General features: G+C 45.2%; 22 protein-coding genes, 2 long non-coding RNA genes and 646 other non-coding genes across 684 annotated transcripts in view; 12 read left to right on the top strand and 658 right to left on the bottom strand.

The window, feature by feature from the left end:
• Positions 1–21,975, bottom strand: part of LOC119172263 (paired box protein Pax-6-like) — a 243,714-nt gene extending 221,739 nt beyond the window's left edge. For both annotated transcript variants that reach the window (XM_075893483.1, XM_075893484.1), the window contains exon 1: positions 21,844–21,975. The gene's annotated coding sequence lies outside the window, so the exon portion shown is untranslated. The remainder of the gene's footprint in view (positions 1–21,843) is intronic.
• A 114,287-nt stretch (positions 21,976–136,262) lies between these two features.
• Positions 136,263–138,395, top strand: LOC142813976 (uncharacterized). Its single transcript, XR_012894759.1, has 3 exons — positions 136,263–136,580; positions 137,502–137,631; positions 137,759–138,395. It is a non-coding gene; the product is annotated as an uncharacterized LOC142813976 (long non-coding RNA).
• Positions 138,396–138,638: 243 nt separating this feature from the next.
• LOC142813975 (uncharacterized) lies at positions 138,639–139,335 on the top strand. Its single transcript, XR_012894758.1, has 3 exons — positions 138,639–138,750; positions 138,806–138,919; positions 139,215–139,335. It is a non-coding gene; the product is annotated as an uncharacterized LOC142813975 (long non-coding RNA).
• Positions 139,336–165,614: 26,279 nt separating this feature from the next.
• LOC142814404 (glycine receptor subunit alpha-4-like) lies at positions 165,615–215,474 on the top strand. The gene is made up of 10 exons (XM_075893145.1): positions 165,615–165,699; positions 168,012–168,075; positions 197,458–197,588; positions 198,556–198,623; positions 199,005–199,234; positions 204,263–204,345; positions 204,457–204,591; positions 208,430–208,571; positions 212,982–213,201; positions 214,812–215,474. Exons 1-10 carry the CDS (start codon positions 165,615–165,617, stop codon positions 214,977–214,979), a joined length of 1,326 nt encoding a protein of 441 aa, XP_075749260.1. The 3' UTR covers positions 214,980–215,474.
• A 62,083-nt stretch (positions 215,475–277,557) lies between these two features.
• LOC119172260 (glycine receptor subunit alphaZ1) lies at positions 277,558–425,755 on the top strand. Of its 2 annotated transcripts, none has more exons than XM_075893481.1 (7): positions 277,558–278,026; positions 388,357–388,565; positions 397,924–397,991; positions 401,776–402,088; positions 403,635–403,769; positions 404,656–405,017; positions 417,302–418,358. In XM_075893481.1, the coding sequence occupies exons 1-7, from the start codon at positions 277,905–277,907 to the stop codon at positions 417,599–417,601; spliced, it is 1,509 nt and encodes a 502-aa protein (XP_075749596.1). In that variant the 5' UTR covers positions 277,558–277,904; the 3' UTR covers positions 417,602–418,358. The 2 variants fall into 2 exon arrangements, with proteins under 2 accessions (XP_075749596.1, XP_075749597.1); XM_075893482.1 differs by lacking the exon at positions 417,302–418,358 and adding an exon at positions 420,436–425,755 and having other exon boundaries at positions 277,564–278,026.
• A 4,359-nt stretch (positions 425,756–430,114) lies between these two features.
• Positions 430,115–466,549, bottom strand: LOC142814403 (sperm-specific sodium:proton exchanger-like). The gene is made up of 8 exons (XM_075893144.1): positions 466,337–466,549; positions 465,016–465,492; positions 463,303–463,398; positions 462,067–462,246; positions 456,916–457,053; positions 453,195–453,392; positions 431,691–431,828; positions 430,115–430,177 (listed from the first exon to the last, which is right to left on the bottom strand). Exons 1-8 carry the CDS (start codon positions 466,547–466,549, stop codon positions 430,115–430,117), a joined length of 1,503 nt encoding a protein of 500 aa, XP_075749259.1.
• A 1,843-nt stretch (positions 466,550–468,392) lies between these two features.
• On the bottom strand, positions 468,393–485,122 carry LOC119172813 (uncharacterized). Its single transcript, XM_037423959.2, has 7 exons — positions 484,901–485,122; positions 479,746–479,827; positions 477,547–477,731; positions 469,748–469,840; positions 469,578–469,672; positions 468,924–468,984; positions 468,393–468,828 (listed from the first exon to the last, which is right to left on the bottom strand). The coding sequence occupies exons 1-7, from the start codon at positions 484,985–484,987 to the stop codon at positions 468,451–468,453; spliced, it is 981 nt and encodes a 326-aa protein (XP_037279856.2). The 5' UTR covers positions 484,988–485,122; the 3' UTR covers positions 468,393–468,450.
• Positions 477,547–563,895, top strand: LOC142814566 (sperm-specific sodium:proton exchanger-like). 4 transcript variants are annotated; one of them, XM_075893477.1, is made up of 22 exons: positions 477,547–477,675; positions 530,200–530,340; positions 531,919–532,014; positions 533,234–533,507; positions 535,972–536,115; positions 539,142–539,313; positions 539,443–539,524; positions 539,829–540,022; positions 540,650–540,733; positions 543,052–543,146; positions 543,869–543,929; positions 546,595–546,870; positions 547,852–548,055; positions 549,568–549,780; positions 551,296–551,433; positions 552,720–552,845; positions 557,952–558,047; positions 559,018–559,197; positions 560,615–560,752; positions 561,996–562,193; positions 563,395–563,544; positions 563,639–563,895. In XM_075893477.1, the coding sequence occupies exons 2-22, from the start codon at positions 530,292–530,294 to the stop codon at positions 563,699–563,701; spliced, it is 3,033 nt and encodes a 1,010-aa protein (XP_075749592.1). In that variant the 5' UTR covers positions 477,547–477,675; positions 530,200–530,291; the 3' UTR covers positions 563,702–563,895. The 4 variants fall into 4 exon arrangements, with proteins under 4 accessions (XP_075749592.1, XP_075749591.1, XP_075749593.1 ...); XM_075893476.1 differs by having other exon boundaries at positions 563,392–563,544; XM_075893478.1 differs by lacking the exon at positions 559,018–559,197 and having other exon boundaries at positions 563,392–563,544.
• LOC142814402 (uncharacterized) lies at positions 485,886–494,865 on the bottom strand. The gene is made up of 6 exons (XM_075893143.1): positions 494,852–494,865; positions 494,615–494,689; positions 491,065–491,123; positions 488,675–488,891; positions 487,716–487,983; positions 485,886–486,332 (listed from the first exon to the last, which is right to left on the bottom strand). The coding sequence occupies exons 1-6, from the start codon at positions 494,863–494,865 to the stop codon at positions 485,886–485,888; spliced, it is 1,080 nt and encodes a 359-aa protein (XP_075749258.1).
• A 3,755-nt stretch (positions 563,896–567,650) lies between the features above and the next one.
• LOC142813974 (receptor-type tyrosine-protein phosphatase F-like) lies at positions 567,651–581,800 on the bottom strand. The gene is made up of 7 exons (XM_075891939.1): positions 581,560–581,800; positions 579,532–579,822; positions 578,141–578,407; positions 575,598–575,815; positions 573,730–573,808; positions 569,258–569,518; positions 567,651–568,501 (listed from the first exon to the last, which is right to left on the bottom strand). Exons 1-7 carry the CDS (start codon positions 581,795–581,797, stop codon positions 568,107–568,109), a joined length of 1,749 nt encoding a protein of 582 aa, XP_075748054.1. The 5' UTR covers positions 581,798–581,800; the 3' UTR covers positions 567,651–568,106.
• Positions 581,801–584,677: 2,877 nt separating this feature from the next.
• On the bottom strand, positions 584,678–587,987 carry LOC142814401 (uncharacterized). Its single transcript, XM_075893142.1, has 2 exons — positions 587,891–587,987; positions 584,678–585,103 (listed from the first exon to the last, which is right to left on the bottom strand). Exons 1-2 carry the CDS (start codon positions 587,939–587,941, stop codon positions 584,678–584,680), a joined length of 477 nt encoding a protein of 158 aa, XP_075749257.1. The 5' UTR covers positions 587,942–587,987.
• Positions 587,988–596,721: 8,734 nt separating this feature from the next.
• On the bottom strand, positions 596,722–596,793 carry TRNAT-UGU (transfer RNA threonine (anticodon UGU)). The gene has a single exon. It is a non-coding gene; the product is annotated as a tRNA-Thr (tRNA).
• A 1,243-nt stretch (positions 596,794–598,036) lies between these two features.
• On the bottom strand, positions 598,037–598,108 carry TRNAT-UGU (transfer RNA threonine (anticodon UGU)). The gene has a single exon. It is a non-coding gene; the product is annotated as a tRNA-Thr (tRNA).
• Positions 598,109–598,859: 751 nt separating this feature from the next.
• Positions 598,860–598,931, bottom strand: TRNAT-UGU (transfer RNA threonine (anticodon UGU)). Its single transcript has one exon. It is a non-coding gene; the product is annotated as a tRNA-Thr (tRNA).
• A 118-nt stretch (positions 598,932–599,049) lies between these two features.
• TRNAT-CGU (transfer RNA threonine (anticodon CGU)) lies at positions 599,050–599,121 on the bottom strand. Its single transcript has one exon. It is a non-coding gene; the product is annotated as a tRNA-Thr (tRNA).
• Positions 599,122–599,238: 117 nt separating this feature from the next.
• Positions 599,239–599,309, bottom strand: TRNAT-CGU (transfer RNA threonine (anticodon CGU)). Its single transcript has one exon. It is a non-coding gene; the product is annotated as a tRNA-Thr (tRNA).
• A 307-nt stretch (positions 599,310–599,616) lies between these two features.
• Positions 599,617–599,688, bottom strand: TRNAT-CGU (transfer RNA threonine (anticodon CGU)). The gene has a single exon. It is a non-coding gene; the product is annotated as a tRNA-Thr (tRNA).
• Positions 599,689–599,806: 118 nt separating this feature from the next.
• TRNAT-UGU (transfer RNA threonine (anticodon UGU)) lies at positions 599,807–599,878 on the bottom strand. The gene has a single exon. It is a non-coding gene; the product is annotated as a tRNA-Thr (tRNA).
• Positions 599,879–600,185: 307 nt separating this feature from the next.
• TRNAT-UGU (transfer RNA threonine (anticodon UGU)) lies at positions 600,186–600,257 on the bottom strand. The gene has a single exon. It is a non-coding gene; the product is annotated as a tRNA-Thr (tRNA).
• Positions 600,258–600,371: 114 nt separating this feature from the next.
• TRNAT-UGU (transfer RNA threonine (anticodon UGU)) lies at positions 600,372–600,443 on the bottom strand. Its single transcript has one exon. It is a non-coding gene; the product is annotated as a tRNA-Thr (tRNA).
• Positions 600,444–600,561: 118 nt separating this feature from the next.
• TRNAT-CGU (transfer RNA threonine (anticodon CGU)) lies at positions 600,562–600,633 on the bottom strand. The gene has a single exon. It is a non-coding gene; the product is annotated as a tRNA-Thr (tRNA).
• Positions 600,634–600,751: 118 nt separating this feature from the next.
• TRNAT-UGU (transfer RNA threonine (anticodon UGU)) lies at positions 600,752–600,823 on the bottom strand. Its single transcript has one exon. It is a non-coding gene; the product is annotated as a tRNA-Thr (tRNA).
• A 308-nt stretch (positions 600,824–601,131) lies between these two features.
• On the bottom strand, positions 601,132–601,203 carry TRNAT-UGU (transfer RNA threonine (anticodon UGU)). Its single transcript has one exon. It is a non-coding gene; the product is annotated as a tRNA-Thr (tRNA).
• Positions 601,204–601,321: 118 nt separating this feature from the next.
• Positions 601,322–601,393, bottom strand: TRNAT-CGU (transfer RNA threonine (anticodon CGU)). Its single transcript has one exon. It is a non-coding gene; the product is annotated as a tRNA-Thr (tRNA).
• Positions 601,394–602,079: 686 nt separating this feature from the next.
• TRNAT-UGU (transfer RNA threonine (anticodon UGU)) lies at positions 602,080–602,151 on the bottom strand. The gene has a single exon. It is a non-coding gene; the product is annotated as a tRNA-Thr (tRNA).
• A 308-nt stretch (positions 602,152–602,459) lies between these two features.
• On the bottom strand, positions 602,460–602,531 carry TRNAT-UGU (transfer RNA threonine (anticodon UGU)). The gene has a single exon. It is a non-coding gene; the product is annotated as a tRNA-Thr (tRNA).
• A 497-nt stretch (positions 602,532–603,028) lies between these two features.
• TRNAT-CGU (transfer RNA threonine (anticodon CGU)) lies at positions 603,029–603,100 on the bottom strand. The gene has a single exon. It is a non-coding gene; the product is annotated as a tRNA-Thr (tRNA).
• A 308-nt stretch (positions 603,101–603,408) lies between these two features.
• Positions 603,409–603,480, bottom strand: TRNAT-UGU (transfer RNA threonine (anticodon UGU)). Its single transcript has one exon. It is a non-coding gene; the product is annotated as a tRNA-Thr (tRNA).
• Positions 603,481–603,788: 308 nt separating this feature from the next.
• On the bottom strand, positions 603,789–603,860 carry TRNAT-UGU (transfer RNA threonine (anticodon UGU)). The gene has a single exon. It is a non-coding gene; the product is annotated as a tRNA-Thr (tRNA).
• Positions 603,861–604,358: 498 nt separating this feature from the next.
• On the bottom strand, positions 604,359–604,430 carry TRNAT-UGU (transfer RNA threonine (anticodon UGU)). Its single transcript has one exon. It is a non-coding gene; the product is annotated as a tRNA-Thr (tRNA).
• A 497-nt stretch (positions 604,431–604,927) lies between these two features.
• Positions 604,928–604,999, bottom strand: TRNAT-UGU (transfer RNA threonine (anticodon UGU)). The gene has a single exon. It is a non-coding gene; the product is annotated as a tRNA-Thr (tRNA).
• A 307-nt stretch (positions 605,000–605,306) lies between these two features.
• Positions 605,307–605,378, bottom strand: TRNAT-UGU (transfer RNA threonine (anticodon UGU)). Its single transcript has one exon. It is a non-coding gene; the product is annotated as a tRNA-Thr (tRNA).
• A 307-nt stretch (positions 605,379–605,685) lies between these two features.
• On the bottom strand, positions 605,686–605,757 carry TRNAT-UGU (transfer RNA threonine (anticodon UGU)). The gene has a single exon. It is a non-coding gene; the product is annotated as a tRNA-Thr (tRNA).
• Positions 605,758–606,065: 308 nt separating this feature from the next.
• TRNAT-UGU (transfer RNA threonine (anticodon UGU)) lies at positions 606,066–606,137 on the bottom strand. The gene has a single exon. It is a non-coding gene; the product is annotated as a tRNA-Thr (tRNA).
• Positions 606,138–606,255: 118 nt separating this feature from the next.
• TRNAT-CGU (transfer RNA threonine (anticodon CGU)) lies at positions 606,256–606,327 on the bottom strand. The gene has a single exon. It is a non-coding gene; the product is annotated as a tRNA-Thr (tRNA).
• A 307-nt stretch (positions 606,328–606,634) lies between these two features.
• Positions 606,635–606,706, bottom strand: TRNAT-UGU (transfer RNA threonine (anticodon UGU)). The gene has a single exon. It is a non-coding gene; the product is annotated as a tRNA-Thr (tRNA).
• Positions 606,707–606,823: 117 nt separating this feature from the next.
• Positions 606,824–606,895, bottom strand: TRNAS-CGA (transfer RNA serine (anticodon CGA)). Its single transcript has one exon. It is a non-coding gene; the product is annotated as a tRNA-Ser (tRNA).
• A 118-nt stretch (positions 606,896–607,013) lies between these two features.
• TRNAT-UGU (transfer RNA threonine (anticodon UGU)) lies at positions 607,014–607,085 on the bottom strand. Its single transcript has one exon. It is a non-coding gene; the product is annotated as a tRNA-Thr (tRNA).
• Positions 607,086–607,393: 308 nt separating this feature from the next.
• Positions 607,394–607,465, bottom strand: TRNAT-UGU (transfer RNA threonine (anticodon UGU)). Its single transcript has one exon. It is a non-coding gene; the product is annotated as a tRNA-Thr (tRNA).
• A 118-nt stretch (positions 607,466–607,583) lies between these two features.
• TRNAT-UGU (transfer RNA threonine (anticodon UGU)) lies at positions 607,584–607,655 on the bottom strand. The gene has a single exon. It is a non-coding gene; the product is annotated as a tRNA-Thr (tRNA).
• Positions 607,656–608,532: 877 nt separating this feature from the next.
• On the bottom strand, positions 608,533–608,604 carry TRNAT-UGU (transfer RNA threonine (anticodon UGU)). The gene has a single exon. It is a non-coding gene; the product is annotated as a tRNA-Thr (tRNA).
• Positions 608,605–608,912: 308 nt separating this feature from the next.
• TRNAT-UGU (transfer RNA threonine (anticodon UGU)) lies at positions 608,913–608,984 on the bottom strand. Its single transcript has one exon. It is a non-coding gene; the product is annotated as a tRNA-Thr (tRNA).
• A 1,066-nt stretch (positions 608,985–610,050) lies between these two features.
• On the bottom strand, positions 610,051–610,122 carry TRNAT-UGU (transfer RNA threonine (anticodon UGU)). The gene has a single exon. It is a non-coding gene; the product is annotated as a tRNA-Thr (tRNA).
• A 307-nt stretch (positions 610,123–610,429) lies between these two features.
• TRNAT-UGU (transfer RNA threonine (anticodon UGU)) lies at positions 610,430–610,501 on the bottom strand. The gene has a single exon. It is a non-coding gene; the product is annotated as a tRNA-Thr (tRNA).
• A 306-nt stretch (positions 610,502–610,807) lies between these two features.
• Positions 610,808–610,879, bottom strand: TRNAT-UGU (transfer RNA threonine (anticodon UGU)). The gene has a single exon. It is a non-coding gene; the product is annotated as a tRNA-Thr (tRNA).
• Positions 610,880–611,187: 308 nt separating this feature from the next.
• On the bottom strand, positions 611,188–611,259 carry TRNAT-UGU (transfer RNA threonine (anticodon UGU)). The gene has a single exon. It is a non-coding gene; the product is annotated as a tRNA-Thr (tRNA).
• A 118-nt stretch (positions 611,260–611,377) lies between these two features.
• TRNAT-CGU (transfer RNA threonine (anticodon CGU)) lies at positions 611,378–611,449 on the bottom strand. The gene has a single exon. It is a non-coding gene; the product is annotated as a tRNA-Thr (tRNA).
• Positions 611,450–611,756: 307 nt separating this feature from the next.
• Positions 611,757–611,828, bottom strand: TRNAT-UGU (transfer RNA threonine (anticodon UGU)). The gene has a single exon. It is a non-coding gene; the product is annotated as a tRNA-Thr (tRNA).
• Positions 611,829–612,401: 573 nt separating this feature from the next.
• Positions 612,402–612,473, bottom strand: TRNAT-UGU (transfer RNA threonine (anticodon UGU)). Its single transcript has one exon. It is a non-coding gene; the product is annotated as a tRNA-Thr (tRNA).
• A 118-nt stretch (positions 612,474–612,591) lies between these two features.
• TRNAT-CGU (transfer RNA threonine (anticodon CGU)) lies at positions 612,592–612,663 on the bottom strand. The gene has a single exon. It is a non-coding gene; the product is annotated as a tRNA-Thr (tRNA).
• A 307-nt stretch (positions 612,664–612,970) lies between these two features.
• Positions 612,971–613,042, bottom strand: TRNAT-UGU (transfer RNA threonine (anticodon UGU)). Its single transcript has one exon. It is a non-coding gene; the product is annotated as a tRNA-Thr (tRNA).
• Positions 613,043–613,729: 687 nt separating this feature from the next.
• Positions 613,730–613,801, bottom strand: TRNAT-UGU (transfer RNA threonine (anticodon UGU)). The gene has a single exon. It is a non-coding gene; the product is annotated as a tRNA-Thr (tRNA).
• Positions 613,802–614,107: 306 nt separating this feature from the next.
• Positions 614,108–614,179, bottom strand: TRNAT-UGU (transfer RNA threonine (anticodon UGU)). Its single transcript has one exon. It is a non-coding gene; the product is annotated as a tRNA-Thr (tRNA).
• A 117-nt stretch (positions 614,180–614,296) lies between these two features.
• On the bottom strand, positions 614,297–614,368 carry TRNAT-CGU (transfer RNA threonine (anticodon CGU)). The gene has a single exon. It is a non-coding gene; the product is annotated as a tRNA-Thr (tRNA).
• Positions 614,369–614,486: 118 nt separating this feature from the next.
• Positions 614,487–614,558, bottom strand: TRNAT-UGU (transfer RNA threonine (anticodon UGU)). Its single transcript has one exon. It is a non-coding gene; the product is annotated as a tRNA-Thr (tRNA).
• An 876-nt stretch (positions 614,559–615,434) lies between these two features.
• Positions 615,435–615,506, bottom strand: TRNAT-UGU (transfer RNA threonine (anticodon UGU)). The gene has a single exon. It is a non-coding gene; the product is annotated as a tRNA-Thr (tRNA).
• A 307-nt stretch (positions 615,507–615,813) lies between these two features.
• On the bottom strand, positions 615,814–615,885 carry TRNAT-CGU (transfer RNA threonine (anticodon CGU)). Its single transcript has one exon. It is a non-coding gene; the product is annotated as a tRNA-Thr (tRNA).
• Positions 615,886–616,003: 118 nt separating this feature from the next.
• On the bottom strand, positions 616,004–616,075 carry TRNAT-UGU (transfer RNA threonine (anticodon UGU)). The gene has a single exon. It is a non-coding gene; the product is annotated as a tRNA-Thr (tRNA).
• A 307-nt stretch (positions 616,076–616,382) lies between these two features.
• Positions 616,383–616,454, bottom strand: TRNAT-UGU (transfer RNA threonine (anticodon UGU)). Its single transcript has one exon. It is a non-coding gene; the product is annotated as a tRNA-Thr (tRNA).
• Positions 616,455–616,762: 308 nt separating this feature from the next.
• On the bottom strand, positions 616,763–616,834 carry TRNAT-CGU (transfer RNA threonine (anticodon CGU)). The gene has a single exon. It is a non-coding gene; the product is annotated as a tRNA-Thr (tRNA).
• A 497-nt stretch (positions 616,835–617,331) lies between these two features.
• On the bottom strand, positions 617,332–617,403 carry TRNAT-UGU (transfer RNA threonine (anticodon UGU)). The gene has a single exon. It is a non-coding gene; the product is annotated as a tRNA-Thr (tRNA).
• A 307-nt stretch (positions 617,404–617,710) lies between these two features.
• Positions 617,711–617,782, bottom strand: TRNAT-CGU (transfer RNA threonine (anticodon CGU)). Its single transcript has one exon. It is a non-coding gene; the product is annotated as a tRNA-Thr (tRNA).
• Positions 617,783–617,900: 118 nt separating this feature from the next.
• On the bottom strand, positions 617,901–617,972 carry TRNAT-UGU (transfer RNA threonine (anticodon UGU)). The gene has a single exon. It is a non-coding gene; the product is annotated as a tRNA-Thr (tRNA).
• Positions 617,973–618,848: 876 nt separating this feature from the next.
• Positions 618,849–618,920, bottom strand: TRNAT-UGU (transfer RNA threonine (anticodon UGU)). Its single transcript has one exon. It is a non-coding gene; the product is annotated as a tRNA-Thr (tRNA).
• A 307-nt stretch (positions 618,921–619,227) lies between these two features.
• TRNAT-UGU (transfer RNA threonine (anticodon UGU)) lies at positions 619,228–619,299 on the bottom strand. The gene has a single exon. It is a non-coding gene; the product is annotated as a tRNA-Thr (tRNA).
• Positions 619,300–619,607: 308 nt separating this feature from the next.
• On the bottom strand, positions 619,608–619,679 carry TRNAT-UGU (transfer RNA threonine (anticodon UGU)). Its single transcript has one exon. It is a non-coding gene; the product is annotated as a tRNA-Thr (tRNA).
• Positions 619,680–620,177: 498 nt separating this feature from the next.
• TRNAT-CGU (transfer RNA threonine (anticodon CGU)) lies at positions 620,178–620,249 on the bottom strand. Its single transcript has one exon. It is a non-coding gene; the product is annotated as a tRNA-Thr (tRNA).
• A 498-nt stretch (positions 620,250–620,747) lies between these two features.
• Positions 620,748–620,819, bottom strand: TRNAT-CGU (transfer RNA threonine (anticodon CGU)). The gene has a single exon. It is a non-coding gene; the product is annotated as a tRNA-Thr (tRNA).
• Positions 620,820–620,937: 118 nt separating this feature from the next.
• Positions 620,938–621,009, bottom strand: TRNAT-UGU (transfer RNA threonine (anticodon UGU)). The gene has a single exon. It is a non-coding gene; the product is annotated as a tRNA-Thr (tRNA).
• Positions 621,010–621,316: 307 nt separating this feature from the next.
• On the bottom strand, positions 621,317–621,388 carry TRNAT-UGU (transfer RNA threonine (anticodon UGU)). The gene has a single exon. It is a non-coding gene; the product is annotated as a tRNA-Thr (tRNA).
• A 308-nt stretch (positions 621,389–621,696) lies between these two features.
• On the bottom strand, positions 621,697–621,768 carry TRNAT-UGU (transfer RNA threonine (anticodon UGU)). The gene has a single exon. It is a non-coding gene; the product is annotated as a tRNA-Thr (tRNA).
• A 498-nt stretch (positions 621,769–622,266) lies between these two features.
• On the bottom strand, positions 622,267–622,338 carry TRNAT-UGU (transfer RNA threonine (anticodon UGU)). The gene has a single exon. It is a non-coding gene; the product is annotated as a tRNA-Thr (tRNA).
• A 118-nt stretch (positions 622,339–622,456) lies between these two features.
• TRNAT-UGU (transfer RNA threonine (anticodon UGU)) lies at positions 622,457–622,528 on the bottom strand. The gene has a single exon. It is a non-coding gene; the product is annotated as a tRNA-Thr (tRNA).
• Positions 622,529–623,026: 498 nt separating this feature from the next.
• On the bottom strand, positions 623,027–623,098 carry TRNAT-UGU (transfer RNA threonine (anticodon UGU)). Its single transcript has one exon. It is a non-coding gene; the product is annotated as a tRNA-Thr (tRNA).
• Positions 623,099–623,216: 118 nt separating this feature from the next.
• Positions 623,217–623,288, bottom strand: TRNAT-UGU (transfer RNA threonine (anticodon UGU)). The gene has a single exon. It is a non-coding gene; the product is annotated as a tRNA-Thr (tRNA).
• A 118-nt stretch (positions 623,289–623,406) lies between these two features.
• On the bottom strand, positions 623,407–623,478 carry TRNAT-UGU (transfer RNA threonine (anticodon UGU)). The gene has a single exon. It is a non-coding gene; the product is annotated as a tRNA-Thr (tRNA).
• A 118-nt stretch (positions 623,479–623,596) lies between these two features.
• Positions 623,597–623,668, bottom strand: TRNAT-CGU (transfer RNA threonine (anticodon CGU)). Its single transcript has one exon. It is a non-coding gene; the product is annotated as a tRNA-Thr (tRNA).
• A 118-nt stretch (positions 623,669–623,786) lies between these two features.
• TRNAT-UGU (transfer RNA threonine (anticodon UGU)) lies at positions 623,787–623,858 on the bottom strand. The gene has a single exon. It is a non-coding gene; the product is annotated as a tRNA-Thr (tRNA).
• Positions 623,859–624,166: 308 nt separating this feature from the next.
• TRNAT-CGU (transfer RNA threonine (anticodon CGU)) lies at positions 624,167–624,238 on the bottom strand. The gene has a single exon. It is a non-coding gene; the product is annotated as a tRNA-Thr (tRNA).
• Positions 624,239–624,356: 118 nt separating this feature from the next.
• Positions 624,357–624,428, bottom strand: TRNAI-UAU (transfer RNA isoleucine (anticodon UAU)). The gene has a single exon. It is a non-coding gene; the product is annotated as a tRNA-Ile (tRNA).
• Positions 624,429–624,735: 307 nt separating this feature from the next.
• Positions 624,736–624,807, bottom strand: TRNAT-CGU (transfer RNA threonine (anticodon CGU)). The gene has a single exon. It is a non-coding gene; the product is annotated as a tRNA-Thr (tRNA).
• Positions 624,808–624,925: 118 nt separating this feature from the next.
• TRNAT-UGU (transfer RNA threonine (anticodon UGU)) lies at positions 624,926–624,997 on the bottom strand. The gene has a single exon. It is a non-coding gene; the product is annotated as a tRNA-Thr (tRNA).
• A 497-nt stretch (positions 624,998–625,494) lies between these two features.
• Positions 625,495–625,566, bottom strand: TRNAT-CGU (transfer RNA threonine (anticodon CGU)). The gene has a single exon. It is a non-coding gene; the product is annotated as a tRNA-Thr (tRNA).
• A 498-nt stretch (positions 625,567–626,064) lies between these two features.
• Positions 626,065–626,136, bottom strand: TRNAT-UGU (transfer RNA threonine (anticodon UGU)). The gene has a single exon. It is a non-coding gene; the product is annotated as a tRNA-Thr (tRNA).
• A 498-nt stretch (positions 626,137–626,634) lies between these two features.
• On the bottom strand, positions 626,635–626,706 carry TRNAT-UGU (transfer RNA threonine (anticodon UGU)). The gene has a single exon. It is a non-coding gene; the product is annotated as a tRNA-Thr (tRNA).
• A 687-nt stretch (positions 626,707–627,393) lies between these two features.
• Positions 627,394–627,465, bottom strand: TRNAT-UGU (transfer RNA threonine (anticodon UGU)). The gene has a single exon. It is a non-coding gene; the product is annotated as a tRNA-Thr (tRNA).
• Positions 627,466–628,343: 878 nt separating this feature from the next.
• Positions 628,344–628,415, bottom strand: TRNAT-UGU (transfer RNA threonine (anticodon UGU)). The gene has a single exon. It is a non-coding gene; the product is annotated as a tRNA-Thr (tRNA).
• A 117-nt stretch (positions 628,416–628,532) lies between these two features.
• TRNAT-UGU (transfer RNA threonine (anticodon UGU)) lies at positions 628,533–628,604 on the bottom strand. The gene has a single exon. It is a non-coding gene; the product is annotated as a tRNA-Thr (tRNA).
• Positions 628,605–628,912: 308 nt separating this feature from the next.
• TRNAT-UGU (transfer RNA threonine (anticodon UGU)) lies at positions 628,913–628,984 on the bottom strand. Its single transcript has one exon. It is a non-coding gene; the product is annotated as a tRNA-Thr (tRNA).
• A 307-nt stretch (positions 628,985–629,291) lies between these two features.
• Positions 629,292–629,363, bottom strand: TRNAT-UGU (transfer RNA threonine (anticodon UGU)). Its single transcript has one exon. It is a non-coding gene; the product is annotated as a tRNA-Thr (tRNA).
• Positions 629,364–629,861: 498 nt separating this feature from the next.
• On the bottom strand, positions 629,862–629,933 carry TRNAT-UGU (transfer RNA threonine (anticodon UGU)). Its single transcript has one exon. It is a non-coding gene; the product is annotated as a tRNA-Thr (tRNA).
• Positions 629,934–630,431: 498 nt separating this feature from the next.
• Positions 630,432–630,503, bottom strand: TRNAT-UGU (transfer RNA threonine (anticodon UGU)). Its single transcript has one exon. It is a non-coding gene; the product is annotated as a tRNA-Thr (tRNA).
• A 308-nt stretch (positions 630,504–630,811) lies between these two features.
• Positions 630,812–630,883, bottom strand: TRNAT-UGU (transfer RNA threonine (anticodon UGU)). The gene has a single exon. It is a non-coding gene; the product is annotated as a tRNA-Thr (tRNA).
• Positions 630,884–631,191: 308 nt separating this feature from the next.
• On the bottom strand, positions 631,192–631,263 carry TRNAT-UGU (transfer RNA threonine (anticodon UGU)). Its single transcript has one exon. It is a non-coding gene; the product is annotated as a tRNA-Thr (tRNA).
• A 118-nt stretch (positions 631,264–631,381) lies between these two features.
• TRNAT-UGU (transfer RNA threonine (anticodon UGU)) lies at positions 631,382–631,453 on the bottom strand. Its single transcript has one exon. It is a non-coding gene; the product is annotated as a tRNA-Thr (tRNA).
• Positions 631,454–631,761: 308 nt separating this feature from the next.
• On the bottom strand, positions 631,762–631,833 carry TRNAT-UGU (transfer RNA threonine (anticodon UGU)). The gene has a single exon. It is a non-coding gene; the product is annotated as a tRNA-Thr (tRNA).
• Positions 631,834–632,141: 308 nt separating this feature from the next.
• TRNAT-CGU (transfer RNA threonine (anticodon CGU)) lies at positions 632,142–632,213 on the bottom strand. The gene has a single exon. It is a non-coding gene; the product is annotated as a tRNA-Thr (tRNA).
• A 118-nt stretch (positions 632,214–632,331) lies between these two features.
• On the bottom strand, positions 632,332–632,403 carry TRNAT-UGU (transfer RNA threonine (anticodon UGU)). The gene has a single exon. It is a non-coding gene; the product is annotated as a tRNA-Thr (tRNA).
• A 307-nt stretch (positions 632,404–632,710) lies between these two features.
• TRNAT-UGU (transfer RNA threonine (anticodon UGU)) lies at positions 632,711–632,782 on the bottom strand. Its single transcript has one exon. It is a non-coding gene; the product is annotated as a tRNA-Thr (tRNA).
• Positions 632,783–633,215: 433 nt separating this feature from the next.
• On the bottom strand, positions 633,216–633,287 carry TRNAT-UGU (transfer RNA threonine (anticodon UGU)). The gene has a single exon. It is a non-coding gene; the product is annotated as a tRNA-Thr (tRNA).
• Positions 633,288–633,405: 118 nt separating this feature from the next.
• On the bottom strand, positions 633,406–633,477 carry TRNAT-UGU (transfer RNA threonine (anticodon CGU)). The gene has a single exon. It is a non-coding gene; the product is annotated as a tRNA-Thr (tRNA).
• Positions 633,478–633,784: 307 nt separating this feature from the next.
• Positions 633,785–633,856, bottom strand: TRNAT-UGU (transfer RNA threonine (anticodon UGU)). The gene has a single exon. It is a non-coding gene; the product is annotated as a tRNA-Thr (tRNA).
• A 308-nt stretch (positions 633,857–634,164) lies between these two features.
• Positions 634,165–634,236, bottom strand: TRNAT-CGU (transfer RNA threonine (anticodon CGU)). The gene has a single exon. It is a non-coding gene; the product is annotated as a tRNA-Thr (tRNA).
• Positions 634,237–634,354: 118 nt separating this feature from the next.
• On the bottom strand, positions 634,355–634,426 carry TRNAT-UGU (transfer RNA threonine (anticodon UGU)). Its single transcript has one exon. It is a non-coding gene; the product is annotated as a tRNA-Thr (tRNA).
• A 307-nt stretch (positions 634,427–634,733) lies between these two features.
• Positions 634,734–634,805, bottom strand: TRNAT-UGU (transfer RNA threonine (anticodon CGU)). The gene has a single exon. It is a non-coding gene; the product is annotated as a tRNA-Thr (tRNA).
• A 118-nt stretch (positions 634,806–634,923) lies between these two features.
• Positions 634,924–634,995, bottom strand: TRNAT-CGU (transfer RNA threonine (anticodon CGU)). Its single transcript has one exon. It is a non-coding gene; the product is annotated as a tRNA-Thr (tRNA).
• Positions 634,996–635,113: 118 nt separating this feature from the next.
• TRNAT-UGU (transfer RNA threonine (anticodon UGU)) lies at positions 635,114–635,185 on the bottom strand. The gene has a single exon. It is a non-coding gene; the product is annotated as a tRNA-Thr (tRNA).
• A 499-nt stretch (positions 635,186–635,684) lies between these two features.
• TRNAT-CGU (transfer RNA threonine (anticodon CGU)) lies at positions 635,685–635,756 on the bottom strand. The gene has a single exon. It is a non-coding gene; the product is annotated as a tRNA-Thr (tRNA).
• A 118-nt stretch (positions 635,757–635,874) lies between these two features.
• Positions 635,875–635,946, bottom strand: TRNAT-UGU (transfer RNA threonine (anticodon CGU)). Its single transcript has one exon. It is a non-coding gene; the product is annotated as a tRNA-Thr (tRNA).
• Positions 635,947–636,064: 118 nt separating this feature from the next.
• TRNAT-UGU (transfer RNA threonine (anticodon CGU)) lies at positions 636,065–636,136 on the bottom strand. The gene has a single exon. It is a non-coding gene; the product is annotated as a tRNA-Thr (tRNA).
• A 308-nt stretch (positions 636,137–636,444) lies between these two features.
• On the bottom strand, positions 636,445–636,516 carry TRNAT-UGU (transfer RNA threonine (anticodon UGU)). The gene has a single exon. It is a non-coding gene; the product is annotated as a tRNA-Thr (tRNA).
• Positions 636,517–636,634: 118 nt separating this feature from the next.
• Positions 636,635–636,706, bottom strand: TRNAT-UGU (transfer RNA threonine (anticodon UGU)). The gene has a single exon. It is a non-coding gene; the product is annotated as a tRNA-Thr (tRNA).
• Positions 636,707–636,824: 118 nt separating this feature from the next.
• Positions 636,825–636,896, bottom strand: TRNAT-UGU (transfer RNA threonine (anticodon UGU)). Its single transcript has one exon. It is a non-coding gene; the product is annotated as a tRNA-Thr (tRNA).
• Positions 636,897–637,014: 118 nt separating this feature from the next.
• TRNAT-CGU (transfer RNA threonine (anticodon CGU)) lies at positions 637,015–637,086 on the bottom strand. The gene has a single exon. It is a non-coding gene; the product is annotated as a tRNA-Thr (tRNA).
• Positions 637,087–637,204: 118 nt separating this feature from the next.
• Positions 637,205–637,276, bottom strand: TRNAT-UGU (transfer RNA threonine (anticodon UGU)). Its single transcript has one exon. It is a non-coding gene; the product is annotated as a tRNA-Thr (tRNA).
• Positions 637,277–637,394: 118 nt separating this feature from the next.
• On the bottom strand, positions 637,395–637,464 carry TRNAT-UGU (transfer RNA threonine (anticodon UGU)). The gene has a single exon. It is a non-coding gene; the product is annotated as a tRNA-Thr (tRNA).
• Positions 637,465–643,384: 5,920 nt separating this feature from the next.
• TRNAT-CGU (transfer RNA threonine (anticodon CGU)) lies at positions 643,385–643,456 on the bottom strand. The gene has a single exon. It is a non-coding gene; the product is annotated as a tRNA-Thr (tRNA).
• Positions 643,457–643,953: 497 nt separating this feature from the next.
• On the bottom strand, positions 643,954–644,025 carry TRNAT-CGU (transfer RNA threonine (anticodon UGU)). Its single transcript has one exon. It is a non-coding gene; the product is annotated as a tRNA-Thr (tRNA).
• Positions 644,026–644,143: 118 nt separating this feature from the next.
• Positions 644,144–644,215, bottom strand: TRNAT-UGU (transfer RNA threonine (anticodon CGU)). The gene has a single exon. It is a non-coding gene; the product is annotated as a tRNA-Thr (tRNA).
• A 118-nt stretch (positions 644,216–644,333) lies between these two features.
• Positions 644,334–644,405, bottom strand: TRNAT-CGU (transfer RNA threonine (anticodon UGU)). Its single transcript has one exon. It is a non-coding gene; the product is annotated as a tRNA-Thr (tRNA).
• Positions 644,406–644,523: 118 nt separating this feature from the next.
• On the bottom strand, positions 644,524–644,595 carry TRNAT-UGU (transfer RNA threonine (anticodon UGU)). Its single transcript has one exon. It is a non-coding gene; the product is annotated as a tRNA-Thr (tRNA).
• A 307-nt stretch (positions 644,596–644,902) lies between these two features.
• Positions 644,903–644,974, bottom strand: TRNAT-UGU (transfer RNA threonine (anticodon UGU)). Its single transcript has one exon. It is a non-coding gene; the product is annotated as a tRNA-Thr (tRNA).
• A 497-nt stretch (positions 644,975–645,471) lies between these two features.
• TRNAT-CGU (transfer RNA threonine (anticodon CGU)) lies at positions 645,472–645,543 on the bottom strand. Its single transcript has one exon. It is a non-coding gene; the product is annotated as a tRNA-Thr (tRNA).
• Positions 645,544–645,851: 308 nt separating this feature from the next.
• TRNAT-CGU (transfer RNA threonine (anticodon CGU)) lies at positions 645,852–645,923 on the bottom strand. The gene has a single exon. It is a non-coding gene; the product is annotated as a tRNA-Thr (tRNA).
• A 497-nt stretch (positions 645,924–646,420) lies between these two features.
• On the bottom strand, positions 646,421–646,492 carry TRNAT-CGU (transfer RNA threonine (anticodon CGU)). The gene has a single exon. It is a non-coding gene; the product is annotated as a tRNA-Thr (tRNA).
• A 308-nt stretch (positions 646,493–646,800) lies between these two features.
• Positions 646,801–646,872, bottom strand: TRNAT-CGU (transfer RNA threonine (anticodon CGU)). Its single transcript has one exon. It is a non-coding gene; the product is annotated as a tRNA-Thr (tRNA).
• Positions 646,873–647,370: 498 nt separating this feature from the next.
• On the bottom strand, positions 647,371–647,442 carry TRNAT-UGU (transfer RNA threonine (anticodon UGU)). Its single transcript has one exon. It is a non-coding gene; the product is annotated as a tRNA-Thr (tRNA).
• Positions 647,443–647,560: 118 nt separating this feature from the next.
• On the bottom strand, positions 647,561–647,632 carry TRNAT-UGU (transfer RNA threonine (anticodon UGU)). Its single transcript has one exon. It is a non-coding gene; the product is annotated as a tRNA-Thr (tRNA).
• A 497-nt stretch (positions 647,633–648,129) lies between these two features.
• Positions 648,130–648,201, bottom strand: TRNAT-UGU (transfer RNA threonine (anticodon UGU)). The gene has a single exon. It is a non-coding gene; the product is annotated as a tRNA-Thr (tRNA).
• Positions 648,202–648,509: 308 nt separating this feature from the next.
• On the bottom strand, positions 648,510–648,581 carry TRNAT-UGU (transfer RNA threonine (anticodon UGU)). Its single transcript has one exon. It is a non-coding gene; the product is annotated as a tRNA-Thr (tRNA).
• Positions 648,582–654,567: 5,986 nt separating this feature from the next.
• On the bottom strand, positions 654,568–654,639 carry TRNAT-UGU (transfer RNA threonine (anticodon UGU)). The gene has a single exon. It is a non-coding gene; the product is annotated as a tRNA-Thr (tRNA).
• Positions 654,640–654,757: 118 nt separating this feature from the next.
• On the bottom strand, positions 654,758–654,829 carry TRNAT-UGU (transfer RNA threonine (anticodon UGU)). Its single transcript has one exon. It is a non-coding gene; the product is annotated as a tRNA-Thr (tRNA).
• Positions 654,830–655,708: 879 nt separating this feature from the next.
• On the bottom strand, positions 655,709–655,780 carry TRNAT-CGU (transfer RNA threonine (anticodon CGU)). Its single transcript has one exon. It is a non-coding gene; the product is annotated as a tRNA-Thr (tRNA).
• Positions 655,781–655,898: 118 nt separating this feature from the next.
• Positions 655,899–655,970, bottom strand: TRNAT-UGU (transfer RNA threonine (anticodon UGU)). The gene has a single exon. It is a non-coding gene; the product is annotated as a tRNA-Thr (tRNA).
• A 118-nt stretch (positions 655,971–656,088) lies between these two features.
• TRNAT-UGU (transfer RNA threonine (anticodon UGU)) lies at positions 656,089–656,160 on the bottom strand. The gene has a single exon. It is a non-coding gene; the product is annotated as a tRNA-Thr (tRNA).
• Positions 656,161–656,278: 118 nt separating this feature from the next.
• Positions 656,279–656,350, bottom strand: TRNAT-UGU (transfer RNA threonine (anticodon UGU)). The gene has a single exon. It is a non-coding gene; the product is annotated as a tRNA-Thr (tRNA).
• A 307-nt stretch (positions 656,351–656,657) lies between these two features.
• Positions 656,658–656,729, bottom strand: TRNAT-UGU (transfer RNA threonine (anticodon UGU)). The gene has a single exon. It is a non-coding gene; the product is annotated as a tRNA-Thr (tRNA).
• Positions 656,730–657,036: 307 nt separating this feature from the next.
• On the bottom strand, positions 657,037–657,108 carry TRNAT-UGU (transfer RNA threonine (anticodon UGU)). Its single transcript has one exon. It is a non-coding gene; the product is annotated as a tRNA-Thr (tRNA).
• Positions 657,109–657,794: 686 nt separating this feature from the next.
• TRNAT-UGU (transfer RNA threonine (anticodon UGU)) lies at positions 657,795–657,866 on the bottom strand. The gene has a single exon. It is a non-coding gene; the product is annotated as a tRNA-Thr (tRNA).
• A 118-nt stretch (positions 657,867–657,984) lies between these two features.
• On the bottom strand, positions 657,985–658,056 carry TRNAT-UGU (transfer RNA threonine (anticodon UGU)). The gene has a single exon. It is a non-coding gene; the product is annotated as a tRNA-Thr (tRNA).
• Positions 658,057–658,363: 307 nt separating this feature from the next.
• Positions 658,364–658,435, bottom strand: TRNAT-UGU (transfer RNA threonine (anticodon UGU)). Its single transcript has one exon. It is a non-coding gene; the product is annotated as a tRNA-Thr (tRNA).
• Positions 658,436–658,553: 118 nt separating this feature from the next.
• On the bottom strand, positions 658,554–658,625 carry TRNAT-UGU (transfer RNA threonine (anticodon UGU)). The gene has a single exon. It is a non-coding gene; the product is annotated as a tRNA-Thr (tRNA).
• Positions 658,626–658,933: 308 nt separating this feature from the next.
• On the bottom strand, positions 658,934–659,005 carry TRNAT-UGU (transfer RNA threonine (anticodon UGU)). The gene has a single exon. It is a non-coding gene; the product is annotated as a tRNA-Thr (tRNA).
• Positions 659,006–659,501: 496 nt separating this feature from the next.
• TRNAT-UGU (transfer RNA threonine (anticodon UGU)) lies at positions 659,502–659,573 on the bottom strand. Its single transcript has one exon. It is a non-coding gene; the product is annotated as a tRNA-Thr (tRNA).
• Positions 659,574–659,694: 121 nt separating this feature from the next.
• On the bottom strand, positions 659,695–659,766 carry TRNAT-CGU (transfer RNA threonine (anticodon CGU)). Its single transcript has one exon. It is a non-coding gene; the product is annotated as a tRNA-Thr (tRNA).
• Positions 659,767–659,884: 118 nt separating this feature from the next.
• Positions 659,885–659,956, bottom strand: TRNAT-UGU (transfer RNA threonine (anticodon UGU)). The gene has a single exon. It is a non-coding gene; the product is annotated as a tRNA-Thr (tRNA).
• Positions 659,957–660,263: 307 nt separating this feature from the next.
• TRNAT-UGU (transfer RNA threonine (anticodon UGU)) lies at positions 660,264–660,335 on the bottom strand. Its single transcript has one exon. It is a non-coding gene; the product is annotated as a tRNA-Thr (tRNA).
• A 118-nt stretch (positions 660,336–660,453) lies between these two features.
• On the bottom strand, positions 660,454–660,525 carry TRNAT-UGU (transfer RNA threonine (anticodon UGU)). The gene has a single exon. It is a non-coding gene; the product is annotated as a tRNA-Thr (tRNA).
• Positions 660,526–660,831: 306 nt separating this feature from the next.
• On the bottom strand, positions 660,832–660,903 carry TRNAT-UGU (transfer RNA threonine (anticodon UGU)). The gene has a single exon. It is a non-coding gene; the product is annotated as a tRNA-Thr (tRNA).
• A 496-nt stretch (positions 660,904–661,399) lies between these two features.
• TRNAT-UGU (transfer RNA threonine (anticodon UGU)) lies at positions 661,400–661,471 on the bottom strand. The gene has a single exon. It is a non-coding gene; the product is annotated as a tRNA-Thr (tRNA).
• Positions 661,472–662,159: 688 nt separating this feature from the next.
• On the bottom strand, positions 662,160–662,231 carry TRNAT-UGU (transfer RNA threonine (anticodon UGU)). The gene has a single exon. It is a non-coding gene; the product is annotated as a tRNA-Thr (tRNA).
• A 118-nt stretch (positions 662,232–662,349) lies between these two features.
• TRNAT-UGU (transfer RNA threonine (anticodon UGU)) lies at positions 662,350–662,421 on the bottom strand. Its single transcript has one exon. It is a non-coding gene; the product is annotated as a tRNA-Thr (tRNA).
• Positions 662,422–662,539: 118 nt separating this feature from the next.
• Positions 662,540–662,611, bottom strand: TRNAT-CGU (transfer RNA threonine (anticodon CGU)). Its single transcript has one exon. It is a non-coding gene; the product is annotated as a tRNA-Thr (tRNA).
• Positions 662,612–662,729: 118 nt separating this feature from the next.
• TRNAT-UGU (transfer RNA threonine (anticodon UGU)) lies at positions 662,730–662,801 on the bottom strand. Its single transcript has one exon. It is a non-coding gene; the product is annotated as a tRNA-Thr (tRNA).
• Positions 662,802–663,110: 309 nt separating this feature from the next.
• TRNAT-UGU (transfer RNA threonine (anticodon UGU)) lies at positions 663,111–663,182 on the bottom strand. Its single transcript has one exon. It is a non-coding gene; the product is annotated as a tRNA-Thr (tRNA).
• A 308-nt stretch (positions 663,183–663,490) lies between these two features.
• On the bottom strand, positions 663,491–663,562 carry TRNAT-UGU (transfer RNA threonine (anticodon UGU)). Its single transcript has one exon. It is a non-coding gene; the product is annotated as a tRNA-Thr (tRNA).
• A 117-nt stretch (positions 663,563–663,679) lies between these two features.
• TRNAT-UGU (transfer RNA threonine (anticodon UGU)) lies at positions 663,680–663,751 on the bottom strand. Its single transcript has one exon. It is a non-coding gene; the product is annotated as a tRNA-Thr (tRNA).
• Positions 663,752–663,869: 118 nt separating this feature from the next.
• Positions 663,870–663,941, bottom strand: TRNAL-UAA (transfer RNA leucine (anticodon UAA)). The gene has a single exon. It is a non-coding gene; the product is annotated as a tRNA-Leu (tRNA).
• Positions 663,942–664,059: 118 nt separating this feature from the next.
• Positions 664,060–664,131, bottom strand: TRNAI-UAU (transfer RNA isoleucine (anticodon UAU)). The gene has a single exon. It is a non-coding gene; the product is annotated as a tRNA-Ile (tRNA).
• A 308-nt stretch (positions 664,132–664,439) lies between these two features.
• TRNAT-UGU (transfer RNA threonine (anticodon UGU)) lies at positions 664,440–664,511 on the bottom strand. Its single transcript has one exon. It is a non-coding gene; the product is annotated as a tRNA-Thr (tRNA).
• A 118-nt stretch (positions 664,512–664,629) lies between these two features.
• On the bottom strand, positions 664,630–664,701 carry TRNAT-CGU (transfer RNA threonine (anticodon CGU)). Its single transcript has one exon. It is a non-coding gene; the product is annotated as a tRNA-Thr (tRNA).
• Positions 664,702–664,819: 118 nt separating this feature from the next.
• On the bottom strand, positions 664,820–664,891 carry TRNAT-UGU (transfer RNA threonine (anticodon UGU)). The gene has a single exon. It is a non-coding gene; the product is annotated as a tRNA-Thr (tRNA).
• Positions 664,892–665,009: 118 nt separating this feature from the next.
• On the bottom strand, positions 665,010–665,081 carry TRNAT-CGU (transfer RNA threonine (anticodon CGU)). Its single transcript has one exon. It is a non-coding gene; the product is annotated as a tRNA-Thr (tRNA).
• A 118-nt stretch (positions 665,082–665,199) lies between these two features.
• On the bottom strand, positions 665,200–665,271 carry TRNAT-UGU (transfer RNA threonine (anticodon UGU)). The gene has a single exon. It is a non-coding gene; the product is annotated as a tRNA-Thr (tRNA).
• A 307-nt stretch (positions 665,272–665,578) lies between these two features.
• TRNAM-CAU (transfer RNA methionine (anticodon CAU)) lies at positions 665,579–665,650 on the bottom strand. The gene has a single exon. It is a non-coding gene; the product is annotated as a tRNA-Met (tRNA).
• A 118-nt stretch (positions 665,651–665,768) lies between these two features.
• Positions 665,769–665,840, bottom strand: TRNAT-UGU (transfer RNA threonine (anticodon UGU)). The gene has a single exon. It is a non-coding gene; the product is annotated as a tRNA-Thr (tRNA).
• Positions 665,841–666,337: 497 nt separating this feature from the next.
• On the bottom strand, positions 666,338–666,409 carry TRNAT-UGU (transfer RNA threonine (anticodon UGU)). The gene has a single exon. It is a non-coding gene; the product is annotated as a tRNA-Thr (tRNA).
• Positions 666,410–666,718: 309 nt separating this feature from the next.
• TRNAT-UGU (transfer RNA threonine (anticodon UGU)) lies at positions 666,719–666,790 on the bottom strand. The gene has a single exon. It is a non-coding gene; the product is annotated as a tRNA-Thr (tRNA).
• Positions 666,791–666,908: 118 nt separating this feature from the next.
• TRNAT-CGU (transfer RNA threonine (anticodon CGU)) lies at positions 666,909–666,980 on the bottom strand. Its single transcript has one exon. It is a non-coding gene; the product is annotated as a tRNA-Thr (tRNA).
• Positions 666,981–667,288: 308 nt separating this feature from the next.
• Positions 667,289–667,360, bottom strand: TRNAT-UGU (transfer RNA threonine (anticodon UGU)). Its single transcript has one exon. It is a non-coding gene; the product is annotated as a tRNA-Thr (tRNA).
• Positions 667,361–667,477: 117 nt separating this feature from the next.
• Positions 667,478–667,549, bottom strand: TRNAT-UGU (transfer RNA threonine (anticodon UGU)). Its single transcript has one exon. It is a non-coding gene; the product is annotated as a tRNA-Thr (tRNA).
• A 118-nt stretch (positions 667,550–667,667) lies between these two features.
• Positions 667,668–667,739, bottom strand: TRNAT-CGU (transfer RNA threonine (anticodon CGU)). Its single transcript has one exon. It is a non-coding gene; the product is annotated as a tRNA-Thr (tRNA).
• Positions 667,740–668,236: 497 nt separating this feature from the next.
• Positions 668,237–668,308, bottom strand: TRNAT-UGU (transfer RNA threonine (anticodon UGU)). Its single transcript has one exon. It is a non-coding gene; the product is annotated as a tRNA-Thr (tRNA).
• A 308-nt stretch (positions 668,309–668,616) lies between these two features.
• Positions 668,617–668,688, bottom strand: TRNAT-UGU (transfer RNA threonine (anticodon UGU)). Its single transcript has one exon. It is a non-coding gene; the product is annotated as a tRNA-Thr (tRNA).
• Positions 668,689–669,186: 498 nt separating this feature from the next.
• On the bottom strand, positions 669,187–669,258 carry TRNAT-UGU (transfer RNA threonine (anticodon UGU)). The gene has a single exon. It is a non-coding gene; the product is annotated as a tRNA-Thr (tRNA).
• Positions 669,259–669,755: 497 nt separating this feature from the next.
• On the bottom strand, positions 669,756–669,827 carry TRNAT-CGU (transfer RNA threonine (anticodon CGU)). Its single transcript has one exon. It is a non-coding gene; the product is annotated as a tRNA-Thr (tRNA).
• Positions 669,828–669,945: 118 nt separating this feature from the next.
• On the bottom strand, positions 669,946–670,017 carry TRNAT-UGU (transfer RNA threonine (anticodon UGU)). The gene has a single exon. It is a non-coding gene; the product is annotated as a tRNA-Thr (tRNA).
• Positions 670,018–670,135: 118 nt separating this feature from the next.
• Positions 670,136–670,207, bottom strand: TRNAT-UGU (transfer RNA threonine (anticodon UGU)). Its single transcript has one exon. It is a non-coding gene; the product is annotated as a tRNA-Thr (tRNA).
• A 118-nt stretch (positions 670,208–670,325) lies between these two features.
• TRNAQ-UUG (transfer RNA glutamine (anticodon UUG)) lies at positions 670,326–670,395 on the bottom strand. Its single transcript has one exon. It is a non-coding gene; the product is annotated as a tRNA-Gln (tRNA).
• A 118-nt stretch (positions 670,396–670,513) lies between these two features.
• Positions 670,514–670,585, bottom strand: TRNAT-UGU (transfer RNA threonine (anticodon UGU)). Its single transcript has one exon. It is a non-coding gene; the product is annotated as a tRNA-Thr (tRNA).
• Positions 670,586–670,702: 117 nt separating this feature from the next.
• On the bottom strand, positions 670,703–670,774 carry TRNAM-CAU (transfer RNA methionine (anticodon CAU)). The gene has a single exon. It is a non-coding gene; the product is annotated as a tRNA-Met (tRNA).
• Positions 670,775–671,272: 498 nt separating this feature from the next.
• Positions 671,273–671,344, bottom strand: TRNAT-CGU (transfer RNA threonine (anticodon CGU)). Its single transcript has one exon. It is a non-coding gene; the product is annotated as a tRNA-Thr (tRNA).
• Positions 671,345–671,462: 118 nt separating this feature from the next.
• TRNAT-UGU (transfer RNA threonine (anticodon UGU)) lies at positions 671,463–671,534 on the bottom strand. The gene has a single exon. It is a non-coding gene; the product is annotated as a tRNA-Thr (tRNA).
• Positions 671,535–671,840: 306 nt separating this feature from the next.
• TRNAT-UGU (transfer RNA threonine (anticodon UGU)) lies at positions 671,841–671,912 on the bottom strand. Its single transcript has one exon. It is a non-coding gene; the product is annotated as a tRNA-Thr (tRNA).
• A 306-nt stretch (positions 671,913–672,218) lies between these two features.
• Positions 672,219–672,290, bottom strand: TRNAT-UGU (transfer RNA threonine (anticodon UGU)). Its single transcript has one exon. It is a non-coding gene; the product is annotated as a tRNA-Thr (tRNA).
• Positions 672,291–672,598: 308 nt separating this feature from the next.
• TRNAT-UGU (transfer RNA threonine (anticodon UGU)) lies at positions 672,599–672,670 on the bottom strand. The gene has a single exon. It is a non-coding gene; the product is annotated as a tRNA-Thr (tRNA).
• Positions 672,671–672,788: 118 nt separating this feature from the next.
• On the bottom strand, positions 672,789–672,860 carry TRNAT-UGU (transfer RNA threonine (anticodon UGU)). The gene has a single exon. It is a non-coding gene; the product is annotated as a tRNA-Thr (tRNA).
• A 118-nt stretch (positions 672,861–672,978) lies between these two features.
• TRNAT-CGU (transfer RNA threonine (anticodon CGU)) lies at positions 672,979–673,050 on the bottom strand. Its single transcript has one exon. It is a non-coding gene; the product is annotated as a tRNA-Thr (tRNA).
• Positions 673,051–673,168: 118 nt separating this feature from the next.
• On the bottom strand, positions 673,169–673,240 carry TRNAT-UGU (transfer RNA threonine (anticodon UGU)). Its single transcript has one exon. It is a non-coding gene; the product is annotated as a tRNA-Thr (tRNA).
• A 307-nt stretch (positions 673,241–673,547) lies between these two features.
• On the bottom strand, positions 673,548–673,619 carry TRNAT-CGU (transfer RNA threonine (anticodon CGU)). Its single transcript has one exon. It is a non-coding gene; the product is annotated as a tRNA-Thr (tRNA).
• A 118-nt stretch (positions 673,620–673,737) lies between these two features.
• TRNAT-UGU (transfer RNA threonine (anticodon UGU)) lies at positions 673,738–673,809 on the bottom strand. Its single transcript has one exon. It is a non-coding gene; the product is annotated as a tRNA-Thr (tRNA).
• A 306-nt stretch (positions 673,810–674,115) lies between these two features.
• On the bottom strand, positions 674,116–674,187 carry TRNAT-CGU (transfer RNA threonine (anticodon CGU)). Its single transcript has one exon. It is a non-coding gene; the product is annotated as a tRNA-Thr (tRNA).
• A 118-nt stretch (positions 674,188–674,305) lies between these two features.
• On the bottom strand, positions 674,306–674,377 carry TRNAT-UGU (transfer RNA threonine (anticodon UGU)). The gene has a single exon. It is a non-coding gene; the product is annotated as a tRNA-Thr (tRNA).
• Positions 674,378–674,684: 307 nt separating this feature from the next.
• On the bottom strand, positions 674,685–674,756 carry TRNAM-CAU (transfer RNA methionine (anticodon CAU)). The gene has a single exon. It is a non-coding gene; the product is annotated as a tRNA-Met (tRNA).
• A 118-nt stretch (positions 674,757–674,874) lies between these two features.
• TRNAT-UGU (transfer RNA threonine (anticodon UGU)) lies at positions 674,875–674,946 on the bottom strand. The gene has a single exon. It is a non-coding gene; the product is annotated as a tRNA-Thr (tRNA).
• A 308-nt stretch (positions 674,947–675,254) lies between these two features.
• TRNAT-CGU (transfer RNA threonine (anticodon CGU)) lies at positions 675,255–675,326 on the bottom strand. Its single transcript has one exon. It is a non-coding gene; the product is annotated as a tRNA-Thr (tRNA).
• A 306-nt stretch (positions 675,327–675,632) lies between these two features.
• Positions 675,633–675,704, bottom strand: TRNAT-UGU (transfer RNA threonine (anticodon UGU)). Its single transcript has one exon. It is a non-coding gene; the product is annotated as a tRNA-Thr (tRNA).
• A 308-nt stretch (positions 675,705–676,012) lies between these two features.
• On the bottom strand, positions 676,013–676,084 carry TRNAT-UGU (transfer RNA threonine (anticodon UGU)). Its single transcript has one exon. It is a non-coding gene; the product is annotated as a tRNA-Thr (tRNA).
• A 118-nt stretch (positions 676,085–676,202) lies between these two features.
• On the bottom strand, positions 676,203–676,274 carry TRNAT-UGU (transfer RNA threonine (anticodon UGU)). Its single transcript has one exon. It is a non-coding gene; the product is annotated as a tRNA-Thr (tRNA).
• A 117-nt stretch (positions 676,275–676,391) lies between these two features.
• TRNAT-CGU (transfer RNA threonine (anticodon CGU)) lies at positions 676,392–676,463 on the bottom strand. Its single transcript has one exon. It is a non-coding gene; the product is annotated as a tRNA-Thr (tRNA).
• A 118-nt stretch (positions 676,464–676,581) lies between these two features.
• On the bottom strand, positions 676,582–676,653 carry TRNAT-UGU (transfer RNA threonine (anticodon UGU)). The gene has a single exon. It is a non-coding gene; the product is annotated as a tRNA-Thr (tRNA).
• Positions 676,654–676,960: 307 nt separating this feature from the next.
• Positions 676,961–677,032, bottom strand: TRNAT-CGU (transfer RNA threonine (anticodon CGU)). Its single transcript has one exon. It is a non-coding gene; the product is annotated as a tRNA-Thr (tRNA).
• Positions 677,033–677,150: 118 nt separating this feature from the next.
• On the bottom strand, positions 677,151–677,222 carry TRNAT-CGU (transfer RNA threonine (anticodon CGU)). The gene has a single exon. It is a non-coding gene; the product is annotated as a tRNA-Thr (tRNA).
• A 498-nt stretch (positions 677,223–677,720) lies between these two features.
• TRNAT-UGU (transfer RNA threonine (anticodon UGU)) lies at positions 677,721–677,792 on the bottom strand. The gene has a single exon. It is a non-coding gene; the product is annotated as a tRNA-Thr (tRNA).
• A 118-nt stretch (positions 677,793–677,910) lies between these two features.
• TRNAT-UGU (transfer RNA threonine (anticodon UGU)) lies at positions 677,911–677,982 on the bottom strand. The gene has a single exon. It is a non-coding gene; the product is annotated as a tRNA-Thr (tRNA).
• Positions 677,983–678,100: 118 nt separating this feature from the next.
• TRNAT-UGU (transfer RNA threonine (anticodon UGU)) lies at positions 678,101–678,172 on the bottom strand. Its single transcript has one exon. It is a non-coding gene; the product is annotated as a tRNA-Thr (tRNA).
• A 118-nt stretch (positions 678,173–678,290) lies between these two features.
• On the bottom strand, positions 678,291–678,360 carry TRNAQ-UUG (transfer RNA glutamine (anticodon UUG)). Its single transcript has one exon. It is a non-coding gene; the product is annotated as a tRNA-Gln (tRNA).
• Positions 678,361–678,478: 118 nt separating this feature from the next.
• TRNAT-UGU (transfer RNA threonine (anticodon UGU)) lies at positions 678,479–678,550 on the bottom strand. Its single transcript has one exon. It is a non-coding gene; the product is annotated as a tRNA-Thr (tRNA).
• Positions 678,551–678,667: 117 nt separating this feature from the next.
• Positions 678,668–678,739, bottom strand: TRNAM-CAU (transfer RNA methionine (anticodon CAU)). The gene has a single exon. It is a non-coding gene; the product is annotated as a tRNA-Met (tRNA).
• Positions 678,740–679,047: 308 nt separating this feature from the next.
• TRNAT-CGU (transfer RNA threonine (anticodon CGU)) lies at positions 679,048–679,119 on the bottom strand. The gene has a single exon. It is a non-coding gene; the product is annotated as a tRNA-Thr (tRNA).
• A 308-nt stretch (positions 679,120–679,427) lies between these two features.
• TRNAT-UGU (transfer RNA threonine (anticodon UGU)) lies at positions 679,428–679,499 on the bottom strand. The gene has a single exon. It is a non-coding gene; the product is annotated as a tRNA-Thr (tRNA).
• Positions 679,500–679,807: 308 nt separating this feature from the next.
• TRNAT-UGU (transfer RNA threonine (anticodon UGU)) lies at positions 679,808–679,879 on the bottom strand. Its single transcript has one exon. It is a non-coding gene; the product is annotated as a tRNA-Thr (tRNA).
• A 117-nt stretch (positions 679,880–679,996) lies between these two features.
• On the bottom strand, positions 679,997–680,068 carry TRNAT-CGU (transfer RNA threonine (anticodon CGU)). The gene has a single exon. It is a non-coding gene; the product is annotated as a tRNA-Thr (tRNA).
• A 308-nt stretch (positions 680,069–680,376) lies between these two features.
• TRNAT-CGU (transfer RNA threonine (anticodon CGU)) lies at positions 680,377–680,448 on the bottom strand. Its single transcript has one exon. It is a non-coding gene; the product is annotated as a tRNA-Thr (tRNA).
• Positions 680,449–680,566: 118 nt separating this feature from the next.
• TRNAT-UGU (transfer RNA threonine (anticodon UGU)) lies at positions 680,567–680,638 on the bottom strand. Its single transcript has one exon. It is a non-coding gene; the product is annotated as a tRNA-Thr (tRNA).
• Positions 680,639–680,944: 306 nt separating this feature from the next.
• On the bottom strand, positions 680,945–681,016 carry TRNAT-UGU (transfer RNA threonine (anticodon UGU)). Its single transcript has one exon. It is a non-coding gene; the product is annotated as a tRNA-Thr (tRNA).
• A 307-nt stretch (positions 681,017–681,323) lies between these two features.
• Positions 681,324–681,395, bottom strand: TRNAT-UGU (transfer RNA threonine (anticodon UGU)). The gene has a single exon. It is a non-coding gene; the product is annotated as a tRNA-Thr (tRNA).
• Positions 681,396–681,703: 308 nt separating this feature from the next.
• On the bottom strand, positions 681,704–681,775 carry TRNAT-UGU (transfer RNA threonine (anticodon UGU)). The gene has a single exon. It is a non-coding gene; the product is annotated as a tRNA-Thr (tRNA).
• A 118-nt stretch (positions 681,776–681,893) lies between these two features.
• On the bottom strand, positions 681,894–681,965 carry TRNAT-UGU (transfer RNA threonine (anticodon UGU)). Its single transcript has one exon. It is a non-coding gene; the product is annotated as a tRNA-Thr (tRNA).
• Positions 681,966–682,082: 117 nt separating this feature from the next.
• TRNAT-CGU (transfer RNA threonine (anticodon CGU)) lies at positions 682,083–682,154 on the bottom strand. The gene has a single exon. It is a non-coding gene; the product is annotated as a tRNA-Thr (tRNA).
• Positions 682,155–682,272: 118 nt separating this feature from the next.
• Positions 682,273–682,344, bottom strand: TRNAT-CGU (transfer RNA threonine (anticodon CGU)). Its single transcript has one exon. It is a non-coding gene; the product is annotated as a tRNA-Thr (tRNA).
• A 308-nt stretch (positions 682,345–682,652) lies between these two features.
• TRNAT-UGU (transfer RNA threonine (anticodon UGU)) lies at positions 682,653–682,724 on the bottom strand. The gene has a single exon. It is a non-coding gene; the product is annotated as a tRNA-Thr (tRNA).
• A 307-nt stretch (positions 682,725–683,031) lies between these two features.
• On the bottom strand, positions 683,032–683,103 carry TRNAT-UGU (transfer RNA threonine (anticodon UGU)). Its single transcript has one exon. It is a non-coding gene; the product is annotated as a tRNA-Thr (tRNA).
• A 118-nt stretch (positions 683,104–683,221) lies between these two features.
• TRNAT-UGU (transfer RNA threonine (anticodon UGU)) lies at positions 683,222–683,293 on the bottom strand. The gene has a single exon. It is a non-coding gene; the product is annotated as a tRNA-Thr (tRNA).
• Positions 683,294–683,411: 118 nt separating this feature from the next.
• On the bottom strand, positions 683,412–683,483 carry TRNAT-UGU (transfer RNA threonine (anticodon UGU)). Its single transcript has one exon. It is a non-coding gene; the product is annotated as a tRNA-Thr (tRNA).
• Positions 683,484–683,601: 118 nt separating this feature from the next.
• TRNAQ-UUG (transfer RNA glutamine (anticodon UUG)) lies at positions 683,602–683,671 on the bottom strand. The gene has a single exon. It is a non-coding gene; the product is annotated as a tRNA-Gln (tRNA).
• Positions 683,672–683,789: 118 nt separating this feature from the next.
• TRNAT-UGU (transfer RNA threonine (anticodon UGU)) lies at positions 683,790–683,861 on the bottom strand. The gene has a single exon. It is a non-coding gene; the product is annotated as a tRNA-Thr (tRNA).
• Positions 683,862–683,979: 118 nt separating this feature from the next.
• TRNAT-UGU (transfer RNA threonine (anticodon UGU)) lies at positions 683,980–684,051 on the bottom strand. The gene has a single exon. It is a non-coding gene; the product is annotated as a tRNA-Thr (tRNA).
• Positions 684,052–684,169: 118 nt separating this feature from the next.
• TRNAT-UGU (transfer RNA threonine (anticodon UGU)) lies at positions 684,170–684,241 on the bottom strand. Its single transcript has one exon. It is a non-coding gene; the product is annotated as a tRNA-Thr (tRNA).
• A 301-nt stretch (positions 684,242–684,542) lies between these two features.
• Positions 684,543–684,614, bottom strand: TRNAT-UGU (transfer RNA threonine (anticodon UGU)). The gene has a single exon. It is a non-coding gene; the product is annotated as a tRNA-Thr (tRNA).
• Positions 684,615–684,922: 308 nt separating this feature from the next.
• On the bottom strand, positions 684,923–684,994 carry TRNAT-CGU (transfer RNA threonine (anticodon CGU)). Its single transcript has one exon. It is a non-coding gene; the product is annotated as a tRNA-Thr (tRNA).
• A 500-nt stretch (positions 684,995–685,494) lies between these two features.
• Positions 685,495–685,566, bottom strand: TRNAT-CGU (transfer RNA threonine (anticodon CGU)). The gene has a single exon. It is a non-coding gene; the product is annotated as a tRNA-Thr (tRNA).
• Positions 685,567–685,684: 118 nt separating this feature from the next.
• On the bottom strand, positions 685,685–685,756 carry TRNAM-CAU (transfer RNA methionine (anticodon CAU)). Its single transcript has one exon. It is a non-coding gene; the product is annotated as a tRNA-Met (tRNA).
• A 118-nt stretch (positions 685,757–685,874) lies between these two features.
• Positions 685,875–685,946, bottom strand: TRNAT-UGU (transfer RNA threonine (anticodon UGU)). Its single transcript has one exon. It is a non-coding gene; the product is annotated as a tRNA-Thr (tRNA).
• A 308-nt stretch (positions 685,947–686,254) lies between these two features.
• TRNAT-CGU (transfer RNA threonine (anticodon CGU)) lies at positions 686,255–686,326 on the bottom strand. Its single transcript has one exon. It is a non-coding gene; the product is annotated as a tRNA-Thr (tRNA).
• A 307-nt stretch (positions 686,327–686,633) lies between these two features.
• TRNAT-UGU (transfer RNA threonine (anticodon UGU)) lies at positions 686,634–686,705 on the bottom strand. The gene has a single exon. It is a non-coding gene; the product is annotated as a tRNA-Thr (tRNA).
• A 308-nt stretch (positions 686,706–687,013) lies between these two features.
• Positions 687,014–687,085, bottom strand: TRNAT-UGU (transfer RNA threonine (anticodon UGU)). Its single transcript has one exon. It is a non-coding gene; the product is annotated as a tRNA-Thr (tRNA).
• A 307-nt stretch (positions 687,086–687,392) lies between these two features.
• On the bottom strand, positions 687,393–687,464 carry TRNAT-UGU (transfer RNA threonine (anticodon UGU)). The gene has a single exon. It is a non-coding gene; the product is annotated as a tRNA-Thr (tRNA).
• A 118-nt stretch (positions 687,465–687,582) lies between these two features.
• Positions 687,583–687,654, bottom strand: TRNAT-UGU (transfer RNA threonine (anticodon UGU)). The gene has a single exon. It is a non-coding gene; the product is annotated as a tRNA-Thr (tRNA).
• Positions 687,655–687,772: 118 nt separating this feature from the next.
• On the bottom strand, positions 687,773–687,844 carry TRNAT-UGU (transfer RNA threonine (anticodon UGU)). Its single transcript has one exon. It is a non-coding gene; the product is annotated as a tRNA-Thr (tRNA).
• A 118-nt stretch (positions 687,845–687,962) lies between these two features.
• Positions 687,963–688,032, bottom strand: TRNAQ-UUG (transfer RNA glutamine (anticodon UUG)). The gene has a single exon. It is a non-coding gene; the product is annotated as a tRNA-Gln (tRNA).
• A 118-nt stretch (positions 688,033–688,150) lies between these two features.
• TRNAT-UGU (transfer RNA threonine (anticodon UGU)) lies at positions 688,151–688,222 on the bottom strand. Its single transcript has one exon. It is a non-coding gene; the product is annotated as a tRNA-Thr (tRNA).
• Positions 688,223–688,340: 118 nt separating this feature from the next.
• TRNAT-UGU (transfer RNA threonine (anticodon UGU)) lies at positions 688,341–688,412 on the bottom strand. Its single transcript has one exon. It is a non-coding gene; the product is annotated as a tRNA-Thr (tRNA).
• A 118-nt stretch (positions 688,413–688,530) lies between these two features.
• Positions 688,531–688,602, bottom strand: TRNAT-UGU (transfer RNA threonine (anticodon UGU)). The gene has a single exon. It is a non-coding gene; the product is annotated as a tRNA-Thr (tRNA).
• Positions 688,603–688,903: 301 nt separating this feature from the next.
• Positions 688,904–688,975, bottom strand: TRNAT-UGU (transfer RNA threonine (anticodon UGU)). The gene has a single exon. It is a non-coding gene; the product is annotated as a tRNA-Thr (tRNA).
• A 308-nt stretch (positions 688,976–689,283) lies between these two features.
• Positions 689,284–689,355, bottom strand: TRNAT-CGU (transfer RNA threonine (anticodon CGU)). Its single transcript has one exon. It is a non-coding gene; the product is annotated as a tRNA-Thr (tRNA).
• Positions 689,356–689,473: 118 nt separating this feature from the next.
• TRNAT-CGU (transfer RNA threonine (anticodon CGU)) lies at positions 689,474–689,545 on the bottom strand. Its single transcript has one exon. It is a non-coding gene; the product is annotated as a tRNA-Thr (tRNA).
• A 310-nt stretch (positions 689,546–689,855) lies between these two features.
• On the bottom strand, positions 689,856–689,927 carry TRNAT-CGU (transfer RNA threonine (anticodon CGU)). The gene has a single exon. It is a non-coding gene; the product is annotated as a tRNA-Thr (tRNA).
• A 308-nt stretch (positions 689,928–690,235) lies between these two features.
• Positions 690,236–690,307, bottom strand: TRNAT-CGU (transfer RNA threonine (anticodon CGU)). Its single transcript has one exon. It is a non-coding gene; the product is annotated as a tRNA-Thr (tRNA).
• A 118-nt stretch (positions 690,308–690,425) lies between these two features.
• On the bottom strand, positions 690,426–690,497 carry TRNAP-UGG (transfer RNA proline (anticodon UGG)). Its single transcript has one exon. It is a non-coding gene; the product is annotated as a tRNA-Pro (tRNA).
• A 306-nt stretch (positions 690,498–690,803) lies between these two features.
• On the bottom strand, positions 690,804–690,875 carry TRNAT-UGU (transfer RNA threonine (anticodon UGU)). The gene has a single exon. It is a non-coding gene; the product is annotated as a tRNA-Thr (tRNA).
• A 118-nt stretch (positions 690,876–690,993) lies between these two features.
• On the bottom strand, positions 690,994–691,065 carry TRNAT-CGU (transfer RNA threonine (anticodon CGU)). The gene has a single exon. It is a non-coding gene; the product is annotated as a tRNA-Thr (tRNA).
• Positions 691,066–691,373: 308 nt separating this feature from the next.
• Positions 691,374–691,445, bottom strand: TRNAT-UGU (transfer RNA threonine (anticodon UGU)). Its single transcript has one exon. It is a non-coding gene; the product is annotated as a tRNA-Thr (tRNA).
• A 307-nt stretch (positions 691,446–691,752) lies between these two features.
• Positions 691,753–691,824, bottom strand: TRNAT-CGU (transfer RNA threonine (anticodon CGU)). Its single transcript has one exon. It is a non-coding gene; the product is annotated as a tRNA-Thr (tRNA).
• A 118-nt stretch (positions 691,825–691,942) lies between these two features.
• TRNAP-UGG (transfer RNA proline (anticodon UGG)) lies at positions 691,943–692,014 on the bottom strand. Its single transcript has one exon. It is a non-coding gene; the product is annotated as a tRNA-Pro (tRNA).
• Positions 692,015–692,321: 307 nt separating this feature from the next.
• Positions 692,322–692,393, bottom strand: TRNAT-CGU (transfer RNA threonine (anticodon CGU)). The gene has a single exon. It is a non-coding gene; the product is annotated as a tRNA-Thr (tRNA).
• A 118-nt stretch (positions 692,394–692,511) lies between these two features.
• TRNAT-CGU (transfer RNA threonine (anticodon CGU)) lies at positions 692,512–692,583 on the bottom strand. The gene has a single exon. It is a non-coding gene; the product is annotated as a tRNA-Thr (tRNA).
• A 118-nt stretch (positions 692,584–692,701) lies between these two features.
• On the bottom strand, positions 692,702–692,773 carry TRNAT-UGU (transfer RNA threonine (anticodon UGU)). Its single transcript has one exon. It is a non-coding gene; the product is annotated as a tRNA-Thr (tRNA).
• A 308-nt stretch (positions 692,774–693,081) lies between these two features.
• On the bottom strand, positions 693,082–693,153 carry TRNAT-UGU (transfer RNA threonine (anticodon UGU)). Its single transcript has one exon. It is a non-coding gene; the product is annotated as a tRNA-Thr (tRNA).
• A 118-nt stretch (positions 693,154–693,271) lies between these two features.
• TRNAT-UGU (transfer RNA threonine (anticodon UGU)) lies at positions 693,272–693,343 on the bottom strand. The gene has a single exon. It is a non-coding gene; the product is annotated as a tRNA-Thr (tRNA).
• Positions 693,344–693,461: 118 nt separating this feature from the next.
• TRNAT-CGU (transfer RNA threonine (anticodon CGU)) lies at positions 693,462–693,533 on the bottom strand. The gene has a single exon. It is a non-coding gene; the product is annotated as a tRNA-Thr (tRNA).
• Positions 693,534–693,841: 308 nt separating this feature from the next.
• Positions 693,842–693,913, bottom strand: TRNAT-CGU (transfer RNA threonine (anticodon CGU)). The gene has a single exon. It is a non-coding gene; the product is annotated as a tRNA-Thr (tRNA).
• Positions 693,914–694,411: 498 nt separating this feature from the next.
• On the bottom strand, positions 694,412–694,483 carry TRNAT-UGU (transfer RNA threonine (anticodon UGU)). The gene has a single exon. It is a non-coding gene; the product is annotated as a tRNA-Thr (tRNA).
• A 112-nt stretch (positions 694,484–694,595) lies between these two features.
• On the bottom strand, positions 694,596–694,667 carry TRNAT-UGU (transfer RNA threonine (anticodon UGU)). The gene has a single exon. It is a non-coding gene; the product is annotated as a tRNA-Thr (tRNA).
• Positions 694,668–694,975: 308 nt separating this feature from the next.
• Positions 694,976–695,047, bottom strand: TRNAT-CGU (transfer RNA threonine (anticodon CGU)). The gene has a single exon. It is a non-coding gene; the product is annotated as a tRNA-Thr (tRNA).
• A 118-nt stretch (positions 695,048–695,165) lies between these two features.
• On the bottom strand, positions 695,166–695,237 carry TRNAT-UGU (transfer RNA threonine (anticodon UGU)). The gene has a single exon. It is a non-coding gene; the product is annotated as a tRNA-Thr (tRNA).
• A 306-nt stretch (positions 695,238–695,543) lies between these two features.
• On the bottom strand, positions 695,544–695,615 carry TRNAT-UGU (transfer RNA threonine (anticodon UGU)). The gene has a single exon. It is a non-coding gene; the product is annotated as a tRNA-Thr (tRNA).
• A 117-nt stretch (positions 695,616–695,732) lies between these two features.
• Positions 695,733–695,804, bottom strand: TRNAT-UGU (transfer RNA threonine (anticodon UGU)). The gene has a single exon. It is a non-coding gene; the product is annotated as a tRNA-Thr (tRNA).
• Positions 695,805–696,114: 310 nt separating this feature from the next.
• On the bottom strand, positions 696,115–696,186 carry TRNAT-CGU (transfer RNA threonine (anticodon CGU)). Its single transcript has one exon. It is a non-coding gene; the product is annotated as a tRNA-Thr (tRNA).
• Positions 696,187–696,304: 118 nt separating this feature from the next.
• Positions 696,305–696,376, bottom strand: TRNAT-UGU (transfer RNA threonine (anticodon UGU)). Its single transcript has one exon. It is a non-coding gene; the product is annotated as a tRNA-Thr (tRNA).
• Positions 696,377–696,494: 118 nt separating this feature from the next.
• On the bottom strand, positions 696,495–696,566 carry TRNAT-CGU (transfer RNA threonine (anticodon CGU)). Its single transcript has one exon. It is a non-coding gene; the product is annotated as a tRNA-Thr (tRNA).
• A 118-nt stretch (positions 696,567–696,684) lies between these two features.
• TRNAT-UGU (transfer RNA threonine (anticodon UGU)) lies at positions 696,685–696,756 on the bottom strand. Its single transcript has one exon. It is a non-coding gene; the product is annotated as a tRNA-Thr (tRNA).
• A 307-nt stretch (positions 696,757–697,063) lies between these two features.
• Positions 697,064–697,135, bottom strand: TRNAT-UGU (transfer RNA threonine (anticodon UGU)). Its single transcript has one exon. It is a non-coding gene; the product is annotated as a tRNA-Thr (tRNA).
• Positions 697,136–697,253: 118 nt separating this feature from the next.
• Positions 697,254–697,325, bottom strand: TRNAT-CGU (transfer RNA threonine (anticodon CGU)). The gene has a single exon. It is a non-coding gene; the product is annotated as a tRNA-Thr (tRNA).
• Positions 697,326–697,633: 308 nt separating this feature from the next.
• Positions 697,634–697,705, bottom strand: TRNAT-UGU (transfer RNA threonine (anticodon UGU)). Its single transcript has one exon. It is a non-coding gene; the product is annotated as a tRNA-Thr (tRNA).
• Positions 697,706–698,012: 307 nt separating this feature from the next.
• Positions 698,013–698,084, bottom strand: TRNAT-CGU (transfer RNA threonine (anticodon CGU)). Its single transcript has one exon. It is a non-coding gene; the product is annotated as a tRNA-Thr (tRNA).
• A 118-nt stretch (positions 698,085–698,202) lies between these two features.
• Positions 698,203–698,274, bottom strand: TRNAP-UGG (transfer RNA proline (anticodon UGG)). Its single transcript has one exon. It is a non-coding gene; the product is annotated as a tRNA-Pro (tRNA).
• Positions 698,275–698,581: 307 nt separating this feature from the next.
• On the bottom strand, positions 698,582–698,653 carry TRNAT-CGU (transfer RNA threonine (anticodon CGU)). Its single transcript has one exon. It is a non-coding gene; the product is annotated as a tRNA-Thr (tRNA).
• Positions 698,654–698,771: 118 nt separating this feature from the next.
• Positions 698,772–698,843, bottom strand: TRNAT-CGU (transfer RNA threonine (anticodon CGU)). The gene has a single exon. It is a non-coding gene; the product is annotated as a tRNA-Thr (tRNA).
• A 118-nt stretch (positions 698,844–698,961) lies between these two features.
• TRNAT-UGU (transfer RNA threonine (anticodon UGU)) lies at positions 698,962–699,033 on the bottom strand. Its single transcript has one exon. It is a non-coding gene; the product is annotated as a tRNA-Thr (tRNA).
• Positions 699,034–699,341: 308 nt separating this feature from the next.
• TRNAT-UGU (transfer RNA threonine (anticodon UGU)) lies at positions 699,342–699,413 on the bottom strand. Its single transcript has one exon. It is a non-coding gene; the product is annotated as a tRNA-Thr (tRNA).
• A 112-nt stretch (positions 699,414–699,525) lies between these two features.
• TRNAT-UGU (transfer RNA threonine (anticodon UGU)) lies at positions 699,526–699,597 on the bottom strand. The gene has a single exon. It is a non-coding gene; the product is annotated as a tRNA-Thr (tRNA).
• Positions 699,598–699,905: 308 nt separating this feature from the next.
• TRNAT-CGU (transfer RNA threonine (anticodon CGU)) lies at positions 699,906–699,977 on the bottom strand. Its single transcript has one exon. It is a non-coding gene; the product is annotated as a tRNA-Thr (tRNA).
• A 498-nt stretch (positions 699,978–700,475) lies between these two features.
• Positions 700,476–700,547, bottom strand: TRNAT-UGU (transfer RNA threonine (anticodon UGU)). Its single transcript has one exon. It is a non-coding gene; the product is annotated as a tRNA-Thr (tRNA).
• Positions 700,548–700,659: 112 nt separating this feature from the next.
• On the bottom strand, positions 700,660–700,731 carry TRNAT-UGU (transfer RNA threonine (anticodon UGU)). Its single transcript has one exon. It is a non-coding gene; the product is annotated as a tRNA-Thr (tRNA).
• A 308-nt stretch (positions 700,732–701,039) lies between these two features.
• Positions 701,040–701,111, bottom strand: TRNAT-CGU (transfer RNA threonine (anticodon CGU)). Its single transcript has one exon. It is a non-coding gene; the product is annotated as a tRNA-Thr (tRNA).
• Positions 701,112–701,229: 118 nt separating this feature from the next.
• On the bottom strand, positions 701,230–701,301 carry TRNAT-UGU (transfer RNA threonine (anticodon UGU)). Its single transcript has one exon. It is a non-coding gene; the product is annotated as a tRNA-Thr (tRNA).
• Positions 701,302–701,607: 306 nt separating this feature from the next.
• On the bottom strand, positions 701,608–701,679 carry TRNAT-UGU (transfer RNA threonine (anticodon UGU)). The gene has a single exon. It is a non-coding gene; the product is annotated as a tRNA-Thr (tRNA).
• A 307-nt stretch (positions 701,680–701,986) lies between these two features.
• On the bottom strand, positions 701,987–702,058 carry TRNAT-UGU (transfer RNA threonine (anticodon UGU)). Its single transcript has one exon. It is a non-coding gene; the product is annotated as a tRNA-Thr (tRNA).
• Positions 702,059–702,176: 118 nt separating this feature from the next.
• On the bottom strand, positions 702,177–702,248 carry TRNAT-CGU (transfer RNA threonine (anticodon CGU)). Its single transcript has one exon. It is a non-coding gene; the product is annotated as a tRNA-Thr (tRNA).
• Positions 702,249–702,933: 685 nt separating this feature from the next.
• On the bottom strand, positions 702,934–703,005 carry TRNAT-CGU (transfer RNA threonine (anticodon CGU)). Its single transcript has one exon. It is a non-coding gene; the product is annotated as a tRNA-Thr (tRNA).
• Positions 703,006–704,613: 1,608 nt separating this feature from the next.
• Positions 704,614–704,685, bottom strand: TRNAT-UGU (transfer RNA threonine (anticodon UGU)). The gene has a single exon. It is a non-coding gene; the product is annotated as a tRNA-Thr (tRNA).
• Positions 704,686–704,803: 118 nt separating this feature from the next.
• On the bottom strand, positions 704,804–704,875 carry TRNAT-CGU (transfer RNA threonine (anticodon CGU)). Its single transcript has one exon. It is a non-coding gene; the product is annotated as a tRNA-Thr (tRNA).
• Positions 704,876–710,050: 5,175 nt separating this feature from the next.
• On the bottom strand, positions 710,051–710,122 carry TRNAT-UGU (transfer RNA threonine (anticodon UGU)). Its single transcript has one exon. It is a non-coding gene; the product is annotated as a tRNA-Thr (tRNA).
• Positions 710,123–710,427: 305 nt separating this feature from the next.
• On the bottom strand, positions 710,428–710,499 carry TRNAT-CGU (transfer RNA threonine (anticodon CGU)). Its single transcript has one exon. It is a non-coding gene; the product is annotated as a tRNA-Thr (tRNA).
• A 118-nt stretch (positions 710,500–710,617) lies between these two features.
• On the bottom strand, positions 710,618–710,689 carry TRNAT-UGU (transfer RNA threonine (anticodon UGU)). The gene has a single exon. It is a non-coding gene; the product is annotated as a tRNA-Thr (tRNA).
• A 112-nt stretch (positions 710,690–710,801) lies between these two features.
• Positions 710,802–710,873, bottom strand: TRNAT-UGU (transfer RNA threonine (anticodon UGU)). The gene has a single exon. It is a non-coding gene; the product is annotated as a tRNA-Thr (tRNA).
• A 118-nt stretch (positions 710,874–710,991) lies between these two features.
• On the bottom strand, positions 710,992–711,063 carry TRNAT-UGU (transfer RNA threonine (anticodon UGU)). Its single transcript has one exon. It is a non-coding gene; the product is annotated as a tRNA-Thr (tRNA).
• Positions 711,064–711,369: 306 nt separating this feature from the next.
• Positions 711,370–711,441, bottom strand: TRNAT-CGU (transfer RNA threonine (anticodon CGU)). Its single transcript has one exon. It is a non-coding gene; the product is annotated as a tRNA-Thr (tRNA).
• A 115-nt stretch (positions 711,442–711,556) lies between these two features.
• TRNAT-CGU (transfer RNA threonine (anticodon CGU)) lies at positions 711,557–711,628 on the bottom strand. Its single transcript has one exon. It is a non-coding gene; the product is annotated as a tRNA-Thr (tRNA).
• Positions 711,629–711,935: 307 nt separating this feature from the next.
• TRNAT-UGU (transfer RNA threonine (anticodon UGU)) lies at positions 711,936–712,007 on the bottom strand. Its single transcript has one exon. It is a non-coding gene; the product is annotated as a tRNA-Thr (tRNA).
• A 307-nt stretch (positions 712,008–712,314) lies between these two features.
• TRNAT-UGU (transfer RNA threonine (anticodon UGU)) lies at positions 712,315–712,386 on the bottom strand. The gene has a single exon. It is a non-coding gene; the product is annotated as a tRNA-Thr (tRNA).
• Positions 712,387–712,505: 119 nt separating this feature from the next.
• Positions 712,506–712,577, bottom strand: TRNAT-CGU (transfer RNA threonine (anticodon CGU)). Its single transcript has one exon. It is a non-coding gene; the product is annotated as a tRNA-Thr (tRNA).
• Positions 712,578–712,694: 117 nt separating this feature from the next.
• TRNAT-CGU (transfer RNA threonine (anticodon CGU)) lies at positions 712,695–712,766 on the bottom strand. The gene has a single exon. It is a non-coding gene; the product is annotated as a tRNA-Thr (tRNA).
• A 118-nt stretch (positions 712,767–712,884) lies between these two features.
• On the bottom strand, positions 712,885–712,956 carry TRNAT-UGU (transfer RNA threonine (anticodon UGU)). Its single transcript has one exon. It is a non-coding gene; the product is annotated as a tRNA-Thr (tRNA).
• Positions 712,957–713,261: 305 nt separating this feature from the next.
• TRNAT-CGU (transfer RNA threonine (anticodon CGU)) lies at positions 713,262–713,333 on the bottom strand. Its single transcript has one exon. It is a non-coding gene; the product is annotated as a tRNA-Thr (tRNA).
• A 118-nt stretch (positions 713,334–713,451) lies between these two features.
• Positions 713,452–713,523, bottom strand: TRNAT-UGU (transfer RNA threonine (anticodon UGU)). Its single transcript has one exon. It is a non-coding gene; the product is annotated as a tRNA-Thr (tRNA).
• Positions 713,524–713,635: 112 nt separating this feature from the next.
• On the bottom strand, positions 713,636–713,707 carry TRNAT-UGU (transfer RNA threonine (anticodon UGU)). Its single transcript has one exon. It is a non-coding gene; the product is annotated as a tRNA-Thr (tRNA).
• A 118-nt stretch (positions 713,708–713,825) lies between these two features.
• TRNAT-UGU (transfer RNA threonine (anticodon UGU)) lies at positions 713,826–713,897 on the bottom strand. Its single transcript has one exon. It is a non-coding gene; the product is annotated as a tRNA-Thr (tRNA).
• A 306-nt stretch (positions 713,898–714,203) lies between these two features.
• TRNAT-CGU (transfer RNA threonine (anticodon CGU)) lies at positions 714,204–714,275 on the bottom strand. Its single transcript has one exon. It is a non-coding gene; the product is annotated as a tRNA-Thr (tRNA).
• Positions 714,276–714,390: 115 nt separating this feature from the next.
• On the bottom strand, positions 714,391–714,462 carry TRNAT-CGU (transfer RNA threonine (anticodon CGU)). The gene has a single exon. It is a non-coding gene; the product is annotated as a tRNA-Thr (tRNA).
• An 877-nt stretch (positions 714,463–715,339) lies between these two features.
• On the bottom strand, positions 715,340–715,411 carry TRNAT-CGU (transfer RNA threonine (anticodon CGU)). Its single transcript has one exon. It is a non-coding gene; the product is annotated as a tRNA-Thr (tRNA).
• Positions 715,412–715,719: 308 nt separating this feature from the next.
• On the bottom strand, positions 715,720–715,791 carry TRNAT-CGU (transfer RNA threonine (anticodon CGU)). The gene has a single exon. It is a non-coding gene; the product is annotated as a tRNA-Thr (tRNA).
• Positions 715,792–715,908: 117 nt separating this feature from the next.
• Positions 715,909–715,980, bottom strand: TRNAT-CGU (transfer RNA threonine (anticodon CGU)). Its single transcript has one exon. It is a non-coding gene; the product is annotated as a tRNA-Thr (tRNA).
• A 118-nt stretch (positions 715,981–716,098) lies between these two features.
• On the bottom strand, positions 716,099–716,170 carry TRNAT-UGU (transfer RNA threonine (anticodon UGU)). The gene has a single exon. It is a non-coding gene; the product is annotated as a tRNA-Thr (tRNA).
• A 305-nt stretch (positions 716,171–716,475) lies between these two features.
• On the bottom strand, positions 716,476–716,547 carry TRNAT-CGU (transfer RNA threonine (anticodon CGU)). Its single transcript has one exon. It is a non-coding gene; the product is annotated as a tRNA-Thr (tRNA).
• A 118-nt stretch (positions 716,548–716,665) lies between these two features.
• Positions 716,666–716,737, bottom strand: TRNAT-UGU (transfer RNA threonine (anticodon UGU)). Its single transcript has one exon. It is a non-coding gene; the product is annotated as a tRNA-Thr (tRNA).
• A 118-nt stretch (positions 716,738–716,855) lies between these two features.
• Positions 716,856–716,927, bottom strand: TRNAT-UGU (transfer RNA threonine (anticodon UGU)). Its single transcript has one exon. It is a non-coding gene; the product is annotated as a tRNA-Thr (tRNA).
• A 305-nt stretch (positions 716,928–717,232) lies between these two features.
• On the bottom strand, positions 717,233–717,304 carry TRNAT-UGU (transfer RNA threonine (anticodon UGU)). Its single transcript has one exon. It is a non-coding gene; the product is annotated as a tRNA-Thr (tRNA).
• Positions 717,305–717,421: 117 nt separating this feature from the next.
• Positions 717,422–717,493, bottom strand: TRNAT-UGU (transfer RNA threonine (anticodon UGU)). Its single transcript has one exon. It is a non-coding gene; the product is annotated as a tRNA-Thr (tRNA).
• Positions 717,494–717,611: 118 nt separating this feature from the next.
• TRNAT-CGU (transfer RNA threonine (anticodon CGU)) lies at positions 717,612–717,683 on the bottom strand. The gene has a single exon. It is a non-coding gene; the product is annotated as a tRNA-Thr (tRNA).
• Positions 717,684–717,990: 307 nt separating this feature from the next.
• Positions 717,991–718,062, bottom strand: TRNAT-UGU (transfer RNA threonine (anticodon UGU)). Its single transcript has one exon. It is a non-coding gene; the product is annotated as a tRNA-Thr (tRNA).
• Positions 718,063–718,369: 307 nt separating this feature from the next.
• On the bottom strand, positions 718,370–718,441 carry TRNAT-UGU (transfer RNA threonine (anticodon UGU)). Its single transcript has one exon. It is a non-coding gene; the product is annotated as a tRNA-Thr (tRNA).
• Positions 718,442–718,560: 119 nt separating this feature from the next.
• On the bottom strand, positions 718,561–718,632 carry TRNAT-CGU (transfer RNA threonine (anticodon CGU)). The gene has a single exon. It is a non-coding gene; the product is annotated as a tRNA-Thr (tRNA).
• Positions 718,633–718,749: 117 nt separating this feature from the next.
• Positions 718,750–718,821, bottom strand: TRNAT-CGU (transfer RNA threonine (anticodon CGU)). Its single transcript has one exon. It is a non-coding gene; the product is annotated as a tRNA-Thr (tRNA).
• A 118-nt stretch (positions 718,822–718,939) lies between these two features.
• Positions 718,940–719,011, bottom strand: TRNAT-UGU (transfer RNA threonine (anticodon UGU)). The gene has a single exon. It is a non-coding gene; the product is annotated as a tRNA-Thr (tRNA).
• A 305-nt stretch (positions 719,012–719,316) lies between these two features.
• On the bottom strand, positions 719,317–719,388 carry TRNAT-CGU (transfer RNA threonine (anticodon CGU)). Its single transcript has one exon. It is a non-coding gene; the product is annotated as a tRNA-Thr (tRNA).
• Positions 719,389–719,505: 117 nt separating this feature from the next.
• Positions 719,506–719,577, bottom strand: TRNAT-CGU (transfer RNA threonine (anticodon CGU)). The gene has a single exon. It is a non-coding gene; the product is annotated as a tRNA-Thr (tRNA).
• Positions 719,578–719,695: 118 nt separating this feature from the next.
• On the bottom strand, positions 719,696–719,767 carry TRNAT-UGU (transfer RNA threonine (anticodon UGU)). Its single transcript has one exon. It is a non-coding gene; the product is annotated as a tRNA-Thr (tRNA).
• Positions 719,768–719,886: 119 nt separating this feature from the next.
• On the bottom strand, positions 719,887–719,958 carry TRNAT-CGU (transfer RNA threonine (anticodon CGU)). The gene has a single exon. It is a non-coding gene; the product is annotated as a tRNA-Thr (tRNA).
• A 307-nt stretch (positions 719,959–720,265) lies between these two features.
• TRNAT-UGU (transfer RNA threonine (anticodon UGU)) lies at positions 720,266–720,337 on the bottom strand. The gene has a single exon. It is a non-coding gene; the product is annotated as a tRNA-Thr (tRNA).
• Positions 720,338–720,642: 305 nt separating this feature from the next.
• On the bottom strand, positions 720,643–720,714 carry TRNAT-CGU (transfer RNA threonine (anticodon CGU)). The gene has a single exon. It is a non-coding gene; the product is annotated as a tRNA-Thr (tRNA).
• Positions 720,715–720,832: 118 nt separating this feature from the next.
• TRNAT-UGU (transfer RNA threonine (anticodon UGU)) lies at positions 720,833–720,904 on the bottom strand. Its single transcript has one exon. It is a non-coding gene; the product is annotated as a tRNA-Thr (tRNA).
• Positions 720,905–721,016: 112 nt separating this feature from the next.
• Positions 721,017–721,088, bottom strand: TRNAT-UGU (transfer RNA threonine (anticodon UGU)). Its single transcript has one exon. It is a non-coding gene; the product is annotated as a tRNA-Thr (tRNA).
• Positions 721,089–721,206: 118 nt separating this feature from the next.
• TRNAT-UGU (transfer RNA threonine (anticodon UGU)) lies at positions 721,207–721,278 on the bottom strand. The gene has a single exon. It is a non-coding gene; the product is annotated as a tRNA-Thr (tRNA).
• A 307-nt stretch (positions 721,279–721,585) lies between these two features.
• On the bottom strand, positions 721,586–721,657 carry TRNAT-CGU (transfer RNA threonine (anticodon CGU)). Its single transcript has one exon. It is a non-coding gene; the product is annotated as a tRNA-Thr (tRNA).
• A 307-nt stretch (positions 721,658–721,964) lies between these two features.
• Positions 721,965–722,036, bottom strand: TRNAT-UGU (transfer RNA threonine (anticodon UGU)). Its single transcript has one exon. It is a non-coding gene; the product is annotated as a tRNA-Thr (tRNA).
• A 305-nt stretch (positions 722,037–722,341) lies between these two features.
• TRNAT-CGU (transfer RNA threonine (anticodon CGU)) lies at positions 722,342–722,413 on the bottom strand. The gene has a single exon. It is a non-coding gene; the product is annotated as a tRNA-Thr (tRNA).
• A 118-nt stretch (positions 722,414–722,531) lies between these two features.
• TRNAT-UGU (transfer RNA threonine (anticodon UGU)) lies at positions 722,532–722,603 on the bottom strand. Its single transcript has one exon. It is a non-coding gene; the product is annotated as a tRNA-Thr (tRNA).
• Positions 722,604–722,715: 112 nt separating this feature from the next.
• On the bottom strand, positions 722,716–722,787 carry TRNAT-UGU (transfer RNA threonine (anticodon UGU)). The gene has a single exon. It is a non-coding gene; the product is annotated as a tRNA-Thr (tRNA).
• A 118-nt stretch (positions 722,788–722,905) lies between these two features.
• Positions 722,906–722,977, bottom strand: TRNAT-UGU (transfer RNA threonine (anticodon UGU)). Its single transcript has one exon. It is a non-coding gene; the product is annotated as a tRNA-Thr (tRNA).
• Positions 722,978–723,283: 306 nt separating this feature from the next.
• TRNAT-CGU (transfer RNA threonine (anticodon CGU)) lies at positions 723,284–723,355 on the bottom strand. Its single transcript has one exon. It is a non-coding gene; the product is annotated as a tRNA-Thr (tRNA).
• Positions 723,356–723,470: 115 nt separating this feature from the next.
• Positions 723,471–723,542, bottom strand: TRNAT-CGU (transfer RNA threonine (anticodon CGU)). The gene has a single exon. It is a non-coding gene; the product is annotated as a tRNA-Thr (tRNA).
• Positions 723,543–723,660: 118 nt separating this feature from the next.
• Positions 723,661–723,732, bottom strand: TRNAT-UGU (transfer RNA threonine (anticodon UGU)). Its single transcript has one exon. It is a non-coding gene; the product is annotated as a tRNA-Thr (tRNA).
• A 307-nt stretch (positions 723,733–724,039) lies between these two features.
• TRNAT-UGU (transfer RNA threonine (anticodon UGU)) lies at positions 724,040–724,111 on the bottom strand. Its single transcript has one exon. It is a non-coding gene; the product is annotated as a tRNA-Thr (tRNA).
• Positions 724,112–724,798: 687 nt separating this feature from the next.
• TRNAT-UGU (transfer RNA threonine (anticodon UGU)) lies at positions 724,799–724,870 on the bottom strand. The gene has a single exon. It is a non-coding gene; the product is annotated as a tRNA-Thr (tRNA).
• A 305-nt stretch (positions 724,871–725,175) lies between these two features.
• TRNAT-UGU (transfer RNA threonine (anticodon UGU)) lies at positions 725,176–725,247 on the bottom strand. Its single transcript has one exon. It is a non-coding gene; the product is annotated as a tRNA-Thr (tRNA).
• A 117-nt stretch (positions 725,248–725,364) lies between these two features.
• Positions 725,365–725,436, bottom strand: TRNAT-UGU (transfer RNA threonine (anticodon UGU)). The gene has a single exon. It is a non-coding gene; the product is annotated as a tRNA-Thr (tRNA).
• A 118-nt stretch (positions 725,437–725,554) lies between these two features.
• TRNAT-CGU (transfer RNA threonine (anticodon CGU)) lies at positions 725,555–725,626 on the bottom strand. Its single transcript has one exon. It is a non-coding gene; the product is annotated as a tRNA-Thr (tRNA).
• A 307-nt stretch (positions 725,627–725,933) lies between these two features.
• TRNAT-UGU (transfer RNA threonine (anticodon UGU)) lies at positions 725,934–726,005 on the bottom strand. The gene has a single exon. It is a non-coding gene; the product is annotated as a tRNA-Thr (tRNA).
• Positions 726,006–726,312: 307 nt separating this feature from the next.
• Positions 726,313–726,384, bottom strand: TRNAT-UGU (transfer RNA threonine (anticodon UGU)). The gene has a single exon. It is a non-coding gene; the product is annotated as a tRNA-Thr (tRNA).
• Positions 726,385–726,503: 119 nt separating this feature from the next.
• Positions 726,504–726,575, bottom strand: TRNAT-CGU (transfer RNA threonine (anticodon CGU)). Its single transcript has one exon. It is a non-coding gene; the product is annotated as a tRNA-Thr (tRNA).
• A 117-nt stretch (positions 726,576–726,692) lies between these two features.
• TRNAT-CGU (transfer RNA threonine (anticodon CGU)) lies at positions 726,693–726,764 on the bottom strand. Its single transcript has one exon. It is a non-coding gene; the product is annotated as a tRNA-Thr (tRNA).
• Positions 726,765–726,882: 118 nt separating this feature from the next.
• Positions 726,883–726,954, bottom strand: TRNAT-UGU (transfer RNA threonine (anticodon UGU)). Its single transcript has one exon. It is a non-coding gene; the product is annotated as a tRNA-Thr (tRNA).
• Positions 726,955–727,259: 305 nt separating this feature from the next.
• On the bottom strand, positions 727,260–727,331 carry TRNAT-CGU (transfer RNA threonine (anticodon CGU)). Its single transcript has one exon. It is a non-coding gene; the product is annotated as a tRNA-Thr (tRNA).
• A 117-nt stretch (positions 727,332–727,448) lies between these two features.
• TRNAT-CGU (transfer RNA threonine (anticodon CGU)) lies at positions 727,449–727,520 on the bottom strand. The gene has a single exon. It is a non-coding gene; the product is annotated as a tRNA-Thr (tRNA).
• A 118-nt stretch (positions 727,521–727,638) lies between these two features.
• On the bottom strand, positions 727,639–727,710 carry TRNAT-UGU (transfer RNA threonine (anticodon UGU)). Its single transcript has one exon. It is a non-coding gene; the product is annotated as a tRNA-Thr (tRNA).
• Positions 727,711–727,829: 119 nt separating this feature from the next.
• On the bottom strand, positions 727,830–727,901 carry TRNAT-CGU (transfer RNA threonine (anticodon CGU)). The gene has a single exon. It is a non-coding gene; the product is annotated as a tRNA-Thr (tRNA).
• A 307-nt stretch (positions 727,902–728,208) lies between these two features.
• Positions 728,209–728,280, bottom strand: TRNAT-UGU (transfer RNA threonine (anticodon UGU)). The gene has a single exon. It is a non-coding gene; the product is annotated as a tRNA-Thr (tRNA).
• A 305-nt stretch (positions 728,281–728,585) lies between these two features.
• Positions 728,586–728,657, bottom strand: TRNAT-CGU (transfer RNA threonine (anticodon CGU)). Its single transcript has one exon. It is a non-coding gene; the product is annotated as a tRNA-Thr (tRNA).
• Positions 728,658–728,775: 118 nt separating this feature from the next.
• Positions 728,776–728,847, bottom strand: TRNAT-UGU (transfer RNA threonine (anticodon UGU)). The gene has a single exon. It is a non-coding gene; the product is annotated as a tRNA-Thr (tRNA).
• A 118-nt stretch (positions 728,848–728,965) lies between these two features.
• Positions 728,966–729,037, bottom strand: TRNAT-UGU (transfer RNA threonine (anticodon UGU)). Its single transcript has one exon. It is a non-coding gene; the product is annotated as a tRNA-Thr (tRNA).
• A 305-nt stretch (positions 729,038–729,342) lies between these two features.
• On the bottom strand, positions 729,343–729,414 carry TRNAT-UGU (transfer RNA threonine (anticodon UGU)). The gene has a single exon. It is a non-coding gene; the product is annotated as a tRNA-Thr (tRNA).
• Positions 729,415–729,531: 117 nt separating this feature from the next.
• TRNAT-UGU (transfer RNA threonine (anticodon UGU)) lies at positions 729,532–729,603 on the bottom strand. Its single transcript has one exon. It is a non-coding gene; the product is annotated as a tRNA-Thr (tRNA).
• A 4,964-nt stretch (positions 729,604–734,567) lies between these two features.
• TRNAT-CGU (transfer RNA threonine (anticodon CGU)) lies at positions 734,568–734,639 on the bottom strand. Its single transcript has one exon. It is a non-coding gene; the product is annotated as a tRNA-Thr (tRNA).
• A 307-nt stretch (positions 734,640–734,946) lies between these two features.
• On the bottom strand, positions 734,947–735,018 carry TRNAT-UGU (transfer RNA threonine (anticodon UGU)). The gene has a single exon. It is a non-coding gene; the product is annotated as a tRNA-Thr (tRNA).
• Positions 735,019–735,325: 307 nt separating this feature from the next.
• On the bottom strand, positions 735,326–735,397 carry TRNAT-UGU (transfer RNA threonine (anticodon UGU)). The gene has a single exon. It is a non-coding gene; the product is annotated as a tRNA-Thr (tRNA).
• A 119-nt stretch (positions 735,398–735,516) lies between these two features.
• TRNAT-CGU (transfer RNA threonine (anticodon CGU)) lies at positions 735,517–735,588 on the bottom strand. The gene has a single exon. It is a non-coding gene; the product is annotated as a tRNA-Thr (tRNA).
• A 307-nt stretch (positions 735,589–735,895) lies between these two features.
• Positions 735,896–735,967, bottom strand: TRNAT-UGU (transfer RNA threonine (anticodon UGU)). The gene has a single exon. It is a non-coding gene; the product is annotated as a tRNA-Thr (tRNA).
• A 305-nt stretch (positions 735,968–736,272) lies between these two features.
• On the bottom strand, positions 736,273–736,344 carry TRNAT-CGU (transfer RNA threonine (anticodon CGU)). Its single transcript has one exon. It is a non-coding gene; the product is annotated as a tRNA-Thr (tRNA).
• A 117-nt stretch (positions 736,345–736,461) lies between these two features.
• On the bottom strand, positions 736,462–736,533 carry TRNAT-UGU (transfer RNA threonine (anticodon UGU)). Its single transcript has one exon. It is a non-coding gene; the product is annotated as a tRNA-Thr (tRNA).
• Positions 736,534–736,645: 112 nt separating this feature from the next.
• On the bottom strand, positions 736,646–736,717 carry TRNAT-UGU (transfer RNA threonine (anticodon UGU)). The gene has a single exon. It is a non-coding gene; the product is annotated as a tRNA-Thr (tRNA).
• A 307-nt stretch (positions 736,718–737,024) lies between these two features.
• Positions 737,025–737,096, bottom strand: TRNAT-UGU (transfer RNA threonine (anticodon UGU)). The gene has a single exon. It is a non-coding gene; the product is annotated as a tRNA-Thr (tRNA).
• A 497-nt stretch (positions 737,097–737,593) lies between these two features.
• Positions 737,594–737,665, bottom strand: TRNAT-UGU (transfer RNA threonine (anticodon UGU)). Its single transcript has one exon. It is a non-coding gene; the product is annotated as a tRNA-Thr (tRNA).
• Positions 737,666–737,971: 306 nt separating this feature from the next.
• Positions 737,972–738,043, bottom strand: TRNAT-CGU (transfer RNA threonine (anticodon CGU)). Its single transcript has one exon. It is a non-coding gene; the product is annotated as a tRNA-Thr (tRNA).
• A 307-nt stretch (positions 738,044–738,350) lies between these two features.
• Positions 738,351–738,422, bottom strand: TRNAT-UGU (transfer RNA threonine (anticodon UGU)). Its single transcript has one exon. It is a non-coding gene; the product is annotated as a tRNA-Thr (tRNA).
• Positions 738,423–738,540: 118 nt separating this feature from the next.
• TRNAT-UGU (transfer RNA threonine (anticodon UGU)) lies at positions 738,541–738,612 on the bottom strand. The gene has a single exon. It is a non-coding gene; the product is annotated as a tRNA-Thr (tRNA).
• A 112-nt stretch (positions 738,613–738,724) lies between these two features.
• Positions 738,725–738,796, bottom strand: TRNAT-UGU (transfer RNA threonine (anticodon UGU)). Its single transcript has one exon. It is a non-coding gene; the product is annotated as a tRNA-Thr (tRNA).
• Positions 738,797–739,104: 308 nt separating this feature from the next.
• TRNAT-UGU (transfer RNA threonine (anticodon UGU)) lies at positions 739,105–739,176 on the bottom strand. Its single transcript has one exon. It is a non-coding gene; the product is annotated as a tRNA-Thr (tRNA).
• Positions 739,177–739,482: 306 nt separating this feature from the next.
• On the bottom strand, positions 739,483–739,554 carry TRNAT-UGU (transfer RNA threonine (anticodon UGU)). The gene has a single exon. It is a non-coding gene; the product is annotated as a tRNA-Thr (tRNA).
• A 118-nt stretch (positions 739,555–739,672) lies between these two features.
• On the bottom strand, positions 739,673–739,744 carry TRNAT-UGU (transfer RNA threonine (anticodon UGU)). Its single transcript has one exon. It is a non-coding gene; the product is annotated as a tRNA-Thr (tRNA).
• A 307-nt stretch (positions 739,745–740,051) lies between these two features.
• On the bottom strand, positions 740,052–740,123 carry TRNAT-CGU (transfer RNA threonine (anticodon CGU)). The gene has a single exon. It is a non-coding gene; the product is annotated as a tRNA-Thr (tRNA).
• A 118-nt stretch (positions 740,124–740,241) lies between these two features.
• TRNAT-UGU (transfer RNA threonine (anticodon UGU)) lies at positions 740,242–740,313 on the bottom strand. Its single transcript has one exon. It is a non-coding gene; the product is annotated as a tRNA-Thr (tRNA).
• Positions 740,314–740,621: 308 nt separating this feature from the next.
• Positions 740,622–740,693, bottom strand: TRNAT-UGU (transfer RNA threonine (anticodon UGU)). Its single transcript has one exon. It is a non-coding gene; the product is annotated as a tRNA-Thr (tRNA).
• Positions 740,694–740,999: 306 nt separating this feature from the next.
• TRNAT-UGU (transfer RNA threonine (anticodon UGU)) lies at positions 741,000–741,070 on the bottom strand. The gene has a single exon. It is a non-coding gene; the product is annotated as a tRNA-Thr (tRNA).
• Positions 741,071–741,188: 118 nt separating this feature from the next.
• On the bottom strand, positions 741,189–741,260 carry TRNAT-UGU (transfer RNA threonine (anticodon UGU)). The gene has a single exon. It is a non-coding gene; the product is annotated as a tRNA-Thr (tRNA).
• A 118-nt stretch (positions 741,261–741,378) lies between these two features.
• On the bottom strand, positions 741,379–741,450 carry TRNAT-CGU (transfer RNA threonine (anticodon CGU)). The gene has a single exon. It is a non-coding gene; the product is annotated as a tRNA-Thr (tRNA).
• A 117-nt stretch (positions 741,451–741,567) lies between these two features.
• On the bottom strand, positions 741,568–741,639 carry TRNAT-UGU (transfer RNA threonine (anticodon UGU)). Its single transcript has one exon. It is a non-coding gene; the product is annotated as a tRNA-Thr (tRNA).
• A 118-nt stretch (positions 741,640–741,757) lies between these two features.
• On the bottom strand, positions 741,758–741,829 carry TRNAT-CGU (transfer RNA threonine (anticodon CGU)). Its single transcript has one exon. It is a non-coding gene; the product is annotated as a tRNA-Thr (tRNA).
• A 115-nt stretch (positions 741,830–741,944) lies between these two features.
• TRNAT-CGU (transfer RNA threonine (anticodon CGU)) lies at positions 741,945–742,016 on the bottom strand. The gene has a single exon. It is a non-coding gene; the product is annotated as a tRNA-Thr (tRNA).
• Positions 742,017–742,512: 496 nt separating this feature from the next.
• TRNAT-CGU (transfer RNA threonine (anticodon CGU)) lies at positions 742,513–742,584 on the bottom strand. The gene has a single exon. It is a non-coding gene; the product is annotated as a tRNA-Thr (tRNA).
• A 308-nt stretch (positions 742,585–742,892) lies between these two features.
• On the bottom strand, positions 742,893–742,964 carry TRNAT-UGU (transfer RNA threonine (anticodon UGU)). The gene has a single exon. It is a non-coding gene; the product is annotated as a tRNA-Thr (tRNA).
• A 495-nt stretch (positions 742,965–743,459) lies between these two features.
• On the bottom strand, positions 743,460–743,531 carry TRNAT-UGU (transfer RNA threonine (anticodon UGU)). Its single transcript has one exon. It is a non-coding gene; the product is annotated as a tRNA-Thr (tRNA).
• A 118-nt stretch (positions 743,532–743,649) lies between these two features.
• TRNAT-CGU (transfer RNA threonine (anticodon CGU)) lies at positions 743,650–743,721 on the bottom strand. Its single transcript has one exon. It is a non-coding gene; the product is annotated as a tRNA-Thr (tRNA).
• Positions 743,722–744,028: 307 nt separating this feature from the next.
• Positions 744,029–744,100, bottom strand: TRNAT-UGU (transfer RNA threonine (anticodon UGU)). The gene has a single exon. It is a non-coding gene; the product is annotated as a tRNA-Thr (tRNA).
• Positions 744,101–744,788: 688 nt separating this feature from the next.
• Positions 744,789–744,860, bottom strand: TRNAT-UGU (transfer RNA threonine (anticodon UGU)). Its single transcript has one exon. It is a non-coding gene; the product is annotated as a tRNA-Thr (tRNA).
• Positions 744,861–745,166: 306 nt separating this feature from the next.
• TRNAT-UGU (transfer RNA threonine (anticodon UGU)) lies at positions 745,167–745,238 on the bottom strand. Its single transcript has one exon. It is a non-coding gene; the product is annotated as a tRNA-Thr (tRNA).
• A 679-nt stretch (positions 745,239–745,917) lies between these two features.
• TRNAT-UGU (transfer RNA threonine (anticodon UGU)) lies at positions 745,918–745,989 on the bottom strand. Its single transcript has one exon. It is a non-coding gene; the product is annotated as a tRNA-Thr (tRNA).
• A 118-nt stretch (positions 745,990–746,107) lies between these two features.
• On the bottom strand, positions 746,108–746,179 carry TRNAT-CGU (transfer RNA threonine (anticodon CGU)). Its single transcript has one exon. It is a non-coding gene; the product is annotated as a tRNA-Thr (tRNA).
• A 117-nt stretch (positions 746,180–746,296) lies between these two features.
• Positions 746,297–746,368, bottom strand: TRNAT-CGU (transfer RNA threonine (anticodon CGU)). Its single transcript has one exon. It is a non-coding gene; the product is annotated as a tRNA-Thr (tRNA).
• A 118-nt stretch (positions 746,369–746,486) lies between these two features.
• TRNAT-CGU (transfer RNA threonine (anticodon CGU)) lies at positions 746,487–746,558 on the bottom strand. Its single transcript has one exon. It is a non-coding gene; the product is annotated as a tRNA-Thr (tRNA).
• A 497-nt stretch (positions 746,559–747,055) lies between these two features.
• TRNAT-UGU (transfer RNA threonine (anticodon UGU)) lies at positions 747,056–747,127 on the bottom strand. The gene has a single exon. It is a non-coding gene; the product is annotated as a tRNA-Thr (tRNA).
• A 118-nt stretch (positions 747,128–747,245) lies between these two features.
• TRNAT-CGU (transfer RNA threonine (anticodon CGU)) lies at positions 747,246–747,317 on the bottom strand. The gene has a single exon. It is a non-coding gene; the product is annotated as a tRNA-Thr (tRNA).
• A 115-nt stretch (positions 747,318–747,432) lies between these two features.
• Positions 747,433–747,504, bottom strand: TRNAT-CGU (transfer RNA threonine (anticodon CGU)). Its single transcript has one exon. It is a non-coding gene; the product is annotated as a tRNA-Thr (tRNA).
• Positions 747,505–748,000: 496 nt separating this feature from the next.
• Positions 748,001–748,072, bottom strand: TRNAT-CGU (transfer RNA threonine (anticodon CGU)). The gene has a single exon. It is a non-coding gene; the product is annotated as a tRNA-Thr (tRNA).
• A 308-nt stretch (positions 748,073–748,380) lies between these two features.
• On the bottom strand, positions 748,381–748,452 carry TRNAT-UGU (transfer RNA threonine (anticodon UGU)). Its single transcript has one exon. It is a non-coding gene; the product is annotated as a tRNA-Thr (tRNA).
• A 495-nt stretch (positions 748,453–748,947) lies between these two features.
• TRNAT-UGU (transfer RNA threonine (anticodon UGU)) lies at positions 748,948–749,019 on the bottom strand. The gene has a single exon. It is a non-coding gene; the product is annotated as a tRNA-Thr (tRNA).
• Positions 749,020–749,137: 118 nt separating this feature from the next.
• On the bottom strand, positions 749,138–749,209 carry TRNAT-CGU (transfer RNA threonine (anticodon CGU)). The gene has a single exon. It is a non-coding gene; the product is annotated as a tRNA-Thr (tRNA).
• A 307-nt stretch (positions 749,210–749,516) lies between these two features.
• TRNAT-UGU (transfer RNA threonine (anticodon UGU)) lies at positions 749,517–749,588 on the bottom strand. The gene has a single exon. It is a non-coding gene; the product is annotated as a tRNA-Thr (tRNA).
• Positions 749,589–750,084: 496 nt separating this feature from the next.
• Positions 750,085–750,156, bottom strand: TRNAT-UGU (transfer RNA threonine (anticodon UGU)). Its single transcript has one exon. It is a non-coding gene; the product is annotated as a tRNA-Thr (tRNA).
• Positions 750,157–750,273: 117 nt separating this feature from the next.
• On the bottom strand, positions 750,274–750,345 carry TRNAT-UGU (transfer RNA threonine (anticodon UGU)). Its single transcript has one exon. It is a non-coding gene; the product is annotated as a tRNA-Thr (tRNA).
• Positions 750,346–751,033: 688 nt separating this feature from the next.
• On the bottom strand, positions 751,034–751,105 carry TRNAT-UGU (transfer RNA threonine (anticodon UGU)). Its single transcript has one exon. It is a non-coding gene; the product is annotated as a tRNA-Thr (tRNA).
• Positions 751,106–751,411: 306 nt separating this feature from the next.
• Positions 751,412–751,483, bottom strand: TRNAT-UGU (transfer RNA threonine (anticodon UGU)). Its single transcript has one exon. It is a non-coding gene; the product is annotated as a tRNA-Thr (tRNA).
• A 679-nt stretch (positions 751,484–752,162) lies between these two features.
• Positions 752,163–752,234, bottom strand: TRNAT-UGU (transfer RNA threonine (anticodon UGU)). Its single transcript has one exon. It is a non-coding gene; the product is annotated as a tRNA-Thr (tRNA).
• A 118-nt stretch (positions 752,235–752,352) lies between these two features.
• On the bottom strand, positions 752,353–752,424 carry TRNAT-CGU (transfer RNA threonine (anticodon CGU)). Its single transcript has one exon. It is a non-coding gene; the product is annotated as a tRNA-Thr (tRNA).
• Positions 752,425–752,541: 117 nt separating this feature from the next.
• On the bottom strand, positions 752,542–752,613 carry TRNAT-CGU (transfer RNA threonine (anticodon CGU)). The gene has a single exon. It is a non-coding gene; the product is annotated as a tRNA-Thr (tRNA).
• Positions 752,614–752,731: 118 nt separating this feature from the next.
• On the bottom strand, positions 752,732–752,803 carry TRNAT-CGU (transfer RNA threonine (anticodon CGU)). The gene has a single exon. It is a non-coding gene; the product is annotated as a tRNA-Thr (tRNA).
• A 497-nt stretch (positions 752,804–753,300) lies between these two features.
• TRNAT-UGU (transfer RNA threonine (anticodon UGU)) lies at positions 753,301–753,372 on the bottom strand. The gene has a single exon. It is a non-coding gene; the product is annotated as a tRNA-Thr (tRNA).
• Positions 753,373–753,679: 307 nt separating this feature from the next.
• On the bottom strand, positions 753,680–753,751 carry TRNAT-UGU (transfer RNA threonine (anticodon UGU)). Its single transcript has one exon. It is a non-coding gene; the product is annotated as a tRNA-Thr (tRNA).
• A 118-nt stretch (positions 753,752–753,869) lies between these two features.
• On the bottom strand, positions 753,870–753,941 carry TRNAT-CGU (transfer RNA threonine (anticodon CGU)). The gene has a single exon. It is a non-coding gene; the product is annotated as a tRNA-Thr (tRNA).
• Positions 753,942–754,059: 118 nt separating this feature from the next.
• Positions 754,060–754,131, bottom strand: TRNAT-UGU (transfer RNA threonine (anticodon UGU)). Its single transcript has one exon. It is a non-coding gene; the product is annotated as a tRNA-Thr (tRNA).
• A 497-nt stretch (positions 754,132–754,628) lies between these two features.
• Positions 754,629–754,700, bottom strand: TRNAT-CGU (transfer RNA threonine (anticodon CGU)). The gene has a single exon. It is a non-coding gene; the product is annotated as a tRNA-Thr (tRNA).
• Positions 754,701–754,818: 118 nt separating this feature from the next.
• Positions 754,819–754,890, bottom strand: TRNAT-CGU (transfer RNA threonine (anticodon CGU)). Its single transcript has one exon. It is a non-coding gene; the product is annotated as a tRNA-Thr (tRNA).
• Positions 754,891–755,197: 307 nt separating this feature from the next.
• TRNAT-CGU (transfer RNA threonine (anticodon CGU)) lies at positions 755,198–755,269 on the bottom strand. Its single transcript has one exon. It is a non-coding gene; the product is annotated as a tRNA-Thr (tRNA).
• Positions 755,270–755,576: 307 nt separating this feature from the next.
• TRNAT-UGU (transfer RNA threonine (anticodon UGU)) lies at positions 755,577–755,648 on the bottom strand. The gene has a single exon. It is a non-coding gene; the product is annotated as a tRNA-Thr (tRNA).
• Positions 755,649–755,760: 112 nt separating this feature from the next.
• Positions 755,761–755,832, bottom strand: TRNAT-UGU (transfer RNA threonine (anticodon UGU)). The gene has a single exon. It is a non-coding gene; the product is annotated as a tRNA-Thr (tRNA).
• Positions 755,833–756,140: 308 nt separating this feature from the next.
• Positions 756,141–756,212, bottom strand: TRNAT-CGU (transfer RNA threonine (anticodon CGU)). The gene has a single exon. It is a non-coding gene; the product is annotated as a tRNA-Thr (tRNA).
• Positions 756,213–756,330: 118 nt separating this feature from the next.
• On the bottom strand, positions 756,331–756,402 carry TRNAT-UGU (transfer RNA threonine (anticodon UGU)). Its single transcript has one exon. It is a non-coding gene; the product is annotated as a tRNA-Thr (tRNA).
• A 117-nt stretch (positions 756,403–756,519) lies between these two features.
• Positions 756,520–756,591, bottom strand: TRNAT-UGU (transfer RNA threonine (anticodon UGU)). Its single transcript has one exon. It is a non-coding gene; the product is annotated as a tRNA-Thr (tRNA).
• A 118-nt stretch (positions 756,592–756,709) lies between these two features.
• TRNAT-UGU (transfer RNA threonine (anticodon UGU)) lies at positions 756,710–756,781 on the bottom strand. The gene has a single exon. It is a non-coding gene; the product is annotated as a tRNA-Thr (tRNA).
• A 307-nt stretch (positions 756,782–757,088) lies between these two features.
• On the bottom strand, positions 757,089–757,160 carry TRNAT-UGU (transfer RNA threonine (anticodon UGU)). The gene has a single exon. It is a non-coding gene; the product is annotated as a tRNA-Thr (tRNA).
• Positions 757,161–757,278: 118 nt separating this feature from the next.
• Positions 757,279–757,350, bottom strand: TRNAT-CGU (transfer RNA threonine (anticodon CGU)). Its single transcript has one exon. It is a non-coding gene; the product is annotated as a tRNA-Thr (tRNA).
• Positions 757,351–757,467: 117 nt separating this feature from the next.
• On the bottom strand, positions 757,468–757,539 carry TRNAT-CGU (transfer RNA threonine (anticodon CGU)). Its single transcript has one exon. It is a non-coding gene; the product is annotated as a tRNA-Thr (tRNA).
• Positions 757,540–757,657: 118 nt separating this feature from the next.
• Positions 757,658–757,729, bottom strand: TRNAT-CGU (transfer RNA threonine (anticodon CGU)). The gene has a single exon. It is a non-coding gene; the product is annotated as a tRNA-Thr (tRNA).
• A 117-nt stretch (positions 757,730–757,846) lies between these two features.
• Positions 757,847–757,918, bottom strand: TRNAT-UGU (transfer RNA threonine (anticodon UGU)). Its single transcript has one exon. It is a non-coding gene; the product is annotated as a tRNA-Thr (tRNA).
• Positions 757,919–758,407: 489 nt separating this feature from the next.
• TRNAT-CGU (transfer RNA threonine (anticodon CGU)) lies at positions 758,408–758,479 on the bottom strand. The gene has a single exon. It is a non-coding gene; the product is annotated as a tRNA-Thr (tRNA).
• A 307-nt stretch (positions 758,480–758,786) lies between these two features.
• TRNAT-CGU (transfer RNA threonine (anticodon CGU)) lies at positions 758,787–758,858 on the bottom strand. The gene has a single exon. It is a non-coding gene; the product is annotated as a tRNA-Thr (tRNA).
• A 118-nt stretch (positions 758,859–758,976) lies between these two features.
• Positions 758,977–759,048, bottom strand: TRNAT-CGU (transfer RNA threonine (anticodon CGU)). Its single transcript has one exon. It is a non-coding gene; the product is annotated as a tRNA-Thr (tRNA).
• A 497-nt stretch (positions 759,049–759,545) lies between these two features.
• Positions 759,546–759,617, bottom strand: TRNAT-UGU (transfer RNA threonine (anticodon UGU)). Its single transcript has one exon. It is a non-coding gene; the product is annotated as a tRNA-Thr (tRNA).
• Positions 759,618–759,735: 118 nt separating this feature from the next.
• On the bottom strand, positions 759,736–759,807 carry TRNAT-CGU (transfer RNA threonine (anticodon CGU)). The gene has a single exon. It is a non-coding gene; the product is annotated as a tRNA-Thr (tRNA).
• A 115-nt stretch (positions 759,808–759,922) lies between these two features.
• On the bottom strand, positions 759,923–759,994 carry TRNAT-CGU (transfer RNA threonine (anticodon CGU)). The gene has a single exon. It is a non-coding gene; the product is annotated as a tRNA-Thr (tRNA).
• A 496-nt stretch (positions 759,995–760,490) lies between these two features.
• On the bottom strand, positions 760,491–760,562 carry TRNAT-CGU (transfer RNA threonine (anticodon CGU)). Its single transcript has one exon. It is a non-coding gene; the product is annotated as a tRNA-Thr (tRNA).
• A 308-nt stretch (positions 760,563–760,870) lies between these two features.
• TRNAT-UGU (transfer RNA threonine (anticodon UGU)) lies at positions 760,871–760,942 on the bottom strand. Its single transcript has one exon. It is a non-coding gene; the product is annotated as a tRNA-Thr (tRNA).
• Positions 760,943–761,437: 495 nt separating this feature from the next.
• TRNAT-UGU (transfer RNA threonine (anticodon UGU)) lies at positions 761,438–761,509 on the bottom strand. The gene has a single exon. It is a non-coding gene; the product is annotated as a tRNA-Thr (tRNA).
• Positions 761,510–761,627: 118 nt separating this feature from the next.
• Positions 761,628–761,699, bottom strand: TRNAT-CGU (transfer RNA threonine (anticodon CGU)). Its single transcript has one exon. It is a non-coding gene; the product is annotated as a tRNA-Thr (tRNA).
• A 307-nt stretch (positions 761,700–762,006) lies between these two features.
• Positions 762,007–762,078, bottom strand: TRNAT-UGU (transfer RNA threonine (anticodon UGU)). Its single transcript has one exon. It is a non-coding gene; the product is annotated as a tRNA-Thr (tRNA).
• A 496-nt stretch (positions 762,079–762,574) lies between these two features.
• Positions 762,575–762,646, bottom strand: TRNAT-UGU (transfer RNA threonine (anticodon UGU)). The gene has a single exon. It is a non-coding gene; the product is annotated as a tRNA-Thr (tRNA).
• A 117-nt stretch (positions 762,647–762,763) lies between these two features.
• On the bottom strand, positions 762,764–762,835 carry TRNAT-UGU (transfer RNA threonine (anticodon UGU)). The gene has a single exon. It is a non-coding gene; the product is annotated as a tRNA-Thr (tRNA).
• A 118-nt stretch (positions 762,836–762,953) lies between these two features.
• Positions 762,954–763,025, bottom strand: TRNAT-CGU (transfer RNA threonine (anticodon CGU)). Its single transcript has one exon. It is a non-coding gene; the product is annotated as a tRNA-Thr (tRNA).
• Positions 763,026–763,523: 498 nt separating this feature from the next.
• Positions 763,524–763,595, bottom strand: TRNAT-UGU (transfer RNA threonine (anticodon UGU)). Its single transcript has one exon. It is a non-coding gene; the product is annotated as a tRNA-Thr (tRNA).
• A 306-nt stretch (positions 763,596–763,901) lies between these two features.
• TRNAT-UGU (transfer RNA threonine (anticodon UGU)) lies at positions 763,902–763,973 on the bottom strand. Its single transcript has one exon. It is a non-coding gene; the product is annotated as a tRNA-Thr (tRNA).
• Positions 763,974–764,652: 679 nt separating this feature from the next.
• Positions 764,653–764,724, bottom strand: TRNAT-UGU (transfer RNA threonine (anticodon UGU)). Its single transcript has one exon. It is a non-coding gene; the product is annotated as a tRNA-Thr (tRNA).
• Positions 764,725–764,842: 118 nt separating this feature from the next.
• TRNAT-CGU (transfer RNA threonine (anticodon CGU)) lies at positions 764,843–764,914 on the bottom strand. Its single transcript has one exon. It is a non-coding gene; the product is annotated as a tRNA-Thr (tRNA).
• A 117-nt stretch (positions 764,915–765,031) lies between these two features.
• TRNAT-CGU (transfer RNA threonine (anticodon CGU)) lies at positions 765,032–765,103 on the bottom strand. Its single transcript has one exon. It is a non-coding gene; the product is annotated as a tRNA-Thr (tRNA).
• A 118-nt stretch (positions 765,104–765,221) lies between these two features.
• TRNAT-CGU (transfer RNA threonine (anticodon CGU)) lies at positions 765,222–765,293 on the bottom strand. The gene has a single exon. It is a non-coding gene; the product is annotated as a tRNA-Thr (tRNA).
• Positions 765,294–765,790: 497 nt separating this feature from the next.
• Positions 765,791–765,862, bottom strand: TRNAT-UGU (transfer RNA threonine (anticodon UGU)). Its single transcript has one exon. It is a non-coding gene; the product is annotated as a tRNA-Thr (tRNA).
• A 307-nt stretch (positions 765,863–766,169) lies between these two features.
• On the bottom strand, positions 766,170–766,241 carry TRNAT-UGU (transfer RNA threonine (anticodon UGU)). The gene has a single exon. It is a non-coding gene; the product is annotated as a tRNA-Thr (tRNA).
• A 118-nt stretch (positions 766,242–766,359) lies between these two features.
• On the bottom strand, positions 766,360–766,431 carry TRNAT-CGU (transfer RNA threonine (anticodon CGU)). The gene has a single exon. It is a non-coding gene; the product is annotated as a tRNA-Thr (tRNA).
• A 118-nt stretch (positions 766,432–766,549) lies between these two features.
• TRNAT-UGU (transfer RNA threonine (anticodon UGU)) lies at positions 766,550–766,621 on the bottom strand. The gene has a single exon. It is a non-coding gene; the product is annotated as a tRNA-Thr (tRNA).
• Positions 766,622–767,118: 497 nt separating this feature from the next.
• Positions 767,119–767,190, bottom strand: TRNAT-CGU (transfer RNA threonine (anticodon CGU)). The gene has a single exon. It is a non-coding gene; the product is annotated as a tRNA-Thr (tRNA).
• Positions 767,191–767,308: 118 nt separating this feature from the next.
• TRNAT-CGU (transfer RNA threonine (anticodon CGU)) lies at positions 767,309–767,380 on the bottom strand. The gene has a single exon. It is a non-coding gene; the product is annotated as a tRNA-Thr (tRNA).
• Positions 767,381–767,687: 307 nt separating this feature from the next.
• TRNAT-CGU (transfer RNA threonine (anticodon CGU)) lies at positions 767,688–767,759 on the bottom strand. Its single transcript has one exon. It is a non-coding gene; the product is annotated as a tRNA-Thr (tRNA).
• A 307-nt stretch (positions 767,760–768,066) lies between these two features.
• TRNAT-UGU (transfer RNA threonine (anticodon UGU)) lies at positions 768,067–768,138 on the bottom strand. Its single transcript has one exon. It is a non-coding gene; the product is annotated as a tRNA-Thr (tRNA).
• A 112-nt stretch (positions 768,139–768,250) lies between these two features.
• TRNAT-UGU (transfer RNA threonine (anticodon UGU)) lies at positions 768,251–768,322 on the bottom strand. Its single transcript has one exon. It is a non-coding gene; the product is annotated as a tRNA-Thr (tRNA).
• A 308-nt stretch (positions 768,323–768,630) lies between these two features.
• Positions 768,631–768,702, bottom strand: TRNAT-CGU (transfer RNA threonine (anticodon CGU)). The gene has a single exon. It is a non-coding gene; the product is annotated as a tRNA-Thr (tRNA).
• Positions 768,703–768,820: 118 nt separating this feature from the next.
• Positions 768,821–768,892, bottom strand: TRNAT-UGU (transfer RNA threonine (anticodon UGU)). The gene has a single exon. It is a non-coding gene; the product is annotated as a tRNA-Thr (tRNA).
• A 117-nt stretch (positions 768,893–769,009) lies between these two features.
• Positions 769,010–769,081, bottom strand: TRNAT-UGU (transfer RNA threonine (anticodon UGU)). The gene has a single exon. It is a non-coding gene; the product is annotated as a tRNA-Thr (tRNA).
• A 118-nt stretch (positions 769,082–769,199) lies between these two features.
• Positions 769,200–769,271, bottom strand: TRNAT-CGU (transfer RNA threonine (anticodon CGU)). The gene has a single exon. It is a non-coding gene; the product is annotated as a tRNA-Thr (tRNA).
• Positions 769,272–769,769: 498 nt separating this feature from the next.
• TRNAT-UGU (transfer RNA threonine (anticodon UGU)) lies at positions 769,770–769,841 on the bottom strand. Its single transcript has one exon. It is a non-coding gene; the product is annotated as a tRNA-Thr (tRNA).
• Positions 769,842–769,959: 118 nt separating this feature from the next.
• TRNAT-CGU (transfer RNA threonine (anticodon CGU)) lies at positions 769,960–770,030 on the bottom strand. Its single transcript has one exon. It is a non-coding gene; the product is annotated as a tRNA-Thr (tRNA).
• Positions 770,031–770,148: 118 nt separating this feature from the next.
• Positions 770,149–770,220, bottom strand: TRNAS-CGA (transfer RNA serine (anticodon CGA)). The gene has a single exon. It is a non-coding gene; the product is annotated as a tRNA-Ser (tRNA).
• A 118-nt stretch (positions 770,221–770,338) lies between these two features.
• Positions 770,339–770,410, bottom strand: TRNAT-UGU (transfer RNA threonine (anticodon UGU)). Its single transcript has one exon. It is a non-coding gene; the product is annotated as a tRNA-Thr (tRNA).
• Positions 770,411–770,528: 118 nt separating this feature from the next.
• Positions 770,529–770,600, bottom strand: TRNAT-CGU (transfer RNA threonine (anticodon CGU)). The gene has a single exon. It is a non-coding gene; the product is annotated as a tRNA-Thr (tRNA).
• Positions 770,601–770,718: 118 nt separating this feature from the next.
• TRNAT-UGU (transfer RNA threonine (anticodon UGU)) lies at positions 770,719–770,790 on the bottom strand. Its single transcript has one exon. It is a non-coding gene; the product is annotated as a tRNA-Thr (tRNA).
• A 307-nt stretch (positions 770,791–771,097) lies between these two features.
• On the bottom strand, positions 771,098–771,170 carry TRNAT-UGU (transfer RNA threonine (anticodon UGU)). The gene has a single exon. It is a non-coding gene; the product is annotated as a tRNA-Thr (tRNA).
• Positions 771,171–771,286: 116 nt separating this feature from the next.
• On the bottom strand, positions 771,287–771,358 carry TRNAT-UGU (transfer RNA threonine (anticodon UGU)). Its single transcript has one exon. It is a non-coding gene; the product is annotated as a tRNA-Thr (tRNA).
• A 118-nt stretch (positions 771,359–771,476) lies between these two features.
• On the bottom strand, positions 771,477–771,548 carry TRNAT-CGU (transfer RNA threonine (anticodon CGU)). The gene has a single exon. It is a non-coding gene; the product is annotated as a tRNA-Thr (tRNA).
• Positions 771,549–771,666: 118 nt separating this feature from the next.
• Positions 771,667–771,738, bottom strand: TRNAT-CGU (transfer RNA threonine (anticodon CGU)). Its single transcript has one exon. It is a non-coding gene; the product is annotated as a tRNA-Thr (tRNA).
• A 497-nt stretch (positions 771,739–772,235) lies between these two features.
• Positions 772,236–772,307, bottom strand: TRNAT-UGU (transfer RNA threonine (anticodon UGU)). The gene has a single exon. It is a non-coding gene; the product is annotated as a tRNA-Thr (tRNA).
• Positions 772,308–772,419: 112 nt separating this feature from the next.
• Positions 772,420–772,491, bottom strand: TRNAT-UGU (transfer RNA threonine (anticodon UGU)). The gene has a single exon. It is a non-coding gene; the product is annotated as a tRNA-Thr (tRNA).
• Positions 772,492–772,799: 308 nt separating this feature from the next.
• On the bottom strand, positions 772,800–772,871 carry TRNAT-CGU (transfer RNA threonine (anticodon CGU)). The gene has a single exon. It is a non-coding gene; the product is annotated as a tRNA-Thr (tRNA).
• Positions 772,872–772,989: 118 nt separating this feature from the next.
• TRNAT-UGU (transfer RNA threonine (anticodon UGU)) lies at positions 772,990–773,061 on the bottom strand. The gene has a single exon. It is a non-coding gene; the product is annotated as a tRNA-Thr (tRNA).
• Positions 773,062–773,178: 117 nt separating this feature from the next.
• Positions 773,179–773,250, bottom strand: TRNAT-UGU (transfer RNA threonine (anticodon UGU)). Its single transcript has one exon. It is a non-coding gene; the product is annotated as a tRNA-Thr (tRNA).
• A 118-nt stretch (positions 773,251–773,368) lies between these two features.
• Positions 773,369–773,440, bottom strand: TRNAT-CGU (transfer RNA threonine (anticodon CGU)). Its single transcript has one exon. It is a non-coding gene; the product is annotated as a tRNA-Thr (tRNA).
• A 498-nt stretch (positions 773,441–773,938) lies between these two features.
• On the bottom strand, positions 773,939–774,010 carry TRNAT-UGU (transfer RNA threonine (anticodon UGU)). The gene has a single exon. It is a non-coding gene; the product is annotated as a tRNA-Thr (tRNA).
• A 118-nt stretch (positions 774,011–774,128) lies between these two features.
• On the bottom strand, positions 774,129–774,199 carry TRNAT-CGU (transfer RNA threonine (anticodon CGU)). Its single transcript has one exon. It is a non-coding gene; the product is annotated as a tRNA-Thr (tRNA).
• A 118-nt stretch (positions 774,200–774,317) lies between these two features.
• On the bottom strand, positions 774,318–774,389 carry TRNAS-CGA (transfer RNA serine (anticodon CGA)). Its single transcript has one exon. It is a non-coding gene; the product is annotated as a tRNA-Ser (tRNA).
• Positions 774,390–774,507: 118 nt separating this feature from the next.
• On the bottom strand, positions 774,508–774,579 carry TRNAT-UGU (transfer RNA threonine (anticodon UGU)). Its single transcript has one exon. It is a non-coding gene; the product is annotated as a tRNA-Thr (tRNA).
• Positions 774,580–774,697: 118 nt separating this feature from the next.
• Positions 774,698–774,769, bottom strand: TRNAT-CGU (transfer RNA threonine (anticodon CGU)). The gene has a single exon. It is a non-coding gene; the product is annotated as a tRNA-Thr (tRNA).
• A 118-nt stretch (positions 774,770–774,887) lies between these two features.
• On the bottom strand, positions 774,888–774,959 carry TRNAT-UGU (transfer RNA threonine (anticodon UGU)). The gene has a single exon. It is a non-coding gene; the product is annotated as a tRNA-Thr (tRNA).
• Positions 774,960–775,266: 307 nt separating this feature from the next.
• On the bottom strand, positions 775,267–775,339 carry TRNAT-UGU (transfer RNA threonine (anticodon UGU)). Its single transcript has one exon. It is a non-coding gene; the product is annotated as a tRNA-Thr (tRNA).
• A 116-nt stretch (positions 775,340–775,455) lies between these two features.
• On the bottom strand, positions 775,456–775,527 carry TRNAT-UGU (transfer RNA threonine (anticodon UGU)). Its single transcript has one exon. It is a non-coding gene; the product is annotated as a tRNA-Thr (tRNA).
• Positions 775,528–775,645: 118 nt separating this feature from the next.
• On the bottom strand, positions 775,646–775,717 carry TRNAT-CGU (transfer RNA threonine (anticodon CGU)). The gene has a single exon. It is a non-coding gene; the product is annotated as a tRNA-Thr (tRNA).
• Positions 775,718–775,835: 118 nt separating this feature from the next.
• TRNAT-CGU (transfer RNA threonine (anticodon CGU)) lies at positions 775,836–775,907 on the bottom strand. The gene has a single exon. It is a non-coding gene; the product is annotated as a tRNA-Thr (tRNA).
• Positions 775,908–776,025: 118 nt separating this feature from the next.
• TRNAT-UGU (transfer RNA threonine (anticodon UGU)) lies at positions 776,026–776,097 on the bottom strand. Its single transcript has one exon. It is a non-coding gene; the product is annotated as a tRNA-Thr (tRNA).
• A 496-nt stretch (positions 776,098–776,593) lies between these two features.
• Positions 776,594–776,665, bottom strand: TRNAT-UGU (transfer RNA threonine (anticodon UGU)). The gene has a single exon. It is a non-coding gene; the product is annotated as a tRNA-Thr (tRNA).
• Positions 776,666–776,783: 118 nt separating this feature from the next.
• Positions 776,784–776,854, bottom strand: TRNAT-CGU (transfer RNA threonine (anticodon CGU)). Its single transcript has one exon. It is a non-coding gene; the product is annotated as a tRNA-Thr (tRNA).
• A 118-nt stretch (positions 776,855–776,972) lies between these two features.
• TRNAT-CGU (transfer RNA threonine (anticodon CGU)) lies at positions 776,973–777,044 on the bottom strand. Its single transcript has one exon. It is a non-coding gene; the product is annotated as a tRNA-Thr (tRNA).
• Positions 777,045–777,162: 118 nt separating this feature from the next.
• On the bottom strand, positions 777,163–777,234 carry TRNAT-UGU (transfer RNA threonine (anticodon UGU)). The gene has a single exon. It is a non-coding gene; the product is annotated as a tRNA-Thr (tRNA).
• A 118-nt stretch (positions 777,235–777,352) lies between these two features.
• Positions 777,353–777,424, bottom strand: TRNAT-CGU (transfer RNA threonine (anticodon CGU)). The gene has a single exon. It is a non-coding gene; the product is annotated as a tRNA-Thr (tRNA).
• Positions 777,425–777,542: 118 nt separating this feature from the next.
• On the bottom strand, positions 777,543–777,614 carry TRNAT-UGU (transfer RNA threonine (anticodon UGU)). The gene has a single exon. It is a non-coding gene; the product is annotated as a tRNA-Thr (tRNA).
• Positions 777,615–777,921: 307 nt separating this feature from the next.
• Positions 777,922–777,994, bottom strand: TRNAT-UGU (transfer RNA threonine (anticodon UGU)). The gene has a single exon. It is a non-coding gene; the product is annotated as a tRNA-Thr (tRNA).
• A 116-nt stretch (positions 777,995–778,110) lies between these two features.
• On the bottom strand, positions 778,111–778,182 carry TRNAT-UGU (transfer RNA threonine (anticodon UGU)). Its single transcript has one exon. It is a non-coding gene; the product is annotated as a tRNA-Thr (tRNA).
• A 118-nt stretch (positions 778,183–778,300) lies between these two features.
• On the bottom strand, positions 778,301–778,372 carry TRNAT-CGU (transfer RNA threonine (anticodon CGU)). Its single transcript has one exon. It is a non-coding gene; the product is annotated as a tRNA-Thr (tRNA).
• Positions 778,373–778,489: 117 nt separating this feature from the next.
• Positions 778,490–778,561, bottom strand: TRNAT-CGU (transfer RNA threonine (anticodon CGU)). Its single transcript has one exon. It is a non-coding gene; the product is annotated as a tRNA-Thr (tRNA).
• Positions 778,562–778,679: 118 nt separating this feature from the next.
• TRNAT-UGU (transfer RNA threonine (anticodon UGU)) lies at positions 778,680–778,751 on the bottom strand. Its single transcript has one exon. It is a non-coding gene; the product is annotated as a tRNA-Thr (tRNA).
• A 307-nt stretch (positions 778,752–779,058) lies between these two features.
• Positions 779,059–779,129, bottom strand: TRNAT-CGU (transfer RNA threonine (anticodon CGU)). Its single transcript has one exon. It is a non-coding gene; the product is annotated as a tRNA-Thr (tRNA).
• A 117-nt stretch (positions 779,130–779,246) lies between these two features.
• On the bottom strand, positions 779,247–779,318 carry TRNAT-CGU (transfer RNA threonine (anticodon CGU)). Its single transcript has one exon. It is a non-coding gene; the product is annotated as a tRNA-Thr (tRNA).
• Positions 779,319–779,436: 118 nt separating this feature from the next.
• TRNAT-CGU (transfer RNA threonine (anticodon CGU)) lies at positions 779,437–779,508 on the bottom strand. Its single transcript has one exon. It is a non-coding gene; the product is annotated as a tRNA-Thr (tRNA).
• Positions 779,509–779,626: 118 nt separating this feature from the next.
• On the bottom strand, positions 779,627–779,698 carry TRNAT-CGU (transfer RNA threonine (anticodon CGU)). Its single transcript has one exon. It is a non-coding gene; the product is annotated as a tRNA-Thr (tRNA).
• A 118-nt stretch (positions 779,699–779,816) lies between these two features.
• TRNAT-UGU (transfer RNA threonine (anticodon UGU)) lies at positions 779,817–779,888 on the bottom strand. The gene has a single exon. It is a non-coding gene; the product is annotated as a tRNA-Thr (tRNA).
• Positions 779,889–780,384: 496 nt separating this feature from the next.
• TRNAT-UGU (transfer RNA threonine (anticodon UGU)) lies at positions 780,385–780,456 on the bottom strand. The gene has a single exon. It is a non-coding gene; the product is annotated as a tRNA-Thr (tRNA).
• A 118-nt stretch (positions 780,457–780,574) lies between these two features.
• Positions 780,575–780,647, bottom strand: TRNAT-UGU (transfer RNA threonine (anticodon UGU)). The gene has a single exon. It is a non-coding gene; the product is annotated as a tRNA-Thr (tRNA).
• Positions 780,648–780,763: 116 nt separating this feature from the next.
• Positions 780,764–780,835, bottom strand: TRNAT-UGU (transfer RNA threonine (anticodon UGU)). The gene has a single exon. It is a non-coding gene; the product is annotated as a tRNA-Thr (tRNA).
• Positions 780,836–780,953: 118 nt separating this feature from the next.
• TRNAT-CGU (transfer RNA threonine (anticodon CGU)) lies at positions 780,954–781,025 on the bottom strand. Its single transcript has one exon. It is a non-coding gene; the product is annotated as a tRNA-Thr (tRNA).
• Positions 781,026–781,142: 117 nt separating this feature from the next.
• On the bottom strand, positions 781,143–781,214 carry TRNAT-CGU (transfer RNA threonine (anticodon CGU)). Its single transcript has one exon. It is a non-coding gene; the product is annotated as a tRNA-Thr (tRNA).
• A 118-nt stretch (positions 781,215–781,332) lies between these two features.
• Positions 781,333–781,404, bottom strand: TRNAT-UGU (transfer RNA threonine (anticodon UGU)). Its single transcript has one exon. It is a non-coding gene; the product is annotated as a tRNA-Thr (tRNA).
• Positions 781,405–781,711: 307 nt separating this feature from the next.
• Positions 781,712–781,783, bottom strand: TRNAT-CGU (transfer RNA threonine (anticodon CGU)). Its single transcript has one exon. It is a non-coding gene; the product is annotated as a tRNA-Thr (tRNA).
• A 118-nt stretch (positions 781,784–781,901) lies between these two features.
• Positions 781,902–781,973, bottom strand: TRNAT-CGU (transfer RNA threonine (anticodon CGU)). Its single transcript has one exon. It is a non-coding gene; the product is annotated as a tRNA-Thr (tRNA).
• A 118-nt stretch (positions 781,974–782,091) lies between these two features.
• On the bottom strand, positions 782,092–782,163 carry TRNAT-UGU (transfer RNA threonine (anticodon UGU)). Its single transcript has one exon. It is a non-coding gene; the product is annotated as a tRNA-Thr (tRNA).
• Positions 782,164–782,659: 496 nt separating this feature from the next.
• Positions 782,660–782,731, bottom strand: TRNAT-UGU (transfer RNA threonine (anticodon UGU)). Its single transcript has one exon. It is a non-coding gene; the product is annotated as a tRNA-Thr (tRNA).
• Positions 782,732–782,849: 118 nt separating this feature from the next.
• TRNAT-UGU (transfer RNA threonine (anticodon UGU)) lies at positions 782,850–782,922 on the bottom strand. The gene has a single exon. It is a non-coding gene; the product is annotated as a tRNA-Thr (tRNA).
• A 116-nt stretch (positions 782,923–783,038) lies between these two features.
• TRNAT-UGU (transfer RNA threonine (anticodon UGU)) lies at positions 783,039–783,110 on the bottom strand. Its single transcript has one exon. It is a non-coding gene; the product is annotated as a tRNA-Thr (tRNA).
• A 118-nt stretch (positions 783,111–783,228) lies between these two features.
• Positions 783,229–783,300, bottom strand: TRNAT-CGU (transfer RNA threonine (anticodon CGU)). Its single transcript has one exon. It is a non-coding gene; the product is annotated as a tRNA-Thr (tRNA).
• Positions 783,301–783,417: 117 nt separating this feature from the next.
• Positions 783,418–783,489, bottom strand: TRNAT-CGU (transfer RNA threonine (anticodon CGU)). Its single transcript has one exon. It is a non-coding gene; the product is annotated as a tRNA-Thr (tRNA).
• Positions 783,490–783,607: 118 nt separating this feature from the next.
• Positions 783,608–783,679, bottom strand: TRNAT-UGU (transfer RNA threonine (anticodon UGU)). Its single transcript has one exon. It is a non-coding gene; the product is annotated as a tRNA-Thr (tRNA).
• Positions 783,680–783,986: 307 nt separating this feature from the next.
• TRNAT-CGU (transfer RNA threonine (anticodon CGU)) lies at positions 783,987–784,058 on the bottom strand. Its single transcript has one exon. It is a non-coding gene; the product is annotated as a tRNA-Thr (tRNA).
• Positions 784,059–784,176: 118 nt separating this feature from the next.
• Positions 784,177–784,248, bottom strand: TRNAT-CGU (transfer RNA threonine (anticodon CGU)). Its single transcript has one exon. It is a non-coding gene; the product is annotated as a tRNA-Thr (tRNA).
• Positions 784,249–784,366: 118 nt separating this feature from the next.
• TRNAT-UGU (transfer RNA threonine (anticodon UGU)) lies at positions 784,367–784,438 on the bottom strand. Its single transcript has one exon. It is a non-coding gene; the product is annotated as a tRNA-Thr (tRNA).
• A 307-nt stretch (positions 784,439–784,745) lies between these two features.
• On the bottom strand, positions 784,746–784,818 carry TRNAT-UGU (transfer RNA threonine (anticodon UGU)). The gene has a single exon. It is a non-coding gene; the product is annotated as a tRNA-Thr (tRNA).
• A 116-nt stretch (positions 784,819–784,934) lies between these two features.
• On the bottom strand, positions 784,935–785,006 carry TRNAT-UGU (transfer RNA threonine (anticodon UGU)). The gene has a single exon. It is a non-coding gene; the product is annotated as a tRNA-Thr (tRNA).
• Positions 785,007–785,124: 118 nt separating this feature from the next.
• Positions 785,125–785,196, bottom strand: TRNAT-CGU (transfer RNA threonine (anticodon CGU)). Its single transcript has one exon. It is a non-coding gene; the product is annotated as a tRNA-Thr (tRNA).
• Positions 785,197–785,503: 307 nt separating this feature from the next.
• Positions 785,504–785,575, bottom strand: TRNAT-UGU (transfer RNA threonine (anticodon UGU)). Its single transcript has one exon. It is a non-coding gene; the product is annotated as a tRNA-Thr (tRNA).
• Positions 785,576–786,260: 685 nt separating this feature from the next.
• On the bottom strand, positions 786,261–786,332 carry TRNAT-CGU (transfer RNA threonine (anticodon CGU)). The gene has a single exon. It is a non-coding gene; the product is annotated as a tRNA-Thr (tRNA).
• Positions 786,333–787,941: 1,609 nt separating this feature from the next.
• TRNAT-UGU (transfer RNA threonine (anticodon UGU)) lies at positions 787,942–788,013 on the bottom strand. Its single transcript has one exon. It is a non-coding gene; the product is annotated as a tRNA-Thr (tRNA).
• Positions 788,014–788,131: 118 nt separating this feature from the next.
• TRNAT-CGU (transfer RNA threonine (anticodon CGU)) lies at positions 788,132–788,203 on the bottom strand. Its single transcript has one exon. It is a non-coding gene; the product is annotated as a tRNA-Thr (tRNA).
• A 307-nt stretch (positions 788,204–788,510) lies between these two features.
• Positions 788,511–788,582, bottom strand: TRNAT-UGU (transfer RNA threonine (anticodon UGU)). Its single transcript has one exon. It is a non-coding gene; the product is annotated as a tRNA-Thr (tRNA).
• A 118-nt stretch (positions 788,583–788,700) lies between these two features.
• On the bottom strand, positions 788,701–788,772 carry TRNAT-CGU (transfer RNA threonine (anticodon CGU)). Its single transcript has one exon. It is a non-coding gene; the product is annotated as a tRNA-Thr (tRNA).
• Positions 788,773–788,890: 118 nt separating this feature from the next.
• On the bottom strand, positions 788,891–788,962 carry TRNAT-CGU (transfer RNA threonine (anticodon CGU)). Its single transcript has one exon. It is a non-coding gene; the product is annotated as a tRNA-Thr (tRNA).
• Positions 788,963–789,079: 117 nt separating this feature from the next.
• Positions 789,080–789,151, bottom strand: TRNAT-CGU (transfer RNA threonine (anticodon CGU)). Its single transcript has one exon. It is a non-coding gene; the product is annotated as a tRNA-Thr (tRNA).
• A 117-nt stretch (positions 789,152–789,268) lies between these two features.
• On the bottom strand, positions 789,269–789,340 carry TRNAT-UGU (transfer RNA threonine (anticodon UGU)). The gene has a single exon. It is a non-coding gene; the product is annotated as a tRNA-Thr (tRNA).
• Positions 789,341–789,646: 306 nt separating this feature from the next.
• TRNAT-UGU (transfer RNA threonine (anticodon UGU)) lies at positions 789,647–789,718 on the bottom strand. Its single transcript has one exon. It is a non-coding gene; the product is annotated as a tRNA-Thr (tRNA).
• Positions 789,719–789,835: 117 nt separating this feature from the next.
• TRNAT-UGU (transfer RNA threonine (anticodon UGU)) lies at positions 789,836–789,907 on the bottom strand. Its single transcript has one exon. It is a non-coding gene; the product is annotated as a tRNA-Thr (tRNA).
• A 118-nt stretch (positions 789,908–790,025) lies between these two features.
• TRNAT-CGU (transfer RNA threonine (anticodon CGU)) lies at positions 790,026–790,097 on the bottom strand. The gene has a single exon. It is a non-coding gene; the product is annotated as a tRNA-Thr (tRNA).
• Positions 790,098–790,404: 307 nt separating this feature from the next.
• TRNAT-CGU (transfer RNA threonine (anticodon CGU)) lies at positions 790,405–790,476 on the bottom strand. Its single transcript has one exon. It is a non-coding gene; the product is annotated as a tRNA-Thr (tRNA).
• Positions 790,477–790,594: 118 nt separating this feature from the next.
• TRNAT-UGU (transfer RNA threonine (anticodon UGU)) lies at positions 790,595–790,666 on the bottom strand. The gene has a single exon. It is a non-coding gene; the product is annotated as a tRNA-Thr (tRNA).
• Positions 790,667–790,784: 118 nt separating this feature from the next.
• On the bottom strand, positions 790,785–790,856 carry TRNAT-CGU (transfer RNA threonine (anticodon CGU)). The gene has a single exon. It is a non-coding gene; the product is annotated as a tRNA-Thr (tRNA).
• Positions 790,857–790,974: 118 nt separating this feature from the next.
• TRNAT-UGU (transfer RNA threonine (anticodon UGU)) lies at positions 790,975–791,046 on the bottom strand. The gene has a single exon. It is a non-coding gene; the product is annotated as a tRNA-Thr (tRNA).
• A 685-nt stretch (positions 791,047–791,731) lies between these two features.
• Positions 791,732–791,803, bottom strand: TRNAT-CGU (transfer RNA threonine (anticodon CGU)). Its single transcript has one exon. It is a non-coding gene; the product is annotated as a tRNA-Thr (tRNA).
• A 1,608-nt stretch (positions 791,804–793,411) lies between these two features.
• Positions 793,412–793,483, bottom strand: TRNAT-UGU (transfer RNA threonine (anticodon UGU)). The gene has a single exon. It is a non-coding gene; the product is annotated as a tRNA-Thr (tRNA).
• Positions 793,484–793,601: 118 nt separating this feature from the next.
• On the bottom strand, positions 793,602–793,673 carry TRNAT-CGU (transfer RNA threonine (anticodon CGU)). The gene has a single exon. It is a non-coding gene; the product is annotated as a tRNA-Thr (tRNA).
• A 496-nt stretch (positions 793,674–794,169) lies between these two features.
• Positions 794,170–794,241, bottom strand: TRNAT-UGU (transfer RNA threonine (anticodon UGU)). The gene has a single exon. It is a non-coding gene; the product is annotated as a tRNA-Thr (tRNA).
• A 117-nt stretch (positions 794,242–794,358) lies between these two features.
• On the bottom strand, positions 794,359–794,430 carry TRNAT-UGU (transfer RNA threonine (anticodon UGU)). Its single transcript has one exon. It is a non-coding gene; the product is annotated as a tRNA-Thr (tRNA).
• Positions 794,431–794,548: 118 nt separating this feature from the next.
• TRNAT-CGU (transfer RNA threonine (anticodon CGU)) lies at positions 794,549–794,620 on the bottom strand. Its single transcript has one exon. It is a non-coding gene; the product is annotated as a tRNA-Thr (tRNA).
• A 307-nt stretch (positions 794,621–794,927) lies between these two features.
• TRNAT-UGU (transfer RNA threonine (anticodon UGU)) lies at positions 794,928–794,999 on the bottom strand. The gene has a single exon. It is a non-coding gene; the product is annotated as a tRNA-Thr (tRNA).
• Positions 795,000–795,305: 306 nt separating this feature from the next.
• Positions 795,306–795,377, bottom strand: TRNAT-UGU (transfer RNA threonine (anticodon UGU)). Its single transcript has one exon. It is a non-coding gene; the product is annotated as a tRNA-Thr (tRNA).
• Positions 795,378–796,067: 690 nt separating this feature from the next.
• Positions 796,068–796,139, bottom strand: TRNAT-CGU (transfer RNA threonine (anticodon CGU)). Its single transcript has one exon. It is a non-coding gene; the product is annotated as a tRNA-Thr (tRNA).
• Positions 796,140–796,256: 117 nt separating this feature from the next.
• TRNAT-UGU (transfer RNA threonine (anticodon UGU)) lies at positions 796,257–796,328 on the bottom strand. Its single transcript has one exon. It is a non-coding gene; the product is annotated as a tRNA-Thr (tRNA).
• A 306-nt stretch (positions 796,329–796,634) lies between these two features.
• Positions 796,635–796,706, bottom strand: TRNAT-UGU (transfer RNA threonine (anticodon UGU)). The gene has a single exon. It is a non-coding gene; the product is annotated as a tRNA-Thr (tRNA).
• Positions 796,707–796,823: 117 nt separating this feature from the next.
• Positions 796,824–796,895, bottom strand: TRNAT-UGU (transfer RNA threonine (anticodon UGU)). Its single transcript has one exon. It is a non-coding gene; the product is annotated as a tRNA-Thr (tRNA).
• Positions 796,896–797,013: 118 nt separating this feature from the next.
• On the bottom strand, positions 797,014–797,085 carry TRNAT-CGU (transfer RNA threonine (anticodon CGU)). The gene has a single exon. It is a non-coding gene; the product is annotated as a tRNA-Thr (tRNA).
• Positions 797,086–797,392: 307 nt separating this feature from the next.
• Positions 797,393–797,464, bottom strand: TRNAT-UGU (transfer RNA threonine (anticodon UGU)). The gene has a single exon. It is a non-coding gene; the product is annotated as a tRNA-Thr (tRNA).
• A 307-nt stretch (positions 797,465–797,771) lies between these two features.
• Positions 797,772–797,843, bottom strand: TRNAT-UGU (transfer RNA threonine (anticodon UGU)). The gene has a single exon. It is a non-coding gene; the product is annotated as a tRNA-Thr (tRNA).
• Positions 797,844–798,150: 307 nt separating this feature from the next.
• TRNAT-UGU (transfer RNA threonine (anticodon UGU)) lies at positions 798,151–798,222 on the bottom strand. Its single transcript has one exon. It is a non-coding gene; the product is annotated as a tRNA-Thr (tRNA).
• A 307-nt stretch (positions 798,223–798,529) lies between these two features.
• Positions 798,530–798,601, bottom strand: TRNAT-CGU (transfer RNA threonine (anticodon CGU)). The gene has a single exon. It is a non-coding gene; the product is annotated as a tRNA-Thr (tRNA).
• A 117-nt stretch (positions 798,602–798,718) lies between these two features.
• TRNAT-CGU (transfer RNA threonine (anticodon CGU)) lies at positions 798,719–798,790 on the bottom strand. The gene has a single exon. It is a non-coding gene; the product is annotated as a tRNA-Thr (tRNA).
• Positions 798,791–798,908: 118 nt separating this feature from the next.
• Positions 798,909–798,980, bottom strand: TRNAT-UGU (transfer RNA threonine (anticodon UGU)). The gene has a single exon. It is a non-coding gene; the product is annotated as a tRNA-Thr (tRNA).
• Positions 798,981–799,288: 308 nt separating this feature from the next.
• TRNAT-UGU (transfer RNA threonine (anticodon UGU)) lies at positions 799,289–799,360 on the bottom strand. The gene has a single exon. It is a non-coding gene; the product is annotated as a tRNA-Thr (tRNA).
• Positions 799,361–800,050: 690 nt separating this feature from the next.
• Positions 800,051–800,122, bottom strand: TRNAT-CGU (transfer RNA threonine (anticodon CGU)). Its single transcript has one exon. It is a non-coding gene; the product is annotated as a tRNA-Thr (tRNA).
• Positions 800,123–800,237: 115 nt separating this feature from the next.
• TRNAT-CGU (transfer RNA threonine (anticodon CGU)) lies at positions 800,238–800,309 on the bottom strand. Its single transcript has one exon. It is a non-coding gene; the product is annotated as a tRNA-Thr (tRNA).
• A 690-nt stretch (positions 800,310–800,999) lies between these two features.
• TRNAT-CGU (transfer RNA threonine (anticodon CGU)) lies at positions 801,000–801,071 on the bottom strand. The gene has a single exon. It is a non-coding gene; the product is annotated as a tRNA-Thr (tRNA).
• Positions 801,072–801,377: 306 nt separating this feature from the next.
• Positions 801,378–801,449, bottom strand: TRNAT-UGU (transfer RNA threonine (anticodon UGU)). Its single transcript has one exon. It is a non-coding gene; the product is annotated as a tRNA-Thr (tRNA).
• A 117-nt stretch (positions 801,450–801,566) lies between these two features.
• Positions 801,567–801,638, bottom strand: TRNAT-UGU (transfer RNA threonine (anticodon UGU)). The gene has a single exon. It is a non-coding gene; the product is annotated as a tRNA-Thr (tRNA).
• A 118-nt stretch (positions 801,639–801,756) lies between these two features.
• TRNAT-CGU (transfer RNA threonine (anticodon CGU)) lies at positions 801,757–801,828 on the bottom strand. Its single transcript has one exon. It is a non-coding gene; the product is annotated as a tRNA-Thr (tRNA).
• A 307-nt stretch (positions 801,829–802,135) lies between these two features.
• TRNAT-UGU (transfer RNA threonine (anticodon UGU)) lies at positions 802,136–802,207 on the bottom strand. The gene has a single exon. It is a non-coding gene; the product is annotated as a tRNA-Thr (tRNA).
• A 307-nt stretch (positions 802,208–802,514) lies between these two features.
• On the bottom strand, positions 802,515–802,586 carry TRNAT-UGU (transfer RNA threonine (anticodon UGU)). Its single transcript has one exon. It is a non-coding gene; the product is annotated as a tRNA-Thr (tRNA).
• A 119-nt stretch (positions 802,587–802,705) lies between these two features.
• TRNAT-CGU (transfer RNA threonine (anticodon CGU)) lies at positions 802,706–802,777 on the bottom strand. The gene has a single exon. It is a non-coding gene; the product is annotated as a tRNA-Thr (tRNA).
• A 117-nt stretch (positions 802,778–802,894) lies between these two features.
• TRNAT-CGU (transfer RNA threonine (anticodon CGU)) lies at positions 802,895–802,966 on the bottom strand. Its single transcript has one exon. It is a non-coding gene; the product is annotated as a tRNA-Thr (tRNA).
• A 118-nt stretch (positions 802,967–803,084) lies between these two features.
• On the bottom strand, positions 803,085–803,156 carry TRNAT-UGU (transfer RNA threonine (anticodon UGU)). Its single transcript has one exon. It is a non-coding gene; the product is annotated as a tRNA-Thr (tRNA).
• A 305-nt stretch (positions 803,157–803,461) lies between these two features.
• On the bottom strand, positions 803,462–803,533 carry TRNAT-CGU (transfer RNA threonine (anticodon CGU)). The gene has a single exon. It is a non-coding gene; the product is annotated as a tRNA-Thr (tRNA).
• A 118-nt stretch (positions 803,534–803,651) lies between these two features.
• On the bottom strand, positions 803,652–803,723 carry TRNAT-UGU (transfer RNA threonine (anticodon UGU)). The gene has a single exon. It is a non-coding gene; the product is annotated as a tRNA-Thr (tRNA).
• A 112-nt stretch (positions 803,724–803,835) lies between these two features.
• TRNAT-UGU (transfer RNA threonine (anticodon UGU)) lies at positions 803,836–803,907 on the bottom strand. Its single transcript has one exon. It is a non-coding gene; the product is annotated as a tRNA-Thr (tRNA).
• Positions 803,908–804,215: 308 nt separating this feature from the next.
• On the bottom strand, positions 804,216–804,287 carry TRNAT-UGU (transfer RNA threonine (anticodon UGU)). The gene has a single exon. It is a non-coding gene; the product is annotated as a tRNA-Thr (tRNA).
• A 306-nt stretch (positions 804,288–804,593) lies between these two features.
• On the bottom strand, positions 804,594–804,665 carry TRNAT-CGU (transfer RNA threonine (anticodon CGU)). Its single transcript has one exon. It is a non-coding gene; the product is annotated as a tRNA-Thr (tRNA).
• Positions 804,666–804,780: 115 nt separating this feature from the next.
• TRNAT-CGU (transfer RNA threonine (anticodon CGU)) lies at positions 804,781–804,852 on the bottom strand. Its single transcript has one exon. It is a non-coding gene; the product is annotated as a tRNA-Thr (tRNA).
• Positions 804,853–804,970: 118 nt separating this feature from the next.
• Positions 804,971–805,042, bottom strand: TRNAT-UGU (transfer RNA threonine (anticodon UGU)). Its single transcript has one exon. It is a non-coding gene; the product is annotated as a tRNA-Thr (tRNA).
• A 306-nt stretch (positions 805,043–805,348) lies between these two features.
• Positions 805,349–805,420, bottom strand: TRNAT-UGU (transfer RNA threonine (anticodon UGU)). The gene has a single exon. It is a non-coding gene; the product is annotated as a tRNA-Thr (tRNA).
• Positions 805,421–806,110: 690 nt separating this feature from the next.
• Positions 806,111–806,182, bottom strand: TRNAT-CGU (transfer RNA threonine (anticodon CGU)). The gene has a single exon. It is a non-coding gene; the product is annotated as a tRNA-Thr (tRNA).
• A 117-nt stretch (positions 806,183–806,299) lies between these two features.
• TRNAT-UGU (transfer RNA threonine (anticodon UGU)) lies at positions 806,300–806,371 on the bottom strand. The gene has a single exon. It is a non-coding gene; the product is annotated as a tRNA-Thr (tRNA).
• Positions 806,372–806,677: 306 nt separating this feature from the next.
• On the bottom strand, positions 806,678–806,749 carry TRNAT-UGU (transfer RNA threonine (anticodon UGU)). The gene has a single exon. It is a non-coding gene; the product is annotated as a tRNA-Thr (tRNA).
• A 117-nt stretch (positions 806,750–806,866) lies between these two features.
• Positions 806,867–806,938, bottom strand: TRNAT-UGU (transfer RNA threonine (anticodon UGU)). The gene has a single exon. It is a non-coding gene; the product is annotated as a tRNA-Thr (tRNA).
• A 118-nt stretch (positions 806,939–807,056) lies between these two features.
• Positions 807,057–807,128, bottom strand: TRNAT-CGU (transfer RNA threonine (anticodon CGU)). Its single transcript has one exon. It is a non-coding gene; the product is annotated as a tRNA-Thr (tRNA).
• Positions 807,129–807,435: 307 nt separating this feature from the next.
• TRNAT-UGU (transfer RNA threonine (anticodon UGU)) lies at positions 807,436–807,507 on the bottom strand. Its single transcript has one exon. It is a non-coding gene; the product is annotated as a tRNA-Thr (tRNA).
• Positions 807,508–807,814: 307 nt separating this feature from the next.
• TRNAT-UGU (transfer RNA threonine (anticodon UGU)) lies at positions 807,815–807,886 on the bottom strand. The gene has a single exon. It is a non-coding gene; the product is annotated as a tRNA-Thr (tRNA).
• A 119-nt stretch (positions 807,887–808,005) lies between these two features.
• On the bottom strand, positions 808,006–808,077 carry TRNAT-CGU (transfer RNA threonine (anticodon CGU)). The gene has a single exon. It is a non-coding gene; the product is annotated as a tRNA-Thr (tRNA).
• A 117-nt stretch (positions 808,078–808,194) lies between these two features.
• On the bottom strand, positions 808,195–808,266 carry TRNAT-CGU (transfer RNA threonine (anticodon CGU)). The gene has a single exon. It is a non-coding gene; the product is annotated as a tRNA-Thr (tRNA).
• A 115-nt stretch (positions 808,267–808,381) lies between these two features.
• TRNAT-CGU (transfer RNA threonine (anticodon CGU)) lies at positions 808,382–808,453 on the bottom strand. The gene has a single exon. It is a non-coding gene; the product is annotated as a tRNA-Thr (tRNA).
• A 118-nt stretch (positions 808,454–808,571) lies between these two features.
• On the bottom strand, positions 808,572–808,643 carry TRNAT-UGU (transfer RNA threonine (anticodon UGU)). Its single transcript has one exon. It is a non-coding gene; the product is annotated as a tRNA-Thr (tRNA).
• Positions 808,644–808,950: 307 nt separating this feature from the next.
• On the bottom strand, positions 808,951–809,022 carry TRNAT-UGU (transfer RNA threonine (anticodon UGU)). Its single transcript has one exon. It is a non-coding gene; the product is annotated as a tRNA-Thr (tRNA).
• Positions 809,023–809,899: 877 nt separating this feature from the next.
• Positions 809,900–809,971, bottom strand: TRNAT-UGU (transfer RNA threonine (anticodon UGU)). Its single transcript has one exon. It is a non-coding gene; the product is annotated as a tRNA-Thr (tRNA).
• Positions 809,972–810,089: 118 nt separating this feature from the next.
• On the bottom strand, positions 810,090–810,161 carry TRNAT-UGU (transfer RNA threonine (anticodon UGU)). The gene has a single exon. It is a non-coding gene; the product is annotated as a tRNA-Thr (tRNA).
• A 305-nt stretch (positions 810,162–810,466) lies between these two features.
• Positions 810,467–810,538, bottom strand: TRNAT-UGU (transfer RNA threonine (anticodon UGU)). Its single transcript has one exon. It is a non-coding gene; the product is annotated as a tRNA-Thr (tRNA).
• Positions 810,539–810,655: 117 nt separating this feature from the next.
• On the bottom strand, positions 810,656–810,727 carry TRNAT-UGU (transfer RNA threonine (anticodon UGU)). The gene has a single exon. It is a non-coding gene; the product is annotated as a tRNA-Thr (tRNA).
• A 118-nt stretch (positions 810,728–810,845) lies between these two features.
• TRNAT-CGU (transfer RNA threonine (anticodon CGU)) lies at positions 810,846–810,917 on the bottom strand. The gene has a single exon. It is a non-coding gene; the product is annotated as a tRNA-Thr (tRNA).
• Positions 810,918–811,413: 496 nt separating this feature from the next.
• On the bottom strand, positions 811,414–811,485 carry TRNAT-UGU (transfer RNA threonine (anticodon UGU)). Its single transcript has one exon. It is a non-coding gene; the product is annotated as a tRNA-Thr (tRNA).
• Positions 811,486–811,604: 119 nt separating this feature from the next.
• TRNAT-CGU (transfer RNA threonine (anticodon CGU)) lies at positions 811,605–811,676 on the bottom strand. Its single transcript has one exon. It is a non-coding gene; the product is annotated as a tRNA-Thr (tRNA).
• Positions 811,677–811,983: 307 nt separating this feature from the next.
• TRNAT-UGU (transfer RNA threonine (anticodon UGU)) lies at positions 811,984–812,055 on the bottom strand. Its single transcript has one exon. It is a non-coding gene; the product is annotated as a tRNA-Thr (tRNA).
• Positions 812,056–812,173: 118 nt separating this feature from the next.
• On the bottom strand, positions 812,174–812,245 carry TRNAT-UGU (transfer RNA threonine (anticodon UGU)). Its single transcript has one exon. It is a non-coding gene; the product is annotated as a tRNA-Thr (tRNA).
• Positions 812,246–812,357: 112 nt separating this feature from the next.
• Positions 812,358–812,429, bottom strand: TRNAT-UGU (transfer RNA threonine (anticodon UGU)). Its single transcript has one exon. It is a non-coding gene; the product is annotated as a tRNA-Thr (tRNA).
• Positions 812,430–812,737: 308 nt separating this feature from the next.
• TRNAT-UGU (transfer RNA threonine (anticodon UGU)) lies at positions 812,738–812,809 on the bottom strand. The gene has a single exon. It is a non-coding gene; the product is annotated as a tRNA-Thr (tRNA).
• Positions 812,810–813,115: 306 nt separating this feature from the next.
• Positions 813,116–813,187, bottom strand: TRNAT-UGU (transfer RNA threonine (anticodon UGU)). Its single transcript has one exon. It is a non-coding gene; the product is annotated as a tRNA-Thr (tRNA).
• Positions 813,188–813,305: 118 nt separating this feature from the next.
• TRNAT-UGU (transfer RNA threonine (anticodon UGU)) lies at positions 813,306–813,377 on the bottom strand. Its single transcript has one exon. It is a non-coding gene; the product is annotated as a tRNA-Thr (tRNA).
• A 118-nt stretch (positions 813,378–813,495) lies between these two features.
• TRNAT-CGU (transfer RNA threonine (anticodon CGU)) lies at positions 813,496–813,567 on the bottom strand. The gene has a single exon. It is a non-coding gene; the product is annotated as a tRNA-Thr (tRNA).
• A 117-nt stretch (positions 813,568–813,684) lies between these two features.
• On the bottom strand, positions 813,685–813,756 carry TRNAT-CGU (transfer RNA threonine (anticodon CGU)). Its single transcript has one exon. It is a non-coding gene; the product is annotated as a tRNA-Thr (tRNA).
• Positions 813,757–813,874: 118 nt separating this feature from the next.
• On the bottom strand, positions 813,875–813,946 carry TRNAT-UGU (transfer RNA threonine (anticodon UGU)). The gene has a single exon. It is a non-coding gene; the product is annotated as a tRNA-Thr (tRNA).
• A 118-nt stretch (positions 813,947–814,064) lies between these two features.
• TRNAT-CGU (transfer RNA threonine (anticodon CGU)) lies at positions 814,065–814,136 on the bottom strand. Its single transcript has one exon. It is a non-coding gene; the product is annotated as a tRNA-Thr (tRNA).
• A 115-nt stretch (positions 814,137–814,251) lies between these two features.
• On the bottom strand, positions 814,252–814,323 carry TRNAT-CGU (transfer RNA threonine (anticodon CGU)). Its single transcript has one exon. It is a non-coding gene; the product is annotated as a tRNA-Thr (tRNA).
• Positions 814,324–814,820: 497 nt separating this feature from the next.
• Positions 814,821–814,892, bottom strand: TRNAT-UGU (transfer RNA threonine (anticodon UGU)). The gene has a single exon. It is a non-coding gene; the product is annotated as a tRNA-Thr (tRNA).
• Positions 814,893–815,768: 876 nt separating this feature from the next.
• Positions 815,769–815,840, bottom strand: TRNAT-UGU (transfer RNA threonine (anticodon UGU)). The gene has a single exon. It is a non-coding gene; the product is annotated as a tRNA-Thr (tRNA).
• Positions 815,841–816,335: 495 nt separating this feature from the next.
• On the bottom strand, positions 816,336–816,407 carry TRNAT-UGU (transfer RNA threonine (anticodon UGU)). Its single transcript has one exon. It is a non-coding gene; the product is annotated as a tRNA-Thr (tRNA).
• A 118-nt stretch (positions 816,408–816,525) lies between these two features.
• On the bottom strand, positions 816,526–816,597 carry TRNAT-CGU (transfer RNA threonine (anticodon CGU)). The gene has a single exon. It is a non-coding gene; the product is annotated as a tRNA-Thr (tRNA).
• Positions 816,598–816,904: 307 nt separating this feature from the next.
• On the bottom strand, positions 816,905–816,976 carry TRNAT-UGU (transfer RNA threonine (anticodon UGU)). Its single transcript has one exon. It is a non-coding gene; the product is annotated as a tRNA-Thr (tRNA).
• A 308-nt stretch (positions 816,977–817,284) lies between these two features.
• TRNAT-UGU (transfer RNA threonine (anticodon UGU)) lies at positions 817,285–817,356 on the bottom strand. Its single transcript has one exon. It is a non-coding gene; the product is annotated as a tRNA-Thr (tRNA).
• A 116-nt stretch (positions 817,357–817,472) lies between these two features.
• On the bottom strand, positions 817,473–817,544 carry TRNAT-UGU (transfer RNA threonine (anticodon UGU)). The gene has a single exon. It is a non-coding gene; the product is annotated as a tRNA-Thr (tRNA).
• Positions 817,545–817,661: 117 nt separating this feature from the next.
• Positions 817,662–817,733, bottom strand: TRNAT-UGU (transfer RNA threonine (anticodon UGU)). Its single transcript has one exon. It is a non-coding gene; the product is annotated as a tRNA-Thr (tRNA).
• A 118-nt stretch (positions 817,734–817,851) lies between these two features.
• On the bottom strand, positions 817,852–817,923 carry TRNAT-CGU (transfer RNA threonine (anticodon CGU)). The gene has a single exon. It is a non-coding gene; the product is annotated as a tRNA-Thr (tRNA).
• A 499-nt stretch (positions 817,924–818,422) lies between these two features.
• Positions 818,423–818,494, bottom strand: TRNAT-UGU (transfer RNA threonine (anticodon UGU)). Its single transcript has one exon. It is a non-coding gene; the product is annotated as a tRNA-Thr (tRNA).
• A 686-nt stretch (positions 818,495–819,180) lies between these two features.
• Positions 819,181–819,252, bottom strand: TRNAT-CGU (transfer RNA threonine (anticodon CGU)). The gene has a single exon. It is a non-coding gene; the product is annotated as a tRNA-Thr (tRNA).
• Positions 819,253–819,370: 118 nt separating this feature from the next.
• On the bottom strand, positions 819,371–819,442 carry TRNAT-CGU (transfer RNA threonine (anticodon CGU)). The gene has a single exon. It is a non-coding gene; the product is annotated as a tRNA-Thr (tRNA).
• Positions 819,443–819,931: 489 nt separating this feature from the next.
• On the bottom strand, positions 819,932–820,003 carry TRNAT-UGU (transfer RNA threonine (anticodon UGU)). The gene has a single exon. It is a non-coding gene; the product is annotated as a tRNA-Thr (tRNA).
• Positions 820,004–820,121: 118 nt separating this feature from the next.
• On the bottom strand, positions 820,122–820,193 carry TRNAT-CGU (transfer RNA threonine (anticodon CGU)). Its single transcript has one exon. It is a non-coding gene; the product is annotated as a tRNA-Thr (tRNA).
• Positions 820,194–820,310: 117 nt separating this feature from the next.
• On the bottom strand, positions 820,311–820,382 carry TRNAT-CGU (transfer RNA threonine (anticodon CGU)). The gene has a single exon. It is a non-coding gene; the product is annotated as a tRNA-Thr (tRNA).
• A 118-nt stretch (positions 820,383–820,500) lies between these two features.
• Positions 820,501–820,572, bottom strand: TRNAT-CGU (transfer RNA threonine (anticodon CGU)). The gene has a single exon. It is a non-coding gene; the product is annotated as a tRNA-Thr (tRNA).
• Positions 820,573–821,324: 752 nt separating this feature from the next.
• Positions 821,325–826,204, bottom strand: LOC119164207 (uncharacterized). Its single transcript, XM_037416345.2, has one exon. The coding sequence runs from the start codon at positions 826,179–826,181 to the stop codon at positions 825,234–825,236; it is 948 nt and encodes a 315-aa protein (XP_037272242.2). The 5' UTR covers positions 826,182–826,204; the 3' UTR covers positions 821,325–825,233.
• A 156-nt stretch (positions 826,205–826,360) lies between these two features.
• Positions 826,361–826,432, bottom strand: TRNAT-UGU (transfer RNA threonine (anticodon UGU)). The gene has a single exon. It is a non-coding gene; the product is annotated as a tRNA-Thr (tRNA).
• A 307-nt stretch (positions 826,433–826,739) lies between these two features.
• TRNAT-CGU (transfer RNA threonine (anticodon CGU)) lies at positions 826,740–826,811 on the bottom strand. Its single transcript has one exon. It is a non-coding gene; the product is annotated as a tRNA-Thr (tRNA).
• Positions 826,812–827,118: 307 nt separating this feature from the next.
• TRNAT-UGU (transfer RNA threonine (anticodon UGU)) lies at positions 827,119–827,190 on the bottom strand. The gene has a single exon. It is a non-coding gene; the product is annotated as a tRNA-Thr (tRNA).
• A 118-nt stretch (positions 827,191–827,308) lies between these two features.
• Positions 827,309–827,380, bottom strand: TRNAT-UGU (transfer RNA threonine (anticodon UGU)). The gene has a single exon. It is a non-coding gene; the product is annotated as a tRNA-Thr (tRNA).
• A 307-nt stretch (positions 827,381–827,687) lies between these two features.
• Positions 827,688–827,759, bottom strand: TRNAT-UGU (transfer RNA threonine (anticodon UGU)). The gene has a single exon. It is a non-coding gene; the product is annotated as a tRNA-Thr (tRNA).
• A 498-nt stretch (positions 827,760–828,257) lies between these two features.
• TRNAT-CGU (transfer RNA threonine (anticodon CGU)) lies at positions 828,258–828,329 on the bottom strand. The gene has a single exon. It is a non-coding gene; the product is annotated as a tRNA-Thr (tRNA).
• A 117-nt stretch (positions 828,330–828,446) lies between these two features.
• On the bottom strand, positions 828,447–828,518 carry TRNAT-CGU (transfer RNA threonine (anticodon CGU)). The gene has a single exon. It is a non-coding gene; the product is annotated as a tRNA-Thr (tRNA).
• Positions 828,519–829,672: 1,154 nt separating this feature from the next.
• TRNAT-UGU (transfer RNA threonine (anticodon UGU)) lies at positions 829,673–829,744 on the bottom strand. Its single transcript has one exon. It is a non-coding gene; the product is annotated as a tRNA-Thr (tRNA).
• A 307-nt stretch (positions 829,745–830,051) lies between these two features.
• Positions 830,052–830,123, bottom strand: TRNAT-CGU (transfer RNA threonine (anticodon CGU)). The gene has a single exon. It is a non-coding gene; the product is annotated as a tRNA-Thr (tRNA).
• A 307-nt stretch (positions 830,124–830,430) lies between these two features.
• Positions 830,431–830,502, bottom strand: TRNAT-UGU (transfer RNA threonine (anticodon UGU)). Its single transcript has one exon. It is a non-coding gene; the product is annotated as a tRNA-Thr (tRNA).
• A 118-nt stretch (positions 830,503–830,620) lies between these two features.
• On the bottom strand, positions 830,621–830,692 carry TRNAT-UGU (transfer RNA threonine (anticodon UGU)). Its single transcript has one exon. It is a non-coding gene; the product is annotated as a tRNA-Thr (tRNA).
• A 307-nt stretch (positions 830,693–830,999) lies between these two features.
• Positions 831,000–831,071, bottom strand: TRNAT-UGU (transfer RNA threonine (anticodon UGU)). The gene has a single exon. It is a non-coding gene; the product is annotated as a tRNA-Thr (tRNA).
• A 498-nt stretch (positions 831,072–831,569) lies between these two features.
• TRNAT-CGU (transfer RNA threonine (anticodon CGU)) lies at positions 831,570–831,641 on the bottom strand. The gene has a single exon. It is a non-coding gene; the product is annotated as a tRNA-Thr (tRNA).
• A 117-nt stretch (positions 831,642–831,758) lies between these two features.
• TRNAT-CGU (transfer RNA threonine (anticodon CGU)) lies at positions 831,759–831,830 on the bottom strand. The gene has a single exon. It is a non-coding gene; the product is annotated as a tRNA-Thr (tRNA).
• Positions 831,831–833,174: 1,344 nt separating this feature from the next.
• Positions 833,175–833,246, bottom strand: TRNAT-CGU (transfer RNA threonine (anticodon CGU)). Its single transcript has one exon. It is a non-coding gene; the product is annotated as a tRNA-Thr (tRNA).
• A 5,248-nt stretch (positions 833,247–838,494) lies between these two features.
• TRNAT-CGU (transfer RNA threonine (anticodon CGU)) lies at positions 838,495–838,566 on the bottom strand. Its single transcript has one exon. It is a non-coding gene; the product is annotated as a tRNA-Thr (tRNA).
• Positions 838,567–838,682: 116 nt separating this feature from the next.
• Positions 838,683–838,754, bottom strand: TRNAT-CGU (transfer RNA threonine (anticodon CGU)). Its single transcript has one exon. It is a non-coding gene; the product is annotated as a tRNA-Thr (tRNA).
• Positions 838,755–838,872: 118 nt separating this feature from the next.
• On the bottom strand, positions 838,873–838,944 carry TRNAT-UGU (transfer RNA threonine (anticodon UGU)). The gene has a single exon. It is a non-coding gene; the product is annotated as a tRNA-Thr (tRNA).
• A 118-nt stretch (positions 838,945–839,062) lies between these two features.
• On the bottom strand, positions 839,063–839,133 carry TRNAR-CCU (transfer RNA arginine (anticodon CCU)). The gene has a single exon. It is a non-coding gene; the product is annotated as a tRNA-Arg (tRNA).
• A 118-nt stretch (positions 839,134–839,251) lies between these two features.
• TRNAK-UUU (transfer RNA threonine (anticodon CGU)) lies at positions 839,252–839,323 on the bottom strand. Its single transcript has one exon. It is a non-coding gene; the product is annotated as a tRNA-Lys (tRNA).
• A 306-nt stretch (positions 839,324–839,629) lies between these two features.
• On the bottom strand, positions 839,630–839,701 carry TRNAT-UGU (transfer RNA threonine (anticodon CGU)). The gene has a single exon. It is a non-coding gene; the product is annotated as a tRNA-Thr (tRNA).
• A 118-nt stretch (positions 839,702–839,819) lies between these two features.
• Positions 839,820–839,891, bottom strand: TRNAT-UGU (transfer RNA threonine (anticodon CGU)). The gene has a single exon. It is a non-coding gene; the product is annotated as a tRNA-Thr (tRNA).
• Positions 839,892–840,009: 118 nt separating this feature from the next.
• TRNAT-UGU (transfer RNA threonine (anticodon UGU)) lies at positions 840,010–840,081 on the bottom strand. The gene has a single exon. It is a non-coding gene; the product is annotated as a tRNA-Thr (tRNA).
• A 307-nt stretch (positions 840,082–840,388) lies between these two features.
• TRNAT-CGU (transfer RNA threonine (anticodon CGU)) lies at positions 840,389–840,460 on the bottom strand. Its single transcript has one exon. It is a non-coding gene; the product is annotated as a tRNA-Thr (tRNA).
• Positions 840,461–860,750: 20,290 nt separating this feature from the next.
• Positions 860,751–862,113, top strand: LOC119172250 (methylmalonyl-CoA epimerase, mitochondrial). The gene is made up of 3 exons (XM_075893475.1): positions 860,751–861,071; positions 861,150–861,335; positions 861,751–862,113. Exons 2-3 carry the CDS (start codon positions 861,154–861,156, stop codon positions 862,058–862,060), a joined length of 492 nt encoding a protein of 163 aa, XP_075749590.1. The 5' UTR covers positions 860,751–861,071; positions 861,150–861,153; the 3' UTR covers positions 862,061–862,113.
• Positions 862,114–867,417: 5,304 nt separating this feature from the next.
• Positions 867,418–916,880, bottom strand: LOC119172258 (uncharacterized). Its single transcript, XM_037423298.2, has 11 exons — positions 916,740–916,880; positions 915,944–916,090; positions 904,641–905,788; positions 900,471–900,561; positions 898,391–898,612; positions 894,540–894,640; positions 889,607–889,740; positions 881,007–881,829; positions 877,763–877,930; positions 870,758–870,895; positions 867,418–868,278 (listed from the first exon to the last, which is right to left on the bottom strand). Exons 1-11 carry the CDS (start codon positions 916,751–916,753, stop codon positions 867,776–867,778), a joined length of 3,489 nt encoding a protein of 1,162 aa, XP_037279195.2. The 5' UTR covers positions 916,754–916,880; the 3' UTR covers positions 867,418–867,775.
• Positions 916,881–917,068: 188 nt separating this feature from the next.
• Ccdc56 (Coiled-coil domain containing 56) lies at positions 917,069–920,229 on the top strand. The gene is made up of 3 exons (XM_037423297.2): positions 917,069–917,200; positions 917,360–917,545; positions 920,041–920,229. Exons 2-3 carry the CDS (start codon positions 917,365–917,367, stop codon positions 920,109–920,111), a joined length of 252 nt encoding a protein of 83 aa, XP_037279194.2. The 5' UTR covers positions 917,069–917,200; positions 917,360–917,364; the 3' UTR covers positions 920,112–920,229.
• Positions 920,230–922,421: 2,192 nt separating this feature from the next.
• On the bottom strand, positions 922,422–946,489 carry Mccc2 (methylcrotonyl-CoA carboxylase subunit 2). The gene is made up of 17 exons (XM_075893473.1): positions 946,278–946,489; positions 946,053–946,119; positions 945,564–945,648; positions 945,353–945,454; positions 942,656–942,783; positions 940,026–940,138; positions 938,272–938,385; positions 937,073–937,137; positions 935,278–935,377; positions 932,654–932,749; positions 931,578–931,650; positions 931,418–931,494; positions 930,072–930,138; positions 929,621–929,777; positions 928,945–929,059; positions 924,173–924,258; positions 922,422–922,645 (listed from the first exon to the last, which is right to left on the bottom strand). Exons 1-17 carry the CDS (start codon positions 946,407–946,409, stop codon positions 922,528–922,530), a joined length of 1,695 nt encoding a protein of 564 aa, XP_075749588.1. The 5' UTR covers positions 946,410–946,489; the 3' UTR covers positions 922,422–922,527.
• A 147-nt stretch (positions 946,490–946,636) lies between these two features.
• Positions 946,637–958,375, top strand: AspRS (aspartyl-tRNA synthetase). Its single transcript, XM_037423286.2, has 15 exons — positions 946,637–946,795; positions 947,092–947,188; positions 947,322–947,502; positions 948,244–948,346; positions 949,094–949,196; positions 950,111–950,185; positions 950,924–951,104; positions 952,786–952,920; positions 952,993–953,140; positions 953,607–953,675; positions 954,205–954,325; positions 956,778–956,858; positions 957,345–957,456; positions 957,790–957,861; positions 958,237–958,375. Exons 1-15 carry the CDS (start codon positions 946,764–946,766, stop codon positions 958,326–958,328), a joined length of 1,602 nt encoding a protein of 533 aa, XP_037279183.2. The 5' UTR covers positions 946,637–946,763; the 3' UTR covers positions 958,329–958,375.
• A 1,538-nt stretch (positions 958,376–959,913) lies between these two features.
• LOC119172245 (uncharacterized) lies at positions 959,914–1,002,496 on the bottom strand. 5 transcript variants are annotated; one of them, XM_037423284.2, is made up of 22 exons: positions 1,002,313–1,002,496; positions 1,001,818–1,001,922; positions 1,001,528–1,001,674; positions 1,000,530–1,000,657; positions 997,348–997,457; positions 994,358–994,513; positions 993,958–994,052; positions 993,176–993,337; positions 989,728–989,881; positions 982,695–982,782; positions 979,117–979,206; positions 977,770–977,920; positions 976,709–976,790; positions 975,180–976,328; positions 974,100–974,312; positions 970,927–971,082; positions 968,152–968,254; positions 967,494–967,625; positions 964,343–964,429; positions 963,577–963,675; positions 962,444–962,499; positions 959,914–960,335 (listed from the first exon to the last, which is right to left on the bottom strand). In XM_037423284.2, the coding sequence occupies exons 1-21, from the start codon at positions 1,002,346–1,002,348 to the stop codon at positions 962,469–962,471; spliced, it is 3,474 nt and encodes a 1,157-aa protein (XP_037279181.2). In that variant the 5' UTR covers positions 1,002,349–1,002,496; the 3' UTR covers positions 959,914–960,335; positions 962,444–962,468. The 5 variants fall into 5 exon arrangements, with proteins under 5 accessions (XP_037279181.2, XP_037279178.2, XP_037279180.2 ...); XM_037423281.2 differs by lacking the exon at positions 962,444–962,499; XM_037423283.2 differs by lacking the exon at positions 962,444–962,499 and having other exon boundaries at positions 975,180–976,304.
• Positions 1,002,497–1,003,780: 1,284 nt separating this feature from the next.
• On the bottom strand, positions 1,003,781–1,013,196 carry SNRPG (small nuclear ribonucleoprotein G). The gene is made up of 4 exons (XM_037423293.2): positions 1,013,040–1,013,196; positions 1,012,827–1,012,849; positions 1,004,014–1,004,138; positions 1,003,781–1,003,944 (listed from the first exon to the last, which is right to left on the bottom strand). The coding sequence occupies exons 1-4, from the start codon at positions 1,013,069–1,013,071 to the stop codon at positions 1,003,891–1,003,893; spliced, it is 234 nt and encodes a 77-aa protein (XP_037279190.1). The 5' UTR covers positions 1,013,072–1,013,196; the 3' UTR covers positions 1,003,781–1,003,890.
• A 211-nt stretch (positions 1,013,197–1,013,407) lies between these two features.
• Positions 1,013,408–1,037,108, top strand: mr (anaphase promoting complex subunit morula). Of its 2 annotated transcripts, none has more exons than XM_037423279.2 (14): positions 1,013,408–1,013,637; positions 1,013,711–1,013,896; positions 1,013,982–1,014,240; positions 1,015,673–1,015,781; positions 1,015,883–1,016,015; positions 1,016,719–1,016,808; positions 1,016,893–1,017,085; positions 1,022,684–1,022,801; positions 1,023,882–1,024,057; positions 1,024,929–1,025,020; positions 1,025,515–1,025,709; positions 1,026,531–1,026,789; positions 1,033,312–1,033,562; positions 1,036,867–1,037,108. In XM_037423279.2, exons 1-14 carry the CDS (start codon positions 1,013,551–1,013,553, stop codon positions 1,037,077–1,037,079), a joined length of 2,361 nt encoding a protein of 786 aa, XP_037279176.2. In that variant the 5' UTR covers positions 1,013,408–1,013,550; the 3' UTR covers positions 1,037,080–1,037,108. The 2 variants fall into 2 exon arrangements, with proteins under 2 accessions (XP_037279176.2, XP_037279175.2); XM_037423278.2 differs by having other exon boundaries at positions 1,024,926–1,025,020.
• A 10,177-nt stretch (positions 1,037,109–1,047,285) lies between these two features.
• Positions 1,047,286–1,049,166, bottom strand: LOC119187010 (uncharacterized). The gene is made up of 4 exons (XM_037435313.2): positions 1,048,807–1,049,166; positions 1,048,553–1,048,712; positions 1,047,695–1,047,823; positions 1,047,286–1,047,410 (listed from the first exon to the last, which is right to left on the bottom strand). Exons 1-4 carry the CDS (start codon positions 1,049,020–1,049,022, stop codon positions 1,047,361–1,047,363), a joined length of 555 nt encoding a protein of 184 aa, XP_037291210.2. The 5' UTR covers positions 1,049,023–1,049,166; the 3' UTR covers positions 1,047,286–1,047,360.
• Positions 1,049,167–1,056,170: 7,004 nt separating this feature from the next.
• fra (neogenin protein frazzled) overlaps positions 1,056,171–1,084,616 on the top strand; it is a 500,782-nt gene continuing 472,336 nt past the window's right edge. For all 5 annotated transcript variants that reach the window (XM_075893470.1, XM_075893469.1, XM_075893471.1 and 2 more), the window contains exon 1: positions 1,056,171–1,056,505. In XM_075893470.1, the coding sequence (XP_075749585.1) occupies positions 1,056,415–1,056,505 (91 nt within the window). In that variant the 5' untranslated portion in view covers positions 1,056,171–1,056,414. The remainder of the gene's footprint in view (positions 1,056,506–1,084,616) is intronic.
• On the top strand, positions 1,071,290–1,073,088 carry LOC119172808 (E3 SUMO-protein ligase PIAS3). Its single transcript, XM_075893465.1, has one exon. It carries the CDS (start codon positions 1,071,457–1,071,459, stop codon positions 1,072,528–1,072,530), a length of 1,074 nt encoding a protein of 357 aa, XP_075749580.1. The 5' UTR covers positions 1,071,290–1,071,456; the 3' UTR covers positions 1,072,531–1,073,088.
• Positions 1,075,769–1,077,697, top strand: LOC119171439 (E3 SUMO-protein ligase PIAS3). Its single transcript, XM_037422258.2, has one exon. The coding sequence runs from the start codon at positions 1,076,025–1,076,027 to the stop codon at positions 1,077,075–1,077,077; it is 1,053 nt and encodes a 350-aa protein (XP_037278155.2). The 5' UTR covers positions 1,075,769–1,076,024; the 3' UTR covers positions 1,077,078–1,077,697.

The following is a 1,084,616-nucleotide window of genomic DNA, read 5'->3' as shown; positions in this document are numbered from 1 at the left end:
TCGTCTGCCGACGGTTTCGCAGCCTTGGTGATTAGTAAGGAACAAATTGAAAGCACGTTTTAATGCCTGCCTGCTGATGTAACAGCAGCTTGTCAACAGGCGTCGCTCGGTTGCTGCGATGCTATGGACAGGAATCGAAGCGCCACTTGTCTATACATATGCGCGGCTCTGACTCGGTGCACGCGTTCGAGCACACATGAGCGCGCACAGCTGCGCGCGTAACTGTTGCTGGCGCCCGCGCTCCACTCACCGGTAGAGTGACAGATTATTAAGAATAAAATAACGCAGCGCAAACGATCAAAGACCACGCAGGTCGTGCCTTGAGAGCACGCGAGCGGAATGAGTGGCGCTCGTGAGCGACTTGCGCAGTCAGGAACGGGACTGTATATGGTTTGGCTTTCTAGTAGGGGAGTATATACGAGGTCGGTCTGCTGCCACAAGTGCATGGTGCCTCTGTGAGGTGTCTGTAAGCGTGGCTATTTGAAGCTTCGTGATTGTGTGAGTGTATGTGTGTGTGTGTGCGCGCGCGCACGCGCGTGTGTGTGTGTGTGTGTGTGTGTGTGTGTGTGTGTGTGTGTGTGTGTGTGTGCGTGTGTGTGTGTGTGTGTGTGTGCGTGTGTGTGTGTGTGTGTGTGTGTGTGTGTGTCTGTGTGTGTGGTTGGTGGTTGTGTTTGTAAACGTGTGAAGCAGAGGAGATGGTTTTGAAGCCCAACCTCCAATCTTACAAGATGGTTGGCTGTCTCAAAACGGCTTGCTTTGTAGTAATGACACTTCCCCAAATAGTTAGTTGACCAAGAATGTTGAGTTCCCGGAACTATAATTATCTTGCGTTAATTGACTGTGGTTTTTGTGGGAATATCTGTCCGCGGGAATTACCGAACAAGTTCGCGTTAGTATTCGTCATGTGCTATGTTTATCTGCTTGTGTATACTAATGTGTGTCAGAGTAAGCACTCAAGTTTTTTTTTTGCTTGTGTGCGTTAACGTTTATGTTCACGTGCATCCGATATAAGTTTTTTTTAAAGAGTGTCTGTCTTTGCGTGCATTAGTCGACTGTATACATCTATGCGATTGTGTTCTGCGAGTACGTGCCTGCCAACATTCTCAAGGAAAATCCCAAGCTGGGTTACTCAGTTCCGACAAAATTAAAATATGAGTAATGTGAATATGAAATATAAAATATGAATATGAATAAAACTATGTGTCTTACGTACAAACTTGAGTAAGCAATTATCAGGTGCGCCCAAAAAAGGAGAATGGTTCTGGTAAAAATCTCTGTAATCCACCAACATCCGCTGCACCATGCTCCAAGTCCTACTTAACGCGCTCGATGTGCCATCGCAGTATATTGTTGCGGGTTATAAAATACAGGGGGTTTATTTAGGAACAGGGAGAGTATAGAACTGCACAGAGACGCTCTCAAAAGAGGGCCGCTAAGATTGTCGTCTTTTTAATTTCACTCACCTGCACTGCGCCTCTCGAGCAAATCCACGATCTTCAATGTAGTCGCTATCTCGCAGCTAGACGTAGCTATGCACGCGGCAATATAATCATTAAAACGCTAGACAAATAAATACACAACAATTGTATTTCTCTACACTCTTACTCAGGGTATACACTTAATGCGCTATATATAACCCCGCAACTGAATAATAAAAAAAAAAAACGCTGGGTCTTGACTCTAAGTAGAACATTACGCAGGACCCGTTCAAGAGTGTTTACGCCGCACAACAACGCGACTCGTACTGTACTTACGTAACAGCTCTGTGCCTTATAAAGACACGGCAACATGACAATATGCCTTGCAGTAAAGCTATAGTCAACGTTCGATTTTATGCACTCAAGATGGCGCCAGGAGCAATTGTAAGATCATATATACTTCCTTCGTTGCTCTTCTTTTTTATCAATTTTCTTTATTTATTTACCAGACCAAACTGGAAGGTCGCCAAGGCTAAAAGCCGTGAGAACGGCTTGACAAAGGCCCTGGTGACCATCTTCCACCCGCCTTAATCTGATACCTTAGGTGCAACGACCACTTAACTCCGAAGTCAACCCTTCGTCCTGTGCTCCTCGATTGCCCAAAGCCTTCGCGGAAAGTCCGTCACGCCGCTTTTCTTTCTGAGACTGCGTATGTATACGTGCTTATATATTTTTTCGCCTGTACCGCAGCCCCCCCCCCCCCCTTCTCTCTCTCTCTCTCTCTCTCTCTCTCTTTCTCCTGATATGCGGGGTGCGTTATAGGTGTCTATAAGTGTACACAGTTACGTCTCTAGTCGTCACTCACTGTATAGATATGCGCGATTGCGGCGTTTCATTTCACTCTCTCATCCGCGCGATATGAACCGGCATGTCCTCACGAACCGACTCCGAAACTTGGCTCTACTCACAACGTCGTCGCTTCCTTTTATTTTTTTTTCGATTCCCTCTTTATTTCGCCAATTATCGCAGCGGCGGCGTTCGTGCCAGCGCGAATACGTTCCCACGGGAGGCATCTCGAAGTATATTAATCGCCGCATCACCGGCGCTCTTTTTTTTTTTGCCGAGGCTTCCCAGCGCATTCTGGAACAAACATGTTCGGCCATAAAGCTTTTGGAAGAGATCCTTTTTAGATTGCGCGCGCCCGCCCGCTGCTTAGAGACGAACTGCTTCCAAGACCCGACCTGTGCACACTCTCTCGCTTCGGAAGCTTTTCTTCTCATGCACTCCACTCTCTATACCTCAGTGCGAGCTTTATATTCCGCATCGCGAAGGAAGACACTTACGAACAAACGCGCGCATGCCCTATAGACTCCTGCGATCGTGCCCTTCGAACGCACGCACGCTCTCATACGTTCAGGTATGCCAGTGTGCGCACGTACACACGAACACATACACGTGGTGTGTATACCTGACAGCACGCAGTGGCCGTCAACGCAGCAGCGCGTCCTGGGCCGCGCGATATAGTTTAACAAGTTCGGACACAGCAGCAGCGGTGATGAATGCCGGCCGATACGAGACTGGCTGCCGCAACGCCGGGACGCATTTATTACGGCGGAAACCGCGGTTGCGCGTGCTTGAAGCCGAAGTGCCCCCCCCCCCCCCCCCCCCCCCCGTTTTTATCAGCGAATTAAGAGCCGCGCGCCGGTTCAACCACCCGATTCGAGGTGCCTGCCTGCCTGCCTGCCGCCCCTCCGTGTGTGTTCGTTCGTTCGTGCCTGAACTTTGTTTTTTTCCCTCTCTTATACGTGGATATTGAGAGAAAGAGCCGAAAGCGGCGCGCTCTTCGAGATCGAAACCGGTTCGCCCGTGCTGCAGCAGTGCACAAGACGACAGCCCATCGATGGCGCGACACGAAACGACGCGCCACTTCAATGCGATGCGCCATATATGCAGTGTGAGCGGCAGCGCGTGCGTGTATACACCACAGCAACGTCGCCGTACGAAATTGTGGTGTAGCGTGTATAGTTGAGACGCCCTTGTGCACAGCGGGCAATAACCTGAACACGCGAACTAACTGACTTTCTACGTGAACCTCTTTAAAACTTTTGACAATGCAGACAACACGTCCGACCGAAAGAACGGTTAGCCGTGAAATATATCTGACTGCAACGCGACATGCCCGACGCTTTCAAGTATGCATAGCCTTTTTTTTTTTACTCTAAGGTAACGGGGTCGTCGATAGAGCGGCCCTCTCATATACCTGTATGCCACATGCAGGGGTTTCTATATGCGTAAATTCGCACGTTCAATTCTAAGCATTTGCAACCGCATTTCGGCGCGCCACGCAGGTCGTAAAGGCTGCAGCATATCGCTTTCTGCGGCTGCACATCATAGAGCACCAGAGACAATGTTAACCAAAAAAAAATTCAATATTGCGTCCCGCATAGAAACCTACCCTGAAGTTTCAAGAAGTTTTAAAACCCACTGTTTCTCTGGAGAATGTGTTATAGAAAAAAAAGGTAGAGATATGAGCTAGTAATGAGTGTGCCCAAAAGTCAGACTTAGCACTTCGATCTGCTATCTGGAAGAGCGCATCGTTATCTTGGTAGCAGTTGTATATCATCCCTGTGGCGTAAATATTAGAACTAATTTTCTCACCGTGAATATAATAACATGCAAGCAGAGAAATAGCAAAGGTGTTTGGTACGAGTTTGATTGATATGTGGGGTGTAACATCTCAAAACCACCATATGATTATGATCGAGAGACGACGTGTAGTAGAGGGCTCCGGTAATTTCGACCACCTGGGGTTAGTTAACGTGCACCCAAATATGAGCACACGGGCCTACAGCATTTTCGCCTCCATCAAAAATGCAGCCGCCGCAGCCGAGATTCGATCCCGCGGCCTGCGGGTTTGGTTCAGGTGGTATGCATTTTTGTATAAAGAATGTATTCTGTCACTGTCGCGAACCTGCGATGTCTAGACAGTAACGTCTCGCAGAAAGCCAGAGAAAAGAGAATTCGTCATTTCGGTTTATGTATCTGCACAACTAACGACAACAACAAAAAATTGAGAGCGCATTAGGAGTGTTAGCCAAATGGTATAGTTTGCTTTAACCAGTTCTAATTTGGGAGATATAGATGAGATAGAGTACTGAAAAAGGAACGAGTTTGCCACAACAGAAATGAAGGAATCATCGAAGTGTTGTGTCACTACACTACTTCAAATCCATTTGTTCGCATTTAAGTGGGCATCGCTTTTATGACATTGTAACATGAACGTCGTCATTTTATACTTCAGTTCTGCCAGAATTTTGATTCTGATCGTGCATCTATGGGTTGAATATTATCACACGTGTTATTATGTTTAACACGTTTGAGAAACACTAACAATTGTGCTATGACATTACTTAAGATTATTGCAATTTAAAGCAAAGTAAGATAATACTTTACGACCAATAAACAGCATGCTTCGAGTTTTCTCTGACGTCGTGTGCCGCATGTAATTGACTCTGTGCTCGCTATGTCGCTTTGTTATTTTATACGAGTTCTTTAGGTAGACCTTCGTGTACGATATAGCTGTTCCGCACAGTGTTTTTGGTTACTTGAAATGTAGATCACTCGGTGATTTGCACGTAGGTTTGCCAAACATGCGCGCAGCCCAAGTTTTGATGTGTGAGACTATTTGTTTAGTCCGCACATGCGTTTCATGCAAACACAACATCAACAGACAATGATGACGTGCACTGAGTTGCTCCTATTGAACTGTTCTTGCTTCTCTGTTGTGCTGAAAATCCTTCGTACTTATGCACATAAGATACCTAGAATTGTATTCATTCGTTCGTCACCTGTCCGCTGCAGTGCGAATCAGAAAGAGAAAGAAAATTTGATTGTTCAAAAAACCAAAAATGCCGGTTTTAATTGATGTTCGAAGTAGAGACTCAGTAATAAAAAAAATCGCTGCATTTCAAGCTGCTTGAAGATAATTATGGGGCGAAGCTTTCGGAGGTGATTATTGTGATTAAAGTTGAGATATTACTGAGACTGATTGTGGTTGAGATACTTATATATTTTTTTATTCAAAGAGATAGTGCTCAGACCGATTGTGATATAGCGGTGATTCTTCTTTATAGCTGATATGAGGTTCTTAGTTCCGGGTGACGTTTTGACTTCATAATCACAGCTTCATTAGCTATCGCCTCTGGTGTAGAATTTTCTTGTCGGTATTGCCGCCTTGCGTCCGCTTCAAGTTGTCTCAACTGCGCGTCAGCTTGGCGTTTTTCCCGCTTAGCCTTTGCTTCCTTAGCCCTAGTCTGTGGTGTGGAACTTTGTTGTCGCCGTCGCCGCTTTGCATCCGCTTCCTTCTCTTTTGTCTCCGCGGTAGCTTCCCGTCGACGGCGACGCTGATACTCAGCACGTCACGCTTTCCTGCGTTCGTCTTCGTCCATATGAGAGAAGAGAATGTGTGGTACGGAAAGTGGTTATATATATATATATATATATATATATATATATATATATATATATATATATATATATATATAGCGTTGACAGCAGCGCCATCACATCTACAATTAACCACAGCGCCCTCTGTTGCTTATAAGTTGAAGGTTACATGGTGTTAAGGACAGACGAAAGACGGTGGACATCGTGAGGTCTTAAGGAGCTTCGCCCCTTAAACTGCCGACCTGTATGAGTTTCTGATTTTGCGATACGTACCTTAGTAATGACAATCATCGGCGCCGCCCGACGGTGCGCACTAAACGTTGGCGCCGCGAATGGCCGCCGTGGTACCTGTCACCTTCACCACTATATTTCCCTCCTCCTCGCGCTCTCCTCGCTATCACCGTCTTTCATTCTCCCCTGCTCTCCACGTTCACTCTCTTTCGTCCTCGTTCACTCTGCCGCTTACGACTACGCCGCTCGAATCGGGAACGGGCGCTCAAAGGCCTGACCCCATGGACGCACCCGTTGCAGCGCTTCAGCGCGAGGCCTTTTGACGCGGCGCCGTGCCCTCTTCCTAGGGAGAAAGAGGGTGCGTGGCTGCACGAAATGCGCACCCTCTCTCTCCATGTGAGAGAGCTCGCGGCGCAGCGTCGTAAAGACACGCTTCAACGGGTACGTGGGGCCAGGCCTTAACCTGGCCTTCCTATTTACAATATACAACGTGGGGCCAGGCCTTCCTATTTACACAAACGTAATCACCGTCACCATCTTTGTTTCATATTCCCTGAAGTATTTTCTTGTGTAAATCACATTAACGTTTGGCTATGTTATCCAAACTGTGTTTCATTTATCGGTCAAACATATTCCTTATTGATGTTGTTGTCTTTTGATTGTTGAAACCTTGTATTCAAATTTAAAGTTTCTTCAGGTATTTTACGTGTCTTACATTAGTGTTTGTTTATGTCCTCTACAGTTTGCTTCATTTGTCGGACACGCATATGCTTTATTGATTTCATTGCCTGCGCAAATTTTTCGCTTATTTATGTTTTCCTGTACATGTTTTGGATGTAGAAACTTATTTATGCTTAATTTCTTATTGACTCTTTACTTTACACTGAGCACTGTGTTATTTTGGTGGGTTTTGGGTTTACAGGGGGCAGGCGCTTTGTCAGGCTTTTATGCCTTTTCGCCGGTCCCCTAGGCAAATTGTACCTTTCTTCTTTTTTTTTTTGCTTTTGCCTGAAATAAACTTCAACGTCAACCGCTGCGTGCTTAAGAGCTTAAGGGCTCACGGATGGACTCACGGACGGATGGATGGACACATAGAAGCACGGATGGAGGGCTGGAAGCACGAACAAACAGACAGACTCAGAGACGGATGAACAGAAGCACGGACGGATGGACGGACAGACGGACGTATGGAAGCATGGACGGACTGACAAACGAACGGAGAAACGCACGGACAGGTAGACGGAAGCACGGACGGATGGACGCATATGGATGGAGGGACAGGCGGACGGGCGTAAGCATGCACGGACAGACTGACGGACGCACAGACGGATGGACGGAAGCACGGATGATTCGCCCCACCCATCATCATTCCTTCCGTGGATGAGCTGTGAGAACCACTAACGCCATCTAATTATATTATTCCCAAGATGAATGAATTGGTGGATTGATATGGCTGTACCCTTTAGATCGGACAGTGGCTAACGCCACCTAGCCATAATACTTAGTGAGCAAAAATTAGATTTATCTTTTTTTATTTCATTTAATTGGGAAGTTAAGTACTGACACTTTGCAGTGAAAGATTTAATTTTCACTCGTGCCTTGATTGTAGGTATTGATCAGGTAATCTACTTCTAGTTATTTCTACCCGCTTAAAATCTATTTTGCCCTCCCTGTCCCTAAGCCCAAATGCTTTGAAAAATTCTGCGCCATCATCCTGAACTATGGGTCATATACACACTATGTCATCTATTGACCAAGTCATGAACTCGAGGGGAATACATACATACGGAGGATGGAACGACCCATGGCCGTGGCGAGTGCGAGGCAAGAAAGAAAGAGAGTGACATCAGCGCACACTGCTAGGGGAGCATGACGTCGACGCGCAGTAGCGGCGGAGCAGCGTTCCACAGGCTATAGTCAAAGAGCTGCTTCGCATCTAATAAATTTAAATTCAGCAAACGATGAAGTTACGGGCATGTTAAACTTATATAACGACATCTCAAACGCATAAGGAAGATCTGTGTTTACCGTGCTTTATATGGAGTGGTTAAGATGTTTGTAAATTAATCTAATGTGATCAGAAAGAAAATAAATAGAAGGAATTGCGCAGGTAAGAGCGACTGAGTGCTCAACGTAACACGGCTAGCCATATTAAAGTACATGAACCCCAATGTGGAACTTATAGTTGAATGTAACATGTGTGGGGATGTCGGTCTTGATCAGGGCCCAAGCCTTTGGGGCCCTGAAGCAGGTACGCACTTGATTCAACATTCTTGAGGCATTGGGCTCGCTGTACTTTTTCCGAAAGCGATAATCTTTCTCCGGATACTTCAACTCAGAAATGTTCGCCTGTCACTCGATTGAGCCACTCGACAAAATTTTACGCAGTTTCTCAAGGCCAAGCCAACTTGAACTGGTTTGTGAACATTGTCGATCAGAAAGCAAATATTACACATATGTGACAACAAACATCAATACGTGAGTATCAGGTGGTGTGTTGCTTTATTATACAGAAGCGCAATTTCGAAGGCCATAATTTTTCTTATACGTTTCGCTGAGAATCCGACGCTATGCAGGAAAAGGTGGGCGTTTCCTACGCTTCACCGAAAATTCGACGCTATACACCAAAAAGCGCTCTGCCGACAATTCGGTGATGCCACCTGCCAGTGCATGCTCTGGTTTCTGCACAAGTGCCTGTTTGCCGACATTACTGCCAGACGGCGTCCATATCTGACGCAGTGCCTCCAGACTATCGTATTGAATACACTTGCAGAGAAGCATGCAGATACGTGGCAAATATTCTAAATCCAGGATGTGTGCAAGGGCTGCCGGCGGTTGCTCTATGAAGAACACCATCTCCATCTCTTGATTCACACAAATTAGTCTGCGCTCGACATTCGATGTTTTTTTTAATGTGCAGCATTTCTTTGCGAACTTCGGTAACTTTGAGCGTATCTATCTATCTATCTATCTATCTATCTATCTATCTATCTATCTATCTATCTATCTAGCCCCTTACGTTTGGGCGCTCTCGTGGTCATCCCTTTAACTTGGCGGGAACCAGAATAGCATGGGAGGGTAAGATGGTTTGACGAATATGACGCACTGGTCAAGACATGAATAATGTCACAATTTCGTCGCGTACGTCGTTAAACACTTCCCGGCAGACAGTGGCACATACCGACGGGCGGGTATGTGCCACTAGTATGCGGGCATGTGCCACAGGTGATTGACATATCTACCCAGGAACGACGAGAACACACATGGACAATTTTAATGCGCGAGCGTTAAGAGATACCCGACATCGGTAACGTCGACCCGACGAATGCAAATTAAATAATAAATGTCAGGGTCCCAGCTGGAATCGAACCCAAGCATTCTGCGTGGCATTGAAGCATTTTACCACAGAGCTACGCCAGGTCTCGGAACTAATTTTCAAATAGACGCTAATCTTCGTGAAACGTCAATAACGGTTGCAGTGCTGCCTACCCAATGTAATAAACAATACACATGTACCCCTTTGATACAGCTGTGACGTTCACTTAACGTCAATTTCGGTTAGTTGCCATGCGCTGAAGTTGATTTATGTAGCAGTGTTCAGGACCAACATCTTCGCGACCATCAGCGCTTCATATCAGCTTCTGGTGTTGCAATGCTAATACGCATGTTCCGGTTAACATCGTTGCGCAAATGCAAACAACTGGTTATATAAACATCTGCAACTCTTCAACATATGTCTGTGCATGCAACATTTGTACATATATTTAGTGTCACTTCAAGACGTGTCACTCAATAAAAAAAAATTGCAACACGGTCACCTTCCCTCCGCATGTACCGCGTAACGTCGATTTCCAGGTACGTGTGATCTGCCGATTTTTTAAAATCAAAATCGACTAATGTGTACAGTGTGTGTATATGTTTGAATGCTAGGCAAGTGCTAATTTAAGGGCTATATTTCATAGTTAGGCACAATAATATTTAGAACTAACAGACAATTGTCTGTTAGTTCTAATGAAATGCAAGGCCGCTGTTTACGCTCTCGTTGCAAGTATGGGATTTAGTTACGCGAATCTGACCCCCGGTCGGCTTAGGCTGCATTTTTCATTTCTCGGTATATGTATTTCGTTACTACAAATATTGACCATTGGTTCTATATGTGTTTCACATAGGTGGCGTGGCCGGTGCTATTCTCCCTTCTCACTTTAATATCAACTATCGAATGCACCTTGTTATTGTCGAACCCATTCTACCACCTTCTAATCTATTAATGTCACACGTATTACTTTCTATTCCACCACATGCCATACCCTACATTTAAGCTATTCATATACTGTTGCGTTTTTTTTGTTATACTTAAAATTTTAGCCCTAAGTTAGAGCAAGCTATGTGAACTGATTGTGCTCTTTTAGCTTTAGAATCAGCAGTACATATTGTCTGTCACAATTTCTATAGAAATTACTTCAAGCCATTCATAAATGCTTTGAAGTATGCGCTGCAACCCGTCCTTGTTGTTCGGTGAACTTCGTTTTCATAAGATGCGCTGTCAGTAATTAACCCAAACTAATACTGTCGCAAACTGCGGATTCTAAAGGCACGGCGGCTGATTGTGAACTGTCGTTAACTATCTGAGACAAGTTGTGTGTTATAGACATTTGCTATTTGTACTTGAAGTGCGTATACCTGTCCATACATCAGGCAGGCACAGCGACTTGCAATACGACCTCGACACAAATATATGGTATGTCAGCTGCACGCGCGAAGGCGCATAAAAAGCAGGCACTCTTGCACAAAGATGCAGAGAAAAAAAAAAAGAAAGCATGAACCTTCATAATATTATCGTATTCGGAGCGCCGCCTCACGCGTCACTTATTTTTGTCTCCCGTTCATATGTCTATATAAAACTGGCATTTTTCTGTCGCGCATATATCACGAAATACACGAAAGCTCTCGAAAAATGAGGCGTGTATGGTGATGCATCGGTTCTTCTTTCTCGAGCCATTGTCCCCGCAACGGCCTTTCTGCAGCTCCAGCGCGCAATCACATGCAAGTGCTCGTAGCGGCCATCAATAACGCCAGCTCCCCCGATTGCATTGTCTCGGGCCCCGGGCGCACGCCCCTAGTTTTGAATACCGATGTGTATGCGACTTTACGGAAGCGAGTCACATCGCATGAACCCTTATTTCACTGGCCATGTGGTGCATGTGCATGAAACTGAAAGGCGGCGCACCGCCTTTCAGTTTCATGCACATACAAGCGGGAGGGGGGGGGTTATATAACGAAACGAAACAAAAACTATAGCAAAATGAGGAGCGTACATCAAGACGCGTACAGCCAGAGTGGGCCATCAACGCTGTTGCTATGCGCGTGCTTTTTGCAGAAAAAGAACCATCAACTTCACGTTCACATGCATGGTGCCACGTTTCACGTCCGAATATATGAAGTCGCTCCCGGATAAGTTCGGACGTGTGTTGTGCGTCGAATAAAGCATTCGCATAAAAGACGCAGGCGACGTGATACAGCGGACTTTTTTTGTCTGAATAGATAAATATTTCTGTCACAATTATGTATGTAATCAATGTTATAATCATCGTCGGCCTATCTTATACGTCGGCTGCAGGACACAAGCCTCTCTCGATGATCTTTGATTTTCCCTAACCGGCGTGGGCTGCATGATTTCATTTTTTATGCTAATAGTAAGGGTTCCATGTATCTACTAATATCCTTTGACTCGATCTTCACCGATTTTTGTTACCTTCCCGTGCACGTGCCACGCCATCGTCAAAACGCATCAAAATCCCTTCAGCTTCGGTAAACGCGATGTCAGCTGAATGTCGAGGAAACGGCTAAAAATAGCGACATTAACAATATGCGGGGTTTTACGTTGAAAAACAACGGTGTGATTCAGAGACACCGTAGGGGTGCCCGCTTCGAAAACTTCGACCATGTCGTGTTTTTTACCGTGCATCGACATCGACATCATGCGCCGACTTGATACACTGGCTTCTGGCATTTCGCCTTCATCGAAATGTGTCCTAGGCGGCTGGCATCGAACCTGCAACCTTCGGCGGTCAGCAGCCGAGCACCACCAGGGCTATGCCGCGGTGGACGCAGAGTATTTAACGAACTTGTGCGTATTTCATATATGACGATGAATTGTGAAAATTCGGACAAAACCCCGAAAACTGCTTTGGCTTAGCTCGGTGTAGCTCAAGTGAGGATGCTTGGATGTGTTGCCACGAGATATGGAAAGAAGACAGCGCAAAACGACTGAACACTTTAAAAAGGAAGACAGAAACAACTATACAGTTGTTGTATAGGTCAGCGCATGCGCTGACTTATACAACAAAGGTTTGTTCGTTAACAGCGCGCAACATATACTTGCGGTGTCCAAAAAGGAAGCATAAAAGGAACATAGAAATAACAAATACACATTATATAAACAACCATCAAGCGTCATCACGACAAACCGTTCACATTGTGCGTATACAAACACCTGAAAGATAGCCAATTTCATTGCCCGACAAGGCAACATAAATTAGCGCTGTTGTGTGTTCTTTTTTCTGGGTCCGTCTTTTGGCGCTGTTTTTTGTCCGCTTATACATGTTATTAGCAAAGGCCGTCCGCTAATGACTTATGAATGAAGACAGCTTAGGCAATTAGGATCTTGTTTCACCCCACAATATCCTTTGAGATCTACTTACAAGCCCAACATTTTTAAGCATTGTCGCGTGAAAATATGCCGGCAGCGGAAAAATTATTACAGTCGCACACAGTGTAAACAAGCGCACACCTTAAACTCTAATAATCAAAGAAAGAGACACGAGCAGAAGGGCCCTTCTTTTTTCGGTATCGTGACGTGAGGGAATGAAAAACCTGTTTCAAACTAATTATTCTTCTCATGCGTACATTTAGAATTTAGTGCCTGATCTTCTCCTGGGTTCACTTGCGTCCTATCACGTGATTAACTTAAAATGAAAACAAAATGCCTTGATATTGATTTAATTTTTGTTCTCTCTGCTCTCTGTAAACTCCTTCTCCTTGTTTGATTGGTTGTGTCGGTGGGAATATATCTACCGCGCAGCTATTGCTGGTTGTTAAGTATTGAAAAGAAAGCATAGGAGGGTGAACAAACGGCGTAAACTGACCTGTCACGCCAGTCGCTTTGTACCCTGTCATTTATATCATGCGGTATACGGCCATGGAATTCTATTTCAAGGGCCTGTTGTAGTTACATTAAAGCTGTTAACCATTTCGCTTAAACGAAATGATACTACGGACGTTAAAGCATGCATTTATTTATTTTTTTTTCAGATTAATATAAGCGTACAAACTACATTTGCTTTCATATTAGGACACGTATAGCACGTACACCTGCATCCATGCGGAGTCCGTCAATGTGCATTCTTTGATTAAAAAAAAAACAGCGTTGCCGATGTGTATACAACGCATATAGGGAGCATATATGCATTCCCAGTTATAGTCTTAAGGGGAACTAAAGCGAAACAGTGACTGGATTTAGATAGGCGAACTGCACTCTGAGAACTTCCATGCTATACGTTTCACTATCGTAAGTTCATTATTAACGGAAAAAATCGAGGTCCAAGTTTCCTGTTTTGAATTTTTTTCCAAAATCTCCGCACGTAACGTCGAAAATTTCACAATTTTTTTGTCATGTCTTCGCGAGAATGCCTCGATGAAGCTTATCTGAAGCTTGGTATGCTAGGTCTCTGACACCCACAGAAAACAATGTGTGTCATGTTTATCAATTAGAAGCTACTTGGGACCCCGTAAATGCCTTCAAAATCTATGAAGTCGCGGGGTTTCGTGTGGGGATCTCAAGCTGGTGTCTCCACCCGTATTTCCTTATCGCGCGGCGTGTCGCGGTAAGAGCGGTGTTTTCGGGATAGTGAAATTGTAATTTACGAACATGCGAAAAAATCGTTTTGCTCTTTATCGTGCCCCTTTAAAACAGACTCCCTGGACCGATACAGTAGAATTCGCGTATGAACTGCGAGAAATAATACATAACCGCGCACAGCACTCCTCCTGAGTGGAGCACGAGCATTTTCGGGTGTGTGCGTTTTTATTACTATTAATGGACTGCCGAGACCAAGGGAAAGTGGGGACGAAGTCTTTTGTCATGCGTTTGGACAATGGATTCCAGATTACCCGCTCAATAATGTTTCGGGGATCATTCTATGCAAAGAAGATATTTACCATGGTCTTCCATGTACGACAACCTTCATGCTGCAATGATGATTAGGATTACGATGATAACGACGACTATCTTTTCCCGTTCTCACGTGTAGTGTATACCGAAAAGTGAACATGGTATAGTAAGATCCCTGCAGTTTCTGCATTTTCTTTCTCTGAGACCAATAAGCTGCTCAAGCTTAGTCAAACCGCGTTTCTTTGATTTAATTTAATGGCCCAGGATATCTCTGTTTCATGTTATACTGATCGTGGATTATAAATTAAATTTTATTTGGATTTTCTGAATTTGTTCGTGCTAGACGTACACGATGCTAAGAGGCACACCATATATAGTGAAAGGGTTCGAAAACTTCGACCTGATAGCTTGTTTAACGAGGTGCTGAATATATTAGGTACACTGGCTTGAAAAATTTACACTCTTAATCAAGTCTTGTTTAACGGGCTGGATATAGCCTGCAGGAAACCGAAGGTTTCTCACTTGGTTTTTGGATATAGCCCACATTTAACAATGACATGATTAACAGCTAACGCAGACCACTCTCAAGCAATGATTTCTCTTTTTAGGGGCGAAGCTCCTTATGGCGCGGCTTGTGCGTCCCTCGTAGTACGTAACCACCAGTGGCACATACCCGAAATAGGTATAACATTTAATCTCCAAGGTGGTGCCGGTGAGAGATTTCTTCTGTGCGTTGTTTAACAATAAAAAATAGTGCTCAATGTACATGCCAATGGCTGCTAATGGGGAATGAGAGACAGGAGCATTCGGCTTTTAGTCAACGCGCACGCTGCGATCCCCATTAGCAGCCATTGGCATGTTTATTGAGCACTATCGGACAAGAAAGGGATGCTACATTATACTCGCTGGGTGTAACCTCCTTAGTTTTAGAAAGGTTTAGCGAGCGTTGAGCCGCAGGGCCATGAATACAATGAACTAGTATATACCATGAATGAATTCGAGGTGGTTAAAGGGGGGAAGCAGATACGAAGCGCAAGCCGTAAGAAATTAAAAGTTGAATCCTCCTGTCTCTCATTTCACATTAGCAGCCACTGGCATGTACATTGAGCACTATATCTGACAGGAAAAGGTTGCTACGTTATACTCGCTGGGCGTAACCTCCTTGGTTTTAGAAAGGTTTAGCGAGCATTGGGCCGCGGTGCCATGAATACAGTGAACTAGTATATACCATGAACTCAAGGTGGTTGAAGGTGGCAAGTAGACCCGAAGCGCAAGCCGTAAGAAAGTGTGCGTGTGCCACCTTTCGTTTAGTCCTTGGAATGTCCACTGAATGGCGGTGCTTCTATATGGGGAATATATGATAAAAAGATGCGAGATGGTGGGACTTGGAGTGTTGAATAGATGGACGAACGGACACACAGACAGATGCATGGATGGACGCATGAACGGACGCAGGGGTGGATGCATGAACGAACAGACGCATGGACGGTCACATAGACGGACGCATGGGCGGACGAATGCTTCGCCCCACTCTCCATCATTCACTCCGTGGATATGCTGCCATTTTTTGTGTCTTTGTTTTGTTATTTCAGGCCAACAATCTATAATGGTTGCTTTTGAACAACTCTTAACACAGCTCAAATGCAGCACGAACACTCGAACAGCAAAGGACAACTCATTCGTTTATTTTTTACTCCTATAAAGGAAAAAAAAAACAAGGGGCACACCTGCAGTGGCACCACATCTCTGTGTTCATATTCATGAGCCGCCCCGCCGCGGTGGTCTATATAGTGGCTAAGGTACTCGGCTGCTGACCCGCAGGTCGCGGGTTCGAATCCATGCTGTGGCGGCTGTATTTCCGATGGAGGCGGAAACGTTGTAGGCCCGTGTGCTCAGATTTGGGTGCACGTTAAAGAACCCCAGGTGGTCGAAATTTCCGGAGCCCTCCACAACGGCGTCTCTCATAATCATATGGTTGTTTTTGGTTAAACCCCACAAATCAATCAATCAATATTCATGAGCCCTTTTTACCAACTATATAAGCCCAGCTATAGATCATTTGCTTTTCATGGTCGCGTTTCATCGGATCTGTGCGTGGCCACCCTGCATAGCGAGCACATACCGATATGTCCGGGTATCCATTGATATACTATAATATGATGCCCTCTTGCTCGAGCTTGATGGTGACAGTTTCTCTTTTTTTTATGTCCTAATGACTCACGAGTCCTCTTAAGCATGGCAAATTTCTAACACTGAAGTGCTGCCTTCGGATCGCAGAATATGACTATACTTGCATGGACGCTCTTGAACGATATATTGTAAAGCGCGGCTCTCATAGCATCTTCAGCGCGGTTTTTGTAGACTTCATTGTACCAACTAATAGATTTTATTGTCGTTTCTGCAACTGGAACAGCAGCTGCCCCCGATGAGCTGCTGGAAGAGACCAACCCATTCATACACATCTGGATTCGGTCCGAGTATGTCTCACTTGTAGAGAAGCCGCCGAACACTGAAATGGGTCGAAATCTCAAGTGCTTTCTAGTGGGTCTACCCAAAAAGAACGCTGCTCGCGCGGAGAGTCCGTGCTTGGCCGTTACTGTCGCCATTGTGTATACTTGCTGTGTGCCGGCTAATAAACGCCATAACACACTTAATAATAGTAGTGTGCAGAATTAAAAAAAACATACATTCGATTCACGTTACGATGCAAACAAATGCACCCAACTGACTATCGCAACTGACTATCGCAGTCTCACTAATATTGTGTTTCGCAGAATTAGGCAAGATCACTAACTTCTAAAGCATCGATGATGGTGGCAAGGAGTTGTATCACGAAATGCTTGTGAGGGGACTGGTTGGAACATACTGCAGGTAAAGGCTGTGCTGCAATGTTGAGGACAAAAAATGGGACTGACACAGGGAAACAGGACCGTGTCAGTCCTGTTGTTCATCCTCAACATTGCAACGCAGCCTTTACCTGCCATATCGTGAAACTTGTAGCGCTCGAAGAAATACGCGGACGAAGGAAGTGCAAGACGGCATGACGGTGTGCGTAAGACGCGACAGGACGAAGCGTATCTTGTCGTCACTTCATTTTCTTTTTCGTTCGTGTCTTTCTTCGTGTGCCGCAAGCTTCACGATGTATCTCGACCAACAAGCCGATTCTTATACACACTGTCGAGAAATTACAATCAGAAAGATTGAGATCACTTAGCAAAACACCGTTTCTAACTTTCTATATGTCTATGAAGTATCCGCGTTTTTCTGCTTCCTGAATATGCCCGCGACATACAGGAAAAAATTCGGCAGATCGCACATATCTCTTGGGAATCGATTTTATGCGAAGCATGTGAATGGAAGGTGAATGTGTTTTCTTTATTTATTTTTTAGATTGGGCAAGGCGTTAGGAAGTGGCGTTAAAATATGTAGAAATCCACGCACACACATACGTTAACAACCACGTATGTTTTGTATATTAGCCGTTTTTCACAGTTAAGTAACGACGCTATAGCAGCAATATGAATATTAGTACACCAGAAGCGGTAAGCTGATATGGAGCGCTCATGTTAGCACTGTGCGCGAGCATGGGAGCCTTGAACACTGCTACATGAATACACTTCAGCGGATGCCACCTAACTATATATACGATAACCCGATATGACGGCTGTATAATATGAGTATACATATCTAATATTCATAAAACTGGATAGCAAGAACTGCAACCACCGGTCTATTTGAAAAGTATATCCCTGGCGTGCCTCTGCGGAATACTTCATTGCCATCCAGAAGGCTAGGGTTCGATTCCTGCTGGAGCACTGATATTATTGTTTACTTCACCGGTCAATGCTGCCTTTGGCTGCTTTTTCATAACGCTCGAGCGTTAAAGTTACGGATGTGTGTTCTTTCTCGCCGTTCCTGGGTATGCATGTATATCACCTGCATGTGGCACATATATATACACGCCCACGGGTATGTGTCGCTGTTTTCTGGAAAGGATTTGACGACGTACGCGACAAGGCTGTGACATCATTCATGTCGTGACCCGCGATTGATTGATTGATTGATTGATTGATTGATTGATTGATTGATATGTGTGGTTTAACGTCCCCAAACCACCATATGATTTTGAGAGACGCCGTAGTGGAGGGCTCCGGAAATTTCGACCACCTGGGGGTCTTTAACGTGCGCCCAAATGTGAGCACACGGGCCTCAGCGTTTTCGCCTCCATCGAAAATGCAGCCACCGCAGCCGGGATCCGATCCCGCGACCTGCGGGTCAGTAGACGAGTACCTTAGCCACTAGACCACCGCAGCGGGGCTGTCGAGCATGACCAGTATTCGTCAAACAATCTTACCCTTTCGCACAAATTTTGGTGTGACCCAAGTTAGAGGGTATATATATATATATATATATATATATATATATATATATATATATATATATATATATATATATATATATATATATATATATATATATATATATATATATATATATATATATATATATATATATATATAGATGCCAAAAGTGCTTACAGCATGCAAAGAAATGCTTTAATTTAAATGCCATGCCACGTGGCATGCCGCATGCAATCTCCCTGGCTCGGAAGAGACGACGATTCTCGACGTACCGGTCCAGTCAGACATTACAGAAGGCGTTGAATGCATTTTTTGCACTCGCAACTTCACTTGAAGAAAGGCTTTGAGGAATGTCGTGCACCTTAAGCCATGAAATTTTTTTATATGTTGTGCATTTTTTCCTATAATTCTTTATTTACCTTTATTCCATTGCCAGAACGGAATGCAATCAGGACTGTTCAATGCACTCGCTTATCTCCCTTTCTATAGAAAAGGAGATGATACAAGTACACAGTCCTATATGAGTAAGTGCTTTGACATTTTCTAATTGCATTGTTCGAGTGCTGTTTATGTGCATGGAACGTTACAACAGCTTCGGCTTATCACGAATGGTTTAGTGAACTGAAATCAAGGTAGAATTACTATAGAACACCATAAATTTACCCTATTCAAGTGTCTTGCTTTGTTCTTGCGATACGAGAAGCCTCTTACCTGAATTAGCCGTCCACGTAACACCGTTAATCTTTTAACGCTTTAGAGAGGTGCATAAGTCCAGTCAGCAAGCATTTTCGGAATAAAAAAAAAAAGCTTTTGTAAACGTATACAAAAGGTGGTTAGGGTGACGTATAGCGGATGTGACTTGACCAGGCATGGGCGTGGGCTGCATTTTGCCTTCTAAGGTTCAAGCCCACGTCACATCGCTGGGGGGGGGGGGGGGGGGGTGAGTGCCTGCTTACTCCTCACCTGGCGTCGCCCACGCTATAATGCCGACGGCTCGACGTCGCCTGGCACCCTTCTTTTTGTTATTCGTAGAGTAAAGTACTATCAGGTATATACCGCTCCCTTCTAAACACACACACACACACACACACACACACACACACACGCACACACACACACACACACACACACACACACACACACACACACACACACACACGCACGCACACACACATTACCGCGTATCTGCGATTTGTTAACGTTCGCTCACTGCATAATATGAGTTATGTAAAGAAAATATAGCGTAACACGTAGCGTATAATAAATCAGGCTCCTTAAAACTAAAAGCCAGTCTTCAGATAAGGGAACACATTGTACGTACAAGAGACGCCCAGTGTCGGCTCTGTTTATAACTTCACTAGTTAAGTTTGCCATGCATGACGCAATAAAGGCTGTGGCCTGTTCTGGTTCTGTTGATTCGGAGTCTTCGCTTACAGTTGCAGACATATAATTCATTTGGAATTAACTACACTGCCAGAAAAAGAAACAGAAAGTGTGTACAGGTATTCGCACTCTTCGCAAATCAATTTATTATTTTTTTACGTCTGGTAGAGCAAGTGGAACCGACGTGCTACGGCTTTAGTAGCAGCCATGTCAAAGGCTACCTGCAAGCGGTCATTCTCGTTTGGTCACTTAATTCCTCATCCAATGTGCAGCACTGAAGACCTGCCGGCAATATAGAGGGTGCCAAGAAGCTCTTAACTTTTGCAGACGCGCCCGAAAAACAAAAAAACCCGTTCTGGCTTCGCGGGCGTTCTCCCAAGTCAAGTCGAGGGAGAAACTTCCTCCGTGTGCCCCTCCTCACCCTCGCGCCCAGAACAAAGGCACAGGCGGGGTTACAATTAAAGCGCGGCTCCGCCCACTGATCGAGCTCACTCCCGATTGGCCGAGACGCTCTTCGGAGGAACCGTTAAGATGGCTCGCCAGAGCGCGCGTGGGAGTGCGTCTCAGTGCGTCTTCAACTTGGATAAGGCGGTCAATCGAGGCGAGGGTTTTTTGAGGGGGAGGAGGACTGGTTCCAAGTTGGCCTTCGTTGCTTCTGCGCACCTTAGTCAGCCAATGCGATATGTTGATACGAACTGCCGGTTGCCTTCATTTTACGTTATTAATATTTTTGTTTTGCCACACTACGGACGGATTGAAAGAGCGGAAGCGCCATTTCTTAAATTTCGACGTGCGTGACAAGAAAAAATGCGTTTTCATGACAATCAGCTGTTTCTTTTCAGGAAAGAGCACCAATATGAAAAACATAAATATTTTTACCTACCTTTGTTTCAGCCGCATGCATTAAGATGTGCTATGTGTGCTAAAGAATCGCCTCTTCTTCGGCAGTGTGCTGCTGTCATGTTTCGAACATTGCAAGCTGAGCCTTAACACCTTTAAAACATGGTAGGTCTTCAGCACCGATGTCATAATGAGCACGTGCGATAATGTACAACTACCATCGCAACAGGCATGTACTGCTGTGCGTGTACTTTTTGGCGATATCGCCGAAGATGACCGTTCGTCATAGCAGAAAGCCTCCACACTGTTGTAAATTAACATTTCTGTTAGTACTATGAGTATCGGTGTCAATACTCGAATAACAGAGCAAGAAAAAAATAAAGACAAGGAATTCGCTGCCACATTTTAATAGGAGGGATTAGCAGATATGAAACAATACCAGTTGCTCGGTGCCACCTATAACTTAAATTAACACCCCATAGGAACGGAGACAATTCTGGTGTGGCATTCATACATTTGTCTTGAATTAACCTGTCTGTACTGTAATTTCTTATTCCCTGTGCAGGCGAAATTGAGTCATCACACATAAGCATGATGTGTGCACATGAAAAATATGGGCTCGTATTGCCAATTAATCAGGAACATTAAACGGTGGGGTGTGACACGTTCATAAGAAGGGTTTACGTATCGTCCTCGTGAATGACCACTCAACTTGTTAATTTCGATCATGCGTCATTTCATGAAATTGTCACTCACGAACGTAAATCGCTGCTCAATTGCAATCCCAATACTGAAACTCTTGTATGTCCCTGCGAGGCACCATGACTGTCTTAAAAAAAATTGAAATCAATTACTGCTGTCACAGAGAGCAAACGCCTCGCTTTTGCCAGTGACATAAATAGTAATCGCACATCAGCGCACGACAGATGCAGGAAAAACGGGAGGGCGGGGGAGGCAGCTCGTGAGAAAGGGTGAGTGAAAGGCGTTGACTCACCCGCGCTTCGTTCAAGCCGCCGGCGTCGAGTCGACGTCTGGTGACGCGTCGTGACGCAGATGCCAAAAACCGCCGACGGGCTAGCAGCCGGCGTCGACGTGCCTTCTTCACTGGCTGCTGACGCCGAAAAAGCGCGGGCGAGCGCGCGCGCGTCTGGTCAAAAAGGCGAGCACGCTAGCGACTGGCCGCGCCAAAAGGTGCGCAGCGCGGGAGCGCGCCTGATCACGCTTGCGGCAGTCGCGCCCATTGGCCCCCCTTGCGCCAATGTGCGCGCGCGTATCGACGCTAGTCGTGGGCGGGGCTTGACCCGAGGGAGGAGCGTGACCGACCGGGAGCGCACGCGCTCGCTCGCGCCGCGCTGTTTTTCTCCTTTGCGCTTTCCCGCGCGCCTTTCGGCCGTGCAAAAAAACTCGCGCTCCGGACTGCGCCGACGCGCGGTGAGAATGCGCGCGCGTGTTGCGCGCTCGCCGGCGTCGGTCCGCGCGCCTCCTCCTCACCCGCGCCATCGCGCGCAACTTCGCTACGCCCTCCTCTCTCGCTCGCCGCTCGCGCTCATCGCGCCATGAGCGGGCGCGCGAGTTGGAGCGCTCCGGAGCGCGCAAGGGTGCGTCCCTTTCCCTTCTCATCTTCCTTCTCACCCTCCGTAAATACGTCTTCCTGCCTCTTCCACGCTGGTGTCCATCTGGGCTCCCCTTATTACACGCATATTTTACTTTTTTCGCTCAACGAACAGTAAAAAGGTACTGCCACGCGTTCCCTGAGTCTCGTGATGCTGACAGAGTGGCGAGAAATACCTTCTTGGAGCATTTTCCCAGGATATCGATCCTCGGGTCACCCCTGCGGCTGTCAAGGATGTTTGTTTGCGTCCACAGTTCGTTCCGTTTATGCGCTGTTTCTTTCACTTTTCCCATTACTGGCTGAAGCTACCGTCTAACGGACCTGTCCACTGCCCCGACCGACTATTGGAGAACGATTGAGGTCGTCAGTAAAGCGATTGATGGGCGCTTTATTCAACGTTAACTAGAAAGTATGCCAATAAGCTTGTCACTCAAACTCGACTTCGCTGCTACGTTACGCTTTGTCAATTCTCTTTTATGTAGTTCGTGCCGGGCCAGCCTTACTGCACGACGTTTGGCATTTTACCTGCGCGGGAATAGAACACTGCGGATCGTTAGAAAATCTTGTTCCTTCCGTCAGAAAAAAACAAAGCGAAAGCAGCGCGTCTTGTCCAATCTGATTATTTCAATAACGAAGCGCACTTTTTGATGTGCTGTTTCAGCAGTTTGCAAACAAATATGTCTGGAATAATCGACATCGTCGTAGTTGTAATCGAAGGTATGACAGAATTACTGAGATTTGATGAGTTATGTTCATCTACCCAATCTATATGCCGAGTTAAAGTTAAGTGAGTGTTTTGTTTCGATTCACTCAATAACCTATATACCAGCTGTAAGAGAAGGCTTCTCCACGCGAAGCCACATATCTTCAGCACCAAGGCTAGCCTTACAGTTAGGACATATCTTGTAGAAACTCATAGAAGAGAAGCAAGTACAAAACAAATTAGCTATAGCTTACTCCATGCTTTGCGTTGCTCCAGGGGTCTTCAAGACGTTGCTGATGCTGAGAAGGTTCCAGGAATTTCCGTGTTTGGGAACAAACACATTGATGAAATCTCAATTTTATTAGCAGTTTAGTCTTGCTCAGCTAGTGACCTCAATTAACTTCATTACGAAGTCAACTTGCAAGTCAATTCCCATGAAATTGTATTCGTTGTGTGTGGACCACTGTATTTGACAATCGAAAACATCTCGAGTTTGGCATAGATCTGTGTCTCCCAACGGCGATCGATTGCAAGTTCAAGAAAAACAAAACAACAACCGTTGACTTGAGGGGTCGAGAAGTTGACACGTTATCCTCCAGGAACAAAACGCGTGCCGCACTCGAACCTCCTCGCAATCCCGAGACCGTATACACGCCTGTATACACATATGGCTCGCCACACTTCACATTGACTAATCCCAGCACGCGTTGTCCACGCCCAAATTCAGGGTCCTCGGATGCCAAGTCGTGTGGAGCGTAATAAGCTCAGTGTACGAGTCCAAGCAATCTCCAATATAGCGCCGTCGCACGCATAAGCTCACGATCCATCCATCGAGGAGACAGCATGGCGCCCTATATGCACCGTCGAGCGAGCAAATCGCCAGATCGAATCGTGTCCGCACAGTCTACTCGATGGCGAAGTGGGCGCGTATAGTCTCATCGCGTGCACTTCGCCGATCGAGTCGGATAGCCCGAACGATTGGCCGCGGGTGTGCACCCGCCGATCTCTTCGGGACGGCATATATACCGTGCATATTGTCTCCAGCGCATGTGTCAAGCGGGCCGATCTAGCCACGGGGAGAACAGACGAAGCCAAGGGCACGGCGCGATATAACCGCGCTCGGTTCGATCGCCGCCGCGTGGGGCGCTCACGCACACACACTCCCGAGCGCGCGAGGCGAGCGATGGATTCGCGGCGATGGATGAGCTCATCCATCACGCTCGGGCCGCGACGCGGCGCAGCCTCTCTCTCCTTCTCAAACCGCGCGCCGTTATTACTATCGCGTTCCTCCTCTCTCTTGCCTGCTCGCCTGTCTCTCCTCTTGTTCTACTCGCGCGGAGTTCTTGCTCTTTCCTTTTTAATCATCGACGTAGGCTTCCGCGTACATAGCGAAGTGAGCCTTTGAGAGACCTTCTCTGCGCGAGCGCGATTGCACCGGGAAACGCCTGTCCAAAGCAGATGGATATTTTTCTGACTCTCTTTTCGTTCTGCGCGTTGTCATTGCCGGAGTTATCATCGAGCGACGCGGCTGATTAAACGGGCGCGCGCGCGTATAGCCACCCCCGCGCGCTCACCGCGGGACGAGCTCGAAGCACGCATGTGTCGTGGGATGCTTATGTGTATGTATACATATACGCCATGGTTGCGGAACCTGTCACGAGAGGCGCTCGAGTAAATTGGCAATCCAAGAATGCTTCTCAGACGACTGCTCCCGATGCGATGTTGTCTCGTATATATCTGTGACTCCCGTAGATGTACACGTACGGTGCCTTTCCTCGGAGGCTGTGGCAATTACGCGTTCCGTGTATGTGCCTACGTGCAGGCCTGATTGCACAGGCCTCAATCGCTTGGGCGACGTGGCTTTGAGAAACGATTGCTCATTGTCGTTGACGTTGTACGTGCATCACTGTATAGATTTCTTTGTTACTTGTTTGCCAGGTATTGACAGTTTAAAACACACTCAGTGCGGGTATACATATAGGTGGCTTTACTAATCCTTACTTACGACTAACGCAGCCACGCGCCAATGCTTGATGCCATAGGTGCACGTTGAATGATCCCAGGTGGTCGAAATTTTCAGATCCTTTCATTACGCCGTCTCTCATAATCATATGGTAGTTTTATAATGTTAAACCCGAAGAATTTTTAATAAGCTTTTTTTATTATTTAAAGCGTCACACGTTTCCAGCATACCCGATGCTTCCTATCTTCATGTATAGACATAATTACGCGCTCGTATCGCCCGAATGGCTTGTATAGAACACGTCACATTACGTAGAACTCGGCTTATTCTGGCATTAATACAGTGCTGTTCTGATGAAATGAAGGCACAATGTATCTTTTATTTGAGTGGGATTTCTTTAGTTCTGACTGGGACTAATTGTATATACGCTTAAAAAGACACTAAAAGGTAAAACAATTTTTCGCGTAATAGTAAAATATACAATTTCACAACGTCTAAAACACCACTCTTACCGCGACACGACACTTACTAAGCGAGAAAACGCGCAAAAGAAAATGTGGGTGATGACGTCACCTTGAGATTACCGTGCCGAACACCATGACGAGAGAAATTCACAAGGCGTCTACTGGGTCCTTCGTAGCTTCCAATAGATAAAAATGAAGTACATTGCAATCTGTGGATGCATGCCATATAGACTTAAACGATGTTTCAGAAAATTTCATCCAATCAATGCCTCTAAAATAACAGGAGAAAATCAAAATTTGCTATGCCATGCATGCATGCTGATTTCCCGCGACATTTATATACGCAACCAAAACCTTGATTTCCTGCCTTATTATTGAACTTATGATGGTGATTCATATGGCTTCAGAGTTCTCAGAGTGCAATTTTCGAATCTATACCAAGTTCCTTTTTAGTGTCCCTTTAAATATACAGTGCGAATATATAGTTTCTCGCCTGCTTTCACTTCCACGAAAATGCACTGAGTGAAGTGCATGGGTTGGCATAAAAATCGATGCGCACTCAGATTCACTCAATAAGTACAGTTGGCTCTAAGAGCTATATGACTCGAACTCACCAAAGGTTTCCTCAACCGGACTCCGACCCCGAGTCAGACTCACTGTACTTTTTCTCGACTGGACTCAAACTCGCCATCATCTTACTCAGCCGGACTCACTCAGACTCGGACTCACAGCTTCACCTGAGTCTGAGTGAGTCGGAGTGAGTGGACTCACGAGGGAGTTCACCGACCTATGGTAAAGTGCATGGAATACGTGGATACAACTCCATGGACTCCACCGAGAACAGGCCACTTTGCTTTGTCAGTTGTGGCTAAGGGTTGTTTTCGCGAAGGCATCTTCCTATTGCATCGGAATAATTAACTACTCTCATCTGGACAATCTCTGATAGCAAGGAGACATCAGAGCACTTCGGAGACTGCGATCGCTGCAATGTATACAGTCACAGTCACTTTGAATAGCCTTGACGAAAGTTCACTATCGCCAATAACCATTTCGAAATGTTCTCTTGAGAAGTCATCTCGAAGGAGGGTGACGAAAGCACTGTTAAAATTCTTGAAGACAACAAATTTGGACCCGTTGCTATTAACGATTAGTAATGTCGCGACTTTAATAACTGGGCTTCGACGTGATCTGTTCCTATCTTTCTACATATATTTTTCAAACTAGATCATTCATTTTCCCAGTCTAAAACAGTTATTTTAGACTCGTTATTCTATAGACTACATTTTTGTCTCTCTCTGTGTCATATTTTTTTCCCCTCAGCCACGGGTTACGCTGTAATCCCAAATTATGTATGTTGTAATGTATACACATGTGAAGGAGCTTTTGTGGCGATTGCACACTTACTAATTTAGTAATTAAAATGTGCTTTTGGTGCTCACGTTGCTATAAGACGTGCTTCCACCTAGGGTCTTTATCGAGTTGCGTTACGGGTGAATGGACACCATCCTGAGGAAAATTAAAAGGCACATTTTTCATTTACATGGTGTGCACTATCAAAGCGTGCACGCACCAAGACAGTCAAGACTAGCACAAAAAAGTATTACAGTGAAATCTGTTATGAGATCAGAACACGGGTCACCCGCAATGCCATAGTTATCCACCGCCGCCGCCACCGGTGTCCGTAACAAGTATCGAACGAAAAAAAAAAAGACTTAGTAAATAAAAAAAACACAATTGACACAATGGGATTTGAACCCAGGTCTGCTGCGTATACCAGCCCAGCATTTGACCACTGAGCCACGCCAGTGCTTTCTTTTTCTTTCTTACGTAGTATTTAATACGTAAGCTTACGTATATACATAGCGTACAACGTGTAAGGTCAATTCGACAAATGTGCAGTGGACGTTATACAAAGCAAATCCCATACAACACAATGTCTAAAGGGGCATTTGAGCAGCGCCCACTTCATGAAGTAAGTATACAAGTCCGGCTGATATTGCAATTGGTCGTAAGTCTTTTAGCTGCACAGACATTTGTACAAAGTGGCATCGTGAAGACACCATTGGTTCCACATGCCTGTCCAACATGCGAGTTTTCCATAAACTGTGCATGCCCACTAACAACAGCATGTCAACTGGGATATCATTGCATTTCGGCGGTGCAAAATAACGGATACCATGATAATTTAAATACAATCGTTTTTTAAACGCCCTCTGCTGGATGTCCTATGCCTTTCTTACAAATAAAGCAATCTTGCATTGTTTCTGGAACTTCACAGAGGCCGAAGTTAATGGAGGACACAAATATACTTTTGGCATTTAACTAGGTATTTTACCAGTATTGATTCTGTATGCACCTTGTAAAAAATGTCTAGGTTATTGGTGAAATAGGCATTTTCGTTACATGTAATATTACGGAATCAGACAATACAATATATAGTGAACGGTAAAGTGGGGCCGGAAATAGCATATCCAATACAGCATAATATAGGTCTTTTCTTGCGCTTGAAAACAAGCATTCATTGGGGAATATGGCTATCAGAAAACGCACTGATTCGTATACTTCACGCATGAACTCTTGCCGATAGGCAGGCGATTCAAATTAGTAGATACCACTAAATTTGGTAAAACATCCACAAAATTTACTTGCAAGAATTTTCGAAGCAGTGGATGAGAACAGTCACGAAAATAACACAGTTATGCCAGTGCTTAGAACTCATTTCTAAACTGGCCTTGCAGGCTTAATGTCCACAAGAGAATTGCGTTAATATGAGTAATAAAGCATTTTACAACATCAAAAGAACAGCCTGGCGTCACACAATGCAAATTGCGTAATAGTGGGTCATCCAATGCTCCAACCCAGTAGACGTACACTGTAAACAAAAATAAGCCGAGATGGGAGAAAATGAATGACTTGTCCTCTAGCGCATGTCCCGATGGTGGTTTTATAAACACCATTTGGAGGGAGTAAAAAAATTTACTCCCCAACAAGAGGGGGTTCTTGAATGGATTTAGGGGAGTTTTCATTTACATCCATCGCGGAACTTTTTCCGGTCAGTATGGGAGCAAATGTTTACATCCACTGAGATAAAAAAGATCTCACGTCCGCAGCCATACCATGCGCAAGCGTAACGTTTATGTAATTACCTTCGAAGCGCATAATATTCATCACAGTACACAAACATACACACAACGTTCACGCAATATTACAACTCTCACACTACCGTTGTCAGAAAGGAAGGGGAGTTGGCACCCGAAAGTGCTGCGTCCCAGAGTACAGATCACTCATCAACCCATCATCATCCAGTTACGTTCACCCTGGTAGGGGGCCCCGCCCCTGGTTAGAGGACGGGTCCTTTTTTGTTTTGGGTGAACGGCCCTTCCCGGACAAGGGTGCTGCATCGTACACAAAGCTCAATTGTCCGTGCATGAACCAAAGACAGACAGACAGACAGACAGACAGACAGACAGACAGACAGACAGACAGACAGGCAGACAGGCAGGCAGGCAGGCAGGCAGGCAGGCAGGGAGGGAGGGAGGGAGGGAGGGAGGGAGGGAACTTTATTGATGTCCTGAGGAACACTACCTCAAGGAGGTAGAGCAGCGGGCAACTCCAACGTCGGAACGGGTATACGCCGAGCCTCACCGCTGCGTCGTGGGCCCTCTGGGCAGCCCAGAGTTGATGTGCAAGTTCTGAGCTCCTGACCGCAGAGCTCCAATCCTTTTCGGTGATTTGCCAAGAATCGCGTGATGAGGGGCACTGCCAGAGCATATGGTCTAACGTAGATACGGCGCCACAATCTGGGCATGTTGGATCAATGCTTTCAATAAACTGGCTGTGGGAATGAAGACTTGGGTACGACCTGATTTGAAGCATGCGGAGGGTAGATGCCTGGGCCCTACAAAGTTGCATATGAGGAAGGGGGAAGATCCTTCTGTCCAGCTGATAATGTTTGGTCATCTCGTTGAAAGTGAGGAGAAAATCCCTAAAGACCATTAGGTTGGAGTCTGAAGGTCCCGAGGCTGCCTAAAACGGTAAGTAAGTTCGCGTGCTCGGGCGTGGGAGATGTCGTTTAGGTTTGCCATGGAGGCCAGGTGTGATCAGAGGTGAGGCGGAAACCAAATTACGACGTGTTCAGAAATATCTCTATGACCTAAGATGCGAACTACTTCAGCCGATACCGATCCAGATGCAAAGGTTCTCACCGCCGCTCGTGAGTCTGTATAGATGTGTTGCCGGGAGTCGTCAAGGAGAACGAGAGCTATGGCTACCTGTTCAGCTTTAGCGGGAGTCGTGTTTCTGATAGACGTGGAGGGAACACAACCTCCATGACCAACTGCAACGACCGATAAGTTGGCTGTCCGACCGTATTGCACCGCATCTATATACGAAGTGTGCAGACTACGGGTTTGCACGAACGCTCTTGAGCAGCGCTTCACCCCTGGCCTTCCGCCTGTTCGCGTTGTGCTGCGGATATACGTTGCGGGGGAACGGAGCGACCATAATGTTGGCCCTTTGCTTCTTAGTGAGAGACTGACTACGTTCCTCTTCTACGGCACTATACCCGAGGATTGTCAGGACGCTCCTTCCTGCAGCCGAGGAGGAGAGCCTGGCCATCTGAGCCGCATGCTGTACCTCGATGATCTCTTTCAGCGTGTTGTGTATATCCAACTGCATGAGGCGTTCCGTACTGGTACCCGAAAGGACCCTGAGCACTCTTTTCATACTCATTCGGATCAGGAGATTAATCTTAATCTTTTCATGACTTAATTAATCTGAATTAATTTTTTCATGACTTTACCAACAGTCCATGCCAGCAACGTAAGTAATGTGGCTTATCAAGACAGCGCGGAATAGCCTTAGTAAATTGTCCTCTCTCAAGCCACCTCTAGAGATGGAGACCCTAAGGATAAGCCGAATCATGCTTGCCGTTTTAGATGTGAGCTTGTTTATGGTCTGTCCATTTGTGCCATTCGCCTCTACAATCATTCCAATTACTCTGATTACTTCTACAGTATAGGGATAATATGACCTGAGCTGGTGCGAAGCACTATATTGATATCCGGAAGGAGTGCCCAGCCTCGAGGCTTTACACACCTTCTATTAGGCCTGTAAAGCAAAAGTTTTGATTTGGTTGGAGAGAGTCGTAGTCGAGTGCCACAAAGAAAAGCTGTGGTGTATTCCACAGCCTGTTGGAATGCATCTTCTACTCTGCCCACACTGCCACCCGTGCACCAGACAGTGATGTCATTGGCGTAAAGGGTATGACATATGCCTTGTATTTGCAAGAGCCTCTTGGAAAGCTCACAGACAGGGATATTGAACAGAAGTTGTGAGACCACCGAACCCTGTGGCGTACCTTTGGAGCCAGGAACGAGGGGTTATGATTTCAGATCTCCTATCCTAATCCTGACCTTTCTGCTTTTGAGGAAAGAGCTGGTGAATGCGTGGAATCTATGCTTCAAGCCAAACCTACAGATGGAGTTGAGAATACGAGTATGGGAGAGATTGTCAAAAGCTTTCTCTAAATCTAGTCCCAAGATTGCCCTGACATATCTCGTTTGAACGTCGATAATCTGGTGTTTAATCAACTTCATGGCATCTTGGGTCAATCATGCCGGTCGACAGCCAATCATGTTGTACGGAAATGAACCAAGGAGGAATTTTTCTTTAATCCTCCTTGGCATGAACACTTCAACGATGCACATTCAGCAGCTCCAGCGATGAACCGAGATACACCGCCGCTATACCGCGTTCGACGTCTAGGCCTCCCTCAGGAGTACGGCATGGTTATACGATCAATGACAGCTGGCGATCACAAAATGCTTGCTGATCTGCAGTTTTCGTCTCGTTATTTTTCCATGCACAGCAATAGGTGTCTGCTATCCACACAGTTTAAGCTATGGAGCGATGGACTTGATCGAAACGAACGAGACGGTTCGCAGTCGTGATTCCTGTTGCTCGCATGCATTGCATGCACGCCGTACGACGGTTCTGTGTGTCTCCACCTCGTTCGGCGCTCGCCTTCGCGTTAGTCATTGCACAGCTGTGGTCGCAAAGCGCAGAAGACTGTTATTCATTCGAGCCGCCTTTATTTTTTGTGAAACACATTCCTTGCCTCACCGGTGTGCGGTGCTTAGCTTGTAGAGCTCGCCATGGCGGCCGGCGTGCAGTACGAGCTCGATACGATGCCGGCTTGATACCGACGGCATAGCGAGGCTTTCTTATACCGCTTAGATGTTGCAGCCGGTGAATTACCGGTGACGATCTGAGAAGCCACCGTCGGCGGTGTCTGCGCAAATTTCACACCGGTTACCGGCCAGCCTGCCGTAGTCAAGCGAAGCCTACTCGGACCACTTCGAAGTTTTAGACGGTGAAACTCCAGGAGCAATCGCTGACGATCGTAACAGCTTACTTTTCTTACCGTTAAAATATTCTTCGAATTTTTTTTTGTAACTCGGCCCTTTGAAGCGAGGCATTCGCGGCGTTTCGTCGAAGAATTGGACCGACGTCCAGCGTGGTCCAACGGTGCAAATACCTTGAAACTTTCACACTAAACACCAATCCTTCGTTACAAATCTTCGCTGCACTGATTATTTCGTTTCCTGCTGGCCGGTTCTCACATGGTCAGCCACACAAAGCCCTACATAGTGTTTCAAACCAACGCGCAAATAGATGCCCGTACATACACACAAACATACACACGCACGCGCATCACGACCAAAAAGGGTTTTTAAACTCCCGTAGGGAGGTTTTAACCACGTTACCTGAAACACCATGGGGAGTTTAAGAAGGTCATAGCGTTCATAAACTCCGTCATTAAGAAGGGGGCGTTTTACGACAACATGTGTCGAGTTAACTCAGTACCAGGGAGTAAATAATTTGGTCAGGACAGTTTTGGGGGCTCATATGCTGGATATACTCCTATCTCGGCTAGTTTTGGTTACAGCTTGTGGATGTCACCCATCATGGGGTTGTTGTTGTTTTCCTCTGCACATGGCTCTTACCCAAAGGAGTGGATTGGCTGATTATAAAGTGAATTTGCCCAATATGTTCTGCGTTGCTTCATTAATAAAAAAACTTTAGTTATTTAATTATAATTTTAAATGCCATTTGCGAATTTGAAGAAAAAGATAAAGAGAAAAATAGTGAGACCACAATTTAGCAAGAAAATCGTTTAGTCACAGTGATTTATTCCTGAACGATGAATAAAACATCCCTGTGGCTAAAACCAAGTGAAGAAGCCCTTCTTGATCATCTATTATGGCGCATACTACTTCACGCTTATTTCTTCATTTTCGTCAGCCACTGCATAAAAAAATGCACAAAATTCCTTATACGTGTGTAGCGGATACTACCTTTTTCCAAGAAAAGACGAAGGAGGACATAGTGAATGCTGGCCTCCTACACAAAATTTATGATTATGACGTATCGGGTGTGCCTGCAGTGTGCCTGCAGCATCCCAATAACTGTTTTGAAAAGGCTCCGAAAGGCCGCTCTTCTAGTTTTCGCTGTGACGGTTCTGCGCGTTTCACGCAGGCCGGGCCCTTTTAAAACTTCCATTTTAGAGTTTTCGTCGCACAGCATCTGCAACTGCATCCAGACCCACCGCTGTGGACATATAGTCGTAAGCAGTCAACATAGCTCACTGGGTCTGTGAAATCTGCCTCCCGCGTGCAGCCTAAATCACAGAAACCATTGTCAGGCTGGGCTGCGTGATACTTCTTTCGTGCTTGTTTACGTGAGCTATACGTGCGACTGACAGAAAACTGACAGTTGTTGCTAGTAATGCAGTATTCCCGTGACGCCATTCTTGTGTTGACACGTCACTGCGAAGATATATATACTCTCTCGATTCCGAACGCCAAATTGCCTCTTTAAGATAGGAATGCTGAAAATATATTCAATGAATCCCCAAGCACTTTTCTTAGTGTTTTATAGACACGCGTGTTTTCATTTATAGCGAAAATGCGAAGGTATTCCGAATTCGGGTCAGTATACTTATTTAGAATTCGGGTCAGTATATCATAGGGTGCAGTGGCTATTTCTAGATGTGCGTATGTGAAATTTAGCCTTATTGTTCATTTCAAACTGGAATAAAAGGGCGTGGATGATGCAACACAAGTGGAAGTTGACAGGATGGGCGCTGTTTCAGTGTCGAATCAAGTAGCATCCCTCGGTCACATTAACCTATTTAAAAATTCTCAACTTAATATGCATATTACTTTATTTAAAACCAACAATGCGATATTATGTGAAACCTCTAGATAATATTTTTGTTGCACCTGCACAATCTTGAACAAAATATAATGCGAGAAAACTAATTATTCGCCCAATAAGGAACATTATACGCCTACTGAAGATATTTTTGTCGCGTTTTGTCTTTTTCAAACACCTCAGCTAAAAAACCTTGTTTCTCTTCAGCCACTTACAAAACTAAGCTTTTGACAGAATGTAGGAAGCAGTGCAGAACTGAAGTATAAATCCTTGTGGTTGTGCACCGATACAGCATACTGGAATGCAAGGCTTCGAAAATTTCAGTGAGCGGAGTTTCAGTCATTTTCAGCGGTTTATTGATTACTAATAACAACTGCACCTTTTTTTTTTTTCGCGCACGACCTTTTCGAACAGTTGCGAAGTTCTTTTTCAAAAGAATTGAACAACAGCTCCGTTTTTTTTCTTTTCGATAAAAAGAAGAAGCGAGAATTGGGGCATGTACGCACTAAAGGTGTGAAGACTGAAAACGTGGTGGAGGGTGTGGCGTTGCTCTCCTCCTCTTCCTATCCGATGCCTTACTATGGAAGGCGTGCTTACCCTTCACTCTTCTTTGTTTTCCTCTTCCTCACTATACTATACTATACTATACTGTACTGTATATCATAATCTACATGGTTATGGTTGCTCTCACTATTCTATCTTTTTTTTGTCTGTTTCTCTCTGGTTTCTTCCTTTCTTTCATATCTTCTCTCTACTTCCATTTTTTTCTTTCTCTCTTTCCGGGCTCGTTCTCTCGCATTCCATCTTTTTCTCTTCTTTTTATTTCTCTCTCTTCCTGTCTTTATGTCTCGCTGCATAATCATTCTCTCGCCCATCAGATTCATTACATCCCCCACCGGACAAATCGGCGCGCGTGTTCTGGGAGTGAATCAGGAGACGAATAAGCGCATGGAGAGAGCGCGTGCCAGTTCATTATAATGATAGTGTTCAGGACACGCTACGTGGCGTAACTAAAGGCTTAAAACCTCTCCCGTTGGACAAACGTTTGTTTTTAGATCGGATCAAGATGGTAGGAAAGTCAACAAGTAGCGTTTTGCCCCGTGTCTCATTTCGCCCCGCGTTACTCTACAGTGTGTGTGTATGGCAACCTCAGCGGGAGGTGTAAAGCGGGTATTCCTTATAGGCGAGGTCAGAGCAAATCTGTTTACCCTCGGGCGACAAGGACACGGAGACACACATTTAAACGCTCTCACTTTCGTGGATATAAGTTCGCAAGCTGAGCTCCCTTTGTTCCTGACTTCTAAGAAAACGCGCTGACTATGTGCGCTGATGAGGTAGGTATGGGTACATCCGCTGTGAGTAAGCGCTGTTCAAGGCGAGTAAGTTTGCTCCCCTGGCGCTTCTCCAAACAAAGGGAGCACGTTGTAATTGTTGATTCACGCCTCTGTTCCCATAGGCCATTTTCCTCCTTGTTTCGTTTGTGTGATTGTTTCCAGTGCTCACAAAGACTGCCGAAGTGGTGCGGTGGTTTTACGGCGATCGAATAACAAACTCTATGTCATGGGTTAGATTTTGACCCCAGCTGACGAATTTCTATATGGAGCCGAAACGTAATAGGTTCGTGTGCTGTGCTATATCAGGGAGAACACGTCGAAACTTCCGGGGCCCTTCTTGATGATTTGATTGATATGTGGGTGGGGTTTTACGTCCCAAAACCGCCATATGATTATGAGAGACGCCGTAGCGGAGGGCTCCGGAAATTTCGACCACCTGGAGTTCTTTAAAGCGCTCCCAAATCTGAGCACACGGGCCTACAGCATTTCTCCCTCCGTCGGAAATGAAGCCGCTGACGCCGGGATTTGATCCCGCAACCTGCGGGTCACCAGCCAAGTACGTTAGCCAATAGACCACCATGTCGTCCCTTCATGACGTCTTCGCTCATTTTTATATGTGAAATTTGGCACTAAAACGCGTTAATATTATTCTGTTATTGTACAGTGCTCACAAAGTTGCCGATACTGAACAAGTGCAATAATACCAGACCCATTCCGCTTTTATTCTGATCAGAGTGGAGATTTTGTATCTTTAGCTTAGCTTACAGAACTTCAGAATCTATACTAAGAGATGGGATCACCACATATTACGTCAAACGATTAGGTGAAGCGAAGAAATTAAAATAAAAAAATCAAGCATATAGCATTCAATGAACTCGCACCGTTCTACAAAAGACATAACACACACTGACGGGGATGATGATATCTACGTGAACTGCTTTTTTATGCACAAAACAACTTTGATGTTTTATTATTTAATTGACTCTTGTTTTTTTTTCAAACGATGAGCCTTCTTATATGAATAGGTCATGTGCTTTGTAGAATCAATGTGTATAGGTGTTTAACGCTTTTTTCAGCCATCTTGGGTCATTCAGGCCAGAACCTTATTCAAAACCAAAAATGAGACCAAATTCAGCCCACTGACTTAAGACCAACTACGTTGTTTCTTATAATTTTAATAAATCGTGGTTTTGAGGTGTGAAACCACAAATACTATTAGAATACTGCTTCTGAAAAACGTAACCATTGTGGTACGAGTTCCTATGCCACATCACATCTTTGTATTAAGATTGCGCCTCGCTATATCTCTATATACAATGGGCGGACGAATGAAGCCAAATCAGGAGAATAAACAAATGCCCTGTACACAAGCTCAAATTTAGTGCCTTTTAGGAGGCAAGGATATCAGTATGAGCCCGCTGAAGCACTTTACTCTGGGGACAGAACCGTGGAGCATAAGTATACTATATATATACGTGAAGTTCAATCGCCTCAGTTCGCAGGATGTAATAAATTATGTGTGATGGCAAACAACGAGGACCATGCATGGTGTTCACTAAATCATCGGCTTTCATTACGCAGTTTGCGTGAGTGACGCAGCTTTTCCTATATACAATCCTTTTCTATTGAACCACCTAATGGGGGTAACTCGACGCTGCAGGTTCAACACATGCAGTCTCTGAAAATACAGACAGAAAGGCATTTCTATTTTTAAAAAAAATCAGGAAACGTAGAAATAGCTATTTTCCCGCAAATTCAAGATTATTCTGTTATGCAGCAATAAGAGAGAGAAGAAAAATATCATAAAGGTAGGGACGTCCATTAGATTAAGTCCAGTTTGCTACCCTACACGGGGGAGAGAGAATGAGGGAGAAAATAGAGAGGAGATGGACATTGCACATAACACACACACCACACACACAGTTCTGGTTTCACAGGTGGTCGCACAGGGACGTTGTCCTCAAGCATTGTAGAAGGGCTCGTGTGGCTTTCTGGGCTGAAGTACGTGAAGGCCACACTCCCAAGATCTTCTCCAGAGTAAAGGGTCGATCATCCAGCCTCCTTATGGCCCACTGGAGAGTCCGGCGATCTTCTTCAAAGTTGGACAATGGAACAGGACATGGTCGAGAGTTTCTACACAATCGAAGTTATCACAGTTAGGGGAGTCAGCCATGCCAATGAGATGACTCAATGAATTGGTGAATGCTACGCCGACCCACAACCGATACAGCATTGTAGCATCCCGTCGCGAAGTCTTTGATGGCAGCTGTAATTGGGATAATGAAGCGAGTTCCGAATTGGAAGAAAAGCTGGTGGTTTGAGGGGATGAGAAACTGTCGAACAAGGCAATTAAATCACTCAAGTCAGCGCTTATAGACAAGGAATGCTTGTCGTCCCCAAGCCTGCTGTGCCTCGATGAATGCAGGTTTCCTTGCCGAAACATTTGCTCTCTGACTAGGCTGAACATAAATAGAATATGCATTTTCGTATTTCAGTCTGTATATGTACGTTTTGTGTCGTCTCATGTTTCACTCCCATACCATGCAGCCGCGGTAGTTTCGTTACGTGTTGCGTTGCTATGATTGAGAACTCAATTTCTGTTCCCAACTACTGCGTCGCCATTTCGATACGAACGAAGGGAAGAATCGCCCGTGCACCTATACCTATATATAAATGTGCGTTAAGGAACTGCAGGTGGTCAAATTCGAACCAGAGCCCTACACTGCTACGTGCTTGGTAATAATATCGCGATTTCGGCGCGTAAAATCCTAACAATCATTATTGACCAGCTGTACTGACAGTTTGATATTGGGCTTCCTGCTTGGCATGTATAATGAGTTCTCTTCCTGGAATAACTGAACTGTGATCTGCAGTGTTATAAATAAAAAAATTAAACATAATAATTATTACTGGCGGTCGGCCTAGTGATCATCTCATTGAAGCGTGGAAACTTGGGCAAGTTGGTAGGACATAACTGAATGCTCAACATCACCAACGATGTGTACCCGGTTCTTCGGCAATACTGGCTTCTTTGAAGGGACAGCTCGTAGGCTAAGGAGTGTGTGTTGCCACATAAATTCCGTCGTGCTGTCAGCCAAGGCAGATAGCTCACGCCATTTCTTCTTGGCAGTAGAGGGCCTTTCTGAACGTTGTAGCTGCAGATAGAGGCTCTCGCGGCAAAGTCGAGCCTGGCGCAACCATTCTGAACGCAAAATCTTGCAAATGCGAGCACCATGTCCAAGCGAAGGAGTGAAGCCAGCACAAAGGAACGCCACCTCTGCAGGCAAGACCGTGACGCGTATGCAGTAGGCGAAGGACTTAGCTTTGCAAACAGCCAGGGCAATACGACCTATTAAAATACTGGGAGGAACAAAGGAGCCAGAAAAAGAGCCCGTTGTACTAGAAATGAAGTAATGAAGCGTGGAAACTTGGGCAAGCTGGTAGGACATAACTGAATGCCATAACAGCACTCTTTTCTGTCCTTGTTTTTTTCGCTTCCGTAGTTACGAAGTAACTACTTCTAGGTTGCGCTGTTCCTGCATTCAATCATCTCATTGTTTTGGCAAGTACAACTCCTCCTTTTTCCCAGTTGATCAATGTTTGATATGCCTAGAATTTAATGATCATTCTAACATACAGTATTTCTGTCTAACTTTGTCAAATGATCGAAAGCAACGATACGTTTTTGTACCTGCAAACGATTTTCGTCAGTGTTATGCCGATATTACGTATGCCTCTCTTTCACGAAGTATTTATACGTGTGAAACTGCGACAACTTGCGCTTCTATTTTCTTCATGAACTTAGTTTCTGCAAATATAAAAATAGCTATAAAACGAAACACGTACAATAACGTGGCACCTAGTTTCTGCAAGAGATGACGTTCTATATTATTGAGCAATCTAAAGATACAGTCCAGCTAACCGTTTTCATAATAATAGGTTCGCAAAGCAGTTCCTGAAACATTAATCATAGTTTCATCAGTCGTATTGTTTCTTTGCTACTTTGTGGCTAAGTGAACTTTAAACGTGACGGCATTCGTTTTGCAGAAATACCGGCGTCACTATCGGCGTCGTTGGTTGCGAGCAAAAAACCAACATCTCCTCTGTGAACGAAAAATTGAGAGATTCTAATAAATTAGGCAATAAAAAATTTTGATAGGAAGTAAGAATCGCACCCAGGCCGTCTCTGTGGCAAGGCGTTGTTCTATACAGATCCACGTTTTAGCTTGAAACAGTTTAAAAAAGAAAGACGCCTCTGGGCCCCAGGTGTAACGAAGAGAAACTAAGGTGAACGCAATTCGGCACAGTTCTATCCTTTTCATTCTCTGTTCCTGGACTCCCCTTTACGCGCAAGTCACTTGGTCCGTATGATACAGTACAACATGAATACCATGTAGTGCAACGAGTCCTCTTAACGCGTGTAATTCTGCGTGGCAGAATCCTACATTCGAACCTGGTGTCAAAACGTGTAAATTGTACGAAGGGGGCTTTAAAGCTGTCTGTCTAATATAACGTGTGCAGCTGCGCAAGTGCACCTTATGAATGAGTAGAGTGTATTCCACCAATTAGCAAAAGGAATATTCATGGCGTAGTGACCCTTCGCAGCTACACCCAGTAGACATTTTCAGAGAGCTTGAAACTGGAACTCATCAATCCAGAAGAAAGACCAGGTAAATGGGCTGTGTTTTCTGACTCAAAACCAGCGTTACAGTGCCTGATATCAGTTCTCCGACGCGGATGCCACGACCAGTTGACCTACGAAACCGTGAAACTCACCACCTTTTAATACAAAGAGGCCATGACACCGTCTTTCAGTGGTTACCTGGGCATTGTGGTATAGGCGGCAACGATTCTGCAGATCATGCTGCTCGCACGTCACATAAAGAAGCAAACAGCGTTCCGATTCCGCTTTCAAGAGCGGATGCGGCGAGGCAGATTCGTCAACTGGCCCACAGTCTCACACTGACTGAATGGAACACACCTAGCATACGACGTACAAGACTGCACGAGCTCAACCCTTCACTACAACTCCGGCCTCCACCCGGCCTACATCGACGTGCAGCTTCGCTTCTCTATCACCTTTGGCTGGAAGTTGCTTTCACGAAAGCTTATGCCACGTTAATCGGAATTACTGACAGTGCTGCGTGCGATGTTTGCGGCACCGACGAAAGTATCGAACACCTGCTGTGCCATTGTCCTCGATTTGCCTCAGATGGACAAGTACTTGCCAACGCAATGCGGCGACTGGATGATCGGCCTCTTTCTGTGCAGGTGCTATTACAGCAGCGTCCACATGCCTCGACAGCCCACAAGGCAGTGAAAGCCCTGCTGTGTTTCCTGAGAAAGACAGACTTGTGTGAACGCCTCTGAAATGCGGTAGAGTTCTACACGCTGCAGTGAAATGACTGTCAGTCTCTCCTCCACCCTTTTTTTCTTTTCCTTCTCCCCTCTTTCTCGTCTTTCTTGTCCCCTTCCCTAATCTCCCAGTGTAGGGTAGCCAACCGGATGTCTTTTTGGTTAACCTCCCTGCCATCTCCCTTTTGTTGCCTCCTCCTCCTCCTTGAATGAAACGGCCAATGTCAGCACGCGCACAAACATTCCTTTTCATGTGGCATGTTTGAAGCCAATGCACATCGGGTCTGATTAGGCTATCGCATTCTGCTCTTCAAGGCGAAGCTCAAGTGTCCTCCAAGTTTCGAACGCATTATAGGAATGTACGAGGCCTTGTTTCCTTCCAAATCCATCATTCAGCACCGCGGCTCGATATTTCTGTGTCGGTAACAGGTGCCTCCTCAGCGGTATATACGTTTACGAGACGCCCGCGTTTTTCCCGCGGCTGATTGTATAGCAAGTAGGACCTCAGAGGGCGCAGTTTGACCTAGTAATATGCATAACAGCCTTCGTTTGCATGGGAAACAAACGAGGAAAAAAATTATTTTATGGTCCACTGTTTCCTGCTTAGATGTGGCCCTGCCGTCAAGCGTGCAGATGGCAGTGCGGGATCTCGAATGAACCGTGCTAATCATGCACGGTTGGTCGCCCAACCGGCGCTTGATAATTAGAGGCAGGCTGAAATTGCGATTGTCCGAGTGAAACATCGTGGGTGCGGTGACGCTTGACTTCTCTTTCTCGAAAAGGCGAAGGCACACTGATGGTCCGCTTTGAGGGTTTGGTAAAGAATACTTCATTGGTCCGGAACGCTGTAAGGCTGAGGCGCTGTCCTAAAGTTTTATAAGTGAAACATGCAAGAAAGCTCTGTAAATTGAAAACTTTTAAGAGCTACCGCAGCCTTCTATTCCACGAGGTCATCTTTTTTGTGCAAAGGATTTATTTGCTATCTATCTATCTATCTATCTATCTATCTATCTATCTATCTATCTATCTATCTATCTATCTATCTATCTATCTATCTATCTATCTATCTATCTATCTATCTATCTATCTATCTATCTATCTATCTATCTGTCTGTCTGTCTGTCTGTCTGTCTGTCTGTCTGTCTGTCTGTCTGTCTGTCTGTCTGTCTGTCTGTCTGTCTGTCTGTCTGTCTATCTATCTATCTATCTATCTATCTATCTATCTATCTATCTATCTATCTATCTATCTATCTATCTATCTATCTATCTATCTATCTATCTATCTATCTATCTATCTATCTATCTATCTATCTATCTATCTATCTATCTATCTATCTATCTATCTATCTATCTATCTATCTATCTATCTATCTATCTATCTATCTATCTATCTATCTATCTATCTATCTATCTATCTATCTATCTATCTATCTATCTATCTATCTATCTATCTATCTATCTATCTATCTATCTATCTGTCTGTCTGTCTGTCTGTCTGTCTGTCTGTCTGTCTGTCTGTCTGTCTGTCTGTCTGTCTGTCTGTCTGTCTGTCTGTCTGTCTGTCTGTCTGTCTGTCTGTCTGTCTGTCTGTCTGTCTGTCTGTCTGTCTGTCTGTCTGTCTGTCTGTCTGTCTGTCCGTCCGTCCGTCTATCTATCTATCTATCTATCTATCTATCTATCTATCTATCTATCTATCTATCTATCTATCTATCTATCTATCTATCTATCTATCTATCTATCTGTCTGTCTGTCTGTCTGTCTGTCTGTCTGTCTGTCTGTCTGTCTGTCTGTCTGTCTGTCTGTCTGTCTGTCTGTCTGTCTGTCTGTCTGTCTGTCTGTCTGTCTGTCTGTCTGTCTGTCTGTCTGTCTGTCTGTCTGTCTGTCTGTCTGTCTGTCTGTCTGTCTGTCTGTCTGTCTGTCTGTCTGTCTGTCTGTCTGTCTGTCTGTCTGTCTGTCTGTCTGTCTGTCTGTCTGTCTGTCTGTCTGTCTGTCTGTCTGTCTGTCTGTCTGTCTGTCTGTCTGTCCGTCCGTCCGTCCGTCCGTCCGTCCGTCCGTCCGTCCGTCCGTCCGTCCGTCCATCCAGAATTTACAGGCCCACAGGTCAGAAAACACTTCTTACCAGTCACTTGCGGCGTGACCACGCATACCACGGCTGGGGTATGCGGTCATGGGTAATATCTGATTGACAATATATATGATCAACCTAGACTTAGGCATACTCGACCCAATAACGGAAAGAAGTTCCGTGTCACAGAAAATGTAGGGCCAACCCCAGCAGCGTCGTACATAAACGAAAAAATCATGATGGAACCAAGTAATTATAAAGAGAGTGTATGCAGTTGCCTCCATTGAGCTGTAGGAAGTGCAGCGAAATGATTCGCCTGCCCTGTAACGAGGCTCGTGTTCACAGACAATCGCACGCTGGCCTTCCAAACATGTGGCCTGCTCGGTGTCCATGGCGTGAAAGGAGACCTTCCTTTGTAAAGGCACGTTCACACTGAGCACTCCGGCCGCCGAAAGTGCACTGATTCTGATTCGGCGGCGGCCAGATCCGCCGAAACGGCTCTCACCGCGCCGATCGCTCTCGGACAGATTTTTGCAGCGTCTGCCGTCGGATTGGTAACCTCGAACCAATAGGAGCGCTAGTCAAGAAATTTTGAAAAATGGCGGCCAATCCCTACTCACTTGTCATGCCGCAGTGCAAGTAACTAAATGTTGTAACAAACGGGATTTTAACCCACCCTGCACGTACTTCTTGCCCCTATTTCGTAGAAGAGGTAACCGCGCTTGTCGTTAGTGTGAGCGAGCTTGTTGCAGTCTTGCAGAGCAAGACGAACCCACGAACGCCGCTGGCGTCGGCGGTTTTTTCTGCTTTTCATGCATTACAAGACGGATACTTGCCCACAAAGTAAGCAGTAATGCGTCTTCTTGCTCCCAGCGTAGGCGAATCATCGCAGTACAGACCACCTGATAGCCTAGTGCCATTTGCAAGCCGCGAAAAGAACCGGGTGACAGCGCACTTATTCCGCATTTGCCCCATGGTAGACCGGCGCGGGGCACGTCCATTGCGAACGACGCCGCGTTTCCGCGGCATGGAGCATTTCGGTCGCTGTAGAAAGCGGGTCCTTCAGTGTGAACTAGGGGTAAGGCCGTGGCACTCTGTCAACGCCTCCGGTCCTTCCTCCTCAACCTCTTATTTCTCCTCCTTCTCCTGTTTCTCTCTTCATTCCCCTTGCTATGCTATACTATACAATGCAACTCTAGGCTTTCAATATATTTAAATCAAACTTTACTTCGTCCGTAAGTTTTGGTTGTTGCGGAACATGAGGGCTCAAGAAAAAGTGGATCTACTTTCGAAGCTTCGAGCCCCCGTTCCTCCCGCTCTTTGTTTTCATCTTCCTCAACCTCACATATTTGATATCTCACTTCCCTCTCCCATCCATTGCTGTGCTGTACCCTACTCGTGTGCTATGCTGTGCCCTCCCGCTATTTCTCTCATCCTTCCTATCTTCACGAGCCTTTGCTACACCACACTATACCGATATTATATGGCGTACCATGCGCCTGCTTTTCTCTCTCAAATCACTCTTCATCAGTCTCACTATCCTTTCCAACCATTGCCAAATTGTTATATACACGGCTAGGCTATGCTATACCCTCCCCTCAATCTTTGCTTCCCCTCACTCTCTCTTTTGTTTCTCTTCCTTTGCTACACTGCACATACAGGATGTCTCACATAACTTGAGCCAAAAATTTGAAAGTGAAAGGCACTTAAGAGGCAAATGGAACCAAACGCAAACTACTCGCACTAGCCTGCAGGTACTCAGGCTATTTTTATTTCTACCCATACTAATTAATTGATATTTCTTATTTACCCAATTTTTGAATATAGGCTGAAAACCCAGAATATGGACACTGAGATGTAGAGCCCTTTCAAAAACCACAGACTAAATTGTTTCTTGTACGATACGCCTCGCGTGGAAAAAATAACAGCGCGAGACGTATCGTACAGGAAACAATTCAGTCGGTTGTTTCTGAAAGTGCTCTACATATCAGTGTTCATACTTTGGGTTTCCAGCTCATAGTTAGAAAATATGTAATTAAAAGTTAAAACTAATAAGTATGGGCAGAAATAAAAAATAGCCTGAGTATCTACAGGCTAGTCCGAGTAGAACGAGTATGGTTCAATTCGCTACTAAAGTGTCTTTCTTTTTCAAATTCCTGGCTCAAATTATGTGGGACAGGACACCCTGTATACAGTTATTTTTTACTAGGCTGGCTATATTATACTTTACCTTCTTCCTTACTTATTTTATTTCATCCTACTCACTCTCACATCCCCTCTCATCATCCTCCCTTTCTTTCCCGCCTCGGAGTGTGCGGTCACTGGTGATAACTCGCAATCCAAGCCAGTGCCTACATACAGGCCCTGTTCTTTTTAACGCAAAGAGAACTGACTTGTGCCAAAGGGAACGACACGGCAAAGGAGCAGCTGACGCTGTAGCGGAATTGTCTTACTGCATCTTAGAACGTGACATCAGAAACTCTGAGCATATTTTAGCACAGCACACGACTAAGCATATACGGTGTTTTGTAGGTGAAGGCCTCCGAGTAGACGAAGAGTCACTTGCCCGCCTACAGGTATTATAAAGTAGAACGGAAACGTGCTTAAGTTGGCCCAGTGTCGCTCATGTAATATTATTGTGCACGGCTCAGCAAGACACTAGAGGTAATAACTGGGATTCCAACGGTCACCACTGCAGGCGACCACTCATTCTTTCATTTTGATTGAGTGATTCTCATCATTTTAATTTTGCTACACAGTGAGAAATCGGGACACGTTCCGTCAGATTATTGCGGGGGCGCCATCACACGATAACCTGTTCAAACTAGTGAGTGAATGTCTGCAGTAAGCTACAGTACAACGACTGCAAAGCATAGGCAAGCCGAACCCTGACATAAAGCTCTTGAGACTACGTGCTTGTCGACGACGTGCTTACAGGAGTTACAGCGTTCCAAAAGAAGCTCTGATTGAACACTTTATAACCGCTTAGATGCAGCCATCGGGCGGCATACAAAGCAACTTCGTCGAAGAAGCTGGGCCGCATTGTGTAGCTCGTTGCATATGGCGAGCGGTTTTGGGAGTGTATGGCGCATATTGAAGGCTCTCCAACACCTGAGGTCTGCAAGAACCCAACTACAGCACAGCATTGTGCATCACGACTGGATGGTCTCCGAAAATTCTTGCGGAATATTTTCCCAATATTTTCACCTGTCCTATGTCAAAAGACAAGGCCAATCATTTAGTAACAATTTTATATGGACGTCCATACGAGATGGATAAGACAGAATTTTCCCTGGCTGAGCTGCGTCATGCACATAGCCTCTGTTATCGTCGCAATGCCCCAGGCGAAGATATACGTTACGTACCAAGCCTTGCAAAACATTGATGAGGTCTTTCATGAATGTATCCTGGAAGAATGCAGCAAAGTGTGGCAAACGAGTCTGATTCCTGCTGAATGGAAATCGTCTGTGGTGAAGCCAATTTTAAAGCCTGGTCGCCCTGTACAACTCCAGAAGCCATACCGGCCAATATCACTAACTTCTAATGTTATGAAGCTGATGGAACGTATGGTGCTGTTTCGTCTGGACGCCAGAATACAGGAGCTCACTTTCTTCTCTGATGTCACGAGCAGATTTCGTCGCCACCGTTCATCCCTCGACAGCATAGCAGATCTTGTATCATCACTTGAATCTGCTCGAGCAAAGAGACATTCAGCGTATGTCGTATTTCTTGGCATACAGCAAGCGTTTGACTCGGTGCCACATAAGGCGATTATTTGTGCACTGATGAATGGAGGAATTTCAGGTCGTCTGTTACATTTTCTCCGTGATTTTCTATCTGAGCGCAGAATGAAAGCGTGCATTGGAAAAGTACACAGTGAACCTCGCACTGTTAAATGTGGCGTCCTGCAAGGCAGCGTCTTGCCACCGTTTCTCTTTACCAGCGTACTTGCTGGACTTCCGGCCGATTACCAGAAGAATGTGACTTTCCTATAGGCATAGTGATTTATGCTGATCACAGCATTTATGCTGGCCAGTGGTCCGTCACACCATGGTCCACGTCTTCGTAGTATATTGCAACGAGCTCTGAATGCAACTCCAGAATACTTGGCAGAAGTTGGCCTGCAGGTTTCACCTGCGAAGTCAGCTGCGATCGCGCATCATCCAAGGCAACGCGCTCGTCAAAGCCTTAGCAGGCTTTACCTCGGAGACACACCGATACAGTGGGTACACCAACATCACTACCTGGGTGTAATAATCGATGATCGCCTTTCTTGGCGCCCTGCTGTTAAAACTGTGAGGCCAAAATTGCTGTCCCTGTTCAAGTATGTAGCCGCCTTGACTGCTAGGGGTGAGGGCATAGATCAGAAGACCGCACTACAGGTTTACCAATCAGCTGTACTCTCTTGCGGGATGTATGCCTTGCCAGTCTTGAATGTACCGCCTGCTTTAATGTCTCAGCTGGATCTCCGCCTTCTTTAATGTCTCAGGAACGGGATCTCCGAGTACTGTTTGGCTTACCTCGTGAAGCACAATTCATCCCACTACTGACTGAAGCACACCAGTTGCCGCTACGGATGCAAGCCGACCAGAGAGCACTATATCATATTGAGCGTCTGAACCGAGCCCCACATGGCAAGACACTCTTTAACAGGCTGTTACAGCACCCGCTTTCTTGGATGGGTAAAATGGCGGCTTTGTTCAATGAAATTACTGGTGATTCCGGCGAAACTATCGCGTTGCCAACATCGACAGAGCACAGACCATGTGCCTTCACTACCCATCTGTCAATTCCAGAATATACGCAAAAAGTGTGTCCAACCTGTTTCGGAGCTATACCAACTAGCTAACGTGGTTGCTTGGGCGAGTTGGTAAGACATGATAAACATAAAAAGCAGCGCCAATAACGAGGGACAAGAAAAGAAGGAGACAGACAGCGGCACTGTCTGTCTCCTTGTTTTCGTGTCTTCGTCATTGGCGCTGTTTTTTACGTGAATTATACCAACTAGCCTATTCACACTTATTTGAAAACTTCGAATACTATGCAAAAGTATTTACGGACGCTTCTGTACGCAGCGATGGCCTGAGTGCTTCCGCAGCTTTTTTCTGCCCTTCAACCGATATCAGGCGGTTGTTTAAAATACCGCACCCCTCATTGTCGGCGACGGCCGAGCTAGCAGTGATTGATGTCGCCCTTAAGTACGTACAAGAAGGGTTACCAGCATCGAAGGTTGCCATCCTCACCGACTCTCGTGGTGCCCTTAGCAGACTCACCAGCAAGAAGGCCGATAGTCCTATTCTGAGCAGCATCATGGAATCCACTAAACATATTCTGTCACGTGTGGTATGCCTAGCTGCACAGTGGGTACCTTCGCACGTGGGTATTGCGGGTAATGAAGAAGCGGATCACCTTGTTTCGTCATGCAACCATGATGGCTGTGACTGCCCGGGAATTCTACGTATGATGGACAACGCTCGTCTGCTAATACGCCGACACCTCTTAAAGCAGCACCCGGACCAGCGTGTGGCAAATATATCGTTCCCTCCCCGTGTTCGCGGCCGTGGCTTGCCTTGTAGTTCCCGAGCACTGTTGTACAAACTAAAAGTGGGCTCTGTGCTGGTGCGTGGAAGATTACACCGTCAAGGGCGTGTGGACAGCCCGTTGTGCACAGCTTGTGGCTCCTGCGAAACACTTGAGCATCTCGTACTGCACTGTTCAACATTTTCTACGCAGCGGTATTTGCTGATTAGAGAGAGAGAGAGAGAGATAAAGATGCAAAGAAAGGCAGGGAGGTTAACCAGACGCACATCCGATTTGCTACCCTGCACTGGAGAAGGGATAAAGGGGAGAAAAGAGGTTGCAGAGAGATGAGAAGGTACACACAATCACGAGCACACTCGGGGAGCACACATAGTCTACAGGCGGTCGCTCAGGTTTGTTGACTTTAGGTAAATTAGCAGTGCTTTAGTTCCTTTCTGCGCAACTGAGGCAGATGCCCAAGGTCCTAGTATCTTCTGCACACAAAATGGTCCGGGGTCAAGTTGATTCAAAACCATCCGGAGCTGGCATCGCTGTGTGTCGTAGCAAGCGCAGCTGCACAGGACGTGTTCGATGGTCTCTTCAGTTAAGGAATATAAATTCCTAGGACTTAACGGCACGACCCCAGACGACTACCCCTTTCCGAGTGGTATTGGTTCCCGACACGACCAGGGCCACCGAGCTCTCCTTACATTTATGAACCAAATAGACTTGGCCACCCGTTTATAGATGGTCTTTTTTCTTTTTATAATTTTTTATTTATGTTGTATTACTCATCGAAGTCTTCACCTTTTTTTTACTTCCTCATCTTCTTTTCTCTTTCTTCCCTCTAATCTTTGTTTCCTCTGCTTCTTCCCTCCTCCCGAAAGAGTGAGCAGGCGCTGTACCCCTCCAAGTGACAGTTGCCAGCTTGCTTTCTTTCTCTTTCCTCTGTGTTTTTGTGTATGTGTGTATGAAAATCAAATAATAATAAATAATAATAATAATATTGCTAGTGCATTTATACAGGTTGCCTCGGGTAACTTTAGCTAGGATTTAAATATATGCCGACGACCGAATGCATGTTGCTCACTATTGCATTGCATAATTAACAATATCTTGGTTTCTTCTGAATTGCCTCGCTGGGTACATTTAATTAACTTTCGAAGTGACAATGTTTGGCAAACACATCTAATGAGAACGTTGTAGCTCGGTTTGCAAGATGTCAGATGAGACAGTTTCTAACATATATCTATGGATTATCAGTATTTTTCGGACATGCCCGAAAAAAATATCACCACCATATCCTCAAAATTAGAATCCATATCCACTACCATATCAATATCATGACAGTATCAGGTAAGCAGACGCAGCGGTTATCATGAAGTGGCAGCAAAGTGGCAGTGATCATGCCCGCTATGGGGCATGATCACTGCCCTGCCAAATGTTATATACTGGTCATTTGCAGGCGGATCGTTAAAGAACACGGCAATCATGGCGCGCACAGATACGCAAGTGGACATGCCACGCGGCATTTTTATATATTTTATACTTTCATGGGCCTCTTAAGTAATCGGAAAAACAGTACTGCGCAAGAGATAGAAGGTTAGAAACTGTCCAAACTGATTTACATTTTTATAACTAGAATCTTTTGCCAGGCATTGTGGCTTGAAAAGTTAGTGAAATAACCATGCGTAATCAAGCAGTTAAAGGGAACACAAAAATATTGCGACGTATTCTATGCGATAGACAGTACACATTCGGTAGCGTCATTATAGCTTTTGTCAGCACATCTTTTTTTTTAAACTCTGCCTATATAGGGATATCTACAGCTGTATATACACACAGGCACATGTACATACACCCGTGAATAAAAGATGGTTGAACCCTTCGCACAGAAAGAGATTTCTGGCCACACTTCTGGTCACCCGAATCTTCATCTCTAAACACTGAAATGTTTTTTTTAACGCCGATGGATCGTATATACACCTTGTCAGAATTGAATTTTGGCTCGTACTACTGCTTTCATAAATAGTTTTTTTCCCCATGGACTATCGTCGACTGGAACTCCTTACCAATAAGTGCTTTTCAATCCGGATATATTGAAAAACAACTTGAAGCTTTTTTTTTGTCCAGTTTAGTTTCAAATTATCTATGAATATGGCGTGTTGGCAGTGGCCGAGTGAAATATTTGTAGACCTTTGCTGCGTATGTTCATTGTTTATCTGCCTTACACTGCTGGTTAAGAGCTTTGTAAGTCGATAACGATAGTTATAGCGCGAGAACAAGACGACGACACAGAGACAAGAAGGACACGAAACACACGTGTCCTTCTTGCCACTGTGTCGTCGTTTTGTCCTTCTTGTCTCTGTGTCGTCGTTTTGTTCTCGCGCTATAACTATCGTCATGCCATACCAACTAGCCCAAGCTGCCACACCTCTATAAGTCATCTGGTTATGTGACATGACATGTACAACTTTCCATTTTTATGTTTTTGTTGCGCCTCATGCTAGGGCCTAAGTATAGACTTGCAGAACTTCTAAATTAAAAAAAAATTAAAATATGCCATTTGAACCATGCAGTCTGCGGGGGCTTTCTATATTTTCTATATGTCAGATTGTTTAATAATTAGTTAAATTTTAAGAAACAGATTTACGCCTCTCTGCTAATGACTGCGGCAGGTTGGGCAGGTTGGTAAAGATGCATAACTTCGAATTCTTTCGCAAAAATCTGCAGAAAAAAGGAAGAGACGTCGACACCATAAGCACAATGGTGCCTGCGTCTCTCACTTTGGTCTCTGTATTTTTGCGCGAAGGATTCAAAGTTATGCCTCCCATCTATTTGAGTAGTTAGGCCTTTCCACCTCCTCTAGAAGTTTCTGAGTTTTTCATATGTATGTGTACATGCATGGACGTACACATGACAGTCAAACGCACGCGCGACAAATATTCTTGGCAGCAGCCTCTAAATTTGTATAGGGCCACGAGCCTTTGAGCCACTGACCTGGCCTCAGGGAGTCCAACTCTCGCTTCGATAATTGATCTTAAGACTCGGCACACGGAACGTGCTCTGTGAGCGCAATTCGAGTAACGGGGATGTGCATGGGCGTCCTTGACCGCAACGGTGGCGTGCGCCCTGCCAACGTGTCTTTACTATAGGCGCGCGATTACAACAAGGCGCGGAGTGAGGCGATGGGGAGGCAGCTAAGGCTGGGGCGTAGCGCCCACACTGGATAGCCTGTACTGGAAGCCGAGCGCAGGTGTCCTGCGGCAGACGCCCCGTAGTCCCCTTCGGCGAGGCGGGCTCGTGCCGAGCGGATCCACTAACTGGGTAAAGTACGCTTTCTTGCTGCTCCTGGGCAGCACCGCCTGCTCCCCCTGGAGCGATCGTTTCCTGCAGTTTGCGATTGATTGCGACCACTTTGTTACACTGCGCCGACCGGGCGTGCTGCCGGTGGTGTCGTCGCTGTTGTCCTCTTGCAAGCCCAATCTTTCCCTCTTTCGCTCTTTCTTTCATGAGCTGAAACATTGGTCTCGTGGCAGGCGGCACGTGGATGGGCGTCTGCACGCGTACAACGGTCACGTTTCACGGCGATGCCGTTGTTTTCTGTACTCACAGGAAGAGAGAGAGAGAGAAAACAGCAATGTTGCGTCTGGGAGTAAGACGCAGGTAACCGAGCTATTTCAGTGGTTTTGACTTCTGCAGCTGACAACGACATATTTCGGCCTCATATCAATACCTGAACGCACTTTTATATGCTCGGGAGCACTTGTATAAATACACACGTTGTAGTTGATGCTTCTTTTTATAGCAAGCCAGTCACTTGGCAAGCCTGCGCAGTGAAAATTCTACGCCGGCGAGCGTGGTGTCAAGTATAATGCAATGTGTGCATACAAGCATGGATAAGTGCATCGACATACGTGGGAGTGTCGACGCATGAGCGTTTATCAGTGGGCGTGCTACACTTCAGTAAGTAAGTGAAACAGCCTTATTGGCGATCCGGCATAAAGGGGGAAGAAGTATAAATTAAAGCAAGACTCTAGCGTGCTCGCACGTTCCGGAGCAGCAACCTACTGGCGTCAAACCCGTGGAGGCGCCGCTTTCGGCCGCCAGAACACCCATTTCAGCAAAGCGACTTGTTGCAGGAATTCTAGTTTATATGCGCTCATTTTATTTAGGCGGAATCGAATTCACTTCTTTCTCAAACGCGCGAGACAACTTTCGAACCTTTATCTATAGATGCGTAATAAACAACGCAGTACCGTTTTGCTATACTAAAAATTGATCGTTAGTCTTCGGAATTTTTTTCTTGACATTTTCACCCTACAATTTATAAGAACACACGAATACAGGTGAACAGTATTCAGAAGTGCATAGTTCATAAGTTTGTTGATCAACTAAGCTGTCTCTTCTGTCAACATTAACCATACACATTTTTTTATGAAAGTCCAACTTTGACTATAAGAGCACCACGTACCCACTAACAGAGGCAAAATGGTTTGAAATGGGTTAAATGATGCAGCTGAATGATATTACAATCAATCAATAAATCAATCAACCAATCAATCAATCAATCAATCAATCAATCAATCAATCAATCAATCAAAAGTTCATCTAGCGGCAGGAACATTCTAAAGCCCTTTTTTAGATGCGTGCAAAATATGGCATCGATTTAATAAATATATGAGTGAACCTTTGGACATATGGTAATATAAATCATAGCTTTTAAATTTTATTTATGATCTGGCGCTCTTGGGTCATTAAATGGCCTTTGCGCCAAAAACACCAAATATCATCATCATCGTCAGCTTTGAGATCTTAGGCCTCAGTTTATTGGCACTCTATTCACATTGGTTCACAGGCTGCAGGGTCTCACCTAAAATAATTCGACAGTTTCCATAAAAAGGGCCGTTGGTGGGGGGAATATCACGTCTGCAGAATGTACAGTTGTTTTCGACAGGCTAAATCTGATACAGCTCTAATTTCAAGAATTATCAGCTAGAAACAAAGAAAAAATTAACAGGGTCTCCTGTGCATTCACCGAAGACGACTCGTAAGACGTCTCAAACGAAGATTGTGCAAGCCATCTTCTTCGTCTCCGAAAGTTTTCTGCACCTATTGTGGATCTGCACTGCCTCCAAGATGGGAGGCATTGCAAGCTTTTTCCGCATCTGATTTCACCTCATCTGATTCCGCATGTTCTTCGTGATCGGCCCACCTTTGGCCAAGTGACGATGCCAGGGGTCATCGTGTGTTGTTATCATAACATCACACATTTTGATTATCTGTGACGTTCCAATGACATCATCAGATAATTTACTGCATCATTTGTGATGACATGGACGATCAATCTTTTTTTCGGCTTAATAATGGAGGCGTCATCTGGTCTTCTGATGGCTTTTAGAATAAATAGACAATAGTGCATTGTTCGTGTACATTATGAAAAAATGTTTCGGTATTTAAAGGACAATTTAGTAAAGCAACCAAGTTGCATCAGGAATAACTGTAACCAAAGCTGTCAACGCTAGAAAAAAGACGACATGAACAGGGTTTTTAGAGTTGCCAGATACGAAAGTGAAAACGTTTTACTTAAAGAAAAGACGGGACTTATGGCTTCTCATAGATCCGAGTTATTTTTACCATTTTGTATAAAATTCACACCATCTTCCCAAAAAGAATCCTGATGGTATGCAAAGCAGCAGCGCTGCGCACGAATGACGTCACGGATCGAATGGTGATAACGTGGTTGCTGCGGTGAGCGCTGGAAGATTCGCGAGTGGTGGTCGCGGTAGCGGAGCTAGCGGTGGTAACGGCAGCTGTTGTGGGCGTTCGGACGAGGCGGAAGCTGCGGGTGCTGCGGGTGCTGCGGTGAGCGCGCGGCAGGCGACGGAGAGAGTGTAACGGCAGCGCACGCTTGGAGGGGAGCGTGACGCCATCACACGGTTGCAGCGCAACCTACTTGGCACCGCTCCAACACCAGTGGTGAGGGGAGCGCGTTTCGTGGCGTTCGTACGAACTCACGGAGGGACACCATTACACAGGCTAGTCAAGGAGCTGCTTCACATCTAAGATTGATACCAACTTGAATTTGCAAAGCTTCAGGCGCTCATAACTTGCGAAACCTAATTGCTAACGTTATCGATTACAGATGACCGCGCTCCTGCTTTTGAGACGCTATTTTTGTTCCATAACGTGAACTCTACAATTTCCAAACTCAAGCGCCGACTCACCGATGGCGATTGTGATGCCGGAGTCACCTGAGATGAAAACGATACCTCGCAAGGAAGCCACATTCTGACAGAATGGGTGATATCACTCGTATAGCTTTACCGGGAAACTCACCGCTGCCGCAACTCGATGACCAAGAAGCAGTATATGTCACCATGTAGGATAATTGCAGAGGAAGAACACGAGAGAAGGCAGGGAGGTTATCCAGGCACATGCCCAGTTGGCTACCCTACGCTGGCAGAATATAAAAGGAGAGTATCAAGATAATTACTATCGCAATTGGCGAAAGAATATAATTGGTCGGACGAGATTGGTCCAGTGTTGGGTCTCTGCTTTTCCTTTATGCTCTGCTCTTCCTTCCTTGTGCCACCGACACAACTATTTATTTATTTATTTGTTTTTTCTCTATATCTTTTCAAGTAAGATTACATGGCACAATTGCGCTAAAACACCTGCAAGCTCCCAACCAATACGTAATTATTTGCGCAACTTCTTTTCGAGTTCATTTGATCATTACAAACTAACAAAATTGCCAAATTGTCTTCTTATTTCGAATTTTTCTACATTCAGGCCTCTAGTTTCGATAAGCCGTCCAGCGCCGTATCGGGTGACCTCATCTCCTCGTACCGACCTCATCGACGGAGGTCGCATTTTCACCTGCCTCTTCGATCCGTCGCAGCGAGGGCCCTTCATGGCAGAAAACAAAAGTGGCGCTCATGGCCAATCTTTATTTTCAGGACTGCGGCGTAAAACCCGAAAAAGCATCTGCTCCGCCCTGTAGAAGCACCCGCTATGAAGGTTGTTCTCTGCACTCTTGTCTTTAAACGCATTAAATTCCGCGTATCGCAGCCACCTCCGGGAGACCATCGCCTGGGGGCCATTGAGACGTCCGGCGCGCACGGTTAGGCCAGCTCGTAACGCATTAGCTGCATGCTGGTCATTAGCGGCTAATCGGTCGTCGGGATGAGGATCGAGACGATCCGGAGGAGGAGGATACGGAGGAGGATACGGAGGAAGAAGAGCGTGAGGGTGACTGCATGTCCCAAGGCGTTCCGTGCTCGCGAGCAGCTGCATACGGCGTCTCCTTCAACTCTTTGACCGAGCGACGATCGATCCTTGCCACTCGGATGGCCGGCCGATGTTGTGTGTGCGTATTGCGCCGTTCGCCTAACGCTTCCATGTCGCTTCAACCGTTGCGTGAATGCCTCGCGGCCACCTTCGGTTATACAGCTGCTCCTCGTGTGTACTGAATACCCAGGTTCCTCTGGAAATTAATTACGTTTCGCTGGCGCACTTCGCGGAGCTCGGGAGTCATGCAGAATAGCTACACACGCTGCAGATACATCATCCGCTTGGCTTTCCGCGTGATGGCTGACTGCAATGTGTGGCGCGCTTTAATACCGACGAAGGAGGCTTATCGCTAGACTGAATCAGATTGAGTATGTCATTTCGCTGGGAGGGGAAACTGAGTGGCCAGTGCTGAAATGTTGCCCTAACGTTCTCCTCCAGTCTCTGCTTGTGAGTTTGTGAAAACCTGCATGTATTTTCAAGTGCGCGTGTGTTTTAGGCGCAAAGTAGTTCCCTCTTTTTTATAGCGAAAGCTGTTATGAGATTAGAACACGGGTCGCGCGCGGTGCCTCAGTTGTCCGCCACCGCCGTTGCCGTTGTCCGTAACTAGTATTGAACAAGAAAAAGCTTATTAAAATAAAAGAAACAGTATTAACACAGTAGTACACAAACCCGGGTCTGCTACGAGCCAGCCCAGTATTCTACCACTAAGCCACGCCAGCACTTGCAGCTCCATTCTAAACTGACCTTAGGCAGGTTTGATGGCGGGAAAGGAATCGCGTTAATATGAGTAATAAAGCGTTTTTGAACATTTAAGGATCAGTCAGTGGTCACATAATGCGAATCACGTATTGAGTGGGTCGTCAAAATCTTCAACATTAGAATACTTGTTCTTGATCACCTATTAACAGTGGCGCATACCCACTGCTGGCATAATTCTTCATCGTCGTCAGCCACTGACTAAAAAATGCACAGAATTATTAACAAGTCTGTTGTGGATATTCACGCTCATCCAAAGAATGGCGAAGAATCACAGAGTGAGTGCTGGCCTGCTACACAAAATTTATGAATATTTATGGCGTAGTGCAGCAGTGTAGAAGCCTGCTTAAAAAGACCTTTTACACAGACTTCATGTCGGGAAGGAACGGCGTGGACATACTTAATATAGCATTATAGGTGACTAAAATATTAAGCAGGCGTCACACAACGGGAATTGTGCAACGAGTGGGCCATTGAATGATTCCAACCCATTACAAAAGCCTCAGCCATAATTCTTTATCGTCATCGTCCAGAGAATCTATCCCTATCAATAGTTTAAAAGACGTAAGCTGACAAATCAACAGTATTTTGTTAGAACTGCCCGGTTCTTGGCCAATTTCCCAGCGTGGGTGTGTGACAGGCTCTTCCTTCATTCCTTCCATCCATCTACAAGGTGCACATAATACCTTACAGGTGTGTCGTAGGTACCACACTTCTCCGACGAATGACGAACACTGAAATATTACATGCTTCCCTACCTCACAAGTATTATAATGATTTGTAGCGCGGCGGGCACCACGCAAACGCACTTGTATTTATAGTTGCAAGGAAGCCCAGAAGGCCCCCATAATCTGCTTCCTCAGCACATCATTAAAGTTTTGTCTCTCTCTCTCTCTCTCTATCTGACGTCAACGTACGCAATTAGCATGGTACATAGTAAAATAACGACCGCACGTAGCATGGTATGAATTACTCAAATAGTGGGTAAATGCTCCCAACACATTACAAAGGGCACCGAAATAATACTTCATCGCCATCCGCAACCGCATCAGCAAAGTACACGTAATGCTTTACAGTTGTATAGGATACCTGTCTTCTCCGCAGAATGACGGATAATGGCGTAGTGGGTACCCCACAAGTGTACTTGTATAAGTATACGCGAGAGATTACATCAGGTCGCTTTTCCAGCTCTCGTTGTGACTGCGCTGCCATTTCTGCGCAAACGCGGCGTTTGGTTACACAGTGAGATTCGAACCCGGCTTCACTGTGTACTGGCCCAGTACTTTACCGCTGAGCCACGCCGGTGCTTGGGACTCGTTCGCAAACTTGCCTTAGGCAGGCTTGATGTCGGGAAAGGAATCACGTTTATATGGGTAATAAAGCGTTTTGGAACAGCAAAGGCCCACAACCAGGCGTCACGCAATGTGATTCGCGTAACGAGTGGGCCATCCAATGCTCCCACACATTGCAAACAAACTCTATGGTTGCGAAAGCTTGTTTTCATTACTTGTTACCTGTGGCACATACCCACTTCATGTGTAATTCTTCACCGTCATCAGCCACTGAATGCAACACAGAATTCGTAACAAGTGTTCAGGGGATACCACGCTTATCCAGAAAATGACGAAAGATAGCATAGTGAATGCCGGCCTACTATGCAGAAATCATAAATATTTATGGCATAGTGGGTACCCAGCAAGCGTGCTTCTAGTATTTACCCAAAGAGTGTTTAGAAAAGGCTCTGAAAGGCCACTCTTCAAGCTTTTGCTGGAACTGTTCTGTGCCTTACGCGCAGGCCAGACGTTTCTTTTTGTTTTTTTCTTCAGGCTGTTCAACACGATGTTTGCCTTCAATTTATTCATTTTCAAGCTTAATTTAGCAATTTCTCAGTTTAATTCCTTTATTATTTCTTTTTACTTTGTTGCTATTGTTACTGAAGAGTACTACGACATGAGTAAATCATAGATTGTTGAGGCATGCTCTGTTGACTGCTTCTTTAACTTAGTATTGCTGTGTAAATAATATTTATTGATTTACTTTAGTTAACATTGATTTGCACTGAAGTCACTTTATGCGTTTTTATTCACACCTCATTTTCTTCATTTGTTCTTGGCTCAACAAATTGGCATTTATTTACGTCGAATCACTCAGGCTTTGAAGTGAATCAAGGGTGCATTTAGGAACATAAATGTAAACTATTGCTACATGCATGTGACATTTTCTGGGACGATGCGCGTGTGTGCCTGATGAAAAGGACAAAGAGCGGTTTCCGCTTGGTGTCTGGTCTACCGGTCACGCCACTGCTGCTGCTGGTGGTTTAAAATATTTCATCCACAGCCTCATCGATACGGAGTCTCTCTTCCGTAACGCTATTATTGAATAAACATACAATAACATAAATCGACAGTAAATTGGCGTAAACATATTTATTGAGTAGTGTATATAAATGAGAATGATGATGATGAATTGGCGTGCTTTCAAAAGCATCAAGTGTTAATCAACTGACTTTGGTGTGAACAAAAAAGGAAATGAAGTGATTCAAGCTGGAACCAGGGGCGATCCACACGCGCTCGCTGCTCACGGCCTGGTTCGACTGACTGGCGAACGCCTGCTTCGGACTATTTCGGACAGTGGTTTGGCTGAGTCTTGGGTGAATTGGAGCTCTTGAAACTAACTGACGTTGCACATTTTGTTTAGGCAATCAAATCAGTGGTAGTTTCTAATTTGTCTCCTGGCCAAAGGCACAGCCTTTCGTCAGCCTCATTGCCCGATGATGACTTGTCATTGGAATATTTTTTCCCGTGGTGGTGTTGACAGTATCTCTATTGCGCTGGTGCCCTCGAATGGTGGATTTATTTGGCCCAACAACCCAAAGGCGATCCAGGCGGTGCTGCAGGCCATGATGCCGCACTTCCAATTGATAAGTGATGTTCATCAGGTCAGAAGAGGTGATTTAGTATGCAGATTGTCAGATATTTCACGCGTTTCTGACATCCTTAAGTGCAAGGCATTTCCTTCGGTTTCGATGAGTACGTTTATTCCGCCTAATTTAGCCTGCACTAAGGGAATTGTTTGAGGCGTCGATTGACTCTAGACTCTGGAAAAGCTGTCTGATGCTGGGGTCATAGCTGTGTACCGGTGGAACCGCTTAGTTAACGGTGATAAAGTCCCCACTAAGTCGGTTATTGCTACCCTTGCCGGCACTTGTCCATCAGAGTTGAAAATATGGCCACTTATTTTCAGAGTCGAACGCCTCACTTCTCACCCTCTTCAGTGTAATAACTGTTGGCGAATGAGTGCACTGCCGAAGCCGAAAAGTGCTGCTTCTGTGCAGGAAATCATACAGTCGATTACTTGAACTGCACCGCAAGATCCAATGAAACACAACTGCTATAAATAATGCATGGACAGACATCGGTGCTCTAGGTGAGAAGCGATAACAGATGTGAAGGATATGCCGGTGAAGGATATGCCTTTGGATATGCCGGAGTCACTTCGAGGCACGAGTCCCTAAGTGAGACGAAGCTTTTGAATTTAATTGAAACAGCAGTAGAAAATGCAATGGCGAAAGCGTTGGAACACGTAGTTACGAGCGTGAGTGAGTGCATTTCTCAAGTGTTTTGCTCACAAATGACACAGCTGGTTTCCACAGTAGCAGTACCGATAGCCAAGTCTACACCTTGTGCAGTAGAAGAGATGCCGAATTTAGCCACACAGCGGCAATCCCGAGACGAGGAAACCACGACTCTGTCTGAACCTTCTACCTCAACCAACGCGGAGGATCAGAATGAAATGGACATATGCCGAGATTTCATGCATCAGAAGCGCACTGAATGTCCTGTGAAATCTCCCTGCCCAAGCTTAAAAACTGAAAAGGTCAACGCTAATGCCAGTGCTCTTATCAAAGAGAGTATTTTAGACGCCGCCGTTACCAAGGTGATTCGTTCGTCAACATAGATACCTTCAAAGTAGTACAGCGGTATTGTAGGTCTTTGATTCCTGCTTCTACTGACTTACTTTGCTTAATCAATCAATTTTATCTCGATATAATATTATTAAAAAAATCCTGTCTTAATCCTGCTAAGAATTATCATGTAAACAATCTTAGAGCATTTTGGCTAGGCCGTTCACCACCTGGAGGTGGCTTAATTATACTAGTCTCGAATAAATTTTGCCACACAGCAAGCACAGATTTTCAGCTTATGTCCTCAGACTGCGAAATTTTGGCAATAGACCGCAGTCTGCCAGCGCACCGCTCTTTTTCCCTTATGAACGCATATTTTCCTATGGGTGTGAATAATACTCAACAATTAGATACTGCCTTAGCTAATTGCAAGAATGAATTCCTTCTTACTGGTGATTTCAACTCGCATCATGTTTTGTGGGGATTTCAAACAGACCCTTCCGGTACTCATCTGTGGGATTGGATGATTTATAGAAACCTTACCTACCTAAATGAAAGACAGCCTACATTTATTTGCGGACAGACACGATCAGTATTAGATCTTACGTTTTGCACCTTGAGTGTTTTGATAAAGTTTTAGAAAAAAATGATTTCTCTTCAAATAGTGACCATCTTCCTGTGTACTTTAAAATCGCATGTCCTGTGAAATCTCTTCAAAGGATACAGAAAACATTGGTCAATTACACAAAAATTTAAAGTCTGCTTGCGTTCTAATATGAGGGCAGTGTCTAGTGGTCAAAATAAGGACCTCGGTAGAAATATCTGTTCCGTTTTAGAAATCTTTTAGAAATCTGCAAGAACACTTCTGAATTTGTAATTGCTTCGGCGTCAACTAAAAGTGCGCAACCTAGCAGATGGTGTAATACTGAGTGCACATGAGACTATAAAAAAAGAAAAGCTGCATGAAAAAAACTTATATGTATTGAGAGTCCGAAAGTTTGGAAGAATTATAAGTTCATTGCGCCAACATTTAAACGCACTGTATCGCGAATGAAAGAGCAATATGATCAAGAACATTTCGAGTACCTGTCTAAATCGAATGACAAGCGTGCCTTATTCAATTTTCTTCGTAGTAGGAAGAATACCCCTATACCAGAAAACGTTGACTCAGCAGTTCACACCTCACAAGAACTACAGGAATCAATAAATCAATTGGCTGAAGGATTAGAAAATAAATTCTCAATGCGTCTTCCTAATTCGGTTTGCACAGCAGCCATCTATGTCTACACAAAAATATCCACTTCCGAAATAAATGAGGCTATGGGAAGATTGCCAAATGCAGCACCAGGCCCCAATGGAATAACAAGTACAATGCTAAAAATACTACACAGAGAATAGCCGAATGATATTTTAGGTCTTATCAACTATTCCCTTAGAAGAGCATTGATACCTTATGAATGGAAGATTGCGAAAATTATACCATTACTTAAGAAACAAGGGGCAGGCTATAATCTACACTACATACGTTTACATCTAATGTAGTAAAACTCATTGAAAGGGTACTTCATGGCCATATAATTAGGTTTATTAATGAGGAAAAAGCTGTTGAGTTCTTCCCAAATTGGTTCTAAATCTGGATATCCCATATGGTTGCACATGTAGATCTGAAAAGTCGTATTCACATTGGCCGTCGCAAAAACCAGTATGTGGATTTACTAACGTTAGACATATGTAAAGCATACGATAGCGCAGAGCATCTTATCTTGATTAATCAGTTATGGAGTCATGGGTTCTCGCCTTATATTGTAGCATGGGTGACGGAATGTTTAAGTGGAAGAGAATTCTGTTGCTTTCAAGCCGGTTTCTCTTCCTGTAAGCCCAAGTAAACCAGATGTGTACCTCAGGGGTCAGTATTTGCCCCGTATTATTCAACATATTGCTTAGTACCATCCCCATCAAATCAGATGTGAAAACCTACGTTTATGCCGACGACGTTGCTTTCTTAGCAATGGCAAATGATATCCAGTGTCTTTACAATATCTTGCAAGCATATCTAAATGAACTAGAGCATTGGCTGGATGGTTTGATGTTGAACCTGAATACAAATAATTGTGCTATTTTTGTTTTTCCTTGAGCATCCTGTGCACATATCTATTATTTATAAGCTCCAAGATATCCCCCAAGTACAATCACTAAAATACCTTGCACTTATGTATATTGAACATCTCAATTGGCGCCCTCACATTGAATAAATTGCGACAAAAGCAGTACGTGCAATTGGCGTATTGCGGAGGTTGAGCAGCTGTAGATCAGGGATGATAGGGAAGCCACGTTTGGTGATATGTAATATTGTTACGCCACGTATGTGCCGGACGAAGAAGGAAAAAGAAGCAAGGAGGGTGGAAGAAGAAGATCATCATCATCTGCCTGCGCCGATACGGCTCGTCCCTCGAACCGTGTATCAATAAACCCCAGACGCCTACTGAGGTCGTAACAGAGTGGTGGAAGGTGCTGGGTATAGGAACCAACGACGGGACCGCTACCCCTCGGATTTCGCCGGAGTCGTCGCCTCGCCGGCCTGCCTCCTTCTTTGGCCATCATGCCTGACGAAACAGAAGCTCGGGAACCAGTCCCCAGCAGTTCTTGGCCGTATCACAGAGAGCCACGAACCTTCTCCGGGAGGGCCAACGACGACGTGGACTCATGGCTCAAACATTTCAAGCGAGTAAGCAACTGCAACAAATGGGATGCTGCCTCCCAACTGTCACGCGTTGTTTTCTACCTCACTGATGTTGCCCTCGTTTGGTATGAGAACCATGAAGATATTCTGACAACATGGGAACGCTTTGTTGAAGAAATCAAGAAGTGTTTCGGCAACTCAGCTGCAAAAAAGAAGCTTGCCGAGCAGAGTCTTGCACAGAGGGCTCAGCTATCCGGTGAGACCTGCACCGTGTATACTGAAGAGATTTTGAGGCTGTGTAGGGAAGTCGATTCCAGCATGTCGGAAGAGGACAAGGTGGGGCATTTGCTGAAGGGAATTGCAGAAGATGTTTACAACTTCCTTATTAGCAGGGAAAGCCTGACTTCAGTGTCTGACGTTGTACGGCACTGCCGCACGTTTGAAACCCTGAAGCAGCGCAGAATAGCGCCTAAGTTTGGTCGTCTGGCAAATGTCACCTCAGTAGCCAGCATAGAAGCGGCCTCAACTGTTGACCTTTCGGCAACCATCCGCCAAATTGTTCGGGAAGAGTTACTCAGACATGGCGAAATGACACGTGAACGGGCAGCTGCCACGTCTCCATCCTATTTCCCGCAGGACACCACTGCCCCACAGCTTACAGTTTATGAACATCCATCCGTCAACGCAACGGAGGTTGCAGGGCCTCGGCGTATTCAGCAGTCAAGTCCGGCTTTTTACGAGCGATCACAGTACCCTCAACGTTTCCGTTCCGTACGCTCATACCACCCACCGACAACTGATTTCATTGAATCTCGGGCTTACGCGAACGCTCGCAGACGTGAACACTTCGAAGAACGGCGACGACCTCGTCCTGCGCCTGTGTGCTACAACTGTGGTCTGACTGGTCACATATCGAGGTATTGCGATCGTTCGCGCATACCACGCTATGATCAGTGGACAAGCTTGACCGATAAACCTGCTGTCCCACCTTTTCAAGGACACTGGCCTACCGACTCAAGACCCGGCAGCAGCTTCTGGCACGGACACTGGCGCAACAACTCCCCTGCCTCTGATCGAAGTGTGACGCCACCTCCTGCGCCTCGATCCCACCGGTCTCCATCGCCACGGCGCCGCCCATCGTCACCACACCAGGAAAACTAAACAGTGCGGCCGATGGGGGTGAGGTCGCTGGTGACTTGCTGCAAAACGAAATACCCCCGTCTGTGTTGATGTTCAAGAACAAGGTAGAAGTTTTTGTTGATGGTGTGTGTACGATGGCTTTGGTGGACACTGGTGCTACAGTTTCGATTATGAGTGCTGCTTTTAAACACCGTTTAGGACAAAAGGTGATGTTTTTGTGGGAGAAGGCAACAACATTCTGTGGCGTTGGTGGTAACTCGCTGTGTCCCATTGGTGTCTGTACCGCAGAAGTGTGCTTGGGTGATCAAGTGTTTGTCACAGAGTTTACGATTCTTCCAAGGAGCACACACGACATAATCCTGGGGATTGACTTCCTTCGAATGTGTGGCGCCACTGTTGATTGTAGAAATGGAGAGGTGTACATATGTGATGCTGCCCCTGGAGAACTATTAGAGAATTCAGACAGGGAGCACGGTGCGCTCCGGGTCAGTGAAGATAGCATTGTGCCGGCATTCTCTGCGGTATGTGTTCCTGTATACTCTTCACGCATTGAAAACAATGACAGTGCGTTCGACGCATTGGTGGAGCCCTTTCATCTCAGTTGCATTAAGAAGAACACATTGGTGCCGCATTGCATAGTGTCACTCGTTCAAGGACGCACAGGACTATGGGCGGTAAACTGTTCAGCTGAGTCGGTGGTTCTACCAGGAGGACTGAAGCTTGCCAAGTTCAAAACATACTCACCGATGGCAGTGGCTGCCCTCAGTGATGCTCCAGGTGGGGCCTCAGCCAATACTTCTACGGCCGATTCAAAACTTTTACCTATGATCGACAAGTCACTTACTACTGACAAACGCCGCATGCTTCTGGACGTTTTGTCAAAATACGTGGCGATTTTCGATTTTTCCCATGACCATGCGCCCTCGATTCCCGCGTCTCGGATTCTCCACAGGATAAACACGGGAACAGCACAGCCCATCCGCCAGAAACCCTACCGAGTGTCGCCGTCTGAGCGCAAGATAATTGATGAACAAGTGCGTGATATGCTGCAGAAGGGTGTCATTCGAGAATCATCGAGTCCTTGGGCGGCTCCCGTGATTCTAGTCAAAAAGAAGGATGGTACCTGGAGATTCTGTGTGGACTATCGCCGTCTAAACTCCGTCACAAAGAGAGATGTCTACCCTCTCCCACGCATTGATGACGCTCTAGACTGCCTCCATTCAGCATCCTACTTTTCGTCCATAGACTTACGCTCAGGCTATTGGCAAATACCTGTGCATTCAATGGACAAAGAAAAGACGGCTTTCGTTACTCCGGATGGACTATATGAATTTAACGTGATGCCTTTTGGTCTATGTAACGCGCCCGCTACATTTGAAAGATTCATGGACACCATTCTGCGCGGCCTGAAGTGGAACATCTGTATGTGTTATCTTGACGACGTTGTTATCTTCGGGCGTACATTCAGTGAACATAACGAAAGGGTAGAGCTGGTTTTGAAATGTATTCGAAATGCTGGCTTGGTTCTTAATGCAAAGAAGTGTCATTTCGGAGCTCGACAAACACTGGTGCTGGGACATCTCGTCAACAAGGATGGCATCAGGCCCGACCCGAATAAGACAGCGGCTGTTAGAGCTTTTAAACCACCTGGCTCAGTGAAGGAGCTTCGGAGCTTCTTGGGCCTCTGCTCTTACTTTCGCCGATTTATTCCCGCCTTTGCGGAAGTTGCCTTTCCACTGACCTGTCTTCTCCGCCAAGGTGCTAGTTTTGAATGGACTCCTGATTGTGAAACTTCTTTCAACCAACTGAAGTTCTTGCTCACGTCGCAGCCTATCCTGCGGCACTTCGATCCTTCTGCGGCGACTGAAGTTCACACCGACGCAAGCGGCATTGGCATAGGTGCAGTCCTGATACAGCGATGTAATCAAGTGGAACACGTGATCGCATATGCCAGTCGCACTTTAAGTAAGCCGGAACGCAATTACACTGTGACCGAACAAGAATGCCTTGCACTCGTCTTCGCTGTGCAGCGATTCCGCTCATACCTGTACGGTCGTCCTTTCCAAGTAGTTACGGATCATCATTCTTTGTGCTGGCTTATCAACCTTCGGGATCCGTCAGGCCGTCTAGCACGCTGGGCCCTCCGGCTGCAAGAGTACAACTTCACGGTATCGTACAAGAGCGGCAGGAAACACGCGGACGCAGACTGCCTTTCAAGGATGCCAGTTGATGCTACAGTTTGCGACGCTGACGATTTCGATCATCTGATTGCGTCCGTAGCACCAGCGTTCCCGGATAAGGCCACCTTTGAAACTGAGCAGCGGAAGGACGTGAGTTTGAATCCGTTATTCGTGATCGCACAAGCATCCACTCCGGAAAGCCGCTTTTGCGTCCGTGATGGTCTACTGTACAAGAAATCCATCTCCGGCACCGGTTCCCGCTTCCTGCTGGTGGTTCCAGAGGCACTACGGTCATCTGTTTTGTACGCCATGCATGATGACGCCACTTCAGGTCACCTCGGAACGACGCGCACTCTTCATCGTACCCAGGAACGCTTCTACTGGCCACGTATGCGCCAGTCAGTTGAGTTGTACGTGGCCAGTTGTGCGCAATGCCAGGCGCACAAATCTCTCTCAGCAGCTCCGGCCGGACATCTACAACCTGTGACGCCTCCCAGTTCTCCGTTCGAACAAATTGGCATTGACCTGGTGGGCCCTTTTCCGCGTTCATCGAAAGGCAACAGATGGATTGTGGTATGTGCTGACCATCTTACTCGGTACTGCGAGACTGCTGCCCTGCCATCCGCGACTGCTGGTCAAGTGTCGTCCTTCCTTCTCCATTCTATCATACTGCGTCATGGGCCCCCTCGCGTCATCATAAGTGACCGTGGACGTCAATTCACGGCAGACGTTGTCGAACAACTTCTCCGTATGTGTGGCTCAGAGCTCAGACACTCGACGCCTTATCACCCGCAGACGAATGGTCTCGTCGAGCGAACAATTCGAACACTGGTGAATATGCTTTCTATGTACGTTGCTTCGAACCACAAGAACTGGGACGATGTCTTGCCGTTCGTCACATACGCGTTTAATACTTCCCAACATGAGACCACCGGCTACAGCCCGTTCTTCCTCCTCTATGTTCGACCCCCCCGTTATACTCTGGATACAATATTTTCCTTCTCTGATCGGGACCAATCAGAAATCTCCCTAGCAGAAACTCTTTGTCTCGCCGAAGAAGCTCGTCGTCTTGCTCGTTTACGTACAATAGCCTCGCAAGACAGATCGAAAGTTCGTTATGACAGCAAGCACCGGCAGGCCACATATATTCCGGGAGATCTCGTGTTGGTGTGGAAGCCTTTACGCAAACGTGGCTTGTGCCAAAAACTGCTCGCGCACTACATCGGACCTTTTGTTATCCTTGACCGCCTGAGCGCAGTCGACTACCGCATCGCACGTCTTACAGCTAGCGGGAGACGCTCCAGAAAGACAGAGGTCACGCATGTCGCTCGCCTGAAGCCTTTCAGTCAACGCGACACTGCATGAAACGCGCGGCGCGCTTTGTCTGCGAGGGGGGAAATGTTACGCCACGTATGTGCCGGACGAAGAAGGAAAAAGAAGCAAGGAGGGTGGAAGAAGAAGATCATCATCATCTGCCTGCGCCGATACGGCTCGTCCCTCGAACCGTGTATCAATAAACCCCAGACGCCTACTGAGGTCGTAACAATATGTATGTCTGACCTGTGTTAGAGTTTGGCTGCGTTCTTTTACTGGTGCGTCAGCCTACAAGTTTTGATCGTTCGTTATGTTCGAAAAAGAGGTTTTACGGCTCTGCTTAGGACTTCCAAAGTATACTGCACATGCACTGTTATACTTTAAAGCACCAATACCAACCCTTTTATGTCGCTTTAAGATTATTACTAGGCAGACGTTTTTACGATTATATGAAGCTACCCTTACCCCTGATCAAGTTATTTTTATTTCCAATCTTGATCATTGTTTCTCCGTGCATTGGCGCATATTTCACAAACTACAAATAGTATTTGTTCAATCATTACTTGAGCCTCTAAATGTACAAGTTAGTGTTCTCCTTCGTTTAACTGTGCAACAAATTTTTTCAGACATTGTTTACTATATTATGTTCCAGCTCACGCTAAACTATTACCTACATGCACTTTAAATGATTTATTGCAGGAACACTTAAGTACTCTGCCAACGAATATCATTATTGCAGCGGACGCATCGCAATCACATGAAAAATCAGGCGTTGGAATAAATTGTCATGTACTTAATTGGTCATTTTCACTTTGCGTACTGAATCTTCTTTCTATCTTTCTGGCAGAATTTATGGCAATAATGTCAGCTTTGCGCAAGGCAATACTTCGATTCCAGTCGTAGCAATCATAACTGACTCATTATCAGTGTGCTCTTATCTGTCCACATCCGGTCGCTCACCCATACTGAAACTTTTTAAATCATTGGTTCCCTGTCATCTCCGAAGTATTCATTTATTCTGGGCACCGGGGCACAAAGGTTTGTTGTTAAACAAAATGGCTGATTATCTTGTGAAGGCATCGCTTTCAACACCCATAATTCCTATTTTCCCACCTACAGTACACATTACGGTGGCGCGATTTCGCACACTTAAAATCAGGCAAAATTTATCAGACTCTGCACTGACAGCTTCTCCGGAATACAACCACTTGTTATTTTTCTGGCACAGTGAACTGTCTGATTCAAGGATGATGGAAGTTGTCATCACACAATTTTGTTGCTGCGTACCCTCCTACAATTTTTATTTGCATAGATCCGGTTTATCGAACTCCCCTATGTGCATTTACGGTAATCAAGAGGAAACGATTAGTCATTTTTATTATATTTTCGCCGTTTCCATTTATTCAGGAAACGTATACTTGCCCCACCTTTTCAAAAACTGGGTTTGCAATTATCAGAACCTGCTCTTCGTTCAATTGGAGCCTCTACACTGGGTTACAGCCACAGGGATGTTTTATTCGCCGTTCAGGAATACATCACTGCAACTAAACATTTGCTGTCTAAGTTGTGTTCTAACAACTTTTTCTTTCCTCGTTTTTTTCACCTTGCAATTCGTGATTGGCACTTCAAATCAAAATTAAATAACTAACGCTTTTTAGGAACGAAGAAATGCTGAAAGTATCGGGCAAATTCACCTTATAATCATCCGATCCCCTCATTTGGGTTCGGAGCCATGTGCAGAGGAAAACAACAACAACAACAACAACAACGACGACGACGACGACGACGACTACGACGTCAACAACTCAATTGTGGATTAGCTGTTAATCAAGTAACCTAATATGGGAATCAGCAGTGAAATAGCCCAGGTTATAGTAAATGAAGTAAATTAAGTGTGAATACCAAATGAATTAGGCTATCAATTTAAGTGAAAATGAAGAATGATATAAGAGACTGAAAACTCTGTCAACGTAGGGTAAGGTGAAGCAAGAATACATGAACATGCACTCATGTGAATCGAGCGAATAAAAGATCGATTCAGGTGAACTAAGTGTGCCTTGTTTTGCGTACATGATTGCTTTTGTGATCTCGTTATGCTTAGCTGAAAAGACCCCGGTGACATATTGATTAGTTACAGTGTAGACATTTACATATTATTATAGCACGAAGATATTTAATAAATGAATTGTACCGGCATCATGATGGAAGCATATAATAATAGAGTGACATTATATTATTATATATTATTATTATGACATTATTATATATATAATAGAGCGACAGAGAACTTAGATGAGGAGCAATGCAGATAATCCCGTGTGATAAAGACACGCGGACGATAAACAAATCGTAATGGGTCACGCCATGTCCTAGCAGGCATTCATAACATCGCACGACATCTCTAGCGAGATCAGAATGTTACACAGGAAGCCGGTCGCTCTACACGGCTGGGGCCGATACTGCGCTTCTTCCTCTGCACATCTTCTAAAACAGGAGGCCGGCCGGCTACCGGCGTAATCGAGCGGTAATGAGCGGCCCCTGCACGCCGCTTAGGGCAACGGGACCATCGACACGGGGCAACAGGCCGCAGCCTGGCGACACTGCTTTGAGGCGGCTTAAAGAACCAGGCGTGCCTCGGGGTGAACGTGGAGGGCGAGGATGCCAGGTCGGAACGCGGCTCCGCGGTTGCGCAGGTGCTTGCCCACAGCTGTCCAGGGTGCGGTGGCCTTGTCCTCCCCTGCTATACTCTTACGCGGGACCGTGTCGCAGACTTAATTCACCTTGTCCGGGGGAACTCTTCGCGCCCCGCGGCGAAGGCAGCAGGTTTTGTTTGGACAAGCAACCAGGTTCATTCAGGTTGACCGCTCATGGACTTAGTAAGGCGTGAGTCACAACTGCCATAGACGTCTGACTAGACAACTCAGTCATCACTGTGACGTGTTTGTGTGTATAGGCCGTGATGCGGAAATCAAGCGAACTACAGAATTGACTTGCTTCTATTCAAATTCAATCTCCAGGAATTTGTGTGCGAAAATACCCTGCGAATGTGTGGTTGCAGTATGTATCTGAACCGTCTGAACGTCTGTAGCATCGACCTCTAAATGGTGTAGCTTTCACCAGGTTCCTTCTACAACTAGGCAGGTCAGCTGACCTGCCTAAGCAACGGCAAGAACCTGTACTCTTCTCGCTTAAGCTATGCGCCTGCTTTACGCACTTCTTTTTCGCACTTTCGCTTTGAATATTCCTTAAATGCGGTTTCTTCACAAGAAATAGCACAGGCAGGAAACGTTACTTAATAAAGGTTCGCGTCTTTTCTCTACTTCGTCCTCCTTCTCGTTCTATGTTCGCGATTTTTTTCGACACATAGGGTTGGAGCGATGGATAGCGCTCACAGATCGTGAAAGGCATCACAGCATGCCTAACTGAGTGGGTCGTCTGGCTTAAATTGTGGGTTCTAGTATTGCCCTCAGAAGTCACATTCGAATGGGGACAGGATGCAAAAAGTATTTGCTCGTGTATTACGGTTATGTTACATTGTTAAATATTTCCAAATGTGAAACAGTCCTAAGTAGTCTTGTTACTCGGCAGGCTCCTTCACCATGGCGCTTCGCGCAACCCAGCTCTTTATTTTGGTACAAAGATTTATAGGGAAATGGGTGAGTGAGTTAGTGAGTGAGTGAATGACGAAGGGAAGGAGGGAGGGAGGGAGCAAGCCAGTGACCTTTCAAGTTGGCAATTTTCAAGTTGACAATTCCCGTAGCACGTCTTCGCAGTACGGAGCCGTTCGCCAAGGGCAAAGTGGTTACCAGCACTCACAATTGGCATTAGTGCTTCTACTGCCAGTCTGTAGGTAGTGCTCACTCGCTCATAGCTTACCAGAAAAAAAAATACTTCGTATGAATGACTGCCTTGGAAGACATTACGGCTGTCCGATTGTCGAGGAAAAGAAGACACCAAAGGAGGCTGAAACGTGCGAGGAACACCGAGCGCGTGTATCAGCGGCAGCAGTCGGGGGCATCGAGGCGTGCCGACGGGGAGGCCGGTGGCACCCGGGAAACCACGAGCGGGAGCGAGTAATTGGCGACCGTCGGCATGTACGACCGCGAGGGCCTTCTCGCCGCCAGGCAGCGCGCCTTCAGTCGCGCCGATGGCGCCTTGGGTCGCTGGACCGAGGCCGCCGGGTGGCCCTCGAACGCCGGCGACCCCGAGCCCACTCGGTGCGCCACCCTCGTGTGAGCCGGCGGCGGCATTGTTTTCAATGGAGCGCGGGCGACGGGCGGATCGCACGCTCCCCTCGTCGACCGATGAATTTCTCCCACGCTCGATTTCCGATCGGCTCCTCTCCTTCCCCTACTCGGCGGGGCGGAAGTGCAAGTGCAGACCTCTCCACCTGTCTTCTTCCTTTCACGCCGGACTGCGCGCAACGGACTGCAGGTCCGTGACGTGGGCGCCTAACGTACGAAGTGCGGCGCCTGACTTGGAGATGCGGGCAGTTCACCATGTCCCGATGCTGTTATTGCGTCAATAGTTACTCAACTTTTGACGTGTGGGAGGCTGAAAAAGGGACAAAACTTTCATGATCGGTTGGGTAGATCTGAGTAACAAGAAAAAGAAGTCGAAGAAAGCCCCTACACACATTACAAAGAAGAAAAAGAATCCCAACACATCAAAGAGGTATTCATCAATGGTATATTGTCTTTGACATATCCACGCAGGTGTCCTCTTTGCAGATATGTGTACTCGTTATGCTTCGATGAATGGCCGCATTCCTTTTCAGAAAACACTGGTTCGCAGAAGTTTACATGTTATGCAGAGATATCGAGTACTTGATTTGATTTCATTTCTCTGAAATATGGTACGTAGCCTCTCTGGGGGATTGACCAAGAAAGCTTAGCAATTTTTTATTAGCTCTACAACAATGCTTATGAGTGAATTTATTGTAGATAAAATACGAATAATTGAGAAAAACCAGAGAGAGAGGGAGAGGAAAGAAAACAAGAAGTGAAATTATGAGATTTTGAGATAACCAAACAGCTGCGTTTATTTCACCCAAAGATTCGGAATCTGTGTGTTAAAACTTTTATTAATGTTACACAAAAGAAGTACTCATTAAAGTGAAGATATAAATTGGGATACGTTTTATAGCGTCAATAAAATCAGAAACCGCATTGAACGCGTCTCTGTGACAATGTCGGAAAATAGAGGCACCAAACCTTAACTGCTTCCACCACCAACCTAACACCTATCTTCAAAAAGAGAATAACCAAAAGCCTTTTTCTAAGTCAAGAGTATTGGCGACATGATAAAAAATAATGTTCAATCATTCTTCAATCGTTCCCATTTCTTCGCAGAATGCACAGTGAGGTGACATCACCTGACAAGCTCTGTGTAAATATAGAGGGGGGACGCGGCATAGAAACCTAGTAATTATTACATCGAGCTTTCTGTACTTACTCCACTGAGGTCACCATGCCAACTTGAGGTTGTTATATTCGGTAAATGTAGTTATTCTTTTTTGCCATATCGGTGCCAATTGCCGATTTTCTACATCTGATCGTGGTTGTATATTCCACTTCTGGAAGTACTGATATAAGTGGGCCATCAAGGGCAGCTCGTGCAAAGAAATCGGGAAGCTCATTCAACCTCAATTCGTAGTGGCCTGTGACCCACAGTAACTTCAGGTGTTTCAACGGTACTAATGCTCGGAATGTCTTTAGAAGTGCGAGAGTTTTCAGAAGCTGTAAAAGCTGCACACTCTGAAAGGGAATCGGCCTATGTGATTGTACTGCTTTCACTTGACGGAAGTTTTTGAAGTGCTAAAACAACCACCCCGAGCAGAGCTTCAAAAACTCTAGTAAAATCAGGCACCCTCATATTGATGGAACAGTTAAGCAAGCCAAATAAGGGCGATTATTACGCCTGCCTTTTCATTGTTCACAGAAGCACCTTTGACCATTATATTATTTGTTTCTGCGTGAACCAGGTAATTTATTATTCTGTTATTTAAAAATCTGATAGACTAGAACATATATTTCTTCTGTTAGGGAAATTTGATCATATTATATTGTAATATTACAATTCAAACCATCGGTTCCGATTACGAAGCGTGGAAACTTGGGCAAGTTGGTAGGACATAACAGAATATACGAACAGTGCTACTTATAAGTATTTACAGGGTAACTACGGAAGCAAAGATACAAGAATAGAAAAGAAAAGAAACAGGAATAGAAAGAATTGACAGATCCCACGTACCGTGGAAATCGATGATATACGAAGCACGAATGAAAAATGTTGATATGTCACTTTAAAATTAGCACAACGTTACGAGGTGGAGATAAATGATGCCGTGCATGACTTCCATGTCATGGTTATCATGTTTGGATGTATCATTTACCTTCGTCATCTATTCACGTCACGTGGTACCAAATGTATTTTATGTGGAGCGAGCGAAATGGCTGCGAGCACGCTATGAACGTGGTATGTTGTCATGTTCTTAGATGACACGCGTGGTAAGATTATTATGTTTGCACCAGTCATATGTTTCATCACCCATTGACGTCACGCAACACCTAATTCGGTCTATGTGGAGCTAGCAAAACGGCCGCGAGTGCATTATGAAGGGCACAATATGACGCGCGCGCACACTGGGCACAGCGACGCTACCTTAGTAAAACGCGAGCACTCTATAATCTTACACCGCGCGCGACCAGCGTCCGTCCGCGCAGCCCGACGGCAACCAGCGCGAAATGCGACATGCTGCATTTCGCACCGATGTGTTACCCAGACAACACTGCGTCTCCCTCTTTTCGTGACGGAGGGACGCCGGAGGCGCTGAAACCTGCATGCGTCAAAGCAACGCAGCGCGGCGCGCGCCTGCGAGTATATGGTAGGACCGGCACCTGGCGTAGCAACGCCTGCGTGACGCGACGAAATGAACGCCGGCGAGCACGCGCAACCCGTCACGTCGAATTTTATTGGCACTTTGACTGTGGTGTAGTCATGTTCTCACACGACACGCGTCTCGTGATTATCATGTTTGCCCCAGTCACATACCTTCGTCATCCATTGGCGTCACGTAATATTAAATTTGGCATATTTGAAGCCAGCGACGCGGCCGCGAGCGCATCTTGAGTGTGGCATGTAGTCATGTTGGTACATGACACGCATGTCATAATTTTCGTGTTAGGGTCTGTCGCTTGTATTTGCCATGCAATCATGCCATACCATACTAGTTTTGAAACATGCCATCTGAACGAATCCATCGAAAGAGCTGCAGCACCATGAAATGTAAATCATGACATTCTTGACAAACATGTCACGATTTTCATATTATGACTAGTCAAATATGTTCTCCATACAGTCATGTTATGCCGTACCAAGTTTGGTATTGATACCGTTATCAAAACGGCGAGGAGAACTAAACGTCGTAGGCGGCTAGATAGATAGATAGATAGATACGCTCAAAGTCACCGAAGTTCGCTAAGAAATGCTACGCATTTAAAAGAGCGCTGTCTATTCTTGTATCTATGCTTCTGTAGTTACACTGTAACTATTGTTATGGTGCGCTGTTCGTATATTCAGTTCCAATTACATTTGTAATGTCCTGATTTATACTTTCTAGTTTCTTCTGAACAAACATTGTCTGTGTGTGATGCCGTGGCCAATGAGCAACAAAGATAGCGTCTGGGTCTGAGATAAAGGTATACATATTCATATCTTCTTGCCGGTAAGCTATAAAAGTTAAAAAATGCTTGTGCTGTTAAAGTGTGGAATTGATTAAGTATACTGTAGGCAGGCGCGCTTCCTGATACAGGACATTGATAGCCACAAACCTGGGGAGTCCCAGACACACTCGCAGCGCTTCTAGCTCCAAGACAATAGGTTTTGTTTTATGAACAGGACCGGTCAAAAATAGTATGCATATGAATTCCAGTATCGGGCGCATGTGAATTTAGCAAGGTGTGCCTTCGTGAGCCGTATTCACGGTTACTCAGCTTGCGCAACAAGCCTGGAGCCCTTTCTGTTTAGTGGAAGCGTCCTCTGAAGGGAGGCACCCAGCTGCTCCATTCCTTTCGTTTTGGCCTCACTAGTGTGAGGCTGCTAAAACTATTTGTTTGTTATAACAGCCAATACAGCTGTAATAATTACGAGAAACAAAGTTCTACCTACCACGCTCCATAAATCTAACAATATAAGCTATGCATATTTGGTGAACTGGCTTGAATATTTTTTAATTTTATATGCAGCATTAGTTAATATTCACGAGCTTTATTGTTCTAGGAGATGAAATAAAAATAAGAAGCAGAGAAAAAAAGAGAGCTAAAGAGGGAGATAGGGAGAGAGAAAAAAGGAATAACGAGAAATATGAGTTTGCTTGTTTCACATTTTCTTGTATTTTCGGTTTTTGATGTAGCTCATAAAAAATCAATAAATTTCTAGCATGCCGTATTATGCTTGCCTTTTACCACCACCAGTTATCTGCTGTACGAGTGTTATCAGAATGTCGATGATATAGAATAGACACCAAAATATAGGATTTGTAGAAATATTACAGGAATTTGCATTTTTCTAATGTGAATAATAAATAAAAGCGCTATGCGAAATGCTATCACTCTTTCAGCTTTGCTATGAGTTGAAGTTCACTTTTGCGAGTTATCATTATTGACTGCATTTTTCTGCTAGAGTCGCATGCCGTATTTCACATCGAAGCTGTGCTGTATAACTAGACCAATCATAAGCGACTCTGCGAACAGACAACTGCTCATGAACAAACTATTAAACAGAAAAAACACGTTCCATAGTGAATTTTATCTTTAAATTTTAAAAAATCGCAGCATATCCACCAGGTCAATGATGACAAGTGGGGCGAAGCTTTCCGCAGTCCATCCTCATGGTAATACTTATGTGATTCTTAAAAGAGAAAACAAGAAAAAAGTGAGCCCCGTAACTGTCTGCATCACAGTGCTACACCTCTACAGTAGCTCACGAGGGATGGGGTTAACGTGGGATTGAAAGAATGGGATTAAGGGTATAGAGATAGAGACAGCAGGAAGGAGAGAGCATGGCGCAGGAACAGCGACATCCGGAAGTAAAGAGGAGATATAAAAGGTGGACACGGTCGCAGGAGTCCGAGGACGGGGCACCACTCGGCGAGAGCTCTTGTCGGCGTCAGGAGACGGCGTAGGGCGAGCCAGTCGGCCAGAGCTGCGCTGTCGTCGGAGATCGCGGGGGCACAGCCGGTCAGCACGAAATCTAGCAAGTGAGTCCTCGGGGTAATACGAGTGCATTTGCGTAAGACCAACTAGGAATTAGCAAATGTCAGTGCCTCGTCCACCGACGTCTGGAAGCTCAGCATCGTTCAGAAGTACGAGGCCAGACTGCCCGAAATGGACGCACGGATGGACGGATGTGAGGACGGATGTACGGACGGACGGACGCACGGACGCACAGAAGCACGGACAGACTGACGGACGCTTCACCCCACTCATCATCATTCACTCCGTAGATATGCTGTGACACCGTTTTATTGACATGCAATGCAATGTAACTGGTTACTACGACGACTATGATGGCACGGGACGTACGATCCATCGCATAAAAAGCTTTACCTCGAAAAAAAAAAGAAAATCGGCAGATCCCACGTACCTTGGGAATCGATGTTATGTGAAGTATGCGTATGGAAGGTGACTGTGTTTTAATTTTTTATTGGATGAAATATTACGATCTGGCATTAAAGATGTGTGCAAATGCACGTACAGACACACGCTAAACAACCGTATATGTTTTATATAACCAGTTGTGCACAGTTTTGTAATGATGCCAACAGCAACACGGCTGCCAACAGCAACACCGGAACCGGTAAGCTGATATGAAGCGCTGCTGCACGCGAGAATAGTACCCCTAGACAGTGCTATACATAGATAGACTTCAATGGGCGGCTTCTAACTGCAGGAAGCATTGACCCGACGGGATGGCTGTCTGATAGGAGTACTCATGTAAGTGACTTGGCTCTGTGATGGCTCTGTGGCGAAACACTTAATTACCATGCGGAATGCCGGGGTTAGAGTCCTGCATGCTGGAACCCTCATATTTATTCTGTGCATTCACGAGGTCAACGCTGCTGATGGCAGTTTTGTCTTAACGTTTACGCGTTAAAATTACCCATGTGTGTTCTCGCCGGTAGATATTGTGTCAATTTCCTGTGGCACGTACCCGCATATCTGTGGCGCATACCCACCCGCGGGTATGTGCCACAGATTCGTCAAACTCTCATATCACCCTCCCGTACTTTTCTTGGTTTAACCAAGTTGAGGGGTTGATCGGGAGAGCACCCAGACGTTGGCGGATTAAGCGAATAAATAGATAGATAGATAGATAGATAGATAGATAGATAGATAGATAGATAGATAGATAGATAGATCCTTAAAGTGTCTGCAGTACGCAAAAGAAAAAGTGCTTGGTATTAAAAAAGAAAAGATACGACTCAGACTCAGCTCAAACGGCAGTTGATGAACTGAATGAACTGAAGGCGTGATACTTACCAAGAAAATCAGATATATTAACATAGCGTAACTCCGCGAACGATTCTTTCAACAGCGATTACCCACTCAGCTGAAAACCCCTACACCGGGTGTGTGCCAAAGAAATTGGCCAAACACCACCACTCAACACTTATGCAACACAAATGAGTTAAATAATTAAATAAATAAATAAATAAATAAATAAATAAATAAATAAATAAATAAATAAATAAATAAATAACCTGAGTGATTCTCTTCTAGCCTGTACACAGATTGAGGAGGAGGAGGTTATGAGATTCTGCTCAATTATTAATAAGAGTAAATCTATAAATATTGAATCAAATAAATAAATTGGTGGGTAGAACAGCTTCTCTGGTCTCCTGTCTTCACCAACGCTTTCTTTAACTAAATGAACTGGCTCATTGTTACTATTATTTTAACATACACTCTCACTAGTGTATCTCTCCACCACGCAAGTTGCTCTCCGCTAGCTGCACGGAACAGTTGACACAATTACAAAACTGCTTCTTGCCCCCGTTACGAAAGGATTGCATTGTGTCAATGGTGCAATAATGCGGGAATTCAATTATGAACAATGGGCTAATGAGCAAGACATTAGGCGAAATACTTCCAGTCTTTTTAATTTCTCGCTGATACAAGAGCAAGTGTTCTAAGCTTCCTCGAATTCTCAGCTATAGATAGCGTTTAACTTCCAGTAGATCACGCACTTGGTGGTTTCTTTGTCTAAGCCGCGCGAAATGAATAGAAAGCAGATGTCAAACAAACTGAAATTCCAAGTTTTTTTTTGTTAGCAAGTGCCCAATGCTACTCTCTGGCCACTATCGCTGATATAGAGTAAGTCCAGCATTACGATTTGATGACAGGAGACATCAATAGTTTTAGCGTATGACCAGCTTTGTTTTTCTACATAAAGCTGCTGAAGAGAGTTCTGAATCTAACTGGCAGCATGCTACTCCAGATTAAAAGATGTCAGCAACGTATCTAAGGACTCCTGACATACTTATGTTACAATATTGTTTGATTTGGAACTTACGTAGTTTTGGCAACATACATAAACAAAATTTCTGAAGTACCTTTCAAATAGCACTGACAGCGCAGCGCTTTCATTCAAGACAAAATTTATTAAAATGTAAAATACGTACCACGTACTACAGAAAGGAAGAACGTATAGCTTACATTTCGGCAAAGCAAACATAAAGCACTTTGAATATTTTTAAATAAAACCGACAGCGCTGCACTTTGTGCAAACAAGTTCCGATAAAATAAACGATGAGGCTTGTTTAATTGTCGCGCGCAATATTAACTGTGAAAAAGAAATAGTTTTATTCCAGGAAGTGTAACTGCACGTTGAAAATGTCTCATTTTCTTATTTGCGATAATAAAAATTTTGAGCTACAACTAAGGCAGAATAATAACGTGAATAGGTAACTTACTTTTGCGATTACCAATTGAGTGAGACCTCATTTAAGGTGGCCATAATTTTATTAATCTTGTTAAGATGCAAATTGTAAAAGACTCAACAACAACAACAACAACAACAACAACAACAACAACAACAACAACAACAACAACAACAAAAACAACAAACTCGCAACAGAACCTCACGTGGTTGAAATTTCAGGAGCCCTCCACTACGGCGTCTCTCATAATCATATTGACACGCTGTCTTGGTGTCAGAAGAGAGCGAAGAAGGGAATGACTGCTGTGGCGGAGTGTACAGTTGTTGACTTCGAATTCCTGTCTATCGTTTCCTCTCGCGACAGACTGTTGGACGTGCTGGTTACTGTACTGCAACGTCTTATGCCTGCTGGTCCTGAACCAGAAGAAACCACCACCAGCGCACCAGGGCCTGCTGATATCCATCGAAGCAGCCATTCACTTCTTCGCTCTCTCCTTCTGCCACCAAGGAAGCGTGTCAATATGGTGGTTTTGGGACGTTGAACCCCACATATCAGTCAATCAACAACAACCATGATGACGATGACGACAACGTTAACTATAACACTAAAAATAAATGGGCAAGTTTACACTAGCACGTAAAGCTTACAAAACAGCGAAAGTGATTGATCTTAGGGGCTCGACGTAGCTTTCTTGGCTGATGTTAGGACTTTTTATTGTCATAGACAAAGGAGAGTCGAACCACAGCTTGTCACCGACCATGCAAGAAGGTATAAACTCCAGCGCCAGAACTAGCGTGCAGATCTGGCGGTGACATCCCTGTAAAGCGGCCCCGCCGCGGTGGTCTAGTGGCTAAAGTACTCGGCTGCTGACCCGCAGGTCGCGGGTTCAAATCCCGGCTGTGGCGGCTGCATTTCCGGTGGAGGCGGAAATGTTGTAGGCCCGTGTGCTCAGATTTGGGTGCACGTTAAAGAACCCCAGGTGGTCAAAATTTCCGGAGCCCTCCACTACGGCGTCTCTCATAATCATATGGTGGTTTTGGGACGTTAAACCCCACAAATCAATCTATCAATCCCTGTAAAAGCGCTGGCCTTTCTTCGCTTGTACTCGGCTTACGCGGCGAACAAATTCTGCGTGGCCGCTGCGCGGACTGTTTCCGTAGGTGGGCGTGGCTGATAAGAAACGTTGCCCGATAAGAAACGCGCGGAGGATTCTTGCAGACACCCGACTTTTAATCTCGAGCTTGATTTTGCCTCCATACATCTGTAAGTAGGCAGTAGGTTATTAATCACCGGAATTATACATCGGGCGTTACTAGTTAATTGCCTATCAATATAGAGCATAAAGGTAAAGCACGTCGTGAAATAAGAAAGTATTTCTATTTGATTCCTGAAAAACTACCAAAACACGAGCTTATAGGTCCATGATGCGAGAGATGTCGCACTAGTAAATATTGTGAGTGGAACAAGTATATAGCATAAAGCAGGAAGATTAGCTTTATTGTCTAAATTACAAAGATGCTTAATTAGTATTATAAGAGGAAACCTGATGCCACAATACTTGATATACTGGGCTCATCCCAATTCTAGCTACGACTAGAACTTGACATATCTATATCTATTAAGGCGACATGTGGTCCCCAAGATATAGGCTTTGTGATTCACTAAGGTTGATCCACAACTAGGAGGGAGCGAGTTAATGTTCTAAGCTTTCAAATGTTGAGTCGGTTCATTTGAATTTATCATCGTATAATATAAACCTCTTTTGAAATCAAAATAATTTTTATTGCTAGTAATAACAATAAAATGCAAACAATAAAAATCAGAATCCCAACAGCAATCAAACCCAAGGCATTCTGCATGACATCTTTTCCTAGGGGCACGCTAGGCCTTGAAACTACACTGCAGAGATACCAAATTAAAGAGTAAATAATGTCCGTGCAACGTCAGTTGCAGCTGAAATGCTTGTACATATAATTTCATAAATAAAGCAATAAACACTACATAAGTGTTCTTATAATACAGGAGTAATGTAAGGCTCACGTCGGTCTTGGTTCCAACGTTGGCTCCGTTTTTGTAACAGTCTAAAAAAACATTACATTTGCATTCTTATGGTTCAGCAAGCTCTATTGAAACATTGTTCGACACCAAATATTACGCTAACGATAGCTACGTATAATATTTATCCCGTTGCACCATAAAGTGCACAATGTTCTGAAAATACTGATGTCTGTACTCTAATGGGAGCGCTGAGGTTACGCCAGTCGGACCAAGAGCTAACCTTTCAACGCCAGGGTGTAGCCGGTGTTATTGGCAAGGTCAAGATGTGCACAATTACTATACTTGCAGAAAGACGTTGATCTACCTTGTAACGCTTAGATTAAGCCAAAAAGTTCATCACAGATTCGCTGGCGATTTCTCGCGAAACTGATTCCCACAATGAGCAGTCGCTGACGATGGTGACGATGAAGGACAAGCGCGTTCCACACCACACATTCTCTTTCTGTCATCACGGCACAGCACGTGCAAGGTACCCACTTTACTCCATGACGATGACTCTCATGGTGATGAAGATGATGACGATGATAATCACGGACAACTGCTGGCTTGTAAAGTAGATTGTATACGTCTCGATATACTTTACGATACGTTTCGTATGACTGGAAACAACCAGCAACCACCAGAGGAACGTGCCTAGACCTCGTCTTTGTCAACTTCAGGCTAGATGTGATTCCACAAAGCAGTAACATTGAAGGTGATACGAAATTCACAAGTCAACACAACATGCCACTTGTGACCAATAAACATTGTATATAACTGTACATCGCTTGACACTCATTTAAATGCGTGAGCGCGCAATGTCAAGGGTGATCTACGATACCACCGAGTAGCAGTGAACGATCCGACTGCTTCGCCCACTCATTATCGTTCACTTCGTTCATATGCTGCGATTTTTTTTATTATCGTATTACTACTGCACTTGTGCCATTGTGCCGCGTTTTCTTAGAGCATTTGTCGATACCTTTGCTGAAATATTATTTGACATAGTAATTACGCTGTGTACCACCACTCCCGACACTCCAGAGAAAGCACTTGTCTTTTATGTGTCATCGGGCAGCACATGTTGCCATATCTCAAGTAGTTTTCGATGGCGTATACAGGGAAGGTAGCAACTAATAAATTATGACACTTTCAAACATGCATTCATGTTGCGAAAGGTGGCGCCCAAGATCACTCGTAAAGCGTGGTGCTCTTGTATATACTAAAGGATTGATATTCTTTGCTGCAAACTGAACAATCAATCAATCAATCAATCAATCAATCAAACAATCAATCAATCAATCAATCAATTTGTAACTAAGAGTAACGCTACAGCGGGGGAAACCTCTCCGTCACTATATGATGTCTGTGTTTAGCAGACATTGGACGCAGAAGACGCTCGCGATCGATGTACTTACTACACGGTAAGGCATGCCGAAGAGTACCACAACCTCGCTCGGGTCTTTACCCCGAATGCACAGGAGCTCCAAGAAGCACTCGCGGCGACACTACTTCTACGTCCACCTTAATTTCTTCCTGTAGCGCTCGTGTGGCTCTCCGTTCCTACTGCTGTACCTGGTCTCTCCTAAAAAAATGACTGCCCAAGAGTGGGGCCGGATACCGAGTCGCCAAACGTGCATCGTACGGCAACTACGTAACTGAATCGGTTGAACTGTCTTCGGACATTCGCCGTTGTAGACGCGGCAATGTCAACAGCGAGCATGCCATCCTGTGATGTACTCGTAGGGATGAGTGGTTTGGTCGCCGGACGGCTTCCTTTCGACCTCGGTGGTAATTGTAGCCAAGAGGAACACTGCAGCAGGGCATCTTCTCCAGCGCTAGTTTGTGCGCAAGTATTTACCGTGCATTGCTCGTGGACGCCGCTCCCCACCGAGGTCCATTGTCAACTAAGCTGGTTGGCCTCTTTTCAAAAAGTACATTCAAGGTATGAGATCCGCCCTTACGCAGCGTCCAATAGACTGCTTTACAAATCAATCAACCAATCAATCAATCACCCAAAAAATAATTTGGGCGCTGGCAAAAGCTATCACAGAGGTGCCGCTAAGCATCGTTTTTATGCGAGAGGTTTACTATAAAATTAAAATTATGCTATATTTGGTGCATCCAGATTACGTTTTACGCTAAAAGTAATGAATTAAACGTGAAAGCTTACGTGAACATATAAAAGAGGGGCACGTAAACTTTATTTACACAAAATAATCGCTTCACGTACTTTGACACCACGGCTACATGTGTCTTCACTGACGGGAGTGATCATTGCTCAAAAAGTATTCGGTGTGAATGAATAATTGCTTAAAACGTACTCGGTTAACAGCACCTCCTGGAGTTGAGCACTTTTGCGATTGCGGTCCCTGCAATTGACGCTGGCGTATGGAATTTTTATCGATGCAGCCTCATCAAATGTGAGGCGGAAGAGACAGCTTTCAGGTCTTACCGAGTGGTCTAAATCATTAACCACTCTTTCTACGCACACGAGCTTCGCAGCTCTGTTCTGCTTCTTGAAACTAGGACGGCCTTGTGCTCTCCCATAATAGAGTACATTATACCCTAACTCGTCGAACATTTGTTCTGAGCTAACCCTTCCCATGAAAGTGTCCTAAGTACTCTGAATCGTTACTCCTTTGGATGCGAAGCAGCTCTTACACTAGCCTGTGTAACGCTGTCCCTCCATCGGCACCGCTCTCTCGCCGCAGATGTTGGAGCGGTGCCAAGTAGCTTACGCCCTTCTAGCAGTGCATGGTGACGTCTCACTCCCTCGCCTGCCGTGCGCTCACCACGTGTCAGCTCTCTCCTGCTTCACCCGCTTCCCTACTCGCCACGCTCGATCCTACTACTAACGGGGGAATCATCCCACACGCGCCACCTCGCTCCATCTGTCGGCGAGAAGGCGCTAGCCGGCGGGTGCGCGCGCTGCGGGCGCCTTGAGCGCCTTGGGAACTTTGCGGCACCGACAATGTGGACAGCGCACCGCTGCTCGTCGCCCTATCGCGCCAACGCGCAGGACGCCGTCACGGCATGCTTCCCGCTAGAGTTCACATACCTTTCCCAGCTGCCGCTAGCATTACGAAGGTTAGCGAAGCCGACCACGTTCGCGAATTGTGACGTCAACACTGACGAGGCGGGCGCAAGAGAAGCCGAATGCAAGCGTTGGCAGTGGAAGACCAGCGACACCGACGAGGTGCGAGTCAAGAACACCGATCGCGTTCGAAAATACAGAGGGCGTGTGGGTAACACTGACGAGACACGAGCCAAGGAAGCCGAGCGCAAGCGTCTTCAACGTGTCTCACCTCCCGTGTCTTTGCGTTGCAAACAAACGTTTATTCGAGTAAAGGCTACACCAAGTTTCGCTTCAAACCGTTCTTCCAGCACCCACGTCGATGCCCGTTTCAACCGGGTCAACGCCGTGTGCGCCGCTGATGTTTCACATCCGATCAGGATTCGCTTTGGGGAGGTAGACCATAGTTTTTTTTGCTAAACAAAACAAAAGAAATGTTGCCCTCATCTTCTTACAGGCCCCGCCGTCGTGGTCTAGTGGGTAATGTACATGGTTGCTTACCAGCAGGTCGCCGGATCGAATCACAGCTGCGGTGGCTGCATTTTCGATGGAGGCGAAAATGCCGTAGGCCCGTGTGCTGAGATTTGGGCACACGTTTAATAACTCCAGGTGGTCCGAATTTGCGAAGCTTTCCACTGCGGCGTCTCTCATACTCATATGATAGTTTTGGAATGGTAAATCCCACATATCAATCAAGCATCTTCCCATGGAGAGAACTCAAGTAAGTGTGTCGCAGAGGGGGGGGGTCATCGCGTGAATCGTAGGACTTTGGCATGATAAATTGTTATTTTGTCTTTATTACTCTTATTTATAGATGAAGGAGAAGCGCTGCCTTCAACGTCAAACGAAAGCCAAGCAAAGACGCCCTTGACTGCGAACGGTTGCGAAGCGCGAGCAGTTGTTTTCTTTTTTTTCTTTTTTTTTTACAAGCAGTCGCTGCTTGCGCCGGCCTTGCGAGACGAGCAAGGAGGATTCCACGTAGTGAATGATGGAGAGTGGGGCGAAGCATTCGTCCGTTCATTCGTTCTTGCTTCCGTCCGTGCATGCGTCCGTCTGTGTGACCGTCCATGCGTCCATCCGCCCGTCCGTGCATGCGTCTGTTCGTGCATCTCTCCCTGCGTTCGTCCATGCATCTGCCCTTGCGTCCGTTCATGCGTCCATCCATGCATCTGTCTGTGTGTCCGTTCGTCCGTCTATATCTTTAACACTCCAAGTACCACCATATCGCATCTTTTCATCATATATTCTTCATATAGAAGCACCGCCATCCAGCGGACATTCTAAGAACTAAATGAGGTGGCACACGCACACTTTCTTACGGCTTGCGCTTCGGGTATACTTCCCACCTCTAACCACCTCGAGTTCATGCGATATACTAGTTCACTGTATTCATGGCACTGCGGCCCAACGCCCGCTAAACCTTTCTAAAACTGAGGAGATTACACCCAGCAAGTATAACCCATAGCAACCCTTTCTTGTCAGATAGTGCTCAATGTACATGCCAATGGCAGCTAAGGGGGAATGAGAGACAGGAGAATTCGGCTTTTACTTTCTTACGGCTTGCGCTTCGTATCTGCTTCCCACATTTAACCACCTCGTTCATTGTATTCATGGCACTGCGGTTCAACGCTCGCTAAACCTTTCTCAAACTAAGGAGGTTACACCCAGCGAGTATGACGTAGCAACCCTTTCTTGTCAGATAGTGCTCAATGTACATGCCAAAGGCTGCTAATGGGGAATGAGAGACAGGACCATTCGTCTTTTAGTTAACGCGCACGCCGCGAACTTTTAATTTTCAACAAAGCACAGGAGAAATCTCCCACGGGCACCACTTTGCAGGTATAAATGTAACAATTGTTACACACTACGCTACGATTACGAGGGACGAACGGGTGCCGCTTTAAGGAGCTTCGCCCCTAAAAATCTTTTTAATCCTTTTAGGAGACGAGAGATGGAAATGGGAGGGACAGTTTTTTGCGTGTTTGCCTTGTCAGTCACGACACGCGAGCATGTGGCACGAGCCGCGAGACGCGATCATGCGCAGTAAGGGTGTGGACGGTGCCATGGCCAACATCGAAGCGCGACATCGTGCGACTAAGAAATGCTCCGCATTAAAAAACAACAAAGAACACGTCAACACCTATGAAGTCTACGGTAATGGCCTTTTCACTTGGTTTGAAGGTTCTAATAGTCGCAGCTTGTGTTGCTTCCCAAGAAACTTCCGGTTGCTTCAAATATCTCTCTTCAAATATCTTCTCTAACACCCAAGCATAAAACTCGTTTTTTTAGGTTGTGCTAGAGTGAGGAAAAGTTCTTCTTCGGGTTTCAGGTGAAAGAAATACGCTTAAGTGAAGCGCCATCTTTTTTAATGTTCTGTTTAGCTTAGACAGGTTGCATCGGCGCATAAAAGCGGAAGCCATCCAGGACCTGTGTTTGTAAACAGCGATAAGGTCTATTCTTTTCCTAGGACGGCTTTATGTTCTTTCATAGTAGAGTAATATGTACTCTAAATTTTTAAACTTGTTTTGTATATACACACAAAAAAAGATGTTTCTTTTCTTCATAAATATTATGTGATTCTGTTCAAGCTTAGCAAATTTTAACTTCGGCGACTTTGAGCGCATCTATCATCTATCTACCTATCTAGCCGCTTATGTTTGGGTGCTCTCGTGGTCACCCCCTTGACTTGGCGTGAACCAAAATTAGCCTGGGAGGGTAAGATGGTTTGACGAATATGACACACTGGTGAAGACATGAACATTGTCACATTCCCGTCGCGTACGTCATCAAACACTTCCCGCCAGACAGTGGCACATACCCACTCTTCATTTTTCCTGTTGTTCACCCGCGAACCCACATTGCCCCTCGATACTTTCATTCTATTTACAGCAGCTCCGACCACAGAATATGCCCTGGACGTCATCAGCCGGGCCGCCCACCCACGCGAAGTCCCTCGTACTCGTTTTCTGACCTCCCAAGAAAGCCAACTGCGTCTGTTGGATCAGCAACACCACCACGTGCACTTTTCGCCCGGTTAGTTGGTTCTGTTGTGGTCTCCGACCGGGCACGTTGGCCTGTCTGACAAACTGCTCTCTTGGTACACATGGCCATGCACAGTGCTTCGCACGGTGACTCCCGTCACTTATGAAATCGCTCCTGCTGCCTCGTCGTCTTCATCCACCCTTCAGGCCAGCGACATCGTACACGTCGCACGCATGAAGCAGCACCACTTGCCCAATGACATTGACGTCTAGATGCGCCGAGACGGCGCCTTTGTTGACGGGGGTTATGCTACATGTAGGCTGCCGGAATGCATATTGTCGACACGCGTGTGCGCCCGACGAAGAGGATGAAGGTCGCTTGCTACTCGAGCTCGCAGCTGGACTGGTCAGAGCTGCAACCGCTCTTGCAAACATATTTTGTGAATAGCCGGCAGTGTAAACAACTCGTTACTCACGTAATAATATTAATCAATCATCATTGCTTTGTGCACCTAACGGGGTTTTTAACGGCCTCTGAAATCGGAGGCCTTGAAAACTTTCTGCACCAGTCTGATTCAGCAATACCTTCGTGATCGGCCCACCGATCATGAAGACAATGCAGAACGACGATCTCATGTAATGAGGTTATGATGTGACGTTACGTTATCACACGTATCGTTGGCTTCATAGTTACGTAACGATGACGTTCCATTCTTTATCTGCGACGTCATAATAGCGTCATATCCTGGCGTCATCGTCCCTCCTGATGACGCCGCTGACATTACGACAAATGATTCATTTTCATACTCGATGAGGCATCTAGAGCCAGCGCCTTAACAAAGACACTTAGCAAATGCACTAGTATGGAATTCACCATCACAATGCTGGGAGCTGACTAGCATCCTTACATTCGACGTCGGGTTCGCAGGGTGATGAAGGTCAGATTTGTGCACTCCGCTTTGTGCCCTGTGCACTCTCCAGAGAAAATAAGATGCCTTCATTAATTGGCACTTGTGTTTGCTGTCATGTTCACAGAGAGACACTCGAGGCGCGCGGCACGAGGGTCACCAATGTGCCCTCGGAATATTTATAGGCCGAAAGGAGAACGTTTTTGTTAATATAGTCCAGGTCGCGTTACCATTCGAAAATTATCTGTGTCATCATCACAAAATTGCTTACATCACTTAGTGGCTGATGGGGTTGCTTCGACTTCACAGAATTAGTGGATTGTAACAGCAAGATTTCTTATAGCGTTTGATCTCTGGAAAAACAATTAAAAGCTTGTACGATGTGTGATGTCCGAAATTTGGTATTAACCGGGAAAGTAGGAACGGAAGTGTACTGTAGGATGCTAAATGTCATTTGTTACAATCACACAATGATAATGTAAGGAATAATAACGTTCAAGGATGTTCATATATAAATTATAAATGCTGTCAAATAAAGGGTAAAGCTTTCATAATTGTACGTGCCTCATCATAGGTGAGTGAAAGTCTCTGCCATAACACCGCATAGACACTAACACAATATTTCCCTGTTCATTTATGTATTGTTTGAGGGTAGCTGTAGTCGAGTGAAATCACAGGATATATGTGGCTTAGTTGTCTTGATCCACATCGCCACTGCTATGCTCGGTAATTGCTTCCATGTCTGTTGGGAATGTTCTTTATTGAGTCACATTAGGCAGTATTACTGTATTAAACATATGTGAAAGTTAGGCACATTGCTTTCAAAGCACCACCATAAACAAAGTAATTATAAAGGATGCACGCATGCATCTTCAGTCATTTAGGTCATGTAGGCGTCGCAGTGCGTCTTGCTGTTAGCCTTACCACTCATAAAGGTGGCGCCTTACGAAGTGCATCAGTGGGCTTACTATACGTGTATGTACTCCGACTGCAAATTTTTTTAAATACACGAAAAAACAACAACAAAATAAATGAGCTGTCGCCAGCTTAAAAAACTCTGCCTTGGACATGATTTGGTGCCAGATATATCCTTATAAGATGACACCTCACATAATTTTTTAGCGTTTTCCATTGTTAACTGATTGTAATTTTGGGAAAAGGGAGGTAGAATAAGCCAACCAAAAGACTACGGGAATATTCCAGTAATTCCTGGCTTGCTTTGTTTGCTGTATTGTGAGAAACCACTATCTCCAAACGGGAATAGTATCAATCCTAGTGCGATACAGCCAGTTCAAATTCGATTATTTTCTTGATTAGGCTTTGGGATAAATGAACTATTCCTAATTACAGTACATCCTGATAATTCATGAAACAGTAACCATAATAACAATTTTCTCGATTCGAAGCTGGGTGGAACGCGGACGATTACTTATAATTAATTAGCACCCTGGTCCACTCACGTGACATCGGGCAAGTCACTGGTGTGCTACACTCGCACAGCAGCGCCTATAAACAAGAAAACCATCGCTTTAATTACATGCTCGTTTGCACGGAAATGTTTGCTGCTACTATACTGAACATAGTGTACGATAACGTGTAGGTGGGTGCATATTCTTCGTAAAACGTGAGAGTTGCGGTAAAAACCAGTGATCACGTCCGTACAGAAATGTAGGGCTCTCGAGTGTGTCGCAGAAATCAGTTACGGTGCGGTCTGATGTAACGAAGTAGTGAAACATACTTTCGCTGGACATTACCTAGCATCTCTTTCGATCCAGTCTATAAGCGTTTTCATGCACAAGCGGTGCTGCTTCACAGCAAAATGCGTGGCGTCACAGACAAGACTGCCGACGACAAGCCTCGTTTTCGCCATGCTATGTGAGGAATAAAAGAAAATGCGTTGGCAGTCCTGTTGCCGGGTGGCTTTTTTGCGGCGTTCAAACGGAGACGAGACGGAGGCGGCCATACACGGAGGCTGGTATAGGTGTTAAACGCGCGGCCCGTTTCGTACGGTCCCAGCGAAAGAACAAGAAAACATTCGGTGCTATCCCCGTGACCGGGCAGCGCCGGCTGTTCCCAGCGGGCGGACGTCGAGCTGTTGGAAAGGAAGGGGTACGAGTTGGTGGAAAGAGAACGGGTGTCCTCTGTGTCGGACGGAGGAAAGCCGTCGTAACTCAGCGCGGCCGGGGTTCCCGGCTGACTAGCGCTCGGTTTGGTCCGCGCGCCGATACAGCGGCCCTGGCTGCCTCGCTCGAGGGGCCGCGGCAGCCAGCCGGCACCGCGAACCTGCTGCTGCCTGCAAGGAAGAGAAGTGAGAGAAGCGCGGAGAGACGGGCACACAAAACGCGCGGCATCGGCGAGAACTTACGCGCCCGAACCGGCAGCGCAGCGCACCTCATCCGCCGCGCCATCGGAAAAGAACGAAATATTAAAAAAAATAAATGTAAATGAATAGGCTATAGGGCCGGGCGCGCGGCTACGAGTCATATTTCACGCCTTTACGGCCGCGTCCATCGGCGCTGGAATGCCGCCGCTGGCGTGTCTCTCGCGCTGGCTGTGCAGCGCCTCTCCGACGGAGAAGGGATGATGGTCCCGCGGCGGTTTGCGCGCCGCTCTACCGAGCGAGCGCAGCGTTGCTGTTGTTGTTCTTGTCATTGGCGTGATTGTTATTGTCGGGTCGGTGATTGTGGCCCGTTTGCCCTTCCCTCCAAACCTTGAAAGGAGTTGGGCGGCAGGTGGCGTCCGGACCGCCGGTGTGCGCGTCGCGCACTCCCCTCCCCCCAACCCTTGCCTCCTTCTGCCGCCTTTTGACCCCCCCTTCTTTCCTTCGCCGACTTCTATGTGCCCCCGCTGGCACCACAGTGGTTCACTGGCGCGCACGTTCACCGTCCGTCGACGAGAGCCTCTTCGATTCCTTTTGCTTCGCCGTTCACAATTTGTCCGTGGGAGAAGAAGAGACGCGCGACGCTCTGCTGCCATGCTAGCTCGCTCGTCGACTCGTGCATTTTACGAGCGTTTTAGCACCCGGCGTCGGCCCAGCGAGCAATGGTGCGGCGGAGCGCGCAGCTTCACTGGGAAGTACAGTCGCACCGGGCTGAATGTAATGAGACCTCCTCGTATACGAGGCGCGCATTCTTTAGGTGCCGGTGTAATTAAATTCGAATGCCGCTCCCTTTCTTCGTTCGTGGTGGCGCTGCAACTACTACTTCGGCGCCGTCTCGTCGACGTCTGTGCAGCGAGGAGGGCTCTGACCACTGGACTTTCCGGTGCATTTGCGAGTCGGAAGCAGCACCTTCGCGGAGGCGTCAACGAACGAGCTTTCTTGCATGCGCCTCGCGTATTGACAGGGTGCTGGATACGAGAAAATTGTTGCTGCACCCAGTCGTATATCCCCGCGCTCGTCGATATCGTTGTTTTGATCGGCTGCAAACATGCACCCGGGAGAGCGCCTTCATCCTTTCAATTCTGGCGCCTCGTATCGGTTTCTCCGCTGGGCTTCTTGCTACGCAGCGAGGGTTACTGCCATCGAAGTGGTCGGACAACGACGCACTCGCGAAGAGTAAGAACACGATGTCTACGCCACCCTATTGAGAAGCAAAAATAACACACTGGGAGAAGGCGAGGACTTTCAGGGTACCTCGCAGTTGAAATCGCTGAAAAGAAGCAAAAAGAGAAAAGTCTGAGGAGGAAGAGGAAATAGATGGCGTTGAAGAAGTGGTCGGAAAAAGAATAGAGGGGGGGGCATAAAATTAAGCCGCGAAAGAAATTATATGGGAGCTGCCGCTCTTGGCCAAACGAGTGCTTCTGGGGCGATCATTCGCCGTTTCGCAGTGATAAGGGACCGCCGGACTTGCGCAGAGGCACACAGGGATTCCTTTTTATGGGTGAAATTCGCGGCGCCCCTGCAAATCTCTGTCTGCCACGCTGGTCTTCTTGGCTTCCCCAACAGTGGCCACCACATGCGCATCGTCAGTAGAGAAATCGAAGCCCAGTATCAGTGCGCGAGAGAGATCCACCATGCTGCTACCGCGGTGCCTCCTGTCGGTCGCTTGCTCCCACTGCGTATAACCTGTCGGAAAATTTATTGGCGCCCCGTCCGCGCGGGAGACGACCAGTTAAACGAGCCCTGTATTGCTTGTTTGATATTGATTCGTGTTGATTCGTATTGATTCGTGTTTTTTGTGCTCTCTTTCTCGATACACTCACTCTTATGTTCCGTCGGAGCTGCGAACTTAAAGAACCGCTTTAGAGAGAGCACTTAACCGTATCAAAATGAATAGCTCTGTGATGAAGGTATGTCAGGCGGCGAAGCTGTGCTCCTTTCATTTTCGTAGTGCGTGTCACGCGCTTGACCCAATATGACAGCGTTGATGTTACGTTTAAACGCTGCCGGTCAGGCAGAAAAGCGGCCACCCTAATAATTTCGCGTACATTCTCTTTATATATTTCCAGCCGTTATCTTTCTTCGCAGTTGCTGTCGTCGTTAAAATGGGTGTCATTAGGAACGTAGACGCAGAGTCTTTAGCACCGTGAAAAAAAAAGAAAAATTTTCTCTTGTTGAACAGGAGCACTTGAGATACGACGCATTTGCTGTGGTTTATTGAGTGTGAAAGAAAATATTAAAAGAAGAAATTAAATATTTGGTGCAGTGAATGGGCAACCAGTGAAAGCTGTCTGTGTAGACGAAACTCTGAGGCTAGTGTCTTTGGAAGCTGCATCGCGTGGGGCTTCAGCCAGCGTTGGAATAATGAGTAGTACACGCACTTGTGAGTGAGTGAGTATGAACTTTATTGAGGTCCTGAGAAGAAAGAAAGCGGTGCCGAAAGCCCCGCCATCAATCCGGCGGCTCCACCCAGGTCGGGACCGGTAGACAGAGTCTTTCGGCGACGGCCCGGGCTCTCTGGACAGCCTTGAGCTGAGCGATGAGCTCTGTGCTTCGAAGGGCGGAGTCCCAGGAGGACTGGTCAGAAAATTCTGTACCCACGTTGGCAGGGCACAACCAGAGCATGTGTTCGAAATTGTTATACTCGTTTCCACAGTGTGGACATGCAGTGGAAAAGTCCGGATTAATCCTGCTTAGTGTCGTTGGTGTGATGTATGTACGTGTCTGCAATTGTCTGTAAGTGATTGCTTGTGCTCTGTTCAGATCTCTGTGAGGAGGAGGAAAAGTTCGACGTTCTAATCTATGATGTGAGGTGAGTTCGTGATATGATACAAGTGGGTCTTTGTAGTCGAGGTTCCTGCAGGCTGCATTTAAGCGAGGGGGCGAACCACTGACGCGGAAAGTGAGCGCTCGCGCCAGTGTGTGTGCCCGCTCGTTTGGGTTGCCAGCAAAGCCGGAAATGTTTCCCATGTGGGCTGGGAACCATGCGATGTGTGAAGACCGAAAGTTTTCCTCCTTCGTCTCGTGGTTGAAAAGCCTGTTAACGACCGCAGCTGCCTTCGAAGAGACTAAGGCCGCCGAAAAAGTTCTTATAGCTGTTCTAGAGTCCGAGTAAATGACAGAGGCTTCAGTGCAGCTTCGAAGGGCTAGCGCAATGGCCATTTCCTCTGCTTCGTGGGTGAAATTGGTAACTACCGTGGCTGCGTTGACGAGCGAGCCATGGGCGTCCACCACAGAGACTGCATAGGCACCTCGATTCCAATATTTTGCGGCATCAACGAAGAGGGCCTTCGTATCGTTGCACATGATCTTGGCGAGTATTGCCTTGGCTCTCGCTTTTCTTCGTCCTTCATTGTGGGTTGGGTGTATGTTTCTGGGAATCGGGTCAACTGTTATCGCTTTCCTGGCTTGTGTGCAAAGTTGGGACTTTTCTGGCGGCATGAAGAAAGGCTGAAGACCGGCTTCAAACAATATCTCGTTGCCCGCCTTTGAGAGTGAGAGCCGACTAATCTGTGCATGCCGCTGTGCCTCAAAGAGTTCGGTAGCTGTATTATGCAGGCCCAATTGTAAGAGTCGTTCCGTACTAGTGTTGCGAGGGAGGCTCAGGACCCTTTTCAATCCTGTTCGAATTAATGTATCAATTTTGTTGAGCTCTGTCTTCTTCCAGTTGAGGAAGGGGGCGGCGTAAGTCACGTGGCTGATGAGAAAGGCGTGAAATGCTTTCATGAGGTTGTCCTCTTTCAGACCAGCCCTTCTACTGTTGACCCTTGATAATACCCTGGTGAAGTTGAAGACACTTTTCTCTATACGTTTGAGGGCCTCCGCGTTGTCACCGCTGTAAGCACCAACTACCATGCCCAGGACCTTGATTGTGTTACATATTGGGATACTACCTCCGTCCTTGGTGTGTAAGTGAACGGGGAGGGAGCTAAGGAGCTGTCCCTTTCTGGGGCCGTGTTTACACAGAAGGAGCTCTGATTTGCTCGTAGATAGCTTCAGCCCCGTATTTTGTAGGAAAGCTTGTGTGGTGTCTAGGGCATGTTGTAGGTTTTGCTCCAGGGAGCCTAGTGGGCCACTTGTGGACCAGATGGTAATGTCATCTGCGTAAATCACGTGTCCTACCCCATGAACTTTCGAGAGTCGGTTCGCCAGATCGTGCATTGCGATGTTGAAAAGAAGTGGCGAAAGCACTGACCCTTGGGGGGTGCCGACGTTTCCCAGCTTGTGCTTACGGCTTCTGATTTGTCCGATGTTTATGGTAGCCGTACGGTCCGCCAAAAACGATCTGACATAGTTGTGAAATTTTTCTCCGAGATGTAAACTGGAGATTTCGTTGAGGATATGTTCGTGCCTGACCGTATCGAAGGCCTTCGTTATGTCGAGCGCCAGGATGCCCTTTACGTCCCGTGATTTATTGTCTATCACAGCACTCCTGATAAGGAGCATGGCATCTTGTGTTGATAGTGATTTTCGGAATCCTATGAGATTGTGGCGAAAAAGGCTGTTTGCTTCGATGTGCTCTGCAATTCTATTGTGAATGACATGTTCGGCGACCTTTCCGAGGCACGAAGTAAGGGATATTGGTCTCAAGTTCTCGGCATGGAGCGGTTTTCCGGGTTTGGGGATGAGAATTATATTGGCAGTTCGCCATTCATCCGGTACGCGGCCCGCCGTCCATACTTCGTTTATTTTCTTTGTAATGATTTGTATGGCTTGGTTATCTAAGTTTCTGAGAAGTTTGTTAGTTAATCCGTCTGGACCAGGGGCCGAGCGGCCGTTAAGGCCATGAAGGGCGTGCACAATCTCTGAGACCTCGAATGGACGATCCAGTGAGCGTTGAGGTGTCCCCTTGTACTCGCATGCCGGGTCGTCCCAGGGGACTGATTTGCTTTCTGTCGGCAGGTATATGTCTGCCAGGGTGTTAGCAAAGTCCTGAGGACTAGTGCCTTCAATCGTGTGCAGGTGGACGAGTCTGTCGAGCATTATTCGAGCATTGCTCTTGGTCGGTTTGTTGCTGTCGGCGAATAGGTTTTTTAGAAGGCTCCACTTGCTTCCCCGTCTCATTTTACCATCCGCCTCATTACAAACCTCATCCCATTGTTGCGCACTCAGCTCTCTGGAATGTTCTTCGATTTTTTTGTTTATTTCCCTTAGTTTAGATCGCAGCCTCCTGTTTAGCTTCTGCTTTTCCCATCGTCCTCTTAGCGCATTCTTCGCCTCCAGGAGGTGTGCGAGTCTGGAGTCCATGACTGGAACCTCCAGGTCCAAGGTTATTTCTTTAGTGGCTTTTGCCACCGTACCTTTCAGATTTTCCAGAAGCTCTTCAAAGGTTTCCCCTTGGCTGTCCTCGCTTCCCCTTATTCTTCGGAAAAGGTCCCAGTCGACGTATCTGTACGTCTTAGGTGGAGCGGGTGTGATACGGACGTTGATTTCTAAGATGAAATGGTCGCTGCCAAGGTCCTCTTGCAGATTGTCCCACGACCCTTCCGCGTTTCCGAGGAACGTCAGGTCGGGGGTGGTGTCTCGCTGAACAGAATTGCCTCTGCGTGTCGGAAACCTTGAGTCCGTGATTAACTTCAAGTTGAGGTTGTTTGCACACTCCGCAAGGTTAAGACCTTTCCTGTCATTGGTACTGTAGCCCCAAACGTTGTTGTGCGCATTGAAGTCGCCGGCAACGATCAACGGCCGGTCCCTGGCTTGCGACACCGCCGATGATAGGAGTTTGGTAAAGTTCCTGAGTCGGTCGGTCGGAGAACTGTATACGTTCAGTATGTAAAGGTGAGCTTTAAGAGTTCGACTCGGAATGATTTCTGTTATCATGGATTCCAGGCCTTTCTTGTATGTCGGGGTGTCCCTTTCCATAAAGCTGATGTCCTTACGGATGAGGGTGGCAATGCCCCTGGCTTGTTTGAAGTCGGGGTCCAGGGTTGGCCTGGAAACCCTGTACCCCGAAAAGGACATGTTTTGAATGTACTTTTCCGCCCCGCACTCCTGTAAAATGATGACATGTGGTTTTTCTTTACATGATCGTACTAATTGCGTTAGGTTAGCTTTCTTTTTGTTGAATGAATTACAGTTCCATTGCCAGATCTTGAAAAATTGTGGTGTGCTATCCATGGTGCTGACTTGGCATGACCCCCTGTGTGTTCGCTTCACCTATTGGACCTGGTGGCTGAGGGGATGTCGGCAGCGCAGGTTGGGGTCCCTGGGAAGACATGGACCCCGGGTCCGGCGTGGGAATTCTTCTCGTGGCTCTGGGTTGAGCAATTGGTCTTTCCAGACGGTCGAGTCTACCGCAAATTTGTATGAGTGCCTCTTTAATGTCGGCAATTGCTGATTGGAATTTACTGAACTTACTCTTCGTCTTGCGGTGCTTTTTGGCTTTGTTGTCACTAGCTAAGGCGTTAGAAGGAGCTTCGCTGACGTCGGACATAAAGTCGTCTGCTTCTGATGTGTCGTCATCTGTCTCGGTGTTTACGGCTCTGCGTTTATTTGGGCTACATGACGCGACCACAGATCCTGATGATTGAGGGATGGGTGGCGGTGTGTCTTTTAGGATACGTCCTTCTAGCCTGGCGAGAGTTGCCTTCAGTTCAGCTAGTTCCTGTTTGAGTGCTTTGTTTTCCCGTTCTAGTGTGTGTATTCGTGGATCTGCCACATGCTCTGGCTGTACCTTACCTTGCTTTGAAGTTGTCGGTGTTGTCGGTGCAGAGCCGCTGTCGCGAACCATGTCGGCCCAGGTCATTTTCTTGCCAGGACATCTCGACCAGGATCGGCCCCTGGAGCAAGAGCGCCCGCTGGATTGAGAGTGCGCTGTGGAACGGGAGCGCCGTCTGGAACGGGTGCGCCGTCTGGAACGGGAGCGTCCTCTGGAACGGGAGCGTCCTCTGGAACTGGAACGCCCTCTGGAGCTGGAGCGCCGCTTGGGAGTGGAACCATCTGCCATCTTCGGTTGCATGTCCGCGAGGTCGTTAACCTCGTCAGCGTTGGCTTCTTTCTCGGAGCGGTGGCGTCTTTGTCTTCGGCGTCGTCGCACGACATATGGGATGTGGTATCTTTTGCTGCAGCAACGGTCACCTGTTGGGTGATCACCTTCACAGAGCTTGCATTTCGGAGTGCAACGGTGGGCTTCTGCAGCATCGTTTGAGAGTGCGTCTCCGCAGTTGTGGCATTTACTTTTCTCTGCCTTGCTCTGGTGGCATACGTCGGCCCGGTGCCCGACTCGGCCGCAGGCGTGACAAACATCGACTTGGCGTTTGTAAAGGGAACACGGCACTAAGGCCGTTCCGCACATGACGTTTTTGGGAACTCGAAGCCCATCAAAGAGTATCACAACAACGTGCGTGTTTTTGATTCTCTTGACTTCAATGGCGGTCGGGTTTCGTTGGTTGACAATCATGCCTCTGAGGGTGTGCTCTTCTATCGAGGGGTCAACATTCCTGATGACGCCTTTACAAGTGTTTTCCGGGGCGGCTAAGTAGGCAGAAACATCAAATGCGCCGACTTTCGTGTGAAGTTTCTGAATTCCAGCGTATGCGACTGCGTTGGATCTGACCGGAGTCGAAATAACAAGAATATTCTGTACCTTGTTGGGGCAGACTGTGTCTTCCGATGCTTCTTGGTCAGTGAGCCCAGCTGCCATAGTCAGAGCTCTCGACAGCAGTACCATGTCCGTCTTCGAAACGTCAAGCCCTCCGCGGGGCCGTACAATGACCTTTATCTGGTCTCTCGGCAGCCGAGGGAGTCGCGAAGCGGCTACAACCTTCTGCACTGTTGAGAGGGAGCGAGCGTTGAAACCATGCTTCTTTGCTGTGTTTGCCGTAGACTTTGCAGCGGTAGCAGACGCTGCGTTCCTTGCCGGATCTCGTTTCCGCCGGGCGCCAAGGGCGGTGGTCCACCCCGCTCCGTCGAATTCTTCCGGAGTGATATCCATGCCTTCAACTGTCACCATCTCGGGCATCCTCGCTGCCTAGTCAGGTGCGGCAGGGGCCTGACGAGGCCCGGCACTGCCTCGAAATGAACCCTAGCTCCGTACTCGTAGCCGAGGGGTTAGTCCTAGAGACGCGTCCCTCGCTTCGCACACTTGAAGTTCAATAACTCGCCGAAAAGTTCACTCACCCCAACGAGAACGATGTCGTGAGATAGCTTGCACAAAACTGGTTTAGGAAAATCCAATGGATCGGTGGAGAACACAAGAAAGATGTCCGAAAACATTTAAAGAAGCGGGAGCAGACGCGGCCACGTCTGCACTCCCGGACGCCACCTAACGGACCACCACACGCACTTGTCTAAACTTCGTTCTTCAGTGTCCGTTTGGCTCCGAGTAATCTGCTTACGCCTTGTCGCATGAGGAAATTTTGCTAACGTAACGCAGTTCCTTTTCACCGTCTTCACCTTTTCAGACTCGTCAGTTCAAACCGGCCCACATGTTCATGACGATCCATTCTTTTATCCTAAACAAGTGACAAAAACGACAATAAACAAAGCCGTAAGTGCGTTCCAAGATGAAAGCGCAAAGATTACGCAAATCTGCGCACCACCCAGCATTCCTATGGTGCCTGAAGAATCGCAGCGCCACAGTCCTCCCTGGTAAATATCTATAGGAAACTGAAAGCCAGCAAACACGTACATCAGCCGTGGGTTAGTCGACCTGTGTTATTGTAATTACTGGGGTTATCACCACGATAGACAAGTCGTAGTGGAGGGCTTCGAAGAGTTCGACTATCTAACCCAAGTATATACAAGCCTTTGACATTTCACGTCTTTCACCATGCGACCACTGCAGCTTAAATCAAACCCATGTATTTTGGATCCGCAGACGAGCACAGTAATCATTGTACTATCATGGCGGCCCTTATAGTAAAGTAATTTGGAAACGTCTGCACAGGCAATGTACAATCGGTGTCAAAGTTGGCCTGGTGATTTTTCAGCAATGTGTGAATGTATTCGGACGGAATACATAGTAGGCTTGTTGTCAGCGCGTTTACAACAGGCCAAAAATCTGAATTTAAAGTTATATGCCGAAGTAGTAGGGACATTCAGTTTTTTTTTTATTTTTCAAGGTGAAATCTTTAGATGCTTTATCAAACGTTAGATTTGACCATCAGCGTACCCTCGGCGTGGAGGGAGAGTCAAGCAAGAAGTCTTCATCATGGCATGACATTATGACTCCTTCACAGATCGCCAAAGATTGTGTTGTCATCATGACGTAACGTCTTATGGTGACGTCATCACAAGAGACAGTATATAGCTTGCTAAATGGTAGTCCCATCACGAAGGCACGCAAAATCTGGCACTGACTCCGATATTCAAGACGGTGCAATATTTCGGTAGAGGCAGAACGATTTCGGAGCGTGGCGGGGCAGAGTCAATACATAGACTGAGAATAAAAAAGACGATTGATTTCGCATTCGAGTCATCCTCACTCTTTGGTCACCACACATATTTAAAACGATCGCAGGTGTTCCATGCTTTGAATCATTGTTTTTTTTTTGCATGTTGAATCTGTTTTTCGTGCCCATAGAGCTCGTCCGAGTCGGTCTAGCCATTTGAGTTTTCTCGTTTCGGCAACATAGTAACATTTGACAGATATTCTCACGAATCAATGTGCGTGTGTTGTTGTGCAAATGCTCTTGGCTGACAAACTTGAAAGAAATTCGCGTCGCTCGTCGTTATGCTTCAGTAACTTCAAAGCTCTGTAATCAAAAGAACCTTCATAAGTTAAATATTAAATCATACTGCCAGCTTCGCAACCCAACACTGCTGAGCGTTAATAATTTCCTGAAATTAATGCCAGCTATTTTCTAAAGAGCTGGTGTTTGGAGTCAGCAAGGATTTATTCTAGAAATGTTATTTCCGAAGGTCCCCCACATGTGTAACGTGTGGAGGTGGCCTTTTCAGTCAGTTTCCAGCAGCGTCAGTTTCACTTCTAATGTTATGTCAGGCACAACCGCATCAAGTATCGCTAGGCGCTCCTATGGCGTCGTCGTCACGCGCGCTTTGGCATGCGCTTGCACCGCGAGAAAATAAAGCGTTCATTGTGATTATCTGTGGGGCTAGACCGGTGAGTGGGATCCTTAGTCTGGGATCGCATTGGCGCGGACCACTGTCCCCGCACGTTTCGCGAGGGCCTCTTGGCTCTTGGGATCCGAGCTGGACAAAGCTGCCTCCCATCCTTCCATGTTGAGTTTGCAGCCCAGGACACTTGCACCGCGAGGAACGCTCGCCGCTCGAAACAATCTTGGCCCGCACCTGAATTGAGTTACGACGAGCTTTGAGTGTGCAGATAATAGCATCTTAACTTGAAGTTCTGATGACGGCCATGTTTTGCTTGAGCCTGAGATATCCGCATGCATTCTGGGGTTGGTTTTGTTTACGCGGACTCAAGTGGTTTCCTCCGACGTACGTGCGTAGCTGCTCACCTTCCCGTGTGATCAGATTTTGGTCACGTTAAAGAACCCCCAGGTGGTCAAACTTTCTGGAGCCCTGCACTACGGCGTCTCTCATAATCATATGGTGGTTTTGGGACGTTGAACCTGACATATCAAGCAATCACTCAAGTTGCTGACTTTTGTGCAGAATCTTAAATCTGTTCTGGCTACGTCACGGTCCACACTCGGCTGGGGCGCGATGGGCTGACGTGTGCTGCAGAGCTTCTCCGCACAACGAGAAGGCCACCTAGGCCCCGCACTATGGAGTGGCATGAATCATTCCAGGACTGTGCGCGATTTCGTTTTTTTTTATTGCGATAGCAATTATATGGACACTCTCGGCTGAATTTTGCCGCCAGCGTCGATGTGATGCACCGTAGATGTATACGTATCTATATATATTAGAAAAAGCAAGAAAAACACAGAAAAAAGCACTCCAGGGCGCGGGATCGAACGTGGGACTTTTGCGTCGTGAAACCGAGGCGTGAACCACTGAGCCACACCGGAGAACATTTTTCACCGTTCAAACGGCAAGCTATTTATATCTACCACTTACCGCTGCTGTGTTTTTTCGGCATTGCCAGAAAGTGGCGCAATGAGCGCACGTCGCCACATCGCGCAGCGGCACCCGCTCCAATCTTCTATGCGTACTTTGCCGGGCTTAGAGAAGGGGAGCGACACTCCCTCGCGCGTCCTAATCTCGCGGTGGCGGGGAGGGGAGAATCGTACGCCTTGGCTGGCCTCGGGCTTTACGTGGAACAATTCTGCTGCATACTTACCGGGCTCACAAAAGTTACTGCAATCATAGCAGTCTTCTTTCGCGAAAAGTGCGTGCTTTTCCGACTCGGCGAAATAACAATTAAACGCATATTCGCGTGCATTCGTAGCTGCGAGTACGTTTCGTGCGTATTTTCTGCGTGAACGAGGGCACGTTTTGATCTGCGTTCCATTCTGTGCGTGACCTTTCAAATTGTTGCTATCGCGTTCATTGCATCGCCGTGACTTTTTTCTATACTATCTGCAAAGATAGAAGTATATATATATATATATATATATATATATATATATATATATATATATATATATATATATATATATATATATATATATATATATATATATATATATATATATATATATATATATTGATACTTCGAGATGGAAACTTTATTCACAATAAGAGCATTCTGGTGCTTAAATGTTCTTTTTTACTTTTTCTTTCTTCCACACACACACACATATATATATATATATATATATATATATATATATATATATATATATATATATATATATATATATAGGCGTTGTTCGCATCGCGGGCATCTATCTATAGTGAAACGCTTTTCTTGTAAAAAAAAGGGGAAAGGTGCACGAGGGCACTTGTGTATCACAAAACAAAACGATGCTTCACCACATGGCAGAAGAAATGAAGCAGTACCTTGGTTAGGTTTGTTTTGTTTATGTAATTGGATGCATTGCGTAGAACATTCATTATTGCTACTGCTATATTTTCCTCAGTCATTTATCTTTAAATACTACATTACAAATTTCCTTTGTTTTCAGTGTTTTTGCATACATAGTGTTTCCTTATTTCGCTGTTCATCAGCTGGTGACCAAAAATTTTCCATGTCCCATGTTTTTATACACTCCACATTACTTTAGTACAACATACATTTTTGAAAGCGCTTTTCATTATGCATGATTTGGTACGCTGCAATGCGTGGTGGAATACTTTTCACACTGGCAAAAGCTTTCTTGCCGAGGCATACGAAAAATAACCATTTCCTCGTGGTTACGAAAGTTAGGTTAATGCACAAATGCACAAAGAACCCTGCGAGTTTTCTCTCGTGAATGGCGGTCCCTTAAATTATGCCGCTAACTCCGCGTAGGACATCCTTTCCCTATCATTCTTATCTTAGGAATAAACTCGGCATGGATTCGCGTAATTCTGAAATACAACTACAGCAAGAGGGAACCTCAACAGCAGGGCAAAGGAGGGGATTTACGTAGCATCGTCTATACCGGTGTTCATCAACAATCGTGAAAAGAACTGATGACACAGCCGCAACTTATCAGGATATTGACATGAACCGAGAAGATAAACTGTAGTGTGAGGTGAAAAAATGGCAGCATATCCACCGAGTGAATGATGGGGAGTGGGGCGAAGCATTCGTCCGTCCATTCGTTCTTGTTTCCGTCCGTTCCTGCGTACGTCTGTGTAACCGTCCATGCGTCCATCCACCCGTCCGTGCGTGCGTCTGTTCGTGCGTCCGTCCCTGCGTTCGTCCATGCATCCGCGCCTGCGTCCGTTCATGCGTCCATCCATGCATCTGTCTGTGTGTCCGTTCGTCCATCTATTCAGCACTCCAAGTACCACCATCTCGCATCTTTTCATCATATATTCTCCATATAGAAGCACCGCCATCCAGCGGACAATCCAAGCACTAAACGAGAGGTGGCACATGCACACTTTCTTACGGCTTGCGCTTCGGCTCTACTTCCCAGCTTTAACCACCTCGAGTTCATGGTATATACTAGTTCACTGTATTCATGGCTATGCGGCCCAACGCTCGCTAAACCTTTCTAAAACCAAAGAGGTTACACCCAGCTAGTATAATGTAGCAACACTTTCTTGTCAGATCGTGCTCAATGTACATGGCAATAGCTGCTAATGGGGATCGCAGCGTGCGCGTTACCTAAAGGCCGAATGCTCCTGTCTCTCATTCCTGTCCTGTCTCTCATGCCGTACATGACTTCCGTGTCATGATTACCATGTTTGGATGTGTCATTTACCTTCGTCATCTATTCACGTCACGTGATACCAAGTTTAGTATATGTGGAGCTAGCGAAACGGCCGCCAGCACGCTATGAGCGTGGTATGTTGTCATGTTTTTACATGACATGCGCGTCAGAATTATCATGTTTGAATCAGTCATATACTTTCGTCATCCATTACCGCAACTTAACAAGAAATTTGGTATATGTGAAGCTAGGAAAACGGCCGTGAGCACATCATGAAGGGCCCAATATTCTTCAATGTAGCGTTGACGCACGCGCACGCTGGGCACAGCGAACCTGCGTTAGCAAAACGCGAGCTCTCTATAGTCTGACGCCAGGTGCGACCGGTGCGACCAGCGTCCGTTGGCGCGGCCCGACGGCAACCGGCGCGAAATGCGACATGCTGCATTTCGCGCCGATGCGTTACCCAGACAACTATGCGTCTCCCTCTCGTTGTGACGGAGGGGCGTCGGACGCGCTGAAACGCGCATGCGTCAAAGCAACGCAGCGCGACGCGCGCCTGCAAGTATATGGCAACACCGGTGCCTGCAGGCGTGGCAACGCGCCAGCGTGACTCGACGAAATGAACGCCGGTGCATGCGAACGTGTGCCGGGTCACGTCGAAGTGTATTGACACTTTGACTGTGGCGTGTAGCGATGTTCTCACATGACACGCATCTCATGATTATCATGTTTGCACCAGTCACATACCTTCGTCATTCATTGACGTCACGTAATACCATATTTGGCATGTGTAAAGCTAGCGAAACGGCCGCGAGCGGATCATGAGTGTGAAATTTAGTCATGTTGTTACATGACACGCATGTCGTGATTATCATGATTGTATGTGTTATTTACTTATGTCGTCCGTTCGCGTCGCGTCATACCGAGTTTCGTACACGGGAAGCTAGCGAAACGGTCGCCAGCGCATCATTAGCGTGACATGTAGCCATGCTGTTGCATGACACGCATCTCATGATTATCATGTTTGCACCAGTCACGTACCTTCGTCATCCGTTCACTTACCGTAATGCCACATTTGGTATTTGTGACGTTAGCGAAACCACCGAGAGCACATCATAATCTTGGCATGTAGTCATGTTGTTACATGACACGTATATCATGATTTTCATGTTAATGTCTGTCACTTGTGTTCGCCATGCAATGATGTCATACCATACCAGTTTTGCAACATGCCATGTGAACGAAACCACCGCAAGAGCTGCAGGACCATGAAATGTAAATCATGACATTCATGGCGTCAATGTCATGATTTTCATGTTATGACTAGTCAAATATGTTCTTCATACAGTCATGTTATGCCATACCAAGTTTGGTATCGATACCATTATCGAAACGGCCCGGAGAGCTAAACGTCGTAGGCGGCCAGATAGATAGATAGATAGATAGATAGATAGATAGATAGATAGATAGATAGATAGATATATAGATAGATAGATAGATAGATAGATAGATAGACAGATAGATAGATAGATAGATAGATAGATAGATAGATAGATAGATAGATAGATAGATAGATAGATAGATAGATACGCTCAAAGTCACCGAAGTTTGCTAGTAAATGCTTCGTTTAAAAAAAAAACACTAAGTTTCAACATATATACTCTACTGTAGGAGAGCCTAAAAAACTCACGCCAAAGAAGAAGAGATGACTGAAATTTAGATGAGTGTGTTTAGAAAAAGTTTATTTACACTATGAACATAAAACAAAAGTTTCGATGAGGCCCCGCAGGGGCGCCTGCGCAAGTAGGCGTTTGGTGTGTAGCGACACCACGGACCCGAGCTAACGGGGGAGTTTCTACTCCCTCCCACGCCTAGCCGTGCGTGGCTTTGCCGTGTCCGGGGAAAAGGGGAGCCTGGGGGTTGAGCCGACGCTGGGTGCTTGGACCTTTAAGGCCCCCTGGCAGAGGCAACACACCTCTTTGGCCCCGGCTTCACGTAGCCGGCACCCCTGGGCTGACCCACCCAGGGGAAATCGGCAGTCGCCTTTTCCTATCTCTCTCTCCCTATATCTTCGTCTTTTGTTCTCACTTAACATCTTTCCTGTCTTCTCCTCACTTCATTTTACTTCCAATTTTTCCTGGCGGCAAGGGTTAACCTTGTGTGGCTATCCAAACTAGGGTAAACCATATTGGGTTATAGTAACTGCGTACTGCTGGCGTTGCGCAGGCATGCCCACATGCTCTGCCACGTCCCCGTGTTGGACTCCGTGGTGGGTGGTAGGCGCCGTTACCGAAAAATACACATTTTCCTATGGGATCCTCGACCCCCTCTCTAACTGATCGTGCCTCGAAAAGGGTACGCACCGATGCAACTTCACTACTTTGGTCGAAAAACAGAGAAACTTTCCCAAAATACCATGTCCTCCACTGCGAACAATCATCTACAAAAGCTAGAGCAATCTCACCATTCCTTGTGGCCAAGTGCTTGAGAGAAACCATTGGAACTGGTTATAAGGCCACGAAGATGGCAAGTGGAGATCTGCTTCTCGAATTAAAAGACAAGGAACAATACAATAAACTCTCGCACCTCGTAGCCTTTGGTAACATCCCCGTTTCTGTGAGTGCACACCGTACAATGAATACAGTGAAGGGCGTGGTATCGGATGAAGATTTGATGACACTGAGTGAAGAAGAGCTTCTTGATGGATGGAAGGACCAAGGTGTAATACATGTCCAGCGCATCATAATCAGACGCAACAACAACGAAATAGCAACAAAGCACTTAATACTCACCTTCAACTCAACCACTTTACCTGAGACTCTCGAAACTGGCTATATAAAACTCCATATCCGACCCTTCATTCCGAACCCGAGGCGTTGCTTCAAATGCCAGCGATTTGGTCATGCATCCCAGAGCTGCCGAGGGCAGCTGATCTGTGCTAAGTGTGGCACAACCGGCCACAGTGCTGATGAATGTAGTCATGATGAGATCCTCTGTGCTAACTGCGAAGGTAGTCACCCCGCATACTCCAGAGCGTGCCCAGCCTGGAAAAAAGAAAAAGAAATAATAACTATAAAAGTAAAGGAAAATATCACATTCAAGGAAGCAAGACAACGGGTCTCACTAACATTGGCACTAAAAACACCTTTTGCCGAAGTGGTGCAACGAGGGGCGGCACCACAAAGGCCCTTGGCATTTGCCCGGACCTCGCCTAGCGTGCCGAGGCCAATGCCACAAGCCCCTACGGCGGGAGCAGCTAGCGCTGCCCTGCCCACATTCAGCCAGTCCACACCAGCGACCTCGACAGGCTCGAACGGCAGCCAGGGCAATCACGAGGCCAAGGGGGCTTTATCGATCCCCAGCTCAGTGGGGACAAAGACTTCGTCGATCGAGGCGAAGTCTAAGCGACGCACAGATCGCTCTGTAGAGCGGGCGTCCAGTGCCTCGCAAGAGGCTATGGACACCAGTTCATGCCAAACGGCGCAGGGAGCGCCGAAGGAGCGGCGAGCTTCTCTCGACCGCCCCAAAAAAGACAGAACGCCGATTACAGGGCCTGACAAAGGCCCTGTAAAATGAGCTAATCTCCGTCTTTTCTGCACACAGCACTTTTTCCCTTTTTTTCCACTATGGACAAAATCATACAGTGGAACGTAAGAGGAATACTTAGAAATTTAGATGACGTCCAAGAACTTCTGAGTAAGTTTAACGCGAAAGTGCTATGTGTGCAAGAAACGCACTTAACTCCTAAGCACAAAGACTTCTTACGGCAATATATTATTTTCCGAAAAGACCGGGAGAATGCTGTCGTACCATCTGGCGGTGTAGCCATTATAGCTGATCGTAGTATAGCATGCCAGCATTTGAAGCTCCAAACAGCCCTTGAGGCAGTGGCCATTCGAGCTGTACTTTTTAACAAACTCATTACCATATGTTCTGTGTACATACCACCGCATCAACAGCTACACAGACGTGATCTAGAATCATTATTAGGTGAACTCCCAGAGCCGTTTCTGGTTCTAGGTGATTTTAATGCACACAATGTCCTGTGGGGCGATGCTCACTGTGATGCGCGAGGACGTCTTATTGAGCAGCTCCTTTTCTCTTCTAGTTTATGTCTTTTAAATATAAAGGAGCCTACGTATTTTAGCTTTGCAAACAACACGTACTCCTCCATAGATCTCAGCATTTCATCACCGTCCCTTTTACTAGTTTTTAAGTGGAAAGTTCTTAAAAACCCTTATGGTAGTGACCACTTCCCAATCATCCTGAGTGCGCCGAACAAAGAACAACTACCCCCGCAGGTTCCTCGATGGAAGATTGACTCAGCTGATTGGGAAGGGTATAGAACTCTTACACACATGACATGGACTGAGCTGTCTGCCCTGACCATAGATGACGCTGTCACGTATTTTACAGCTTTTATACTTGATGCCGCATCTAAATGTATTGCCAAAACGAGCGGCATGTCTTCTAAACGGCGAGTCCCATGGTGGAATGACGCATGCAGGAAAGCACGGACCACTCAGAACAAAGCTTGGGCGTTGCTACGCGATTCCCCTGCAGCAGAAAACCTGGAAAATTTCAAGCGGGTCAAATCGCAGGCAAGGAGAACGCGTCGACAAGCTAGACGAGAGAGCTGGACAAACTTTATATCGAGTATCAACTCGTACACAGATGAGGGAAAAGTGTGGAATAAGGTCAAGAAAATTAAGGGCCAACAAACGTATTGCCTTCCACTAGTAAATAGCCTCGGGGAAAGCTTGGAGGATCAAGCCAACTTTCTTGGCACACATTTCGAACAGATATCGAGCTCCTCACACTACTCCGAATCCTTTCAGAATTACAAGGCACGAATAGAAAAACAAAAGTTGGAAAGAAAATCCACAAGAAACGAGGCATACAATCAACCATTCTGCTTAGCAGAACTGCAAACAGCACTCAGCTGCTGTAATACATCTACCCCAGGTTCTGACAATGTAATGTACGCGATGCTGAAGGAACTACCCTCCGAAACTAAAGAAACCCTCCTCTGTCTTTACAATCGCATATGGTTTTCAGGTGTGATCCCCTCCTCCTGGAAGGAGGCTGTTATAATTCCAATTTTGAAGCAGGGAAAGGATCCCTCTACTGTATCAAGTTATAGACCCATAGCGTTAACAAGCTGCCTCTGCAAACTATTTGAAAAAATGATTAATTGCCGCTTACTCCACTACTTAGAAACAAATAAATTGCTCGACCCATACCAGTGCGGGTTTAGAGAGGGCCGATCTACCACCGACCATCTTATACGTATCGAGGCACACATACGTGAGGCTTTTGTTCATAATCAGTTTTTCTTATCAGTGTTCCTCGACATGAAGAAGGCCTACGATACCACGTGGAGGTTTGGAATATTGAGAGACCTCTCACACTTAGGTATACATGGTAATATGTTCAGTGTCATTGAAAGCTATCTGTCGGATCGTACCTTCCGCGTTAGAGTGAGCAATGTTTTGTCCCGAACATTTGTACAGGAAACCGGAGTGCCACAGGGTGGGGTGCTCAGCTGTACGCTCTTTATAATAAAAATGAATTCTCTCCGTCTGTACATTCCACGTAATATTTTTTATTCAACATATGTCGATGATGTGCAGATAGGTTTTCAATCGTGTTCTCTTGGGATCTGTGAGCGACAGGTTCAGCTCGCCCTTAACAAGATATCAAAATGGGTTGATGAAAACGGGTTCAAACTGAACCCACAGAAAAGCACCTGTGTCCTTTTTTCTCGAAAAAGAGGCTTGCACCCTCAGCCTGAACTGGTCCTTAAGGGTGAGCGTCTACCCGTAAGCACAGAACATAAGTTCCTAGGTATAGTTTTAGATGCGAAGTTAACCTTTGTACCGCACATAAAACATCTTAAAAATAAATGCTTGAAAACAATGAATATCCTGAAGGTGCTGTCACGAACAACGTGGGGCAGCGACAGAAAGTGCCTCATGAATCTGTATAGAAGCCTTATACGCTCACGTCTTGAGTATGGGGCAATAGTCTATCACTCTGCCACGCCAAGCGCTCTGAAAATGTTGGACCCTGTTCATCATCAAGGCATCCGCCTGTCCACAGGCGCCTTTAGAACAAGCCCAGTTGAAAGCCTTTATGTAGAATCGGACGAGTGGTCACTCCATCTGCAGAGAACTTATTCTTCCTTCATGTATTTCCTTAAAGTAAATGCGAACAGTGAGCAACCTGCATATTCCACCATCAACGACCTGTCCAGCTCTCAACTTTTTTACAATCGACCTGCAATGGCACGCCCTTTCTCGCTGCGTGTCAGAGACCTAGCTGAAGAAACAGATGTCCCACTGCTTGAATACCACCTCAGCCCCCCCGCTCTGCGGCTCCCGCCATGGCAGTGGCAGGTTATAGACTGTGACACATCTTTCGTAGCTGTCACAAAGCATGCCTCCCCCATACACATTCGGATGTATTTCTTAGAGCTGCAACATAAATATGACTGTCCAGAATATTATACTGATGCATCCAAGTCCCATACTGGCGTGTCCTATGCGGCGGTCGGCCGATCCTTCTCGGATGCCGGCGTTCTGTCCACCAGCACAAGCATTTTTACAGCCGAGGCTTACGCGTTATTTGTAGCGGTTAAACACATCAAAAAATTGAATACGCCAAGGGTAGTTATTTACACAGACTCCTTGAGTGTCGTAAAAGCGTTGAAAAATCTTAAAAAACACAGAAACCCTATAATCGTATCCCTCTATTCGGTACTCTGCGCGGCCTATACTTCCAAGCAACATATCGTCGTGTGCTGGGTGCCAGGACATCGCGAGATCGAAGGAAATGTGTTGGCCGACCAGCTCGCCACGTCAATTAACGGAAGGTCCGCCAACTCTTCAGTTGCTGTCCCTCTAATGGACCTAAAACCAAACATACGAAAAAAGCTCAGGGCTTACTGGCAGAAGTTATGGGATCAACAAACTCATAACAAGTTACACTTGATTAAACCATACCTCGGTAACTGGCCACCCATGTCGAAAACACGCCGCACAGAGGTCAGTCTCTGTCGGCTTAGAATAGGACACACACACAGCACACACACACACCTTTTGTCTGGTGGTGACCCACCCAGCTGTCACAGATGTGGCCGTCCACTTACCGTACTTCACATACTCCTTGAATGCTCTGAGCTAGAGGCTTACAGGAAAAAAACATTTTACACTAGCGTATAAGGAACACATACCCCTTCACCCAGCTATGTTTATTGGTCGCGAACCTCTTTTTAAGTATAATGCATTGAATGCATTCTTAAAAGAAGTAAATACTTTCAATGTTATTTACTCAAGTGATCGGTAGCACGGCCTCCGAAAGGAGGCTGCTGCTGCGGATGCTACATACAAAAGAGCACCTGTCTCCCGGCCCTTGGGACCAAGGGCGCTGGCGAAAAATCGGTGCTAATTTTAACGCTCCTATTTTATGATGTCATGACAATTAAAGACCCATTCTCACCAGGCATGCTTCACTTTACTTTCATGATTTTAATAAATATATGTCTTACGCATCTTTAGAGCGCAGAACTTTAGGCCCTTTTACAGCCATTTATCATAACCATTGCTCTCATCCCATATCATCTCCTGGCGCTCTTTGGCCATCAATGGCCCTTGCGCCATTAAACAACATATATCATCATCAAAGTTTCGATGAGGGGTTCAAATTTAGCAAGTGGTTAGAGAGAGGGACCACATTTCCTACATTGCTTATAAATGTAACCCTATGTGGCCTCCTTACTTTCTCTGGGAGCAAAACTGAGCCGTTCAAGGTCAATCAGGCAGTTTTTGAGAAACTCTCAAAAATATTTCTTAGAACATTGATTTGTGTTCTTGCTTTCCATTCTTTAGGATAAGGCACGCGCAAATAAAATGAATGCATCGTTGTTAATTGAAATTAAAAGAACAGGTGTGACCATCTCGTGCTTGGTGCGCAGTTGTCTTCACCTGGGTCAAATTCTTGTAGCGCGCACTAGCGCACAAGAGCACCCCTTCTAGCGAGGAAGTCGCGAGTATGTCGCAGGTGTCCAGGAGCAGACTGTCGAGCCGCGAAATGCACGCGGCAAGTTTGGCAGCCTGAAGCAATTGCAATAGGTGACGGCGTTGGCGTTTCGGTAGCCAAGTATACGCAGGATTGAAGCGGTCGACGAAAACCGTACCTTCCAGGCCGTTGATATGCAGGCGGAAGTGTTTAAGTGCGTGGTTTATGGCATTGAACGGTCCATCATACGGGGGCTGCACGGGAGGTCGCACGACATCGTGCGGCACAAAATGGCAGCCGATCCTCGAATTGAATACTGACGATGCAGCGAAGATCGTTGGACGACCATGAAATGTTCATTAACTGATTACGATGGTGCGGCGTGGCGGCCGGAGCGTGCCAACGCACAGACACCGGTCGCATCGATCGCGCCTCGCATCGGACTGTACATCTCTCGCGCTTGGCTTGCATAGCGTCGCTGTGCCCAGAGTGCCCAGTCATGCAAGAAGGAAGAAGCGTGCATCGCGATCCACTCTGGCCAATCCCGTCTCAATGGGCACAAGCGTTCGCCGAACACACTTTAGAGTTTACAAAGTGACGGACGAATGGACTGACGGATACACGAATGCACAAACTGACGGACTGACCGATGCACGGACAAGGTGACGAGATGGTTTCTGGCGAGATGGTTTCTGACGAGATGGTTTCCCCTCAAACTGGCGTTCGCCAGTTTGAGGAGAAAAGGCAGAGACGAATAGGGAGAGGCAGACAGGTGGGAGAGCGATGCGAGTGGTGATTCTGCGGGGAGGTTCAACGGTGGGCCTAACGTGCTTTGCTCCAAAAAATGCACAGTGAGTGGACATGGGAGTGAACATTAAAGAACACTGGCTGGTCGAGGTTTCTGAAGCCCCGCACTACAGTGGTCCTCATAATGATACCATGTTTTGGGAAGTTAAACCCCAGATATGACTATTATGCTAGATTCAGGTGTGGGCTTTAAGTGGAAATAAGACTTGGACGCAAATAGGAGCTAATAGCGTTGTGGTTAAGTATCCCGAAATAAGTGAACATATTTTAGTATGATCCACAAATATTGGCTTTATTTGGTTTTTTTCTCGCTCGTAAGTCAATTACAAATAAATAAAGCATCTCATCAGAATATTTAGATGATGTGCTGTTACGCTCGCCAAGCGTATGATTGACGTATTTCTGATTGAAACGAAGATTATTGGCGGTGTCCTACGTGACAAGCACACAAATTTGGAAATAAACTCGGATAGTGGATGTCATGTGTCAGATGGTGTTTAACAGCACTTGTGTCTGTGTCTTAATCACTCATTCCCCCTTATAAAGTCCATTCGTAGCAAGGGCCTCGTTTCGACAGGCTCAATGCCTTCAGGTAGTATGCGAGAGTTCATCGACCAGCTTCAAACTCTGGCTAACACGCCTTAGTTTACATTCACAGAAGTGGCCGACAAAGTTAACAGCTGGACGGCCGCTGCTGTAGAGCCTCGGACGCGTTAGCCGAAGGTTGTGGGTTCGTTTTCCACCAGTCAAAAATTGTTTTTTTGTTTTCTTTAGTTTCTTTTAACGTATATCATAATTACTATACACTACTGAAGACAATTAAAACAACACACTGACCACGTATGAAAGCAAATGAAAGCATGCACGACGCTTAAACGTCGTGCTTTTAGTTGCTTTTGTTCGTAGTCAGTGTTGTTTTAATTGTCTTCATGTCTGTTCCTGTCCAAGCGGATTTGCGTTCAACTATCGATCACACTGGTTTTCTAATATGCACCCAAAATCTGAGCACACGGGCGTACGGCATTCTCGCCTCCATCGAAAATGCAGCCGCCACAGTCGGGATTCGATCCCGCGACCCGCGGGTCAGCAGCCGAGTACCTTAGCCTTTAAACCACCGCGGCGGGGAGGGTATGTGCAAATAATAAAGGGGTATGGGCCACAGGTGATAGACATTTTATATCAACACAGGAACGGCGAGAACGCAGATGGATTATTTTAACGCTTGAGTGTCAAAAAAACCTCGCTTAGGCAGTGTTTACCGCACCAATGTAAAGAGTGAGGATCAGTTTTTCAGCAGGAATCAAACCCCAGCTTCCTGCGTGGCAATAAAGTATTCCAGCAAAGAGTCACTCCACGTCTAAGAAATACTTTCCAAATACATCCTAGTGTTTGTGAAACGTCCGTTCTGGTTGCAGTCCTGGCTATAAAATTTTATGAACATTTCATATGTACTCCTATGATACAGCCGTCATGTCGGGTTAACGTCAATTGTAGTTAGACGCATTCCGCTGAGGTCGATTTGTGTAGCTGTGCTTAGGTCTACCATCCTCATGAGCTGCAGCGCAAACACCGGCGCTTCATATGAGCCTACCGCTTCTGGTGTTAACTGTTCATGACTAGTATACAATTAATTTCTCCTATACCTCTCTAGACTTCACTGTTTATAGGTTTCTCTTGGTTGTGTCGAATGAAGAAGACTAGCCTTTGGTCCACTCTCATCATATTGCATCTACGTGGTCGTTGTAGGCCTAAACAACAAATTCTAAGCCACTTCAATGTCACTTGGATACCACCATTCGCATTTAATTAAAGCAAGCACCGTCATCTACGGCCGGAGAGCACCGCCTCTTTCATCTGAAACTCGCACCGGGCACTCAGATGTGGTCGAATGATGTTTTGTGCCCTGCAAAAGTATCAGAAGGTCACAATGGAAATTCAAGGGTGTAATGGGGGTGGGGTGGGAACAAGCCCTGTGGGTCATATTCTGGCTACGCCACTGGTCGTGGCGGCCCACGCCGGCAACTGCAGCACTGTCCCTTGCACTCCGTTACCACCAAACAATTTTTGTTAAAGCTCCTTTGTAGGCAAAAGACGCTTTGCCAACGGCACTTTCTGCTTGGTTTTCAATGGTACATGTGGTGTTCTCAATCAAGCAACGAGAAAAAAATTCCGCCATATCCACGAAGTGAATGATGATGAGTGGGCGAAGCTCCGGAGGTAAACCTGGTAAACCATAAATCCTCTGTACATTTTGCCCACTCGATTTTATTACATCGCTCCCCCTAGCGTACGTCGCCGCACGAAATCGAACGTTTGCCTTCAACCAATGACACGCGCCATATGTGACATCATTCCTATTTTATAAGATCTCGCGTCTTTCATCAACTACAAGTACCGCTTTCTAGTTTATAACATCTTGCATCTTTTCATCATCAGCTACAAGTACCACCATCTAGTAAACACTACAAGAACTAAACGAGAGGTGGCTACATACAGGAGACGGTACCGCCATCTAGTGAACACTGCAAGAAGTAAACTAGAGGTGGCTACATACAGGGGACGGTACCGCCATCTAGTGAACACTGCAAGAACTAAACTAGAGGTGGCTACATACAGGGGACGCACAGCCCACGTCCTAAGTAGCTTCGCCCCTAAAAAAAAAACGGTATGCCGACGAGCTGCGTCGCCGTTGTATGTTAGTCGCGTCTCACAACTTAGTTTTGTTTGTTGGCGCACATCGCAGCTCTCAGCGCTTACGGCTTTCACCACGCTTATGGCGTCTCACAACGTCGTTTTGTTGGCGGACATCGCAGTCCTCAGCGCTTATGGTGGAAGTTATGTGTGGACGTCGGTATAGTTTTACCCATAAGATCGGCATCGGCCTACATGTTGCTATCGCATTCGCTACATGTTGCTATCGCATTCGGCCTACATGCTATCACATTCGCTATCGCATTCGCTACATACAAACATGGAATGGGTTTATATCGCATGAATTGCTCGCGCACAAACCAGCGCCAACCTCTTTCAGCGCACGCTCGCGTGCGTTGCACGTTCGAGTCGCGTGTCCACGCATCTGGCGGCGCGCGCCCTTTTGTTTCGCACTTATCGGCAGCCGCCATCTCGCGCCGCCAACGTCCGTGGCTGGGCGTCGCGTCCGTATATCGGCAGCTGCCACGTGTACGCACAGGTATACGTGGGAGGATCGACTGGGACCGAGTAACTCGGGCCTCCCCAGGCATGCTCCTCGTATACGGCACTAGCTGCCGCTACGGTCTATGGTGTCGCCCGTATTTTATTCCTCGTCCGAGGCATCGATGCTTTTGTTTTTTTCGGCGTTCGCTTAAAGCGGCAAGTCGCGCGATTGTTAGCGCGCGAGTACATATGCCGTTCGATTGTTCCTTGCAAAAAGGGGGTCGCACGCGTCGCTCCCCTCGGTGACACACACACACACCACTGAGTGTGCTGACAAAATAAAATATGCAGAAAAAGGGCACTGCGTGTGCGAAAACTGCGAGCAATTTTTTTTCTCCTTCTCCGCGCGACTCTCTTCAGTGTTATCGAGTCCAGGATCAGAGCAGGAAACAGACCGATTGGCGCTGCTATTGTTCTGCTCCCGTCGATGACCCTGTTTGCGCTCTCTAGGGTCGCCGCTTGCACGTGTTATTGTGTAGGCTAATAGCTTTCGTGCCGATGTGGTTTTGAGGTCCTGGAGCTTCGCATCTCAGGAATTGCAGCCGAAAGAGTACAAATATAAGGTAAAACGCCTCGAGCCGCGATCCAGTGCGAAGTAGTGCGTCGTTTTAGAAGTAATTACAGCTCACAAGTGTTAAAGAGCAAAGTACCCAGGGTTTCATATATTTACACGAAATCTGAGTGAAAGATCCTTAAACATGGGGTGTTGCCAGTGGCTGCCTATACCTTAGCCTTTCTCTGGTCTCCCATAAAATGCTGGCTACATCCATGGAAGAAGCTGCACCGTTTTCGTCTAGTTAACTAGCTATGCCTATTACTTTAAACAGGACAGGTCTAAGAATTTGGCAAGGGTAAGTGTATGATTCTTACACGCGGGGGTGGAAGGGGGAGACTTTGCACTTGCAAGGGTTTCAAAACTTTTCTGGTTGGGGGAAGGTGTGCGAAGCATGTGCATTTGTATGCGTACCTCTATCTTGACACATTGTTTCTTGCTTTCTCGCCTGTACTTGTTTTGTGAGCTATGTGAGGGGAAGCTAAAAAAAGAGAGGTACCATTTTATCCATATATATCATGTAATTGAGGCGTGATTTACCCGTAAGGTAAAGCGAGAGAATGCTAACTCTCCAAAGACTCATGCATATGGATGTACGCAACACCTCGCTGTCAATTGGCATTCACTGTGTATGATAAGTACCTGAACAAAAATTCATTTGCTATGTATGCAACTGTAAACACCAAAAAATTATTGAGGACTAGTGAGATGCGATCACATCGGCCATTCTGTTCTGTAATGCACTTATTTCAGTATGTAAACAAGGTCGATATATGCGACTCTACGAAAAATGATGAACTTAACGGCACTTCCTCGTCGAGCCTGTGTCGACGCGCTGACTTTGACGCGTGATCTTCGTACCCATTAACAGCGAGCAATATTCGCGAAATCGCCAACTGCCACTAGCCATTGAAAAAAATATATATATATTTGTCGCTACTGAATGTAACCCTGCGACCACGTGTGCCTTGGCCGGCAGGAAACACTTTAGTTTCCTGCCCGGGGTCTTGACGCTTCGAATGTGTTTACCTTAGCGCCGAGTTCCCGTGGAGCGTACGGGGGCAACCAGGCGAGGAAGAGTTGAGACAGGTAAACTTGCGCATATTTTCTTTCGTCCTCTTCGCGCGTGCGCGTGTCTCTGTGTGTGTGGTATATATAATATCGCCGAGTCGGCAACCGCTTTCGCGATAGCGGCGTCTCGAACGCTTCCCATACGGGACAATGGTGGCACGCTCATTATGCGTACTCCACCTTCAGCCTTCTTCTTTCATTTCCTGCGTGCGCCGCCGTAAGCGAAGCGCGTGCATCTTCGCGTGGCCCGACTCTTGTCTCAGCGGCCGTGCGCGCCGTACTACTACACGCCTTTAATCTCGCCGGAAATCTCGGCTCCTGTCCCGAGGAAAAGCTCGGCTTGCGCGTGTGCGTCGCACGGTCTCGCTACAGTCGTCGCTTCCGTTCGCACAGGCGCATCGTGTGCCGGCCGCGTGGCTCGCAGTCCCTGCAGGGGTCAAGCGCCCATTGTCCGGCGGAAAGGCGTGTTTTCCGATTGACGGATTTTCGAAGAGGAAGCAAGAGTGGTGTCGGCGTTGATAGTGCTTGCGAAGATCAGCGTCTTGGCGGGAAGAGGAACAATTTGCAAATAAGTTTATTGGTCATGTTGTTTGGATACGCTCGCTCCGTCAACCATCGTTCTCAGGCGTGTTCGATCATTCGCTCGTGTACTCTCAAGATTTGCATTGATTTGTATACTGTACTCACCTTTCCTCGACGTTCGAGTGACTCAACACTATTCTGATTACATGCTTTCGAAGTAAAGCTGCTAGTTACCCCATTTTGGTAATGCCACTTAATATGCAGTATCACAATTGTTATTCTACATTTCTATTATGATGCGTAATGTTACAAAGCAAATGGGTGGAGCGATCAGAGCGGTATATTGGGAAAACCTCAACATATCTTGCAATCTTCTGGAGTTATTCTCCTCCAAGGTTCTTGCATATATCGTGACCGTTGGCTCCACGCTCAGCAGCAGAATTGTACTAAGCCACTATACATGTCGCAACCCGTGTCTTTTCACGCGATCTATCCTGATTGTTACACCAAAACTTGTCCGTCATGTGGAGAAATATGCTGCGTTAGGACACATGCTCTGGCGGTGTGCCCGATCACACTCTGCAGACAGTAACAACTCGGCCCAGTGGGATGCGGCCCTCCATAGCTAGCTCACTTCTGACTGACCAACTCAGGGTAGGGCTGTTAAGCAGGCCCATGGTCCAGCCGAGAGGCTTGGCCTTCTGGCCCCTACATGGGAGTGGTTCGCTAGGTTTTCAGACATGCTTTGCGCTTGTGTGTGGCGACTGTGCAAATCTTCAAGGCTTTCTGCTCTCCCATAGTAGAGTACCCTGAGCTCTAAATTGTTAAACGCTTTTTGTAAACAAAATTGAATGAAGCTTACCATTCAATATCATACCACTCGGATTGGCAAATCATGGGACACGCCTTTGCCCTGCAGTGGGCGTAGTCAGGTTGGTGATGATCATACCACTGCGGGTCATCATTGTCTACCCGAGGTTGAACGAGCAGTAGAGAAAAAGGGGTTACCATTTACCATTGCATCTGTATGGTGTCATGCGCCATCCTCAAACTGAAAAACACAAAGGAACTCGCATTGTTACACCCCTGACATGAATACAATTCTTCTGGAGGGACGTTTGCTAAATGAAGAAATGATTCCTTTGATTGTTTTACACCTCCTGCAACTTCTGTGCGTTATTTTGATATACCCGATAACTTCTCGCTATTCACTAGCAGCAGGTCCCTTCCTCCCTTCTGCACGCATTACAATTCGGACGCTTTTATCATCACAATAACGAGTCGTCATCTGCTTCGAAAATTATTCCGCGTCTTCCGAATGCGCCCGGCAGCGTATCTACTTTGCGCCCCACAAACCCACAGCTCTCCTAAACGCAACCGGAGCGACGGCTCACTTCGTGACATATTGTTTTGTTATCGATTCCCCCTCGGGTCTTTTTTCATCGGGTGCCTCTTTTGACAGTACCGATATCCGCTCGGTTATTGCGTACAAAGGCGTCGTCATCGACCGGGTTTCGGTCGCCCTTGCCCGCCGCATATTTGCGAATTCAGCGGCGCGCGATCCAGCGGTGCGACGTCGCCCAGCTGCGTTGCACGGAGGGCCCCGGCAGGGCACACGCGGTTGTTTTGGGCAGGCACGCAGTCCGCGGCGGGCGGGCCCGGCGGATCTCCCCGGCGGGGAGCCGTTTGTATTTTGTTTGCTGCGCTGGTTGCCGCAGCCCAGCCAGCGAGCGCGTGCAACCACGACCCGAGGGTCGGCCTCGTCGGCGCTCCATGCACGGTCCCGCGGCGGCGACCGGTGGGCGAGCGGTGGCAGCCGAAGCGAGCTCATTAGCGGCCTCAAATGAAGCGCGGCGCCGGTTTCCGGCGCGATAAATTCCCCCCGGCGCGCATTGTTTGTCTCGGGCGGCACCCCGCCGAGAAAGTGGTGGGCCCTCCGTCGCTGCCACCAGAACGGCGGAGGAAGGGCGGGCGGGCTGCCTCCGGTGTGCCACTCGTGACACACAGTGCACGGGCGCACGCTCAGCGTCAGTGCCGGGCGGAACGCCTACACCAGGAGTTATGCAACCACTTTCCTTTCAGCGTAATTCTGACAACATATTATGTGCGTCTTTCTCATTCCACACGCCCAATAATCTCCTTTCGGACCCTCACTATTGGGGGCTCACCTTAGCGTATAGGATGGGGCCGTGACACAGAAGCTACGGGTATTAGAAAATCCATGATCACGATGTACCGAACACACTGTCTTAATCAAACCCTGTAGAACGTCATGAAATCGCCTTGTACTGTTGCCTCAACCAAAGTTTGAACATAACACTGCAATGTATGTGTAAATTGCTCAGCAACTGAAACGTGACGATCGGCCCACAAGGCGACTGCCACTTTTCTGAACCACTGGTGAGCGCTGGATACACTGAACTGGTTCCTTATCGTGTCCGATGAACGCGGCACCCTCGGTCCGGCTTCATGACATTTGCCTCACGGCCAAACATAACAGCCAGCGTCCTCCAAACCGTCTTTTGCGAAAACGTACAGCGCTGAGCGCTGCGCTTTGTTCTTTTACTTTTGTCACAAAAGTTTTGTACACATTGAGATAACGCAACGTCAGAATTGACATTATAACCAAATTAGGACAGGTATCACGCAATATCTTTTATATCGTACGTTGACTTAGCAGAATTCTAGCCTTTGGAATTGACCCCGGAGTATATTTGCGCTGTTGATGTGACCTGCGTTCAAAAAAAAAAAAAGAAAATCTTTTCTCGGCGATCTCAAATGAACGCCGCGTGGTACTTGGCTGTTTTCTTCACTACATAAAAAAAGTTTCCCTAAGAAGCTGAAGTTATCGAGTCTGTACGAAGAGTTTACAAACGACAGTTATGCGTGGCTCGGCGTCGGCTGCAAAGAGGCGGGTCTCCGTTGCCGGTCGAGAAAGGAGAGTGCACGTGCACGCGGACGGAGGGAGACACACGTCCCCTCTCGACAAGTTTTGCCCGACACCTCCTCGTTAAGCGATGAGGACACGCCCGCCCTGATCCGCTGGCGCGGCGCCTTCGGGTCGCTTCGTTTGCCAATAGCCGTGACTGCTCGAAGCGTAACGGTAAATAGTATCGATCTATAGTTTCCTTCGATCGACTCAGAGGACAGGTGTCGAATGCAGGGAATCGCACTGCAGACGTCGACATTTTGCTGTACCTTGGGTCACTTGCGTAACATTTTACTTTTACGTGAATCAGCCTAGACGAAAAGACGTCCTATAGCGGAAAGCCCATGGTATCAAGAGTCATCCCTGTTTGTTTAAACCGCGTGTTAGTTTTTCTCGGGTGTTCGCGCCAAAGGCGAAGGGGAAGAAGAGAAACATTCGGGCTCCAACGGAAACACTATACGTGCAGAGAGCGTGCCGGCGTTTGTCGACCAAGGGAAAAACTTAATCTTCATTCGTTCTGCCGGTAGTGGAGATGGCTCTATCTTTCGCGCATGAATTCACGTTATTGTGGGAACGGCATTGATTCATTTCCGGCGCCCGGTTCGTATAACAGGCCCCCATCCGAAGTGTTTCCGTCGACTACGTCTTGGAATCGATGCAATAGCCACACGAAATGCTTCCATATAAGTAGTACCCAGCGTTTCTACGGAACATGCGAGAGAGGTACTCAGAAGACGGTGTCACTTTCGCAGTACTCTGTCAACAAAATTCTGTACACCGAATTCGGTCTCCTGGTTTTTCTTTTTTTCAGCCGTATTTCACTACGTTGGGCACGGCAGATATGTCTGCCTGGGGCCATAGAGGCAGCGAAAAAATCATTGAACATAACCTGTGTCATTGTCCTCTATTTAGCTTTTAGTGTCCGTCACTCATAACCGTATCGCGCAGTTCGGTGACCAGCCGCTTTCTGGGCAGTTCATTTTGGAGTGACATCAAGATCTTGCTTCACGCCAGAAAGCGACGAAGGCTCTGCTGTAGTTTCTGCACCCTTCTGAGTGATTATGACACTTCTGGATGTTTATATCTCCACTAATCCCCTGCCCAAAATTCTCGGTTCTTTTATTCTTTCGTTATCTTTCTTTCTTTACTCTTTAGCCAGTGCAGGGTAGCAAACCGGATATTTATATTGTTATTAAAGACGATAGTCTTTTTTGGGGACGCATTGACGCAAAAATTTTGGTCTGTCTGTCTGTTCGTCTGTCTGTCTGTGCATTTGTCTGTTTGTCCACTATTAACAGCATCGGGTACTTGAAACGGCCGACCCCATCCGCAGCGCCCACATATGTTGCTCAAGATTCAGCGTTCATACTTGTGCAATTGTCGATTAAAAAGCAGTTGTTGCTCATGCCTGGGGCACCATAACAACACGTATATATTATACATGTGCGTCTTTTACTAGAGAAGGCATACATAAGTAATTTTAAGGACTATAGCGCTTATCACGCTGCGCTGACCATGCAACGCTTGCTCGAAAAGGAGTGTGTTTACAACGCTTTGCTAAAACGAGACGGTGGTGGCACCTACCCTTCGCCTTGCGTTCTACACCTTATCACCTCTGAGACGGGCGCGCACACCCGTCTCAGAGCCACGTGTTTTGTTTTCGAACAAAACGGCCAGATGGCGCTCATGTCTCACGTGTGACGTGACTTGACGTGCTCGTTCACCTCCGCTGCACGCTCGAGGCACTCTAACGCAGCGCCTACAAAATACCATTCACCGATTTTCTTGTGCAAAACATGAAATAACTGTTTTGTTCACTTTCTCCACACGCAAGATTATCGTCTTTCGACGACATTTGCAGATTAAATGCAGATACGGGGCCAATTTTGATCCTTGCCTTTCCTCACTAGATTTATTTATCTCTCTTTCTACCTCTCTCTAACGTTATAAACTTATAATCTCCGTGGAAAGAGAGGCTAAGTTGGTCACGTTGTCTATTCCAACTCACGAAAAACTTCCAGTGCCGCGTCCATAGCGGGTGGCACGCGTTTTGTCACGTGATCATCTGAACAGTCGCATGGACACCACTATGCGGGGTCGTCGCGCCGTAACTCTATCCTAATCAAAAGTACACGATACCGGGGTGGACGGCCTGTGAAAGAAAACAAGAAATCGTGCTTCGCCTTTGCACACCTCGCCCCGCCTCAGTGTCAGCGCTAGGTACACCTGTCACCGGCGTTACAGCCTTCCCACAGGTGGCAGCTCCGGGCAGTGTGTTCGTCATCGCTTCCGGCTCACGCGCGCCCGCGTCGCGCCGGTGTCCACGCGGTCATAGTCGTGACAAGCGAAGCCTCACCATTGAGCTCCATTCTTCGGCGGCGCGATGCTTTACGGCCTTTCTCATTCTTAGTGCCACTCGGCTCGGTCACGTGGAGCAGGAAGAAGTCATCGCTTTGTCGGCGCAAATTCAGCCGTGAATATTTGTACGTGCAGTACAGCGCACACTCAGCGGTCATCAATTCGGTGCGGGGAGGCGGGAAGAACGGAATGTGGAGATTCGACGTCTAGCTATGATAGACTGAGCCCACATCAAGCACTCTGATCCGCACTCTTCTCGTTTTCAATGTGTAACGCTCATGATGAGTGCTTAATCACCCACAACATGCATGCGAAATTCCCCTTTGGTTTCTTTGCTATAGCGAATGCTTGGCGAGGAAGTACTGACAGATGAATGCAGGCCTATATAACTATACAAGTGGACCGTGCAAAGCGGTAGTGGCGTGGCATCGAAACTGATAGTACCAATGTGCTTCTCTTTTCTTTTCCGTGCTTTTTTCATTGGACCACAGACAGACGCCGTTGCAACACAAGACATCAATATGAAAGCACGACAGAGGCGCTGGCTATCTATTTTGCCTCTGAATTTTTCGCTTGCACGGAGGTCGGATCTCCGTACAAAATTTTCTCTCTATCCCTTCTTCTTGCTTCTTGCTTCTGTCCCTCTTTCCGTGCGTACAGTAGGCTCTTGATTGTTGCTGAAAGGGCGCAAGCATGCCCTCTCGTTGAACTGATGTCACTGCACCTTCGTAGTTCGCCGGGCGGTGCATGGCGCGACCCGCAAGAGTCACGAGTGCTTCACCGTCCTGGTCGTTCCGTAAATTCTTTTCGCAGAATGAGAGGAAGGAGTTACTAGGAATGCCGTAGTATATAGAAGCAGAAAACATCTCGCTTCGAAACAGTAGCACCCACCCGCCTTCTGACAAGTAAGGCGTCAGGAACCACGTTTGTTCCTATGGCAATGACGTGGTCAATACGTCGGAAAAGACAAGCAACAATGGTGTGCCAGCTCTCCTGCGTAGAAGCTTCCAGTTCATTCCATTGGGGGAAGTCCCAGGTGTAGTTAGAGCGAGTGAAATGCGGTGAAGTGACCACGTGAGAATCGAGCTGAGGGTAGAAATTTTTTCTTGCATTTTGAATATTCTAATTCGAATAACTTCAGACTAGCAGCTACGTGCCCTTATCGCTGCCATTCCTGCTGCATTAATCTGTCCATACTTCAATCTATGCTAACCACAAATAAAAAAAGGAGCGGTTGAATGGTGTTGGTGGGCTTCTTTAACTACTCAAGAAAAGAGTTCCACATTTACCGACAAGAGTTTCACTACGTCGTAGCAGACATCATCTAAACTCCTGGACGTCATGACATGATGGTACGTGAACTTTCAGGGGGCGTGACACCGAGACCTCTGTATTGTGGCTTCTGCGACTTAAGACGCATCTTCCTATGAAAATAATAATTGGTTTGCGTTGTTAATCTAAAACCGTTCACTAACGTAGCTTGATGACAAGAATTTTGCGCTTTAGTTGCCATTTAAATGAAGATTTTCGTCACGGTCGGCACTGACCATGCATTGACTGCTCTTCGTGAACTTGGGATTGAGTCACGGAGTAGCTGTAGTGACAAGCACAACCAGTGTGAGAAGGCTCCATTGAGCTGTCCGGTGACGACACGCACTTTCCGTTGCGTAACGCTGAGACCACGCCTTACACACATTCTCTTCCCCTCTCTTTTTCTGGCCAGCGAAGCGCTTCCAACTTTCACGAGGGCAGGCTTCTCAGTGTGGCTGTATGTGCTCCGACACGGTCACAGCGACAGTGAAACGTCAATGACCGGCCGGCGGCAAAAGAGAACCTCTTGCGATGACCGCGTCTGCTCTGTATTGAAGCAGTATTTCGTGGCCAGGATTTACGTAGGATTCAATGTACAGATAACGGTGGTGTTACTGTTCTTCTAGAAAAAAAAACAGTGCAGGATGTCACCGGGATTTTTCCTAGGAACCACTCACAATTGCATTCTGCAACCCCCTGAAAAACACCAGAAAATGGAGAATGTGAAGCCACCAGAGAAAATCAAATCACCTAAGGAGGTCGAGTCACCCAAGAAATCACCAAATAACCCAAGAAGACACCCGTAACCCAAACAAAAAAGTATACTATGCGCCTTTTTGTAAAATTTATTTTTCGTTTACCTTCATTCCTTCTCTTATATTACTTTTTCCGCTTCTTTTTTATAATCATAATTACACTTTGGCTTCTACCCTATTGATTTTTTTATTATTTTAAGCCCGTTATACAGGTACTTTCAGTTACATTTTTCTTCGCCCTACAATAAATGTATGTATGTATGTATGTATGTATGTATGTATGTATGTATGTATGTATGTATGTATGTATGTATGTATGTATGTATGTATGTATGTATGTATGTATGTATGTATGTATGTATGTATGTATGTATGTATGTATGTATGTATGTATGTATGTCAGATCTCCGTACGGAAGCTTTCTCTCTATCCCTTCTTCTTGCTTCTGTCTCTATGTATGTATGTTTATTTATATGCCATTTTTCTTGCTGTTTTTTTAAATCTTAAATGGGCATAGCTTGAAGCAGGTGGTTACCTAGTGATCCAATAGATAGGACGGCAGAAAAAGTTATGGTCACCCGGCAACTTGAGCTCTGTATGACTCTCAGCGATTATAGACATGGTCAAAATGTCTTGCACGGCACATGAGCGTTTTGTATTCGAATTCGTTATCACAGACTTTCTCGTTCGCAGCCTTAAAGTGTAACGCAGTTACTTAATCCTTTTTGGTGGATGCCGCATCCCTAGCTCCGGTGTCACGGGCATCTTGCACCTCCAAGAAATGTATAACACAACAACATTGGAACGCATTAGGTGTGCTACGTAGAGAATTTTAGGTGGACAATATTAGACTGGAGACCACGGCTGAGGTGTTCATTCTCCTTGGGCAATATTAAATGATAGTTAATTGTATCCACTCATCATATCAGTGAAATATTTATGCATGAAGTGTAATACTATTTTAGATGTTCATGTGAACATCAACGTTGATTTAGATGCTGGTAACGTGCAAACTTAAAAAAATGAATTTTTCAGACTCATCTGGCTGACCAACCTTGCGTCAACTTCGTAAAGCTTCACCGAAAGCAATTTAACTGTAATAAGACGAATACAAATTTTAGTTTTATTTCTTTTAGGCATGTAAATAGGTTTCATTACTCATTTGGTCGCAAAGAGAAAACGAGAGTTGATTGTTGTTGACCGCTGAAAAAGTTGCCTTTGTCACGATGAACACTTGAAAAGCATTTAACAAAGGAAACAAAAAACCTATATCCCAACTACGACTACCGATGTTACAATAACGAATAATATCGATTGCACACACGTGTAAATCCCGCTTTGTGGGCTGTCATCAAATGAAAAGAAAGAGTCGGGCGAGCCTTCTCCGCAGTACAATGTATTTTGCTGAAAAGCCACCTTTGCCAAACGTTTGTGGGCAAAAGGGATATTCTGTGTACGCTTTACTTGCTACATAACGAATTATGGCACAATGTAAATGTCGAGAAATTGTGAAGAGAAAAGGAAAGCACAAAACACCAACTGAGAGTGTTATTGGCAGCCCCCCCCCCCCCCCCCCCTGCCACACACACAGGCACACATAACCACGCCAGCGAAGTTTTTGATGCTTATGGCTTCCAAATAGTACAGGAACAGTTAAATATCAAATGAAAAAATGATACGACTCTATTTGCCGGGGCAAGTTTTGTAGCGAAATCCAACCCCTCCTGGACATATATAAGCAATGAATGGAGCCTTCACCTCGGGCTCATCTTGCTGCACATTTTGCGCACGAGGCAAATTCTATTTCCAGTGTGGTGCGCGGACTAACCTTTGTGTTTTGTGCTCTGAGGGTGAATGCAAATAAACAGCAATGTGCAGATTGATCATAGACTTGACAAAAGCCACTCCGGGGGTCGGTCGAAAATTTGGTAGTGCTCAGCATGACTCGGTAGACTGAAGATTGAATGAATGAATGTATGAATGAATGCAGTTTATTTCATGTCTGGAAGTTTCCTTCGGTCGAGGCAGGGGAAGGGAATATAATCATATAATAATCTAATTCCAATATGGACAGAAAATTATTGCTTCAATGCACACATTATTTTATTGAAGCATGGTTGCCATGTTAGACTATGAGTTGGACATGTAATAGTACTCTAGTTGTTTTCGCACTACCTTATGAATGAAAAGCTTTTATAACCACCTTCATTAACCACCTGTTAGTGTTTACAAGATATACTAAATGCCGCACTACCACTACACTGTTGCTGCGGCCAGCTTGAACCCCACCCAGTCTTTGCGGGCATAAGATTGACGCTGACAGGAAGTTTGCCGTAAACATCCAGGGAGTGCATGTCAGGAGCTGAGGTCTTCTTGCATCGTAAGTGTAAGTGAAGAAAGGTGGAGTTAAAATGAAGTGGGAAATTGTCTGCGTGCCTTCGAGGTCTTCACTGGGGACTCTATACAGACACGTTAAAATGTGCTTGTACTCACTAACTACGAAGCTTCTGCAAGTGCGGCCCGAGTACAGACACGCACTTCTTCTTACTCAAGAGCCAAGCAGCTTCCGCCTCTTGTCAGTCTCAATTACCGCAGCCCTCGGAGAGGGGGTACATTTGATAAGCCGAGCTCGATCCTTCTCCGAACAGCATTTCATCCGCGCCCTCTAGCGGCGACAACGAATACAGGGGAGCGCAAGCAAGTCGTAGCGCAGAAAAAGAAGATTACGCTGATGATGAAGAAGAAGGGGTCGCGGCGCATGCCTCCCGCCCGAGTCCGGGATTAGACGCAGGCGTCGATGTGGTGCACCTCCGCGCGGCAGCGACTGGCTGGACGGGGGCGTCAGGCCCTTTGTGCGCCCAAGGCCAGCGTCGGCTGCAATGGCAGCGCTCGCTGATTTACTGCTCACTCCATAAAGCCCCGTCTCGGCGGGAAGCCAGCGCCTGCAAGATGCTTTCCCACGACCTGCCTGCGCGGCAACTCACCTGCTCGCTGCCTGCACATATGCTGCAGCGCGCAGGTCCGTGCCGCTGCGCGAGAAACTCGCGGTTGCATACGCGTCTCTGCCCTTTCCCTGCACTCTGCAGTTCCTGAATGCATGCATACACACATACGGTGCCTTTCTACGCCGTTCAGTACCTGCGGCAGCGCTTCTTCGGTCTCTTGGGTTCCGGGCAGTACTGGCGTACCCAGGCTTGCCTGTGCCAACGCTGTGGAATGCTGCTCGGAGCTTCTGTTCTTTGCATGACGGCGTAGGTATTCAGGACTGTACGTTGACTGAAGGTTATGCCACAATTGGAGCAGGTAAGGTTGAGAGAGAGTGAAATTCGCGCTGTCCCAAAAATTGAAGCTTCGACAAAGTTTGTGACGTGTAATATGAACACCGAGGCAGAACTTGCTAAGGAACTATTTCTTCAACTCTAAATGGTTGCTATGGTGTGGCCCACGTTGGTTCCGGTACACCCTGGATGAAGGCTACGTCAAGATTTATTTGTTGGAAGTAAGAAGGATTTGAAGCTATCGAGACGGAGGAAATGAGCAACTCTCACATACGGCACGAGTAACGCACCGAGTGGCACACTGCACGGAATCGCTGACAACCGGGATTCGTGGCAGCTGAAGAGCGCTCCTGGCGCCTTGCTCGCTGATGAACGCCGACTTTCTGGCTAATGAACATACGCCTCCGGCTCACGCTACAGCGAGAGCGTGTGCGTTCAGCGATGTGATAGAGAGGGAGGTGAGCGACGGCGATTGCGTAACCCTGGCTGCCATTTGTGCCCGGCTTCTTGTCGATTTGACAGCTTGCGGACTTTCCCGTGCCCCCACGATGCAGAGTTATGGCCACGGAGTGCGTAAAGACTTCTGGCTAAATGCAACGGCACGTTCCTTTGTCTTTTCATTTATTAAGCGACATTTGTCATCTACACTGACGTGGCAGTATGCCCTTATAACTGCTTAACACAAATCTTAGACGTCACTCTGCTGTTGAACAACAATCTCTGCTGCTAGTTGGTGCAGGTAGCCTTTAATATGCCATGCGTTCGGGGGAGGACCGACTTCAAGTCACACTACTGCGGCATGGCCGTCATAAGCGTGGCTCCGATGCATTTATCGCGACATTTATGAAGTTTTTCCACACATGCAGTGTTAGTTTTTTTTCGCGAATGTTATAGATACAAATAAGTATGCGTGGAGTCTCGCGGCCGTTCTAAGTAGATTGCGGCTTTGAATGTGATCGTACATAAAGAACACGTAGCAATACTTTGCAGACTGGTAGGTTCATACTTAAAAACACGACTTGCTGCGCAAGCTAAAAAAAAAACAAACGAGAAGGGATGCAGGGAAAACGAGCAGGGAGAGTAGGAAAAAATTGGCAGATCCCACGTACAGTGGGAACCGAAGATATGCGAAGCATAAAAGAGGAATGTTGATAAGTCACTTTAAAATCAGCACAATGTTATAAGGCGGAGGTAAATTTTGCCGTACATGACTTTCATGTTATGATTATCATGGTTGGACGTGTCATTTACATTGTCGTCTATTCACGTCACGTAATACCAAAATTGGTGTATGTGGAGCAAGTGAAACGGCCACGAGCACGCTATAAGCGTAGCATGTAGCCATGCCTTACATGACACGCATATCATGATTACCATGTTTGGACATGTCATTTACCTTCGTCGTCTATTCACGTGACGTGATACAAGTCGAGCTAGTGAAACGGTCTCGAGTGAATCATGGCTTTTGTATGTTGTCATGTTACATGGCACGTGTGTCATGGTTATGAGGCTTGCACCAGCCACATACCTTCGTCATCTATTGACGTCACGTAACACCCGATTCGGTATATGTGGAGCTAGCAAAACGGCCGCGAGTGCATCATGAAGGGCCCAATATACTCCGACGTAATGTTGACGAGTTCTTTTTTTTTGGGGGGGGGGGCATGGTGACGTTCCAAAACAACCATATGATTATGAGAGACACCGTAGCGGAGGGCTCTAAAAATTTCGACCACCTGGGGTTCCTTAACGTGCACCCAATTCTGAGAAAATGGAAACCCAAAGTATTCCGCCTTCATCGGAAATGCAGCCGCCGCAGCACGTATAGGATCCCGCGACCTGCGGGTCAGCAGCCGAGTACATTAGCCACTAGACCACCATGACGTCGCGTTGACGAGCGCGCACGTAGGGTGTATAGCGACGCTGCGCTAGCAAAACGGACACCAGGCGTGACCGGCGCGACCAGCATACGTCGGCACGAACCGGCGGCCACTGGTGCGGAATCCAGCATGTTGCATTTCGCGAAATGCAACATGCTGCCTTTCGCGCCCATGACGTTACCCAGCTCGACCCAGAGAGCATTGCAGCGTCTGCCTCTCTTCATGATGTAGGGACGCCGGGCGCGCTGAAACGCGCGTTCGTCAAAGCAAAGCAGTGCGGCGCGCGCCTGCAAGTATATGCCAGGCAGATCGACGCCTGGCGTAGCGTCGCCGGCGTGACGCACGAAACGAACGTTGGCGCTCACGTGCGCCGGGTCAAGTCGAAGTGTATAGGCACCTTGAGTGTGACATGTAGTCATGTTGTTACATGACACGCATCTCCCGATTTTCATGTTTGCACCAGCCACATACCTTCGTCATCCATTCACGTGACGTAATACCACATTTGGCCTATGTGAAGCCAGCGAAACGGCTGCAAGCGCATCATGAGTGTGGCATGTAGTCATGTCGTTACATGACACGCATGTCATGATTATCATGTTTGGACGTGTGCTTTACCTATGTCGTCCGTCTGCGTCGCGCAATACCAAATTTGGTACATGTGAAGCTAGCGAAACGGCGGCCAACGTATCATGAGCGTAGCATGTGGTCATGTTGTTACATGACACGCACCTCACGATTATCATGTTCGCACTATTCCCATACATTCGACATCCTTTCACGTCCAGTAATACCAAACTTGGTATATGTGAAGCTAGCTAAATGGCCGCGAGCGCACCATGAGCGTGGCGTGTAGTCATGACTAGTCATACCATGAAAATCATGACATGCTCGTCATGATTTCCACGTTAAGGTCTGTCAGTTATGTTCGCTATGCAGTCATGTCATACCATGACACTTTCGCAACATATCATGTGAACGAAACTACCGCAAGAACAGCAAGAACATGAAATGTAAATCATGACATTCATAACATATATGTCATGATTTTAATGTATGACTAGTCACTTATGCTCGTCATACAGTCATGTTATGGCATAACAAGTTTGGTATCGATACCATTGTCGAAGCGACCAGGAGAGCTAAAAGTCGTAAGCGCAAGATAGATAGATAGATAGATAGATAGATAGATAGATAGATAGATAGATAGATAGATAGATACGCTCAAAGTCAGCGAAGTTAGCTGAGAAATGCTTCGCATTTAAAAGCTGCCCCTGTTCTCGTTTTCTTTAAGCGAGCGCAGCAAGTCGAGTTTTCAAATAAAGAACACCATTGCGACATTTAGCATCTACGAGCCACGCCCATTTTAAAAACGGTTAGCTTATTTTGGGAACTTACCATTTTCTTGGGCCTATCCTGAGAATTATTCTGCACTTCATGAGAGAAAGCGTAATGCAACACCCCCCTCACACGTACCCCGAGTCAAAAGTGCTTTGATTTTGCTTATAACGGCTGGATTGCACAAAATTCACACAACATGAAGTTCGATTATTTATCTGCTAATACGTGAGCGTTATATCTACACCAAAAAGTACAGGTTTGCACTTTTGAGCTAAAATGTACTGAATGTAAAGGTGACAGTATGAAGTTCGCCAAATATCATACTCAAAAGATTGACAATATGATGGACTTGTAAGGATGAAATTTATTTTAGTTTATTTTATTTATCAAATACTGTGGACAAGTAGTCCAAGTAGATAGGGCGAATAAAATGATACAAAAGTGAACATTTTGAAAAAAAAAGCGAAACAAGAGCACTAATACAGAAATAGAGTCAACACGTGTTTCCAAATATCCTGTGTTTGTGTGACTGCACTTCGCATAAACTTTAGGGTTGTCATGTGACTGGACTCTACCCCTATTTGTGCAGTGCTGTCAAAATTTTCCGTGTCTACGTGACACTATACTTTATGCGTCTAACTTTAATCTTATATAGATGGCTTCGGGTCTATGTGGCTTTTAATGGCTCGACAGGAAGATTTATACGATTTGACGTTAAGGCAAAAGGAGCTTTGGGATTAGGTTATTTCGCCAATAATACTAACAAAAAAAAGTGCAGGGGCGGCCTCTCAAATAATAATAAATAACACCTCCTTCCAGTCAACATGTCTAAACTTGTGTAGTTTGAGCTTTGTACATCAACGTCCGATGTGTGAGGTGCTGACAAATGTTTTTTTTTTTTTTAAGATGCGAAGCAGCTTACGGTCGAGAATTATCGGGTGTGCGGCGTGACTACTCTTACTGCGCATGCGCCTCCCCTTCTCCTCTCCCGCTTTGCAACGCTCACTTTTGCTCACTCCCCTCTCTCATCTCTAGGCATTCCTCCTCGTGGCATTCGCACTCCCATTGCGCATGAGCCTCCCCTCCCCCTGTCTCCTTTCCTATGCCTCCATCTCTCTCGCCTCGCAACGCCGATGCAGGCAGCTTTTGTGAGTTTTTTTATTTGAACAAACCGATGGCACATGCTGCACAACCGTTCACTGGCCAACCCGTATATATAGGCACTGGATCTTGACTGCCAATGTAGTGCCGGTATGTTTCCTGTTTGTCCAATAACAATTTGCAGCGTGCACGTTAACTGAAAGCGGTATGTGGGTCTATGCGTCCAATCGGAATCTTCTCTCTCTCGTAGCCCATTACGATCGATTGGCATGTTTCACTAGGAAACACCGATGCATCACTGCGTGCCTTGCGCCTCCCTAGGTTTGTCTCCTGCACAACGCCACCATGAGCACCAGCGTCAACGTCGCCGCCAGTGTAAGTGTTATTGCCCGCTGTTTGGCATCTACACATAGTTTCCTATGGCGGAAGATAATGTAATCTTTTTAATTATTTCTCTTAACGTTCAGCAGTCTATTGAAGCAACAGATTACACAAATTAGTCATGTCGCCTCGAATAATTCACGCAGTGTCACGTACTACTGTGAGTGACGTCAGAGCACCAATGTTTACATGGAGGAGCGATATCATAGCACAGATATCTGCGTAGGTCAGCTCCATTCTGTACGTCATCTCCTCCATATTGGGACGCGCGCACGAAAAAATTAGAGTAGGTGGCGTCCAGCTTGAAATTTGACTGCTGTCACGGTGCGTCACACTGCTGGGGGGGAGGGAGTGATTTTAAGCGAAAAGAAGAAAAATGCGAGCCCCGTATCTGTCTCTCAGGGGGAGGACACCTCAACAGTAGCTCACGAGGGATGAGGGTAGAGAAGGGATTAAAAGGATACGATTAAAAGGTTAAGAGATAGAGAAAGAGGAAGGAGAGAGCGAGGCGCAGGCACAGCGAACGACGGAGGTCAGGAGAAGACAGGAAAGATGGACAAGGTTGCATGAGTCCGAAGACGGCGCACCACTGGCGAGAGCTCTTGTCGGTGTCAGGAGATGGCGTAGGGCTAATACAGTTGGCCAGAGCTACGCTGTCGTCATCGACGGGGACCGCCGTCAGGAGGTCGCGTAGGACCAGTTCAGTCGGCCAGAGCTGCACTGTCGTCGGAGATCGCGAGGGCACAACCGGTCGGCACGGAATCCAGCTAGCGAGTCCCTCGCATAGCTGGTCTTGGCAGACTTGAACGTGAGGTCAAGCGTATGCATGGCATTTAGCTCGAAGAGCTAGGAGTTGGTGAGGGGCACAATAAAGTAAATATTATGTAAAAATTTCGACGTCTGTGGCCTTCAGCAGTTGAATTGCTGTGAAATTGAGTAGTAAGCGCTTAATAAAAGCGGCAACATCTTGGTAACAACATACACTAAAAAGAAAATGCCCAGGAGGATTTGCGATGGAAATTTACCTTCAAAATTACGCAAGCCACAGAAAGTGATGTTAAGCGAAGCATCTCGCACACAGGCTACCCAGCGTATTTTTGAGGGTCTGATATTTATAACCACATGTATTACGCAGTCCGATTTTAAACTTTTGATTACCTATGCGTGTTATGCCGCAGTCGAGAACTTCTCGCTTCTATCACGTCGAAGTTCATCGAGACGGTTTTACGCTCTCCCATAGTAGAGTACCTAGCACTCTAAACCGTTAAGCACTTTTTCTAAACACAGTCGAGTACCGTGTACTCTAAATCGTTGACAACTTTTTCTAAACACATGCCGCAGTCTTTCGGATAAAAAAAAATCTGTCATTATTACCGAAACGTATTGTTTTGCTTGTTCCCCAGAATGTGAGGCCCACGAGACTGCTCTTTGCCCTCCTATAGTGGAACACGGAATAATCTAAATCTTAAACTTTTAAATGCGAAGCATTTCTTAGCAAAATTTGGCAACATTGAGTGTATTTATTTATCTAGCCGCTTAGGTTTGTGTGCTCTCGCCCCGCCGCCGTGGTCTAGTGGCCCGCAGGTTGCGTGATCGAATCCCGTCTGCTGCGGCTGCATTTGCCATGGAGGCGGAAATGTTGTAAACCCGTGTGCACAGACTTGGGTGCACGTTAAAGGGCCAGTCAACAGGATCCGAAACGTGCCGGAAAAGCTCGCGCATTTTAAATGCGAAGCAATTCTTAGCCAGCTTCGACGATATTGAGCGTATATATCTATCTAGCCGCCTACGACTTTTAGCTCTCCTGGCCACTTCAATAATGTTATCGATACCAAACTTGGTATGATATAACATGACTGTATGAAGAACATACGTGACTAGTCATAACGTTAAATCATGGTATGTATATCTCGAGTGTCATGATTTACATTTCAGGGTCCAGCAGCTCTTGTGGTGGTTTCGTTCACATGGCATAATGCAAAACTGGTATGGTATCGCAGGGTTGCATGGCGAACACAAGCGACAGACTCTAACATGAAAATCTTGACATGTGTCTCATGAAAAATGACTACTTGCCACGCTTATGATGCGCTCGTGGCCTTTTCACTAGCGTCACATACCAAGTTTGGTGTTACGGTACGTGAATGGATGACGGAGGTATGTGACTGGTGCAAACATGATAATAATGAGATGCGTGTCATGTAATAACATGACTATATGCCATGCTCATGATGCGCTGGCGGCTGTTTCCCGAGCTTCACGTATATTAAATTTGGTACTACGGGACGTCAATGGATGAGGAAGGCATGATACTGTTGCAAACGCGATAAACTTGAGATGCGAGTCATGTGACAGCATGACTACATGCTACGCTCATGATGCACTCGCTGCTGTTTCGCTAGCTTCACATGTATTAAACTTGGTATTACGCCACGCGAACGGACGACATAGATAAATGACACATCCAAACATGATATCAGGACATGCGTGTCATGTAACAACATGAATGCATGCCACACTCATGATGCGCTCGCGGCCGTTTCGCTAGCTTCACATATGCCAAATTTGGTATTACGTGACGCCAATGGATGACGATGGTATGTGACTGGTGCAAACATGATAATCACGAGATGCGTGTCATCTGAGAACATGACTACATGGCACAGTCAAGGCGCCAATACATTTCGACGTGACGCGGTGCGCGTGCTCGCTGGCGTTCATTCTGTCGCGTCACGCCGGCGCTGCCATGCCAGACGCCGGTGCTGCCGCGTATACTCGCAGGCGCGCGCCTAAGCGCGTTGCTTTGACGCCTGCGCATTTTAGCGCGTCAGGCGTCCCTCCGTCACGAAAAGAGGAAGACGCAGTCATAGAGAAAGAAGAAGACAAGAGCGGACACTCCGCAAAACCTGGCCTCAGGAAGTGCGTCACGACTACGTAACGAACTAGTGCTCCCACCAAACGTCAAAGGGCGCAAGCGCAAAAAAAAACACAGTTATAATCAATGCAACAGAATTGTTTTCACAAATTAATAATTATACGCCCAAATTTGGTATGTTCTTTATACATAAAAACGATTTATTCAACACACCTTACGCGATTATTTTTCTTCAGCCGTACTGTCATAAGCACCATCTACCCAGCGACAAGCCCATGCATGACTGACAGCGAGAAGCTTTCGTCGCTTTCGTCAACGTCGGCTGCGTCGGCGTTTTCAAGCGTGAGATAACAGGTGAGGCACGTTTTCAAGCGAAGCTTGTTGAATGACATGTTGTTGGTCTTGTTGGGTCATTTTTTCAGAAAACGGTTACGCCTGCGCGAATAAGACACCATGCAACAAACATAGAAAGACGCACACACACACGTTGCGCTTCGTGTGTGCGAGTTTGCTTCTTACGTGGCGTCTGATTCACGCAGTTGTAACCTTTTTCTGTAGCTTTTAAGGACTGGGAGGTTCGCTAAAAAGAAAGTTTGTGGCTTTATGCGGCGGCTAGACGGGAACATTGTGCAAAGTATGCAGTATAGCAAAGGCGGCACGGCGTCAAGCCGAGGCGACGCGTGCTGCGTCTGCTACGGACGCGAGCGTCTGTGCGCTGAGCATAGCTGGGCAGCTAGGTCATAGGCTCGGTGGCTCGGTGCAAAATATTGAGAATCGTTCGCTGGGCCTGCCATGCTTCACGACGCGTTTCCCGAAGGCTCGGAACACGAATGATTCTTGGTGTGCCGGAGGCAAATCTGGACTAGCCAAGTGGCCATCATCTTCGTTTCTTCGCTAGCCTTATGCCACTAGTACAAGCTGCCCACAAATTTTTTCGACGTTTCCAATATAATTTTACCGCACAAATTTCAACTACGATTTTTCTTCCCAATGTACTGTGCTGATACTGCGTACGCACGAAGGTGTTCTAAAGTTCCCAGGCCGCGATACCACTGCATTACAAGGGATAGCGGCCTGGAAACTTCTGAAGATCTTTGTACGTGGTCTTGACGTCTATCTTTGTAAGTCAGAGTTTTATGGGTCAGAGATGTATCACTGTTTTTGTATTGTGCATCGATTAGCTAATCATTCAAAGGGGTTTGTTGGTACACTTATGACGTGCACATATCTTTTTCGTAATTTGACAGCGAAGTATCCACTTACTAACATTTTCAGACCGCGCTGATGCCATGCCGTCCGGCGGTCCAAGCTACGGCAGCTACTGCTGTGTATCGTGGTGCTTCAACAATGGCAGAACCCACAAGAAGCCTGGGACGAGTTTCTTCCGCATACCACGGGACGGCAGGTGTGTAAGCTTTTGTATGATTTGCATGTCTTTAGGCTTACTGTTCGTACTTGCTTAGTGAGGGTAACAATAAAAAATCACTATTCAAGCACTTCCCCTTTCAGCTGGTAGTTCATTGCCAATGCAGGATGAAAGCATGGATGCAGTATGCTGGACGCAATGATCTCCTTAGTAAGCCGGCCAGCCTATTGTACGCAACGTACAGGGTTTGTAGCGACCATTTTACTGCTCAAAGTTTCATGGACCCTGGGCACATAAGGGTTACAAGAATGTCTGTTCCCAGTGTGCAACCAGCTGCACCATGTAAGTGATTGACTGAAACTCAAATATGTGTAATAGCAGCCACTTGTATTGAATCAGTGGCGACAGTTAACCGCGAAGATCTTTGTAGCCGGTGGAGAAACCTCACCATAGAAGTAACACTTGGAAAGTCTTAAATTTTGTGAACTATGGGCTTTTACCTTCCTAACAGCAGCCTTACATTTCTGTCGTTTTTTGATGCTCTTGACCAGCGCAACTTGTTTTGAAAGACTTTCAAGGGCTATTTCACGTTATCTTCAAGCCTGAGTGCACATGTACATATACCTTTCATCGGTGAAAGCTGGCACTGTTGATAATTCCAAAAATCACAAATTACTTGTTTCCTAGTTGGTGCCTTCTCTTTTCCTCCACGTTCGACCAATTTGCGCATTTGAAAGAGCTGTTTAAGTTTCCCCATGCTACAAGCTTTGTAACTTGTACCAACTGCACATATATGCACGTTCTCCGAGCGTCACTTCAAATAGTGACTGTGACATGGCGGCAGAAGCTGCACTGCAAGGTGCGGATGAGCTTCAGTTTGTGTTATTTTAAGCCTATTACTGACACATTGTCGTAATTTCATTTCTTCAGGACCTGCGGTAGAGGCTTCAAAAAGCGGCTCCCACACATTGAGGTGCCCCGATGAATAGGGTGCTTTCAGTGTCGCGATTTCTTTTTTTTTACCCAAATTGACTTTTGACCAAACCTCTGCAGGTGGCAGCTCCCTTGTAGCTGGTGAAAAAATTTCTGCTGACTTCGTCTTGCCGGAGAAAACCTTAACCAGTCGTTCAGCTGTCACAAAAGGAACTTGTGTGACCGGTAAGTTGTATGTTCACTTCAACACCAGAGTGGATTGATGTTGAGACTTCCGCAGGCCGCTCGCAAGATTGTTCCGACAGCACTGTCCGAGGCACTCAACAAGCTTCACAAGACCCTCCAGAAGATGTCTCCGCCAACAGCTCCACGTCTGAGTGCCCTAGAGAAAATGGTGACTATGCTTTTATTGCAGCTGTTTTTAATGTGCTATTTTATGTTTAGGACATTCTGAGGAAACTATTCTCAAAAGGACACTACGTGTGCACTTACAAAATGTAAGGGTGGGCTCTCAGTGATTTTCATTTTTTTGTGCATTGTCAACATTGTGAATGGTTTGTTTTTAGGTAGTGGAATCGAAAACTTTGCACCACAGAAAGTTGTGCACCTTGGGTCTGAAAGAGCGAGGAAAGTGCTCGTATGGGATTAGTTGTTCTTCGCTTTTACATCCAATTTTTTGTTTATTGCAGTGCGTTCCTGTGTGCCAGCGACAATGTCTCCATCAATGAAGTACAAGCAAACCATTAAACATCTGCAAGCTAAAGTAGCAGCACAGCGAAAAAACTATCAAAAGACTGCGGAGACAGCCTCACCAAACTAACGACTCATTCGTTGCATACATTGTTTTGATTACCCGCTATGAGGAGTAGGAACACTGTGTATTCGCTCGAAGTGATTTGCATAACCTTAAAAAGAATGTTGGGTATCCTGTCTGTATTTTTGTAGCAAATGTGGGCAAACTTTACACTTTACTGTGGGTCGCTTGGTCACTGTGTATGCTTTACCTCTCCAGCTCAAGTAATATATCGATAACAAAACCGCTTGTTGAAATGTCTTCGAGCGGGTAAGGAACACAGTATGAAGTGGGCACAGTTAACGTTATCACGCTTTTTGTATTTTAGCTTCTCATCAACCTCCTCATCTCGCCCATCAAAATTTTCAAAACAATACAGAAACTTGTAGCATTTCATGGGGCTGCGGATGCTGCCATTTTATTTTTATATAGCTTGTGAGTGATAACGTACGATGTAGAGCCTTTGTGAAAAATAATGAGCCAAAGTGGTTTCCTTCTGCTATTTATTAGCCCTGTAATACCGCTCTAGTAACACCGATTAAGGTCCACAATTCTGGATAAGTGATGACTACAATCTATTTTAGCTCGCAAGCGTCACAGCAACACCCAGACGCAAATCACTTGGGATCTTAAGTTTTTGATGATAAGAAGAGCCACAAGACCTGCCAGTGTTGTAGCATAAAGTTTGTCTTTCACGTAGTGAGCAAGCTGCAAAGCCCTACCTTTCTGAGGACAAACAGCCATCAAGTCTGCTTTTTTTTCATTTTGGGCTAGCTGTTCTTAAGCACAGACAGCACACTGCAGCTTTGCCTTTCTGCTATATTCTGTCGTGTGGTTTCTGTGCGCTCTTTTTTCTATGCATTATTTCGGTTAACCCCAGGCGTGATTCGCGACTTCATTGCTGTGTATATGTCACTTCTTCCTTCTTCAGCATTGTGCGCTGTGTTTTTGCCATAGATCCTTACTTACCCACGGGCCCGGTGTGTCATACTTCACCAGCTTCTCGGCTTCTGCCAACTCTAGCGATGTGTGCGTTGTCTGTGTTCTCTCTGTATTTGTTACAATATTTGTTACAATTTATTTGTAAGGCGAGATGCATTTGTTGTCTACCTTTGTCATATTGTGCTTTTTATATTCTCAGACTCTACCTTGCCTTTGAATAAAACATTGCGGATACTCTGTCTCTTTGACTGATGTATACATTGATCACTTGTTCCAAAAGAACAAGTGATCAACAAGTGAACAAAAGAACAAGAACAAGCGCGATGAATAAAATCGCAGTGAATTATCACTACCTGCATCTCTCTTTATTATAACTTAATCGAAATAAAAATAAAAAAAATTCAAAATTTGCGCCAGTGAAACCGAAACAGGAAGCGCGCGCCACTTGCTCTCACCAACCACCAGGTGTGCTAGGGTCGATTGGGCCGCTGGGGTCTACGGGAGTGTCCACTCTTCAGCTTTTTTATTTCTCTATGACGCAGTGCTGTCTGGGTAGCACATACGTGCGAAATGCAGCATGTCGCATTTCGCGCTGGTTGCCGTTGGGCCGCGCCTACGGACGCTGGTCGCGCCTGGCGTCAGACTATAGTGAGCTCGCGTGTTGCTGACGTAGCGTCACTGCGCCCAGCGTGCGCGCGCGTAAACGCTACATTGGAGTATATTGGGCTCTTCATGATGCACTCGTGGTCATTTTGCTAGCTCAACATATACCGAATTCGGTGTTACGCGACGTCAGTGAATGATGAAATATATGACTGGTGCAAACATGATAATCCTGACACGCGTGTCTTGTAAGAACATGACAACATACCACGCTCTTAGCGTGCTCGCGGCCGTTTCGCTAGCTCCACATTTACTAAATTCGGTATTACGTGGCGTGAATAGATGACGAAGTTAAACGACACATCGAAACATGATATTATGACACGGAAGTCGTGTACAGCATCATTTAGTTCCACCTCGTAACGTTGAGCTGATTTTAAAGTGACATATCAACATTTCTCATTCGTGCTTCACATATCATCGACTCCCACTGTGCGTGGGATCTGCCAATTTTTAGGGGCGAAGCTCCTTATACGGCACCCGTTCGTTCCTCGTAGTCGTAGTATAGTAGTGTGTAACCAGTCTTACATTTTGACCGCCAAGGTGGTGCTGGTGGGAGATTTCTTTTGTGCGTTGTTGAACAATGAAAAATTCGCAGCGTGCGCGTTAACTAAACGCTGAATTCTCCTGTCTCTCATTCCCCTTAGCAGCCAGTGGCATGTACACTGAGCACTGACAAGAAAGCGTTGCTACGTTATACTCGCTGGGCATAACCTTCTTGATTTTAGAAAGGCTTAGCGGGCGTTAGGCCGCAGTGCCTTGAATACAGTGAACTAATATATACCATGAACTCGAGGTGGTTAAAGGTGGGAAGTAGACACGAAGCGCAAGCCGTAAGAAAGTGTGTGTGTGCCTCCTCTCGTTCAGTCCTTGGAATATCCGCTGGATGGCAGTGCTTTTATATGAGGAATGAATGATGAAAAGATGCGAGATGGTGGTACTTGGAGTGTTGAATAGGTGCACGAAAGGACACACACACAGATGCACGGACGGACGCACGGATGGCTGCACTTACGGATGGACGCATGGACGGACGCAGGAGCGGATGCATGGACGAACGAAGGGACGGACACACAGATGGGCGTGCGGACGCTCGAACAGATGCACGCACGGACGGGTGCATGGACGCACGGGCGGCCACACAGACGCACGCATAGACGGACGGAAGCACGAATGAATGGACGGACGGATGCTTCGCCCCACTCTCCATTAAGGCCAAACTCCATAAGCGCGAAAATGCACGCGACAGCGACGAGCGACGCTATGAGCGACGAAACAGGGCCGTCGCGCGACGTGTCGCGTGCTCATTTTCGCGCGATCGCTCGGTTCTCCAGATTTGGAAACCGTCGCTCATCGCCCGGAAGTGCTGGGCTCAAGCAGCCAATAGCGAAAAACCGGAAAAGACGAAGACTACATAGGTGCACGTGACCCTGCCCGAGTCACGTATGCGCAACAAGAAATAACGCAATGTTTATTACGCATGCGCATATAAAAAATGCTGCTAGGCAATAATAAACACTTTCTGTTCCATTACACAACAATATATCTTATTTTTAAATTGGAAACCGCTCGCTACGCGGTTTTCTTGGTGCGAGTTGACGGCCTCATGCCAGCAACAGTGGAATTCGCTCGCCGAAGCCGTCGCGTGAATGAGGTTTGCCTGCGCATAGCCTCCTATATTTTTTTGTGCCCGCGCATTAGCGCTAAATACATACGCGCCATCCGTCCCTTATAGTTTTGGCGCTCGCCGCCAGATGCCGCACCGATCCCATAATAACAGCAGACGACGCGGCCTATGCACGCTTGCGTTTATGCGAAGTTCAGAAAAAGTGGGCGGAGAAACTTCACGAGCACAACCTCCAAAAGTTTTTTTATGATGTCCCGGGGTCGAGCACTTGAGTTTGTCACGTTTCTGTAGTATTTGCGCGGCGTTGTCAACGGCAGCCTTCAGTGGCTGATTCATCTTTCTCGCTCTTGCGAGGAAAACTTCCGCGTAATTCTTTAGAGAATTTAGAACCATTACGAGCTCAGTTGACGGATACAGGAGTACACCTGGGTGGATATCTCCACATTCAATCAGAACATGCTCCGCCGTTTCCTTATCTTTCCCGCAGCATGTGCATTGTTCTTCTTCTTTACTGAATCTTGCTTTATAACTACGCGTTCTAAGGCAACCCGATCTCGCTTCAAACAGTAAAGCGCTTCCCCTTGAATTATCGTAAAATGCCTCCCTCCTTATTTCATTTTTGCCCTTTCGGTAGTTACTCAAAGCCGGTTTTTTCTCCATAGCTGCCATCCATTCTCTCGTTTTGCGCCTCGGCGCTCCGCCAGGAGCGCTCGCATCCCATAATAGCTCGGGGGACGGCGCTGAGGGACCGACCGCTCGGGCACAAAGTTATAGAGGAGGCTATGGCCTGCGCAAGCGACTGATCGCGCGACGCCGGTCTATGTCGCGTCGCTCGTCGCTGTCGCGTGCATTTTCGCGCTTATGGAGTTTGGCCCTTATTCTCTCCGTGGATATGCTGCCAGTTTTTTTTTCTGTGCGTATACACAACCTCTTTCCACGCGCAGCGATGTCAACGCGGCGATCGGCGACGTGACGCAGCACGCAGCTCATCGATTGGTATAAACCAGGTCTCAATAAACAGTGTTGAAGGCAACGTCACCAGTCACCGAGTTGCGAGTGTAGAGCTTTGGCCGCCTGAGGGGAGACGCTGCTCTCGTCGGAGCGAGTGGACGCGCGTCGTGTCGGCTCCTGTTTCTACGAATGTTTTGAATCGGAAATTACCTGGAAGCCCACAATGCTTTAGTACCCGTGTAAAGATGAGGAAGTACTCCGGCGCAAAGGCAGCAGCATCGAGCGTGCAGCAGAGGCTCGAGCTCGGGAACGGCGGCTTGTGAATCACCTTACAAGCAACAACCTTTACGCTCAACAAATCTCCTTTATATTTGCTGGAGCCGTGCTGGACACCGTCCCCTATACCTTTCCGCCACCATTTTGGAAATCTGCTCTGGTCGGCTACCTTCTCCTATGCCGGACGCCGATCAGCAGACGCTGCCATCCCCTCCGGCCACATGTCCAGGCAGTGTTCCTCAGCGGGAGCCTCCAATCTTCAACGGAACAGATGACAACGACGTTGAGGATTGGCTCTCGACTTTCGAGCGGGTGTGCGCTTTGAACAGATGGACGGACGCGGACAAGTTGACAAGGGTGTCGTTCTACCTCGCGGGTGTACCCAGCCTTTGGTTTAGAAACCACGAGGTAGACGAGAGAAACGCCCGAACGTGGCCGCAATTCAAAACGTCTATTGTAGCAGTCTTTGATGGACCTGCCGTCCGAAAACGTTTTGCCGAGCAGCGTTTACGCACACGCGCACAAGAAAGAGGTGAAACCTTCACGAGTTACGTAGAAGACGTCGTCGATTTGTGCAGACGCGTGAACGCCGCAATGACGGAAGCTGAAAAATGGAAGCACATCCTCAAAGGGATTGACGACGACACTTTTCAAATTCTCTTGGCGAAAAGCCCTACCACAGTAAACGAAGTATTTAGCTTGTGCCACAGCTACGATTATTTGCGGAAGCAGCAAGCTCTGACAAGACGTCCTCCAGTGCACGATTTGGCATCACTGTCTAGTGTGACCAATGGTCATGACCAAGCATCGCTAATAGCCAAAATTAAAGCATTTGTCCGCAAAGAAGTTGCATGACAGCTTTCCTTGGTGCCCTTCACACCAGAACCTACCACAACTTTACCGTCGTCTCCCCGTGGCGTCATTCAAGGAGTAGTCGCCGAGGCCCTACCAGCCGCCCGCGAGCCTCAACAATCGCCCGATATGCTACGTATGTCGATACCCTGGACGCGTCGCAATGTATTGCTGCCGTCGAACACATATCACCGATGAAAACTGCCGTGGGCCCTTCTTCCCGCTTGACTCCAACGCGCATTATGGTTCCTCCACTCTAATGCCAGCCCGCTGCCAGGACGACCACCGCCCTCGGTCGGGACGTCGTAGCTCGCCTTCTCGACGCCGCCGCTCGCCTTCTCCTATGCGTCGATGCCCGCGCCTAACGAGGAGGAAAACTAGGCGACGCTGCTCCCGAGGCAAGAACTGTGCAAGTTTTGGTTTGCCCAAGTCCTCACTCGTCACCTACCAATGTTATTGATGTGTACGTCGAAAATATCCCTACTGTCGCTCTTGTAGATACCGGTGCAGCTGTTTCTGTTATCGACGCTGGATTTTGTCGCTCAATTCGTAAGGTTACGACGCCTTTCTCCGGATTATCTCTTCACACAGCCAGTGCTCAACCTGTTCAATCAACCGCAGTATGCAAAGCCCACGTAACAATTCAGGACGTTAGAGCTCATCGTTCTTTCACCGCGCTCCCATACGATTATCTTGAGATGGGACTTTTTGTCGTGCCATAACGCCGTGATCGACTGTGCTAGGGCTGAGGTTGAACTTTGCTCACTGGATGACCGAGCGTCCGTCGACACCCAGTCTGCCGCTAAACTTGTCGTCAACGACGACACCTATACATCCCTCGATGCTCTTTTGCGTTCATACCAGTTTCGTGCAGCGCCATATTCGACGGCATGGTCTTCTTCACACCATTTCCAATATTCGTCGCCCGAAGAGCTTTCCCACTGCCTTTTGCTGCTCTCGACCTTGTAGAAGGCTCAACCACAATGCCAATTTATAATCATGAGTCATCGCCTTTATCCCTACTTTGTCACGAGTGCCTTAGCCACGTTGAGACGATTAGTTCTAACAGAATTATATCCGTCCCCAATTATGTGCCTTCTACATCCGTCTGTGAACTGGCTGTCGTCTCCACGGCTGAGCCAACGTCGGCAAACATATTTCAACCATTCATAGGGTAAGATTTGACATCTTCGCAGCGTTCACAGCTCCTCACCATCATTGAGTGCTACCGCCATTCTTTCAACGTTGCACAAACTTCTCTCGGCCATGCCTTAGCAGTAGAACACCACATCGACACTGGGTCCCCCGCACTGCTGCGACAACAGAACGGTGTCCGCTACAGAACGGTGGTGGTGATAGTGGTTAGGAAATGAGAAAAAGGCACCTAATATCTGCAGCCCAGTCGGGGGCACGGCGCAGTGCCTTACAGAACGCCGCGTCATTGCTGACCAAGTAGACGACATGCTTCGCAGAGGCGTTATTCGACCTTCACAGAGCCGAAAGGCGTCTCCAGTGGTCCTCGTCAAAAATAAAGACGATTCTATTCGTTTCTGTGTCGATTACCGGCAATTGAACAAGATCACTCTGAAGAATTTCTATCCACTGCCGCACATTGATGATGCTTTGAACTGTTTACAGGGTGCCGAGTTCTTTTCCTCGTTAGACTTGCAGTCAGGCTACTGGAAAGTGCCGATGGCGGAGGCCGATCACCCCAAAACCGCTTTTGTCATGCCAGACGGCTTTTATGAATTCACCGTCATGCCATTTGGACTTTGCAACGCGCCTGAAATGTTCGAACGAATGATGGACAACATCCTGCATGGACTAAAACAGAAGATCTGCTTGTGCTACCTCGATGATATCCTAGTCTTCACCCCTAACTTCTACACACACTTACGAAGCCTTCAGAACGTCCTTACTTGCTTGACCAACGCCTGTTTGCAATTAAACCTTAAAAATGTCGATTTGTCATGCGTAAACTGAACACCTTGGGCCACGTTGTTTCTCCCGCATCTCGAGAAATTGCGCTCTGTTACGGCGTTTCCTAAACCTGCCACCATCAAAGAACTGCGGAGTTTTATTGGCTTGTGTTCGTATTCCCGGCGATTCATCCGAATCTTTGCGTCTATTATATCCCTCTCACGCAACTCCTTGGCAACTGTAAAAACCTCTGATCGTGTTCCCTTGCCTGCGACAAGGCTTTCACCACCTTGCGACGGCTTCCCCCGATGCAACCCATTCAACGCCATTTCGATAATGAAGCTCCAACTGAAATCCACACCGACGCCAATGGTGTAGGCCTGGCTGCTGTGCTCGCATAGCGTAAACCGGAGCATATGAAATACGTCGTGGCATACGCTAGTCACACTCACCAAGGCAGAGAGCAACTACTGCGTCACAGAAAAAGGGTGTTTGGCCATTGTGTGGGCGCTTGGAAAGTCTCGCCCATATCTATCTCTATGGCCGTTCTTTTTACGTCGTGACCGACCACCATGCACTGTGCTGGCTTTCGACGTTAAAAGACCCATCTGGCCGCCTCGCTCGCTAAGCGTTGAAAATCCAAGATTATGACATAGGCACCCGGCAGTGCAGTTTTCGAGATATGATAGTAGTGGCAGAACAGACAGCCTAGCGAGTATACGCGCAGCGAAACGGAGTCTTCCGATGCGCCGGCTAGCGAGTAGACGCAGCAAAACCAAAGTTGCACGTGCATATCATTTTCTTTCTTAGTTGTGAGCAAGGGGGTCACGGCTGATTATGTAAGCGCTCAGGAAGCGTTCTTTGAAAACGTGCTAAAAAGGGCACTGACACTTCAGCGTGTCACTGTGTTCAGCGAGCGTTCCATTTTCTTAGTATCCCTGGCGGTCGGTACCAACAATGCTGAGGCGGCCCAAATAGATTCGTCACACCCTCTGGTCCACTGTCGGGTGCCAATTCACCTTTTCATAAACGCCTCCCTGGGCGCCACCATAGCCGTCCTTGGGCTATGCAAATTGGTGCGTCCCCTCGAGAATGCACTGAGAACGCTGCGCCCTTAACCTTTGTACTCCCATGCGCAGCCCATCATGGCGGTGTTTTTTAGATGCGGAGCATCTAATACTCGAGGCTTGTAGTGCGGCGCCGTCCGCAAGCTTCCTCCTCCTTCTTCCACCATCTGTGCATCCCTTCCTCCTCTACACACCGCGCGCGCTTCACTCCTCCACCATCTGTGCACCCTTCCTCCTCTACACACCGCGTGCGCTTCTCCTCTTCACGAACATTCGCTAGCTGTATAATGTAGCGCGCATGCGCCGTCACGCTTCGAGAACATCGGCAGCTGACGCGCGCGCATGCGCCGTTGCGCTTCTCCCCCTTCTCGAACATTCGACAGCTGACGCGCGCATGCACCGTCACCCACCATCTGTGCCGCGCGCGCTTCTCCCCTTCGAGAACATTCTACAATTCTCCTGATTCTCCAGTGGACGCACATGATTCTCCAGTGGACGCGCAGTGGACGCGCCGTCGCGCTTCGAGAACATTCAACAGCTGACAGTGCATGCGCCGTCGCGCTGTATATATACTCAAGGTCGGCGCTCGCTCGCTCAGTTGCCGCTCGTCGGTTGGTTTGTACGGCGCGTCGACGTCCAAGGTCGCGGTGAAATGAATTCCAACGAATCCACAAACACAATGATCGACGTCTCTTCGACCAGCGCCGCCCTTTCGCATACGTGTGTACGTGTTCACTCATTTAACACCCCCTCCTACAACCACGTTAACCAATTTAGCCATCGACCCAAGTAAGTCGCAATTTAACACCCCATTTCACAACCACGTTAACCAATTTAGCCATCGACCCAAGTAAGTCGCACTTTAACACCCCATTAACCAATTATATGCTCCGCATCCTCCTCAGTGTTCCCCCGAGGGAAGCTGCGGGCAATCTTTTTTCTTCCTGGTGCCCTTGCGTGGCTGTCCGTGCCGCATCGCACACCTGGGCTATCTTCCAACTTCCTGCCAAAGTACGATGGGCCATATCGTATTCTAGAACAGACTTCTGCGGTAAATTACCTCATTGAGCCTCTTACGCCACCGTCAGACTTGCGACGTCGCAACCACGAGGTTGTACATGTCCAGAGAATCTAGCAGTACCATGGTTCTACGCCGCCTCAACAGGACTATGTCGCCAGGATTGCTCCTTTTTTTTCCCGTGGGGCCATTGTAAAAAAGTGGAAGTACTCCGCTGCAGAGGCAGCAGCATCGAGCGTGCAGCAGATGATTGAGCTCATGAACTGCGGCTGGCACATCACCTTACTAGCAACAACATTTCCGCCCAATAAATCTCCTTTTTACCCGCGTATTGAGCTTGTCATCAGGAATCGCCCGACATTAAGTTCCAGGTGGGGACTTGAATTTTGACACCTTTATCGACGCATTCTCGTCAACCATGCTGGCGGGCGAGCTACGCCTAACGCCTGCCAAACCACTGGCAGCTGAGCTGCCTGAGACGCTGCTGCGTAGGCCGGCCTAGTTCTGCGGACGCCAAGAAACGCCGGTCGGCGCGTTTGACGCGTCCGACTTTTTGAGAACAAATGGAGGTCTCTGTGGAGGGAGAACCCATTTTCCGTGAATAATTCGAAGAAAGCACAGGATGGAGTACAGTAGGATAAAAGAAGTTGACCCGCGAGCAATTACAGGAACTCGGTGCGGATTCTCAACGAGTGAATGACAGCAAGAAGCAGCGTGAACAAGGCCTGCGTGAAGTAACACGATTAAGCCGGATACGTATCTCCACTGCCCCGAGGCGACTACAAGATCATCATCCGACCTAGAGGCGACCTTCGACTCGCTGATCATGGAGCCACCCGACTGGCAAGTAGCATTTACCACGCTGCTAAAATTCCAAGAGAAGCCCAAGATAAGGACACAATATGCCCAAATTTCCAGCAAAATACTATTGTTGTAAACGCACTCATCGAGGCGCATGCTGATAGATACCATAAAATCTCTCGCAATGTGGTCGGCGACAAGACGTACGATACCAGCGCATATGAAGCAGCACCAGATGGTACCTCAAAAGAAGTGATACGTGGTATGCCGTTAGAAGATACTGCCCGAGATATTACGGCAAATGTGATTACGGCAAAGAACCCCACAGCCATCGCTGCAAAACGCTATTCGCTGGTCTTCGCGTCTCAACATACGTTCGATACAGCCGAGTAATGTTAAGGTGCTCTCTCTATCGCAAGCAGATAGACATGTATTATCAATGTGGTCGCCTGGGGCACCGCGCAAATGTATGCCCAAACCCGAAAGACCAAGTGTGCCGGGGCTGTGGCACAGCCAACCCCCCGCAAGATCATCAATGCAAGTCTAACTATGCGGCAGCGATCACCAGACGGCCGAGAAGGCGCGCAGGGCACTTTACAAGACGCAGTATCTGGTGAAACGCTGGCGATGGGAGCGACGACAGCAGCAACAATATGAAGCCTACTCGACGAAGCCAACGCCTGTCAACAGCCTCGAGCAGCGGGACACTACTCCTAAACGGAAGCCCGGAAAAAAAGCCTGGTCGAGATCTCGGTCGTGGTCTCGGTCGTGGTCGCGGTCGTGGTCGCGGTCGAAGCACCGCTCCCGGTCACACTCAACATTTCGGAGCCGTACGCCTGGAACTGGCGCAACCTTCAAAGTGGGCTGGGCAGACGTAGTCAAAGGGGTGCGCTCGTGGTTTGAGGAGGCCACTTCTCAAGGTAAACTTGATGAATTAGAGGCTGAAATACCTAGCTAAAAGAGATGTTAGCTCCATACAACCATAAAATGACTGCTTTAGGAGAGAAAAAAATTGGCAGCATATCAAGGAGTGAATGATGGAGAGTGGGGCGAAGCATTCGTCCGTGCATTCGTTGTTGCTTCCGTCTGTCCATGCGTCCGTCTGTGTGACCATCCATGCGTCCATCTGCCCGTCCGTGCGTGCGTCTGTTCGTGCGTCCGTCCCTGCGTTCGTCCGTGCATCTGCCCCTGCGTCCATTCATGCGTCCATTCATGCATCTGTCTGTGTGTACGTTCGTCCATCTATTCAACACTCCAAGTACCACCATGTCGCATCTTTTCATCATATATTCCCCATATAGAAGCACCGCTATCCAGCGGACAGTCCAAGGACTAAACGAGAGGTGGCACACACACACTTTCTTACAGCTTGCGCTTCGGGTCTACTTCCCACATTTAACCACCTCCAGTTCATCGTATATACTAGTTCACTGTATTCATGGCACTGCGATCCAACGCTCGCTAAACCTTTCTAAAACCAAGGAGGTTACGCCTATAGCGAATATAACGTAGCAACCTTTTCCTGTTAGATAGTGCTCAATTTACATGCCAATGGCTGCTAATAAGAAATGAGAGACAAGAGAATTTGGCTTTTACTTTCTTACGGCTTGCGCTTTATATCTACTTCCCACCTTTAACCACCTCGAGTTCATGGTATATACTAGTTCATTGTATTCATGGCACTGCGGCTCAAAGCTCGCTAAACCTTCCTAAAGCTAAGGAGGTTACACCGAGCGAGTATAACGTAGCAACGCTTTCTTGTCAGATAGTGCTCAATGTACATGCCAATGGCTGCTAATGGGGATTGCAGCGTGCGCGTTAACTAAAAGCCAATGCTTCTGTCCCTCATTCCCCATTAGCAGCCATTGGCACGTACATTGAGCACTATTTTTTATTGTTGAACAACGCACAGAAGAAATCTCTCACCAGCACCACCTTGGAGGTCAAAATGTTATACTTGTTACACACTACAACGGCTACGAGGGACGAACAGGTGCTGCTATAAGAAGCTTCACCCCTAAAACAGGACCCTCTAGGAGGAGTTACACCGTTATAAACGCAGGGGACATGCCCCAATAGTTGTATACCACCACTCTTAGCTGTTACACCCACTGAAAAAAGTGAAGGAATGTACAATACAACTACCTTCCAAATGCAGAGCCGCAACCCAGGCCACTGAAGACAGAACCACACGCGTGATGCCCTAGACTAAAGTCCTGAAGGAAATTGAGCAATCAGTCAAATAATTAAATGAGTGGTTGAGCAACTCATCCCGACTGATCTCGACCCTTACTGACCACGTAGAGAATATCGCTATGATTACCCAGCAACAAAAGGAACACCTACAACAGCGACTCATCGCTGTGGAGGCTAGAGTCATCCCCCTTCCACCTATTGCGGACTGGACCCCATGGCGACTGTAAGGCAACCTTTCTCATCGGCATTCAGTGTGATACAGCCGGCGACATTCCTACCCCCTGCGCCTTATCATAGCTAGAAACCACGCCTACACGTTTTGGCAATGGAATCGTAGAAGCTACGCAAATAAGCAAGCAAATCTTCACCCATACCGTAAAGGGAAAGTGAAGCCCGATATCATTTTATTGCAGGAGACACATTGTCACGCAAAATTGGCAGGCTATCGCTCGATTGGACATGCCAAAGCAAGACGACTGTCCTTACTGCCTTACTTAGACGAAACCTTACATTCACGCAACACGACACGGGAATTATCAATATAGAAAATATTCCTATTGAACCGATTTCGCAAGGCAAGGCGCATGAAAGTCTCTTATACTAAAATATATACAACAACCCTAAGCAAAAGAAGCACACATTTCTCACACTCTTTAAACGCACCCTCAACATCGCTGGTCGAAATGCCATCATAATATCGGGGTACTTCAACGCACCACACACTACCTGGGGATACTCTTATGTATTTCCTAAAGATAGGGTCCTATGGTTTGAATCGCTGCAAAGGGGATTAACCCTGATCACCAACCCTAGCACACCCACATGTGCGGGCACTAACTCCAGTAAAGGCACAATGCCTGATCTGACGTTCACGAGAAACACATCAGCAGCCACCGGGAAAAATATTCTAGAGAACCTGGGCAGCGACCGCTACGTCATCGAGGTACATGTTCGAGGTGGCCCACGTAAACCCATGGGAAAACTGCTAAAGTTGGTAGACTGGACCCAGTTCCGCAAATTACGTGAGAACCAGGTCCAACTCATCAGCGACATAGAGGACTGGATACACACGCTTAAACAGGATAATAATAATGCCACCCGAAATGTACCTCCTAAGGGACATCTCGAAGATATTGATAGCCGGATCATCCACATATGGGAGGCAAAGCAATTGCTCCAAAAGAGATGGAAGACACAGAAACACAGCAGAAACCTCAGGAAACGCATAACACTCATCAACACAGATAGAAATGCATACAACACAGCTAAGCCGGCAGTACTGGGACGAAACCTGCGATGCGATGGACAGGCAGCTAAGTCTTAGTAAAACGTGGCATTTTCTACGGTTCCTGCTTGATCCAGAAGACAAACAAAACCACCCAATGACAAACCTTCAACAAACTAATCCATGCACACAAGGGCACTGACGAGGAGTTTTTCAGGGAGGTAGAGCTCAAATACATTTCTCAGGCTCCTACTCAGCAGCATCCAAATTATACGGGCCAGGTCAACACCACTCTAGACGAATAATTCACCGAGACGGATATCCGTGCCGCCCTACAAAAACTTAACACCAAATCTGCACCAGGTCCTGAGAAGATCACGAACAAGATAATATGTGATTTGGACGATGAATCGACCATGCATATCACAGACTACATTAATAACCGCTAGAACACCGGGATGTTGCTCCCGCAGTGGAAAAAGGCCCAGGTAATTCTGACTTCGAAACCAGGTGAACCACTGAATACTGACAATCTTAGGTTCATCTCTTTAACATCTTGCATATGCAAATCGATGGAACACGTTTTCCTACCTAGACCGACAAATAACCTTGGAGACAAAGATTTTTGCCCACACACCATGATTGGCTTCCGCAGGCATCTTTGAACGCAGGATGCCGTGTTGCAGCTTAAAGCATCACATCATAGGCAGTTCAGAGCATTTACAAAACCTTATTCCTTTGTCATAGGAATGGCCAACAACGCTCTCTGCGACGCCTGTCGTTGCGAAGAGACGCTACACCACATCCTGTGCGAGTGTTTGTTGTATGAAATCCAGAGACAGTCACTGGCGTTCGTTCTTGCGCGCATCGACAACAGCCAAATGTCTGTGGACACTATTCTGTCAAGTGCCCGAGAGAAGACATTGCAACAGAAGGCGATAAAAACTGTTGAAATTCCTATGCGACACGGACTTGAACAAGTCACTGTTACAGCAATGTCACCCACCGCGAAAGACAAGACTGGACTATGACTGAGGGTCGACAAGCCTGACTGAGGTCGACAAGACTGAGGAACGACAAGCCAGGACTAAGGCAGGCCGCCAGATTCTATGTAATACCGGTATTTCTTACCACATTCAACATGGAGACAAACACAATATACCACGCACTATCCTTGCCAAGCTCACAGTATATGACCCATACCAAAAAACATGCACCCTGAACACAACAAGGGCAGACGTGTCAGTAGAGTCAGAGCCATGCCAAAGATGTTTGGGCGCAACCATGAGGCGGTCTTTGTCGACGCAGCACGCTACCAGGAACGTCACCGCTTCGTGGCTGCTGTCGTAGATCTAACACAACAATGCAAAAGCAGTGCGTCAATCATCACACACAACGTAGAAATGGCAGGGGAAGTGGCTATCGCGATGGCCATAGCCCACACTAACGCCTCATGCGTAATCAGCGACTCACTGACAGCCGTTCGAAAAATATACGCCAGTGGCAGAATCTCTCCCGAGACATTGCGGATCCTTAACACAGGCAAAATTCACGAGGCGGACAAATGCGTGCACATCCTTTGGTTCCCTGCCCACACACCACTATGTAACCCAGAGGGCAGTCCGAATGAAGTGGCGCACAACGTGGCTCGAGGTCTTAGGTTCCGAGTCGCGTCAGACGAAGCGGCCACCCAAACGGTCTTTTCTGCGCCGGTGTGGGAAGGGGACGATCGGCTGACAAAATTTAATGACATAACTCAGCACAATCGACTGCAAAGGCGGGAGTACGCTCCACCTCACCCTAAGCTAAATTGGGCCCAGTCCGTTCAGTGGTGGCCGCTACAAACACGCACCTACACGAACCCCGTAATCATTCTCGTGGTCACCCCCTTCACATGGCGTGATTCAAAATTGGCATGGGAGGGTAACATGATTTGACAATTATGACGCTCTGGTCAAAACATGAATAATGCCACAATCCTGTCGCGTACGTCGTCAAACACTTCCCGCCAGACAGTGGCACATACCCATGGGCGGGTATGTGCCGCTGGTATGCGCGTATGTGCCACAGGTTATTGACACTCAGTATCTACCCAGGAACAACAAGAACACAAATGGGCAATTTTAACGCCAGAGCGTTAAGCAGTACCCGACATCGGTAGCGCCAACCCAACGAAGGCATAGAATAAATGTCAGGGTTAAGAATAACCTGACATAGGCAGCGTTGACCCCGCGACAAATGCAAATAATAAATTTCAGGGTCCCAGTAGGAATGGAATCCAATCATTCTGCGTGGCAGTGAAGCATTCTACTACAGAGCAACGCCAGGTCTCGGAACTATATACTTTTCAAACAGACGCTAATCTTCGTGAGCCGTCACTAGAGGTCGCAGTGCTGCCCACAGAATTTTATAAACATTACGTAAGTACTCTTTCGATACAGCCATCATTTCGAGTTAACATCAGTTGTGATTAAGTGCCAGGCTCTGAAATTTATTTATGTAGCAGTGTGCAGGGCCAGCATCTTCGCGAGCATCAGCTCTTCATATCGGCTTCTGGTGTTGCTAAAACGCATGTCCTAGTTCACATCGTTGCGCAAGTGCAGACAACTGGTTATATAAACATCTGCAACTATTCAACATACGACTGTGCGTGCAACATTTGTATATATGTTTAGTGTCATTTCATGACGTGTCGCTCAAGAAAAAAATGGCACATCCCACGTACAGTGGGAATCGATGATACGCGAAGCACTAATGAGGAAGGTTGAAAGATCACTTGAAAATCAGCTCAACGTTACAAGGTGGATGCAAATTATGCTGTACATGACTTCCTTGTCATGATTATCATGTTTGGACACGTCATTTACCTTCATCGTCTATTCACTTCACGTGATATCAAACTTCGTACATGTGGAGCTAGCGAAACGGCCGCAAGCGCGCTATGAGCGAAGCATGTAGTCATGTTTTACTTGACACGCATTTCCTGATTATTATGTTTGGACGTGTCATTTAACTTCGTCCTTCGTTCACGTCACGTAACACCAAATTTGGCATATCTGAAACAAGCGAAACGACCACGAGCGCTATATGAGCGTATAGCATGTAGTCATGTTGTTACATGACACATATATCAAGATTATCATGTTTGGACGTGTAATTTATCTTTGTCGTGCGTTCGCGTCCCGTAATATCAAATATATATATGTTATAGTAGCAAAACGGCCGCGAGCGCATCATGAGCGGCTTGGCATGTCGTCATGAGGTTACAACACGCATTTTCACGATTATCATGTTTGCACCAGTCACATACCTTTGTCATCCTTTCACGTCACGTAATACAAAACTTGGTATGTGTGAAGCTAGCGAAACGGCCGTGAGCACATCTCGAGCGTGGCATGTAGTCTTGTTCGAACATGACACGCATATCAAGACTATCATGTCTGCACCAGTCATATACCTTCGTCATGCACTCACGTCCCGTAATACCAAATCGGGAATATGAGATGCTAGCGAAACGACCGCGAGCACACCATGAACGTGGCGTGTAGACATGACTCATGACTTACATGACATGTATATAAAAATTTCCGCGTTAGGATCTGTCACTTGTGTTCGTAATGCAGTTATGTCATACCATACCTGTTTGCGACATGTCATGGGTATGAAATCACGGCAAGAACAGCAAGGCCATGAAATGTAAGTCTTGACATTCATGACATACCTGCCATAATAGTCATGTTATGACTAATCACTTATGCTCGCCATACAGTGATGCCATGCTATCTATCTATCTATCTATCTATCTATCTATCTATCTATCTATCTATCTATCTATCTATCTATCTATCTATCTATCTATCCGCCAACGTCTTGGTGCTCTCATGATGACCACCTTCTTAGCTTGTGGTAAACCGAAATTAGTATGGGAAGGTAGGATGGTTTGACGAACACGACTCGCTGGACTTAGCATGAATATTATCACAATCCTGTCGCGTACATCTTCGTACAACTTCCGAACAGTGGCACATACCCGTGGGCGGGCATGTGCCACTGATATGTGGGTATGTGTCACAGGTGTTTGACTGTTTGTCTATACTCAGGAACGGCTAGAACCCACATTAGTAATTTTAATATGTGAATGTTAACAAAAAGCTGACATCAATTGCGTTGTCCCGACGAACGTAAAGAAAAATGTCATGGTCCCAGCACGAATAGAACCCCAGCATTCTGCATGGCAACCAAGTATTCTACCACAAAGCCATGCCAGGTCGCGCCACTGAGATTCAAGTAGACCGTAATGTTCGTGAAGCATCAATTGGGGACGCAGTGATGACTATTCAATTTTATAAACTATACTTAAGTACTCCTACGGTACAGCCGTGACGTCGGGTTAAAATAAACTGCAGTCAAGCGCGATGCACTGAAGGTGATTGACAGATTATTGACCAAGGAATGGCGCGATCGTACATTGGTAATTTTATTTCGAGAGCGTTATAAAAATCAGTGCATCTCCACGAAGTGAATGATGACAAGTGGGCGAAGCTATAGTTCCTAAAGTTTATATTGTCTACATTGCAAGTAACCGACTTGTATAGAGGACGCACAGACAGGCGGACTGACGCACGGATGGAAAGACAGGTCTACGTATCCTTGGATGCACGGACGAACAGATGGATGGTCGCTTTGATGAACGCGTGGATGGATGGACGGTTGGGCGGATGCGTGGACGGTTGGACGGACGGACAGATGCATCGACAGACGGACAGACGGAATGCGCGGGTAATCATGTATTGTGCTGTTGTATAGTTGTTTAATCATAAAGGTGGTTAATTGTTTACACATACTCTTTCGTTTATTGTTCTGCAGGTGTTCAATTTCGAGTTCAGTCTGGTGGGGCGTGAGACGCCAACTAGGTCGGCCCTAAGGAGCTTCGCCACTAAAAGCTGACATCGGCAGCGTTGTTCAAACGAATGCATAGAAAAAAAATTGCCCGCAGCTTCCCTCGGGGGAACACTGAGGAGGATGCGGAGCATATAATTGGTTAACGGGGTGTTAAAGTGCGACTTACTTGGGTCGATGGCTAAATTGGTTAACGTGGTTGTGAAATGGGGTGTTAAATTGCGACTTACTTGGGTCGATGGCTAAATTGGTTAACGTGGTTGTAGGAGGGGGTGTTAAATGAGTGAACACGTACACACGTATGCGAAAGGGCGGCGCTGGTCGAAGGGACGTCGATCATTGTGTTTGTGGATTCGTTGGAATTCATTTCACCGCGACCTTGGACGTCGACGCGCCGTACAAACCAACCGACGAGCGGCAACTGAGCGAGCGAGCGCCGACCTTGAGTATATATACAGCGCGACGGCGCATGCACTGTCAGCTGTTGAATGTTCTCGAAGCGCGACGGCGCATGCGCGTCCACTGGCGAATCAGGAGAATTGTAGAATGTTCTCGAAGGGGAGAAGCGCGCGCGGCACAGATGGTGGGTGACGGTGCATGCGCGCGTCAGCTGTCGAATGTTCGAGAAGGGGGAGAAGCGCAACGGCGCATGCGCGCGCGTCAGCTGCCGATGTTCTCGAAGCGCGACGGCGCATGCGCGCGCGTCAGCTGCCGATGTTCTCGAAGCGCGACGGCGCATGCGCGCTACATTATACAGCTAGCGAATGTCTGTGAAGAGGAGAAGCGCACGCGGTGTGTAGAGGAGGAAGGATGCACAGATGGTGGAGGAGTGAAGCGCACGCGGTGTGTAGAGGAGGAAGGGATGCACAGATAGTGGAAGAAGGAGGAGGAAGCTTGCGGACGGCGCCGCACTACAAGCCTCGAGTATTAGATGCTCCGCATCTAAAATTGGCAGATACCACGTACAGTGGCACGGCCACTGGATCAAAGCGCACAGGGTGCGGCCTGCTGTGTGCGCCCGAAACAGCGGGAGAGGCCGAGTTCATTCGCCCGCCGCCGCGGCGCCACCGGTCAAGGACAATGAAAAGCGGCGGAGTAGCGGTGCGCGCGCGAATTTTGGAGATGTTTTAACTCGCGACTCATCATGCGGCAAGCGGACACTTTGAATTTGATATCCTCTCAGTGCTTTGTTCCACCCTACTACGGGACCCATTCCCTTGTGACAAATGGTTTATCGCTACTAAGGGAGACGGAGTGGCCTCGACTAAGCCATCCCGCCCCTTCGACAGTCAGTTTTAAATTCATGCTTATGACAAGTTTGCCCCGTCCTCAGGCCACAGGATTAATACACGTATTTCATATTATTTTACAAAAGGACTTGAAAGAACTTTCAGACCCCTTTTACGGCATTTAGCTATAGCACAACGTTTTAGCTTCTCGTCAAAATCACTTTTGTATAAAGGCCATGATTTTATGTTTGCCTTTGTCCGCTGGCGCGACGGTGGATTACATAACCTTCAATTCATTCCAGAGTATTTCAGGAGCTATAATAACTCTAAATTAGCATCCGTCTGCATATTTCCCGTTCGAAGACTGTTGAATGTGAAATTGTCTTCTTTGCTGTGCATGTGGAAATAATGAAAATGCCGGGTATTGTGCTTACAATGAAACGTGCGTTTATTAACTGGAGCTGTACAATCTCTATAAGATCAGTATATTTTCTAATACAGCAGAACAATTTTGCCTGCATTACAAGGTAAAAAAATGGAGGTGCCATGGTCCTCAAAGGCGCAGAACGTTTCTGGAGAGGGGCTTGTGTGCCAGCCTTACAAGACGTTGCACAGTGGCACTCACATTCCCTGCCCAGTTAGCTGGGAGTGGTCGAAACAGCTTTTTTAAAAAAACATCACAGATCTGGTTCGTGTGCTGAAGGCTGCCCGAACCACACCGTAGTGCAGGGCAGGTAACCAAATGTGGAAGGAGGGCTGAGTGAAGAAGTTTACACAGATTTCCACTTCTTCGAACTTCAGTGTCTTTCATCACTTTACTGACAAAGTCACATGCGAGTTTGCAAATTTTCACGATCTCCATGTTGGGATACCGAAGTTGTCTGTTATCGATTTTCTTCACTAAATCGTAGATGCTGCCACACGGTTTCGTCTCTTGCAGGAGAACCTTGCATGATTCACAGGGCAACTGCAAGTAATAAAATCAAGCCAAGTAAAATTTTCATCAAAAGTACTATGCAACAAGTATGTAGGCTCCTTTTCTTACTTCGCTTAGCTAAAGAAAAATATTGTCTAAATTTCGTAAGAGTGGGAATGAAACAACCTGCGGCAAAAAGAGTGGCATACACGCATATCTGGTGTCGACCCTTACAGTGGTGGCACACCGGCGGGGCGGGACCCGCATCCTGATTCGGGCCGGAACCCTGGCTCCGGACTGACCTGAGTTTTTCTTCACTCGAGGTCAGCCTGGAACCCTGCCCTTGGTTTTTAGTGGCGAAAGGGAGGGCAAAAGGAGAAAAATATGAGAAAGAGGGAGAACTGCTGGTTCGCATATTATAGTTAACATTCGAAGAAGGCGAAAGTGAAGTGAACATTGTTTAAGACTGGCTGGCGCGCTAGCGACGCGTTCGAAAGAATGCAGCAAATACTGCAAAGCTTAAAAATAACCGTCCTTACCTTCTCCTCACATGCACGCGCGATGTATCCGGCCAGGTATACTAGGGGTGCTAGTTCGAGGTCATCCGGCACAGCAAGCCAAACATTCAATACTTCTAGCTCCTAGGAAAGCCGCTTAGCACCGAGGACGACCGCAAGTGGCACGGCCGCGGTGTTGCCTTCTCGGGCTTTGAGTTTTAGAGGTGCATTTGTTTCGGAGCTATGGGGAGCGTTTCCACTCTTAGCAGCTTGGAGGATTCCAACCTGGGGAAAAAAGTGCGTAGGTTACATGGGTGTGCTCTCCAACGGGCACCAAATATACCTTTAACAGCTTTTCGACTGTGAAGACCGCGGTTCTTGCATCAACTCTATCGTTGCCTCCGTTAAACTGTCGAAAGCAACTGAAGAGGGACTCCACGGGGTCGCTGCTCAAGGCACGGGTCAAGACGTAGCGAAAGCTGGGAAAAAGTTTGTTTGATACCTAAGTCAATACACATATACGTAACTGCGATAAAAAATATGAAGGTGAAAAAAGAAAAACCTACTTGTTGTCTAATAGATGTTGAATCAATGCCACAGCTGACCTCGTCGTCATTATCGTTGCCTCGCATGTTTCTTTCGTCATTTTCTTTTTTGTTTTGCCACCAGAAAGCTGAATCTCCTCGATGTACGTGATGAAGTCTACTTCAAGCCACGAAAGACGGTCGTCGTCGATCAAGTAGAACGGTTCTTCCCTTTGACCGCGCGGCTTCACAGCGCCAATATTGTGAAGGTCATACCACCTCGACACCATTTTCATGAAGGTGATGGTGGGCAAACAGTCCTGAAATTTTGTCGCATCAGGGTGGCATTGCGGGGTTTCTTGTAGGAACTCAAGCGTTGCTATTACGACTGGGGAGAAAACTTGCGTAGCCCTTGACACTTTCATCGTTTCTAAGTTGTTCGGTTCAACGTGTGACTGTGTTAGGAACCTTACTGGCTTTACGAGTAGCTGTGACTGAATGCTGAGTAGCTTCTTCAAGTACAGTCCACCTTGAATTAGATTATCTCCGTCCATCATCTCTCTTTCCACAAGAATATTTCTGAGGTTCTTGATGAGGTGATTCGGATCAAAAGACAAAAAAAGAGGATCACCTTGTCGCAATGGATGTGGCACTACATGCGCAAGCATTCCGTCCTCGGAAAGGCTCTTGAAGAGCGCAACATTTGACTGGTGATTGTCGGTAACAATCCTCGTTACACGGAAACCCACATCTTCGACTGCCCTCATGACATTCATTGTCATAGAACGAAGTTGCTCACTCCTGAGGCACCGGGTAAAGAAGTACCCAACTGTTATTACATAGGCAGTTGATAGCCCTCGCAGGACGAAGCACAACAACCTGTTCGCCACTTCAGGCGTTGCACATGATTGCTGCTCAGGACCCATGTCAACGAGACCAAAAACCTTATCAAGTTGGCGATCGTACATAACTTTCTGCTGTATCGCCATTTCATCGATGATTAGGGAGCAGAAGATTTCTTGTTCGACTTGTAGCGCTTGAAACTTTTCGCGGAGACGTTCTGTTATGAGTGATGTGACGCCTATTTCGCCTGTTGAGTGCCCGATGTACTTTTGTAGTGTGGCACGACAAGGCAACTTGAACAGGCCTCTTGTTCTCACATACTCGTAACCTTTGCTGGAGCACGCTTTCCAGAGGATGCACTCCCTCAGAATTGATTCAGTGTACGCTGGCTTCTTGGAAGCGAAATTCGACACTTGATTCTTGATAAATTCGGTGGTTTTATGGCCTTCGTCTGCGGCTCTTAGTACACTCACAAAACAGGCGATTTCTTTGTTGCTTTCGAAAGCTTGAAGGCGTTCACGAACCGTATCGTGCTGGTTTTGGAGCGTCTGCAGTTACTTATTGAGGCGGGAAATTTTCCGCTGCAGGCGGTTCGTCGTTTTCTTCGCATCCTCTATCATCCGCTCAAGGTCAAGGTCTGTTTGAGACATTTTATCTGTATATGAACTGGTTTGGCACATACTATCAGCAGGCAATGAACAGTCCCACGTTCTGTCCGAAGACCCGCTTGGTGCAACATGTTCTTGATCTCCAAAGAGATCAGGCTCGACATCTTCATGCCTGCTTTCATCTGGGCCATTTCGTGCACTCTTTTTCGCGCAAGCTGATGAACCACCATCTGGTACTTCTCTTCGAGGCCACTTTCTTATCCTTGGAGCCCTTGGCTTTTGCATATAGGACGGGTAATTGGGGAACACCGTCGGGATAGCAATTGGCAGGAGCATTCGCAGTTTGGTGCCTTTCTTATAGTCATTTTCGGTGAAGTGAAGGGAACAAACTGAAGAGCGGTCACTGGGTACCCACCTCGTTTCTTTTCCGCCAGATCCGTGCCGGGAGATGTTGGTGAGCCATGCTTGTCGTCTTTCAGCGCTCGATGGAAATTCATGGTAGCTCAAACCGGGATTTTTCTTTGCGTTCGACGCGCACAGTGGAACACAGCAGTTATTTGGCATACTAACTGGCCACTCTAACTGGACTGTGAGGCAGATCGCATCAAGCTGAACACAACTATATTTGTTTGGAGCATGTAACCTCATTCCGCGGCGAGAAATTGGCGCGAAAATGCCGCGTTTGCCGTAGCGCGCCCGCGCGTCTCTACGGTGTGTCCCCTACTACTAGCGCCCCCCGCGAAACTTGCGGCCGCAACTGTCAACAACGCTCGTGCTCCCTCGCCAATACGCGGCGGCTCCACGCAGCAGGCCGCACCCTGTGCGCTTTGATCCAGCGGCCGTGACAGTGGGAATCGATGATATGCGAAGCACAAATGAGGAAGGTTGATATGCCACTTTCAAATCACCACAACGTTACGAGGTGGAGGTAAATTATGCCGTACATGACTTCCATGTCATGATTATCATGTTTGGATGTGTCGTTTATCTTCGTCATCTATTCACGTCACGTCATACCAAATTTAGTATATGTGGAGCTAACGAAGCGTCCGCGAGCACGCTATGAGCGTGGTATGTTGTCATGTTTTTCCATGACACGCGTCTTATGGTTATTATGTTTGCACCAGTCATATACCTTCGTCATCCGTTAAAGTCACGTAACACCAAATTTGGTAAATGAGGAGCTAGCGAAACGGCCTTGAGTCCATCGCGAAGGGCCCAATATATTCCAACATAATGTTGACGCGTGCGCACGCTGCGCACAGCGACGCTACGTTAGCAAAACGCTAGCACTCTAAGTCTGACGACAAGCGTGATCGGCGCGCCCCGCCGTGGTGGTCTAGTGGCCAAGGTAGCTGGCTGCTGACCCGCAGGTCGCGGGCTCGAATCCCGGCTGTGGTGGCTGCATTTCCGATGGAGGCGGAAATGTTGTAGGCCCGTGTGCTCAGATTTGGGTGCACGTTAAAGAACCCCAGGTGGTCGAAATTTCCGGAGCCCTCCACTACGGCGTCTCTCATAATCATATGGTGGTTTCGGGACGTTAAAACCCACATATCAATCATTAGCGTGATCGGCGCGACCAGCATCCGTCGACGTGGCCCGACGGCAACCGGCGCGAAATACGACATGTGGCATTTCGCGCCAATGCGTTACCCAGACAGCACTGCCTCTGCCTCTTTTCGAGACGGAGGGACCCCGGACGTGCTGAAACCCGCATGCGTCAAAGCAACGCAGCGCGCACTTGCGAGCATATGACAGGACCGGCTCCTGGCGTGGCAACGCCGGCGTGACGTGACAAAACGAACGCCGGCGCGCACGCGTGCCGGTTCATGTCAAAGTGTATTGGTGCCTTGACTGTGGCACGTAGTCATGTTCTCACATGACACGCATCTCATGATTATCATGTTTGCACCAGTAACACACCTTCGTCATCAATCAACGTCACGTAATACCAAATTTGGCATATGTGAAGCTAGCGAAACAGCCGTGAGCGCATGATGAGTGTGGCATGTAGTCATGTTGTTACATGACACGCATGTCGTGATTATCATGTTTGGATGTGCCATTTACCTATGTCGTTTGTTCACGTCACGTAATACCGAATTCGGTACATGTGAAGCTAGTGAAACAGCCGCGAGCGCATCATGAGCATAGCATGTAGTCATGTGTTTGCACGACACCCATCTCATATTTATCATGTTTGCGCCAGTCTCAAATTCGTCATCCATTCACGTCCCGTAATACCACATTTCGTATAAGTGAAGCTAGCGAAACGGCCGCCAGCGCATCATGAGCGTGGCATGTAGTCATGTTGTTACACGACACGCATCTTATGATTATCATGTTTGCACCAATCAGATACCTTCATCATCTATTCACGCACCAGAATGCCAAATTCGGTATATGTGACGCTAGCGAAATGGCCGAGAGCTCATCATGAGCGTGGCATGTAGTCATGTTGTTACATGACACGCATGTTATGAATTTCTTGTTAGGATCTGTCGCTTGTGTTCGCCATGCAATCGCGTCATACCATATCCGTTTTTCAACATGTCATGTGAACGAAACCACCACAAGAGAAGCAAGACCATGAAATATTAATCATGACATTGACGACATACAACTCACAATTTTCATGTTATGACTGGTCAAGTCTGCTCGTCATATAGTCATGTTATGCCGTACCAAGTTTGGTATCGATGCCATTATCCAAACGGCCAGGAGAGCTAAAAGTCGTAGGCGGCTAGATAGATAGATACGCTCCAAGTCGCCGAAGTTCGCTAAGAAATGCTTCGCATTTAAGAAACATTATGGTGCCAACAGGAATCAAACCCCACATTCTGCGTGGCAATACCGTATTCTATCACACAGCCACGCTATGTCTCTGAACTGCTTTTCAAGTAGACCACAATGTTGGTTAAACGTCAATTGTGGTTGCAGTGCTGGCTGTCCAGCCTTATAAACAGTACATACTGTTACGCCTGGAAGTCTGCACTGAACGTCAATGCCTCTGCAAAGGCAATCTGTGTCAAGGCCAGCAAGCTAGCCTGCCTTACACGATCGACTCAACGACGTCATCAAGCGGCGGCGCCGGTCTGTCACGCAACCCCCAGCGATCTCCCTCAGCCCACGAGCCCGTTGAAGCTATCGGCGCCTTCTAGTCTGGCGAGTCTTACGCAATGCGTGGGAACGTCACTCGTCCTTGGCTGCAACCACGCGTAGCGGCTTCGGATTTGATGAGCATGACGTGGCCCAGTGGTGGACCCCATTGGAGGATTCTGACATCACGGCCAGCGTTAGACGTTGGGGACCCAAAGGATCCACCCGGTGCGTATAAAAACAGCCCTGCGGCGCGTCGCCAGCAATAGACCTATGTGTCAGAGAAGCATCTCGGGTGCTTCGAGCCCCTTTCGCTGTCGGCGCGGCCGGTGTCCTTGGCAGCGGCGAGTTTCGTGGCGCCCTTCGTAACCTCATTGGTGGTGCGCTTCGTAACAGAGAGAGAAGCCTACGGATGCCTGCGACAGAATACATCTCGCCTCTTCGATTCCCTATGCTGTCGGCCCCAGTGCCGAATTTGTAACGCCTCTATTTCTATGCTGTACATAAACCTTGCCTTAACTCACCGTCGTATCGTCCGCTCGTCTATCAGCTCTGCGCAGAAGCAGTCGCGAGCTGAGTAACACATGCTACCAAACGGCTGGTGACCCTTTCGGCGGAGTTAGGAGCCATGGCGCCTTCGGGACCGTGTTGGCGTCTCGCCTTCGTAACAATACTCACTCCTCTCATACAGCTATCACGTCGTGTTGACGATAGCTGCAAAGAAGCATCATCCACTGAAGGTCATTTATCTAGCAGTGACGAGGGCAGCCATCCTCACTGGCACAAGCGCTAAATATCAGCTTACCGCTTATGGTGATGCTAATACCCATGTTTATGTTGGAATCGTTACGCAACAGTGAAATGCGACTGTGTAACATATGTCTGTGTGTACATTTCATAGCGTTTCGCCCAATAACAAAGTAAAAGAGTCGCCTTTCATCTGCATTCTTTGCATAACATCGATTCCAAAGGTACGTGGTATTTGCTCTTTTTTTTCTCGTCAAAAAAATAACCATTGTTTTAAAGTTTTCCGTGCAAACTAGGAATAAAACGTACAACACAAGACCCGTATAGGCCATATTTTTACTTAAAAGGCTGCACTGAAAAACGAATCCGCATTACGGTGGCTTGGCAATGCGATGTGTATAGGGTACGAAACACAGTTTAACCGGACACGCACAAAATTCATCTGGTGCATTTTACGTCGGCAGCCAACAAAAATTGCATGAAAGGAACCTGCGAAAAGAGAAAGCGCACTTGCTCCCGCCTGTATGGCACCCGTCACTAAATCAATTTCAGCTGTAGATAAATTGATTGATGATTTTCTGACGCATCCTTCAGTACTCCTGAGATATCACAAATGCGGCTTCGTAAGCTCTTCTCTCTTCGTCGTCTTTTATCCACTTCATAACTTTTTTAAACTCAGGCATGCATGTGCATTGGTTATTGTGGGTATAGCTGAATTCACGGCGTTGGTTATCTGTCGACAATTATACCTGTCCTGTAGGTATACTGTGTCAATGCGTCTTGAAATTTGCCCGCTATGTACACTTTCTTCCGCGTGCTAATGACACTCTCTGAGGTCGTTAACACGGGTTTATTAGCATAGGGTTATTTTCCCAAGCAGTTCACAACATGATCTGTGGTAGAATTGTGGTAGAACGCAGTATACGTATACGACTTCGACGGATTCAGGCCATGATGTTTTATTTTTTGCTTCAGTCGCTACTTTTCACTCACAACAAATGCAGCGGCCAATAACATCATATTGGCTGAGACGCTGGCTGTTTAATTCCGTTTTCTAGTGAACCACTTAAGGTGGTAGGCCACTCAAAAACAAAAACATTTTTTAAGAGCAGCCAGTGTTGAAATAACTTTTTCCTCAAAACTAGCATGTCTTATTTAATTTACCCAGCTATTTACAGTGAAAAATATTGAATATTGATTTATTCGGAGGTAATCTTTGTCAAAAATTGCTTTAAAAGTGCTAGCCACGCGAGCTGTGATAAGTGACTGATGGGCGGCTTTATTCAGTAAAGCATTGACGTTTGTGTAACTAATGGCTGGAGCTATGCAGTGAACTAGAATAAATAGTATGCAGTGAATATCAAGGAAGTAGTGCTAAAAACAAAAAAAAACAGGGAAAAAGAGCCAATTTAGACTGAACCTGTTGGAGAATTCAGCTGTGAGCTAAAAAATATTCGATGGATTTCTTTTATTCTAGTTCACTCCACAGATATATATGTTGTAAATCATTGTGCAAAATTTCAGTTCAAAGTATAAGCCGAGAAATACGTTATGAAAGTTTGCTTCGCAAAATTTGGAGCAAATTGTTATTTTCAGAAAAACGTAAACATACATTTCCGAGCTTGTAAAAAGGGTCACAATCATCGCATGCAGGCCTAAAATCCACCAGATTGATAGCTGGGCCCTTCTGCGGAAGCATTATTGTCTCCTTTTGTTCGGGTGGCGGCTCGTCTTTTCTCCCTGGCCTGTTTTCCCCCATCTGCTGACATGCGTTTAGCATTCTGCATGCGCAGGTGGGCCCTGGCGATGCAAGCTTTCGTCGTGTGGTACCCTGGTTCTATGCGAGCTTGTCTCAGGGTATCTAGAGTGCTTACGCTGCCATTATTAAAGTGTGCCACAGCATCACGTAAGGCAAACATTAGTGTAGGCAAGCTTACATAAACCTCTTTGGGTGCCCGCTGCCATATTAGACCATTGAAACACTCATTAGCATTATGAGTCTTTCCATGAAGGCACTTCATTAGAAGTTCATCAGAGCACAGATCACAGTAGACAGTTTTAATTTTGTTAAGCACATCATATGGAAGTCCTCCTTGGTGTACATATTTGTTTGATGTTTCGTCATCGGCTTTCCGTAAACTGTGTCTTTTAAGGCACAAACTCAGAGACGCCCCGTCGCAAGTGAAACTATTAGCTTATAACACTTTAATACGTCCAAAGCTTGAATACGCTTGTATTGTATGGGATCCGCATACTAAGTCTAACATATATTCCCTCGAAAAGATTCAAAGACGAGCAGTGCGTTTTATTTACTCAAAGTATGGTCGTGGTACATCAGTTACGGAACTAATGCGAGATAACGAAATCCAGACGCTATACAATCGTGGCGCCAGCTTCTCCGTCTAAAATTCTTGGACTCACTAATTAACAATAAACTTGGGCTAGACCCATCACATTACGTTACCCCAGTTTCGACCAGGCAAACTCGTCATTCTCATGTCCGATCCTTAACTCCGTATTTTGCGCGGACAGATTTATTTAAGTTTTCCTTTTTTCCGAGAACTGTAACAGAATGGAATAACTTGCCTTCTGATTTCCTCCAAACCTTCGATCTTGATGAACCCAATGTTTAATTCTGTGAATCTTGACCCCCCCCCCCTCCCAATATTGCTTGATTTTTTTTTGATGTTTCTCTTCTACTCGCTCTTCTCCTACACAGATGTATTTTAGTCAAGCTGTGTTACTCATATACTGATCGCGTGCTTTCTTTGTTTTGATGTTTCTCTTCTACTCGCTCTCCTCTTACACAGATGTATTTTAGTGAAGCTGTGTCACTCATGTACTGATATTGTGTTTGTGTTTGTGCCCCTCCTGCTTGGGCCTTTTTGGCCTGCAGTATTTCACAAATAAATAAATAAATAAATAAAATATTTCCCTTGGCCGAGTGCTTCGACCCTTTGGTATACGCACCAGCTTTTCCGTCCAAGCGGGCACAGGCTATGTCTCGGCTGCTTGTCGGTAGAGCTGCAATAAAAAAGACTGGCAAGGGTAGCCTTTTTCATTGCAGAAAGGTTCCCCACATTAGCCCTTATGGCGATGTCATAAGGTCTAATGTATTTGTATTTGTATTGTATTTGTATTTGTAATGTATTTGTATTTGTAATATAATTGTATTTAATGACATCACCTTATATAACAGTCACAATAAAATGCATAAAGTATTTTGAATAGCATTAGGACGAAACACTTGTTTTTGAAAGCGATTTTTCGAAACCAAAACCACAGTTGGAAATGTGGTTTCGGTTTTGCTATAGGAGCATGGGGTATAGAAAACTTCCTGTAACTCGCAAACTAATGACACTAGGAGGATCATTTTTGTTGCAACACATATGCGAATGTTTGGGCGTGCAAGAAAAGCAAAACCCTAAAAATTTATTTCGCGAAAAAAAAATGACTTTTGAAAGTGGCCTACCACCTTAACCTTTTGTGTGACAGTGGGACACATACGTACCGCTTTTCCGTATAAAAAATTACAGCATATCCACGGTGTGAATGATGATGAGTGGGGCGAAGAGTCCATCATCCCGTCTGTGCTTCCGTCCGTCCGTTCGTTCTTGCTTCCGTCTGTCCGCGCGACCACCCGTGCGTCAATCCATGTGTTCGTCCATCTGTCCGCGCGTCCATCCGTCCGTACGTCTGCGCGTCCATCCATCCGTCCATCCATCTGCTAGTCTGTCTGTCCGTCCATGCGTCCGTCCGTGTGTCCATCCAGGGAACACTCCAAGTACCGCCATCTTCCATCTCGCAACCCTTGTGGCACATACCCGCTCTAGAGTGGGTGTGTACCACCGGTGGCTACGTACGTACGTACGTACATTCGTTCTACATACATACATACATACATACATACATACATACATACATACATACATACATACATACATACATACATACATACATACATACATACATACATACATACATACATACGGAGGAGTGATAGACCCACGTCATAAGGAGCTTCGCCCCTAAAAATTTTCTCCCACATCACCCGTTGCATTTAGCCCAGCGCCATGTCACTCATATTCTACTGAAATCTTCACAGTCTTGAGGAAAATTGTTTATCTTGTTTTCCAAGCGCGGAAGTAGTGTTATATTTGCGTTAAATCTCTGTCATTTTAAAGACGATAGTCTTTCTTGGTGACCTTCGACGCAAAAATTTTCGTCTGTCTATACATTTTTCTGTTTGTCCACTCTTAACGGCACCTGGTACTAGAAAACGGCCGACCCCATCCGTAGCTTCCACCAATGTTGCTCAAGGTTTAGCGTTCATACTTGTGCGATTGTCCATTAAAAACCAATTATTGCGCATGTCTGGGCACCATAACAACACGTATATAATCTGCATTTGCGTCTTTTACTAGAGAAGGCATACATGAGTAATTTTAAGGATCGTAGCGCTTATCACGCTGCACTGACTATGCAACGCTTGCACGAAAAGGCGAGTGTTTCCAACGCTTTGCTAAAATGGGACAGTGGTGGCACCTATCCATCGCCTTGCGTTCTACACCTTATCACCTCTGAGACGGGCGCGCACACCGTCTCAGAGCCATGTGCTTCATTTTCCAAGAAAACTTCCAGATGGCACTCATGTCTCACGTGTGGCGTGACTTGATGCGTTCGTTCGCCTCCACTGCACGCTCGAGACACTCTATCACAGCGTCTCCAGAATACCATTCACCGATTTTCTTGCGCAGAACAACGAATAAATGTTTTGTTCACTCTCTTCACATGCAAGACTATCATCTTTCGACGAAATTTGCAGATTAAATTGCAGATGCGGGACCATTTTTCTATGATAACTGCTGAGTTTTTTTTCTTGAGGAAGATAAAACCTACAAATAGAAATACCTGATAATTTCCTCTTTTTCTGTTTTTACTGAGAGCTTATTTTGGCTTCCAGTCATGCCGTGTTTCTCGAAAATTCTCATAATTATTTGACCAATAAATTAACCCGAACAATCCCCTCTTATGTTGCCTCACTCATATGACCCTAAGTGAAGTTGCGGATATTAGTTCGTGAAAATAGTTTTCTTTGTGTCATATAACTAAGAAGGTGCATGTTCAGGGATAACGGCTGCGCTAAGCAGTTGCGACAGCACAAGCAAGGGCAGTCACATAAGCGAAAAAGAATAGCTGGTGCTTGCGGTCAAGTCAGCTTTAGAGGAACAAAACAGAGTGTTTTGAAGGCCTACAAGAGGCGCAACTGCAGGTGGTGTTCTCCTGCTAAAATGAGTTCCGCGCAACTTTAACCTTCATAAAGTGAGAAGTGATGCTTTGTGCCACTTCGGCCGTTTCATCCCGATTACCCGTCGAAGTAATCATGACACGGAGCCTTCACAGGGCAGCGGAGCAGTGTTTTCTCACCTTTTTCAAACATTCTCGCGAGTCGGTGGGACACCCATGTGCCACCTTTTTCTCAGTGAACTGCTGGCTTGATTTTGATGAAACTTGCTGTTTATTTTTTCCTTGTAGTTTAATGAACTTACAGCAGCCAGTTTTTATCGTGAAAAATACAGATAAACCCACAAAAAAGGAATTTTATTGCACGAGTTCGATATACAGCATCAATACATTAGGTAGCGCTCAAAAATGAGAACGCCGTGGCCGCTCTGACTCCACGAAAGTGAACCATGCATGCGACAAGCTCTCGTCACAGCCTCTTTGTTACGTATTTGACACCGGCCTCGAGAGCATGGGAAGACGAACAGGAAGCGAGACGTCGCACGTGAACTCGTCTGATAAATGTGCTCCGCAGGACGCGCGTCACAAGAGACTCGCGAAGCAGCGCGGAATGAACCACTGAGCTGTCAAGAAACAACCCCCCGCGCCACTGACTGAGGCCCGACCGGCAACTCCCATGACGTGCCAGACGTCTTACTGTTCCTCTCGTACGGCGTGCGTCCGAGGACAGAAGCGCTCCGCAACCGAGCGAGCTTCAGCAAGGAGCACTCCATGTTCTCGTTGTGATTATCACCACAAGCCGCTCGCAAACGCACTGACAGTGCGAGCGGTGAGGTGATGGAAGGTGGGGCCGCGGAATTTGTCGGCGCCGTTTTTCCGGACGCGCTCTGCGTGTCACTCCGGCGTCGTCAATCCGAGGCGCTCACCTCGCCACCCCCGATCGCTGCCACCTCCGCGACGGTGCGAGTTCCGTGCACTGAACTGGAAGCTGCCGATACTCTACGGCAGACCAAGAGTGGAGATTCGAAGAGTTTTCATGCGATTTTCTCGTTGTGCATGCTGATTAGCAGTGGTGAGACCACGCCCACTAAATCTCTCGTCTTTGTTTTAAACTCAAGTGCCCAATTGTTTTTACATTTTTGCGTACTCAACGTCACACCACGTAGTTAATTGCAATCTCTTTATGTCGAGTGACATCAGAGAAACGAAAAAGAAAACACGGGCCCAGATTGTAACTGTTGTCGTCAAAATAACGGCACATCACTTGTATAGCTACCAAGATATGTGGGACCATTTCAAATCGTTGCTCAAGAGCGGTAGTCCTGCTTCTAGGTCAACGAGACATTTGATGTTCAGGGTGTCACTTAAGCGTCGTTATGAATACTGTGTTGAGGCGAAAGAAACATTGGACGACTTACCTAATCTATACGGCTGTACGGCTGCTTTACCGTTTTTTTTTTCGTCACAGAGCGGCTTTGCATGCACTACGCTCAATCCCGCTCCCTCCATAAGTCGCGCAAGCGTTGCACGCAACTGGCGGGACAAAACGGGCGCGAGTGCGAAATGGATTTCGTCTCCGCGGCAGGTGAACAACGCTGCCACCAGCGTGCGCCCACCTCGCGTCGAGAAGGAGACAGGAAAGGGAGGGCAGGCCCGGGCCTCGTTTCCGGGGCCCGGACACCCCGTTGCGCGTGGGAAGCCGTTGGCCGATCAATCAGTTCGGCCGGTCTGGCCGGCCGGCGGCGTTCGGACGGTGAACACCGGCGCACTCAGACAAAGCGCTCCGGGGGAGCCGATCCGTCAGGCCGAATCAGCGGCTTTAATAGGCTGCCGTTTTCGGCCGCGGGCGCACTCGATGAAGTTGTTGCGCGCGCGGTCAGCCTCTCCCAGTACGGGGCCACCCGCTGTCCTCGGTGACCCCCTTGGCCCGTCTGACGCTACCGACGTGGCTTGTCGCCCGCCCGCGGACTTTTTTTGCGGTTCCAGCTGCCCCTGAAGACGCGTGGAGGTGCGATGAAGGTACGGAGGACGCGCCTCCTTTTCTGTCCAGCGTACAGAGGACACCGCTGGACATTTTCACACGTCTGAAGGAGCGGTCTCGAAGTGTCGAGGCCGCTGTCCTTTCATATACGGTATAGTATAAAAGGAGAGCGAGATTCAATAAGAATTCCATCGGCGCATCGTGAATCGACACGGAGTCTCGCCACAAATAATGTTAAAGCATGTTAGTTGCAAAGTGGACCACGCATGCACTGAGAGTTCGGTTGTGATAAGGCAGGCAATTTCGCAAAGATCGCGCGGACAAAAAAAAGAGAAAAAAATTTAATTTCCTGAAACCGAAAATGTAACATAGACAAGGGTTACAAAAGGAAGAAACACGGTAGCGTTTTCTTGAACAAAAAAAACCAACCAACAGAAAAACAAAGTAATCATGCGTGCCACGTCGCTGAGTGTATATGGCAGCTTGACACTTTGTGGAGATTAGAAAGCATAAAAGCTACAAATACCGGTGTCACGCCGGTCCGAAGTAACGCATGGTAAGGGAACGACAGCCTATCGCGTTTACAGTTTCCTTGCCTGGTACCTCTTCGTTGAGAGTACACGGCAATGGGTACACGGTAAGGTATTTCATCTTGCTCTAATAATATGGCAGCCTGTGGGTGTGCTAGTGCAAACGAGTAAATAATGTGTATTTCGCACATATGCTTAACTATAAGTCTCAGTGTTGTCCAGCTTTTTCCACAGTGTGTTTTAAGCGCGAGCTTTACTTTTTCTTTTTTAAGCGTAAATCGATTCCGTGCAGCGACCAGGGACACTCTGCAACCCGCTTGCTGTTCGTTGACACTTACTACTTCGTGGTGACGTGACTAGCGCTCACTACTCAAGAGTAGAGAACTTTTATTCCGTGGCTGCACTGCCTCTTTTATAGCGAAGCGTGGCCCGCATTTGGAATTAGTGGTACGGTGAGCAGGTAAAAGCACTCGTGAATCGTGCATGCGTGTCTAGCCTCCAAACTAACTGCAAGATAAATTGATGTAGTCCAACGGAGTAAGACAATGCATCAATTTGGAGGACGCTTCATATAATTACTACATGCTAACTATAATGCTCGATCAGTATGAAATGTGTAATACAATAGAATGAATACTCTCAAGACCCTACTGGGGGTGTTACGCCCATGAGAATTAACGAGAGACGCTAGAAGAGAGTATGAATGAGGGATGATTGGAATGCACTACAGAAACGACGAGGGCCCCGCCGCTGTGGTCAAGTGGCTAAGGTACTCGGCTGCTGACCCGCAGGTCGCGGGGTCAAATCCCGGCTGCGGCGGCTGCATTTCTAATGGAGGCGGAAATGTTGTAGGCCCATGTGCTCACATTTGGGTGCACGTTAAAGAACCTCATGTTGTCGAAATTTCGGGAGCCCTTCACTACGGCGTCTCTCATAATCATATGGTGGTTTTGGGGCGTTAAACCCCGCATATCAATCAATCAATCAATCAATCAATCAGAAACGACTCGGAAACTACAGAGTAACGGTCACCTCAAGCGCTGCTTGTAAAGCGCCACATCAATGGAAAAGTCATATTTTGAAATATTAACTGAGAAAGGGCAGCACTATTCACTGCAGGAACATCTAAAATAACTTGCAAATGCGGAGGACAACTTAACAAATGCTGACACAAATAGTGTAGCAAAGGCTATTGAGTTGACAATTTATATGTTATTAGTCTTTCACCTAAAGATCTAAATTTGTATTTCTAATGGAGTGAAGCGTAATAATTATGAATTAAAACAGTTTTAGAATTCTGCAGACATTTTTGCTATTGATATCGTACTGCTATGGTTCGTAATGGTTTCAGTTTGGTCACCACTTCACAGGAGTGATTTTGGGAACTTTATCGACGAAAAAAAAATAAGAGAGTGCTGCAAGGATAATGCAAAGAATAAAAAAAAAATCGGCAGATCCCACGTACCTGGGGATCGATGTTATGCGAAGCATGCGGACGTAAGGTGACCGTGTTTATATTTTTCTTATTTAGCTACACGTAATGAAATCACGCTAAATATATGTTTACAAATGTAGCACGCGCAGACATGTGTTGAATAGTTGCAGATGTTTATATAACCAGTTGTTTGCACTTGCGCAACGATGTCAACTGGAACAGGCGTATTAGCAACACCACAAGCTGATATGAAGCACTGATGCTCGCGAAGATGCTGGCCCGGGACGTTGCTACTTAAATCAACTTCAGCGCAAGGCACCTAACCCCAATTGACGTTAACCCGGCGTGACGGCTGCATCAAAGGAGCGCATATGAAACGTTTATAAAATTCAGTAGGCAACACTGCAACTACTACTGATGTTTCACGGAAATTAACGTCCATTGTAAAAGTAATTCGTGGGTATGTGCCACGGTCTTCGTCTATTCGTGTATGTATTCGTGTATGTACCCGTTCGTGGGTATGTGCCACTGTCTGGCGGGAAGTGTCTGACGATGTACGCTACGGGATTGCGACATTATTCATGTCTTGACCAGCGCGTTATATTCCTAGAACAATCTTACCTTCCCATGCTAATTTTGGTTCTCGCCAAGTTAAAGGGGTGACCACGAGTGCACCCAAACGTAAGCGGCTAGATAGATAGATAGATAGATAGATAGATAGATAGATAGATAGATAGATAGATAGATAGATAGATAGATAGATAGATAGATAGATAGATAGATAGATAGATAGATAGATAGATAGATAGATAGATAGATAGATACGCTCAAAGTCGCCGAAGTTCACCAAGAAATGCTTCGCATTTAAAATAAGTCTTTGGTGCTTGTAGTTGACGATAGACATCCATGGCGACCGTATCTCAAATATCCCGCGCAGGTTTTCACGTTAGTCATGTATCCACGCTAGTCATTGTAACGTCTTCCCCACATCACAGTGTAATGAGTAGAACCAGGCTAGCGGCCACGGAGTGTGAATGCCCCCTACATGTTGGCGAAAAAAAAAAAAAAACTTCGATTCATATACTGCATTCTCACCACACATCAGAACAAAAGAAACACAAGAGTATAGAGAAAACCACGCGATTCAACATTGGTGATTGGGACGTGTGTCCTGAAACAGAGTAATTTCTCGTGTCCAGTGTTGGGGGAGGTTGCTTATTTCGTTTACGCAAAAACCTCGCATCGAAAACTCGATGTTCAAAGACAAGTATGTAGACTTTTTCGTATTCCACATGAAAACTGCTGTCACCAGTTATTTTTGTAATGCGCAACAGCTGAAGGTGGTATCAGCCAACAAACTTTCTGAAGTATAGGAACTCTGTGATCCAAAATTTTTCATATTGCACTGTTGGTGGACCCGTCGGCGGGAAGTTACGCCAAAAGTGCCAGTAAATCACTTGAACGCACCACTGCTCACACCTACCTGCCTCCCATTGCAGCGGCATGTTGCTACCTTACCTTCTGGGGCATCATTGCAGGTGTTGTGTCTCACACTTAAGTTGCGGTGTGACTGCTAAGCAGGTACGGCGCCGCACTGTCAAGTTGCGGTTTCGCAATGATAGGGAGGCGCGATTTGGCACCGCTAAGCAGGTGAAACTTTGCACTTCTAAGCTCGAAGATGCGGGTTCGATTCCCGGTCATGGTGGCCTTACTAGAATGCGGGCATAATGCAAGAAGACCGGTGCTATTATATTTGAGTGCGCACAAGAGAGCTTTAGGTGGTATAAATTACTTCATGATCTCCCGCAATGGTTTCCTCCCTAAACATGTAGCAGTTTTGGCAAGTAATTCTTCGCAAATAATTACTTCGTTATCCCATATGCTCGGTAAAATTCTTGTGACTCGCCTGGCTGACACTGCATTTGTCCTGAAGTTCGGATGTATATTTTTCATTGCTGCCCTTCGTAGCGTCTAACCCAAGCGCCCACGTTTTAACTGCAGATGGACTTCAAGATGGCGAAAGATTTCTGGCTAGTTGAAACCACGACCGCCACGTGTTGGTGCCTTTGAACGCCTATCGCACTAGCGCGCTTGTTACTATCGTCCAATCTCTGCGAAAACGTCCGACAGCTTCCGCGAGCTTCAGAATCGCTTTCTCCGGACATGACATGTTTTGAGAGAGCACCGGCACCACCAAGATTGTTTTGACTTCGTAATGATCAGTGAACACTGTCTCGGGAATGCGAAGCTGCTCATCGATGACGCGTTCATGACGCATTCGACAGAGCTTAAACGCCACCGACACTATCTCGCGTGCAATGTGATAATGCCGAGACTGAGGGGCATCTCTCCTTGCGAGCTGGTTCTGCAAGTGCCATGTCGTTTCTTATATCGCCTGCAGTTCACTCTCGTATATGTGAAATGTACTTCGTTCACTTGCTGTGTATTCGACGAAGGAAGCAAAAAACAACCAAAGGGGTCGTAAAGCGAGCCCAGAATTTACTACCTTGTTCGAATTATTTAAGTGCAACATAACTCGCCGTACAACAAGACTCGTTCCCACAATTGCTCGCTCACTCCGTTCGGCCCGATACAATTCACCGGCTCTGACAGCCGCCGACAGATAACCTGAGCGCCTCGTACATAGCCCTCAGACCACCTCTGCGTGTAGTCTCTAGACTTTAGCGAGGGCCTCTCGCCAACGATATCGCGAATATACGCCACGGGCGAAGCTCACGCGGGCCAACGCGGTTAGCATCCCGATCGCTTTATGAGCCGCGATGCTGTCGCCGGGGAGAATACCATACATATCCTTGTCTTCGTAGCATCGGCGCGGAAAGACCGTCATAAAAAAGTTCAAAAGACCGCCGCTGGGTGCGCTTCTCGGTAACTACGCTCGGTCAAACTAAACACTGGCGATGTCTTTTCGCGTCACGTTGAATGGACGTGACTGGAAGTTCGGGTCACTAGCATTCCGAGCAAAGTGGATCATTCACACAAGGCCCGCGGGGGTCATGCCTGCTTGGCTAACCTCACTGCCCGCTCGTTATACCGTCTTCTCGTCCCCAGGCTTTCGATATCAATCTAACTCCAGACAGGCCCGGTCGTCAACGTCTTCATCGCCTCAGCGCTGCATCAGTCGGTATGCGTTCTCAAGAGACGAGAGTGTGGGGTGGGAAAGAAGGACTGCCAGGAGGTGGGGGGGTTCATTTGTAGGTGCTTGGGGTGCGCAACACATGCTGTGGTTCGATCTATTTTTGATGGGGTCTCTTCAAACACGAAGCGCCTTCAACCGCCGGAGAGCTGACAAGATGGAATCACCTTTCAAGACGCACACGCAGTTCTGTGCAGCACAGCAAACCCTAAAATTGTAAGTAGCGAGACCGATCATAGCTTTGTCTCGGTTAAGCGCATTGATCCCGGAGTTTGGCGAGTAAGAGCGTATGCACGTATCCACAAGAGACATTTTTTTCACGTTACTTGCCGTACAGCTTTGTCATCTTGGTGACAGCGTGGAATACTCCAACACACGGCTAGTTAAGTCACTTAAGACCATCTTCAGATCCTGTACCACTGCACGGAACGACCGAAGAAGAGGAGGACCCCGAAAACAAGGATTCATGACCGAAGCGCGAAGCGGCTCCTAAACGTTCCAAGTAAGAATGAAATCGAAATTCCAAACACAACATGTAGCGAGAGAACCGAGAGCGATATATTGGTGGAGAGGGGCGCCAAGCGAGAGCGTGATGCCGAGGAGGGAATGTCCGCGGTAAGTGATGCGCAAGCCACGACTCGTGTTCGTGCTCAGCGCGAGAAGGCAGGCATACTCGCACTCGGTGTTGTCCCGAATGGGACGGCTTTCTCCTCTCCGTCGTCCAGCCCTCGCCACTGCTGCGTCGATAAGCAGTCGGTGCGAGGCGGGTAATTAAATTTAATGGCTGCCCTCGGTGCGCCCACTCGGACCTTATCGGCGTGATTAATGTGGACGGCTCACTGTGGGCCTCTCGCGATAAGCAACCGGGCGGTGGCATCGAAGACATCGGCCGAGCCACCACAAGCAGCAGCAGTGGCTCCCGTGCTCGGTGCCGACTAGTCGAACGTGCGCGCTCTCGGTACGCATCAACTGAGCTGTATCAGACCCGCTGGAGCCTCGCGACTCGACGTACTACTCCTATATCTACTGTTGGGAGAAGCGCGAGGTTAGAAATGATCATTTCAGGGCTTGAGTCACTGGGTTAATTGGCTGCACTACTGGTAAACGCTAAAACAGTGTGAAATGGGACGTAGAATGACTGAAGGAAACACACTGGACGAGCGCAGGCTAACAACTAAAAGTTTTATTGCTTCGATACAATATAAAGGAAAATTGATGGGAGACCAATGGAACGTGAAACAAAAAGCCTTCGTCGCGACGCAGTGGGCAGAAGCGGTCAATCAAAAGATAATGATTGCGCAATTCCAACATTCGGATACATTAGACATATGAATCCTATGTATTCCCTCGAGTGTGCTAGGTTTCCTTTCGCGCCGTTTTTTACATTCATGACTGATGCTTCCTTGTCAATTCCGTTATTAGTTTTCCATAGAGGCTTGATTTTAGGAGTTAAGATGGCTTATTGTTCGGGCGGGCACGTGTGGCGTTTAGATAAATTTATTCTCACATACAATGGACATCACAAACATTTCAACAGATCATCTCAACACAGCTTGAGTGGCACAGACACAAAAAATTTCTTACAAATTGTTGTGTATACATACGTATACAGTACGTGGTAAAAAAAACACAAATAAAACGTGAATATCTCTATTTGCATATTGCCATAGAGATTTTGCCTGTACTGAAACAATAACATCAGCCTACCAAAACCAAGCATGTCGAAAGACATGCTTCACGCGTCTCTCATAGACGAACAAAAAAGACAGGACTGGGGCTGAAGGAATTCCTCGTCACCGAAAAAGAAGCACTCCTCTGACAGAACAGATCCAGAACATCTGCCAACAAGACTCTCAAGAAAAAATACTTGGACCACATACTTCACATCAACACATACTTCACATCTGCACAAATACTTCAACAAATACTTCGCATCTCATCTGGGTTCCCCGAAGGGAACCCAGATGAGATGTGAAGCAGCAGCGTTGCGCACGAGTTGAACGGCGCTTATGCGGGTGCTGCGGTGAGCGCTGGTAGATCTGTTTGAAGCGATGGCTGGCGTAGCTCTTGTAGGTGACACGTAAAGACATGTTTCAACGCGTTCGTTAGGCGCGCGCCAGGTTTATTGCGCGTGAACTGACGAGTCGGCGGTGCAGTCAGTGGCGGTCGCGGCACGTGTTGCGGGCGAACGGATGGTGGTAGTGGTTAGAAGATGAGAAAAGGCACCTAATTTCTGCAACCCGGTCGGGAGCACGGCGCAGTGCCTGCGGGGAAAGGAAAAGGGAGAAAAGTGGAAAGAGGAGGAAAGATTATTTGAGCAGTGGAACGGCCGTCATCAACAGAAGCAGCAGTCCAGAAGCAAGGGTAGGGGAGGCACGGATGAGACGGCCGCTGGGGGCGCCGCGATGAGCGCGTGGTAGGTGAGGGAGAGGGTGACGTCAGCGCGCACTGCAAGGCGAGCGTGACGGGAACGCGCAGCAGCGGCGAAACCTGCTTGGCACCGTGCCAACAGCTTCGGCGCGCAGGGCGTTTGTACAGAGAAACAGCGTTACACAGGCTAGTCAAAGAGTTGCTTCGCATCTAAAACCACGACACACATAAAGAGACATGCGAAGTTAACGCCATTCTCGTACCTTCGTGTGTGCCATGGTTTTTAAATGCGAAGCGTTTCTTAGCGAACTTTGGCGACTTTGAGCGCATCCATCTATCTATCTATCTATCTATCTATCTATCTATCTATCTATCTATCTATCTATCTATCTATCTATCTAGCCGCCTGCGACTTTTAGTTCTCCTGGTCGTTTCGATAATGGTATCAATACCGAACGTGGTATGGCATAACATGGCTGTATAAAGAACATATTTGACTAGTCATTGAATTGAATTGAATTGAGTTTTATTGACATCAAAATAGTGTACAGTATACAATAGTGTAAAAAAATGTATCTGAATCCCTAGCCAAAGGCCAGTTGGGATTCATCCAAAAAAGTAATTTTGAAAAGGGCATGTAATTTACACACAAAAGAAAGTTTACAAATGCAAATATTTTACGCATGGAAAACTTAACATAACGTAATGAATTTACAGTGCTTGGCGAATGATCATGGTCATGGATGCAGGCAGAACATGAAGATCATGATATGTATGTCACGAATGTCATGAATTACAATTCATGGCTCTGCAGCTTTTGTGGTGGTTTCGTCCACATGGCGTGTTGCAAAACTGGTATGGTATGGCATGATTGCATGGCGAAATGCAGCATGTCGCATTTCACGCCGGTTGCCATCGGGCCGCGCCAACGGACGCTGATCGTGCCTGTCGTCAGGCTATAGAGCGCACCCCTTTTGCTAACGTAGTGTCGCTGTGCCCAGCGTGCGCGCGCGTATAAGCGCTACATTGGAGTATATCGGGCCCTTCATCGGATGTGCTCGCGGCCGTTTTGCTAGCTTCACATATACTAAATTTGTTGTAACGTGACGTCAATGAATAACGAAATATATGACTGCTGCAAACATGATAATCCTGACACGCGTGTTATGTGAGAACATGACAACATACCACGCTCATAGCATGCTCGCGGTCGTTTCGCTAGCTCCACATATACTGAATTTGGTATCACGTGATGTGAATAGATGACGAAGGTAATCGACATATCCAAACATGATAATCAAGGCACGGAAGTCATGTATGGCATCATTTGCCTCCACCTCGTAACGTGGTGCTGATTTTAAAGTGGCATATAAAAATTTCTCCTTCGTGCTTCGCATATCATCGATTCCCTCTGTACCTGAGATCAACCAGTTTTTTGCACTTGGTTTGTTTAAACGAATGAAAGTTATTTAGTGGAGCTTTTATATAACTAAGAAATTTTGGCAAAAAACCCGGCACTGTCCCTATAGAAAGTGCACAGTTTACAAACGCAATTGTGGGCGCTTTTTTCATGTGTCCCGGTGTTCTTGGGTTCCTGGCAATGAGATATTTTATTGAAATGGCTCGCCATTTCATGTTGTCACGTATTTATTCTTGCCTAAATACAAACGCACGAAGCACGCTTGACACACACAGAGATATGTGTGTGTGTGTGTGTGTGTGTGTGTGTGTGTGTATGTATGTGTGTGTGTGTGTGCGTGTCTGTGTGTGTGTGTGTTTGTGTGTGTGGTTGTGGTTGTGGTTGTTATTATGTATTGAAAGGTTTGATTCTCAAGAAGGGCTAACACATGTTGTCGAACAGCCGACTGAACGGCTGTTTTTCTTCGTAAAATCAATGCTTAACGTTTCAATTAGCTGCATGCTCAGAACCTTGCAAAATGAAGCAAAAGCGCCTGCAACTGGGAATCTGCGTGGAAAAGCGACAACAGCAAGAATCTTTCGTTTGAGTAAATAACTAATGAATTTCCTCGTTCCCGACAGGAGTTGTCGTCACACCAACACCCATTAGGTAAATGGACGTGGCGCCAATATTTTTTGTCTGTCTCTGGAGTCGTTCCATTTAGCTGCCTGTCGTTGCTTGAATTTGTCTCTTATGTTGTTGCTTCTGTTTTACGCGATATAACACGCAGTGAGTGATATCGGTCCTGGCTCCGACATTCGACTGAAAGGATTTTTATTTCTTGTTCGCGTGCGCCATCAGGAGGTGTACGTGTCATTCATTTCCACGCAGCCCGCAGTGCACAGGTGGCAAAAAAAAAGGATTAGAAAAGTGAATAACATGAATCATACCTTCAGTCATATAACAGTGAGAGAGGGAAGAAAATTCAGCATCTCTCTCACCAGAGACGCATTGGAGTCAGTGGCCTGAGCTGCTGTGATTAACGACTCCCAGCACGCCAAGGAGCAATTTGCAATCTGACTAGCGAACTACCGCGCTCGGCGAAGAGCCGGCCACATTCAGGAGTACCTTTCGTTGTCTTTCGGGGTCCTTTCGGACCTTTCTTTTTGTTGGGTTTGTTATCGTGCAGCGCAGTTTAGTATAATTACGCGCTGAGGCATACCCAAAACGCTTGCTGAAACGATCGGTTTGCTGAAACGCTCGCTGAAACGATCGGAGCGGACACGCCGAGCGAGTCGGTGACAAATGATATATTGCGCGATATTTTCACCACCACATAAGCCGCGCCGCACGCTCGTTAGAAACGTGAGCCGCAGGCGCGCGGAATTGGTGTTCATAGGTGCAAAGTGAAGCCCAGGGCGCGCGCGCGCTGAACGTTGATTTATGTCTACATCCATTTGTTTATTTGTTTGTGTTTTCACCACGCTAATAACGATGGTGGTTTGGGCTTGTTACCGCCAGACCGCCGAGGTGTCATCAAAAATATACCCAGTCATGCTGACATTAGAATTATGACTCGACACGCAATACTTAACGAGCAATCAATGCCAGTTTATTTTTATATGGCACGAGCTCTAAACAGGTAACGAGTGCCTCCTATAAGGTGATCACTGTTAAGCAACGCCTTCTTCAATAATTGACTGCACAGGGATATAATATATATCTCCAGGTACGTTTTAGGGCAGTGGATAGAGTAAGCTTTTTTTCCCCGAAACTGTTCCCCAGTGTGTTATCCACCGCGGCGAAAGTCCCTCATTCCAGGATTTTAAATATATTTGGCAAAAAATATGCGATGGTAGGCTGCATCATAGCTGGTTGTCACAACATCATGGTACTGATGTACAATATACAAAGATTTGAAAAATTAAGAAGAATAAAAGAAGAAAAAATATTCAGAAGCACTGTGTACATATGGTAATATAGGGTTTATTATAGTCTGTGCACAGTCTATGAACATAGTCCTGTTCTTACAGCGTGATCACATCGCGGATAGAGTACACAGAGATAATGGCAAGGAGCAATAAGAAAAAAAGACAGTTCATTAAAATTCTGTCCTTTAAAAAATTACTGCGCACCTCTGATTATCACAATATGGCTACAGTCCAAGTACTTTCCCAATTGTAAATGGTCGTATGTCGAGGCCGTTTAATCGATCGCTCACTTGAGCATGTTGTTCATCATATTGTGGACATTATGTAAGGAGCAGGAGTTCTTTTCAAAACGACAACAAGAAGAAAAACATCAGCAACAACAAGAATGGTGACGACGACTACAACAACAAATGCTACTGAACAATAAACTATAGTCGGGGTCTTACGAATTAAGATTGTTTTTTTATTATGAGGCTCGCCTTATACTGCATAAGTTGAAATTAATTTTGAACACGTCAGTTTTGTGAAGATGCACATACAATTTACGGCGTCCACTCCCCTCTCCACTTTTGTAAGGGTATCGCCATGCGAGGGACTGTGCACCTGAAACCATAGAGATTAGAAGTTGATTTTCATAGCCAATTCGCTGAAATGACGGGTCAGCAAAACAGAAGATGAAAATAATTAGTTCCATTTTGCTTTAGGTGCTGCCTTACTCTACAGAATAGCATTAAAACGACACACAGTTAAATAAGACAAAATTAGGTTTTTAGCGCATGAAACCACACGAAGAGAGAAGTGACCCACAAACAGGCACTAACTTGCAAAGTTGTTTCTTTAGAAGCAGCAAACCACACGTACATGTATATGCAACATCGTTTCTTAACAATCGCCACTCTCAGAGTATTAAAAAAAACTCAATTATCTCTCGAATATAAGCTAAATCACAACCAATTGTGGTATCCTCTGTAGTACAAAGGGCGAAGTTCTCTGATTGTATAAACTTCCAGTAAATTTTTGAACTCCCCACGCGCACTGGCGAATACATCGCTAAATAATACATTTATTCTATAGTTGTAGAGGATGAGGAGGATGAATTTATTTACTGGTGTTTACATGAAATATCACTGCACTCTAATTGACCAGAGGATCAGAACTGGTTCGGAAATTTGCGGCAATAATTCTCGTGGTGGCGTAACTTGGTGTATACGTTAAGGTATTGATGCTTGGCTGATAGACTTCTCAGTGACAATAGGCACAAGATTCATTTATAACTAAAGTGAAGTATTTCTGTTACAGTATATTTAGGCAGCCAAATGTTTTGATCCTGCAGTGCATTCACAAGATGTTCATGCTGGCTAACGGGTTTTCTTTCGACGTGGCCCAGAGCACCATACTCCATGTTGGGAAACGCCGAGCAGCCTATATGTTCTGCATCAACCCTGTTGCATCGCCGTTGGCTCTCACTGAAACCCCACCATCGACGTTGCTCATATCAGCCATGCACATTGTGAAAGAAAGAGGCAAATATAAACGAAATTAGAGGAACTAGATCAATAGGACAGCAATAACCGTAATAAGGCTAAGGCACTCCGAATGATTTGCTGAAAATCAGGCTGCTCAGATATATACTGTGCAATCAGCCTTTCTTATCTCAAAGCTGTACTCTGACATGCAGGTCCGCGAACCGTCTGCAGATTCTCAGAGCTAATTCTACAGCAACAGCATTTTTTTTTTGATAGTGAACATTGATAAAGATGGGACAGTGGTTGAGGCCTTAGCCAGTAGCAAACAGATCATAAACGTAAGCCAACTTTCTCTAGCAGCAGTTTTCTCTAATTGCGCAAGTAAGACAAACATATAACTATTTTTTTCTATATATCAGACAAAAAAGTGCAACAAGTTAGAGTCAGCACGTTGTTATTACACAATATACCTGGTTAAACTTAGGCAGAAACACGCGGTATAATTTGCTCTGTTAATTGGTATCGACAAATAAAAACAATGAGGGAAGAATACACTCAAGCTTTCTCGCAAGTTGCTACTTCTCATATTTTGTATACTTTGCAACAAGCAACTTAAGTTCCTCGAAGTACTAGCGCTAACGCTGGGAAGATAGGAAACAGTTATTTCTCCCTTAACGCACTTTGCTTAAATTTTATCCAAAATACTCTTGAACGGCAAGAAAGAAATTTCGCTTTTGCAATAAGGTGTATCAATGTTTATGTGCCACTATATGCTAACAGTTTTTAATACCAGCATAGTGTTTTTGCATGCAGAAAGTGCTCATGCAAATTTTATTTCTTTTTATTAAGGAGGTAACCTGAACATGAACATGACAGAAGCAAAAGTTTCCTCAAATGCTCTTGATACTATACTTCACCCCAAAATTATTGCTTTCCGGTGGTCACATTTTCGATGGAGGCAAAAATACTTGAGGCCTGTGCGCTTAGATAAAGGTGCACGCTAAAGAATCCCAGGGAGGGGGGCGAAATCTCCAGAGCCCTCCAACAGCGTTTCATAATCCCATGGTGCTTTTGGAACAGTAAACCGCAATAATTTTATTATCTTCGTAAATCGTTGACCTAAGAGTCATGGGTTCAGTCACAGCCACACGTGTCGCATTTCGACGTAGGCCAAATGCTGAAAGCAAGTGTATTGTGGACATAAATAAACCCCTGCAGGTTGGAGTTCCGGGAGCCCTCCACTATATAGAGGTACCGTGTAGTTATATCAATTTTTTTTTCCACGTAAAGTATCAGGCATTATTTTTATTATTCTCTCCGAGAAATATTGAAACATACTTGACATCTAAAAGACATATTGGAACTCTTCGCACCTCTCTATCAGCCTATCTCACTTTACATCTGATTTCTGAATAATAATTTATGCTTAAAACACAGAGCACGTTCACGTGTGGCTTCGTTGATACCAACTTCAGATGAGACACAGGACAACCACAGTGAAATCGAAAAAAAAAGCGCGTTTGTGTGGGTGCCTTCGCGCGCACTATTATTCTGTATGACGCCTTCCGAATCGCTAAAATAAGACAGGCTCTCCTGTCATGCATGCGCGCATGGAGCTCCATTCACTCGCTGATGGCGTTCTCATCGTGAAATAAGATTTCAAAGACAAGAAAACGAAAATGAGATGCCTCTTTAATTGCGAAGTTTCGACCCAGTTCGCAACGCTTCGCTTAGCAGGGTTCAAGCGAAAATGAACTCGCTCGACAGAGACAGCTATATGCACTTCGGAGCAGCCGTCAACGTGGGCGCTCGAAAACGCGTAAAAACAAACACACGCGAAATAACGTTGCCAGCAAAAGACAAGCACGAGACCCCCCCCCCCCACCCCTCTTGCTTCATCTCTTATTCTCTTTATTTTATCTTTCTTATTGGGAAGAAGCAGCCCCGAGTTGTGTTTGTATGCATGCAGGCGTGTACCGGTACATCAGCGGAGTCAGAGGAGCAGGTGCAATCTTCCAGGCTGCCGTAGAAGAGACACGCTATGGTATCTTGTTCTTTTGCTTCGCCTCGTTTCCGAAGGCACGACTCACACTCTTCATTGGTAGTGCTGGTAATCTTTCTTCCTCCGGCGTCGGTGGTTCTCTTGCTTTCTTTCGGGTCTTTATTGAGTGCTTGTGTGCGTATACAGTTATATAGACGACCGCAAGGGCGTCAAGCAGCGCCACTGCTCGCTCACTCGCCGCGCGCACGCGCAAACGCACGCGCGGACACACGCGCAGCTCAGCAGTCACCGGGAGGGCGATAAGAACGTCCCGTTACATCTGCGCAGCTCAGAAATTGGGTTCCTCCTTGGCATGGACGCGAGAGAAGAGCAATAGCAGGTAGAAAAAAGACTGATTCGTTGCGCGTGTTTCAGGTCAAACAAACAAAGAAAGAAAAAGAAAGAAAGAAATAAAGAAAGAAAGACACAAAGAAAGAAAGATGTCTGTACTGGCTTTTTTCATCTAGCGTTTAATAAGGCAAAATGGATGTCGAGCCATATGCGCTTGCTACGGCAACATTCATAGGTGCCGGTAAGGTAGTCAATTAGCGCACGTAGAGCGTTTAGGAGGTTGGGTGAAAGTGAAGCATTTCATCAGCTGGTATATGGGCGCAGACACCCCGCAGGCTTTCTTTCGGGGAAAAATTAATGGCACCTTAAGGGAGGTTGGTCTTTCCAATTAGCAAGTTTCGGTATAGTTACCATCAATACGTATAACATGGTGTAGAAAAACTATAATGTTAAAATCATTAGAGCTTGTATGGAGTAGGTGAGAATATGAACAATAATTTCTCTAGAATGGATTAATATTCTTGATTGGAGAGTGTCACTGAATCCAGTGTTTCGGCAAGCAGTGCTGCGTCCCTCAAGGCAGGAAGGTGCTGCCTTGAAGAAAACTTGCCGTAGCGTTTACTGCACGACGCTACTGTGTTCAAAAGTTGATCTCTCTAAGACTCAATTTTCTCCTGAACTTATTCCTTCTTTGGTCTCCTCTAGAATGACATCCAGAACTTAGAAATAGTCGAGATTTTCTCTGATATATGGAATTCAATGTCCAAACAGCTGATTGATAAATCATACCCTATATATGAAACAGACAGCACTGCAATACCTCGAGCCTATACGTTTAGGAATGAGACTTTCAGGGATCCCGGTTGTTGGGTGGCCAAAATGTTGAGGCCGCATCTAACTAAAAGAACCAAAAAGTTCACAACATATCCATGGAGGGAATGATGACGAGTGGGGCGAAGGGTACATCCGTCCGTCCGTCAAACATAAGAGAGCCACTAACGCCATCTAGTGATATTTCCAAGAACATGCGCACGTAACGCCATCTAATGAGCAAATAATAAACTACAGGTGGTTACTTTCTACTACTACTACTACTACTACTACTACTACTACTACTACTACTACTACTACTACTACAGAGGAGAAAAGAACCCACACCCTTAGGAGCTTCGCCCCTAAAAAAAACTTGCACACACTTTGTTGCATCACGCGCAACGACAATAGTACTCATGAAGCACACTGCATTGGAGAGCTTCGGATAAACTTTGACCATCTGGATTTCTTTCAAGCCCACACAGAAAATTTAAATACATAGTTTGTCCTTTTTGTTTATTATTATTATTATTATTATTATTATTATTATTATTATTATTATTATTATTATTATTATTATTATTATTATTATTATTATTATTATTATTTCGCATTTTAAACGCATTGAAATGCGGCTGAAGTTACAAATGGCACATGTGCCCCCATCTGGTGGTGGTCTCTCCTTCCTCTGGAGATGAAATTGTTGGCCGTCCACAATAAATGCATTGACACCATGGTTGGCTACGTGCTCGTTCTCCTTGCTGAAAGGCGATGTACAGATGCATAATTCATAATTTCTTGGGTATTACCCGCCAAAACTGCCATATGAGTATAAGAGACACCATAATGAAGGGCCCCGGAAGTTTCGACCTCCTGGGGTTATTTAGCGTGCACCCGAATTTAAGCACACGCGCCTCAAGTAATTGTTCGCCGTCGGAATGCGACTACCACGGCCGGGATCCAACAGGCCTCTTTCGGTTCAGAAACTGAGCACAGCGTTTCTCAAGATGATATGATGGTTTTGGGATGTTAAACCCCACATATTATTATTAGTAACCGAGCACCGTAACTAATAAACTGATCATCACCGGTGCGGCGAGATTAGATTTGGCAGCTGCCTCCGAAAAGAACTACATTGTGCGTATGTTAATAAATGTGCGCGTGTGTGCGTGTGTGTGTGTGTGTGTCTTCATGTGGCGTTTGTGCACGCGTGTATATATGTGTGTTTGAGAGAAAGATAGTGAGTGAAAAAAGAAAGCAAGCGATGATTCCTTATCGTAACGTAGAATATGGGATGAAAGACAAAGCATTGAAGGAAAGAAATCAAGCGTGAAAACACCCGAGCTTGCAAAGTCAGCCGTTGGGACGTTGTACTCCGCTGGTGGCTGATTGTTCTCTTGTAGTTCCCAGCGCAGAGGCGGCATGTCGTCGTGGCTTAAACGGTCCTGTAGACAACTTCTGCAGGTAAAAAGAACATGCGTGTTATTTTATCCGGCCGTTTCCCGTATTTGCGGCGCAATTGGTGACGTCCGCAGTCAGTTCACGTGACGTCACGGCGAAACAAAACAAAAGAAACAATTGTCCCTGATCATGCTTTACTGTGCAGCTGCGCGCCAATTCCACCTCATTTCGAATTACCATGGTGCGTTATCATTAGCCTACCTTCTTTTTGTGTATTTCAGTGCTCGCAAGCAGAGATAATATACTGTAGTCAAAACGTGCGATATGCTGGCGGGCTCGCCTCGTAGTGTTGACGTTGTTCAATGCTAGTGAAAGAGAGAAATAAGCAATTTCTCTTCTTCGAACTTAATAATATTAACAACAACAACAACAACAACAACAACAACAACAACAACAACAACAACAACAACAACAACAACAACAACAACAACAACAATAATAATAATAATAATAATAATAATAATAATAATAATAATAATAATAATAATAATAATAATATCACCTCGGGCTTTACATCCCGAAACCAGGATATGACTATGCGAGACGCCGTAATTAAGGCCTTCCGAAATATTCACATCGCACGGTATGTATGCGGACCTCCGCCATTTCGCCTCCGTCGAAATGCGACCGCCACTTCCGGGATCAAACCCGCGAGATTCGGCTCAGCAGGCGAGCACCGCTCTGCGACCGAGGTCGACTCTTCTGGGAACCCGGGCCTGTTCAGAGGTCCTCAAAGCTGCCCCGAAGCTGAAGTTACCCTCAGTGGCGTCAGGACGGGGCAAGAAACGCTCGCATTTACGTTCTGATACAGTTGAAAATACCAAGATGACGAGTCCTTGAGATACAAACGCAATAAATTGGCGGTATAAGTGCATCTGTTTCATAGCTGCCACCTATAGATAATGACACTTCGATACCTTAACTTACTCCTAATTATAGCGCATTATTTCGGGGCTGCTCAATGTGGTACGTGTTCGCTTAGAAGCGTCTTTCTATTGTCCTTCGTTTAATCTTGCGCTAAAGGCGGCGACCACGGGCATCGCCCGTTTTCTTCGTTTGTCTAAGCTTTTGTCCTCAGGTTCACAGTGCAAGAAAAGAATATCCCCCCCCCCCCTAATGGATCCACTTTATCGCTCGTATGAACGTGCGTGCCATTACCAAGCCTCTATAATTTTGAATACCCTCTTGACACGTGAAGACTTCTTCGGCGTTAAAATAGGTTTTGTGGCATTATCATTCCATAAATACCAATGGTGCCCCAGGACTTTCATAACAACAACGGAATCGCGCTCTCCAATAAAAGATTTCTGTGAAGGTTAAAAACATTACAGTACAGTTATATAAGATTCAACGACTAAATTAGCTTTACTCGGCACGTTTCTCCGTGTTCGCTTGTAACTTCATATCTGAAAGTTTATACCGAATAGGTCGTCTTGTTACAAGATCGGCCTACAACATTTCCGCCTTCATCGTAAAGTACAGTGAGATTTGCCTTTCGTGGTTAAAGGTTCGTACACTGAGACACCACACAGGCGAGTTTTTAGACAGATATGTAACAGCCGATAATGTTATCCTTATCTAAGATGGTTCACCAACAACCTTTCGCAGTTATTCACTATCATTAGCCCCTGCTTCCTGCAAGGTAGAAAGTTGCACAAATATACTCGAAAACAGTGTGTGAGACATCGGCGATGACCCATATCAGACATCATGCTCCTTCTCATGGGTTGCTATAGAAAAAAAAAAAACTGGGGAAAACAGCGTCACCAACTTTCGGGAGTCCGTGACTAACACGACGCTTCAACAAACACAGTTCATGTTAGTGAGTGTGCTAATAAATATATAGGGGAAAATAACTCTAAACCGAGGCATTTTCTTGGTAGTGGACTCTCATAAAAAAGTCATGCACGACGCTTTGATGACATGAACAGGACTAAGATCCTAATATGTTAAAATGTACCAGCCTTGCTGACAGTGCTCCTGGGAAATGCCCTTAACGCCACGAAACTGAACAAACAGCATATCGTTCACAGGTGTGTCAGCGGCGGTGTACGAAAATATACATCTCGAATATGAGCCAGAGATAAACAGCGTACCAGGTAGTCATGGTCGAGAGTAAGTTAACCATACAAGTGTATGAATAACAGAAAGCTGAAATTAGAGGCAAGAAGTTCCATAAATATTCAAAGCCTTATGTGGTACTCCATGGTTAAACTTGTCTCGGCGCATCTCATTATGTGCACCTTGAGTTAAAGCATAAAGTTCGTTGAGGCTCAATATTTGTCTCCAGCCTCTTCAAATGACGCAAATAAGTATGAGCACTGGCTGGCTTAATTTTTCATCATTACGCATAACGAGCATATTTAGAAAAATAATTTGAATTTTGTTTACTATAACACTGAACTTATCGCCATCTGCCTTAGGCATTCGGGCTTGATTGCGTAGAAAAAGGTATTAGTGTTGATAACTGATTTTTTTCTATTGAATTCGAACTGTCAAACTTCTCAAGTTTTCTATTGCTTCAGCGACTCAGGCCTACCGAAAATATTGTTCGCTAATATGTTTGATACTTTCCTCGAAGCATCGGTGGTGCACAGACTGAAGCTCCCATCACTCGACCCCTGTTAATTGGTGCAACGAGAAATTTGATGCTAATCGTATTTTGCAAGCATAGTGCAGCACTCTGATTGCTAAAAAGATAAGATATATTTGCGCGAAGATGATTGCACGAAGAGATAAAAGTGCCTGATGTACGGAAACGTGTACGCGTTGCGATTTTCAGATCCCTCAAACTTACCGCCACTACTTCGCAACGCGCGCGTGTCGCCATCTCTTGCGGAAACTAAAAGCTAGGACTTGTCGGCAGCGCATTCTTGGACCGTCGGCCAACGCTTCAGTCTGCACGCGGCCTCCGAGCTTTCATAGACCCACGTTGTGTTCCCTGAGGCCGTGCGCCGCGTCCTTCATCTCCAAAAGATGTCGCTGCGTGCCACCACAAAGAAATGCGTGAGATCTGCTGTGGTACAATGGTGCGCTAATTCGCAAGTCGCTTCGTAGAAAGCAAATATTTTTGGAGGATGGCTGCCCTCTCCCTCCGTGCTTCCTCCTTGAACTTCCCTGATGGAAAGCTAACCAGTACGTGCCAACGTTTTAGAAGAAAGTTGTGGGAAAGTTGACAACTCTTCTCGCACCGCGGAGAAAGATAATTGGTGGCTAAATCTACTGCAGTTCACTCTCGCTTGCTGAAAAAAAAAATTGCCCATGTTCTTTTTCAATCGCTTTATCGTTATCGTGTCATGCGCAACCATCGTCGAATACAAAAAAGCAGGTCTTACTTTTCTAAAGTGATTTAATAACATCATCTTCCAGGCGGAAAAATCATGATTTATCTATTGTTACGGGCTGAACGAGCGGGCGTAATCAAGAGGGGGGAAGGTTGTTAACTAATGTTAGCCCTGGATCACAAGGACAATGCACATAAATACAGATAGCAAAAACAGGTAAACACAGTTGTTACATGAAAGTGAAAAGGTCGATGAACGCAAAAAGACAGAAAAAAAAATCGGGAAAGAAATATTACTGACTTGCTGTTCTGATAGTAGGCTCTCCATACGTGCTAGCTCCATACAATCGCTTTCAAGACAGATACGCCAAAATGTGCTCGCTGTTATTGCCACTGCTTCTCTGTACGAAACTGCAAACAGGAGTTCTTTCCTCGCACAAAATTTAGTTTATTCTCAACCAGCTCTGCGATAACAGGGACTTCCGTGGCCGTTCGCTGCAATTTGTTCTCTCGGTCGTTCCACACGTTTCATGAGTCGCACGGCGAGGACCCACTTCCCCGCCATCCTTTCCGGGACGGAAACGCCAGTCAACTTGGGACAACAATTGATCAGCGACGACCTCGAGAACAAAACGAGAACGTGCAGCTCGAGCTCTATTTGGCGAAGCCGTTATAACGTGATTAGGCACTGGGGGACTTTCCAACGGCGGGGATGGTTGGTGCAGCAAGCGAAGTTCTGACATTTGGTGTATCGTAATCATGCGACATATTCTTGCGTACTTCGCATGTACTCTGCTCATGCCCGGAGAAACGTGAGTCTCTTACTCTTCGTATAACGCCCATCCAGCACTCTCGTTTCCAAGCGCTTGACACAAGTGTATGCGTTCTAAATGCACCAGGGATATTGATTGGTTGAACTGCCCTGAAGTAAAGATAGCCTATTAGATTCTATCGCTAATGAAAAATTCTTGATCACCGTGCTGCGTCACCCGTGGTGGTTATGAAACCTTGACATTCTCGGCTGCCGACCTCAAGATCTCAGGTTAGATCCAGGCCGTGGCGGTCGCCTTCTTTCAATGGAGGTGACGTAGTTGAGGCGCGTGTAGTGTGCGATGTCAGTTCACGTTGAAGAACACCAGGTGGACGAAATTTCAGACCTTCGTATACTGCGTGGCTCACGTGGTGGTTTCGTGGCGTAAACACCAGGTATTATTATTATTATTATTATTATTATTATTATTATTATTATTATTATTATTATTATTAGAACACGTCACGTTATAATAGACAGCAATCGTTCCTTCAAGACAGGCCCCACTGCAGCCTTCAAGAAGACGTTGCCATAATCAGCCTTGTGGGAAGCTTAAGCCTCATTTAAAATCAGAATTTACTTTCCTTGTCTAAGCTGAAGTTTCGATCACGTCATTTTCAGAGGCTGACGACGCACCTTCGCAGTGGTGTAGCCAGGGTTAGCACACCAAGCCCGTGCCCCCCCCCCATTTTTTTGCCATGTCATTCAGAGCGAAAAGTGGCCATTTTAAAGAAATGCCTTCCCTTTCGCCCTCCACCCAAAAAAAAAAAATCTGCCAATGCCCCTGCACCTTCGATTTCATGAACTTGTATTGAGCTAAACCTTCTACTTTTCTGTCATTGCATGGCCCTGTGAACGAGGCTGCCAAATACTTTATCGTCTTTGTCGACCTCCGTTCACAATTCGCGGCTGTTCCGTATGCGCAAGCTGGTACGCGCTCCCTGTACAAGAGAGGGATGTTGATAGAGCTAAAACTTAAATAATGCTTTAACTGAAAGCCGCGGATGCCCTGTATAGTATTTATCCTAATATAACACGAAATGATACATACATGACAGGGTACAAAAAGAAAAGAAAAGTGGCCAGAATTACGAATAACCATGACGCCACCGTCACAATTTTAATCATTGTGACTTGTTTTGTTCAAGCGCTGAAGGGCAATGAGGTCGAAGATAAGAAATTGAAAGACAAAAGACGTTGCTTTACGATTTGTTGCGACTGAAGTATTAAAGTAAGTCATGGAAAATTACCGAGACTTGCAAGACCCTTACGGCAGGTTTTCGAAAAATTTCACCCCTTGGTGCTTGCAAGGGACACTAAAGAGTGATACGGTTTTTCGTGTATTAGTAAAGTACCGTTTCACAATCCTGAGAACACCACTTTAACCGCGACCCGACGCTTGGAAAGTGAGAAATCGCGCGAAAAGGAAATGGGGGTGGAGACGCCACTTTGAGATTCCCGCACTATACACCATGACGTCATAGAACTTGAAGGCGCCTACTGGGTCTTACTTGTGTAAAACATGCCGTACCAACAAGCTCGCCTTGCAACTTTCGTGAACTGTGATGGCGAAAAAAACATCCTTATTTGATGCAGTTATTTCATTTCACGGGAGCTCTATAACTTCATTTTTAGGGGCGAAGCTCCTTATAGAAGCACACGTTGTCCCTCGTAGCCATTGTAGTGTGTAACAAGTATAACATTTTGACCTCCAAGGTGGTGCCGGTGAGAGATTTCTTCTTTGCGTTGTTGAACAATAAAAAATAGTGCTCAATGTAAATGCCCATGGCTGCTAATGGAAAATGAAAGACAGGTGCATACGGCTTTTAGTTAACGCGCACGCTGTGATCCCCATTAGCAGCCATTGGCATGTACATTGAGCACTGTCGGACAAGAAAGGGTTGCTACGTTATACTCACTGGGTGTAATCTCCTTAGTTTTAGAAAGGTTTAGCGAGTGTTCAGCCGCAGTGCCATGAATACAATGAACTAGTATATACCATGAATAAACTCGAGGTGGTTAAAGGTGGAAAGTAGATACGAAGCGCGAGCCGTAAGAAAGTAAAAGCCGAATTCTCTTGTCTCTCATTTCCCATTAGCAGTCATTGGCAAGTACATTGAGCACTATCTGACAGGAAAAGGTTGCTACGTTATACTCGCTGGGTGTAACCTCCTTGGTTTTAGAAATGTTTAGCGAGCGTTGGGCCGCAGTGCCATGAATACAGTGAACTAGTATGTACCATGAACTCGAGGTGGTTAAAGGTGGGAAGTAGACCCGAAGCGCAAGCCCTAAGAAAGTGTGCGTCTGCCACTTCTTGTTTAGTCCTTGGAATGTCCGCTGAATGGCGGTGCTTCTATATGGGGAATATGTGATAAAAAGATCCGAAATGGTGGTATTTGGAGTGTTGAGTAGATGGACGTACAGGCACACAGACAGATGCATGGATGGACGAATGAACGGACGCAGGGGTGGATGCATGGATGAACGCAGGGACGGATGCACGAATAGACGCACGCGCGGACGGGCAGATGGACGCATGGACGGTCACACAGACGTACGCATGTACAGACGGAAGCAAGAACGAATGCACAGACGAATGCTTCGCCCCACTCTCCATCATTCACTCCGTGGATATGCTGCCAATTTTTTTTTACACATTGATCATGGAAGCTTTGGCTTTCAGAGCATCAGCACACTGACTCAAATTCAGCAGCTTCACGAATTAGCTTGTAAGCGATGCTTTCATTTTAAGATGTATTTAAGCTTCAAGCATTATACTTCTGCCGTTGGTCGTTGTTTCTCAAAAACACTAAAAGAATCAATAGTCTCAGAGGCCTTACTACAACTACCAGTGCTTCTTTTCTGATCACTATGGTTAGCCATTGTAAAGATCGCTTCAATCACTGCCTTTTTTCTGGCGGTTAAAGAAGTCCTTAGTTATTCGCGGAATAACCCGAAGCAAATATTGATGGTGTTGATCATAATCGGGTGAATTTAAACATTTTCCTCGCTACTCTTGTTCTTTTCAGCGCAGCTGCAGTTCCACACATACCGAGACCTGGCCCAGTTTCCCACGACGCTTTGAACTTTCGCCAGCTGCCGGACCTCGACGAATTGTTCGACGGTTACGACAAGCGGGCTTGGCCCACATATGGCACAGGTGAAAGAGGAATATCTCATTTGGTTCTCCTACCCACCGCTGCAATCCGTAGCGGTGGGTAGGAGACTGCAAGCCCGAAGGTCGTGGGATCGCATCCCGACCACGGCGGCAAAATGCTAGAAGCCCGCGTGCTTAGATCTAGGAGAGAGAGAGAGAATGATAGCAGAGCTGGAGAAGTTTGCCTCGTTTCTAATCTAACATGATACTCCAGGTACCAGGTGATTACTATGATATATACCGTGATAAACACATAACACATACAATCACAAACACGCACTACACTATTCACGCTCTGACGTTTTGTTAGGGCCGGTGACCTGTAAGAATGTCAGCAGCGCTTTTGTGGCGTGTAAAGCGTTCGAGTTGTTCCGCCACGGGCCTAGAATATCTGTCAACTCCAAGCACTTTAAAGAATACCAGGCGGTCGAAATTTCTGAAGCTACTGCACACTCATAATCGGCATCTCTCATAATGCAATCGTTTTTCTGGGACCTGAAACCTCTATAGAATTACTATTATAATTCTCTTTTGCGTGACGCGATGCACAAAGTGTGTACGTTCAAGTGTGATTAGATCATAAAAGTACGTAAGGGAAGAAGAGATAGAGAGAGAAAGCAATTGTCCATTTTGTGACTGCGTGATCGAGCGAATTCACATGTGTCCCAGTGCTTACAGACGTGCAGTGCTTTCTTAAGCATGCACGCGAAACGGCTTCTGAGGGAACTTATTATGATTAATAATTTACACATATTTCTGTTTGGTGGGATAGCGTTGGTAGAGAGCGGAGCCTATATTGCTTTTTTTTTTGCTGCTAACTGTGTGTAAGTGTGCGTTTATAATCCGCCCAGGCATTGCGCTTCGCAGCGAGCTATAAGGTCGCCAAAGTTTTCACACCCTTTATGCAACAGCACTTTTCCCAAATGAATTATCCACAATCTACAAATAGATTATATTTTTTTTCTCACAGGAGAGCCTACCAAAGTCGTAGTGGACATGCACATCAACACCCTAGGACCCATGAATGCGGAGGACATGGTGAGTCAACAGCTGTTTAGCCCATTAGCTACTGTTATCACTTATTCTGATGAAGTACTTTCTCTGCTTTTTATGCGCACATCCCGCTAAGCCTTGAAATGTGTGTGACAATGTTTCTCAAATCACCTTGTTACATACAGACAAAGTATATCGGGTGTCGGGCAGTAGACGAACAGCTGTTTGGGCTATAGTTGGCTGAATAACATTTTATGAGATGTTGCAGCGCAATAAGTAAAGTGCTGAAAGAAAAGCGTACGCCAGAAGGAAATAAACGGAAGGCAAAGAGGGGCAACACGAGCGCAGCACTCGTGTTGTACTGTACTGGTATTGTTGTACTGAAAGACTGCATCTTTTTTTTTGCCATTGACACCGGTATTTCAGGATTACGAGATGGACATATTTTTCCGGCAAGCCTGGCGGGACCCGAGGATATCACTGCGGCGTTTCGGCCACATGGATAACTTGACGGTGAATGGCGGTGCCCTGTTGGGACGTATGTGGAAGCCCGACTTGTACTTCGTGAACGCTGAGGAGGTCCGCACTCACTCCGTTACCATGCCCAACCAGCTGCTCAGGCTGTCGCCAGACGGGGACGTGCTCATCAGCATCCGGTGCGCGATGTGCCTCTCTGAAGCGTGATTAGGCTCATATGGCCCTTAACAAACCGCTGAACGCCAGACGCTCGTGGTGGGAGAAATAGATTAGGAGATAACTACTAAAGACGACATGCACTAGCTTTATGTACCTATAAAGCATCGTATTATTGCGCGAAAAGCTCACTAATGGATAATGAAAAGATTCAGGGTTCTTCCGTCACATCGGTTCCGCAGTGCAATTCCAAGATCTAGTAGTCAAGTCCCTAGAAGGAACTTGCTTACCTGATAGTGGTGGGCTAGTTGGTCGCACGTGATGTTGAGAACGGCACCACATTTTTTTGTGTGTGTGTGGAAAACACGAGCACACAAACAATAACACATAAAGCTCTGAGCTGTGGGTATCATTGTTTTTTCTTGTTTCGCTAAACTTTTGTCGCGGAGAGATCTTCGTTGGTTAGCGAGCCGTTGCGCCACCTGTGAGCAATGACAGAAATCAGACTGAACTGTCGCAGTTCTCGCCATTATATCTACCACGGCAAGAACTACGACAAGGACTTTCGAAAAACTTCAAAAAGGTATGTGGCCGCAGTATCACCTGTGAGAAGTAAATCAAGAACATTAAACCGTCGGCTCTCTTTTTATGCTGGTAGTTTCTTGCAAAAAAGAAAAGCTCGTTTTTCTGTCATTACGAGAGGGCCCAGAAACTACGTAAGTCGGAAGTACTGCGCGGTCCGGGAGAACATTCACTCCTGTGAATGATCATTTTCATACTGTCTATTTGATCATCACGTAGTCTGCTGGCGACCTGTTTACAACAGTACGCTATCTAGTAAAATGCGCTTATCAAGAGTGGAAAACCTCTTCACAGAGCTCTATACGCCAGGACGCCGCAACTTCGGTTGTGTGGCACTGTTTTGATTTATTTATTGCGTTCTATAATGAGTATAACGTTTATATTTCACATTTACTGTGAAGCTCTTCCTTGCTGGACTGACCGTTGGAACAATTGCAATAATACTTCACTTATTCAATATGACGTTTTCGTTTCTGTTTAGGCAAAAATTTATTTACACTATGTAAAAAAAAACAATAGTCATGTGCTTAGAAATATTTATTTTTACAGACATCAATAACATTTCGACAGATCATTTTCATGTTAGACATAAGTTAACGACCATGACAAAACGTACTTCATTTTCATGAACGTGGATATGAGACGACGTGAAAGGAACATGCACATTCTATGTTTCACACATAGACACACAAATAGGTGTCACAATAAGAAAGGTACACACATACATTGATTTAACCTCGCAGTTGCACTTCTTGTATGGCTACGTTGAACATTGTGCTAAGACGAGTATCCGTAATTTAACTGAGTTATACTGACCCAATGATTATGCCATTTTAGCTTTCAATTATAGAGTTTTATTTGGCCTCCTTTATTTTACGCACGTGGTAGCAAGTAAATTTAATTTTTAGCTCATGCTTATATACCGGGTGTTCAAAATTAAGCTTTATGATTTTTTTAAAATTAGGCGCTCGAAGGCACGTGAGAACCACTTGTGCAAATAAGTTAAGCGGCCAGGGGGACAGAAAGTTAGATGATAATTATCGCTGTCAGCAGCCCAATTAACTAAAATTTAATAATTAACTTTTTACTGGCTGCGGTAAGTTGGCATGTTTATATTGAAAAAATGTAGGCAGTGGTGTTTGTACACAGTTTCAGTTGGAAGATTTTTTCTAGCACGCCTGTGTTCCGAGATATCCGGCTCCAAAGTTTAATTGTCTTTCGCACGATTACGCATGCAAGAGGGTGAGGGTCCGCGCAAAGCTCCTCCCTAAAGTGACGCATCTGTTGCGTGTGGTGTTTAGTGTGTGAAGAGGGTGGAAGCGTAGGCATAGGTGATAGCAATTACCCTTGCCCTCTTCGGCCGGCGAAATCAAAATGTGACAGCGCGGTGCGCCATGAGCCTTACGCATGATCCTGATGAACGCGATAACAGGAGACCATTTTTCGCGACGTTTTTTCGTGACTTTAGATCACACTGAGACATCTTCTTGTGAACGCGTTAGCAGGACCGTCCTGCACTAGGGTGCCTCCGGTTAGAGCACAGCGTCTCTGCATTGAAGGTCTACCAAGGAAATCCACGTGGAGTCCTTTCGAGCTAATATGGCTGCTTCTGGCGTGAGGTATTCTACCAAAGTAAAAGTAGACGTGGTGCTTGCAATGGCTGAAATGAATGGCAACGCTTCGTTAGCAATGGAGCTTTACGCGTCTCGCCACCCACACCGTCCCCTTCCAACAAGGCCCACTTTCACAAACCTGTTTCGACGCTTCTGCACAACAGGCTCTGTCCACCTTCCGAGACGGACCAGGAAGGCAATCGTCGATGAAGACTTTGAAATCGACGTTGTCGCGTGCGTAACCTCGATGCCAGAGCTCAGCATCCGACAGATTGCCGATCAGTGCGGTCGCAGCATCGGAACAGTCACAAATGTTTTAAGAAAGCACAAGTTCCATCCATATCACGTTTACCTTCATCAGGACCTAAATGAGGCGGACTTTGAAAGGCGAGTTGACTTCTGCAATTGGGGCCTCATCAAAACTGATCAAGAAAATGACTTTTTGCACAGAATAATTTGGACTGATGAAGCTCGGTTTTGCCGAAATGGAAGTGTTAATCTTCACAACGCCCATTATTGGGCACAAGAAAACCCACACTGGCTGAGGCAGCACAAGCATCAAGTTCGCTGGAGTGTGAATGTGTGGTGCGGCATACTCGGGGACAGGATCATCGGACCTCACTTTTTTGAGGACAACTTGAACGGAAAGATGTACACAGAAGAAATATTAGGTGTTGTCATTGATGATCTTGTCTGCAGTCTTTCCCTGAATGACCTGCGCCAAGTATGGTTTCAGCACGATGGAGCACCACCACATTTTTCTACCAGGGCGAAGAACTGGTTGGACAGACGTTTTCCACAACAGTGGATTGGGCGCGCAGGAGCGATGTTTTGGCCACCAAGATCACCTGACCTTTCTCCGCTCGACTTTTTCCTTTGGGGCTACGTTAAAGATCGAGTTTACGTAACAGAGCCCAGCGATGTTAATGACATGAAGGACAGGATAACATCTGCCTGTGCGAGTATTCCTGCAGAAGTACTGCGCCGAGTCATCGAGTCGACGCGACAGCGGTTCATGCTTTGCGTTGCTGCCGAAGGCAGGCATTTTGAACACTTTTTGGGGCATTGACGTCTTGAGAGGTGAAGAGTTTCGATGAGATTTGTGCATGACCGAAATATGCTTATGTAGCAGCAGGAAATATGCGTTAGCAAGGATAAAACTGTTTCAGTTATTATTGGTGGAGTTGTTGCTCTTGTTTCAATAAAAGTTACAGTACTCGGACATCAGCAGTCACGCTATTCGCGTAGCCCAGGCAACGACCACGCATGCTTCTCTAGTGATTATTACGCACGCGCACTGGCATCCAGATTCTCCGCTCGCACCATTATCTCGGCATGGTATCTGCCACTATCGTTAGAGGCTCTGCAGTTGCGTGTTACGACACTGGTTGCAAGCGTTCTTCGATTTTTGATTTCGACGGCCGAGAGGGCAAGGGTAATTGTTATCACCTATGCCTACGCTTCCACCCTCTTCACACACTAAACACCACACGCAACAGATGCGTCACTTTAGGGAGGAGCTTTGCGCGGACCCTCACCCTCTTGCATGCGTAATCGTGCGAAAGACAATTAAACTTTGGAGCCGGATATCTCGGAACACAGGCGTGCTAGAAAAAATCTTCCAACTGAAACTGTGTACAAACACCACTGCCTACATTTCTCCAATATAAACATGCCAACTTACCGCAGCCAGTAAAAAGTTAATTATTAAATTTTAGTTAATTGGGCTGCTGACAGCGATAATTATCATCTAACTTTCTGTCCCCCTGGCCGCTTAACTTATTTGCACAAGTGGTTCTCACGTGCCTTCGAGCGCCTAATTTAAAAAAAATCATAAATCTTAATTTTGAACACCCGGTACTTTCATTGTTATTAGAAAGTGGTAGCAACACCTTGCGGAGTAATAATTTTTGCGCGAGTTCTTTATAAAAGTTCCTTGATTCACTCATCGCATTTTAGACGGGAATGAATTTATCATGCTTACAGGAGGTTTTCAGAAGCCTAAAATGGGAACAGTTAGGGATAAGAGTTAATGGAGAATACCTTAGTAACCTGGGCTTCGCCGATGTCATTGCACTGCTGAGTAACTCAGGGGACGAATTGCAACTCATGATTACGGAGTTAGACAAGGAGAGCAGAAAGGTGGGTCTTAAAATTAATCTGCAGAAAACGAAAGTAATGTACAACAACCTCGGAAAGGAGCAGCGCTTCGAGATAGGTAATAGTGCACTTGAAGTTGTAAAAGACTATGTCTACTTAGGGCAGGTAATAACCGCAGAGCCAAACCACGAGATTGAAGTAACTAGAAGAATAAGAATGGGGTGGAGCACATTCGGCAAGCACTCTCAAATTATGACAGGTAGATTGCCACTATCCCTCAAGAGGAAGGTATATAACAGCTGTATCTTGCCGGTACTTAGCTACGGAGCAGAAACCTGGAGGTTTACAAAGAGGGTTCAGCTTAAATTGAGGACGACGCAGCGAGCAATGGAAAGAAAAATGGTACGTGTAACCTTAAGAGACAAGAAGAGAGCAGAGTGGATTAAGCGACAAACGCGGGTTGAGGATATCATAGTTGAAATAAAGAAGAGGAAATGGACATGGGCCGAGCATGTAGCGCGTAGACAGGATAACCGCTGGTCATTAAGGGTAACTAACTGGATTCCCAGAGAAGGGAAGCGGGTTAGGGGGAGGCAGAGGGTTAGGTGGGCAGATGAGATTAAGAAGTTTGCGGGTATAAATTAGCAGCAGCAAGCACAGGACCGGGTTAACTGGCGGAACATGGGAGAGGCCTTTGTCCTGCAGTGGACGTAGTCAGGCTGATGATGACGATGATGAATTTATGACGCTGCGCAGGTTGAGTTTGAGACTTTCCTGTTTGATGTACTTCTACTATTTTCCATTCGACAAGCAGAGGTGCTTCGCCAAACTTCGTCCATGTAAGTCAGTCTATGTTCACTTCACCACTTTCTTTTTATTTTATTCAACGAGCATTTCTGCGTTATTTTGCTGCTTCTCTCGCAAACGCAATTTAAACTTTTCGCGGGCAGATATCAACACACTCAGCCAAGTGGTGTTCATTTGGCGAGAAGACCATCCTGTACATTTGGATCGACCGTTTCACATGCAGGACTTCAACCTCATAGACATGTCGTACGAGAACTACACCATTGAGCTCGAAAAAGGTACGTGTTTTGGCAGTGACTAGCTCTTGCTTTTATCTGAGCAGCTTTTTTTTTCTTGTTCGTTATTAAAATGCAGAAAGCGAGTTTATCGAGTCGTATTCTTCCTAGCATTTCATTGAAAGTTACCTCTGTATACAATACAATGTCTTTCAAGGCCCTTTCTCTTAACATTCTGTTACAAAGAGGGGAAATGAAGGGCTCGTTAAAATTTTGTTCTTTCTGAAACAGAACGTCAATGAGAACTAACCACAATCAACGGAAGGAAAGCACCGAAAATATTATTTGCGGGAATTGTTATATAAATGTGAAAGAGTTAAAGTGAAAAAAAAATTGGCAGCATATCCACGGAGTAAATGATGGAGAGTGGAGCGAAGCATTCGTCCGTCCATTCGTGCTTGCTTCCGTCTGACCATGCGTCCGTCTGTGTGACCGTCCATGCGTCCATCCGCCCGTCCGTGCGTGCGTCTATTCGTGCGTCTGTCCCTGCGTTCGTCCATGCATCCACCCCTGCGTCCGTTCATGCGTCCATCCATGCATCTGTCTGTGTGTCCGTTCGTCCATCTATTCAACACTCCATGTACCACCATCTCGCATCTTTTCATCATATATTCCTCATATAGAAGCACCGCTATCCAGCGGACATTCCAAGGACTAAACGAGAGGTCGCACACGCACACTTTCTTACGGCTTGCGCTTCGGGTCTACTTCCCACCTTTAACCACCTCGAGTTCATGGTATATACTAGTTCACTGTATTCATGGCACTGCGGCCCAACGCTCGCTAAACCTTTCTAAAGCTAAGGAGGTAACACCCAGCGAGTATAACGTAGCAACCCTTTCTTGTCAGATAGTGCTCAATTTACATGCCAATGGCTGCTAATGGGAATCGCAGCGTGCGCGTTAACTAAAAGCCGAATGTTCCTGTCTCTCATTCTCAATTAGCAGCCATTGGAATGTACATTGAGCACTATTTTTATTGTTCAATAACGCACAGAAGAAATCTCTCATTGGCACCACCTTGGAGGTCAAAATGTTATACTTGTTACATACTACAACGACTGCGAGGGACGAACGGGTGCCGCTATAAGGAGTTTCGCTCCTAAAAGGCAACTTTTCGCTAGCAGGATTCGAATCAGCAGCCACCGATTAACATTGAGTTATGGCGGTTGGTATTCTCCAGTAATTTTTACCGAGTGTGTCTGTGGACTTAAACGGGGTGTCTTTCATGAATTGATTGTTCTTTAGTTTTAAATAGTATTCCGTGTGAAGGTATAAGTTTTTTCTATTCTCTTTCCTCTCTCTCTCTCTCTCTCTCTCTGTAATATTCATATTATCCTTTCGAAGGATAGCAAACCGGGAATGTGCCTGGTTAACCTCCCTGCCTTGTTTTTTGTTCTTTCTTCCCTCTATTCTCACCAGTGTATCTAACATCCGTCCTTACTTGCATACAAGTAACCCCGATTAGAACAGCTTTATGCTGACTTGTGAAAGCTAAGTTACGACTATAGAGACGACAACGCTGAGTGGGCTTCTGCAGGATATGTATTAGCAAATGTTGGTAAGGGGTGCCATATTTCGGCCAACCAATGGCCAGTGAGGGCTTGTGCAGATGAAATTACGTTAAACATTGGTAAGCGCTGGCTATAGCCTGTGATAACAGCAGTGTAGCAGCGTTAAACACACGGGATACTGCTATCCCATGCGCTCCAGAAGCGAATTAAATGGGCTGGCTCATTTGATCTCCGCATCAGCCTTGTTGATCGCTCCCACTCGCATGCGTTTACCCGCGGGTACGTCATACGATGGACCAGGTATACTATGAATTCGGACGTTATTCAGAAAATTGAGGTGGCGGCAACATCTACGTCGAAGTGACCACGTGACTGCTATCGCAATGACGTCTTTCCAGTCATTCGGGTATAATGTACTTTTTACTTTTGTGCATCTTTCCGACGAATGCGCATAATCACCAGACAAAAAATATTGTGACGGGGCGAGATCTAGGCTTATAGGATAGCGTCCACCGAGAATCGGGAGCCGAACAAGATGGCTGAGTTACCTCTCGCGCAAGCGCCTAACGCACAGGCATCGTCTTCATCTTCGCAAAGTGCCACGCTTGCTCCTGTCGATGATGCACCGTAACATCCCTCCCTGTGGTGGAAGCGCCGTCAAGGCACTTAGTACGGCGGCAACGAACGAGCAGGGTGATGCGGTTTGAGTCTGGAAACGTGTACAACGTCCGTCTGGAGTGAGGGGGTCGAAGAGGCATTGTTTAGTAATGCGATCTCGTAGCTCACGTCACTGAGTTGTAACACTTTGTAGGGCCATGGTAGTGTGGTATTAGCTTCTCTGATAAGCCGACTTGGCGGTTTGGTGTCCAGAGAAGTACCAGAGACCCCGGCGAGAAGTGCACGCTTTGGTGGTGCTCGGCCTGTAAATTTGGCTGAATAAAAGTCTATTACTACTACTACTGCTTTGGTGGCGACTGTCATAGCGGTCTTTTTGGTGCGCTTGCGACAAGTGCAGCGGATGACGGGCAAGCTGACGGGCTGCTTGGGCTCGAGAAACGACATAGCTGGCGTACTCAGTAGACAAAGGGGCAGCCGAAGGAAGGAGCGTGTTAAATGGTAGTGCTGGATGTCGGCCAAATAGCAAATAAAACGGCGAATAACTGGCTGTGTCGTGCCGTGAAGAATTGTACGCGAACGTGACAAAGAGGAGTGCTTTGTCCCAGTCACGGTGATCTGGCGTAACGTACATTGACAGAATCTGCGTCAGCGTTCGGTTCAGACGCCCGGACAATCCATTTGTCTGTGGATGATAAGCGGTGGTAAGCTTGTGCTCAGTGGAGCAGGCGCGGAGAGTTTCATCCACAACACGTGAAAGGAAGTACCTTTCTCGATCAGTAAGCAGCTGCCGCGGAGCGGATTCAATGTGCATTAGCGACATATGAGAGAAGAGACTGTAATTACAACGAATATGTTATTTTTGTTTTTGGATGGACATTGCTTTGAATATCACACTGCCACTATCTTTCCTAAAGTTTTGTTATCACCGCGTTACACTGTAGTTCTCAGCGCAGACCGCGCCTATTGTTTTAAAGAAGCGTCAAGGCTGTCGTAGATCATTTTCATAAGACTACGCCCACACCACGAACGTTACAGATTATTCTGGAACCAACATGGCCACTTGCGATAACGCTGGAGTATTCGACAGTGCATGTATAAATGCCGACGCGCATCGTCGTTTGTCAGTTGATCAACGGCCAATGGTTTATTCGCTCCTCTAAGTGCCAGGGTTCATCGCTGTAATCTGACAATCAGTTTTCCGGCCAAAAGTTTGGCCCAAATAAACAGTTTCATTTTGGACAAAGTGTTCCTTCCTTCGTCAGCGGCATGACCCCATGGCAATACTGTGTGCATGTGCGCAAGTGGAACTTGCAGTTTTTGGCAAAAGGTTGTCCTGATGGAATCTCATGGTGTTGCTGCTAGTCTATTCCGTATTTCTGAATTCAACGGCAACTTATTCACTACCTCCCTGTCTTTTTTCCCTTTTTCCTACTTATTCTCTTCACTACCCTTAATGGTACTTGCCACTGGAGTTATATTAGGGTCATATTTAAACAACAATCTCTTACTGGTGTACTAATCCGGGCCATATTTTAACAATATATTTGAGCACATTAGGTGCTTAAACTTCACACGCACACGTCGCTTGTGATATAATTAAAAGCACTGATGAGATGCCTCATCCCTGTGAAGAGCCGACTGCTAGCTTCTGAAGTACTAAGTCAATTTAGAAATGAAAACACATTTTTGTGTATTTTCTATTTTTTTCAGGGTCTTTTTCGTGCCTCCAGGTTACCTTCCTACTAGAACGGCAGCAAGGGTTCCACATGATTCAGACGTATTTGCCAATCTACATACTGGTGTTCGTTTCTTGGCTTTCCCAGTGGATCAGGCCGGACTTTATTCCCCCCAGGTTTGTATCCCATACAACAATAGCACGTACAACGATACAGTAGTCCATTTCACAACTGAACTTCTGGAGGTCGAGTGTAATCACGCAAGGGGTCACTTAAAAAAAGTGACAGCTTCGTCTCAAGGGCGAAGCAATGAATGCGATAGCGAGGAATTGTAATGTCAAAAGAAGAACGCCAAGCAGCTGGGAAATTACTGCGCGCTGCTCAGGCACTCAGAATGAGGCACGAAAAGAACGCTTAGGAATACACACATGATGAACATGAACTGTCCCAGTTGTTACTTCCTCTCGGTCCTACTTTGGCTGTTGTTGCCAGTAATTCACATCTTTTGCAAACACAGTACCTGCAGTGACCAAAGTTATCTTCTTGTGGTCTATAGATTGAACTCGAAGATTAAAGTAAAAGCACAATAGGTAAAGAAAAAAAAACTCTTCACCAAGAAGTAAGCGCGTGTGCACGGGCGTCAACGCCACGTATGTCAAAGTACAAGTCGTAGGCGCTTATCTCAATTCCAGTGAAGCAAGACAGAGCTTGTGGCATCGAACTAGCAACCTCTCGCACCACAGTGCGTGACGCTAACTACGCCAAAATGCGCATGTAGCCAAGAGCACTAACGGCAAGCCATTTATATACACCATGTACCATTTGGTGGTCCTCAAAGCTCCTCAGCTTCGGCGTGTGTTGGTCATCAGTAGCGAGATGGTACGACGAGTGAGCGCTGGGCTGCTCTCAAGGTTGTCGCCTCTCGCGTTTCGGAGAGCGCCGCCTCTACGGATCGTGATCTCTTCAGCATGAGCGCTTATCAGTTTTCTGATTCGGGAGAGGACGAACGTCACTTCGCTCTGCTGCCGCGGAGGCATCCACGAATGGAGCACGCTGCTAACACGTGAAGAAGCAGGAGTTGTGGTAGTCGTTCGCGCTTATCTTGCGTATACTTGTGTGTTCGTTCTGTGCGCCTTTTTTTTGTTTATACCATGGTGCAAGAATACTTTAGGTGAGCGATTGGCGCGAAACGAGCGTTTGGTGGAGAGGGACCGATTATGTTCTTTTGTGCGGCGTGCCGATAGATGGCTCACCGGACTGAGCACCATGGCGGGCTGCTGGCAGATTCCGCAACATAGAGTTTTCCACAATACTTACTAGAGGGAACTCTGGCGCTAGTGTCTACGGGAGCTACGACGGACGGCGCTTCAGCGAGCATGGGAATGATGGGTAGTACACACATTTGTCTAATATTCGTACTTCTGGCCTGCCTTTGGCTCCGTGTGTGTTCGTGTGGCTTGGAGCTGTTTTCTTACGAATCAAGTATTAGCAAATGTTCAGCGGTTGCGCTTCACTATTTTATTTTTTAGACTTACTTTGCAAATTGGCTCACGAAGTTCAAAATCATTCAATCTTTACTTCAAAACAAAACCGAAACACAGCAATAAACGAAGCCGCAAGTACGATTCGCCGCCCGCAAGTACGAAGACTAGGCAAATGTGTGTACTATCCATCATTCCCATGGTTGCTGAATGATCGCCGCGCCAGAGTGCCCTCTAGTTAATTTTGAGAAACTCCATGTTCCACAAAGCACATCCGGCACGTAAGCGACGATTTCCAAATCTGATAAAACCGGGAAATCACGTGATATCAACCACGGGACACGCATAGAGCGGTGTCGCGAAGAGGGGGTCATAAGGAAGGAGGTTGACGGTGCGGCAAGGATGTTATAGCGACGATAAATGAGCACTGCTTCTTTGCTACGTCACGGGGCTTTCCTACGCCAAGACGAGGGGGGGGGGAGAGAGGAAGCTGGAGCAAAGTTTGTAGCGCCATCTCCCAGGCTTCTAGCGAAGCAGAACATTATCGGACAGCGAACAGTCCCGGCGTTCGCTCACTTAAACTATTCTTGCACCGTGGTTTACACAGAGCGCTTTAAGTGTCGAGCTGTGACAGTTGTTAGTCCATGCCCGTCCTGTGTATGCTTACTTCGTACGTGCTTTCTGCTTAAGGGGCACGCTGCAAGATTCGGGCTAACGCTGCTTGCCGTTCTGCGCGTGACTTTGCAATTTGTGGCTGTAGCGTTCATTCCTTCGCCCTTGTGGCGAAGCAATGCCCACTGAACGCTCAACTACCTCTGTGAAGACACGTTTTATTTTCGTATTTTACCCATTGCTAAAAAGATTGCCCGCAGCTTCCCTCGAGGGAACACTGAGGAGGATGCGGAGCATATAATTGGTTAACGGGGTGTTAAATTGCGACTTACTTGGGTCGATGGCTAAATTGGTTAACGTGGTTGTGAAATGGGGTGTTAAATTGCGACTTACTTGGGTCGATGGCTAATTTGGTTAACGTGTTTGTAGGAGGGGGTGTTAAATGAGTGAACACGTATGCGAAAGGGCGGCGCTGGTCGAAGGGACGTCGATCATTGTGTTTGTGGATTCGTTGGCATTCATTTCACCGCGACCTCGGACGTCGACGCGCCGTACAAACTAACCGACAAGCGGCAACTGAGCGAGCGAGCGCCGACCTTGAGTATATATACAGCGCGACGGCGCATGCGCTGTCAGCTGTTGAATGTTCTCGAAGCGCGACGGCGCATGCGCGCGTCAGCTGTCGAATGTTCGCTAAGTGCGACGGCGCATGCGCGTCCGCTGGAGAATCTGGAGAATTGTAGATTGTTCTCGAAGGGGAGAAGCGCGCGCGGCACAGATGGGGGGCGACGGCGCGACGGCGCATTCGCGCGTCAGCTGTCGAATGTTCGAGAAGGGGGAGAAGTGCAACGGCGCATGCGCGCCCGTCAGCTGCCGATGTTCTCGAAGCGCGACAGCGCATGCGCGCGCGTAAGATGGAGAATGTACTCGAAGGTTATCGAAAGGGGAGAAGCACGACGGCGCATGCGCGCGCGTCAGCTGCCGATGTCTTCGAAGCGCGACGGCGCATGCGCGCATCATCATACAGCTGGCGAATGTTCGTGAAGAGGAGAAGCACACGTGGTGTGTAGAGGAGGAAGGATGCACAGATGGTGGAGGAGAGAAGCGCGCGTGGTGTGGAGAGAAGGAAGGGATGCACAGATGGTGGAAGAAGGAGGAGGAAGCTTGCGGACGGCGCCGCACTACAAGCCTCGTGTATTAGATGCTCCGCATCTAAAAGAGAAATCAGCCACATTTGTTTTTTTTTCTTCCAAGCCTCGCAGGCCAACACCTTTTCTCTTGTCCGCGCGCGAGAGGCACGCATAGCGCTCTCACAACAAGCGCGAGCAGGTACCAGGCATTGCAGACGCTAACGCAGCAGCTCGCTGGCTCTCGTGGCAGAATACTTTACGGGACACTCTCGCTTTCGCTCTGTTTCCTCATCGGCTATATTAGCGAATTGATATTCCGTAGGACTAAACACATCATTGATGCTTCGCTAGCATTTGCTAAAAAGAAAAAAAAGCCCTTGCATACATGTTGCGAAATACCTACTGTAGAAAGTATGTGAGTTCTAAAAACCACGCATCACGCGTGCATACTGTCAGCATATGTGTTTTCTTTGTTTTTCTGCAGTTTCTTGCAAAAGAACCATATATTCCTCTCGGGTAGCCCTGACTTGCAACGTATATGACTATTTTAAAAGACGAACGTAAACTCTCTAGGGGGTAACAAGAATATCAGAAGATTGCATAATTACCTCGAAAGAAAGTTCACGTGATTAGTTATGGAGTCATATACATAGCAAACCAGTACTCTCAAAAGGGAATCAAAGGACTGCTTTTTTTTTACTTAGAAAGTAGACGTTTCGTTATCAATTAACTTTCAAGCCTTTCAAGCTTTCTCAAGAGTGAATCTCAATCTTTAGCTCAGGGCGCATCGCTCCTGCACTTCTGCTAACGCATGTTCAAGCTTTCTATATTAATTCACAGCGACCCAAGCGCCAAGCTCGAATTGACACTGACGCTGTTGCTCTTGCGGTAAAACAGCGCCAGCGCTGAGAGGGAACCCGATTAAAAGATAATCTGGTCGCTTGTTTTCACTGGCGCTGTTTTTATATAAGTATGAATCAACTAGCCTAAAGATGCACTTAAGAAGAACGGCTATTTCGGCTAGTTGGTTAAATTCCATGGTAATAAGGGTTGCAGCGCAACCTCGAAGGTGCCAGAAGAAACGTGAAACGGAAAGCGAGGCAAGGAAAGCAAAGAGGACAACACAAGCGCTGACTACCAACTGATTCTATTTTTCGCAGCACATATGATAATATATACAACAGGCGACCTTGTAACAGCAAACGTGAAAAACGTGACATATTCTGGGGAAGTGTCCGATAAAAAGAAGGCACAATGATAAACACACACAGTCTAGCACCTTCGTGCTTGCGCTGCAACCTTTATTACCACGTAAAGATGCACCATGACACTGTTATTTACCCAATTTTTCAAATTTACGCAGAGCCATAATCGGAGTGAACACGTTACTGACGATGGCGAGCATCTACCTGTCGCTGAGCACGCACCTGCCCAAGGTGTCGTATAACAAGGCCGTTGACGTTTGGCTCGTTGCGTGCATTCTCCTCATCATCGGATCGCTGATCGAGTTTGGCATCGCGAACTACCTTTTCCGAAGCAGGCTCACTCGCTCCGAATTTCTACAAGCACTGAGTGTCTTCAAGGTGAGAAAAAACGGCAGCCAAATGGTTGCATGCCCATTTTCCACCTCTGGGATTGAAAGGGGGGCGAAAGGGGGGGGGGTTGTGCGTACCCTTCATTTAGAAGGGGGAAGAGTGGTTGTTGGAAGTATGGCCGTTCATGTTATGCTAGTGGTGGCGTGTTCGTGTGCCAGATTACATTCTACTAAATTCATTTATTTATAGCACTAAATTGGTCGCAAATCAATTGTTGGCTGAATGGATAAAGGCACATTATGAACATTTCCTCTGAGTCGGGGTGACGGTCAGCACGACCGACCTTTTTATTAGTCATCTTCATGTTTTGCCATGGTACTAACAAGTTGCCGTTATGACTTTGACCACTCTTTTTGCTCAAGTATCACGCAGTGCAGTGTAGTATTACTACAATTAAAAAGTAAAACTTTTACAATGCTGTAGGTCTACATGTACGTGTGCTATTCTGCACACGTACATTTTCGTGTATATTTCACACACACACATGCACATTTTCGTGTATACTAGGGACTGCCGAACTGAACACTAAACACTAAACAGAATCTCTTAGATAAAGCACATTGGAAAAATGTGTTCTACAAAGGCCACGACATAGTATAGTAGGCTGATTATTGAAGGCAAAGTCTAGGTGAGCATCTACTGATTGATAGTGCAGCACCGGTAAGTGAATGAGAAGTCACGCGCACTCTATTGCACTTCGGTCGTTTTCATAAGTAAAAGTGGAAGCATCGTAAGTTTGGTTTGGTTCATTTAGAAAACAGTTGTATAGAAATAGTAGAGTACGAAGTACTCTGAATCGTTGAACACTTTCCCCAGACAAAAAAAAATGAATGCCGCTGTTTGACTTAGTGAGATTTAAAGAGCAGCTAAGAACGGGAAGTATTTACCTTATTCCACGGGTCAGCCCACTTGTGGATTTCTGAGCGAAACGGAAATTTTGTCAACGACTGCTGAGCCTAAACCTTAAACAACCATTACTACCCAAGAAAACCTGCAGCTTTTTCAGTCATTGGTAGGAAGTATTCATATGCTTCAGTTCAGGTCACATTGCACAAGCACAGACTCGTGGTTTCTAGTTTGTCATAAATATTTTTTCCTCAACTGAATAGCCAATAGAATAAAGTGTGTAATTGAAGGAGTGGTAGGGTCAGAGCTGTCATCTCGCTTACATGCCTTCCGTAAGCTGTGCATGCTCACGAAGTAAAACATATCATAAGGCACTCCATCAAGCAAATTGTAGCAAAGAATAACGTATATAGTAAAAAATAATGACAAAACTGAATTAGAAAGCTGGCAAGACTGTGTGCTTGAGTTATCTGCTTCGGGGGACGTTCAGAAGGTTGGTGCGTGGATTAACGTTAGAAAGTGTATACGTAGTGTGGTGGATTGCTCATCTCTGGTACAGCATATATCCTCTCTCAGCTTCCAGGTCAATGTACGCTATACACGAAAACAGGGAATATTGCATTTTGTCTGTTCAAAACAAATCGCCCGTGCTAAAGCTTTTCAGCTGGCGCAGATCTCGATAATGAAGCACTGGTTTGCTTTTTACGGCCCATCTGTCTTCACCTTTCGCGCACGTTTTGTTGACCTTCCAGAAGGACAAGTACCCTAAAGACCCCAGCGGCCTTCCTTTGAACCAGAGGAGAGCTCTCACCGTAGAACGTTACACACGGGCGATGTTGCCGCTGCTATTCCTAGCACTGAACATTGTCTACTGGTCTGTGTACCTCAGCAGGCCCCTTGTGGATGCCGATGAGATGTGAGAATGGAGGCAGTGTAACTAGAATCAAGGGGCACTAAACAGAATCTCTTAAATAAAGCGCATTGGAAAAATGTGTTCTACAGGGGCCACGACATAGTCTAATAGGCTGATTATTAAGCAAAGTCTAGGTGAGCATCTACTGATTGATAGTGCAGCACCGGTAAGTGAATCAGAAGTCACGGGTTGCAGGGCACTCTATTGCACTTCGGTCGTTTTCATAAGTAAAAGTGGAAGCATCGTAAGTTTGGTCTGGTTCATTTAGAAAACAGTTACCCGCTTTATCTGATTCAATACTTTTATATTGAAAACCGGCTGTTGCTTAATACGGTAAATGGTGTGCAGACTCCATGAAATTTCGTAAAGTCATGGCTTTCGGCATCGTGCAGTAATGTCGTCCCCGCCTTTCACTTCTAGTTAAATGATGCTTATCAAACTTCTTATCACAGTAAAAAGTGTTCGTAATGTTCTAACAAATAAAGCTTTCAATACAACTGAATTGTAACGTTCTTTTTTATTCACCATTGAGAAGAAAGTTTATGTCACCTGTAAAGTCGAAGACGCGACGCGTGCTTGTGGCCAACAAGAAGCGCGTCATACTTTTCTTTATGAATTTTATGTGCAACGGTGGTGTTATAAATTCGCAGCTAACCGTAGTGGTCGACACTGGATTAAGTTTTACAACGTGGGGCTCGGCACACTGTTGCGAACAAAATCCACGAGCAGGACACCTAACCTGCTAAGCTACAGAGAAAGAAACAAGTCATCGTTACTTGAGTGTCGTAGACATTATACTACTTTAGTTTCATAACCAGATTACACCATTGGGTTGGTTTTATTATTTTTATGCGCGAATATACGCCGAAGTGAAATTATACCCGTGTTATGAACAACAAAAATAAATAAGTAAAAGCCAGGCAAGAACCCTCTACTAAGAAGTTTCCAGATAGTTATCAGCATTTCTTTATGCCAGCATTCTATGAAATTCATGCAAATTTGTTGAATCCAGTTATGTGAAGATCTTTGCGAAGACGTGGTTACAGGTTGGAGTCGTAGCACACTGCTGTAAACTCGCACGTGTGGCTCAGAACAGCAACAAACGGTTCCACATCTCTTCGCGGTACGCCTCAATAGCGTTACGTGTTCGCAGCAGAGCAGCAGAGTTATATCACTGACAACAACTGCTATCTACTTAACTTTGAATGCCCAACGCTGTAATGCAGTGTATTTTCATTGTTACATAATGATCTCTGATACATCTTATCAAGCTACAAAGAACAAGAGAGTATTTCTCAGAACAGCCAGTGTACGCTTGTTCATCGCTACCGCTTATAAATTTAAACTTAAAATCTCAAATGGTAACTTTCCGTGTTACTTGGGAATCTTGACAACACTCTGATAGAGAGGAACACACTTTATTTTGAGCTCTAGAGTGCCTAATAGGGCAGGACGGTACCGGTGACGTAACGAGGAACACCAAACCCTTTTCCCCTTCCTACGAATTGTTTTTCGCCATGTTATTGTGGTGAGTAAGGGGGTTTACTCAATGGGCCCAGGTCATTGAACGCACTCAAGACAACCTGATAACACGAAGACGTTCTTTATATCGGACGAGAACAAGAACACACACGAATAAATCTCAAAGAACATCAGGACGCTACGAGGTGAGAGAGGGTCTACTGGGAAGTTCCTGTTCACGCGAGAAGAAAGTCTACGTCGTTGTGGTCAGCGTGCTTCACTCACGCGACACCAAGTCTACATGACCACACTCAGGCGCACCGTCGTTGCGGTGAACGTAGCACCGGCAACATTGCGTTGAGTCCGTCGCGGTAGCGTCCATGGTGGGAACACGCCCTCTCGTGTAGCTCACTGGCTCGAGCTTACGTCGATGCCCCGCACCCTGAAATCTTGCTGGTGTCCAGGTCACGCTCGAACGGGGCAAGTGCCCAGGACACGGGGTCGAAAGCCCCGACAGTCATCGAAGCCGCCCGCGCACGCTCGCTGCACCAGTTTTCTTTCTTCTCCTCGTTCAGTGAATCTTTCGCTCCGATTTGCCCCTACGGTGCTCTTGTTACACAGTGCGAAAAATGACCATCCAAAATGGGTGCCCCCCTCCCCCCCCACAATATGAGAACGTGCCCCACCCCACTTCCGAAAAAAATTCTGCCTACGGCCCTGGTGGTACATGTTCAAGAAAACGAGAAACGTGCGAAACAAAGTAGAATGGCCGAGAGAGACCATGCGCTGACTTACAACCAAAACTTTATTTCGCAGGTAGATCGTGTATATATATATATATATATATATATATATATATATATATATATATATATATATATATATATGCACTGATGACGAAATGCTGTGAAAGAAAGGAGAACAACGGTAAGGTATCGGTTAAAAATTCAGTGTAATTATCTGAAAAATGGTAAAGCCATCACCAATTATTTTAAGCTGGTCTGGTAGTTCTCCTTGGGGGCGAGCGAAACGAGGAAAAAAGGTCCATCAGGCACTGTCCCGTCCGAAGAGGTTAAATTTTTTTTAAACCTTCTTGGTCCCTTACCATTATTCGATAATGATGGCAGTGGTCCATGGGGAGGACGCGCGCGCCGCCTCGAAGTCGTTGGACCCGCGTGACATCTTCGGCTTAGCGCGTGTAAAAGAGTTAGGCGTTTTTTTTAAAAGCTTCTTGACAAGAAATCTGCACAGCATCATAACGTGAAGACGAAGAAGAAGATGACGAAGAAGAAGACAAGCCACGTTCACAGTCAGCCGCAGGGAAGGAAGCAAGCAAGCTTTTGTCGCATACGCAACTCAGGAACGTTAACTAGGTAAGTGAAAATTTTGTACCAACGGGAAACCGAGGCGGGGCTTTACTAATGCTTTCCACTCGAGGTGCCCTCCGTTTCTTCGCGCCGATGCTGATGCAGAACGGCCTTTCTGGTGTAATCACCTAGTTCTGTACGACTCTCCCTTGTCCAAAGCAGCCAGTCGGCCACTTCAGCCTCTATTTTTGTTTTGCAAGAATATGCAAAGACTGGTGTGGTAACGGTACCAAACATAGTCATATGGTATGCCTTGTCCTTGTGCAACAATTAAAGCGTGAACGAAAGCTTATAGGTAACGCGAGGTCGTAGGGGCGTATACGCACTAACGTACATAGCAGCGCGTTAAACCATTCCAGGGAAGTGTGATTCAGACTCTACTCCTACAAAACGTGGCTGACACGCGTACACGTTGGGTCATCCTGGAGGAGGCACTGTAATTACTCTACAAAAGTAAATATGACCTGTGCTCTGGCATGTTGATTTCCATAGCGAAATCAATAAATTATTTTTATAAGCCTTAGCTATACTCAAGGGAAATATCAGGGTGTGCTGGTGTTAGAGACTTCGGAGGTATCAATATAGGCTTACACTAAGGCGGTGGGTGAAACTTCAACACCTTTAATAAGAAACCCCGCCTACGCGCTTGAGTATAATTGATATCCATCATATTCAAAGGCATAGGTTATCTTATGAAGTAACTGCTCAACTGGTTGGAATGGTGTTTCTGTAAAACACAAGGAGAGCTCACAGGTTCTACCAAACGCCCACTCTACTTTTTTCCCCCACACTTAGGCACGAACAATGAGACCAATTTATATGCAGATAATATAAGATCATGGGTCATTCCTATTGCCCATTACGTTTAGTTAAAGTTATTGCTGAACTATTTACTTTTGAACTTTTACAAAGCTATCTCATTACTCTATGGCAGGGTAACCGTATGAATGCTATGTAGCACAACACTAATTTTGAGAAATGTAGTAGCAAAACAAGCATAGCCGGCGCTTACATACCGCGAAATGCTACGTTGAATTTCTCCCTAATTATGATGCTGGTCGGTAAAAGCACTCGTCCGTATGCAGGTTAAATGGCGAGTTTCGGAGCCTCGTCCCAGAGGAGGCCAGAACGTTTCGCAGTAGCAAGCGTCAACGTGTCAGCCTTGCCTGGCGCTAAAGACGCTACTAGCCGATCGAAAGGAGCTGTGATCGACGACCTCTTACCTTGCACTGCTGCCGAGCACCAAACTTGCCACATTGTAGGGCAACTCGCCGTGTGGAACCAGCTACTCTTCCCGGCCAGGCTGGAATTGAAAGTCGTGTCTTCCAACCACGGGCAGCTATGCCTGACTAGCTTTGCCGAACCAGAGCTGCACCTGCCAGAGCCTGTAGAACTTGAGTCGCACCAAGCTGCTACGCTTTTGTATGGCTTGCTCAAGAGGCACCGCTGCGTGGGATCGCTCAACCTGACGCTTTCAACGCTAGCTAGCCGCTGGACGCTTCTATGCGCCGCTTTCGAAGGCAACTCATCGCTGCGAACCTTGAGGATGGACGTGTCGGAGTTTGTCATGCAGCAACCCGTATTCCTCGCCATATCCTCATTGAAGTGCCTGGAGGAACTAGAGTGCCCCTCCTTCGCCGAGTCTATGCGGGGAGTTCCTGCGACTCTTTCGCAGTTTGTCCGGAACACAAAATCACTCGCTGTTCTGAAGATACCAGGGTTGCGAATGAGGATTGACGGCGCCAGGAAGCTGACTGCGGCTCTTAAATCAAACGTCAGCATAAAAGAACTTGCTCTCCACGGCTCTGTTGTTTGCCGCGCTCGTCGAGGGGCATTCACGGAGTACCTGAGAGCGACCATCACACTGACTTCTCTCAGCGTTGTGGCAGAAGTGGGGAAGTCGCGAGGTTGCTTTACTCGGATCGTCGAAGGCCTCCTTGTAAACAGAACGGTTTCTAATGTCGAGCTCAAGTACGTCCCGATTGACCCCGACTGCATCGAGCAAACGGCAACCATGTTCCGCGAAAATACCGTGCTGCGTGTTTTCAACGTGTCCTTCTCCCACGACACGACCATTCGGAATCGATGTAATAGCTGGCTTTTAGCGGTCGCGAACAACTACACTTTGCAGGAGCTGAGGCTTCCGTTTCACATCTGCAATACTGAACAGTGGACCACTTTTCTCAGAGCCATCTCGAAGAAAGAGAATCTCAAGAAGGTGACCGTCGACGTGAAGATGTGGTTTTATCCTCGCCTGGAAGGTATGTGCGCGGCCCTCAGAGAAAGCGGCGGAGAAGGCAAGGTCTCTTTCGGCACCTACTATATCTCGGACAATTTTGATTTGATCGAATACAGCACGTTTTCCGACGTTGAAGTGTCTCTCTACTCGACCGTTGCGAACGCCCTCTTGCAACGGTTGCCCACGTGCAGCCACATCACATGTATTCGCCTGCACATATGCACGGGTGACGTGGCACTCTGTGCCGCCGTCGCCGATTACATAGGCGAAACGCGAGCGCTTCTGAAACTACAGTTGTACATGAACTCGGGCGAAGACCGCGATGATGTCCACAGGTCGTGGGAGCTCATTGTCCAGGCGCTGCCTCGGAACACGAGCATAAAGGAGCTGCAGTTTGAAATGGACACCCGTGACGACGTCGTTGAGGAGCACCACGTGGAGAGCTTGGCAGAAGCGATCTTGTCCATGAAGAACATACGCGAGCTGCACTTCGAAGGCTACCGGGTGGCCATAACGAGCGCGTTCATTCGCCGTCTTTCAGCGAACATCGCGGACACGTACACCTTGCAGAACGTCACCTTACTCGGTCGCATAGACTGGAGTGCGGCGTTGGACTGGGTGTCCATTCGTAAAGTGGCTCTCCGCAACAGCGGCATGGTGTCCCGGGCAGCTCTCTTTGCGAGCGGTCGTCGGCGCGACGGGTGAGTACAGGGTACTCGGTACTCACGGTTTAGCGCACATTTTGGAGTAGTATAGTGATGTGCCAATCTGGTGCGCATGCCTTTCAGAGGAGTAGGAGACTGAAGTGTTCAATAACCTGTAGCACGCAAATTACAGTGTTGAACCTCGACATAGCAAATACAGGTATAAAATATTCGCTTATAACGAAGTAAATAAGTAATGGTATGTCCATACACGTAGTGTAACAAAAATTTATTTGAAGCAAATTTTTCAATATAACGAAGTCATTTTGGTGTCATATGCGAATTCGTTTTAGCGATGTATTACTTTTTAGGGGAACAGGGTAAGTCACAGAAGTGCATGCAAGTGTTGACTTTCGATGAAATCTTCGATAGGGGGCGTTTTATGGAACACCAGAACGCTTCTTTTCATTCGCACATCACGATGATGCGCGTAGATGCTGAGTAATATTTGTAATAAAAAAATATCAGAAGGCCGCCGAAAGATCCTTCAAGCTGTTTCGAAAAGTAGTAGTAATAAGTCTTGCCCCCGCCTATAAGGATTCTTTGTGTGCCAACGAGCATTCAAGAAAAAAGGAAGGAGAGTCACACTCGTCGCTGCGAACGTAGAAAATTCTAATACAGTTTTTAGGCTTGCAGAAGCTGTTAATAATGTACAAAATAAGTAGGCTATTAATATTGATAAAATCACTGAATCAAGCCACATGCTTGTCTAGTGAAGCTTTTCATATGACAGAATCCTCAGTAGCATAGCAAATAGAGGCCAGCATTCAATTATTTTTTATTCCATAAGAATAATGAGACACCATTGGTATATAAGAATGACATTGTAATTGGTTTTACATTAGTCTTTTACATATTCTACTGAAACTGCTCTTGTCATGTCACGCATACGTGTTGACTAATTCAACTCATGACTGCAGTGCGATTCTTGACTTCTCACTACTCCTTTGAATCATGAAGTGTGCTGCGTTTGCATAAAAAAGATACTGAAAATGAAAGGCCAGCTTTTACCACCACATAGATTTTAGGTCTTTATTGTATTTTGTACCACACAGTCAACTTTAAAATTACTCTCAAACAACAACAGTGCTGTGCTATCAAAATTTTTTGATAGCTTTGCATGTTGTGAAGCGTGATGAGTGTACAGAACGCATTCCTAGAGGCGCAATTGAAAATCGGAACAGGTACTGTGCCCGCTCCCTGGAGCTGGTCTGGCGGTGTCCCGTGCTGCTGGAAGAAATGGCCCAGCAGGAACACCTGAGCGTCAGCGAAGCCAAATTCATTCTCCAAGGCGCCCTCAAGCAAATCGAGAGCATGAACGACTACATGCGATTCGCCGGAGTCGTGAAGGAGCGAGTCGTGTGCCGCGAGTGCGAAGACGGTCGCACGCAGCTCGACAACCTCAACGAGCATTGCTGGTACCGACTCAGGCGCTACCTGACGCTTGGCGATGTCAAGGGAGTCCCAGATTTGGCGACGGTGAATGCCGACGTACGCTGAACGTTCGCACGGCGTACGACACGGACGAAATCGGTTGTTTTAAACCCCGTGCAACCGTACGTCGTCTTCACGGTGTATATTATCTAAATAGAGCAATGTATACCAGTAATGCTGGTTTGCTTAACTAGAAGGCATAGTTTACAATTTTGTAACATATAACATTGAAAGCGTTGCTGCAGCACAGCGTATACTAAAAATAAAATGAAATAGTCTGAATTTGAACCTGCCCCATTTTAGGCCTACATTGCGTAAGAATGAAGGAAACAATTGCTCCATTAAAACAGCACTCGCTTTCTGTCAACCGCTTTGTGCCAAGATACAGGGATACGAATCTAAGACAAATTTTTATTCCTAGATTGCGCAATTAATCCCAACTTCATCTTATTATGTCATTATTTAGGCTAATTCGCAGCGCTCTGTGGCCCAATGTTTATTAATTTTGTTGGCTTTAGATGCCACTATAATAAAAATTGATTTAAGGTCTTTTTTCGACATAATTTGCACATTTTCATGTACAGGGCTTGCATGGAGTCGCTACAGAGACAGAATGGTCATCCAGGTTCAGTTTGCGCACTCCTTGAAGGCATAAAATGTGATAAATTTAGTCAACTGTGAGGCTATAGGGCCTTTCTTATAGCTTGCGATGTGGCGGCTAATATGCACTTGTATACATTTGTAATCAGTGTACAATGATTTCCCGTTAATTTGCGTGGTCCCTTTTTTACTGGATGATAGCTAAACGTTTTTCCTGCATACTTTCAATCCCGTTTGGTTGAATATATTCGTCATTTTGTGTCGCACTCCTGAAAACAACCCTACGGCAAGAATAAAGCCCCCAAACAATCTTCTCGTCTCTTTTTAATCGTGCCATTTTGTGACTAACGAACCGATACCAGGCCAACAAATTTTCAATCCTACTTTCGCTCTGTTTCTTTCTAAGCATCATGGCTCAGTAAATATTGGACATCTAGTCTTTTCACGGCGAAGGCCCACACTATGCGGAAACCTGGCACGTGCACTGCAGGACCACATTTCTGTTTGTTTCACGAAGCAGCAATCATTCAAGGCACTCATAAGTGCCTGCATGCTAAACATTTAGAAAGCTTCGTTTTTTTTTCACTGTCAACATACCATAATCACGCCAGGCACCTAGCCAGGATTTTTGCTCGATGGGTTTAATTGTTCGAAGTAAATCCTTTCATGGCAAATAGAAAGAAGGTTGCCCGGGAATATAGAAGGTGCTTACTTATTCGAAGAAAGCCCCACCGCGGTGCTCTAGTGGATGAGGTAGTCGATTGCTGACCCGCAAGTCACGGAATTGAATCCCGGCTTCGGCGGCTGTATTTCCGATGGAGGCGAAAATGCTGTAGGCCCGTGTGCTCAAATTCGGGTGCAGGTTAAAGAACCTAAGGTGTTCTAAATTTCTGGAGCCCTCCACTACGCCGTCTCTCATAATCATATGGTGGTTTTGGGACGTTAAACCTCACATATCAATAAATCAATTATTCAAGGAAATCGAGATGTTTTTTTTTTTTCAGAGGAGATGCAAGACCTTATTGTTCAAAAGAAAATCCTTTCATGACCATTAGAAACGAAGGTGGTCGGAAATATAGAATGCGCTTATTTATTAGAACAACACGAGAACAATGTGAAATGCAACACAAGAGCCGAGTTAATCAGCGACCGAAAGCAAATTTTGACGCTGCAGTAAAGATATAATGTGTGTGCACCAGAATGAATGCTTTCGTAGCAAATAACCTCAATGAAGAAGGGTCGTACAGAGTCAGTAACAAAAAGACGAGTGACAAAAAAAAGGGGGGGGGGGATGGAAGGGAACCGGTTGTCCACTTACGCATGTGTGGCGAAAAATATACATGGAACGCTTTATTTGCTGAACTTCTAACACCTTGTCTTCACAACAGGCCTGCGAAAAAAAAAAACGGGAGCCAATTTATGGCACAAATATTTACCCTTAGAACACACACTCGGGAAAACAATTTTATGGCATAACAAAAAACTAAAACATTGGTGCTTCTCTAACACACAAGAGGCAGAACGTTAACATTCATTTTAGCAAGCAATTTTCGTGAATAATATTGTGAATGGTTTTACGATATAGTTAAGGTCATTGCAAAAGAAAAAAAAGGAACATGTACCCTGGCCAAAGAGAGTGGTTCACTCTACAATTTTCATGCGTCGCGGTTTCTCCATAAACAGAGTCGTAATTTTGCCGACATTCACTTGTATCCGGTGAGTGAACATTAGAGCTGGACCTTCAAGCCACTCTTCAGCCATCCGGTTCCTCAAATACGTTTTCACTCTTTTCGGTGTCGAGAAGCTAGCTGTGTTCTGCATAGACTCTACTTATTGGGGATTGCTGTGGTATAATCGTTCAGCTGTTATCATATTTACGTTGTGCCATGCCGCCCCTACCGGGGCAACACCCTGTGCATGCGTGCCATACAGGCCCATGTACATATTCAGAGTAAATAAAGAGTACGGGGGTTTTTCCCGTTCGTGTTCAACACGGTGTCGTTCATCACGGAAACACGACATGGTGTCAGAAGTGTAGCGCATTGCTTTTCCAGCTTTGACGAGTGCAGAAAAAACGGGTTTCTGCCAGCCCTTCCCGGTACAACAGCCAACAAGCTTCAACTTTGACCAGGTGTCAGAGTGGCCGGCGTGGGTGCAAGACTTCGATGATTATCGATTTGCTTCCGGCCTTAGCGAGCGAACTGGGGAGGCCCAGATATGTACGCTGATGTATACGATGGGGCGACATGCTCGCAACATATTCCGGACCTTTGAATTATCGTGAATTATCGGGAGAACAGTCAAAGGACTATGAAGTGGTGAAGAAACGCTTCGACGCATACTTAGTTGCCACACGGAATTCGGTCTACGAAAGTGCGCGCTTCCATCGTTGCCAGCAAGCTGCAGGTGAATTGGTGGACCAGTACGTGACGGCATTACATACGCTGGCAGATAGGTGTGACAATGGCGTGATGAAAGAGAGGATGATCCTCGACCGTTTCGTAGTTGAACTACGGGACTCCAAGCTGTCCGAGGCCCTCCAAATGGACGCAACACTGAATCTGAAAACTCAACTGTCCAGGGCAAGAACGAAAGAAGCGGTACAACAACAGCACGATCTTCCCAGCAGTGCGTACCACCAAGCAACCAGCCTTGAGGTCGATGCAGTTCATCGAGAAGCTTGCGGGTGGGCAGAGCACCAACGTGTCAAAAAAGACGTCCGAAAGTGTGCGGCGAGTGGCAGAGCCCGTCATTGGAAGTCATCGTGTCCTGCAAAAGGAGAAATCTGTTACGCGTGCCAACGATGGGGACACTTCGCTGTGGTGTGCTCACAAAGGCAGGACTTCACGAATGCCGAAGCAAGTGCATCCGAGGTAGGCCTGTGCAGTATTTGCCGGAGTCATGCTTCGAGTGAGCAATTAGATCGAAGGGGTGTAACGTACTTTGTTGGGACTTTAGCTCGTATGATTGCAAGAGCTCGCTTTGTTCAAGTCGCTATTGACAGGGTGACCGTATCTGCTAAAGTCGACACAGGAGCCGAGGTCAACGTTGTTCCAGCATCCTTCCCTGGTGTACCGAAAGATCTGCAGCTGTCTAACGTAATTTTGAAGGGGCCAGGCAGTGAAGTGTTAGACCTAAAAGGAAAATTCACTGCCAATATTCTGTGGAGACGATGTCAGGTTAGGCAGGACGATTTTTGTCAACTCAGCGAGTAATGTCATTTTAGGCTTGCCAGCAATAGAAGCTTTAGGGATTGTGAAATTTGTAGACGATGCCTCAGTTCATCAAACTGTGCAAACGCGCTTCCTTTCTCTGTTCCACGGTTTAGGTACCATGAAAGGAGAATACTGTATTAGTCTCAAAGAAGACGCAGTGCCCTATGCTATTCACACCGCTCGTCGTATACCCATCCCGCTGAGGGATGGCGTGAAATGCGAGCTACAGGAAATGGAAAGAAACGGAGTCATTCGTAAAGTTGAAGGGCCGACCGAATGGTGTGCTGGCATAGTGCCCGTCTTGAAGCCTTCCGGGCAAGTTCGGATCTGTGTTGATCTTACGCAGTTGAATAAGAGTGTGAAACGTGAGCGGTTCGTGCTCCCCACTGTTGATGAGACACTTGCGCTGCTTATCAGTGCAATGGTGTTTTCTAAACTTGACGCGAACTCGGGATTCCATCAGGTAAAGCTAAGCAAGGGTTCTCAGCTACTGACAACGTTTATTACTCCTTTTGGACGTTATTGCTTTGAGCATCTGCCGTTCGGAATAACATCTGCTCCTGAGTATTTTCAAAGGCAGATGCGTGAAACCCTTGATGGAGTGCCGGGATTCGTAAACCTAATGGACGATGTACTGATCTTTTGTTCGTCTCAGAAAGAACATGATGAGAGACTGTTCCGGATTTTAAACCGATTTGCAGAAGCCGGCGTAACCCTGAATCGACAAAAATGCCAATTCAGTGTAAAAGAGCTTTGTTTTTTGGAATGCCGAGTGAGCAAAGATGGCATACGACCGGACCCAGCTAAAGTTAGGGCGATCACTGATCTGTAGCCACCGGAAAATGGAAGCGACATGCGCCGATTCCTTGGTCTCGAAAATCATTGCTCGCGGTTTATACTCGACTTAGCAGATAAGACCGCGCCGTTACGTCAGTTGCTGCAAAGGAACAAGGAGTGAAGTTGGGCTGCACCTCAGCAGATGGCCTTTGACAGCGTAAAGCAGGCCATCTGTTCCGATAGATGTAATGCAAAGTTTGATCCGCATAATTCAACTATTTTTTCTGTAGACGCATCTTCGTACAGTTTAGAGGTAGTTCTGCTTCAGGTACAACCAAACAAAGAAAGACGGCCAGTTGTGTTTATTTCCAGATCATTGACACCAACAGAAATGCGCAATGCGCAAATTGAAAAGGAGACCCTAGCTCTAACCTGGGTGGCCGATCGTCTTGAAAGTTGCGTGCGTGGGCTTTACATAACGCTGGAAACAGATCACAAACCGCTAGTCACATTGCTAGGAAGGACAATGCTTGATTTGTTGCCGCCGCGCATTCAACGATTTCGAATGCGTCTGATGCAATTCAGTTTCGAGGTGGAATATGTTCCAGGGAAAAGTTGGAAAGTGCTGATGCACTTTCTAGAGCGCCAATGTGACAGCAAAACTATAAGGGCGTCCTTTCGGTAGAGGAGGTCAACTCGTTTGTTTCTGGGGTGTTGCCAGAGTTGGGCGAGTCGGACCAGTTTCGACTGGTTGCCGAAAAACAAGCAAAGAACGAGACCTGCCGTATGTTGTGCCGTTATCTTCGTGAAGGATGGCCGAGACCAGCTCCGATATCAAGCGTGTTGAAGCCATATTGGCAGGATCGTGCAGCTCTGAGTGTCTGAAAAGGAGAGCTCATGCATGGCACGCGCCTCGTTGTGCCACATTCGCTCCAGAATAGAATTTTAAGTCTGCTTCACGAAGGCCATCAGGGTATCGTGAGGTGCAGGGCGAGAGCAAGGGAATCCGTTTGGTGGCCTGGTTTAAGCTCTCAGCTTGCTACCATGGTTGGCAATTGCCGCATTTGTTCAGTTTCGAGACCAGCCTAGTGAACCTATGATCTCAGCCCAGACACCTAATCGCCCATGGCAAAGTGTCGTAGCAGATATCTTCCACCTCCATGGCCAGAACTACTTGCTTTTAGTGGACTATCTATCGCGGTTTCCTGAGTTGTGTTTGCTGACATCTCTTACCAGCACCAGCGTTGTTAGTCACATCAAAGATGTATTTGCAAGGCACGGTATTCCGGAAGTGCTGGTAACGGACAACGGCGCTCAAGTTGTTAGTGAGGAATTTAAGGCGTTCGCGGGGGCTTATGGATTCCAGAGTGTGACGTGTAGCCCGAGGTACCAGCAGGCAAATGGGGAGGTAGAACGAATGGGGATAACAGTAAAAGGGCTACTCTTAAAGTATAATGATCCCTATTTGGCTCTGTTAGCCTACAGGGACACCCCGGGACTACTAGGCAGAACACCAGCGGAGCTGTGCATGGGACGGCGGCTTTGTACCACCCTGCCTCTTCATCTAGACAAGTTGATTCCAATGACGCCCAACCTGAAAGAGGTGCGGAAAAAGGATGCGGTTGTGCGGGACAAGCAGAGACAAAATTACGATCACCGCCCCGCTGTCTGCCACCTTGTCCCATTGGCATTCGGCGACGGTGTCTAGGTTAAGGACTGCAGACGGGAAGGCGTCATCTGTCGGCGCGCTAAACGGCCGCGGTCGTATGATGTTGGTTTCAAAAGCGGCCTCCAGATTGAACGCAACACAAAATTGCTAGTCAAGCAAGCTCCAAGCAGAGTCCCAGAATCATACGACGCGTCGTACGACTTTCCCCCTGGCCTGGAAAGTTCAATTGCTAGCAGCCAGCCACACTCCCAAGCTCCCCCCTGCGATGGCACAGACGATCGCAGCAATGTTCAACTGCCACAAATTCCAGGCGAATATGTCACTCGATTCGGTAGTATTCTAAGAAAACCAGACCGTTATGGTATTGGTGAATGTAGTGCTGTAGGTAACTTTTAGACTTGTGTGTGCAGGTAACTTTTGACTGGTGTGTGGCTCTTTTCGTTCTGTTCGGTTAGTCTGATGCAATAAGAAATGCTTTTTACGGTGTTTTTACAGTTCTTCTGTTTGAAAGGGGAGATGTGGCGTAATCGTTCAGCTGTTATCCTGTTTACGTTGTGCCATGCCGCCCCTACCGGGGCAACGCCCTGCGCATGCGTGCCATACAGGCACATGAATATTGTCGCGGGTTATAAATGACAGGGGGTTTATTTGACAGGGGATTAAGGGGATTATGACAGGGGATTAAGCATCGTAATTATACGATGCTTAATCAGAGGCGTTCGACCCACTCGTGATGTCGATGAGAAGCAGTCCTTGAACTGGTCGAGCAGCTCCATAAGACGGCATCTTTCAGTCGGTGTTAGACTCGGACCGATATCAACTGGTGGTGTATGTGGAGGTGATTGAGCTGTGGCTTCCCCTTGCATTAGAAGACAGTCGTGAGAGTAGTCGAGCTCTTCGAAGTACGCCACAGCCGTGCCTTTACCGATGTGCCGGCGCTCATTCGTGAAGTTGGTCAGAAGCACGTCTGCGCGCCCATCCACTAAGCTGACGATACCGTGAGCGATGGCGATGCCTTGGTGAAAAAGAAGGTCAGTGATGCGTTCGACTATGGCGTCTTCATTACAGTGCACGGCGCAACACACGGAAACAAGACTACATGACAGTGGTGGCACGCAGACGTCGTCGTCGACCACACGTAACACCCTGGGTTCTTGGTCTGGATCAGTGGTCACAGACTTGTCAGCGGCGAATGTGATCACACCGTCGCGTATGTTGACCACAGCACCGTACTCTCTTAAGAAGTCCATTCCCAGAATCATAGGTTTGCAGCACTCCGGTAGGATCAGAAATGTGGCTACAAAAGCCACATTCTCAATAGTGAGTCTTGCTGTACATTTTCCCGTGGGAGTCATTATCTGGCCTCCAGCACTTCGGATATAAGGGCCCGTCCATTCCATCCTGACTTTCTCGAGTTCGTCTGCCAATCGTTCACTCATTATGGAGAAGTCTGCACCCGTATCGACTAAGGACGTCACTTCAACGCCGTCAATCGTCACAGCGAGGTCGGCAGTCACAGTTTTTTCGGCGAAGTCTTCATCGTCGTCTCTCACGTGTTTCGGCAGCAGTGGGGGTTTTTCGGCAATTCGACGGCTTGCAACCTTCCCCCCAGAGGTCGCTGCTTTCAGTTTCCCCGCCGTGGGCTGGGAGACTGACCTCTGACGGCGTCAGCAAAACTACGGCGGCTTGGTGAACCAAAGCGAGCCGGTGATGGTGACCGCGTCCGGAAGGTAGAAGAGCCTTCCTGCCTGCCAGCCTGGTCGTCGTAGATGGGGGCTCGGCTTTTGTCGAACTGTCGGCGCGTAGCTGTAGGTGCACTACCGCGGTATTCAGCTCGGCGATGTGGGCAAAAACGGCAAATGTGCCCTGGCTCTCCACAGTTGTAGCAGAGTGGTCGACGATCCGCAGTGCGCCATATGTCGGTCTTCCGCATATAGGGTCGCCTGACAGAATCCTGCTGAGCCCAGGCTGCCACAGGATACGGTTCGAGGTACTGCGGCGCTGGCACGGGCGTGGGTCGACGAATAGCGTCTGCATAGCTGTATCCGTTCGGCTGGTACGATACTTCTGGAGCCAATGGACGACGCACAGCGTCTGCATAGGTACACGAGTTTGGACGGTGCGGTGGAGCGGAATATTGCTAAGGAGAGGCAAACGCTTGTCGAAGTTCATGGCGAACGACTTCAGTGACGGAGGCTACCATGGACTCCTGCTGCGGGGGCGCCTGTGACTGCAATGTGTATTTTGCGTTCTCCTTCGCGATCTCCTCACGCACGATCTGTCTAATTAGGTGGCGTAGAGCAAAGTCGTCGTTTGCGGTAAGTGCGGCGGCGCCTGCAGCTGCGCCGGTGTCCGGGCGATCAGACTGTCGGTACCGTTGCTGTAGCGCACGCTCTATTGCGGTGGTCTCTCTGGTGAACTCGTCCACTGTTGTCGGCGGATTGCGCACAAGACCAACAAATAGCTGCTCTTTGACGCCCCTCATGAGATGGATTAGCTTTCGAGCCTCGGGCATGTTGGGGTCCGCGCGGTGGCACAAGCGCACCATATCCTCAGCAAACATGGCGACGCTTTCATGCAGCTGTTGGGTGCGTCCTTCAAGAAGGCGTTGTGCGTTTTCGCGTCGGTCCGCGTTACCGAAGGTGTCAAGAAACCGACGACAAAACTCCTCCCATGTCGTCAATGTTGCCTCCCGGTTTATAAACCACGTCTTCGCGCCGTCTCCAAGGGCGAAGTATACGTGGAAGAGCTTTCCATCGAGACTCCAGTAGTTCGATTTAGCTACCCGTTCAAACTGCTCAAGCCAGTCTTGCGCATCTTCGTTAGGCCGGCCATGAAATGGTTCAGGAATGAGCATATTCTGGACCGTCACCTGTGCAGGACTCCTTGCCATTTCTTGAGTAGGGGTGGTTGTCGGAAGTGTTGCTCCCTTTAAAAAGCCAAATTCTGATTCAAGACCTTGAAGGCGACGGCTTGAGCGGTGCACAGGCGTCTCCACGCGTGGCTGTCTCGTAGGGCTGGACTCAGGGCTTCTCACAGGGGTGCTGATCATGAAGTGGTAGTACCCAGCTCCTCCACCAGTGTCGCGGGTTATAAATGACAGAGGGTTTATTTAAAAATACGGACAGTGGGACTTGTAGAGACGCTCTCAGAGAAGGCCGCTACGATTGTCGTCTTCACTCACCTGCGCTGTGCCTCTCGAGCAAATCCGCGTTCTTCGTTGTCGTCGCTATCTCGCCGCTAAATGCAGCTATGCACGCTGCAATATATTCAGAGTAAATAGAGAGAGAGCATGGGGGGTTTTCCCGTTCGTGTTCGACACGGTGTCGTTCGTCACGGAAACACGACAATTGCCAATATCTTGTAGAGTGTGTCTATGTTCGGGAAGAGGGCTTTGTTGCATTCAGCTAAAACGTGCGTCGCAAACCGTGAAAATTAATCATTTTTATAACTTTCTATTTAGTTTTGCAAGTTTCCCGTTCACCTTTTAGTGCAAAGACATGATTTGTTGTCATATCTCCTAGGTAAAAGTCGAAGGCTGGCTGAACAGATTCAAATTTGCCTTTACAGACGTGCTTTGGCAACACAAATTGCAAAAAATAGTTTTGTTTTGAGCTGGTTTGCACAGTGCTGTTTGATGAAAGCTTTCAGGTCGTCTATGTATGGAATGAACAAGGCTCACCTTTAGAACTTTTACGCAGAACTACAACCTTAGTTTGGCTGGTATCTCGGTGTTTCTACCAGCTGTGTATTCTCGCCCTTCACTCCGAACTCCACTTGACATGGAGAAAATATTTTGTGCAACCTTGCCTCCGTGTTAGTTTCATTCTCTTCCAACTTAGTGAGCACCAAGTAAACCTGCTACAAGGTGATGCTCATGTTAAAATATGGGCTCTGCAGGTACACAATCTAGTAGCAGCAGCAGTTGTAGTGGTAGTGGTTGTTGTTGCTGTTGTTGTAGGTAGCCACCTCTTGTTCAGTCTTTGTAATATGCGCTGGATTGTCGTATTTCTATATGATGACCACATGATGAAAAATGCTACATGGTGGTACTCGGAGTGTTTACTAGATGGACAGACAGACGGACGCATGTACACAAGGACGCGCGGACGGATGGTCGGAATTATTGACGGATGAAGGGATGGACGCATGGGTGAACGCACGGACGGACGGACGTACAGACACGTGGACGTACAGAAGTACGGATGAATGTAAGGTTTGTTTGCTCTGTCTGTCTGCCTGCCTGTCTGCCTGCCTCATCTCACATAAAAGTAGGCGTCTCCTACGCATAGGAGTAGAGCGAGCACCGAAGCACCATCTAGTGAGCACTCCGAGTACTAGGAGTAGCTCGATGGATGACGAGGGACTTGCCTACACCCTAAGGAGCTTCGTTCCATAAACCAATCGGTGACGGGAAGTGATAACTTAAGTTACCGTGAGTTTCTTGGGTAGCAACACGTGCTGCTTCGATTGCTATGTTCAAACCAACCAAAAACAAATTGTCTTAGCACCCGAGGCTTAGCTGGAAGGTGGTGGGTTCTGTGCCCACTTGTGGAAAATTGTTCGACACGTCTTATCTATGAACGTCACCCACCCCATCCAGTCATTTACACCTTCATTGTAAAAAGGAAAATACGGAGGAGTCATTACACTATGTAATGGTGTATGATCAGACAGGCTGTTCAGCACGCGTTACAGAGGTGACATGGAGGAGGGCAGTCTGGTATGAAATGCCAGGTTGCGAACGCGCAGATCAACGTACAAACCCCTGCGCTGAATCCACTATGGTACAACGACGACGACACCACCGCCAAGCTTATGAGTAGACTTCACTGCTGTGCTTTCCGAGGAAAAGCCAGCTTACGCCAATGGTGATCAGACCTAGATGCTTTACTCCTTCCTATGAGCTTGAAGTCGGCTTCACTTTTACACAAAAGTGCATTCTCAAGAAGACGTTGCTCAGGGGCAATATAAGCCATATCTTTGTGAATATATGAAGGCCCTTGGACGTTCATATGATTGTGAGATACTCACATCGCCCAAGCTTGCGTATGGAGCGTAGTGGTTAAGACACTTGCATGGAGTGTAGGTGCGCGTGTGGAAACCATAGTACCACTAATGAAACTTTTGTCGCTTTAATGCTGCAGTTTTTTTCCGCCGCTCCATAGAAGGCCCCAAGGATGCACTTAGATAGATTTACTGTATATGCTACCTTTAGGTAGCTACCTAAAGGTAGCATACACAGTAACTCTACACTTAAGTACAAAAAAAAGCTTCAATAGTGGTCACCAGAGCTGTTTTCTGCGTCTGGGTATTCGACAAACCATGATATATACAGCTCCCGTGCAAATATTTTGAGAACCTTCTCTAAGTTATAATTTTTGAGCCCTCGCGAAGATGCAAGTCTTTTTGCCTCAAACATTAGCTTATCAGTATTCTTTGTGACAAAAATTAGTAACTCTTGCCTTGAACATAGATTTTCTCTTTATTGTGCTGTTTGGAATGAATATCGAGACAAGCTGTTTGTATGTTGAATCTGCAGGGATACTTTTCGACGGTATCTCTAGACTATAATTGTTTATAGTAAACCGCATAATGTTGTTATGTTGCTTTATTGATCTGAAGTTTATCATTACACTCTTAGAGGGGGTAAGGGTTGATGCATTCATCACGAATCAGCCGAAGATTTTATGTGCAATAGAAGCACCCATGTTAAGGAAATATCTTTAAATGCCACTGCGAACCATCAAACTACGTATATATGACTTTATCCTAAGCTAGCTAAAAATAAATATTAAAATATAATAATTATATTTATTAATAAATAATAAATTGGTGAGGTACCTGCGTGCTTCACCGGCAAAAGTCGACGAAAGACGATAAATTTCTCTCTGGACATACAGAGAATAAAACGTTTATTGCAGGCGAGGCAGCCCTTTGACTAGCCACTGTAACGATGTCATTCCGTGTCTCCATGCCAACGCACTGCACCACGCTCCCTTCGCTGCAGGTATTGGGGTGGAGCCAAATAGGTCACCCCTTCCCTCGCAGAGTGCGGTGACGTTACTTTCTTCCTTGCCTGCCATGCGCTTGCCGTGTGTTGCCTTTCTCTCACTTCACTCTCTCGACCACTCGAAATGTTCGAGTGCACATCGAGTGAACACTCTTTCGGCTCGTTTATCTGCATTAGAGAAGACACCAAAAAGCGAAGCACCTTCATCCGCCGAAACAAGCGCTGAAGCTACTTGGCCTAACCCAGCCGTTGCCAGCGTTGCGAGGATTCGCAGAGCCGATCGTGTTCGAGAATGAGGAAAGCACACGGGTAACATCGATGAGACGCAAGCCAAAGCAGCCGAGCGAAAACAATGACGATAGAAGGTCAACGCCGGCAAATCCTCGACGTCGTCGGCAACGCCTCAGCGTGTGCTTCACTGATCACAACGCCGTGGTAGTCAAGGTGAAACGCACCAGCATCGGTCCAGCGTCCATGTCCACTATGAAAAAACGGCAAGACCTACGCCAGCAATCGCTTCAAAGGCATATTACAGTGCTCGCTGAAGCACCCGCGTTAGTGCCGTTCAACCCGTGCGCAACGCCGCTGCTTCGCATCTTATCAGGGTTCCATTTGGGAAGCTGTCATTATTTGACGTTCTGCGCAAAAAAATCGATGAGTCTGCACTGCGAGAGATAAGGACGCTATCTAGCAGTAATTTGGAGAAAGAGTCTCGCTAGAATGCAAAGCCACTGGTAGGTGACAGCATGGTTTGGAAGCGTAGGATACACCCGCTGTTTCGTTCGTAGCACCACGTTGTCAGCGCAGCGTAATAAGCACTGTGGTCTTTAGAATTAAGCATATATGCATTTTAAAAAATTAGGTGACTCACTACATAATAATCACGTGTTGATTATGTGCCCAAATATGCGTATTTGCCTTTTTTACTGAATATTTTGACTAGTATAAACGCAACTAGCAGACTAGCAGATCAATATGGGTGGTCGCTCAGCAAGGGGTCACTTTCTTTCTGGTGGCTTAATCGAGCAACAGAAGCAGAAAGATAGGCATACAGATAGTCCAGTACCCCAAGAAAGACTATCGTCTTTAAAAAAGGATGAATGTTGACCCTCTATCGCTTATCAAAAAATAAAAGTACATATGAGTGCTTGCCGTTCCGCGAAAATAAGGGCAATCAGAGCTTGCCATGTGTGTGTATAACGTATACTGGTTTCTTCCATTCCTTCCTTCCTTCCTTCCTTCCTTCCTTCCTTCCTTCCTTCCTTCCTTCCTTCCTTCCTTCCTTCCTTCCTTCCTTCCTTCCTTCCTTCCTTCCTTCCTTCCTTCCTTCCTTCCTTTTCTCCTTCTTTCCTTCTTTCCTTCCTTCCTTCCTTCCTTCCTTCCTTCCTTCCTTCCTTCCTTCCTTCCTTCCTTCTCTCTTTTCTTCTTTCTTTTGCATCGCGCAATGCTCCCTCCTTTTTTCCTCCTCCCTGCCGAGAATGGAACCTTTGTCAACACGCTTAGCTGTGTTACACTTATGTTGCAGCCATGCATTCCAATCCAGGAAACAACAAAATGTGGCCCCTCAAAATGACGAACCATTTTTTCTAAACACACGTTATGGAGGTCGCTCAGCGAGAAGCCAGCGGGACGGCTTTATGATCTCCCATAGTAGAGCACCGTGTACTCTGAATCGTTTATTACTCTTTCTAAACACTACTCTATGACATTGCTTGTATCAACATCCGAATGCAGTGTCTCATCAAGTGTGAGGCCCATGGGACAGCTCTATGCTCTCCCATAGTACCAACATATCTCGCTAATAACGACCAAACGTACCTGATGCTTCATCTTCAGAGCAAGATGAAACAAATAAATGGCTAATTTCGCCATTTATTTGTTGCTGTCCGCGCTGTGGAGGTTTAGCAGGAGCAAGTTCGGATCGAAGCGGGCTATGGCTTCTGCATGGGGGCTGCCATGTTAATTTGAAACCATATTGACTGCCGGTAACCGAGACAAAAAATTAAATGCTTAGGAAATAAATCTGAATAAGAAAAACATGTCACGTATTGATGTGGCGCGACACACACAAAACAAACGCCAATTTTAGACAACCCTGCCATTTTCAAGGCACTTATATCTGGCACTATGTTTCACTGCGCAAGCGTGTGGATTTCTCACACCCCGTAGCTTTGGTAGTGCTGAACCAAAGTGGTGAAACAGAGTATAGTACTCTAAATCGTTACCCACTTTTCCTAAGCATACAGCTGCGTCCTAAAACTGAGCAAGCTTGTCGATCTCACATAGTAGAGGGCCCCGTACTCTTAATCGTTGAATATTTGTTCTAAACATCAGTGTTGCCAGATACTACCAAGCAATCAAGCGAATAATCTTAACAAAAATAGGAAGCGGAAACATACTGAATTTTCTGTTTCTTGAGAATTCGTTTCTTTCTTGTAGTTATGATTTTGAGAAAGTCAATCAAATGCGATGAGGAGTTTAAAAAGTCACGCAATTGTATTGTAGAGTGAAAATATGCTCAACTATCATTGAAAGCAGCTACTTCTCAACATTGTCTCCATGGTAGTGTCCCCATTCGGTTGAAGGCGCATTTGCCAGTGCATGATTAACGCTACGTGAAAATTACCTCAAGGTACGTTCGAATATTTGCTTTATACACTCCCAACGTATGTTTGGAACGATCAACCACCTGCGTTCGCTGGGAAGGAGGGGGGGGGGCAGGTTAGAGGGGGTACCCCTCTTTCCCAGTCACCAATATAGGGTTGGGCGTGAAATCGGCCGCTGCATTGACGTAGTCAGGTGGAGGGGCATGTTGCTATCTATGATAAGCACTCGCCCCCTTTGATGATGAACCCTGCGCATGCCTACACACTCAACTACTCGGTCATAAACAAACAGGCTATTAGTTAACGACAAATGTGCATTGGTGATTTTGATGATCACCAATATAACTATATAAGCTGGTAAAATGCAAAAAAATATTTGAAAAAAAAGTGACTTACGACTGGAAAACTTTACGAGCTACTCAACGAGCAAAAGAAGCAGCCTGAATTCGCTTATTGTAAGCGCAAGTGGCAACACTGCAAAACACACACACACACGCACACACGCACGCACACACACGCGCGCACGCACACGCGCACGCACATACGCACACACACATGCACACGCGCACGCTCGCACGCACGCTCGCACGCACGCGCACGCGCACGCACACACGCACGCACACACGCACGCACGCATACACACACGCGCACGCACACACGCACACACACATGCACACGCACGCGCACACGCACGCACACGCGCACGCACACACACGCACGCACACACACACACGCACGCACACGCGCACGCACACGCGCACGCACACACACGCACGCACGCACATACGCACGCACGCATACACACACGCGCACGCACACACGCACACACACACACGCACACATGCACATACGCACACACACACACGCACATACGCACGCACACACACACGCACACACACACACACACCCGGAGAGAAAGAGAGAGAGATAGACAGAGAGAGAGTGCTTCGTTCTCTGCACTTTTTCCGCCATAGGATCCGAGACGGCTTTCTGTTCTCTCATAGTAAAGTAACAAGTACTCTAAATTGTTTACCATTCGTTCTAATCGCACAACTTGCTATTTATTTGACCTTGTGCGTGGTCATCTTTCACGCTTCAGCGCATGCACCAACGTAATAATCAGCGGGCTACACCTGCTGTGAGGCAAAAGCCTCTCCTATGTTCAACCAATAATCGCGGTCCTGCACCTTCACCGTTCATCACCAGCTGTTATCCTGCCCACGTACCACTTGCCCGGCCCATGCCGATTTCTTTTTCCTCATTTGAAGTATGATATCCTTAATCCCCGTTTCTTACCTGACCTACTGTGATACCCTGCCGTCTACTGAGGTTACACCTACCATATTGTTGTGCATCACTCACTGTATCGTCCTCTATTTAAGTTGAACTCTCTTTGTAAGCCTCCAGGTTTCTGCATGGTTCCCCAATTCTAGCACTGGTATTACACCGCGTGGATGCCTATGTCTTTCTGCATTCTATTGCTGCCCGAGCACTAAGCGCAAAGATGGGTAAGCGCTACGCCACGCCACGTTATTAGGATTAAGCAAACTCCAAGAACGTTGCGTAGAAACTCAACGCCAGAAATTACAGTGCGCTGCAGAGATCCCTTTCCGCGCGCTTCCCGAGCACAGAATGCCCACGCGTCCGACGCAGCAACGACGCGTCAATTCACCGCGAAAGGCCTACACACCTTCACGGGAGCCGGGGCTTTAGGCACTCTACCAGTATTCTAGGTCACTCAAGCCATCGTACCCGAAATTCCATGCCATAGATTAGCAACGTAAACTGACTAATTAATATCACTGCTTTGAACGTATACCGACGAGGACTTCCAGATATGATCCTGATCTTATACCTAATCTTAGTTAATAAGTTAATACTACTTTTCTTGTTTAACCCGCTGTTTAACCTGCAGTTAACCCGCTGCAGAGGAATCTTCCTTTGCACGTGGGAATGTGCTGTGGTCTTATGAAACACCCTTTCCTGGAAAGATGCGCTCATAATGTCCAAACCTATGCGACTGAAAACGCAAACGGGTAGATCGTTTGGTGTGCACGAGGAAAATGAAAGTACATTAGAACGTGGTCCAGTGGCAAATGATCCGGAAGTCACTTCATTCCGTGTTCGGATTGTTTTCTGATCCCGTGTACACGACATATCCACGAATAGTGTAGACTAAGCATTCTGATAGTTAACCCACCACACGTTTTGTGCTTGTGCCGTGTGGATTGTCCAGGCGTACGTGCAAGAATTTAGTACTAAATTTCCGTCCAGGCACAGTTGCTGTTTCCCGAAAGAGTTCGCATGAGATTTACCACAACGTCGTCTTTGTTTTCCAGGTTAGTAACGTGTCCTCTCCCATTTTTCATTGCATCTGCTTTCGCTGCGCTGTAGTGTGATTTTTAAATGCGAAGTATTAGCGAACTTCAGCGACTTTGAGTATCTATCTATCTATCTATCTATCTATCTATCTATCTATCTATCTATCTATCTATCTATCTATCTATCTATCTATCTATCTATCTATCTATCTATCTATCTATCTATCTATCTATCTATCTATCTATCTGTCTGTCTGTCTGTCTGTCTGTCTGTCTGTCTGTCTGTCTGTCTGTCTGTCTGTCTGTCTGTCTGTCTGTCTGTCTATCTATCTATCTATCTATCTATCTATCTATCTATCTATCTATCTATCTATCTATCTATCTATCTATCTATCTATCTATCTATCTATCTATCTATCTATCTATCTATCTATCTATCTATCTATCTATCTATCTCTCTATCTATCTATCTATCTATCTATCTATCTATCTATCTATCTATCTATCTATCTATCTATCTATCTATCTATCTATCTATCTATCTATCTATCTATCTATCTATCTATCTATCTATCTATCTGTCTGTCTGTCTGTCTGTCTGTCTGTCTGTCTGTCTGTCTGTCTGTCTGTCTGTCTGTCTGTCTGTCTGTCTGTCTGTCTGTCTGTCTGTCTATCTATCTATCTATCTATCTATCTATCTATCTATCTATCTATCTATCTATCTATCTATCTATCTATCTGTCTATCTATCTATCTATCTATCTATCTATCTATCTATCTATCTATCTATCTATCTATCTATCTATCTATCTATCTATCTATCTATCTATCTATCTATCTATCTATCTATCTATCTATCTATCTATCTGGCTGATGATGTTGACAGTGCATAGTCAACCGAGGCGACTTTATCGGCAGAGCACGTTGTTAACAGTTGAAGTGGTTTAAGGTCCCAAAACCAAGACATTAATTTGAAAGACGTCGTACGGGAGGACTCCGGAAGTTTCGGCCACCTGTGGTTCTTTAACATGCACCTCTGCACATGTGTTTATGCACACATGCAACAAAGCGCATAGGCCTCAAGCATTCTCGCCTCTCTTGAAAATGCGGCCACTGCGATTGAATCCCGCGACCTGCGGGTCAGAAAAAATCTCCTTGGTCAGCAGCCGAGTTGCTTAGCCACTAAACTAGCGTGGCGGGTGGCAGAGTACATTTAGCGTTTAAGAACCACAAGGCACACAGAGAAACTAAATATTCTCGTTTGTTCGGACACCGTTAATAAATGTAGATGTCCACCCTGTTCTAAAATGTTCTAACAACACATAATGTGCAGTCCGACCAAATGCAGTCACCAATTGCTGGGAAACTTAACGCTTTCCTAGGCCTAATGGTTTCCATTTTTACGACGCTGACTGTACGTACCTATGAAGTGACTCGGTAATCCAATGGGAAACGACAGTTATTGCCATCAAGGTTACAAAAAAGTTGTAGGAGAATGAATGCTAAAAGAAAGCACCAGCGCTTTGCATGCGTTAGACAGAGTACATTACACTTTCAGCATGATCTATTCCATTTGTTTAATCCTACCTTGAGTATCCGATTTCCATTTAGGTAGTCACAAAGAAGACGACACACTTGTGCAGGCTAAAGCGACAGTAATTAGTTTGTAAAGAAAAACTAGAGCTCGGAATCACGTCCACCTATCACCTAAAATGAAGTGTACGTGAAATGCATCATGCTTACACGAAACAACTACTGCATCTGTTTTAAATAGGTTCACTCAGTCGAGAAAGGTAATTATAGGCTACTGCAACAATAATGTAAGGTTCGAATTTCTAATTTCTTTTACGGGCGGAGCTCGTTATATACGCTGTGGCTCTCACTAGATGGTGCTGTGCTGTTGCAGTAGGTCACAGCATGTGATAATCGCCGGGGACTCGAATTTAAATCGATGCACAGAAGCCATGAAAGAGAGGGTAAAGGTGACAAGAGGGTTGCAGTAGGGGCGTTCCCAGGACGCAAGCTGGAAGCAGTCATGAGGCAAGCGAGCGCAAAACTCAAAAGTACAGCTGATAGACGAAGTCTCGTGATAATTTCAGGTGGTTTAAACGATGTCTTAAATGAAGATACAGCAGGACTAGCAACCACACTGGCGAAAGGCGTCGATGACATGCACGCCACTTCTCCTCAGGTACAGGTAGTGATATGCACGATACCGGAGGTACCGGTGCGTGATAGCAACCTGCAAAGAGCGGTTGTCAACGCAAACGAAGAGATATGACGGATGAGTCGAGAGAAATGCTTAGAGGTGGTGGAAATAAACAGAAAGGTGCACAGGTGGGGTGGTTTTCAACGAGACAGAATTCACTTCGATGGGGGGCTAGGTCATGAGGTGGGTTGGCGACTTGCAGGACGCGCAGTAGCTTTTTTGGGGGGCAAGCGGGCCCTTCGGGGTTCAGGATAGCTAGTAGTAACGAGGAAAACAACCAGGGAGACTCTTTGACAGGTGGTACAGACAAATACGATTCCAAAGTGGCACCAGTATCTAAAATAAGTAGAGTCTGGGGCAGAAATAGACGCAGCCACGAGCGCCGAGCCAATACATACATAGGGTATATTAACATGCAGGGTGGTAGGAACAGGCGGAAGTGAGAAGATATAGAAGAACAGCTAAGAGAAGAGAGGCCGATGGTATATGGTTTCGTAGAAACACAACTCAGGGAAAAGAATTAACCTTTTATCAAGGCGGGCTACGCGTGTGAATATTGTAATAGAACAAAAGGCAGCAGAAAGGGGTGTGGTATTGGGGCATTCATTCATAAAAGTACCGACTGGCAAAGGGTCAAGCAGGAGTGCAAGGAACATTTATGGCTAAAAGGGAAAGCGGCAGGGCAAATGACAAACCTTGGTTTCATGTACTTGTGAACGGGAGCAAAGCCCAGAGAGGAAAACCAGGCAATGGTAGAGTGTATATCAAATGACATTCAGGAGTTAGGAGTAGAGTGCGAGATAAATATACTAGGAGATATGAATGCGCACATAGAAGATATAGATGAGTAAACCGACCCGACAGGCAAAATGATCATGGATATGTGTGAAAGGCTTAATTTGATAATTTGCGACAGTACTGAGACGTGTGAAGGGCAAATAACATGGGAGGTAGGAAGGCTGCAGTCGACGCTAGATTATGCAATGATGTTACATAGGATGTATGATAAGCTCAGGGGAATGCATATAGATGAAGGTGGCTCCAGAAGTCTGGGTAGTGATCACAAACGTATCAAGCTAAGTTTTGGAAGAGCAGTGAAAGTGGGAAGGAGACAAGATGAGCAACTACGGGAAAAGATTTATTCAGAAATGCAAATTGAAATAGCCACTAAACAAATTGAGAAAGTAACCACTGAGGATACTAAAACAGTGTGGACATACACGAATCTAATTAGACTGTGTGAGCTGGAGCTTGCTAAGGCACGTGACAAGTCAACCCGGAAAAGAAAACACAAACCAAAAAGTTGGTGGGATGAGGAAGTTAAGAGAGCCATAGCAAAACGTCCGGAAGCCTCTAGGGAACACAGACATGATAAGCAGCGGGGTGAACCGACAGATGATGTTGGAAAAAAAAGGGAAATCTTTCTAAGCTGTCGAACGGATGCATTCCTTCTGATCAATGAAAAGATTAGAAGAAAGGGAGCTCAGTGACAGTGTACTGACAGAAGTACATGAATAAGATAGAAAGGCAGCTGCGAAATTTTGGAACCATTTAAACTCCCTAAGAAATGAGACGAGCCTAGAGCAGAGGTTAATAACTACAGCTCAAGGGGCTAGGCTAGAAGGGGACGAAACTATTGAACATATAAGAACAAGGGTGTCAGAAAAATTTAAACAAAGAAGTGATTTATGCACCACAATAGACAAGGATGGATCAAGTGGCGCAATGGCTCCATTTTAACAACAAGAGTGGGAAAGGGCTGAGAAAAGGGTTCCTAGTAGTACATCAACAGGCCCAGATGGCATTCCAATTATGCTGATAAAGACATTAGGTCCGAAGTATAAGCAGGCTTTGAGAGAGGCAGTGAGCAAAATAATAATCGATGAAGAAGTTCCCGATGGATGGAAACATAGCAGGGTGAGCATGATCTGACAAAGCTGACATAAACAACTACCGTCCTATAACAGTGACATCAGTAGTCTACATGCTGGCGATGCAGATTATAAAGGAAAGACTGCAGACATGGATAGACGATGAGGGGGTGCTGGGGGAACTGCAGAATGGGTTTCGCAAACACAAGAGGTTAGAAGACAATCTGATCTCACTGATGCAGTGCATAGAAATAGCAGAAAAGGAACGCATGCCCCTGTGGCTAGCATTTTTGGATATCAAGGGAGCGTACGATAGCGTAGTTCAAAAGGAATTGTGGGGAGTACTGGGCACACTAGGCGTGGAAAATGTAGTCAGTAATCTTTCAAAGAATATCTATAAAGGTAACAAGTTAATTATAAAGTGGGAAATACAGGTATCCAAGCCTGCAGAGGTAAAACGGGGGCTTAGGCAGAGGTGTCCCGTCAACCGTATTATTCATGATGCACCTAGAAGGATTAGAGGCCAAATTAGAGGGAAGTGGACTGGGCTTCAAATTCTCTTTCGTCAAACAAGGAAAACTCATTGAACAGGCAGTACCAGCATTGATGTACGCAGATGATATAGTGCTTATGGCCGACAACAAGGAAGATTTGCAGAGATTGGTGGACATCTGCGGTAATAAGGGAAATAGGGTAGATTTCAGATTCAGTAAGGAAAAATCAGCAGTCATGATTTTTAATGACAATGAAGGTAGTGAGCTTAGAATACAGGAGGTCACGCTAGAGATAACAGATAAATACAAATGTCTGGGCGTATGGATAAGCAATGGGGCCGAGTACCTAAGGGAAAACGAAATATACGTGTCAGCTAAAGGTAACAGAAATGCAGCGGTAATGAAAAACAGGGCACTGTGGAATTACAATAGGTATGATGTTGTGAGAGGAATAAGGAAAGGGGTCATAGTTCCTGGTCTGACGTTCGGCAATGTGGTCTTAGCATGAGATCAGAAGTTCAAGCAAGATTAGAAATTAAGCAACGTGGAATAGGTAGGCTTGCCTTAAAAGCTCACGGGAATACACCAAATCAGGGAGTACAAGGTGATATGGGATGGACATCATTTGAGGGCAGGGAAGCTAGCAGCAAGATAGAATTTGAGAAGCGATTGAGAGAAATGGGGGAGGAGCGTTGGGCTAGGAAGGCATTCAGCTACTTTTACATGAAGAATGTCGATACAAAATGGAGGAAGCGAACCAGAAAATTGACTGGTAAATACTTGGAAAACAGCAGGGGGCCAAACCAAAAAGAATTATTGGTTAAGAAGAAGGTGAAGGAAGCTGAGACCGATATGTGGAGAATAGGCATGATTAAGAAGTCCGCACTAGAGATCCATCAAACTTTTAAGCAGTAAATTGACAAGGGAAGGATCTATGATAATACTCGGGGTAGTTCTCTACTGTTTGAGGCCAGGACGGGATTGTTGAGAACCAAGACATATCGGGCCAAATACGAAGAGGTAGACACAGTATGCTGTGCGTGTGGAGAGGAAGAAGAAACTGCCGAACACTTGATAATGTTCTGTAAAGAGCTTCACCCTATAGTTCAGGATGATGGCGCAGAATTTTTCAAAGCACTGAGGTTTAGGGACAGGGAGGGCAAAATAGACTTTAAGCGGGTAGAATTAACTAGAAGGAGGTTATCTGATTGGTGGCTAAAATCAAGGCAGGAGTGAAAATTAATTCCTTCACTGCAAAGTACGAATCCTCAACATCACTATTTAAGGGAAAAAATAAATCTAGTTTTTGGTTTATTAAGTAGGACGGCTTGGTGGCGCTAGCCACCGCCCGATCTAAAGGGTACAGCCATATCCATCCATCCATCCATCCATCCATCCATCCATCCATCCATCCATCCATCCATCCATCCATCCATCCATCCATCCATCCATCCATCCATCCATCCATCCAGGTGAAGCGGTCACCTGATGCCGTGTTCGCTTGTTGATTGATTGATTGATATGTGGGGTTTAACGACCCAAACCACCATACGATAATGCGAGACGCTGTAGTGAAGGGCTCCGGAAATTTCGACTACCTGGGGTTCTTTAACGTGCACCCAAATCTGAGCACACGGGCCTACCACTTTTTCGCCTCCACTGAAAATGCAGCCGCCGCAGCCGGCATTCGATCCCGCGACATGCGGGTCAGCAGCCGTGTACCTTAGCCACTAGACCACCGCGGTAGGGCAAAGTGGTCGAAATTTCCGGAGCATTTCACTATGGCATCTCTAATAATCATATGGTGGTTTTGGGGCGCTAAACCTCACATATCTATGTATCTTATATAGAAAAAGCAATATTTTCAATCTGTGATCAGAGAACTGTGCTTTTAACTTTTATCTTGTGTTTGCTCGAAGTTCCCGAAATTAAAAACGAACACGTGATTGCGACCTAATGTGCGGCACTTTTAGTGCCCTCGAATGTAAGTTCAAGGAATTAATAAGGACTGCTCACGCGCAATGGTCACTTGAACAGGCTATCAGTGACTACGATGGACGTTAAATGATGGTAGCATGGTAGCGATATAAAATAAAAAAAATTGTTGAAAAAGCGGCCAGCACGTGAGAATGTGGTACGAGACCACAGGTAGTATTGGACGCAGTGCCGGCATTTTTTTTTTTTTGGGGGGGGAGGTATTTATGTCACTCTCTCCTCCTCCGTCATATTTATTGCAAGCCCGAAAGAGAGAAAGAGAATAAACTTTTATTTGAGCAAGCGCATTGTGCGCCCAAGGTAAAAAGATGCCCCTCCCCCCCCCCCCCCCGTTTTTCCGGAGGGGATCATGAGGAAATGCGAATGCATTTATTGCGCTGAGAGAGAGTACCAATGCCGTCAGACATTCGTTTCCACCGACTTCTGCCATCGCCTTCACAGGCGCCTAGGCAGTGAATGGGAGAGAGTGAGGAGCGAGCAAACGGGAGAGTGAGGCGCCAGCATTCTCGGCTCGGCGTTGGCGTTTCACAGAGGCGTCTCGAAACACATGTCGGGATGTTCTTGAGAGGCGCCCAACCAGCGAATGGTCGAGAGTGAGGTGCGAGTGGACGAGAGAGTAAAACACCGGAAGGGGATAGAGCAAACGGCGAAAGAAGGAGTGGCTAAGCACTATACCTAACCTCTCCTACACATTCTCGCATGATATGCTCCTGATGCTAGGGGCGAGGATGAGTGCGCCCGCTCGCAGGCATTGATATGGCAGAGGGAGTTAGAGCTGAGAGATAACACCTCCTAGAGCGCGGACAACGACGGATACCTGACATAGCCCAACTAAAATATGCGTTCGCACCTAATAGAACTGACAGCACTGCGTTGACGGCTGCCTGTGGTCTCGTATCACATTCGCCCGTGGTGGCCGCTGTTTCGTCGAAGTTTTTTCTTCTTTTTCTATCAGTACCATGTTTTAATACTAATCAGATCAAATTTATATTGGTTCATTGCACTGTCCAATGCTTTTCTAATGCCAGTATGCTAGTGTTGAACACTCGTCGTGAAGTCTTGCTGTTAAAGCTCCAGCTCATCGTAAGATCACGTGCTACGTGACGCCAACAGATCACGTTCTACGTGACGCCAACAGGCAAAAAAAAAAGAGTGTTCCACGCGTGCCTGCATGGCGTACTGGCGGCGCTGACTAACGTTCACACGTTTAAGTGCACATATATACGACATGAGGTGGTCGGAAGGATGGCCGCCGTGGTGGCTCATTTAGTAAAGTATCGGACACGTTATTCGAAGGTCGCCAGGTTCGGTACTTGTCCACGGGAAGTTATCTTTTCGTCCACTTTTCTTTCTTCACATTTACATAGCATTTATTACTAGTAACGTCATCTATACAGTTCTAGGCATTATTGTATGCTAGTCGTCAGTAACTGCAGGCATCTCAAGGTTGCTGAAGGCGTTATTTAGAACAGTAATTACGAAAGTTTATTTAACTTTTATTCGCAGAGTTGAGTCGTGATATCGGACAGTACAATTAGGGGTATTTGATATGAAGAACCCGTCGCAGCCTTGGAAGAATTCCCGAAGGTTGGCCTACAGTAATATAGTTCCAAAGTAATCAACTTCAATTAATTTCACCGGTGAAAGCGAAACATGCAAGAGCGCAACTGTCATACTCTTCTCAGACGTCCAGAATTAGCGATTGTTGTTATATGAGCCATCAATAGATTTAGATGTGCAGGTGCGCAGGCTGCGCTTGCAATTAGAGCACGCATCACGCACTTACGTTAACAAACGCGGGAAATCTACGCATCTGTAATCTATAGTGTAACTGAGAAAAAAAAACTGACGTAAACACGATAGGAGAGACAAGGACAGACAAGCGCGGACTATCAACTCAAGCTTTATTACAAGAACAAGGCAATATAGAAGAGAGGTTAAAAAAACACAGGGCAAAGGGAGAGGAAGAAGAGGCACAAGGGAGCAAAATCAACAAAAACCTAGGCCACATCAAGTCCCGCCCGTCATAGGAAAACAACTATTTGTTATCATTATCATATAAGGTGACTGAGAGAACACTGACGCAAAACTCAGATTTCTTGTGAATATGCGCAGCGCCACTACTAAGTTTGTGCGTCCTTTGGTTCTTATGTCGGATTTACTCATATGTATCACGAAAGAGCGTAGCGCAGCTGCATTCCTTACAGTGGGCTGCCAGATGAAGGCTAGAGTTGCCTTCAGGAGAACTGAAATGTTCTCCAAGTCTGACCAGGCCCTGGAAACTCAGCGCTATAGTTTTGGTTGCGAGGAACATGCATACTCACAGTGGCTGCCGGGGTTCTAAGATGTGGTCGAACGGGATGAGTTTGATGCCAATGTTTGCATTTCTTGGATTTCACAGGTTTTTACACAGAAAAAAAACGATATCCCTGTAAATACCTTCTCTTTTGTTGATATGTTTTTGCTTGTTTCTTAGATTGTGAATTTTAAATCAGGTGACGTGCGGGAAGTGATTGACTTGCGTTCGTAGCACTTGCCGCCACTCCTTCTCGCCCCTTGTTCAGCTATATCAGAAGATGGATTGCGCTCATTTATCTCACTCGGTTGGCGTGTCAGCTACGGGAAAGATAAAGACAGCAACTTGCGGAGGGCAGAGAACGGAAGCCGAAGTGAGCTACGCCGAACAAGTCAACCATGCATTCGTCGAAAATGACTTGAACGGTTAACACATGTTTTGCGCAGCAATGCGGTGTGTTAACCCAGCAACTTCTAGTTCCGCGAAGGTTATTCAGTGTTTCCTAAAGGCAAAGGGTGAGTACAGGTATTTGAACCCATTATTTGAGCAGGTATTCATTTTGCATGAGTACATATGATTGAACCCAGTTCTCTGCAAGCCTGACTGGACTGACAGAAGTGCATTGTTGCTTGACTAATTGGTGAAGACTACAAACAAGCTCCTGTCGGAAAAACTGCGTTTATTGAGATGCTTGCCCCGCCGTGGTGGTCTAGTTTCTAAGGCACTCAGTTGCTGACCCGCAGGTCACGGGATCGCATCCCGGCTGCGGCGGCTGCATTTTCTTTGGAGGCGCAAGTGCTGTAGGCACGTGTGCTCAGATTTGGGTGCACGTTAAAGAACCTCAGGTAGTCAAAATTTCCGAAGTAATCCACTACAGCGTCTCTCATAAACATATGGTGGTTTGGAGACGTTCAACCTCACACATCAATCAATTTACTGAAATGCTTGATTTCTAGTTGACTTGGCTACTCAGGTTTAGTTTCTTTTACTTTCGGCGTGTAGTTCGAATGCTGCCAATATAGGTCGCTTCATGCTCTTTAATTGGTGTAGCAGTGGTTTGAAAATTTGTGAGTCTTTACTTCTAATAGAATCACTGAAACACACGTGATGGACTAAATGTTTATAAAAAGTATTAAGAAAATGCTGATGGAGCCAACGTTTTGACAAGAGAAGTTTTCTTCGTCAAGACAGCGCTCTTGCCCTGACGAAGACGAGTCAACTTGCCGAAACATTGTTTCCAGTGACGTTCTTTTTCAGAAAATTTCTGATCGCTTCAAACCTCTCGGTGCCTCTAAATTTCACTTTCGTTTGGTACTGATGTTCTGAAAGAAAACTATACGCGTCGTCATAACAAACGTGATTGAGTCAAATACAACGCGTACTCGCGATTGTTGATGATTTTCGCACTGGTTCGGATATTTTGGGTTACATGTTTGCGCATTATGTCAGTTGTAAGTTAAAGCTGCTTTTACAGATTAACGCTTTGACACTACGTGTATGTCCGTTTTTTTAATACGAAACGTGCAACAAAAATGTTCATTTTCTTTGTTACGATTGAGTTTCGTTTTACTGAGAAATCAGTTATTCTTACTGTCACCTCTTCAGAAAACACGAGATTAAAAAGAAAAATATTAAGAAACATTTACAAATGGCCGCATCGCCCGAGCGGCCAGTGGATTTGAAAGAAGTCACGAGCGCCTTGCGCTTTCATGAGATGTGGGAAAGGAAGGCTTCGGCGGCAACCCTCCTGCTCTCAATTTTTCGTCCTTTCCGTCTATTTCAGGACGTCACCAGTGATACCATGAAAGACATTTTATATTCCTGATTTATTTGTAGTGGAATGTACGGCAACCACCAGTGGTAAAATCGGCGCTGCCACTGCCGAGAGCGAATACGTGGGAGGTACAGGTAGTTCCGCCCCCTGGTCTGGCATTTAGGCAGTGACCTGTGGCCCACGTATGCACGATTGCAAGACATGGGTGTGTCGTAGAACGACACCAGTGGTACAGGATACATAAATATGAACATGACTAACATTGCATGTATCTTTCTGGACATTTTACTGATTCGCAACTCGTCTGTCTACTTTTACACATAAAGTGGATAACTTGTTCATGGCAGAAATTACCACTTGGACTTCACATCTTGGTGTAACCCTTTTTTTAGATTGTAAGTGAAACCGTGAACATAAGGCATAAAAAGGATTTTTTTTAAGCTGCGCCTTCTCATCGAAGTTGCAACGATCCCCAAGACCTCTTTTCAGTTTCCTAATCAACCTCTCGTACACCTTTCACTACATCCCGTGGAAAACGTGCTTGTCTAAGTTTTTGCACCTGCACAGAAAAAATGTTTTCAACTGAATTAGTGCAGAATTTATTCAGATGCAGACCTACGACATTGGAGTGAAATGGCATTTTGCACCAGTTTTGTATGGCCCGGTTTACAGTTCAGCACAGGTTTCACAGACCTAAGGGCGTAGCGCCAACACACATGCATGCGTATCAACTGCAGCTGTAGATCCAAAAATTGGATAGATTGGTCCTTTTGTATTCCTAAGTAAATTTTAGGCCAAGACTAAACTGCTCAAAACTGCTTAGCATACCTGCCGACATATCTTGAGTTCTCTTACAGAGAAAAACAATGGAGTCATCGACATAACGAAAAACTCAGATAACGGATATCTGTAAAGCTGGTTGGAGCACCCGATCAACTCTACTTAGTAAAATATCATTTAGAAACAGTGCCGCCCTAGAGCCATACAAACGCTTTTCTTTTGCAGGTACACCTCACCATGAAAAAAATAAATAAATAAAGACACCAGGTAAAAGAAGAAATGTTCTGTGAATGATTCAACTGACATACCACTTAGACCTATGAAGACGAGTTCGTCGTTGTGACGCGTAATAGATTCCTTTACTGTAGTCAAGATGTGATTATGGGGGGATAATAGAAAAGCTCCTCTACGTCTATTCTCACGGCGTCACAATCAAGAAAATACTTCAAGCAATTTTTTATTGTGTTTCGAAGGCTACGTAGTTGAAGGAGTGAGCTGTTTGCCTTATCTACAAAACTTTGCAATCTGTTGACAAAAAACAAGAGAGTCTACAGTGGGGTTTCACCATGCTCTACTTGTTGAAACAAATCGCTTTAAAGCAGCAGACAAGGAGCAGACGATGTGCTTTATAACCGCACCTTTCCCGGGGGACAGTGTCCAAGTGAAACGAACCAGCTCAGTTTCGCGCTGCTAGAGCAGACAAAGTGACAACACTGTCGAGTCCTCGCTGCCTGTCGAGTTGTCAGGCACAGAAACACGCGGAAGGACAGGTGAGGCGACGGGGCGCCCGTAGGAGACACGCGCCGCTGGCGACCATCCCGGATTCCGACCAGAAGCTGTCGACTCGACCCCACGCGACCGCGTCCTTCGAAACAAAACATTCGCGCCGCCCGTGTCTTCTCGCTCGCATGACGTCATGCGGTGGCCTTGGACTCGGCAGACACTCAAGGTGACATCCATAGGTTTTCGCCAATATTGTGCTTCAGCGTACGCAGGGTTTAAAGTCAGGGTTACCTCGGGTGGTCCGGGTTCCCTGGGACTCCAAAACAGCAATAGGTACATTTATTGATTAGATGCGAAGCAGCCTATGGTCGAGCTCAATCCGGAGTGCATGGCCACCTTTACTGCGCTTGCACAAAAGCAGGCTCAAGCACTGCCAGAACTCTCTAACGTGCTAGCGGTTTCGGGCCTGCCTAACTGGCTCTGTAAGAGGCTGTGGCCTCTCCCCCGTAAAGTTTATCAGCAATCACGTGATGACACCGGGGAAAATATTCTGCAGACGCGCAACGAACCCCCGTCTCCCAAGGGGCGTGGCGATGAGCCCACGTGGAATGCTCCAACGAGAGTTCATGCTCCGACGGGTAAAAGCAACAGAAAGTATATGGTGTATTCGTGGTGTGCTGCACTTGCAAGGACGTGTTAACACCGGCCAAGGTGCCCCTGATGAACGGAACTTTCAGTGGACCCATGCGTTGCTTTACATGCAACTCAAGCTTCCCTTTAGTGAGAGACAGTGAAATGTTTATTTATTTAACTATTTACCCAGCGTGCACGCACGCCAACGCTACATCGGAGTATATTGGGCCTGTCATGATGTTCTCGCGGCCGTTTCGCTGTCGTATAAGTACGGTGCGCTAACCAATTGCGCCACTGGGGAATGCATTTCGCTAGCTCCACATATACTACATTTGGTATTAAGTGACGTGAATAGATGACGAAGGTAAACGACACAACCAGAGATGATAATCATGACACGAACGTCATGTATGGCATCATTTACTTCCATCTTGTAACGTTGTGCTGATTTTAAAGTGACATCCTCTCGGAGTTGTGCTTCGCCTATCATCGATTCCCACTTTACGTGGATCTGTCAATTTTTTATATGATTTATTCTTTATAACTATTCGTACCCTCAGGGCTTACAAGATGCATTGTAGAGAAGAGGGGCTGCATGAAATGATTACAAAAAATAAATATACAAAAAAGGTAGTGAAAGCACAATATTACGTCGAAAGAAAAAAATGGAACTCTCCATGAAATAAAAGCAAAAGGTAACAAACAAGATATGTTTATAAATTACCTAGAGAAAACAGGACGCAAAAATAACCAATTAGGCAGCGATAGCAATGAATGACAATGTATACTAAACCAAAATAAGCGACTGGCGCACCTTCATTCGTAAATAGAGAGGTAAAAGAAATGATTCAGGGAAAGGCAGGAAAAACGAATATCTATCGATTTACATGAATGACAAAAACATCAGCACAAAGTAACGAGGCATAACAATGAAATGTTCGGGAGAAAAAGACCTGGATAGAAAGGCGTGTAAACAAACAATGAATCGTAAACGCAGGTGTGAGACAGCTCGATGCAGCCTTATAATGTGTTTGTTAGTGCTTTTCGCAAATGGCCTGTGCCTATTATACGAACTAGTGACGCAGGCAAGTGCTTCCACTCATGAAATGTTCTTGGCAAGAATGAACATCAGAAGGTCGCTCTGCGCTGTGCTGGTACCTGAACTTTGAAAGGATGATCGACACACGGGGAAATATTAGATGCTGGTGCGATGCATTGGGACTTCGGCTTATTGTTGTGATTGTACATCTTATGAAGAACACAAAGACGGGATATATTCCTACGAGAAAAAAGAGAGGGGAATGCCAAGTGATTACGTTTGTTACAGTAGCATGACCAGGATCGCATATGGAGCACGCGTATTCAGGGAATAATCTACCATAAGTTGCGGTGGTCTAGTGGCTAAGGTACTCGGCTGATGACCCGCAGGTCATGCGATTGAATCCCGGCTGCGGTGGCTGCGTTTTTGGCAGCATTTTTGATGGAGGCGAAAATGCTGTTGGCCCGTGTGCTCAAATTTGGGTGCACGTTGAAGAACCCCAGGTGATCGAAATTTCTGGAGCCCTCCACTACGGCGTCTCTCATAATCATATGGCAGTTTTGGGACGGTAAACCCCACATATCGATCTATAAATCAATCTACAATAAGTTATGTAGAGCTGTTGTCTTATAATACATACATACATACATACATACATACATACATACATACATACATACATACATACATACATACATACATACATACATACATACATACATAAATACATACATTTATTCACAAAGAGTCAAAACTAGACTCTCCAGTACAATATTACAGCTTGCCTTGTGATAAAAGAAGGGGTTTTAATCCTAAGACCCCAAAGACATATGTTTACTGTTGATTTATTTCAGGTTCAGGTTGTTAAAATTGAAGGAGAAAGTTGACCAGTGGGTAAAACGTTTATTGCAATAAAATATTTCACGAATTGCAGCAGGTGGTTTCTATAGCTATGCACATTTCGTATTCTCTGTTCCCGTCCCTAAAATTGTTTTACGTGCAGTGTCCGTCCGGAAGCTAGAGACGACTGACTGCAGCTTTGACTTCAGGAATTTCTGTCACAGAGCAAATATCCGGCAACAAAAAAGACGGGGCAGGAACTCGGCGCATGAAACTCCCACGTGCGAAAAACAACACGGGAAGATATGTGCTGACGGCCGATCACGGCAGTGGGACATAATGGAATACAGTCTGTTGTCATGGAATGCTTTCCTCTTGAAACATGTAAACAAAAGAGACTTTTTGCGGTTGGGTGCATTACTATACGGTGTCGACACAAAGCATGCGACGAAGTTTTTCTAGTTTTGTCACGTTCTTTCTTTCTGTAAGCAGCGAAACCTTCCTGTCGTCGAAATAGTGGTTTTTTATTTAAAATATTGGCCAATGTTCCCGCTTTCCGACGTCGATGCCAAAAAATTTGTGTTTTTATATGCAAACATTCCACATATCCGTCTTTCTGTGAAACTTGAAATTGAAAGTTGTAACTTTTCCGCTACGCTAAAAAATTTACTCTGTGATGCAGACAAAAAAATAAGAACCCAGTGAAGTCTAGGCACTACTGCAGGAATCAACTATTATTCCCTTGTATATTGAACAATATTCCCGACAAAGTTCACTGAGGACGCAGTTTTGTAGTAAAGGAACTTTAAATGCTTGTTGCCATGCTATGCATTTGCATTACGTTATCATGAGGTCTGTGGAGGAAACTTAAGCCAACCTACCATCCAATGGCGAAATTCAAAACGAACATTTATTTCTTTTATGTAAACAAAATAATTCAGTAGAACTATTTTCGGTATTTTTATTCAAAGACGTCCCACACACTATGAGTGAGGATAATTCTGCTATTTTTTGCTATCAAGGATCGCTTTCTGGTTGATATGGTAAGTGAATGCTATTCGCCACGACTGATGTTATAAAAATAATTTTTAAGTACTACAAATTAAATGAAATATTATCAACCTACACACTTACAAAGAAATTAATACGTACAACTACAAGCATTGCTTCCACAGGGCGAAGGCGCAACTCTTTCGTTCAGAGCTGAATAAGGACCAAAACTTTCAGGCTTGGCAGGGCGAGTAAGGGACTTGAACTATCAGCGTCCATCTTGAGAAAATTTGGGATAGTAAGAGGGAACAACAAACCTAAGGTTTAACTTAAAAGGGAGAATATATATAAATGAAGAAAATGGAGGAAGTACATCCGATAAACCACAACTTATGTTCGAGTTCAAAAGTGCATAATTGTTTGCACAAGCAATTATTCTCAATAATCACGTGGTTGTGTGCCTTAAAAGTTGATTAGATCATTTTTTTCGCTTTGTCTGGATAATAAATGGTGATAATTTAGGCAGAGAAGTATCATGTTTATGAGATGCGAACTCTGAACTCACTCAAGCTCCAACACATAGATCGCACACTGCGCATGTGCCGTGTGACGATTACTTCACTATACATAAATGACGTCATTCACTTCACTATACATAAATGAAGTCAATAGATACTTCACTACACATAAATTACTTCATTATACATAATGATTACTTCACTATTCATAAATGACGTCAATAGATAACGTAAATATCTAAATGAAAAAAGTGACTTGACGGTCTGTTGAAATCGGCATCTCATGAGCTGGTGGATTGCAATGATTGTAATTGTTAGGGTTTAACGTACTAAAACCACCATACGTATATGCGAGACGCCGTAGTGGAAAGCTGCGGAAATTCAGACCACCTGGTTCTTTAAGGTGCGCCTCAATCTAAGCACACGGGCCGAGAGCCTTTGCGTATTTAACGAAAATGCGCACACCACGGCCGGGATTCGATTCCGCGACCTGCGGCTCAGGAGCCGTGTGCCTTAAAGTCACTATATCACTGTGGCGGGGCTGGTGTATTGCAAGAGGGAGTTAGAGAACCGCGCCACACTTAACTCTTAAGTATCTGTACAAATGGTAGTACAGGTCATTTCTGATGAACATTTGCATGGCTAATTTCTGCAAACTTTATGAATTTTGTTGAAACGAACATCTTTTCTATACGGTATTCACAATGTCCCAAATGTCATCTGTCACAAATGTCGAATATATGATAAATTTTGGGGGGTCACACAGCTCTTTCATCTTTTTCTCTGATATATAAGAGTGTTTAACACTGTACCTAAAGCCCACTCAAAAACATATGTTGCAAAACTTTCAACGTTTCATGTCGAACAGTCGCGCAGGAACTGTTGGCAGTTTGTGTACGCAAAAGCATGATTTGATGACGTGTTTCTTAGTTCAGGCAAATACCATGCATCTACAAAGGCAACAACCACCTAGTATTGATTCAATGTCCTAGAGACTTTTGTATCCGCGCTGAATTCGACGACCAGAAAGTTATGCTTCAACCTTTTCAATACCATGATTAGCATTGATCGCTGTATTTAGTTTTTTTTTAGCCCACAAACCCGGAAATCACGCAACGTACCCAGGGTCTACAGGAATGCCGATTCAAAACTAATTTCGTGATTCTTTTCATGAATGATCTTTCTTTATATTTCCTTGACAAATAATCTTGCATTCGTTTTAGCGAAAGTGGAACTCCATTTTCATTTAACAGTTTTTTCTTTGTTTTAACTTATGTGTTTTTATCCCCCTCCTTTTCCCCCCATGTATATCTCTTAAAGCTACACGGTATCGCGCTATCTTTGACGTGTTGACCTTTATGAGCACGTGCTTTCAGATTTGTATCATGATCATCGTGCAAACCAAAAATGCAGTGTTAAATGGTCGATTACTTACGTGGAAAAGCGGGCAGCTTCAGCTTGAATGAATCGCAATTTTCGTTTTCATATTCCGATATACCGCATTAAGACAGGGCATCTTAGTCGAAGTGTGTGCTCTCGTAAAAGCACTTACATCTAAGGTGCTTCCCAGAACGTCTCGTCCTCACGGGTGTTAACACGCACATTTGATTCTAAGAAATGGAGCTGAGCCTTCTCAATTACTTGAAGACCTTTCGCAAGATACGTACATATTCTTTTTCTTCTTCTTCTTCTTCTTCTTCTTCTTCTTCTTCTTCTTCTTCTTCTTCTTCTTCTTCTTCTTCTTCTTCTTCTTCTTCTTCTTCTTCTTCTTCTTCTTCTTCTTCTTCTTCTTCTTCTTCTTCTTCTTCTTCTTCTTCTTCTTCTTCTTCTTGTTCTTGTTCTTGTTCTTGTTCTTCTTGTTCTTGTTCTTCTTCTTCTTCTTCTTCTTGTTCTTGTTCTTCTTCTTCTTGTTCTTCTTCTTCTTCTTCTTCTTGTTCTTGTTCTTGTTCTTGTTCTTCTTCTTCTTGTTGTTCTTCTTGTTGTTCTTCATGTTCTTGTTCTGCTTGTTCTTGTTCTTTTTTCTTTTTTTGTTCTTGTTCTTTTTTCTTCTTTTATTCTTTTTTCCTTTTTCCTTTTTTCTTTTTTCTTTTTTTTCTTTTTTCTCTTTTTTCCTTTTTTCTAATTTCCCTTTTTCCTTTTCTTTTCTCTCTTTTTCTTTTTTCTCTTTTTTCTTTTTCTCTTTTCTTCCTTTTTCTTTTTCCCCCTTTTCTTTTTCTTTTTTCTTTTTTTTTCTTTTTCTCTTTTTCATTTCCTTTTTCTTTTTCTCTTTTTCATTTCCTTTTTCTTTTCCTTTTTTTCTTCTTGATTTTATGCGGCATGCGAGTGCACAAAACGCACGCATAGCGTGATCGGAATGGCAAGGTGGATAAGTATATTGATTCATTAATCACAAACGTTCGTCAACATAAAACACGTACGACAGTTTCAGAGCTTAAAAACAGTTATACTAAAACTGTCAGCGTATACGTGCTCGATCTTTGAAACACCCCTGACTTGAAACGACGGGCAAATTATTGATGACTTATGAAAGAGTCGTGTCCGTTATCTTTGATGTGTCAGTCCTGCGAACATGTCAAGTGCGGAGGACTTCGAAAGTAAAGGCGGTCGTTATTTTGTCGTATGCTGTCATCGCTTGACGCAACGCAGGCAAACCACGTTTAACGAAAGAAAAAAAGATGAAGCAAGCGAGAAATAGAAAAAGAGAGAAACAAACGAATCAAAAATAGGAAGAGAACTAGAAACAACACAGTGACAAAAAATAAACAAAGAAAAGAGAATAAATGATTAGAATTAAAGAGAGCAAAAAGATAGAAGATTACAAAGAAAAACGTGAGGAGGGAAGAAAGAGAGAAAATAAGGCTGCCCAGCTCCGGACTTATTTGAAGCTTCGAACCACTAGTGTGAAAACATGTTATTGTTTTTTTTACATGAGCTTAATGCTATACGGCTGCACTATGTATAGTCATTAAGGCATGAGCGTGAAGATGGTACCATTAAAATTTTTTCACTACGAAATGATTGATTGAAGGATATGTGGGGTTTAACGTTCCAAAACCACCATATGATTATGAGAGATGCCGCAGTGGAGGGCTCCGGAAATTTCGACCACCTGCGGTTCTTTGATGTGTACCCAAATCTGAGCACACGGGCTTACAGCATTTTTGTTTTCAGTATGAAGTCTCAGTGAGCGCTATTAGCACCTAAGAACTGGTCTGGTGCACTAAAATTGAAAGTAGAAATTACAGTCAAGTCACATCACATAAAATATTTCCTTAGATTTTTTTTTACTACACTCACGCAAGTGTTTTAATGTATGGGCGAAAGCGAAGTGTCCGTTTATCGGTTTTCACGACGGATATGATCACGCTTAGTGCGCGCGGAGTTCATGCAGAGGTCGCATAGAGGTCGCTTCCCTCTACGCGATTTCGCTTAAAGTGCTACTTAAGACGACCAAAATGTTCCTTGATTCACACCCGCCACAGTGGTCTAGTGGTAATAGCGCAAGAGTGCTCACCCGCAGGTCACGAGTTGGAATCCCGGTCGTAGTGGCTGTTTTTTTTTCATGGAGTAGAGAAATGCTCGAGGCCCGTGTACCAAGATTTAGTTGAACTTTAGAAAACCCTAGGAGGCCAAAGTTTTCGGAGTATTCGGCTACGTCGTCACTCATAATCGTATTGTGATTTTCATAAGTTAATTATCGTAAACTTACATATTATTCCTTGATTTACTCTCCGAGATTTAATTTCATCTTTGCCGTCACGGTACGTTTTTCATGCACTACTGTTATTGAAGTTCGCTTTTCTGAGAGAAACGCTGGTTAAAACACGGTACAAGTAGGTACAACTCAAGCAGATATGTCCATCTGCAACTATGAAAAAAGAAAAGCTGCTGAAGACTTACATACGTTGCTGTCTATTCGCCAAGGCACACACTCATTTCGCTTCTGTGCTTTCACATCAAACGAAGCGTCAGGTATGTACGCGAAGCAAGAAATCCACTGACTCAGCTCAACACTGCATGAAGACATAGTGCCCGACGCTCAAAAATGCGTTTTCGCACTGGTCGAAAACACATACCTCTCGCCGCATATAATGTAAACAGGAAGAGAAAAAAATGCAGACATAAAGAGCAAAAGGTGCTTTCGTATACGCTACCTCGTCGTTTCTACGACAGGCCGTAAGATAAAGCGTTCGACCAAGCTATGCACCCGAATGTCTCTTTACATTTGCCAAGCAAACACTAGCCCCTCTTATTGAATGTGCGTATCACATGGGCTGCCAGGGATTAGTTTAACCGTACTGAACGAAGAATTGCAAGCCCGTTTTGCCATGGCCCGGGGACAGGGACGGGGGGGAGGGGTATTCGGTGTTATGGGATCCATACCTCTGCGATGAAAACGAGCACAATATAACAGGGTGGACTAGTTCGCATACTTTACTCCTTAGAATTACAATACACGATGTACTTGCAATCTAGTTCAGTTCGGAAAAGAACAATTTTGAAGAAGATGTCTGTTATACCATTTTTGCCAACATTTTATGACTAAGTGTTTATTTATAGTTTATTAACAGTACTGCGATGGGGAGGGGGGTCTGATTACACATACAATGGATGATACATTTCACGTACGATAAAATTAAACAAAAAATCTATGCCTGCACAACTGTTTGCTGGTGTGAAGTATATCAAGCCGGTTCAGTGCTCATATTTACAATAATAATAATGTAATAATGAAAAGCGCTAGCCACATAAATGTCAGGAATCATGTTACAGTTTAGTGTATGATATTAGTGTTCCAAAAGAACGAAGAAAGGACACATGGAGTAAATAATAATATTAGTTCAGTGTAGAGAAAATTAGTTAATGAATAAAAGCTGTTTTTTTCCAAACGAATGACTAAATCTCTCGATAACACACCCAGGTTTTGATGTTGTGTTAGGTATAAATGAATCTAGGTCATTCCACTCTTGAACACTATTGGGGAGAACAAAAAACTGAAAAGCATGTTTATTACGAAAGAAATAATTTGGTATAATCAGATAATGTTCCATGCATAATCTCTTGACTTCTGAGCTAAGTAGTCATCAACAAAGAAAGAACGAACTAAGTACAAAAAGAAAAAATTATTGCTGTGCACATCCGGTCTTACGTTCGTTTGCGGTTTATATATCTGTAACTCACCTTCAGATTCTGCATCTGGTCGTTTATTTACAGTCTGTTACATTGAAATAAGGCGCCAGAACTTGAAAAAAAATACAAAAGCCAACATATTTTTCCTTCGATATTTTTTCACTAGTAAACATATGTCTGTGCGTGCAACAGTTGTACATTTAATTAGCGTCATTTCGTGACGTATCGATCAATCAAGAAACTGCAACTTGGTTACCTTCCCTCCACATGCTTCGCATAACGTCGATTCCCCCGTACATGGATTCTGCCGAATTTTCTACCACAGAACCACGCACGTCTCAGAACAACTTTTACAATAGACCCTAATGTTCATGAAACTTCTATTGTAGATGGAGTGCCGGCAGTCCAACATTATAAACGTTACGTATGTACTCCTATGATACAGACGTCACGTCGGGTTAATGTTAATTGTAGTTATGTGCTATCCGCTCTAAATAATTAACGCAGTGGTGTGCAGGGCCACCATCCTCGCAAGAAACAGCGCTTCATATCGGCTCATCACTTCTAATTTTCTAATACTCATCTTCCTGCTGGCATCGTTGCGCGAGTGCAAACAACTGGTTATATAAACAATTTGCAACTGCTCAACATATGTCTGTGCGTTCAACATTTGTACGCATATTTAGCGTCATTTTGTGACGTGTTGCTAAATCAAAAAATTGCGATATGGTCCCCTCCTCTTTCGCGTAACGTCAATTTCCAAGATACGTGGGATCTGCCGATTTTTCGTTTTGTTTATGTATAAAAAAAGAAATCTAGAATAGCTATGCTAGCTTAGAGTCGGCTATCCCACCAACCTTAATCACGATTTTAAATGCGAAACATTCCTTTGCACACTGTAAGCACTTCTGGTATCTATCTATCTATCTATCTATCTATCTATCTATCTATCTATCTATCTATCTATCTATCTATCTATCTATCTATCTATCTATCTATCTATCTATCTATCTATCTATCTATCTATCTATCTATCTATCTATCTATCTATCTATCTATCTATCTATCTATCTATCTATCTATCTATCTATCTATCTATCTATCTATCTATCTATCTATCTATCTATCTATCTATCTCTACGCCTACGTCTGGGTGCTCTCGTGATCACCTTCCAAACTCGGGGTAAACCGAAATTTGTATGTGATGGTAAGATGATTCGATGAGTACGACTCACTGGTCTTGACATGAATAATATCCCAATTCCGTCGCGTACGTCATCAAACACTGTCCGCCAGACAATGTCACATAACTGGGGGCTGGTATGTGCCACCGGTATACGGATATGTGGCACAGGGGATTGACACTTAGTATTTACCCAGAAATGGCGAGACCACTCATGGGTAATAATAACGCGTTAGCGTTAAGCAAAAGCTGACATCAGGTGCGTCGACCCGACGAATGTAAAGAAAAAAATTACATGGTCCCCGCAGCAATCAAACTCCGCTTTCTGCGTGAAAACCAAGCATTCTACCACAGAGCCGCGCCAGGTCTCACAACTGCTTTTCAATTAGATCACAACGTTCGTGAAACATCAATCAGGGGTGCGGTGATGGCTATCCAGTTTTATAAACACTACATATGTACTCTCACGATACAGCTATCACGTCGGGTTAAGATCCGCTGTAGTTAAGCGCAATGCTCTGAAGATGATTGTCAGTTTATACCAACCAAGGAACAGCGCGAACAGACAGTGGTAATATTAATTCGATATGGTTAAGAAAAATCAGTGTATCTCCACGAAGTGAATGACGACAAGTTGGCGGAGTTGTAGGTCCTAAGGTTCATAATATCTACGGGGTAGTCGCTTACTAGTGTGAGGGATGCACAGATGGACTGATGGACGCACATACGGATGGACAGGTGGACGCGCGTGCAGACGAACGGATGGACGGACAGAAGGGCGAACATGGACAGACATATAGAAAGATGGGAGAATTCTCTGGACAATGTTAACGGGCGTAAACAGTGTCTGAAAAGCGTTGATTTTTTGGTAAACCACTGTTTATATAGGACAGACACACAAGCTGTGACAAGCGCAGTAGGTGACTGTCTAGGTCACGTGTACGTGACGAAGCTTCCAGTTACAGACAACACCAACGGAACAGAAAATGGTGGGATTGCGATGCTTCTTTTCTCCTGCAGAAAGGTGCACATAGGCTAACCCGCTAAATGCGGGAACGAATGCTTTTACCGGCACAATAATACCTGGAAAGAAATGCTGATGTAACATCTTTGATGCCATTGCAGATCATATGGGAATAAACTTTTTGTTGTGCTCTCTATAACTGTGATCATGCTGAAACACAATTGCAACTCACTTGTGAACTCACTGAAACGTTCTTTAATGAAAAAAGGTGACAAATGCGTATGTGAACAATCTGTTTACTATAGATTACGAGGTGCGCTCGGTTAATCATTTTTGTGACGTAACGTCTACTTTCTGCTCATGCGTGGTCTTGGTTTTCGTTGGGTTCATTTTTGTTGCAATGAACTTCAGTTGGTAAATAACGCTCTGTCGTTGTCGTGTGGTGCTCCGTCCTGTTCACACTGATTTCTTACAAATATTTATTGTTTCCGACTAGCCCACTTCGCTATTTTATTACAACTTGGATGCCAGGTAAGTTTCAGATTTCCTATACGAAATTGTCGATCATTGAAGCTTTCACACTATGGCACTTTTTAGATGGTAATTAAATCCTGCCTCTAAAACTCGTCGCTGTCCTAAAACGGCTAGGTGCTGGACTTGATATGCTGTATACCGTTAACTGATCGTTGCAGATGGTTTCCTAGCATTGCATAATGACGTATCTGGCGCTCAGAAAATGCTTGGAGGGTCGTTAGGATACGTTGGTGATCTTGTTTATCTTGGCGTTTAAAGATCGCTAATAGGCAGAGAGAACAAGGTTGTGATCGTGTGGCTGGAGAGCTTCTGCTGCACTAAACAGAATGGATGCCAGGCGCCTGACCTTTGCGGCATAATTACCTCCGTGGTCTGCTATTTTATTGTGCAAATGCAGCCGAACTGCTTGAATATTTCTTTACTCGGCACTGAGAAAAACCCGTTAAATTACTCTATGCCCAGTTAAGCCATTACACGTTCAAGTCCGACCGGCCTGGAGCGTTGTTATGCTCGAATCGGTAGCGTCGCGGCCGCAGTCAAGCAAAGTTTCTGAAGCCGAGCCATGCATCTTTCGCCTCAAGGCAGGCTTGCTAGCTGAGCCAAAAAAAAAAATACTAAGCCGGCGGGACCTGAAAATGTTCTCGAAAAAGCAGTTAGCCCTCTGCTTTCGCCATCATCACTAGAAGTTTTGTATTCGTAACCAGTACCAAAAAATATTATTAGCAAAATGGCAGGCTTTGCTTTCATTACTAATTAAGGGGTTGCCTCGCGCCCTAATATGCTCGCAAATGCATGCAGGCCCACTTTGTCCAGAAGCTGAAGAGCCGTTTTTATTCATTAACTTTTCGCAAAGCTTAGTTCTGAGCTTAACCACAGATGGCCAGCACCCACTGCCGCGGTGCGTGGAAAGATCACTTTAGACGGTGAACAAAGTTATTGAGATCCGGGCCCCAAACCTTATATGACTATGCATGAAGTGCTTGGGGCTGGAACTTTTATTCGCCTATTGTTCAAATTTTTTGTTATTCAAACACGCACGAAATCAAACACTCGAACAGTTTTTGGTCATGAACTTCTGTAAAGACCTATTTGAATATATTAAAATACGCGCAAGCTTAAAATGGTATTCTTTAACGGAGCCGCAGCTGCACATGACCTTGAAAATACGTTAGCTTGAATGTGAAGCGCAATAAGGGATGCTGTGTAAGCTCCCCAGATTTTTTCATTAGATATTGAGGTTTATGCTACCGGTACGTGCGTATGAATTTCACCACAAAAGCGGCAAGAATCGTCGCTCAACAGGCCCGAAGAAAACGTGCTAGTATTCCGTCCACCAGAAATGCATGCCAAGCTACAACCGGCCTGAAGAACAACGTGTCAAATTTGTGCAGTGTGTGTAGCGAAGGCCGCACCAATAGATGGACAGGAAGCGTTGCGCGGGCCAGCTTTGGCGAAATTTGCTGTGGCTGTCACGCACTCGTCACATATGAGGTTAAGGCGCTGGCGCGTTTGTGTAGAATTGATGGATATGTGGGGTTTAACGTCCCAAAATCACCATATGATTATGAGAGACGCCGTAGTGGAGGGCTCCGGAGATTTCAGCCACCTGCGGTTCTTTAACGTGCACCTGAATCTGACCACACAAGCCTACTACACTTCCGCCTTCAACGGAAATGCGGCCGCCGCAGCCGGGATTTGATCCCGTGACCTGCGGGTCAGCAACCGAGTACCTTAGCCACTAGACCATCGCGGTGGGGCGCGTTTGTCTAGAATGTAAACTATGAAATGATCTGAATGAGAGAAAGGCAGCTGCAACAAGATTTGCATCGGAATGTCCAACAATGTTGTGTACGGTTGTCTGCGAGCAGCACACTTTGTGTAGGGCTGAGATGCCTGAGCCGTTGTCCATGAATTTCGTCGAAAAGTGCACAGACTAAGACGAAGTACACATCCGCCTCACTAGCACTTAACATAGCCACTGATTTATTCTTCAAATTAAAAGAAAATTCGGCAGATCTCACGTATTCGGCAATCGATGTTATGCGTAGCATGCGGAGGAAAGGTGACCGTGGTGCAATTGTTTTTATTGAGCGACACGTCATAAAATGACGCTAAATATAAGTGCAAAAGTTGCACGCACAGACGTATGTTTAAGAGTTGCAGATGTTTATATAATCAGTTGTTTGCCTTTGCGCAAGGATGTCAGCTGGAACATACGTATTAGCAACACCAGAAGCTGATGTGAAGCGCTGATGCTCGCGAGCATGCTGGCCCTGGACACTGCTACAAAAATCAACTTCAGCGCATGGCAACTAACCACAATTAATGTTAACCCAACGTGGCGGCTGTATGAAAGGAGTACATATGTAATGTTTATCAAATTGGCTGGCAGCACTGCAACCACTATTGACGTTTCACGAAGAATAACGTCTCTGAAAAGTACTTCCACGACCTGGCGTGGCTTTGTGGTAAAATGCTTTATTACCACACAGAATGCTTGGGTTCGATTCCAGCTGGGACCCTGACATTTATTCTTTGCATTCGTCGGGTCGGCGCCACCTATGTCGGATACTTCTTAGCGCTCGTGCGCTAAAATTGCCCTTGTGTGTTCTCGTCGTTCCTGGGTAGATACTAAGTGTCAATCACCTGTGGGACATACCCGCACACTAGCGGCACATACCCGCTCGTGGGTATGTGCCACAGTCTAGTGGGAAATGTTTGACGACGTACGCGACGGGATTGTGACAATATTTATGTTTTGACCAGCGCGTCATATTCGTCGAACCATCTCCCATGGTAATTTTGGCTCATGCCAAGTTAAGGGGAGGACCACGAGAGCACCCGAACTTAAGCGGCTAAATAGATACGCTCAATGTCGCTAAGTTCACAAAAAAATGCTTCGCCTTTAAAAAAGTATGCAGCGTGCTCTATATGATTAAATTGTAGGTGGGATTTAACGTCCGGAAACCACCATATAAATATGAGAGATGCCGTAGTGGATGGCTCCGGAAATTTCAACCACTTGGTGTTCTTTAACGTGCACCCAAATCTGAGCACATGGGCCTACAACATTTCCGCCTCCATCGGGAATGCTGCCGCTGCAGCCGGGATTCGATCCCGCGACCTGCGGGTCAGCAGCCGAGTACCTTAGCCACTAGACCACCGCGTGTGAGGGGGGGGGCAGAGCATGCTCTAGAGACGCCAGGCCACTAGGGCCATCAAAAAAACTAGTGATCGACCTAGTTTCTCCGGTTGTTTTCTTGTAATTTTTGTAATGTTTTGCTGCCGATGCTGAGTTTTCTGATTTTTGTTAGGGTTGGGTATTGTTATTAGATTTCGGTTGGCTCCGTGCAATACGCACGCATGCATGGTTTTAGCGGGAACATGTCACGTGACTAGCTGTCATGAGATTTTGTGATTTCAAACACATGATGAGCGGTTCTATGCCCCGATTGCCCACGTATGGACGTAAACGTAGAATACACTCTCTTCTCGTCCCGTGCAGCTCTGCCAAGCCCTCACTATCTCACCATCTGAAACTTACCCACTGACAGGTGTGGTTGGCGTCTTCGACCTTCGCCGACCAGCTGGCCGCGGTCCTCCTGGCGGAATAATATCTTTACGTTTTAGTCTGACCTCTAATAAAGTTGTTTCTCTCTATTTTCACCGCAATAGTATGAATGCGATCGCAACAAATTGTGTTCCTATACGAACAAGGATTTCAGTTATTACGATTCGATCTATGGCGTAACATCTACAAGACAGGGTATGTATGGCTGCTCCGTAGAACGGGGACTCGAGGCTTCTCAAATGAATAGTTCCAATTTTGCTCGAGCTCTTGTGTTCCACAATACACAAACTTGTGGATGAAATGAAGTTTTATTTGACTTGATTCTTTTTTTTTGCTCTGTCACTTTGTAGTGACGTAAGCGGGGAGAGCACAGCACGTGCAAGGAGGGTAAGAGCAGTCTTGTGATCTCAGCCGAGAGAGTGCACGTGCCTGCGCCCTTGTGATTGAAGTTCTATCTGCACACATTTATTATCGTTCGCCTGACGAAACTTCCAGCACATTTCATCTCAGCTTGAGCCACGCCCGTCGGCAGGCTTTGCAAACTTTAGCTCGCACGTTGAACATACAAAGTGTGGGCAATGTTACCGATGTGAACTTCACGCGAAACATGACGGGGAGGGCGAAAATACACTTGAAATGTCCATCATAACTACTACTACAATAAGAAATATGCTTCTAATGAGATTGCTTGGTCTATGTTTTTTTATTTGATGCTGAAACCGCGGAAGAATTTATCGCAAGGCGTGTTTTGCTTCGGCGTCTACCTCGTTTGATATCTTCCATGAACAGTGTTATAGTCCACTGAAGCGTTCGATCGGACAGCAGGAGATGTATTGTTGAAAAATCTGGTGTTCTGCGTGGATCTTGATGGATGTAAGACGACTCTAAATGGACCATATAGGCTATATTTTGGCACAATCAAACAACCTGCATAACCTTTAATTGTAATAAACTGTGGATGAAGTCCTTGTTGGATACTATCATGCAAAAACAGAGGCTCCTTCGGAATAAAGGGACGACACTGTACTTTTTCAACATTCTGGCCTATCCATAAAAAGAACCTGCGGCTCCTGGTAAGCCGCTCAATCTGGGAGGAGTGCCACGTTAGAGGAACATATGAAGAAACGAGACGGAGTAGTTGGAAATGTTGCTGGGTCGGAGAGGTTAAGCTATGGAATGAGGAGCGTCTTTTATAATAAATAACGCATTACAAACGCCAGTGTGAATTAGAAAAAAAAGCATCGAAGCAAATACATACGGGCATCAAAAAAGAAGAAATTGCTTTAGAACAAAATGTATATGTCAACAGATCACGCACACATAAACTGAAGTGACAAAACAAGCGTAGGACATTCTTTACAGACAAGGAAACTTCAAACTATGCCAGTGCCTCGACAGTTGTATAGGAGCTGCAAACTTCGCCTCGACATCAATGAAATACAGAAGATTGAAAGGAGCTCTGAGACTGCTTTTGGGCGTGTATTAATGCCTAGGTTGAGAAAGTTGCAACTACCCAGCTATCACCAGGAAACAAACCATCCACACAGATCTCAAGACTTGTCGATTCCACAGGAATTCAAGAAATAGTTCGTTCGCGATGGCGACGACACGGAGCTGCCTTACGAAGTGTCGCGTTCACTTTAGTAGAGAGCTCGAGGGTTGATCGTAGTATAGCGGAATTGAAGAAGAGAGAGAGTGAGCATTTATTAGATGGAAGAGAGGTCGGCTTAAGCTAGTTCGCTCTAGCCTGCTACTCTATACAGGGGATAAGGGAAGGGGGAAGGAAATAGGCATGAAGGATGATGATGGCGACAAGAAGAGGTGGCGCGTATGCACAGTAGCTACTTAGCATAGCACCCTACAGTCTAGTATCTAGTCCAGTGCTTTTTATTAAGCCTAAAAACAGTCTTTGTAGCAGTTTTTGACACTGTTTGGTCGTTCATTGCTGACAACATGTGGTTTTCAGGGCAGAAGCTTAAAGACGAAGTTGATTTGATTGATTTGTGGGGTTTAACGTCCCAAAACCACCATATGATTATGAGGGACGCCGTAGTCGAGGGCTCCGGAAATTTCGACGACCTGAGGTTGTTTAAAGTGCACCCAAATGTGAACCTACGGGCCTACAGCGTTTCCGCCTCCGTCGGAAATGTAGCCACCATAGCCGGGATTCAACCCCGCGACCTGCGGGTCAGCAGCCGAGTACCTTAGCCACTAGACCACCGCAGCGGGTCAGAGCGTGCTCTAGAGACGCAAGGCCACTAGGGCCAACAAGGAAACTAGTGATCAACCTAGTTTCTCTGGTTTTTTTCTAATCTTCGAAGCTTTTGCTGCAGTGCTGAGTTTTCGCTCGTAGGACTGAGTCTAGTTGGGGTTGGCTATTCTTCTTAGATTTCGGTTGGCTCCGCGCAAGTGTGCATGGTTTTCGCGAGAACATATCACGTGACTAGCTGTCACGAGATTTTGTGATTACAAACACGTGATGAGCAGTTTCGTGGTCCAGTTGCCCTGTCGTGCCCCGCTTGCCCATGCATGGACGTAAACGTAGAAACATCCTCTTCTCGTCCCCTGTGGCTCTACAATCCCCTCACTAGCTCACCCTCTAACTCTCCACTGACGGGTGTGGTTGTCGTCGGCGGCCTTTGCCGACTAACGGGCCGTGGTCCCCCAGGCGGAATAATATCTTTACGTTGTCGTCTGACTTTTAATAAAGTTGTTTCTCTCTATTTTCACCGCAATAGTATGAATGTGATCGCAACAAATTGTGTTGCTATACGAACAAGCATTGCAGTTATTACGATTAGATCTATAGCGTAACATCTACAAGACAGGGTATGCATGGCTGCTCCGTAGAACGGGGACTCGAGGCTTCTCAAATGAATAGTTCCAATTTTTCTCGAGCTCTTGTGTTCCACAACACACAAACTTGTGGATGAAATAAAGTTTGATTTCACTTGATTTTTTTTTTTTTTGCTCTGTCACTTCGTCGTTACGTAAGCGGGGAGAGCACAGCACGTGTAAGGAGAGTAAGAGCAGTCTTGTGATCTCAGCCGAGAGAGTGCACGCGCCTGCGACCTTGTGATTAAAGTTCTATGTACACGCCTTCATGATCGTTCGACTGACGGACCTTCCAGCACATTTCATCTCAGCTTGAGCCACAGCCGTCGGCAGGCTTCGCAAGTTTTAGCTCACACGTTGAACATACAAAGATTGGGCATTGCTACCGATTTGAACTTCGTACAGAACATGACGGCGAGGGCGAAAATGCACTTGGAATGTCCCTCATAACTAAAACTGCTATAAGAAAAATGCTTCTAATGAGATAGCTTGATTCCTGTATTTTAATTTGATGCTGAAATGCCGGTGAAATCAATCACAAGGCGTGTTTTACTTTGGCGTCTACCTCATTTGATATCTTCCATAAACAGTGTGATAGTTTCGCTCGGAGAGGAGGATATGTTTTGTTGAATTGTCTGGTGTACTGCGTGGATCTTGATGGATGTAAGACAACTCTAAATGGAGCGAAGGCTACGTTTTAGCATCCTCAAACAACCTGAATATCCTTTAATTGTAATGAACTCTGGATGAAGTCCCAGTTGGAAGCCATCGTGTAAATTAGAGCCACCTTCGGAATGATGGTACGGCACTGTCTGTATTCAATATTCTCGTCTATCCATAAAAAGAACCTGTGCCTTCAAGTAAGCTGTTTGATCTGCGAGGAGTGCCATGTGAAAGGGAACCTAAAGAAACGAGACAGTGTAGTTGGAAATGCTGCTGGGTTGGAGAGGTTAAACTATGAAATGAGGAGCGTTTTCAATCAAGAAGAAGGCATAATGAACGCCGGTGTGAATTGAAGAAATGAAAGCATCGAAGAAAACACACATAGGTGCCAAAAAAATAAATGATCTGAGAACAATATGTATGTGTCATACAGATAAACTGAAGCTACAAAAAAACATAGGGCATTCTTTAAAGAGAAGGAAACTTCCAACTATACCACTGCCTTGACAGTTGTATACGAGCTGCTAACTCCGTCTCGACATCAAAGAAATCAAGAAAAATGAATGATGATGTGACCCGACCTTCCGGCACGTATTAATGCCGACGTTGAGAAAGTTGCAACTACCCAGCTGTCACCAGCAAACAAACCATCCACACAGATCTCAAGGCTTGTAGAGTCCACAGGAATTCGAGAAATATTTCGTTCGTGATTGCGACGAGACGGTGCTTCCTTATGAAGTGTTGCGTTCACTTTAGTAGAGAGCTTGAGGGTCGATCGTAATATGGCAAATCAGAAAAGGATCATAAAAATAGGGCAGAAGCACAAAGCCGAAGTTCCGGGCAGGCGCCATGTCTGAAATTCGCCGCTGAAGTTTGTGTGCTGTTGGTTACGTTACAAGAGCGTGAGCACGTTCCTTGTGCTTGCGTGTCGCAGAATCGTATAGAAAAAGAAAATGAAAAGCTTTACAACTAACACTGATAGCGTTTCGCTGTGTGCTGCACTTTTTTCGTTTCCCACTTGCCGAAGGGTGGTCAGAGACTAGTAAAACGTGGTTGTAACTAATCCGCTGGATGCATTCGTTACTTCTAGAACTTTATCATTTCTACGAAAGATTGGCTTTGCAGGGGCCGAACTCCACTCAAGTTCTTCTTTGCCAAGCAGACGCGGGAGAGAGGTGGGATGTATTTAAAGCAGAAAAAACAATCAGCGTGGTGGTACAATTACTTGCTTCCTTGATTAGCATAGGAAGATCGGCACAAGGAATGGTGATGTGAACATCGTATATCACATCAACCACCATGTCCTTGCTCAGTAGAATATGAGCTTTTACCTTGATACCGCCTATCTCTGGGATATGAGACAGAAATAAGAAAAATGGCTGGTGTATTACGTCAATGGCCAAGACATGTTTTTTGGGGTGGACTCGCACATTTTTGATTTCGTTTGGCACAAAGTACTCTAGTTTTCTCAAGGTGGTAAGCCAATTCAGGTTTCTCAAGTGGTCGAACGGCTGGATTGGCACAAATATGACAGTATAGTTATTCGAAGTCACCATCTGCTTCAAAGTGGATGCTGTTGAAGGTGGTGAAGCACACAGTGGTCTTCGTTTCGGTTTACGACTTTGAACTGCATTGGATTCATCGTTAGAATCGTCACAGCTCGTCGAATACAGTTCGATGGACTTACTATCGGCGTCGCTGAGTTCGATGTTTCATTTCCTCGTGGTGGCGGCCGACTGTGGCGGCATGCCTGTAGGGTGCGCAAATGAGTCTACTTTCACCGTGGCCAAATAATATTCCAATGTTAAAAACCAGCAAAAACTGTCAGCCGTTAAGCAAAGCGCTTGACGCTGCATCGAGAATGTTACAAGAGTGACGTGAATTCGGATTGTTACGTCAGCGTGTGTCAGAAATATTCACGCGCACTAATACATTTCTTTTATTTCAAAACTTTATGTTGAGAAGGAAGAGTGGAAGTTCAGAAACGATATATTTATTATTCAATATTTATTCATTTATACAGCTTGCTAGCCTCTGCATGAAAATATAAGCAGGAGTGGGTGTAACAAGTATTAATCGAAGTGATGTAAACATAGAACAATCGTGTCACATCAATCGACAAGAACAAGGAGGGGGGAGGGAGAGCGCTCCTGAATTGCGAGATACAAAGCATATGGGCAGCGTTTTAAGCAAGCTGTTTGCAGAAAGAAATGACATAACTTATTTTCACGTAAAAAAAAGAAACACGAGGGGAAGAAATGAAAAGACGTAGAGACGCGGAAGGCAGTTCTTAAAAGATGGTAAAAGTGCTTTTCAAAAAAAACATTGTAAGATATATAGGTGAGGTTTGAAACTATAACGGGTGTAAATGATGCTCGAAGCGGTTACAACATCTGAACTTTCACAAAAGAGTGATCAACAAGATCAACAACACGAACTTGTACAAGAGAGGCAGACATTCCACAAGGCTGAATGGCAGGTGCTTCCATATACGAATTGTTTTCGAAAAAAAGAATTCCCTTAACATTTAGTGCAGCGGGAATATTCATTCTTTAATTTATTATGGTGTGAACGGGTGGCTCTGCTGGACACTGGCTCTATGTGTGTTTATACCAAGTACATAACAAAATAGCTGGTGCATTACATATTCAGCCGTGTTGGCACCACCGTTGTAGACATTCTAAGCCCGTTTTCTTTATCTATTTTTTCCAAGCACTTGCATAAGTGCGCCAGCTAGAACTATATACAGACCTAACCACTTTGACTTGGGTGAGTTGGTACATAATTAGATAGGCTTCAGCGCAATTTAGACGAAGACAAATGAAGACACACAGAAGACAGACCAGCGCTCGTCTGTATTCTGTGTGTTCCCTATGGCCTTCATACAAATTGCGCTGAAGCCTATCTAAGTATTTAACAACTTTGTTTTGGACGGATCAAGTGTTTTTATGTTGCTTGGTGTATCGATCCTAAGCTGTCGATGCACATTCTAGCACAGGATAATTCAAGGCTTCATACACAATAATTTCACTGCATGAATACATTCTCGCAAATTTCTTTTTCAGAAATCAAGTTTCTGCGTAGCTCTCCTTAGAACTCTTGACATTAGGTCATGCCATCTCAGCTCTGACGTCAATTGTCACCCCGAAGAATTTATATCTGTTTACAACAGCGAAAGAGTGGCCGCCTATGCAGTATGAGAAACTTAACGGCTGTCGTTTGCGTGTCACAGTGACCGCAAGTGATTTTTCACAATTATTTTCATTTGCCAGTATATATGCATCTCAATGCAGTCTGTTCTAAAGTTTTGTTAAATTTAGCCTCATCACTAGCATTCTGTATGCTGCGTTAGATTATGCAGTCGTCCGCATGGGGCTTAATTTTAACAAATATATTTTGAACTACAGCATTATTAAGCATTAAAAAGAACAAGATCCCCAGCACACACCCATACGGAATGCCCGGCTTAACAGGTACATGATCTAAGCACTCGTCGTCAGCGCTGGCGCGCTGGGTTCGATTGTATAGATGAGCTTCAATTCATGCAAGGAGTAAATCACCGTTAAATGCTAAGCATTTCTTTGCGTACTGTGTATCTATCTATCTATCCGCCTACGTCCGGGCGCTCTCATAATGACCCCCTTAACTTGAGATGGACCTAGTACGGGGGAGCAAGAGGGTTCGAAGAATATCACTGTCCGGTCAGGACAAATAATGTGACAATCTCGTCATGTACTACGTCAAATCCTTTCCTCCGGACACGTGTGGCGTATACCCGTATGCGAGTATGCGCAACTAATGTTTGAGAGTTCATATCTACCGAGTAACGGCGATAACACACATTAGTAATTGAATTGTGAGCGCGTTAAGAAAAAACCCACATTGTCAGCGTTCACCCGACGAATTAAAAAAAAATATATATATATGTTATGGTCCCAGCAGAAATATAACCCGAGCATCCTGCGCGGCAATCAAGTATTCCACCACACAGCCGCACCATGTATATGGGCTCCTCTGGTAAAAAAGCCTACGCAGGCGTAATGTTGGTGCAATGTCAAATGTGGTTGCAGTAGTGCCCGTCTAATTTTGCAAACATTACATATGGACTCCAATGTTACAGAAATCATGCCGTGTTAGCGTCAATTGTAGTTAGGAGCCATTCACTGAAGTTATGGTAATAGCCCTATCCAGGGTTACCATCCTCAGAAACACACGTGCTTCACTTCAGGTTACTGATTCTGGTGTTGTAGTACCAATGTTGCTCTTAGCATCGTCACGCAATTGTAAACAACTGGTTCTATAAAACATACGCGACTGTTCAACATGCATGCCTGTGCGTACAACATTTGTGCATATGTTTAGCGTCATTTCGTAACGTCTCACTCAGTGAAAAATTCACACCGCAATCATGTTCCGTCCGTGTGTTCCGCATGACATCGATTGCCACGATACTTGGGATATGCTGAATTTTTACAGTGGTTTTTGTTTTAATGAAGTTTAAAGTGTGAGACGCAATGAGAATATTTCTCGAAAAAGATTATTTCAATGCGCTTTGCAGATCAGTAACAGCTGAAGAACCGCGAATCAGCTCCACGAGTGCTGTCATTGTTGAAAATTTTTTTCTAAATAGTTGTTGCCAGTTATTGTTGATATTTTATATTCAAGAAACGTTCAAATATGTTTGAAACGTGTCCAGGTGTATTCCTTCTCTACATCAATTTTCGCGCACCTCAGTTAGGTTAAAAGCAATATGCTGAAAGCAACATGGAACATTTACGCAACAATTATATGAGCCTGTAAGATGAAACGGAAAAGGAACATTCTGCTTTAGAAATCAGTCCAACTTTTCTGCATTTCCAGTCAAAGATAACACTGCTTTAAATAGTGACACGTTGGACATTACGAACAGCATCGACTGGTTGCGTAGGTGGTCCAAGTATTCGGCCTTTAGTTACTGGCTGAAATACTGGTCTGTTACTACTACTACTACTATAGGCAGGTATTTACTGCACCATGTGGCATACCTGACCAGGAAGGCAGTAGGTATGCTGTCAGTACGTGGAAATTTTTTAGTATCAATATTGTGCAGAAGTGACAGAATGCTCTGCTGGGATACGATAACGTTATCAATTTGCTGGCTTTGGGATACTGAGAGGAAGTGAGGCGTTCTGCCGTCATTATTTGTGAATACCGTAGAAAAAGATTCATTAAATTTTGTTGCAATTTGTGATTGTTACGTTTTTGTTTTGTCATTTGTATGTTGTTTCCTTTCTAGGCGAAAACGCCCGATAGAAATTTCCAGTGCTATTTCGTACTATCTGAGTAAAACCACAACTCTGTTAACCATGCGATGTGACCTTTATGTGTAAAAAGCATCCTTCCGTTCAGCCACATTATTGACGTTGTTCCGAGTATTTACCTGGTTTAGCTGGTTACATACGAGCGGTCTATTATAAGGGGGCGTAGTTCACGAAATACGCTTATCCTGTTGGTGAGGGGACAACTGCATGTTGCGCCCTTCTTTCCACTGAAATACGTCATTGTCTATCCTAAGTTTATTGTATGTGAACCTGACTTTCTCGCAATTGTTTTTGTTGGCAGCTGCACTGTTCCGCAGTTGTCGTCTTTCGTTTATGATGTTTACGGAAAAAGCCCTCGGAGACATATACGCCTTTTTTTTTAGCTTGAAACTGTTCTTCAGAATATTTATTTTCTATTTTTGGCTTTCTCTTTGCGCTACGATTTTAGACTCCGCGTAAGTAGGGTATGGCTTAGCATATTCAAATTATTTTTTTGTAACTGCTCCCGCTTCAATATTACACGCAGTTTTCTATACTATTTTCAAGCTCCCTGCATATGTGAGATCGCTGAAATGTTGAGCTAGGAAAGTGAGTTTATAAAAATTTCGTGATCATATAATCCATTGTGTTCTTGAATTTATGCAGTGATCCCCTGATTACACAAAACTTAATCAAGTGTTTCAGTGTGACTAGGAGACCGGTTCCTATGCGGCCCACCATAGCAGTGCATTGGGCGTCCTGGTACATTATATAAAAAAACAAAAAAACGTTGCGTAAAGCAATTCGGGAGCAGAATAGCGAGACAAAATGACCACTAACTTCAAACCGATCGTTATCTTGACTATATTTTCATTATCTTTCGCTGTGTGGCACACCATATTTAGTTTAATTACTTTGGATTACTTCAAGTGCACCTATATTTATGCACACGGGTGCCTTGAGCATTCCACAGTGTCTAAACATGGCCACCGTGGCCGGGATTTGAACCAGTGGCCTCGAGCTTTTCAGGACAACAGTTTAGCAGCTTAGTCACCAAGGCGGGCTGTATCACGTCACAGTGCACTGCGCATAAGCAGTTGGAACACACGCGTGCTCTATGTAAGTGTATGTGGATGTTCCAAGGAAAACAACAGCGCTATTCTTTAACTGCGATCCTAAATTATTATACGGCACGGAAATAATAGCAATCAATAGTCTCTGCACGACGAGCCCGGTTCCAATCGTTATAAAAACAATGCGAGATGGCTGGCAGTCCCGAAGCGTGGTGGATAAGCAACTGGGGTACGTGTTTAGACCCCGAAGCACCGAGCTGTTATACTTCGCTTTGTTTTCACAAGCGTCTCTCTGGGCGCGTAAGGCAACATGCGCACGGTGCATGCGAACTTCGGGTGAGTGTGGTGAAGTCATGTTTACTTCTACAAGCTAAATGAAGGATTCAGATAGCCGCGAGCCTTAATGCTGTCGTGCTCCTTTTCTCGGTTCGCGTCACAGTGCAGTTTGAACATTTCAAGTCCTCATAGCAGTGAACGGCGCCTAAAGTTCAGTTAGCGCAACGATGACGCGGGCGCTACCCTTCCGTGACAGTAAATACTCGTACAACAAAAGCGAAAGTAAAGCCGACAGCTTTCCGAGCGAGAGTCGAAACCGCGTGCTGGGAGAAAACAAAAGAAAACCAGGAGAGAAGATGCGAAAGAGGAGGACATTGGGAAGCGGGAGGGAAACAGTTAGGGTCACGTGACTGAAGCGGCTGTCTGTCTCGCGCTTTCTCTCCCTCTCTCGACAAGCGCGAGGCGCAACGCTCTCTCTCACTCACTCTCTCCCGTCGCAGACTTGAGCGCCGGAGTTTCTGGACCCCGACGAGTACGACCGAGAGGCACGACCGGCACGCGGTGCCGGAGTCGAGCGGCAGACGCCACGAAGCGCGCACGCCTTGCCGCGACCACGACTCGCCACAGCTGCTGCCGTAGCCAGCGGCTATATACAAGCTGGGAGGACCGAGTGTTGTTGCTCGCTTGCGACTGCCAGCAGGCAGAAGCGAACAACCACGCAGGCAGTCGAGTCGTCGGCAGCGAACTTTTCAGGAGGTGTCTCTTCCACGCATCATCGCTGACGGACAAGCGCCGACCACACAGCTGCTTCTGATGTCGCCGGTGAACGGCGCGGGCGACGCGTGAAGTGACAGTCATGAAGTGGCAAGACCGCGGAAGAAAAGACTCGACGGTGCGGTGGCTTCTCCTGTGCGCTTCCTGCCTTGCAGTGCAACTGATATGCGGCGTGCTGCCCACGGTGCGAGCACTGGATGCCGGGTGAGTCGCCGGTCAACGGCTTCGCCGCAATACAGTGGTCGTGATTCCCTTAGAGACGACGTATATAGTTTGCAGGGAGCTGCGTTTGCGAAACCCATTAAAAGGCCGCTTCTTTTTAAAGAAAAAAAAGTTAGTAACGCTCGTTGAAGTCTGTATACCGCGGGGTTAGAAATGTCAAGAGCAACACTGACATTATAACTGGTACAGGTTACAGGATTCTATGAAACTTGCAAACTTCTTGATACATATTGTTTTACATAATTTTTTCTTCAGCCATTCGTCTCTGAGATTGTAAGTACAGCACGTTGCATGCAGCCTAGCACTCGTTCATCGTCAATCTATAAAGTATACGAACACTACTACGGCTAGCTCATCGCTCCCACTACATTATTTGTCGTGACCTATGTAACTTTTACATTTGATTACATTATCGAGAGTTCACAGGTGTGCCGCTCGAGCTAAAGGATAACGATAATTTGCCCGGGTACAGTTTTTGATGACCAACTTGCTGCAAAGTGCGTAGATAAGAACTTCCAAGCATCGCTCGCGTATGCTTTCTGCTCAAGTGTTTACATTGTAGACGGGAACGTTGAAATATGTCATGTCTTGTCCCAGCTGATCAAGCAAAAAATTACAACAGCTTTACACAGACATCTCTTAGCTTCTTGAAGTGCAAGAGTGAAAAAGAAAGAAATAAATAATTAAAAAAAACATCCACTTAGTGTGCAGTATACGTGGGTGACCTTTATATATTTGTTTGCTGAAAAAAATATGAAAAGTCCTATCTATTGTAGACGATCTGCTGACCGAGGACTACAAAGGTTCAAAAAATGACGCTGACAGAGTTCGCGCTGTCGCAAAACAACTGCTGCAAACTAAGTCGGCCTTCCACCAGCTGTAATATGGCGTTGAAAAGAAAAATTATTCGGGACGACCTGCAGGTCATATAACGGTTTGGCTATTCAAGATTTACAGCGCTGCAGATATGTCGTATTTTAGGCTATTGAAGGGACACTTACGCTGAAACGAATCATGCAAGCATCTGCACATCATTCACGTTTGAGTAAATGCGCAAGTATGCGGTTTTCATAGTCCGTAACCTATTCGGGACATGGCAAATTCTACCGCCACATGGCCTCAAGATCACTTGTGGTACGCCGGTATTGAAATATTTTGTGTGTTTAGTTGAACGCAATCGATTGTAACCCATTCTTTTCCTTGAAGAATATTCTTTCTCTTGAAGAGGCCCTCTCGTGCCTCGACGTGCTGTCATGAGAACTGCAAAGAACAATCGTGAAGCTCATCACAGTTGTGGAGGTGACGGTGGTGACGAAAATAATAGTGGCGTACAGATAGACGCCTGTGTTTTAGAATTCATCGTCAATATTTTTTATAGATCCATGCCAGTAAGCATCAATCAATTCAGGTAAACTTATTCTGACTATCTAAATTAGGTCTTTCTTCATTTTTCGCATTTGAACTTGTAATGAGGAGTAGCATAGTTTAGTATTTTGGTTGATATAGACAGCCCGTGGTTCTTTAATGTGAATTTATATTCTAATACAAAATAGTTTGCAACTCGGCCGCCACCGAAACGCAGCCGGCAATCAAGCCTGTGCTCTCGCACGTCGCAGCGTGACGTCATAGCTGCTAAACTACCAAAACGGGTAGCTAAAAAAAATTAAAACTACGTATTAGGAACCTTTGCATAGCAGAAATCTGAAACTATCGACGGTGTGGATTTGGGAGGAAGGTAGTTAGTTCGAGCCCTATAAGCTGATGCAGCAGCTATTCGATGGTGGCGAAATTCAAAAACGTTCATGCAGTTGGCTTTTGCTGAGTGCATGAATCCTCTGGAGTTACTCCTGGCTAGCTTCTCCTAATTGTAACAGAAGCCATTCAGCGTGAATTTGGAGCTTGTGGAGTCGGAACTCCTCATTCTGGAGTCAGAACCCTCGGAGCCTGTGAATGAGTTATTGTTCGAGCTGGCCAGTGCAATAAATAAATGAATAAGTAAATTAACAAACGAAACGAAACAAGAACAAATAAACAAGCAAATGAAGTCTTTGTTTAGTATACCTTTTTTATGGTGGTAGGAAATAAACTTATTGACTTCTTTATGCGTGTAATGACTCCGTTTCAAGCTATGCCATGACAGTAATATTGTTCCCTTTGATATGTAATTTATGATATAATTCGCGAACATTTACCTAAATCCAGTGTTATCTTTTACTCCTGTTAAAAGCGACTTTCTCTCCTTCCTGATTTTCGGTGGACAGTTATTGGGCAGTGAGTAGAGCGCTTCCAACGACAATACCAGCGCCGATGTTACTCGAAAAAAAAAAGAAGATTTTTGCAGGAAACTTTCGAATTTATGTCTTGTGAAAATATATGTACTGCGCACCACGTGTTTTCGCCGCGAACACTGTCCCACGGGTGTTTGCTCGCATAAATCTGAACAGTTCCATTTGGTTGGACAGTTACATATAAATTTCGGTTTTGCAGTATAAAAAAAAAACTTAATACAAGGTTTGTTAGAAAAACGTTCTTATGTCGCCACACCTGCAGATTGAGTAAAAAATATTTTTTTTGTTAAAACTCGCGTCCACTTTGCAGCATGCGCGTAGCAGAAAACCGAAGGTGGTACATTTCTTGTGCAGCAGCGGGGTGGCTCTTGGTGAAAATCAATACCTCGGGTTGGATTACAAACAATTTAAAGGCCGGTCAATAAAGTTCCTTTATTCTTTAACATCTGAATGAAACGATTTCATCCAAGTTGTTCTGCAGTCCATGCAACATTAAGAAAACCAAATGTTTTCCTTTTCTCTGTCGCCGCACCTAGTGGGCCATAAGAAGATTCCTTCCCACCAAAGTACTCACGCAAATGTTGCATGCTAACGCCGTGATTTTTCGTGGAGGACATTCGCGATTATATCTAGCGAAAAAAAAACACCTCCGTAGACCACCGATTGAAATTCGTTTAACGTTGGGGATAAATCACAAGTACAAGAACACGGAGCGTGCAGAAACGCACAGGGCTCAAAATATTATCGTTAAAACGTCGAGAGCTATTTATATAATGACTTTTCGTAAGCACCAGGAAAAGTCAATATACACGTTTTCGCACTTAAGTTGTTGATAGTTTGCGGCGTCTGTGTTTTCGTGTTCTTTACCACCGTGTTCGTCGTTAACGCTTAACGTTACACGTACCAATGGCACACGAACAGGTTCGAGTAGCAGCCTTAGTGAACCCATACTGCGTGTTTCAAAGATTTGCCCGTGGTAAAAAAAAAACGTTTCTGCGTGTTGATTCTGGTTATATATCGGCAAAAAATATGGAGCTGGCGCTGACTCACTCACTCGGGCACAACCTCACCAATCTTTTTCTCAAATGGCTCACTCGGATTCGGGCTCAATAAAAATTTTTTCGAGGAGGCGCACTCGGCTGCACGAGGTTTGACTGACCGTGTGCCGGGTAACGCGTCATCTCCTGGGCGACCTGAGCCTCTCTGCTCGTACAACGAGATATGCAAGCACCACTATCTGTCAAGAAGACTGCTGCCTCTACCACACTCCTCGCTATGCAGGGCCCAAGCTGTTACTCCTTGACTGCTACAAACAAACACTTACCCGAGCCCTGCGGCACTGCACACAATCTACCCTTAACGGTTTCCAAGCCCGGACTGCCCCCTGTGTGGTGGTTATGCGGACTTCGAGCATGTACTGTGGGGCTGCGCCTCTGCCGGTCCCCCTTTCACCCAAGAGGAAATGAAGCGACTCATTAAGGCCCAGGACCAGACCTCTCAAATCCTGGCCGTCCAGAGGGCCCGCGCGAAGGCCGTCAGGTTTAACCTGATGGTCCACGAGTGGGCCTAGCCAGGAGACGCTGAGTTTACTCGCGTCTATTGTGGACCGAATAAAGTTGTTTCACTCACTCACTCAGGTGGACTCACGGATTCGTGATGATGCAACACTTTATTTATGAAAAGAAGAAAAGAGTGGCGAATGTAAAGAGTGGTTTCCCCATTCTAAGACACCAGTGGCCGCTGTAGCTCGCCCGGCTTGATCCAGGAGACCCCTTTGGGCCTTCAGGTCAGGTCGGGCGAGGACGGCCTCCCAAGGCTCCTCCAGTAGCGTGAGTATCAGAGGCGACTGTGCCTCCATAGGCTTCCGAGTCTGAATGAATCACCTGAATCGTCGCGCGAATCAGTTTGCCCATGTATGATTATGACTGATAAGTGGTAGTATAACCGAGTTCTCAAGCCCTCCTCCATTCCTTTAATTCATTTCTAGTCTGACACATTTTTAGAAGTCCGCAGCATTTGCTCCTCAGTGATGGATGAACACAAGCCTGCACCAATTGGCGCACACTCCAGAACGACGTCATGAGCCTGACGGCCAGTGACCCCGCCTTCAAAAAAAAAAAACAGCTGAGTGCACGAGCAGAAGCATTTCATCTGTCGCAACAAGGGATCGGCTGCTGCTCTTCGGTCATCTTTATGTCAGCCCTCTCCATATATATACTGAAATATTTATTGCAAAAAAGAGAAAAAAAGTACAGGGAGCGCGTGTGTGGGGTCCTTATTCTAGTGCTCGACTGGCTTGAGCGGCCCGCCGGGCCTGGTCGAGGAGCACGAGTTGCACCCCCAGATCCTCGCTGGTGAGCGGAGTCTCCCACTGCTCCCTTCCGTAAATCTTGCCGACTATTTGGGGCGTGTTAATTTTGGTTCGCCTATTCTGGCAATCCCACGTTATGTGGGCGAGAGTGGACCTGCCTCCGCAGCACGGACAGCTATCGCTGTACATTGCGGGGTGAATGGCATGTTTCAACGGAACATTGGGATGTGTGTGTTTTTTTATATGGCGAAAGTCATAGGAGTTCCGCCCGGTTAGAGCAAAGTGGAGTGCACTGTACTTTCGTCGCTTAAGCCGTTGGTACTCGAGGATGTCTCGCGGTAAGGAGGGCTTTTCGTCGGAGTGGTCGGCCGGTCGGTTAGCAAAACCACGAGCTGCGCCGTCCGCTCTCTCAATTCAATCGAGTCCTGCGTGACCCGGGCATCAGATGACCCGCATGACTACCCGATGACTCGCGTGACCCGCACCAGAGAACGCATGACTCACCAGATGGTGAGTCATGCGTTAGATCCGGTGCTAATAGGCCAATGGAGTTGTGTGGTAGTCTTCTGGTGAACCGAGTCTACATGCGGCCATGGAATCGGTAAGAATAAGGTACGATTATCCCAGAATACCCTTAGTTTTAATCGCAAGCGCGATGGCTGAAGCTTCAGCGTTATTCGCGGACACGGCTCGAGCAGTATCGCAAGTCCTGAACCGTGGCCGCTCCTACGACTGCGAACGCGTACTCCGTGTAGCATCGGGTGACATCTGTGTGCGCCGTGTCCGGGTTGTCTCCGAATCGCCGCCGTGAGTTGCGAGTTCATGGACTTCTATGACCTTTCTGATTTTGTGGGCTCAAGTTCTTTGGGACATAGGCTACGAGAATTCTTTCACGTAACTGTTTAGCCATGGACTCAAGTTCTTCTACCGCATACTGAGGACGAGCTGTGTAACCTACACAGCATAGCAGCTTTCGCCCAGGAGTGGTTAAGGTAAGCCTTTCCCATTGGGAAATGAGCACCGCTGCGTGTAACTCCTTGTAATGATTGTGCATAACGAGTGCTTGGAGACGGTCTGTGGAGGTTCCAAGTGGTAGGCCGACAACCGCTTTGTACGATCATCACATCTAGGGCCTTACGATATGTTTATTGATCTTCTGGAAAAGAAGACTATTTGTTAGCCGTCTGATGACAAAAACCCGAACAAGCCGGAGCGTCTCTGCTTTTTTGAAACCTCATCTGTGATAGGTGACCTTAAAAAGTTTACGGGAGAGCTGCTTCACCGTTATTCTGAGAGTTTTGATTGTGTGGACCACTCGCTTTTTTCTTTGTAGCCAGTGTCTGAGGACTCTTTTTTTGGACCTCTATTATCTGGTGGTCTTTAAAAAGAGGTTGACCGCCTAGTGAATTCGGTAGCCTCGGCCTCGGATTCTAATAAAATCAGATTTCTTGGGAGCGCGGCTTATTTCGCTGTGGTGAGTGAATTATTTAGCAGCTGCTACTGCGTCTTCTAGGATTTCCTATTTTTAGCTCCCGAAGAGCCATTGTTGGTCCATATAGCAATGGCGTCCGCGTGTAACGCATAACCTACCCTTAAATTCCATCGAGGCTTTTTGCTAATCGTCTCATGCCGATGTTGAAGAAAGGTACCTTTATTAGGCATCTGAGAATGATCTGACCACGTATTGCCCATAGGCATTTTGTACCATTGCGAGAAGTTAGAAAATAGCGGGCGTAATCATGATTCTTCGCCCACAGCCGATGTCAATTAGCTCAGATAAGATACACGCATGGAATATAGTGTCGCATGCGCTTACCAAATCAAGAACTACGGCGAGATGTTCTACACCAACCGTGGTATTGCAAAGGACCTCTTCCCGAAGTAGCAGGAAAATGTCATGCGATGACACATGGCGGCGAAATCTAAACATGCTAGTTGGAAAATGGTTCCGATCTTCAATGTAAAAGGTGTAGTGAGTGTGAACCGCCTTTTCAAATATTTTGCCAAGACAGGATGTTAGTGATATTCGTCCTAGATTTCGTATGTTGGGTGTTTTGTCTGGCTTCAGAATATTTAAGAACAATGTTTACTTCTTTCCAATGATGTGGAGCATCCACAAGCTTATTAAAGGAATACTAAAGAAGAAAACGGTTTTTATGTTATTAGTAAATTTCGTTTTCATAATTGCAAAACTGCCAGGCTCTCCACGAGAAGACGCGTGGTAAGCGAACAAAAGCGGAAATGTAAAATGCGGCTGGCGACCCCACCTTGAAATTCCTGCACCAAATTCCGTGATGCCATACATTTTCACGGCATTTGCCTACCAAGGCCTACGTAGCTCCTAATAGGTAAAAAAAAATGAAGCACTTTTTCTTGTGTAGGGGAGAGACCGAACATACCGTTTCGAGAAATTTCTTCGAGCCAAATTCGGCAAAATATGACAAATACATTTTGAAATTCGTGACGTCACGCGGGCAACTACGGATGCAAAATTTAAAAGCCCTGCGTATGTGTGTCTCCGTGTCCTTATTGTGTCCCGTCACTTTGCGCTACCAGTGTTATTCAACTATGCCGTGCCAAAAAGCCCACCTTACAACTTTACTCCACGTTAAAGATGAGACCTGTACCTTGATTTTATCCTCTAATAAAGAACTTACGTCGGTTAGATTAAAACATTATAGTTCTCAGAGAACGCTTTGTCAATTTGAACCAATTCATCGTTTCACTTTAGTGTCCCTTTGAGTTGTATCCGACTATGTTAGAGTGTCAAGTTTGCACCATACCTCTCGTCTCTCCGACCTGCTTCGTCATTGTTGAAAGTGCATTGCTCTGACCATGAAGGTATTTGCCGATAATGGTTGCCTAGGAAATTTGATGGTGCATCCCATAGTTTGCTTGCTTCATACCGCTGCCACTGAAAATTAAGGGATCAGAAGCGGGCTGTTATGACAACCACGTCATCGCTTCTTTGTCTTTTTTCCCGCATCTATTGAGAAGCTTGTTTTTGTTTAGCCTCGACAGGTGAGGCGAGGGTGGTACGGCTGCAGTGAAACTTGACCCCCACCCCTCGCGCCTATATGAAAACCCCGCCGATGTTTGTAGGGAAGCGAGAGGGGGTAGAGTTTTTGCCTGCACTTGTTTACGAGTAGGTGGTTATTGACTATCAATTGAGACGTTAAACGACACTGTCATAAATTATAAAATCTGCATTGTGACGCAAATGCGATAAAGGTGGGTGTCTAAGTTATTGATGGCACTAAATAGTGAATACTACTATGCTTCGTAGAAATAAGCGGTAAAGAGTTTCTTTAACCCCATCGCTACGACTTCAGAGCAGTCCTTCCAGCGCTCTTAAAAAAAATCTGTGGCTCTTGTAGTAAATATCATGTCTAAATATTCCTAATTGAGCCAAAATATGCATCTTAGAACGCAACCTAAGCTTAAAGTCGGCATTTAAATTTCGCAATTGGCCAGACGAGTAAAACCTCGATGAACACACTAGAAAACACACGACAAGGCTTAATGGTGGATAATGGGAGAGGCCTTTGCCCTGCAGTTGGCGTAGTCAGGCTACTGCTGCTGCTGCTGCTGATGATGATGCTGCTGCTGCTGCTGCTGATGATGATGATGATGGTGGTGGTGGTAAATGCTCAATAAATAAAAGAGGTGGTCGTAGCAATATTGTAAGTTAATATACATTTACAACTAGCTGGTATGCTGAAAAAAATTTTCCTTTCTTTTTATCTGCAGTTTGCAAATAACTAAAACAGACTACTTTTTGTGTGAAGCAAAAACAAAAATCATGTTTCAAGGCGCAAAAATGATTTACAGTATCACTCCATAGCTAGCTTCACAAACAATGGTGCTTTCTTCTTCTTTTTTTTGTATTCCAATTGATCTCTCATACTGCAAAGATTGCACAAGAAGCCAATGATTACAAATAGCAAAGCTGGTGAACAAAGTTTACAAAGGTGTTAAATGAGTGCTTGCGATAATTACAATCCATTCGCCTTCGATCCCTTGCTCAGTTAGTTGAAACATGCATGATGTCCCTTCAATACATCCAACCTACTGTTCCAGCTAATTTCCGTAACACTTATGGACAGCGCTGATGAGGCAATGCCTATTCAAATACTTTAGAAAATATGCTGTTCCCAGCAAGCCTCAGCTTCTTAGAACGACCGCAGTGTTGTCAGTAGCATTGCTTATAATGTTAGCTCTGTAGCAAGCATTCTATCAAGTACTGTTGCAAGCGGCTAGCAAAATTAGCATCACCAATGTCAATTGGTACACAGCCGCATTCAGGTATTTAGGAGCAATTTCATTCTTTAAATGCAGTCTGTTTTGCAGAATAAGAGCCAAATGTTCATATGCTTGTTTATCTTAATATATGACACTTTCAGCGACTTCAACGCGCACATGATGCAGCTACTGCAGCCTAAGCACTGACCTTCTTTTTAAATAGACGTGTACGTAAAGGCGATTCAAATGTTTAACACGAAAAAAACAAACATCGCCTGGCGATTTCAACGCTATACAGACAGCACGCCATATTGTAAGTAAAAGCGTGCGTTCGAAAGAAGCGTTGACTCACCAGGACATGCCTTCGCAACTTGTAGGTCGTGCCAAGTCTCTTGCCGGTCGACATTGGGTTACGTGGAGAAAAAAAGCCGAGAAAGCCCAGCTAGCACGTCTTACCACTTGATTCGTCGGCTTATCATTAGCGGCTGGACGTGTTTATACGAAATAGTATGGTCACACCATGATTTGCTCAGGAAATGCTCGTTTGGAAATTCTAGTTGTCTCAACAGCCGTATTTAAATAAATTCGATGCAATAAATACTCTAAATGTTGTTTTAGTGAGCTCACAAGAAAACGTGAATGACTGCTTGCACTAAGAAACCATATTGTTGGCGTAAACCAGAACAAAATTATTTCTTTTCTAGAACTTCTTTATCTTTTTCAGCTTTATTAATTAAAACTTAGGCATAATTTTGCTATGTATCACCATCGAAATGACGCACATTACAATGTTGTACTAACTGCAATAGTATGAACCTTTCTTTTTTGTGAAGAGCTCCATTGACCTGCTAGAACTACCATTCATTACACGGGGGGCGTATGCCGGCATTGTTTGTGTTGTCAATATTATTCCTAATATATAGGGATAACAAAAGGGAACGAACTAAAGAATCCCATCTCTCGTGTCTGCCCCTAGATTTACCTGCGAAATGAACGTGTTCGTGTTATAAACCCCTTCTGGTCAGCCCTGTTTCTCTTCCTCAGGCCGAATTCTGAGGTGGGCGAAAAAAGTCATTTCTACGTCGGGCTCGCGTCAGGATATGCGTTCCGGTTTCCAGCCAACCGAGTGCTTTATTTCTCGTTGAGCAAGTTCGTTCCACTTTTTGAAATGGGTGTCTCAGAAGCCCTTGAATGAATAATGCCTTCGCTAAACCGGGCTTCTCATTCCGTGGTTGCCCCCCTCGACAGGCGCCAACGAAGGAGGTTTGTAGCGTCGCGACCGACTGCGTCGCTTCTTAGTAAGCCCTGCGGTTCGCGCCCGGACGAAGCGAAGTGTTCGAGCCAAAGTGACGACAGCAGGGCAGTTTTCTTTTTTTTTCGCTTTTGCGTTGTTTATTTACACTCGGGAGCGTCACTCTTCGCGCCTCTCTTCTTTGCCCAACGAGTGGCTCCGCTCCCGTAGTAGGAGAGCCGCGGTTATTTCTGCCGCTGGTCACAACTTGCGGAAACACCTCGACGAGCGCGTCCGATGGTCTCCGTGTACGTGAAACCTGGATGCGGTACCGAACACGCCGCGCTGTCGGCGGCCGTCTCGTAGACAACTGATGGCGCAAGACTTGTCACCCCTCCGGAACTAGAACGGTAAAAGAGGCAGTGACACAAATAATAAAAAAAGAAGGCATTCAGAAGGATGACACGACACTTGTGATGTCATGCGGCATGGTCAAAGCTCAAGAAGAGCCATAGCGTGACCAATTTAGTGGGCTCCCTGTCTTAGAGCTAATCCTACTTCTAGCTTTCTTTTGCAAAAATATTTTCTATCCTAGTGTTTGTAGTTCCTGCTTTAAAATAGTGCCGCGCAACGCAAACCGCAAGTGTGCCCTAAGATGGATGGCTGCTCGGTCTTCCATCACTCCTGTTTTTTGTTTTTTTTTTTAGATTTCAAACGTCCCAACATTTAGCGTTCATTTGGCTATCTATAGAAACCAGTTACCACTACTTTTAGTCAGTAGAGTTGTTTGTGTGCTTTCAGGCACAGAGTAACTCACTCCATTGAGCGGAGCCTAAGGCGTGTTTTCCGGGGTGTGCTTACAACCACCGTAACCATTGTAAACAGCGAGTGAACGTCGATCAAAAAGCACTCAATGTTGGGCGTGGTCACATGACCGAGTACGGGGGCGTTGTGACAAAATGCTTCAAAGAAAACGGGGAAACGGTGATTCACGACGAGTTCCGTTCGCCCAGTCACCGCCTCTTTCTCACTGTGTTGAGCTTTTGTGAGAACGTGAATCTTAAAGGGATACCTTAAGTGCATCGCATATTGAAGGGGACCTAGCAATAACGCAAATAGGGCACACTTATGGGCAACTCAGTATGGGTGAAGTATAGTGCTTACATGGAATCGGGAAGGCACACATCGCGTTCCTTATATAAAACAGCAGGTTGTCTTTAAAAAAAAAGTCAAAATGTGCTACGTGAACTGCATTTGACCTACTTCCTTTTAGCTCGCCGTTTTGAACGAAGGGTGCTGCATGGGCTCTTAAAATAATATTTATACCTACATGGCCATTTCGGCTGTAGTTGTCAAGGTCCGCCCTCACTTTCGAACTCTAGGACATCGACAAGACCAGAACTGGTGGACTTTAATGTTTCTATTGATCACCTGGTCACAAGACACTTTACTTAACGCACTATTTCGTTTCTGGGGTAGTCTGACAATCTGCAGCGTGCAATGCATCGTGGCTCATACGAGATTCGAGAGTGTAATATGATCTTGTGATCTAACTTGGAACGTCGAGCGATGGTCATCTGAGGAATGAAAAAAGGCACAATTGTGGTAGCATTCTTACAAGCCACTGGCCTGAATTCACGTCTGTAGATTGCACCAGCGTACTAGTTCTATGTTCTAATCTCTCTACTTTACCATGGTCATTCACCAATCTTTCACTCCCCCGCTGTCACCCCTCCCTAGTGTAGAGTAGCAGGTCAGAGCAAGCTCTGGCTCAGGCCTACCTCTCTACCTCTCCGTATATATATATATATATATATATATATATATATATATATATATATATATATATATATATATATATATATATATATATATATATATATATATATATATATGAGATAGGGACACTGTTCACTGAGCCCTTGTGGCATTACATTTGCATAGCTTCTGCGCCACTCCCGTATTGTCGGTAAGGAGAGCGTGGACATAATGTACACACTCGATCGGTGCACCATCAAGGTCTGTTCATGGCGTCCAGAAACAATGTAGGGTATGGCAACTTTACCCACTGACTCATTACAACACTTCGACAATGGTACACACCCGATTCCGACAGCTCCCCGCTTGGTCGCACTGGACCATGACTTGCGATTTTGCTCGCCATCCGGACTCCCCGTCCGGAATACACATTGTTGCGCAATGAGTTGTAGGGGGCGTCACAGTTGACAATGCTTATTCACTCCTCATTTGAATAGCCAGCTGTGCCGCATGTGGTTATTCCGTGTGTGGTGCTACCGTAGCGATCGCTCCACACCATCGTTCAGCCTTGGATGATTAACTATGAAATGTGATTATCAAACTTGGCCTCAATAATAATTAGATGTTCCGTGCGGATTTTGAAGGCTTGGCCTAACAAAACTCTAGCGCACATAGTTGGATCACACTTGTCCATAGCGGTCGAGTGGGCAGCTTGGGACATTCGCGTTGTCGGCAGCTGCTGCCTCGCGTTACTCACATGCTTCTATTCGTTCTTTAATTGTAGAACAAAGATCTATTATGTGGTATAACTAGGTCTCGCATCACTATGGAATTGTTTTCTGCGTATATTTGCACAAGAACGGTGGCTAAAGTGGATGACCGGTTGTTCGAGAGAAGTGTGGTTCAGTCTGTACAAAGGTCCCCTAATAGCGTCAATGGACTGGGTAAACAGAAGCCGTATACACTTCTAGGTTGCCCTTCTTCTGGTCTTATCTGGACTCGCGCATTTATTTTAACTGTTATGCAATCGAGTGGAGCCCATTCACACACCAAACTATAGAGATAACATGATTTACAGCTAATAATACAACAGTAAACAGAGTTAGTGCAGTGTGGACTAATGCGCACACCACTTGATTGTCGTGTTGGTGAACTTGATCCTACGGGGGGGGGATATAAAGTTCAAGAAAACATCTGCACATCTTATGCACTGAGCAGTGTTAGGAGCTAGATTTTGAGAAACCTTCAAATATTTCCCATCTTTAATTTCTACAAGTTTAGAGTTTAGAGAGGTGATTGCCAGATGTCAACAAAAATTACAGATTATCCACGAAGTGAGTGATGATGAGCTGGGCGAAGTGCTGCAAGGTTTCATAGCTAAACCGTGACCCATCCACGCATATCGCCCACTACATCATCAAAGACTGAACAAGCACTGTATGTATTTATCCAAGAAATTTCATTATTCGTAAGTTGTAGCTTTACGTCACTTCCGTTCCCCTACATTTTAACGGCTTTACAGTCGGTGTAGTGGTGGATCGGTCATGGAGCGTAGTGGCATATTAACAAGGACGAAGTAGTGGGCAGTTGGCAAAGGTGGAACTATAGGTCGTCTCGTACATACATACAAGAGATGGACAGGCCCCCGCCATTAGGAGCGGAGCTCCTAAGAAAAATGGCAGCATATCCAAGGGGTGAATAATGGAGAGTGGGGTGAAGCATCCGTTCGTCCATTCGTACTTGCTTTCGTCCGTTCACGCGTCTGTCTGTGTGACCGTCCGTGCGTCCATCCGCCCGTCCGTGCGTGCGTCTGTTCGTGCGTCCGTCTCTGCGTTCGTCCTTGCATCCACCCCTGCGTCCGTTCATGCAGCCATCCCTGCGTCTGTCCATGTATCTCTCTGTGTGTCCGTTCGTCCATCTAGTCATCACTCCAAGTACCACCATCTCGCATCTTTTCATCATATATTCTACATATAGAAGCACCGCCATCCAGCGGACATTCCATAGACTAAACGAGAGGTGGCACATGCACACTTTCTTACGACTTGCGCTTCGTGTCTACTTCCAACCTCTAACCACCTCGAGTTCATGGTATATACTAGTTCACTGTATTCATGGCACTACGGCCCAACGCTCGCTTAACATTTCCAAAACCAAGGAGGTTACGCCCAGCGAGTATAACGTAGCAACCCTTTTTTGTGTCAATGTACATGCCAATGGCTGCTAATGGGGAATGAGAGACAGTAGAATTCGGCTTTTAGTTAATGCGCACGCTGCGGATTTTCTATTATTCAACAACGCTCAGGAGAAATCACCCACCAGCACCACCTTGCAGGTCAAAGCGTAAGACATGTTACGCACTACTACGAGGGACGAACGGGTGCTGTTTTAAGGAGCTTCGCCCCTAAAAATCACCGCCATATCCACAAAGCGAATGATGTTAGAGGAGTTTGCTCGGTGGTGCACGGGATGTTTCTCGGCGAGACCATTTCTGCAGGAAGGCTTGTTAACGAGCCGGTGCATGATGCTTACGCCGAAGGCAGCGTTGTTGGGCGCGTTCTGCGGCCGGCACTGCTTAGTGTTGGTCCCGTTGGTCGGCACGCTAACCACCTGCTTCTTTATGCTATACTGGCCACGGCCATGAGTCAAATCCATAACGCTCATAATTGGCAGACATGAAGCAATCGGGCGTTCTTCAACGGGGCAGCCTAATTATTCCATCTTCCACATCTAGTGTGTCCAGTATTCCCCACAAGTCTTCTTGAATCACACTATCGTAAGCTCCGCTAAGATCTAGCCATGCCAGCCACAGGGGCCTGTGTTCTTTTTCCGCTATTTCAATGCACTGCATCAATGAAAACAGATTGCCATCCAACCTCTTTCGTTTACGGAACCCATTTTGTAGTTCTCCCATCACCCCCTCACTCTCCATTCATGTCTGTAGTCTTTACTATCTACATCACCAGCCTGTAAACTACTGATGTCATTGTTATAGGACGGCAGTTGTTTATATCAGCTTTGTCTGCCTTTATAGAGTATCCTCATTCTGCTTAGTGTACACCGATAGGGGGCTTCGCCATCCATTATTTCTTTGCCGCTGCTTTTTTTAATGTTTGCTTATAATTTGGTCCAGTTGCTTTACGAGCATAAGTGGGGTGCCGTCAGGGCATGTTGATGTGCTATTAAGAACCCTTTTCTTTGCCCTTTCCAACACTCGTCCCACTTGAGCCACTGCGCTAATTGGTCCACTATCATCTGGTGTGGTGCATGCAGCACTTTTTTGGAGTTTAGATTTTTCTGTCATCATTGTTTTTATACATTCCATTGCCTCATGCCCTTCTAGCCTAACCTCTTGAACTGTAGTTAGAAACCTCTGTTCCATGCTTGTGTTATTACTCAGAGATTCGAGATGGTTCCGAAACTTTGCAGCTGCCTTTCTATCCTTCTTGTTTACTTCCGCCATCCATTGGGCTGCCCTTTTTTCTATTCTTTTCACTGATCATATTGGACGCTTTTCTTCTACTGCTCAAAAAGTTATCCTATTTTCTTTTGACATCATCTTCCAGTACACCCCTCTGTTTAGCGTACCTGTGTTTTCTGGTGGTTTCCTGACGTCTTACTATGGCTCTCTTAACTTCCTCATCCCAGCAGCTCTTGGGTATTTGTCTCCTTTTCCCGGTTGATTTGACTCGTACCGCAGCCAGCTATAAGTCAAACAATCGAGTTAGATTTGTGTACGTCCACTCTGTTTTATTATCCTCGGTGATTATTTATTAAATCTCTTTAGTTGCTAGTTTTATTTGTCTTTCTGAATAAATATTACCATGTAGTTGCTCATATACCTCCTTTACATTTTCATTTCTCTTTGAGAGAAATGAAAATGGAATTACCGGAGAGGCGATATTGAGCGGCGACTGCAAAAGTGTACACAGTGGCAACACTGGTGTACACGCGGCAGGCGCCGTACGACAAGCCGCGAGCAAAAGGAGCCAGCTCCTAAAATTTTACGAACATCGCTGAGCTAAGCATCGAATGTGTAAGCAACTGAACGGCTGCTAACGATCACATTTTTTTTGCTCGCGTCGTAGTTTTTCGATGGCATCGCGCCAAGCAATAAAGATACTTTACAATAGATTACTTCAATCAATCAATCAATCAATCAATCAATCAATCAATCGCGCCAAGCAAGATACTGATATTGCATCTGGATCACTTGAAGGTGTTCAATCGTTAAAGGGACTCTCAAGAGCAGAATCATTTTGCGTGTACTGGTAAAGTAGAGTTTCACAATTCCGAAAACACCACTCTTACCGCGACACCGCGCTTGGTGAGCGAGAAAGCGCGCGAAAACGAAATGCGGGTGCAGATGCCACCTTGAGATTTCCGCACCAAACACCATGACGTCATAGACTTTGAAGGCATCTCCAGGGGGTCCCACATAGCTTCTAATCCTAAAAAAGAAGTACATTGTAATGTGTGAATACGATAAAACTAGCACAAAAAATTTGTCGAGCAAACGTCCGAGAATGCGAAAAGTGCATTTTCGAAATGTTCGACGTCACGCGCGGAGATTTCGGTGGGGCATTAAGAAATGAAACGGCAACTTCGACTTCCGCTAATAATGAACATATGAGAGGAAAACATATGGCATCAGAGTTCACTTTGTCAATCTAAACCAAGTCGCTGTTTCTCTCTAGTGTCCTTTTGAGTGACTCACTCTCAGACCATAGGAAGAAATGTGCCCTTGCTGATAAAACATTAGTTGAAGTAGTACTTATCGCGACGTAACGCAAGAACAAGAAAGGAGGACACAACACGTGCGCAGCCTATTGTAGCCCTCCTATTCTGTTCTCTGAGAAAAAATATTGAACTGAAGAAAATATGTACATATCCCATGCAAGGGCAAAGAAAATAGTCTTTTGTCTTTTTTTTCCCTGAGTGCAGACTTATTACGTATAGGACTATATTCAAAGAAATGCGTGAACTCTCCCCGGGGATAATTTCACTCTGGACGCGAGACCCAAGAGCGGGTTAATCGATCTCTTTTAAGGGCATCATGCGAAAAAAGTCAGGACCCACAGAGAAGAGCCACTCATACTCTTTTCTTTTTCTTTGAAAGGTCTCAATGTACTGATTTCGAATTCCAGATGAACGACCATGACGTTACATTTTCTTAACAAGTTCTCACAGTCACCGGTGTGACGCCTGTAACATGCCTTGGTGGACGTCATGTGTCCGCCGCGGTGGTGTAACGGTTACGGTGCTCTGCTGGTGTCTTGAAAGTCGCAGGTTTGATCTCGGCAGCAGCGGCCACGTATAGATGGAGGCGGAATGATAGAGGCCTGGGTACTGTGTGATGTCGGTGCACGTTAAAGTACAGCAGATGGTCGAAAGTTCCAGCACACTCCAGTACGGAGTGACTCCGAATCATATCATGCCTTTGGCATACAAAGGCTCGTTACTATGTGGAGACATCATCGGTTCTGCGCGATGAATTTGCCCTGAAAAAGAGTTGGCTTGGCTGCTACAGAAAGCAATCAACATTTTTGTGCCTATTGATTGCTTTGCGCTTTAGTTAATTAGATCCAATAAATGCCCGCGAGGACGTTTCGTTTCTTTGGTATATTGTATGGTGTGGGAGAAGCCAAGCAAAGGTAAAGAAGCAATTTAGTTCCTCTAGGAAGCCGGGAGTCTAAGAGACGCTCCGTCGGTCGTATTCATCCTCTGGGAGGCCGTCTCGGCTTTTTGCCTGATTTAATCATGCGCTAGAAAAACTCTGCACCATTGAGATGCCAAGAAAGTCCGCTGGGAACGTTGCTCGTGGTCCTTTCATGGCCATTCGTGGCCCAATGGAGAATGTAGGTCGGGCATTGGCTTTTATTTACTTTATCGAGGCCAAAGCCTTTAATGTCTCATGTTCACGTCTGGCCGTCCATCTGTCCAGGCTCCGGCATGGTGCCAGGTGGCCATCGGGGCGCGACAACGAACGCCGGTCGCTTCGGACTCTACAGCGCAAGCGCTTCGCTTGCGTAGCGTCGCTGTGCCAAGCGCGCCCACTACTGCAAGAAGACGAACGCATCGTGTTCCATTCTGACCAGTGATTCTGACCAAGCCCAGGTGTTCGCTGAACACACTTCGGTGTTAGCAAAGTGTCCTTTAATTTTCATGGGCGACGTCCTTTAGGCCGTGGGTGGCTCCCTCCCCTGTAGTTGTAGTATTAGCAATAGTATGTAGCCACATCTACATTGTGAGTGTCTCAATAGATGGTGTTGTGTATATCTGTCCTTGGAAAAATATAACTAGATGGCGTTTGTGGTTTTCACAGCATATGCACGGGGTGAATGATTACGAGTGAGGCGAAGCGTCTGTCCATCCGTCCGTGTGTCCATCGGTCCGCGCGTCTGACCGTTCCCCCGTCCGTTCACCCGTCCGTCCGTGCTTCCATTTGTTCGTCTGTATGTCCGTCCGCGCTTCCATCCATCCATCCGTGCGCCCGTCCGCGCTTCCGTCCATCCATGCTTCTGTCCGTCTATCCGTATTTCGATACGTCCGTTTCTCCGTCCATCCGTCTGTCTCCCGATCACTGTTGTTTCACGTTTCATCGCACTTCTGGTGCGTGATTGCAACACGATGGCTGCTCTAATGAGGGTGGCCGTCGGTGGCTACTTTGCGCCATACTGACCTCTATGTGGCCCCGCTTGGCGATGAAAACTTAGGTTTGCGCTATGACTATCGTTTGGCTATTTTTGGACTTCCATGTTGGCACATTAAGTAGCCATTATTCTAATTATTTCAGACAGAATAATAAATTATGCTTTTTCTAAGTTTTTCTGTCTTGCCAGCCGATGCACGAGGTACATGTCCTCCCCTAAGCTGGTGAACATAGAGGCAATTCAAAGCTGCATGTGGATTGCCTGCAAATAAGGAGCGTTTTAGTTGTGTGCATTTTAGCAACTAGTTGTTAGGACGTTGCTCAAGCTGCCCACCATGCATGCTGATGCTGATGCTACGCGAAAGTTTATCATTTGAGTGCTCAGTGCAAGTTGTAGTGTGAACTTGACAAAAATGGAGGTTTACTACTAAATAAAACTAGACTGTCCATATTAAGCCGGATTTCACCATTTCAAGGTGGATTAGTAGTACTTAAACTGTACTAACAAAATTTTGTCTGCGGCCTCAGAGTTAATCTGGTTTATTGTTTAATGCTCCTAGCTACTTGTCAGTTTGAATATTTCAATGTCACTATTTATACGGCAGCAGTTGTATCTGTTTCGCATAAACTATGTACAAGTGCGGCGAATATATTATAATTTATTTACTTATTTTCAATTTGCTGGTCGCTTCAACATCAAACGAAGGGAAAACTGGCCATGCTCTTATTTCTGTGGCTATGCTTATTAAAAAGCTCTTAAATATTGTGAAATAGTAACTGCAATCACATTATCGCTTCTGTTCTACTTGGCTGCAGATCTGACGATGAAAGTAAATGTCGTCGCTACTTTGGCTGCTTTCAGCTTCGATTCCAACTGCTTCTCAAATCCACCCCATGGCAACCCTCTATGGAACGACAGACACATCGCGTGTTCCCGTGAAGCGGCCGCGGCAATACAGAAAGCCAGATGTGAAATTGCATGCATCTTACTGTCTGTACCAAGGTCCCCTAGAGCTGACTCTCGAGAGCAACCAGAACCGTGATTCGGAAAATTTTATTGTTGTTCTGAGATGCCACGTGAGTCGTAGCTCGTAGAAAAAAGTAGTTAGCGGCAAATCTTAGTGGAGCATTTTTGAGGGTACTTCAAAACTATTGCCCGGTCGGCATCTTACACCGTGTCGTGCGACGTTTCTAGATGATTCAAGTTTGAAATTCTCACAGCGTGACCAAAAATAGTGATGAAGTGTTTTTTTTTCGTTTTTTGTTTATTGTTTAATCTTGTGGCTGACAGGGAGTGTTGACTAAACTCCAACTTAAACACGCCAACCTCTCAAATTCTCTAATTAAAAAAAATCCTGCCCTTTACCTTCTGTCTGGTTGCGTGTGCAGGGGGGAGGCTGAAAAAAATGCGAACAGTGTGGCGTGCTGCTTTTATTTCGATTTGACCATGGTAGCAATAAAAAAAAAATCACCATCTTCCCAAAGGGAAGCATGATCGAATGCGAAGCAGCAGCGTTGCGCATGGGTGGCGTGACGGGTTGCACGGTGCTAACGCGAATGCTGCAGTGAGCGCTGGAAGATTCGTTTGAAGCGTTGGTTGGCGTAAGTCTTATGACACGTACAGACATGTTTAAACGTGTACGTTAGGCGTGCGCCAAGTTTATTGGTCGTCAACCGATGAGTCGGCGGTGTAGCGAGCAACGGTCGCGGCGGGTATTGTGAGTGTACAGATAAGCTGGCAGCAGCGGGCGCTGCGGCGAGTGCGCGACAAGCGAGGGAGAAAGTGGCGTCAGCATGCGTCCAAAGGGAGTGGTGACGTCAACGTGCAGCGTCATTATGACCTACTTTGGACCACTTCAACACTTGTGCTAATGGGAGCGCGTTGCGGAGTGTTCGTACGGATGCACGTATACGTACGGCGTTCCATAGGCTAGTCATAGAGCTGCTTCGCATCTAAAAAAATGCGACATAATTTTATAATATATCATGAGTGACTCTAGTGGCCCTATATTATCATACATATCTAAGTTCAGTTCGCAATGTCACGCTTTCTACAACCCATCTATGATCCTGCCCTTCATTCGTATGTATAGACGCTGTTTGCCTCACGCTGCGTTGGTGCACTGGCCAGTGATGTGTTCGAGTGTCGGATTGGAGTCGAACTACAGACATTTGTCGCTCTGTTTCGAGACCAATTACAGTTGAAGACATCTCCGTCAAAGCGTAGCAGTAATGGGGCATAGCTTTTTTCATTTTTTGCAACGATGGAAGCCAACAACTTCTATTAGGAACATACGTGTACTATGCACAGCATATATTGTGATGCAATGGTGAAAGCAACTTTTATTAGGCCCAGAAGACACGATGAAGTGACCAAACCCGAGGCACAGAACCCAGGCGAGCCAAGTTCCCACACCAGATGAAGATGACGCCCATTCATGATGATGCGCATGTGTGAGAAAAGTAGATGTGCCTAATGAATGCCCACAATATGTTTACTAATTCATTATATAACAGAGTTGTAAGATCGTCGCCTTTATATTTCGATATCTGTAAAAATTACGTCCATCGCTTAAGTATTTGAGCTATCTTGTCTATACAATGTATGCCAGCAGAACAACCAGGGCAAGCAGGTTTTAAAAAATGTTTTTTTGACGTCCTTGAACCAAGTCATGCAACATTCTAGCTTTATGTATTTTTGATAAAAATCGCTAATACATTGCGTTCAGAAAAATCGTATGAGTTCAGTTAAATAGGTGTCTGCAGAGAGGTAACACCACAAAAATAAAATCGCAATGCGCAACGTAACTTAATCAACTTGCCTCCTATCGATCCCACTGCGTACACGCCTGGATGTTTCTTTTTTTTTGGACATGTCTGACATGCTGAAGTGCTTATTGCACTTCCCCACCACATAAAAGTCATGACTGTGGCAGTAGGCTTCTACAAATCACAATAAACACGCCAAGGCCTCCTGCTAATCGAAACGTCGTATACTGACAATGGGCCTACGTTTTTTTTTCATTTTTCATTAATGAACTCTAACAGACAATCATGCCAAAGAAAGTATAGGGGATTCTATTAGAAATAATTGTAATGTAAATGTGAAGAAAGAAAAGTGGACGAAACGATAGCTTGCCGTGGGCAGAGACCGAGCCTTCGAGTAACGCGTCTGACGCTCTACCAACTGAGCTACCCTCCAGCACATGCTGTGGCAGTGTCACGACTTGCACGGGGGCTCAGGGTCTCCCTCCACAGAGGAAGACTGGCTCCAGCTTATCACCAGCTCCGCAAAGGACCAGCAGCTAAGGACTGTCCAGAGAGCCCGCGAAGTCACCGAGAGCTTTAACCTCCCGGTGCCATCGTGGGCGGGGCCCTCAGACGGTATCCCCTGACGGGGGCATTCTCGTCTTCTCAGGACCAAATAAAGTTCTTTGACTGACTGACTGACTGACCAACTGAGCTACCTTAGCGGTTATCTCCCCAGTCCATTTTATCGGTATATATGCGCATGGGTATATATGTCTGTTGCATCTCATTGTTATTGTGTCTAACAAAAAATGAGCTCTTAAATGTACACTTACTTTTTGCGTTTCTTATATAGCTTTCTTCTTTTTTCTTAATGAAGCAAGGTAAGATACTAGCAAGTAGAATGATGTCAGGTTACTAGCCTTGGCAATGTAACCTGCTCGGACGACATTCTGTTTTCCTTCTTGAACCTTGTATATGCTCTAACTTCTCAGCGATAGGGCCTTGGAGAAGCCTCAGTGAGAACTGTGGCCAAGTGTGAATATTTGTGTTTTTTGAACTCTTGTGTTAGGGAACATTTCTTTGCGCTGAAGCACTAGGACCAAGTTCGTCAATGTTTGTCCACGTGTCTATGTCAATCGTTTAGTGGTTGTCCACTGCCTAATGAATTCCTTTATTTTACAGAAGAAGAGGTACCGCGCACAGGCACCAACTACTTCTTAAATACAATAAATGATAAAAACCAGCTCGTACGACTCAGGGAAAGTAAAAACTTCGTCTATATCGTGAATGCTGTTTCTTGAATACTTCAAGAGGAAATACTGATGGGGTAGTTGTTGGTGCGTAACTCAAAACAGTAACGCAAGTGTCACACGGATGATAACAAATCAAGACAGGACACAGTGCTAACAACGCTTGATCGCATATATAGGATAGGCATATGACACCACTTGACTTGTGTGCTCCTTCGCCCTCCCTCCCTTTTTTTTCATTATTGTGGTGTCGTGTGCATATATGCGATCACGGGCAACAGACACCGATACACTGAGTTTATAGTTGGTGCTATGTCCCGTCTTGATATGTTGTCCGTGCGATGCTTTGCACTATTCGGGTTTATAGACTTGAAAATTTGTTTTGTAATCCGCTAGCAGCAAAGTGATTTTTGTTGATTACTGGAACATATAAACTTTATCACGTGGCATGTTTCGCGCAGAAATTGTACTAAGTACTATCTATGTTTTGTCATCGTGGTGTCGCCCCAGTGGCCTCCTTCCCACTTAGTTACGCGTGAGCTTTCTCTACGCGGTAAATCGATGTCACCGCTGGTGCAGCGTAATGTCTCACCCGCTCAGCAGCGCGCCCGTATCAAACGCGCTAATGAGCGATGATCTGTCACGCCCACGCATGCTTTTGCGCACTTTCCAGATACGCGAACAGGCGAGACATGCGAGTTCGAAGGAACAGACGAGTCTCTTTAGTTCACTTGCCCTTGATACGACGTCCCACGCACGTTTTCACGTAGTGCATTAAGACTTTCGTATTTTCAGCAAAACGCTATCGGGGTGGGGGGGGGGCAAGTCTTTTTGACTCTGGGTGCAAAACATCGGTGTGCAGAAAGCGATTGGTGTCCTACTGCTCCTTTGCAGGAACGCCTGCCGTGGTGACCGATTACCGTCGTCCGTCTGTGCTTGTGTGCGCGTTCATTACTTTGTCCCTCTACATTATCGTAACATAATGTATGTTACCCTCTACCCTCAGTGCAGGTCTCTACCCTCAGTGCAGGTTAATAAAATGGACATTGGTCAGGGTGACGTCATTTTCGTTTCCCTGTGTTTTCTTATCCCTTTCATTTATCCAATCGCTTTCACCTCGTTCCTCTTAATCTACTAACATACATATGCACGGCGTCATTAGTGCACAAAGTGACTGCAGCTAACGGGGACTGCAGCACGCCACTTATCCGTTACGGAGACAAAAATAAACAATAAAGTAAGAAAAGTTTACCGGTAACAGCGTTCACGCACGGAAGCATTTGCGTTTAACGCCACCCCATTCCCCCGCTTGCGACAGATTTTCGCCGAAACTGATGGGCTGTCACGGAAACAAAAGAAAGCGCACCTCTGAGACACCTGAGCTCAGAACGGAACAGGTAAGGCTTTTCATCGCACCGAAAAAAACGACACTTAACGACCTCGTAAATATTTGCCTATTTTATTTTTGCGCATTCACGTTGACGTTTGCACGCAGCAGCTCAAGCGCGCGAGTTTGTCTGTCCTAAGAGTTTTTTCTTCTTTTGTTCATTGTTGGCCACCCGAACAGAGGCTGTTGTAGGAACTAGTAGTTATACCTCAGTGTTATTGTCACCAAATATGGTGTGAGTGGCTTTTACCACGCATCATAGCGTGTTGAAAGGGTTTGGACGAAACTTCGATATACCGTTGCAGGGTCCGGTAGTGATAAATTCGACCAACACAGAGCACGCCAGCGGAATAATCCTGCTTTAACAATTTATTGAAAATGCGCCCATTAGTATGACGCGATATCTTAAAGTTATTACTACTTTGAATGATATGATATATTTAATTTATACACACAGCACAAAAACATTCGGCCAGATTTTTGTCACTTCTCGCGACATGACGCTAAGACTTCCGCTTAAGTTTTGTGTTCAAGATTTTCCTACATTGTATAAAGGTGCATTTAGTGAATGCAGTTCATACTTTCGCCTAGTCAGGAACAAATGCACAGCTCAAGGAATAAAAGCAGTTAAGCTATAAACCGATGAAAGGACTGCAGTTGTTTATCTTTAACATCTTTAGAGAGGCATATAAACTGGACAAATTATATTGAATTACAAATCACTAAGGTGTAACTCTTGTGAACCTAGCAATAACTAGTGAGAACTATGTTTCGATTGGTTTTGCAAAGCCTGTGTGCATACTGTTTTCTCGGTCACGTGATGCCGCAGCGGTGAAGCTCTGTGCGAGCACAGCTGCTGCATGTGATGCCTCTCTGCAGTGGATCACAAGGTTTTACGTCACGCTTACTGCACTTGTGTGGCTCGATCTCCGATGGCCCAAGGCAGTGATCTATGTTACTCAGGCGCGATTCATGTCCTTGGGAGACGTAGCGCTGCAGAACTGTCCCCGTAAAATAGTCACCCACACTATTGTGCCCTTAATCACTGCTTGAAATTCTGTGAGTTTTTAAACACACTCCACAACAACCAATAAGCTTTTTTTTCTGAGCCATTTCATTGAGCTCAGAGTGTCCTAAGTGTGCAGCGTCTCAGATTCAAGCTCAGGTCCTGCAATATCAGTGACTTCCAGGGGACGTAAACTGTGTTTGTGTGGGCTAGAAATACTAGCGCCTCATAATACATGACGTCAGTTGTATACGTCACGTTAGGATAACTTTACAATCTTCAGAACGTGGCAGGCAATTCGCACATGTATCCAAACGCAGCACAACCAAATGAACCGGCATACATATTCAGCGGTTTGAATATATTTTATTGTCGTTTGAAATTACACGAGTTGTCCTTCCTGTCGATGCTACTCGGACAAAACAGACAAGGCAATGAATCTGGTGCCTAGCGATTGTTTTTAATCATTTTGTCCACAAACGCCCAGTTATACACAGTCATGCCCTGGTGCTTCTAATAATATTGACTAAAAACGAAGGCACCTAGAGCACCATGAAGGCAGCATGTTGCGTCGTACATGCGTAAGAGACGCGTAAGCAACGCTAATGGCTTAATGACTCATAGTGACATGTACGACTGAGCGTTAACGACTTCCTCCTTGCGAAACAATGGGTGTCTTGTGAGAGAAACTCACAAAGAAACCTGAAGTGAACAATTTTTCACGAGAACAGATGCATCGAGTGCACCTTCACATTCTTTTTTTTCTCTTTTTTTTCGCTTCTAATCCACTTGCGCTCCATGGTGGTGTAGCCTTTTCCCTCAAGATATCGGGTCGTCATAGCCTGTTCTATGAGGGCAGAGCCCATACCCACTACTACTCGAAACTCCACAGCCTTAGAACATGGTTACAATGGATCCAATTAGCACGCTGTCTTCACCTGCAACTCGTCAGTCTGTTACTCCCGCACTCTGTGCCATATACGCACCGTGCCTGCCCGTAACTATTTCGACAAACGCGACGAGCGCTGTCTCAGCCTCTAGAGTGATGGGTGAACCCTTCAGGAGCGTACGGGTGTGCATCCCCTAGAATACCTCCTTGGCACAAAGTAACGGCTGGGGTGAATGTCGCGTACCTGGAAGCTTAGTTGCTCAGCAGCTAAAAAAAAAAGCGTGCCGCAGTCGGGTTCACCTCGCTATGGAGTGAGTGAACCGCTGCCTGCGCCCCGTGAGGCCATTGAGTAGAGTCTTGCTGACGTAGCGCTGTGGCCCGGCTGGAAAACCTTAAATAGAACGTCCGAGAAAGTCTCCGACTGTGCAACGGTTCATTTAGCAACCGTCGGTTGCGTCAGTTGGCACACTCTCGTAAAAGCTTCCATCATGAATGAGTGCAAACAGCATGTTCGGTTTCCACAACCCTTCTGCTGTTGAGGCCCGTATGGCCCATTGATTTGTGATAGAGCGAATTGATAGAGCGATAGAGCGCGGTATAGACTTGTGATGGAGCTCTTGAGGGCCAGTGACTACTGTCATCATACTATGTTATTCAACTCATCCGTCATAAGGCGAACAATAATAGTAATAATGAAGGCCCCAGCATTATTATACGCATAACTCATCACCCACTTGAGGTTCGAATCAATCACCCTGCTCTTAATTTCGAACAGCAAGTGGCTATTTAGAGTAGGGCTTGTTCTGTTTTCTAGTTCGGGCCGAATAAGTTGTATGGCATTTATGGTATTCGACTTCGCCTGGATCAGTCATTTAAAAAGCGCATAACTAAAAACAATTTCAACATTGCAAACCCTTTCTCAGAGAGTGTTGGGCATGCAAATTCTGCAGAATATATAATGCAGTCTTGTCACGCGCTGAAACTTGGTATTCGGGACATTGCTTCGCTTTGCCTTTCTACTCTTGACAAGCTGTCCAGAACAAGTCATCATCATTTTACGAAATTTCGGGCAAGAAACAGTCATTGACGAAATGCACTCAGCTAATGTAAGCGCGCTTTGAGCATCTCTGTCTGAGAATACCATTTAAAATGTGCAGGTGTCTTTACGACTTCTCAAATCTCGCCAAGAAATGACAAAACATCAACTCAAACTATCAGAACAATTTTTTTTCTTACATGCGAGGACAAATGATTTTGATATCTCGTCTCGCAGCTCTACGCTTCATGCTTTCTTCGTGAGCTAATATATAGAATATCAGATATGAAGTTTGTCGTTCGCGTATTTTTCCCCTGTTTTCTCATGTTTGTTTATGATTCTGTGCAAAGATATTGTATGGGTTGTACGTCCTGATGTTTATTTGCGCCGGTTAGTGTATGCTGTCACGGCATTCTGCCAAGCTGCAACTGGTTGGGCAGCTTAGTCAAGCTCACAAGAGTTTTTTTTTTAAATCTCATGTGCTCCACTCTCCGAAGTTGTAAATTGATTGATTGATCTCAACACACTTACCTTCAATACATCCAACAATATATCGAAGTCTCACGAGGCACCGTTCGCATTTCTATGATGTTCTTTCGTTAGTGTTCGCAAATGCCATTCGCGTGTTGCTCTTAATCCATGACAAGAAAGTTTTATCAAAGATTCGATTCGAATTGGAAACAGCAAGCCTTTACGGTAATTCGGGACAGTTCGGGGCATTGTTTCGCATACCGACTGCAAACATCACGTCTGATTCCATCTAAGCAAATTCTATGGGCGTGACACATCGGCCACGGCTCCGAATTTCCGTTGAAGCTCGAGGGCGTCCGCACAGTCGCAAGTGAACGGCATGTAGTTGCGTAAACGCCCAGCGGGGAATCCGTGCCAACTGCCAAGAACTACGACAGTCACTCCGGCCTGTTTAAAATACATACGTGGCTGTCTGCCCCGGTAGCCAACCGAATCTCCCAACCGTAATTTGCTTGACGGAGCCAGCAAAGCGGCGTTTTGCTGTTGCCGTGAACGTAAGCGCTACTGTAACCCACGAAGTTGACCTCGCTGGTATACAGAGACTGAAAGGCGGCTTCTTTCTCGCGTATGTAATGCTGAATGAATTCATCATGCTGAGGACGGAAGCATGACCTGGAGGCTGAAACTTCGAATACTCACGCTATTGTACGTAAACACTCATTTAAGGCGACAGTACCTCTATCTTACAATGAGAAACAGAAAGCTTTTTTTACAAAACAACGGCATCTTTTTGACCTGTAAAAAATTTACGTTCTGAAAAAAGAAAGAAGAGACACTTAAATGAAAAATTCTTGCCAACCAAACAGTAGCAATGTGCGGGTCGCTGGCATCACTTTTATTTCTACTTTACGCATTATTATGCATCTAATTCATGGAGCTCTTGCCGGCATGTTACCACTGCAGTGATAGATTTAGAAATGCTAGCGAGCCATTCTGTAAGCCCAATTTATTTGTGGACCCATAGAAACACGTGTACCCTGTCACATAATCACTTAGGTCGCAGTAGTGCATCCCTCGTGAGAACGTGTTCAACAAAAAAAAAAAACATTTACTACAACCCCTCCTTCCGCGGCACATTTAGGTATACGCGGCTCATCTGGCCCTGACAAAACTGCGGAACTACCAATAAAATTGGGAGTTTTACACTCCATCCTTGATGACTGCAGGTCATCAAGGATCACAGACTGGATTCCAAGAGAATACAAGCGAGTGAAGGGGAAACAGGAAGTTAGGTGGGCAGATGAGATTAGGAAGTTTGCGGGTATAAAGTGGCAGCAGCAAGCACAGGGCCGAGTTGACTGGCGGGGCATGGGAAAGGCCTTTGCCCAGCAGTGGATGTAAGCAGCGTCCAGCTCACTATGAAGTGAGGTGCCCCCTCATTACGGGATGATGATGACACTCTAATCATAACTTACACTTTAGGTTAGCTTATTACAAGCAAAATTCTCAGCCATGCATAAGCGATCAACAGCAGCGAAAGCCCTTTCCTTTCCCGTATCCCCACACAGGTGGGAAGCACTCGTAATGTCCTTCTCAACAAAGCCACTTTTTACGTTCTTTTGTTAATGTCCTTTACATGGCACATTAGCATACACTGGTTATAATAAATCGATAGAGTATGAAGAAGTCATACTAATTAGAGACCTCAGTTATATTTGGTAGCTATTTGCAGGAGTGGTCTAAGGTTCCCAGGCCATGCCTCAACCTGATTGCATAGCATAGCGGTCTGCGAGCTTTCGACCACCTCTTTACATTTACGCTTAGCACCAGTACACGGTTGTGTCTGTAAGCCGATTAATCTTATCGCGACTAAGCTATTAACTTTATGGTTAAGAGGTGATATTACAAGCGTTGGCGTAGTGACAGAGCTGGTGAAAGGTGCTGGCAGCGCTGAAAATAGCATCTGCTACACGAGACATACAGGTCATTGACTCGGTCATGAGCTAGCAACGAATGAACCATACAGCCTGCAGTCGATAAGCATCTTTTCCTCGACCTTTCCCACGTGCCCGCTGTTTGCAGTGAGTAAAGTTGGCCCACTGACAATTATGCAAGATGTGCCACGACCGCTGTGCTCCTCCGTGGCGCAATCCGGAAGGCACGTGCGAGACAGTCGCCCTTCAAGCACAAATGCCACGTACATGCAGACTTATTTCGCACTCGCCAACCTTATCTCAGAGTAACCTTATCTCGGAGCCGATCTCTGACGTATGCGCAGACGTTGGCATCTGCGCACTCCGCTCATATTCCCCTCTTCCTCTCGTTCTCTCAACACAAGCGTGAAGCCGCACGGCACCCAAAAAGAGGGCTCGGGCTAAGGAGCCAGGTGGGGTTTCAACACCACGCGCATGCAACGACCTTTATTTTAAAGTGCCGTAACGGTGCCAGTCAAGAGGAGAACTGACAAACATTTGTCTTACACGCGATGACGTGTATGAAGCACCTGGAATGAGCGAAGCAGACAGGTAACGACTATGGACTAGTGAGACGCTTGACATGCTTTGAGAGGCGGCTTTCACACGGTTCTGATTGCGGAGAGCTTTCCTTCGCGCATGCACAGGGGATGCCTCTCACCTTTACAGAGAAGATGCGTTTTCGCCCAGGCGTAGCTTTCACATAGCGTTCCTTGCAGGTCAAGGCCACCTCAGTGGTTTCGTCGGCTCACTGTCGTAGCAATGTGTGTCTGGTGGTTATTTAAGGTAAATGACTAAACTTGACGTTTCCTCAAACTGACAATCCGGCTTTCTCCAGCTCGTAGTGAAGCAAACTGGTATTGCGAGAATAAAAGCTTGAAGGCGAGGAACGTATAGTTGACGCAGCCGGACAGTAGGTTGCGGTAGATCACTGCTTGTCGTTACGTTACGTTTTGTGTCTTTTCCTTGGAAAGATGAAAGACGCTACGGCGATGGCACCGGGAAACAGCATTATAGTGATGACAGCAGACAACACTAAAACTCTACTCATGGTAACACTGAAACAACTTCGAAGTGAGACAGTGCGTGAATGTTACGGCGAAGCCATTTTCCTCTAGCTCATGTGTTCTCAAGGTGGGTACACCAAGTGGCTCTCATCCGTAGGCGTCTACAGGAATGAAGACTGGTTGGGTAGATTGGAAAAGAGTGCGGTGAAGATGCCTGCCTAGGCGTGGTGTGGAGTGGCTGCCAGACTATGGGGTAGAGCGTGACAAGCGCGGACACAGGAAACCGGGGTGTGACAAACGCGGGCACTAACTAATCTGTTCTCGAACCCAGCCCCGGAATAACTCCGCTGATAAAAATACCATGCTTCCCGAGTTAAGTGCGCTCGCCCATCCATTCACCAGTCCATGCTTCCGTCCGTCCGTTCGTGCTTCCGTGCGTCCGTCTGTCTACCCGTGCATGTTTCCGTCCTCTAGTCCATCCGTCCGTGCTTCCGTCTTTCCGTCCGTGCTTCTGTGCTCTGTCCATGCTTCTGTTCGTACGTCCATGCGTCCGTGCATCTGTCTGTCTGTCCGTGCTTCCATTCAATCATGCGTCCATCCATCTGTGCTTCCGCGCGTCCGCGCTTTCATTCGTCCATCTGTCCGCGCGTCCATTTGTTAGTGCTTCTGTCCGTCCACCAATGCTTCCGTTCGTTCGTTCGTTCTTGCTTTAATCCGTCCGTGCATCCGTCAGTTCATTCGTGCTTCCGTCCGTCCGTCCACGCCTCTGTCCGTCAGTCCAACCCACGCAATGTAAAAACCAGACGCGTTACGGACAATCTGAGAATGACATTTGGGTAGATGCCGCTTGTACTGCACAGGAAGTTGTGGCAGTTGCGCACAACCCTACGCTACGACATCCCTTGATTCACCGCCTTCTTTCAGGCTCTACAGCTGAGAAGGCAGAGGAGACCGCCATTGCCATAGCCCTTTCATAATCCGATGCACAGTATTTCTTTACTGATTCAAAAACTATGCCAGGGGCCGAATACACCCCTCTGTCTGGCAGTTGTTGAAAACACCCACACAATATTTACCGCGAATGGTAGAGCTCCAGTGAGAACCGGCTGACTCAGGGAACTCCGGAATTGAGGCTGCCGATAAATTGGCCTGACGGTTGATTTGCCGCCCCGCCGCGGTGGTCTAGTGGCTAAGGTACTCGGCTGCTGACCCGCAGGTCGCGGGTTCGAATCCAGGCTGCGGCGGCTTCATTTTCGATTGAGGCGGAAATGATGTAGACCCGTGTGCTCAGATTTGGGTGCACGTTAAACAACCCCAGGTGGTCGAAATTTCCGGAGCCCTCCACTACGGCGTCTCTCATAATCATATGGTGGTTTTGGGACGTTAAACTCCACATATCGATCAAATCAATCAAGGGTTGATTTGCCGGGCTCAGGACAGCCTCGATTCGGGCTTCTTTAGCAGAGCTTACACATACTTTCGCAGAGCTCACACAAATACCCCGTTTGAACCGTCGGATCTACCCTCCTCCAAATTTTCTCTTACGCACTCCCAACAAATACTATGGAGACATCTCCAGACTCACACTCTTTCTATCCTCAGCTGCTGTCCCACTACTGTTGCACTTCTCCGGAATGTTCCCTCTGCGGTGAATCTCACGCCACCATTTCCCATATCCTATTCGGCTGCCCTGCTGGTCCTCCCCGAGGGGGACAGCCTGCCATCTCAAGCTGGGAGGACTGCGAGGTGCTGCTCTCGTCTGGAAACACGGCATTGCAGCTTGCTGCGGTGTCTAGGGCAGCCGATGTCATTGCGGCGAGAGGCATGACCGTGTAGACGTGGTGTGGGACCGCGCGGTTGTCCAGGGAATCCAGAGGGTACCAACACACTGGCTAATAAATTTTTTCTGTCTGTCTGTCTGGACGCCGGGCGCGCTCTAACGCGCATGCATCAAAGCAACGCAGCGTGGCGCGCCTGCGAGCATATATATAGCACGCAGATCGGCGGCTGGCGTGGCATCGCCGGCGTGACGCTACGAAACGAACACGTTGACGTGTATTGGCGCTTTGAGTGTGGCATGTAGCCACGTTTTTACATGACACGCATGTCATAATTATCATGTTTTCACCAGTCACATACATTCCTCACCCGTTTATATACCAACTTTGGCATATGTGAAGCTAGCGACACGACCGCGAACGGATTATGAGTGTGGCATGTAGTGCCATAATTATCATGCTTGGACGTGTAAATTCCCTATGTCGCCCGTTCGCGTCGCGTTATACCAAATTCGGTACATGTGAAGCTAGCGAAACGGCCGCGAGCGCATCATGAGGGTGGCATGAAGTCATGTTGTTTCCATGACACACATGTGATGATTTTCATATTAGGGGCTCTCGCTTGTGTTCGCCGTGCAGTCGCATCATACCATACCAGTTTTGCAACATGTTATGTGAGCGAAACCACCACAAGAGCAGCAAAACCATGAAATATAAATCATGACATTCAGGACATACATATCAAGATTTTCATGGTAGGACTAGTCATTTGTGCTCGGCATACAGTCAGTTATGCCATACCATTTTTGGTATCGATACTATTATTTTAACGGCCAAGTAAGCTATAAGTCGTCGGTGGCTGGGTAGACAGATATACAGATAGATAGATAGATAGATAGATAGATAGATAGATAGATAGATAGATAGATGGATAGATGGATAGATGGATAGATGGATAGATTGATAGATAGATAGATAGATGCGCACAAAGTCACTGAAGTTCGCAAAGGAATTCTTCGCTTTTAAAACAAAAAAATGAGTGGCCAAGAGGTCACGCGTACTCACTTGGGCATGTCTATGTGTGCACTTGCGCAATTAACAACAACATACCATACCATCACTGCCAATTTTATCATGCCTAAATTGAGACAGCAAATTGGTTCAGGCGCCCCAAGATGCCTATGAATGCAAGTGCCTGAAGATGAGAAAATATAATTTCACCAACGACTGCGATGCTTCCTAATGGGAACTCCAAGCGCAGCTTCATGTTGAGTCAAGGCCAGCTGTGTTTCAAGTTTTGGCATTACTCAAGATATCAACTGCGCCATAGTCATAATTTTTCTGTGAGTAGAATAGGAGAGCACCCACTACGCCTTTATTCGTCTTTCTGCAGATAAACGAAGCGCCCGCCGCACACCTGTAAGGTGGCATATACGCTTTGTTGATGATGCATATGGCCAATGGCGACGAAGAAGTATGGCTGAGAACTTAGCAGTGGGTGGGATGGCCGATCCTACTGTTTGGGTATAGGGGCCTAAATTCAAAGGAGCATCATCATCATCAGCAGTAGCTTTAAACCACAGACTCGTTATGTAGTTATCATTGTATTATCACGGGTTGTTATTTTACTCTTCCGCCACGCATATTATACGGGTTAACGCGATTCTTTAACCGGCATTACGCCCGTGTAGGGTCTTTGTCCTATTGAGCTTCTAGTACCATCGTCGCTTTGTGACGAAATATCGGAATGTCACGCAGAAGGGCCGCTTCAAATACTACTATTGTTCGTATTTCTTTCTCATTTCTTTTCTTTTTCTCTTCTTTCGGTTACATACCGACGGCGATACCACTCCACGCAAATAGGGGGCCTAAGCACTGCGCTCTAATAAGAACATTGACGCCGTAAGGTGTAGCTGCTGAGTAAATTCACACCACGTGGAATTCTCCAACACTCATCGACACGCCACTTCACTGGTGTTCTGGTGTTTTTTCTGCAGACTGATCACTCTTTGAGGGGGAAGGATAAAAGGAGAGCATTTAATCTACTGAACTGCAGCAGTCGATTGTGAGCAATCATGATGAACTGGATCAGGCTGACTCCTAATTATGCGCAGGCACCATGCTCTAGCAACCAACTCAGTGAATGGTTTCATTAAATGTGGCACATGGTGTTCTTTTCCTCTGACCTAAGTTGCTTGTACCGCGTCTCCAAGAGAGCACGTGTGTTTAAAAAAAGTTGTTAACGATTTAGAGTACAAGGTGCTCCACTATATGGGAGAGCATAAAGGCGCGTCCCGTGGGCCTCACGATTGATGAGGCCCTTGTTGTCAAAATTGCGCTAAATAATTGCAAGCCCTTCAATGCATTGGGGTGTACACGTGATGGGCGATCTGGTCTGACGACAGTAGAGTTCCTTTGAACTTGCATCATAAACACGAAAGAAAAATGTCTTTTGTGATTGCGTAACTTGCTTTAGGCAATCCGACGCGTTCTGATTTCACAGTCTGCATTATCTAGTGCTCGAAATACCGGGTTCTTGTACCCGCGCTTTGTAAACATCGATTTTTAACTCGACGACGTAGCTGCTCAGCGCGACTTGTAGGGGAGTTTGCCAACGGCGTTTTGAAAGAATCAAGCCGCTAAGCAACATCGTGATAACGTTTATCCTGTGCTTTTCTGGTTTTTAATTTGTTCCTGTTTTCAAATCGAGAGCTTTCATGATTCGATTTCCGCAAGAGCAATAATACAAGCGAGTGACACGACAGTAAAGAATGTGCCACGAACACCTGACTGGGAATTTCGTTTCTCGTAGGAAGCTTGATAGGCAGTCGGTTATCATGAAGAAATGAAGAAAGAAAGGATAGAAGTGTGCCGTGTGAATTGTAGTAGTTTGTGGCGTCAACGAGGTATAATAAAAGTCCTCCAGGGCATCCGTGAAACGAACGCCTTAGACATATCCCTTCAGTCCAGGCGCCAATCGACTCAGTACTCAGCTGTACTATACCTTTAACATGCTTAGGAGAGGCATTTTTATGACAGGATGCCTAGAGCTTGCGACATAATTTGGGCCTTCAGGCGTCATGGGGAGCTGGGAAAGTTTTTCTGTGAAAGCTCGCCTATGTGAGCACGTGTTTGTTGGAGGGTTTACTGATCATTATTTGAAGCTTCGCATCACACGGCGAAAGAATACAACTTATTTGCAGTAACGAACGTTTGGGAAGGATTGAGCAACACCTTTAAGGTTATTTCTAGTTTGGATGCAGAAATATTGGTCTGCTGAACTCGGAGTAGTCTCACCTTATCCATATAGAGAAGTTATGCCTACGAGAGCTGACATTCAGAAACTCTATGCAGGAGTACCGAATATAAATACATTTTTAACGTGCCGCAAGTTTCGCAAGCATATTCCCATCTCTGTAACATGTCGAATATAAAATATGGTGAAAAAAGATTGCGAAAAAGAAGATAAGGCGATAGACTACGGCATGTAGATATAACACAAGAACCCAGATATCCCTGTTTCAATTACAATAATTTAGAGACCTCACCGTTGTTGTGAAGCACAGGTCAAATTGGAAGTATTAAATGTTCTGTGCAACGTGCATTGGATGTTCCCACTCTCGTCATTGGTTTTTGTTGAATGTGCTATTACGTCGTGCAATGCGTGAAGGGCCTGAAGATGACGTATCCCTTCTCGCCGACGGCAGGCGGTCCCCGCCAGCGCACGTGCTAAGAGCTTTTCGGTAGGACGTGCAAGAGGCTGTGCTGGCTCGCTCTCCGCACCCGCTTCCCTCACGTACGGCAGACAGATGGAAACGGCAGACCGGCTTCTTTCGCCGGATTTACGCCCTTTCTTTGACGTCGCTGGCCATGCCGTATAGACCGCACTCTGCGGTGAGATTACGGGTGCCGTGCCGACATCGCTTTTGGCCAAAGCAGAGCAACAGACGCAGGGAGTTTCCGGGTGAAATAAGGAAGATTGCGCAACTTGCACCATAGCAGCAGTGTCGGCTCTGCTTCATGTCGTTCCTTGAGGAGACGTGTGCGGTTGAGTCGTGCCTGGAATTAGCGACATGCCACATTATTCCCTTCCGGTGCTAAGCAATATGGGACAAGAGAGCTAAAGCTGATGTGCTTCTTTGGAACGCCTCATGTATCGCCGTAAAGAAATTAATGACTGGTCACGTGTCGTCAACATCTATGCTGCTTCCAAGATATGTGGTAAGTATATACAAGCGACGACCGGTAGAAGTATAGCGCAAAATTTCCATGCAGAACAGAGGGTGACATGATGCAGAGAAGGAAAAGTCGTGAGGTCAACCAGATGCGCGCCCGATTTGTGGTCCTACACTTGGAAAATGAAGAAAAATGATAAAATTCAATACAGCAGATAACACAGAGAACACGAAAAGTTCTGCATTGCCGCATTGGCCATGTTGAAAGTACAGATAATCCCTGAGGCTGCTTTCTGATTCTGCGTCCTGGCCAATGTTAGCATGACCTCATATATCACGTGGGGAATCGATTCGGGATCAGCAAGCTTGATATAATTGAACCTTTTGCTGTGGTCGTCGACCAGCTTGCAATGTAACATAGTAGTCAACATAAGCACTGAACATTCACGAATTGATCGAGCAGTAACAATATTCAATGGTTTAACGTTCCAAAACTATATGATGAGGTGCGCCATAGTGCAGGGCTACGGAACTTTCGACCGCATGGTGTTCTCTAACGTGCACTGAAATAACACAGTACACATGCCTCTAGCATACCACCTCACTTGTATTGCCACCGCCGAAGCAGGGATCCAGCCCGCGTCTTTGGGGTCAGCTTTCGAGCACACCCCAGTGACCCGAAAAAGAAAACGTGGATGAAGACAACAACACAAAAAGAAAGAATTAACGTTTTGTGTTTAGATAAAAAGTTCAACGATTCCGAATACTTCGTACTCAACTAGGAGAGTGCAAAGACTGTCAGTGTACTTTAATTTCTGTACGTAATAGGTAACATTCTCACTTAAGCTCATATCCGCATCTATCTATGCCACCATTTTGGAACCAGTTTTGGCCACTCTGCTCCCCGACCTGAAACCTCACCCGCTCATCTCATCCACCCGCTTCACCCACCCATCCTAATGCTTAAATACCGTGTAAGCAACTGCTGAACGTTTAATGAAAGCTATAAATTTTGACCAGCTTATGGTAGGTCGAATCCTTGTGTCAACATGTATATCGGTGCTTCATTTTGGCTTTCAAAACACAGTCGTTGAAAAAGCGGAGCTCACTATTGTAATGAGAGCCATAAGCCACAACTTCTACTACTCCCAGCCCTTTTTCCTTTAATCTGCATACGCACGTCTTAGCACAGTGATTAGCAGTGCGAAAGCATCACCGTGCGCATAATGTTTATCGACATTAAAATAGTCTAACTGACTTCGTCTGCTGAATCCATGGATCTTACGACCGATCGTTATTGGACTTCGTAGACGAAGCAAATTATTTTTCTTCCCTCTATGCTCTTCATCTTACATTTCCTCTATCCCCCTCCCATATGCAGGGTAGCAAACCGGCTGCCTATAGGCTGGTTAACCTTCCTGCCGTTCTTTTCCTCCTATTTTCCTTCCTTCTTACCGCTATATACCGACGTTCAAGCTGTTTACATTGCGAGGCTTTAAAAAATTCTACCTATAGCTTGACGCAATTTGTGAACTTTGGGACAATCAAGTCGTGACATCATCTGATTTTATTAAGCAGTATGATTTGCTTTATTTTATGAGAAACGTAGGAGCAATATAGCACAATGGTGTTACAAGAGAAAGTTCGGCTACCCCGCTGCCCTCAAACAAAAATTGAGAAAGCGTGTCACTGCTCGGCTACCTGGAGATGTGCGTAACGCATTGTGCAAAGCGTTTAATTCAATCAAACACCAAATATTGTTTCAAAAGCTAAGGACATACGGTATCCGCGGACTCACCCTTACCTAATTAGAGAGCTACCTCGAATCCAGAATGCAATATACACAGCTTTATGAATTAAAATCAGACTTGGGTAACATAAACTTTGGGGTTCCTCGGGAACTATTTTGGGTGCTTGCTCTTTCTTTTATACATAAACGACATTGCTAACATTCCTTTTACTTCCGCCATTGCTATGTAAACCTATGACACCAACGTTTTCTTTTCCGGTTCATATCTAAAGTCATTACAGCAGCGTGCTAGTATCCGGCTAAACAAACTTCATACCTGGCCTAATGTGAACGAAATAAACGTGAAGAAAACACAGTACAAAAATATTTCGCACAAAAAATAAACCACTTCTTCATAACGTAAAATTGAGTATCAACAACAATATAATAACGCCCGGCAACACTTGCTTATTCTTGGGAGTCGTTTTCAGGTTTGACATCAGCTGGCCTGAGCACATCAATCATGTTCGTGCTAACTTATCGAGATCCCTTGGCATGTATGTTATACAGGCTAAAATATTTATTGCCATTGCGCGTTACAACACAAGTATAGTTCGCTTTTATTCATTCCTACATAACACATTGTCACCTTGACTGGGGTACGTGCAACAAGACTGATGCCGAGCGTGCTTTCTCTTTACAAAAAAAAAGCTTAAAAATGACTCATCCTATCCTCCCCCATCAACCGACTTTTTGTATAAAGCTCTGAACATGCCATCATTCCCTAGATTATACCTGTTTTTTTTTTGGATGGGGGGGGGGCAAAATTGATTTGCCGCGAATTCAAACATGACCGTACCATGTTCTCAAACAAATAACTAAACAGAGAAGTGACTTTTGACCTTCGCACTATTTACTTAACGGGATCAAGACCAAGGAATAATTACGGTACCAAAGCTATACATTATCAAATTATTTCATTGTTGAAGGCATACCCGTCCTTAATCGAGTTGGCCAATCAAAACTCATGTCATGTTTTAAAAAAACAAGTAAAGCAACTGTTTCTGCCGCCTTGAAATATACAATTCTTTTGCAATGAACGTAAAAGTTATGTAGTTTTGTATATTGTATAACTTCGTACAATTGTTAAACCCAAACAATGTAAACTTCGAATAATTTTTGTACAAAGGTGTTTTTTAGTGTTCACTTTTTTATTTATATTAGCTGTGTGATGAGCACTGTGCCGAATTGTTTTTGTTTGTTTCTTTGTACTTGTTTTTCTATAGCATTGTACTTATTTTCTCTGGTTTTAGTCCTGGCTTTGCGATGTGTGAGTCCGGGGTGAAGGTCTCGTCAGGAGACATGCGAGTCTTCCTTTGCCTTGCCTCGTGGACATATTTCATGTTCTATGTAACTATGTCCGAAATAAACAATTCTACTTAATATCCTGTCCCTAATGCATACTTCAAACATTCAGTGCACAAAATCTGCTCGAACTTGCTATGCACCCACTACGTAGCCCTAAGGTAATAAGTGCAGTAGCGTGTGTCTTTTGTAGTACGTGGACTACCGTAAACCGCGAAGTCATTATGGTAATCACATGATCTGACGCCCGATTGCAATGGACGCTTGCACCACGCATTATTACTGCAATATTCCATGTATTGTGATTCATGTATACAGGAGCGTGTGTTCGTAAGGCGTGAAAGTGACCTTCCCTGCATTTACAAGCAGAGTAAGTTGTTTTCACTGTATTTCCTGCAGATGTCTGTCTGTGTCGTCTAACAACTACTTGCCACGCAAACTACTCGAGCTCTATCCTCTCTAGGGACCGTAATTTTTTATTATTTATTTCATTTGCATCTTCCTCGATTTTCCCGTCACGCACAAGATAACGATTTTGCGCTCACAACCAATGGCACGCCGCCGATAATGACGCTACGATTTCTCCGGAAAAGGCTCTTTAACTCTATCGCGTTAATACGCGTCGTCTTCGGCGAGGTCCCTCGGGTTGTTTTCGTAGCACCAGCAAAGCGTAGGCGTGGAGGCATTCGCCAGCTCGGCGAAACGGCAGCACTCGCTCTTTCGTGGCTCCTTAGTCAGTCGCAAGTTTCCTAAGCGTTTTTAGCAAATTTTAATTATTTTGTGAATACTTACTTATTTTAGACCTTGTTCGCGCATTTTCTACTTGGTTTGGAGCATCGCTATCTTTTGCTATTTGCCTGCATTGAGCACTTTACTGCGAACCTGATCAGGCCCCATGATGCATAGACGAGTGATAAGGCAGGCCCCCTAAAGTGCATGCTTCGCACTTAAAGAAACTCTGGCGTATCCTATCAATTCTACGTAAGCTGACAACAGGGAATGCGAGCGGAAAAGCAAGTTTCGTGCAATAAGTAACGTATAATAGAAACAAGCGAACTGAAAGAAAAAAAAAACAACGCAGGAAGTGTTCTTTCAATGATCTAAAAACAGTATTTAATATTAATTCCAAGTTATCGAGATTGCAAAAACGTTAGCTGTGGGCAGAGCACTGTATTTTTGCAATAAATACTTGCTTACTTCTTAATAAATATAAAAGGCAGTATTCGATTTCAAATAACATAATTACGTGCCTTTCTGAGGAAATATTATTTTCAGAGTAGGACATACGCTACACTCACTCCGTGACGCATACTCATTTCGCATAAAAATGGCTCGCTCCTGATGTGACTCATGTAACAGCGACGAAACGATATATCATGCTTTCACGGCCACTTTGTGACCGAACGCAACGTTATTCGCATTTCGCTGAACAAACTGGATGATAGACCGCTTCCAACAAAGAAGATTTTCGAATCGTGGCCTTATGAGTCACAGGCTCAGGGTCGTTTCACATGACACTACAAGTAATGATTTTAAGGCTGCCAAAAAAAGAGAAGTTTGCTCCCACCGCAGCGGTCTGTGGCGAGCTATCAACTTATTGCAAATTTTTTGTTCAAATCGCAGCGGCGTAGCGAATTTCAGTTGGGATACGTCGAAATGGGACCCAGCCGGCCAAGCTTTCGAAAGTACATCGACGTGTTTGTTTTAGTTATAGCCACTGTTGCGCATATTGAAATGCATTTGCTTCGGAAAGTGTTCTAAATGACGAAACATGCGTGCTCTTCATCGCCGTTCATGGAAACTTACTATAGATCTTAACTTACACATCGTTACATTACATTTGAAAAAGCCCACAGTGTCTGCCACAAAAAACGCTGGCAAGAAACGTTGCTCACCACGCCAGTGGTAGAGCGAAAACCACAGAGCATTTGCTGTCCATGTGAAACGAAACCACCATCAGCGGCAGTTCCGAACAGAGCGCATGGAACGAACGGAAGCGTTTTTTTTCCGCTGCAATCACGGTATGTGAAACAGCCTTCACAGAAAGATGCGGATATTGCCACTGTTCTTAGGATCGATCGAGGTAAGTGATCGCTTGTAGTCGTGCAATAGGCGGGTGCACCTGTCCCACACAGATACCATTTGTTCTGACTATACTTTGTTTCTTTTAACCCCTTCGACCCTTCCCCTCAGTCTAGGCTAGAAATCCAGACGCGCCTCTAGTTGACCCTCCTGTCTTTCATTCTTTCACCTCTGCTATACTTTTTAGTCGGTATTTGATGGTCTAAAAACAAGCCAAGCTGAGAATAACGGGAAACCACGCGCCAGCAAAATGGTGCCTCCCCGACAGGCGTCATCCCAACGCATCGATTTGACCCGTCGCTTGCCGCGGCGAGCAAACGTGCAAAAGGGCGTGTTATTGACCTCAAAATGTCCCTCTGACTGCATTATAAGATTCATTACGCCGACGTTCTTTGTCTCCGTTTTCTTTAACCGCGAGAATAAAACATGATCATGGAGGCCATCTCTGGCACGCCGCAAGCATTTGCGAACAATTCTCGCCGTAATGCAAAACGTCGACGCTGCAGTGCATACGACTATGGGCTTCATTATTCGTTGTAATTTTGCCTCTGTAATTTTTTTCACTATCTTTAATTGCACGTAGAGTACGACAATGTGTAGTCTACAAAAACATATCACTTTTTTATATAAAACGAGATAAGGAGGAGCATGAAAGTTGTGTTTCTGAGAGTCATGACGATGAGGCTTTGTCGTCTCGTCTAGCAAAAAGGAAAATGGAGTTTCGCATAACCTGACGGCGCTGTAACGTCGTTGAAGCGAAGGCTAGCATGCCACCCTCCGGTCCGCGATAGCGGTGACGTTGTCCGAAGTCTGGACTTTAATTAGGGTGGCTGCAAAATTTCGCTGATGGGTCGGCTTTAGAAAACATTGGCTCCGTCTCGTACGTACAAGATGAGTCGCCGGAAGCGTCACGAAATCTACAGCTATGCCGTGCTCATCGAGGTGTAGCAAAAATATTACCACGACATCGTCGTTGTCGGTGTGCGAGTGCAGCGAACGTCGTGCTAACTGGTCCGCTACGTGACGTCCTGTTAACGTGTGCTCTCGCAAAGGAAGACGTCTCAGTATGTTCGTTCGCATTGCTTTGTCTTCTTGTCCACCATTCACTTTGAAGAGGCATACAGAAGCGAAAAAGAAGAAAAACCAGCCACCGCGTTAGTTCTAAATTTTCCTCTCACTGTTTTAATGAGAAGTTATGAAAGTTGTATGCGTCTATTAACGTCGCAAAAACTTGTGTATGCGCACATCTATTAGGCGCTATTAAGAACTGACCACGGTAATAACCTCCGTGGTCTGCACGCCGAGGCGCTAAAACATTCAGGTCTTGTAGATACTTATATGCAATGTTCATTTATGTAGAGTCTGGACTTCTCTCCTTGTTCTCATCTTGCACTCTCTTATCTATCTCGCTAGTTCGATGTAAAAACTGGGATCAGCCTGGTTAGAATGACTTTACCTGCGAATGCTGTCGGGAGGCAGATAGGGAAGGTATAAAAATGCTACGCTTAATCAGGTCTGGTCAGGTCACTTCGTTAGCTTAAACCACCACCCCCCTCTTTTTCTTGAATGGACATTATATAAGTGGTGGAGTGTTAGTTAGGCTAACAATGCGCACTGAACGTAGTTTTTAGCTTTGACGATAATCGATAATACGGCCTTGAAAGGCAGATGATGACGATGTCCCGGGGAAATCCATTCAAGTTTGTGGCTGCTCGAAAAAAGAAGGGCGAAGTAGTGGTGCGGGATGATGAGCGGGCAACCTGAAAAGGATGACTGGTTCAATGTGATATGCGTGTTGCAGCTGTTGTATAAGATGCTGATTGATTGAAGAATGAAGAAATTTTGAATACAACATTTGAGTTGCCGTGCGGCAACGCCAGAAAAGGGGTGGCAGTCTGGATTTCGCTTTCAAAAATAAAATACTGACGTCGGGGGTGTAAGATGAAAGAATGAATTGGCTGCATGATTTGTTACCGCTTCTGATGAATTCGTTAAATATGCTTGATGTGGGCTCCACAAGCAGATGCATAATATAATTTTGGCCTATTATTGATTGATACGCAGTAACTTGACATGTGGGGGAGAGGGAAAGATGGAGATGGCGCTTGCGGAAACTGAGTGCCTAATTGGATGCTGAGACTCTACCAGTAATGTGGGTGTGTCATGATAAGTCATAGGATAAGGTGATTTTAAGATTGTACCAATTAAATTTGGGTGTTAACTATAGATTGCTGCAAACAATATGGGCTGTGTCGCCTAGAAAAAAAAGACACAAGTTCACATTTGGAAGGATTAAGGGTCATTAACCGTGTGTTACACCAAATAAGCTTGCTATTAGGACTTATTTCGAGATCTAAAGTGATCATGTGGCTTAATTATAGTGTGATAAATGACGCAGTCGTCACCGAACATGCTAATGCTGCAAGCTGATGGGACGTTGTAGTCCATAAGTGAATTGGGGGTGTTCTGCAAGCTGGTGAATCTTAATCTAGTAAAAAATTTAGGCATGGTTGAACTTGCTACCTTCAAGCGATAAGGCAGCGATAATGGTATTGAACATAGCCGAAACATACTTTTGTTGCTATGTAGCAATGCTTCTGCAAGAAGCGGTCAGTCGTCGACTAATACACTTGTGAAATATTCTTTTAAGTATAGCCGGGCTCCTTCAACCATGTATGTTCAGGTCCGCTTAAGCTACTTCAGCCAATACCCGTGTATTGTCGGGCGTAACAGCCCACTTGCTTTCAAAGAGAAGCCTCCTACTGCAAGGACTATTTCATTCGTTTGCATGTCTAACGAGTGCTCACCTCAAACGGGACAAACAAAAGCGTGCACTCACATGACATTCACAAACAAGTATTTTTTAGAAAACATCCCCGACGAAAAGAAGGTACTACACGCGCATTCTTCGTTATTATTGACGGCTTTAGGTGGCGCACATTTTACTTTATAAGGCTCAAGACTAGCGCCATTTCATACATTATAGAGCTGTGTCGGTTTTGTTATTCTTCTCTTTCCGTTCACAAATGTCTCAGTTTTATTTTTTATTTTCCTGCCTAGTTGTTCTCATTTCTATCGTGTATTTGTTCATTCGTTTACAACCCCTGCTTCACAACCCCCGTGGCTGCTGCATGCTCAATGGAGGTGAAAATGGTCGAGGCCCGCGCACCTTTAGATTTAGTTGCCCGTTAAAGAACTCCCAGGTGGTCGAACTTTTCGGAGCTCTCCACTACGACGTCTCTCAATATCATGTTGTGGTTCTGAGGCGTGAAACCCGAAATAATAAATTATAAGTTGATGATTGCCTGCCTTATAACTGCGCAATCACTTATTGATTCACAAAGCTGTATCCGGTATTTTCAGACATAGGTGTATACTGCGCTGCATGTCACTGTTTTCGGAGAGACTTTTCAGTGTGTCTGGAAAGGTCAAATTGTTGTGCCAATCAGCTAACACACTTCTCAATCTTTCTCATTTCCGTACCTTGGCCCGCTGTGTCGCTCCTGCGTAGAACTCGGGAGATATTGTGCTGGCACTCCGTATACACGCAGCACCCACAAGTTCTTGTGTTCTTTCGACGAAATTGTGAACTGTTTCCGATTGCCCGACAGTACGATTCTAATGAAAGGACTGCTTTCACTGTTCGCTTCAATATCTGGCGAACTGTCTGCGTCATGTCTTTCACGTGTTGTTCGAACGCGCACATTGCAATAGATCTCACTTTCTGACGTCATCCCGCTTCCTGTATAAAAGAGAAAACTTGGCGCGAAATCGTCTAATATCGTCACGTCATGAATGGCGCCGGTCGCTAACACCGTTAGCCGTATTTCTGAACATATCGGCTGAGATTGTGAAACAGCCTTCTTTCTCCGTAAGGTCGAGGCAGCGGTGGTTTTCTTGTTAGCTTGTTGTCACGCCGTGCTGAATGTCACTGATCTGATTACCCGTTCCAGATAGTTTTCCTTATAAACGTAAGCTATTCGTTGCTTCATTTTATGAACTTTAAAAACTTAGCGGATGGCAGGGATTTCCTAGATAGACACGCTTTGAACATCGTATGATAACAATAAAAATGCGTTAAATATATATTGCAATATAACGCGAGTTTTCAAATACGCCAAATCAGCGCTGCAACCACAATGATCACCCACATACTTTCCCTTTTCTCTCCCCGCAGCTAATGAACTCACTTTAACATTTAAAACACGTACGTGGTGTGGCCTAGTGCTTTTTGTTATCTCATTTTTGTGGCGTCACGACAGCTTGTGATTTGAGACTATGCTTTGGACCTCGTTAGGACTCAGTGACATGCCCGCCTTGCTCATTCTCTTTTATATCAGCTAGCACTTAGGGTGCGGCTCTGTATCACCATCACAATTGAACCACACCGCACACGTTTCATCGTAGACGTCGAAATATTGTTGTTGCTTTATAACGCAGCATTTGGCACATACAGGGTTGCATACTTTTGCACAAAATGTTGTCGCTGACGACGTCACAACCCAGTTTTTCTTAATACATCTAACCAGCACATATGTAAAGAAAAAGAGAGAGAGAGAAACAGAGGGAAAATCGGGGAGGTAAACCAGGTGTTGAAGAAGCAAAAAAAAAAAAAAACTAGGAGGAATCGTCATGGGATTTCGCTAGCCTCAACAAGCCAACTTCCTCTACCGCCGCCTCTACTGATCAATGTGCGGTGCCTCCAGGGTAAAATCAGGCCTCCGCAGCGCCAGCAAAAGCCACATTAAAAGCGAGCCGACAAATAGTAGTGCTTGCCTATCACGTGACGACCAGAACTTATTTCTCCCTTAAAGACTTTATAACCATGCTTCGAGTTTGTTATGTGATGCGCCCTCCTACTTTTGTCCTTGCTCTATGTAATCAGGCTACACCTGATTAGCTACCTTAGAGAGGAGAGGAGGGGGAAGAGCGAAGGAATAAAGAAATCCAGAGGGAGAAAGAGAACGATGTATACGCGCGCACTCGTATAAGAGCGTTTACCGCACATGCCCAGAATAATTCGAGCATGTGCAGAATGCAACAATCAACATGTCGTGAGATCGCGTTTAATAACTGACCGAAAAATTGTGCCGTTGGAGGCTCACGATTATCGTGACTCCATCAGACTGGTATTGTTGCCCTCACACTGTCGCGCGAGAGATACCTTTAGTTGTTAGTTTTGAGGAAAAAAGAAAGGAGGCGCTGGTATTTCAGAAACGTTCTGGTCCGGCCTGATAACGAATGGCGCAATCCAAAACGACGCACAGGTACCCAAGTATAGATATGATGCAGCCCCATGAATGCGCCTCTTCGACATCGCTGGTATTTTCACGTAGAGTTGCGCACGACGAAGTGTGCTTTCGCGGTTGGCGCGAAGCTGGTGCACCCTCCACGTGGCGTAAAACGGCACGCAGTCGAGACACGAGTCCGGGCTCGCGCCCTCTCCGAGTCGTTTGTGGCTCTTTGGCTCGGCAGCCAAAAGCAACACACCAGAGCCCCTTTGTATTCCTGCCGCGACGGGAAGGCCCGCAGGGGCTTTCAGATGGCACGAGACGAAAACGGTGGGAAGGAACATGCCGGGCCGCGCTCGCTCGCGAAATAACGCGCGGAATTCTTTGTTTTTACATTGGCCAGGAGATGCAAAGCGACAGCTTGAGAACAAGCCGTCCAGGTTTCTGGATCTCGACACGTCTGCACCGCGATACATGAGACACCTGGAACCACCGGAAGTATGTGGGCGGAATAAACAGACCGTGCTCATGCAACCCCTTGTTTGCTCCATCGTCTATATCTTGCATCGTTTACTTTTGCGAGTGAGGAGGAAAAAGCGACTGAGTGGGGCTTACCGGGTAAATTGAACTCGACGACCACCTGAGTGGGTCCAGCCAGCCCTGTGGAAGCGGCGCTTGTTGTACTCGAACTTAAAGAACATCATTCGCAAGCAAACTGCTGCCCTGGACGTTACAGACATTGAGTTATAACAAACTATATCATATTGTAAATCTACGAAACGAAAACAAAGATTCCCTGTTTCGACTGATGTGTCCGTACAGAACCAAAAAAAGCCCCAAATTATAGAAAGAAACCAGGGCAGTTCACCTATTCTGTCGGAATCTAATTGATTTATAGTGAAAGTGTTAGGACTATGCAGCAATCCTCCGCGCAACCCTCGATGCCATCAACATTGTGTTAGGATTCCATCAATCCTCCGCAAAAGCGTTCCGCCGCATGTGTGGAATTGGCACTGACAGGGACACCGCAACACATCAGCGACTACTGCACGACTTGGACCAATCATTTGCATTTTAGTAAAGTGAATAACAGCCTTCTCCATCAAGATGGCCTCCGCTATGATGCCGTAATTGACTAAGGTATGATCACAGGACATATGACGGATGCCTCAATACACTGCTTCCGGCCATAGACAACTTAGCATTTACAATATAAATATAATACATGAATAAGCCCCAAACAATATGCCGTATGCCAAGTAAGCTGCTTTAGAATCACATCAGCAACAGGAACGAGTAGGTGACCTTTGTCAGGAAAAAGAAAACTACGCATGGTTGTTCATCTGGAAGCCACACTCTGTGTATTGGCTGCATTGCTGAAGTGAAACATCACCTAGGTCACCAATTTTAAGATTTTCATTTCGGACAAAACTATTATTTAGGTACACAGTGACAGACCAATATTTTCCTTCGAAACTTGGTCTATGCTAGTGGAGCTATAGGTATTAAAAGAGCTGCTGCAATGCTCTTCACTTTACTGATGTCATAATATTACTACCAAAACTAATGATGCAAACTTTAAAAGGTTCTTCTTCTATTAAAAATTATACATTTTCTTATACTTCATAAAGAAAGTGACAGAATACCAATCAAGAAGGGTGTAAGACAATGTAATACAATCTCCCCAGTGCAATTTACCACGTGTTTACACGATGTTTTCAGAGGCCTAAAATGAAAAGAGTTAGGGATAATAGTTGATGGGGAGTACCTTAGTAACCTGCGCTTCGCGATGACATTGCATTGCTGAGTAACTCAGGGGACGAATTGCAACTCATGATTACTGAATTAGACAAGGAGAGCAGAAAAATAGCTCTTAAATTTAATCTGCAGAAATTGAAAGTAGTGTACAACCTCGGAAGAGAACAGCGCTTTGAGATAGATAATGGTGGACTTGAAGGTGTAAAAGACTACGTCTTCATATAGCACAGAGAATAACCACGCAGCCCAACCATGAAATTGAAGTAAGTAGCAGAATAAGAATAGGGTGGAGCACATTCGGCATGCATTCTGAAATTATGACTGGTAGATTACTACTATCCCTCAAGAGGAAAGTATATAACACCTTCATCTTGCCGGTACTTACCTACGGAGCAGAAACCTGGAGGCTTACAAAGAGGGTTCCGCTCAAATTGAGGACGCCGCACCGAGCGATGGAAAGGAAAATGATAGGGGTAACCTTAAGACAAGAAGTGGGTCAAGGAACAAACTGGGTTAAGGATATCATAATTAAAATAAAAGAGAAATGGACATGGGATGGGCACGTAGTGCGTGTAGGCAGGATAACCACCAGTCATTAAGAGTAACTGACTGGATTCCCAGAGAAGGCAAGCGGGTGAGGGGAGGCAGAAAGTTAGGTGGGTAGATGAGATTAAGAAGTTTGCGGATATAGAGTGGCAGCAGCAAGCACAGGACCGAGTCGACTGGTGGATCATGGGAGAGGCCTTCGTCCTGCAGTGGACTTAGTCAGGTTGATGATGATGATGATGAGGAGGAGTATGATGATTATGATCAGATTTTTCTGTATCAACGTGATTCATAAGTGAATAGGTGATGCTTAGAAGTACGTGGTATAATATTATACAAGGGGGGATTTTTTTGTGGGATACGCAAAAAGCACGACAGCGGACATAGATAAGCGCTAATACATGTTTACACACTCATCCTTGCGGCTTGTTATTCACCCTACAACATTGAAGCCCTTAGCTAATATGCCCATAGAAAATGCGTGCTTCCATTTTCTTTACTGCTAAGCGTATACGACAATTTGACATGCTTCGCGAGTTTATTCACCACAAGCCCTAGAGTGATGCAACTATGGCGCTGCATATGAGTGCACAGTGATAGTTCTTGGGAGAGTTGGTAGAAAGGAAAAGGAAAGAGGGCAGCTTGCAAATAAACGGATGCGAGTGATTTGTTGGAGACAACAACAACAACAACAACAACAACAACAACAACAACAATAATAATAATAATAATAATAATAATAATAATAATAATAATAATAATAATAATAATAATAATAATAATAATAATAATAATAATAATAATAATAATAATAATAATAATGATGATGATGATGATGATGATGACACTCATTCGGGAGAGAACATGTCACAGCGCTCTCATTATGCGCATTTGTATGCATCACTTTGTGTTTATCTCATAAACGCACACTTGCACAGTAAAAAATACGCATTTGGGCAACGCAAAAGTGTTAGAGCTTTTTTTGTGCTTTTTTTTACCCTTTCTTATTTCTGATTCTGCTAGTCGGTGTTAAAGACCCACTATTCTAGCTGTCGTCTATGTGGCCAACGGCCAAGTCATAGTGAATTCTGCAGGAATTTAGCACCAGGGGAGAAAGTATTGCGAAATCGAACAGTGCTCATGCTGCCTATCGCGCAGTTATAAGTCCCATGGTCATGCAGGAATTACGTCACGCAGAGTCGTGGCTCCTTTTGATGGTCACACCTCACAATAAATAACATTTACCTTCTAAGTACAGTCACGCTCAATACGAGTGACAACGCGCTTTTTGTATTTCAAATGGCGCCAACATTACAAGGTGGCACCTTCACAGAAGAGAAACGTTGAAATAAAGTTTCCCTAATAGTAGTACTTTCTTGGTAAGGAGCCCTGCAACACGTTTTAGCGTGGTAAAAAATGCTACCTATCGCTTGTAGAGGCGCCCGACAACACGTGAGCCAAATAATATGAAGCTGTACGCGGCCGGGAACTCACAATAAATTATCGAAGTCATCTAAAAATTGCTTTTTCTTTTCTCGACTAATCATGGAAGACGCTCAAAAATTACTCGTTAAAAGCTCATCTACCAGCCGTTTAGTTGATTTAAACATGACGCACTCGGTCGTTACAGAGACTGCCGCGGGAGGCCGCAACTTGTCCACGCGCGCGCGCGATCATAATTAAAAAGCCACGCATTCGACGAAAGAAAGAGAAAATGTGCTTACAGACACGAGGCGTGCGTGACGTTTTTTTCTTCGCCCCTGTCATCGCTTCCTGCTTAGCTTCGAGTGCTTTCGGCGGGACGAGAGAAGGAAGAATGCAATTGCAGCATGCGACAAATTTTGTAACTACCCTCGCACTGGTGGATTCTTAAAATTTTTGCCACGTTGAATTTGCGTGGCAATGAGCTCTTCCAGTGAATTCATTCTATGGTTACTCAAAAAGTGTTTCAGTCGTTTTTAGGTTACATTATTCAGCCTTGGCATCACTTCAACCAAGTAGCCAGCGTGTTGCAACTTATATCGAGCGTGACTGCCCATTCCTCTCTCATTGCGTATATGTAAACCTCGCTTTTACACGGTTTAGTTTGTCAGCCAGCCATTTGTTTTGTCTCTATCAGTGGTTAAGCCGAACAGCACGTTATATTTGGATCACAGCGTGCGCCTAATTTTTTACGGCGTTTAAAAGGTTGCGGCGAGTTTGTGCAAAGGGCCAGTTGGCATAGAACACCAAGTAGGACACTGGCGCGACGTGCGAGATGTTCGCTGTACCGCGACGACACCTTCAGTCTGTCACGAGACTCGCGCCTCGTGTGACAGGACGCGGCGCGTGCGATGCGGCGAGGCGGAGCTATTTCGATGCCGAGCCAACAACGCCGCCTCCTGGCACTTCGTTCCAAACACAGCTGCGCCGTCGCCCTGAGTAAGAACGTGGGGTACAATGGCCGTCCATCCTCCACTCTATAGCTTGCAACTGCGACGACGTCATTTAAACGTAGCGAGCTCGTTATACGCTGTACACTCAACCATTCAAGACCTCGGTGACAACTCCCGTTGTTCGGAGCCTCTCTGTGAATGCTTCTTCGAATCAACTTGAACAACTCCCATTTGTAAACTGCGTTTCCCAATGTCTAAGTACGTCATCCAAGCGGGCAGAATCCTTGACTGAAAAGTTTATAAGAACAAAGAGACTACTGCGCACCTTCTTTGCGACTGTCGTCACTTCATTAAACTAAGAGAGGCCATTAGCGACACTACGCTCGGCAGGACTGGCAACCGTCCCTTTGCGGAAATAGATATGCTTGGACTGCGGTGCAAGATGTCAAAAGCATGGGCAAAGCTTAAGGGCTGAGGGTAGAATTGTATATAATGTACGGATAAATTTATGGTTCTCCTATTTTTTCTACCATCATCCTGCTTTGAGTAGTGAATTGGTTCGTTAATCAGTACCGTAACTAATTATCTTCTTTTCTTTCTTTCTCTATATGGAGAAACTGCAGTACTTAAAATGAATGTTGTGGTCAGGCTGCGAATGAATGTATGGTATACACTAACCATATGACTTCCATGCGTACTGATGTGGTCTCACTAGCAGTAGTAGTGACTAATACTAATAATAATAATAATAATAATAATAATAATATTAATAATAATAATAATAATAATAATAATAATAATAATAATAATAATAATAATAATAATAATAATAATAATAATAATAATAATAATAATAATAATAATAATAATAATACAAGGCATCTTAACCCTGCCGCTGATTAGTATACACGACACATCACCGTCAGTTTAAGGTTCCTTTGCAAAAGGAGAATTGGAGCTTACATGTCTTCATGATAGCCTAACAACACTCTTTATTGTGTTGCTGGCTTGGAGCATTGCCTCCGAAATTTTCATTCATACATCACCTCTATAAACAAGTCCCAGCCACTTCGCACCACTAACTAAGCAATCCTCAAAGCCAGCTGCTGTAACTATTATCCTTGCTTATGAAAATAGCGCAGGACTTCATTACTTTCTCAATGTATGCATATGAACGAGCCGTCAAAATAAACACAGTGATTTAGGAAAACGTGGAGGCTTGATATGGTACGAAATCGTTGAACATTTACCACCCTCCCAATAAGAAAATGAGGGACGCTCAGACAGAAGGAGGGATAAGGGGGTTGGTAATTGACGCTTCACGACAAGAAATTACCAAGTATAATTAGGTTTGCTTCTACTTTCGAGCTGTAATTTTTTCTGCAGTTATTGCCGTCTCTGAAACAGTGGAAGATAGTAATTGACGCAAGTTGAACTGAAACGCATATACTTGTGTATAAACAAAACCGGGTCAAGCTGCTAAATGTCATGGATCTTTGTTACGGCTTCTTTCTTTCATTGTTAAGTAATGCACAAAGAAAGCATTCATCGTTATTGATCGCTTCGATGTACTGTGCCCCGAAACAAAATGAGCAGTATGAACATAAAAATTTGGCAACACAAAGAATAGTGAATCGCGAAACAGCTGTGGCTTAGCTAAAAAAAGCAAGCACTTCCGAGACAGATTCCTCACCTTACACCAGCCCCCGCACACTTTTAAGACTGACAGAATTTTCTCGGCGGTGACAACCTCACGGTCAGCTATCACCCAAGAATCAGCCTTCCCGTCAACATGTCAACGACCTTGATGGAGGGCCAAATTACTGAAAAGACGTCATTGTTGCGAAGACATGCGAAGACCTACCACTGTGCTCTTCATCTGTGACAACGGGTCTTTTTTCAGCATCCCTCTTTAACGAGCGACTGCTGTTAAAAGCTAAGACTCACTTTATAAAGTGCTGAACTACGTGCCAACAACGAGCATTGTTTACTTTACTGTATTTTCTCATGTCATGTTTATTTACTAGATTGATTCAGATGGAATATGTCAGATTAGAACAATAACGATGATATTTGGGCTCAGTTACAAAATATACGCTAGATACTACATCATATGATAGTCTTTGCGAACCGTTCCTTACAGCGCACAGCATCTGAAGCACCACTGTACCCTCTAGCTGATTGTCTGAACCATGTCCTTCAACTACATAAAATATTTTTAAAAAACGCTGATCAGTTGCGTCCCTCTCCGGAGCAGACGGCACTCTACCCATGCCATAGCGTCCCTATAGGTCGCAGTAGTAGTCGCGTAACGATCTGGTCAAAGAAAACTCGTCCTGGCGTATTCATGCCAGCATGTAACCGCGAGAGTTCGTTGGACTTGCAGCGGTATGTAAAAATATGTAAAAATCCGCATTGGTTAGCTTGGCTCTGTCAGGATATAAATAGTGTGAGCTACTAATGGACAGATGGACAGATTGATGGATGGCCGGACGCGGATGGACAATCGAGCTAACTAACGCGAGCCATGTGCCAGACCACTAGTGATACGTTACTCCAGGAGCTTCCAGGCCTTCTCTAATGCACTAGCCGTGCGCCGTGCATTAGAGAAGGCCTGGAAGGAAGGGGGGTGGTGGCTACTAAGGAGAGGGCGCGCTGGGTGCGAGTAGAGGCGCACCGGGGCAGCTGTAACCAGTGCGAGGCCACGCTAATCATGCACAAAACTACTCCGTTCTACCTTGTAACGCTTGGCCTAAAAGCTGAGCAGGGCGTCATAAACACCTAGCTCCTCGGCCACTTCTTCACATAAGATAAATTAGAGCAATGCGTATGGTTTTGCAGTATGCTCTCCGTGATGTGTACGGAACTATACCGTTGGGTTATGTCGCTTGTAACTTTACTCGGAAGGCAGTATAGCGAACGTCTAAATATGAGCAGCGCTACATTCGCAGATATTTTGCTTCACTTTGGAGGTGAAGTATAAAGGATGTAAAGTAAGAAAAAGATACGTTATCCATAATAAATTGCTCTAATGTTGTTTATAAATACTGACAAGATATTCGGACACGATTTGCAATCATACCGGAGCAACGACGCATGCTTTTGAAAATTATATACATTAGCAACGCCAACGAACGTTTGGATTCATTGCCACCCCCTCGGGCGTACCCGCCTCGTGGATGTTGCTGACCAACGTCGTGTAGCAGTTTAGGGACGGCTTTCTGCCTTCCCATAGTAGAGTATCGAGCACGTTGAATCGTTGAGCACATTTTTAAACACACGCGAATCTGCTTCTAAAGCTGAGTATCGAGCTGCATGCTCTTGTATAGTAGGATGCACATAATACCTTAAATCATAAACAGTATCTCCTAAACAAACCAGCTCCTAATTCATGACCGGGACCGCATACGACTCTCCCCTATCATTTTAACAAACGGTGTAGTAGTGCGAATTGGACGGGGACACAAAGGACAAGAAAACATGACACTCGCTTGTCCTCTGTGTTCCCGTCGAATTGGCGCTACTATGACATGGCTCGTCGATGGGGACACAAAGGACAAGACGGGGACCCAAAGGACAAGAAAACACAACACTCGCTTTTCCTTTGTGTCCCCGTCGGATTCGTGGTACTGCACCGTATGTTAAAATTATATCTCACAAACATGCCCAGCTCACGACCCTACTGATTCTCCCCTAGTAGAACTAGCGCATGTAGTGCTGAGCGTTCACAGTATGTACTAAACAGCATATATAGCCTCAAACGTCCCATGCAGGCGTGGTTGTTTTGAAACTTCATATATCTAGATGGCCGTTGCATGACATGAGCTTGACGAACATGATGAGCCATGCCACGAATATCATGGAAGGCGTTTCTTCTTGAGCTTTTCGAATAGCAATCCAAACTGCTCTCCCCAGCAATTTAGAAATAGATCTACAATTGTTCCTGATTTCCAGCAGGTAAAACAATCATTTGTCCAGTATATAAAGGTTCTTTTTTTTCGTATGCTACCTGGCCTCAATAGAGATCTGGTCATTCCTCGTGGGTTGTCCCTGTAGCTTACTTTTTTTCTAGCAAGGTTACTAGCAAAGAAAGCTTTTCTGTCATCGTTACATCCTACTCTGTCCTCGATGTTTTCGACTGTCTGATTAAACTTCAGCCAGAAGCTTCTTGCGACTCTGTTCCTTAAGAATAATAAGTTAAAGCAGGGTTGCTGAAATGCGTATATAGCTGCAACGGGCCTGACTGCTAGCAGATTTTGTAACTGCCTACCCGTTACCAATTTGGTACGGTTGACACTTGGATGCGACAATCACAGATGCGAGGAGACCGCCACTCACTTCCCCTGCCTGCACCTGCTCTATGACATGCCGCGTCTTTTGTCTTCTTTCATGAGTCCTCGTTAGCCGTTCGCCTTCTACTTCTTCAGTTCCATTTCCAGACTTCGAATTATATAGTGCCTACATATTCTTTGGGATCTTGTGATTTTCATCTTTATCCTCTCTTGCAAATGAATGTGTATTCGTAATAGTGACCGCTCTTTATACTTCCCACCTTTATATTTGTTATTTTAGCCCCCCTCTCCTTCTCTACATTTACCGGCCTTATATTATCAACTACGTGGAGCCAACCAGGTATTGATAATCTTTCAAAGCACGTGAATAATAAAATTCGCGAATGTTGTTCATGAATACAATCATCTGTCTGAGGACGGATAAAAAGAGAAATAAAAAGGTTCCACCACAGGCCAACCTTTACCCTGTCGTCCTGAAACGTTGGATTCTAGCTGACGATCCCAAATTGGTCTATGCGTCTGCATTGTCACCAGGTGGCGATATACAACGGTAAAGCAAGAATTATTGAGCCGATGGCGTAGTGCCTGCTCGAAGAAATAATCCGATCATTCCTTAAGGTAGCGATGTCTACAGGCATGTGGGATGTTTATACAATAAACTTGTGTTTATCCACGCAATGCTGGCTATTTTCATCAGTTACTGTCATGAATCAAAGCTACACATCTTTCTGACAGACATAATATATGTCCACAGGGGACGCCTTGACAGCGTCGTAGCATTTTTTTCTGCCACTGTGCTGCCCACGTAATATGCGGCAGTCATGTCGCGCCTGCAGGCCGCAACGTTTTCAGTTCGATTCCCGCCGCAAACCGCTGCATTTTGATACGATGAATAAACAAAAAGTCTCTCGGCTGCTGTCCCGAAGGTTGAGGTTTCGATACTGATCGTGGCCCCCCATTTTGATGGAGGCAAAGTGGTAGAGGCCCGTGTACTCTGCGATGTTAGGGCACCTTGAAGAACTCCAGATGGTCCGAATCTCCGGAGCCCTCTACTACAGCGTCTCTCATAATGATATTGTAGTTTTGGGACGTAAAACGCCATATGGTATTAATAGCCCAAAAGCCGTCTGTTCAGCTATGCGTTCAATGTAAAAATAAAACCATTAGTGGTACGTTTAATCCAGTTTTCTTCCCTACAAGCCAAATGTTCTGTCGAGGTGTGTGAGTCCCTCAACGAATTTAATTTCGCGGACGATTGTGACATATTTGAGCCGCAAAAATCAAACCGCCAACGGTAATTTGCTTCGATTTCTATTTTATTTACGACGTGACTATTGGGGCAGGGTAACACAAGGAGATCGACCGCGTACTTTGGGTTGGTCTTTCAAATGCCAACTAAATTGTGTACTGCTGTCGTACATTTGGCGCTTCCACAACCCTTCTCCGAGAGAGTTCAAATAATCAAACAATTACATTTGCAGACGCCACATTAACAACGTCTTTTCCATAGCTTTTGTCGCTTCATTCACTACCCAAGGGAATTTTAATGTTTTTATTTCTCACTACCTGTGAAGCTGCCTTTACTGCCGTGGAACTGTCCACATGCAAGTAGCGGTTCACTGCACTTACCGTTTTTCTCAGATTTTCAATTTTTCTATTACTCTGCTTCCCTTGCGTATGGTAGAGTGACCACTCACGTGATTTGTGTGCTCATATTAGTGCCTTCCTTTATTTTTTGTTTTAGTTCTCTACCTAAAGCACATATATATCAAGAAATATGCTTGCCAATTTCCCTTTTAGCAAACGAATTATATTGCCTCACGGACAGCAAGACTTGGGATTGTTGAAAACCTCGTGACACATCTTCGCCATCAATGCATGAGAGCCTCTGGTGGCACAATTGCTGGTATGCATGCTGGGCTAACCGCGGCGGTTGCAAGGGAACCACCGTAACCAATATTTCCTCGCGAGGGTCACATACGAAGTTTCAAAGTTGTGGCATCAGGGTTCACCAAACGCTACACTCTTCAGTTGAGATCATAGGCGTGTGTACGGTGGTAAGTGGGGAATAACTCCCCTCGCTATTGAACTAAGAGAGAGGGGACGACGAAGTCTGCTCCAAACATTGACCTAACTGAAAGGGGGGCTTTGCGAAACCTCACCCCCCCCCCCCTGGCCCTGAAGAGGAACCCTCCGCATGCTTATGGTTGAGATACACACTTGAGATGCATCATTATCTCCAAATTCTTCTCTGCGGACAAGAGAACGTAAAGCCTGGAAGTGCATTCTTTACGACGGGCAAACCCAATGCAACCATCGCTCTCTGGAGTCGCTTGTCCGAAGAAGGCGCCAGCAAGCGCGGACGACGCGCCCTGCTAGAGCAATGTGTATCACCTGGCACAAGCCCCTGGCTGTGGTCCAAGATTTCGTGGGACCGCGCTCTGTTTTGCCGCATGATGGATACACGTGCACCGCGGCGTTTCGGAACATACGACGTCACACCGTTCGCTTCCCCCGGAACCACCGCGACGAGTCGTCGCGCCCCAGCATTTCGTAACAACCGTGCAAAGCGAAGCGCGAAATAACAGGACAGACCGAGATTATGCAGTTAGTTAAGCCGGATAACGAACCGTTAACACGGGTGGTCAATATTATTCCAATCTTTGGCAACGACCTTTCTGCATTAATCTGTTCTAACTCAGTTGCTTTTAAGTACTTGATTATTTACATACAATTTATAAATAGCATTTTGGGTGTTGACATACCTGGCCATGTACCATTAAACACCAAGTACAGTCGTCAAGCTTAGTGTGATAGTAGTAGTACATTGAGACTCTGGCGCCCAGGTGATACCTCAAGTTTGGCTGTTCAGACGTAGACAGAAAAAGGAAAAAAATGTTTAGATGATATCAAACTTCATCTTCGCCAATCCTGCTTAGTGGCTATGAGCTGTCGACTTCAATGAAAAAAAAAACACTACCCAAAGATGGCGCTAATCAGATATCTTAAAAGTTCTGCTTTGACAAGACGCGTGTTTTTGTGGAAGTAAGTTGTCCTTGTTTTGAATTGCTAGATATGATGATTGCACCCTTTAATCGATTTTGATACGTCACACTGCAGTCAACTTAGCGGGCAGAAGCGTGTCTGGATTCTCGGCCGGTTGCCGGTCGCCATCTGAGCAGAAAACATGGACACACCAGCTGAAACAACTGTGTTCACATAAAAAAAAGACTAACAAGTGCTGCAGTTCCTTCAGTTAGGTGATCAGTTTACCAGCTCTCACACACCCGCATTCATTTTTTATCGTTGTGGCTTCGTTGCTTGACTGCCATGCATATCCAATAATCTCTGTCGTTCTGTTTTTTTTTCATTCTTTCGATTGTTCATATAACAATAAAATTGTATCAAGTTTTACGTCCCAAAACTACTACATGACTATGAGAGACGCCGCAATAGAGGGCTCCAGGAATATTGACCACCTGGCGTTCCTTAATGTGCCCTGAGGTCAAACAGTACACGGGCCTCCACTATTTAGCCTCCTTCAAAATGCGACTGCCGCGGCTGGGACCGAAGCCACAACCTTCCAGTAAGAAGCCGAGTACCATAGCCGCTGATCCAATGAGACTAACTCGATTGCTCATGTAAAAAAAACAAAAAAAACTGGGCGCTTATCTCTCGGCGCATCTGCGTACTTTTGATATTTTATTCTTTTCTGTCTGGTTTGAGTCACTCGAATCTTTGATACTAATTTTCAAAGGGGTGGTATTTTTTCATTAATAATTGAAAGAACCTTAGTTTGTTAGAGATTGTAGCAGAAGGTAAAAACCCAACACGAAAGATTCAGCATGTTCTGCATCTAAACGTGATGCCAGTGTCTCGGTGCGTCGCTATGGTTACCAACTATCCGAAAAGCCGCATTGCATGAGCACAAGGCGAAGACGATATACGACCCTCACAACTAACAAAGCTGTGCGTTGTAATCTTTCTCAAAATTATACCATACCATGCACTTACGTCATACTTCGTTGTACCTTTATGCGGTGTTGCCAGATATACTGTGGACTGGGCTCATTGTTGTAAATCTGTTCTTGCATACATATCTGTTCGACGTAGTTTTCTAACGACCAACAGTATGCGTAAAAGACAAAAAATAGCAGTGGATTAGCTCAGCTAATCCAGGATTACATGTAGCGTGAGCGACAGACGGACAGACAGACAGACAGACAAACAGACAGACAGACAGACAGACAGACAGACAGACAGACAGACAGACAGACAGACGGACGGACGGACGGACGGACGGACGGACGGACGGATGAATGCACTAGCGAGTGAGCTCACGCGAGTCCATCGCCAATCCACTAGCGACACGTCATTCCAGGAGCTTCTAGGTCTCCTCCAGAGCGTCAGCTGGGCGCCGTGTGACGTCACTACGGCTCTGAGTAAGCCCCGAGAAGCTGATCGACCTGAGCCAGTATAGCTCACGCTTCAATAAGTGAAGTGTTAGCGTCGGGTGCGACAGCTGTGGTTTTCGTGGCAGGGGGCTCACCGTACATCTGTGGTGCCTTGTCTTTAACGAATAATAATAATAATAATAATAATAATAATAATAATAATAATAATAATAATAATAATAATAATAATAATAATAATAACAGCTGTTAGGAATTACCGTCCCACAGCAATGATGTGATTTTTAGAGACGCCTTAGTGGATAGATACAAAAATTCTGGTTACCCAGGGTTCTTAAACTGCGCTTAAATCTAAGTAGACGTGCTTCAAGCTTTTTTGCGTCCTTCGAAACTGAGGGATTCGGTTCTGTGACGTACGGGTTTGTTTTCAACGAAGTGGAAGCAAGAGGAAGGGGTCTCCACACTCACGACGACAGAAACTCCCTATCTCTGACTAGTAATTATTCTTAAAAAAGTCAAGTAAGAAGTAGATTTACCAGGTTCAGGAAATGCAGGGCACATTTATGCAATAGAGTAAATGGACTTCACGTGCAGTTCTGGTTACACACTGTGACATGTACAGACAAGCGGTGATGGCTGATTTCAACACAGAGTCCTGTTCTCTTTAGATCTCAAGCTAACCCTTTGCACAAAAACACCACTCTTCAGGCCTTCCTGCGCATGTTGCGCAATGTGTATCCCTGTGGATGGGATAACGAAGTTCCCCTATTTAACTCCCTCAAGCGATGGAATGTTGACGGATGTACCTCTCCATTGCATCTATTCAGAGCACATGCGCAAAGCTTTCTGAACATCGATCACTGAGAAGGATCGTGATCTCTTGACCCTTTACCATTATGTTTTTCTCGAAAGCATTACGGAAGGGCCATAGTGACGCGGTGTTGGCCTACCCGTGCATGCAAGCGAGATACAGCGGGGCAAGAGGCAAGCGACCAACGGAGCACTCCGCGACACGCGTCCCACCCTAAATGTCAGGAAGCGTGACAGTTGACAGCAACGCTGCCTGGTGCGAGCCGAGGACGTGCGAGCCACGTTTTCGCTGAAGACAAACGCGAAAGAAAAGAAACGAAGAGAACAACAACTAAATAAAATGTTTCCCCGAAAAAGCAAGAGGAGGAGGGAGTGCACAGACAGATTCCGCACAAACAAGGCAGCCAAACTAAGAGCGAAAAACGAAGGGAACTGGCAGGTCTGCAGAGGCGCTAAAAGAAGATCGCACGGTGAAAATACCAAGTGCGAGAACAAAACCAGAAAGCTTATCCTGACAGCGAACAGGTCGTGGAGCTGAACGGTTAAAAGCCAGCGACGCAGGGGCGTATCGCAACGTTTTTGCGATACATAATGTTCGCGGTACGCAGGATGTTCCATCTTCTTCGAAGATCATTTGTCCGGCGAGACGTCTAGGAGTTAGCTTTGACGCGCTTCGCCGGCGACCCCGGTCCCCATCAACGTGGGGTACCGGTAGGCGCAGTGGAACCGCTTCCGCTTTGCCAAGAGTTGCGCCACAGCCGGCGCTGAGCCGCAATAGTTTCTCTGCGCGGGAATAAAGTAGGCCAGAAGCTCTCATGCATCCGCTCAAATAGTTTTTGTGGCAGTGGTTTCAGCACCAAGCGGACGCGAAACTATCATCCTCGCCTCAACCAGCTGGCTCTGCGCATGTCTATGTAAAGACGAATTGGTCGAGAGTTTGCACGCGTTGTGTAGCATGGCGATTACTGTGAATACTGCCGTATTTACATTTAGTGACGCTGTGTCTGATACAAAATTACGTATAGTTTAACAGTAAAGTGCAATAACTTCTGTTCTACTACTGGGTGGTGGTGGTGGTGGTTGTGTTGTTGCAACAGGCATGTGCCTGGCTTAAATGATCACCAATTGTTTCGCCTGAGCATCTCCTGAGTTGTTGTGGTCCGTCACAAAACTGTCACACAGCCAAGTGTCTCGAATGCAGGAAAGACACTGTAATACGTGGCACGCTCCTCTTAGCTGACGCGGGCCCTTCAGGAAAAATGGAATCTTCAAATGCCCTGCGTCTGTGCCACTTTTCTAGTATTGTTGCTGCAGCCGCTGTGTATTATGAGTGTTGAAAAGAATCACGAACAATGCAGACTATTGGAGATGAAGGAGGATCGTGAAATAAGAGAAAGCGTTGCTGCGCATTAAAAGAAAGTACTTTCGAACTATGCATTACGCAATGAAAGGGCCCGCCACGACAGCGAAACGTTCCAGCCAAACATTAAAAAAGGTAACCCTCTCTGGCGATTCCGCATACGAAAAGCCCGGAGAACATTGGGTTAGCGTGATGAACTGGTGAGTAATAACTCTCAGTATAAAAGGAAAATCAATATTTTGTGCTTTTTTGTAGGAATAAAAAGTACAGCGCATAATCTCATTAGTAAAAGGGAGCGCCGCATTTAAGCGCACGGAAGCAAGAAATATGTTTAAAACATTCGTTTAAAAATGTATGGAAAGAGAGTTCTTTTGTGTTGTGCACTAATTCCACAACGTTGCAACTGAGCATGTTTGAATTACGCCTGAAAAAAAGTCGATACTGGCAAATGATCTAAATGAGAAGCCTTGATGATTCTCATGCATAGTACGTGCAACCATCCGTTTTTTTTTAGAATAGAAAGGAACAGTCAACACGAAAGGGCAGATATATGAGTCAGTTGGTGCGAATTGAGAAGGCATTACTAATTTTAAAAGAGCTAGCAGAGCTTGCGTGTTTTCTAGAAAATTGTCTGTTTAGTACGTACGCGACAACCTTACTCTGGATTTAACAATTCAAGCAACCTAAATCAGCTACAAATGCAACAGTGGTTAGAGTTCCCGCGTAATATAAGCCATGAAAAAAATTTACGCCTTTTGTTTTCATGTTACGCAGGCGATGGAGTAAGTACAGAAAAATTAGGAGAAAACCAGATAAAAACAAATAAGCAGATTCCACACCTTGTGGCGATCGATTTCATGCGAAACAGTCGGCGAGTAATTGTCCATGCTACATATTTTGGCTTCGAGCCAAGTATTGCCGGGTAATCTACGTGTTTTTGCAAAGGTAATAACCGTGTGCACATCATGGCATTACCAAAAACGGCGACTAAACTAACGTGTAAAAGGCCACTTAAGACCCAACCTATTGTCCACGCTCACGTTAGCACAACATTGCCAGAATGCTTCAGTTTACAAACTGCGGCGCCGCGGCTGTACCTTTCGCCGTCCATTCTAGGAGACATGGCGTCAGGGAAGTCAGGGACGTTTGCGGTGCCTTGACTTCCTGCTTGTGGTCGTTTTTACACGTCCTGTGTTTTAGAATGCATACGTACCAAGTAGCACAGCTCCCTGTTATTCTAACCCTACACTACACCGCCGAGAGGCAGCGGGCGCGTCGCTATTTCACAGCTTTGACGGCGGTGTCGGAAGTGCCTTCGGCCATTTGCTAGTGACGCTAGCGAAGTTACTGCAAGTGTTATCTCTCACCAGGTGCTTCCTTGTTGCTTTCAAGGGTGCAACGTATAGTTATGGCTGTCTGTACGAGATTTAGTGAGATCTATATCGAACCATGTCGTGCAGTGTGCGCTCCCATTGAAACGTATCACGGTAGCGAACACAATGGTGTCCGGCTTGCAGTCGACGCTGTCAGCGCGTGCATGATCTGGGGTCGAGATATTTGTGATGCTTACAATTCTACTAGTCATCATCATCGCTACACCTATGAGGTACATTTCTGACTACGTTTGATCGTAGCAAGTGTCTGTGTATGGTGTTATGTGACGGCGAAAACAAACAAACAAAAAAAAAACAAAAAAGCACGTCTACTGTTCTGTAACTCTTGGTCTTGGCTCCGCCATGGCAGGACTTTCTTGGCTGACCTCCTAGGCACGTGGTTCTGCTATATTTGCGTCGAGCAGAGCATGTGCAGGCGCAGTTTTGCCGGATTGGAAACCGCAGTGCAAGCGCACCAAGGATAAAAACTACTGGATAACACTAAACCTTCAGAGGGAACTCTCTCTATGGACATCTTATAATAATGTAATGTTTGGTAGACTATATTTAACCGAATAAAGAAAGCAATACAATATAGGTCAATGTACGTTACGGGAATAGAAGCTTCCTATAACCGTAACAGCATGGAGTGGAAGTGCAGTCCATCCGAACAACAAAGCGAAAAGAAACCACAGTGATTCACGTAACTAGTGTAAATAGCTAGGAATTACCGAAAGACTTCTACATCTAATTGTCCAAGGTGGCGTTTTAACCACCCATATGACGACTTACCTGCATTGTTGGACGATGTCGCCATCCCCTCCTAATCTTTATGCGTGGCTCAAACAAGGGTGATTTCGTGGGATGCGAGTTTTTTGTTTGGTTGTGAATGATCTTATACCTGTAAGAGTAACATTCCATATCGAAGAAAATGATTACATCGTCGGAACACTTTTCGTAACGCTGCATCACACAGCAGCTATGCACCTTTTGGGTCTTGTTATAGCATCTATATTATCAGCAAAATTCACAACGACGCACATTAGGTGCATGTGCGGTGACCTATAAACTCTTATCAAAAGTAAGAAAAACAAAAAAAAACGATTAGCCGTGTGTCTCTATGCTTCACTGCAAAGGACGTCGAAAGACGCTAGCCTTCTTTCAGGACGCGCTTCGTGAGATATGGTGCCATCTGGCAGTAATAAAAAGAAACGGAAGTTTTTGTTGAACGCTGAGCCACTGGTATAGGCATCAGCACCAAGGAGCATTAAAGAAAATTTTTTTAAATCCTCCTTGATCAGCACCGAGTCGTGTAAGTTAAAGCTCCTAAATTTTTTATCAAAACGTAGGAAACACCCGCTTTCTCCTTCATAGCGTCGCATTTTCAGCGCTGCCTAATAAACACATCGGTCTTTAAAATTACGCGTCTATGGAGTTTCTACAAAAAAATACAAACTGCCTAACAACAACGCATTAGTGTTGCGCCTGAAATATTCGTCATATTTCATTTTTAATTGACATTGTTCACAAGTATGGACGCAATCACCAGATCAAGATGGGTGGGCTCTGACCGCTGGCGCAAACTTTCGCTGAGTGGCTAAATCACTGGAAGTGCACCAACAGGCAGACAGAATGACTAATATTTTTGCTTTGAACGAATCCAAGAAAGACTCGTCTTTTAAACATAATTTCTGTGTTATGCTTGCCAAAATCACAACATGATCAAATGTACGTCGTACTAGAGGACCCTGCAAAATTAAACTACCTGCAGGGTTTCTCTAACATGTACCTAATTATTTGTACATGGGCCTCTAGCTTGTTGCCTCCATCGAAACTCTATTGCCGCAGCCGGGATCTATCTATCTATCTATCTATCTATCTATCTATCTATCTATCTATCTATCTATCTATCTATCTATCTATCTATCTATCTATCTATCTATCTATCTATCTATCTATCTATCTATCTATCTATCTATCTTTGTGTGTGCGTGTGTGTGCGTGTGTGTGTGTTTGTGTGTGTGTGTGTGTGTGTGTGCGTGTGTGTGCGTGTGTGTGCATGCGTGCCTGCGTAGCGCTGAATCACGTGTACTGTAACGGTTATGCACAGAGACAGCTTCGTCACCAGGCTGCGCCCACTCGCGACAAATATTACAGCGCGGATGCTATCAGCACCTCGCTTGTGGTGAAATACGCGGGGTCGCGATCCGCAGAGAGGGCACAAGTGCGACAGCTTTTGCTAATGCAGAAAGAATAAGCATTCAAGGGTCTAACACATCGAGGCCGTTTTTAAAATTACGGTCCTCTCGAAGCCTTGCCTGTGGCATTTCAGTCACCGTAAACATTAGGCTAAGATCAAAGTTGCTGAAGGGCCGGAACGATATTTCATTATGTGCGGTGTATAGGAAATTCTACAAGTTTCATACCAGTAACGCTTGCATCGTTTTGTTTCAGCACGTAATTTACGTTCATTTGCGTTACTGATACGTCTATCATCTCGCATATTCTGTTCCTTATTGCTGTTTAGTATTTAGAACTAAAGCTATGGAACACCTCAGTTGGCCACATCCCCCCCCTCTCTGCACTGTATACGTTCTCTTTTAGTCCCCCTGCGTCACTACATCAAGAAATAACTTAGAATTGTGGAACACTATAACAGTAGCTAACTTCATAGTTGGGGTGAGTCGAAGTACATAAAAAGGGCATGACGCGATCAGCGTCGCGAGTGCACTCATTTCGGTCCTTGCTAAGGACACTTAACGACTTTATTCTAAACAAATTCTACTGCGCACTTTTTTGTTAGCACGTCCTCATCGCCAGAATAAAAGCATCGTATCAGTACGTTCTGATAGCTCCATTGTTTTTACGAATGAAACATCCTGGTACACTCCTTCGATATGAAATAAGGACACGTGCGCATCAGCTCCAATTAATGTCAGGTGCTGTGGTCTACGTAAGTCAGAAGACTCAGTGAAGCGGAATATTAAATTTGCCGTGAAGTCGACTTGGTGCAGTTCACCTAAGGCTCGTGATTTTCTTTCTAATGAGTACTTTTTACGTTTCGCAACCAAAGGGACCTCGCTTGCTAGCACACTGAAAGAGTGTTGTGTTAACAGCCGTCATCAGTACATTGTGTGGGATAGGTTGAGACGCTTCAGTTAAGAAAAAAAACGAAAAACTTCGAACAAAAAATTAACTAAAGTATTTGTCATAGCTATAAGGATGGTGGCTAGAGCGGCTCGGTCGCACGGCACCCTGTAATCAATAATGCCAGCAAATCGGCAAACCACTCTCAGGGCCACTTGAACCGTAAATGTGGAACAAGCAGTCTAGCTATACCTTTTCGAATAGCAGCACGTCTTAGCTTAAGTTTTCTGGTTTTTTTTCTTCGCGTTTCCTACTAGCGACCCATCTAAAATCTTAAACAGGGTCTCGTAAGCATTTGTGCCTTTATTTTACATAATGATTGCTTATCTATAGCTCGGGTTGTATTTCAGATGGCGTGAGTGCAGAATTATTCGTTACTTCTATGGTGATAGCTCGAGCATCGATAGCTGCTTTGAATCGATCATACGTCACGACAGCTGAAGTCAAAAGCGATCATAGGATCAACTTAGTGCAATACAATAAACTCCCGCGTATTCACTGCTTGTTTCATTGCAAATTCCAGCATTATAGCGTCCAGTTGCATATATTGCGTCTTTTTTTTTCTTACAAATAAATCAATACCCGTAACTTTGAGTAAGATCCCGCAGCACTTCTTGTAAATCTTCTCGAGTAGGAAGTTCGTGCTCCACTGTTCGAAAGTGGAGAGCACACAGATGAACAAATTGAAATTCAACCTACTTAAGAAAAAGAAAAAAAGAACTTCAACAGGTATTCATATTTATGCTTGGCCCATTATATATATATATATATATATATATATATATATATATATATATATATATATATATATATATATATATATATATATTCTAGCTTACGAAACGTGTATGGGACGTGCCTTTTGATGTCATCAATACTTCGTCAAATTGAAAAAATACGACGTTAAGTAAGGGTCTGCTGCGGCCCGGAAATTGAAGCTCATTGATTTCATACAGCGTTGTACACAAAACAGTAGATTGCGCAGCTGGTAAGGCGTTAAACTTAAGGGAAACATTCGAATGAAAATTGAGGGCAAACATAAAACAGCGGCGCTTCTTGTTGTGTTTCATACCTTCTCAAGCTCGCTATACCCGATCAAATCAGACAGCGAAATGGCAGCGTGGTTGCTTAGTAAAGGTACAGCGCACGTATCGGTAAGTCCTCGGATGGGACCATTTGTGATACCGTGTTTTTGTAGCCTCTCTAAGTTGTTTTATTCAGTGTAAGTGTACATTCTGAATTAGTAAACGGAGTAACTCACCATACACTTTCCTTGCATGGTTATACATGCCTCATATTTCTATCCATATGTTTCCCTCTAGCAGCCAAGGCTAGAAAACCAAGTACAATTCCGTTTATCCATTTCTGGGGCCTTTCGCCCAAGGTTTTTCTTCCATTTTTGCCCATTAAGTACGTGTGATTATATACCTATATTTAGTTAACGAATAAGGATCTGGAGTATGCTTAAGTGACATTTTTTATCATCACTCCTTTGCTTAAAATTCCCTTCTTGTAACTGTCTTACCCGTAAATAAAAGCTCTTTCTGCGCCTAAAGTAACAACCGCTTACTGATCGGTAACGACACACCCGTTGATTACAATGGTATACACCAATGTAATCAATGAGTGTGTCAAGAGATACATCTTACATTGCTATCGATGGATTGAAAGCTGGGCTAGTTGGTGATCGTAGTTGAACATTTTTGCAACGACAACGTGGACAAAGAGGAAAGGAGGGCATTACTACTAGCTTCTCATATACACAGGGAGGGTTAGGCCCTCTTTGACGGCGCGGTGGTCTAGTGGCTAAGTTATTCGGCTGCTGACCCGCAGGTCGCTTGATCAGATCCCGGTAGTGGCGGCTGCATTTTCAATAGAGGCGAAAATGCTGTAGGCCCGTGTGCTCAGATTTGGTGCCGGTCACATCTTCATTTTTCGCAGAAAAGAAAAAAAAAATGGAGGGGCCAGTACAGCGACTGCTTGCACAATTTCAGTCATAGGAGTCTCTCTTGTTTGCCTCCGAGCCAGAAGACCAACGCCGGCTCATCCAGCGCGTGGTGAATGCTCAGATTAGGGTGGGCGGTAAACAACCACAGGTGGTGGTCGAAACTTCCGGAGCCCCCCACCATGGCGTCTCTCGTAATCATAGGGTTGTTTCGGGACGTTAAACCCAACAGATCAATCAGGACTTGTTTGACGGTTATATTAATTTTGTTAGCTGCCCACAACGGTGCCTCAATTGCTAGGGTGCTCCGCTGCTGATCCAAAGGTCGCAGGTTCGATGCCGGCCGTGGTGGTCTCATAAACATATCGTGGTTTCGGGACATCAAACCGCAGATATTATTATTATTATTATTATTATTATTATTATTATTATTATTATTATTATTATTATTATTATTATTATTATTATTATTATTATTATTATTATTATTAGTGGTGGTGGTGGTAGTAGTAGTAGTAGCAGTAGTAGTAGTAGTAGTAGTCGTACGCCCCGCCGCGGTGGTCTAGTGGCTAAGGTAATCGGCTGCTGACCCGCAGGTTGCGGGATCGAATCCCGGCTGCAGTTGCTGCATTTCCGATGGAGGCGGAAATGTTGTAGGCCCGTGTGCTCGGATTTGGGTGCACGTTAAAGAACCCCAGGTGGTCGAAATTTCCAGAGCCCTCGACTATGACATCTCTCAATATCATATGGTAGTTTTAGGACGTTAAACCCTACATATCAATCAATCAATCAATCAATCAATCAATCAAATAATCAAATGTTATTATTATTATTAATATTATTATTAGTGGTAGTAGTAACTTTATTAGGTATCATCAATAGTAATTGCGTGACATCAGTCACATGTTGATTCTGAGGGCACCTGCTGGGTCATCACACAACTCTTTTCGCTGCGTGCATCTTAGAGAAGGACATGTTAGACAGCATTAATTGCTTCTAAATGCTCACAGACTGTCGAGCGCGCGTTCGAGTAGTGCGAAAGAAAGTCATGGCAACGGCATGATCGTAGCCATTCGATCGCGCGTGCAGCGTGTTCGCTTCTTCCTGCGGTGTACGCCTACGCGGTCGGCGCGTCTTCGAGTCACGTCGGTATACCGAGCGCCCCACGCCCAGCTTTGGCCGTTACCGGTTGTCGCGGGAACTGCCTCGTCGACGAACTACCGGGGGGCTCCCAGTGAACGGCCATTGCTTTATTTGTTGTACTGGCTCACGCCGCGGCTCGCCAGCACGTCCGATGACGTAACAATGGGCCCCCGTTAGTCTGGCACGAACCGATTCGAAAGCGCGACTTTTTTTTAGTTGGAGTGTATACGCTCCATCAAGAGAAAGAAGTAAAGAAAGACAAAAAAAAACACGAGGTAAAGAAAAAGAAACAGAGTGTAACTTCGTAAGCGAGACCCAATAAACGGGCAAGAGGGGAGAGTTCTCGGGAAAAAAAGTTGAAAGAAAGAACAAAAGTGAGCTGTCAATTCCCTAGTGCGTACGTCATATAGACGCCAGGCAAGGCTAAACTAGACAATGCGAAGGTCGCGACTGTGCCCTTGCAACGCAACAATGTAAGTAAAAAGAAAAAAAAATATCCAGCGCCAAGCTGCACGTTTCTTTTTTGTATTTGTAGCTGTATCTTTTTTTATGAAGTACGGAAAGAGCGCTGCTCGCAGTGAACGCGTGGGCCGTAAGTGCGAAGTGGTGACGCTCAACGCAGTATCGAGTGTTGCTTACTTTCTCTCTTCGCGGTGCGCAGTCGCGCTAGAAACGAATCCCTGCTCGAGGAAAAGCAGTGCACCCTGTGACCCCGAATAGCCACGCCATTTACTCGTTAAAGGTGGCTGCGCAATGTCAGTAAACGTGTATCCGTAATCGCTTTAGGATTACTACGATAAAACATACAAGCGCCTATGTATAAGTAAAAGATGGTTTTCAGAGATAATCAGTTGAAACAAAAGGTTGCCATTCATTCTTACAGGAAGCCTGCATGTGTATTTCCTAATAAAAAATAGTTACGCCCAATGGCAGACTTTCATAAAAAAAAGATGGAGAACGTTCGGCAATGTCAACCATAAATGTACCACTAATAATAATATAAGGGGGTCTTGTGAGAGACGCCGTAGAGGAGGACTCCGGACGTTTTGACCCTCTGGTGCTCTTTAACGTCCACTTACAACGCAAAGTTCACGAGGCCGCCCCACTTTGATTTTACCAAAATGCGACCGCCGAAGATGCAATGGGATCAAACCTAGGACCTTCGTGTCGACAGCCCCGCACCGTAACCACTGATCCACTGGGGTGAGCCTAAAACGCAACACATCTCCAACAGATAATTTCAATAAGATGCGTCAATCAATCAACCAATCAATCGAATACGAGCATGAAATGCGGTTTATGAAGGTAGTCCTATATCACGTATGTGGTTGTAAGGATACCTTATGTTGGAAACTGAGGAAAGTTAGACTCAAAGTTACGGGGAAAGCAGTTCTGATAGTAGCTTCAGCGCTTTAGCTTTTTCTCATTTAGGACCATTTCTGTGCCACACCTCTGCTTCTCACACATTTTGACACTTTGGCACTGCGCTATTTCTAAGCGCTATTTTTTGCAGCCTTTTGTCATTCCTTGTTAATCTTCCTTATCTAGATCTCTTCTAGTAAGAAAACAGCGAATTATTTCTCAGTTTTAGGGGCGGAGCTTCTTAAAGCATGGGTTTGTGCCGCCGACAGACAGACAGACAGACAGACAGACAGACAGACAGACAGACAGACAGGCGGGCGGGTGGGCGGGTGGGTGGGTAGGCGGATGGACGGACGGACGCACGGACGGATGGAAGCAACATTGACCGAACTGAAACAATGACGGACAGATGGAAGCAAGATTGAATGGACGGAAGCAAGGACGGACGCATGGATGGGCGGAAGCAAGAACGAACGGATGAACGGAAGCACGGGCGGATGGATGGACGTTGCGCCCCACTCATCCTCATTCACTCCATGGATATACTGTGATTTTTTTTAATGTAAAATGCTGCACACATGTATGACTGCAGAAATATGTCAGATACACAAAGAGACGCTAAAAGAAACAATTACGCCAACGTTGATTGTTGAAATAGCAGTCCAGAAATATTGTAGTGTTACTTTTCTGCCAACGAAGGCCTTATTTCGATATTAAAACGCGTTTTAGTGGTCACCATCTGGTTAATGCGTTTCATATTACTCCCCTCAACGGAACGTTTTACATCACTGTTGCCGTGAACAACGTTGTCCGGCTTTATAGTATGGTCACCGGCACTACAATAGCAGCCAACGCTTTTAGATACAATATCTAAAAACGTTGGTAGCAGCAGAGAGGAGGTAGCGGAAGCCACAGCGGCAACAAAGGTTATTGAACAATTTTTATCAATGTCCTTCAAGATTGCAGGCGTGATTGGTTCAACTGGGGCTCCGATAGTTCGTATGACCTGTCCAGTTTAACCAGGCGAAAATTAGGTTCTTAAAGCACTCACGCCATTCCCCATAGTAACGTCCGGTGGTTCTTTTGCCACGATTCAAACAAAAACGAACAAGCAGCATTTTATTGCGTCTTTTGATGCACGGAAGGTTCTTTATTTAGTGGAGCTAAATGGACAACTGGTGAATAATGGCGGTTCATCTAACGGTATTGGGATCATTTTGATAATGTCCTTCTGTGGCGCATGTCTTGTGCATTTACCTTAATTTCTCGGTAAGTACGGCACTTCTGTTGATAACATTTTCGTTTTAGACATTGTCATTAATTGAACTACCACTCTAATGTAAATTGTTATTTGATTTTAGTGTCTCTTTAAGCGATTCCCTGTTGAAACTGAGCAACTCAAAGGAGACGCGGGCTGTCCTTTTCTCTTCCCTTGAAGTGGTGCTGAATATAGTATGAGAAGTGAATACTGACTGCATTCCGGACCTGCGCGGGAAGAAAAAAATGGGGCGTTGCAGGCGGGAAGTGGGCTGGTTTTCTTTCGCCGTAGCGGTTTGCCCCATTTACTCCCATCACTCAAGTTGGGTAACACTGTAAACAAGTTCGCAGTACCAGCCTTTCACGAAAAGATCTGGCTACAAGAACAACGTAAAAAAAAGTGGACAGCGGTAGAGTGATGAAAATAGAGAAACTGCCTTAGGTTACTTGGCAATAAGAAGCAGTGGAATGCCACGCCCTTTGTGCAACACGAAGTGAAGCATTCCAGGCGGCAGTAACAAATGGCTCGGTTAGTTTACTCTGCAATGAGTAAAAGCAAACAGAAGCGCTTCTCTTTCTGACTTCGAAATAGCTCTGTTTCATAGCGAGTTGGGCGCGCGTTGTGAAATTGAAGTGCCCGCGGGGTTGACCAGGCCCGGTGTCCCACAATACTGTTTCTGCTTCAGCGCTGAAGTGACGCCACTTATTAACGTGTTTAGTTATTAATATTGTCGCACTCTCACACCTCCGTTGGCGCATCAGGAGCCCGCCTAGGTGGCGATTAAAGAAACGCTAAGAGTAGTTTGACTGTATCGTTTTTTAAAAACGATAGTCTTTCTAGGGGTACTTCGACGCAAAAACTTTGGTCGGTCTGTGCGTTTGGCTGTTTGTCCGCTTTAACGTACTCAAAAGGTATCAAACAATACCACAACCGGCCAACCCCATCCGCAGCACCCACCAATATTGCTAAAGTTTCAGCGTTCATACTAGGGCGACTGTCAATTAAAAAGCAATTATTGGCTTTATTCTAGAAAGGCGTACATAAGTAATTCCAAAGACTGTAGCGTTTATCACGCTGCGCTGACAATGCAACGTGATGCTCGGAAAGGCAAGTGTTTCAAACGCTTTGCTAAGACGACACGGGGGTGGCACTTGCTCGTCGCTTTGCGTTCTACACGTTATTGCCTCCAAGACGGGCGCCCACGCCTTCGTTTTGGAAGATAACTGCCAGATAGCGCTCGTGTCTCACGTACCTCGATGAGCTCGTTTGCCTTCGCTGCAGGAATCGAGACTCTCTAACGCAGCGCCTGCAGAATACAATTCACCGATTTTCTCACGCGAAGATCGAATAAATGTTTTGTTTTCTCTCTGCAGACGCAAGATTATCGTCTTTCGATAACATTTACAGTGAAACATGCAGATATTGGGTAATTTGTTGTCTTAATGTGGCATAAAATGGTATCATTCTAGTTTATGAACTACAAAAAGAGTTAAACAAGCAAACTGGCCTAGAAATGTATTTCATATTCATATTTCTGTTCTTCAACTGTTTCGTTCATGTTTTGTTGTCTAAGGTGGTTCCCATTGAGTTACCTGTGCTTGAAGCAGAAAGCATGGGCTTCTCATGTATAAGATTCAAGTGCTCGACTGCCTTCGATATATAAAATCCAAACTTTCGGTTTAAAGGCTCCCATGTTTGCTGGTGTTAGGAACCACAATCACGAAAAAAAAGCTATTCTTAAGAATAAATATTCTCACGCAAACGCAATAAAAGGGATATATTTTACAGTTGCCCGAGGTTTGCTCTGGAAAAAGCATGTCAGAAAGACAGCCACGCTTACATAAGTTGACGAAGCATCTTGAAGAGGTTAGCAGGACTCGTCTAGAGAGTATGCAACGAATCACTATAGTTCGCAAACGTAAAGACCATGCTCCCGCATACAAATTAAGGCCAAGAAGGCGAGATTGTAGGAAAGCACGGCACGAGCTGTGGATTCTCGTCGAATAGCCCGAAGAAGAGGCACTCGCGCAGTTTCCCCACTGCTTGAATTTCCGTCGACGTACGTGCTAATCCAGTAAGTTTTTGAGAAAGCTCTAAAGCGCGAACAATATTCTTGTAATGATGCTAAACAAATTTCACTTTATATCAAAAAATACATTGAATAGTAATTGAGGAGTTTAATGTTCCGAAACCAGCCCAAACATTATGCATAAGCCTGTAGAAGCATTGGCAGCACTTAGTTTACTTTGAAAGAATTACATATTGTTTTTCTATCTTCATTAAGCTCGGTACAGCAGAATACATCACTGGAAGTTTTGATTCTTTTTTTATTTTTTATGGGTGTGGTCTGTATTTTTTGTATTTCCTTTCTATATTTTCTAAGCTGAAGACGTGACCCTAAAACACAGAGATCTAAGACTTTCACCTTAGAAGTGATATTAGGACAAGCCATGCGGAATTAAACATCAAGCAGACAGCACACTTCTAAAGAAAATTCTATAATGAAACGCGCATAGTTGTTATTTTTTACAAACGATTTCACCTCTTCAGAAATGAAGCATAGGCGCACTCACGTCTTCCGGCCTCTGAATTATTCAGTAGCCACACTGTTTTCGGAGATCCCAGTATCGCCTAGCGCCGTGGAATGGGAAGCGTTTGCCATCGATAGAATGGTGCCCATTAGATATGCAACCCTGGCTTCCGTTTTAATATACTGCGCCGCTATTACTCCGGGTCGTTGTAGTAGACGAGCCTCGGTCATCGACGTGAGACATACGTATTACCGAATTCGATTACGGCGGCACGCAGTGAATCGTGTAGGCTGTGGCAAAGCGGTGATGGCGTATAGCATGCCACTCTGAGCAGGAATGCCTGGTATGCGCTATGACCTCTGTGAGTGGCTTGTTGCGGCGGGCATCCAAACGGAAATTTTGATCGGGTAATGGAAAATCCCTGTGTGTCATCCCACCCGTATCGGTCAGTAATGACGATTTCGAGGTATCAGCCGAAGATGAGTGCCACGTATGGGCGGTGGTAAATTGTGAAACTATGGCTCAGTGTACGGTCTGAAAGGCGCATTGTGACGCCGGCTGGCAGAGGAGTTTGTTTGGTTGTCGACAAGCCTGTTTTTTTATCATTATTATAACCGTGTAATTACATACATATGTGAAATCTTGAGGAATGATTCGCAAATGAAACTGTGTTTTAGGGGTCTTCACTAGCCATTTCGGAAAATTTTGGTTCAAGACAAATAATGATATTTCGGATTTTAGGCTGCAGAACTACGACGTGGTTATGAGGCAAACACTTGTGAAGGGATTCGAAAATTTCTACCACCTGGCGTCCTTGAATGTGAACTGATATCGCACAGTACACGAGCTAGTAGCATTTTATCTCTATCAAAATTTTGACGCCCGTGTCTGCGATCGGACCTGCCACTTTCAGGATAATATAAACGGGCACCGCAAACACTGTCCCACCACTTCCTAGTCTAAAACAAGTACCATGCTCTGTAGTTTGAAATACAGTAGCCGCTCACATGGAGGACGTCTAACAAGTAATGGTGAGATGTAGGGTACGCTTACCCTATCTCGGCGCGGCTATGCTTGATAAAATCAAAGAAGGATCGTGCCAGGCACTTGGAGATTCTCGCAAGTGGGTACATGAACCGGGTAGATGGCGCAACAAGAACGTGCTGCTAAAAGAAAATGCTCGCCTTTGCGGATTTCACCACATGGCAGAGATCCAGAATGGGTACACTTGATTAGTTGTGAAAGGTAGCCTTGTTGGCTGTCCGTACCTCAACGTGGGATGGCACTGAAACAATCAAAGAGCAGCTGCAGGTGCGCGCCTCTTTTGCCCCGTATTTAGCTACTAAGAATAACACCCTTGTCACCCCGCCACTTTTTATTGAGAGTGAAGCTGGTCCTGATTGGAGTTATAGATCGCCATAACGTATTTATTAATTGAACTTATTGATAACGTCGCATGCAAACCATCAGCAAACAACCGGCGCTCTGGTATTCGCGGAAGCTGTAAGTTAGGTTGGCTTACGCCAGGGACAAAAATTAATGGTGCTTCAAGAGGTCGATGACGTGCGAGGGGTCTTCCGCAGTGGTTACTCTCTGTTGGCGTTCTAAAACAACGTACACGAGTGAACTTGTTTGGCCTGTAGCGCATAAATGGCATTGTCGTTTTCGCACGAGCGCAGTGAGATCCTTACAGCCTTTCGGGAATTGTGTAATAAAGGTACAAACAAAACACTGCTTTTGCGAGATATTGGCGACATGCTATACACGCATGCGTAGTCATTTGCTATTTAAGATCTACCACGCTTACCATCGAAATGAGCTTTTTGCTATGTTATTATAAGGGAATCCTAATATCGCTCACAAAGCGAGGTCCAGCCATGAAGTTTTCAAATTACAAATGTCGAGCGCACATTCTGTTAGATAACTGTAGAAGAACTTGTATTAGTTTTACTTTTCCAGCGATGCTCTCACTACAGACACCGTAGAGTTTTCTAAGCTTAACTAGAAGCGACTGTGGCGCTGCGATCGTTCAGTGACCGTGGTAATGATGGGTGGTAAATGAATCAGCTTAGTCTCTGTGCTTGCATGCTTCGAGTGCACTAATGACTTCATTTATTGCAGTGTTTTGGTTTTGTTTCGAATAAAAGTACAAACTGTTTTGAATTTCTTGACGTGATTTAAAATGGTGGAATTAAAAGGGTACAGTGGTGAAGTGCAACTACTGAACATTTGCTGATTGTTGTTTTGTGACAAAGCAGCTCCGAACCAAGCAAACCCAAACAAAGCCGAAAGTATGGAGATCAGACAACTCTATGTACTACCTATCATTCCCATGCTCGCTGAAGCGCCATGCGTTACAGCTCCATAAACATTAGCGCCAGAGTTCCCTCTATGGAGTATGTATAGGGAATTCTGAGGTGGAGACCACTGGCTGAGAGATCCGAGATAAGAACTGGAAAGTGTTACGGTTACAGAGTGACTGGTACGTGAATAAATAAATTACTAATTGCTTTTTAAAACATTCCGAATGAAAAATCCTTGATGTATTATCGAAAACCATGCGTTGGATCTTTGCAGAGGGAATTTAGCATCTCAACGATGTCACTCCTGTGACCGCATATCACGCACTTCCGACGTGTCCCTTGGCTTGTCATCCATTCATCGGCATTCATCGACACGTACACACAGCACTTCACGAAAACACACTTTTTAATCCGCAGCCACGTGAACTCTGTCCCGACCGCATCTTCAGCGCAATCACCACGCATGGAGCATGAACAGTTCGATGTTGAGAGAAGCGACGTTAAGAATAACTGTCATATGATTGAGAGTAGTAGATCGAAGAAAACCGTAGCACCACGCAGTAGTTTTCACGCGTGAGTTTCTATTCGTCGGGGCGACACCTGCTTTCTCGATGTGGTCTGTTTATTTGCCTGTCTTGAGTTTGGGACATTTGCAACTGAGTTGCGTACTTCCCATGAAGACTTTCTTAAGAGAAATTTTACACCAGACTTCTTGGTCAAAAAAGATCAACTTCCATTCCACAAACTTACAGAACGAACTGAACACGACGGAAAAATACATACGAAACACGTCAGTGTAAGCTATCTACTGTTTCATTCGACGAGGAACATGAGATATATTTGACCGCACGCTTGCGAAGAGATGCCGTGCCTATCAGCATCATCTAGCCTCGTTTATATCCTTGTTTCTGGCCGCTGACAGTGACTATGTAGAATTAAGGTGGGAGACAACCCGAACATTGCTGTCAATACATTCATAGAAAAATTCAAGGAGGTATATGACCATAACTTCCCTCGAATTACCCACCGCCCATCTAAAAAAATTAGAAAGCCATGGATCACACGGGACCTGTTGCATCAAATCAATGAAAAGAATGTAATGTATAATGCATTTCTCGTCTCTCGTGACCCACAGCTACTTAGTACCTTCAAAAAATTTCGTAATCGTCTAAATAAGGACATCCAAAAGGCTAGACAAAACTACTTTCATAACATTTTTATGCAATCAGCTGGAAATTCTGCTTCCACTTGGAAAAACATCAATAAAGTGTTAGGAACACCCACCTCAAATAGCGTAATTACGGAAATTACAATTAATGGTTGTGTTATTAATGGTAGTAACTTATCCAATACATTTAACGATTATCTAGTAAACTTAGCTTTTCCAGAAACATCTCTTGATGCGACATCATACGTTTCCAATAAATGCTCAAGTACTATGTTTGTGAGACCTACATGTGAAAGCGAGGTATATAAAACAATCATGCGGCTTAGAAATAGTAACTGCTGTGATTGTTTTGATTTTCAAATCAAACCAATTAAACACACCGCCGAAATAATTGCCCAACCATTTTCTGAAATCATTAACCTTTGTTTGGGAAAAGGAATTTTTCCTGCAATACTTCAAACTGCTAAAGTGTGCATCTTGTACAAAAAGGGAGATAAGAATAATTTAGCAAACTATAGACCTATCTCAATTTTGCCAGTATTCTCTAAAATAATAGAAAAAATTCTTCACTCCCAGCTGGCAGAATTCATTAACAAACATAATATGTTATGTGACGCACAATACGGTTTCAGGAAACATAGATCGACTGAGCTTGCCCTCCTTGATCAGAAAGAGTTCATTCTAAATAGCATAGAATGTAAACAACTAGTACTCGGTGTCTTTATCGATTTCAGTAAGGCCTTCGACTCTCTGAACAGACTATTACTTTTACGTAAGCTGGATTTATACGGTGTACGAGGTGTTGCTTTAGACTTGCTCGACTCATATCTAAGCGAAAGGAAACAATACGTGTGCATAAACAATTTTTCTTCGGTGACTAAACCAAATTCCCTTGGAGTGCCTCAGGGCAGTATTTTAGGTCCATTCCTGTTTAATTTGTATATAAATGATATTGTAAACATAGACCCTTCAGCAAAATTCGTTATTTATGCGGACGATACAAGCGTATTTTTTGCACATAACGATACTGACCAGTTGATTCAAAAAGGAAATAATATATTAGAGAAGATATATAAATGGGCATGTTCCAATGGACTATTAATAAATGCGGAAAAAACCAAAGCGGTTATATTTCGAGCAAAAGGCAAGCAGGTACAAGTAAGTTCTCCGCTCTATCTTAATAACAGTCTGATTGAATTAGTTGACAATGTCAAAACATTAGGTATCGTATTTTCAAACAACATGCTATGGGATGCACAAGTAGAGCAGGTGGCAACAAAAACGGCACGTGTACTTGGTATAATTTATCGCAACAATTATCTACTTCGATTAAAAACAATACTTATTATTTATCATTCCTTATTTATGTCCTATGTAAACTATTGCTTTATAGTATGGGGTGACACAACACAAACAAATATTGAGAAGCTTACTAGACTTCAAACTAGATTTCTGAAAATTATTGCTAAGAAAGAACCATATCAATCAGTTATGTACATGCAACAAAAATATAAACTAATCAGTTTTCAAAATCTTTGCAGTTACAACGTTTGTAGGACTATAAAAAAAGAGCTGAAGCAAAAAACTGTACTATCTGACTTAGCCAACCTGCAACCTTCGGAAAATAAATATGATACCCGTAAGCATAACCTCTGGTTAATACCACGATCACGCACAAAGTACGGTGACCAAATGGTACGCAGTGTTATTCCCAGAATGTTGAATTATTTAAGCAGCAATGACGTAAATATAGAAACCATGACCACAAAAAATATTGCATCTCTGTTCTTATAAATTGTATTATGATGAAATCTACCCTTTTGTATCCGTTTGACCTCTTATGTATTTTTCAACACATGTATACACAGCCTCTTCAAGCTACTGATGTTTTGTTCTTATATTCGTAGGAACTGTTGTATCCTGTTTACGTTCAGATTATGTAATTATTTTATTCCCAATAGCATGGGAATTTCTGTACATTATGCTTTTGTTCTCATTTGTATGCCACTGCTTGTGACCCATTTATTTTTAGGTAGCGGGAGCTAGTCAAGCTGTTTTAGTGCAGCTTTTACTCCCGCCATCCTTCATGTTGTACTAGACATGAAAATAAAGATTCAATTCAATTCAATTCAATTCAGATAGTTCAATACACCACAAAAATGTGAGCATTTAAATAATTTTTTGTATTCGCTACAAAGACCTCACAGTCACCTTACCAGCTCATCTAGGCTCCCCGCCCTTCGAACCTAGACCTAGACGAGAAAAGGAGCTGTTACTCGGTGTTTAATACTTTTCTTTATCCCTTCATCTTTTGTTTTTCATTTCTTTCATTCCTATTTTTCAGTTTACTACACGTCAGCTAGTCCTTTTTCGCGCGCATTCATAGCAGGCTGTCCTAGAATGCTGGCCTGTTAAATTAATGGCTTGCCAAGGTGCTGTTGATGTTCTTACGCTGCAGTAGACTGTTAAACAGACTTCTATACTCCCAGCAACCCCCCCCCCCCTTCAACACACCTCAACACACACTTTTTCACTTTGTTTTAATACGTAAGTCTGCTCTCTCAGTTGCTGTTTTCATTTGTGTTTTTCCACTTCTTCAAGTGTGCAGCCACATATTTGAAGCATTTCTTACTGTTGAGCTTTCTGCCCTTTTTTTACATTCCTTTCTTTTTTCATTGATGTGGTTTCTTAATGCAAAAATCATCAGCAATTAGTCATTATCACTCTATCTACGCCTAAATGAACACTAACAACTCTGATGCATCGCTCAGCGACAGCTTCACGCCCCCATGAGAATGTTTTCTCTCTGTTCGTACCATGAAAAAATTACTGAAGAGCTAAAATTGCTCATGGAATATTACGCCATGTTCCAATATACCGCAGCAATGGCTGCGGCCGAACTTACCTGTTCACATCATCTTTGTGCTCTTTATTTTTCTTGCTCAATACTGCCTGTGGTAATCCATAAAACTTAGGCTGTAATCGTTCACTCTAGTCGCCATGGACGCACAACCCGTGCCAGCATGCAACGACGTACTATACATTAACAGAGTGAGCGTTTCGGATAGCCGTCCGTATGCCGAGGAACGGCTGTTTCTAGGCATAGGAACAGCCATTCCGTAACGCTCTCGCAAACTGTTCCGTGGTACTTTAATAACGACTAGCGTCACTGGCTAATGCAGTTCTTACAGGCCCACTCTCAATCATTGCGAACACTGCCAAATTTTTTGCACTTCATTGTACAACGGAAAACATTAAGCCGCAGTGTTTACCTGCATGCCTTAAATGAACAGGACGTCATTTTTTCTTTGTTTGTTTGGTTGTTTGTTTGGTTGTTTGTTTGTTTATATATTCATATAGGCGACTGACTCTGCAGCACGCCTAGGGAAGGAGCTAATAACAAACCATGTACGCAGACTTATCGCACATGGCGCCCAGTACTTTTATTCGCACGGGCTATTACCAACTTACGTGTTCAACATTCTCACGTTAATCATCTCGCCTTGTATGTTTGTATTTGGTATTTTTCTTACGAAGCAACACGGCGCGTAAAATAGTACCCTTAGGCACTCATCGCTCATACAGCTGATAGTGAGGGAAAGCATAAGCTTCCAGAAGCGCTTCCCGGAAGCATACGGAACTATGCTCTTTCGAAACTTTCGAGGACGCATGTGCACAGCTCTTAACACTGGTAAAGCCCTGAAACAAAGTTTGTTCGCAAAAGTTTGTTATCCTGAAGGTCTGATCGATTAATCACAAGATGTGCAGCACATTTTTCGAAGCGTGCCACAGTTTTCTCCCACATCCGCACTCTCCTATTAGTGGTTGTGTTGCGACACATAGAACCTGCCGTGTGTTTGAAAAGCCTAGACCACGTCATTTTGGGGCATACTTCATCATTCTAGAACACACGAGCCCAATTCTCGCAAAGCCTAATCACTTTTACACAAATTTGCGAGAAATTGTTATCATTGTTTCTATCATGTTTGTCCTAAGCCGTCCAGTGGTGTTTATACTCCCACGATCGATTATATTTTGACAATCCTTTCGACCCATGTGTCCTCAATTGAGGACACCATGCAAAAGTTCTGCTAGAACTTTGAAAACATAATCGAACCCGCTCATTCTTGGAGAAGTATTTTTCCAATTATCTCCACTGCGATCGACACCTTTGTTGTTTCATTTTTGTGGAGCATGAAGCCGTAAAGAAGAAGAATCTGGACTAAGGTCGATGTTGACGAAGACACCGGCAAGCAGAGGCGGGAAGGCGCCACTTTTGGTTGGAAGTCCTGAATTTGTTTAAAGAGCTTCAAACACTTTCAAATACTGCGTTTGTTCAGGTTTCGTGAACTCTAGGGCATAACAACAATACATTTGTAATTTTTGTCATTTGATGACTATATATGGTCATGATGGCCTAATTTGATATCATGCCTGCAACTCCATAAATACTTACTCTACTGACCAAATTTTTCTTTTGTGGTCTATTGAGACCATAACTCTTAGTAATATACGTACAAAATGTGTGTCTGACAAAAAATAAAAATTCCAATACAAAGTTAAGCCACACACAGATACCTACCTCATTAGGTAGAGGACATGTCTGCTACAGGAAGGCCTCGTCTTGTAAATGAGGGCATAGATTTTTCCGCTAGAGTGCCACTTGACTGTTTAGACTGTGGCCGGAATGAGGTTGCGTTACAGCTGGTAGCACAAATCCTCAATAATGGTGAAGAATAATTAGGATAAAGCACTACACTACTCGCGCTAATTATTCCAAGTTGGCCTTTCCAACTCCGATTCCAGTTCATCATTTAAATTTTTTGTAGCTCTGTATAGAGCATAAATTTCAAAGGTAGCCTGGGCATACTTAAACTTTTGTCGCGAAAACGAAGCATCACGGGGCTTTTGCCCGTTAAGTCTCCTAAAACTCTCATGATTATTCGTCATTTCCTTTCTGGCGCCCGTTTCAAGATATGCCACCTTATAAATACGCCATTGACGGTAGCCAACCTATCTAGCCATTTATATTGAATTCTTGTTGAATATGAAGCAATTTGTTTGCAGTATATTCTGCACTGAAGGTTGCGGGATTGTCGCTGTTCCCATACGGCTTCGTTTACGAATTCCTCAAGGACTACACGCGTGCATCAATTGATTGCGCTCGGGTACCTCACTATTGCCTCTACGCCACACACATGAGATGTGCCTAAGAGATGGCACTTAATTATCTTGACGGCCAACGTGACGTATACGTCGTGGTCATAAGGTCCCTTGCAGAGGTGATAAATTCCAAAGGTCAGTTGTAGAAGGCTACGCAATGGTATGACCTACGGTACAACTTTGGTGACAGCATAAACCAAAGTGCACTCTGTACGCGTTATCTAGCTATATATATGCGCACTTCCCAAAATGCACTCATCTTTGCACCGCCTCTCGCTTTGTAAGTTACAGTGTCAGATTTTTTGTTGTCCTACCTTACACATCATTTAATTGCTTTCCCTACGCCATACGATTGTCATGCGTTACGAAGTTTTGTTCAAACTGCAGCACTCAAAAATACTTTTTCACTCTACTGGGAAGTTTGGGTGCCTCCTTGTTTTAATACGACTTGACTCAGCAGCAGAATAGAATATTTATGTGGTTCATCGTTTTTAAAGACTGACATTGCGAAAAGCCAAATAACGGCTCCGGACGTGCACAGCTTTTTTTCCCCTGAGAGGCACCGGCTGTCATGACTTCTTCGTCCACGAATACTATTTTGGAAATGCATTTGGAAAGTTGGGTGCCGTCATCCAACATAATATTGTTCGTTTCTCTAGATTAAGAACCATTTGAGTCCCTCTCTTAAGGAAGCCTTACCTTCTCGACAAACGAGCGGTATGAAAGATAGTCGTTTCCCGTTAGGTTTTCAACGACAAAGTTCTTGAACAATGAAGTGTTGACTTTTTAAATAGTGCTTCGAATATTGAGCGTCCTTTCTCGAACCCTAGCATTGTACTTGGCGTTTTCTCGGTGTCACTGTTACCAAACCTGTCCTACGGTATGGCTATAAAAGCTGCTGATGAAATTGCTAAACAAGTAGCCGAACAGAGCTCCTTCAAGTTAGTATAGAGCTAAAAGAGCTAACGAAGTATATATATATATATATATATATATATATATATATATATATATATATATATATATATATATATATATATATATATATATATATATAGATTAAAATACAAACAGCCATCCTACTACACACGTCAGCGCTCAGAAAGTTTTGCTACTGCCAACTTCCTGCGATCGAAAAGCAGTGCCACCATACGGTCACGTTTCCCGCCATTCCTAGATTTAACCAGCACCTTCGTGTCGTGCGTGACTCGTTCCTATTGCAGGTACAAATCAGGTCGGGCTGCTAATGGGGAGGTTCTTCTATAGGCTCGCGTATTTCGCGCAGCTTCGATAACAAGCTGAATCGTATGGGGTGGCAATAAAAGAAAACCTGGTCGCACGGCGCTGTTTTACGAGCGGGGCACGTAGCCCGAGATGACGCTGCCAACGCGGTCCTGAGTTCTGCTCCCTGCCCGAGTCCCACATAGACGTCGGCTGCAGCCTTCCTGGATTGCGTGTTCATCTGTAGCTGCCGCAAACGACTACGAGCGGAGGAGAATACGTTTCGGCCGCTTCCGCTTCAACGGGCACAAAGTCTCCCTAGGCACGTGAAGGCATGGCTGGCACAAACCGCGAAGGCAAATCGCTATATGGATTAACTTGTTTGTCCATCTCGGTCCCCTAGCTACCTTCGAGGTTTACGACGTTGGCGGGCCGAGAAGCTTCGCATGCGAGTGAAAGGTGCAGCTATATTTGGAGCATTGATTCACCCCTGCCTCGGTGGTCTAGTGGCTAAGGCTGCTGACCCGCAGGTCGAGGGATCGAATCCCGGCGATGGTGGCCTCATTTGCAATGGACGCTAAAATGCCTGATGCCCGTGTGCTTAAATTTTGTTGCACGTTTATGAACCCCAGATGGTTAAAATTTCCGGATCTTTTCTTTACGGCGTCTCTCGTGATAATATGGTAGTTTTGGGTTGGTAAACCTCACAAATGTATTATTAAGAAGTTTGGATTCAAGATACGACAAAAGAAATGGAATTGGCTGTACAAACGCAGTTTTGATTTAGCTGTAAGGACGGCAATAGTATGGTCTTGTTGAATATTATTAACCTAAAGTGAGGGGTGGTACCATTCACACGGGGACCTCGGGCATTTTTTGAGAGTTGGGAACAGCGCATATTTTCAAGTCTTCGTTAACGCCTGCAATTGAAGTAGTTCGTGTAAGCTTTGTCCAGGGGGTTATGATGAATACTTGTTTTACGTCGCCTTGGATATCTAAAAATAGTTTCTCAATCGTGTTATTGGCGCATTTTGCTAAAGCCTTAACGCAAAGCATGGATCTTCGTTTTTTTTTGTTTCGAGACTCTAGAAGTTTGGCGCAAGAACTATGAATGCAATATGCCTGATAAACCGTCATGGTCTAACTCGAGGGTCATTCAATTGCGCTGTGAAGGTCGAGGCGTTTGGAAACCTTTAAAGGCCGCACTTAGATGCAGTCTTGCACCTTCGAAATCGGTTCATGTCTGTGCCACTTCTGAAATAAAACAAAAATAAGAAGAAAAGAGGTGTCATATGTTGTCTTTTGATTCTGTAAAGACTCAACGGCCATTTATCACACTATCAATGTTGGACGTCTTCTTAAAATTGGTAAGCATATGTATGCCGACTTAACGAGAAATCTGTGTGTCGATGCGCCACTTTATCGAAGTACTATAAAAAGTTTATCGATTGAACAAAATAAAATTCCTTGGCGATGCATAGTTTTGAACCTACAGCCCTACCCTAAAATATATTTGAGTATTAACCGCTGGGCTCGCAATACCCGCTTCTTTTTAGTTAATGGAATCGGACCAGTACACTCGCCTTGATATTTCAAAAATTAGTAACCAGGCATGTTCAAACACATATAAAAGACGCGTAATAACTCTAAAGTCTTACCAGAGCTTTTATATATCCCGGTTTATTCAAATATTTCTTCCTGGAAGATGTTTTATGTTCATCGCCCATGCACGGCATCCATATCTCATCAGAATTTGTGCCTCGGATACTTTTTTCATGATCTTGAATTCTGAGTAGTGCGCAATCAATACAAATTATAGAAATGACACTGATGCACAGGACAAGCTGGTTTGTTGGTTGTTCCTCGAGTCCTGGGGCAAGCCACCACGGGTGATCACCCATGAAATGAACGGTACCTCATCTTTGAGATGAAATTGTTCTAGATATGGATGTTTAGATAGGAATGATTTAACAAAGAACAGATTGGTATAACATAGATGAAAGATATAATAAATAAAGGAAATAAAAGAAAACCAAACAACCTAGTATGGTTGCAAATAGAGTGAATTTATTCCTGAGCTTACTATTATATTCATTTTGTTTCCTTGAGCACATGGCCTCGCAAACAATCCTGTGGCTAAATCCCTTTTCAGTTGCTCTGAAGGAAAGCATCACCGGACGGGATAATTTTAAAGCCAACCTACAGAGAGGTTCTTCTAACAGTCTGTTTTTTTTTTTTTGTAAATAACCTGCATGTTACGAGAAAATGATGCAGAGATTCACTCTCGTTGCAGTGTACGCCTATGGTAGACCATGCCATACTACCAGATCTGTATAGATAAAAGCTCAAAGGGGGGGGGGGGGGGAGTGAATTGGCATCGTAGTATTTTAATTGATGTATTCGCTTTTTTAGAAGAGCACCATCGATTTTTTTCAAGAGTACTTAAGATGACAAAACTCAGATGTTGCCAAGTGAGACTTTTCCAAATTATCTAATGTGACAAAATTTTCATATGGTAGCACGACGATAAATTCCATTGTCCGCAATATAGAAATTATGGGATAATTATGTGAGGCCTTGCAAGTGCATATGCGTGTTCATTAAGGGTAAACCTTTATGCCCTGGTGACCAAGCGAATGAGGCGTAAATGGCTTGGGGCGACGACGTAAAACACTTCTAAAGCATTGGGCATATTAGGTGCTGTTAATGAAGTACAGACAGGCAGTCTGTAAGAATGATCGCATCTGTTATGGATAGAGGCAATTCCCGTAATGCTAAGGGAATCCCAAGTAATTCCGCTTGATAAATAGGTGTAAATTCAGCTAAACGAATTGAAAAAAGACCAATTCAATACTGAAGATGCAATTTCGACTCCTGCCTTTTCTTCACAAATTGAAGCATAAGTTGTTATTACAATGTCTAATTTTAATCTTGCCAGGTGGGCTTTCAAATTGGTATTTATGTACCTACTAGGAAGATTCTTCCTATTCTTATAAAATATATTGACAAAGTCTATTCTAATAGTTTCAAGAGGTCTTCTTAGTACCAGTACTTCACGAAGGTTTATTTGTAATGTTTTCAAGAACTTCTGTATGACTATGATTTGTGGGCACCTTAATCTTGACCAGTGTTGGTTAAAAAAGGATGTTCGCTCATTATCAAAAACATTAATGAAACAGGACAAGTGCCGAACTTCATAACATGTGTCCGGTACATGTGTGTTGTTTATTTAACCTGCGTCATTTCCACATTGTCCAGCACTTAAGCATCCCTGTTCATCAGTCTTGCTCTCCAAAACCCATGTAGGAGAAAACGGAAGATGCCGTAGGATAACGTCTTGAAGAGGCGTAGCCAGAATTTTTTGGGGGGGGGGGGACTGTGCTGGCTCCACGATATTTTGCGTATGTTCGTGCATGCGCTTCTTTGACCATGTATATATACGCAAGTGAAATTGAAAAATTAGAGGAGAGGAGGTTCGAACCCCCTTCCCAATTTTTTTCTGTGTTTATAACAATTGTTTGATGATTTGGAGTACGGGGTAATCTACTATGAGAGAGTGCCGAGCTTTTCCTGTGTCAAATGCAAATTGTTTAAAACAAATCTTCGATGATTTAGAGTATGATGTACTCTTCTACTATGGGAAAGAAATGAGGTGTCCCAGTCGCGATAGATAAGCTAACCACTGCAGGGAAAAGGGAATTCGTATGCGTGTTTTGAAAAAATTAGCACCACCTTTCCAAAGAGAACCCTGCTGTGATGGGAATCAGCAGCGTAGCACACGGGTGGTGTCAAGGGTTAAACGGCGCTAACGGCTGTGCTGCGGTATGCGCTGGAAGATTCGTTTACTCGAGTAAACGCTTGTTTAAAACGCAAAGACGCGGGAAGCGGGTTGGGTTTCGGGTAAGCTTCACGGCAGATAAACGACTGTTTCCACTCGGCGTGCGGTCTAGCGTTGCGGGTGGTGTAGAAGGTTAAGTGAGAAAGGTGTATTTTTAGCGGGTAGAGGGGCTGGCAGGCTATGCGGGTAAGGGAGAGATGGACGTCAATGCGCAGCTGCAACTTGACCTACTCTGCACTGCTCCAACACCTGCAGCGAGGGGGTTTGTGCGAACGTACGAAACAGCGTTACACAAGCTAGTCAAAGAGCTGGCTCGCATCTAAAAGTGGTTATTGCTTTAGAGTACTTGGTACTCTACTAATGGAGAGCATAAAGCTGTCCCGTGGGCCTCACACATGGTCGGGCTCTGTCGATAAAAATTACGGAAAGACTCCCAATCAGCACCACCTTTCGAGCCATCCGAACGAGCTCAAGGTTGGACATGGGGGGGGGGGGGGGTTGGAAAAAGGGGGTAATGATTTAGAGTACAGGGTACTCTTCTATGGGGGAGCTTAAAGCCGTTTCGTGGAAACACTACGAACATCACCGACGGTAGGGATCGGGCACTGTTGATCGAGCCGAACATGAACGGCACTGCTAGCGTATGGTATCCCTGTAGCCTCCTTCTAGTCTCAAGTGAGTGTATATTTCATGTCTGAACTTTTTTTTTTAAATCTTTCGGTCAACATTAACGTAAATAATCGTTAATAGTGTCGTTGAGGCTTGCTCAACATTATTTATTTTCCCACATCTGACCGCTAACTATTTTCCTCCGGAGATACTTTGCGAATTTGTATTGCGTGCAGGTTCCTTAAGCACACATGCCAAATGACACTGCCAGCTTCTTAAGGAAGCCGGACAGTGCATAACAGAAAGCTAAAACATAACTAGCCCCATTGCTTAGCTTCTGGGCAAGAGTTACGGGGCAGATGAACGTTCCATTCACAGTGCCCACGAACACTATGTGGCACGCCGTACGATTAAATACGGCAGCCGGGGGAGGGCCAACCGGTTTGTTAGCATAGGAACACATGGGACTAGCGGACGTACGGATCGTGCCGATTTCATCGAATAAGTTCATGAGCCCCACTGAAATATATATGAGACTAAGGCACTTTCTCAAACCATAAAAAGCTCACCACTTTATTATTTGCCGTGGTGTTAAAGGTCATAATTCAGCTTCATTACCGTGCATGAACGACACTTTGCGAAATCTTGTGAATGCTACAGAAAACTGTACGAACTATAATTGAAGTATGAATCGAATGAAATTCTGAGGTCGTATCTAGCGAGCCTGCCTGATGCATTTGTCACAATAGTAAGCCGCTGCGAGTGGCGTCATTGCTGCTACGTGGCCGAATGTTTAACCTGGTGATAGTTTGCAAACATACTGTGCCATTGTCATTACTCTCACTGTCAGAAAAATGAAGTTGCTTTTTCAATGGAACAGAAACATTTAACATCTCATTAAATAGCGCTTGTGTCACAGCTATGCTCAGACTCTAGACGTGCGCCATTCACTGCACTCGTATGTTGCAGGTTTGATCAGCGTAGTCGAAATATGAATATAAAAAGTATGCCCGTTTGCTTTTCGAAACTTCGAAGTTGTGAAAATTCGTCGAACAAAAATGCCATTCGGGAAGTACCGGTAGTACAGAAGGTACCAGAGAGGTGTGGATTGTAGCCGTAACTGTATGATTTATCAACATCACCATTTTGTCTCGCTGGTCGAGCGCGAGTGTCTTGACGGCATGCCGCGCTCCATAATATCCGCAGTAATTGCACTACATGCAAAAACTACGCTTTTGTTTTGACCTCGTTGAGGAATATGATGCATTAGGAATTATAGGCCAGCACCCCGAAGAGATCCCTCACGGGATGCGAAGCAGCAGCGGTGCGCACGGCGTTTACTGGGTTGAAACGGGCGTTGACGTGGGTGCTGGAAGAGCGGTTTGAAGCGAAACTCGGTGTAGCGTTTACCCGAATAAACGTTTGTTTGAAACGCAAACAGATGGGTGGAGGGTTAGGTTATGTGTGAATTTCATCGTAGATAAACAAGCCGGAAGAGTGTTTCCACTCGGCGTGCCGTCGACCATTGCGGGCAGTTGAGAGGGGGAAGCGAGAGAAAATTGTGTTCCAAGCTGGTGGAGGAGCCGACAGTTGCGGGCGCTGTGGCTAGCGTGCTGCGGGTAAAGGAGAGAGTGACGTTCGTGCGCACCTGCGAGGGAAGCTTGCGAGGCAAGCGTGACGTCAACGCGCAGCTGTGGCGTGTTTTACTTGGCACCTCTCCAATACGTTCAGCGAGGGGAACGCGTTGCGGCGAGTTTGTATGGACGCAGGTACGTACAGCGTTACACACGTGAATCACAAAGCTGCTTCGCATCTAATATAATCAAGGTGACTTACGAACGTGCAAAATTTCTAACACACGAGGGGACGTAATGTTAAACTCACTCTCGTGAGTTAGCAGCTCATCGTTCATCGTCACTGTCACTCTCGGAGCGTTAACAGCCTTCTACGTCCAGATGAAAATCCTCGTCGCAAAGACGGTTTCATTCTACATCACTGCTTCAAGCAGTGTGAGGAATCCCCTCCGGCGAACGACTTTAACAACACCAACAACACCACCTCACCACTTTTATCTGGGTGTGCAGGACATTTGGCGAAGTTCCCTCTAAAACCCTTCAACAAGCAAATAGCTTACAGTGTGCTGCCAGCTATCAACAAACGTACAAAAGCAAGCGGTGAAGCGCTAGCTATGGCGCCGACGGCGCCGGCTATTTGAGATAGCTTGCGAGAGCGAGCGACCTTCCGCGTACAATGTTATGGAAATCATTCGTTGCAGATGCACTGATATGTGCTATAATCCAGTAACAAAAAGTGAGTTTCAAGTGAAAATGTCAGACGACAAGATTTACTAACCTCCGCGGCCACAGGAAACCTCGTGAAGCCGATATGTGTACTCTGTGGGTTATCATCAAAAGCTCGAATTGCCACGTATTTTCACGAAAACTTAGCGTGTCGCAAGAACGAATCAGATTTATAGTCACGGAGGGTACCGGTTTGTTCACTGATGCACGATATACGCAAAATGGTTGTGCTCATCTCTTGCGAAGGGGTTAACACTGAAGCTAGCACAGCCGAACAAGGGATCCGAGCGTCTGCCATACCGACCATCCTTGAGCAGACATGCCCGAATTCCCCTTGGTGGCGCGACAGCCAATATGCATTGACTGGAAGAAAAACGGCCGCGAGTGATTCATGAAGGCCCCAAAATGCCCAATATACCCCAATGAAGCGTTGACGGGCACACACGCTGTTCGCAGTGACGCTACGTTAGCGAAACGCGAGCACTCCATAGTCTGACGCCAGGCGCGACCAGCGTCCATCGGTGCGGCCCGACAGCAATCGACGCGATATGTGACATGCTGCATTTCGCGCCGATACGTTATCTAGACAACACTGCGTCTCCCTCTTTTCGTAACGAAGGGATGCGGGACGCACTGAAACGCGCATGCGTCAAAGCAACGCTGCGCTGCGCGCGCCTGTGAGTATATGGCAGGATCGGCGCCTGGCGTGGCAAGCCGACGTGACGCGACGAAATGAACGCCGGTGAGCACACGCACCGTGTCACGTTGAAATGTATTGGCGCCTTTACTGTGGCATGTAGTCATGTTCTCACATGACACGCATCTCATGATTATCATGTTCGCACCAGTCACATACCTTCGTCATTCATTGGCGTCACGTAATACCAAATTTGGCATATGTGAAGCTAGCGAAACGACCGCGAGCGCATCATTAGTGTGCCATGTAGTCATGTTACAGACACGCATGTTGTGATTATCATGTTTGTATGTGTCATTTACCTATGTTGTCCGTTCGCGTAGCGTAATACCGGGTTTGGTACATGTGAAGCTAGCGAAACGGCCGCGAGCACATCATGAGCGTAGCATGTGGTCATGTTGTTACATGACACGCATCTCATGTTTATCAAGTTTGCACCACGGAGCAAACTGTACATACCTTCGTCATCCATTCACGTCCCGTAATACCGATTTGGTATGAGTGAAGCTTGTGAAACGGCTGCCAGCGCATCATGAGCGTGGTATGTAGTCATCGTGTTACATGACACGCATCTCATGATTATCATGTTTGCACCAGTCACATACCTTCGTCAACCATTCACGTACCGTAAGGGCAAATCTAGTATATGTCACGCTAGCGAAACGGCCGCTAACGCATCATGAGCGTGCGATGTAGTCATGTTGTTACATGACACCCATGTCATGATTTTTATGTTAAAGTCTGCCGCTTGTGTTCACCATGCAATCGTGTCACACCATAGCAGTTTTACAAGATGCCATGTTAACGAAACCACCGCAAGAGCTGCAGGACCATGAAATGTAAATCATGACTTTCATGTCATGCATACCACGATTTTTATGTTATGACGGGTTAAATATGTTCTTCATAAAGTCATGTTGTGCCATACCAAGCTTGGTATTGATCCTATTTTAGAAACGGCCAGGAGAGCTAAAAGTTGCAGATAGATAGATAGATAGATAGATAGATAGATAGATAGATAGATAGATAGATAGATAGATAGATAGATAGATAGATAGATAGATAGATAGATAGATAGATAGATAGATAGATAGACAGATAGACAGATAGATAGATAGATAGATAGATAGATAGATAGATAGATAGATAGATAGATAGATAGATAGATAGATAGATAGATAGATAGATAGATAGATACCCACAATGTCGCTGAAGTTCGCCAAGAAATGCTTCGCATATTAAAGGAAACGTCGACCGACCTCGTATGTGATCGTGTAAGAGAACTGGTAAGCGAAAGCCATGTTGTTCTCCCCTGTCGATTGTATTCATCCAGCATGTAGTTTCGCATGGGCCTCCGCGATCAGAGAAATTGAAGACTTTCTGCACCTCACGTGGTTTGGCAGTGTCTTCGTGACCAGTCCACCATTAACAGAACGACGTCGTCATGTAATGACGTCATCACGAGACGTAATCATGAAGACACTAAAACATCATTGCGACATCACAAGATGGCGTCATTGCGTGACGATGACTTTTTGCTTCACTCGTGTTGACGCCACCGACGTCGACGGCGCGTTTTCGTCTTTGAGGAAGCAGCTAAGGCTTTCGCTTTAGAATATGCCCCATTCTTGGTGCTTACCTTTATTACAGACCCCAGGTAAGAATTACGAAAACCCATGCATAAAACATTGGAAGTATTTCGTCATGCGTAAAGCACGTATACCTGCTTTCTTCCGTTGTGAGGCGTTCCTCAACGTTAGCGAAATTTCGCGAGGGCACCAGTCACACCTGAGTAATGATCGGCGCATCGTGAGCGTTCGATCAACGTCGCACAATTTCCAAAGATGGATAGCCCTTTAGGTGCATCTCCGGAAGCAGATCGATACGCGCGTGGTTCTCACCATCCCAATCCTGTCCGGTTCATCGGCTCCGCTGTACATCAACTCCAGCTTTGATGCAATTCCTCTCGAATAACGTTTGGTTACTTGGGGTTCTGTAATCTCATAGAACGAATCACGCGAGTAAGAACGAGCCTGCAGCCAAAAGCGTGAAAGCTTGAGGTGTGGCAGGCAATGTGTAGTGGACCTTTATATCGGGCCTCACATTCGCCACAGAGATCATGCAGTGGATAACAAGTATGGACTTTTCTGTTGCACGCAGCGTTACTACACCGCCGAGCTTCACGTAGGTCTTGTCACGAATGAGACATCACCGAGTCGACGTTAATTGGTATGTTGCGTGCACTAATTGGCTTACTCGAGATTACGTTCGGGGAAGCAGAAAGACGCACGTACGCTAACGTGCGTGGGCCCCTCTCCCTGGCACGCTATGACGCACAACACGATGATTGGAAACCCATGGCCGTGTGTATTATGTGCGTGATTCCTTGTCGTGTACTTGAAGAGAGTCTGTGTCACGTACTACCCCAATTAGGCGACTGCGAGTTGTTTTAGGATTGACCGATGTACGATGTCTCCTTCGGTGTTACGCCAGTCACCTACGCGGCTCACTTCGCTGACACGTAAATCCATATCGTTTTGCAGAGACGATGTGCGTGCGTCGTAAGATAGCTTGTACCCCGATGTCTGCTCCAAGTCTGGATAAAAAAAAAAGGATTTGTCTTCATTCTGATAACTGATGATTCGCAAGTATACATATAGTTCGAATCAAAAGTCGATACAAATGGCACGGGAACATAAACTTTAATATAGCCCGTTTCTCTGCCATAAGGGCACTCAATGAATCACTTGTATATTTTTTCTTCCTTGCGTCTACTTCTCCGTCACAAGAAGTTCGTACGGATTTTGTATCTTGACATCATGAGTTCATTCAATCTCAATGAATCTGTGAAGTTTGTTTCATTCATTGAGTACATTGAATAATTACTTGAAACGATTGACCACAATACTTTCTGCTTCATTCATGTTGATTTCTAGCCTCTGTTATCACATTTAGCGGGTGGTGGTTTTTACGAAACGATGGCCAGACACATGAATGACAGCCTCCATATCGGATGCGTGAAAAAAAGTGGTGGTCCTATCTAATAATTCTCCTGTTTATGCTCCTCAAATATGAGGTCATACCTTCCATACTTCTCGAGAGCAGTTTAATGTAAATATTGTATTAGCGCGTGTTCAGAACCTCCAGCTAAACATGCTGAAACTGCATTCGGTACGAAACAAACGAACTACTGCAGTTGTCGGCGTGGGGTGGTTTCGATATATGTTGATGCGGTCCGCAGAGCGAACACCTATCCTGCCCAAATCATTCGATTAGTTCAGTGAAAAAACCATGAGGTTGCTGTAAAGTTTCGGACTCCGCTTCCAATACCATTTAAATTTTAAATGCAAAACATTTCATTGCGTACTGCAAGCCTACTGATATTCCTTAACTTGACGTGAACAAAAATTGTTATGAGGGAGTAAGATGGCTTGATGATTATGACGCGCTGGTCAAGACATGAATAATGTCCCAGTCCTACCGCGGACGTCGTCAAACACTGTCCGCCAAACAGTCCATCCATCCGTGCGTTCGTTTTTCTGTCCGCCCGTCTGTCTGTCCGTGCATGTTTCCGTCTGTCCATCTTTCCGTCCACCCGTCCGTGCATCGGTCGGTCTGTCTGTGCGTCCATGCTTCCGTCCATCCGTCCGTGCGTTCGTCTGTCCTTTCGTGCTTCCATTTATTTATGCGTCCGTCCATCCGTGCTTCCGTCCGTCCGTGCGTCCTTCGTTACGCCCGTCAGTCCATCCGTGCTTACGTCCATGCGTCCGTGGCTCTATCCGTCCATCCGGAGACAGGGACGTACGCATGGGCGCTTTGCTTCATTCGTCATCATTCACTCCGTAGATATGCTGTGGTGAATGAATGGATGCACGGACGCATGACTGAATAGAAGCATGAAAGGACAGACAGACGAACGGATGCATGAATGGACAGAAGCACAAACGCACGGATGTATGGACGGAAGCATGGACGCACAGACAGACCGACGGGACGAGTTGTTTCATAGCTGACACTGGTTTCAGCAATGTAACTAGCTTAAGAGTAGAGACAAAAAATATGACAGATATGGACGTCGTTGTACTAAAACGCCTTGTCTGTGCTGCTGTAAAGTATGAGCAAACGCAACCTTCTCCTCTTTCCCTCTGTTCTCTAGGGCAGAGTTTTTTTAGCTGCATAGCCACTGTCACTGCGGAAGTTAGTAGAAAGTCGGTGGTAGCTGTCTTGTCTTGTCTCGTCATGCCTGTCGCTGCTTACCATGGATGGAGACCAGTCCTTCTCTGCAGCAGCAACTCGACTTTATATGCAAGATGTATGCAAATGTACAAGAAAGCCCTTCACACTTGTAACTGTCGTCTTTTAACTCGGCAAAGCCGATAGTGCATAGCACCGCTCCTGCGACCAGAACTCTCCTGAGGAGCCGAACTACCATGAGGTTTAACACCTTGGTGGCTCCTACCCGCTCTCCTCGCGGCAAATCAAAATCATTTGGTCTGTTTGTTGGACAGATTAAATTTGTCTACATCCGTCTTCCCCCCCCCCCCTCTCTTCCTCCTGCATTTGAGCTCCTCGTCTGAGATAGCGGCGAAAAGAACTGCCGACAAAAGGCACTCCGCAAAGTGTGCTAACACACACGATAGGGGCGCCCTTGAGTTCCACGGTTATGTTACCCAGGGTGGCTGGTTAGTTAGCAGGCCCATGCTATAAAAATGGGGTGGCATATACCACCCTGCGTGACAGCCGCTTCTCGTACTCCATTCGAGATGTGTAGGTGCCAATGTACTGAATGCTCTCACGCCGCTTTCAGGCACCCCGCTGGCTGGAGGCCACCGCGTTGGTCGTTAAAAGCGACGGAAAACAGACCGCGGCTTTACCTTTAGAATCGTTACGGGAAGCGGGAGGCGTCTGACATCGCACGACGTTACTCGTATTCGAAATAGCGTCCCCGCGCCTTGACCCTCACCTCCCGACAAGTGGCTTCTTGGAAACCACACTTTTCGGGGGAAACGCACACGTGCCCCCGTGCTTGCAAAGCCAGACATTACAGTATTTGTGCATAAGAAAGTTTATTGAATTGAACTTCCGAAAGTTAACATAACTAATGTTCGTATACATAAGTTCCGAAAGCGTTACTAAGGCTTTAAGAAGTGCCGTGGTGGAGAGCTCAGAAAATTTTGACCCCTAAGTTCTTTAACGAGAACCGTTGTAAGTCGGGTAGCGGTGTCGGTGTGGACACGAGTGGGCGTTGTGCCCGGAACAGTCATTAGGACAAGGTGATCGAAGAAAACACTTATACAGTATCTATATAGTTCGATCTCAGTGAACACAGCACCAGCGCTCTCCAGTGTGCTGGTATACAAAATTGAAGGACACTGAATTCCAAACTGTCTTTGGTGAAAGCCCACCGGCCATTCGACTGACTATGCCATGTTCTTTCTTTCTCTCTTTTTAGCATGACACTCCCAGTGGAATGTCACTATTTTTCCAATTGTCGGTGCCTATTGCCTCTCTATTCCCTTTATGAATATTGTCATGCTGGTCCGTTCGTCGGGTTAGCCATTACGACGCCACGACCATTCGGTCTCGGTGCTCCTATGAGGGTTATTAGGGTGCTCCCTTGCTGCTAGTATACAAACACGGTGGCGATACGGGATGGTTTTGCCGATCTTCGTGCATTTCGCACGAGTCTGCGTGCTCCCCGAGGACCAGGGTCAGACTCGCACGTGCCACAGCGGCAAACCCAATTTTAATCCTCCTTGGGTGACCCATTGACTCATTCATCCCCGCATGAAGACAGGGAATGAACGTCTTTACACTCTCTCAGCAAGCATTCGATTGCTGACAAAGTCTAAGAGGGAAAGGCCACAGCTGGCATCGTTCCCGAACACGGATGGACAGGTGTTCGGACGCCGCTAGCATAGGCCAATAAATGCTTTCGCCTTGAACTAAGGCTGGGGTTCACCAAGGAGGTTTAACATTTTTTTTTGCAACCTCCTTGGGGTCCAGCAGCTTTTGGTCTTTTCCACATGGTCGCCTGAATTCTACCAATCTTGCAACACTAGTTGGTGCATATCGATCATGCTTGCGCCTCGAAAGGGCAGTGTCCACTTGACGATGTAGGGCTTATAGGTTGATTTTCGACGCCTAGAAATACTATTTTGGGGGAATTTGCGGCTCGTGTACACTACTCAGTGTACACGAGCCGCCTGGACAGGATAAAGCCGGCCTGGTGAGAAGACCTGCACGTCGTCTTAGAGGTGACACCACAGGTGCGTGGAGCGCTAAAATTGCCCCTTCTAATCTGGAATGTTCATAGTCACTGAAAAGCGTGAGAACAGCGAGTGGCGTCGGTGGTCACGTCCAGCCACACAATATCACAAGAGCACTGAAGCTGTTTTCATTTTTTCTCTTGACATGGATTGGAGATTCATTTTAAGCATGCAACTTTATTATCTGCTACTCTGCGTTGTTGGGATAGCCAAATAAAACCCTTCCAATGGCAGAGTGCGCAGTACCTCAGTCTTCTCGCATTTCGTTCTAAGCGCTTTGAGTCTTATATTATCAGTGTAGTTGCACACACGTCTCCCTCAGTCGAGTGGAACTTACATTAGGTCGCTTGCGCTTCTTCTGAACCATTCCGACTGTGATATTCACCTTGTTAGGGACAGGTCACTGCTATTTCCTAGTAAAATATGTAATACTATAAATCACCCATAGTTTCCTAGGCACATTTTCTCATATTCGAGTACATGTTACCGTAAAGAGAGGATAGCTGACACTGCCAAGAGCCGGATCTATTGTAGCACACTAAGCCGCAAGCGAAGGTACCAGGCTACTTTCGGTTTGATGTTGTCGTCATGCTGTAGCGCGTCGACACATGTTTATTGAAAAGGAGGCATAAGAAACAGGCACTAGTTTGAGGCCCGAGTTATATGAAAGTTGCGTTTTACAGTGAAACTGTGTATGCAGATGCTGGGTGTGAGGCTTCGTTGGCGTGTTCACATATAAAAAAGGTCACGAGACCAAGCTAGAGTTAAGGGGGTCTGGTGGGAGGAGAGGCAAAGGTTCGCGTAGTAACGCTTACGTAAGAGTGCTGTTGGTTGGGCGAGTTAGAAATTCTCTCTTGGAAGGGTGGCGCTTGTGGACACTGACTAAATAAAGCACACGCAAACACTGATGGAAGCTGTTGCCCTGAATCTAGCGCTTCCGTCTCGGTGTCAGTGTGCCTTCCTTACTCCGTGTCCACTAGCGCCACCATTTCAAGTGCGCTTACGTAAGACGGGTGATTCAAAGAGTAAGCTGAAAGAACGTAACCTTATGAAAGACATGTAAGGCGGTAGATTCGAAGCATGGTCTTAAAGGGGTTCACGTGATGAAGCTTTCGTAAGGTGGGCGATTCGAACAGTGGATTGAGAGGGGCCACGTAATACCGAATAAGGCATGTCCCACCGTAAAACTGTAGGACAGCGAAACCGTTTCACCTTAAATGGCGGAAGGTTCACCAGACGTGACAGGACAATATTTGACAGATATAGACAAGAGCCCAAATAAGGTGTCTAGAGTAGTGTAGGGGCAACCTACAATAATAAAACATGTAGGAGTGGTGGTTGGCTTTCTTTCTTAGTTGTGTCATTGATTCTAACAAACGTGTCAAAGATTGCGCCTATTTTCTTCACTTCACACAGGCACGATAGTATCATTTTTAAACAGACAAAATTAAGCAAAAACGACTGCACAGAACGGGTTGAGGAACTCCCCGGAAGTTCAGATTAATTGAAATGTAACTTACAAAATAAAAAGTCAAGGTGCTCAACACAGCTCACTGAACGCATCGTGTAAAATGTCGTGAAACACACTTGCTTATGCCATGGGCACAACATGACTTTCACTAAAGCACACGCACCTAAAAGCTCAACCTGTGATGAACGCTGCACTAATAATATTGATAATTATATCTTGAGTTTAACGTGCCAAATGCACGATATGATTAGGAGAAACGCGCTGAACACTGCATATGAGAACTTGGACATCGGCTCCACTGATATTCTCGACATTGACATATCAAAATACGAATTTGTGGCTTCTACATACTATTGGTCAATTATTTGCGAGCACAGGCACATTCCGACCATACAGTGTAATTACTAATGGAATTATGAACGAAGACACTGGTGTACCAGTGAAACTAAACCGCCAAAAATATATGTAGGCATCCTCAACCACATTCCCGGTGGTTACATTCAACCGGGTTTCTTGTAACACGTCCCCTCTTTCGCGATGAAATCTCGAAAAACCTGTCTTTCATTGTCAGGGGCATCTCGGGCAATCGGTAGTTTTGGGCCTTCAATGGTCGTGCAGAGTGGCTTATTGATGGGGTTAGAGAGAAAGTCGTCTCTTTCTGACGACAAATTCCGGTTCAGGCACGAGAAGCCGTACTTGACCAAGGCTGTGTTTCGAAAAAAACGTTTAACAATTTTGAGTACTTCGTACTCAACTATGGGAGAGCACTGAGCCGTCCCGCTATAAGCCTTCGCTATACCTTAACGGTACCCTAAGCGGCACCGGTAATAGGTAGCAACAAAAGATCACCCACCACACCCGCGTTCAGTTGGTACTGCATGGTACGTTTTTTTCTACTGTTCAGGTTTTAGACCCACTCTACAGAATTTGTAAAAGTTGGTCGTTCTCCAGGACATGTGCTAATTTTACATTTTCAAAACAAATCTTCCAAACATTTCGTGCAAACGTCACACCTCTTTAATTGTCGAGAGCGAGCCCCAAAAGGGTGTTCGTGAATCAGTTCACCGGGACGACATCGCTGTGGTTTCCAATTTGTTCCGTCAGCGCTGCATGAACACAAGTACAATTGCGTTTTGGTTGAACGCACAGGCGCACTTGCTAAGGCAAAAACCTCTACAGCATATGTTTGTGGTCACCAAAGTCAGAGTGTGAAGGAAACAGCTTTCCGCGCTGTTCCCGTTTCCTCCAATCACCCCTGTACTTACTTCAACCCTACCGCAGGTTTTGGAAGCACGGCCGTGTTGAGAAAACGTGGGATTTTATCTGTGGTGGGGACTTCGACTAAGAACATGAGCATCAAAAGATGTAGCAAGTGATGTTAAGCAATGAGAAATTGGGCGCGTGTCTGCGTGCTTCGCTGCAAATGCAGTCTACAAACGATAGCCTTCTGCCGGCCTTCTTTCGTGCGTAGCGTCGCATTTTCAGCGCAGCCTAAGAAACGCAGGGGTATTTATAATTACGTACCTATGTATTTGGAGTAAAGGAACACACTATCTACTACCAACACACTGATATTGCATCTCAGATAAGCACAATATTTCTTTTTTGATTGACAATGGACCCAAGTACGAACGCAGTCACCAGTTCAAGATGGCTGGGCGTTCAGCGAGTGCTCATACTTCGCCCGGGTGGTTGTTAAGGGTGTACGTACCCCTGCGACTACTTTTCATCCTGCACTCGAAGAACTGCGGGACGGCTTTAAGCTCTCCCATAGTAGAAACCCAGTACTCTGAATCGTTACCCACTTTTTTCTACCCCCCCCCCCCTCCGAAAAAATGTGAAGTCCACGGGACCGCTTTAGGCTCTCCCTTAGTCGAGTACTAAGTACTCGAAATCGTTAACCACTTTCTCTAAACACATATCGCTCCTACGGCGTTTGCTGGTCGTGATATTCTTCTTAGCGTAGCCACGGGACGGCTTTAAGCTCTCCCACGGTAGAGTAACTAGTACTCTAAATGGTTACCCATTTTTAGGGGCGAAGCTCCTTTAAGTGGCACCCGTTCGTCCCTCGTAGCTGTTGTGGTATGTAACATGGATAACATTTAGACCTCCAAAGTGGTGCGGGTGAGAGTTTTCTTCTGTGTGCTGTTGAACAATAAAATATAGTGCTCAATGTACAAGCCAGTGGCTCCTAGTGGGGAATGAGAGACAGGAGCATTCAGATTTCAGTTAACGCGCACGCTGCGATCCCCATTAGCAGCCGTTGGCATGTACACTGAACACTATCTGACAAGAAAGGGTTGCTATACGCTATACACGCTGGGTGTAACCTCCTTTGTTTTAGAAAGGTTTAGCGAGTGTTGAGCTGCAGTGCCATGAATACAATCAACTAGTGTATACCATGTACTCGAGGTGGTTAAAGTGGGAAGTAGATACGAAGCGCAAGTCGTAAGGAAGTAAAAGCTGAATTCTTCTGTCTCTCATTTCCCAATAGCAACCATTGGCATGTACATTGAGCACTATCTGACAAGAAAGGGTTGCTACGTTATACTCGGTGGGTGTAACCTCCTTGGTTTTAGAAAGGTTTAGCGAGCGTTAGGTCGCAGTGCCATGAATACAGTGAACTAGTATACACCATGAACTCGAGGTGGTTAAAGGTGGGAAGTAGACCCGAAGCGCAAACCGTAAGAAAGTGTGCGTGTGCCACCTCTCGCTTAGTCCTTGGATTGTCCGCTGGATGACGGTGCTTCTATATGGGGAATATATGATGAAAAGATGCGAGATGGTGGTACTTGGAGTGTTGAATAGATGGACGAACGGACACACAGCCAGATGCATGGATGGACGCATGAACGAATGCATGGACGAACGCAGGGACGGACGCACGAACAGACGCTCGCACGGACTCATGAACGGATAGAAGCACGAAGGAATGGATGGACGAATGCTTCGCCCCACTCTGCATCATTCACTCTGTAGATATGCCGTCATTTTTTTAGACCCGCCGTGTAGTACCGGTAGGAGAGCTGTGTTCTCACATCGATTAAGAATGACGGTTAAAAGTGCAAGCGTGAACTTAAGGTGAGCTGCAGGTTGCTAAGAGTCACACCGATCTTTCATTATAAACCCACCCGATCTCGCCTCTTTGATTATTTAATGCTGGCACATTGGTCTATTGGCTTCACCAGTGTTAGCACTGCTGTTGCAGAAGTCCACAAAATATACCTAAGTACACACAAACCACGGCAGTTCAATGATTGTCATTGAGCGACGATGCACAAACACAGTAGCAGCACGTATTCAAAACAACAGGCGTAGAAAAGCGGTGCACGCCTGCATACAAGCGCTTACCGACAGCGTGCTAGGCCTTTTCGAGGACACGGCTGTGCGATGAAACACAGCTGGCGATCACATAATGCATATCCTGCGCGAATTTCGTCGTCATTTCAGGCACAAATGAGCACGTGTCTGCAATCTGCGGAGTCTTACGGGGACTGGGCGACTTATGTACTTCCAACGAAAGAGACGGTCCACCATCCGAGTTTTTCTTCGTGCTCACCGACAGGCACTTGTTCGTTCTGTCTGCCTCGTATCGGCTCTCGGCTTCGCGCTACATGTTTGAGAGCAGTTGGTGCATTAGGCGGACAATTCGGGCAGCACCTTTACTCCAGATGACATCGTATTCTGTGGAACAAAATATATGCGATGCTTCTTTCTCCTGCCTCGGCGACACGCTCCCATTAGTCACTGGCGGCCACGGCTCGGTGCCGACGGCATAGTGAAGCGTTTTGCTTATCGTTTCTGCAGGAAGCAACCACGGACGATGACACCAGCTAGATTTTCTTACCAATGGCAGATCTTCGTGATTCGGCACGGAAGCGAGGTATCCGTGACGTGCAGGGTCGGAGGTGCTCAAAAGCGCACGGTCGCTCCATGACGTAGGAAACACGTGAGAACCATGAGCTCAACCAGACACACAGATCCCGAGCTTCTTGCACCGTCTCTCTCCAGGGCCACCGCAGAGCAAAAGTCAACAATTTGCAGAAATATGCAGGACAACTTTCCACAGCAGTTTTTTTCAGAACCCGCCTTCCCCTCCATTTTTTTTTCGTCCAGAGAATGCTGTCTTCGCTCATCGTGCTTATGCTGCCCCCCGTTCCAGTGAAAGTGCGTTGACTCGAAGTCAGTCATGACGCACGACGATGCCAAGAAAAAAAAAAACATTTGTGGTTCTCGCGTACCTTCAGGATTCACTGAGAGCCATACTCGTGGGGTATGGGGCAAAAGCCGACGAAGCAGCTGCATCTTGCAGTCATGCGGTAATTAACTCTGAAACGCAGGTTAAAAATCACGTGATAGAAACTCGCTACGTGGTAAAACTGAATTTTGATATCCTTTTACTACGTGCCTCAGAGGTGGTGGTAAAACTATGGCATGTACCACCTTTTACTCCAACACGAGGTGGTAATTTTAAACGCGAGAGAGTTTTGAGAGGTCATGAGCAGCGAAAACCCCAAACTCGATAGTTTTTGCTTACAGTTCAGCAGCTCCGGTCCTTTGTCCGTCTCTGCACGCTGAGTCGGTAGGGTGGGGCTGGATAACCAGGTCTCCTATCGCTCAAGGGATCGGGGATTCGGGGTGTCGGGGGGAAACGAAGGGGGGGGGGTCTTTAAGTTCTGTGCACTCTGCCAAGATGCGTGGCAGGGTGCCATTTTCTATTGTGCCAAACGGACTGAGCATCTCGTGCTCCGCAGGGTACGTGCGGTTCAGCAGTACGGGATGTGCAAGTGATCCAGCCTGCGCTTGACGCAATATCGTCAGTCTGAGAACGGATACTCGATCTATTCAAGTGAGCCTTGCCACCCTTGTAGTACTCTGTAAAGCAATATAGTTATTCATATGCGGCTCCGGCGATGCTTGTTTCTCCCTCGTGCATGCCTGAAACCAGAATCGGCTGCATCTTCCGCAAACGGGATTAGTTTCTTGAGGGGTTGCGACTGTCGTCTTCAAATGCGTTTCGTCATCACTGCCCACTGTATACAGTCGTATCTCAGTACACGCAGCCTTTCGACGCGGGGCACTCAATCTTCCCGAGTTGCCACCACACTTTTACGGAGAGGCTGTGGCGGCCTTCTCTGCAAATCGAATGAGCTTCTCGACGATCACGGCTGTTGCGGTCTTCATACGGATGATTGACATGGTAACACACTTGATTCTCAGGGGGACATTGATCGCTTTCTTGTGTTTTTATTTTCCTTTCTCGCAATTGTTTGCACTGAGGAACATGTTGGTGGTGCTGCCTTTCTAGAGAGCGAAGCTATGGTCCAGACCAGTATTTCATGTTGGGCACCCGAGAGATTGGCAAATTTTCTATTTGTGGTACGAAAGATGATTCGCAACATCGTTTTTTTGTGTCCGTGTTTATAACGGCCTTTGTTTTACGCTTTTTTGCTTAAGCTTTTTTTTTTCATCACCCTTAAACGATCTCCATCGCCGCTTGAATGATCACATTTCTAAGGTGACAACAAGATCCTTAGTAAGTGAAAAAAAAATTTGAGCAGCTTCACTTTCTGCACGTTGCGAAGTGTAGTTGAACTGCGTAGGTTGTGGCATCAAGTTGATAGGCATGTTCTGCATCGGTTAAAATGGGACCATTTCATTTTTCTCCTGCTTTCCCAACCGCATGTTCTTCACAAAGTATTTCTTTCTCCTTTTATCTATCTTTTTTTGTTTTCTCCCTGTGGTGCTTAAGTCCACAAGCTTCTCCATTATTAGAGTACCAGTGTGGCTTATCTTCGGCGCATTCCTGCTTGACAAGGCAAATGTTATCTAGAGCAATCTCGACCTTAATTAAGAGCTCTGCTGTTAAAAGGCGTGCTTTTCTGTCGTGCCGAGATGACAAGAAGGCTTATGAATTTTACCTGTTGACAATTTCATATCTGTCTACTTTTGGAGAGCAGTAACCTGTCGAAGAAGTATGTTCAGAAAAAATGATGAAGCATTCACAGTATGCTTCACAGTGCTCTGCCTCGACCGCTCAATGAAAATGTGGTCAGCCGAATGATTGCGTTTTTAGCGAGGGAACGCATGACTAGCGCGACATTGAGGAGCTGCCGCAGTGGCGCTGGATATCGGTAAACAATGACCGCTGCTCAAAGAAGCCCAGGAAGAACGCAAGCCAGCGCTCTCACAAAGAAATATACATGCCATTGGGCACGAAAGTTGCAACACACTGTTGAAACACAAGAATGTCAGATATAGTTTTAAATGCGAAGCATTTCTTAGCGAACTTCGGCGACTTTGAGCGTATCTATCTATCTATCTATCTATCTATCTATCTATCTATCTATCTATCTATCTATCTATCTATCTATCTATCTATCTATCTATCTATCTATCTATCTATCTATCTATCTATCTATCTATCTATCTATCTATCTATCTATCTATCTATCTATCTATCTATCTATCTATCTATCTATCTATCTATCTATCTATCTATCTATCTATCTATCTAGCCGCCTAAGACTTTTAGCCCTCCTGAAAGTTTCGTTAATGAAATCAATACCGAATTTGTTATGGCTAATTACGACTGCATGACAAGCATAAGTGCGTTCATAACATCACTATCATGACATGTATGTCATGAATGTCATGATTTACATTGCATGGTCTTGCTGCTTTTGCGGTGGTTTCGTTCACCTGACATGTTGCAAAATTGACATGGTATCACATGACTGCATGGCGAACACAAGTGACAGACCCTAACGTGAAAATAATGTTATGCATTTCATGTAAGTTATGAGTCATGACTACACGCCACGCTGATGGTACGCTCTCAGTCGTTGCCCTAGCTTCGCATATAAAACACATTTCTTGTTACGGGACGCGAATGCAGGACGAAGGTATATGAGTGATGCAAACATGCTAGTCGTGAGATGTGTGTCATGTAACAACATGACTACATGCCACACTCATGATGCGCTCGTGGCTGTTTCGCTAGCTCCACACATACCAAATAATTTGGTAGTGCATGACGTGAATAGGCGACGAAGGCAAATGACAAGTCCATACATGGTAATCATATTATGCGTGTCATGTAAAACATGACTACATGATACGCTCATAGCGTGCTCATGGTTGTTTCACTAGTTCTCCATATACCAAATTCGGTGTTACGTGACATGAATGGACGACGAATGTAAATGACAGGTCCAAACATGATTATCATGCTGGGACAAGTCATTTACATTCGTCGTCAGATGACACGTCAAACGTGATAATCATGACGTGAAAGTCATGTACAGCATAATTTGTGCTGTACATGAATGCGTAATGTTGTGCTGCTTTTAAAGTGACGTATCAACCGCTGCCAATCGTGCTTCGCATAACATCGATTCCTACTGTACGTGGGATCTTCCTTTTTTTTTATTTAACAAGCGTCACTGCTGGCAGTAACCGAAACTGTCACCTATCTGCTGTGCACTATCTTCCAGAGGTGCCAGCGCCATTCTCACCAGCAGAATGATTGAGGAGTTGTAAATGCTGTAGGAAAAATGCAATGGCCAACAGAAAATATTGCAAATATTGCACCAGTGTGGTAAGTACCGAGCCGTGGAGGCTACAACAAACATCAAAAAGGTGTGAATCGGAAAGTGATAGATCTGCTAATTTTTTATGTCATAGAGTAAGACGGGTCATTGAAAGAGAATACAGTTCTACAATGCCTGTCCTGGAAGGCGACCACGCCAATGGGCTTCGTATACGTGACGACGAGGAAACTCATTGGCTGCCTTCCCGATCAGCACTTGCCAAACTTGTCGGCTCACGCACCGGTGAAACCACACTAGTTATATCTTGATCTGCGAGCAGCTGAAATTAAAACGGCGCACTTTCAGCTCATAAAACAGGTCGTACAGCACCGTCTTACTGAGAAAAAAAAATGTCGATCACTCAGTATACATTTCTTGGCGATCGATAAGTGCACCAAACTTTCAGACTTGTGGACATCCATGGGAAGGCTGAACAACGTAGCTCTGTGATTGCCAAGAGGCTCCGTACACAACAAGCACCTTACACGCGAAGAAGATAGCGCATAAAAACATTGGAAAACAATCACAGCATATCCACGGAGTGAATGATGAAGAGTGGGGCGAAGCGTCCGTCAGCCCGTCCGGGCTTTCGTCCGTCCGTTCGTTCTTGCGTCCGTCTATCCATGCGACCACCCGTGCGTCAATCAATGTGTCCCTCCGTCTGTCCGTGCGTTCGTCCACGAGTCCGTACATCCATTTGTCTGTCCGTCTGTGCGCTCGTCCGTGCGTTCTTCTAGTGAACACTCCAAGTAGCGCCATCTCCCATCTCATGAACCCTGTGGCACAAACCCACTCTAGAGTGGGTATGTGCCACCGGTGGCTACATACATACATACATACATACATACATACATACATACATACATACATACATACATACATACATACATACATACATACATACATACATACATACATACATACATACATACATACATACATACATACATACATACATACGGAGGAGGAGGAGGAGGAAGAGGAGTGACAGACCCACGTCATAAGGAGCTTCGCTCCTAAAAATCAGAGAACACAAACAATGTCACTTCATATGAAAGCACATATGGATTTTGCGATTCGCCCCAATAAAGGTCTGTTTTGATTTCCACTTAATATGTTGTTGGCATAATGCTTGGGCCATCCCATGAAGAATATATACATGTAGTTCATGCTGACATCGCTAGACACTGTATGGAGGTTGTCGCACATAAAAAAGTGGCCGGTATATTTAAAGGCGAATGACTGCTGTTACTCCGGTTGTTAGAAGAGTCTGTGTGCTCGGTAGCCGATATCGCAATTAGGATTCGCTACAATTCCCTTCGATCTGCTTTGTGTACGTGCCATGTTGGGAAAAAGATAGCTGCTTTAAGAAAATCTTTCGGAAGAAACTCGTTTGAGTGACATCAACTTCCGCTATTCTTATGTGCCAGACAACTATCGCAGTGTCGTTAGAAAGAGTTGTCGATTGGCTCTTGCAAAGCCACCGCCAGTTCATGTCTTGACAAAGGAAAAGAGAAACAGCATATTCACTACGCACAATGCGGGAGCTGTGCGTGCCGTCTTTACCGGTGTACCGTCAGCGGCAACGATGAAATCGACCGCCCTGGGATAATTAGCCGAAGAATTTCTTAATTAAAGTGTGAGCGCCATTCGCCACCGATATCGCTTCTTGGTGCACCACGTTTATACGCGATGTCCTGAGAGGCAGTGACCGAGAGATGAAGAGAACGAGCCCACACACCGTGCGGGGAGATGTTTTTGGTGTTATTTTTCGTGAAAAAAAGCTCTAATAATGCTGTGGAAACCTATAAAAGGTTTTTCTATGCACGGCTCACAACATAAAATTATGCTTAAGGCTAAAATTACTGGATTTATTTGACACGAATAAAAACCCACTGATGCAAAAGTTACTATACTATCTTTCTTAGATTCAAATATGATCGAAGCATCGATTTTTTTTCAAGTGATGCCACTATCCGAAACACTTTGTTACATTTATTACAAGGCTTACTCTTTAAGAAACACTCCTTTAGCAACATTAACAATTAACGTACACTGCATGCCGACATACTATTGACAATTAAGCGCTTATCACTTAAAGAAAACTATGACAGTAAAACGAACTTTTCCTTTTTGCATGAAACCAATTTTTCGCGTGTATTGCGCTATTTTAACCTGTTGAGTCAACTTCAGCATTTCCACCTCCATCTAAAATGCGGTCGTCGCTTTTGTATGTCTCACGTTCTTCTTTTTATGTTTGCGCTTTAGTGTTCCCATGGGAAGTATTGGAAAAAAAGCAAGAAATGAAGGTCGTTCACTTGAAGTCACACCTGACGCAAGTCATCAATGGAGTTACTAACGTTTCAATCGGGTTTTTCGTACCTACAGAAGCAGTACCGGAGGCACGGGTAGCAGTAGTGAGGTGTACCTGACCAGCGTGGAGCGCGAGTGATTCTCCCGCGACAAGCGACGTGCATACTAACGTTTCAATCGGGCTTTTCGTACCTGCAGAAGCAGTACCGGAGGCACGGGTAGCAGTAGTGAGGTGTACCTGAGCAGCGTGGAGCGCGAGTGATTCTCCCGCGACAAGCGACGTGCATACTAACGTTTCAATCGGGCTTTTCGTACCTGCAGAAGCAGTACCGGAGGCACGGGTAGCAGTAGTGAGGTGTACCTGAGCAGCGTGGAGCGCGAGTGATTCTCCCGCGACAAGCGACGTGCATACTATCGTTTCAATCGGGCTTTTCGTACCTGCAGAAGCAGTACCGGAGGCACGGGTAGCAGTAGTGAGGTGTACCTGAGCAGCGTGGAGCGCGAGAGTGATTCTCCCGCGACAAGCGACGTGCCTGCGACGTCGGCCGAGACGCCCGGAGGTGGCGACCCGTCGGTGCCTGCTCCGCGGCTCGCCTTCCTCGACAAGATGCTCGAGCAGTACGACAAGCGCGCCTGGCCCACCTACGGAATGGGTAAGTTTGGGAATGGATTGAGTTTGAAAGCCTTGATGGACGGCTTTCGATCGCATGCATGCTTTTGCGGAATGCCACAAAGAACGTCGCGCAAGGTACACGTGGACAGATTCTGGTTCGCCACGAATGAACTTGTCGAGTGTGTGTCGGGGTGCTGAGACGGATGTGTCTTCTTTATCGTCCGAGTGTTTCCATGTTTTTTTTCTGCGTAGTCATACTGAAGTTAGGAATAATCATCTTGCCCAGAGTGCTGCTCTCTCTAACTTCCCAAGATTCTCAACCCATCTGTTTGATTCACTCTGACTAGAGCGTGTCTTCCATGAACACGGAACACATAGCCCCTTAAATCGACGTATCTATAGGGGTGCGTATTTATAGGCGACGTATTCTTTGGCATAAAGCTTTGCTGTCATAAACAGGGGGCAAAGTTTCTCAGCATGCACACACTCCCCATTTCCATTGGTTGAGTCTAATAAAAACATATTTCACAATAAATAAAAAAAAACTAAGGAGAAATTGTGACCTGCTGCTGGTCCCGGGATTTCTGGGACCAAAAATGCGAAACGAACAGTTCTTATAATGCAACAATGAAGGTCCTCGGCTGCCATTATAGCTTCATCCAGAGTGGCCATAATCCTGCTCTTTCAACAAAGACGAGACATATGGGCCGATTGACTAACGGCAGGGTGAACTTAACGTTTCTCTCCCATTGCATGGGGGTGGCCCCCATAAAACAGTTTGGCAACCTACCTACTTACAATGAGGTCGCACTAAATGGGGCGCAAATAAAAATGTCCGTTTGCAATGTATATTCGGCATAAAACGTAAGTTACGCGCATTTATCTTACATGTATGATGTGCTGCGAATTGTCGGTGAACACAATAATCAACGCGATGTTTTGACGAAAACGAGTTGCGTGCGATGCCCAACTTACCTCACCAGTGATTACCTATTCGTGAGTTTCAGCTACATGTGTTTGTTTATGAACGCCTTAACAGCTGTTCGTTAAGTACTACCCGGCGCGCTTTTACACGCGATGCCATAGTCGAGTTCCCTCTAACAATTCCTGAATAAGCGAAGACACCCCAGTTTTGGCGCACACGTCTTTCGGCCCCCTTCAGTTCAAAAGCTACATTTTGTAAACATTTGCTTTTCCTGGCTTCACAAACAAAAAATGGTATAGATGTACTATAGCACTGGCGTCTTTTCATTGGGAAGCTCAACAAAAGCTAGCAGCAGTAACCGTATATTGAACCTCTACTATTTCTTTTAATGTCCAGGTGATGTTCAAAAGCCTTTAACATTATATTTTATATACATCTGCCTACCGCATCCACACTTTCGTAAGGCTCATGGCCGTACTCACCTTAACAAATATGTTCGCTAAACTCTGCGCAACCAGGCTGCCCGCCATAGTTCCGCGACCAGAACAAAACATGAACAAAATTCATTTCATTACCTTATTTCTCGACTGTCAACCTTACTCCCCTAGAGTTCATGCTTCCGTGTCTCTGAATATTTTAGGGCAATATCCCGAGCAAACGCGCTTAAGCTGATAGCAGTTCCGCGTTATCGATCAGTGAGTACACTGAAACAAAACAAAAAGTTGCGGCTCCACATTGATTTTGTCTGTTTAAACAGCACATCACGTTCGCCATACCTTCCACCATTGTCGCTTATGCACTGTTCAACGCTTGGAGCCTAATACAGGAAGCTCTGTTCTGTGGGGGGATGTAACGTGCCTCCAAAAAAAAAGATGCTGGCTAATTATTTGTGTGTGTGTGTGTGTGTGTGTGTGTGCGTGCGTGTGTGTGCGTGCGTGTGTGCGTGTGTGTGCGCGCGCGCGCGCGCGTGTGTGTGTGTGTGTGTGTGTGTGTGTGTGTTTGTTCATAGGACATCGCGATGGAATTCAGGACTCTCATGATTTCTAAACATCGCTTCCTCGTGTATTTATGCAAAAAGATGCTCTCACTGAAGTGATTTCTGCACCATTATTTCTAGAGTTGACAAAATCCACATAAGAGCCGCCGTACTTACTGCGCTGCCTCACCATCGTGTTTAACAGGGCAGAACTTGACAGAATACCTTCTATGGTGATTCGTTCTGCTACACAGATAGATAGATAGATAGATAGATAGATAGATAGATAGATAGATAGATAGATAGATAGATAGATAGATAGATAGAAGATTATATTATTATTATTATTATTATTATTATTATTATTATTATTATTATTAATAATAATAATTAAATGTGGAGGCCTAGCTTCTCCGCCACGTCATGGGCTTTCTGGACAGCCTTGATTCTTGGGTGAGGACCAGGCTCTTGAGCATGAAATTAAAGTAATTTTCAGAAAATTTTTGATCTTTTCCCTGTAAAAGGGGGCACCTCCCGAGCATGTGGCTAAGATCACTGTGATAATAGCAGTCTGGACAGAGTTATGAGTTGTCGGAGTAATGATTTTATGTTATTGAGGCTGGGCTATTTTCCCGCTTAAAGCATGCGAAGGGAGATTTCCTGTGGCCTAGACAAGCTTTCATGTGGCAGTGTAAAGAACCTACGGTTCATTTGATAGTATTTTATGACCTCGTCAAATATAGTCCAAATATCTCTGAAATAGAGGCGGGGGGCTGATTCTTCTGTCTGAGCCGCGCAAGTCCCAGCACGGTGAGTAAAACTTCGCGCCTTAGTGTGGGCTAGCTCTTTGACATAGAAAAGGCCCCCGACCTTCGAGCCAAGGCGAGCAGGGAACCAAGTAATAGTGTGGTGGGTGAGTTTCTTGTGAGCTAAAGCTCTAAAATCTTCTTTGCACACGGAACCAAAAGCGAAGGCCCTAGCAGCAGCTTTGGAGTCCATGTAAATATTTTTTTGTGTGTGTGTTTCAAGGAAGGTTAGTGCAATGGCCATCTGCTCGACTTTGTAATAAGTGGTTTGAACCGACGCTGAGAAAAAAAATCAGATCCTTAGTATTTACGGACACTACTCCAAAGTTTGTGGAAGCGCCGTACTGGTTCTGGACGGGGTCGACAAGGCATCAAACAGACCAGTGGACGTGAGAGTGAGCTAAAAAAGACGAGGCTCGTGCAACAGGCCTGCCCACGTTGTACTGTGGGTGCATATTTCGTGGAAGAGGGCACTCTTTGATGCGAAAGCGCATACAATCTTCAAGTGACATATCTTTCACTTCGAGCGTCAGGCCAGTGAGTCCAGTGTCAACCAGAATATTTTCCTCCGCTGATCTGACTGAGCGCCTCGCAACCTGTGCCGTTTTCTGAGCCTCGATAACTTCTTCAAGCGTGTCATGGACCCCAAGGTACATAAGGTTCTCAGTGATTGTGCACATGGGAATGCAAAGCACTCTCTTGATTCTTCTCTGTATGAGTATGTTCAGTTTAGTCCTCTTATGGAGTTGCCGCTTGTGCATGGATGCTACATAACTCATGTGGCTCATCGAAAATGCATCAAACTGTCTGAGAAGGATGTCCTCCCGAAGTCCACTCCGACTGTCAGAAATGCGCGATATTAGTCGGATGACCCCTTCAGCCTTGGAAGTCAGACGGTCGATCGTGATGCCATTCTTTCCGTTAGCTTCCATGATAATGTCCAGAACGCGTATGAAGTCCACCCTCCGAATATGCTGCCTTGATGCCGTGTGCAGCCTAATGTCGATGATGTCGGCCAGTGGTTTTTCAGTTTTTCAGTTTGGGTCCCCTTCTCGTGGGTCGATATAAAAGAAGTTCGAACTTTATTGATGAGAGCTTAAGGCCCATTTTCTTTTTTAACACAGTCGACAGCCTCTTGATGAGAGCTCTTCACACAGCCCTCCGAGCCACCGACACTCCATATGGTGATGTCATCCGCGTAGATGGTGAACTTGGTGCCTTCTTGGTTTGAGAGCTTGGCAGTAAGGTCGCACATTGCAATGTTGAGTAGCAATGGGGAGTCGACAGAGCCCTGCGGGGTGCCGAAAGAACCTAGATCAAAGCGTTAGCCTTGAGATCTCCCAGCTGGATAGTGGCTTTTCTATTCTTGAGGAACGAGCTAGCGAACTTGTGAAAGTTGGCTCCGGGGTTAAAGCAAGAGAAGGAGGCAAATACATCGAAGTACAAGATATTGTGAAAGACCCTTTCAATATCGAGTCCTAGAATGGCTTTAACGTATTTCGTCTCCTGATTTATAATGTGATGCTTCAGCACTTTCATGACGTCCTGAGTAGATAGGTGTGGTCTGAAATCTGTCACGATGTGCGGGAACAGGTTAATTTTTTCTATGCGCTTCGATATCCGATTGTTGCAGACATGTTCGGTGACTTTACCTACACAAGACGTCAGTGAAATGGGTCGTAAGTTGTTAAGACTGAGACTCTGGCCAGGTTTAGGGACGAGGATGACCAACGCCACTTTGCAATGCTCATGGAAAAATCCCAAATCCCAAATACAATTTATTTCTTTGGTGAGGTGATGACAGAGTCGTCGTATGGTTTGCGAAGTGTCTTGTTTGTAATGCCACCGAGGCCCGGGAAGGAGTTCCCGTTAACATTGGTTAAGGTGGTCGGAACCTATGCTTTCTGGAAGGCTTGTCCAATTCGAAGACCCGCCGCGGTGGTCTAGTGGCTAAGGTACTCAGCTGCTGACCCGCAGGTCACGGGAACGAATCCCGGCTGTGGCGGCTGCATTTCCGATGGAGGCGGAAATGTTGTAGGCCCATGTGCTCAAATATGGGTGCACGTTAAAGAACCCCAGGTGGTCGAAATTTCTGGAGCCCTCCACTACGGCGTCTCTCATAATCATATGGTAGTTTTGGGACGTTAAACCCCACATATCAATAAATCAATCAATCATTATTTAATTCGAAGGCTGGGGATCCCGTGTATTGCGCGTAGCCAGAAAGAGGACGGGCTGTATCCAAAGGGAGGTCTCTCTGTGCCAGACGCTCCATTACTTTCGCATCCGATTTTGCCTTCCTCTCCGAGTTTAATATTGTGTCTACCAAGCGCGTATGGTTGGATTTAGATATGGTCTCCTGCAGCAGGTGTTTGAGAAGGTTATATTTCACCCCAACTCTCATTTTTCCATCCATCGTATTGCAAAACTAGACCCAACGCTGTTTTCCTAGCGTCTGACAGTGAGCGCTTATTTCCTGATTAAGACTCGCGATGCGTTTTCGCAGTATTCGATTCAGACGGTGTGCTTCCCACCGGGTACAGAGGACGTTTTTTACCTCAAAAAGGTGGGCAAGCCTACTTACTCGTTTTATGGACCTTAAGATGAGTCTGTACCGTTGTGGTGGCCGACCTGACGTCTTCAACCAGCTGAGACAGCCACTTGTCATTTGGCGGGTCGTTAATGTACTCTATGCTTCTCACTCTTATCTTACGAAAGAGGTCCCAGGCTGTGCATTCGCAATGAGTGTGTTGACGGGGGGTGGGGTGGGGCGGTTGCCTGAATTTGTAATTACGTACTTACGTACTGAGAATACAGTGGTCAAAGTTTTTTTTTTGTTCCATTCCGCAACAGTTGTCACTTCTCAAGTCCTCATCCAAGTTGAACCACAAGCTGTATCTTGTGGTTGCGACAAAGGTGAGGTGTGATGTAATAATAATAATAATAATAATAATAATAATAATAATAATAATAATAATAATAATAATAATAATAATAATAATAATAATAATAATAATAATAATAATAATAATAAACATTCCCAGCTTACGCAGCCACAAAAAATTTCACACATCGCATAATTATTCTGGTATATCTCACGGCTTGCTGGAATCGCCCTTTATGAGAGGCATGTATGATGCTTAAACAGCGCTAATCACAAGGAACAGGTCGAGAAACATTTTGCCTGTTCAACCTTTCACTGTAGCGCAGTTTATGCGAAGCAGTCGGGGAACAGCTCCCTATGTCGCAATGCTTGGTAGACCCTAGTTTCGTAGACGCGCGAACTTTTTTTTTTGTTTGTGTTTGGTGATCATTCACGGGACCATGAACGGGTACACACACTGTGCCAAGTACAGGCGATAACCGAAGTGGAACGGCAGCTTAGCTTCCTGATATCGGCGTAAGGTAAATTGATTGATTGACTGACTGATTGATTACTGAATGAATTGAATTATTGATTGAAATTAAAGGTTGTCAGACCCACAACCTCATTATCCTGACCTTCGCTTCAAAAGTGAGAGCCCCGCAGGTCGTGGTATTGAATCCCGGCTGCGGCGGCTGCATTTCCGATGGAGGCGGAAATGTTGTAGACCCGTGTGCTCAGATTTGGGTGCACGTTAAAGAACACCAGGTGGTCGAAATTTCGGGAGCCCTCCACTACAGCGTCTCTCATAATCAAGTAGTGGTTTTGGGACGTTAAACCCCACATATCAATCAATAATCAAAAAGTGAGAGTGAGAGAAACTGCAGAGGAGAGGCAGCGAAGTTTGCCAGAATGTACCCGGTTCGCTACCCTACATGAGGGGAGAGAGAAGAAAAAAAGAATAGAAAAAACTAGGAGGAAAGGGAGAAGTAGTGATGCAGGGACACAAATATCAGCGTCCAGCAGGCGCACCCAGACCACCACAACCTAGCAGTATTTGTTGTGTCATCTGCCATCATCTAAAAACAGACTGAAATATCAGATGCTGTGTTTTTGCAGCCATCATAGCACTAGCGAAGCGGTTGGGGGTTTAGGTGCACATGAACACGCTTTCTATATACAGCAGTCGTGGTCACTCGCTAACTATGCATCGATCCTGTGTGCACGATCAAGAAAATAGAGCACCAGAGAGCAGCTAAATATATTTGTATTAACATTCGTATTTCCATACGCAGCAAAAAAAAACTACACGTGCCGCAATTCCTATTGCACGGCTGATTGCGAGAAAAGGAAAAGAATTTTGCGCTAACCTAATAGTGCGTACCAATAAAAAGCTCAACTAACAGGTAATCTAGGGAAGAAAATATGCAACTGCGAATTTCTTACCAACGTCTCGAGGCCATTTTTTTTTCCAACGACATGATTGTTGCTCTGATAAATTGCGATTTGGGTGTAGTAAATCTAACCAAACATAGCTAAACAACCCAAACCACTGCAAATGGAACCTAAGAAAAGAAACGAGCTGCAAATCAAGAGAAGAAAGCTCGCTACCGATAAGAACTGAGTCTAATATTATTCAGGAAAATTAATTCATGACAAAAGTGATCCGTCAGCTGTAGAAGGTAACCCTGAAGAGCACAAGAGCGTTGTACGCGTTAGTTAGTTGAGAGCACTGAGTAACCAAAAATCAGCCAAATATGAAGATGTGTGATTGCTTCCAGAGTTTTCTACGTTCCATCGACTAATGGAGTAAAGTCAAAGTTCCGAGCGCAATTTCGCATGGTGCCTTGCTCTTTTCTCTTTGCTCCTGACTTTTCTCTTTGCTCCTGACTTGACTTGTCAGAAACTCCCTTGCCGCAGTTTTTGACGTCATACATTGGTGGGCACCACAGTCATTCATCGTACGTTTCTCAGTTAATGCCGAGTGCATCATTCACTGCACAAGCTGGCGTTACTATAGCCATCAGCTACCTAGCGAAGCAATTACCTAGCGCGTTTCAGAAACCGACACCATCGAAGTTGCGTTCGAAGTTATCGATCGACCAGAATGAATGAGTGCTAGTAACTGCACCCGCTTCGCGCTCCTGTCCGTCCCCGCAATCAGGGAGAAACAGAGAGCTTACCCAGAGGTGCGTGGCACGAAGAAATTAAAGGTAGAAGCCAGGCAACTATCGCGCGACAGAATGATCGTCGTCCATTAGTTAAAGAGCCCTCTCTGAAGACGTACAGATTTAGCACTGAAGGTATTACCGTGCGGCTTACGCGCGGATCAGTAATGACGTAGCTTGTACGCTTCCTTATTGCAGAAGTACATTTAAGACGCAACGACTATGCCATAGTTTACGCTGTGGCTGCACTGTAGCTTGTGGTACAGTAGCCTCTGATGAGCTGCACATTTCGGTGGTGGTGGCGGCGTAGTAACGGAACAACGTGGCGCCTGCAAGCCTGCAGAAATTTGGTTTCGAAGGTGTGCTGGTCACGTGTGTTTGTGTTCGCCGCTTTCGAATAATCGCTGTGTCTCGATCGTGGGCTAGTCGGTGATCAGCCATTTCTTATGTTTCAAGCTCATATTTTAGAGAATGCACACTTCATTTCATGTTGGCACATTTCGTTACTGTTGGAATGTGAGTGCATGACCGTCGTCGTTGCTTGTAGCATCCACATGTTTTGCGCTGCTAAGATTGCCAGGGGTGGCCTGATTCGAAACATGGAGGAATCAAACATTTAGGAGAAAACATTGTGCAATGTAACAGGACAAAAGAAAGAAAAGGGGTAGCTCGTTCACGCCAAGCCCCTTTTTCTTACAGAAAAAGGCGTCCTTTCCTTTCTTTTCTTCTAGAAAAAGGGGCCCTCCCCATTTTTTTATTTTTTTTTGTTTGCTGCGGGAGTTCTTGCATGCGCACAGTAACGTTTTGAGATGGACATAGTGGCTAATACGAGACCTTGCAGGTTAAGTTAACTACGTGTCGACCGCGATGGCACGCTATTTCCTGAGTTACTCACCATCATCACCATCACCAGCCTGAATACGGCCACTGTAGGGCGAATGCCCCTACCATGTTCTTCCAATCAACCCAGTCCTGTGCTTGCTGCTGCCGTGCTGTACCCGCACACTACTTAATCTGATCTACCCACCCAAAATTTCTGTCTTCCCCTCGTGTGCTTGCCTTGACTTGCAGTTCAGGCTATTACACGCCACGACCAGTGGTTATCGTACATACGCGCTACATGCCCTTTTTTTTCAACTATGATAACATTAATAATAGTTTTGTTTTCTCAACCCACTCTGATACTTCAGTGTGCCTTAAGGTTACACCTATACATTTACTTTTTATTGCTCGCTGCGTACCGTACATTCGTATTTACCGCGCGATAAGCCAGTGCTACTTAGACACCCTATAACGACGTGGTGGCATCGGGATTCGTCATCAAAGTCGCTATGGTGTCAGAGCCCCGGCCTTCGAAAGACCTGAGGTTAACAACATCAGGTAATAGTTTTTTTGTTTTATACCAATTTATAAACGGTTTGCTCGTCTACTTGGGGTGGGGGTGGTTCATGGAGTGATGATGGCGCTCGAGTGGTTTTAGCCTGGGAGACCTGGTCGGTTGTCGCGGCTTACTCATTGATGAACTTCATGATGGCACCTAGCGTGAGTGCAACATAAGCCTATAACGTTGAGCCTTGTTTCGCACCATTTGTGTAAGCCTGTTTTCCGGCATAACCTGAATGAAATACTTATGCACCTTTCTGCTCTTTCTTTTATTCAGGGCATCCAACGTACGTCAAAGTGAACATATACGTGAACAGCATAGGCCCTGTCAACGCGAACAACATGGTAAGTGTTCCAAGACCAATCGATTCCGTCATATTAAATTACGATTTTTTCTAACTCCAGAAAAAAAACGATTTTTACTGTATATGAGCGTAATTACCTCTAAAACTAAAATAAAACCGGAAGCTTAGAATGACTGTGGGTGTGTTTGAAGAACAATAACTCTTTACATGTATTTTTTATATCTTGTGTCGCTTATGGGGTGCTTCACGCGGTTGGCATTTGCTCCTATAAATATAAATCAGGCAAATAAAGGTCGCATATGCAAAAGGTTCAGTCGCATGACATTATTAAGGCTGAAGACAAAATCAGAGTCAAAGGAGCACAGAATATTTTACGCATAACGGAACACAAAAGTATACACAAACCGAGGACATAACTGCACTGGAGTTCAGTGTCATGACCGCAGAATAAGATTCCCCTTCAAGTGACGCATAGAGCACAAGACACAATCCAATCAAATATATACCTTAAGCTATCGCTATAAATGTTAAAAAGTATGATCAGTAATGTTCGCGAATATCGCTCATTTCAAGTAATTTCTTTCTACTGCAGTAAATATGCGCTGGCCATGCACCTACGATACTTGCGACACTGCGGGGTTAGTACCAATAAATCGCGTATAATATCTACTGTCGTTTGTCCTTGAATTGGGGTTCACTCTCGTAAAAGATGCTGACAGCAGGATTTGTTGAACAAACAGACAAAGTTAATACGGCAACCTGAACGCCATCCCCGTTACTCGATGTACAGTTTAGGAAAACATAATTTGAAACGTAAATGGTATTTTTTATATTAACAAAGTGTACGCAAAGCATTATGGGTGCCGAAATTAGAGCAAACACCTCTTTTCTGAATTTAGCGAGAATAAAGTTTATCCTTAGCGCAGTAAACATGTTCCATGGTTCCAGAAACCAACAAGCCCAGCTTTCTGTGAGGGCGATCGAAGTCGGCATCTTTTCGCACCTTCACTTCAAGAAAGTGCAGTACCTGCGAATGTTTGTGCGTGATTGGACACGCGCGAAGCGAAACCTTTAGCCATGGGCAGAAACTTCTTCCCGAGCAGCAAACGCGCGCACACTTACGGGCTGCATTGCTTTCTGTTGGAAGTGCAACGATAAGAACCGCCAGTGCGAAACGTGCTTCGGTGTACGGCACGCAGTTTTGCGTGGACGAGGAGAGCCGCCAGAAAGGAGTGCGCACGTCCAGCGCCATCTCCTCGGTTCGTACGGACTCACAATGCGCCGGGTTGCCGTCTTCCGACTGCACGGCCCGCATTTTGCGGGACGCCGGCGCGCAGTGACCGGCAGCGAAACACTCGAGTGAGTTTCGTCAGACCTCGCCGCGATCCAGTCTTGGTGAGATAGCGACCATGTGCCGAAAGCGAAGCGCGGACAGCAACACGCGATGCGACGTGCATGCCATTTAGGTCTGTGACCGTTTTCGACGTGCGAGGTGTATCGGAAGTCAGCCCGTCCTTTTACTGTTGCAACTCGATCGCACGGAACAGCAGTCTTCTGTTGAGACGCTCAACGCTAGGCGAGATCTTCGAGTACGTATTTCTTTTTTTTTTCTTGTCTTGAGCATCAAAGGCTGGAAAGTGATTCTGCGTATCTCCAACCCTCACTTTCAGCTTCTGAAATCGTCGCGTAGTTGACAACAGAGTGCCTCGCTTTTCCTTTTTTACGCCCTTCTTGTTTTTACTTGCGCACCGCCTTGCTTACGGTAGGAACGATAGCGTGCCTTCGGAAATACTCACAGTTTCGCTCTGTATTGATAGTTGCAAACTCTTTATTGTTGTTTCTTTGTGTGCGCCTATAACTGGAGAGCTCTAATAACCGTTTCCCGTTTGTAGTCACAAAAAAAAAATCTGATTTCGTTTTTTTTTATTAAATTTCTTTTGTCGTAGGCTCAGGCGAAGTAAAGAATGACCACTTAACATGTCGCATTGATCAATAAAGGAAAACACAGTGCTCACATCACGTGGTGTATCATTTATTTAGTCTCTAGGAGTTAACTGTTTAAGTATCTCTTTGACTTTTGAGTACTAGGATGGCACGTCACCAAACGACAAAACGGTTTACGCGAGGAACACCACCACTGCAAACAAGCTTCTCTAACGACACGCTCGGCAGCCTCGGTTTTTCGCAAATTGTTTAAACACCTCATCAGGAGGGCGCCATGGCGACACATAGGTTCAAGGTCGCGTACGCCTTCCGAGAAAAACTAAGCCCACGCAAAAATGGGGAAACCTTATAGCCATAACCCGCGGCTGCTCCATTGTTTCTTGTCTCACAGCTTGACGTCACGATAAGTCTAAGCGCAAGAACACGGCGACTGGCGACGAAAGCGACGATAGAAGCCATACACTGTGGCTTGCTCTCGCTTTTCTTCGCTTCTGTGGATCGTAGGAAGCAGCGATACGGCTGCGCCGAGGAAATGAGAGTGGCGTTGAGGGTGAAGTCAAACATAACGAGGCCGTACTGCCGAACAATTCAGGATTTTTTTTTTTTGGAGGAGGAGCCTCGACGGAGACGAGTCCCCTGCAACGCATCCACTCCCCTCCCCTCACCTTTTTTTTACTTTCCTCCCTCTCCTGTTCAGAATCCCTAGAGCCGGCGCGAGTCTGAATAGTCCCTGTGACGCGTCCGCCCTTCCAGAAGCGAGTACGGGTTCCCCGTTGCGTTAGCGACGGCGGAAGCCGTTTCGCTGTCGAAAGCACGCGGCCGCCTATTTGTCTGCGTCGAGGCTAGCTGTAAATGATGGGACCGAGAAGGCAGGGAGGTCTTCTAGGTCATTTCGCCCTCTTTGGCGACTGGGCCGTGTCACGTCCAGCCGTCCTGGACGTCCTGCTGTTTTCTCGCAAAAAAAAAGGGGGGGGGGGACAAAGCTAGACCTAATTAAGAGGAAATGTGATGACTGTTTATATTGGTGCTGCTTCCTCCTGAATAAAAACATTTACTGCAACTCCTCGAGCGCCAAATATGCTTATTCATTGCTGTCCTGATTCATACTTCTTTTAACGCCAGAAGTGTTTTTCGTGCGGATAACGTTGTCTCGGTTAAACAGCTCTTAATAAGGAAAAGAGGGGAGGGTGCGCAAAGTGTCACGTTTCCGGTGAGCATCTGTCTTTTCCGTGTGCAATCTTGAAGTTACACTTCCCCTAGCCTATCAGGAAATGTACACTGCTACCAATGGCAAACCTGTCATAAAAGTAGGCAAAGTTAGAGCCTTAGAGATACAAATCGGGAGCAGAAAACTGAGTAGGTCATAAAAGTAGGCAAAGTTATAGCCTTAGAGATTCAAATCGGGAACATAAGACTGAGCAGGCAATCTGCGCGCATGCATTCATGCTTATTTTTATTGTTTTGTGTGTTCTTTAGAAAGCGACACGTTACCAAGTCATACAAAGTTAAATGGTAGATGTGGGACAAGAAGAGATCACAGTGGGTCTTGAACTGAACGGTTGTTAAAAATTAGCAGGGACAGAACACATAATGTGACGAGAAGATAGACAATGGTCATTATGGGTAACAGGCTGTATTTCAAGTGTAAACCAATGTGCGAGGAGGAGACAGGAACTTGGGTGGGGCGAAATATGCGTGTATATGCATATGCGTGTATGACATATGCGTGTATGACATATGTGTGTATGACGGGAAAGCAGCAGGCACAGTGCTGGGTCGATTCATGAAACATGGAAATGCATTTGTTTTTCAGTGGGCCTAGTCAGGATTATGATGATGATCATGGTGATGATGACGATGGTCCACAATGATTCATGTAGGAATATGGCATGGACATCTACCTGCGCCAGTCTTGGCAGGACCTGCGGTTGAACGTGAGCAAGTACGGAGTGACCACTCCAGTGACCATCAACGGCGAGGACATCATGGGCAAGATCTGGAAGCCCGACCTGTTCTTCCGCAACGTGAAGGAGGCCAGCTTCCACTACGTCACGGTTCCCAACAAGTTGGTCAAGCTGGGTCCCGACGGAGAGGTGCTGTTCAGCATGCGCCTCACGTTGCGGCTCGCCTGCTTCATGTCCTTCAGGCATTTTCCCTTGGACACGCAACGCTGTCACATTCTGCTCGGACCCTGTGAGCAGCAGTCTCCTTCACTTGCCACTCTTTCAATTACGTTTGATAATAGATCACACGCACGCCCGTAGCCTGGAATCTTTTTTTCGTATTGGTTGAGGGGGCACTTGTTGAAGGCCTTGAAGAACACCTCTTTCTAATATTCGTCGTCGCTAAAACACCCCCTCTGTTTCGGAAGGAGGGAGGGTCCCTAGAGAACTTCCTGTGGCTACGGGTCTGGTGACACCATATGAATGAGAAGTGCATTTGGTGAATTGCGAGCTCGACTCAAGTGAACCTAAACGGGCACTGTAAGAATTCTTCAACATGTTCAGAAAATGCCGATTGGTAGTCGAGGCTCCTGGGAAAATATTTGGTAAGCATTATTAAAGGGCCACTCACCACCCCAGGTTTAAAGACAAGGGGGAGATTTTTGCCTCTTCTTCCTACACACGATGCATCTTCCTCGCCCCTTAGTTCTTGAATGCACGGGAACAATATCAGCACTATAAGCGCTAGAGCCTATCAGGATTTTGCGCTTCTCGACTGCACGCTGTTATCGCCGCTTGCGAAGTTGTAAACACACAAAATGAAGTTTGATCAGTTGATTCTACACGATATTCATGTGAGACAAAGAAGAACGGATGGGCGGCTGCATGGCAAAGCAGTGCAGGAGACAAACCACACGTGATATTTTGCATATAGCAACAAATCGAGAACATGTACGCTGTAGCCGTCACGGTAGCTACTTTCTACGGCACAGTAGTGCGCCAAGAAGGACGAGAAATGTCAGAAAAGAATATAAGGCTCTTTTTTTATTTTGGGAGCCTGGCGAGGGGCTCTTCAAGCAACAAGCTGCATGAAATTGATAATTAGGCTTCAGCTAGTTAGAAAACACTCTGTTTGCAATCAAACAGTGACGCCTTAGGCGCGATTGACTGTGTTAAGTGGAATTTTTGTAGTATCATAAGCATTTTTTTCTTTACTCTGAGATGCTTGCTCTATGTGATTTACACAGTGCATGTACTTTCCACATTGTAGACTGTAGAATATTTTATATCATGATAATCCTTTCTGCAAATACTTTCTCAGGGTTTTAATAAATATAGGTCAGATGGAAGCAAATCGATATTGTGTATTTTTTATCGCAAAGGCTTAAACGTAGTGTTAGTGTGTGAGTGCATTTACAATGTGTTTGATGCGGCTGGGAACTGTACTACAAGACATGCATTCAAAGCGATGTTTACAAATAGATCTATTATATGTCACACATGTTCCCTAAGTTAGCAACATTGGTCTAGCTCAAAAACATTGCCTGGTCCAAGCAATTAAATATTAATATATTAGATTGTAACGGAGGTGCTCTTAGTATTGCAAAAGTGAGGCAATATACTAGGGTTAGATGAGTACATTAGTGTTAAATTTTCAGCCAGAATATTGTTTACTTCCAAGGAAAGCCTTGAAGTAAAAAATACATAGGTCATAGTGAACTAATAAACAAAACAATGCGGCTAAATGGCGTTGTTGTTGAGAGCAGAGTTGCAATGCTCTCACCTATATATTACAGATGCCCAAACCATAGAACAAACAGCGATTTCATGGCAAGACACGGATCCCATTGTACTTGAACGGCCCATCGAAATTCCCGAGTTTGATCTTGTACACAACTCGTACGGACATTACAACCGGGCTATCGACACAGGTGGGTATAAAACAGCGCCTTGTTCACCGGGGGCGTACATTCTTTTTATTTATCGCAGCAAAAAGTTTGGCAGTGTTCTCTGCAGTCTAAATGCAATCAAACCACAATGCCCACTTTGTTTTACTGTTTCTCAAAGTGTGCCGTGGTATTTTTCTTAAACATCAACACGATCATTCGAGCTATGAACCTATTTAGTCCACACTGTGAAATACTAGTTGGTATAAAACTAAGTCGACTGCACCAGCTCTATTTGATATAGAAATTTTGTGCTTCGAAAACATTGTGTTCAGAGTCGTGTAGCGGTCACGTGTTTTGTTCTGTGTGACCATAGTTTTGCGGTTAGTTTAAGTACGAGCCATCTAGTTCAACAATAGGTTCTTATTGAGAGCAAATGTGAAAATGTTTATAAGATACATACGAGATTTTTGAAAATTCAGGAGGCTCAAGCCATTATTATAGTAACTTGTGCTCTTATTAGTGACAGACATGGACAGCTTACGATACGCTCAAAATTACAAGGTCACCTCAGGAACTTTTCTTCGACTTTTTTTTGTGGTGATAGTAATTTGTAAATTTTGTTGGTGTCAACTTTTTGACGCGTCAACTTTGTTAGTTGACGTGTGAGACAACACAAACTATAGACCGTTAAGCTGTCACGTCTGTTAGCCGACCATTGCAGGGAGGACTTTCGTAACTTCAAGCACCTTCGTAAGAACCTTATCTTGACCTTTACAACCATAAAACAGGTTTACCATGAAGTTATTAGAACTCTCCTACCGGATAACTCAGCCTTTCATGTGAGTTACGTACAAAATAATTCGAAACTTTAGAAATACTTAATACCGCACAAACTCGTTCGCGAACTGCTCATTCTTCCCTGTCGCAGGCGTGTTCAGTTTCCTCAATGCCACGTTTACCTTGGAGCGCCAGAATGGCTACCACTTGATACAGACGTACCTGCCCACCTTCCTGATCGTCATGATCTCCTGGGTCTCTTTCTGGCTCAACGTGGACGCAACGCCCGCGCGAGTCACCCTCGGAGTCACCACGCTGCTCACCATGACCACCGTTGCGTCCGGCGTGCGCACGCAGCTGCCGCCCGTGTCATACATTAAAGCCATCGACGTGTGGATAGGCGCATGCTCTGTCATGGTCTTCGGAGCCCTGCTAGAGTTCACGCTAGTCAACTACTTGTCGAGAAGCAAACTGCGCCCCGAGGAGTTTCGCAAGTCTATCAACATATTCCATGTGAGTTTGTGCTTTTAGGCGCCTCCCAGTTGTTCAGGTACTCCTACAGTATTGTTTACATCATAAATGTTTCCATTTCATATAACTAGTGCTCATTTCTCTAGTAGTTACCTATATTCGAAATAACAATAGTTTATCGAGTTGGTTGTCAATCAGGAGTAATTTTCTTGATTCGTCGCCTAAGCAACATAAAACAGAACCACCAAAGTTATTATTTTCTCTGCATTTCCGGTGGCTCTTTTCATCTTGCAGCAATTATTTTCCTCACGAAGAAAAAAAAACAGTAAGACAGGGAAATAAAACTGGCTTGACACGAAGCCTATGTGCGCGTCCAGTGTAAAAGTTCTGGCATTGTTTCACTGTTATGATGCCGTATTCTAGCATCCAGATTGGCATTAATGGTAGTGGTAGTGGTATCAACAGGAGTGGTGTTGGTGGGGGTGGGAGTGGTGGTTGGGGTAGCAATGATTTCAGCAACGTTGTGTTGGCAGAAAACTTCCATTTTTCAGAGCTCCTTTTCAGGTACACTTAATTTGCCTTTGTTCAATCTTTTCTTATGCTTTCAGCCTCTGCGGAACCCATGTTCCAGACTAAAACATGTGCCGATTGGTTTCGATCTTTAATGAAAACATAAATACAGCAGGGTAGTTTAAGGGCTGCGACATTACCATGGAAAGGTCCATCAAATCAACCCGTATGTAACACAAAACAACAAAGATACTCATGCGTTTTGTTTTTTAAGAAAAGCTCTTAGTTGTCGAAAAATTCATCCTAGTTCTGTGATCTAACTCGAAACCGACATCCCAGAATGTTAGCAACGGGTATGAATTAGTCCCAAGTAATTCGTAAGAATTTTCTTGTGAAAATCAGTTACAAAATTTGACTTCTTTAATTCTCCCTCAACTTTGTAGGGTACCACTCAACTGCTTCAGCATTCAAGTAAAGGTTTCTATCAAGATCTTTCTGATTTAGAAAGATGCAACGTTTTTTTAATTTTCTCCATAAAAGATATGCTCTCCAATTTTCCACCCAATGTCTCTTGTGCGCATTTAAGATTGGCGATTTCTCATAAAAGAAGCAACATATTTGCCCATACGTTTCGCAAAACTCAATTTTTTTTTAAAGCTGGCTACACCTCACAAAGCATATGTCTAAGACGGAGCACGCTTTAGAGGAGAAAAAAAAAAGGGGGGGGGGGGGGGGGAGTCGGCATTACAGCGTACGAAATCGGCTTTTGGTGCCTTCGGACACTCGGCAGATGGAAAGGAAATGAACACATTGATTAATCACTTTGAACTCCCGCATCAGGACTGAAAGGCCGAGCCTCAAAGCTGCATCACGTGCTTTTTCGACGCCTCATTTCTAGTCCGCTAGGCTAGACTCAAGAGCTATGCAAGGCAGCGTCCCAACTTGCAAAAGTAGTATCAAGGTTAGCATCGTTATACATACATATAATGATGCACTCCCAGATCACCTCTTTTACCCTAGCTGTAGTGAGATCGCTGTGGTTGCATATATTATCAGGGTAGATTTCTGAGCTTATGACATGAAGTATGTGTGGATTTTAATAAAGCTCTGTTTGTATAGGCTTGACGATAGTTATAGCGCGAGTACAGAACGACAACAAATAGACAAGAGGGACACGAGCGATACCTTCCAACTGAGTTTATTGCACAGAACGCGAAAACATATTGTTACGAGTGACTGTGTTTATTTACAGATGAGGTGAAATGACGTTGTGAAATAGCAGCGTACTTCTGAAACAGGCCTAGAACGCTTCCACCTAACCACACAGTCCAGGTGCCGCTCCACTACTCTTCTTCTTCTTCCGCGCCCCGTAGGCTTGCGCATCTTCGTTTCATTTCCCCCGGCGGCAGACGAAGCTCGCCGAGCGAGTTAAACAGGCCTATGATGGTACTGCTTGAGGCGGGCTACGTGAACAATTTGCGTAGTGCGCGAACGCCGGTTATTGGCTGTGACTCGGGCGACAACGTAATTCACGTCACCGAGACGAGTGACTATCACGAATGGGCCGGAATAGTTTGCTAGAAACTTCCGGTACAATCCTTTTTTACGGACAGGAGTCCACAGCCACACGTAGTCACCAGGAGAAAATTCTACGGGGATATGCTTGGCATCGTAGCGACTCTTGCTGTGTTCTTGCGAAGACAATGTTCGAAGGCGCGCTAGTCGACGTGCTTCTTCAGCGCGACATAACGTCTGAGCGATGGACAGATCTTCCTGATGCGAGAAAGGTAATAGAGTGTCCAGAAAACTCTGTGGATTTCGTGCGTAAAGCAGAAAGAAGAGCGAATGTCCAGTAACTTCATGCTTGGCGGTGTTATACGCGTAAGTAACAAACGGTAAGACGACGTCCCAGTTCCTGTGGTCAGCATCAACGTATATCGATAGCATATTCGTGAGAGTTCGATTTGTTCTCTCACTGAGACCGTTAGTTTGCGGATGGTAAGTGGTGGAGTGGCGATAAGAGGAGCCACAGAGGCGCAAAATTTCTTCAACCACATCGGCCATAAATTGTTGTCCACGGTCACTGATGACAACCTGTGGAGCACCGTGACGCAGTATGACCCGTTGTAACAAAAAAGAAGAAACAGCGGCTGCTGTGGCCGATGTCAGAGCGTCCGTTTCCGTATAACGCGTTAAATAATCCACGCACACTATAACATATCGGTGGCCCGATGGGGTCTTAGGAAGGGGTCCGAGCAAATCGATGCCGACTTTTTCAAAAGGGGATGTCGGTGGAGGGATGGGCTGCAAATAACCTGCCAGGGCAGTGGTGGATCGCTTGTAGCGCTGACATATAGCGCAGCTGGTGACGTACTGTTTTGTGGTCTTCCACATTTTCGGCCAGTAGAACTTCTCACGTAGTCGATGTAGCGTACGTGTGAAGCCGAGATGACCGGATGTTATGTCATCGTGCGCAGAACGAAGGACGACCTGGCGCAGGCTTTCCGACACCACCAGAAGCAAGGGGAGGCCATCGGCTGAATAGTTTCTTTTATACAGCAAGCCATTTGAAATTTTAAAGTGCTTGTCGACGGAGTTATGTGCAGCTTCGAGCAAGGGTTTCAGGGTAGGGTCACGCTGCTGCTCACGTTTGAAGCTGCTGGTATCTGGGAAGTTGGACGAGACAGAAACTAAATAGTCATCAATGTCATTGTCGTCAGCACTGGTGTGTACTGAAGGAAGGCGGGACAAGCAGTCGGCATCTGTGTGACATCGTCTACTCTTAAAGGTAACAGAAAAGCTGTACTTTTGGAGGCGCAACGCCCAACGAGCCAGCCGGCCAGACGGGTCACGAAGTCCCACAAGCCAGCATAGTGAGTGGTGATCGGTCACTATTGTGAACTCGCGGCCATGTAGATACGGTCGGAACTTCTGAATGGCGAAGACGACTGCTAAGCACTCGAGCTCGGTGACGGTGTAGTTCGTCTCTGCTCGGGTCAGTGTCCGACTGGCATATGCTACGACGTGCTGGCGGCTGTTGCAGAGTTGGACCAGCACAGCACCAACACCTAGCCCACTAGCATCAGTATGAATTTCAGTCAAAGCATCAGGATCAAAATGCTTTAGGATGGGTCCTGAAGTCAATAAAAACTTTAGCTGTTGAAATGCAGCCTCACATTTATCATCCCACAAGTACGGTGTATCTTTATGAAGAAGGGACGTCAGTGGTGAGGCAAGTTGTGCGAAGTTCTTGATAAATTGGCGGAAATATGAGCACAGACCCAGAAAACTTCGCAGGTCCTTCACTGTTCGTGGTGGTTCAAAGTTGCGAACCACTGCGGTCTTCTGTGGGTCTGGTCGCACGCCTTCTTTATCCACGAGAAAGCCTAATACGAGGGCTTGACGTTCTCCAAAATGACACTTCTTTGAGTTTAAAACAAGGCCAGCTTCGCGTAAGCTTCAAACACAATGACAAGCGGTTGTTATGCTCTTGAAAAGTCTTGCCGTAGATAATCACGTCATCTAAATAGCACATGCAAATTTCCCATTTTAGTCCACGGAGTACTGTATCCATAAATCTCTCGAATGTCGCTGGAGCATTGCACAAACCAAAAGGCATAACGTTGAACTCAAAGAGACCGTCTGGTGTTACGAAGGCCATCTTCTCTTTATCTACGGGTTGCATAGGAATTTGCCAATACCCAGAACGCAAGTCAACAGAAGAAAAATAGGAGGCAGAATGCAGGCAGTCCACGGCGTCATCTATACGTGGCAAAGAGTAGACGTCTTTTTTTGTGATGGCATTTAGGCGACGATAGTCTACGCAGAATCTCCATGAATTATCCTTTTTCCTCACTAGAATGACAGGAGCTGCCCATAGACTAAACGATTCTTGTATGACGCCCTTCTTTAGCATGTCTTCAACTTGCTCAGCGATGACTTTCCTTTCAGAAGGCGATACGCGATAGGGCTTCTGGCGTATTGGTGGTGCTTGGCCTGTATAGATGCGGTGTTGCGTACGTGAAGACGGTGGCGTAACGGTAGACGTCTCGTCTTGGACAAAGTCAAAGACTGAGGCGTAGCGTGCGATCACCTCTTGCAGCAGCGACCGTTCAGTTGATGGAAGTGACTTGTTAATCATACGGTCAATGCTGGCAGAATAGTCGGGGTACGAGTTGGCGTGGGGTTTCTTTACATCCACCGACAGTTGGAGTGACCGTATGGTAAGAGTACTTTGCTCTTGAAAGCTTGCCAATTTAAGTCCTGCAGGCAGATATATGGGCTGCGCGGAAACGTTCACAGTCCACAAATCGGCACAACCATCGACGGTAAGCACGAGGCAACGAGGCACAATAACGTTTTTTTTAAGTGCGTTACTGAAGTTCGGCTCGGCTAAACCGTAGTAAGAACCCGCACAAGAACGCGAAGAGTTTACACGCACAAACATTGCGGTATTTGGGGCCAAGCGGACGTCTTCACACACAGAAAACACTTCCAAGCAGTCATCAACGGTATCTTTCGTCAATGGAGACGGCAACACGGGACGAAAAATAATTCCACCACTACCACAATCTAGAGTTGCACCACATTCCCGCAAAAAATCTATACCTAGAATGACGTCGTGGGTTGCTCGTGCAAGCACCGTTAGTTCAGCTCGAAACGTTTGATTTCCTACAGAAAGTAAAACAAAACAAACTCCAAGCGGGCTCAACGTTTCTCCCCCCTACGCCACGGAACGTAGCACTCCGATTCCAAGCAAACATTACTTTCGTCCCAAGGCGATTTTTAAAAGACATACTCATTATGGAAACGGCAGCAGCAGTATCAACTAGTGCAACAGTACTCACATTGTCTACAAAAACACTCACTTTGTTCTCAACCATCACAACACAAGGGGGTCTTGCGGAAGATGATTTTGCGGCCTCGCCCCCTTTGGTCGCACCAGTTAGTTTCCCAGTGGTGGTGGCGTCCCCGAGCGGCGACGCGGAGACGGGGATCGCTGTTGGCGTGCGGGTGGAGGGGTAACGCTGCGGTCGGAGCAAGGCGAGTCAGCACGTGCTGCGTGTTGCTGTTGGAAAGAGCCCTGAAATGGTCGAGACTCGCCAGCAGGTACGTACGGCGTGTACACGTTGAATCGTGGAGCTCGCTGCTGGCGACGGTAGCAGTACCTAGCGATGTGTCCAGGTAGCCCGCAGTTGTAGCAAGTACGGGTGTCGCGTCTAGTCGTCCCCGGTGAAGTAAACCTCGTCGGTTGATAAAAGCCGGGCGATGGTGGTCGAGGAGTAAATCGCTGTGACGCAGCTTGCCTGCGTTCCTGGTTTTCGAGTGGTCGTTCACTCCGTCGTTCGAACCGATCGGTGTAATTCGGGCGAGGCTCAAAGCAGCTCTGTCGCATCCGAGGTACCAGTGGTTCACGGGGCCGTTGGCTGAATGCACACTGATGGCAGACACCAGCGGTGTCCACAGCTCCCAGTTGAACAAGTTCTTCCTTAACCACTCGTCTTATAAGAGAAGAGATGTCGTCCTGTGATGGAAGGTTGACACTTGCAATCGTGGGCACATTCTCAAGACGTCCAAATTTTGGTAGGATTCTCCTCCTCTTTAGCGCTTCAAACGCTCGGCAGTGTCTCCTTAGGTCGGAAGGTGTGCGTAAGTCTTCCTTAGTGATAAGGAAATTGTACACGTCTTCCGCGATTCCCTTGAGCAAATGACCTACCTTATCTTCGTCACACATGGTCGCACTCACGATTCCGCAAAACTTCAAGACGGCCTCGATGTAGGTGGTACATGTTTCGCCAGGTAACTGAGCTCTGCGTGAAAGCGTTTGCTCCGCCTGCTTGACCTTAGCTGTTGAGTCACCAAAATACCTCTTCAGCTCGTCCACGAAAATGTCCCATGTGGTCAATGCACTCTCATGGTTGTCGAACCAAAGAGACGCGGTGCCGACGAGAAAAAACACCACGTTCTCGAGCTGCTTAGCAGTGCTCCAGCGGTTGCTGCGACTCACTCTTTGGTAGTGCTTGAGCCAGTCGTCAACATCGTCATCCGGCTGCCCCGAAAAGGTCCTCGGCTGACGTTCCGGCATGCCGCAGCGATGTTGTCCTGGCGGGTGAGCGTGTTGCTCATCAGCAACGAGGTTGTTATGGCCTGCTCCCGCGTCCTCCATGTCTGGTAGCTGTGGTGGCAAGCCTGCCAAGCGTCTGCTCCGTCGCAGAATCGGTAGAGCTTGGTCGTCCTGATCGATGTACCCGGCACCTTCCACCAAACTGTTACGAGTGACTGTGTTTATTTACAGATGAGGTGAAATGGCGCTGTGAAATAGCAGCGTACTTCTGAGACAGGCCTAGAACGCTTCCACCTAACCACACAGTCCAGGTGCCGCTCCACTACTCTTCTTCTTCTTCCGCGCCCCGTAGGCTTGCGCATCTTCGTTTCAATATAAACTCAAATGCCATGGCTACTGCACAATAAACTCAGTTGGAAGTTATCGCTCATGTCCCTCTTGTGTCTTTGTTGTAGTTCTGCTCTCGCGCTATAACTATCGTCATGTCATACCAACTAGCCCAAACTGCCACACTTCTAAGTTGTATAGTCCTGCATAGCTTAGGGATAGGCGGAGGTAGACCCAGCGCAAAAATTGAAGCTCTTAGTGATTTATTTATAGATGGGCGGGACGTCTCTCTTCTTTATGGCCTTGATTTTGCCGGTATCGGGCTGACCAAATTATTTTATATGCAAGGAAGCTGCTGCTTAGCGTCCACCACATGAAACGCATGACAGTCACACCTGCTTCATGACAGTAACAAATTGAACTGGGGCCTTCTCAGAATCAACAAGCTTGTATCCAAGGTCACACGTCAATCAGTTTCATTGACAGACACCCGCAGCGAATATCGGGTCCGCCCACCCTGTTTGCTCTCTCTGAGGAGCAGTGCTCACGCCGCAACACCAGTGAGCAGCAGCACGGTTCATCTATCTGCTTCATGGCGCAGACTATGCACACATGCACGCAGTAGTAAAAGTTACATCATCACTCGGTTGCGATATCTCACATTCAATTTCACCACGCGCACGACGTATTCACTCACAGCCGCGTATACACTCGCAGCCAGTAGACCACCGTGGCAGAGGACAAACGCCCACGAACGCACCTCATGGAGGCGCGTGTTGAATTGGCAAAAAGCGCGACAATCAAGCTGATGGTTATGCACTGCGGAAACGTTGACTGAGTGGCGGCGTGACGTGTACGCACGTGGTGTTTCTTTGCTAATCGCCGCAAATTCCCAACATGTGTTCCTGACGCCACGCGTTCCGCAGTATCTTGGTGTCATGGCCGCCGTGTAGCGAGCTCGAAACAAACTCGACTTCCCGAGAAACTTGGGCCACCCTGCATGGGACCCATTATCGCTGAATGGTAGTTTCAGACGGTAACTGGTAATTTCAGACGGGTTGGCACTACTTAATTTCACGCCAGCCTGCTTTTCGCGTAGCAGAAGAAGCACGTGTGGTATGCTTGCAGCCTGGCGACCCCTGGCGGCATGTAGTGTAATTCGTGACGTCATCGCATACCCAGTATGTAGCAGCTTCCTGTTTAAGTTTTTGTTTTTACTCATTCTTTAATGCTTATTTAAAGTAATTTACGAGACTTCCAACAAAATGAACCACGCTAGCTGTTACAGGACTGTTAATACCATTTGAAAACAAGGCTGTTTCAATATGGTCGAAAAGGTGCCGAAGTTCCCCTTTAAGCCACTCTGAGAAACGGCTAAACTAATGCAACCGACAAACAGTGAGGGAATTTTATAGACAATTTAGAAGAACTGTGTTTCATTTCAATACGTCATTCGGTACCGTTATTTTGTCAAGCATCTATTGCTGTAACCACAGATGCGCGCGTAGATCATTTTGGGAAGCAAATTCACGACTTCCGGGTCTTCGCGCATCGCTCTTGTGTCATCGCGAGCAGAGCCGCATAACGCCACCCACGAGAGTCAAATTCGTTTCTAAAAGCCCTCTTCAAACGTTCATACTCATCCACGCCGCTGCAAGGGCTATCAAAGTCACCCATGTATTCTTCATTTTTATTCTGCCCTCTTGGGGTCGAGAAATGACTTGGAAGATGATTTACAGTAATCTCTGAAATATGAGTTTTTTCCGACTGGGGGCGCAATTCTGGGTTTGCTCCCGCAGCACAAAGTAAGAAGGCGTAATATAAGCGAAATTTGTCGAGAGGGGGGGGGGGGGGGGTGTATAAAGGCGTTCTTCAAAGGTGGGAAGAGTCTAGGAGGGGGTATATTTGGTCCCGTAGCACTGGTGGAGACGAAAAACTGTCGAGCAATAAAGAAACAGCAGCATCCGAGCAAGAGCCCAAATGATCATAGCTGGAGCAAAGAGATTCATTCACGCCTAGAAAACAAACAAGGAAAAGCTCTGAACAATATAGATACATAGAAACCTTAAAGTTGAAGGCCTTCAAGCCTCAATTCAGTAGCCTGGTGATGGCCAGAGATAAAAGTGACAAACTTCTTGGAAGATTTTGTTGTTTGTCTACTCGCGCCTATGTTGCAAGGATGACAACGTTTCGCCAACAGATAGCACCCCAAAATAGCGAAGTGACATGCCTATGAAGACACGTCGAAACGCACCTAGTGTACTGACGTTTCTGTTTGGAGATGCACGCAGACAGAAACTCGCTGTTGCGTACATTTTGACGCCGTCGCCCTCGGCAATTTTGTAACGTGACGGTTTCGCGCTTGCCCGACTGTAAAGGCGCAGTGAAGATGCATTAGCAGCAAGCGAAATATTTGTTGTTCTTTTTTGCGATTAGTGTAATTGCAGATGATATTTCACTCAAGTTGCCTGCGAAATCCACATGCCACCATGTCAGATGATCAGTAAACGTTTCTTTTTTCCTAAAAAAAAAACACCTAAGTGTGACGCTGGAACCTTTTTTTTCCCTCAGAAAAAAAAAAACACTTAAGTAGAGCGCTGAATCTGGTTCTTTCTATATATAAATAATTCCTTGTAATTTTCTTGTCCTTAATATTATAATTACAGGTTCTTTGCTTGAAAAAATAATACAATTCTGTGTTATTTTTAAATTTCGCTTCAGAAACCGCGTCTATAAGTATGTGTGATATGCAATTTTTCAAGTTTTTCTTTATTTGTACTATTATTACACTAACGCTACGAAGTGTCCTAGCGTCCTGAGCATTGCTACGTTGGAGCTGTAACACAACTCGCAAGATAATACAATTCTTTTTTACCGGTAGATAATCATCTGGGCCCCAACAGACGATCCTGAAATTTGTCAACGTGATGCTTAGTACTGGTGCGGGAACTTTAAAGAGGTGTCACCAATTGCGTTTTCTGTTCATGGGATATCTCGCTTATGAAGCGCTTTCTCGCGATAAGGTTGGTTCTTTTGGAATTTTGAACGTTTTGTTTCATAGTGCGAGATGAATTATACTCCTCATTGGTGTCTCTTGAACAACATCGCTGACGTCGCCATTAGTTCCCTTTTAAATAACAGCGCAAGACAGCAGGCCGGAACATACTACGATCTCCTGATGTTAGCACTCTTTCAAATCTTTCATATCTTGAATATTTCAGTGGGAGTTCTTCTAGAACTGCGGAAATGTCAGATGAGCCTGCTTCTGATATCATGTTCAGATATCGTCCTCTTCCTTTTCTCTGGTGTGACAACGTGAAATATCTAGTGACACCAGCCCAAAAAAAAAAGAATAAAGAAAGTGCTATATTGGCTTCGATGAATATTCTACTTATTAGACGATCTGATTACCCCGTGGGCGTTCCCGATTTCCAGAAAATACTGAGCATGGTTTTGCAGATGTAGCCAAGAAGCAAAGATCCTAGCTAACAACACACATTAACCAACAACGAAGTATTTCGACAGCTTTCCTGGTTACGAAACTGCATCTTCATGCTACCGGAGAACTTCACACGCTCTGCAAAGTGGCAGTGCCGTGATGCCACTCCTTGATCGGAGGGCTTCGTTTCAGAACTGCAGGCACTGTGGTTGCCGGTGCGTGATAGAAGTTGAAACACTCGCTTTGTGGCAGTCATTGTTTTCCTGATGACCACCCGCTTGTCAATACATTTCGGAGTATAAAATTTCAGAATGCTGCGCGTTTAAAGGGGCCTTCTAGTGCTGGGATGCAGTACAAACGGTACGGGCGTGATCCACCACTCCGTCTGGAATCACGCAAAGAATAAGGTGCTTAGCTGTTTACCGACTGTTTGAAGACTGGCCATGCAAGAAAATGAGTGCATGTGCGAGTACACGCCAAGTAGCTTGTCTTCACAAATTGGATCCGTGCACGCAATTGTGATACAAGCCACGTCGCCTTGCCAAACCGAAAGAAAACGATCGATGTTAATGTCTCTGGCCGAGACACTTGCCTTTGTGGCACTTTACCGTGGCGTAGAATCCTCCTCCTACTTGTTTCTTGTGTGAAATAACCAATCAAAAAGCGTCGTAAGTGCGCCTATCAGGAAATGCGACGACTGTCCTGAACGATTTCGACTGGCTGGCCGTACGTTCATCTACCGCCCCTGCGATATTCAATACGATAGCTTGAGAGTGGCTGGAGGTCCTCTGTCATGCGGGCTCACTCCGAGCTGCTAAAAGCGCCGATAAAACCAGATGTCGTGTCATCAAAGAGGCAGCATCATTTTGCGAAGTCAACCTTCGTGGTGTAGTGAAGTTTTATGCAAAAAGGGTCATCAGAACAGTCAAGCTGTATCTCTCCAGCTTATCACATGGCCTTTCACAGCTTGTCATGCCATCACATGATTAGAAAAAAAAAACCATCGTGTGATGACATCACAGGTCACCAAAGTTTGGGAAGTCACGTAGGGCTGATATCACATCACGTCGATGCGACAGCGTCGTCACCTGCCTGTGGGCCTACCAGAGTAAGATGAAATAAGGGGCGCCGGTAAAACTACTTAAGCCGCAGAAAGCTTCCAGTGCCTGCGATCTCGAGAGAGAGAATAGTGTATCTTTATTTCGTCATTTTTTAAGTGACTCGAGAGCAGTGCAAGGCCACGCTCGAGAAAAGGAAGGGGGTGGTTGCTGAGAAGTAAAAATAAGAAGGAGGCTTTGAGCCTAATTTCATCTTAGGGAAATGCACGAGGAACCTTGTGACTTCTTTTTGTGTTTTTTTTTCGACAGGCATAGTCTTACTTCAAAATAGCATGCTACGATATTCAATATTGGCATCTTCCAAGATGAAGTTGCTCCAAAATGAAGCTTGCGATTAACCGGGAAGTCCATATGTAAAACAAAAACAAAAATAACCTCGTATTAGATGCCTTTTTCAATCAGGTGCGGCAGTGAACCTGGCGGTCGTCATTATAGAGAACCGAAACTGAGGCTTCGTGACGGAAAACTATCAAGGAACTCGCCTAATGAGGAGGAAGAGGTAGAGGAAGGAAAGGCAGGAAGGTCAACTACGCGAGCGTCCGGTTTGCTATCCTACACCTGGGGAAGGGTGTTGAGGGATGAAAAGAAAGACAAAAAGAAGACTGCTTTTTGACTATATTTTTACTCACGTAATCATTTATCTATGTTGATTTTGATCTCAGCGTGTGAGCGTCCTTTCAGTCCAGGTCGTACAATGCTTACAGCGCATTTTGTTGTTTTCTGTAGCAGCGATCAGTGTCTTAGTGTGCTCATACTTTCACGCACTCACCTCACCATGATGGTTAACAGCACTGATACGCCACTATACGTAATAGCAACCAAATTAGGGTGTAAAGTTTTTAAGTGTTGACTGTTGTTGTTTCTTCAGCTTTGCAAGAACCGAACCTGGGACTCCGAAGCCTTTGAAGAAGAGGTCAGCTTTAGTGACGAGCACAGTGTTCCCACTTTCAAAAACGCTATCACGACCGCCTTGTTTCGCAATTTAACACGTCAGTGTCACCACTTTTTTTTTTGTTTCGATTGTGTTACGGCCAAGGCTACTTTTCCCACGCAGTTGTTGTTTGTTTGCGTTCAGCTTGTTTCGTTGGCTTCGTGTATATTGCTGCACACATTTACCCATGTATTTTGGTTCTTGGCCGCTTCCTCCGAGCGTCACTGTTTGCGGTGATCAAAACCACTTCCGGAAAGTCAAGCCCGCCGGCAAACCACTCTCTCGCGTGCCGTAAAGTTCAACTCCCGCGCTCGGCTCGCATTATTCACGTGCAGCGCCTGCGAATCGCGCCTTCAGAGCCTCATTTAGTAATAGCCAATGTTGGGTTGCTCCTTAATGGCGTACGACGTGAGCCACGTCGCCAAACTTGACGCCGAAGCGAAGCATTTGAAGAGCACGAGCAGTTTTTTCAGAGGGAACGTAGTTCTCGTGGGACCGTTCCGGAAACTTGGCGCTAAGCGTTCAACCCAGCTGCGAAGACGTCGTATCGCGTGCGGGAAAAGTTAGCTAAGTACCCGTTAACCGCAGCACTTTCGTCTCCAGCACTATAAACTTTACTGGTGGCGATTGCGCAACTCGTCATTTAAATAACGTGACAAAATTGGGCTTGTTCGCACTGTACAAACTTTAGGTTAACGATAATTAGGTGTTAACTACTTACTCTCTTCTCTTCCATCTTTCCTATTTTTCTCTTTGCGTTCCTACGAAGCGTGACCGCTCGTGCGAGAAAGAGGGAATTATATGTGAAATGCAGATATTTCCTGACCTTTGCAAGCCGTATGAAGCATACAAACACGTGCTATTCTGCGTTTGGCACTGACGATCATCACGACCACTCGTATTCCCTTCTCAGCGGCTTTTAATGTTTGGCAAACGGAAAAAAAAGGAAAAGAGATGGAAAGAATTTTGTGTGTATTATTAACGCACGCACTATGTGACTTTGCATGCTTTTTTTCAAATTGTTTTTTTTTTCCAAATTTGCGCCAGGATTGCACCAGGTGCACATATCATTCTCGATGCTTGCCAGCATGTTGCATGTCTTAAAGCATTTTGTCTTTTTTTTACTCTTTTTTTCTCAGCCATTAGGGCTAAAAAAGGTATTTTCAGTTCTCTTGAAGATAGGCTGCTGATACAAGTTGAATGTTGTGTATTTCGGTTGAAAAGTTTCATATACCTCTTGTATAATTGCTATATTTCTGGAAGTTCGAATAATATTTTATTTTAGAGTTTTAGAAATTCTTTAGGCATCTACGTTAAGCATGCCGTTATTATAGTGCATGGCAAAACATATAGTAACCTCGAAATATGCTCATCGTAAAAGGGGTTTTATGCTTGTATAAAAAATTCACATTGCTATGGCACTAACAATGTTGTCCTAATAACTCTACAGTAAAGATAAAAAGAAAAACGTTGCTACTCGTTATGTTAAGCCTGTGGCCTATGATTCGTGAATTTACCATGCATAATCACCAAATCAAAGGGTATGCGTAAATAATTGGTGAAAGTTTCAAAAAAGGAAAGCTAAAAAAACGAATATTCAGCGTTTATTTTGACCAGTTGTTCAAGGTTTTGCTGCGTTCTCCGCGTCACAATTCCTCACTTGTTTTCTCTGTTTTTACCGTCGGGCTACATCAGCATTTATTTCAGTTTTTGTAAACAAACTATAAATAAAGAAGTGGTTTTTAAGGTGTTCGAGCAACAAGAAGTTTTTTATGGGTAGTTAAGGCCGACGAAAGTGCGCGATGAAGATTTTATACGCCTACTGTAGATTTTTTTGTGGTACTGCTGTCTTCCTTGCTCTCGCGAGAGTGTACTCTAGCGTTGCTAGTGCACTCCAAGCAATTTTGATCTCAATTACCCACACTATACTCTCGTACGTATTCCTTGTTCGGGGTTTTACAGCTATCAACTGAAAATATGCAGATCGCCAGCCATGTACGTGCTGATTTTTTACTGAAGTCGTAAAACTTGTGTAGTAACATCGTTCACACAGTGTTCGGACAGCTAATTGTGCCTCCTGCTAAGAACTAACATCTTGCTAAAAAGCAAAAGGTTTACATAGGTATACTACATTCAGAGATAAGAAGATTTTTTGTTGTACCCGTGGAAGCACTTGAAACATGGTTATTGGAGTCGAGTCAATGTATGCGTATTTTTTCTAATGCGAAGTGTGCGCCTGTACGTTATTAACGTGCGTCTTCGGAAAAAGAAAGGGTGTAATTTTAGAAATGTGCAGGTACAAACTCATGATATCGCAAGGAAGGAAGGAAAGAAAATAGGAGGAAAAGAATGGCACGGAGGTTAACCAGCCTATACGCAGCCGGTTTGCTACCCTGCGCATGAAAGGATGATGGGAGAGATGAAATATAGAAAGGAGAGAGGGAAGAGAGATAAACACAGCACATTCGGCAGCACACGCGTGCACACTCAGTCATACTGCAGTCTTGTCGTTAGTGGTGTGTGACATTGCTGTTACAGCCGCTTGTTCAAGCCCGTGTACCGCAGCCGTGACCTAATGGTTAGGGCGTCCGCCTCGACTGCGGTGGTTGGTGGGTTCGAACCCCACCGTCGGACACGCACTGGTCAAATGGGTACAGGCGATGCCCAACCTGGCGCCCGGTTGTTCAAGGGCATGCTTGGGGGAACTCCCGCTGCCGCTAAATGGAATGTTAGCGGTACGTATAAAGGTAAATCGTGACCAAACGGCTGCGTAGTAACCATCTCTCCCTGTCCTCATGATATCGCGAAGTGACTCGCGGCAGAAAGAAGCTGCAACAGCAATGCCACGGTGTCATTGTTGTCTTTCATTAATTTTCTTGCGTGCAATACAGCTAAAAACATTTCACACGTTAATTAACTTAAGTCAGATTACGTACTTTAAAACCTCTGTAATCAGCACTTTTAGGCATCGAGACTTGCCTAAACAACGTTGCCGTGTGTTTTTCAATTTTTCGAAATGAATATATTAACGTTGTGCACTCTGTTTTAACCTGCCCTTTGCAAATGCGCAGCGGAACCGGAAAGGTGGCGAAAAACGAGATGGCGAGGAAGGTCCCAACAAGTACGAGACCCGCGGGCACATGGAACTTCAGAAGAACCTCAAGAGGTCCCAGAACGTTGACAAAGTGTGTCGCATCATGTTTCCATTCGTGTTCTTCGTCTTCAACGTCGTCTACTGGTTCTACTACCTCTACATGAGCGAGTTCACCTGAGGCCGAGACGAAGGCGTGCAGACCGGACACCCGTTGACCTCTCAAAGTTGAAAGACTTGGTTTTCAAGAAGGTCAATGCTGTCAAAGGGCAAGTTTAGTCCGCGTCGGCCAAACAAACAGACATGCAGAAAAAAAAGAATAGGAACAACAAATACCGTGGTGTATTTGCTGTAGGGGAACGTTTGCTTTGACTGAATGCTATATGCCCATCGCAAATGTTAAAGACAAAAGTGTTAGCGACACCGGCTTTCATAATGCGTGGCATATGAAATTCGTTGATGCACTTTATTACCCGCGTTCAGAGATTTTTCAGTCTATTAAGTCACCTGACTTAGCAGTGTGTGCTTGCGAACCGACATCGTCAGACTGGAAGAGTTTCAATCTGAAGTAATTCGTGAAATGTAATCATTGTCGCACAAATATTGCTTAAGCGTCACCATACGGGATGGAGGAACAAATAGAAGACCCATGTGTGCTTTTTCAAGCAGCATGAATGTTATTTCTGTGCATTCCTTCACTCAGCATTACACCTCCCAATAGGTTGTGCGTGTCTTATCACGTTGAGATCCAACATTTTACTCTCTGAAGCATCAGCTGACTTGCAAATATTCCACTTCATTTGTTGCGTGCGTCAATTCATTCTTCAACTATCAAGCATATCGCAGATGTAGTTAGATGTAAGTACGTGCAGATTAACATGTACGTGCAGCAGCTGATACTAATTTGACGTAACGCTGCGTCGTTAAGCCTGATTCCTAGCAGTGTTACGGTCGGTAGCAATGCCAACGACGATATTTCATAATGCGCATTCATAAATGTCCGTGCTTTTTTTTTTTCAACTAGCTGTTATGTTTTACTGACGGAAAAGCAGAGCTCTGTTGACCGCAGGGGTGTGCGTTTAGAGAGGGTTGCACTTTACAGTTCCCAATTGTATCAACAATCCAGCTACTTCACACAGTCAACGTCACAACCATGCTATTTTTGGAACAAGCCACATGAAGACACAAGTATTGATTTTTTTTCTAGATGTTTTTTCCTTCGACAGAGTTTGCGAGAGAGAAACAATCACGGGATTGAAATGTCACTTTGGTTGCGTGTTCTTGTTGACAAAATATTGTTGCTAAGGTTGTACTTCTGTGGAGTTAGTTCGCTGACTAACATGGACATCAGTTTAGCTGCAGCGATAAATGAGTTGTCAAACACTTCATCTGAATTTTTTTTTAGTTTAGAAGCTTTGTGAATTCTAGCAGGCTTAGAAGTCATAGAGTGTTTTCTGCTTTTTTAAAAGCCTCAAATGTGTTTTGAGAGCAGCATTGCACAACTTCATGTTGTTACAACCATTGTGAAAGAGCAAATGTACGTGACACGACCTGAATGATAATCCTTCTTTGGCAAAATTATCTGCATTGGAGTCTTTAGGTTGTGCATCAGCTGCGACGCATTTACTGTTCAATCACAAATACGGAGCCAGAAAGGTCTGTGGCGTCTTTGAATTAATTAGTGGTACTGCTGCATTATCAATGTGACGCCTTTGAAGAGTGATTCGCTGTCACTTATGATTGACCTTGTTGCGCAATAGTTTGCGATGATAGATGACTCAAAAAATGCTTGAATTTTCGGGCAGCGGTTCTCGCATGATCCCCACTGAAACTGAGGTTTCTAATTGCAAGTGGAGCTTCTACGCTGAATGAAGCTTTCTGCTGGGCTACTAGTCTTCTACCTGCAAGGAAAATATGGTTGCGCACAAACTACACAATGAAAGAGAAGATCCGGACGAGCGCAAACTTTCAACTACACTTGGCTGCTCACCCAAAAATCACGGGTTTAATCCTGGCCGTGGTGGTTAAATCGCAAGCTGCGCTTTCGATTTAAGGCAGTCACATTTAGATGGTGGCGAAGTGATGGAGGTCCACGTACTGTGCGCTGTCGGTGCACTTTGAAGAACACCAGGTGGTCAAATTGGCGGAGCCCTCCACTACGGCGCCCCTCATAATCATATGGTGGTTTTGGGACGTAAAAACCGAGACATTATTATTATTATTTTTTTTTTTTGTCAAAGTCATTGCATGCGCACATTCAATCACGTGGTAACAACGGTAATCTCATTGACAGGCCAGGCCAGAACCTCTTTTCAGAATCCAACAAAGAAATTGAAGTTTGGCTACGGCTGGCATTCTGTCTTTTCCTCCTCCTTCTTTTATTGATCCAATGCAGGGCATAGGCCTGTCTTGTCGAGATATAAAATGCTTTTATATTAATTTCTTCGAGAACAGTAATATCTTGACAAGAGGGGATTTCTTTGTTGAGTTGGGAAATGAGGGTCTTGCGTGGCCCGTTATAATCTGCAGAGCGCCTCAAGTGATTACTGTTGTTATCACGCGAGTGAATGTGCGTGCATATTGATTGATACTAAAAATAAAGTAAGTCGAAAGTTAGCGTTCTTTCTTGTCTTCTGTTTCCTTGTGTAGTTTTTTGGGTACTGCTTCTGTTTTTTCTTCTTGCGAGATCCTACGGGAACATTAACGAGGCTTTCACGCTGCGTTATAACTAACCAAAATGTTCTGTGATGTGCACAGGCACGGCGCAAGGTTTCTCGAGAGCGAAGCTCGGAACATGTTATGTTTCAAGAGGCTCAGCAGGGTTATGGTTCAAAGCACCGATAAATTCTGGTTTTGTGCGTGATACCAGCAGTGCTTAGTGACAAACTTGTGTGTCAACATCAATGTCACCTAGGCTCTCCCTCTTTAAGCAGCTAACGTACTTGAAGTTATGCAGGAGTTTGTGTTCAAATCAGTAGTGAAGATGGACGACCAAACCAGAAGGCACCTGGTGGGACCAAACTTGCCTGTATGCCTCGGCTTAGAGAACCTACAAGCATGATGTGTATTTTGCTACACCCTCCTGACAGATTGTTGTTTCACCAATGCATTTGACGTGTCGTCTAGTCAAATGAACGTGTCCCTTAGAAGAAAGCGTCGTGTTTCTTTTTTTTTTTCGTGTATATCTTTGGCTTCTTGTAGAGAAGAGTGGGAACAATGAATTCAAGCGGGGCATCTGGTTATATTATCAGATACCTCTTTCAGGAACGAAGTCCGGCAAGGCCGTCACGCAGGTATCCACGTAGATGTTTAGTTTCCCTAGTCATCGTCATTTGTACGTTAATCAAGCGCATCCCTATGACAAGGAAGAATGCACTATAGTCTCTTTATGACAGCCTTGTAACTATTACAGGCATCTGATCTCTGCAGCCTGGCGGCTGCATAGGTGATATGCCCTAACAATAATGAAATGCTTACCGTAGTAATGCCATCTTTATGGCATAAATAGCAGCTGTTTTTAAACATATCGCCATGAAGCTGGTGCCACGAACCGAACTATATTTTGCTTGCGCCAAAGGACAGAGTACTTTATTACGATGAGGTCTAGATATATCCTCTAAGAAAAGCGCATCAGTGACTTTTCTTAGACGAGTTACTTTTCTTAGACAACTACAGGATAGGGTTATTTAAGACCTTGCAGTCATGACATGAAAGTTCTCACATTTGAGCGACATTCTTTAACTAAATCAATCATAAGAAAAACTGTTTACTTTGATTGTTTATTATATTTTTAAGAAGCATATTGAAAATGCCATCGATAAAGGTTCACGAATGTGTGTCAATGACAATATTTGCTCATGCGGTTATCAGCCAGCGTCGAGTTTCCTGTGGCCCTTCCTTCGTCAACTAAGCGCACTCACTTTTACAATACAAACTGAACGATGAAACTGCTGTGCTCACACTTGTGCACATTTTAGCTGCTCTTTCATAGGTGAAAGTCCCGTTCATAGGTACAGCCCAGCAAGTGCTTGTCTCGTCACTATCATCACGTACTAACTAGACCAGTCATGATATGGGAACAAGGTGATGCGACGTATATCGAGGTCGTGATCTCTATTCTTTTTATATCCGCAGATGTATCACCAGAATCGCATACAGAGACGTTCCTTATCAGTTTTAGTTAGCCTTGGCGGAATGACGAGCACCGTACACAATTTCAATCGGTGCCAATCACTATAATATAGCAGTATTAGAAGTAACACTATATTTATACAGGAAATTGCTACTAATATCTTTGAAGATGAACTGTACTGATATTTAAGCTGAAACTTCTGACTCTTCGGTTCGGCATTAGACAGGAGATGTACAAGGGCCGTTAAACATTGCGGGGCCATGCTGCTAAAGGAATACATGGCGTAGTGGCCTGGGAATTCTTGACGGATGCTGTACTTCAAGACCCTACATCGAGTGTGGTCTGTTAAAAGAGCTAGAATTTAGCATAAGAGTTTTGAACCACTGCCCCATACCTATACAGATATCTGCTTAATATAATGGGGGAGGCTAAAGTATTTCTCTGTAGTTTAGAATTATGACATGAAATATAACAACGCTGACACAGCCTAAAGTTTCATCAGTTCTCTCCAAGGCTACAAGATGCTCATATGAATAACAAATTGATTGTAATTACGCGCTGTGATATGTCAGGCACTGCATTTAACTAGACATACGCTAGTTAAGGCGTTCTTAATCTTCTGCATACAAAGTGAACAGCAGTAAATAACACTCTCGTTGTGTTAATCTCGTTGTAATCTGGTAAGTAATGAAATCGAGAACGTTATTTATAGCGAAACCAAAGAGTTCAAGGACACATAGGCCTGTTTTGAAAGGGCTTCTGTATAAACCTTTCACATGTGATATGTGCGTTGTGCAATAGTTATGATGCGGTCGAACAGTCGGAATATGCCGCTGAAGAACAAGTATAATGTATGTGCAGTTTTTTTTAAACCCTCAGAACAAGAATTATCAATCAGCCACTGCACGCTATGGTTCGCTGAAGAGTGGCACAGTGAAGATTTAAACAGAGCTAAACGAAATCGGCAATCAGGGCTCGCTTGAATATATAACCAAGACAGATAGTGCTCCCATTGTGTCGTACCCTTCAAACAATTCTTATTGCCAAATCATGCTCATGTTCACACTTCCACCAGTCACAATCTGTGTCATCTCTTATGTGCATTGCTCACAATGAGTGTTGTTTCGATATTTTGGTGTTGAATTTTTTAATAAAAAATTGTTTTCCACTGCTGTGTCAAAGTAGTAAAAGCAATCCCCATGAATACTGTTGGTGTTCCTATGTGGAGCGCGTTAGCGCACTAGCCCATAAGAGCTCGGTACAGTAGCATGGATCGCTCCGCTACTGTCTCCAAAGCAAGCGCATTAACGCCATAATGTGAGAGAGCTCGTTTCGCAGAAATTCCAGCGTCGGCGTTGTTGATTGTGAGCGAAAAATTATCATCTTGTGCGTGACTGGAAAATCAAGAAAGATGCAAATAAATTAGGAAAAAATTCTGGGTCCGAGTGCGGATCAAATCAGAGTCATTTGCGGGGAAAGCGGGTGTTCTACAACACAGCCACGTGTCTGCTTGGGAATACAATTAAGATAACTTCCCATGCTTGGAAATACAGTTAAATTAACTTTCATGTTTTACAAGCACACACGTCCTGTATGCATGCTTCACAATACAACGTGAAGTTTTGCAGTAATAATGCGTGGGACAAGCGTACATTGCCATCAGGTGTGATAACATGGTATTACCATAATGAGTGCATATTTTAAAGCCGGTCACCCTCTACGAAAAGCACACGCTTTACTTCACAAATTTTATTAAGTCCCTGCCCCGCTGCGGTGGTTCAGTGGCTAAGGTACTCGGCTGCTGACCCCTATGTCGCGGGATCGAATTCCGGCTGTGGCGGCTGCATTTTCAACGAAGGCGAAAACGCTGTAGGCCCGTGTGCTCAGATTTGGGTGCACGTTAAAGAACCCCAGGTAGTCGAAATTTCCGGAGCCCTCCACTACGGCGTCTCTCATAATCATATGGTGGTTTTGGGACGTTAAACCACATTTGTAAAATCAATCATCATTAAAGCCATATAGTCGATGCATAGAAAGTTGGAAAAGATTTCATGCACTAAGTGTTTGAAGTGCGCACAAAAGGAACAAGGTATCGCTATCTGATTCAACTCTTAAAGGCGAAGCTTAAGGGTCCTCCAATATTTAAGGGACATTATGCAGAATCAGCGCCTGCCAACTAAATTATTTTTGAGGTCCTTGTTCATCTCGGAACAGCTACTTTATAAAAGGTAAGCACTGTCGGAAATTTCCGATTTTTTTTTCAATTTAGAGTAGTTTGTAGGAGACTACTCAATGCTCGAGGAGCCCCGAAATTTTCCTCGTGTGAAGTGAGAAACAGTGAGAGTAGCATGCTGACAGAAGTCCTGGGGTCTCTTAACTAAAGCTAAATCTACGTAAGATGGAAATACTTGGCATCCGTCGACATGCACTTGTTGGCGTCGTTTCTGAAGTGTTCTTGTTGGCATTCTACGACGCTTCGTAGCCCGAATTTCGCAAGTCTTGAAACTGATTAAAAGACGCATGCCAGCAGTACACAAAGGAATTAATTTCTATCTCAAAAGCCCCCCCGAGTCTTCCTTACCGTCTTGTGTTCTAGTTTTCCAGAGATGAAATGAGCACACTGCTAGCTTGCCTCGAGTCATGACTTTTGAGAAGCGGGAGCACCGAGTGACAGTTCTCGCTGTCAGCTAGATCACCTTGTCTAGCGCCTGTGCAATTTCTTCGAAAACCCTGATGAGAACAAAGCTTGAAAAGATGGAATTAGTTAGCCCAAGGGCTCTATATAAAAGCACGCGAATACTCCAATTATAGAATGTTTTTTTTATTTCATTTATTCGAACTTCCAGACGATAGTCAACATCAAATTTTTCGGTCTCCCTATATAGGGACCGTGACGTCGTCTGAAAAATGTGGGCGGTTCGGAAAAACAAATTACTTTTCTATTCCACTCAAGCACTCGAATCGCCACAGCAACGCCCGAGTTCACCAATTCTTCCCAGTGCACTTACCAGGCATTTGGTGCACGCCACGCGGTGTCGCATTAAGGGGTGACACTTCCCAGGATCCTTAACTAAAGATCTTCGTAGCGTACCTGTGCCCTATTGAATATTGTCACGGGGTGACATCTGGTAAGGGTATTGGGATTTTTACCCCAGCGACTCCCCCAGATGTCCCGGCGTCATGACGTAGACGAAGGGAGGCGACTCGATGCTAAGATGAAACTGATTATTCGGCCTAAATTGTTGCAAGGAAACTGACGGTCAAACGACGGCCTTACACGGCCACTGATAGCGGCGAACAGAGCGTCGGCCGTCGATCAACTGACAAGCGGCGAAGCGCGCCACGTGTCGTCGAATATTCTAGCGTTGTCACTAGCGGCCACGTATACGTTCCAGAACAATCTGTAATGTTCGCGAAGCGGGCTTTATCTTAACGGAATGGTCTACTACAGTTCCGAATCTTTTATAACAGTGCAGATGTGGTTTGCACTGGGAACTACGTACAGTGTAACGGAGTGATGACAAAACTTGAGGAAGGAACGTGGCAATACTCAGTACATGCATCGGACCCTTCTGAACTGTGTGTCAGCCTCCAGTTGAAAACATGCGTCTCACGACGAGTGCCACTGATACCAGAAAAGCGTGGTATCATCATCATCATCCTGAATACGTCCACTGCAGGACAAAGGCCTCTCCCATGTTCCCCCAGTCAACCCGGTCATGTGCTTGCTGCTGCCAATTTATACCCGCAAACTTCTTAATCTCATCTTCCCACCTAACCTTCTGTCTCCCACTAACCCGCTTGCCATCTCTAGGAATCCAGTTGGTTACCCGTAATGCGTGGTACAGAATCCAGCTATTTTGCGTAGAATGTCGCGAACAATGACGCTGAACTCGAAAGCCGTGACGGAAGAGCTGACGACTCGCCCGGCGTTTCCCGATGCACACACGCATTGCCTAATCTCCGCCAATGCGCTCTACATTTTGCCGCGTCGAACCGATCATTCCCAGCTGCGTGTATTGCATCGCATCGCAAACCAAGCTGATGTCGGAACTGCCGAGGTGCATCCTGTGCCGTAAGAACGCACGTATTGGTCATGAAATGCTTGCTCCGTTCGTAACTGTCCGTGGGCGTGACAATGGCAAGTTACTTAGCTCTGTTTAAACTTGTGCAATGAACACGCTTCTTGTGGTGCATTTAGTGGTCTCGCACAAAGAGGCAGCATGAAGGGTGGCGCGGCGCTTACCACTGTGCTGGGCTACATGCACGACTGAGCAGTCAGCTGAAGGTGCTTATCGGAAGCGTTCTCTGCGATGAAGTCAAACCGGTAATACCGCCTGCCGCCATAACGCCTCCATGCAATTCTGGTCTTCATTTGACACAGCCGTACAATGCCACAACAGTGGGCCCGTCGTATTTTTATAAGCTTCACTTCATTACGTTTTCGCATTGTGACCAAGCTGCCAATAAAACCCTGCTACGGCAAACGATTCGCGACAGCGTTGGTTTGAACCTACAGTATGATAGACATGACACATATGCGATTTTAATAATTAGGGGGAAAGAGCGAAAAATCAGACGCCCAAGAGTTTAAGCGCTAGAAGTTTCATATGTTCGAACACATTGCCGTTTTAAGGAGGCAGATTACGGAACCTGGACTAGAAGGTGCACCACCAATCTTCAGCGGTACAGAAAGGGAGGATGCCGAATACAGCACAATAATACGAACGGGTAAGCGTGATCAACCACTGTGACGATGTCGCGAAGCTCAACTGCGTGCCTCTCTTGTTCCTCACAGTGCGTACAATAAGCTATTCTCCACCAAAAGTGTACACAGACCGGGACATCCTTTAACTTATCTATACAATACAGCAGCGCTCATGTCTATATGTCAATAACAGCTTTAAAACAACTTCTCTTCACCAAGACGTTTCTTTTCAGACATTACGCTTGAAATGGAAGTTTCTAGAGTCCATAGCTTTTGAAAACAAGCCTGCCCCAACAAGTCTCGTCATTTGTGCGTGCCACAACATCGAAACATCTATCCTTCTACCAAAAGATATTCCAAACCAGTAATTTAGACATGGTTGGAACGGGATGCGCTTTAAACAATTCATTTATTTTCATAACGCACTTCTTACCGATAGGTATCCGTGAGCAGATATAGATATACACTGGGACCACGGAATCACGACGGTACGCTCACACACACCTGTAAATATATGTGGCGAAATCTAAGCGGCGTCTTTAGCGAAAAAAAATCACTCTTTCCCAAAGTGTGTTTGTGCGCTAGGTGATGTAGTCGTAGCACCTAGAGCTTTCAGGAAATAATTGTTCATAAAAAGAAGACGCGCGCCACGCGCTTCTGGGCACAATGCAAGAAATTAGAGGCGTGTCGCCTTCGTCCCATTAAGCAAGCGCGGGCTACATTACGTTTGTAAGTTTACGTATTTTAAGACACAAATAAGAACTGCGCATATAGGCCAACTATGCCGACCCGTCGAGAAGAGGTCGTCGTCATCGACGGCTAGAACTCCTGGTCTGTGTTCCTGCGCTTGTTCAGGTACCGATATTCTCGTCCAATGTCGCCCTGCGAATAATATGTTAATACTTAAATAAATAAATGAAATAAACCAAAAGAAACTGATGTGTCTCGATTATGAGCCTCTGTAATATGCCCTTAACATAATTTTTTCGATGTGCGAAGTTGATATAAAACATTTACAAGTGCCAGTGACGTAGCCGAAAAAGAAAGAGATTCAATCTCCTTTCTTTCTTGAAACGAAATTTCTCAATCTTTCGCGTAGATATATGCACGCACACATGCAAATGCATGTACGAACAAACACATACAAACAAGCGCTTGAAACAATACTTCGCATGCAAGAAGTTTTCTCACCCCCTCTCCCCTCCGACAAACATTTCCGGTTAAGCTAATCCTAAAATACTCAAGATGTATCTCACAGGTCTTCATTTAAACTTAAGACATATCTGACACATGCTAAGTTATATTTTCGGGCATTTGGTTAGACAAACTGAATATGTAATCTCTTTTGCTTCTTTTCTTCCATACGGCACAACTAAACAGAACATTCAAACAGTACTTTCAGCACATTTCAGTGCAGTACATCAGGCGATATTTCAAGTTATCATTACATTACGTGATTGAGGCTACAACTTATGAACCTTCCTTTGTATAGGCAGTCTCTATAACTTATAAATTCAACCTAAGTGAAGCGCTTCATCTGTTGAAATCGCCCATAAAATTGATATCAACGGAAGTGACTAATAAATGTGTCAAGTCACGCTTATGCACAAGCTTTCAGTCACGTGCGTAGGTAGTTCAGCTGTGTCGTGAAGGTGTGGGCAGATGGCAGGAAGTCAAATCCAGCATAGTACTCGGATTGAAACGGGACAGTATAGTGCTCAGTAACGCGCATACGTTTCTTTTCGCCGTCTTCCACGTGGGTCGTATCGACGTGGTTTCCACTCAAACGCGCGAATCAGAGCCAACATCACCTTTATAGATCAGATTCGTAGCCATATGGCGTGATTATCTTGAGCAGTTGGGTACACCAGGTGGCATACTAAACTAAGTTCGTGGTTGAATTAGGGAGTACCCTGCACGCTTTGAATGAATGCGTCACGCTTGCTAAAAAAATTGCCCACGTATCTGCGTGCTCGCTATAAATGTCAGCGAAAAACGATAGCTTTCTGCCAGCCTTCTTTCGTGCATAGCTCGCATTTTCAGCATGGCCCGAAAAACATTAGCGTATTTCGAATTACGTATCTATGTATTTTCTAGTAAAGGAACACAATATCTAGTACTTACAGATTGATTTGCACGCCATTTTATTTTCTTGATCTACATTGTTCACAAGTATAAACGCTGCCACCAGTTCAAATGGTTGGGCCTTCTGCAAGTGCTTCAACTTGGGCCGAGTGGATTAAATGTGTGACAGATGAACAAACAGTCAGACAGGCCGAACTTTCTGTGTTTAGGCAAAGTCCTCTAATAAAGGACCATGGTTTAAGTATCGTAAGAAAGACCATCATCCTTAATATGGATTTCAGTGTTGTAAGCGTGGCATGTGCTGCCTTACCCGTCGACTGGCCTCCATCTCTGCGTTGCGCTCCTCTTCCGTGGGCACGCGTCGAAGCCAGTCGAACTCGAGCGGCAACTTGTACTGCTTATTCGAAATGACGATAATCACTGGTCGCGGCCTGGTCGCGAAGTCACCCTGAAAAATAAGGAATAATTTGTACAGCCCACCTCCGCTGCACTGGACGGGGCAACTTTAACTAAGGTGACTAAATTGACTATAGTTAGTTATACCGTTGATGTACTGTGAAAAAAAAAAAAAAACATGGGGTCACCAAGTGGGCGCGCTTGACAAGCGTTGACTTTCAGGTTGACTTGCAGCTGAATATTTCGTTGACATCAATGAATATGCATGTGCAGTTACAGATAGAACGTTTTCACTGACAACTAAAAGGGAAAAAAAAACGCCTCAAATGCCGGTCGCTTTTTCGTGGGTCCAATATTTCTTCCGTTCTTTCTGTGTCAGACTCGTAGTCATATGCTCTGACAGTTACGGAGTTCGACTGCAGGCCTGAAGGTCACGTAATCGAAAACCGGCTGTGGTGGCCGTATTTGGATGGAGCCCCAACGGCATGCCTAGATTACATCAAGGTTTCTGGGCGTCAAACCTAATCAATTATTAGAAATTGTGCATGCCGCTATATTGTTGATTGTCTCTATACCACATCTCATTCAACGTTTGTTTCGTCTGTGTCCCTACAAAAATATGGCGTCATGTCACATAATGACATCATGGCATGCAATCGGCACTTGTTCAATTGTGCCCAGATCGAGGAGGCTATGCAGAAGCAAGCAAGATGCTGAAAGCTCCCAATGCCTCCTATCACGATGTCTGTGCAAAAATACGTCGAGTACTGAATGCTTTTGCGGGTGCGAGATCAGTTCAATCGACGCTAAGAAAAAAGTGATGACTTTTACACCTTCGATTCGCCTTGGGCAAATGTTTAAAAGACTGTGTGTCTTTTTTTTTCGCTGGTATTTGTGAGATACGTAGCTTCAATGCAGAAAGCACCTGACTCGTGGTCTTAAGACACAATGACGATGGCGAGGCATTTGTGTTCGCGGTATATCTCCGTAGTTTTGTTACCACGACCACTCACCAATCATCATCAATACTCACATTCAACGTGCCTCTCAGGATTTTAATATTTATTGATGGTTACGTACTGTAATGCGCCGCGGTTTATGGCCACTTACTATAATCAATGTTCACATCTTTTGTCTGGCAAGCTGGCGCTTTTCGGCCATCAAATGGACCTTGTGCCAAAAAAGCACCGTATAAACTTTCGCGCTTGCTATGTTATGTGCCGGCATAAGGGTGAAACCATACACTCTATAGAAAAAAATTTGCTATGCGCAAAAAAAAATGGTTAATCGCTTGTCAGCATGCCATCATTATCTTTCAAAAAAGAAATCGCGTATCTGGAAGGCGCTCCTTAGTTTATTCAGCTTTAATCGTGACTGAAAGATGCTCTTATCGTCTTTGCTTTGATGATGGAGGGTTGCGCATGCGGAGAAAGCTCATTTCTTGTCTATCCATTGCCCGGGTGCGATAATGTACATATGTCAGTACAGCACTCGTGCTGTCACTTCTTTTTCTGCGTCCATGTTTTTTTTTTCGCGCTGCCATTCACTTTTAATTATATATCATCGTTAGTGCACGGCTCTCCCGAAATATTTCGACCACAAAGTCACCTCCTAATGTGAAGGGTCCATCTGTCTCGCACGTGCATGCACTGAAGTTCTACGAGGGCGAGGACAGTGCCGGGGAAGAATTCGAGAGCCTGCAGGCGTTGAGCACGGCAGACGACAAGCTATTGCTGGCCGAATTCAAGCTTCTGTACGCTAGGTATTGACTGCTTGGATCGCAAAATACTGCCGCTCGTGTCTTGCTTCGTGTCTTTTAGCAGCTTCGCCCTTCTTTGGATTTCCCCAATTTCAAGGACACTCAGGTACGTATTGCCTGTTATAAGGCAGCACTGCGTTCCGAGGTAACACGGCGCTATTCTGGCTTCTTTAATGTGCACTTTATTGCTCATGCCTCGTAAACACGCTACCTACGCCCTTTGCGTTAACTTAAACGCTCTGCTCGCAAGCTATCCCCGCGCAAATTTGCAAGAGGTATTTCTGTACACGTTTTCCTTTTCATAATAAGGCTATTATGATTGTAACATGGTAGAGTAGATTTTTTTATTATTCTAAAGAGATAATGTTTTAAATGTGAAGCAGCTTGTGGCGGAGTTCAATCTGGTGTGCGTAAATAATTATATCGGGCCAGTTGGTATGAGTCCATCATGGTAGCCGTATTTCGACAACACATGCGTTTTATATCGTGACACAGATTTGTTGAACCCGTTTGAAAGTTGAAACAGCAGTAATTAAGCGAGTGTGTTAGTGCACCTTCTATCTCGCTCACGCGGAAACAACTCTGTTTTTTGGGTGGTGTGATTGATAATAATGGATGAGTAATGTACGACATTGCACATGCGCTCTTTTGCTGTTCTGTCTTTTACTTTTTTCTTCTTTCACCCTCTTGTACACTCAGACTTTTGCAACAAACGTTTAGTTGAAGTTAAGCGCTTGTGTCTGCTGTTCCTGTGTAAACGTTGCACGCTTCCTACCGAGGGGGTGTGCGTAACAGCTGGCCCAAGCACTGCCTCAACGCGCGCACGTGCTAGCGCGTCCTGGCTTGTGTAAAGGGCTGTGTAAGACGCTGTGGCCACTCCCTCCTTACACTCTCTTAGCATTTATCTGATGGCGTCGGCGAACGAGATTCTGCATACGCGCCATGAACCTACTTGCTGCCGCGGGGCGTGGCAACGAACCCTCGTGGCGTGCTCCAACAAGAATTCGGGTCGAGTAACAGCACCAGGAACTACAATGCATTCATTGTGTGCTCCGCTTGCAAGGACGCGTTAACATCGGGCAAGGTGCCCATCATTTACGGATCTTAAAGTCAATTCAAGCGCTATTTCGCATGCAGCAGTTAAACAAAGATTTCTGGGGCCAATCGCTTGTTAGCATGGCAACCCAAAAAGCATCAACGAAAAACTTTCGAGTCGATCCCAGGAGTGCCACGTCGGTCGACAAGGGGTTCTTGGTCTGTTCGGGCAGAAGCAGGGTGAAGGCAGTTCGCCAGTGTAACGGTTGTGGTTTGCCCCGAGTATCTGGCAGAGGTCAAGAGTGGGAGCAGCCTGCTTCGCTTGACTTCAAAGTTTCGACGGTCCACGCAGCCAGCGGGAGGATACCGCAGCCACCAGGTCATGGTCGTAGTTCGCCCGAGTGCTTCGCTGTGGCCCCTGCAGGGTCCGTGCGTCCGAGAAGACTGCCCGACTTCTTCGGCACGGTCTTCGACCACCCACCTGCTCCGTCGGTGGCTACATCTGAGCATCGCCTTGCTGTTCACCGAGTTTCTGCTGTACCGACATTCCCGTGTTCAACCTCTTCTACATAAACGAACCTCGCATAAGCTCCAAGCATCCATCGGTGAGAAAGTCTCGTGATAGGACTAAGCATGTTCGTTGCCTTTCCATGTTTTTTTTGTGTTGTATCCCGTTGTGTTTCTGTGTAGCTTCCTTGTGTGCCTATTTTTGTGTGTTGCTTTCATAAAATTGGAAGGAAACAGAAAACGGCCTCGCCTTTTTTCATCGAGAGCCCTGCTGTCCCCGACGCAACGTCGACCTATTCTAAAAAACCCCATCACACGTTTCTTTTGAGCAACAATACACGGTAGACCTCGCCAAATACGTACCACTTCTTCGTGTTGTACGCCTGCCATTAAATAATTGTAGCTTGTGCGCAAGAGGTATTGCCGTTTCGTTCAGCTGCAGTGCACTTAGAATTTTTTTAGTTATCATTTGTCCTAGAAAAAACTTGTAAAACACCTAGCTGTCCACAAGAAATGAAGCCATGTTAATCCTGATTCATCACTATTACACGCTCATTTGTAATGAGTGTTCATATTATTTCTCTACCTTTCCTTGTCATTGCATTAAGGACTGTGTAACAGACCATAGCAGTTCGCTGCAGTATTCGTAGTGCGTGCGTTCTTTTAATCTGGTGCGTCTCATGATATGGCTAACAACGTTATCGTGCTTCAATAAAGGAATAAATAATTGACTGTCATGTGGGGTTTACCGTCCCAAAACCACTATGATAGATGCCGTAGTGGAGGGCTCCGCAAGTTTCGACCACCTGGGGTTCGTCAACTTGCACCTACGTCTGAGCCCACCGGCCTACAGCATTATCGAAAACGCAGCCGCTGCAACCAGGATTTGATCCCGTGACCATGGCGTCAGCAGCAGAGTACCTTAGCCATTAGACCACCGCAGCAGGGCCGCTTCGAGAAAGGAAGACAGTCATTTTGGAGGGACAACTGCGTCAATATGAAGCCTTCGAATCACCATTATTGTTGCAGTGTACGGTCTAACATGCTTGTTCAGTCCCACATGCGGCTTGATGGTCGGTTACTCAGTGGGCCTCGGACCGCAGCCATGCATGTTGATGGACGAAATGCTGCCACTGCGCGTCAAGTGCTTCACCATGGCCGTGTCCACTGCCTTCAACTTCGGCTGTGGTGCCCTGACTGCTATGGAATACCACAGCACCATGCAGTTGCTCGGCAACGACGGCGTCTACTGGTTGTACGGCGCGGTCTTGGTTCTCGGCTTTAGCTGGTGCTAATATTTATTCCCGAGACCTCCAGCAGGACTCTGTGGGAGATTGAAGGGCAGTTCAGGTGAAGCACCGACGATTCCACAGATTCTAGAGAACAGCCAGGCTTAGTGAACGCATAGCGTGTTGCATCGTGCTTGGGGAACTGGGCAGCGTCTATGTATTTTATTGTGTACTTGTTATGAACAAATACTATTGATGCGTTCTTGTATAACGTCCCGTACTGTTTTCTTACCATTGCTGCGGCGGTTGCTGCCAGCTGAAGCCTCTATATGACATCATCGTGTTTGAAATGCGAGCCGTTTATCTATAGTGTGTAATGATATTACCTAATAAACTTGTACTTCTTTGTAACGGGTGAAGTTTCTCTACCGAGGCAATGTATGATTGTTATCTGTATCTCTATTCTTTCGCCGGTAGACCTATTCCCCACTTTACACTTAGTATTTGTTAGTGACAGCTGTAGTTCATTTACACAATGCTCTCGGCATTTTCGGATCGACTGAATTCTAAAATAGTGAGGTCGTACCTTGAGCACTTGCATGAGCTTTATATGCTGTTTTGTACATAGAAGCATCTGACAGAAAAATGTAGGTGTTTCTGTACGGAATCTAGGAATCGCTAAGTCAGCAGATATGATCGAGGGATTCTTTCATGCATCACTCGAGCACTCTCCTAAATATAGATTCGCCACCTGTGTACTGTTTAAATGCAAGCATAAGCAGCATAGAAAGTGGAAGTAATTACTTCTGCACTGGCGTACTAGGTGGTGGTTACAAAATATAACGCCCCCCCCCCCCCGCCCCAATGTCTCTTTAAGTTTCAACTTTCATGTGTATACATACAAACGCATGCATAAACGAAGGAATTTTGACCTCCTTCTTCCTTGCGTTTGAATGCCTGGCTAAGCAACTTTGCCATTGTGAGCCATGTACCGTTATTTCTGTGTGGGGTAGGCAACAGTGTGTGCCTCCGTTAACCTCATCTCTTCTATCATAATTGATTACATTCATGAAGCCTGTTCACAAGACAATCGGACCATCTGAAATGCTGAGCGTAGATTAGTGCAACTGGCATTGTTCTTTGAATGCAATGACGTGTACTTTGCTCCATATTGCAGTGCAGTGGTGTTCAGTGCCATCTACACTACTTTCTCTTCGTTGCCTACATGATTTTAACGAAGCGTCATTCACACGACATGTATGTGTCACAGACATAACTGTTTTCCTTTTTTTAGGTCTTTACAAAGTGCACGTCTATCTCGTCGACGCGAAAAGTCTCTAAAGGTAGGGATTTCGTGTGTAAGACAGTGCGCCAGTGTCGTCACTGATAGTGGATGCCTCAGATTTTTAAGCTGGACATCAACCTGCTTGCGGACCTATATTTTTGCCGATTTATCCATTGTTTTATTTGTTTACATTGAGGACGTTCATATACCAGACGTTTTATTACCAAACCGAAGCATATTCCTGAATTTGGTATTGTATAGCCAAGCGGGCCGTTAGTGAAAAACAGAGCAAGTTAGCCTGGAGCACTATATGAGTTATTTCTGCGGTTGGGGCTTCATGTTCGCCAAAATTCCTGGGAGAAGACACATATATATATATATCAGCTTTGAAAACTACTTAGGCGCAGAAAGACGATATTCGTATATAGAGAGTGACATGTTGGGGGAGTTCGTTGATTCTTATATTCGATTGTACTTCTCTGGTCTTGGTATTCGGCATGCAAATTTTGTTCGCATGAAGTAATGACTCAAGTAAACAATGTTTGCTAGAATCTCGGGAATTATATAAAATTTTATACCGCACATTTTTACATTTTTCGTTGAGATGCTTTTCCTTTCTGTAATAAAAAAAATCACCGCCCAAGCACTCCATGCAAATGGTTAACCAGCAAAAGATAAAACGTGCGTCACCGGTGTTTAGCAGTAGATTCAAATCGACGCGGCACTGAAGCCTTTCACAATAATTGTTTACATGTTCGCACTTCTCAATAGTTTTAGACAGACGTTTGTCTTGGGTTTACCACAGTGTTTATTTACCATTGCCGTCAATTGCGCCTCGCATGGTCAAAGTCATGGAGGAGTGTTAATCACGGTTGTTTTTCTCAAACCACAGGCGGTCACAGACGTCGCAGCCGAACCCGATGAGCCGCTGGAGAAGCTTGTCCCGTATTCACCACGTGGACGCCGGAACGACACTTGTTTGGCGTAGGCAGTAAGCCGTGTCGACCATAGGCAGAGAAAAATTCGGTGCTTTCTTCCCTTCTTAAAAGCCACGCATTAATTGTTCACGGGGCATTGTTGCAAGCGTTTGGTATCGTGAGCTAACTCGGCGATGTGGTTCGCAGGATCCACCCATCGTCGGTGCTTGCATTCCGATTCGTGATTAAGCGTGGTTTCGAAGGCTGCCGGATCACCGATACGCAGTTGTTGCCGGCACTTGGCCTACCGGGCCTGTTTTTGTGCACTCTTACTGCACCATCGGCCCGGCGAATGCGGGCCCACTCATTCGCCGGGCCCACTCATGTTTCCACTGTCGGCGTTATTCTAGCTTTGTCCGTGGCATACCGATGTGGAAAGCTTCAGGAGAAACTTATTCACACGTTCTCGGCGCCACGCCTGCGACGAGAGACGATGTCGATTGATTGATATGTGGGGTTTAACGTCCCAAATCCACCCCATGATTATGAGAGACGCCGTAGTGGAGGGCTCCGGAAATTTAGACCACCTGGGGTTCCTTAACGTGCACCCAAATCTGAGCACACGAACCTACAACATTTCCGCCTCCAACGGAAATGCAGCCGCCGCAGCCGGGATTTGAAACCGCGCCCTGCGGGTCAGCAGCCGAGTACCTTGGCCACTAGACCACCGCGGCGGGGCAGAGACGATGTCATTCACAACGCAGCCAATGGGGCGCGCGTGCTTGGGTACGTTGCTGAGAATGGCGTAACTGATAGGACAGCCAATGGACACCGCTCGTGACACCACTTACGGACAGTTTTTCGTTGCTCCTAGCCATATACAGCTTTCGCAGTAATAGAGTTGCGAAAGTAGTTTTCGCACATGCGTGCTTAAGATGTCAGCTACAAAGTTGTACGGCCCTTGGCTCAAGTTCACTACATTTCGGATAGTTTTTTTTTTCATTTTTTTGTCTTTTCGACTTGGCAACGATGCTTTCTCGATAACGGCGTGCCATGTCCAGCCGTTTGAATCCGCCCTTCTCGCTGCTACCACTCATCTAAAAGGCCCTTCGCACATACGTTCGATGGCGCAAACCACCCGAGATGCAATGGCGTGGTACAGCACTTTCACCGTCAACTGAAGGACACTCTCACGGCAACTGAACAACTGGGTGGAGACCCTTCCAGTCATCTTTTAAAGACGATTGTCTTTGGGGACCTTCGACAAAAAAAAATTGGTCTATGTGTCTGTACGTTTGTCTGTCCGCTCTTACCGATACCTCAAACGGCCAACCCCATCTACAGTGCCCAACAATGTTGCTCAAGGATCAGCGTTCATACTTGTGCGATTGTCAATTAAAAAGCAATTCTTCCGCATATCTGAGGCATCACGACAACACGTCGATGTTTTGTATGTGTGCCTTTACACTAAGAAGGCACACATACAAACCATAGTGTTCATCACGCTGCGCTGACAGTGCGACGCGATGATCAAAAGGTAAGTGCTTCCAACGCTTTGCTAAAACGACACAGTGGTGGCACCTGCCCGTCGCTTTGCGTTCTACACCTTATCACCTCCGAGACAAGCGCGCATTTTTCTCCGCAGGCGCGCACGCCTTCCTTCGATTTCGAACTGCCAGATGGCGCTCAAGTCTAACGTGCCTCGATGCGCTCGTTCGCCTCCGCTACACGCTCGGGGCACTAACGCAGCGCCTCCAGAGTACCATTCAACAATTTTCTTGCACAGAACATCATATAAATGTTTTGTTCGCTCTCTCCAGACGCGAGACTATCGTCTTTTGACGACATATGCAGTGTAACATACATACTCCGGGCCAATTTTTCGATCATAAAGTCTACGTCAAAAGAGGGCATTGGCTGCAGTGGCCCTGGGTTGATCTTTGGCCCGACACTTAGGCTGCCGGGAGGGTTCTTTGCACAGGCCTCAGAGGAAGCATCCATAGCTTGCAGTGACTAGGCACTCGCCTTTGCAATGTCATTAGCAAACTTCATGAAATACGTCCATGGCCTCCGGGGTCGCGTGTGAGGCACGTTGACCCACAGCTCATATCGTGCCCACGTGTTAGTACAACGATGGGGTTCGGCGGCCTCATTAGCCACCCTATGAGGGGCTGTTCACTGTCCTCCGCCACGTAAACAAACATTTCATCATCAATAAATGCAGTCGTGAGCAGATTGTGGTGCTGCACCGCATCAAGGCAGCGCACATGCAGTGACCATGCAGTAGTGTCTTCACCACGGAAACCTTTGCAAGGTCACCTTACTTCGACACCAGCCCAAGCTTATGAGGCTGGAGCTGACGCACTGCGGACGACTATCGAGTGCGCCCACTCGCGTCGACCTTTGTTCGGTAACTCACAAAGTCGGGAGACTTCATGTAGTAGCCGCCAGCACATCAAATAACAGAAACGCGGTATTTTTTCTCGCCTAAACGTTTCGCCCTTGCTTATTCAACTACTCCACCACTCAGAAAAGTGGAGAGAGAATAAAGAGAGAAGAATGAAGTTTGTTAAGAATTCGAATTCACGCCGTCAGGTTTCCTTCCTTCACCACGCGTAGACGCGGCCCAACATCAACTGCGGTTAGAAGTAGTCAGCAAATCAATCCTGTCATCTCACTACCAAATTTTCGAAAGACGAAAAATTGACATTTTGCACTGACCTTACCTTTTCGAAGACAACAGGCAAATGAATAGATTTCATCAATGCTCGAAAAAACTACAAAATAATCTGAAAACTGAAAATTTTCGGCAGATATATGTTTACATCTTGAAGGCCAGAAAACTTCCTGTGCACCAAGGCTTTGACACACAAATCTAGCATTTAATATTGAAGAATAGGCTGCTTAATGCACAGACAGACTGTTAAACCATGTTATCAAGTCCGTGATCATAGCCGAGTCAGTAAGGTGTCCACGTTTAAACCGAAAGGACGCTGTTGCAAATCACGGCAGCGGTACAGTGTTAAAAAAAAAAGAAAGCCACAAGGCAATGTGGGTATGGAAGCTAAAACGCTGAAGTCCGTTCTTCATTTTTATTCATGGCCTGCAGTAGTAAGCACACAAAGTTCTAAACAATGCATCCTGTGCCGTGCTGGTAGCTGAGTGCACATAGTGTTCAGTGTATTAAAAAAAAGTTTGTAGTTACGGCTGACACAAGGAAATCATTCAGATAATGAGTGCCGAAATTCAAAAACGCTGCAAACACACAATTTGTGAACTGGAAAGAAGTGATGCTGTGAACTACATAGTGCGTGGGCCTTATAGGCCCTGAAGTTATGGCCTATTTTTTTTATATCGTAAAAAAAAGTTTTTCCAAACGAGGGGACCTAACACTGTAGCAGCATGAGGCCGTGAGGCCCGGAGTTCTTATGCCACCGAGTTGTGCCAAGGCGGAGTGTCACAAAACCTCAGAATATACAACTTTGAAGGCTCAGACGAATTCTTGCTGGAAATGGGGCCGACAATAGCATTTGAACTACCAACCTTTAGATAATTTGTCACTGATATTCCCACCCCTCCGGTAGCAAAACCGTTAAGCGTCTGTTCCCAAAGTAGGAGGTACCAGGCTCGATTCCCAGCGCCGGCCGGAAACCCCCAGATTGAAAGGCAAAGGTATCGAGTACCCAGACCTGGCTAAGTTCTCTATGTGTTAGTTACCTCATCCAGCTCGTTTCGAGCTGTGACGTCAGACAAAGGTTGAGCCTTATCAGAAGTGATAACAGCCTCAAATTTTCCACTGCTTTTTTGGCTTGTGTTGCAGGGAAACCAACCACGCTAAGGAATACCGAGTTCGAAAAATACGCATGCTGGGTGCATCGTTTCTGACTGTGACGTCAAACGAAAGTTGAGTCTTATCACGGGTGATAAGAGGCTCAACCTTTTTTAAAAGCTTTTCTACGTGTATTCCAGGACAGCAGACGTACTAGGGAGCATTTAGTTCTGAAAATACGCATGATGGTTGCATTGTTACCAGCTGTGACGTCAGACAAAAGTTGAGCCTTATCATGGGTGATAAGAGTCTTGACTTTTGCTACTGCTTTCTTTGGCATGTATTGCAGGGAAGAAAACGCGCCAAAAAATATTTAATTCAAGAAATACGCATGCTGGGTGACTAGTTACAAGCTCTGACGTCAGGCAAAAGTTGATCCTTATCGTGAGTGATAAAAGCCTAAACTTTTTCGACTGCTTTTAAACATGTATTGCAGAAAAAAAAACGTACCAGGGAACATTTAGTTCGGGAAATACACATGCTGGGTGAATAGTTACGAGCCGTGATGTCTAATAAAATTTGAGTTTTATCAGGGGTGTAACTCACAAGAGTGGAAGCTTGGGCTAGTTGGTGCGTATTCATATTTGCAAGGTGTTTCAGCGCGCGAACAAAGGAAAAAAGGACAGGGTAGACAGAAAGAGCGCTGACTTCCAACTAACTTTATTTCGCAGAGTGGCAAGAATTTATACGTCTAAAAAGGAAGATTACAGAGCATAAATGTAAAAAACAAGCCCAATCTACACACCAGTAACAGCACGTGTGACAGGTCCTCTAATGCCTCAAAGCCCAGCCAGGTAATCGCGTTCAGCCTGGGATAAAGCAACCGATGAAGGGCTTACGCATTTATTTCCTAGCACGTGTATTCTTTCTGCTTCGATAATTTCTCGTGTAAGTTGCTCCCTGTGCCTTGCCAATATAGAGCACTGATCAAAGAGGGGGGTGCACCCACAATCTCGGCAATGAATGCCAAGATGCCCTTGTACCACATTGTGCACATTGTTTCTGTGTTCTCGCAGGCGGTCGTTTATGCACCTGCCGGTTTGGCCGACATAGACGCACCCACACGTCAGTGGAATTAAGTATACGACTCCCACTGCGCATGGGACGTAGCATGTCCTGTGCGCGACAGAGCACGCGGCAGAAGTTGCGCGAGGTGTATTTACACGTTTGCAAAGCTTCTGCAATTTTTCAGGTGCTGAAAAAACAACAAGAACGTTGGCGTCTCGAGCAATCTTTTTCAGCCTGTGTGAGATGTCGTGCACGTACGGTAGTACGACAGGCCGGCTCTTACTGACGCTGTTGCGCTTATCTGGTTTGTTGCCTCGCTTCACGACAGTGACCAGCTTTTCCGCCACTGAAACTAGAACGTGTGCGGGGTAACCGGCTTTGCTGAGGCGCTCCACTTGTAGAGCAAAGCTGCGGTGTACCATGTGGGGGCAAGACTTCTTTAAGGCGTTGGCAAGGCAGAGGTTAGCAATGCCCCGCTTGACCAATTTTGAGTGAGCTGAGCCGAAAGGCAGAAGTGGCTTGCCGCTTCTTGGTTCATACATCCGTGCTAGGAAATAAATGCGTAAGCACTTCATCGGTTGCTTTATCCCAGGCTGAACGCGATTACCTGGCTGGGCTTTGAGGCATTAGAGGACCTGTCACACGTGCTGTTACTGGTGTGTAGATTGGGCTTGTTTTTTACATTTATGCTCTGTAATCTTCCTTTTTAGACGTATAAATTCTTGCCACTCTGCGAAATAAAGTTAGTTGGGAGTCAGCGCTCTTTCTGTCTACCCTGTCCTTTTTTCCTTTGTTCGCGCGCTGAAACACCTTGCAAATATGAATACGCACCAACTAGCCCAAGCTTCCACTCTTGTGAGTTACATTTCTAGTACATCGGGCATCTATATCTCCTCTTCTACAAGCCCTTCTCTTCTCGTCAGTCTAATCAGTGTGGCAGCTTGCCGCGCACGCTCTTTGGCGTACTGCATCCGGCTAAAGATACCTCTTCCCGAAGTCAAGACGTTGTTTGGTGGCCTCACTCCCTCGATTGGCCATGGTCTAAGAGTTTCCAAGATTCTACGCTCAGAATGGCTTCGGCAAGCACGCCTGTACCGTCAAGCCCTGCAACTACGAATCCTAGGGAACGAACGCACAGCAGTTAAACAAAAGAAGTGTCGTGAACTCTCAAGCCTCGTTGACCGAAACGTCGAGTTCATGTGGCGTCAGACGCTCAGTTACCTGCGGGCCATCACACCAAGGAAGTCTCCAGCTGCTAGGGACCTTGTGCATGTTCTCGGGGATGCTTTTCTTCCCGACAACGTTAAGCACACCCTATGCCTCAGACCAAAGTACGCAGTGGCACCTTCAAGAACACCACACGAGCTCCTCACTCTAGTCAGGCAAGTCGCTCGTCGTGCTCCTGACTCTGAATGTGATAGATGTGTTGCTCAAGGCGTGCAGGTGCTATCGAGATGTAAGTCCTCGAACAAAGTTGTTAATACAGGAGGCACTGTCGCGTACCTAAAGGCACATTCCTTGTCACTTCTGCAGGCTGACAAGGAGGGTGGTTTTGCGGTTCTTCCTCGTTCAATGTTTAAGGTGAAGGCCACACAGGCAATGCAGTCTCTTTTCAACGAGTGTGATAAAATTTGTCTAAATAAGCTTAAGAAGCGTGCGAAAACTCTTGCCGGGGATCTGGGGCTTCAGAAGCTTTCAAAGGCAATAGATAGCTGCAAAAAGCTTAGCCTTGACTTGTTTTTTTCTGCGAAAACGCACAAAATTGACTGCCCTTTGCGGGTCATTGTAACAGAAAGGGGGACCTGGCAAAAGTCGGTAGCACTTTTCTTGCAAGAAAAGCTAAAAAACTTAACAATAGACGACCCTTTTTTGGTAAAAAACTCTGACGCTGTTATTGACATTATTAGGCGAACTAACACAGGACTCCAGGCAATGTCTGTGGATATTAAGGACTTGTATTACTCTTTGCCGCACGATCAACTACTAAAATGTGTAGAGGAATCCATAGACAACTTCGGATCATCAGCGTTCCAAACGCGCACTGGAATTCATAATAGCAGCCTATTAGAGTTACTCAGCTTCTACTTGAAGGCCACTTTTGTATCTTGGGATGAAAAAAACTACTTACAAAAAAGTGGAGTATGTATTGGTTCATGCTTGGCACCCATTCTCAGTGACATATTTCTAGCACATCAGGATCGTGTCTTGTCAAACAAACTTGATGACTCTGTGGTTTTTAAAGTCTGCCGTTTTGTTGATGATTATTTAGTGTTGTTTAAATGTGACAGTCAAAATTTTCAGACCATTTCCTCTGACGTGTTGACTGTTTTCCGAGAGTGCCTGAAACCATTAGTTTTAACGTATGAATCACCCACTGATAACAACCTGAAATTTCTAGATTTGAAGCTTTTGCTAGAACCCCGACATGTTTGCTGGATGTATGAACCAAGAAGCGGCAAGCCACTTCTGCCTTTCGGCTCAGCTCACTCAAAATTGGTCAAGCGGGGCATTGCTAACCTCTGCCTTGCCAACGCCTTAAAGAAGTCTTGCCCCCACATGGTACACCGCAGCTTTGCTCTACAAGTGGAGCGCCTCAGCAAAGCCGGTTACCCCGCACACGTTCTAGTTTCAGTGGCGGAAAAGCTGGTCACTGTCGTGAAGCGAGGCAACAAACCAGATAAGCGCAACAGCGTCAGTAAGAGCCGGCCTGTCGTACTACCGTACGTGCACGACATCTCACACAGGCTGAAAAAGATTGCTCGAGACGCCAACGTTCTTGTTGTTTTTTCAGCACCTGAAAAATTGCAGAAGCTTTGCAAACGTGTAAATACACCTCGCGCAACTTCTGCCGCGTGCTCTGTCGCGCACAGGACATGCTACGTCCCATGCGCAGTGGGAGTCGTATACTTAATTCCACTGACGTGTGGGTGCGTCTATGTCGGCCAAACCGGCAGGTGCATAAACGACCGCCTGCGAGAACACAGAAACAATGTGCACAATGTGGTACAAGGGCATCTTGGCATTCATTGCCGAGATTGTGGGTGCACCCCCCTCTTTGATCAGTGCTCTATATTGGCAAGGCACAGGGAGCAACTTACACGAGAAATTATCGAAGCAGAAAGAATACACGTGCTAGGAAATAAATGCGTAAGCCCTTCATCGGTTGCTTTATCCCAGGCTGAACGCGATTACCTGGCTGGGCTTTGAGGCATTAGAGGACCTGTCACACGTGCTGTTACTGGTGTGTAGATTGGGCTTGTTTTTTACATTTATGCTCTGTAATCTTCCTTTTTAGACGTATAAATTCTTGCCACTCTGCGAAATAAAGTTAGTTGGAAGTCAGCGCTCTTTCTGTCTACCCTGTCCTTTTTTCCTTTGTTCGCGCGCTGAAACACCTTGCAATTATCAGGGGTGATAAGAGCCTCAATTTTTTTCCACTGCTTTTTTTACTTCTCTTACAGGAAAGCAAACGTACCAGGGAACATTTAGTTCGGAAAATACGCATGTTGAGGGAACCTTGTCGAGCTATGACGACCAACAAAAGTTTAGCCTTATCGTGAGTGATAAGAGGCTTAACCCTTTTTTAAAAGCCTTTCTACACGTATTCCAGGACAGCAGACGTACTAGGGAGCATTTAGTTCTGAAAATACGCATGATGGGTGCATTGTTACCAGCTGTGACGTCAGACAAAAGTTGAGCCTTATCATGGGTGATAAGAGTCTTGACTTTTTCTACTGCTTTCTTTGACATGTATTGCAGGGAAGAAAACGCGCCAAAAATATTTAATTCGAGAAATATGGATGCTGGGTGAATAGTTAGGAGCTGTGACGTCAGACAAAAGTTGAACCTTATCGTGGGTGATAAGAGGGTCAACTTTTTCGACTGCTTTTAGACATTTATTGTAGGAAAGGTAACGTACCAGGGAAGATTTAGTTCAGCAAATACGCATGCTCAGTGGATCGTTTCGAGCTGTGACGTCAGACAAAATGTTCAGCCTTATCGTGAGTGATAAGAGCTTACTTTTTCCAGTGCTTTTTGACTTCTATTACAGTAAAGCAACCGTACAAGGGAACATTCAGTTCGCAAAATACGCATGCTGGGTGCACCGTTTCGAGCTGTGACGTCAGACAAAAGTTGAACCTTATCATAGGTGATAAGAGCCTTAACTTTTTCTGCTGCTTTTCGACATGTATTGCAGGAAAGCAATTGTACCAGGGAGCATTTAGTTCATAAAATACGCACGATGGGTACAATTTGACGAGCTGTAACGTCAGACAAAAGTTGAGCCTTATCATGAGTGATAAGAGCCTCAACTTTTTCTACTGCTTTTAACATTTATTGCAGGTAAGAAAACGTATCAAAAACATTTAGTTTGAGAGATACGCCTGCTGGATGAATAGTTACGAACTGTGACGTCAGACAAAAGTTGAACATTACCATGGGTGATAGGGGCCTCAACTTTTTGTACTGCTTTTCGACATGTATTGCAGGAAAGCAAACGTACCAAAATTTATTTCGAGAAATACGCATGCTGGGTGAATAGTTACGAGCTGTGACGTCAGACAAAAGTTGAGCCTTATCGTGAGTGATAAGAGCCTAAACTTTTTCGACTGCTTCTAGACATGTATTGCAGGAAAGCATTCATACCAGGGAACGTTTAGCTCGGAGAATACGCATGCTGGGTGCATCGCCTGGTTTCCCACCCACATGGGCAAGGATGTCCACCCTGTTATGCCTAGCGCATTCGGCCACTAATTTGGGGAAGGTATCCAGCAGCTTCATTCCCTCCTCACACTTAACGAAATGCTTAAGCACTATTTATTGTCCAGGCGTTTCCGTCCAGCTCCCACACCCTTGCCTCTCAAGGGCCAAGTCAACTGCGTTAACAATGCTGGAAACCAGTACTTACTTGTCGCCCTTAGTTTACAATAAGTGTATCGGTAGCATAAAGCCTCACTGCCCTCATTGCGATAAAAGACGATGCACGTTATCCCACATTCTCCGGCAACACACGGCACTGCGCGATGGGGAGCCTCTCACCACAGAGGACGCCTCAAAGACGGCAATCATCAGCTCGGACCAGGCGTTCCAAATTCGGGATCTCCAGAGGGCACACAGTTTGAGGGGGGGGGGGGGAGGGGGAGGGGCAGGCTGTTTTTGTTCCAACAAAGGTGTGGCCCACAGCTGAGCCGCCCTCTTTTGCGAATTAAGCCTATGGACCATTTGCGAATTAAGCCTATGGACTGACACACTCACTGTCTGGGTGCATCGTTTCGAGCTGTGACGTCAAACAAAAGTTCAGCCTTATTATGGGTGATAAAAGCCTCAACTTTTTTCGCTGCTTTTTGGCATGTATTGCAGGTAAGCTAACGTAACAGGGAAGTTTTAGTTCGGCAAATACGCATACTCAGTGCATCGTTTCGAGCTGTGACGTCAGACAAAAAGTTCAGCCATATCGTGAGTGATAAGAGCTTACTTTTTCGAGTGCTTTTTTTACTTCTATTACATGAAATCAAGCGTACAAGAGAACATTGAGTTCAGAAAATACGCATGCTGGGTGCACCGTTTAGAGCTGTGACGTCAGACAAAAGTTAAACCTTATCTTGCGCGATAAGAGCCTCAACTTTTTCGACCTCTTTTCGACAAAGTAATGCAGGAAGCGAAACGTACCAGGGATCATTTAGTTCAGAAAATACGCATGCTGGGTGCATCGTTTCGAGCTGTGACGTCAGACAAAAGTTGAGCCTTATGACGGGTGATGAGAGCTTCCACTTTTTAGACTGATTTTCGATATGTATTGCAGGTACGCACTACAACCAGGGAAAGTTTAGGTCAGGAAATCCGTATGAGCGTGTGATTCTACTGTGGGAAGTATGAGGTTCGATACCCAGTGCCGGCATTTGGTCACCCGATTCAAAGGTAGAGGAATCGACTAACTTTCGAAAATAAAACTTCATAAACTGATTCTTTAAGGTCTCTAACGAACTCATGTTGGAAATAAAGACAACAGCAGGATGCGAACCAGTGCCCTTTCGGTTATGAAAAGAACATGCAGCTAGGGCTGTGCGTTGTTTTAGCCTATGGTTGAAATAGATGGCTCGTTTCCATCTCAGAGTCACCATATATATGCATCGATTTACCAATTCAGGAGACGTTCTGGTGTTTTATTGAAGGTCATATGTAGTTATCAGTTCCGAAAGATCTAAAAGATGAACATCGGCCTAAAATTGCAGGTTTAATATCAGCACGCGGCAGTGGCTGAGAGGTTAAGTAATCATTTTAAAAGTGGAAGGTTGATGGTTAGAATCTTGCTTTCCGTCCCCTTTTCAACTATAACTTGTTACGCCCTTCAAACTTTACTTTCTTAAGTTTTGTTTCACTCCACCTTGAGGCAACTTGGCTGTATCAAAACCTTGGTCCTCACGATTCCATGCAACTGAAGTGTTAGGTCCCCTATTTCTGTAAGAACAAACTTTTTAGGCTAAAAACAAAAAAAGATCTGCCTATTTTATGGCCAACGAGGCCCATCCGGAGTGTCGTTCTCCAAGTTTCACATATTTAATAACAACAAGTACACTTGAATTTGGGCAGTAATGTATCAGGAGGGCTTCCTGGTGTTAGCAATCTCAGCTCTGTCACTCTAACCATAATGTTTTTATTAGGAACTGAACACTACACGCACTTTGCTAGCAGCATGGCACAGGATGCGTTCTTAGAACTTGGTTTGCTCGCTACTACATGTTATGATGAAAATAAAGAATGGACTTCAGTGTTCTAGCTTCTTTATCCACGTCACCTCGTGCCCCTTTTTTTAACACTAACGACGCTGTGATTCGAACCAGCGTCCTTTTGGATTATAGTTCAACACCATACCAACTCGGCCATGGCCATGGACTTGATAACATAATTTAAAAGATGGGTCGGTAAATTATGCAGCAGACTCATTATTATTGAACTTGTTGGTTTTGGTGGATGCGCTTCGGTGCACAGAAAGCTTATAGAAATCTATAGCTGTTCGAAATGTTTAGTTTTGTGAATATTTTGATTTCTTTAGTTTTGATAAAATTTATTTATTTGCAATTTCGTGTCTGATTGGTAAAGCCGATGCAAACTTTCAATCTTTCGGTTTGTTGAATTTAGTTAGTAGCCTGACAAGGTTGATTTGCTGACTACTTTCACCGAAAACAGTTTTTGGACCCGTGTACGCATGATGAAGGAAGACAACCTGACAATGTGAATTCGTGCTCTGAACGAACTTTATTCTTGCCTCTTCGCTTTCATGGCACTTGCTTTCCCCAAAAGGCAAACTATATTTTTTGAGTGAGACTGAGAGAGCTCCACCTTTTAGCGCGAAAGCGTTGAGGAGCTCGTTTCGCAGAAATTCCGGCATCGACGTGGGATTCACTTGCATTGAGCGAAATCACCTTGTGCGTAAACGACAAATTGAGAAATACTCAAATAAAATAAACAAGAACAATTTTCGTATCCGAGCAAGGACCAAACTCAGGCCGTTTGCGTGGCAAGCAAGTGTTCTACCAAACTGCCGCGAGTCTTTTTTTTTACCTTTTGCATAATATTTATTACAAATGCAGATAATGTATATACAAGTATATATATATAGCGTACAAAATACTAAACGCCACTTCAACAAATGTACAATAGGCTCTAACAAGACAAATCTCATACAACACTGTGTCTAAAAGGGTGCTTGAGCCGTGCACACGATTTGATCTGACCTATTGTTTCCCAATTACACACATGTGTAACAATGTGGTAAATTGAGGTGGGGGAGGGGAAAAAGCCACACACACGCGGTTTGAGGGAGACCTCACCCTTTTAGTGCAGTATGGCAACATATAGTAAAGCACATAATACAATTCGTATAATACACTAGTACAGTGACTGACTATAAGGTATGACAGTTATACGATCAATTGATAAAAAAGAAGCAACAACAAAGTTAAACATTTTCAAAGTCAATTAGTCAGACAAAAACAGGAACAAAATAGACATGTAGGTCATATGCAAAAAATAAGAAAAAAAAAGATACAACACAATAATGACTTCCAGAAAGCACTCTAGAGAGGGCCGTGCAATACCATAATAAATTCTGACAACGATAAATGCTGTAAATGATAGTCTGCTTTGTTGTTAAAGTAAAAAAGTCTAGGAATATTGTTAGATAGAATTTTGTAGCCATTATTTGCTCTAAACTGTCGAACCTTTCACACTTCTGAAGCACGAGTGCTATGAAAGGATAAATTGCCAGATAGCTTTGCAAGTTCTTCCAGTAAGGTAGTGTTGCGTTTAGCACTAAAATATTATTCGTGCAAGAGCTTAGTTTTGTAGATGTTACGAACATAGTTTGTGTTGTATTTCTTAATGATGTTTTCGGTATGAGCCAGATACGGTACATTAGCGATGACGCGTACTATTTTCTTCTGCATACGAAACAATTTATATAAGTTAAACTGAGTCGTGGTGCCCTACAATAGATTCCCATCATAAATGTAAGATAAAAATAAAGCAATGTAACAAATCAATTTTACAGGAACGCGTAAAGTGTACCGGTAACGACTTTTCGTTTTCAGAATATAACAACTCATCGGAGAAATGAAGAAAATGGGCAAAAATACCATCGTAAAGGCGTTAACATATAACGAAGATGCCTTTCTTTTGCATGAACACACAGAACACACAGAACTTCATAGTCGTCCGTGATTCGCGAAAAATCATCATGTCACAAGTTATATGGTCGAACGTTAGTAAGGACACACATTTCCTGCGTCTTTATAACCTATTCAGGCAGAACGTTTCCGTGTGAGGAAGCCGAGAGATGTGACTGTCATTTGTATACTATAGGTTTGGGTTATTATGACGACGTCACACAGCTTAACTGACCCCACGAAGAAGCTCTCTAACTCGGCTATTTTGTTAGAGACAGACTGAGCGTTAGTATAAACACAGCTAATTTTTTTGCTCGGCTTCGACGTAGGAAAACCATTCTTGTTTAGAGAGCAGCCTTAAGTGATACATGAAGCTGTCGAAAATTGGCCGCAAGGGACCTTAACAGGGACCACTAAGAGAGTTTGTACAGCTCATCCCGGTGCTTAATGACTACTGCAGGGGCTCCATTTCCTTTGCGCACTTCAACAACACTGGATAGCAGTCCAGCTGAAACTGCAGTTATCGTGAACAACCACGCGTTTGCTTAGAAGTACAGTTGATAAAAACTTCCTCTTCTTGCAAATGCAGTAAAAATGAGTCGTGCTTTACTAACATGTATACAGGTTTCAAAATTCAACACATTGGAGTAGTATTTTGTGGCACAAGCGTACATAGCCATCGGGCGACAGAACATTTGATGATCCCAACGATTTCGTGGTTTAAAGTCGGCCACCTATCACAAAAGGCACACGGGTTCACGCGCGTACTCCCTCAATACTAAGTGGGTGCATACGAAGTTCTAAAAAAAATTCACGGGTATTGTCTCTCGGGGTTTAAAGCATGCAAATCGTTACACAGAATGCAGCCATATGCGAAAGCTTCACTGACACGACACACTTTAACCTTTATCGAATACATTGTAAACAAAATGTATTCCAGTTCCTATTCTTAATGGCCAATGTCACTGGTCATAAGAGTAAATGAGCGAATTACAAGACAAACGCACGAGGGGAAGACAAATTTAGGTGGGTAGATGGGTTAAAGAAACTTGCAGATACAACGTCGCTGCAGCAAGCACAGGACCGGGTTCATTGGCTGAACATGGGAGAGGCAGCCGCCATGCAATGGGCACAGTCAGGCTGATGACGATGATGCCTGAAGAAAGTGAGATAATCGACTCACGGGAAAAATGAACCTCTTGACGTAGCGCGGAATGTAGGCCGGTGCCACGTAGACGTCGCCGATGTTGACGTCAATCAGCGTTCCTTGTATGAGGAGGATGTCCTCGATGTCCGGACTGACGAGGAAGTCGTGAGCGCTCGACAAGTCCGGAAGCAAGAACGAGCTCAGACGCATCTTGATCTTCTCCACAGGCCATGTCTGAAAGAAATGGCCAACAGCTGAGAAACAATTCTGATGCATCTTACGGCAAAAGGTCCTAAGGTCATTCATCGCGTCGCGATGACCGTGTGTCGCCGTTTACAGTCGCGATAGAGCAACTGTGGCAAGCACGCCGCCACGCCACGTGACCCGCTGCTGAGAGGCTTCACAGCTGCACTCACTCGAAGCATCACCGCTACGTTACCACGTGACTATGTGATGGTTTGTCTGCCGCTTCACCGATGCTTGTTCGCGCAGGCGCTCAGTTTCGTCATGAATAGTGCACTGTACTTCAGCACGAGACAAGCTACATGCTATCATCTAGTAGCTACAGCTACACTCTAAAAAATATCGAATAAAAATTGTGTCTTTTTGTCCCACAACAATAATCGTCATCAGGCTTGCGTGCGCTTCCTTTCTTAAAAACTCGGCGCTGGCCACTTTCCTATCTAGGATGCAATGTAACCCTGATAACGGGCATGTCGATCGTGACCGGAATGTACCGGGCACGGGGCGATAGCGCACAGATGGAACGCAATATAGATGACGGTTATTGTTGTGGGACAAAAAGACACTCTCTTTACTCGCTCTTTTTTTAGAGTGTAGGGAAAAGGCCACGAAGTTGCAAGCAGAAGAAATGTTGGCTGCTAAACACCAGAGCAGAGAGAGGCGAGATTAGGACTTTGTAGAGACGCTTCGATAGCATGAAATCATGTGAATAATAAAGATACTACAGCTGCCGCCATCGCATGGCAACATGGACGAGAGGGTGAAGTTTAATTAAATATTGCTTCCATTGTTTTTCGCAAAAAACAAGCGCAACATACCTTTCGCTGTTGAAAACTAGATACACAAGATTTAAACTTCAGCAAATTTTCACAGTAACGTGGACAATCAAGTACGAGCAATTTATGGTGAACCAAAGCAAGTTCTCTAGATACTAAACAGCTTATGGCTGAGCTGAATGCGTCGTGCGGTGTGACCACAATCTACTGTTTTCCTGACTTGCACGGATGGCAGAATTCCTTTGGGATCGCGTGTCTCCGTTATCGTTCAACCACTCACCGCTGGTGGCGCTACCTATAACCTGATCGTCTGCTGTTCCAACGGCGCACCTGCATTCTGTGATAAACTGCCAGCATATAAATGACTGTTTCTTCTGTCAGGCGGCTCGTCAAATAAGCTATTCAGCCCGGGTAAGTATTAACAGCCCACTGGTTGACAAACATTGGAACCTGTAGACCTACATAATGTAGGACAGCCTATCTGATGTCCCGTCCAAATATTTTCAAGTAAATTCGGAATGTTTTCTAGTATATTTATTTCTAAATTATTCTGCATTTGGGAATAATAATTACGCAATACGAGTGCTCTGTTGGCCAAAATATTACCCCAAATGCTGAAGCTGATGCCAGCGAACAGGTGCTGACTAGCGCCACGCTTCTCCTAGGTTACGACCCTAGCGGCACAAGCTACGAACTAGACATGGGCGCTGGAGAGACGATATCTGGGCAGTTCAAGCGTACAGTAGATCGTGGCCTTGGCTACCTTTGCTGCGCATGCGCAGCAGCTGGCCCAAAACTGCAAGAACGTGCTGCGCGTTCCGGCCTGTGTAAGGGGCTGGGTAAGACGCGGTGACCTCTTCCTCTTACACTCTCTCAGCAATCATAAGATGTCGTCGGGAAACCAAATTCTGCAGACATTCGATGGACCAACGAATTGTCTCTAGTCGGATCCCGCTGGCACGCGTTAGCGCGTTCAGGCCTGCGTAAGTGGCTGTGGACTCTACTCCTTGTTGCTGATGATTGCAGACGCGCAGCAAGAAGAGGGAAACATGGCGGAGTTGAAATGGGAGGTTAGGCACGATAAGTAGAATGAACATGGATGTTCTTGGTCTAGTAATGTTCTTGGTCTTGGACCAGGGACAGATAGTATGTCGCGTAGTAATGATCCGAGCCCTAGACCAGGAATAGTCATGTTTATTCTACTGCTTGTGCCTCAATCTTCCCCTTTCTTATCTTCCATGTCTCCCCCTCGTTGCTGCGCGTCCGCATTCATTAGCGACACCCCTTAAACATCGGGGAATGATATTATGCAAACGCGCAATGAACCTACGTCTCTAGCATGGCGTGGCGATGAACCCACGTGGCATGCTCCAACGAGAGTGCGGGACGAATAACAGCAACGTAAACTTGAATGAATTCATGCTGTGCTTCACTTGCAAGGGCACGTTAACGTCGGGCAACGTGCCCGTGACGAACGGAACTCCTCCATTTGTGTGTATGTGTGTAGTCACCTCTAGGTTGTGCATTGCTCAGTAGATGACGTTACTAGTTTTCGTATAGCTGACATATAAAGAGGATAGATGGTGCTGTTATAATAATTCACAGCATATCCCCGGAGTGAGTGATAATGAGAGGCCACATGCGTCCGTCCGCCCATCCGTCCATCCGATGCGTGCTGTAGTGGGACAGGAGCGGACGAACGGACGGACGGACGGACAGACAGACAGACAGACAGACAGACAGACAGAAAGACAGACAGACAGACAGACAGACAGACAGACAGACAGACAGACAGACAGACAGACACTTGGCCCCAATAATGATTGTTCACTCCATGGATATGCTGTGAATTTTCCACTTTCATTGTGAGGCTTTATTAAGCTATCTTCAACCGCATAATCATCATCATCAGCGAGAGATCGTTCGTTCGGGTTAACGCTTGCGGTGGCAGTACCATATTCAATGAACGTTTCTCTTGATTACTAGTGCGATACATCGTACCACCAAATGCAATTTTTTGAACTCTGGCGCTTCGATCGTTCAGTGTACATGGAAGTTATGGGTATAGTACACGCAATTGCTTAGTCTTGGTACTTGCGGGTGGTGAATTGAACTTGTGGCTTCGTTTATCGCTGTGTTTCAGTTTTGTTTCGATGGAAAGAACGAACCCTTTTGAACTTTGTGAGCCGATTTGAAATGGTTAGCCTAAACTGAACATTCACTTATTTTTGTTTCATAACACAACAGTTCCAAGCCACACGAACACACCCGGAGCCAGAAAATACGAATGTTAGACATTTTCGTGTACTATCCATCATTTCCATGCTGGCTGAAGCGCCGTGCGTTGCAGCTCCCATAGACACTAGCACCGGAGGTCCGTCACTCTATGCTTATAATAAAAGATTTGCGCGAAGAGACAATAGTAGAACACAGCCACACTCGTGTGGTTAGCAATGCACCATTAGGCAGATTGTAGTAAAATTACAATCACTATTCTGTTGCTTTCTTTTACCAAGGTGCGTAATGAACTTATGGAGAAAACGTGCTTTGCGTCATAGTGTATGCGTCTTCCCACGTGTTGCCCAGTGTTTGTTGTTTGGAGGTGTTGTGAGACTAAACATTCAGTGTAGTTGTCTCTTACAAACTTACACCTCCATGCGCTTGACGGGCATCGACTGCTTGAATACGTAAGCTTTCGTCTCGGTGCTTATACATTATTCTGTGATCAAGATACTTGCCTGGTACTTGGCTTGAGTTTGTAAAATGAGCACGCCGAAAATGTTGGCGATATAGTACCATATCTGGTACAGAAAGCTCGGAGGCTTGGTGAATATCTGTATCGCCTCCATAACGCGGCTTCGAGGGATAATGTACGCCTGCGAAGAGAAAAACTAATTTGATTTTGTTGGACAAACGAAAGTAAGGAGACCTGAACGTAGCATTTAGAAGTTAAATATACTAATCTGTATTGAGAATGATTACCCAATGGAAAATGGTAAATTCAATGAAACTTCAGTTGTACCTGATTGGTACATAACCAAAACGAATGAGAAGAAGATAAAAGCACTAGCTCGTGTCATTTCTTCGTGGTCCATTATGATTTTCACTGAATCATTGACCTTAGGGAAACAGGTATGATTATTAAGAAAAAATATGATGCAAATCGAATAGCGAATATCTCTTTCCCCTTAAAACAATGTAAAAGAACTAGCATGACTATACCCACGGGAGTGGCAGCGTCAGCAGCACGTGTAAGTGAGCTCTGCACATATCTGCCTATAACTTTAGCAATTTTGGTTCTAGGAGGGTCAGAGTGGTGTCTATTTGTTCGTGAAGATACAAGGAGTTCAACCGCTACAAATACTGCTATTACAAACGAAAATTTTAAATTTTAGGAGCGGAAAACAGTGTGAATCTGTGAAAACAACAACAGTCAGACCACGTGTTTTTTACGATCACTTGTGGCTTTCTTAATATTCTACCAGGAAACTTCTTACTTATAAAGTTGAAAGTCCTTAGGATTGACCTGACGCTACTGAAGTTTGATCAGGTTAGGTCTAATAGTTCCAGAGTTAATCCGCAATCAAAATTAAGCCTAATCACTAAAACAATTAAATTGGTAATATCACCTCGCAAACGCATTTAAATTTTGTCCGCTTAATATAATAATAAACCGCACCCCATAGGCTACCAGGAGGCCCAATTCCGTACACTCTAGGCCCTTAATTAAGGTGGTAATCAGCAAAAAGCTCATTTTATTAAAACAAATCTTCAGAAGGAGCTACAAACGCCACTGAAAAATAACTAATATCTTCTTTTAGAACACAACACTCCGGTTTTTTTCGTGTAAAATTTATTTTGATAGCTTAAGGTAACCGGAAGATACAGAGTTAGAAAGAATATAACGAAAATCGCTAATAAACGTGTGGCGCCCGCGTCTTCCCTCGCTCAGAGGAGGAGGGTGGCTCACTGCTCGGGAGAAAGATACGCCCGTCAGATCAAAGTCTTGAACCACGTGTTTTTTTTTCCTTACAATCGCTTTTAACTTTGCTAATAACCTACCGGGAAACTTCTAACTCATACAGTGCAAAGCCCTAATTGTAGACCTGTCGCCGCTCAGGTTTCATCAGGACAGGAGTAATAGTACCGGAACTATTTCGTGACCAAAATTAATCCTAATCACTAAAAATATTAATTTAGTAACATCACCTCACAAACGAATTTAAATTTTGTCCGCTTAATATATCAATAAACAGCACCCCATAGGCTAATCGGAGGCCCAGCACCTCCACCAAATGTAAAGAGGTTTATTGGGCGAACCAAAGGGGCAGGTGGGAAATTGGAGATAGCGATTGGACGAGGAAGATGGAGGAGCTCGAGCGCTGATCTCGTGGTGCCTTACTCTGCGATGATGCTTGCTGTTCCCTTTTGTTGTCATCATTCCTTCATTATAATTGCCCCCGTCGAGAAAGATCAAGCCATCCTGGCGATCTAACAAGTGGAAACGAGCGGGTCGAAGTACGGCTTCAAGCGGTCCACGTGAACAATATCGTGTCCACGCTGACGATGGTCACCGGGTGGCGTAAGCGGTTCAATGGCGTAATTGACGGGCGATGTCCGCTTTACCACGCGGTATGGGCCATGGTAATTTGAAAGTAGCTTGGTAGACAAACCAGGTGCACAGGGTGGTACATACAGCCATACAAGGGTTCCAGGGGCGAACTTGGCGGCAGGAGGGTGGTCGTCATCGCGACCCTTAATTAAGAGGGTAATCAGCAGAAATCTCATTTCATTAAAACATTTTTATAAATATAACGACAAACTTCACTGATACACCGCTGAAACCTACATTTAGAACATAAAAATCCGGGTGCGGCGACGGCGTAGTGGTTAGAGCATCCGCCTCGCATGCAAGAGGTCCGTGGTTCAAATCCCGGTGCCGCGCAGTTCCCAACCGGAAAAAAAAAATTCGCGTGTTGATGGAACTGCCTTAAGAGGCCTGGGGTGCGGCCTCACCGGTAACCACCGCCGGGAACGCACTCCCTCACCATAGAAGGATTGGCCACCCTGGTGCAGTATCTGGCCACTACCTCCCACATGCATACGTCAAATAACTCACGGCCCTCAGTTCCCAGCAGCTGCGAAGCAACTGACCATGGCGGCGGTCAGATCTGCAACGCAGCAGAGGGTGCTAAGAATCTCTGGACTACAGGCTGCCTTTGGAACCTGAACTTGGCAACGTTTAACGCTAGAACCTTATCTAGTGAGGGAAGTCTAGCTGTACTATTCGAGGAGCTAGAGGGTGTTAAATGGGATATAATAGGGCTCAGTGAGGTTAGGAGGACAGATGAGGCCTATACTGTGCTACAGAATGGGCACATCCTTTGCTATCAGGGCATGGCAGACAGAAGAGAACTGGGAGTTGGGTTCATAATTCACAGAAACATAGCTGGCAACATAGAGGAATACTATAGCATTAATGAAAGGGTGGTAGGTATTGTAATTAAACTGAATAAAAGATACAAGATGAAGGTAGTACAGGCTTACGCGCCTACATCCAGCCATGATGACGCTTCAGTTGAAAGCTTCTATGAAGACGTGGAATCGGCAATGAGTAAGGTAAAAACACAGTATACTATAGTGATGGGCGACTTTAATGCAAAGGTAGGGAAGAAGCAGGCTGGAGACCAGGCAGTAGGAGATTATGGCATCGGTACTAGAAACGCCAGAGGAGAGCTATTAGTAGAATTCGCAGAACGCAATAATTTGCGGATTTCGAATACTTTCTACCGAAAACGAGAAAACCGCAAGTGGACATGGAGGAGCCCTAATGGCGAAAATAAGAACGAAATAGATTTTATAATGACTGCACACCCAGGAATCGTGCAGGATGTGGAAGTGGTTGGCAAGGTACGATGCAGTGACCATAGAATGGTACGGTCTCGAATTCGCCTAGACTTGAAGAAGGAACGACAGAAACTGATACGCAAGAAGCCAATCAATGAGCTAGCACTGAGAGGGAAAGTACAGGAAATCAGAGTCTCGATTCAGAACAGGTACTCGGCTCTTAGTGAGGAAACCAACCTTAACGTAGATACAATGAATGATAACCGGACGAGTTTCATTACGGAGTGTGCAGTGGAAGTTCGAGGCAGGGCAGTTAGACAGGACACTGGCAAGCTTTCTTAGGAAACGAAGAACCTAATTAGGAAGCGTCAAAGCATGAAAGTGTTAAGTACAACAGACAAAATAGAACTGGCAGAGCTTTCAAAGTTGATTAATAGGCGTAAAGTATGCGATGTAAGAAGGTATAACATGGAGAGAATTGAACACGCTCTGAAAAACGGAGGAAGCGTCAAAGCAGTGAAGAGGAAACTTGGGATAGGCAAAAGTCGGATGTATGCACTAAGGGACAAAGAAGGAAAAATAACTACCAATATGTATAGGATAGTTAAAATAGCGGAGGAGTTTTACAGAGATCTGTACAGTAGCCGAGACAACCACGACCTTAATACTATAAGAACTAGCAGTAACCCAGATGACACCCCACCAGTAATGATAGAAGTCAGAAAAGCTTTGGAGAGCATGCAAAGAGGCAAAGCTGCTGGTGAGGGTCAGGTAACATCAGATCTGCTGAAAGATGGAGGACAGATTGTGTTAGAAAAACTAGCCACCCTGTTTACGAGGTGTCTCCTGACGGGAAGGGTACCAGAGTCTTAGAAGAACGCTTACATCATCTTAATACATAAGAAAGGAGATGACAAGGACTTGAAGAATTACAGGCCGATCAGCTTGCTCTCTGTAGTATACAAGCTATTTACAAAGATAATTGCTAACAGAGTAAAGAAAACATTAGAATTAAATCAACCAAAGGAACAAGCAGGATTTCGAACAGGCTACTCAACAATTGACCACATTCATACTATCAATCAGATAATAGAGAAATGCTCAGAGTATAACCTACCACTATACATAGCCTTCATAGATTACGAGAAAGCGTTTGATTCAGTAGAAATATCAGCCGTCATGCAGACACTGCGGAATCAGGGCGTAGATGAAGTATATATAAACATTCTGGAAGAAATCTACAGGGGATCAACTGCTACCCTAGTGCTTCATAAAGAAAGCAACAGAATACCAATCAAGAAGGGTGTAAGGCAGTGGGACACAATCTCCCAAATGCTATTTACCGCGTGCTTACAGGAGGTTTTCAGAAACCTAGAATGGGAACAGTTAGGGATAAGAGTTAATGGAGAATACCTTAGTAACCTGCGCTTCGCCGATGACATTGCATTGCTGAGTAACTCAGGGGACGAATTGCAACTCATGATTACGGAGTTAGACAAGGAGAGCAGAAAGGTGGGTCTTAAAATTAATTTGCAGAAAACGAAAGTAATGTACAAGAACCTCATAAAGGAGTAGCGCTTCGGGATAGGTGATAGTGCACGTGAAGTTGTAAAAGACTATGTCTACTTAGGGCAGGTAATAGCCACAGAGCCTAACCACGAGATTGAAGTAAATAGAAGAATAAGAATGGGGTGGAGTACATTAGGCAAGCACTCTCAAATTATGACAGGTAGATTGCCACTATCCCTCAAGAGAAAGGTATATAACAGCTGTATCTTGCCGGTACTTAGCTACGGAGCAGAAACCTGGAGACTTACAAAGAGGGTTCAGCTTAAATTGAGGACGATGCAGCGAGCAATGGAAAGAAAAATGTTAAGTGTAACCTTAAGAGACAAGAAGAGAGCAGAGTGGATTAGGGGACAAACGGAGGTTAAGGATATTTAGTATTTTGTTTGCTTCTGCTTGAAAGCATTTTTTATGAAGTGAATGTCAATGAAAAGAAACATGAAAGACCTTATCATATTTCCCTCTGCACTACTCACATTGACGGGCGTCTCGGTGGAGACCCGTGTCGCGGTGGGCTCGTCGGTCACCAAGCCGAGGGCTCCCAGCGTGACGGGGGCACCGAGGTAGTCCTCGAAGTACTCGTCGCTGAAGAAAAACAGCGACGACGAGGAGTTCGGAAGCGCGCCGTCCTCGCGGTACTCCACTTCACCCTCGATCTGCATCAGTGACGTATTAAAGAGGGGTATCAAGATATTGCGTTATGCGGGACGTAAAATCACCTGAGGAGAGGGGGTAACACTTTATTCGGGTAAAAGGTGGAGGCTCCCCGGAGGGTTCCCATGACTGAGTGGGCTCCTTTTTACAGGAGCCCATTGGCAATAGCCCCTACCCGGCCACGCGTGGCCAGGACATTTTGGCTGACCAGGTTCAAGCGGTCGAGCAAAGCCGCCTCCCAGTCAAGCAAGGTGCTAATATCACCACAGTATAAATAAACCACTCGCAAGACCCTTTAAAAGTACACCTCACCTCAGCCGACTCAAAAGTTCCTGTCAAGTGCTTTTACTTCTACCTTGTGCGCTTATATATTTCCATATTATGTTTTACCAACTGGCCCAGCATTCCACTTTATTGAGCCATCTACTTCTTTTTCTAAGTTATTTTTTCGCCCAAGTAAATACATAGAACCTACTTTGTCCCCCCCCCCCCCCCAATTCAAGGCTTTCTACAAATATCTTGGTGGTGCTACGCACCTATTCTTAAACACCTTAAGAATTCGCGCCCCACCTTGTTTTGCGCTCCCTATGGAGACGTAAAATTTCGACTAATCAGTCATATCGTCACTCTGCGTCATCACGATATGTGATGTCAAATTGCTGTAATGGTGACTTCACAAATTTTGAAAACCTGTGATTTGGTGACGTTTTGGGGGGAAGTGGCGTGGGATGCCGGTCAATTTTAGGGGTTTGATGAGTCACCCTATATTTTTACCTTAAAATTATTAGGAAGCTTAAAAAATCCATGCCAAGTTTCTTGTAGTTTTGAAAGCGTCAACTTTTGCGGTAGTGAGGTGTGGTTTAAATCGTGTTAGCATTGCGATGTGGTTAGTCCCGGTTAGGGGGTTTGTTAGTCAGCCAACCCCGAGCGAGGAGAGGAACTAACTACGAAGTACAGCATGATAAACGGACAAACGCACCAGACAGGTGGATCGAGTCACGCGTGCTTATACCTTTATTGAACTAGTTCAAAATAATATTACTGTCACATCAACTCACTTTGACAATGCCCGAGTATGTAATGAGAATGGGGCTCTCGCAGCCCTTTTCGACGATCACATCACCGGCCCCGTAAGCCACGGGTCTGAGCTGCATCTGCACGAAAAATCGAAAGTTAATATACTTAATGGACGCCAACTTTGCTGGAGCTTTCGCGGTTGAACTCCCTTTTAAATACATGCAGTAGTTTCCGACGCTATTTTATTCTTGATCTGCTTTTTTTTTCACTTAACACGTGGTGACTGCTCAACAAAGCACAGTAACGGCACAGCCGTCAGCATACATAACATGCACGCTTTTCAGCATGGCCTAGAGGAGACTGACCTTCGCGAAAAGTTAGGCGCTATGGTCGATATATTATCTACACATAGCGAGATTTAACCTCGACATCAACGCCGAGCACTTCGCGACTGGCGTCAGTGAAACCGGCCCAGGACCCGCTGTCGAGTGTTCGTGTGAAGCGTGCTGATGGCTGTACGTCAACACGCAGCCGCAACCGCCGTCATTTTCCTGCTTACTGCAGCAGACGACTCCTCGAACAATTCCAATTTTTAACGTGCCTTAGCTATGCATTCCTTCTAAATTTTCATCCTTTAGTGCACCTTTCAATCCGAAGTGAATTCAAAACGTTTCAATCCAAGGTGTTCAATCCAAAGTAGATACTTCAGCCACTTCCATAACACTTTGGATTAGACGACGATTGAAGCATGGCATGGATTGAAACATGGCACGACGTGATAGTAGAGAACGGAGAACGAGAAAAAGACACGAACAACAGCACTCACTTATATACAGTAATAATATCTGGGGTATAACATCCAAGGCCACGATATGATTATTAAATATGCCGTAATGAAGGGCTTTAAATATTTAGACCACTTGTGCTTTTTTGACGTGCGTCTAAATTTACGTACATGAGCCTGAAAGACTTTCGTCTCCATCGAAAAAGCAGCCACTGCAGCCGGGATTTCATCCTCCGACCTTCGGTTTAACAGTGAAGTGTCATAATCCCTGGACTACCGTGGCAGGGCCGACTTATAAACAATGTTTGTTAGTTGAAACCACGAAATATATACTTTTGCAGTCCAGAACAAAATAAAAAACATAAACTGTGGTAATATGAGCAAACTACGAACCATGTATATTATGTGTACGACCATCTTACTGTCAAGACAAACCACTGTTATGTTAGCGCTGTCAGGTTTTCCTTTTTTGTGTGTATGCTGCTTCTTTTGTACTGTTTACTTCCGTTATGAGAGGCGTTTTCCGTTCACGCCATTAAGTGGAATTGAGCTCCTGTACTTTCTTCCCCGGAAGCTGACCGGTTATTCTGCAATTGGCACACAATGCCACTACTGTTAAACTTGAAGTTATGTTAAAAAATGGCACTGTCCAAATAAAACATATTGTGCCAATTATGTGCGCATTGTCTCTCGCTGAAGTGCACATTTTTATACATGCTAGGATACTTCTATACGTTTACTGTGAGAATCCCAGGGCTGTTTTGTAAACAGTCAACATTTGTTTTATAGGCCTTTCTTATCGTACCTGATTATTCGTCCAACCGTATTAGGACGCCCCAGTTTACTACGCTTGCTGGCATCCCAACCGGAAAGCTAGTCAAGTTTACGAGCATCATTTCAGCAGCACCTCTTGACTTCTCTGAAATTATTGCAGTAACGCTAGAAGTTCCCAACGGACGCGTTGACTTACAGCGAGGAACTGTCGAACGCTGTCAGAGCCGATCCAGGGAATGACGCGCAGCACGGCGATCGGCTTGTAGCTCGCCGGCAAGCTGTTGGGCGCGCAAACGATGCCCATCATCTTGTCCTTGAGCATCTGGTACAGCTCGCGGTGCTGCTCTTCTGTAAAGAAACCGTCGCGCTGCATCTCGGCCACGTGCGCCAACACGTCATTCAAGATGGTCTGCGCCGCCTGGCGACTCTTGAAGGCGACGGCGATGCCCGGGAAGCGCGACTGGATCTCGACCAGGTTGCGCAGCACGATGAGCCGGTTGTTGGTGGCACGGCTGCGCGTTTCTAGGGCCAGGTCGGACGATGGCACGTACTTCCACACGTTCTGCTGCACCTCTTCCTCGCCCGTGATGATGGCCAGTGAGGTCTCGTACGCCGCGTAAATTATTTTGTCCAGGTACCGGTGCAGCGCATCCAGCAACCAGTCCTGGACCACCTGAATACCCGCAAGGCCAACAGTTTCGTACCAACAACGTTGATGTTTGACAGCTCATTGCATGGAAGGTGGAAAAGTTGATAATGTTTACACAACGTCAAAGAACAATAATAGAGTGTGCTTTTCGTGAATTATATGTGCTAACACACGCCTAGTAGTTGTTGTGCCAAGTGTTCACTTTGACCGACCTCTGACATTGAAATCAGTGAAGGAAATTCCCATTATTTAAGAAAACATGGACAGCCCCGCCGCGGTGGTCTAGTGGCTAAGGTACTCGGCTGCTGACCCGCAGGTCGCGGGTTCGATTCCCGGCTGCGGCGGCTGCATTTCCGATGGAGGCGGAAATGTTGTAGGCCCGTGTGCTCAGATTTGGGCGCACGTTAAAGAACCTCCAGGTGGTCAAAATTTCCGGAGCCCTCCACTACGGCGTCTCTCATAATCATATAGTGGTTTTGGGACGTTAAACCCCACAAATCAATCAACAAAACATGGACAGAGACTGTACCTGTCCTGTCATGCATTTATGGGATGTCTTCATCAAAAGTAGCGCTGGAATATTTTAGGCACAAATTCGCATCCGATTGTGCCATACTAGGCTATCAGTAACCTCACCGTAGATATATAGCATCAGGTTTAGTCGGCAGAAAGTGTCTTCCAATGTCCTCTCAAGGTCAATTGAAAAGTCGTTTTCTGTATTTGATTTTCATTTTACCAAGAGCAAAGTGCCAAGGCATATAAACTAGGACCTCCTTCCCTGCTCCGTAACACCATGGCTACTAAGTCATGGCGATGTGTTTGCCATAGGTAACAACGAGGTACAGTTTGAGGTGAACAACCACTGTACCTCGATGTACTTGACGGCATGGACCAGCCGCACAGACATGGCAAGGATGAAGATGGCCGTGGGGATGGCCTGGTACTGGTGCTGGGTGGCAACTAGGAAGTAGATGGTGAACTGGGCGACGAACACGAAGATGCACGTGGCCACCAGCACAAGGTCCAGTTTGTTGTAGTTGTCCAACCGCACGAACCGGTGCCCATAAGCCGTTATCTGCATGGTAGCATTTCGTGAGCATTACGCCAATTAGTTTTTTTGATCTAAAACATTTTTTATCAGTTTCTAAAAAAACAACAGGCTACTGTCAACATAGATAGCTTCGGACGTTACACATCTTTACGAGAATCTAGTAAATTATGAGAAATTCAACTGAGCATCATAGTGAATGCTGTAGGTGTTGAAGCGGCCCTGGAACTCTTTGAGCATGGTAAAAAAAATCTGCCGATTGGTATTCGAGGTTCACAAGAGCATGCGTGCCAAGCGCTGCACATGGCCTGAAATATACAGCAAACTATCAGTTAGTTCAAAATATTTTTTTTCTTTTTTGAACAAATGACACTAAAGGTTCACAATCGCAGCGTCCCATGCCTGGTATCAGCCGTTTGCTGATTTGAACATCAAGCGCCCGGTCATTACTATGGCCACCTGGGGAAACCAGGAATTGTCCACGCGTACGCGTGCGTGATCACGCAGAAACGCATTCATAAGAAAAGAGGACCAACTTCTCCTGGTCACGAAGCGGGCGTGACGTATTTTCATCCCCATGTCATTCCTCTCTGCTCATCTTCCAGTACTATCGTTGATATGAGAGGAGAAAGAGTCGAGTCCAATTGCGGCTTGCGGCAAATAAATGCGAAGCATTTCTTAGCGAACTTCGGTGACTTTGAGCGTATCTATCTACTATCTATCTATCTATCTATCTATCTATCTATCTATCTATCTATCTATCTATCTATCTATCTATCTATCTATCTATCTAGGTGCTTACGCTTGGGTGCTCTCGTGGTCACCCCCTTTACTTGGCGTGAACCAAAATTAGCATGGGAGGGTAAGATAGTTTGACGAAAATGATGCACTGGTCAAGACATGAATAATGTCACAATCCTGTCGTGTGCGTCGTCACACACTTCCCGCCAGAGAGTGGCACATACCCACGGGCGGGTATGTGCCGCTTGTAAGCGGGTATGTGCCACAAGTGATTGACACTTAGTATTTACCCAGGAACTTAGTATTTACCCAGAGTTGAGCAATACCCGACATCTGTAGTGTCGACCCAACGAAGGCATAGAATAAATGTCAGTGTTAAGAAAAACTTGACATAGGCAGCGTTGGCCACTCGACGAATGCAAATAATAAGTTTCAGGGTCCCAGCAGGAATTGAAGCCAAGAATTCTGCGTGATAGCCGAGCATTCTACCACAGAGCTACGCCAGGTCTCAGAACTACTTTTCAAATAGACGCTAATCTTCGTGAAATGTCAATAGTGGTTGCAGTGCTGCCTACGCAGTTTTATAAACATTACATATGTGCTCCTTTCATACAGCCGTCACATCGGGTTGACGTCAATTGTGGTGAGGTGCCATGCGCTGAAACTGGTATATGTAGCACTGTCAAGGGCAAGCATCTTCGCGAGCATCAGCGCTTCATATCGGCTTCTAGGGTTGCTAAAAAACATTTCCAGCTGACATCGTTGCGCAAGTGGAAAACTGGCTATATAAACATCTGCAGTTCTTCAACATGTCTCTGCGCGCAACATTTGTACATATATTTAGCGTCATGTCATGACGTGTCGTTCAATTTAAAAAATGCAACATGGTCACTTTCCCTTCGCGTACTCCGCATAAAGTTGATTCCCAGGTACGTGGGATCTGCCAATTTTTTTGTAACTCGGCTCGAACAGGAGGGCTTCTAAGAAATTTTTTGGTGGCGAATGCGGGAGGCAATAAGCTCCTTCAGTGCATCCATTTAATGGCTACTTAGAAAGGTGTTGCAGGGCCTTGAAGGCGTGAGCATGCTTAAGTTGGTTCCACTCACGAACAACGGAGATTGACGACTGTCAGCAACCAGGTCCCAGAGAACTGTGTTTTATCCGACCAAAGCCATTACGTTCCTCAAGCACTGCTAGCAACGACTCATCTTTTTGCGATTTGTTATACAACCTGAACAATTATTGGGGTCTCTCCCACCACGGCGTCTTACGCGTTCGACGGGGCATGTGCTTACCATGGTGGTAATCTCGGCGGCGAAAAGGATGATGTAGACACCCTCGATGACCAGTACGGCGTCCGAGCGCGGCTTAGGTGGAAGTGGCGTGTTCATCAGCATTCCCAGCAGGCACGTGAGAAAGGTGAGCGTGGTGCTGGTGATGACCAGCTCGTAGTACTTGTGCTCGAACATGTCGATGATGCGCTCCTGCACGTTGCGCTCCATCTGGCTCTGAATGGACTCAGTGTCGTCCATGAGATCCTCGCCAAAGCTGGACACTGAAAGGCGCTCCTTCTGCATGTATGAAGATTTAAAAAAACAGTGACTTCACGAGAAACTCGCTAGCGCCGCCTTGTGTTTCCATTTCAAGAGGTTCAAAGAGTCCTCACCGTCCATTTGATCCAATCGGGAATGTCGATCAGCGATTCGATGGTGTCTGCGCCCATGTACCTGCAACGAGCTCCACGGAATATAAACCACTGTCAGTGGCATCATGCGCACTATTTTGTATACACTCAGCAGTGTGGCAAGTTGAACAACCATTGTTTTAAATTGTCTTAGACTCCCACTGGGAATTTAAATGAGTCGATTGGCTTATGTAACAACTAAAAAGAAGAAAACGTTTCCATGAAATATAACACACTCACTCACCAAAGCTTGGTTTCCCGTCTCTTTCCTGGAGCGCCTTTATACGCGGACGCATGGGTTTCCCCCAACCATTTTTCTCCTGGTTTACAGTATTGTTAAGTCAATTAGAAACAGTGCAAACGCAACTATTGGCTTAAACATACCAGGAATGAGTCGGCACACCGTTTCCTCAAATATAAGAAGCACATTTGACTACTGTTATGCTATATATTAGATAGTCAGATACTGACTCAGAATTACTGAACAAATGAGTGGGCTTGCTGGCTCCACACGCAATAGGCACAAAAGCATCGAAAGGCACAATATGCCACAGCATTCTCGCCAATCTACATCCACGTGCTTAGTCTTCCACGACAATATAGCTAGCTGGCATCTAAGCCGAGGTGCTCACTCACACTTTCTTGTCGAACGGGTACTGCAGAGCAGCCAGCAGAGTCATCATGGTGCTCTTCTGGATCATCCCTTCTCGGTACTGCCTCGAATAGCTCACCTGCACGAAAACATAACCATACGGGTCAATGATAGAGTTCCCTCTTTTTGGGAAAATTAATGGCATTCCACTCACCTGCTCGATTCTGAGCACGTTTTCAACGGCAAAGTGTTCCGCCTTTGTCTGGGCTTCCCGCGCGCTCGGTCTTCTTCTCGCGTCAAGCTTCAACTGCGATTGAAAGAAGAGGTGTGCGCTTTAGTGCTTTCCTTCATACGTCGAAGCGCACGAAAGCTCCATATTGTTGCATGTCGAGCATTGTCTCTAATCCTCACGTCAGTGATCCACAACACGGTTACGTCCAAGTGTTCTCGCCGTACGCAGAGTAAAGGCGTAACCTCGCCGCAAGCTTTTTTCCTCTCGACAAAACACGGAAGTGGGAGCATAAAATGTGCGATATTGCCGCCAAATTGGAAGCCGACACTTTTGCTTTTCTTTACAGAGCGTTCGCACTAATTTTTTTTCTTAGTACAGCAAAATTACTTCTGAGACTCTCCCATCTAGTAATGCCTTGAGCACCTAAACCAAAGCTCTAATTGGATCTTTGCTGAGTACGCTTGACTTTCCTTGATATAAAGGGAAACGTTCTAGAAGACCAAACTAATACAAACACTTTTTTTTCTCTGGTGCTCAATGCGAAGCGACCACAAGTTTCGGAAAGAAAAACAAAAGGTACCATAAATTGTGCCTCCCAAAAGATAAAAAAACTGCAGCAATAGCACCAGTCACCATGACTGTGCATGACGACGCCTAGAATGCAAAGATTATGCTCTTACGGTGGTAATTACATCAGCTGATAATGGCATAGCCCTGATTAGGCCATAAGGTCAAGATGGCGTGACGGCATTTAAAATTGAGGCTCGATGTGACAGCTCTCTAGTACGCATGTATAGATTTATGTATAGATTCTGAAGTGCCGTGTGAACTATGTGGCTAGGGCATGATACTGCGGAGTAAGAACTCACGGTAACACGGTTCCGGCTGTTACATTCGAATGAGAATACACAAAAGCGTTCGCGCGCTTCAATATGGGCAAGCGCTAACAAGACCACGGTGGTCATATTCGCTCTCCTGTTCCCCGCAAAAGTATGCCTCGTAGTCAAACCCTAGTTTGGGCACGCAAAACCCCATAAATGAAGCGACATATTATTAATTGATATGACCTCTTGGTTTGTTGTCATCGTGCATTGACTATAACGATGTCGATGTTTCACATTGTGGCTGAACTTCCTTTCAATGCTTTGGTTACGAAATCGAAAGTTATAACTGGGATGACAATGCCGCGTTTTGTTTTTCTTGCGATTCTTTTATGATACGCGCGGTTGCCGTTGTCTACTAGATTCATATTTATTCCATTCTTGAATTTTCGTGCGGGTGCTGCTACGTAAGGTGAACCGCAACTTGTGTCGAATGTTATCCACACCAACTAACTTATTCTGTCATTTTCATTACAAAAAAAAATGGTCGCGCACATTTCCGCATAAATGCGCGATCGTTGTACCCGGATAAACGAGCTCGCCAGATTTGTAATTAAGGTACAACAATATGGTGAATTATTTTCAGCGTGCACCCCCTACATACCTGTATCGCCAAATTGCTACAGAATAAAGCCTGACATCACTTGTACTCATTTAGCATAACAACTGCTATGAGCAAGCTCGCGATAACCACATTACGTCACTGCAAGTATGGCCTCTAAAGTCAATGTTGGCTCTGATGTAGGTGTTCAAGTCAAGATTGCACAGGTACGACCAAAACTGTATAGATGCACAAAACGCATAACTGCATATTAGTGCTTTCCACTGACAGTGCCCAGATGCCTAGAGTAGTAAATAAACTTATGATCATTGTGGCGCTAGGTATGATAGATTAGTTTATTGCAGCTGAACTGAAGCTGGCATTTTCATTATTATTCGTAGTGCGTGCTTACGTAGTAAATTCAGTACTGACAACAGACGTGTTCCCCACACGATTAAACGTTGCAAGAATAGCCCCAGTTTATAAAAGTAATGGACTAAATAACATGTCAAATTATAGACCAGTATCCACACTCGCTATATTATCTAAGCTTTTGGAGGCGTCACTCACGACAGCGTGTTGTCCTTTTCAAGTAAATGTAGCGTAATCACAGCATGTCAATATGGCTTTCGGAAAAATAAATCCGCTGAAAAAGCAATGAGAAATTATTCCATTTTTAATAATCAAGATTGAATACTTGAAAACGTGAAAATAAAAAAAATGTGCTTGGTCTTTTCGCTGGAAGCTTTTGACTCGATACAACGTGACATATTACGGAAGCTGTCACCGTATGGCATACGGAGTATCACCCATTTTAGAAAACTATTCGCATAACTAGTACCAACTTGTACAAATTAAAACAGCTGCATCAAGTAAGCATCAGTTGACCCAGTGGTTTCACAAGGTTCTATAATGGGTCATTAGCTCTTTCTGCTTTTTTTTTCAATAATATTGTATGTATACACGCCCTCTTATAGTTCATTGAGTTTAAACGAACGTATCTTTTTTTACACCAGGTCACTTAGAAACGCCATAAACAAATGTAAATTGGTGTATGACCTCATTCTCAACTTGACCTAAACAAAACAATTTTAAACGCCGAGAAGATTACATTTATTTCGTCCAATAAATAAACATGTGCATTATGACAAAGATAAGCTTTGAGTGGAACACTATTAAATGTAATAAACATTACAAATTCCTTGGGGTATAGATCCGGGAAGACCGTCGACCTTAATCATTTAGTTGGAAAATACGCGGGAAGGGTAAAATGGCAGTACATGATTGGTTCCCTTATTCGTCTGCAGTTCAAAAAAGTTATACAATGCCGTTCTTTTATTCGACACTTTGTTTTTATGTACAAGTGTGGGGGATGAAAAAAAATACAGTAACCTTACCATGATACAAAAAAAATGCTTTGTTGTTACAAAAACTCACCACTGATGGAGCACTTCCGTGCTTTTTTGTAAAGATGAAATGTTAAGTGTAAACTAAATATATATTTAAACTGCTTTAAAAAGTACTCAGAAATGAATTGTATGAACCAAAAATAAAAAAATTAACGTTTTTGGCTAGAAGAAATTCACAGTGTGTACCCATAACCGGGAGAAATTATGAAAGCCAGACGGTACATTACCCATGAATATGATTAGTTAAGTATTCATATATTCTTGTTGGACGTTAACACAGGGATATTTAAAAGAAGTTTAAAATTTGTTAAAAAACAACTTATCACCGCTAGCCAATATTGCGCAAAGGTTGTAGAAAGATCGCACTATGAAATTTTCGCTAGTGTTTGAAAATTAGGTCGTTGTCCTTTTTATAACAGTTATTTTATTTCCCATGTGGTTACTAATATTGAATTGTTTGTTTTGATTGCAGTACTTCTTTGCAACTCTTTTATTTGCACTTATGTGCATACAAGATACGCAAAACTTTGTTTGCGCGTAACCCACTAATAACAACAAAAGTTTTAAGAATATAATTTTTCTAAATAACTTTAGCAGTTGATTGTCCGTGCCCGAAGGTAATGAACCACTAGATCTTTGAGAGGAGAAAACGAGAAATTCAAGCAACTTAAAACCCGCCCGCAACCCCAACGTCGATTTTGTGGTATGCTTCGCTGCACAGCGCTATAGTATATCGGTAAATCTAATTCAAAATGCGTTACAGCGCATGAGTGGCGGCGGCTTCTGTGCATACTTTTGGATGCACAATTTTAATCGAAAATAGAGAGTTGGAAGACTTTCAGCGTCGAAAATTCAGATATTGTCATACAAAAGCTCTATAAAACTTGTGGTGGCCCACAAGCCTTACAGTGATGTACGTCCAGAATTCGGCGTGTGTTTTGTCCTTATCAGCGATGTCCGTGAGCATATTTCATCCGACATTCGGGTTTCTTCACAACACCATGCAATATTGTATTTTTGCTTCATCTTGCGTAACCCATCTATAACAATTACTGGTTATAAAAATGACATTCTCATGGCACTTGATTATAAGAATAAGTAGACATCCCAATAAACAATTGTATCGGGACAGTTGGTAGGAATCCATCTTGGTAGGAAGCGCAGCAACTACTACACAGAACACTTGTGTTGTGTGTTCTGTGTAAGAGTTGCTGCGCTTCCTACCAAGATAGATATCCTAGTTGGATATCCTAGAGTTATAACAACAACTGGTTTCGACTGTATATACAAGAAATGTGTTATCTGTGATCAACTTTAGGTGCGAACGCTCGTAAGGCGTATGAAACGTCTTTTGCCTCCGTTCCTTTCTCTTGTATTTCAAGAAATATAAAGACACTGCTACAACTAGCACTTCTACTAATACACTACACCCTTGAGCACACACACGGCCACACGGCCACCACACAGTGCTACCAGCGGTGCCTACCTACACCTAGACGAAGCTCAGCGCAGCGTAGTGTGTTATCGACGAGACTATTCCATCATTGCGCACATAGCATCAATCATCTGAGTGCCCATTTGTCGAAGACGTTCGCAGTTCCAAGGCACAACCGCAAAAGTCACAGCTTTGCCGCAAACGCGAAGCAATGAACGCGATAGCAACAAATTGGAAGGTCACGCGCAGAATGGCAAGCAGATCTAAGTGTTCCCCGCCTTTCTCACGCACAAATAACGCACGACACGTACTCACAGGTACAGATGAACGTGACCAAGCGTCTGATTTGTTACTTCGCTGAGTCTGAAAAGCGTTCTCTTTTTGCAAACGGAGACTGTGCAACGATTTCAGTGACCGTTGTGCGACCGGTAACTATTATACAAAAGAAGTGTTCCGGTAGAAGCTTAAGGACAGCCAAGACATAAGATGCTCCCAACCGCGAGATAAGGGCACGCGAGTGTGCGTTCAGCGGCTATACGACCACCCTCTCCTCTCCGGAGGCAAAGTACGCGTGGGAGATAACGCCGTGCGTTACCGCACGCTCATTGCGCCATCTTCTTGTTAATGTTGAGAACAGGATAGTTCTCCTCCGAGATGCTCATCACCAGCGGTAAGTGGCAGATATAAATAGCTTTCTGTTTGCACGTTGAAGGACGTGCCACCCAGTGGCTCAGTGGTTAACGCCTCGCACTCACCGCGAAGAGGTTGAAAGTTTGATTCCGCGCGCCAAAGTCTTTTTCTTAGTTTTTTTTTTCCTTTCTTGCATTTTCATATATGTATATATATATATATATATATATATACCTATACATATACGGTGAGTGACGGTGACGCCGACGCCGGCGGCAAAATCTAGCCAAGAGTGTCCACATAATTGCTATCGCAATAAAAAAAACTGCACTTGTGCCAATCCTCACATTGGTAAAGCAGGCATCACCGATATCACCTGGTGTAATGGGGTTGCTGTACGATTGTCCGCGGTCAGCAGTTGCTTGTTCTAGAAAGGTATTTTTTAGTGCTAAGGTTGTTACGAGATCACAACAACGGTGGCGTGTGCCATAGCTGTCCGCCAGCGTTGCTGCCGCTGGTGCCCGTAACCGCTATCGGGCAAAACGAGCAAAAAACTAAGCAAAAAAAGTCAGAGAATATCCATAAAGTGAATGATGATGAGTGGGGCGAAACGTCCGTCCGTCCATGCGTCTGATCGCGTTCGAGGATACAGGCGGCGCGCGGGTAATGCCGACGAGACGCGAGCCAAGGAAGCCGTGTGCAAGCGTCTTCAACGTGCCCACCGCTCTGCTTCGTCCATGTCCCACCAACAATCCGCCACGTACGGTGACTATTCAGGAGGCTGAGGAAGGCACTTCTTCCTTGCGCACCCACGTAAAACCCGCGCAACAGCCAATCGGAGAGTAGCGGTACGGCTCCATCTAGAATGTCTTCACTTACCTGCAGTTTGTATGTACTTCTGAGACAGTGCCATCTATTATGCTGTCCGGGAGATACTGCCTTTTTTTCTTTCTGGTCTCTTCTTCTCTCGGTTACGTGACACGCAGGACAAGTTAAACTAAAAGGAGCTTCGCCCCTAAAACACCAAGGACACAATGGGATTCCAACCCGGATCACCTGCGTGCCAACCCGCTATCATACCACTGAGCTACGCCAGTGCTTGGCACTACGTTCCAAACTGACCCTAGGGAGGCTTCGTACCAGGAAAGGAATCTCATTATTGCATGCAATTACTAATAAGGCGCTTTAGACCAGCAAAAGAACAGCCAGACGTCACGCAATGCGAAATGCGTAACGAGCAGGTCGTCGAATGGTAGAACCCATTACCATATTGCTAGGCATAATTCTTCATCGTCGTCATCCACAGCATAAAAAAACTGCCCAAAATTCCTTGAAGTGTGCAGCGGGTATGACGCTTCTCCGAAGAGTGCCGAAGGATTGCATGATGAATGCCTTTCAACTACACAAAAATTATGATTTATGGTGCAGTGGGTACCTTGCAAATGCGCTTATAGCACTCACTCAAACAGTGTTTAAGGGGAGATGCGGGTCGAAAAACGCGAGTTTTTTTTTCAAAATTACTGATTCTTTATTTCAACCTGTTTTGATAAGATTAGTACCTCTACTGTTATGGAAACAATAACACAGGTCGAGACTTAACTGGAAATGCTTTAAAATTGCATTTAATGAGCACAACGTGCCTGTTAAAAGGTCGAAAGTGTGCAGTCTTCGAGCACCTTGCCGCCAATAACGCACCACCGCTCGCCATTGTTGATCACGTGAGTCGAAGAGTCGAGCCTCACTCTTCAAATAACAACAGTTTCTCTCACTGATGCAGCGCAAGAAATAATAAAAAGAAGCACTCTTCTGCGCGTTCTTCGAGCTCCGCGACTGGCTTATCACGTGGTACCAATCGGGGAGCGCCATTGGCCGCTGCGCGCCTGTATGTGCTAAGAAACCTATTTGCGGGGTCCATGTCTTGTCGAGCAGTGCAGCTGAAAAATGCTTTTCTCGTATAGCTATCTCCGTTATGAATGAAAAAAGGCATTGCTCGCAGGTGACAGCCGTTGTGCGGCGCGCTCTGTAGGAATAGGCTACGAGCAGCTGGTCCGATTTGCGGCAGTTGTTGGCTTGCAAAAGCCAATGCATCAAAAGTCATTCACACCCGTTAGCCTAAAAGTTCATGATGCGGCAATGTATAACGTCAGCGCCAATCTTGAGAGGTCGAAAGAGCTCGCACTGACAGAACTTAGCAGGGACGACATTGCCATTATGTAGGACGGTATGTGGCACAAACACGGCTGCAAAATGGCATGACGCTGGACTTAGTTTGGATTTCACAGTCCTGTCGAACTTCTTTCTATCTTGCAGCTGGCACAAGGCTCTGCCAGATGGAGCAGAAGTTTGGAAAGCGTTTCATGTCCCTCTTTGGGAGAGAAATGTCTCTGAGGAGTCAGCTCCATTGCTCTAGGGTGAATATTAAAAAAAAGTGTCTTCGAGTAGCATCTCCCCTTAAAAAAGGCTTTGAAAGGCCGCTCTTTCAGCTTTCGCTGTCACTGTGGGGCGCATTCCGCACAGGCCTGGTGGTGTACTGCTGGTAAAAAGCCGATATATAAAGGTTCTCGGTAGCGTTACGCCTATTTGCACTTTCTGTTCAGCTTAGTAGTTTTCTTTATTTCTCTGTAAGTTTGTGTAAGCGCCACGGTGGCCAGTTATTACAGTGCTCGACTGCTGACCAGAAGGTCGCGGGTTCAAATCCTGGCCAAGGCAGCCGCATCTCTACGGATGCGCAACGCTACAAGCCCTTGTACTTAATTTAGGTGCACGTTAAAGAACCCCATGGAGGTTATCCAAGTTTCCTGAGCTCTCCGCCACGACGTTCGCCGTAAGCATACCGTGGTTTTTGGACGTAAAATCTAAGCGATTATGGGTGCAGGTCCACTTACCCACGGTTTGTGTCCCGACTCGAACGGATTCTGGATGATGGTGTGGCGCAGGACCCACTTCCAGTCGACCGGCCGGAAGTACGAGTCGGCCTCCTGGACTCGACTGGACACCATCACGTGGTCCTTCAGGTACGTCACGGCGCTCGACATGGTGCGCTGTTCAATCTCGGACACCTCCAGTACTCCTGCGAATCGCAAGCGGAGCACCGTAGCGATGACAAAGTGGGTGTCCTAAGCGTTGGGAGGCGTTGAAACCGCATGCGCTTATCTTGAGCTAGAAGCGCCAGTTACCGACGGTGTATTACCATACCGTACAAATGAATATTTATTAGGCTGTTTAAAAATAAAGAACCGCAAATATAGTGGTTTTTTTTTGGTTACGGTTTTTATTTTCGTCATTACACGTGGATGTATGCATGTGCAGTAGTGACAAACGCCAGCACGAAGCGTGCTGTGATCTTAAAATTACGGAGATTTAGAATCGCGTACGCAAAGCTTTGCGTTATGGTTTCCCGCCCCTACGTATGCTTCCTACGATATCCTCGTTCTGGCCCCCATTAAATGACCGAAATACAGGGCGACGGCAACGAACGCTATCTGTGCATTCGCTGTTTTAAAACTCGCAATGGCACATTGAACACGTCACAGATGTAGCTGCTTTAATATGAAGCAGCGAGTACGCCGACAACAAAATACGCTGGACGCACCACCCTCACATTTAGGTATAATTTTGCGACAATTGTATATTCACCAAAGAAAAAAGTGTTCATGATGGAGTGCGCCACACATGGGCACAATTCTGGGGCGGAAAAATGTTACGTGTGTGTGCATGTGTGCGAGCGTGTGCACGCGAGATTTTTTGTAGAGCGAACATGCAGCAAAAATAGTCTCATGTAATTGCACACCAAAGAAGTTTAAAAAAAAACTGCCCCACTTTCCCTAAGGGAATCGTGAGGAAATGCGAATGCATTACGCAGCGTCTGTAACAGTGTTTCGCGCGTTAGAACCCAATGTTAGAAAAATGTGTTTTCATTTTTTTCGTACAGCGTGCAGCCAATAGGGCCGTACGCGGCACGGGGCGTTTTTCTGTAGCGAGAACCGCGTTGTGAACAATTTTTGGGCACTGAAGGGAAAGCTACGGAGCCAAATCGCGTCCATCTCACCGCCAATGAAGGAAGTTCCAAAGTAGCACCCGTATTTTAAACGTGAAATATGAATGTTCCCCCTCCTTTATTTTCTACGTGGAGCTATTTGAGACAGGACGCAGCACATACCAGTAAGATATCCATATTTCTTTTCAACTATCTGTTGTGACTTCGCGTATTTGAATGCATAAGAACGTCCCGCCTTTTTTACGTGCAACTCAAACGCTCAGTGGTGTCTGCGTCTACATGAAACGCTGATGGTGCACCCCCGTCTCTTTCTACGTTACGAGACCCGTGCCAAAACGGACTACTTCACGTAGTGCTACAGGTGCAGAAGCTCCACCTCCGTAGCTTTCCCTTCAGTGCCAAGAAAGTATAGCGTGCACGTTAAAAAATACTGTGAACAAAACAACAAGCGTTCTCCGATCGACGTCGGCGCTTCACAGCGACGTCTCGAGCCCACATTTCTGAATATTCTCTCGAGGCGCCCAGCCAGCGAACGGTCGAGAGTGAGGCGTGAGCAGACGGGAAAGTGGGGCGCAGGGAGACGAAAGAGTGAACGGGGATAGACGGAGCGGCGAAGCACTGCACCTACCCTCTCCTACACTTCCTCGCACCACATGTTCTGGTTGCTAGGGGCCAGTACAAGCGCGCGCATCCGCAGCTGTTGATATACGAGAGGGTGGTGGACGGATCCCGTCGGACGCCTGGCATAGCCCGACTAAAGAATGCATGCGCATTTAAAAAAATGCGTGCACCGTTACTGGCACCCTTACATCAGCTTACAAAAGCTGCAATAATGTTGTGGACCACAACGCGCATACTTAGCACACAGCGTCTCCGAGATATGGTCGTATACATTCAAGAAGCAGTACGTCTTCCCTCTATGCCACTGATACCATGGTATCGCCGTAGAGGCTGTACGTATACATTTAGCTATATCCAGCTTCTATATCTAGCAAGCAGAAACAGGCATTCAGAACTTCAACTCCTTATTTTAACAGTTGTAGCATTGGCTTGCAGTAACTGACACAACTTCGTAAATATTTCTTACCGAGAGTCCTAAAGATTAATTCGAGGAAAGTGACGTTTATCAACTGGCCCAGGAGTATGTCGCAAACGATGTATGGAAACGTCTGCAAAAAGAAAAAAAGAAGTACTAGGTCTAGTAGGCACAATCTCCCGTTCAAAGCCATACACAGTGGTGAAGATAATGCAAGGAGAAACCCGCTATTGTGTCATATCATAACACGCGTTACGATCAAAACGCGTGGAAAATTGTGATCGTTCGTACTGTTGAAGATCTTTGAGCAAGCTTTTTTCGCACCATTCTCGTGAACAAACGAACTCTCTGCTCTGTGTCCTCCCCGTCTACGTAAACTCTGTGAGAAGCCTCTGCTTTACCCGAAACGTTTCGATAACGTCTTTCATGCGACTAAAGTTTTCATGTACCACGGCAATGAACTGGGCTACTTGGGGTGCGGCGATGGCGTAGTGGTTAGAGCATCCGCCTCGCATGCAAGAGGTCCGTGGTTAAAATCCCGGTGCCGCGCAGTTCCCAACCGAAAAGAAAAATGCCCGCAGCTTCCCTCGGGGGAACACTGAGGAGGATGCGGACCATATAATTGGTTAACGGGGTGTTAAAGTGCGACTTACTTGGGTCGATGGCTAAATTGGTTAACGTTGTTGTGAAATGGGGTGTTAAATTGCGACTTACTTGGGTCGATGGCTAAATTGGTTAACGTGGTTGTAGGAGGGGGTGTTAAATGAGTGAACACGTACACACGTATGCGAAAGGGCGGCGCTGGTCGAAGGGACGTCGATCATTGTGTTTGTGGATTCGTTGGAATTCATTTCACCGCGACCTTGGACGTCGACGCGCCGTACAAACCAACCGACGAGCGGCAACTGAGCGAGCGAGCGCCGACCTTGAGTATATATACAGCACGACGGCGCATGCAATGTCAGCTGTTGAATGTTCTCGAAGCGCGACGCCACATGCGCGTCCACTGGAGAATCAGGAGAATTGTAGATGTCGAACGCGGTGTGTAGAGGAGGAAGGGTGCACAGATGGTGGAGGAGTGAAGCGCGCGCGGTGTGTAGAGGAGGAAGGGATGCACAGATGGTGGAAGAGTGGGCGACGGCGCGACGGCGCATGCGCGCCCGTCAGCTGTCGAATGTTCGAGAAGCGGTGCGGACGGCGCACTACAAGGCGCGAGTATAAGATGCTCCGCATCTAAAAAGAAATCCGCGTGTTGATGGAACAGCATTAAGAGGCCTGGGGTGCGGGCTCACCGGTAACCACCGCCGGGAACGCACTCCCTCACCAGAGAAGGATTGGCCAACCTGGTGCTGTATCTGGCCACTACCTCCCACATGCATACGTCAAATAACTCACGGCCCTCAGTTCCCAGCAGCTGCGAAGCAACTGACCATGGTGGCGGTCAGATCTGCAATGCAGCAGAGGGTGCTAAGAATCTCTCGACTACAGGCCGCCATTGAAACCTGAACATGGCAACGTTTAACGCTAGAACCTTATCTAGTGAGTGAAGTCTATCTGTACTATTCGAGGAGCTAGAGGGTGTTAAATGGGATATAATAGGGCTCAGTGAGGTTAGGAGGACAGATGAGGCCTATACTGTGCTACAGAATGGGCACGTTCTTTGCTATCGGGGCTTGGCAGACAGAAGAGAACTGGAAGTGGGGTTCCTAATTCACAGAAACATAGCTGGCAACTTAGAGGAATAATATAGCATTAATGAAAGGGTGGTTGATATTGTAATTAAACTGAATAAAAGATACAAGATGAAGGTAGTACAGGCTTACGCGCCTACATCCAGCCATGATGACGCTTCAGTTGAAAGCTTCTATGAAGACGTGGAATCGGCAATGAGTAAGGTAAAAACACCGTATACTACAGTGATGGGCGACTTTAATGCAAAGGTAGGGAAGAAGCAGGCTGGAGACCAGGCAGTAGGAGATTATGGCATCGGCACTAGAAACACCAGAGTAGAGCTACTAGTAAAATTCGCAGAACGCAATAATTTGCGGATTTTGAATACCTTCTACCGCAAACGAGAAAACCGCAAGTGGATATGGAGGAGCCCTAATGACGAAAATAAGAACGAAATTGACTTTATAATGACTGCACACCCAGGAATCGTGCAGGATGTGGAAGTGGTTGGCAAGGTACGATGCAGTGACCATAGAATGATACGGTCTCGAATTCGCCTAGACTTGAAGAAGGAACGACAGAAACTGATACGCAAGAAGCCAATCAATGAGCTAGCACTGAGAGGGAAAGTACAGGATTTCGGAGTGTCGCTGCAGAACAGACACTCGGCTCTTAGTGAGGAAACCAACCTTAGCGTAGATACAATGAATGATAATCTGACGAGTATCATTACGGAGTGTGCAGTGGAAGTTGGTGGCAGGGTAGTTAGACAGGACACTGGCAAGCTTTCCCAGGAAACGAAGAACCTAATTAAGAAGCGTCAAAGCATGAAAGTGTCAAGTACAACAGACAAAATAGAACTGGCAGAGCTTTCGAAGCTGATTAATAGACATAAAGTATGCGATGTAAGAAGGTATAACATGGAGAAAATTGAACACGCTCTGAAAAACGGAGGAAGCGTCAAAGCAGTGAAGAGGAAACTTGGGATAGGCAAAAGTTGGATGTATGCACTAAGGGACAAAGAAGGCAAAATAACTACCAATAAGGATAGGATAGCTAAAATAGCGGAGGAGTTTTACAGAGATCTGTACAGTAGCCGAGACAACCACGACCTTAATACTATAAGAACTAGCAGTAACCCGGATGACACCCCACCAGTAATAATAGAAGAAGTCAGAAAAGCTTTGGAAAGCATGCAAAGCGGCAAAGCTGCTGGTGAGAATCAGGTAACATCATATCTGCTGAAAGATGGAGGACAGATTGTGTTAGAAAAACTAGCCACCCTGTTTACGAGGTGTCTCCTGACGGGAAGGGTACTAGAGTCTTGGAAGAACGCTAACATCATCTTAATACATAAGAAAGGGAATGACAAGGACATGAAGAATTACAGGCCGATCAGCTTGCTCTCTGTAGTACACAAGCTATTTACAAAGGTAATTGCTAACAGAGTAAAGAAAACATTAGAATTCAATCAACCAAAGGAACAAGCAGGATTTCGAACAGGCTACTCAACAATTGACCACATTCATACTATCAACCAGGTAATAGAGAAATGCTCAGAGTATAACCAACCACTATACATAGTCTTCATAGATTACGAGAAGGCATTTGATTCAGTAGAAATATCAGCCGTCATGCAGACACTGCGGAATCAGGGCGTAGATGAAGTATATTTAAACATTCTGGAAGAAATTTACAGGGGATCAACTGCTACCATAGTGCTTCATAAAAAAAGCAACAGAATACCAATCAAGAAGGGTGTAAGGCAGGGGGACACAATCTCCCCTATGCTATTTACCGCGTGCTTACAGGAGGTTTTCAGAAGCCTAGAATGGGAACAGTTAGGGATAACAATTAATGGAGAATACCTTAGTACCCTGCGCTTCGCCGATGACATTGCATATCTGAGTAACTCAGGGGACGAACTGCAACTCATGATTACGGAGTTAGACAAGGAGAGCAGAAAGGTGAGTCTTAAAATTAATCTGCAGAAAACGAAAGTAATGTACAACAACCTCGGAAAAGAGCAGCGCTTCGAGATAGGTTACAACTTGAAGTTGTAAAAGACTATGTCTACTTAGGGCAGGTAATAACCGCAGAGCCTAACCACGAGATTGAAGTAACTAGAAAAATAAGAATGGGGTGGAGCACATTCGGAAAGCACTCTCAAATTATGACAGGTAGATTGCCACTATCCCTCAAGAGGAAGGTATATAACAGCTGTATCTTGCCGGTACTTAGCTACGGAGCAGAAACCTAGAGACTTAGAAAGAGGCTTCAGCTTAAATTGAGGACGACGCAGCGAGCAACGGAAAGAAAAATGGTAGGTGTAACCTTAAGAGACAAGACGAGAGCAGAGTGGATTAGGGGACAAACGGGGGTTAAGGATATCATAGTTGAAATAAAGAAGAGGAAATGGACATGGGCCGGGCATGTAGCGCGTAGACAGGATAACCGCTGGTCAATGAGGGTAACTAACTGGATTCCCAGAGAAGGGAAGCGGGTTAGGGGGAGACAGAAGTTTAGGTGGGCAGACGAGATTAAAAAGTTTGCGGGTATAAATTGGCAGCAGCAAGCACAGGACCGGGTTAACTGGCGGAACATGGGAGAGGCCTTTGTCCTGCAGTGGACGTAGTCAGGCTGATGATTATGATGATGATGACTTCGTACATGTCGCAATGGGTAAAAAAACAGTGAGAAACAAACCAGTAGGAGATTAACTTTCTAGACGCCGTGATAACTCGTTAAGATTAAGTTTTACGTATATAAAGCATGGCTGCTTCACGCATGCGCAAAGTGGTTGCCGGCGGGTATAAGTGTTCCTTTCAAGCATACTTTGATCAGTTGTAAGTGCCAGCTTGTCTCGTCGTGTTCTTCATCTCTTTCTGTGCTTTCGCTTCCAACGGTTTTAAAGCCCCATCTTATCTCCATACATCCCTTTTTCGAGTGTAACGTCGATGCGTATAACTATACAGGCGGATTCCTAGGTGGGCTAATTGGTTCATGAACGTTGGGGCAGAACAACGCAGATAGCGAAAAGAAGTACACACATGATATAGCTCTGTGTCGTGTGCATTCTTCGCCCTGTCTGCAATGTTCTGACAAAGTGTGTTACAGACATCTGTTTACGTTCAAACAGATTCGCATACTTTCGCGCTTAATCACTGTAGAAGTGAGCCATGCTCTACGAGTTTCTGTGAAAACGACATTTTTGGTATATGCAAACCAGTCAAGACAGCTCGTAAGCGCCATGAGCGTAGATGTAGTTTGTATAACACAAGGACGTACCTCTTCTTCTAAAAAAAGAAAAGAAAAACTGGCATCACTGTGTTTCCAGAAACAAACTTGAAACAAGCCATTCCATTCCAGCGTAAAAGCATTGGCGAGTTTTTGTTCTTGGCGTTTGTGTTCTTACTTCTCTCTTGCATCTATGTTAGCACACAAGACATTTTTCATCAATACCGAGCAACTATCTCAAAAAATGTTATCCTGAATTCTTCCCAACTGTTTTAATGTCATTCCATCGGTAGCTTACCCCTCCGACGTATTCAACGTTGATAGTCGACTGATGGTGGTAGAGGAAGGTGACGACGGTGATGTTCAGCGGTCCTTTGAGCCCCATCCACACCGTAACCACAGCCTGGCGCCACGACACGGGGTAGCCAAACTGCTCGATAATCGGGAACAGGGCCACTACCGAGAACAGTCGCGCCAGGATGCGCACGAAGTATGCCAACGCCACCTGTGACAGTTTTGAGCCAAGAACGAATATTCACCGACAATGTACACCCATAACACTGCGCCCAATTTGTCATTATGAACGCGTACGAAGTCTTGTCGGGTGAGCTAGTGAATGATGTTTATAGATCGTATATGCTTCGCTTTTCATACACTTCACAGAAACCAACTACCAAGCTTCAAAATGGCGGTGTCTGCTTATAGATCGCATACAGTAATATATATATATATATATATATATATATATATATATATATATATATATATATATATATATATGCGTACCTAAGCATCGGCCATACAGAAAGGTATTACCTTTGTGGAGGCAATCTCTATATCGGGGCTGCTTTTCTGTTCTCACTGGTAAAGCGAGGGGTTCATTCGCTGCAATTTTAAGTGGATTTGTTTCCGATAGCTTTCTACATAAGAGTGAGTTCCACAAGCTCGGTGATAAAAAAAAAACAGGGTAGTGCTGAAGAACTAGCTTCCCGATCCTCAAACCTTCTAACCAACGCGTTACCTAGTTAAAAGCGAGACACGTGGCTTAGTCGCATGACCTTCGTACACCAGAAAGATAACGAATAGCGTATGCCCTGACAGATTATCTTCCAGTTTGTCACTGTATTAAAAAAATACATGCTGTTTACCTTGAATTACGCTGAGTCAAGTAGCCCAAACATCGCGCTTCTAGCTAAAGACGAAGTTATCTTCCTTCCTCTCCTTTCAGAACGGTTTACCATAGGTACCACGGCATGTTTTAGAAAATGTGTAAACGTCATATCCTAGAGAGTGAACGGGACGCCATTGTGAACACCGGAAGTGTTACCAATGCCACTCACTTGCGGCAGGATGCTCGTGCGGGCGAAGATGAAAAGCAGCTCGCCGCCGTACAACGATGACATGAAGAGCGAGAGGAAACCCGAGACGTCGTAAATGGCCGACCAGTACTTGCGCAGCAGGCCCTCGAGTTCGGTGCAGGCGACCAGGCGGTGAGAGGTGGTGAGGAGCGTGAAGGCTACCACGCCATCAACGCCCGAGATGCCCATCACTTCGAGCAGGCAGAAGGTGGCGTACGTCAGGCAGATGTGCAGGAACGTGTTGCTGCTCTGACTCTGGGGCGCCAGGCGCAGCGACCAGATGGCCACGGCTCCCATGAACACGCCGCCTATTGTGCCCATCACGTGCGACACCAGCAGGTGGTTCAGAATGGTCGTCACGCCCTGGTTTTCCTGAGCACAAAAAGACCACACCTCAGTTACCACGGAGCAATCCAAATGTCCAAACTAGAGGAATTGGTGGATTCTTGGGATGTCCTCGAGTACACTCAAACAAAACATCGAGTAAAACGTGTGTGTTTTTGTTCCACAACAGTAATTGTCATCTATCTCGCGTGCCTTTCCTTGCACTATCCCCACGCGCCCGGCACTTTCAGGTTACGAACGACATGTGCGCTATCGGCGTGACATGGCTCTTTTTGATAGGAAGGTGGCCAGCGCCGAGTTTTCAAGAAATGAAGCTCAAGCAAGCCGGATGGTTATTTTCGTAGCACGAAAAGACACCCTTATCACTCGATATTTTTTGAAAGTGTAGCCGAGAAGATACGGCCTTGTGCGTTGTTCGGCGTGCTTGCTGGGCGTCTGATACAGTATCACTTCACTCGAGTTTATAGCTTATACTAATGGCGCAACAATGCACTGTTCGAGACAGCAACCACGATAACTTATCGCTCCCTTTTTAAGTACTTTGCGTGTGTTATTATGTAATATACTGATTAAGAAGACAAGCGGGTGAAGGGGAGACAAAAAGTTAGGTGAGTAGATGAGATTGGGAATGCTGCGGGTATAAAGTGGCAGCATGCACAGTACCGAGTTCACTGGTGGTACATGGGAGAGGCCTTTGTCCTGCAGTGGGCGTAGCCAGGTTGATTATGATAATGATGATGATGATGATTGTACACAAGAGAGTCAAGATCGAAGTATAATGTTACTTTGTGACCAAAGTTTCCTGCGCCCTTCATTACTTGGACAAGCTAATCACACACATCTGCTATCGCAACATGAAATTGTGGCAGGGGCTGAAATACCAAAAGGCACGAATCTTATGCTCACCTAAAACAACAACAAAAGTGTCTTTATGACGCCGCCATTCTTGACTACCTATCTTCCTACAAAAAACGTCACAGTAGAGTGGCAGTGAGTCTCGGAGCATAGCCCTAGCTGCATGTACAATCGCCACGCCGTGTTCTCTCCTAGTGCGTTGTAATGGCGCGTTACAGACCGCGAACATTTTATCCACATGTCCCAGCATAATGTACGATGATTCGATTGCGAAGTGCGTTAACTATCACCAGCGCAAACTTATAACATATTGAATCATTATTATGGAAGCATACGAACTTTTCTGAGCCATCAGGGGGGGGGGGGGGAGAGAAAAACATTTATTGAATGAAGCTTGTGAATGAAGGTGCATCAGGAAATAAAAATTAATGATATTTTCTTTTGCTTTTGCAAAACAACACACACTAAAGGATTAGTGAATTCAGGCGTCTCAGTTTCCGATCTTAACGCAAGCGCCAGCAACTTGGCGATTTCATTATTCCAGAACATTCGTACATGGGCCTCGACGGTGTCAAGGACGGACCAGACGAACAGATTGTTGACGATGGACTCAGCCTGCAACATCGTGGTCAGTATGGGAAAGCGGCCTTCCTCGAGCAGCTCATCGGCGATGGGCAGCCGCTCAGAGGAACAAAGCAGGATGCCGAATAGCAAGCAGTTGTTGATGCCCTTGGTGCCCAGGAAGGTGTACGCATACAGTGCCGACACCACCGTGCTGATGCCTAGGGTTCCCACGGAGAAGACCGTGATCTCTCGGTGGCATCTGAAAATGAAAAAAAAATAGAGGAGTATAAAAAATATGGCGCACAAAGAGCTCCAACACTAAACAAAACGCTAAGCAGGAGTTGTTAACAATCCTACTTCAATTACGTTTAAAAAGAGCTCGTTATAGCGTTTTTATAAAAAGTGGTGGACGATTAAAAGCACTACGTGCGCCTCTACATATGGTGCAGACTTGGTTTAGAAAAAGTGTTTAACGATTTAGAGTACATCGTACTCTACTATGGGAGACTTTCACAGAATTGGCGGCGTCATACGCGGAAAATCCGGCGCCCGTAAGAGCAAAGAAACGATTACCCCGCAAGCAGCCCCACAAGGGTTCTTTGTGTATTTGAATGCACCGTTTTCCAATAACCGCTACTCTCCCACTTGTGTGCTTGTCGGCGATCATCAGTTTCTTATATGTCAATGTGATCGTTAGGCGAATCTTTCATCGAGGTGACATGTCTCTTTTGGTTTGTACATCTCATTGTTGCCTAGATATGAACGCGTGACCGCATCACGCTACTAAGCAAATGCATGAAGTTCACATTCACGGCATAGACGAAAAAAAAAGGGAAGCACATTGCGTCTGGAGAAAAAAAAACAAAGGTACTTCGCGTCGTAAGTTACCACGCGATCGCTCGATCTCGAGCGGTGGTCAACGAGATCGCCAGCGTGTGGCATGTAAACACCTGCGGAAGATGAAGTGGTTGATGCCCTGCGTGGCGTACACTGTTGCCGCCGGCACGAAAACCATGAGGACGTGGAACTTGATGTTTCGCAGCCACACTGAAAGTGAGTCGAGGCTCTTCTCGTTCTCCGCGTCCTGATACGAGAAACCGAAGCCCGCGATGAACATGAACACTGTGTACGGAAAGCGGATCCGGCGCTGCAACTTTTTCAAGGCCACTGTCAACAGAAGAAAGAAGTACTGTTAAGAGCTACAGTGCCGTCCAAGCATACGCAAAATACAAACGCTTCCGCTTCCACTGCAGTTCTTATGTTGTGTATATATGGTTGTTACGAAAAAAAATCACCTATCATGTCCATTGTCAGCAAGTGTGGCGAAACGAATCATGGTCCTGATCTATTGTGTGCAATGAAGTTGTTTACTACTGCTTGTATTGTGTAACGTGCACAATTGTAACGTAGATCGATGGTATATAACCAGTCAAAAGTCCTGCAGTCGTCCCCGATGGCATCTACTGCCTCCTATATCATGGTCATTGTGCATCGACCACCTTTTTTTGTTCGTGCGTCCGGCATCACTGAAGACCTGCAGCGGCACGACATCCTGGTTTGTTCCCCCAATATCAAAGTGGACACGTGGTGCGTTGAGACGTAAGGGTAGATTGACGACGGCATCCTATATTTTACTTTAATATCTAATGCGACGCTGATTGATTGATATATATGGTTTAACGTCCCAAACCCACCATATGATTATGAGAGACGCCATAGTGGAGGGCTCCGGAGATTTCGACCACTTGGGGTTCTTTAACGTGCACCCAAATCAGAGCACACGGGCTTAGAGCATTTGCGCTTCCATCGAAAATGTAGCCACTGCAGCCGGGACTCAATCCCATGACCTGCGGGTCAGCAGCCGAGTACCTTATCCACTAGACCACCGCGGCGGGGCATCAGATGCTACGCTGTGGAGGTTATTCAAGAAGTTTGGTCAACAAAACGTGTCAGTCCGCACATCTCGCGCTTGGACTTCCTCGTTGTTAATGCAGCCTCCGTGACTGGCTCCGGTGGAACGCTGTCAAAACTGATCGCGGAAGCCATAGTACGTTAACAAGGAGACGCTAAGAAATCTAAAACAATCTAAACACAACCATGAAAAAACGGGTCTTGTTTATTAAGGCATAAAAGAACTTCATACGAAAAGAAGACATCACATTACGGGTGATAAAATCTTTGAACTATTTCTTTGTACGAATGCACCATCGGAAAAAAGTCCATTCTCTCTAGCTTTTATATCATTGCATTTTATGTATGAATTTGAGTATAGTTCGCTTAGCTCCGCAAGCTGCACAGTCCTCATCATAAAATTGTTTCTTAGCGTGGCAGCCAAGGATGCCAGACACACAAATCAAGCACTAGCCGGGCACGAAACAAATCCAGCAAGCAAGACTGTGTCCGGATTAAGCATGGGCTCAGAGTTCAGGACCGCGAAAAGAGGTTTAGCCAGTCATCCAACGCATTCCTCCAATTTCTCGTAGAGGTGCGTTTAGTCGAAAAGCGTTCCGTCTCGGTCTGTCTCAGCCGTGAGGAACAGATTATCAAAAAGGCTCCATGTACACTTGTGATGATCATGCAGTAGAATCGAGAAAAGTGTCTTATTGATGACAGATGGCTGGTTTTATCCCGCTGGTCAACTGACAGATCAACGCGCGAAGCATTACGCAACGCCCTCTAAATGCATGATCGGTTGACGGAAACACAAAGCTGAATTCCCAGTACCTTCGGGTTGTTTAAACAAGAAATTTTTTGCAGTGTCCGCAAGGAGACATGAACCGAGGCAAACATTTCGAAGATGCAGGACTGATTGGCATTACCTCATTATGCTTCTTGTCCCGAATAATCTACACCTGTTGAATAACTGGTTTATAACATCTGCTTCCGGGTCGTTCAAAGTATTTAAACAGTAAAAGTTACAACATATTTGTTGACAAAAAGTTACCAATGGCGCTTTTTGATCGCGTCATTGGTATTTACCATACCAAATTTGAATCCAAATATCATGCAATGAAAGAATCGTGCGTCTTTAGAGGTGGTACAGTTGCCACATCTGAAGATGTGATATTTAACATAATAATTGTTCGCTTTGAAAGTCCCAAAACCACCATGAGATTGTGAGACGCCGTAGTTGAGAGCTCCGAGTATTTCGACCACCTGCGGTTTTATAAACTCGCGAAATTATTTTTCCCAGTAATACAAATTGCTGGTATGCCTTATAATTCATGATAACGGCCACCTTAACACCCTAATTGGCGCCTGGGGAGAAGGCGGACTTTTTTAGTCACTGCACATGAGAAACCTGCTTTTTTTTAAGGTTGGCACGTGACACGTCACCCACCTGCTGTGATGAGCACGGCGCAGATAACCAGGTAATCGTAGGACTCGCTCTTCCTTTGTCTGCAAGCAAATTTAAAATGACATTAGAAGAGATTGCGTATACATACCTCTTTCGAAATTTCTAGTGCGATCGTACCAGTTAGGTGCACTATCAAGCACGGGCCTTTGTTATAAGCGCCCAGCACATAGATGGTACGAGCAAATTTGCTGCTCAATACGATCTGCAGGCCTCAATTGAGCGTTCTTTTTCCGTAAGAAGCCATTCCATTATTCCACCGGGATACCGGTATATGATGCGTGCGAAGTTTGTACAGCTATTTAATCATACTGATATGAAATATACAGTTGGATAATCATCATTTTTTTTTGCATAATCATTGTCGTCTCTGTGTTCTTAATACAGCGCATAAAGTTTTCCAATACGACCCCCACTTCACGGTCTTTAGCTTTACTTCGAGTCCCCACGCAGCGTGTTGGGTGTATCCAGGAAGAGTAAGCTTCATAACTGGGGTGACGCGTCACAGCCCCTCGAAGCCCGCCTGTACCCTGTTTAGCTACCGGTGGGTGGCCGGCCGGCACTGGGGATCGAACCCCGCACCTCCCGTAGCTGAAGCGGACGCGTACGTGCAATGCCACAACTACGGTCTTTACTTCGAAGTCCTCGTTTTGCGTTTGGAAGAAATGTTCGACGATTCGGAGTACGATATATTATACTATGTGAGAGCACTAAGCTGCCGTCACGAAAGAAACATGTGTACATAGGATCACAACGAACATAGTGATTGGTCGGTGATTTATGATGTTATTCGTCGAATACATACAATACATAGCTGGTGGCTTACGTAAATTGTGCCAAAATTTAAAAATATCTAAGAGCCGTGTGGATTCACTTGAGGCAGACAATACTCGAAGCAGACAATTGAGGCGTTTTTTTAAAAAAAACGTCATATGCAGAAACCGAGAGTAGGCTAAATTTCAGTGAAACGTAAAGCATGCCTCATCGGTTTAATTTCTAGAACAGTTAAAATCAAAACGGGGCTATTCCTTAATGCAACATCAACTCGGAACGGCAGTTTGTAATCAAAAGTGAGCTAAGTAGTACTACAACTGTTTCAATCATAGTCACCCACAATCGTTAAACCAGCACTTTGCCAACAAACATGATTGAAACAACCAACATAGTCCTACCCAAAATGTTTTATTTGTGTCTTATTTGTTTTGTTGTCGTATTTACGATCCACAATTAGGTTTTCTAGGGTGAGTTGGAACTAACTTAAGGACCTCATGTTTAACGACTAAACGTGATTGTAAAGAGTAAGAGGCTGGCTTGCTTACTTCTTTTTGCATCTTAGTGATTCGTTTCGACTTAAGCGCAAGAGTATCTTGTCCTCAATTCACTCTAACTCGTTATATTTCAAATCAAATGGGTATGAAATAAAGATATCGGGCATCTACCTATTCCTTGAAGAAGAAGAAGTGATTCGAAGCGGCATGTCATAAAACTAACTGGAACACGTTTCAAGGACTTCACTGAATGCCAGGAACAATAAAACACTGGTGACAGTCCAAAATAGTGCCCCTTTTGCCAAGAAAGACGACTCGCTCTTCAAGTCTAGTAATCACCAGTACGCCTATGCGTCGAAGCGCGGCAGCGACATAAACACAAGTATGATGACAACTATATCGCTAAATATTGCTATACGGTACATTCGAACTGTTTTACACTTATTTCATGAACTCATTCATGTCCAAATGAAATGTTTCGATGTATATGAGCCAAATACAGGCGATATTGGGCTATGTAGATTTTAGCCACAATATAGATTTGTGGTATTTAGGGAAGGAAAACATACTGGCAAAAAGTTGTTTCATCAGGCCCATCCATATTTTCAGTAGAAAAAAGTGCCTTTTCCTCAGTTTTAGTTAAAGTGCATTTAGCTCTTTTAGAAAAAAACGTGTCAATTTCTTGCATATTTTGAAACTCCTTAGTTACTAAACTAATTCTTGAACTTCTCACGTAATTCAGTAAAATCAAAGCCTAACTATCAAGGAGAAAATTGCAAGAAAATTGGAGAAGCCTTAATCGATCAAGGGACAATTTTAAGCTGGGCACAAATACGTTTTTTTTTTCTACAAGTCTGTCAAGAAAGCCGCACTACTTGAAATGCGCAGCGGCGCCTTGTCTTAAAAGGCTTACTGCCGGTGAAAATCTCATGTCCTCAACTACTACCGACATAGTGATCTGCCGGCTGATTTGCATTGAAAGGGCCCTGCCCCACTTTTTGAAGTAACTATCGAATGGTCTCACTAAAGGAGTTTGTCGCCTCACAAATCTATTGCTGCAATACATTTTAGAAATCATCACGTATGAATGGAATCAGAGGTTTGGCGCACGCTGTGATTGCTTTCTCTCTCCTCTCGTCCAAGCGAGCGTGTTGGAAGCTAAGCAGGGAGGGATGGCATGAGTATAGGAAGTTACGTCACGAGTGTGTCATGAACTTTAGCACTTTTTTTTCTTCAAAAACGCAGCTCTTTTTTACTGTGAACGTCTAAGGCCTCTAGGGAAAAAATCTATAGTAGGGACAACCACGCCTCGTCGCCTCGGCCTTCTTCCCCAGCAGCAGCAAGGCCTGTGTGCTGTCCGCCAGGAAACTGCTGACACAGGCATACCCACTATTTGCGCACAAAGAGAGGGTAAGATGATGTAGCTTTGAAGCGTGCGCTTGCTTCGATGGCCGTGGCACAAGCAAAAAAATAAAAGAACTCAGACTATAGAACATATTAGTACTCCTAAACTACTTTTTTCTCATTGCTCTATTCGTTCATTTATTTATTTTTCTTTCTGACACCATCTGTTTCATTTTCTACATCCGTTAGTTCTGATTGTTCATTTCTTATATTTATTTTTGCCCTTGATCTCTCTAATTAGCTTAAAAAACATGGGCTAACAAATAACAGTATTGCCTTAGAACTACCCGGTTCTTGACCAATCCCCCAGCGTGAGCGTGTGCCACAATTTCTAGGCTCTTCCTTCCATCCTTCTTCTTCCCTTCAAGATAAAACACGCGACAGAGGACGGACAAGATGGTGCTTGCACTACCAAGTACAAGGAATCCAAGGTGCCTGCACACTGACATGAATGACCCTACTTTAGTTATTTCTAGGGACTTGATGAACACTGGGCACGTGGTGGCCTCCCGCAGTTCATTATGCTGCCCTCGATGCTCAAGTAAGGCAACGGCCGTGAATTAGGGTAAATTGCGTGGTCATTGGGCCTATTACATCATCTATAGAAATAATAGGGGCAATTTCTTGCTGACTTAGGGAAATAATTTCAAATTCCAGGCCACTTGCTGCGCTATATAGTTCGGCTAGCGTTTCCTCAGGATCCTCGACTACCGACCGGCAGCGTTTTCAGACCATGCTGAAAAAGTGGTGCGAGTCACCTTTAAGTTACAAAAATCTGCGCCATATTGTTATAGCTAAATGTAATCGAAGCACCCTCCAGTGATTCCGGCCATCAACGTAGAGATGTAGCTCCATTTACTCACGATACGCCACCAGCGACGTCAACTTTGAACTTGGTGTATTCTTCAGCGCTGTACTTCGTCGAGCGTGGAGTGGTGCTGGAAGAACAGGGAAAAAACCGCAGTGGGTCAGACGAGCTTGGGGAGATGTAGTTGGGATTCGCGAGCACGTCATGGGACAAGGAAAAAGACACCGACGTGACAGACACGGTGCTGAATTAGAGGCTCACGCACACTTAGGTTGGACGAATTGCGACTTACTTGGAGGAGCTCATGGCATTCGAAGACTCGTTCCTGCGCAGCGACGCGGTCTTCGAACATTCGCGATAAGAACGCGCGGCAATACTGTCCTCGAGCCACCTCGAGTCGCGCGACACCTCGAGACGTAGAAGTTGAAGTGCTACGTGACAGGCTAATACCCACTCTGGAGGAAAATGGCTCATGCTATAGAACTCTGTAAACGTAAACTCATTTCTTTCACCCGCAAACAATCTAACTCCGATTTTTGCTACGTCATTAACAACTCTGTCATATCTCGTGTTCAGTCATTCAAGTATCCAGGGATAAACATGACTCACAATCTTTCATGGCGCCCCCAAATTACCGCTATCTGTGCTAAAGCATCCCAAACGCTTGGATACACTCTTCGTAACCTCCGTAAATAGCCACCTACCGTTCGCAAGTTAGGGTACCTTACCTTCATTCGCCCACAGTTAGTTGGTCCTTAATCAAGCCTACTTAATTACTCACTTAGAGCTTGTTCAAAACCGTGCCACTTGTTTTATTAGCGGAAATTACGAACAAAGATCCTGTATTTGCTGCACCCTCTTCAGGTTCGCCGGTGTGTTTCCCTTTTATGCCTGCTTCATGGATATGTTCAAAATACCAGGCCTCATTCTCCATTTTTGAAAACCCCACTGCGCATGTCTAGGCGGCTCCATAATCGGGGCAGTTTCGAGCACATCTTCGGCAATACAAGGGTGTTTAATTGTTCTGCGCTGTTACATGCCATCTAGCTTTGGAACAATCTCCCTGGTGATATCACTTCGATCCCAAATCGCAAGGCTTCTCACTACCGCTTACTCGAACATTTCATCCTTACGTAGTTATTTTTCATTCATTCTCTCTAGATGTGTTATCTTATGTTTTAAATTGTTTAATCATGTCACATGTTAGCATTGTAAACGCTGCCAAAATTTTCTTTATTTTACAGTCAATGACTGTTAATGTTAATTAGGTTCGTGTTTCGTGCACGCTCTTCCTTTGTTTAGTTTTTCTACTGAGGTGTTACTCTTGCTCTTCTGGCAGTCGATTACATCACAGTGCACTTGTCTTGTCTCGTCTTGTCGCCTAGGATATCTTGGCTCATACCCACATTGGGGATTGACTTTCCAGATTGTACCGTTTCGAATTCATCTTTTTCTATATTTACAGGTGTCCTATTTTACCATGTATCGCCCCCTTACACAATGCCTCGATAAGGAGGCTGTAGCGTATTGTGAATAAATAAATTAATTAATTAAAAATAAATCACTGAATAAATAAATAAATATACATATAATCACGCCAGCATTGGCGTTGATGATTTTTATCCTTTTGACAAAAAAAGTTGGAATAACTCATATAAAATAATAAGGTTGGCTCAGGAAGTTCCTTCAAAACAGTTTTGATTGAATTAAAATTTCGTATGTCATCTTCGTCATCTAAGAAACAGTCAGCGGATATCGACAATCACTCATAACTGAGTATGAGTCATATGTGTGAAAGAGACATGTAAATGCGCAAGAGAAGAAATAAAAGCGTAACAATAAAACATGCCATCATGTATAATTATTTTTATATGGGTATTCATCAGGGCCTAAAAATTTTAACTATTTATATGATTGTATAACACAAATAAGTACCGTCAAAGGAATGTTGGACAAATAAAACTATATATATATATATATATATATATATATATATATATATATATATATATATATATATATATATATATATATAGGAAAGAATTGTATACCTGAGGGTTCGCTTTTACGTGTTTGGACACAAAATTAATGAGATCTAACAGACAATAAATCAAGGAATCTATAGGGGAAGTTATTAGAACCAATGTAATGCAGATAAGAGGAAAGAAATGTGGGTGAAAAAATAACTTGCCGTGAACAGGAATCAAACCTACGACCACCGAATAACGCGTTCGATGCTCTACCACTGAGCTATCACGGCGGCTACCCCCCCAGCCACTTTATTTGGTTTATGTGTGAATTTGTAGGAGTGTCAGTCAGACCCATTTGTAGCCATGGCGGTGAGTGATATATATATATATATATATATATATATATATATATATATATATATATATATATATATATATATATATATAGTCTAGTAGATCCTCCGTGAGTGGTCACAACGTGGTTTATTTCGACGTTTCGGCCTAGAGTCTGGCCTTCATCAGGAATAAAGGTACAGTTTGTTGGTGCTCAGTTTTATACAATCTCAAATCAGACGACTCAAGATTTTACGAACGCCTCCCAGGTGATCCGACAGACGAATACAAACGTATCGTATCAACAGAACTAAAGAAACTGTTGGACGCAGAAAAGATAACCAACACTGACCACAAACTGATGTAAGCAGCATACCCTCGTCCAGGTCGCTTCTACATCCTCCCGAAAATTCATAAACCCGGTAACCCAGGTCGACCAATCATATCAGGCATCGGTACAATAACTGAACCCATATCAGGGTACGTGGACAAACTAATAAGCCACATTCCATGCACTTTCGCGTCGTACATAAAAGACACCACACATTTTCTTCGAGACATTGCAGGTATCTGTGTGCCGAAAAACTCGTACTTGGTTACTCTTGATGTCTCTTCATTATATACAAATATTCCTCACGATGACGGCATAGCTGCATTACAAAACATGTACACAAACCATAGACAATCTAACACCCCAGATTTCTCTGCCATTGCAACATTGACGAGGATGGTCCTCGAATTAAATTCATTCGAGTTTAACCAAGAGTATTTTCGACAAATCAGCGGGACCGCTAAGGGCACCAAAATGGCACCTAATTATGCCAACATATTTATGGGAAAACTAGAATCTGAATTTCTCGCACAAAGTTCCTTGAAACCAATGTTATACAGAAGATACATAGACGACATCTTTCTTATTTGAACCCACAGTGAGGACGAACTTCTCAGCTTTATAGGCACTTACAATGCTGTACATCTGAACATACACTTCACACACACATACTCGCAAGTTACCGTAAATTTTCTTGATGTTACCATAACGATAGAAGAAGAGAAGCTCTCTACAACCCTATATCGCAAACCAACGGATAGACAACAATACCTTCATTACCAAAGCGATCACCCACGCCACTGTAAAAACAGTATTCCATACAGCCAGGCTCACCGGTTTAAGCGAATAATCTGCTCTAGAGACGCTGACTTCGACACGAGCTCACAGAGGCTAAAACTTATGCTCGAGCAACAAAAATATCCCCCCCCCCCATGTAATTAATGACGCTGTTCAAAAAGCGAGAAAACTAAAGCGTGAAGACTTACTTATGAAGCGACCACCACGAGAAGACCCACAACGAACAAACCTCTGCTTGATTTACAGCACAAACTTCCCCAATGTAAACAAAATCCTTAAACGACATTACAACATTCTGGAACAAAGTGAACGTCTGAAACGCGCATTCCCATCCGCTCCAGGCGTCGTTTATGGTGCATTCAGACGACGGACCGAATCCGGATTTGTTTTGGACGCGGACAGCTAATCCGCGGATGGTCCGCCTGTAGGCGCATCCACACGACGGACGGTGTCCTAGGGGAAAACAGCCGGATTACCCTCGACAGCAGATTCGGCGCTCACCTGCGCCCGCTGGCAGCAGACCAGTTTGAGAGTATTCAACATGGATGCCCGCAAGAAGTGAAGCTTGGCTGCGATGTCTGTCGTGTTGTGACAAATGAACGAGTAGTGTTATTCTTTCAGGAAAAAAGGGAGTTGCTAGCAGGATATTCTTTCAACTACATTATTCCCCGCTTGTAGAACTTCTAAACGTGTCTCCCGCCTTTTTTTTTTTTTTTAGAAGCGGCACGTCGCCGGTTGCAGAAGTTGGAATATTTCACCACCATGACGGCTAAGAATCTCGCGTGTTAAGCGACGGCGGTGACATTTCCCGAACCACCAAAAGTGATTTCTGCACATTTAATCACCTGGGAACAAAGTCTCCGGAAACTAAGTAAACAATGCTCAAGCGTAGATGATGCCGACCAGTCATGCAGCTGTCCGCGAGCCATGGAGGACATGCCGCGAGCAGACGAAAAGTGTACTGGTTGCCACCGACCCCAAGCTATTCCGCTGAAGTACCGGCTCTCCCCCGCCAGAATCCCGATGTGAGAAACAGGTTGGGTTCATCCGTCCGCGAGCCGCGCGGACGAGTCGCGGACGAGGGGAATCGCTGATGTGAGGTCACGTGACACGCCGTCCGTCCCACCACATCGGGATTCGGTCCGTCGTCTGAATGCACCATTACCGACGACCACGTAACCTCAAAGACACCCTTGTCCACTCCCAAATTAACACATCACCCCCCAATAATTCATGCCGCCCTTGCTTAAAGCCACGATGTTTTGTATGTAAAGCGATGCAAGAAACAGACAAAGCAACCAGCACGCAATCCAAGTTTTTGATTAACAGACGAGGAAACCTAACATGCGATTCCTCTAATGTGGTGTACCTACTCGAATGCAACGTGTGTGGTATGCAGTACATCGGACAAACAGAAACACCATTTGGGATTCGCTTCAATAATCACAGAGCCCATGCGAAATCAGCCCCAAGTCTACCTCTATCAAAACATCTCAATCTTCCCGACCATGCATTCGACAAACTATCAGTAACGCTCTTAGAGACGGGATTTAAATCACATCGAGAACGTGAACAACGAGAGTCATACCTTATCCACCGATTGAACACCCTCGATAGAGGAATAAATGAGAATCCTGGTACACTTGCAGCAATTAAAGCATTAGAAAACAATAAGGGCAACAATGAAAATAGTAACTGAGTTCACGGCACTGCAGCTGCGAAGGGCGCTGGACAACCCAAAACAATTCCAAATGTAACTACTCTTCCTAAGTGCAGCTGTCGTCTGTTTTCTGTTTTATTTTACTACCCAATCAAGTGTGCCATGCACGACATGCCCAACAGCAACCATGAGCACAGCCGGGAGGCCCCCACGACACGCGTAATTTAGAAGCGGGCAAGGAATTCGCATTGCACGCGCTTGCACAGCCTACCACAATACGGGGCACCCCTATTTTTTACGACGAAATGTTGACAGGGCGTGGAGTAGTTAAAGGCTTAGAACTTCCTGAAATGCCCGCTGACCAGCCTATGCCACAATACGCGGCCCCCGTCCTTCTACGACGAATTGTTTACGGGACCCCGAGTAGTGAAAGGCTTAGGACTTCCTCAAAAGCTCTTTTTTGCCCCACACCGAACCGCCAGTGCCAGGAGGCCGTCTGATCGGGAGGAATGCGCTAGTGAACGGAAACATACACAGACCGCTGACATGGCTGACATCAGAAAGGTGAAGCGGAGAGGGGGAAGATAGATGGGGGGGGGGAAGTTGAAGGAAAACTGGAAAGGGGGCACCCGAGGGGCGTCCACCGTATATTATTTTTCTCTTTTTTCTTTTTTTCCTTTTCTTTTCTTTTTTCCTTTCCTTTTTTTCCCTCTTTCCTTGCCCTCTGATTTGAGATTGTATAAAGCTGAGCACCAACAAACTGTACCTTTATTCCTGATGAAGGCCAGACTCTAGGCCGAAACGTCGAAATAAACCACGTTGTGACCGCTCATGGAGGATCTACTAGACTATACGCAACGCTACGGCCACTCAACCACCATGCCTGCCTATATATATATATATATATACATTTATATATATATATATATATATATATATATATATATATATATATATATATATATATATATATATATATATATGTATATATATATATATATATATATATATATACATATATATAAGGGAGAGAAGTGTATACCTAAGGGCTCGTATTTCCGTGGTTCAACACAATATTAATGAGATATAACAGACAGACAGTAATGCCAAGGAATGTACAGGGGAAGTTATTAGAACCAATGAAATGTAAATAAGAATAAAGAAGAAAGAAAATTGGATGAAAAAATTACCAGCTGTGAGCAGGAATCGAACCCACAACCTTCGAATAACGCGTTCGATGCTCTAACCACTGAGCTATCACAGCGGCCGTCCCTCCATCCACTTTTTGGGGTTTATATGTGAATTTAGAAGTAGGAGTGACAGTCAGCGCCATCTATAAGCCAAACAACGAGTGTGAAAACACTCTTATTTGCATGTTTTGGCGTCACGTAGCACGTGAACTTATTATGAGCGGGCAGTTGATTAATTGTCCCTCTTATACAACCTAACCTAAACACACCAAGTCTGCCAGTACGAGACCCTCGTTCAATGAAAATAAGGGAGAGAAGTGTATACCTAAAGGCTCGTATTTCCGTGGTTCAACACAATATTAATGAGATATAACAGACAGTAATGCCAAGGAATGTACAGGGGAAGTTATTAGAACCAATGAAATGTAAATAAGAATAAAGAAGAAAGAAAAGTGGATGAAAAAATTATCAGCTGTGAGCAGGAATCGAACCCACGACCTTCGAATAACGCGTTCGATGCTCTAACCACTGAGCTATCACAGCGGCCGTCCCTCCATCCACTTTTTGGGGTTTATATGTGAATTTAGAAGTAGGAGTGACAGTCAGCGCCATCTATAAGCCAAACAACGAGTGTGAAAACACTCTTATTCGCATGTTTTGGCGTCACGTAGCACGTGAACTTATTATGAGCGGGCAGCTGATTAATTGTCCCTCTTATACAACCTAACCTAAACACACGAAGTCTGCCAGTACGAGACCCTCGTTCAATGAAAATAAGGGAGAGAAGTTTATAATAATTTCACGTGCTACGTGACGCCAAAACATGCGAATAAGAGTGTTTTCACACTCGTTGTTTGGCTTATAGATGGCGCTGACTGTCACTCCTACTTCTAATTTCACATATAAACCCCAAAAAGTGGATGGAGGGACGGCCGCTGTGATAGCTCAGTGGTTAGAGCATCGAACGCGTTATTCGAAGGTCGTGGGTTCGATTCCTGCTCACAGCAGGTAATTTTTTCATTCACTTTTCTTTCTTCTTTATTCTTATTTACATTTCATTGGTTCTAATAACTTCCCCTGTACATTCCTTGGCATTACTGTCTGTTATATCTCATATATATATATATATATATATATATATATATATATATATATATATATATTGTGAGACGACGTCAGGTACGAAGGAGCGACCGTTTTATTGTCAGCCCAGACGCGCGAGCCAGCAACCGAACAAGCAGCGAGCCGCTACGATGATGATGATCACGGTGCTTTGTATGCGCAGGTGAAAGTGAAAATGATGAGCAACACAATCAGCGCTCACACTATTTCCCCCCTACACGAAAGCGGTCTGCAAGACGTTCATTTAGTAAGTGTATGAGCGCTGGATATAAGGTTTCAGGCGAGACACATGGACGATCTCGGTCCCGCGACGACGGCGATCAGAAGCCGAAGTAACCGGCGCGACGCGATAATTTACGGCCGATGTTCGTTCAAGCACGGTGTAAGGACCCAGGTATCTGTGAATGAATTTTTCACAGAGGCCGGGTGTGCGAACAGGTGTCCAGAGGAGCACTTCGTCGCCTGGGTAGAATGACACAACTCGACGTGTCGCATCACAACGAACTTTTCGCTGGGCCTGAATGGTAGAGGTGTTGGCGCGGGCGATTGTGCGGCAGTGGTTGACACGGGCAGCGAATTCTTCCGGAAGGGACGCAGATGGGACAGAAGGCGTGGACAAAAAGCTGGTGTCTAGAACAAAAGATGGTGCACGGCCATACACAAGAAAAAACGGGCTGTAACTTGTAGTGCGTTGTATGGCAGTGTTATAGGCAAACGTGACGAAAGGTAGTATTGTGTCCCAGTTCTTGTGATCGGGTTGGACATACATAGAGATCATGTCTGACAAAGTTCTATGAAAACGCTCAGTAAGACCATTGGTTTGCGGATGATATGCCGAGGTGGTCTTATGGATTGTGTCAGAGGCCTGTAAAACTTCAGCGAGCACACGAGAAAGAAATGTCTTGCCACGGTCACTCAGGAGAACACGAGGGGCGCCGTGGCGCAGGATAATGGCACGCAGAACAAAGTCGGCTACTTCGCTGGCAGCTCCAGTAGGAAGAGCTGCCGTCTCAGCGTAGCGAGTAAGATGGTCTACGGCAGTAACAATCCAGCGGTGACCGGCGGCGGTAAGCGGAAGGGGTCCGTATAAGTCTATGCCGACGAACTCGAAGGGAGCGGATGGGCACGGGAGAGGCTGTAGAGGGCCGGCGGGAAGAGATGTCGAACGTTTTCGGTGCTGACATGATGAACAGGAAGTGACGTACCTGGAAACACTAGTGGAGAGGCCAGGCCAGAAGCAGCGAGTCTTAATGCGATCGTAGGTTTTATGAAAACCCAAGTGGCCAGCCGTCGGGTCGTCATGAAAGGCTTCTAAGACTTGGAGTCGAAGTGAGCGAGGTATGACCGGGACCCATCGGCTACCGAGAGGATGGTAAGTTTGTCGAAGTAGCGTTCCGTCATGAAGTTTGAAACGCGTGAGTTGTCGTCGCAAGCGGCTGTTGGGAGCACGAGATGAGCCGGTGAGCCGATCGATGATTGTACGGCAGTATGTGTCTGCACGTTGGAGCGAGGTGAGGTCTGCGGATTGAAGGAAGTCATCCGGTGCAGTGGGCTCGATGGGACTAAGACTGGTCATCTGCGTGGTCTCTTGGCTGGGAGGTGCTGCGCAGCAGGTAGATGCGTCATGATTTTGCAACAGCGGACAGCGTGACAAAGCGTCGGCATCTTGGTGTTTGCGGCCCGACCGGTATGTGACACTGTAGTCATACTCCTGCAGTCGGAGCACCCAACGACCGAGGCGTCCTGACAAGTTTTTTAATGATGACAACCAACAGAGCGCATGATGATCCGTGACGATCGTGAAGCGGCGGCCATACAAATAGGGGCGAAATTTTTGCACGGACCATACGATAGCGAGACATTCCTGTTCAGTGATGCTGTAATTGCGTTCCGCTGGGGAGAGAGTACGGCTCGCGTAAGCCACGACTTGCTCTTGTGAAGCCTGGTCACGCTGCAGCAGAACAGCGCCGATTCCGTGCCCACTTGCGTCAGTGTGTAATATAGTAGGGGCTGTGGGATCAAAATGGCGAAGAACTGGCCCTGACGTGAGGCATCGCTTCAGGGTCTGGAAAGCAGCTTCACAGTCATCTGTCCAAAGAAATGATGCACTTGTGGTCAGGAGTTTGTGAAGAGGAGCCGCGATAGTGGCAAAATCACGGACAAAACGGCGGAAGTAAGAGGCTAAGCCGAGGAAGCTGCGAAGGTCTTTGAGCGTGGTGGGCTTAGGAAAGTGCAGCACAGCGGCTACTTTGTCGGGATCAGGTTCGATGCCAAGCTTGCTGACAACGTGGCCTAACACTTTGATGCTGCGGCTCGCAAACCGACACTTCTTGGTATTTAGCTGGAGACCGGCTTTGGCTAGACATGTGAGCACCTCGTCTAGACGTTCTAGGTGTTGCGAGAAGCTGGATGAAAAGATGACGATGTCATCCAGGTAACAAAGACAGGTCTTCCATTTTAGGCCACGCAGCACCGTATCGATCATCCGCTCAAATGTGGCTGGGGCATTGCAGAGCCCAAAAGGCATCACATTGAATTCGAAGAGACCATCAGGAGTAGCAAACGCTGTCTTCTCTTTATCAGACTCATGCATCGGGATCTGCCAATACCCAGATCGTAGGTCGAGACTTGAGAAATATTCTGCACCCTGTAAGGTGTCAAGTGCATCGTCAATTCGAGGCATAGGATATACATCCTTGCGCGTAATTTTGTTTAGTGCCCTGTAATCAACGCAAAATCGCACTGATCCGTCCCTTTTCTTAACTAGGACAACAGGAGAAGACCAAGGGCTTGTGGAAGGTCTGATAACGTTGCGTGCGAGCATGTCATTGACTTGTTCCTCGATGACCTTGCGTTCTGAAGACGACACGCGGTAAGGGCGACGGCGGATAATACGAGAACCGTCTGTGGCGATGTGATGAGAGGTCACCGTAGTTTGACCTAAGCCATCCGAACAAACGTCAAAACAAGTCTTGTGTTTTGTTAAAAGGGCCATTAAGTCATTAGTTTGCGTTGGAGTGAGATATGGACTCAAAGTGGCTTTAAGCGCATTAGATGAGCCTCCTGGTGGCGTACACTTAGCGACTGACGGCGGAGACGATACAGTGACGACACATACCGGTGCTATGTCGATAAGGCTGGCAACAGTGGACCCCTCTGGCAGTAGTTGTGGCTCTGTTGTCGTGTTGTAGGCGGTGAGACTGGCATGACCACGCGAAAACCGCACTAGACAACATGCGATGGCGATTCCTCGGAAAATGCAGCGCTGATCGGGGACAACCACTGCGTCACCGTCAATGGTATCGCTGGATCTAATGGTGAGGATACGTTCTTGGGCCGGGGGCAGTACAAAGTCTGCAGCTGCAACAAGGTGAGGCGACGAAAAATCGTAAGCACTAGAATTTTCAGTGTCCGTAATGCGAATAACGGGCGGACCACACGAAATGACAGCGGAAGCGGCTGACAGGAAGTCCCAGCCCAATATAATCGGATGAGCACATGAAGAAAGCACAGCCAATTGTATATGGTGACGAATTCCGTCGATCAGAACACGAACAGTGCATTGTCCAATAGGGTAAATTCTATTTTCATTAGCACCACATAACACCGGACCAACATATGGAGTTTGCACTTTTCGTAGACGATGACATAGTTCGCGATCAATGACCGAAATGGCTGCTCCAGTGTCCACGAGTGCGTCAACCGAAATGCCTTCTACAGAAACAGTTAGTAAATTTGCAGGGCGCGCAGGAGGAATTGGGACACTTCGACGACAGGCAGTTTCTCCTCCAAAAACTGCAGCTGCTAGTTTTCCGAGTGGCTGTCGAGGGGCATCAGGGCAGAACGTAAAGGCGAAGTAGTACGGCGGAAGGGCGATGGTGAACGACGGCGGGGTGAGCGGGAAGAACGAGGTTCACCGTGGGACAAAGGAGGCGAAGGCGAACGTCGTGACGAGGGAATGTAGGTTCCTGGAACGTAGGGGTCAGACCTCGCAGCCCGGTCACTCTCGTACGAAGAATAACCTCGTCGTTCATCTTGCTGGCGCCGACGGCAAAAGCGGGAGATATGTCCTCTTATGCCACAGTAGTAACAGACGGGGCGCGTAGGGCGCCAGGCAGGGAAGTGTGGTTGTGGTGGTGCCTTGGCTGCCATCGCGGCCAAATGGTCGTATACGACGTCCGTAGTTACAGGTGGAGTAGGTGGAGGAGGCCGTGACACGACTTCGGCATACGTAGGCACATGTAAGGGCACAGGAGGCGGGGCACGTGCGACGCTCGTCATCGACGCCAATTCGTCCTTTATAATTTCCCGCAGGTTAGGAGGGGGTGAGCGGGCAGGTGAAGTCGGTGCGCTGGCAGGAACAAGGCTGTGAAGTTCCTCTCTCACTATGGTGCGAATTAGAGCTCGCAGCTCATGCTCGCCAGTAAGACGAGTGTCATAGGAGGCGTGTGGAAGGCGCATTGAGTAAAGTGCGTCCAGGCGCTGGCAGGTGGTAATAATGTCCTGAACTGTTGTCGGGCTCTGCATGACAAGAGCATTAAAGGCGACGGAGTTGATGCCTTTCATTACTTGCCGAATACGATCGGCCTCCGGCATGTCCTTTTGGGCGCGGCGGCAGAGGGCCAGAACGTCTTCAATGTACGATGTGTACGATTCGTCAGGCCCCTGGATGCGGGTAGCGAGCTTCTGTTTAGCTACCTCAGAGCGTCCTGTAGAAGTGCCGAATATTTGACGCAGCTGCACCGTGAATGCTGACCAATCAGGAAAGTCGCGTTCGTGGTTATGATACCACGTCTTAGCAACCTCCTTCAGATAAAAGGGTACATAGCGCAGCTTATGTGCCTCATCCCAGTAATTGCAAGCACTGGTACGGTCGTAACTGTCCAGCCATTCTTCTACGTCCTCACCGCGAAGGCCAGAAAACACTGGAGGGTCTCGTTGCGAGGTACTCACGGTGTGGTGAGGCCCAGCAGGCTGAGCGGGTGGTGCGAAGAAGGCGGTAGGGGGTGGGTCGTTTTGCGCCATCACTGTTGGCAAGCACAGCCGTCGACCTGATCGGAGCTCCAGGGGTGACCGGTAGTGCACGAGGACTTGGGAATCACAGCACGCTCCACCACTTGTGAGACGACGTCAGGTACGAAGGAGCGACCGTTTTATTGTCAGCCCAGACGCGCGAGCCAGCAACCGAACAAGCAGCGAGCCGCTACGATGATGATGATCACGGTGCTTTGTATGCGCAGGTGAAAGTGAAAATGATGAGCAACACAATCAGCGCTCACAATATATATATATAGGCAGGCATGGTGGTTGAGGGGCCGTAGCGTTGCATATATATATATATATATATATATATATATATATATGCAACGCTACGGCCCCTCAACCACCATGCCTGCCTATATATATATATATATATATATATATATATATATATATATATATATATATATATATATATATATATATATATATATATATATATATATTGTCACGGGGTCGTGACGTGGCCGAAGACAGGAGACTTCGTGTTAGGATTTAACTGTTTATTTGGGCGAACCTGTGCCCGGTAAACTGAAAGTCCAATTACAGCAGCAGTCTCGCACAGATAGCAGTCTCGGACTGATAGCGGCGAACGGAGCGTCGGCCTTCGATCAACAACTGACAAGCGGCGAAGCGCGTCGGCATTTATACTCTTGCTGTCGAATGTTCTAGCGTTATCGCTGGCGGTGGCGTAGCTTCCAGAACAATCTGTACCATTCGCATAGTGGGCGTGATCTTATCGAAATGATCTACTACAGTCCGGAACCTTCTAGAAAACTGCAGGCGCGGTTTGCGCTGAGAATCATGCGGTGTTTTCGGACGATAACAAAAACTTGGAAAATGGAACGTGGCATTGCCCCCCTCTGAAAAAAGGCATCGTCCCGATGCTTTAACTAAAGATGAAAGTACAATAATAATGCAAGAAAGTACAATGAATAAATTACGATACAACAATAATACAAAAAAAACACTAGTTCAGTTTGTTAACGCGCATGAAACGGCTTGAGGCGCGCGACATGGACGACTTCAGGTCGCGATCGGCGTCGTTGAGAGTTCGTGATGCCGTCGGGGACAACCTCGTAATCAAGTGGGCCGAGCCGTCGAACCACCCTGTACGGTCCGAAGTACCGTCGCAGAAGCTTTTCACTTAGTCCACGTCGGCGTATCGGCGTCCACACCCAAACACGTTCACCGGGCGGGTATTCCACGAAGCGTCGTCGAAGGTTGTAACGGTGGCTGTCGGTCGTCTGTTGATTCTTGATACGGAGACGCGCAAGTTGTCGGGCTTCTTCGGCGCGTTGAAGGTACTCGCTCACATCGAGGTTTTCTTCGTCGGTGACGTTGGGTAACATGGCATCGAGCGTCGTTGCCGGGCTCCTTCCGTAGACCAATTTGTATGGCGATATCTGCGTCGTCTCCTGCACCGCCGTGTTGTATGCGAAGGTCACATACGGGAGAATGGCGTCCCACGTCTTGTGTTCGACATCGACGTACATTGACAGCATGTCGGCGATCGTCTTGTTAAGCCGCTCGGTGAGGCCGTTGGTCTGTGGGTGGTACGCTGTCGTCCGGCGGTGGTTTGTTTGGCTGTATGCCAAGATTGCTTGAGTTAAGTCGGCAGTGAATGCCGTTCCTCTGTCGGTGATAAGGACCTCTGGGGCGCCATGACGTAGGACGATATTTTCGACGAAGAATTTAGCTACTTCGGATGCACTGCCTTTTGGCAGGGCTTTTGTCTCGGCGTAGCGGGTGAGGTAGTCGGTAGCTACCATGATCCACTTGTTTCCGAAAGCCGACGTCGGGAACGGCCCCAGTAGGTCCATACCAATCTGCTGGAAAGGTCGGCAAGGTGGATCAATTGGCTGCAGAAGTCCCGCTGGCCTTGTCGGCGGTGTCTTGCGTCGCTGACAGTCCCGGCATGTTCTCACATAACGAGTGACGTCGGTGGTAAGACGTGGCCAGTAGTACCTTTCTTGTATCCTCGCGAGCGTGCGAGAAACACCGAGGTGCCCTGCCGTCGGATCGTCGTGAAGGGCCTGCAGGAGTTCTGGTCGCAGAGCTGAAGGCACCACAAGAAGGTACTTAGCTCGAAGCTTCAAGGCGCCGAAGATGCTCGTCGAAACTCGAGGAAAACACGACGACGTCGTCCAAGTACACAAGGCAAGTCTGCCACTTCAATCCTGCCAGTACTGTATCCATAACGCGTTGAAACGTTGCAGGCGCTGAGCAAAGGCCGAAGGGCATCACCTTAAACTCGAAGAGGCCGTCCGGTGTTATGAACGCCGTCTTCTCTCGGTCTCTTTCGTCGACTTCGATTTGCCAATAGCCAGTCTTAAGGTCCATTGACGAAAAGTACTTGGCGTTATGGAGCCGATCAAGTGCGTCGTCTATTCGTGGGAGGGGATACACGTCCTTTCTTGTGATTTTGTTCAGGCGGCGATAATCGACGCAGAAACGTAGGGTCCCATCCTTTTTCTTCACTAACACCACGGGGGATGCCCATGGACTCTTGGACGGCTGGATAATGTCATCCCGCAGGATTTCATCAACTTGTCTCTTCATGGCCTCACGTTCTCGCGTCGAAACCCTGTACGGACTCTGACGGAGTGGTCTGGCATTTTCTTCGGTTATGATGCGATGTTTCGTGATTGGGGTCTGCCGAATTTTTGATGACGACGAAAAGCAATCTTAGTATTGCAGGAGCAGGGCCTTGAGCTGTTCTTGCTTAGCGTTCGGAAATCTGGGATTGACGTCGAAAGCTAGGGGAGGGGCTTGGTTCCTCTGAGCAGGCTCCGCAGAATCGGCAAGGGCGAAAGCACTGGTGGCTTCGACAATTTCTTCGATGTATGCGACTGTTGTTCCTTTGTTCACATGTTTGTACTCATTGCTGAAATTCGTGAGCAAAACCATTGCTTTGCCTCCCCGCAGCTCTGCAATTCCTCTTGCGACGCAAATATTTCGGGTGACCAACAGATGCTGACTGCCTTCAACGACGCCTTCTAAGTCAGGTGATTTAGGAGCGCCGACTGAAATAATGACGCTTGAGCGAGGCGGAATGGTGACTTGTTCTTCCAGCACATTCAAGGCGTGGTGTCCTGACGGCGTGCGCGGCGGTAGTGCTTCTTCTGTGGATAACGTTATCGACTTTGTTTTTAGGTTGATGACAGCACCATGGAGGTATAAGAAGTCCATGCCAAGGATGACATCTCTCGAGCAACGCTGTAGGACTACGAAGTCTGTAGGATAAATACGGCCGTTAATGGTGACTCTCGCTGTGCAGATTCCTGCAGGCGTTACGAGATGACCTCCGGCTGTGCGGATTTCAGGGCCTTTCCAAGCTGTCCTAACTTTGTTTAACTTCGCGGCGAACGACCCACTGATGACAGAATAGTCAGCTCCAGTATCGACGAGAGCAGTCACACTGTGGCCGTCGATAAGAACGTCGAGGTCGCTAGTGCGCCGTCTCGCATTACAGTTAGGGCGTGGCGTCGGGTCACGGCTGCGTCGGCTTGTTCCGCTGCTTCCATGCTGCGTCGTCAGGCCACCTTCGGTAAATGAGCTTTCGCCGTCAGGGCTTTGCCTGGCTGGCGTTGTGTTCGGAAAGCTCCGTCGCGGCGTCGTCGTCGTCGGAGGATCTTCGGTAGTTCGTCGCACAGCAACCGCACCTCCACCGGTTGCTGCCTTTAGTTTCCCGGATACGGGCTAGGAGACCGGCCCCGCGTTGGGCCAGAGTACTGCCGGTGGTGCGGTGACGTGCGGCGGCTGGGCGACGGCGAACGCGAAGGGCTTCGTGGTGTCCACCGAGTTCCTGTCAGGTAGTCGGCGATGTCACGTGGTCGTTCTCCTGGCTGTGGACGCGGTGCATTGACGGCGAAGCCACGCAGTCCCATCTGTCGGTACTGGCAACGGCGGTATGTGTGTCCAGCCTCGCCGCAGTGGTAGCAGAGCGGGCGATGGTCAGGGGTGCGCCAGACGTCAGTCTTCCTTGGTGCACTGCGCTGGGCCGCTGGCGAACGGTATGACGTCGGTGGGGGTGGTGGCGGCGGTGGCGTCTGTCGACGGAAGTGCGATGGGGCGGCGTTTTGGCGTGGACGGGGAGGAGCGTTGTGGCGCAGTGCAGCGGCGTAGCTCATAGCTTCCGGCTCGGGCAGCGGTGCGTGGGGAATTTGAAGCGATTGCCGAACTTCTTCTCGCACAATGTCGGCAATTGAATCCACTTGAGGCTGGGCCGAAGGCAACAGCTTGCGCAGCTCTTCCCGCACGATCGCTCGGATCGTTTCACGCAGGTCTCCGGAGTTACTGGCTTGAGCAGCAGCGCAGTCTGCAGTCAGGCGACGATTATACTGTCTGGTGCGCATGTCCAGGGTCTTTTCGATAGTGGTCGCTTCTGCTACAAATTCTTGGACGGTTATCGGTGGGTTTCTCATCAGTCCCGCGAAGAGCTCCTGTTTGACCCCTCGCATGAGGAAACGAACTTTTTTCTCCTCAGGCATGTCTGGATCAGCGTGACGGAATAGTCGGGTCATTTCTTCTGTGAAAATGGCGACATTTTCATTTGGTAGCTGAACCCGAGTCTCTAATAAAGCAGCGGCCCTCTCTTTGCGAGCGACGCTCGCGAACATTTGAAGGAATGCGCCGCAGAAAACATCCCACGTTCGGAGCGTGGACTCCCGATTTTCAAGCCAAGACCTTGCGGTGTCTTCCAAATAGAAGAACACACGACGCAGCTTTTCGTCATGGTCCCAGTGGTTGAGGGCGGCCACACGGTCGTATGTCTCCAGCCAGGACTCCGGGTCTTCGAACGATGACCCAGGGAAAATTGGTGGTTCCCTGGGTTGATGCATGACCATCGTGGGCTGGGACGCTGCGGTTGTCATTGTCGCTGCAGTCGCGGTCATGGCCTTCGTCTTCCGCGCCTTGTCTGGTAGAAGCCCGTACTCCGGTGGTAGCCCTTGCTGTCGGCGGCTTGTTCGCTGCTCCTGGTTGGTGTCGGTGTCTTCTCCGCGACGTGGGCTGGGTTCATGGCTTGACGGGGGCGTCCGGTACATGAACGAAGCAGCACCTCCACCAGATGTCACGGGGTCGTGACGTGGCCGAAGACAGGAGACTTCGTGTTAGGATTTAACTGTTTATTTGGGCGAACCTGTGCCCGGTAAACTGAAAGTCCAATTACAGCAGCAGTCTCGCGCAGATAGCAGTCTCGGACTGATAGCGGCGAACGGAGCGTCGGCCTTCGATCAACAACTGACAAGCGGCGAAGCGCGTCGGCATTTATACTCTTGCTGTCGAATGTTCTAGCGTTATCGCTGGCGGTGGCGTAGCTTCCAGAACAATCTGTACCGTTCGCACAGTGGGCGTGATCTTATCGAAATGATCTACTACAGTCCGGAACCTTCTAGAAAACTGCAGGCGCGGTTTGCGCTGAGAATCGTGCGGTGTTTTCGGACGATAACAAAAACTTGGGAAATGGAACGTGGCAATATATATATATATATATATATATATATATATATATATATATATATATATATATATATATATATATATATATATATATATATATATATATGTGTGTGTGTGTGTGTGTGTGTGTGTGTGTGTCAGTGAAGCCGCAACGGACCCCGGCATGATGAAACACTCTCGTGTTAAAAAGTATCTCGTGGTTCACGAAGAAAGTAATGTAACCTACGGAGGCTAATACTGATGCCTCAATTTTCAATAAAATTTGCGGAGATGTTGAGGTATCTTCAGCAAACTTGTAATACAGAGGCACATGTCGAGCGCACTCTGCCTCAGAAGATTATGCGCACGGAATTGGTAGAACGTGTGAGGAATACAGTGTCTTTTCTTCACTACCGGCTAACGTTATATCTTGTCACTGAAAAGGTGGCATGTTGTTGGCTGAGGGAGAGGCATAACTCCCTCTCTAGCATTTTTTTTAATCCTCCTTGAAATCCGGTGAAATGGGGACCACAGCAGGGATTTGTCGAAAGAGTGGGCACACGTTTTCTGAACTTACCCAACAGGCACACTCTCCGGGCAACGCCTTTCGACACTTCGTAAATCGATTCCGAACCCAATCTAGTCTGCACTTTTCGAGAGACTACTCAATTATACTGATTCGGCCATGTAATTTATCCTAAGCCCTGTAAGGGCCTCACAAAGACAGATGAGTGCACATGCCTCCGCCTTTATACCAATGCACTGATGTGCCCACCAGTTTTTAAACACTTTGATTGTGCCTGTGGTGGAAAATGCCCGCACTGCGCGGAGTCGTATTCGAACCTTTTCCATATGGTGCGTGCATGCTAACCAAAACAGAACCTTGTCCCGAAACCCAGCCCCACCCGGGAGGACTGGGAGACGGCCCTGCTGAGCTGCTCCAACCTGGTGAACCAGAAAACCCTGCTATACAGAGCTATAGTGGTGGTGGTTGCATATAGGCTCCTTTAATGTGGATCCTACCAAGCGATTGTGAGGGGTGGCCCCTTCGGCGCCTTGTCGAACGTTCTTCTTTTGCACCAGGAATGAAGGCTTTTCAAGCAGACTACGCACACCTGCTTGAAAACGAGCATTCAGTTTTCTATTTAACTCTGAGGGAAGGGAATTGAAGGATGAAAAGAGAGATATATAAAGAAGAGAACATAAAAAAGAACACCTGAGCCTAAACTGGGCTGCTGGTTCGATAGCAGTGGACGCAAGACTTCAGGTGTATCATGTTCCGCTGCAGGTTGCAGTTCGTAGTGCAGACTGAAGGCTCGCAATATGCCCTAGTGTTTACATTTATCGTCTTCACCACCACCACCTCTCCCACTTCCAACAAATCAACTGGTGGCAACTCCATACCTGAACTCATATGACCCCTCAAGTTCTATCCCACTTTCACCCCATTTCTTCTGAGTGCAGTCTCTGGAGTCACCCGCCACCTTAAAACTCTTTGGCTGCTCTTTCGATTCTCCTCTGCAGTGGCAGCCCGCCATCGGCTTATGGGAGGAATGGCAGGTCTTTCTTGCGTTGCAGGATGTTGACACACGTCTTAGTACGTGAACCGCGGTGACATCACATTAGCCCAACTGTGGGTAGGGTGTCGAATACAGGATTCGACTGGTCGTGAAAGCGTTGGCGAGGCACACAGCATCATTGCTTCTGAGACCCACCCCCTCGATTGTTCGAGGCCCGACGGACCATGCGGCCTATCTGGTCCCCAACCGTATGTAACTTGCAATGGGTTGTGTCGACTTTCCGGCTTGTGCGCATAACGCGACCCAAGACGCGGGGTTTTTTTTCGTGTTCCGGATTGACCGGGTGCGCAAAAAAGTGCGATTTGTGTCGTGTCTTTGAGTTTGGGGTGAAGATCTACATTCTCCAATTTTGTAGGTGAACATTTCAGGGCGCAACGGCGGGCGTAGTCATCCACGACCAATGCTGCTTGCTGTAAGCTCGCCTCCATGCTTCTTAAGGAACCCTATAAGTTGATCACAACGTGATATCGTAGGCGTACAGAGCAAGCCGCACACCGGTGATATACCTCATGAGTGGCAGGAGATGAGCCATGGTGAGACTATACAGAAGAGAAGAGACAACCACTCCCTGTGATCTTCCTCGAGTACCCCAAGGTTATGGGCCATGCTCCTTGTCCTGTATGCGGAGGTACGTCTGGCGTTAAATCAGGTGTATCTGAGAACATAATGCCCACAATCCGTTTGGGACAGATGGGTAAGAGTGACTTTATTGTAACGTTATCAAAAGCTCCTTTCACATCTAAGGTGAGGACTACCTTTTCTATACTGGGGCGCTCGATCGGCTCAATATCATCATGAAGGAGTAGCAGGAGAATGATCTGAGCAGAGCGATAAAGACGAAAGTCGTACATAGTGTCGGCAAAGGTGTGCTGGGCCTCGAGGTAATCGGAGAGCCGATCTCTAACCATTGTTTCCACAAGCTTCCTCAAACACGAGTGTGAGAAAATTAGTCGTAAATTTTCATAGTTTGTAGACTTCCCTGGTTTGGGAATGAAGGTTACCAAAGCCACTTTCCAATCAATTTGGTAGTGGTTCGTACTCCTTCTAAGTTAAATAAAGTTCGCATACCGGGTCTGGGAGGTTAGCTAGAAGCTTAACAGTCACTCAATACCGACCCAGTGTCGTTTCTCATTCCATTTTAGACAGGGCCGCTTTCAGATTATCTGTATAGAAGAAGTGTTTAATGATTAAAAGTACTTGCTGTTCTACTAAGGGAGCGTAGAAAGCCGTCCCTTAGAGCAACATAGTTTACTATGTTACTCTATGGCCGTCTCAGTTACATGTGTATAGAACAAAGATTAGGCGATTTAGAGTACAATGTACTCTACTATGGGAGAGCAATAGGCTGTCCCATTTCACACCATTACACATGGTGGTGAAAGACCGTCTAAGGAGTACTTCTGGAACCAACTGACAATTGCAACTAGCATACACTATACCAAAAATCCCCCTAACTTGCTTATGTAGGCCTCTATATTTTTGTGTCATATCTAAATTACTTTATAGAAGACTGCTGCGGGGGCGAATAATGCTGAAGCCCTCTGATCTTGCGTCACGTTACTTAGGCCTAATTCAGGAAAACTTATCTTTTTGTGATAAAACAATGCCAAACGACACAATGTTCTTGTTGTTCTCGTTGCCTCCTGACATAAAAGTGCTCTATACACAAGGTTTTCACATAACAAGAGCCAATGATCTTCAAGTGAAGCTTGTATCAGGGCGAGAGCCTTTGGTGCATAATCTATTAAACAAAAAAAACATATCCATGGAGCGAATGATGATGAGTGGGGCGAAGCGTCCGTCTGTCGGTCCGTCTTTCTGTCTGTCTGTCAACGTCTGACGTTTACGCGCCGCTGTGACTTGACCTACTTGACATCGTTTCAACAACTGCGGGGGGGGGGGGGGGACGTGGTGCGCGCGTTGATACGGAGACACTGACAGACAGCGTTACACAGATTAGTCAAAGAGCTGCTTCGCATGTAGTAATTATATTAGAGGTTGGGCCGTTAAGGGCAAGTCATGTCCGGTGTCCGTAAAAAACGGCTGCGGTATATCGCAACGTTCGGGTAACGAACGGGATTGTGAGGCAAAAAAAAAGATTCAACAATAAATCAGTACCACTCATAATTGTGACAAAAAATACGAAACATTGGCTGCCGTACTGGGGGTGGAGCCTGTACTTTTTCTTAAGTTGTAACCAAGAAGGTTTAAAAAATTGATGGCAGATCCACGAGGTGAATGATGATGAGATTGGGCGAAGCTTCTGGAAGTAATGCCATGAATTTTCTTCCGTTAATTCGCCTCGCGATATGCGCGCTTCCTCACCGCTTCCCATTGTCGAACGTTTTCAAGATCTGCTTCATGACGTTGACGTGCTGCCTCGGCCTCTCGTTTCCGTACGGAAGGATCTTGCCGACGCTGACGGGCCGCTGCAGCTTCTTGTTCACGTACGGCGGGATCTTGCCGACGCTGCCTTGATGTGATTTCTTGTTCTCGTACAGCAGGATCTTGCCGACGCTGACTTGCCGCTGCAGCTTCTTCACGTACGGCGGGATCTCGCCGATGTTGCCTTGCTGATGTGCCTTCTTGTTCCCGTACAGCAGGATCTTGCTGGCGCTTCCTTGCTGATGTGGCCTCTCGTTCCCGTACGGAAGGATGTTGCCGACGCTGACGTGCCGCTGCAGCTTCTTGTTCACGTACGACGGGATCTTGCCGACGCTGCCTTGCTGATGTGGCTTCTTGTTCCCGTACAGCAGGATCTTGCCGACGCGGACTTGCCGCTGCAGCTTCTTCACGTACGGCGGGATCTCGCCGATGCTGCCTTGCTGATGTGCCTTCTTGTTCCCGTACAGCAGGATCTTGCTGGCGCTCCCTTGCTGATGTGGCCTCTCGTTCCCGTACGGAAGGATGTTGCCGACGCTGACGTGCCGCTGCAGCTTCTTGTTCACGTACGGCGGGATCTTGCCGACGCTGCCTTGTTGATGTGGTTTCTTGTTCTCGTACAGCAGGATCTTGCCGACGCTGACTTGCCGCTGCAGCTTCTTCACGTACGGCGGGATCTCGCCGATGCTGCCTTGCTGATGTGCCTTCTTGTTCCCGTACAGCAGGATCTTGCTGGCGCTCCCTTGCTGATGTGGCCTCTCGTTCCCGTACGGAAGGATGTTGCCGACGCTGACGTGCCGCTGCAGCTTCTTGTTCACGTATGGCGGGATCTTGCCGACGCTGCCTTGTTGATGTGGTTTCTTGTTCTCGTACAGCAGGATCTTGCCGACGCTGACTTGCCGCTGCAGCTTCTTCACGTACGGCGGGATCTCGCCGATGCTGCCTTGCTGATGTGCCTTCTTGTTCCCGTACAGCAGAATCTTGCTGGTGCTCCCTTGCTGATGTGGCCTCTCGTTCCCGTACGGAAGGATGTTGCCGACGCTGACGTGCCGCTGTAGCTTCTTGTTCACGTACGGCGGGATCTTGCCGATGCTGCCTTGCTGATGTGGCTTCTTGTTCCCGTACAACAGGATCTTGGCGGCGAAGTCGCGCAGCTTCCCGGCGCGCTTCTGCCTCGCGTGCTCTCACTTCAGGGTCCTGTCTGCGAGCGCGCGCCGCCGCTGCCCTGCGCGCCCGCCTTCCGGCATCCTTATCCATACGAGCACCCACCGACAGCAATGAGCATCGGCAACTACAAACCTGTATCGATATGGTTTTTATTATAAAATCATTGCTTTAGAAAACACCTGGCGTCTTTCGTTAAGCAGCCGGCGTCTTCTTTTTGTTTTGCTTAAGAAACATCTGGCGTTTTTCGTTTTGCTTTTAGAAAACATCTGGCGTCTTTAGTTGGTTTATTTCATCAATCAATGGCGTTTTGAACCCACGTGGGAGCTTCCCGCAACAGAGTGATCTGTGTTTTGAAGGACCAAATAAAAGTTTATCCAATCCAATGGCGTTTTGAACAAAAATTTTGTATTGTTTAATCACGCACCGGAGAAATCTCACCAGGCACTACCTTGGAGGTAAAGAATTTAGCTGCTACTGGGAATGAGAGACAGCAAAATTCGGCTTCCAACACTTCTACTTCTACTAACGTTTCCTACAGCAACATGCCAATGGCTGCTAATGGGGAATGAGAGACAGAAGAATTCGGCTTCTTGTTAACAAGCATGCTGCGAATTTTTTTTATTGTTCAACAACGCACAGGAGAAATTCCCCACAGCCACCACCTTCGAGGTCAAAGCATAAGACTGGTTACACACTACGACTACGTCTACGACTACGAGGGACGAACGGGTGCCGCTATAAGGAGCTTCGTCCCTAAAAATTGCTGGAGGGGAAATTCTTGCCCACAAGTGAAGCCGTGCCAACCGTAAGATGGCGGCTGCACTAGGGGCATGTTGTGCTGTTCGTTTAAGAGAGTTTTATTTTCGGATATATCATACACAGCTTATGTGCACACATAAAAATCGACAATGGTGAACAATGCGTATGTACAATGCAAGCTGTTATATACAGTGAAAAGAACTTATTGCATATGCAATGACGTACAATGCCAAATTGTACAACAGAGACAGGACATTGATGACATCGAGATGATTAAACTTAGATAAATAGTAAGGCTATGTGAACCACCAAAGGGGGGGAGGGGTCATTCACAGTGTAGGGTGATGCTTAGAATTCACATGTGGGGACAGTTTGCTCTCACGCTCAAGAACAATATTTCACAAAAGGACATGTTTCTAAGGAAGAAAAGGAAAATACACACTGTAATGTCACAGTGGTACAAGCTCTAGCCCACCTCTTCAATAGGGGAGGAAAGGAATGGACACTCTGTTGTTTTTAACGATAATAAATCGCGTAGACCAGCGTCGGAGGAAAGCCTCCTCTCCCAGCATGACTAGTTTTGCATTAAGATGCATAAGCATTAAGTTTCTTAGCCAATGTAGTAGGGGAAACATGGCTCTCTGGGGGCGTCCCCTCAGGCAGGCCAATCCCCTTCGTTTCCATTAGACGAAGGCTCCGATAGCCATTAAGAGTACGACGAAGTTATCCCTGTGGCTAGACTTCCACTGCATACTTATTTAGAACATTCTGGTAACCATGCGCCAAAAGGGGTGTGCTACTATACATTTATGGAAGACATGGTTCAGTGTTTCGACGCGACTGCACTGCGGGCATGTGGCGGAGGGCGCCACGCCCCACGCCGCAAGGCGGTCGGCCGTTGGTAAAGCCTCCCATTCCCTAAGCCAGTTTAGGTCACGGACTTCGGAGTGGAGAGACGTGTTTGTAAGAGTCGAACGTTTTTTCGCCCGGCATTTCTGGCGTTGTTCCTCAGATAGGCTTTTAAATGCTATTAGTTCACTCATGTCGTTAGGGGACATTGCCATAAGTTGTTCAACTGAAAAATCATTTCGCCATTGTTGCAGAGATTTTATAACATGTGCGTAATACGCTGGTAGCTGCTCAGCAGCTGGTACCGTGTAGTTTGCTAAACCAAAAAGTCTTCTAGAGGTTCCTATCAGATACACTACAAGTTGCCTGCCTCAATACGATGTGCTGTTCGGTGATTGGAGCGTTTTCTGCGCCCGCCTAACAAGTTTAACATGACAACCTTACAGAGCCAGATAGTGCTCAAAGTGCGTCCTTGTGTTACTAGTTTTCTTTCGTCAGCCTTGAATTCGAGCCGAATTTCATTGGAGATTAAGTTACCAATACTAGTCTCTGCGGATTATTTCTTCGGAAACAACTACCTTTTATTTTATAATTAACGTAGCATTTAGACAAACTAATCAAATCCACTTGATCTCTAAGTGGGCACTACCAAAAAATATCATGTTTCTGAGATCTTTGGAGGGCAAAAGCTGATTTCACTAGAGCTGGGAAAGCGTTGCGGAAGCTTCGACTTCGGCAATTTTTTAAAACTTTTTTTATTGTAACCGACTATAGCTTTATCGTCGACTGTTTATATCAATTTATGTCACTCGATTTACAATGAATGGAGCGACGCTCTGGTAACGCACGTTTACTCACCCATACGATAACCAGAGCTTCGCCCGCTGGTCATGATTCACTTCGTAGATATGCGTGACTTTTTATGTCCTTAGGAGAAGGAGAAGCTAGAGGAAGGTAGAAAGGTTAACCAGACGAGCGTTCAGTTTTCTATTTAACGCTGAGGGAAGAGAATTGAAGGATGAAAAGAGAGATATAAAGAAGAGAACATAAAAAAGAACACGTGAGCCTAAACTGGGCTGCTGGTTCGATAGTAGTGGACGCAAGACTTCAGGTGTATGATGTTCCACTGCAGGTTGCAGTTCGTGGTGCGGACTGAAGGCTCGCATTATGCCCTCATGTTTACATTTACATTAACCACCGGCTTCCAGTCCCCCCGCCCCTAGTGGGTCGGGTCCAGTGTCAAGGAACGAGCAAGCATGCGCACGAGACCAGGGCTGCGGTCGTATCCGTCTCGTTCCAAGCAATTGGGCTGCTTTTACGTTCCATCCAGGGCTACTCTCACCCTTATTCTTTGCAGAGCTGCGTCTTTCAAGAGTCACCATTTGTCCCAGACGGGTTAGACTTTCACCTATTATCGTGTAAGTGCGTCTAAACTTGGTTACATTTCTAGCTCGCTTTGTCAAGGCCAACCTACCGCTTCTCCCGTGTTAAGATGCTCTGAGTGACGGATTTCCAGGGCGTTTGTGATTTACAGAAATTCTGGTCTAGAAGAATTCAGCCCGCGCAACGTGCCTCGGTTAAAAAAGCTTTTGCACGCACCGCTTTCCAATGACTGGTGCTCTGTCAGTCGTGGGCTTGCAGGTGAACCGCCGTTTCTGATATGGCGAGCTAATCTTTTGTCGAGGTCACTCGGGAGTTCAAGTTTCCACACTTCATTGTTACATTTTATTTTTTCACGCATCGTCGTCGTTGTTGCTGGTAATAACAGAAGTGTTGCGCAATGTGTATCCTCTCGGCCACTGAAACAATTGTTCAAAAAAATTTCTCACGGTGGTCGCCTCCCGTTGGCTCTCATACGACACGTGACTAACTGTCATGGGGAGAAGAGAAGAAATTGGCTGCTGTGGGGCAGACTGGGCATACGTAGCCTAGTGTGCGTTAGATTAGGTTAGGATGGGCTGCGAGACAGACGTGACCGAGCGTACGCTGGGTTAGGTTAGGTTACGTTAGGTTATGTTGAGTAGGTTAGGTTAAGTTGTACCGGTTGCCAGGAGAATCATACAAAAAGTTTATCCCGGCAGTTAGTGACGTAACTTAACTTATGAGTGCCAAGGGAAGGCGACTGCCGGGAGACATTTTTTTGATCAATTATCTCGGTTAAGCACGCGGGTAAAGGTCGAATTCATGGCAAGTGTTAAAAGGCATCTTTGCGCAATGCTTTGAAGAGAAATAGGCATAAACAGGTCAAGCACACACAAGCCAACTTTGCTTCCCACTGCTGCCTTTATGCGCAGAGTGCTTCTATTTATATTTTTAAGCGTGACACATATCCTAATAGAATAATAAGAGGGGTTTTACGTCCCAAAAGCACAATTTCGTTATGAGGGACGCCGAAGAGAAGGAAACACCACGTGGTCTTCTCTGACTTGCACTGACATCAGGCAGTACACGGTTTGCCTCCATTGAAATGCGACTGCCTCAGCAGAGATCTAACCCGCAACCTTGGGGTAAGCAGCCAAGCGCTCTAGCGACTGATTCAGCGCGGCGCACTAAACGCGACACACATTGCTTTTGTGCGTTTTCACGTGAGTCTTTCACCTAATCATCAAGTTTTTGTTTCTGAAATATCTCTTTTCAATACCAGCGGCACCGGGCCTTCATTCCGGACTCTACAGAGCCGTGATGGATATGACAACCGACGCCGATTACCTGGTGTATGACCACCGCAGAGCCTACTACCTGGCGCTCTTCGCCTTCCTCGCCATCTCCAGTACGTCAGCGTTCAAAACGTATTCCTGTACTAGATGGACATGAAGAGACGTTTTACATACGTTTTAGTTTTGTTAACTAAAATTAGTCCGCCACGTTAACACAGTGGTTCCGATGCTGGGCTGATGACCCCAAGGTGCAGGGTTCGATCCCGGTCGTGGCGGCCGTGTTTCTTAAGAGGCGAAAGAGATGTGTACGCTGCAATGTTGTTGTGCGTTAAGCTACAGCGTTCTTTGTGATTTTATCGCAGTTTCGCCCCATAAAATCAAAGAAATTGCTATTATTAATTGAAGTTACAACATGTTATTTCACCAAACGCCCATGCTAAGCGAGAGAGAACAAGCCAGCAGATATTCCCTTGCTTTACAAGTTTGTCGTCCCTCAGCTTCGCTTCCAGTTTCCCCATTCCAGGCGTTAGGTTGCGATTACAACGGTGACATATTGCTTCAGCATACTTATGTGCAGATTCCGCCTGATATAATGAGATGTCATCTAGCTAGCTGGTGCTGTGCGATTCGCCTGCTTTGTATTGAGCATGTGATTTCTGACGTGCAGCAGCGTCATTGGCCACAAAAACGTTCATAAACGTGCGTTATATTCACCCAGCATTTTCCTCTGCGATAACCCGTCTTGTGCAACTTCAGCTTTCTTGCTGCGGCGTTCATATTCATCTTCTTCAAAGTTTCTTCACGCGATATTGGTTAAAGGAATTTGCACAGTTCAAGTACTACGGTTCAATAAGCATTTACAACAAAGAGGTTTAAAATTCGCAACCCAAGATAGTGGGTCCCCAAGTTGTGTGGGGGGGGGAGAGGGGGGATGCTATCTTGTTTGGGGGAGCAGCAGAGTTTCACTTTGGTCAAACTATGTTTTATAATGTGAACCTCTTTGGCGGCTAGGTTCAAAAGCACTGGGTGCCACACGTGGTGACACTCAGCGCCGGGGTCCACGCTATGAAAAAAAAAAGAGAAACTCACAACTTTTTCTTTGGCAATGAAGAAAAACTTATAGGAGCGCAGAATCTCAACATTATCGCCCCGTCGCGGTGGTCTAGTGGCTAAGGTACTCGGCTGCGGACCCGCAGGTCGTGGGATCAAATCCCGGCGGCGGCGGCGGCTGCATTTTCGGTGGAGGCGGAAATATTGTAGGCCCGTGTGCTCTGAGTTGGGCGCACGTTAAAGAACCCCAGGTGGTCGAAATTTCCGGATCCCTCCACTACGGCGTCTCTCATAATTCTATGGTGGTTTTGGGACGTTAAACCCCATATCAATCAATCCGCACATTATTTCTGAAGTAGTCTACTTTGACGCGCGTTTTGTATCACTTTGGTAAGTATCACTGCGTATCAATGTGTGAAATCAACGTTGCAGTTAGCCGCATACACGGCTTCGCGTTTGAGGTATACGGGTAAAAGGCATTCGTGACGTCACTGAAAAATCGGCAGGTAAAGGGTCTTAGTATGCATTGCATGTTTTCATGAGAAACCTAAGGCATCGAGATCAATGAAAGTTCTCCGAGAATATTTGAGTCAAAAATTACTTCGTGCACGTTTCATTTTGCGATAATGCAGCGGTTTTGAAGACCGTCCAGCGACACATCCGCGTCCCGTACACGCTGGTGGTGTTCGTGGTGGCAGCCGGATGCACCACGCTGTTCGCCCTGACCAGCAAGCGGGTAGACGTCTTCTACAGCTCGATTGGCGTACAAGCCTTGACGGCCTTCATGCCGGCATTTGTCGTGCACACCACTCAGGGCATCAACAACTACATCTTTCGCCGCTGCCACATGGAGATCATGTTCTTCTCCCTGGGAACATTCGGTACGTCCTGTCTTCATTCACACATGCAAAGTACGTTCATTCACCCACAGCACGGAGAGATGTTAATAACATACTGTCACGTGATTAGGGAAAGACCACAACGTCTGTCCACAGGAGCAGCAGCACTGAACGTCCAGCCGAACCGAACGTTAGACCACGAGCACAACAACCAGTCTTCTTCGTTTTCACAAAATGGCACACACTCGCATTGGCGTGGCTCAATCTCCTTCCCCGCCCCTGGCATTACCCCCTTCCAAAAAAAGTACCGCCCTGATGCTGAATACCGATTCAAAGCTAAAGTAATCGCGTACACGCACAAAGACACATGATGAAGCAGTGTCAGGTGGCTCGGGGGTAGTGTGGCTTTATCCGTGACACATGAACAATGTCTGCCTGCTGTGAACATCGAGATCACCGAGTCGTGTCTTCAAGCAGGACTTCATAGTTGACATCTGTGAGGCGCCGTAGTACTCTATAAGGACCGAATTAGCGGTGAAGTAACTTTTCCGAGCGGCCCCTTTAGCGAACGGGGATCCACAGCCACACCGATCACCGGGTTGGGGGCGATGACGGGAGTTGTAGCTCTGCGAGTCGATGTGTTGCTGTTTACGCATCTGCTCGAGTGCAAGCTAACGGGCCGCGTTGGCGAGCCGGATAAAGTCGTTCGCATCAGTAGGAATATCGGTCATGTCAGGCAAGAGCATGACATCCAGCATCGTAATTGCTTCTCGGCCGTGAAGCAACCGGAAAGGAGTGAAACCTGTAGTCTCTTGAACCGCAGTTTTGTAAGCGAACGTTACGTATGGCACCATTTTATCCCAGTTTTTGTGATCGCGTTCGACGCACATGGATAGCATGTCAGCGAGCGTCTTCTTTTTTCTCTCCATCAGGCCATTTTGTGGATGATATGCGGTCGTTTTGAGACGAGCTGTTCCACTAAGTCTCATGACGTCTTGCATCAATTGGGCTGTAAAGGCTGTTCCACGGTCAGTGAAAAGAACCGTTGGCACTCCATGGCGGAGGACGGTGTTGTTCATAAAAAAATACGCAATCTCATCGGTGGTGCTTCCTTGTTGGGCTTTCGTTTCGCAGTACTTTATTCAATAGTCAGTAGTGACTACAATTCAATGGTTGCCATCATGTGACTTCGGGAAGGGCCCAAGCAAGTCCATGCAGATTCGTTCAAAGAGTTGTGACAGGGGTGCAACAGGCTGCAATAAACCAGCAAGGCGCACAGGTGTGGCTTTACGGCGCTAGCAATGATTACACGTTTTAAAGTGATGCTTGACATCCTGGGTGAGCTTTGGCCAGCAGTAGTGAGTCCAAATCCGGGCAAGGGTACGTGCGAATCCTAGGTGGCCCGACGAAGGCTCGTCGTGGCAGGCAGATAAAATGTCAGCACGTAGCCCTCGAGGAACGACGAGGAAGTATTAGGTCGCATAAGGTTCGAAGTTCTTTTTGTAGGGGATGTCGTTGCGGAGACAAAATGACCCTGAACGTGGGAGTGCCGATGGTGGACTTGAGCTGTGACCTTGAAGGTATTTGATTAGTTGTCAGAGTTCTGAATTATTCCACTGTTGTTGGGCCAAGTCAGATTCACTGACTGCCCAAAGAAAATGGCCATCGGTATCATCATCGCTCGATGTCGTCGCGATGGGTGCGCGCGAAAAGCAGTCAGCATCAGTGTGTCTGCGGCCCGACTTGTAGACGACTGCAACCTCAAATTCTTGAAGGCGCAAGCTCCACCTCGCGAGACGCCCTAAAGGGTCCTTGAGATTGGCCAGCCAACAGAGGGCATGATGGTCCGTAACTACTCTGAGTGGACGGCCATACAGATATGGTCGAAACTTTGATATCACCCAAATAACAGCAAGGAATTTCTTCTCCGTGGTCGAGTAGTTAGTTTCCGCAAATGACAGAATGCGACTAGCATAAGCGATGGGACGCTTGGCGCCGTCTTGCCACTGGACAAGCACTGCACCAAGACCGATGTGTCTTGCGTCAGTGTGAAGTTCGGTGGCGGCATCTTCATCAAAGTGCCCTAGTAAGGGTTCACTTTGAAGGCGCTGTTGAAGCTTGAAAAAAAAACGGCTCTCTGCCTTGGAGTCCATACAAAAGGAGTATCCTGCTTCGTTAAGCGCGTAAGGGTTTCAGCGATGTTAGCAAAGCTCTGCACAAAGCGCCTGTAGTAGGCGCAGAGACCCGAAAATCGGTGCTATGCCCGTTTGTTCAAAGGTGTGCGAAATGCAGCAACGGCCCGGCCATGGTCTTTTCTTGGTCTGGTCGAATGTCATCGTGACTGACAAGGTGGCCGAGGAACTTGAGTTCCTCGTAGCCGAAACGACACTTCTTCGGTTTTAGCGGTAAGCCTGCGGATCGAATAGCCACGATGGCGGACTGAAGTCGTTGTAAATGTTGTTCAAATGTTTTGGAAAAAACAACGACGCCGTATAAATTGACGAGGCAGGATTCCCACTTCAGATCGGGCGATACGGTGTCCATCATTCTTGGGAACGTTGCCGGTGCAGCGCACAATCAAACCGTAGCACTTTGAATTCGTAGAGGCCATCGGCAGTTATGAACGCTGTTTTTTCCCTGTCGCGTTCATCGACCTCAATCTGCCAAAAGCCGCTGCGTAAATCCATTGATGAAAAATATCAGGCATGTCGAAGTCGATCCAGTGAGTCATATATGCGTGGGAGAGGGTAGACGTCCTTCTTCGTCACTTTGTTGAGCTTCCGGTAATCGACGCAAAATCCAAGAGTGCCGTCTTTCTTAACAAGTACAACGGGTGATGTCCATGAACTGCTCGAGGGTTGGATAACGTCATCGTCGAGCGTCTGTTTCACCTGAAAACGTATTGCCTCTCTTTATTTTTGCGACACGCGGTAGGTGTGCTGTCGTACAGGCCGTTCGGTAGTGTGCGTTTTAATGCGGTGCTTCACGTTTGGTGTCGGCTTAATTTTGGAAGTGGATGCAAAGCAGTTACTATACGTACCTAAAATTATGCGTATCTTCTGCTCCTGCGCAGAGAATAGCTGACAATTCATGTCAACTGTACTGGCTAACGCAATGTCACATTCGGTGGCAGTGGCAATCGGGGCAATAGTGGAACATTCTTCGTCATCAATGGCTTCAAAGTCCGCGATCACTGTTCGCTTTGCCAAGTGTTGGTTTCAGTTGGACGATGGCGCGTGCGACACAAATCTGCCGAGCCAAGAGCACCGAGAGGTTAGTTTCGGCGATGCCACTACTCTTGTTATCACAGTCGCTCTCCACAGTTACCAACATACTGGCTCGCAGCGGAAGTGCAATGGTGTCGTCAGCAATTCGAAGTGTTGTGGTCTGCGCAGCTGCATCCTTTTGTCGGGCTGTATGGTCGTCAGAGAACGTTATGAGCAGGTCGCGAAGGTTAATATCGGCTCCATGCTCACGGAGGAAATCAATTCCGAGAATTAGGTTTTGGGAGCATTCGCGCAATGTGACGAAGGAAGCAATGTATGTCGACTTACGAATTCGGAGCCGGGCAGTGCATATTTCCAGCGGTGTCAATAGGTGACCTGCCGTAGTCCGGAGGTTGGGTCCACGTCCCCAAGGTGTCGTTACCTTTCGTAGCTGTGCAGCGAGGTCAGCGCTTATGACGGAATAATCAGCACCCGTATCTACCAGAGTGGTTAGTGGGTGGTTGTCGACAAGAACGGAGATACGAGCAGAGACGCGTTTGTCGTCGATGGCACACGTCGGTGAAAGGATGTCGTCGGATGTCGGCAGGGCAGTTCGGAGGAGGGTCTTGTAACGGTCGATCAACAGTGGCCTCACCCACAGAGGTCGCTGTTCTTAGTTTCCCCTGCGCGGACTCGTGGATCTAGGCGATCTTCCTATAGGGACGTCCGCATAGGTCGATTGTTGGCCAGGTGACGCGGAGCACCGTGGAGACGGTGAGCGGGATTGGCGACGCGAAAGGGTTCGGGGCTGCTGGCTTGCCAAGTATTCGACGATAGCACGGGGCCACTTACCATTTCTGGGTCAACCAGCATCTGGACGAAATCCAGGAAGATTCATTTGCCTGTATGCGCACTCACGGTAGATGTGACTTGGTTAACCACAGTGATAACAGAGAGGCCGGTTGTCGGGAGCATGTCATCCACTGAATTTCCGTGTAAGTGGTGGGTTGCCGTACTGAGGTGGTCTTGAGTAGAATGACGGCGCCGTCTGCAGGGTGGACGAACAGGACGGACAGCCAACAGCCGGTTCAGGAGTACGTAATGCATCCGCGTACGTTAGTAGCGGAGCTTCGGCTGGACATGGGGCCGTCATGGGTGGGACCTCGGTTGGACGTAGAGTCATCATGGGTTGCACCAGCTGCCGGACCTCCTCGTGGACAACATCCGCTAGAGCTGCAACATGGGGCTGAGAAGACACCGCGTGCAGCTTTTGCAGCTCCTCGCGCACAATACTGTTCACGAGCTCCGTCAGGTCTCTTATAGTCATGACGTCAGGTGTTGGCAGGGCCGATGACACTGACGAAAGACTGCCAAAATGCTCATACTGATACCAACGCTGCCTTAGCATTCTCTCCATCGTCGTCTTCACGGAGAAAAACCGCAACAGTGCTGGGAGGGTTGCGCACTAGTCCAGCGAACAACTGCTCTTTCCCTCCCCGCATGAGGAGGCGCACCTTCTTCTTTTCCGTCATTGAGGAGTCGGCTCACCTGAACAGCCGCGACATGTCCTCAACGATCATGGCAACACTCTCGTTTGGACGCTGATTTCGGGAATTGAGGAGCCGTTCCACTTGCTCCTTTCGGTCAGAGCTTCGGAAGGTATTCCGCAACTGGTTGCGAAACTCTGGCCAGGTTGTCATAGCGGCTTCATGGTTTTCAAACCAAGTGCGCGCAGAGTCCTCAGGGTAAAAGTAGGCATACCGAAGCTTTCGGTACTTGTTCCGCTCGTTGACGCTGGCGCAACGGTTGTAGTCATCAAGCCAGTCGTCGACGTCCTTGTACGGGTCACCGTGGAACAGCTTCGGGGTCCGCGGGGCGTTGAAGAACCATGGAGGAGACAGAATTGATGTCTCTTGGGTTTGCGTTCCCGAACTAGCCATAATTTTGTTGAGTTGTGGAAGCAGTCAAAATCAAGGTGGTAGGCCTAGTTGTCACCTGCTACGTCGTAGATCAGCTGGTTCTTCCAAGTCGCGATCATTGTCGGGATCTTGCTGCTGACTGGAGTGCATACAACACTATCCAGCACCTCCACTAGAAAATGTCAAGTGATTACGGAAAGACCACAACGTCTGTTCACAGGAGCAGCAGCATTGGACGTCGAGCCGAACCGAATGTTAGACCACTAGCACAACAGCCAGTCTTCTTCTTTTTCACAAAATGGCACGAACTCGCAATGGCGTGGCTCGATCTCTTTCCATGCCCGTGGCAAAATATAAGAAACCAGCACAAACAAAAAACGCACAACAAACAGTGAAGAATGTTATCGCCCAGTTATTTATTTTGTTTCTTTTGTGAGATGTGTAATTTTCTGCACTAGTTACTTGTAGTAATAGTGTCAAATCAACTGTCCGAACAACCAGTCCTCCTTAATGTTTCAAATACATAGGAAGCCCAATGCCATTTTATTATAAGATGTGGACTGAGAATGAAAAGTGCTACTTTGATCAAATCGCTTCTCTCGAAATATTGCCTTTCGCCATCATGCGGATTGTATCGATAACTATTTGTAAAATACTGCGTGATGTTAACCCCTTTTACAATTGCTCTAAAACAATAGTCACATACAATTTTTATTACCGTATGCAAAATGGGACTATTACCAGCTTGTTAGAATGATTGAATGAATGTGGCTTTGCTCGGAGGCATTTGGCATTTGTAAGTTTGTGCATCATGGCACGATTAGCGCTTTAACGGGAAAATACAAAAATATTACTCGCTGCTGTTACGACGTGGTAGTAGCAACGGGGGAGAGGGGGCTATCGGGGTTTGGTGATAGGAAGTGGTTCACTCCTGAATTATGCTTGAGGCACCTTTATCTTTTCTGTGCCTTTATCACTGTTTGTCAAAATTATGCTGACTGTGATTTTGTTTTTTGTATAAGTGTTTTCTGCATCCATTTTATTTATGTGGCGTTCAAAAAAAGTAATTGGCTTTTTTTTTCACCTTGACAGAATTTTCCAAACGAAGGTATTTTTGCATCGTTCTCAAACGACGCCATAAGCAGTTGTAACAAACATTTGTTTATGGTTCCAACGTAATCGATAACTCGACACGAAGAAGACATACGAAGCATATTTAGCCTACCTGATATTGTACAAGCTAAGCTTTGCACTTCACAAACTACTCCGTACTGTGTAAGACATGAAGTTCGCAGAATCTTAGTTGAAAGCCTTTAGCATTCGCCACGTGTCGGTACTCCGCACAGGCATTACGCTGGCCGTGGCCACCGTGTTCGTGACGCACAAGATCGCTGATAGCACGTGGCCGTTCCGCGAGTGTCTCCTCTTCGGCCTCTACATGTCCTGCGTCGAGCGCCTGCCCATGAGCGATGCGCTCTTCGAAGAAGGTACGCCCTTCCTCCACGTAGTATTTTTAGTAATAATAACATTATTGTTATTATTAATATCTGGGGTTTAACATGCCAAAAAGGCGATATGATTGTGAGCCACGCTGTAAAGGAGGACTCCAGAAATTTCGACCATCTGGTCTTCTTTCCCGTGCACTGACATCGCACAGTGCACGAGCCTCTACCATTTCGCCTCCATCAAAATGCGACCGCCGCTATCGGGAGTCAAACCCGTGACTTTCAGGTGAGCGGTTGATCACCCTCACAACTACACCACCTCGGCGGACTTCCCCACGTAATATTTGCGTTGAACAGACTGATCACCCCCTTTTACGACCGGTTTTAACGGCGCTAACACGGTCTGAGGACCTGGGCTTTCTTTCGGTCTCTGCGATTATGGCATAAAAAGATTCTGGCTCGTACTTCGTGTCTCGTTCTGTAAGAAACGTATGGCAGCTTCACTGCTGAGAGACTTGACGAATTGCTTAGCACAGGCATTCACCTATTCGCGTTCTCGAGTTCCTACTGCATCGTTAACAAAATCGTCAATGACGCTAATGTTTAAGGTAAGCTTGTAGGGTTTCTCCGGCATGAGTAGAGTATTGTTAAGTAGATTTGAAACCTCGGTGTGAGACCTGTGCGCTACTTTGGCTGCGCCTTACCATGTTACGGCACTTTAGATACGTGTTGTTCAGTCAGGTTGTTTCCCCAATCGGATGTTTCCCCAACCGTGAGGGGGGGGGGGGCGGGGGTGAAAAGCATTAGCTCGCTTGGTGAGGTGCTGGTGCTCTCTCTTTCATGGTCCCCTAGTCAGCTACAGGTTTTCGAAACTTTCGTAGAAATGTTAAAATAATTAATGTAATTACGTCTAGGTTATTTCTGTTATATATATCATTTTTTATCTTGTTCGTTCACTTTAACACAACTTGGAAAATTTCTAGCCTGCACTGAGCACATCAAGCCGGGCCCCTGAAGAGCTTCAAATTTACGCTTTTCAGCAAATGAGCTTCATTCAGTACTCGACGCGGAATAACCATTTGTAGATGCCAGAATGGTTAAAAATCACATAATAATAACGGATTTAATCATGATGAGTGGGGCGAAGCACCTGTCTGTCCATCCGTCTGTCTGTCTATCCGTCCATCCGCCTGTCTGTCTGTCTGTCTGTTCATCTGTCTGTCCGTTTGCCCGTGCGTTCGTCTGAACATCCATCCGTCTGTCTGTCCATCCATCTACCATCCATCCGCCCACCCGTTCATCCGTCCATCTGTCTTAGCGTCCGTCCGTCCGTGCTTCCGTCCATGCTTCCGCCCGTCCGTTCGTTCATTCGTGTGTCCGTCTGTCTGTTTGTATATCTGTTTGTCAGTTTGTTTGTCTCATACTTCTGGTTACGCCTGACGCAAGACAAAGTTAGATTAAGAGAAGCTCCACCCCTGAAAAATGAAACATTCAGAATTTCACTTGGACGCCCTCTTGCGCAGGATATTGATTAGTCTACAATTTGTTGTTTCTGTGAGCATTCTGATGCGTTCTTCCACTAATTATTTCATAAACTGGCACTATTGCTTGTATTTACAGGTCGATATCCCGTGATGACCACAATGGTGCAGTCCGAGGCACTCTTTAACGCTGTCATGACGTGGTGCATCTTCGGCTACTACCGTTTTCACGAAGGTAAGCTGCCTTTCGTTGGCAGTGCAAAGTTGCTCAAGCAATCGCGTGTTACTGTCTTTTTTGTTTTGCGTCGAGATTTAGGTACCTCGTGATGATATTATCCAGGACAATGTCCAGCATCAGCCCGGTGAATTAGGGCCTGTAATGGGGCGATATTCATACACTAAACACAGTGTGGTCAACGTGCTTTCTCTCTGCAGGCTCGAAAAGAAGAACTCAACGTAAAATAACTTTTGGTTTTGTTCTTGATCAATTAAGGTCTTTTTCTCTAACTTACTGAGCATGTGCATGTGTGTGCCGATCTCAAATACGCCCTTATTTTTTGTGCAATCTGTAACTTCTGATATGTCGGACAGACAATGTGACTTATTTTGAGGAAGGCATTTCCCAAACTGAGAGTGACAAAGTAGATCAACATATCAAAGTACAGTAAAATGAGGACTGTGAAGTGGACCTGGGCCGGGCTGCCGCTGAACAGGTTTTCAATAAAGTTTTGTCCAATCCAGTGATATGTACATCTTCAGAAACGGGCACTACGTCTGATCGCCTTCGCCCCATTTCAATCGCCTTCTACGCCACTCTTTATTTATTTTTCCGTGCTTCCAATGAATCTTTTATTCCCTCTAAAGTTAGGCATATTGATGTACCGCCTCATTTATCATGGTCTATGCGTTTCAGGGCTATCCACACAACATCTTGTCAATACTAATAACACCAGGTTTTCAGCCTGTCACAATTTCCTTCTCCCTCAAGTGCGTAGCAATTATGGAAAACTAACTCTTAAATTCACAGGTGTATCCGTATGGAACAACATACCACTTGAAATAAAGTTATGTCCCACATTCTATTCGTTTCGCAAAATGTTTAAAGAGTACCTAATCACAAAACGTGTTTGCTAAACTCTGCCATCATGCCTTCTCGTAATTTTAGTATTTCTTTTACTCACTATACCACTTGCTGTTACACAGAACTTTTCTTGCCTTGTTGTTATGAAATTTAACCATTCTTTGTTTATTTCGTACAAAGTGTTTTTCACTGCTTGCTGCATTGTTATCGCACTTGACTTATTCTCTAACGGAGGTCCCCCCGACAGTTTTCTAACTTCGGGACCTCCTCTGTACTGTAGAATTTTATTCATGTAAATGTATGCATTCCTGAAATAAAGTTTGATTTGATTTGATTTGATTCGATTTGATGTACGTTTTCCCTTCTGCCACAGGCGCCGGCCTCGACCCGCTGTTTCTACTGCAGAACCAGGTGGTAGCGATCCTAGTAGGCTTCCTGATGGGCAATGCCACCCTTTGCTTGTTAGAGACGACGTCGGTGTTCAGCGGGGACTCTGCAGTCACCGTGATCGTTAGCGGCACCTACTTAATCTACTTCTTCCTCGAAAGCGTGCGCGGCTCCGGCGTCACGGGCGTCGTCGTCTACACCATGACCGTCAACTCGCATCGGTTCATCGCCTGCACCGACCTCATCTACGTTCTCGAGGAGTGAGAAACTCGCGTTATTACAGCAACTTCATCTAAGTACAGCCGTCACTGTGGTAATAGTATTTATGGGAATAGTCATAGTTGTCTCGCAGGTTACGTGACCAGGGGGATTATAGCACGGCGTAACTTACGCCATGGCTAATAGTGCGGCTCACCTGATATAAGGAAACGGCCACGCCGCTGTGATCGACCGTGGGGAAGAGGTCTGACCACGGTGTTATTGTACTTTACACCATGCGTCTGACTGAGGGGGTCATAGGATTTGGGGCCGTGGTGGAACGGTACCAGTGCGTCCGCGCATGTCATGCATACGAGCAGCGCTTGCAACGCTGCTTGCATTCCGGCGAACCCCTAACGTTTATACTCGCTTTGAGAGCGTGCGTGGATAGAATCAGATAGAGTAGGCCATGGTCACACTAAAACGCTACCATAGTATTACAACGCGGCCGTCAGTGAGCATGTCGTCGTTCGGGACCTAGATGGTTTAACGTGTTGAGCTTTGTATTATCAACTAGTGAAAACTCTGGCACTGCGATGGTTCAGCCACCATGTAAATGTTGTATAGAACGCAGATTCGGCTTGACCTTATTCTCACGGTTTTGGACACACTTGTGACTTCATTTATGCTTGTGTATTGGTGTTTGTTTTGGCTTCAAAATGGACCATGAGCCGATCTGAATGAATGAGGCTAGAAGGTTAAGGTGGCGACGTGGAAGTGCTGAACATTTGCTGAACTCTTGCGACAGAGTGGCCTCAGGCCGCGCGAAGTCAAACGGAGTCGAAAGAATGCAGTGTACTACCCACCATTCCCATGCCGGCTGAAGCACCATGCACTGTAGCTCCAATTGACACTAGCCCCAAAGTTCCCTCTTGTGTATTTATAGGAAGCTCTATAGCTTAACCTTAAGAACAAAGAACCAACGAAGAAATTGTTGTTGAAAACACTGCCAAAAGAGCCTGAAGAAAAGGGCAGCAGCTTCACTTTCCGACGGTTCTCAAGGCTTGATTTGATTGATATGCGGGGTTTAACATCCGAAAACCACCATATGATTATGAGAGACGCCATATAGTGAATAGCTCCAGAAACTTCGACCACCTGGGATTATTTAACGTACACCCAAATCTGAGCACCCGGGCCTACAGCATTTTCGCCTCCATCGAAATTGCAGCCGCCACACAGCCGGGATTCGATCCCACGACCTGCGGGTCAGCAGCCGAGTACCTTAGCCACTATGTCAACATGGCGGTGTGACAATTTTCGAGGCATGAAACTGGCGTGAATGCCCGTTTTCAATTAAAGTACCCTTTTAGTTTGTCAGAATAAGAGGAAGTGATGGTGTATTGATTTGGAAAAGTGGTGGTAACGTTTGTAATTCATGAAGTAGTTTGTAATTCACGGACAGGGGCCAACAGAAGGGGCAGAGGAAGTCCAAACGAACAGGAGGTAGGGTCTTTTGATAAGAGAAATTGGATATTACAAGCAACTTTTTGAGCCGGCCACCGTAATTTTTTCTTCCTGTCTTCAAAAAAATACCTATTTCTTCTGTGGGATTCAACGCCAGCATTGGTAGTAAACCAAACACTTTTAACACTTCCTCAGCACAAACGCTATGAAGCAATTGACCTATTAGGTAAGCACTCTCTTGCACGTTACATGTTGCTGCAGGCAATAAACTTCTGTGCACGACAGTGAAAGGCGGATTTCTAGCTGCGAGCATTCTTGAGACATAATCATGCCTGCGCAATATTCATTATTGGCCATGATTTCATAATACCGCCAAATATTACATGATGCAACACACGCATTGCTCTGTTAGCCCAACCTTGTTATTTAGCTAACGACGTTGAAATGTCAAGGTGAAATTTTTCAATGACTCATGAAATACCGAGATGTCAGTTGGCAGCATCAATGTAACAGTCATTCGAAAAAAAAATGTCGCGCAATGACGTCGCAGGGTGGTGTCAAAATAACACCACAGGTCACTGAAATTTGTCATCGTGATGCGTATTCGACGGCACATGCATGACGTGACGTCACGTGATATCTCATGACACAGTCGCTTGGTGAAGGGTGGGCCAATCTTACAGGCACTACGAAAAACGCGCAGCTGTGGAAAGTTTGCAGCTTCTCCGATCACACAGGCAGTGCAAAAACCGCGCCGGATGCGGAAAGCTTCCGGTGTGGGGGTTCAATATGGTAGATAGTAGACGATGGCCTTGGCCTGCGGGTTTTTTATTCGCCGATGTCTTTTTGTGTGCATCGACCCACCCCGTCTTAACTGGCTCTTTAGGTGATAACTTTTCTTCTGTATCCTGCAGCAATATGGGCTAGTGAATAATGTAATTAAAGTCGCCGCATTTATTTCCACGAGCGTCTCGTGCCGTGAGAGCATGTGGTTTTATTTGTGGTCTCCTGAGCATTAGCTAAAGGGAATAGCTTTTCTTTGTCTCTTTCTCATTACAGTTATTGGGATATGCTGTATGACGTCACGGGCACACTGGCTACCTGCGTGTCAGCTTCGTACACCGCCGTGCTTCTGATCCAGTACGCAACCACGCTGGACTGGGAGGTCATGTGCACCTGTTACGTCGTCAAAACAGCCATACGGTAATGGCACCTGTTTGTGGCGCATTCGAAATTGGTAGTCGGTAATTATTTTAGCTTACCAGTGCTACACTCAAGCTTTAAGAAAAAACAGCGTCCAAGACAAAACGTGAGGGCATGTATTCAAAAACGTCTTACACAAAACATTTTGTTGGAAAATATTTCAGCCAATCACGTTGTGGGACATACCATTAGCGAAGCCTGCTGACCTATGGCAAAAAGGCGTTTAGGAAAAGGAAGATTTGTTAATGCGACCCAAGAAAAACATATTCAAAATCAATTAGTTGTAGCGACTCCTATCTCGCTATGCTTGCCGACTTTATTCAAGACCTTGTTCCCTCTGTGAATGAGCCAGCCGAAATAAGCACACTCCTGATATTAGCGTCACTTCACTTGATTCGACGACTAGCCACTCATATTGTCTTCTCACTGCGCCTAATAATTGCCTCATGTCTAATTAATTAAATATACTGCGGATCGACATTTTGGTCCCAGCGAGAGAGCCAAAAGACACTTGAAAACTTGAAAAATAAAACGCTTGAACGGTTGGCGCTCATGTGACGAATGAATGGAGAGCTGAATGATAGTGCATGATTAACGAAAGTGGAAGCCAGGTGCTTTTCATTACTAATAAAACAAGACGTTCAAAAAGAGGAAGAGAAAACGCAGGCATATTTATACTCTCCCTAACGATGAACTTCATTTTTATTTCCTCATGCGAGAGTACATGTCACAACTAAGCCAGGCAAAAAAAGGAAGATCTGTACAAGTTACATCGTTAAAACTTTCACAGAGAGCCTCAGTTATATTTTCTAAAGAGAGTTTTCCGACTATGCTAAAAAATTATAGTAGACGATGGACCGCTTTCGCAAAATCACTATTTGAGCTAAGGTACCGTTCCCATTGTTATCTCAGCAATCGATGAAATAGGCTGATTACTCTAATTAAATAAAGCAGTACTGCATCTTGGCAATATCTTGGAATTAAAGTATGATGTTATTATTACCCCGTTTGACATACATGCAAGCTGTGAACACAATTGATCACGGCTGGTGGGATTGTTATTTCGCCAAGGCCAACACTCACGAACAAGGATAGCGGAGTAACTTATATATAATTTTAAAGAAAAAAACATCAAGCGTAAACTATGACATATACAAAGGTTGCCAAGTAATTAGGCTACTCCAAAGCTTTGTTCTTGCGCATAAATGACAGCTTAACGTATAGGCATTTGCCGTGAGACTTCATCACATGGTCAAAATAAAGCAGGTTAAGCTTGCGTACAAGTTGATCCGTAGACGTTGTTCAGTGTCACCTGCAGACATTTTCTATATATATACATCATTTCCTGCACTTTTCAAACGTTCATTCTGCTCTACTGCGAAGGAGGGAGAAACCACATCGTGCTGCATGCAACTTTTGCGGGGATTAAAAACTATTATATGCGATTGCTTGTGCAATAGCTCTAATGATTGATTGATTGATATGTGGGGTTTAACGTCCCAAAACCACCATTTGATTATGAGAGATGCCGTAGTGGAGGGCTCCGGAAATTTCGACCACCTGGGGTTCTTTAACGTGCACCCAAATCTGAGAACACGGGCCTACATTTCCGCCTCCATCGGAAATGCAGCCGCCGCAGCCGGGATTCGAACCCGCGAGGGGATTCGCTCGCAGGATTTTAAGCTGGACGGTTGTGCCCTCGAGATCTCTGACGCCAGCGTAGCCCCGCCGACTGGTTCGCCCTCCGCGGTCTCCTGACGCCATGCAGCTTTCGCATTGCGGCGCCCCGCCCTTGGACTGCTTCGACCGAATTCCCACTTTCCTATCTCCTTCTTTTTTCCGTCGCTTGCCTGCCTACTTCTTCGTCTATTTTCCTTCTCTTCTTTTTACCCATCCTTCCCCCCACCCCTATAAGGCACTGCGCCATGTCGCCTGAAGGCAGACAGAAATTAGGTGCCTTTTTCCTCTTCATTCTAACCACTACCACCACCACCACCCGCGACCTCCGGGTCAGCAGCCGAGTACCTTAGCCACTAGACCACCGCGGCGGGGCCATTAGCTCCAAACGTTGGCCGGCCAGCAGATACCTTGCTGAGCTAGTTATCGTTTCTAGCGAAGACAATTGCCTTGGTGCATTGAAATAAACTCGAAGCATTTCCTAGTTGCAGGATGTCGCGCTTGGGCGTCGCCAGCGCCATCTACACTCTCACTGCGCATGCTCAGATCGTCTCGTGCCCGCCAAGGAAGACACCCGAAAAAACTGTTCCTCCAGGCGGGAGTTCAGCAAGCCGAGCATGCCCAGTAGAGTGTGGACCTTTCGCCCGTACTCCTCTCCCTCGAACGCAGGTGGTGTGAATGTAAGCGGCAGAGCGCGCGTTCGGAATTCCGTCAAGGGCGTCCTTACTTGGCTTCCCAATGCGACGACGGCACCAAGCAATACGGGCCCACTTTCAATTTGCACTCCTTGCCTTCGCTTCTCCTTCATTCAATAAAGAAGAATAACTAGGACAAAGTAACAATTAAGCATTCTCAAACCATACTCAATAACGCAGCATTCATGTGGTACGCTGCACCCCTCTGCGACGCATTTAGTCGAGTTCCCCCGTGGGAAGATGTGGGTGGCTTTTTTTTACGTTCAACCTTTCGGCTAAACTGTTCTTAATGTATTCCACTTGTACTTACTGGATCTTTAAAACATTGATTCAGCATTGGAACAATTGGTGTACAATTCAGTTGTTCTAGGTAGAAAACTTGGTGTATGTCATCACCTATGTAGCATCTGGAAATGTTAGCAGTTCAAGTCATTTATGATTCCTGTTCGCTTCTCTGAAACATCGCTCCCGTTTACCATCAAACCTGGCACGTTGAAAGGTGGTACATGACTACACACTCGCATGTGTTTGTGCGCTTCCTAGCGACAGCAGAGCAGCGATGGTGCCAGCTGCATGAACGTGCACATAATTTTTATATGACTGTTCTATCAAAAAAAATTGAACACTCTTGTATTGCCATCGTTGTCCCGGCAGGGGCATGGCAGTGGTGCTGCTGTACCCCGTTATCGGGCACTACGGCTACCAAGTGACCGTGCGCCAGGCCATGGTGCTCGCCTGGACGAGCGTTAAGGGAACCTTCCTGGCCACCATCGCCACGATGCAGCACATGCAGCGCGAGAACGCCTACACGGAGAGCATGAACAAGGTGACACGCTGCGCGCTAGCCCAATATAGAACAACAGTATAGATGGCCTAAATACGCTTCACGTAGCATTGTCCCATTAGGGCTTTGAGTTTAGACATTCCTGCACTCACTTTTGTTTTGTTTTTTCAGTCGTACCTGTACGCTATCGGTGACATGGTGCTCACGCAGCTCATCAATGTTACCTTCCTCCCCGTGGTCCTGAGCACATTCGGTAGGTACTAACTGGCTGGCAAGCGAGTTAGCTGTGCGGACACGCAACACCACCTAAAATAGAACACAGTAGGCAAGATTGTCCGATCGAACGCAATTATTGCGTGGAAATTGCAATAATTGCGTTGGATACTCTGTGAAGTGACGTGAAGCGGGACGATTTTTCCAAAAAATTGTAAGCGTGGGATGGGGGGACACTAAATGCCATACGGGAAAAAATATCTTGATACCACATGAACACGTAGCCGATGTTTGTGTTGGGGATAGTTTTTGATGGTCGTCCACGTGGCGGCGCCTGCGCGCAGGCGTGCTGGAGGTGTCCGACGTCGAGATGCGCACCATGCGCGACGCGGTGCAGTACCTGAAGGAGGTGACCGACTCGGCGCGCGCCCTGCACATGAAGGACGACTCGTTCCTGCTCGTCGACTGGCGCTGGGTGCAGCGCAACACTTTCCTAAGGAACCCGCTCGAGCACACATTCCGCTTCCAGTCTGCCATGGTAAGCAACTGTTCCTTTGTGGCTATGTGACAAACGCCATGTTTTAAAAGAAACGGTTGGGTAACGGACCGTAAATTTAGAAATCCATTAATAGATGTGCAGTGCTCTGACGTCATTTGGCATTAAGCGGCTAAGCTCGACAGTCTTAAAGGCCTCCATCGTACGCAATTGTTTTTGGGTCTCGCCCACGTGAAAATGCAGCCATAGCCGCTGCAAATTAAACTCAATTCCATTCATGTTAAGCAAAGAAACGCTAGACACTAATATGCTCTGACCGGCACAACATCGTAGTAAATACCAATAAAAGGCAGTACAAGGCGGCCACAGTTCGCGGCACAAGGGCACTAATCTATACATCACAGCACTTGCAAGTGAAGCTCGTTTCCGAAAATTCTCACGTGAGCTACTCACTTTTAAAACGTAAGCTATCGTCATTTCTCAAATACACTGACATATATTTGAAAATCTCCGCTAAACGTGAACATCAAATCATGCCCTTCTACCAGCCGCGAAATGCGCCTGTATTCGTAACGCTCTAAAAAATAAAGACCCTCAAACTATTGTTCTTACATAGTGCTTTTAAGTATGCGTAAAGAAATACATCACTGTACCTTATTTCTCATGCAGAGCACTGGTTGTGTCGTGCGGCTTGAAAGGGTCCCCAGACACATTGACACCTTGGCTGTCGAAAATGTGCTCAGGATCGAGCAGGTAAGCACGTTGTGCAGTTATACAGGCGTGTAACCATAAAATATAGTAGAGTCGATAAAACCAGTACGATAAGCTTTTTTTTATGATAATGCTGGGTAGGATGCACCCCTGGTGCAGATGCTTGGAAGTTTTGATCACATTGGCTTCATTAAGTTGATGCAAAATTCACTTGAGAGTCACTCTAAACGTCACAAGCGTCCATCACGCTGAACGCTATTACTCGAATTCACTCATGGTCTACACACTTCGATATTTGACAGGCACCAAATTCTTTGGGAATATCGCGCACTCTTTATTGGCTATTTCGGTAAATATCACAGACCTTCGCTTTTATTATGAAAGCTTCTCCACATCTGCATTATCATCTCGCAGCGCCGAAGTTCCCTACTGATCGTCGTGACAGAATATGAAACCTGAGTTGATGTGCAACTTACGCTCCTTACTTTAGTGCGCTCATGAAGGTAGCACCGATTGCTGCTTCAGCCGCGCTGGGCACTAAAGAGTTTCATAAAATAATTACAAGAGGGAACTGTGGCGTTGCAATCGTTCACCCACTGTTGCAACGATAGAAGGTACATGAACCTGGCTTATTTTCGAACGCGAGTGTGCCGTTATTTATTGTTATGTTCTGCCTTTCATTCCAGAAAAATATAGATCGTCGGGAACTATGAGTACATTATAGTTGGTGAGCCTATTGGTGCATTTCATTGAGAGAACAGAAGTAGAGGTGTCGTGTAGCAAGGGGGAGGAGGGGGGAGAGGACAAAGCCCTGAGAACTGGACCACTTGATCTGCCACTGGAATGCAGCACGCTTCCTGAAAACAGGGAAGAACGTGACGAGTATAAAGATATGTACCATGGGATCAAAACAACCCAAGCCCCTGCATTATCTGTGGGGCAGCGGTGAAAAAACGTGTGAAATCTGGCAGTCGCATGTCGCCATTATTCTCATTTGCAAGTATACGGTACCTTTGTGCAACGACGCATTCAGCAAGCGTAGGTGCGTACATTTCGCAGCCGTCATTGTCGCTACCCGTCGCCAAAACGGCCATCATCAGTGGCGTAAAACTATTTACGCATGATCGCTACCGTTGGCGCCAGACTCGCCGGCTCAAACAAAATAAAGCTAATAAGAAAAATGTGGCGTTTCAAGGTCAAGTACCCTCGTGGTACTGCACGTACTCTGCTTTTCAGGCGAGAACGTCACAAACTGCTTTTGGCTGCTCTCGGTGAAGCAAAATGTCCATTGCTTTACCACTGGATGACGGTGGTCCTGCTCCTGCTCGACCACTGTATTACGCCGGCTGTGAAGACAGCTCATTTTGCGTGGCTTTGACTGCTTCTGTTCTCCCGATGGAATTAGCCATCAGAGGTCAAGGCGGTGAAGTAGAACGTTTGAACTTTTAGCTGAACAATATCTGCGGGATAGCGGCTGCAGCCGACAAAGAGCCAAACGGAGCCGAAAAAAACGGAGCCTAGACACATTCGTGTGCAACCCATCATTCCCAGGCTTGCTGAAGCGCCATGCTTGGCACCTCCCTTAAACACTGAGGGGAACAGCGCAAGAACGGGACGGAAAAAGAATGATCATACAACACGAGCGTTTGAGTGGTGGGATCATTCTTTCTTGGTCCTGCTTTTTGCGCTGTTCTCCTAAGGATCATGTACCGAATGGCCCTTCAAAGCACCCTCCTCCCATAGACACTAGCGCCAGCTTTCCCTCTAGTGTGTAGTTAAAGAAAGTCCGCCTCCATGAATAAGTGGCTATAGGCATGTGCTCGGCTGCATACCCGAAGGCCACGAGTTCCAATCCCGGCCGTTGCTGTCGCATTTCAGTGGAGGCGAAATGGTAGGGACCCGTGTAGAGCGCGTTGTGACTACACGTCAAAAGACATAAAAAGGTCGAAATATACGGAGCCCTCCGCTACGGCATCTGTCATAATTATCTCGTGGTTTTGGGACGTAAAACGCCACGTATTATTTCCCATAGTCAAAAAACTCTGTACTGGGGAAAGACACCTAGAGGTCTTACGCGTATGTTCACTGTGTCGCCCCGCCGCGGTGGTCTATTGGCTAAGGTACTCGGCTTCTGACCCGCAGGTTGCGGGATCGAATCCCAGCAGCGGTGGCTGCATTTTTGATGGAGGCGAAACGCTGTAGACCCGTGTGCCCAGATTTGGGTGCACGTTAAAGAACCCCGGGTGGTCGAAATTTACGGAACCCTACACTATGGCGCCTCTCATAATCATATGGTGGTTTTGGGACGTTGAACCTCACATATCAATCAAATCAAATCACTGTGCTGCTGCTCCCTGCAGGTCAGCTACGCTCGACAGTACCGCCAGGGGATCATTCAGCAGAGAACCAAGTTGACCCTTATCGCTGCACTTCAGTACCCATTCGATAAGAAAGTGTAAGTGTGGAATCTACGAAAGTTTCCCGTTGACGGCTCTGTCTATCACGCAGTATGATAGCATCTAACCTTAGTTCTTGATATGACTACAATGCATATTGTACACAGGCCAAAGCACCAGTATTCTCAGAGCATTCATTGCTTCAACTATTTGGTTCTGCACAAGAAAAAATGGTAGTTGTACAAAATATGCAGGCCTTGGCAAATACTAAAGTTGGGCAAAATTATTATTAATTGCCGCGATTGAGCAGGTGACTCTGAAAAAAAAATCTACAGGTAATAAACCAGTACCACCAAGAAAGAGACGGTACATGAGTTATAACTTAATATGAATGTTACATTCTTGTAAAAGAATGTTAAGTGGGCACAGATAGGAATTAAAACAACGTTTCCAAGAGATTAATAGACAGCTACTAGCTGCGGGCTTGTGTACGACCTGTGTAATGTGCTATCTTTCTTTCTATTTCCTTTATTTGTTCTCTCGTTTTAATGTCCCCCATCTTCATCGTACTTGTAGGGTAGCAAATTTAATATTCTTCCCTGGTTGACTCACCTGCCCTTTTAATACCATTTATTCTCTTCCTTTCCAACAGTGAATAAATAAAATATGCGTATGCAAATACATCAAATAAATGCGACATTTGCCTTTGTAGCACGATACTTATTGGCATAACTTGCAGCTGTTTGTATACTATAGTGAAAACGTCCTTCACGCATTTCAGGTACTTGGACATGGATATCATTGGGTCTATACTGGCTATACCACAATGGATCATCTGGCTGGTAATTTAGTGATTCATTCAACTTTCATTCGTGCAATACAAGTATAGCACTGTATATTCAGGCAATATTGTATTCTATGTAATGACGTGTTTTTTTTCTGAAAATTTCGCTCATACGTGAAAAATGTGCGTATAAATTAAGCACGATACCATGTCTGCCACAGCTAACTTTTAAATGCCTTGTTTTGAAGTATTGGTATCCTGCTCCACATCATTATTTAACTAACAGAAAATATGACTAATGAAAGTATATGGAATGTTGTTTATGTAATGTAAATGTGAAGAAAGAAAAGTGGACGAAAAGGTAACCTGCGACCTTCTAATGACGCATTGGAGGTTCTACCATTGAGCTACAGTGTCGGTAACCTCTCCGTTCTTTATATAGGCTATATACTTGCCTTTAAACTTGAGCATCAGTCAGCGCCACCTGTTGCTGATTCGTCGAGTGTAGAAATACTTTTTTTTTTACCTCTTGGCGCAGCGTAGTACGCGCTCTTATTACGAGATGGCATCTGACCAATTATTTGTCAAAAAACAAGCCCTCAAATTTACACTTTCCTGCTTTAACGTGTAATGCGAAAACCATAGGCGTCTGAGGCTGAAAAACTCGGTTCACGCAGCTACTGTACAAACTACCCCGCTAGCGTTATCCTGTTTGCGCGTTCTCGTCATCATTTTTAGGGTCATTTTCTTCAATCTTAGTAGCATTTCAGCATGAAAAATTGAGTATGCAGCTACCTTAAGCGATTTTATTTTTTTTGTTTTTTAAGTAGGAGTAAAGTACCGCTTTTATTAAGGGCATTAAAACTCCTAGTGAAAAAAATGCCAAGGACGAAATGAAGTGGAATGAAAGAAGAGACTCCTCACAGAGTGTCTTCTTTCTCTTCTTTCTTGCTGTAAATTATTTCAGTAGACTTAACCCCGAATAAGCTAGTCCCAATAAACGCTATTTATATTTTCTAGCACGAAGTGACAGCAAGGCGAAAATCGGGGGGTATTGTAGCTTCACAGTACTTAGTATGCGATGCTGGAAAACGAGCTACAATCAGGCAGATCGCAACTTCAGATCCTATGGTAATTATATTAGGTAATATAGAGGACAGGAAAATTACGCTAGGCATATTTGTTGACTTCTCCAAAGCCTTTGACCGGATAAGTCACAATACCCTCTTACAAAAATTGCCCTATTATGGCATTAGAGGAAATGCGCTAAACTTAATCACCAGTTATTTGAGCAATAGGCTACAGGGTATAAGTATAAACACAAAACAATCATCTTTGCAAACTTGCTCAAGGTGTACCCTAAGGTAGTATATTGGGGCCGTTACTTTTTATCACCTATGTCAACGACATTATAAACATAAATCACACAAATAAATATGTCATATATGCGGATGACACTTCCTTGTTATTCACAGGTGTGGATGTAAATGACCTAATTTCAGCAGCAAACACGACACTAGATGACTTGTCTGCATGGGCGACTGCTAACTCCCTACAAATCAACTGTTCAAAAACAAGAGCCGTCCTATTTCGTTCAAAAGGAACAACGCACGAAGCTACTTCAAAACTACACCTGCACGATTCTGTGATTGATTTTTCTTCGACCGCTAAAGCATTGGGAATTGTTTTTCATGAGAATATGTTATGGGATTCACAAACCGAAATGGTAAGAAACAAGTTAAGTAAGGTACTAGGCATGCTTAGGAGATGTCAGTCATTTTTACCGACTACTCAGATGCTAATGATATACAACACGCTTTTTTTTTCCCAGTTACGCTACGGTCTTTTGGTGTGGGGTACTGGCACCTTGCACTCTAAGCAGAAATTACACTACAAAAAAATGCATTACGTTCTATTGCAAATGCCGAATATAATGCACATACCTTGCCTTTATTCAACAATTTCCGAGTCATAAGATTTGACAACATGTATGAATATTGTTTACTAGCGTCTTCAAAAACTGAAATTAACAAAGGAAGGAGCAATCTTATCTCCATAGCATGCTTAGAGCGCAGCACCTTATCTCGACCTACTAGACAGAGTGATTATTGGAAGGTTCCTCGATGCCGAAGAAACTATGGTCTACAAATGCTGAAACATTCACTCCCCCACATACTAACTAAATTCAATTTATCATTGGAACAATTGCGCCTTCTTTCGCGACAGGATATGTCAAATATTTTTTTTACTTTCATGACGCGAGAGAGATTTAGCCATTTCCAAAGATTTGTTATGTTCTGCTTATTTCTATTTTTTTCGTATTTCCCCAAAGAGTGCAATCCTATCAACATTTCTTAAAATTTTATGTATGCAATATTTCTTATTGGTGCCACTTTAAACTATGTATTTGTGTCTGTTTAGTTCTTTCCAGGACTTCATGAATGCTGTCACTTTTTCTGCCTTGTATTGATGGGATGTGGGGCTAGTCAAGCTGTGTTTTTATCGCAGCTTTTTTCCCGCATTCCACACCACACATTGTATAATGTAACACTGTGGTGAAATAAACTTCAAACTAAACTTCAGAACTTCAGAACTTCAGAACTTCAAAACTTCAAACTTCAGGACTTCAGAAACATCCAATGCATGCTTCAAATTGAGGTAACATTATGATCTTGCAAATACGGTACTTGCCGTGAGTTGACCATTGTGTATGCATTCTTCAGAAAGAGAGCTTGGGTACGGCACGTGATAAGGGGCTCATCGAGGACACGTCCAGCGTTTCGGAGAGTATCCATCGGGCCCTGCGCGAGCGAGTGGTCGAGCTGTTTGAGCACGCGTACTACGATGTGGTCATCGCCAGCTCCGCGATGGCGGTCGTATTTGTGTTGGCCGGCCTGCTGCGCATCGTTCTGCTGATGCCCTGGAGCAGCGCCTTCATGGCCGCGATCACAGTTGAGGCCCTGTACCTCGCCATGTTCACCATCGAGGTCACCGTCATGGTCAGTTGTGTCGAGGTTAATTCCAAATAACGTTTATGATTTAGCCCTTTGTGGGGTAATTTAACATTAAACTCTTTTTCTAAAATCTGCAGAACAACATATGGGGTAACGTAGGAAAATATTTGACACTATGTTCACGAATTTCGGCACAATAGATTCTGAGAAAAAACGGTACAGAAATGAACCACTGTCTTTACAGCAGGGCAGACTATATCAATAGTCCGCTCTCCTCCTGGCTTTGCTAACTTCGTGCGTGCTTCTGTTTGAGGTGTGCACAGCAAGTTTCGAGGTGCTTGCGGTCCTTAACGTGACTTTGCAATTTGTTGCTGTTGCTGAAACAATGCACAAGAAACGCTCAACTACCTCTGTAAGGACACGTTACACTTTCGTGTTATACCGATTGCCGTAAACGGGGATCAGCCACGTTTTTATCACTTGTTCGTTTACTCGGCCACTAGTATGAATTGCTGGCTGTTTCAGTCGTGCAAGCCCTAAGTAAGGAAAGAGGGCATAATTTAGGGGCATCTGTCTCAGCAGTGAATAATCTATCCTTTTATTTTCTTTGGTACGTACTTGGCATTTTTGTTTAAAATATTTTAGTTTTGTACATAGGTCATAGTAGGTGACACGGGGTGGCTATCATGCCAATCACTTCGTCATTGCGGTAATTTCTAACACATGTGGTGAGCACCGAAACATGGAAGAATTGAGTGAACTATTCGCAATTATTCTAAAAGCAAAACTACTAGCCACTCTTAGTTGAAAACAAATTCATGGAAGTTCTTCGCGTAGAACACATGGGGACAAAAAAAGGAGACACATGGACAAGCGCAAAGTATTTTCATGTGTATTAAAATCTCGTGGATGAGGAGCGCCCAAGAGTCACTGCATCCTTACTATAAAGTGAGATAAATGTCACCGCTTTGCTAGTTTAGTCCCGAGCGCCGACGCATCGCAGCATATCTGCACCGTACCCCGCAGGTATCGGCGTATGGGCAGCGCATCATGAGCATGGACAACTACAACCGGTTGGACGTGGCGTTGGTCGCCGTGTGCATGTTCGTGTTTGCATTACAGTGCGGCCTGTTCCTCACCAATCGAAACCAGCTGGCCAACAACGCGCTCACCGTCTGCTTCATCGTGGTCATCTCGCTGCGCTTCTCCCACGCCATCAAGTACGCAGAGGTGAGCGCGACAAGCAGGCCGCATGCTGCTGCGTGGAATAACGTGACGCAAGCTTATATATGGACACATGTACAAGTACATACGTCCATTAGGCATACGGCTGCAGTGAGCGCTAGCTAATTGACAGTCGTCCACTTCTCGCGAACGACTGGCTTGTTGAGTCACAACTGCACTGGGTCGAAGCGAAACGGGGATTAACAGAAGAGAGTCAACATGTTATCTCCTGTTTTACTTGTCAGAACTGTGGTCCCGCCGCAACATTTGCGCAAGTACGTCTGCCAATCTCGTAACGCTTGGCTGAATGAGTAAGAGGGTTGCAGTAATTCCTGAAATTCAGACGATGTGGTGTACGTGCACAAACATCGCACAATACACAAGCCTGCACCAGAAGTCACATTTCGATACGTGTATCGAAATGTGACCATCACGACAGGGAACGAACCCTAGGCCTCGAGCTCATCCTGCCACCGTGGTAGTACATTGCTCTACGGCTGACCTGAAGGTCGAAGGTTTGTTCTCTGCTGGGATGGTCACATTTTGACAAATGCGAAATGCTATACGCCCGTGCGTTGTGCGGTGTTTCTGCACATATGCGAGATGGTCTAAATTTATGGAGCCCTTCACAACAGCATGCCTCTTAATCATACAGTGGTTTCGCTGAATCAAACTGCGCAAATTATTATATTCATCCCTTCCCTATTCAATACGCGTAACACCGCTTTCTACAGTGCATGAATACACCAGGACTTTTTTTTCTATTTTGTTTTCACACGCTCGCATCCATAATTTGATCCGGCCATCTTCTTTCCTCTGTTGTTCTTTCCACTCTGGCATCTTCTTTCCACTCGATCGTGAGCACAGTTCGGCAAAAAATAAAAAAAAAGTGGAGCTCACTCAGGCTCACTCACCAAATCTGCGCTGAGCATTCTTAACAGGCTTTGTGGGCGAAAACCGCAATGCAACAAGAGTGCAAATCGCACCTGGTGCTCAACCAGACCTAGACTCGTCAAAATTTTCCTCAACCACACTAACTCCGATTAGGCTCTCGGAGATATTTCTCACCCGAACTCACGCGAACCAGGCTTCACGGTTCTGTCCGAGTCTCACGTGTCAGAGAGAGCTGACCTATAAGTACATTTGCCGCCCTATGTTCAGGAGGTTGCTAAGCCCTACTACTCATCCAACTTTGACCGGATGTCAGTGCCATGGCATTCCTTTTGCTTAAAAGAACACTACAAGGCAACGCACCTCATTTTTTCTTGTTACGTAGGACAAACTAAGGACCATCAAAATCTTTGAAATGATGGCGTACCACTAGTGCGAGAACTTTAAGTTGGCCACGCCAACCGTATTACCTCTTTGCACATTTCTCTATTACAGGGCATCTTGTTTTTCACTTCTACGAGAAAAACTTTTTTTTTGTGCGTGCGTATGCGCGTCTTTTTAACTCGAGCCGAACTTAACGGCTGAGCAGCTTTTCCTTAATTGACTTCTTTTTTTTTTCGCATACAGCTTCTGTTCGAGCGCATGGCCGACATGATGCACCGCTACCTAGACGCGAAGATCTACGATGCGTACGAGATCGGTCACGCCATCGTCACCGGCGAGGAAGAGGTACAGCAGAGCGCCTGGAAGTTCGTCAACAACGACAACATCATGGCCGACATCCGCGGACGCGCCACGCTCAACCGCCTGCTCGTGATGCGAAGGCTCGTCGAGATTCAGGTGGGCGGGCTGCTGTATGACGGGCATTGTGCGATGTTTCTGGTGGGGAGCCATCGAAAAATAGGTTGTTTTTTTGTAGCGGCACTTCGTGTGTCATCCTGCAATAGCATTTCATGTGTTATTTTCATAATAAAAAAAGCCTCACGAAGTTTTTTACGATTATGAATGTGCCTAAAATGACTTGAAGGCAAAAGACATCTTTCTTCTTTTCTTAGTCAATATACGGATGTTCCCCCACCCTTCCCCGAAAACAATTACCTTATATGACATCCCCTATACTTTATTTGGCATGATTGTCTCTTATATCTCAGTGATACTGTCTCTAAAAAAATAACGAACCCTTAAATGTATACAATTCTTTCCTCAATTACTAAACGTAATCCTCCGTCCGACTGATGAAGTTCTTGCGTTGTTGTGTGATATCTTTTGGCCTATTCAGTGAAAGCTTGCGATACTTCGTAAAACCAGCTCTCAACAGCATAACTGACTTTCTCAATGACATTGTATGGGTGAACCTAGAGATGCTTCTTGAGGTTAGAGGTGGTCATGTGAACACGAGCTAGTTCACGGGAACAGGAGCTGTTTCGGACCCATTGGAAACCAAGGGTCTTCGATTTGGCAGCTAGATCTTTGAACATGTTTGCGCATCCCAATGAAGAATGCATCATCAATGAATAAATCAAGAATAAAATGGAAAAAAACAATGTTCAGTGTTCGAATATCTCGGCACGTAATATTTAGCATTTGTGTAATTTCAAAGTTGTGACTACAACTTAATTTGGCGAATTGTACCCACCACGGTGGTCGAGTGATCACGATGCTCGACTGCTGACCCGCAAGTCGCGGGATTGATTCCCGTCTACAGCGGCCCCATTTACGCTGGAGGTGGAAATGCAGGAGCCTCGTTTGCTTAGATATAGGTGCACGTTAAAGAACCCCGGGTTGTCGAAATTTCCAGAGTCCACAGCGGCGTCTATCAATCATATTGTCACGGGGTCGTAACGCGGGCGAAGGGAGCAGACTGCAGATGTTAAGATTAAACTGTTTATTTAGCCGAGCTTGTGCCACGGAAAAGGATAATCAGATTACAGCAAGACACCGGCACTGATAGTGGCGAACAGAGCATCGGCCGTCCATCAACTGACAAGCGACCAAGCGTGTCGGCATTCGTACATGTGCCGTCGAATATTCCAGCCGCATCACTGGTCGTCACGTAAGCTCCGGCATAATATCGAGTGTTCTCGTCTTGCAAGCAATTTTAACAAAACTGTCTAGAATAATCACGAACCTTTTAGAACAACGAGGCGCAGTTTGCACTGAGCCTTTCAAGCAAGCTTTGTTGGTTAAAACCGAATGCAACAAGAGTGAAAAGCAAGAAACGCGCGTGGCAATGTTTTGGTTTCAGGGCGCTATACCCCAACAGTTATTATTTTGTGTGCAAAGCTAGGAACTTTCCAGTACCCCTTTGCATAGATGGGGTGCATTCTTAAACTATATCTCTTTTGTGTGTTCTAGTCTCGCTTCCCAGACATTATGGTGGCCTTTCGTAGTCGTCAAGCGAGCACCACCATCTTGGACGATGTACTCAGAAGCGTGCAGGAGCACAAGGCCGAAGGGCTGCTCGACGCTAATGCTGTCCTCGAACTGCAAGGGGTGAGCAGACATCCATTGTTATTTTTAAGAAACCACATTTCACTATGAACTTTTATATATAGATGACATGTACTTTCATTGTAGCTGTTCAGACATAGAACGGAAACATGAAAATAACCAAAGAACCTTGAGAGGCTAAGGGACGCTGTGGGCGATGGAATGGGGATTTCTATAACAATTGAAGAAAAAATTAAGGTAAAAATTAATTAAGAAAAAATTAAGGTAAAAAATTTAGTCGCCAAAACAACGATATTAATTTCAGGGCTTGAATAGCGGGCGGCACCTAGTGAATTTTGATTTCCCATTGTTCTTTGGCACGCACCTAAATCTAAGTACACTGACGTGTTTTGCGTTTCGTCCACATCTAACCATGGCCGCCGTGGCCATGTATCGCACCATTTAGAAAGCTCCTTGTCGTGCTATGCAACGCGACAACACAGCAACTAATCACTACAGCCCGTGGCCTAATTATGAGACCCCACTAACACCATGGCGCGCACTATGATGGCGTAGTTGATATTGTGATGAAACTTGCCATTTTGACCGGAATGAAATTTTACGGGGATGTGTAATCTGCAGACACTGATAGCACTGATAGTGATCGACTTAGCTACCCCACCACATATCTATATATGGTACGACACGTACACCTATTGTAGGAGGTGAATTGAAGGTAAGACAGAAAACATCAAGAACTAAACGATGTCAGCTATACGAGGTGTAATTCAATGGTGCTGATACATCGAAAATAATAATAATTACTATTATTATTATTATTATTATTATTATTATTATTATTATTATTATTATTATTATTATTATTATTATTATTATTATTATTATTATTATTATTAATATTATTATTATTATTATTATTATTATTATTATTATTATTATTATTATTATTATTATTATTATTATTATTATTATTATTATTATTATTATTATTATTATTAGTAGTAGTAGTAGTAGTAGTAGTAGTAGTAGTAGTAGTAGTAGTAAAAATAGAAGTAGTAGCATTCACTGCGTGAGACTTGTCAGCGTGTTCTTCTGGGGGACGCTCTTCTGGGTTTGTTCGAGCACGTGCAATATACCTCAGTGACTTCAATTCATCACATCCATTTTATTCTAGTGCAATTAAGATTGTGCATAAGTGAAGTATTGTTATACATCTAAACAATTTCTTTCGCATTTTGGTAAATAATACCTACGCTCTAGTCGTTATCTACCCCTTGCTTTAAACTTATGTCGTCTGCATCGTAGTTCATATTTTCCTGTCATCGCAGATGCTCAAGGCACGACGCATGCGCGTCATTGCTGGTCCCTGCAGCCTGCCTACCAGCTACAAGCCTATCGCCATGCTGCGCGTGATTCCCTGGATTGACTCGGACAGCGTGCGACAGTTCCTCGCTGTGCGTGTCAATCTCGCTATGCCAAGCTCGACGTAGTTGTCATGATGCAGTAGGCGGTTTTAGTATAGCGCACGCAAACTTTTACTTCAACATTTATCGCCTCTCCGCATGAGTCATACGCTGACCACTTGGGTACGTGCGTTAGTCACGAAAATAGCGTATCGTAAGCAACACTTATCTTTTATATTACCAACCTGTCTCATCAGTGATTGCAGTGATTGCCTCGTTTTGAATGTCAGACTATGCGAATTATTGCGTTGTGTACCACCCTGTGTAGTGGGCAGACGATTCGAGTGTTTGGAGTCTGATCTTGAAAAAACAATTATTCCTGATGCGCTAAATTGAAAATGTGTTTGAACATATCAGAATACTATCATTTACAATTTACGAACTAAAGGAACGAAGTGTCCAGTTCATACTTTGTAAACAATGTCTAAGTGCAGTGCGCTCAAATAGTTTGAGCTGTGCGTCACCGCCTCTTTTTGCTGACGTCGCTCGCGCCGCCGCCGAAGTCTTGAGAGTGACCATGCCACCGCCGCCATGCAATATTTGCGGCGCCCAGTCTTTTAGTCTAACGCGAATGGGTAATGTGGGCAATAAATACATCACCCGGAAAGCTTTACTTGATTTCTCCACGATTCTCTATTCCAGCTCCCACTGATTGGGGGCAGCTCGGCCAGCAGCGCGCTCTCTCTTTGCGGTTTTTCTCTTCAACGTCATTTTGATGGCACGAAGTTATCATAACTGTCGACTTATATTGGAAGAACAGAATGCGCTTGAGCCATAAAGGAGAGGGGACACAGAAGACAGCACGCATAGTATTGATAAACCAACCTCCACTGAAGCCGCTACTTGTTCGTGCTTGTGCTCGTGCAGCTTTTGCTTTTCGTATTTTATTGGTGATTGAGGTGCGCTGATGGGAAAAGAACCAAAATTAAAGAGCGAGCGCATCTCGCGTCCGCAAGTCAACCTCCTCCAACGCCCCCCCCCCCCCCCTAGTACTCCATGCTTTGGTCACAGCTCCCAGCATGCTCCTCTTTACATATTTATGGCTGGGGAGTTATTCTCGAAGTGTACCCCTTTTGAATGGTCCATTTTAGCCGTAGTTAAGCGGCTGGAGTTCGGCGACCAGCTCGACCTCGTTTTCAGACTTCTTTATTTTTTATACTCAATGATACTCAATGTCACTTTTATATCACGTATCTTCAACAATTTTCGACATAAATGAGAGGAACAGAATGCGTTTCCGCACAATGGCCGCAGCACTCGAATAACTTGTGCTCGCCTAAGCCATTCAATTAGGTTTAATGCGGCCGCCCGTGTAACGCGCGTGTGACTGTCAGTGCGCATTTTCTGCATCTTTTTCAAACATCTGCCACAGTGAAAGGCAAGTTCACACTTGATAAGTTCCTGTTTCTGTAGATTTCCTGCACTTTTTTCTTATGGTGGAATTGAGCTGGTGGTTTGGGTTCATCGATGTGGTCAAGAGCAAACATCCCAGTTCACCGTTATCTTGAGTAACTGAAGGCACTCTACCGAAATGAACCGCGGATATATCCTTTATATGGACACATTGGAAATGACTCCCCGGAAGTTGCCGAATCTTTCTCTCCTCCATCAGCCTCAAGAGTATCGCCTGACCTCAAAACTGCGCTGTCCTCCAGCCTTAAAACGCGATGACCCAGCTGGCTGGATAGCATATTCGTGAAGTCCTACTACATTGGACCTACTACATCGTGCATATATAACTGAAATAAGTTATATCCAGGGTGCTTCAGTGCTTCAAAAGAACCAAGCAATAAAAAGTTAAAAATGAGTGCTACGCGCCTCCAGCTAGCGCAGTATTGTTCCTAGCTGTTTGTAGCACGTCAGAATAATTTTTTTGAACCGCCAAGCACGGTAACTAACAAAGATTGCTTAACTTTTTAAATACTTACTCTATAGAAAAAACTTCAGTACAAGACTTGTAGCTCTTATCCACAAATAACAAAATTTTGAAGTTACGATAAGATGACAATGGTGGCAATTTTTTTTCAGTGTTTGTTTAACGTGAGCGAAATTTAAAAAATGCCATGTGATTGCCGCCTAATGCGCGGTTCTTTCAGAGCCCTCAAATGTAAGTTGATGATGATGATGAGTGGTTTTTAATGGTGCAAGGGTCAATTGATGGCCAGAGAGCGCCATGCCTCAAATGTAAGTTGAACGAATTGGCGAAGGCTTCTCATGCACGAAGGTCGGTTGAACAGGCTGTCGGTGACTACGATGGACATTAAGCGATGGTTGGAAGGTACCATTAAAAAAATGGGGGGGGGGGGGGGCTGAAAGAAAGAAACGAAGATAATAAGTTTCGACGAAACAGCGGCTGTCACGTGCAAGTATGTTTCTCTATGCGTGCATTGCGATACGAAACCGGGCACAGCATTCGGCGCAGCACAGAGATGTTTTTTTGGGGGAGGGGGGGGGGGGCAACAATAAACATTATGGTGGGAAAGAGAGTGCCATTTTAATAAAAGAAAGATATCAAAAACACGATGGTAATATGTGGTGCGCAGTTTTTTTTTTTTTTTTTTGAGACGCTTTGACAAGGGAAAGTCTTAGTCCGAAATAATGCGTTTCACTAATGAAGAACGTTCGAATGTGGTTCTCGTCCTCGGCCGAGGGAACGTAAACAGGAGAAAGGCGGCAATATTATTTCTCAGATGGCACCCAGGAATTCGGTAAAATAGTTCAACATTGGTGCGACATTATGAAACGCTCATGGAGACAGGCACGTTCAAAAAACAACGTCAACGCACAAAAGGTGTAATTGAGTCTCTTAAAACAGACATTTTCCTCTTAAAACAGACATTCTTGCTTACATGTTAGCCAATCCTCACGCAATCTCGCGCGACGTTAGTGCTGTGACCGGCGTTTCTAGCAGTGGTGTTTTGCGCGTACTCAAGAGTGGAGGACTTCACCCACACCATGTTCACATGCATGAACAGCTGGAAAACCGAGATTTGCAAAGTCGTCTTGACTTCTGATACTAGATACTCATACAGGAAGAAGATAATCCCGGCTTCCTGAAGAGCATAGTCTGGTCTGATGAAGCTCGCTTCTCGCGCAATGCCCAAGTCAATGTTCACAGTGGTCATTACTGGAGCGCAACAAATATTCACAGGCTGTTGCCGTCATAACACCATGGTCGTGGTCTTTCACTGTTTGTTGCGGCCTTTACGACGGCAAAATTATTGGCCCGGTCTTTTTCGATGGAACACTCACCATGGAACGCAAGATAGGCAAAATACTAAACGGCCCGCTGGGTGTCTTCACCTGCATCCTCTTTCTAGCTCAGCTTGGGAATATCTGGTTCCAGCAAGACGGAGCTCCTCCGCACAGCTTCGCGCGGACTCGAACGTGGCTTGATCGAGAATTTCCCGAGAAATGGATCGGACGTCTCGAACCTGTAGAGTGGCCCTCAAGATCCCCAGATTTGACTCCGCTAGATTTCTTTCTATAGAGATACATTAAAGACCACGTCTACACTGAAGCGACGACAACGCCCGGAAGACTGATGTCTAAAATAGTAGATGTGTGCCGCTCTATTACTGCACGAATGCTACGAAACGCGACAGAAAATGAGCTGACTCGATGTAGATTGTGCACGCATAGGGGCTGATGGAGGGCTGCTTGAGCACGCTATGTAACTGCCCATGACGTGTCAATAAAAGCGCTTTGGACTTTGCAATTAGGCTGATCTCTTTTTAACACCTAGCTCTCCTACTATTTAAAAAATAGCTATAAGAGCACAGAACACTTTTATGTTCTGTTTATTTAAACGCACTGAGCTCTAAAATACGGGTACTAAACGTGAATTTCTAAATGGAGACGAAGTACGAGCAATAAGCTCTTGAACTCATAACCAATCGTGCCGTATTCCTTGCAAGTATTGAGCTACCGCACCGAATCGATGCAGATACGATAAGAAAAAACTTCTTGAATAATCACCGTTGACGTTTTTTATAGTCTTTTTTTATCGAAATTTCACTCTCTCCCCGACTATCTTTTTTTTTCGTTGGCTCGAAAATAAAAAAAAAACTTCTGCACTGCGCTGAAAGCTGCCTCCGGTCTCGCAATGCAATGTACGTGGCAGCCGCCTTTTCGTCGAAGTTTATTGTCCTCGTTTCTTTCTTTCGCCCCCCCCCCTTTTTTTTAATGGTACCATCCAACTATCGCTTAATGTCTATCGTAGTCACCGATAATGTTCAAGCGACCTTCCTGCGTGAGAAGCCTTCGCTAGTTTGTTCTACTTACACTTGGTGGCACTCAAAGCACCGCGCGTTAGGCGGCAATCACGTAGTATTTTTTTTTAATTTCGCTCTCTTTAAACAAACACTGGGAAAAAAATTAACCAGCGTTGTCATCTCACCATAACTTGAAAATTTTGTCATCTGTGGATAAGAGCAACAAGTCTTGTATTGAAATGTTTTCCCTCGAGTAAGTATTTAAAAACTTCATTAAGCAATATTTGTTAGTTACCGTGCTTGGCGGATCAAAACAATTATTCTGACGCGCTACATACAGCTAAGAACAATACTGCGCTAGCTGGCAACTCGTAGCACTCATTTTTAGTTTTTTTATTTCTTAGTGCTTTTTAGGTGGAACACCCTGTATATCGAAGTGGTTATGCCGTTCTTTTTAACACGTTTTTGTATGTAGGTATGTATGTATGTATGTATGTATGTATGTATGTATGTATGTATGTATGTATGTATGTATGTATGTATGTATGTATGTATGTATGTATGTATGTATGTATGTATGTATGTATGTATGTATGTATGTATGTATGTATGTATGTATGTATGTATGTATGTATGTATGTATGCATGTATGTATGTATGTATGCACGTATGTATGTTACTTTACATGTACCAAACCACCAGACACACTTGCTCTGTTGCGGGAGAAGCGGGTTGTAATGCTACTGCGGTTGTACATTTTTGTCGTTGTATTACCGGTGTTTGAATAAGCGTAGGAAGGAAGTTTTCATGCTGTGCATCTTAAGACGGAATTTTCATCTGACACCCACCCGAATGCTTATGGGCGTCTCGTTCTTACCACCAGATCCAAATCAGGCCGGTCTCTTTCGCCCCCGGCGAAGTGATCGTGGAGCGAGGGGAGGAGAACCCGATTTTGCTCACTTACTCCGGAATCCTCAAAGTACGTGCACCTGTTTTGTTCTGCGAAACTGAAATAAAATCTACCTTTGTGGCAAGGGAATATCTCGAAAGCCAGAGAATCCGCCTGAAGATAAGTTGTTGGAGCATAAAGACAAGAATTACTTAGCGCAAGAAAAACGCAGCGCGCGGGAAAGGTGCACAAGGGACCAACGCATTTGTCCCTTGTGTACCTTTTCTGTATGCCTTTTTCTTTCACTATAATTCTCGCCAGTTCAGATATCTGTCCTAGATTAAAGGAGCACCAGCTCGTCGTTGCATGCCATACCTTTTTATTCGCGTGGGCTCATCAATTTAGCTTTTTCAGTGCAAGTTGGCTACATCGAAACCTAAATGAATTAAACGCCGAAACTGATGATAACTTACCCGCCACAGTCATTCGAGTAATGCATACTGCGCCAAGATCAGTGCAGTCACGCTTCTGACGTACCAGTACTTGTACATAACAACGGTACTTCGCCTCTCATTTCCTACTTTAGGAGCGAAGCTCCTTGTAGTCTAGCGCCGTCCAATCCTCTGGCGTAGCCAGCACAACATATTCACAGACAGGCAAACAGACGGACAGACGGATGAACGTCTCACCACACTCATCATCATTCACTCCGTAGATATGCTGCGATATTGTTTTACTTTAACATAGTTACCATTGAATCAACGTACCAGAACCTTCTACTGCATGGCTCCAGTTCATACTGTCTCATTTTATGCTTGATACCCTTGAAAAGGGAGCCTCGAATGTTCAGTAAAGTGCATCACCAATGCAAGAGTATGGTTTGTTTAGTTGGTTCATGAATATTATGGAAGATCGGCGCAGAATAAGGATCGTTGGAACACATTGGACGCAACACAGTTTGTCTACTCAACTTCTGATAGTATAGACAGCGTAGTTTCCTGTGCGTTTCGCGGTGCCTCCTTGTTGCACTGTTCTGTCGTAAACTGCATCACCGTCGCAGGTCGAAGGTGAGTTCGTGAACCCCCGCGACGGCTCGCTCCCGAACTCGGTGTCGCAGCTGTTCTTCTACAACGAGGGCTACTTCCTCGACTACGTGAGCGCGCCCGCTTGCCTCGGTGTGCTGGGGCTCGTCACCAACGAACCCTCCATCACACGCGTGGTCGCAGAGACGCAGATATATGTGAGCACCAACGGGAATAGCCTATGAATGACCGGTAAAAGGCATCCGGTTTTTCGTAGCGCACTCTATAGGAAAAAATTATGGCGAAGCTTGCATACATGTCTCACAAGAGATGAAACTGTGAGGCTGGATGGTATTAAATTCTAATATGGCTGCTCGTAGGTGTCGTTGTGGGTTTTAGCAAGGTGATGCCGAACTGTTTTTAGCTTGCCTTAAGGTCGTTTGTAGCTTGTTTCTAGCATGTTTCTGGCTTTTTTTAATCTTCAGCTAGGCGATTTCAGGTTGTTTCTAAGTAATCACTAAGATTTCAGTTCACTGTAGCAAGTTTCTAGGTACCTCCTAGGTTCCAAGCTATGTTATTTTTTAGGCAGCTTCTAGGTCATTGCTGGGCTTTAAAGGGACTGTCTACCATTCTAATAAGTTTACCTGCGAGCATTTCTTGTCCTACCAATAGATTTTCAAGATTGCCCACGTTCGCTGTTGGGTGACGCTAGTGGTCACCTTTTATCAACTTTGAACATCAAGTAAAAATTATACTTTCTTCTTTCTTGGTTGAAGGCATGCTCGTTGCCGCTGATGTGGTGAACAATTTTTTCGTTTGCGCCACAATCGGAAAAAATTTTCCGAGCGGTAGACAGTCCCTTTAATTAGTTGTTATTGTTGTTATCTTTTATTTGTGGGTTAGTGGCTGTTTTGCAAAAGTTCAAAGGCTCCCAGCTGTCTCAAGCCTTGCGTGACATTATGCAAGCTTTACTGCTTCTTTCTCTCCTTTCTTCCTTTCGCTTTCTGTCTCCCTTTCGTTCTAGCTCTACTTCTCATTTTTCTTTCTATTTTTTTTCTCCATTTCCCTACTTCACGAGTTTCAAGTTTTGTACTTCACCGATCAGAGTTTTCGTTTCACACTTGCACCTGCTGTTCTCTGCATACGGAGCTTAGCAGTTATAATGAATTAGGCATGAGGTACGGAAGCTTAAACGGCTTTACTGTACAGGGATTCAAGAAATCACCGACGGCTCATGATGATAATAGCTCTTTGTACTCATTGTGCACACCAAAGTTATTACGGCTGGCTTAAGCAGTCTGGAGTTCTGACTTCTCACGTATGAGATAACCTTTAGGCACGTGAAGTCTCTTCGGAGATTATTAAACTCTACTCAGAAAGTCGTGGGACACAAAAAAAAGGGGGACCCACGTGTCTCTTTAAAGAAAGCGATACAGGAGGCAAGCCAAAACTCTCTGAACAGGATATCACATACTCGTCTCTCTCTCTCTCTCTCTCTCTCTCTTGGTGCTCCTGAGGACTATGTGTTTATTCAGACATCACCCTTCAATAGTCTCAGGTCCGTCTGTTCTGGGCCGACTCTGCTCGGCTATGGCTGCGCCGACGCGCATGCTCACCTAGGCCATGCTTATGCAGGCGTACGTGGTACCTAGGGAGCGCGTCATGAACGCAATACAGATCTTCACCAGGCCTCCGAGCTTCCTGTACCAGATTTGGTCTCACATTGCCAAGATCATCGCCTTCATGGTACTGCAGGCGCACCCAAAATACCAGGTTGGTAGCAGTGTTTACCTCACAATGGTCTACAAAACAATAGTTTGTAAGGACGAAGATTCCTAACCGTGAGGGCATGTGAAACTCTGGCTTAGCCGTGCTCTCATGTTTCCTGGAGCTGCGAATAATGCAGGGTGCCCCAGTCATGTTTTGCTATAGTTTAAAACTATGCCGAAACCTCAATTACCCGCGACCAAATGCACGTTGCAGACCTCTTGCCTGTAGTAAGTCAAGCTATATTTTGTGTTCTGGTCAATTAATTGCTTAATTATGTCACTAACAAGCTTTTGAATCGACAAAACTCGCCAGAACTTTCCACAAGAAAGTTGTAAATCGGGACGCAAAACGTCCGTTTAGACAGTTTAGCTGTTGACCCGGAGGTCGCACGCCCGAATCCCGGCTTCAGCGGCTGCATTTTCGATGGAGGCGAAAATACTGCAGTCCCGTGTGCTCAGGTTGGTTGCATGATAAAGAACCTTGGTTGGTCTAAATTTCTGGAGCCCTCCACTGCAGTGTCTCTCATAATCGTATGGTAGTTTTGGGACTTTAAGCCCCGCATATCAAACATTAGAATTTCTAGCTTGCTATACTTTAGGTATTAAAGTTTTTCTGCCTACTGCGTATGGAGCCCACAAAATGCAAATAAATACCACGTGAGATGCCCCCTTTCACGCTTATGCACTCTAAGGTTCGAGTGCTCTCTAACGTTCCACGTGCAAACAATATGCTTCCCTCGCACCGGTTCGTTGCAGCTATGAGCAAACGCTGCGGCGATCGCTAGTGTTGCTGCTACCGAAACGTGTTCGTCGCACAGCCGCTACCATTGCCACTGCTCTGTAGAGGCAGCACAGCTGAGAAAATACTGTAGTCGTTTGCATGTGCAAAATTTGGGAGCACAAGAATCATCCCGCACACTCGCGCACGAGTGGGCATGTCACGTAGTGTTTTTTTTTTATTTTACGCACTTCTGTAGTAAGCACTGATATCGAAGAGATAGAAGCTTTTTGATCAGACGTCTTGATCAACTTCCTTATGAGAATTCTTTGGCTAGCTTTGTTGCTTCAAAAGCAACACTGCACTTTCTTTTACACCATGTAGTGGTGTAACGAAAGTGCGGTGGTATGACTGTAGTGATACGGTGCAGTGGTACGCCTGTAGTGATGCGTGTGTATCTTATGTGGTGCAATAAACCATGAGACCTGCACTGCAGCGACGATCTCGCAATTCTTTGCTTCCTTTGCAGACGTGGCCCCTGGACAAGATCAGTCAGAGGCTGGAATCCTTCCTCTTGCCGGACCTGGAACGCTGCTCCAAGTTCAACTTGAGCGCAGAGATAGAGGACGCAATCTTGATACAAGGCACGGCCCTCGATCCCGACACGCAATGTTCTTTCGTCGCTCCAATCTACCTGTCATCACAGACGATGAAGATTACCTTCCCGGTAACGTCCATAAGTTCGCTAATATTGGCCATGGTAGATTAAGAGTTCCTGTTGCGCTTATCAGGATGCGGTTTCGATTCCCAGTGACGGTGAGCACGCGGTGTAGAATTAAGATCTCGATGGAGGAAGAAAATTCAAGGGCTTGTTTCTTGGTTTCATACAACGTTATTAAAAATCGACAGATAATGAAGCCAATGATGGTATCGGGTACGCTAATTGTGCCATTTACGTGCATCGTAGTAATATTGATACTCGTGCGAAGAAAGTAATGTGAACGAGAAGACTGCCTGCTGACAGCACCAGCTGGGACCGAACGTATACAAGCTACGGAGCTGAAGGTTGTATCTTCTGTCCATGCAGGCAGCAGGTTGTCTTTTTGTCCACTTTTTCTTCGCATCTCACCAACACCATAATCAGAAATCTGCTTACACCCCCAGCAGGTCGCAAGCCTCTCCCGGTGTTTTTTTTCATTTATATTTAGGTAAATGTGAAAATGTAGTCTACGTTATTAAAGCCGGCTATCCCAACATCATATGGCAGTAATGTACAAGGTTAACATAAAAATACAAAAAATGAGGAATAAAAGAAAAAAAAGTAATCAGGGGCACTTAGTACGTATATACACTATAGTGCTTATAAAAAAAATATATGAGCACTGCATGTATGGGCATAGTTCAGTTCGTATATCAGGATCACATTGAGAATAAAGTCCGTACGAATAGTGGCAATGTTTAATATGAACTAAAGAGAGTTCATTAAGTTTGTGTCCATTAAAAAATATGGAGGGCGCATACTGCGTGCCTCTGATTATCAGAATGTGGCCACGGTTCAAGTGCTTTTCCAATCGCAATGGTCTTCTGTCGAGTCGGTTCAAGCGATCACACATTCCGGCGCGCTGTTCATCGTATTGAGGGCATTCTATAAGGATATGCTCTTCTGACACGTCGACATGTTGTTGTTGTTGTTGTTGTTGTTGTTGTTGTTGTTGTTGTTGTTGTTGCTGTTGTTGCTGTCGTTGTCGTTGTCGTTGTTGTTGTTGTTGTTGTTGTTGTTGTTGTTGTTGTTGTTGTTGTTGTTGTTGTTGTTGTTGTTGTTGTTGTTGTTGTTGTTGTTGTTGTTGTTGTTGTTGTTGTTGTTTCTTCCTTGACTTGGGCTGCGTCTGTTGCGCTACCTAAGAAACTACTCGGTTTCACCCAAGCAGTTTTACCAGGACCGAATTCGCCCGGTGTTACTGATAATCGCCAGCAAGGACTACAAGCTTCCGCCGGAAGTGGACTGGCTCCGGAACGACGGAAACAACGAAAAGCAGGACGAGTACGAGGAAGACTTCAGAATATTGAATAGTGCAACGGTAGGGTTCTATAAGCACTCACCATTTTATGGAATTAGAGCAGATCAGTGCCACAATTCGCACCTCTCACTGAGCATTTTGTTGTTTTTTTCAGGAACGTGGCGACGACTCAGCGGATAAGCTCGGGTCGCACCGTCAAAGTGTAGATCTATATTGAGAGATAGCGGCAAGACCTATGACGTGATGACGAACTTGCTGAGTGGTAATGCGATGCGTTAGTTTTTTGTTACTGCGGCGAGTATATTTTATAGTATCAATGATTTTATAATATCAATGATTTCGTGTATTCACGAGCCAAAAGAAGTGAGGAAATAATGCTATTTCGAATAAACGATATTGGCGCCTCGTGAAGATGACGCTTTTGTTCTCTGCAAGAAGAGTCCTTCACCTTCGTGACCACCAGTGAAGGGCCAGCTGTTGTCATTTCATCTATCAGTTATTCCCACAGATTTTATGTATATTTCAGATATTAAGCCAAAAGCCTCAAGATGCCACCGCAAGCCTGAAGTCGCCGTTGGCGGCGTCGGCATCAACAATGATGACGTCACCCTAACGACACCCGATGGCACAATTGCAGACATCACCCTATGACACCATTAAATCACGTGGCGACGTCACTATGTGACGTCATTAAGACGTCACATTTCACCAGATATGTGACGCCATTATGACGTCACTACGAAGGGACATTACATTCTCACTTGGTCGACAGTGGTCCGATCGCAGAGTCACGGAAACCACGTTCGGTACAGAAGGCTTCCAATACTAGCGCTACCAGGTAGGAAAGAGAAATTAACCAAGAAATCAAAACTAGCAAAAAAGTAGCCAACCTGATCAAGAGGCAGTAAACGTTGCCAAAACTAGGCAAAAGTAGCCGCGCGTGTGTTAAAACGTACGCGAGGTTGTTATTGAAGTGTAAAGTATTGTGGTAACGCAACTAAGTGCAGAAAAAAACCTTTCGAAATAATATTTTCTGCGATAAAAGCATCTTTTTTTTTTTACTTCAACGATAGTTTCGTCCACGCTGATGAATTCACATGTGCTTTCTCAGGCTGACTCTCTCTCTCCACACATGCCCTGCGTTGCTTCTCTTGGAAGCTACGGACAGCACAGATGACCACTGCATGCATGAGGGTGCTCAAAATGGCGGTGTCTGTGATTGAAGCATAAATTATATTCAATTCCATGATCACAAATCCAAACAGTTTGTCAGATATCTCAGTGCGCCCTGAATTTTCAGCGCTTTTGGTTCTTCTGTCCATTCCCAATTACACTTCCCCTCAGGAACTTCATTTTTGGGAGCTGGAAGCACACCGTCGTCATACGTTTCGACCCCATCGGCTGCGACGCCCCGAGACTGATAACTGGGTTTAAATCAAAGCAACACGAAACTAGCCATTCAGTTGTAAAGTATCCAAGTCGTTTTTTTTTATCTGCCGTCGCCAGTTGAAAACTGGCGCAAAGTAAACAAACCTGGCAACCATGTCCAAAGCTTCTAATCCCGGAGGCCGGGTAATACCACGTCGATTGCAGAAAGTTTTCGGTAGGAGGGATTGATGCAATCGTCTGAGAACAACCAGAAGGGATGGTGGATCAGGGTAGTTTTGATCTCAAGTATCTAAATTAACATGAATAAATACTTTGAACTACTTTATTATTCAGTATCAATACAAGTCTTATGTGGTCATTTCTTTTCTTACAAATAGATCGTTTTTTGGCAAATCCCTCTGAGCGCGTGTAAGCCATACATACAGGCAATCATCACAATCATATTCTTCTTCGTCGCCGTCGTCGTCTTACTTATTCACCTTCGAGTCGCATTCGGCAAATACATGAGGGACCGTGACTAGACTTCTTTTTACCGATGACGTGCTCATTTAAGCGTGCATTTTATTTTTGGTACAGCAAATCATTACCACGTGTGGAACGACGCAAGTTATGCAACAAGCGTATAAACGAAATTGAAGATGTTGCGTCATTCTACGGCAGTAGCAGTTGAGCGCTCTAAATTAGATCTGCCCGCTATCCGTCTCACCCGCCAATCGCAACACCAGATGGTCGAAAATTTCAGAGCCTTCCACTAAGCCATCTCATAATCATACGTTGCTTTCGGCACGTAAAACTTATATATTATTACAGTATGCTATCACTTAGGCCCATGTGTCTGCCTTTCGATAAATTAGCTTTCCCTCCCTCTCTTATTTTCCCGGCCATTATGGCAGTGGTGACGCGTCGTGTATATGATGAGGTGTCTCGAGGCCAAAGATTGCACCATACCCATTATTATTATTATTATTATTATTATTATTATTATTATTATTATTATTATTAATCTTTTGAACTTTGTAAACAGCCTAAAAATATATTCCGCGGCAATAATTTATAGTCTCCGCGTAACATGTCTTCACCCCTGGTCTATTAATTTACTGATTTTTATTAGATAATGTGAGATTACATAGCATAAAAGAAAAATTCGCTATTACACTTCAAGTTTTGCCAATAATGCACAAGATTGCGCAGCATATCAATAAACTAATATGCAGTCAAAAATGAAACACATTCAGTGTGGCAAGCCGCACAACCACGGGTACCTTTCGCATTTGCCCCTCGTATTTCGACGAAGTATGTTGTGGATGCACGAGCAAAAAAAGAGGAAATAATAAATGCTCTTTTTCTTTGTTAGATACATTATTATTAACGACTGACAGACATATACTGCCAAGGAATGTATAGGGTATGTATTTAGTAAGTGAATGTAATGTAAACATGAAGAAATCATAGTGGACGAAAAGATCACTTACCACAGCTGCGACTTTCGAATAGCGCGTCCGATGCTCTACAAAAGCGCACTGCATAGACACACTGCATTGCGGGTGTAGAGAGAACCAAAAAGGTAAGCCTTTGGGAATATCTTGTTTTTTCTATTGTTTCGTTGGTGTTATATGTCCTTTTCAAAAGCCCTTTCCTGCTTGAAGGCTCACCAACTTAGCTCGAGTGAGGCATGTTCAGACACGTCTTTTCGTTCATAGAGTAAAATATAGGCACTGGCAGAGGCGCTGTGTCGATATGTGAACCATGTACAAACGCCTTCACTGTCGGTCATGTCACGGCTGGTTAAAGAGCTGCAAACATAACATGAGGTTGATTGGTTTAGCACCGCATTGCGCATATCTTGGCACGTCCTGCACTGCAACGATTTAAGTCATGAAGAATGACTTCATGCAACCACGCGAGTGCTTCCTCTAATGTTTTAGGGACGAAGCTCCTTATGGCGTCACCCGATCGTCCCGTTATCGCAGTAACCCACCACAAGTGGCACATACTCGAGAGAGATGGTATGGGCGAAGCTCCTCAAGACGTAGGTCATGGTCATCGATGTATGTAGTAGGTAGCCACCTCTCGTTTAGTTCTCGGAATGTCCGCTAGATGCTTTAGTTCTTGGAATGTCCGCTAAATGGCGGTATTTGTATATAAATAATATATCATGAAAAGATGCGACGTGGTGGCACTTGGAGTGTTCACTAGACAGACGGACGGATGCACGAAAGGATGAACGGACGCTTCGCTTCATTCATCATCATTCCGCCCATGAATATGCTATTTTTTTAACGCAGCTAGTCCAAGGCTTCATTTCACACTTGTTACAATGGTGGTAATCCACCAACTCAAGAACGACGTCAGAATGACGGAAGTACAACGCAGCGCTCTTGCGAGAAGCGTGGTCATAAGATCAACTTTTACGGCGCTTCTGTTCCAGAAACGGAATCAGGGAAGGGGGCCCTTGCTGGAGTCCTGGAACATTCAGCACACACCTGAAAACGTGAACTAGTATGCGTGTGAACGTATACTGGATACTTGTGAACCAGTATATATGTAAACGTATACTGGGGCCACTGCAAGCAGCGCCCCCATTATACGTTCAGGGCCTTCGAATTGTGAGGGAAAGGAAGAGCCCAAGTGGTAGGGAGAGGTCAGGACACGGCGATGTTTCTTGGACCAACAGCAGTCACCCCCTGAGAAACGGACTGAATCGATCCCGAAACGTCGGGCTCTTTAAACTGTGACAAGAGTGAAGACATTTCTAATTCTTAAGTCTTGCACCCAACTTGACAGATTTTCGTCCAAATGTTTATTTTTACATGGTATACACGCATGCTGTAAATCTTTTCGCTAGTTAGAGCACACTGATAAAAACGTAATAATAAAGTAACAGATAACCAGTGTCCTTGTCATCTTTCGATAATGATTAGAGACGAAAAAGCAATAATTTATAATAAGTGCACTGCTGTCACTCTTTCGATCTCCTTCAAGTTTTTAATGTTTAGTTATTTCTAGAAAAAACATTTTACCGGCATAGACGAATGAAGGAGACAACATGTGATCCTAAGAACACGGACCCATTGTAAATTCATCTAGGAGAAACGTCATTGAGCGCATATGATAATAGGTGCTGCCTCCTCTAATAATACAGGAAGCATTCTTATTTCGCAGCCCGCAACATCAGGTGATCCCGAATACCATGCGGCGGCACGCGACAGCGAACGCAATTAACGCAAAAGCGTTCACTGGATAGTGTTAGTAGCAACCACCATCGTGGATGTCGCTGGCGGTGTGTCTATCCGGAGCGCCCATACGCGCGGCGCATCGTCAGCGCCGCACGTGGTCAGGGCATGCACTTCCACCACGTAGCTTGTGGATGGTGTCAAGCTCCGCAACGTCAGGTGCGTGTCCGAAGTGATCTCCTCCCGGACGCTAGTTGCACCGGGAGAGTCCTGCTGGAGCACGGGTGCCCAGGACACCAGGAAGCCTTCACCGTCGTCACTGCCGCTACTACTATTGCCAGTGGGAGCAGCGGCAGAGGCACACGCTAGGCTCGGTGTCCACGACACAAGCACCGAGCCGCCGTCCAGGAACGTGTAGGTCACGTTGGGCGGTGATAAGGACGGGACCGCCTCCACTGGCGATGAACACGACGAGTGTCATAGACGACAACACAATCACGAAAGCATCTAATCTGAACGCATAACACGAAGTTCTGAACAAGTTCTCAAGCATGCAACCGATCTTAACTACGATGACTCTAATGTGCACAACAAAAAAAATTAACTGAAAGGGGTTCTTATGCTTTCGCTAAAGCGAATAGACAGTGCAAGCCTTATTTTTCTCGTCAGTCTATATAATGAGCCTCCCCCCTCCGAAAGGTTTATCCATCTGACGTAGTCTTGCACTCTCTTCTTGATTGGGTTCACTGCTGACCAAGTGATGGTGTGGTGTGATACGTCACGATTTTGTGGCAAATCAGGACGATGAGCGATGTTATTGTGACTTAATCAAATAATGATAATTTTTAGCATCACTTATGTCGCCACCGACATCATCAGACGCTGATGCCGCTGACACCAATGGGCAATTATTGCGTTTTATGAGGCATCTAAAGCTTTTAGATTAAAATCTCTAGTGCTGGCGTTCACTAACGTCATTCACCGCTCTTAATTCTTGGGTTGAACTATATAGGTGGCTGACCTCGGAAGACCAGACAGTTAGTGCACTGTTACTTCAAATTTTGCAACTGCTGCGTAGTTATTTTTTTTTCTTTGCACGACACAAGTGTCACTAGCGTTGAGCTTGCCATCCACACAGCTTGTTGTATCGCTTGGTGGTGCATGTGATTGCGTAGCCTAGTTGCCATTGAAAAGTGGAACCACGTCCTCACCGTGTTTTCCGGTCTTGAAGCGCTTTCTCAGCACCAGCGCCATGCCTTCGTAGCGGAAGAAGCGCAAATCGTACGTCCGCCATGGTTCGAGTCCTTGCAGACGGTGTCGACGTGCGCTGCTGTTGAGCAGCACCTCGTGCGGGCACGCGTCCAGCTGCTCGGGCTCGCAGCAGGTCAGCAGCACCTCTTCGACCACTTCGTGACGTAACGTCCACGTCAGCACGGCCCACGTCAGGCCGCTGCTAACGTTCACGTTCATGCCTGCGTCACAGGCGCTTCGCTCAATGCGGTTCACATCGACAGCCATGATTGTACGACAGCCACGCACTGCAATCCTGCAGAGATGTATAAAATGCTAAAGCGCCTCTCCGGCACTTGCTGGTTTTCGAACTTCACGTGATGTCAAGCAGTATGCAACAATGGGTTCAATAGATAAATATAAAAGATTTAACGTCCCAAAACCGCTTATGATTATGAGAGACGCCGTAGTGACCACCTGGGGTTCTTCAACGTGCAACTAAATCTGGGCAAATGGGCCTACGGCGTTTTCGCCTCCATTGGAAATGCAGCCACCGCAGCCGGGATTTGATCCTGCCACCTGCGGGTCAGCAGCCGAGTACCTTAGCAACTAGACCACCACGGCGGAACATGGTTTTAATACCGTTTCTTGGCAAAAGTAGCATATTTGAAACAAGAGCATGTTTTTTCTTGGCCAAACGTTCCGGCTCTGGTGAACACCTATACATCAACAATAACCACGCGTTAAAGCATTATTATAGTTAAAACATGCAAATTATCATTATATATATTATATATTATATATTATAATATATTAGTATAATATATTATAATTATCATTATATATTATATATTATAATATATTAGGTTTTACACCACAAAAACACGAGATTATTATCAGGGACGCTGTAGCAAAAGGCTTCAAAAATTTCGACCATTTGGTGTTCTTTAACGTATGATGACATCACACAGACCATTTTGACTTCATCAAAATCTGACCAACGTGAACAGAGTCGAACCCACGACCTTCAAGTCAGCGGCCGAGCACCGTAGCCACCTTTGCACCCAGACGGACTCTAATTATCATCTTAATAGTGGATGCAGGAAGTGCGTTCAGCATAGGTAATCAAAACCTAGCATTAATTTATTACTGAAGACTACTTCCTATGTTTTGTCAGAAATTATGCAGCAAAATTTACTGGCGTTCACCTATTCTTAGAATCTAACTAAGCTACAGCGCCGATCCACCTTTGTGACAGATTTTAGTTATCAATGTTATTGAGAAACTTGGCGTGCACTACAAAAGATTTTATGCAGTGTACATGCTTATGCGCGTTAAGTGGAACTCAAGCTACCAACAAGCTTTCTCTACCATATGTGGCGTGGGAACATTCAGCTGTAAGCAATCTTTATTCAGATAGATTTCTGCTAACTTGGTGGTTTTGGTTGATTATCGATACGTCATAACCCCTTCAGTCGCTGCCCACACATTATGATCAAGCTCCTTAATTAAGAACCAAAAGCTTGAGCTGGCTTTACTCTTATACCAGCAATCATGCGAATTTCAGCTTGATTTACGCTCGCTCCTCAACAGCTTGCAATAAAATATCGCCGAAGTAGGTACAGATTGCTGTATTCTCCACTAGTGATCATCGTGAATAACTATCACAATCACTGATCCCAATCACACTTCCCCGCTTTTCTAGTGTGGTGGTTAACGCACTTGGCTGCTCACCTGCTGGTCACGGGATTGAATCCTGGCTGCGGTGGTTTCATTTCGGATGGAGGCGAGAAAGCTATAGGCCAGTGCGCTGAGATTTGGGGCACGTTAAAAAACACAAGCTGGTCAAAATTTGCAGAGACCTATATTACGGTGTCTCTCATAATCATGTGCGGTTTTGGGACGTTAAACCCCAGTTATTATTATTATTATTATTATTATTATTATTATCCCAATCACACTGGATCATAATCAAAATTGCTCACGTGCCACATAAATGCTCATTCTTCCACAGCTGTCAATAATGTGTTAATAATCATTGGCTTAACATGACTGTATTATAATTCAGTGGGTACAAATCTGCTCAACTGCCATCAGGACTCCAGCCAGCTTTTAATAATATTCCGCTACGAATGCAGCATTATTTTTTCTAGTTGCGTCAACGTCATTACCTGCTGATTCCTTTCAGCATTTTGTGTCCGCATTCCCCAAAGCAGGCTACATCGGGCTTACATCTTTTTCAGTAACTATCCCAAATGCATAATATAATATTTACCCTTTCCTCGTCTAACATTCGCGCATCTTCAGAATCCCACTATTTCTGAAAGCGTGTGCGGCGACTGAAAGGGTGCTTTTTTTCAGCAATAAAAGCGAACGGCGAAGCCCACATTACAAATACCTATATTTAGCAATTTGGCAAATGGGCCATCGTTCCAAACGCTCAGACAGCTTTCTCACAGAGCACGCTGCCAACGTACTGGTGGCGCGAAAATTCATAGAATCAGATGTCATGCGTTTAAATTTAGTGTTGTGCTTTACGACTGATAAGAGAAAGTTATTGTCTTGGGGACAGTGAACGGGATGTGCTTTTTTGCAGCAGTACAAAGAGAACAGCAAGAACGCTTTGCAAGAAAATTCAGTAAATATGAAAAAGTATCTACAAAAACTCTCTGGACATGTATGGCCAACTTCGACGTTATTTATGGTAGTTAAAGGCTACATTCTGCATTCTAAAAAGGCATAAATAGTGATACAAAATTGTGCATTGAGAAGGGCTCCAGTCAACCACATCACCAATAAAGACCGAGCCAGTGGCCGCCATAATGCTGCATCTTAAATCCTTGTTTGCACTTTCTGTGCCCTGAAAATTAATTAGAATGTTAGTGGGCATGGTGAAACATGAAAAACGTGAACGCAGAATTTGGCAATCAACATTTTTCTGATCGTGCTTGAAAACAGAAATGTGAAAAAATGGCAACAACTTCAATTGACCTTCCTTTCCTGAATCTCTGTGCGAAATGTGTATTTTGTATACGAGCTGCAATATTTTATTTGTGGCGTTTCCTGGAAACCACCATTGAGTGAAAAACTGTATTTTACAAAGAGTCGTGCCTAAAAACACCAGATATAATGTCCTGCGCATCCACTTCTTTTTCCACACGTAGCTATTGCGTCAAATATTCACCTGTCCTTTTTTTCTTACAATAAATTCAATATGCTAACAATAAATGCTAGCATCGTCAAAATACTTTATGCATTTTTCCAATTTGCTTATTCTTCCTGCACTCTCGCAAACAGAGTTGGACGCTGCTACCTCTTGTTCACTGGCGACAACATGGCAAATATCTTGAATGTTTTTTTTTTTCATGGAACTTAGCATTGTTCCTTAGCTTTTTATACAAGCCACAATTATTTTTTTTTCTTGAAAACCACCACGTTTAAGTTTATTTGGCAGTACATTATGGTTCGCAAGGTAAAAGGCATCACAAATGCGTTTGCATGGTAAGTTCTTTCTCTGAAATATGTGGGCTTGCGGCACGTCATGTTCTGTACCACAATATAGCACCTTTGCTTGATCCCCATAAACAGTAATCAAATGAAAAAATGTAATTTGTAGCACTACTTTTGCTTACTGTGCTTCAGGAGACCGTATTTAAGGGTCAGTTGTAAAAATAAAAATGCAGCAACCCAATCGCACTTGTTCAATTTCACCAGTTAACTTATTTTTGTTTGACATAACTTCACCTGCATTCCTCTTTATCGCTACACGCTCGCCTCACCTTTTGTCGGCAAACTTTCCCTGCACATTCGCCAATGTGCCGCTTTGTGCAACGCTGTCCGCTGTACCAAAATACTTGTTGGGCAGTATGTTCATCGACTGCACAGAAAAACCGCCTTTTCCAATCTGATTGCGTGGTCGAAACAAATATTGTAAGCACCAGCGATTATCTAAGAATCAGGTGGCCAATGGTGTCATAATCGGTTTTATCACCTCAAGGCAGCGGTGAGCGTCGTCGCCGATCGCCTCTCCGGCAATCGGTGACTGCGCTCACCACTACCATTGCGATTTGAGATATGCAGCTTTCACGGGCTGCATATCCACCGTATTTACTAAATAACCATAAATTCTGACCGTTTAATTTTTAGCCACCTCAACAACGTGTCAGTATTTAACAATACTCCAGTATTTTCGCGAATCCCGTTTTCTTTATTGTAAGTTTCAACTTCTGTGGATTATACTAGTTTTATCAGTAGTGTAACTAACGTTTTGTTTATTGTTACATGCGTCAGCTTAACAATTGCCTACAATGATCCCCGTTACAATGATCGACCATAACCACAATTATGTGGTGATTGTAGGTCATCTTTAGTTATTCTCGCTTTTCGAACACTTCAGCAAAGTGGATTCAAGTACATTCACAAGAAAAGGAGACTGTTGAGTGATGCTACTCACCGGAGGAGTAGGAGATCCCATAGGCTACGGCCTCCTCTCCGGCCAGGAAACTGCCGGACCAAAGATTGTACGCAGCAACCTGTTTTGAGATTTCGGGGACACCTTAAGCAACAAGCCGCTTCCAGCTCTCAACGAAATATCAAATTAGGTGGTGTGAGGTGCGACGTTCACGAAAGCACCAAATCGCACTACTTGTAAAGATAAACATCAAACCTAAGGAAATATAAATACGAAGATATTCGCAGACTGACTGGCGTTCTTTTTAGGAAACTTCTTACCTTTTGTAACAAGTGAGGTGCTTATGATGCATACTTTTTTTTCAATTATGATGTATAACAGCTTGATTCCTCAGTTTATTAAAGAAACAATGAAAATAAACCTTCCTTATAGCCCCTCTGCCTATGCATCACCTCTTCCTTAACCACCGTGTCTTCCTCTCTCTTATACACTGCATTTCACCCACTCTCGATTCTTTACTTCCCAGTACTTCCAAAATTGCAAAACTGCACTATTTTTAAAAAACCACGCTAATAACAAGCGTCAGTAGGGTTATCTCTATGATCTAATTTTATTTGATGGTAAATTTGTTCAACAGTGAAGCTGCAGTAGCTTCTTTTATCTCTGCTCCCATGGTCTAGAGGTGAGTGTGAGGTTCGGTGTAGAGGATGAGCCAATGGACTGCGTGCCTGTAGTTGTGAGGATGATGTTGAAGCTCGGTGGAGAGTATGAGCCAATGGGAGGCGTGCCTCAAGTTGTGAAAGGTGACGTTGAAGCTTGGTGGAAAGAAAAAGTCATTAGCAGGCGTGCCTGGACTTGTGAGAGGTGATGGTGAGGCTCGGTGGAGAGAATAAGCCAATGGGAGGCCTGCCTCGAGTTGTGAGAGCTGGTGGTGAGGCTCAGTAAATGGGATGAACCAATAGAAGATGTCTGTAGTTGTCAAAGTTTAGAGTGAGGCTTGGTAGAGGTAATAAGCCAATGGGAAGCACACTTGTAGTTGTGAGAAGTGAGGGTGATACTCAGTGAGGAGAATAAGATAATTGTAGGCGTGCCTAAAGTTGTGAGAGGTGACGGTGAGGCTCGGTGGAGAGAATAAGCCAATAGGAGACGTTCCTAAAGTTGTGAAGGGTGAGGGTGACACTATGTAGAAATGATGAACCAATGAGAGGCCTGCTTAGAGTTGTAAAAGCTGAAGGCGAGTCTCGGGGAAGAGGATCAGCCAATGGGAGGCGTGTCTTGTGTTGTGAGGCTTATGGTCGGCAGAAAGCGCGGTTAGAACAGAACAATTTCCTAGTGTGGATAGAAGTGTCAGAAAGAAGCTGTCTTCCAGGAGCAGTCTCTGGATGGAGTGGCGACGCCGGCATGCCATGTACAGCAGCACGCTGCTTCCGTTCTACTGCAGCCACAATTGTAATACATGAATAATACGCGTGCTTGGCGAGCGGGCAGGCAGTATGAGCCACCATTACACAGTAACAATACCGTTGCCTATCACTGTCGCCAATAAGCAAATTCTAAACCCATACGTTAACAAATACTGCCAATCTGATACAACTGAGAAATACTCAGAAAATACTTGCAAAACGTCAGAAGCCTTACCAATACTTGCAAAAAAACAAACAACAAAATTTGGCAAAGGAGAGCATCAGTTTTGCTATTTTGACAGCTTCCAGGAGCAGTCTAGATTTTTTTTTTTGCCAGTTTGGTTCAATGAGTCATTGTCAGTAAAGATTCTGAGGCAGCTATGTAACCTCTACAAGCCCTCTTACCCGGCATGTGGCCCCGTTTGTTTTATTCTTCAACAAACTGTTCTGTTGCTGCAAATGCATTTGTTCAAACAGCAGGCACATCACTCTCGCGATTGTACTTACCTGCACGGTGTACGTGTTCAACTCCTCGACGTCGGCGATGACTAGCGAGCGCAGGTCTCTGGAGCCGAGACGCAGTGACTCCCCATCGCCGTAGAAGGTGTGCCACTTCACCAAGTACCCGTCCACGGGGCCCCGGCCCAGCTCGGGTGGGGACCAGCGCAGCTCTAGCGCCGACGAATTCAACGGAGACACATGCACGTCCAGTGGGGCACTGGGACCTGCGGTGGCCGCGTTGATCAGACACGCCTGAAACCAGACTGCTGCAGCCGGTGACGTCACGAACATAATAATAATAATAATAATATTATTAATAATAATAATAATAATAATAATAATAATAATAATAATAATAATAATAATAATAATAATAATAATAATAATAATAATAATAATAATAATAATAATAATTCCTGACAAAGGTAGTACTATGAGAAACGCTGCAATGGAAGGCTACGGAAATTTCGTCGATAAGGGGGTCTTTAACAAGTATTTATGTGTAAGCATGTGTCCCTCTAGTATTTGTGGTCAATCGAAATGCGGCCTCAAAGGCCAGGATTATATTCTGCGACCTTCGCATAAGCAGAGTACCAAAGCAACTCGAGTTCACTAGTAAGCAAGAAATGAAGTCATTTTAATTGTGACTGGCAATTTCGGATCGAGTTCACCAGTCCAGTTCACAATAAATGGTCACAAACATTACGTTGCCCCTTTTAAACTGACAGGAAGTTCGGGCTAAAATAAAATTGGGATGCTGGAAACGGAGTTTAGCTATGAATAGTTGAATGGTCGAGACTGACGTGTGCTTTCCCAAAATCAAGACCCTTTTCTGATATTTGGTGGCTAAGCTCATTATCCTGTCCGTACAAGAATAGAGCGCGAACATTTTTCCTTGTAACTAACATCAGCCACGCGCAATTATCATGAGATACGTCTTCTTCAACCACAGTTATGTGAGCATAACTAAGTAACCTAAATGCCGGAGGCTTCACTGTGGATGTCTTATCCATTTACCACCACAGTAGCAAGAACATGCATTAAATAGAGGCTTAAATGGAAGACAGTTTTTCTCATATTAGTAAATTACACTTTCATGATTCCGAGACTGTCACGCCTACCGCGAGAACACGTGTCGCATGCTAAGAAAGCCAAAAAATAATATACAGGTGACAAAACTACGTTGAAATTCTCGCACAAAATGTCGACACGTCATAAATTTTTGACGTTGTATACTACGTACCCCGTAGATCTTAATGGTAAAACTTTAAGGCATAGACCCCGGATGGGACTATATACTTCACATACCAAGTTTCAGAAAACCTTGTTGTGTCAATGCCACCAAAATACGAGAAACACACTTTCAAATCCATGGCTTCACGCACAGGAATTCGGGCAAGATTTTTTACAAATGAAATGTTCGCTTCCATTTTCGCTTTATTAATAAACTTGTCATGGTCAAATAAATGGCATCAGAGTTACACTTTACCAATCTACATCAATCTTTTGTTTCGCTTTAGCGTTCTTTCAGCACTTGGAAAATGCGCATGTTAATAGCTTATCAAGATGACACATTCATATTTTCCTGTTTTAACCTTATCTCAATACTATACATTGTCACAAGGTTGTGACAGTGCAGCAAGCAGACCTCCAGTATATACGCAAAAAAATAACACGTTTTTGAGCGAAAATGGACTCGGACAGAAAAGGGACAGGCTGAGCGCAACGATGTCGTCGACCACATTCGTCGGTAATCTGATAAGCCGTAAGGCGCGTTGACATTTATACGCGTGACATAGACGACTCCGGTCTCATTATTGATTACGTTGCCATACACATCCACAATGAGCTCTACTGCTCATGAAGACAAGGACAGAAATACACATTTAAACTACCTAAAATTCGATTGACCTGGTCCGGCGCGTCCTTCGGCGAGGTCTTGATCGGCTCCCTGCGCGTTCCACAGGCGCCTCTCTTTTTCTTCTTTTGCCCTCTTGTGCCACCACCTCACGTGACACCTGTCGCTGGCTCCCCTTCTTTTCACCGTCCTTTTCTTCCTCGGGCGCCCACTCAAGCATTTCCAAATTCCTCCAAAGTTCACACGCACACGCACTTACGCCACACAAAGTTCTACCATGCATTACAGCAGTACATGAATTTGTCTAATCTTCTCAGATTCGGCTCCACCTGGCTTCGTGTAGCTCGGAGATTGGTGACGAGATGGCAATTAGCGAAGGTTTCATAGTTACGCTTCCCCACCTTAATCATTTTGGCTCACCAATCCAAATCAGGTTACGAAGTTCCAACTAGTTTGTTTTTTCATTCGAAACAAAACCGAAACAGTGCAAGAAACATAGCCACAAATGTGTTCGAAGCCCGCAAGCACGAAGACTAGGCACATCTATGTACTACTTACCATTCCCATGGTCACTGAACGATCGGAGCACCAGAGTCCTCTCTCGTTAATGTTAGGAAACTTTACGACACGTGTAACAGGTTGGTTCATTTAAAACAGAAAGAAGCGCGCGAGGCAATTTATACAAACTCACGTCCAGGTGGTGACCGGTATACGGTGTAGAAGAGGAGCGCGTCCGACGGGTCGGTCACTTCGACGCTAGCCTTCGTCCAGGGCTGGCCGTTGGCTATGACCTTTCGACTGTCGTGCACGAAGAACTTCTCACAGCTGCCGGCTTGGGCACCTTCAGCCAGGCAGTGCTTGACAGTGAACACGCCCATCATGATACCGCCCTGCTCGACGCTGGTCCAAGACAGCGCCACCGCCGTCCACATGGAAACCACCAGCTGGAAGATGAGCCCTGTGATTCAGAAGGCCCATTTAACTCCTTTGACTGTATAATAATTGAACCATCCTTGCTTAGATTTGCTAAACGCATTGCCTCGTATGAGTTTAAACCTTGAACTACAAAAATAAAAGGTAGAAGTTATGCTTGTAGAGAGCAAGCTCTTTAATGGGCAAATCCGCTCCCAGAAAATTAAATACCTCAAAGTAGAAATGACCCTCTCAGCACACCAATAGCAGCGATTTCAATCAGCAGCCGTCAGTGAAGTGATAATCGGCGGGAAAGGCCGTCTATTATACATCAGTGATTTCATCTTCCACTGTGATCGTTGGTAGTCGCCTAAGCTCGCGAACGAACTTTGCTATTCAAAGAACAATCCGAGACAATCGTGAAGCTTCCCTGAACATTGTGACGTGTTTTCGCCGAACGTAGCACAGTGTGCGTGTGTTTTTTAGGGGGGGGGGGGGGAGCCGAATAAATCGAAATAAAGCAATAAACGCGCGTCACAGTATCAACAATTCCGGCATTAAAATAGCGCCCCACCACAGTGGTTTAGTAGCTAAGGTACTCGGCTGCTGACTGGCAAGTCGCGGGATCGAATACCGGCTGCGGCGGCTGCATTTCCGATGGATGCGGAAATTTTGTAGGCCCGTGTGCTCAGATTTACGTGCACCCCAGGTGGTCGATATTTTTGAAGTATTCCACAACAGCGTATGGTGGTTTTGGGACGTTAAACCCCACATATCAAATCACCAATCGTTACACTAGCTTTTTGGCGTCTGTGCGATAATCTGTGTGACTTTTCTAATTTAAATTTCATTCATCGTCCGCCACGGTGGAAGTGGCTTGGGTAATTGGCCGCAGACCCGAAGGTCACGGCTTCTATCTCGGTCGTGGCGGTCGCATTTTGGTAGAGGCTAATTGGTAGAAGCCCGTGTATACTATGCGATTTGCCAGTTCCCGTTCAAGTACATCAGATGGTCAAAATTTCCGGAGCCCTACACTACGGCGTCTCTCACAATCATCGGTTTCGCGCCGTAGAACCTCTGATATTACTACTTTCATTAATGAGATTTCATGAATCAGACAATGACGTAAGTGTAAACAGGCATTGTTTCCACACAGCATTACACCCTCACCCTTAGGAGGCGTGAATACGATGGCCTCCGCATGCGGTCCTTCCAGGGGTGTGTCCTCAAGCACATTCCTGGCGCGCACGCGGAAAGTGTAGTTCATGGATGGCTGCACGCCGTTCAATAGCACGTGTCGCGTCTTTCCTGGCGTCTCCAGTGCCTCGCACGAGAAGGTCGTACACCAGGACACGTCGTACGCCTGCAGCAGTCCCCGAGGCTCCTTGGGAGCCCTCCAGGACAGCAGCGCCTTGCCCCCACCCACTCGGTCCACGTGCAGAAGCATCGGCTCGCTGGGTGCTGCAAAAATATACCAAACTCGGTACTACGTGACGTCAATAGACGACGAAGATAAATGACACGTTGAAAAATGATAATCTCGACATGCGTGTCACGTAAAACATGACTACACGCTACGCTCATAGCGCCGTCGCGGCCGTTTAGCTAGCTTCACATATACCGAATTTAGTATTAAGTGGCGTGGATTGACGACTGAGCTCTAATGCCAGGCAAAAACATGATAATTATGACATTATAGTCACTAACGGCATAATTTACGTTCGCCTCGTAACGTTGTGCTGATTTTAATGTGACCACTCAACCTTGTCTATTCGTGCTTCACATATCCCCGATTCCCACTGTACATGGGATCTACCAGTTTTTTTCTCTGGTACAGTAGTTTTTCCCACTTCCCATTAATTATGAAGCAGAACTGAGCATCCAAAATCGCGGCATTGAGTTCCAATGTGTCCCTAGATTGCTTTTTACACATTGTAAAGGGGCTCTTTTAGCCTATCATTAAGGCACTATCTTATTTGGCAGGTGTACCTCTTGCCACATGAAAGTGGCATTGAGTAAACAAACCCCTCCTCGCATGTTACAAACGGCGTTTTTGTTTCAGTTGGCATGACAATTGCACGTTATTTGAGGGATTGACTGCTTTGCGAATCCGCTGTATCTTATCCGGCACTGAAAACACCACCACTTTCACGCTACCTTTTTCCCCTAATTTTTTTTCGTCGTCACGGTATTGTCACTTCGGTGCTAGCCGGCAGCGTCACTGTTCTTGATAAAAACTAGAAAGTCATCTACTTAACCATATACCTTAACAACAATACTTTGGTCTAGCAATCTCATAAACAATTGGTCATGATATACAATGCATATGCCACTAAGGATTAGAGGGTGACATGATCCAATACAGACACTATTGCTCTGTATGTATGCCCTATCATTGAAAGAAGCAAAAGTCGGCTTGATACAAACGACTGAAGCTCTAAGAGGCTACTTTTTAAACACCTATATTATTCGGGAAGGCTACAACACCAAATGAGGCAATGGCATCGTCAACACTCTGTAACAACTTCCCATGTGGCAAAGAGTAATATAGATATCTGAAGGAATATTTTAAGCCCTTGTCATTCTGTTCAAGTAAGTTGACCAAGATGTCTGATTACCTTATTAAAAAGGGTCATCAACAGTGACAGATGAACTTTTCTTGCAGGAACAATGCCAGTTTTTTGCCATATTTTTCTCTTATGAATATAACTCTCAGGGGGTAATCAACATTATGTGCTTTAGTCGTGAAGAACACGTCAAGGCAAAGCTTTTCGCACGAATGGACTGCTTTGGCAAGTTTTCTTTTTTCAAAACCAAAGGTTACGCACAGCTTTCTTGCTTGGGGTTTAACTTTGCGAAAATAGGTGGCGTTCTCGGCTTTAACGTGTGAAGGAACGGCTGTGGTTGCTTTTCCGATAAATAAAGAGTTAGGCATAATGACAAAACATCTATCTTTATTACAAGATACTAGGACAAGCGAATTGATTTAAAGCACCCCATGACTTTCTTCTTTGGCCGTATTTTTAAAAGAAGACTTACAAGCCAAAATAGCTTAGACGTCATCGGCCCTACTACGTTCTGATAAAAACGGAAGTTTCGCCGTTTTGCTTAACTCCTTCTTTCGCTCTTTAAGTTTTTTAAAAAATAATTCAAATCTTCCTTATTGATCACGAGTATCGATATGGTATACGCGCTCACTGTCTGGCCTGGTTCTGAAGCGAGCTTTGAAGAGCAGCGCCGAGCTCGTCCCTACTGTCACGTCATAAATAAGCCAAGCGCCAAGGTGGGTGATGACGACGCCGTCGGTGCCCGAGCTCTTGTTCTGACAGGCGCTCAGGCCTCCGACCCAACAGCACCACGTGACCTCGTAGTGCTGCGGTTCATCTTCGCCGCGGTCCGCGAGTGTCCACAGCACAAGCGCCCTCTGCGGCTCCATCAAGTCTACCGTGAACTTCCATCCTGCAGCCACGGAAATCGTCGATTTCGGCAAACACACAGTAAATCTGTTGTTAACTTCAGTTCTAATATATATTACTAGAACATTACCCATTAGCCTATCTGAACGAAGCGTCCACGAAAGATGTCCTACAAAGTTTTGTGTTTCAACCTACTTGACGTAATGATTTTCCACTAAGTCACCAGCTTCGGAAATATACACATAATCACAATCCGCGCATGGCCCAGCGCTCCACTTTGAGATCCGTTTCTAGCAGCACAATCATGACGTAAGGCAAAGAAACGTGAAATTTACTGGATTCGCTGAGAATTCTTCGGAGGGACGCGCAATCGACTGGGGAAAGGTCCACGTTCTTGCAAGAGATAAAGGACTGCAACAACGCCTTTATCTTGACTCGCTCGTGAAACAGGTCATTCCAAGCACTTTCAAAGGGAATGATGGCGATCTGGCAGCACTGTGTTCGCGCTTTCTGTGTGATATAGTGAAGTGTACACTCGTCAGCAAGCTTAATTCGAACTATCCGTCACATGACCTGAACACGTGTGACTGATGCCAGCCGGAAAGCGCCATGCACTGTTACCTAGATACTAAGGAGCTTTCCAATGGGGGCACCAAACTTTTGGGGCCCCGAAGCCCTTTGCGTATGGACGCTTTGAGTGATGATGATTTGTAGGGTTTAATGTCCCAAAACCATATGGTTATGATAGACGCTGTAGTGGAGAGCTCCGGAAATTTTGACCACCTGGGAGTTCTTTAACGTGCACCCAAATCTGAGCCCACGGGCCTACAACATTTCCGCCTCCATCAGAAATGCAGCTGCCACCACCGGGATTTGATCCCGCGACCTGCGGGTCAGCAGCCTAGTACCTTAGCCACTAGACCGCTGTGGCGGGGCAGGACGCTTTGAGTGAAGCAGGAGCGCTGTGTTTTTGAGTGGGGTCTGCGGCGCTTTGGACACACCCGCTCATCTATGTCACTCTAGTCTTGACCGTGAGCCGTCGCATCAGTGGGTGCCGTCACGTTTTTCCGACCCAAGTCTTTTGTAGCAGGCTTTAGGGCTCCGGCTAAATTCTAGAAGTAGCGTCCCCAACCCAAACCCCAAACGCGGTGTGGGTGCTGCGCATGCGCAGTGGCCTTAACGCTATTTTCTTGGGACCCCAAACTTTTTGGGCCCCTATTGGAAAACTACCTATTACCTCGGCATGTTTGGATAGCACATCGCCATACACATGGTAACATTTCAGCAACAAAACCACATATATACGTGGCGCTGGCGTCAATCAAACCGTTTTAGGACACGCTGCGGAGATTTCAAGTTAAGCTTGCTGAGGTGTCCAAAAGGCGAACTGCTCGGACACATTTTCATTGTACTTATGAAAAGCCTCCCGTGGGGGAACCCAAACTACCTTTTTTTTTGCGCTTGTATTTTAAGTTTTCACATTGGTCGGCACAGTGCCTCGGTTTTTCCACCTTCACTGTGCATTGTGCTTTATAATCACGCCGAGTCCTATTGCATACTCCTCGGAAAGTCAATGGGACATAATAAAGCACGAAGGTCTATAGCTTTACAATGGCACCCGGGTTGTAGATAAGGGGAGTTCAGTGCTGAAAGCTGCGGATGAATTTATAATCTCTCGGCAAAACTTTCAGTAATCTAGCGTAACTTTAGGTGGATTATTTGTGACGGCACCGAATGCTTCGACGTCTGCGAGATGCAATTTTCATGGCGTTATGCATGCGTATACTATAAGAAAGCAAGACAAGAGCTCTGCATAGTAAGTCACGCTTGCGTTCTATATTTGATTATCTTCCACGGCCGTGTGCAGTATTACTGATATAAAATCTGTAATCTAAGCCACACAATACCTCGTCTTTACAGAGTGCCGAAAAACATGTCTTAGTGACCCCCCCCCTCCTCTCCTTTGACAGGAAGCTCTTTCACAGGTTGTGTGCATATTCTTTTATGAGGCAAGCTTGCTGCATATGAAACTTAAATAAAGTTTCAAGTTTGTTGCATATGATAAGATGTTGCATAATATCTGTAGGAGGTATGTATAGAAAATCTCGCGGCTGCTTTCTTTGAAGTACCGGGGGCTCCGTGGTACGGGCTATCTTCAGTGCAGAAAACGTCAGTTTCACCGCAAACTCGAAGCAACGAATGCGATAGCAAAATTATAACGTTATAATAAAAGGGGCGAGCGTTCTCTCTTTATGAACCGTAGCGGCTGAAACAAGCGTCTTTTGTGTGGTCTATGGCCGCAACGAACTTCACGATAACAGCGCTACACGTTGCCGTTTCCGCCACGAAACCAGTTGCTAATCCCCTCCAAATATACGTGCGTGGCAGCGAGTGATCACGCCAAGTTGGTCATAATCCACATTTCCTGCCAAAAGCCTGCAGAATTGCAGACCTTCCGTCCGGCTCATCTACATGCGCCTTTCGTGTCACGGGGCGACCGGCTCGTTTCATCTCTGCTCCGTCTGCGTTCGTCGGTAGCTCTCGCGTGCTTTCAGTCGCACATAAAAAACACGACATGCGGGGCCATGTTATCGATTCGCACTTTTTACGGAACATGACGGCAGCGGCGACGCCGACGGTAGAAATGTTCATGAAATGTCCATACACTTGTTGTCGTAATGAAGAATTAAACACACGGCATGTGTACTACACGGCGAAATACTCCTGAAATGTCCATATAATTCTTATCGTAGCAAAAAACATAAAACGCATGATATGTGTACTGCATAAAGCATGTGACAGACTAAACTTCATGTGAACTAGGAGTCGTGTCGAGCATTATGCCTTGCAAAAGTAAACGTTTGAGCCCCAACGTGACAGAACAATAATACTGCCCCGCGTCACTGTAGTGTTTGCACGTTCGGAATTGAGCTGCTTGAACCTCCTTGGTCCATACCTTCTCGCTGGGCCGACCGCACCCTGGCACATTCGGCGTCTCGACTGTAGCCGCCGGCCGCGCATCGTCGGCGAGCGCAAAACACGTACTCGGTGGCTGGCTCGAGCGCGGAGGCGCTGATAGCGGCGGGCGAGGCGCCGCTTTCGCGGCACAGCCAGCGCGCGCCGCCGTCGCAGCCCTCGAAGTCGGCCGTGAAGCCCGCGCGCGACACGCTGCCTCGGCAGAGGCAGTAGACGGTCGTCCGGTGCGCCTTCTTCCAGAGCAGCTCAATCTGCGAGTGGCTCACGTTGATCAGGTACGGGCTGATGGTGTTGCCGCACTGCTCCTCATCGGCTTCGCGGCTGTGCACGTTGCCAGCGAAGGCGACGGCCTGCGAGATCCATTGGCAACTCTTATCGACTCTCTTGACTGGAGCTCGTATCTTGGAAAGAAACTTTTGTACGATTCATAGTGATAACAGACGTCCGCAAGTTGACAGTCCTAGCAAGCTTGATGCAAAGCTTGAAATTGGTCTAACTGGTAATACATCTTCAACAACCAGTTGTTGAAGCCGGCAAACGACAAGAAAGGGAACAGAAACAAGCGCTAGCTGTCTCTGTTCTCTCGTCCTCTGCGCTAGTTGTGGAAAATAGCGGGAATGCCAGGTTTCTCGACCCATACTATCTGTTTTTTTTTGTGTGTGTGTGTGTACTGGTAATCAGTGTTTGGTACGCCTTTCATTTACAATAAAAAGACACCGATTAAAAGATACATTGACCGCAAACTAATCAAGGATGTTCGACACAATGTCTATTAAACTTTAGAGTGTGATGTGAGTGGCGCGTGTAGATGTGCTAAAAGACTACGTCTCTTGAGTTGACTGTGCTGTGATCATTAACCCCCCCCCCCCCCCCCCCCCTCTGATGGGCAGCCCTGAGCATGGCCAATTACGCAACATTGGTCGTATTAGGGCGTAAAATAGCTTGACAACAATATTCGCGGAGACACAAACAAAATAAATGTAAGAACACTTGCTAACAGGCACCTTTTGGGGAAAGTAACAAAGGGAAGTTTTATTTTAGATGCCATGATATGTGCCGTTTAGATGATAAGAAATACCGAGTGGCGTGTTAGGGTGAAATTTCTTTGCTTTTATGGTGTCCTCACGTTTTGTTAAATATCACCAGCCCTAAACGATAACAATAGCAATGAAATAATTTAAATCAATCTTGATATATGTATACTTGTACTGGAACTGGAGACTAAAATACATGTCACAATGCGCGCTTTTTAAACTGTCGAGAAGGCATGATCTTGTACGCTTTTTTTTTTTACTCAAATAGGGGGGGGGGGGGGCTGCGCGTAAATTTTCCGTTCACGAAGTTTGCCCAAGCTTCGAACGATTGCATGCGACGAAAATGTTCGCTCATTAATCCTCATAATCATCATCAGTTTTACTGCTTCCACTGCATTACCCTAAAGGCCTCTCCCATGTTCCGCCAATCAATCTGGTCCTATGCTTTCTGCTGTCACGTTATACCCACAAACTATTACGTCTCTTCTGCCACCTAATTTTCGGTCTCCCATTCATGCATTTGCCTTCTCTTGAAATCCAGTCTGTTACTCCTTATGACCAGCGGTTTTCTTGCGTATACACGCCACATGCGCCCTGCGCATACCCATCTATCTTTTTAAAGACGATAGTCTTTCTTGGGGACCTTCGACGAAAAAATTTTGGTCTGTCTCTCTGTTTGTACATTTGTATGTTTGTCTGCCCTAACGATACCTTAAACGGCACCAAACGGCCAACCCCATTTGCAGCGCCCACCAATATTGCTCAAGGTTTAGCGTTCATATTTATGCGATTGTCAAATAAAAAGCAATTATTGCGCATATCTGAGTCGCCATAACAACACATCAAAGTTTTGTATGTTTGCTTTATACTAGAAGAGTCACACACAATTAACTCCAAGGAATGTAGCGCTTATCGCGCTGCGCTGACAATGCAACGCGATGCTCAAAAACGTGTTTCCAGCGCTTTGCTACGACGTCACGGTGGTGGCACCTGCCCATCGCTTTGCGTTCTACACCTTATCACCTCCGAGACTGGCGCGCATCTTTCTGCGCGGGCTGCAAGCCCTCGTTTTTGAAGATAACTGCCAGATGGCGCTTGTGTCTAACGTGCCTCGATGCGCTCCTAACGCAGCGCCTCCAGAATACCCTTCACCGATTTTCCTGCGCAGAACATCAAATAAACGTTTTTGTTCACTCTCTCTAGATTCAAGACTATCGTCTTTCGACTACATTTGCGGTGTAACATGCAGATTTGGAACCAATTTTTTTTCTTTACTTCTAGAAAGCTGCACTGCACTCTCTTTTTGTCCCTGCACTAATTAGTTTCCTTGCCATGGCTCACTGGCCGTCCTAACTTTAACCCTTTTCGTGAGCCTCTAGGTTACTGATCCGCAGGTAAGTTCCAGCAGATGCAGCTGTTATGTGCCCTTCTCTTGAGGGATAGTAGTAAACATACAGCTCGTGATTTGAGAATGCCTGTTGATAGCCCACAGCTCCGTTCTTCTTTCAGCATGTACTGAATAATAGAACGCGTAAAATATCCCATCCAAATACACGCGGCCATTATTGTACCGTTGCTACCACTTTTGAGTAGGGGCCCACGGACGAAAACAGCTCTCCCAGGTGTATAATGGCATTACCCAGATAATACTTATACATAATAAGAAGGCACACAGACATGATAGGTTGCGTGTAAAGAGTTTGCCAAAAGTGCTTAAGAGGACATCCTCGTTCATTGAGCGTGGTTATTGGTCGTGTGCTCAATTAAGTAGGAATATTTCACAAATCCATCGCATCGACTCGTCTTCCTTTAAAATGTTCGCATTGTCACTGCTAGGCCGTACATACTCCACGTGAAATAGAAAGGTAAGAATCTGCAGACAGTGCATGACTACACCATGCATGTACAGCTACACTGAAAGTTTATATCCTATAAGAGACTGTTCGAGCATAGAACGGGGCTTCGGGGCGATAAACAGCACCATAATAATTGCAATTCTCAGGCAGTCAGAATTCTGTCATCTATTTGTTATCAAAAGACATTGCCCTTCTTTTCCGCACTTATCAAGGATTACGGAGGCAAACAACTCTTGCGATCACTCACCCAGAACACGTTACACGCTGACAACGAGATGATTACAATAGCCACAAGCATTTTGACAGCTTCCTGGGGCTTAGCAATTTCACTGTGGCTCCACGGCCAAAGGAATCTTCTTCTTCTTTGTTCTTACGATTGTGCCCCCCGAGAGCTCGAGGTACACGTTTGCTTCTTTTTCGTGACTAATATGTGGAATGACAAAATGGTCAAGGTTATTCAAGCTCGCCGAATTCACAAGGAGGGAGAGGGTAAGATAAACGTGGGGAGGTTGGTCGGAAAATTGTGACTTAGGCCACCGTGTATAGGTAACGAGAGTAAGGTTAAGTGGGAGACATAAAGAGAGCCAAGTAATCGACAGGTGGCAATAAGTTACAGTGCGCCGCACGTTGTCTTATGAGCGGATGTTCACTCTGCCCACACCACATGGTCTATCATGGTCTACACATTCTACACATCGCATATGCTCTAGTGCTGATAATCGAATTTTCTCACGCGCAGAGAGGTCCATAGATTTAATTAAAGGGCGTTAGGTGTGCGCAATCGACCCATTCCCGTGCACCCGAAAGCTCCTCCACTGAAAATAACCGAAAGTGTGTACAAAATGTCAGCTATGATTGTCATTTGCAAGCCTTCATTTCCCATATATAATATTGTAGCGACGTGAATATACAGGTGAAGTCGTATAAAACAGATAAAGAAAGCAATAGCAGGTCTGTCTTTTTATTACCACGCGCCAGACTATTATCTTACAGTTTGGCCTCCACACTGATAAAATTGTTCACCATTCCTCCCAGAGCGTTCCTGTTCTTTTTCGTTACTGTCTTCGGTATAAAGCGTGCAAATGCCCGTCTGTTAATCTGTTTTTTTTTTGTTTCCCCTATATTACGGCACATAACTACTCTTAGGTGAGGAGTCTTTTTTTAAATTCGTTATAATTAATAAACACTCGAGTATGAGAGCATCACGTTGAGATTGGGCAAATAATCTTGAATATAACAGGTAAGTGATCACTGTTCGTAGCACAATTCATCGCTGTTCATGATAAACTAGTGAGTGATGAACTCACAAAACTGAAATTCAAAACTGAACTAGACCAATCACAAATATAAATAGGCGTTCTTGAGTTCAGGCAACACAGATTGTTATCCACTGTCCACTCCCATAATATTTTACTGCATCGATCAGTTATAAAACCCCAACACGTATGATGGGAATTAAAATCACCAACCAGAATTTCATCTTTATAACTGGATGTCACTGCACTGTCCAAACATCAAGTATCCAATACGCCTCTAGGAAAATATGTATTAACTAACAAAAAAAGGCAAGCAGCTAGGCAAAGTGATTTCTAAAGCGAGAATTTCACTTTCAGGTGTCCTATTCTTAAATGCGATTATTGCCTTGTGACTTATTCTATTACTAATAAAGAATGCCAAACCTCCATCTTTCGTTGGATGGTCTAGGCGAAAATATCCATAGCTAATCAATTGAAAATACTGTGGCAGTGACAGACAAGTTTGTTGTAGTGCAATAAGGCCTAAAGAGAATTGTGATACCAAATATATCAAATCAGATACTGCTGCGTGAATCGATCGGCAATTTCAGTAAAAAATTTTAAGAGATCCTACGGTTTCGTTAAAATAACCTCGGTGACTGCCTCAATTAAAATATATTCTTTAGGAAAATCTGTTTTAGAGAGGCTCTCTTTTTGGTGTTTCGTTTTGTTTTTGAATGAACAGGTAAAACGCCTTCGTTGGAAAAAGGGGATTGCACTCGCTTTGGCGTTCGGGGATCTGTATTCATCTCATTTGTGCTCTGATTTTCTTCCCTGATAAGTTCGCTTTGAATCAGAGTGACGCAATTTTCTAAACCTGCATTGTGTGCACTCTGCGATGGCATCTCTGATTCAGGCTTCCTTGAGTTCTCAGCAGGGTCACTAGTTTGAGGTGATAGGCAGATATTTTTCGCAGTTCCAAGTACTTGGGACATCTGATTCGTGAAAATTTGGGCCAATGACTCACAAAGGTTCGTATCAATACGTTTTATTGCCTTTTCCACTGCCTTCTCAATTCCCTCTGCAATATGAACAGAGAGAGCCGCTTTCATGATGTTATATTACGGGCTGTAACACCAGCATATCCTTGTGTTCTTGCTTGTATTTCAGTTACTGCTTCCTTCCGACAACATTGTCTACGTTCAACAATATCTGGAATTTGCAGTTTAGGTGCCGTAGCAGGACAAGTAGAACAATGTGCAGCATGGGTTTTCCCCAGAGGCAACACTTTTTGTCTTTACTTTGACACTCGCTAGCGCTGCGACTTTCCCCTCATACTTTACACCTGCCAGCAGATCTACAACCTTTTATGGTGTGCCCATATGGCCAGCACTTACCGCATTGGAGGGGGCGAGGGGATAGAGGTTCGACCCTGTAGATGAGAGGCCAAGCCCTAATTTCTGGTGGTCGTACTGTCCCTGCTAATGTCACCATGACAGACGCAGTTAGAACTTTGATCTTGTGAACCACCCGTCTACACCGATATACTCAAGTAACACCTGCTGGCGAAAATAATTCGAGTACTTCAGAGGGTGTCATATTGGTATCGACACCACGAAATAGGCCTCTGGTGCAGGCTAAATGATGTGGTATGAACGTGCTCACTGGATGAGATGCAAACTGTGAGCACTTCAGCAAATCTTGTACACAGGACTGATCTGGTGAAAAGCAGATTATGCCGGCTGTCGAACAAGCGGACCTCAATTATTGACTGAAAATTGGCCGTCGCTGCCAGTAATTCCACCTGATTTGTTTTTGGCTTCTCCATTCGAATGATGCCGTTATAGATCGGGACTATATAGAACCACTGGAACGGAAGATATACCGTTGTGCAAGAAAAGATCCGCTGGCAACTTTTTTGTATTAATGAAAGCAGACCAGAGGAAGGCCCCAGGTCCAGGTGAAGAAAAGGGCATCATGCCTGGTCTGAACCATAGAGTTTATTGATTTATTTGTGGGGTTTAACGTCCCAAACTACGCTGTTATTATGAGAGACGCCGTAGTGGAGGGCTCCGGAAATTTTGACCACCTGGGGTTCTTTAACGTGCACCCAAATCTGAGCACACGGGCCTACAACATTTGCGCCTCTATCAGAAATGCAGCCGTCGTAGTCGGGATTCGATCCCGCGACCTGCGGGTTAGCAGTCGAGTACCTTAGTCACTTGACCACCGCGGCGGTGCGAACCATAAAGTTTCCTAAAATTAACTAGAGGGGACTCTGGCGCTGCAATCGTTCAGCGACCATGAGAATGATGGGTAGTACACACATTTGCCTAGTCTTCATACTTGCGGGCGGCGAATCGAACTTGCGGCTTCGTTTATTGCTGTGTTTCGGTTTTGTTTTGAAAGAAAGATTCAACCTTTTTGAACTTCGTGACCCGATTTGGAAAGGTAAGTCTAAAAGAATAACATGTTGAAGCGCAACCGCTGAACGTTTGCTAACATTTGTTTCGTAAGAAAACAGCTCCAAGCCACACGAACACACACGGAACCAAAAGCAGGCCAGAAGTACGAGTATTAGACAAATGTGTGTACTACCGATCATTCCCATGCTCGCTGAAGCGCCCCACATAGCATCTCCCATAGACACTAGCGCCAGAGTTCCCCCTAGTGTATATCAGCAAACTCTATGGTCTGAACTGCACAGGCACACTTCTCAAACAAATATTGCGCTATAACAAACCTTAAAAGACAATCAAAACAGCTACCTAATTCTTGGCCACAACCCCAAGAGCAGGCGAGCAAGCGTTCGACCAGCTGCACGAGATTATTGATGATGATGATGATCCTTGATACTCTGGCGCACACCCACAAAGGGGGATTGGCCAAGAACCGGGCGGCAGGATTTCAACTAAAAGGCTTATGGTTTTTCAAACACAGCGCAATTTTGGGCTGAAAAAAATATATAGAAAGAAAAGCCGAAAATCGAAAAAGGAGTAGATTATTCTTCTTCTTCTGAGGTGTGCTGTCGTCTTCGTCTTCCTTGTAGCACGCCCGTGGCATCTGCGTCCCTCTGAAAGAGGCATCGTCTCGATCACCGAGTTTCCTAACTATACACTAGAGGAAACTCTGGTGCTAGTGTCGATGGAAGCTGCAACGCACGGCGTTTCAGCGAGCTTCGGAATGATGGATAGTACACAGATTTTTATATTCTTCATACTTCTGGCTCCGTATGTGTTCGTGTGGCTTGGAGCTGTTTTCTCACGAAACAAAAATCAGCAGATGTTCAGTGCTTGCGCTTCATCGTCTAATTCTCTTACACGATTTCATGTCTGCTCACGAAGTCCAAAAGGATTCGTTCTTACCTTCGAGACAAAACCGGAACACAGCAATAAACGTAGCCACAAGTGCGACTCGCCACCCGCAAGTACGAATACTAGGCAAACCCGTCTATAATATGCAGGATTTCTATGGTTTCTGGACGATCCCAGCGTCAGAGTACCGCCTAGTTAATTTTAGGAAACTCTACGGCCTCTATGCGCTAACATATGCACTGGTGGCCATACTACTAACCAGAGTTGGCTGGACAGGTACGATTTCATCCGGATGACATGTATTACTTCGAGTGAATGCTTCCGTCGACTGGAACTGTAATCACTGTTGGAAATGACTGCGTAGTTCACGTCGTTTAAGCGTTAAATGACTCTGTCGGGCTCAAAGTATCATTTTAGCAGTTTTCCTGAAAGTCAGCGTCAATGTATGTAGACTCGTACCTTGTCGCCTGTTGTGTGGGTAATTTTATTTTTGTGTCGTAACTCGTACTGTTTTACATCTTTGTGTCGCTTGTGACAAATGTACACGCGGGCAAGCTGCCAGCCTTCCTTGGCCCGCTGAGTAAATACGTCAGCGTCGACGAGAGTGTTTTCACACTTGTGCGGCAGCATAGCGTGCAACGTTGTAGTGACTTCGCGACCACAGATTAAACTGAATGATGTCATTCCAGTAGTTCCCTGCCAAGTGGTATTATAGGCGAAGGTCAAATAAGGCAAGTTTATGTCCCAATTTTTATGGTCTGTTTAAACATACATGCTAATCGTTTCTGAAAGGATTTTATTAGGGCACTCAGCTTCTTTGGGGATCGTACTCAGTTGTCCTTCAGTGAGCTATACGATTGAACTTGAGAATCGACTTGAAAAGTTCTGCCGTGAACGCTGTATGATTCTCTGTCTGTGATGACAACTGGTAAGACACCATGCCGAATGACGACGTTTTCTACGAAGTGAGCCACTTCTACTTATGTGCCCTTCTTCATAAATTTAGTCTCCATGTATCGATACAAATAATCACTTGTAACCACAATCCATCTGTTTTCTGCAGTGGAAGTTTGTAATGGGCCCAGAAAATTCATTCAAATTAAAGAGGATGGTTTTACTGGTACTTCAACAAAATGTAATAGACCTGCCAGCTTGCTGGAGGGGGGGGGGGGGGGGCTTTGCGTTTTTGGCAGTCGGCACGAATTCGCACGTGGTGTTTTACAGCAGCAGGTAGTTTTAGCCCGTAGTAATTGCGTCGCACTCGAGCCGATATCCGGGTGTAGCCGAGTTTTAAAAGGCGATGACCCAGCTCGCTGAATAGCATATTCGTGGAGGGGTTCTAGTACACCATGCATATATAAATGAAAAAGCAATGTATAGGCCTATCCATTCATAAGTTCACTTTGTTGCTTTTGTTTTTACTTTGAATTTATCAATAAGTAAATGTAGAAGTAAAAGTATTGAAAAACTTGATATTCATCTGTTCATGTTAAAATAGCAGGATGTGCAAACACGGACCGAAATGACAAGTTAGGAGAGTCAGCAGTTATCTCTCTGGTAGACTACTGAAAACGCGCTTTTCATTGGTATCGCTTCTTGCCTGGGAATGGACACATAAGTATTTGTGTCTATTTTCTCTGCCACAGCTGTATGATACTTCATTTCTTAACGGCGTTTGTGCTGTCAAGACTACTCTCTTGTGCCCGTGGTTGCGATCAGCGCCCGAGTCAAGAAGAAAACGGTGTCCCATTTTTCTGCGAACAGGACGCCGGAGAGCTGTGGGCCTGCATATGGCCATCAAAGTATGGGTATCGTTTTCCCGAACCTCTCGAGGTGAGGCGCCCTGCATCACGATGCGGAAATGCGTTCGACAAAAACTACTGCAAAGGGGTCGCGGCTACGTTACTGTCCTTGACGAGAGCGGAATCACTGCAGATAACCACCGGCCCCGTTAATTGCGCGGAGCGGAGCAGCAGTTCCCTTTTCATGCTCCCGGCAGTGCGATCATGTGGCCCAGCACCCGGTGGGATTTTCACCCCAAGGAAGAGACACCATGGCTCCAGAGGTGGAGTGTTGTGGCTACGGCCCGGTTGAAGACGTTGCCCCTGCAGGGTAGTTGTGAGTGAAAGTGGTGCGCGTATGGTGGAGTGGACCAGAAATCTTCGTCTGTTCTCGCGCGAGATGTTCGTCACGTCGCAAAATGCTTACGCCGTAAATATTGTAAATAAACGTCAAGTTTTTTTCAGTACCCTTAAGCTGCCTCGACACCGTCTTTCCGAGTATTCGGTGTCGGTATGACTGGACGCAACACCTCGACACTGTGTTTGCGCACCCGGTCTTTTTAAATGGCCCCAAACAGACAGTACAAAACCGAGCGTGTTATTGTCTCTGGCGTTTCTCCTCGTTTTAGAGCACTTCATGGCGCCAGCACGGTGACTCGGGTGACATCATTAGAGGACGCCCTGGATTGGTATATTTGTGAAAAATATCTGCTGCGAGTCACATCCCACGCTGATTTGCCATGCAGGTGGAACCATTCTTTCTACCGTCGTATACACAGAGTTGTTTTCTGGGGGCGGGGAGTGGGGGGGGGGGGATTACGTGTAGCATGGCTAACTTTGGCAACTGGTGGTCCGCGTAAAGGCGTGTATATACTTTAGTATCCCCCGAAAGGTTAAAGCAAAAAGGAATTTCGAGGGGTGTCAGAACCCTATTAATCCCCTCCCCCTAATTACGGCCCTGGTCCTTTCGTGCCTCACTTAAATATAGTGCGCAATCGACCAAAATCGTTTCATTTTGTGCATTTACGAATACGCAAGTGGTCCCTGTTAACATCCCTGTTAGCCGGATCTATGACAATGCAGATCTTGCCTTTGACCCGCAGTTCACCAGTGTTGACGAGCTTCTTCATCGACTCAGCATCCTTGAAAGTGACAGCCCACACGGGACTCATGCGTTACGCCCCCAAGGCGATTACCACGGATAGTGTCGAGCACTGAGCCAGCGCGTCTCGAAAATCCTCAATCATGTACGGGCGAGTGCTTACGTCCACGCGAGAGAACATTGTATTTCAAATAAACTGACCTGTAGGCAAATTAGGCAGAAAAACCGGTATTCGTATTCTATTACCGAAAACTTGTTTTCATGATGAAGAATTGCCGCTACCGCATCTCTATACGAGCACATGGTGACACGTCCGCTCGCTAGCGCGGCCAAACGTGGAATCCATTCACTGAGCTACAGCGGCCGATGAAAGCATCCAACCAACAGTTGCATCAAAGCACAGCTGTTGCTATACGAGGGAAAACGGGTTCCTCGTTATCCGAAGGTTCATGAGTACCCATAAAAATAACAAAGGAACTTATTCCGCCAGCGAGGTTTGAACTCATGACCCCTAGTTTACGAGACCAGTGCTCTACCGCTGAGCTATTGCGGTCGATGAAAGCGTCCAACCAACAGTTGCATCAAGGCACAGCTGTCGCTATACGAGGAAAAACTGGTTCCTCGTCATCCGAACGTTCGTGAGTACCCATAAAAAAATGGCAGCATATCCACGGAGTGAATGATGGAGAGTGGGGCGAAGCATTCGTCCGTCCATGCGTCCGTCTGTGTGACCGTCCATGCGTCTGTTTGTGCGCGTTCCCTGCGTTCTTTCATGCATCCGCCCCTGCGTCCGTTCATGCGTCCATCCATGCATCTGTTTGTGTGTCCGTTCGTTCATCTATTCAACACTCCAAGTCCCACCATCTCGCATATTTTTATCATATATTCCACATATAGAAGCACCGCCATCCAGCGGATATTCAAAGGACTAAACGAGAGGTGGCACACACACACTTTCTTACGGCCTGCGCTTTGGGTCCACTTCCCACCTTCAACCACCTCGAGTTCATGGTATATTCTAGTTCACTGTATTCATGGCACTGCGACCAAACGCTCGCTAAACCTTTCGAAAACCAAGGAGGTTACGCCCAGCCAGTATAACGTAGCAACCTTTCCCTGTCAGATAGGGCTCAATTTACATGCCAATGGCTGCTAATGAGAAATGAGAGACAGGAGAATTCGGCTTTTACTTTCTTACGGCTTGCGCTTCGTATCTACTTCTCATTTTTAACCACCTTGAGTTCATTCATGGTTAATACAAGTTCATTGTATTCATGGCACTGCGGCTCAACGCTCGCTAAACCTTTCTAAAGCTAAGGAGGTTACACCCAGCGAGTATAATGTAGCATCCCTTTCTTGTCCGATAGTGCTCAATGTACAAGCCAATGGCTGCTAATGGGGATCGCAGCGTGCGCGTTGACTAAAAGCCGAATGCTCATGTCTCTCATTCCCCATTAGATGCCATTGGCATGTACATTGAGCACTATTTTTTATCGTTAAACAACGCACAGAAGAAATCTCTCACTGGCAACACCTTGGAGGTCAAGTGTTATACCTATTTCGGGTATGTGCCACTGGTGGTTACATACGAGGGACGCCAAAGCCACGCCATAAGGAGCTTCGCCCCTAATAATAAAAATATCTAATGCCGCCAGTGAGGCTTGAACTCACGACCCCTGGTTTACAAGACCAGTGCTCTACCACTGAGCTATAGCGGCCGATGAAAGCGTCCAACCAACATTTGCATCAGAGCACACCTGTCGCTATACGAGGGAAAACTGGTTCCTCGTTATCCGAACATTCGTGAGTACCCATTAAAATAATAAAAATAACTGATGCCGCCAGTGAGGTTTGAACACACGGCCCCCGGTTTACGAGACCAGTTCTCTACCACTGAGCGATAGCGGCCGGTGAAATCGTCCAACCAACAGTTACATCAAAGCACAGTGACGAGAGAAAACTGGTTCCTCGTTATCCTATCGTTCATCAGTACCCATAAATACTAAAAATAACTAATGCCGCCCCTGAGGCTTGAACTCACGACCCCTGGTTTACAAGACCAGTGCTCTACCAATCCGCTATAGCGGCCGATTAAAGCGTCCGACCAATAGTTGCATCAAAGCACAGCTCTCGGTATACGAGCAAAACTGGTTCCTGGTTATCCGAACGTTCATGAGTGCCCCTAAAAATAGTAAAAATAACTAATGCCGCCGGTGAGGTCTGAACTCCCGACCCCTGGTTTACGAGACCAGTGCTCTACCACTGAGCTAGAGCGGCCAGTGAAAGCGTCCAACCAACTGTTACATCAAAGCACAGCTGTTGCTATACGAGGGAAAACTGGTTTCTCGTTATCCGAACGTTCATGAGTACCCATAAAAATAATAAAAATAACTATATCCGCCAGTGAGTTTGAACTCAGGACCCCTGGTTTACGAGACCAGTGCTCTACCACTGAGCTATATCGGCCGGTGAAAGCGTCCAACCAACAGTTACATCAAAGCACAGCTGTCGCTATACGAGGGAAAACTGGTTCCTCGTTATCCGAACGTTCATGAATACCCATAAAAATAATAACAATTACTAATGCCGCCAGTGAGGTTTGAATTCAGGACCCCTGGTTTACGAGACCAGTGCTCTACCACTGAGCTATAGCGACCGGTGAAAGCGTCACACCAACAGTTGCCTCAAAGCACAGCTGTCGCTTTACGAAGGAAAAATGGTTCCTCGTTATCCGAACGTTCATGAGTACCCAAAAAATAATAAAAATAACTAATGCCGCCAGTGAGGTTTGAACTCCCGACCCCTGGTTTACGAGACCAGTGCTCTACCACTGAGCTAGAGCGGCCGGTGAAAGCGTCCAACCAACAGCTACAACAAAGACAGCTGTCGCTATACGAGGGAAAACTGGTTCTTCGTTATTCGAACGTTCATGAGTACCCATATAATAATAAAAATAACAAGTGCCGCCAGTGAGGTTTGAACTCACGACCCCTGGTTTACAAGACCTGTGCTCTACCACTGATCTATAGCGGCCGGTGAAAGCGTCCAACCAACAGTTGCATCAAAGCACAGATGTTGCTATACGAGGGAAAACTGGTTCCTCGTTATCCGAACGTTCATGAGTACCCATAAAAATAATAAAAATAACTAATGCCGGCATGAGGTTTGAACCCACGACCTCTGGTTTACGAGACCAGTGCTCTACCACTGAGCTATAGCGGCCGATGAAAGTGTCCAACCAACATTTGCATCAAAGCACAGCTGATTGATTGATTTGTGGGGTTTAACGTCCCAAAACCACCATATGATTATGAGAGGCGCCGTAGTGGAGGGCTCCGGAAATTTCGACCACCTAGGGTTCTTTAACGTGCACCCAAATCTGAGCACACGGGCCTACAACATTTCTGCCTCCATCGGAAATGAAGCCACCGCAGCCCGGATTTGAGCCCGCGACCGGCGGGTCAGCAGCCAAGTACCTTAGCCAATAGACCACCGCGTCGGGGGCATCAAAGCACAGCGTCGCCATACGAGGGAAAACTGGTTCCTCGTTATCCGAACGTTCATGAGTGCCCATAAAAATAATAAAGAATATAAGTCCGCCAGTGATGTTCGAACTCACGACCCCTGGTTTACGAGACCAGTGCTCTACCACTGAGCTATTGCGGCCGATGAAAGCGTCCAACCAACAGTTGCATCAAAGCACAGCAGTCGCTATACGAGAGAAAACTGGTTCCTCGTAATCTAAACGATCATGAGTACTCATAAAAATAATGAAAATAACAAATGCCGCCAGTGAGGTTTGAACTCACGACCCCTGGTTTACAAGACCAGTGCTCTACCACTGAGCTATAGCGGCTGGTGAAAGCGTCCAACCAACAGTTGCATCAAAGCACAGCTGTTGCTATACGAGAAAAAACTGGTTTCTCGTTATCCGAACGTTCATCAATACCCATAAAAATAATAAAAATAACTAATGCCGCCAGTGAGGTTTGAACCCACGACCTCCGGTTTACGAGACCAGTGCTCTACCACTGAGTTATAGCGGCCGGTGACAGCGTCCAACCAAACGTTACATCAAAGCACAGCTGTCGCTATACGAGAGAAAACTGGTTTCTCGTTATCCGAACGTTCATGAGTATCCAAAAAATAATGAAAATAACAAATGCCACCAGTGAGGTTTGAACTCACGCCCCTGGTTTACGAGACCAGTGCTCTACCACTGAGCAATAGCGGCCGGTGAAAGCGTCCAGCCAACAGTTGCATCAAAGCACAGCTGCTGCTATACGAGGAAAAACTGGTTTCTCGTTATCCTAACGTTCATGAGTACCCATAAAAATAATAAAAATATATCATGCCGCAAGTGAGGTTAAAACTCACGACTCCTGGTTTACGAGACCAGTGCTCTACCACTGAGCTATAGCGGCCGGTGAAGGCGTCCAACCAACAGTTACATCAAATCACAGCTGTTGCTATACGAGGGAAAACTGGTTTCTCAGTATCCGAACGTTCATGAATACCAACAAAAAAATAAAAATAAGTAATGCCGCCAGTGAGGTTTGAACTCACGACCCCTGGTTTACGAGACCATTGCTCCACCACTGAGCTATAGCGGCCGGTGAAAGCGTCCAACCAAACGTTACATCAAAGCACAGCTGTCGCTATACGAGGAAAAACTAGTTCCTCGTTATCCGAACGTTCATGAGTAACCATAAAAATAATAAAAGTAAATCATGCCGCCAGTGAGGTTTGAACTCACGACCCCTGGTTTACAAGACCAGAGCTCTACCACTGATCTATAGCGGACGATGAAAGTGTCCAACCAATATTTGCATCACAGCACAGCTGTTGCTATACGAGGGAAAACTTGTTCCTCGTTATCCGAAAGTTTATGAGTACCCATAAAAATATTAAAGGAACTAATTCCGCCAGTGAGGTTTGTACTCACGACCCCTGGTTTACGAGACCAGTGCTCCACCACTGAGCTATAGCGGCCGGTGACAGCGTCCAACCAACAGTTACATCAGAGCACAGCTGTCGCTATACGAGGGAAAACTGGTTCCTCGTTATCCGAACGTTCATGAGTAAACATAAAAATAATAAAGATGACTAATGCCGCCAGTGAGGTTTGAACTCACGACCCCAGGTTTACAAGACCAGTGCTCTACCACTGAGCTATAGCGGCCGATGAAAGTGTCCAACCAACATTTGCATCAAAGCACAGCTGTCGCAATACGAGAGAAAACTGGTTCCTCGTTATCCGAAAGTTTATGAGTACCCAAAATAATAAAGGAACTAATGCCGTCATTGAGGTTTAAACTCACGACCCCTGGTTTACAAAACCAGTGCTCTACCACTGAGCTATAGCGGCCGGTGAAAGCGTCCAACCAACAGTTACGTCAAAGCACAGCTGTTGCTATACGAGAAAAAACTGGTTTCTCGTTATCCGAACGTTCATAAATAACCATAAAAATAATAAAAATAACAAATGCCGCCAGTGAGGCTTGAACTCACCAACCCTGGTTTACGAGACCAGTGCTCTACCACTGAGCTATAGCGGCCGGTGACAGCGTCCAACAAACAGTTACATCAAAGCACAGCTGACGCTATACGAGGGAAAACTGGTTCCTCGTTATCCGAACGTTCCTGAGTAACCATAAGAATAATAAAAATAACTAATGCCACCAGTGAGGTGTGAACTCACGACCCCTGGATTACAAGACCAGTGCTGTACCACTGAGCTATAGCGGCCGATGAAAGCGTCCAACCAACAGTTACATCGAAGCACAGCTGTCGCTATACGAGGGAAAACAGGTTTCTCGTTATCCGAACGTTCATGAGTATCCATAAAAATAATGAAAATAACAAATGCCGCCAGTGAGGTTTCAACTCACGACCCCTGGTTTACGAGACCAGTAATGTACTACTCATCTATAGCGGCCGGTGAAAGTGTCCAACCAACAGTTGCATCAAAGCACAACTGACGCTATACGAGGGAAAACCGGTCCCTCGTTATCCGAACGATCAGGAGTACTCATAAAAATATTGAAAATAACAAATGCCGCCAGTGAGGTTTGAACTCACGACCCCTGGTTTACAAGACCAGTGCTCCACCACTGAGCTATAGCGGCCTGTGAAAGCGTCCAGCCAACAGTTGCATCAAAGCACAGCTGCTGCTATCCGAGGTAAAACCGGTTCCTCGTTATCCGAACGTTCATGAGTACTCATAAAAACAATAAAAATATATAATGCCGTCAGTGAGGTTTAAACTCACGACCCCTGGTTTACGAGACCAGTGCTCTACCACTGAGCTATAGCGGCCGGTGAAAGCGTCCAACCAACAGTTACATCAAAACACAGCTGTTGCTATACGAGAAAAAACTGGTTCCTCGTTATCCGAAAGTTTATGAGTACCCATAAAAATAATAAAGGAACTAATTCCGCCAGTGAGGTTAGAACTCCCGACCCCTGGTTTACGAGACCAGTGCTCTACCACTGATCTATAGCAGCCAGTGAAAGCGTCCAACCAACAGTTGCATCATAGCACAGCTGTTGCTATCCGAGGTAAAACCGGTTCCTCGTTATCCGAACGTTCATGAGTACTCATAAAAATAATAAAAATATATAATGCCGTCAGTGAGGTTTAAACTCACGACCCCTGGTTTACGAGACCAGTGCTCTACCACTGAGCTATAGCAGCCGGTGAAAGCGTCAACCAACAGTTACATCAAAACACAGCTGTTGCTATACGAGAAAAAACTGGTTTCTCGTTATCCGAACGTTCATAAATAACCATAAAAATAATAAAAATAACTAATGCCGCCAGTGAGGCTTGAACTCACCAACCCTGGTTTACGAGACTAGTGCTGTACCACTGAGCTATAGCGGCCGGTGACAGCGTCCAACAAACAGTTACATCAGAGCACAGCTGACGCTATACGAGGGAAAACTGGTTCCTCGTTATCCGAACGTTCCTGAGTAACGATAAGAATAATAAAAATAACTAATGCCGCCAGTGAGGTGTGAACTCACGACCCCTGGATTACAAGACCAGTGCTGTACCACTGAGCTATAGCGGCCGATGAAAGCGTCCTACCAACAGTTACATCAAAGCACAGCTTTCGCTATACGAGGGAAAACTGGTTTCTCGTTATCCGAACGTTCATGAGTATCCATAAAAATAATGAAAATAACAAATGCCGCCAGTGAGGTTTCAACTCACGACCCCTGGTTTACGAGACCAGTACTGTACTACTCATCTATAGCGGCCGGTGAAAGTGTCCAACCAACAGTTGCATCAAAGCACAACTGACGCTATACGAGGGAAAACCGGTCCCTCGTTATCCGAACGATCAGGAGTACTCATAAAAATATTGAAAATAACAAATGCCGCCAGTGAGGTTTGAACTCACGACCCCTGGTTTACAAGACCAGTGCTCCACCACTGAGCTATAGCGGCCTGTGAAAGCGTCCAGCCAACAGTTGCATCAAAGCACAGCTGCTGCTATCCGAGGTAAAACCGGTTCCTCGTTATCGGAACGTTCATGAGTACTCATAAAAACAATAAAAATATATAATGCCGTCAGTGACGTTTAAACTCACGACCCCTGGTTTACGAGACCAGTGCTCTACCACTGAGCTATAGCGGCCGGTGAAAGCGTCCAACCAACAGTTACATCAAAACACAGTTGTTGCTATACGAGAAAAAACTGGTTCCTCGTTATCCGAAAGTTTATGAGTACCCATAAAAATAATAAAGGAACTAATTCCGCCAGTGAGGTTAGAACTCCCGACCCCTGGTTTACGAGACCAGTGCTCTACCACTGATCTATAGCAGCCAGTGAAAGCGTCCAACCAACAGTTGCATCATAGCACAGCTGTTGCTATCCGAAGTAAAACCGGTTCCTCGTTATCCGAACGTTCATGAGTACTCATAAAAATAATAAAAATATATAATGCCGTCAGTGAGGTTTAAACTCACGACCCCTGGTTTACGAGACCAGTGCTCTACCACTGAGCTATAGCGGCCGGTGAAAGCGTCCAACCAACAGTTACATCAAAACACAGCTGTTGCTATACGAGAAAAAACTGGTTTCTCGTTATCCGAACGTTCATAAATAACCATAAAAATAATAAAAATAACTAATGCCGTCAGTGAGGCTTGAACTCACCAACCCTGGTTTACGAGACTAGTGCTGTACCACTGAGCTATAGCGGCCGGTGACAGCGTCCAACAAACAGTTACATCAAAGCACAGCTGACGCTATACGAGGGAAAACTGGTTCCTCGTTATCCGAACGTTCCTGAGTAACGATAAGAATAATCAAAATAACTAATGCCGCCAGTGAGGTGTGAACTCACGACCCCTGGATTACAAGACCAGTGCTGTACCACTGAGCTATAGCGGCCGATGAAAGCGTCCAACCAACAGTTACATCAAAGCACAGCTGTCGCTATACGAGGGAAAACTGGTTTCTCGTTATCCGAACGTTAATGAGTATCCATAAAAATAATGAAATTAACAAATGCCGCCAGTGAGGTTTCAACTCACGACCCCTGGTTTACGAGACCAGTGCTGTACTACTCATCTATAGCGGCCGGTGAAAGTGTCCAACCAACAGTTGCATCAAAGCACAACTGACGCTATACGAGGGAAAACCGGTCCCTCGTTATCCGAACAATCATGAGTACTCATAAAAATATTGAAAATAACAAATGCCGCCAGTGAGGTTTGAACTCACGACCCCAGGATTACAAGACCAGTGCTGTACCACTGAGCTATAGCGGCCGATGAAAGCGTCCAACCAACAGTTACATCAAACCACAGCTGTCGCTATACGAAGGAAAACTGGTTTCTCGTTTTCTGGACGTTCATGAGTATTCATAAAAATAATGAAAATGACAAATGCCGCCAGTGAGGTTTCAACTCACGACCGCTGGTTTACGAGACCAGTGCTGTACCATTGAGCTATAGCGGCCGATGAAAGCGTCCAACCAAAAGTTGCATCAAAGCACAGCAGTCGGTATACGAGAGAAAACTTGTTCCTCAATATCTGAACGATCATGAGTACCCATAAAAATATTGAAAATAACAAGTGCCGCCAGTGATGTTTGAACTCACGACCCCTGGTTTACAAGACCAGTGCTGTACTACTCATCTATAGCGGCCGGTGAAAGTGTCCAACCAACAGTTGCATCAAAGCACAACTGACGCTATACGAGGAAAAACCGGTCCCTCGTCATCCGAACAATTATGAGTACTCATAAAAATATTTAAAATTACAAATGCTGCCAGTGAGGTTTGAACTCACGACCCCTGGATTACAAGACCAGTGCTGTACCACTGAGCTATAGCGGCCTGTGAAAGCGTCCAGCCAACAGTTGCATCAAAGCACAGCTGCTGCTATACGAGGAAAAACTGGTTTCTCGTTATCCGAACGTTCATGAGTACCCATAAAGATAATAAATATAACTAATGCCGCCAGTGAGGTTAAAACTCACGACTCCTGGTTCACGAGACCAGTGCTCTACCACTGAGCTATAGCGGCCGGTGAAAGCGTCCAACCAACATTTACATCAAAGCACAGCTGTCGCTATACGAGGGAAAACTGGTTCTTCGTTATCCGAAAGTTCATGAGTACCCATAAAGTAATAAAAATAACAAATGCCACCAGTGAGGTTTGAACTCACGACCTCTGGTTTACGAGACTAGTGCTCTACCACTGAGTTATAGCGGCCGGTGACAGCGACCAACCAACAGTTACATCAAAGCACAGCTGACGCTATACGAGAAAAAACTAGTTCCTCGTTATCCGAACGTTCATGAGAAACCATAAAAATGATAAAAGTAAATAATGCCGCCAGTGAGGTTTGAACTCACGACCCCTGGTTTACAAGACCAGAGCTCTACCACTGAGCTATAGCGGACGATGAAAGTGTCCAACCAATATTTGCATCACAGCACAGCTGTTGCATTACGAGGGAAAACTGGTCCCTCGTTATCCGAAAGTTTATGAGTACCCATAAAAATAATAAAGGAACTAATTCCGCCAGTGAGGTTAGAACTCCCGACCCCTGGTTTACGAGACCAGTGCTCTACCACTGAGCTATAGCGTCCGGTGAAAGCGTCCAACCAACAGTTACATCAGAGCACAGCTGTCGCTATACGAGGAAAAACTGGTTCCTCGTTATCCGAACGTTCATGAGTAAACATAAAAATAATAAAGTTGACTAATGCCGCCAGTGAGGTTTGAACTCACGACCCCTGGTTTACAAGACCAGTGCTCTACCACTGAGCTATAGCGGCCGATGAAAGTGTCCAACCAACATTTGCATCAAAGCACAGCTGTCGCCATACTAGAGAAAACTGGTTCCTCGTTATCCGAAAGTTTAGGAGTACCCATAAAAATAATAAAGGAACTAATGCCGTCAGTGAGGTTAGAACTCACGACCCCTGGTTTACGAGACCATTGCTCTACCACTGAGCTATAGCGGCCGGTGAAACCGTCCTACCAAACGTTACATCAGAGCACAGCTGTCGCTATACGAGGGAAAACTGGTTCCTCGTTATCCGAACGTTCATGAGTAACCATAAAAATAATAAAAATGACCAATGCCGCCAGTGAGGTTTGAACTCACGACCCCTGGTTTACAAGACCAGTGCTCTACCACTGAGCTATAGCGGCCGATGAAAGTGTCAAACCAACAGTTACATCAAAGCACAGCTGTTGCTATACGAGAAAAAACTGGTTTCTCGTTATCCGAACGTTCATAAATAACCATAAAAATAATAAAAATAACTAATGCCGCCAGTGAGGCTTGAACTCACCAACCCTGGTTTACGAGACCATTGCTCTACCACTGAGCTATAGCGACCGGAAACAGCGTCCAACAAACAGTTACATCAAAGCACAGCTGACGCTATACGAGGGAAAACTGGTTCCTCGTTATCCGAACGTTCCTGGGTAACCATAAGAATAATAAAAATAACTAATGCCGCCAGTGAGGTGTGAACTCATGACCCCTGGATTACAAGACCAGTGCTGTACCACTGAGCTATAGCGGCCGATGAAAGCGTCCAACCAACAGTTACATCAAAGCACAGCGGTCGCTATACGAGGGAAAACTGGTTTCTCGTTATCCGAACGTTCATGAGTATCCATAAAAATAATGAAAATAACAAATGCCGCCAGTGAGGTTTTAACTCACGACCCCTGGTTTACGAGACCAGTGCTCTACCACTGAGCAATAGCGGCCGGTGAAAGCGTCCAACCAACATTTGCATCAAAGCACAGCTGTCGCTATACGAGGGAAAACTGGTTCTTCGTTACCCGAAAGTTCATGAGTACCCATAAAGTAATAAAAATAACAAATGCCACCAGTGAGGTTTGAACTCACGACCTCTGCTTTACGAGACTAGTGCTCTACCACTGAGTTATAGCGGCCGGTGACAGCGTCCAACCAACAGGTACATCAAAGCACAGCTGACGCTATACGAGGAAAAACTAGTTCCTCGTTATCCGAACGTTCATGAGTAACCATAAAAATAATAAAAGTAAATAATGCCGCCAGTGAGGTTTGAACTCACGACCCCTGGTTTACAAGACCAGAGCTCTACCACTGAGCTATAGCGGACGATGAAAGTGTCCAACCAATATTTGCATCACAGCACAGCTGTTGCTATACGAGGGAAAACTGGTTCCTCGTTATCCGTAAGTTTATGAGTACCCATAAAAATAATAAAGGAACTAATTCCGCCAGTGAGGTTAGAACTCCCGACCCCTGGTTTTCGAGACCAGTGCTCTACCACTGAGCTATAGCGGCCGGTGAAAGCGTCCAACCAACAGTTACATCAGAGCACAGCTGTCGCTATACGAGGGAAAACTGGTTCCTCGTTATCCGAACATTCATGAGTAAACATAAAAATAATAAAGTTGACTAATGCCGCCAGTGAGGTTTGAACTCACGACCCCTGGTTTACAAGACCAGTGCTCTACCACTGAGCTATAGCGGCCGATGAAAGTGTCCAACCAACATTTGCATCAAAGCACAGCTGTCGCCATACGAGGGAAAACTGGTTCCTCGTTATCCGAAAGTTTATGAGTACCCATAAAAAATAATAAAGGAACTAATGGCGTCAGTGAGGTTAGAACTCACGACCCCTGGTTTACGAGACCATTACTCTACCACTGAGCTGTAGTGGCCGGTGAAAGCGTCCAACCAACAGTTACATCAAAGCACAGCTGTCGCTATACGAGGGAAAACTGGTTTCTCGTTATCAGAACGTTCATGAGTATCCATAAAAATAATGAAAATAACAAATGCCGCCAGTGAGGTTTGAACTCACGACCCCTGGTTTACAAGACCAGTGCTCTACCACTGATTTATAGCAGCCAGTGAAAGCGTCCAACCAACAGTTGCATCATAGCACAGCTGTTGCTATCCGAGGTAAAACTGGTTCCTCGTTATCCGAACGATCAGGAGTACTCATAAAAATATTGAAAATAACAAATGCCGCCAGTGAGGTTTGAACTCACGACCCCTGGTTTACAAGACCAGTGCTCCACCACTGAGCTATAGCGGCCTGTGAAAGCGTCCAGCCAACAGTTGCATCAAAGCACAGCTGCTGCTATCCGAGGTAAAACCGGTTCCTCGTTATCCGAACGTTCATGAGTACTCATAAAAACAATAAAAATATATAATGCCGTCAGTGACGTTTAAACTCACGACCCCTGGTTTACGAGACCAGTGCTCTACCACTGAGCTATAGCGGCCGGTGAAAGCGTCCAACCAACAGTTACATCAAAACACAGTTGTTGCTATACGAGAAAAAACTGGTTCCTCGTTATCCGAAAGTTTATGAGTACCCATAAAAATAATAAAGGAACTAATTCCGCCAGTGAGGTTAGAACTCCCGACCCCTGGTTTACGAGACCAGTGCTCTACCACTGATCTATAGCAGCCAGTGAAAGCGTCCAACCAACAGTTGCATCATAGCACAGCTGTTGCTATCCGAAGTAAAACCGGTTCCTCGTTATCCGAACGTTCATGAGTACTCATAAAAATAATAAAAATATATAATGCCGTCAGTGAGGTTTAAACTCACGACCCCTGGTTTACGAGACCAGTGCTCTACCACTGAGCTATAGCAGCCGGTGAAAGCGTCCAACCAACAGTTACATCAAAACACAGCTGTTGCTATACGAGAAAAAACTGGTTTCTCGTTATCCGAACGTTCATAAATAACCATAAAAATAATAAAAATAACTAATGCCGTCAGTGAGGCTTGAACTCACCAACCCTGGTTTACGAGACTAGTGCTGTACCACTGAGCTATAGCGGCCGGTGACAGCGTCCAACAAACAGTTACATCAAAGCACAGCTGACGCTATACGAGGAAAAACTGGTTCCTCGTTATCCGAACGTTCCTGAGTAACGATAAGAATAATAAAAATAACTAATGCCGCCAGTGAGGTGTGAACTCACGACCCCTGGATTACAAGACCAGTGCTGTACCACTGAGCTATAGCGGCCGATGAAAGCGTCCAACCAACAGTTACATCAAAGCACAGCTGTCGCTATACGAGGGAAAACTGGTTTCTCGTTATCCGAACGTTAATGAGTATCCATAAAAATAATGAAAATAACAAATGCCGCCAGTGAGGTTTCAACTCACGACCCCTGGTTTACGAGACCAGTGCTGTACTACTCATCTATAGCGGCCGGTGAAAGTGTCCAACCAACAGTTGCATCAAAGCACAACTGACGCTATACGAGGGAAAACCGGTCCCTCGTTATCCGAACAATCATGAGTACTCATAAAAATATTGAAAATAACAAATGCCGCCAGTGAGGTTTGAACTCACGACCCCAGGATTACAAGACCAGTGCTGTACCACTGAGCTATAGCGGCCGATGAAAGCGTCCAACCAACAGTTACATCAAAGCACAGCTGTCGCTATACGAAGGAAAACTGGTTTCTCGTTTTCTGAACGTTCATGAGTATTCATAAAAATAATGAAAATGACAAATGCCGCCAGTGAGGTTTCAACTCACGACCGCTGGTTTACGAGACCAGTGCTGTACCATTGAGCTAGAGCGGCCGATGAAAGCGTCCAACCAAAAGTTGCATCAAAGCACAGCAGTCGGTATACGAGAGAAAACTTGTTCCTCAATATCTGAACGATCATGAGTACCCATAAAAATATTGAAAATAACAAGTGCCGCCAGTGATGTTTGAACTCACGACCCCTGGTTTACAAGACCAGTGCTGTACTACTCATCTATAGCGGCCGGTGAAAGTGTCCAACCAACAGTTGCATCAAAGCACAACTGACGCTATACGAGGAAAAGCCGGTCCCTCGTCATCCGAACAATTATGAGTACTCATAAAAATATTTAAAATAACAAATGCTGCCACTGCGGTTTGAACTCACGACCTTGGATTACAAGACCAGTGCTGTACCACTGAGCTATAGCGGCCTGTGAAAGCGTCCAGCCAACAGTTGCATCAAAGCACAGCTGCTGCTATACGAGGAAAAACTGGTTTCTCGTTATCCGAACGTTCATGAGTACCCATAAAAATAATAAATATAACTAATGCCGCCAGTGAGGTTAAAACTCACGACTCCTGGTTCACGAGACCAGTGCTCTACCACTGAGCTATAGCGGCCGGTGAAAGCGTCCAACCAACATTTGCATCAAAGCACAGCTGTCGCTATACGAGGGAAAACTGGTTCTTCGTTATCCGAAAGTTCATGAGTACCCATAAAGTAATAAAAATAACAAATGCCACCAGTGAGGTTTGAACTCACGACCTCTGGTTTACGAGACTAGTGCTCTACCACTGAGTTATAGCGGCCGGTGACAGCGACCAACCAACAGTTACATCAAAGCACAGCTGACGCTATACGAGGAAAAACTAGTTCCTCGTTATCCGAACGTTCATGAGAAACCATAAAAATGATAAAAGTAAATAATGCCGCCAGTGAGGTTTGAACTCACGACCCCTGGTTTACAAGACCAGAGCTCTACCACTGAGCTATAGCGGACGATGAAAGTGTCCAACCAATATTTGCATCACAGCACAGCTGTTGCATTACGAGGGAAAACTGGTCCCTCGTTATCCGAAAGTTTATGAGTACCCATAAAAATAATAAAGGAACTAATTCCGCCAGTGAGGTTAGAACTCCCGACCCCTGGTTTACGAGACCAGTGCTCTACCACTGAGCTATAGCGGCCGGTGAAAGCGTCCAACCAACAGTTACATCAGAGCACAGCTGTCGCTATACGAGGAAAAACTGGTTCCTCGTTATCCGAACGTTCATGAGTAAACATAAAAATAATAAAGTTGACTAATGCCGCCAGTGAGGTTTGAACTCACGACCCCTGGTTTACAAGACCAGTGCTCTACCACTGAGCTATAGCGGCCGATGAAAGTGTCCAACCAACATTTGCATCAAAGCACAGCTGTCGCCATACTAGAGAAAACTGGTTCCTCGTTATCCGAAAGTTTAGGAGTACCCATAAAAATAATAAAGGAACTAATGCCGTCAGTGAGGTTAGAACTCACGACCCCTGGTTTACGAGACCATTGCTCTACCACTGAGCTATAGCGGCCGATGAAACCGTCATACAAACGTTACATCAGAGCACAGCTGTCGCTATACGAGGGAAAACTGGTTCCTCGTTATCCGAACGTTCATGAGTAACCATAAAAATAATAAAAATGACCAATGCCGCCAGTGAGGTTTGAACTCACGACCCCTGGTTTACAAGACCAGTGCTCTACCACTGAGCTATAGCGGCCGATGAAAGTGTCAAACCAACAGTTACATCAAAGCACAGCTGTTGCTATACGAGAAAAAACTGGTTTCTCGTTATCCGAACGTTCATAAATAACCATAAAAATAATAAAAATAACTAATGCCGCCAGTGAGGCTTGAACTCACCAACCCTGGTTTACGAGACCAGTGCTCTACCACTGAGCTATAGCGACCGGAGACAGCGTCCAACAAACAGTTACATCAAAGCACAGCTGACGCTATACGAGGGAAAACTGGTTCCTCGTTATCCGAACGTTCCTGAGTAACCATAAGAATAATAAAAATAACTAATGCCGCCAGTGAGGTGTGAACTCATGACCCCTGGATTACAAGACCATTGCTGTACCACTGAGCTATAGCGGCCGATGAAAGCGTCCAACCAACAGTTACATCAAAGCACAGCTGTCGCTATACGAGGGAAAACTGGTTTCTCGTTATCCGAACGTTCATGAGTATCCATAAAAATAATGAAAATAACAAATGCCGCCAGTGAGGTTTCAACTCACGACCCCTGGTTTACGAGACCAGTGCTCTACCACTGAGCTATAGCGGCCGGTGAAAGCGTCCAACCAACATTTGCATCAAAGCACAGCTGTCGCTATACGAGGGAAAACTGGTTCTTCGTTACCCGAAAGTTCATGAGTACCCATAAAGTAATAAAAATAACAAATGCCACCAGTGAGGTTTGAACTCACGACCTCTGGTTTACGAGACTAGTGCTCTACCACTGAGTTATAGCGGCCGGTGACAGCGTCCAACCAACAGGTACATCAAAGCACAGCTGACGCTATACGAGGAAAAACTAGTTCCTCGTTATCCGAACGTTCATGAGTAACCATAAAAATAATAAAAGTAAATAATGCCGCCAGTGAGGTTTGAACTCACGACCCCTGGTTTACAAGACCAGAGCTCTACCACTGAGCTATAGCGGACGATGAAAGTGTCCAACCAATATTTGCATCACAGCACAGCTGTTGCTATACGAGGGAAAACTGGTTCCTCGTTATCCGTAAGTTTATGAGTACCCATAAAAATAATAAAGGAACTAATTCCGCCAGTGAGGTTAGAACTCCCGACCCCTGGTTTACGAGACCAGTGCTCTACCACTGAGCTATAGCGGCCGGTGAAAGCGTCCAACCAACAGTTACATCAGAGCACAGCTGTCGCTATACGAGGGAAAACTGGTTTCTCGTTATCAGAACGTTCATGAGTACTCATAAAAGCCCCGCCGCGGTGGTCTAGTGGCTAAGGTACTCGGCTGCTGACCCGCAGGTCGCGGGTTCAAATCCCGGCTGCGGCGGCTGCATTTCCGATGGAGGCGGAAATGTTTGGCCCGTGTGCTCAGATTTGGGTGCACGTTAAAGAACCCCAGGTGGTCTAAATTACCGGAGCCCTCCACTACGGCGTCTCTCATAATCATATAGTGGTTTTGGGACGTTAAACCCCACAAAACAACAACAACAACAACAACAACGAGTACACATAAAAATAATAAAAATATATAATGCCGTCAGTGAGGTTTGAACTCACGACCCCTGGATTACAAGACCAGTGCTTTTCCACTGAGCTATAGCGGCCGATGAAAGCGTCCAACCAACAGTTACATCAAAGCACAGCTTTCGCTATACGAGGGAAAACTGGTTTCTCGTTATCCGAACGTTCATGAGTATCAATAAAAACAATGAAAATAACAAATGCCGCCAGTGAGGTTCCAACTCACGACCGCTGGTTTACGAGACCAGTGCTGTACCACTGAGCTATAGCGGCCGATGAAAGCGTCCAACCAAAAGTTGCATCAAAGCACAGCAGTCGGTATACGAGAGAAAACTTGTTCCTCAATATCTGAACGATCATGAGTACCCATAAAAATAATGAAAATAACAAATGCCGCCAGTGAAGTTTGAACTCACGACCCCTGGTTTACAAGACCAGTGCTCTACCACTCATCTATAGCAGCCGGTGAAAGTGTCCAACCAACAGTTGCATCAAAGCACAACTGACGCTATACGAAGGAAAACCGGTCCCTCGTTATCCGAATGATCATGAGTACTCATAAAAATATTGAAAATAAAAATGCCGCCAGTGAGGTTTGAACTCACGACCCCTGGTTTACAAGACCAGTGCTCTACCACTGAGCTATAGCGGCCTGTGAAAGCGTCCAGCCAACAAATGCATCAAAGCACAGCTGCTGCTATACGAGGAAAAACTGGTTTCTCGTTATCCGAACGTTCATGAGTACCCATAAAATAATAAAAATAACAAATGCCACCAGTGAGGTTTGAACTCACGACCCCTGGTTTACGAGACGAGTGCTGTACTACTCGGCTATAGGGGCCGATGAAAGTGTCCAACCAACAGTTGCGTCAAAGCACAGCAGTTGGTATACGAGAAAAAACTGGTTCCTCGTTATCCGAACGTTCATGAGTACCCATAAACATATTAAACATAACTAATGCCGCCAGTGATGTTTGAACTCACGACCCCTTGTTTACGAGCCCAGTGTTCTACCACTGAGCTATAGCGGCCGGTGAAAGCGTCCAACCAACAGTTACATCAAAGCACAGCTGTTGCTATTTGAGGGAAAACTGGTTGCTCATTATCCGAACGTTCATGAATACCAACAAAAATAATAAAAATAACTAATGCCGCCAGTGAGGCTTGAACTCACCAACCCTGGTTTACGAGACCAGTGCTCTACCACTGAGTTATAGCGGCCGGAGACAGCGTCCAACCAACACTTACATCAAAGCACAGCTGACGCTATACGAGGAAAAACTAGTTCCTTGTTATCCGAACGTTCATGAGTAACCATAAAAATAATAAAAGTAAATAATGCCGCCAGTGAGGTTTGAACTCACGACCCCTGGTTTACAAGACCAGAGCTCTACCACTGAGCTAGAGCGGACGATGAAAGTGTCCAACCAATATTTGCATCACAGCACAGCTGTTGCTATACGAGGGAAAACTGGTTCCTCGTTATCCGAAAGTTCATGAGTACCCATAAAAATAATAAAGGAACTAATTCCGCCAGTGAGGTTAGAACTCCCGACCCCTGGTTTACGAGACCAGTGCTCTACCGCTGAGCTATAGCGGCCGGTGAAAGCGTCAACCAACAGTTACATCAGAGCACAGCTGTCGCTATACGAGGTAAAACTGGTTCCTCGTTATCCGAACGTTCATGAGTAAACATAAAAATAATAAAGTTGACTAATGCCGCCAGTGAGGTTTGAACTCGCGACCCCTGGTTTACAAGACCAGTGCTCTACCACTGAGCTATAACGGCCGATGAAAGTGTCCAACCAACATTTGCATCAAAGCACAGCTGTCGCCATACGAGAAAAACTGGTTTCTCGTTATCCGAACGTTCATGAGTATCCATAAAAATAATGAAAATAACAAATGCCACCAGTGAGGTTTGAACTCACGACCCCTGGTTTACGAGACCAGTGCTCTACCACTGAGCTATAGCGGCCGGTGAAAGCGTCCAACCAACAGTTACATCAGAGCACAGCTGTCGCTATACGATGGAAAACTGGTTCCTCGATATCCGAACGTTCATGAGTAACCATAAAAATATTAAAAATGACTAATGCCACCAGTGAGGTTTGAACTCACGACCCCTGGTTTACAAGACCAGTGCTCTACCACTGAGCTATAGCGGCCGATGAAAGTGTCCAACCAACATTTGCATCAAATCACAGCTGTCGCCATACGAGGGAAAACTGGTTCCTCGTTATCCGAAAGTTTATGAGTACCCATAAAAATAAAAAAATAACTAATGCCGCCAGTGAGGTTAAAACTCACGACTCCTGGTTCACGAGACCAGTGCTCTACCACTGAGCTATAGCCGCCGGTGAAAGCGTCCAACCAACATTTGCATCAAAGCACAGCTATCGCTATACGAGGGAAAACTGGTTCCTCGTTATCCGAACGTTCATGAGTACCCATAAAATAATAAAAATAACAAATGCCACCAGTGCGGTTTGAACTCACGACCCCTGGTTTACGAGACGAGTGCTGTACTACTCGGCTATAGGGGCCGATGAAAGTGTCCAACCAACAGTTGCGTCAAAGCACAGCAGTTGGTATACGAGAAAAAACTGGTTCCTCGTTATCCGAACGTTCATGAGTACCCATAAACATATTAAAAATAACTAATGCCGCCAGTGATGTTTGAACTCACGACCTCTTGTTTACGAGCCCTGTGTTCTACCACTGAGCTATACCGGCCGGTGAAAGCGTCCAACCAACAGTTACATCAAAGCACAGCTGTTGCTATTTGAGGGAAAACTGGTTTCTCGTTATCCGAACGTTCATGAATACCAACAAAAATAATAAAAATCACTAATGCCGCCAGTGAGGCTTGAACTCACCAACCCTGGTTTACGAGACCAGTGCTCTACCACTGAGTTATAGCGGCCGGAGACAGCGTCCAACCAACAGTTACATCAAAGCACAGCTGACGCTATACGAGGAAAAACTAGCTCCTCGTTATCCGAACGTTCATGAGTAACCATAAAAATAATAAAAGTAAATAATGCCGCCAGTGAGGTTTGAACTCACGACCCCTGGTTTACAAGACCAGTGCTCTACCACTGAGCTATAGCGGCCGATGAAAGTGTCCAACCAACATTTGCATCAAAGCACAGCTGTCGCCATACGAGAGAAAACTGGTTCCTCGTTATCCGAAAGTTTATGAGTACCCATAAAAATAATAAAGGAACTAATGCCGTCAGTGAGGTCAGAACTCACGACCCCTGGTTTACGAGACCATTGCTCTACCACTGAGCTATAGCGGCCGGTGAAAGCGTCCAACCAAACGTTACATCAAAGCACAGCTGTCGCTATACGAGGGAAAACTGGTTTCTCGTTATCCGAACGTTCATGAGTATCCATAAAAATAATGAAAATAACAAATGCCACCAGTGAGTTTTGCACTCACGACCCCTGGTTTACGAGACCAGTGCTCTACCACTGAGCTATAGCGGCCGGTGAAAGCGTCCAACCAACAGTTACATCAGAGCACAGCTGTCGCTATACGATGGAAAACTGGTTCCTCGATATCCGAACGTTCATGAGTAACCATAAAAATATTAAAAATGACTAATGCCGCCAGTGAGGTTTGAACTCACGACCCCTGGTTTACAGGACCAGTGCACTACCGCTGAGCTATAGCGGCCGATGAAAGTGTCCAACCAACATTTGCATCAAAGCACAGCTGTCGCCATACGAGGGAAAACTGGTTCCTCGTTATCCGAAAGTTTATGAGTACCCATAAAAATAATAAAGGAACTAATGCCGTCAGTGAGGTTAGAACTCACGACCCCTGGTTCACGAGACCATTACTCTACCACTGAGCTATAGCGGCCGGTGAAAGCGTCCAACCAACAGTTACATCAACGCACAGCTGTCGCTATACGAGGGAAAACTGGTTTCTCGTTATCAGAACGTTCATGAGTATCCATAAAAATAATGAAAATAACAAATGCCGCCAGTGAGGTTTGAACTCACGACCCCTGGTTTACAAGACCAGTGCTCTACCACTGATCTATAGCAGCCAGTGAAAGCGTCCAACCAACAGTGGCATCGTAGCACAGCTGTTTCTATACAAGAAAAAACTGGTTCCTCGTTATCCGAACGTTCATGAGTACTCATAAAAATAATAAAAATAACTAATGCCGCCAGTGAGGCCTGAACTCACCAACCCTGGTTTACGAGACCAGTGCTCTACCACTGAGCTAAAGCGGCCGGTGACAGCGTCCAACAAACAGTTACATCAAAGCACAGCTGACGCTATACGAGGGAAAGCTGGTTCCTCGTTATCCGAACGTTCCTGAGTAACCATAAGAATAATAAAAATAACTAATGCCGCCAGTGAGGTTTGAACTCACGACCCCTGGTTTACGAGACCAGTGCTGTACTACTCAGCTATAGCGGCCGATCAAAGTGTCCAACCAACAGTTGCGTCAAAGCACAGCAGTTGGTATACGAGAAAAAACTGGTTCCTCGTTATCCGAACGTTCATGAGTACCCATAAACTTATTAAACATAACTAATGCCGCCAGTGATGTTTGAACTCACGACCCCTTGTTTACGAGCCCAGTGTTCTACCACTGAGCTATAGCGGCCGGTGAAAGCGTCCAACCAACAGTTACATCAAAGCACAGCTGTTGCTATTTGAGGGAAAACTGGTTGCTCATTATCCGAACGTTCATGAATACCAACAAAAAAATAAAAATAACTAATGCCGCCAGTGAGGCTTGAACTCACCAACCCTGGTTTACGAGACCAGTGCTCTACCACTGAGTTATAGCGGCCGGAGACAGCGTCCAACCAACACTTACATCAAAGCACAGCTGACGCTATACGAGGAAAAACTAGTTCCTTGTTATCCGAACGTTCATGAGTAACCATAAAAATAATAAAAGTAAATAATGCCGCCAGTGAGGTTTGAACTCACGACCCCTGGTTTACAAGACCAGAGCTCTACCACTGAGCTAGAGCGGACGATGAAAGTGTCCAACCAATATTTGTATCACAGCACAGCTGTTGTTATACGAGGGAAAACTGGTTCCTCGTTATCCGAAAGTTTATGAGTACCCATAAAAATAATAAAGGAACTAATTCCGCCAGTGAGGTTAGAACTCCCGACCCCTGGTTTACGAGACCAGTGCTCTACCACTGAGCTATAGCGGCCGGTGAAAGCGTCCAACCAACAGTTACTTCAGAGCACAGCTGTCGCTATACGAGGGAAAACTGGTTTCTCGTTATCCGAACGTTCATGAGTATCCATAAAAATAATGAAAATAACAAATGCCACCAGTGAGTTTTGCACTCACGACCCCTGGTTTACGAGACCAGTGCTCTACCACTGAGCTATAGCGGCCGGTGAAAGCGTCCAACCAACAGTTACATCAGAGCACAGCTGTCGCTATACGATGGAAAACTGGTTCCTCGATATCCGAACGTTCATGAGTAACCATAAAAATATTAAAAATGACTAATGCCGCCAGTGAGGTTTGAACTCACGACCCCTGGTTTACAAGACCAGTGCTCTACCACTGAGCTATAGCGGCCGATTAAAGTGTCCAACCAACATTTGCATCAAATCACAGCTGTCGCCATACGAGGGAAAACTGGTTCCTCGTTATCCGAAAGTTTAGCAGTACCCATAAAAATAAAAAAATAACTAATGCCGCCAGTGAGGTTAAAACTCACGACTCCTGGTTCACGAGACCAGTGCTCTACCACTGAGCTATAGCCGCCGGTGAAAGCGTCCAACCAACATTTGCATCAAAGCACAGCTGTCGCTATACTAGGGAAAACTGGTTCCTCGTTATCCGAAAGTTCATGAGTACCCATAAAATAATAAAAATAACAAATGCCACCAGTGAGGTTTGAACTCACGACCCCTGGTTTACGAGACCAGTGCTGTACTACTCAGCTATAGCGGCCGATGAAAGTGTCCAATCAACAGTTGCGTCAAAGCACAGCAGTTGGTATACGAGAAAAAACTGGTTCCTCGTTATCCGAACGTTCATGAGTACCCATAAACATATTAAAAATAACCAATGCCGCCAGTGATGTTTGAACTCACGACCCCTTGTTTACGAGCCCAGTGTTCTACCACTGAGCTATAGCGGCCGGTGAAAGCGTCCAACCAACAGTTACATCAAAGAACAGCTGTTGCTATTTGAGGGAAAACTGGTTTCTCGTTATCCGAACGTTCATGAATACCAACAAAAATAATAAAAATAACTAATGCCGCCAGTGAGGCTTGAACTCACCAACCCTGGTTTACGAGACCAGTGCTCTACCACTGAGTTATAGCGGCCGGAGACAGCGTCCAACCAACAGTTACATTAAAGCACAGCTGACGCTATACGAGGAAAAACTAGCTCCTCGTTATCCGAACGTTCATGAGTAACCATAAAAATAATAAAAGTAAATAATGCCGCCAGTGAGGTTTGAACTCACGACCCCTGGTTTACAAGACCAGTGCTCTACCACTGAGCTATAGCGGCCGATGAAAGTGTCCAACCAACATTTGCATCAAAGCACAGCTGTCGCCATACGAGAGAAAACTGGTTCCTCGTTATCCGAAAGTTTATGAGTACCCATAAAAATAATAAAGGAACTAATGCCGTCAGTGAGGTTAGAACTCACGACCCCTGGTTTACGAGACCATTACTCTACCACTGAGCTATAGCGGCCGGTGAAAGCGTCCAACCAACAGTTACATCAACGCACAGCTGTCGCTATACGAGGGAAAACTGGTTTCTCGTTATCAGAACGTTCATGAGTATCCATAAAAATAATGAAAATAACAAATGCCGCCAGTGAGGTTTGAACTCACGACCCCTGGTTTACAAGACCAGTGCTCTCCCACTGATCTATAGCAGCCAGTGAAAGCGTCCAACCAACAGTTGCATCGTAGCACAGCTGTTTCTATACAAGAAAAAACTGGTTCCTCGTTATCCGAACGTTCATGAGTACTCATAAAAATAATAAAAATAACTAATGCCGCCAGTGAGGCTTGAACTCAGCAACCCTGGTTTACGAGACCAGTGCTCTACCACTGAGCTAAAGCGGCCGGTGACGGCGTCCAACAAACAGTTACATCAAAGCACAGCTGACGCTATACGAGGGAAAGCTGGTTCCTTGTTATCCGAACGTTCCTGAGTAACCATAGGAATAATAAAAATAACTAATGCCGCCAGTGAGGTTTGAACTCACGACCCCTGGATTACAAGACCAGTGCTGTACCACTGAGCTATAGCGGCCGATGAAAGCGTCCAACCAACAGTTACATCAAAGCACAGCTGTCGCTATACGAGGGAAAACTGGTTTCTCGTTATCCGAACGTTCATGAGTATCCATAAAAATAATGAAAATGACTAATGCCGCCAGTGAGGTTTCAACTCACAACCGCTGGTTTACGAGACCAGTGCTGTACCACTGAGCTATAGCGGCCGATGAAAGCGTCCTACCAAAAGTTGCATCAAAGCACAGCAGTCGATATACGAGAGAAAACTTGTTCCTCAATATCTGAATGATCATGAGTACCCATAAAAATAATGAAAATAACAAATGCCGCCAGTGAGGTTTGAACTAACGACCCCTGGTTTACAAGACCAGTGCTCTACCACTCATCTATAGCGGCCGGTGAAAGTGTCAAACCAACAGTTGCATCAAAGCACAACTGACGCTATACGAGTGAAAACCGGTCCCTCGTTATCCGAACAATCATGAGTACTGATAAAAATATTGAAAATAACAAATGCCGCCAGTGAGGTTTGAACTCACGACCCCTGGTTTACGAGACCAGTGCTGTACTACTCAGCTATAGCGGCCGATGAAAGTGTCCAACCAACAGTTGCGTCAAAGCACAGCAGTTGGTATACGAGAAAAAACTGGTTCCTCGTTATCCGAACGTTCAAGAGTACCCATAAACATATTAAAAATAACTAATGCCGCCAGTGATGTTTGAACTCACGACCCCTTGTTTACGAGCCCAGTGTTCTACCACTGAGCTATAGCGGCCGGTGAAAGCGTCCAACCAACAGTTACATCAAAGCACAGCTGTTGCTATTTGAGGGAAAACTGGTTTCTCGTTATCCGAACGTTCATGAATACCAACAAAAATAATAAAAATAACTAATGCCGCCAGTGAGGCTTGAACTCACCAACCCTGGTTTATGAGACCAGTGCTCTACCACTGAGTTATAGCGGCCGCAGACAGCATCCAACCAAACGTTTTATCAAAGCACAGCTGTCGCTATACGAGGGAAAACTGGTTTCTCGTTATCCGAATGTTCATGAGTATCCATAAAAATAATGAAAATAACAAATGCCACCAGTGAGGTTTGAACTCACGACCCCTGGTTTACGAGACCAGTGCTCTACCACTGAGCTATAGCGGCCGGTGAAAGCGTCCAACCAACAGTTACATCAGAGCACAGCTGTCGCTATACGATGGAAAACTGGTTCCTTGATATTCGAACGTTCATGAGTAACCATAAAAATATTAAAAATGACTAATGCCGCCAGTGAGGTTTGAACTCACGACCCCTGGTTTACAGGACCAGTGCACTACCACTGAGCTATAGCGGCCGATGAAAGCGTCCAACCAACATTTGCATCAAAGCACAGCTGTCGCCATACGAGGGAAACCTGGTTCCTCGTTATCCGAAAGTTTATGAGTACCCATAAAATTAATAAAGGAACTAATGGCGTCAGTGAGGTTAGAACTCACGACCCCTGGTTCACGAGACCATTACTCTACCACTGAGCTATAGCGGCCGGTGAAAGCGTCCAACCAACAGTTACATCAATGCACAGCTGTCGCTATACGAGGAAAAACTGGTTTCTCGTTGTCAGAACGTTCCTGAGTATCCATAAAAATAATGAAAATAACAAATGCCGCCAGTGAGGTTTGAACTCACGACCCCTGGTTTACAAGACCAGTGCTCTACCACTGATCTATAGCAGCCAGTGAAAGCGTCCAACCAACAGTTGCATCGTAGCACAGCTGTTTCTATACAAGAAAAAACTGGTTCCTCGTTATCCGAACGTTCATGAGTACTCATAAAAATAATAAAAATAACTAATGCCGCCAGTGAGGCTTGAACTCACCAACCCTGGTTTACGAGACCAGTGCTCTACCACTGAGCTAAAGCGGCCGGTGACAGCGTCCAACAAACAGTTACATCAAAGCACAGCTGACGCTATACGAGGGAAAGCTGGTTCCTCGTTATCCGAACGTTCCTGAGTAACCATAAGAATAATAAAAATAACTAATGCCGCCAGTGAGGTTTGAACTCACGACCCCTGGATTACAAGACCAGTGCTGTACCACTGAGCTATAGCGGCCGATGAAAGCGTCCAACCAACAGTTACATCAAAGCACAGCTGTCGCTATACGAGGGAAAACTGGTTTCTCGTTATCCGAACTTTCATGAGTATCCATAAAAATAATGAAAATGACTAATGCCGCCAGTGAGGTTTCAACTCACAACCGCTGGTTTACGAGACCAGTGCTGTACCACTGAGCTATAGCGGCCGATGAAAGCGTCCTACCAAAAGTTGCATCAAAGCACAGCAGTCGATATACGAGAGAAAACTTGTTCCTCAATATCTGAACGATCATGAGTACCCATAAAAATAATGAAAATAACAAATGCCGCCAGTGAGGTTTGAACTAACTACCCCTGGTTTACAAGACCCGTGCTCTACCACTCATCTATAGCGGCCGGTGAAAGTGTCCAACCAACAGTTGCATCAAAGCACAACTGACACTATACGAGGGAAAACCGGTCCCTCGTTATCCGAACGATCATGAGTACTGATAAAAATATTGAAAATAACAAATGCCGCCAGTAAGGTTTGAACTCACGACCCCTGGCGTACAAGACCAGTGCTCTACCACTGAGCTATAGCGGCCTGTGAAAGCGTCCAGCCAACAGTTGCATCAAAGCACAGCTGCTGCTATACGAGGAAAAACTGGTTTCTCGTTATCCGAACGTTCATGAGTACCCATGAGAATAATAAAAATAACTAATGCCACCAGTGAGGTTTGAACTCACGACCCCTGGATTACAAGACCAGTGCTGTACCACTAAGCTATAGCAGCCGATGAAAGCGTCCAACCAACAGTTACATCAAAGCACAGCTGTCGCTATACGAGGGAAAACTGGTTTCTCGTTATCCGAACGTTCATGAGTATCCAAAAAAATAATGAAAATGACTAATGCCGCCAGTGAGATTTCAACTCACAACCGCTGGTTTACGAGACCAGTGCTGTACCACTGAGCTATAGCGGCCGATGAAAGCGTCCTACCAAAAGTTGCATCAAAGCACAGCAGTCGATATACGAGAGAAAACTTGTTCCTCGTTATCCGAACGTTCAAGAGTACCCATAAACATATTAAAAATAACTAATGCCGCCAGTGATGTTTGAGTTCATGACCCCTTGTTTACAAGCCCAGTGTTCTACCACTGAGCTATAGCGGCCGGTGAAAGCGTCCAACCAACAGTTACATAAAAGCACAGCTGTTGCTATTTGAGGGAAAACTGGTTTCTCGTTATCCGAACGTTCATGAGTAACCATAAAAATAATAAAAATAACTAATGCCGCCAGTGAGGTTTGAACTCACGACCCCTGGTTTACAAGACCAGTGCTCTACCACTGACCTATAGCGGCCGGTGACAGCGTCCAACCAACAGTTACATGAAAGCACAGCTGACGCTATACGAGAGAAAGCTAGTTCCTCGTTATCCGAACGTTCATGAGTAACCATAAAAATAATAAAAATAACTAATGCCGCCAGTGAGGTTTGAACTCACGACCCCTGGTTTACAAGACCAGTGCTCTACCACTGACCTATAGCGGCCGATGAAAGTGTCAAACCAACAGTTGCATCAAAGCACATCTGTTACTATACGAGGTAAAACTTGTTACTCATTATTCGAACGTTCATGAGTACCCATAAAAATAATAAAAATAAGTAATGCCACCAGTAAGGTTTAAACTCACGACCCCTGGTTTACAAGACCAGTGCTCTACCACTGAGCTATAGCGGCTGCTGAAAGCGTCCACCCCACAGTTGCATCAAAGCACAGCTGTTGCTATACGAGGAAAAACTGGTTTCTCGTTATCCGAACGTCCAGCAATACCCATAAAAATAATAAAAATAACTGATGCCGCCAGTGAGGTTTGAACTCACGACCTCTGGTTTACGAGACCAGTGCTCTACCACTGAGTTATAGCGGCCGGTGACAGCGTCCAACCAACAGTTACATCAAAGCACAGCTGACGCTATACGAGGGAAAACCGGCCCCTCGTTATGCGAAAGATCATGAGTACTCATAAAATTATTGAAAATAACAAATGCCGCCAGAGAGGTTTGAACTCACGACCCCTGGTCTACAAGACCAGTGCTCTACCACTGAGCGATAGCGGCCTGTGAAAGCGTCCAGCTAACAGTTGCATCAAAGCACAGCTGCTGCTATACGAGGAAAAACTGGTTTCTCGTTATCCGAACGTTCATGAGTACCCATAAAAATAATAAAAATATATAATGCCGCCAGTGAGGTTAAAACTCACGACTCCTGGTTTACGAGACCAGTGCTCTACCACTGAGCTATAGCGGCCGGTGAAAGCGTCGAACCAACAGTTACATCAAATCACAGCTGTTGCTATACGAGGGAAAACTGGTTTCTCATTATCCGAACGTTCATGAATACCAACAAAAAAAATAAAAATAAGTAATGCCGCCAGTGAGGTTTGAACTCACGACCCCTGGTTTACGAAACCAGTGCTCCACCACTGAGCTATAGCGGCCGGTGACAGCGTCCAACCAACAGTTACATGAAAGCACAGCTGACGCTATACGAGGAAAAACTAGTTCCTCGTCATCCCAACGTTCAAGAGTAACCATAAAAATATTAAAAATAAATAATGCCGCCAGTGAGGTTTGAACTCACGACCCCTGGTTTATAAGACCAGAGCTCTATCACTGAGCTATAGCGGATGATGAAAGTGTCCAACCAATATTTGCATCACAGCACAGCTGTTGCTATACGAGGGAAAACTGGTTCCTCGTTATCCGAAACTTTATGAGTACCCATAAAAATAATAAAGGAAGTAATTCCGCCAGTGAGGTTAGAACTCCCGACCCCTGGTTTACGAGACCAGTGCTCTACCACTGAGCTATAGCGGCCGGTGAAAGCGTCCAACCAAACGTTACATCAGAGCACAGCTGTCGCTATACGAGGGAAAACTGGTTTCTCGTTATCCGAACGTTCATGAGTATCCATAAAAATAATGAAAATAACAAATGCCACCAGTGAGGTTTGAACTCACGACCCCTGGTTTACGAGACCAGTGCTCTACCACTGAGCTATAGCGGCCGGTGAAAGCGTCCAACCAACAGTTGCATCAGAGCACAGCTGTCGCTATACGATGGAAAACTGGTTCCTCGATATCCGAACGTTCATGAGTAACCATAAAAATATTAAAAATGACTAATGCCGCCAGTGAGGTTTCAACTCACAACCCCTGGTTTACAAGACCAGTGCTCTACCACTGAGCTATAGCGGCCGATGAAAGTGTCCAACCAACATTTGCTTCAAAGCACAGCTGTCGCCATACGAGGGAAAACTGGTTCCTCGTTATCCGAAAGTTTATGAGTACCCATAAAAATAATAAAGGAACTAATGGCGTCAGTGAGGTTAGAACTCACGACCCCTGGTTTACGAGACCATTACTCTACCACTGAGCTATAGCGGCCGGTGAAAGCGTCCAACCAACAGTTACATCAAAGCACAGCTGTCGCTATACGAGGGAAAACTGGTTTCTCGTTATCAGAACGTTCACGAGTATCCATAAAAATAATGAAAATAACAAATGCCGCCAGTGAGGTTAGAACTTACGACCCCTGGTTTACAAGACCAGTGCTCTACCACTGATCTATAGCAGCCAGTGAAAGCGTCCAACCAACAGTTGCATCATAGCACAGCTGTTGCTATCCGAGGTAAAACTGGTTCCTCGTTATCCGAACGTTCATGAGTACTCATAAAAATAATAAAAATATATAATGCCGTCAGTGAGGTTTAAACTCACGACCCCTGGTTTACGAAACCAGTGCTCTACCACTGAGCTATAGCGGCCGGTGAACGCGTCCAACCAACAGTTACCTCAAAGCACAGCTGTTTCTATACGAGAAAAAACTGGTTTCTCGTTATCCGAACGTTCAAGAGTACCCATAAACATATTAAAAATAACTAATGCCGCCAGTGATGTTTGAGCTCATGACCCCTTGTTTACAAGCCCAGTGTTCTACCACTGAGCTATAGCGGCCGGTGAAAGCGTCCAACCAACAGTTACATCAAAGCACAGCTGTTGCTATTTAAGGGAAAACTGGTTTCTCGTTATCCGAACGTTCATGAATAACCTTAAAAATAATAAAAATAACTAATGCCGCCAGTGAGGCTTGAACTCACCAGCCCTGGTTTACGACACCAGTGCTCTACCACTGAGCTATAGCGGCCGGTGACAGCGTCCAACAAACAGTTACGTCAAAGCACAGCTGACGCTATACGAGGGAAAACTGGTTCCTCGTTATCCGAACGTTCCTGAGTAACCATAAGAATAATAAAAATAACTAATGCCGCCAGTGAAGTTTGAACTCACGACCCCTGGATTACAAGAGCAGTGCTGTACCACTGAGCTATAGCGGCCGATGAAAGCGTCCAACTAACAGTTACATCAAAGCACAGCTGTCGCTATACGAGGGAAAACTGGTTTCTCGTTAACCGAACGTTCATGAGTATCCATAAAAATAATTAAAATGACAAATGCCGCCAGTGAGGTTTCAACTCACAACCGCTGGTTTACGAGACCAGTGCTGTACCACTGAGCTATAGCAGCCGATGAAAGCGTCCAACCAAAAGTTGCATCAAAGCACAGCAGTCGATATACGAGAGAAAACTTGTTCCTCAATATCTGAACGATCATGAGTACCCATAAAAATAATGAAAATAACAAATGCCGCCAGTGAGGTTTGAACTAACGACCCCTGGTTTACAAGACCAGTGCTCTACCACTCATCTATAGCGGCCGGTGAAAGTGTCCAACCAACAGTTGCATCAAAGCACAACTGACGCTATACGAGGGAAAACCGGTCCCTCGTTATCCGAACGATCATGAGTACTCATAAAAATATTGAAAATAACAAATGCCGCAAGTAAGGTTTGAACTCACGACCCCTGGTTTACAAGACCAGTGCTCTACCACTGAGCTATAGCGGCCTGTGAAAGCGTCCAGCCAACAGTTGCATCAAAGCACAGCTGCTGCTATACGAGGAAAAACTGGTTTCTCGTTATCCGAACGTTCATGAGTACCCATAAAAATAATAAAAATAACTAATGCCGCCAGTGAGGTTAAAACTCACGACTCCTGGTTCACGAGACCAGTGCTCTACCACTGAGCTATAGCGGCCGGTGAAAGCGTCCAACCAACATTTGCATCAAAGCACAGCTGTCGCTATACGAGGGAAAACTGGTTCCTCGTTATCCGAAAGTTCATGAGTACCCATAAAATAATAAAAATAACAAATGCCACCAGTGAGGTTTGAACTCACGACCCCTGGTTTACGAGACCAGTGCTGTACTACTCAGCTATAGCGGCCGATGAAAGTGTCCAACCAACAGTTGCATCAAAGCACAGCAGTTGGTATACGAGAAAAAACTGGTTCCTCGTTATCCGAACGTTCAAGAGTACCCATAAACATATTAAAAATAACTAATGCCGCCAGTGATGTTTGAGCTCATGACCCCTTGTTTACGAGACCAGTGCTCTACCACTGAGTTATAGCGGCCGGTGACAGCGTCCAACCAACAGTTGCATCAAAGCACAGCTGTTACTATACGAGGTAAAACTTGTTACTCGTTATCCGAACGTTCATGAGTACCCATAAAAATAATAAAAATAAATAATGCCACCAGTAAGCTTTAAACTCACGACCCCTGGTTTACAAGACCAGTGCTCTACCACTGAACTATAGCGGCTGCTGAAAGCGTCCAACCAACAGTTGAATCAAAGCACAGCTGTTGCTATACGAGGAAAAACTGGTTTCTCGTTATCCGAACGTCCAGCAATACCCATAAAAATAATAAAAATAACTGATGCCGCCAGTGAGGTTTTAACTCAGGACCTCTGGTTTACGAGACCAGTGCTCTACCACTGAGTTATAGCGGCCGGTGACAGCGTCCAACCAACAGTTACATCAAAGCACAGCTGACGCTATACGAGGGAAAACCGGCCCCTCGTTATCCGAAAGATCATGAGTACTCATAAAATTATTGAAAATAACAAATGCCGCCAGAGAGCTTTGAACTCACGACCCTTGGTCTACAAGACCAGTGCTCTACCACTGAGCTATACCGGCCTGTGAAAGCGTCCAGCCAACAGTTGCATCAAAGCATAGCTGACGCCATACGAGGAAAAACTGGTTTCTCGTTATCCGAACGTTCATGAGTACCCATAAAAATAATAAAAATATATAATGCCGCCAGTGAGGTTAAAACTCACGACTCCTGGTTTACGAGACCTGTGCTCTACCACTGAGCTATAGCGGCCTGTGAAAGCGTCCAACCAACAGTTACATCAAATCACAGCTGTTGCTATACGAGGGAAAACTGGTTTCTCATTATCCGAACGTTGATGAATACCAACAAAAAAAATAAAAATAAGTAATGCCGCCAGTGAGGTTTCAACTCAAGACCCCTGGTTTACGAGACCAGTGCTCCACCACTGAGCTATAGCGGCCGGTGACAGCGTCCAACCAACAGTTACATGAAAGCACAGCTGATGCTATACGAGGAAAAACCAGTTCCTCGTCATCCCAACGTTCAAGAGTAACCATAAAAATAATAAAAGTAACTAATGCCGCCAGTGAGGTTGGAACTCACGACCCCTGGTTTACAAGACCAGAGCTCTACCACTGAGCTATAGCGGCCGATGAAAGTGTCCAACCAATATTTGCATCACAGCACAGCTGTTGCTATACGAGGGAAAACTGGTTCCTCGTTATCCGAAAGTTTATGAGTACCCATAAAAATAATAAAGGAACTAATTCCGCCAGTAAGGTTTGAACTCACGACCCCTGGTTTACAAGACCAGTGCTCTACCACTGAGCTATAGCGGCCGATGAAAGCGTCTAACCAACAGTTACATCAAAGCACAGCTGTCGCTATACGAGGGAAAACTGGTTTCTCGTTATCCGAACGTTCATGAGTATCCATAAAAATAACGAAAATGACAAATGCCGCCAGTGAGGTTTCAACTCACGACCGCTGGTTTACGAGACCAGTGCTGTACCACTGAGCTATAGCGGCCGATGAAAGCGTCCAACCAAAAGTTGCATCAGAGCACAGCTGTCGCTATACGATGGAAAACTGGTTCCTCGATATCCGAAAATTCATGAGTAACCATAAAAATATTAAAAATGACTAATGCCGCCAGTGAGGTTTCAACTCACAACCCCTGGTTTACAAGACCAGTGCTCTACAACTGAGCTATAGCGGCCGATGAAAGTGTCCAATCAACATTTGCTTCAAAGCACAGCTGTCGCCATACGAGGGAAAACTGGTTCCTCGTTATGCGAAAGTTTATGAGTACCCATAAAAATAATAAAGGAACTAATGGCGTCAGTGAGGTTAGAACTCACGACCCCTGGTTTATGAGACCATTACTCTACCACTGAGCTATAGCGGCCGGTGAAAGCGTCCAACCAACAGTTACATCAAAGCACAGCTGTCGCTATACGAGGGAAAACTGGTTTCTCGTTTTCAGAACGTTCATGAGTATCCATAAAAATAATGAAAATAACAAATGCCACCAGTGAGGTTTGAACTCACGACCCCTGGTTTACAAGACCAGTGCTCTACCACTGATCTATAGCAGCCAGTGAAAGCGTCCAACCAACAGTTGCATCATAGCACAGCTGTTGCTATCCGAGGTAAAACTGGTTCCTCGTTATCCGAACGTTCATGAGTACTCATAAAAATAATAAAAATATATAATGCCGTCAGTGAGGTTTAAACTCACGACCCCTGGTTTACGAGACCAGTGCTCTACCACTGAGCTATAGTGGCCGGTGAAAGCGTCGAACCAAAAGTTACATCAAAGCACAGCTGTTTCTATACGAGAAAAAACTGGTTTCTCGTTATCCGAACGTTCAAAAGTACCCATAAACATATTAAAAATAACTAATGCCGCCAGTGATGTTTGAGCTCATGACCCCTGGTTTACAAGCACAGTGTTCTACCACTGAGCTATAGCGGCCGGTGAAAGCGTCCAACCAACAGTTACATCAAAGCACAGCTGTTGCTATTTGAGGGAAAACTGGTTTCTCGTTATCCGAACGTTCATGAATAACCATAAAAATAATAAAAATAACTAATGCCGCCAGTGAGGTTTGAACTCACGACCCCTGGATTACAAGACCAGTGCTGTACCACTGAGCTATAGCGGCCGATGAAAGCGTCCAACTAACAGTTATATCAAAGCACAGCTGTCGCTATACGAGGGAAAACTGGTTTCTCGTTATCCGAACGTTCATGAGTATCCATAAAAATAATTAAAATGACAAATGCCGCCAGTGAGGTTTCAACTCACAACCGCTGGTTTACGAGACCAGTGCTGTACCACTGAGCTATAGCAGCCGATGAAAGCGTCCAACCAAAAGTTGCATCAAAGCACAGCAGTCGATATACGAGAGAAAACTTGTTCCTCAATATCTGAACGATCATGAGTACCCATAAAAATAATGAAAATAACAAATGCCGCCAGTGAGGTTTGAACTAACGACCCCTGGTTTACAAGACCAGTGCTCTACCACTCATCTATAGCGGCCGGTGAAAGTGTCCAACCAACAGTTGCATCAAAGCACAACTGACGCTATACGAGGGAAAACCGCTCCCTCGTTATCCGAACGATCATGAGTACTCATAAAAATATTGAAAATAACAAATGCCGCCAGTAAGGTTTGAACTCACGACCCCTGGTTTACAAGACCAGTGCTCTACCACTGAGCTATAGCGGCCTGTGAAAGCGTCCAGCCAACAGTTGCATCAAAGCACAGCTGCTGCTATACGAGGAAAAAATGGTTTCTCGTTACCCGAACGTTCATGAGTACCCATAAAAATAATAAAAATAATTAATGCCGCCAGTGAGGTTAAAACTCACGACTCCTGGTTCACGAGACCACTGCTCTACCACTGAGTAATAGCGGCCGGTGACAGCGTCCAACCAACAGTTGCATCAAAGCACAGCTGTTACTATACGAGGTAAAACTTGTTACTCATTATCCGAACGTTCATGAGTACCCATAAAAATAATAAAAATAAATAATGCCACCAGTAAGGTTTAAACTCACGACCCCTAGTTTACAAGACCAGTGTTCTACCACTGAGCTATAGCGGCCGGTGAAAGCGTCCAACCAACAGTTACATCAAAGCACAGCTGTTGCTATTTGAGGGAAAACTGGTTTCTCGTTATCCGAACGTTCATGAATACCAACAAAAATAATAAAAATAAATAATGCCGCCAGTGAGGCTTGAACTCACCAACCCTGGTTTACGAGACCAGTGCTCTACCACTGAGATATAGCGGCCGGTGACAGCGTCCAACCAACAGTTACATGAAAGCACAGCTGATGCTATACGAGAGAAAGCTAGTTCCTCGTTATCCGAACGTTCATGAGTAACCATAAAAATAATAAAAATAACTAATGCCGCCAGTGAGGTTTGAACTCACGACCCCTGGTTTACAAGACCAGTGCTCTACCACTGACCTATAGCGGCCGATGAAAGTGTCCAACCAACAGTTGCATCAAAGCACAGCTGTTACTATACGAGGTAAAACTTGTTACTCATTATCCGAACGTTCATGAGTACCCATAAAAATAATAAAAATAAATAATGCCACCAGTAAGATTTAAACTCACGACCCCTGGTTTACAAGACCAGTGCTCTACCACTGAGCTATAGCGGCTGCTGAAAGCGTCCAACCAACAGTTGCATCAAAGCACAGCTGTTGCTATACGAGGAAAAACTGGTTTCTCGTTATCCGAACGTCCAGCAATACCCATAAAAATAATAAAATTAACTGATGCTGCCAGTGAGGTTTGAACTCACGACCTCTGGTTTACGCGACCAGTGCTCTACCACTGAGTTATAGCGGCCGGTGACAGCGTCCAACCAACAGTTACATCAAAGCACAGCTGACGCTATACGAGGGAAAACCGGCCCCTCGTTATCCGAAAGATCATGAGTACTCATAAAATTATTGAAAATAACAAATGCCGCCAGAGAGGTTTGAACTCACGACCCCTGGTCTACAAGACCAGTGCTCTACCACTGAGCTATAGCGGCCTGTGAAAGCGTCCAGCCAACAGTTGCATCAAAGCACAGCTGCTGCTATACGAGGAAAAACTGGTTTCTCGTTATCCGAACGTTCATGAGTACCCATAAAAATAATAAAAATATATAATGCCGCCAGTGAGGTTAAAACTCACGACTCCTGGTTTACGAGACCAGTGCTCTACCACTGAGCTATAGCGGCCGGTCAAAGCGTCCAACCAACAGTTACATCAAATCACAGCTGTTGCTATACGAGGGAAAACTGGTTTCTCATTATCCGAACGTTCATGAATACCAACAAAAAAAATAAAAATAAGTAATGCCGCCAGTGAGGTTTGAACTCACGACCCCTGGTTTACGAGACCAGTGCTCCACCACTGAGCTATAGCGGCCGGTGACAGCGTCCAACCAACAGTTACATGAAAGCACAGCTGACGCTATACGAGAAAAAACTAGTTCCTCGTCATCCCAACGTTCAAGAGTAACCATAAAAATAATAAAAGTAACTCATGCCGCCAGTGAGGTTTGAACTCACGACCCCTGGTTTACAAGACCAGAGCTCTACCACTGAGCTATAGCGGCCGATGAAAGTGTCCAACCAATATTTGCATCACAGCACAGCTGTTGCTATACGAGGGAAAACTGGTTCCTCGTTATCCGAAAGTTTATGAGTACCCATAAAAATAATAAAGGAACTATTTCCGCCAGTGAGGTTAGAACTCCCGACCTCTGGTTTACGAGACCAGTGCTCTACAACTGAGCTATAGAGGCCGGTGAAAGCGTCCAACCAACAGTTACATCAGAGCACAGCTGTCGCTATACGAAGGAAAACTGGTTCCTCGTTATCTGAACGTTCATGAGTAACCATAAAACTAATAAAGATGACTAATGCCGCCAGTGAGGTTTGAACTCACGACCCCTGGTTTACAAGACCAGTGCTCTACCACTGAGCTATAGCGGCCGATGAAAGTTTCCAACCAACATTTGCATCAAAGCACAGCTGTCGCCGTACGAGAGAAAACTGGTTCCTCGTTATCCGAAAGTTTATGAGTACCCATAAAATTAATAAAGGAACTAATGATTGATTGATATGTGGGGTTTAACGTCCCAAAACTACTATATGATTATGAGAGACGCCGTAGTGGAGGGCTCCGGAAATTTAGACCACCTGGGGTTCTTTAACGTGCACCCAAAAAGGAACTAATGCCATGAGTGAGGTTAGAACTCATGACCTCTGGTTTACGAGAACATTGCTTTACCACTGAGCTGTAGCGGCCGGTGAAAACGTCCAACCAACAGTTGCATCAAAGCACAGCAGTCGGTATACGAGAGAAAACTTGTTCCTCAATATCTGAACGATCATGAATACCCATAAAAATAATGAAAATAACAAATGCCGCCAGTGAGGCTTGAACTCACGACCCCTGGTTTACAAGACCAGTGCTGTACCACTGAGCTATAGCGGCCGATGAAAGCGTCCAACCAACGTTTGCATCAAAGCACTGCTGTCGCCATGCGAGAGAAAACTGGTTCCTCGTTATTCGCACGTTTATGAGTACCCATAAAAATAATAAAAATAAATAATGCCGCCAGTGAGGTTTGAACTCACGACCTTTGGATTACAAGACCAGTGCTCTACCACTGAGCTATAGCGGCCGATGAAAGCGTCCAACCAACAGTTACATCAAAGCACAGCTGTCGCTATACGAGGGAAAACTGCTTTCTTGTTATCCGAACGTTCATGAGTATCCATAAAAATAATGAATATAACAATTGCCGCAAGTGAGGTTTGCACTCACGACCGCTGGTTTACGAGACCAGTGCTGTAGCACTGAGCTATACGGCCGATGAAAGCGTCCACCCAACAGTTGCATCAAAGCACAGCAGTCGGTATACGAGAGAAAACTGGTTCCTCAACATCTGAACGATGATAGGTACCCATAAAAACACTTAAAATAACAAATGCCGCCAGTGAGGTTTGAACTCACGGCCTCTGGTTTACAAGACCAGTGCTCTACCACTCATCTATAGCGGCCGGTGAAAGTGTCCAACCAACAGTTGCATCAAAGCACAACTGACGCTATACGAGGGAAAACCGGTCCCTCGTTATCCGAACGATCATGAGTACCCATAAAACTATTGAAAATAACTAATGCCGCCAGTGAGGTTAAAACTCACGACTCCTAGTTCACGAGACGAAAGCTCTACCACTGAGCTATAGTGGCCGGCGAAAGTGTCCAACCAACAGTTACATCAAATCACAGCTGTTGCTATACAAGAGAAAACTGGTTTCTCGTTATCCGAACGTTCATGAATACCAACAAAAATAATAGAAATAAGTAATGCCGCCAGTGAGGTTTGAACTCACGACCCCTGGTTTACGAGACCAGTGCTCTACCACTGAGCTATAGCGGCCGGTGACCGCGTCCAACCAACAGTTACATGAAAGCACAGCTGACGCTATACGAGGAAAATCTAGTTCCTTGTTATCCGAACGTTCATGAGTAACCATAAAAATAATAAAAGTAACTAATGCCGCCAGTGAGGTTTGAACTCACGACCCCTGGTTTACAAGACCAGTGCTCCACCACTGAGCTATAGCGGCCGATGAAAGTGTCCAACCAACAGTTGCATCAAAGCACAGCAGTTGGTATACGAGAAAAACTGGTTCCTCGTTATCCGACCGATCATGAGTACCCATAAACATATTAAAAATAACTAATGCCGCCAGTGATGTTTGAACTCACGACCCCTTGTTTACGAGCCCAGTGTTCTACCACTGAGCTATGGCGGACGGTGAAAGCGTCCAACAAAACTTTACATCAAAGCACAGCTGACGCTATACGAGGGAAAACTGGTTCGTCGTTATCCGAACGTTCATGAGTAACCATAAAAATAATAAAAATAACTAATGCCGCCAGTGAGGTTTGAACTCAAGACCCCTGGTTTACAAGACCAGTGCTCTACCACTGACCTATAGCAGCCGATGAAAGTGTCCAACCAACATTTGCATCAAAGCACAGCTGTCGCCATACGAGGGAAAACTGGTTCCTCGTTATCCGAACGTTCATGAATAACCATAAAAATAATAAAAAAAACTAATGCCGCCAGTGAGGCTTGAACTCACGAACCCTGGTTTACGAGACTAGTGCTCTACCACTGAGCTATAGCGGCCGGTGACAGCGTCCAACCAACAGTTAAATCAAAGCACAGCTGACGCTATACTAGGGAAAACTGGTTCCTCGTTATCCGAACGTTCATGAGTAACCATAAGAATAATAAAGATAACTAATGCCGCCAGTGAGGTTTGAACTCACGACCCCTGGTTTACAAGACCAGTGCTCTACCACTGAGCTATAGCGGCCGATGAAAGTGTCCAACCAACATTTGCATCAAAGCACTGCTGTCGCCATACGAGGAAAAACTGGTTTCTCGTTATCCGAACGTTCATGAGTACCCATAAAAAATAATAAAAATAACTAACGCCGCCAGTGAGGTTAAAACTCACGACTCCTGGTTTACGAGACTAGTGCTCTACTACTGAGCTATAGCAGCCGGTGAAAGCGTCCAACCAACAGTTACATCAAATCACAGCTGTTGCTATACGAGGGAAAACTGGTTTCTCGTTATCCAAACGTTCATGAGTACTCATAAAAATAATAAAATTATATAATGCCGTCAGTGCGGTTTAAATTCACGAACACTGGTTTACGAGACCAGTGCTCTACCACTCAGCTATAGCGGCCGGTGAAAGCGTCCAACCAACGGTTACATCAAAGCCCAGCTGTTGCTATACGAGAAAAAACTGGTTTCTCGTTATCCGAACGTTCATGAATAACCATAAAAATATTAAAAATAACTAATGCCGCCAGTGAGGCTTGAACTCACCAACCCTGGTTTACGAGACCAGTGCTCTACCACTGAGCTATAGCGGCCGGTGACAGCGTCCAACAAACAGTTAATTCAAAGAACAGCTGACGCTATACGTGGGAAAACTGGTTCCTCGTTATCCGAACGTTCCTGAGTAACCATAAGAATAATAAAAATAACTAATGCCGCCAGTGAGGTTTGAACTCACGACCCCTGGTTTACAAGAGCAGTGCTGTACCACTGAGCTATAGCAGCCGATGAAAGCGTCCAACCAACATTTGCATCAAAGCACTGCTGTCGCCATGCGAGGGAAAACTGGTTCCTCGTTATCCGCACGTTTATGAGTACCCATAAAAATAATAAAAATAACTAATGCCGCCAGTGAGGTTTGAACTCATGACCCCTGCTTTACAAGACCAGTGCTCTACCACTGAGCTAAAGCGGCCTGTGAAAGCGTCAAGCCAACAGTTGCATCAAAGCACAGCTGCTGCTATACGAGGAAAAACTGGTTTCTCGTTATCCGAACGTTCATGAGTACCCATAAAAATAATAAAAATAACTAATTCCGCCAGTGAGGTTAAAACTCACGACCCCTGGTTTATGAGACCAGTCTTCTATCACTGAGCTATAGCGGCTGGTGAAAGCGTCCAACCAACAGTTGCATCAAAGCACAGCTGTTCCTATACGAGGTAAAACTGTTTGCTCGTTATCCAAACGTTCATGAGTACCCAAAAAAATAATAAAAATAACTATTGCCGCCAGTGAGGTTTAAACTCACGACCCCTGGTTTACAAGACCAGTGCTCTACCACTGAGCTATAGTGGCTAGAGAAAGCGTCCAACCAACAGTTGCATCAGAGCACAGCTGACGCTTTACGAGGGAAAACTGGTTCCTCGTTATCCGAACGTTCATGAGTACCCATAAAATTAATAAAAATAACTAATGCCGCCAGTGAGGTTTAAACTCACGACTCCTGGTTTACAAGACCAGTGCTGTACCACTGAGCTATAGCGGCAGATGAAAGCGTCCAACCAACATTTGCATCAAAGCACTGCTGTCGCCATACGAGAGAAAACTGGTTCCTCGTTATCCGAACGTTTATGAGTACCCATAAAAATAATAAAAATAACCAATGCCGCCAGTGAGGTTTGAACTCACGACCTTTGGTTTACAAGACCAGTGCTCTACCACTGAGCTATAGCGGCCGATGAAAGCGTCCAACCAACAGTTACATCAAAGCACAGCTGTCGCTATACGACGGAAAACTGGTTTCTCGTTATCCGAACGTTCATGAGTATCCATAAAAATAATGAATATAACAATTGCCGCCAGTGAGGTTTGAACTCACGACTGCTGGTTTACGAGACCAGTGCTGTACCACTGAGCTATAGCGGCCGATGAAAGCGTCCAACCAAAAGTTGCATCAAAGCACAGCTGTCGGTATACGAGAGAAAACTTGTTCCTCAATATCTGAACGATGATAGGTACCCATAAAAATAATGAAAATAAAAAATGCCGCCAGTGAGGTTTGAACTCATGACCCCTGGTTTACAAGACCAGTGCTTTACCACTCATCTATAGCGGCCGGTGAAAGTGTCAAACCAACAGTTGCATCAAAGCACAACTGACGCTATACGAGGAAAAACCGGTCCCTCGTTATCCGAACAATCATGAGTACTCATAAAACTATTGAAAATAAAAAATGCCGCCAGTGAGGTTTTAACTCACGACCCCTGGTTTACAAGACCAGTGCTCTACCACTGAGCTATAGGCCGATGAAGTGTCCAACCAACATTTGCATCAAAGCACAGCTGTCGCTATACGAGAGAAAACTGATTCCTCGTTATCCGAAAGTTCATGAGTACCCATAAAATATTAAAAATAACAAATGCCACTAATGAGGTTTGAACTCACGACCCCTGGTTTACGAGACCAGTGCTGTACTACTGAGCTATAGCGGCCGATGAAAGTGTCCAACCAACAGTTGCATCAAAGCACAGCAGTTCGTATACGAGAAAAAAACTGGTTCCTCGTTATCCGAACGTTCATGAGTACCCATAAACATATTAAAAATAACTAATGCCGCCAGTGATGTTTGAACTCACGACCCCTTGTTTACGATCCCAGTGTTCTACAACTGAGCTATGGCGGCTTTTTTTTTCTTTATTGCCTGCTTCGCAAACAGTACAAATCAATATAAGAATACAGTGCAGTGTCACGTGTAAAAGTGCTGTCACATCTTCCAGCACATGGGGGTTAAAAAGGCAGACGCTTTATGCCCACCAACTTATCTAAACGTGGCAACCACTCTGGCTTATCTTGTGCCTCGTATGCAGTGATCAAATACTGTACACTTTCTATGAAGTACTCTCGAGCGGGCCGGGGATTCACGTCTACGTTTCGCACTGCCATCCGTGTTCGCCACACACTGTGAAGAACCAATACCATGAACATATCGTAGGGCACACCGCCTACATTTATGACTGGCAAAAAACGGATGCCATACTGTGTAACTGGCAGGTCTTTCTTCAGGGTCCTTTGAAGGATGTCCCAGAGAAAGACTGCATCAGTACAGTCCAGAAAGATGTGGTCAACTGTCTCAAGTTTTCTGCAGATAATGCAATCAACTGACGGGAAGAATATTCTTTTTTTGGAGCCATGGATTGGTAGGGAGTGTGCCGCTGTGAAGTTTGAAAAAGAATGTCTTCATTGATGGTCTAATTGGCATCTTCTTCACTCTTTTCAAGACGTCATCGCCGGGCCCATTTGGGTACAATGTTCTATACAGAGGCTCTGGCAACATGGTTTCTACAAGGTCCTTGTACAGTCTCTTTCCCGAAACCCTAGCGAGATACTCCATAGAAAATCGCACCCTAATTATTTCCATAGCAGCAATCACTTCTTTCATGTACCCCTTAGGTCTTTTTGTCACCCCATTGACAGTGGTTACAATGAAGTACGTAAGTTCATAAGTACGTCTACAGTAACAAAACATCGTCGTTGCACCTTCAACGCCCGCTCTACACGTCACGCAGATTACATAACCATCTCAGCTTCACTCGCATTTTTGGAAACACGAACGCGTTCAACACATCCGCACTACCACAAGCCATCCGCATGTGGAATGATCTTCCCGACGATATCGCCTCTGATAGCAACCCCAACACGTTTCGGCAAAAAGTTCAGACGCATTTCCTTAATATTTCATCTTGACGTTCTTTTACTTCTTTTCCGAGGGTTTTTATGTTACGGAGTGTTCTTATATACTTCATCGCCATGTTTAAGTATTGATGACTTATTGCTTTGTTAATTTTTTTTTGTTATTACTTACCGACATTGTACCGTTTTTATTTTGAAATTTACATGCGATTTTTCACTGTAACCCCCCTTACTCAATGCCTTCTGGCCTGTAAGGTATTTTCAATAAATAAATAAATAAATAAATCAGGCAAAAAATGGGACAGCCGCACATGTATCAACGTTCTCAAAAAACGATCATCTTGATCTCGTAAAAAAACAAACCTAGATACTATCTGTCTCAGGAACAAATGCACAAGACCAAGCCCCCCACTTTTCACAGAACGGAACAGATTTGTTCGGCTTGTCCTTTCCCACGTGGACGCCCAGATAAACACTGCGATCACTCCGTGTAGCTTTTGTACAGCAACACGTGACATGAATAGCACTTGTAAAACATACCCTACTCGTGAAATAAGAAATATGTTGCTCACTGTTGACCTCGTAAACATTGAGAAATCGCGCCCACCCCACGTTTTTGTCTTGTCTCTTAGTTGCTCTGTCTCTTGTTTCCAATATTCTGTTGTGTCTCTGTAGTGTTGGAGAGGTACCCCTAAGTACTTGTCAGGTATAACCTTCCATGTAATGCTTTCAAATATTGATGGTGTGTTCTGCCAATTTCCGTGCCATATTCCAAGACATTTACTCCAGTTGAGTCTACTATCAGTGCAATCACAGAAGAATTTCACATCGTTTAGTGCTTCTCTAATACTCTCCCGATCTTCGCAGAACACAGCAATATCGTCGGCGTAACTAAGTATTTTGACCTCTGCAGACATCAAATGAAACCCCCGCACCTGATCATTCTGTATCACTTTCTGGCATAGAGGTTCTAAATAGATAGCAAAAAGCAGTGCCGATGCAGGGCATCCTTGTTTTACACTCGATAAGACTTGTATATTATCACTAAGCTGTTTGTTTATTACAATTTTTGTAGTGCATCCCGCGTACGCCATTCGGACCCCTTCCAACACCACAGACCCTATATTGACATAGTCGAGAATGCTGAAAAGTATGCCATGGTTCACGCGGTCAAATGCCTTCTCGAGATCGATTTGTAGCATAGCTACTTTACCGTCAAACTCATCGCAGCATTCTAACATATTTCGGGCTATATGAATGTTCGTCATAATTGTTCTGCCTTTTATGCCACAAGTCTGATGTGGTCCGACTATTTTTGTAATCACTGTTTGAATTCGCCTGGCCAAAACACCCATGAATATTTTGTAGTCAACATTCGCTAGGGTTATGGGTCTGTAGGATGTGACGGACAGCTGTTTCCTGGGATCTTCAGTTTTTGGGATTAACACGATGTGTGTTCTCCGAAAAGATACTGGTAACTCTTTCCTCGCGTATGCCTCATCTAACACATTCCACAAAGCTTCTGCCACAAGATTTTTAAATTTCTTATAGAATGCTACACCTAGTCCATCTGGACCGGGTGTTTTACCGTTTTTCATTTTTTCAATGGTGATTTCGATTTCTCTGACCGAGATGGGTGCTTCTAATCTCGCTTTTACGTCATCCTTAAGATTCGGAATAAGTGACAAGAAACGCCGACTATACATACTCGTGTCCACTCTGACGCCTCCCAACAGTTCTTGGAAATATTCCACAAACGCGTGCTCAATCTCGGTTTTATCTGTGGTGACTTCATTTTTGTGTTCTATCGCCCTTATCTCGTTTCTTGTCGCGTAGCTCTTTTCATCCGTGACGGCACGTTTTCTGGGAACCTCGCCACACCATAATCTTTCTGCGCGTGCGCGTACCACCGCTCCTCTGTACCTTTCCGTATCTACGGCTTCTAATTCTTGTTTCACTCTTCTTATTTCTTTACTGCGCTCTCCTGGTTGCGCGCATTCTTGACATAGCAAAAAATCTAGCTCACATTGCAGTTGTCTTTCTTTCTTCAGGTTAGTGCGTTTTATTGATACTGATCTTCCAATTGCTTCTATTTTTACTTTTTCCTTGAAGCACTCCCATGTGTAAATTGAACTACTTGCGTCACCTTTCGCCACTTCTTTTAATTCCTTTTCAGCATTTTCTACAACTTTTCATCCTCGAGTAGCTTTTCATTTAACTTCCAGAGTTCCCAGTTGAATTTGGGCTTTTCTTTTTTATTAATGGTGAACATTACTAGACTATGGTCACTAAATGAAACATTCTTAACTGCGTAGCCCTGGCACATAGGAAGCAGGGACGTAGACACGTATGCTCTGTCAAGTCTAGCTTTACTGTTGAGCTGGTAATGCGTATAGTGAGTACCCTGCGCCAGTACATATCCCACGTCATCCAAGTTCCGCTCACGCGTCATTGAATCCAATACCAAGGCACTAGAGGCACGTACAAAGTTTTTACATGCCCTGTCTTCGGCATTACACACACAGTTGAAATCGCCTAGAAGTATAACTGCCTTCTCACATGATAGATACGTATCAAGACTTTCGAAGAATATTTTCCTATCTTGTTGTCTATTTGGCGCATGTACGCACACAACGCGCCAACTAATGCCGGAAAAAAGAAAATCACATGCAATTAATCGCCCTTCATTATCACTGTGTACACTTTTTTCGACAATGCCAATTGTGTTCCTTATAAAGAGAAGACATCCGCCTGAAGTACCTACAGAATGACTCACACATATCTGGTATCTGGAGCGGAAGTTCAAAAATATGCTGTCCATCTGCTCTTCAGATTCAATTTTCGTTTCCTGCACAGCGGCGATATCAACGTCATTTTCAAGAAACAACCGACGTAACTGATACTGTCGCCTCTTCGAGCGTAAACCTCTAACGTTAAAAGTTGCGACGCGTAAGGCTGACTCTATATTGAAAGCCATGATTTTTGTTTAGGGAAGGGAGTACAAAACACAGTGTTTACTTCAGGTGAACGTTTCCAAAAAACGGCTTTAGTTTTACTGAAAATTTTGCGGCAATCGGTCCAGGTTTTACAGAGGCATGGTGTGTGTAAACTCCGCTCACTTACGGGTTACTTTCCATCCGGAAAAAAAGGCACAAAAAACTCAAGTCCCAGGAAGCTTTTGCGAAGGCTGTCTGGCCTCCGCCCGTGGATTAGTCTGCAAGTTCGGCCGTGGCTTCAACGTTGGTCGCCTCATTCCTATGGTTTTTGCTGGTGGTTCTTCTCGACCAACGTCTCCGGAGGTAGGGAAGTCTTCCCAAACAATGTCTCTTGGTCGCTTTCAAGCTAGTCCACTGCCTGCGTTGTCGCTGATTTCCATGTCGTCTTGCAGTGTGTCTGCGTCGCTGGGAGCCTTCACAGTCGGCAGGTGCTGTTCTCGCTTGTCTGTCGATATCGGTTTTTCTGGCTCTGGTTCGGATGCCTTGTTCTCGACCTTTTCGTTGTCCATCCTACTAGGCCTGCTCAGTTTCACCAATTCTGGGGTCACCTCTTCCTTCTTCGCAGTCGCGCTCGCTGCCTCTTCAGCTTCATGCTCATCCATTAACAGCCCTGCGTGGTCGTTGCCACTCGGAGGTCCGGTGACGCTGGCATAAGACAACGTGCAGTCGTTCTCCTCGTGGCCAAATCTTCGGCAGGCACCACAGCGTGGCACACGGCAATCTCGCCGTATGTGCCCCTTTGCTCGACAGCGTAAGCACACTGGCGCTCTGCCCGGAACAACCACCAAAGCTTGCTCACCGCTTACGTTCACTTGGTGAGGCAGGTCTTCAATTTTGACGCCCACTTTCAACCAAAGTGTCACAATACGGGTAGTGGAGCCTTTTTCGCTGATGCCGTTTACACGCCACCGCTCTCTGTTGACGTCAACCACTTGGCCGTACGGCTCGAAAGCACGTCGCACATCCTCATCGAGAACCTTGTGCAGCAGCCAGTGCACTTTTATACGCACATCCTGGTTTGCCGGATCAATGACAAGACAGCGACAATTTTTTACCTTGATATCGCCTTGCGATAGAATCGTCTTGACAGCGTCCATGTTCTTGAACGTTACCGCCCACACGTGGCTCATCCTATATGCCCCCAAAGCAACCACTTCGGGGAGCAGTCGCAGGCTGGCCAAGGTGTCATGGAAATCTTCCACTCGATAAGGTCGGGCTCGTACGTCAGCGTGCAGAAAAACCGTATTTAAAACAATTCGTCCTGTAGGAAGAGTTGGCAACACAACTTGATATTCCTTATCGTCATCAAAAGACCTGTTTCCGCGGCTAGTATCTGCCGCAAACGCCGCTCCTACGGAGCACTTGATCCTTGCGTCCGACGCGCGTGAGTGCCAACGAAAGAATCACTGAGCTATGGCGGCCGGTGAAAGTGTCTAACCAACAGTTACATCAAAGCACAGCTGTGGCTATACGAGGGAAAACTGGTTTCTCGTTATCCGAACGTTCATGAATACCAACATAAATAATAAAAAAGCTAATGCCGCCAGTGAGGCTTGAACTCACCAACCCTGGTTTACGAGACCAGTGCTCTACCACTGAGCTATAGCGGCCGGTGACAGCGTCCAACCAACAGTTACATCAAAGCACAGCGGACGCTATACGAGGGAAAACTGGTTCCTCGTTATCCGAACGTTCCTGAGTAACCATAAGAAATGTAAAAATAACTAATGACGCCAGTGAGGTTTGAACTCACGACCCCTGGTTTACGAGACCAGTGTCTACCACTGAGCTATAGCGGCCTGTGAAAGCGTCCAGCCAACAGTTGCATCAAAGCACAGCTGCTGCTATACGAGGAAAAACTGGTTTCTCGTTATCCGAACGTTCATGAGTAGCCATAAAAATAATAAAAATAACTAATGCCGCCAGTGAGGTTAAAACTCACGACTCCTGGTTTACGAGACCAGTGCTCTACAACTGAGCTATAGCAGCCGGTGAAAGCGTTCAACCAACAGTTACATCAAATCACAGCTGTTGCTATACGAGGGAAAACTGGTTTCTCGTTATCCAAACGTTCATGAATACCAACAAAAATAATAATAATAAGTAATGCCGCCAGTGAGGCTTGAACTCACGAACCCTGGTTTACGAGACTAGTGCTCTACCACTGAGCTATAGCGGCCGGTGACAGCGTCCAACCAACAGTTACATCAAAGCACAGCTGACGCTATACTAGGGAAAACTGGTTCCTCGTTATCCGAACGTTCATGACTAACCATAAGAATAATAAAGATAACTAATGCCGCCAGTGAGGTTTGAACTCACGACCCCTGGTTTACAAGACCAGTGCTCTACCACTGAGCTATAGCGGCCGATGAAAGTGTCCAACCAACATTTGCATCAAAGCACTGCTGTCGCCATACGAGGGAAAACTGGTTTCTCGTTATCCAAACGTTCATGAATACCAACAAAAATAATAAAAATAAGTAATGCGGCCAGTGAGGTTTGAACTCACGACCCCTGGTTTACGAGACCAGTGCTCTACCACTGAGCTATAGCGGCCGAAGAAAGTGTCCAACCAACATTTGCATCAAAGCACAGCTGACGCTATACGAGGAAAAACTAGTTCCTCGTTATCCGAACGTTCATGAGTAACCATAAAAATAATAAAAGTAACTAATGCCGCCAGTCAGGTTTGAACTCACGACCCCTGGTTTACAAGACCAGTGCTCTACCACTGAGCTATAGCGGCCGACGAAAGTGTCCAACCAACATTTGCATCAAAGCACAGCTGTTGCTATACGAGGGAAAACTGGTTCCTCGTTATTCGAAAGTTTATGAGTACCCATAAAAATAATAAAGGAACTAATTCCGCCAGTGAGGTTAGAACTCCCGACCTCTGATTTACGAGACCAGTGCTCTACCACTGAGCTATAGCGGCCGGTGAAAGCGTCCAACCAACAGTTACATCAGAGCACAGCTGTCGCTATACGAGGAAAAACTGGTTCCTCGTTATCCGAACGTTCATGAGTAACCATAAAAATAAAAAAAATGACAAATGCCGCTAGTGAGGTTTGAACTCACGACCCCTGGTTTACAAGACCAGTGCTCTATCACTGAGCTATAGCGGCCGATGAAAGTGTCCAACCAACATTTGCATCAAAGCACAGCAGTCGCCATACGAGGGAAAACTGGTTCCTCGTTATCCGAAAGTTTATGAGTACCCATAAAAATAATAAAGGAACTAATTCCGCCAGTGAGGTTAGAACTCCCGACCTCTGGTTTACGAGACAAGTGCTCTACCACTGAGCTATAGCGGCCGGAGAAAGCGTCCAACCAACAGTTACATCACAGCACAGCTGTCGCTATACGAGTGAAAACTGGTTCCTCGTTATCCGAACGTTCATGAGTAAGCATAAAAATAATAAAAATGACTAATGCCATCAGTGAGGTTAGAACTCACGACCCCTGGTTTACGAGACCATTGCTCTACCACTGAGCTATAGCGGCCGGTGGGAGCGTCCAACCAACAGTTACATCAAAGCACAGCTGTCACTATACGAGGGAAAATTGGTTTCTCCTTATCAGAACGTTCATGAGTATCCATAAAATAAATGAAAATAACAAATGCCACCAGTGAGGTTTGAACTCACGACCCCTGGTTTACGAGACCAGTGCTCTACCACTGAGCTATAGCGGCCGATGAAAGTGTCCACCCAACAGTTGCATCAAAGCACAGCAGTCGGTATACGAGAGAAAACTTGTTCCTCAATATCTGAACGATCATGAGTACTCATAAAAATAATAAAAATATATAATGCCGTCAGTGCGGTTTAAATTCACGACCACTGGTTTACGAGACCAGTGCTCTACCACTCAGCAATAGCGGCCGGTGAAAGCGTCCAACCAATTGTTACATCAAAGCACAGCTGTTGCTATACGAGAAAAAACTGGTTTCTCGTTATCCGAACGTTCATGAATAACCATAAAAATATTACAAATAACTACTGCCGCCAGTGAGGCTTGAACTCACCAACCCTGGTATACGAGACCAGTGCTCTACCACTGAGCTATAGCGGCCGGTGAAAGCGCCCAACCAACAGTTGCATCAAAGCACAGCTGTTGCTATACGAGGTAAAACTGGTTCCTCGTTATCCGAACGTTCACGAGTACTCAGAAAAATAATAAAAATATATAATGCCGTCAGTGAGGTTTAAACTCACGACCCCTGGTTTACGAGACCAGTGCTCTACCACTGATCTATAGCGGCCGGTGAAAGCGTCCAACCAACAGTTGCATCAAAGCAAGCAGTTGGTATACGAGAAAAAAATGGTTCCTCGTTATCCGAACGTTCATGAGTACCCATAAACATATTAAAAATAACTAATGCCGCCAGTGATGTTTGAACTCACGACCCCTTGTTTACGATCCCAGTGTTCTACCACTGAGCTATGGCGGCCGGTGAAAGTGTCTAACCAACAGTTACATCAAAGCACAGCTGTTGCTATACGAGGGAAAACTGGTTTCTCGTTATCCGAACGTTCATGAATACCAACATAAATAATAAAAATAGCTAATGCCGCCAGTGAGGCTTGAACTCACCAACCCTGGTTTACGAGACCAGTGCTCTACCACTGAGCTATAGCGGCCGGTGACAGCGTCCAACCAACAGTTACATCAAAGCACAGCGGACGCTATACGAGGGAAAACTGGTTCCTCGTTATCCGAACGTTCCTGAGTAACCATAAGAAATATAAAAATAACTAATGACGCCAGTGAGGTTTGAACTCACGACCCCTGGTTTACGAGACTAGTGCTCTACCACTGAGCTATAGCGGCCGGTGACAGCGTCCAACCAACAGTTACATCAAATCACAGCTGTTGCTATACGAGGGAAAACTGGTTTCTCGTTATCCAAACGTTCATGAATACCAACAAAAATAATATTAATAAGTAATGCCGCCAGTGAGGTTTGAACTCACGACCCCTAGTTTACGAGACCAGTGCTCTACCACTGAGCTATAGCGGCCGGTGACAGCGTCCAACCAACAGTTACATGAAAGCACAGCTGACGCTATACGAGGGAAAGCTAGTTCCTCGTTATCCGAACGTTCATGAGTAACCATAAAAATAATAAGAATAACTAATGCCGCCAGTGAGGTTTCAACTCAAGACCCCTGGTTTACAAGACCAGTGCTCTACCACTGACCTATAGCAGCAGATGAAAGTGTCCAACCAACATTTGCATCAAAGCACAGCTGTCGCAATACGAGGGAAAACTGGTTCCTCGTTATCCGAACGTTCATGAATAACCATAAAAATAATAAAAAAAAACTAATGCCGCCAGTGAGGCTTCAACTCAAGAACCCTGCTTTACGAGACTAGTGCTCTACCACTGAGCTATAGCGGCTGGTGACAGCGTCCAACCAACAGTTACATCGAAGCACAGCTGATGCTATACATGGGAAAACTGGTTCCTCGTTATCCGAACGTTCATGAGTAACCATAGAATAATAAAAATAACTAATGCCGCCAGTGAGGTTTCAACTCACGACCCCTGGTTTACAAGACCAGTGCTCTACCACTGAGCTATAGCGGCCGATGAAAGTGTCCAACCAACATTTGCATCAAAGCACTGCTGTCGCCATACGAGAGAAAACTGGTTCCTCGTTATCCGAACGTTCTGGAGTAACCATAAAAATAATAAAAGTAACTAATGCCGCCAGTGAGGTTTGAACTCACGACCCCTGGTTTACAAGACCAGTGCTCTACCACTGAGCTATAGCGGCCGATGAAAGTGTCCAACCAACATTTGCATCAAAGCACAGCTGTTGCTATACGAGGGAAAACTGGTTCCTCGTTATCCGAACGTTTATGAGTACCCATAAAAATAATAAAGGAACTAATTCCGCCAGTGAGGTTAGAACTCCCGACACCTGGTTTACGAGACCAGTGCTCTACCACTGAGCTACAGCGGCCGGTGAAAGCGTCCAACCAACAGTTGCATCAAAGCACAGCAGTCGGTATACGAGAGAAAACTTGTTCCTCAATATCTGAACGATCATGAGTACTCATAAAAATAATGAAAATAACAAATGCCGCCAGTGAGGTTTGAACTCACGACCCCTGGTTTACAAGAACAGTGCTCTACCACTCATCTACAGCGGCCGGTGAAAGTGTCCAACCAACAGTTGCATCAAAGCACAACTGACGCTATACGAGGGAAAACCGGTCCCTCGTTATCCGAACAATCATGAGTACTCATAAAACTATTGAAAATAAAAAATGCCGCCAGTGAGGTTTGAACTCACGACCCCTGGTTTACAAGACCATTGCTCTACAACTGAGCTATAGCGGCCTGTGAAAGCGTCCAGCCAACAGTTGCATCAAAGCACAGCTGCTGCTATACGAGGAAAAACTGGTTTCTCGTTATCCGAACGTTCATGAGTACCCATAAAAATAATAAAAATAACTAATGCCGCGAGTGAGGTTAAAACTCACAACTCCTGGTTCACGAGACCAGTGCTCTACCACTGAGCTATAGCGGCCGGAGACAGCGTCCAACCAACAGTTACATGAAAGCACAGCTGACGCTATACGAGGAAAAACTAGTTCCTTGTTATCCGAACGTTCATGAGTAACCATAAAAATAATAAAAGTAACTAATGCCGCCAGTGAGAGTTGAACCCACGACCCCTGGTTTACAAGACCAGTGCTGTACTACTGAGCTATAGCGGCCGATGAAAGTGTCCAACCAACAGTTGCATCAAAGCACAGCAGTTAGTATACGAGAAAAAACTGGTTCCTCGTTATCCGAACGTTCATGAGTACCGATAAACATATTGTCACGTACCAAGGGCCGTAGAGAAGGGACAGGAACAGCGGGGCAGAAAGACACGAGCGTGTATCTTCGAAACGAGGCGCTAACCACACTTCTTCTTCGTTCTCTTTGCCCTTTTCGGCTCGCTAGGGCTTGCCGGCTCACAACTCTAGGTGGCATTATTCCCCCTCCCATTAGAGCATCGACCCGATGCTCATGCACAAGGGGACAGCAGGGTCGGTAAGGGGAAAAAAAAGAGAAACGGTAGCTATAGTGCACAGGGCATATGCAGGTGCAAAAAAAATTGTCTGAGGTTGGTCATAAGAGAAAAAAAAACCATTAACAGAGTTCACAGTTCGTTCGAGACCCAACGGGCAATGTAAAAAAAAACGAAAATGTTTGCTGCCCGGGCATAGTAAGACGAGTATCACCGCGTAATATAAGGTTTTAGGCGGACGACATGCACAATCTCTGTTCGTGGTGAGTGGCGCTGTGTCGTTGCCGAGCCTCCGTCTGGAATAACTTCATAGTTGACCTCGTTCAACCGCCGTAATACTTTGTAGGGTCCGAAGTACTTGCTCAGGAGTTTTTCGCTCAGACCTCGCCGTCTAACAGGAGTCCAAACCCACACTTGGTCGCCAGGTTGGTAGGAGACTTGTCGGTGGTGAATATTGTACCTTCGGGCGTCTTCACATTGCTGCGATCTTATGTGCACGCGAGCTAATTGACGTGCTTCCTCTGCACGCTGAATGTAATCGTCAACATCGGGAGTTAGTAGCTCGTGCTGGTCGATGTCACAAGGAATCATAGCGTCTAGCATGGTTTGCACGTCTCTACCGTAAACGAGGCGGAAGGGTGCGAACCTTGTCGTTTCCTGGGTTGCGGTGTTGTACGCAAACGTTACGTATGGCAGGATTTCGTCCCACGTTTTATGCTGCACATCCACGTACATAGAAATCATGTCCGCCAGCGTTTTGTTCAGCCTTTCTGTTAAGCCGTTACTCTGGGGGTGGTATGCGGTTGTCTTGCGGTGGTTCGTGTAACTGAGCTTGAAGATGTCGTCCAACAGTTTTGCCGTAAACGCTGTCCCTCGGTCAGTGATGATGAATGACGGGGCACCGTGACGAAGCACAATGTGGTGCATGAAAAACTGGGCGACTTCAGATGCTGTACCGCGTGGCAATGGCTTCGTTTCAGCATAACGCGTCAAGTAATCAGTTGCGACGATGATCCACTTGTTTCCGGAGTGAGACATGGGAAACGGTCCAAGAAGGTCCATCCCAACTTGGTCAAACGGCGTACGCGGTGGATCGATGGGTTGTAAGAGGCCTGCAGGCTTCACAGGTGGTGACTTGCGACGCTGACATTCGCGGCATCCTTTCACGTAGCGTTTGACACAAGCTGCGAGTTTTGGCCAGAAATATAGCTTTCGAACCCGGTCGAGTGTCCGTGAGTATCCCAGGTGGCCGGATGTCGGCTCATCGTGGCAGGCTAATAGGATGTCATCACGAAGGTCATGAGGGACGACTAGAAAATAAGATCTGCTGCCAACACCAGTGTTTTTCTTGTATAATATGTCGTGTCGTAAGCAAAATGACGGCAACGTACGGGAAAGGGGACGAGGAACATACGCGGTGCTGCCTTCTAAATGATCGATGATGGGTCTTAACTCGGGGTCCGCTCGTTGCTTACTGAGGAGGTCCGCCCCACTGAGAGTCCCCAGAAAGGTGCTGTCGTCTTCTACAGCTGTATGGTCGGACTCCAGAGGTGCTCGTGATAGCGTGTCGGCGTCTTCATGCTTTCTACCCGACTTGTATACAATGGTGATATCGAACTCCTGAAGTCGCAGACTCCATCGTGCTAATCGCCCAGAGGGGTCTCGGAGGTTAGCCAACCAACATAAAGCGTGGTGATCCGTCACAACTTTAAATGGGCGCCCATAGAGATAAGGCCTGAACTTTGTAATCGCCCATATTACCGCGAGACATTCCTTCTCTGACGTTGAATAGTTGGTTTCGGCACGTGATAAAGTGCGGCTCGCATAGGCGATCACACGTTCGGTCCCATCTTGTGTTTGCACCAAGATAGCTCCGAGACCAATGTTGCTTGCGTCAGTACGCACTTCTGTGTCAGCGTCCTCATCGAAATGACCGAGTAAAGGAGGGGAACACAATCGATGTTGCAGTTCCGCAAAGGCAGTCGCTTGTTCGTCAGTCCACTGAAATGGGGTGTCGTCACGCGTAAGTCTGATGAGAGGCTCCGCAACCTTAGAGAAGTTTTCAATAAAACGGCGATAGTAGGCGCAGAGCCCCAGAAATCGCCGAAGTCTTTTTTTGTCTGTCGGAGCTGGAAAAGAGGCCACAGCGGCAGTCTTCTCGGGATCGGGCCGAACGCCTGCAGCGCTCACAACGTGACCGAGGAACTTCAGTTCATTGTAGCCGAAATGGCACTTCTCTGGCTTGAGGGTAAGGTCAGCGGATCGTATGGCTTCAAAAACACTCCGAAGGCGATGAAGGTGCTCGTCAAACGTTTTTGAAAAGACAACGACATCATCTAGATAGACGAGGCGACTTTTCCACTTGAGGTCAGCGAGAACGGTATCCATCATTCGTTGGAATGTGGCCGGAGCGGAACAGAGGCCGAATGGGAGCACTCGGAACTCATACAGGCCGTCAGGAGTTACAAAAGCCGTTTTTTCGCGGTCACGTTCATCGACTTCAATTTGCCAATAACCACTTTTGAGGTCGATTGAGGAAAAGTACTTTGCTCGCCTCAGCCTGTCAAGAGAATCGTCCACTCGAGGCAACGGGTACACGTCTTTCTTTGTGACGTTATTCAGCTTCCTATAATCGACACAAAAGCGAAGTGTACCATCCTTCTTCTTTACAAGGACCACTGGCGATGACCAAGGGCTACTTGATGGCTGTATTACACCGTCTTGAAGCATTTCCTTAACTTGCTTTTGAATCGCGCGTCGTTCGGTTGGTGAAACGCGGTAAGGCTGTTGCCGTATAGGGTGCGCGTCGCCGTAGGTGATAATACGGTGTTTGGTAATCGATGTTTGGCGGATTCTCGATGAACGTGCAAAACAGGCGTGAAATTCTATCAACAGGTCGTTAAGCCTTCGTTTGTTTTCGTCAGAAAGCGCTGGATTTATGTTGACGCCCCGGAGAGGTGCTTCGGTATTATCGGTTGCCTCGGAAGCAAAACACTCAGTCACATTAGTTACTGGGTAGGCATAGGCGATGACAGTACCAGGGAAAAGGTGTCGGCGCTCGTAGCTGAAGTTCGTAACAAGTACCTCGCAATGGCCATCCTGAAGGTCTACTAGGCTTCGTGCTACGCAGACACTTTGGGAAAAGAGCAGGGATCGATTGCTCTCCGCCACCATTTCACCGTGTGCTGATTTGTTACCAGCCACTTGAACCATAACACTTGAGCGCGGTGGTATCGTCACAGCATCGTCAATTACCCGCAGACATACTCGATCGTGGTCGGGATTATGCTCTGGTGTGGCGCTTTTTGTTGAGAACGTGACGAGGCGTTGTCGAATGTCGATGACAGCACCGTGCTCCCTCAGGAAGTCCATGCCAATGATCAGGTCTCGAGAACACTGACGGAGAACGCTCAAGCTGATAACAAAGGTTGAACCACGAATCTGTATTCGTGCTGTGCAAACGCCCAGTGGCATGACGATGTGCCCGCCAGCAGTACGAATTGGCTTGAGGTTCCAAGGCATCGTCACTTTCTTTAGAAGAGCAGCCTGTTTTTCACTTATTATAGAAAAATCCGCACCCGTGTCAACTAAAGCAGTGACTTTGCGACCGTCGAGCAGCACTGGAATATCTAATGAAACCTTTTCGGAACCAGCTGGTGTCGTCGTCGTCGGGGAATCGTCCTTTTGCGGAAGCGTCGGTAGGAGGCCTTGAGCTTGTCCAGTATGAGCGGCCTCGCCCCCGAAGGTCGCTGTGGTTAGTTTTCCCGGCGCGGACTGGGGGACCGACCCTGCGCCACGCTCGAATAGGTGCGGCGATTAGGAGAAAATCGCCGCGGTGACGGGGAGCGTGACTGGTGCAAGGATGACGAAGTTCCGCGCTGTTGAGCCACATACTCTTCAATATCAGGGGGCCGCTGACCGAACCTGGGTGGTGGTGAGTTCGTCGAAAATCCACGTAGTCCAAGTTGCCGGTAAGAACAGTGTCGGTAAAGATGCCCAGCTTCGCCACAGTGGAAGCAGAGAGGACGTCGATCAGGCGCACGCCAGACGTCTGATTTTCGCGGGATCGGACGAGGTGCGCTGTAATATGGCGCCGCTTGGACCGTCTGCAGCATGGCTGGGGCCACGGTGGGATGCGGGATTGCGGATGTTACAGGTTGCTGCAAAGCTTGAGCATACGACATGCGGGGGAAGTCACCGGGTGGTTGATAATCCCGCATGCAAGATGGTTCTCTTAAAGCATGCTGGACTTCATCTCGGACAACGCTGGAGAACGAAGAGGTAGGGGGCTGCGAGGGCACTGACAGCTTCTGGAGTTCTTCGCGGATGACTGAACGTATGAGCTCTCGGAAAAAATCCATTTGGCCACCGAAAGCTCCAAAGTAGTCCGTAGTTGAAGCATTGACGTGCCGCTCGTATGACGGGGCCCGGTGCCTAAGGGTGCTTTCGATGGTGACAGCTTCCGTGAGAAATTCTGACACAGTCTTGGGTGGACTGCGTACAAGCCCACCGAAAAGTTGCTCTTTCACCCCGCGCATGAGGTACCGTACCTTCTTTTCTTCTGGCATGCCGGGGTCAGCTCGGTGGAAGAGGCGCGTCATTTCCTCGACATACATCGCAACCCCTTCATTTGGTAGTTGTATGCGGGACTGCAGATCGCGCTCAGCTCTCTCCCGACGGTCAGGGCTTGCATATGTCGCAAGAAGTCGGCGTTTGAAGTCTTCCCATGATGTAAGAATACCTGCCCGGTTCTCGTACCAGACACGTGCGCCGTCCAAAAGACTGAAATAGACGTGCCGCAGTTTGTCTGCGTCATCCCACTGGTTGTGCACGGCAACGAACTCGTAATGAACGAGCCAATCTTCCACATCCTCAAGAGCAGTGCCATGAAAAGGATTTGGCGTTCGCGGTGTGAGTAAGGTGCAATGGAGTGGCGTTGTGCCGTTCGTACCGGTTGGGTTGGTGTCGGCATGGCTGGTCGGAGCTGCCATGTTGTTTGCGAGCAGTCCAAACTCAGGGGATTGCCCTCGGATCCTTCTGCTGGTGAGGTGCACAGGAGTGACCACCGGTACGACGCTTGTGTTCCTGGTATGTGGAGGGGTACGGTGCATAGATTACCCAGCACCTCCACCAGTTTGTCACGTACCAAGGGCCGTAGAGAAGGGACAGGAACAGCGGGGCAGAAAGACACGAGCGTGTATCTTCGAAACGAGGCGCTAACCACACTTCTTCTTCGTTCTCTTTGCCCTTTTCGGCTCGCTAGGGCTTGCCGGCTCACAACTCTAGGTGGCAATATTAAAAATAACTAATGCCGCCAGTGATGTTTGAACTCACGACCCCTTGTTTACGATCCCAGTGTTCTACCACTGAGCTATGGCGGACGGTGAAAGTGTCTAACCAACAGTTACATCAAAGCACAGCTGTTGCTATACGAGGGAAAACTGGTTCCTCGTTATCCGAACGTTCCTGAGTAACCATAAGAAATATAAAAATAACTAATGCCGCCAGTGAGGTTTGAACTCACGACCCCTGGTTTACGAGACAGTGCTCTACCACTGAGCTATAGCGGCCTGTGAAAGCGTCCAGCCAACAGTTGCATCAAAGCACAGCTGCTGCTATACGAGGAAGAACTGGTTTCTCGTTATCCGAACGTTCATGAGTAACCATAAAATAATAAAAATAACTAATGCCGCCAGTGAGGTTTGAACTCACGACCCCTGGTTTACAAGACCAGTGCTCTACCACTGAGCTATAGCGGCCGATGAAAGTGTCCAACCAACATTTGCATGAAAGCACTGCTGTCGCCATACGAGAGAAATCTGGTTCCTCGTTATCCGAACGTTCTGGAGTAACCATAAAAATAATAAAAGTAACTAATGCCGCCAGTGAGGTTTGAACTCACGACCCCTGGTTTACAAGACCAGTGCTCTACCACTGAGCTTTAGCGGCCGATGAAAGTGTCCAACCAACATTTGCATCAAAGCACAGCTGTTGCTATACGAGGGAAATCTGGTTCCTCGTTATCCGAAAGTTTATGAGTACCCATAAAAATAATAAAGGAACTAATTCCGCCAGTGAGGTTAGAACTCCCGACACCTGGTTTACGAGACCTGTGCTCTACCACTGAGCTACAGCGGCCGGTGAAAGCGTCCAACCAACAGTTGCATCAAAGCACAGCAGTCGGTATACGAGAGAAAACTTGTTCCTCAATATCTGAACGATCATGAGTACTCATAAAAATAATGAAAATAACAAATGCCGCCAGTGAGGTTTGAACTCACGACCCCTTGTTTACGATCCAAGTGTTCTACCACTGAGCTATGGCGGCCGGTGAAAGTGTCTAACCAACAGTTACATCAAAGCGCAGCTGTTGCTATACGAGAGAAAACTGGTTCCTCGTTATCCGAACGTTCCTGAGTAACCATAAGAAATATAAAAATAACTAATGCCGTCATTGAGGTTTGAACTCACGACCCCTGGTTTACGAGACAGTGCTCTACCACTGAGCTTTAGCGGCCTGTGAAAGCGTCCAGCCAACAGTTGCATCAAAGCACAGCTGCTGCTATACGAGGAAAAACTGGTTTCTCGTTATCCGAACGTTCATGAGTAGCCATAAAAATAATAAAAATAACTAATGCCGCCAGTGAGGTTAAAACTCACGACTCCTGGTTTACGAGACCAGTGCTCTACCACTGAGCTATAGCAGCCGGTGAAAGCGTCCAACCAACAGTTACATCAAATCACAGCTGTTGCTATACGAGGAAAAACTGGTTTCTCGTTATCCAAACGTTCATGAATACCAACAAAAATAATAATAATAATAAGTAATGCCGCCAGTGAGGTTTGAACTCACGACCCCTGGTTTACGAGACCAGTGCTCTACCACTGAGCTATAGCGGCCGATGAAAGTGCCCAACCAACATTTGCATCAAAGCACAGCTGACACTATATGAGGAAAAACTAGTTCCTCGTTATCCGAACGTTCATGAGTAAACATAAAAATAATGAAAATAACAAATGCCGCCAGTGAGGTTTGAACTCACGACCCCTGGTTTACAAGACCAGTGCTCTACCACTCATCTATAGCGGCCGGTGAAAGTGTCCAACCAACAGTTGCATCAAAGCACAACTGACGCTACACGAGGGAACACCGGTCCCTCGTTATCCGAACGATCATGAGTACTCATAAAACTATTGAAAATAACAAATGCCGCCAGTGAGGTCTGAACTCACGACCCCTGGTTTACAAGACCAGTGCTCTACCACTGAGCTATAGCGGCCTGTGAAAGCGTCAAGCCAACAGTTGCATCAAAGCACAGCTGCTGCTATACGAGGAAAAACTGATTTCTCGTTATCCGAACGTTCATGAGTACCCATAAAAATAATAAAAATAACTAATGCCGCCAGTGAGGTTTAAACTCACGACCCCTGGTTTACAAGACCAGTGCTCTACCACTGAGCTATAGCGGCTGGTGAAAGCGTCCAACCAACAGTTGCATCAGAGCACAGCTGACGCTTTACGAGAGAAAACTGGTTCCTCGTTATCCGAACGTTTATGAGTACCCACAAAAATAATAAAGGAACTCATTCCGCCAGTGATGTTTGAACTCACGACCCCTGGTTTATGAGACCAGTCTTCTACTACTGAGCTATAGCGGCCGATGAAAGTGCCCAACCAACATTTGCATCAAAGCACAGCTGGCGCTATTCGAGGAAAAACTAGTTCCTCGTTATCCGAACGTTCATGGGTAACCATAAAAATAATGAAAATAACAAATGCCGCCAGTGAGGTTTGAACTCACGACCCCTGGTTTACAAGACCAGTGCTCTACCACTCATCTATAGCGGCCGGTGAAAGTGTCCAACCAACAGTTGCATCAAAGCACAGCTGTTGCTATACGAGGGAAAACTGGTTCCTCGTTATTCGAAAGTTTATGAGTACCCATAAAAATAATAAAGGAACTAATTCCGCCAGTGAGGTTAGAACTCCCGACCTCTGATTTACGAGACCAGTGCTCTACCACTGAGCTATAGCGGCCGGTGAAAGCGTCCAACCAACAGTTACATCAGAGCACAGCTGTCGCTATACGAGGAAAAACTGGTTCCTCGTTATCCGAACGTTCATGAGTAACCATAAAAATAATAAAAATGACAAATGCCGCTAGTGAGGTTTGAACTCACGACCCCTGGTTTACAAGACCAGTGCTCTACCACTGTGCTATAGCGGCTGGTGAAAGCGTCCAACCAACAGTTGCATCAGAGCACAGCTGACGCTTTACGAGAGAAAACTCGTTCCTCGTTATCCGAACGTTTATGAGTACCCAAAAAATAATAAAGGAACTAATTCCGCCAGTGAGGTTTGAACTCACGATCCCTGGTTTATGAGACCAGTCTTCTATCACTGAGCTATAGCGGCTGGTGAAAGCGTCCAACCAACAGTTACATGAAAGCACAGCTGACGCTATACGAGGGAAAGCTAGTTCCTCGTTATCCGAACGTTCATGAGTAACCATAAAAATAATAAGAATAACTAATGCCGCCAGTGAGGTTTCAACTCAAGACCCCTGGTTTACAAGACCAGTGCTCTACCACTGACCTATAGCAGCAGATGAAAGTGTCCAACCAACATTTGCATCAAAGCACAGCTGTCGCCATACGAGGGAAAACTGGTTCCTCGTTATCCGAACGTTCATGAATAACCATAAAAATAATAAAAAAAAACTAATGCCGCCAGTGAGGCTTCAACTCAAGAACCCTGCTTTACGAGACTAGTGCTCTACCACTGAGCTATAGCGGCCGGTGACAGCGTCCAACCAACAGTTACATCGAAGCACAGCTGATGCTATACATGGGAAAACTGGTTCCTCGTTATCCGAACGTTCATGAGTAACCATAGAATAATAAAAATAACTAATGCCGCCAGTGAGGTTTCAACTCACGACCCCTGGTTTACAAGACCAGTGCTCTACCACTGAGCTATAGCGGCCGATGAAAGTGTCCAACCAACATTTGCATCAAAGCACTGCTGTCGCCATACGAGAGAAAACTGGTTCCTCGTTATCCGAACGTTCTGGAGTAACCATAAAAATAATAAAAGTAACTAATGCCGCCAGTGAGGTTTGAACTCACGACCCCTGGTGTACAAGACCAGTGCTCTACCACTGAGCTATAGCGGCCGATGAAAGTGTCCAACCAACATTTGCATCAAAGCACAGCTGTTGCTATACGAGGGAAAACTGGTTCCTCGTTATCCGAAAGTTTATGAGTACCCATAAAAATAATAAAGGAACTAATTCCGCCAGTGAGGTTAGAACTCCCGACACCTGGTTTACGAAACCAGTGCTCTACCACTGAGCTACAGCGGCCGGTGAAAGCGTCCAACCAACAGTTGCATCAAAGCACAGCAGTCGGTATACGAGAGAAAACTTGTTCCTCAATATCTGAACGATCATGAGTACTCATCAAAATAATGAAAATAACAAATGCCGCCAGTGAGGTTTGAACTCACGACCCCTGGTTTACAAGACCAGTGCTCTACCACTCATCTACAGCGGCCGGTGAAAGTGTCCAACCAACAGTTGCATCAAAGCACAACTGACGCTATACGAGGGAAAACCGGTCCCTCGTTATCCGAACAATCATGAGTACTCATAAAACTATTGAAAATAAAAAATGCCGCCAGTGAGGTTTGAACTCACGACCCCTGGTTTACAAGACCATTGCTCTACAACTGAGCTATAGCGGCCTGTGAAAGCGTCCAGCCAACAGTTGCATCAAAGCACAGCTGCTGCTATACGAGGAAAAACTGGTTTCTCGTTATCCGAACGTTCATGAGTACCCATAAAAATAATAAAAATAACTAATGCCGCGAGTGAGGTTAAAACTCACGACTCCTGGTTCACGAGACCAGTGCTCTACCACTGAGCTATAGCGGCTGGAAACAGCGTCCAACCAACAGTTACATGAAAGCACAGCTGACGCTATACGAGGAAAAACTAGTTCCTTGTTATCCGAACGTTCATGAGTAACCATAAAAATAATAAAAGTAACTAATGCCGCCAGTGAGAGTTGAACTCACGACCCCTGGTTTACAAGACCAGTGCTGTACTACTGAGCTATAGCGGCCGATGAAAGTGTCCAACCAACAGTTGCATCAAAGCACAGCAGTTAGTATACGAGAAAAAACTGGTTCCTCGTTATCCGAACGTTCATGAGTACCGATAAACATATTAAAAATAACTAATGCCGCCAGTGATGTTTGAACTCACGACCCCTTGTTTACGATCCCAGTGTTCTACCACTGAGCTATGGCGGACGGTGAAAGTGTCTAACCAACAGTTACATCAAAGCACAGCTGTTGCTATACGAGGGAAAACTGGTTCCTCGTTATCCGAACGTTCCTGAGTAACCATAAGAAATATAAAAATAACTAATGCCGCCAGTGAGGTTTGAACTCACGACCCCTGGTTTACGAGACAGTGCTCTACCACTGAGCTATAGCGGCCTGTGAAAGCGTCCAGCCAACAGTTGCATCAAAGCACAGCTGCTGCTATACGAGGAAGAACTGGTTTCTCGTTATCCGAACGTTCATGAGTAACCATAAAATAATAAAAATAACTAATGCCGCCAGTGAGGTTTGAACTCACGACCCCTGGTTTACAAGACCAGTGCTCTACCACTGAGCTATAGCAGCCGGTGAAAGCGTCCAACCAACAGTTACATCAAATCACAGCTGTTGCTATACGAGGAAAAACTGGTTTCTCGTTATCCAAACGTTCATGAATACCAACAGAAATAATAATAATAATAAGTAATGCCGCCAGTGAGGTTTGAACTCACGACCCCTGGTTTACGAGACCAGTGCTCTACCACTGAGCTATAGCGGCCGATGAAAGTTCCCAACCAACATTTGCATCAAAGCACAGCTGACGCTATATGAGGAAAAACTAGTTCCTCGTTATCCGAACGTTCATGAGTAACCATAAAAATAATGAAAATAACAAATGCCGCCAGTGAGGTTTGAACTCACGACCCCTGGTTTACAAGACCAGTGCTCTACCACTCATCTATAGCGGCCGGTGAAAGTGTCCAACCAACAGTTGCATCAAAGCACAACTGACGCTATACGAGAGAAAACTGGTTCCTCGTTATCCGAACGTTTATGAGTACCCACAAAAATAATAAAGGAACTCATTCCGCCAGTGATGTTTGAACTCACGACCCCTGGTTTATGAGACCAGTCTTCTACTACTGAGCTATAGCGGCCGATGAAAGTGCCCAACCAACATTTGCATCAAAGCACAGCTGGCGCTATTCGAGGAAAAACTAGTTCCTCGTTATCCGAACGTTCATGGGTAACCATAAAAATCATGAAAATAACAAATGCCGCCAGTGAGGTTTGAACTCACGACCCCTGGTTTACAAGACCAGTGCTCTACCACTCATCTATAGCGGCCGGTGAAAGTGTCCAACCAACAGTTGTATCAAAGCACAACTGACACTATACGAGAGAAAACCAGTCCCTCGTTATCCGAACGATCATGAGTACTCATAAAACGATTGAAAATAACAAATGCCGCCAGTGAGGTTTGAACTCACGACCCCTGGTTTACAAGACCAGTGCTCTACCACTGAGCTATAGCGGCCTGTGAAAGCGTCAAGCCAACAGTTGCATCAAAGCACAGCTGCTGCTATATGAGGAAAAACTGATTTCTCGTTATCCGAACATTCATGAGTACCCATAAAAATAATAAAAATAACTAATGCCGCCAGTGAGGTTTGAACTCACGACCCCTGGTTCAAGACCAGTGCTCTACCACTGACCTATAGCTGCCGATGAAAGTGTCCAACCAACATTTGCATCAAAGCACAGCTGTTGCTATACGAGGTAAAACTGTTTGCTCGTTATCCGAACGATCATGAGTACCCATAAAAATAATAAAAATAACTATTGCCGCCAGTGAGGTTTAAACTCACGGCCCCTGGTTTACAAGACCAGTGCTCTACCACTGTGCTATAGCGGCTGGTGAAAGCGTCCAACCAACAGTTGCATCAGAGCACAGCTGACGCTTTACGAGAGAAAACTCGTTCCTCGTTATCCGAACGTTTATGAGTACCCAAAAAATAATAAAGGAACTAATTCCGCCAGTGAGGTTTGAACTCACGATCCCTGGTTTATGAGACCAGTCTTCTATCACTGAGCTATAGCGGCTGGTGAAAGCGTCCAACCAACAGTTGCATGAAAGCACAGCAGTCGGTATACTAGAAAAAACTTGTTCCTCAATATCCGAATGATCATGAGTACTCATAAAAATAATGAAAATAACAAATGCCGCCAGTGAGGTTTCAACTCGCGACCCCTGGATTACAAGACCAGTGCTCTACCACTCATTTATAGCGGTCGGTGAAAGTGTCCAACCAACAGTTGCATCAAAACACAAGTGACGCTATACGATGAAAAACCGGTCCCTCGTTATCCGAACGATCATGAGTACTCATGAAACTATTGAAAATAACAAATGCCACCAGTGAGGTTTGAACTCACGACCCCTGGTTTACAAGACCAGTGCTCTACCACTGAGCTATAGCGGCCTGTGAAAGCGTCAAGCCAACAGTTGCATCAAAGCACAGCTGCTGCTATACGAGGAAAAACTGGTTTCTCGTTATCCGAACGTTCATGAGTACCCATCAAAATAATAAAAATAACTAATGCCGCCAGTGAGGTTAAAACTCACGACTCCTGGTTCACGAGACCAGTGCTCTACCACTGAGCTATAGCGGCCAATGAAAGCGTCCAACCAACAGAGTCATCAAATCACAGCTGTTGCTATACGAGAGAAAACTGGTTTCTCGTTATCCGAATGTTCATGAACACCAACAAAAATAATAAAAATAAGTAATTCCGCCAGAGAAGTTTGAACTCACGACCCCTGGTTTACGAGACCAGTGCTCTACCACTGAGCTATAGCGGCCGGTGACAGCGTCCAACCAACAGTTACATGAAAGCACAGCTGACGCTATACGAGAGAAAGCTAGTTCCTCGTTATCCGAACGTTCATGAATAACCATAAAAATATTAAATATAACTAATGCCGCCAGTGAGGCTTGAACTCACCAACCATGGTTTACGAGACCGGTGCTCTACCACTGAGCTATAGCGGCCGGTGAAAGCGTCAAACAAACAGTTACATCAAAGCACAGCTGACGCTATACGAGGGAAAACTGGTTCTTCGTTATCCGAACGTTCCTGAGTAACCATAGGAATAACAAAAATAACTAATGCCGCCAGTGAGATTAGAACTCACGACCCCTGGTTTACAAGACCAGTGCTGTACCACTGAGCTATAGCGGCCGATGAAAGCGCCCAACCAACATTTGCATCAAAGCACTGCTGTCGCCACACGAAGGAAAACTGGTTCCCCGTTATCCGCACGTTTATGAGTACCCATAAAAATAATAAAAATAACTAATGCCGCCAGTGAGGTTTGAACTCACGACCTTTGGTTTACAAGACCAGTGATCTACCACTGAGCTATAGCGGCCGATGATAGCTTCCAACCAGTAGTTACATCAAAGCACAGCTTTCGCTATACGAGGCAAAACTGGTTTCTCGTTATCCGAACGTTCATGATTATCCATAAAAATAATGAAAATAACTAATGCCGCCAGTGAGGTTTGAACTCATGACCGCTGGTTTACGAGACCAGTGCTGTACCACTGAGCTATAGCGGCCGATGAAAGCGTCCAACCAACAGTTGCATGAAAGCACAGCAGTCGGTATACGAGAGAAAACTTGTTCCTCAATATCCGAATGATCATGAGTACTCATAAATATAATGAAAATACCCAATGCCGCCAGTGAGGTTTCAACTCGCGACCCCTGGTTTACAAGACCAGTGCTCTACCACTGAGCTATAGCGGCCTGTGAAAGCGCCCAACCAACAGTTGCATCGAAGCACAGCTGTTGCTATCCGAGGTAAAACTGGTTCCTCGTTATCCGAACGTTCATGAGTACTCATAAAAATAATAAAAATATATAATGCCGTCAATGCGGTTTAAACTCTCGACTCCTGGTTTACGAGACCAGTGCTCTACCACTGAGCTATCGCGGCCGGTGAAAGCGTCCAACCAACAGTTACATCAAAGCACAGCTATTGCTATACGAGAAAAAAACTGGTTTCTCGTTATCCGAACGTTCATGAATAACCATAAGAATAATAAAAATAACTAATGCCGCCAGTGATGTTTGAACTCACGACCCCTGGTTTACAAGACCAGTGCTGTACCACTGGGCTATAGCAGCCGATGAAAGCGTCCAACCAGCAGTTACATCAAAGCACAGCTGTCGGTATACGATTGAAAACTTGTTCCTCAATATCTGAACGATCATGAGTACCCATAAAAATAATGAAAATAACAAATGCCGCCAGTGATGTTTGAACTCACGACCCCTGGTTTACAAGACCAGTGCTCTACCACTCATCTATAGCGGTCGGTGAAAGTGTCCAACCAACAGTTGCATCAAAGCACAACTGACGCTATGCGATGAAAAACCGGTCCCTCGTTATCCGAACGATCATGAGTACTCATAAAACTATTGAAAATAACAAATGCCGCCAGTGAGGTTTGACCTCACGACCCCTGGTTTACAAGACCAGTGCTCTACCACTGAGCTATAGCGGCCGATGAAAGCGTCCAACCAACTCTGCATCAAAGCACTGCTGTCGCCATACGAGGGAAAACTGGTTCCCCGTTATCCACACGTTTATGAGTACCCATAAAAGTAATAAAAATAACTAATGCCGCCAGTGAGGTTTGAACTCACGACCTTTGGTTTACAAGACCAGTGCTCTACCACTGAGCTATAGCAGCCGATGAAAGCGTCCAACCAGCAGTTACATCAAGGCACAGCTTTCGCTATACGAGAGAAAACTGGTTTCTCGTTATCCGAACGTTCATGAGTATACATAACAATAATGAAAATAACAAATGCCGCCAGTGAGGTTTGAACTCATGACCGCTGGTTTTTATGACCAGTGCTGTACCACTGAGCTATAGCGGCGGATGAAAGCGTCCAAACAAAAGTTGCATCAAAGCACAGCAGTCGGTATACGAGAGAAAACTTGTTCCTAAATATCTGAACGATCATGAGTACCCATAAAAATAATGAAAATAACAAATGCCACCAGTGAGGTTTGAACTCACGACCTCTGGTTTATAAGACCAGTGCTCTACCACTCATCTATAGCGGCCGGTGAAAGTGTCCAACCAACAGTTGCATCAAAGCAAAACTGACGCTATACGAGAGAAAACCGGTCCCTCGTTATCCGAACGATCATGAGTACTCATAAAACTATTGAAAATAACTAATGCCGCCAGTGAGGTTTGAACTCACGATCTCTGGTTTATGAGACCACTCTTCTATCACTGAGCTATAGCGGCTGGTGAAAGCGTCCAACCAACAGTTGCATGAAAGCACAGCAGTCGGTATACGAGAAAAAACTTGTTCCTCAATATCCGAATGGTCATGAGTACTCATAAATATAAAGAAAATAACAAATACCGCCAGTGAGGTTTCAACTCGCGACCCCTGGTTTACAAGACCAGTGCTCTACCACTGAGCTATAGCAGCCGATGAAAGTGTCCAACCAACATTTGCATTAAAGCACAGCTGTCGCCATACGAGGGAAAACTGGTTCCTCGTTATCCGAACGTTTCTGAGTATCCATAAAAATAATGAAAATAACAAATGCCACCAGTGAGGTTTGAACTCACGACCGCTGGTTTACGAGACCAGTGCTCTACCACTGAGCTATTGCGGCCGATAAAAGCGTCCAACCAACAGTTGCATCAACGCACAGCAGTCAGTATACGAGAGAAAAATTGTTCCTTAATATCCGAACGATCATGAGTACCCATCAAAATAATGAAAATAACAAATGCCGGAAGTGAGGTTTGAACTCACGACCCCTGGTTTACAAGACCAGTGCTCTACCACTGAGCTATAGCGGCCTGTGAAACCGTCCAGCCAACAGTTGCATGAAAGCACAGCTGTCGCTATACGAGGGAAAACTGGTTTCTCGTTATCCGAACGTTCATGAGTATCCATAAAAATAATGAAAATAACAAATGCTGCCAGTGAGGTTTTAACTCACGACCCCTGGTTTACGAGACCAGTGCTCTACCACTGAGCTATAGCGGCCGGTGACCGCGTCCAACCAACAGTTACATCAAAGCACAGCTGACGCTATACGAGGGAAAACTGGTTCCTCGTTATCCGAACGTTCATGAGTAACCATAAAAATAATCAAAATAACTAATGCCGCCAGTGAGGTTTGAACTCACGACCCCTGGTTTACAAGACCAGTGCTCTACCACTGAGCTATAGCGGCCGATGAAAGTGTCCAACCAACATTTGCATCAAAGCACAGCTGTCGCAATACGAGGGAAAACTGGTTCCTCGTTATCCGAAAGTTTATGAGTACCCATAAAAGTATTAAAGGAACTAATTCCGTCAGTGAGGTTAGAACTCACGACCCCTGGTTTACGAGACCAGTGCTCTACCACTGAGCTATAGCGGCCGGTGAAAGAGTCCAACCAACAGTTACATCAAAGCACAGCTGTCGCTATACGCGGGAAAACTGGTTTCTCGTTATCCGAACGTTCATGAGTATCAGAAAAAATAATGAAAATAACAAATGCCGCCAGTGAGGTTTGAACTCACGACCCCTGGTTTATGAGACCAGTGCTGTACCACTGAGCTATAGCGGCCGATGAAAGCGTCCAACCAACAGTTGCATCAAAGCACAGCAGTCGGTATACGAGAGAAAACTTGTTCCTCGATATCTGAACGATCATGAGAACCCATAAAAATAATGAAAATAACAAATGCCGCCAGTGAGGTTTGAACTCACGACCGCTGGTTTACAAGACCAGTGCTCTACCACTGATTTATAGCGGCCGGTGAAAGCGTCCAACCAACAGTTGCATCAAAGCACAGCCGTTGCTATACGAGGTAAAACTGGTTCCTCGTTATCCGAACGTTCATGAGTACTCATAAAAACAATAAAAATATATAATGACGTCAGTGAGGTTTAAGCTCACGACCCCTGGTTTATGAGACCAGTGCTCTACCACTGAGCTATAGCGGCTGGTGAAAGCGTCCAACCAACAGTTGCATCAGAGCACAGCTGACGCTTTACGAAAGAAAACTGGTTCCTCGTTATCCGAACGTTTATGAGTACCCATAAAAATAATAAAGGAACTAATTCCGCCAGTGAGGTTTGAACTCACGATCCCTGGTTTATGAGACCACTCTTCTATCACTGAGCTATAGCGGCTGGTGAAAGCGTCCAACCAACAGTTGCATGAAAGCACAGCAGTCGGTATACGAGAAAAAACTTGTTCCTCAATATCCGAATGATCATGAGTACTCATAAATATAATGAAAATACCCAATGCCGCCAGTGAGGTTTCAACTCGCGACCCCTGGTTTACAAGACCAGTGCTCTACCACTGAGCTATAGCGGCCTTTGAAAGCGCCCAACCAACAGTTGCATCGAAGCACAGCTGTTGCTATCCGAGGTAAAACTGGTTCCTCGTTATCCGAACGTTCATGAGTACTCATAAAAATAATAAAAATATATAATGCCGTCAGTGCGGTTTAAACTCACGACTCCTGGTTTACGAGACCAGTGCTCTACCACTGAGCTATCGCGGCCGGTGAAAGCGTCCAACCAACAGTTACATCAAAGCACAGCTAATGCTATACGAGAAAAAAACTGGTTTCTCGTTATCCGAACGTTCATGAATAACCATAAGAATAATAAAAATAACTAATGCCGCCAGTGATGTTTGAACTCACGACCCCTGGTTTACAAGACCAGTGCTGTACCACTGGGCTATAGCAGCCGATGAAAGCGTCCAACCAGCAGTTACATCAAAGCACAGCTGTCGCTATACGAGGGAAAACTGGTTTCTCGTTATCCGAACGTTCATGAGTATCCATAAAAATAATGAAAATAACAAATGCCGCCAGTGAGGTTTGAACTCACGACCGCTGGTTTACGAGACCAGTGCTGTACCACTGAGCTATAGCGGCCGATGAAAGCGTCCAACCAAAAGTTGCATCAAAGCACAGCAGTCGGTATACGATTGAAAACTTGTTCCTCAATATCTGAACGATCATGAGTACCCATAAAAATAATGAAAATAACAAATGCCGCCAGTGATGTTTGAACTCACGACCCCTGGTTTACAAGACCAGTGCTCTACCACTCATCTATAGCGGTCGGTGAAAGTGTCCAACCAACAGTTGCATCAAAGCACAACTGACGCTATGCGATGAAAAACCGGTCCCTCGTTATCCGAACGATCATGAGTACTCATAAAACTATTGAAAATAACAAATGCCGCCAGTGAGGTTTGACCTCACGACCCCTGGTTTACAAGACCAGTGCTCTACCACTGAGCTATAGCGGCCGATGAAAGCGTCCAACCAACTCTGCATCAAAGCACTGCTGTCGCCATACGAGGGAAAACTGGTTCCCCGTTATCCGCACGTTTATGAGTACCCATAAAAGTAATAAAAATAACTAATGCCGCCAGTGAGGTTTGAACTCACGACCTTTGGTTTACAAGACCAGTGCTCTACCACTGAGCTATAGCAGCCGATGAAAGCGTCCAACCAGCAGTTACATCAAGGCACAGCTTTCGCTATACGAGGGAAAACTGGTTTCTCGTTATCCGAACGTTCATGAGTATACATAACAATAATGAAAATAACAAATGCCGCCAGTGAGGTTTGAACTCATGACCGCTGGTTTACGAGACCAGTGCTGTACCACTGAGCTATAGCGGCGGATGAAAGCGTCCAACCAAAAGTTGCATCAAAGCACGGCAGTCGGTATACGAGAGAAAACTTGTTCCTAAATATCTGAACGATCATGAGTACCCATAAAAATAATGAAAATAACAAATGCCACCAGTGAGGTTTGAACTCACGACCTCTGGTTTATAAGACCAGTGCTCTACTCTCATCTATAGCGGCCGGTGAAAGTGTCCAACCAACAGTTGCATCAAAGCAAAACTGACGCTATACGAGAGAAAACCGGTCCCTCGTTATCCGAACGATCATGAGTACTCATAAAACTATTGAAAATAACTAATGCCGCCAGTGAGGTTTGAACTCACGATCTCTGGTTTATGAGACCACTCTTCTATCACTGAGCTATAGCGGCTGGTGAAAGCGTCCAACCAACAGTTGCATGAAAGCACAGCAGTCGGTATACGAGAAAAAACTTGTTCCTCAATATCCGAATGGTCATGAGTACTCATAAATATAAAGAAAATAACAAATACCGCCAGTGAGGTTTCAACTCGCGACCCCTGGTTTACAAGACCAGTGCTCTACCACTGAGCTATAGCGGCTGATGAAAGTGTCCAACCAACATTTGCATCAAAGCACAGCTGTCGCCATACGAGGAAAAACTGGTGTCTCGTTATCCGAACGTTCATGAATAACCATAAAAATAATAAAAATAACTAATTCCGCCAGTGAGGCTTGAACTCAGCAACCCTGGTTTACGAGACCCGTGCTCTACCACTGAGCTATAGCGGCCGGTGACAGCGTCCATCCAACAGTAACATCAAAGCACAGCTGACGCCATACGAAGGAAAACTGGTTCCCCGTTATCCGCACGTTTATGAGTACCCATAAAAATAATAAAAATAACTAATGCCGCCAGTGAGGTTTGAACTCACGACCTTTGATGTACAAGACCAGTGCTCTACCACTGAGCTATAGCGGCCGATGAAAGCGTCCAACCAGCAGTTACATCAAAGCACGGCTGTCGCTATACGAGGGGAAACTGGTTTCTCGTTATCCGAATGTTCATGAGTATCCATAACAATAATGAAAATAACAAATGCCACCAGTGAGGTTTGAACTCATGACCGCTGGTTTACGAGACCAGTGCTGTACCACTGAGCTATAGCGGCCGATGAAAGCGTCCAACCAAACGTTGCATCAAAGCACAGCAGTCGGTATACGAGAGAAAACTTGTTCTTAAATATCTGAACGATCATGAGTACCCATTAAAATAATGAAAATAACAAATGCCGCCAGTGAGGTTTGAACTCACGACCCCTGGTTTATAAGACCAGTCTACTATCACTGAGCTATAGCGGCTGGTGAAAGCGTCCAACCAACAGTTGCATGAAAGCACAGCAGTCGGTATACGAGAAAAACCTTGTTCCTCAATATCCGAATGATCATGAGTACTCATAAAAATAATGAAAATAACAAATGCCGCCAGTGAGATTTCAACTCGCGACCCCTGGTTTACAAGACCAGTGCTCTACCACTGAGCTATAGCGGCCGGTGAAAGCGCCCAACCAAAAGTTGCATCAAAGCACAGCTGTTGCTATACGAGGTAAAACTGGTTCCTCGTTATCCGAACGTTCATGAGTACTCAGAAAATTAATAAAAATATATAATGCCGTCAGTGAGGTTTAAACTCACGACCCCTGGTTTACGAGACCAATGCTCTACCACTGATCTATAGCGGCCGGTGAAAGCGTCAACCAACAGTTGCATCAAAGCACAGTTGTTGCTATACGAGGTAAAACTGGTTTCTCGTTATCCGAACGTTCATGAATACCCATAAAAGTAATAAAAATAAGTAATGCCGCCATTGAGCTATGAACTCACGACCCCTTGTTTACGAGACCAGTGCTCTACCACTGAGCTATAGCGGCCGGTGAAAGCGTCCAACCAACAGTTACATCCAATCACAGCTGTTGCTATACGAGGGAAAACTGGTTTCTCGTTATCCGAATGTTCATGAGTATCCATAAAAATAATGAATATAATAATTGCCGCCAGTGAGGTTCGAACTCACGACCACTGGTTTACGAGACCAGTGCTGTACCACTGAGCTATAGCGGCCGATGAAAGCGTCCAACCAAAAGTTGCATCAAAGCACAGCAGTCGGTATACGAGAGAAAACTTGTTCCTCAATATCTGAACGATGATAGGTACCCATAAAAATAATGAAAATAACAAATGCCGCCAGTGAGGTTTGAACTCACGACCCCTGGTTTACAAGACCAGTGCTCTACCACTGAGCTATAGCGGCCTGTGAAAGCGTCCAGCCAACAGTTGCATTAAAGCACAACTGACGCTATACGAGGGAAAACCGGTCCCTCGTTATCCGAACGATCATGAGTACTCATAAAACTATTGAAAATAACAAATGCCGCCAGTGAGGTTTGAACTCACGACCCCTGGTTTACAAGACCAGTGCTCTACCACTGAGCTATAGCGGCCTGTGAAAGCGTCAAGCCAACAGTTGCATCAAAGCACAGCTGCTGCTATACGAGGAAAAACTGATTTCTCGTTATCCGAACGTTTATGAGTACCCATAAAAATACAAAAAATAACTAATGCCGCCAGTGAGGTTTGAACTCACGACCCCTGGTTCAAGACCAGTGCTCTACCACTGACCTATAGCGGCCGATGAAAGTGTCCAACCAACATTTGCATCAAAGCACAGCTGTTGCTATACGAGGTAAAACTGTTTGCTCGTTATCCGAACGTTCATGAGTACCCATAAAAATAATAAAAATAACTATTGCCGCCAGTGACGTTTAAACTCACGACCCCTGGTTTACAAGACCAGTGCTCCACCACTGAGCTATAGCGGCTGGTGAAAGCGTCCAACCAACAGTTGCATCAGAGCACAGCTGACGCTTTACGAGAGAAAACTGGTTCCTCGTTATCCCAACGTTTATGAGTACCCATAAAATTAATAAAGGAACTAATTCCGCCAGTGAGGTTTGAACTCACGACCCCTGGTTTATGAGACCAGTGCTCTACCACTGAGCTCTAGCGGCCGGTGAAAGCGTCCAACCAACACTTGCATGAAAGCGCAGCAGTCGGTATACGAGAAAAAACTTGTTCCTCAATATCCGAATGATCATGAGTACTCATAAAAATAATGAAAATAACAAATGCCGCAGGTGAGGTTTAAACTCGCGACCCCTTGTTTACGAGCCCAGTGTTCTACCACTGAGCTATAGCGGCCGGTGAAAGCGCCCAACCAACAGTTGCATCAAAGCACAGCTGTTGCTATCCGAGGTAAAACTGGTTCCTCGTTATCCGAACGTTCATGAGTACTCATAAAAATATTAAAAATAGATAATGCCGTCAGTGCGGTTTAAACTCACGACCCCTGGTTTACGAGACCAGTGCTCTACCACTTAGCTATAGCAGCCGATGAAAGTCTCCAACCAACATTTGCATTAAAGCACAGCTGTCGCCATACGAGGAAAAACTGGTTCCTCGTTATCCGAACGTTTCTGAGTATCCATAAAAATAATGAAAATAACAAATGCCGCCAGTGAGGTTTGAACTCACGACCGCTGGTTTACGAGACCAGTGCTCTACCACTGAGCTAATGCGGCCGATAAAAGCGTCCAACCAACAGTTGCATCAACGCACAGCAGTCAGTATACGAGAGAAAAATTGTTCCTTAATATCCGAACGATCATGAGTACCCATCAAAATAATGAGAATAACAAATGCCGGAAGTGAGGTTTGAACTCACGACCCCTGGTTTACAAGACCAGTGCTCTACCACTGAGCTATAGCGGCCTGTGAAACCGTCCAGCCAACAGTTGCATGAAAGCACAGCTGTTGCTATACGAGGGAAAACTGGTTCCTCGTTATCCGAAAGTTTATGAGTACCCATAAAAATAATAAAAGAACTAATTCCGCCAGTGAGGTTAGAACTCACGACCCCTGGTTTACGAGACCAGTGCTGTACCACTGAGCTATAGCGGCCGGTGAAAGCGTCCAACCAACAGATACATCAGAGCACAGCTGCGCTATACGAGGGAAAACTGGTTTCTCGTTATCCGAACGTTCATGAGTATCCATAAAAATAATCAAAATAACTAATGCCGCCAGTGAGGTTTGAACTCACGACCCCTGGTTTACAAGACCAGTGCTCTACCACTGAGCTATAGCGGCCGATGAAAGTGTCCAACCAACATTTGCATCAAAGCACAGCTGTCGCAATACAAGGGAAAACTGGTTCCTCGTTATCCGAATGTTTATGAGTACCCATAAAAGTATTAAAGGAACTAATTCCGTCAGTGAGGTTAGAACTCACGACCCCTGGTTACGAGACCAGTGCTCTACCACTGAGCTATAGCGGCCGATGAAAGTGTCCAACCAACATTTGCATCAAAGCACAGCAGTCGGTATACGAGAGAAAACTTGTTCCTCCATATCTGAACGATCATGAGAACCCATAAAAATAATGAAAATAACAAATGCCGCCAGTGAGGTTTGAACTCACGACCCCTGGTTTACAAGACCAGTGCTCTACCACTGATCTAAAGCGGCCGGTGAAAGCGTCCAACCAACAGTTGCATCAAAGCACAGCCGTTGCTATACGAGGTAAAACTGGTTCCTCGTTATCCGAACGTTCATGAGTACTCATAAAAACAATAAAAATATATAATGCCTTCAGTTAGGTTTAAACTCACGACCCCTGGTTTATGAGACCAGTGCTCTACCACTGAGCTATAGCGGCCGGTGAAAGTGTCCAACCAACAGTTGCATCAAAGCACAGCAGTTGGTATACGTGAAAAAACTTGTTCCTTAATATCCGAACGATCATGAGTACCCATAAAAATAATGAAAATAACAAATGCCGGAAGTGAGGTTTGAACTCACGACCCCTGGTTTACAAGACCAGTGCTCTACCACTGAGCTATAGCGGCCTGCGAAACCGTCCAGCCAACAGTTGCATCAAAGCACAGCAGTCGGTATACGAGAAAAGAATTGTTCCTCAATATCCGAACGATCACGAATACCCATAAAAATAATGAAAATAACAAATACCGCCAGTGAGGTTAGAACTCACGACCCCTGGTTTACAAGACCAGTACTGTACCACTGAGCTATAGCGGCCGGTGAAAGCGTCCAACCAACAGTTACATCAGAGCACAGCTGTCGCTATACGAGGGAAAACTGGTTTCTCGTTATCCGAACGTTAAAGAGTATCCATAAAAATAATGAAAATAACAAATGCCGCCAGTGAGGTTTGAACTCACGACCCCTGGTTTACGAGACCAGTGCTCTACCACTGAGCAATAGCGGCCGATGAAAGCGTCCAACCAACAGTTGCATCAAAGCACAGCTGTTGCTATACGAGAAAAAACTGGTTTCTCGTTATCCGAACGTTCATGAATAACCATGAAAATAATGAAAATAACAAATGCCGCCAGTGAGGTTTGAACTCACGACCCCTGGTTTACAAGACCAGTGCTCTACCACTGAGCTATAGCGGCCTGTGAAAGCGTCCAGCCAACAGTTGCATCAAAGCACAGCTGTTGCTATACGACGGAAAACTGGTTCCTCGTTATCCGAAAGTTTATGAATACAAACAAAATTAATAAAATAAGTAATGCCGCCAGTGAGGTTTTAACTCACGACCCCTGGTTTACGAGACCAGTGCTCTACCACTTAGCTATAGCAGCCGATGAAAGTCTCCAACCAACATTTGCATTAAAGCACAGCTGTCGCCATACGAGGAAAAACTGGTTCCTCGTTATCCGAACGTTTCTGAGTATCCATAAAAATAATGAAAATAACAAATGCCGCCAGTGAGGTTTGAACTCACGACCGCTGGTTTACGAGACCAGTGCTCTACCACTGAGCTATTGCGGCCGATAAAAGCGTCCAACCAACAGTTGCATCAACGCACATCAGTCAGTATACGAGAGAAAAATTGTTCCTTAATATCCGAACGATCATGAGTACCCATCAAAATAATGAAAATAACAAATGCCGGAAGTGAGGTTCGAACTCACGACCCCTGGTTTACAAGACCAGTGCTCTACCACTGAGCTATAGCGGCCTGTGAAACCGTCCAGCCAACAGTTGCATGAAAGCACAGCTGTTGCTATACGAGGGAAAACTGGTTCCTCGTTATCCGAAAGTTTATGAGTACCCATAAAAATAATAAAAGAACTAATTCCGCCAGTGAGGTTAGAACTCACGACCCCTGGTTTACGAGACCAGTGCTGTACCACTGAGCTATAGCGGCCGGTGAAAGCGTCCAACCAACAGATACATCAGAGCACAGCTGCGCCATACGAGGGAAAACTGGTTTCTCGTTATCCGAACGTTCATGAGTATCCATAAAAATAATGAAAATAACAAATGCTGCCAGTGAGGTTTTAACTCACGACCCCTGGTTTACGAGACCAGTGCTCTACCACTGAGCTATAGCGGCCGGTGACAGCGTCCAACCAACAGTTACATCAAAGCACAGCTGACGCTATACGAGGGAAAACTGGTTCCTCGTTATCCGAACGTTCATGAGTAACCATAAAAATAATCAAAATAACTAATGCCGCCAGTGAGGTTTGAACTCACGACCCCTGGTTTACAAGACCAGTGCTCTACCACTGAGCTATAGCGGCCGATGAAAGTGTCCAACCAACATTTGCATCAAAGCACAGCTGTCGCAATACAAGGGAAAACTGGTTCCTCGTTATCCGAAAGTTTATGAGTACCCATAAAAGTATTAAAGGAACTAATTCCGTCAGTGAGGTTAGAACTCACGACCCCTGGTTTACGAGACCAGTGCTCTACCACTGAGCTATAGCGGCCGGTGAAAGAGTCCAACCAACAGTTACATCAAAGCACAGCTGTCGCTATACGCGGGAAAACTGGTTTCTCGTTATCCGAACGTTCATGAGTATCAGAAAAAATAATGAAAATAACAAATGCCGCCAGTGAGGTTTGAACTCACGACCCCTGGTTTATGAGACCAGTGCTGTACCACTGAGCTATAGCGGCTGATGAAAGCGTCCAACCAACAGTTGCATCAAAGCACAGCAGTCGGTATACGAGAGAAAACTTGTTCCTCCATATCTGAACTATCATGAGAACCGATAAAAATAATGAAAATAACAAATGCCGCCAGTGAGGTTTGAACTCACGACCCCTGGTTTACAAGACCAGTGCTCTACCACTGATTTATAGCGGCCGGTGAAAGCGTCCAACCAACAGTTGCATCAAAGCACAGCCGTTGCTATACGAGGTAAAACTGGTTCCTCGTTATCCGAACGTTCATGAGTACTCATAAAAACAATAAAAATATATAATGACGTCAGTGAGGTTTAAGCTCACGACCCCTGGTTTATGAGACCAGTGCTCTACCACTGAGCTATAGAGGCCGGTGAAAGTGTCCAACCAACAGTTGCATCAAAGCACAGCAGTTATTATACGTGAAAAAACTTGTTCCTCGTTATCCGAACGTTCATGAATAACCATAAAAATAATAAAAATAACTAATGCCGCCAGTGAGGCTTGAACTCACCAACCCTGGTTTACGAGACCAGTGCTCTACCACTGAGCTATAGCGGCCGGTGACAGCATCCAACCAACAGTAACATCAAAGCACAGCTGACGCTATACGAGGGAAAACTGATTCCTCGTTATCCGAACGTTGATGAGTAACCATAAAAATAATAAAAATAACTAATGCCACCAGTGAGGTTTAACTCACGACCCCTGGTTACGAGACCAGTGCTCTACCACTGAGCTATAGCGGCCGATGAAAGTGTCCAACCAACATTTGCATCAAAGCACAGCAGTCGGTATACGAGAGAAAACTTGTTCCTCCATATCTGAACTATCATGAGAACCGATAAAAATAATGAAAATAACAAATGCCGCCAGTGAGGTTTGAACTCACGACCCCTGGTTTACAAGACCAGTGCTCTACCACTGATCTAAAGCGGCCGGTGAAATCGTCCAACCAACAGTTGCATCAAAGCACAGCCGCTGCTATAGGAGGTAAAACTGGTTCCTCGTTATCCGAACGTTCATGAGTACTCATAAAAACAATAAAAATATATAATGCCTTCAGTTAGGTTTAAACTCACGACCCCTGGCTTATGAGACCAGTGCTCTACCACTGAGCTATAGCGGCCGGTGAAAGTGTCCAACCAACAGTTGCATCAAAGCACAGCAGTTGGTATACGTGAAAAAACTTGTTCCTTAATATCCGAACGATCATGAGTACCCATAAAAATAATGAAAATAACAAATGCCGGAAGTGAGGTTTGAACTCACGACCCCTTGTTTACAAGACCAGTGCTCTACCACTGAGCTATAGCGGCCTGCGAAACCGTCCAGCCAACAGTTGCATCAAAGCACAGCAGTCGGTATACGAGAAAAAAATTGTTCCTCAATATCCGAACGATCACGAATACCCATAAAAATAATGAAAATAACAAATACCGCCAGTGAGGTTAGAACTCACGACCCCTGGTTTACAAGACCAGTGCTGTACCACTGAGCTATAGCGGCCGGTGAAAGCGTCCAACCAACAGTTACATCAGAGCACAGCTGTCGCTATACGATGGAAAACTGGTTTCTCGTTATCCGAACGTTAAAGAGTATCCATAAAAATAATGAAATTACAAATGCCGCCAGTGAGGTTTGAACTCACGACCCCTGGTTTACGAGACCAGTGCTCTACCACTGAGCAATAGCGGCCGATGAAAGCGTCCAACCAACAGTTGCATCAAAGCACAGCAGTCGGTATACGAGAGAAAACTTGTTCCTCAATATCTGAAAGATCGTGAGAACCCATAAAAATAATGAAAATAACAAATGCCGGAAGTGAGGTTTGAACTCACGACCCCTGGTTTACAAGGCCAGTGCTCTACCACTGAGCTATAGCGGCCTGTGAAAGCGTCCAGCCAACAGTTGCATCAAAGCAAAGCTGTTTCTATACGAGGGAAAACTGGTTCCTCGTTATCCGAAAGTTTATGAGTACCCATAAAAATAATAAAAGAACTAATTCCGCCAGTGAGGTTAGAACTCACGACCCCTGGTTTACGAGACCAGTGCTGTACCAATGAGCTATATCGGCTGGTGAAAGCGTCCAACCAACAGTTACATCAGAGCACAGCTGTCGCTATACGAGGGAAAACTGGTTTCTCGTTATCCGAACGTTCATGAGTATCCATAAAAATAATGGAAATAACAAATGCCGCCAGTGAGGTTTTAACTCACGACCCCTCGTTTACGAGACCAGTGCTCTACCACTGAGCTATAGCGGCCGGTGACCGCGTCCAACCAACAGTTACATCAAAGCACAGCTGACGCTATACGAGGGAAAACTGGTTCCTCGTTATCCGAACGTTCATGAGTAACCATAAAAATAATTAAAATAACTAATGCCGCCAGTGAGGTTAGAACTCACGACCCCTGGTTTACGAGACCAGTGCTATACCACTGAGCTATAGCGGCCGGTGAAAGAGTCCAACCAACAGTTACATCAAAGCACAGCTGTCGCTATACGCGGGAAAACTGGTTTCTCGTTATCCGAACGTTCATGAGTATCCATAAAAATAATGAAAATAACAAATTCCGTCAGTGAGGTTTCAACTCACGACCCCTGGTTTACGAGACCAGTGCTCTACCACTGAGCTATAGCGGCTGATGAAAGTGTCCAACCAACATTTGCATCAAAGCACAGCTGTCGCCATACGAGGAAAAACTGGTGTCTCGTTATCCGAACGTTCATGAATAACCATAAAAATAATAAAAATAACTAATGCCGCCAGTGAGGCTTGAACTCAGCAACCCTGGTTTACGAGACCAGTGCTCTACCACTCAGCTATAGCGGCCGGTGACAGCGTCCATCCAACAGTAACATAAAAGCACAGCTGACGCCATACGAGGGAAAACTGGTTCCCCGTTATCCGCACGTTTATGTGTTCCCATAAAAATAATAAAAATAACTAATGCCGCCAGTGAGGTTTGAACTCACGACCTTTGATGTACAAGACCAGTGCTCTACCACTGAGCTATAGCGGCCGATGAAAGCGTCCAACCAGCAGTTACATCAAAGCACAGCTGTCGCTATACGAGGGGAAACTGGTTTCTCGTTATCCGAATGTTCATGAGTATCCATAACAATAATGAAAATAACAAATGCCGCGAGTGAGGTTTGAACTCACGACCCCTGGTTTACAAGACCAGTGCTCTACCACTCATCTATAGCGGCTGGTGAAAGTGTCCAACCAACAGTTGCATCAAGGCACAACTGACGCTATACGAGGGAAAACCGGTCCCTCGTTATCCGAACGATCTTGAGTACTCATAAAACCATTGAAAATAACAAATGCCGCCAGTGAGGTTTGAACTCACGACCCCTGCTTTACAAGACCAGTGCTCCACCACTGAGCTATAGCTGCCTGTGAAAGCGTCAAGCCAACAGTTGCATCAAAGCAAAGCTGCTGCTATACGAGAAAAAACTGATTTCTCGTTATCCGAACGTTCATGAGTACCCATAAAAATAATAAAAATAACTAATGCCGCCAGTGAGGTTTGAACTCACGACCCCTGGTTCAAGACCAGTGCTCTACCACTGACCTATAGCGGCCGATGAAAGTGTGCAACCAACATTTGCATCAAAGCACAGATGTTGCTATAGGAGGTAAAACTGTTTGCTCGTTATCCAAACGTTGATGAGTACCCATAAAAATAATAAAAATAACTATTGCCGCCAGTGACGTTTAAACTCACGACCCCTGGTTTACAAGACCAGTGCTCCACCACTGAGCTATAGCGGCTGGTGAAAGCGTCCAACCAACAGTTGCATCAGAGCACAGCTGACGCTTTACGAGAGAAAACTGGTTCCTCGTTATCCCAACGTTTATGAGTACCCATAAAATTAATAAAGGAACTAATTCCGCCAGTGAGGTTTGAACTCACGACCCCTGGTTTATGAGACCAGTGCTCTACCACTGAGCTCTAGCGGCCGGTGAAAGCGTCCAACCAACACTTGCATGAAAGCGCAGCAGTCGGTATACGAGAAAAAACTTGTTCCTCAATATCCGAATGATCATGAGTACTCATAAAAATAATGAAAATAACAAATGCCGCAGGTGAGGTTTAAACTCGCGACCCCTTGTTTACGAGCCCAGTGTTCTACCACTGAGCTATAGCGGCCGGTGAAAGCGTCCAACCAACAGTTACATCAAAGCACAGCTGTTGCTATACGAGGGAAAACTGGTTCCTCGTTATCCGAACGTTCATGAATACCAACAAAAATAATAAAAATAGGTAATGCCACCAGTGAGGTTTGAACTCACGACCCCCGGTTTACGAGACCAGTGCTCTACCACTGAGCTATAGCGGCCGGTGACAGCGTCCAACCAACAGTTACATGAAAGCACAGCTGACGCTATACGAGAGAAAGCTAGTTCATCGTTATCCGAACGTTCATGAATAACCATAAAAATAATAAAAATAACTAATGCCGCCAGTGAGGCTTGAACTCACCAACCCTGGTTTACGAGACCAGTTCTCTACCACTGAGCTATAGCGGCCGATGAAAGCGTCCAACCAGCAGTTACATCAAAGCACAGCTGTCGCTATACGAGGGAAAACTGGTTTCTCGTTATCCAAACGTTCATGAGTATCCATAAAAATAATGAAAATAACAAATGCCGCCAGTGAGGTTTGAACTCACGACCTCTGGTTTACAAGACCAGTGCTCTACCACTGAGCTATAGCGGCCGGTGAAAGCGCCCAACCAACAGTTGCATCAAAGCACAGCTGTTGCTATCCGAGGTAAAACTGGTTCCTCGTTATCCGAACGTTCATGAGTACTCATAAAAATAATAAAAATAGATAATGCCGTCAGTGCGGTTTAAACTCACGACCCCTGGTTTACGAGACCAGTGCTCTACCACTGAGCTATAGCGGCCGGTGAAAGCGTCCAACCAACAGTTACATCAAAGCACAGCTGTTGCTATACGAGAAAAAACTGGTTTCTCGTTATCCGAACGTTCATGAATAACCATGAAAATAATGAAAATAACAAATGCCGCCAGTGAGGTTTGAACTCACGACCCCTGGTTTACAAGACCAGTGCTCTACCACTGAGCTATAGCGGCCTGTGAAAGCGCCCAGCCAACAGTTGCATCAAAGCACAGCTGTTGCTATACGACGGAAAACTGGTTCCTCGTTATCCGAAAGTTTATGAATACAAACAAAATTAATAAAATAAGTAATGCCGCCAGTGAGGTTTTAACTCACGACCCCTGGTTTACGAGACCAGTGCTCTACCACTGAGCTATAGCGGCCGGTGACAGCGTCCAATCAACAGTTACATGAAAGCACAGCTGACGCTATACGAAGGAAAACTAGTTCCTCGTTATCCGAACGTTCATGAGTAACCATAAAAATAATAAAAATAACTAATGCAGCCAGTGATGTTTGAACTCACGACCCCTGGTTTACAAGACCAGTGCTCTACCACTTAGCTATATCAGCCGATGAAAGTCTCCAACCAACATTTGCATTAAAGCACAGCTGTCGCCATACGAGGAAAAACTGGTTCCTCGTTATCCGAACGTTTCTGAGTATCCATAAAAATAATGAAAATAACAAATGCCGCCAGTGAGGTTTGAACTCACGACCGCTGGTTTACGAGACCAGTGCTCTACCACTGAGCTAATGCGGCCGATAAAAGCGTCCAACCAACAGTTGCATCAACGCACAGCAGTCAGTATACGAGAGAAAAATTGTTCCTTAATATCCGAACGATCATGAGTACCCATCAAAATAATGAAAATAACAAATGCCGGAAGTGAGGTTTGAACTCACGACCCCTGGTTTACAAGACCAGTGCTCTACCACTGAGCTATAGCGGCCTGTGAAACCGTCCAGCCAACAGTTGCATGAAAGCACAGCTGTTGCTATACGAGGGAAAACTGGTTCCTCGTTATCCGAAAGTTTATGAGTACCCATAAAAATAATAAAAGAACTAATTCCGCCAGTGAGGTTAGAACTCACGACCCCTGGTTTACGAGACCAGTGCTGTACCACTGAGCTATAGCGGCCGGTGAAAGCGTCCAACCAACAGATACATCAGAGCACAGCTGCGCTATACGAGGGAAAACTGGTTTCTCGTTATCCGAACGTTCATGAGTATCCATAAAAATAATCAAAATAACTAATGCCGCCAGTGAGGTTTGAACTCACGACCCCTGGTTTACAAGACCAGTGCTCTACCACTGAGCTATAGCAGCCGATGAAAGTGTCCAACCAACATTTGCATCAAAGCACAGCTGTCGCAATACAAGGGAAAACTGGTTCCTCGTTATCCGAATGTTTATGAGTACCCATAAAAATAATAAAAATAACTAATGCCACCAGTGAGGTTAGAACTCACGACCCCTGGTTACGAGACCAGTGCTCTACCACTGAGCTATAGCGGCCGATGAAAGTGTCCAACCAACATTTGCATCAAAGCACAGCAGTCGGTATACGAGAGAAAACTTGTTCCTCCATATCTGAACGATCATGAGAACCCATAAAAATAATGAAAATAACAAATGCCGCCAGTGAGGTTTGAACTCACGACCCCTGGTTTACAAGACCAGTGCTCTACCACTGATCTAAAGCGGCCGGTGAAAGCGTCCAACCAACAGTTGCATCAAAGCACAGCCGTTGCTATACGAGGTAAAACTGGTTCCTCGTTATCCGAACGTTCATGAGTACTCATAAAAACAATAAAAATATATAATGCCTTCAGTTAGGTTTAAACTCACGACCCCTGGTTTATGAGACCAGTGCTCTACCACTGAGCTATAGCGGCCGGTGAAAGTGTCCAACCAACAGTTGCATCAAAGCACAGCAGTTGGTATACGTGAAAAAACTTGTTCCTTAATATCCGAACGATCATGAGTACCCATAAAAATAATGAAAATAACAAATGCCGGAAGTGAGGTTTGAACTCACGACCCCTGGTTTACAAGACCAGTGCTCTACCACTGAGCTATAGCGGCCTGCGAAACCGTCCAGCCAACAGTTGCATCAAAGCACAGCAGTCGGTATACGAGAAAAAAATTGTTCCTCAATATCCGAACGATCACGAATACCCATAAAAATAATGAAAATAACAAATACCGCCAGTGAGGTTAGAACTCACGACCCCTGGTTTACAAGACCAGTGCTGTACCACTGAGCTATAGCGGCCGGTGAAAGCGTCCAACCAACAGTTACATCAGAGCACAGCTGTCGCTATACGATGGAAAACTGGTTTCTCGTTATCCGAACGTTAAAGAGTATCCATAAAAATAATGAAATTACAAATGCCGCCAGTGAGGTTTGAACTCACGACCCCTGGTTTACGAGACCAGTGCTCTACCACTGAGCAATAGCGGCCGATGAAAGCGTCCAACCAACAGTTGCATCAAAGCACAGCAGTCGGTATACGAGAGAAAACTTGTTCCTCAATATCTGAAAGATCGTGAAAACCCATAAAAATAATGAAAATAACAAATGCCGCCAGTGAGGTTTGAACTCACGACCCCTGGTTTACGAGACCAGTGCTCTACCACTGAGCTATAGCGGCCGGTGAAAGAGTCCAACCAACAGTTACATCAAAGCACAGCTGTCGCTATACGCGGGAAAACTGGTTTCTCGTTATCCGAACGTTCATGAGTATCCATAAAAATAATGAAAATAACAAATGCAGCAAGTGAGGTTTGAACTCACGACCCCAGGTTTACGAGATCAGTGCTGTACCACTGAGCTATAGCGGCCGATGAAAGCGTCCAACCAACAGTTGCAGCAACGCACAGCAGTCGGTATCCGAGAGAAAACTTGTTCCTCAATATCCGAACGATCATGAGTACCCATAAAAATAATGAAAATAACAAATGCCGGAAGTGAGGTTTGAACTCACGACCCCTGGTTTACAAGGCCAGTGCTCTACCACTGAGCTATAGCGGCCTGTGAAAGCGTCCAGCCAACAGTTGCATCAAAGCAAAGCTGTTTCTATACGAGGGAAAACTGGTTCCTCGTCATCCGAAAGTTTATGAGAACCCATAAAAATAATAAAAGAACTAATTCCGCCAGTGAGGTTAGAACTCACGACCCCTGGTTTACGAGACCAGTGCTCTACCACTCAGCTATAGCGGCCGGTGACAGCGTCCATCCAACAGTAACATAAAAGCACAGCTGCCGCCATACGAGGGAAAACTGGTTCCCCGTTATCCGCACGTTTATGTGTTCCCATAAAAATAATAAAAATAACTAATGCCGCCAGTGAGGTTTGAACTCACGACCTTTGATGTACAAGACCAGTGCTCTACCACTGAGCTATAGCGGCCGATGAAAGCGTCCAACCAGCAGTTACATCAAAGCACAGCTGTCGCTATACGAGGGGAAACTGGTTTCTCGTTATCCGAATGTTCATGAGTATCCATAACAATAATGAAAATAACAAATGCCGCGAGTGAGGTTTGAACTCACGACCCCTGGTTTACAAGACCAGTGCTCTACCACTCATCTATAGCGGCTGGTGAAAGTGTCCAACCAACAGTTGCATCAAGGCACAACTGACGCTATACGAGGGAAAACCGGTCCCTCGTTATCCGAACGATCTTGAGTACTCATAAAACCATTGAAAATAACAAATGCCGCCAGTGAGGTTTGAACTCACGACCCCTGCTTTACAAGACCAGTGCTCTACCACTGAGCTATAGCTGCCTGTGAAAGCGTCAAGCCAACAGTTGCATCAAAGCAAAGCTGCTGCTATACGAGAAAAAACTGATTTCTCGTTATCCGAACGTTCATGAGTACCCATAAAAATAATAAAAATAACTAATGCCGCCAGTGAGGTTTGAACTCACGACCCCTGGTTCAAGACCAGTGCTCTACCACTGACCTATAGCGGCCGATGAAAGTGTGCAACCAACATTTGCATCAAAGCACAGATGTTGCTATAGGAGGTAAAACTGTTTGCTCGTTATCCAAACGTTGATGAGTACCCATAAAAATAATAAAAATAACTATTGCCGCCAGTGAGGTTTAAACTCACGACCCCTGGTTTACAAGACCAGTGCTCTACCACTGAGCTATAGCGGCTGGTGAAAGCGTCCAACCAACAGTTGCATCAGAGCACAGCTGACGCTTTACGAGAGAAAACCGGTTCCTCGTTATCCGAACGTTCATGAGTAACCATAAGAATAATAAAAATAAATAATGCCGCCAGTGAGGTTTGAACTCACGACCCCTGGTTTACAAGACCAGTGCTCTACCACTGAGCTATAGCAGCCGGTGAAAGCGTCCAACCAACAGATACATCAAATCACAGCTGTTGCTATACGAGAAAAAACTTGTTCCTCAATATCCGAATGATCATGAGTACTCATAAAAATAATGAAAATAACAAATGCCGCCAGTGAGATTTCAACTCGTGACCCCTGGTTTACAAGACCGGTGCTCTACCACTGAGCTATAGCGGCCGGTGAAAGCGCCCAACCAAAAGTCGCATCAAAGCACAGCTGTTGCTATACGAGGTAAAACTGGTTCCTCGTTATCCGAACGTTCATGAGTACTCAGAAAATTAATAAAAATATATAATGCCGTCAGTGAGGTTTAAACTCACGACCCCTGGTTTACGAGACCAATGCTCTACCACTGATCTATAGCGGCCGGTGAAAGCGTCAACCAACAGTTGCATCAAAGCACAGCTGTTGCTATACGAGGTAAAACTGGTTTCTCGTTATCCGAACAATCATGTATAAAACTATTGAAAATAAAAAATGCCGCCAGTGAGGTTTGAACTCACGACCCCTGGTTTACAAGACCAGTGCTCTACCACTGAGCTATAGCGGCCTGTGAAAGCGTCCAGCCAACAGTTGCATCAAAGCACAGCTGCTGCTATACGAGGAAAAACTGGTTTCTCGTTATCCGAACGTTCATGAGTAGCCATAAAAATAATGAAAATAACTAATGCCGCCAGTGAGGTTAAAACTCACGACTCCTGGTTCACGAGACCAGTGCTCTACCACTGAGCTATAGCGGCCGGTGAAAGTGTCCAACCAACAGTTACATCAAATCACCGCTGTTGCTTTACGAGGGAAAACTAGTTTCTCGTTATCCGAAAGTTCATGAATACCAACAAAAATAATAAAAATAAGTAATGCTGCCAGTGAGGTTTGAACTCACGACCCCTGGTTTACGAGACCAGTGCTCTACCACTGAGCTATAGCGGCCGGTTGCAGCGTCCAATCAACAGTTACATCAAAGCACAGCGGACGCTATACGAGGGAAAACTGGTTCCTCGTTATCCGAACGTTCCTGAGTAACCATAAGAAATATAAAAATAACTAATGCCGCCAGTGATGTTTGAACTCACGACCCCTGGTTTACGACACCAGTGCTCTACCACTGAGCTATAGCGGCCGGTGACAGCGTCCAACCAACAGTTACATGAAAGCACAGCTGACGCTATACGAGGGAAAGCTAGTTCCTAGTTATCCGAACGTTCATGAGTAACCATAAAAATAATAAAAATAACTAATGCCACCAGTGAGGTTTGAACTCAAGACCCCTGGTTTACAAGACCACTGCTCTACCACCTACCTATAGCGGCCGATGAAAGTGTCCAACCAACATTTGCATCAAAGCACAGCTGTCGCCATACGAGGGAAAACTGGTTCCTCGTTATCCGAACGTTCATGAATAACCATAAAAATAATAATAAAAAAACTAATGCCGCCAGTGAGGCTTGAACTCACGAACCCTGGTTTACGAGACTAGTGCTCTACCACTGAGCTATAGCGGCCGGTGACAGCGTCCAACCAACAGTTACATCAAAGCACAGCTGTCGCTATACGCGGGAAAACTGGTTTCTCGTTATCCGAACGTTCATGAGTATCAGAAAAAATAATGAAAATAACAAATGCCGCCAGTGAGGTTTGAACTCACGACCCCTGGTTTATGAGACCAGTGCTGTACCACTGAGCTATAGCGGCCGATGAAAGCGTCCAACCAACAGTTGCATCAAAGCACAGCAGTCGGTATACGAGAGAAAACTTGTTCCTCGATATCTGAACGATCATGAGAACCCATAAAAATAATGAAAATAACAAATGCCGCCAGTGAGGTTTGAACTCACGTCCGCTTGTTTACAAGACCAGTGCTCTACCACTGATTTATAGCGGCCGGTGAAAGCGTCCAACCAACAGTTGCATCAAAGCACAGCCGTTGCTATACGAGGTAAAACTGGTTCCTCGTTATCCGAACGTTCATGAGTACTCATAAAAACAATAAAAATATATAATGACGTCAGTGAGGTTTAAGCTCACGACCCCTGGTTTATGAGACCAGTGCTCTACCACTGAGCTATAGAGGCCGGTGAAAGTGTCCAACCAACAGTTGCATCAAAGCACAGCAGTTATTATACGTGAAAAAACTTGTTCCTCGTTATCCGAACGTTCATGAATAACCATAAAAATAATAAAAATAACTAATGCCGCCAGTGAGGCTTGAACTCACCAACCCTGGTTTACGAGACCAGTGCTCTACCACTGAGCTATAGCGGCCGGTGACAGCATCCAACCAACAGTAACATCAAAGCACAGCTGACGCTATACGAGGGAAAACTGATTCCTCGTTATCCGAACGTTGATGAGTAACCATAAAAATAATAAAAATAACTAATGCCACCAGTGAGGTTTGAACTCACGACCCCTGGTTACGAGACCAGTGCTCTACCACTGAGCTATAGCGGCCGATGAAAGTGTCCAACCAACATTTGCATCAAAGCACAGCAGTCGGTATACGAGAGAAAACTTGTTCCTCCATATCTGAACTATCATGAGAACCCATAAAAATAATGAAAATAACAAATGCCGCCAGTGAGGTTTGAACTCACGACCCCTGGTTTACAAGACCAGTGCTCTACCACTGAGCTATAGCGGCCGGTGAAAGAGTCCAACCAACAGTTACATCAAAGCACAGCTGTCGCTATACGCGGGAAAACTGGTTTCTCGTTATCCGAACGTTCATGAGTATCCATAAAAATAATGAAAATAACAAATGCAGCAAGTGAGGTTTGAACTCACGACCCCAGGTTTACGAGATCAGTGCTGTACCACTGAGCTATAGCGGCCGATGAAAGCGTCCAACCAACAGTTGCAGCAACGCACAGCAGTCGGTATACGAGAGAAAACTTGTTCCTCAATATCCGAACGATCATGAGTACCCATAAAAATAATGAAAATAACAAATGCCGGAAGTGAGGTTTGAACTCACGACCCCTGGTTTACAAGGCCAGTGCTCTACCACTGAGCTATAGCGGCCTGTGAAAGCGTCCAGCCAACAGTTGCATCAAAGCAAAGCTGTTTCTATACGAGGGAAAACTGGTTCCTCGTTATCCGAAAGTTTATGAGTACCCATAAAAATAATAAAAGAACTAATTCCGCCAGTGAGGTTAGAACTCACGACCCCTGGTTTACGAGACCAGTGCTCTACCACTCAGCTATAGCGGCCGGTGACAGCGTCCATCCAACAGTAACATAAAAGCACAGCTGACGCCATACGAGGGAAAACTGGTTCCCCGTTATCCGCACGTTTATGTGTTCCCATAAAAATAATAAAAATAACTAATGCCGCCAGTGAGGTTTGAACTCACGACCTTTGATGTACAAGACCAGTGCTCTACCACTGAGCTATAGCGGCCGATGAAAGCGTCCAACCAGCAGTTACATCAAAGCACAGCTGTCGCTATACGAGGGGAAACTGGTTTCTCGTTATCCGAATGTTCATGAGTATCCATAACAATAATGAAAATAACAAATGCCGCGAGTGAGGTTTGAACTCACGACCCCTGGTTTACAAGACCAGTGCTCTACCACTCATCTATAGCGGCTGGTGAAAGTGTCCAACCAACAGTTGCATCAAGGCACAACTGACGCTATACGAGGGAAAACCGGTCCCTCGTTATCCGAACGATCTTGAGTACTCATAAAACCATTGAAAATAACAAATGCCGCCAGTGAGGTTTGAACTCACTACCCCTGCTTTACAAGACCAGTGCTCTACCACTGAGCTATAGCTGCCTGTGAAAGCGTCAAGCCAACAGTTGCATCAAAGCAAAGCTGCTGCTATACGAGAAAAAACTGATTTCTCGTTATCCGAACGTTCATGAGTACCCATAAAAATAATAAAAATAACTAATGCCGCCAGTGAGGTTTGAACTCACGACCCCTGGTTCAAGACCAGTGCTCTACCACTGACCTATAGCGGCCGATGAAAGTGTGCAACCAACATTTGCATCAAAGCACAGATGTTGCTATAGGAGGTAAAACTGTTTGCTCGTTATCCAAACGTTGATGAGTACCCATAAAAATAATAAAAATAACTATTGCCGCCAGTGAGGTTTAAACTCACGACCCCTGGTTTACAAGACCAGTGCTCTACCACTGAGCTATAGCGGCTGGTGAAAGCGTCCAACCAACAGTTGCATCAGAGCACAGCTGACGCTTTACGAGAGAAAACCGGTTCCTCGTTATCCGAACGTTCATGAGTAACCATAAGAATAATAAAAATAAATAATGCCGCCAGTGAGGTTTGAACTCACGACCCCTGGTTTACAAGACCAGTGCTCTACCACTGAGCTATAGCAGCCGGTGGAAGCGTCCAACCAACAGTTACATCAAATCACAGCTGTTGCTATACGAGAAAAAACTTGTTCCTCAATATCCGAATGATCATGAGTACTCATAAAAATAATGAAAATAACAAATGCCGCCAGTGAGATTTCAACTCGTGACCCCTGGTTTACAAGACCGGTGCTCTACCACTGAGCTATAGCGGCCGGTGAAAGCGCCCAACCAAAAGTCGCATCAAAGCACAGCTGTTGCTATACGAGGTAAAACTGGTTCCTCGTTATCCGAACGTTCATGAGTACTCAGAAAATTAATAAAAATATATAATGCCGTCAGTGAGGTTTAAACTCACGACCCCTGGTTTACGAGACCAATGCTCTACCACTGATCTATAGCGGCCGGTGAAAGCGTCAACCAACAGTTGCATCAAAGCACAGCTGTTGCTATACGAGGTAAAACTGGTTTCTCGTTATCCGAACAATCATGTATAAAACTATTGAAAATAAAAAATGCCGCCAGTGAGGTTTGAACTCACGACCCCTGGTTTACAAGACCAGTGCTCTACCACTGAGCTATAGCGGCCTGTGAAAGCGTCCAGCCAACAGTTGCATCAAAGCACAGCTGCTGCTATACGAGGAAAAACTGGTTTCTCGTTATCCGAACGTTCATGAGTAGCCATAAAAATAATGAAAATAACTAATGCCGCCAGTGAGGTTAAAACTCACGACTCCTGGTTCACGAGACCAGTGCTCTACCACTGAGCTATAGCGGCCGGTGAAAGTGTCCAACCAACAGTTACATCAAATCACCGCTGTTGCTTTACGAGGGAAAACTAGTTTCTCGTTATCCGAAAGTTCATGAATACCAACAAAAATAATAAAAATAAGTAATGCTGCCAGTGAGGTTTGAACTCACGACCCCTGGTTTACGAGACCAGTGCTCTACCACTGAGCTATAGCGGCCGGTTACAGCGTCCAATCAACAGTTACATCAAAGCACAGCGGACGCTATACGAGGGAAAACTGGTTCCTCGTTATCCGAACGTTCCTGAGTAACCATAAGAAATATAAAAATAACTAATGCCGCCAGTGATGTTTGAACTCACGACCCCTGGTTTACGAGACCAGTGCTCTACCACTGAGCTATAGCGGCCGGTGACAGCGTCCAACCAACAGTTACATGAAAGCACAGCTGACGCTATACGAGGGAAAGCTAGTTCCTAGTTATCCGAACGTTCATGAGTAACCATAAAAATAATAAAAATAACTAATGCCGCCAGTGAGGTTTGAACTCAAGACCCCTGCTTTACAAGACCACTGCTCTACCACCTACCTATAGCGGCCGATGAAAGTGTCCAACCAACATTTGCATCAAAGCACAGCTGTCGCCATACGAGGGAAAACTGGTTCCTCGTTATCCGAACGTTCATGAATAACCATAAAAATAATAATAAAAAAACTAATGCCGCCAGTGAGGCTTGAACTCACGAACCCTGGTTTACGAGACTAGTGCTCTACCACTGAGCTATAGCGGCCGGTGACAGCGTCCAACCAACAGTTACATCAAAGCACAGCTGTCGCTATACGCGGGAAAACTGGTTTCTCGTTATCCGAACGTTCATGAGTATCCATAAAAATAATGAAAATAACAAATGCCGCAAGTGAGGTTTGAACTCACGACCCCAGGTTTACGAGATCAGTGCTGTACCACTGAGCTATAGCGGCCGATGAAAGCGTCCAACCAACAGTTGCAGCAACGCACAGCAGTCGGTATACGAGAGAAAACTTGTTCCTCAATATCCGAACGATCATGAGTATCCATAAAAATAATGGAAATAACAAATGCCGCCAGTGAGGTTTTAACTCACGACCCCTCGTTTACGAGACCAGTGCTCTACCACTGAGCTATAGCGGCCGGTGACCGCGTCCAACCAACAGTTACATCAAAGCACAGCTGACGCTATACGAGGGAAAACTGGTTCCTCGTTATCCGAACGTTCATGAGTAACCATAAAAATAATTAAAATAACTAATGCCGCCAGTGAGGTTTGAACTCACGACCCCTGGTTTCCAAGACCAGTGCTCTACCACTGAGCTATACCGGCCGATGAAAGTGTTCAACCAACATTTGCATCAAAGCACAGCTGTCGCCATACGAGGGAAAACTGGTTCCTCGTTATCCGAAAGTTTATTCTACCCATAAAAGTAATAAAAGAACTAATTCCGTCAGTGAGGTTAGAACTCACGACCCCTGGTTTATGAGACCAGTGCTCTACCACTGAGCTATAGCGGCCGGTGAAAGTGTCCAACCAACAGTTGCATCAAAGCACAGCAGTTGGTATACGTGAAAAAACTTGTTCCTTAATATCCGAACGATCATGAGTACCCATAAAAATAATGAAGATAACAAATGCCGGAAGTGAGGTTTGAACTCACGACCCCTGGTTTACAAGACCAGTGCTCTACCACTGAGCAATAGCGGCCGATGAAAGCGTCCAACCAACAGTTGCATCAAAGCACAGCAGTCGGTATACGAGAGAAAACTTGTTCCTCAATATCTGAACGATCGTGAGAACCCATAAAAATAATGAAAATAACAAATGCCGCCAGTGAGGTTTGAACTCACGACCCCTGGTTTACGAGACCAGTGCTCTACCACTGAGCTATAGCGGCCGTTGAAGGAGTCCAACCAACAGTTACATCAAAGCACAGCTGTCGCTATACGCGGGAAAACTGGTTTCTCGTTATCCGAACGTTCATGAGTATCCATAAAAATAATGAAAATAACAAATGCCGCAAGTGAGGTTTGAACTCACGACCCCAGGTTTACGAGATCAGTGCTGTACCACTGAGCTATAGCGGCCGATGAAAGCGTCCAACCAACAGTTGCATCAACGCACAGCTGTCGGTATACGAGAGAAAACTTGTTCCTCAATATCCGAACGATCATGAGTACCCATAAAAATAATGAAAATAACAAATGCCGGAAGTGAGGTTTGAACTCACGACCCCTGGTTTACAAGGCCAGTGCTCTACCACTGCGCTATAGCGGCCTGTGAAAGCGTCCAGCCAACAGTTGCATCAAAGCAAAGCTGTTTCTATACGAGGGAAAACTGGTTCCTCGTTATCCGAAAGTTTATGAGTACCCATAAAAATAATAAAAGAACTAATTCCGCCAGTGAGGTTAGAACTCACGACCCCTGGTTTACGAGACCAGTGCTGTACCAATGAGCTATATCGGCTGGTGAAAGCGTCCAACCAACAGTTACATCAGAGCACAGCTGTCGCTATACGAGGGAAAACTGGTTTCTCATTATCCGAACGTTCATGAGTATCCATAAAAATATTGGAAATAACAAATGCCACCAGTGAGGTTTTAACTCACGACCCCTCGTTTACGAGACCAGTGCTCTACCACTGAGCTATAGCGGCCGGTGACCGCGTCCAACCAACAGTTACATCAAAGCACAGCTGACGCTATACGAGGGAAAACTGGTTCCTCGTTATCCGAACGTTCATGAGTAACCATAAAAATAATTAAAATAACTAATGCCGCCAGTGAGGTTTGAACTCACGACCCCTGGTTTCCAAGACCAGTGCTCTACCACTGAGCTATACCGGCCGATGAAAGTGTCCAACCAACATTTGCATCAAAGCACAGCTTTCGCCATACGAGGGAAAACTGGTTCCTCGTTATCCGAAAGTTTATGACTACCCATAAAAGTAATAAAAGAACCAATTCCGTCAGTGAGGTTAGAACTCACGACCCCTGGTTTACGAGACCAGTGCTATACCACTGAGCTATAGCGGCCGGTGAAAGAGTCCAACCAACAGTTACATCAAAGCACAGCTGTCGCTATACGCGGGAAAACTGGTTTCTCGTTATCCGAACGTTCATGAGTATCCATAAAAATAATGAAAATAACAAATGCCGTCAGTGAGGTTTCAACTCACGACCCCTGGTTTACGAGACCAGTGCTCTACCACTGAGCTATAGCGGCTGATGAAAGTGTCCAACCAACATTTGCATCAAAGCACAGCTGTCGCCATACGAGGAAAAACTGGTGTCTCGTTATCCGAACGTTCATGAATAACCATAAAAATAATAAAAATAACTAATGCCGCCAGTGAGGCTTGAACTCAGCAACCCTGGTTTACGAGACCAGTGCTCTACCACTGAGCTATAGCGGCCGGTGACAGCGTCCATCCAACAGTAACATAAAAGCACAGCTGACGCCATACGAGGGAAAACTGGTTCCCCGTTATCCGCACGTTTATGAGTACCTATAAAAATAATAAAAATAACTAATGCCGCCAGTGAGGTTTGAACTCACGACCTTTGATGTACAAGACCAGTGCTCTACCACTGAGCTATAGCAGCCGATGAAAGCGTCCAACCAGCAGTTACATCAAAACACAGCTGTCGCTATACGAGGGGAAACTGGTTTCTCGTTATCCGAATGTTCATGAGTATCCATAACAATAATGAAAATAACAAATGCCACCAGTGAGGTTTGAACTCATGACCGCTGGTTTACGAGACCAGTGCTGTACCACTGAGCTATAGCGGCCGATGAAAGCGTCCAACCAAAAGTTGCATCAAAGCACAGCAGTCGGTATACGAGAGAAAACTTGTTCCTAAATATCTGAACGATCATGAGTACCCATAAAAATAATGAAAATAACAAATGCCGCGAGTGAGGTTTGAACTCACGACCCCTGGTTTACAAGACCAGTGCTCTACCACTCATCTATAGCGGCTGGTGAAAGTGTCCAACCAACAGTTGCATCAAAGCACAACTGACGCTATACGAGGAAAAACCGGTCCCTCGTTATCCGAACGATCTTGAGTACTCATAAAACCATTGAAAATAACAAATGCCGCCAGTGAGGTTTGAACTCACGACCCCTGCTTTACAAGACCAGTGCTCTACCACTGAGCTATAGCGGCCGGTGAAAGCGTCCAACCAACAGTTACATCCAATCACAGCTGTTGCTATACGAGGGAAAACTGCTTTCTCGTTATCCGAATGTTCATGAGTATCCATAAAAATAATGAATATAATAATTGCCGCCAGTGAGGTTCGAACTCACGACCGCTGGTTTACGAGACCAGTGCTGTACCACTGAGCTATAGCGGCCGATGAAAGCGTCCAGCCAACAGTTGCATCAAAGCACAGCTGCTGCTATACGAGGAAAAACTGGTTTCTCGTTATCCGAACGTTCATGAGTACCCATAAAAATAATGAAAATAACTAATGCCGCCAGTGAGGTTAAAACTCACGACTCCTGGTTCACGAGACCAGTGCTCTACCACTGAGCTATAGCGGCCGGTGAAAGCGTCCAACCAACAGTTACATCAAATCACAGCTGTTGCTTTACGAGGGAAAACTAGTTTCTCGTTATCCGAACGTTCATGAATACCAACAAAAATAATAAAAATAAGTAATGCCGCCAGTGAGGTTTGAACTCACGACCCCTGGTTTACGAGACCAGTGCTGTACTACTGAGCTATAGCGGCCGATGAAAGTGTCCAACCAACAGTTGCATCAAAGCACAGCAGTTGGTATACGAGAAAAAACTGGTTCCTCGTTATCCAAACGTTCATGAATAACCATAAAAATAATAAAAATAACTAATGCCGCCAGTGAGGCTTCAACTCAGCAACCCTGGTTTACGAGACCAGTGCTCTACCACTGAGCTATAGCGGCCGGTGAAAGCGTCCAACCAACAGTTACATCCAATCACAGCTGTTGCTATACGAGGGAAAACTGGTTTCTCGTTATCCGAATGTTCATGAGTATCCATAAAAATAATGAATATAATAATTGCCGCCAGTGAGGTTCGAACTCACGACCGCTGGTTTACGAGACCACTGCTGTACCACTGAGCTATAGCGGCCGATGAAAGCGTCCAACCAAAAGTTGCATCAAAGCACAGCAGTCGGTATACGAGAGAAAACTTGTTCCTCAATATCTGAACGATGATAGGTACCTATAAAAATAATGAAAATAACAAATGCCGCCAGTGAGGTTTGAACTCACGACCCCTGGTTTACAAGACCAGTGCTCTACCACTCATCTATAGCGGCCGGTGAAAGTGTCCAACCAACAGTTGCATCAAAGCACAGCTGACGCTATACGAGGGAAAACCGGTCCCTCGTTATCCGAACAATCATGTATAAAACTATTGAAAATAAAAAATGCCGCCAGTGAGGTTTGAACTCACGACCCCTGGTTTACAAGACCAGTGCTCTACCACTGAGCTATAGCGGCCTGTGAAAGCGTCCAGCCAACAGTTTCATCAAAGCACAGCTGCTGCTATACGAGGAAAAACTGGTTTCTCGTTATCCGAACGTTCATGAGTACCCATAAAAATAATGAAAATAACTAATGCCGCCAGTGAGGTTAAAACTCACGACTCCTGGTTCACGAGACCAGTGCTCTACCACTGAGCTATAGCGGCCGGTGAAAGCGTCCAACCAACAGTTACATCAAATCACAGCTGTTGCTTTACGAGGGAAAACTAGTTTCTCGTTATCCGAACGTTCATGAATACCAACAAAAATAATAAAAATAAGTAATGCCGCCAGGGAGGTTTGAACTCACGACCCTTGGTTTACGAGACCAGTGCTCTACCACTGAGCTATAGCGGCCGGTGACAGCGTCCAACCAACAGTTACATGAAAGCACAGCTGACGCTATACGAGGAAAAACTAATTCCTTGTTATCCGAACGTTCATGAGTTACCATAAAAATAATAAAAGTAACTAATGCCGCCAGTGAGGTTTGAACTCACGACCCCTGGTTTACAAGACCAGTGCTCTACCACTAAGCTATAGCGGCCGATGAAGTGTCCAACCAACATTCGCATCAAAGCACAGCTGTCGCTATACAAGGGAAAACTGGTTCCTCGTTATCCGAAAGTTTATGACTACCCATAAAATAATAAAAATAACAAATGCCACCAATGAGGTTTGAACTCACGACCCCTGGTTTACGAGACCAGTGCTGTACTACTGAGCTATAGCGGCCGATGAATGTGTCCAACCAACAGTTGCATCAAAGCACAGCAGTTGGTATACGAGAAAAAACTGGTTCCTCGTTATCCGAACGTTCATGAGTAACCATAAGAATAATAAAAATAACTAATGCCGCCAGTGAGGTTTGAACTCACGACCCCTGGTTTACATGACCAGTGCTCTACCACTGAGCTATCGCGGCAGATGAAAGTGCCCAACCAACATTTGCATGAAAGCACTGATGTCGCCATACGAGAGAAAACTGGTTCCTCGTTATCCGAACGTTTATGAGTACCCATAAAAATAATAAAGGAACTACTTCCGCCAGTGAGGTTTGAACTCACGACCCCTGGTTTACAAGACCAGTGCTCTACCACTGAGCTATAGCGGCCGGTGACAGCGTCCAATCAACAGTTACATCAAAGCACAGCGGACGCTATACGAGGGAAAACTGGTTCCTCGTTATCCGAACGTTCCTGAGTAACCATAAGAAATATAAAAATAACTAATGCCGCCAGTGATGTTTGAACTCACGACCCCTGGTTTACGAGACCAGTGCTCTACCACTTACCTGTAGCGGCCGATGAAAGTGTCCAACCAACATTTGCATCAAAGCACAGCTGTCGCCATACGAGGGAAAACTGGTTCCTCGTTATCCGAACGTTCATGAATAACCATAAAAATAATAATAAAAAAACTAATGCCGCCAGTGAGGCTTGAACTCACGAACCCTGGTTTACGAGACTAGTGCTCTACCACTGAGCTATAGCGGCCGGTGACAGCGTCCAACCAACAGTTACATCAAAGCACAGCTGACGCTATGCTATGGAAAACTGGTTCCTCGTTATCCGAACGTTCATGAGTAACCATAAGAATAATAAAAATAACTAATGCCGCCAGTGAGGTTTGAACTCACGACCCCTGGTTTACAAGACCAGTGCTCTACCACTGAGCTATAGCAGCCGGTGAAAGCGTCCAACCAACAGTTACATCAAATCACAGCTGTTGCTATACGAGAAAAAACTGGTTTCTCGTTATCCGAACGTTCATCAATAACCATAAAAATAATAAAAATAACTAATGCCGCCAGTGAGGCTTGAACTCACCAACCCTGGTTTACGAGACCAGTGCTCTACCACTGAGCTATAGCGGCCGGTGACAGCGTCCAACAAACAGTTACATCAAAGCACAGCTGACGCTATACGAGGGAAAACTGTTTGCTCGTTATCCGAACGTTCATGAGTACCCATAAAAATAATAAAAATAACAATTGCCGCCAGTGAGGTTCAAACTCACGACCCCTGGTTTACAAGAGCAGTGCTCTACCACTGAGCTATACCGGCCGATGAAAGTGTCCAACCAACATTTGCATCAAAGCACAGCTGTCGCCATACGAGGGAAAACTGGTTCCTCGTTATCCGAAAGTTTATGACTACCCATAAAAGTAATAAAGGAACTAATTCCGTCAGTGAGGTTAGAACTCATGACCCCTGGTTTACGAGACAAGTGCTCTACCACTGAGCTATAGTGGCCGGTGAAAGAGTCCAACTAACAGTTACATCAAAGCACAGCTGTCGCTATACGCGGGAAAACTGGTTTCTCGTTATCCGAACGTTCATGAGTAACCATAAAAATAATCAAAATAACTAATGCCGCCAGTGAGGTTTGAACTCACGACCCCTGGTTTACAAGACCAGTGCTCTACCACTGAGCAATAGCGGCCGATGAAAGCGTCCAACCAACAGTTGCATCAAAGCACAGCAGTCGGTATACGAGAGAAAACTTGTTCCTCAATATCTGAACGATCGTGAGAACCCATAAAAATAATGAAAATAACAAATGCCGCCAGTGAGGTTTGAACTCACGACCCCTGGTTTACGAGACCAGTGCTCTACCACTGAGCTATAGCGGCCGGTGAAAGAGTCCAACCAACAGTTACATCAAAGCACAGCTGTCGCTATACGCGGGAAAACTGGTTTCTCGTTATCCGAACGTTCATGAGTATCCATAAAAATAATGAAAATAACAAATGCCGCAAGTGAGGTTTGAACTGACGACCCCAGGTTTATGAGATCAGTGCTGTACCACTGAGCTATAGCGGCCGATGAAAGCGTCCAACCAACAGTTGCATCAACGCACAGCTGTCGGTATACGAGAGAAAACTTGTTCCTCAATATCCGAACGATCATGAGTACCCATAAAAATAATGAAAATAACAAATGCCGGAAGTGAGGTTTGAACTCACGACCCCTGGTTTACAAGGCCAGTGCTCTACCACTGAGCTATAGCGGCCTGTGAAAGCGTCCAGCCAACAGTTGCATCAAAGCAAAGCTGTTTCTATACGAGGGAAAACTGGTTCCTCGTTATCCGAAAGTTTATGAGTACCCATAAAAATAATAAAAGAACTAATTCCGCCAGTGAGGTTAGAACTCACGACCCCTGGTTTACGAGACCAGTGCTGTACCAATGAGCTATATCGGCTGGTGAAAGCGTCCAACCAACAGTTACATCAGAGCACAGCTGTCGCTATACGAGGGAAAACTGGTTTCTCATTATCCGAACGTTCATGAGTATCCATAAAAATAATGGAAATAACAAATGCCGCCAGTGAGGTTTTAACTCACGACCCCTCGTTTACGAGACCAGTGCTCTACCACTGAGCTATAGCGGCCGGTGACCGCGTCCAACCAACAGTTACATCAAAGCACAGCTGACGCTATACGAGGGAAAACTGGTTCCTCGTTATCCGAACGTTCATGAGTAACCATAAAAATAATTAAAATAACTAATGCCGCCAGTGAGGTTTGAACTCACGACCCCTGGTTTCCAAGACCAGTGCTCTACCACTGAGCTATACCGGCCGATGAAAGTGTCCAACCAACATTTGCATCAAAGCACAGCTGTCGCCATACGAGGGAAAACTGGTTCCTCGTTATCCGAAAGTTTATGACTACCCATAAAAGTAATAAAAGAACTAATTCCGTCAGTGAGGTTAGAACTCACGACCCCTGGTTTACGAGACCAGTGCTATACCACTGAGCTATAGCGGCCGGTGAAAGAGTCCAACCAACAGTTACATCAAAGCACAGCTGTCGCTATACGCGGGAAAACTGGTTTCTCGTTATCCGAACGTTCATGAGTATCCATAAAAATAATGAAAATAACAAATGCCGTCAGTGAGGTTTCAACTCACGACCCCTGGTTTACGAGACCAGTGCTCTACCACTGAGCTATAGCGGCTGATGAAAGTGTCCAACCAACATTTGCATCAAAGCACAGCTGTCGCCATACGAGGAAAAACTGGTGTCTCGTTATCCGAACGTTCATGAATAACCATAAAAATAATAAAAATAACTAATGCCGCCAGTGAGGCTTGAACTCAGCAACCCTGGTTTACGAGACCAGTGCTCTACCACTGAGCTATAGCGGCCGGTGACAGCGTCCATCCAACAGTAACATAAAAGCACAGCTGACGCCATACGAGGGAAAACTGGTTCCCCGTTATCCGCACGTTTATGAGTACCCATAAAAATAATAAAAATAACTAATGCCGCCAGTGAGGTTTGAACTCACGACTTTTGATGTACAAGACCAGTGCTCTACCACTGAGCTATAGCAGCCGATGAAAGCGTCCAACCAGCTGTTACATCAAAGCACAGCTGTCGCTATACGAGGGGAAACTGGTTTCTCGTTATCCGAATGTTCATGAGTATCCATAACAATAATGAAAATAACAAATGCCACCAGTGAGGTTTGAACTCATGACCGCTGGTTTACGAGACCAGTGCTGTACCACTGAGCTATAGCGGCCGATGAAAGCGTCCAACCAAAAGTTGCATCAAAGCACAGCAGTCGGTATACGAGAGAAAACTTGTTCCTAAATATCTGAACGATCATGAGTACCCATAAAAATAATGAAAATAACAAATGCCGCGAGTGAGGTTTGAACTCACGACCCCTGGTTTACAAGACCAGTGCTCTACCACTCATCTATAGCGGCCGGTGAAAGTGTCCAACCAACAGTTGCATCAAAGCACAACTGACGCTATACGAGGAAAAACCGGTCCCTCGTTATCCGAACAAACATGTATAAAACTATTGAAAATAAAAAATGCCGCCAGTGAGGTTTGAACTCACGACCCCTGGTTTACAAGACCAGTGCTCTACCACTGAGCTATAGCGGCCTGTGAAAGCGTCCAGCCAACAGTTGCATCAAAGCACAGCTGCTGCTATACGAGGAAAAACTGGTTTCTCGTTATCCGAACGTTCATGAGTACCCATAAAAATAATGAAAATAACTAATGCCGCCAGTGAGGTTAAAACTCACGACTCCTGGTTCACGAGACCAGTGCTCTACCACTGAGCTATAGCGGCCGGTGAAAGCGTCCAACCAACAGTTACATCAAATCACAGCTGTTGCTTTACGAGGGAAAACTAGTTTCTCGTTATCCGAACGTTCATGAATACCAACAAAAATAATAAAAATAAGTAATGCCGCCAGTGAGGTTTGAACTCACGACCCCTGGTTTACGAGACCAGTGCTGTACTACTGAGCTATAGCGGCCGATGAAAGTGTCCAACCAACAGTTGCATCAAAGCACAGCAGTTGGTATACGAGAAAAAACTGGTTCCTCGTTATCCGAACGTTCATGAATAACCATAAAAATAATAAAAATAACTAATGCCACCAGTGAGGCTTCAACTCAGCAACCCTGGTTTACGAGACCAGTGCGCTACCACTGAGCTATAGCGGCCGGTGAAAGCGTCCAACCAACAGTTACATCCAATCACAGCTGTTGCTATACGAGGGAAAACTGGTTTCTCGTTATCCGAATGTTCATGAGTATCCATAAAAATAATGAATATAATAATTGCCGCCAGTGAGGTTCGAACTCACGACCGCTGGTTTACGAGACCACTGCTGTACCACTGAGCTATAGCGGCCGATGAAAGCGTCCAACCAAAAGTTGCATCAAAGCACAGCAGTCGGTATACGAGAGAAAACTTGTTCCTCAATATCTGAACGATGATAGGTACCCATAAAAATAATGAAAATAACAAATGCCGCCAGTGAGGTTTGAACTCACGACCCCTGGTTTACAAGACCAGTGCTCTACCACTCATCTATAGCGGCCGGTGAAAGTGTCCAACCAACAGTTGCATCAAAGCACAGCTGACGCTATACGAGGGAAAACCGGTCCCTCGTTATCCGAACAATCATGTATAAAACTATTGAAAATAAAAAATGCCGCCAGTGAGGTTTGAACTCACGACCCCTGGTTTACAAGACCAGTGCTCTACCACTGAGCTATAGCGGCCTGTGAAAGCGTCCAGCCAACAGTTTCATCAAAGCACAGCTGCTGCTATACGAGGAAAAACTGGTTTCTCGTTATCCGAACGTTCATGAGTACCCATAAAAATAATGAAAATAACTAATGCCGCCAGTGAGGTTAAAACTCACGACTCCTGGTTCACGAGACCAGTGCTCTACCACTGAGCTATAGCGGCCGGTGAAAGCGTCCAACCAACAGTTACATCAAATCACAGCTGTTGCTTTACGAGGGAAAACTAGTTTCTCGTTATCCGAACGTTCATGAATACCAACAAAAATAATAAAAATAAGTAATGCCGCCAGGGAGGTTTGAACTCACGACCCTTGGTTTACGAGACCAGTGCTCTACCACTGAGCTATAGCGGCCGGTGACAGCGTCCAACCAACAGTTACATGAAAGCACAGCTGACGCTATACGAGGAAAAACTAATTCCTTGTTATCCGAACGTTCATGAGTTACCATAAAAATAATAAAAGTAACTAATGCCGCCAGTGAGGTTTGAACTCACGACCCCTGGTTTACAAGACCAGTGCTCTACCACTAAGCTATAGCGGCCGATGAAGTGTCCAACCAACATTCGCATCAAAGCACAGCTGTCGCTATACAAGGGAAAACTGGTTCCTCGTTATCCGAAAGTTTATGACTACCCATAAAATAATAAAAATAACAAATGCCACCAATGAGGTTTGAACTCACGACCCCTGGTTTACGAGACCAGTGCTGTACTACTGAGCTATAGCGGCCGATGAATGTGTCCAACCAACAGTTGCATCAAAGCACAGCTGTTGGTATACGAGAAAAAACTGGTTCCTCGTTATCCGAACGTTCATGAGTAACCATAAGAATAATAAAAATAACTAATGCCGCCAGTGAGGTTTGAACTCACGACCCCTGGTTTACAAGACCAGTACTCTACCACTGAGCTATCGCGGCAGATAAAAGTGCCCAACCAACATTTGCATGAAAGCACTGATGTCGCCATACGAGAGAAAACTGGTTCCTCGTTATCCGAACGTTTATGAGTACCCATAAAAATAATAAAGGAACTACTTCCGCCAGTGAGGTTTGAACTCACGACCCCTGGTTTACGAGACTAGTGCTCTACCACTGAGCTATAGCGGCCGGTGACAGCGTCCAACCAACAGTTACATCAAAGCACAGCTGACGCTATGCTAGGGAAAACTGGTTCCTCGTTATCCGAACGTTCATGAGTAACCATAAGAATAATAAAAATAACTAATGCCGCCAGTGAGGTTTGAACTCACGACCCCTGGTTTACAAGACCAGTGCTCTACCACTGAGCTATAGCAGCCGGTGAAAGCGTCCAACCAACAGTTACATCAAATCACAGCTGTTGCTATACGAGAAAAAACTGGTTTCTCGTTATCCGAACGTTCATCAATAAACATAAAAATAATAAAAATAACTAATGCCGCCAGTGAGGCTTGAACTCACCAACCCTGGTTTACGAGACCAGTGCTCTACCACTGAGCTATAGCGGCCGGTGACAGCGTCCAACAAACAGTTACATCAAAGCACAGCTGACGCTATGCTAGGGAAAACTAGTTCCTCGTTATCCGAACGTTCATGAGTAACCATAAAAATAATAAGGGAACTAATACCGCCAGTGAGGTTTGAACTCACGACCCCTTGTTTACGAGACCAGTGCTCTACCACTGAGCTATTGCGGCCGATGAAAGCGTCCAACCAACAGTTGCATCAAAGCACAGCAGTCGGTATACGAGAGAAACCTTTTTCCTCAATATCCAAACGATCATGAATGCCCATGAAAATAATGAAAATAACAAATGCCGCCAGTGAGGTTTGAACTCACCAACCCTGGTTACGAGACCAGTGCTCTACCACTGAGCTATAGCAGCCGATGAAAGTGTTCAACCAACATTTGCTTTAAAGCACAGCTGTCGCCATACGAGGGAAAACTGGTTCCTCATTATCCGAACGTTTCTGAGTATCCATTAAAAGAATGAAAATAACAAATGCCGCCAGTGAGGTTCTAACTCATGACCCCTGGTTTACGAGACCAGTGCTGTACTACTGAGCTATAGCGGCCGATGAAAGTGTCCAATTAACAGTCGCATCAAAGCACAACAGTTGGTATACGTGAAAAACTTGTTCCTCAATATCCGAACGATCCTGAGTACTCATAAGAATAATGAAAATAACAAATGCCGCCAGTGAGGCTTGAACTCACCAAGCCTGGTTTACGAGACCAGTGCTCTACCACTGAGCTATAGCGGCCGGTGACAGCGTCCAACCAACAGTAACATCAAAGCACAGCTGACGCTATACGAGGGAAAACTGATTCCTCGTTATTCGAACGTTCATAAGTAATCATAAAAATAATAAAAATAACTAATCCCGCCAGTGAGGTTTGAACTCACGACCCCTGGTTTACGAGACCAGCGCTCTACCACTGAGGCTGGTGAAAGCGTCCAACCAACAGTTGCATCAAAGCACAGCTGTTGCTATACGAGAGAAAACTGGTTCCTCGTTATCCGAACGTGTATGAGTACCCATAAAAATAATAAAGGAACTAATACCGCCAGTGAGGTTTGAACTCACGACCCCTTGTTTACGAGACCAGTGCTCTACCACTGAGCTATTGCTTTTTTTTTCTTTATTGCCTGTTTTCGGCTCACGTAAACAATACACATATTAACTGATACACAACACAATCCAAAACATTGTAAAAACCGTGGCTCAAAGATGTGGCCACGCATCTGTTAAAATGTTTTTATCGTCGATAGTAATTCGACGCGCGGCAACCATTCTGGGGGGAATTCCTCCAACTTTTGTTCATCCACAAAATTTCTTATATACTCTTTGAAGTACTGGGTGGGTGCTCGTGCATCTACATCAAAGTGCATGGCTGCCATCCTGGATTTCCAAATGCTATGAAGAGCCATAAGCATTATCATATCATATGGGGTGCCATCGTCACTTTGTATTTGCAAATAGCGGATGCCATATGCATCAATGGGGAAGTCTTTTTTGATCGTGCGCTGGAGCACGTCCCAAAGAAAGATAGCATCCCAGCAGTCAATGAATACATGCTCAATTGTCTCCTCCTTTCTGCATATTATGCAATGCGTGCCCCAAGGAACGTGAAACCCCTTTGCAGCCATCCAGGTTTTGACGGTCAGCGTACCGGTATGTAATTTAAAAAAGAAATTCTTAGCACCTGACGATATTTTCATCGCCTTGACGCGCTTTAGTACAGTGTGGCCATGGCATACATTGTAAAGGGACCGATACAAAGGCACTGGTAAAAACACATCACATAGGTCCTTGTACAACTTTCTTCGTCGGACTTGACTCAAGTATTCAAGTGAAAACCGCACTGACAAAAACCTACAAGAAAGTACAACTTCGCGGAGAAAGCCGTAAACACCACCAGGTACGCTGCAGGTTGATACAACCATGTTAGGCAAGTGTTGCCCCAGGCGAAGTTGACAGACAGTGCGAAGGAATGGGTTGTCGACGTCTCTAAAGAAACAAAATCGATTGACTACCTGTCTTAAAAACAAATGCGACAAGCCGAGTCCTCCATTTCGCACTCGAAGAAATAAATTGGTCCGACTCGATCTTTCCCAAGACGATTCCCACACAAAGACAGCGAACACACGGTGAAATTTTTGGATGTTTACCCTTGAACAATGTAAGACTTCTAAGATATACCAAATTTTACTCACTAAGAATATGTTGCAAACCACTGAGCTATTGCGGCCGATGAAAGCGTCCAACCAACAGTTGCATCAAAGCACAGCCGTCGGTATACGAGAGAAAACCTTTTTCCTCAATATCCGAACGATCATGAATGCCCATGAAAATAATGAAAACAACAAATGCCGCCAGTGAGGTTTGAACTCACGGCCCCTGGTTTACAAGACCAGTGCTCTACCACTGAGCTATAGCGGCCTGTGAAAGCGTCCAGCCAACAGTTGCATCAAAGCACAGCTGTTGCTATACGACGGAAAACTGGTTCCTCGTTATCCGAAAGTTTATCAATACCAACAAAATTAATAAAAATAAGTAATGCCGCCAGTGAGGTTTGAACTCACGACCCCTGGTTTACGAGACCAGTGCTCTACCACTGAGCTATAGCGGCTTTTTTTTTTTTTTTTTATTTATTGCCTGGCATGGACATTGTACAGGGCAATCATTGCACACACATATATTATAATACAAAGAAAAGAAAAAAAAACAAGCATTGCCATCAGTCCCATTTGTACTGATGTTGTCCTCTTAAAAATACTTAAGGTTTGCCAGGGGTTCAAACCTTGACAACCATTCTGGCTCGATATCCTCTATTTTGCTACACTCAATGAATGCAGACATGCTTTGCCTGAAATAAATTACTGCTGGCTTTGCGTCCGGGTCGAAATGGTATCCGGCCATTCGTGCACGCCATATACAGTGGAGACCGGTCAACATCACTACATCAAATGGGACCCCATCATCATTTGTTACTGCGAGGTACCTTATTCCGTGTGGGTCTAGTGGAAAATCCTTCTTTATTGTCCTCTGTAATATGTCCCAAAAAAGTACCCCTTCCCAACAATGCAAAAAAACATGGTCTATTGTTTCTGGTTTCTTACATATCAAGCAGTGTGACCCCCATGGTGTAAAAAAACCCCGTTCCTCTGTGAAAGTCTTTACTGATAGTGTTCCTGTGTGTAACTTGAAGAAAAAAGTTTTCACCCCTGTAGGTACCTGCATGTTTCTCACCCGCTTCAGTACATTTTGTCCCGGTCTTCCACTGTATATGGCCCTGTACAATGGTACTGGCAAAACCATAGCACATACATCTTTGTACAATTCTTTTCTTCTAACACTTGCTAGATAATCTATCGAAAAGCGTACAGATAAAAAACGTACACTGTCTACCACTTCCTTGAGATACCCACGCAACGTCACGGGCCGGCTATCCGTAGTAACAACAAAATCTGGTAAGGCACTGCCTAACCTGAGCTGGCATACCGTACGCAAAAACGGATCCCTGACGTCACGGAAAAACAAAAATCTATTTACTACTTGTCTCACAAATAGGTGCGCCAAACCAAGACCTCCGTCCTTCACGCACCTGAACAAGTTGGTCCGTCTGCACCTTTCCCATTTCGAGCCCCATATAAAAACTGCGAACACTCTGTGCAGCCTTTGCACGTTGATCCTTGAACAATGTAACACCTGCATCACATACCACAGTTTAGCGATAAAAAACATGTTGCACACAGTAGCCCTAGCGAAAACAGACAGGTTCATGCCTTTCCACCTGTCTGCTTTTTCCTTCGTCTCTTTTGTTTGACGCGACCAATACTCCTCGCTGCCGTTATAACATTCCAGGGGAACACCGAGGTACCTTGTCGGTGTTTCCGTCCAGTGCACATTCGCAAAAAGGTCCGGCTTTGAAGGCCACCTTCCGTGCCAAAGCCCAAGAGATTTCGCCCAGTTTACGCGGCTTCCTGTGACGCTACAAAAATGTTTCACAACACTTATCGTTTCCTCTACACTTTCTTTGTTCGTACAACACACCGCAATGTCGTCTGCATATGCCAGCAGCTTAACTTCCACTGCCGCCAAGCTGAAGCCACGAATTTTTTCATTTTCATTTATCGCTAAGCACATCGCTTCGATGTAAATACAAAACAAAAGTGGACTGAGGGGGCAGCCTTGACGCACAGAACGCATTACGTGAATGGGGGCCCCCAAAGACTTGTTAACAATTAAACGTGTTGTGCAGTTCTGGTACGCCAAGGCCACTCCCTCCTTGATGATGGAACCGACATTAATATGATCTAAGATGACAAACAAAATATCATGCGCAACACAATCAAAAGCTTTCTCCAGGTCTATCTGGAGCAGAGCAACGCCAAGTGAATCTTCGTCACAACACTCTAGCACACACCGCATCTTGTGAATGTTTGAGCTAATGGTTCTGCCTTTGATTCCACAAGTTTGGTGCTCTCCAACAATTTCTTTAATGACACCTTGAAGTCGCGCTGCCAGAACCTTCATAAAAATCTTGTAGTCGACATTGGTCAGCGATATGGGCCTATACGATGTCACCAGTTTAAGTTTTTCCCCTTCGTCCGTTTTAGGAATTAATATCGTATGCGCTTTGCTGAAGGAGGGCGGCAGAGTTTTCCGTTCGTACGCCTCATTGAACAGCTCAGCTAACCCCGGGGACAGTTCTATTCTAAACGTCTTATACCATGCTGCGGTTAGGCCATCGGGTCCCGGTGACTTTCCGGGGTTCAGATGACCAATCGCGCGTTCCACTTCACCTTCCGTTATTCTGCCTTCTAAAAGCTTTTTTGTGTCGTCACTAAGCCGCGGCAAGCGCTTGAGAAACTCTTCTTTAAAACCATGTACATTCGCTTTTCGAATTGCAAAAAGTGACTGATAATACGCAACAAAGGCCCGTTCGATGCTTTCATTGTCGCTCGCGAGAGTCCCGTTGCAATAGACCTTATCGATGTGGTTTCGGCGTCCTTGCGCTTTTTCGAGACCAAGCGCCCTTTTTGTGGGCGTCTCACCCGCGGCAAGATCATTTGCGCGCGCGCGAACCCAGGCGCCTCGATAACGCTCTCTGTCATGCAGTTCTAATTTTTCCTTGACACTGCGCACCTCGTCTTTGCAAGTCCCAGGCTCCCGACTTTCTAGGGCTATCAGCTGCTGCAGTGTTTTCTTAAGACTTCTTTCTTTTATTTGCGCTTCGAATTTTAGCGTGCTCGATCTGTCAAGCGCTTTCATTTTCACCTTCTGCTTTAAACACTCCCATTTCTCTGCTACTGTTTCCGTTTTTTCCATAAGCACTTCATTAATGGTCTCGTGCACTGCTTCTAAAAATGGTTCATCTTTTAGTAACAATGCGTTCAGTTTCCATAAATCCCAGTTGAAAACCTTACGCTGTTTCTTCATGCCTATGCGACACACAACCAAACAGTGATCTGAAAACGACACTGGCTCAACCGAAAAATCGTGACACATAGGCAATACATCTAGGGATAGGTATATGCGGTCTAAACGTGCATGGCTATTGCCATGAAATCGCGTGTAGATCACTTCGCGATTTGCTGCCACACATTCATACACGTCTTCCAAGTCATTTTCGGTTATTAATTTGCCTAGCACGTCACTGCTTTTGTCACGAACGCCAGTGCTATTGACTCTATCGCGAGCCCTTAAAACACAGTTAAAATCACCTAACAAAACCACCCTCTTATCACACTTTGTCCACTGAAACAGGTTAGAAAAAAACTGAGCACGCTCTTCTACACTATTCGGTGCGTATACGCATATAACTCTGAATTCAGTGGCACCATAAACAAAGTCACAATAAACAATTCTGCCCGACTGGCATGAAAAAACACTTTGCACAAGAAGGCTTTGCAATTTTTTTACAAAAAGAACACAACCCGCGGACGTTCCTATCGAGTGGCTTACGACCGCGTAATATCGGTCAGTGAAACGGCGCACCATGCTCCCGGTCTCCTCCTCTCCGTCTACCTTAGTTTCCTGGACGGCTAGGACGTCTATGTCTTGGTCTGTGAGCAACCGATAGAGCTGACTTTGCCTACGCCTAGCCGCCAACCCTCTGACGTTAAGCGTAGCTATACTGAATGGCGGAGTTAATGCCATAGTGACTTGTTCGCTAAAGGAGTAGGCCCGGAGCATGGCGCTTACCCTTCACGACCAGCCCTCGGCTAGCCGCCTCCAGGACCATCCTGCTTCCCAGCGCTGTTTTCTTTTGCCTTGTCCTCCAGTCTCCGGTCGGTAGGGACTTTCGGCTTAGGTTTGAGACTACGCCGCCTCCCTTGCGGCGCCTTCGCAGGCGGCTCCTGGCTGCTGGTGGACGACGCCCCGTCCTGCTCTACCGAGTCGTCGAGTGGACGCTTTAGCGTGGCGCTGGTCACGCACATCTCGTCGTCGCTGTCCGCCGCCGTCTCTCCCTGACCCTCCGTTGTATCAGCTGTCCCCACTGGAACCACGTCCGTCTCGACCCGCTCAGGCTCGGCCGCTGACGGGGCGCTGGCCGGTGTAGTCGAAAGCTGGAGAGTCTCCGGTAACTTGGGTGTGTCTGCCGGCGCCGCCCCTCCAGTAGTCACAGGGACCACTGGGCTTCCGACCCCTTTGGCGGCGTCCTCTGCCTCGGCCGCGTCCATGACGTGATCAGCCATCGCCTCGTTCTTCGCTGGCCCCATTGCACTGGCGTACGTTCGAACGCAATCCGCCTCGACGTGTCCGAAGCGTTTGCACCGCGAGCAACGGGGAACCTTGCACTCTCGGCGGACGTGCCCTTTGCCTTGGCAGCGCAAGCATTGCATCGGCCGACCAGGCACAACCAGCAAGGCCAGCTCTCCATCGATCCTGATCTGGTGCGGAAGGTCTTCGACCCTGACGCCGCTTTTCAGCTTCAGGTGAGCTGTTCTCGTGGTCGAACACTTGTCGGCCATGCCCGGGACACGCCACCGCTCACGGCTCACCTCCACGACCTTGCCGAAAGCCGACAGCGCCGTCCGTACTTCTTCGTCGCTCACCCCGTGAAGCAGCCAGTGAATTCGTAGCCGCACCTGCTGGTCCTGTGGGTCGACGACGACGCAGCGCCGCCCCTTCACCTGCAGCTCCTTCAAGGCGAGCAGGCGTTTCGTGGGAGCGGCATCATTGAATGTCACCGCCCACAAGTGGTTAACCTGGTATGCACCGAGGCTTACCACATCCGGCAGCAGGCCCGTTGGCGTCAATGCGTCCCTGAAATCTTCGACCTTGTATGGCCTCGCTCGTACATCACCGTGTAAAAACACGGTGTTGATAACAAGTCGTCCTTTTGGCATTTGCGGCAAAATAAACTGGTATTCGCTATCTCCGTTCCTGTTTCCGCGGCTAAGATTGGCCGCTGTCGCCGCTCCGCTGGAGCTCATGATCCTGCGATCCGTTCAGCACGACTGCCGGAAGCAGAAACTGAGCTATAGCGGCCGGTGACAGCGTCCAATCAACAGTTACATGAAAGCACAGCTGACGCTATACGAGGGAAAACTAGTTCCTCGTTATCCGAAAGTTCATGAGTAACCATAAAAATAATAAAAGAACTAATTCCGCCAGTCAGGTTTGAACTCACGACCCCTGGTTTACGAGACCAGCGCTCTATCACTGAGCTATTGCGGCCGATAAAAGCGTCCAACCAACAGTTGCATCAACGCACAGCAGTCGGTATACGAGAGAAAAATTGTTCCTCAATATCCGAACGATCATGAGTACCCATAAAAATATTGAAAATAACGAATGCCGGAAGTGAGGTTTGAACTCACGACCCCTGGTTTACAAGACCAGTGCTCTACCACTGAGCTATAGCGGCCTGTGAAACCGTCCAGCCAACAGTTGCATCACAGCACAGCTGTTGCTATACGAGGGAAAACTGGTTCCTCGTTATCCGAAAGTTTATGAGTATCCATAAATATAATGAAAGTAACAAATGCCGCCAGTGAGGTTTTAACTCACGACCCCTGGTTTACGAGAGCAGTGCTGTACCACTGAGCTATAGCGGCAGGTGAAAGAGTCCAACCAACAGTTACATCAGAGCACAGCTGTCGCTATACGAGGGAAAACTGGTTTCTCGTTATCCGAACGTTCATGAGTATCCATAAAAATGAAAATAACAAATGCCGCCAGTGAGGTTTTAACTCACGACCCCTGGTTTACGAGACCAGTGCTCTACCACTGAGCTATAGCGGCCGGTGACCGCGTCCAACCAACAGTTACATCAAAGCACAGCTGACGCTATACGAGGGAAAACTGGTTCCTCATTATCCGAACGTTTATGAGTAACCATAAAATTAATCAAAATAACTAATGCCGCCAGTGAGGTTTGAACTCACGACCCCTGGTTTACAAGACCAGTGCTCTACCACTGAGCTATAGCGGCCGATGAAAGTGTCCAACCAGCAGTTGCATCAAAGCACAACTGACGCTATACGAGGGAAAACCAGTCCCTCGTTATCCGAACAATCATGTATAAAACTATTGAAAATAAAAAAGGCCGCCAGGGAGGTTTGAACTCACGACCCCTGGTTTACAAGACCAGTGCTCTACCACTGAGCTATAGCGGCCTGTGAAAGCGTCCAGCCAACAGTTGCATCAAAGCACAGCTGTTGCTATACGAGGGAAAACTAGTTTCTCGTTATCCGAACGTTCATGAATACCAACAAAAATAATAAAAGTAACTGATGCCGCCAGTGAGGTTTGAACTCACGACCCCTGGTTTACACGACCAGTGCTCTACCACTGAGCTATAGCGGCCGATGAAGTGTGCAACCAACATTTGCATCAAAGCACACATGTCGCTATACTTGGGAAAACTGGTTCCTCGTTATCCGAAAGTTTATGACTACCCATAAAATAATAAAAATAACAAATGCCACCAATGAGGTTTGAACTCACAACCCCTGGTTTACGGGACCAGTGCTGTACTACTGAGCTATAGCGGCCTGTGAAACCGTCCAGCCAACAGTTGCATCAAAGCACAGCTGTTGCTATACGAGGGAAAACTGGTTCCTCGTTATCCGAAAGTTTATGAGTATCCATAAAAATAATAAAAATAACAAATGCCGCCAGTGAGGTTTTAACTCACGACCCCTGGTTTACGAGACCAGTGCTGTACCACTGAGCTATAGCGGCCGGTGAAAGCGTCCAACCAACAGTTACATCAGAGCACAGCTGTCGCTATACGAGGGAAAACTGGTTCCTCGTTATCCGAACGTTCATGAGTATCCATAAAAATGAAAATAACAAATGCCGCCAGTGAGGTTTTAACTCACGACCCCTTGTTTACGAGACCAGTGCTCTACCACTGAGCTATAGCGGCTGGTGACCGCGTCCAACCAACAGTTACATCAAAGCACAGCTGACGCTATACGAGGGAAAACTGGTTCCTCGTTATCCGAAAGTTTATGACTACCCATAAAATTATAAAAATAACAAATGCCACCAATGAGGTTTGAACTCACGACCCCTGGTTTACGAGACCAGTGCTGTACTACTGAGCTATAGCGGCCGATGAAAGTGTCCAACCAACAGTTGCATCAAAGCACAGCAGTTGGTATACAAGAAAAAACTTGTTCCTCGTTATCCGAACGTTCATGAGTAACCATAAGAATAATAAAAATAACTAATGCCGCCAGTGAGGTTTGAACTCACGACCCCTGGTTTACACGACCAGTGCTCTACCACTGAGCTATAGCGGCCGATGAAAGTGTCCAACCAACATTTGCATCAAAGCACTGCTGTCGCCATACGAGAGAAAACTGGTTCCTCGTTATCCGAACGTTTATGAGTAACCATAAAAATAATTAAGGAACTAATTCCGCCAGTGCGGTTTGAACTCACGACCCCTGGTTTACGTGACCAGTGCTCTACCACTGAGCTATTGCGGCCGATGAAAACGTCCAACCAACAGTTGCATCAACGCACAGCAGTCGGTATACGAGAGAAACCTTTTTCCTCTATATCCGAACGATCATGAATGCCCATGAAAATAATGAAAATAACAAATGCCGCCAGTGAGGTTTGAACTCACGGCCCCTGGTTTACAAGACCAAAGCTCTACCACTGAGCTATAGCGGCCTGTGAAAGCGTCCAGCCAACAGTTGCATCAAAGCACAGCTGTTGCTATACGACGGAAAACTGGTTCCTCGTTATCCGAAAGTTTATCAATACCAACAAAATTAATAAAAAAGAAGTAATGCCGCCCGTGAGGTTTGAACTCACGACCCCTGGTTTACGAGACTAGTGCTCTACCACTGAGCTATAGCGGCCGGTGACAGCGTCCAATCAACAGTTACATGAAAGCACAGCTGACGCTATACGAGGGAAAACTAGTTCCTCGTTATCCGAACGTTCATGAGTAACCATAAAAATAATAAAGGAACTAATTCCGCCAGTGAGGTTTGAACTCACGACCCCTGGTTTACGAGACCAGTGCTCTACCACTGAGCTATTGCGGCCGATAAAAGCGTCCAACCAACAGTTGCATCAACGCACAGCAGTCGGTATACGAGAGAAAAATTGTTCCTCAATATCCGAACGATCATGAGTACCCATAAAAATATTGAAAATAACGAATGCCGGAAGTGAGGTTTGAACTCACGACCCCTGGTTTACAAGACCAGTGCTCTACCACTGAGCTATAGCGGCCTGTGAAACCGTCCAGCCAACAGTTGCATCACAGCACAGCTGTTGCTATACGAGGGAAAACTGGTTCCTCGTTATCCGAAAGTTTATGAGTATCCATAAATATAATGAAAGTAACAAATGCCGCCAGTGAGGTTTTAACTCACGACCCCTGGTTTACGAGAGCAGTGCTGTACCACTGAGCTATAGCGGCAGGTGAAAGAGTCCAACCAACAGTTACATCAGAGCACAGCTGTCGCTATACGAGGGAAAACTGGTTTCTCGTTATCCGAACGTTCATGAGTATCCATAAAAATGAAAATAACAAATGCCGCCAGTGAGGTTTTAACTCACGACCCCTGGTTTACGAGACCAGTGCTCTACCACTGAGCTATAGCGGCCGGTGACCGCGTCCAACCAACAGTTACATCAAAGCACAGCTGACGCTATACGAGGGAAAACTGGTTCCTCATTATCCGAACGTTTATGAGTAACCATAAAATTAATCAAAATAACTAATGCCGCCAGTGAGGTTTGAACTCACGACCCCTGGTTTACAAGACCAGTGCTCTACCACTGAGCTATAGCGGCCGATGAAAGTGTCCAACCAGCAGTTGCATCAAAGCACAACTGACGCTATACGAGGGAAAACCAGTCCCTCGTTATCCGAACAATCATGTATAAAACTATTGAAAATAAAAAAGGCCGCCAGGGAGGTTTGAACTCACGACCCCTGGTTTACAAGACCAGTGCTCTACCACTGAGCTATAGCGGCCTGTGAAAGCGTCCAGCCAACAGTTGCATCAAAGCACAGCTGTTGCTATACGAGGGAAAACTAGTTTCTCGTTATCCGAACGTTCATGAATACCAACAAAAATAATAAAAGTAACTGATGCCGCCAGTGAGGTTTGAACTCACGACCCCTGGTTTACACGACCAGTGCTCTACCACTGAGCTATAGCGGCCGATGAAGTGTGCAACCAACATTTGCATCAAAGCACACATGTCGCTATACTTGGGAAAACTGGTTCCTCGTTATCCGAAAGTTTATGACTACCCATAAAATAATAAAAATAACAAATGCCACCAATGAGGTTTGAACTCACAACCCCTGGTTTACGGGACCAGTGCTGTACTACTGAGCTATAGCGGCCTGTGAAACCGTCCAGCCAACAGTTGCATCAAAGCACAGCTGTTGCTATACGAGGGAAAACTGGTTCCTCGTTATCCGAAAGTTTATGAGTATCCATAAAAATAATAAAAATAACAAATGCCGCCAGTGAGGTTTTAACTCACGACCCCTGGTTTACGAGACCAGTGCTGTACCACTGAGCTATAGCGGCCGGTGAAAGCGTCCAACCAACAGTTACATCAGAGCACAGCTGTCGCTATACGAGGGAAAACTGGTTCCTCGTTATCCGAACGTTCATGAGTATCCATAAAAATGAAAATAACAAATGCCGCCAGTGAGGTTTTAACTCACGACCCCTTGTTTACGAGACCAGTGCTCTACCACTGAGCTATAGCGGCTGGTGACCGCGTCCAACCAACAGTTACATCAAAGCACATCCGTTGCTATACGAGGTAAAACTGGTTCCTCGTTATCCGAACGTTCATGAGTACTCATAAAAACAATAAAAATATATAATGCCGTCAGTGATGTTTAAACTCACGACCCCTGGTTTATGCGACCAGTGCTCTACCACTGAGTTATAGTGGCCGGTGAAAGTGTCCAACCAACAGTTGCATCAAAGCACAGCAGTTGGTATACGTGAAAAAACTTGTTCCTCGTTATCCGAACGTTCATGAATAACCATAAAAATAATAAAAATAACTAATGCCGCCAGTGAGGCTTGAACTCACAAACCCTGGTTTACGAGACCAGTGCTCTACCAATGAGCTATAGCGGCCTGTGAAACCGTCCAGCCAACAGTTGCATCAAAGCACAGCTGTTGCTATACGAGGGAAAACTGGTTCCTCGTTATCCGAAAGTTTATGAGTACCCATAAAAATAATAAAAGAACTAATTCCGCCAGTGAGGTTAGAACTCACGACGCCTGGTTTACGAGACCAGTGCTGTACCACTGAGCTATAGCGGCCAGTGAAAGCGTCCAACCAACAGTTACATCAGAGCACAGCTGTCGCTATACGAGGGAAAACTGGTTTCTCGTTATCCGAACGTTCATGAGTATCGATAAAAATAATAAAAATAACTAATGCCGCCAGTGAGGCTGGAACTCACCAACCCTGGTTTACGAGACCAGTGCTCTACCACTGAGCTATAGCGGCCGGTGACAGCGTCCAACCAACAGTTACATCAAATCACAGCTGTTGCTATACGAGGGAAAACTATTTTCTCGTTATCCGAACGTTCATGAATACCAACAAAAATAATAAAAATAAGTAATGCCGCCAGTGAGGTTTGAACTCACGACCCCTGGTTTACGAGACCAGTGCTCTACCACTGAGCTATAGCGGCCGGTGACAGCGTCCAACCAACAATTACATGAAAGCACAGCTGACGCTATACGAGGAAGAACTGGTTCCTCGTTATCCGAACGTTTATGAGTAACCATAAAAATAATAAAGGAACTAATTCCGCCAGTGCGGTTTGAACTCACGACCCCTGGTTTACGAGACGAGTGCTCTACCACTGAGCTATTGCGGCCGATGAAAGCGTCCGACCAACAGTTGCATCAAAGCACAGCAGTTGGTATACGAGAAAAAACTGGTTCCTCGTTATCTGAACGTTCATGAGTAACCATAAGAATAATAAAAAATAAGTAATGCCGCCAGTGAGGTTTGAACTCACGACCTCTGGTTTACGAGACTAGTGCTCTACCACTGAGCTATAGCGGCCCGTGACAGCGTCCAATCAACAGTTACATGAAAGCACAGCTGACGCTATACGATGGAAAACTAGTTCCTCGTTATCCGAACGTTTATGAGTAACCATAAAAATAATAAAGGAACTAATTCCGCCAGTGAGGTTTGAACTCACGACCCCTGGTTTACGAGACCAGTGCTCTACCACTGAGCTATTGCGGCCGATAAAAGCGTCCAACCAACAGTTGCATCAACGCACAGCAGTCGGTATACGAGAGAAAAATTGTTCCTCAATATCCGAACGATCATGAGTACCCATAAAAATAATGAAAATAACGAATGCCGGAAGTGAGGTTTGAACTCACGACCCCTGGTTTACAAGACCAGTGCTCTACCACTGAGCTATAGCGGCCTGTGAAACCGTCCAGCCAACAGTTACATCAAATCACAGCTGTTGCTATACGAGGGAAAACTGGTTCCTCTTTATCCGAAAGTTTATGAGTATCCATAAAAATAATGAAAGTAACAAATGCCGCCAGTGAGGTTTTAACTCACGACCCCTGGTTTACGAGAGCAGTGCTGTACCACTGAGCTATAGCGGCCGGAGAAAACGTCCAACCAACAGTTACATCAGAGCACAGCTGTCGCTATACGAGGGAAAACTGGTTTCTCGTTGTCCGAACGTTCATGAGTATCCATAAAAATGAAAATAACAAATGCCGCCAGTGAGGTTTTAACTCACGACCCCTGGTTTACGAGACCAGTGCTCTACCACTGAGCTATAGCGGCCGGGGACCGCGTCCAACCAACACTTACATCAATGCACAGCTGACGCTATACGAGGGAAAACTGGTTCCTCGTTATCCGAACGTTCATGAGTAACCATAAAAATATTCAAAATAACTAATGCCGCCAGTGAGGTTTGAACTCACGACCCCAGGTTTACAAGACCAGTGCTCTACCACTGAGCGATAGCGGCCGGTGACAGCGTCCAACCAACAATTACATGAAAGCACAGCTGACGCTATACGAGGAAAAACTAGTTCCTTGTTATCCGAACCTTCATGAGTTAATATAAAAATAATAAAAGTAACTAATGCCGCCAGTGAGGTTTGAACTCACGACCCCTGGTTTACAAGACCAGTGCTCTACCACTGAGCTATAGCGGCCGATGAAGTGTCCAACCAACATTTCCATCAAAGCACAGCTGTCGTTATACGAGGGAAAACTAGTTCCTCGTTATCCGAAAGTTTATGACTACCCATAAAATAATAAAAACAACAAATGCCACCAATGAGGTTTGAACTCACGACACCTGGTTTACGAGACCAGTGCTGTACTACTGAGCTATAGCGGCCGATGAAAGTGTCCAACCAACAGTTGCATTAAAGCACAGCAGTTGGTATACGAGAAAAAACTGGTTCCTCGTTATCCGAACGTTCATGAGTAACCATAAGAATAATAAAAAAATTAATGCCGCCAGTGAGGTTTGAACTCACGACCCCTGGTTTACAAGACCAGTGCTCTACCACTCAGCTATAGCGGCCGATGAAAGTGTCCAACCAACATTTGCATCAAAGCACTGCTGTCGCCATGCAAGAGAAAACTGGTTCCTCGTTATCCGAACGTTTATGAGTACCCATAAAAATAATAAAGGAACTAATTCCGCCAGTGAGGTTTGAACTCACGACCCCTGGTTTACAAGACCAGTGCTCTACCACTGAGCTATAGCGGCCGGTGACAGCGTCCAACCAACAGTTACATCAAAGCACAGCGGACGCTATACGAGGGAAAACTGGTTCCTCGTTATCCGAACGTTCCTGAGTAACCATAAGAAATATGAAAATAACTAATGCCGCCAGTGAGGTTTGAACTCACGACCCCTGGTTTACGAGACCAGTGCTCTACCACTGAGCTATAGCGGCCGGTGACAGCGTCCAACCAACATTTGCATCAAAGCACAGCTGTCGCTATACGAGGGAAAACTGGTTCCTCGTTATCCGAAAGTTTATGACTACCCATAAAATTATAAAAATAACAAATGCCACCAATGAGGTTTGAACTCACGACCCCTGGTTTACGAGACCAGTGCTGTACTACTGAGCTATAGCGGCCGATGAAAGTGTCCAACCAACAGTTGCATCAAAGCACAGCAGTTGGTATACGAGAAAAAACTGGTTCCTCGTTATCTGAACGTTCATGAGTAACCATAGGAATAATAAAAATAACTAATGCCGCCAGTGAGGTTTGAACTCACGACCCCTGGTTTACACGACCAGTGCTCTACCACTGAGCTATAGCGGCCGATGAAAGTGTCCAACCAACATTTGCATCAAAGCACTGCTGTCGCCATACGAGAGAAAACTGGTTCCTCGTTATCCGAACGTTTATGAGTAACCATAAAAATAATAAAGGAACTAATTCCGCCAGTGCGGTTTGAACTCACGACCCCTGGTTTACGAGACCAGTGCTCTATCACTGAGCTATTGCGGCCGATGAAAGCGTCCAACCAACATTTGCATCAACGCACAGCAGTCGGTATACGAGAGAAACCTTTTTCCTCAATATCCGAACGATCATGAATGCCCATGAAAATAATGAAAATAACAAATGCCGCCAGTGAGGTTTGAACTCACGGCCCCTGGTTTACAAGACCAGTGCTCTACCACTGAGCTATAGCGGCCTGTGAAAGCGTCCAGCCAACAGTTGCATCAAAGCACAGCTGTTGCTATACGACAGAAAACTGGTTCCTCGTTATCCGAAAGTTTATCAATACCAACAAAATTAATAAAAAATAAGTAATGCCGCCAGTGAGGTTTGAACTCACGACCTCTGGTTTACGAGACTAGTGCTCTACCACTGAGCTATAGCGGCCCGTGACAGCGTCCAATCAACAGTTACATGAAAGCACAGCTGACGCTATACGAGGGAAAACTAGTTCCTCGTTATCCGAACGTTTATGAGTAACCATAAAAATAATAAAGGAACTAATTCCGCCAGTGAGGTTTGAACTCACGACCCCTGGTTTACGAGACCAGTGCTCTACCACTGAGCTATTGCGGCCGATAAAAGCGTCCAACCAACAGTTGCATCAACGCACAGCAGTCGGTATACGAGAGAAAAATTGTTCCTCAATATCCGAACGATCATGAGTACCCATAAAAATAATGAAAATAACGAATGCCGGAAGTGAGGTTTGAACTCACGACCCCTCGTTTACAAGACCAGTGCTCTACCACTGAGCTATAGCGGCCTGTGAAACCGTCCAGCCAACAGTTGCATCAAAGCACAGCTGTTGCTATACGAGGGAAAACTGGTTCCTCGTTATCCGAAAGTTTATGAGTATCCATAAAAATAATGAAAGTAACAAATGCCGCCAGTGAGGTTTTAACTCACGACCCCTGGTTTACGAGAGCAGTGCTGTACCACTGAGCTATAGCGGCCGGAGAAAACGTCCAACCAACAGTTACATCAGAGCACAGCTGTCGCTATACGAGGGAAAACTGGTTTCTCGTTATCCGAACGTTCATGAGTATCCATAAAAATGAAAATAACAAATGCCGCCAGTGAGGTTTTAACTCACGACCCCTGGTTTACGAGACCAGTGCTCTACCACTGAGCTATAGCGGCCGCGGACCGCGTCCAACCAACACTTACATCAAAGCACAGCTGACGCTATACGAGGGAAAACTGGTTCCTCGTTATCCGAACGTTCATGAGTAACCATAAAAATAATAAAGGAACTAATGCCGCCAGTGAGGTTTGAACTCACGACCCCTGGTTTACGAGACCAGTGCTCTACCACTGAGCTATTGCGGCCGATAAAAGCGTCCAACCAACAGTTGCATTAACGCACAGCAGTCGGTATACGAGAGAAAAATTGTTCCTCAATATCCGAACGATCATGAGTACCCATAAAAATAATGAAAATAACGAATGCCGGAAGTGAGGTTTGAACTCACGACCCCTCGTTTACAAGACCAGTGCTCTACCACTGAGCTATAGCGGCCTGTGAAACCGTCCAGCACACAGTTGCATCAAAGCACAGCTGTTGCTATACGAGGGAAAACTGGTTCCTCGTTATCCGAAAGTTTATCAATACCAACAAAATTAATCAAAAATAAGTAATGCCGCCAGTGAGGTTTGAACTCACGACCTCTGGTTCACGAGACTAGTGCTCTACCACTGAGCTATAGCGGCCGGTGACAGCGTCCAATCAACAGTTACATGAAAGCACAGCTGACGCTATACGAGGGAAAACTAGTTCCTCGTTATCCGAACGTTTATGAGTAACCATAAAAATAATAAAGGAACTAATTCCACCAGTGAGGTTTGAACTCACGACCCCTGGTTTACGAGACCAGTGCTCTACCACTGAGCTATTGCGGCCGATAAAAGCGTCCAACCAACAGTTGCATCAACGCACAGCAGTCGGTATACGAGAGAAAAATTGTTCCTCAATATCCGAACGATCATGAGTACCCATAAAAATAATGAAAATAACGAATGCCGGAAGTGAGGTTTGAACTCACGACCCCTCGTTTACAAGACCAGTGCTCTACCACTGAGCTATAGCGGCCTGTGAAACCGTCCAGCCAACAGTTGCATCAAAGCACAGCTGTTGCTATACGAGGGAAAACTGGTTCCTCGTTATCCGAAAGTTTATGAGTATCCATAAAAATAATGAAAGTAACAAATGCCGCCAGTGAGGTTTTAACTCACGACCCCTGGTTTACGAGAGCAGTGCTGTACCACTGAGCTATAGCGGCCGGAGAAAACGTCCAACCAACAGTTACATCAGAGCACAGCTGTCGCTATACGAGGGAAAACTGGTTTCTCGTTATCCGAACGTTCATGAGTATCCATAAAAATGAAAATAACAAATGCCGCCAGTGAGGTTTTAACTCACGACCCCTGGTTTACGAGACCAGTGCTCTACCACTGAGCTATAGCGGCCGGTGACCGCGTCCAACCAACAGTTACATCAAAGCACAGCTGACGCTATACGAGGGAAAACTGGTTCCTCATTATCCGAACGTTTATGAGTAACCATAAAATTAATCAAAATAACTAATGCCGCCAGTGAGGTTTGAACTCACGACCCCTGGTTTACAAGACCAGTGCTCTACCACTGAGCTATAGCGGCCGATGAAAGTGTCCAACCAGCAGTTGCATCAAAGCACAACTGACGCTATACGAGGGAAAACCAGTCCCTCGTTATCCGAACAATCATGTATAAAACTATTGAAAATAAAAAAGGCCGCCAGGGAGGTTTGAACTCACGACCCCTGGTTTACAAGACCAGTGCTCTACCACTGAGCTATAGCGGCCTGTGAAAGCGTCCAGCCAACAGTTGCATCAAAGCACAGCTGTTGCTATACGAGGGAAAACTAGTTTCTCGTTATCCGAACGTTCATGAATACCAACAAAAATAATAAAAGTAACTGATGCCGCCAGTGAGGTTTGAACTCACGACCCCTGGTTTACACGACCAGTGCTCTACCACTGAGCTATAGCGGCCGATGAAGTGTGCAACCAACATTTGCATCAAAGCACACATGTCGCTATACTTGGGAAAACTGGTTCCTCGTTATCCGAAAGTTTATGACTACCCATAAAATAATAAAAATAACAAATGCCACCAATGAGGTTTGAACTCACAACCCCTGGTTTACGGGACCAGTGCTGTACTACTGAGCTATAGCGGCCTGTGAAACCGTCCAGCCAACAGTTGCATCAAAGCACAGCTGTTGCTATACGAGGGAAAACTGGTTCCTCGTTATCCGAAAGTTTATCAATACCAACAAAATTAATCAAAAATAAGTAATGCCGCCAGTGAGGTTTGAACTCACGACCTCTGGTTCACGAGACTAGTGCTCTACCACTGAGCTATAGCGGCCGGTGACAGCGTCCAATCAACAGTTACATGAAAGCACAGCTGACGCTATACGAGGGAAAACTAGTTCCTCGTTATCCGAACGTTTATGAGTAACCATAAAAATAATAAAGGAACTAATTCCACCAGTGAGGTTTGAACTCACGACCCCTGGTTTACGAGACCAGTGCTCTACCACTGAGCTATTGCGGCCGATAAAAGCGTCCAACCAACAGTTGCATCAACGCACAGCAGTCGGTATACGAGAGAAAAATTGTTCCTCAATATCCGAACGATCATGAGTACCCATAAAAATAATGAAAATAACGAATGCCGGAAGTGAGGTTTGAACTCACGACCCCTCGTTTACAAGACCAGTGCTCTACCACTGAGCTATAGCGGCCTGTGAAACCGTCCAGCCAACAGTTGCATCAAAGCACAGCTGTTGCTATACGAGGGAAAACTGGTTCCTCGTTATCCGAAAGTTTATGAGTATCCATAAAAATAATGAAAGTAACAAATGCCGCCAGTGAGGTTTTAACTCACGACCCCTGGTTTACGAGAGCAGTGCTGTACCACTGAGCTATAGCGGCCGGAGAAAACGTCCAACCAACAGTTACATCAGAGCACAGCTGTCGCTATACGAGGGAAAACTGGTTTCTCGTTATCCGAACGTTCATGAGTATCCATAAAAATGAAAATAACAAATGCCGCCAGTGAGGTTTTAACTCACGACCCCTGGTTTACGAGACCAGTGCTCTACCACTGAGCTATAGCGGCCGGTGACCGCGTCCAACCAACAGTTACATCAAAGCACAGCTGACGCTATACGAGGGAAAACTGGTTCCTCATTATCCGAACGTTTATGAGTAACCATAAAATTAATCAAAATAACTAATGCCGCCAGTGAGGTTTGAACTCACGACCCCTGGTTTACAAGACCAGTGCTCTACCACTGAGCTATAGCGGCCGATGAAAGTGTCCAACCAGCAGTTGCATCAAAGCACAACTGACGCTATACGAGGGAAAACCAGTCCCTCGTTATCCGAACAATCATGTATAAAACTATTGAAAATAAAAAAGGCCGCCAGGGAGGTTTGAACTCACGACCCCTGGTTTACAAGACCAGTGCTCTACCACTGAGCTATAGCGGCCTGTGAAAGCGTCCAGCCAACAGTTGCATCAAAGCACAGCTGTTGCTATACGAGGGAAAACTAGTTTCTCGTTATCCGAACGTTCATGAATACCAACAAAAATAATAAAAGTAACTGATGCCGCCAGTGAGGTTTGAACTCACGACCCCTGGTTTACACGACCAGTGCTCTACCACTGAGCTATAGCGGCCGATGAAGTGTGCAACCAACATTTGCATCAAAGCACACATGTCGCTATACTTGGGAAAACTGGTTCCTCGTTATCCGAAAGTTTATGACTACCCATAAAATAATAAAAATAACAAATGCCACCAATGAGGTTTGAACTCACAACCCCTGGTTTACGGGACCAGTGCTGTACTACTGAGCTATAGCGGCCTGTGAAACCGTCCAGCCAACAGTTGCATCAAAGCACAGCTGTTGCTATACGAGGGAAAACTGGTTCCTCGTTATCCGAAAGTTTATGAGTATCCATAAAAATAATAAAAATAACAAATGCCGCCAGTGAGGTTTTAACTCACGACCCCTGGTTTACGAGACCAGTGCTGTACCACTGAGCTATAGCGGCCGGTGAAAGCGTCCAACCAACAGTTACATCAGAGCACAGCTGTCGCTATACGAGGGAAAACTGGTTCCTCGTTATCCGAACGTTCATGAGTATCCATAAAAATGAAAATAACAAATGCCGCCAGTGAGGTTTTAACTCACGACCCCTTGTTTACGAGACCAGTGCTCTACCACTGAGCTATAGCGGCTGGTGACCGCGTCCAACCAACAGTTACATCAAAGCACAGCTGACGCTATACGAGGGAAAACTGGTTCCTCGTTATCCGAACGTTCATGAGTAACCATAAAAATAATCAAAATAACTAATGCCGCCTGTGAGGTTTGAACTCACGACCCCTGGTTTACAAGACCAGTGCTCTACCACTGAGCTATAGCGGCCGATGAAAGTGTCCAACCAACATTTGCATCAAAGCACAGCTGTCGCCATACGAGGGAAAACTGGTTCCTCGTTATCCGAAAGTTTATGAGTACCCATAAAAGTAATAAAGGAACTAATTCCGTCAGTGAGGTTAGAACTCACGACCCCTGGTTTACGAGACCAGTGCTCTACCACTGAGCTATAGCAGCCGGTGAAAGAGTCCAACCAACAGTTACATCAAAGCACAGCTGTCGCTATACGCGGGAAAACTGGTTTCTCGTTATCCGTACGTTCATGAGCATCCATAAAAATAATGAAAATAACAAATGCCGCCAGTGAGGTTTGAACTCACGACCCCTGGTTTACAAGACCAGTGCTCTACCACTTATCTATAGCGGCTGGTGAAAGCATCCAACAAACAGTTGCATCAAAGCACATCCGTTGCTATACGAGGTAAAACTGGTTCCTCGTTATCCGAACGTTCATGAGTACTCATAAAAACAATAAAAATATATAATGCCGTCAGTGATGTTTAAACTCACGACCCCTGGTTTATGCGACCAGTGCTCTACCACTGAGTTATAGTGGCCGGTGAAAGTGTCCAACCAACAGTTGCATCAAAGCACAGCAGTTGGTATACGTGAAAAAACTTGTTCCTCGTTATCCGAACGTTCATGAATAACCATAAAAATAATAAAAATAACTAATGCCGCCAGTGAGGCTTGAACTCACAAACCCTGGTTTACGAGACCAGTGCTCTACCAATGAGCTATAGCGGCCTGTGAAACCGTCCAGCCAACAGTTGCATCAAAGCACAGCTGTTGCTATACGAGGGAAAACTGGTTCCTCGTTATCCGAAAGTTTATGAGTACCCATAAAAATAATAAAAGAACTAATTCCGCCAGTGAGGTTAGAACTCACGACGCCTGGTTTACGAGACCAGTGCTGTACCACTGAGCTATAGCGGCCAGTGAAAGCGTCCAACCAACAGTTACATCAGAGCACAGCTGTCGCTATACGAGGGAAAACTGGTTTCTCGTTATCCGAACCTTCATGAGTTAATATAAAAATAATAAAAGTAACTAATGCCGCCAGTGAGGTTTGAACTCACGACCCCTGGTTTACAAGACCAGTGCTCTACCACTGAGCTATAGCGGCCGATGAAGTGTCCAACCAACATTTCCATCAAAGCACAGCTGTCGTTATACGAGGGAAAACTAGTTCCTCGTTATCCGAAAGTTTATGACTACCCATAAAATAATAAAAACAACAAATGCCACCAATGAGGTTTGAACTCACGACACCTGGTTTACGAGACCAGTGCTGTACTACTGAGCTATAGCGGCCGATGAAAGTGTCCAACCAACAGTTGCATTAAAGCACAGCAGTTGGTATACGAGAAAAAACTGGTTCCTCGTTATCCGAACGTTCATGAGTAACCATAAGAATAATAAAAAAATTAATGCCGCCAGTGAGGTTTGAACTCACGACCCCTGGTTTACAAGACCAGTGCTCTACCACTCAGCTATAGCGGCCGATGAAAGTGTCCAACCAACATTTGCATCAAAGCACTGCTGTCGCCATGCAAGAGAAAACTGGTTCCTCGTTATCCGAACGTTTATGAGTACCCATAAAAATAATAAAGGAACTAATTCCGCCAGTGAGGTTTGAACTCACGACCCCTGGTTTACAAGACCAGTGCTCTACCACTGAGCTATAGCGGCCGGTGACAGCGTCCAACCAACAGTTACATCAAAGCACAGCGGACGCTATACGAGGGAAAACTGGTTCCTCGTTATCCGAACGTTCCTGAGTAACCATAAGAAATATGAAAATAACTAATGCCGCCAGTGAGGTTTGAACTCACGACCCCTGGTTTACGAGACCAGTGCTCTACCACTGAGCTATAGCGGCCGGTGACAGCGTCCAACCAACATTTGCATCAAAGCACAGCTGTCGCTATACGAGGGAAAACTGGTTCCTCGTTATCCGAAAGTTTATGACTACCCATAAAATTATAAAAATAACAAATGCCACCAATGAGGTTTGAACTCACGACCCCTGGTTTACGAGACCAGTGCTGTACTACTGAGCTATAGCGGCCGATGAAAGTGTCCAACCAACAGTTGCATCAAAGCACAGCAGTTGGTATACGAGAAAAAACTGGTTCCTCGTTATCTGAACGTTCATGAGTAACCATAGGAATAATAAAAATAACTAATGCCGCCAGTGAGGTTTGAACTCACGACCCCTGGTTTACACGACCAGTGCTCTACCACTGAGCTATAGCGGCCGATGAAAGTGTCCAACCAACATTTGCATCAAAGCACTGCTGTCGCCATACGAGAGAAAACTGGTTCCTCGTTATCCGAACGTTTATGAGTAACCATAAAAATAATAAAGGAACTAATTCCGCCAGTGCGGTTTGAACTCACGACCCCTGGTTTACGAGACCAGTGCTCTATCACTGAGCTATTGCGGCCGATGAAAGCGTCCAACCAACATTTGCATCAACGCACAGCAGTCGGTATACGAGAGAAACCTTTTTCCTCAATATCCGAACGATCATGAATGCCCATGAAAATAATGAAAATAACAAATGCCGCCAGTGAGGTTTGAACTCACGGCCCCTGGTTTACAAGACCAGTGCTCTACCACTGAGCTATAGCGGCCTGTGAAAGCGTCCAGCCAACAGTTGCATCAAAGCACAGCTGTTGCTATACGACAGAAAACTGGTTCCTCGTTATCCGAAAGTTTATCAATACCAACAAAATTAATAAAAAATAAGTAATGCCGCCAGTGAGGTTTGAACTCACGACCTCTGGTTTACGAGACTAGTGCTCTACCACTGAGCTATAGCGGCCCGTGACAGCGTCCAATCAACAGTTACATGAAAGCACAGCTGACGCTATACGAGGGAAAACTAGTTCCTCGTTATCCGAACGTTTATGAGTAACCATAAAAATAATAAAGGAACTAATTCCGCCAGTGAGGTTTGAACTCACGACCCCTGGTTTACGAGACCAGTGCTCTACCACTGAGCTATTGCGGCCGATAAAAGCGTCCAACCAACAGTTGCATCAACGCACAGCAGTCGGTATACGAGAGAAAAATTGTTCCTCAATATCCGAACGATCATGAGTACCCATAAAAATAATGAAAATAACGAATGCCGGAAGTGAGGTTTGAACTCACGACCCCTCGTTTACAAGACCAGTGCTCTACCACTGAGCTATAGCGGCCTGTGAAACCGTCCAGCCAACAGTTGCATCAAAGCACAGCTGTTGCTATACGAGGGAAAACTGGTTCCTCGTTATCCGAAAGTTTATGAGTATCCATAAAAATAATGAAAGTAACAAATGCCGCCAGTGAGGTTTTAACTCACGACCCCTGGTTTACGAGAGCAGTGCTGTACCACTGAGCTATAGCGGCCGGAGAAAACGTCCAACCAACAGTTACATCAGAGCACAGCTGTCGCTATACGAGGGAAAACTGGTTTCTCGTTATCCGAACGTTCATGAGTATCCATAAAAATGAAAATAACAAATGCCGCCAGTGAGGTTTTAACTCACGACCCCTGGTTTACGAGACCAGTGCTCTACCACTGAGCTATAGCGGCCGCGGACCGCGTCCAACCAACACTTACATCAAAGCACAGCTGACGCTATACGAGGGAAAACTGGTTCCTCGTTATCCGAACGTTCATGAGTAACCATAAAAATAATAAAGGAACTAATGCCGCCAGTGAGGTTTGAACTCACGACCCCTGGTTTACGAGACCAGTGCTCTACCACTGAGCTATTGCGGCCGATAAAAGCGTCCAACCAACAGTTGCATTAACGCACAGCAGTCGGTATACGAGAGAAAAATTGTTCCTCAATATCCGAACGATCATGAGTACCCATAAAAATAATGAAAATAACGAATGCCGGAAGTGAGGTTTGAACTCACGACCCCTCGTTTACAAGACCAGTGCTCTACCACTGAGCTATAGCGGCCTGTGAAACCGTCCAGCCAACAGTTGCATCAAAGCACAGCTGTTGCTATACGAGGGAAAACTGGTTCCTCGTTATCCGAAAGTTTATCAATACCAACAAAATTAATCAAAAATAAGTAATGCCGCCAGTGAGGTTTGAACTCACGACCTCTGGTTCACGAGACTAGTGCTCTACCACTGAGCTATAGCGGCCGGTGACAGCGTCCAATCAACAGTTACATGAAAGCACAGCTGACGCTATACGAGGGAAAACTAGTTCCTCGTTATCCGAACGTTTATGAGTAACCATAAAAATAATAAAGGAACTAATTCCACCAGTGAGGTTTGAACTCACGACCCCTGGTTTACGAGACCAGTGCTCTACCACTGAGCTATTGCGGCCGATAAAAGCGTCCAACCAACAGTTGCATCAACGCACAGCAGTCGGTATACGAGAGAAAAATTGTTCCTCAATATCCGAACGATCATGAGTACCCATAAAAATAATGAAAATAACGAATGCCGGAAGTGAGGTTTGAACTCACGACCCCTCGTTTACAAGACCAGTGCTCTACCACTGAGCTATAGCGGCCTGTGAAACCGTCCAGCCAACAGTTGCATCAAAGCACAGCTGTTGCTATACGAGGGAAAACTGGTTCCTCGTTATCCGAAAGTTTATGAGTATCCATAAAAATAATGAAAGTAACAAATGCCGCCAGTGAGGTTTTAACTCACGACCCCTGGTTTACGAGAGCAGTGCTGTACCACTGAGCTATAGCGGCCGGAGAAAACGTCCAACCAACAGTTACATCAGAGCACAGCTGTCGCTATACGAGGGAAAACTGGTTTCTCGTTGTCCGAACGTTCATGAGTATCCATAAAAATGAAAATAACAAATGCCGCCAGTGAGGTTTTAACTCACGACCCCTGGTTTACGAGACCAGTGCTCTACCACTGAGCTATAGCGGCCGGGGACCGCGTCCAACCAACACTTACATCAATGCACAGCTGACGCTATACGAGGGAAAACTGGTTCCTCGTTATCCGAACGTTCATGAGTAACCATAAAAATATTCAAAATAACTAATGCCGCCAGTGAGGTTTGGACTCACGACCCCAGGTTTACAAGACCAGTGCTCTACCACTGAGCGATAGCGGCCGGTGACAGCGTCCAACCAACAATTACATGAAAGCACAGCTGACGCTATACGAGGAAAAACTAGTTCCTTGTTATCCGAACCTTCATGAGTTACCATAAAAATAATAAAAGTAACTAATGCCGCCAGTGAGGTTTGAACTCACGACCCCTGGTTTACAAGACCAGTGCTCTACCACTGAGCTATAGCGGCCGATGAAGTGTCCATCCAACATTTCCATCAAAGCACAGCTGTCGCTATACGAGGGAAAACTAGTTCCTCGTTATCCGAAAGTTTATGACTACCCATAAAATAATAAAAACAACAAATGCCACCAATGAGGTTTGAACTCACGACACCTGGTTTACGAGACCAGTGCTGTACTACTGAGCTATAGCGGCCGATGAAAGTGTCCAACCAACAGTTGCATTAAAGCACAGCAGTTGGTATACGAGAAAAAACTGGTTCCTCGTTATCCGAACGTTCATGAGTAACCATAAGAATAATAAAAAAATTAATGCCGCCAGTGAGGTTTGAACTCACGACCCCTGGTTTACAAGACCAGTGCTCTACCACTCAGCTATAGCGGCCGATGAAAGTGTCCAACCAACATTTGCATCAAAGCACTGCTGTCGCCATGCAAGAGAAAACTGGTTCCTCGTTATCCGAACGTTTATGAGTACCCATAAAAATAATAAAGGAACTAATTCCGCCAGTGAGGTTTGAACTCACGACCCCTGGTTTACAAGACCAGTGCTCTACCACTGAGCTATAGCGGCTTTTTTTTTTTTCTTTATTGCCTTTTAATAACCACAAGCAAAGGAAATACATACAAAATATGTACACTTACTAAAACACCAGCTTCAACTTGGCCAGTGCACTTGGTTTAAAAAGGCTTCACAGAAGCCAATTGGTCGAGCACAGGTAACCACTCGGGGGGTTCAGGCAGCGCTTTAAACACGTCTCGTGTATACAGCATACTCTCAACAAAATAGTCTCTCGCTGAACGTGCGTCTACACGCATATGTCGAACATCCATTCTTGTCCTCCACACACTATGCATGCAAAGCAACATTAACATGTCACTCGGCACTTCCCCTGCAGCTGCACACGGAAGAAAACGGATTCCAAAAGCGTTGATAGGTAGTTCTTTTTTTATAGTCCGTTGTAGTACGTCCCACAAGAACACAGCATCATGGCAGTCGAGAAAGATATGATTTATCGTTTCTGGTTTGCCGCAGATTAGACAGTTGACGGACCACGGTACAAAAAGCCCTTTACTTTTTAGCCATGGCAGTACAGGGAGAGTGCCGGTATGCACTTGAAAGAAGAATGTTTTGACAGAGGGTCTGACCGGCATTCTCTTAACACGTTTAAACACGTCACGCTCAGAACCTAGCCTGCACGAAGCTCGGTAGACGGGCACTGGCAGGAAGACATCAAGAAGGTCACGATACAGTTTCTTTTTAGTCACGTCGGACAAGTATTCGTACGAAAATCTTTCCTTGAGCAGGCGTGTAGCTGTAACTACTTCTCGCAAATAAGGACTGAGTGGTCCAGCTTCGAAGGAAAAAGATGACACGACGAAATCAGATAAGGGGGTCTGCAGTCTTGCTTGGATCACAGTTCTCAAGAAATTGTCAGTTTGATCTCGAGCGAACATGAATCTGCTCACCAACTGCTTAAAAAACAAATGCAAAAGCCCCAGACCACCATATTTTACCCTATGAAATAAATTGCACCGGCTCGTGCGCTCCCACTGCGACCCCCATATAAAGGTCGCGAATACTCGGTGCATTTTCTGGACCGAAGTGCGGGTCATGGTTAACACTTGTAATACATAAAACACTTTTGCAATCAGAAATACATTGCACACGGACGCTTTTGCAAACATTGATAAATTGCGACCTCCCCACTTATCAGTACAATTTTTAATGCGTTGACGTTCCTCAGACCAATACTCCGTAGCATTGCGGTAGTGATCCAAAGGCACACCGAGGTACTTTCCGGGCATGATTTTCCAATTCATGTTACAGTAAACTTCGGGTGTGCTTTGCCACTGGCCATGCCAAACGCCTAGACATTTTGGCCAACTAATTGCGCTGCCCGTTGCTGCACAGAATTCCCTAGCTATTCGTACAACTTCTTGCACACTTTCTTTGTCACTGCAAAACACTGCGACGTCATCAGCATAGGCTAAAATTCTAATTCCACTGGTCAGAAACGTATACCCTCTTATACTTGGTGATGCAAGTATTCGTAAACAGAAGGGCTCTAAGTAAAGCGCGAAAAGGAGTGGCGACAAGGCACAACCTTGCTTCACGCTCGAGCGCACAGGAATTGAAGCACTTACTTCTTTGTTGATTACTAAATTAGCCCTGCAGTCATGATACACCATTCTAACGCCTTCTGTAATGACAGTTCCTACATTCACATGTTCCAGCAATAAAAACAAAATTTCATGTACGACTTTATCGAACGCTTTGTGCAGGTCTAGCTGAATCATGGCCACGCGGTCATTATTTGCATCACAGCATTCTAGAATACTTCTGGTTACGTGTATATTTGTGAATATGGTTCTGCCCTTAATCCCACATGTCTGATGCGGGCCGACAAGGGATGTGACAACACTTTGGAGCCGTCTTGCTAGGACCTTCGTGTATATTTTATAGTCAGTGTTGCTCAAACTGATAGGTCGGTAGGATTCCACTGAAAGTAGCTTTGCGGGGTCATCAGTTTTGGGGATTAATACTACGTGTGCTGTCCTAAATGAATGAGGTGTTTGCTGCTTGTCGTAGCATTCTCTGATCACTCGGTGTAATGCCAGTGCCATTTCTGTCTTAAAAAATTTGTATATGGCAGCACCAAGCCCATCCGGCCCTGGTGACTTGCCGTTACCCAGGTTATCTATAGCTGATTCAATTTCTGCCACAGTGATTTCTACTTCCAGTAGCTCCCGCTCAGAGTCTTCCAATCTCGGCATAAGGGTCAGAAAGTCCTCTTTGAATCGTTCGGGGTCATTGATTGTATGGCTAAGGAGTTGCGTATAAAACTCGACAAAGGCGTGCTTTATCTGTTCGCGGTCCCGGGTAATGTAATTGCGGTATCGAATTTCATTTATCTCTTTGTTTGCTGCTTGTTTCTTTTCTTCACTGAGCACCCGCTTAGTGGGCGTTTCACCCATCCACAGCCGTTCAGTGCGAGCCCTTATCATTGCTCCGCGGTACTTTTCGTCGTCGATGAATTCGAGCTTTGCTTTCGCCTCCTTTATTTCTTTCTTAAATTTTCCCGGCACTTCATTTTCTACGCTTAACATGTAGTCTAGTTCGCTTTGTAACTGCCTCTCTTGTTGCCTTTCCCGATTACGTAATACACAGGCTCTTTCAATCGCTATCATCTTTATATCACACTTCATTTGCTCCCACACAGCTATGAAGTTATTGGTCTCCAAACGAAGAGCATTTGAAAGACATTCTTTGGTTTTTGTGACAAATATTTCATCTTGCAGCAGCTTTTCATTAAATTTCCATAGAAACCAATTAAACTTCGCAGCCTTACGTTTTTCGCCAATGTTGACCTTGACCAGACAATGATCACTAAAACTAAGATGTTGAATTTGATAAGATGAGCATAGTGGCACCAACTTTGCCGACAAATATATTCTGTCTAACCTCGCGTGCGAATGACCTTGAAAGTGCGTATATCCTACTTCACCCTCTCGCGTCATTACATAACCGACATCTTCCAGCCCTGTCTCGTTCACTATTTTATTCAACAGCTCAGCGCTTCTATCGCGCACATTGAAGCTCGTTGTCTTATCCTCAGCTCTACAGACACAATTGAAGTCCCCTAGAACCACAACATTTCTTTCCGTTTTCAAGAATCCTTCAATCGCTCTGAAAAAAAAAATTCCCGTTCGTGCGATCTATTCGGTGCATAAACACACACAACGCGCCAAGGCATTCCAGAAACACTGAAGTCGCACACAACCAGCCTACCGCTATCGCAGGTAGACACATTTTCAACAACCGCGATACTACTACGTATGAAAACGACACAGCCTCCTGACCGCCCAACAGCATGACAAACGCAGACATTGTACCTAGAGCGAAAAACTTGAACCATTTGCTCCGTTTGTTCTTCACTTTCCATTTTAGTTTCTTGTACAGCCAGGAGGTCTATGTCGTTTTCTAACAAAATGCGACTAATCTGGCATTGTCTCCTGCGCGAACACAGGCCTCTTGAGTTCAACGTCGCGATGCAAATACCAGTTTTAAAGTTAGTCGCCATTTCTTGAAGGTTGTTTCGTCAGGTGTCATACTCACGTCGCAACAGTGGTTGCGTGTGCTCAGCGTAGAAGGCCTCGGAACGTCTCCTCCGCTACGGCGGGGCCGACGTTTGAGTGCCCCTACGGTCAGGAGACAGGTTTGGTCGTGGTTTAAAGGTAGGCCGACGACCAGTCGCCGTCTTTGTTGGAGGTTCATTGATGGCCGACGTGTCAACATTTCCGGTACGGTCAGGTGTTTCACGAGCTCGCTTAAAAGCGATAGCACCGGCCTTGGTCATCTCGGCGTCCGTTGCTTCCGGGCCGCCCTCTCGCGCAGCTGAAGATGACTTGCTCGCTGCTGTAGCGTCGTTCTCTACTGCTGCCGTGTCTAAATTCGTTCCTGGCGCACCAGAGTGCTTGTCGCCTTTATTGGTAGATTCCAGTGCGGCCCCAGAAGACTGTTCAGGGGGCGTGGCAGGGCCTTCCGTATAACCGTCTTCCCTGCTCGCTTCTTCGGCATCCACGGCATCCATCAGGTGTTCAGACACTTCGTCTGTTTGGCCTGGGCCCGCAATGCTGGCGTACGACCTCACACAGTGGGCGTCATCGTGGCCATAGCGACGACAGACCCCACAGCGCGGCACGCGGCAATCCCGTCGAATGTGTCCGATAGCCCGGCATCGGAGGCATAGCGGTGCTCTGCCAGGAATTACGACGAGCGCCATATCCTCCGCAACTCGCAGTTGGTGTGGCAGGTCGTCCACGGACACGCCCGCGTGTAGCCTCAGCGTGACCGACCGCGTGGTTGAACCTTTATCATTGCAACCCTGCACCTTCCATTTATCTCTGCTTATCTCGGTCACTTTTCCGTAGGGCGTTAAAGCGACTCGCACAGCCTCGTCCGGCACGCCATGAAGAAGCCAGTACAACTTCAGCCGCACACCTCGATCACGGGGGTCAACCACCATACAGCGATGGTCCTTTAGATCAAAAAACTCCGCCGCCAGCATCTTCTTTTTACCCTCATCATCCTTGAACGTCACTGCCCATACATGATTCATTTGGTATGCCCCTAGGGCAACCACTTCCGGCAGCAGCGAAAGACGAGCAAGGCTGTCTCGGACATGCTCCACTCGATATGGCCTGGCTTTCAAGTTTCCGTGCAAAAAAACCGTGTGCAAAACGGAATCACCTGAAGGCAGCTGAGGCAGAACAACCTGGAAATCTTCGCCTGGCTTTTCGGTACACCTGATACCGCGGCCCACACGGGCCGCTGAAACCGCCCCTACGCGGGAGCACATGATAAACACGTCCGTTCACTGTCGTGGCCGGAAGTGGAATCCCTGAGCTATAGCGGCCGGTGACAGCGTCCAACCAACAGTTACATCAAAGCACAGCGGACGCTATACGAGGGAAAACTGGTTCCTCGTTATCCGAACGTTCCTGAGTAACCATAAGAAATATAAAAATAACTAATGCCGCCAGTGAGGTTTGAACTCACGACCCCTGGTTTACGAGACCAGTGCTCTACCACTGAGCTATAGCGGCCGGTGACAGCGTCCAACCAACATTTGCATCAAAGCACAGCTGTCGCTATACGAGGGAAAACTGGTTCCTCGTTATCCGAAAGTTTATGACTACCCATAAAATTATAAAAATAACAAATGCCACCAATGAGGTTTGAACTCACGACCCCTGGTTTACGAGACCAGTGCTGTACTACTGAGCTATAGCGGCCGATGAAAGTGTCCAACCAACAGTTGCATCAAAGCACAGCAGTTGGTATACGAGAAAAAACTGGTTCCTCGTTATCTGAACGTTCATGAGTAACCATAAGAATAATAAAAATAACTAATGCCGCCAGTGAGGTTTGAACTCACGACCCCTGGTTTACACGACCAGTGCTCTACCACTGAGCTATAGCGGCCGATGAAAGTGTCCAACCAACATTTGCATCGAAGCACTGCTGTCGCCATACGAGAGAAAACTGGTTCCTCGTTATCCGAACGTTTATGAGTAACCATAAAAATAATAAAGGAACTAATTCCGCCAGTGCGGTTTGAACTCACGACCCCTGGTTTACGAGACGAGTGCTCTACCACTGAGCTATTGCGGCCGATGAAAGCGTCCAACCAACAGTTGCATCAACGCACAGCAGTCGGTATACGAGAGAAACCTTTTTCCTCAATATCCGAACGATCATGAATGCCCATGAAAATAATGAAAATAACAAATGCCGCCAGTGAGGTTTGAACTCACGGCCCCTGGTTTACAAGACCAGTGCTCTACCACTGAGCTATAGCGGCCTGTGAAAGCGTCCAGCCAACAGATGCTTCAAAGCACAGCTGTTGCTATACGACAGAAAACTGGTTCCTCGTTATCCGAACGTTTATCAATACCAACAAAATTAATCAAAAATAAGTAATGCCGCCAGTGAGGTTTGAACTCACGACCTCTGGTTCACGAGACTAGTGCTCTACCACTGAGCTATAGCGGCCGGTGACAGCGTCCAATCAACAGTTACATGAAAGCACAGCTGACGCTATACGAGGGAAAACTAGTTCCTCGTTATCCGAACGTTTATGAGTAACCATAAAAATAATAAAGGAACTAATTCCACCAGTGAGGTTTGAACTCACGACCCCTGGTTTACGAGACCAGTGCTCTACCACTGAGCTATTGCGGCCGATAAAAGCGTCCAACCAACAGTTGCATCAACGCACAGCAGTCGGTATACGAGAGAAAAATTGTTCCTCAATATCCGAACGATCATGAGTACCCATAAAAATAATGAAAATAACGAATGCCGGAAGTGAGGTTTGAACTCACGACCCCTCGTTTACAAGACCAGTGCTCTACCACTGAGCTATAGCGGCCTGTGAAACCGTCCAGCCAACAGTTGCATCAAAGCACAGCTGTTGCTATACGAGGGAAAACTGGTTCCTCGTTATCCGAAAGTTTATGAGTATCCATAAAAATAATGAAAGTAACAAATGCCGCCAGTGAGGTTTTAACTCACGACCCCTGGTTTACGAGAGCAGTGCTGTACCACTGAGCTATAGCGGCCGGAGAAAACGTCCAACCAACAGTTACATCAGAGCACAGCTGTCGCTATACGAGGGAAAACTGGTTTCTCGTTATCCGAACGTTCATGAGTATCCATAAAAATGAAAATAACAAATGCCGCCAGTGAGGTTTTAACTCACGACCCCTGGTTTACGAGACCAGTGCTCTACCACTGAGCTATAGCGGCCGCGGACCGCGTCCAACCAACACTTACATCAAAGCACAGCTGACGCTATACGATAAAAACTGGTTCCTCGTTATCCGAACGTTCATGAGTAACCATAAAAATATTCAAAATAACTAATGCCGCCAGTGAGGTTTGAACTCACGACCCCCGGTTTACAAGACCAGTGCTCTACCACTGAGCGATAGCGGCCGATGAAAGTGTCCAACCAACAGTTGCATCAAAGCACAACTGACGCTATACGAGGGAAAACCGGTCCGTCGTTATCCGAACAATCATGTATAAAACTATTGAAAATAAAAAATGCCGCCAGTGAGGTTTGAACTCACGACCCCTGGTTTACAAGACCAGTGCTCTACCACTGAGCTATAGCGGCCGGTGAAAGCGTCCAACCAACAGTTACATCCAATCACAGCTGTTGCTATACGAGAGAAAACTGCTTTCTCGTTATCCGAAAGTTTATGACTACCCATAAAATTATAAAAATAACAAATGCCACCAATGAGGTTTGAACTCACGACCCCTGGTTTACGAGACCAGTGCTGTACTACTGAGCTATAGCGGCCTGTGAAAGCGTCCAGCCAACAGTTGCATCAAAGCACAGCTGCTGCTATACGAGAAAAAACTGGTTTCTCGTTATCCGAACGTTCATGAGTACCCATAAAAATAATGAAAATAACAAATGCCGGAAGTGAGGTTTGAACTCACGACCCCTGGTTTACAAGACCAGTGCTCTACCACTGAGCTATAGCGGCCGGTGACAGCGTCCAACCAACATTTGCATCAAAGCACAGCTGTCGCTATACGAGGGAAAACTGGTTCCTCGTTATCCGAAAGTTTATGACTACCCATAAAATTATAAAAATAACAAATGCCACCAATGAGGTTTGAACTCACGACCCCTGGTTTACGAGACCAGTGCTGTACTACTGAGCTATAGCGGCCTGTGAAAGCGTCCAGCCAACAGTTGCATCAAAGCACAGCTGCTGCTATACGAGAAAAAACTGGTTTCTCGTTATCCGAACGTTCATGAGTACCCATAAAAATAATGACAATAACTAATGCCGCCAGTGAGGTTAAAACTCACGACTCCTGGTTCACGAGACCAGTGCTCTACCACTGAGCTATAGCGGCCGGTGAAAGCGTCCAACCAACAGTTACATCAAATCACAGCTGTTGCTATACGAGGGAAAACTAGTTTCTCGTTATTCGAACGTTCATGAATACCAACAAAAATAATAAAAGTAACTAATGCCGCCAGTGAGGTTTGAACTCACGACCCCTGGTTTACAAGACCAGTGCTCTACCACTGAGCTATAGCGGCCGATGAAGTGTGCAACCAACATTTGCATCAAAGCACAGATGTCGCATTACGAGGGAAAACTGCTTCCTCGTTATCCGAAAGTTTATGACTACCCATAAAATAATAAAAATAACAAATGCCACCAAATAGGTTTGAACTCACGACCCCTGGTTTACGAGACCAGTGCTGTACTACTGAGCTATAGCGGCCGATGAAAGTGTCCAACCAACAGTTGCATCAAAGCACAGCAGTTGGTATACGAGAAAAAACTGGTTCCTACTTATCCGAACGTTCATGAGTAACCATAAGAATAATAAAAATAACTAATGCCACCAGTGAGGTTTGAACTCACGACCCCTGGTTTACGAGACCAGTGCTCTACCACTGAGCTATAGCGGCCGGTGACAGCGTCCAATCAACAGTTACATGAAAGCACAGCTGACGCTATTCGAGAGAAAACTAGTTCCTCGTTATCCGAACGTTCATGAGTAACCATAAAAATAATAAAGGAACTAATTCCGCCCTTGAGGTTTGAACTCACGACCCCTGGTTTACGAGACCAGTGCTCTACCACTGAGCTATTGCGGCCGATAAAAGCGTCCAACCAACAGTTGCATCAACGCACAGCAGTCGGTATACGAGAGAAAAATTGTTCCTCAATAACCGAACGATCATGAGTACCTATAAAAATAATGAAAATAACAAATGCCGGAAGTGAGGTTTGAACTCACGACCCCTGGTTTACAAGACCAGTGCTCTACCACTGAGCTATAGCGGCCGGTGAAAGCGTCCAACCAACAGTTACATCAAATCACAGCTGTTGCTATACGAGGGAAAACTAGTTTCTTGTTATCCGAACGTTCATGAATACCAACAAAAATAATAAAAGTAACTAATGCCGCCAGTGAGGTTTGAACTCACGACCCCTGGTTTACAAGACCAGTGCTCTACCACTGAGCGATAGCGGCCGATGAAAGTGTCCAACCAACAGTTGCATCAAAGCACAATTGACGCTATACGAGGGAAAACCGGTCCGTCGTTATCCGAACAATCATGTATAAAACTATTGAAAATAAAAAATGCCGCCAGTGAGGTTTGAACTCACGACCCCTGGTTTACAAGACCAGTGCTCTACCACTGAGCTATAGCGGCCTGTGAAAGCGTCCAGCCAACAGTTGCATCAAAGCACAGCTGCTGCTATACGAGGAAAAACTGATTTCTCGTTATCCGAACGTTCATGAGTACCCATGAAAAGAATGAAAATAACTAATGCCGCCAGTGAGGTTAAAACTCACGACTCCTGGTTCACGAGACCAGTGCTCTACCACTGAGCTATAGCGGCCGGTGAAAGCGTCCAACCAACAGTTACATCAAATCACAGCTGTTGCTATACGAGGGAAAACTAGTTTCTCGTTATCCGAACGTTCATGAATACCAACAAAAATAATAAAAGTAACTAATGCCGCCAGTGAGGTTTGAACTCACGACCCCTGGTTTACAAGACCAGTGCTCTACCACTGAGCTATAGCGGCCGATGAAGTGTGCAACCAACATTTGCATCAAAGCACAGATGTCGCTATACGAGGGAAAACTGGTTCCTCGTTATCCGAAAGTTTATGACTACCCATAAAATATTAAAAATAACAAATGCCACCAATGAGGTTTGAACTCACGACCCCTGGTTTACGAGACCAGTGCTGTACTACTGAGCTATAGCGGCCGATGAAAGTGTCCAACCAACAGTTGCATCAAAGCACAGAAGTTGGTATACGAGAAAAACCTGGTTCCTCGTTATCCGAACGTTCATGAGTAACCATAGAAATAATAAAAATAACTAATGCCGCCAGTGAGGTTTGAACTCACGACCCCTGGTTTACACGACCAGTGCTCTACCACTGAGCTATAGCGGCCGATGAAAGTGTCCAACCAACAGTTGCATCAAAGCACAGCAGTCGGTATACGAGAGAAACCTTTTTCCTGAATATCCGAACGATCATGAATGCCCATGAAAATAATGAAAATAACAAATGCCGCCAGTGAGGTTTGAACTCGCGGCCCCTGGTTTACAAGACCAGTGCTCTTCCACTGAGCTATAGCGTCCTGTGAAAGCGTCCAGCCAACAGTTGCATAAAAGCACAGCTGTTGCTATACGACGGAAAACTGGTTCCTCGTTATCCGAAAGTTTCTCAATACAAACAAAATTAATAAAAATAAGTAATGACGCCAGTGAGGTTTGAACTCACGACCCCTGGTTCACGAGACCAGTGCTGTACCACTGAGCTATAGCGGCCGGTGACAGTGTCCAATGAACAGTTACATGAAAGCACAGCTGACGCTATACGAGGGAAAACTAGTTCCTCGTTATCCGAACGTTCATGAGTAACCATAAAAATAATAAAGGAACTAATTCCGCCAGTGAGGTTTGAACTCACGACCCCTGGTTTACGAGACCAGTGCTCTACCACTGAGCTATTGCGGCCGATAAAAGCGTCCAACCAACAGTTGCATCAACGCACAGCAGTCGGTATACGAGAGAAAAATTGTTCCTCAATATCCGAACGATCATGAGTACCCATAAAAATAATGAAAATAACAAATGCCGGAAGTGAGGTTTGAACTCACGACCCCTGGTTTACAAGACCAGTGCTCTACCACTGAGCTATAGCGGCCTGTGAAAGCGTCAGGCCAACAGTTGCATCAAAGCACAGCTGCTGCTATACGAGGAAAAACTGGTTTCTCGTTATCCGAACGTTCATGAGTACCCATGAAAAGAATGAAAATAACTAATGCCGCCAGTGAGGTTAAAACTCACGACTCCTGGTTCACGAGACCAGTGCTCTACCACTGAGCTATAGCGGCCGGTGAAAGCGTCCAACCAACAGTTACATCAAATCAAAGCTGTTGCTATATGAGGGAAAACTAGTTTCTCGTTATCCGAACGTTCATGAATACCAACAAAAATAATAAAAGTAACTAATGCCGCCAGTGAGGTTTGAACTCACGACCCCTGGTTTACAAGACCAGTGCTCTACCACTGAGCTATAGCGGCCGATGAAGTGTGCAACCAACATTTGCATCAAAGCACAGATGTCGCTATACGAGGGAAAACTGGTTCCTCGTTATCCGAAAGTTTATGACTACCCATAAAATATTAAAAATAACAAATGCCACCAATGAGGTTTGAACTCACGACCCCTGGTTTACGAGACCAGTGCTTTACTACTGAGCTATAGCGGCCGATGAAAGTGTCCAACCAACAGTTGCATCAAAGCACAGCAGTTGGTATACGAGAAAAAACTGGTTCCTCGTTATCCGAACGTTCATGAGTAACCATAGAAATAATAAAAATAACTAATGCCGCCAGTGAGGTTTGAACTCACGACCCCTGGTTTACACGACCAGTGCTCTACACTGAGCTATAGCGGCCGATGAAAGTGTCCAACCAACAGTTGCATCAAAGCACAGCAGTCGGTATACGAGAGAAACCTTTTTCCTCAATATCCGAACGATCATGAATGCCCATGAAAGTAATGAAAATAACAAATGCCGCCAGTGAGGTTTGAACTCGCGGCCCCTGGTTTACAAGACCAGTGCTCTACCACTGAGCTATAGCGGCCTGTGAAAGCGTCCAGCCAACAGTTGCATCAAAGCACAGCTGTTGCTATACGACGGAAAACTGGTTCCTCGTTATCCGAAAGTTTATCAATACCAACAAAATTAATAAAAATAAGTAATGCCGCCAGTGAGGTTTGAACTCACGACTCCTGGTTCACGAGACCAGTGCTCTACCACTGAGCTATAGCGGCCGGTGAAAGTGTCCAATCAACAGTTACATGAAAGCACAGCTGACGCTATACGAAGGAAAACTAGTTCCTCGTTATCCGAACGTTCATGAGTAACCATAAAAATAATAAAGGAACTAATTCCGCCAGTGAGGTTTGAACTCACGACCCCTGGTTTACAAGACCAGTGCTCTACCACTGAGCTATAGCGGCCTGTGAAACCGTCCAGCCAACAGTTGCATCAAAGCACAGCTGTTGCTATACGAGGGAAAACTGGTTCCTCGTTATCCGAAAGTTTATGAGTATCCATAAAAATAATGAAAATAACAAATGCCGCCAGTGAGGTTTTAACTCACGACCCCTGGTTTACGAGACCAGTGCTGTACCACTGAGCTATAGCGGCCGGTGAAAGCGTCCAACACACAGTTACATCAGAGCACAGCTGTCGCTATACGAGGGAAAACTGGTTCCTCGTTATCCGAACGTTCATGAGTATCCATAAAGATGAAAATAACAAATGCCGCCAGTGAGGTTTTAACTCACGACCCCTTGTTTACGAGACCAGTGCTCTACCACTGAGCTATAGCGGCTGGTGACCGCGTCCAACCAACAGTTACATCAAAGCACATCTGACGCTATACGAGGGAAAACTGGTTCCTCGTTATCCGAAAGTTTATGACTACCCATAAAATAATAAAAATAACAAATGCCACCAATGAGGTTTGAACTCACGACCCCTGGTTTACGAGACCAGTGCTGTACTACTGAGCTATAGCGGCCTGTGAATCCGTCCAGCCAACAGTTGCATCAAAGCACAGCTGTTGCTATACGAGGGAAAACTGGTTCCTCGTTATCTGAAAGTTTATGAGTACCCATAAAAATAATAAAAGAACTAATTCCGCCAGTGAGGTTAGAACTCACGACGCCTGGTTTACGAGACCAGTGCTGTACCACTGAGCTATAGCGGCCGGTGAAAGCGTCCAACCAACAGTTACATCAGAGCACAGCTGTCGCTATACGAGGGAAAACTGGTTTCTCGTTATCCGAACGTTCATGAGTATCCATAAAAATAATAAAAATAACTAATGCCGCCAGTGAGGCTTGAACTCACCAACCCTGGTTTACGAGACCAGTGCTCTACCACTGAGCTATAGCGGCCGGTGACAGCGTCCAACCAACAGTTACATCAAATCACAGCTGTTGCTATACGAGGGAAAACTAGTTTCTCGTTATCCGAACATTCATGAATACCAACAAAAATAATAAAAATAAGTAATCCCACCAGTGAGGTTTGAACTCACGACCCCTGGTTTACGAGACCAGTGCTCTACCACTTAGCTATAGCGGCCGGTGACAGCGTCCAACCAACAATTACATGAAAGCACAGCTGACGCTATACGAGGAAAAACAAGTTCCTTGTTATCCGAACGTTCATGAGTTACCATAAAAATAATAAAAGTAACTAATGCCGCCAGTGAGGTTTGAACTCACGACCCCTGGTTTACAAGACCAGTGCTCTACCACTCAGCTATAGCGGCCGATGAAGTATCCGACCAACATTTGCATCAAAGCACAGCTGTCGCTATACTAGGGAAAACTGGTTCCTCGTTATCCGAAAGTTTATGACTACCCATAAAATAATAAAAATAACAAATGCCACCAATGAGGTTTGAACTCACGACCCCTGGTTTACGAGACCAGTGCTGTACTACTGAGCTATAGCGGCCGATGAAAGTGTCCAACCAACAGTTGCATCAAAGCACAGCAGTTGGTATACGAGAAAAAACTGGTTCCTCATTATTCGAACGTTCATGAGTAACCATAGAAACAATAAAAATAACTAATTCCGCCAGTGAGGTTAGAACTCACGACCCCTGGTTTACGAGACCAGTGCTGTACCACTGAGCTATAGCGGCCGGTGAAAGTGTCCAACCAACAGTTGCATCAAAGCACAGCAGTCGGTATACGAGAGAAACTTTTTCCTCAATATCCGAACGATCATGAATGCCCATGAAAATAATGAAAATAACAAATGCCGCCAGTGAGGTTTGAACTCACGGCCCCTGGTTTACAAGACCAGTGCTCTACCACTGAGCTATAGCGGCCTGTGAAAGCGTCCAGCCAACAGTTGCATCAAAGCACAGCTGTTGCTATACGACGGAAAACTGGTTCCTCGTTATCCGAAAGTTTATCAATACCAACAAAATTAATAAAAATAAGTAATGCCGCCAGTGAGGTTTGAACTCACGACCCCTGGTTTACGAGTCCAGTGCTCTACCACTGAGCTATAGCGGCCGGTGACAGTGTCCAATCAACAGTTACATGAAAGCACAGCTGACGCTATACGAGGGAAAACTAGTTCCTCGTTATCCGAACGTTCATGAGTAACCATAAAAATAATAAAGGAACTAATTCCGCCAGTGAGGTTTGAACTCACGACCCCTGGTTTACGAGACCAGTGGTCTACCACTGAGCTATTGCGGCCGATAAAAGCGTCCAACCAACAGTTGCATCAACGCACAGCAGTCGGTATACGAGAGAAAAATTGTTCCTCAATATCCGAACGATCATGAGTACCCATAAAAATAATGAAAATAACAAATGCCGGAAGTGAGGTTTGAACTCACGACCCCTGGTTTACAAGACCAGTGCTCTACCACTGAGCTATAGCGGCCGATGAAAGTGTCCAACCAACATTTGCGTCAAAGCACTGCTTTCGCCATACGAGAGAAAACTGGTTCCTCGTTATCCGAACGTTCATGAGTACCCATAAAAATAATGAAAATAACTACTGCCGCCAGTGAGGTTAAAACTCACGACTCCTGGTTCACGAGACCAGTGCTCTACCACTGAGCTATTACGGCCGGTGACAGCGTCCAACCAACAGTTACATGAAAGCACAGCTGACGCTATACGAGGGAAAGCTAGTTCCTAGTTGTCCGAACGTTCATGACTAACCATAAAAATAATAAAAATAACTAATGCCGCCAGTGAGGTTTGAACTCAAGACCCCTGGTTTACAAGACCACTGCTCTACCACTTACCTATAGCGGCCGATGAAAGTGTCCAACCAACATTTGCATCAAAGCACAGCTGTCGCCATACGAGGGAAAACTGTTTCTCGTTATCCGAACGTTCATGAATAACCATAAAAATAATAAAAAAAAACTAATGCCGCCAGTGAGGCTTGAACTCACCAACCCTGGGTTACGAGACTGGTGCTCTACCACTGAGCTAAAGCGGCCGGTGCCAGCGTCCAACCAACAGTTACATCAAAGCACAGCTGACGCTATACTAGGGAAAACTGGTTCCTCGTTATCCGAACGTTCATGAGTAACCATAAGAATAATAAAAATAACTAATGCCGCCAGTGAGGTTTGAACTCACGACCCCTGGTTTACAAGACCAGTGCTCTACCACTGAGCTATAGCAGCCGGTGAAAGCGTCCAACCAACATTTGCATCAAAGCACAGCTGTCGCCATACGAGGAAAAACTGGTGCCTCGTTATCCGAAAGTTTATGACTACCCATAAAAGTAATAAAGGAACTAATTCCGTCAGTGAGGTTAGAACTCACGACCCCTGGTTTACGAGACCAGTGCTCTACCACAGAGCTATAGCGGCCGGTGAAAGAGTCCAACCAACAGTTACATCAAAGCACAGCTGTCGCTATATGCGGGAAAACTGTTTCTCGTTATCCGAACGTTCATGAATAACCATAAAAATAATAAAAATCACTAATGCCGCCAGTGAGGTACCAACTCAAGACCCCTGGTTTACAAGACCAGTGCTCTACCACTGAGCTATAGCGGCCGATTAAAGTGTCCAACCAACATTTGCATCAAAGCACAGCTGTCGCCATACGAGAAAAAACTGGTTCCTCGTTATCCGAACGTTCATGAATAACCATAAAAATAATAAAAATAACTAATGCCGCCAGTGAGGCTTGAACTCACCAACCCTGGTTTACGAGACCAGTGCTCTACCACTGAGCTATAGGAGCCGGTGACAGCGTCCAACCAACCGTAACATCAAAGCACAGCTGACGCTATACGAGGGAAAACTGATTCCTCGTTATTTGAACGTTCATGAGTAATCATAAAAATAATAAAAATAACTAATCCCGCCAGTGAGGTTTGAACTCACGACCCCTGGTTTACGAGACCAGCGCTCTACCACTGAGGCTGGTGAAAGCGTCCAACCAACAGTTGCATCAAAGCACAGCTGTTGCTATACGAGAAAAAACTGGTTCCTCGTTATCCGAACGTGTATGAGTACCCATAAAAATAATAAAGGAACTAATACCGCCAGTGAGGTTTGAACTCACGACCCCTTGTTTACGAGACGAGTGCTCTACCACTGAGCTATTGCGGCCGATGAAAGCGTCCAACCAACAGTTGCATCAAAGCACAGCAGTCGGTATACGAGAGAAACCTTTTTCCTCAATATCCGAACGATCATGAATGCCCATGAAAATAATGAAAATAACAAATGCCGCCAGTGAGGTTTGAACTCACGGCCCCTGGTTTACAAGACCAGTGATCTACCACTGAGCTATAGCGGCCTGTGAAAGCGTCCAGCCAACAGTTGCATCAAAGCACAGCTGTTGCTATACGACGGAAAACTGGTTCCTCGTTATCCGAAAGTTTATCAATACCAACAAAATTAATAAAAATAAGTAATGCCGCCAGTGAGGTTTGAACTCACGACCCCTGGTTTACGAGACCAGTGCTCTACCACTGAGCTATAGCGGCCGGTGACAGCGTCCAATCAACAGTTACATGAAAGCACAGCTGACGCTATACGAGGGAAAACTAGTTCCTCGTTATCCGAACGTTCATGAGTAACCATAAAAATAATAAAGGAACTAATTCCGCCAGTGAGGTTTGAACTCACGACCCCTGGTTTACGAGACCAGTGCTCTACCACTGAGCTATTGCGGCCGATAAAAGCGTCCAACCAACAGTTGCATCAACGCACAGCAGTCGGTATACGAGAGAAAAATTGTTCCTCAATATCCGAACGATCCTGAGTACTCATAAGAATAATGAAAATAACAAATGCCGCCAGTGAGGTTTGAACTCACGACCCCTGGTTTACGAGACCAGTGCTCTACCACTGAGCTATAGCGGCCGATGAAAGTGTCCAACCAACATTTGCATCAAAGCACAGCTGTCGCAATACGAGGAAAAACTGGTTCCTCGTTATCCGAACGTTCATGAATAACCATAAAAATAATAAAAATAACTAATGCCGCCAGTGAGGCTTGAACTCACAAACCCTGGTTTACGAGACCAGTGCTCTACCAATGAGCTATAGCGGCCTGTGAAACCGTCCAGCCAACAGTTGCATCAAAGCACAGCTGTTGCTATACGAGGGAAAACTGGTTCCTCGTTATCCGAAAGTTTATGAGTACCCATAAAAATAATAAAAGAACTAATTCCGCCAGTGAGGTTAGAACTCACGACGCCTGGTTTACGAGACCAGTGCTGTACCACTGAGCTATAGCGGCCGGTGAAAGCGTCCAAGCAACAGTTACATCAAATCACAGCTGTTGCTATACGAGGGAAAACTAGTTTCTCGTTATCCGAACGTTCATGAATACCAACAAAAATAATAAAAGTAACTAATGCCGCCAGTGAGGTTTGAACTCACGACCCCTGGTTTACAAGACCAGTGCTCTACCACTGAGCTATAGCGGCCTGTGAAACCGTCCAGCCAACAGTTGCATCAAAGCACAGCTGTTGCTATACGAGGGAAAACTGGTTCCTCGTTATCCGAAAGTTTATGAGTATCCATAAAAATAATGAAAATAACAAATGCCGCCAGTGAGGTTTTAACTCACGACCCCTGGTTTACGAGACCAGTGCTGTACCACTGAGCTATAGCGGCCGGTGAAAGCGTCCAACACACAGTTACATCAGAGCACAGCTGTCGCTATACGAGGGAAAACTGGTTCCTCGTTATCCGAACGTTCATGAGTATCCATAAAGATGAAAATAACAAATGCCGCCAGTGAGGTTTTAACTCACGACCCCTTGTTTACGAGACCAGTGCTCTACCACTGAGCTATAGCGGCTGGTGACCGCGTCCAACCAACAGTTACATCAAAGCACATCTGACGCTATACGAGGGAAAACTGGTTCCTCGTTATCCGAAAGTTTATGACTACCCATAAAATAATAAAAATAACAAATGCCACCAATGAGGTTTGAACTCACGACCCCTGGTTTACGAGACCAGTGCTGTACTACTGAGCTATAGCGGCCTGTGAATCCGTCCAGCCAACAGTTGCATCAAAGCACAGCTGTTGCTATACGAGGGAAAACTGGTTCCTCGTTATCTGAAAGTTTATGAGTACCCATAAAAATAATAAAAGAACTAATTCCGCCAGTGAGGTTAGAACTCACGACGCCTGGTTTACGAGACCAGTGCTGTACCACTGAGCTATAGCGGCCGGTGAAAGCGTCCAACCAACAGTTACATCAGAGCACAGCTGTCGCTATACGAGGGAAAACTGGTTTCTCGTTATCCGAACGTTCATGAGTATCCATAAAAATAATAAAAATAACTAATGCCGCCAGTGAGGCTTGAACTCACCAACCCTGGTTTACGAGACCAGTGCTCTACCACTGAGCTATAGCGGCCGGTGACAGCTTCCAACCAACAGTTACATCAAATCACAGCTGTTGCTATACGAGGGAAAACTAGTTTCTCGTTATCCGAACGTTCATGAATACCAACAAAAATAATAAAAATAAGTAATCCCACCAGTGAGGTTTGAACTCACGACCCCTGGTTTACGAGACCAGTGCTCTACCACTTAGCTATAGCGGCCGGTGACAGCGTCCAACCAACAATTACATGAAAGCACAGCTGACGCTATACGAGGAAAAACAAGTTCCTTGTTATCCGAACGTTCATGAGTTACCATAAAAATAATAAAAGTAACTAATGCCGCCAGTGAGGTTTGAACTCACGACCCCTGGTTTACAAGACCAGTGCTCTACCACTGAGCTATAGCGGCCGATGAAGTATCCGACCAACATTTGCATCAAAGCACAGCTGTCGCTATACTAGGGAAAACTGGTTCCTCGTTATCCGAAAGTTTATGACTACCCATAAAATAATAAAAATAACAAATGCCACCAATGAGGTTTGAACTCACGACCCCTGGTTTACGAGACCAGTGCTGTACTACTGAGCTATAGCGGCCGATGAAAGTGTCCAACCAACAGTTGCATCAAAGCACAGCAGTTGGTATACGAGAAAAAACTGGTTCCTCATTATTCGAACGTTCATGAGTAACCATAGAAACAATAAAAATAACTAATTCCGCCATTGAGGTTAGAACTCACGACCCCTGGTTTACGAGACCAGTGCTGTACCACTGAGCTATAGCGGCCGGTGAAAGTGTCCAACCAACAGTTGCATCAAAGCACAGCAGTCGGTATACGAGAGAAACTTTTTCCTCAATATCCGAACGATCATGAATGCCCATGAAAATAATGAAAATAACAAATGCCGCCAGTGAGGTTTGAACTCACGGCCCCTGGTTTACAAGACCAGTGCTCTACCACTGAGCTATAGCGGCCTGTGAAAGCGTCCAGCCAACAGTTGCATCAAAGCACAGCTGTTGCTATACGACGGAAAACTGGTTCCTCGTTATCCGAAAGTTTATCAATACCAACAAAATTAATAAAAATAAGTAATGCCGCCAGTGAGGTTTGAACTCACGACCCCTGGTTTACGAGACCAGTGCTCTACCACTGAGCTATAGCGGCCGGTGACAGTGTCCAATCAACAGTTACATGAAAGCACAGCTGACGCTATACGAGGGAAAACTAGTTCCTCGTTATCCGAACGTTCATGAGTAACCATAAAAATAATAAAGGAACTAATTCCGCCAGTGAGGTTTGAACTCACGACCCCTGGTTTACGAGACCAGTGGTCTACCACTGAGCTATTGCGGCCGATAAAAGCGTCCAACCAACAGTTGCATCAACGCACAGCAGTCGGTATACGAGAGAAAAATTGTTCCTCAATATCCGAACGATCATGAGTACCCATAAAAATAATGAAAATAACAAATGCCGGAAGTGAGGTTTGAACTCACGACCCCTGGTTTACAAGACCAGTGCTCTACCACTGAGCTATAGCGGCCGATGAAAGTGTCCAACCAACATTTGCGTCAAAGCACTGCTTTCGCCATACGAGAGAAAACTGGTTCCTCGTTATCCGAACGTTCATGAGTACCCATAAAAATAATGAAAATAACTACTGCCGCCAGTGAGGTTAAAACTCACGACTCCTGGTTCACGAGACCAGTGCTCTACCACTGAGCTATAGCGGCCGGTGAAAGCGTCCAACCAACAGTTACATCAAATCACAGCTGTTGGTATACGAGGGAAAACTAGTTTCTCGTTATCCGAACGTTCATGAATACCAACAAAAATAATAAAAGTAACTAATGCCGCCAGTGAGGCTTGAAGTCACCAACCCTGGTTTACGAGACCAGTGCTCTACCACTGAGCTATAGCTTCCGATGAATTGTGCAACCAACATTTGCATCAAAGCACAGATGTCGCTATACGAGGGAAAACTGGTTCCTCGTTATCCGAAAGTTTATGACTACCCATAAAATAATAAAAATAACAAATTCCACCAATGAGGTTTGAACTCACGACCCCTGGTTTACACGACCAGTGCTCTACCACTGAGCTATAGCGGCCGATGAAAGTGTCCAACCAACATTTGCATCAAAGCACTGCTGTCGCCATACGAGAGAAAACTGGTTCCTCGTTATCCGAACGTTTATGAGTACACATAAAAATAATAAAGGAACTAATTCCGCCAGTGAGGTTTGAACTCACGACCCCTGGTTTACAAGACCAGTGCTCTACCACTGAGCTATAGCGGCCGGTGACAGCGTCCAACCAACAGTTACATCAAAGCACAGCGGACGCTATACGAGGGAAAACTGGTTCCTCGTTATCCGAACGTTCCTGAGTAACCATAAGAAATATAAAAATAACTAATGCCGCCAGTGAGGTTTGAACTCAAGACCCCTGGTTTACGAGACCAGTGCTCTACCACTGAGCTATTACGGCCGGTGACAGCGTCCAACCAACAGTTACATGAAAGCACAGCTGACGCTATACGAGGGAAAGCTAGTTCCTAGTTGTCCGAACGTTCATGACTAACCATAAAAATAATAAAAATAACTAATGCCGCCAGTGAGGTTTGAACTCAAGACCCCTGGTTTACAAGACCACTGCTCTACCACTTACCTATAGCGGCCGATGAAAGTGTCCAACCAACATTTGCATCAAAGCACAGCTGTCGCCATACGAGGGAAAACTGTTTCTCGTTATCCGAACGTTCATGAATAACCATAAAAATAATAAAAAAAAACTAATGCCGCCAGTGAGGCTTGAACTCACCAACCCTGGGTTACGAGACTGGTGCTCTACCACTGAGCTAAAGCGGCCGGTGCCAGCGTCCAACCAACAGTTACATCAAAGCACAGCTGACGCTATACTAGGGAAAACTGGTTCCTCGTTATCCGAACGTTCATGAGTAACCATAAGAATAATAAAAATAACTAATGCCGCCAGTGAGGTTTGAACTCACGACCCCTGGTTTACAAGACCAGTGCTCTACCACTGAGCTATAGCAGCCGGTGAAAGCGTCCAACCAACATTTGCATCAAAGCACAGCTGTCGCCATACGAGGAAAAACTGGTGCCTCGTTATCCGAAAGTTTATGACTACCCATAAAAGTAATAAAGGAACTAATTCCGTCAGTGAGGTTAGAACTCACGACCCCTGGTTTACGAGACCAGTGCTCTACCACAGAGCTATAGCGGCCGGTGAAAGAGTCCAACCAACAGTTACATCAAAGCACAGCTGTCGCTATATGCGGGAAAACTGTTTCTCGTTATCCGAACGTTCATGAATAACCATAAAAATAATAAAAATCACTAATGCCGCCAGTGAGGTACCAACTCAAGACCCCTGGTTTACAAGACCAGTGCTCTACCACTGAGCTATAGCGGCCGATTAAAGTGTCCAACCAACATTTGCATCAAAGCACAGCTGTCGCCATACGAGAAAAAACTGGTTCCTCGTTATCCGAACGTTCATGAATAACCATAAAAATAATAAAAATAACTAATGCCGCCAGTGAGGCTTGAACTCACCAACCCTAGTTTACGAGACCAGTGCTCTACCACTGAGCTATAGGAGCCGGTGACAGCGTCCAACCAACCGTAACATCAAAGCACAGCTGACGCTATACGAGGGAAAACTGATTCCTCGTTATTTGAACGTTCATGAGTAATCATAAAAATAATAAAAATAACTAATCCCGCCAGTGAGGTTTGAACTCACGACCCCTGGTTTACGAGACCAGCGCTCTACCACTGAGGCTGGTGAAAGCGTCCAACCAACAGTTGCATCAAAGCACAGCTGTTGCTATACGAGAAAAAACTGGTTCCTCGTTATCCGAACGTGTATGAGTACCCATAAAAATAATAAAGGAACTAATACCGCCAGTGAGGTTTGAACTCACGACCCCTTGTTTACGAGACGAGTGCTCTACCACTGAGCTATTGCGGCCGATGAAAGCGTCCAACCAACAGTTGCATCAAAGCACAGCAGTCGGTATACGAGAGAAACCTTTTTCCTCAATATCCGAACGATCATGAATGCCCATGAAAATAATGAAAATAACAAATGCCGCCAGTGAGGTTTGAACTCACGGCCCCTGGTTTACAAGACCAGTGATCTACCACTGAGCTATAGCGGCCTGTGAAAGCGTCCAGCCAACAGTTGCATCAAAGCACAGCTGTTGCTATACGACGGAAAACTGGTTCCTCGTTATCCGAAAGTTTATCAATACCAACAAAATTAATAAAAATAAGTAATGCCGCCAGTGAGGTTTGAACTCACGACCCCTGGTTTACGAGACCAGTGCTCTACCACTGAGCTATAGCGGCCGGTGACAGCGTCCAATCAACAGTTACATGAAAGCACAGCTGACGCTATACGAGGGAAAACTAGTTCCTCGTTATCCGAACGTTCATGAGTAACCATAAAAATAATAAAGGAACTAATTCCGCCAGTGAGGTTTGAACTCACGACCCCTGGTTTACGAGACCAGTGCTCTACCACTGAGCTATTGCGGCCGATAAAAGCGTCCAACCAACAGTTGCATCAACGCACAGCAGTCGGTATACGAGAGAAAAATTGTTCCTCAATATCCGAACGATCCTGAGTACTCATAAGAATAATGAAAATAACAAATGCCGCCAGTGAGGTTTGAACTCACGACCCCTGGTTTACGAGACCAGTGCTCTACCACTGAGCTATAGCGGCCGATGAAAGTGTCCAACCAACATTTGCATCAAAGCACAGCTGTCGCAATACGAGGAAAAACTGGTTCCTCGTTATCCGAACGTTCATGAATAACCATAAAAATAATAAAAATAACTAATGCCGCCAGTGAGGCTTGAACTCACAAACCCTGGTTTACGAGACCAGTGCTCTACCAATGAGCTATAGCGGCCTGTGAAACCGTCCAGCCAACAGTTGCATCAAAGCACAGCTGTTGCTATAGGAGGGAAAACTGGTTCCTCGTTATCCGAAAGTTTATGAGTACCCATAAAAATAATAAAAGAACTAATTCCGCCAGTGAGGTTAGAACTCACGACGCCTGGTTTACGAGACCAGTGCTGTACCACTGAGCTATAGCGGCCGGTGAAAGCGTCCAAGCAACAGTTACATCAAATCACAGCTGTTGCTATACGAGGGAAAACTAGTTTCTCGTTATCCGAACGTTCATGAATACCAACAAAAATAATAAAAATAAGTAATTCCGCCAGTGGGGTTTGAGCTCACGACCCCTGGTTTACAAGACCAGTACTCTACCACTGAGCTATCGCGGCAGATGAAAGTGCCCAACCAACATTTGCATGAAAGCACTGATGTCGCCATACGAGAGAAAACTGGTTCCTCGTTATCCGAACGTTTATGAGTACCCATAAAAATAATAAAGGAACTACTTCCGCCAGTGAGGTTTGAACTCACGACCCCTGGTTTACGAGACTAGTGCTCTACCACTGAGCTATAGCGGCCGGTGACAGCGTCCAACCAACAGTTACATCAAAGCACAGCTGACGCTATGCTAGGGAAAACAGGTTCCTCGTTATCCGAACGTTCATGAGTAACCATAAGAATAATAAAAATAACTAATGCCGCCAGTGACGTTTGAACTCACGACCCCTGGTTTACAAGACCAGTGCTCTACCACAGAGCTATAGCAGCCGGTGAAAGCGTCCAACCAACAGTTACATCAAATCACAGCTGTTGCTATACGAGAAAAAACTGGTTTCTCGTTATCCGAACGTTCATCAATAACCATAAAAATAATAAAAATAACTAATGCCGCCAGTGAGGCTTGAACTCACCAACCCTGGTTTACGAGACCAGTGCTCTACCACTGAGCTATAGCGGCCGGTGACAGCGTCCAACAAACAGTTACATCAAAGCACAGCTGACGCTATACGAGGGAAAACTGTTTGCTCGTTATCCGAACGTTCATGAGTACCCATAAAAATAATAAAAATAACAATTGCCGCCAGTGAGGTTCAAACTCACGACCCCTGGTTTACAAGAGCAGTGCTCTACCACTGAGCTATACCGGCCGATGAAAGTGTCCAACCAACATTTGCATCAAAGCACAGCTGTCGCCATACGAGGGAAAACTGGTTCCTCATTATCCGAAAGTTTATGACTACCCATAAAAGTAATAAAGGAACTAATTCCGTCAGTGAGGTTAGAACTCACGACCCCTGGTTTACGAGACCAGTGCTCTACCACTGAGCTATAGTGGCCGGTGAAAGAGTCCAACTAACAGTTACATCAAAGCACAGCTGTCGCTATACGCGGGAAAACTGGTTTCTCGTTATCCGAACGTTCATGAATAACAATAAAAATAATAAAAATAACTAATGCCGCCAGTGAGGTTTCAACTCAAGACCCCTGGTTTACAAGACCTGTGCTCTACCACTGAGCTATAGCAGCCGATGAAAGTGTCCAACCAACATTTGCATTAAAGCACAGCAGTTGGTATACGTGAAAAAACTTGTTCCTCAATATCCGAACGATCCTGAGTACTCATAAGAATAATGAAAATAACTAATGCCGCCAGGGAGGTTTGAACTCACGACCCCTGGTTTACGAGACCAGTGCTCTACCACTGAGCTATAGCGGCCGATGAAAGTGTCCAACCAACATTTGCATCAAAGCACAGCTGTCGCCATTCGAGAAAAAACTGGTTCCTCGTTATCCGAACGTTCATGAGTACTCATAAAAATAATAAAAATAACTAATGCCGCCAGTGAGGCTTGAACTCACCAACCCTGGTTTACGAGACCAGTGCTCTACCACTGAGCTATAGCGGCCGGTGACAGCGTCCAACCAACAGTAACATCAAAGCACAGCTGACGCTATACGAGGGAAAACTGATTCCTCGTTATCCGAACGTTCATGAGTACCCATAAAAATAATAAAGGAACTAATACCGCCAGTGAGGTTTGAAATCACGACCCCTTGCTTACGAGACCAGTGCTCTACCACTGAGCTATTGCGGCCGATGAAAGCGTCCAACCAACAGTTGCATCAAAGCACAGCAGTCGGTATACGAGAGAAACCTTTTTCCTCAATATCCGAACGATCATGAATGCCCATGAAAATAATGAAAATAACAAATGCCGCCAGTGAGGTTTGAACTCACGGCCCCTGGTTTACGAGACCAGTGCTCTACAACTGAGCTATAGCGGCCGGTGACAGCGTCCAATCAACAGTTACATGAAAGCACAGCTGACGCTATACGACGGAAAACTAGTTCCTCGTTATCAGAACGTTCATGAGTAACCATAAAAATAATAAGGGAACTAATACCGCCAGTGAGGTTTGAACTCACGACCCCTTGTTTACGAGACCAGTGCTCTACCACTGAGCTATTGCGGCCGATGAAAGCGTCCAACCAACAGTTGCATCAAAGCACAGCAGTCGGTATACGAGAGAAACCTTTTTCCTCAATATCCGAACGATCATGAATGCCCATGAAAATAATGAAAATAACAAATGCCGCCAGTGAGGTTTGAACTCACGGCCCCTGGTTTACAAGACCAGTGCTCTACCACTGAGCTATAGCGGCCTGTGAAAGCGTCCAGCCAACAGTTGCATCAAAGCACAACTGACGCTATACGAGGGAAAACCGGTCCCTCGTTATCCGAACAATCATGTATAAAACTATTGAAAATAAAAAATGCCGCCAGTGAGCTTTGAACTCACGACCCCTGGTTTACAAGACCAGTGCTCTACCACTGAGCTATAGCGGCCTGTGAAAGCGTCCAGCCAACAGTTGCATCAAAGCACAGCTGCTGCTATACGAGGAAAAACTGGTTTCTCGTTATCCGAACGTTCATGAGTACCCATAAAAATAATGAAAATAACTAATGCCGCCAGTGAGGTTAAAACTCACGACTCCTGGTTCACGAGACCAGTGCTCTACCACTGAGCTATAGCGGCCGGTGAAAGCGTCCAACCAACAGTTACATCAAATCACAGCTGTTGCTATACGAGGGAAAACTAGTTTCTCGTTATCCGAACGTTCATGAATACCAACAAAAATAATAAAAATAAGTAAATCCGCCAGTGAGGTTTGAACTCACGACCCCTGGTTTACGAGACCAGTGCTCTACCACTGAGCTATAGCGGCCCGTGACAGCGTCCAACCAACAGTTACATCAAAGCACAGCAGTTGGTATACGAGAAAAAACTAGTTCCTCGTTATCCGAACGTTCATGAGTAACCATAAGAATAATAAAAATAATTAATGCCGCCAGTGAGGTTGGAACTCACGACCCCTGGTTTACAAGACCAGTGCTCTACCACTCAGCTATAGCGGCCGATGAAAGTGTCCAACCAACATTTGCATCAAAGCACTGCTGTCGCCATACGAGAGAAAACTGGTTCCTGGTTATCCGAACGTTTATGAGTACCCATAAAAATAATGAAGGAACTAATTCCGCCAGTGAGGTTTGAACTCACGACCCCTGGTTTACAAGACCAGTGCTCTACCACTGAGCTATAGCGGCCGATGAAAGCGTCCAACCAACAGTTGCATCAAAGCACAGCAGTCGGTATACGAGAGAAACCTTTTTCCTCAATATCCGAACGATCATGAATGCCCATGAAAATAATGAAAATAACAAATGCCGCCAGTGAGGTTTGAACTCACGGCCCCTGGTTTACAAGACCAGTGATCTACCACTGAGCTATAGCGGCCTGTGAAAGCGTCCAGCCAACAGTTGCATCAAAGCACAGCTGTTGCTATACGACGGAAAACTGGTTCCTCGTTATCCGAACGTGTATGAGTACCCATAAAAATAATAAAGGAACTAATACCGCCAGTGAGGTTTGAACTCACGACCCCTTGTTTACGAGACGAGTGCTCTACCACTGAGCTATTGCGGCCGATGAAAGCGTCCAACCAACAGTTGCATCAAAGCACAGCAGTCGGTATACGAGAGAAACCTTTTTCCTCAATATCCGAACGATCATGAATGCCCATGAAAATAATGAAAATAACAAATGCCGCCAGTGAGGTTTGAACTCACGGCCCCTGGTTTACAAGACCAGTGATCTACCACTGAGCTATAGCGGCCTGTGAAAGCGTCCAGCCAACAGTTGCATCAAAGCACAGCTGTTGCTATACGACGGAAAACTGGTTCCTCGTTATCCGAAAGTTTATCAATACCAACAAAATTAATAAAAATAAGTAATGCCGCCAGTGAGGTTTGAACTCACGACCCCTGGTTTACGAGACCAGTGCTCTACCACTGAGCTATAGCGGCCGGTGACAGCGTCCAATCAACAGTTACATGAAAGCACAGCTGACGCTATACGAGGGAAAACTAGTTCCTCGTTATCCGAACGTTCATGAGTAACCATAAAAATAATAAAGGAACTAATTCCGCCAGTGAGGTTTGAACTCACGACCCCTGGTTTACGAGACCAGTGCTCTACCACTGAGCTATTGCGGCCGATAAAAGCGTCCAACCAACAGTTGCATCAACGCACAGCAGTCGGTATACGAGAGAAAAATTGTTCCTCAATATCCGAACGATCCTGAGTACTCATAAGAATAATGAAAATAACAAATGCCGCCAGTGAGGTTTGAACTCACGACCCCTGGTTTACGAGACCAGTGCTCTACCACTGAGCTATAGCGGCCGATGAAAGTGTCCAACCAACATTTGCATCAAAGCACAGCTGTCGCTATATGCGGGAAAACTGTTTCTCGTTATCCGAACGTTCATGAATAACCATAAAAATAATAAAAATCACTAATGCCGCCAGTGAGGTACCAACTCAAGACCCCTGGTTTACAAGACCAGTGCTCTACCACTGAGCTATAGCGGCCGATTAAAGTGTCCAACCAACATTTGCATCAAAGCACAGCTGTCGCCATACGAGAAAAAACTGGTTCCTCGTTATCCGAACGTTCATGAATAACCATAAAAATAATAAAAATAACTAATGCCGCCAGTGAGGCTTGAACTCACCAACCCTGGTTTACGAGACCAGTGCTCTACCACTGAGCTATAGGAGCCGGTGACAGCGTCCAACCAACCGTAACATCAAAGCACAGCTGACGCTATACGAGGGAAAACTGATTCCTCGTTATTTGAACGTTCATGAGTAATCATAAAAATAATAAAAATAACTAATCCCGCCAGTGAGGTTTGAACTCACGACCCCTGGTTTACGAGACCAGCGCTCTACCACTGAGGCTGGTGAAAGCGTCCAACCAACAGTTGCATCAAAGCACAGCTGTTGCTATACGAGAAAAAACTGGTTCCTCGTTATCCGAACGTGTATGAGTACCCATAAAAATAATAAAGGAACTAATACCGCCAGTGAGGTTTGAACTCACGACCCCTTGTTTACGAGACGAGTGCTCTACCACTGAGCTATAGCGGCCGATGAAAGTGTCCAACCAACATTTGCATCAAAGCACAGCTGTCGCAATACGAGGAAAAACTGGTTCCTCGTTATCCGAACGTTCATGAATAACCATAAAAATAATAAAAATAACTAATGCCGCCAGTGAGGCTTGAACTCACAAACCCTGGTTTACGAGACCAGTGCTCTACCAATGAGCTATAGCGGCCTGTGAAACCGTCCAGCCAACAGTTGCATCAAAGCACAGCTGTTGCTATACGAGGGAAAACTGGTTCCTCGTTATCCGAAAGTTTATGAGTACCCATAAAAATAATAAAAGAACTAATTCCGCCAGTGAGGTTTGAACTCACGACCCCTGGTTTACGAGACCAGTGCTCTACCACTGAGCTATTGCGGCCGATAAAAGCGTCCAACCAACAGTTGCATCAACGCACAGCAGTCGGTATACGAGAGAAAAATTGTTCCTCAATATCCGAACGATCCTGAGTACTCATAAGAATAATGAAAATAACAAATGCCGCCAGTGAGGTTTGAACTCACGACCCCTGGTTTACGAGACCAGTGCTCTACCACTGAGCTATAGCGGCCGATGAAAGTGTCCAACCAACATTTGCATCAAAGCACAGCTGTCGCAATACGAGGAAAAACTGGTTCCTCGTTATCCGAACGTTCATGAATAACCATAAAAATAATAAAAATAACTAATGCCGCCAGTGAGGCTTGAACTCACAAACCCTGGTTTACGAGACCAGTGCTCTACCAATGAGCTATAGCGGCCTGTGAAACCGTCCAGCCAACAGTTGCATCAAAGCACAGCTGTTGCTATACGAGGGAAAACTGGTTCCTCGTTATCCGAAAGTTTATGAGTACCCATAAAAATAATAAAAGAACTAATTCCGCCAGTGAGGTTAGAACTCACGACGCCTGGTTTACGAGACCAGTGCTGTACCACTGAGCTATAGCGGCCGGTGAAAGCGTCCAAGCAACAGTTACATCAAATCACAGCTGTTGCTATACGAGGGAAAACTAGTTTCTCGTTATCCGAACGTTCATGAATACCAACAAAAATAATAAAAGTAACTAATGCCGCCAGTGAGGTTTGAACTCACGACCCCTGGTTTACAAGACCAGTGCTCTACCACTGAGCTATAGCGGCCTGTGAAACCGTCCAGCCAACAGTTGCATCAAAGCACAGCTGTTGCTATACGAGGGAAAACTGGTTCCTCGTTATCCGAAAGTTTATGAGTATCCATAAAAATAATGAAAATAACAAATGCCGCCAGTGAGGTTTTAACTCACGACCCCTGGTTTACGAGACCAGTGCTGTACCACTGAGCTATAGCGGCCGGTGAAAGCCTCCAACACACAGTTACATCAGAGCACAGCTGTCGCTATACGAGGGAAAACTGGTTCCTCGTTATCCGAACGTTCATGAGTATCCATAAAGATGAAAATAACAAATGCCGCCAGTGAGGTTTTAACTCACGACCCCTTGTTTACGAGACCAGTGCTCTACCACTGAGCTATAGCGGCTGGTGACCGCGTCCAACCAACAGTTACATCAAAGCACATCTGACGCTATACGAGGGAAAACTGGTTCCTCGTTATCCGAAAGTTTATGACTACCCATAAAATAATAAAAATAACAAATGCCACCAATGAGGTTTGAACTCACGACCCCTGGTTTACGAGACCAGTGCTGTACTACTGAGCTATAGCGGCCTGTGAATCCGTCCAGCCAACAGTTGCATCAAAGCACAGCTGTTGCTATACGAGGGAAAACTGGTTCCTCGTTATCTGAAAGTTTATGAGTACCCATAAAAATAATAAAAGAACTAATTCCGCCAGTGAGGTTAGAACTCACGACGCCTGGTTTACGAGACCAGTGCTGTACCACTGAGCTATAGCGGCCGGTGAAAGCGTCCAACCAACAGTTACATCAGAGCACAGCTGTCGCTATACGAGGGAAAACTGGTTTCTCGTTATCCGAACGTTCATGAGTATCCATAAAAATAATAAAAATAACTAATGCCGCCAGTGAGGCTTGAACTCACCAACCCTGGTTTACGAGACCAGTGCTCTACCACTGAGCTATAGCGGCCGGTGACAGCTTCCAACCAACAGTTACATCAAATCACAGCTGTTGCTATACGAGGGAAAACTAGTTTCTCGTTATCCGAACGTTCATGAATACCAACAAAAATAATAAAAATAAGTAATCCCACCAGTGAGGTTTGAACTCACGACCCCTGGTTTACGAGACCAGTGCTCTACCACTTAGCTATAGCGGCCGGTGACAGCGTCCAACCAACAATTACATGAAAGCACAGCTGACGCTATACGAGGAAAAACAAGTTCCTTGTTATCCGAACGTTCATGAGTTACCATAAAAATAATAAAAGTAACTAATGCCGCCAGTGAGGTTTGAACTCACGACCCCTGGTTTACAAGACCAGTGCTCTACCACTGAGCTATAGCGGCCGATGAAGTATCCGACCAACATTTGCATCAAAGCACAGCTGTCGCTATACTAGGGAAAACTGGTTCCTCGTTATCCGAAAGTTTATGACTACCCATAAAATAATAAAAATAACAAATGCCACCAATGAGGTTTGAACTCACGACCCCTGGTTTACGAGACCAGTGCTGTACTACTGAGCTATAGCGGCCGATGAAAGTGTCCAACCAACAGTTGCATCAAAGCACAGCAGTTGGTATACGAGAAAAAACTGGTTCCTCATTATTCGAACGTTCATGAGTAACCATAGAAACAATAAAAATAACTAATTCCGCCATTGAGGTTAGAACTCACGACCCCTGGTTTACGAGACCAGTGCTGTACCACTGAGCTATAGCGGCCGGTGAAAGTGTCCAACCAACAGTTGCATCAAAGCACAGCAGTCGGTATACGAGAGAAACTTTTTCCTCAATATCCGAACGATCATGAATGCCCATGAAAATAATGAAAATAACAAATGCCGCCAGTGAGGTTTGAACTCACGGCCCCTGGTTTACAAGACCAGTGCTCTACCACTGAGCTATAGCGGCCTGTGAAAGCGTCCAGCCAACAGTTGCATCAAAGCACAGCTGTTGCTATACGACGGAAAACTGGTTCCTCGTTATCCGAAAGTTTATCAATACCAACAAAATTAATAAAAATAAGTAATGCCGCCAGTGAGGTTTGAACTCACGACCCCTGGTTTACGAGACCAGTGCTCTACCACTGAGCTATAGCGGCCGGTGACAGTGTCCAATCAACAGTTACATGAAAGCACAGCTGACGCTATACGAGGGAAAACTAGTTCCTCGTTATCCGAACGTTCATGAGTAACCATAAAAATAATAAAGGAACTAATTCCGCCAGTGAGGTTTGAACTCACGACCCCTGGTTTACGAGACCAGTGGTCTACCACTGAGCTATTGCGGCCGATAAAAGCGTCCAACCAACAGTTGCATCAACGCACAGCAGTCGGTATACGAGAGAAAAATTGTTCCTCAATATCCGAACGATCATGAGTACCCATAAAAATAATGAAAATAACAAATGCCGGAAGTGAGGTTTGAACTCACGACCCCTGGTTTACAAGACCAGTGCTCTACCACTGAGCTATAGCGGCCGATGAAAGTGTCCAACCAACATTTGCGTCAAAGCACTGCTTTCGCCATACGAGAGAAAACTGGTTCCTCGTTATCCGAACGTTCATGAGTACCCATAAAAATAATGAAAATAACTACTGCCGCCAGTGAGGTTAAAACTCACGACTCCTGGTTCACGAGACCAGTGCTCTACCACTGAGCTATAGCGGCCGGTGAAAGCGTCCAACCAACAGTTACATCAAATCACAGCTGTTGGTATACGAGGGAAAACTAGTTTCTCGTTATCCGAACGTTCATGAGTACCAACAAAAATAATAAAAGTAACTAATGCCGCCAGTGAGGCTTGAAGTCACCAACCCTGGTTTACGAGACCAGTGCTCTACCACTGAGCTATAGCTTCCGATGAATTGTGCAACCAACATTTGCATCAAAGCACAGATGTCGCTATACGAGGGAAAACTGGTTCCTCGTTATCCGAAAGTTTATGACTACCCATAAAATAATAAAAATAACAAATTCCACCAATGAGGTTTGAACTCACGACCCCTGGTTTACACAACCAGTGCTCTACCACTGAGCTATAGCGGCCGATGAAAGTGTCCAACCAACATTTGCATCAAAGCACTGCTGTCGCCATACGAGAGAAAACTGGTTCCTCGTTATCCGAACGTTTATGAGTACACATAAAAATAATAAAGGAACTAATTCCGCCAGTGAGGTTTGAACTCACGACCCCTGGTTTACAAGACCAGTGCTCTACCACTGAGCTATAGCGGCCGGTGACAGCGTCCAACCAACAGTTACATCAAAGCACAGCGGACGCTATACGAGGGAAAACTGGTTCCTCGTTATCCGAACGTTCCTGAGTAACCATAAGAAATATAAAAATAACTAATGCCGCCAGTGAGGTTTGAACTCACGACCCCTGGTTTACGAGACCAGTGCTCTACCACTGAGCTATTACGGCCGGTGACAGCGTCCAACCAACAGTTACATGAAAGCACAGCTGACGCTATACGAGGGAAAGCTAGTTCCTAGTTGTCCGAACGTTCATGACTAACCATAAAAATAATAAAAATAACTAATGCCGCCAGTGAGGTTTGAACTCAAGACCCCTGGTTTACAAGACCACTGCTCTACCACTTACCTATAGCGGCCGATGAAAGTGTCCAACCAACATTTGCATCAAAGCACAGCTGTCGCCATACGAGGGAAAACTGTTTCTCGTTATCCGAACGTTCATGAATAACCATAAAAATAATAAAAAAAAACTAATGCCGCCAGTGAGGCTTGAACTCACCAACCCTGGGTTACGAGACTGGTGCTCTACCACTGAGCTAAAGCGGCCGGTGCCAGCGTCCAACCAACAGTTACATCAAAGCACAGCTGACGCTATACTAGGGAAAACTGGTTCCTCGTTATCCGAACGTTCATGAGTAACCATAAGAATAATAAAAATAACTAATGCCGCCAGTGAGGTTTGAACTCACGACCCCTGGTTTACAAGACCAGTGCTCTACCACTGAGCTATAGCAGCCGGTGAAAGCGTCCAACCAACATTTGCATCAAAGCACAGCTGTCGCCATACGAGGAAAAACTGGTGCCTCGTTATCCGAAAGTTTATGACTACCCATAAAAGTAATAAAGGAACTAATTCCGTCAGTGAGGTTAGAACTCACGACCCCTGGTTTACGAGACCAGTGCTCTACCACAGAGCTATAGCGGCCGGTGAAAGAGTCCAACCAACAGTTACATCAAAGCACAGCTGTCGCTATATGCGGGAAAACTGTTTCTCGTTATCCGAACGTTCATGAATAACCATAAAAATAATAAAAATCACTAATGCCGCCAGTGAGGTACCAACTCAAGACCCCTGGTTTACAAGACCAGTGCTCTACCACTGAGCTATAGCGGCCGATTAAAGTGTCCAACCAACATTTGCATCAAAGCACAGCTGTCGCCATACGAGAAAAAACTGGTTCCTCGTTATCCGAACGTTCATGAATAACCATAAAAATAATAAAAATAACTAATGCCGCCAGTGAGGCTTGAACTCACCAACCCTGGTTTACGAGACCAGTGCTCTACCACTGAGCTATAGGAGCCGGTGACAGCGTCCAACCAACCGTAACATCAAAGCACAGCTGACGCTATACGAGGGAAAACTGATTCCTCGTTATTTGAACGTTCATGAGTAATCATAAAAATAATAAAAATAACTAATCCCGCCAGTGAGGTTTGAACTCACGACCCCTGGTTTACGAGACCAGCGCTCTACCACTGAGGCTGGTGAAAGCGTCCAACCAACAGTTGCATCAAAGCACAGCTGTTGCTATACGAGAAAAAACTGGTTCCTCGTTATCCGAACGTGTATGAGTACCCATAAAAATAATAAAGGAACTAATACCGCCAGTGAGGTTTGAACTCACGACCCCTTGTTTACGAGACGAGTGCTCTACCACTGAGCTATTGCGGCCGATGAAAGCGTCCAACCAACAGTTGCATCAAAGCACAGCAGTCGGTATACGAGAGAAACCTTTTTCCTCAATATCCGAACGATCATGAATGCCCATGAAAATAATGAAAATAACAAATGCCGCCAGTGAGGTTTGAACTCACGGCCCCTGGTTTACAAGACCAGTGATCTACCACTGAGCTATAGCGGCCTGTGAAAGCGTCCAGCCAACAGTTGCATCAAAGCACAGCTGTTGCTATACGACGGAAAACTGGTTCCTCGTTATCCGAAAGTTTATCAATACCAACAAAATTAATAAAAATAAGTAATGCCGCCAGTGAGGTTTGAACTCACGACCCCTGGTTTACGAGACCAGTGCTCTACCACTGAGCTATAGCGGCCGGTGACAGCGTCCAATCAACAGTTACATGAAAGCACAGCTGACGCTATACGAGGGAAAACTAGTTCCTCGTTATCCGAACGTTCATGAGTAACCATAAAAATAATAAAGGAACTAATTCCGCCAGTGAGGTTTGAACTCACGACCCCTGGTTTACGAGACCAGTGCTCTACCACTGAGCTATTGCGGCCGATAAAAGCGTCCAACCAACAGTTGCATCAACGCACAGCAGTCGGTATACGAGAGAAAAATTGTTCCTCAATATCCGAACGATCCTGAGTACTCATAAGAATAATGAAAATAACAAATGCCGCCAGTGAGGTTTGAACTCACGACCCCTGGTTTACGAGACCAGTGCTCTACCACTGAGCTATAGCGGCCGATGAAAGTGTCCAACCAACATTTGCATCAAAGCACAGCTGTCGCAATACGAGGAAAAACTGGTTCCTCGTTATCCGAACGTTCATGAATAACCATAAAAATAATAAAAATAACTAATGCCGCCAGTGAGGCTTGAACTCACAAACCCTGGTTTACGAGACCAGTGCTCTACCAATGAGCTATAGCGGCCTGTGAAACCGTCCAGCCAACAGTTGCATCAAAGCACAGCTGTTGCTATACGAGGGAAAACTGGTTCCTCGTTATCCGAAAGTTTATGAGTACCCATAAAAATAATAAAAGAACTAATTCCGCCAGTGAGGTTAGAACTCACGACGCCTGGTTTACGAGACCAGTGCTGTACCACTGAGCTATAGCGGCCGGTGAAAGCGTCCAAGCAACAGTTACATCAAATCACAGCTGTTGCTATACGAGGGAAAACTAGTTTCTCGTTATCCGAACGTTCATGAATACCAACAAAAATAATAAAAATAAGTAATTCCGCCAGTGGGGTTTGAGCTCACGACCCCTGGTTTACAAGACCAGTACTCTACCACTGAGCTATCGCGGCAGATGAAAGTGCCCAACCAACATTTGCATGAAAGCACTGATGTCGCCATACGAGAGAAAACTGGTTCCTCGTTATCCGAACGTTTATGAGTACCCATAAAAATAATAAAGGAACTACTTCCGCCAGTGAGGTTTGAACTCACGACCCCTGGTTTACGAGACTAGTGCTCTACCACTGAGCTATAGCGGCCGGTGACAGCGTCCAACCAACAGTTACATCAAAGCACAGCTGACGCTATGCTAGGGAAAACAGGTTCCTCGTTATCCGAACGTTCATGAGTAACCATAAGAATAATAAAAATAACTAATGCCGCCAGTGAGGTTTGAACTCACGACCCCTGGTTTACAAGACCAGTGCTCTACCACAGAGCTATAGCAGCCGGTGAAAGCGTCCAACCAACAGTTACATCAAATCACAGCTGTTGCTATACGAGAAAAAACTGGTTTCTCGTTATCCGAACGTTCATCAATAACCATAAAAATAATAAAAATAACTAATGCCGCCAGTGAGGCTTGAACTCACCAACCCTGGTTTACGAGACCAGTGCTCTACCACTGAGCTATAGCGGCCGGTGACAGCGTCCAACAAACAGTTACATCAAAGCACAGCTGACGCTATACGAGGGAAAACTGTTTGCTCGTTATCCGAACGTTCATGAGTACCCATAAAAATAATAAAAATAACAATTGCCGCCAGTGAGGTTCAAACTCACGACCCCTGGTTTACAAGAGCAGTGCTCTACCACTGAGCTATACCGGCCGATGAATGTGTCCAACCAACATTTGCATCAAAGCACAGCTGTCGCCATACGAGGGAAAACTGGTTCCTCATTATCCGAAAGTTTATGACTACCCATAAAAGTAATAAAGGAACTAATTCCGTCAGTGAGGTTAGAACTCACGACCCCTGGTTTACGAGACCAGTGCTCTACCACTGAGCTATAGTGGCCGGTGAAAGAGTCCAACTAACAGTTACATCAAAGCACAGCTGTCGCTATACGCGGGAAAACTGGTTTCTCGTTATCCGAACGTTCATGAATAACAATAAAAATAATAAAAATAACTAATGCCGCCAGTGAGGTTTCAACTCAAGACCCCTGGTTTACAAGACCTGTGCTCTACCACTGAGCTATAGCAGCCGATGAAAGTGTCCAACCAACATTTGCATTAAAGCACAGCAGTTGGTATACGTGAAAAAACTTGTTCCTCAATATCCGAACGATCCTGAGTACTCATAAGAATAATGAAAATAACTAATGCCGCCAGGGAGGTTTGAACTCACGACCCCTGGTTTACGAGACCAGTGCTCTACCACTGAGCTATAGCGGCCGATGAAAGTGCCCAACCAACATTTGCATCAAAGCACAGCTGTCGCCATTCGAGAAAAAACTGGTTCCTCGTTATCCGAACGTTCATGAGTACTCATAAAAATAATAAAAATAACTAATGCCGCCAGTGAGGCTTGAACTCACCAACCCTGGTTTACGAGACCAGTGCTCTACCACTGAGCTATAGCGGCCGGTGACAGCGTCCAACCAACAGTAACATCAAAGCACAGCTGACGCTATACGAGGGAAAACTGATTCCTCGTTATCCGAACGTTCATGAGTACCCATAAAAATAATAAAGGAACTAATACCGCCAGTGAGGTTTGAAATCACGACCCCTTGCTTACGAGACCAGTGCTCTACCACTGAGCTATTGCGGCCGATGAAAGCGTCCAACCAACAGTTGCATCAAAGCACAGCAGTCGGTATACGAGAGAAACCTTTTTCCTCAATATCCGAACGATCATGAATGCCCATGAAAATAATGAAAATAACAAATGCCGCCAGTGAGGTTTGAACTCACGGCCCCTGGTTTACGAGACCAGTGCTCTACAACTGAGCTATAGCGGCCGGTGACAGCGTCCAATCAACAGTTACATGAAAGCACAGCTGACGCTATACGACGGAAAACTAGTTCCTCGTTATCCGAACGTTCATGAGTAACCATAAAAATAATAAGGGAACTAATACCGCCAGTGAGGTTTGAACTCACGACCCCTTGTTTACGAGACCAGTGCTCTACCACTGAGCTATTGCGGCCGATGAAAGCGTCCAACCAACAGTTGCATCAAAGCACAGCAGTCGGTATACGAGAGAAACCTTTTTCCTCAATATCCGAACGATCATGAATGCCCATGAAAATAATGAAAATAACAAATGCCGCCAGTGAGGTTTGAACTCACGGCCCCTGGTTTACAAGACCAGTGCTCTACCACTGAGCTATAGCGGCCTGTGAAAGCGTCCAGCCAACAGTTGCATCAAAGCACAACTGACGCTATACGAGGGAAAACCGGTCCCTCGTTATCCGAACAATCATGTATAAAACTATTGAAAATAAAAAATGCCGCCAGTGAGCTTTGAACTCACGACCCCTGGTTTACAAGACCAGTGCTCTACCACTGAGCTATAGCGGCCTGTGAAAGCGTCCAGCCAACAGTTGCATCAAAGCACAGCTGCTGCTATACGAGGAAAAACTGGTTTCTCGTTATCCGAACGTTCATGAGTACCCATAAAAATAATGAAAATAACTAATGCCGCCAGTGAGGTTAAAACTCACGACTCCTGGTTCACGAGACCAGTGCTCTACCACTGAGCTATAGCGGCCGGTGAAAGCGTCCAACCAACAGTTACATCAAATCACAGCTGTTGCTATACGAGGGAAAACTAGTTTCTCGTTATCCGAACGTTCATGAATACCAACAAAAATAATAAAAATAAGTAAATCCGCCAGTGAGGTTTGAACTCACGACCCCTGGTTTACGAGACCAGTGCTCTACCACTGAGCTATAGCGGCCCGTGACAGCGTCCAACCAACAGTTACATCAAAGCACAGCAGTTGGTATACGAGAAAAAACTAGTTCCTCGTTATCCGAACGTTCATGAGTAACCATAAGAATAATAAAAATAATTAATGCCGCCAGTGAGGTTTGAACTCACGACCCCTGGTTTACAAGACCAGTGCTCTACCACTCAGCTATAGCGGCCGATGAAAGTGTCCAACCAACATTTGCATCAAAGCACTGCTGTCGCCATACGAGAGAAAACTGGTTCCTGGTTATCCGAACGTTTATGAGTACCCATAAAAATAATGAAGGAACTAATTCCGCCAGTGAGGTTTGAACTCACGACCCCTGGTTTACAAGACCAGTGCTCTACCACTGAGCTATAGCGGCCGGTGACAGCGTCCAACCAACAGTTACATCAAAGCACAGCGGACGCTATACGAGGGAAAACTGGTTCCTCGTTATCCGAACGTTCCTGAGTAACCATAAGAAATATAAAAATAACTAATGCCGCCAGTGAGGTTTGAACTCACGACCCCTGGTTTACGAGACCAGTGCTCTACAACTGAGCTATAGCGGCCGGTGACAGCGTCCAACCAACAGCTGCATGAAAGCACAGCTGACGCTATACGAGGGAAAGCTAGTTCCTAGTTATCCGAACGTTCATGACTAACCACAAAATAATAAAAATAACTAATGCCGCCAGTGAGGTTTGAACTCAAGACCCCTGGTTTACAAGACCACTGCTCTACCACTTACCTATAGCGGCCGATGAAAGTGTCCAACCAACATTTGCATCAAAGCACAGCTGTCGCCATACGAGGGAAAACTGGTTCCTCGTTATCCGAACGTTCATGAATAACCATAAAAATAACAAAAAAAAACTAATGCCGCCAGTGAGGCTTGAACTCACCAACCCTGGTTTACGAGACTAGTGCTCTACCACTGAGCTAAAGCGGCCGGTGACAGCGTCCAACCAACAGTTACATCAAAGCACAGCTGACGCTATACTAAGGAAAACTGGTTCCTCGTTATCCGAACGTTCATGAGTAACCATAAGAATAATAAAAATAACTAATGCCGCCAGTGAGGTTTGAACTCACGACCCCTGGTTTACAAGACCAGTGCTCTACCACTGAGCTATAGCAGCCGGTGAAAGCGTCCAACCAACAGTTACATCAAATCACAGCTGTTGCTATGCGAGAAAAAACTGGTTTCTCGTTATCCGAACGTTCATGAATAACCATAAAAATAATAAAAATAACTAATGCCGCCAGTGAGGTTTGAACTCACGACCCCTGGTTTACGAGACCAGTGCTCTACCACTGAGCATAGCGGCCGGTGAAAGTGTCGAACCAAAAGTTGCATCAAAGCACAGCAGTTGGTATACGAGAAAAAACTGGTTCCTCGTTATCCGAACGTTCATGAGTAACCATAAGAATAATAAAAATAACTAATGCCGCCAGTGAGGTTTGAACTCACGACCCCTGGTTTTCGAGACTAGTGCTCTACCACTGAGCTAAGGCGGCCGGTGACAGCGTCCAACCAACAGTTACATCAAAGCACAGCTGACGCTATACTAGGGAAAACTGGTTGCTCGTTATCCGAACGTTCATGAGTAACCATAAGAATAATAAAAATAACTAATGCCGCCAGTGAGGTTTGAACTCACGACCCCTGGTTTACAAGACCAGTGCTCTACCACTGAACTATAGCAGCCGGTGAAAGCGTCCAACCAACAGTTACATCAAATCACAGCTGTTGCTATACGAGAAAAAACTGGTTTCTCGTTATCCGAACGTTCATGAATAACCATAAAAATAATAAAAATAACTAATGCCGCCAGTGAGGCTTGAACTCACCAACCCTGGTTTACGAGACCAGTGCTCTACCACTGAGCTATAGCGGCCGGTGACAGCGTCCAACAAACAGTTACATCAAAGCACAGCTGACGCTATACGAGGGAAAACTGTTTGCTCGTTATCCGAACGTTCATGAGTACCCATAAAAATAATAAAAATAACTATTGCCGCCAGTGAGTTTTAAACTCACGACCCCTGGTTTACAAGACCAGTGCTCTACCACTGAGCTATACCGGCCAATGAAAGTGTCCAACCAACATTTGCATCAAAGCACAGCTGTCGCCATACGAGGAAAAACTGGTTCCTCGTTATCCGAAAGTTTATGACTACCCATAAAAGTAATAAAGGAACTAATTCCGTCAGTGAGGTTAGAACTCACGACCCCTGGTTTACGAGACCAGTGCTCTACCACAGAGCTATAGCGGCCGGTGAAAGAGTCCAACCAACAGTTACATCAAAGCACAGCTGTCGCTATATGCGGGAAAACTGGTTTCTCGTTATCCGAACGTTCATGAATAACCATAAAAATAATAAAAATCACTAATGACGCCAGTGAGGTTTCAACTCACGACCCCTGGTTTACAAGACCAGTGCTCTACCACTGAGCTATAGCAGCCGATGAAAGTGTCCAACCAACATTTGCATTAAAGCACAGCTGTCGCCATACGAGGGAAAACTGGTTCCTCATTATCCGAACGTTTCTGAGTACCCATAAAAATAATAAAGGAACTAATTCCGCCAGTGAGGTTTGAACTCACGACCCCTGGTTTACAAGACCAGTGCTCTACCACTGAGCTATAGCGGCCGGTGAGAGCATCCAACCAACAGTTACATCAAAGCACAGCGGACGCTATACGAGGGAAAACTGGTTCCTCGTTATCCGAACGTTCCTGAGTAACCATAAGAAATATAAAAATAACTAATGCCGCCAGTGAGGTTTGAACTCACGTCCCCTGGTTTACGAGACCAGTGCTCTACCACTGAGCTATAGCGGCCGGTGACAGCGTCCAACCAACATTTGCATCAAAGCACAGCTGTCGCTATACGAAAAAAAAACTGGTTCCTCGTTATCCGAAAGTTTATGACTACCCATAAAATTATAAAAATAACAAATGCCGCCAGTGAGGCTTGAACTCACCAACCCTGGTTTACGAGACCAGTGCTCTACCACTGAGCTATAGCGGCCGGTGACAGCGTCCAACAAACAGTTACATCAAAGCACAGCTGACGCTATACGAGGGAAAACTGTTTGCTCGTTATCCGAACGTTCATGAGTACCCATAAAAATAATAAAAATAACTATTGCCGCCAGCGAGGTTTAAACTCACGACCCCTGGTTTACGAGACCAGTGCTCTACAACTGAGCTATAGCGGCCGGTGACAGCGTCCAATCAACAGTTACATGAAAGCACAGCTGACGCTATACGACGGAAAACTAGTTCCTCGTTATCCGAACGTTCATGAGTAACCATAAAAATAATAAGGGAACTAATACCGCCAGTGAGGTTTGAACTCACGACCCCTTGTTTACGAGACCAGTGCTCTACCACTGAGCTATTGCGGCCGATGAAAGCGTCCAACCAACAGTTGCATCAAAGCACAGCAGTCGGTATACGAGAGAAACCTTTTTCCTCAATATCCGAACGATCATGAATGCCCATGAAAATAATGAAAATAACAAATGCCGCCAGTGAGGTTTGAACTCACGGCCCCTGGTTTACAAGACCAGTGCTCTACCACTGAGCTATAGCGGCCTGTGAAAGCGTCCAGCCAACAGTTGCATCAAAGCACAACTGACGCTATACGAGGGAAAACCGGTCCCTCGTTATCCGAACAATCATGTATAAAACTATTGAAAATAAAAAATGCCGCCAGTGAGCTTTGAACTCACGACCCCTGGTTTACAAGACCAGTGCTCTACCACTGAGCTATAGCGGCCTGTGAAAGCGTCCAGCCAACAGTTGCATCAAAGCACAGCTGCTGCTATACGAGGAAAAACTGGTTTCTCGTTATCCGAACGTTCATGAGTACCCATAAAAATAATGAAAATAACTAATGCCGCCAGTGAGGTTAAAACTCACGACTCCTGGTTCACGAGACCAGTGCTCTACCACTGAGCTATAGCGGCCGGTGAAAGCGTCCAACCAACAGTTACATCAAATCACAGCTGTTGCTATACGAGGGAAAACTAGTTTCTCGTTATCCGAACGTTCATGAATACCAACAAAAATAATAAAAATAAGTAAATCCGCCAGTGAGGTTTGAACTCACGACCCCTGGTTTACGAGACCAGTGCTCTACCACTGAGCTATAGCGGCCCGTGACAGCGTCCAACCAACAGTTACATCAAAGCACAGCAGTTGGTATACGAGAAAAAACTAGTTCCTCGTTATCCGAACGTTCATGAGTAACCATAAGAATAATAAAAATAATTAATGCCGCCAGTGAGGTTTGAACTCACGACCCCTGGTTTACAAGACCAGTGCTCTACCACTCAGCTATAGCGGCCGATGAAAGTGTCCAACCAACATTTGCATCAAAGCACTGCTGTCGCCATACGAGAGAAAACTGGTTCCTGGTTATCCGAACGTTTATGAGTACCCATAAAAATAATGAAGGAACTAATTCCGCCAGTGAGGTTTGAACTCACGACCCCTGGTTTACAAGACCAGTGCTCTACCACTGAGCTATAGCGGCCGGTGACAGCGTCCAACCAACAGTTACATCAAAGCACAGCGGACGCTATACGAGGGAAAACTGGTTCCTCGTTATCCGAACGTTCCTGAGTAACCATAAGAAATATAAAAATAACTAATGCCGCCAGTGAGGTTTGAACTCACGACCCCTGGTTTACGAGACCAGTGCTCTACAACTGAGCTATAGCGGCCGGTGACAGCGTCCAACCAACAGCTGCATGAAAGCACAGCTGACGCTATACGAGGGAAAGCTAGTTCCTAGTTATCCGAACGTTCATGACTAACCACAAAATAATAAAAATAACTAATGCCGCCAGTGAGGTTTGAACTCAAGACCCCTGGTTTACAAGACCACTGCTCTACCACTTACCTATAGCGGCCGATGAAAGTGTCCAACCAACATTTGCATCAAAGCACAGCTGTCGCCATACGAGGGAAAACTGGTTCCTCGTTATCCGAACGTTCATGAATAACCATAAAAATAACAAAAAAAAACTAATGCCGCCAGTGAGGCTTGAACTCACCAACCCTGGTTTACGAGACTAGTGCTCTACCACTGAGCTAAAGCGGCCGGTGACAGCGTCCAACCAACAGTTACATCAAAGCACAGCTGACGCTATACTAAGGAAAACTGGTTCCTCGTTATCCGAACGTTCATGAGTAACCATAAGAATAATAAAAATAACTAATGCCGCCAGTGAGGTTTGAACTCACGACCCCTGGTTTACAAGACCAGTGCTCTACCACTGAGCTATAGCAGCCGGTGAAAGCGTCCAACCAACAGTTACATCAAATCACAGCTGTTGCTATGCGAGAAAAAACTGGTTTCTCGTTATCCGAACGTTCATGAATAACCATAAAAATAATAAAAATAACTAATGCCGCCAGTGAGGTTTGAACTCACGACCCCTGGTTTACGAGACCAGTGCTCTACCACTGAGCATAGCGGCCGGTGAAAGTGTCGAACCAAAAGTTGCATCAAAGCACAGCAGTTGGTATACGAGAAAAAACTGGTTCCTCGTTATCCGAACGTTCATGAGTAACCATAAGAATAATAAAAATAACTAATGCCGCCAGTGAGGTTTGAACTCACGACCCCTGGTTTTCGAGACTAGTGCTCTACCACTGAGCTAAGGCGGCCGGTGACAGCGTCCAACCAACAGTTACATCAAAGCACAGCTGACGCTATACTAGGGAAAACTGGTTGCTCGTTATCCGAACGTTCATGAGTAACCATAAGAATAATAAAAATAACTAATGCCGCCAGTGAGGTTTGAACTCACGACCCCTGGTTTACAAGACCAGTGCTCTACCACTGAACTATAGCAGCCGGTGAAAGCGTCCAACCAACAGTTACATCAAATCACAGCTGTTGCTATACGAGAAAAAACTGGTTTCTCGTTATCCGAACGTTCATGAATAACCATAAAAATAATAAAAATAACTAATGCCGCCAGTGAGGCTTGAACTCACCAACCCTGGTTTACGAGACCAGTGCTCTACCACTGAGCTATAGCGGCCGGTGACAGCGTCCAACAAACAGTTACATCAAAGCACAGCTGACGCTATACGAGGGAAAACTGTTTGCTCGTTATCCGAACGTTCATGAGTACCCATAAAAATAATAAAAATAACTATTGCCGCCAGTGAGTTTTAAACTCACGACCCCTGGTTTACAAGACCAGTGCTCTACCACTGAGCTATACCGGCCAATGAAAGTGTCCAACCAACATTTGCATCAAAGCACAGCTGTCGCCATACGAGGAAAAACTGGTTCCTCGTTATCCGAAAGTTTATGACTACCCATAAAAGTAATAAAGGAACTAATTCCGTCAGTGAGGTTAGAACTCACGACCCCTGGTTTACGAGACCAGTGCTCTACCACAGAGCTATAGCGGCCGGTGAAAGAGTCCAACCAACAGTTACATCAAAGCACAGCTGTCGCTATATGCGGGAAAACTGGTTTCTCGTTATCCGAACGTTCATGAATAACCATAAAAATAATAAAAATCACTAATGACGCCAGTGAGGTTTCAACTCACGACCCCTGGTTTACAAGACCAGTGCTCTACCACTGAGCTATAGCAGCCGATGAAAGTGTCCAACCAACATTTGCATTAAAGCACAGCTGTCGCCATACGAGGGAAAACTGGTTCCTCATTATCCGAACGTTTCTGAGTACCCATAAAAATAATAAAGGAACTAATTCCGCCAGTGAGGTTTGAACTCACGACCCCTGGTTTACAAGACCAGTGCTCTACCACTGAGCTATAGCGGCCGGTGAGAGCATCCAACCAACAGTTACATCAAAGCACAGCGGACGCTATACGAGGGAAAACTGGTTCCTCGTTATCCGAACGTTCCTGAGTAACCATAAGAAATATAAAAATAACTAATGCCGCCAGTGAGGTTTGAACTCACGTCCCCTGGTTTACGAGACCAGTGCTCTACCACTGAGCTATAGCGGCCGGTGACAGCGTCCAACCAACATTTGCATCAAAGCACAGCTGTCGCTATACGAAAAAAAAACTGGTTCCTCGTTATCCGAAAGTTTATGACTACCCATAAAATTATAAAAATAACAAATGCCGCCAGTGAGGCTTGAACTCACCAACCCTGGTTTACGAGACCAGTGCTCTACCACTGAGCTATAGCGGCCGGTGACAGCGTCCAACAAACAGTTACATCAAAGCACAGCTGACGCTATACGAGGGAAAACTGTTTGCTCGTTATCCGAACGTTCATGAGTACCCATAAAAATAATAAAAATAACTATTGCCGCCAGCGAGGTTTAAACTCACGACCCCTGGTTTACAAGACCAGTGCTCTACCACTGAGCTATACCGGCCGATGAAAGTGTCCAACCAACATTTGCATCAAAGCACAGCTGTCGCCATACGAGGAAAAACTGGTTCCTCGTTATCCGAAAGTTTATGACTACCCATAAAAGTAATAAAGGAACTAATTCCGTCAGTGAGGTTAGAACTCACGACCCCTGGTTTACGAGACCAGTGCTCTACCACAGAGCTATAGCGGCCGGTGAAAGAGTCCAACCAACAGTTACATCAAAGCACAGCTGTCGCTATATGCGGGAAAACTATTTTCTCGTTATCCGAACGTTCATGAATAACCATAAAAATAATAAAAATCACTAATGACGCCAGTGAGGTTTCAACTGACGACCCCTGGTTTACAAGACCAGTGCTCTACCACTGAGCTATAGCAGCCGATGAAAGTGTCCAACCAACATTTGCATTAAAGCACAGCTGTCGCCATACGAGGGAAAACTGGTTCCTCATTATCCGAACGTTTCTGAGTACCCATAAAAATAATAAAGGAACTAATTCCGCCAGTGAGGTTTGAACTCACGACCCCTGGTTTACAAGACCAGTGCTCTACCACTGAGCTATAGCGGCCGGTGACAGCGTCCAACCAACAGTTACATCAAAGCACAGCGGAACCTATACGAGGGAAAATTGGTTCCTCGTTATCCGAACGTTCCTGAGTAACCATAAGAAATATAAAAATAACTAATGCCGCCAGTGAGGTTTGAACTCACGACCCCTGGTTTACGAGACCAGTGCTCTACCACTGAGCATAGCGGCCGGTGAAAGTGTCGAACCAAAAGTTGCATCAAAGCACAGCAGTTGGTATACGAGAAAAAACTGGTTCCTCGTTATCCGAACGTTCATGAGTAACCATAAGAATAATAAAAATAACTAATGCCGCCAGTGAGGTTTGAACTCACGACCCCTGGTTTACGAGACTAGTGCTCTACCACTGAGCTAAGGCGGCCGGTGACAGCGTCCAACCAACAGTTACATCAAAGCACAGCTGACGCTATACTAGGGAAAACTGGCTGCTCGTTATCCGAACGTTCATGAGTAACCATAAGAATAATAAAAATAACTAATGCCGCCAGTGAGGTTTGAACTCACGACCCCTGGTTTACAAGACCAGTGCTCTACCACTGAGCTATAGCAGCCGGTGAAAGCGTCCAACCAACAGTTACATCAAATCACAGCTGTTGCTATACGAGAAAAAACTGGTTTCTCGTTATCCGAACGTTCATGAATAACCATAAAAATAATAAAAATAACTAATGCCGCCAGTGAGGCTTGAACTCACCAACCCTGGTTTACGAGACCAGTGCTCTACCACTGAGCTATAGCGGCCGGTGACAGCGTCCAACAAACAGTTACATCAAAGCACAGCTGACGCTATACGAGGGAAAACTGTTTGCTCGTTATCCGAACGTTCATGAGTACCCATAAAAATAATAAAAATAACTATTGCCGCCAGTGAGGTTTAAACTCACGACCCCTGGTTTACAAGACCAGTGCTCTACCACTGAGCTATACCGGCCAATGAAAGCGTCCAACCAACATTTGCATCAAAGCACAGCTGTCGCCATACGAGGAAAAACTGGTTCCTCGTTATCCGAAAGTTTATGACTACCCATAAAAGTAATAAAGGAACTAATTCCGTCAGTGAGGTTAGTACTCACGACCCCTGGTTTACGAGACCAGTGCTCTACCACAGAGCTATAGCGGCCGGTGAAAGAGTCCAACCAACAGTTACATCAAAGCACAGCTGTCGCTATATGCGGGAAAACTGGTTTCTCGTTATCCGAACGTTCATGAATAACCATAAAAATAATAAAAATCACTAATGACGCCAGAGAGGTTTCAACTCACGACCCCTGGTTTACAAGACCAGTGCTCTACCACTGAGCTATAGCTGCCGATGAAAGTGTCCAACCAACATTTGCATTAAAGCACAGCTGTCGCCATACGAGGGAAAACTGGTTCCTCATTATCCGAACGTTTCTGAGTACCCATAAAAATAATAAAGGAACTAATTCCGCCAGTGAGGTTTGAACTCACGACCCCTGGTTTACAAGACCAGTGCTCTACCACTGAGCTATAGCGGCCGGTGACAGCGTCCAACCAACAGTTACATCAAAGCACAGCGGACGCTATACGAGGGAAAACTGGTTCCTCGTTATCCGAACGTTCCTGAGTAACCATAAGAAATATAAAAATAACTAATGCCGCCAGTGAGGTTTGAACTCACGTCCCCTGGTTTACGAGACCAGTGCTCTACCACTGAGCTATAGCGGCCGGTGACAGCGTCCAACCAACATTTGCATCAAAGCACAGCTGTCGCTATACGAAAAAAAACTGGTTGCTCGTTATCCGAAAGTTTATGACTACCCATAAAATTATAAAAATAACAAATGCCGCCAGTGAGGCTTGAACTCACCAACCCTGGTTTACGAGACCAGTGCTCTACCACTGAGCTATAGCGGCCGGTGACAGCGTCCAACAAACAGTTACATCAAAGCACAGCTGACGCTATACGAGGGAAAACTGTTTGCTCGTTATCCGAACGTTCATGAGTACCCATAAAAATAATAAAAATAACTATTGCCGCCAGCGAGGTTTAAACTCACGACCCCTGGTTTACAAGACCAGTGCTCTACCACTGAGCTATACCGGCCGATGAAAGTGTCCAACCAACATTTGCATCAAAGCACAGCTGTCGCCATACGAGGAAAAACTGGTTCCTCGTTATCCAAAAGTTTATGACTACCCATAAAAGTAATAAAGGAACTAATTCCGTCAGTGAGGTTAGAACTCACGACCCCTGGTTTACGAGACCAGTGCTCTACCACAGAGCTATAGCGGCCGGTGAAAGAGTCCAACCAACAGTTACATCAAAGCACAGCTGTCGCTATATGCGGGAAAACTGGTTTCTCGTTATCCGAACGTTCATGAATAACCATAAAAATAATAAAAATAACTAATGCCGCCAGTGAGGTTTGAACTCACGACCCCTGGTTTACGAGACCAGTGCTCTACCACTGAGCATAGCGGCCGGTGAAAGTGTCGAACCAAAAGTTGCATCAAAGCACAGCAGTTGGTATACGAGAAAAAACTGGTTCCTCGTTATCCGAACGTTCATGAGTAACCATAAAAATAATAAAGGAACTAATGCCGCCAGTGAGGTTTGAACTCACGACCCCTGGTTTACGAGACTAGTGCTCTACCACTGAGCTAAGGCGGCCGGTGACAGCGTCCAACCAACAGTTACATCAAAGCACAGCTGACGCTATACTAGGGAAAACTGGTTGCTCGTTATCCGAACGTTCATGAGTAACCATAAGAATAATAAAAATAACTAATGCCGCCAGTGAGGTTTGAACTCACGACCCCTGGTTTACGAGACCAGTGCTCTACCACTGAGCTATAGCGGCCGGTGAAAGCGTCCAACCAACAGTTACATCAAATCACAGCTGTTGCTATACGAGAAAAAACTGGTTTCTCGTTATCCGAACGTTCATGAATAACCATAAAAATAATAAAAATAACTAATGCCGCCAGTGAGGCTTGAACTCACCAACCCTGGTTTACGAGACCAGTGCTCTACCACTGAGCTATAGCGGCCGGTGACAGCGTCCAACAAACAGTTACATCAAAGCACAGCTGACGCTATACGAGGGAAAACTGTTTGCTCGTTATCCGAACGTTCATGAGTACCCATAAAAATAATAAAAATAACTATTGCCGCCAGTGAGGTTTAAACTCACGACCCCTGGTTTACAAGACCAGTGCTCTACCACTGAGCTATACCGGCCGATGAAAGTGTCCAACCAACATTTGCATCAAAGCACAGCTGTCGCCATACGAGGAAAAACTGGTTCCTCGTTATCCGAAAGTTTATGACTACCCATAAAAGTAATAAAGGAACTAATTCCGTCAGTGAGGTTAGAACTCACGACCCCTGGTTTACGAGACCAGTGCTCTACCACAGAGCTATAGCGGCCGGTGAAAGAGTCCAACCAACAGTTACATCAAAGCACAGCTGTCGCTATATGCGGGAAAACTGGTTTCTCGTTATCCGAACGTTCATGAATAACCATAAAAATAATAAAAATCACTAACGACGCCAGTGAGGTTTCAACTCACGACCCCAGGTTTACAAGACCAGTGCTCTACTACTGAGCTATAGCAGCCGATGAAAGTGTCCAACCAACATTTGCATTAAAGCACAGCTGTCGCCATACGAGGGAAAACTGGTTCCTCATTATCCGAACGTTTCTGAGTACCCATAAAAATAATAAAGGAACTAATTCCGCCAGTGAGGTTTGAACTCACGACCCCTGGTTTACAAGACCAGTGCTCTACCACTGAGCTATAGCGGCCGGTGAAAGAGTCCAACCAACAGTTACATCAAAGCACAGCTGTCGCTATATGCGGGAAAACTGGTTTCTCGTTATCCGAACGTTCATGAATAACCATAAAAATAATAAAAATCACTAATGACGCCAGAGAGGTTTCAACTCACGACCCCTGGTTTACAAGACCAGTGCTCTACCACTGAGCTATAGCTGCCGATGAAAGTGTCCAACCAACATTTGCATTAAAGCACAGCTGTCGCCATACGAGGGAAAACTGGTTCCTCATTATCCGAACGTTTCTGAGTACCCATAAAAATAATAAAGGAACTAATTCCGCCGGTGAGGTTTGAACTCACGACCCCTGGTTTACAAGACCAGTGCTCTACCACTGAGCTATAGCGGCCGGTGACAGCGTCCAACCAACAGTTACATCAAAGCACAGCGGACGCTATACGAGGGAAAACTGGTTCCTCGTTATCCGAACGTTCCTGAGTAACCATAAGAAATATAAAAATAACTAATGCCGCCAGTGAGGTTTGAACTCACGTCCCCTGGTTTACGAGACCAGTGCTCTACCACTGAGCTATAGCGGCCGGTGACAGCGTCCAACCAACATTTGCATCAAAGCACAGCTGTCGCTATACGAAAAAAAACTGGTTGCTCGTTATCCGAAAGTTTATGACTACCCATAAAATTATAAAAATAACAAATGCCGCCAGTGAGGCTTGAACTCACCAACCCTGGTTTACGAGACCAGTGCTCTACCACTGAGCTATAGCGGCCGGTGACAGCGTCCAACAAACAGTTACATCAAAGCACAGCTGACGCTATACGAGGGAAAACTGTTTGCTCGTTATCCGAACGTTCATGAGTACCCATAAAAATAATAAAAATAACTATTGCCGCCAGCGAGGTTTAAACTCACGACCCCTGGTTTACAAGACCAGTGCTCTACCACTGAGCTATACCGGCCGATGAAAGTGTCCAACCAACATTTGCATCAAAGCACAGCTGTCGCCATACGAGGAAAAACTGGTTCCTCGTTATCCAAAAGTTTATGACTACCCATAAAAGTAATAAAGGAACTAATTCCGTCAGTGAGGTTAGAACTCACGACCCCTGGTTTACGAGACCAGTGCTCTACCACAGAGCAATAGCGGCCGGTGAAAGAGTCCAACCAACAGTTACATCAAAGCACAGCTGTCGCTATATGCGGGAAAACTGGTTTCTCGTTATCCGAACGTTCATGAATAACCATAAAAATAATAAAAATAACTAATGCCGCCAGTGAGGTTTGAACTCACGACCCCTGGTTTACGAGACCAGTGCTCTACCACTGAGCTATAGCGGCCGGTGAAAGCGTCCAACCAACAGTTACATCAAATCACAGCTGTTGCTATACGAGAAAAAACTGGTTTCTCGTTATCCGAACGTTCATGAATAACCATAAAAATAATAAAAATAACTAATGCCGCCAGTGAGGCTTGAACTCACCAACCCTGGTTTACGAGACCAGTGCTCTACCACTGAGCTATAGCGGCCGGTGACAGCGTCCAACAAACAGTTACATCAAAGCACAGCTGACGCTATACGAGGGAAAACTGTTTGCTCGTTATCCGAACGTTCATGAGTACCCATAAAAATAATAAAAATAACTATTGCCGCCAGTGAGGTTTAAACTCACGACCCCTGGTTTACAAGACCAGTGCTCTACCACTGAGCTATACCGGCCGATGAAAGTGTCCAACCAACATTTGCATCAAAGCACAGCTGTCGCCATACGAGGAAAAACTGGTTCCTCGTTATCCGAAAGTTTATGACTACCCATAAAAGTAATAAAGGAACTAATTCCGTCAGTGAGGTTAGAACTCACGACCCCTGGTTTACGAGACCAGTGCTCTACCACAGAGCTATAGCGGCCGGTGAAAGAGTCCAACCAACAGTTACATCAAAGCACAGCTGTCGCTATATGCGGGAAAACTGGTTTCTCGTTATCCGAACGTTCATGAATAACCATAAAAATAATAAAAATCACTAACGACGCCAGTGAGGTTTCAACTCACGACCCCAGGTTTACAAGACCAGTGCTCTACTACTGAGCTATAGCAGCCGATGAAAGTGTCCAACCAACATTTGCATTAAAGCACAGCTGTCGCCATACGAGGGAAAACTGGTTCCTCATTATCCGAACGTTTCTGAGTACCCATAAAAATAATAAAGGAACTAATTCCGCCAGTGAGGTTTGAACTCACGACCCCTGGTTTACAAGACCAGTGCTCTACCACTGAGCTATAGCGGCCGGTGAAAGAGTCCAACCAACAGTTACATCAAAGCACAGCTGTCGCTATATGCGGGAAAACTGGTTTCTCGTTATCCGAACGTTCATGAATAACCATAAAAATAATAAAAATCACTAATGACGCCAGAGAGGTTTCAACTCACGACCCCTGGTTTACAAGACCAGTGCTCTACCACTGAGCTATAGCTGCCGATGAAAGTGTCCAACCAACATTTGCATTAAAGCACAGCTGTCGCCATACGAGGGAAAACTGGTTCCTCATTATCCGAACGTTTCTGAGTACCCATAAAAATAATAAAGGAACTAATTCCGCCGGTGAGGTTTGAACTCACGACCCCTGGTTTACAAGACCAGTGCTCTACCACTGAGCTATAGCGGCCGGTGACAGCGTCCAACCAACAGTTACATCAAAGCACAGCGGACGCTATACGAGGGAAAACTGGTTCCTCGTTATCCGAACGTTCCTGAGTAACCATAAGAAATATAAAAATAACTAATGCCGCCAGTGAGGTTTGAACTCACGTCCCCTGGTTTACGAGACCAGTGCTCTACCACTGAGCTATAGCGGCCGGTGACAGCGTCCAACCAACATTTGCATCAAAGCACAGCTGTCGCTATACGAAAAAAAACTGGTTGCTCGTTATCCGAAAGTTTATGACTACCCATAAAATTATAAAAATAACAAATGCCGCCAGTGAGGCTTGAACTCACCAACCCTGGTTTACGAGACCAGTGCTCTACCACTGAGCTATAGCGGCCGGTGACAGCGTCCAACAAACAGTTACATCAAAGCACAGCTGACGCTATACGAGGGAAAACTGTTTGCTCGTTATCCGAACGTTCATGAGTACCCATAAAAATAATAAAAATAACTATTGCCGCCAGCGAGGTTTAAACTCACGACCCCTGGTTTACAAGACCAGTGCTCTACCACTGAGCTATACCGGCCGATGAAAGTGTCCAACCAACATTTGCATCAAAGCACAGCTGTCGCCATACGAGGAAAAACTGGTTCCTCGTTATCCAAAAGTTTATGACTACCCATAAAAGTAATAAAGGAACTAATTCCGTCAGTGAGGTTAGAACTCACGACCCCTGGTTTACGAGACCAGTGCTCTACCACAGAGCAATAGCGGCCGGTGAAAGAGTCCAACCAACAGTTACATCAAAGCACAGCTGTCGCTATATGCGGGAAAACTGGTTTCTCGTTATCCGAACGTTCATGAATAACCATAAAAATAATAAAAATAACTAATGCCGCCAGTGAGGTTTGAACTCACGACCCCTGGTTTACGAGACCAGTGCTCTACCACTGAGCTATAGCGGCCGGTGAAAGCGTCCAACCAACAGTTACATCAAATCACAGCTGTTGCTATACGAGAAAAAACTGGTTTCTCGTTATCCGAACGTTCATGAATAACCATAAAAATAATAAAAATAACTAATGCCGCCAGTGAGGCTTGAACTCACCAACCCTGGTTTACGAGACCAGTGCTCTACCACTGAGCTATAGCGGCCGGTGACAGCGTCCAACAAACAGTTACATCAAAGCACAGCTGACGCTATACGAGGGAAAACTGTTTGCTCGTTATCCGAACGTTCATGAGTACCCATAAAAATAATAAAAATAACTATTGCCGCCAGTGAGGTTTAAACTCACGACCCCTGGTTTACAAGACCAGTGCTCTACCACTGAGCTATACCGGCCGATGAAAGTGTCCAACCAACATTTGCATCAAAGCACAGCTGTCGCCATACGAGGAAAAACTGGTTCCTCGTTATCCGAAAGTTTATGACTACCCATAAAAGTAATAAAGGAACTAATTCCGTCAGTGAGGTTAGAACTCACGACCCCTGGTTTACGAGACCAGTGCTCTACCACAGAGCTATAGCGGCCGGTGAAAGAGTCCAACCAACAGTTACATCAAAGCACAGCTGTCGCTATATGCGGGAAAACTGGTTTCTCGTTATCCGAACGTTCATGAATAACCATAAAAATAATAAAAATCACTAACGACGCCAGTGAGGTTTCAACTCACGACCCCTGGTTTACAAGACCAGTGCTCTACTACTGAGCTATAGCAGCCGATGAAAGTGTCCAACCAACATTTGCATTAAAGCACAGCTGTCGCCATACGAGGGAAAACTGGTTCCTCATTATCCGAACGTTTCTGAGTACCCATAAAAATAATAAAGGAACTAATTCCGCCAGTGAGGTTTGAACTCACGACCCCTGGTTTACAAGACCAGTGCTCTACCACTGAGCTATAGCGGCCGGTGACAGCGTCCAACCAACAGTTACATCAAAGCACAGCGGACGCTATACGAGGGAAAACTGGTTCCTCGTTATCCGAACGTTCCTGAGTAACCATAAGAAATATAAAAATAACTAATGCCGCCAGTGAGGTTTGAACTCACGTCCCCTGGTTTACGAGACCAGTGCTCTACCACTGAGCTATAGCGGCCGGTGACAGCGTCCAACCAACATTTGCATCAAAGCACAGCTGTCGCTATACGAAAAAAAACTGGTTCCTCGTTATCCGAAAGTTTATGACTACCCATAAAATTATAAAAATAACAAATGCCGCCAGTGAGGCTTGAACTCACCAACACTGCTTTACGAGACCAGTGCTCTACCACTGAGCTATAGCGGCCGGTGACAGCGTCCAACAAACAGTTACATCAAAGCACAGCTGACGCTATACGAGGGAAAACTGTTTGCTCGTTATCCGAACGTTCATGAGTACCCATAAAAATAATAAAAATAACTATTGCCGCCAGCGAGGTTTAAACTCACGACCCCTGGTTTACAAGACCAGTGCTCTACCACTGAGCTATACCGGCCGATGAAAGTGTCCAACCAACATTTGCATCAAAGCACAGCTGTCGCCATACGAGGAAAAACTGGTTCCTCGTTATCCAAAAGTTTATGACTACCCATAAAAGTAATAAAGGAACTAATTCCGTCAGTGAGGTTAGAACTCACGACCCCTGGTTTACGAGACCAGTGCTCTACCACAGAGCTATAGCGGCCGGTGAAAGAGTCCAACCAACAGTTACATCAAAGCACAGCTGTCGCTATATGCGGGAAAACTGGTTTCTCGTTATCCGAACGTTCATGAATAACCATAAAAATAATAAAAATAACTAATGCCGCCAGTGAGGCTTGAACTCACCAACCCTGGTTACGAGACCAGTGCTCTACCACTGAGCTATAGCAGCCGATGAAAGTGTTCAACCAACATTTGCTTTAAAGCACAGCTGTCGCCATACGAGGGAAAACTGGTTCCTCATTATCCGAACGTTTCTGAGTATCCATTAAAAGAATGAAAATAACAAATGCCGCCAGTGAGGTTCTAACTCATGACCCCTGGTTTACGAGACCAGTGCTGTACTACTGAGCTATAGCGGCCGATGAAAGTGTCCAATTAACAGTCGCATCAAAGCACAACAGTTGGTATACGTGAAAAACTTGTTCCTCAATATCCGAACGATCCTGAGTACTCATAAGAATAATGAAAATAACAAATGCCGCCAGTGAGGCTTGAACTCACCAAGCCTGGTTTACGAGACCAGTGCTCTACCACTGAGCTATAGCGGCCGGTGACAGCGTCCAACCAACAGTAACATCAAAGCACAGCTGACGCTATACGAGGGAAAACTGATTCCTCGTTATTCGAACGTTCATAAGTAATCATAAAAATAATAAAAATAACTAATCCCGCCAGTGAGGTTTGAACTCACGACCCCTGGTTTACGAGACCAGCGCTCTACCACTGAGGCTGGTGAAAGCGTCCAACCAACAGTTGCATCAAAGCACAGCTGTTGCTATACGAGAGAAAACTGGTTCCTCGTTATCCGAACGTGTATGAGTACCCATAAAAATAATAAAGGAACTAATACCGCCAGTGAGGTTTGAACTCACGACCCCTTGTTTACGAGACCAGTGCTCTACCACTGAGCTATTGCTTTTTTTTTTCTTTATTGCCTGTTTTCGGCTCACGTAAACAATACACATATTAACTGATACACAACACAATCCAAAACATTGTAAAAACCGTGGCTCAAAGATGTGGCCACGCATCTGTTAAAATGTTTTTATCGTCGATAGTAATTCGACGCGCGGCAACCATTCTGGGGGGAATTCCTCCAACTTTTGTTCATCCACAAAATTTCTTATATACTCTTTGAAGTACTGGGTGGGTGCTCGTGCATCTACATCAAAGTGCATGGCTGCCATCCTGGATTTCCAAATGCTATGAAGAGCCATAAGCATTATCATATCATATGGGGTGCCATCGTCACTTTGTATTTGCAAATAGCGGATGCCATATGCATCAATGGGGAAGTCTTTTTTGATCGTGCGCTGGAGCACGTCCCAAAGAAAGATAGCATCCCAGCAGTCAATGAATACATGCTCAATTGTCTCCTCCTTTCTGCATATTATGCAATGCGTGCCCCAAGGAACGTGAAACCCCTTTGCAGCCATCCAGGTTTTGACGGTCAGCGTACCGGTATGTAATTTAAAAAAGAAATTCTTAGCACCTGACGATATTTTCATCGCCTTGACGCGCTTTAGTACAGTGTGGCCATGGCATACATTGTAAAGGGACCGATACAAAGGCACTGGTAAAAACACATCACATAGGTCCTTGTACAACTTTCTTCGTCGGACTTGACTCAAGTATTCAAGTGAAAACCGCACTGACAAAAACCTACAAGAAAGTACAACTTCGCGGAGAAAGCCGTAAACACCACCAGGTACGCTGCAGGTTGATACAACCATGTTAGGCAAGTGTTGCCCCAGGCGAAGTTGACAGACAGTGCGAAGGAATGGGTTGTCGACGTCTCTAAAGAAACAAAATCGATTGACTACCTGTCTTAAAAACAAATGCGACAAGCCGAGTCCTCCATTTCGCACTCGAAGAAATAAATTGGTCCGACTCGATCTTTCCCAAGACGATTCCCACACAAAGACAGCGAACACACGGTGAAATTTTTGGATGTTTACCCTTGAACAATGTAAGACTTGTAAGATATACCAAATTTTACTCACTAAGAATATGTTGCAAACCACTGAGCTATTGCGGCCGATGAAAGCGTCCAACCAACAGTTGCATCAAAGCACAGCCGTCGGTATACGAGAGAAAACCTTTTTCCTCAATATCCGAACGATCATGAATGCCCATGAAAATAATGAAAACAACAAATGCCGCCAGTGAGGTTTGAACTCACGGCCCCTGGTTTACAAGACCAGTGCTCTACCACTGAGCTATAGCGGCCTGTGAAAGCGTCCAGCCAACAGTTGCATCAAAGCACAGCTGTTGCTATACGACGGAAAACTGGTTCCTCGTTATCCGAAAGTTTATCAATACCAACAAAATTAATAAAAATAAGTAATGCCGCCAGTGAGGTTTGAACTCACGACCCCTGGTTTACGAGACCAGTGCTCTACCACTGAGCTATAGCGGCCGGTGACAGCGTCCAATCAACAGTTACATGAAAGCACAGCTGACGCTATACGAGGGAAAACTAGTTCCTCGTTATCCGAAAGTTCATGAGTAACCATAAAAATAATAAAAGAACTAATTCCGCCAGTCAGGTTTGAACTCACGACCCCTGGTTTACGAGACCAGTGCTCTATCACTGAGCTATTGCGGCCGATAAAAGCGTCCAACCAACAGTTGCATCAACGCACAGCAGTCGGTATACGAGAGAAAAATTGTTCCTCAATATCCGAACGATCATGAGTACCCATAAAAATAATGAAAATAACAAATGCCGGAAGTGAGGTTTGAACTCACGACCCCTGGTTTACAAGACCAGTGCTCTACCACTGAGCTATAGCGGCCTGTGAAACCGTCCAGCCAACAGTTGCATCAAAGCACAGCTGTTGCTATACGAGGGAAAACTGGTTCCTCGTTATCCGAAAGTTTATGAGTATCCATAAAAATAATGAAAATAACAAATGCCGCCAGTGAGGTTCTAACTCACGACCCCTGGTTTACGAGACCAGTGCTGTACCACTGAGCTATAGCGGCCGGTGAAAGCGTCCAACCAACAGTTACATCAGAGCACAGCTGTCGCTATACGAGGGAAAACTGGTTCCTCGTTATCCGAACGTTCATGAGTATCCATAAAAATAATAAAAATAACTAATGCCGCCAGTGAGGCTTGAACTCACCAACCCTGGTTTACGAGACCAGTGCTCTACCACTGAGCTATAGCGGCCGGTGACAGCGTCCAACCAACAGTTACATCAAATCACAGCTGTTGCTATACGAGGGAAAACTAGTTTCTTGTATCCGAACGTTCATGAATACCAACAAAAATAATAAAAATAAGTAATTCCGCCGGTGAGGTTTGAACTCACGACCCCTGGTTTACGAGACCAGTGCTCTACCACTGAGCTATAGCGGCCGGTGACAGCCTCGAACCAACAGTTACATGAAAGCACAGCTGACGCTATGCGAGGAAAAACTAGTTCTTGTTATCCGAACGTTCATGAGTTACCATAAAAATAATGAAAGTAACGAATGCCGCCAGTGAGGTTTGAACTCACGACCCCTGGTTTACAAGACGAGTGCTCTACCACTGAGCTATAGCGGCCGATGAAGTGCCCAACCAACATTTGCATCAAAGCACAGCTGTCGCTATACGAGGGAAAACTGGTTCCTCGTTATCCGAAAGTTTATGACTACCCATAAAATAATAAAAATAACAAATGCCACCAATGAGGTTTGAACTCACGACCCCTGGTTTACGAGACCAGTGCTGTACTACTGAGCTATAGCGGCCGATGAAAGTGTCCAACCAACAGTTGCATCAAAGCACAGCAGTTGGTATACGAGAAAAAACTGGTTCCTCGTTATCCGAACGTTCATGAGTAACCATAAGAATAATAAAAATAATTAATGCCGCCAGTGAGGTTTGAACTCACGACCCCTGGTTTACAAGACCAGTGCTCTACCCTTCAGCTATAGCGGCCGATGAAAGTGTCCAACCAACATTTGCATCAAAGCACTGCTGTCACCATACGAGAAAAAACTGGTTCCTCGTTATCCGAACGTTTATGAGTACCCATAAAAATAATAAAGGAACTAATTCCGCCCGTGAGGTTTGAACTCACGACCCCTGGTTTACAAGACCAGTGCTCTACCACTGAGCTATAGCGGCCGGTGACAGCGTCCAACCAACAGTTACATCAAAGCACAGCGGACGCTATACGAGGGAAAACTGGTCCCTCGTTATCCGAACGTTCCTGAGTAACCATAAGAAATATAAAAATAACTAATGCCGCCAGTGAGGTTTGAACTCACGACCCCTGGTTTACGAGACCAGTGCTCTACCACTGAGCTATAGCGGCCGCTGACAGCGTCCAACCAACATTTGCATCAAAGCACAGCTGTCGCTATACGAGGGAAAACTGGTTCCTCGTTATCCGAAAGTTTATGACTACCCATAAAATTATAAAAATAACAAATGCCACCAATGAGGTTTGAACTCACGACCCCTGGTTTACGAGACCAGTGCTGTACTACTGAGCTATAGCGGCTGATGAAAGTGTCCAACCAACAGTTGCATCAAAGCACAGCAGTTGGTATACAAGAAAAAACTGGTTCCTCGTTATCCGAACGTTCATGAGTAACCATAAGAATAATAAAAATAACTAATGCCGCCAGTGAGGTTTGAACTCACGACCCCTGGTTTACGAGACTAGTGCTCTACCACTGAGCTAAGGCGGCCGGTGACAGCGTCCAACCAACAGTTACATCAAAGCACAGCTGACGCTATACTAGGGAAAACTGGTTGCTCGTTATCCGAACGTTCATGAGTAACCATAAGAATAATAAAAATAACTAATGCCGCCAGTGAGGTTTGAACTCACGACCCCTGGTTTACAAGACCAGTGCTCTACCACTGAGCTATAGCAGCCGGTGAAAGCGTCCAACCAACAGTTACATCAAATCACAGCTGTTGCTATACGAGAAAAAACTGGTTTCTCGTTATCCGAACGTTCATGAATAACCATAAAAATAATGAAAATAACTAATGCCGCCAGTGAGGCTTGAACTCACCAACCCTGGTTTACGAGACCAGTGCTCTACCACTGAGCTATAGCGGCCGGTGACAGCGTCCAACAAACAGTTACATCAAAGCACAGCTGACGCTATACGAGGGAAAACTGTTTGCTCGTTATCCGAACGTTCATGAGTACCCATAAAAATAATAAAAATAACTATTGCCGCCAGCGAGGTTTAAACTCACGACCCCTGGTTTACAAGACCAGTGCTCTACCACTGAGCTATACCGGCCGATGAAAGTGTCCAACCAACATTTGCATCAAAGCACAGCTGTCGCCATACGAGGAAAAACTGGTTCCTCGTTATCCAAAAGTTTATGACTACCCATAAAAGTAATAAAGGAACTAATTCCGTCAGTGAGGTTAGAACTCACGACCCCTGGTTTACGAGACCAGTGCTCTACCACAGAGCTATAGCGGCCGGTGAAAGAGTCCAACCAACAGTTACATCAAAGCACAGCTGTCGCTATATGCGGGAAAACTGGTTTCTCGTTATCCGAACGTTCATGAATAACCATAAAAATAATAAAAATAACTAATGCCGCCAGTGAGGATTGAACTCACCAACCCTGGTTACGAGACCAGTGCTCTACCACTGAGCTATAGCAGCCGATGAAAGTGTTCAACCAACATTTGCTTTAAAGCACAGCTGTCGCCATACGAGGGAAAACTGGTTCCTCATTATCCGAACGTTTCTGAGTATCCATTAAAAGAATGAAAATAACAAATGCCGCCAGTGAGGTTCTAACTCATGACCCCTGGTTTACGAGACCAGTGCTGTACTACTGAGCTATAGCGGCCGATGAAAGTGTCCAATTAACAGTCGCATCAAAGCACAACAGTTGGTATACGTGAAAAACTTGTTCCTCAATATCCGAACGATCCTGAGTACTCATAAGAATAATGAAAATAACAAATGCCGCCAGTGAGGCTTGAACTCACCAAGCCTGGTTTACGAGACCAGTGCTCTACCACTGAGCTATAGCGGCCGGTGACAGCGTCCAACCAACAGTAACATCAAAGCACAGCTGACGCTATACGAGGGAAAACTGATTCCTCGTTATTCGAACGTTCATAAGTAATCATAAAAATAATAAAAATAACTAATCCCGCCAGTGAGGTTTGAACTCACGACCCCTGGTTTACGAGACCAGCGCTCTACCACTGAGGCTGGTGAAAGCGTCCAACCAACAGTTGCATCAAAGCACAGCTGTTGCTATACGAGAGAAAACTGGTTCCTCGTTATCCGAACGTGTATGAGTACCCATAAAAATAATAAAGGAACTAATACCGCCAGTGAGGTTTGAACTCACGACCCCTTGTTTACGAGACCAGTGCTCTACCACTGAGCTATTGCTTTTTTTTTCTTTATTGCCTGTTTTCGGCTCACGTAAACAATACACATATTAACTGATACACAACACAATCCAAAACATTGTAAAAACCGTGGCTCAAAGATGTGGCCACGCATCTGTTAAAATGTTTTTATCGTCGATAGTAATTCGACGCGCGGCAACCATTCTGGGGGGAATTCCTCCAACTTTTGTTCATCCACAAAATTTCTTATATACTCTTTGAAGTACTGGGTGGGTGCTCGTGCATCTACATCAAAGTGCATGGCTGCCATCCTGGATTTCCAAATGCTATGAAGAGCCATAAGCATTATCATATCATATGGGGTGCCATCGTCACTTTGTATTTGCAAATAGCGGATGCCATATGCATCAATGGGGAAGTCTTTTTTGATCGTGCGCTGGAGCACGTCCCAAAGAAAGATAGCATCCCAGCAGTCAATGAATACATGCTCAATTGTCTCCTCCTTTCTGCATATTATGCAATGCGTGCCCCAAGGAACGTGAAACCCCTTTGCAGCCATCCAGGTTTTGACGGTCAGCGTACCGGTATGTAACTTAAAAAAGAAATTCTTAGCACCTGACGATATTTTCATCGCCTTGACGCGCTTTAGTACAGTGTGGCCATGGCATACATTGTAAAGGGACCGATACAAAGGCACTGGTAAAAACACATCACATAGGTCCTTGTACAACTTTCTTCGTCGGACTTGACTCAAGTATTCAAGTGAAAACCGCACTGACAAAAACCTACAAGAAAGTACAACTTCGCGGAGAAAGCCGTAAACACCACCAGGTACGCTGCAGGTTGATACAACCATGTTAGGCAAGTGTTGCCCCAGGCGAAGTTGACAGACAGTGCGAAGGAATGGGTTGTCGACGTCTCTAAAGAAACAAAATCGATTGACTACCTGTCTTAAAAACAAATGCGACAAGCCGAGTCCTCCATTTCGCACTCGAAGAAATAAATTGGTCCGACTCGATCTTTCCCAAGACGATTCCCACACAAAGACAGCGAACACACGGTGAAATTTTTGGATGTTTACCCTTGAACAATGTAAGACTTGTAAGATATACCAAATTTTACTCACTAAGAATATGTTGCAAACCACTGAGCTATTGCGGCCGATGAAAGCGTCCAACCAACAGTTGCATCAAAGCACAGCCGTCGGTATACGAGAGAAAACCTTTTTCCTCAATATCCGAACGATCATGAATGCCCATGAAAATAATGAAAACAACAAATGCCGCCAGTGAGGTTTGAACTCACGGCCCCTGGTTTACAAGACCAGTGCTCTACCACTGAGCTATAGCGGCCTGTGAAAGCGTCCAGCCAACAGTTGCATCAAAGCACAGCTGTTGCTATACGACGGAAAACTGGTTCCTCGTTATCCGAAAGTTTATCAATACCAACAAAATTAATAAAAATAAGTAATGCCGCCAGTGAGGTTTGAACTCACGACCCCTGGTTTACGAGACCAGTGCTCTACCACTGAGCTATAGCGGCCGGTGACAGCGTCCAATCAACAGTTACATGAAAGCACAGCTGACGCTATACGAGGGAAAACTAGTTCCTCGTTATCCGAAAGTTCATGAGTAACCATAAAAATAATAAAAGAACTAATTCCGCCAGTCAGGTTTGAACTCACGACCCCTGGTTTACGAGACCAGTGCTCTATCACTGAGCTATTGCGGCCAATAAAAGCGTCCAACCAACAGTTGCATCAAAGCACAGCTGTCGCTATACGAGGGAAAACTGGTTCCTCGTTATCCGAAAGTTTATGACTACCCATAAAATAATAAAAATAACAAATGCCACCAATGAGGTTTGAACTCACGACCCCTGGTTTACGAGACCAGTGCTGTACTACTGAGCTATAGCGGCCGATGAAAGTGTCCAACCAACAGTTGCATCAAAGCACAGCAGTTGGTATACGAGAAAAAACTGGTTCCTCGTTATCCGAACGTTCATGAGTAACCATAAGAATAATAAAAATAATTAATGCCGCCAGTGAGGTTTGAACTCACGACCCCTGGTTTACAAGACCAGTGCTCTACCCTTCAGCTATAGCGGCCGATGAAAGTGCCCAACCAACATTTGCATCAAAGCACTGCTGTCACCATACGAGAAAAAACTGGTTCCTCGTTATCCGAACGTTTATGAGTACCCATAAAAATAATAAAGGAACTAATTCCGCCCGTGAGGTTTGAACTCACGACCCCTGGTTTACAAGACCAGTGCTCTACCACTGAGCTATAGCGGCCGGTGACAGCGTCCAACCAACAGTTACATCAAAGCACAGCGGACGCTATACGAGGGAAAACTGGTCCCTCGTTATCCGAACGTTCCTGAGTAACCATAAGAAATATAAAAATAACTAATGCCGCCAGTGAGGTTTGAACTCACGACCCCTGGTTTACGAGACCAGTGCTCTACCACTGAGCTATAGCGGCCGCTGACAGCGTCCAACCAACATTTGCATCAAAGCACAGCTGTCGCTATACGAGGGAAAACTGGTTCCTCGTTATCCGAAAGTTTATGACTACCCATAAAATTATAAAAATAACAAATGCCACCAATGAGGTTTGAACTCACGACCCCTGGTTTACGAGACCAGTGCTGTACTACTGAGCTATAGCGGCTGATGAAAGTGTCCAACCAACAGTTGCATCAAAGCACAGCAGTTGGTATACAAGAAAAAACTGGTTCCTCGTTATCCGAACGTTCATGAGTAACCATAAGAATAATAAAAATAACTAATGCCGCCAGTGAGGTTTGAACTCACGACCCCTGGTTTACACGACCAGTGCTCTACCACTGAGCTATAGCGGCCGATGAAAGTGTCCAACCAACATTTGCATCAAAGCACTGCTGTCGCCATACGAGAGAAAACTGGTTCCTCGTTATCCGAACGTTTATGAGTAACCATAAAAATAATAAAGGAACTAATTCCGCCAGTGCGGTTTGAACTCACGACTTTGGTTTACGAGACCAGTGCTCTACCACTGAGCTATTGCGGCCGATGAAAGCGTCCAACCAACAGTTGCATCAAAGCACAGCTGTCGCTATACGCGGGAAAACTGGTTTCTCGTTATCAGTACGTTCATGAGTATCCATAAAAATAATGAAAATAACAAATGCCGCCAGTGGTGTTTGAACTCACGACCCCTGGTTTACAAGACCAGTGCTCTACCACTGATCTATAGCGGCCGGTGAAAGCGTCCAACAAACAGTTGCATCAAAGCACAGCCGTTGCTATACGAGGTAAAACTGGTTCCTCGTTATCCGAACGTTCATGAGTACTCATAAAAACAATAAAAATATATAATGCCGTCAGTGAGGAGGTTTAAACTCACGACCCCTGGTTTATGCGACCAGGGCTCTACCACTGAGTTATAGTGGCCGGTGAAAGTGTCCAACCAACAGTTGCATCAAAGCACAGCAGTTGGTATACAAGAAAAAACTTGTTCCTCGTTATCCGAACGTTCATGAATAACCATAAAAATAATAAAAATAACTAATGCCGCCAGTGAGGCTTGAACTCACAAACCCTGGTTTACGAGACCAGTGCTCTACCAATGAGATATAGCGGCCTGTGAAACCGTCCAGCGAACAGTTGCATCAAAGCACAGCTGTTGCTATACGAGGGAAAACTGGTTCCTCGTTATCCGAAAATTTATGAGTACCCATAAAAATAATAAAAGAACTAATTCCGAGAGTGAGGTTAGAACTCACGACGCCTGCTTTACGAGACCAGTGCTGTACCACTGAGCTATAGCGGCCGGTGAAAGCGTCCAACCAACAGTTACATCAGAGCACAGCTGTCGCTATACGAGGGAAAACTAGTTTCTCGTTATCCGAACGTTCATGAATACCAACAAAAATAATAAAAATAAGTAATTCCGCCAGTGAGGTTTGAACTCACGACCTCTGGTTTACGAGACCAGTGCTCTACCACTGAGCTATAGCGGCCGGTGACAGCGTCCAACCAACAGTTACATGAAAGCACAGCTGACGCTATACGAGGAAAAATTAGTTCTTGTTATCCGAACGTTCATGAGTTACCATAAAAATAATAAAAGTAACGAATGCCGCCAGTGAGGTTTGAACTCACGACCCCTGGTTTACAAGACCAGTGCTCTACCACTGAGCTATAGCGGCCGATGAAGTGTCCAACCAACATTTGCATCAAAGCACAGCTGTCGCTATACGAGGGAAAACTGGTTCCTCGTTATCCGAAAGTTTATGACTACCCATAAAATAATAAAAATAACAAATGCCACCAATGAGGTTTGAACTCACGACCCCTGGTTTACGAGACCAGTGCTGTACTACTGAGCTATAGCGGCCGATGAAAGTGTCCAACCAACAGTTGCATCAAAGCACAGCAGTTGGTATACGAGAAAAAACTGGTTCCTCGTTATCCGAACGTTCATGAGTAACCATAAGAATAATAAAAATAATTAATGCCGCCAGTGAGGTTTGAACTCACGACCCCTGGTTTACAAGACCAGTGCTCTACCACTCAGCTATAGCGGCCGATGAAAGTGTCCAACCAACATTTGCATCAAAGCACTGCTGTCGCCATACGAGAGAAAACTGGTTCCTAGTTATCCGAACGTTTATGAGTACCCATAAAAATAATAAAGGAACTAATTCCGCCAGTGAGGTTTGAACTCACAACCCCTGGTTTACAAGACCAGTGCTCTACCACTGAGCTATAGCGGCCGGTGACAGCGTCCAACCAACAGTTACATCAAAGCACAGCGGACGCTATACGAGGGAAAACTGGTTCCTCGTTATCCGAACGTTCCTGAGTAACCATAAGAAATATAAAAATAACTAATGCCGCCAGTGAGGTTTGAACTCACGACCCCTGGTTTACGAGACCAATGCTCTACCACTGAGCTATAGCGGCCGGTGACAGCGTCCAACCAACATTTGCATCAAAGCACAGCTGTCGCTATACGAGGGAAAACTGGTTCCTCGTTATCCGAAAGTTTATGACTACCCATAAAATTATAAAAATAACAAATGCCACCAATGAGGTTTGAACTCACGACCCCTGGTTTACGAGACCAGTGCTGTACTACTGAGCTATAGCGGCCGATGAAAGTGTCCAACCAACAGTTGCATCAAAGCACAGCAGTTGGTATACAAGAAAAAACTTGTTCCTCGTTATCCGAACGTTCATGAGTAACCATAAGAATAATAAAAATAACTAATGCCGCCAGTGAGGTTTGAACTCACGACCCCTGGTTTACACGACCAGTGCTCTACCACTGAGCTATAGCGGCCGATGAAAGTGTCCAACCAACATTTGCATCAAAGCACTGCTGTCGCCATACGAGAGAAAACTGGTTCCTCGTTATCCGAACGTTTATGAGTAACCATAAAAATAATTAAGGAACTAATTCCGCCAGTGCGGTTTGAACTCACGACCCCTGGTTTACGTGACCAGTGCTCTACCACTGAGCTATTGCGGCCGATGAAAGCGTCCAACCAACAGTTGCATCAACGCACAGCAGTCGGTATACGAGAGAAACCTTTTTCCTCTATATCCGAACGATCATGAATGCCCATGAAAATAATGAAAATAACAAATGCCGCCAGTGAGGTTTGAACTCACGGCCCCTGGTTTACAAGACCAAAGCTCTACCACTGAGCTATAGCGGCCGGTGACAGCGTCCAACCAACATTTGCATCAAAGCACAGCTGTCGCTATACGAGGGAAAACTGGTTCCTCGTTATCCGAAAGTTTATGACTACCCATAAAATTATAAAAATAACAAATGCCACCAATGAGGTTTGAACTCACGACCCCTGGTTTACGAGACCAGTGCTGTACTACTGAGCTATAGCGGCCGATGAAAGTGTCCAACCAACAGTTGCATCAAAGCACAGCAGTTGGTATACAAGAAAAAACTTGTTCCTCGTTATCCGAACGTTCATGAGTAACCATAAGAATAATAAAAATAACTAATGCCGCCAGTGAGGTTTGAACTCACGACCCCTGGTTTACACGACCAGTGCTCTACCACTGAGCTATAGCGGCCGATGAAAGTGTCCAACCAACATTTGCATCAAAGCACTGCTGTCGCCATACGAGAGAAAACTGGTTCCTCGTTATCCGAACGTTTATGAGTAACCATAAAAATAATTAAGGAACTAATTCCGCCAGTGCGGTTTGAACTCACGACCCCTGGTTTACGTGACCAGTGCTCTACCACTGAGCTATTGCGGCCGATGAAAGCGTCCAACCAACAGTTGCATCAACGCACAGCAGTCGGTATACGAGAGAAACCTTTTTCCTCTATATCCGAACGATCATGAATGCCCATGAAAATAATGAAAATAACAAATGCCGCCAGTGAGGTTTGAACTCACGAACCCTGGTTTACGAGACTAGTGCTCTACCACTGAGCTATAGCGGCCGGTGACAGCGTCCAATCAACAGTTACATGAAAGCACAGCTGACGCTATACGAGGGAAAACTAGTTCCTCGTTATCCGAACGTTCATGAGTAACCATAAAAATAATAAAGGAACTAATTCCGCCAGTGAGGTTTGAACTCACGACCCCTGGTTTACGAGACCAGTGCTCTACCACTGAGCTATTGCGGCCGATAAAAGCGTCCAACCAACAGTTGCATCAACGCACAGCAGTCGGTATACGAGAGAAAAATTGTTCCTCAATATCCGAACGATCATGAGTACCCATAAAAATATTGAAAATAACGAATGCCGGAAGTGAGGTTTGAACTCACGACCCCTGGTTTACAAGACCAGTGCTCTACCACTGAGCTATAGCGGCCTGTGAAACCGTCCAGCCAACAGTTGCATCAAAGCACAGCTGCTGCTATACGAGGAAAAACTGGTTTCTCGTTATCCGAACGTTCATGAGTACCCATAAAAATAATGAAAATAACTAATGCCGCCAGTGAGGTTAAAACTCACGACTCCTGGTTCACGAGACCAGTGCTCTACCACTGAGCTATAGCGGCCGGTGAAAGCGTCCAACCAACAGTCACATCAAATCACAGCTGTTGCTATACGAGGGAAAACTAGTTTCTCGTTATCCGAACGTTCATGAATACCAACAAAAATAATAAAAGTAACTAATGCCGCCAGTGAGGTTTGAACTCACGACCCCTGGTTTACACGACCAGTGCTCTACCACTGAGCTATAGCGGCTGGTGACCGCGTCCAACCAACAGTTGCATCAAAGCACAGCCGTTGCTATACGAGGTAAAACTGGTTCCTCGTTATCCGAACGTTCATGAGTACTCATAAAAACAATAAAAATATATAATGCCGTCAGTGAGGAGGTTTAAACTCACGACCCCTGGTTTATGCGACCAGGGCTCTACCACTGAGTTATAGTGGCCGGTGAAAGTGTCCAACCAACAGTTGCATCAAAGCACAGCAGTTGGTATACGTGAAAAAACTTGTTCCTCGTTATCCGAACGTTCATGAATAACCATAAAAATAATAAAAATAACTAATGCCGCCAGTGAGGCTTGAACTCACAAACCATGGTTTACGAGACCAGTGCTCTACCAATGAGATATAGCGGCCTGTGAAACCGTCCAGCGAACAGTTGCATCAAAGCACAGCTGTTGCTATACGAGGGAAAACTGGTTCCTCGTTATCCGAAAGTTTATGACTACCCATAAAATAATAAAAATAACAAATGCCACCAATGAGGTTTGAACTCACAACCCCTGGTTTACGGGACCAGTGCTGTACTACTGAGCTATAGCGGCCTGTGAAACCGTCCAGCCAACAGTTGCATCAAAGCACAGCTGTTGCTATACGAGGGAAAACTGGTTCCTCGTTATCCGAAAGTTTATGAGTATCCATAAAAATAATAAAAATAACAAATGCCGCCAGTGAGGTTTTAACTCACGACCCCTGGTTTACGAGACCAGTGCTGTACCACTGAGCTATAGCGGCCGGTGAAAGCGTCCAACCAACAGTTACATCAGAGCACAGCTGTCGCTATACGAGGGAAAACTGGTTCCTCGTTATCCGAACGTTCATGAGTATCCATAAAAATGAAAATAACAAATGCCGCCAGTGAGGTTTTAACTCACGACCCCTTGTTTACGAGACCAGTGCTCTACCACTGAGCTATAGCGGCTGGTGACCGCGTCCAACCAACAGTTGCATCAAAGCACAGCCGTTGCTATACGAGGTAAAACTGGTTCCTCGTTATCCGAACGTTCATGAGTACTCATAAAAACAATAAAAATATATAATGCCGTCAGTGAGGAGGTTTAAACTCACGACCCCTGGTTTATGCGACCAGGGCTCTACCACTGAGTTATAGTGGCCGGTGAAAGTGTCCAACCAACAGTTGCATCAAAGCACAGCAGTTGGTATACGTGAAAAAACTTGTTCCTCGTTATCCGAACGTTCATGAATAACCATAAAAATAATAAAAATAACTAATGCCGCCAGTGAGGCTTGAACTCACAAACCCTGGTTTACGAGACCAGTGCTCTACCAATGAGATATAGCGGCCTGTGAAACCGTCCAGCGAACAGTTGCATCAAAGCACAGCTGTTGCTATACGAGGGAAAACTGGTTCCTCGTTATCCGAAAATTTATGAGTACCCATAAAAATAATAAAAGAACTAATTCCGAGAGTGAGGTTAGAACTCACGACGCCTGCTTTACGAGACCAGTGCTGTACCACTGAGCTATAGCGGCCGGTGAAAGCGTCCAACCAACAGTTACATCAGAGCACAGCTGTCGCTATACGAGGGAAAACTAGTTTCTCGTTATCCGAACGTTCATGAATACCAACAAAAATAATAAAAATAAGTAATTCCGCCAGTGAGGTTTGAACTCACGACCTCTGGTTTACGAGACCAGTGCTCTACCACTGAGCTATAGCGGCCGATGAAGTGTCCAACCAACATTTGCATCAAAGCACAGCTGTCGCTATACGAGGGAAAACTGGTTCCCCGTTATCCGAAAGTTTATCACTACCCATAAAATAATAAAAATAACAAATGCCACCAATGAGGTTTGAACTCACGACCCCTGGTTTACGAGACCAGTGCTGTACTACTGAGCTATAGCGGCCGATGAAAGTGTCCAACCAACAGTTGCATCAAAGCACAGCAGTTGGTATACGAGAAAAAACTGGTTCCTCGTTATCCGAACGTTCATGAGTAACCATAAGAATAATAAAAATAATTAATGCCGCCAGTGAGGTTTGAACTCACGACCCCTGGTTTACAAGACCAGTGCTCTACCACTCAGCTATAGCGGCCGATGAAAGTGTCCAACCAACATTTGCATCAAAGCACTGCTGTCGCCATACGAGAGAAAACTGGTTCCTAGTTATCCGAACGTTTATGAGTACCCATAAAAATAATAAAGGAACTAATTCCGCCAGTGAGGTTTGAACTCACGACCCCTGGTTTACAAGACCAGTGCTCTACCACTGAGCTATAGCGGCCGGTGACAGCGTCCAACCAACAGTTACATCAAAGCACAGCGGACGCTATACGAGGGAAAACTGGTTCCTCGTTATCCGAACGTTCCTGAGTAACCATAAGAAATATAAAAATAACTAATGCCGCCAGTGAGGTTTGAACTCACGACCCCTGGTTTACGAGACCAATGCTCTACCACTGAGCTATAGCGGCCGGTGACAGCGTCCAACCAACATTTGCATCAAAGCACAGCTGTCGCTATACGAGGGAAAACTGGTTCCTCGTTATCCGAAAGTTTATGACTACCCATAAAATTATAAAAATAACAAATGCCACCAATGAGGTTTGAACTCACGACCCCTGGTTTACGAGACCAGTGCTGTACTACTGAGCTATAGCGGCCGATGAAAGTGTCCAACCAACAGTTGCATCAAAGCACAGCAGTTGGTATACAAGAAAAAACTTGTTCCTCGTTATCCGAACGTTCATGAGTAACCATAAGAATAATAAAAATAACTAATGCCGCCAGTGAGGTTTGAACTCACGACCCCTGGTTTACACGACCAGTGCTCTACCACTGAGCTATAGCGGCCGTTGAAAGTGTCCAACCAACATTTGCATCAAAGCACTGCAGTCGCCATACGAGAGAAAACTGGTTCCTCGTTATCCGAACGTTTATGAGTAACCATAAAAATAATTAAGGAACTAATTCCGCCAGTGCGGTTTGAACTCACGACCCCTGGTTTACGTGACCAGTGCTCTACCACTGAGCTATTGCGGCCGATGAAAGCGTCCAACCAACAGTTGCATCAACGCACAGCAGTCGGTATACGAGAGAAACCTTTTTCCTCTATATCCGAACGATCATGAATGCCCATGAAAATAATGAAAATAACAAATGCCGCCAGTGAGGTTTGAACTCACGGCCCCTGGTTTACAAGACCAAAGCTCTACCACTGAGCTATAGCGGCCTGTGAAAGCGTCCAGCCAACAGTTGCATCAAAGCACAGCTGTTGCTATACGACGGAAAACTGGTTCCTCGTTATCCGAAAGTTTATCAATACCAACAAAATTAATAAAAAAGAAGTAATGCCGCCCGTGAGGTTTGAACTCACGACCCCTGGTTTACGAGACTAGTGCTCTACCACTGAGCTATAGCGGCCGGTGACAGCGTCCAATCAACAGTTACATGAAAGCACAGCTGACGCTATACGAGGGAAAACTAGTTCCTCGTTATCCGAACGTTCATGAGTAACCATAAAAATAATAAAGGAACTAATTCCGCCAGTGAGGTTTGAACTCACGACCCCTGGTTTACGAGACCAGTGCTCTACCACTGAGCTATTGCGGCCGATAAAAGCGTCCAACCAACAGTTGCATCAACGCACAGCAGTCGGTATACGAGAGAAAAATTGTTCCTCAATATCCGAACGATCATGAGTACCCATAAAAATATTGAAAATAACGAATGCCGGAAGTGAGGTTTGAACTCACGACCCCTGGTTTACAAGACCAGTGCTCTACCACTGAGCTATAGCGGCCTGTGAAACCGTCCAGCCAACAGTTGCATCACAGCACAGCTGTTGCTATACGAGGGAAAACTGGTTCCTCGTTATCCGAAAGTTTATGAGTATCCATAAAAATAATGAAAGTAACAAATGCCGCCAGTGAGGTTTTAACTCACGACCCCTGGTTTACGAGAGCAGTGCTGTACCACTGAGCTATAGCGGCAGGTGAAAGAGTCCAACCAACAGTTACATCAGAGCACAGCTGTCGCTATACGAGGGAAAACTGGTTTCTCGTTATCCGAACGTTCATGAGTATCCATAAAAATGAAAATAACAAATGCCGCCAGTGAGGTTTTAACTCACGACCCCTGGTTTACGAGACCAGTGCTCTACCACTGAGCTATAGCGGCCGGTGACCGCGTCCAACCAACAGTTACATCAAAGCACAGCTGACGCTATACGAGGGAAAACTGGTTCTTCGTTATCCGAACGTTCATGAGTAACCATAAAATTAATCAAAATAACTAATGCCGCCAGTGAGGTTTGAACTCACGACCCCTGGTTTACAAGACCAGTGCTCTACCACTGAGCTATAGCGGCCGATGAAAGTGTCCAACCAGCAGTTGCATCAAAGCACAACTGACGCTATACGAGGGAAAACCAGTCCCTCGTTATCCGAACAATCATGTATAAAACTATTGAAAATAAAAAAGGCCGCCAGTGAGGTTTGAACTCACGACCCCTGGTTTACAAGACCAGTGCTCTACCACTGAGCTATAGCGGCCTGTGAAAGCGTCCAGCCAACAGTTGCATCAAAGCACAGCTGCTGCTATACGAGGAAAAACTGGTTTCTCGTTATCCGAACGTTCATGAGTACCCATAAAAATAATGAAAATAACTAATGCCGCCAGTGAGGTTAAAACTCACGACTCCTGGTTCACGAGACCAGTGCTCTACCACTGAGCTATAGCGGCCGGTGAAAGCGTCCAACCAACAGTCACATCAAATCACAGCTGTTGCTATACGAGGGAAAACTAGTTTCTCGTTATCCGAACGTTCATGAATACCAACAAAAATAATAAAAGTAACTAATGCCGCCAGTGAGGTTTGAACTCACGACCCCTGGTTTACACGACCAGTGCTCTACCACTGAGCTATAGCGGCCGATGAAGTGTGCAACCAACATTTGCATCAAAGCACAGATGTCGCTATACGAGGGAAAACTGGTTCCTCGTTATCCGAAAGTTTATGACTACCCATAAAATAATAAAAATAACAAATGCCACCAATGAGGTTTGAACTCACAACCCCTGGTTTACGGGACCAGTGCTGTACTACTGAGCTATAGCGGCCTGTGAAACCGTCCAGCCAACAGTTGCATCAAAGCACAGCTGTTGCTATACGAGGGAAAACTGGTTCCTCGTTATCCGAAAGTTTATGAGTATCCATAAAAATAATAAAAATAACAAATGCCGCCAGTGAGGTTTTAACTCACGACCCCTGGTTTACGAGACCAGTGCTGTACCACTGAGCTATAGCGGCCGGTGAAAGCGTCCAACCAACAGTTACATCAGAGCACAGCTGTCGCTATACGAGGGAAAACTGGTTCCTCGTTATCCGAACGTTCATGAGTATCCATAAAAATGAAAATAACAAATGCCGCCAGTGAGGTTTTAACTCACGACCCCTTGTTTACGAGACCAGTGCTCTACCACTGAGCTATAGCGGCTGGTGACCGCGTCCAACCAACAGTTACATCAAAGCACAGCTGACGCTATACGAGGGAAAACTGGTTCCTCGTTATCCGAACGTTCATGAGTAACCATAAAAATAATCAAAATAACTAATGCCGCCTGTGAGGTTTGAACTCACGACCCCTGGTTTACAAGACCAGTGCTCTACCACTGAGCTATAGCGGCCGATGAAAGTGTCCAACCAACATTTGCATCAAAGCACAGCTGTCGCCATACGAGGGAAAACTGGTTCCTCGTTATCCGTAAGTTTATGAGTAACCATAAAAATAATAAAGGAACTAATTCCGCCAGTGCGGTTTGAACTCACGACTTTGGTTTACGAGACCAGTGCTCTACCACTGAGCTATTGCGGCCGATGAAAGCGTCCAACCAACAGTTGCATCAAAGCACAGCTGTCGCTATACGCGGGAAAACTGGTTTCTCGTTATCAGTACGTTCATGAGTATCCATAAAAATAATGAAAATAACAAATGCCGCCAGTGGTGTTTGAACTCACGACCCCTGGTTTACAAGACCAGTGCTCTACCACTGATCTATAGCGGCCGGTGAAAGCGTCCAACAAACAGTTGCATCAAAGCACAGCCGTTGCTATACGAGGTAAAACTGGTTCCTCGTTATCCGAACGTTCATGAGTACTCATAAAAACAATAAAAATATATAATGCCGTCAGTGAGGAGGTTTAAACTCACGACCCCTGGTTTATGCGACCAGGGCTCTACCACTGAGTTATAGTGGCCGGTGAAAGTGTCCAACCAACAGTTGCATCAAAGCACAGCAGTTGGTATACGTGAAAAAACTTGTTCCTCGTTATCCGAACGTTCATGAATAACCATAAAAATAATAAAAATAACTAATGCCGCCAGTGAGGCTTGAACTCACAAACCCTGGTTTACGAGACCAGTGCTCTACCAATGAGATATAGCGGCCTGTGAAACCGTCCAGCGAACAGTTGCATCAAAGCACAGCTGTTGCTATACGAGGGAAAACTGGTTCCTCGTTATCCGAAAATTTATGAGTACCCATAAAAATAATATAAGAACTAATTCCGAGAGTGAGGTTAGAACTCACGACGCCTGCTTTACGAGACCAGTGCTGTACCACTGAGCTATAGCGGCCGGTGAAAGCGTCCAACCAACAGTTACATCAGAGCACAGCTGTCGCTATACGAGGGAAAACTAGTTTCTCGTTATCCGAACGTTCATGAATACCAACGAAAATAATAAAAATAAGTAATTCCGCCAGTGAGGTTTGAACTCACGACCTCTGGTTTACGAGACCAGTCCTCTACCACTGAGCTATAGCGGCCGGTGACAGCGTCCAACCAACAGTTACATGAAAGCACAGCTGACGCTATACGAGGAAAAATTAGTTCTTGTTATCCGAACGTTCATGAGTTACCATAAAAATAATAAAAGTAACGAATGCCGCCAGTGAGGTTTGAACTCACGACCCCTGGTTTACAAGACCAGTGCTCTACCACTGAGCTATAGCGGCCGATGAAGTGTCCAACCAACATTTGCATCAAAGCACAGCTGTCGCTATACGAGGGAAAACTGGTTCCTCGTTATCCGAAAGTTTATGACTACCCATAAAATAATAAAAATAACAAATGCCACCAATGAGGTTTGACCTCACGACCCCTGGTTTACGAGACCAGTGCTGTACTACTGAGCTATAGCGGCCGATGAAAGTGTCCAACCAACAGTTGCATCAAAGCACAGCAGTTGGTATACGAGAAAAAACTGGTTCCTCGTTATCCGAACGTTCATGAGTAACCATAAGAATAATAAAAATAATTAATGCCGCCAGTGAGGTTTGAACTCACGACCCCTGGTTTACAAGACCAGTGCTCTACCACTCAGCTATAGCGGCCGATGAAAGTGTCCAACCAACATTTGCATCAAAGCACTGCTGTCGCCATACGAGAGAAAACTGGTTCCTAGTTATCCGAACGTTTATGAGTACCCATAAAAATAATAAAGGAACTAATTCCGCCAGTGAGGTTTGAACTCACGACCCCTGGTTTACAAGACCAGTGCTCTACCACTGAGCTATAGCGGCCGGTGACAGCGTCCAACCAACAGTTACATCAAAGCACAGCGGACGCTATACGAGGGAAAACTGGTTCCTCGTTATCCGAACGTTCCTGAGTAACCATAAGAAATATAAAAATAACTAATGCCGCCAGTGAGGTTTGAACTCACGACCCCTGGTTTACGAGACCAATGCTCTACCACTGAGCTATAGCGGCCGGTGACAGCGTCCAACCAACATTTGCATCAAAGCACAGCTGTCGCTATACGAGGGAAAACTGGTTCCTCGTTATCCGAAAGTTTATGACTACCCATAAAATTATAAAAATAACAAATGCCACCAATGAGGTTTGAACTCACGACCCCTGGTTTACGAGACCAGTGCTGTACTACTGAGCTATAGCGGCCGATGAAAATGTCCAACTAACAGTTGCATCAAAGCACAGCAGTTGGTATACAAGAAAAAACTTGTTCCTCGTTATCCGAACGTTCATGAGTAACCATAAGAATAATAAAAATAACTAATGCCGCCAGTGAGGTTTGAACTCACGACCCCTGGTTTACACGACCAGTGCTCTACCACTGAGCTATAGCGGCCGATGAAAGTGTCCAACCAACATTTGCATCAAAGCACTGCTGTCGCCATACGAGAGAAAACTGGTTCCTCGTTATCCGAACGTTTATGAGTAACCATAAAAATAATTAAGGAACTAATTCCGCCAGTGCGGTTTGAACTCACGACCCCTGGTTTACGTGACCAGTGCTCTACCACTGAGCTATTGCGGCCGATGAAAGCGTCCAACCAACAGTTGCATCAACGCACAGCAGTCGGTATACGAGAGAAACCTTTTTCCTCTATATCCGAACGATCATGAATGCCCATGAAAATAATGAAAATAACAAATGCCGCCAGTGAGGTTTGAACTCACGGCCCCTGGTTTACAAGACCAGTGCTCTACCACTGAGCTATAGCGGCCTGTGAAAGCGTCCAGCCAACAGTTGCATCAAAGCACAGCTGTTGCTATACGACGGAAAACTGGTTCCTCGTTATCCGAAAGTTTATCAATACCAACAAAATTAATAAAAAAGAAGTAATGCCGCCCGTGAGGTTTGAACTCACGACCCCTGGTTTACGAGACTAGTGCTCTACCACTGAGCTATAGCGGCCGGTGACAGCGTCCAATCAACAGTTACATGAAAGCACAGCTGACGCTATACGAGGGAAAACTAGTTCCTCGTTATCCGAACGTTCATGAGTAACCATGAAAATAATAAAGGAACTAATTCCGCCAGTGAGGTTTGAACTCACGACCCCTGGTTTACGAGACCAGTGCTCTACCACTGAGCTATTGCGGCCGATAAAAGCGTCCAACCAACAGTTACATCAGAGCACAGCTGTCGCTATACGAGGGAAAACTGGTTCCTCGTTATCCGAACGTTCATGAGTATCCATAAAAATGAAAATAACAAATGCCGCCAGTGAGGTTTTAACTCACGACCCCTTGTTTACGAGACCAGTGCTCTACCACTGAGCTATAGCGGCTGGTGACCGCGTCCAACCAACAGTTACATCAAAGCACAGCTGACGCTATACGAGGGAAAACTGGTTCCTCGTTATCCGAACGTTCATGAGTAACCATAAAAATAATCAAAATAACTAATGCCGCCTGTGAGGTTTGAACTCACGACCCCTGGTTTACAAGACCAGTGCTCTACCACTGAGCTATAGCGGCCGATGAAAGTGTCCAACCAACATTTGCATCAAAGCACAGCTGTCGCCATACGAGGGAAAACTGGTTCCTCGTTATCCGAAAGTTTATGAGTACCCATAAAAGTAATAAAGGAACTAATTCCGTCAGTGAGGTTAGAACTCACGACCCCTGGTTTACGAGACCAGTGCTCTACCACTGAGCAATAGCGGCCGGTGAAAGAGTCCAACCAACAGTTACATCAAAGCACAGCTGTCGCTATACGCGGGAAAACTGGTTTCTCGTTATCCGTACGTTCATGAGCATCCATAAAAATAATGAAAATAACAAATGCCGCCAGTGAGGTTTGAACTCACGACCCCTGGTTTACAAGACCAGTGCTCTACCACTTATCTATAGCGGCTGGTGAAAGCATCCAACAAACAGTTGCATCAAAGCACATCCGTTGCTATACGAGGTAAAACTGGTTCCTCGTTATCCGAACGTTCATGAGTACACATAAAAACAATAAAATTATATAATGCCGTCAGTGAGGTTTAAACTCACGACCCCTGGTTTATGCGACCAGTGCTCTACCACTGAGTTATAGTGGCCGGTGAAAGTGTCCAACCAACAGTTGCATCAAAGCACAGCAGTTGGTATACGTGAAAAAACTTGTTCCTCGTTATCCGAACGTTCATGAATAACCATAAAAATAATAAAAATAACTAATGCCGCCAGTGAGGCTTGAACTCACAAACCCTGGTTTACGAGACCAGTGCTCTACCAATGAGCTATAGCGGCCTGTGAAACCGTCCAGCCAACAGTTGCATCAAAGCACAGCTGTTGCTATACGAGGGAAAACTGGTTCCTCGTTATCCGAAAGTTTATGAGTACCCATAAAAATAATAAAAGAACTAATTCCGCCAGTGAGGTTAGAACTCACGACGCCTGGTTTACGAGACCAGTGCTGTACCACTGAGCTATAGCGGCCAGTGAAAGCGTCCAACCAACAGTTACATCAGAGCACAGCTGTCGCTATACGAGGGAAAACTGGTTTCTCGTTATCCGAACGTTCATGAGTATCGATAAAAATAATAAAAATAACTAATGCCGCCAGTGAGGCTGGAACTCACCAACCCTGGTTTACGAGACCAGTGCTCTACCACTGAGCTATAGCGGCCGGTGACAGCGTCCAACCAACAGTTACATCAAATCACAGCTGTTGCTATACGAGGGAAAACTAGTTTCTCGTTATCCGAACGTTCATGAATACCAACAAAAATAATAAAAATAAGTAATGCCGCCAGTGAGGTTTGAACTCACGACCCCAGGTTTACAAGACCAGTGCTCTACCACTGAGCGATAGCGGCCGGTGACAGCGTCCAACCAACAATTACATGAAAGCACAGCTGACGCTATACGAGGAAAAACTAGTTCCTTGTTATCCGAACCTTCATGAGTTACCATAAAAATAATAAAAGTAACTAATGCCGCCAGTGAGGTTTGAACTCACGACCCCTGGTTTACAAGACCAGTGCTCTACCACTGAGCTATAGCGGCCGATGAAGTGTCCAACCAACATTTCCATCAAAGCACAGCTGTCACTATACGAGGGAAAACTAGTTCCTCGTTATCCGAAAGTTTATGACTACCCATAAAATAATAAAAACAACAAATGCCACCAATGAGGTTTGAACTCACGACACCTGGTTTACGAGACCAGTGCTGTACTACTGAGCTATAGCGGCCGATGAAAGTGTCCAACCAACAGTTGCATTAAAGCACAGCAGTTGGTATACGAGAAAAAACTGGTTCCTCGTTATCCGAACGTTCATGAGTAACCATAAGAATAATAAAAAAATTAATGCCGCCAGTGAGGTTTGAACTCACGACCCCTGGTTTACAAGACCAGTGCTCTACCACTCAGCTATAGCGGCCGATGAAAGTGTCCAACCAACATTTGCATCAAAGCACTGCTGTCGCCATGCAAGAGAAAACTGGTTCCTCGTTATCCGAACGTTTATGAGTACCCATAAAAATAATAAAGGAACTAATTCCGCCAGTGAGGTTTGAACTCACGACCCCTGGTTTACAAGACCAGTGCTCTACCACTGAGCTATAGCGGCCGGTGACAGCGTCCAACCAACAGTTACATCAAAGCACAGCGGACGCTATACGAGGGAAAACTGGTTCCTCGTTATCCGAACGTTCCTGAGTAACCATAAGAAATATAAAAATAACTAATGCCGCCAGTGAGGTTTGAACTCACGACCCCTGGTTTACGAGACCAGTGCTCTACCACTGAGCTATAGCGGCCGGTGACAGCGTCCAACCAACATTTGTATCAAAGCACAGCTGTCGCTATACGAGGGAAAACTGGTTCCTCGTTATCCGAAAGTTTATGACTACCCATAAAATTATAAAAATAACAAATGCCACCAATGAGGTTTGAACTCACGACCCCTGGTTTACGAGTTCAGTGCTGTACTACTGAGCTATAGCGGCCGATGAAAGTGTCCAACCAACATTTGCATCAAAGCACTGCTGTCGCCATACGAGAGAAAACTGGTTCCTCGTTATCCGAACGTTTATGAGTAACCATAAAAATAATAAAGGAACTAATTCCGCCAGTGCGGTTTGAACTCACGACCCCTGGTTTACGAGACCAGTGCTCTACCACTGAGCTATTGCGGCCGATGAAAGCGTCCAACCAACAGTTGCATCAACGCACAGCAGTCGGTATACGAGAGAAACCTTTTTCCTCAATATCCGAACGATCATGAATGCCCATGAAAATAATGAAAATAACAAATGCCGCCAGTGAGGTTTGAACTCACGGCCCCTGGTTTACAAGACCAGTGCTCTACCACTGAGCTATAGCGGCCTGTGAAAGCGTCCAGCCAACAGTTGCTTCAAAGCACAGCTGTTGCTATACGACAGAAAACTGGTTCCTCGTTATCCGAAAGTTTATCAATACCAACAAAATTAATCAAAAATAAGTAATGCCGCCAGTGAGGTTTGAACTCACGACCTCTGGTTTACGAGACCAGTGCTCTACCACTGAGCTATAGCGGCCGGTGACAGCGTCCAATCAACAGTTACATGAAAGCACAGCTGGCGCTATTCGAGAGAAAACTAGTTCCTCGTTATCCGAACGTTCATGAGTAACCATAAAAATAATAAAGGAACTAATTCCGCCCTTGAGGTTTGAACTCACGACCCCTGGTTTACGAGACCAGTGCTCTACCACTGAGCTATTGCGGCCGATAAAAGCGTCCAACCAACAGTTGCATCAACGCACAGCAGTCGGTATACGAGAGAAAAATTGTTCCTCAATATCCGAACGATCATGAGTACCTATAAAAATAATGAAAATAACAAATGCCGGAAGTGAGGTTTGAACTCACGACCCCTGGTTTACAAGACCAGTGCTCTACCACTGAGCTATAGCGGCCGGTGAAAGCGTCCAACCAACAGTTACATCAAATCACAGCTGTTGCTATACGAGGGAAAACTAGTTTCTTGTTATCCGAACGTTCATGAATACCAACAAAAATAATAAAAGTAACTAATGCCGCCAGTGAGGTTTGAACTCACGACCCCTGGTTTACAAGACCAGTGCTCTACCACTGAGCGATAGCGGCCGATGAAAGTGTCCAACCAACAGTTGCATCAAAGCACAACTGACGCTATACGAGGGAAAACCGGTCCGTCGTTATCCGAACAATCATGTATAAAACTATTGAAAATAAAAAATGCCGCCAGTGAGGTTTGAACTCACGACCCCTAGTTTACAAGACCAGTGCTCTACCACTGAGCTATAGCGGCCTGTGAAAGCGTCCAGCCAACAGTTGCATCAAAGCACAGCTGCTGCTATACGAGGAAAAACTGGTTTCTCGTTATCCGAACGTTCATGAGTACCCATGAAAAGAATGAAAATAACTAATGCCGCCAGTGAGGTTAAAACTCACGACTCCTGGTTCACGAGACCAGTGCTCTACCACTGAGCTATAGCGGCCGGTGAAAGCGTCCAACCAACAGTTACATCAAATCACAGCTGTTGCTATACGAGGGAAAACTAGTTTCTCGTTATCCGAACGTTCATGAATACCAACAAAAATAATAAAAGTAACTAATGCCGCCAGTGAGGTTTGAACTCACGACCCCTGGTTTACAAGACCAGTGCTCTACCACTGAGCTATAGCGGCCGATGAAGTGTGCAACCAACATTTGCATCAAAGCACAGATGTCGCTATACGAGGGAAAACTGGTTCCTCGTTATCCGAAAGTTTATGACTACCCATAAAATATTAAAAATAACAAATGCCACCAATGAGGTTTGAACTCACGACCCCTGGTTTACGAGACCAGTGCTGTACTACTGAGCTATAGCGGCCGATGAAAGTGTCCAACCAACAGTTGCATCAAAGCACAGAAGTTGGTATACGAGAAAAAACTGGTTCCTCGTTATCCGAACGTTCATGAGTAACCATAGAAATAATAAAAATAACTAATGCCGCCAGTGAGGTTTGAACTCACGACCCCTGGTTTACACGACCAGTGCTCTACCACTGAGCTATAGCGGCCGATGAAAGTGTCCAACCAACAGTTGCATCAAAGCACAGCAGTCGGTATACGAGAGAAACCTTTTTCCTCAATATCCGAACGATCATGAATGCCCATGAAAGTAATGAAAATAACAAATGCCGCCAGTGAGGTTTGAACTCGCGGCCCCTGGTTTACAAGACCAGTGCTCTACCACTGAGCTATAGCGGCCTGTGAAAGCGTCCAGCCAACAGTTGAATCAAAGCACAGCTGTTGCTATACGACGGAAAACTGGTTCCTCGTTATCCGAAAGTTTATCAATACCAACAAAATTAATAAAAATAAGTAATGCCGCCAGTGAGGTTTGAACTCACGACCCCTGGTTCACGAGACCAGTGCTCTACCACTGAGCTATAGCGGCCGGTGACAGTGTCCAATCAACAGTTACATGAAAGCACAGCTGACGCTATACGAAGGAAAACTAGTTCCTCGTTATCCGAACGTTCATGAGTAACCATAAGAATAATAAAGGAACTAATTCCGCCAGTGAGGTTTGAACTCACGACCCCTGGTTTACGAGACCAGTGCTCTACCACTGAGCTATTGCGGCCGATAAAAGCGTCCAACCAACAGTTGCATCAACGCACAGCAGTCGGTATACGAGAGAAAAATTGTTCCTCAATATCCGAACGATCATGAGTACCCATAAAAATAATGAAAATAACAAATGCCGGAAGTGAGGTTTGAACTCACGACCCCTGGTTTACAAGACCAGTGCTCTACCACTGAGCTATAGCGGCCTGTGAAACCGTCCAGCCAACAGTTGCATCAAAGCACAGCTGTTGCTATACGAGGGAAAACTGGTTCCTCGTTATCCGAAAGTTTATGAGTATCCATAAAAATAATGAAAATAACAAATGCCGCCAGTGAGGTTTTAACTCACGACCCCTGGTTTACGAGACCAGTGCTGTACCACTGAGCTATAGCGGCCGGTGAAAGCGTCCAACACACAGTTACATCAGAGCACAGCTGTCGCTATACGAGGGAAAACTGGTTCCTCGTTATCCGAACGTTCATGAGTATCCATAAAGATGAAAATAACAAATGCCGCCAGTGAGGTTTTAACTCACGACCCCTTGTTTACGAGACCAGTGCTCTACCACTGAGCTATAGCGGCTGGTGACCGCGTCCAACCAACAGTTACATCAAAGCACATCTGACGCTATACGAGGGAAAACTGGTTCCTCGTTATCCGAAAGTTTATGACTACCCATAAAATAATAAAAATAACAAATGCCACCAATGAGGTTTGAACTCACGACCCCTGGTTTACGAGACCAGTGCTGTACTACTGAGCTATAGCGGCCGATGAAAGTGTCCAACCAACAGTTGCATCAAAGCACAGCAGTTGGTATACGAGAAAAAACTGGTTCCTCGTTATCCGAACGTTCATGAGTAACCATAGAAATAATAAAAATAACTAATGCCGCCAGTGAGGTTTGAACTCACGACCCCTGGTTTACACGACGAGTGCTCTACCACTGAGCTATAGTTGCCGGTGAAAGAGTCCAACCAACAGTTACATCAAAGCACAGCTGTCACTATACGCGGGAAAACTGGTTTCTCGTTATCCGTACGTTCATGAGTATCCACAAAAATAATGAAAATAACAAATGCCGCCAGTGAGGTTTGAACTCACGACCCCTGGTTTACAAGACCAGTGCTCTACCACTGATCTATAGCGGCTGGTGAAAGCGTCCAACAAACAGTTGCATCAAAGCACAGCCGTTGCTATACGAGGTAAAACTGGTTCCTCGTTATCCGAACGTTATGAGTACTCATAAAAACAATAAAAATATATAATGCCGTCAGTGAGGTTTAAACTCACGACCCCTGGTTTATGCGACCAGTGCTCTACCACTGAGTTATAGTGGCCGGTGAAAGTGTCCAACCAACAGTTGCATCAAAGCACAGCAGTTGGTATACGTGAAAAAACTTGTTCCTCGTTATCCGAACGTTCATGAATAACCATAAAAATAATAAAAATAAGTAATGCCGCCAGTGAGGCTTGAACTCACAAACCCTGGTTTACGAGACCAGTGCTCTACCAATGAGCTACAGCGGCCTGTGAATCCGTCCAGCCAACAGTTGCATCAAAGCACAGCTGTTGCTATACGAGGGAAAACTGGTTCCTCGTTATCTGAAAGTTTATGAGTACCCATAAAAATAATAAAAGAACTAATTCCGCCAGTGAGGTTAGAACTCACGACGCCTGGTTTACGAGACCAGTGCTGTACCACTGAGCTATAGCGGCCGGTGAAAGCGTCCAACCAACAGTTACATCAGAGCACAGCTGTCGCTATACGAGGGAAAACTGGTTTCTCGTTATCCGAACGTTCATGAATACCAACAAAAATAATAAAAATAAGTAATCCCACCAGTGAGGTTTGAACTCACGACCCCTGGTTTACGAGACCAGTGCTCTACCACTTAGCTATAGCGGCCGGTGACAGCGTCCAACCAACAATTACATGAAAGCACAGCTGACGCTATACGAGGAAAAACTAGTTCCTTGTTATCCGAACGTTCATGAGTTACCATAAAAATAATAAAAGTAACTAATGCCGCCAGTGAGGTTTGAACTCACGACCCCTGGTTTACAAGACCAGTGCTCTACCACTGAGCTATAGCGGCCAATGAAGTATCCGACCAACATTTGCATCAAAGCACAGCTGTCGCTATACGAGGGAAAACTGGTTCCTCGTTATCCGAAAGTTTATGACTACCCATAAAATAATAAAAATAACAAATGCCACCAATGAGGTTTGAACTCACGACCCCTGGTTTACGAGACCAGTGCTGTACTACTGAGCTATAGCGGCCGATGAAAGTGTCCAACCAACAGTTGCATCAAAGCACAGCAGTTGGTATACGAGAAAAAACTGGTTCCTCATTATCCGAACGTTCATGAGTAACCATAGAAATAATAAAAATAACTAATTCCGCCAGTGAGGTTAGAACTCACGACCCCTGGTTTACGAGACCAGTGCTGTACCACTGAGCTATAGCGGCCGGTGAAAGTGTCCAACCAACAGTTGCATCAAAGCACAGCAGTCGGTATACGAGAGAAACTTTTTCCTCAATATCCGAACGATCATGAATGCCCATGAAAATAATGAAAATAACAAATGCCGCCAGTGAGGTTTGAACTCACGGCCCCTGGTTTACAAGACCAGTGCTCTACCACTGAGCTATAGCGGCCTGTGAAAGCGTCCAGCCAACAGTTACATCAAAGCACAGCTGTTGCTATACGACGGAAAACTGGTTCCTCGTTATCCGAAAGTTTATCAATACCAACAAAATTAATAAAAATAAGTAATGCCGCCAGTGAGGTTTGAACTCACGACCCCTGGTTTACGAGACCAGTGCTCTACCACTGAGCTATAGCGGCCGGTGACAGTGTCCAATCAACAGTTACATGAAAGCACAGCTGACGCTATACGAGGGAAAACTAGTTCCTCGTTATCCGAACGTTCATGAGTAACCATAAAAATAATAAAGGAACTAATTCCGCCAGTGAGGTTTGAACTCACGACCCCTGGTTTACGAGACCAGTGGTCTACCACTGAGCTATTGCGGCCGATAAAAGCGTCCAACCAACAGTTGCATCAACGCACAGCAGTCGGTATACGAGAGAAAAATTGTTCCTCAATATCCGAACGATCATGAGTACCCATAAAAATAATGAAAATAACAAATGCCGGAAGTGAGGTTTGAACTCACGACCCCTGGTTTACAAGACCAGTGCTCTACCACTGAGCTATAGCGGCCGATGAAAGTGTCCAACCAACATTTGCGTCAAAGCACTGCTTTCGCCATACGAGAGAAAACTGGTTCCTCGTTATCCGAACGTTCATGAGTACCCATAAAAATAATGAAAATAACTACTGCCGCCAGTGAGGTTAAAACTCACGACTCCTGGTTCACGAGACCAGTGCTCTACCACTGAGCTATAGCGGCCGGTGAAAGCGTCCAACCAACAGTTACATCAAATCACAGCTGTTGGTATACGAGGGAAAACTAGTTTCTCGTTATCCGAACGTTCATGAATACCAACAAAAATAATAAAAGTAACTAATGCCGCCAGTGAGGTTTGAACTCCCGACCCCTGGTTTACAAGACCAGTGCTCTACCACTGAGCTATAGCGGCCGATGAATTGTGCAACCAACATTTGCATCAAAGCACAGATGTCGCTATACGAGGGAAAACTGGTTCCTCGTTATCCGAAAGTTTATGACTACCCATAAAATAATAAAAATAACAAATGCCACCAATGAGGTTTGAACTCACGACCCCTGGTTTACACGACCAGTGCTCTACCACTGAGCTATAGCGGCCGATGAAAGTGTCCAACCAACATTTGCATCAAAGCACTGCTGTCGCCATACGAGAGAAAACTGGTTCCTCGTTATCCGAACGTTTATGAGTACACATAAAAATAATAAAGGAACTAATTCCGCCAGTGAGGTTTGAACTCACGACCCCTGGTTTACAAGACCAGTGCTCTACCACTGAGCTATAGCGGCCGGTGACAGCGTCCAACCAACAGTTACATCAAAGCACAGCGGACGCTATACGAAGGAAACCTGGTTCCTCGTTATCCGAACGTTCCTGAGTAACCATAAGAAATATAAAAATAACTAATGCCGCCAGTGAGGTTTGAACTCACGACCCCTGGTTTACGAGACCAGTGCTCTACCACTGAGCTATTACGGCCGGTGACAGCGTCCAACCAACAGTTACATGAAAGCACAGCTGACGCTATACGAGGGAAAGCTAGTTCCTAGTTATCCGAACGTTCATGACTAACCATAAAAATAATAAAAATAACTAATGCCGCCAGTGAGGTTTGAACTGAAGACCCCTGGTTTACAAGACCACTGCTCTACCACTTACCTATAGCGGCCGATGAAAGTGTCCAACCAACATTTGCATCAAAGCACAGCTGTCGCCATACGAGGGAAAACTGGTTCCTCGTTATCCGAACGTTCATGAATAACCATAAAAATAATAAAAAAAAACTAATGCCGCCAGTGAGGCTTGAACTCACCAACCCTGGGTTACGAGACTGGTGCTCTAACACTGAGCTAAAGCGGCCGGTGCCAGCGTCCAACCAACAGTTACATCAAAGCACAGCTGACGCTATACTAGGGAAAACTGGTTCCTCGTTATCCGAACGTTCATGAGTAACCATAAGAATAATAAAAATAACTAATGTCGCCAGTGAGGTTTGAAATCACGACCCCTGGTTTACAAGACCAGTGCTCTACCACTGAGCTATAGCAGCCGGTGAAAGCGTCCAACCAACATTTGCATCAAAGCACAGCTGTCGCCATACGAGGAAAAACTGGTGCCTCGTTATCCGAAAGTTTATGACTACCCATAAAAGTAATAAAGGAACTAATTCCGTCAGTGAGGTTAGAACTCACGATCCCTGGTTTACGAGACCAGTGCTCTACCACAGAGCTATAGCGGCCGGTGAAAGAGTCCAACCAACAGTTACATCAAAGCACAGCTGTCGCTATATGCGGGAAAACTGTTTCTCGTTATCCGAACGTTCATGAATAACCATAAAAATAATAAAAATCACTAATGCCGCCAGTGAGGTACCAACTCAAGACCCCTGGTTTACAAGACCAGTGCTCTACCACTGAGCTATAGCAGCCGATGAAAGTGTCCAACCAACATTTGCATTAAAGCACAGCTGTCGCCATACGAGGGAAAACTGGTTCCTCATTATCCGAACGTTTCTGAGTATCCATAAAAATAATGAAAATTACAAATGCCGCCAGTGAGGTTCTAACTCACGACCCCTGGTTTACGAGACCAGTGCTGTACTACTGAGCTATAGCGGCCGATGAAAGTGTCCAACCAACAGTCGCATCAAAGCACAGCAGTTGGTATACGTGAAAAAACTTGTTCCTCAATATCCGAGCGATCCTGAGTACTCATAAGAATAATGAAAATAACAAATGCCGCCAGTGAGGTTTGAACTCACGACCCCTGGTTTACGAGACCAGTGCTCTACCACTGAGCTATAGCGGCCGATTAAAGTGTCCAACCAACATTTGCATCAAAGCACAGCTGTCGCCATACGAGAAAAAACTGGTTCCTCGTTATCCGAACGTTCATGAATAACCATAAAAATAATAAAAATAACTAATGCCGCCAGTGAGGCTTGAACTCACCAACCCTGGTTTACGAGACCAGTGCTCTACCACTGAGCTATAGCAGCCGGTGACAGCGTCCAACCAACCGTAACATCAAAGCACAGCTGACGCTATACGAGGGAAAACTGATTCCTCGTTATTTGAACGTTCATGAGTAATCATAAAAATAATAAAAATAACTAATCCCGCCAGTGAGGTTTGAACTCACGACCCCTGGTTTACGAGACCAGCGCTCTACCACTGAGGCTGGTGAAAGCGTCCAACCAACAGTTGCATCAAAGCACAGCTGTTGCTATACGAGAAAAAACTGGTTCCTCGTTATCCGAACGTGTATGAGTACCCATAAAAATAATAAAGGAACTAATACCGCCAGTGAGGTTTGAACTCACGACCCCTTGTTTACGAGACGAGTGCTCTACCACTGAGCTATTGCGGCCGATGAAAGCGTCCAACCAACAGTTGCATCAAAGCACAGCAGTCGGTATACGAGAGAAACCTTTTTCCTCAATATCCGAACGATCATGAATGCCCATGAAAATAATGAAAATAACAAATGCCGCCAGTGAGGTTTTAACTCACGGCCCCTGGTTTACAAGACCAGTGATCTACCACTGAGCTATAGCGGCCTGTGAAAGCGTCCAGCCAACAGTTGCATCAAAGCACAGCTGTTGCTATACGACGGAAAACTGGTTCCTCGTTATCCGAAAGTTTATCAATACCAACAAAATTAATAAAAATAAGTAATGCCGCCAGTGAGGTTTGAACTCACGACCCCTGGTTTACGAGACCAGTGCTCTACCACTGAGCTATAGCGGCCGGTGACAGCGTCCAATCAACAGTTACATGAAAGCACAGCTGACGCTATACGAGGGAAAACTAGTTCCTCGTTATCCGAACGTTCATGAGTAACCATAAAAATAATAAAGGAACTAATTCCGCCAGTGAGGTTTGAACTCACGACCCCTGGTTTACGAGACCAGTGCTCTACCACTGAGCTATTGCGGCCGATAAAAGCGTCCAACCAACAGTTGCATCAACGCACAGCAGTCGGTATACGAGAGAAAAATTGTTCCTCAATATCCGAACGATCCTGAGTACTCATAAGAATAATGAAAATAACAAATGCCGCCAGTGAGGTTTGAACTCACGACCCCTGGTTTACGAGACCAGTGCTCTACCACTGAGCTATAGCGGCCGATTAAAGTGTCCAACCAACATTTGCATCAAAGCACAGCTGTCGCAATACGAGGAAAAACTGGTTCCTCGTTATCCGAACGTTCATGAATAACCATAAAAATAATAAAAATAACTAATGCCGCCAGTGAGGCTTGAATTCACAAACCCTGGTTTACGAGACCAGTGCTCTACCAATGAGCTATAGCGGCCTGTGAAACCGTCCAGCCAACAGTTGCATCAAAGCACAGCTGTTGCTATACGAGGGAAAACTGGTTCCTCGTTATCCGAAAGTTTATGAGTACCCATAAAAATAATAAAAGAACTAATTCCGCCAGTGAGGTTAGAACTCACGACGCCTGGTTTACGAGACCAGTGCTGTACCACTGAGCTATAGCGGCCGGTGAAAGCGTCCAACCAACAGTTACATCAGAGCACAGCTGTCGCTATACGAGGGAAAACTGGTTTCTCGTTATCCAAACGTTCATGAGTATCCATAAAAATAATAAAAATAACTAATGCCGCCAGTGAGGCTTGAAGTCACCAACCCTGGTTTACGAGACCAGTGCTCTACCACTGAGCTATAGCGGCCGGTGACAGCGTCCAAGCAACAGTTACATCAAATCACAGCTGTTGCTATACGAGGGAAAACTAGTTTCTCGTTATCCGAACGTTCATGAATACCAACAAAAATAATAAAAATAAGTAATTCCGCCAGTGAGGTTTGAGCTCACGACCCCTGGTTTACGAGACCAGTGCTCTACCACTGAGCTATAGCTTTTTTTTTCTTTATTGCCTGCTTAGACGTACACATAGAAACACAAATACAGTCAGGGAACACAAGTAATAATGCAAGGCACATAAGACATAGATACATAAATGGGCATGGGTAAAAGGAGACACCAAACTTTGGCTGGCGTGTAATGGCTAAAATCGTCTCATGTTCATGAGTGGCTCGATCCTCGATACCCATTCAGGTATCGGATCTAAAGATTTATGTGCTTCCAGGAACCTGCCCACTGATTCGCGGAAGTACTCTTGTGCCGATCTTGCATCTATATCTACATGTCGTGCGGCCATGCAGGCCTTCCATATGCAGTGCAAACCCAGTAGCATAACAGCATCAAACGGGACACCTTCTTCGTTGTCCACAGTTAGGAAACGAATTCCTTGTGGGTCTAAAGGGAGGTCTTTCTTTAGCGTTCTTTGTAATATATCCCAGAAGAACACGCCTTCCCAGCATTCTAAGAAGACGTGCTCAATGGTTTCAGGCTTTCTGCATAAAAAACAGTGCACTCCCCATGGTACATACATTCCTTTTTCCTGTAGCCATGTTTTTACCTCTAGTGTCCCGGTGTGCAATCTGAAGAAAAAGGACTTGGCTCCTGGAGCTACATACATATGTTTGACACGCTTCAGGACATCACTTCCAGACTTGGCACTATATATTGTGCGATACAAAGGCACGGGAAGTAGTATATCCACAAGATCTTTGTATAGCTTCCTTCGTTTCACTCCCGCCAGATATTCGCATGAGAATCGAGCACGCAAAAACTTATAAGCCATCACAACCTCCTTCAAAAAACCGAAAACCCCGCCTTCAATACATTCGGTGGATACCACAAAGTCCGGCACAAGTTTGCAAAGTCTGAGCTGTAATACAGTGCGCAAAAAGGGGTCCTTCACATCCCTAAGGAAGCAGAACCGGTTCACTATTTGCCTCAGGAATAAGTGCGACAGGCTAAGACCTCCATGACGTACACGTCGGAACAAGTTGGTGCGGCTTGTCCTCTCCCAACTCGATCCCCAAACAAAAACAGCCAGAATTCTGTGGAGCTTTTGTATGTTAATGCGTGAGCAGTGCAAAACACTCAACACATACCAAAGTTTAGTAATGAAAAACACATTACACACCGTGGTACGTGCAAACATAGACAATTCCGAGCCCTTTGTCCTCTCAGTCCTTCCACGCATTTCCGCAACTTGGTTCTGCCAGTATGGTTCACTGTCCCGGTAAAACTCTAAAGGAACGCCTAGGTATTTCGTGGGAGTGGAAATCCATTGAATGTTGGCAAAGGTACTGGGTTTCATTGTCCATGCTCCATGCCAGATTCCGAGGATCTTGCCCCAGTTAACTGCACTGCCACTAGTAACACAATAACGCTTCACAATTTCCACAGTTTTCATGATACTGGCGTGGTCCCCACAAAACACCGCGATGTCGCCCGCATAAGCGAGTAGTTTTACCTCCGCTTGCTGCATTTTAAAGCCATTGATACAGTTAGCCCGTATTACGCTGAGGCACAAGGGCTCAATATATAAAGCGAAAAGTAACGGCGATAGTGGGCACCCCTGGCGCACCGACCGCTGCACTTCGATAAGCTCTCCTACTGACTTATTTATTATCAACCTTGTCGTGCAACCCCTGTACGCCATTGCGACACCTTCCATGATAACAGATCCTACGTTCACGTACTCCAGAATGGCAAATAGTATGTCGTGCGGTACCCGGTCGAACGCCTTTTCCAGATCCAACTGGAGCATTGCGACCTTCTTGCACAATACGTCACAACACTCCAGTATGCTTCTCGCCGTATGAATGTTCGTGAAAATGGTTCGTTCCTTGATACCGCACGTCTGGTGTGGTCCAACTATATCTTTCACTACTGTTTGCAGTCTTTTAGCCAACACTTTCATGAATATCTTATAGTCGACGTTCGCTAAGCTGATAGGGCGATATGCTGTTACCCGCTTTAATGTGTCGCGATCATCTGTTTTCGGGATAAGAACTGTGTGTGTGGACAGGAATGAAGGTGGTAGTCGTTTGCGCTCATATGCATCGTCTAAAATTGCGGCCAGTATAGGGGCTACTTCGTACTTGAACGCCTTATAAAAATCGGCTCCTAGCCCGTCGGGCCCGGGAGATTTCCCACGTTTCAAATCGTATATCGCCACCGCAATCTCATCGGCCGTAATACGGCGCTCTAACATTTCCTTTGAGCTATCGTCAATCTTTGGCATTAAAGGCATGAATTCCGTCTCGAAACCCTGTGCGTCCACCGGACAACGCGCGAACAGCTTTCTGTAGAACGCTGTGAACACGTGTTCGATGCCGCTCTGATCATATAAGATAACACCGTCTTGTTCCACTTCGTGAATCTCGTTCCGGTGGGCCCACTTTTTTTCCTTTGCGAGGGCTCGTTTAGTTGGCGCCTCGCCTGTTATCGTTGCTTCTACTCTAGCTCGCACCAACGCCCCCCGATAGCGTTCGATATCAGCCTGCTCAAGTTTTTGCTTCAGTGTGTTAATGTCGTCTTTGAACGTCCCAGGCGATAGGCTTTCTTCATAAGTTAGCATTTGCAAGCTTTGCCGCAGGTTTTCCTCGTACTTATTCTTTTCGTGCTTTAAAGCGCTGGCTCGTTCAAGTGCCTTCAATTTAGCTGTTTGCTTAAATGTTTCCCATTTCTCACATATTGTTGTGTTTGTCTGGTTCTTTATCTCTTCGAGCAGGGCTAACACTTTCTCACAGAAAACCTCATCCTCCAAAATTTTAGCATTAAGTTTCCATAATTCCCACGCAAACTTATTTCGGTTTTTCGCTTTCTTATTAACATCGAACATGACTAGACAGTGGTCACTGAATGACACCGATTGCACACGATATTCTTGCGCAAGTGCTATCAATTCAGCCGGAACATACACTCTGTCCAGTCGGGCGTGGCTGGCTGCTTGGAAATGCGTGAAGCGCACAATGCGGTCGCACTCCAAGCAGTCCGCCACGTCCTCAAGCCCGTATTCATCAATTAATTCGCGAAGCTCAGCCGTGCTGGCGTCTCTATACGCTGTACCACTTGATTTATCACGCGCTGCCAGTACACAATTAAAGTCCCCCATCAGTACCAGGTTCCTTTCGACGTTGCAGTAATTTCTGACACTCTCGAAGAAATGTCTTCGTTCGTCGAGCAAATTAGGAGCATAAAGGCATATCACTCGCCATTCAACTGAACCATAACGAAAATCACACAAAACCATGCGCCCCGCCAAATCTGACCTCACGCCGCTCACTTCAAGGCCTGGGTGTTGGCGCACAAAAAGAACGCACCCCGCGGATTGCCCTATGGCGTGACTCACACCCGCGTAGTACATTGACATGAAAGGTAGCACCATACTCTTGGTCTCATCTTCACTTCCAATTTTGGTTTCTTGTATGGCAATGATGTCTAAATCATGTTCGATCACCAGTCTATACAACTGTCGTTGTTTTCTCCTCGCCGCAAGCCCTCGAACATTGATTGTAGCAAATCGCAAGGATTTATCTAGCAGCGCCATTTGAATAATTAATAATAGAGACCCAGAGTATGGGCTTATGCTCTGTCTACACAAGACCTTGGGGCCCGCGACATAGGTCGGGGCTTACACAGCTTACTGCTACGTGACCGGGGGCGGTGGCGGCGGCTTCGTCGTCGCCGTCAGCCTCCGATCCTGTGGGATGTTCGGCCGTGGCCGCACTGTCGGTCGACGTACAGGGGTTGCTTTTGCTGGAGGTTCATCGCGACTGCTTGCGTCGAAAGATTCGCTCTCTCCCTCGGCGCCTTCGTGTGATCGCTTATTCGTCGTGGTGCCCTCCTTGGAAATGTCCATTTCCTCCACTACTTCCCTGTTGACCTCTTCTGTCACGTTGCTTTAGTCCTCCTGCGTCTGCAGTGCTTCCGAGGAATCATTTTTCACCAACAATGTATCTTCAGCTTTGAGGTTCGTCGACTTTACGTGAGCACTCTCACCGGAGATTTGCTCAGCTGGCACGCTGTCCATCGTAGCACTTTCTGCCTCCGCTCTCGCTGCTGCCTCGGAATCTGCTTCGTCCATTAGGAGCTCCGAAGTGTCGTCGCTTCCCACGGGCCCTGCAACACTGGCGTAGGTACGCACGCATTCCGACTCGTTGTGTCCAAAGCGATGACACAACGTGCACCGTGGTACCTTACAGTCCCGACGAATGTGTCCAGTGCACTGGCAACGAAGGCATAGCGGTGCCCTTCCCGGCACCACCACGAGAGCCAGCTCACCAGCAATCCTTATTTGATGGGGTAAATCTTCTGGCTTGACTCCCGCCTTAAGTGTCATCGTCACATTTCGCGTCGTTGACGCCTTGTCAGTCACACCACTGACCTTCCACCGTTCCTTGATAATGTCCGTCACTCTGCCATAGTTCAGGAAGGCCGCTCGCACGTCGTCGTCCGGTACGGTAGGCAGGAGCCAGTGCAGCTTCAACCGAAGCTCCTGGTTCGATGGATCGATGAGGAGGCAACGCTGGCCCTTCGCTTTCACTTCCGCTTTTTCCAGCAGCCTCTTCGCACCTTCGGCACATTTGAACGTGACGGCCCAAACGTGATTCATTTGATACGCCCCCAAGGCCGTAACCTCGGAGAGCAGTTTCAAATCACTCAGCGTATCCCTGAAGTCTTCTACACGGTAGGGCCGTGCCCTCACATCCGCGTGCACAAAAACAGTATTCAAAACCAGACGTCCTGAAGGCAGACTAGGCAGAACAACGCGATACTCGTTATCCGAGGCAGCTATCACCCTGTTTCCGCGGCCAGAAACGGCCGCTGATACCGCTCCGACGGAGCCCATTCCAAACGCGTCCGCTCGCTATCGCGGCCCGAAGTGGAATCCACCACTGAGCTATAGCGGCCGGTGACAGCGTCCAACCAACAGTTACATGAATGCACAGCTGACGCTATACGAGGAAAAACTAGTTCCTTGTTATGCGAACGTTCATGAGTTACCATAAAAATAATAAAAGTAACTAATGCCGCCAGTGAGGTTTGAACTCACGACCCCTGGTTTACAAGACCAGTGCTCTACCACTGAGCTATAGCGGCCGATGAAGTGTCCAACAAACAGTTGCATCAAAGCACAGCCGTTGCTATACGAAGTAAAACTGCTTCCTCGTTATCCGAACGTTCATGAGTACTCATAAAAACAATAAAAATATATAAGGCCGTCAGTGAGGTTTAAACTCACGACCCCTGGTTTATGCGACCAGTGCTCTACCACTGAGTTATAGTGGCCGGTGAAAGTGTCCAACCAACAGTTGCATCAAAGCACAGCAGTTGGTATACGTGAAAAAACTTGTTCCTCGTTATCCGAACGTTCATGAATAACCATAAAAATAATAAAAATAACTAATGCCGCCAGTGAGGCTTGAACTCACAAACACTGGTTTACGAGACCAGTGCTCTACCAATGAGCTATAGCGGCCTGTGAAACCGTCCAGCCAACAGTTGCATCAAAGCACAGCTGTTGCTATACGAGGGAAAACTGGTTCCTCGTTATCCGAAAGTTTATGAGTACCCATAAAAATAATAAAAGAACTAATTCCGCCAGTGAGGTTAGAACTCACGACGCCTGGTTTACGAGACCAGTGCTGTACCACTGAGCTATAGCAGCCGGTGAAAGCGTCCAACCAACAGTTACATCAGAGCACAGCTGTCGCTATACGAGGGAAAACTGGTTTCTCGTTATCCGAACGTTCATGAGTATCCATAAAAATAATCAAAATAACTAATGCCGCCAGTGAGGTTTGAACTCACGACCCCTGGTTTACAAGACCAGTGCTCTACCACTGAGCTATAGCGGCCGGTGACCGCGTCCAACCAACAGTTACATCAAAGCACAGCTGACGCTATGCGAGGGAAAACTGGTTCCTCGTTATCCGAACGTTCATGAGTAACCATAAAAATAATCAAAATAACTAATGCCGCCAGTGAGGTTTGAACTCACGACCCCTGGTTTACAAGACCAGTGCTCTACCACTGAGCTATAGCGGCCGATGAAAGTGTCCAACCAACATTTGCATCAAAGCACAGCTATCGCCATACGAGGGAAAACTGGTTCCTCGTTATCCGAAAGTTTATGAGTACCCATAAAAGTAATAAAGGAACTAATTCCATCAGTGAGGTTAGAACTCACGACCCCTGGTTTACGAGACCAGTGCTCTACCACTGAGCTATAGCGGCCGGTGAAAGAGTCCAACCAACAGTTACTTCAAAGCACAGCAGTCGGTATACGAGAGAAAACTTGTTTCTCAATATCTGAACGATCATGAGAACCCATAAAAATAATGAAAATAACAAATGCCGCCAGTGAGGTTTGAACTCACGACCCCTGGTTTACAAGACCAGTGCTCTACCACTGATCTATAGCGGCCGGTGAAATCGTCCAACCAACAGTTGCATCAAAGCACAGCCGTTGCTATACGAGGTAAAACTGGTTCCTCGTTATCCGAACGTTCATGAGTACTCATAAAAACAATAAAAATATATAATGCCGTCAGTGAGGTTTAAATTCACGACCCCTGGTTTATGAGACCAGTGCTCTACCACTGAGCTATAGCGGCCGGTGAAAGTGCCCAACCAACAGTTGCATCAAAGCACAGCAGTTGGTATACGTGTAAAAACTTGTTCCTCGTTATCCGAACGTTGATGAGTAACCATAAAAATAATAAAAAAAACTAATGCCGCCAGTGAGGTTTCAGCTCACGACCCCTGGTTTACGAGACCAGTGCTCTACCACTGAGCTATAGCGGCCGATGAACGTGTCCAACCAACATTTGCATCAAAGCACAGCTGTCGCATTACGAGGAAAAACTGGTTCCTCGTTATCCGAACGTTCACGAATAACCATAAAAATAATAAAAATAACTAATGCCGCCTGTGAGGTTTGAACTCACGACCCCTGGTTTACGAGACCAGTGCTCTACCACTGAGCTATAGCGGCTGGTGAAAGCGTCCAACCAACAGTTGCATCAAAGCACAGCTGTTGCTATACGAGAGAAACCTGGTTCCTCGTTATCCGAACGGGTTTGAGTACCCATAAAAATAATAAAGGAACTAATACCGCCAGTGAGGTTTGAACTCATGACCTCTGGTTTACGAGACCAGTGCTCTACCACTGAGCTATTGCGGCCGATGAAAGCGTCCAACCAACAGTTGCATCAACGCACAGCAGTCTGTATACGAGAGAAACCTTTTTCCTCAATATCCAAACGATCACGAATACCCATAAAAATAATGAAAATAACAAATGCCGCCAGTGAGGTTTGAACTCAAGACCCCTGGTTTACAGCAGTCTGTAACTTCGTATAAATACTTGGGGATTCATATAACATCTGACTTGAACTGGAAACATCATATTACCTATGTTATTAACAATAGCAACCGTATGCTAGGGTACCTACGACGCAACTTTAGCCGTGCTCCTCAAGCCGTGAAACTAACCATGTATAAAACACTAGTTCGTCCAAAACTTGAATATGCATGCTCCATTTGGGATCCTTTTCAACTGAACATGACTCACTCGCTTGAAATGGTACAGAATAACGCAGCACGCTTCATTCTATCTAACTACCATCGCACTAGCAGTATTACGTCAATGAAACAGAGCCTTTCACTACAGTCACTTGAATCACGTCGCAAAGCATCTCGTCTCATACTTTTTCACAAGATAATCAATCATCCACTTTTGAAAGCTCAGTTCATTACCACTCCTGCCTATTGCTCAGCTCGTTTAGATCATCAACATAAGGTACACGTCATCAGCTGCCGCACTAACACTTTTCATCATTCCTTCGTCCCACGCACATCCAACGACTGGAACCACCTTCCCTCAGACATGGTTTCCATTTCAAGTCACGACTTGTTCTCATCTACAGTACAGAATTACTTACGTGATGACACGTGAAGTGTATATTGTACATATATATTTTTGTACTCTGTTGCCCCATTCTGATGATACTTACACGCACATTCATTGTACTGCCTAACATCAAATTTTCATGTTTTGTAAATTTTATTATTTTGATGTTACTATGTTTGCTCTTGGTTATAGTTTTTTTTTTCTGTACCCCACTCCCCTCTGTAAAGCTATGTGCGATTGAGGGTAAAATAAATAAATAAATAAATAAATAAATAAGACCAGTGCTCTACAACTGAGCTATAGCGGCCTGTGAAAGCGTCCAGCTAACAGTTACATGAAAGCACAGCTGACGCTATACGAGGGAAAACTAGTTCCTCGTTATCTGAACGTTCATGAGTAACCATAAAAATAACAAAAATAACTAATGCCGCCAGTGAGGTTTGAACTCACGACCCCTGGTTTACAAGACCAGTGCTCTACCACTGAGCTATAGCGGCCGATGAAGTGTCCAACAAACAGTTGCATCAAAGCACAGCCGTTGCTATACGAAGTAAAACTGCTTCCTCGTTATCCGAACGTTCATGAGTACTCATAAAAACAATAAAAATATATAAGGCCGTCAGTGAGGTTTAAACTCACGACCCCTGGTTTATGCGACCAGTGCTCTACCACTGAGTTATAGTGGCCGGTGAAAGTGTCCAACCAACAGTTGCATCAAAGCACAGCAGTTGGTATACGTGAAAAAACTTGTTCCTCGTTATCCGAACGTTCATGAATAACCATAAAAATAATAAAAATAACTAATGCCGCCAGTGAGGCTTGAACTCACAAACACTGGTTTACGAGACCAGTGCTCTACCAATGAGCTATAGCGGCCTGTGAAACCGTCCAGCCAACAGTTGCATCAAAGCACAGCTGTTGCTATACGAGGGAAAACTGGTTCCTCGTTATCCGAAAGTTTATGAGTACCCATAAAAATAATAAAAGAACTAATTCCGCCAGTGAGGTTAGAACTCACGACGCCTGGTTTACGAGACCAGTGCTGTACCACTGAGCTATAGCAGCCGGTGAAAGCGTCCAACCAACAGTTACATCAGAGCACAGCTGTCGCTATACGAGGGAAAACTGGTTTCTCGTTATCCGAACGTTCATGAGTATCCATAAAAATAATCAAAATAACTAATGCCGCCAGTGAGGTTTGAACTCACGACCCCTGGTTTACAAGACCAGTGCTCTACCACTGAGCTATAGCGGCCGGTGACCGCGTCCAACCAACAGTTACATCAAAGCACAGCTGACGCTATGCGAGGGAAAACTGGTTCCTCGTTATCCGAACGTTCATGAGTAACCATAAAAATAATCAAAATAACTAATGCCGCCAGTGAGGTTTGAACTCACGACCCCTGGTTTACAAGACCAGTGCTCTACCACTGAGCTATAGCGGCCGATGAAAGTGTCCAACCAACATTTGCATCAAAGCACAGCTATCGCCATACGAGGGAAAACTGGTTCCTCGTTATCCGAAAGTTTATGAGTACCCATAAAAGTAATAAAGGAACTAATTCCATCAGTGAGGTTAGAACTCACGACCCCTGGTTTACGAGACCAGTGCTCTACCACTGAGCTATAGCGGCCGGTGAAAGAGTCCAACCAACAGTTACTTCAAAGCACAGCAGTCGGTATACGAGAGAAAACTTGTTTCTCAATATCTGAACGATCATGAGAACCCATAAAAATAATGAAAATAACAAATGCCGCCAGTGAGGTTTGAACTCACGACCCCTGGTTTACAAGACCAGTGCTCTACCACTGATCTATAGCGGCCGGTGAAATCGTCCAACCAACAGTTGCATCAAAGCACAGCCGTTGCTATACGAGGTAAAACTGGTTCCTCGTTATCCGAACGTTCATGAGTACTCATAAAAACAATAAAAATATATAATGCCGTCAGTGAGGTTTAAATTCACGACCCCTGGTTTATGAGACCAGTGCTCTACCACTGAGCTATAGCGGCCGGTGAAAGTGCCCAACCAACAGTTGCATCAAAGCACAGCAGTTGGTATACGTGTAAAAACTTGTTCCTCGTTATCCGAACGTTGATGAGTAACCATAAAAATAATAAAAAAAACTAATGCCGCCAGTGAGGTTTCAGCTCACGACCCCTGGTTTACGAGACCAGTGCTCTACCACTGAGCTATAGCGGCCGATGAACGTGTCCAACCAACATTTGCATCAAAGCACAGCTGTCGCATTACGAGGAAAAACTGGTTCCTCGTTATCCGAACGTTCACGAATAACCATAAAAATAATAAAAATAACTAATGCCGCCTGTGAGGTTTGAACTCACGACCCCTGGTTTACGAGACCAGTGCTCTACCACTGAGCTATAGCGGCTGGTGAAAGCGTCCAACCAACAGTTGCATCAAAGCACAGCTGTTGCTATACGAGAGAAACCTGGTTCCTCGTTATCCGAACGGGTTTGAGTACCCATAAAAATAATAAAGGAACTAATACCGCCAGTGAGGTTTGAACTCATGACCTCTGGTTTACGAGACCAGTGCTCTACCACTGAGCTATTGCGGCCGATGAAAGCGTCCAACCAACAGTTGCATCAACGCACAGCAGTCTGTATACGAGAGAAACCTTTTTCCTCAATATCCAAACGATCACGAATACCCATAAAAATAATGAAAATAACAAATGCCGCCAGTGAGGTTTGAACTCAAGACCCCTGGTTTACAGCAGTCTGTAACTTCGTATAAATACTTGGGGATTCATATAACATCTGACTTGAACTGGAAACATCATATTACCTATGTTATTAACAATAGCAACCGTATGCTAGGGTACCTACGACGCAACTTTAGCCGTGCTCCTCAAGCCGTGAAACTAACCATGTATAAAACACTAGTTCGTCCAAAACTTGAATATGCATGCTCCATTTGGGATCCTTTTCAACTGAACATGACTCACTCGCTTGAAATGGTACAGAATAACGCAGCACGCTTCATTCTATCTAACTACCATCGCACTAGCAGTATTACGTCAATGAAACAGAGCCTTTCACTACAGTCACTTGAATCACGTCGCAAAGCATCTCGTCTCATACTTTTTCACAAGATAATCAATCATCCACTTTTGAAAGCTCAGTTCATTACCACTCCTGCCTATTGCTCAGCTCGTTTAGATCATCAACATAAGGTACACGTCATCAGCTGCCGCACTAACACTTTTCATCATTCCTTCGTCCCACGCACATCCAACGACTGGAACCACCTTCCCTCAGACATGGTTTCCATTTCAAGTCACGACTTGTTCTCATCTACAGTACAGAATTACTTACGTGATGACACGTGAAGTGTATATTGTACATATATATTTTTGTACTCTGTTGCCCCATTCTGATGATACTTACACGCACATTCATTGTACTGCCTAACATCAAATTTTCATGTTTTGTAAATTTTATTATTTTGATGTTACTATGTTTGCTCTTGGTTATAGTTTTTTTTTTCTGTACCCCACTCCCCTCTGTAAAGCTATGTGCGATTGAGGGTAAAATAAATAAATAAATAAATAAATAAATAAGACCAGTGCTCTACAACTGAGCTATAGCGGCCTGTGAAAGCGTCCAGCTAACAGTTACATGAAAGCACAGCTGACGCTATACGAGGGAAAACTAGTTCCTCGTTATCTGAACGTTCATGAGTAACCATAAAAATAACAAAAATAACTAATGCCGCCAGTGAGGTTTGAACTCACGACCCCTGGTTTACAAGACCAGTGCTCTACTACTGAGCTATAGCATTCGATGAAAGTGTCCAACCAACATTTGCATTAAAGCACAGCTGTTGGTATACGTGAAAAAACTTGTTCCTCGTTATCCGAACGTTGATGAGTAACCATAAAAATAATAAAAATAACTAATGCCGCCAGTGAGGTTTGAACTCACGACCCCTGGTTTACGAGACCAGTGCTCTACCACTGAGCTATAGCGGCCGATGAACGTGTCCAACCAACATTTGCATCAAAGCACAGCTGTCGCCATACGAGGAAAAACTGGTTCCTCGTTATCCGAACGTTCATGAATAACCATAAAAATAATAAAAATAACTAATGCCGCCAGTGAGGCTTGAACTCACCAACCCTGGTTCACGATACCAGTGCTCTACCACTGAGCTATAGCGGTTTTTTTTTTCTTTATTGCCTGCTTCCCAAACAGTACAAATCAATATAAGAATACAGTGCAGTGTCACGTGTAAAAGTGCTGTCACATCTTCCAGCACATGGGGGTTAAAAAGGCAGACGCTTTATGCCCACTAACTTATCTAAACATGGCAACCACTCTGGCTTATCTTGTGCCTCGTATGCAGTCATCAAATACTGTACACTTTCTATGAAGTACTCTCGAGCGGGCCGAGGATTCACGTCTACGTTTCGCACTGCCATCCGTGTTCGCCACACACTGTGAAGAACCAATACCATGAACATATCGTAGGGCACACCGCCTACATTTATGACTGGCAAAAAACGGATGCCATACTGTGTAACTGGCAGGTCTTTCTTCAGGGTCCTTTGAAGGATGTCCCAGAGAAAGACTGCATCAGTACAGTCTAGAAAGATGTGGTCAACTGTCTCAAGTTTTCTGCAGATAATGCAATCAACTGACGGGACGAATATTCCTTTTTCTCGGAGCCATGGATTGGTAGGGAGTGTGCCGCTGTGAAGTTTGAAAAAGAATGTCTTCATTGATGGTCTAATTGGCATCTTCTTCACTCTTTTGAAGACGTCATCCCCGGGCCCATTAGGGTACAATGTTCTATACAGAGGCTCTGGCAACATGGTTTCTACAAGGTCCTTGTACAGTCTTTTTCGCGAAACCCTAGCGCTATACTCCATAGAAAATCGCACTCTCAATATTTCCATAGCAGCAATCACTTCTTTCATGTACCCCTTAGGTCTTTTTGTCACCCCATTGACAGTGGTTACAATGAAATCAGGCAAAAAATGGGACAGCCGCACATGTATCAACGTTCTCAAAAACGATCATCTTGATCTCGTAAAAAAACAAACCTAGATAATATCTGTCTCAGGAACAAGTGTACAAGACCAAGCCCCCCACTTTTCACAGAACGGAACAGATTTGTTCGGCTTGTCCTTTCCCACGTGGACGCCCAGATAAACACTGCGATCACTCTGTGTAGCTTTTGTACAGCAACACGTGACATGAATAGCACTTGTAAAACATACCATACTCGTGAAATAAGAAATATGTTGCTCACTGTTGACCTCGTAAACATTGAGAAATCGCGCCCACCCCACGTTTTTGTCTTGTCTCTTAGTTGCTCTGTCTCTTGTTTCCAATATTCTGTTGTGTCTCTGTAGTGTTGGAGAGGTACCCCTAAGTACTTGTCAGGTATAACCTTCCATGTAATGCTTTCAAATATTGATGGTGTGTTCTGCCAATTTCCGTGCCATATTCCAAGACATTTACTCCAGTTGACTCTACTATCAGTTCAATCACAGAAGAATTTCACATCGTTTAGTGCTTCTCTAATACTCTCCCGATCTTTGCAGAACACAGCAATATCATCGGCGTAACTAAGTATTTTGACCTCTGCAGACATCAAATGAAACCCCCGCACCTGATCATTCTGTATCACTTTCTGGCATAGAGGTTCTAAATAGATAGCAAAAAGCAGTGCCGATGCAGGGCATCCTTGTTTTACACTCGATAAGACTTGTATATTATCACTAAGCTGTTTGTTTATTACAATTTTTGTAGTGCATCCCGCGTACGCCATTCGGACCCCTTCCAACACCACAGACCCTATATTGACATAGTCGAGAATGCTGAAAAGTATGTCATGGTTCACGCGGTCAAATGCCTTCTCGAGATCGATTTGTAGCATAGCTACTTTACCGTCAAACTCATCGCAGCATTCTAACATATTTCGGGCTATATGAATGTTCGTCATAATTGTTCTGCCTTTTATGCCACAAGTCTGATGTGGTCCGACTATTTTTCTAATCACTGTTTGAATTCGCCTGGCCAAAACACCCATGAATATTTTGTAGTCAACATTCGCTAGGGTTATGGGTCTGTAGGATGTGACGGACAGCTGTTTCCTGGGATCTTCAGTTTTTGGGATTAACACGATGTGTGTTCTCCGAAAAGATATTGGTAACTCTTTCCTCGCGTATGCCTCATCTAACACATTCCACAAAGCTTCTGCCACAAGATTTTTAAATTTCTTATAGAATGCTACACCTAGTCCATCTGGACCGGGTGTTTTACCGTTTTTCATTTTTTCAATGGTGATTTCGATTTCTCTGACCGTGATGGGTGCTTCTAATCTCGCTTTTACGTCATCCTCAAGCTTCGGCATAAGTGACAAGAAACGCCGACTATACGTACTCGTGTCCGCTCTGACGCCTCCCAACAGTTCTTGGAAATATTCCACAAACGCGTGCTCAATCTCGTTTTTATCTGTGGTGACTTCATTTTTGTGTTCTATCGCCCTTATCTCGTTTCTTGTCGCGTAGCTCTTTTCATCCGTGACGGCACGTTTTGTGGGAACCTCGCCACACCATAATCTTTCTGCGCGTGCGCGTACCACCGCTCCTCTGTACCTTTCCGTATCTACGGCTTCTAATTCTTGTTTCCCTCTTCTTATTTCTTTACTGCGCTCTCCTGGTTGCGCGCATTCTTGACATAGCAAAAAATCAGGCTCACATTGCAGTTGTCTTTCATTTTCAGGTTAGTGCGTTTTATTGAAACTGATCTTCCAATTGCTTCTATTTTTACTTTTTCCTTGAAGCACTCCCATGTGTAAATTGAACTACTTGCGTCACCTTTCGCCACTTCTTTTAATTCCTTTTCAGCATTTTCTACAAACTTCTCATCCTCGAGTAGCTTTTCATTTAACTTCCAGAGTCCCCAATTGAATTGGGGCTTTTCTTTTTTATTAATGGTGAACATTACTAGACTATGGTCACTAAATGAAACATTCTTCACTGCGTAGCCCTGGCACATAGGAAGCAGCGACGTAGACACGTATGCTCTGTCAAGTCTAGCTTTACTGTTGAGCTGGTAATGCGCATAGTGAGTACCCTGCGCCAGTACATATCCTACGTCATCCAAGTTCCGCTCACGCGTCATTGAATCCAATACCAAGGCACTAGAGTCACGTACGAAGTTTTTACATGCCCTGTCTTCGGCATTACACACACAGTTGAAATCGCCTAGAAGTATAACTGCCTTCTCGCATGATAGATACGTATCAAGACTTTCGAAGAATATTTTCCTATCTTGTTGTCTATTTGGCGCATGTACGCACACAACGCGCCAACTAATGCCGGAAAGAAGAAAATCACATGCAATTAATCGCCGTTCATTATCACTGTGTACACTTTTTTCGACAATGCCAATTGTGTTCCTTATAACGAGAAGACATCCGCCTGAAGTACCTACAGAATGACTCACACATATATAGTATCTGGAGCGGAAGTTCAAAAATATGGTGTCCATCTGCTCTTCAGATTCAATTTTCGTTTCCTGCACAGCGGCGATATCAACGTCATTTTCAAGAAACAACCGACGTAACTGATACTGTCGCCTTTTCGAGCGTAAACCTCTAACGTTAAAAGTTGCGACGCGTAAGGCTGACTCTATATTGAAAGCCATAATTTTTGTTTAGGGAAGGGAGTACAAAACACAGTGTTTACTATAGGTGAACGTTTCTAAAAAAACGGCTTTAGTTTTACTGAAAATTTTGCGGCATTCGGTCCAGGTTTTACAGAGGCATGGTGTGTGTAAACTCCGCTCACTTACGGGTTACTTTCCATCCGGAAAAAAAGGCACAAAAAACTCAAGTCCCAGGAAGCTTTTGCGAAGGCTGTCTGGCCTCCGCCCGTGGATTAGTCTGCAAGTTCGGCCGTGGCTTCAACGTTGGTCGCCTCATTCCTATGGTTTTTGCTGGTGGTTCTTCTCGACCAACGTCTCCGGAGGTAGTGAAGTCTTCCCCAACAATGTCTCTTGGTCGCTTTCCAGCTAGTCCACTGCCTGCGTTGTCGCTGATTTCCATGTCATCTTGCAGTGTGTCTGCGTCGCTGGGAGCCTTCACAGTCGGCAGGTGCTGTTCTCGCTTGTCTGTCGATATCGGTTTTTCTGGCTCTGGTTCGGATGCCTTGTTCTCGACCTTTTCATTGTCCATCCTACTAGGCCTGCTCAGTTTCACCAATTCTGGGGTCACCTCTTCCTTCTTCGCAGTCGCGCTCGCTGCCTCTTCAGCTTCATGCTCATCCATTAACAGCTCTGCGTGGTCGTTGCCACTCGGAGGTCCGGTGACGCTGGCATAAGACAACGTGCAGTCGTTCTCCTCGTGGCCAAATCTTCGGCAGGCACCACAGCGTGGCACAAGGCAATCTCGCCGTATGTGCCCCTTTGCTCGACAGCGTAAGCACACTGGCGCTCTGCCCGGAACAACCACCAAAGCTTGCTCACCGCTTACGTTCACTTGGTGAGGCAGGTCTTCAATTTTGACGCCCACTTTCAACCGAAGTGTCACAATACGGGTAGTGGAGCCTTTTTCGCTGATGCCGTTTACACGCCACCGCTCTCTGTTCACATCAACCACTTGGCCGTACGGCTCGAAAGCACGTCGCACATCCTCATCGAGAACATTGTACAGCAGCCAGTGCACTTTCATACGCACATCCTGGTTTGCCGGATCAATGACAAGACAGCGACAATTTTTTACCTTGATATCGCCTTGCGATAGAATCGTCTTGACAGCGTCCATGTTCTTGAACGTTACCGCCCACACGTGGCTCATCCTATATGCCCCCAAAGCAACCACTTCGGGGAGCAGTCGCAGGCTGGCCAAGGTGTCACGGAAATCTTCCACTCGATAAGGTCGGGCTCGTACGTCAGCGTGCAGAAAAACCGTATTTAAAACAATTCGTCCTGTAGGAAGAGTTGGCAAGACAACTTGATATTCCTTATCGTCATCAAAAGACCTGTTTCCGCGGCTAGTATCTGCCACAAACGCCGCTCCTCCGGAGCACATGATCCTTGCGTCCGACGCGCGTGAGTGCCGACGAAAGAATCCACTGAGCTATAGCGGCCGGTGACAGCGTCCAACCAACAGTAACATCAAAGCACAGCTGACGCTATACGAGGGAAAACTGATTCCTCGTTATCCGAATCTTCATGAGTACCCATAAAAATAAAAAAAATAACTAATGCCGCCAGTGAGGTTTGAACTCACGACCCCTCGTTTACGAGACCAGTGCTCTACCACTGAGCTATAGCGGCTGGTGAAAGCGTCCAACCAACAGTTGCATCAAAGCACAGCTGTTGCTATACGAGAGAAAACTGGTTCTCGTTATCTGAACGGGTTTGAGTACCCATAAAAATAATAAAGGAACTAATACCGCCAGTGAGGTTTGAACTCACGACCTCTGGTTTACGAGACCAGTGCTCTACCACTGAGCTATTGCGGCCGATGAAAGCGTCCAACCAACAGTTGCATCAACGCACAGCAGTCTGTATACGAGAGAAACCTTTTTCCTCAATATCCAAACGATCATGAATACCCATAAAAATAATGAAAATAACAAATGCCGCCAGTGAGGTTTGAACTCACGACCCCTGGTTTACAAGACCAGTGCTCTACCACTGAGCTATAGCGGCCTGTGAAAGCGTCCAGCCAACAGTTTCATCAAAGCACAGCTGTTGCTATACGAGGGAAAACTGGTTCCTTGTTATTCGAAAGTTTATGAATACCAACAAAATTAATAAAAATAAGTAATGCCGCCAGTGAGGTTTGAACTCACGACCCCGGTTTAGGAGACCAGTGCTCTACCACTGAGCTATAGCGGCCGGTGACAGCGTCCAATCAACAGTTACATGAAAGCACAGCTGACGCTATACGAGGGAAAACTAGTTCCTCGTTATCCGAACGTTCATGAGTAACCATAAAAATAATAAAAATAACTAATGCCGCCAGTGAGGTTTGAACTCACGACCCCTGGTTTAAAAGACCAGCGCTCTACCACTGAGCTATAGCGGCCGATGAAAGTGTCCAACCAACATTTGCATCAAAGCACAGCTGTCGCCATACGAGGGAAAACTGGTTCCTCGTTATCCGAAAGTTTATGAGTACCCATAAAAGTAATAAAGGAACTAATTCCGTCAGTGAGGTTAGAACTCACGACCCCTGGTTTACGAGACCAGTGCTCTACCACTGAGCTATAGCGGCCGGTGAAAGAGTCCAACCAACAGTTACATCAAACCACAGCTGTCGCTATACGCGGGAAAACTGGTTTCTCGTTATCCGTACGTTCATGAGTATCCATAAAATAATGAAAATAACAAATGCCGCCAGTGAGGTTTGAACTCACGACCCCTGGTTTACAAGACCAGTGCTTTACCACTGATCTATAGCGGCCGGTGAAAGCTTCCAACAAACAGTTGCATCAAAGCACAGCCGTTGCTATACGAGGTAAAACTGGTTCCTCGTTATCCGAACGTTCATGAGTAACCATAAAAATAATGAAAATAACTAATGCCGCCAGTGAGGTTTGAACTCACGACCCCTGGTTTACAAGACCAGTGCTCTACCACTGAGCTATAGCGGCCGATGAAAGTGTCCAACCAACATTTGCATCAAAGCACAGCTGTCGGTATACGAGAGAAAACTTGTTCCTCAATATCCGAACGATCATGAGAAACCATAAAAATAATGAAAATAACAAATGCCGCCAGTGAGGTTTGAACTCACGACCCCTGGTTTACAAGACCTGTGCTCTACCACTGAGCTATAGCGGCCGATGAAAGTGTCCAACCAACATTTGCATCAAAGCACAGCTGTCGCCATACGAGGGAAAACTGGTTCTTCGTTATCCGAAAGTTTATGAGTACCCATAAAATTAATAAAGGAACTAATTCCGTCAGTGAGGTTAGAACTCACGACCCCTGGTTTACGAGACCAGTGCTCTACCACTGAGCTATAGCGGCCGGTGAAAGAGTCCAACCAACAGTTACATCAAAGCACAGCTGTCGCTATACGAGAAAAAACTGGTTTCTCGTTATCCGAACGTTCATGAGTATCCATAAAAATAATGAAAATAACAAATGCCGCCAGTGAGGTTCGAACTCACGACCCCTGGTTTACGAGACCAGTGCTCTGCCACCGAGCTATAGCGGCTTTTTTTTTCTTTATTTCCGACTTCCACATTTGAAGTCACTTGTTACATATATAAAACGTGTGATCCTTGCTTTGGCCCACACGAGCTTAAAATTTCGAAAAGTTAATTCGAGCGCGAAAATTTGACACGATCACTCACACACGCACACACCCATGCATCAAACACACAGCGCTCACTTCCAACTGATTTATTCATAGCTCGAAGGCTTGAATATATACAGGACACATTGTGCGCACACACACCAGAAGAAGGCCAACAGCATGCATTATCAAAACGTACAGCTAATCAATATCCTAGCCTTAGAGCGATAAACTGAAGTTTACTTGGTAATAACGAAATGGAAGGGGCGCTTACATAGTGATATTTATTTTTTTTTCAATGAAAAAGGCCTCTAACACTTCACGTGCAGTTTTACTTGCGCTTCTGCCCATATATTCAAGGCTTCGAGCTATGAATAAATCAGTTGGAAGTGAGCGCTGTGTCTTTGATGCATGGGTGTGTGCGTGTGTGAGTGATCGTGTCGAGTTTTCGCGCTCGAATTAACTTTTCGAAATGCTCTACCAACTAGCCCAACAACAAGTTCTCTTAGAGCTTAAAATGTTTTGATGCGGACTAAGTCGTCGAATACTGAAATCCACACTGGCGTATCGGGGAGCGTGCGATGCGCCTCTCTCAGACGCACCACATTTTTGATGAAATGATCAGAAACGGGACGAGGCCCGTGTGCTCAGATTTGGGTGCACGTTAAAGAACACCAGGTGATCGAAATTTCTGGAGCCCTCTACTATGGCCTCTCTCATAACCATATGGTGGTTCTGGGACGTTAAACCCCACATATCAATCAAATAGGTGAGCTAAACCTAGACCCCCATCCTTCACGCGCTTGAACAAATTTTTTTGTTGTTAATGTTGTTGTCTGTTTTTGTACTGAGAACACCGTTGTACGCTGGTGCCAAAACGGGGGCCCGCAGCTTCGTCAAGCTATCCTTGCGATGGCTTTTTCTGACGGCCTCCGGCATTGTGTACTATGTACATGATGTCAATAAAGTTCACTGTTCCCTGTTCAAAAAAAAATTGGTCCGGCTGCATCTTTCCCATTGCGAGCCCCATATAAAGACCGCAAACACTCTTTGCAACCTTTGCACGTTGATGCTCGAACAATGCAGCGTCTGCATCACATACCACAACTTCTTGATTAAAAACAGGCTCTAGCAAAAACAGACAGGTTCGTGCCTTTCCACCTGTCTTTCTTTTCTTTCATTTCTCTCGTTATGTGACCAATGCTCTTCGCTGCCTTTAACATTCAAGGGGAATACCAAGGTACATGGTCGGTGTTTTCATCCAGCACACATTCGCAAAATAGGCTGCTTTTGAAAACCATCTTCTATGTCACAACCTGAGGGATTCCCCCAGTCTACTCGGCTCCCTGTGACGTTAGAAATATGCTTGACAACACTTATCGTTTCCTCAACACTTTCTTTGTTAGTACAACACACCGCAATGTCATCTGCATATGCCAGCCGCTTGACTTTTCCTGCCGCCAAACTGAAACCACGTATTTTATCGTTTTATTTGATTGGCAGACACAACGATTCGATATAAATACAAAACAAAAGTGGACTGAGGGGGCAGCCTTGACGCATAAAACGCATTACGTGGCTGGAGGCCCCCAAAGACTTATTAACAATTAAACGTGTTGTGCAGTTCTGGTACTCCAAGGCCACTCCCTACCTGATGATGGAACCAACATTAACAAGATCTCACATGACATACAAAATATCACGCACAACACAATAAGCACAACAACGCCGAGTAGCGCTTTGTCACAACACTCTAGCACGCATCGCATCCTGTGAATGTTAGTGCCAATCGTTCTATTTTTGATCCCACACCTTTCATCTTCTGCCCCTATTTCTTTGATAACATTCTGATTCCTCGCTGAAAGAACCTTCATAAAAATTTTGTAATCGACATTGGTCAGCGATATGGGCCTATAACATGTCACCAGTTTAGGTTTCTCCACTTCATCCGTTTTAGGGATCAATATTGTATGCGCTTTACTAAAGGAATGTGTCAGAGTTTTCCGTTCGTACGCCTCGTTGAACAGGCCTGCCAGCAACGGGGACAGTTCTCTCCTAAACGTCTTGTACCACACCGCAGTTAGGCCATCGGGTCCCAGTGATTTTCCGGGGTTCAAATGACGAATCGTGACTTCGACCTCACTTTCAGTTATTTTTCCTTCTAATATCTTCTTCGTGTCGTCACTCAGCCGAGGCATGCGCCGAAGAAGCTTTTCTTTAAAGACACCTATATTCGCCTGTCGTGCTGAAAAGAGTGTTTGATAATGAGCAAAAAACGCGCCCTCTATGGTTTCATCGACGCCGGCGTGTGTCCCGTAGCAATAAACCTTATCAATGTGATCACGCCGCCCCTGCGCTTTTTCCAGGCCAAGCGCTCTTTTTGTGGGCGTCTCCCCCGCTTCACGAGCGCGAACCCAAGCACCTTTGTAACACTGATTGTCTTATTGTTCAAGATTTTCTTTTATACTGTGCACCGCATCTTCACAGGTCCCAGGCTCTTTGGTTTTGAGGGCTATCTGCTGCTGCAGAGTTTTATTCAGACTTCTTTCTTTTAATTGTGCTTCAAATTTTAGCGAGCTCGACCTGTCCAGCCTTTTCATTTTTACCTTCTGTTTTAAACATTCACATTTCTCTGCTACAGTGCCTGTTTCTTCTCTTCATTAATGGCTCCGTGCACTTCTACAAATCGCTCATCACTTAGCAATGACGCGTTCAGTTTCCATAGCTCCCATTTAAAAGCATTTCGTTATTGATTCATACCTATGCGGCACGCAACCAAACAATGATCTGAAAAAGACACTGGCACTACGGTGAAGCCATGGCACATTGGCATAATGTCTAACAATAAGTACACGCAGTCTCACCGCGCATAGCTAGTGCCTTGAAATCGCGTGTACATCACTTCCTGGTTCGCTTCGACGCATCCGTACACGTTGTCTGTGTCATGGTCGCTAAATAATTTACTTAACACGTCACTCCTTTTAAAAGCAAAGCATTTCTTAGTGAACTTCGGCGACTTCGCGCGTATCTATCTATCTATCTATCTATCTATCTATCTATCTATCTATCTATCTATCTATCTATCTATCTATCTATCTATCTAGCCGCCTACGACTTTCAGCTCTCCTGGCCGTTTCAATAATGGCATCGATACCAAACTTGGTATGGCATACCATGACTGTGTGAAGAACATATTTAACTATTCACAGCATGAAAATTATCACATGAATGTCATGAATGTCATGGTTTTAATGTCATGGTCCTGAAGTTTTTGCGGTGGTTTCGTTCACATGGCATGCTGCAAAACTGGTATGGTATGACATGATTGCATGGCGAACACAAGCGACAGACCCCAACATGAAAATCATCACATGCGTGTCATGTAACAACATGACTACATGCCATGATCATGATGCGCTGGTGGCCGTTTCGCTAGCTTCACTTATACCGAATTTGGTATTACGGAACGTGAATAGATGACGATGGTATGATACTGGTACAAACATGATAAACATGAGATGCGTATCATGTAACATTATGCCTACATGCTACGCTCATGATGCGCTCGCAGCCGTTTCACTAGCTTCCCATGTACCAAACTCGGTAATACGCGAAGCGAACCCACGACACAGGTAAATGACACATACAAACATGATAATCTTGACATGCGTGTGATGTAACAACATGACTACATGCCACACTCATGATGCGTTCGCAGCCGTTTCGCTAGCTTTACATATGCCAAATTTGGTATTACGTGATGTCAATGAATGACGAAGGTATGTGACTGGTGCAAACAGGATAATCATGAGATGCGTGTGATGTGAGAACATGACTACATGCCACAGTCAAGGCGCCAATACATTTTGACGTGACGCGGTGCGCGTGTGCACCGGCGTTCATTTCGTCGGGTCAAGCCGGCGTTGCCACACCAGGCATCGGTCCTGCCATATACTCGCAGGCACGCGCCACGCTGCGTTGCTTTGACGCATGCGCGTTTCAGCGCGTACAGCGTCCCTCCGTCACGAAAAGAGGGAGACGCAGAGTTGTCTGGATGTAGGCCAAACCACATAAGCGCGAAAATGCACGCGACAGCGACGAGCGACGCGACGTAGATCGTCTTCGCGCGATCAGTCGCTAGCACAGGCAAACCTCATTCACGCGACGGCTTCGGCGAGCGAATTCCACTGTTGCTGGCAAGAGGCCGTCTACTCGCACCAATAAAACCGCGTAGCGAGCGGTTTCCAATTTAAAAATAAGATATATTGTTGTGTGATGGAACGGAAAGTGTTTATTATTGCCTTGCAGCACTTTTTATATGCACATGCGTAATAAACATTGCGTTATTTTTTGTCGCGCATACGTGACTCGGGCAGGGTCACGTGCACCTATGTAGTCTTTGTCTTTTCCGGTATTTCGCTATTGGCTGCTTGAGCCCAGCACTTCCGGGCGATGAGCGACGGTTTCCAAATCTGGAGAACCGAGCGATCGCGCGAAAACGAGCACGCGACACGTCGCGCGAACGCCCTGTTTCGTCGCTCATAGCGTCGCTCGTCGCTGTCGCGTGCATTTTCGCGCTTATGAGGTTTGGCCCTAACGCACCGGCGCGAAATTCAGCATGTCGCATTAAGGCCGTTTCACATGACACAAAATGTAGTGATTTTCAGGCTGCGAATTCGCTCGCAGCGAAAAAAAAGGGCAGTTCGCTCCCGCCGCAGCGGTCCGCGGCGAGCTTCCAGGAAATTTTCGCTCTGATCGCAGCGGCGGGAGCGATTTTTGGTCGGGACTCGTCGAAATAGGGCTGTCCCGGCCAAGCCGTCGAACTAGAGTCGACGTGTTTGTTTTGGTAATGGCCGATGCTGTGCATTTTAAAGTGAATCCAGAATGGAAAGTGTTCTTAAATGACGAAACAAGCAAGCCCTTCGTTACCGTTCATGGTAACATTATGATATCATAATGCACATATTATTACATAACAATCGTGTCTGTCATATTGAGCGGTGGAAAGAACTCACCACTCCAGTTGCAGAGCAAAAATCGCGAACCGTTCGCGGTCCATGTGAAACGAAACCACCACTAGCGACGGTTGCGAACAAAGCGATTGAAGCGAACGGAACGATTTTTTTTTTTTTTTGCTTCAATTGCGGCATGTGTAACAGCCACGCCGACGGGCGCTGGTCGCGCCTGGCGTCAGGCTATAAAGTGATCACGTTTAGCTAACGTAGCGTCGCTGTGCCCAGCGAGTGCGCGCGTCAACGCTACATTGGAGTATATTGGGCCCTTAAAGATGCGCTCACAGTCATCTTGCTAACTCCACATATACCAAATTAATTGTTTCGTGTCGTCAATGAATGACGAAAGTATGTTACTGGTGCAAACATGATAATCCTCACACACGTTTCATGTAACGACATGACAACATACCACGCTCATAGCGTGCTCGCGGTCCTTTTGCCAACTGCACGTATACTAAATTTGGTATCACGTGAAGTGAGTAGATGACGAAGGTAAACGAAACATTCAAACATGATAATCATGACACGGAAGTCATGTACGGCATCATTTACCTCCACCTCGTAACGTTGTACTGATTTTAAAGGGACATATCAACCCTTCTCATTCGTGCTTCCCATATCATCGATTCCCACTGTACGTGGGATCTGGCAATTTCTTTCATCACAGATTCCAGTACTACGGACTATATCACGAGTATTCAAAACACAATTGAAGTCCCCCCACAAAACAACCCGCTTATCGCCCTTCGTCCGCTGGAACAGATTCGAAAAAAATTAAGCATGCTCTTCTACACAATTTGGCGCGTATATGCATATTACCCAGAATTATACGTGGCAAAACACAAAATCGCAATAAACAACTCGTCCTGATTGATGTGAAAATACATTTTTAACATGAAGGCCTTCCTTTTTTTTTTTACAAAAAGGATACACCCCGTGGACGTCCCTATCGCATGGCTAACAACCGTAAAATATCTGTCAGTGAAACGGCGCACCATGCTCCTGGGGGGGGGGGGGGGCGCTGCGAGCGCTCGATGGTGACGGACGCACCACTCCACATCGCCTCCGTAAATTTTCTGCTATTTCTGCGGACATCCACCTTGGTACCCCTGAAACTTGGATTTATCGTCACCGCCAAGTTCTCCGCTTCGCCTAGACAACACCTTCGTCCAGGTGGGTCCAGTTTTGACAACTTGAGGGACATCCTTCACTGCCGGCTACAACGCCGCCTCGCTAAGGGCTCTCAGCCCGGCGATGGCGGCCGTCAACGTGGTTACGGGCTATGATCCTACCTCAAGCCAAGTGCTGTCCATGGAGATTTCATCCTCCGTAAACACTATGCCAACAGAAGATGAATACCTCGAAGACATGGTGAGACTGTGGCAACGCAAGCAAGCCAAATCAAAGTCTGCGTCTCAACAACAACGAGACGCCACAGCTGGCCGCCATTCCCCAGCCTTGCAAGGAACGCCGGCGCTCCATCCCTCCGGTGGTGTGCCTACCTCTGCTCCGTCCTCGCAGCCAGCGAAGCAACGCAAGTGGCGTCCGCGTCAGACTCCTCGCCTCTCTCGCGACGACTACATCGTAGTAGTTAAACCTCGCGTTCCCTGCGAGCTACGCACATTTGTCCCGGCCGATCGCGCGGGCGACGCCATCCGCAGCTACCTCGGCGACCGGACTACCACGCAAATTCAAGTGTGGCCAATCTGGGAACAGAACATCTTGGTCTGTAGCACCACCATTTTGCCTATGGCACAGCGACTCCTCGGGGACTTCCAGCTGCAAGTGGGGGATCAGCAGCTGCCCGTTCGAGGCCACGCCAAGGCACCAGGGGATACATGCAGGGGCGTCATCAACGTAAACCCTGCTGAAAGCCCGGAAAAGATAAAGTCTGAACTGTATTGGCCTCGAGGTACTATCCTTGCGGTCCGCAAACTCGGAGATTCCGCGGCGGCGGTGGTGACTTTCGAGGGCATGAAGTTACCCCGCTTCCTCTTCTACCACTGCGTGGCGACGTACATCCGCGCCTACAAGAAAACGGTCCCGGTTAGCACCAAGTGCGGTACCATCGGCCATCGAACACCTCAGTGTCCTCACCCCGCTCCAACGCAGTGTGCCAAATGTGGAACCCCCGCACCTGCAGGTCTCAATGCCCACGACTGCCACCCCAAGTGCCTCCTCTGCCACGGCGCCCATGAGACTGGGACCAGTGGCTGCAGAGCAAAATATCGAAAATATCGGAAACGCAAGCAGCCCTCAACATCTGCTCGAGGGAGCACCTCATGTTCGTCACAGCCAGACAGCGGCACCAACCTGCATCAGTCGGCTCCACCACTCCACGCCGACACTCAGGTATTCCCACCGCTCGAAGCACCATCGGTGGTACCTCAGGTGAGCCGTTGGGCAGGGAAAGCTGCTTCTAAGCCTCTCTCACCCCCTTCTGTCGATCCTCCTTCTCCCGAACTTGCGGCCCTTCGCCAGCAAGTTGCGGCACTTCAAAAGCAAAATTCTCTTTTAAATAAACAACTCGAACTCTTAAATAAGCGACTTCAACCCCAACAACAGTGTACTGCAAGGCCATCCGGTATTGCCTCCTCTGTCCAGGCGGCTACGCCAGCTACGTCCAAGCTTAGTCCTGGCGCTAAGCCCACTCCCATTAAACCGACGGTTCAAACAACCATTTGTACTCCAGCACTCGGAACCGGTGCCACATCTACTCCAGAAGCTCTTGAGGCTCCTGGGGCACCTCAGGTTATCTTGCCCGCTAACCAAACTCTCCCTAGCGAAGAGCGCACCCCGCGCGTAGAGGAACGCCTCACGCGCGTCGAAGCTTCGATTAATCACCTCCTCACCAGCTTCTCGGTCCAACGCATAGTAGTAGAGGTTACCCAGGCTATTCAAGCCTGGGCAATCACCCAGTTTCAACCCAAGGCATCGCGTTCCCGCTCCTGCTCGGTGAGCAGTGAGGGTACAGCTCCACGGCGTCGTCGTAAGGTGGCTACCACCACCCCGCCGTCGGACAATCCGGCCTCCGTGCCCCTCCCTGCCTCTGAGGAATCCGAGCGGGACATGGAGGACCAAATATAAAACCTAAGACAGTCACGATGGCTACCAATCGTACGTCCCGTTCAAACATTGCGTCTAAATTCGAGATCATACAGTGGAACCCTGGAGGCTTCGGGAACAGGCGAAAGCGTTCACATCTTTCCCTTTTCCTCAGCTCACTTGGCTCTCAGCCGGCCGTCTTGGCGCTCCAAGAATCTGGCCCTGCTCCATCCCTTCCTGGATACTGCTACTATGTAGGCGGCACCACCACATGCCTCCTCGTGCATAAAGCTTACACGGCGGTACAGATTGACCTCGATCTGGATCTTCCTTACGACTACTGCATGATATCAGTGCTGTCTCAGCGGAGGGGCCAACCATCAATACATATCTTAAACGTGTACTGTCCCCCTCGCCTTGCAAGGGCTTCGTTTTCGCATCTCTTCCATCGGGCGCTGCGTATAGCGGCCCGACAACCACTGGTGATTGTCGGGGACTTTAATTCCCCCAGCCCTCACTGGGGTTACCACTACGAGAAGGCCCGGGGCAGAGAGCTTAAGGAGCTCATTTCCTCGCTGAGCCTGACGCTTCTTACCGATCCGGCACAACCCACACGTTCCGGCAACTCGGTCACGCGAGACACATGCCCCGACCTCTCCCTCACCCGTCACATCCGCCATGCTACATAGGAGAATTTAGGCGAAACCCTAGGCAGCGATCACTTTTTACTCCGCATTTCGTTCACACCGCGGCAGAAAATGCGCCAACACTGGGGCCAAGCCCGTCTCACCGATTGGACTCGGTTCAGAATGCAACCATTCCCCGCCGGCCTCTCCTCGACCGAATATGCAGCGTGGGCATCATACGCTCTCCATATGAAACAAGCGAACACTCGCACCCTTGCAACCTCTAATTTGACTCCTGCAATCGATCCACACCTCCTACATCTTTGGCACGCTCGCCGTGGGCTCATAAGGCGCTGGAAACGCAACAAACTTAATCGGAAACTTCGCGCTCGCATTGAGGCGCTCACTGCAGAGGCGGCCGCATACTCCGCACAACTTTCCGATGCTAACTGGGCAGACACCTGTTCGAAGGCTGCAAACCAGATGAGCTCTAAGAGTGCGTGGCGACTCTTTAGAAGCCTTCTCGATCCCTCCACCACCAGGGGAGAAACGCAACGCCAGCTCCACCGTGTTCTGCATGCCTTTCAGGGCACTACGGATGAACTCGCGCGAGAACTTTGTGACCGCTACATCTGCTGCACAAATGAACCCGCAGGCCCAGCATATACGTAATCCGGCGCCCCTAACACCGACCTCGACGCCCCATACACGCTTTCTGATTTACGATTTGCACTCACGAAAATGCGACGGAGCACGGCCCCTGGACGCGACGGAATCACAGTATCGCTCCTGGCAAATCTTCCCGACCAAGCACACCTCTCACTACTCCACCTTATAAATTCGATATGGGACGGCTCTCCGCTTCCAACGGAATGGACCACATCGGTCGTGACATTCATTCCCAAATCAGCAAAGTCCGTTAGTATTGAGGCACTGAGACCCATCTCACTTACGTCTTGCGCAGGCAAACTCATGGAAACCATGGTTCGCGAACGCCTTTCCGCCTACTTGGAGGCCAGGAGGACCTTTGCCGACACGATGTTTCGCTTTCGCCCCCATCTGTCGGCGCAGGACGTCCTGCTCCAGCTTCAACACGATATCATAGAGCCGACTGCTATGCGCCATAACGATAAAGCCGTGTTCGCTCTCGATCTCCGTGGGGCGTTCGACAACGTCAAACACAGCACTATACTCACTAACCTGTCTACCACAAACTGCGGGCAGAAGACTTTCAACTACATTCGCGCCTTTCTATCACATCGCACCGCCTTCATTCGCCTTAATTCTACCGAACACGGCCCGTACTTATTAGGCACGCGGGGTACACCTCAAGGGGCAGTCCTGTCTCCTCTGCTTTTTAACCTGGCGATGATGAACCTCCCCTCTCTTCTAAGCGAGATCGAGGGAATACAACACGCACTATATGCGGACGATATCACAATCTGGACCAACACCGGCTCCTTAGCGCAAATCGAAGAACGCCTGCAAAAGGCTGCCCTTCTGCTGGACACCTACGCAGGTTCATGCGGCCTGGAGTGCTCTCCAGCTAAATCGGCTCTTCTTTCAGTCTCTCCGCTACCGCCGCCTCAAATTTTTCTTCCGTCCGGGCCCGTCCCGTCAGTGCAAAACATTCGGGTTCTTGGCCTTCACTTCACATCGTCCTTGGATCCAAAGGGCACAATAGCAGGCCTCAGACGCACCAGCGAACAGGTGAGCCGCATGATACGGCGAGTTTCTACCAAGCGCGGCGGCCTCCGCGGGTCTCAGTCCCTCCGATTGGCCCACGCGTTTGTGACCAGTCGCGTCCTCTACGCCTTGCCTTACCTTCGCCTGCGTCGTCGACACGAGCACCAGCTGGACGTCCTTCTTCGTTCAGTATACAAACGCGCTCTAGACCTACCTGTTGCAACTTTCAACAGCTGATTCGTGGCTCTGGGGGTACACAACACCTTTGCAGAGATGCGCGAAGCTCATCGCGTTAACCAAATCAATCGACTGTCGCAGACGCCTTCAGGGCACTGTCTTCTACACAGACTTGGCCTTAACCCGATATCTGACCAAGACCCTCTGCAGCCGGTGCCAGAGCTCTGGCGTCAAAAGCTATGGGTGGAACCTCTACCCCGTAATATGAACCCCGACCTCCATCCTGGCCGTAGACTAGCACGCGCCGCGGCCCTTCATACGCGACACTCCGATCGTCCTGGTGTTTTCTACGTGGACGTCTCGGGTCCCTCCCCCTCGGGTCACTTCACGGCTGCCGTGATTACAGAGGGCAAACACGTAGATGGCCTCTCCTTTCGAGCAGACACAGTAACGCACGCTGAAGAGGTTGCCATAGCTTTGGCCGCCTCTCACCCTGCCTCACGCACCATCCTGAGGGACTCGCGCTCGGCCTGTTCTCAGTACCTTCAGGGTTCCATTGCCCCGCTGGCGGCTAGCCTGCTACAGGCAGCCTCTTGGCGCTTTAACCCTCATCCCATTCGTATAGTCTGGACCCCAGGCCACTCGGGCCTGCCCGGCAACGAGGCGGCAAATGCCGCTGCCCGCGCTTCTCCTGTCCGGGCCGTTGCCCCTCCATGCCCCGAGACGGAATCTGGCAATACCAACCTGACGCGCTTTCGCGAAATTTTGGCTTATTACCGGGCTTCGCGCCGCCTCTACCCGGACCCCGCACGCGGTTTGGAGAAAGCGGACGAACGACTGCTACGCCGCCTGCAGACAAACACCTTTATCAGTCCGGCGGTCGCCAGGCACTTTTTGCCGGAAATCAATGGCACCTGCTCGACCTGTCATGTCCTCGCCGACACATATCACGTCGTAGCATCGTGCCCAGTTAATCCCGTCCCTTTCTCGCCCCCTTTTCCTATCCCAACTAGAGAGGCTTGGGAGGAGCACCTGCTCGGCTGCTTTACCTTGGCTGCACAACGCTCCTTGGTGGAGCGCGCACGGGCAGCTTCCAGCTCCACTGGCGTCCCGGAATAGGGTCTTGCCACTCTAGCACGCCGACGGGCCACGTCAGCACTCTCTAGTATACTTTTTCTGAAATAAATGGTTTTTACCACCACCACCATGCTCCTGGTCTCTTCTCTCCGTCAACCTTAGTTTTCTGGACGATTAGGCCGTCTATACATTTATCTGTGAGCAACTTAAACTGACAACGGCCAACAAAAAGCTACTTCAAAGCACAGCTCTCACGATTCGGTGAAAACTCGTTACTTCATTTACAGAATGTCCGTGTGTACCCCATAAATAATAAAAATAACCAATGCCGCTATAGTGCTGCCGAATTGTTTTATTTCTTACTCTGCGGGTTACAATAGAGGACACCAACCAGGGGGCGAAGGAAAAGTTTATTTCAACAGGGCAGTTCAGAGCACGCAGGCTCCTGGGCCCCCTCTATCCCGCTGCCCGGGCAGCTGCGCTTAAGCGTTCACTTGGTGGTGGCCCAGTACGCTGGTAGCCAGTTTGTCAGCCATTGTTTGCTTAATGTGGTCCTCTGAACACAGTAAGGTCTCCCAGTCCTCCTAAGTCTTGAGGTGTTCTAGGGCTCGCGGGAGAAGGTCAGCTGGGCAGTGAGAAAGGGTGTGTATAGCAGAAGCAAGATATTCAGTGCGGAGAGCGCCGGCTGGTGTTAGGAAAAGGGGGCGATAGTGCGATAAAATGAGAGCAGAAGGAAGAATGTGAGTCTATAGCTGGCGCAGAGGTTGCAGTTCATGTGTGGAAGAGTGTTTGCGTGCGAGCGCTCTTACTACAATGTCCGCATGTCGCTGACAAATGAAGGGCAGTGCTTTCACAGTAGGTGTCCCGCAATGTCGATTGTCGTTTATACATACATGACAGCATTTTATCGCATACTTAACTGGAAATCTGTCTTTACAATGATTGATGCTCAGATAACGTTATTCGTGATAAGTCACATGTAGCTTACTTGCTTTTTCTTGTATGCAGCTTTTTTTTTTACTGTTGTTAGTGCAATTGACCCCATTTGACTGGAGACCACGGCAACTGATGCGGAAGCTATTGCAGTTTCTTCACCTAGAGTGCATTAGTGCAGAGTTTGAAGTTACGTTGCTACTGCAGCCATCAACTTCACCTTATGCGGTCACATTCTGACGTATTTTGTGTAGCATTCAGTTGTGCTTAATTCAATGATAAAGCTGCTTACGCAACTTCATCAGATAAATTATTGTGGCTGATATTCAATATATGTGGCGTGAAGCAGCGATTAATTTTCGCGGCACATGCCACTGTATGAGCGAGTGGCCCGCCGCGGTGGTCTAGTGGCTAAGGTACCAGACTGCAGACCCGCAGGTCGTTGGAACTAATCCCAGCTGCGGCGGCTGCATTTTCGATGGAAGCGAAAATGCTGCAGGCCCTGGTGCTCAGATTTGAATGCACGTTAAAGAACCCCAGGTGTTCGAAATTTCCGGAGCCCTCCACTATGGTGTATATCAATATCATTAGGTGGTATTGGGATTTTAAACCCCGCATATCAATCAGTTATGAGTGAGTGAAAAACTATATTCAGTCCACAGCAGACGCGAGTGAACTCAAAGTAGACAATATACACAGTGAGGACATTTAACATGTATGTTGGTGATTTTCCTTGATTGTTCGGTCACCTGCATCACGATTGACGTAAAAAGGGGGAAGGAGCTCTCTCGCGGCAGCTCTTTTTAGTCCCTTCAATCTATAACTTCTTATGGTACCACCAGACTACTGATCAAATGTGCTGCAAAGACAGCTATAGTAGCTTGTTTTATATTGCTAAAGGCACTACTGCAATATTTTGGACACGTTTAGAAGAAATGTCTAAAACACGTCTGAGCTAGGTTGTTCAAGTCGCTTTTTTTTTTTTGTTTTTTCAAGGACAGCGTTAGCACGGCTATCCGACGGTCGGATAGCCGTATAAAGATACAGAAGAACATATTGTCCAAGGAGGTTATACTAAGTACAACCTCCTTGATATTGACTACAGTGTAGTCTTGACTAAGATATCTGTGATGATTCAGTTTCGGTTTGGCGGCCTTCGGCTACCAAAGAGAGCTGTGTGAAGGAAGAGGGAGACAAAGTTGGGTGGATGGTCACAGCGGGTATGCCCCACGGGCAATATAGGTGAACAAGAACAAGGGTAGCCATTGCCGCGTTCAATCGGTTAATTGCCGCGGATTCCACGCATGTGTTAGGTTGCAATAGCGCCACAGAACACCTGTATACTACCATTTAGTAGTCCAGGAGACAGGACACGCGAATTACACGGATGACATTGCCATCTGGTCTGCAAGTGGCCCTGGGAACTCCGGAGCAGAACCTTCAACATGCGCTGGACACCACACAAGCTTTCCTTCAAAATACGGGGCTGAAACTATCTTCCAGCAAATCAGAGCTGCTTCTATTGGCGAATTTCATTGAGAGAATAGGAGTAGAGAGGCAGGGCACTGTGGAGTGGGGGCAGAGTACTGAGAGCAGGGCCACTAAACCTGCCACTAGAATGCGCCGCGCTCCTGGAGGGCAGGTGAGAAGGCGACTAGCAGGGAGACCATGTGACTGAAACATTCCAAGGCCCGGCATATTCTTTGTGGGGCAGCAGCAAATACACGTGAAATCGGTCGGCCACATATTCTTCATTATCCTAATACCTACTATGCTTGTGCAATGACTCATTCGGCAAACGTCCAGCTCTCATCATAGCCATCCGTACAAAACAGCGGTGTTAGAATGGCTAGCACATTCTAGCCACCCTAGCTATGGTCCCTAGAATATTCTAGGGACCATACCCTAGCGGTGTCAAACTACACATGTTTGCTACCATTGCCGCCGCGCTCACCGGCTGAAGAAAAATTTGGAGGCTGTGATGTTCAAGTACAACGTGACTCGTCGTACTGCGCCTACTCCGCTTTTCAGGCGCGAGCACGGCAAACTGCTCCTGGCTGCTCTCGGCACAGCAAAAGCACTCTCGCTCTGGATGACAGTGCTCCTGCATCCGTTCGACCACTGAAACACGTACGCCGGCTCTGAATAGAGCACTTTAAGTGTGCTTTTGCGTGCTCCTGCTCTCCCAATGGAATTCGCCATATGTAAACACGGCCCCAGGAAGGAACAGCTCCTTAGCTTCCTCACCGTCCACCTACACACCGAGGATGGAGAAAGTATCCAAAGATGTTACACAATGAAGGTTTTGGACATGGTAGCTTGTGCTTACAGCGGTGGCAACGTGGAGGCCCTCAAAGAGAAGGGTGTCCTCAACTTCACAAGGGTCTTATCAAGGGTCTCCAGTAGAAGGGCCGGTCTGAAAGAGGACCACCTCATGAAGGCATTTCCCACCTTTCTCATCAGCCACGTGACGTACGTCGCCCCCTTCCTCAACTGGAAGAAGACAGAGCTCAACAAAATTGATACATTACTTAGAACAAGATTAAAAAGGTTCGTGAGACTCCCCACAGGCCTCCCACGCAACACTAGTACAGAACGACTCTTCCAATCGGGCCTGCACAATACAGCTGCCGAACTCTTTGAGGCACAGCGGCATGCCCAAATTAGTTGACTCTCACTCTCAAGGGCGGGCAACAATATCTTGTTAGAAGCCGACCTTCAGCCCCTCTTCATGCCGCCAGAGAAGTCCCAACTTTGCACACACGCCATGAAAGCGATGACAGCTGGTTAGGCCGATTCCCAGAAACACACCCGATCGACCCACAATTAAGGACGAATAAAAGCGAGAACCAAGGCCATACTCGCCAAGATCATGTGCAACGATATGTAGGTCTTTTTTGTTTATGCTGCAAAATATTGGAATCAAGGTGCGTAGGCACCTTGATTCCAATATTGCACGGGAGCTTCTGTCATTTACTCAGACTCTAAAACAGCTATAAGAACTTTTTCGGTGGCCCTAGTTTCTTCGAAGGCCGCTACGGTCATTAACAGGCTCTTCAACTATGAGAGGAGGAAAATTTTCTGTCCTCACACATTGCATTGTTTCCGGCCCACATGAGAAACATTCACGGCTTTCCTGGCTGCAGCCCAAACGAGCGCGCGCACTAACTGGCGGGAGAACTCACTGTCCGCGTCTGCGGTCCGCCCCCTCGCTTCAGTGCAGCCTGCAGATACCTCGACCACAAAGACCCGCTCGTATCATGTCACGAACTCACCTCGCATATTAGAACGTCGAACTTTTCCTGCTTATCATACAAATCTGATCACAGCACAAGCAATCACTTACAGACAGTTGCAGACTCGTAAATACATCATACCAGCGACACTAAGCAGGATCAATTCTGACTTCTCCACTGTATGTCCACACTGTGGCAACGAATATAACAATATCGACCACATGCCCAGTCATATGCCCTGTCAACGTGGGTACAGAATTTTCTGACCAGTCCTCCTGGTACTCCGCCCTTCGAAGCACAGAGCTCATCGTTCAGCTCAATGCTGCCCAGAAGGCCCAGGCCGTCACCGAAAGGCTCTGTCTACCGTTCCCGACCTGGGTGGAGCCGCCGGATTATTTGGCAGGGCTCTCGGCACCGTTTTGTTTTTCTTTTCAGGACCCTAATAATGTTCACACTCGCTCACTCACTACCATTCAGTCGAGCTATGCGGGTGCCACAGGGCCCGCAACGTTCTTAAGCCGTCGTGCCCCAATGAGAAGTAGTCACCATGCACGACCACCTGTGATATGGCCTCTTGCAAGACCACGACAAGAAGGCAAGTCAATTTCCTTAAAAAATTATTTTGTAAGTAAGCCCTCATTCAAGTCAATTTTGTCTGATGATTAACATAATCTTTGGTATACCGGAAGGCGAAAATGAAACAGAGGAAGAAATAAGGCAGAAAGTTTTGCATGACGTATTTGATAAGCTCCTTGGTGTTAAAGTTAATACGGTCGAAAGAATTCACAGGTTGGGAAAAAAGCGTGACGATAAGACCCGCCTTGTGATCATGAAGTTGTTCGATTACAATGAAAAAACAGCAGTATTCAGCAACTGTAAGAAGCTGAAAGGTTCGGAAAGTTCCGTGTCAAGTGATTACTCGCAGGAAACATTGCAAAAACGCCGAAACTTGTGGGAGAGTGCCAAAAAAGAAAAGAGTAGTGGTTGAAAGGTCAGACTTGCGCATGACAGAATTACCATTGATAACGAAGTATTCTGCTGGGGCGATGAATAGAACTGCAGAACTAAAATTCAAAAGAGGAAGGTGAGCGCTGACGGACACCTGTCACAATGTGCACCGAAACCTGATGATTTCACGTTGATAAACATGAACGCGAGAAGCCTAGCTAACAAAGCCCTAGAACTTGAGCGTTTGCTTATTGTGCACAATCCCGATATTGTCATAGTGAGTGAAACTTGGCTGCGTCCAGACATAAAAGATACCGAAATAATTCCACCCGCCTACAAAATGATCCGCAATGAATTCTCGCGGAGTCGGGGTGGCAATTATCTATAAACAGGGAATGAAACCCGTACTCATGAATGATTGTCCGGGCACAGAAAGTGTTAGATGTAAAATAACGTCGACTGGAATAACTTACGTTATTGGTGCTGTCTACAGACCCCCAAATGCTCCTGTTGCCTTTTTGGAAGCCATACAAGAATACATTTTGAACAACGTCCCCTCAAACGCACGCGTAATCCTGGGAGGAGATTTTAACTTGCCCGGGATATGTTGGGATACTCTGAAAACAGGTTCTGTAGATGCTAAGCACAGCGAGATGTTGCTGGATATTGCCTTTAATAATGACTTCATCCAAGTTGCAAACGAGACTACCAGGATGGGTCCAATAACAAACTCAATCTTAGACTTGATATTAGTGAATATGAACATAGAGGAATACGCCGTAACGGTTCACGATGGCCTCTCTGATCATAAAATAGCATTGCTTTGTATTAAGAAGTTCATTTTACCCAGCCATGTTAAAAGAAATGTAATCACGGTAAAGGATTTTAGCCAAGCTGATGATGTTAGCATTTTGGACCATCTAGAAATATCTCTGGATTCATTTCACGTGGAAATAGACGTCAATCAATTGTGGTGTACATTTAAAAGTATAGTTCATTACAGCTTGGGTAAGTTTGTACCGCAAAGAAAGAAAACTGTGAGGAAACGCAATTCTTGGATGACTCACCACCTAACCTAAGCACCTAATTCAGCTCAAACGCAAAATTAGGTGCAAAAAGCACTACGCAGAAAAAATCAAAGCGAGATATTTTCTCTTTCGTACACATTAAAGCTCAAGCTGTCAGCTGCGAAGGAAAACTATTATTCAAACACGCTTTCCGAATTTATGAAAGTTTCACCCCTACGGTTTTGGCGTCACCTTGCCGAGCCTAAAGAGAATGTGCAGTACCTTGATGTTAGTGGAAACATTGTTACTGATAGTGCGCAGATCGCTAATAGGTACAACAATTACTTTCGTTCTGTGTTCTCAGCTCCAGAAGTTCTAAGAACAAATCATGATACATGTAGCTTGTCTGCGTTAAGCCCCATGCCAGACATTGTTATTACAGAGGAAGGCATTCTTTCGATTCTTCTCGAGATGGATACAAAAAAAAATCTATTGGCCCCGATTGTATACCGAGTGAATTCATGAAGCGTTACGCAGAGTGGGTTGCGAAATACCTAAGGGTTATTTTCAAAGCATCCCTAGAGCAAAATACATTACCAAGTGACTGGTTAACTGCCAAGGTAGTCCCTGTTCATAAGTCTGGAGCAAAATGCAGCGTTGACAATTACATACCAATCTCAATTACATGCATATGCTGTAAAATACTGGAACATGTCGTGTCAAAATGCCTATACAAGTACCTTGAGGATTCAAATATTCTGGTCCCTAGCCAACATGGTTTTCGGCGGAATTTATCAACTATTACTCAGCTAGTACAAACCACCTACAATTTTGCACAATCTCTAAATGAAACGGGTCAAATTGATGCAGTTTGCCTTGATATGTCAAAGGATTTTGATCGTGTTCCCCACGCGCAGCTGACAGAGAAACTGGTACGCCTTGGCGTAAATAGGAAGTTGATAGAGTGGCTTAAATCGTGCCTTTCTAACAGGGCACAATTTGTTGAAGTTAATGGTGTGAAATCCCGTACTTTAGGTGTGAATTCTGGTGTCCCCTAGGGCTCCGTGCTCGGCCCGGTGCCCTTCTTGTGCTACATCAACGACACTGCAGAAACAATTTCACCTACTATTAAGCTTCACCTGTTCGCAGACGATTGCCTTATATATTCGAGAATAAATCATCGTAACGACCAGCTCGCTTTAAACGCAGCACTGGATAATATAGGCAACTGGTGCAAGAAATGGAAAATGAAAGTTAACTATTGCAAAACCTCGTACATGACAGTCACAAAAAACGTAAAATATGTGTTGGCGTTTTCCTACCGATTAGACGGGCGTAGTTATAGCGAGTAACGCATTTTAAATACTTGGTTGTCATCCTATCTGAAGACTTTAGTTGGAAAACTTACATTAACCACTTGTGCAGCGTTGCAGAAAAGAAGCTGTGGTTTTTAAGAAGAAAATTGAAACTGGCATCAACCAAAGCAAAGCTTACGGCATATTTGACGCTTGTGCGGCCTACGCTAGAATATGCGAGTATTATATGGGATCCGTATAGGAGATACCAAATTGATAAGATCGAAAAAAATACAAAGGCAAGCAGCTAGGTCTATTCTGTCGAGATTTAAAAGCACTGATTAGGTTAGTGACATGCTAAGCCATCTTAAGCTACCTCGCCTTTCAGACCGACTGAGAATAGCTAGGTTGAAGCTTCTTTTTAGGCTAAAAAGCAATTGCCTAAACTTAGACACTAGTTTATACTTAAAACCAAGGAACACTCGCACCGTCAGGGATAGCCATGCGGGCCTATTTCTCGCAAATAATGCCAGGGTAGACAGTTTGAAATATTCGTTCCTACCGAAAACAATAGAAGACTGGAATGCCCTTCCACAGGCTGCAATTTCCGCAGTCACAGTTAATCAGTTTGAGTCGTCCTTGCTTCGTCATTACTCACTTCTAAGTGATCGATAGCTTCTGTAACGTTTTATTCGTGTGTTCTTGCATTTTTTTTTTTTTCGTGCTCCTGTCTTGCGCACGCGCTGTACACGTGTATCTTTGTGCAGTTCCTGCGCATTCCATTGCAGAACATTTGCTGCGCCGCTTGTATGCGGGGATGTTGTGCGTGGCCGATGAGACCTCGGTTGTTGAACACGTGTTGCTTGTCTTTGTTGTCGCTATAGCTTCCCACTGCGTGCAAATAATATGTGTGCTCAAATTTGATCTTGGATTGTCTACGAAAATGTGTCTTTGTATCGGGCTGAGAAGTTTTGTTAGTGTTATTTTTTTGTTGTGTACCACCCTGTAACGGTCCCTCTGAAACTAACAGTATCACTAAATAAATAAATAAATAACATTCCTTCTAAAAATCAGTTTGTTTCGTCATGATTAGCGGGTAGCGGGACACTGCCAGAAACATTGTACTGAGCTACTGGCGTTCAATCCAAGCCGAGTCGTTAGCCGGGTTGACAGCGCATAGACGAAAGAGGTGCACCATCGTACCGTTACAGTGCTAGTACCGTTGTATTGGGCCAGTTTAATGTTGTAATAAGGCGAAAATTATGAAAAAGCCGAAAGTCAACACTCTCTCCAACAAATTATACAAGGGAACAGTGACAGCTCTTGTCGGTGTTACTGCGCTGACTGGTGCGTATCTCGCTTATTTAACCTTCAGTTTTGTGAAGAACACCGACCTCCAAAGGAAACAGCGGGAGCTGGCCGTGCAAGACCAGCTTCTAGTTGACGGAGCGAAAGAATTGAGCAACTGAAATAGTAGTTCTGCAGGTAAGTTCCTCCAACTGTGGCACTACGTGTCGCGCGCGTAGGTATGCACATTCGAAACTGAAGAACTTGATTTCACAGTACGATGCAGTCGCTGCTTGGAGCCTTCGTCCGGGCTGCCGGGAGGCCCGTCGTGCGATCGCTGCAGACTTCGTCAATTACTCGACAGAAATGGAAGATCCTGAAACTGAACCACGTTGCAATGGCTACCCTCCAACTTGAAAAGGTCGCCAGTTTCTACCGCGACACCCTAGGACTTCAGGTGAGGTAACACGGCTGTCTAATGCGTGTTCACGTCCGATTAGTTAAAGCGCATAATTGCATTTGACGAAGTCTTATCTACTTTCCCGAGAACTCGCGCACATTTCGCAGATTAGTGATCAATTGCGAAAGACCGCCCAACGTCATAGTGTCTTCGAAATAAGCACTATTATTATACTCCTTCGGTAAGCACGAAGGTGCGGGTTCTATTCCCAGTTACGAACGCATTTCGGTAGCAAGGCCTATTGCAAGAGCGCCCGTGTATCAAGCTTCGATTTCTGTTACACATGCCTAGGTTGTTAAAAAGTGCGCTACAACGGCATGCCTCACAATTTTGTGGAATTTCCGGCACGTTAGAAACCAAAATTCAATTTCTCTTCAACGATTGATTGATTGGGCAATTAACGACTGCGTAGGTGAGCGAGCCGGTGCCCCAGAATGAGCACGGCGTGACTACGGTGTTCGTCGACGTGGGCAACACGAAATTCGAACTGCTACTGCCCCTGGGTGACAAGAGCCCCATCGCCAACTTCCTGGACAAGAACAAGGGAGGCGGCGCACACCACGTCTGCCTGGAAGTCGACGACATCGAGGCAGCCGTGGCCGACCTGAAACGGAAGGGTATCCGCATGCTGGCCGACAAGACGCGCATCGGAGCGCATGGGAAACCGGTCATGTTTCTGCACCCAAAGGATTGCGGGGGCGTTCTCGTCGAGCTGGAGCAGGCATAGATTCACTGCTCTTTGGTCGAGTTTCATTCATTAAAGCATTTCGCCCCATTGTAGCCCTCCAGCTACAAGTACCCAATTTCTGGTATACGCATCGACACAAACAAGAGAACTGAACGTTCCAGTTGTCCCCAGATGCTGCAAGTAACACGAGTGGCTTGCTCAGCGTGTTTGTTGCCATAGCTAGTTCACCTATGCAGTGCAAGATACTTCCATTGTGCACTAACATGCTTTTTTTCTTTAGTGCATTGAATTACTTTCCCTGCTGGTATAGCATGTCTGAGAATGCTGCCAGCACATATGTAGACATGAAGAAAGGAATTGTACAATAAAGTCTTTGGGAAGACGACAAGAGAAAATGCTCAGCTATGTAGTCACACAAATGGGCACTTTTTGAATGTTCTTAAGGTACTGCACAAGTATTGGAAAAATCAAATTTTGTGCATATATATGCATGTACTAAGCAATGAGCCATGGCATTTCTTACCAGATGGGTGGCATTTCAGTACACGATTTCGCAGGTAGTAGCAGAGGCAGTGTGTCATTTTGTACTACAGTATACTCGAACAGAACCCGAAGGGGCCAGGGCATAGAGTCTCATACATAATACCTAGAGTGGAATCTGGCGCTAAGCGGGCTCCTTCAGTGGCGCTTGTACCCGCATGGGAATGATGGGAAGTACAGGCTTCAAATCTGCTTCGAATGGATCACATTCTTGAGATTTGCGACGCTTCTTTCCGAGTGTAAAACAAAGTACCTAATATGAAATTATAATAAATTGAAACTTGCTTCATTTTTTTTTGTATGCAAACTTTATTGCAAATGATATTTATGACCGGGCAGTAGAAATGAAATCTAAACAAATTTAATCACCAGGGTATGCATTGCTCTGCCATTGCGTTCCAGATTTAGCATCAAGATATCATGAAGTATTCTTCACAACATTTCAAAACAAATATTTTTGGTTTGCCCTCAAAAGTATGCAATATCTATTTATAGAATATACAACACAGTATTAAGTGAGAAACACTTAACTTTCTGTCTGCTGTGATGCCTAGTGCGTCTGTTCAAGCGGTTTGCCCCCAACGCACCTCTCGTTTTATTGTGAAATTGAGTCAGGTGAGCATGGCGGTGCATCTACTGTCGCTTTGCAGTTGGTTTCAACGAATTTTGGCAAGACGCACTAACAAAAAAGGTGAACTCGATGCAATATCCTGCATTGGCATGGAACGCTACATCTATGCGCAGTGATAAGTGGACGATGATTCGCTTAAACTGTCAAGCACAATTTATACAGCTCCAGTGTTGTGGTTAATTGAGAGGCCTAGCAGTTTTTAACTTCTTTGAACAACAAAGGCGCAGCTTCAGTCCTTTGCACCCACCCCACTACCCACTCTATGCAAAGACCGAAACTGAAACTGCAAAAAAAGATCCATAGACAGTTCACTGGCTAACGCGATCCAATTCGAAGCCTGTACTTCCCATAATTCCCATGAGGATACATGATCGCAGCGCCAGATTCCTCTCTAGGTATTATTGTATGAAACTATGGACCAGGGATATATGTTCCATTTAACAGGAGTTCCATTTACTGAGCAATGAACAAAAGTGCAGAGTAGAAGCACGAAACTTATTTTGTCAGAAGCACTTGTTCCCGTTTCCAGATTTTCATTTAATGAGTCTACTGTAACGACATTCGAGACTACCAGCCTAGAGAGGCAATGCTGGATATGAAAAAATTCCTAGGCTAGAACAGGAATTTCCTTCACCACACTCCACTCTGTCTCCTTTTTCCAGGTCTTTACTGAACACTTGTTCACCTTATCTTCCAATCAAATGCACATTCACAGACACTATGCAGGAATGTGAAATGTAAGATGCTATGTAAATAGCCAAAAAAATTAAACAGTGCAGACAGAGTTTGGAAAGATTATCAGAAGCGGCATGTACATATTACTTCGATTGGCCATTCGTATGTCTAAGGTTGTGGCATTTTATATAAGTAGTAGCTTTTTTCAGACAACCTGAGGCCCATTGCAGCAGCAGTAGCATAACCACATGAATTGTGTGAAATATCCAGCTAACAGTAACACCCGCCACGGTGGTTATTGTGCTCGACTGCTGACCCGCAGGTCACAGGATCAAATCCCAGCTGCGGTAGCCACATTTTCGGTGGAGGGGAAAATACTTCAGGCCTGTGAACTTTGGTTTATGTCATGGAGGAAGAAAACATTTAGAAGGTCAACTCCGCTCTTTGATGCAACCAGATAATGTCGCATTACCGGAGAGCGAATTCATGCTGCAGGCATCTTGCAACAGAAAAGGGAATCGCTGCCGTTTTGGTTTCCGAACGCACCGGCTGTGCGTTGCTTGCGTTCCGTTGCAGTTGCGGAGGTCGTTTGGCTGCACTCGGCTGGTAGCGTTTCCGTTTCTTTTTCGTCGCTGCAGCCTGCGTTGCAAGGCGCTGCCAACTGAAATGTCTCCATCAGAGCATGGTATTTTTGTATTTTATGTGACATTATCTGAACCCCTCCGTATGCCCATTCTAACGAGAGTTTTACCTCCTAAATCTTTCCTCCTCTGTGGTTTAGGTGAATGTTAACCCTTTCGGCCCTAGTAGTGTCAATTGACACCAGCACGCATTTCCTTTAGCACCCTGGAAATGATACCAAAACAACCAATTCCTAAGGGAATACTTTTCAATGAGCCCCGCTGCAATTAATGTCAAAATCGTATCATGTTTGGGGACCTGGAGGGCCACAAAGAATCTTGACCGAAGTCTAGGATGAAGCGTTGACGCGTAAGCTGAGGAAGGCAAGGGCCATTTTCAAGACAGCATACCAAAGTTGTTTCAATGAGTATCACACTGACACACAAGACATCGGTTCACATTTTGTGTGCTCTAGTGAGTAGCAGGAATAAAAAAAAAAGCCATTTTCATCATTTGACACCCACTGAACCCTAACGACCTAATTTGATGCCATATTCATTAATCCATAAAAATTTGCACCAGTGGCCCAATTTTTAGTCGTCTGACCTACTAAGATTCACCAAAATAAAAATCGCAGTGCTGAAAGGGTTGAAGAACCCCAGGTGATCAAAATTTCGTCTTCCACTATGGCATCTCTCAAAATCGTATGGTGATTTTGGGACGTTAAACCCCCCAAGAATAATACTTGTTATAACTAACAGGAATATTAAAAGCTAACAAATAAGTCACTGTATTCATCTTAAATTACTGAAAGAATTCTGTGGCTGTCCAGAAGCTTTGGCTATCCTTTTCACAGGATCACTTGCATAATGAATACCAAAGCATCTGTAGTAATAGGACGCAGAAAGGGCAAATTGCAAGACAATGAGAAATGAGCACAATGCAACAAAGGTACAACATAAGTTGCAGGAGTATTTATTCCGCTGGGATGGCTTATTGATACAAATCCAATTTTAGACTCCGAAGCTGCTACCAGCCCATTTGGATTCACCTTACCCCAATGAAGTGACAGGTTGTTTAAAAAAAATGCTTAAAATTGCTGGCAAGGTGCTCAGAATAACTGCTAGAAGCCAACTCAGTTAAAACGTGCTTACTAGTAATCGGAAAAGGAAAAAAAAAACGCATCACAGGTGGAAACATTCGACCTGCTCGCATCAACGCATTGCACTGTACTGCCAAAAAGAAAAAATGTATACCCGTTCAAGAACACAATGCGTTTAGGGAAGTGCTTCAGAGCAGTGAATTAAAGCAAGTTAGCGTACTATTACGAGCTGTTCCATGATTCCTTTCCCAGATTGCTAATGAAAGCTGCTTGCACATTGATATGAAGTAACAGTCACACTCAGGGTTACGAGAGTTTGTCTAAACCATTTCGAAAACGGTACAGTGGTCAACTAACCCCCGAAACCAGCTACTTAAAGCTACCCCTGTAACGGAGAGAGTGTGCCTCCCCGTCAGGACTTGCGCGAAACCACGACACCCAGTGGCACAGGCCCCTACATGAAAGCAGCGGGGCTTGTACTTCCTAGTTGCCCACATGCAATCACCACCTCTTCCATCTTCGAGTAGGGCTCCCAACTCTTGCATGCACCGTCGTTTTAAATCCATTAAGCACCAGCGCAAATGAACCAATAGCAGTGCCAGGCTAGGCAGTGTGGACATACCCTACCTAAATGCATATTGCGAGCTGTTCCATTCTCAAGTCTCATACAGGCTTCAATGGTGCCACACTTTTCAATGTTATCATTTTTTTTTATATTTTATGAAATATATATAAATAACGGAGGTACCACAATGGTGTAACGAATATGATAATAGAGTGCGACAGGCAGTGCAAGGCCTTCCCACTCTAAGATGACCTAAACTGATGAGACGCCATGTTTCATTCCTAGCAATGTCATGATCAACAACACATGCCAGAGGCACACTAAACAAAAGCTGTACAAGAACAGTGTTTGTGTGTTTGTTCGTATCCAGGAACCAAGGAGGGTACAGAACAGTATCTCTTTCCTGCCACAAGAAAAATGCTTTATACTAACACTACAAAACTCCTGCCAGTATGCGAAAAAAAAAAAATCTTGTTTTTGTAGTGTAGTGGACAACATCGATAACGCCATTTCTGAAACAGCAAAGTTATCTCATCCCTAAGAATAAACATTACTCATATACACATGTATACAGATTTATACAATATATATATAACATACTGGCAACCTTAATGTCCACAAGTCATATGGTCCACATCACAAAGTGAAACAAGTTTAAAAAAAGTTTCCACAATGATCAATTTACTGATGCAACAGAAATCACTGCAAAAGGCAACAAAAAAGCTTGCACTTCTGCCTCTTCGATCATTAAATACCTGTACACAGGATGATGCATGCCAAATCAACACCATGAGGACTGATAGAAAAAAATGTTATCACCACAGCAAATGAAAACAATGACAACAAAAAAGCATGAGCAGCGGGTACCTATAATACACAATAGTTATAATACAACCACGCTACCTAACACTTGCAGAGGACAATGAGAATGACGCAAAAAAGACAGTTGCAAACAAAAACCTGTACATGGCCAAGAAGATATGAACGAGAAAAACAAAACACAAAAGCATGCTCATTTACGACTAACGGCTCCTGTTCGCTCCCTAGCAATTTCTTCTCAAGGAGTCTTAGTGTCACATCACGGAAAAAGTAAAAACTGAAAGTAGAGACCACACATGCACGAGAAATTGAGCACGACAGCACAAGGAGGGAGAGGCTGACAGTAGCCACAGCTGCCAGCCCCTGGACGGGACTCCCAGACGACAGCGACATTGCCCCGCTAGGGAGAGCCGCCACGAGAACACGACAAGCACCCCCCTACCCCTAACCCTTTGGAACAGGTACGTGTGCGACACCGCCCGAGGAGAATGCTTCTGCTCAAAAGCTTGCTGGCAGCGGCGGCCTCTGCCCTGATCGCGTCTCGGAGAACCACCCTCGTAGGTGGCTTCCAGTGTGCCATGCAACAGCGGCTCTCAACTGCCACGGGATGCGAAGGAAGAAGAGAAAACCCAACTGGCATGGGCTTTTGTACTGCGGCTTCCACTGGCGCCATCCTGGCGACAGACAGAGAAGGTGGAGCATGTCCCAACCCAGGCTGCACTTGTTGGACCACCACGGAGAAAAGAACACTTCCAGCAAACGCTCGGGCCCGGGCAAGCGGCGGAGTGTCCCGGTTCATCGCTAGGACACAGACTCCTGAGCTAGCACCGAACGTTTGGGCAGCACGGCCGCAGCGTTGGACCCCTGGGCGGGCACTTCAGGGGTCGTGGCAGGCGAGGAGGTGGCAAAGTCCGACGATGTACCCAGAAGCCAACTGCCAGTTGACGCCGAAATGGCCGCAGCATCTGCATTCACAGCAGCGGCCTGTTGCTGGGGTCCAAATGTAGGCTGTTCAAGCAGTGTAAAACCCTGGTCGGCTGAGGACAGCAGGGCTACGGTTCTCAGGGCCTCGCCACCCATTAGTGCCTGAGTGAGCGAGTTGATGTCACTCGTGCTCAGTGGCAAGTCTGGGAAGGCATCCACCAGGTCGGGCAAATCGGGAACGTCACCCTGTCCCGCACCCGCGGCTGAAAGCTTGGCCAGGGATTCGCGTGCCATGGATACGTCCTTGGAGACAGCTGCCAGGGCTCTCTCCAACTCCTCCGTTTCCTCCTTGCTCGGCACATACTCACCATTTTTCGCTTCTGCGAAAACAATGTACTTTCCTCAGAGTGCAGTTAAATGCAAACATACTAAAGCACCTAACTTAGATAAGGCAAATTACCTTCTAAGCCAAGTCCACAAATATTGTCTGGCACTTGTGTGAAACAGTACCTTCCACAAAATTAACTGCCAAATTTCGACATATGCCTTTTTTACTGCAGAGAATTATCAGCAGTGGTGATCACTGAGAAAGCTTGCAGGGGTGCAACAGCCAAAATATAAATTGGAGCAATTTTTGGAGCAGAAAAATGTTACTTTTGGAGCAATAAGATCCAAGTTTGGAGGAGGTTACAGGGGGGAAAGCATTCATTTGTTTATCTCATTAATTTTTTATCACAAAAGAACAAATTTGGAGCGTTTGAGAAAAAAGGCAGTTTTAGAAAAAACAATATGTACAAGCCATTCAACATTCCTTAAGTCATGCAGAATGAATATGAGCTCTGTTATTTCAACAAAAGTAGTATTTTATTTTATCACCCCCCTCGGCAAACAATGATAAGGTCCATATGAGAAATCGCCATGCCTGTAAAATTGTTTGGTCTGAGGATTCAAATGTAGATCTCCAAAGATGGTGACCATAATATTTGTAAAACTGAAAAAAAAAAAAAGCTGGTACACAGTCTTGTTCATTTTTTTTTTTTTTTTTTTTTTTTTTTTTTTTTTTTTTTACGGCTGCAGAAATGTTTTACGGCTGCAGAAATGCCAAATGATTTCGAGAAAAACCTTTTTAGAAATCAGCTATTTTATTATTACTCACAAATGTGCGACATATATACGCATCAGTAATTGAACAAAGTGTGCCGTGTCTAGAAACTACTGCATAAAGCCCCCATCCAATCTGGAAACGCTTTCCTGCAGGCCACCCGTATGCGGCGAAAGTGGCTTGAGCGGTGTTTCTGCTTGGGTTAGAACAAGACCAAGATAAAGTAACAACGGCATGCGCCTGTCGGCCTGGCGACGGCACGGGATATCTATCGGCAATAGAGTTTCTATGGCAACTAACGTGGCCATGGCAAGAAACTAAAGCTGGAAGAGTACAAACTGGACGTACTGAGAGTTTGTACGCTTCCAACTTTAGTTCCTAATGGTTCCTAACATGACATGGCCGCATTTGCTGACTAGGAAATTCATATGTCCCGCTCACTAAGTGTCTTTGGCCTTTGTTTCTCGCTCAAATTAGGGCAACTGAAAAAATTTTGAGACTGGTTGGGCATTTTGGCGCAGCATGCCGCAATTTTAGAAAATTTCTTGGTTTTGGTGCTGCTCAGCGCACAAATGAGGAATTGTATCGAATTGGCGCAATTGGAGCACCTGCTGCACTTCAGAGTTTGTCTTAACAGCAGAGCACGTGTAAGGTTTTAAGGGCCAGTAAGCAACCTCACGGTCCGAAATTTCTGTTGAAAAACTGTGCACTTGTGGAATGTGAACACCCTGCCGCAAGAACTTAGCGAATAAGTGCTGTAGTAAGGAAGTTACAGGGCTTAGAATGACCTAAGTTGGCTGGTTTCAATTTTTCATTTGTCCTTCCCACCTTGTAGCCCTTTCTTGCAACTTCGCTCACTTCGTTATCGGCATTGAGCCAACAAACGAGCAGTGCTTCCCCCAGATGAGCACGCGTCATGGTGGTATGAGGAACACCCTTCCCCTCGCGGTAGTAAACAAGCGGACGCCTCTTAATCTTGGAGGCTTTCCTTCTGCCAATACCGCATCTCCTGGTAATGTCGGGCGCTACAAAACAGCAGAGGGCAGAACAGGAAAACGAAAATGCTGACCGCACAACCAAAACTGCATCGCCACAAGACCAAGGCACCGTTTCGTAGGGCAAAGGACCAATCGACAAGTTCAGAGATGCGTAATGTTGCCCAGGGGCAAGATTTTGTCACTGTGCATACAAGGAGCATTAGTTAGTCAAAGGAAAGAAGAGCGAGAACTGTTTTTTGAAATGAAGGGTCAGCACGGCGTGCAGCACAATATTCGCAAAATATGATCACTGCAGCCTCCTGTGCAAATTAGGGAGCTCATTTGGCAGATGTAAAAAAAAAAAGAAAGACACTGCTTACTAGCCCTTTACTGGTCCTCTGCTTTTTTTTTCTTCTGCTCTTTTTTTCTTTCTTTCTTAGTGTCTATGGTAAACTGAACAAGCACACCTAGGTTCGGCATATGCGAGAATTTAGCTCAACTGAGTTTGCGGTATCATGCTTTCACAAGCTTTGCGTCACATCGTGCTACATTAGAACACCTCAGCACCCAACATTTACGTATGTTTGAACAAACTACAACTCCATGAAACTTGCAGCATGCTAGCCATTCCATGTTACAGATGCATTGAAGAGACTTTTCACTAACATGTACAGAACTTGCAGGAATGGAACTAGTAACAGCACTACTATTTATTTAAACACTGTTTGATCTTATTTGCTTTCGTTTGAAGAGAACAAGACACAACCAAATAGGGCTTACCTGCAAAGAAGTCGCTGAAAGCATCGTCGGAGATTTTATTTAACACTTCCGTGAAATCATGCTCCTCAAGCAGCTTTGTCGCTTGGCTGGCCAGTTCCGCTGCATCAAGTGGCAGCTCCAAAGATTTTTCTATCGTGTCTGCAAAAGTAAAGTTTCACATGGTCATACGCAGCAGTGCAAATTTGTTAATGGCAGAGGAAAAGTTGGAACTGCACCACACTAAAACTGCTAGTAATGACTGCACCACACACTAAAACTGCCAGTAATAGGGGAAACGTGGAGGACAATGCCATTGCACATTTTTAAAGGTGACTTCAGGGGATCTATGGGATTAAGCCTGCTGCATTTACTAAGCATTTCAATGCATCATGCTCGAGCATAGAATCACACTGTATGGCGATTCCACGAGAGATCGACACGGGTTGAAAAGTTGATATTTTAGATCTCACTGTTTATTTTATATTTTGTGCAAATACCACCCAGTAGCCCAAAAGTGCACCTCATTTTTTCTAACTGCATAGTTTAGGAGAAAAAAATATTCAACTTATTTTGTACAGAAGGACCAATTTCTTCTCTTGTCATTTTGTAATGTTAACGATGATATAAAAACAAATATTAGCTTGATGAAGAAATGTGGGGGACAAAGCCATTGTACATTTTTAAGGGTAACTTTAGGGGATCTTTAGGATGAAGCCTGCTGCATTTACGAAGCATTTCAATGCACTATGCTCGAGCCTGGTATCATACTGTAGAGTGCTTCCACGAGAGATCGACACGGGTTGAAAAGTTTATATTTTAGATTTGATTGTTCATTATTTATTTTGTGCACATACCACCCAGTAGCCGAAAGCGCACCTCAATTTTTTATTAACTGCATAGTTTAGGAGAAAAAAATATTCAACTTATTTTGTACAGAGGGACCAATTTTGTCTCCTGTCATTTTTTTAATGTTAACGACGCTATACAAAAACACAATTATTAGCTTGATGAAGATGGTTTTTTCTGGAAAACGTACACGGGATGAAGAGTGAAGCAGCATTGTTTGAAGCTTGCATGCTAAAAGCAAAGCATTCCTGAAAAATGTCTGAACAGGTGACATTTTTTAAAAGTTGCTTGCATCGAAAGTTTTTTTCTCCTAAGCTGAAAAAGCTAGTGTTTCATAACTTAGTGACCTATTACAACATAATGTTTATAATATTGCCTGTCAACACCGTGGCTGTACCTCAAACACATAATTTTATGAATAGCCTGGAACTTTCAAATTTATTGACAGTAAATTCTATTAAAAATTGATATTTAAAAAAGCACCATCTTCGATTTTTCTTGAAATTTCATAAAAAGTTCCTCACAGATGATAGAAAAATAATATTAAAAAACAGTGCATTATTTTATTTGCGGCGACAATATTACGGGTTGAAGTTCCAGCTTTTTGAGCATGCACTTAGGCGATAAACGCATGAGAAATCGGGTTAAAAAAAGTGGGCTTGAGCTTCTGAGTCATTTGAACAAGACCATACTCAGAGGAGAAGCAGATTTAGCACACTGAGAAATAAATTACTGTAAAGGCGCATTTCTGGTGGGCTTCGTTCAGCTTTAATGTTGGAGGAGCAAGACATAATGACACACTCTAAGGCACTCCATACATATTTGCAGACAACACGATGCATTAAAATGCTCTAACACCAGCATAGGGCCACAGAAGGTAGTACATGAACACATGGAATGACCTCCTCCCCTATCCCCTCTTAAGCTGAGGAATGAATGCATTGAACAAAAGCGGTGATGTACTCAAAACGCTGCAATTTTTCAGATGACTTGCAGCAGTGCTTGACACTAACAAAACACTACCATGATTTGTATCGTTAGGTGACGTTGACCAAACGCACCGAAAACACAAGCCTGCAACACGTCGCAAAAATATGCACTAAAACAATCTTAAAATAATGAATCATCTCTGGGTAATCTCCATTTGCATCGAGCATTTTGACATTCTTCAGCAACATGGTCTTCTACAACATCATTTCAGATGCCAGCTTAATTCACTCCCAAGCTTGCCGCTTAGGTGGGAGGGTGAAGTGTCGTGCTTCGCTAGTCTTTACTAAATTATGTTTTATTAAAAGTACAGATTTCTTACCATTTCGTATAGTTGAAACCTTACGATATCATACAATGCCTACAAGTGGGGGCGGGGCGTTTTTACGTCTTGGGCTTTTACCGCAAGAGTGCGTTGAAGTTACAGAGAGTGTGAGGGTCGCTGAAGTGGCCGCACTTGTGAACGTAGTGCAATGCTCTCACACAAGTTACAATTGTGACTTTAGCGCATGAAATTGTTGAGCAGATGACCGGGGAAGGAAATGCAAAACCGTGTTCAGGTTAAAGGGACCCACAACCAATATTTATGGTACCCGTTTTCTTGAGTGCAACGAAAAGGTTACCAGTCTGAGCTTTTAATCACAGAATGGCCACGCGGAAAATGCCATAGAACATTTATGATCAGAATTTTATTATTTGCGGCGATTATGCAGTCTTAAGGAGACATGCTGCAAACAGTAGATGTGATCGCAATAGCGATTATATGCCAGTGTAACAGCAGCAGAGATGAAAAGTGAAAAAGTACAGACACGTAATGTTATGTTTGTCAAGCCTGCAGTTCCGTGACCATTGTTTTCTCGCGTGCTAAATTATTTTACAGAAGTTACAGCACTTTCCTAGGGCTTCTTATGCAAGTACTTTTGGCCGTGCACAGGTTGTTTTTTCGACTTAAGCCAAGTCCAGCTAAGCCATATCTTTGAAAAAGAAACGGCGCGTATACACGTGTTTGACAATTCACGCATGGCACTTCACGTGCTGCTGTAGTTGGACGGCTTCTATATGTCATCTTTTGACAACTTGAGCAGGTTAAAGGAACGAATTTCGGCTCGCATGCCTGTGCAAATTTCGGACCCCTATCAAATAGCGCCAGAGCGACATGCTTCGAAGGATGACAGCGGTAGCAACAAATCCGACAGCCCGCCACCATCGCCACCACCAGAAGCATGCATGAGTGATAGTGATTCTCGAAAAAGCCGTAGATCGACGGCATTTTGCATGCCGCAGCGATCGCATTCACAAGCTCACAAGCTTCTTCCAATGCGCCTGACGTGACAGGAATCGAGCTACGCCGTGCAGTCGTGCGCATGCGCAACTGCACTCGTTTTCCTGCAGTCACGAAAGCAGCGCAGATTTTCATGCTCTACTTTTTTTACGTAGTAACGGGCATAGAAACAAGCAAAAATCAACTACAACATACATATTTATGCCCTTATTCTCGTTAGTTATTAGAACTTCATATTTGTGGTTCATGGCTCTTGGACTAAGGGTGCGACATGCCACTTTTGGTTACTTTTGAACGTGATTTAAAAATATTAATTCTACTCATATCGCGAACAGTATGTCATCACCTGTTACCATAATCACGCACTTTCCCTGGTTGATTGATATGTGGGGTTTAACGTCCCAAAACCACCATATGATTATGGGAGACGCTGTAGTGGAGGACTCCTGGAATTTTGACCACCTGGGGTTCTTTAACGTGCACCCAAATCTGAGCACATGAGCCTACAGCATTTCCGCCTCCATCGGAAATGCAGCCGCCGCCACCGCCGGGATTCGATCCCGCGACCTGTGGGTAAGCAGCCGAGTACCTTAGCCACTAGACCACCGCAGCGGGGCACGCACTTTTCTTTTCCACCGGAATCTAATCACCTGTTCTGGCCAGTTGGTCCCTTTAAGGAGGCGGCAGCAGCGTTACTAAATCTCAATATTTGTTATGCTTCGGTGATTCTTCCCGCGAGCCTATTCCCATTTAAGTGTTCTGAACCAAAACGTTAAAAGCAGATGACTGTAATAGCTTCCTCATGTAACCGAGGTGAGCAACTCAGGTGCCAAAAACTTGGGGGTCTCAAGCCTTGGCTTGAAACGGCAAATCGATGCATTTCAGAAGGGCGGGCTTCGAACGGTCATTCGCGTTTAAGAAATCTGCTTTCCTTCTGTAAATATGATCCTTTTCAAATAACTCAGAAGCTCAATACCACATTTTTTAGTTCAATTTCTCATGCCTTTATCGCCTAGGTGCATGTTCGAAAAGCTGGAACTTCCCCCCGTAATATTGTTGCTTCAAATAAAATAATGTAATATGTTCTTGAATATTGTTTTTCTATCATTTCTATCATCTGTGAGGAACGTTTTATGAGAGTTCAAGAAAAATCGAAGATGGGGTTTTTTATATATTGATTTTTCAATAGAATTTACAGTCAACGAATTTGAAAGTTTCAGGCCATTTATAAAATTATGTGTTTGAGGTACAGCCACGGTATTGACAGATAAACATTTTGTTGTAGTAGCTCACTAAGTTATGAAACACTAGCTTGATTAGCTTAGAAGGAAAAAATTTTCGAATCAAGCAACTTTTAAAAATGTTACCTGTCCAGACATTTTTCAGAAACACTTTACTTCAGCACACCAGCTTCAAACAATGCTGCTTCACTCTTCATTATGCGTACATTTGCTAAAGAAAAATAATCTTCATCAAGCTAATATTTGTGTTTTTATATCGTCGTCGTCAGGAGACGAAATTGGTCCCTCTGTACAAAATAAGTGGAATATTTTTTTTCTCCTAGACTATGCAGTTAATAAAAAAAATGAGGTGCACTTTCAGGCTACAGTGTTGTATGTGCACAAAATATAAAATAAACATTCAAATCTAAAATATCAACTTTTCGACCCGTGTCAATCTCTCGTAGAATTACCCTATAACAGAGCACCAGCAAAGCAGTGTGTGAAGCTTTTTTGTGTCTACCAACGCTCAATTTATCTATTCACTAGTCAACTAGACTCGACTTTTATGCTTCGAGACTCAACTGTTCCCAGTTCAGCAGGGGCAGGGGAAAGAGTGAGAAACTTCACAGGTGTATCACTGGGAGGTATGCCGGTCGCAGCTGCCTCATCATTCGAGGTGGTGTCACGCCTCGCTTTCTTCATTTATACCTGCCATGTTCAAGGATTTTGAATCTGAAAGACGTCTGCCGGGGTGGGGGGGCCGCACATTGATTTATCCCCTCGTTTTTCTTTTTGCACTAAAAGAAAAAACCGCAAAATAACAGAGGGGGTTAGGTCGCATTTATTTATCCCCCCTCCCTTTTTGCACAAAAAGAAAACTAAAAAGTTGAAAAAATGGGGGGGGGGTCGTAAGCATTAGCGTCAAGGTCTTATAATGGCTTAAAGTGGCCAGACAAACAAGGGTAGGGTTCCAAACTACAGCAGAAGGTGTGAGAAGGCACTCAAAAGTGGGCAAAATACTCATATTTCCCAAAATTTTGCATCATCAAAACAACAAGCGAAATCAATTTTTGTCAAAAGGATTCGCATACGTCTTCCTAAAACAAACATGAACAGAGGGGAAAGCGCAGGTTGAAGTTTGGCTTAAGACCAACTGAAAACTGAATGCCAAAGTATAGCCAAAGTACACAGATCGACAGGAACAACATATGTTGCTAGATTATTTAAAGAGGAACTCCAAAATGCTTCTAGCCTTTCTTACCTCTCTATTGCCTCTAATCTACTGCTGCATTAGCCGCGTGCCCTCGGCTATTAGTCGCTAGTGACACTTGCGTCACTGCAACTGCGGTTTCTTGGATGCACTTGCAGGAAATAACGAGTTCAGTTTTCAATCCACGTGCACTGGCTGCGCACATGCTTTCAAAACTAAGTATTTTTTTGCTCTTTCTCTATTTATTTATTTATAGTGCCCTCAGGGTATAAATATATTGCAGAAGGGGTTGAGTGTACATAGTAAAAAAAAAGCATAACAATCAGAGTAAACACTAGTCTATGATTGCATCTGCCACGGTTTTGTCCACCGCATTTGTGAAAAGCAACGTCACTTTGACTAGTCGAGAGTCAGACGCGCGTGCACTTTCGTAGTTCAGTCAGTTGCGTTGTCACCATACATGATCCTGTTAATAAGAGCGACCGCAGTTTCACCCACAGCAAACCATAACAAACGATAACTACAGTTCTGACAGTGCGTGTGCTGGCTGCACGCATCCTTCCTAAGCTTCGAGCACGCTGACCTCGGCTTTCATTTGACGGTTTCGGTACTCAAGTTCAATATCACCTGCTACTACGGGAAAAGGCGTTCGGAACATCCAAATTTTGGCCCAATGAAGGTTGTGGAATTCAGCAGGGGGAATTTCACGAATTTGTATCTGCCGGTTTCACATGATTAGGATTCTACAGTACGTCGCCTCCTAAGTTCGTTTGGAATAAAATGCGATGAGTGCAGAAAGCCTGGATCGGATTGGGCTGCATTTTTGGCAATGCGCCCAGATCACACAAAGAAATTTCAATTTCTGGGAGATTTTCCTGACAACAGTACAAACGTAAGAACTGGTTGAAATTCTCAAAACTTGGCAGGTATGTTGACCATTAGGGGGTAGTGTAGAGACTTGCCTATGACAACAGCGATATGACTTTTTTTTTTTGCTTTTCGATGCACTTCTCTCTGCTTGCACACCAAGCTTCTGAATACATCAATTGGTAATCTCCTGTTTGTAGCAGGTTTAGGTAAATATCCGAAATGTGTGCAGGTTTTTATTACGAACTAATATTGGCACGATTCGGGATATCGAATTATTGATATGTCAAACTATTTTGCAATCCCCTCCAAGCTCTATATATCTAGAATCGACTGCGGTACTTCCAACTTCCCTTAATGAAGATGCTGACTATGTGCACAACTTTAGTCGCAGGGAAATCTACGCATAGCAAATCAGTGAGTGTATCGAGGTAAAGGTCACAATTGTTACTGCTTGTAGCTTCCACAACAGAGCCAGCTAATCTATAAAGCGCAAACTAATCAGAATTCATCAACTCACACCTATCCAAATAACAACAAACAAGAAAAGAATTTAATTCTTTACTGTGCAAATATATCAGATCGCAGCACCCATCAAGTCCAATACCAACCTGGTGAGAACTGATTCTCAAGATCCGTAGCCAGATCAGGCTCTATTCTTTCCACAAGTTCCTTTGCCACCGTTTCAGAGTTGATTCCACTGGCAGCTGCCAGCACAGGCACATAGCCATAACTCTCAACCATTGAGGAGGCACCCAAAGCTCCCACAACTGTGGCAGCTGGAATGAGCAATAAAAGAGACATGCCATTCTCAGCTCGCAGTTGCTTACATATGCATTATATATACATGCGTTTCCAATACAGACACAGAGTCATAAGAGGGAAAACTGGAAACGTTAATAAAGCCAAATGATAATAACCCTTACTGCTGTTCAACGAGCAAGAATTTAATGCATGCCATACAGAAATTTGGTCTTCTCGACATGAAAGGTCATCACCCCATATTTATGTTCACTGCAAGACAATCAATCTCCAAGGCCATTTCGCGTAAACTGATTTCATTTACATGCCTCCAAAATGTAAATGTTGCTCCACTAAACTTTCAATGATACCCAGCTGCACGTCCCATCTCTCGGTACCCATTCTGCCGCGCTCCAACTGGGAAGCCGTCATGTAGGCTCCCCAACTCCAACTTACCACGGGTTATCCATGCCACCCCACTGTTCTTTGGTACACTCTACTGCCTTTTCATCTTTTAATGTTAAACATATCTAAGTTTTCATTCAAGAGAACACAGTTTTTAAAGGGGCCCTGAGACACAAATTAAGTGTGTCATTTTCATGGCTTCTTTTGATGCTATTTAATGCACTGATGTCATAGCACAAGTTTAACATGAAAAATAACGCAGTCATAATTATACTTCAAGTGAAAAACCACAGTGCTTTCGGACTGGAACAACACACAGCGATTATTTTTGTGATCAGAAGTGACGCTTCATCACGTGAGAGAGACGACATTGGCCGCGCGTTTTGATTGGATTCAATGCAACAAGTCTGAAAAAATATATATATGATCCCTGATACAAGGGTGGAACAGCGTCCATGTGTTTGGGAGCAGTCCTGGAAGCAGGCAAATGTGCCTTTTGCAGCTGGCTCAGAGCAGCCAGAAGGGCCTTTTTCAGCAGGTCTGAAGCAGCCAGAGAGATGATTCAGAGGAGATGCAGCTGCATTATGCAGCATTTGTGAAGCAACAATTGTCCAATGCTGCATTTGTCAAACACCAAGCTAAATTGTACAATAGTTTTAGTTTTGTGATAGGAATTATATAAACACTATAGAGTTTTTGCCGTCACCATCACGTGTCGTGTAAAGCTTCCACTGTATCATACACATGGACTCAAGCGCCTTTTGAAACTTTATACCCACTGACTGGAGTGCGTTAAACTTGTGAAAAATGTATGACTGAATATTTCCTGTCTCTTGGGGACAGGAAGTTCGAAGGATGTCGTGTTTGAGGTTGTCAAAGTTGTAACTTGTTACACTAAAGAGTTCTTGAATAGGGGCCCCATAAGTTTAGGGCCCCAAAGCCCATTGCGTGCGCTCGCTTTGAGTCAAGCAGGAGCTAAGCATTTTCGAATAAACTCAAACCTCAATATCACGGACACCGATACAGAAGTAAATGCATAATGAATTTAATATTATAATGCATTATAATATATACAGTGCCGGAAATAACCTTTATAACCAAATTTCTGATATAACGAACATATTTTCTAGTAAGAAAGAACTTTGTTATAATGAGGTTTGAGTGTAGAGTCTGCGTGCTTTGGACACTCCCCCTATTCAAGGTTACTCGAGTATTGGCAAAGAGCTGTCACTTCAGCGGGCACCATCCCCTTTGTCTGACGCAAAGCTCTTGGGGCAAGCTTTGGGGCTTCCCCTAAAGTCGAAAAATAGCATACCCAACACAAAAGGCAAAACCAATGAGGGTCTCCTATTCGAACACTCCCTATTGAAATGCTGTGCCATGCTTTCAGTAATTTCTTTGCTGTGTCCGCACGATGCCCATTTAATCTAATATTAACAGGCTGTCTTCTTTCACCAATACACTGCTTGTGACAGCATGAAAATTTGATATTGTAGACAACATTTCAGCCAGTGCAAGTAAACACAGTAACATGACGTACGTAATCATTTTCGATACTTTCAACTCCGATCCCCAAGAGACAAAATATGTACAGTCATACCCATAGGTCAGTGAAACTTGCGAAGCTTGCTCACACTCACTCATAAAATATATTTTGCGATTGCAGCTCAATCAGACTCAGGCTCGCCAAAATTTTCCCGAATGACGGACTCGAAGTCGCATATGACATTACTCGCCCCGACTCAAACTCGCGGCTCAATCCGAGTGAGCAAACTCACGCTATTAGTACAGAATCAGCCTTTTTTTCAACTTCTGTGTAAATGCTCTTTTACACAATATCTCACGTAGTCGGAACTCTTCTTGATGCCTCATGATATAGTACCTTCAAATGTGAGTTATGAGTGCTCGAAAAACAAGTGAGGACATTTTTCCTGAAAGAGATGACAACATAAGATATATTTTTCAAGAACTTCTTTGAAAGAATTGACGGGAGGGTGCGAGGTCAATGCAACCACCTATGTAATTCCCGCTTCTGATCTATAAATCTTGAAAAAGTTCTTGAACGGTAATACTTTGGAATACGTGCGAGTAGATGTGAATCCAGGTAAGGCTGATACTAATGCTGAAAAGCAGTGGATAGGACCACAGGTTGGAAAAAAACAATGGACCTCACTCAGACTCACTCAAGAAATATATCTTGCCCTTCGGACTCGCTCAGACTCACACTTGCAAAAATTTTATTCAGCCATTTCTTCTAGTGAATACTAGGGAAATCAGTTGCAGCCTTGAAACAGACAAATCCCTTCGCCTAAACGTCTGCTCCAGCACCCACCTCGTTAACAAATTTTTCAGCACAAGCTTCCACCTTCCCTTTCTCGCCTCCCTTTCAAACTTGGCTAAGTAATCACTAGTAGTTTTTTGGCGGCATGAAAAACAGTGTCCAAAAAGTAACTGTACTAAAGGACAGGCATAACATTTAAAGAACATTGCTCAATAAAAAGTTCAACTTTGAGCACTTCTGTCAATGATACATTCATTTCTGTAAATTCCTACGAAGAAATGATGTTCCAAGCGTTACAGGAATAGGCCATGCGGCTACATTGCCAACACAAAGAACTATCATAGTGCCACAGAACAGTCACAATGCCATGGTACTGGCATGTGGGTAACCTTATGGTACAGAGCAACAATGGTTCACTTGGCACTCACCAGGCTGCTCCAAAGCTATGGTTGAGGAATGCGGTACTGTCACCATGGCTTGTGCCACCATGTGTGTGGGATTCGCTACAGCTGGGCGCACAACTGCCGGTGCACCAGCTGCCAGGTGCGCAGTAGCTGACGGGTGTGTCACCACAGGCAGCATGCCTGCTGTCGAAGCGCTCACCAACTGGCTTGCTGTGGTAGTGGTGGCAACGGGCAGCGGTGGGTGGTGAACAGTGATTGCTCGGCTTGTCGTTGCCATAACGTGAGGCGCTGCCGCCGCCGCTGCCATTGAAACGTGGGATGTTGTCGCTGTTGACCTTGGCATGGGGTGGCTTGTCAAGACTGGCATCGTGTGTGTCGTGGAAGAAGAGGGCAGCGAGTGGTGCAGCATGACGGGAGACATCGGCTCTGTCTTGATGCGCACAGCAGGGCACCCAGTCGTTACCATCTGCAGCAGGGGTTGCTGGGAACTTGCACCTATGTGTGGTGCCGTCATTGCAGACGCTTGGGCAGACAGTCCCTGTGGGGTCATTAAACTGGCTAACAGAGCTGGTGACGAGTCACTGCCACCAAGGAATGGGGGTGAGCGTGAGGAGCATGGAGAGGAGGAAGACGAGGAGGAGGCGGGTGACTGGATGAGCACCTCGAGTGGCACACACGATGAAAATGATGATGATGGAGAGTGTGCCATCGGAGGTGGTGATGTCATGCCTGCAGCTGCACTTTTCTTCTTCTTGCCCCGTTTGGGAGGTCGTGTCAGCGCAGGAGGTTTAGATTTCTTGCGGGGCTTTTTCGGTTTGGGCTCAGCCGCCATTTTGTCGTAGTTGTCCTGAAAAACGTGATATGACAGGCAAACCAAACCGCACTGAGAAATGTACAACCAAAAAATTAATGGTACATTTAAACATGCACTAAGCATTTATTCTAAAGACTCCATCCCGAAAAGCGGCTGTGGGTGAGAATAAAGGGGTCATGCAATAGTAATGTATTTAGTTCAATAGCAAAAGTTCATTTCACAGTTTTTTTATATTTACACGGCCCCCATAACCACATCCATACCTGGCAACCTAGCAGAATAAAAATTCTTGAGACAGCAGCAGCAGGGGGAGGGGACATAAAGGAAATTGAAAATAAGACGACATTTGCGACCCACTGCCGTTGCTTTCATCCAGTGCGATTACGAAAGCACGGTGTGTCAGTGTCGTGTGTTCGGCATCTGCAGCCATTTCCCCAGCAATGAAATGACAGGTCATTTAGTACGTCCGCATTCATACCGCTTCGCGGCCTCACACTTCCAGACCATTTTACGAAGCGACACTCCTGCGTGGTTACTAACGCTCAGCGGCATGTTGTCTTCAACAAGAAATCTTGTGAACAGTCACTCTGCACGGATCTCACTGCCTTGACAGCTCTTTTGGGAAAAAAACTCCCAATGTTGCCCTGCTCTTCCACAACACGAACGTAGTTCCGACGCTTCTGTGAAGCGATGTGCGGTTTAAGACGACCTTGCTGCCGTACGAAATGCTTACATCACAGGCGCAAGTGATACGTAATTCATACTTGTCCCCTTTCCGCGAAGTCACAAAGCATGGAAACTCAGATAGGTATGAGTTTCCATGCTTTGTGATAAAACGGTGTCAAAAGCAAGTACTCTTTTGCTTTTGACACCGCCACTGACCTTCCAACTGTACTCAGGGAAATATGCGACCCCCACAACCACATGACACAACTGACGCCTAAGGCAGCGGCGTATTTATAGGGCTAGCGTACAAAATTTGGGGGCCAAGACAGGTAGGTGCAAAAGTCGTGATACCTTTCCTTCGCCTTCTTATGGTACGATGGCAAGCACATTTCATGGCCCGCGGCCTTCACCCAGACGCACGATACATATTTAGCAGTATGGTTGCACAGAATTGAAAGTGAAGTATCGAGTGCTTTTCCGCAGCACCGCACCTGTCGCAGCAGGCGTGATTACAAGCGTGATTAAAAAAAGGCCTTTGCTTTGGCGGCCACTCTTTGGGGGATTTGAGATTACATTCGAGCAATCGGGAGGTTAAGTCCAAATTCGAGAGTCTCCCGGACAATTTGGAAGTGTTGGCAGATGTGCACCTCCAATTATATTTGAACATTTCACGTAAATGTGAACATCATGTTCAGAATGCAATCACGATCAACAAAGCCAAACACGGCAGCACTACGAGCTGCGGGCACCCCACAAATTCGAGGAAACAATTTCTCCTCATTGGTCCTTTCAGAAGTGCTTGTCCCCTAAAGTGTTCACCGTGACGTCAACATGTCATCTACAAACATATTTGTCCACTCACAGGCACTTGTACATGCCCCTTTTCCTCTTTGCACGGCAAGGAGAAGCACTCGACCAGGTGGGAAGACGAAGGAAAGGGCGAAACGAACGAGGGTCTCAATAGCATGAGAATTGGTGCGCAACTCCTCTACTATGGCACTGTTTCAAAAAATTCTCACAACTACCGTAATTACTGGAATCTAACGCGCACCCTTTTTCCGGTTAAGCGAGTTCATAAATCGCATGCGCGTTAGAATTGAGTACGAAAAAAAAACGGATACGGTCATTCTATTGCCAGCAGCATTTCCAAAATGGCCGCCCCCTACGTGCGTCGGCACGGCGCATCGGCCATTTCTGCCTATGTGTTTTCCATGTGCGGCACTTCGTACATGTGCTGAGGAGTTCGTCATCTTGTAGTGAATTAGCGTCGACAGCATGGAAGGGCCGACTCCAAAAACTCGAGTGCACCACGATGCCGCTTTTGAAAAAAAACTCATCGCGTGTGCAGAAACAGACAGAAATCGGGCCGCATCGCGGTTGTTCGGAGATCCCGAAACATGCGTGCGGGGCTGGCAGAAACAAAAGCAGAAGATTGTCGACAGCAAAGCTTCACGCAAAGGCTTCAGTGGACTACGGCAGGGTCGGTTTCCGCAAACTGAAGAGCTGCTCGGCGAGTATGTGCTTGACCGCGAGAGGCGATGCGGCCCGTGACGACAGAACTGCTCCAAGTGCGGGCTACGCAATTAGCCTTAGAAAAAGGTCTAATGCAGAGCCAGTTTAAAGCGAACAGGTGCTGGCTAACTAACTTTATGAAGAGGAAAGGCTTTTCCCTTCGAAGGCGAACGGGCATATGTGAAAAGTTTTGCAGAGGAGTACGATGAAAAGCTTGTTTTCAGACGTTCGTCCTAAACTTGCGGCACAACGGCTACCTGCTTGGGCAAATCGGGAATGCCGATCAAACGCCTCTTTACTTCGACATGCCTGGCACCACAACCGTCGAGAAGAAAGGGGCGAAGCAAGTTCGCGTGGTGACATTGGTCCCCGGTAAAACTACAGTGACGGCAATGCTTTGTTACACGTCAGATGGGCACAAGCTTCCCCCGTACGTCATATTTAAATGGAAGACGCTCCCCAAAGGAGTCGTTTTTTCGAGTGGTGTGATCGTGCGGGCCAGCGAGAAAAATGGGTGCGCGTTGCAATCGATGTCTTACTTTTTTTTTTCGTCGTGGAAATCGGGTGCGCGTTACAATCGAGGGCGCGGTGGAATCGAGTAAATACAGTACGTGTTCATTTTAGACTCATGCACAAAGGCAACACCCCTACTAAACTTTGACATCTGCGTGGTTATAGCGGGATTCACACGAGGGAGAAATACATGGGGGATAAAGGCGGAGCCTAGTGACGTCAACAACCGAGGGTAAGTCCTCCCAAATGTTCCTAACTCACACGGACGAGGCGAACAATGGGGGAGATCATTGTGGCCAGAGCATCCACCATATAATAAAGCGGTAGCACTGAAGAATTCTTTGACGCCCAGCCATAAATATTGGCAAGCTTTCGTCTCGGAGGGGGGTTCAAAGTCGCGTTGTGTCTTGATTGGAGAAGGAGGAAAACACTGGTGTTTCTTGGGTGACAAAAGTGCTCGTGTGGTTAGTGGGAAGTGCCCGTTTCGCAGCCCCCCCTGCAGCTTTGCTGCTTTTAGAAGCTTTCTTGTTTATATGTCTCTTTTTTATGCAGAATGCAGACACGACGTTTCTCTTTCGTTTGACTCGCCACCACAAGCTTTTTTTCTTTTTGGAAAAACGAACTCGCCCAAAGCGACATTCCGGGCAACATCATTGACAACGGCTTTTTTTTTTTTCCCGGCTACGAAATTCTTTCGATATCGGTTGGCCTTCTGTGAACGAAGGAATTACGCTATAACAGCATTTCTCTCACGAGAACAACTGAGAAAGGAAGGGATCTAGCCTATTAGTATTTGACAATTATCTGTACAAGGGTTTTATTAGAATTTCGAAACACAAGTTAATAAAAGACCACTTCTGTCCTCAATATGTGAACTCAGTCTAAGATTCTGCTGTACCACTGCAGCCGATTAAGTAAAATGTGAAGTATGTCATGTTTCTGAATATAAAACGCAGCTCTTAAATTCTACGGCTGCCTATATTTTAGGCATCCAATGTTGGGTAATGAGGCCTGTTTAAAAAGTTTCATTATAATTCACATAAAAAAATGGCAGTGGCTTAGCTCAGCTATGCCAGGATATACGTAGCGTTAGCAAAGGTTCAGCTGATTATTCTTAGCTTTCCAGACATCATGCTTACAGCTGTTCCAATGACACACACACGGTATACGTATTATGTGGCACATGTATATTTATTTTGCCGGGCAACTACAACAGGATCCGATGAGTTAAGCTTCTCCGCTCTAGTGCACCGTTGAGCAGCATTTGCACTCTCCTTCTCCATGGCTATACCACAGTGGCAAACGCCAGTTAGAGGCACTATCAAGCGGCTCTAGCGCAGCGTCAGATGGCGACTGCACAGGGAAGGCGCGCGCGTCGGCGTCCATATGTCTACCAAGGCTATGACGGCACTCCACTGGAAAGCGCAAACCGGCGGCGGCGAGTCGTGCCCAGCCGCGGCCTAGTGCGAGGGAGGTGCCGGCTCTGGTGCGTGACACCATTGATTGTCTGCGCAGCGCATCGAATTGCGCGCACACCGGCGGCGAGGCGCGCGCGGCGGAGTATCATTGCGCATGCGCAGATCAGTGCCACGCGAAATTGGCTCAGCGAGGCTACTGTAGCTAACGCTACAAAACAGCGCCAATAACGAGGGACAAGAAAAGAAGGAGACAGACAGTGGCACTGACTTACAATACAGCTCAAGTATATATTGTGCGGTTCTAGCAAATAAATCTTGTAAGTCAGTGCCACTGTCTGCCTCCTTTTTTTGTCCCTCGTTATTGGCGCTGTTTTTTTGTGAATCATGTCGTACCAACTCGCCCAAGCAACCATGTTAGCTACTTCAATTATAAAGGCTGAACAAGCAGAGCAGTAACAACTACAAAAGCGGGCGATGTCACAATTCTGATAGAATAACCACTTTAAAAGAAAACTGAATACCACTTCATAGAGATGGTAGGGCTCCATTATCTGCTTGACTATCATCTCTCACACACCATCCTTTAGGTTAGTTTTACTATAGTCATCGAAAGAGATGTCCCACAAGCGATGATATTATTCTACGAGATAAAAGAAAAAAAAGTTGCTTCGTCAGTCATTTCCACCATCACGGTGCACGCAAGTCCGGAGTGCGATTTGGAACAACAGCCGCCACCCCCGCCAGGTTTCCAGGCACTGCAAAAGAGAGGGCTACAATGTGGCCAGAAACCCACCCGAAATTCTGCTGCTTCCCCCCCTGCACAGGGATCGTTTGACCGCTCGAAACCATTTCCGCCTCTCCCAAGGAACCGTGAGCAGGTCGCGTCGACAAACTTAACTCATGACGTCGTTGTCACGTGTGAATTCCGCTCCCTTGTGTGAATCCCGCTTTAGGGGCTGTTTAAGTCAAACCAGTGGGGACGCACGTGCACCCACAGCGTTCCTTTTCCTTTTACCGCAGCCTAGTTGCGAAGACACATCTGCTTCTTCGAGAGCCAATGAAGCCTCTTGCGAAGAGACTGGGCACTCCGCGGCCAGCCATGCTGTTCCCCTTTTCCAGCTCACAGAACTGGTTACCCTCCCTCAACAAAGGAACCAACCCTCCTCAGGGAAGGGGAAATCGAGACGGTGGGGAAAGTGAGCGTGCCGACAGCGAGACGCTCTCTCTCGCGCCGGCCACCAAATGAAGGAAAACCCCTAGACACCCCAGCGAGCCAAGAAGATAGACAACTAAAGGCGTAAGCGCCTACCCTAAGTTATCTTCCTAGAGCAGACAATCCCTCTACTTGACATTTACGCTTTATTGCTAACGTAGCAACAAAGTGCTGTTTTGTTGACCTAGCCTGTTGCCTTATTCGCCCCAACCCGTGTAGCTGCGATGACTCGAGCTACAGAAAGGGGACGTTAATTACGCACGATGCAACTGTGTGTGGCTGAAACAAAAGCTAGGCTTCTGCGCCAGCCGTACATAGGGCGGACCCCTTTCAAACTTTGCATTTAGATTGCTAAAATTGCTCATTTTAAAGCAATGTTAAAAAACCTGCGGTCTTAACTATAATGCTACAACGTGAATGTTAAAAGGATCACAGTCCAAATATTGAACTCGAGATATTAGTGTTGTTTCATTCCTCAGCATGCAACTCTGACTTCAGCACTGCCCATATTTTTACACGGAAAGTGGGCACAAGTGCCTATACGAGTTTGGCATCATCTGGCGACATTGTCATCAAGAAAACATGTTTAGTGTGTGCTCAGGCTACCCTAGTCGTTTTGTCCATTCCACGAGTGTTGTTCACGTCACAGACACAAGCTTGCAATGTGGACACATTACCTAAATCTAGCAACCATGGGAGTTATCGCCTCTGACTTCCCTCTTTCTGCTGTCTGGCTACTTACAACCGTATATTTCAAGTAGCTTAGGCTGGAATTTTCCTTTCTTAACACGAAAGTGTTTTACGCCAGGGTCCACCTTTAGTACATATTTCTGTTATGAAAACGATGTCGAAAAAATATGCACGATCAGAAGACAAAGAAAGAAGTTCCATCCTTGGGAGTCAAACCCATAACCATTGTCCTCTCACAGTGTTTTGGGTAAAGAGCAGTAATGCATCATAACCGTGGCATCAGTGATTAGTTCTTGCAGTGCAGCATTTCTAAGTGTTCATCCGTCCGTCTGTCTGCTAGTCTATCTGTCCGTGCATCCATCTGGTGAACACTCCAAGTACCGCCATTTCCCATCTCGCATCCCCTGTGGCACATGTGCCACCGGTGGCTACATACTACTACATACATTGGAGGATGTACAGACCCACGCCATAAGGAGCTTTTCCCCTGACATTTGCATGCTCAGGTATATAATCCCAACAGTCTAAACATGAAAAGTAAGCCCCTCAGGCCTTGAAGGGAAAAAGACTTTGCTAATAAATGAATGCTTGAAACGAAGCAGACACATGGTAAACTGTGATGCTTCTCAACTGGTAGGGACCTTTGTGCTGAAGGCACAAATAGCAAAGAAGCAGTTGGCAATTCACAATTTTTTCAAAAAGTCTGATCAGCAGTAAATGGCCGATCGACTAGTGGACCTTACACTTCTACTTTCTATTCATTGCGAACAGTCAAGATATAAAAGCACATTAAATTTTTTTACATCCATGCCTAATCATAGCATGTAGTATCACTTCAACCGCAGTCATACATATTAGAGCTTCTGATAAATCCAACTTCTTGATAATTGAAACAAAATTCAGAGGTCCCTTGGAGTTTGAATTAACGAGGGTCGACTGTATAGCCAACCAAAGTCACAACTTTTTTGTTGTTGTTGACATTTAGACTGACAACGCTTTTGCTGTTACATTATTGTAATGTTCTGTGGCTGCAACCATTCCCCATTCACACTCCATTTATATGCGACATTACGGTGACACAGAGCATTTGGTATGACACCTGCTTCAAGAAACAAAATGAAAAATTATGCCTCAAATCAGCGGCTCATTACCAACGAGTCAACAATTGATGGATGGCAGGGCCAGTGGGCGACCTAGTATTACCTTGTTAGTATATGTTATAGATTGGTTGCGGTCTTTGAAAATGCTCATGTCAAGCAAGTTGTACAGCGCTCATGAAGACTTCATTTCAAAGCAATCATTTCTGGACGTAGTTTAACTTTTCGAAGAGACAGCCAGTCTTCGTAAGAAAAGCCTCAATGTATACAGCCGACAACCATCGTAAAGGTAGGGGGCTCGCCGCAGCGGCAATAACACTGTTGCAGTGTCCAGTGCCAAAAAGCCTACTCCTCAAGTAAATGACCAAGAAAACAGCCCAAGGAAAGCAAGCACCCTGTTGGAAAATACTGACCAATAACAGCGTTTTTGTATTGAAATTTCGTGAATAGGCAAAGTTTCCTTTTACACTCATCCCCATGTTTTTGTAGCAACTTTACTTTTGTTTAATTTTAAATTACTTTTACTCTTTTCTATGATTTAAAAAAATAAAAACAAATAAAATATTTTTAAGATGAAAGTAAAGTACCTATATGCTTCAGTAATCATCGGCTATGAGCAACACAACGAAGATTGTCCCTTGTTGGAGCATAACATCCCTGACTGAAATCAAAGCACTCGTGGATTCAAAGCATGAACTTACTCTTTTTTTGGCATGTTCCGGGCAGAGAGGCAGCTCGTGGCACATGTCAAACACTGGCACACAGCACTGTGTGTTGTCTGCGAATTTCGCAGTACAGTGCTCAAACAGGAGCTGGTCCACATTGTACATTATGTCTGGTAATAATGATAGTCAAGGAGGTTGCAGTGTCAACATTTGAGACAAAAGAAACTTGCATGCTAGTAAAGAGCACATTAAGGGGGCACACTGGTCTTAGAAACTTTTTTTTTGCTTTCCAACCAATTTTAATGAAACTCCATGGGCTTGTTCAGTTTCTTTAGCTGATTTCAAATATCCAATTAGTTTTGATGTAAGCTAATTAGTTCCCGAGATAATTAAAAATCTTTCCTGATTGTTCTTGAGAACAATAGAAAAAAACTAGTCAACAAAAAATTACCAGCATGGCATGAATAGATACTAGAAGTTGTGGAGAATGAAATGACGGAAGCAGTTTTTTTGTCTGGCAATCACACATGCAAGTTTACATCAATTCTAATTTCTCGGTTTAAAGTATGCCTGCTAACCAGTTATAAACAATGCTAATTAAACAATTATTTAAACGTGAAATGCAAAATCTGTTTCCCTTACTTCAAGGTTTAAACATTCAGCTTGACAATGCAAAACAAATTATCTTTCTCGCTGCACCGCATGCCGAGATGTACCTCTCAAGAATTTCCTAAACGTCAAAAATATGCATTTTGAGAAAATGGCAAAAAACACAACGGTGCCATGTTTAATGTAAACGGTAAAACATTCTGTACATTTTTGGAGCGAAATGACTAGTAGGCCCCAGAAGCATAGTCCCCTTGACTACTGGCATCCAGGTGCCGCTTCTTGAGCGTCCGCTGCACATTTTCTGCAGACGCACGCCTGAGGGTAGAGTCCCTGGTTCGGCGGCGGTCTTTTTCAGCCATGCGTTTGCTACTCAGTAGGCCGGGGTTCAAGCACAGCTCTTTGAGGATCTTGGATGATGTTACTTGACTTCTGGCATTAAACCTCATCACTGCCTCGGCGACCGCAGCTTCTACACTGTGCAGTGATGCATGGCGCTCCTTCGGGGCCAGCGACCAAATCACAGAGTGGAGACTTTCATTACTGTTCCGAGTCTTGCCTCGCTGGCAGCGCTCCAGCAGCTTCTTGTCCGCCAAGCGTTCGTACACTGGAAGCAAGGCCTCACAGACATGCGGCGGCAGGTTGTAGCGGTGTTTGGGGGCCGGCTCACCCCTGGCCTTGGCAGCGTTCTGGCGGCACCACGAGTCAGGACCTGTAGGGCACAGGCTTGTGGTTGGACACGGCATCGTTGGACGTCACATGGTGGTATGTGGCCATCACAGCATTGTGCATGGCTGGCACGTCCCCTTTGTGAGATTTGATGGCCCAGCCATAGTAAGAGGTCAATTTGTTAACCAGGTCACCAGTCAGCCGCCCCCTACCACTGAGGCTCTCAGAGCCAGCTGGCCTCTGCTTGGGGAGATTGCACAGTTGCGTGCCCATCCTCTTCTGGACGTGGTTCACACATTCCTCTCTGGTTACCTTTATAAAACCATACACATCTGCTTCCTTCAAAGCAGGGTAGGTGCGGCAGTCGCCATCAGAAAGAACTGTAGTGTATCTCAGCTTATGACGCTCCCACGACCTCTGAAACAGAATGAGGGCAGCTTTCACTTCCATCTCTCCAGCTTTTTTTGTGCTGTTTTTCTGGCAGTGATGGTTCGCTTTCCACTCGTCGTAGGACGGGTCACTTTCTTTAGGCGCCCGCTCGCAGCCGGCACAAAATTGCAGAGCACGACATAATCGAGCACAAGCCCCGTAAACAACTCGATAACTGTGCCGACTCCGATGTGCGACGAGTGTCCCCTCGTCATCCAGGAACCGTCGTACGACACAGCGATGTTGCCCGGGTTGCCGAGGTCCAGTTCCGCGTACAGTTCCCGAACCGATCGCGCGCACTCCGCGGTCAGCTTTTCCGACGCACGAACAGCTGCGGGCGTCAGTTTCGTCTTCACGTAGCTCTGCCACGTTTTGTTGTGCAGGCCGCGCGAAGAAATGTTCATCGATGAAAAAACGTCGTTGAATGCCGTTTGCTGATTGCCAGTAGACTGCATAGCGCGCGCGCCCAAAACATTGATAGCAAACGGCTTTGCCTTGCTCTCGCCGTCAACGCGCGGCGAGCTCCATGCCACCGACACATCGCCGCAGGTCGCGCACGTAAGCACTAGCTTTACGGCAAGGCCGTACTCCCTGTCCTCTTTGCCGATGTTTACATCACCGGAGCACAATTTGCACTTCACTGCACGCATCAGTTCGTTCACCTGGTCCAAACTCACGATCAAAAACCGTGTTTCGTCCAGCGGCGTAGCTGCGGCATCGTCGATATGGGCTAACAGGCCGCACTTGCGTTGTGTTGCTCCAGTTGAAGCGAGCTCTTGCAGCTTGTTTTCGGCGTTGCGACGCACCTCTGCCACTTCTAACGGGTGCAGCACCGCTGTGTCAAGACGAACGCGGCCGCTGCCGGATGCGTTATCTTGAGCGGGCGGCGGCGGAGGTGCTAGGCCTATGTTATCAGGGGCCTCGCCGCTGGCCACGGAAGGTGGGTCGCTTGCTCGTTCAGCGCACCTCGCTGACGCGGAACGGCCTTTCAAGTTCTCGAGGAGCGACTCCTTTCTTTTTTTGCCGTACTGATTCCTTGTGTGGAATTTCCTTCCGGCTTTCCACATCGCGCGCGATCCTTGGCTAATCCGTCGTTCTCAGTCCAAGCAATATGGCGCCTGACTGCGCAGCCGACGGCGCGAAGCAGACGACACACGCCGCTTGCGGCCAATCGCGTTGCGCTGTTTAGTCACGTGCGCTCGCCGGCGAATAGGAACGCGTATTTTTGCATTTTTTGGCGCGTGTTTTCTACTCTACCAATGAGCGGACAGGAGCCAGAGTGGCGGAAAATTGAAGACCGAAGACCGCGCTTTCAAATGAGACCTAGATCACTGCGATACTGCCCGTGGCGCAGCTGCGGGGAATTATTGAAAAATTGCCATTTTGACATCAGAATCTCGCCAAATCGGGCCCGTACGGCTTTTATAAGTAGCTGTTACTGTTCAAGTACCAACTTTTCGGAGGAAAAACTGAGCAAACTAATAGAAAAATACCTGTAGATTACTAAAAATGACATCTAAAAAAATGCGTTTTTGGGCAATTTTTCGGCCCCAAAGACCCGTGTGCCCCCTTAATGTAATTGAGAATCTGCTCATCATCAGTATAACAGGGTTATGACCATTTGATAATTCATTATGAATCATACAAGGCCCACAACACCAGGAAACTCTTCCTAAAGTTTGTGTCTGAGATGCAATGCTGTAATACAAGGCTGAGCAATGCTCACCTTTATATCGCCCATACCTTATCACTACTGTATGCGCTCCATATAACATATCCTTATGTATTCATGTATTGGATAGGCCATGTACAGTTTACGACCAATAATGCGGACTGCACGAGGAACATACATAGGTCTGAATTATCGAATGACCGAAACAACTAATGCGCCAGGAAAGAAAAAAACCTGTTATTGACACTTCGGTGACCCAGTGACCGGAAAAAGCTGTCAATGCGTTACTGCACACACTTCTGCTAACGTGCGACCAAGTCCTTCTGCATTTTCACCAGTGTGGTATGCTCGCTGTAGGACCACAAGTAATACGACGTAAGAATTGCAAGGGCTTGAGACAGGTACCCACGTCACAGCTCCAGAGCACACGGAGCGTCGCCATCATCAGTCAGAATCACTGTTAGGCGGTTGCAGAAACTGCTCAATTATGTTGTCGTCGTTCGATTTGGCAAACGAGGACACAGCACTGTCGACGTTTGAGAAGTCTTCAAACATAACTGCATCAGGAATCGGCACACCGCAGCTTCACAGGCCATCAATAACGTCCGCGCTTGAGCTTGTTACGCTCGGCAGCAGGATCGGCTCTTAAGCTGCAGTGTCGGGTTCTTGATTGCAAGCTTTCTCGCTCTCATTATCATTGTTTACTTGACACATATATATGCATTCTGAGCCAATTCTGCCCAGATAAAGTTGCATTGCAGTTGGCATTTATGGGAATGAGAATTTACATCCCTGCCGCACAAAAAATGAAGCAGCTGCCAGTCCAAAATTGCTTGCACGTGACGTCGCGGATGCAGCTTCTGAAAGGAACTGAGAATCCACGATGGCAGCTTTGATGAGAAACAAGTTACGTCTGTGTGAAAACAGCATGGCAGGCACATCTCTCCGCCCGTGCGGGATGTTTTGATAAGAATATTGTGACATTGTAAACGTAGCGTCCTCATATGATGGTGCTCATATGATGGTCCTCATATGATGGTGCATATGACGTTTTCAGACGTCAGTGCAATTCGTTTGATGACTTACGATATATAAGCAAGTTATGGTGCAACAGAAAGGTAATCCGACCAGCTTTGTACCAAGTGCACACGTTTTCCTTAATCTATTTGTACTCACAGCCACGGCGTGGTGTGGTGCAATGTGGTGCAAGCAAGGATAGACGCATGCTAGGGCGTTTCGACCTCGAGAGCTCGTAGTTTTGTCTTAGAAATATGAAAACACACCACACTTTGGCACACAATAGTGGAAATGTAGCAGGATTTAGCTGGATTGGTCTATCGGTGCAGCTATTGCAATACTGCATTTCAGAATCTTGTAGATATGCAACTGCCCCATAAGAACGACCAGTTTCTTACTTCCCCGACTCTAAATAATGCTACACTTATTCACCACGAGACGTATTTCGTACAACTCACACATATCTGCATAAAGTTAGCAAACATGCACACACCCCGAGCCTAACTATTTTCAAAACACACAAGAATATGGCAACTTCCACGTGTACTATTAGCACTAGTTGTTCATCAAGGATACGCTTTGTACAGTGCCTCGTATAAGGAAGAGCAGGCGTGGCGCAGACCACATTTTCATGCTTATAGCAGCAGGTATGCTTTTCCAGAGGCACAGGCTTAGGCCTGGAAAAGAGGCAGAAAAGAAGCAAATATGAGCACATTCTTTGCAACATCCCTCGCCACCAGCATATCTGAACTGCAGGACAAAAGCCCTCTGCCAACAATAATAGAGAGAGAATAATAATTCTTAATAGAGAGATCAGACTCCATTTAGATTCACATATTGTCTATGAATAAAAGCCCATTTATTGACTAAACACAGCACGAGATTACAGGTTGCAATTTGCTTCTTCAATCCAGCCCAATCACCTGCTCATCCAATGGTGCAAACACGCACGTCATCCCTATATGGTCGTACAAGGAAAGACACTCCTCGAAAGAACTTTTTTAAATTTCTGGTCATAGACATTTGAAAATTTTGTTATTAATATAGTTTTTCATGGAGATTTCAAATATACAATCATTGTTTGCGTAGCTGCTATAGTTATTGAGTTATGCCATACACAATAGCAAAAAGTTAACATTTTTTGTGGGTACTCTTTTATAAACTCAACTTTCTGTAGAAGCATTGTGTCTGATCTTGTTTGACTCTTGGTAGATTGTGAAGTGCAAATATCTATCCAGATATGTCACAGAAATATTGAAACCAAGAAAAAAATTGTATTGAATGACTAATTTTCAATCTCCTTTGAAACAATAACCTAATATTTTCACAACTAATGCTGGTAGGCATTGCAATTTCAAGTAGATATTTGCATTCAGTATGTATTGAATATGTTTGCCAAGTTTCCTTGCTTATGGGTGTCGAAAATGCTGCCCGGAAAATGTGAATTTGTAAAAAAAATGAAAAAAAGAAAACAAGTTTGAAAGTTTAGAAAGTTGGCATTTATTAGGAAACCAATTTTTACACAAAGTTGGGGCACGATGAACAGCAGCTTGCACTAAATGCTTGGAAGACCGAGAATCGCACAGAATCGTGAATGTTGGTCATGGCCTGCGCTACAACTGCCTTGACATTTACAGCAAAGCTATGTCACGCCAGCTGCCGCTGTTGAAACGAGCGCTCGTCCCCTGGTCCCTGGCCGAAGTAGTACGTCTTGACGCGTGCGTGAATGAAAGTGTAGATTCAGGGCAATCAGTGTTTTCGCAGCACAGTTAGAGGAATGCCGAAAGCCCTTTGCACTTTCCAGCTACCTCTCGGACACCGAATTTCCATTCGCGGCAGGTTGGGCATTGCGCACACGCCACAAGGGCAGCCAGCATATCGATTTCGCAAAGCAGCGTGTTGGCAGTAGCAGCACCTACTGCTCTACGTTCACTCTCGAAGAATTCGCTCTTCATTTGGGATGCACTGACGAATATCACGGCAGCGACTATTCCACAACCACTGTCGCGGGGTTCGGTGTCAGTGTTAGGCCTATCCAATATTCGAGCGTCGGGGCGTTGGTTGGCAGCGACATCGGCGTTCGCCGTTGCTTTGGCAAGCGTCCGACGCCGTTTCCCTCGATACTTGGGGCGAGTTCTGAACTTCCGATTACCTAGACTGCACTTTTTGGGGGCTTGCCATGACGCAAAACTGCAGAGAAATGCCGAACAACTCTGCGATATTCAAAGGGCTCACTTATGCATTGTTTTTCTTGTTTTTTTTTTTAATTCTCCACGAAGATACGAGACTGGCTACTCGTGAATTGTGAAGGCTTTCGCAGCATGCGTGCACGATTGCAAATGGCGGCTAGCGCGTTGTTTTCGCGACAGGACAATGCAAACTAGGCCATTTTGACGACTCGCGCATTTCTGACGTCACCGCTCCCCACTTGGAAGCATTTTTAGATAACTTCTTGCACGAATTTCAGCTTGATAATTTCAGAAGTAAAAGAATGCCAATACAACTGGAAAAGAAAAAAAAAAACGAAAATTTTCCGGAAAAGCGCTACTTTTCGAACCGCATCTCCCCATAAGGGCAGTGCTTCGCTTACCATATGCGATTCCCATTCCAAGCTTCTCAAAAATGAGCCTCCTCGTACCAGGGCTAACGATCATGAAGCTATCCAACTGAATAACGGTAGATCAACCAAGTTTTCAACCACGTGTAGTAGGCAAGCACTCTGCCGAGAGCAGCAGCACTCAAATAATCCTGGCAACAGCCCATCGAAAATCTGCATACATCACAAAATTTGTCCCACTGACCTTTCCATAGAATTTTTTTGCCCCTATTCTCTATTTTCCTGCACACCCACTGTATAAGAGAAGGGATGCTGTTTGAATGGAGCTAAGGAATCGTAGATGACTCAATGAGTGGCTTCAAAGGATATCAACTACTTTAAAGCTTTTCGTAAAGCTATTCAGGCAAAAAGAAGCCAATGTGTACATTTATTACCAAGGTAAGCCGTGTACCCTGTAGAACCTAACTAACTCCCTATAGTCACGATAGGCAACGTAAAAATTCCAACCTCCAACTTACCTGCATTCACAGCAATCCAAATTGTTCTTAAATTTTCACTGCGAAACAATCACACACCTCAAGTGTACGTAAATTTTAAAGGAAGAAGGCTTGACAATTTCTGGCATAAATATGGTAAGTCTTCTCTCCCTGCTAGTCAATCCACACCACTACTTTCCCTTTCTTGATGCTTTTTCACTTGGCATGTTGATGCAGCTGTAAACTAGAAATCCTCCTATCACCCCTCGATTCTATGGAAATAAAATCTGTGGAGTTGCATACACAATACAGTCAATGTCGGATTTCTCAGACGCCTGGAATTTCGGACATGCCTGATTCCCCCCCCCCCCCCGACTCATCTTTGTGGCACTGTCAAGTACCCCATCAATGTACTAAAAAGTCAGAAATTGTTGCCAACCGATTTTTCCCGACTTTGTGCCGCTAACCGCTGACTCAAAGTCACTATAGATGCCACCATTTTGATTATTTTCAGACCTTCGAAACTACTGCGCCGCGACTGCCATAACCCCGAAACCGAAAATGCCACAATCCAGTGCACGTTAATCCGTTGCCAGCCGCAGCCTCCTGCCGTAGCTTAGGCTGCATGGTGCTGTGCAGTGGTAAAAGCTACGCTGTTGACCTTTGGTCTGCCATCGACATGCTTGCAGACTCATGGAGGGCGGTTATGCAACAGACACCCTCCGGAACTGTTTTCGCCATGCAAGCTTCATACTGCACGCCAAGACAGCCACCTCACCCGGAGAGGACAGTGTATGCGATGAACTTCCACCCACGAACGTTGTCTTCGATGATCTGCACGTTGCTGTTGTGTTGATTCCAGCCGGTATAGCGCCCCTGAGGGCTTCGCCGATGCTTACAAAGACATTGAGCTTTGTGCAGAATTGACCAATGATGAGATCATTCGCCAAGTTACGGAGGATTCTTACGACACAGACAAGATCAAAGAGGCAGCGCCTACACAGCCAACGAGCTCGGAGTTGACTGAAATTGAAACAGACATCATCGTGGGCAAGTGAAACGCCGTGCAAATGAAAATAACACTCTTTCTTTTTCTTGAGCCCAAGGGTTCATAAATATCATAGCGCTGGCCACATTGGATTTCTTTTGGCTCTTTTCAGAGCCAACTAAATAATTTAATTGCTGAATTGCAATGAGAATACTGTACTCTTGTTGCGACTGACTTTTTTAGATAAAAATGTCCATCAAAAAGTGTTTTTTCGCTTAAATTCATTTTTCCAAAGGTCTTCGCGGTGCTTTGAGGGTCTGGGAAATTGGACGTCGACTATAATGCACCACCACAGCACTGAATCAATGCCCCTGTGTGGAATCGGGTGCTTCTATGGTCTGCTCACCTCGACGTGTTGTTAGTGGAACTATCATTCATGAGAAACCGGGCAGCGGCGTCCGGACAGAGCTCCGCTGCACGTGCCATGTGACGGACCAGGGCATCCTGCCTTTCCAGCGCAGGCCGTGCTGCTGCGTAACGCTTGCACAGGAGCTCGTAGCGCTTGCGCAGCTCTGCGCGCAGCCGGCTGATGCGAAGGGAACGCACACTCCGCACCGTTGAAGCGTCACTGCACATATGAAACATCCACTGTTAATACTGCCAAACTCAGACATAGTAAAAGCAGCTCCCTATTTCACTGCATTATCACTTGACATACGAAATCAAACAAATAGGTACCTCAACAGAAACAATCGTAGCATAAAACCGCACAAGGACAGACAGGTAGGTATATGGAACAACTAGTGACTAGTTAACCTGGCTCTTACCTGTTCGTACTCGAGTCTGTGTTATTTTTTCAAATAAACTACCCTAACAAAACGTTCTGATATATACCTCACATATTTTGTGCCTGATGATCAAAACACTCTGATGATCCCCGTTTTGAGAATACTTTGCCAGGATAAGCTCACACATTCATTATTTCTAGAGCTCTTTAGTCTTTTGTTTTTTGTTGTTGTTGTTCCTTTATTAAGCTGCACAACATTGCAGTTATTCTTCACAAAAGAGATAACAGATATCACCAGCCCTAAGCATTTGCATTTTTTTAAGTTTGTATCCAGATCACCCACCAAATACAGTTGAACTCATAATTTTATGAGAGATGTGTACCAGGAAGCAATTCTCGTCTTGTATAAATATTTTTCATCAGCTCCTATTTCGAAGTAGGCACGTATGTGTCTCTTATACCCATTTGTCTGTTATATACATGTCTGTTATAATGGGGTTCAACTGTAGTACTTAACAAAGACCACATCCTTTTTAAATGAACAAGTTACATACTAGGAGGGATGTTAGACTATGAACATCTGACCTCAATACTATTCTGGAACAGAGCAAGGAAGCCAACAATTTTACTTCAACGATCTGTTCTTCTAGAAAGTAACAAAAACATCATTGATTATACAATGCTGTGATGTATAAACCAGTCTAAACAAGCAAATGCCTGGCATCTCATCTTAACCTTTATCAAACTATCATGCCTGTATGCAAGAACATGGGAGGCAGTTTCATGAAATAGCGTGCCAATGCTTACTTGTCCTTCTGTTTGAAAACAAAGAACTGGAAATGTACGCTGAAAAGCAACAATAATTACATGACCAATGAAAGTGGGGACATGACAAAAAAAAAGTGGCGTATGTTTTCATTCATTGCTTCTCATAACTACAGCAACATCATGGACAGGTATGAAAGATTCTCAAGATGTTAGTGATATCACTAACTACAGCATGTACTAAGGTGAAAGTGATTTAGCAAGCACACAGCACACAACAGACCAAGACAAGAAAATTTTTTAACCACTGTCTTTTATTTATTTTTGCAGCAGGGTTAAGACTGCTATTCTGGAGATTCATTGCCTGGCTTGTACAATTGGGAGGAATGCTCGACACTCTAGAGTCTTCTAGAAAAATCATGAGAGTCCGCCGAGCATGCATTACTCGCATGCTTTTGGTACTAATAAGGTAAGTATTAATGATTGATTTATTATTTATATCAAGACATGAACATTCACATTAAAAATCTCACCGTTTATCCTCCCTCTATAATGAACAATCCCCCAAAACAGTTGAAAACCTCTCAGAAAAAGAAAGCAATGTGGGTCTGTTATGGAAGCCTAATTTTACACGATATCTATTATGAGACGGTACCTCTTAAATGAGAGAAAACCAAAGCTTTCTTAAAAACTACCACAGTACATACAATGAACAGCATTTCTTAAAAAAATAAGAACAAGATGAACCTTCCCATTGCTGTGCACACAAAACCAGCATATGATTTCCACTGAACCACCAACAAAAGAGAACCAAGGCTACTTACTTCCAAGCACACTTCACTGAAAAGGGGGAAGAATAGAAAAGAAGCGAACAAGTGCACTCATAGCTTACGGCAAAATGGCGAGACAACATACAAGCCACTTCAATGCTTACCTGCAATCAAGGTCCCAGTTCCATAAAGAAGGCGCTCGATCTCCAGCAACATCTTCATCTTCACTGGAATCGCTATCTGAGCTGTCCAGATCTGCAATGCACCAGTAGTGGCATTTCTGCAGCTTTTGCCTCATTTGTAAACGATGATGTCGACAGACATCCAACCAGGCCAAGTGAGCACATGAAGTTTGATGCGCACTGAAATATCTTGAATAATGCACAGTCCACTGCAAACAGCCAGAGCTGTTGCTCTGATCCAGTGCAGTCGATGGCAAGAATATGAAGGCTTATATTCTTGACGAAACCAAGCCCTTCAAGTAGATACATTTTATCATGCCTAGCCAGTTCAAATGACAATTCTTTACAAGTGAAAGTGCAGTTTTGTTATGTACACAGACATCAACATTAACATTCCATACTGCTTTTTAGCAGTATGGAATGTTAATGTTGATGTCTGTGTACATAACAAAACTGCACTTTCACTGACATCAGTACATATCTTAATACTTCATACTAAACAAAATGGAGGCATTATATCTTATTTTGCACATACATATAATGCGTTTCCTGATGGCACATGGTTTGTTAAGCCTATAAGAAATTATCTGAATTTGACATGCAAGAGCCGAGGAAGAGAAACTTGAGTGCAAAATGACTTTCAAGTAAGTACGCTGGTTTAACTGCACACAATTCATTTTGCAAGGCACAAATAAGTTGAGCAACATTCCCCAGAAATGACAAATTGAGTGGGCACGAGAGCAGCGGTCTTTGCACAGATATAAGTCACTTTAACTTCCCTAGTATAATATAGAATGCAGATGCACCCTACTCATTACTATCTTCGGCACAACCAAGTGAATTTATTAACCCATGTTCAATGTTTTCCCTGACACAAGTAGTAGCATTACAGACAAGGGCCAACTACTCGCAGTGCCAGCATTCATGACCTGATATTAAAAAACCGACCAGATTTTGTTACCTATGCACCAGGCATCTATGATCATTCATTATTTTTATTTTCATTTAATGCACACTGTCCTAATAGAGATAATGAAAAAAGAAAACGGTACGGGACTATAAAAAAGCAAACTTTGACAGGATTAACAGTCAACTAGCAACTTTTCTTGATAAATTTTTAAGCAGTTTTGATACACGTTCAGTGCAGTCTAACAGGGATATGTTTGAAGCTAAAGTTGAACGACTAACCAATAAGTATATCCCTTGCCGTACCATCACATCTAATGTGTGTGCGCCATGGCACAAGGCTTACATCAAACGCTTATCTAACCAAAAGAAACATTTTTAGCGTGCAGCAAGATGTTTATCTATTAGCCACCCACGCTGGGCTGCCTGTAAATCTGCATCATCCATCGGCACTGAAATCCGCTAAAGACAACTTCCTTACTCTAGTTTTGCAGTCTATGTTACAAAATAATGCAAAAATATTCTGGCGAGTTATTAACGCCCCTTATTTCCTTGATTGACTCATCCAGTAACAAAATTAGTGAAGCCCATTGCGCTGCTGTTCTTAACGATTCTTTTATCAAAAGCTTCCCCGTAAGATGCTCGAGCATATAATAGTTACAAACATAGTCAATTTTTTAGAATCAAATTCATTTTTCACGTCAGCACAACATGGCTTCCGTAAAACATATCCATGTGAAACACAGCTAATATCATTCACTCATCGCTTACATCAGACTTTTGATAAATCATCCCATGCTGACTCTATTTTTCTAGACTTTTCAAAAGCTTTTGACGAGGTTTGCCATAGCCTGCTACTTTACAAGCTACACCAGTAAATCTTGACAGTAACCTACTAATGTGAATTGAATGCTTTTTCACTAACAGATCACAATTCATTATTACAAACGGTCATAATTCTTCTTCTCGCTAAGTTCATTCTGGTGTTCCGCAAGGGCTTGTCTTAGGCCCCCTGTTGTTCCTCCTTTATATTAATGACCTGTCATCTGTTATATCATCTAACATTTATCTATTTGCTGGCGGCTGTGTTATTTTTTGAGAAATTACTAGCAATAATCACATTAATATATTGCAGTCTGACCTTAATGCTATAGCTAAATGGTGCAAAAATGGCTAATGGACCTAAACATTATAAAGTGTAAAATCATGCGTGTATCAAGAACTTGTACTACTTCACCTGTTTACTATCTTAATAACATTCCTTTGGATTCTGTTAACTGTTATAAGAATCTTGGAGTTCACATAACTAATCTCAACTGGTCACCTTATGCATTGAAGAAGAATGGCGATTTGGGCTAGTTGGTTTGAATTCATGATAATAAGGGTTGCAGCGCGAGCACGAATGTGCTAGAAGAAACAGACGAAAGTCAAGGTACGGAAGGCAAAGAGGACGTAGCGCTCGTGTTGTCCTCTTTGCCTTCCGTATCTCGACTTTCGTCTGTTTCTTCTAGCACATTCGTGCTCGCGCTGCAACCCTTATTATCATGGTCACCTTATATTAACATTATTAACATTGTTATTATTAACAATGCTAACCGCATGCTTGGCTATTTACGACACAACTTTTTTAACGCTCCATATGGTTTAAAACTGCAGCGTTATAAAACACTAATGCACCCTAAACTAGAATATGCTACAGTCGTATGGGACCCTGCCTATAATAATTTGGTAACTTCCCTTGAACGTGTTTAGAATAACTCCGTTCGTTTTATATTGTCAAATTATAACACAACCGCGATCATTTCAACCATGAAAACTTTTCTTGCACTCCCTTCCTTAGCACCTCGCAGAAAAGTCTTCCGTTTAACACTATTTCACAAGATATACCATCATCACATCTTGCATGACCAACTACTACTTCGCCCACAGCACATATCCCGCCACATTGACCACCATCGCAAAGTAGGCATCCCTTCATGTAACACAAAGCTTTCTTCAATTAATTTTTGCCTTGCTCATCAAAGGAGTGGAACAGACTCCCCGGTGACATTGTTGCTATTAGCGATAACTTGTTCTGTGTTTCATTAGCTAACATTGTGTAATAAGTTCTTTTTGTTGCAATAGCTAACATTGCATAATTATGTTCGGTGTTGTATTACCTAACATGTATTATTATATAGTGTATTAGAAGACATTGTACTTTTAAGAGATTTATTTGTACGATCTAACTGTATTCACTGCTTTTTATTCATCTACATTTTTGATTGAAAAAAACCCATCCCTCTCTGTATTGCCATTTGGCCCTGAGGGTAAAATAAATAAAAATAAAAAATTGACCTGACAGTAGAAATGTGACAGTTTTTTATATTCATTGCCTCAAGCATACAAGACACTTCTAGAAGTGCCTGATGTTGTTCAATACCTGAAGCCTTAAAGTACAAGGTAAATTGGCACCTCTATTGTGGCACAACTTCCGCATTCCTTGTATTTGTCATTACCTGCTGTAACGCATTTTTCTTTTCTTTTTTGCGATCTGTCACACCCACGCCTTGTTGAGTACATTTAGTCTGCTCACATTCATTTACACTGCAGCACACAAAGCAAGCACATCTTAGCGCTGCATATACAGTCACAAACAGTTTGGCCCTAAACTACTTGCAATGAGTCTGTGTATCAAGCTAAAAGTTCAAAAAGCAAGGGTTTTGACATAACAAGGTACAGTCAGCAACCATGCAGTGCTTGCCAAACTTAGTACGAGCAGAGCAACGGCTAAACGGAAAAAAGCTAAACAGAAAAAAAAACAGATTAATCTTATGTGCTGAGAGAAGAGATTGAAAATATGTTCAAGCCATCACAAAAAATTCGAACCTGTTGCAGCAACAAAAGGAGAAACTCATGCTCTGATCGTCACCACAACAATACAAACAGCAGCTTCAACTTTACTTAGTGGTGAAGGTTAGATGCGATTGTCGGTGGCTCAAAAAAGCTACAAGGACAAACCACTACACACTCCAATCACTCATTTTTATACCAGAAATATATGAAACATTTATTTATATGGCAAGTCAGATGACTACCTAATATTTGAAAGCGAAGTGGTTCATGGCAGATTTTTTTAAATATTTGTCAATACACATGTTCAATATTCATCATGAAAGGTCATCAGTCGATAGATAAAAACAACCAGTACATGTCTACCTACACACTTTTCACATATATCCAGATTAATTAAGACACGCTTCTCACCTGCACCTCCTTGGATACCCGCACCGGGGAGTTGGTGAATGCCACAGCCTCCGACAGCCCCACCACTGCCACCACCACCACTTCCACTAGCAGCGGCTGCCGCCTCCACCTCCTCCGTCCCAGAATTTTTCTCCGCATTCCAGAAACGCCGCAGATTGCTCAAAGCAGCAGCAGGAGTGGTTGCCAAATCAGTGGTTGCTGCCGTAGGCGCCGTGGCCACAGGCACCACCTTGACACGCCTGTCCCGTCCAGGCCTCTCCCGCGGCCTTGCTAACACACCTGCTTTGGCAACTTCGTGCCTGTCATGCCCAAACACTGCTCCAGCAAGCAGTGACGATGAAACTGATGATGCTGAAGATGACACCATTACCCGGTGATTATGATTGTGACTAGAAGGGCTCAACACGTGCCCACCAGTGTCCTGCTGCGCGCGCTTGAGCTTGTCCAGCACTCGATTCTGTGCAATTTTGGCCTGCAGCCGGTTCATAGTCTTTGACAGCTTGGCTGGGCCTCCAGAAGCGGCACTGGTCCCAGTGCCACTGCTGCACACGACTGACGTGCCACCGCTACTTGTGGCAACAATCTTTGGCTTAACTTCTGCCAAGCCAAACACAGTGGTTCCCTTGGCAAAGGACACAGACGACAACGGCTGGGAGACAATGGGCACCCGCTGGAGTTGCTGCGTTTGGTGGACGGGTGGAACTTCCTTGGGCAAGATTTTTGCCTGGGGCTGGATGCTCCTGTGGTTGAGGGGCAGCTCACAGCTTTGCCGCCCGAGGCTGCCATTTTCGACCGCCCGCTGCGCTTCTGACACGACAGGCAAGGATACGCCAGTGGCGAGTGGGGCAGAGACAGGAATTTGCCGCACCGATGGGGCAGCCGCCGCTGCCACACAACCGGAGGAAGGGGCTTCTGAAAAGTCATAGGGGTCATGGGGTGCGCCTCCGGGCTGGGGTGACTGGTGATTCTCACGCTTGAGCAAGGCCCGCAGCCTGTCGGCAAAGCGCAGCTTTCCTTCAGAAGGTAGCGACAGGGCGGCCCGACGCTGTCGCCGTTGCTCCTTGCGGCCTCCAACGAGCGACCCGTCCACGAGAGTTGCCGGGCTAGTGTACAGGCGGGCTGGCACAGGGGCCCCTAGTTTTCCATTCCTAAAGAGCAGAAGAGTATTCAAAATCAGAGCTATAAGATGACCCAATTTGCTAGATGGCATGCACGTGCAAATGGAACCTTAAAAGGCTACAGCCCATAGCATGGCTTAGTTAGTGCACTCATTCGCGCAGCACACTACACAAGGATCAAGGTGCCGGTGATGCCAGCATCTATATATTATATAAGTGGTTTCAAAGCTTGGCGATATTTACTAGGAATTCATGGAGACACACCATCCTGAGACACAGAAGGACCTTGGGAAAGTCCATTTATCATAAAAGACTACTGATAAGAAAAATTATTGCTTGAAATAAATAATACTAGAGTATTGGCACCATTTTATTTTCCATACATACAGGTGGTAAGGGATTAGTAAACGCTGACTGTACAACAAAAGACATAATATGTGCAGACATTTTCAGAAAAAATGCAAGGGGGCTCACTTCCTGGTGCTAAGCAAACCATGTAATAAAAAGTTCCCCTTTGCCAGCTATCGTCAGTAGCTATTGAGACATAACTAGACACCGCAACCTGGCTACTTGCGACTGTGCACCCGTTTCTCACGCACCAGAGGTTTTGTGTTGTTGATATGCAGCATAAGACACAACATACTGAGGTAACAAAAGTGTGAAACCCCTTCATGCCCTTTACAGTAACACAGGTGAGACGGCGTCAAGAGATGGAGATGGGGCAAACAAAAGAGAAGTGAGGAAAAGACGTCTATTCAGTACGCAAGGTGATTTTTAAGACCTTTGGTTCTCTCGTGTGGGGCCTCCTTATCTCCCCCTTGTGCCCATTCCTCCTTAGAATTAACGACACGGACAAATTTTCGCTCGGCCACCGATCTCCTGATGACCTAATGACAAGTCTACCAATGCGCTTTGCTGGTGTTTCCAGTCTACCATTACATTACATTACGACAACATGCTGCCTTTAAAGGCAAAATCGTCATCGTAGGCCTAGTTTGAGCATAATCGTCATCGTAGGCCTAGTTTGACCAGATAGTCTGGTGACATCATCGGCAGGCAATTCGTCAGCCAATCGAATGCATCTATGTTGTGTCGCTCTAGTGTAAATGCACTTCAAGACATAGTCCCATGTGAGAATACACGGCTGGAATGTCATAAAGGCATAAAAAAATTACTCAGAGCTTCCAATACTTCTTACCACGAAATTTCGATGCAGCTGTCTAGGCGTTATGAAATCATGCTGGGCTGAGGAAAAGCATTTCAAAGCAAACAGTTCCCTAACTTATGACATACTAAAACTTTTATGGATATTTTTGACAGACCCACATGCTAGTAGATAGGACAAGCGGCTTTTTGATAGGTGAATAAACAACCCCAGCAGAGGCCCCATCCCATGACCAGCAAGACACACTGGATATCTGTCACGTTTGGCACTAAATTTTTGCAAGGTCTGACCTTTCCTAAACACAAAGTTTCTGATGTCGTCCTGGAGTGTTTGCCATCAAGAAATTTTTTGAACAAGCCTTCCTAAATAGTGTCGTTTTAAGAGACCAGTAAACCGGCTCCGTCGGCTTGTTTACCGCTAGGGAAAAGATGCTTTTCCTCACACCGCATTTGATCCACACGCCACTATAACACATGCCGACGAGGCCGAAGCCATGCTCGGTTCTTGGCTGCGCGCCAATGACTTATCGCTGGTGTTGTGACGTTGACAAAGTGGGCATAGTCACAACTAAGGGCTACGCCTACTCCTCTCCACTGGGCTTTGAAAATGGTGGGGAGGACAGGTGAAAAACCAAAACCAGCACACATGGGTCGTTTTAAGCCCTGTAACTTCCTCATTACAGCACTTATTCATAATGTTCTTGCGGCACCATATTCACACTGCACAAGTGCGCAGTTATTTCTCCATTAGTAATTTTGGGCCACAAGGTTGTTTGCTGGCCCTTTAAGAATTCAATATTTATTAGCTCCATTCATTCAACTAATGCCAGATTCGTAAATGGGCACTTGAAAACAGCTCTAAATCTCAAGATGACTGTCAACATTAACGCCATCAGCAATGAAGCAATACATGAATGCACCACATGGCTACTGCCTAGAAATCAAGGACGATTCAGGCGCGTATGACCAGCAAAGCTGTACAGCAGAAGACATGTGTGACAATAAATTTCAGATAACACTCTGCAACTAAATCCGAAATATTTGTCGAGAAAGCCTCTCCTGAAGATAGCACATGCTCCTTTATAAAGTTTTCCATTTTAATAAGATGGTACTTGCATTTTTGTGTTCCATTTTGTTTCACAACATGTGTAGTCTTGTCATAACGATCTCAATATATGTTTGCCACACGTGCCTTCAAATTGGTGGCAAACACCAATTGTGCTAACTGTCCCAACCTTGGTGCTCGCCCATCTGCAATTTACGTGAAAAAAAAAATTCAGAAACATCTACCTAAGCCAAAAGTGTTCCCCAAGACATTTTTTTTACAAAAAAAATTTTGCCGTACCGCAAGCCTCATGTGAATTTTTTCGAAAATCTCAAAATCTCATAGCTTGTAAAACATGTCGAAAAATCTGTTCTTCCTAAATTAGGTTAAGGCAAATTTATACCTTTAGAACAATGGTAGCCACTTCAGTTAAAGTAAGTTTTACGAGCTTTTACACTTGCGTGGATTTTTTATGTGGCCTCGAATATTGAGAATATGGTCCACATTGGGGATTTATTCATAGAAAGACAACATTAGGATAAATGTGATAGTTGACATTAGCATATTCCCAGAATATTTCACAGCAGACCAAAAATACTTTCAGGCATATACAGCACAAAATAAAGTTTACAGATGGAGACAAAGTTGCGAAAATGTTCATTTATGCACATGTTCGGCAGTGAATTCAACATCGAGGTGGTCCTACAAAAAATATGCTCAATAACAGATTTAGTAGCAAGCTTCATTGGCAACTCACTCAGAAAGTTTAATCAAATTAATTTTTGCTCTAAGCGAGAAAGACATTTTCTAATTTGTATGTGACCGCTCTCGAGGTTCGCATGTGTTTATACGCTATAACAATGCGTCCTAGCGGTAGATACAAGCTGCACGGATGGGGGATCATCTGGACAAAGTAATCAACTTTGCCCGTACTTATTTAAATTATTTACGAGCTAGTATTACCCTCAGTGAACAAGAAACGCAAGACCTACTTACTGAGTGTATTTAACCCCATACAGCTGTCCGTTAGCAGCCTGCGTAGTATGCTTACGCAGCACCGCGAAGTGGTACCGACGTGTGCAACACACCGCTACCTATATGCTAATATTTAGAAGTAGGAAGAGCGGGATGAAGAAAAGGATCAATTGAAGTGAAAAGAAACAAAAAAAGGGGATACGCTGGTCAGCAGTTAAGTTGCAGTTATGCACCAACGTAAGGTCACTTAAGCCAAATGGTCAATTATATACGATTGTGTTGGTCCTAACTGCAACCTGTCCCGCGATGCAAACCTTTATTTTTAAACATCGTAGTGCTCTTCCTACTTCTAAATGTTAGCATATAGGTAGCGGTGTGTTGCACACATCAATACCACTTCCCAGTTCTGCGTAAGCATACTACGCAGGCTGCCAGCAAACAGGTACATGAGGCCAGATGCCAGTCAGTAAGTAGGTCTCAAGTTTCTCCTGCACTAAAGGCAATACTAGCTTGTAAATAATTTAAATAAGCACTGACAAAGTTGATTACGTTGTGCAGATGATCCCTACATCCATGCAGCTTGTACTTACTGCTAGGAAGCATTGTTACGGCTACAGACAGGTCCAAAGCCTGAGAGCGATAACACACAAGTTCAAAAATATTTTTCTAGCTTAAAACGAAAATTATTTCGGTAAATCTTTCCGAGTGAGTAGCCAGTGAAGGTTGCTCCTAAATCTACTATTGGCCACATTTATAGTAGGACCGCCTCAATGTTGAATTCATGGCCGTACATGTGCAAGAATGAATAGTTCTGCAACTTTGTAACCACCTGTAAACTTTATTTTGCGTTGTATACGACAAACTATTTTTGGTAAAACAGTAAGACATTCTGCAAATATGACAATGTCAACTCTGACATTTTGCCTAATGTCTTTTCATGAAAAAAAAATCTTTAATATGGACTATATTCTCCATATTTCAGACCACGAAAAATCCACGAAGGCATAAAAACTTGCAAAACTTGTTTTAACTAGAACGCCTACCATTGTTTTAAAGGTGAAAATTTGTCTTGACCTAATTCAGGAATAAAAAAAAATTTCGACTTGTTCTACGAGCTACGATTGCGAGTTTTCCGAAAAAATTCACACGAGGCTTGCAGTACTTGAAAATTCTTTTCGCAAAAAGTGTTTTGGGAAAACACTTTTAGCTTCAGGTAAATAGTTCCGAATTTTTTTTCAAATAAATTGCAGATGGTCGACTGCCAAGGTTGTGACAGTTGGCGTGGAATGATCCATTTTTCATTTTTTTAGTGGACCAGTGGTAAGTGGTGGTGCTGACCTAATCTATTTGGCATATAACTTTGCATTTGATGCCTATGTGCTTCCATCATTCTTAGTGAACCAGTGGTGACTAGTGGTGTTGCCTTAATTTCTGTGACTTGGCACAAACATTTATTATACTAACAGCACACCCTAGCCCTATAAAGCTTTACTGAAGAAGCAACTTCTCAAAGCTAGATCAGATTCAAACAAAAATCCCACACCCAAAATGGTATGCAAGACTTTTGGTATGCAAGGGTAGGTTAATTATATGCAAGGCTTCAACACCATTCATTAAGCACACTAGCTCGACGCTACACCTATTCAGCTATGCAAACATCAAGAAGCTCAAGTACTTTCACAATTCACAAACAATGCTAAGCTCAGTATAATCAGCCTAAAAATATGCAGCTGGAAGCTAAATTGAAGAAAATAACTAGCAGACATGGCAATAATCAAGGTGTTCTTTAAAGGAGCAGTGACACTAAATTTCAAACTCGAGATGTGGAATTCATTCGATTGCTTGGTATGCACGAGTTTTTTTTAGCAAAGTATGAACGGCGTCCATTATGTATGAAGTTATTCTATTTCGAGAGCGAAAAGCGTCCAAAGGCTCAACGGCACGTTCTGAGCAATGAGATGACAGTATTTTGAAGAGTTCAGCAAGCTTCTAGGCCACGCCTGAAGCACTGAGTGATGATGAGCGAGCAGCGATGTTGAAAATTTTTGAGTTGTCATCATGGTGCCTACATGTGATACCGTCTGGTGCAACGCCTGGCAACACTTGCTTTGTTTTGCTTGGTTCATGCGGCGCGTTCGTCTAAATCCTGCATTCTCGTTGTGCCACTTTGGATGATTTATCGTGGAGTCGTGAGTGCAACTGTTATTTAAAGCTACATCATGAACAAGTAACATGCATGCATGTCTTACAAGCCACCGTGATCCAAGAGTGCGTCTGCAGCTGCCCCATGGCTGCTTGGTACGGCGTCGATTTCAGAACCACTGCTTAGAAGAGGATCGAACCGAAAATGATTCGCTATGCTTCAAATTGCTGTTATTCCATATTCTTCGGTGTTTTTATTGTCAATAGCGGACGCTGATGGCAACGACGACTACAATGGGGGTGACGAAGACATGGCTATACACGTGTGCACCGAGCAGACGAAATGTCAAGCGAAACTCGCGTCACCATTTGGTGTGGCCACGTGATCAGATAAGGCGGCACCACGAGAAGTGACCGCTTGGCAGCAATGAAAGTTGATTGATAGAAATGTGGGGTTTAGCATCCCAAAACCACGATGTGATTACGAAAGAGGCCGTAGTGGAGGGCTCCGGAAATTTCAACCACTTGAGGTTCTTTATTTGTGCACGCAAATCTGAGCACACGGGCCCACAGCCTTCTCGCCTCCATCAAAAATGTACCCGCCACAGCTGGGATTTGATCCTGCGACCTGTGGTTCAGTAGCCAGCGCTAAAAACTGGCGGGCTTTGCCCCTATTTTGAATTGGGTTCGATACTGGTCATACTTATTGATATTACATATATTAATTCATCCCTCCATTGCAATATTACTACCGAATCGTTGCTAGGGTATAGATAGCTACACGTTGATGCAAAAAGTGCGACATGCGTCAAGTTGATGTCACTGCTCCTTACACAAAAAAAAAAGACATGTTTCATATTCAATCTCCCCTTCTTACTCAACTGCCATCATGTACGGTTGTGGGCATGCATTTAAACTAATCAACTTGATGGACGCCTTCATATTTTAGGATTGACAGCTGTCAATGCCTTGGCAGAGATTATGACACAGAGTATGCAACATAGCAAACAACCCCAGAATTTTTTTAAGTTTTTGTCAAAATCTAATCAAGTCAGCATTCGAAGAAAGACATGGAAGATGCTGTAAATGAAACAGCATTTCTGCCGCAGAAGTCTTCCCACAATGCAACTGCAAATATGAGCCTTATAACATTTCCACAATTTGTTCCCACTGGGGTATGGCTGCCACAGCCAGGCATCAAACCTGCAACCTTATGCTTAGCAAGAGCATGTCACTTCAAATCAGTCACTGACATTTTCATTTCAACAGTAATTAGGAGGCTACTCTATTTAAAACCACCTCTACACTGCTTTATAACCCAAAATGATTGTCAAAGTAAAATTTTAAATTTTGTAAGCAGCTGGAGGTTGGAAAAAAAAAGCTGAAAAAAAAAAATGCGAGCACGACACATCCCGCCAATTTCGTACGTTGCTTTTAAGCAGTCATAAGCACGTTAATAATCACGTGCGCTAGTCTAACGTCAATACTCTTCTTTCTCAGAGATTCTTCATAGGGCAAAGACACAGCTTTCGTAGAACGAACAAAAGCATGCACAAACTGAATGTATCATAAAGGTTAGCATCTTAGTCTTAACAAAGAGATAAACACAGAGGGAAATCAATCATACCCGAGGCACCGAATGATGACGTGAGGGGGATGAAAAACGCACCGACGTAGGACAACTGTGGTTATTGCTTTATTTTTATGTTTTTTTTTAGAAGAGAGTTCTTTCAGCTTGAAGTGTTTCATAGACCTTTTATGCAGGTAAAACCTGCAAGTATATTTCTGTTACATGGACCTTTTATACAGGTAAAACCTGGAAGTTTATTTCTATAATTTGGATAGCTAATGCGAAGTTGCTTAATCACATAAATGCATATTCAAATTGTCATCTTTATGCTCATAATCACAACAGCCTTATCTCGCTGACATCGACAATAGATGCATAGATGATCATGCTGATCATTTTCATCCATGCTTCCTTCTTAATGTGCATAACACAACTGTTAATGGTTGTAGAAAGACTTTAAGTTGTAAGTTGGCTTAGCTGTGAACCCTGCATCAAGAAAGCAAGGGCCGGCATATTTGTATTAGTGTGGGAATTGTGCCATGCAAGATTTCTAAGGCGAGGACGATGGACCCAGGTGAACTTAGGAAACACTCCTCATATCGGTAAGGCACATCATACAAGTGGAAACAAAACGAAAAGATCTCGGAGGTAAAGCCCCGATGTGATCAAGGGCACATATATGAGGAATTCTGCTGTAGCCAGGGTTTCGAGAAGCGATTCTATGAAGTTGCCTTTACCAAGGCCACCACATTAACAATTCCACTTCAAAAACATTGGCTCCAGTATTTCCCATTGCTGAAAAAGTCTCTATCAACCAAAATGGTGGGGTCATAGCTATAAAATAACACCTACCCTCATTTCTTGCTAACCAACCCTACGCATATGCTTTTCTACCATGCACAGAATGTAGATCTTTTTAATAGAGAGGAGGATCCTCTCGTTTCTGGGATGTGGCTATGGGAGCACAAAAGCCGACGTCATAGCCTCGGCAGTGCATTTCTGGGGGGTCCACACATGTTAAGAGCAGCCCAGAGAGGACTATGACGGCGCTCAGGGAGCCTACAGTAAAAATGTCAGTACAAGATGCAACTGCTGCTTTACCAGCTGACTTACAAGGATACAAAAACTGGAAATTAATGTTTCATTCAATAGATAGCACTAGAAAAAAATATATATTCAAGCGCAACTAATAAGACTACCCTTCCACATGCTATGAGCAAAACATCTTGCTCAACAGCCTCCTAAAATTCGTTCTCCTACTTTTGAACATAAGTCCAAGGTGGTACACTGATAAGAAGGCTGACTGGCCAATACAGGGCGTTATGCTTCATCCTGTCTTTTCTTTTTATAAGCAGCCACCCAAATTAGTAGTCTCCTGCATCTTTCAGATTCCATTCCACACATGCACTCTTCGGAACAAGCAGCTTTCTACAACAATTAAGCTGTGTTTAGGGCATCTAACATGTATGCTTAGAGCTCAGTGCATTGATAATCAGAAGCACTTTACGGAATTGAGACAGGCTGCTTTGACCACGTATTAAGGCACATGCCAGTCTATGAACCAGACTGCATAATTAGAGAAGAGCATTACAGTGCAGCCAACCTACAAATGTCACTGATGCTTATTTTATATGCTGAGTAACTTTTAGTATGTGCTCAGCTCTTACTTCTTAGCCATTTGTACCAATTTACACAAACGCCTACAGTTATGTCTCATAAAAAAAAATTTTGTTACCAGCCTTGGTTGCATTAGAGGACCCCCTGTATCACAAAAATTCCTAATTTCAACCAAATGTCCAGTTTTTGAGGCCTTTGAGGTATTATTCATTATTTATTAGATGGAACTCGTAGACCCTTACACTTTGATATCACTACGCCTTGCACATGCTTTACACATTACACATTCGACAGAATGTATCTGCAGATGCTCATATAGGCATGAAGGCTCTGCCTGTAGCGTTTGTAATGCCGTCCCTAAACCACTTTAAATGATAATTTGAAGAGTGATTTCAACATGCTATACATCAATGTTATGTAGCTTTATCTATTATTATTTGTGCTTTGAAAGGAATAAATATTTGAATCATGTTTAAATAAAGCTTCAAAGAACCCCTGACACATGTAAAAAAAAAAGCCCGTTAATAATGCAAACTAAAATGTACAGCATATCAACCACGAACGAAAGAGGGGGGGGGGGGAGGTCAGAACAAAAACCGAAACTTGCAACCCTTACAAAAGTGAAGCTTGTTGCTGTGCAGATGCAGCCTATTTCCTAATCAAAAAAGTGCAAAACAAGGTTATCTGCTGCAGGAAAATACCGAGATTACATGAGGGCTGTCAGACTGAGGCAGGTCTTCCGGGTCAACAACCTTATCTCAGACCTTAAACCTTATCAAGGCGGGCAGTACAAGCACCAAATAAATTTCAAGCATCACCACACCAAGCAAAGAAAATGAAAATGCTTACGGCTAACAAGAAAGCCAGCTATTTGTTAAAATAAACACACCACTTTCAAAGTGATACGATAATAACTCGTGAAGACAATTATATAAACATTTCTGCACCACAGGTGCTCATCCTTGTTCGAGCGAACCCTGCAAAAATTAGGTGAATAATAGAAGCAACAAAACGTCAGATATGACACTGATGAAATTATAATCAGGCTATATGTAGTACATACATGTGAACATCCTGAAGAATTGTGGCTTAACGGGCAAGAATAATGGAGATCCGCAAATTTCAGCATACAAACGCCACTTTCATAACTATCCCAATCAACACACGACACTGCATGAAATCGCACAAAAACGAAGGCAAGAAAAAAAAATTAACTAGGAACACAGCCTCCAAGCTCATAATGATCGAATGAGGCACAGCAGAGCAGGATTAACAAAGGCCCACAAGACATGCGCGTGTAACACACTGCTCACGACAGGGTTTCACACCAGCTAACTGCGAGCGCCCAAACACCACACGCTAATGGGATGCGACCTTCTGGTCGCAGGCGGTGCTTCCGTACGTCATGAAGCCTATCTACTACGCTCGCGGAAATTGCACCACCTCCTCGCCCCCACAGGGGGAAAAAATGCCTCACGGCAATGCATATGTCAGCCACGCAGTAATAAATCGGCATTACACGCGCACAGTAATGTCCGTGCGTCCACCAGCGCTCGCAATCGCGCGACTTCCCGACACCTGTCAAACGAGAGCACTGCACACACACACACGCGCGCGTCGACAAAAAAAACCGCACGACAAAATAACCGAAAACAGGGTTTCGTATACTCACTGCTCTTCTGCGGCGAAGCCGTGACACTTGTTGTTGAGCTTCGTGGCGTTACCGCTACCGTGGGAGAAACCAAGAGCGTTTTCCTCGAAGATTTGCCGAATGCAGTACGTGTATCCATTCAACTGTCCCTGTTTGTATAATTTCGTACTGCGGACAAAAAAAAACGGGGCAACAATTGCTGAATCGCGTCAGACACAGCCGCCACGCACCACGAAGGCTACATAAGCCGAGCGAACGGCGCAGAATTTCACATTAATCACTCGCGATTACACATAATTGATACCTACTGTTTACATAGAATGGATGAAGCGAGAGTGGACTGCGGACAGAAAGCGGATATTTTGCAATGGTTTTCGCGCTGAACAATCGCTTGCCCGAAAACGAAGACGTAGCACACACGCTTTCGCAACAAAACGGAGCAATGTAGGCGCGTCAGGACAAAAACGTTGCAAAGCTAGGACATTTTTGCCGAACACCAGTCGGCCGAAGAGCACTAGGCCTAAACATTGCACATTCGCGTCCCTTAGCAAGAGCAGAATTAGGCTTACGCAAAAAAGTGTTTAATCTTACCGTACGAGTACGAGCGCACGCTAACGCTAGGAACATAAATTTTCTACAGCCTAAGAACTCAAGGATTTTGATTTTTTTGAGCGTCTTTCTTGAACGTAAGCTCAAATGATCGCCAAAAAGAGTCACATTTGAAGGTCACTTTCTTAGGGCTAGCTTCACAAAGCATAAACATTGTCAAATGTGCATCCGTTCGGGGAGCCGTGAAAATGTGCGAAAGAATATTTACCCATTTTTGTTCATTATCAAGCTTCTCGCTATGACGTACGCTTCCTAATCGGAGCCAATTCGGAGAATATATCCAACATCCGTGTGTAAAATCATGGTATGAAGGGAAACCACAACAAATAATATGGCTGCCGTTGCGCTATACAAGTTGATTCATTCAGTTTATTCGTAGCCACCAAATTAGTAGTCAATCACATTGGTCAAACGACTAAAACTATTACTGCAGTAAACTTTAAATTTTGTTTTAAATATTATTTTATACATAATATTTTAGTTGAATTTGCTTTGATAAAAATAGTATGAAAAAAGTTTTTGGCTTCTTGTGGATTCGTTCGACTAGTGTCTGTGCTTGTGCCGTTGTGTCCCCTTCCCATGTGCGTGCTATGTGCGCGTAATTCCTTCGTTGCTTGTATGTTTTGCATTTCGCTGCTGAACTTGCGACTAATTCGGGTGAAAGTAGAGGTAAGCGACTGCGCTTTGACACCTCGAGCTTTTTCTGGCTATTGCGATCTTGCGAAACTGTTCTTTGGACGAACCGAGGAGCGGCATGCACTCGGAACGTCTGCTAGCGAGTTGCGCTTGAGCTTTTCACCAGTTTCACCTTCGCGTTGTTTCTTTCAGGCACAATGTCAGGGGACAACGTAATGCCCAAGATCGACGTTCAGAAGGAGCTGAGTGGATCGGCGCAGTTAAACTACATGAAGATTATAGAAAGGGAGAACATGGAGCGGGTGCGTAGGTTGAAGCGGATCCGCCACCGAAACCTGATGACGGGGTTTCTCCTTGCCGGAGGAGTGTGTGGTATATGTATCCTTGAATCGCGTGCTTCCTCAATGCGCGCTTTGCTTATAGTTTAGACAAACGCCGTCGCCTTTCTTCCAATTGCATCAGCCAACTATACTGCGCAGTTCTGCTGGCAGGTAGTTCTCTAATTTGACATCGCGACGAATGCCGGGTATTCAAATCTATTTCTTCCTGTTCTGCCTTGTGCACGGCGAAGTAAAAGAAGCACAAAATCCACCAACGTCGTCGAAGCGTGTATATATATATATATATATATATATATATATATATATATATATATATATATATATATATATATATATACACACACACACACACACACACACACACCTTTAATTGACCACGATCATTTGTTCGTCTTATCAGAAGTGCCCCCCACAATCAAATTCTAACTTGCCAAGTACGCCGTACGCCCAGATATGTGCTTGAGAACGCTGAATGAAGTATACCTAAATGGTAGGGAAAAGAACAAGAAAAATCATTTGTTTGGCTCAGCTTGCCAACGACTATGCTTTCAAGTAGAGTACTTAGACTAATCTAATTAGTACTTGATTTTATGAGTTCATAATAAATATGCTCATAAATAAATTGCTGCCACATTTTAACAACAAAACTGTAGTGCGACCCTATAAAAAGATCAAAAGAAAAAGACAAGCAACATTTTTCTTCAAAGAATGGAAATTCTTCTGGCTGTTTGCCTTCTAAGAGGCTGTTTTACCGGCTTTGCTATCATTTTTAGATATGCCTCCATTGCATACCACTACCTTGCAAAGCCAATGTGCACCAAGTTGCCAATGAAAGTCTGCAAGCTTTTCTCTGAGGTTCAGATATTTTCTTAATTTCAGCCCGCAGTAACCTTTGCTGACGCATATGCAGCTGAACGCTTTTGTTTATGCTACTATCGATCACAAGCCTCAAGCACACAAAGAAGACACGATGCAGATATATTTATAGTGTGCAAAATGACCTTCCTTTGGGTCAAGCACTTTCATAATGAAAATAGCACATAACAAGTTGCTGCATTCAAGTGGGAACAGATATGATGCGCACAGGCCCTATGCAAAACAACGCAAACTGACCACAACATGTGTTCAGGCACCATTGTGTGACGGCAACAACAATGCATCTGACTCTTCTAATGGGAGTAATAATGCCACATATGTGGTTTCTGTTTCATGTTTATAATGTGTTCTTTGTTCCCATTTACACTTTTATTTGGCTTTTTTTTTTTGCCGTCATTTCCTTGCATTTTCCCCTCTAACCAAGCTCTTGTGTTCTTCTGTTCTCCACTGTACTCCTGTTGGGGAACTGAAGAACGTGAGGAAAATACAAAAGGATTAATGCTTTTTGTTGCTTTCTTTACTGATAAAGCCGGCCCTTTCTCCACCTTACAGCTAGGGGCAAGGGAGGTACCAGCTTTATGTGCTGACCTTTCTTTTCCACTTATCTCGCTTTTTCCATCCACGTCCCAATTTGCTTTCGGTATGCTTTGAGTCTTTGTGCCAGGAAGTTTTTAATTTTGCTTGCTCTTGGTCGCCTGAATGCCCCCACCAAGACTATAATGTTCATTAAGCAGAATTCCCATTGTTGGTCGCTGTGAGAGTTGGTCTTAACAGAAGAAGAATGGCTATTTGGGCTAGTTGGTTAAATTTCATGTTAATATGGGTTGCAGCGCAAGTACGAAAGTGCTGAAAAAAAGGTGTATTGAAGGTGAGGAACGGAAGGCAAACAGGGCTTGTGTTGTCCCTTTTTGCCATTTGTTCCTTGCCTTCCATACGCTTTTCTTTTAGCGTTTTCGTGCTTGCGCTGAAACCCCTTTTAACAGAAGAGGCCTGTTAAGCAGTTCGTCTTAGGCATATCTTCTTTGCATTACGTCTATGAGAAACCAAACAAACATTCCTGTGTTCGTCTTAAGCAAGAATTCGTCTTACAGGGAGTTCACTGCATATATATATATATATATATATATATATATATATATATATATATATATATATATATATATATATATATATATATATATATAGAACTTGAAGGGAAGGCGAAGTCCGTGCCACGGCCGAAACGTTAGTAAATACGATCCTTTTTTTATGTGCTATCTGCAAGTTAATTCAATATATATATATATATATATATATATAACTGGCGGGCAGTGAGGGCAACAGAATGGTTACTGAGAAATGGGAAATACAGTCGAGGTAGAGAGAGAGTTCGATAGAGACAAAATTCGCAGGGAGGATGAAATGGAATCCATACACACACGATAAGGTAAACTGGAGATTGTTGCAAGAAGCTGAGAATGATGAAGTGTTGAAGGAGGGCTAGTGGTCTTACCTCTATGCACCATATGTTCGTTTGTATTTATCAGCAATCCCCTGAACAGCTACGCATGGCCAACTAGCACAACAGATAGACCTTCATTTGCATGTTTAACTTATTTTTTTCTTTTGTGAACTTCATCTCTTGCTGTGTGTCACGCACCTTGACATATCATGCAGTTGCGTACTCTGTGCTCGCCGTGAAGCAGGAGAAATTTCTAGACAACTTCGAAGAGCCTGCTCCAAAGTAGACAAGATGATGTCCAGTGTTTATTTGTGTACAAACTTATCTTTTTCCTCCATGCTCAACATGCGTGGACCTTGTGAAATGTGTTTGTTCCTGCAATAAAAGCTCATTTAGCCCACGGTTATCTGTAGTAATGCTCTTCTCGAACAAATAAAGACTGCCGAGTACGTAAGATCCACAATTCAATGCATTCTGTGATTGCAGTGATAGCTTCCTTAATGTTTTTATCACTATTGTGATTGAGAATTACCAGTCACATTGCAATAATTTGTATGCAGCAACAAGCTGTATCGAAACAAGGCCTAGAAATAATTCCCAAGGGCTACTAGAAGCCCCATCAATTGATTAAATCAAAGGCACCATATCCTAGACACAGGAACGTGTTCTACGTTAGTATTTCATTTAAGCAACAAAGCTTATGCTACCATGCAGGGTTAATTATTCCTTTTTTTTTTCTTACACTCTGAATTCATTTTATTTCTTTGCAGTAAAATCTTCCATTCGACTGATATGAAGTCTTAGTTGTGCCTTTCCCATCTTTCACTTTGTCATCACAATTATACTATTTTGACATACAACAACCTGATTTTTAGCCTTTGATGCATGTGCACATGCCGCGTTTTAAAAGCTCATCATAACCAAGCACTGTTACTAGTCCTTGAAAGTGAATTTCACCTACAAGCTCAACTAGTCTAGCAGGGCATGTTGCTGAGCTAGTCAGTCCATTACTTGAGGAAGAGAGGTGTGCTGCTAAAAGGACGGGGACAAAATGAAAACAGGAACTGAAAGACACGGGCACCCAATTTGTTCTTTTTCCAGAGTATAGAGGCAGGTTCAATGAAGCCATAGTGCTGATGAGATGAAGACCACAGGAAGGGCACAGGTCATTTATCATTCTGTGGTGCCTGTTTTATCAGTGCTATGGCTTCAGTGAACGTAACAGACCAGCCAGCCTAAAAATATATTCTCTTAGATTCAAAAGGCACGTGAAAGCTTATGCCTTAATTGCCTGATATGCAACGTAAGAGACATCACTGAAGGAATCCAAAAAAGACAGAAGTTCAGTGAAAGAAGTAGGCTTGGAGAGGAAATTCTTGAACAGGGAAATGTCACTGGAGCCAACGGTTCGACAAACGGACTTGTCTGCATGAAGGTAGAAATCGCCTGCTTTTAGCTGTGCCAAACTATCTCAATAGAATTTGAAAGTCGCAGGTTCAGTCTCTGCCCACAGCGAGTTACCTTTTCGTCCATTTTTCATTATTCACATTTACATTACAGTTACTTCTAATAACGTCACCTGTACTTTTCTTGGCATAATTGTCTGTTAGATCTTATTAATGTTGTTCCTAAAGAGGCACTCAAAAAGCCAGGATACCCAAGAGAGGTACTCTGTTTGCTGGTACTATGTATAATGCCTTCACAAGTGTCTGTTTTTCGCTTGAAGGGATCCTGAACAAAACTTAGAAAAGCTGGTAAGAACATCAAAATTTCATCTGGAAGATGCAACTGTTTTAATAAACACAGTGCATTTCAACGTATTTTCGAACAGTTGGTTGTTTTTTTGATGGATTGTCAGGGCTCACAACAGCGTGAGTCGTCACATTCATCGTAGCGCATGCAGGGTGCGCCTGTTTCTGTCTTTCTTTTCCCGTTCTATGCCTTTTCTTAACCTCTCTCCCCTGTCGAAAAAGGCTCTAGTGCATGCCCCACCATTCAGAGGCTTCACCCCAGCCAGGATCATTGCATACTGCCAGTGCGGTTTATTGTGGTTCTGGAAACCGTAGTGGGAGCTGAGCGGGTAGAGAGACACAGGCGATGGCTGACATTGTTGCTGTACGCGTTCCAGGTACGCGAAACGTTGCCAAATGTCGCGCCTTTCTTACTTCACGGCGTGTTCGCTCGACGCGGAGGTCTGTGAAAAACGCATTAAATTCATTGCTTTCCTCTGGTTTCTGCGTGAAATTACAATAGTGTCTATCGATTTCAACACCCAATTTTTCAATTTGGCTGTACGTCTTGGCGAAAATTCTGTTCACTATCTCTTTAACCGCAAACCAGACACTCAAACAGTCGAGATACACAGGGCAGGCACTATGGCCACATGTGCTCTGAATCTCGTCATTCGTATCCGTCTCACGCTTAATCTTTCTCAAGTAACTGCCTCTTCTAGTCCACTTTTGTGGATTTGAGAGAGTGAGCAAGGTACAAGCATACAAAGCGGTCGCTACCTTGAAGAGGTGCACTTATTGAAACGTTGGCTCTACCAACATTTCCTGTATAATGATCTTTTCTATCTGAAGGCAGTAGCACAAAGTGAATTGTTTCTTACATTTATTCTCACGCAGCCCACGAGAACTATGTACACATTACGGCTGTGTTGTCATGGCACGTACAAAAGACGAATAGACGGCACTGTCGTTTCACATTCTGAACACTCCGAAGTGGGTGGATGGAATCACGGCGTTCAGCGAAGCACTTAATGAGAGTCCAAGCACTTTTCTTGTGTCCACGGGGTCTATGACACCGTCATCCCAGATCCTGCATCAGAGGGGGGGAAAAAGCTAGACATTATTTTTTTGGAAACACGGGTGTTCATCACTACTTTTGTTCATGCTGGAACAATGAGAACTGTTCCTGGTTAGCTATATTATCTGGATTTAGATTTCTTTTTATAGATGCACTGCATGCACTTGTGGCTCAATCAGCCTTATTTGTAAATTCATACATGTTATTTAATGTACAATATAGGTGGCTGTCAAGTAGACATTTTGGCCTTGGGGAAACAAAAGAAAACTGCTACTGTGAAGAAGTGCTTCTTAAATGGGCAGTTGCTTTCAGCCACACTGGTATGTCAGCAGCAGGTGTGACAGTGATCAAATTCTTTTTGAGAAATGGTTCCACAATGTGCTTATTTTTTTTAATCTACTTGAGGCATGAAAAACAGCCTGCACATTCTTGTAAAAAAATGTTTGTACATCTAAAAAATGTCAAGGTTTTAGTAAACTAAATTTAAGCCATTTTCTTGCCATAATTCTTCAGTTATCTGATAAACTTAAACCAGTTCAAACAACTTGGAGCCTTAGTTTTCTCGCTCTAGAGTTGAACCGAATTGGAAACACTTCCAGTTTGACGCCATAGTTATGGAGCAGTAAACTGAAAGCAGTGTTAAAGTGAATGGCTCCCTCAGGAGCAGAGCAGAAGAAAGGTTTTATTACCACAATGTTATGCAATCAGTATTTTTTTATGTAGACGATGCTACGCCTATCGTCTTACTCATTAAGCTTCTGTCACACCACTTGTCATTGCCTCTGAAGCAATGTTATTAGAGATGACATATGCAGGCATGCACAATGTACCTGACAAGGTTGGCTGTAATTTCATATTGTGACACTGCACAAAGAAAACAGGAAGAAATGTGCATGCGCTGTCCTTCTCTGTGCACCCATTTATATTGCAGTGTGCTATGATGCGACTTGTACAAGCTCAACTGGTCTCTTCACCACATTACTTCAGTCATGATGTTAAACACATGATAAGACAGATGCTTGGGCTAGTTGGTGATTGGGAATCAACATATTTGCACAGTGCAAGACTACGAGTAGTTACGACGTAACTACAAAAGAAGAGATGCTGCGATCTTTCTGTCCTTGTCTCTTCTTCTGTAGTTACGTCGTAACTACTCGTAGTCTTGCACTGTGCAAATATGTTAAACACATACCGCTAGATCATTCAGTGTTAATAAACATCCTTAGTGTGCAGTGCATACAATTAAAAATAAACAAAGGTGCTTGCAGGAGAAAAGTGAGCATGCTTGATTGGCATTGACAAAATGCATGCACAACTATAGATAAAACATAGGACAATATAAAAATGTGGTTTTCCATTTCAAGTCTCCTTTATCCTTTCTGGCTTACTAGTGTGCACACTCACCTTCTCACCATTACACCTAGGAATCAGCATTTCTGTTATTTTTCTTTGATTCATGCCTTCGTAACTCTGGTTACATCAAAGCTGCTGTGCTGTACACAAAACATAAATGAGTCATCGGTTATGTGTGGTGCCTACCTAGCACTAGCGTAGTATGGGTTTCCTTCAGTTTCATACTTCTGAATTATGGGATCCCTGATGGCCTTCTCATCTTCTTCTGTCCACTAAAAGAAAGATGACAGTGCACAAGACCACCAAGGGGATAAATATTTGTGTTGCGCGTTAAGGCATACAGGAAAGAAAAGAGATATTCTTGAATCCAGGTAAGCTCCTATAAATTGCATGTCTGCTCTCCTTCTTAAACTATACAACTTTTGCTCCTCTGTTTCAAAAGCTCACACAATAGTGTTACATCATGTCGGTAAAGGAAGGACTCATACCGTGCTCTAGATCTGGTGGCAAGACAACACTTTCACGTACTGTCACCATTTACTCCGTACAGGTATGCAAAACTAAGATGCCTCTGTGCACAGTACAAGCAAAGAGATACCAAGACTTTTTAACGAAGCCTACCGACCATCACTTCTACGATCTTTGAAGCTTACTGATTCCGGTGATCTCTTGCAAATTAAATTGTGGCTTCATGCAAGTTTATTACACAAAAACTTTGCGGAGCGAGCAGGCGTGCTTTGACACTGCAATGATGGCACTGAGAAGAGGAGAAGGGTATACACATGTGGGAGAGAAAGTTGAAAGAAAAATTAAGAGAGTTTGTGCAGGGCTCAATGACAATTGGTTGTTTCAATGATGATTTCAAAGCATTCGCACTTGGCCACAACAAAAAGGGTTCACATTTCAGCGGTCTATTGTACACTGATGCCCTGAGTAGGCATGCGATGGTGCCTCCAAATCAAGCAGTCTATTGATTAACAAAATGCAGTACATGAAGCTGCTTTAGCTTAAATGTAAGAAACTCTATGGCGCCAAGAAGCAGCAGGTGAACAACAAGACTTAATTGGCAAGAACAGTGGTCTTTTATGATTTATACTTACCCTTTGACCTTTTCTGCATCCATGTGTTGTTTATATTTATACACAAAGCACCGAAGTAGTCAAATGCTGTTGATGCAGTTACAGCATTTTTATTCCATTCGTACATTATGTTTCATCTGAATGTCAATATTATAAAATTAAAGTCAAGGCACCTAAGCACTATCAATCAAAGCCTGCTGCACACAATACACGCTGAGGGGCACTGTTTAACAATAAACAGGTGAGACACTTCCCAGAACATGCTATGCTGTATATTCACCAAAACCAAAGGAATGCGATGAGGATTACACAACTCTGAAAGTAGCACAGGACTTTTTACAGCACATTTAGAAAACCAGCATTATTAAAATGCTTATGTGCTCTGAAAAAGATGTCTGTTTCTATAAAACATTATAAAAATGCATCCTACTCCTCCTATCCTCCCAGTGTTTTCCCGGTGGAATATTAACTTAAGTTTGTTAGCTGACGAGCATGACATTTTAACACAATTCAGGAACAGATAATAATAACCCACACTAGTCATTACTGCCTTGCTTCAATTATATGTTTGAAAGATTTGCCATAAATAATTAAACATTTATTATTTGTGCTTTATGATTATATATAATCATAGCAATTACACTTTATATTTACAGTAACTTACTGTAACAGTAGTGTTAGCCTCATAGTTTATCTGCCAGATGAGGCAGAGCTACTTTAATTAACTAGACACAATCTTATAAAGAACATCTTTGAGCAAAAAAGAAAGCAAGTCATAATGTATAGTAGCCAAAGGTTATTATAATCTACCACACCACACCTACCATAAAGCAGAAGTGTGTGCACAAACATGTTCTGACTGGTGTGCAGCACCTGCCCACACTTTTGATAAGCTTTTCGCGACATCACAGGTGACAAAAAGCTGTGACATATCACACAGTTTGAGCACACGGCTTCTGGTCATATTAACCTTGTTAGCTATACAAATAAAATACACGAAACAAACAACAGACTAGCGCATCCAATCATGTAAGCAAATACATACAATATATGCATAACTATGACATTAGTTCTCACGGGCTTGATTTTCGAATGGTTTGAGAGGCCAGTTTAATGATTAGGGCGAAGTCTGGTAAACCTAATTTGCATGGTGATGCCATGTTTTCAATTAATAGTGCCACATGTTAAACACCACTAGTCTTCCAGAACATAATTAAAAGTCAAGTGTAGCTAAATTTTAAATCACAGCAGGCTAATTTGAGATGGCATAAACTTGGGGCAGCCTCCAAAATGTTTAGACTTAAAAACAGTCGGTGCAGCACGAAATATTACATAAATTTTTTTTTTCACCCAAAAACTAGTAATTGCAGTGTTATTATAGCACGCCAAAAATTACATCGGCTGTGGAAAAGAAAATTATACACAGGACAGTTTTTCCGAGATTGCTTCAATAATAAACAATCATCTTAACTAAGCTTCTTCAAATATTCTATCACTTTCAATATTCGAACGTATGTCAATGCATTCAAATTCGCTTCGATACGAACTTAAACTTCAAAGTATTCAAACTGAATGAATAGGTGTCTATTAGTCCCCATGTAACCCCCTTGTAAAGGTGCTTAGCATTGGAGAAGCGCTATGCCGTGAATACTCCTTCCCCAAAAAAATAGGCACTGCCACGATGCCCCACTTCAAGGTTAAACGAACATATTACTTTCACATCGATCCTTCCTTTTCTAAGTTAATAGGCATTATAGCTTATATGCTTTAAGTATAGTAAATTTTAAAACACTTTAGAGGTTAAAACTTGCATTCTACCGAAAGCCTACTATTCTAAGTTGATTCCACTTGCTTTGAACCAAAAAGATTGACATTTTCACACGCCCTGTTTTAATTTAAAAATATATATATATTGTGCAGGTTTGTTGAATCACGTCAAATATGCTCATTTTTCTTTATGGTTAATATGTCATAAATACAATTCAAATTCAATTCAAAACTATTCGATCGAATTTGCTTTGAACCTAAAATTTACTATTCACACAAGCCTAATTTTAACCAATTCAGCCTAACAACATTATGTAAAACTTTTAAAGTGTGAGTATTCAGTGGCTGCCAAGTCACTGCGGCGTCATAGGGAACAACATGCCGATACTGTCGCACGGGCAGCTCTTGAAGGAACACGAGAAGAAGCCATACCACTTTCGCGGACCGATGCTACCAGTAATCTTCGACGTCTTGCGCGTGAAATCACGTTTTCACTGTGGTGCCCACCAAGCGATGAGGCGAATCGTCAACACCACCTGTCCTCTTTGATGGTTCTCCGCATGTCCACTGGGCTCGACCGAAGAGAAGCCACCCTTCTTCATCGCTTATGGCTAGGAGTGGCATTTACAAAATCTTATTTCTTTGTCATAGGAATGGCGGACAACGCTCTCTGCGATGCCTGTCTTTGCGAAGAGACGCTACACCACATCCTGTGCGACTGTCCATTGTATGACATCCAGAGACAGTCACTGGCGTCCGTTCTTGCGTGCATCAACAACAGCCAAATGTCTGTGGACACTATTCTGTCAAGTGCCTTAGAAAAGACATTGCAACAGAAGGGGATAAAAGCGCTGTTGAAATTCCTACTCGACACGGACTTGAACAAGCGGCTGTAACAGCAATGTCACACACCGCAAAAGACAAGACTGGACTATGACTGAAGGTGCGCGTGTGTGCTGCCGAATGTGCTGTGTTTATCTCTTTTCCCTCTCTGCTGTCTATCTTTCATCTCCCCATCCCCCTCCCATATGCAGGGTAGCAAACCGGTTGCCTATAGGCTGGTTAACCTCCCTACCATTCTTTTCCTCCTATTTTCCTTCCTTCCTTTAAAGCGAGTACCTAAAAAATGCAATTGATCAGACTTCAGTAGACGTGAACAGCGTTCCAAAAGAATAAACTGAACCCAGTTTCTAATTTTTTTTTACCCCCTCACATCATACTTAATAGCACTAACAATACTAGTACACCAGAAAGTTTTCTTTGAAGCAAAATCTAGCATCACTTTTTTTAAGATAAGCATAAATACTCATTTCTCTTGTTTCTTTAGCAATGCTTATTCGTTCATTCACATGTTCTCTCATCCATGTAATCTCTCCTTCATTTATTAGTTAATCCATTCATAAACTATCTATGCCCAACCTACTTAAATTTATTTTCCAAGAGGAATTCCCTGCACAACCTCTCTCTCTTCATCCATCTATTATTTCGTGCCTTCTTCAAAACGCGTTATCATCACATCAGCAAGGTCATGGAGGACATAGAGTTTCCTAAAATTAACTAGAAGGAACTCTGTCGCTGCGATCGTCTAGCGACCATAGGAATGATGGGTAGTACACACATTTGCCTAGTCTTCGTACTTGCGGATTGTGAATCGTACTCGCGGTTTCATTTATTGCTGTGTTTCGGTTTTGTTTTGAAAGAAAGATTCCACCCTTTTAAACTTCGTAACCCGATTTCGAAAGGTAAGTCTAAAAAAATAGGGTGGCAAAGTGCAACTGCTGAACATTTGCTGATTTCTGTTTTGTGAGAGAACATCTCCAAGCCACACGAACACACACACGGAGCCAAAAGCAGGCCAGAAGTATGAAGATTAGACAAATGTATGGACTACCCATCATTCCCATGCTCGCTGAAGCGCCGTTTGTTGCAGCTCCCATGCACACTAGCGCCAGAGTTCCCTCTAGTGTATATTAGGAAACTCTATGACGGACGAGAATAGTGCTAGCACTGCTGTAAAAATTCCATTTCCTGTCTCTTTACGCTATCTTCAGTACGGAATAAGCAATTATGGTATACCGATGAGGCGGCATGCAGTACTAGGCATTTACTTACGGGCTTCTTCTCCCTGGCTCTCTGATCCTTGGCAATGGTGGTCAACACGCCTGCTGCCTGCTCACCGCCCATAACGGAGATGCGGGCATTCGGCCACATGTACAAGAACCGTGGCCTGGAATGCAGACAGAAAGTTGTATCTGCATATACAAACTGAAAGCATACGGAAAGTTCTATTTTCCTCATAGGAGATAGTATGTAACAAGTTAACTTCTGAGACCAATACTCCATAGGCTTCATAACAACATTTATATAAGTAGTAATATAGCAGTGTAGTTCACTTCTCTGTATTCACTTTTCGGGATATTGGAGAAACGTTAGGTGCAGAATTCAATCAAATGCACTGTATGATACAGGTTCACAAAGCTTCAAAATTTCTTATACTTGCTATGTTGCTCGGCAAAAACCATTGCTACCGTAATCAGCCTCTCTTATGTCCACAGCCTGGCAATGACCCTTCCAAATAATCTCTAACTTGAATCCTGTCCTGTGTAGTAATAATAAATATTGACCCTTCCAAATAATCTCCAACCTTGTTATGCTGTCCTGTGTGAGCAGACTCCATTTTGTGCTTACGAATTTCTTAATTTCGTTGCTCCTCTTAACATTGTGTCATCTTCAGCCACACTCTACATCTTTTAAGCATTTCTGTTTCATCGTGAAAAGATGGACTTACGAGTAGGAGCGACCACACATTCCATAGTTTCCAGCACCGTATGAACCACCAATGAGAACCGTGAACTTCGGCACGGTAGCACACGCTACTGCAGTGACCATCTTAGCACCATGCTTGGCAATGCCTCCAGCCTCAGCTTCCCGTCCAACCATGAACCCTGAAACACAGTAGGCACAGCACAACACACAGTGCTGAGTCCAGGTATAGCAGATGGCGAAGTTTTCAAAGTGACAGTGCAACTTGGCGAAACCTCCAGGATCAACTGTGGGCCGTCGAGCAAGCCCGTGAGGCGGCGAGGAGACAGGTTCTCCAGTCGTCCTCGAGACGGCTTGGGCCCAGGCCACAAATTTGCCGGAGTTATGAATAAAGTTGTTATAACCACTACCAACATAGTAAAGAAAATAATCTTTCTATTGCATGCATTACAGACAAAAAAAAAACCTTCGCTTACCAGTGATGTTTTGCAGGAAAATCAGGGGGATGTTTCGCTGGCAGCAGAGCTCTATAAAATGCGCAGCCTATAAAGTGAAGAGATTCCCACAATTCCATTTTGAGCATTCTATTCAGTGTACTAGTAAAGAATAGGTGCCACGACATGCAAAAACAATTTCCAATGGTCGTTTGATTTCTTCAATTACCGTATTAAAAAAAGCTCTCCAATCGCCCATAACTTTATTCATTAACAAGATTCCATGTGTTAAAGCACATAAATAAGGCTTCTATAGCAAGCAGCCTCCACCAGGCAATGTTTCCATGTTACTAATATTTGCATTCAGTCACTTCTTAAGCACTGTAGTGGTGTTATGTACTCCTGAAAAACTGCACTAGCTAATGAGTAGGATAAAACTGAAACAGACAAATACTGTCCCATGAGTGATAAAAAAATTCATGCCAGTTGCATCAAAATCGAGCTGTATTCTGGGTCGTCGCTATAACGTAAAGCCACTACTTTCGTTTTACTTTCAAGGGCAACATTTAGGGCCCTGTAATTTGTTACTGGGTATAATGAGAACGGGCTTGATCTCAAGATGACCTTCCAGACTGCTCATGAAAAATTAGGCAGAACAAACAATTATAAATTATTTTCAGTTATGTAGCTTTGTTGCTATAAGCACTTTGCTAATAGTGAACAATATTTTGCCTGCGCCAACACTGCCCATTTGTCACACAATGTTTCAAAACCATAAAAACCTTACACATTATAGCAACATGCACACACTAAGCAGTGCATTAACACGCCAAACAAAACAAGCTTTTTAAGGATAGTTATGTAGCCCCTCAAGAATACCTTTTCCGAAAGAAATACAAGAACGTTGCATGGGGTTTGTTCTGCCCAATGATTACTTCGGCACAGGCCACTCGTAGCTGCTGGTGTCAGTGGATTCTTTCACATATAATAAACAATTAGCCTGTTAGTACAATCCTGTCAACCATTTTGGCATGTATACGTTACACCACCAACCTCTATTTGCTAAGAATGCATCTTATTCAACACTACGTTGCAGGCCATTGCAACTGTTAAGTCACACCCGGCTAAGTAAGGAAAAGCAGATCAATTGTCAACACAGGTACAGCCCTAAAGACGTCTGCGTGTCTTCTAATTCATGTCATCCAGGGAGGCAAGGCAAAGATGTCAGAGCATGTAATGCTTATTTGTTCCTGTCAGAGTAGGAATTCCTGCCAAAAAGTATTATTAGTTTTTCGAAACATTAATGTCAACTATTTTGTTAACTATCATAACAGCAATAAGTGCCAACAAGTGCATCACGTACGATGACTTGACCTCTTCCGACTTACTTTTTGTGCAGACTCCGAAAAGAGAACCCCGTTGTTTGCAATAATACCAACGGGGAATCCGTATAACCTTCCAAAACCTGAGAAGTGAGACAATTAAATCAGCAAGCACAAAGGTGCAATATATTATAAAGATAAAGAAAATCAAATTCTAATTGTTTACCTGTAACAAGCGTCTCTCCATACAAAGCTTTGAATTCATCGAATTTACTTCCATCAACTATTCTTGCAATAACCTGTAATATAGTAGCTGCATGACAAACTTCAAATTTCTGACATTTTGCAAAGGAGGGAAACGGGATACCTTTGGAAGCCAGCCAAGCCATAATGCCTAAGCTACTGCTATTAAAGTCTACTAGCCCCCTAATAGTGACAGGCAGATGATATGCACATGGATTCTATACATATGCGCAGCAATTTTCACTTGAAACAAGGGAACAACTACTTTCAAGTTGAAAAGCAAAATTAAATGTACTCATGTTATCTAAATGATGGAGTAAAAAGGCTTTTTTTTTAACTGAGCTACAGGAAAGAAGGGTAAATTTAAGGACTGATTTTTTCTTTGTTAGACAAAGTAATAATGAGGACTAACGGGCGATGCCAAGGAAAGTATAGGGGATGCTATTAGTGGTAAATGTAATGTAAATGTGAAGAAAAAAAAAGTGGATGAAAAGATAACTTGTTGCCAACAGAGATCGAACCTGCAACCTTCGAATAACGCATCCGATGGCCTACCACTCAGCTACAGTGGCGGTCATCCCTACATCCACGTTACGGGGTGTATACGTGCATTTGAACGTGGGCGCACCAGTACGAGCCACCAATGGCCACTGAGGGGAGTGTAGAGCACTCTTTATTTGCCTGTTGGCATCACGTAGCACGTGGTCTTATATCTAGCTGGCAGCTGACCAATAATCCCTCCTATACTACCTGAAGGCACCAAGTCTACGAGAACAAGACCCTCGCTATTAATGAACGAAAGAAGTGTAAATATAAGGGCTTGTTCTGTTCTTTTTCGCACTGAAGGTTCACTGCCTGCCGGGTACAAGTTATCTTTTCGTCCACTTTTTTTCTTCGCATTTACGTTAAAATTACTTCTAATAACATCCCTATATTTCATTGGCATCACTGTCTGTTCTTTTTAACTGAGCTGGTGATAACGAGCAGCTATATTTGATCATCTTTAATAAGCACGATTTGACCACAGCATAGCACAAGAAATGCACGTAAAGGTAATACCTCTCGCACATCATACGGTTTCTTGAGATTGTCCCCCACAATACCATATATATCATCCAGATCTAATGCTGGCTCCTCAACCTCTGTAGTCACCATCTGGAAGTAAATGCCAAGCTTTCATAGATATACAAGAAAAAAAAACAGTATACCATTATTTTGCCATGATAGATTTCTTTTATTTCTATTAGCGACCGGCTACAATTAATTGGCAAATAACTGCAGTCAATGCACCTTAACTCCCTGTCATAATTTCACAACAAAAAGGTAAATGTGCAGTCGTGTTCAATATAAACTGTCACATAAGGGCAAAGGTAAAAGAAGCCCCAAGCTTGCACAACTACATGAGTAAGCATACATGCAGAGTTCAAGGACTCTGAATCCGGAAGATTTCTGCAACGGGGCAAGGGTCGCGCTGAATTATTAGCACCCATTTTTTTTACACCAAAATAAAAAAAAAAACATAGTGAAAACCAAGATAAAGGGGAGGGGGGGGGGGGAGAGAGCTCAATCACAACATTGGTGTGGCGGTCTTATAATGACTTAGAGCGGCCGAACACACGAGGGTAGGGCTTCCCACTAAGGTGAGAGTCTCAAAGGGAGAGCGAAAATGCTCCCGAAATTTCGCATCATCAAAACAACTAGCAAAATCTATTTCCATCAAAACAACTCCCGTATGTCTTCCTGGGACACGCATGAACTGACAGGACGGCACAGCTGGCTGCGCAAAAGCGCAGGTGAAAGCTTTACTCGCTGCTACATTCTTTGGACAGGAACGCCAGAACGCTTCTAGCCTTTTCTACATCTTTACTCTTTATTGCCTTTGATCTACCACAGCCTTATCCGCTTGCCCCCTGAGCTCATAGATCGCTATTGCGTCACCACGACTGTGTTTGGACTGTGGTTGCGGCAAACGGTAGTTCGTTTTCAGTCCGCGAGCACTGGCTGTGCACGTGCTTTCAAAACTAGATCATTTTATGCTATCTATGATCGCATATTCTGCAGTTTTGTCCACTGTGTTTCCGGAAAGCAGCGTTGCTTTAACAGGTTGAGCATTGGATGTGTGCACACTTTCTGAGTTCTGCCATTTACGCCGTCGCCATACATGATCCTGTCAAGAACGACCGCGGTCTAGTACACAGCAGTTGTAGCAACAACCACATGCATTGTAGAAGACAGTGTGTCGCTGGTCGCATGCGTACTTCCGAAGCTTTGAGCATGCAGCTCTCGGCCTTCGTTAGACGGTTTCGGTACTAAAGTTCGTATCACCTGCCGCGATTGAGAAAAGTGTTTAAAACATCTGAATTTCTGCCCAATGAGCACAGTAGAATTTGACTGGGGAATATCATGAATTCGCATCTGCCGCGGTTTCGCATCAGATATTCTACTGTACGTTTAGATGAACGTTTCCTAAATTTGTTTACAATAAAATTCCGGTTGGTTCGCAGAAAGCCTAGTGCGGATTGATCTGCATTTTTGTCAATGCGGTCAGATCATGCACAGGAATTTCGATATCTGGGAGATTCTCAAGACAACTGTACAAACTAAAGAAACGGTCTAAATCCTGGAGTCTTCCAGACAATCCGGGAGACTTGGCAGGTATGAGTAAGACATTAAAATGATTGACATAATATCAGTACTACTCAAAATGGTGCCTAGTTAACAGATTCTTCTTGCGTCAGCATTTACCTTGTACTGTTGGAGCTACTTTGGCCATGCACACCATGGCACAACTCATACTGAGTGCGAATGTAGATCTTTTAGTCACAAAATACCAGGAACTACATTTTATTTATGTCATTAGAATGTCACAATGCCAGTGAAATTTCGTAACACAATGCTTTCGCTCTTTTTTTATTGGATATTTGACTTCATGAAGCCAGAACAGCAACATTCATGGCTCCACTGGATGTTTAACATCGAACTATTAGAGCTGTGCGAATAACAAAATATTGGGTGTGAAGCGAATTTGAATATTCAGTTCGAATCAAGTCAAATATATTTCGAATATTTCTAGAATATTTTTCGCGTAGGTTGAAGAAAATTTCAGAAAAAAAGCTGGAGAATATTTCTAAGAGTACTCTTACAAGATAACAACATGAAAATGTTTCTTCTGGCTAGGTTGATAGAGTGCTGATGGGTTGATGTTTCTGTTGTGTAATACCACCCAAGATAGAGCGCGTGTCGTATTTAAGATAAGGTGCTCATAGAAGTGTCTGGTTCTCTGACGTTACTGTTGTGTTCTTTGTTAGCTTATAAGACCACCGCATGTGGGTGGTGAGATCATTCTGTGTATTGCAAGTTGCAATAAACGTGTTTGTATTGGCTAGCTGACTACAGAGTCGTTGAAGATACAACAGTTTCAGAGTTATCAAGAATAGAAAATGCAGAGGCGTAGCAGTGCCTGAAAGGCAGCTTTGCTTCAATATGAGAGTGTAATGGAATAAAGCATATTGAAACATATTGAGAAATCTGAAGAGGCCACTGAAAATTATATGTTGACTTTGTTTGATTTTGTGAAGTTCAAATAGTAAAATCATACCAAATAGCAAACACCATGAAAAAAATGTTTGAAATTTTGAATACTCGACACCCCTATAAATTAGGTTTTTCGATAAAGTGGTCACCTGAGTTGGCTTTCTCCTGTTCAAATTGCCAACAATCCGCCGTGTAATATGCAGGGCATGAACCTCATCATTGGCATAATGGTCTGCTACACCCGATAGCCTGAAATAAAATTAAAGCATGAGTTCTTTATTTTGCAACTTTCTCAAAAATTATAACAAGGCATGCTCTAGAAAACAGAGGGATGACATTTACTGAAACTGTTCCTTCTTTATTTTCCCACATAACCAGCAAGCCTAGAGCCATATTACGTTTTACACCATTGCAGTGCACAATACTTGACATCATCTAGCGTAATGTCAAGCTCTTTCTATCCTCGAAACTGGACACTCAATACAACAGGCAGTATGAAGCTGCTAGTATCACATTCAAAGGAAAAAAATTCTTGCATAGTATTACTCTAGAAATTTTTCACATTATATTTGAATGTAAAAGGATTTAAGGTGTGCATATGAAAGCAACACACAGGCATCAACCACAAGAAATTGAGCATAGTGAAATAACTGCAGCAGTTAAGGTCAGAATTCCACAATAGGAACTGATGCACCGGCAGGCAAGCCATTATATGGTGAAAGCTGGACACTTAAAAAACCCACATTTACTCACAAATGAATGCGTATATGTCTGATTGCATTTTTTTTTCCCCGTGCGTGAAATTATCTTTTCCAAGTGGACTGATTCCACCATATTGTCTCCATTCATCTCTCCGTGACAATATGACATAAGCATAACGTTCGATACAGCCATAACCTTATAAAATACGGTTTCCTAAAAATGACTATAAATTCTATGTTGTCTTGCAGCAAACGCACTGCGAACTTCCTTGTGTGCAGTCACTTGGCTTAGAAAACATTTCAGATTATGTTTGCAAGCCATGATTTAAGTACATGTTCTAACCACCAATTTCATGCTGCCTGTTCACCGACCAAGTGATTGACACTCGCAGAAAAGCCAACCTCTTTCTATTACCCCTCCCCCCCCCCCCCTCAAGAAGCATGCAAACGGGCATTCAAGGCAAGATACCCTGTTCAGCGAAGAAGTAAGAGCAAATGAAGAATCGTGCTGACAGTACAGAGATCCATTTCACTACTTTGCACGTCATATTTACTGAACAGCTTGGTTCAACCATCAAAAACACGACATTATGGAAAAACAATGATATTATAGCAGCATTTAATATAAACTCACATAAAATAATTCATTGTAGCATTGATTTAATGCTTCATTATTTCTCTTACACAGTAGCCTAAATACAAACTTTCTCGGAAAGCAAATTTGGATGGTACAAAACTCATGCTTCTTCTTAATGCTAGAAAATATGAATATTTATTGTTATGTCATAAATTTAAGTACATAGCACATGCTAGATATATCCCTTGTCATTATTGCATTCTTGCCATTATCCTGCTTGAAAACCAACACAAATGCACATCCTTTGCAAGCAGAAATTTTATGGTGCAAGTAGAAATTTTATACAACCTCCAATAATTCACTGCGATTTATTTGACCTGCCTTGAAATTCACCCCTGTCCAAGTACAATGCATACTCGTGCACTTACAGATTGTGTCTTTTTCTTTAATGCCAGATAATTTGAACTAGTTTTGCTAGTGCCAACAGAATAAGTTGATGGTACTAATTTATTGCATTAACTTTTTATAACAACGTTATCTACCACTTGCTTAACTAGTCTTCAGTGTTCATAGTTAGGTACATGTGGGCACTAAAGTTTGTGCACAACAAGCCCACATTTGTAAAGAACCTTGAGCATTCAAAGTCGAGAAAATGCGTTTAATCACCGGCAATGTACGTCGGCACCACCCAGGTCTTCAGCACTAATCTCTTCCCCAGTAGCAGCTTTCACCTGAAACAAAACAAAGCATGTCTGTATGACGCTGAAACCAAGCTCAACTGCTGGCACTGATTAAAGGGACACTAAAGTCAAATAAACATTTACGTCAGAGTGAAAGAGAGCAACGACTACCCACATCCTCCTTATTACCGCACTTTCATGTGTACAACTCACATAAAATGTGCAATACATTTGCAGGAAAAGTCGAGGAAAAGTTTATAAGTTAATATTGGTGTGCTATGTTGGAATCTTTTCTCTTTTTTTTCTGTGGGTCATAATAGAAGTACGGTTTAAATGCAGGAGTTAGTTATACACAAGAAAACGCACGATATTTGTTCACATGGTTGCATACAAGGACACTTAAAGGGGCACTGCAACACTTTTTGAATGTGGTAAGGAAATGCTTGCAATCAATAGTCAAGGTTACCACCGACACGTTAGCCAGATATCACAGCACAAGTGTGCAGGAGGAAATTTACACTCAAGTTCTCTAAGTCATCTATAAATCGCTCGCTGTTCTCTCGACATATGATATCATGAGCAGCACAGTTACTGCTGCCGCAGTAACTATGGCGCTCACGATGCTCAAATAACATCTCATGCAGAAATATCTTACTTAGGTTCAATATTCATTGTGAACATATTCTACAGAAATCAATTTTAAGTTTCTCTAATATACTGCACGATTCATCATATCTACCTTCATTACATCTAATGTCACTATGGTTTAGTTTTCACCATTGCTCCACTACAAAATATTATCCACCCTTATGGCCAACATAACTCAATAAGTGTTCAGAAAGGCAGCACAGGTATCGCTGGGTATACCAAAACTGATGCCACAGTTTGACATAGATAACGATAGCAAAAGAAGTGGTTGATAATTGAAAAAGGTTTGTTAGGTCCCTTTAAGTCTTAACAATAACCATTATTACCTTATCACAACCGTTATTTGATTATAACCTAATTCCTTAAACAATGTTCAACAACACTTGAATCATGAAGACCATTTGATTTGTTTGCAATCATAAATGTAAGAAAATGTCACTTTCTACACTACGCTCAATGTGGCACGACCACTTTGGTGATGCACATTGTGTATAGGGCTTTAAGGAAGCATAACTACGCATACAACATAAGGCATACCAGTGGGGGCCCTGCCAGGAAAATGGTTCCTTGTTTTCGTACAATCACAGCTTCATCTGACATGGCAGGCACATACGCCCCTCCGGCAGTGCAACTTCCCATTACGACAGCAATCTACGTGAAAGAATAAAAGAGTCGTACGTACCTCAAAACAATGCTGTTGTGATACGGTGACCACTTTGATCATAGGGCATGCTAAAAATGACAGAGTAAATCTTGAATTCAACCAAAACTGGCTGCTCATAATCATCCACTGGTGCAGTGCGGTCACTAGGCCCAGGCAAGCTAGTCACAATGTGATGCAAGTGTACTAGCGGCTACATTAGGTATGAGAAACTGCCACAGCTGTTATGGTAGCTCTACTACGTAAATAACACACACCTTCAGAGATTTCTTACTGCTTTCCCACAGTTACCTTCTAATTGTACATCAAACTTTGGCAAACGAGTATGCTGTAATGCTATTTATACAGATGAACAAAGTTGTAATAAATTACAGATTTTGTAACACATATCATTAGTGGCATAAAAATCTCACCAGCTTTTCGCAGCTCCATAAATTCCTGATTACTCTGCTTTACATTAGGTACATTACATTAGGTACTTTAGACCCAACTCTCAGTCTTTGAATTCCGGAATTACGCCGACGAGACGCTACTATGCTGTGCAGATTATGGTTGGGCGTCGCATTTACCAATGCGTACGTGTTCCACATAGGAATGGCTGACACTGCTGCATGCGACCATTGTGGCAGTGATGAAACAACTTGGCACATTCTCTGTGAATGCCTACAATACAGCTCGCAGAGACAGTCACTCTAAAATGCACTAGATGAACTGGACAACCATCCTCTTTCGGAAGAAAGAATCCTGCGCTGCCGACAGGACTTTATGTCACAGAAGAATACTGTGAAGGTGCTCCTGCGTTTCTTGCGTTCAATCGGCTTGTCCAAACGACTGTGATCGGAACTCCCTGAATGTGTGCGCATGTGATTTTATTTCTCATTTATTTTATATCTCTTTATATCTATCCTCTTTCCGACCCTTTTCTCCAGCCCTGTACAGGGTAGCAAACCAGTTCGTCTAGGTTAACCTCCCTGTCTCTTCCTTTTATTTATTTCTCTCTCTCTCTTTCTCTGCTTTACATCAGTAGACAACACTTGAGATTAAATGTGCACGACACAAAACACCAAACTGAACATCAGTAAAGTTGAAAAGCATAGCAAGATGAGCAGTTTGAGAAGGTTGCTCGGTGACCAGTAGTAAACAGCACAGAGACATAACATTACAAAAGAAAAAAAAAAGGAGTGATGTGAACACTTCTTGTCAATGAAGCAAAGTTCTACAAGTCTCTAAAAGTTTCATTAAGAATTTCGCTTCAGAGCATTGATATCAACAAGGCCTTGCCTTTTAGCAGTGCAATCCTCCTGTCTGTGTCTCAAATCTTATGCATTACAATGGTGCTCTTTCTTGATTGTGTGCTCTGCCACATTCATGACATGAAAACTAACCGCTTATCTGTCTGACTATGAAATTATACGTTTCCAGTGTGGTTTCAATCATGATCCGAGTTAGCATTAATGTTGATGTCTCGGTGAAAAATTGCTAAAGGAGGTTGCAGAGTTCTTTGAACTTGAGTTACCAGAAGTGACTTCCTCAGATAAAAGCACAACCAGAGTACAAGTAAACAACTCAAGTACAATTTCTCATGTGATCAATTCAACTATTTTGTCAGTAAATGTTAAGTGCAGTGTACCTGAGGGATGCCCATGGAAGACATGTTGGCCTGGTTGTAGAAGGAGCGACCAAAGTGCATTACATCCGGGAACACTTCTGCCTGTTTTGGCAGAAATGCTCCGCCAGAGTCAACTGCGCATATGCGAGAGAGAATAGTAAGGCATCAGATATTTTTTGAGAAGAACAGGCCCAAAGATTACATCTTCTCTACTTGAGCTCCCAATGTTAGAAAATATTTCTATGCTTGACAGGGACCAGCTGGTAGGCTGCTTGGCATAGCACAAGTGTGAAAGCAAATTACTGCAACCATTGCACATACACAAGTAAATACATAAACACATGCAAGACATGTGCTTACAAAAAAAAAGTGATCAGAAAAAAAATTTCATAAAGAAGAACAGGGATGAACTCCTATGCTGCAATTGTTCTTGGGGAAAGTTATGCAATTAATAGAGAGATATGTCCCAAATACAAACATGACAAATTTAAAATTCAAGGTTATGATGAGAAATATCTCTTAAAGCAAGCAATTAGATTTGGGTGCACGTTAAAGAACCCCAGGTGGTCGAAATTTCCGGAGCTCTCCACTACGGCGTCTCTCATAATCATATGCTGGTTTTGGGACGTTAAACCCCACATATCAATCATTAAAGCAAGCAATCTATATAAGCATGTGGGCACACGCTCTTGATGATGAATGTTGTTGCTGTCAGCCTTGGTACAAAGGCAGCATTGTTTAAAAGGCTGCATGAGACCCAGAAACTTGCAAGTGTGTCATAGAATGGAGGTTTTTCATGAATGTTATCGTGACATTGTAAACCCTAATTAATTGTGTTATCACAGAAATATATTTGTCTGTCACTAACAACACATAAGTTTATATCATAACTGTAAACTGGATACTATATATATTTTTACATTTAAAATTCATTGAACATCACTTAGCAGTTAGATCTTCCTCAGACACATAGTAGTATTCAGTCCATAAGTAATCACGCAGCACAGGTTATCACTAGTTCTCTCTTCTTGGAAAAAGAGCGCAAAACAGACACAAGAACTGAAAAGTGGAATACACGAAATGACTGTTCACTTTCTGCTGACAATTGTCTAGAAGGGGGACACGGCATTTGGAGTGGTAAATTTGGTCAAAATGTTCACTTTCTGAATTTTTTTTTTTCTGCAATCCTGAGGTCATCTTTCACATCATGGTAAAATATTACATCAAAATAAGCCGTACAAGTTGAGAAAAAGGCACATTACTAGTGTGCTGTCATCAAAACCGATAAGAAAATTTCATTTTAGAAAATTCAAATTCCTAGCTTTCTCTAGGCACAGTGCCACCATATTGGCATCACCGTAAAGAGGACAGATCAGGGCTAAAGATGGCCACAAAGCTGCATTTCTCCAATGAGAAATCAAGCCAGTCTCCTTCAGAGTTCAGTTTTTTTTTTTTTTTCTAAGGTTTGAGTACCATCTTCTTTTTCTTCGAGCGTCATTTTCTCAGCTTTCATTTTTTGAGCAGTTGCTGTCAGCCATCCCTATGCCCTTTTGCAACAACTAAAGATATAGTCATTTTGTTTTCTGCCCTCAGATCCTGAGACATTGGTGAGTACTGTAAAGCTATCCGTATTCGTCTGCACACCATTCAGATTTTTGTAATTGGCTTTTGTAAAAGTTGTTAGTGAGACAATATGTACAGGACATTTCAAACATTTCTTTTTTTGTGCTCATTTCTATATTGAAAAATGAACCAATAGCTTTACGGCACAGAATTAACCCTTTAAAGTATCCTTATGCACAACTTTTGACGAAATTTTGAGCAATTAATTAATTATATTGGGATGACAATGAGGGTTTATCAAGTGTCATAGCCCAAAAACTACAACAGATAGCGCAAAACTGATTTCAGTTAAGGCATCAGCATAACAAGTTATGTCCGAATACCAAATTCAATCACTTTATGTCCATAAACAACACAGACAGTTTTTATTGCCATGCCTCCCCTTAAAAAGAACATATAGCATATATGCACTTTCGGAAAGATCTACGCCACAGCTTGTCGGTGCTTAACATGAAACATTTATAAAAAATCATTTTTCTCCAGAGTCTCGAAACCAATCATATCACGTCGGCCTTTTCTTGTGCATGCACGGAGTGATGACACACATATAAAATAAACCATGTGTTTTCAACAAATAAATTACAGTCGCGAGTGAGCCCATCCATTGAATTTTCCAGTCTTAGTATTCCTCTCTTTTCCCAAGATAAGACTTCAGCCAAATTTACTGCTTTATTCTATCTTCCATCACGAGATAAGCTACAAGTTTGAGTGTTAATGCTACGAAAAATAACCAACGTAGCTGTTGCCCCAATATTGAGCTATAGCAGCAATCATCAATGCAAGCTTTCTTGTAGGGCCTTAGCCAGGAATTTTCAGGGGGGGGGGGGGAGGTGTTGATGCATACAACCACTAATTTTGGCAACTGGTGAATGATGTGAAAGTGTGTAAATTCTTTAGTATCCCCTGAAGAATTAAAGCATGAAAAAATTTCGAGGGGTGTGAGAACCTCCTCGACTCGCCCCTAGTTACAGCCCTGCTTTCTTGATTATATCAATTCCCCCAAGAGCTGTTACCAGACAGTAGCTTACCAAGGTAAATGCAAGGCAGGTTGTTTTGCTGGGCAATCTCCTGCGCCCGGAGCTGTTTCTTGATTGTCAGTGGGTAGAAAGTACCACCTTTCACGGTAGCATCGTTGCCCACAATCATGCACTCTGTCCTGTTTTGAAAGAAAAAAAGAAAGTGTTTGCTATTGGGACTCTGGCTAATCACTTTTGCACTGAAACATATAGGCAATTGCAAGGACTGGATGCAACATGCTTCAAATGTACAGCAATGTATCAGGTTCACTGAAGTAAGTACGGACAAACTTGGTTGATCAGGGTGAATGGATTAAGCTTCTGAAATTGTGGACAAGCCAGCCTTACTCTGAGTAGTGACTTAAAACTGTGGATGCTCAATACTGTCAGCTGGAATAGCAAAGGGTCAGGTTACACCCTTTTTAGTCGATTCGCCTCAGCTTTGAGTGTCCCTATAGAAAAAACCCGCAACATTCACATCTTAGTTTTTGGGCTAGTTGGTTTGTTCTTAACCCCTTATTGTCAAGTATCGTGAATTCGCGACGTACCGAAAAATATTAAGCAAGCAAGTCACAAAATGTGTGCCGCCTTTAATGCCGGCTGTCAAGTGCTCGTGGGGAACACAGCTTTCAGCATGAAAAAAACCTAGCATCGTTGCGTGTAAGGTATTCTATGCTAGAACCACTTGTTATTTGGCTGATGGCGGGCAAAGCGAAGCACGTACAACGGCTCTCACTTCTTCGTTTTTTCTCATCTGGGTGACTCAAGTTCGGTCATCAATAATTTTGTTTACTTGGTGTCTATGCACTGAAGAGGCAGCACACGACATGCTACGTAGTCCTGAAGTACGGTTTGTTTTTGTTGCGAGATCCTGGCTTCCTGTAGCATATTGAGAATTAGCAACACACCTCAACGCATGCATTAAAGTTGTATTTTAAATAATTTAACTGTGGAATCAATGTAAGGTTGCTGTTTAAAGCTGGAAAAGAAGAACAATTTTCATTCTGTTCGGCGGTTTCATAATTCAGGCATTAAAGGCCTGGTGAAATTTGGAAAAGCAGACTGGAAAACATGGCCAGCCAGATACTCCCGTATCTTCTAGCTATGTTCATTACTTTACCTGCTTTAATAGCTTAGTGGCTACACCTTTGTGCTGCAGCGCTCAAGGTCATGAGTTCAATTCTAGTCAAAGCAGTAACTTATTGAACCTGGCCAAAATCAAGACCCTTCTGCGTACTTATATTTATGTGCATGTTAAAAAAATTATGGTGGTCAAAATTATTCTGAATTACACCGCTTTGACGTGCCACATAATAAGATCACAGCTTTGGCGTATGGCAATGCAGAACTTAACAACCTTCAGCTGGTATGGCTGCAGTGCTAACTGAATGTGGGATGATTCCAAAGATATTACGATCACAATCTAGAAGCACGAACATGAGATTAGCTGATATTATACCATTGCAGGATGATGGCCACAGAAGTGCGAACATTGCTTCCATGGGTATGGCAATGGCACAGCTTAAAGTGCAGTTTAAGTGGCAAAAATAATTAGAAGTCCAAGAGGGCATGGGAGCACAAGCAGTAACTACATTCACATGACATGCGCTAAAAATATCTGTGACGAAATATTTGTGCAGGCATATCTTGTTCCACTGACACGTTTCATAGTAGATTTCAGAAAATTATTTAGACGTTACTTAAAAGTAAAACTCCATTGCCTGTAGAGCTTTCGAAGTTGTTTGATATGAGCAAGATTGTAAAGCAGTTTGGGACAACTCTATCGCTCGTGACCATGGACGAAGAATCATTTAAAAGGTGCAACTCCGCTCCTTGAAGCGAACAGATAATGTCACATTGCCGGAGGGCCAAATCATGCTGGTGGCATCTTGCAGTGGAAAAGGAAATTTCCGCCATTTCAGTTTCCGAGTGAACTGACAGCGTGTGTTGTTTACGTTCCGTCGCAGTCACGGTGCGGGAACGTGTTTAATGCACATGGGCGGCCGGTAGCATTGTTTTTCATTTTTTTCGTAATTGTGGCTTTATGCCACAAGGCACCGCCACCTAAAATGACTCCATCAGAGCATGTTATTTTTGTTTTTTATGTGACGTTATCTGAACACCTGCGGACGGGCCTTTACAGGAGTGTCACGTCCTAAATATTTCTTCCTTCGTGCTCGTGGCGTACTCATTTGCGCAGAGGCGTGCGCATGAGAAATGCTCCTACCCTCTTTCTTGGGGCACAAAATCTGCCCTACACTTTGGCTTAATGGGGAAAAGGGGGTGCAATGAACCTTCATTCTCCCTGATGGAGAACCTTGCAGATGCCTATGCATATGCGCACCCAAGTGTCATTTTTTTTTCCATTGTCCCCAAATGCACTTCAAATATTGCTTACCGTGTGCCAGTAGTGACACGCTGCTGTAAATACAAGTCAAGCAGTGATTTCTGTACCAGACATATGTATTACCCCCATCTATACATGTCAGCCTGAGTGATGCTGGGCAGCATGAAGAAACAGCTCCAGAACAGGACAGATTAGAGGATGCAAACGTCATCCTACTTTAGCACCATTTCTTCATTAAAAATCAGTATGCACCAGCCAGCCCAGTTCAAGACATTAATGTTGGGTAGAGTACATTGATTAATTGATGAAGATACACTCTTTCTTGCCCCCGAGAAGATATAAGCCAATAAGGCAGCACTTACCCACAGACCCTGCCAACGCCTGTGATGATACCTGCAGCCGGAACATTGTCCTTCCCATAAACATTGAAGGCTGCAAGCTGAGATAACTCCAAAAATGGGCTCCTGCAGTGAACAATCAATTAAAGACAGAATATATTAAATTCTGGCAGCTTTTTATTTTATTTTTCGTAAACTATATATATGAGTGAATTCAGTTGGTGGTTATACTCACCCAGGATCAAGTAATGTATCGATTCGATCCCGAACCATAAGCTTGCCCTTTGAAACATGCCGTTGAACAGATTTCTCATCACCTCCTACAGAAAAAAATAAAAATAAAACAGGCGGAATAAGCGCCGAAGTTTTTTTATTATCATTATTCAGAAGGGCAAATTATGTGAAAATCGCTTTTAGCAATATTTTAAGCAATTTCTCAGCATTTTTGTCCGTTCGTTGGCCGCAATTATTTTTATTCAGCGAGTGAGATGTCACTGGGATTTCGGGGGGAAAACAGTAAGAAAGAGAGTGCGAAATACGGAAAACGCCGCGGGGATCGCCGAACACTTCAGGAAGTTTCTATTTAGGCGTTACTTTCACGCATAACATGGCCGCAACTGCTCTCATCTCGAATAGCTTGCGGATATGTCGAAAAATAAACGGTAACTTAATATGTTTGCCTTCACACCGTAAACTTTCAGGAAAGAAATACAGCCGTACATACCTTTCGCGATTTCATCAACGGTGCTCTTTAGCTTGTCAACCAGGGCTTTCATACGTCCATAATTTTCCTAGAAGAAATAGCGAGTTTTGTGTCGTCGTTAGCTGGTGACAACAAGCAGCAACGAAAGTAAATAAGTCCACTCAGAAACACGCGCGACGGTGGCACGGGTGGGGTGAGTTCCGGCGTGACCATACATCAACACGCAATGCTGGCGAGCTCACTTACCTGAAACTCGGCTGAATTCTTGTCCTGAACGGTGCCGATCGTGCTGACAGCATCGAGGTGATAGGTTCTTCGTTGCCTTGGAACACCGTTTACGCGCGTTAAGACGCACCGAGCATAGCGGCTTAAATACATATTTAATACCGGCAACTTGCAGTGTATCTTGAGATCACTCCGGAGCCCCGGGGCTAAACGAAAGCAGCCGAGAAAAGTTGATGTTGATGTCGGTGCGGCAACGTTACAAGTAACCAGTTTTTAATAGAAATTTCACACACTCATTTTTCTCCTATGTACCCATAGATTTGAAATACAGAAAGCACGCAACTTGGTCTCACTTATGCTTTCACGTAGTAATATCGCCTATTGAAAATATCGGGTTTCCATTCGCCGCTGTTTACGACAGTTTGCGTTTCGTAAGCTGGTGCGGCGTGGGCTGTGCTGCCGGTGTGATCTTTGCCTGCTGTGCATCTCTCTGTTCTAAGGATTAACATGACGAAAAGCGAAGAAAATGTTCCTCTCGGGTAAGTAGTGTCCACGCCCGCTCGCTCTGCCTCGCTTTTTTGCGGTGGAATGCCGCTAAGCTCTGGCGTGGCTGCTTGGAGAGTTCGCTGAACTCGCACGAGCGAGCCGTGATCGCTGGTCTGTATTCTTGTTTTACTCAAAACAATCGTTCTGATTTAAACCAAAATGTAGCTTGTCGAGTCACTGTTTCGTTATTTCCAACCATCGCATCTGTCGCGGTAAGAAGCGTGTCGTATTGTCCACGTCCGTTAAAGCGCGTTATCGCAGTGCCGACTAAACGCATCTCCTATTCCAGTCCCGACGGCCAACCACTGTCAAAGAAGGCGCTGAAAAAGCAAGCCAAAGAGCAAGAAAAGGCTGCCAAGAAGTCGGCGAAGCAGGCCACGGAAAACGTGAGTTTGATTATCTCTATAAGTGGAAAACTTGACGATTGAATTGCTCGTGCTAGCCGATTCACTTGCTGAAGCATCAGCCTTTAACAGTGCGAAATTTGGAGGTATCAGTTCGCTTGCATCTGTTGTGCAGGCAAATAAGCAGGCAGGAGACGCCGAAGATGACTACTCGGAGGGTCGCTACGGCAAGCTGCCAATGCTTCAGTCTACTGAGAAGTCGTCACGACAGCTGTCGCAAGTTAAAGACCTGGTGCCTCCTTTGTCGGGACAGTACGTGTGGGTGCGAGGAAGGCTCCATACGAGCAGATCCAAAGGTGAGACTGCGGGGACGCCCTGTGCACATACACACATATTAGAGTGATATTTCTATTTTACCCATTCACACAATGTTCTAGTTTTCTTACAGAACACGTAAACAGGACTAAAGGCTCTAGCATGCACCTGATTCCTGTACAATCTGTGCTCCGGGAAAGCAACATAACCCATTAAAGAGAACAGTATAAACCCACGTTTATATATGATCGTTTTTATGAATAGCGACAATAAATTAATCTATGTGCAAGAGTAGCATAAGTTATAAGTAGCTGTATTAATGCCAAGGGAAGTATGGGAGATGTAATGGGTAGTAACTGCAATTTAACTGTGTGGTAGCCAAAGTGGACGAAACATAGCTTGCCGCCGACAGGTACCGAACCTGCGACCTTTGAATAATGCGTCCGATGCTCTACCAACTGAGCTACTGCAGGTAGCCATGATGGCTATGACTGACATTCCCACATTTAGATGCAGGTATGTGTGCTGTAAAGTGGGCAGAGGGATGACCATCACCGTAGCTCAGTTGGTAGAGCATCAGACGTATTATTCAGATGTCGCATCTCCAGTACAGAGGTGTGCAATATGTCTACGTTGTCGCCACAGTGTTGTTACCATAATAAGCATAATGACAATTGTTACACTAATGCTCCAATACTATTTTTACTTACTTGCTTGTGGAATTTTCCAGACAGTGGTGACTGTTTTTGAAATATTTCTGTGCGTTTTGCTATCCTTGACAGGCAAGCAGTGCTTTTTCGTACTGCGGCAACAGCAGTACACCGTCCAGTGCCTTGTGGCTGTATCAGAAAAAGTGAGCAAGGCCATGGTCAAGTTCTGTGCCGTGTAAGTGGAGATTTCATTGTTAATTATGATGAATTCCTGCTTGTAATATGATATCTCGCGTTGAGTGTGTAACAAAGTGGGTTTTCATGTTATGCTTTTCATGCGATTCATATGGCTTATTTTTGTCATATGCTATGAGAAAAATCTTGTAGCGATATCGTTTGCCAAACATTTGCCTTTTTCCCTCTCATTTCACAGCCTCATTACTGCTTACTACACCAAATCTGAGTGTATATTTTCGATTCGTCTTTATCGTGTCATTGCAGAGTTTTATACGTACACCAGCATAGCCTCCTAGACTATAAACATTCATATTGCATATTTAGCACACATTTCTTGTTACCTAAATTTCTGAGCCAGTGCTCCTCTCCCTCCTCTGGGAAATTTCAGATAAGTGCCAATTACTGATAAAGTGTCCTCATGCCCACTCACGCTCTTTTTATTTGCACAATGAGTGCAAATAATGACAGTGAATGTATGCAAATGAATAGAAGCATTTCATTGGAAGCACATGCAGCTCTTCTGCCCCCACCTTGAATTTTAATTCCTGACTGAGTAAAGCCCTCCTCCAAATCTTGTTGAGTTATCTTCACCGCTCGCTCGGAATTTTATAATACTGCACTCTGTGTCTTTACCTCTGCATGCCCACCTGTTACAGTCCCATTCGCATCAATGTGTTGCTCAGTGCGGCAGTGCGCTGTTAGGTTTGTTGCGTCTTTCACAGTCACAGCCGATTTTTCCTTGTAGAGTCAACAAAGAGTCGATTGTGGACGTACACGGACGTGTGCAGACGTCCCCGCAGAAGGTTGAAGGATGCACGCAACAGGAAGTTGAGCTTCACGTTGAAGAGGTGAGGCTAGGGATGTCAAGTTTGAAATATTGATCAGTGCAAGAAGCACCGAGCTTCTGCGCACTTGTTGAACTTTTAAATACTTCTGTTATGAACTCCTACACATTTCTAGCTTTAAATACAGTTATAAATTAAGCTTGTGCTGGTTAAAAACTGTGAAGCCAGACAATGCGTGGTCACTGTAGCAGCCACTTAAGTAGTGGCATAGATATCTGAATTAGCTAGCTTGCAATGATGCGTCAGCTTTATTTCAAATGCAACATATCTCTCAGGAAGACCTGATACTCGCGCATGTGATTACACCATTTTAAGCATTGTGTGTAGGCACCTTGACCACACGTATGTTTGCATGGGCGACACTCAATCCGCGAGAGCACCAATGATAATTCTCAATACTAGGGGTGCTGATCGTTGCATTTTTCATGGCAGTCACGGCACTCAGCAGTGTAAGTAGTGTGCATTACTAAGAGCTAACAAATATAGCTGCACGCTGGCTAGTTGGTTCTTGATCGTAAACGCAAGTTTGCGCCTTGCAAATTTTAAAAATGCGCACATAAGAAAACATGGTCACACTTGATCTGTTGGTGCAAATTACTCATTCAGTAGGGAGGTTTAGTACTGTGCACGTAGTGTCCATGATGGCATTGCGTACGCAAGTTTGCTGCATTTCGCATACAGTGCGTGCGCACCACTCTTGCTCTTGCAAGTTGTGGAATGCAGCCTTGTTACGTACGCAACGCCGTCATGAACACTACGTACGCAGTGCTATAGCTCGCTAATAGCAGCAGGTACATTGTTGCCCTGTGGCTAAGAATTCAGCCTATTTCATCTGCTCGAATTCTCAACTAAGAAGTTATTAAAAGGCATCGCTACCATGCTCAAATGATTCCATGTACGTCTTTTTCGTATTTCAGTTCTTTGTTGTCAGTTCTGCTGAACCACGCCTGCCACTGCAAGTAGAGGATGCTGCAAGACCCGACACCGAGGAGGCAAGCAAAAGCTTTTTTTTTTTTTAGTTTCTGAATTGAACTTCCGTTCAGTAGTAGCAGTATTACCACCTGCAGCTACGAACATTCATAACGATTCCTATTGCATTGTACTGTCTGGTATGAAAAAATACAATGATGTTGCTGTGTACCACAGCCATTCAGGATGACAACACTAGTTGTACCAGCAAAGAACAGTGACAATGTCAGTTAGAATTAGCTGTTGCATAGTGTGGAAAGTCAATGAACATACTATGTATGTATAGCCTTACATTTATGTGTCTCTACATAATATATAGGCTGATTGGCGTTCTTTTACTGCTTATTTTTGTAATTTGCACAGTATTGCTCGCTTTTAGGGGCCTTGAAATCTTGCCCTATGTACATGGAAAATGCCCTCTTTTTCCAGAGCAAACATTTGTTTTATGGCCTTATCAGTCACTTTTGACTAGTTAAAGAATTAGGAATGCTGTTCTTTAGGTCTGAGAATATCCTCATTTTTTAGAATAGTGGTTCAAAAGTTAATTATAGGTTGTGCACTTGGGCTTGAGAACGGTAGTTCATTTTGAACTCTCTCACCTCAGTTGTAGAGATTCAGGTTGTCGTTGCTTATAGATGGATACACAGCTAAGAGCAGAGCCTGTCAAAATATCCATAGTATAGGGAGTTTTTTGCTATTTTGTGTTTTGTGCTTTGCAACCTACTTATGCCAGCATTGCCAAACCCTGCTTTACTTTTCAGGACCCCGAAGGCCTAAACATCCGAGTGAACCAGGACACACGACTAGACAATCGCGTCCTTGACTTGAGAACCCCTGCCAATCAGGCAATATACAGGCTGCAAGCTGGGGTCTGTGCCCTGTTCAGAGAGTCCCTGGCTAGCCGCGGTTTTGTGGAGATTCACACCCCCAAGATTATCTCAGGTAAATAGTTGGCCTACCTGTACATAGTGTGGTCCAATAGAGAATGTGAACAAAAAGCCAGCACTGATTCCAATAGATACACCACAAGGTACCGTGCTTACCCAATTTCAATGTGCACCTTCCTTTCAGGGGAAATAGACCTTAATATCGCATGCGCGTTCGATTCGGGTGCAAACGTTTGAACTGCCCCATAGTTGCATTTTTGTTTTGGGGTCATGTAACTCATGTGCGCATTTGAATCGGGGGGCTCGTTGGATTTCGTTAAATGTGGTACTCTGTCCTTGCATCTGCAAAGACAGAGCACGTTGAGAGCACTTTTGAAAGGCAATGTCTGTGCGAAAGCTTTTGTGGACGTGTTGGGGTTATGGTTAGAGCAGGCAACTGACTCCAAACAGTTGACTGGACAAAACATTTCGTAGGCAACTCATGCGACTTCTTCATAAAGGAGGACTATGCACATTCATTTAAACAATATGCTGTATGGTAAAAATTATGCACCCGAAGAAAAAGTAGTTCGACAACGCTCTTATTGGAAGACATACATCTGGCAGGAAAGTGTAGGAGGCGAGGATTGAAGAAAAAAAAAAGGTTATATTTCCATAACTGTGCATTGATGAAAGCATATATTATAAATCAGCATTTAAGAAGCACCCTGAAAACTAATTTAAAGTCAAGCTGAAGTGGTGTACTATGTCCAAAGTGCGATTTTTACGGAGGACGAGGCTTTCACAAGAAATATGCGCGAGTCAACATTTATAGAAACTGGATTTGTAATTCCACTGCTGCAGTAATATGGTTGCATGCAATAGTAGATGCCTAATGGATGCCTACAATATGTAAATATCTCACTTCAGTACTAATCAACAGCAGTGATCTATGTATACTAGGACCTCATTACATAACAAAGTTGCATCTTACATGAAAATAAGTTCATTATAGTTGAAAATTCGTTTTAAATGCATATTCCTAAGACTATACCTATTGCAAGACTATTTACATTTACTTTGTTAAAACCAATATTTTATAATATCAGGGTTAGTTATATCAAGGTTTGAGTGTATTTCACCATGTTCCAGTGTGAAAGAATGTGCATTTCCAATGGTTTTATAGGATTTTCCCGGGGGACTTACTGATGCCGTTACCCTTCAAATTTCTTTTTGGCACAGCTGTGGGAGTGGTGCAAACTCTTTGCACAAACCTCTGTCTCTCTGTGTAGAGTGATTTTTGGTATACCCCACGGGAAAAGACCTTCGAGGCCCTTACACAGCACCACAGTGTTGCACCACATGGGCATCTTGGATGTCATGTTGCTCACTGCGTGGCAAGATGAGGCGATCCATCCTGCAGTCAAATTGGGAAAGTCTAAATTTTCGATATCTGAAAATTGAGGGCTCAAAAAGCTGTTGGAAAGTGAGAGGCAGCCATGTTTTCTACACTACCCTGAAATCAATATGGCCAGCACTTATTCTGCTTTAAGAGTGCTGCCCTGGCAAGACGCTCACCTAGATTGCTTCTTTCAGCGCATGACTAAATGGTGAACACCACACATAGCGTCCCTCCCACCGTGCTTAAGTATAATACAGTATTGGCAAGTTATGCTTCCCTTCTATTACTGCCAGATTTTTTATGATAGTTGAAGGCTTAGTTCTAAGACACTTCGTTGCTCAACTGTTCATTGCAGCTGCAAGTGAAGGAGGTGCCAATGTCTTTGAAGTGTCGTACTTCAAGGGTAGTGCTTACTTGGCACAATCACCGCAGCTGTACAAGCAAATGGCTATTGCAGCTGATTTCGACAAGGTCTACACTGTTGGAGCAGGTGAGGTGAAGTCAGTGTGCATTAACGAGTTCGGTACTCAGGTCAGCACACTTCTCTTATGCTTGGTTCCAGTATTTAGGGCAGAAGACTCGAACACCCACCGCCATTTGTGCGAGTTCGTGGGCTTGGATTTGGAGATGGCCTTCAACTACCACTACCACGAAGTGCTGGATGTCATAGGGCAAATGTTTGTTGACATCTTCAAGGGCCTTCGCGATAGGTCTGTACTCTCATTTTGTGCTGCTGTGTGAGTCCTCTCGAAACACCCTTGTAAGCTAGTAAAATGCTTGTAGTGTAGCCATGAAAACCATAGACCGTGCTGCAAGCGATCTCATTCTGAACAAAGAAGTATGTCAGTCCTTTATCAAAGGGAGCACTTCACTGGTAATAGTCAGTTTAATAGAAATATTTCTTCCCCATTTATTAAAAATAATTGACTGTTGTAAATAACTGGACATACATTATCTATGCACAAAAAATTTGTCTGCGTGCCTACTTGCTACATCACAGTGAGTGACAGAATGATAACGACATGTTCTGCTTCGTAGCCTAATTGAATTGAGGAGGGCTCAAAATTTATAGACTACAGTCTAATTCGACTTCAAGGAATGTCTGCTAGTATTCTGCCATATTAAATGCCTTTGAGTGCGCATTTATTCAGAAAGTTCTTCGCTTTCTAATTTCAGGTTTGCCGACGAGATTGCGGCAGTTAATAGGCAGTTTCCGACTCCTCCATTCAAGTTTCTGGAACCAAGGTGAGTGTTATGCTCTGCCTAAATTGAACAACAAGGCAGCTCAGTACTGAAACTTCAGGTGTGGTTGTAAAAAGTTGCCATATTGCAATACTAAATACCGCCCGTCTTCGTACTATTACTGAGAAACTTCTTGTATTATGGCGTTGTGGTCTCTCAGAGTTGTTGCCTTAGGTGGATGCTAGCATTTCTAAAGCCTTTCTTGACATAGCTTCCTCAGATTCTAAATCCATAGATTGTTAATTCCCATGATGTATCTAAACTAGCTGTAAAAAAAAACTCGCCTCTGAGAGCTCAGCCTGGATATTTGAACTAGTGTGTCATGTTTTGCTTTCTGTTACAACATGTTTTGTTTCCTTTTACAACTGGTTTGCAACTTATAACAGCTTCTCGTCTAGACTTTAAAAGAAATTACTTATTCTATTGCACTGATTAACATTTAGCTTCGTCCTGCTACTAGTATACTAATAAATCATAGCAAAACTACTACTTTACGCTAAGTGTGTTTTCGTTATTTCTTCTAACCCCAAAGCCTGAGGCTAGAATTTCCCGAGGCTGTTGCAATGCTTCGTGAAGCTGGAGTTGAAATGGACGACGAGGACGACTTGAGCACTCCAAATGAGAAGCTGCTGGGACGGCTGGTCAAGGCAAAAGTAGGTGCTGTTTCGTGGTGTGCCGTAGGCATTCACGTTTTTGTGGCTTGCTTTTTACAAGCATCTGTAGTGGTGTCAGTTTTTCATCTTGAAAATTGCTCAGCACTCACGAAAACGGGAATAGTGGATGCTTGTTTAAAGTGTATAGGTGATGTTACATCGCCAGTGTGCCTTTAATAATCTTGACAAATACACCTTTCCCATTTCAATAAAAATTTCATATGAAAGTCGGCATTAGCCCTGTTTGTTCCTGTTACTTGCTACTGTCCTTGCTTTAATTTGATATAATTAAAGAGCCTGTGTATCAGAAAATGTATAGTCAATGCTTGCGTTAGTTACATTGTTCGTGAGCAAAAAAACCAGTGTTGTTCATGAGGCATTGAGTGGAAAACCCCGATGGATGCAAAGAATAAAGATCAGGGCTCGTGCCAGAATTGAACCCAAGCATTCTGCGTGGCACTTGACTCGTCTACACCTCGGAGCCACACCAGTGCTTGAAACTGCTTTGGAAAAATGCCGTGTACATGTGTCATGTCAGACGACGGTAACTGCGTTGACAGACTTAATATTTTGTGGTGGAAGCATAGAATCACACTAGGTGTCACATCACACGATGTGAACTGTATCACGACTGAAAAAGACTATAAACTTTTCATGAAGTGCCATGGTGCACCTGTGAAGCCTGGCGACTGGTCGTTTCTGTGGAGGGACAGCACTGCCACCAGTTTTCTCTAAGTTAAGACAAAGTGCTTAGCCGAACAACATTCCAGAATATGGGTTTCAGACTTAGGTGCGACCATTAGACCCTTCCTTCCTCCTACTACAGTGTCTGTGAGAGCCATCTGTCATTTTGCTACAAGAAACGCAATTTGATTTGATTACCCGGTTTTGCAGAAAGCTGTGACTGAGTAGCCTTACAGAAAGTCATTATCAAAAATAATGCTTCATTTGTTCGCCTATGGTTGGGTGCTTAACATGTCCCACTTCAAGGTCACAGCTTTCAGTCACGACACTCATCAATTGTAGGGGTGGCATCATCATACCAATGTCATGCTGTGATAGATGCACGTTATTGGAACTTAAAAGTAGCCGCTATTTTTGAACGAAGTGCTCACAAATTACAATTGATCCTAGCTTCTATGTACACGGCAAGCGAGTTATACCCATGAACATGGAGCAGCCATGTCGCTTGATTTAGGGCTTATCATTGCAACTGTAGTGAAGAACATCTGTCGTGTTCGTTCCTGTTTCAACATTGCCAGTTGAAAAAAAAAAAAAGAAACGTCCTTGAAAAGTGATTGACTGAAAGGGAGCATCCAAGTTTACGTGTCCAGGTCGTCCCATAAGATTTGCGCTCATTCTCTTTTAAGTATAGTCTCAACTTAGTGGTTCATAAAAAGTACTGGGTGGTACGCACATTTGAGATCTACCGCAAATGGAACGTTTTACCTGTTATGAATGGCGGGGCGTGCATACACCGACACAAACATGGCACCTGTGGTGTCATGACTTCTTTCTATTTTACGTGTTTGCATGCCCAGTCTTTTTTTATTTTAATGAACCAACTAGCTAAGCTCTTTTATAATATAAGCTTTATATTATTTCTAGTACTCCAGGCCCCTTTCGATTTTTTCCTGCTTATCTGATCAGCGACACTTCTTAGGCTTCTATAACTGCTATCGGTGTCTGTGGTGTCTTGACTCTTGTGTCTGTGTTTGTCCGCTGTCTTTTAGAGTGAATACTTACCAACTAGCTCACTCAGCTCTTTGTTGTTCTAAAACATTTTCAATTGGTTTGAGCAAATGTTCAAGCCCTTCAAATATTTGAACGAATATCGCAATATTTGAATTTAGGTTATCGGAAGTTTCGAAGTATTCAAAATGAACGAATAGGTGTATACTTATTAGTCCACATGTAGCCATCTGCAAAAGTGGTTTCACTGCAGTGGATGTGCGCTGTACCGTGAATACACCGGTCCAGGGGGAATTTGCACAACCACAAAGCTCCGCTTCAAGGTTAAATGAACATATTACCCTCACCTCAATTCATCATTTTTCAAGGTTAATAGCTTGATATACCAGCTAATATGCCTTGAATAAAGTAAAATTTGAAACAACATATTTTACAGGTTATTACTTGCATTCTACGAAAAGGAAGGCCCTGCTATTATGTGATGTTGCTTCCACTTTCTTTGAATAAAAAAAAAATGAGATTCACACATGCCTTACTTCAATAAAAAAATATATATAGTTTAGTTAAATTATGGGAAATACACCCACTTTTTTAATAACATGTGATATATCCTATCCAAATTAAATTCAAAATTATTCAACCAAACTACTATTCAACCTTACATTATTATTTACACAAGCCTAATAATTACGTTCGTCTACCCACTTTAAGATCGGCACTGAAAAGTGACCTCTGAACTTGTATTTCTGCGTTCTTACAGTACGACACAGATTTCTACATCCTGGATAAGTACCCGCTCAAAGTGAGGCCATTCTACACCATGCCTGACCCTCATGACTCGGTATGTTTCATTCCTGTGTACCGCCTATCGTTTGTACAGCTGTCAACTGATCTCATGCTGAAAAAATTCGCTACATTGTAGTGAGGGAATTGCAATCTACGTACACACTTGATTTCTGGTCATAATACTAGATACATTTGTATTTTGCATGGTTGGTAGCACCAGTAAGGAGCAATTAACATTTACAGTCACACATTGCGTATCTTGATAAAAACAAGACTGCAAAATTCTCATATACATAAATAAAATGTGCATTTAGATTTTTTTATTTGCAATTGCCTTAAATTTTATTTGCAATTTAATTTTGTTTGTTACAGCCATGTTTAATCATTAGAATGGAACTGCAACAATTGACTCTGCTTAAGGACCCTTAAAGCTATGTTGATTGCACCACAACCTTTGAATTGGCAGTTTACATTTGTTAATGAATTTGGTTGGAATCGTTGCTGGCATGGCCTATTTCAACACGTTTTACTCTGATTACAGAAAGTGTCAAACTCGTATGACATGTTCATGCGTGGGGAAGAGATTCTGTCTGGCGCCCAGCGAATTCACGATCCAGATTTTCTTACAGAAAGAGCCAAAGAACATGGAGTTGGTTAGTAGCCACTTATGCATATTTTCATGTTGTGTATGTTTGAAGGTGTGTGAAGACTTGCATATTTCTTGGGTTGTCTTGCGCAGAAGTTGACAGAAGCATTATAAATTTTTACAGCCATTTGTTTTGTGTGTTTCTTTTTATAAATTGGAGCTCCAGAGTGTGACAGAGTAATACAATGGTTCATTGCGCTACATCCTTCTCGCTCGGGCCCATTTGTTTCAAAATGCCGGCATGAGTTACCCTTTCACGAGATTTTAACCTCTCATAGTACTATGCAATGTACAAATCATTTCAAAAATAACATGCTGTCCTCATTTCTTACTGCTGTAGATATCAGCAAAATCAAGGCCTACATAGACTCCTTCCGGTATGGTGCACCACCACACGCAGGTGGTGGAATAGGTGGGTGACTGTTCGACAAACAATTTTTTTTTTGTGGAGGAGAAAATATTTTTATTTTCTTGTTATAGGCTAAACCCAATAATGGTTCACAACATGTATAATTTTTTTCTTGCTTTATTTTATACATGATGATGCTGTATAAAAACAGTGCTCGACCTATATCTTCTAATGTTTTTGGTTTACTTCAGATGTAACAGCATTTTCTCAGCTCTGATATTTGGTGCATTTGATGCTCATTAAATCAGAGAAACGCTGTCGCACATTCTTTTAAATGTAGTTTCTTCTAGTGCATGTTGCGACCCTCAAATAACAGAGACACCATTTCTGATCCGTACCACGGTCTTGAACGTTATGGATTTGTTTCTTACCTTGCAGGCCTTGAACGAGTTACGATGCTGTACTTGGGCCTGGACAATATCAGGAAAACGTCGATGTTCCCGCGTGACCCCAAGAGGCTGACTCCATAAAGGCTTTGCTCAAGAGGGCCTCTATTAAAGATCACCCTGCAGTTTTATGTTACTGCCTGTGTATACACAGATTACTGACAACTCTTGAAGCAACAGTCGAAAGTTGCACTGAAAATGAAAGTAGACCACGAACACTCCAATTATTTCATTTATTGAACGGTCCATTGGTTACACTTTTCTGAGTACAGGAAATGTTTCCAACAACTAGTCAACAGTTTGATCAGGCCCTTACTGACATTTTAAGTACTGAGTTACCAACATTTTATTAATGTTTGAAGAGCAGCATTAACAGTGCTTATTGTACTGCAGCGACGCTCAAAACATTATTATACTTTTCAAAAATAAGTGTTCTCGCCTTTGACCCACTGGTGCAAACAAGCAATGCATAAGAAATGCAGAAGAGAGCCGTGAACACTATTACACAACTATGATAGTCTTAACACATGAACAGGCAGTTATGCAAAATTTCAGGCACAGGCCAGTATAGCGCTTTTATGCAAGCTCAAAACAGTAAAGAGAGCTTTTGCACATGCGTTAATACTAACAAAACAAGACGGGTGCAACTGGAAAAAGGTGCGGCACAGTACTAGCGCATTCCCAGCCACGCAGAGAAGCCTGCTGTAGCAACAAATATACTGAATCTAGCTAAATGATCCCATTAGATAACATGAACATTTTACTTAAATGCCTTTCAACAGTTCCTGACATCATTACGTCGAGCTGCCTAAAAGGCGTCCTGAATGCGTGAATCTTCTGCACAGACACAATACTCCTAGACTCGGGCGTATGATAGTGCACGCCCAAATGGATGATGTTCCAACATGGTAAGTGCATATGCAAAATATGTGCCGGTCTTGACTATTATCGTAACTACAACAAGCACAACAGTGTAGGCTAGAATAGGAAGATCGAAACAGGTTTATACATGAGCGCAATACTTGAGGACCTGTGTTTGCTGGCACAATCAGCACACAACAGCTGAGTGGAAACAAAACATGCACGTGGAAACATGCTGGCGAGTAGGTGCTCCAAAATGCTAGGTGCAAACAGCTCTAGGTTAACAGTCAACTACTCTATAAACTCTGTAACTAGAAACAAGCTCTTGTAACAGCAATGCTGATTTCAAAAAAAAAAACACCGGCACCGAGACCACTCGGGTATGATGTACTATAGCACTACCGCTGCTCACACACACTCGGTGCTGCACCACTGGCTGATCAGAAACTTGGTTAACCTACACAAAAGCTACTGCACATCAGTAAAGAATCTCATAAAGTGCTCTCTGAACAATGAATGTACACCTATGAAAATGATGTAGAGGCAGCAATGATATGTTTGGTAAGAAGCATAGCACAGCAGCAGTGCCAAAGGTCTCTTCAGCCCTCATACGCAGCATTTCTTTTTGCACTTTTTCATCATAAATTTATGCATGTGACCTTCTCTGAAAAAAGTTGGTAACTGTACATTTCTGTGCAATTAACTGTACATTCCTGTGCACAAAGTAAGCCTTGTTGTCACTGAAGCATTTGAGCAAGCTGGCACATATCTTAAAGCATAGCTTTGTATGGAGGCCGTGAGAAAGAAATAAAAGCACATAAAAGACATTCGAAAGAAACACTTATTTTCACAAACACAATATAAATACATGCATTCCCAGGTCTCAACATGACCTACTCATAACTTGCAGCTGCTCCTTATTTGAAATAATATTCTTGGCTGGTTTACAATCTTATATAGTACGAGCCAACAAACACGTCAGCTGTACAACCAACCCAGGTGAACGCAAGTGCCCAGGGTTTCTCTACTCTGTACAGTGCCGTGAAGCTAGAAATCATAACTTTCATAACGAATACAGTTTTGACAAAGCACCAGCTCCATCGGCTCACCAGGTGCTACGAGCAACAAAGTCACTAGGATACATCATCCGTAACATGCCTCGGTCCTGGAAGAACCTTTTTGCTCCCCAGTTTCCTCTTCTTCTCCTTTATCATGTTCTCAAACTCCAGTCTGAAACATGATGGTTGACGACAATCACTGTTTAAGCAAGGACGAAACGCAACCTGCCGCAGTCTTCGCATGCACTGATGGTAAAACCCAAGAGGAGCAACGACACAAATTTTTTTAATTTGTAGAAACTGCACTGCACACTTCGTGAATGCCAAAGTATGCAACTTGGTAAGAAGGAAGTTGGGAGAATGCTCATCAGGTATTTCAATAGGATGGTAAATTTGGACACGTATGAATGGAACGAATAAATTTGTCATGAACATCTGCAAGATTACATAATCATCTCAGTTTCAGGCACATTTTGGTTTAACTACTGCTTTCTATTCATCTGCTGCACCACGTGCCACATATCACTAGAATGGTCTTCCCAATGAAATTGCTTCATAATCAGTCGAATTATTTCACAAATGCCTGTGCTCACTTCTTGCTCAATGTGCCTTTTCTTTTTTATTGCATAACTGTTTCATTAGAGAATTCAGTGCTTTGTTGTGTTCTTTGGTTCAGATGCTGTACAGTATTGCGAGATTCGATTTTTTCCATTGTACTCCATTGCTCTCTAGTTTCCCTCTTGATGCCCGACAGGATCTGCAAGGTGTTTCCCACATAAAAACCAAATCAAGACGAACCAAATCGAAACACATCGTAACGAGCTCTGTTACAAAAGTGTCTGACCTTTGGTGGAAAAAAAAAAAACTGGCATAATTGGAGCATTGGAAACCTAATCCCCCTCAAAGTAGTCCCCTTGGGACTCCACACACTTCTCCCAGCGGTGCTGCCATTGTTGGAAGCATTCTGAGAAGGCCTCTTTAGGAATGGAGTTTAGCTCAGCTGCGTTGCAGCTATAATGTCCTTCCTTGTCTAAAATCGCTCTGCTTTCAATGTCCTCTTGAGTTTGGGAAACAGCCAAAAGTCACTGGGCGCCATATCAGTAGAGTAAGGAGCTTGTTGAACTACAGGAGTCCGACTTTTTGCCAAAAAAGTCTGAAACAAGTCTGAGGAATGTGCAGGAGCATCGTCGTGAAGGATGGGCCAGTTTCGAAACTGTTGACCTCAACTGAGGTCTCTTGCGCCGCACAGCATGACGTAGGAAACAGACGACATCCCAGTAGTATTCTTCGGTGATTATTTGACCCTGTGGTGCGTACTCGTGGTGTACTACACCTTGGGAGTCAAAGAAAGCACTCAGCACCACTTCAATGTTGCTGCGCATTTGGCGGGCTTTTGGTCTTGGTGAAGTGTAATGCTTCCACTGTGGCGACTGGGATTTGGTTTCCTTGTCGGAATTCTGTTGCTTTCTTTATGAAGAACTTTGGTGGCTATGGATCCGCTGTATATTTTTTCCAGTGTGTTTATGTAGGGCTCGTCAACGCCCTGATTCTGTAGTGCCTGCATCACTGCTGATGTCTCGACAGAGTCAAACACCTTCTCATGATCTATGTACAGGCTATGTACAAGAGTTGGCTGTTTTCCACAGATTTTTTTATTACCTGATTGATATTATGAATATGGTCTATTGTAGAGTAGCCTGTACGAAATCTTTCTTTGTCTTTTGGTTGACTGAACTCTGATGTCACCTTAATTCTATTAGCTATTATTTTTGTAGATAGTTTGTAGAGAATGGACAGTAAGTAAGCTGAATGACCTGCAATTTTTCAAGCCCTTAACATCTCCTTTCCTACGGATTAAAATGATGTCGTCGTTCTTCCAAGATTCTGGTACTCTTCCCGTCAAGAGCTACTTTGTATATAAGGTTGCCAGTTCTTCCTAACACAATTTCTCCACGATCTTTCAGCACGTACATTGCTACCTAGTCCTCACCAGTGACTTTGCCTCTTTGCATTCCTTCTAGGGCTTTCCTTACTTCCCCTGTCGTTACTGGTAAGATATCGAACTCCTCTGGGTTATTATTGCTCCTTACAATATCAACTTGGTTGTTTCGGCTTCTGTGCAGCTCTCTGTAGAACTCCCATGATTGTATAATAGTTAGTATCGTGTGTTGTGAAACACATTATACGCACTAATGTAAAAGCAACAGGACATTGTAGTCATGACACAACAAACACAAAAGCATGTTAGGTTAGGCTGGTAGAAGCAAAAGCATTAATTACCTCCAGGAAGAGGAGTGAAGCTCTCTTATCCTTCAAGGATACGCTCTGCATCGTATCTTTTGAGGGTTAGGGACAAAAACAACACAGTTAGTCTTGGAAACATACAGGGAAAGTAATGGTCAAGCAAATGCCAATGGCTACCTTATTCATACAAGGCTCCTTGGCTATCAACAATTGACTGATAAATATGAGAGTTACGCCTTAAAGCGAACATATGCAGAACTACAAGTGTCAGTACATAAACTATCGCTGCATGCAGACACTGATGTCGAAGATACTAATCACTACAAAATGTTAGGACACAAGCTTTAGCGGAATCATGACGAGCACCAAAGTTAATTACGCAAACTGAATAGAAAATTCAAAAGACAAGACAAACGTGTGATGACATGTCATAACAGTGATTCGCACTAAAATACCGATTTCCAACACATCAATCAGTTTTGAAATGATGCAGTATGGCTTTTTTGGAACCACAGGTCACCAATATCGCCTCCTTACACCCATGTACTCGACCCATTTTTTCTTTTGGTTTTTAGAAGATAAAACGTCTGACAGCTGCAACGCAAGTACATTTATAATATAAAAACAGGAATTTAGTAAAACGAGTGGATTTAATAGAATTTTGAAGATCAGGGGCTCTGTGTAAAGTCTAGCAAGGTTTCCGTAACCTGCAGTGAAGCCAACTCGCCTGGCAACCAGCCAGGTACACCTCATATATCTTTTTTCATACATTTCTGGGCTTTTAACATTATTGAGCGATTAATCATAAGGCATGTCTATGTTTAATCAATGCAAAAGCTTCCCTGACTAATGCTCTTCCTTCTTTTCATCCAAATCTTTAGCAACTTTCAAAAACGACTATAATACAGCATGCCAAAAGCTGCCTACGAAGCACATCCAACACACTACCCATTCTATTATCTTTCGTGACCAAGGTGACAACCATATCTCCATTAGAAACAGGATTAACATTAGATTACAGGTTTTCCCCCTAAGCAAATGCAAGTATCAAGACAAAAGAGTGATTATCAACAGAAAGCAGAATTTTAATGCAACAATACTATGCATTAAGGGTCAAGCAGTTGATACAGAAATGGCATGCACAAGCCATGTGGCAAGGTCTCACTTACTGCTTCACTTTGTCAGGTATGCACACGTGGTCTAGCGGCACCACCCAAGACAACTCTTCGAGGCTATATACAAAACGCAGTTTCCTGCTAAACTTGGAGCTGAAAGAAAGCGTGAAAAATGAGGTTTAGCAGCATTCTAGGCAAGCCAGTGCTACCACTCTAAAGCAATATTTCACTCTATCGAGTCGCATTTCACTGATAAGAGCAGCTGTTTGGCCTGCTGGTTTCGCACACGTTTAGCCTTCGAAATCTTATTTTTATCACGGTGTGAGACAGCTTACGGCAAAGATGTTCACAATTCCGTCGACTTTGGTTATTAAAAATATACAATGCATCTGGAATGCCAATGTAGTATTCTATTACACACTTTAACAGTAACTCAATACTGGGTGTCTTTCACGGCATTCATTCCCAAGTGCATAAGCCTTGTGAACCCACCGGCTAGAGTTCTCACTCCTCAGTGTGCCATAAATAAAATTTACCAGGGTGCAGCAACATTTATTCGAATTTCACAGTTTAATGCCATTAACAAAAACACCTGCTGGCAAAACCAGAGAACGAATCTAAGTGAAAATATTTGTAATTAACAAAGGTTCAATTAGTGAGGTTTTGCTAACTAAAATTCTACCGTCTTTCATAGAAAAATTTTGACAAGTTCTTGTAAGTATAAAAAGCAAATAAAAATCCTCAGTAAACATAACATTTATGCGTGATGCCACGTCAGTAAAAACACATGTGAAAAAAAATCAGTGCAAAGAGAGCTGACCTGATAAAAGGCCTGGTCATAATAACAATAGTCTTCAGCCAGAAGGTGGGGTGCACAAGATAAAGCCCCTTCAGGTTTTTCCGCAATCTGCAAGAAATCAAGATTCTCAGTTTATTGTCAACATAGTACTTCAAAAGGCTTTTGATGAGCTTGTAAAAGTTTTTGTTTTGATAGTTAAAGACCAACTCCAGTGATTTGTTGAGATCAATGGATATCAATAAAATTCGCTGGGTACGTTCCTTTGCACATTTTCGTCATTTATGCCAAATTACAGACTTGAGAGATCCGCCGATTGCTTGGAAATAAATTTTAAAGTTTGCCTCGAAAAGCTCACCTCGCTTTCGAGAATTATTGGCAACACTGTCTGTGTGACGTTGAGTTTGGCAGGACATCACAGTGACGCAGCCGATGGCATCGCTGCTTTGACCGCTACAGCATTCATTGTGCTGGCCACAAGGCGACTGCGGTGGTGTTTGGCATGGGTATAACACGGGAAAGCTTTCCTCCTTCCTCTGTGCTGCTTGGCCGGCGCTTCGCTGGCCTGGCTTTCACAGCTTTCATACTCTGCGCCAGCGGGACCAGTGTACGGCCTCCGGTTCTTACCAAATAGTACGTCATACACAGACAGGGTGCCCGGTTGGGTTTCGGTTTCGGTATTGCGCCTTTTTTCCTATTAAAAATTATTTTCAAGAGCATTTTAGCTATTGGGCTCGGGACAAGAGTGTCTCGGGAACATAGAAACATCATTAGCTCGACATGGTCGAAAACTTGCCGGAGCTAGCCTTTAACGAAGCTTGGCAAAAAAAAAATGTTGCCGAGTCAACAACTTTTAGAGAAAGCCCCCAGCACTGCATGAGTACGTAAGTCCCAAGAGTTCGTCTAAAATTGTTGATTGTCATTGTCATCTTGAAGCCATTTTAACTTGCTGTGATCTCAAGTAATATACTACAAATAAGGTAAGCAGAGCTAACTTTGCTTAACAAAATGCAGACTTATGCTTCCTCTACACAGTAGTTTTTGCTACTACTCGAAATGGACTAAACAAAGGTATCGAAGTATCATAAAACATACAGATTTGAGAAATGGGTATCGAAGTAGCGGCCCAGATAGTGATGATTCATTATGTCTAAGTTTGGCAGTTAAAATTACAGGGATCAGAGAGTGTATTTTCCATGTCATAAGTACTTGTCGTCAACATGCATAATTCATGCAAATTATAAGGGACCAAGTGTGTTGGGTGCCATCCATACTGGCTTACTCATTCGCCATACTTTATAGTCATACCAGTGCAATTAACGTAACAACTGCATTTATTCATTTCCTACCTTCCGTTTGCCCCTTGAACTTAAGGGGATGCATCCTTTGAAAATTGAAAAATCGTGAAGAAGTCCATTTTTGGAGAACTACATATTCTGGTAGTATGTCGTATAAACTACCTGTTCTATAAATATTAATGTTTATTTAATAGTGAAAGTACGTCAAATAAATTATATAACAAGTCGTGGCAGCCGGCGAGTGGCCAAAGAGCACTGAAAATATCCCAACTTCGCGCGTTTGCAATTTCCCAACCACGCAGCCCAGCACCGCTATCTTGATCTTGTTTTTCTCGTGAATTCTTGCTTTTTTTTTTCTGCCACCTGAGGCAGCAGCAGCGGCGTGGCCAAGGCAGGAATCGCTCATAATTGGGGGCCCTCGAAGTTTTGAAGTCTTCTGCGGCTCAGATATGAAGCCACGATTGGAAGAAGCGTGCGCCTCTCGAAGGAGTGGGCGATCACGCAGCTCCTATTGGCTGCTGTGCGCGATGATGCATCTGTGCCCTGGCTCACCGTCTGCTCCTACGCTGGCCTTGCAAGTGCCAGTGTTCCCTGGGCGTGCTTTGTGTGTCCCCCATTTGCGATCATTCCGCTCGGTTCTCACATGAGCTCTTCAATTTTTCAGCATTTTTAACTAGACAATATTTCGCCGTGTTCACAGGACACTGTTTGTTGTTCGGTCACTAACGATGGGCAGGGCAAAGTTTGGGACTCAGCATGCGTTCTCTTGAATAAAGCGTCTGATGAAGCTCGTACACATGGCGAGGCTCGTTCACACGCGAACGCGTGGGTGACAGTCTGATCGATGCTGAGCATCTTCTCCTTTGTCTCTTCAAGACGATGACTGCATTGACGCTTATCATAACTTCGAGATTGCTACATCATCAGCGCAACACTTCGTCGTGACAAGTGCGGCTAGTGTTGGTGTTTCGTGCTCAAGTGCGCCTGATGCGCTGCGCTCGCTAACTGCAGTGATTACGACCCCAATCTATGCGACCGCGCCATAGACTGTGCAATTGCCAACACGTTCGTAGACGTGCGAGGAGTTAGCCGCGGAGAATAGCGAATGTGTTGCTGTGCAACCAAAGCACGGCACTATGTCAGCAACCGATGACGCTATGCCAACAACCAACGGGCAGCGGAAAAAGACCCTTTCCATGTGAAAAAGGCTCAAAAACAGCTGCAGCACAGGTAGGAAAAGTGGTAAAAAAGTCCTAAAGAACATTTCTAGCTACTTTGCAGGGTCATTTTAGACCAAAATATGTGTTCGAAACTTTCAAAGTCTGTTTTCTGAGACTGACTTTTTTGGCCAGTGAGGCTGTTTAGTCTGGTGATATCTCTGCAACTGTTCATCTGATTTCTATCAGATTTGTTTTATTATGTACCCTAATAAATAGCCCACACACTGACAGAGCCGTTTTTTTAATTTATTGTGTCTGTAATTTGTGATAATTAAAATTTCATTGATACATATTCAATGGCAAACACCCTATCCAGTGCTCTGCTAAAAATTTTCAGCAAGCAAACTAAAAAAAGGGGCTCTGTCCTAGTGTAAAGCACCCATCCAGGAATCATCACAGTGAATTTCACAGTGCTAGCACATTTATTAAATTCACCAGAGCCTGACTAAGAAACCCATGTGAACTATCCTGATAAATCGCTGTAACTTGGGAACCAGTAAACCTAAATGCATGAAATTTCGTGGTTATTCAAATGGCTTTATTATTACCCTGAAAATTTCATTAGGATATCTCAACAAGCAAAAAAGTTGCCCTTCCATGGTATCCTCCCCCCTTAAACTGAAGATTGAAAACTAGAGAAATAGGATAGGTGCTTGCCTCCTGTCAATCATTTGGTAGCAGCGCTTGAGCCAACCAAAACTGGGCATCTTGCTGCGCTCGGTGGCCCCGTGAAGGTAAATCAGGACGTAGCTGTCAACCACGAGTTCGTCTAAAGTTGACAAAACGTATCTGCAAATGAGCGGTCACAATCGTCAATTTGACGGTGGCATTTAAGACTGGTGACATACAGGCACAGTGGTATGAGAGAGAACTTCATATAGTTATCACAAAAAAAAAAAGAGACAGCTCAGTGTCCCTACAGAAAGCCCAACACTGCCTCAAGCACCATAGATTGCATGCACTATGTGCCATCTTGTTGACATATCAACAATGCGACATATTTACGGAGTGCAAGTTCAAGAGCACCTCCAAATGTGATGTCTACTATATCTGGCATCTTTTGTGTCATATTCAAGCAAAGCACCTGAGCTTTCGTAAAGTGTAAACGCAATAGGTTACAGATTATGCTCACCATACATATCAGCCATGCAAAACTTCAAATCTTAGCGCTCGTGCTTCATATCCGTTCATTTAAAAAAATTGTCATTTGCTGAACAGCAGATTAAAGCTACAGAGAAAAGTCATATGCATCTTCCAGAAAAAAGCTTTACAATTTTTTAAAAAATTAACCAGAGAAGGCTTTACGAAAACTTACAGGAACAGATTATCCATGACATAGTCGTAGTCTCTCCGGCACCGATCAGGTAGGTGGCATGCACTAAACACAATGATGGCTTGACGATCCTCTCCGAAGTAGCCTGACAAAACAAAGAAACACAGTGCACTTTACTACAAGCGGGCACTGGATGTGGCAACAAATGATGATGATGATTATGATATAGTTGGCATTTTAAGACCCTGAGCTACACTATAATTATAAGAGATGCTGCAATGAAGAGCTCCGGAAATTTTCACCACCCAAGATACACTTCATGCACTTCAATTAGATGGGCCTTTAGCATTCTTGCCTGCATCGAAAATGCGGCCGCTATGACTGGTGGATACGGGGAAACGAAATAAATCAGCACAACTGTATACATATACGCACTTTGGTTAAACGAACATTTACCAAAGCCACATTTCAAATGTAGTACGCGCCTGCTAACAGAAATTTGAGTTGAAGGCAGCAGACTCACAAAGCATCCTGACACAGCTGAACTAAGTGTTCCTACTATTACCGTATAATGCGGAATATAGGTCGAGGCGGAATATAGGTCGACCCCCTTACCTTGACCAGCAAAAAAAAAAAAGAAAAACGCGGAATCGTTCACTGCTTCACTTTAGTCAGTCCTCACAGTCCTCCGAGCTGTCGGAGCTCTCCGACGACGACGACTGCTTGTCACTAGCCGCCTCCCACAGCATGTCGTCCTCGGTGCCGTCGAGAGCGTTGCTGATGCAGCACTTCTTGAATGCGCGCACCACCATCTCTTCAGGCAGAGACCTCCATGCCTCGGAGACCCAACCACAAACTGTCGCGAGAGGTGGCCTGCGCAGCCGGCCTGTCGGGGTCCGCGGGTTGTCGCCAGCCATCCATTCGGTGTACAGCGCACGCACACGGTCTTTAAAAGGTTTATTGAGGACGACGTCCAACGGTTGAAGTGTTGATGTCATTCCTCCCGGAATGACGACAAGATCCGTCCTTCCGTCGCGAAGGCTCTCCTTCACCGATGCTGTCAAATGCCCGCGAAATGCATCCAACACGAGCATGTTCCGGCGCTGCAGGAGGGCTCCGGGCCGCCGGTTCCACACTGTGCGGATCCATTCGCGCATTAGGGCCTCGTCCATATACCCCTTCTCGTTGACGCGGACGACGACATCCCGCGGGAAGGCCTCCTTCGGCATCGTCTTCCGCTTGAAGATTATGAAGGGGGGCAACTTTCTGCCGTCGGCCGTGCAGCAAAGCATAACGGTGAAGCGCGAATGCTCGCTACCGGTCGACAAAAGCCTCACCTCTTTTGCCCCGCGTTCACAAACAGTCGTGGACGACGGCATGTCAAACCACACCGGCGTTTCGTCGGCGTTGCCGATCTGGCCTAGCATGTAGCCATGCTGCCGCCGGAGGTTGTTCACATAGAGTTGAAACTCTATCAATTTGTCCTCGTACATCTCCGGCAGCTTCTGGCATATCGACGTGCGCCGTCGAAGCGCAAATCCTTTGCGTCGCATAAAGCGACGGACCCAATAAATGGATCCCTTGAAGTCTTTCTTTGACAGGCCGGCTTCACGGGCGAGCTCGACGGCTTTTGAGCGAATGAGCTCCGCATTCACGGGAAGGGATTTGGCACGGTACTCGCGGACGAAATCCGCCACTTTGTCCTCGAGTTCCGGGTGCACAGCTCGGCGACCGCGAAACGACGTCTTCCTCGCGTTACACACTGACAGTTTGGATTTTTGGTTGCGCCAGTATCTGACGCTTTTCTCGGACACTCCAAACTGCCGCTGTGCCGCCATGTTGCCATTCACTTCCGCGAATTCTATAACTTTTCTTTTAAACGCGGCGGTGAACTGGCGCCGCGTCCCGGTATTCATAGCTGGTCGCAGAGTAAAAGTCGCCACTCTCTACGAACACGAAATGAACAAGAAAAGAAAAATGGCGTCGGCAGAGGCGTCGGCCCATGGAGGCGATGTCGATGCTGATGCCCAAAAAACATGCGACACTCCCTGTTGCCAGACGATCACTTTGTTTATGCCAAGGGCCGGTATATAGGTCGAGGGGTGACTTTTTAGCGAAATTTTTTGGAAAAAATCTCGACCTATATTCCGCACTATACGGTAAATAGCTTCCGCTTCTAAAAATAAAGCTAAAGGAAGAGAGCAAGTTCAACCAGGTAATGAACTGCAGTTTTCAATCACACAGGAAAAAAAGCTGTATTTACGAGTATCTATAAGGATGAAATAAGGCGCAATATTTATCACATGCGAAGTGCTGCGTGCACGGGAACGACAGACGAAAGGGAAGGAGCAAAACAAGACTAGCAATAGTCTTTTTTTGTTATTTAATTGTGATATAGACTTCCCTTTAAGGCATAATATTTTTTTGCATGTATGCGTATTAAATGTGCACCATTAGACCGGTGTTGTGCATGAAGTGAAGTAGCATCTGGTGGAATGTGTTGTCATGCATCCAGCGGTTGTAACTGGCTGTGTCGCTGTAGCGAAGGCCGGCTTGAAGGAGGTGACAGGAGCGTTTCGGCTGCAGTATGCATCTGCTTGCATCACTAGAGTGGTACAATAAGGACACGTATCACCAACAATAGTCCTGTTTACTTCTTCTCTTTCATCTATAATCCCGTGCACGCTGCACTTTACGCATGACGAATATGTACCCACACGCTCCAAGAGCCGTTTTAATGCAATGTTTAGTTAATGGTGTCTTCCAGCACTATATGTTGCCACAGGAGTTAGGTAAAGATAATACATGCATGCATACCTCCATGCGATAGCACCTTCTTGTAAGGCTCGATCACCCTCATGTCAATCTTGCGTTCGACACCACCCACGTTGCAAGTCTTCCAGCTTCTCTCCTCTGCGTACTCTTCTCGAGCAGACATTTCAGGAATTGAGTCACTCAGGGTCGAGTCATCTCCTGTTCGGGGCAGAAAACGACAGCATATAAAGCACACTGAACGTACTAAAGGCCGGAAAACAAAATAAGGCAATGGAGCCATTGAAACAGAGAGGCGTTAATCACATAGTGAGGTATTGAATGCTTTCCAAATGAGCACAAGAATTATTGTACTTATAGTGACCCTTAGGCTGGTTTTCCCATAAAACAAGTAGGATAGTTTTACACATCAATGTAATGAGCCCCAAAACTATAGCCGTCACTGTTGTATATCAATCAATCAATCAATCAATCATTTTATTTCCTTTAGATAAGGTCGAGTACAGGACTAAAAGCTCAAGAGCTTGACGAGGTCCTGACCCCGTTCACAAGTTGACAAAGCAGCAGGAATGGTAGTCAATCATGTACAACAAATATGAAATAAACATACAGGTATAACATCACAAAAAAGTAATACAAAAAGTTTATGAAAACAGTGCTAAGATAAAAAGAGAGTAGTTCAAATGTATGGTCATGAAGTGGCATGAACATGAAAAGCAATAATAAAAAGGAAAGAATGGGCATAAATTCTGAGAGAAGTATCATTGAGGATAATGTATCAGTTGGGCGAAGTGTTTAATCTGACAGTTTTGTTTAGAGGAAGGATCGAAATCTTCGCGGTTTAAAAAATTTAACAAAGAAGGCAGTCTGTAGGACAATGATTGCTTGTCATAAAAGGTTCTTGGGGTGGGTACAGTCCAAACTTCTTTGTGCCTGGTGAGTCGAACACTTGTGTTTACGATAAGTTTAGCAAGATGTATTGTGGTATTGGTACAATGTTTGACAAACTCTTTATAGCATAACATCAGCCTGTAGTTGTACAAAAAGAAAACTGGAAGAATATCATATTTTAGAAAAAGAAGTTTTGTAGACGACAGATAGTGTTCAGCCGCAATATGTCGTACGGCCCTTTTCTGTAGTAAGTGCAACTTGCGCAAATTCGTCACACCGGTTGTGCACCACACTAAGCTACAGTACTGTAACAAAGATGATACCAGTGCATTGTATATCATAATTTTGACCTTAGTGGGAAGAAGAGATCGCATACGTGCAAGGACACCAATGGACGATGACATCTTAGAGTATATATAAGTGGATACTAAAATAAGCTAACAAACGGCCAGTTACAGCTGTATATTCACGTCTCTCTCCTCTTCTCTTGTCTTCATGCAGAGCAGAAGCAGACCCATAAGCAGAATTTTTAAAATTTCCCATTATTGACCACTTCAACACACTTCGATTCTTACACACACTAACGTAGTCGTAAACTACTGCTACTGTGCAACATCTCCATGAAAATTTACCTCTGCTTTGCCTAATTCATGAAGTTTAACATCCTAAACAAACACTGCCATTATGACAGTGAAAGGATCTGGATTAAAGTGGGATGAGACTCTGAAAATGAGTTTTAAGATTCATCTGCACAGAAGTGGTACTAAAAGCTATGGTTGTACAATTTACACATTACTTTAAGAATAAAGGCATGTTGCATTGGGGCACATAATTAGTTTAAAATTGTATTTACTGTTTTAATTTTTTTACTTTTTTTTTTCATTTTCTTGACATACTATATGTTCCTTTATTGAGCTCTAATTTCTGCAGAGCCATGCATATTTGTACAAAGGTACTGAGCAACACTTTATAAAAGAGCAACCAAAAATTAGGAGCGTACAACAAAAACTAGATTTGTTCTGTTCTTTAAGTTTGTTGATGTATGAAAATTACCACTTATAGATGGTTTGTTTTAAACTAAAAAAATACAAATGCACCTAAGCTACTGATTCTAGTTCCAGTTATCTAAATGCCAATAAATAACCCATGAGAGAATTTTCCTTAGCTTATGCCTTACAGTTCATGAGAAAGAAGTACACGAGCCTCCAAAAATGTTGTCTCAAATAAAACAAATACATAAAGGTATACCCAGTGTTCCTGTCAATGTGCCAAAGAACATGGGCTAAAAATTATTTTTGAAACTGCGAGTATTCAAGTGTGATAAATTTTCTGAAAGATAAAGAAATTAACTATCAAACAATGGCGAAATTCTCAACATCAAATTTTTTGCTGAACATAGTTTCACTGCATCGTAACACAAGCACCTCCTTTCTTTTAAAGCGGTAATGAACAGCTTTCCAAGTAATAAGCGAATGACCGCAGTATCAAGGTTTATTGCCATACGAATCCACAGTGGCAAAAATTTTTCATATCTGCCAAGAACAAACAAAGTTACAAGGCTTAAGTGTTTTCTCTCTTCTCTCATCCCAATAAACGAGCTGAAAGCTAAGCAGGTACGAATGGCACATGGAAAAGAAGCTATGTCAGCACACATCATGACCTTGAGCACATGTGATGAAAAGCGACCACTTTCTCTCATCGTTATTTCTGTGCATGAGTGCGGGTCATTATGTAATATTAGCAGACTATGAAGCACTGTGCTGGCTCATGGCAGCGCCTCATGGGAAAAAATGCACCTGACCCAAACGCTGCACTTGATTTATATCAGCTATTAGCGATTGGCATACTACTCACTGTTCGACATCAAACAATGGGAACCGGCAGCCTTAAAGCGAGTGGGGACGGGCTTTTGTCTCAAAAGCGGACGCCTGAAGAAATGGCAAATTCACGCTCCACTCATAAGCTGTCCTTGCCACGCAGGACTGCAAAATTTGGCTACAATATTCATGGCAGTGTCTGTCTGCTATATGCGGGATGCATTTTCTCACTAAGCCCGAGGGGTGCTTCATTACCTCTCTGACATTCACATAAATCTATTCACACGAAGTTCTACACTTCATTTAAATGCAGCAGCTGTAACTTGGAGTAGAACTGCCTTAGTACCAAGCAATGATGCCACAATGTTGAAGCAACTTTCTTGATGTTGCAACGTTGTGTCAAGATTTGGGTCTACTAGGGTGTGACCTCAAGCTAAGCGAAGGCCTATCTCTGAACACTCTGCCCAAACCTTCCTTTGTTTTCTCTGAATCCACAGTAGTTGCACTCACTTCCCAGCACAGAGTCACCCAGTTCATCAGGAGTCTCGATATCTGGCGTTGCCAGGTCGTCCGCAGGTGAGAAGACGTCCCCGTCACTCTTGTTGCTCATCGACGAGAGGCTCTTCTGGTCATCGTCAAGACCGATCTGGGCATGAAGGATGTCTGGGTTCACTTTAATCTTGCGTCTACTCCTGTTGGCACCACTCAGGCTTGAGGGCCTCTCTGCAACAGTGAACGGTGAACACCTTCGTGAAACGAGGCACCACAGTAAGGCAGGCACACAACAGGGAGCAGTCCAGACAAAAAGTGAAAAGGATAAGAAACTAAACAAGGACGGGACAGCAAGCAATGTCATAGAATAAACTACTTTCTTTTTTACAATATAATATGTATTTTAGTGCAACTATTATTGCTACATGACTCTTACTCAAATTTTTCATAAAGCTCACATTTTGTTTAAATCATTAAGGGAAACACTTGGCATTTCAGCTTTTATGATTTCTCCCGAAGAAAAATAAGCCACCACCACTGTATGAGTACTTAACCACACCAGTAAACATCTGAAGGTACAAAGACTAATTTGGTGGGTTTACGAAACTAAAATATCATGACAGACCAGGCAAGAAAAATAAAGCATTTCAGTGAATGATGTCAACGAGCAAACGCAACCAAGCAAAAAAAAAAATTTGAGTGAAAACAAAGCAGTGATGCACGATTCTTTAACTCAAGGTTAGAATAAGATGAAATACGTTGTATGACACATATCAAATACCATTATATTAATCACTGATTGTTGTAGTTACGGCTACTTCACACAAAATTTAACAATGTATCCAGAACCGGACATTAAATCAAGATTTGCAGAAGCGAGGGCCTTGAGAAACATGTCCTTGGGAAACATGCACAGCACCCTAAAGCAGCAGGCACATAAGCGGTAAACACCACCCCCGATTTCAAGACGACCGGACGCTGCAAACTGGACAGCTGCACAGGAACTAGTAGGGGTGAAGAAAAAAGTCAGGGTGTTAGTAGCTGCACAGCAAAGAAAGCATGTTATTGACGGCCGATGTAAAGCGGTGACCCACAAACCTGCTGGGGCACTGTAGTCATTTTCCTGCTGCATTTCTTCAGAAACAAGCTCAGGTGGAGAGACTGCAGAAGCAGCAGCAGCAATGCTGCCGTTCAAGGGTTGTTCTGGAAGAGCCACTACCGGTAGTTCTGGATCTGAACGGGCAGCATTCACCTTGATTTTTTGTTCCTCCCAAGAGAGGTTAGCCGGCAGCGACGACAAACTACGAGACGAGTCAGCCGTGAATCTGTTTGCAATTCCAGTACCGGGAAGCATGTCCAGCTTTTTCAGGACAGACTCCTCAACGTCTATCCTCTTCAACGAGTGGAAGGTCTCAGCGGCTGGAACATCGTGGGTGTCAACGCCCCCGCAGTGAGCTAAACTCTTCTTTTCGAGGGTCGCCGTCTTACTGACGTTGCTGCAAGGATTGACGCTGTTGTCCTCCTCGTAAGCTACGACTACAATGTCGCTGGAGTCGTCCGAAAATGGCGCAAAGTTTGGCACAATCACTTTCTTTTCTCGACTCTGACAGCCGCTGCCGTTCCTTAGGCTCCCGCCAGCCAATTCCACGACAGCCTCTAGAATGTTGTCGTCGATGAAGCTGGAGTACGACACGTAGTTGTTGACAATCTCGTCCACTTCCTGCGGTGTCAGTAGGTCCTGCAGTCGGCCGCTTAGAACGTAGCCGTCTTTGATTTTCACCTCATCGAAGCAACTCCTTATCTTCGCGACAAGGTCTTCGTCCGGCAATTCTCCAGAGGCCTTCTCCTCGAAAAGAAAAGAGTTGCCATTTTCCAAGGGAGGAGGCAAGTTGTGTAGATTAATGCGAGCAACGTCATCAGAATACTGTTCGGCTATGAGGTCTAGCGAAGTCTTGCTCGCGTTGGGCGTTGAGTGTCTGACGAGGGCATAAGAGTCATTGTTAGGCGAGGAAAAACCTAAGCTCGGCATCGACACAGGCTGGGCTTCCTCATCGTCAGCCTCGAATTCGGGAGTGGATGAGTGACTTGAGAGAGGAGGCAGCGCGGGTGACTTCTCTAAATTTGGAACGGCCAGTCTCCCGCTCAGGAGGCTGTCCTCGTAGTACTCCTCCAGCTCTGAAGCCAGGCTCAAAGGCTGGCTCAACTCAAGGTTGCTTACTTGGCCTGGTGTTGGAGAACAGGAAGGTGCTGTGTCATCACAAAGCATTAAAGACTGTTATTCATAGTGCTACAGCAATAATAAATGTCATGTGCAGCAAATAATGGGATCACTCAAAACAAACGCAAATACACGTGTCATGTATTGATCAAAGTAACACTAAACGATGTTAAACACTGATCACATACCGATGCTGTGAAAATTATCTCTGTTTTACATTTGTCTCTGAAACCATGTAGCATCTATCGTGAATTGTAGGCTTAAATGACCCTAATTGTGAAATATGAGTGCAAATATAGTTTTTTACTAAGTATCTAGAAAGTTTCTCGATCCGTGTGATAAAAGTACAGCTGTGACAGCTTGATACGAGCACCAACCATAATATATAAAATAAAGAAATCGTCAATACCTCTTCGAGCTTCAGAAATTGACATATGCTCCCCTCTAGACAAAACTTCATCATCTGTTTCATCTTCACCGCAGGTGGAACCCTAAATGAAAAGAAGCAGCCACAGCGAAATGTCAGGTATTTTCTGCAAATATGAATATTTAGCATGAAGAATGCAAGATTTATTGTTGAACACTTAAACTAACTTTTAAGGTTTTGTGACTACCTGATTTATCAAAAATATACTACGTTCTTGTAGTAAATAGAACTCACTAAATAGAACCAATATCAAAACCACCACTATTTTCAATAGCCCGTACGCTTCCTGCACAAGCTTTATTGAGGACCTTTCGCAATTATGAAGGTGTGAATTACAGATGAAAAAAGGACATTGTACTAGCAGAGAATGGTACTTCGTGCTAATTTGTCCAGCATTGGATGCAACAACTCAGCAAGACAATGAGTGCAGAAAAATGAAAAGAAAGAGAGAGACAGAAAGAAAGGGACGAAAGAGAAAATATAGAAAGCCAGAGAGAAGTAGAAAAAACAGAAAAAACATGAAAAAAACATACATCAAGGCATACCTAGAAGGAAATACAGAGATGGAGAGAGACAGAAAGAGCAAACGAAAATACACAAAAAGAAAGCAAAAAAAGAAAAGAGCAAGAAAGCAAAATAGAGAGAGTACCAGTAACAAACAGTAGAGAGGGAGAGAGAGGAAGAAATAGAGGAAAAAAGAAAAAGCAATATACAGAGAAACGTGAAAGTCCACAGCTCCACTATATGCTCCAGCTTTGCACCACTACTGCAAGCTGCGCCAATTCATTTCATTCATGCTAGACTAGCCCAGCCTAGAACTTTCCATTTCCAACGCAAACTGAATTTTCAACGCAATATCACCAGTGCTCTCTACACAATATTTGGACCAAATTCAGTGCACCTCAAGGTTCTAAGAATTATTTTCCCAGACCAATTTAATAGTTTTCTTTCATGCCAATTAACTCAATAAAAGAAAGGAAAGAAAGCTTAGAAGTAAATAAAACAAATGATCACTTTTAAACAAAAGTTGGGAGTGTGCTCACAGTTTTCCTCTGAGCAGACCTCAGGTGTGGACTGTCGGGGAAGTCCACAGTCTGGGCTCGATAGAGGAAGGCAGCTGGACTCGGTACGTCAGCATCAACTGCTGCAGTGAAGCCTTCATCGTTCACTTTTTCTGTGCCTCTGCAAGAAACCCTGCTGATTGTCAGCTGCTAAACCAAGACAATTGCACATTGCACTGCAACTTGCAGATGACTCAAGGGGGAAACCAGAGTCAATTTTCCAATCTGGCTAAGTGCCACAAAATCGCACGCCCTAACATTTATCATAAATTCTTCCCTTTTTTGCTTTTAGATAGGCCATACATCAAAAAGCCCACCGCATTTCCCCGTAGCAGTCACAGTGACGAAGTCTATCCACTGAAAGCCCATATTGCCACTATTCACCAATCGTTTTTTCTGCACACAGCCCGAGACTCGAATGACATGTCGCCACCATCATCGACACCCAAGCGGCTCATTGAAACCATTTCACTATAACAACCGCTATATTTATAGCCTTTCTATCACCCACTCCCTCATGTAATATCCCAACCAGGGACATCTGAGGTAATAAAATGAATGAATGAGGTTCCCTTAGCTTTCACTTCTCAACTTCTTAGTACTAAGCACTTTACCTACTTTTTTTAATTTCCTTCCCTGAACTTAGGTTGTCTCAACTAAAACATTAGCTACTCTCATCAAAGACATCAAATAGATACACCAAAACCTTGTTAGAAATGCAGGTTGACCTTAAAATGAACTGTTCTATGTAACAGTTTAATTCCAGAATTAAATACACGGTGCAGGCACACGCAATGCTCGGAAACTAATTCAGTATTATTAGGAACCGATTTGCTCACCTTAATTTTGTATTACAACTGATCTGCTAATTATGGTACGATATGACAGTTGTGATCTCGAGAATTCGCACATTAGTAGGTAATAAACTTTATTAAAGATCCAATGAGGAATCACTGGCCCGGGCTAGGCCTCCAGGAGCCGTCATATGTAGAGCATCGTGCGATGTCCTCGGCGATAGCCCTGGCTCGCTGGACAGCCCAGATTTGGTCCACTGCTCGTGGGCTGAGAAGGGCGCTTCGCCACCGCTCAGCCAGTTGTCCTGGGGTACACTCACGCTCGTCCGAGTAGTGGCGGCAAACACCGCACTCGCACTTCCAAAGTATATGCGCCATATCGGCTATCTTTTTGTAATTGCTAGGGCATCTTACTGCCACAATTGCTGCTAAGTTGATAGTGTGCACTGCATCAGCCATGCACTGCCATAATCTCATGACATTAAAGTGAACAGAAAACAAACAAGTAATTAACACAAAGAAATAATGTTATTACCCATCTTTTGCAGTTTCAGACATGCTGTTTGAAGAATCAGAAGGTGAGAAAGGGGGGTCCCGTAACGCAGTGTCTTCAGGACTGCTCACGCTGAAATGAAATAAATGAATGGCAAATGTATAGGATATGTACACGCGACTTGTGGCCAGTACAGATGGGAAGAAGCTAGAGCCAGTGTGTTTTTTTTTTTCTTGCAGTACTTGCCAAAACACACAGGGTGGTTCCAACATATAACTACAATTTCGTAATTTTTCTTTCTGATCCATGCTAGTCTTGCTATCAACAGGCACTACGAAATGACTTAAAGGGGCCCTGAAACACTTTTTGAGCATGATCAGAAAATGCCGCCGATTGGTAGAAGAGGCTCTCGACAACACGCGAGCCAAATATTATAGCGCAGCACACGGCCTGGAACTCATAATAAATGATCAAAGCCAGCTAAAAATTGCTTTCTCTTCTCTCAAAAAATCACGGAAGACACCCAAAAATCACTCGTAAAAGGCCCATCTATCAGCCATTGGCTGATTTAAACATGGCATCCTTGGTTGTTAAAGCGACATGTCCACGCATGAGCACGCAATCACACTGAAAAACCCGTGCATTGCAAAAAAAAAAAAGTCCTTAAAGTCACGCGACGCGCGTGACGTTTTTCTTTGCCCCTGCCATCCCTCCCTCTTTAGCTTCCAGCGCTTTCGTTGGGACGAAAGAATAGAGAATGCAATTGCAGCATACGACAAATCTTGGTAACTCCACTCGCACGGGACGGATTCTTGAAATTTTCGAGGCATTGAATTCGTCAGGCAATCAGCTCTTCCAGTGAATTTATTTCGTGGTTACTTGAAAATGTATGTCAAGTAACCACGAGTGTCAAGTAACCACGAGTCATAGCTTAAAGGGCCCCTTTAAGCTATGAAAATTGCCTGGGATTTTGAAAAATGTCACCTAAAATTTCTGCAGTACATAAAAAACAGCGATCACAATGAAGCTAGGAGATCCACGATTCCAGCGCAAACTTCCAATTACAAAAAAAAAAAGTTGCCGTTTCTTTTTTGAACTGATTTGAAATGTACAAAAGTTGGCTGTTATTTCTTTACATACGTTAAGAGCTTCTAAGCATCACAGCAACTAATGGCTGTAGTTTTCACACATATGAGTATTGATATTGCCCCCGCCATATTCCCACATGAGCATACCATCTCGAAATTCTAAACCAGAGTGATTTTTTCATTAAAGCCCTAAACTTGATCTCATTATTAAGGTGCAAATATATTCCTCAGCCTGTATTATAATTACATTATACTCTGAATTTCTTCAAAGACACCTCTGGTATGAAAGGCTTTGGCTATGTCCAAGGTAACATTCAAGCCCCAAATTATCAACACATTGTAAAAAAAGTTTTCAGAAAAATTTACCAATAATATTGTTGGCATTATAAACATATGCACCAGTTTTTTGCTATATTACATGTTAAATGTTAATTAAATGTTAATTTATGTTAAATGTTAATATTAAATGTTAATTAAATGAATGCTTATTCATAAGCATTTCTTTATAATCCTGCTTTTCATTTCGATAGCACACAGACACTTCAATAAAAGAGCACCTTCGTTGTCCCTTGTATCATGAACCGCATGAGACAGTTCTTAAGACATCAACTGCTGTGGTGGGTCAAGCGTGACATCACACATCATCACCAGCCATGACACAGCGTCAAGTATCAACGCATGTAGCACAAAACTTTTATTCCTTGAATTCTAGGATGTGTAAGTTGATGCAGCACTCGGCAATGCTTACTATTTCGTGGTACGAGCACAAGTTCTGGAATAAAAAAATTACATTCACTGTACACCAACACACAAGAAACTACTACCCTAATGCAACAAAAGCTCCTATAAGCTCCTGAACGTTATACACACAGAACAAAGCTTCCCAACTTCAAAGCTACGATCGGTGCTTCACTGCACTTGTGGAAGTGTACACTTACTGACCATCATATAATGCCTTTTATTGAACCCTCAAACACTTGCACAGCAAGCTGCCTGATCACATATTCAGTCACTTCGACCTCATCTTCGCTTGATCATCCAGACAACCATATAAGATACCGACTTCCATTTTTTTAACAACATGAAAAGTGGTGCTGCCTAATATTGAAATGATCCCACTTTACCAATGACCCTGGGCAATTCACAAGCTGGTATTTTACACCTACTGCAAGGCACATTAATTGAAAGTGTCACTAGCAACTGCTTATTGTAGGGTCAACAAATCATTCGTGTTATTTACCCTTCACTTGGTAAAGAGGAGCAACTTTTCCTGAATGTATTTGTGAAACTGCGGCACGTCTTTGGATTTTGAAGCTAACATTGCACAATGTTACCATAACGATGTGCAAGCTATAAAGCTGTGTGAAAGAGAACATTTCAGGTGCAAAGCTAATTCAAATATTGAAGGTTAGGTGTGAATTAAATAGAATATTTTTCGAATACTTTGAAGTGAAAGTGAAGAACGAAAAAAAAAATGTCTAAGAGGATTCTCACACAATTTCTTACTACACAGCAACAAGACAGTGTTTTTGTTTTTTTGGCTCGGTCGATGAAGCGCTGGTAGGGTGGTGTCAATGCAGAGAATAAGTCAATGCAGAGGCCGTATTGGAGTTATGCAATGATCCGGTGGAACCAAAGTGTTACTGGCAACACCACACACGTGAAAGATAATGATACTGTTTCTCCAGCCTCTCCTCCTCTTTCAACTTTTATGGAAGCCCAACTGATGTGGCTGACAAGAGTGTACTCCCTTCCTGCCTGCCTCACAGACGTCAAGCACATAAAAGACCACCTGAAATTTTGGATACTAAAAAGTTTTGGCATCTGCAGACTTCCTGCCAGAATATCAGGTCCAAAACAGTATTGAGCCCCCACCTATGCCACATCTATCATCTCTATGCGAGAACAAACATTATCTTGAGACAGCACATTTGCGACCATAGTGGAACCTGAAATACAGCTTTGTCGCAATACAAAAATGAGATGGGGTGAAGCATATAGAAAACCTGAAGGGGCCACTGCTAATTTGATATTGACTATACTTTTCTTTCAGAAGTTTGAATAGTTCGAACAGTAAAATTCCAGAGCGAGCCAAACAGCAAGCACTATTAGAAAAATATCCGAAATTTCAAATATTCGCACACCCATAGTAGGCTCCCATATAACAGGGCTTCGAGCTTCAATTCAAGAGACCATGGTTCCTTGGAAATTAGACAGAACGTAGAAGCTTTTTGCGAAAATGAGTATGTAATTGGAAAGTTACATGGCCTCTACCGTTTCACCCCCATTGAAATTCAACCACCATGGCCAGGATCAAACCTACAACCTTCGGGTTAGCAGCTGAGCACCGTGACCACTGCTCCACCGCAGCAGACACAGATCAACATTATAAGTATAAGCACTGCTTTGAAACATTCTTCGTGCCCGTGTTTGTTATGTAATATCTAGCAATATCTCAATGAGAAGCCAAATAATGAGTAGCATAGATGCAGTTTACACGTTGTGAAACTGTAGTTGCGACATTTCACTTACGTTGTTGGTGCACAAGGCTGATTGTTTACGCTGAGAGTGCCATTTGTCTGGGGGCAATGCTCATTCATCTTGGGGAGGATGTTGTCGTCTGCGCAAAGGCAATGAGACAGCGAGAATGTGGTGCAACAGCGAACTGAAAATTTTGAAAATTAAATAGTTTATTTCAAATAGAGCAGATTTGCACTACATGTTTCTCATTGCTGTTACTTTCCCCCACTGCGATTTTAGTGAAAATATGGTCCTCCTATTGTAGGAGCATACCACGTAATCATCCTTATGGATATAGTGTCATCCTGTGGACATATGAATATCACACTGTACGTTTCCAAATGGGTAGTGGAAGAAATGATGTAAAAATGAAAAGAAAAAAAAACATTTGCAAACAATGCACAAATTCAGTGGCATTCAATACCCTGATTCATACAGCATAAACCTCTTTAATTTCTTTTGATGTCTATGCAGTCATTTAATGACATCTGAGGTGCGCATACTAACAGGTACACCTGTGCTCTCATCATGTTTGTCCGTGATTTCGTGGAGCTGCTCAGCTTTGTAGAAAAATCAAACTGACATTTTTTTAGACCATGAAATGCTACCTCAATCACTGAACCTCATTGAAGAATAAATTTTTTCAACAGAGCAGTATTTATGAAGCATTCTCAGCTCTAACAGCAGCTCAGAGTACATTTAGGCTGCTTTTTTTTCTTAATTCTCTGTGTGTCTACTTACAACGGGCCTGAAGTACAACCAGAGCCACATGCTGAAACAGGATAGTTTTGCACACAACCACACTTGATATTTGTGCAAAACTTGAAACCCTTTAAAAGTGGCATGCTCTAGGCAGTAATTCTTGTCTTTTATATGAGATGTTTCTTATGAGCAGGGGACCCTACATGCATTTTCATATCAAATCGTATTTTACTGCAGGCACACTAATGTCTATACCCATGTGTATCTTATATGAATGTCTCTTATAAAGGGGCTCGACTGTAGCAGCAGGAATGGCAGCAAAAGTGCAGTCAGCTACCAATTTAATGAGCTTTCACTTTATGCAATTCAGTAGTGCATTACTTCAGTTTGCACAACACTTTCAAATTTGTTTTTCCTACCCTGATACACTAGCCCACGAAAAAGTCAGCTAACGACTATCAAATGTCGCTGTAATGCTGCCTCATACCTCAGGATCATCAGCATTAACACCATTAAACACAAACAAATATTAAGCAAACATTTGATGACCTAACCTAGTAATATAATATGCAACTAAATAACAGCGCAGTGTTTTTGTTACTTATGGTATTAACAATTGTTGCTGCTGAGCCATACAAGAGCACATGCCTAAGATATATCTGCGATCTAATTCTGTGTGCTCCTAAAGTCACTGGGCAATTGGACACAGCACTGATGAGAAAAAATAATGGCTGTCTCGTAAAAGATTTGAACAGGTTGCAGTAGCCCGCAGTTATTCCCAATTCCTTTTTTTTATCAGATTATGTGTTCATTCTCGGTAGCAGAGCATGTGCTCATGTACATTTTTTGCTGCCTAGTACAGAATTCCATGAATGTTGCACAAATGACTCCCGTAGAGGGGCTTCAGACTCGCAGACGTTCACAGCATACAATGGCACTAATGCTGCAATCGATCTGTAATATTCTGCACACTAACAGATAATTGAAGTCTATGGGTAACTCAAGTCGTAATGTTAAAGCTAGATCTTCTTTTTTGTTATTTTGAAACTTACGCTCACGACGCAGCAAATCTTTTTACTCACCCGAATAATGCACATGTGGGAAGCGATTGTTGAAACTGAGAGACACTAGTCCCCATCTTCTCATTCTTTGTCAACTTGGCTAGTATCGTTTCACTAGATTTTACTCATATCTAATGCAGGATTTTTATTGAAAGAATGTGCTGGAAATGCAAAGTTCAAGCACGTAAAGCTCGCATTTCGAACATGAAACCAGAACTTCAATAGGAACAATCTACTGCCTCTGGCAACAAAGCTTCTGGAATCTTATCTAAATATTGCAGCTGCTGTGAGACGAATGATAGTTTTTGGCCTGCTCGTGAAGTTCCTTGGGTGCAGAAATGTGTTTAGGAATGCAGTACGCAAAATTCCAGACGGATCTGAAGATCAGATTCCCTATGTTGATCACAGTGGTCGGTGAACAGGCATCCAAACAGCAACAGTAAACTGTGCCCGGTACATGAGATTTTATTTTCACATCAGCGACCTTTGGTCCTTCCTTTTCCCAATAAAAGAATTTATCACTTCCTTTTCCCAATAAAAGAATTTATCAATCAATCGATTTGCACCGCAACAGCTCAAGTGCATGTGATCTCAGCAGAAGTGTCACGTATCACACCATTAGAACAGCAGCACATGTGTAAAAAATAGCAAGAACTACGAAGCGGCATGGTGTCGGTTACTGACCCTCCCCAGTAACACAGCCCAACCACTGACAGTCTCAGAATATTAATACTTACGCAACGCGAGAGTCTTTCCTTTCATTCAAATCGTAAAGCATTGATAAAATTTCGTGCGCAATGTTTTTGCTCAGGTAACACGTCCTTGACCTCTTGGACACATATTGGACTATACCACCCAGTCCACTGCAGCTAGTGTGGAATAACCTTTGTTACTAAGGTCTGATGAAATCGCCGTTACACTATACTATCTTCTATCATGAAAAATTAGAGAATGAACAACCAAAAGAGTTTCATTCATCATTTATAACTGCATAAATTAAGAAAATTTGGCGTACGTTAGAAATGATGGTGCATTATGGTTGGGTGCTCGCGACCCCTGCACTGAATTCTGCAATCAAATCTGCTCCTTTTCCTTTTATACATTTTATGTTACAGTAAATAGTGCAGACTTTCAGCTTTGAGGGCATGTGCCACTCTAATGTGCACTCTGGAAGTGTGTTTGAAGCAAGCAACAGAAGTTGTGCAAGGCAAATAAAAACAAGACATGAAAGAGGTTCACTTTTGCTTTATTTTGCATGAAATGTCGCAGCTCAGTGCATCAGTACGGTTCTATAAAACATAAGGAACACAGTGCTCATTTTAATAGCATCTCTAATGCTTCTCATCAATGCCTCTTATTTCCGACTTTACTTTTTGTTAACACTTCCTTCTCTTGTTTTTGGAACTGCATGGCATTATCACATTTGTGCCGTCTAAACTTCAAGCATGATGTTTACGTCCCAGCTTTATTAGAAATTGCTTAGCTGGAAGAACTGCCTCAATGGCTGTTACCCATATTGCAGTGAATAGAAAAGCTATGCATTTCCCAGACCATAAAATTGAATATAGTTATGCTCAAAGGAATAAACTTACTTCTAAAGCAAGTTCTAACCCTTGTATAACGTAAATTACGTGAATAGTTTCGCAGGTGAACTGTGTTACAATCTACAACTGGCAAAACCTTTTTCAAAGTAGTTTTTCTGCCTAGCGGATGAGTACACAAAGAACTGAACGGGCGATGTTGTGGTAGCCAAACGAAGAAGAGACTTGACAGTAATGGTCTTGGTGATCGTGGAGATGAGACTGTGAAACAAAGCAAGACGTTTTTGTTTTTGCCCTTGTTTGAGGTAAAGAAAACATAGGTGTCCAGCTTCAAGATGCTTGAGAATGAAAGTTGTGCATTTGTTAGATAACAGAACAGCCAGCCATGCGTGTAGTATAATTTGCATGCTCAGTGCTGCTAGTTTCTAGTTGGCATGCTGCATTTGTTGAGAAATGGTACAGCTGTAAGGATGGAATTAGGCACAGGCAGGTAGATGAAGCAATGAGAACGGTAAAAGTGCTAACTTTCAATTGGACAAGCCTACACCTTTCAAAACGCAGCTATCGCTAGGAAACTCCTATCCAAATAAGTCAGAGTTTATAAATTCTTTTCTTAGAAACTACTGCCCAATTTTGATTAAATTTGATTAAGAGAATAAACTAAGATGCAGTTAGCACAGCAATCACCACTAAAAAAAGAAAACAGTTCAAAATAGAAAAATGTTGGTAGATAGCTCGTCCATATGACTTTCAACTCTGCTCTTCAAAAATAAGTTTTGTGAATCGCAGCTATTAATACACTAAAAAAGGAGCAGAATTAGAGTATCCCAAGCTGCTTTGACACATGAATCATCCTAATTTGTGCAAGTTTCACAAAAATCTTCATAAAACAGTAGCATTATCTGTCTGCTTTACATGCTCCCCTTTGGATGCTTTAGATCTTTTCCACTAAAGATGCTCTAACAAATGTAGCTTACGTAAGTGTGGTACTGGCCTTTTGCCATGAATTCGGGAATTGACAATTAAGTGCATCAATCTTCTTGGCTTACCAAATTATAGCAGTGTTCATAAAAATTCCAAGCCCTAAACAAACATCCTGCTTCCTAGTGTCACTAGAAGTTAATGCACTTGTATTTTCTCCACACATTACTTGAGTGGCTGTCCGATAAAATCATTTCTGCATTTCGTGTGTACACGAGTAAACGAAAATCAACACTTGTGCAAAACAAAGGCTTCTCAATCAAGCACAGAGTTAGCAGTTACATTAACTGCTAGGCTAGTATGAGGGACACCACAGTGGATTACAATTATGAGGGACACCACAGTGGAGGGCTCCAGAAATTTCGCCCACTAGGATTTTTTAACACGCGCCTAAATCTAAGCACATGGGCATCAAGAATTTTGTCTCCATCGTAATGCAGCCACCACTGCCACCTTTCGATTAGCAATAGAGCACTCTAACCACTAGACTACCACGAAGGGTCGCAGAGAGTTGGTAGATGAATGTATATGTTAACATACAAAAGCATCTATAGAGTGGTCAGCCAAGTAAGTTCACAAAACCCACCAGCGAACATACTGCTGCAAACAGCATGAACAATGTCTCACATGGTAAAACTTACTCAAGACACTACTTTCACGTTGCATATCTAGAGAACCACAGCCCTTTGCACAAGTTTTTTAGATTTTTGGAACATGCGTTTTACTCAATTTACGAATTTTTATAAAGTAGTGAATTCTTCAGTGTTAGTGTACAAGTGCCTTGTTCACCATGGCACACAGTAGGATGGGTGTTCCATGTGTCAATGCAGTTTCCAAAGGCTACATTTCAACAATTATGTAGAGGCACACTTGGCTAGTGCACTAGGTTGCAAGTGAAAAGTACCATGTTCAAAATAAACTACAGTGCTTCCCTTTCCTGAAACATTTGAGCACAGCTCATTTCATTGTAGTTAAATCCGCTTACAATGAACCTCCATATAACAAATTATTCGATATAACAAAGTTTTCCTCTTCCTCGCTGTTGCTCCACAGAAGCACACGTATTTGCGACCTCTGCGTAACAATGTAACAGCGAGAGACAACCTTGATATAACGAATTTTCCCCACAGACAGTCTAGAAATTTTGCCCCGGATTTTGTCATTTTGGTACGAGCATGCATCTTTCGCAAGTACCCCGCCGCTGACAAAGTGCAAAGCAGCGGCGGCGTGCATGGCGCGTTCGCGGTCCCAGGGACAACCAGGCGAGAACGAGCGCTCGTTGTTGCACGCGGGTGAGCATGCGGGCCACGGGCCGGTGTTGCCACCGTTCTTGTTGCCGCGGGCGCATGCGTGGATGTGCTCCCCCTCCCTCCAAACCAAAAACGAAAAAAGATGAAAAAAACAAAGAAAAAAACTTTTGCGTTGGCAGTACCACAGATTTAGTTAGCATCACGTATGTGGGGCCACACTGCATATGGAGGGCACATTACCAAATAGTTCTCCGCTGTATCCGTGTTGTTCCCTCTTCGTTTTTGCTGCCATGCGCGCGTGCATTGCGCGCATGGTGTGGCCCCCGACAACATTGAGCTTTGACTCTTCTTTTTTTTTTAAATGCGGGCAACCGTGTCGACACTACCGAGGGGATGTCAGATTAGGCGTTGATGGAAACTCTTCGAGACCACAGCGACAACAACGGATCTTTGGATTTCGACTCGACAGGCGTTGGCGTTTACGCCGCTAGTTTGAGGAACCGTAGCCTTCGCGATTAGCTGATTAGCTCTGGCAACACAAAGGCGCATTGAATGCAATTCAATGAATGCGAGAGCAACAAATTCTAATGTTATACGAAGTACAGCTGGCAACCAACTCTTTTGGATCCGATATCGCAGAACTCCTACAAATGCTGGTGTGTGCAAATACAAACGCTCCCAGGAGAAGCGGTCTTTTCACGCAGTCTCTTCGCGTTGAAAGTGCACTGATACTTGCCAAGATAGCACGCGCGCCAGCGATCGCGACCTCCCTTAAAATCAAAGTTTATTGTTGCTACTCGAGCGACAGTCCCCCCCCCCCCCCCCCCCTCGCCTCCCCGAGTTTTTCACGATGCTCAATCAAGATGGATGGTTTCCTTTTTGTTCGAGCCTTTGACGGCAGTTCTAACACGCGAGAAATGTTATCATATGCCCCTTCCAGGCGATAGAGAAGGGCTGACTTCTTTTATCTCGGCTTCAGCAGCTCTCGCACACCTTTACTTGCTCGTGGAAGTTTTGGTGCGCGGGGCATGTTATCAATTTACACTTGTTACGGAACATGGCGGCGACGGCAGAAACCTTTGCTATCGCAATAATAACGCAATTATTTACTGCTAGATTTGTATTTTGGGTAAGCTCTGCCTTCAGTCCCCCTTTTGTTTAATTTGTGCATTTATTTTGGGAATTTTCCTACCAAACCAGCACATTACAAAATCCTCTTTAAAAAAAGTTTTTCAAAAATTTACCAATTTCGTTATATCCAGGTTTAACTGTAGCATCACTAGGAAGCTGCCTCAGCAGTGACAACATGCAGCAATTGCTTAGAAGCAGGCGAACTGTTTAAGAACAGCAATAGACGTAAAACCAATGTTCGTGCCGTGCAGTTTCAGCAGATATATCAATGGAACAGTACAGTCATCACTCTACATGCAATGGGTGCAACTTGGGCATTCCTCCTTCGTGACCTAAGGGCTGCCGTGTGTTGTGGGACAAGTGCAGAGCTGTGGCTCACCAAGGGTGTTGAGGAACTTTCTCACAACTGGGAGAATGACTTTTCTTGAAGCTTGCGTGTTGCCCTGGGCAAACGTGATGAGGTGGTCTGTTGACATGTGTGAAACCTGAAGATCCAGGGACGGGTCTCCCACAGCCAACAGTGTCGAAGTCAACTGCAGTATGCAGGAAAGTAGTATGCCATTTAATTAGAGCAAGTATGCTTTTATGCAAGACGTAGCTAATAAGGTTAATAGATAGGCTAGGATCAATGAAGTCTGAAATCGGTTGTGAACGTTTCAAAATGTGGTAAACGGAAATAAATAGAACAAGTGCTTCTGACAAGATTGTTTTCATTCTTGTATTCTGCACCCCCTAGTCATCTCTCGATAAAAGAAACTCCTCTTAAATAGAACATATTTTTCTGGTTCCTTCAAGTTACAATTATTGAGGGTATATAGTATAGAGAACTTTAATATTGCGTAATGCTCAAGTTAGTGCCGATCTGACAAGTCACTAACGCTAAGACAGCATAAACACTATGGAGCACAATCTAGCCTTCTGAAGTATGGAGCTTTTGATGTGGCGTTTCAGCATACACTCAAACCTTGATATAACGAACCCAGTTATAACGAAATATCAGTTATAACTAAATAAATGAAGAATTGTCTTTGAATAGATACAGTGTTCAGAATATACCCTTATAACGAATTTTCGGATATAACAAACTTATTTTTGTGTAAGGTGCAACTTTGTTGTAGCGAGGTGAGATTGTAATGCAAAACAGTGTATGCTAATAGCTGGGAGTACAAAGGAATCTAAACTGGTTTGCAATATATTGTAAGCAGCGTTTGTGATGCTAGGATGGCTATAGTCTCCAAGCTACACTAACATTACGTAGTGAGATTTGTTATCGTGGTCAGAGACATTGCTGATTAGGCTCAATCCAAGTCAGATGCAGTTGCGTGGTCACTTTCAATTGCAATCAGTCCCAGGTGGGAGCACAACGATCATGACATGGCTCCACTTGCCAGCATGAGAGAGAGAGAAAAAAAAAGAAAGGCATTGTATAACTTAATGATTTGTTTTTACCAGATGGCATTAAGTTCTCAACTTCTCATTCACTGTACAGTAGAAGTCTATTTTTTTAGGACTCTTTGAACACAATCATCTTCCATGAAAATGAATTTATACTTCTTACTGTCTGTCTCAAATCAGTCGAATCACATCTCAAACAGCTCGAAAACCCTTTTGGAACACTTTATTCACCTCAGGGTTTGTAACGCAAAAGGAGGTGGCAGGTGAGTGCACGTAATGATTCCATTTTGGGTCAGCTTCACTACAATGCAAGAATGAGTACATACAGTGAAATTTCACTTGAACAAACTTCAAGGTACCCAAGAAAAAAATTCATCAAACTTGAAGTTGCTGATCTGAAATAGCTAAGTTGAGGCTGGTTATCTAGAGCTGAAGAAAACATCAGCATATGAAATAAATGTATAGCCCTTTTATTTGCAATGCTGCTTGTTTGAATGTGTATTTTTACATAATATTTATACAATGTTTTGAAGAATGCAGTAATATTTTGCTTTACTTTGTACATAGGACTGCAGACGTGATGAACTGAATTACTGGTGTCCCAGCTCTCATGAACCTTTCTAGCCCAACACTGCACTGGGAAGCGAAAAACTTCACTTTTCCAAGCACAGGGAAAAGTGAAGTTCTTTTGATGTACTACAGGAAAAAGTTCTTTTCCTCCCTTTCTTCTTTTTCCAGAGGTAGAACACTTGCTGCAATCTTTTCTGATGTCTAAACACGAAATTCATAGGTGGCATAGTCCTCAAAATCCAATGAGCAGTCTGTACCCCATATTTCAGACGATTTCTGATGAACATGATATGAGATGCATTGGCTCGTGACACACAATACGCACGTAGAACTGAAATGCACACTGCACTCATTACGTTGAACTGAAATGTGTCAGCAGTGGGTGTAATGGCACTCCGGCAGGGGACTTGGAAAATGTTCGTCAACTGAATGGTTCAATGAACCGATGTTCCCTCAAGTGGTAGTATTTTACTGCAAGATTTTTAAATGCGAAGAATTTTTTTGCGAACTTCGACGACTTTGAGCGTATTTATCTATTTGTCTGTCTGTCTGTCTATCTGTCAATCTATCTATCCATAACATGAAAATCATGACATGTATGTCATGAATGTCATGATTTACATTTCATGGTCCTGCAGCTCTTGTGGTGGTTTTGTTCACATGGCATGTTGCAAAACTGGTGTGGTATGACATGATTGCATGGCAAACACAAGCAACAGACTCTAACATGAAAATCATGACACGCATGTCATGTAATAACATGACTACATGCCACGCTTATGATGCGCTCGCGGCCGTTTCGCTAGTGTCACATATACCAAATTTGGTATTACGGTAAGTGAATGGATGACAAAGGTATGTGACTGGTGCAAACATGATAATCACGACATGCATGTCATGTGAAAACATGACTACATACTACAGTCAAGGCGCCAATACATTTCGACTTGACGCAGTGTGCGGTTGCCGTCAGGCCGCGCAGACAGACGCTGGTTGCGCCGATCGCGTATGGCGTCAGACTATCGAGTGCTCGCGTTTTGCTAACGTAGCATCGCTATGCCCAGCGTCCGCGCATGTCAACGCTACATAGGAGTATTTTGGGCCCTTCATGATGCACTCACGACCGTTTTGCAAGCTCCATATATACCAAATTTGGTGTTAAGTGACGTCAATGGATGACAAAATATGTGACTGGTGCAAACATGATAATACCTGACACGCTTGCCATGTAAGAACATGACAACATACCACGCTCATAGCGTGCTCGCGGCTGTTTCACTAGCTTCACATATACTAAATTTGGTATCACGTGACATGAATAGGTGAAGGTAAACGACATAACCAAACATGATAATCATGACACGGAAGTCATGTACAACATCATTTTACCTCCACCTCGTAACGTTGTGCTGATTTTAATGTGACATATCAACCTTTCTTACTCGTACTTCGCATATCATCGATTCCCACGGTACGTGGGATCTGCCAATTTTTTCACTACACAAAACAGACCTTTAGCAACAGCTTTGGCTGCAACAAGACTGGTGCACAAAAGCCCTGGTTCAAAGCTGCAAGGTAACGTGGAAACTTCAATTGGTGCCATTTATGAACAACAATCGCGGTGAGATAGTATGCAAAAAGTCAAAGGACTAAAGGCTTCGGATGCTTAGGTTTTATACATCCTTAGACACTCGCTCTATGAAGTAAGTGCATGATAGCGTCTCAAAACCATCTTAGAAATCGGGCATGCCTGAAAAATCGGTCATTAGCCTTTTATTGTAGATATGTATAACATTTGTGTACACGCCTTAGTAATGAACGTCGCCTACTACAATACGCTACATCGTAGCCAGGTAGATTACCTGCTGCTTGAGCACAATGTCCGAAGAGAAGACTGCTAGCTGCCTTTGTACTGAATTGCTTTTCTCTTCAACAGCTATGGTGAGGATGATGAGGGCACTGTAGCCATGCGTCTTGCAGAACTTGCCCAGCTCTGCCTCCATCGTGTTCTCCTGACAGATGTTCTACAGAAGAGAAAGAGAGAAGGGGATGAAAGCAAACATGTCTGACAACTCTGTCATAAAAATTGGCTTAGAAGCATGAGAAGTTACCCACTAACTACTACAGCGTAAATGGATGAAAATAGTGGTAGTTTATGGGTGACATGGGTTTTTAGAAACAACTGCAGCAAAGCAACACTTTTTCCGAGATCATTGTGGGCGAGTTGTATACGCCACTGAAGCATTCTTGGCAAGGGTTGGTGATGATCAGGCTGTTTTATAATCAGTCTTCAAACAACACCTAAGCAGACAATGCATGAATCTGGTGGTTGTCACCTTTACACAAGGCCTGGCAAATAGCCTCCAAGATAGACAGTAGGAGCCTCCTCATCTCAGAGGTCGTGCTTAATTTCAGCGTAAGCAGCAATGACAGCATTTTCTTCACTTTAGATAACAAAAATGGCTATCTTCACAAACTCTCTTAACACGGCATATTCTCACCAGCGAATAAGTATGAGTTATGATGGCTTAAAGCAAAAACTTAAAAAAAAAAAAAGAAATTACAAGATATGAGCTGGAACTATGCCTCCATCACGTGCCATGGAATGCAAGTTCGCTGCCCGGAAAAGATTCGAGTCACATACCTTCAATTCTCCAGGCACCGATGATATCGCTATGCGCTTTGATGATGAACAGACAGCCTTGAGGTCCTTGCGAAGCAGCTCATCCAAAGTCAGGCCTGCAAACATTTCAAACAAGAGACTTTAACCTGAAAGCACATTAAAGAGAGCCAAGAAGAACGGCACATGCCGAAAGAGATTTTTTAGAACCAATCCAAAACTAAAATAATCAGACGAGCATTGACGCTGCTCCAACTGCAAAAAAATAATCTTCGAAAAATTGCAAGAAAAAAAACATTCTGGGAAGTCCACATTGGTTTCTGTAACAAGTAGAAACACAGGTCTGGCCATCATAATGGCGTAAAGATATTTTGACTGGCCGAAAACAAAAGTTCATAACTACTACAGATATCCAGCAACTCACCTTGAACATTGGACTTTGCTCTACACAGTGGCTTGAACACTTCCTCCTTGCCCAGGTCGGGAAGTAATGCCTGCAACTTAGACACCATTTCCAAGTCCTTCACTGTCGTTTTCCGTGCCGACTCTGAGAGGCACACTGTGTCAAGGAGTATAGTGCCTGAAAAGGACACACACATTTCAAAGGAATGTTATATAAACAGCCTTCAGTGCTGAACAGGCATTGTTCTAAGCATTAATAAACATACACCCTATGCAAGATAAGCTGACCAACTGAAATTCACAATATAGAGTCCCTAATATAACATGCAGTTTTTCTTTGCTATTAATTTATAAAGGTACATGATTATCAATATCTTAGGTACAAATTAAATATCATACTGTGAATACCAAATTGAAAGGAAAAAATAATAGACTGATGTATTTATTTGCAGGTTTTGGAACAGTGTTAGTATGATGCCCAAGGTGAAATTTAGTCCAAGTATGTCACTACAGTAAATGCTGAGCTGAGCACCAGTAATTCAACAAATTGATAAGTAATTCACATTAAATGTGTGGTCTCAGCAACCTGTGCATCACTGTACTGCATCAAAGTGCCATTAGCACTGATGTGCTCGGACAGCCCATATCCAGTCCAGCAATAAGCTCGAAGGTTAGTTCAGTGCAGTGCTCCAAATATAACCGTAAGAGAGCAAGGGCAATGCTGCATTAGCATCCAACAAAAACAAAACAGTTGATTACAGTCTGCTAGGACGTTTTAAAAAATACCAAGAGCATAGAATTTCTCTCTTTCTCCTACATGTAGAGCCACTTGCAACCTGGCATTCTGAAGCCATGCTTTTGTCTAAAACCCTTTCTAATGGTTTTCTTCAGTGTGATAAGTACCATTATCTGGCTGTGAACAAGTACACTGAACTGCAGTATATGAACCACTGCATTTATAGTAACATAGCACAATGACAACTATAATGAATTTAAATAGCAACTAGGAAGAGCACATAAAATGCCCATGGCTCTAAGTTCCAAACACCAAATCAAACACGGCGCTGGCCCATCACCCCCATGGTCTGTAAAAGTCCCACGTTTCACTTGGCAGCAAATTTCAGTGACCTACCACAGTGTGCTAAAATGTTATCAAGAACAGAAAATGGTCCTCCCCCCGCCCCCCTTCTCGAGGGGCTTGTTTCTTTGTTAGACATTGTGAAACCAATCAAACAAACCAAGACCAAGGAAAGCATAGGCAGTAATATTTGCAGTCTTCAACTGTAGTATGGATAACTAAAACATAAATCAACATGAATTACAGTGTAGAAATGGTTATCCTTTCTGTCGGTGGGATCCGAACCCACAACCATCGGTTTATGGGCCCGATGCCCTACCAATTGAGCCACGACGAAATACATCAAAATAAGTGTGACACACCACGCTGAGGCGCCTCGCAACTGAGATTTCTGCATGGGGAAAACTAGTGGGCAGGCACAGCTAATTTAACTTCATTCACCGACTCTAATCCTCTGTTAACCCCAAAAGAGCACTTTTATTTTAGCTGGTCTTCTTTTTGCTGCCTCCCCCAAGTTCTTTTATAGCAAAATAAGCATGCACTGCGCCCTTACAGAAATGGGTACTCCTTGCAACTGAGGCAGGCTTTAACATTAACACTGCATTGTCATCCTGTGACAAAAAACTTATTTTTTGTGCTAAATTCTGCTGGCAGCAAAAATTTTAGCATGCATTGGTAGATTAGAAAGAAACTAACTCAAATAAATGCATCATCAACTGCACTTACGTCATTATATATCTGTTATCAATAAATAAATATATCAGAAACTTTATCATTAGCAGTATTTACAATTTTCACATATGTGCATACCCACACTTCTTTCCAGTGTATTTTGATAATAACCTTAATTAGCTTGCCAAATTAAGCACCTGCACTTACTAGTACACTCAGTATTAGTCGTAACAGCAAATCGTGGGCCAAATTAGTACCTAAAATACTACGCATGGCTTGAACTCCCCTATGTTTTCGCAAGTGAACACTGTTTTCTCATCTCGGATCGTCCACAAACAAGGGAACGGTGTTGATAAAACTACGGACAAGTGGAAGGAATCGACTCTTTCATGCAGTTTGTTCAGGAGCATTATCTGGTGATGCAAGTGACACCTATATGAGTAGTATCACTTTATATGTTTTTTCAAATTCAAAACGATTAGAGGTACCACTCACAACAGAAACAACGTCAACTTGAAAGCCAACGAATCTTCTCGCCTAAACTGGCACACTAAACACTGCGAAGTTCTGTGCCCACGCACAAACTATGGTCTTCAAACACTTTGTCTTCCCTCAACATAAACAATGCAATAATTGTTGTGGTTTAACGTCCCAAAGCCACCATATGATTACCAGAAACGTCGTAGTGGAGGGCTCCGGAAATTTTGACTATTTAGAGTTCTTTAATGTGCACTAAAATCCAAGCACACAGACCTCAAGCATTTTCAACGCCACCAAAAATGCGGCCGCGGTGACCGTAATTCGATGCCGCGAACGACGGGTCAGCAGGCGATCACCATAATCAATGAACCACTGTGGCTGGTTATATAAAACGACGTGATTAGAACATATGCTTTGTTTTTAAAAACACAATACTTCAACTGTTATCGTGAATGTAAACTTTTTTATGTCTTCTAAAAAAATACTTTCACTGCAATTTCCAATTGCCAAATTCTTGTTTCTTTTGTTTGTTTTACTGAACGTATTTCTTTTTCTTTTAATGTTACTACAAGTGTATGCATTGAGCATTTTTGCTATGATGCTGCTTATGTTAAACAGGAACGTGTGACCAGCCAATCTGCCATCCTGTTGTGTACTTGTGGTAATAGTACATTCAAATAAAAAACTTCAAATTATCAGCACAATGATATATATGTATAGTAAGCAAAAGCATACAGTGAGAAACAAAGGTGCTAAGCAAGCAAGCAAAACAGTGCGCTTACCGTAAAGCAATAGAGCAACCTGAGGGGCTAACAGATCTGGCTTAGAGTGGAAAACTTTCTCGGCTACCAGAGTGCAGCATGACCCAACCATTTCAACTGTCTTGTCACACCTGCAAGACAAATACATAACAATGTGCATATTCAATTAAACAGATGTACCCATGGTACACAACATCATGCAGTGCATCAGGGATTTTCCAAATTGCACATATTTTTTTCATTTGCTTTCACAAGTTTGGCTTCTCTACTTTCACAACAAAAATAAACTGAAGGTTGTAATTAAACTGGAAGTAGGTTAAAACCACTTTTAAAAAGCACAAGGTGCCAACAAAAAATTAAATAGTGCTCATTGTCTGGAGTCCCCTGGAACTTGTCACCTGGCCCCGCCGCGGTGGTCTAGTGGCTAAGGTACTCAGCTGCTGACCCGCAGGTGGCGGGATCGAATCCCGGCTGTGGCGGCTGCATTTTTGATGGAGGCGGAAATGTTGTAGGCCCGTGTACTCAGATTTGGGTGCACGTTAAAGAACCCCTGGTGGTCAAAATTTCCGGAGCCCTCCACTACGGAATCTCTCATAATCATATGGTGGTTTTGGGACGTTAAATTCCACATATCAATCAATTGTCACCTGGCAGTTTGCCATTGTATTTCTCATGAAGAGTTCACTAAAGCCACATGTTCAAATTAATAATGATTGCCAAACTCTCATGATAAATGAAAACATTGAAGAAAACATATCTTCACCACATAGATGAGCTTTGTCTTATCCCTTTAAAATGCGTTTTTCTCGAGATTCATTTTCATGCAACTTCTTGAGATTAGACATGTTTTTGGTACTTCTGATAGCCATATCGGGATGAAATTTTACCCAGATATTCCTTAACATGTGAAGGGTGCAAGTATCTCCTTTCAATTGCCTCCTGAAACTTCTAGATTTTGCGTGATACATGCACACATACAAATGCACACAAGTATCTAAAGTATGGCTACCGCACGCCAACCCTGAAAAATACTTCTGGCTGCAGTACTGCCACATACCGCTAATGCAATCCAAATTATCTGTTCCTGTCTGGGAAGGAAAACACTACATGCGCCATTACCATCCACTACTGCCTCACAGGTAGTGCTGAAGTGTGCCTACAGCACAGCCAGAAATCGAGCCAATAAAATCACATGGGCATGGCATTTTTTCTTACTTGACGTTCCAGCGAGTTTAGCAATAGAGCTAGCAAAAACTACAGGTTTCAATAAATTCAGTCAGATGGGAAGATACAGGCAGCTCAGGTTTCCAACATTCATCAAGTGTGTCATTATCTATCAAAGTATCTAAACACGGTGGCCATGATGTGTTTCTGGCTTTCATTGTTGCATCTGGCTTTTGCAGTACCAAAAATACAGCCTCTGAGATTGGTAGTCAGTGTCACATAAGAGTTTATTACACACAGCCTGCCTAGGCAGGCAGCAAAATGATACATTCCTCAAAAACAAATAAAGATGTATGCCATCTCACAATGACTGACTAGTAGTGACGGATATAAGTAGAGGACAGACAGGCTATGTCATCAGGCTTTAGTACTAAAATGTTCAGCTCGATTCGTATTACGGGTCCTACATTAACCTTAATATCTGTATCACTAATCCCCTCTGGAATAGCATAGATATTTTCTCAAGTACTATTTATCGATGCCACTCACTTATCATTAACATTTGGTGTCCCTTTTAGAATTTTCCGCATGCCAGTTGACACAGTTAGATGCTCAACATGCTCTTCATACAATTTTGACACAACGATATCAGCAGTTCCCTCTTTGCTTGTTGATAGTGTTGCTGATAGATGGCACGCTATCAGTACTCCACGTTATGCTTAGTGATTTTAACTTTGTCAATGTGGAAAGCATAAATTTATATCTTCTTGTCCTTCATTAGCTTCAGAAGAACTACAATGATGCATTATTACAATGTGCAACATTCAAATATGTGAAGCACTATGATAAGCCAGTCCCAAGCAACAAGTGATAAAATGAAGTACTATCAAGCAATCAAGCAAAGAGAACTGTTCTGTTAGACTGGCCATTGCAGTAACTATCAAATCACTCTGGTAAAATGCCAAATCGTGTTTTCCATTATACATTAACCGGCAGCCACATACAGATTTATACAAAAAAAGTAGTACATCAAACTGCAATGTTATGTCCTATGGGGAAAGTGAGCAGCAACCATTTTTCAAACTGCATCAGAAACACTAACAGTGCATCTAATGTAACCCTACTCTTTAACAATATTATGTAGTCGTGCTCTTACAAAGGTCAGAGCAAAAATGGTCCTTCGAACAAATTAACAGCGCCATAAATAATAGAGAATTGAGGAAGTGGGGATCCTGACCCGTTTTGTGTTTAGGTGACACCTTGCTAGTGTCCTCCCTTGAAATTTAATTTTCGAATGTCATATTTCAATTTATTGACAGTTAAGGATGGCACATTCTTTAAAGCCAACACTGATGTCCGAAACTCTTCCAATGAGCAGAAATTAAGTACAAAAGAGAAAACTGTTAGTGGTTTCAAAAAGCACTGTCAGATACAAGCTTTCTCAAATACTATGGGTTATTTCTGACGTGCCACAAATGTGTATATGTCGGGCTTTGAAATGTAAAGTAAATGAATAATCACTAATCATCTACTGTTACTTACACTGAAGATTTGTTGCAAGTCACTCACAATAAAGTATGAACAAGTCACTCACGACAAAGTATGAACCCAACTGCTCGGCTATGTGCGTGCTATCTTTAAAGATCACTAGCTTACATAAAAACGCCAAGACACTAAATTCACCGTCGAACACACACTTATACTGCTCAGTGCTGTTTTCTCTGACCTGACACCGATGCCGCTGCATTATACAAAATTTTTTTTTTGATGCATGATTTTAATATAACTAATACTTAAACATATTTGTGAAAACAGAATAGCTGCCACTACAGGATGTGCACACACCCCTTTTCACCCCTCCCTCACTTGTGATTTCTTTATACTTACACCACTGCAAATTAAAATGTCAAAACTTTATCTCTGCTCCTTCACTGCCGCCAAAGCATTGCGATGACCTACAGCAAGCAAAGGCGAAATAGGAATGACACACATAGCTTTGGGTGCTGGGGCCTTTGAAAGAGAACAAGAAAGATGCCAACCTGTGAGAAGTCTCCAACCTGTGGTGGTCAATGATCTCCTGGACTGCAGGTTGCAAGTCAGCATCTTCTTTGGGCAAAAGATTGTGATCCACAAGGGTCAGTGACAACTTTGACTGAGAGTGAAGTTTCTGTAGATAAAAAAATAAATGACTATGTAAACTATGTAAAACAACCTTTTTTTTTCCGTTACCAAGTCGACACTGTTGAAGCACTTCACAAACCATTTCATGAGAACCCTTCTGCTATAATTATATTAGGAGAGTCACCTTTCAAATACTGTAAAGACGCAACAAGAAAGACAGCCTTCTCTTGTGCTAGGTTGTAAGGGACGTCATTCAACTTTATTTGTCAGCTGGAGCGAGACGTGCCCATATGACTAGCAATGTAAAGGGGGTTGAGTGATTGCTGGAATCAAAATGTATATCTCGTTGGATTTTCTTGATTACAAATGCACATTTAGCACGCCATAGCAAATTTACAGGCAAGCATGGCAAACGTTATTACAGAACATTAGTTTTTTTAGCGATAAAAAAACTTAAAAATTCAGAAAATCGATGCTGCAGTATCGGTCATACTATGTCATACACATCATACAGAAATGAAAGATTATGAACCTTAACAATAAATTTTTTTTATTGTTATGATTTCATACCATTACTTTATTTTTGCTTTATCTGTTTCGTTTGCTCACTTTGTAACCCTCGGTTATGCTCGGACGAATGCATTATCCTTAAAATAAGCAAATTTAATGCGACAGTATCACTTTAGCTTGAGACGTTCCTCGAATCAACGCAAATACGACACTGCCGAGACTGTATGCAGGAGCCGTGCAAAGCACCGCACAAAAGACCAAGCTCAATTGTTTACGCTTTCTGGCAGAGAGCCAGTCGCGCGGTATGCGTGCAGATATGGCTTTACGATGTGGAAATGGCACAACGGAAACCGGCGAACGACGCTCACCACGCGAAGCAGTGGGCGTGACGGCCGGCATTTTTTACCTTTAGGTCAATTTCATCCCGGCATACCAGCGAGTCCAGTGGGATGTCCACATGTTCGAAGAAATACGTGATCTCCGTCCGCAGTTTGACGTCTTTCCTCGCGATGTTAAGCACGGGAAGGACGAGTAACGTCGCGACCGGTTGAAGCTGAAAGTGAAAACGGGTTTTCGTTACGCATATGAGATGCGCGCTTGTCACGAACCGGAAGATTCCCGGGTACGCCACACGGCTGACCGCAATCAAATTGAGTTAGACGTGGATCTGTGAAAACAGAACGAGACACCGCTCACCTCGTGCAGCAGGTACGCCGTGACGATGGAGGCAACGGCGGAATCCAAATCGCAGGCTTCGTTCCCCAGCACGACGTGAACTTTGGTGAAAGCGTCGAGCTTTTCCTGGAGGCATAACGAAAGTGAACGTTAGTTCGCGACCGCTGAAATAAGGTTATACGTTTCACTGCTAATAAGCTCAGCACAAGGCAAAATTTTGAACTGAGTATCGACAGCTGGTTTCCGATGCAAAACAGCGAAGAGGCCGTGGGCAGTGGCCGCAGATCAAACTGGGACATCGCACAAGAAGCGAAAAGCCGCGGTCCATACTGCGCACATTCAATCGACAAAACCGCAGGCTATACCGCATTTAGATACATATGTCATCAATATATTGGGCCTAAAATGTCTAGGTAGCGCGACAAATAGCACGGAGACGCGTGCAACGCTAAATATCAGCCGCGAAACGTAAATACAGCTGATCAGGAAAGGACAATCAGTCGAAACCTAACATACCAAGTTGCGCTTGCTCTCCGAGAGAAATCGATCCATTCTGTGCGTCGCAGATGTCGAAATGTATCTAACGACAATGAGAAAACAAATAGAGAGCGTCTTAACGGGAGGCTAACATCGGCTGCATTGTAGCGAAAAGGTGAAGAGTCAACTCGCGGCCATTTCCGAATGGAGCAATGCAGCGCGAAGTGCGAAACACAAGAGGCCGCGCTAAATCCAACAGCAATTTGTAACGTTGCGCCACATCCCAGTTGGTAATATAAGGGTGTCTTTATAAATGATTGAATCCAAAACAAGCATGAAACTTCTACGAATTTTTGAAAATTTTACATGATTTGCGCTCTACAAGAACCTGAAGTATCCAAAGGAGGGAGTAGTAGCGAACTATTTTCTTACGCGACAACTTGGGGTATCGGTAGTCGCTTTGATTTGAAGCGGGCTGTGCTGCGACTTTTATTTAACTTTTACCTACTTTTACTGGCTTTACAATTTAACTTGAAAACACGGCCTGGGCTGATACCGACGTTTTAGCACGGCTCAAACTTGGCATAACAATGCAGTTTTCAAATATGTGCTTTTGTTTTGAAGGGAAAAGAAAACTTGCAGTCATGCTGTTTCTCGTGCATTGGTTTAATGGTCTGAATACTTCCTTAACCATTTATACCAACCTTTTAAGGTAATAATTGATATGTGGGTTTCAACGTCTCAAAACCACCGTACGATTACGAGAGACGCCGTAGTGGAGGGCTTCAAAAATTTCGACCACCTGGGGGGGGGGGGGGGGGGGGACGTGCACCCAAATCTGAGCACACGGGCCTACAGTATTTGTCTCCATCGGAAATGCAGCCGCCGCTGCCGCGATTCGATCCCGCGCTTTGCGGGTCAGCAGCCCAGTACCTTAGCCACTACACAATTGCGGCGGGGCAACCTTTGAAGGTAGTTCAGCTTCAGCAATTTCCAGACAACGGCGACAAAAGAATGAGACCGTGGTAAATGCGTTACAGTACATATTCCAGGTGCTATTCATAATTCCACTGTCGCCTGCCAATATAATAATAATTATCATTGCAAGTGCTTTACACACCAAAACCACCTCACAATTCATTGTTACCACACGAAAGGTACCAGAAAACTTAAGGCACGCATATAATAAGTGTGTCATATGTGTGCCATAGTTAAGTTTTCTCGTTCCTTCAGTGCTGTAACATAATGAATAAATTCAAACTTGTCCAGTTTACTGTACACAATACGATTGTGGGTCATACTATAGCGAGGGACTCCAAATTAACTTCAAAAAGCCCATGGTACTTTAAAGTGCACCTAAATGTAAGTACACGCGTGTTTTTATGCCTTTCCCCCCATTAAAATGTGCCTGCTGCCAGGCACCTGCCTCTGCACCAATATATTCGTTGTCTTCGGGCCACCTTATTACAGCTTTTGTACAGAGCAAAAAAGACAGGCAACACAAAAGTCCCGGTTTTATGGCATATTTATTGACATCAAAATAATAATGCAAGAATGTGAATGAGAAGAATGCGATGGGAATGAATGGCTGCAAAAGGCCGCCTTGTATCCACGGTGTCAGCCTATTCTGTCTTGGCTCTCAAGAAGGATGACGCTGTTTCCCCTGACAACCTGGAAAATTGCACAACACAGGTACCAGTCAGAATCAAAGCCCAAATTTCGCACACGTGGAATACTTACGACCATGCCGATGTTGTGTTTCTCTCCTCCCTTTGTTTCCTCAACAGCCTCGTCCAGGACAAGGTTCATGAACGGATCAAAGCCACGCAGGATCCCGGTGACGACACGACTTGCGTTGAGCCTCACTGCAGATAAGAAGCAAGCAACCTACTGACCACCAGCACCAAAAGGAAAGACAAGTGAACGAAACATGCATACCATTATTTACCTCATAAAAGAAGTACATATACACAAATTTGTAATATATATACTGCATTTGAACAACAACTTCCACTCAGTGAAGCTTCACTGTGAATCAAAAACAAGAAACCTGCTGTGTACCACTTCTCCCTAAAGAAAAAAAAGCAAGTCAATGAGAGTCAATATATACCATTCATTTACCTGATGAAGGCATTACACAATGGAGGCAAAAAGGCTTGAGACCTGTGTGCTTGGATTTTGGCCCCAGACAGTCAAACTTTATGGAGACCTCCACTACGATGTTCCTCATAATCATATCACAGTTTTGGGGATGGTAAACTCCAACAATAAATATTATTGTTTAGCTTGTCCATATGCAAAATGTATAACTTTAACGAGGTTTCAGATTACCATAGAAGTAAATGGTAGCGGCTAAAGCTGTCGATGATCAAGAGTTGTTTAATTACGGAGCTTTTGCAGCGGCAACACTGGTGGCGATTTACAGGGAAACCTCAAACAAAGCATTAAATGTTCAGTGCAGAGATCAAGACTGCCAAAATCAAACATGCACAGAAGGAAGAAATGCAACACATTGTTCATTTCATGGTTGCGTTTTTTAGGTAATTTCGTTTCTTGCCTGTGGCTTTCACAATCTCATCCAATGTTTACAAGCTTAAATCGTCATACATTTTTATTTTGCCCTCACGCCCGTGGTATTCTATTATTGTAAGCAGACAACTCCAGATGCTGCAATAATTTTCAAAACAAATCATAGCAACCGAGAAAAATTAATGCATTTTGCTTCAGATTTCAACTATGGTTCAAATTATCAACACTCGCACACAGCGGTAGACAAGTGTAAATTTGTGAGGTCGCGTGTTCACATTCCCGAATGTGATAGCTAGAATGCAAGACTCGAGCACGATGTATGGATGGATGGATGCATTCATAAGGCTATACTTTTTAGATCGAACAGAGACTCATGCCACCTAGCCCATAAAGTTAAGTGCTATCACTATGTCAACATTTATTTTTATTTCATTTTCTGCAATACTGCATACCCATCGTGCTCGAGTCCAAGCAGGAGAGGATACACATAAACAGACACAAACAACAAAAAGATCAAAACTTTGTGCGCAGCAAAGGTAAAGAAGATGTTAATTCCACTGTGTGATTGTTCGAGGGAACAATGAATATTTATATAAATTAGTTCTTGCGAATATAGGTTTGATGCAATGGCTGTGCTTGTGACGTGAAGCTCGACCGAAGTGTTTCTGAAAGTAATCGTCAGAGTTTACTCTGAGCTTACCAAAATAAAGCGAAGATGAGAAATTCAAGCATATCCGTTTTCTTCTTTCAGATAGTGGCTCTAATTTTTAGGCCATCTGTAGCATATCTGATGGTGAATCAAGGCATCTGAAACGTTTGTGCACGTAGCAGATAGCTAATCTTTGAATTTTTTCGAGTTTTTTTTTTTTTTATGTCAACTTGGGTATAAGGATTCCAAACAGCACTGCCGTATTTCAAAAAGGGTCTAATTGTTTTGCCAGTCGTCAACCTAAGAGAAGGGGAGGATTCGCCCAACATGTGTTTCAGGAGGCCTAATTTTTTCCAAGCCTTAGAGCATATGTCATTTATATCGGTTGACCAGTTGAGACTGGAGGTTAAAGTGTTTTCTGAATATTTGCTTGCCTGAATTTCTTCAAGGGGGTTATTTTGTATACAGTAGGTAGAAGAAAGTTGGTTCCATTTGTTAGTGATGCTCATGTGCACAGGTTTCGGAAGGTTAACTACCATTTCCCATTGTTGCACCATTCTGACAATTTATTTTAAGTGCTGTTCAAGGTGATTTGATCATGTACAGAATTTACAGGCATAAATATGATGCAGTCATCTGCAAATAATTTCAAATGAACAGGCTGGTCCGCTATATGTTGAATGTCATTATTATAGACGATGAAAAGAAAAGGGCCCAGAACGGACCCCTGCAGAACTCCTGAGTGCACATCTAAAAACTGCGAACTGGATTTGTCAAAGTTAATGTATCATTTTCGATTGGAAGGGTATTAACCCAGTGAATAATGTGCGTGGTTAATCCAAGTGCTCTCATTTTTAATATTAACTTTGAATGCACTACTCTGCCAAATGCCTTGGAAAAGTCTAAAAGTATTAAATCAATCTGACCACCTTTGTCAAGAACCTTAGTAAATTCATGAACTGTTGTGAATAATAAATTAACTGTGGAGTATCTATGCCTGAAACTGTGTTGTGCATCAGTTATTACATGGTTTCATGCTAAAAATCATTTATGCATTTTGCTAATATATGCCCAAGCATCTTACACGAACAAAAAGAAAGATAGGACAGTAGTTATGTATCTGTAATGGAGAACCTTTTTTTTTAAAAAAACAGGAATTACTTTTGCGACACGCCAGTCGTCAGGTAACGTGGCCATATCTATAGACTTCTGAAAAAAATTATTGCTAAAAGAGGAGCAACTTGTACTGCATATCATCATCAGCCTCACTACGCCCACTGCAGGGAAAAGGCCTTTCCCATTACCAATTAACCCGGTCGCGTGCTTTCTGCTGCCACAGTATATCTGAGAACTTTTTAATCTCAACGGTCCACCTAACTTTCTGCCTTCCCTACATGCGTTTGCCTTCTCTGGGAATCCAGTCAGTTACCCTTAATCACCAGCGGTTATCCTGCCTACGTGCTACGTGCCTGGCTCGTGTCCATTTCTTCTTGATTTCAACTATGCTATCTGTAAGCCTGGTTTGTTCCTTAACCCACTCTGCTTTCTTCTTGTCTTTAATCTCAACGGTCCACCTAACTTTCTGCCTTCCCTACATGCGTTTGCCTTCTCTGGGAATCCAGTCAGTTACCCTTAATCACCAGCGGTTATCCTGCCTACGTGCTACGTGCCTGGCTCGTGTCCATTTCTTCTTGATTTCAACTATGCTATCTGTAAGCCTGGTTTGTTCCTTAACCCACTCTGCTTTCTTCTTGTCTTTTAAGGTTACACCTATCATTATTAATTTAAGTGTGGTAGCTAGAATGCTACTAGGATTTCCTCTCCCCCCTAACGCCCCCTTCCCAATCCATACCTTAACACCCCTGTTAAGTTTGGCCTGGAAATTCGTCTGGGCAGACGCCATTGTGCATAAGCAGGTCTACTGAGGAGGCTCTCAATCCCTTCGGCGCCCAGTCTGCCAGACGCCGTCGAAGATTTGAGCAATTACCCAGACAATGTGGCAAGCAAAGGCGAGTTCCCGACTTTCAAATGCGGACCCTTTCGTCGTCCCTTCAGGCAGCAGTGGTGCCTGATGACCTCAGCGACACATCGGGAGACAGGGAAGCTGTTGTGACCGGCGCCAGAGCTGACAGGGGAGCGGCGCTCGTTTAATCCTCAATCAAGTAACCGACCGGCCGGCTGCCTATGCCCGCCAGGCATTGTCCGGAGGATGAGACGCCGTGTCGCCACGACATCGTAAACCGTTCCAGAGAGGACAACAGACAGCATTTTCCTTGGAAGAGACCGTGGCGGCCGCCGCAAATCGCCCTGCTAATTTAGCGAACAAATCGGCGGACCCTTTGATGTAAGCTGTCAGGATCGTGGGACCTCTCGACTAGCGGCACACACACGATGAGGAAGAGCCCCACTGGCGCTGCCTTGCAGTGCAGTGATCACGACTCAATATTGGACGTTCATGTGGACCGTGCATGCTCATCCCCCTCACCTGTTGTGTGTGTGTGATTGGTGTTCCACTCGGAGAGGAGGAGCCCGACAGGGCTTAAAACGACGCCACAGAGTGCTGGACGTCGCTCTGAACCATGTCACGGTTCAACCATCACGCTCGTGGTTTGTGAAACCACTATCCTTTCTTTGCTGTAAATAAGTGTAAATAGTGCCATAAACCTGTTTGTTTTTCGTATCCTCTTCTTGTCAGCGTTCAGTTCCTCCACCCGGTTACACCTCGCTACCACAGGAGACCGGGAAGTCCCGCATCTTCAACAACTGGTGGCAGCGGTGGGATGCCTCCAGCGATCCATCTTCCGACCCCTAACAACTGGTGCCAGCGGTGGAATGCCATCAGCAACTTGCTCCTTCGACCCTAACACCCCACGCAATGCAACATGACTGCATCCCGCAACGCAAAATTCTGTTGACACCAACGTCTACAATGCTTCCTCATCTGATGCCAGGTCTTTCGGTGGAGCTCTACGGCATGTGGGGGTGCTGACACCCCCCCCCCCTGTAAAGTTGTCTGCGTCGCGTGGCGCAGGTGTCTCGCCCCAAGGCTTTATTTCGGTGGTGACCACCGCCGGGCGATAGATGGCGTTGTGTTCGCTTTGAGTACCACTGTTGGTAGAGTGGTAGCGCCGGCGGTGGCCCCTGGCGGAAGGCAGGCCTTGGTGGTGGGTGAGCGTTGAGCGAGTCTCTTCTGCGCGTGGCGGCTGCCGCGAACGGTTGTCTGTAGCGTGGGTCCCCCGGTGCTAGGCACCGCGGGCTTCGCGCCGGGGTCCCACGTGGAAAGTCAGGCGTTGGCGACGCCGCCTTGGGTATGTGTTAGTGTGTGTGTTAGTGTGTGTTTATCATGCTATTGTGTGTTTAGTGTGTCACTGCGTTATGTTGTTTGTATGGTAGCGTGTTAATTGAAATTGGTGTATCATTCGGCGGACGATATCGTCCTCTAAATTAGTTAATAAATGTATGTATGTTGTGTGCTTTGTACCGACCGCGTCAACTGTGTTCGTTCACTCCAAGAGCGTGGCGTGGCGATGCGCGCGTTTGCCTCGCCAAGACCTCACACTGGCTGCCCAACGTGGGGCTCTTGGAGTATCGGACGACTGTTTTTGCGGTTCAATACAGGGATTTTGTTAGAGCCGGAGTAGAGTAGGCCTAGGGGGGACTTCTTTGCTAGCGTCGGTGGTGTGCTTTGTTGAGAAGCGAGGAGATTGGTTTTGTAACGTGTTTGAATTTGTCTGCAGGTTGACTTTCTTTTTTTTTTTTTGCTCGCAAGTGTTTTTATTTTTTGTAGTTGTTAGTTTTCAAAAACGTTGTTGAATTAGGACGAGAGCCATGCGGTCCGCATCCTGGGGTGAGCAAGGACTAGAGCACGTGGTTTGTAGGCCAGGCCCGAAGCGAGTGAGTACGGAAGCCTTGTGGGTGGTCCGATTTTCTGTAAATAGCTTCTTCTATCTCTTAGGGCTCAGGGAGCCGGGCGTCGTTGCTGACTTGTATTGCGGCTCGGCGCCGGGGGCGTCGTGACACCGCCCGGGGCGGTGGACGCCAATCGCTCGGTAAGCTGCTGTGTGCGGCGAGCGATAGGACCACCCCACAGAGTGGACCTCTCCTCGTGGCTGCCTCTTCTTCGCCTAGGCTGGGTGGATGCCGGTTCTTGCCGAGCGACTCATTAGGCCTAAGGCTCTGCGCAGCCGCCTGTCGCACGTGGCACAACTAGGTGGATTGTGGCGTTGAAGTGTTGCGCTCTGCTTCCCTCACTTTTTTTTTTCTTGTGAGCACGAGTTAGGAAAAGTGATTTTTGTTTTATTTTGATGGGCGTCTCGGCCGCCACCGATGTATTAGCTAGCAGTACGGACCAACGTACCACGTGGACGAAAAGCTCGAAGCTCCCTTCCCGAGGACCTGCTCGATTGTTTTCTTTCAAGTTTTTTGTTGTTGTTATTAATGTATTCAGCGGGAGGGATGTCGTCCACGGCCGGCTGTCCTGCACATCGTCAGCATCGCTGGCCAGGAATGCGGTCGTGAGGTCGGGCGATGGAGGCCTGGGACCTGCGCAACTGCCTGCAGTCCGGCGCCCTCGCGTCTGCTGGTCGCAACTGGAAGACGTGTCGGCGCTAGCGACGGATCGTCACGCCGACGGCAACGTTGCTGTTGCGGGGCCGGTACTGAGGTGAAGTCTAGCCGGACAGTGCAGCAGTGTCGACCAGCGGCGGTGTCGTGGTGCAAGGACATTATGGTCGTGCGATATCATTTTTTTTTTTTGTTAAAGCTTGTGTAGCTAATTTTTGATTTCGGGATATGGTTTGATTTAAGGTCGGGGGAATGTGGGGGTGCTGACACCCCCCCTGTAAAGTTGTCTGCGCCGCGTGGCGCAGGTGTCTCGCCCCAAGGCTTTATTTCGGTGGTGACCACCGCCGGGCGATAGATGGCGTTGTGTTCGCTTTGAGTACCACTGTTGGTAGAGTGGTAGCGCCGGCGGTGGCCCCTGGCGGAAGGCAGGCCTTGGTGGTGGGCGAGCGTTGAGCGAGTCTCTTCTGCGTGTGGCGGCTGCCGCGAACGGTTGTCTGTAGCGTGGGTCCCCCGGTGCTCGGCACCGCGGGCTTCGCACTGGGGTCCCACGTGGAAAGTCAGGCGTTGGCGACGCCGCCTTGGGTATGTGTTAGTGTGTTGGGTGTGTTAGTGTGTGTTTATCATGCTATTGTGTGTTTAGTGTGTCACTGCGTTATGTTGTTTGTATGGTAGCGTGTTAATTGAAATTGGTGTATCATTCGGCGGACGATATCGTCCTCTAAATTAGTTAATAAATGTATGTATGTTGTGTGCTTTGTACCGACTGCGTCTGCTGTGTCCGTTCACCCCAAGAGCGTGGCGTGGCGATGTGCGCGTTCGCCTCGCCGAGACCCCCACAGGCATGAAGGCTTTCTTGCCTAAATGAGTGCAGTCGATGGAACTGAGTTGCGATTCGTGTTTAGAATAAATTGTGAATGTTTTAGAGCATTATTTTGTTTCAACAAATCTGCTAAATGCACGAACCTTTAAGTACTCTACAAAGCATTGAAAAGTGACTGAGAACTTTCCATATTTGTATAATACATGCTTCACTATGTATTAAAGGATTAAATTTCACTCGTGCCTTGACTGTATCCACCAATTGATTAGCCTCCTCCTGGTTATTTCTACATTGCCTTCACTATCTCTAAACCGTAATGCTTTGAAAAATTCTGCACCATCATCTTGTGCTACAGAGTGAAGCCCTTCAAAGAACATTATCAAATGTTCAGCCATTTCCTCTTCCTTTCTACACGCACAACATAACGAGCCTATGTTTTCATATTTGGCTCGGTACGTCTTAGTCCACAATACTCCCTCTCTGGCTTCAAACAACATAGAACTAACTGAGAACGGGCCTTTTCCTAGTCAGAACAGCACCCCGGGTGGAGATCCCCGAAATCAAAACTGGTTGTTCTTGCACTCCGAAATTGCCCTCCACATGCCGGTAGGCAATCTCTGAGGCCACAATTCACGCCTCTCTTTGGGGAAAACACTTGCATGTTTGCGGCACCAGATGTCGCTTGGTCCGCATATGTCGTCACGTTTTGGCCACCAAAAATTATAGCGCATGCGTGCCCGTGCTTCCTCGAGGCCGGCGTGCATGCACAGGCTACCTACCCGGAAAAGGCCCATTATAGTAGATATTTCCTTTTCTAACTTCCTGCTTACAAGTTCAGTAGGTCTCCAGTGATAGTTTCGTAAGTATCCCCCCTTTTCCCCACACCTCTCTCCATTTCCTTCAACTACTTCTTAATGTTTCCTTATGGCTTGGTATTCTTCTGTTGTCTAAATACTTGCTTGATAATTTATGAGTTCGCTTCCTCTATTTAGTATCAACATTCCTCATGTACATGTAGCTGAAAAGTTTACTAGCCTAATGCTCCTCTCTTTTTTTTTTTCCCCTCAGTCGCTCCTCAAATTTCATCTCGCTGCCAGCTTCCCTGCCCTGAAACGTCACCTTGTACCCCCTTATTTGGGGTAACTCCGCGTGCTCCAAAGGAAATCTACCCATGCCTCATTGTTTAACATTGTAAGGCATTTACATCCACTGCGGACAACTGGCGCCACCTATCGTAATTTGTGGAACTATTAGCGGTTGAAGAGAGTGGCCGCAAGGGGGATGGGGGAGGAGATGGTTCACGAGGTATCAGTTATGTAATCGCTTTGAATCGTTAATAAATCAGTTGTTTGTCGTTCAATCAGTCGTGTCATCGTATGCATCAACCCCTGACAACATCCAATCTTGCTTGACCTTCGTTCACTCTCTGCAGACGCAGGACTGTCGTCTTTCGATGACATTTGCAGTGTAACATGCAGATATAGGGCCAATTTTTTTCTCGCTAACTGAACTTAAATTTGACCTATCTCCTTAATTACCACAGATGTCTATCAATCGTTGCAGGTCTGCCTTGTTGTCGGCCATCATTACGACATCATCTGCATACATCAGTGCTGTAAGGACTGTTCCAACGTGTTTTCCATGCTTGGCAAAACAGAGGTTGAAGCCGAGTCTACTTCACTATAACTTGGCTTCTAATCCTTGTAGATATACGTCGCTTAGGACAAAGAAACCCATGCGGTACAATTAAGTACGGAGCGGTTTTAAAACAGCCGTTCAGACTTCACTAAGATCTTGGTGAGTTTTGTTTACAATGACAAACTGGAGTATTCTGTTAAACGGAATTTTTTCCTAATTTCATCAGGTATCCACCAACACAAGGCATCGAGTGAGGTTGCGGTGAGTAGGCAAACCGTTCGCAAGACAAACACGCGCGTGGCCTGTGAAGTGACAGTGCGCGCTTCACAATAAATGATACTAAAGAAAACTTACGCGACAGCTTCTTGTCCATGTACCTGAAATGAAACAGGAAGTCAGCATTAAAAAAACGTAATAACTACAAGCACAAAATAAACTAGACAAACTACTACATTGCTTAGGTTTAATTAGCAGTAGGCGCATATCACAGAACGCCGATCTATTGCCGACAAGCAATGCACTAGTATTAAGCTGGTGACGCAGTTACAAGCAGCAGCTGTAACTTACTTCTTCAGCTCTGGAGGATGTGCCTTGCTCATTTTGGTTTGTTGTGTCGGGAATAACCACACGAAAACTTTCGCAGCCGGCGAAGCACGAGTGCAGTGGACTAGTTCACTGTAGCACGAGCAACAACGCAAAGCAAACGCTTCCCCACAAAGCCAATGCTAGACTAGCGTTAAGTTTCGGAGCCGCTGTGGTCGGCTGTGTTGTCGCAAATGCAGATAGTTATTAGCACAAAATAACAACAATAATAATTTAATAGGCAACTTTTTTGTATATGTAGTTTTTGTTTGTTAATAAACATTTTACGTTAGCATAAGTTTTGCATGTGAGTCGTATCCAGTCGATCGAATCCGAATTCAGGCCGGCTTTGTTTTGGTATTCTAGCCGCTGTAGTTTTGGTTTGCCGGTTTTGTTTTGTGGCAGCTAATACGGACTGCTGAACGGTTTGTTTTCCCTGCGTTTGCTCACAATGTCTGAAACTGGCGACGTTCATCAGTAACGTTTCCTGAGCAATATGTTGTGCGAAATAGATGTGATGGCGACTGAGGAGATCACGAAGGATGTTTGGTCCATAGTGGAACGATTCGTAAAGTTTCACGAGGTAAGTATGTTTCGCATGTCGATCCCTGTGGTTTTTGAAACACCGTGCCAGCTTAGAATCAAAATCATTTCAGGTCAGTGAATCCGTGAATCGAGAGAAGGCCGATGCTGTCGCAAACTTGCTGCAGCGCAAGGAAGTGGCTGCTGTCCTGACACCATGGTTTTTGCACGAGTACGAAAAGCAACTCCGGCGAGATATTGTCCCGAGGTTCTGGTCTAGTTTCAAGTCCGCCGCCAAGTCGAACCTGAAGGTTATAAGGGTCAGTGTACGCTGTGCATAACACGAACCAATCAAATTTCGCCGTCTGCGTGCTCTGACGTGGATATGACTGTTTGTTCTTTTAGGTCACTTTTATAAGAGCGGTCGCTGAACTACACACAACTCTTGAAAAGTGCCTGTCAAGTGCCCAGTTCATCGCCTCGACGCAAGTAAGGCAGGGTGGCGACGATTCAAGCGAAGCCGTGGTAGCTCCTCGAAGCTCCGTTTTGGACTCTGTGTACGACAGTCTGCGGGAAACCTTGCAGCTGTCTGTGCCACCAGAATTCAACGAAGTCTTGTTGAAGTTTTACTCTGCTGCATTCAAGGCATTCCATCATATTGCAGGTAACTTTCCCACTTGCATAACATTGCTGTGCTTTGCCTCTGTATTTCTTTCTTTGGCTTGGGAAACTTATGTTCATTGGCGTGTAATGACAGTTTATTTGCTTCTGTCGTGTTTTAGTTCAACAAATGATCCAAGTTCGCGAAATGCTTTGTGCCACGAAAATATTGATCGTCCAGTACTGCGTAGTATGGCTCATTGTTGTACCACATTTTGTATGGTAGCTTGTTTGTGTGCAGGTTAATCATCCAAAGAACACAGTAAGAAACCAGTGCATGCAAGAAGTACCATTTTATAATGGCTTGTCATTTCACTGCCATCGTGAATGTTCTAAATGTGTTTGGTAAATTTGGCTCTTTGGGCATCCTCTCTCTGTACATCCTCTGCATGAAGCAAATAAGATTGTGGAAACCCTCAAGATTTTGAGGATGAATCAAGTAGTCTTTCTAATTTCATCTCAGAGTTTGTTATTCAAAGTTATGGAATGTCGAAATATCGTAAACTATTGAAGTATCGGGTGTCTTGTTGCAAAAAGACATTCAGCGGAGACACTTGTATACTTTTGTTTCTGTAGAGTTCTGATTGTTGACCAGGGGCACCAATTTCTAAATAAACTGTTTACGTAACTACTGAGCAATGATATTAACGTAATAGTGTTAAAGAGCTCACATTGCAGAAGTTGTCACGTCATTGAATGTGAAAGCAAAAGCATCACCTTGTCTGTGACTGAAAAATGAAGATGCAAACAAGAAAAGCAATAAACAATAACAATTTCCGGGTTCTCGACTGCAGACCCAAAGGTCGCGGGTTCCAATCCCAGCCATGGCAGTCGCATTTTGATGGAAGCAGAATCGTAGAGGCCCGTTTACTGTACAATGTCAGAGCTTCTTAAAGAACATCAGATAGTCAAAGTTTCTGGAGCCCACCATTACAGCGTATCTCATAATCATATCTTCATTTTGAGACGTAAAACCCCAGATATTATCAACGATTTCTGGGTCTCGAGAAGGATCAAACCCATGCTGTCTGCCTGGATTCGATGTTATGTAAGGCAATATTAATCACAATTGTCTCCATCAGTAGACACAGTGCCAAGCTTGCAGCTGACAACGTTCTGCTTTTCTCATCAAGTTGCTGCTATCGTTGTGATGCATCATATAACAGAAAGCCACTCTTTGTCACTTACATTTATCTCTGCTGATCAGCTGTTGAGTTGTGTGTCGATACTCTAACAACACTGTATAAAATAAGCTGCAGCAAATGTTAAAAACTGTCATTTTTGGTCATGTGGGCGTTGTTGTAAGCCTAAAAATAACGATCACATGTGAGTAGCTGTCGTCGTAATGGTCTCTATAAGGAGGAGGAAGGAAAAATAAAACTGGTCATTGCCACCAAGTGTTTTTGCAATCATTTGAATGCCTATTTTTCTCGTAGGAGAAGATGATGGAAGCGATCAATACGAATGCACCGGGTGTGAGCTTGATGCTGACAGCTGCGAATGCTCACTGCTGCTTGATGACTTTGAGAACATTAACAAGAAATTGTGAGTACATTCAATGCTAGCACACTCCCGTGCTCAGCTCTTGGTCTGTGCTGTTACGCTAAGCTACCACCTATAAGCATCGCTGCTTTTTTTGTTTCTAGGCACGATCTTCGCTTGCTAGATGCCGTCGTTCGAGATGCCGTTTCAACAGTCGCATACAAGTACATAGAAAAGCACATACAAAGCACCTGCAGGGGCAACTTCGAGAGCAGATTCTTAGATAACCTGGAAAAGGTAATGGCGGGATTTACAGACGGAGCACCTCTGCGCACAGATTGACGTATGCAAGCATGTATATTTGTGCGGCGGCACTGCCTTCCAACTTCTACTGAAAATTTCGTGAGCGAAATGTGATTACGTGCTGGCAAGTGTGTGCAGGATTTGGCACATTATGAGAAAAAGTACATGATGGGTGCCATGCATACATGGGGTGGGGGGGCACATACAAAACACATCTGTCGCAGCTTTGTGCCATTTGCATTCGGTCGGTTTTCAGATGAAGCTGCCTCACTTCAGCAGTTGTTCACCAAGTGTCATGGCAACACCGTTTAAGAAAATATGCTTGTTTCAATATGTAGTGTATGTGCATGTGTGACCATGCGTAGATAAAGAGGATAACAAAGTAGCTAGTGAAAAAAAAATAGATAGCAATAAAGAGCAGCACAGCTCTGAAAACTCGAGATCCACAAAATTAATTGTTATCCATGAAATACTCTTTCTTCTTTTGCGAGTGAACACAATGCCCATCGCATCGTATTTTCAGATTTCTCAATGTGACAGGATTTTGCCAGTTTGTGGGTGTACTTACGTTTTTTGCTCATTCATTTACCTGTTAGTACCAGTGAAAATTCTGTACTGTTCTGTACTTTGAACTGAGTACTTTTTTTTTCTAGGTGCATATTTATTTATATTTGTGTTGTTATGTCTCTGTCTTTAGTGGCTCACCACAACTGTGATGGAGTGGTTCCGATTGCTGTACAAATACGACACTGGACCTGAGACAAACGCAGCTCTCAGATCTCTAGAGGTGCACTCCTTTTTCTCTCTCGTGCTTTGTCGAGCTATACATTATGCTACTGAGTCACTTGGTCTAAACTATCTGTTTGTCTAGGACCACTTGCGGTATTTCCTGTATGACACATATGTCATGGCCCGTGTCGACCAGCTCTTCAATATTATCATAGAGTTTCCCGAATCGCAAGCTGCCCTGGAAGACCTCAGGGACTGCCTTGAACGCACAGACCTGAAGTCAAAGGTTATTCATTCTTTAAAGAGCGCCATGGAGAAGAGACTCTTGCATCCAGGTATGTTGATGGCCATTAGGCAACTCTTTCTGTTTTGAATTTAACTGCTGTTAGTCCCAAAACAAGACATCTTATTGCTGTGCAAATTTTGCAATGGCCTACCACAATGACATTGAATGCGAATTCCTAGATTAGGAAAAGCACTGATTGTTAATTTGGTAGAATCATGTATGCCTGCTACATTTATATGTACGTGGATAACTGTCAAGTTCAATGTATTTCAGTGCGATATGAACCCTTCATTCTCACGGTCACCTTCCTGCAACTTCTTTATTCCCATGAACATTTCATGAATAAACCACTTGTTTCTACTTAAGAAAGCTTAGCTGCCAAAGCCCTCCTAAATAACTTTCTTGGGTATTTCATGTACAAATAGTGCTGATGAGGTCATAAAGCTTGAAATATTGATATGTGCATGTATTTGGCCTGCTCTCATTAAAATCTGCGAGGGGCATCAATTCCACAACTTCATCTTTTCATTGCCATATCATCATTTTCTAGGTACTATTAATGGATATCAGCCAAAAACATATTTCATGTAAAGGTGCTCACTTATACAGCAAAGATATCAGGGTTTATTGGCTACAGTTGTTGCAATAACATAACAGAATCCACACAACAACATAGTTGTCTTCAAACAAAATTGTCCACATGTGATAAATATTACTCGCAGGTCATGGCTCAGATTCATCATAGTTATTGCATTAGCTGAACTACATTAATTTGCTTATTGCCGGCTTAGTTCTACTGAATTGTCATGTGCTATCACTCTCGCATAAGACAATCTTACAGCGTGCAAAAACTTGTAAGCATTTTCTCCAATTTGGTAGTGAAATGTGTGTCTATTCAGATTCCATGTGCTATGCAAATATAACTACACTTAAACCTTGATGTAACAAATATGGATATAACCAAATATTGGTTATAACAGAGTAAACTAAAGGTACCCTTGCAATAGATACAGTGTTAGGAATAACCTTTATAACGAATTTTTGGGTATAACAAACTTATTTTTTTTTAAGATGCAATTTTGTTATAATGAGGTTTGAGTGTAGTGTTGCACGGTTTCAAATTCATGTGGCCAGTGGCTAGTGGTCTGTAGTGTAGTTGCGCATGTACAAGTACGTGACCTACTTGAGGCATGGTGTTTCCTTCAAAGAATGCCTTTGGTGTATCACACCTTCATGTTGACAGATGCCCGTGAAACGTTTATTGTTGTTCTTACCCGCAATATTTCTGCAACTTCATTGTTGCTAAGCACGGACAATGTTACTGGTATATGGCCATCACTCAAGGCTCATTCACACTAAGATGCGGCCAAAGCGGTAAGGCCACAATGCGGAAAGCGGGGAAAACCTCATCTCCCGGCAGCAAAAGCGGGAAGATAATTAGGCGTAAAGTGTGATTGCTCCTGAGGCAATTTTTTGCCACCCGCCGAGGCTCGCCGCTTTGCCGCAGCCGATCAGAACGCCACGTGGCAGAGGTGGTCGTGGCGCTGTTGTACTTCCTGGAAACGTCTGGCCTCGTGATAGTGACACGCACGCAAAAGTGCGAGGTGCCCGGTTCCTCGCATGCTCGGCCAGCCAAAGAATGGCGTGCGGTCTGAATGGGTGTGTGCACTCACCGCTTCGAATAGCCCGTTTGCCCGCTTTACCGCGCTGCCTTCAGTGTGGATAAACCTTCACTGTTATTCAGTAGAATATTAAAATTTTATGCATAACAAACAGTTGTGCCATGTTGTATTGGTGATGTTGAAGGGAAAATTATGCATGCCACTTTTGAGACCTACTAAGCGCAAACTGATCTCATTTTATATTCAGGTGAAGCTGGCATATAAACAATGATTCAACCATCTACAATTGAACATATGGTTATAGTATTTATTTTATATTTTGTGTTTATTGCTGATAATACATCCTAGGATACTTTCGGGCAGGTGGAGTACAAGAATCGTGGAGAGGGCTCAAATATGAATGTTTCACGTTTCAGCGGCCTTCTCAAAAAATTTTTCATTCAGCATTAGTGAACTTAGAGATTAGAGTACTCATAAGCATCGTAGAATAATCATGGTCTTATTGATGCTGGACGTAGTAGCAGCAGTGTTTCCTTAGCCAAACATGATCAATATACGCAGAAATATACAGGATTACCGAAATAAGGGTTAGCCTTGCCACAAACTAATTTTGAATTGTACAGTTTTATGCTATACAGCAACAGGTACTAGTACCAAGCACATGTCAGTGTACCACAGTTTACACTATCAAAAACAAGTCAATACAAAATAAATTAATAGACAAATAAAGGAAAAGTAGTCGTTATGGTATACATGAACATATGCATATAATAGTGTATGCATAGATGGGCATATGTAATTGCATATATATATAAGGGAGAGAAGTGTATACCTAAGGGCTCGTATTTCCGTGTTTTAACACAATATTAATGAGATATAACAGACAGTAATGCCAAGGAATGTACAGGGGAAGTTATTAGAACCAATGGAATGTAAATAAGAAGAAAGAAAAGTGGATGAAAAAATTATATATATATATATATATATATATTCGTGCACTGTTAACGGAGACTGCATTTCACATGAGATCAAATTGTAAGAATATCCGAAATATTGAAAAGGGACCAAATTCTGAGTTTGATGTTTCGAAAGTTAGTGCATTATCATGTCAATCCTAGGCTTGTGTGTGGTGGAATATTCGAACACCTTGACTATTCCGGTGAATATTAACTCTTTCGTTACCACACCTATTCAAATCAATCACCGATAATCAATGCTTTTCGTTCATCAATTTAGGCATGTTAAATTTCTTTCTCATGCACCCAGCACTTTCTAGTAGTTAGTTCAGCCACTCAACTTTAAGAATTTTTTTGAATTTGCTGACTTGGGCAACATAGCGATCTTTTAGAGATTGTTGCGCGAACCAATGTGCGTGTGTGGTTGGAAAAATGCACTAGGTTGGCTAACTTGACAGAAGTGCGTGCCCCTTGGGATTATGCTACAGTAACATCAGAGTATTGTAATGAAAAGAAACATTGCAAGCCAAATATCGAATTGATGTGTTAGCTTCGCAATTTGACCGAGTTAAGCAGTAATAATTGTCGGAAATTTATGCCAGCTAATCAATAGAGAACTGTTGCTAGAAGTCAGGGAAAAGTAATTCTACAAAAAAATATTTCCCAAGGTCCGCCCCATGTATAAAGTGTGCAGTTGGCTCTCACAGCCAGTTTCCAGCCACTTTGGTTTTACTTGTATCATTATATATCAGACACAGGGTCACATCTACTGTCACTAGCCACTCCTATTACGCGGTCTTCGTGCCCGCATGGGTGCGCATCAGCACTGCAAAACACATGTGCTGCTTGAAACTGTTTTGCGACCCCACCTGAATTGAGTGAGAACGAGCCGAGATTTCGTGAATGACTGCACCTCAGCTTCAAGTTTAATGGCGACAATGTTTTGCGTCAGCCTGAGACATTCGGAGCCGTTCATGGGTTTGTTTTGTTTACATCCTGAAGTTATTTCCTCTGCTGCAAGTGCTTATAGCTTCTGACCTTTGTGCATAATCTTATCGTTACTAGGGTTACGTGTGTGGTCCATACTTCGCTAGGGCGCTGTGTAGTAGCACTGGCTGCAGAGCTTTTTCTAACGGCAAGAAGGCCCTCGAAGCACATCTTGGCCCTGACTATGGAGTAGTGCGAAACATTTTAGAACTGCGCTCGATATTGTCCTTCTTTTTATTATGATATGCGCGAATATGCTTGGATGCATATATTGGAACATCAACCTATGCGGAATGAGGTGGCCCATGCAAAAAGGTGACGCTAGGTAAAATAGCGAAGTTCAATGGACATCTCATTTATAGAGGGATTATTCACATCACAGGTATCCATCTATGTTGGAATACCTGGAGACTCTCATCGCAAGGCAACAAAAATCAGCTGAAAGAAGTGTACAAGTACACTTGTGTCTCACGATAAACCAAGCAATGCTTCACCGCATCGCATGAGCAATGAAGCAGCACCTTGGTTCCGATTTTCTTTGTCTATGTGAAGAGAAACATTTTTTACAACATTAATTATTTTTATATTGTTCCTGGCTCATTTATCTACAAAATGTATATTCTGCATTTTCTTTGTTTTAAAAATTTTTGCATATATAAGGTTTTTGTTGCTTTTTTTACCAGCTAATGATGAAAAATTTCACACTTTTCACATCTTCGTTCATTCTAAAATATATTTGTTGCTCTACAACATATATTTTTTGGAAAGAGCATTTCATTCTGCAAAGTTTGGTATGCTACAATGCGGGCTGGAGTACTTTTCAAACTGGCAAAAACAATATTCCCGAGACATATGAAAAACAACAGTTCTCGCACGGTAATGAAAGAGTTAATGTATTCAAGTTCGCTTTAATTTGGATTAAAATTATTGAAATGTTTGAGTATTATAAGTTAACGAATAGGTATATATTATTAATCCCCATGTAACCTCCCTCTGTAAAGGTAGTTTCACTTCTGTGATATACCTTTCCAGGAAAAATGTGCATTTCTGCAAAGTCATACTTTAAAGTTAAATGAGCATATTAACCTCACATTGATTCTTTCTTTTTTAAGGTAAAGAGCTTGTTACACCAGTTTATATGCTCTAAGTATAGTGAATTTTAAAACATAGCATATTTTACAGTTTATCTCTAGCATTCTACCGAAAGTCAAACCTTGCTACTATTCCAAGTTCCTTCCACATCCTTTTGAACCAAACATTTACACATGCCTTCTTTTAATCTTAAAAAATATTGTGCAGTTTGGTTGGGTCATGACAAATAGGCTCACTTTTGTTTAAATTATGTGATACCACACGCAATTCGAATTTGATTCAAACTATTGGTTTGAATGAAATTTCAAGCTTGAATCAAAGTCTATTTGAACTAAATCGTTATTCGCTTCAGATTTGCTTTCAACCTAAATTTTAATATTATAATATTTGCACAAGCCTAGTCTGTTGCACTATTGCGAGATGTCCATGGCATGATTTTGTGATTTGGTAGTCTATTGTTTGCATCCCATAATTTGTGTGCACTTCAACCACCAAGTGCGCTTTACGCAGGTCATGGATTCACATGTTTTACACATATTGTAGTGATGAATATTGTAGCGATGCATTGAAGTTTTGATATGTGATATTTTATATGACATTTAGGCATAAAATTTGTTATCTCGATTTGACATCCACTATACAAATATTTAAAAATGATAGAACAGGCTGGATAAGTAGTATGCCATCACAACAATTTCTTGCAAGCTTAGTAGACACAACGCAGTTAGTATCAACAGCATTGCACAATAATTTAATCTCTCTAAAAATGTGAAGGACATTTCTCATTATGCCATTTATAGTTCCAACCAAAGTTGATTTGCCTCTTGTTTTAGATTTGCAAAAACTTCTCATTTATAGGCTGTATACTTTTGGCGTATATTTAAGCACAAATATGGTGCTGCACTAGTGTACATAATTTATAGCATTTAGCATTGAGCTATTCGACAATAGTGTTGCCTTTTTTTTTCTTTTTTTTTCTTTTTTTTTCAGGAGTGGAAACAACCCAGATATTGACTGCATATATATCAGCTATCAAGGCACTGCGTGTTCTTGACCCAACGGGATACATTTTACAACTTGTCTGCGAGCCTGTGTGCAAGTATTTGAGGTGTGTGATTAAGATGCCTTCACCAGACTTGTTTCTCCACTTGTTTGTCAAACCCTTCCACAATAAAAGTGGCTTTGATGGCCCAAATGTATTTTATGGATAAGCTAAACTAACACTGTTAGTTTTCATACCCCCTGCCCTACGTAAATAAAGCTATTAGCGCAACTGTTTAAATTTATGAAAATAGGCTTTTCCAATAGTACAATAGTACTATTTCAATAGTACACATTTTTTCAGTATGAGAGCAAGCTTTTCTAGGAGAAAATGCACTTTTTGCAAAACACAAAACTGAAATAGTGTGATATATTTCTTTCAAGGCACTCCTGTGGGTGCATTTTTACTCTGCAAAACATTCCAGCATAACTTTATTCAAAGCTGAAAGAAATGTTGAGTATTGATTGTAAGTAGGTGTTAACTGCTACGTCATTGTTACTATAGTTTATGCTTAAGCAATGTTATCTATGACTAATAATGCTTTTCTTATTTATAGCTTTTTAATTATGAGTTATATAAAGTTGTATTAGGCTACACAGGAAAACTATGCAAATTGCTTGGTAACAAACTTTCATAGTTTTGAACAGGTGAAGAAAATAATATCTGAAAACTTGGTACACCAGCACCGCAAGTTTTTTTTTGTGTTCCATGATGTAATGATTGGTATGAACAAGGCATTGGTAATGCCGTGTTTGCCATTTTGTGAAGTACTTTTATGTCAATTCAAGGTTTCTTGCTGTTACTTTCCAGCTATAACACTTGCTATGTGTCCCATCTTTCAACATGCTAGAAGTATGCAGTACAGTCTATTTCCACTTTGGAAATACACTGAAACCTCGATATTATACACCTGGATACAATAAAATATCGGTTATAACGAAGTAAGGGAATAATAGTCTGGCAATAGGTATAGTGTTACGAGTATACCTTTATAACAAATTTCAGTTATAGTGCACTTATTTTTATGTAAAATGCAACTTTCTTATGAGGTTTTAGTGTATATGGCTTTACCTAGCTTACGGTGCTTGTTTGTACACCCTGTTGTGTGATTGTGTTGTTTGCGAACCACTCTTTCCTTCTGGGCAGGACACGCGAAGACACCGTGAGGTCAATAGTCTCGAACTTGACAGATGACAGCTGCGCGGAGCTTGAAGCAGAGCTCATCAAGTTCACCCCGATTTCTGTTGAAGACAGCTTCATGAGTGATGATGACGACGAAGACTGGCAGAACTGGCGGCCAGCCCCACTTGGCAATGAACCGGGTACGAATGAGTTTACTGAGTTCAACTTCAAAAGAGCATAGTTTGCAGATGCACATTCAGGCACATATTAAAACAAAGTAGCTGGTCTATTTATGTGAATAGCATGCAGCATATTTATAACTATAGATCACTGCATAATGAAAAAATTGAATGCAGATTCAGTTTGCCCTTGTGGAGAGAATTTTTGTCAAGTTTCAACTTGGGTGGGTTTCTACTTAAGCGTGCTGTGCAGTGACCAGCTATTGCTGCTTAGTGTTGGTTAGCTTAGTGTCTACATGTACAGCTTCCTTGATCTTTGGTGGTATAGTGCGAGTGCTGACTGTATTGCATGTCACCACCTGATAAAAGAGAAAAAAAAAATGAAGAAATCACTTTTGTAAGTGGCATTAGGTATGCTATTGACTTCAGAAGGTCAGGTTTTCTGCCAGGGTGATCAGTGTGGTCGGGCGTCAAAAAAAAAAAAAAAAAAAAAAAGAGCTTCATACAAGAAATCTGTCTGTAGTATGCCTTTCATTTCTATTCATGTGTGCATACTAAAGACATGAAAAATCCTTCTCGTGATCAGTTGCAGAGGTTGTATTGTTTAGGCGTACATATTGCTCGTGGCTTGGTCATAGCAGGTAGTTTATAGCACACGTTACCTAACACAACTACACTTGACACAATGGTGCAAAGGCTGTATTTAACCAACTTTGTATACAAATGGCCAATTACTTGAATTCAAACATTCCTCTTGGCTGTTTTCGGGGGCCGCACTTTCTCCCACTCACTACCAAATTTAAAAGTCTTATTATCCATCTTCCTGTCTTATTGCTATCTGTAATACTCATAAGATGTGCCTTTTGTGTTATTATACTGTTTTTCACAGCAGTGCAGGTGTCGAAAGGTGCACGCACTTCCGATATAGTCAGTATGCTGGTGAACATCTACGGAAGCAAGAAGCTGTTTGCAACAGAATATCAGGTCAGCTTGCTGATTTTATATGCCAGAAAAACTATGTTCTAAATGTGCTTACCGGTTTAACGCACTAAAACTTGTAAGAACTTTTAATCACCATGATTTTGTTTAACTTTAAATGTCATTTACAGCAGCCAATTTCCACCAGCTATTATTTTCGGTTGTAAAGATCTATGATATTATGTGCCCATTTCTATAATGTCTTATGTGTTTTCTTTGCCCCCCCCCCCCCTTTTCTCGTTGCTTGTTGCTGTGATGTTCATGGCAGCAAGCAAATAGAAAATGAATTCACATAGCGATTCTTAACTTGCCAAATATGTCTGCGCTTGTGCTCACATCCTTTTATGTGTGCATGACTGTGCCCTTTTTGCAATGCTTCATCAAATATCTTGCCATATGGAGCTACCATGTAACTTACTTCACAGCACTCCAAATCAAAATTTGAACATTTGAGGTTTTTTCTATAGTTATTATTCATTATTTCTTGTTTTGTACCACAGGTGCTGTTAGCCAACCGCCTGTTGTCGGGCACGTGTGCCGATACCGAGCGTGAAGTCCGTTACCTGGAGTGCCTAAAGCTGCGCTTTGGTGAGGCCCAGCTGCACGCCTGTGAAGTGATGCTGAGAGACTTGGCAGACTCTCGCCGTTTCAACGCCCACCTGGCGTCCGGTGACATCCCAGGTTACACCGAAGGGGTGTGTTCCTGTCTGTCTTAATGCACGATCACTGCAGCCAAGTGTAGATAGGCTGAGTGGCTCTGAATGTTTGCATTCTTTTATTTGGACCGCTTGGTTCTTTAGAACCTTGGCTGCAGGGAGGACCTTGTCGCAAAATGGGCAGAGTTTCCACTGAGGATTTTTAGTAGGACATTACGCAGTTGAGCCCCTTAATGAAGCACATTCACTAGGGAGCAATTTTGTCTTTTTCATGAGGTGTCTCTTACAAGCAGGGGGACATGTGCACTTTCTTGTCAACCCCTATTTCGATGTGTCTCTTATACCCGATTATTTGTTACAGCAGGGTTCCTTAAATGAAAGGGTTCAGCTGCATTGAGATTGGTGCAAGTATCAAAGAGGAGAAAGAAAGACACAAAGAAAGCAAATGTAGTGCTGACTTTCAACAAAATGCTTAGTTTTGCATGTGCAAAGCTAGCTACTTATGCAGAACAGTTGGCAAAGAGTACAAGAATCTTCGTTTTTTTTTTTTTTTGTCAGATGTTCGGTATAAATAGCTGCACACATGCAAAATAAAGTTTTTTGAAAGTCAACACTGCATTCGTTTACTGGGTTCCTTTCTTCATCACTGTCTGCGCTGTTCCTTTCACTATGTTATCACGAAATGTTTGAAAATTTTATGGACAAACATAGCTAGTAGAAACATTGGAAGAAAGGTCGGTGTTTTGTAGTCCAGCTGTACTGCATTGCGTGCCAATGCTACAACTGATTTCCTTATTTCTCACGCGACCTTGTTATGTGAACCACACAGTTCTAACATGTCTTTCATGTCTCTTGGACAGGAGGTTGATGTGTCGGCCATTGTGGTGTCAGCCCAGTTCTGGCCAACCTTCAAGGACGAGAAGCTGGTGCTGCCAGCACCTGTGCAGGCATCACTCGACCGCTACACGCGTGCCTTCGAGACCATCAAGGGCAACCGTACCCTGCAGTGGCGCCCAAACCTCGGTCAAGTCGTCCTCGAAATCGACACTGGCACCCGCACCTTGCAGCTCACCGTGTCGCCCATGCATGCCACACTCATCTACCACTTCCAAGAGAAGCGTGAGAATTTCTCCAAGAATATTTTTCCTCCCGGAGCACCCTTGCGGGGTCCGAATACGCTGCACTTATGAAAAGCAGTCTGCAGGTGGTCTATACTCTCTTTCATAAGTTTCGTGCAGCACTAGGGAAGCTACAGTCCTCAGCCAATCAAGAGGGTGCGCACATCTAAATGCATCTTCCCGCACCCTGTTTACTATTTGTCTGCAAGCACGAGCACTGCTAACGGTGAGCCTGCAGGTTATCAGAATATCCTTTATTTAACAGTTATTTAACAGAAATTGTGCACGACTCTGTGCAACGCACCGAAGTCAATGTCATCTGGCAGATTTTCTCGATCGCAGTTTTTCCCACCGCCAAACAGTCTCTTGGGCATCGGCGAACTGCATTATCTGCTTTTGGCTCTCCGCATCACCTGTGTCAGCTTAGTGACACTTCTAGCTGCTTGCTTCTTGCTCCACGTTTATCATGCTAAAAGTGTGCTTGTCATCTGTGTCGCTGCCAGGCATGATTCCAGCAGTCAATAAAACGTCTTAGTCTGCCTGGTATTCGAAAAAGCACAGCATAAAAGCAAATAGTGTGTCCTCAAGCTGGTGTCAGGGCAAACAATGCTGGCTATTGATAAATAAATGAAACCAACAATCATTTAATGCATTCCCTCTGAGATTTGGGAAGTGCCCTTCGTTACGTGCTAAACATACAAAATCAATTATGTAAGTGTGGCTCTCAAAAACTGTGCTGAATCGGCATGAATACTGTGTTGCTGAAGCTTAAGGACATGAATTTAAAGCGAATGCAAGCATCAGTTTTCAGTTTATTAGTTACAAAGCGCGCGGTGGCCACATGATAGATTCAAGGTAAGCAACAACTGCTACCGGCAGTGCAGCCGTGATTTTCGGACCCTATGCCACTTCCTCCACGGTGATGTGGAGGCTGTGGCACTACCGACTGCATATAAAATTTTAGGTAAAGTCATACCAATAGCTTGTAATTTAGAGATGAAAACTTTATGCATACGAGGCACATTTGGTTTATTTCTTCCATCATTTGAATGTTACAACATGGAACAAGTGAGAACTCCTCGTCATAGAGCTACATAATTTATTTTGTATAAAAAAATGTGGCAAAATCAATAGGCAGATCATAGTTTAAAAACACAGAGAAGCCTTCAAGTAAAAATCTTGTGACGAGACCACTTGTAAAGGTCATGGACATGCAACAGGTACTGAACATGGGCACCACATCTAGCTTCGCCAGAATCGGTGCTCGAAGATTGTGCAGCCTTTGCTGTGCTGCACGGAACTCATGAAACAGAGTATAGGGAGTGCTTCCAGGACTGAAATCTCTGGAGCCGTCTCATTCATATAATTGAAAATTGCATACATGTGGTGCATGCGCAGACACCATTCTACTTCCACAGAACTCTCTTGCAATATTCTTTGTCCATGTGCTGCGGGTTATCAACTAATTCACCCTTGCACGGCTAAATAGTACCAGCATCCTGGTTGGCTGTCTTGGTAGACCGACCGCCCCATAAAGACATTGGTCCCAAGTTTCATCCCTGGGTCAGAACGAATTTTTCTTCAGCTAAAAGCTTTCTTTTGGGAGAAATTAAAATGGCTTTACTTTTGGTTTTGTGCTACAAACGGGTGGTTGTCAGTTATCGCTTTTGGGATTCTGCTCTGTAAGTCAACTTGTGCTTCGGTACGATTGGCACGGGACACTTTATGCCACTAATTCATAAGTTTCTTTGCTACGATTTTGGGGGTAGCCTTTCAGGTCAGATGCTGTACGAAGCAGCCCGAGAACAGCTGAAGACTCGTCATGACAATGGAGCAGTTAGCTCATAGGAAACAGGATATCAAGAATACTTGCAACAATGTTTGCGCACATATTCTTGACATTTTAAGTACAACCAAGAGAGCATCTCATATGGCAAAGGTGTCTTGAATACAAAGGGCAGTTTGTAAAAAATAATGTGATCCTTGCTGACATCGAATATGCTAATCCACTGTTTAGTATAATGAATCCTCCTACTTCTAAGGACCTTTGACCATATTACGTCACTATTGCAGCAGCTCCATTTTGTCTTCTGGCTAGCTGTATTTGGGGAACTAGTGTCCCACAGGTTTTGTTCCTGATCCTAGGTTTTTGCTGCTGCAAGTATTCACAATGCCCACAGGCTATAGGTGGCGCGCCGTGCATTGGAAGACTGCTGTAAGAGGAGGGCAAACTCGTGAACTAGCATAAAAAAATATAAAACGCACGGATGTATGCCTCGTGTCACTTTCACCAGATGAACTCTTGATCGTCAAATGAACGTATCTTGGACCAAAGTCCTTACCCAAATGATAGGAACTGCTAAATGTTCGCTACCTAATTTTTTACCCCAGTGCGAAAGTGGTGGCTTCAGCTGATTGACCGTGCATCAACGATGTCTTGCGTAATTCTGTGCATGCTACAGAAAACTATGCGAACTAGAATTGACGTCTGAACTGAACGGCACTTCGAGGTAATCGGTACCGAGCCAGCCCGACGAATTTGCCGCAGTAGTAAGCTGCTAGTGAGTAGCGCGCCATCGTGGCTGTACGGGACCGAATGTTTAACGTGGCGATGATTCGAAACATTATGCCATTGTCATTGCTTGCGCTGTCAGCAACATGGAGTTGCTTCTTAAATGGAACACATGCATTTAAGTTATCATTACGTAGGGCTTGTGTCACAGCCATGCTCAGACTTCAACCGTGCGCAATTCATTCCACTTGGAGGGTGCAGGTTCCATCAGTGTGATTGAAACAATGATATCGAAAAGAATACACACATATATCTATTTTCGCAATGTGGAAATTGCAAAACTTCTTCGAACAATAATGTTGTTCGGAAGGTACCGGTGAAATGCAGGAGAAGTTAGCAGAGAGGCGTGGATTGTAGTCTTAACTGTTAGTTTCATGGCTCTAACGACTTCGCTTCGCTAGTCGAGCTCGAGCGTGTTGGCGGCATGCGGTGCTCCATATCCACTGTAATTGGAGTACATGCAATGTACACAAAAACCATGCTATCATTCTGACCTCGCTGAAGGATATTATACATTAAACACAAAGTGGGTTACAAGCGTCAAAAGACATTAACGCGCGGGGAGACGTGAAGTGCAACTCGCTCCTCGTGAGTTAACAGCTGATCATTCATCGCTGTCACACTCTGTGTGTTAACAACCTTGCACGTCCAATGAAAAATCCTTGTTGTCATGGTGGTTTCTTTCAACATCACTGCTGAAAGCAATCTGTGGGATTCCCTGCGTCGCACGACTGCGATAACAGCAACACTGTGTCACTCACTATGCTTATCTGGGCGTGGAAAATATTTCGCTCAGAAATCTGTTCTCAATTGAATTGCTTAAAACTGCTTGCAGTGCACTGCCATTTGTCAAGAAATGCATAAAAGCAAGCGGCGCAGCATTGGCCATAGTTTGGAAGTGCAAATCGTGAGCCTGCGCTACTTTCCGCTTGCAATGATTGTTATTGGATTCATGCACTACAAAAGCACTGACGAATACTACACGCATGTAAAACAAGGTTAGTCTCGACTGCAAAGGTCAAACAATAACATTTAGCTATCCAACGTGGCAGCAGAAAATATCGCAAAGCTGAATTGTGTACTCTGCAAGCTATATTCGAATGCGCGAGTTTCCAGCTGTTTTCACGAAAACTTCGCGTCATGCCAAAACGGATTAGATTTATCGCGTCACGGACGGTCCGTTTTATTCACTGATGCACAAAACATGCAAGGTAGTTAGTGTTTGCTTCTTGCTAACGCGTTAACACTGAGGTTTGTACATTAAACACAAGAGAGTTTATGTCTACTGACCATCCTCAAGAAGACGTTTCTGGATTCCGCGTGGCGGTGCGACAGTCTATGAACATTACGAATACCTTTGTTAAGTTGTTTCTTTCCTTTTTTGCGCTTGTACCTTCTAACAACAAAAGTATAAGTGTTGTGGTGGTTGCTTGTAACATTGATTGCACCAATGCATCATTTAGTGTTGTGAATTCTATAGTGTTTTGACTCCCACCCACTGCAAAAGTCAGCTGATTTCTCTGTGCTCCTTCGATGGTAAGTAGTTGTAGGCATTGCTGTGTTACAGTATTCATTATGCCTGCTGTAGGCTGTAGAATAAACACACAATGTGTTTCATTGACATAGTCCATGAACAAGTGCCATGTATGGCATGTTTATTTTGAAGCAAACAGCATCACTTAAACACCTTTCTGGCATCCTCTTAAGTGCTCAACTAGACACCTTCAAGTTCTGTAGATTGCCTGCATAGTGCGTTTCATACTATTCAAGTGATTTCTCTCAGCTGTTTTCTCTCTCGAGTGACCAAAATTGAGAGTGTAGAGCACATTTGCTTGCGTTATCTCTACATTGCTCTATGATTTAAAAACACTTTGTAGCTCTATACACAAAGTGTACTGCTTGGCAGATGCAGGTTTTCTGCTTACATGAATTGCTGAGGCTATCTATGTTCGGTGCCTTTGCTCAGGGTCAGGTAAATGGAAATGGTCACTCTAGATTCAGCAGCTAGGGCATTGCTGCTGCATCTGCAGTACATAGAGAAAGCACTTGAGGAGGCTGTGGCCACCCGGAGCATGCTGCGGCCGTGTCCTTTATTCTGGTCATATGACCTCCATCAGCCATAGTCTTTGGCAGAGTGCCGCATGCCATGGGTTGGCACGGTAAAGCTATGCATGCACGCTGTTTTGCCCGCTGCATTTGCTTACAACAGAAGCAGCACTTATGTGTCTTGAACTATCCACCACACCTTGGCAGCTTAAAGGAGCACTGGCATCAATTTTTCTAAGATTTTTGCATCAGCCAGTAGCTATAGACCCCGTAGCAGCGATTCACGACCTAAAACGCAACTGAGAGATGAATAACTATCACTTTTATTGATTTATATTACTGGGATCTAGCACTATTCAAAAACGGCCGGCAATCCCGCCATTTTTAGCGCTGAAAGCACCAGCAGTGGCGCTACCTCGCGGTCACCTCCAAATCACGCCACAGCTGACCACTTCTTTACAGAAAAGAGTGACGTCAGGCTCAGCTGCTCTGCAAACATTTCGTCTACTAGGCGGACACATTCAGTCATTCCTTGTCACCTGCATTCCTGTCGTCGCCGTACAAAGTGTCGACTCGGGTTCAATACGATAGTCTGAAGCGTGGAATCCCCGCAATTCGCGACGTCGCGAATTATTTTTGCTTTGATAGACTTTTTGCAGAACAGTGATTCCGAAATGGGCGCCGTTCCAAGCAGCACTGCAGAGGTGCCCGAGGATGCACACTTTAGCCATGTTCGCTCGTGTGTCTCAGTTAGCTATATTGGTGTGTTCTGGCGTGCAAAGCATTCAGGTATACGCAGAGGGGTCAACGCAAAATAGCTATCACGAATGAGCATAAGCAAAAAAACAATACATTTCCTGCTTGTCAGGTTCTTGTTTGCGCCTTCAGATGGCCCCACCTATCCAGCCTCTCGCGGTTTACACGGTATTACCATTTTTACGTAGACGCAAAGTCTACAGACGAACTAAAATTCAACGATATTTGCATGTTACTTGTTAGCGATGATATCTGACTACACACTCTTACACTTTTGATAGCTTGTGGTCGTGTTGAGGTGTAACACATACACGATATGAAAAGACACCCTCATTGCGCTTTTTCCGTGCTTCGAACTAGACGACTGCAACTCACAACGATTCTTCGACATGTTGACCGACATGCACATGTTTAATCATGCTCTTTTCTTTCGCCATTATTTTAAAGGTAGTTTTTACCTTGATAATTTCACGAAATCATTCAAACCGGTGCGATGAAGACCAGACGTGACGAGCCACGGCCGGGCTAGACTGCACCTGCGCGGGCTAGCCCGGCCCTAGCCCTGCCGTAAATGAGGGAGTGCGTTTCTGCACTTTGGCGCCAGTCGGCGCCAGGATAAGAACACTCGGATCGTACACGTCATCGCTGCCAGGGCATCGTCACACAGGATGGCATTTGTGGAATGTATCACACCTAACGCGTAGCACTAGTGTCGATGTCACAGGGCAGTCTATTTTTCGTTTTTTTTCCTTAGCTTTTCTACGCTGTTTGACATCGAATTAAAATAACTACCACGCGATGGATGCCATTCAAATTTGGTCAAGAAGACCTATGCATACCAAGCGATCGAATGATGGGCACATCTCGATCTTGAAATTTGGTGTCAGTGCTCCTTTAACATTTAAACTGGTATATGTTGTGGAAAGTTGCGCTGCATAGCTGTAACAAGGGAGACACGAAGGCAAAGAAAAAAAAAAGCTGCCTAAACCTGCCAAACTAAGCACGCTTTATGTCACTCTGATGTTGTATAGGCCCTGCACTTGCTCGCATCAGGATTTTTGTGTGACAGGCACTGGTCAAACCTGTTATCATTTGCATTCTTCTGTTGCGACATCTGTATCCTTGTTACTTGCATTGCTTGCCTTGCAGCACGGTGGACGCTGGATGAGTTGAGTGCTGTGACTCAGGCATCGTCAACACTCGTGCGCCGCAAACTGGCCTTCTGGCAGGGTCAAGGCATACTCTGGGAGGAGTCGCCTGGTGTGTTCGCTCTGGGAAGCCATGGAGGCTCATCGGGGAGCGGCAGCATCCCACCTCCGCCCCTGGAGTTGGACGAGGATGAAGAGGAGACTCCTTCGGCTATGGCGTCTGCCCAAGACCAGAAGGAGAGCGACTTCCAGGTATGGTCACACCGTCACTGCATGAAGATGCAAGCGGGACAAAAAAAATGGCATTATTTGCCCATTGGAAACCTCCAACCTCCTCTAAACAAAAGCTGAGAGCTCTTGTCTTTTTCTCTGTAAAAAGCGAGTTCATGCCACCAAAAAGACATACCTGTCACATACCTGCACATACCTGCCAAGTCTCCCAGATTGGCCAAGAAACTCCGGGATTTTGACCGTTTCTTCCATTTGTACGGTTGTCATGAAAATCTCCCGGAAATCGAAATTTCTGTGTGTGATCTGCCCGCATTGACAAAAAAGCAGCTTAATCTGCTCCAGGCTTTTCAAACCTACCCCATTTTATTACAAATGATTTTAAAGAGGCGTAGTCTAAATGTACAGTAGAATCTCAGTGATGCAAAGTCGCGGCAGATTCCCCAGCCAAATTCTACTATGCCCATTGGGCCTAAATTGGGATGTTCCGAACACATTTCCTAATCGCGGCAGGTTATATGAACTTTAGTACGGAAACCGTCGAACAAAGGCAGAGAGCAGCGTACTCGAAGCTTCGGAAGTATGCGTGCCACCAACGCATGCACCGTCTTCTGCAGTGCGTGTGATTGTCCTCGCTACTACTGTGGACGAAAATGCTGTTGATCTTGACACGATCATGTATGGCGATGACATAACTGGCAGAACCCCGAAAATGTGCATGTGTCCAATGCTCAACCAGTCAAAGCAACACTGCTTTGCACAAACTCTGCGGACAAAACTGCGGCAGATGCGATCATAGATGGCATAAAATGACTTAGTTTTGAAAGCACGGGCGCTGCCAAGTGCACGGGGATTGAAAAAAGAACTGCCGTTTGCCGCAACCACTGGGCAGGCACTAAATCGCGGTCGTGATGACGCGATAGCGATCTACGAGCTCCGAGGGCATACAGCTAACTCAGCGGTAGATTAAAGGCAGTAAATTTGCAAAAACAAAAAAAGAAGGCCAGACGCGTTTAGGCATTCCTGTCAAAAGAATCTAGCAGTGAGCAAAGCTTTTACCCGCACTTTTGTGACAGCCAGCTGCGCCGTCCTGTCCATTCACGTGTGTCCCAGGAAAACATACGCGAGTTGTTTTGACGGAAATAGATTCTGCTAGTTGTGTTGATCCTTTGAGACTCTGAATTTAGTGGGGAAACCCTACCCTCGTGTGTTTGGCCACTCCTAGCCGCAACGCTTGTGTTGGCACTTGCGATTAATACCCCACCTCCACTTTCTCTTGTTTTTTATGATTTTTTTTTGCGCCGAAAAAAAAAAGTAGGGACAAATAATTCACCGCAATCCCCCCCTCTCCCCATTGCGGAAATCTCTCGGATTCAGAATCCTTGAACTTGGCAGGTATGCATACACAACTAATAGTCTTTGCTGTGATCGTTGTGCTATCACACCACTTTCACTTGTTTCTATATCATAAAAAGCTTAATAGCAGAACTTCTGATCACTATGACATGTAAGAGAGACACATGTGTAAGTATAGGCTTGAAGTGTAGCTTCACAGCAGTGTGGATTTCTTTAGGATAAGTGGTTTCATGGCATAGCAGCCCAGTGATGCAGTGAAGTTGTCTTTACAGGGGTTATATGAGGTCAAACATACTTCTATTCATTCATTTCGAATACTTGAAATTTTTGGATAATCAGAATTCGTATCAAAGTGAATTTGGTATATTTGTTTGAATATTCGAGGTACTCCAATATTTATCGATGCCCATGTCTTAAAACATAATGGTTTGGACGAAATTTGCCTGAAGTGTACCGTAGTACTGTTCAGTAAAAACAAAAATCAAGGAAACTAAACTACATACGTTGATTTCTAAGCATTGCTGAAAGGTGCCGCAGTTCATTTATTTCGTTCACATTGGCTGCGTTTGCGCACGTTTTGGAAAGGTAATGAATAAACCAGCAGTAAATGTCAACCATTGTTACCTTAGGGCTTCTGTTTCATTGAGACATGATATGCGCATTATGGTCATCACATATATGTAAGAGCCACACTGCAAGCTTTCAGAAATTGTTTGCATTTTAGAAGACCACAGGAATATTTTATTTTAAGAAAGATTTCAGGTGAGAAATTATATTATATTGGCCTGATTTTTATTATTTTTTAGACAAAGTGACATTTTGTATAACATTTGCTACCATGTCTTCTGCCAATATTCCTTCATGGCTCATTTGGTGAAATACAAAAACCGATCTTATTCTAATGTGTTAGAATCTATGTGGTGGTTGATAAATCCCAGAGCATTATAAATTTCTTGTTTTTGATGCATATACATTAGTACACTTTTATAATGTTAACTTGTGACTGATGAGGGCATTTTCTTCTCCAGCTGCCGAGCATATTGAACTAGTCCTCAACAATGTTCTAGACTAGAATTAAGTGGACGATCACTAAATAAAAATCTCAGAAATAGAATTACTGTTTAAATAAAACTACATCTAATATAATTGGTTTTGTACTTGGATTCTGCACCCCTGTTTATCTATCAGTGAATGGAACTTCTGTTAAAAGGAGTACATTTTCCTTGTCTCTTCACATTCTGTTTAATGAGAGTCTACTTTTCTGAAATAAGGTCATTTAACAACCACTTCTCTTTTTTTTTAACATTTTGAAATTCTGCTTTTTAAGAGAGACCGTGATGAAATACTTCTAGGTTTGGTAAAATAGCTGATTTAGGAATGAAGCAGCTGGTTACTGATCATAGTCAAAATGAAATGTTGCCTTCATGAATGTATTTTATTTATCTATTCACTTATTCGTTTAGAAATACTGCAAATCTCACTGAAAGTATATTAGCAGGGTGGATTTGCATTTGTTGAGTTTTACGAATTGGCACACACCAAAATAGGATGAAGGGAGGCTATACACTTCACAGTTTAGCAGTGAAGCACAATGGTTTACAGGAATCAAGAACAAGAGTGCATAATAATAAACATAGCACCATGTTCAAAAGTGTCGAATCTGTTGCCAGGGGGGAACACGAGCGTAGGTGAAGAATATGGACCGAGGCCAGGTGTGTATGCTGAGTAACAGCCAACAGCAGGCTATTTGCACCTACATCAAATTTTGGCTGCGGCATAGTGCACTGTCTCTATTCCTGCACTCTTACGTCTAGCACTTCAGAAACACTGGAAGACAGGAAAGACATGGCCGAGCCGCGTTTGGAAGCTGCACAGAAATAGTGAGGCTGCCGCGGACCGTTTGTTCACAACCCATACTTTTGTGCTCTGCATTGCAGCAGTCGGTTTTAATCGAGTATTTTTCTTTGTGCAGATCTACTGGTCCTACATAGTCGGCATGCTGACAAACCTGGAATCGCTGAAATTGGACCGCATTCACACAATGCTCAAGATGTTTGCCATGCAGGCCCCTTCGACAGCTGAACTTACTGAGCAGGAGTTGCGGCATTTTCTCGATGGCCAAGTCTCCAAGCAAAAGCTGCTCTATTCCGGTGGATACTATAGGCTTCCGAAATCCGATGGCTAGTAAAAAATAAATAAATAAGTAGAAAATGACTGGTTCTTTGCTATTCATTATGTTGTTATTGTGTAATGTTGTGCTCGTTTATCATCTCTTGTGAAGACTGCTTGTCAGATGTGTGGCTCGAATTCATATCAAGGGTATCTGCACTGGACATTTTAGTTGTGGTCAAAGCAATATTTAATATTTGTACGTGGTGTCAAGTGCTGCTGCGTTCTTTGCTGGTGCCAGTCACCAAAATCGACAGAAAAGCCTTCCCTGGAGCAATCGTCCTGCGAAAAACATTCGTGTCCCACATTTGTAGAGCACAAAGTGGGTTCCTCTTGACTGTGTGCTTCCACACGGCCGGGTGGTGCTTGAAGTTTTATGTCATAGCTGTGTGTAACTATGACATTCACGACAACGTGTCAGTTGGCGAAGATGAGCATAATTCAAGCATCCCAACAATATAGAGTGTTTCTACTACTATTAGTTCGTTTTGTATAATGTTATTCGAGCGTCATAGTTTCGGTTTCACTGAGTGTGCTTAGCATAATGAGCCATTTGGAGTGGAGTGCCTTTAGTAGGAATTGGCTTGTTTTTGAGACTAACGTGAAGTGATTTCAGTTTCGTCTCGGGCAGCATATCCTTGTTGCTTTGGTGCTCGAATGGGTTCACAAAAGCCTTGTTTCTAAGCAGAAAGTAATGGAAAATGAATTTATTGCGTTTCTTTCAAATTGCTGCACCTGCAACGGCGCCATGCATTGTCCACGCCGAAAACAGGCATGCTATCCGTGCTGCTGGATGCCAACGCACGCTTGGTTTACGCACAGTAATATAACATCGAACAATGGCAGCACTAGGGCCCATTTACACCTAAGTTACATTGCGCTGCTGGTGCCACAACGTCATACACACGTGACGTGACGGCCGTCGGTGAGCGGCTCCGCGAGCTCGCCATCTTAAAGGAATTGGACCTGCTTGGTATTATGTGAAAGAAATAGGCTTGTAAGAATAGTAAATTTTAGGATTGAAATAATTTGCAATTTGGTCAAATGATTTTTAATCGACTAAGAATAGTATTGTGATGTAACAGTGAAGGCAACCTTTATTAGGCCCAGAAGACACGATGAAGCGACCACACCCAAGGCACAGAACTCAGGCAAGCCACGTCCCCACAGCAGATGAAGATGATGACCACTCATGATGATGAACATGTGTAAAGATAGTAGATGTGCTTAATGAATGCCTACACTAACTTCCTGCCACGTGAAAGCGGTCATCCTGACCGCAATCCTTGGCCGCAGTTTAAAGAGAAGAGGAACGCCGTATGAAAGGCTTGATGCGGAATACGTGGACTATTTCTGCTGCCCGGCAGCGGTGACCCGTGGGAAGAAGAACGGGTGCCACGCGATAATTGACAGGAGACGTTTGCTCCAAGACAGTGTAGGGGCCAATGAAACGTAATTGAAACTTCTCGCACAGGCCAGGAGTGCGAATGGGTGTAAGAAGGAGGACTTCGTCGCCAGGGCTGAAGGACACGGCACGATGAGAGGCATCATATTCAAGCTTGCGATCCTGTTGCTTGGCTTTAGTGTTGACGCGAGCCAGCTGGCGGCAATGAAGTAGACGAGACACGTATTCTTCACTTGAAGATGAACATGGTTTAACAGGCGCAGAGAAGAACGAAACATCGAGGAAAAAAGAGGGGAAGCGACCATGGACGAGGTAGAATGGCGAGTAACCGGTTGTGCGCTGTACAGAGGTATTATACCAGGTGAGCCAGCGAGGACTTGTGCATACGTCGGCTGGAGTCGAGGTACTGGAGAGTCTACATACGCTGGCCCGGTCATGGACGCCAACTCCTCTTTGATAACATCCCGCAAAACAGTGTTGGAGGGGGGAGGTGGACTCTGTGTCATTGAGAGGCCGAAAGATTGCAGCTCTTTCCGTATAATCACCCGGATCATGGCACGCAATGAGGCATCAGTCGTGGTAGTGTTTTCAGAGCTGTCCGGCGGTAACCGTTGGGATTCAAGTTCCTCTAGGCGTTGGTACGTGGCAACGTCAGCGACTGTAGTCGGGTTTTGAATGACCAAGGCATTGAACGCGACCGTGCCTATCCCTTTCAATAGATGACGAACTCTCTCTGATTCAGACATGGACGTGCTGAAACGGCAAAATGGTGTCCCCATTTCTGTGGCCCGGTTCGATATACATCACTACCATATCTGAGAGTGTCAATAAAAGCGCTCAGTCAGGCTGTTCGTCTGAGGATGGTAACTGGAGCTTGTTTTGTTTGTAGTGCCGGATGCCTTGAGCACTTCTTCGACGAGTTCTGAAAGAAATACTTTTCCTCAGTCACTCAGGATTACACGAGGAGCTCCGTGACGAAGGATTATTGCTCGAAGTATGAAGTCGGCCACTTCCGAAGCTGATGCAGAAGGCACGGGAGCCGTTTCGGCGTAGCGGGTCAGGTGGTCGACAGCAGTAACTATCCATCGATTGCCCGTGACAGTCATAGGAAGTGGACCATACAGGTCAACGCCAACTACCTCAAATGGTTGCAGGGGACACGGGAGCGGTTGTGATTGTCCACTTCGAGTTGATGTGGGTAGCTTTCGACGCTGACAAGGGCGCATGAGGCAACGTACTTCGCGACACAGGTGGACAAACCCGGCCAGTAGTAGTGACATCTTATGCTGTCATATGTTTTCTGGAAGCCCATGTGTCCAGCAGACATGTCGTCGTGATATGTCTTGAGGACTTGAGCCCGAAGAGAGCGAGGTAGAACGGGCACCCAGCGTTGACCATCAGGGTGGTAGATATGACGGTACAGGACGTGGTTGTTGAGCTTGAACTGCGTCAGCTGTCGGCGAAGACGGGCGTTAGGGGGCCGGCAAGTCCCGTCAAGACGGCCCATGATGCGGCGACAGTAAGGGTCAGCACGTTCGTGAGATAAGAACAAACCACACTCGCTTGGAGAAGTTGGGTCCACAGTAGCTAAGGACGAAACATGTAAGGAAGAGACGGCCGAAAGCTTCTCGAGTGCGGCAGTGGTTTGTTAGGTGGCTCCGAAGAGAGTGGGCAACGCGAAAGTGCGTCGGCGTCTTGATGTTTGTTTCCTGACTTGTATGTAATCGTGAAGTTGTATTCTTGTAAGCGAAGAATCCAGAGACCAAGGCGGTCGGACAAGTTCTTGATTGTCGAGAACCAGCACAAGGCGTGATGGTCCATAACCACAGTAAAGTGGCGGCCCTGGAGATAAGGTCGAAACTTTTGTATCGACCATACGACCGCTAGACACTCCTGTTCGGCGATGGTATAATTCTTTTCGGCAGGGGTAAGTGCACGGCTCGCGTATGCGACGACTTTCTCACGTGAAGATTTGTCTCGCTGCAGGAGAATTCCACCAATGCCTTGACCACTAGCGTCTGTATGCAGGAGCGTAGGTGCAGTTTCGTCAAAATGGCAGAGGACTGGTTCGGATGTGAGTGCACACTTCAGTTGGGCAAACGCCGCTTCACATTGAGGAGACCACACAATGGCGACGCCTGATCCGAGCAACTTGTGCAATGGTGAAGCTATTGAGGCGAAGTCTCGAATGAATCGGTGAAAATAAGAAGCGAGGCTGAGGAAACTGCGCAAATCTTTGGCTTTTTCAGGACGCGAGAAGTGTTGGACAGCGGAAATCTTGTCTGGATCGGGACGAACACCATCCTTGCTGACGATGTGGCCTAACACTTTAATCGTCTTGCTCGCAAAACGGCACTTCTTGGTGTTCAGCTGAAGGCCTGCGTTTGCAAGGCACGTGAGAACTTCGTCCAGTCGTTGCAAGTGCTGAGGGAAGGTTGACGAGAAAATAACGATATCGTCTAAATAGCACAAGCAAGTCTTCCATTTCAAGCCTCGTAAGACTGTGTCGATCATCCGCTCAAATGTTGTTGGAGCATTGCAAAGGCCGAATGGCATGACGTTGAATTCATACAGCCCATCTGGTGTTGAAAACGCTGTCTATTCTTTGTCATCCTCGTGCATGGGTATTTGCCAGTAACCTGAACGCAGGTCTAGGCTTGAGAAGTGCTCGGCACCTTGCAGTGAATCCAAAGCATCGTCTATGCGCGGCATGGGGTAAACATCCTTGTGGGTAATCTTATTAAGTGCTCTGTAGTCCACGTAAAATCGCACGGAGCCATCTTTTTTTCTTACTAAAACAACAGGGGATGACCAGGGACTCGCAGAGGGACGTATAATGTTCCGTTGCAGCATATCGGCTACATTTTGGTCAATGACCTCACACTCAGACGAAGAGACGCGATATTGTCGACGGCGTACGATGGAAGTGCCATCGGTCTAGATACGATGCCTAATAATGGACGTCTGTCCCAGAGATGAGGAATGGGCATCAAACAATCTCCTCTGCTTTTGTAGCAAGGCAAGCAACTCATCTGTCTGTGAAGAGGTCAGCTCTGGACTAATAGTCGCAGCAAGAACAGAAACGCTTGATGAACGTCCAATAGAAGGAAGGTCAGAACACGCTGGCAGAAGCGGGACAACAGAGACAGGTTGGGATTCGGTAACGCAAGCCATTGTGGTGCCTTTAGGAATGAGAATTTTCTCAGACGTCTGGTTTGTAGCGTAGAGAAGTCCGAAGCCATTGTGGAACCTCGCTAGACCTGAAGCAAGGGCAATACCTCTAGCGAGACAGCGTGCAAATGGTTGGACAAACACGTCACCAGAGTCGATCACATTAGAAGTGATGGTAACTATTCGTTAGTGACCAGGTGGTAGCTCGGTATCTGCCGCAGCGAGCAAGCGAACGGGCTTGTCATCCGCATAAAGGGCATAGTCAGTTTCCATCATATGAACAACATTTTCTCGACAGCAGATGGAAGCGTTCGCCGTAGACAGAAAATCCCAGCCTAATCTAAGCTGGTGGGCCCATGAACTCAGCACGGCAAATGCACAAAATCGAGAAGACCAGCTATAAAAACACGAGCGGTGCATACAGCGGCAGGTCTAATGGCGTCCGCTTGAGCAGCGAGCAGCGTAGGTCCATCATAAGGGGTGGTGACTTTTCGTAGACGTGAGCACGATCAATCACAGACAAACAGGCACCAGTGTCTATTAAAGTGTCCACGTACACACCTTCTATGAAAACAGATGTATTATATGAACGCACTGGAGGAATTTCTGTCTTTTCGTTTGATGCAGCTTTTCCCCCAAAAGCTGCAGAGGTTAGCTTTCCGGGCGTTGGTTGGTGAATTGCGAAACAGGTCGCAATGGAGACGTAGAGCGGCTGAGGGGTGATGGTGAGCGGCGTCTAGTAGAGCGGTAAGAAGTGGTTGGCTCAGTCGCAGTTGGAGACGGTGAGCGACGTAGCGGCGGATCCTAAAGACGACGTTGGAAAGCGTACCAGTTGTCCCCTCATCCCGTCCGTAGGTGTCGAATCCACGACGCCCGTCCTGCTGACGCTTCGGACAGAAGCGTGCAATGTGGCCCCGATAGCCGCAGTAATAACAGATCGGACGAGGCGGCCGCCATGGTGGGTGAAAGGGCTGGCTAGGCGCACTCGGAGTTAACGAAGCCAGTGGGACAGGCGTCGAGAGTGCGGGCATCGGTTGTACGACGGGTGGTGAGCCAGCGAGGACTTGTGCGTACGTCGGCTGGAGTCGAGGTACTGGAGAGTCTACATACGCTGGCCCGGTCATAGACGCCAACTCCTCTTTGATAACGTCGCGCGAAACAGTGTTGGAGGGGGAGGTGAACTCGCGGTGTCATTGAGAGGCCAAAAGATTGCAGCTCTTCCCGTATAATCGCCCGGATCTTGGCACGCAATGAGGCATCAGTCACGGTGGTGTTTTCAGCGCTGTCCGGCGGTAACCGTTGGCACTCAAGTTCCTCTCGGCGTTGGCACGTGGCAACAACGTCAGCGACTGTGGTCGGGTTTTGTATGACCAATGCATTGAACGCGACCGTGCCGATCCCTTTCAATAGATGACGAACTCTGATTCAGACGTGCTGAAACGATGACAGAGAGCAAGCACATCCTCTATGCGATGTGTAACACTCACCGCATTGTTGCTTGCGAGCATCCAGTGTCTTCTTTGCGAGAGCTGAACGAACCACCGGGGTGCCGAAAATTTGGCGAAGCTGTTGCTTGAAACGTGTCCAGTCCGTGTTGTCCGTTTCATTATTGAAAAACCATGTTTTCGCTACGCCTGTCAGATAGAAAGAAACACGGCGAAGCTTGGTAGGATCATCCCAGTTGTTAGTGGAACTCGCTTGATTGAACTGGTCCAACCAATCCTCCCTTCACCTCGAAGTCCGGCGAACGTGGGCGGCTCACGCTGGTGCGCGGTGATAATCCACGATGGTAAGGCCGCGGTAGTCGGGGCCGTGGAGGTAGACGCAGAAGCGCCGGTTGGCTCGTCCTGAGGCATGTTACCGGACACCTGGCACAAACGACGACCTGAGCGGAGCTCCAGGAGGCAGAGCGGGCTGGGAGAGGACGGAAGATCGTAAAGCACACTCCACCACTTGTGATGCAACGGTGAAGGCAACCTTTATTAGGCCCAGAAGACACGATGAAGCGACCACACTCAAGGCACAGAACTCAGGCAAGCCAAGTCCCCACAGCAGATGAAGATGACGACCACTCATGATGATGAACATGTGTAAAAATAGTAGATGTGCTTAACGAATGCCTACAGTATGTATAACATATCATAGAAAAAAGTGAGCATATTTGTCAGGACCCAATAACCTGAACATTTTTTCAATTAAAAGAAAGCATGTGCAGATGCCCTTTTTTTTTTTTCTTTGTTCAAGGGAAGTGAAAGAAACTTTGAACAGTAGCAGGATTTGACTTTTAGTAGAATCCTAGCGATAACCTGTAAAATATGTTACGTTTTAAAATTTACTGCACTTAGAGAATGTAAGCCAATATAACAGGCTTTTAAACTAAAAGAAAGGATAAGTCGATATGAGGGTAGTATGTTCATCTAACTTTAGAATAAAACTTCGCGACAATGTGTTTCTTTGTTTTTTTTTTTGGTAAGGTGTATTCGTGGTAAAGCACTCCACCAATGCAGTGAAACGACCTCTGCGGGGGGTTACATACAGAATTGTAATTATCCATTCGTTCATTTTGAATACTTTGAAATATCCAAAAATATTATTTCGAATAGAAACGTGTTCATGTACTATAATATTCGCTTTAAGTATTCAGATGATCGAATACTCGCACAAGCTTAGAAAAAACTATAGCGTCGTGGAGCAATTGCATGCATTTGCCACTTTAAAATCAAATAATCGCTCAGGAACGTCACAATTAATTTAGTGACGTAGGGCGTCACTTAGATTCAATTATATGACGCTACGCAGGTAAATAAAAAAAATAACATCTTCCGTTTTACGCAAAAGTGGCACTCACATGAGTTATTACTTCGCGGGCCACTACAACGCTTTTTCATCTCACGGCTTCATAAAAACAAGAAGCTAGCTTATTGTCGACTTCCGCAAACATTTTCGGAGTACGTCAAATAGCGGTTAGAAGATGAGAAAAGGCACCTAATTTCTGCAACCCGGTCGGGAGCACGGCGCAGTGCCTGCGTCAAATACAAGCGGAGTTGCAACGGTTTGCCGCACGCTTTAAGCGCCTTCTCTCTTTTTTTCTTACTACAAGAGTGCTGTAAGCTACGCAGGCGCGAGGAATGACTAGAGGGTAGGGAGATAAGCGCCCGTTAGGACCTTTACCACTATTTTTTTTTTCTTTAATGCGAAGCATTTCTTAGCGAACTTCGGCGACTTTGAGCGTATCTATCTATCTATCTATCTATCTATCTATCTATCTATCTATCTATCTATCTATCTATCTATCTATCTATCTATCTATCTATCTATCTATCTATCTATCTAGCCGCCTACGACTTATAGCTCTCCTGGTTGTTTGGATAATGGTATCGATACCAAACTTGACATGGCATAACATGACTGTATGACGAGCGTATTTGACTAGTCATAACATGAAAATCATGACATGTATGCCATGAATGTCATGATTTACACTTCATGGTCTTGCTGCTCAATTCCGGTGATTTCGTTCACATGACATGTTGCAAAACTGATATGGTATGACATGATTGCATGGCTAACACAAACGACAGACCCTAACATGAAAATTATGGCAGGCGTGTGATGTCAACATGACTACATGCCACGCTCATGATGCGCTCGTGGCCATTTCGTTAGCGTCATATATATACGAAATTTGGTATTACGGTACGTGAATGGATGGCGAATGTATGTGACTGGTGCAAACATGATAATCATGAGATGCGTGTCGTTTAACAATTAACATGACTGCATTCGACGCTCATGATGCGCTGGCGGTCGCTTCGCAAGCTTCACTTATACCAAATCTGGTATTGACGAATTAAGGTATGAGACTGGTGCAGACATGACGCTCATGATGCGCTTGCGGTCATTTTGTTAGCGTCACATGTACGAAATTTTGTATTACGGTACGTGAATCGATGACGATGATATGTGACTGGTGCAAACATATGATAATCATGAGATGCGTGTCATGTGACAACATGACTACATGCCACAGTCAAGGCGCCAATACACTTTTTCGTGACACGACGCGCGTGCGCGCCGTGTTACATCAAAGTGTATTGTCGTATGTATGTCAAAGTGTATTCTGTCGCTGCCTCAGGCAGAGCAAAGGCAGCGACGTATTCCGAGTAACACGGATACAGAACGTGAAAGGATAGCCGTGATTCCATATACAAACACCAGATATCACACAGGCTCAAGAAAATCAGAAAACGTGTTGGAGTTCGTGTCCTGTTCTAGGCACCGTTCAAATTAATCAGCCTCACCAAATCTACAAACCCCCTGAAAACGCAGTCATCAACGGAATGCAGATTTCAACATAGAAACAGGTACGCGGCCTGCTCCCGGGAAGTTGTCTATAGGACCCCCCTTTCATGCAGTGCTTGTTATGTCGGAACGACCGGAAGGTGTCTGAATGATCGGCTGAGAGAACGCGCTAACAATGTTAAAAACGGGAAAGATGGTTTTCTTGCTCAGCACTGCACTGAGTGCAATTGCGCGCCCCTTTTCAAGGACACAGCGACGCTGTACAAGCACAGAGATGAGCGCACCCGAGTCATGGTCGAGGCCGCGCATATGGCACGTGAACAGGTGCCTTGTATTAGCAAGCCCTCCGTGGACGTCCGAGAAGGAACTCAGGTTCTTCGAAGGTTTCGGTACGCGCAAATAGTTATATTATCTTTACTTTTCTGTTTCGTTTTCTTATAAATTTTTCTTTGCCGTTTTTCTGTGCTTCTGTTTTTGTCTTTGTTTTTCTCTCACTCATGTTCTGCTCTTTGTGTCATATGGTTTTTATCACATGGTTATTGTCTCCTCTATATTTTTCGTGCTCTGCGCAATAAACTCAGTTGGAAGTTAGCGCTCGTGTCTTTCGTGTGCTTCTTGTCTCTGTGTCGTCGTTTTGTTTTCGCGCTATAACTATCGTCATGCCATACCAACTAGCCCAAGCTGCCACACTTCCCAATTCGTGCTTCGCATATCATCGATTCCCATTGTACGTGGTATCTGCCAATTTTTCTTTCGAACGTGCGGTTTACTTTCAGTGATCGCGAGGGTGCAGCCGGGCACGTGGTGCCACTCCGTGGCGGTCGCGGTGACTATGCAACTCAAGATTCTCAAATCAGCCACAGGCGGAGGCCTTAGGGTTTTGTGGCATCATTTGTCGAAAGAAGAGGGGGCGATTTCTAGTGCACGTTGAGAATTGTTTGTAAATACCAGGCTGTGTGCTGCGCTAGAATGTTTGGCTCACCCCAGACAACGCTCCGACAACCTGAGGTTGTCCTGAGGATGACCTACACCGTACGAAAGTATGACCTGAGGAAGCCCTCAAATGAACCTCAAGTGGTCCTAAACCAGTCCGTTTGTCCGGCCTCAGATCGTCCTCAGGGCATCCAGAAAAGAGCACATTATGATGAGTCTAGTACTTTTTGAGGACGAAGCATACAAGACCTAGGCACTCATCAGACCTTACGAAAAGTTGCTCTAATTCTTCTTTTGGAGCGCTGAAATGACAACTGATCAATCAAAAGTGCCTGAACATGCACACTCTTTAAAGCACTGCCTGTGAGGTTTCAGTAACAATTTCTTCAAGTATAGCAATAAAAACAGCAATGCACAGAAAACATGTTTATTTTCAGGAATGAAACTTGGCAGTTTTCACTAGATGAGACTTCTTGCCCTGTGCCTTCAGAGGTCTTCATCCGATGGGCTTGACAACGCGACACTTTGAAGACATTCTGTAGTAATAGAAAGCAGCATATCTTGAAGCACAAGTGAATTTAGAGTATCAATAAGAATATTAAGACAATAACAGCATGCCAGATTTGAAAGCATAAAATGAAAATTATATTACCATAATGTGCAGGTACGAACTAGCCATTATATAATGGTGAAAATGATTTATATAGTTCATGCTTGCATACACATCAAAATTCGAGTAAGGCAAGAAAATTATTTAAACTATAACAGCAAAAGTATCATATGTTATGATAGCTTCAACAGCACAGATAATAAAACTCACCCTCATGGTGAGTGCGAGAAGTTCTTAAGCGCTGCTTCTGGAGCTTTTCCCCAGCATGCCGAAGCCACACTTTAATCACACACTCGATGTCATTTTTTTTTGTTTCCGGAAAATTTCGCCTCACGGCCTCTGAAAAAGTACAAAGTTCATAAAACAGGAATTACACAAACATAATACATTAATATAATGCTACATAGGTTGTTTGAAGAAGTACCTCTAGTCAGCATGATCGACATTTTGATAGGTGGGCACATCATCATTAAAGGTCCTTGCCATCCTTCCCCATGTTAATTTCAAGAGTACTGACATTGACACTATGTGTTGCATTACAAGAAGAACACCACGAAGAAGACATCATTGTAACTTTTTTGAAACCTAGCATGCAAAGAATGATGAGGCGCCTTTGACGAAAATACGTCCATGTATGAAAATGTTGACCAGCTTGTCTTAGGTACTTATTCCTGTTTAGAGATCCTCAGTGATCACTATGAGCTTCCATCTGTTAGTTTTCATCTGTACATAAGATTTCCACTACAGTTAAGAATGCCTAGTAGTGCTACCTGATAATAACTTCTGCAAGTAGTGAATGCTTGCGTATGTGTGCCATGCAAGTATACTAGTGTGCTTGAAGAAGCTGCAGGGTTTCTTACTGACAACAGATATTTCATGCTAAAAATTTTCCACGTTTAAGCACATAATTTTAATTAGCAAGCATCCTAAAAAATTTAATGCTTTCATGAAAAGATTGTTCTTTTGCTATTGACTTCAAATGAAAGATAATGTGGATAACAGACTTAGAAATGTCTGTACTCAAACACGGCTCTTGCAGCACATGGTGTTGTGAAACAAATTACTCACTGCAAATGACATCTGTGACACCTAGATCCACAAACTTCCTTTTGCCTTTTTGGCCTGCCCAGCTGAACTGCACAGCAACCTCAAGGCTTAGCAGAAGCTCCAGCATCCTCCTGGCTGCTGCCCCAAAAGTTGAGCCACCAAGGCCAGCAAGCTGCTGTATCTGTACAGTTTTGAGGTCATTATTTTTTTTAGAAGAGTAGCTTAATGCAGTGACTAGAAAAAAAAATTATAGAAAAATATAATGAATGACGTACAAGCTTTAGCTTAATGTTGCCATCAGCAGCAAGTCTCCCCTCAAGACTTAGAAATTGGTCAATATCCTTGACCGGTGTCAAAACCACATCATCATTTGTCTCATCTTGAAGCCTCACTGTTGTGTTGAAAAGGTGCTGCTGCATGGGGCCTCGGCCCCATGCAGCAGCACTCGGGGCCTCGGCATGGAGCAACAAGTGGCCTCGGGGCCTCGGCATGGAGCAACAAGTGGCCCGTCAGCATGCTCTGCAGCAAATACGACATGGCTTTCAGTTTTCTTATGCCTCAGAGGACGGTGTGCCTGCTCAGCAAGCCTGTTGCAAAGTTGCTCCAAGGGAAGGTCTGGCTTTCTCAGCATTCTCTTTAACGAGGACATATGGTTTTCAAATGGGAAGGCACTCCATGAGTCCAAGGGGCCAAGGTGTGTAACATCATCTGCCAAATGACACAGGCCATGCACATTGTGTGAAACATGCTCTTTGCCATAAATGCTTATGAATGTCCGGATAAAAAACTTGAGCATGTTTCCGGCATACTCTATCTCACTTGCAGGTGCAGCTGGTGTGGAAAGAACAGAGATCCCCACATGTAAAGCTAAGAAGTTCTTGTACATGTGTGCAGGAATCAGTGATGACAAAACAACGGGTCCTCCATATAAAAGAAAAAAGCGAAACTCAGTCGCTTTCCACCGATCAAGTTCAGCAATGCTCCTCGGCTTTCGGCTAAAATCACATGGAACACACCGTGCAATTTGAGAATTTTTTTCCGACATCTCAAGACGCACTTTGCTTCCAAGTCTGGTCACTTTTGGGCCACGTACCCACAGTGTCAAGAGCTTGTTCATGACACCCAAGCACACAAGGTGCATGTAATCTAATGGTATATCTTTCACTAGGTCAAAAGGAAGTTCCTCAAGAATACTTTCGCCTGTGTGATGCTCCTCCTGGACTTTTAAGCGAAAGCTGTCATCTGTTCGCTTGCGAGCATTGACGTTTGGGAAGCACACCCTGCCCTCACAGTAGACACCTTTTACGTCACATTTGGTGCAGCTGTAATAGCCTGTGTGGCTTCTGACATATAATACAAATGCCTTTGCTGGTGCATCACATATGAGGGCATACAAGCTAACAGGAATTGCAGTTTCTCCAATGGTAATCCCTGTTGTGATAGCAGCATTTATGTCACAAACAAATGGTCGCAAAAAATCATTCGCGTTGTTGGGCTTGCTGCTTCCGAAAAAAACACCCACTATAAATGGTGCTTTGTCCTCCAAATTACTTATGCGTCCCAGTATGCACCAAAATTGGCCCCGTGAACTTTTTGAAACCGGCAGACCGTCAATGTTGAAGCTAAGCTTCAAAATTCTTGGTAGTTCTGCACAATCTTGCAGCACTCGCTGTAGGCCTGCACTGAGGCCGAAATGATGGTATTTCCCGCCGGCCAGCTGCAACACTTCCAGGCACTTCTTGGGCGTCTGTAACAATGCCCTTGCAGTTGAAGGGAGCGCGCTGAAGCATTCGTGGGACTGTAGTACTCTCAAGAGCGATGTAACTGAAGTGTGCGATGCGCGAGATTGTAAGGCCCACGCTTGCAGTCTCTCACGAAAGGCCAGCAAGCTGTCCACACTGCCGCGTTCACAAACTTGCTCTTCGTTACTCCCAGTCGGTGCCAATTCGAAAGAATCCCTCTGCCTCACCTGCGAGGTCGCCGAAGTCGAAGCCGCAGCGCTGCTGTCATGGAAGGCACGCCGTTCGAAGTCTGTGTGATCGTGAGGCACAGAAACACTGCAGCCGCTGGGGTAGCACGCGTCGCCAGAAATCAAAACGTGTCCTTGGGGCACATCCGTTTCTGGAACGATCGAGGAGTGTGCCGAAGGCCGTTCTCTGTCATGAACACAAAGGCGACGATGGCCGTCTTCGAGGTCGACCGCACAAGCCTCGGAGGGCAAGTCGCTCTCTCTTTCGGCGTTGCGGGAATCTCGGTCAACGTACCGCGTGTCATTTATGACATCGGCCTCACTGTCAATAAGCTGAAAACTAGCATTGACGCGCCGATTAATTTCACGCCGAAATTTGCGATCCGCGCTCTCAGCCATCTTGAACAGCACAGAGCACAGTAGAATGGTGGCTAGACCAAAGAACACCCACCACCAGAACACGTTGTTAGGCTAGTCAGTTGGTTTGTACATACATACATGAATAAGCAGTAAAGATATACAGCGCGAGGCTGAAAATCAACTGTCCTCTCTTTTTTTATTTATTTACCTTTGCGGCTTACAACTTCAATATGAAAATTTAACAGAAGACACTCACCTGGCATGCTTACGATTCTTTGAGGGCTTCTGCGAGAAGCTTCCTCTATGGCGAGAAGTGTTGTGTTGTATTGGAATGTTGACTCGACCAATGACTCGACTTGACTTACTGCAGGCCCATAATGATGATGATGATAGTTGCGTCACTTTAAAATGGGTAAACAGTGTCGTAGACATCCAGATTTAAAAGCACCTTGACTGCGCATGGTGACCGCATTAAGGTACTGCTTTTTTTTTGTTAGCACCACCACAACTTCAGTCGCCCATTCGTTTTCCCACAGCGTTCTAGTTCCAATGCTGCTCTATTCACGATAACCTAGGCCAGCCCAGTCGTCAGCATGGTCAGTTGTCGTCTGCTCGATGGGACCGTGCGGCATTGCAACACTGGACACTCGAGAATAACGTGCTCGCTATTCACAGTTTTCACGCCTGCATTCATTTTGGAGCCGACACCGTTTATACTCGCACCAAACTTGGTCTGCCGCACGTGCGTTCATTGGGGAAACGGGTCAGACCACAGTCAGTGCGATATAATTCCGTATGCACGTCGGCGGTAGATCACGACCAACGAAAACGTGCAGGCAGAAAGTTTGGCCTACGATCACTTACAAAGTAAATAAATAAATAATAAATAAAAGAACACGTCTTTCTCGTGTTGGCTTGAAGTGCTTCCTCGTGTAACTATCTCATTTTAATGATCGAGAAGTACTTTACTATTATGACTCGAAAGTAGGCATACGAAATCCCGTGGACTTATTCGTTAACAGCCAGAAAATTAACCAAACACGAATTGCGAAAGCTGCATGCACCTACGAAACATGCATATCCTCAAAACGTCCTCGAGCAGACGATATCAGGACAATTCTTCGTCCTTAAAAAGGTCTCAAAGGGGCATTTTGGGGATAATCCTGCAAGTGTCGACTAGAGGACCAAATGAGGACGTCCTGAAACTGCCGAGGACGTTTGTACCATATGAGGACGACCTCAGGTCGTCGAGTGTTGTCTGGGACGTGTCCTCGGTAGTCTCGACTACCGATCGGCAGTGTTTTATGGGCTTGCTAAAAAAACTGCAGGGCATCATTAAGAATGTCTGATTTCTAAATGTTGCGAATTAGCAAACCATGATTTTTCCTGAACGTTATAAATTTAGCAATTTCATTTTAAAACCAAACTTTCTCTACTGATGTAATGGAATGTGGCTACATCGTAAAGGTAAAACAGTGCATCGTAACCTGCCCGGGAAAGCACTGTAAGTCAAGTTCTAACACAACTCTTATTTCCTTCCTTTGCACGCACTAGCTCTCTCCTTGCGGTAAGGAATTTAAGAAAGCTATGTCAGTTTCGCACTAATGGTTCCAAGCCTGCAGGAACGGTGGAGCTGGGGCCTTCTTTATTGCTTCTCTTTATTCTCTCTTTCATTTTCTCTCGCATCTATTGTACGTGACTTTTTTAGGGGCGAAGCTCCTTAGGACGTGGGCTGTGCGTCCCCTGTAGCCTGTATGTAGCCACCTCTAGTTTAGTTCTTGCAGTGTTCACTAGATGGCGGTACCATCCCCTGTATGTAGCCACATCTTGTTTAGTTCTTGCAGTGTTCACTAGATGGCGGTACCGTCTCCTGTTTGTGCATCGAAATAGCACAAAAAGAACACAGGCCCTTGTGGCTAGCATTTTTGGATATCAAGGGAGCGTACGATAGCGTGGTTCAAGAGGAATTGTGGGGAATACTGGACACACTAGGCGTGGAACATGTAGTCACTAATCTTTTAAAGGGTGTCTATAAAGGTAACAAGGTAGTTATAAAGTGGGAAAAACAGGTATCGAAGCCTGCAGAGGTAAAACGGGGGCTTAGGCAGGGGTGCCCCCTGTCACCCTTATTATTCATGATGTACCTACAAGGATTAGAGGCAAAATTAGAGGGAAGTGGACTGGGCTTCAACCTCTCTTTAGTCAAACAAGGAAAACTTATTGATCAGGCACTACCAGCATTAATGTACGCAGATGATATAGTGCTAATGGCCAACAACAAGGAAGATTTGCAGAGATTGATGGACATCTGCGGTAATGAGGGAGATAGGTTAGATTTTAGATTCAGTAGGGAAAAATCAGCAGTCATGATTTTCAATGACAACGAAGGTAGTGAGCTTAGAATACAGGAGGTCACGCTAGAGATAACAGATAAATACAAATATCTGGGCGTATGGATAAGCAATGGGGCCGAGTATCTGAGGGAACACGAAATATACGTGACGACTAAATGTAACAGGAATGCAGCAGTCATGAAAAATAGGGCACTGTGGAATTACAATAGGTATGATGTTGTGAGAGGAATATGGAAAGGGGTCATGGTTCCTGGACTGACGTTCAGCAATGCGGTCTTGTGCATGAGATCAGAAGTTCAAGCAAGATTAGAAATTAAGCAACGTGGAATAGGTAGGCTTGCTTTAGGAGCTCACGGGAATACACCAAATCAGGGAGTACAAGGTGATATGGGATGGACATCATTTGAGGGCAGGGAAGCTAGCAGCAAGATAAAATTTGAGAAGCGATTGAGAGAAATGGGGGAAGAGCGTTGGGCTAGGAAGGTTTTCAGCTACTTGTACATGAAGAATGTCGATACAAAATGGAGGAAGCGAACCAGGAAGTTGACTGGTAAATACTTAGAAAACAGCAGGTGGCCAAACCAAAAAGAACTGTCGGTTAAGAAAAAAGTGAAGGAAACGGAGACTGACATGTGGAGAATGGGCATAATTAAGAAGTCCGCACTAGAGATCTATCGAACTTTTAAGCAGGAAATTGCCAAGGAAAGGATCTATGATAATACTCGGGGTAGTTCTCTACTGTTTGAGGCCAGGACGGGAGTACTGCGAACCAAGACATATCGGGCCAAATACGAAGGGGTCGACACAGTATGCAGTGCGTGTGGAGAGGAAGAAGAAACTGCCGAACACTTGATAATGTTCTGTAAAGGGCTTCACCATATAGTTCAGGATGATGGCGCAGAGTTTTTCAAAGCACTGGGATTTAGGGACAGCGAGGGCAAAATAGACTTTAAGCGGGTAGACTTAACTAGAAGGAGGTTATCTGATTGGTGGCTAAAGTCAAGGCACGAGTGAAAATTAAACCCTTCACTGCGAAGTACGAATCCTCAACTTCATTATTTAAAGAAAAAAAAAGATAAATGTAATGGTTAGTTCACTAAGTATTACGGCTAGGTGGCGTTAGCCGCCGCCCGATCTAAAGGGTACAGCCACATTCATCCATCCATCCATGTAGCCACCTCTCGTTTAGTTTTTGTAGTGTTTACTAGATGGTGGTACTTGTAGCTGATGATGAAAAGATGCAAGATGTTATAAACTAGAAAGCGGTACTTGTAGTTGATGAAAGACGCGAGATCTTATAAAATAGGAATGATGTCACATATGGCGCGTGTCATTGGTTGAAGGCAATCGTTCGATTTAGTGCGGCGACGTACGCTAGGGGGAGCGTTGCAATAAAATCCGTTCGCTGTTGGCGCGCGCTCGGAGTCGCCGGATGAGAGCGCGCGCTCGGAGTCGCCGGATGAGGCTGCACAGCGGAGAGAGCGCAAGGCGGCAGCAGCGCGCGCTCGCAGACAGAATCCCGATGTGCGAGCGCGCGAGGCAAGGGACATCGCAAGCCATCCATCGTCTAAGAACAAATAAAAGTTGATTTGTGTATATACACACACAGCGTTTCTCACGTCTTTACATGATGATCGACTGGGCGAATTACACGGAAGATTCACAGTTTACCGATGAATCCCTCCGGAGCTTCGCCCATTCATCATCATTCACCCCGTGAATATGCCGTAATTTTTTTTTCTTTTTTTTTGTCTCTTACCGGTATTTGTATTTCTTCTATCTCTGTCAATATTGCTTGTATGATAAGTGAAGGTGAGGAGGGAAAAGTGTAGAGAGAGCAAACGGTATAGCACACACAGGAATAGATAAATAGACAGAAAGAAAGGGAATAAACGGGAAAGGAAACCGAAGAGAACATCAAGATGCATTGCTCTTCAAAATTTTTCAGTAATTGACTGAATTACGGCAAAGAAATCTTAGCGAACGTATTGCCTTATTTTTAACGTGCGAAGTGTGTTTATTCCATCTTAAATCATACGTTATAAAAACACGTAGACGTATATTTTTCCGCTTCTTATTCAGTGTGTGAGTGCAAGACTGAAATATGCGTTTCTTTGAAAAATGACGCCCACACATTTTTGAAGATTTACGGATATTTCCCATTTATACCACCATATGATCCTATAACGTCTAAATCAGCCTGCCCTGCAGTAAAGTAACGTCACATCTCTTTATGTCTAACCCCATAAATGACAAGTCATCCGAAAACATTGTAAGTGAAAGCTATAGGCCATTAATAATGATGTAGTTTATGCGAACGCGCAACGGCATACCAAGAAACATAACAGTACCTTGGTAAAAGTTCGGGCATTCAAGAGAAAAAAATGGAACTTGGAAAAGCGTGCTAATTAATTAGTCCAATATCCTAGCTCAATATTCTACTTCTGTTCCCTCATAGGCTGCGGGCGTTTTCAACACATATAGACCTTTTATTATAAACCTTTCACGGAATTTTCTCTGCAGTGTACTGGCGGAACCTATGTTTTTCTTTCATCTATGGCGTGACCCCACAAAAGGGCAATGGGGGAGGTGTTCATTGCCCTCACCCCTCACAAATGAAGTGCAATCTTTCTGCTGAGACGTGACTGTTGACCTGTGCATATTTTGACGGCGAACAGGTCGTGTACTACATGAGCCCTTCATAAAACCAACGAATGAGATCGCCTGCCAATCGCTAATGTAGTAGGTCATGCAGCTAAATTAAAAGAAATACTGAAAGCAGAAAGGCGAACGGAATATTCTGAAATCGAAACAAGAACTAGGAAACCGAAACCGAAAGCACTTTCTAGTTTTAAACAAAACCGCCAGTGGCGCGCCACGCATTGCCCTTTTTTCTCATTGGTTCGTGAGAGCGAAGGCGTCCCCAACTCGGTTGCCATAACAGCGCTGTAAAAATTCAACATGGACCCACCATATTCGGCCGGAGAGAGTGCTCGGGCGAGTTGTTTGTGTCTGTGGTGTACGGCTTGTCAAACGCACGCCTCGCCTAGCGACGATGTGATGCCGCTGAAGAGGATCGTCTGACAGTGCGCGGGTCCGAAATTTCGCTTCGCAGACTCCGCGACCCCGAGGAGAGTTTCGGGGCATCTCCTATGAGTGTGTTTTCACTTCGGATCTGATCGTGTGTGGAGCATAACGCTATGGCTGGGCAGCATCGGAAGCAACGTGGTTTACGATGGATCGTGCTTGCCGTCTCCTACGCGCTCGTCGGCGTCTTCAGCACCGTTAAAGGTCAGTTCCTGGACGTTGCGGAAATATTCCTCCTCTCCACTGTCGTCTGCTTTTCAAATGCGCGCGTGAAAGAACAAGATGTGCCGATTGTGAATGTTGTAAACAAACGGGCACGGGGCTTCGCTTCGACAGGCGAGCGGCACACTCTCACTGCTCCGTGCTCCTCGAATAGGCCTAGTAACCGTCGTCTGGCGACCCATTTCGTTGCGTTTAGCCCCTTCCCGCATAGGAATCTTGATTCACCACTACGCCCAGCTATTTGCGGCTTAAACGAGACCACTCTGTACAGCCGTTGCTGGGATAGCGGCATTGGTTCGGCGTCTCCCTCTACTGACTCACCCGGAGAAGCATCCTTTCAAATCCGGAGGAGAGAATGAGGAAACGTGCGTTGATACGCGCGCCGGTTGTCGCACAGGTTACCAATCGCTCGTCCCAGCGTCGTTGTGAGGGCTTTGACTGCAAAATAAAGCGGAGAGCCATTCTACGATTTTTGTCTAAGTGAGATGTCTCGTTTCATTGTTTGAATGGGAGGGCCTACCTGCCGTTACAAATCGATGCCGTGCTGCCGTGCTCGCTTTTCCGAGTGTTTGACAGGTAGCAGCATAAGCTGGCTTGTAGCGTTAGCTACGCCACAGTACACAGCTGATGTGTGGGCATGTTTACACTAACTTTCATCATAAATAGAACAAGCTGAGTCTACGTGTGAAATGTTTTTTTTGTTTTTTTATTTCGTCTGACATGTACGAAAAATCTAGGTGCTCGGGCTCGTTCATCGTGTTTGTTGAGAACATGCTTCGGCGGCGGACTTGTCAATCCTATCATTCCTTGCAATTTAACGTGAAGTGAAACTTACGCGTGGATACGTTGAACGGGGAAATAAATATCTTCAGGATACAATTGTAATGTGAAACTTCTTCGTTAGGAAATCCAACGCCGGGCTTTCAAGCGAAAGTGCGACGACTGATGTCACGGTTCAACTCCCGCAGAGCCATCTCCACCATGTTTGAGTGCGGGTAGCTATATACATAAATAAGCAAAATAATGGCTGTAGCCGAGTGCAGTCGTGACTGGTTCAGAAAACTAGAAAAATACTGTTAAGAAAAAGAAGGTGGATACTGTGAAAATACAGAGATTCAGCGGACCTGTCGCGTTCTTTCATTCATTCAAAACAAGCAAACAAACAAAATAAAGGTCGCGGAAATAAGACATGTAGCCGTAGTGGAGTTTTCTGCGTTGAATTGCTTCGCCCCCTCCCACCTCCCCCTTTTTTTTTTCTTTTTTCACTTCGCATTTTGCATATCGAGAAAAAAATGGCAGATCCCACGTGCAGTGGGAATCGATGATATGCGAAGCACGAATGAGAAATGTTGATACGTCTTTTTTAAATCAACACAACGTTACGAGGTGGAGGTAAATAAGGCCCTACATGACTTCCGTGTCATGATTATCATGTTTGGATGTTTCGTGTACCTTGATCATCTATTCACGTCACGTAATACCAAATTCACTATTTGTGGAGCTAGCAAAACGGTCGCGAGCCCATCATGAAGGGCCCAGTATACTCCAATGTAGCGTTGACGCGCGCGCACGCTGGTCGCAGCGACGCTACGTTAGCAAAACGCGAGCTCTGACGCCAGGCGCGACCAGCGTCCGTCGGCGCGGCCCGACGGCAACCGGCGCGAAATGCGACATGCTGCATTTCGCGCCGATGTGTTGCCCAGACAACACTGCGTCTCCCTCTTTTCGTGACGGAGGGACGCTGGACGCGCAGAAACGAGCATGCGTCAAAGCAACGCAGCGCGGCGCGCGCCTGCGAGTATATGGCAGGACCAGCGCCTGCCGTGGCAACGCCGGCGTGACGCGACGAAATGAATGCCGGCGAGCACGCGCACCGCGTCATGTCGAAATGTATTGGCGCCTTGACTGTGGCGTGTAGTCATGTTCTCACACGGCACGCATCTCATGATTATCATGTTTCAACCAGGCACATACCTTCGTCATCCATTGGCGTCGCGTAATACCGAGTTTGGTACATGTCAAGCTAGCGAAACGGCCGCGAGCGCATCATGAGCGTAGCATGCAGTCATGTTGTTACATGACACGCATCGCATGTTTATCATGTTTGCACCATTATCATACCTTCTTCATCCATTCACATCCCGTAATACCGAATTCTGTGTAAGTGAAGCTAGCGAAACGGCCGCCAGCGCATCATGAGCGTAGCATGCAGTCATGTTGTTACATGACACGCATCGCATGTTTATCATGTTTGCACCAGTATCATACCTTCTTCATCCATTCACATCCCGTAATACCGATTTCTGTGTAAATGAAGCTAGCGAAACGGCCGCCAGCGCATCATGAGCATGGTATGTAGTCATGTTATTACATGACACGCATCTCATGATTGTCATGTTTGCACCAGTCACATTCCTTCGTGATCCGTTCACGTACCGTAATACTAAATTTGGTATATGTGACGCTAGCGAAATGGCCGCGAGCACATCGTGGGCGTGGAACGTAGTCCTGTTGTTACATGAAACGCATGTCATAATTTTCATGTTAGGGTCTGTCGCTTGTGTTCGCCATGCAATCATGCCACACTATACCAGTTTTGCAACATGCCACGTGAATAAAACCACCTCAAGAACGGCAGGACCATGAGGTGTAAATCATGACATTCAGACATGCATGTTATGACTAGTTACTAGTGTTCTTCATACAGGCATGTGAAGCCATACCAAGTTTGGTATCGATACCATAATCGAAACGGCTAGGAGAGCTAAAAGTCGTAGGCGGCTAGATAGATAGATAGATAAATAGTTAGGTAGATATATAGATATATAGATAGATAGATAAATAGTTAGATATATAGATAGATAGATAGATAGATAGTTAGATAGATAGATAGATAGATAGATAGATAGGTAGTTAGGTAGGTAGGTAGGTAGGTAGGTAGGTAGGTAGGTAGGTAGGTAGGTAGGTAGGTAGGTAGGCAGGTAGGTAGGTGTGTAGGTAGGTAGATAGATAGATAGATAGATAGATAGATAGATAGATAGATAGATAGATAGATAGATAGATAGATGCACTTAAAGTCACCGAAGTTTGCTAAGAAATGCTTCGCATTTAAAATGCGTGTGTTTAGTAATAGTTGTTAACGATTTAGAGTACGATGTACTCGACTATAGGAGTGCATAAGGCCGTCCCGGGGGCTTGATGAGGACGTGGCGACGAAAATTACGCGTGAACGAACTCACGACGAGCTACCGCTGTGCCGGGAGATGGACCTTGGCGTGTGTTTAGAATTAATGGTTAACGACTTAGAGTACTTGGTACTCAACTAAAGACGGCGTCCCATGGGATCTAGTGTATTTAGAAAAAGTGGTTTACGATTTAGAGTACTTATAGTGCTCTGCTATAGGAGAGCCTAAAGCCATCCCTGTTTAGAAAAAGTTTATTTACAGCATATACAGAACACAAAGCTTCATACCATTCCAGTAACAGGGCACATACACTTCGGCACATCTATATTTCACGACTAACATCACTACGTTACAGTGAAGACATTTGCTCTAATATACATGATTATGTGGCATACATGTACACAAAAATTCAATGTGATATCACGATACAAGGGTATAACGATACAATAGATCCAAATGAAACACAATTTGTAACAAATGAAATCATTTATAACAACTCAACGGGCGCTGCTTAGCACCAAGTCGGTCGAAAAATGAGTTGTATCCTTTCGTGTTCCACCTTGACGAAAGGGCACGACCAATGCCGCAGAAACTCTTGCTCCCCGAGGAAGAAAAGCCATCCCACGGGCAGTATATGCCAAAGAATGATAGCAAAGAACGGCAGAAGAGCTACGAAATTACGAGTGTAGACAAACAGCCATAAAAGGAGCGCTGGTCACACGAGCGTTCGTATGCGCTGTTTTCCAATAATGAATGCTTCCCTTGATCGCGGGCTTGTTGAGGATCAGCCGTTCATTGTTCGGCAATGTCATCTTTTATCAACGCCACTCGCCATTTCGCCTAGCTACATTTAAGTTTTGCCTTTTATTGTTGTGATTCATTGTGACACGCGTGGCCGTCATTGTTACCTGCAGCAACATACGTGTTGTTGAAAAAAAAAAAAAAACGTTTGGACGGAACATTCCGCAATGAGAAAGAAAGAAAGAAAGAAAAGAAAGTAGAAAAAAAAATAGCATGTCTGATGCGCTCCCGCGTCGAATCGCTTACCGCCGTTTTAGCGACGCGGAAACTGCTCCTCATTTGTTTTATTAAATTTCTTCCTGCCAGGGTCACTTTCTGGGCGCTGGTTACGATAGCCGGGGAGCCCGTGTCCGCAAAGGCCCGGAGCTGGTATCCCTTTCGCGAAAGCGTGAGACAAAAGTAAAGAAAAAGGAAAGAAAGTTCCGAACGGGAAAGAAAGGGATACATCTTCTTGCTTCCGGAAGACTTCACATGGTCCCCGCTATCACTGCCAGTGCGACTTCCGAGGGGCGCTCTACATGCACCCTTCATCTCGACGTCTCTACCTTCTTTCTTTCTTTCTTTCTTTCTTTCTTTCTTTCTTTCTTTCTTTCTTTCTTTCTTTCTTTCTTTCTTTCTTTCTTTCTTTCTTTCTTTCTTTCTTTCTTTCTTTCTTTCTAGCCCTTTCGCCATCGCTCGCGGTGCATTTACCTCGTGATCGATCATCCCGAGCTCGCGACAGCGCTTGGACCCGGGGACTGGGCGTTCACACGCGGTGTTTGGTGCCGCCAGCGCCTCGCTGCGGATTCCTGCGTAGCTCGCGGATGCTCAGGCGCCGGCGGAACGACCGGGAGGCTTCCGATAAGCAGCCGTAGAGGTTAGTATACGTAAGCAGCGGCAACAGCGGCTCGCGGAGCACAATAGGGACGCACGTGTGTCCGCCTCCTCGTCATTTCATCCTCCCCTGTCAGCTCATTGTCGCCACGCGAGGACGCGCGATATAGGCGTGTATCGAGCGTATACCTTAATTGGCTCCCCCTCGTCTCTCGATTCCGTTGACGTGTCCGGCCAGAAGCGTGCCCTTCTTGGTTTCAGCGTGAACCATGGTATCGTGGCGGACCTGCTTCCTGGTGTACCAGCGAGGACCGCCGCTTGTATCACATTCATCAACGAGAGAGAAAGAGCGACATTGATATATGATGATTATGATTACGATCGTGTGGCAGGGTTCGTTTGCTCGTGACTCGAAAGGAGCGCTGCAAACAATTAAGGATTTTTATTTTCATTTAAATGATAGCATCATATGTGATATATTAAAAACAGTCACCATCGGTTATCTGGATGGCCACAAGATATGTTTGCAGGGGATCCCAGGCCACGTAGAAGTGATAGGAAACGAAATTGCTGACAAATTAGCCACTGCAGCACACAAAAAGGTTCACTCGACACCAGCGCCCGTTTATTTCTTAGAGAGCAAGAAAGTTCTTTCTGAACTGTGCCACAAATTATGCAAAGATGCTTAGTTTGACGAATATACAAAGTCGTCACCCTTACATCAAATAGATCCGCCTCTCCGATTTTTACCTAATCAAAAGATCGATAGACCATTCGACACGCTATTGCACCGTCTACGATCAGGTGTTTCACACACGCCTCGCCTTCTGTGCCGCATAAAAAGAAGAACGCGCCCGCACTGCGACCATGTCGATGCGTCAGAGGAGCACATTCTTTTAGAATGTCCGCAATACGATCAACAACGCGTTGAACTGAGGGATCGCTTGAACCGACTTGACAGACGACCATTCACGATTACAAACATACTTGGACGGTGGCCGCATTCGGATAATCAAGGGCGCGCAGTGAGCGCCCTCCGCGATTTTTTAATGAACACATATCTAATCAAATTGTCTTTAGTTCATATCGTACCTTGCCGCTATCTGTACAGATTCCATCCGCAATGTGATCCCGATATATGAACTGGACTATGACCGTGCATACTGTGCTCATTCATGCATTATATGCCCTATAGCATATATGTACATAGTGCCTCTGATTATTTTTTCTCTTATTTTATTTTTAATTTTGTTTTTTGTGTGTTATATTGTACATTACTGTTACTATGTTGGGATAACCGGCTCTAACGTAGCCTACCTTCCCATGTTCCGCCAAATATAAATAAAAAAATAGATAAAAGGGAGACACGGGGAGGTTAACCTGGTAGAAAAACCGGTTTGCTATAGGACCTTGGGAGTAAGGGTCGAAAAGGAGATAGAGAGCTTGGCGAAAAGCGGCATGCCTGTGAGTTTTAAGGTGGCGGTGAGCAGTGACATATACGAGGAACGATGTAATTTTGGTTGTGCAGAGGCTTGAAGTCGAATGGCACGAGACTGCCTAAAATACATACGTTTGCATGTGAAAGTATGACGATGACAACTCGGCAAAAATTACTGTAAGATGTATCTTAAGGTGATTAAAAGATGAGAAAAACTCAGCGTTTCTTACGCATTTGCCTAAGACGACTTGTTTTTTTTTTCTCTGAGTCGATTGTGTTGATCCAGCCCTCCCTGCTCTCACAAGGCTTTCTGCACCTATTGCGGTTTCGCATGGCCTCCGTGATCTGTCCACCTTTGAGCGAGCGACAGTTTCTTACATCATTAGACGTAGCTGCAAGTGACGTCGTAGTGAGTACATGATGACGTCAAACGTTTTGGAGATCTATGACGTCATGTGGTGACGCCATCACGTGTTGATTTTTTTCCGTATAACTTAAGTTGACGCCAATGGTAAATTTTCGCGTTTAAAGGAAGCATCGAGGTAATAAAATCCCGTGTATTTGAAATTGATGCCTCTTGATGACCCTTGAGGCTGGAGGGGAAGAAACGCGTAAGGGAAAGGCAATGATACAAGCCAGACTAAGAAACATTGGCATGCATATACGCAAAAGAAACAATATTGACTGTTATCCTCTTCACTGCCATTACGCATACGTCGACAGCACGGACAAGGGATCGTTTATGAGACAGTTAAATCACACCAATTGCGAAAACTCCGTTATCGATACCGGTGCAAAGCTGCAGTTGATAGCGAATCGACGCGATGCTTGTGAGGTGCTATAGAAACACACTTTCGCTTTCATTGAGCGAAACCTGGCTGTGGCGGACATGGGCGGACGCTGCCACCTAGCTCAATTTGTTGTGGCACGAGCGGCGAGTGACAGTCTCGCTCATCTCTTCCAAGCACTTCCGGACGAGCACCTGCTTCCGGCATTTCGAATAATCAGAAATTTGTTAAAAAATAAAACTGGGATGAAATCGATAGTTCTAGTTCAAGTCAACAGACTATATTAAACTCATTTGGCATTGGAGCATACAAGTTCACCTGATAAGTAGCACTTAACTGCAAGGATATTTATAATGAAAACTATATGCATGAACTTATTGAAAGAGTAGGTGCCTTTCTTTTGAACAGCGGTGACCGTTAATTGCAGCACCAATGCGCCGGGAAATGTTATTCAGAAAATTCGCACAAGAAGCCAAAGAGCGCGCATTTATGGGAACGTTGTATCTTTCGCCTTTGATTACCGAAGCAGGGGCTTCATAGCGATTACCCTCTGCTGTACCGACGCTAGGAGCGTGCGTCGTGCCGACATAGTTTTCCCAGTTGATTATAGTACAAAAACACAAACATTGCGAGATGCGCGAGTGGGATGTAAGGGCAGCTGTGACTGTGGAACGAAAATAGGATATTCCGCGGAACAGGAACCTTGTTCCACGGTTCGTGTGTGTTTTCTTTCTTTGCCTTCAAAGCCCTCCGTGGCTTATCGGCAATCAAGTCTAATTAATGATTTAACGTCCCAAAGCCATCATATGATTACGACTATGAGAGACGCCGGAGTGGAGGGCCCCGGAAATTTCAACCACCTCGGGTTTTTGAACGTGCACCGGCATCTAAGCATACGGGCCTACAGAATTTTCGCCTGCATCGAAAATGCGGCCGCTGCGGGCGGGATTCGATCCCGCGACCTGCGGTTCAGCAGCCGAGTGCCCTAGCCACTGCACCACCGTGGCGGGTCAGACAACATATAGGCGAAGTATAGGAGGTCTGAATTTACAGTGAACGACCGCCTATATAGAGCAACCGGCGCCTTGTAGATCGATCAATCGGTCATTTCTGATGAGCTAATTGAACAGGGGTGATCGTGGCACTTGTGTTGCAGCCTGTGATTGCAGCGGTTGCACCTTGATTGTGAAGAGCTGTTATTGCTGCGAACTTGTTTACGGAGAGCGATTAAAAGGAAATTGATATAGCCTTATCTTTTTCCTTTCTTAAAATGAAACTCGAAGCAAGGCCGGTATTTTACAGCTATGCATTTTCCGGTGCGAATGCCTTTTAATGTTCTTCGCGCTTGGTTAGAAGGATGGTTTATATCCTTCGTTGAATTGAATTATTGAATTGAATTCTGTTTACTGCGCAACAAGGTTGCGAGGAGGCCAGGCGGAAAAGCTGCACTGAGCAGCTGGAGGAGAACCTGCCCACCTGCTGATACCGCTATACGATATCAACTTGTATCCTGTGAGGTAGCACATCGCATCGCTACGAGCTAGGCCCAGTGGTCCAGATAGCACTGCTGCCTCCATGGCGACGTAACCAGTCGTGTATGATGCGCCCTCTATAGGCTTCGCGCACCGAAGCATGTGCATGACCGAGAATACTTTTGGTATACACCTTGCACTGCAAACAATGCGGACCTTGCAGACTTTGTCTCATGGCGTTTTGCATTTGCATTAATGCGGGGCACCAACCTGTAAATAGACTGCAACGGAACCTGGCATCCATCACTCCCGTCAGGCGCGACTTGTCGCTGTTGTATAAATGAGCAGAATAGGGCTGTATATACACTTATATTACGATGCTCCCACTGAAATTTAGAGGGGGGGGGGGGGTAGGTGTGCATGCACGATCACCAGACTGTTTATGTGTAAGTGCATGCATGCGAGTGCCCCCCCCCCCCACCTCCCCTTCTTTCCACCATGTACGTTAACGGTGCAGACGGAGGGCCGGATACGACGCGCTCTCTCGTCCGCTTGATCCGCGACCCTCGCCATTAGACGCTCATTGGGCCGAGCGCTTCGCGACGTGTTCCAGGCAGCCGCTCGACGAAAGCGGAGAGCGTCATTAAACTCGCGGAAACGAAGGAGTGCGCGAGACCGTGGGAATGTCTGGCCTGCGTCATCTCGCGCCGTATACTGGCGTTTCCTGTGAGACCGCAGAGGAGGCCGACGTTCCGAAGAAAACCTCCCTGCGGGCCTATACGGATGGCTGGTGCTGAACCAGGGATACCACGTTATTCATCCCGAGGATATTTCTCGAGTGTGGTGACGCGTGCTGAAGGGCGCTGTGTATAGGAAAGCGAATTATTTTCTCGCATTAGTAAATTACCTTTTAACAGCACGAAAGGCGCAGCTCTTGCCACTATAGACATTCCTGATACGCGAGAAAAAGCGCGAAATGGAAACACGGATGGCGATTCCACCTCATATATATATCGTGACAATAAACACTTCTGGCAACGATGAAAACGAACCTTTCTATAAGGCATATATTGATGACAAAAATAAAATAAAAAGTGCAGCGTGGTAATAAAGCGAGGACGTTAAAGCATCTGAATCGCAGTAAATGCGGTGCAGATGTCGGCGGCGTTGTCCATGAGCAAAGGAAAAAAGAAAAACTTGGTTGACGTAAAGAATAAACTTGGTTCGAGTGAGGAATCGAACCCAAGCTGCGCCACAGATACCAGCGGTGAGGGTTAATCATTGCTGCCACTTACTATCTGCCTGTGATTGCTGCACTTTAAGTCATTTTTATGCTATAGCACGAATGTTTTGGCGCATTATGTATGTTTGCGAACTGTATCACGAGCGATAACGCTATCGCCAATAATATGATGATTGCTGGGGTTTCACTCTAAAAAAAAAAAAAAAAAAACTCGATGTGGTTATCAGGCACGTCGTGTAGTGACGGACTCGTAATTAATTTCGACCACACAAGGTTATTTAATGTGCAGACAGGTTTTTTTTTTTTACGTATCGCCCTCATTGAAACGACAAGAGTGGAAGCTTGGGCTAGTTGGTGCGTAGTCATATTTGCAAGATGTTTCAGCGCGCGAACAAAGGAAAAAGGACAGGGTAGACAGAAAGAGCGCTGACTTCCAACTAACTTTATTTCACAGAGTGGCAAGACTATATACTGCTAAAAAGGATAACAGAGCATGAAGGTAAAATGCAAGCCTAATCTACACATCGGTAACAAAACACGTGTGACGGGTCCTCTATTGCCTCAAAGCCCAGCCAGGTGATCACGTTCAGCCTGTGATAAAGCAATCGATGATGTGCTTACACATTTATCTCCTAGCAAGTGTATTTTTTCGGCTTCGATAATTTCTCGGGTAAGCTGGTCCCTGTGCCTTGCCAATATTGAGCACTGATCAAAGAGAGGGGTGCACCCACAATCTCGGCAATGAATGCCAAGATGCCCTTGTACCACATTGTGCGAATCACAAGGATCTTCCGAATTTTCAACTGCGCCTCAAATGAAGCCTGAAAGACAAGTAGTCAGAAGAAGTGCAGTTTACTTTTGTTACATTCGTTCATTCAGGAGATGTCTGACTGGGTTCGTGATAATGATGCGATACTTCGGTCAGGAAACTTACTGGGGCAGAAGGAGTTCATTCCAGCGGACCCAGACTGGGGTTTGCTTCAGCCAAAGATATCTATCTCTCCGTGCAGCTCTCTGCGCGCAGACGTGCAGACACGTCTGACGCTTTTGAGGGCGCAACGCACTTTCGCTCGCTTTCAACGCGCCCGAAACCCCGTCGCGCCTCGTATACACTCCGTCTCTCTTATCCTTTGCTCTCCGCGCTCCCAGCAGGAACTTACTCGGCGGAGGTCAGCCTTTTCGTCCTGCACGCACTGCACCCGCGTGCATGATTTACGGTGAACGGCTGGCCGCTACGTGCCACGAGCGTATCATTCTGGCGTGGCGCGAATCAGCACGCAAAGCTGGCGCCGTCAGCGGCTGCGCCCCGGCCTCGACGTCTGCCACGATGAACACAGCGCCGCTGCTCCGGATTCCGGTTTCTTTCAACGCGGCCGCGCGCGCCCGTACAGCACGCTTCCTCTTGGACGCTGCCTGCTCCGAGTGATTAGTATGCGGTACGCGCGGGTTACGAGACTTCGCCGTAAGCGCCGCCATTAAAAGCGGGGGCAAGGGTGGGATACGCGAGTGTACTGTGCCTCTAATAGCAGCGGAGGAGGCAAGTAAACACGATCAATTTCAGGCGGGTGTTTTCAAAACTGCGGCCGCGAGGAAGATGCTCGCCAGATTCAAAACAAAATGGAGCGGCGCTGCTGTATGTTTGCGTCCAAAATCAACGATGCGGTGAACTCTTTAATTCCTGCGTGCCGCGGATAGCAAACGTGTTTTCGTTTGAAAACCCATACTGACCCCGGCGGCGACACAGCGCGCGCTGCTACGAGCATAGAGGTTCGTTCCTGAAGGTATATATGTGAGTGGTTATATAGGCTGGTGATCGGTAGATAAGTGGTCCGAATCGCTTCGCGTGACTCCTCGAGGCTCAGTTTCGTAGATGCAATTGATATTCGTGTGTTGGACGGTGTATAAAGGATCGCGGACGGTTTACAAATTCGATAAAGTTTTGCGGTGTTTTATTTTGTGAAGACACTCACATCTCTAAAGGACACGAATATGTATGCGCATCGTGAAACATCTTACAGCTCAACGGGTTAGAAACGGACAGAGATGGCCACAGCCCTGAACTCACAACTGAAATTGATATGAAGAAGGAAAGACGTATATAGGAAACAATGACTCATCAAAACTGTGCGTATGTGCACATGTGTTACGACACAACATGATTCATGTCTTGTTTATGATAGGTAGTATCGCTGTAAAATATTCTACGATGGACATCCACCAACTTGCCCAACTCGCGATTCTGTTTCAGCATCTATGTACAAATGCATATCCACTACATACCCAATAGGATGGTAGTTTTGAGCTGACTTATTGTAACGGCTGTCTCCTAAACTGTATAGTTTGTGACCTATAATTTGGTTCGGTCAGACGCAAATCTCAACATTTTGCTCAACAGGGCAATGTGCAGTCGCGCGTACGTTTTCTTTACACTATCGTTGTACCACTAACTGTTCTTGCGCAGATATTCACGTTATATAACGCTCACCGAGCGTTACATGCAAGACCACCAGCCAGTGACCGCACATGTATAGGTTGCCCGCTATGAAACACAGAATGCGTTTCCACTCCGTGATGCTTCCCTGCAGTGCAGCCGGTCATCTCACCACAACTTGGAAGCCTGCTTCGTGTTGATGAAGGCACGTATGGACGATATTTATTTGTGTATTCTTCCCCACCACATGACAGCCTTTTCTCTGGTCAGGGGTTGTGGCAGTTTTGATATAGTTCCTGTGTGTATTAGGCGAAATGCTCTGTATTAATTACGCGCATATTCCCTGCACACATTGCCTGGAAGTCAACTCTGCATTCAGAAATGTTAACGCCATGTTGATGGTATGTTGCATAAACATTGTCTCAATCTTAGAAATGTCACCCCGAACGTTTTGGCTCAACGGTACATCGCGATGTAGCCTTGTCATGAAAGAGGTCATTGTGGTCACGGTTTTCCGCGCATACGACGGGAGCCCAGGCGTATATTTCAAAATGGCCAGCGAAAAGCGCTCGACTAGTGAATTTCCGTTTAGTATACGTATTCCGTGGTACGTCAGCTGCTTGCTCTTCGGCCAACGACTGAAGAGGGAGCGGGTCGAGGCATAAGTGAGGTCAACCAACTGAACCGGGGATACTACTATGGACAATTGTCTGAATCTGCATTATTGTCAAATTTCGTAATGGCGGCATTTTAAGCCAATCAGAGAGGTCGTAGCAGCTCACTTGGCCAATTAGCATCGATCAATGGCGGAATATGACAACATGGCGGAATTCGACAATGTCCAGAATAGCACCCCGGGTCTGCGCACATGCCGTGAAGCGGGTCAGGCAAGTCAATCACGCCGACTGAATGGTAGCTATAGAAGGTGGCTGGGCCAGGCTTGCTAGCAAACTGGACGACCGTACTTTGGGCCGACTCGAGCCGACTGTGTCGTAGCGTTCCCGCACACCAAGCGCGTATACTGGCGCACGCACGTGGCGTCTCATTCGCGCGTGGCTTCGGCCCACATTGAGCGCCCTGCTTGTTTCGCGATGCGTCGAAAGCGAAGCACGGCGGCTCGCTTGCAATTCTTTCTTTCGCGGCAGTGCAAAAACGGAGTGGCTGTCGGACCCGAGAAGACGCTGCTCGCGGGAGACCAGGTTTGAAAGTAAAGAAGCGACCAGGATTGTCGGTTTGAGGCTCGCGCTTCGTCTTGCTCGTGTTTCGCGGCTGCCTTCTCGCTGACTCTACGAAAAGGCCTCCTGAGATCATGCGCGTTGCTCGCTGTCGTCTATAGGCATGATGGATGCATACCAGCTGCAGTAAAATAAAAAAAAAAACGCCTCGGAAGGCTAACACACACACACAAAAAAAAAACTCAGTAGTTGAACTCGTTGTAAAGGAAGAGTGTGTGGAGCTCTACTGGAGAAGCCAATACGGAGGTTTGTATCTTCCCCAAAGTTTAGGTTGTGTATATACACATACAAACGCACGCATGAACAAACATAAAGTGTTGTGGATTCTCCCCCCATCGTCTGGCAGCGTGCCCGTGGACCACATCCTCCGCAGGCCTCCCCGCCGCGGTGGAGCAGTGGCATGCTTGTCCGTTGAACCGAAAGTGCCTTGTTCGGTTCTGGCTGCAGCGGTCGCATTTTGACGGAGGCGAAAGGCTACAGAGACTCGTGTACTGTACGATGTCAGTGCACGTGAATGTACACCAGCTGGCCTAAATTTCCGGGGCATTTTCCTTTGACTTCTCTCATAACGAAAGCGTGGTTCTGCGACGTAACACCCTAGATATTATTGTTATTCTACTGGTTTGACGCTTTTTTTGCTTGAGGCAACATGAAACTTATAACGGATTCTTGTGGGGGGGGGGGGGGGGGTATTTACGCGATTACGCAGGTAGCAGAAAGATCTTGCTGCGAAAGGACCGGAGTGCAAGTAATTGTGTTTAAGCGAATGGTACACCTGTTGATATACTGTGTGAACATATATACTTTGGCCCAGTGATTTATGGCTGCAAGCTTCAAGTCGTATAGTGGGCTCATCATGAGTACCAGAGGCATGTATACTTTCCAATTTGCCCTAGAGGGGCAGGCAAGCCATACTAACCGTATTTAGTGATAGCAACGTGCGCAAAATAGGTATTTCATGCGCATTGATTGATTTGTGGGGTTTAACGTCCCAAAAACACCGTATGATTATGAGAGACGCCGTAGTGGGGGGCTCCGGAAATTTTGATGTCATGCGCATACGACAATCCTAGATAGGACAATACACCCTCGTCACATAGCTCTCCTCGCTATTTTATTTGTCCGTCCCCTTAATGCGCACGCGACATAAAAAGTCGATAATCGACACTAGTTGCTGTCTCACTATTTTTCTTCCTTTTTTTTTCTGCAAACTTGATATCGGTATTTCAAATCAAAATTAAGTTACAAAAACATTTTGTAGGAATGACGCTATGCTGAAAGTTTAGGGCAAATTCACCTTATAATCGGCCAATCCCCTTCTTTGGGTACGAGCCATTTGCACAGGAAAACAACAACAACAACAATTACACTAGTGCTGGTGTTCCACTGCTTCACTCGATCGGCCCGTGTGCCGCCGCGCGAAGACGATGACAACGATGGTGTGGCCCTGGCCGCTTGGCCGACCGTTACGATTAGTAGTTTGAAGTATCTTCGTACACCAAGAATCACGGGCTGGAAACGACCAGGATGTCTTGTACTCAGTCTCCGGAATCCCCGCTCCAGTATTTCAAGAAGGAGCCATTCTTCGACGTCCTGGCCACACTCGTTCCGCCGATGCTTTTAGTGGATTACGGGAGCAAGGACTTGCAGCGTGAGCGTATTTTTTTCAAATGGAAGCCACAGCACGTGGATGTGATTCGCTCGTCGTTGACGGATGACGCGAGATCGAACCGAGAGTGCAGTGTGCGAGTGCACCTTCGCTTCTGTTTGCTCGACACGAACAGCGAACAGGATGACATGTACCCATTTAATCTGGCCGTGAAGGTCAACGGTGAATCTTTGGCACTGCCAGCACCTATTCCTTGCAAGGTATCCGGCGGACTGACCGGAAAAGTGTACCTGCCCATTAACATCATCTCCTCCTGTTCCCTGCGCCCTTGCACGATGAACGAGGTGTGCTTAACCTGGAAGCCCGTAAGCAGCCGAGACTACGTCGTCGGTCTCTTCTTGGTCAAGAAGCTCAAGGTGGCGACCGTCCTGAGCGGGCTTGAAAAGCTGAGCGCGGCTCTGACGAGAGTTATGGTTAAAATTAAAGTTAAGCGCCGAGAAACTATGGGCGACGACGTGACGATAATCAGGTTCCACGTTTCGCTCACGTGCCCCCTGAGCCAGTCCCGGATCAAGGTGCCGTGTCGCGCACGGTCGTGCAGGCACCTGGACTGCTTCGACGGGTACAACTACCTGCAGACCAACGAACAGAGGCCCACGTGGACGTGTCCCGTGTGCGGTTTGCGGGCTCCATTGTCGTGTTTGGTCGTTGACGAGCTGTTCGAGCAGATCTTGGCGAACGTGCCCGGTGACTGCGACGCCGTCGTATTCCACGAGGACGGCTCCTGGACTCCGTCATCGGCGTCGCAGAGGGACGATGGCGCTACGGCTTCATCGACGCCTGCTTCGCCTACCGCTCGTGGCTTTGCGCCACCTCCGGGATCCTCGTCCGGCGAGCAAGTCGGGTGGTCCCGCAAGCAGACCAGGATGGAAGTCATTGACTTGACCGATTCCGGCAGCTGTGAAGACAGGGACTGTGGTTCGCGTTGCTAGCGTTTTGTTTCGCCGACTTTGACGGCTCGCAACGCTTGCGTGGACGACTCTGAAAACTCGCCTTTGGTTCGGTGCTGCTGAAACACTATTCATCAGTGTTTGCGTGTCCGCGCCTCTGCTGTTTCTGTTCATGGACTAGCGGTCGCAACACGTTGTCGTCTTATCACATCTCATGGCGCCACTTTCGACGAATCGCACGAACGTTATTGTGCTTTTTATTGGCCATTAGTATACGAATGAATACAGCCGCCTTATCAACTGCAGCATTGGAATCTAAACGCCCATCAGTACAGTGGTTCATTTTTGCGGCAAATATGGGAACGAGGTGGTTGTCACTGCATGGGTTAAATGCACGGCTCTTCTGTTTACCCAGTTCGGTTCTCTCTTTTGACATGGTTTTACCATTTTTAAAAACTTTAAGCTCTTAATATTTTGACCCGTTTTGCTCCTCTCTCTATAAAAGCTGGATACTAATAGTGAATTGAACTGAGACTATCATCTCCTTGTGCCATCATTCAAAATGATAAAAAAATAAAATAAGATAAAACCCACTACGAATCCGTCTTTCATCATTCATAAATTGATAGTGCAAAATCAACGCATTTACTGTGTGATATGTGCTGTTAATTTCAATAGCAAACGTGAAAATTCATCCACCGTGGTAAAGCTCTCGCACCCAGAGCAACTGATAAGGCTGTTCGTTGGCTGCATGGCGCACAAGCAACAGTACACGAATAGTCAAATCTTTCAGCGGGACTCGCATGGGCTCTCTATGGTTAGCTTAATGTACAGGCTTGTCGGCTGCCATGGTTTAGGCGCACATTAGCAGCAATCGAGCATATCGTTAGCAGTATATATTATGAAAAAAAAAAAGAGAACAGCGCACTCGAATAGTTGAAAAGAGCGTCTCTCTTAATCGTATCGTGATTGTAGGATGTAAAATACCATCAAATATTGTTCACAGTTAGAAATATGAACCGCGCGTATATCGTTACACATTTCCATTCGTCGTATCGCCATGCTGCTCGTTCATTACCAAACGAGTTAATGAATTCTACTCAGGAGCCCAAGCTGTTGATTCCCGAATGTGGCGGTCACAAAACTCTAGGCGTTCACGGGCTTGTGCTAATAACTATCCGCACACTGGGACCCCATGCCCGCCGCGTTGGCCTATTGGTTATGGTGCCGAAAGCCGGTCACAAGGTCGTAGGATCGAATCCCGGTTGTGGGGATTCTGTGTAGGCCAAATTACTGAGGTCGTGTGCGCGTGGGGAAACCCCGGATGGTCGAAATTTCCGGAGGATTTCACTGAGGCCTCTTTAATAATATCCTGGCTTCGGGGCCTTAAACCACGACAAGTATTATTATGGGTCATCGGGGTTTGTATCGGCTGGGTTCCTCATACACGGTATAGTTTGTTGCTACATACCGAGACAGAAGAAAAATATTTCTTGTCATAGTCGAACGTACAAGCTTGGTAACCTCTAAAACGTCAGTATTATGCAAAGCAACGTCTCAGTAATAGAGAAATATAGAGCTAAATTTAGGACAGTATTTGCGTTACCAGTGGTTCAAGCTGGACTTATTGAAGGAACTTGGCGCAACTTAGCATTCACTCACACACACGTACATATGCGCAAAGAGACACCCCACAAACAGAGCTCGTTACCAACTGTTGTGTGATTCAGAGCCCATATACACTTATACTATATGGTGTATCTAGTGCAAAAAGCGAAAATGATGCGCATGTTCAGTGATCAACCATGAGATGCATAAGTAACAACCAATCACATAAATTGACAAGACAAAGAAACGAAAAAGAAAAGAAAACAGCAAAAAAGTATCTTTAATTCTTGCTTCAAGAAAAAAAAAAGATTTCCTTCGGGTACATATAGCCGCAGAAGACTCACTAACGCATCGACCCTTATGATCCGTCGACGTGTATAGGCCTGCTCCATGTTTGCAAACAACGGTAGGTGCCGTCGCCATACTGAGGCGCTTGTAGCCACATCGCGGCGTGCAAGCTCCGCCCAGTCCACACCGTGTAGCAGCCCAAAGATCGGCACCGCATTCTATGATCACGTGACAACTGTCGCAGCAGCTGCAAAGCTGTTTCCGAGCGTAAAAACGAGCTTTCTTTTCCTTTTTTCGACGCGATGTGCTATTTTCTTTAATACCGAAAGCCATCGCTGTTGATGTATTTATACAGAGCTCCGAATATTATATTGCGATTCCGCTCCGTGTGTATACGTTAAGTGCGCGCCGGCCGTATATGTAAGCTTCAGCGACCGCGCTGTGTAAAGCTGTGTGGCCACACAAATGAAACGCCCGACGTACAGAGGCCTGTTTTATTTAATTAAAAAAAAGGGGGGATACATGCCAGTTTATCTCACAGTGAAAGAAACGCCTCTAAAGCGTATCATACAGTGTCAGTCGCGCGTTTTCATTACAAGATCAGCACATAGCAATTGGATATCATCGCGTATGAAAACTATGCCAGGTTATGGCTGACGAGCCATGCGGCAAAAATAAAGCCCTGAAATGCCCGTTAATGCCGTTTTAACTGGCTTAAGCGCGCCCATGAGCATGAATTCGCTTACCGCGACCTGCAAATCCCATACAATTTTCGTGGTGCCCACCAGACGACGAGTCTTTAGTGCTGCTATACCGCGTGGGTCTCTCGCCACCCGCAGACACCCGATGTGCGATGCGACCTGCATTGGCTCCGTAAATGCAAAACGCATTTGCTTGTCTGCATAATTTGTTGCTATTATGGCTTTCACGGGAGCGATTTGCATTCGTTCTGGTCGCTTGCTCCATCCCGAGGTGTCTTTCGCAAAACCCCTCAATTCCGCGAGACCCAGTTTGAGAACCGATATGCTCTCCAGGCCTGACGCGCATTGCTTGAGACAAAGCAAAACGGCTACCATGTTATCATATTTTCCCGATGACACACATTAAAGAAACGTTTTGCTACGAAGGGACAAAAGTACGAGTAATTGTACTTGAGCGAACGATATACACGTGGGGCAAGCATTCCCACATATTGACACAACTTTGGCACTGAGACACTTAATCATGGTGGCAAGCTCCGTATAGTATGCTCATCACGCGTGTACCATAGGCGTGTACTAAGCGTGACTATCTGTGCATTTAGTCATTATGTAAGCCGGATTAACTGTGTATTTAGTGATAGCGACGCACGCAAAATAAATACGCCATATGGTGAATGACACATGCTAGGAAACGACAACCTACAGATCCTTGTCACCTCTTGCCATTATAGATTCCTTGCCTATCCGCGCACGCGCATGAAAAATGGGCGACCGTCAGCGCTCGTCTTTTCGCCGTCCACTCTCTTTTACCCGGCATGTCAGCAGCGCGCAGACTACAACAACGATGCCGTGGTTTAGCCGCTCGGCCGACCGTGAAGATTACAGCTGCATCTGAGCACCTTCGTGTATACGACAAACCACGGGACGAGAACGACCAAGATGCCCCGAATTCAATCTCCGGAATCCCCGCTTCTGTTATTCAAGGAGGAGCCCCTATTCGTCGTCCTGGCCATACTGGTCCCGACGACGCCCTTATTGAGTTTCGGGTGCAAAGGATTGAAGCAAATTGCTTTCCGATTGAAACGGCAGCACGTGGATGCCATTCGCTCGTCCTCGACGGATGACGCGAACCGAGAGTGCAGTGTGCGAGTGCACCTTCGCTTCCGTTTGCTCTACACGAACAGCGAACAGGACGACAGTTACCCTTTGAACCTGGCCGTGGAGGTCAACGGTGAATCTTTGGCACTGCCAGCACCTATTCCTTGCAAGGTATCCGGTGGGCCAATCGAATGGGTGTGCTTGCCCATTAACATCGTCTCCTCCTGTAAACTGAAGCCTTCTGTTATGAACAAGGTGCGCGTAACCTGGCATCCCGTAAGCGGCCGACACTACGTCGTTGGTCTCTTCTTGGTCAAGAAGCTCGAGGCAGCGACCGTTTTGTGCGGGCTTGAACAGTTGAGCGTGGCTCTGACGAGAGACATGATCAAGAAGAAAGCCAAGCGCCGAGCAACCATATCCGACGACGTGGCCATAACCAGGTTCCACGTTTCGCTCACGTGCCCACTGAGCCAGTCCCGGATGAAGGTGCCGTGTCGCGCACGGTCGTGCAGGCACCTGGACTGCTTCGACGGCTTCAACTACCTGCAGGTCAACGAGCGGAGGCCCACTTGGACGTGTCCCGTGTGCATGATGCGGGCGCCTTTGTCGTCCTTGGTCGTTGACCAGGTGTTCGCACACATCTTGGCGAACGTGCCCAACGACTGCGACGGCGTCGTCTTCCACGAGGACGGCTCCTGGACTTCGTCGCAGAGGGACCAGGGCGCCACAATTTGCGTGACTCCTCCCCTGTTTACCGCTCGTGGTCCTGTGCCGCCTTCGAGATCCTCGTTCAGCCAGCAGGTCGGGCGATCCCTCAAGCAGCCGACGATAGAAGTAATCGACTTGACCAATAGCAGCAGTGACGACGAGGCGGGCTGTGGTGTGCGATGCTAACGTTTGGCTCCGTCGAGTTTACCGGCCCGCAACGCTTGCGCCGAGAACTCGAGAACACTCGTATTGGGCCCGTTCCCGTCGTGAAATAGTCCTCCGGAACCAACAGAACCAGTTTTTTTGCGTCGTTTGCGCCAAATTGTGTTAATAATCGCGACTTATTGAGTTTTAGCAGCGGAGTGGCTTGTGGGCGACATGTTCCATCTCAACACGCACGGCGACATCTGCGTCTCGGCTGCTTTTATACACGAACACGCGGTCGCAATGTGCTGACATTTAATTCAATTTGATGGCGCAAGTGAGTAGCACGAACGTTGCGCTTATGCCTATCGCCTATGCAGCCGCCTCTTTAGCGTGCAACGTTGCGCACAATGATAAGTCTTTGCGCGAATCTCACGAGCGAGGGGCTTCTCGGTGCACACGTCGTGAAGCACAGTTCGTGTCCACCTGGTACGTTACCTTATTTGATTGCTTTTACCGTTTTAAGATTTTAGACTCTTTTAAAATGTTTTGCTACTTTCGTAAATGCTGGATGCTGAGAGCGAATCGAATCAAGACTATCATCTCCCCCTGTTATCGTGCAGCAATATATGCGAAAAATGAATAAAAGCAGATTCAACCAACTGTGAGTACTTTTTTGGTCGTTCATATAAGCCGCCGGTGGCGCAATAGTGCATGACGTATGTATCGCCAGATAGATATGCGCCGCTCATTTCATTAGAGAGTTTTAGCAGAGCGGGCCAGCGGCCAGCGGAACGGAGCGGACCAGCGGAAACGCCACTGCGCATGCGCCAGTACGCTGAGGCGGCGAGCGGCTTACGGCGCTGCGCGCTCGCCCGCTCGTTTCGTCATCCCAGCGCAGCGCGCAGCGGCGGCCGGGCGAGCGAGCGTAGTTATTCAAAATGGCTGCCTCCAACGGTCGCGGTGTCGCGTCGCCGGCCGTGGTCGCATCGAACGCTTCTGAAACAAAAATGCAACCAGCTAAAAATCCCCGGAGGTGCTTCAGTGCTCACGAGGACCTCTGTCTTCTTCGGGAGGTGGCCGCGGCGAAGCCGTTTGGCGATGACATCAAGTGGGTGCATGTTCTCGCTGCGGTGAATCGGGCGGTGGGCCGGGAGCTCACCCTAAGAGGTATAAAAGATCGTGTAGACATTTTGCTGGGATACTGGAAGCTGCAGAACTCCAAACCACCAAATTGGCGCAGCACCACAACACATAAGACAACACCACCACAACACGTAAGTAGAGAAACATCTCCGGTGGGATCACATTTCCTACACGTAAACTCAAATACAACTTTATTTAAAATACAATGGTTCAGACTCGAGGACGCCTAAGGTTGTAGATTATTTATTTATTAGGAGGTAACGGCAAGACATCACTGCGCACCAGCATTTTTCCTGCGACGAGGGGTCTAAAACGGGTAGTTCCAGCGAAAACACGTTCGGCTGGTTAACAATTTTGAAAACTGCTTTTCAAATGTAAGTGTATGTCTTGCCGGAACAATACGGGTAATTTCATTGAAAATGACATACTGTCGTGTTGTACCTAGAAGCCCTCAGGTAATAGAATCTTAATTCTTTGATAAATTGTCGGCTTCATTGCATCTGTCATGTTTTTTTTTTTTAAGTGTGAAAGGATCCAGCGTCAAGTGTAAACCTGACAACACCATACGGTATGCAATTCGTCAATAAAGTCTTTGTTTTCGAAGCTGCTTGTCATGAAACATTACCGTGGGGCAAAGCGAACCTCGAGAACTGGTGGTTCAAGGCCCAAGTGTAGGGATACGTCGACACTGTACACACATTTCGCACTGTACAGAGGGGACTTACATGCATGGGAAATTACATGACACTGCCAGTAATGTTGTGGCATTTAACACAGTATAGCGGAAACGCTTGTAACAATACGAAATCAATTTCTCCATACGAAGAAACACAGGAATGTCAGTTTTTTGCACTTTTCGCTCAGCAGATTTCATTCACTAGAGTGTCATAACAAGTAGCGTACGTTTAGTACAGCAAATGACAGCCACAAGATCATTTTAAAGCATGGCTCGCCAACGAACTTTGTTTCGATAACTGTGGTTGGTTGTACAACACTATTTGTGGGCAAGGTAAACTTCAAGCTGTGGTGGTTCAAGGCCGAAGTACTGCGATACCTGGGCACCATACAAGCAAGTGTGACAGTTTGCGAGGAGTGCGCTCACTTTGTATATGCGTGGAAGGTTCTGAAGGTAGAGTTTCTGTTTTTTTTTTTTTTTTTGAAGTCCACGAAGGCAAACAGTCCGACAATTTTTCCAAAACCCCACTCCACAGCCTGCCTCACACTACTCGTGGCTTTGTTGAAAGCTAATTGTTCAGGAGTCAGGAGAGCTCCGCCATAGGGCTTGAGCAGTAGGGGCCGCAACGGGTAGGCAGGGTCCCCGTAGATGCAGCAGTCGTGACCTTGAACGAGGTTTTGTAGCTTCGTATACGCGGCGCTGTTTCCAAAGTTACCTGAAAGAATAAATCACGATTAGCTGGAGCTGCGCCCGTTCCTAGCAGGGAAGGAGGAGGCGAGTGACGTTCAGAAGCGGTTTGATCCACCAGCTGTGCTTGTCATTTACTCGCCTGAATCGTGTTTGCTGCCGGGGTATGATTCGTCCAACTGGCAGATTATGCCATTTGGGCACATTATAGCTTGGTACTTCAGGGCGTGGACTCTCTTGTGGCCGCTGAAGTACACTTTCTGGTTCCTTGTTGGTCGGCATATTGGCTGCGCCGTGCCATCGATGAAGGCCCAGCATTTCGTCAGCGGGGCACCTTTCGCGTGAACGGCCTGAAAAAATACCGAACGAATATGTCAGAAAGTTGTAATTGCAAATGTACAACTCTAATTATTCTCGCTTGCCTGTGAGAACTCTTCCAGGGTGTCCAGGTTCAGCCACGTGTGGTTATTACCGTCGTCCAGAAGGTGGAAGAAGTTGTCCTCGATGTGCCTGAGCACTTCGTTCGTCAATGACGATATGGTCGAGCTGTGTCGGGCGAAAAGGTGTTCCAGATCGCGCAGCCCGTTTGGGTAGGCTAGTCTTCTTAGCGTGATGCAAAGGGCCTCGTCGCCGGGAACTGACACCCTCTGCGGAGTTGTTACCTTGTCAGGTATGCACAAGGCTCTCTGTAGCCTGGGTACATCGTCCTTTTCCAACCGAAAGTACGTTCTGAACACGCCACTGTCGATCGCATCAATGTCCAAAAGACCTCGCATAACGAGTGGGTCACGCCGTGTCTCGCCCAGAACTTCTAAGCACAAGACGTCGACTATTTCGGACCATTTCAACCGAGTCAGGAGCAGGGGGTCCTGCAGTATGCTCTGGGGCATTGTTCAAAGCAGTTATCAGCGGCAATTTGCAGCGGCAAGCCACACACTGTCTGTTAAAAAGCGCGGCAAGAAACAGCTGGCTTGGAGCTTCGACTTCAGTTGGCTTGGTGACGTACTTTCCTCAGTTTAACGACTTCGCTAAAAGATACAAATAACCGTTAAAGTAAAATAGTATGTACTGAAACATAAAATTCGTGTTTGTATTGTGGTTTTAGCATCTAAAAATAAACCTTTACTTTTTTTTCCTATCAGGGTAGTTCAAATTTGAATGGACAGATGGCGCAGTACAACGCTTCGCTGGGGGCAGCAGCCGATCGTTCAGCTAAAACTCTTTTTTTCGCGCGTCGTTCCGCTGGCGCTGCGCTCGTCCGCTCCGGTTCGCTGGCCGCTGGCCCGCTCTGCTAAAACTCTTTATTGACGAGCGCGTCCGCGAACTGAAAGTTCTACTTGTCGCTGGCTGGCGAAAAAAAAAAAAAACGAGGGGGAAGTTCGCCTGATATCCGGCTTGTCTGTTGCCACACTTCATATGCGCATTAGCATTAATCGGCATACTGTGAGCAGCTTTCAATTCATGAAAAGAGAACAGTGCTTTCGAACAGTGAAAAATGTCTTTTAATCATGTGGGGGTTTCGGGACATAGAACCCTTGTAATTATTACCATTAGCAGTGAAAAAAGATATATATATATTTACCGCGCGTAAACGTTATACATTTATTATCGGCTCATCGCGTTGCCGCTTGACCATTTCCAAGCGAGTAAGTATATATACGTAAATACGTTCTGCTCAGGAGCCCAAGCTGATGACCCCCGAATGCGGGTGATAAGATTACTTCAAGATTAAGTGGACCTGTGCTAATGACTATGGTCCTGTTCATACAGGGACCCCACACTTGTCGGTCTAGTGATTATGGCTTTCGACCGCCGACCGCACGGTCGCAGGATCAAATCCCAACCCTGGCAGCCGCATTTTGATCGAAGCGATGTGTTAGAGGTGTACTTATACTTAGGCGCCAGTGAAAGTATCCCATGTGATCGAAATGGCCCGAGCATTCCATTACGGCATCTCTCGTAGTCATGCCGTATAGTTTCGGGACGTAGAATCTCTGCAAGTATACTAATCTGGAACCCAGGCTTGTCGGCTGAGCCTCCCATACTGGTATACTCTGTTGGTTCTCAAAGCAGCGAAGGCTTAAATAACATTTTATTTCAGAGCGGGAGTTCAGTGCTTCAGATTGATTGATTGATTGATATGTGGGGTTTAACGTCCCAAAACCACTATAGGATTATGAGAGACGCCGTAGTGGAGGGCTCCGGAAATTTAGACCACCTGGGGTTCTTTAACGTGCACCCTTCAGTGCTTCAGAACCTTAGAGAGGTCAAATGCGCAGCAGCGCTTTTGTTAACAATAAATTGAAGTAAATGTAGGGCTCGATTAGCTTCACCTGTGGGACACATTATAAAGCAAGCGCGATGACGTACTATATATCCTCAGTGAAATTGATCAACTATGCTCAATGCAATTAGCACGAGAAAAAGAAAGGCAGTTTGAGCACATTACTTGACAGGTTACAAAAAAAAAAGAACCTAGTGAATTAAGTTCCGTTTTTGGTGGGGTGCACGAGACATCTTGTGCGCGTTCTTCGATAGAATGGAAGGAAACGCCACGAGTGGGAGCCATAACTCCGACTTAATCGAGGCTCATTCGGCAGGGAGACGTGGAAATGTGAACCATTTTGGCAAAATAACTGTTGGTTGCACCGTTCCTTCCGATAACGGTTATACGTAAAGGTCTCCGGACGTGTTGGACTAGATCAGGGCGTAAGCGCTAGGGCCGCAGAAAGAACGAGCCCTGATTTGCGTTCGGCTTAAATTACTCCGATCCCGCAGCGCGGATAGTTTGCCAAAACCGCAACCAGCCCCCGCCCACTCCCCTCGCTCGACTACCACCACCGAACATATCGTGAGAATGCTATACAGAGCCGAATCATGGCGTTTCGATAGTTTTACGGCGCCGGTGGAAGTATAGTCCCGTGCAAAAATTAATCACGTGTGTGTAACCTGAGCATCTGGTAACCTGAGCTGCTGGTGAGGATCAGGTAACATCAGATCTGCTGAAAGATGGAGGACAGATTGTGTTAGAAAAAACTAGCCACCCTGTTTACTAGGTGTCTCCTGACGGGAAGAGTATCAGAGTCTTGGAAGAACGCTAACATCATCTTAATACATAATAAAGGAGATGACAAGGACTTGAAGAATTACAGGCCGATTAGCGTGATCTCTGTAGTATACAAGCTATTTACAAAGGTAATTGCTAACAGAATAAAGAAAGTATTAGAATTCAATCAACCAAAGGAACAAGCAGGATTTCGAACAGGCTACTCAGCAATCGACCACATTCATACTATCAATCAGGTAATAGAGAAGTGCTCAGAATATAACCAACCACTATACATAGCCTTCATAGATTACGAGAAGGCGTTTGATTCAGTAGAAATATCAGCCGTCATGCAGACACTGCGGAATCAGGGCGTCGATGAAGTATATATAAACATCCTGGAAGAAATCTACATGGGATCAACTGCTACCATAGTGCTTCATAAAGAAAGCAACAGAATACCAATCAAGAAGGGTGTAAAGCAGGGGGACACAATCTCCCCAATGCTATTTACCGCGTGATTACAGGAGGTTTTCAGAAGCCTAGAATGGGAACAGTATATAGGGATAAGAGTTAATGGAGAATACCTTAGTGACCTGCGCTTCGCCGATGACATTGCATTGCTGAGTAACTCAGGGGACGAATTTCAACTCATGATTACGGAGTTAGACAAGGATAGCAGAAAGGTAGGTCTTAAAATGAATCTGCAGAAAACGAAAGTAATGTACAACAACCTCGGAAAAGATCAGCGCTTCGAGATAGGTAATCATGCACTTCAAGTTGTAAAAGACTATGTCTACTTAGGACAGGTAATAACCGCAGAGCCCAACCACGAGATTGAAGTAACTAGAAGAATAAGAATGGGGTGGAGCACATTCGGCAAGCACTCTCAAATTATGACAGGTAGATTGCCACTATCCCTCAAGAGGAAGGTATATAACAGCTGTATCTTGCCGGTACTTAGCTACGGAGCAGAAACCTGGAGACTTACAAAGAGGGTTCAGCTTAAATTGAGGACGACGCAGCGAGCAATGGAAAGAAAAATTAGGTGTAACCTTAAGAGACAAGAAGAGAGCAGAGTGGATTAGGGAACAAACGGGGGTTAAGGATATCATAGCTGAAATCAAGAAGAAGAAATGGACATGGGCTGGGCATGTAGCGCGTAGACAGGATAACCGCTGGTCATTAAGGGTAACTAACTGGATTACCAGAGAAGGGAAGCGGGTTAGGGGGAGACAGAAGGTTAGGTGGGCAGATGAGATTAAGAAGTTTGCGGGTATAAATTGGCAGCAGCAAGCACAGGACCGGGTTAACTGGCGGAACATGGGAGAGGCCTTTGTCCTGCAGTGGACGTAGTCAGGCTGATGATGATGAACCTGAGCATCTTAAAAGTGCGAAGTTCTTACTTTTTAGCCTCATATTGATAATGCTACAAATTTATTAGCCAGATTCTGTTAAGCAGCGTCGTTAAAGGAATTCGGTTTGATACATGGACGACGTAACCACGAGACACACAACGTCGTTCGACGATGTGTTTGTGACACACATGCACTGTGGTGGTCGCTCGCGCTCGTCAGTATAGCCAGGTCTGCCCTACAAAATGCCTTCCGCGAATCTACGACCTGCTCGAAGTGCAACAGCCCCATTTTAAGGGGTGGAGATGATAGTACAAGCGTGCGTGAGCGGCAAGCACAGTTAATTACCGATCGTTATCTTTTTTTTCCTAACAGCGGAGCATCTGTAGTTCGCATTCATTATAGCACAGCAGAAAATGTGTCCGACGGAATAGCGAGTGGCTCGCCTCTTCATGAAGTGCGATGAAATCAAAGGAAAGCATGCACAAGTCCTGCCGCACAGGACTATTAGGACTATTTCTAACCGACTCTAGCTGATATGCATTACACACGCGATACTGCTCTGACACAGCGGCGTAGTTACTAGGGTTTTACGTGCCAAAACAACAGTATGATGAAAAGGAACACCGCAGTGGAGTGCTCCGGAAATTTATGCAATCTTGGTGTGTTCT

This window comes from Rhipicephalus microplus, chromosome 4, assembly GCF_043290135.1.
Source record: "Rhipicephalus microplus isolate Deutch F79 chromosome 4, USDA_Rmic, whole genome shotgun sequence".
NCBI classification, from domain to species: Eukaryota; Metazoa; Arthropoda; class Arachnida; order Ixodida; family Ixodidae; genus Rhipicephalus; species Rhipicephalus microplus.
Note: the sequence above shows the minus strand (reverse complement) of the source record. Positions and strands in the feature narration are given on the sequence as shown.

What these genes read in the sequence shown, in the direction of transcription:
- LOC142814404 (XM_075893145.1), top strand. Translation starts at nt 165,615, where the DNA reads ATGACGTGGCCCAGTGGTGGACCCCATTGGAGGATTCTGACATCACGG. An exon ending in CCATGAATGCGGAGGACATG is followed by an intron (nt 198,624 to 199,004) that starts GTGAGTCAACAG and finishes CCGGTATTTCAG; the next exon opens with GATTACGAGATGGACATATT. An exon ending in AAGCACTGAGTGTCTTCAAG is followed by an intron (nt 213,202 to 214,811) that starts GTGAGAAAAAAC and finishes TTGACCTTCCAG; the next exon opens with AAGGACAAGTACCCTAAAGA.
- LOC119172260 (XM_075893481.1), top strand. Translation starts at nt 277,905, where the DNA reads ATGAAGTGGCAAGACCGCGGAAGAAAAGACTCGACGGTGCGGTGGCTT. An exon ending in CTGTCAACGCGAACAACATG is followed by an intron (nt 397,992 to 401,775) that starts GTAAGTGTTCCA and finishes TGATTCATGTAG; the next exon opens with GAATATGGCATGGACATCTA. An exon ending in TCACATTCTGCTCGGACCCT is followed by an intron (nt 402,089 to 403,634) that starts GTGAGCAGCAGT and finishes TATATATTACAG; the next exon opens with ATGCCCAAACCATAGAACAA.
- LOC142814403 (XM_075893144.1), bottom strand. Translation starts at nt 466,549, where the DNA reads ATGCAGATAACGGCTTATGGGCACCGGTTCGTGCGGTTGGACAACTAC. An exon ending in CATACTCGGGCATTGTCAAA is followed by an intron (nt 462,247 to 463,302) that starts GTGAGTTGATGT and finishes TCACTGATGCAG; the next exon opens with ATCGAGGGTGAAGTGGAGTA. An exon ending in AAACTCAAGCCAAGTACCAG is followed by an intron (nt 453,393 to 456,915) that starts GCAAGTATCTTG and finishes CATTTCTTTCAG; the next exon opens with ACATGGCCTGTGGAGAAGAT.
- LOC119172813 (XM_037423959.2), bottom strand. Translation starts at nt 484,987, where the DNA reads ATGGGGCTCAAAGGACCGCTGAACATCACCGTCGTCACCTTCCTCTAC. An exon ending in ACGTTGAATACGTCGGAGGG is followed by an intron (nt 479,828 to 484,900) that starts GTAAGCTACCGA and finishes TTCTTTTTGCAG; the next exon opens with ACGTTTCCATACATCGTTTG. An exon ending in CCGATTGGATCAAATGGACG is followed by an intron (nt 468,829 to 468,923) that starts GTGAGGACTCTT and finishes TCATACATGCAG; the next exon opens with AAGGAGCGCCTTTCAGTGTC.
- LOC142814402 (XM_075893143.1), bottom strand. An exon ending in CGCCGTGCTCATCACAGCAG is followed by an intron (nt 488,892 to 491,064) that starts GTGGGTGACGTG and finishes TTCTGTTGACAG; the next exon opens with TGGCCTTGAAAAAGTTGCAG. An exon ending in AACCACTTCATCTTCCGCAG is followed by an intron (nt 487,984 to 488,674) that starts GTGTTTACATGC and finishes TTTCATTTTCAG; the next exon opens with ATGCCACCGAGAGATCACGG.
- LOC142814566 (XM_075893476.1), top strand. Translation starts at nt 530,292, where the DNA reads ATGTCCTGCGTCGAGCGCCTGCCCATGAGCGATGCGCTCTTCGAAGAA. An exon ending in TACCCATTCGATAAGAAAGT is followed by an intron (nt 543,147 to 543,868) that starts GTAAGTGTGGAA and finishes CACGCATTTCAG; the next exon opens with GTACTTGGACATGGATATCA. An exon ending in GAATATTGAATAGTGCAACG is followed by an intron (nt 563,545 to 563,638) that starts GTAGGGTTCTAT and finishes TGTTTTTTTCAG; the next exon opens with GAACGTGGCGACGACTCAGC.
- LOC142813974 (XM_075891939.1), bottom strand. Translation starts at nt 581,797, where the DNA reads ATGGAGCCGCAGAGGGCGCTTGTGCTGTGGACACTCGCGGACCGCGGC. An exon ending in TGAACACGTACACCGTGCAG is followed by an intron (nt 573,809 to 575,597) that starts GTAAGTACAATC and finishes ATCTCAAAACAG; the next exon opens with GTTGCTGCGTACAATCTTTG. An exon ending in CTTCAAGACCGGAAAACACG is followed by an intron (nt 568,502 to 569,257) that starts GTGAGGACGTGG and finishes GTTCATCGCCAG; the next exon opens with TGGAGGCGGTCCCGTCCTTA.
- LOC142814401 (XM_075893142.1), bottom strand. Translation starts at nt 587,941, where the DNA reads ATGCTTGTGGCTATTGTAATCATCTCGTTGTCAGCGTGTAACGTGTTC. An exon ending in CAGCGTGTAACGTGTTCTGG is followed by an intron (nt 585,104 to 587,890) that starts GTGAGTGATCGC and finishes TGGATCTCGCAG; the next exon opens with GCCGTCGCCTTCGCTGGCAA.
- LOC119164207 (XM_037416345.2), bottom strand. Translation starts at nt 826,181, where the DNA reads ATGGGCTCCGTCGGAGCGGTATCAGCGGCCGTTTCTGGCCGCGGAAAC.
- LOC119172250 (XM_075893475.1), top strand. Translation starts at nt 861,154, where the DNA reads ATGCAGTCGCTGCTTGGAGCCTTCGTCCGGGCTGCCGGGAGGCCCGTC. An exon ending in ACCCTAGGACTTCAGGTGAG is followed by an intron (nt 861,336 to 861,750) that starts GTAACACGGCTG and finishes TGCGTAGGTGAG; the next exon opens with CGAGCCGGTGCCCCAGAATG.
- LOC119172258 (XM_037423298.2), bottom strand. An exon ending in GGGTATCCAAGGAGGTGCAG is followed by an intron (nt 900,562 to 904,640) that starts GTGAGAAGCGTG and finishes GGTGCATTGCAG; the next exon opens with ATCTGGACAGCTCAGATAGC. An exon ending in TCCACTAACAACACGTCGAG is followed by an intron (nt 894,641 to 898,390) that starts GTGAGCAGACCA and finishes CCTCTTTTCCAG; the next exon opens with GCCTAAGCCTGTGCCTCTGG.
- Ccdc56 (XM_037423297.2), top strand. Translation starts at nt 917,365, where the DNA reads ATGTCAGGGGACAACGTAATGCCCAAGATCGACGTTCAGAAGGAGCTG. An exon ending in CGGAGGAGTGTGTGGTATAT is followed by an intron (nt 917,546 to 920,040) that starts GTATCCTTGAAT and finishes CATATCATGCAG; the next exon opens with TTGCGTACTCTGTGCTCGCC.
- Mccc2 (XM_075893473.1), bottom strand. Translation starts at nt 946,409, where the DNA reads ATGTATTTAAGCCGCTATGCTCGGTGCGTCTTAACGCGCGTAAACGGT. An exon ending in CTTCCATGGGCATCCCTCAG is followed by an intron (nt 938,386 to 940,025) that starts GTACACTGCACT and finishes TCTTTCACGTAG; the next exon opens with ATTGCTGTCGTAATGGGAAG. An exon ending in TTTCGGAGTCTGCACAAAAA is followed by an intron (nt 930,139 to 931,417) that starts GTAAGTCGGAAG and finishes TTCACTTTATAG; the next exon opens with GCTGCGCATTTTATAGAGCT.
- AspRS (XM_037423286.2), top strand. Translation starts at nt 946,764, where the DNA reads ATGACGAAAAGCGAAGAAAATGTTCCTCTCGG. An exon ending in CGAAGCAGGCCACGGAAAAC is followed by an intron (nt 947,189 to 947,321) that starts GTGAGTTTGATT and finishes TCTGTTGTGCAG; the next exon opens with GCAAATAAGCAGGCAGGAGA. An exon ending in AGCCAAAGAACATGGAGTTG is followed by an intron (nt 957,457 to 957,789) that starts GTTAGTAGCCAC and finishes TTACTGCTGTAG; the next exon opens with ATATCAGCAAAATCAAGGCC.
- LOC119172245 (XM_037423281.2), bottom strand. Translation starts at nt 1,002,348, where the DNA reads ATGGATCGATTTCTCTCGGAGAGCAAGCGCAACTTG. An exon ending in TCTGAAACTGCAAAAGATGG is followed by an intron (nt 977,921 to 979,116) that starts GTAATAACATTA and finishes GACAATCAGCAG; the next exon opens with GGTTTCTTGCAGAGGCACAG. An exon ending in TACCAAATGATTGACAGGAG is followed by an intron (nt 964,430 to 967,493) that starts GCAAGCACCTAT and finishes GATTTCTTGCAG; the next exon opens with ATTGCGGAAAAACCTGAAGG.
- SNRPG (XM_037423293.2), bottom strand. Translation starts at nt 1,013,071, where the DNA reads ATGAGCAAGGCACATCCTCCAGAGCTGAAGAA. An exon ending in CATCCTCCAGAGCTGAAGAA is followed by an intron (nt 1,012,850 to 1,013,039) that starts GTAAGTTACAGC and finishes GTTTCATTTCAG; the next exon opens with GTACATGGACAAGAAGCTGT. An exon ending in CATGGACAAGAAGCTGTCGC is followed by an intron (nt 1,004,139 to 1,012,826) that starts GTAAGTTTTCTT and finishes TCTTATCTGCAG; the next exon opens with TGAGGCTCAACGCAAGTCGT.
- mr (XM_037423278.2), top strand. Translation starts at nt 1,013,551, where the DNA reads ATGTTGTGCGAAATAGATGTGATGGCGACTGAGGAGATCACGAAGGAT. An exon ending in TCTTAGATAACCTGGAAAAG is followed by an intron (nt 1,016,016 to 1,016,718) that starts GTAATGGCGGGA and finishes CTCTGTCTTTAG; the next exon opens with TGGCTCACCACAACTGTGAT. An exon ending in CTACCACTTCCAAGAGAAGC is followed by an intron (nt 1,026,790 to 1,033,311) that starts GTGAGAATTTCT and finishes CTTGCCTTGCAG; the next exon opens with CACGGTGGACGCTGGATGAG.
- LOC119187010 (XM_037435313.2), bottom strand. Translation starts at nt 1,049,022, where the DNA reads ATGCCGAGGCCCCGAGGCCACTTGTTGCTCCATGCCGAGGCCCCGAGT. An exon ending in GCAACATTAAGCTAAAGCTT is followed by an intron (nt 1,048,713 to 1,048,806) that starts GTACGTCATTCA and finishes AAAACTGTACAG; the next exon opens with ATACAGCAGCTTGCTGGCCT. An exon ending in TGTCACAGATGTCATTTGCA is followed by an intron (nt 1,047,824 to 1,048,552) that starts GTGAGTAATTTG and finishes GTACTTTTTCAG; the next exon opens with AGGCCGTGAGGCGAAATTTT.
- LOC119172808 (XM_075893465.1), top strand. Translation starts at nt 1,071,457, where the DNA reads ATGTCTTGTACTCAGTCTCCGGAATCCCCGCTCCAGTATTTCAAGAAG.
- LOC119171439 (XM_037422258.2), top strand. Translation starts at nt 1,076,025, where the DNA reads ATGCCCCGAATTCAATCTCCGGAATCCCCGCTTCTGTTATTCAAGGAG.